Source organism: Scyliorhinus torazame, chromosome 3 (genome assembly GCF_047496885.1).
Source record: "Scyliorhinus torazame isolate Kashiwa2021f chromosome 3, sScyTor2.1, whole genome shotgun sequence".
Taxonomy (NCBI): Eukaryota; Metazoa; Chordata; class Chondrichthyes; order Carcharhiniformes; family Scyliorhinidae; genus Scyliorhinus; species Scyliorhinus torazame.
Window position 1 is genome coordinate 131041044 of NC_092709.1, and position 1153433 is coordinate 132194476.

The following is a 1153433-nucleotide window of genomic DNA, read 5'->3' on the forward strand; positions in this document are numbered from 1 at the left end:
GGTCGTGCAATGCTGGTCCGAGGAAACAGAAGAGCTCCTACATGACTGCTGAGAGACAGTGGACTGGTCTATATTAAAGAACTCAGCGACCAACTTAAATGAGTATGCCACCACTGTCACAGATTTCATCAGCAAATGTGTGGACGACTGCGTGCCAAAGAAAGCAGTACGTTTGTTCCCCAACCGGAAACCATTGCTCAATCGCGAGATTGACTCCCTACTGAAGAACAGGTCTGAGGCGTTCAAGTCAGACAATACTGACCTACACAAGAAATCCAGGTACGACCTCCGCAAAGCCATCTGAGGTGCCAAGAGAGAATATCAAACCAAGCTAGAATCACAGACAGACTCTCGGCGGTTGTGGCAAGGACTAAACAACATACAGTTTTGAGGAGCAGTTGAATAAACTCAGTTTGTTCACACTGGAACGACGGAGGTTGAGGGGCGACCTGATAGAGGTCTACAAAATTATGAGGGGCATAGACAGAGTGGATAGTCAGAGGCTTTTCCCCAGGGTAGAGGGGTCAATTACTAGGGGGCATAGATTTAAGGTGCGAGGGGCAAGGTTTAGAGTAGATGTACGAAGCAAGTTTTTTTATACAGAGGGTAGTGGGTGCCTGGAACTCGCTACCGGAGGAGGTGGTGGAAGCAGGGACGATAGTGACATTTAAGGGGCATCTTGACAAATACATGAATAGGATGGGAATAGAGGGATACGGACCCAGGAAGTGTAGAAGATTGTAGTTTAGTCGGGCAGCATGGTCGGCACGGGCTTGGAGGGCCGAAGGGCCTGTTCCTGTGCTGTACATTTCTTTGTTCTTTGTTCTTTGTTTGTATACAGGCTACAAAGCGAATCCGAGAAGTATCTCCGGCAGCAATGCACCCCTCGCCGATGAACTCAATGCATTCTATGCCCGGTTCGAGTAGGAAACCAACAATCCGCTGTCGAGTGCCCCAGCAGCCCATAAATCGCCCATACCAACCATCACAGCTTCCAAAGTCAGATTGGCCTTCCTGAAAGTGAACCCTCGGAAGGCGACGGGCTCGGACAGGATCCCTGGTCATGCACTCAGAGCCTGTGCAGACCAGCTGGCAGAAGTGTTCGCGGACATCTTTAACCTGTCCCTACTCCACTCCGAGGTCCCCACCTGCTTCAAGAAGACCACCATCATACCGGTACCAAAGAAGAACCAGGCAATGTGCCTCAATGACTACTGTCCAGTGGCCCTGACTTCAGTCATAATGAAGTGCTTCGAGAGGTTGATCATGAAGCGCATCACCTCCATACTCCCAGAGCGCCTTGATCCACTGCAATTCGCATACCGCCGCAACCGGTCCATAGCAGACGCCATTTCCCTGGCCCTACACTCATCCCGAGAGCATCTCGACAACAAGGACTCCTACATCAGACTCCTATTTATTGACTACAGCTCCGCCTTCAACACCATAATCCCAGCCAAGCTCATATCAAAGCTCCAAAACCTAGTACTTGGCTCCTCACTCTGCAACTGGATCCTCGACTTTCTGACCCACAGACCACAATAAGTAAGAATAATCAACAACACCTCCTCCACAATAGTCCTCAATACTGGGGCCCCGCCAGGCTGCTTACTTAGCCCCCTACTCTATTCCCTCTACACACACGACTGTGTGGCAAAATTTGGTTAAAACTCCATCTCCAAGTTTGCTGACGATACGACCATAGTGTACCAGATCTCGAATAACGACGAGTCAGAATACAGGAGGAGGGAGATAGAGAACCTGGTGGAGTGGTGCAGGGACAACAATCTCTCCCTCAATGCCAGCAAAACTAAAGAGCTGGCCATTGACTTCAGGAAGCAAAGTACTGTACGCACCCCTGTCAGCATCAACGGGGCCGAGGTGGAGATGGTTAGCAGTTTCAAATTCCTAGGGGTGCACATCTCCAAAAATTTGTTCTGGTCTACCCACGTCGACACTACCACCAAGAAAGCACAACAGCGCCTATACTTCCTCATGAAACTAAGGAAATTCGGAATGTCCACACTAACTCTTACCAACTTTTACAGATGCACCACAGAAAACATCCTATCTGGCTGCATCACAGCCTGGTATGGCAACTGGTCGGCCCAGGACGGCTGAAACTTCAGAGAGTCATGAACACAGCCCAGTCCATCACATGGACCTGCCTCCCATCCCTTGACTCCATCTACACTTCCCGCTGCCTGGGGAAAGTGGGCAGCATAGTCAAAGATCCCACCCACCCGACTTACTCACTCTTCCAGCTTCTTCCATCAGGCAGGAGATACAGAAGTCTGAGAACATGCACGAACAGACTCAAAAACAGATTCTTCCCCGCTGTTACTAGACTCCAAAACGACACTCTTATGGACTGACATCATTAACACTACACCCCTGCATGCTTCATCCGATGCCGGTGTTTATGTAGTTACATTGTGTACCTTGTGTCACCCTATTATGTATTTTCTTTTATTTCCTTTTCTTTTCATGTTTTTAGTGATCTGTTGAGCTGCTCGCAGAAAAATACTTTTCACTGTACCTCAGTACAAGTGACAATAAACAAATCCAATCCAATCCAATTGTACAAACAAATAAAATGTCTTTATTAGGTGCTGAAGCGGGCAAGAAATTACAGCTAGTGCAGCGAATAGATAGCGCAGACTGTATACAACTGGCACGTAAGGCACCACAGATGCAAAGTTAGCACAGGCTCCAGACGATAAATCCGATCAACTGAATAGACTTCCACAGACAGGGAACAGAAAAAGAAGATTCCACTGAGTGGATGATGAAACGCAAAGATACGGATGCCTTCGAGAGAGTGAAACAATACACAATTTTCATGTCGGAAGTCGACAAGCACAAGAGAATTTTCAAAGGGAAACCAGCAAACAGTTTCAAAAGAAGACCTGCAAGAGTTTTTAAAGGAAAACTAGAAAGCAGTTTCAAAAGAAAACCAATGTGAGGTTTCAATGGAAAAACAGCAGAAGCTTTCAAAAGAAAACCAGAGAAGCCTGACACTGATTTCACTGGGAGAACACTGGAAGCAAGGCAGAAACGTCAGTCCGGGAAAGTGAAAAACAAAAAGAATGGATCCGAAGAGGACAAAAGAAACTTTGAAAAGCTCAAAGATAAATCAGATAAGCCAAAGGGAACTGATATTAAAAAGCTCACAGAGAAATCGGATAAGCCAAAGGGGACTGATCTTGAGCACACAAAGATAAATAGCAGACCAATGATGCTTAGACCAGAAGAAACAAAGCAACAAATGCAACCATACGCAACAAGATGCAACACCAGAAGAAAATGCAAAAGAAATACTGATAGGTCGAGTAAAGAACTATCTAAATTGGAGTCCTATGATATGGACGTGGAGAGGTTGTTTCCACTTGACGGAAAAGCTAGAACCAGAGGACACCATCTCAAACTAAAGGGACGATCCTTTAAAACAGAGATGAGGAGGAATTTCTTCAGCCAGAGGGTGATGAATCTGTGGAACTCTTTGCCGCAGAAGGCTGTGGAGGCCAAATCACTGAGTGGCTTTAAGACAGAGATAGATAGGTTCTTGATTAATAAGGTGATCAGGGGTTATGGGGAGAAGGCAGGAGAATGGTGATGAGAAAATATCAGCCATGGGTTACCGACAGCAGCGGCCGGAAAATCAATTGCCCATTCCAGAGACTGCCAAGCAGAATACGAGGGTACGCCCAAAGTATAAAAACAAAACCATTATCATCAATTACATTTCCTTTTACAACCTTATTCCACCCTACCTTTTTTTAAAATTTAGTGCACCCAATTATTATTTTTTCCAATTAAAGGGCAATTTAGCGTGGCCAATCTACCTAACTGCATATCTCCGGGTTGTACGGGCAAAACCCACGCAGACACAGGGAGAATCTGCAAACTCCACACAGTGACCCGAGGCCGGGATCGAACCCGGGTCCTCAGCGCCGTAGGCAGCAATTATAACCACTGTGCCACCATGCCTCCCATTCCACCCCACCTTAACTTCCTCTAGGACTATAAAACCCAGCTGTCCTTGGAGAGGCTGAAAACATGCTTCAGGCCTTCCAGGAAAGATATAGAATGATTGTTTTGTCTGCAGAGGACTGGCGCCTGCATTTGAATATATGTAGCTTCTAAAAAGCGTAAATGAGCTACATTGTGAGGCTGACTGATAATCTTAAATTGCATAATCGTGTAATTCTTATGCACAGTTTATACACACGGGCGAGAAGAGATGAAGTCAATCGATGGCTTTATTACGTGGACTTGTTCCCCAGCAGCTCGGTTACAGAATGTGGCTGCTGGGAGAACCCGGGTTATTATACTCCGCCTTACTGGGTGGAGCCAGCAGGCGGCAGATCCAATCAGGACCCAGTGTCTGTCCACCAATAGCCTCTCGGCATCACTGGCACCGTACTACCCCTAATACATACCACCACAATTTGTTTGGCAGCTTTTGAGGACCTGCGAGCTCAATGCCGTAGGTGGGCCATTTACCTGCTTGTATTGAATCTGGGAACTTCTTGCTTCACATTACTATTGCACACAAGAAAGATTAAACCCATACAAAACAGGTTCTGCTGCTCCCCCAGTCACCTGATACAAGAAGAAATGTAGGTTTGTCGCTTTTGAAGACATAGAATGTATTGCAGACACCAATAAGAATATTAATTTAATATTTTTCATTGCTTATCAAGCATACTATTTAATTTAAATATTTTGTTTATTTATTAATGTTATCTCACAAGGGCAACTGTCAAGTAGACTTTATGGATGGAATTGTATGTGTGTGGTGCCCCATTCCTTATGGCAGAATAATAAATGGGTGTCACTTGGGCTCTCTTGCTTTGTGCAGGTCCCCATGTGATTACATTAACATTAAAAGTTCTGGTGACATGCATGCCAGACATGTGATCATGTAAGGGGAGAGGTTATTCAGTGGTGAAACTGTGGTGTATGTATTATGGCAGCCACTCACCACTGTATTGCATTGTACTATGTTGTTGCCCTTGTGGGCTCCACCTATGGACCATTGTATTGTATTACACCGCATTGTATCATGTTGGTGCCCTTGAGGGCTCCGCCCCATTGGGGGAGGTATGTACAGCGGCTGCCCTGCAGGCGGCTCTCAGTGCAGAGCAGTCGCAGGCAGGCACAGTTCTAGCTGATTAAAGCCACTGTTCACTTCAACTCTCCGTCTCGTGTGAATTGATGGTTGCATCAATTTAATCAGCAACAACATCGCGATGGAGGCAGCCCTCAAACCTGACCGACTGGAACTCGACCCACAGGCCACTGAAGCCAAAGGGATTTTTTCACACTCGCTCTGCTGTTTTGAGGCCTACCCCGCCGCCTCCTCCTCGCCCTCCGTCACCGACGAACAGAAGCTGAGCCTCCTCCACGCCCGGGTGAGCCATCGAATCTCCGTGCAAATCGAGGAAGCGACCACATACGCAGACGTGGCCGCGATCCTGAAACGGCAATACGTGAGGCTGGTGAATGAAGTGTTCGTGCGGCATCTTCTCACCACTCGCCGCCAACGCCCCGGGGAATCGCTGGAGGAGTACCTACGATCTGAAAGTACTTGCGCGAAGCTGCAACTACGAGGCCGTCACGGCCTCACAAAACATGGAACTCGCCATCCGGGACGCCTATGTGGCTGGAGTCCAGTCCAACTACGTCAGACAGCGCCTGCTCGAGAAGGGTGGCCTAGAAGAGACGGTAAAACTAGCCAACTCCCTAGAAGTAGCATTTCAGAGCCTCAACGCTTTCCCCTCCGACCACGAGACCCCCTCGTGGACACCCGACCAGAGAATACCCCAGGCCTGTGCCGCGCGACTGCCCACCCAACCCAGGGGGCTACCCTGCTATTTCTGCGGCCAACACCAGCACCCCAGGCAGCGTTGCCCAGCTTGGAACGCGACCTGTAGTGATTGCGGCAAGAAAGGACACTTCGCCAAAGTTTGGCTGGCCAGGGCCAAGTCCTCCAAATCACAGGCCCGACTCTCCGACTCACAGGCCCGCAAACCCCGCAGCATGGCTGCGTGCCTGCCGGCTCCGCCCCCTTCGGACGTGTCATCCACCTCGTGTTGTCTGTGGGGGCAGCCATCTTCGACTCTACACAACACGTGCGACTCACAGGGGCCGTTGGTCGGTGACGAGGCCCGCCATGTGCGACTCATGGAGGTCACCATCTTGGCTGCCATCTTCATCGCCGCCCTACACGTGCGACCGACGGGGGCCGCCATCTTGGGACCACCCCACCACCTCCGACCACGCCGGCTATCCGCAACTCGGCGTGGTCACCCTCGACCAGTCACGCCCAAAGCACCTCAGGAACTCCATGATGACCGTCCGGGTCAATGGGCACGAAACGCCCTGCCTGTTTGACTCCGGGAGCACGGAGAGCTTCGTACACCCAGACACGGTAAGGCGCTGTTCTCTCCAAATCTCCCCCACATCTCAAACAATCTCCCTCGCTTACGGATCGCATTCAGTGCAGATCCGTGGGTACTGTGTCGCAAAACTCGCGATACAGGGCGCCGAGTACGCAAATTTTAAACTATATGTCCTCCCCGATCTCTGCGCCCCTCTCCTGTTGGGGCTGGACTTCCAGTGCAACCTTAGGAGCCTGACCCTGAAGTTTAGCGGGCCCCTACCCCCCCCCCCCTCACGGTATGTAGCCTCGCGACCCTGAAGGTCGACCCTCCCCCGCTCTTTGCAAACCTCACCGCCGACTGTAAACCTGTCGCCACCAGGAGCAGGCGATACAGTATCCAGGACAGGACTTTTTTCAAGTCCGAGGCTCTTGAGGGAAGGGATAATTGAGGCCAGTAATAGCCCCGGAGAGCTCAGGTGGTGGTCGTCAGGACCGGGAAAAAGAACCGGATGGTTATAGGCTACAGCCAAACCATAAACCAGTACACGCACCTCGATGCGTACCCCCTCCCCCGGATAGCGGACATGGTGAATCAGATTGCACACTACCGGGTGTTCTCCACGGTAGATCTGAAGTCCGCATACCACCAGCTCCCAATCCGCCCGGAGGACCGCCACTACACGGCCTTTGAGGCAGATGGCCGCCTCTTCCACTTCCCCCGGGTCCCCTTCAGCGTCACCGACGCGGTCTCGGTCTTCCAAAGAACGATGGACCGAATGGTGGACCAGTACGGGCTGCGGGCCACATTTCTGTACTTGGACAACGTCACCATCTACGGCCATGACCAGTAGGACCACGACACCAACCTTCAGAAGTTTCTCCAAACCGCCCAAGCCCTCAACCTCACTTATAACAAGGTAAAATGCGTTTTCCGCACAACCCGACTAGCCATCCTCGGCTATGTCATGGAAACCGGAGTTCTAGGGCCCGACCCCGACCGTATGCGCCCCCTCCTGCAACTCCCCCTCCCCCACTGCCCCAAGGCCCTGAAAAATGCCTCAGGTTCTTTTCCTATTATGCCCAGTGGGACAAAGCCCGCCCACTGATCAAAGCTACCATCTTCCCACTGGCGGCTGAGGCCCGCCAGGCCTTCAGCCGCATCCAAGCAGATATTGCCAAAGCAGTGGTGCGCGGTGGACGAGTCCACCCCCTTCCAGGTGGAGAGCGACGCGTCAGAGGCCGCCCTCGCCGCTACCCTTAATCAGGCAGGCAGGCCCGTAGCCTTTTTCTCCCGTACCCTCAACACCTCCGAGATTCGACGCTCCTCAGGGGAGACTGTTAAGTAATGGGTTAAGAGACATTCCAATTAGTTGTCTCATTTATGTTAAGTATCCAATAATTGACACTGATATGTAAAGGGGTTTCAGGTGGTCTTTGTGTCAGGTGATGTGATGTTAGAGTTTTGTGCAGAGTCTGTTGAAATAAATTAAAGATGTTTGTGGAAAAGGAGCAGAACCTTTGACTCTTTATACAACAGCAGCTAAACGTATAACATCCTGTAAATGCCTCCTTATTTTTATGAACATTGTCTCCTCTCCTAACTACACCAATGTGTTTCCCCTTTCTAATTTGGCACTTGTACATTTTCAGTGTTAATATCACTATATATGACTGGAAGGTTTTGATCATGCTGGATATGTGGTGGTGGCGATTTTATGAGCAGTTCAGTTATCTGGAATTGTTTTTTGAGCTGAAAACCATATTTGGTTTCTGTAATACCCGCATGGGGCTTTTCTTCCCTGTGGTTCCGACAGAGTATGAGCTCGCCAGCTAAAGGGCGGGGCAACTCCCATTAAGCATTGTATAACAGGTCGGCCAGTAAGGCACCAACCAGACAGAGACCCAGTAGGGATCTGCCGGGATGTGTATATAATATTACTGTAAATAAATCATAGTCCTTTATTTTACTCGGTGTGGACTCCCCGTGTCCTTATTAAACTGACGACAAGGAGTAAACTGGCTTCCTGTCAACGCTGTAACCTACTCGGCTGAGCCACTTGCCCGATTTTCTGGACCCAGGTTGGAACCAATTATTTTGCTATGCCTCTGTTTGGTCGATTAGATACATTTGACGCCGGTGTTGAAGACTGGAATCAGTACGCACCAAGGATGTGTTACTTCTTCCGGACCAACAACATCACGGAAAACAAGTGCCAGACAGTCTTACTGTTGACAGCCTGTGGTGCACACGTTCAGAGTGATCAGGAGTCTTACGTACCCGGCGGCGCCAGATACACACTCATCCGACCAACTCGTGGCATTTGTGGTGTATCACTTTAACCCAAACCTGTCAGCGATCATTCATAGATATTGTTTTAATACGGCAGAGAGATCACCCGCGATCGTTTGGTCTGCGGTATAAATAATATGGAAACGCAAAACAACTTTTGGGCGAAACCTCCCTGACGTTTCAACAGACACTATGGATCTCTTTGTCCTGAGAGAGTGCAGAACACAGCAAGAAATACAAGGGATGGAGGTGAACGTTTTGGGGAGTCGCCCCTCGAGTGGTATCCCCACGTCCCGGGCTGACTGGTGCAATGACTCCAGCCTCTGGGTGAAGGGCTGACCATCAAAATGTGGGATGCCCCAGACTCAGCTGAGGGAGATTCCGGCCCATGTGCAACATGCAGGCGTGACCGCAGGCAGCAAGAGGGCCAGCACTCCTGGCACCTTGGTCGAGATAGGCATCAGCCCCAGGCTGGGCCTTGCACCTGGATGATCCAGAAGAGGCAGAGGATGAGGCTGAGATGCAATTAAACTGTTTGGCTGCATCCCTTCTGGCCCCTATTCGAGTTCCGATACAGGCGAATGGCAATATGCTCCAAATAGAATTGGATATGGAAGCTGCTGTTTCTGTGGTGGCGCAGAGCACCTTTGATCTGATTAAATGGGGTGTGCACACTTTGACTTTAGCTGACATGGCGGATCGTTTGGCCACTTATACTCCCTATACACACACAACTGTGTGGCAAGATTTAACTCCAACTCAATCTATAAGTTTGCAGATGATACGACTGTGGTGAGTCATATCTCAAACAACGACGAATCAGACTACTGGAGGGAGATAAATGGTGTACCGAAAACAACCTCTCTCTAAATGTCAGATAGACCAAAGAACTGATCATCGCCTTCAGGAAGCGTAGCATGACACACCTCCCGTCTGCATCAATGGCTCTGAAGTGGAGATGGTCGATAGCTTTAAGTTCCTGGGGGTCACCATCACCAACAGTTCTGTCTTGTTCCACTCACGTTGATGCAACAGTCAAGGAAGCACAACAACATCTCTACTTCCTACAGAAGCTAAAGAAATTCGCCATGTCTACATCTCTCTCACAAACTACTACAGATGTCCCATAGAGAGCATCCTATCTGGATGCATCACAGCTTAGTATGGCAACTGCTCGGCCCAAGATCGCAAGAAACTGCTGAGTGTGGTGAACTCAGCCCAACGCAACAGACAAGCTTGTCACCCTCCATTGATTCTGTATACACCTCCCGCTGCCTCAGGAAGGCAGATAGCATTATCAGAGACTCCTCACACCCAGGCTTTGCCTTCTTCCAGACCCTACCATCAGGCAGAAGATACAGAGGTCTGAGGACCCGCATATCCAGACATAGGAACAGTTTCTTCCCCACAGTTGAGCTTCCTCAACGTCTCTCCCTCGGACTGATCTGTTCCCTGTAAGAACACTATTCACGACGCCCTATGCGGCTCTTGCTCATGTATTCGCTGTGTTTGGCCCCTTGTTCCGCACTGTAACCAATCACTGTTTGTCGATGTACCATTTATCAATGTTCTCTGTTGATTATTCCTTTTGTGTCTACTATGTAGGTACTGTGTACGTTCCCTTGTCCGCAGAAAAATACTTTTCACTGTACTTCGGTACATGTGACAATAAATCAACTCAAATCAAAATCAAATACTGGGGAACGACTGGATATTGTACGGACAGTGCCTACTCCGGTAGTTTATGGGCACCAATCGGTTCGCCTTCCCCTCACTGTCATGCAAGAAAGCGACCCTAGCCTGCTTGGCTGCGATTGGCTACACAAGCTGCTGTTGAATTGGCAGCATATTCCCCAAGAGAGACCTGGCAGTCTGTGTGTGGTACTGAGCACGTCTTTCGGGACTTGTGTGAGGAAACCGGAGCACCCGGAGGAAACCCACGCAGACACAGGGAGAACATGCAGACTTCTCACAGACAGTGACCCAAGCCTGGAATCGAAACTGAGTCACTGGCGCTGTGAAGCAACAGTGCTAACCAGTGTGCTACCGCTTTTGAATGTGAAAGGAAACCGGAGCACCTAGAGGAAACCCATATAAACACGGGGAGAGCGTGCAGACGCCGCATAGACAGTGACCCAAGCCGGGAATTGAACCTGGGATCCTGCCGATGTATTATGGCAGATTCATTCCAAATTTGGCAACTGTCCTGCCCCCCCCCCCCCCACCCCACTTGCTCCTCAAGAAGCACCAGTCTTGACTGTGGAGCAAGGCCCAGGATGAGGAGTTTAAGAAATGTAAACGGTGGTTCTCCTTTTCGGGGGATAAATGGGTCTTTTTCTGGATGGCAAGATGTAACTAGGTAGTGCCACAGGGTTCGGTCTTTGGGCCCCAGCTACTTACAATCTATATTAATGACTTGAATACAGGGATAGATGGTTCTATAGCCAAATTCGCAGATGACAGAAAAATAGGTGGGACAGTAAGTTGCAATGAGGAAATAAGAACCTTACAAATGGATATAGATAGGTTAGGAGAGTGGGCCAAAATGTGGCAGATGGAGTTTAACTCGGATCATGCATTTTGGTCGGAAAAATGGGAAGGCAACTTATTATCTAAATGGGGAGAGACTTCAAGGTGCTCCATTGCAGAGGGATCTGAGGGTCCTCATTCATGAGTCACAGAAAACTAGCATACAAGTACAGCAGATAATTAAGAAAGTGAATGGAATGTGGTCATTTATAGCTAAAGGAACAGAGTACGAAGGTGTGGAAGTGTTGTTGCAACTGTACAAGACATTGGTGAGGCCACACCTGGATTATGGTGCACAGTTTTGGTCCCCTTATTTGAGGAAAGATTTTGTGCCATTGGAGGCAGTTCAGAGGAGGTTCATGTGGTTGATTCCAGAGATATGGGGTTCGTCGCATGAAGAGAGATTGAACAGTTTAGGCCTATACTCTTTGGAGTTTAGAAGAATGAGGGGAGACCAAATTGAGGTATACAAGATGCAAAAAGGTATGGACAAAGTAGACATGGAGCAGATGCTTTCTCTTGTGGGAAATTCAAGAATGAGAGGTCATAGCCTGAGGATAAGAGGGAGCAAATTTTAAATGGAGTTGAGGAGAAACTACTTCTTCCAAAGGGTTGTGAATCTGTGGAATTTGCTATCCCAGAGTGCGGTGGATGCTGGGATAATGAGTCAATTTAAGAAGGGGTTAGACAGATTTTTAATTGGTAATGGGTTGAAGGATTATGAAGAACTGGCAGGACGGTGGAGTTAAGGCTAGGATGAGATCAGCCATGATCAAATGGTGGAGCAGACCCGACGTGCCAAATGGCCTAATTCTGCTCCTATATCTTATGAACATATAACACATTTGGATCCTTCAAAACCATTATTTGTCACATTTGTTCCCATCGGTGTATGGGAATGGGGCAGTCCTGTCTCATCGGATGTGCGATGGCCATGAATGTACGATCGTCTTTGCCTCACGGATGCTGGCTGCGGCTGAGCGAAAGTATGCTCAAATCGAAAAGGAAGGTCTGGCGGTCATATTTGGTGTGAAATAATTCCATCAGTACATCTATGGCCACCATTTCTTTATCATCATGGATCACAAGCCGTTGTTGGGCATCGTCTGTGAAGGCAAGGCGATCCCACCAATTCTTCCACGAGAATTCAGCATTGGGCCATGTTATTGGCTGCTTATGAGTACTCTTCTGAGCACTGCCCAGGGACCAAGGTTGCGCATGCTAATGCTGTCCTCCACTGCAGACCGAATCTGCAAACCCCACAATGACGGACCTGAACCAAAGTGGTCCTGAATTTTATCGACTCTTTGCCCATCACCACATTGTGTATTTGTGACTGGATGCAAACAGACCCCGTCCTTGCCAAGTTGCCACATCTAGTGCTCCACAGCGGCCAGCATTGACAACTACCAGGGGAGTTGATGGCTTTCTCCTCAAAGTTCTCAGAGCTGACCATGGAAGACGGTATCCTCCTGTGGGGCATGAGGGTTGTTGTTCCAGCAAAGGGCCAGTCAATCATGTTGAAAGACATTCATAACCGTCATCCTGGAGTGTCCAAAATGAAGATGCTGGTGAGGAGTTATGTCTGTGTGCCGGGTTTGGACACAGATTTCGAGACTTTGGCTCAACGGTGCTCAATCTGTCAAGAGCACCAGATGTTCCCTGCGGCAGCACCCCTACACCCTTGGGAGAGGCTGAGGAGCCCTTGGGCTCATGTACGCGCTGATTTGTCGGTCCGTTCCTGGGTTTGATGTTTCTCGTCCTAGTGGACAGCCACGGCAAGTGGCTGGAGGTCCACAAGATGGCGATGATCACCTCCCGGGCAAATGTCAAGCGATTGCGCATTTCTTTTTCGACCCATGTAATCCCAGAGGTGCTCGGAACAGATAATGGGGCCTCTTCCACAAGTGAAGAATTTGCGACTTTCATGAAAAGCATCTGGATTCGGCATGTTCACACTGCCCCATTCCATCCAGCATCAAATGGCTTGGCAGAGAGGACCATGCAGATGGTTGAACGGGGCCTAAAGAAACAGACTTTGGGCTCGATGGACACCAGGGTGGCACGTTTTTAATATTGTACAGGACCATGCTGCACGCAGTAACTGAGGTTCCTTGGAAGAAGCCTGTCCTGGATCCTCTAATTCCATTGCTCAACCAGCCTGTTGTGACGCCTCCAGTCTATATTGATGCTGACATGCCCGACATTGTATCTTTGGATATATATATACTATATACTTCACAGCGCCAGGGTCCCAGGTTCAATTTCTGGCTTGGGTCTTTGTCTGTGCGGAGTCTGCACGTTCTCCCTGTGTCTGCATGGATTTCCTCCAGGTTCTCCGGTTTCCTCCCACAAGTCCCGAAAGAGGTGCTGTTTGGTAAATTGGACATTCTGACTTCTCCCTCTGTGTACCCGAACAGGCGCCGGAATGTCGCGACTAGGGGCTTTTCACAGTAACTTCATTGCAGTGTTAATGTAAGCCGACTTGTGACAATAAAAATTCTCATTATCATAATCAGCATTATTATATATATACCTTGGAATCACAACTTTTTACAATATACATTAACGATCTGAAAGAAGGAACTGAGGGCACTGTTGTTAAGTTTGCAGATGATACAAAGAGATGCAAAGGGACAGGTAGTATTGAGGAAGCAGTGGGGCTGCAGGACTTGGACAGGCTAGGAGAGTGGGCAAAGAAGTGGCAGATGGAATACAATGTGGAAAAGTGTGAGGTTATATACTTTGGAGGAAGACTTTTTTCTCAATGGGAATAGGCTCAGGAAATCAAAAGCACAAAGGGATTTCGTAGTCTGAGTTCAAGATTCTCTTAAGGTTAATGTGCAGGTTCAGTGGGCAGTTAGGAAGGCAAATGCAATGTTAGCATTCATTTCGAGAGGGCGAGAATATAAGTGCAGGGATCTACTTCTGAGGCTGTATATGGCTCTGGTCAAACCCCATTTGGAGTATTGTGAGCAGTTTTAGGCCCCGTATCTATGGAAGAATGTGCTAGCTGTAGCCACCTAAAATGGTTGATTCCCGATTAATTTGGCCAAACCCCGATGTAAAATGGCGAACTGAAAAGGCTGATGGGAAAATCAGCCAACAGGGCACAAATGGACAGCTGCAGACAGAGCAGTGTATTCGGCTCTGGGGAAGTCGGCCCAGACCGATACCTGCAACCATTAACAGCACATCAACCCAGCCATCTGCAGTTTAATCGGTGATCCCCAGGAACAATTGCTACAAATTAGCAATTGAAAGCCGATCCAGACCTCTCGGCGCCAGAAAGGTGAACGACCACCCCCGATCAAGGAATCGCCCCATTATTGGAGCATATCGAACCCAGTGATTGGGACCAAGTCCAAACACTTGGGACCAGTATTAAGGTCCGCCCCGTGAGGTGGGAAGCCCCTGGGAACTATAAAGATAGGGGCCAAGTTCAGATCGACCCTTCTTCTCCTACTCGCAACCTTCGAGACCCTTCGACGAAGGAACAAGTAAGTGTTACTCCAGCGATCGCTACCAGATAGGGGTTCCAGACTATCGACCCGTACCAGCCTTTTTGCATCCCGCAGGCCAGACCCAATTTGATAAGCCATTCGTTTCCCTGACCTGGTGGGCCATCACCAAAGTTAAGTATGGGCCTTTAGTGGTAGGTAATAGTCTAGAGGTAGTATTATTGTGTAAGTATTTATTGCTGTATATAATAAATGATCGTTGATTTAACATTTACTAAACGGTGTGCTGTCTTATTAATCATTACTTGAGCTTGAACCACGTGGCGGTATCAGAAAGATACCTGGCGACTCGTGAGCAAAGGTGAGAGAATTAGAGCTAATAAAACTAAGGCTAATAAGAGCAAGATAGCCGAGGAAAGGGTCCAGAGGTTCACAGCAATGATATCTGGAATGAAGAGCTTGCCATTTGAGCTCTGGGTCTGTACGCGATGGAGTTTAGAAGGATGAGGGGTGATCTTGTTGAAACTTACAGGATACTGAGAGGCCTAGATAGAATAGGCGTGGAAGGGATGTTTCCACTATTAGGAAAAGCTAGAACCCGAGGCCACAGTCCTTTACAACTGGGGAGGAATTTCTTCAGCCAGAGGGTGGTGAATCTGTGGAACTCTGCCGCAGGAGGCTGTGGAGGCCAAATCGCTGTGTCTTCAAGATAGAGCTAGATAGGTTTTTGAATAAGGGGGTCAGGGGATATGGGGAGAAGGCTGTGTGACATTATACAAATGTACAGCATGTGAAGAGTTAATGTTATGTTAAGCCTATCCATTAGAGGGAGCTAAGGGGCAATACTATAAATTGCATTGGCTCTGAAGCTAAAGGGAGTTTAGACTGGAGCTGAAGATAAGGTTCATAGTGTATTGCAGAGTTTGTTAAGATGTAATAGTTATTAGTAGATAGAGATAGTGTTAGTGAGAGTAGTTTAATTCTTCCATGTATGTTTGCTATACAGAATAAGTGTCAAACTCAAATTTAGTCGTGTTAATAAAATTAGTTTTGTTCTTCAAAAGAGCTTTGTGTATCTTTGTGATCACTGCGCCTTCCATCCTGGAAACCCCTCACAAAGATCACAACAGACAGGAGAATGGGGATGAGAAACGTATCAGCCATGATTGAATGATGGAGCAGACCCGAAGGGCCGAATGGCCTAATTCTACTCCTATATCTCATGGTCTTATGGATTCAGAAATGGAGATGTAAATGTCTGAGGTCTCGGATGGCGATTCAACTGTTCAGTCACTTCCAGCCGATCGTCTACCATAGCATTCCTGCCGAATACGGGGTTCACCTGCAAATATGCGTCGACTGATCCAACGCATCAGCTACAAGACGAATACCGGAACCGAAGCAAGTCCAGGGTCCTCCACCTGCTACCCCTTCTCCTCCACATCGGTCATCGAGGGGGTCTTCGGACTTTGGAGGGGAGGAATCTAATATACCACACGAGACTAAATTGTTGGGAAAGCATAATGATTATCTTATCTGTGGGTATGGGGTCTCCCGCTGAGGAATGCAGGAATTCTATTGTAAGAAGTCGTACAACACCAGATTAAATTCCAACAGGTTTGTTTCAAATCACTGGCTTTCGGAGCACTGCTCCTTTCTCAGGTGAATGAAGAGGTAGGTTCCAGAACATATCTATAGACAAAGTCAAAGATGCAAGACAATGCTTTGAATGCGAGCATTTGCAGGTAATTAAATCTTTACAGATCCAGAGAGAGGGGTAACCACAGGTTAAAGAGGTGTGAATTGTCTCAAGCCAGGACAGTTTTTGGATTTCGCAAGCCGAGGCCAGATTGAGGGGGATGAATGTAATGCGGCATGAATCCAAGGTCCCGGTTGAGGCCGTACTCATGACTGCACACCCGGGTCCTTGGATTCATGTCGCATTACATTCACCCCCCACCATCTGGCCTGGACTTGCGAAATCCTACCAACTGTCCTGGCTTGAGACAATTCACACCTCTTTAACCTGGGGTTACCCCTCTCTCTGGATCTGTAAAGACTTAATTACCTGCAAATGCTCGCACTCAAAGCATTGTCTTGCATCTTTGACTTTGTGTATATATATATGTTTCCAGAACCCACCTCTTCATTCACCTGAGGAAGGAGCAGTGCTCCGAAAGCTGGTGATTTGAAACAAACCTGTTGGACTTTAACCTGGTGTTGTAAGACTTCGTACTGTGCTCACCCCAGTCCAACGCCGGCATCTCCACATCAGGAATTCTAAGCATTGTCTCAAAGGTCGGCCAGCTAGGCACCGATCAGAAAGAGACACGGTAGGGATTACTGCGGTGTGTATCAACCGTTATTGTCAATGAATCAAGTTTCTTTATTTTACTTGGTGTGGATTCCTGTATCCTTATTAAAGATTCCCTCGAACATTTGGACAAAATAATTCAATTAATGTTTCACATACTTTCCAGCGACACTGGAAGAGAGTCCGCCACGTCTATTTTTAATTCTCTAATTCAGTCTGACGAATAGTGAGGATTAATGTTGGCGCCAGGCAAAGAGTGTGAAATATTCACCGTCCATTGAAACTTGGGCGGACGCTTGTTTGAATGCACAGGTTTGATCTGAAGGAGATAGGAACTGATGTTCAGGGGTCCGCGGCGCGGGGGGATACATCAGACAAACGGAACAGTCCGGAATTCAGCAGCATGGCGGCGGCCCGAGGTCAGTGAGTGACGTAATGGAGGGTGACCCTGGTGCCGTCACAAAGGGAGAGAGAGAGTGTGAACATCCCGGGGAAAGAGAGGGAGAGAGTGTGAACATCCCGAAGAAGGGAGAGAGAGAGAGGGAGTGTGTGAACATCCTGGGGGGAGAGAGAGAGGGAGTGTGTGAACATCCTGGGGGGAGAGAGAGAGGGAGTGTGTGAACATCCTGGGGGGAGAGAGAGAGGGAGTGTGTGAACATCCTGGGGGGAGAGAGAGAGGGAGTGTGTGAACATCCTGGGGGGGAGAGAGAGTTATGTTCCGAGAGAGGACGTGAGTTATCATTCCGAGAGAGAGAGTGACGGCGTGAGGGGAGGAGAGAGCGAGTTTTCATCCCCGGGTTGAGCTGGGAAACACCAAGAGGCAAAAAAACAAGAGGGGTTGTATGGAGACCTTCAAAATGCAGTGGTGATGTTGGGAATGGCATTAAACAGGAAATAAGAGATACATGCGATAAAGGAGAGGATAAAGGAACATCTGTAATTATGATCATGCTTGTGCCCATGTAGATATACGTTCAGATAATGTGCAACCAAAACTAGAATTGCCGGAGGAATGTCTGGCCTCTGCCTCTGCTGTCCTTGCTCATCAGCTGTGGGACTGAGGCTCTGTTTTGATAATGGGCAGATTTGTAAGTGTACACAAAACACTTTTCAATCAGTATTGTATTTTACACATGTCATTGAATAAATCTTTTTACAGAGAAAATTTAAAAAAAAATTATGATCATGCTGGGGGAGGGAGAGAGCGAGTGTTTTATCATCCTTGGGAGGGGAAGGAGAGCGTGAGAGTCTTATCATTCTGGGGAGGGAGTGAGAGAATGAGGGTGGTATCCTCGGGGAGCAAGAGAGTCAGTGTGTGTATGTTATCATCCTGAGTGAGGGAGAGTGTGAAGGTGCTATCATCCCAGGGGAGGGAGAGAATGATGATCTTATCATCCCAGCGAAGGGAGAGAGTCAGGGTGTTATCCCAGGGAGGGGAGGGAGAGAGTGAGTGTTATCATCCTAGGGGAGGGAGAGAATAAGGATCTTATCATCACAGCGAAGGGAGAGAGTGAGGGTGTTATCCCAGGGAGGGGAGGGAGAGAGTGAGTGTTATCAACCTAGGGGAGGGAAGGAGAGAGTGAGGGTGTTACACCAGGGGAGGAAGAGAGTTTGGTTTCAATCATTCCAGGGGAGGGAGAGAATGAGGGTGTTATCCCAGGGAAGGGGAGGGAGAGAGTGAGTGTTGTCATCCTAGGGGAGGGAAGGAGAGAGTGAGGGTATTATCCCAAGGGAGGGAAGGAGAATGAGTGTCTTATCCCAGGGACGGGGACGGGGAAGAAAGTGTTATCAACCCAATGGGCTGGGGGAATGAGTGTGTCATCAATACCCGAAAAGAAAAACATGCAGTGAAATGGAAGTGGCATGATAGAACTAATTGGAAGTTCCTACAGAGCTGTCAAAGTTGTAATTGATCGGATGGCGTCCATGTGCGGCATAATTATGTAAATCTGCAAACATTAAGGCATCCCCAGAATTAAACTTTCCATACTTCACCTCTCGGATATTTAAGAGTAATGGACTGGAATAGCAATCCAGAGATCATCAATCAACCATGACAAGCTGTGAAACTAACTTCAATAAATTAGTCATTTGTGAACAGCAACATGAAAAATGACAGTGACAGCTGCCAGCTTGCAATGAAAACCCAATTGATTCATTTAATACTTCAGAGAATGAAATCTTTCTTTCCTGCTTGCTCTGGGACCACAGTCCTATCGTATTTGGTTAATACCTAAAGGCCTCGTTAGCCACTCAGTTCTTATTTCAAGGCAGCCTCAAGCCATCTTCTGGTGAACAATAAATGTGGCCTTGTTAATATCAGCCACATGCCAAGAACAAGTGACTAAACCTTAGATAAGTGTCCGACATTTCCATCTGTGTGGCCTTTGAAGTTTGAGTTTTGGAAATTTTATTTTCTGATTTTGCTAAGAAATTTGAGTAAATTAAAATACTTTGCATCTAAAAACCCTCCAAACAAAGACTTTGCGGATCTGTAGGATATAAGTAGGCGAGTCAGCCCAACTGGTCTATACTGGTGTTCATACACAATATTGAGCTACTCCTGCCTCAATGACCACTTCCAACTGGTCTATACTGGTGTTCATACACCATATGGAGCTACTCCTGCCTCAATGACCATTTCCAACTCTGTCTCCACTATAATTGCAATATATATATTTACCTAGTGCCTTCGACGTAATCAAAAGTCCTAAAGCACTTCCCAAGAGTATTATTAAAGAACACTGAGTTACATGAATAAATATAAGTCAAGGTGGTAGGTTTTAAGCAGTGTTTCAAAGCAGGAAAGCAAGGTGGAGAGGTGCACCGGAGGATTTCCAGAGATTGGGGCCTTGGCACCTATAGACACAACCACTGTTGATGGAGGAAATTACATCATAAGAGGCCAGAATTAGTGTGGTGCACGTATCTCGGAGGGTTGAGAAGCTGGAGGAGATTACAGAGATAGGGAGGGGTGAGGCCATGGAGGGATTTGAGAACAAGGATGAGAATTTAAAATTGTTGCTTGACCAGGAGCCAATGTAGGTAATGCCAGCAAGCACTGGAGTTAATGGGGGATCAAACCAAAACCAAACTTTATACATCATTATTATCTGCTTCAGCTACTCCTTTGGCAGCAGGTTTCACTCGCTGTGTAAAAATATTCTTCTTAAATTATTTGTTTTGTTCATAGTGTCCTACTTTTATACCTACTCGTTCTGCGCATGTTCTCCATTTACTCACATGAAAATAGTTTCACTACAGCCACATTATTTAAACTGTATATTTTTACACCATTCCGCTGTAGTTGGACAGTTTGGTTGCTAAGAAACTTGGAGTTAATCAGAATGTATTACCTGAGGCAAAAGGTTTTTTGCAGAGTTAGATGAGATTGATTTGCTTCAAAATGCGTTGCGTTTCTCGAGCAGTATATTTTTACACCGTGACAGTTGGGAGGTTTGAACACTGGACAATGGTTGGTTTATTTCACAGAAATGGCTTCAGTTGCTGCAAATTAGAGATGACTTTACTTTTAAGACTTTATTTAGATATGAATGAAGAAATATGATTGTTTTTGTATTTTTGTTCACTTTACCACCTAAAGAATCTTTAAAAAAAAAAAAATTTAGAGTTACCAATTACATTTTTCAATTAAGGGGCAATTTAGCGTGGCAAATCCACCTAGCCTGCACATTTTTGGGTTGTGGGGGTGAAACCCACACAAACGCGGGGAGAATGTGCAAACTCCACACGGACAGTGACCCAGAGCCGGGATCGAACCTGGGACCTCTGCGTCGTGAGGCAGCAGGGCTAACCCACTGCGCCACCGTGCTGCCCCCATCTAAAGAATCTTTAATGGATGAGTATCTAAATGTAATATTTTGAATGAATTTCATATTTTTTTTCTTATCTTTCAGTGTTTACACGATGCCACAAGCACATATCAACGGGAGGTCAAAACATTACTGGCATGTCCGCTTTATTGAAGAAACACCTTCTGGTCAGGCATTTTGCTGCTGTGAAGTATGACTTCTCAGACTTTATATTATTTTGTGTAGGAAGAATATAAATTATCTTGTTTTTTTAATGCATGTCCTGTAAATTACTATTCTACATGAGAGTTTTATTAATCATTATTATTTATTATTTATTTATTACTATTCTGCATGAGAGTTATTAATCATTATTATTTATTAAAAGTGGAGACATGGGGATACACATGCACAATTGTTCAAGCAGGTTGAGAAAGTGGTTAAACTGGAGCATAGAGTACAAAAGCAAAGGTGTTATGGCAAACCTATATAAAACACTGCCTCCACCTCAACTGAAGTATTTCTTCCAATTCTGGGCTTTGGAAAGGTGTGAACGCTTTAGAGTGGGTACAGAAAAGATTTATGAGAATGGCTCCAGGGATGGGGGGGCATAATTGTATGGATTAATTTTAATACAATAGTTTGAACATGGTGCTAACTGGATTCTAAAAGCAGGAATAGATTTTGGTTTAGATCATGGATGGGCACCTGAGATCTGTTGCTTGCAAATTCTGCCCCATGTTGGAACTTCAAAATGCTTCATGTATCTTGGGGCGTGTAGGAAACATCTCCAGCTGCTTGAGCTCGAGCTCCGGACTTCTGAGCCTGAGGGGCACGGAGTCACTGCACAGCATTGGAGAGGCGGAGAGTTTCCAGGATAGGACATTCCACAAGGTGGTCACCCCACACACAGCGAGAGTTCAGGATGGTAATTGGGTGGCCAGGGAGTGCAGGATTCTCAGGATGTGTGCCACTCTCAAATGAGTACTAATCCTTAGGGACTACTGGGAGTGATGCAAGGGGTAAGCGATTCGGTTGTGGGGAAGGGCAGGGGGCTGGAGGGAAGCAACAGACTGTAGAACTGCAGTTATAGGAAATTCCATAGTCGAGGCATTCGCTGTTTTTGTAACCATCACCATGAGTTCTGCATGGTCTGTAGCCTCCCTGGTGCCAGGAGAAAGGACATCACAAAGTGGGTGCAGAATATTCTGTAGGGGAAGGCTGTGAGTCAGTGACATAGAGAGGGAAACATTGAAGTCCTATGGTCATATTTTGAGGTTCTAGGGAGGAAGCCAAAAAGTAGGAACTCGAAGGTAGTAATCTGGATTGCTACCAGTACAATGCATTAACGAGGGTAGAAATAGGAATATATGTGTGGCTTGAGGCATGGTGCAGGAGGGAGGGCCTCAGATTGTTGGGCATTGGAACCAGTGTTGCTAACTTTTGGTTGGTTCTTAATTTGGCTTTGTTTTTTTTTAATAATATTTTATTGAAAATTTTTGGTCAACCAACACAGTACATTGTGCATCCTTTACACAACATTGTAACAATACAGATAATAATGACCTTTTTTAAATTTAAACAAAAACAACAACAAATAAATAAATATTAAATAACAAAAAATAAAAACTAGCCCTAATTGGCAACTGCCTTGTCTCAGGCCACACATCCCCCTCCCCCCCCCCCCCCCCCCCCCCCCCCAAGTCCTGGGCCGCTGCTGCTGCCTTCTTTGTTCTCCCCTATCCATCTTTCCGCAAGATATTCGACGAACGGTTGCCACCGCCTAGTAAACCCTTGAGCCGACCCCCTTAGGACGAACTTAATCCGCTCTAACTTTATGAACCCCGCCATATCATTTATCCAGGTCTCCACCCCCGGGGGCTTGGCTTCTTTCCACATTAGCAATATTCTGCGCCGGGCTACTAGGGACGCAAAGGCCAAAACATCGGCCTCTTTCGCCTCCTGCACTCCCGGCTCTTGTGCAACCCCAAATATAGCCAACCCCCAGCTTGGTTCGACCCGGACTCCTACTACTTTCGAAAGCACCTTTGTCACCCCCATCCAAAACCCCTGTAGTGCCTGGCATGACCAAAACATATGGGTATGATTCGCTGGGCTTCTCGAGCACCTCGCACACCTATCCTCCACCCCAAAAAATTTACTGAGCCGTGTTCCAGTCATATGTGCCCTGTGTAATACCTTAAACTGAATCAGGCTGAGCCTGGCGCACGAGGACGACGAGTTTACCCTGTTTAGGGCATCTGCCCACATCCCCTCCTCAATCTCCTCCCCTAGCTCTTCTTCCCATTTCCCTTTTAGTTCGTCCATCATAGTCTCCCCTTCGTCTCTCATTTCCCTATATATATCCGACACCTTACCGTCCCCCACCCATTTCTTTGAGATGACTCTGTCCTGCACCTCTTGTGTCGGGAGCTGCGGGAATTCCCTCACCTGCTGCCTCGCAAAAGCCCTCAATTGCAAGTACCTGAATGCATTCCCTTGGGGCAACCCATATTTCTCGGTCAGCGCTCCCAGACTCGCAAACTTCCCATCCACAAATAGATCTTTCAATTGCGTTATACCTGCTCTTTGCCACATTCCATATCCCCCATCCATTCCCCCCGGGGCAAACCTATGGTTGTTTCTTATCGGGGACCCCCCCAGTGCTCCGGTCTTTCCCCTATGTCGTCTCCACTGTCCCCAAATCTTCAGTGTAGCTACCACCACCGGACTCGTGGTATAGTTCCTTGGTGAGAACGGCAATGGGGCTGTCACCATAGCCTGCAGGCTGGTCCCCCTACAGGACGCCCTCTCTAATCTCTTCCACGCCGCTCCTTCCTCCTCTCCCATCCACTTACTCACCATTGAAATATTAGCGGCCCAATAATACTCACTTAGGCTCGGTAGTGCCAGCCCCCTCCTATCCCTACTACGCTGTAAGAATCCCTTCCTCACTCTCGGAGTCTTCCCGGCCCAAACAAAACCCATGATACTCTTTTCTATCCTTTTGAAAAAAGCCTTCGTGATCACCACCGGGAGACACTGAAACACAAAAAGGAATCTCGGGAGGACCACCATCTTAACTGCCTGCACCCTCCCTGCCATTGACAATGCTACCATATCCCATCTCTTGAAATCTTCCTCCATCTGTTCCACCAACCGCATCAAATTTAGCCTGTGCAATGTGCCCCAATTCTTAGCTATCTGGATCCCCAGATAACGAAAGTCTCTTGTTACCTTCCTCAACGGTAGGTCTTCTATTTCTCTACTCTGCTCCCCTGGATGCACCACAAACAGCTCACTCTTTCCCATGTTCAATTTATACCCTGAAAAATCCCCAAACTCCCCAAGTATCCGCATTATTTCTGGCATCCCCTCCGCTGGATCCGCCACATATAGTAGCAGATCATCCGCATATAAAGATACCCGGTGTTCTTCTCCTCCCCTAAGTATTCCCCTCCATCCCTTGGAACCTCTCAGCGCTATCGCCAGGGGCTCAATCGCCAGTGCAAACAGTAACGGGGACAGAGGACATCCCTGCCTTGTCCCTCTATGGAGCCGAAAATATGCCGATCCCCGTCCATTCGTGACCACACTCGCCACTGGGGCCCTATACAACAGCTGCACCCATCTAACATACCCCTCTCCGAACCCAAATCTCCTCAACACCTCCCACAGATAATCTCACTCCACTCTATCAAATGCTTTCTCGGCATCCATCGCCACTACTATCTCCGTTTCACCCTCTGGTGGGGCCATCATCATTACCCCTAACAACCTCCGTATGTTCGTGTTCAGCTGTCTCCCCTTCACAAACCCAGTTTGGTCCTCATGAACCACCCCCGGGACACATTCCTCTATTCTCATTGCCATTACCTTGGCCAAGACCTTGGCATCTACATTGAGGAGGGAGATTGGTCTGTAGGACCCGCATTGTAGCGGATCCTTTTCCTTCTTTAAAAGAAGCGATATCGTTGCTTCTGACATAGTCGGGGGCAGTTGTCCCCTTTCCTTTGCCTCGTTGAAGGTCCTCGTCAGTAGCGGGGCGAGCAAGTCCAAATATTTTCTGTAAAATTCAACTGGGAATCCGTCCGGTCCCGGGGCCTTTCCCGTCTGCATGTTCCTAATTCCTTTCATCACTTCTTCTACCGTGATCTGTGCTCCCAATCCCATCCTTTCCTGCTCTTCCACCTTGGGAATTTCCAGCCGATCCAAAAACTCCATCATTCTCTCCCTCCCATCCGGGGGTTGAGCTTCATACAATTTTTTATAAAATGTCTTAAACACTTCATTCACTCTCTCCGCTCCCCGCTCCGTCTCTCCATCTTCGTCTCTCACCCCCCCTATTTCCCTCGCTGCTCCCCTTTTCCTCAATTGGTGTGCCAGCAATCTGCTCGCCTTCTCTCCATATTCATACTGTACACCCTGCGCCTTCCTCCATTGTGCCTCTGCAGTGCCTGTAGTCAGCAAGTCAAATTCCACATGCAGCCTTTGCCTTTCCCTATACAGTCCCTCCTCCGGTGCTTCCGCATACTGTCTGTCCACCCTCAAAAGTTCTTGCAACAACCGCTCCCGTTCCTTACTCTCCTGCTTCCCTTTATGTGTCCTTATTGATATCAGCTCCCCCCTAACCACCGCCTTCAACGCCTCCCAGACCACTCCCACCTGAACCTCCCCATTGTCATTGAGTTCCAAGTACTTTTCAATGCATCCCCTCACCCTTAAGCACACCCCCTCATCCGCCATTAGTCCCATATCCATTCTCCAGGGTGGACGCCCTCTTGTTTCCTCCCCTATCTCCAAGTCTACCCAGTGTGGGGCATGATCCGAAATGGCTATAGCCGTATATTCCGTTCCCCTCACCCTCGGGATCAATGCCCTACCCAACACAAAAAAGTCTATGCGTGAATAGACTTTATGGACATAGGAGAAAAACGAGAACTCCTTACTCCTAGGTCTACTGAATCTCCACGGGTCCACCCCTCCCATCTGCTCCATAAAATCCTTAAGCACCTTGGCTGCTGCCGGCCTCCTACCAGTCCTGGACTTCGACCTATCCAGCCTTGGTTCCAACACCGTGTTAAAGTCTCCCCCCATTATCAGCTTTCCGGTCTCTAGGTCTGGGATGCGTCCTAGCATTCGCCTCATAAAATTGGCATCGTCCCAATTCGGGGCATACACGTTTACCAATACCACCATCTCTCCCTGTAATTTGCCACTCACCATCACGTATCTGCCCCCGTTATCCGCCACTATAGTCTTTGCCTCGAACATTACCCGCTTCCCCACTAATATAGCCACCCCCCTGTTTTTCGCATCCAGCCCCGAATGGAACACCTGCCCTACCCATCCTTTGCGCAACCTAACCTGATCTATCAGTTTCAGGTGCGTTTCCTGTAACATGACCACATCTGCTTTAGGTTTCTTAAGGTGTGCGAGTACTCGTGCCCTCTTTATCGGCCCGTTAAGCCCCCTCACGTTCCACGTGATCAGCCGAGTTGGGGGGCTTCCCACCCCCCCCCCCCCCCTTGCCGGTTAGCCATCATCTTTTTCCAGCTTCTCGCCCAGTTCCCACGCGGCTGTATTTCTCCCAGACGGTGCCCCCCCCGCCCATCCTTTCCCGCACCCACTCCCCCCTTTCCCCAGCAGCAGCAACCCAGTAATTCCCCCCTCCCCCCCCCCCCCCCGCTAGACCCCCCGCTAGCGTAATTACTCCCCCCATGTTGCTCCCAGAAGTCAGCAAACTCTGGCTGACCTCGGCTTCCCCCCGTGATCACGGCTCGCCCCGTGCGGCGCCCCCTCCTTCCTGCTTCTCTATTCCTGCCATAATTATCATAGCGCGGGAACCAAGCCCGCGCCTCTCCCTCGGCCCCGCCTCCCATGGCCAACGCCCCATCTCCTCTCCCTCCCCACCTCCCCCCATCACCACCTGTGGGAGAAAGAAAAGTTACCATACCGCAGGATTAATCATACAATCCCTCTTCGCCCCCCCCCCCCCCCCCCCCCCCACTCGTCCCACCACTTTGTCCAAACGTTCATTTTCGTAGTCCAATCATTCCAATTTTTCTTCTACAATAAAAGTCCACGCTTCATCCGCCGTCTCAAAGTAGTGGTGCCTCCCTTGATATGTGACCCACAGTCTTGCCGGTTGCAGCATTCCAAACTTTATCTTTTTTTTGTGAAGTACCGCTTTGGCCCGATTAAAGCTCGCCCTCCTTCTCGCCACCTCCGCACTCCAATCTTGATAGACGCGGATCACCGCGTTCTCCCATTTACTACACCGAGTTTTCTTCGCCCATCTAAGGACCATTTCTCTATCCTTAAAACGGAGAAATCTCACCACTATGGCTCTGGGAGCTTCTCCTGCTCTCGGTCCTAGCACCATAACTCGGTATGCTCCCTCCACCTCCAACGGACCCGTCGGGGCCTCCACTCCCATTAACGAGTGCAGCATCGTGCTCACATATGCCCCGATGTCCGCCCCCTCCACACCTTCAGGAAGGGCAAGAATCCTCAAGTTGTTCCTCCTTGCGTTATTTTCCAGTGCCTCCAACCTCTCCACAGATCGTTTCTGGTGTGCCTCCTGTATCTCCGACTTCACCACCAGGCCCTGTATGTCGTTTTCATTCTCTGCTGCTTTCGCCTTCACGACCCGAAGCTCCTGCTCCTGGGTCTTTTGTTCCTCTTTGAGCCCTTCAATCGCCTGTAATATCGGGGCCAACAACTCTTTCTTCATTTCCTTTTTTATCTCCTCCACGCAGCGTTTCAAAAACCCTTGTTGTTCAGGGCCCCATATGAAACTGCCACCTTCCGACGCCATCTTGGTTTCTGCTTGCCTTCCTTGCCGTTGTTCCAAAGGATCCGCTGCAATCCGGCCACTTTCCTCTCCTTTTTCCATCCGTGTCCAGGGGGAACACCCTTCTGGTTTACCGCACGGTGTTTTCAGCCGTTAAAATTGCCGTTGGGGCTCCTATCAAGAGCCCAAAAGTCCGTTTCACAGGGAGCTGCCGAAACGTGCGACTCAGCTGGTCATCGCCGCACCCGGAAGTCCTTAATTTGGCTTTGTTTAATCACATTTGCTCAAGAGTCGCCAGGTATCTTTCGACACCGCCACAAGGTTCAGAACCGAATACTGATCAATGACTCGATACACCAGTTAGTAAGTTCAAAAGCAATGCTCATTTATTTACACACAGTCAAATCTACTCATGCATAAACTTTACGAACTAAACTACCACTATTACTAAAGCCTATACTTAGCTTTGGGCGCTCACTCAGTCGAAGGAGCAATGGTCATTGCTCGGTTCTGAGGCTGCTGGGTTGAGCTGTTTACAGGGTAGCAACTAGGAGCGTCTATCTCGCAGCGTGCGTTGACTTGGGACTTACTTGGTCTGGTACAGCTGATAGGCAGGTCTCTCTCTTCGGTGAGAGCCAAAGGAGGAAGATTCTCCCTTGGGTGATACCTCTTATACTGCAAAGGGCTTCGCGCTCTTTTGGGCGGGCCTTGAACTTGGCCTCCACTAATTGGGTCTTTTCCAATCATCTGTATCGATTTTCCTCCAATAGAGGGGTGGTTCCCTGATCGTTGGCCGTGTCCTGGTGTCTGTCAGTCTGCTTTGTCTTAGCTTCTTCTGGCGCCGGGGAGTCTGTCCTAACATTGTGTATCTAAATGTTTCCCTTTTGTCCCCGGAGATGGCTCATTAGTGTATGTAGATCGTTTGTAGTTTCTGTCCTGTCTGAGCGTTTAAGGTTCTAATCAACAGACAGAGCTTGCACCTGCTTGTTTCTTAGCATTGTCCAATTTTCCCTGCATTCTTTGCGGGTGGCCATTTTGTCATCGGGACGTGGCCATCCCAGATGGCTACACTCGGTCCTTGTGATCCTCAACGCGAAGCGTGAAGGATCACATTACTATGGCGTCTTCATCCTCTGACCACCGGGGCACCCATGCTTAGGCTCTACACTGTCCTATCCCATGCAACACAATTTTACCTAAACCATTTTAGATACATTCATTATCATAAAATTCTACGGGGCGCTATGACATTAATACATGCTTTACAGAAAAATAAAAAAACTGGATCCTCTAACTATTCTCAGTAAACTATCCTCATTTAAACAGTCAAAAATACAAACAATCCAAAAATAATCTATACATCTTAAACTGTGCAAAATAGCAGCACACAAATTTCTCTGGCCTGGCAGTCAGACACAGAGGTTTACATCTCTTTATTCCACAGAATACATTAAACAAAATGGATGCTCTTTAATCCGTCCCAATGGGTTCGGGGGTCTGGTGAAATCCGAAAATGGGGGACCTAAATCTGTATACCGGGGTGCGAGAACGATATGCTCTGTTTCGCCATTTCCTGACTCTAAACATTTGCACAAAACTGCAAAGTATCGCCAGCATTAAGAGTACTTCGATTCGCCAATGGGAGCTGAGGCCCCAATGGGCCCCCTGGAGGTGGAAGGAGCGCACCGGGTCCTTGTGAGAAGACCAAAGGCGGGTGAAATACCAAGGGCGATAGTGGTGAGATTCCACCACTTCATGGACAAAGAGGCGGTCCTGAGCTGGGCCAAGAAGGTACGGAGTAGCAAGTGGGAGAATGCGGTGATACGAGTGTATCAGGACTGGTGAGCAGAGGTGGCGAGAAGGAGGGCGAGCTTGAATCGGGCCAAGGCGGTGCTTCACAGGAAGAAAATAAAATTCGGGATGCTGCAGCCGGCGCGATTGTGGGTCACGCATCAGGGCAAGCACTACTACTTCGAAACGGCAGATGAGGCATGGACCTTCATTCAAGAAGAGAAACTGGACTAGATCTGAGAGTTTGATGTTGGGGGGGAAGCAACGAGGTGGTGGTACAGGAATGTAAAGTGGGGAAAGGGGAGGTTTATTATACAGCAATGTTGGATGGGGAATTTTTCTCCCCCTGATGGGGGGACACGAAGAAATGTGGGCGCAGATGGGGAAAAAGGGACAGAGAGGGGGAGGGGGAATGAGGGAGCTGCGCCCCAGGGGGAGGGGCCGATAGGAAAGCACGGGTTTTTTTCCCGCGCTATGGAGATGATGGTGGGAAGATAGGCGCAGGAAGGAAGAGAGCCCCACACACAGGGAGGTCAAAGAGAGAACGGGAGAAGCCGGGATCAGCTAGTTAGCTGACTTTCGGAAGCATTATGGGGGGAGTAATCATGCTAGAGGGTGATCTAGCGGGGGGGTGGGGGGGGACTAACTGGGTTGCTGCTGCTGAGTGCAAGGGGGAGCTGGCGAGAGAAGAGGTCGTCAGGACGGGAAGGCGCCGCCTGGGGGACAGATGGGTGCGCGGGAGATGGACCAGAAAAGGGAATGGCTAGTCGGAGGGGGGGTGGGGGGGGGGGGGCGGCGAGCAGCCCCCCAATCCGGCTGATCACGTGGAATGTGAGAGGCCTAAATGGGCCGATTAAGAGGGCCCTGGGTGTTCGCGCACTTAAAGAGACTGAAGGTGGACGTAGTCCTGCTCCAGGAGAAGCACCTGAAGGTGGCGGATCAGGTTAGGTTAAGAAAAGGATGGGTGGGACAGGTATTCCACTCAGGGTTGGACGCGAAAAACAGGGGAGTGGCGATACTGGTGTGGAAACGGGTATCGTTCGAGGCTAAGAACATAGTGGTTGGTAACGGGGCAGATATGTGATGGTGAGTGGTAGATTGCAGGGAGAGGCGGTCGTGCTGGTGAATGTATATGCCCCGAACTGGGATGAAGCGGGATTCATGAAGCGGATGCTGACCACAGGAAAGGCAGAGGCACAGTGGAGGAAGGCACAGGGGATGCGATATGAGTATGGGGAAAAGGCGAGCCGGCTGCTGGCCCACCAACTTCGTAAGAGGATAGCACGTATCCTGGACCTGGAGGTGGGAAGCTTGGTAACGGTGGGGGACTTCAACGCTGTGCTGGATCCAGAACTAGACCGGTCTAGATCCAGGACCGGGAGAAGGCCGGCAGCGGCCAAGGTGCTTAGGGGATTTATGGAACAAATGGGGGGAGTGGATCCGTGGAGATTTGCCAGGCCGTTGGCTAAAGAGTTTTCCTTTTTCTCCCACGTCCACAAGGTATATTCCCGAATTGACTCCTTTGTTATGAGTAGGGCACTGATCTCAAAGGTGGCAGGAACGGAGTATTCGGCCATAGCCGTTTCAGACCACGCCCCGCATTGGGTGGATCTGGAACTAGGAGAGGAGAGGGAGCAGCGCCCACTCTGGCGACTGGATGTGGGACTGCTGGCGGATGAGGGGGTCTGTGGAAGGGTGCGGGGGTATATTGAGAGATACCTGGAGGTCAATGACGATGGTGAGGTTCAGGTGGTGGTAATATGGGAAGTGCTGAAGGCGGTGGTTAGAGGAGAGCTGATATCCATTACAGCCCACAAGGAGAAACAAGAGGGCAAAGAAAGGGCGAGATTAGTGGGGGAGATTTTGAGGGTGGATAAAAGATATGCGGAGGCCCCAGACGAAGGACTATATAGAGAAAGGCGAAGACTTCAGACGGAGTTTGACCTGCTGACCACAGGAAAGGCAGAGGCACAGTGGAGGAAGGCACAGGGGATGCGATATGAGTATGGGGAAAAGGCGAGCCGGCTGCTGGCCCACCAACTTCGTAAGAGGATAGCGGCGAGAGAGATTGGGGGAGTTAGGGACTAAACGGGAACTATGGAGCAGAGAGCAGGGAAGGTAAATGAGGTGTTCAAGACCTTTTATGAAAGGCTATATAAGTCCCAACCCCCGGGGGGAAAAGAGGGAATGCTACATTTTCTGGACCAACTAAGGTTCCCGAGGGTGGAGGAGCAGGAGGTGGCAGGTCTGGGGGCGCCAATCGAGGTGGACGAGGTGACTAAGGGACTGGGGAACATGCAGGCAGGGAAGGCCCCGGGGCCAGACGGGTTTCCGGTGGAATTCTACAGGAAATATGTGGACCTGTTGGCCCCGCTGCTGGCGAGAACCTTTAACGAGGCCAGGGAAGGGGGGATACTACCCCGGACAATGTCGGAGGCGACGATATCATTAATTCTGAAGCGGGATAAAGATCCGCTGCAATGCGGGTCATACAGGCGTATCTCACTCGTAAATGCAGACGCCAAACTGCTGGCAAATGTGCTGGCGACAAGGATAGAGGATTGCGTCCCGGGGGTGGTGCATGAAGACCACACAGGGTTTGTAAAGGGGAGACAACTGAATGTTAACGTTCGACGGCTGCTGGGGTGATGATGACGCCCCCACCGGAGGGGGAGGCAGAGATAGTGGCGGCGATGGATGCGGAGAAGGCATTCGATAGGGTGGAGTGGGACTATTTGTGGGAGGTGCTGAGGAGGTTTGGGTTCGGAGAGGGGTTTGTTAGATGGGTCAGACTCCTTTATGGGGCCCCAGTGGCAAGTGTAGTCACAAACCGGCAAAGATCGGGGTATTTTCAGCTACACAGGGGTACAAGACAAGGGTGCCCCCTGTCCCCGTTACTGTTCGCGTTGGCAATTGAACCACTGGCCATAGCATTGAGGGACTCTAAGAAGTGGAGGGGTGTGGTGAGAGGGGGAGAGGAGCATCGAGTGTCGCTCTACGCTGATGACTTACTGCTATACGTTGCGGACCACGTAGAGGGGATGCCAGAGGTTATGCAGATACTGAGGGAGTTTGGAGATTTCTCGGGATACAGGCTAAATATGGGGAAAAGCGAGCTTTTTGTAATACACCCCGGGGACCAGGGAAGAGGAATAGACGCTCTGCCGTTAAGGAGAGTGGAAAGGAGCTTCCGTTATCTGTTGGATCCAGGTAGCCAGGAACTGGGGAACTCTACACAGACTTAATCTGACGCGACTGGTGGAGCAGATGGAGGAGGACTTCATGAGGTGGGATATGTTGCCGCTCTCATTGGCAGGCAGAGTGCAGGCGGTAAAAATGATGGTCCTCCCGAGGTTTCTTTTCGTATTTCAGTGTCTCCCCATTCTGATCACAAAAGCCTTTTTCAAAAAAATAGACAGGAGTATTATGAGCTTTGTGTGGGCAGGGAAGACCCTGAAGGTAAAGAGGGGGTTCCTGCAGCGCAGTAGGGATAGAGGGGGACTGGCGCTGCCGAGCCTGAACGACTACTACTGGGCCGCCAATGTGGCGATGGTTTGTAAGTGGATAAGGGAGGGAGAGGGGGCGGCGTGGAAGAGGCTGTAGATGGCACCCTGTAAAGGAACGAGCCTAAAGGCGCTGGTGACGGCGCCGCTGCCGTTCTCCCCGAAAAGGTATACCACAAACCCAGTGGTGGTGGCAACCTTGAGGATCTGGGGGCAGTGGAGGCGACACAGGGGGGTGACGGGTGCCTCGGTGTGGTCCCCGATTAGGAATAACCCCACAGGTTTGTCCCAGGAAGGATGGACGCGGGGTTCCAGAGTTGGCAACGAGTAGGAATTAGGAAACTGAGGGACCTGTTTATAGATGGGACGTTTGCAAGTCTGGGAGCGCTGGAGGAAAAATATCAGTTGCCCCCGGGGGATATCTTCAGATATATGCAAGTGAGGGCGTTTACGAGGCAACAGGTGAGGGAATTTCCGCTGCTCCCGACACAGGGGATCCAAGATAGAGTGATTTCCAGGGTATGGGTCGGGGAGGGCAAAGTGTCCGAAATATATCAGGAGATGAAAGACGAGGGGGAGGCGATGATAGAGGAACTGAAGGGAAAATGGGAAGAAGAGCTGGGGGAGGAGATTGAGGAGGGGCTATGGGCTGATGCCCTAAGCAGGGTAAATTCCTCGTCTTCGTGTGCCAGGCTTAGCCTGATTCAATTTAAGGTTCTACACAGAGCACATATGACGGGAGCAAGACTGAGCAGGTTCTTCGGAATGGAGGACAGGTGTGGGAGGTGCTCGGGAAGCCCGGTGAACCACACACACATGTTCTGGTCGTGTCCGGCATTGGATGAGTACTGGGGGGGGGATGGCAAGGGTGATTTCAAAGGTGGTGAAGGTCCGGGTCAAGCCAGGCTGGGGGTTAGCGATATTTGGGGTAGCGGAAGAACCGGGAGTGCAGGAGGCGAAAGAGGCCGACATTCTGGCCTTTGCGTCCCTAGTAGCCCGACGTAGGATTTTACTCATGTGGAAGGAAGCAAAACCCCCCGGCATGGAGGCCTGGATAAACGACATGGCAGGGTTCATAAAGCTGGAACGAATAAAATTTGCGTTGAGAGGATCGGCTCAGGGGTTCTCCAGGCGGTGGCAACCGTTCCTTGACTATCTCGCGGAACGTTAAGGGTAGATAGAGTGACAGCAGCAGCAACCTATTTTTTGTTATTTTGTTAGTTCACTATATTATTTAAATAATGTTATTTTCTAGTTATTGTATTATTTTTATGTTGATTTGTAAAAACGGAAACATTTTGTTTGAAAAATTTAATAAAATATTTTTTTTTAAAAAAAGAGTGCTTCGACTACATATGAGAGTGAGTACCAGGTGATAAACATATCACACCAGGTCGGGGTATTGCTAGCTATCGCTGGGCTAGTTATCTCGGGGTTCCATGTATTACAGGGGTGAGAGTCATTTAAGGTTTGTGTGGTAGGGGTCAGGGGGGTAGCGTCCGCGTGCAACTGAAGGGATCCCACTAAGATCCATGTGAACACGAAGGCTGTCTTCATCTTTGTCGGACTTCTTTGTCTTCCTCTGTGGTTCCTGGATTTCTGGAGTTCTGTGAACATAAGCATAATTTCTGTTATTATCTTGCTTAAGATTTTGTATGTCTGTCTGTCTGTCCTTTATTGCCAATTTCCCTTTACCATCTGTGACTTCCTCATTTAAAAAAAAAAATCAAATATTTGGACAAGAAATCTAAGAAAATACTGCCGGACTGCGAGCCGTCTCGCAGCCTGTGTGATTTACCATCCCAGTGTTTGAGGATGTAAATAGCATAGGGAAGCAACCTAAGGGTTGCCAAACTAAACAAAAGAATTTTGAATGGAATGAGCCAAAATGGGGTGAGTATGGGCCGTGGCGGGTAAGAAATGGGTGGAATCCCCGGGTAGAACGGTGGTCAATGCCATATGTGCTCTACCTGAGCGTAGCTGACCAGAGAGGGGTCCTCAGGCAGGGCGGGGACCAATGCCGTTTCTCCACTGCCTGAGCAACTGGCAAGAACGGGTAAGAATGTGGTCGTCGTGGGGGGCTGCCTCTCGAATTAGGAGAGCAACTATGAGTCATGTTCTGTCGACAAACTAGTTCCTCTGAACTATTGTCTGGGACAAACTTGTACCTTTAACAAGGTTCTGGTGACAAACTAGTTTCTCTGAACTATTGTCTGGGACAAACTTGTACCTTTAACAAGGTTCTGGTGACAAACCTGTTCCTCTAACAGCTGGGGAGCGTTAAAGGAGTGGTGATGTGGGGCCGTGAAAAACTTTCCGAGTTTACACACAACACTTAACGATAACACGAGCGAACAAACATGGTGCAGGTTCCATCAGAAAGGACACCGTATCTCTCCAGCGGTTCCTTTTTTCTGCATCATCTGGACACCTCACTGCTCAATAGCGAACAGGGCTACAAAGGGATTTGTTTGGTGGGAGTCAGACTCTAAGTCATCATCTTCTCCCGGCTGCCAAATTCTTGTCTGCAGTAACCGTGCTGAAGCTGCTTGGGGCGAATTGGGGTCCATCTCATCATTCCAGATGAGCCTGAACGAATTGTCTCGGTGCCAGAATCGTGTGTCGAGGTTGGAGCTACTATGCTTCAATCCGTAATCGTCGGACAGTGGGTCTGGGTCAGGGACTTTGATATAAGTGGTCCCATCTGGGTCGGTAGAATCATGCTCAGATTCACTGGGAGTGGGGCCTGGTGCAGGGGTGTAGTCGTAACGTGGTGTGCTGTGGCTGTCGTCATTGTGATCGCTATCACTGTCGCTACTGGTTGAGGGAAGGGAGAGGCGGAGTCGTGCCTCTGAGGGCGGAGTTAAAGTTGTGTCTGAGGACAGGCTGGAGTGGGTGGGGGAGGGTAGGAATACGTCATCTGTGGGCGGGGCATGATCGTCTGCTGCTGCGAGCAGGATGTGTGTGTGGTTATTCTGTGAGCCATAAGCCTTGAGCTGGTTTATATGAAACCACGCAGACTTACCATTGGGATAGGTTATTCTGTATACTGAGGGGCTGACTTTGTCCGAAATGGAGTACGGTCCTGAAAACTTTGGGGAGAGGAATGAACTGGGGTTGTAAAGGGAAAGCATAACTTGTTGCCCTACTGTAAACTCAGTGGCGTGTACTGTTTTGGCGAAACAGGCCTTGCTCTGTTTCTTCCTGGTTCCAAGTCTCACTGCTGCGGCGAGTTGGGCTGCCTTTATGTTCTGTACCAGTTGTTTAACCGCATTTTCATGCGTGTGGTCTGTAACTGCGGGGCTGGCCAAATCCAGTCCTAGTAAATACTCAGTGCCTTTCATGGGGCGTCCGGTCATGAGGGTGTGGGGGGCGTAACCTGTGGATATAGATATTGTGTTTCTTAAAAACATTAAAGCAAATGGGAGTACTGAATCCCAGGTGCTATTATTTTGCTGAACCATTTTCCTGAGGGTGGCTTTCAAATTCCTATTCATTCGTTCTACAATACCACTTGACTGGGGTGGTATGCAATATGGAACTTTTGTCTAATGCCGAAAATCGTGAGGACGTTTTTCATTACACGTCCGGTGAAATGGGAGCCTTGATCGGACTCTATACCGCGTGGGAGGCCCCATCTTGTAAAGATGTGGTGTGTTAATATTTTAGCCGTCATCTTGACCGTATTAGTTTGTGATGGAAATGCTTCCACCCATTTTCTGAAGGTATCTATGACCACCAACACAAACTTGTAACCATTTCTGCACGGGGGTAGGGGTCCTATATAATCTATCTGAAGATTTGTCCAGGGTCCATTAATGGGGCAGCTAGGACACTTTGCACGAGAGTGCAACGCGCCCCAGAAGCAGCAGAGAAACCAACAGACAGGCACTCTAAACAAGAATAGAGCAAAGCCGATCCATAGCGTTAGCGCCCGTTCAGAGTACAAACATGAACGGCACCGACTGACGGTGTTCGGGCTCCCCAACTTGGGTCTGCGACACCTTTTGGGACAAGTCCGGTAGACCGGTAGTAGCAGGCAAAGTTCGTAGACAACCCGTAGAATTTCTTTGGGACACAGGAGGGTCCCACACCACACTCAATTCCTCCACGATGTTCCAGCGAGACACGTGGCCCACAACAGACACCATTACACTCAGCGGTTTTACAGGTCATTTACAACAGGGTCACGTCACAGCCCCAATAGCATGAGTATGTCCTATACTCCCGGGTCCTGTTTCCTCATTATCACACAATCCACTCCAAAGGGGCCATCCTTTACCTTTGAGATATTTCCTGATCTCTTCTTCCCAAATGGGACACTGTCCTAATCTACTGGTCGCTGCGACCTCGAATTCCTGGAGGTTCATAAGGCATTCCATTGCCTTCATTGCCATTCTCTCTACTAGGATCTCTACCGAATTTGGAACAGGGGGTGATAAAGCGGTGATGTAAACACAGGTACGGCTTACGCTAATTTCCGGCCTACAAAACTCCCGACAGTTTTACGCAACAAAATCTCTCAGGTTTACCTTATATCCCTGTTAGTACGCATACATTAACACACTTCCGAATCTCAGAGGCTTGATCAGTACTGTTTTGACACTTGTGGTTTTTCTTTCTGTTCCCAATTGGATTCTCAATTCAAATTTTGGGTTCTCTCGGAGTGGTTAGCCCACTTCTAAATCGAGTCCCGGCGGAGTCGCCAGTAAATGTTGCTAACTTTTGGTTGGTTCTTAATTTGGCTCTGTTTAATCACGTTTGCCCAAGAGTCGCCAGGTATCTTTCAACACCACCACAAGGTTCAGAACCGAATACGGATCAATGACTCGATACACTAGTTAGTAAGTTCAAAAGCAATGCTCATTTATTTACACACAATCAAATCTACTCATGCATAAACTCTACAAATTAAACTCCCACTATTACTAAAGCCTATACTTAGCTTTGGGCGCCCACTCAGTCAGAGGAACAATGGCCGTCTATCTCGTAGCGTGCGTTAACTTGGGACTTACTTGGTCTGATGCAGCTGCTAGGCAAGTCCCTCTCTTCGGTGAGAGCCAAAGCCAAAGGCGAAAGATTCTCCCTTGGGTGATACCTCTTATACTGCAAAGGGCTTCACGCTCTTTTGGGCGGGCTTTGAACTTGGCCTCAACTAATTGGGTCTTTCCCAATCACCTGTATCGATTTTCCTTCAATAGAGGGGTGGTTCCCTGATCACTGGGCGTGTCCTGGTGACTGTCAGTCTGCTTTCTCTTAGCTTCTTCTGGCGCCGGGGAGTCTGTCCTAACATTGTGTATCTAAATGTTTCCCTTTTGTCCCCGGAGATGGCTCATTAGTGTATGTAGATCGTTTGGTCCTGTCCTGTCTGAGTGTTTAAGGTTCTAATCAACAGACAGAGCTTGCACCTGCTTGTTTCTTAGCATTGTCCAATTTTCCCTGCATTCTTTGCGGGTGGCCATTTTGTAATCGGGACGTGGCCATCCCAGGTGGCTACACCCGTTCCAGAACAAAATGCATCAATTTGAAATGGGTTGCACCTCAATAGGACTAGGACGACTGTCTTTACAGTGAGGTACACTAGTGTGGTTGGGGAGATTTTAAACTAAATTGGCAGGGGGACAGCACTCGTAGATAGAAATTGAAAAGAAGAATAAGGTGTATAAAGGCTTGAGCATGTTGGATAGTACTGGAGAAGGAAGCAATATCATGTCAAATATGACCAGACTAAGAAGGACTATGAGAAATATAAAGACAGGTTTACAATGCATGTATATAACCAGACAAAGTTCGAAGTAAGTGCTCGTGAGCTACAAGCACAAATAGCCATGTGGGAATATTGTGTATTTGGAATAATGGAAAATGGCTTAAAAATAGCGAGGACTGGGGGCTTAATCACAGATACAAAATGTTCAGAAAGATACAGAAAGAAGAAGGGAGGTGAGGCGGCAGGATTGATTAGGGAAACTATTGTACTGTTAGAAAAGAGAATGATATTGAGGGAGCAAGGATAGGATCCATTTGGTTAAGAGTTGAGAAACCAAAAGGACATGATCACATTCAATGGTCCTCCAAGTAGTGAGACGGAGATAGCGGAAAGATCTGCAATAAAATCATGAAGATTTGCAAGATCTATAGAGTGGTGATAAGGGTGTACTTCAATTACTCAAATATCAATCGGAATAATGTTAGAGTAGAGAAGGAGGAATTTCTGAGATGTGTTCTTGAAAACTTTGTTGACCAGTATGATCTCGGTCCAGCTAGGAAGGACGCATTGCCGAATCTGGTGCTGGGGAATGATGTGGGCCAAATGTCTGCGGGGAGCACTTGAGTAAGAATGATCATCCTATCACAAGCTTTAGACTAGTAATGGTGAAGAACAAGGAGAAATCTAAAATGGAACATCTAAATTGTAAGAGGGCTAACTTAATGATATGAGAAGAGGTCTAGCCAGGGTAAAAGGGAATGAAAGTTTGACACGAAAAGCTGTCGCAGAATGGGTGATCCTCAAAACAGAGGTGTTTCAAGTAGAGGTTAGGTACTCTTTATCACCAAGTGGGAAGAACAGAGGAAGCAAAGCTATGACTTCTTGGATGGTGGAGATAGAAAACATGAAACAAAAATAGAGAGTGTATGATGTATGTCAGCTGAATTCTTCAAGCAAAAAACAGGTCAAATACAGTAAGTTGAGAGGGTAAGTGAAAGTATGATTGACAGAATATGAGAGTAAGATGGCAGTTAACATAAAAGATAACCCAAAAATAATCTTCTGGTATGTGAATAGTAAACAGGTATTAGTTAAAGGTAGGCTGGGGGCAGAGTACGGTCAAAGAAGGTGCAATATTTTTAGAGTTTCCAGGTAAGTAGGAATACAAAGTACTCATTTTGTATTTGTGTTTACACAGGGAGAGGGTGCTGATAAAATATTGGCAGAAGCAGAGATAATAGAGGCAGTGAATGGGATAGATGTACCATGGATGTGCTGGAGTGAATAATTTTATCTGGTCTGCATGGCTTGCATCATAGGTTGCTCAGGGAAGTGGGGTGGAGATAGCAGAAGGGCGTGTCATAATCGTCCAGGTTTCCCTAGATACATCAGCTACCAGAGGATTGGAAAGGCAAATCTGACACCCTTGTTCAAGAATGGGTGTAAAAACATTCCGAGTAACTACATGCTAGTTAGTTTAGAAGCAATAATCAAGGGGAAAACATGCACTTGGAGAGGGTTGAGTTAATTAAGGAGGGCCAGCACGGATTGTATTAGGAACACATGTTTGACTAATATAATTGAATTTTTTTTGATGAAGTAACAGAGGAGATTGATGAAAGGAATGCAGTGGGTGCTGCCTTTATGGATTTTAAGAAAACACTTGATAAAGTATCACATAGAAGGCTGGTTAACAAAATTAAAACTCAGCTTGAATAAAATGTGGTCTGAAGGACAGAAAACAACAGGTCATTGTTTGTAAGAAATAAAATTAAATCGATAATAAGAAATGATTTAGGATCGGAAGGAGTAGAATCTGTGTGGATAGAGTTGAGGAATCGCAAAGGAAGAAAGACTCTGATGGGAGTTATGTACAGGTCCCCTAGCAGTAGTCAGGATGTGGGGCAGAAAATAAATCAGGAGATAGAAACGGCAATATTATAATAATAATAGGGGCCTTCAATATGCAGATGGACTTGGAAAATCAGATTGGTCACAGATCACAAGAAAAGGAATTTGTGGAATGTCTACGAGATTTTATGGAGCAGCATGTGGAGGAATCCACTAGGGAACAGGCAATTCTGGATTTGATGATGTGTAATGAGGCAGACTTGACGAGGAAACTTAAGGTGAAGGAACCTTTGGGGGGCAGTGACCATAATATGATAGAATTTAGCCTGCAGTTGAGAGGGAGAAGCTGTAATCCGATGTAATGGTATTACAATTGACTAAAGGTAACTACAAAGACCTGAGGGAGGAGTTGGCCAGAGTTGATTGGAAGGGGAGCCCAGCAAGCCTAGCTGTGGAACAGCAATGGCAGGTGTACTAGAGGGTTATTCGGGAGGCACAACAGAAATGCTATGTTAGCATTCATGTCGAGAGGGCTAGGATACATAGAACAGTACAGCACAGAACAGGCCCTTCGGCCCTCGATGTTGTGCCGAGCATTGTCCGAAACCAAGATCAAGCTATCCCACTCCCTGTCATTCTGGTGTGCTCCATGTGCCTATCCAATAACCGCTTGAAAGTTCCTAAAGTGTCCGACTCCACTATCACAGCAGGCAGTCCATTCCACACCCTAACCACTCTCTGAGTAAAGAACCTACCTCGGACATCCCTCCAATATCTCCTACCCTGAACCTTATAATTATGCCCCCTTGTAACAGCTACATCCACCCGAGGAAATAATCTCTGAACGTCCACTCTATCTATCCCCCTCATCATCTTTCAACCTCTATTAAGTCGCCTCTCATCCTCCTCCACTCCAAAGAGAAAAGCCCTAGCTCCCTCAACCTTTCCTCATAAGACCTATCCTGCAAACCAGGCAGCATCCTGGTAAATCGCGTTTGCACCCTTTCCAATGCTTCCACATCCTTCCTATAATGAGGTGACCAGAACTGCACACCTCAAATGTGGTCTCACCAGAGTCATGTACAGTTGCAGCATAACGCGGCTCTTAAACTCAAGCCCCCTGTTAATAAACGCTAACACACTATAGGCCTTCTTCACGGCTCTATCCACTTGAGTGGCAACCTTCAGAGATCTGTGGACATGAACCCCAAGATCTCTCTGTTCCTCCACATTCCTCAGAACCCTGCCGTTGACCCTGTAATCCGCATTTAAATTTTTTCTACCAAAATGAATCACCTCGCACTTATCAGGGTTAAACTCCATCTGCCATTTTTCGGCCCAGCTCTGCATCCTATCAATGTCTCTTTGCAGCCTACAACAGCCCTCCACCTCATTCACTACTCCACCAATCTTGGTGTCATCAGCAAATTTCCTGACCCACCCTTCAGCCCCATCCTCCAATTCATTGATAAAAATCACAAATAGCAGAGGACCCAGCACTGATCCCTGTGGTACACCGCTGGTAATTGGTCTCCAGTCTGAACATTTTCCATCCACCACCATCCTCTGTCTTCTATGTGATAGCCAGTTACTTATCCAATTGACCAAATTTCCCTCTATCCCACACCTTCTCACTTTCTTCATAAGCCGACCATGGGGAACCTTATCAAACGTCTTACTAAAATCCATGTATACGATATCAACTGCTCGACCTTAATCTACACACTTAGTTACCTACTCAAAGAATTCAATCAAATTTGTGAGGCAAGACTTACCCTTCACGAATCCGTTGACTATCCCGGATTAAGCTGCATCTTTCCAAATGGTCATAAATCCTATCCTTCAGGATCTTTTCCATTAACTTACCGAAGTACGACTAACCGGCCTATAATTACCAGGGTCATTCCTATTCCCTTTCTTGAACAGAGGAACAACATTCGCCACTCTCCAGTCCTCTGGCACTATCCCTGTGGACAGTGAGGACCCAAAGATCAAAGCCAAAGGCTCTGCAATCTCATCCCTTGCCTCCCAAAGAATCCTTGGATATATCCCATCTGGCCCAGGAAACTTGTCGACCCTAAGGTTTTTCAAAATTGCTAATACATCCTTCCTCAGAACATCTACCTCCTCCAGCCTACCCGCCTGTATCACACTCTCATCCTCAAAAACATGGTCCCTCTCCTTGGTGAACACTGAAGAAAAGTATTCATTCAACGCCTCTCCTATTTCTTCTGACTCCATGCACAAGTTCCCACTACTGTCCTTGACCGGCCCTAACCTCACCCTGGTCATTCTTTTATTTCTCACATAAGAGTAAAAAGCCTTGGGGTTTTCCTTGATCCGACCCACCAAGGACTTCTCATGCCCCCTCCGAGCTCTCCTAAGCCCTTTTTTTTTTTTTAGCTCATTCCTTGCTACCTTGTAACCCTCAAGCGACCCAACTGAACCTTGTTTTCTCATCCTTACATACACTTCCTTTTTCCTCTTGACAAGACATTCAACCTCTTTTGTAAACCATGGTTCCCCCACACGGCCATTTCCTCCCTGCCTGACGGGGACATACCTATCAAGGACACGCAGTATTTGTTCCTTGAACAAGCTCCACTTTTCATTTGTGCCTTTCCCTGACAGTTTCTGTTCCCATCTTATGCTCCCTAATTCTTGCCTAATCATATCATAATTACCCCTCCCCCAATTATTAACCTTGCCCTGCCGTATGGCCCTATCCCTCTCCATTGCAATAGTGAAATACACCGAATTGTGGTCACTATCTTCAAAGTGCTCTCCCACAAACAAATCTAACACTTGGCCCGGTTCATTACCCAGTACCAAATCCAATGTGCCCCCCCCACCCCTTGTCGGCCTATCCACATATTGTGTCAGGAAACCCTCCTGCATGCACTGTACAAAAACTGCCCCATCCGAACTGTTTGACCTATAAAGGTTCCAATCAATATTTGGAAAGTTAAAGTCACCCATGACAACTACCCTGAGACCTCCACACCTATCCATAACCTGTTTTGCAATTTCTTCCTCCACTTCTCTATTATTATTTGGGGACCTATAGAAAACTCCTAACAACATGACTGCTCCTTTCCTATTTCTAACTTCGGCCCATATTATACCTCAGTAGGCAGATCCCCTTCGAACTGCCTTTCTGCAGTCGTTAAACTATCCTTGATTAACAATGCTACTCCTCCACCTCTTTTATCACCTTCCCTACTCTTACTGAAACATCTGTACCCCGGAACTTCCAACAACCATTCCTGTCCCTGTTCCAACCATGTCTCCGTAATGGCCACAACATTGTAGTCCCAAGTACCAATCCACACTCCAAGTTCACCTGCCTTATACCGGATGCTCCTTGCATTGAAATAGACACACTTCAACCCACCTTTCTGTCTGCCGGTACACTCCTGCGACCTTGATACCCTCCTCAGTACCTCACAACTCTCAACACTGGCTTCTGGACTACAGCTCGTTTTCCCAGCCCCCTGACAAATTAGTTTAAACCCCTCCAAAATTAGTTTAAACCCCCCCCCCCCCCCCGAAATTAGTTTAAACCCCCCCGATACAAGAGCAGGGATGCACTGCTGAGGCTGTATAAGACTCTGGTCCCGTATCACAGGAAGGATGTGCTGGCCTTGGAGAGGAGGTTCACAAGAATAATCCCCGGAATGAAGGGCTTGTCATATGAGGAGCGGTTGAGGACTCTGGGTCCGTACTCGGTGCAGTTTAGAAGGACGAGGGGGTGTCACATTGAAACTTACAGAATACTGAGAGGACGAGATAGAGTGAACATGGAGAAAATGATTCCACTAGTAGGAGAGACTAGAATCCGATGGCACAGCCTCAGACTGAAGGGACAATCCTTTAAAACTGAGATGAGGAGGAATTTCTTCAGCCAGAGGGTGGTGAATCTGTGGAACTCTTTGCCGCAGAAGGCTGTGGAGGCCAATTCACTGAGTGTCTTTAAGACAGAGATAGTTAGGTTCTTGATTAATAAGTGGCTCAGGGGTTACGGGGAGAAGGCAGGACAATGGGGATGAGAAACATATCAGCTATGATTGAATGCTGGAGCAGACTCGATGGGCTAAATGGCCTAATTCTGCTCCTATATCTTTTTAATTTTTCCAATGAACGGGCAATTTAGCATGACCAATCAGAGTATCCCCCCCCCACCCCGTACATTGGTACTGAGGGGAGGGTACCCTGTTTCTCCAACACAAAATTAGTGTTTGTACCGTTTGGCCTTGTATATATTTTTTACTGTTTTAATACAAAGGAATGACCAATCCACCTACCCTGCACATCTTTGGGATGTGGGTGTGAGACCCATGCAGACACGGGGAGATTGTGCAAACGCCACACGGTCAGTGACCCAGGGCCGGGATCAAACCCGGATCCTCGGGGCCGTGAGGCAGCAATGCTAACCGCTAACCACTGTGCCACCGTGCCACCCCCTGCTCCTATATTTTATTGTTTTTCAAACTGGAGGCTGGTTGGCAGTGAGTTGTTCCCCAAGAGTCAGTGTTAAGACCACTGTTTTTACCTCTGCCACTAAAAGGTGTGAGGGTTGGAGGGATCTGTGGGTTCATGCACAAAACCCTTGAGGAGTACAGGACACATTGAGAGAGTAGTTCGCATCGCATATAGAACTTTCAGCATCATAAATTGAAGTATTGAGTACAAAAGCATGGAAGTTATGCTGAGAGATCTGATGAAGGTTTACAAGATTATGCTTGATGGTACAAGGACTAGGGGAGATAAATTTTAAGGTTTGGGCAAGAAATTCAGGGGGAAAATGAGGAAGAGCATTTTTACTCGAGTGGTAATGGCCTGGAACACTGCAAGGGTGGTCGAAGTGGAGATTATCAACTATTTCAAAAGGAAATTGATAGGTATTTGAGGGAAATAAACGTGCAGGGATAGAGGATTGCTCAGCACAGAGCAGTGTCAACTCGATAAGTTGAATGATCTTATGTGCTGCAATAACCCGATGATTTGTGATTAGAGAATTTGGGATTGTTCTCTGTTACATAAAAGAAGATTGAGACGAGATTTTGTAAAAGATGTTCAAAATCTTGAGGGGTCATGACAGAGTAAACCGCAAGGAGTTGTTCCCATTGGCAGAAGAGTTGAGAATCAGAGGACCCCGATACAAGGTGAATGGCAAAAGAAGCAACAGTGTCATGAGGGAAAACCTTTTTGTGCAGCAAGTGTTTTGGATCTGGAATGCACAGCCTATGAGTGGTGGAGAGAAATTCAAGTGATGCTTTCAAAAGGGAATTCGATAAACACCTGAAGAGCAAGAATTTCAGGGTTATAAGGGAGAAGATGGGGAAGTGAGACTAGATGAGTTGCTTTTGCAGAGAGCCTGTTCAGACATAATGGGATGAATGGCTTCCTTTTGTGCTGTGACTATTAAGTTATTCGTTAATGAATGGAGCTAGGTTAGCACACGGGCTTCTTTGATTTCTTGGAATGATCATCAGACAAATTTGGTGAAAGTTTCCTACATCTATCCTTTGACTCAGTGAACATCAGGATTGTATATTAAAGCAGTTCCTACAAGTTCCTTTTAAGCTTCAGTCCAAAACACGATCTGAAGTGCAACTTCGTAATCCCACAGATATCATTGGATGTGAACAGTTTTGGTCTCCTTATCTAAAGAAAGATATGCTGGCATTGGAGGCAGCCTGGAGAAGGGTCAGTGGGTTGATCCCGGGTATGAAGAGATTTTCAGATGAGGAGAGGTTGAGTAGGTTGGGCCTATACTCACTGGAGTTTCGAAGAATGAGAGGCGACCTTACGGAGACGTATAGGATTCTCAGGGAGCTTGACATGGTAGCTGTTAAGAGGTTGTTTCCCCTTCTGTGAGAGTCTAGGATCAGAGGGCATAAACAAAGAGTAAGAGGTCACCCATTTCATAGAATTTACAGTGCAGAAGGCGGCCATTCGGCCCATCCAGTCTGCACCGGCTCTTGGAAAGAGCACCCTACCCAAGGTCAACACCGCCACCCTATCCCCATAACCCAGTAACCCCACCCAACACTAAGGGCAATTTTGGACACTAAGGGCAATTTATCATGGCCAGTCCACCTAACCTGCACATCTTTGGACTGTGGGAGGAAACCGGAGCACCCGGAGGAAACCCATGCACACACAGGGAGGATGTGCAGACTCCGCACAGACAATGACCCAAGCCGGAATCGAACCTAGGACCCTGGAGCTGTGAAGCAATTGTGCTATCCACAATGCTACCACAAGACAGAGATTAGGAGGTATTTCTTCTCTCAGAGGGTACTGCAGAGAGCTGTAGAGGCTGGGTCATTAAGGATCAAGGAGGAGATAGATTTTTAATCAGTAAGGGAATCAAGGGTTATGGGAATAAGTTGGGAAAGTGAAGTTGAAGATTATTAGATCAGCCATGATCTTATTGAATGGCGGAGCAGACTCGATGGGCCGAATGGTCTACATCTGTTCCTGCATCTTATGGATGGGACGATTTATTGCCTTTGTGATGGTTGGGGCACACTACACTATCACTTGTGTTGTGTTAAATTGACAGTTGTATGTTGGAAGTGGAAGAATGCTCCATTTCCTAGTACTCCTACTATTCTCCCTGTTGAGTTCAAACATTGTGGGGAAAAAAGTCTCAATTCATAAAATTTTAAAAATGTATTTTGTTCAAGTTCTTTTGGAACATTAGAAACTTAAAGCAGGCACGGTGGCGCAGTGGTCTGCACTGCTGCCTCACGGAGCTGAAGACCCGGGTTTGATCCCAGCCCCGAGTCACTGTCCGTGTGGAGTTTGCACATTCTCCCCGTGTCTGTGTGAGTCTCACCCCCACAACCCAAAGATGTGCTGGGTAGGTGGATTGGCCACGCTAAATTACCCCTTTATTGGAAAAAAATAATTGGGTACTCTAAATTTCTAAAATTGAAAAAGAAACTTAAAGCAGTCCCAGCAGGTTATCTGGATTCTTCCTAAACTCAAAAAACAAAGTCAGTTAGTTTGACAAGTCATTCCTTTGGAAAAACAAAAGAAATTTCCTATAACTTATGTGACGTTTCCTTTACTTTATTATTTTTGATTTGTTCATTCAGGAGTTATGAGGACAGATTAACTTGTGGAATTTAAGCTAACAATGAATGTCCTGTGCAATATCCTGTGTTTGTCATGTGTAATTTTCCCTTTTTATTAAATGACAGGCCTTCCAAAACAGAACAGAAAGACTCAAAGAAGGAAAACCTGAAACCTAAAAGAGAGAGAAAGACAGACTTAAACAGGCATAAACCATTCGGTCTGACAGCTTGGGAGCCAGTTGATGATGTGTACCGGATCCAGTATTATCCAAAAAAAGTGCACGACATTGAGACGGCAATTGACATGCTGAAGAAGTTTCAGGAGTTAGACTTTACTTACCCCAGGCAACCTGTTTATATTGATCTTCAGCTTGACATGAAGCTGGAAAAGAAGGTGAAGTTTGCAAGCCTGTGTTTTACATTTTTGAGTAGAAGCTTGGAGTTCTAGAAAACTTTACAACTTTAAAGAATCATCCAAATTACTTGATTTTAAACTAGCTTTTTGATAAGTATTCTTCAAATGTGTCTGTGTTTTTGGGTGTGCCACGCGAAGATTAAGCTTGCTGCCATTAGGTATGTTTCATTGGAATACTTGCATTCAGAACAAGTTGAGGTCGCAATTTCTTCTATTTCCCAGACCATTCTGTTAAATACAAATATTTGGTAAAACTCCTGATGAATCCTGGTGCATTCTCTCAGGATTACTGTCTCAAGATCAGTCCCGATGTCAGTTCAAATTTGCAGCCCTGGTCGACTGAATGAATTAAATTTGTCGGTGTGGGTTTTTTTTTCTCCTTCTGATTCTGCTGTTCCTCAGATAACCGCAAGCTGCATGCCAAAAGATGCTGAATTTAAAAATAAAATAATTGAGTGAAATGAATTTCCTCACTCCCTTCATCTGGTGTTTAACGTAATTGCCCCCACTTTGTATACAATGTTCTTCCTCCGTGGTAGGTCATCTCAACCTCCAGTCAAGAGAGCAGGAAGATTCACTGTTTTCATGGCTCTGTCACAGCTGTTCATGAATTAACTGCAAGAAGGGATGAGATTAGGCTATGGGGGGGGAAGGGGGGGCTCTTTTTCATTTTTTAAAGTTATTTTTCTTGGTTGAGCTGCACTGTTCAGCACCTGTTTACAACATAAGTGCGATATTAAACACTTTGAGGAGTGAAATATGATGAAGCCAAAGGGAATCCAGGTAGGGCAGTGGATGTTGTCAATATGGACTTCAGTAAGGCCTTTGACAAGGTCCCTCATGGTAGACTAGTACAAAAGGTGAAGTCACACGGGATCAGGGGTGAGCTGGCAAGGTGGATACAGAACTGGCTAGGTCATAGAAGGCAGAGAGTAGCAATGGAAGGATGCTTTTCTAATTGGAGGGCTGTGACCAGTGGTGTTCCACAGGGATCAGTGCTGGGACCTTTGCTCTTTGTAGTATATATAAATGATTTGGAGGAAAATGTAACTGGTCTGATTAGTAAGTTTGCAGACGACACAAAGGTTGGTGGAATTGCGGATAGCGATGAGGACTGACAGAGGATACAGCAGGATTTAGATTGTTTGGAGACTTGGGCGGAGAGATGGCAGATGGAGTTTAATCCGGACAAATGTGAGGTAATGCATTTTGGAAGGTCTAATGCAGGTAGGGAATATACAGTGAATGGTAGAACCCTCAAGAATATTGAAAGTCAGAGAGATCTAGGAGTACAGGTCCACAGGTCACTGAAAGGAGCAACACAGGTGGAGAAGGTAGTCAAGAAGGCATACGGCATGCTTGCCTTCATTGGCCGGGGCATTGAGTATAAGAATTGGCAAGTCATGTTGCAGCTGTATAGAACCTTAGTTAGGACACACTTGGAGTACAGTGTTCAATTCTGGTCGCCACACTACAAGAAGGATGTGGAGGCTTTAGAGAGGGTGCAGAAGAGATTTACCAGAATGTTGCCTGGTATGGAGGGCATTATCTATGAGGAGCGGTTGGATAAACTCGGTTTGTTCTCACTGGAACGAAGGAGGTTGAGGGGCGACCTGATAGAGGTCTACAAAATTATGAGGAGCATAGACAGAGTGGATAGTCAGAGGCTTTTCCCCGGGGTAGAGGGGTCAATTACTAGGGGGCATAGGTTTAAGGTGAGAGGGGCAAGGTTTAGAGTAGATGTACGAGGCAAGTTTTTTACGCAGAGGGTAGTGGGTGCCTGGAACTCGCTACCGGAGGAGGTGGTGGAAGCAGGGACGATAGTGACATTTAAGGGGCATCTTGACAAATACATGAATAGGATGGGAATAGAGGGATACGGACCCATGAAGTGTAGAAGATTGTAGTTTAGTCGGGCAGCATGGTCGGCATGGGCTTGGAGGGCCGAAGGGCCTGTTCCTGTGCTGTACATTTCTTTGTTCTTTGTTTGTTGGAATCGCTCACAACTCCCCTTATTAAATAACCTGGGTACAAATGTAAATGGCACTTTGGTTTCTGACTCGTGCTTTCTTGTATCTCAGAAAAAAGTGGATCCATTTGTCAGCATTGTGCACCTGCCATATCATTTTACAACAACTGTCAACAACGTGCTGGTATTCACAGAAGTGAGTAAGAATTACATAACCATTGATTTTTCCTGCTAGTTTCAATAAAGCCTCATAATTGAGGAGGAAGCAAATTATTTTCCAGTTTCCCGCAGATGATTTAGAAATATGGGTAAGCTGATAGGCTACCTCGGACAGGGATGATGAGAGTGTGGACCTTTATATGAAAGGAGGCTTTAGCTGCAGAGTTTGGAATTACTGTGTTTTATAAAGGATGAGGGATGGAAGGCTGCATAGGAGTAGAGTAGAACATGCCAGCTCTGATTTATTTTGTTCTGTCTGTGTAAAGCTTGAGAAATATTTCTTTTCTTGGATGCCAAGAAATGCTGCAATTTGTCCCAATCATTCTGTGAAATGCATACATCTTTAATTGCCATGTTTATTCTGCTATTGATTTTGCCACTTGTGAAGTATAAAATTTATTTTACTGATGGAATAACTTCAAAGGCAGTATCTGCCTGGGTGCTTGAAAATCCTCTCAGTAACAAATTGTTAGTATGCTGAACTCGGTCTCTGAAATATTGTTCTTCTTGCAGAGTCCAGAAGAAGCTGCTGTCGCTCAGAAACATGGAGCAGATATTGTGGGTGGAACAGAGCTCATTCAGAAAGTATGCATTTATGCCCAAAATTACTTTTTTTTAAAAAATTGTTTATTAACAAAAAATTTATAATAGTCAATGCAAACCAAAACAATCAAAAAGAGAGAAATAAGAGACAAAACATCACAACCAAATATCAAAGTACAAAAAAAAAGAACAACACACAACACCTACGCAGATACTAAATACTAAAACTAACCTAAACCCTCAAAAGCTGATCAGTAGCTGGGTCCCGAGAGAGAGGGAAACCTAGTGCCCTCTGGCTTAATAGTGGTAGTGTCCTGCCTGGTGATTGGCTGTGTTGTGTTGTATGCTTACTGGTCCTCCTATGTGTCAATCACTGCCTGTCTGCATCTCATTATAAAAATGAGTGGATATTATGACATCTCCCCCTTTTTTTTTGAGTTAAATAAATACTGCGGTATATACCTGACTATATACAAACGGTGATTGAACAAACGTATATACATGGGAAGGTATCGATAGTGCAGATACATGGCAAACTAAGCAATATTTACAAGAGTTAAGTCGATGGATTCAGTCCCTAAAATTTACAAAAGTTAAGTCTACAGATTCAGTCTTTGTGGTGGGTGACGAATTCTTGTCGATCGCCGCAGAGGTGGATCATGAGCCGCCTGCAGGTGGAGAGGTGGGATCGCTGCCATTGCGGTGGTCGCGTGGGCGGCAGGATCGCTGGCAGATCACCGGCCTCATGGCAGGGTATGTCTGGAGGAAGCATGATAGCCGGCGGAGCACTGCGGTCAGGTGGTGGGCGTGGAACTCTTCGCAATGCCCGTCTGTTGCGCCGTAGCAGGGAGCCATCGGCCATGCAAACAATGAAAGACCTCGGGGCAACTTGTTTGACAACAACAGCTGTGGCTGACCAACCGCCCTCAGGCAACTGGACGCAAACATGATCGGCTGGAGCCAGCTCAGGTAAATCCGTGGCATGAAATGAAAATCGCTTATTGTCACAAGTAGGCTTCAATGAAGTTACTGTGAAAAGCCCGTAGTCGCCACATTCCGGCGCCTGTTCGGGGAGGCTGTTACAGGAATTGAACCGTGAGCATCATATGTGGCCTTCTGTTGGGCCTGGGACTGCTGCACCTTTTTAGTACCGTGAGGTAGTCAAAGTCTGAAACATGGATAGCTGGAACTGTGCTCCTCAGAGTGCGATTCATGAGCATCTGCGCTGGAGACAACCCAGTGGACAGTGGGGTTGCCCTGTATGCCAGCATTGCCAGGTTGAAGTCGGACCCTGAGTCTGCAGCTTTGCACAGCAACCGCTTTACAATATGGACCCTTTCTCGGCTTTCCCGTTTGATTGCGGATAGTGGGGACTGGACTTAACATGACGGAAGTTGTAGGACTGCAAAATCAGACTATTCTTGGCTGTAAAAGCATAGACCGTTGTCGCTCATTACCGTGAGCGGCATCCCGTGCCCGGCGAACGATTCTTTGCAGGCTTTGATGACCGCCTTTGACGTGAGGTCGGACAGTTTCACCACTTCTGGGTAACTGGAGAAATGGTCAACCAGGAATAGGTAGTCACGCCCCTTGGCGTGAAAAAGGTCTACACCTACTTTGGACCACGGAGGGGTCACGATCTCGTGCTGTTGGAGTGTTTCCTTGGGTTGAGCCGGTTGAAACTTCTGACAGGTGGGGCAGTTGAGTACCATGTTGGCAATATCCTGGTTAATGCCCGGCCAGTAAACCACCTCCCGAGCTCTGCGTCGGCATTTCTCGACTCCAAGGTGACCCTCATGGAGTTGACCCAGCACCATAGCCTGCATGCTTTGAGGAATAACGATCCTGTCGAGTTTCAGAAGGATTCCCTCCACAACCGTCAGCTCGTCTTTAACATTAAAGAATTGGGGACATTGTCCCTTCTGCCAGCCATGGGTAAGGTGCTGCATCACACGCTGCAGTAAAGGATCCTTGGCCGTTTCCTCACGAATTTGGACCACCCGTTCATCAGAGGCTGGGAGGTTGATGGCACACAATTGCACTTGCGCTTCTATGTAGCAGATGAAGTCACCTTGTTCACATGGTGTGGTGATGGACCGGGATAGGGCATCTGCAATGATCAGCTCTTTGCCTGGCGTGTAGACAAGTTCAAAGTCATAGCGGCGGAGTCGAAGAAGAATTCGCTGTAACCGAGGTGTCATGCCATTTAAATCCTTCTGGATTATGTGGATTAGAGGCCTGTGGTCCGTTTCCACCATGAATTTCAGCAGGCCGTAAACGTAGTCATGAAACTTGACTATTCCTGTCAGGAGACCCAGACACTCCTTTTCGATCTGGGCATTCCGTTGCTCAGTGGGCGTCATGGCCCTGGAGGCATATGCCACTGGAGCCCAGGACAAGGAGTCATCCCGCTGGAGGAGCACCGCCCCAATGCTATCCTGGCTTGCATCAGTTGATATCTTAGTTTCCTTGGTTGGGTCGAAGAACGCTAGAACTGGGGCTGTGGTGAGCTTTGCCTTCAGCTCACGTCATTCCTCTTCATGCATGGGCAGCCACTGGAATTCCGTCGACTTCTTGACGAGATGGCGGAGGGCCGTGGTGTGGGATGCCATATTGGGAATGAATTTCCCGAGAAAGTTGACCATCCCGACGAAGCGGAGGACCGCCTTCTTGTCCGGGGTCTTCATGGTGTTGATCGCCAAGACCTTGTCGGCGTCTGGCCGCACACCCTGCCGCGAGATGAGGTCGCCTAGAAACTTTATATCAGATTGACCAAATGAGCACTTAGCCCTGTTGAACTGGAGACCATGTAAATGAATTCGCTGGAAGACCTGCTTGAGGCGAGCGATGTGTTCCTGGGGCGTTGTGATCCAGATGACCACGTCGTCCACGTATACTCGTACCCCCTCGATGCCCTCCATCATCTGCTCCATGATGCAATGAAACACTTCGGAGGCAGATATGATACCGAAAGGCATGCGGTTGTAACAGTAGCGGCCGAATGGGGTGTTGGACGTGCACAGCTGGCGACTGGACGCGTCCAGCTGTATTTGCCAAAAACCCCGGGAGGCATCCAGATTAGTGAAGAATTTGGCATGAGCCATCTCACTGGTTAACTGTTCACGCTTCGGGATCGGTTAGTGCTCCTGCATGATGTTGCGGTTTAGATCCTTGGGATCAATGCAAATGCGGAGCTCCCCTGATGGCTTCTTTACGCAGACCATGGAGCTGACCCAGTCTGTTGGCTCTGTGACCTTCGAGACAATGCCCTGGTCTTGGAGGTCCTGTGGTTGCTTTTTCAGACGATCCTTGAGGGACGCCGGCACCCGGCGTGGTGCATGGATTACAGGGGTGGCGTTCGGCTTGAACAGTATTTTGTATCTATACGGGAGCATGCCCATTCCATCGAATACACTGTGGTACTGCGTGATAATGTCGTCTATGTTGGCTTGCAAATTTCCATCGGGCGAAGCCGTCGCCGGTGACGATGACATGGTGTGGACTCGCTGAACCAGGTTCAGGAACTTGCAGGCTCGAGTACCGAGCAGGGACGCCCTGTCAGGCCTGACGATTTCAATTCATAACGTTGCCTTGATCGCCTTGTTGGATACCCCTCTGGCAGCTATGGCATTGCCATTGTAGTCAAGGAGCTGGCAGGCCGGTGGAAGAATGCTTGGTTGGGCCCGGATGGTGTCGAGGTCGGATTGTGAGATGAGGTTCGCAGACGCGCCGGTGTCCAGTTTAAATCGGATGCGAGCCTTGTTAACTGTGAGGACAGCACACCACTCGTCGTCGGGATCTACACTGAGGATCGAGAGGCGTTGCGCAGGTGTGGTGGAGGCCAGCTCATGTGTGGTTATGATGACCACCCGATATGGAGACTTCAGGCAGTTAGCATCAGGGCCCGTTGGGCTGTCGGGATCAGAATCTGGCATGCCTTGTTGTATTGAGTGGATACTCCTATGCCGCAGCTGGAATCGCTGGCTGCTGAGCGGTGGAGCGGATCTGCAGAGGGCTGCGTAGTGGGCAAGCTTGCCACGCTGGAGACATCGGCGTCCTTTTGCCGGACATTGCCGCTTTAAGTGGGCGGAGCCACAATTGGGACACATCATGACGCTGACGTCAGCGCGATCCGTGCGCCATCGCGCATATACAGTGCAGTCGCCGACGTACGCACCTGAGCAGTTGGGTTTTCGGTCTCGTCGTCCACTCGGTCGTGGCGTGCATGCGCAGGGATCCGAGAAAAGCGCCCGAAACGGCCACTCCTCGATGCTCAGGCCCTGCATCTGTGCAATGGCCTGCACCCTTTCTGCCTCGTGGGAGGCTGGCTTTGCAATTTCTGCCACCCTGATGTGGGATTAACGATTCTTGGCATGCTCATGGACAACGCACGTCTCGATAGCAACAGAGAGGGTCAACTGTTTGATTTTAAGGAGCTGCTGCCGCAGGGAGTCAGAGTGGACACCGAAAACGATCTGATCCCGGATCATGGAATCAGCCGTCGAGTCATAGTTACATGACTGCGCTAGGATGCGGAGATGGGTCAAGAAGGACTGAATAGGTTCATCCTTACCCTGAAGCCTCTGCTGGAAGATGTACCGTTCAAAGCTCTCATTCACCTCAATGTCGCAGTGGCTGTCGAACTTCACCAGGACTGTTTTGAATTTCGTTTTGTCTTCGCCGTCGGCGAACATAAGTGAATTGTAGATATGGATGGCGTGGTCCCCCGCAGTGGAGAGAAATAGCGCGATCTTCCTGGCATCCGATTCTGCCTCGAGGTCGGAGGCCTCGATGTACAAGAGGAACTTTTGCTTGAAAATTTTCCAGTTGGCGCCGAGGTTGCCGGAGATGCGGGGAGGCTGGATGTTTTGCATTTCGCTGGATGGCTGCTTGCTGGTCGATGCAGATTCACTCGAGGTCAAGATCAATATCACTCTGGTACCATGATGTGTTTGGCAGGTTGGTTCGGTGTGGACTGCACTCGATGCAGGGAAGTTAGAAACAGACGTCTAACACAGGAGAAGATCCAACACTGTTTTCTTCAACTAGATGAACTGCTGTACATATTCAGCTGTGGGTCGACACTATACTGATCTGACTATTGACCTTGTAGTAGCCTGACCAGACTTATTAGCTACCGCATGGTGTTTGTGCTTGCTAGCTCGTGGACTCTGACTGTCTCAGTAGCTGGGTCCTGAGAGAGCGGGAAACCTAGTGCCCTCTGGCTTTATAGTGGTAGTGTCCTGTCTGGTGATTGGCTGTGCTGTGTTGTATGCTTACTGGTCATCCTATGAGTCAATCACTGCCTGTCTGCATCTCATTATATACATGAGTGGATATTATGACAGGACCTGTGAGGGAGGAAGACGGCCTTTGCACTATGTTTATATTTGTATGTACACTGTTTCTTCTGTTATTGTTATAAAATCATAAATACCTCAATAAAATGTTTATAAAAAACAAACAGCATTGTGGGTGTACCTACACCTCAGGGACTGCAGCAGTTCAAGAAGCCAGCTCACCACCATCTTCTCAAGGGCAACTTGGATAGCCAATAAATGCTAGTCTAGTCAACGATGCCCACATTCCACAAATGAATTTTAAAAAAATTAACGTTTTGGGAACTTAAAACATCTATTCCTTCTTTTATATCAGGAGGGACATTGTTTTTGCACAACCAGACTTCAAAATGAAACTGAAGAGATTCTAGAATTTAATGTTCTTCATTCTCTGATGCAAAAGTGAATTGTCAAGGACCTTAAGCTAACTGTTTTTCACCAGATAAAATGTAATCTGGGTTTATTTCCAACTACATATATCCACATTAATAATTATAATTGCCAAAGAAATTTTAAAGTGCGGTGAAGGAAAGCAAATGTAAAACTTTAATGTGACCTTTCAACCTTTTGAATGAACCTAATTTGCATTAGGAAATTGAAAATTGGATAAATGCAGTTTAACTAAATCCCTGGATATAAGACTTTGAGGATGTAAAGGTGTGTGTGTCTAATTTTGTTTCATTGAGCCATAAGTCTCTGCCTCCTTTGTTATAGTTAAATTCATAGTCCGTCCAATTTAAATATTTCAAAAATTGCCATTATACAGTGTGTCTAGAATGTGTTGCTGTTTTTATATATTAAGTTAGCAATAAATTGGTGTAAGTTAGCAAATGTTAATTTTCATGAAGTATTATCAGTAAATATTCAGTTGACTATAATTCCACGCATAGAATATATTTTATTCTTTGTTTTTAAATTTCCTTTTTCTAAACGTATTGTGGAGATTTCAACATTAAGCACCAGAATGTACCTCTTCACATCATTTCCACTTGCAAAGTAAAGTCCTTTCTGGAATAATTTGCATTAACTTCAACCTTAGAAGAGCTCCCCATCTCCCACTATGTGCATTTTTCCACTTCCCACGCATCTTAACTATTACTGTTCAGGGAAATTGTCAGCCAAATTTTTGGCATTTTCACTTCACACGTGAAACAATGCATTATACCAATACCCCTTATACCAAACAGAGGGGTTAGATTTTCATCAATCAAATGGGCTAATGGACGGCACGTTGGTGCAGTGGTTAGCACTGCTTCCTTACGGTGCCAAGGACCTGGGTTCGATCCTGGCCCGAGATCACTGTCCATATGGAGTTTTAACATTCTCCCCGTGTCTGCGTGGGTTTCACTCCCACAACGCAAAGATGTGCAGGGTAGGTGGATTGGCCACACTAAAATTGCCCCTTAATTGGAAAAAACAAATTGGGTACTTTAAATTTATAAAAAATAAATCAAATGGGCTAAATTCAAATCCAGTTTGAAGGAAAGCATTGAAGCTCATCATGTCATCTGGTCACCTTACATATGACTTTGGAGTAAAAACATAAATCACTATTAATTGTTGAATTAAGATCCCCTGAAAACCAGGTATGAAGGTATTTTAAACAGTGCAACCCACTTGTGTAAACATAGAAACCTTACAAACACTTTGTTTCACTTTCAGATCTTGGATGATGAAATTCAAGCTGACTTCTATGTATCCGTTCCTGACATGGTATCAAAACTGGTGCCTCTCAAAAACAAGTTAAGGAAAAAGTTTCCTAAAAGTAAACGGGGTAAGGAACTAATGACCATCGATATACACTTGAGTAAAACGTGAGAAAATATAAACTCCACAGTGGAATTATAATATGGGACTTTACATTATTAATCTTTCGCTCCAGAAACCATAAGAAGAAATAGTAAATTATTAAATGTTGCCTATTTGATGAGACCAATGAAGAATTTTTAGTTACAATTGGGATCTGCAGGGTAACTGTAACCTCTAAATTGGTTTGGGGTGGAGGTTAAAAAGCTAAAGATCTGAAACAGGAACCCAACCCACCTTGAGACTACCCATCTCCGGTTTTAGTGGAGAAGGTACAAGAGGTGGGTAATCCTATCTGTTCTCAGTCGGCAGGTTCGTTTAAAAAATATTTTAAAGAGATTGCATGGCTTCATTTTAACGGTAATTCTACTGTTCACCAGACTAGGCCAGGGAAACCCAGCATGTGAAAGAGGCAAGAAGGATTTAATGCAGGATGTTCATGTCTTTATAGCATTGCTAATGAACCAAGAGGTTCATGTTTCATCCAGGCTGCTCAACAAGGTACCCAATAAATCAGATTCGCCTCAACCCTTTGCTGATCCCCGAACTGAGCAATCTAACAGCTTTCTGTTTCTAAACTGGAGGATGTTCCTGGCATCCATACTTCCAGGTTAAGTCACTTGGTAGCACAGAATTTGAATATTGCTTTAAAAAAAAAAGACATACTGTTAAAGCTTTTCATCTGATACTCATCAGGACAGATGCAAGATTGACAAATTTCAAAGGGAACAATAGTATATATTACATGACAAAAGGGTGCTGATTGGTTGACATGTCAGCTCTGATTGGTCGAGATGTTTGGTGGATGCAGCAAGGAACTGTTGTCACCCATGCTTTTGTTTTTTTTTAAAAAACGTGTCTGGACATATTCCATTAGTTTGCAGAGGACAGGTCCCTCCAAAAGAATATATGCAGCTTCTTGAAAGCTTAAGTGAGCTACATTGTGAGTCCATCTTGAATTGGTTGTTAGCGTGATTCTTGGCACACTCTGGATTATTAAGCAAATGCTGCCCAATTGTGGAATTACTTTTAACTTTAGACGTTGTGTTATGAGTTCTGAAAGCACGGGTTGGTTATTACTCTGCTTATTGCAAGCAGCCAAAGAGACGTGCTGTTTGATATGTTCTGTCAGTCGGGACGAAAGGCCTACATATCTGACATCACATTGGCATTAAAATTCATGTATGGGCAAATGCCGTTTTAACATAGTACCATTTTATTGAAAATGCCGGTTTTACGGAATTAAAGTGATTGGGTTGTGAACTGACAGTTGGCACTGGCTGTTCCCCCACAACACGTGAAATCACTTGAACACACAGTTCCCTGTTCAATAAGTTGTGGAGGAAAGCAGAAAGAGCAGACTTTTAAGGAGCACCTTCACGTTTAACAGGAGTAAATCCCTGGAAGCGGTTTTCTCCAAGTATGGACAGATCTCTGAGGTGAGAGTAATTAAGACACAGGCGAGGACAAATTGGCCAATTATAATCCAGCTGGGGAAACACAAGGCTGGGAAATTAATGGATCTCCATTTTTCCCAAAACAATTTTTTAAAAGTACTGTAACTGTAAGGGAGGAGGTTGGAACAAGACCAAGACTCAATGTTGCTGGTTGTAGGTGCTGCATCCTCTGTAGCTGCTGCCACCCTGGCCCCAGGAATAGTCGTCTCCCTGAGAGTCATACTGCTGAGAATCCTAGCCGCTGCCTCCCAACTTTTTCTCGGCTAGTCCACCAGGACCTGCCGCCCGTCAAGGGATCACCTCCAATGCGTTCCTGGCATCCTCCAGGTTTTTGAAAGTGATGAAGCTGAAACCACGGACCCCATGGCTATAGCTTTTGGCAGTATGTCTCTCCACACAGACAGCCACCCAAGGCTGGAATTGAACCCGGGTCCCTAGCACTGTGAGGCAACAGTGCTAACCACTCTCCACCATGTCGCTCTGTAGCTTTGCTAATTGTGGATGCCAAGATTCTTGCCAAGGTGTTGGGGCGCTTGGATTGGAAGAGTGCCTCCTGTAGGTGATTGGGGAAGATCAGACGGGGTTTATAAAGAGTAGGCAGTTGCCTTTGAATGTGCGGCATTTGTTAAGTGTGGTGCTCTCGCCATCAGAAGGGAGGGAGCCGGAGGTGGTAGTGGAGCTGGATGCGCAGAAGGCATTTGACCGTGTAGAATGGAGTTACTTGTTTGCGGTGTTGGAGAAATTTGGGATTGGCCTTATGTTTGTGGCGTGGGGGGGGGCAGCACCGTGGTGCAGTGGTTAGCACTGCTACCTCACATCACCGAGGACCCGGATTCGATCCCGGCCACGGGTCACTGTCCGTGTGGAGTTTGCACCCTCCCATGTGAGTGGGTCTCACCCCCACAACCCAAAGATGTGCAGGGTAGGTGAATTGACCAATGAGTTGCCCCTTAACTGAAAAAAAAAGAATTGGGTACTCTAAATTAATTTTTTTAACATTTTGTGGCGTGGGTTAAATTGTTATATAGGGAACTGAAGGCGAGTGTGTGCACGAAAGAGGTGAATTTGGTCTATTTTCAGTTACATAGGGGAACGAGGCAGGGGTACCCATGTCCCCCCTCCTGTTTGGGCTGACGATAGAGTCCTTGGTCATTGCGCTGAGGTGCTTGGATAAGTGGAGGGGGATAGTGAAGCGGGGGGTTGTGGAGCATAGGGTGTCTTTGTATGCCGATGACTTGTTATACATCTCCAAACCGGGTTCCACGGTGGGGGGTTTAATGGGGCTGCTCAGGAGATTCGGGGCTTTTTCAAGCTGAATTTGGAAAAGAGTGAGTGCTTTTTGGTGTCTTCACCGGGGGAACTGGGGCTGGCTTGGAGGCGTTACCATTTTGGGTGGAGACTACCCACTTCAGGTATTTAGGGGTGCAGGTGGCTCGAGACTGGGCCCGGCTTCGTAAACTGAATTCTATGAGCCTGGTGGGTAGGGTCAAGGCGGATTTGCTGAGATGGGCCAGCCGCTGGTGCAGGCAGTAACGATGAATATCTTGCCATGGTTTTTATTTTTATTTACGTGCCTGCCAGTCTTTTTGATTATATTGTTCTTTATGGGGGTGGAACAGTTGATTTTGTCGATTTTCTGGGCAGGTAAAGTAGCAAGGATTCAGAAGGCGGTGGTTCAGAGGGGATGGCAGTCAGGGGGTCTGGCCCTTCCAAACGTGCTGAGAAGATGAGGGGTTGGAGTAGGGAGCTGCAGGATAGAGGCAGGATCTTGTCGGGGTTGCGGTTGCTGGTAACGGCGCTGCTCCCGTTTGGCCAAGGGAAATATTCGGGGAGTCCGGTGGTGGTGGCCGCGTTGAAGAAATGGAAGCAATTTCAACAGCACGTTAGGTTAGGGGTGGGGTCAAAGCTGCTGCCAATCCAAGGCAATTAAGGGTTTGAGCCGACGAGGCTGGATGCTACATTTCAGGAATGGGAGGAGCGAGACGTGATGGAAATGAAAGATCTATTTCTAGAAGGACAGTTTGCGAGTTTGAAGGAATTAAAGGAGAAGTTTGGAATGTCACGGAAGGCGGCCTTTAGGCATATGCAAATGAGGGATTTTGCGAAGAACGTTTTCCCGGCTTTTCCGGTGCACCGCCCTCCTTGTTGGAGGAAGTGTTGTCGGTGATGGGGCTGGACTGGGGGGGCATCTCAGTGTCCATGGGAGGATTTTGGAGGAGGATATGGCGCCATTGGAGGTGGTTACAGCTAATTGGGAGGAGGAACTGGGGATGACGCTGGAGAAGGGGTTGCAGAGTGAGGTGTTGGGCAGAGTGAATGCCTCAATCACGTGTGTGAGGCTGGGGTTGGTACAGCTAAAGGTGGTACACAGAGTGCACCTGACGAAGTTGAGGATGAGCTGGTTGTTTAAGGGGGTGGAGGACACTTGTGGACGATGTGGGAGGCGGCCGGTCACTCACGTGCATATATTCTGGTCCTGCACGTGGGAGAAATTTTAGAGGTTGTGTTTTAGCACCATGCCGGCGATCCTGCATGTAGATTTGGAGCCGTGTCCCCTGGGGGCCTCATTTGGCATGTCGGACTTGCCGGAGCTGCAGACCGGAGCTGGGGCAGATGTTTTAGCCTTTGCCTCGCTGATTGCTCGCAGGTGGGTCCTATTGGGATGGAGGTCAGCCTCTCCGCCTTGTGCCTCAGTATTGCTGGGGGATTAGATAGATTTCATGTACTTGGAGACGGTTAAGCTCATTTTGAGGGGGGCGAGTCAGGGGTTGCACAAGAGATGGGGTCTGTTTATATTAAACTTTAAAGAGTTGGTTACCATCAGCTGCTAAGGGGGATGGGGGTGGTGGTGAGTGAGGGGGGGGGGGGGGGCATTGGTTTTGAGTTACTGGGGGTTATTTTTTTTTTGTTTGTTTTACTTTGTTGTGTTGTATATTTAAAATGTTAAAAATCGAATAAAAATATTTTAAAAATAAATCAAACATAACTTGTCAACTAACACCATGAACTAATTTGCTAATTAATGCAATTGAGCTATGGCTTACGACCCTTTTCGCTGTGCACTGCACTGCTGTCAAATGTGTAGTATTACAAGAACAATTCCAATGTTATTCCTGACTCCATCAGGCTAACTTCTCCTTGCCACGCTGGGTTGCAACTTCCAGTGTACGGTGAATTACTGTGGATGCTGGAATCTGAAACGAAAGAGAAAATGCTGGAAAATCTCAGCAGGTCTGGCAGCATCTGCCGGGAGAGAAAGCAGCAAACATTTTGAGTCCAATGAATCTTTGTCAAAGCTAACAGACAGAGAAAGTGGGAAATATTTATACTGTGGAGTGAGAATGAAAGATGAGCCATAGCCACAGAAACACACACGGGGGACTGCCATTAGCACTCTTTCCCCTTGGTTTCTGTGGCCATTAGCACCCGGTTTCCCTGGGTTTCTGTGGCTATGGCTCATCTTTCATTCTCACTCCACAGTACAAATATTTCCCACTTTCTCTGTCTATTAGTTTTGACAAAGAGTCACTGGACTCGAAACGTTAGCTCGTTTCTCTGCCTACAGATGCTGCCAGTGTACGGTGAAAGTCGTTCTGCTCAGCCTGAGCCTTCCAGATCCATTCTCCTCCTGCAAGGCCCATCTCGGCAACCCTTTGTTCCTTAAATCTCTAAAAGTTCCATCTGTTCTGTTCGCTTCCTTTCATACAGAGAATAACTTCTTACAGAGAATAACTTCTTACAAGCATCCTGCTTGTCCACAGCAGTGCCTGCCTCGTTTCTCTCTGTCTGTGTCTCACAGCATGAGTCACTGTGCCAAGGTTTGAAAACAGTCATTTGAGGCAGAATGTTACATTCCCCCTCTGACAGGTTTGCAGACAGGAAGGGTCTGTAAAAGTTCTTGAATGGCGTACCCATTGGGCTCCCGCTCGCCCCCGACCTCTTTACAGTTTTACAGTGGGACAAACGAGGCTTAGGCCAGCCCACCCACCTGTAGCCCAATTTTGCCCCTTGATGACCATTTACGGGCTGTTTCCCACCCAGCCTCAACTTTCTGGCTGGCGGAATGAGCTCAGGTGCTGGAGGGGAAGCTGGAAAGTGACCGTGTTCAGGTCTCAGGTGGGAACTGGCGGGGTGGGGGTTGCCTCCATCAACAATCTTTGAATGTCCACCTCCACCCCCAGCCAGAGTGCTTTCAGTATTTCTAATTCTATCTTGGGTTAAGACATTTTAACACATAACTGTCTTGTAAATTCCAGCATTTGTAACAAATAATGACTTTAAGTAATACATTTCTCCGTTTAAAAATATTGCAGCAAGTTTGAAATCTGCTTTTTTGTATTCACTTGTGTTGATCAAATGCAATTATATCACACATTCTCTGAATTCCTCTTGCGTATTTTATCATTTGTGTTTTGCAGGTTCTGTTGGGTATAATATTCCTGAAATGATAGAAATATTTAAAACTGGTCACGAATACCTGGTGGAGCGTGACTGCTACATTCTATCTAAAATAGGGACGGTAAGTTTGACTAGAATAAAGAAGACATTTAAAATTGCTGATTGCAAAAACAATTTAGTTTATGAAAAAGTGTTACTGGCTCATGCCTATGTGTCCAGCCTGTTCTTCTGAACTGCATCAGTTGCACCATTTGCACCTTGCAGAACATCTACTTTCACTTACATTGCTATTTTAATTGATGTAAACGTGCCCAGCTTTACATACTTGCAGAATCTGCTGAATAAACATTTTAGTCTAATATTGCTGTGGTGGACAGATTGTTTGATACAACTTTAGATAGTATGTACTAAATTGGCTTTCGTTATGAACATAAAATGTAATTGCAATTTGCCAGGAAAAAAATCAAGCAAATTGTGACAGAATTTATTGTATTTTACAGTTTATTAACAGATTATACCTGCAATAATCTCAGTGATTAATTTTAATGAGCCAAATAATATACCACATTTTACACTGCATGCAGGAAAAAGTTGTGTTTTCAATTCTCTGCTCTTGAATTGATCTTGGGTGAATTGATATTTTATTATTTAAACTTTAGCAAATGTAGTTTTACATGTGCATATGTAGGGTCCCCGGTTCGATTCCCCGCTGGATCACCGTCTGTGCGGAGTCTGCACGTTCTCCCCGTGTCTGCGTGGGTTTCCTCCGGGTGCTCCGGTTTCCTCCCACAGTCCAAAGAAGGGCAGATTAGGTGGATTGGCCATGATAAATTGCCCTTCATGACCAAAAAGGTTAGGAGGGGTTATTGGGTTACTGGGATAGGGTGGAAGTGAGGGCTTAAGTGGGTCGGTGCAGACTTGATGGGCCGAATGGCCTCCTTCTGCACTGTATATTCTATGTCTATGTCATGTGAAATTGCATTAGCCAGAGGTTAAATCCAATGCTCAACACATTTTAGACTGAATTATTGTCAGAGTTGACTTCAAAATAAATGTTTTCTGGCATTCGTGAAATAAATTGTAACCTGAAGATTGGCCATCTATTCTTTGATGTCCCGAAAGAGATCAAGGTGCAGGGTGTTGAATCTATGTTTGGCAACAGATACAAGCAGGTCTTGAGCATTCAGAGGAATGTTATGGTTATTGGAAATTGTATGAGATTTATGAATTCAACGGGCTGCTGTGTAGTTATCGGTAACCTTGGCACTATAAATATATCGAATAAATGCAGTCAAATACTTGGATAGCAGCAACACTTGTTGAAATGACACAGCCCTTTTTTCTGAATTCTTTCTCCATTGTAGCTTTCGGAAGCAAATTAAAATCTCTTCTTTTTAACCAAAATCCCTTCCTTTCTGTGCCCTCCCTCAATACTCTATTTTACCTCTTAACCACCTGCTGTTAGTCCTCCTCTCTGTAATCCTGCTCCGATCCACCTTTCTGTATGAGAAGAAAACTATAGTGGTCTAATTGGTCACTTTAGTACTTCAATTAATTTTTGCATTCCAAGGTGGTGATAATGATAAGATATCTAGGCAGAAGTTTGTAACACCTTTATGTCCACTTATGAATGAATTTGACACCATTTAATTCCTCTGCTATCAATTAGCAAACAGACTTATTGGAGAATTGGATTGAGCTGATGTAGGGATTTAGTGAACCACCCAGTAGGCGCAACTTCACTAATTTTCCAATTAATCCTGTCCAGTCACCATAGTCTGTCAGTAAAAAAAGAAACCTAAATGACTGCTACCTGTTTTTCATCATCAGCAATGGCTCAGATTCTATTTAAATATCAGAATATTCAAGGGCGGCGTGGTAGTGCAGTGGTTAGCACTGCTGCCACACGGCGCCGAGGACCCGGGTTCAATCCCAGCCCTGGGTCACTGTCCGCGTGGAGTTGGCACATTCTCCCTGTGGGTCTCACCCGCACAACCCAAAAAGTGCGCAGGATTGGCCATGATAAATTGCCTCTCAATTGGAAAAAAATAATTGGGTACTCTAAATTTATATCTAAAAAAATCAGAATATTCAGACTTATTCTAATTTTCTTACAACAGATGGTAACCACTGTTGACCATATCACCACTATTTAATATTTGACCAAATCTACCCATAACTGAACAAAATGTGGAGTCAACATGAATCATATGTTATAGAATCCCTACAGTGCTGCCCGAGGCCATTTGGCCCATCAAGTCTGCACTGCCCCTCTGAAAGAGCTCGCTACACAGGCCACTCCTCCACCTTCTCCCGACCCAGCTAACCTGCACATCTTTGGACTGTGGGAGAAAACCAACGCAGATATGGGGAGAACATACAAACACAGACAGTCACCCAATGCCAGAATTGAACCCGGGTCCTCGGCGCTGTGAGACAGCAGTGCTAGCCACCGTGCCACCAAATAAATTGAAAGGGCTCTTATATATTAGAAACACCAATTAAGGAAAAACCATGGGCTTCACTGGGGAAAATTAATAAGACTACTCTGGGAAAAGTAAACCATAATTTGTGGGAAGATGGGAAGAATCAGCACGGACAACTGACTTTTCCTTCTCATTACCATGAGACTATTGAGATTGGCATTAGTGAGAGACTCCAAGACCAACCAGGCTGGCCATTTGGTAAGCAGTTGTGCTTAGCAACAATAGGCAGAATGATCTATCAGCCGAGGCAGCCATTCAACAAATGCCAGCTAAAAAGAGTGGCGCAGCTATGGTGGCGCTACTGCCATTGAACAGAAGGGGTTGGCAAGCAGAGCTGATGACAGGAGATGAACCTATAATACTGAGTAAAAACAGGGGCTAGGTAGCTGAAGGGTGAGTGTAATACAAATGCCTTTTACAAGATACCTGCCATTCTCTGGTAAATGCATTGCTATTGCGCCACATGGTGGTAAATGTTAATTACTGCAGTGAGATTGACCTAAGGAGCTTGAGTTCAATAGATTAATTGTCATGTAAGCCTGGGTGACATAGCATTATGCTCACAGCTTCACAAACATGGCAATAGCATTAGAACATTGCCACTACTCCCTGCATGTGTAGTGCATGATGGATAATAGTCTGACTTCATTGAATTAGAAAATATTTTTGGAATAGTTAATAATTAAGTTCAGCATCATTGTGACAGTACGTAGATTGAATTTTCCCTTTCATTTTCCAAAAAAGCTGCAATTTAATTCATGATCTGAAATAATTTGACATAGATTTGTTGCTCAGTAAGTTTACCTAATGGGTTTATAATATATTTTGGACGTATCACAATGTGATTATCTATTTAAAAATCACCTGAACTTTGAGCCACTTTGTGAGTTCATGACAGCTGTTTCCTATCACGGTATCTGTAGCAACTGGAGCATTCAGACGGCAGGAAGACCTGTTTGATTACAGCTACTGGGAATGTGCTTTGATCGATGCAGTTATATGCAATCAGTTTATCATTGTTTCTTGTCTCAGCTTATTTAAATCGAAGTTCCAGAAGCTTGACAAAATGGAAAGGGGACTGATCTGCTTTGCTTTCTTTGGGACTATAGTTTGGCTGATAGTGGGTCTCTACGTCGTTGTGTGCCTTTTACTTCTGTATTCAATTTGCTGCAAAGCACAAAGTAACAATCGCTATGTGGGAAACCAGTCTCTGCCAACTGAGGAACTTTCAGAAAGTGTCTGACATGGACCGTGGACAAATTATATGAAGACTGTTTTTCTAATACTTGTTGGGGGGTAAAAAGAAGCTCAGTGAGTTTTCAAAGTTGTGCGATATTGTACTCTTCAATAGCGTGCTAAGGAAATATGTTTGAATACTAGTACTCTGTGTTTTCCGCTCTGGTTTGAAAACATTCGCCTATGGGATTGAAAAGACTTATTCAATGTATGATTGTAAAAAAGATTGTCAGGTTATGTCATGCCAGATAACAAGATGTGGTTCTTGATCCCTTGGCAACTTGGAATGATTTGAATAACGAAGCGGGAATACATTTCCAAATTGCTTGTGAACATTTGGTGCCTGGAGAGGAGTACATTAACTTCATGCAGGTTTATCTGGTAGATTTTCTGATTCTATTGTAGGATATTGATTTTTAACATGTCTTTTATTTCACTGTGGATTCAAATTCAGTATCTGTTTCTTATATATTTAATGATGGATGCAATAATATTTGAGAAATATGCAATAATGTACATAGAGCTAAAATTATAGGTTTCTTTTCCAAAAAATGAAAATTTTGTTTCTACTTCGATCTGAGTATATGTCCAATTTAAATATGACGGCCATTTTTAAAGAACACTAAAAAGGTTGGAAATCTCTTCCAAGTTTAAAACTTACAGTTATGTATTTCACCTTCGAGAATTAACGAGTAACTTTAATCTTCACATTTCACAGTTATACTGAGTTTCAATTATGGTTTAGCTTTCTCATAAATTGGAGCTGACATTAATTTTCACTTACTTTTGGTCTAAATTTTTAAAAAAATGTTTGACTTCCATAATAGACGAAACTAAATTAACAGTCTCATTACATCACTGATGAAATAATCAGCATCATTTTATGCATTTCGATTTGCAAGATATAGCCATGTTTTTGAGAGCTGTTTTACTTTGACTGTACTTTGGAATCTTAGTAAAAGATAGAAATGATTTTAAATAATTTACTTATATTCGCTATAGATATGACTTGGTAAAGTTAGATGCTCAGGTACATCAGCGTTCATCTGAGGCGCTATAACCTATGGACTAAGAGGTAGAATATGGGATCAGAGTGGACAGCTTTTTTTAGCCGGCATGGACTCGATAGACCAAATGGCCTCCTTCTATGTCGTTTATCTTTTTATGTTTCTAAACGCTGACTTGAAATGTTGGTTGCAAATTCTAGTATAAATGTATCCACCTGGCAAAGCTGTGGTTTCTTCACGAAGTGTAAACCTCATTGATTTTCTAAGTGCACTAGTTATAATTTTCTAAGTGCACTAGTTATAATGCTCCTTGATTTTAACTTTTGTTTTGTCTTTCATTGAACACTTGTGTTCATTCCGTGTAATATTGTAATTTGTTATAAACTGTGAAGCTTGGCAATTCTTGGAGGTTCAGTAAATTAGATTGATTAACATTAAATTAAACCACAAATATCAAAGTAAAAGGAGCAAATGCTGGAAAGATGCTGCAGGTCCATCAATATCTGTAAAGAGAGAAGACATTAACATTTTGGATGTCAACCTTTTGTCAGAACAGTAAATGTTAATCCACCTGTTCTCTTTACAGGTACTTGTTAGTTGCTGAGTTTTCTTAATTTTTTGCTTTTTCTTGGGCCGGTAAGAATACTTTTTAGAGAGCAGTAGAAAAATGTTGGGCAAGGCTTGCCTTTCCAATAATCGTGAAAATTTCAGTCAGCTTACAACAGAATTGTGTATCTACTTACACACTGTTGCAATTGTAATAGTTGTGAATAAAATCATGAACGGGGTGTGAAAACCTACAGATGATACAGAACAAAAATCTGGTATTTATTTTGCTTGCCCCCAATCAATACCATCATATTTAAAATGACAGAAAAGAGTGTAATACTATAAGAGATTCCCCTGTGTAGCACCGTTTATTGTTTCACTGCACATATTAATGGTGTAAAGTGCTGGAACAATTGATCTTTTAAAACTGGAAGCAAATGTTAACCATACAAGGATCTAAATTTAGAAAACATCAAAATATACAATATGAGAAGTACTTTTACTTAATTAGTTGTTGGTGTACATTATACTAGTTAATTAGTTGATGGAACTGTGTCTGTTCCTCTTTTCAGCATTGGCAGATTCTAGTGGTGCTGTAACATATTCAATAAAATATAAAAATGCCAAAATGTGGCAGTAATTGCACTGTGTCGACATGAGTACATCTTAAAATTCAGCAAATGTTCGAGTTTAAGATGACTTAATTTATACAGTATAAAACAGTCAGCTTAATGCAGCACCATATGTTTATAGTGTTGTAAAAGTCACTTAGTGGTAAATACAGGATGAGAAATTAAAGGAGTATTGTGCAAGATTGGGTTTTAAACCAGGAATGGATTGTAGTTTCAGTGCAAACTCATCAAGCAGAAGTAATATTTATGTATATTTATAACCGCTTTGCTGCAAGACTGTATTGACATCATGAAGATATTTCATGATTTTAACTTCAATGCCTTTGCCACAGTTTTGTGAAGACTGGTGGTTGACAAAAAGCTGCATCATATACTCAATCAGGACTGAATTGTTTAAAAATCGTTTTGTCAGCTAAGGCTTGGTATCGGGGATGAAAATTAATTTGATCTTCAATTGAATCCAGTGGCCCTGGAGTCGGTGAATAACTCTGCCAGCTGTCAGAACCATGTGTGTGGCTGAAACTGGAGAGTAAACCTAAAAACTGATCACTTTTGCTGAAAGTGAAGGTGCCTATTTCTATGGTATAACAGCTGGTCATCTGCATAATACCATTGCACTTTCATTAAGGCTGATTCAATAATCTTACTAACTATATATGCACTTTTTGAACTGACAACACCTAAAACCTACATTTCCCTGCTTTAAAAATAAATTAGATGGAAGAAAGAATCTGTCGTTCATTACAATCTATGTAACCATTACATTTTAAAGGGAATTCTAATGAGATTATTTTCAGTGCCCCAAAATAAACATATCATAGAATTTACAGTGCAGAAGGAGGCCAATCAACCCATCAAGTGTGCACCAGCCATTGGAAAGAGCACCCTACTTAAGCCCACGCACCCACCCCATCCCCCGCAAACCAGTAACCCCACCCAACCTTTTGGACACAAAGAGCAATTTAGCGTGGCCAATCCACCTAACCTGCACATCTTTGAACTGTGGGAACTCCGGAGCACCCGGAGGAAACCCACGCAACTCGGGGAGAAAGTGCAAACTCCACACAGACAGTCATCCAAGGCTGGTAATCGAAACCGGGTACCTGGAGCTGTGAGGCAGCAGTACTAACCACTGTGTCATCGTGCCACTCTTTTATTAGTTCACTCTCCCCATGCTATACAAATAGAAGTGGAATTCAATCCATTTATATTGCAATTCATTTTTTTTGCACCAATAAACATTCATTGTGTCAACAAAATGTACACCAGTCTTTTTATTTAGAAAACATCTTATTGAGGCATTTATAATTTTAGCATTCTAAACAGCAGAACGGTCCGACGCGCGCAAAAACCCCACAATAACGTACCCAATTTCCCCTCGCCCTAACTCCTAGCTACCCATATATTAGATTCCCTGCCCTTATTCTTCACTTCCATGCCTCCCCTCCCCCCCCCCCCCCCCCCCCCCTTCCTGCTGACGGTCAGTTTTCCTTAAAGAAGTCGATGTATGGCTGCCACCTCTGAGCGAACTCCTGTATTGAACCCCTTAAGGCGAACTTAATTTTCTCTAGCCTGAGAAACTCTGCCATGTCTCTGATCCACACTCCCGACTTTGGAGGCTCCAAGTCTCTCCATCTCAGCAAAATCAGTCTCCGAGCCACCAGCGATGCAAAGGCCAAAATGTTGGCCTTTCTCCCCATCTGGGCTCCTAGATCGTCCGACACTCCAAATATTGCCACTTCTGGATTCGGAGTCACCCTCCCTTCCAGGACCTCTGACATGACATCTGCGAATCCCTGCGAAAATCTCCTCAGCTTCAGACACGCCCAAAACATACGTACATGATTCGCCGGACTTCTCCCACACCACCCACATCTGTCCTCCACCTCCTCAAAAAACCTACTCATCCGGGCCACAGTCATATGAGCCCTGTGGACCACCTTGAACTGGATCAGGCTAAGCCTGGCACACGACGAGGATGCATTGACTCTCCTCAGGCCTTCTCCCATAGCCCGACTGTGTCTACTATGTAGGTACTGTGGACGTTCCTCAGCCGCAGAAAAATACTTTTCACTGTACTTCGGTACATGTGACAATAAATCAAATTAATCAATCAATCAATCCCCCCCAACAGGTTTGTTATATAAAGGAGCAAATTGTCTGCATAGAGCGAGACCCCATGCTCCAACCCCCCTCACTATCCTCCGCCAAATGTTTGATGCCCTCAGCGCCATTGCCAAAGGCTCTATGGCCAGGACAAACAGTAGTGGAGAGAGTGGACACCCCTGCCTTGTCCCCCTACACAGACTAAAATACTCTGACCGAACCCGGTTAATCCTTGCATTCGTCACTGGTGCCTGATATATCAACCGGACCCAATCCACAAATCCCTGCCCAAACCCAAACCTTCCCAGTACATCCCACAGGTACTTCCACTCCACCCAATCAAAGGCCTTTTCTGCATCCATGGCCATTACCACCTCGACCTCGCGCCCTCCGCAGGCATCATTATCACATTTAGGAGCCGTCTAATATTGGACGTCAGGTGTCATCCTTCACAAATCCCTTCTGGTCCTCCCCTATCACACCCGGAACACAATCCTCTATTCACGTAGCCAAGACCTTTGCCAGCAATTTCGCGTTCACATTCAACAGGGAGATCGGCCTATGCGACCCACAACTCTCCGGATCCTTATCCCGCTTCAAAATAAGGGAAATCGATGCCTGCGATAACATTGGGATGACTCCCAGCTCCCTGGACTCATTAAAACCCTTTACCAGGAGCAGCCCGGAAAACTTTTTATAAAACTCAACAGGGTATCCGTCAGGTCCCGGGGCCTGACCCGATTGCATCGCCCCCAGCCCGTCTATTACCTCCCCAAGCCCAATTGGGGCTCCCAAGACCTCCACCAACTCCTCATCTATCCTCGGGAACTCCAGCCCCCCCAGGAATTGCTTCATACCCTCCTCCCCAGCTGGGGGTTCCCATTTATACAATCTACTGTAAAATTCCCTAAACACATCATTCACCCCCGTCGGATCCAAAACCACCTTCCCCCCCTGTATCTTTTACTTTCCCAATCTCTCGCCGCCTCCTGTTTCTTCAGCTGATGTGCCAGCATCCTGCTGGCTTTTTCCCCATATTCATAGGCCGCGCCCTTTACCCTCCTTAGCTGTCCCTCCGTCTTCCCTGTGGACAGGAGCCCAAATTCCAGCTGCAGTCTCTGGCGTTCTTTCAAAAGCCCGTCACCCGGAGACTCCACATACCTCCTGTCCACCTGTAAAATGTCGCCTACCAATCTGTCCAACCCCGCCCGCTCAGTCTTCTCCTTTTGGGCCCGAATTGAGATGAGTTCCCCTCTAATAACCGCCTTCAATGCCTCCCACACTGCCCCAACCGAGATCTCACCTGTGTCATTGATCTTTATATATTCCCAAATGGCCTCCCTCACCCGCTCGCACACCTCCTCCGCTAACAGCCCCACATTTAATCTCCATTGCGACCACTGGACCTTTCCTTTGTTAACTTGCAGGTATACCCAGTGTGAGTGTACACCATTCTTAATGAAAGGTCCAAACTTTGTATCCATTGCAGCTGTCGCTCAACATGACCGGACAGCCTTGCTCAAAAATAAGCTTAAAAAAAACACTTGCTCGACTCACCTAAGACTGGCAAGCTGCAGTGTGATATATAATATGTATATATATAATAAAAATGTGTATATATTTGCCTTCACGGCTTGCTGCATTCTGAGTATGTCTGGGCTTCCCAAGGCACACAAAGGTCTGCACAGTATGAATTGGCCAAATTATTGGGCTTTTTGCTGCAGCCAGTTATGAGCACGTTTTCCAAATACATGGTGAAGGATTCGTTTACATTTGCTAAAACCACAGAGGACTTGCATAAGTGTGCATATCAATAAGAATGCTGTGACATTGCTAGCCTTTTCACCAATGTTCCACTTAAGGAAGCCATAGGTATTTGTGCTGCAGCACCACATCATGGTCACCATTGCGTGAATCAGTATTCATTTGAGCTTATGAACTGGACAGCTCACCTAGCTGAGTTCAGCTTTAGCGATGCAATTTATGCCCAAATAGATGGTGTTGCCATGGGATCCCTGCTAGGCCTCACTCTCACAAACATCTTTGTTGGGTTCTGTTGTCTGTAAATTATCAGACACTTTGACCAGTTTATTATTAAAACATTTTACCCAGGTTCCTTAATTGCAAGATGAACAAAGGACAAACACAGGTTCATGATTCAACCCAAATTTATTCATAAACATAATAAAACAGTTTTTCTCCCAAATTAGCCTAAATGTCATCTGATCAAGATTCTAAAACTACCCGTGCCGATGAACCTGATCAAGCTGCATGTCCAGTCCTCCGAACCTCAGACGTCTCAGGGCCCTCATCTGCAAAAGCAGGCCTTGCTTGCCTCCTCCATCCGTTATTTGGTCTGTGTCGACTCTTCTCCGCTGCCTCTGCATCGAGTCTTCGCTAGGGAGGGTCCCCTTTTTGTGCCCTTTTCTCTGGCCCTCAGCCAATGAGGTCGCTGGGCAGGTGAAATGAAATGAAATGAAATGAAAAGAAAATCGCTTATTGTCACAAGTAGGCCTCAATGAAGTTACTGTGAAAAGCCCCTAGTCGCCACATTCCGGCGCCTGTTCGGGGAGGCTGGTACAGGAATACTCGGGGTGTCGCAATACTCAATGGAGTTGCTGATTGCAACTCTGCAAGACACCATGACCCCGTCCCCGCTTGTAACCTTATCCCATATAAGGTAATGGCGAGAAATCATTTTAAAAATAAATTTAGGGTACCCGATTCTTTTTTCCAATTAAGGGACAATTTAGCATGGCCAATTCACCTACTCCGCACATCGTTTTAGGTTGTACAGGTGAGACCCACGCAGACACGGGGTGAATGTGCAACTCCATACGGACAGTGACCCGGGGCCGGGATCGAATCCAGATCCTCAGCGCCGTAGGCAGCAGTGCTAACCACTGCACCGCCGTGCTGCTCAAAGTGCCCCATTCTTAATTTAAAGTATCCAATTCTGTACCAGGCCTAGGATTCAGGTTTTTGGCCATTTTAGCACCGTTCCATCAAATGTGTGTCTTCAGTGGAATGACAGCTAACCTCTTCCCCTTGCAGATTTCTGATTTTTTTTTTTCAATAAATTTAGAGCACCCAATTATTTTTTTCTTCCAATTAAGGGGCAATTTAGCGTGGCCAATCCACCTAACCTGCAGCTTTAGGTTGTGGGGTGAGAATCACAAAGACACGGGGAGAATGTGCAAACTCCACACGGACAGTGATGCGGGGCCGGGATCAAACCGGGGTCTGCAGCGCTGTAGGCAGCAGTGCTAACCACTGCGCCACCGTGCCGCCCAATATACTTCTGATATGTGGATGGTTTTCTATATTTAAATCCACAGCAGTCAGGGGACTCCCGGTGGCGGCACGTAGGTAGAAGTTGCACATTGGGTGGCTCCTGCTCGAGGCTCGGTTTTTTGAAATTTAATGCTTGGATGAACTAATGCAGGAAGACAAGGAAGGAGAGGAATGTCGAAGAACCAGAAAAAAGCCGTCAGGAAGAAGGGGGTAAGCGAAGGTTCGCCGTCGAGAGAACGGGTCAGCCCGGCTGCAGGAAAGATGGAGGAGGCTGGGTTGCTGGGTGGGGCTACGCCCTTCACAGTGGAGAAGATGACTGAGGTAATGGCTGGAGAGTTGGAAAAGCAGTTTGCCAAGCATATGAAAGTGATCCGGGAAGAGATGATGGCAGCGATGAAGGGGCTGGTGGAGGAGGCGGCGGTGTTGAAGACATCGGCCGAGGTCAAGGAGAGAAGTTGAAGGGGTTGGAAGAGGCTCTGTCACAGTACAGTGACCAGTTCACCTTGATGGGTGAGGAGCTGAAGAGGGTGGTGGAGGCCAACAAAGGACTGAGCCAAGGCGGAGGACCTGGAGAACAGGTCGAGGCGGCAGAAATTAAGAATCGTGGGCTTTCCTGAGCGAGTGGAGGGCCCGAGGTACTTTGTAAGGATGCTGGTGGAGTTGCTGGCGGAGGGGTAGGAACACTCCTGGTATGAACTGCATTGAGCTCATTGGTCACTCAGGCCCAAGCCGAAGACAAATGAGCCACCAAGTTTTCATAAGTACCATATTAAGGAGAAGGTCCTGAATTGGGTGAAGAATGTGAGGTGCAGTGGGAAAGAGTTGGTTTACGTATATACCAGGACTTACCCGTGGAGAAGGCGGGCGGCCTTCAGTCGGCTGAAGGCGGCATTCTACAGCAATGGTGTGAGGTTTGGTGTGGTCGATCCAGCGAAGCTGAGGGTCTCCTATAACTCGATAGACTTTTACTTTTGGAAGGTGGAGGCGGCAGAGGCGTTCGTGAAGATTGAAGGTCTAGGGTTAAAGTGAGAAATGGGGTTTGGATTTGGACTGGGGGAAGCAGGTGAAATGCTGTATGTAGTTTCATATCTTATTTGCTATTTGCTGTTTAAGGATGTTATTTTGTTTTGTATGAGGGATGGGAATGGTTGGGAGTTGGGGTTTCTTTTTTGGGTTGGTCGGTGTGGAAGGGTCGTGTACCCTGTGTATGGATACAGCGGGTAGGTGGTTAGTGAACTTTGGGGTAATGGTGGTTTTCTGGGGTGTGGTTCTTGCACTGGGTTTGTTTGTTTGACTTCTGTTTTCAGAGACTGGGCATGGGGAAGGGGATTGGGAGCAGAGGGGTCTGGGCAGAGTCCTCCATACTAGCAAGCGTAGGTTGGCTAGTGAACGGGAGTGTGTTAGGGGAGGGGCTGCGGTCATTTGAGCCTGGTCGAACAGGTATCGATGGGCCTGGGAGGTGTGAAAGCTAGGGGGCGGGGATCGATACTGGGTGAGGTGTTTTCAAGAGGAAGTGGTTGGGGAGAGTTTCTGGGAGGGGGGAGAGATTCAACAGCAACAAAGGGTCAGGGCGGGTCGACCCAGTGGGCAGGACCAGGGGTTATGACAATGGCAGGTAGTGGGGGGGGGGGGGGGGGGTTTGGGGGGGCAGTGAGTGACCCGTGGTCAGAATAGTAACGTGGAACATATGGGGATTGGGGGACCGATGAAGAGGTTTGAGGGTTTTTGCGCATTTAAAGAGCCTAAAGGCCGATGTGATGATGCTGCAGGAGATCCACCTGAGGATGGACGATGAGGTGAGGCTCAGGAGGGGCTGGATGAGTCAAATGCTCCATTCTGGTTTCGATAGTAGTGCCCAGGGAGGTAGCAGTGTTGGTGGGTAAGAGGGTGAGGTTTGCGATGGAGATGGTGGTGGCGGATCAGGGGGGAAGGTACATGATTGTGATTGGGACGTTAGAAGGGAGGTTGGTGGCACTGGCAAGTGTATAAGGCCCAAACTGGGATGACGCAGGGTTTGTGAAGAGGGTGCTGGACTTGGACACTCATGAGTTAATAGTAAGGAGACACTAGAATTTGGTGCAGGGCTGAGGATGAACAGGTCGCAGCCATGCTCACTGACCCAGTCGGGGGAGGGGGCATGTGAAGGCGCTGACTGGGCTCATGCGAGAGATGGGAGAAGTGGAGGTTCCTGCACCCAAGGGTGCGGGAGTAGTCGATTTTCTCCCTGGTACATAAAGTGAATTCGAGAATAGACTTTTTTTGTAGCAGCGAAGGTGTTACTGGCTGGGGTCAAGGGATCTGAGTACTCTGCGATAGCAATCTGGACCATGCGCCGCATTGGGTGGATATGGTCTTGGAGAAGGGGGCGGCCCAGAGGCTGGGGTGGAGAATGGATGTGGAGTTGTTGGGGAACTGAAGTTTTTGTGATAAGGTTGGAAAGGTGATTGCGGTATATGTGGGATTCAATTGTGCAGGAGAAGTTTCGCAGGCAGTGATGTGGGAGGCCCTGAAGGCAGTAGTGAGGGAAGAGGTGGTCTCGTTTAAGGCTACGGTGAACAAGGAGGAGAGGGAGGAGTGCCAAATGTTGATGGAGGAGATGTTGGAGGTGGACAGGAGGTATACTGGGGAGACTGACCCAGTCCTGGACAGGAGGAAGGAGCTTCAGGTAAAATTTGACCATTTGCCTCCGGGGAAGGGCACGGTATTGTATTTGCTGACTTTTCTTGGTTATTGTGCCATCTACTCAAAATCAGTGTAATTTCGAAGCGAAGGAAAAGTGATAGGATGAGAGATTAAAGTCAAGAAAATTAATTCTGCTTTGGCTATTGAAGTTAGAATCTAAAGGCAGCAGAGTGAACTAGGTACTGCTTAAAACTGTCTTTGACAGTTTTGGAGCATAAAGTTGATCCTGTACAGTGGAGTTTTGAGTTCTGCAGTATTTCACTGCATATTTTAGTAGGCAGAAACGTCCTACTATGCAGCAATGTCAGAAGAAGGGCGGCACGGTAGCACAGTGGTTAGAACAGTTGCTTCACAGCGCCAGGATCCCAGGATTGATTCCCAGTTTGCGTCACTGTCTGTGCGGAGTCTGCACGTTCTCCCCGTGTCTGCGTGGGTTTCCTCTGGGTACTCGGGTTTCCTCCCATAAGTCCCGAAAGACATGCTGTTAGGTGAATTGGACATTCTGAATTCTCCCTCTGTGTACCCGAACAGGCGCCGGAATGTGGCGACTGGGGTTTTCACAGGCACTTCATTGCAGTTTTAATGTAAGCCTACTTGTGACAACAAAGAATTATAGTATATAAGGCGGTACGCCAATTGAGACGGGCGAGGGGAGCAGTCTACGAATATGGGGAGAAGGCGATGCACATGTTGGTTGGCCAGCTCCGTTGGGAGGTGGAGGTGAGGGAGGTAGTCCAGGTAGGGGATAGAACGGGGAAGTTAGTGCTGGCTCCAGAGCAGATTATTAAAGTTTTGAGGAATTTTATGAGAAGTTGTACAGGTCAGAGTGGCTGGGGGAGCGAGAGATGAGATGGATTCTGGATGGTTTGGAGTATCTGAGGTTGGGGGAGGAAGACAGGACGGGGCCGGAGGGGGAGCTGGAGGTAAAAGAGGCAATCTGGAGGATGCAGTCAGGGAAGGTGACAGGGCTGAATGGGTTCCCAGTGGAGCATTATAAGAGGTTTAATGACAAGTTGGCGCCACTGATGGTGGGAATATTTGAGGAGGCGATAGAGGGGTTTTGCAATAGACGTTGGGACAGGCTTCGATTTTCCTGCTGTTAAAAAGTTACGGGGACCCGGTGGAGTGTGGATCGTACAGGCCCATATCCCTATTAAATGTGGAAGCCAAGATACTGGCAACGGTGCTGGTGGCAAGGTTGGAGGAGTGCCTTCCGAAGGTGATAGGAGAGGATCAGACAGGGTTCGTGAAGGGAAGGCAACTGTTCTCGAATGTTAGGAGGATGTTAAATGTGATCATGAAGCCGACAGATGGTAAGGAGACGGAGGTGATGGTGGCACTGGATGTGGATGTGGAGAAGGCGTTTGATTGGGTAAAGTGGGGGTATTTGATGGCGGTCCTGGAAAGATTTGGGATCAGGCCGAGGTTTACGGCGTGGGTACGGCTTTTGTATAGGGAGCCGATGGCGAGTGTTTGCACGAACAACATGAGTTTATATATTCAGCGCTGCACCGGGGTACTAGGCAAGCGTGTCCCATGTCCCCCCTGCTGTTTGCATTGGCGATAGTACCGTTGGCCATAGCTCCAAAGATTTGGGGCGTTCTTGGGTATAAATTAAATTTAGAGAAGAGTGAGTATTTTATGGTGACTCCAGCCAGGAGTGGGGGCGGGACTGGGGGGCTGCCGTTTCGTAGGGCGGCAACCCACTTCAGGTATTTGGAGGTGCAGGTGGCGCGTTAATTGGTGAGGGGGGACTCCAAAGGTATAATTTTACTGGTCTGGTGGGAGGGTGGTACTGCAAAGAGGGTGACAGGCGGGCAGCCTGGGCCTCCCAACTTTTTATATTATTACTGGGTGACGAACACGGAGCAGCTGCGGGGCTTGGTTGTTGGGGGTTGAGGGGCGGGGGGGTTAAGATGGAGGAGGACTCGTGCAGTGGGTCAGAATTGTGGGTGCTGGCAACAGCGCCGGTCCCGGGCAAGTATTCGGGGAGCCTGGTGGTGGCAACTTTGAAGATCTGGAGGCAATATGGACAGCACTTTGAGTTAGGGGTTAGGTCAGGGGGGGATGTCGATTAGGGGGAGTCATAGGTTCGAACTGGATGCAAGGTTTCGTATGTGAGAGGAGATGGGAATTAGGCCAGTGAAAAATCGGTTCCTGAAGGGACAATTTGCGAAGTTGGAGGAGTTGAGAGAGAAGTATGGGTTGGGGCAGAAGGAAGAGTTTAGGTACCTACAAATCCGAGATTTTGCAAGGAAGGTGTTTCCGACCTTCCCGATAGTGCCAGCCCCCTAACTGTTGGAGGAGGTACTATCGGTAGGGGAGTTGGAGAGGGGATGGTATCACCGATCTATGGGAAGATTTTGGAGGAGAATCAGGCATTCATGGAGGGGATTAAAGCTAATGGGAGGAAGAGCTGGGTAATGGAAGAAGGTTTGTGTGTGAGGTGCTGCGGAGGGTGACTGCCTGAAGCTTATGTGTGAGGTTGGGGCTGATACGGAGGTTCTATACAGTGTGCACCTCACAAAATCAAGGATGAGCTGGCTCTTTGAGGGGGTGGAGGACGTCTGTGAGCGGTGTGGGAGGTGTGCCCCGCAAACCATGTACATATGTTTTGGTCCTGCCCGAAGTTGGAGAGGTATTGGAGGGAGTATTTAACAACATCTCAGGGGTGTTGCATATGGTTTTGGAGCTGGGTCCCCTAAAGGCCATTTTCGGGGTCAAACCGGCCCGAGTTGCAGGCTGGTGCGGGGGCAGCCATTTTAGCCTTCGCCTCGCTGATTGCTTGGGTCCTGTTGGGATGGAGGTCAGCTTCTCCGCCCTGTGCTTCAGTGTGGCGGGGGACCTGCTGGAATTTTTGACCCTCACGCCGAGGTCTCAAGTTCGATCCCGGCTCTGGGTCACTGTCCATTTGGAGTTTGCACATTCTCCCCGTGTTTGCGTGGATTTTGCCCCCACAACCCAAAGATGTGTAGGCTAGGTGGATTGGCCACACTAAATTGCCCTTTAATTGGAAAAAATCAATTGGGCACTCTAAATTTAAAAAATATAAATATTATTTCTTTGTCAAGGAAAGGGTCCAAGCCTCCTGTGTAATTGAGATTATTGTAGACAAAAGGCCCAAGACAGAAAACCACAATCTTGCAGGGAATTTAAGGCTTGAGCAAGTTCCATACCATTGGGTGAACATGACTGTGGGGGCGACTTGAACACTAGGATGGAGCAGATTGTATATGAGGGAGAAGCATTGAAGAAAATGAATTTGATCAATTGCAGATCATTCTGGCTATATGTATTGTGATCTCAACTGTACTGTTTTTTTCTCAACTATTCTGTTGTTTTCCAGGTGGATATGCCAAGGGAACACATTGCTGCTAATGTTGCCACAATTATCAAGGATGTTTGTACACACAGACCAGTGAGTTTTGGTGAGTACTACTGGTGCTCTGTTTAGAGTTTGTGTCCTATTTTTTTATGTACACGTCTGTAATCTTTTGGAGAAGTAAACCAAACATCATCCACATGATGAGATATATCGGGGGTGGGGGATACAATCTGTACTATGACTATGCAAATACTTTATTACTTTTCATTGTTAAGGATGTAGTGGAAATCTAGCTAGAAATGTGGATTCTGATTGAATGAGTTTAGTGAATCTCGGTTCAGTTAGATCATAAGACATAGGAGCAGAATTAGGCCATTCAGCCCATCGAGTCTGCTCTGCCATTCAACAATGGCTGATATGTTTCTCATCCTCATTCTCCTGTCTTCTCCCCATAACCCCTGATCCCCTTATTAATCAAGAACCTATCTATCTCTGCCTCAAAGACACTTAGTGATTTGACCTCCAACCTTCTGCGGCAAAGACTTCCACAGATTCACCACCCTCTGGCTGAAGAAATTCCTCCTCATCTCCGTTTTTTTTCTTTTATAAATTTAAAGTATCTGATTCTTTTTTTTTCCAATTAAGGGGCAATCTAACATGGCCAATCCACCTACCCTACACATCTTTGGGTTGTGGGGGTGAGACCCACGCAGACATGGGGAGAATGTGCAAACTCCGCATGCACAGTGACCGGGGGCCGGGTTCGAACCTGGGTGCTCGACGCCACGAGGCAGCAGTGCTCATCACTGTGCCACCGTGCCTCCCCCATCCTCATCTCAGTTTTAAAGGATCGTCCCTTTAGTCTGAGACTGTGTCATCGGGTTCTAGTTTTTCCTGCTAGTGGAAACATTCTCTCCACGTCCACTCTATCTCGGCATCTCAGGTACCTGCAACTTTCAATAAGATCCCGCCTCATCCTTCTGAACTCCATCACATACAGACCCAGAGTCCTTGACCACTCCTCATATGAAAGCTCTTCATTCCAGGGATCATTCTTGTGAACCTCCTCTGGACCCTTTCCATGGCTGGCACATCCTTATGGGGCCCAAAACTGCTCACAGTGCTCCAAATGGGGTCTGAATATGAGCCTTATACAGCCTCAGAAGTACATTCCTGCTCTTGTATACTAGCCCTCTTGACATGAATGCGAAAATTGCATTTGCCTTCCTAACTTCTGATTTCATAGAACATACAGTGCAGAAGGAGGCCATTCGGCCCATTGAGTCTGCACCGATCCACTTAAGCCCTCGCTTCCACCCTATCCCTGTAACCCAATGACCCCATCTCACCTTTTTGGTCACTATGGACAATTTATCATGGCCAATCCACCTAACCTGCACATCTTTGGACTGTGGGAGGAAACCATAGCACCCAGAGGAAACACACCCAGACACGGGGAGAACGTGCCGACTCCGCTCAGACAGTGACCCAGCAGGGAATCAAACCTGGGACCCTGGCGCTGTGAAGCCACAGTGCTAGCCACTTGTGCTGCCCAGTGTAGAAAATAGTCTTTTTTTTTTTTCTTTATGCGCGCAGTATACGGAACAAGGTAAATGAGCTTGTTGCGCACATTGAAATTGGCTGGTACGATGTTGCGGGCATCACAGAGACGTGGCTGCAAGGGGATCAGGACTGGGATCTAAATATCCAAGGATATATGTCCTATCGAAAGGACAGGCAGATGGGCAAAGGCAGCGGGGTTGCATTGTTAGTAAGGAATGAAGTTAAATCGATAGCAAGGAGCGATATAGGATCAGAAGGCATAGAATCTCTGTGGATAGAGTTGAGGAATCACAACGGTAAAAAGACACTGATGGGAGTGATGTACAGGCCCCCTAGCAGTAGTAAGGATGTGGGGCAGAAAATAAATCAGGAGATAGAAAAGGCATGTAAAAAAGGCAATATTACAATAATCATGGGGGACTTTAATATGCAGGTAGACTGGGAAAATCAGGTTGGTAGTGGATCCCAAAGAAAAGGAATTTATGGAATGTCTAAGAGATGGTTTTTTAGAACAGCTTGTGACAGAGCCTGCTAGGGAACAGGCAATTCTGGATTTGGTGATGTGTAATGAGGCAGACTTGATTAGGGAACTTAAGGTGAAGGAACCCGTAGGGAGCAGTGACCACAATATGATAGAATTTACCCTGCAGTTTGAGAGGAAGAAGCTGCAATCAGATGTAACGGTATTACAATTAAATAAGGGTAACTACAAAGACATGAGGGAGGAGCTGGCCAGAGTTGATTGGAGAAGGAACCTAGCAGGGAAGACAGTAGAACAGCAATGGCAGGAGTTTTTGAGGGTTATTAGAGAGGCACAACAGAAATTCATTCCAAGGAGGAGGAAACATGCTAAGGGGAGGACAAGGCACCATGGCTGACGAGGGATCTCAAGGACAGCATAAAGGCTAAGGAAAAAGCATACAAAGCGGCGAGGATTAGTGGGAAGCCAGAGGATTGGGATGCCTTAAAAGCGAGCAGAGGACAACTAAAAAAGCAATAAGGGGGGATAAGATGAAGTACGAGTGCAAGCTAGATAGTATATAAAGGAAGATAGGAAGAGATTTTTTCAATATATGAAAGGAAAGAGAGAGGCAAAAATAGACATTGGACCACTAGAAAATGTGGCTGGAGAAGTAACAATAGGAAACAAAGAAATGGCAGATGAACTGAATAGTTACTTCGCATCAGTCTTCACTGTGGAAGACACCAGTGGGATGCCAGAGCTCCAGGAGAACCAGGAGGCAGAGGTGAGTGCAGTGACCATTAATAAGGAGAAGGTTCTGGGGAAACTGAAAAGTCTGAAGGTGGATAAGTCACCTGGACCAGAAGGACTACATCCCAGGGTCCTAAAAGAGATAGCTGAGGAAATTGTGGAGGCATTAGTGATGATCTTTCGGGAATTACTGGAGGCAGGAAGGGTCCCAGAGGACTGGAAAGCGGCTAATGTAACACCACTGTTTAAGAAGGGAGGGAGGCAGAAGACAGGAAATTATAGGCCGGTTAGCCTGACTTCGGTCATTGGTAAGATTTTAGAGTCTGTTATTAAAGATGAGATCGCGAAGCACTTGGAAGTGCATGATAAAATAGGACTGAGTCAGCATGGAATTGTCAAAGGGAGGTCATGTCTAACAAATCTGTTAAGAGTTCTTTGAGGAGGTAACAAGCAAGTTAGACAGTGGACGTGATTTATTTAGATTTGCAGAAGGCCTTTGATAAGGTGCCGCATAGGAGACTGTTAAATAATTGAAGAGCCCATGGTGTTCAGGGTAAGATCCTGGCATGGATAGAGGATTGGCTGACTGGCAGAAGGCAAAGAGTGGGGATAAAGGGGTCTTTTTCAGGGTGGCAGCCGGTGACTAGTGGTGTGCCTCAGGGGTCTGTGCTGGGACCACAACTTTTTACAATATACATTAATGATCTGGAAGAAGGTACTGAAGGCACTGTTGCTAAGTTTGCAGATGATACAAAGATCTGTAGCGGGACAGGTAGTATTGAGGAAGCAAGGGGGCTGCAGAAGGACTTGGAACAAGCTAGGAGAGTGGGCAATGAAGCGGCAAATGAAATACAATGTGGAAAAGTGTGAGGATATGCACTTTGGAAGGAGGAATCTAGGCATAGACTATTTTCTAAATAGGGAAATGCTTCAGAAAGCAGAAGCACAAAGGGACTTGGGAGTCCTTGTTCACGATTCTCTTCAGGTTAATGTGCAGTTTCAGTCGGCAGTTAAGAAGGCAAATGCAATGTTAGCATTCATGTCAAGAGGGCTAGAATACAAGACCAGGGATGTACTTCTGAGGCTGTATAAGGCACTGGTCAGACCCCATTTGGAGTATTGTGAGCAGTTTTGGGCCCCATATCTAAGGAAGGATGTGCTGGCCTTGGAAAGGGTCCAGAGGAGGTTCACAAGAATTATCCCTGAATGAAGAACTTGTCGTCTGAAGAAGGTTTGAGGACTCTGGGTCTGTGGCACCCAGTTTGTACACATCAAGCTCCCGCCAACAGCAATATGACAATGACTGGATAGTCAGTGTTTTTGTGACGTTGATTGGGGAATATATTGGTCATGCCACCAGAGGATATCTCCCCTGCTCGTCCTCAAGTTCTGTGGATCTTTTACTTCCATATGAGGGCAGAAGGGGGACCTAGTTTAACATCTCATCCAAAGGTCAGTACCTCTGACAAAGCAGCACTCCCTCAGAACTGCACTGGAATGTCAGCCTTGATATTTGTGCACCAGCTCATGAGTGGGATGGGGAAATACATTTGGACAATTTTCATATTTGCACTTAATATACATCACAACAAATTAGAGAGTTTTTTTGAGCATTTAACACCTACTACACATGGGAGTACTCAAGACAGACTTTAGATTCCATTCCCCAGGTGTAAGATCATCTTGATAAGGGCATTAATTCAAAATGTTTCTGTTATATGTGTGTAACGTTTTAAAAAGAATTGCAATCATGGCTCCCTCAGTTTGCTCCTTGTGCTGTGTTGAATTAGCAGGAATGACAGTAGGAATGACAGAACTGAAATTCATGTTAGAATAGGGAGAAGAAAATTGATGCTTTTTTGCTCCAGATTGCTGTCCAGCAACCCTGCTGAGGTCGAGGGTTCGTTTGCACGCAATGGTAAAGTTTGGAGTGGGGAGGTGGGCGTAACTATGAAAAGTTTAGAAAGGCAATTTCCATTTTAATCATGGGCAGAGGAATTTACTCTGGAGAAAGTGGGCAAATGCGCACAGATGTAAGATGTTGATTATAATATGACAGAGAAGAGTAAGATTACAGGTCAAAAGAAAGAGAAGTCACAATTCAAGATAAATCACGCATAAAAGGAACAGATTTCCAGAATTCCACTGTGCTTTCTTTTGTTGACCAATGATCAAACAACTTAATTGACCGACAAGATATACTACAAAGAACAATGTGAGCTAACGTCCCATAAATCTGATTACTTGAAAGATTATTCTTCCTACTAAACCCTGTGAATTGCGCAATTTAGAAAATATAATTTTAAGTGTGCAATTTTCTCTTTTCGTACATCCTGAGTTTCGTTCTGTATTTCAGGCAATTGTTAGTTTTTGTCTTGAATTCTATGTTTTGTGTAACACCTTAAGTTAGCAGATGTTTTCTACTTTTATTATTTTTCAGGGCCATTTGTTGAACGAGCCATTATTTGCAGTGCTACCAGTGAGTCTTTGCTGTTCAATGTAGAACCTTTTCTTCCTCAAATAACAGAAGACAATGAAGAAAAGAATCAAATGGTCAATAATTAACCATTGTATTATGTGGATATGTGCTGCCGTTTTGTGTCCATATGGCGTATTGTAATGCAATAAAAACCTTGATTCATGTGAAAGGAATGAAGTTGAGTTCATCAGCACTGCTTAAACAGGAGTTGAGTACGTTGAAATCAAATCAAATAAACAACAATTATGCGTCATGTTAATGTTCGTTTGAAAGGAATATTTGCTGCTGCACAAATATAATCCTGCTCATATTTGTTCAGTGAGCATGACTAGACAATATTTTTATCAGCATAGCGTGCGACTATAAGGTTCTGAAGCATTAACTTTCCTATAACATCTGCTAAAATCTGGATGTCTTCAATGGCTCATATTACCATACCTTGTATATTTTCTTTTAAAATGCTATCATAATTAAAAAATTAATTAAAGATTGTCACTTTTACGTCATTGCAAAGGAATTTTTTTTGACTCCACATGGAGTATAACTTTAGTATATCAACAAGGTAGATTTAAAAGTACTTGGTGTTTTGTCATGAATGGTTAGCACTGCTGCCTGCGGCGCTGAGAACCCGGGTTCGAATCCCAGCCCTGGGTCACCGTCCTTGTGGAGTTTGCACATTTTCTCCGTGTCTGCGTGGGTTTCACTCCCACAACCCAAACATGTGCAGGTTAGGTGGATTGGCCACACTAAATTGCCCCTTAATTGGGAAAAAAAAAAATTATTGGGTACTCTAAATTTATTTTTTTAAAACCAAATATTGATGCTGGTGGTTTGACAATGTCTTTTTAAGCATGAACGATAGCATCACAAGCAAACCAGATCCTGTCCTTGGGAAATATCCAGACATGTGCTGTATCCAACTAGGGATTCTGGATAGTGTCCAGGAACTGAAACCCTGGCTGATTTCCAAAGCTCCCTTTCCACCCTGTCCCAAACCTTTCTTGATGCTTTATTGATCCCGAATCGCATTGTAGGCTGTGTTCCATTTCCAGTTGCTTTGAGAGTGTTACATTGCAGACAGAATCATGTTTCCTATCGGGGATGTCCGGTGGCACGATGTAAGGGGAAGAAACGCACAAGTGGCTCCCGCTGGACAACTAATTTTTTTGCCCTTTTTCCTGATGCCACTACTTGGAAATTTAACAGGGCAGAGTTCTTGTTTTTCTGAGATACCCAGCGGAGGCAAAACCCGTCCATGCAGTCTCAAGTCTCTCCGGGATCTTCTGGAGGTAAGATGGAGGAGGCGGCTTATTCCTCTCCCACTTCACCAACGCCAAAGCTCTCACCAGCATTTTGGCGAAAGCTTGACAAACACCGACAAAACATGTCAGTGGATCTTAAAAGATCAATTGAAGAGACCTTGGCCCCCATTCATTTGATTCCTGAAAAAACTAGTCAGACTATCAAAGCCCATAAAGTCACGATTAAGAGCATGGGGAGATCACAGTGGTCAGATTACCTCCCTGGAGTCAGATCTGGCTCGATGGTTGAAGAACTAAGCTGACTGACCTGGAGGACAGGTCCAGGAGGCAGAACATCCGTATTGTGGGGTTACTGGAGGGGATCGAGGGCTGCACCCGCATGGAATATTTCTCGGGCATGTTCTTTAAAATGGTGGGTGAGGCGGATTTGCATCTTCCCCCTGAATTAGACCGGGCCTTTCGCTCACTTTGACCGAGGCTTCGTTTTGAAGTGATCTTCACCGGGTGTGGGGATTATAAGATTCCACAATTTTAAAGAAAAGGAGAGGGTTCTTTGATGGGCAAGGGAGCATCACAATCTCAAGTGCGAAGGCCACTCTGTTAGGCTGTATCAGGACATGAGTGCGGAGTTAGCGGAATAAAGTGCTGTGTTGAATGGAGTGAAGGCAGTCCTGTACAAGAGGAATCATGTTTGAGATGGCCTATCCAACCACCTTAGAGTCACTTTTGAGGAAAAATACCAATTTTGGGAGGTACACCAGGAGATGAAGACTCCTGTTAAAAATATCACACAAGTTGTGTGATGTGTAATCTGTTTTATGGCTCTGAAGGCAGGCACTTTATATTTCTTGTTTTTTCATGTTCTTTGTTGGGTTGTGCTCTTAATGCCTTTGATTAGATTTGAGGACTTCTACTAGTTTTTTTTACATTAATCTATTGTTCCTTTCTCTTTTCAGTGTCATTATTTGGCAGGACATTTAGTCACGAGCGTGGCGTTGCAAGTTAAGTGGGGGTTTTATTCTCCAGTTGGGAGTCTCCCTGCTAAGTCGTGAGTTAGTTAATGGTGGTGCTTTGGAAGCGTCTTCTGCAGCTCATTAAATGAGCTTAGAGCTTTTGTTCAGTTTGGTTTTGTTAAATGTGGGTTTTAGATTGAGGTTAAGTTTTTGTTTGGCACTGTTCTATTTGCTTTTGGGTGGAGTTACATTCAATGTTGATGGCATTTTTGGGATGCAGTTGCGGGGTTAGGGTTAGTCTGCTGATGAAGTCCGCTGGTTTTCTTTTGTCTAGTCTTCTGACTTGGCTTGGTGGCCATCTTTTTGTTTGAAAATATTTATATTAAGGCATATATAATTTTAATAACTTTTCAACAGGAACAAACAACAGAACAAATAACACCCACTCAAACATACACAGTTCTCCAGTCCCCCTTCCCCACTAAGTGTTTCCCACCTCAACCATGTCCCCCTCTTTCCCTTAAATGGCTGCCACCTACAGGCGAACCCTAACATCGATCCCCTCAGGGCAAAATTAATCTTCTCAAGCCTAAGAAACCTGGCCACGTCACTAGCCCATACCCCCGATTTTGGGGGTTCCGGGTCCCTCCACGCCAATAAGATCTGTCTCTGGGCTACCAGGGCGGCAAAGGCCAAAACATCAGCCTCTCTTACCCCCTGGACTCCCGGGTCTTCCGACACACCAAAAACCGTCACCACTGGACTCTGAACCACCCGTACCTTCAATACCGTGGACATGACATCGGCAAATCCCCTAAGCCTCAGACATACCCAAAACATTTGGACAGGATTTGCGGGCCCTCCCGCATACCACCCACACCTATCCTCCGCCTCTTGAAAGAACCTGCTCATACAGGCCACAGTCATATGCGCCCTGTGAACCACCTTGAATTGTATCAGGCTAAGCCTGGCACACGACAAGGATGCGTTAACCCTACTCAGGGCGTCCTCCCACAATCCCGCCTCTAATTCCTTGCCCAATTCTACCTCCCAATTTCACTTCACCTCCCCTATCTGGTTTCCCTCCCATTCCATGAGTTCTTTATAAATTTCCGAAACCTTCCCCTCTCCCACTCCCGTTTCCAACATTACCTTGTCCTGTACCCTCTGGGGCGGTAGGTATGGAAAGGTCGAGACTTGCCTTTGCATGAAGTCCCTCGCCTGCAGGTAGCGGAACCCATTCCCCCCGGGCAGCTCAAACTTCTCAAAATCTTCCAAGCACGAAAAGCTGCCGTCAATAAACAGGTCCCCAAACTGCTCAATCAATGCTCATTGCCACCTCCGAAGCCCCCCAACCACCCCAGCGCCCGGTGCAAACCGGTGGTTACCACTAATAGGTGTCCATACCGATGCCGCCACCACTCCCATGTGCTTGCGCCACTGTCCCCACACCCTCAAGACCCATACATGAGGCCCCCTCACCCGCTCCCACACCGACCCTTCCCCCGCTACCCACTTCCTGACCATTCCTATGTTCGCTGCCAAGTAGTAGTTACTGAAATTCCGTACGTCTAGCACCTCCTCCCCTCGACCCCGCTCCGGCAGCCCCTTTACCCACAGGGTTTTATCCACCCACACAAACCTTGGGATTACCGCATTCACCCTCTTAAAGAAAGCCTTCGGGATAAAAATAGGCAGGCACTGAAATATAAACAAAAACTTCGGGAGAACCGTCATCTTTACCGTCAGCACCCTCCCCGTCAGTGACAGCGGGAGCATAGCCCACCTTCTAAAGTCCTCCTTCATCTGCTCCACTAACTGAGACAAATTCAGCTTCTATAGCTGCTCCCACTCTCATGCCACCTGGACACCCAAATACATAAGGCTCCATCCCACCTTGAACAGCATCCCCCCCCAGACTCCTCTCTTGCCCCCTCGCCTGAATTGCAAAGATCTCACTTTTACCCATATTCAGTTTGTACCCCAAAAATAAGCTGAATTCCCCTAGGATCCCCATAATCCCTCTAATTCCCCTCCAACAGCAGTAGGGAGAGTGGACATCTCTACCTCGTCCCCCTGTGCAGCCGAAAATAATCCGCGCTCACTCGGTTCATCCGCACACTCGCCACCGGTGCCTGGTACAGCAGCCAGACTCAGTCTACAAAGTCCTGCCCAAACCCAAATTGCCCCAGGACCTCCCACAAATACTCCCATTCCACCCAATCAAAGGTCTTCTCCGTATCCATGATGACCACCTCCCTTCCCTTGGAGGGCATCATGATCACATTTAGCAGCCTTCTAATGTTCGCCGATAAATGCCTCCCCTTCCCAAGCCCTATCTGGTCCTCCCCTATCATCCCTGGCACACAATCGTCTTTCTCGAGGCCAAGATCTTGGCCATCAGCTTGCCGTCTACATTTAAACATTATATTGGTCTATACGACCCACATTGTTCCGGGTCCTTATCCCGCTTCAGGATGAGGGAGATCGAGGCCTGGGACATCGTTGGAGCGAGTACCCCTTGCTTCCCTAGCCTCATTAAATGCCCTGATCAACAAGGGCTCCAGCACTCCTGAAAACTTTTTTCAAAATCCACTAGGTCCCCATCCGGCCCCGGGGCCTTGCCCGACTGCATCACCTCCAGCCTCTCCACCACTTCAAACAGCTCAATTGGGGAACCTGGGCCCTCCACCAGCTCTTCCTCCACCCTCGGAAACTCCAGTCCCTCCAATAACCGTTTTATCCCCTCCATCCCAGCTGCGGGCTCCGATTCGTATAACCTGCTGTAAAAGTCTCTAAACACCCTGTTCACCCCACTGGGTCCAAGATCGTGTTTCCCCACTCTGTCCTTCATTTTTTCCCTCGCCGCCTCCCGTTTCCTTTACTGATGTGCTTGCATCCTGCTAGCCTTCTCCCCATATTCATGCACTGCCCATCTCGCCTTTCTCAACTGCCCCACCACCTTCCCTGTAGATAGCAACCCAAACTCCATCTGCAGCTTCTGATGCTCCTTCAACAACCCCGCCTCCGGGGCCTCCAAGTACCTCCTGTCTGCCTGGAGAACCTCCCTCATCAATCTATCCATCTCCGCCTTCTCCCTGTGTGCCCGTATCAAGATAAATTACTCTCTCACCACTGCCTTCAGAGCCTCCCATACCGTAGCTGCCAAGACCTCCCCCGTATCGTTTATCTTCACATACATCCGAATGGCCTCCCTCACCCGCACACACACCTCCTCCTCTGCTAATAGTGCGGGCAATGGTCCCCTTCTTTACCCGTAAATCCACCAAGTGCAGGGCATGATCCGACACCACTATTGCTGAGTACTCAACGTCCACCACCCCCGCCAACAACGTCCTATCCATAACGAAAAAGTAAATTTGGGAGTACACTTCGTGTACATGGGAAAAGAATGAGTACTCTTTCGCTCTCCTCTGCCAAAACCTCCACTGATCTACACCCACCCCCCCCCACCCACCCCAACCCCCCAATCTGTTCCATAAACCCTTTTCGCTCCTTCACATCTGTTGACGCCCTCCCTATCCTTGAACTTGACCGATCCAGCCTTGGATTCATAACCGTATCAAAGTTTCCCTCCCTAACCCAATCAGCCGTTGTGAGTACAGATCAGGGATCTTCCCCAACAACCGCCTCATGAAATCTACATCATCCAAATTCAGTGCATAAAGTTCACCATCACCTCCGGCAGCCCCTCCAACATTCTGCTCACCAGAACGTATCTGTTCCCCGTGTCCGCCACTATACTTCCCACTTCAAACGCCACCCGCTTGTTAATCGGAATCGCCCCCCCCCCCCCCCCCCCTTCTTTTGAAATCTAGCCCCGAATGGAATACCTGCCCTACCCACCCCTATCTCAGCCTAGTCTGATCCACCACTCTCAGGTGTGTCTCCTGTACCATTGCCACGTCCGTCTTTAAGCTTTTCCGATGTGCGAACACACAGGCTCTCTTGACTGGCCCATTCAACCCTCTTATATTCTATGTGATCAGCTTGGTCAGGGGCAGATCCCCCCCCACCACCCACTCCCTGCCGATCACCCATAGCCCTTCCTGGGCCAACCTCCAACCCACGTCCCCTCAGGCGCCCATCATCATCGACCCTCACCATGTCACCCTTCAACAGTCCCTTCCCTGTCAGCAGACAACTACTCCCACCCCCCCCACCCCATAACAAAATAATAATCCCAACCCCCAAACACATACTACTACCCACTCACCCCCCACTGCGCTTCCATGAGCTAGCCCGCCCAGCTAGCAAAGAGCAACCCACCATCCCCCATCAAAAGCAAACAAACCCAAAACAGAGCAACGGTCCCAAGTATAGTGCAAAAGTGGTTCATACAAACCAGAACAAAACCAAGATATAAGTTAGGAACATCCCCTCCAGAGTTCAATGTTCTCCTTCTCCTGCCTGTCCATTGTCTCTAATAAATTCCATTTCCTCCTCTGGTGACCGTAAGTCTGTGTTACCCACAGACGCGCTGGGTATAACATGCCGAACTTCACCTCCTTCTTAAAGAGGGCCGACTTAACCTTGTTAAAGCTCGCCCTCCTTTTGGCCAGCTCTGCACCCAGGTCCTGATAGCCACACAGCTCGCTGCCTTCCCAAGTGCACACCTCATCTGCCTGGCCCACCTCAAAATCTGTTCCTTATCCAGGAACCGGTGCAATCACACCACCATCATCCTCGGCAGCTCATTTCTCTGCAGCTTCCTCATAAGCGCCCTAACGCAACAACCACATGTTCGCACCAGCGCTGACTGATGCCACCTTTAAAAAGTGGGGACAGGACGGAGGGACACTGACAGTCAGGGACCTATATACGGACGGCAGGGTCGCAACAATGGATGAACTGACAGAGAAATTCCAGCTAGCCAGGGGAACGAGCTAAGGTACCTGCAACTCAAAAACTTCCTACGAAAGGAGACAAGGACGTATCCACAACCACCACGACAGACATTACTGGAAGAGTTACTGGACGCAAGCATCCTAGATATGACCGACTGGTAGAAAGGGCCGACACCATACTGGACGCAACAAGAAAGAAATGGGAGGAGGACCTGGGGATTGAAATAGGGTGGGGACTCTGGAGCGAAGCACTGCATAGTGTCAACTCCACCTCCACGTGCGCAAGGCTCAGCCTGACGCAACTAAAAGTGGTACATAGAGCCCACTTAACAAGAACCTGTGTGAGTTGGTTCTTCCCGGAGGTGGAGGATAGATATGAACGGTGCCAAGGAGGCCCAGCCAACCATGCCCACATGTTCTGGTCTTGCCCCAGACCTGCAGGGTACTGGACAGCCTTCTTCGAGGCAATGTCCAAAGTGGTGGGGATGAGGGTGGAGCCATGCCCAAAAGTGTATAAGGGACCAGTACAGGCTGCGCAAGAGATGGGTTGGGCAGGTTTTTCATTCCGGTTTAGATGGAAGGGCCAGGGATATGGTGATTTTAATTAATTTTTTTTTTAAATTTAGACTCCAATTATTTTTTTACTATTAAGGGGCAATTTAGTGTGGCAATTCACCTACCCTTCATACCTCACCCAAAGGGGTGAGACCCACACACACACGGGGAGAATGTGCAAACTCCACATGGAGAGTGACCCGGGGCCGGGATCGAATCCGGGTCCTCGGCACTGTGAGGCAGCAGTGCTAACCACTACACCACCATGCTGCCCGCAATTTTCATGAATTAAATAATTCAGTTCTCCTATCAGATGATAGCTGACCCCAATGATCGATATGCTATTGTTTGTGGTGCCCTGTCCAACACAAGTGATAGATTATTGATTTATTCATGGCTTTAGGTACTAACTGAATGCATAGCTAAAGTGTAAAATTATTAATAAATATCTTGACTGTGAGAGTACAGTCACTGTTTTAGATTATGAATAAAATATCAAACTTTCGTGGCATGTCTGTAGAAATTCAAAACATTGTTTTATAAAAAGCCCATTGTAATATATTAAAAGGTATCAAAAGCAAGGTTACTAGTAGCAAGCATCTTTTCTTTGTAGGAATGGCAAACGTGGCGCACGCATGTAGACATTTAAGTAATTTGATTGACAATGGTGAATTTTAAGTGTTGACAAACGCTTGGATAATAAATCATGTTCAAAGTAACGGACAATTGTTTGAATAAATCAGAAAGCCTCAGCTGAGAATTAGAAATCAATGAGAGTAAATAAGGGGTTAGACTATAGATATGGATTCCCTTCAAAGTAAGACCTCATAGGCGAGGTTTTGTTCTCGAATTCCTGCCTTCCCTGAATTCTTGAATCGTCTATTTCTTATAATTTTCTCATGCTTTTAATTTTAATGCTTTTTGCTATGTGCTGACCAGTTTATGTATTATTTGATCTTAGTTTTGATTCAGTTCTAATGCAACTATATTAAAGTGAATAGTTAGCAATAAATTCATATTTTTGGACACCTCCAATCAACCGGACTGTTGACTCTTATTTTGAAGATAAATAAGAGATCCGCCAACAAGGGTAGTCATGGTCAACGTTTATGCCCCCACCTGGGATGATATGAATTTTATTAACTCCCTGTTGGCTTCCCTCCCCAAACTCAACTCACATCAGCTTATTTTAGGTGTTAACCTGAACTATGTTCTAGACACTAGACTGGACCGTACCAAACCTAAATCTCTTGTTCCATCTGGGATGGCCAGGGCTTTGCCTTCTTTTATGATTCAGATGGGGGGTAGATCCAGCACTTTTTGCACATGAACAACAGGGACTTTTCCTTTTTCCCGCATGTCCACTGTGCATATTCCCGCATTGATTTTTTAAAATTTTGGATAAGGTTCTCCTCCCTTTGGTGGTGGCAGCTGAGTACTCAGCGATTGTTATTTCTGACCATGCCTCACACATTATTGATTTGTTGCTAGAATCTGGCTCCACCCTGGAGATTTTGTTGGCTGATATAAAGTTTTGCGAGTGGGTGTCCACCTCCATCGATAACGAATTAAAATCAAAGAGGTCCTATTCAATCTACTGTTCCACACTGTGGGAGGCTCTTAAGGCAGTTCTTAGAGGGAGGTTATCTCCTATAGAGCATATATGCTGAAGACAACGAAGTTGGAGCAGCGGAGGCTGGTGGATTCCATTCTAAAGGTGGATCTCCAGTACTCGCTTAATCCTACTCCAGAGTTATTGGCGAATAGGAAACAATTACAGACCCAGATCGAGATATTATCCACTCACAGGGCAGTATGCCAGCGACTACGGATCCTCGATGCCATGAGGCAGCAGTGCATTCTTGAGTTCTCGTTTGTGTTGATTATTATGTAAAACATTATGTGTATTATCACATTATGCTTTAGAACACATCACATTGTGGGTTATGCTATATACTAGTTGTAGAGAGTGAAACACTGAAGTTGAGACAAGTGTGGGAGTTTGGTAAAGTGGGGAATACAGTATTGCTGTATCCTTTACTACGTCCCCAGTTCAATAGGGGCAGGAGAAGACCAAGGCCGGAGAACTGGGAGATAGGTTGCAACAAACTTACAACAATGAGTGAACACGCTCATGTAATGTCACAGGTAAGTGTTTGGTAGATGAGTATTTCTCTCTTCTACCTTTTCGGATTTGCTTTGCGATAAAAGGAGCAGGTAGAAAATGTTTGTGTGAAAGTTAAAGATCAGTAATGATTCAGATAGGGTGGGGCTGTGTTGAGATCTGGCATGGCTGCATTGAGATCGGGTGGGGGCAGTGACAGGCAGGACAGTGCTGAGATAGGGCGGGGCAATGTTGTGAAAGGGCGGGCTGCATGAGATAGAGCAGGGCAGCATTGAGATAGGGTGGGGCTGTGTTGAGATCGGGTGGGGCAGTGTTGAGATAGGGCGGGGCAGTGTTGAGATAGGGCGGGGAAGTGTTGAGATAGGGCAGGGCAGTGTTGACATAGGGCAGGGCAGTGTTGACATAGGGCAGGGCAGTGTTGACATAGGGCTGGGCGGTGTTGACATAGGGCAGGGCAGTGTTGACATAGGGCAGGGCAGTGTTGACATAGGGCAGGGCAGTGTTGACATAGGGCGGGGCGGAGTTGAGATAGGCCGGGGTGAAGACTTCCGGGTGCGGCGATGACCAGCTAAGTCGCACGTTTCGGCAGCTCCCGGTGGAACGGACTTTTGGGCTCTTAATAAGAGCCCCGACGGCAATTTTAATGGCTAGAAGCACTGTGCGGTAAACCAGAAGGGAATCCCCCCTGGAAACGGATGGAAAAAGGAGAGGGAAGTGGCCAGATTGCAGTGGATCCTTTGGAGCAGCGGCAAGGAAGGCAAGCAAGAACCAAGATGGCGACGGAAGGTGGCAGTTTAACATGGGGCCCTGAACAACAAGAGTTTTTGAAATGTTGCGTGGAAGAACTTAAAAAGGAAATGAAGAAGGAGCTGTTAGCCCCGATATTACAGGCGATCGAAGGGCTAAAGGATAAGCAAAAGACCCAGGAGCGGGAGCTTCGGGTCGTGAAGGCAAAGGCTGCCGAGAACGAGGACGATATACAGGGCCTGGTGGTGAAGACGGAAATGCATGAGGCACACCATAAACGATGTGTGGAAAGACTGGAGGTACTGGAGAATAACGCGAGGAGGAATAATTTAAGGATTCTTGGTCTTCCTGAAGGTGCAGAAGGAGCAGACGTCGGGGCATATGTGAGCACGATGCTGCACTCGTTAATGGGAGCGGAGGCCCCGGCGGGTCCGTTGGAGGTGGAGGGAGCATACCGAGCGATGGCGCGAGGACCGAGAGCAGGAGAAATTCCTAGAGCCATAGTGGTGAGATTCCTCCGTTTTAAGGACAGAGAGATGGTCCTTAGATGGGCAAAGAAAACTCGGAGCAGTAGGTGGGAGAACGCGGTGATCCGCGTATATCAAGACTGGAGTGCGGAGGTGGCGAGAAGGAGGGCGAGCTTTAATCGGGCCAAGGCGGTGCTTCACAAAAAGAAGATAAAATTTGGAATGCTGCAACCGGCAAGGCGGTGGGTCACATATCAAGGGAGGCACCACTACTTTGAGACGGCGGATGAGGCGTGGACTTTTATTGTGGAAGAAAAACTGGAATAAGCGGGTTATTAAAAAAGAACGTTTGAAACAAAGTGGTGGGGCGAGTATGGGGGGCGAAGAGGGGGGGAAAAAGGGGGGGAAAGATGAGTTTTATGTTATTAATCCTGCGATGCGGTAACTTTTCTCTCTTCCACAGGTGGTGGTGGAGGGAGAAAGGGAGGTGGAGGAGATGGGGCGTTGGCCATGGGGGGGCGGGGCCAAAAGGGAAGCGCGGGCTTTGTTCCCGCGCTATGATAATCATGGCGGGAATAGGGAAGCAGGAAGGAGGGGGCGTCGCACGGTGCGAGCCGAAGTCACGGGGGGAAGCCGAGGTCGGCCAGAGTTTGCTGACTTCTGGGAGCAACATGGGGGGTGTAACTACGCTAGTGGGGGATCTAGCGGGGTGGGTGGGAGGGGGGAGTTACTGGGTTGCTGCTGCTGGGGAGAGGGGGGAGCTGGAATGGGGTGGGGTGGGCGGGGGGGCATCGCCTGGGGGGGACACAGCTGCGTGGGAACCGGGTGAGGAGCTGGAAAAAGGGGATGGCTAATCGACAAGGGCGGGGGGGGGGTAAAAAGCCCCCCAACCCGGCTGATCACGTGGAATGTGAGAGGGCTGAACGGGCCGATAAAGAGGGCACGAGTACTCGCACACCTTAAGAAACTTAAGGCAGACGTGGTTATGTTACAAGAGACGCACTTGAAACTTATAGACCAGGTTAGGCTACGCAAAGGATGGGTGGGGCAGGTGTTTCATTCGGGGCTAGATGCGAAAAACAGGGGGGTGGCTATACTAGTGGGGAAGCGGGTTATGTTTGAGGCAAAGACCATAGTGGCGGATAGCGGGGGCAGATACGTGATGGTGAGTGGCAAATTACAGGGGGAGGCGGTGGTCTTGGTAAACGTATATGCCCTGAACTGGGATGATGCCAATTTTATGAGGCGCATGCTAGGACGCATCCCGGACCTAGAGGTGGGAAAGCTGGTAATGGGGGGAGATTTTAATATGGTGCTGGAGCCAGGGCTGGACAGGTCGAGGTCCAGGACTGGAAGGAGGCCGGCTGCAGCCAAGGTGCTTAAAGATTTTATGGAGCAGATGGGAGGGGTAGATCCGTGGAGATTTAGTAGACCTAGGAGTAAGGAGTTTTCGTTTTTCTCCTATGTCCACAAAGTTTATTCGCGAATAGACTTTTTTGTTTTGGGAAGGGCGTTGATCCCGAAGGTGAGGGGGACGGAGTATACGGCTATAGCCATTTCGGATCACGCTCCACATTGGGTAGACTTGGAGATAGGGGAGGAAACAGAAGGGCGTCCACCCTGGAGAATGGACATGGGACTAATGGCAGACGAAGGGGTGTGTCTAAGGGTGAGTGGGTGCATTGAAAAATACTTGGAACTCAATGATAACGGGGAGGTCCAGGTGGGAGTGGTCTGGGAGGCGCTGAAGGCAGTGGTTACAGGGGAGCTGATATCAATAAGGGCACATAAAGGAAAGCAGGAGAGTAGGGAATGGGAGCGGTTGCTGCAAGAACCTCTGAGGGTGGACAGGCAATATGCGGAGGCACCAGAGGAGGGACTGTACAGGGAAAGGCAAAGGTTACACGTAGAATTTGACTTGCTGACAACGGGTACTGCAGAAGCACAGTGGAGGAAGGCACAGGGTGTGCAGTATGAGTATGGGGAGAAGGCGAGCAGGTTGCTGGCCCATCAATTGTGGAAAAGGGGAGCAGCGAGGGAAATAGGGGGAGTGAGGGATGAGGAAGGAGAGATAGAGCGGGGAGCGGAGAGAGTGAATGGAGTGTTCAAGGCATTCTATAAAAGATTATACAAAGCTCAGCCCCCGGATGGGAAGGAGAGAATGATGTGCTTCCTGGACCGGCTGGAATTTCCTAGGGTGGAGGAGCAGGAGAGGGTGGGACTGGGAGCACAGATCGAGATAGAGGAAGTAGTGGAAGGAATTAGGAGTATGCAGGCGGGGAAGGCTCCGGGACCGGATGGATTTCCAGTCGAATTTTATAGGAAATATGTGGACTTGCTTGCCCCGCTACTGATGAGAACCTTTAATGAGGCGAAGGAAAGGGGACAGCTGCCCCCGACTATGTCTGAGGCAACAATATCGCTTCTCCTAAAGAAGGAAAAAGACCCGCTGCAATGCGGGTCCGATAGACCTATTTCCCTCCTAAATGTAGACGCTAAGATTCTGGCCAAGGTAATGGCAATGAGGATAGAGGATTGTGTCCCGGGGGTAGTCCATGAGGACCAAACTGGGTTTGTGAAGGGGAGACAGCTGAATACGAATATACGGAGGCTGCGAGGGGTAATGATGATGCCCCCACCAGAGGGGGAAGCGGAGATAGTGGTGGCGATGGATGCCGAGAAAGCATTTGATAGAGTGGAGTGGGATTATTTGTGGGAGGTGTTGAGATTTGGCTTTGGAGATGAGTATATTAGATGGGTACAGCTGCTGTATAGGGCCCCGATGGCGAGCGTGGTCACGAATGGACGGGGGTCTGCGTATTTTCGGCTCCATAGAGGGACGAGGCAAGGATGTCCTCTGTCCCCATTATTGTTTGCACTGGCGATTGAGCCCCTGGCAATAGCATTGAGGGGTTCCAGGAAGTGGAGGGGAGTACTCAGGGGAGGAGAGGAACACCGGGTATCTCTTTACGCGGACGATTTATTGGTGTATGTGGCGGACCCGGCGGAGGGGATGCCAGAGATAATGCGGATACTTGGGGAGTTTGGAGAATTTTCAGGATATAAGCTGAACATGGGGAAAAGTGAGCTGTTTGTGGTGCATCCAGGGGAGCAGAGCAGAGAAATAGAGGACTTACCGCTGAGGAAGGTAACAAGGGACTTTCGCCAATTGGGGATCCAGATAGCCAAGAATTGGGGTACATTGCATAGGTTAAACTTAACGCGGTTGCTGGAACAGATGGAGGAGGACTTCAAGAGATGGGACATGGTATCCCTGTCACTGGCAGGGAGGGTACAAGCGGTTGAAATGGTGGTCCTCCCGAGAACCCTCTTTGTGTTTCAGTGCCTCCCGGTGGTGATCACGAAGGCTTTTTTCAAAAGGATTGAGAAGAGTATCATGAGTTTTGTGTGGGCCGGGAAGACCCCGAGAGTGAGGAAGGGATTTTTGCAGCATAGTAGAGATAGGGGGGGGCTGGTGCTACCGAGCCTGACTGAGTACTACTGGGCCGCCAACATCTCAATGGTATGTAAGTGGATGGGAGAAGAGGAGGGAGCGGCGTGGAAGAGATTGGAGAAGGCGTCCTGTAGGGGGACTTGCCTACAAGCCATGGTGACGGGTCGAGCCAGGCTGGGGGCTGGCTATATTCGGGGTTGCAGAAGAGCCAGGAGTGCAGGAGACGAGAGAGGCTGATGTTTTGGCCTTTGCGTCCCTAGTAGCCTGGCGAAGGATACTGCTTATGTGGAAGGAAGCCAAGCCTCCGGGCGTGGAGACCTGGATAAACGACATGGCAGGGTTTATAAAACTGGAACAGATAAAGTTTGCACTAAGGGGTTCGGCTCAGGGGTTCACCAGGCGGTGGCAACCGTACATTAACTACCTCGCAGAACGATAAAGGAAATGGCAAAGTAACAGCAGCAACCCGGGGGGGGGGGGGGGGGTGGAGGAGGGCTCAGGTGGGTCCTCAGGGGTGTTTTTGTAATGATATTGGTACTTGGTTATGTATATCGAATTGCTGATTTTATTATTTGGGAGAGCTATTATTTTTGTTCTGGCAGTTGCCATTTAGTTTATATGTTATTTATTTATTTGTTAAAATACGGTCACGGTTATTTATATTGTTTTGCTGTTGTAAAAAGGGGGAAAACCTTTGTACTGTTTTGTTTGGCCGAAAAAGTTGAATAAAATATATTATTTAAAAAAAAGAAGATCTAATTAAAGGGCAGCACGGTGGCGCAGTGGTTAGCGTTGCTGCCTCATGGCGCTGAGGTCCCAGGTTCGATCCCGGCTCTGGGTCACTGTCCATGCAAAGTATGCACATTCTCCCTGTGTTTGCGTGAGTTTCGCCCCCACAACACAAAGATGTGCAGGCTAGGTGGATTGACCACGCTAAATTGCCTCTTAATTGGAAAAAATTAATTGGATACTCTAAATTTATTTTTTAAAATGAAAAAGAAAGAAAGAAAATCTAATTAAAATTAAATAGGAATTCAGAGCCAGGCATATGTTGTAGATGCAGCATGTTTTTTTTTGTTGAGGCTGGCGGACCCCATTGTCATTCATAGCGACCCCATCTGCAGAAAATGTTGGTTGCTCGAGGAATTTTGGCTCAGAGTTAATGAGCTGGAGTCTGAGCTTAAGACATTGCAATGCATCAGGGAGGTGGAGAGTTACCTGGATGCTGTGTTAGGATACTGGACCAACATTTGTTCGGATCCCAGCCAAAAACCCCAAACAATTTTTTTTAATTTGTAGAACTGTGAGGAAAGGATATTTCACCCCTGGTGTGGTGACTCTGACCAATAGGTATCTTTTATGTCAACAGAAACTTTAATTTATGCACACAATTAACCACATTAATATCAAAGAAATTGTTTCATAATTCAGTTAAACAGTTCTTAAACAAATGAAAAACTTAAACTTACTATCTATACCTGCGACCAACTCCAATTAAGCAACCCAAAATGGTTCAAATGCCACTTATAAATAAAGTTAGTGAACAGATTATTTGCTGAGTTGTGGAGAGACTTTTGGAGAGAGAGCAATTTTTCAAGAGCAGAACCAACACACTTCCCCTCAACCAAGCAGCATTCGGCAAAACTGCTGTTCAACTTAAAATCCTTGTCTTGTCAGACTCAAAGCCTATGGCAAACTGCAAAATTTCAGACAGACCTGGCTTCGCCTATTAATTGCATGATCTGTAGCCCATTAAGATGTCACATGACCTGCTTAGTTAGCACTAAATACAGCCGCTTGGCTGGTGACCAATGAATTGACCAAAAGTCTGTATTCTGCTCAGTAACAGGGTGTGACCGGAGCGAGATTATTTCCAGAAATCTAGAAAAAGCAGAGTTGGGTCCTTGATCCTCGAGGAAGAAAGAGTTGTGAGTGCTTGCTCTCCTTCTCTTTTCTCTCTCTCCAGAAATTATGTGAGCAGCTGTATTTCTGAAACTGCAGTGACCTGAATTAATCTCCAGTGAAAGCCATTACAGACTGGAAACAGAAATCTCGAACTGAAAACTTTGGAGGAAAGTGTGCATAAAGGCAACCATCGGAAACAAAGACTATTTATCCTTAGATTTAGTATTTTACCCACCTCTTCTTCCCACTGTGTTTGTCTGTCTTATTGATTGTTTGATTGATAGATTGATTGATTTGTCACATGTACCGACGTACAGTGAAAAGTATTTTTCTGCGCCCAAAGAATCGTACACAGTACATCGACAAATAAGGAATTGGTTACAGTGCAGAAGAAGGGCCAATCAAAGCAAAGACGACATGAGCAAGAGCAGCATCAGGCGTCGTGAATAGTGTTCTTACAGGGAAAAGATCAGTCCGAAGGCGAGTCGTTGAGGAGTCTCATAGCTGTGGGGAAGAAGCTGTTCCTATGTCTGATGTGCGGGTCTTTAGACTTCTGTACCTTCTGCCTGATGGAAGGGTCTGGAAGAAGGCAATGCCGGGGTGCCAACCGGTTGTATTTAGTCCTAACTAAGCAGGTCACTAAGTGACATCTTAATGGCTACAGACCATGCAATTAATGAGAGGAACCAGGCTGTCTTCCTTCCGGAGGCAGCGGGAGGTGTAGGCAGAATCAATGGGAGGGTGACAAGCTTGTGTGTTGCGTTGGGCTGAGTTCACCACACTCTGCAGTTTCTTGCGATCTTGGCCGGGCAGTTGCCATACCAGGCTGTGATGCAGCCGGATAGGATGCTCTCTCTGGCACATCTGTAGAAGTTTGTGAGAGTTGATGCAGACATGCCGAATTTCTTTAGCTTCAGTAGGAAATAGAGAAGTTTTGGGGCTTTCTTGACTGTTGCATCAACGTACGTGGACCAGGGCTGTCTGTTAGTGATGGTAACCCCCAGGAACATAAAGCTATTGACCATCTCCACTTCGGAGCCATTGATATAGACATGGGCGTGTGTCACACTACGCTTCCTGAAGTCGATGATCAGTTCCTTGGTTTTGCTGACATTTAGAGAGAGGATGTTTTTGGTACACCATGCAACCAAGTGATCTATCTCCCTTCTGTAGTCTGATACGTCTTTGTTTGCGATATGACCCACCACAGTCGTATCATCTGCAAACTTATAGATGGAATTGGAGTTAAATCTTGCCACACAGTCGTGTGTATAGGGAGTACAGTAGAGGACTGAGCACACATCCTTGCGGGGCCCCGATGTTGAGGACTATTGTGGAGGAGGTGCCACCTATCCTGACAGATTGCGGTCTGTTGGTGAGGAAGTCAAGGGTCCAGCTGCACAGGGAGGGGTCAAGTCCAAGCTTGAAGAGTTTAGTTATTAGTTTTGTCAGGATAATGGTGTTGAAGGCGGAGCTGTAGTCGATTAACAGCAGTCTCACGTAGGTGTCCTTGTTGTCGAGGTGTTTGGGTGTTGACTGTAGGGTCAGGGAGATAGCATCTGCTGTGGACCGGTTACGGCGATAGGCGAACTGCAATGGATCCAGACTGTCTGGGAGGCTGGCATTGATCTGTCTCATGACTAGCCGGTCGAAGCATTTAATAATAACAGATGTCTGGGCCATCGGTTAGTAGTCATTGAAGCCCGCTACCTTGTTCTTCTTTGGTACTGGTATTATGGTGGTCTTCTTCAAAGAGGTGAGAACCTCAGAGCGGAGAAGTGACGTGTTGAAGATGTCTGCGAATACACTCGCCAGCTGGTGTGCCCAGGATCTGAATGCTCTCCCAGGGACGTCGGGGCCCGTCGCTTTCCGCGGGTTCACTTTCAAGAAGGCAGCTCTTACCTCTGAGGCTATAATAGGGGGTATGGGTGTGCCCATGGCTGTTGGGGCGGGTGGCAATGATGTACTGGCTGACTGTTCAAAACGGGCATAGAACTCATTCAGTTCATCGGGGTGGGATGCTCCAGCACCAGAGATTCTGCCTGGCCTTGCTTTGTTGCCCATTTTCTCGTGTAAGCCCTGCCATTGACGTTGTGGGTTTGTGTCGTTGGCTTGGGACTTTAGTTTGGTCCGGTATTGTCTTTTGGCGTCCCCGATGGATTTCTGTATGTAGTACCTTGATTTCTTAAATCGGTCAGGGTCGTCAGACTTGAACGCCTCCGTCCGGTACCTGAGCAAGGAGTGAAACCTTTGGTTGAGCCAGGGAACACCTCACTTACTCGACACACACTGATGAAGTCTGTGATGGTGGTTGCGCACTCATCCGCGGCCTTGCATGTGGACCAGTCCACAGACTCCAAGCAGTCGCAGAAGATGTCCTCTGATGCCTTGGACCAACACTGCACAGTTTTCTTGACTGGCTCAGCATGCTTGAGTTGCTCATTGTAAGCCGGAAGTAGGAGTACCGTCTTGCGGGCAGATTTGCCAAAGTGTGATCGGGGAATGGAGCGGTAGCCACATTTGATGCTTGTGTAGCAGTGGTCCAGGGTATTTGCACCTCTGGTGGGGCAGGAGATATGTTGATGGAGTTTGGGTAGAACATTCCTGAGGTTGGTCTGGTTGAAGTCTCCAGCCACGATTGTCAGGGCTTCTTGGTTGTTGATGGTAGAGTGTTGTTCGTCAAGTGCTTGCTTCACTTCCGCCTGGGGTGGGATGTAGACTGCTGTGATGAGTACAGAGGTGAATTCACGTAGGAGGTAGAAGGGGCAACACTTCTCGGTTAGGTATTCTAGGTCTGGGAGCAGTGGCACGTTAGGGACACCACATCCGAGCACCAAGAGGTGTTGATCAGGAGGCAAACACCCCCGCCCTTCGACTTGCCTGAGGCCATTGTGTGGTCCATCCGGCGGATGGTGAAGCCTTCCGGTTGCATGGTGCAGTCTGGTGTGGCCGGAGTAAGCCACGTCTCGGTGAAGCAGAGCACACGGCAATTCCTCACTTCTCTCTGGGAGGTAAGTCCAGCATTTAGATCGTCCAGTTTGTTCTCAATCGCTTGAACGTTCACCCGGTGTACGCTGTGGAGAGGAGTCTTGAACCTCATAATTTAAGTCTGACCTTCAGACTGGCACATTTTCCCCGCTTCCTGGGTCGTTGCCTGTTCTTGGATGGAAGGGCTGGCTTTGCGCAAGGACCATAGAGGTCGTGGATGATGGTGGCGGTGTCAGGCTCAGTGGAGAGGGTTGGACGTGGGCCAGTCTGGTCTCATAGGGCGGCAAGGTCGGGTTCATCTTCCCGTACGGTTGGTGCATAGAGGGTGTGAAGAGTTTAAGTGGGAGGTTTAGGAATTAGATAATAGTTAACCTGTTGTATTTGCTGCATATTTAAATATAGTTCTTAATAAACTTAATTGTGTTTAAAATTACAAAGTTGGTGACTATAGGTATTGGGCAGCTAAGGGTCAAATACTTCGGGTATTTTTCTGAAGAATTATTGGTGAATTCAATTGTGTTGCAACTCTGGGTCAAGGGGAGCTTGAATTGACTGCGCCCTAGCCCAGGTTGTCGTAACACATGGCTCATAGCTCATTGACCACAGTCTTCAGTTGCTGCTCAGAACCTCTGACTTTAAACCTTCTCTGGTGGATATCATCTTTTGTGCACAAAAGACTGGTTGTATGGTTCTCTCCACCCTCCTCATCTGCACCCTCTTCTAGTCTGGTGCTTCTTGTTCCTCCACTGGGTGTTGTAGCCCTCCTCCCAGTGGCTGCAACTCTCTCTTTTATTTGGTGCTCCTCCTCATTCTACATCTTAAAACTGGGGTGAATGAGCCCCATGCTAAATTGCAGCACTCACTTTGCAAGGCCTCTCACTCCTCTTACTCTGTGTGCAAAACTTGCAGGCTTAGTGAGGATGCTCAATTTGAATGCCTCCAATGTGCTCACCAAGTTTAGCCAAGCATTAAGACGTTGGATTCTGTTCTGATTCTATCCACCAGCATTTCTCTGCCTCCTAGCTCATTGTCACCGTTGGGACAACATTCTGCCCATTGGATGCAAACGCCACCGTAAATTCTATAACCTTGCCACCAACTCAATCACTGTCCTTCGCAACCGTCTATGTGGCTGAACCAGACTGTTTACAACTTTACTATCAAATGACCCCAACCTAAATTTCTGACCACATTCGGCTATCTCTAAGACTGAATATTTCCATCTTTGTAGCATCGCCCAACTCTGCTAATTCCTCAGCCAATCCGCTGCTGAAATCCTCATTCATGTCGTTGTTACCTCCAGACCTTATTCTAATGCACTCATGGTTGTCCTGCAAAGTTCTACCCTCAATAAACCTGAGGCCAATCCGACTCTCTGCTGTCCTTGCCCTAAATTACACCAAGTTCTATCCACCCATCAAACCTGCACCTGCTGAGCTGTTTTCCAATTAAGAAATGCTTTAATTTTAAAATTCTCACCGGGTGGTACGGTGGCGCAGTGATCAGTGCTGCTGCCTCATGGCGCTGAGGACCTGGATTCAATCCTGGCCCCGGGTCACTGTCCGTGTGGATTTTGCACATTCTCCCCGTGCCTGCGTGAGTTTCACCCCCATAACCCAGAGATGTGCAGGTTAGATGGATTGGCCACACTAAAATTGCCCCTTAATTGGGAAAAAAAATTAAATTCTCATCCTTGTTTTCAAATGCCTCCATGATCTCGCCCCGCCCTATTTTGGAATCTCCTCGAGCTCCACAACCCTCCAAGATAACTGTTATCCTTTAATTCTGGTCTCTTGAACAGCCTGTTTGATCGCCATATCTTCAGCTAGCAAAGCTCTAAACTCTGGAACTCTATCCCCAAACCTCTTCCCTTCTGAACCTTGCTTTCTTCAATTAAGATGCTCCTATCTCATATTTCCTATTCTCAGGAACTTTTTAACATATGCATAAGTGATGCAATTAATTATTTTCCTGCTTCTGTCTAGTGAATTCCTGTACCTTCCCTGAACTCCTGTAGGCCGGCTCAGGAGCCTTGTGTTAGCCTTCTCAAGTTAACTTGTTTAAACATGCCATTTTAATACATTTAATTGTCTTTTCCACTTCAGCCAATCCATGTGACAAAGTCGCTTGCAGGCTAGTTGTGAAACTCTTTGTTTGTCTGTAAATCATAGACACAACAGAAAACATAACATGTTCTAAAACATAACAAGAGAAATTTTGCGCATTCACAGCCCAGAACCCAGGGTAGCACATTGGTTAGCACTGTTGCTTCACAGTGCCAGGGACCCGGGCTCGATTCTCGGCTTGGGTAACTCTCTGTGCGGAGTCTGCACATTCTCCCAATTTCTGCTCCGGTTTCCTCCCATAAGTCCCAAAAGTCATGCTTGTTAAGTGAATTGGACATTCTGAATTCTCCCTCTCTGACCCCAACAGGCGCCGGAATGTGGCGACTCAGGGATTTTCACAGTCACTTCATTACAGTGTTCATGTAAGCCTACTTGTGATGCTGATAAACATTATTATTATTATTACACTCAGGTATAAGTAACCAAGAGAACACTGAGCTGTGCAATGTAGGAACTCTTGTTCGGCAGGTAGGTGTGGGAGTTGTGGGAGATGTGGCAGTTGGGAGTCTGGTCAGGAGCCCTGTGTGTAGTGGCAGTGACAGGCCTGGCAAGGGGGGTGGCGTAGCGACGGACAGTCAGAATCCCAACTGTGGCAGCAGGCAAGAGTCGACCAGAGTGATGTCTAGTGAGCCCAAGGGAGAAGTCCAGCAAGCCCAGAAGGTTGTTCTAGCACACCTAAGGGAGAGAGAGTGTGCTGATTTAGTCAGGGGTGGGGTTTGGAGGAAATGGGTCTCTGAGCATGTCCATCGAGGAAGGGAGTAGTTAGACATGTCTGAGAGCAGTGCGGAGCTGGGAAGAAAATGTAACAGCATTTGAAATGAAAAATGGCCTGGGAAGTGATTTCAGTCAACACAGTGCCACGAGTGTTGCAGTTGACCCCTCTGCAAGGGAGGGGGAAAAATGAGCTAAGGGTCCCTCTCCTGATTACTATCTGTTGGAAGACAACCATAGTCGTATGTACATTGGGTGCGATGGGAGCAGATTCAACATTCAAATAGGCAGATAATACTCAATTAAAGGGATTTTCACTTTTTGACCTGTAGTGAATGGGTAGAGGTTGGGGGTGGCACAGGGGGCACAGGGGTTAGGACAAGGTGTAGATAGACGGAGAGATGCAAATTGGTTCAGTAGTGGGTGTTGGTCACAGTGCATTGACTCTTACCTCCTGGATCCAACAATCCTTGCCTCTCTGCAGCTGCCAGATATCCAAAAGCTTTGGACAGCGAACCATCCAGGGTGAAATTTAAAATAAACATGAGGCACACAATTTCAATATAGATATTGTTATGACTCCAGTTGATGTTATATTGGACGGGAAGATTGCAGAATGGAACCCTGTCTCAAAAGACCGTCTGCAGGGCAGCACGGTGGTACAGTGGTTAACATTGCTGTCTCACGGCGCCGAGGTTACAGGTTCGATCCCGGCTCTGGGTCACTGTCCGTGTGGGGTTTGCACATTCTCTCCGTGTTTTTGTGGGTTTTGTCCCCACAGCCCAAAGATAGGGTAGCACAAGTGGCTAGCTTTGTGGCTTCACAGCGCCAGGGTTCCAGGTTCGATTCCCCGCTGGGTCACTGTCTGTGCGGAGTCTGCACGTTCTCCCCGTGTCTGCATGGGTTTGCTCCGGGTGCTCCGGTTTCCTCCCACAGTCCAAAGATGGGCAGGTCAGGTGGATTGGCCATACTATATTGCCCTTAAGTGTCCAAAAAGGTTACGAGGGGTTATTGGGGTTATTGGGTTATGGGGATAGGGTGGAAGTGAGGGCCTACGTGGGTCGGTGCAGACTCGATGGGCCAATAGCCTCCTTCTGCACTGTATGTTCTATGTTCTATGTTCTATGTGCAGGGTAGGTGGATTGGCCATGCTAAATTTCCCCTAATTGGAAAAAAATAATTGGGCACAATAAATTTATTTTTAAAAAAAGACTGCGGGATTCTCCATCGGCAGGGTCCTCTGCGCCACTGGCAGTGCACCCACACACACGTGTTTCCCGACAACGTGGGTGACCCACAATGGGAAAATCCATTGGTCGGTGCAGAAATTGAGGATCCCGCTGTCGACGGGGGGGGGGAGCCATGCTGAAAAGTGGGGCTGGCGGGACGGAGAATCCGGCCCATTTACTTTTTTTAACTAAGCATGGAGGAACAGTGTCACAGGATCACTAATGAGTTTTAACAAGAAAAACACATCAATTAAACATAGAAACACCCTTTGGGGTATTGTATTACAATCACGTGTTTCTATGTTTAATTAATGTGTTTTTCTTGTTAAAACTCATTAGTGATCCTGTGACACTGTTCCTCCAAGCTTGGTTAAAAAAAGTAAAAGTTACGGTGCCGGATTCTCCGTGACTTAAACAAATACACACAGGTTTAAAAAAAAAATTTAGAGTGCCCAATTCATTTTTTCCAATTAAGGGCAATTTAACGTGCAATTCCCCAACCTTGCACATCTTTGGGTTGTGGGGGTGAAACCCACGCAAACACAGGGAGAAGTGCAAACTCCACACGAACAGTGATCCAGAGCTGGGATCGAACCTGGGACCTCGGTGCCGTGAGACAGCAGTGCTAACCACTGCGCCACTGTGCTGCCCCACACACAGGTTTTAAGATTAACACAAATGTCAAAGTATATTTGAAACTACAATGGTCTCATTGACGTACAAACTCCCTTTTTAAACACAGGATGACTGTGGTCAAATAGACACTCCACTCTGAAACCCCAAGTGAATGTCTGTGGATGCCTCCTCAGAATCCCTCCAGACAATTATCACATCAGAGTTTCCAAACTTTAATCCCCAAAATCCGCCCCAAAATCTTCTCTCATAATCAGGCTTTCCATTAGCAGTTTTCATTCCAAAATCCGCTCCATGTTTTCCAAAAGACTCTTGTCAACAGACTTTCTGCTTCTGCTACATTTTTACCAGTGAATCCAGTCCAGGTTTTATACCAACTCCTTTTACGATTAGTTTGTCTTGACTGCTTTTACACACACAACGTCCGCTATCCAGCCACCAATTGCCGCACACCAATTAACGTCTCCCCAACTACAGAAAGATAAGACAAACCTTAGAACCACTTCAGATATCTTTCTGGCTTTGCAATAGCCAGCTCCTTTACAGTTCTGTGACTTGAAATGAACAGTACCCTGTTCTGCTCCCAATTCCTCTCTGTTCCTTCATAATAATAATAGCTTATTGTCACAAGTAGGCTTCAATGAAGTTACTGTGAAAAGCCCCTAGTCGCCACATTACGGTGCCTGTTCGGGGAGGCTGGTACGGGAATTGAACCCGCGCTGCTGGCCTTGTTCTGCATTACAAGCCAGCTGTTTAACCTACTGTGCTAAACCAGCCCCGTTTCAGGCTCCCTGGAAACTTCAGGCTCCCTGGAAACTTCTCTTCAACTATCTAGTTTTGTTAAGTAGCAGTCCTTTGGATTTCTGGTACTGGCTTTCTTAACCATTAAACCATTGTATGGCTTTTCTTATAGTAAATCTGAGAGAGATGTTTCCTCTCTAGCTGCCTGTCGCCCAACTACAATAACTTCCATCTGAAAGGCCTCTAGTTCCCAAGCAACTATATTTGCACTTCACACCGTAGCTCCCTCCATCACAGTTGGAACTTAACCAACCCCCACATACACAAACACTTTTGCCCAGCATGAATCTAACTATAGGTCCCACCCAGTCACAGAAACATGAAATTAAACCCACCTAAAACTGTACCTTACTATTAATATTTACCAATATAAATCTCTTAAAACTACCTTTGTTTTCCAAACAATATTTAAATGACTAATCTGTCGCCTGGGACTGGGTTAGCTGCCCAACTCACATTCTTGGAATTGAATTGGGGGTGGGCTTCAGATGTTTAACACTTCAACCTTCTACTCAACCATACCTGCATGTGTTTTCAAGTTAAAAATCCCCCCTTTGCCTCAGCTCGCTCAGGGAGGATGGGAAGTGAGAATGTGTCGGAGGCTACAAGTACTCATGGAACTATATACAGAAAGATTTATAATTCAACCCTCATTGTAACAAATTGAGAAGAGATGGGAATGGTCAAATGCATGAGGCTATTAGAAAGAAATTATAAGACTTTTAAGTAGATGAAAGAAAGACTTGCATTTTTGTAGTTCCTTATGTAGATGACCACTGGGAATCTCAAAGTATTGCACAGCCAATTAAATACTTTCAAAGTGTAGTCACAGTTGTAATGTAGGAGACATGGCAGCTGGTTTGCACACAGCAAGCTCAACAAACAGTAATGTAACAATGAGAATCTATTTTCTAGTAATGATGATTGGGGGCTAAATATTGGCCAGGACTCAGAGAATCATAGAATCATAGAATTTACAGTGCAGAAGGAGGCCATTCAGCCCATTGAGTCTACACTGCCCCCTGAAAGAGCACCCTGCCTAAGCTCACAGATAAATTGCCCTTAATGTCCAAATTGTCCTTGGTGTTGGGTGGAGGTGTTGAGTTTGGGTAGGGTGCTCTTTCCAAGAGCCGGTGCAGACTCAAAGGGCCGAATGGCCTCCTTCTGCACTGTAAATTCAATGATAATCTATGATTAATCAAGGACAAAGGTTCGGCACAACATCGTGGGCCGAAGGGCCTGTTCTGTGCTGTATTTTCTATGTTCTATGTTCCACCCTATGTCAACAATCCAACAACCCCACCTAACATTTGGACACTACAGGGCAATTTAGCGTGATCTTTGGACTGTGGGAGGAAACCGGAACACCCGGAGAAACCCACCCAGACACGAGGAGAACATGCAGTCTCCGCACAGATAGTGACCCAAATCAGGAATCGAACTTGGGTCCCTGGCGCTGTGAAGCCACAGTGCTGACCACTGTGCTACCGTGCCACCCAGCAGGCCCCTCTGCTGTTCTTCAGAATAAGGCCTGCTATATGCACTAGAGTATCAACCTTGACTTTGATGCTGATTTTGTAGTAAGAGACTTGAGCCGATAAATCTCTGACACAAATACAAGAACGCTACCAACTGAGCCATGGCTGACGCACTGTAGTACCTTTCAGCCATAGTGCACCGAGGGGAGGGGAATTTCATAGAACCTCTGAGGCTGTACAACTTGCATTGAATGCATACAATGAATGTTACATGTATCACAATTGTATGGAAGCACCTGAGACAACTTAAACGCCTTTGTACCATTTGTAATGGCCATTTTGAAACGTCTGTCAAGTTTATTTGACTGTATTGAAGCACCTCAGATTGCAACATGATGTATGTAGAGAACCTGAATATTATTGCACTTTGTGTGATGGCTGCTTTGAAATATTTGGAATGTTTTACCAACATTTCATGAATAAAGTATATTTTTGCAACAAATAAACACTGTACTTAGTTACTTAGGTACAGAATATTACTTTAATATTTGATTGCTTCCAAAGAAACTATATAAATTCAAAGTTTGTATGGAGTCAGCATGTGATTGAAGTCAAATTGCAATTATGCTTTGTTCATTATATTTTGCATTAGGTAGTGGGCATATGGGATTTCCATTTCCCATGTCAAGCTCCTGATTGTGATTGTGATATTAGAGGTAGGTACGGTGCATCATCTAGAAGTTGTACAGGAGAACTGGACAACAAGTTAGTCTAGATTGCTCATTTGCACCATCTGGTGATCATTTACAGAACAATTTAGATGTGGGAGGCTGTCCACTTGATTCTCCTTGGATAGAAATAGATGGAAAAGAGGAAAATTACACTTTTAACACAAAATGTAAATGTGATTAAATGCATAGCTCAAGAGTACACATGACAGAATATTTCTCCATTGCTCGAAAGGTCCTCACCTTTTTCAATTAGCCAGGTGCCTGACACTATTGAGAAAAACTTTATTCTGGATGACATTGTATTTTCTGTCTTGGTGACAACAGTATCAATTTCCTGTAGTGGAAATGATTGTTCATCAACACCCACAACCATCTTCCTTTGTGCCAGTTATGACTGAACTATGGGAGAATTTTCCTGACAGTTTTATTCATTCACAGCATGTGGGCTTTGCTGACAGGTTCAGCGTTTATTGCCCATCCCTAAGAGAAGATGGCAGTGAACCATCTTTTTGAACTATTGCAGTCTATGTGGTGTCGGTACTCTGGAAGTCATTAGATAGGGAGATTCAGGATGTTGACCTAGCACCACTGAAGGTCTGGCAATATATTCCCAAGTCAGGATGGTGTGTGACTTAGAGAATTCAACAGTAGTGGGGTTCCCATGCACCTGTCATCATTATAGGTCACAGGCTTAGAAGGTAATGTTAAAGAAGCCTTGTCAGTGCAGCTTGTAGATGGAACCGTTCACTGATAGTGGAGGGAGAGAATGGTTAAGGTGATAGATGGGGTGTTATTCAAGCGTGTTGCTTTTACTTGGATGGTATCAAGCGTCTTGAGTGTTGTTGAAGCTGTACTCATCCAGGCAAATGGAGAATACCGAACTTGAGTATTGCTGAATAAAAGTCATGTTTTTGTCAAAGCTTTTCATCTTGCACTCATCAGGACATTCACAAGAATACAATGCAAGGGAAATCAACAAATTTATACTGTATGAGAAGACAGTACTGATTAATTGGCAAGTGGACACTGATTGACAGAGGCAATGCCATAGACAATGCACCATTTAATGGCGACTGACAGTTAACTGCCAAGCATTGAAAATTTAAACCAGGCAGCTTGATTGGTCAAGGAACCGTCCTGAGGAATGAACCATTGAATGGCTATCACTTATAAGTGACATCCAGCGCAGCACGGTGGTGCAGTGGTTAGCACTGCTGCCTCACGGCGCTGAGGTCCCAGGTTCGATCCTGGCCCTGGGTCACTGTCCGTGTGGAGTTTGCACATTCTTCCCGTGTCTGCGTGGTTTCACCCCACAACCCAAAGATGTCCAGGTTAGCTGGATTGACCACGGTAAATTGCCCCTTAATTTGAAAAAATGAATTGGGTACTCTAAATTTAAAAAAATATAACTAAATAAAATAAATAAATAAGTGACATCCAACTATTTCTATCCAAGTAGAAAAAAGTAATCCATTAAGAACCAAGTAATCCATCTTGTTCTATCCAAGTAGAAGCAAGTGGATAGCCTCCCACACCGGTGCCTAAATTGTTTTGGAAACGATCACCAGATGGTGCAATTAAGTGACAGCCATTAACTGTCAGTCACCATCAACTCGTCTATTCTCCATGGCAACGCTTCTACCAATCAAAATCTGCTTGCCAATTAATCAGCACTCTCTTCCCATCCAGTATATATTTGTTGACTTCCCTTACATTGTGTCCTTGTGAATATCCTAATGAGTGGAAGACAAAGAACTTTAACAATACTCAAGTGGAGGGTATTCTATCACACTCCTGACTTGTGCCTTGTGGATGACGGATTTGGGGATTCAAGAGGTGAGTTACTTGCTGCAGAATTCCAAGCTTCTAATTTGTTCTTGTAGTCACAGTATTTATATGACTGGTCCAGTTCAGTTTCTGATCATGGATGCTTATGGTAGGGGATTTAGAGACAATGCAGATATCATGGGCGCATTTCGCCGTTAGCCAACACCAAACTCAGGAAAGGCAATTGGGCAGAGAATCGGCTCCGACGCTGAAATCACAGCAGGCCCCGACTTGACACTAAATTGCAATGCCCAGCACCTCGACAGCGGCATCAATGCATTCCGAAATGCACGTACAGTAAACACCGTTTGCATATCATTAGCGGGCCCAACCCGCTATTTTCAGGGGTTTCCACTTCCAATGGACCAAGTTCCCGACAGCGTAGTTCACTTGTGCTTTTAAAAATCATGAAACCGGCGTGACGGCTACTGAGAGACAGAGATGGGGTACGGAAGGTGCCCAACGTTGCCATAGTTTGCTGACAGTTGTGCCGCTGGCCGAGTGGCTTCTGCCAGGGCCGGGAGGGCACCCCCTGCCTGCCCTCTGGCCCCAGCCGACCCTTCAGCTGTATGGGCATGCTCCAGCACAACCAGTGCCAACTTTTTGCCTGGAATGAGTGTGTGTGGCCGCAGCTTGTCAGCCTCTCCAGTATCAATCATGGACCTGGCCAATCCTGCACTGTTTTTCATTGGAATCGATTTTGTGCTAGCCCCTCAATGGCAGCAGAATCAGTCCAGGTGCGGCGCCAGTTTTTCTGACGTAAATGTCCACGGATTCTGCGTTGGCGACAACACAGTCTCAGAAACAGAGAATCCCGCCGGCCGTGGCATGCATGGGCGAAATTGCGCTGGCCTTGGTGCACATGTGCGAACTCGTGCCGACCGTGGCGCACATGCGCGAACACGCACCGGCCGTGGCACGCATGCGCGAAATCGCGGCGACCGTGTCACGCATGCGCGAAATCGTGGCGACCGTGTCACGCATGCGCGAACTCGCGCCAGCCATGGCGTGCATGCGTGAACTCACGCAGGCCATGGCGTGCATGCGCAAAATCAATCCGCCCGTGGCGCACATGCGCGAACTTGCGCCGGCCGTGGCGCGCATGCGCGAACTCGCGCCGGCCGTGGCGCACATGCGCGAACAGGCACCGGCCATGGCATGCATGCGCGAAATCACGGCGACCGTGTCACGCATGCGCGAAATCGCGGCGACCATGTCACGCATGCGCGAACTCGCGCCAGCCGTGGCGTGCATGCGTGAACTTGCGCATGCGCAAAATCAATCCGCCCGTGGCGCACATGCGCGAACTCGCGCCGGCCGTGGCGCGCATGCGCGAACTTTCGCCGGCCGTGGCGCACATGCGTGAAATCGTGCCAACTGTGGCACGCATGCACGAACTCACGCTGACCATGGCGCACATGCGTGAAATCGCGCCGACCGTGGCACGCATGCGTGAACTCGCGTCGGCCGTGGTGCACATGCGCGAACTCGCGCCTGCCGTGGCGCGCATGCGCAAACTTGCGCCGACCGTGGCACGCATGCGCTTTTGGCCGCCGGAGCTGCGGACACCACTCCGCCGCCGTACTAGCCCCCTGGGAAGGGGTGGAGAGCTGCCAGGTGAAGCCCAATGATGCCGGAGTAGCTCGCGCTACTTTTCACACCGGCATCTGAACTTGGCTGCAGGATTGGAGAATCAGGGCCAAGGTGTTTTTGAATATATTCAGTGTAAAGCCCATCCCTCTTTACAACCACAACACAATATTTGCATTAGTGGTCTGCCTCAATTTTTCACTGCACAAATTAATGGTTTACTCACCTGATAACTGACTGCAAGAGATTGAGCAGGTAATACGAGCTCTATTGTGAAGACATGCAAGAGTTTAAGACAAGCCTACACAGAGCAGACACTGTGTGACAAATGAAGAGAAAATGTATTCCAACAAAATGAATGAAGTGTGAAACTGGTTTCAAGCTTAAAGTTATAACCTTTGCTAACTCACCAAGTAACTGTGTTCCAGGGCGGCACATAGTTAGCACTGGGACTACGGCGCTGAGGACCCGGTTTCGAATCCCGGCTCTCGGTCACTGTCCGTGTGGAGTTTGTACATTCTCCCTGTGTCTGCATGGGTTTCACTCCCACAACTCATAGATGTGCAGGGAAGGTGGATTGGCCACACTAAATTGTCCCTTAATTGGAAAAAATGAATTGGGCACTCTAAATTTTTTTTTTAAAATAACTATGTTACAGAGAGAGAATTCAGTGTTTGTGAAAATCTGGTGTGAGGAAAAAGAATCCACCCTGAAGAAGATGCCCAAGATAAAATGGAGTAGCATTGGTGGTTCAGTGGTAGAATTCTCGCCTGCCACGCGGGAGGCCCGGGTTCGATTCCCGGCCAATGCAAGATCGGCTGGTGTTGGGCAGCACGGTAGCATTGTGGATAGCACAATTGCTTCACAGCTCCAGGGTCCCAGGTTCGATTCCGGCTTGGGTCACTGTCTGTGCGGAGTCTGTACATCCTCCCCGTGTGTGACTGGGTTTCCTCCGGGTGCTCCGGTTTCCTCCCACAGTCCAAAGATGTGCAGGTTAGGTGGATTGGTCATGATAAATTGTCCTTAGTGTCCAAAATTGCCCTTAGTGTTGGGTGGGGTTACTGGGTTATGGGGATAGGTGTTGACCTTGGGTAGGGTGCTCTTTCCAAGAGCCAGTGCAGACTCGATGGGCTGAATGGCCTCCTTCTGCACTGTAAATTCTATGATAATCTATGAAAATGCATCGTGAGCATAGGGACCAGCCACTGGCCTGATTCTGAGGAGCACGTATTGAAATGGGTCCTTGAAAATCATTAGAATGGTTTCATCGTCACTAGAAATGCAATGCAAATCAAAGACTGAATCCAACGCTTCAGTTTCAGTCCCGTCTGGAAGCTGAATCCAGTCGCTTAATGTTTCGTGTTGCAGCATAAGACCAGGATCGTTCAGAGATGACCAAAAGACCTGAACGCCAAAGTTACCACTTTCCAGGAGTTCATCATCAGGTAGTGGCAAGAATACGAGTACCCATTATCAGCAACATTTAAAAAAGCAATTTCCAATTGAGGGCAATTTAATAATAATCATAATCTTTATTGTCACAAGAAGGATTACATTAACACTGCAATGAAGTTACTGTGAAAAGCCCCTAATCGCCACATTCCGGCATCTGTTCGGGTACACAGAGGGAGAATTCAGAATTCTCAGCTGGTACGGGAATTGAACCCACAGTGCTGGCCTTTTCTGCATCACAAACCAGCTGTCTAGCCCACTGAGCTAAACCAGCCCTCCATTTAGCGTGGCCAATCCACCTACCCTGCACATCTTTGGGTTGTGTGGGTGAGACCCATGAAGAGATGTGGAGAATGTGCAAGCTCCACACAAACAGTGATCCGGTGCCGGGATCGAACCCGGGTCCTCGGCGCCATGAGACAGCAGTGCCAATCACTGCGCCACCATGCTGCCCTGCCTCATCAGTAACATGGATGAAACGTCCATGAACTTCAGAAATGCCCAGCAACTGAACTGTAGAGCAGAAAGGTTCAAAAACAGTTTTAATGAAAGCCACAGGATGACAAGACAAGATTCACAGTGGTACTGTTCTGCATGGCGGTTGAAATGACATGACATCAATGGTAATTTTCAAATGTAAAACCATGCTGTAAATCAAGATCCCTGTAGGAGTTCTTGTGCATGTCCATGAAACAGTTGGATGGAGTGAGGTTATGGATTGCTAATGTGTGAAATAGGCATCTCATACCTAAAGAATGCAGCTGATGGGACAAGTTCCGATCCCATATAACCGATGCAAGCAAGAGGTGTCTGCAAAGAAATATCATCCATATTACAGTTATACCAGGAAGTTTAATATCTGTAATTCAACTTTTGAATGTGATCTCAAAGAGCCATTCAAGATGGTTATGTTGAATCGAATAGGCGGATGGTTGATGTCGAAAAAAAACTTCACAGTGAGTGGAGAAATATGAGTTCCTTGCTTGATGATTTGTGTGGTTTTGTCATCAAATCAAAGGATGTCTCTCATGTACAAATTGTTATCAGATCATTCAAAAATTGTGGACTGTCCAATTCAATGAATGGAGAGGAAGGTGATTTTTTTGTACAGAGATTCCGAAACTGAAAGTGCCGCAGCTGATCCAGAGTGGGATTTTTCCTTAATTTATTTACGGGGATGTGGCTGCAGTACCTGTGGTGTACGTACACGCTCTGTGCTGTTAGGGAGGAAGATCCCTATTTTGACCTAGTGATACTGAAGGAATGGTGATATATTTCCAAATCAGGATGGTGAGTGACTTGGAGGCGAACGTCCAGATATTGGTGTTCCCATGTGTCTGCACTTGTCCTTCTAGGTAGTAGTGACTGTGGGTTTGGAAGGTGCTGTCTATGGAACTTTGGTGAGTTGCTTCAATACACCTTGTGGACCGTACACACTGCTGCCACTGTTCATCAGTGGTAGGAGTTCATGTTTGCGAGAGAGGTACAGATCAGGCTGCTTTGTCCCAGATGGTGTCCAGCGTCTTGAGTGTTGTTGGGGCTGCACTCATCCAGGCAAGTAGAGAGTACTCCATCACATTCCTGCTTTGTGTCTAGTAGATGGTGGGCAGGCTTTGGGGGGGTTAGGAGATGAGTTATGTAGCCATCTCGGATGGCCACTTCCAGAATACAAAATGGATGCCCGCAATGAATGGATGGCCTGCTCTTGTAGCCACAGTGTATATGCGGCTAGTCCAGTTCAGATTTAGTCAATGGTAACTCCAGGATGTTGATGGTGGGGGACTTAGTGATTGTACTTTCAATGAATGTCATGTGGCGATCCTTAAGGTGATGCCATAGCCAAAGAGACTCAGGATGAATTAGATGAACATATTGTGTCCAATGTCAAAGACAATAAACTTTATAGATTTTCAAACTTTACATTGTGGTTAAAGGTATTTTTTAGAATTAATTTATTCAACAGATAGTATCAGATTAACTTATTATATATTGGTGTTACGTTGCTTTTTTCACATTTCAAAATGGTGACCACCCTACTCCCACATCCACACTGACACTTCACAGTGTATACTTAGAGCATAAATTAATCCTGTTTTGGGAAATATTCTTGGGGGCTTCAAAGGGTAGACTTATATGCCAACATCTACTGTACTCACAAACATGTCTGCAGGTTTGATCTTTCTATCTTCACCTCTAGATGGTGCCAAGAGGAGGCAAATAAGATTCCAGCAACACGGCAGGATTGTAACATCGTTCATAACTTTAGCACACAAGTGCGTTCTAGTCTTGAAAGGATATTTTAAACTCAATCCTAGGTTGTATTCATAGTAACATTGTCTAATCTCTGACATGCTGTATAAAATAAGAGGTTAAACTGCAGGATTTGGAGTCAACTTCATTGAAAGCACCAGCAGCTAACGGAAGAATTACATAACCCAAAAAAGTTGCAGATGATTGGATACTCAAAAATTCTAGTTCTGAAGCAATTGTGTGAAATTATTCATATTTTAAATTATTTGGGTAGGAATTAACAGAAGTAATCATATCCAGATGTTTGGAAAGTCAGCTCCTGGCTCAGTGCGAGTGGTGCCACTCTAACACCTGGTTTCAATCTCAGGTTAATTCCTATAATCTAATTCTGACTGAAAGCTTCTGGTCATCTGCTGACTTGTAAATCTTTTCAGTATGTTCCGTTAATTAAAAATATAAACCTGGGGCAGCACAGTAGCGTAGTGGGTTAGCCCTGCAACCTCACGCGCCGAGGTCCCAGGTTCAATCCCGGCTCTGGGTCACTGTCCATGTGGAGTTTACACATTCTCCCTGTGTTTGCGTGGGTTTCGCTCCCACAACCCAAAGATCTGCAGGGTGGGTGGATTGTACACGCTAAATTGCCCCTTAATTGGAAAAAAATTAATTGGGCACATTACATTTATAAAAAACAATATAAACCTTAAAATAGCAATCTATTGAGGAATAACAGTGAGATGAATGCAACAAATGATGTGCAAGCTGGTCATCAATAGTTATTTCTATCACTTCTCGGCCTTTTGGCTAACATAATGCGTCAGATCCAGCCCAAGATGAGATTCAATACCTTTTCTCGTCAGCTTGGATCTTGTATGTTGCCCTTGTGGAGATCATGAATTCGCTTCAATTTCAATTTGAATTGGTTTTTGGAGCAAGCTATGAGATGGATTAATGATTTGCCCTGTCCATTCTGTGCATGGACTTTGTAACTTTAAGGATGGGATTAAAAAAATAATTAAACTCAACAGTTATTTTTTCAGAATGCGCTGCTGGATATCACCAGTAACTGATGTTAAATATGAAGGCAGGGAATTGACTTATAGTCTTTCCCTCCAGCTGCTAAATGCCTCGGGCCAGGAACACAGCAGCTGGAGTCTTTTGTTCCATGTTAATAAGCTTTTGGTTGCTCTAGTAACAATTGTATAACTTAAGTGGTAAAGGTCATAAATTCTTGCACCTTTACAATGGTCTGCAGTCATCATTAGTCACAGATTTTAAAACTCCACAGGTAAGCCATTTTGTTCTTTTCACAGGTTCATACAGCATTTCGATATCCCTTTTAACATTTGTCAATCTTTAAATTCCTGCCTCCTTCCCCACGTTTCATGCTTTTCCTTCCTGATGGTGCAGCTTTTCGGTGGGATACATTTTCATAGCTGCCAGCCACCCTCTACTCCCTCATCCTTTCTTTGTGTGTAAGACTCGGCTGTATATACTGGGGGTATTGAAAAGCAAAATAAACTTGCGCTTTTCATGACCTTAGGCTGTCTTAAGATATTTTACATCCAGTTAAGTCCTATTGAAATGTGGTCACTGTTGTAATGTTAGAGGACAGGGCATTACGGCTGACCATTATCGTCAGCTAAACTTTTCTTCAATAAGCACTAAAGTGAAGGGAAGCATGAATCTTGGTTGATTTTTCCCCTCTAACCCACTAAATGTGCAGCAGAGCCAACATTCGCCAACACCTACTGCCTTCCTGAGATTAGCTAACTCAACACACACTGTGGATGAGAACTGGAATCTTCTATGTTTGAGTGGCTCAGGTTCAGTTCACTCATTTATAATGATTTGAGATGGAGGTGGGGTGGGTGTGTGTGTGGGGGGAAGGGGGGGTGCGGCCACGGACTTCTCTTGTTATTGTGCTCACAATTTAAGAAATGCTAAAAACAATTACAAGCATTTCCAAACATTAGGAGAAGATACCCATGTGCCATTTGGAAAGATACATCAAAACAAAATGTGATTTTATTACAAATAGCATCCACACAAAGCGAAAATAGATAGTGCAGAAATCCCAGTTGTGGCGACTTTTCTGAGGGCCACGAAAAGTCCAGCAATAGTTTGCAGAGTCAAACAGAAAGTAACTTCTATTTACAACAATATTTACACAACGCCAGTTGTTCTCTACTCACTGGCCAGCTCTATTTATACAACTGAAAGGTTAACAATTTTCCCACCCCTTATCAGGGGAGCTCATATTCCCCAAGATGCTTGGGGTACCCCATCGCCCCCAGCCAACAGGATCCACGTAGGTTATAACAGCTACAAAGGAAAATTAGAATAGAAGACACATTTATTAATTATACGTCCGAACAGAAGCAGAATAACTATTTTCACCTACATAATGAATTCACTCAACTGTTTAAAAAAAAAATACAAGCATTTCGTTTTTAAAGTACGGAGTCTTTCAACATCAGGTTAAAGTCAAACAGGTTTGTTTCGAATCACTAGCTTTCGGAGCACTTGCTCCGAAAGCTAGTGATTCGAAACAAACCTGTTGGACTTTAACCTGATGTTGTAAGACTTCTGTTTTTTTATAAATTTAGAGTACCCAATTCATTTGTTTCCAATTAAGGGGCAATTTAGCGTGGCCAATCCACCTACCCTGCACATCTTTGGGTTGTGGGGGCGCAACCCACACAAACACGGGGAGAATGTGCAAATTCCACACGGACAGTGACCCAGAGCCGGGATCAAACCTGGGACCTCGGCGCCGTGAGGCAACAGGGCTAACCCGTACGACTTCTTACTGTGCTCACCCCATCAAACGCCGGCGTCTCCACTTCATTTTTAAAGTGCATTTGTAAAGTGAATCAGCAATTCACGATTGTCACTGATAATTTAGTCCTCACGTTCTGCAGGCATTCTACCAGTCCTCACCAAATTGCAGAAACAAATTGGTTGAACTTCTGATAAATTTTAGTACTTTTGTTTCAGCATAAAAAGAGCTAAGGAATTTTACACCTGATTTCAAGGGAATACTGGGCAGGCTACAGTGCGGAATTGGACAGGAAGGCAAAATTCAAAAATTGTACCACCTCGGCACCCAAAAACATATTTGCAAAAGTCTGCAAGAAGTTACGCTGGCAAGAGAAAATGTCGACACAAATATATATGGGAAAGTTTCAATAACATTTCCATGAGTTTGTGATTTCAGACAACCATTGTCATGAGTTGGTTGACTCCATCTGATATTTCACCCACCCTTACAAAAGAGGTGTCCAGCATGATTGGTGACTAAATCAAGCGGCAGCCAGCTTTTTCCATTACAAATTTATTGGACAAAGCACTTGGGTGGACACATCACTCTGTAGTTGTACCTTTATGTCCCCAATGACATGTTTCCCACAAATCACCCAAAATCACGTCCTGAAATTTTTCTGATCTGGCATTTTCTCCCCGTATCTGAAATTTCTTGGTCCAAAATACATACTTGAACCAAATTTTTAATTGGATATTAAAAATGATTTACGTTTATTCATTGAACTGTTATGTTTTGATATTTTCATTGAAGCTTTTACGCAAAGGCAAGAGCAATGTACCTCCACAGGACGCGTCAGTACTATTTCATTAACTGTACTATTTCTTTTTAGATTTTAGAGTATTTGAGGAAAAACTGGATGCCAAATTTCAAAGCTTTATTCAGGCAAGGCTTATTTGATATTTCAAAATCCCTTGACACTTGCCCTGATAGTACTCGTCATCCTAATTATGTGGGAGTATCTGAGGACAGGACAGAATCATGTAACTAAAATAAATGGCAGGCATTGCATAAATATAGGCTTAAATTGGACACCCACTCAAAAGGGCCAGTGCAAAATGTCAATGTGAGCCTGGGCTAATGTTCCAGTAACCAGGGGAAATTAATGTCTGCACTGGAAGCCTGTTCAATTCTGTCTTTTTGGTGATCTGGACTGTGCTCAGGCCTGAATACCACTCTGGTCACCACTGCTGCCTCTCAATCATTCTAGTATTATACCAGTATCTAAATTATTGTACCTACTGGGAGGCAGGGCCTAAAGCAAATTCAATACTATCTGTTACTGATGTCAGAGAATTTATGGATGGCACCATCATTCACAGCTCCCCTTATGCAGAAAATCCCAAATTATTCTCTTCTGGGTGAAGGACCAAAAGGACTGGAATTTCTATATTCCACCTTATTACACGCTGTCTCCAATTCTCGCCCAGTTATTTTGTGCTGGGTGAGCACACCAAACTCTGAAGAAATTTGGGGCTTGAGGTTTTTTCCAAACATTGAATGAATATTAACACTGCTACATCTGTTCCTGAGTTAAAAGGGGGTTGGACTTAGGACTTCAAATTTACTCAGAAACTATAGCGAGTCTCCTGAACACAGGAAGACCATTTTTCCACCAGGGTGTGGAAGAGGATGGTTACATGCTATGACTAGTCCTCAGTTGAGGTTCCCCACTTTGTTAATTTGCAGTTGGGACAGCCCCACATTGTTATGCGTAGGTGAGGAGGGGGAACTGACTCCCCTTCTTTATGCAACCCTCTTGGTTGGTCTCAACAAGATTAATTTGAAAAGGATTATTTCATTTGTGGATACCTGGGACAAAATTCTCCGGTATCGGCGCGATGTCCGCCGACTGGCGCCCAAAACGGCGTAAATCAGTCGGGCATCGCGCCGCCCCAAAGGTGCGGAATGCTCCGCATCTTGGGGGGCCGAGCCTCAACCATAAGGGGCTAGGCCCGCGCCGGACTAAGTTCCGCCCCGCCAGCTGGCGGAAAAGGCCTTTGGTGCCCCGCCAGCTGGCACAGAAATGACATCTCCGGGCAGCCCATGCGCGGGAGCGTTAGCGGCCGCTGACGGCATTCCCGCGCATGCGCAGTGGAGGGAGTCTCTTCCGCCTCCGCCACGGTGGAGACCATGGCGAAGGCGGAAGGAAAAGAGTGCCCCCCACGGCACAGGCCCGCCCGCGGATCGGTGGGCCCCGATTGCGGGCCAGGCCACCGTGGGGGCACCCCCCGGGGCCAGATCGCCCCGCCCCAGGACCCCGGAGCCCGCCTGCGCCGCCTTGTCCCGCCGGTAAGGTAGGTGGTTTAATCTATGCCGGCGGGACAGGCATTTTAGCTGCAGGACTTCGGCCCATTCGGGCCGGAGAATCGCGGGGGGGGGGCCGCCAACCGGCGCGGCGCGATTCCCGCCCCCGCCGAATATCCGGTGCCGGAGAATTCGGCAACTGGTGGGGGGGGGGGGGGGGGGGGGGGGGATTCACGCCAGCCCCCGGCGATTCTCCGACCCGGCGGGGGGTCGGAGAATCTCGCCCCTTGTCCCAGCCTAATATATTTGTTTTAAAAGGAGTCAATTTAACCAGGCTTTCTTTAGTTCAAGAAAAAGAGGGTTGAAGTCCTCACTGCCCAGTCAGGAGGGGGGATGGCACTGACCAGGCTTATGTGAGAGATGGGAGAAGTGGACCCGTGGAGGTTTCAACAACTGAGGCAGCGGGAGTATTCGTTTTTTTCCCCAGTGCATAAAGTGTATTCGAGGATAGACTATTTTGTAGTTGGGAAGGCGTTATTGGCTGGAGTCAAGGGATCGGAGTACTCTGCGATAGCGATCTCGGATCATGCCGCGCATTGGGTGGATGTGGTCTTGGAGAGGGGGGTGGCCCAAAGGCCGGAGTGGAGAATGGATGTGGGGTTGTTGCGAGACTGAAGTTTTTGTGATAATATTGGGAAGGTGATTGAGGAATATGTGGGATTTAATTGTACAGGGGAAGTGTTGCAGTTGGTGCAGTAGTGAGGGGGGAGGTGATCTCGTTTAAGGCCAAGTTGGACAAAGAGGAGAGTGAGGAGCATCAAAAGTTGATAGAGAAGATGCTGGAGGTGGACATGAGATATGCAGGAGATGCAGATCCGACCCTTCCAGACAAGGGGAAGGAGCTTCAGGCAAAGTTTGCCCGGTTGTCTATACGGGGAAGGCGGTGTGCCAACTGAGGCGGGCGAGGGAAGCAGTTTCTGAATATGGAGAGACGACTGGCCAACTCCAGAGGGAGCCGCTGGCGAGGGAGATAATCCAGGTATGGGATAGGACATCGGAAGTGGTGGTGTTGGCTCCAGAGTAGATCAATAAAGTCTTTGAGGAATTCTACGAGAAGATGTATAGGTCGGAGCTACTGGGAAAAGAGCGAGAGATGTGGGAGTTTCTGCATGGGTTGGAGTATCCGAGGTTGGGGGAGGACAATAGGGCTGGGCTGGAGGGGCAGGTGGGGGAACAGCGGGTAAAGGAGACAATTGGGAGGATACAATCAGGGAAGGCAGCAGGGCCATTTGTGTTCCCAGTGGAGTAATACCATACGGTTAAAGACAGGTTGGTACCATTGACGGTGGGATGTTTGAGGAGGTGATAGGTAGGGCGGTATTACCACTAACACTGGGGCAGGCTTCGATTTCCCTGCTGTTATAAAAAGACAAGGACCCGACGAAGTGTGGATCGTATAGACCCATATCCTTATTGAATGTGGATGCCAAGATATCGGCAATGGTACTGGTGGTAAGGTTGGAGGGGTGCCTCCCGTAGGTGATAGGGAAAGGCCAGACGGGGTTTGTGAAGGGCAGGCAGCTGTTTTTGAATGTTAGATGGTTGCTAAATGTGATCACAACGCCGACTGAGGGAAAGGAGCCAGAGATGGTGGTGGCACTAGAAGCAGAGAAGGCGTTCGACTGGGTAAAGTGGGGGGATCTGATGGCGGCCCTAGAGAGATTTGGGATTGGTCTGAGGTTTACGGCGTGGGTACGGCTGCTCTATAGGGAACCAATGGCGAGTGTTTGCATGAACAACATGAGTTTGGGGTACTTTGCTCTGCACTGGGGTACTGGGAAGGGATGTCCTATGTCCCCCCTGCTATATGCATTAACGATAGAGCCATTGGCCAACGCTTTAAGGTGTTTGGGGTTGTGGAAGGGGATAGTGAGAGGGGGGATGGAACATAGGGTATCCTTGTAAGCGGACGATTTACAGCTGTATATTTGAGATCCGAGTTTGTTGGTGGAGAACATAATGGGACTTCACCAAAGATTTGGGTTGTTTTCAAGGTTTAAATTAAATTTAGAGAAGAGTGAGTATTTTATGATGTCCCAGCAAGATTGGGGGCGGGACTAGGGGCATTGCCATTTCATAGGGCCCCCCCCCCCCCCCACTTCAGGTATTTGGGAGTGCAGGTGATGTGTGACTTGAGGGGGCGGGGGTGAGCTCCGTATGTATAATTTTACTAGCTTGGTGGGGCGGGTGAAGGCTGATTTGGCAAGGTAGGACAACCCCCCTCTATTGTTGGCAGGCTGGGTACAGGCAGTTAAAATGAACGCGCTGCCGCGATTTTTGTTTTTGTTTTTGTTTCAGTTCCTGCTGATCTTTCTATCCAAGTCCTTCTTTGAGGATGTGAACAATGTGGTCACCTCATTTATTTCGGGGGGAAGGTGGTCAGGGTTAGGAAGGTGGTCGTGCAGAGATGGCAATAGGCAGGGGGAGCTGGGACTCCCAAATTTATATTATTACTGGGTGGCGAACGTGGAGAAGGTGCGAGGATGGGTCGTGGAGGGGGGCAGGGCGGGGGGGCGGGGCTGTGGTTCCTGGTGAGTCAAGATGGAAGAAGGCTCATGCAGGGGGTCAGGGTTGAGGGCGCTGCTCCTGATAGTCCCAGGCAAGTATTCGGGGAGTCCGGTGGTGGTGGCAACTTTGAAGATCTGGAGGCAGTTGAGTCAGCACTTTGAGCTGGGGTCTGTGCCAGGGGGATGCCGATTAGGGGGAATCATAGGTTCGAGCCTGGGAAGCTGGTTGCGAGGATTCGGAGATGGGGATTAAGGTAATAAAAGATTTGTTCCTGGGGGTATGTTTTGCGAGGCTGGGGGAGAAGGGATGTCTGGTTTGTTTTTACTGTTTTTAAATTTATTTTTTGAATTTGTGAGTCAATGTTTTGGGTCATATATTGATGGGGTCCTTATTTTGCTGTTGTTTCTTGGTTTGTTTTTCTTTTGTTGTCTATATAATGAAAATGTGACAAATAAAAAGATTTTAAAATAATAAAATTTTTAAAAGGGATGAAGTCGGGAAAGGCCTCGAGTCTGGACGGTTACCCCATGGATTTCTATAAGGAGTTCATGATGGAGTTGGCGACACATTTACTGGGGATGTTTAGCGAGGCACCGGAGAAGGGGGAGCATCGAAGACACTGACCCAGACGTCGATCACACTTGCCCCAAAGAAGGGGAAGCATCCATTCGTGTGTGGGTCATACCGGCCTTTATCACTGTTAAACACTGATATGTAAGTATTGGCTAAGTTAGTGGCGGGGAGGATGAAAGGATGCGTTCTGGGGGTGGTCGCAGAGGCCCAAACAGGTTTCATAAAGGGCAGGCAGCTTTCCAGTAACATTAGGCAGTTATTAAATGTGATCGTGACCCCGTCGAAGGGATCGGTACCAGAGGTAGCGGTCTCCATGGACGAGGAGAAGGCTTTCGACCGAGAGGCGTGGCGGGTACCTGTTTGAGATTTTGGGAAGGTTTGGGTTCGAGCCAAAGTTAGTGGCGTGGGCGCGTCTTTTGTATGTGGCCCCGGTGGCGAGTGTACAGACAAACGAGACGAGTTCACGGAGCTTCGAGTTGCACAGAGGAACGAGGGAGGTGTGTCCACTGTCGCCAATGCTGTTCGCGCTGCCAATAGAGCTCTTGGCGATGGCCCTTAGGGGGTAGGTAGAGTGGCAGGGGATTGTGAGGGGAAGTAGGGAACACCTGGTGTCGCTGTACGCAGACGATTTGCTGCTGTTCATGGACCCATTGGAGAGTATGGGGGGGATTATGGATATATTAGCGAGGTTCAGGGCCTTCTCGAGCTACAAGCTGAATGTTGGAAAGGCAGGTGTTTCCGGTGAATGCGGCAGGTTGGGGAACCAATCTTGGGGTGTTGCCATTTAGAGTTTCCAGAAACAGGTTGAGGTATTTGGGGGTTCAGGTGACGGGGGCGTAGGCGATGATGCATAGATGGAACCGTACAAAGTTGGTGGAGGAGGGAGGACTTCAGGAGATAGGATACGTTACCCCTGACATTGATGGGGAGGGTCCAGGTGATAAAAATGAACTATCTGCCATGGTTCCTGTTTGTATTCCAGAACCTCCCGATCTGCCGAAGGTCTTTTTCCAGAGCTTGGATGAAACAATTTCGGAGTTGATATGGGCAGGGAAGGGTGAAGAGGGGGCTGCTACAGAGGCAGAAGGGCAGATTGGGGGTGGAATTACCAAATCTGTTGCACTACTATTGGATGGTGAATGTGGAGAAGGTGAGGCGGTTGTGGGAAGGAGAGGCGTTAGAGTGGGTTAGGATGGAAGTGGAGTCTTGAAATAATAATGTTCATTGTCACAAGGAAGCTTACATTAACACTGCAATGAAGTTACTGTGAAAAGCCCCAAGTGGCCACATTCCGGCACCTGTTCGGGTACACAGAGAGAGAATTCAGAATGTCCAAATTACCTAACAGCACGTCTTTTGGGACTTGTGGGAGGAAACCGGAGCACCCGGAGGAAACCCATGCAAACACGGGGAGAACGTGCAAACTCCACACAGACAGTGACCCAAGCCTGGAATCGAACCTGCGACCCTGGACCTGTGAAGCAACAGTGCTAACCACTGTGTTACTGTGCCGGCCTAGAGGGAGTCCAGCCTGAGGGCCATGGTGACGGTGGCGCTTCCGCTGACACTGAGGAGGTACACAATGAGCCCAGTGATACAGTCCAAAATTAAGGTGTGGAACCAGTTGAGGAGACACATTAGGACGGAGGGGTTGTCAATGCTAACACTGCTGTGTGGGAACCATGGGTTTTAAGCCAAGGGAAACAGGTGGCATGAATAGGAGGTGGAGTGAACTGGGCTGGTGAGGGCGAGGGGTTTATATCTGGAAGAGAGGTTTGCAGATCTGGAAGAGCTGCGGGAGAACGTGGAGCTGCCAAAGGGAAGTGAGTTCAGATATATGCAAGTGAGGGACTTTGCGCGGATGGAATGGAGAGGGCTTCCCAAGCTGTCAGAGTGCACGCTGTTGGATTGGTTGCTACTCCCGGATGTGGACGTGGAGGGCAGGATTGGGGACATATACAGGTGGCTGGGGGAAGTGCAGCTGGTGAAGATTAAGGAGAAATGGGAGGAGGAGCTTGAGGGGAGAGATAGGATGGGGAGTGGGGCGTGAGATGCACAGGATAAATTCGACCTCCTTGTGTGCAAGAATGAGTTTGATTCAGTTTTTAAAAATTTTTTAGAGCACCCAATTCATTTTTCCAATTAAGGGGCAATTTAGTGTGTTCAATCCACCTACCCTGCACATCTTTGGGTTGTGGGTGCAAAACCCACGCAAACACGGGGAGAATGTGCAAACTCCACACGGACAGTGACCCAGAGCCAGGATCAAACCCGGGACCTTGGCGCCGTGAGACTGCAGTGTTACCACTGCGCCACCGTGCTGCCCTGAGTTTGATTCAGTTTAAGGTGGTGCTTAGGGTGGCGCCATGACTAGTGCAAGGATGAGTGGGTTCTTCCAGGGGGTAGCAGACGAGTGTTAGAAGTGTGTGTGAGAACCAGCAAATCACGCACATATGTTCTGGGTCTGTGAGAAGTTGGAGAGATACTGGGAGGGATTGTTTGTCACGGGGGTGGGGCTGAAAAGGGGGGAGAAACTTGCACAAACTGTGAACTGTGTGGTGTGGAGAATGTTTGAATTATTTATGTTTTTGTAATTTTGCATATGTTTGGAATAATAAACATTTAGAAAAATAGAGTTTTTAAAACATAATTTTATATGGGATGTGGGCTTCGCTGGCTCGACCAACTTTTGTTGCCCAGCCCTAATTGCCCTTGAGAAGGTGGCAGTGAGCTGCCTTCTTGAATCGCTGCAGTCCATGTGTTGCAGGTACACCCACTGTGCTGTTAGGGAGAGAGTTCCAGGATTTTGATCCAGGGACACTGAAGAAACGGTGATATATTTCCAGGTCAGGATGGTGAGTGACTTGGAGAAAAACTTACAGGCGGTGGTGCTCCCACATATCTGTTGCCCTTGTCCTTCCAAATGGTAGTAGTCACGGGTTTGGAAGGTGCTGCCTAAGAAGCCTTGGTGAGTTCCTACACTGCACCTTGTAGATGGTACACACTGCTGCTACTGTTCATCTGTGGTGGAGGGAGTGAATGCTTGTGGAAGGGGTGCCAATTAAGTGGGCTGCTTTGTCCTGCATGGTGTTGAGTTTCTTTTTTTAAAATATTTTTTTATTCTACATTTTCACATTTTCCTTCAAGAATTTACACCCCACCCACAAACAGTAAACGGTAACAAATATAAAATCAATCCGCTTAACAATACCAATGATCCCATCCTCCCACCACCCCAAACAACGGCTCACCTGTCAATATATGCATCCAATAAACCAAACCCTCCCACGGTGGAAACAAAAAATCAAAGGACCGCCCATGGTCACCATTGACCTATAGAGTCCACTCCCCCTCCCCCCCCCTACACTCAACGCCATCCAACTTCTGAAAGAGTACCGTACATGATACCCAAGAGTTGTACACCCCCCTCCCCCGCCCCCCCCCCCCCCCCCCCCCCCCCCCACGTCTCCAGCTCCTCCCGTCCACTGCCTCTTGTAAAACTCCTCCCCCAACCTCGGTTCCTTCCTCCCAACTATCCACCCCGGCTAGACCACTCGAACCCTGTTCTGCCAGGCTCCGATGGCCGCAGCCCCTCCCCCCACCTCACTCCTGTTCACTGGCCGGCTTAAACCGGCCAGCGTGGAGGCCCCCGCCTGGGTCCCTTTCCCCCTTGCCCGGCCCTAGGAAAGCCCAGAGATCCCCTTTTAGCACACACACCCCGCATATCCACCTACACCCCAAAGAGCCCTCATTTCGAGCAAAAGTCCCCTCCCTTCCCTTGTCCAAATACATACAACATTGGCTCCTTTAGCCCCTACACCCGCGCGCAGTGATACAAAAAAGAAGAAAATACAGTCATGAGGTTACACCGGCACATGGCCATTTCTCAATTTGTCAGTTCTGCCACAGTCCTTCTGCCTTCGCAAACTCCGCCGCTGCTTCCGCCGTTCCAAAATAAAAGTCCCTGAGCTTATAAGTCACCCTCAGCTTCGCTGGATATACAATGCCGCACTGCACCTTGCTAATGTACAGTGCCCTCTTCACCCGGTTGAAGGCAGCCCGCCTCCTCGCCAGCTCCACCGTAAAGTCCTGGTATACATGTACACCAGCTCCAGCCCACTGCACCACCCGCTTCTGCTTGGCCCAGCTCAGGACCTTCTCCTTCACACTGTACCTACGGATGCACAGAGTCACTGCCCTTGGCGGCTCACTCGCCTTTGGTACAGGCCTCCACGACCGATGAGTCCGATCCAGTTCATATCGGGAGGGATCCTCTCCCTCCCCCAATAGTTTTGCCAGCATCGCGGCAAAATACTCAGTCGGCTTCGGTCCTTCAACTCCTTCAGGCAGCCCCACAATCCTCAAATTCTGTCGCCTGGATCTGTTTTCCAGGTCTTCCATTTTTCCTCGCAGATCCTTGTTAATGTCCATCACCTTCCGCATCTCCTTCCCCATCGAGGCAAGTTGATCACCATGCTGCAATAACGTCTCCTCCACTTCCTTCAGCGCCTCCCCTTCCTCTCGCACCTCCGCCACTGCGCTCGCCACCGCCGTCATCACCGGGGAAATCTCCTCCTCCACCAGCGCACTCAAAACCTCCCTCATCTCCTTCCTCATTGTCTCCATGTATTTTGTAAACTGCCTTTCGAATTCCGCAGGCATCACCTTAGTTATTTCTTCAGCCGTAAACAATGCGGCCTCCCCTGGTGCTCCAGCCTCCATTTTCTTTACTGACACCGCGGTGACCTTTCCACTCCCCGACGGACTTTCAGCTGCTTTTTTCACGGCCGTTATTTTGCTGGTCTTCGACATTCCCCTCCTCTGTGCTGTCTCCCGACTTTTACTGCCTTCGCTGGCCCTAGGAACGGGCATTAACCCCCAACAATGCCGTTCCCGAACGGGAGCCCTCCAACACGCGGCTGCCTCCCACCCGCCGTCACCGGAAGTCGTGTTGAGTTTCTTGAGTGTTGTTGGAGCTGCACTCATCCAGGCAACTGGGGAAAATTCCATCATACTCATCATGACTTGTGCCTTGTAGGTGGTGGACATGCTTTGGGGAGTCAGGAGGTGAGTTACTCGCCACAGGATTGCTCGCCTCTAATCTGCTCTTGTAGCCATATAGTATTTATATAGTCTAGTTCAGTTTGTGGTCAATGGTAACCCCCAGGAGGTTAATATTGGGGCATTCAATGATGGTAATGCCATTGAATGTCAGGGGGGCGATTGTTTGATTCTCTCTTATTGAAGATTGTCATTGCCGGGCACTTGTGCGGTGTGAATGTTACTTGTCACTTGTCAGCCCAAGCCTGGATATTGTGCAGGTCTTGCTGCATTTACAGATGGACTGCTTCAGTGTCTGAAGAGTGGCGAACGGCACTGAACATTGTGCAATCATTAGCAAACATCCCCACATCTGATCTAAGGTTGGAAGGAAGGTCATGGATGAAGCAGCTGAAGATGTTTGGGCCTAGGACACTTCCCTGAGGAACTCCTACAGTGATGTCCTGGGACTGAGATGATTGACCTCCAACAACCACACCATCTTCTTTTGTGCTATGTATGACTTCAATCGGTGGAGAGTTTCCCCCCTGATTCCCATGGACTCCAGTTGTGCTAGGGCTTCCTGATGCCATACACTGAAAGACCTAAGCGAGAATCATACCCTAGACCAACGAGCCACCTTCTTCCTGATGTCATACACAATCAAATGCTGCCTTGATGTCAAGGGCAGTCACTCTCACCTCAATAAACTGAAGAAACATGATAAAGCACTTGCATATACATTCATACAGGTTAGAAATGAGAATTGAATCCAAAAATAAGTACCAAAATATATGAATCAGTTTTTGGCTTGCTGTGAAGTGTAGATGGTGGAACGATGCGGCCATTCCGATTCATGATTCAAGTAGTGCTGACTTCAGTAGATGAATAGTTAGTTTTGAGATTTCAGTGTTCTGCCATTTAGCAGAAAGGCTGCCCTGCTTCCTTTACAGCTGTGACTTTGCTGACTTGGTTTGCTTTAGAAATCACAGAGAGCGATGCCTGCAAAATGTTTGCTCGGGTCTGCTGTATCTTTCCCTGTGTCACACACTGACACACCCATTGCTGGTCGACACTGACCAAGTTTGGCAGCTGGCACCTACCTCAATCTTTGCATATTCCTGGTACATGAAAAATCCACAAACCGGTCTGGGACATTACTCACAGGATATAATTCCGGCTGAGGTAATACTCAACTCACATTTTCTCCACAGGCGATGGCAGTTAGTTTCTTGTTATAACCCCAATGGAAGTCCCGGGTGTGGTGAATGTATAATTACTGATAATTCACCAGTGCACTGTGTTATGTTATTAACCCTGTGGGCTCTACCTATGGGTCATTGTGTGGCTTCACCCACATGGGATATGTTGGGGCATGTACGGGCTCCGCCCATGGCTCCATCCCCTTTACAGGAAGTATAAGAGCTGCTGACCTGCGGGGCCGCCTTCAGTGCTGTACCGGTCACAGGCAGGCTCAGTTCTAAGCTGATTAAAACCACGGTTTACTTCTCCACGTGTCTTTGAGTGATGGTTGCATCAATTTAATCAGCTTGAAATCTTACTGTGGAATCAGCCCTCAAACCTGACAGACTGGAACTCAATCCACAGGCCGCGGAGGCGAAAGACATTTTTTAACATTGGCTTCGATGCTTCAAGGCCTATCTCGCCGCGTCGTCTACGCCATCCGTCACTGACGAACAGAAGCTGAGCCTCCTCCACGCACGGGTGAGCCATCGTATTTCTGTCCAGCTCGACGAAGCCGCTTCCTATACAGAGGCCCTCGCACTACTCGAATGCCTCTATGTGCGGCCTGTGAACGAGATATACGCGCGACACGTCTTCACCACTTGCCGCCAGCACCCCGGGGAGTCACTAGATGATTACCTACGCGACCTCAAAGTCCTCGCGCGCAACTGTAACTACCAGGCCGTTACGGCCACTCAGCACATGGAGCTCGCCGTCCGAGACGTTTACGTGGCAGATGTCCGATCTATGTGAGACAGTGCCTGCTCGAAAAAGGGGCCCAGGACCTGGATGACATGGTAAAACTGGCTACCTCTATGGAGGCCGTTTTTCAGAGTCTTACTGCGTTCCCGGCCGATCACGGGATCCCCTCATGGGCCCCTGACTCGAGACTACCCCAGGCCTGTGCCGCGCGGCCGCCCACCCATCATGGGGGGCTACCCTGCTACTTTTGCGGCCAGTCCCAACACCCCCGACTGCACTGCCCGGCCAGCAACGCGAACTGCAGCAGCTGCGGGCGAAAAGGACATTTCGCCAAGGTCTGCCTGGCCAGGTCTAAGAACTCGAACTCACAGACCCGATCCACAGACTCACAAGCCCGCAGACCCCGCAAGGTGGCAGCGTGTCTGCCGCCTCCGCCTCCGCATAACATGTGCGACTCATGGGGGCCGCCATCTTGGCCACCCTCCCCCATGCGGCCGGCCACGTGCGATCCATGGGGGCCGCCATCTTGGACGCCACCTTCCTCACCACCGGCCACGCTTGAACATCTTGGCCGCCATCTGCCACGCAGCTCGACGCGTACGACCTACCTGGACAGCCATCGCAGGGCTGCCCCAGCACCTCCGATCATGCCGCCAGCTACCCACACCTCAGCGCGGTCACCCTGGACCAGTCGCGACCTAAGCACCTCCGGAGCTCCATGATGGCTGTCCGGGTTGACGGGTACGAGACACCTTGCCTTTTCGACTCCGGGAGCACAGAGAGCTTCATTCACCCGGACATGGTAAGACGCTGCTCGCTCCCAATATTCCCGACGCAATAAACTATATCCCTCGCCTCTGGGTCGCACTCGGTGCAAATCCAAGGGTGCACTACTGCAACCCTAGCGATACAGGACGCTGAGTACGCTAATTTTCAACTATATGTGCTCCCAGACCTCTGCGCTCCTCTCCTTTTTGGACTCGACTTCCAGTGCATCCTCAGGAGCCTAACTCTTAAGTTCAGGGGGCCCCTGCCCCCGCTCACCATATGCAGCCTCGCGACCCTAAAAATCGACCCCCCCCCCCCCCCCCCTTCGCAAACCTCACTGCCGATTGCAAGCCAGTAGCCATCAGAAGCAGGCGGTATAGCGTGCAGGACAGGACATTCATTCGGTCCGAGGTCCAATGTCTCTTGCGGGAGGGGGGTCATACAGGCCAGCAATAGCCCCTGGAGAGCTCAGGTGGTGGTCGTCAAGACCAGGGAAAAGTTCCGGATGGTGGTTGATTTCAGCCAGACCATTAACAGGTTTACGCAACTCGATGCTAACCCCCTTCCCCGGATTGCAGACATGGTAAATCAGATCGCGCACTATCGCGTGTTCTCCACGGTGGATCTGAAGTCTGCATACCACCAGTTCCCAATCCGCCCGGAGGACCGCCACTACACGGCGTTTGAGGCAGACGGCCGCCTTTTCCATTTCCTCCGGGTCCCCTTTGGCGTCACAAACGGGGTTTCGGTGTTCCAACGAGCGATGGACTGAATGGTGGACCATTACGGGCTGCGGGCCATGTTTCTGTACTTCTGTCACCATCTGCGGCCATGATCAGCAGGACCACAACGCCAACCTCCACCGATATACAGTGAATGGTAGAACCCTCAAGAGTATTGAAAGTCAGAGAGATCTAGGTGTACAGGTCCACAGGTCACTGAAAGGGGCAACATAGGTGGAGAAGGTAGTCAAGAAGGCATACGGCATGCTTGCCTTCATTGGCCGGGGCATTGAGTATAAGAATTGGCAAGTCATGTTGCAGCTGTATAGAACCTTAGTTAGGCCACACTTGGAGTATTGTGTTCAAGTCTGGTCGCCACACTCCAGAAGGATGTAGAGGCTTTAGAGAGGGTGCAAAAGAGATTTACCAGAATGTTGCCTGGTATGGAGGGCATTAGCTATGAGGAGCGGTTGAATAAACTCGGTTTGTTCTCACTGGAACGTCGGAGGTTGAGGGGCGACCTGATAGAGGTCTACAAAATTATGAGGGGCATAGACAGAGTGGATAGTCAGAGGCTTTTCCCCTAGGTAGAGGGGTCAATTACTAGGGGGCATAGGTTTAAGGTGAGAGGGGCAAGGTTTAGAGTAGATGTACGAGGCAAGTTTTTTACACAGAGGGTAGTGGGTGCCTGGAACTCGCTACCGGAGGAGGTGGTGGAAGCAGGAACGATAGTGACATTTAAGGGGCATCTTGACAAATACATGAATAGGATGGGAATAGAGGGATACGGACCCAGGAAGTGTAGAAGATTGTAGTTTAGTCGGGCAGCATGGTCGGCACGGGCTTGGAGGGCCGAAGGGCCTGTTCCTGTGCTGTACATTTCTTTGTTCTTTGTTCTTTGTTGTTCTCCAAACCACCCAAAAACTCAGCCTCACCTACAACAAGGAGAAATTTATTTTCCGCACAACCAGGCTAGCTATCCTCGGCTACGTCATGGAAAACGGGGTCCTAGGGCCCGGCCCTGACCGTATGCGCCCCCTCCAACAACTCCCTCTCCCTCACTGTCCCAAGGCCCTGAAGAGGTGCCTTGGATTTTTCTCCTATTACGCCCAGTGGGTCCCCCAGTATGCGGACAAAGCTCGCCCACGATTTAAGGCCACCCTCTTTCCGCTGACAGCCGAGGCTCGCCAGGCCTTCAACTGCATCAAGGCGGACATCGCCAAAGCTGCGATGCGCGCGGTGGACGAGTCCGTCCCCTTCCAGGTGGAGAGCGACGCCTCAGAGGTCGTTCTCGCCGCCACCCTCAACCAAGCAGGCAGACCGGTAGCGTTTTTTTCACGCACCCTCACCACCTCCGAAATTCGACACTCCTCGGTCGAAAAAGAAGCCCAAGCCATTGTGGAAGCCGTGCGGTACTACCTAGCTGGTAGGAGGTTTACCCTCGTCACTGACCAACGATCGGTTGCCTTCATGTTTGACAAAACGCAGCGGGGCAAGATCAAGAATGATAAGATCTTGAGGTGGAGAATCAAACTCTCCACCTATAACTACGATATAGTATATCGTCCTGGGAAGCTCAACGAGCCCCCAGAAGCCCTGTCCCGCGGCACATGCGCCAGCGTGCAAGATGACCGACTACGGGCTATCCATGAAGCCCTCTGCCACCCGGGGGTCACCCGGCTCGCCCATTACATCAAGGCCCGCAACCTGCCCTACTCCACCGAGGAGGTCAGAGCTATAACCAGAGACTGCCAAATCTGTGCGGAGTGTAAACCGCACCTCTATCGACCGGATAAGGCCCACCTGGTAAAGGCATCCTGGCCCTTTGAACGCCTCAGTATCGATTTCAAAGGACCCCTCCCCTCCAATAACCGCAACACATACTTCCTTAACATCATAGATGAGTTCTCCCGCTTCCCATTTGCCATCCCCTGCCCCGATATGACCACTCCCCTGCATAGTGTCTTCACCCTGTTTGGTTTCCCCAGTTATGTCCACAGCGACAGGGGCTCATCGTTCATGAGCGACGAACTGCGTCAGTACCTGCTCATTAAGGGCGTCGCCTCGAGCAGGACTACCAGTTATAACCCCAGGCGAAACGGGCAGGTGGATAGGGAGAACGCGACGGTCTGGAAGACCGTCCTACTGACCCTGCGGTCCAGGAATCTCCCAGTTTCTCACTGGCAGGAGGTCCTCCCCGATGCGCTCCACTCTATTAGGTCCCTCCTTTGCACGGCCACAAACCAGACTCCTCATGACCGTTTGTTTGTTTTCCCTAGGGGAGCGACCTCAGGGGCCTCGCTTCCGCCCTGGCTGATGGCACCGGGTCCAGTCCTCCCCGAAAACATGTTCGGAGCCATAAGACCGACCGCCTAGTAGAGAGGGTCCAGCTCCTGCACTCCAACCCACGATGGCCGGCAAGATACCGTCTCCCTCTGAGACCTGGCGCCCGCAGGCTCCAACACCACTCCCACTACTGCATCCCCCACACTATGTCCCGTCCAACCTCCCATGTTCAGCGCCCCCACCCCTATATGGCTCCTGCGCTCCCTCCCACCCGCTGCACCGGTCCACAGGAATGAAGCTCCGGAAGAGCCGCTCCCGGAGTCCACGCCTGTGCCTGCTCTGGACCCACTTCCACAGCTACCCGAAGCGGCTGCAACACCAGTGCTTCGGCGGTCGCAACGTACGATCCGGGCACCGGACCGACTGAATCTATGAGCCCGTCACCCCCGCCGGACTTCATTTTTAAACAGGGGGTGAATGTGGTGAATGTATAATTACTGATAATTCACCAGTGCACTGTGTTATGTTATTAACCCTGTGGGCTCTACCTATGGGCCATTGTGTGGCTTCACCCACAGGGGATATGTTGGGGCATGTACGGGCTCCGCTCATGGCTCCACCATCTTTACAGGAAGTATAAGAGCTGCTGACCTGCGGGGCCACCTTCAGTGTTGTACCAGTCACAGGCAGGCTCAGTTCTAAACTGATTAAAACCACGGTTTACTTCTCCACATGACTTTGAGTGAATTGATGCTCGCATCACCGTGATCAGGACTATACAGTTTCTCGTGACCTCCCTGGGATATAAATTTCACCTTTAAGGGGAAGGGGCTTCCCCTTAACAAGGCGAGCCCCAGCTGTATATAAACCCCGGCCTGGGTGCAGGTCAGGGAAGGAGATCCTTAGGGGAGTGGCGGAGTATTGGAATTGTATTATAATAAACTTTGTTCATTAATTTCTACTATCGTCTATACCGCAGATTCAACAACTCTGTATTTGATGTATCATTGTCTGGAGACAGGGTGTGATTCCATTGTCTCTCTCTTACTATCACCCACCAGTAATTCAGCCAGTGACAGAATTTATATACTTAGCCATTTTTGGCTTATGTGTCAACTTTTAAAACCTTATTTAAATCTTATTGAAGTCTTATTTAAGAGATCAGTATGTCTGTACGTAATTTGAGGTTCTTGCCATCATCATGACATGTATAAAATAAATTGTATGCCGCACTTTAATTTGAATTACTAATAGCAGTGCAGGTTCTCGGTATGCTTGATGGAAAATATTACTCCATTATCTCCATTCTGACTGGGAACTGTGGACCCTGTTTATTAGTTTTGGGCAAAACCCAATTCCAAAGTTAAATCAGCAGATCAGAATCTGCGGAGGTAACCGACTTCGAGCAATTGGTTTTGACTTCAGGGTTATGTCTCTCCAAACTGTGCAGCGGGCATGATGTTCATCTACACCATGTAATCTCAGCTATATTTAAAGGGGCTGTGCACAAAAATAAATTGTTGCTAATGGCTGGTGCACAGAGATCAAGGACATCACCCAGCTTCATTGACACATCACTGGAAGGAGGGGCATACATTTCCCCAGCATTGGGAGGACCACAAGACTGGAGGTAGTTGAGGAGTTGTGTAGTGGGTTAATTGTCCCTATGTCTTCAGTGCAATGTAGAAAGTGGTCCAATGGCCAAAAGATGTGCAAGATAGGTGAATTGGCCACACTAAATTGTCCCTTAATTGGAAAAGCAGAATTGAGTACTCTAAAATTATATTTAAAAAAAGAAGAATGAGCATGAAGACCTGGGGCGTGATTCTCTGCTCCCGCGCCGTTTCAGAGAATCGCCTGGGGCGCCATTTTTACCTGCGACGCCGGTCCGACGCCCTCCCGCGATTTGCCCCAGCGGCGAGAACGGCCCCGTCGAGGTCTGCGCGGCGCAGGCCAGAGAATCGCCCGGGACCCCCAAAATGGCGATTCTCCGCTCTCCCGATATTCTCTGGCCCGGATGGGCCGAGCGGTCTGCCCAAAACGACGGCTTCACGCCGGTGCCATCCACACCTGGTCGCTGCCGGCGTGAACACTGCGGGAACGCTGGGGGGGGGGTGGCCTGTGGGGGGGGGCGAGGGGAGTTCCTGCACTGGGGGGGGTGCTCAAAAGGGGTCTGGCCCGCGATCGGTGCCCACCGATCGGCGCGCCGGCCTTTCTGAAGGAGGACCTCCTTTCCTCCGCTGCCCCGCAAGATCGATCCGCCATCATCTTGCGGGGCGGCCGCGGGCAGGACGTCAACCGCGCATGCGTGGGTTGGCGCCGGTTATCCCGCGCACGCGCGGTTGACGTCATTTACGTGGCGCCAGCCCTGTCATTTACGTGGCGCCACTTTTACGCAGCGCCAAGGCCTGGCACGCGTAAATGACGCGGCACCGCTCCTAGCTCCCCAGGGGAGTATGAATCGGGGTCTGGGAACGGCCTCCGACGCCGGAGTAAAACACTCCGGTTTTCACTCCGGCGTCGGCACTTAGTCTCCAGATCGGATAATCGCGCCCATGATACCTTATCTCAAATCTGCCACTGCCAAATATCTCAGATGCTGAACCCCAGTGGCTATTGTCAAGGAGGCGAATGCAAGAGATGCACCAGCGTCATAGCCAAGGGATAGGGGACTGTAGGCATATAGTTACATTGGGGAAGCTGTGATTTTTCCTTGGAGCAAAGGATATTGAGGGAAGATTTGAAGATTATGACAGGTTTAGATAAGGTGGACAAAGAAAAGCTGCTTCAATTAATCCATTTTGGGACTGAGTGATACAGATTTAAGGCTTTGGACAAGAGATACAGTGGGAGGGGCTGAGCAGGGAAATGTGATGAAATTTGTTTTTAAAAAACACAGCGAGTAGTAATGATCTGGAACTTGCTGCCTATGTGGTGGCAGTGGATCAATGAATTAAAATGGAAATTTAATGGAGACCTAAGGAAAATAAACTTGCAGAGCTTTTGGGATAGAATGGGATTGATTAGATTGCACTATCGAAAGCTGCCATGGATTTGATGGACCGAATGGCCTCCAGTGGTGCCATAATGACTCTATGTATTGACAGATATGCCACACACATTCTCCACAATGGTGGAAAATATGGAGGAGTTGAACCTGATTACAGATGGATTGATTATGCAGGGAATTGGACAAGCATCTGAACATAGCTTCAAACTTCTGACAGCTTGCTTAGAATACATCTAGTCTCACGTGGCTCTCATGGTAGTCCTCCTGCACCTCATTGTTCATGAAACACATGAAAAATCCCACTAAAGTTTGAAGTGGGCATTCTTTGACTCAATGAGCCTACTTTCTGGAACGAAAAGCTCTAAATGTTAAACTTACACAACACAAAAGTGTTATGATAGCTCCCAGGAAATCTGAAACACAACAACATGAACCTCTTCTTTTCGTTGCATAACAGCTGTGCATTAATGAATATCCCTTGTGATTTCTAAAAAGCTCCTGATTGCCGTGACCGTGCTCACCATGCCATGTGCAATTGATGACACCCTATGCCTGTTGGAATCCTGTCAGAGGGGGAATGCAGGGTTTGTTTCTTCATTCAAGGGATGTGAGCTTTGCTGGCCAGGCCTACATTTATTACCCATCCTTAATTGCCCTTGAGAAGGTGGCGGTGAGCTGCCTTCTTTTTAAAATAAATTTAGAGTACCCAATTCATTTTTTCTAATTGAGGGGCAATTTAGCGTGGCTAATCCACCTATCTTGCATATCTTTTGGTTGTGGGGGCGAAACCCACGCAAACACGGGGAGAATGTGCAAACTCCACATGGACAGTGACCCAGAGCCGGGATCGAACCTGGGACCTCGGCACCGTGAGGCAGCAATGCTAACCACTGTGCCACTGTGCTGCCCTGTGAGCTGCCTTCTTGAGCCCCTGGAGTCTATTTGGTGTAGCTACACCCCCAGTGCTGTTAGGGAGCATTCCTGGATTTTGACCCAGTGTCAGTGAAGGAACCCCTTGAAATGCAGGGAAGTTCCAGGTGGTGGCGTTCCCACGTATCTGCATCTCTGTCCTTCTAGATGGTAGTGGTCATGGGTTTGGAAGGTGCTGTCCAAGCAGCCTTGGCTATTATTTTTTCTGAGTTACCAAGCCAGGGCTCAGAGTGTGGACAGGGGCGAACCCCTAATCCAGCTCCTTGCCTGCTCCAAAAACCAATTCAAATTCAAAGTGAATACAATTCATGGTCCCCGGGAAATTTACATAGCTGCCAGCCCCGGCAAACAATCCATCCATCACCGTATCTATTTACATGCAACATATTTGAGAACCTCACCTTGGGCATAATTCTCCCATTCGGCGGCAGAGTGCCCACGCCGTCGGAAACGGCGTCGTGTTTCACAACAGCATGAACGGGCCGCTGGGAGTACTGATTCTGGCCCCTACACGGGGCCAGCATGGCGCTGGAGTGGTTCATGCCGCTCCAGCCTCCCATCCCAGTGCGAACTGGGCGCCGCGGGATCCGCGCATGCGCAGTGGCACCGCCGCCAACACACGCATGCGCGTTGGCCTCCCTCAATGTGCCGGCCCCGACGCAACATGGCGCAGGAGTTATGGGGCCGGCGCGTAAGAAAATAGGCCCGGGGAGCGAGAGGCCGGCCCGCTGATTGGTGGGCCCCGATCGCGGGCAAGGCCCCATTGGAGGCACCCCCCCAGGGTCGGAGCCACCCCCCCCCCCCCCCCACCCTGCGCGCAGAGTTCCCACCGGCTGCGACCAGGTGTGGACGGCGCCGGCGGAACTCTGCCTTTTTAGAGCAGCCACTCGGCCCATCCGGGCCGGAAATCGGCTGCCCGGCCACGTACAGCGGCCCGCGACCGGCGCCATGCCAAACGCTCTGCCCAGAATCGGGTGCCGGTGTCGGGGCGGCGTGGCCCGGTTGCAGGGATTCTCCGGCCCGGTGCCAGGCTGGGAAAATCCTGCCCCATGTCTCTGGTAGTACCCTAGAAGTAACCAGAAATAAATAAATTGAGTCTTATAATGATCATCACGGCCATACGTAATTCACGGAGCAGGGGTGAGATTCTCCGACCCCCCCGCCGGGTCGGAGAATCACTGGGGGCTGGCGTGAATCGCGCCGCGCCGGTTGGCGCCCCCCCCCCTGCGATTCTCCGGCCCGGATGGGCCGAAGTCTCGCTGCTAGAATGCCTGTCCCGCCGGCGTGGATTAAACCACCTCTCTTACCGGCGGGACAAGGCGGCGTGGGCGGGCTCTGGCGTCCTGGGGGGGGGGCGCGGGGCGATCTGGCCCCGGGGGGAGCCCCCACGGTGGCCTGGCCCGCGATCGGGGCCCACCGATCCGAGGGCGGGCCTGTGCCGTGGGGCCACTCTTTTCCTTCCGCCTTCGCCACGGTCTCCACCATGGCGGAGGCGGAAGAGACTCCCTCCACAGCGCATGCGTGGGGATGCCGTGAGCGGCCGCTAACGCTCCCATGCATGCGCCACCCGGAAGTGTCATTTCCGCACCAGCTGGCGGGACACCAAAGGCCTTTTCCGCCAGCTGGCGGGGCGGAAATCAGTCCGGCACGTGCCAAGCCCCTCAAGGTTAGGGCTCGGCCCCCCAAGATGCGGAGGATTCCGCACCTTTGGGGCGGCGCGATGCCGGACTGATTAGCGCCGTTTTTGGCGCCGGTCGGCGGACATCGCGCCGATACTGGAGAATTTTGCCCCAGATCTTTTTGTCGAAGTTTGAGGTGTCTGGGAACACCTGATATGACATCCTCACCTTTTCTAAGAGGTCAAGTAAACTGGCCTCTCTTGGTCTGTAAACTCCGTGATGTGTGCAGTCTAAAACCTCTCACATACACTACGTTCCTATTCACCGCTCTCTTGTGCATCTCTCTCCTGTACACGTGCTAACTCCACCACATTATGTTATCACTGTGGGCGGTGCAGTGGTTGGCACTACTACCTACGGTGTTGAGGATCCGGGTTCGATCCAGGCCCTGGATCACTCTCCATGTGGAGTCTGCACATTCTCCCAGTGTTTGTGTGGGTTTCACCCCCCACAACCCAAAGATGTGCAGGGTGCCCCTTAATTGGAAAAAATAATTGGGTACTCTAAATTTTAAAAGAATGTTATCACTGCAATGGATGATGATGGTCTTCCTCTTCTGACGCTGTTAAACAAATCCAAAACTACCATCCTGGCCTTAACAGTTTGAAAACCTCCAACATTTTGAAAAAGCTATAACCACGCAAGAACTCTCTGCCAAACATTTGCCAGAAGGAACTGAGTCACCAGCAGCAAGTGAGCTTTTATTCAGTAAGGACAATCACAAGTTTAAATGCCCATCTAAACTGTGACTCAATCTCATTCACTTCATCAGTCAATTTCCTGTAAATTGGTTCTTTAAATTTAAAGCTAAGTTAAATTCAATTTAACTACCACCCCACCTGCATCCCTCAGTTATGGTCGCCTAAAGATGTTAATTGCACATTAACTCACTTGCATTAAAACCCTTACTGACTTTGATAAGTCGTTTACTCAAAGATGTTCAATCATGTTTGTTTAAATCTAAAAGAGCATGCATTGGGGCCAGAATGCTGTTGCAATCAAAACAATCATTAATTTTAAGCTACCGCTAACCATAAATCATTCATTTTTGTGCCAATAATCTGCTTCATCAATTTTTTAAAAATAATGTTTTATTCAAGATTTCATTGATAACACACACAATATAAACACAATCCTGCAAATGGGTCAATCATGGTACATTTGTCATGCTAGTAACAGAAAAGTTCAGACAAAAATGAAAACAAGCAACAAAAGCGACATCCAACCTCCCACAGCCCCCGAGACCCACAACCAAACCTACCTACCCTCCCGCAACAGCTGATGATAATTAACTCTTTGAAGTATGAGATAAATGGCTACCATCTCAGGTAGAATCCCTCTACTGACCCCCTAACGGCATACTTGACCTTTTCCAGGTATTCAAAGTCCTTAAGTCACCATGCTGAGGCACTAGGCGGAATGGAAGCTCTCCAGCCCAGCAAAACCCGCCTTCGGGCTATCAGTGAAGGGAAGGGGAGAGCATCCACTCACCCCGGTCCACAGCCTCGGCGAATCCAATACCCCCAAAATGGCCACCAATGTTAAGAACTGCTGACATGGTGTTAAACAAGGCGACCCAAAAGCTTATCTTTGGACACGACCAGAACATGTTGGTATGATTGGCAGGCCCACGAGAGCACTGCTCATACGTGTCCTCCACTTGAGAAAAAAGCCGGCTCATCCTAATTTGGGTCAGATGAGCTCTGTGTCCCACCTTGAGTTGGATCAGGTGGAGTCATGCGTAAAGGTAGGTGGAATTTACCCTTCAAAGGGTCTCATTCCACACATTCTCATCTAGGATGGGCACCCCTCCCCCAATCCTCACCTTCACCCGATCAAGCGACACAGATTCCGATGAGATGGTCTGCTCATAGGTATTCGAGATCCCCCCCCCCACCTTTGTTCTACAAAGTGGAGGAGGCGGTGGGGGAGCACGAGGAGCAGTTGGCCTCATTGTTGGCTGAGGTGGGGGTGATGCAGGAGACCCAAAAGAGGCGAAGGAGAGGGTGGAGGATCTGGAGAATCGCTCCAGAAGACAAAACTTGAGGATCGTGGGGATACCTGAAGACATGTGCCGGAGGCCGGCACAAGCGTGGCCAAAATGCTGGAGAAGCTGATGGGGGAGGGGGCCTTTGACTGGCCCCTCGAGGTCGGCCGAGCGCACAGGGCGCTGATGAAGAGGCTACAAGTGTGTGAGCCGCCGAGGGCGATGGTGGTGTGGTTGCACCGCTTTCTGGATAAGAAGAAGATCCTCCGATGAGTGAGACAGACGAGGAAGTGCACCTGGGAAGGGAATGAGCTGCAGGTGTACCAGGATTTGGGAGCAGAGCTGGTGAAGAGGAGGATCGGGTTTAACCGGGTCAAGGCTGCCCTCTTTAAGACGGGGGTGAAGTTCAAAGTGCCGTCCCCAGCCCTCCTCTGGGTGACTTCCCAACAGCATAAATAGTATTCCGGCACCAGAAGAGGCAACGGAGTTCAATAAAAATATAAACATTTTATTGAGGTTTTCACAAAATATCAGCAACAAAATGAAAAAGGAACTCTACAGAACAAAATAAAACAACCCCCGTGACCCCCTCCCCCTTTACATGAATAATAAATTAACACAAAGCAAACATAGCAGATATATACCCCCCCTCAGATCCCCTAGTGTAAACAAACAAAAATAAAATGGACCCCCCTCCCCCCCCCCCCCCGGGTTGCTGCTGCTGACCATTGTCTATCGTTCTGCCAGGAAGTCCACGAATGGTTGCCACCGCCTGAAGAACCCTTGTACCGATCCCCTTAAGGCGAATTTCACCCTCTCCAATTTAATAAACCCCGCCATGTCGTTGATCCAGGATTCCACGCTTGGGGGCCTCGCATGCTTCCACTGAAGAAGAATCCTTCGCCGGGCTACCAGGGATGCAAAGGCCAGAATACCGGCCTCTTTCGCCTCCTGCAATCCCGGCTCCCCTGCAACCACAAATATTGCGAGCCCCCAGCCCGGTTTGACCCTGGATCCTACCACCCCCGACACCGTCCTCACTACGCCCTTCCAAAATTCCTCCAGCGCTGGGCATGCCCAGCACATATGGGTGTGATTTGCTGGGCACCCTGAGCACCTAACACACCTGTCCTCACCCCAAAGAACCGGCTCATCCTTGTCCCAGTCATGTGTGCCCTGTGCAGCACCTTAAACAGTATGAGGTTGAGCCTCGCGCACGAAGAGGAAGAGTTCACCCTCCCAAGGGCATCTGCCCACGTCACCTCCTCGATCTCCTCTCCCAACTCCTCCTCCCACTTACCTTTCAACTCCACCACCGAGGCCTCCTCCTCCTCCTGCATCGCTTAGTAAGTTGCCGAGATCTTCCCCACTCCCACCCACCCCCCCAAGAGCACCCTGTCCTGTACTGTGCGTGGCAGCAGCCGCGGGAATTCCACCACTTGCCGCCTGGCAAACGCCCTTACCTGTAAATATCTGAAGGTGTTCCCCGGGGGGAGCCCATACTTCTCCTCCAGCTCACCCGGGCTCGCGAACTTCCCATCCACAAACAGGTCCCCCAACCTTCTTATCCCTGCCCTGTGCCACCCCGAAAACCCTCCATCTATTCTCCCTGGGACAAACCGGTGGTTCACCCGTATTAGGGTCCACACCGAGGCCCCCACTTTCCACTTGTGCCGCCTCCACTGCCCCCAGATTTTGAGGGTAGCCGCCACTACCGGGCTCGTGGTATACCTCATTGGAGGGAGCGGCAGCGGCGCAGTTGCCAGCACCTCCAGACTCGTACCCTCACAAGACGCCGTCTCCAGCCTCTTTTATGCAGCCCCCTCCCCCTCCATCACCCACTTGCGCACCATCGCCACATTGGCGGCCCAGTAGTACCCACAGAGGTTGGGCAGTGCCAGCCCCCCCCATCCCTACTCCACTCCAGGAACACCTTTCTCACCCTCGGAGTCCCTCGCGCCCACACAAATCCCGTTATGCTACTGTTGACCCTCCTAAAGAAGGCCTTCGGGATAAGAATGGGGAGGCACTGGAACAGGAACAAAAACCTTGGGAGCACAGTCATCTTAACTGACTGCACCCTACCTGCCAGGGACAGCGGCAGCGCGTCCCACCTCTTGAACGCCTCCTCCATTTGCTCCACTAGCCTCGTGAAATTAAGTCTATGCAGGGCCCCCCAGCTCCTGGCCACCTGGACCCCCAAATACCTGAAGCTCCTCTCCGCCCTTTTTAGTCGGAGCTCGCCAATCCCCCTCTCCTGGTCCCCTGAGTGAACCACGAACAACTCGCTCTTCCCCATGTTGAGCTTGTACCCTGAGAAATCCCCGAACTCCCTGAGGATCCTCATTACCTCCGGCATTCCCCCCACCGTGTCCGCCACATATAGCAGCAAGTCGTCCACATAGAGCGACACCCTATGCTCCTCCCCACCCCACACCAACGCCCTCCAGTTCCTCGATGCCCTCAGTGTCATAGCCAGGGGTTCAATCGCCAGTGCGAATAGCAGGGGGGACAGGGGACACCCCTGCCTCGTCCCTCGATGCAACCGAAAATACTCAGACCTCCTCTTGTTCGTGGCCACACTCGCCATCAGGATCTCGTACAACAGCCTAACCCACCTGACAAACCCCTCCCCAAACCCGAACCTCTTCAGCACCTCCCACAAGTACCCCCACTCTACGCTATCGAAGGTTTTTTCAGCGTCCATCGCCACCACTATCTCCGCCTCCCCCTCCCTCGCCGGCATCATAATAACGTTCAGGAGCCTCCGCACATTCGCGTTCAACTGCCTCCCTTTCACGAACCCCGCCTGGTCTTCGTGGATCACCTGCGGCACACAATCCTCAATTCTCATGGCTAAGAACTTCGCCAGCACCTTGGCATCTACATTTAACAGCGATATCGGCCTGTAAGATCCACACTGCAGGGGATCCTTGTCCCGCTTCAGGATCAAGGAGAGCAGTGCCCGGGACATCGTCGGGAGCAAAGCCCCCCCCTCCCTTGCCTCATTGAAAGTCCTAACTAGCAACGGGCCCAACAGGTCCACATATTTTTTGACGGGGAAACCGTCTGGCCCCGGTGCCTTCCCCGCCTGCATGCTCCCTATCCCTTTGGCCAGCTCCTCCAGCCCAATCGGGGCCCCTAATCCCGCCACCAGTCCCTCCTCCACCTTCGGAAACCTGAATTGGTCCAAAAAGCGGCCCATCCCTCCCTCCTCTAGTGGGGGCTCGGACCGATACAGTTCCTCATAAAAGTCCCTGAAGACCCCATTGATGCCAACCCCACTCCGCACCACACTCCCTCCCCTATCCCCCGATCTCCCTAGCTGCGTCCCGCTTCCGAAGCTGATGCGCCAGCATCCGACTTTCCTTTTCCCCATACTCATAAATCACCCCTGGTCCTTCCTCCACTGCACCTCCGCCTTCCTGGTGGTCAACAGGTTGAATTCGGCCTGGAGGCTATGCCTCTCCCTCAGCAGTCCATCCTCAGGCACCTCCACATACCTCCTGTCTACCCTCACCATCTCCCCCACCAGCCTCTCCCTTTCCCTCTGCTCTCTCCTCTCCTTGTGTGCTCTAATGGAGATCAGCTCTCCCCTAACCACCGCCTTCAGCGCCTCCCATACCATCCCCACTCTGACCTCCCCGTTATCGTTGGCCTCCAGGTATCTCTCTATGCTTCCTCAGACCCGCTCACTCACCTCCTCATCTGCCAACAGCCCCACCTCCAAGCGCCACAACGGGCGCTGGTCCCTCTCCTCCCCCAGCTCTAGGTCTACCCAATACGGGGCGTGATCCGAAATGGCTATCGCCGAGTACTCGGTACCCTCTACTCTCGCTATCAGCGCCCTACTCATAATAAAAAAGTCGATCCGGGAATAAGTCTTATGAACATGTGAGAAGAATGAAAATTCCCTCGCCCCCGGTCTTGCAAATCTCCAAGGGTCCACCCCTCCCATCTGGTCCATAAACCCCCTCAGCACTTTAGCCGCCGCGGGCTTCCTACCCGTCCGAGACCTGGAGCGATCCAGTGCCGGATCCAGCACCGTGTTAAAGTCTCCCCCCATTATCAGGCCCCCCACTTCCAAGTCGGGAATCCGACCCAACATGTGCCGCATAAAACCCGCATCGTCCCAGTTTGGGGCATACACATTGACCAGTACCACCCTCTCTCCCTGCAGCTTACCACTTACCATTACGTACCTGCCGCCATTGTCTGTCACAATGCTCGAAGCCTCGAACGACACCCTCTTTCTTTCCCACCAAGATCGCCACCCCCCCCGATTTTTGGCATCCAGCCCCGAATGAAACACCTGACGTACCCACTCCTTCCTCAATCTTACCTGGTCTGCCACCTTCAGGTGTGTCTCCTGGAGCATGACCACATCCGCCTTCAGCCCCTTCAGGTGCGCAAACACCCGGGCCCGCTTAACCGGCCTGTTCAGTCCCCTTACAGTCCAGGTTATCAGCCCCCCTCCCCCGCCGACTAGCCATAACCCCTCCTCGGCCAGCCATGCGCCCGCACCCCACGCCCGGCCCGTTCCGCACGGCGGCAGAACCCCGTCCCAACCCCCTCTACTCGCTCCAGCTCCCCCTTGACCATACCAGCAGCAACCCGGTTCCCCCCCACCCCCCCCCCCAAGCTAGAATCCCTCCTCGCTGCTTTGCTCCCCCCATTGCACTCCCGCAAGTCAGCTGACTCCTGCTGACCCCGGCCACTCCCGCCTCTCCTTCGACTCCTCCCATTGTGGGACATCCACTCCTCCTCCATTACCCATCAGCAGGCTCTCCGCCTCCTCCTTCCACCCCAAGTGCGGGAAACAACTCTCGCTTCCCCGACCCGGCCCCGCCCCCTCCAGCCTTCGGCGCGGGAAAAAGCCCGCGCTTTCCACCTGCCTGGCCCCACCACCTCTGACGCAGCTCCTTTTACAGGCCCAGTCCCCTCACCCCCGACTCAGGCCTCCCCCTCCCCCGCAGGGCCCCATCCCCCCTACCGGCCATCCACCCCTACTCCATTTACTTACCCCCCTCCAAGAGCCCACCCAACAGACACAACCAAAACAGTGCCCAACCCACCCTAACCACCCACACCGAACCAAAAAGAAACAAGAGCAAAGAACCCCCCCCTCAAAATGTAACCCATTAACAGCAACAATCCCCGACCGCCCATCGCAACCCTCAGTTTGTGTCCAGCTTCACGACCTGAACAAAGGCCCATGCCTCCTCCGGGGACTCAGAATAATGGTGCCGGTCCTTGTAGGTGACGCACAGTCGCGCCGGTTGCAGCACCCAATACCTGTGCAGCACCGCCTTCGCCCGGTTGTACCCGGCCCTCTTCTTCGCCACCTCCGCACTCCAGTCCTGATATATTCGAACCTCCGCGTTCTCCCACCTGCTGCTTCTCTCTTTCTTGGCCCACCTGAGCACGCACTCCCGATCAACAAACCGATGAAACCGCACCAGCACCGCCCGCGGCGGCTCGTTAGCCTTGGGCCTCCTCGCCAGCACTCTATGGGCCCCTTCCAGCTCTAGGGGCCCCTGCAAGGACCCCGCTCCCATCAGCGAGTTTAACATGGTGACCACATAGGCCCCCACGTCCGACCCCTCCAGCCCATCCGGGAGGCCCAGGATCCGCAAATTCTTCCGTCTCGACCAATTCTCCATCTCCTCGAACCGTTCCTGCCATTTCTTGTGGAGCGCCTCGTGCGCCTCCACCTTTACCGCAAGGCATAAGATCTCGTCCTCGTTGTCGGAGATCTTTTGTCGGACCTCGCGGATCGCCACCCCCTGGGCCGCCTGGGTCTCCAGCAGCTTGTCGATAGAAGCCTTCATCGGCTCAAGCAGGTCCGCTTTGAGCTCCCTGAAGCAGCGCTGGATAGCCTCCTGTTGCTCCTGCGCCCACTGCATCCATGCTGCCTGGTCCCCGCCCGCCACCATCTTGCACTTCTTCCCTTGCACTTTCTTTGGGTTCACCACCACTTTTTTAGTTGCCCCGCTCCTGGTCCAAGCCATACACTGTCAGGGGAATATTGCAATCTTCTTCCCACACCGGGAAATATCGAAACAATACCGTTGGGGGCCCTGAAAAGAGCCCAAAAGTCCGTTCCAAGCGGGAGCTGCCGAGCGTGTGACTTAGCTCTGCATAGCCGCAACCGGAAGTCAGGCAATGGAGTTCATGAGGGACAATGGATTGGGAGGAGAGTGAGGACATTGAACCTTGGAGGAGGTTTTGCATGTGTTTGTTTGTTTTTTGAAAACATTTTCCCTTTGAAGAGTCTTCTTTGTTTTGATGGAGGGGTTTTTGGAGGGCAAGCTGTTCATGGGAGAACATCGAGGGTGAATGCACCTTTTGCTGCTCTTTAGAGGGATATGGATGAGGGTGGGGAGGGGAATTGGGCAGGGGAGGGAGGTTGGAAGCCTTGGGCGTGGGCTAGCTTAGTGGGCTAGTTAACGGGGGTGAATTGGGGGCGGGGGGTGTTGCCGGCCTCTCTGGAGGTACACCCTGTGGATGCCTTACCCACCCATATGAAGGAATTCACTAGTTTGTTCAGCTTCACAAAAAACAATTGGTGCGGTCGCTAAGCTTCCCCTCGAATCCCTAACCTGTCCAATCTCCCGGGAGTCTGACTGCCACATCAGCTGGTGCGCAACAGACTCCCTGCCTTCATATGCTCATCATAGATTATCATAGAATTTACAGTGCAGAAGGAGGCCATTCAGCCCATCGAGTCCGCACCGGCTCTTGGAAAGAGCACCCTACCCAAGGTCAACACCTCCACCCCCATCCCCATAACCTAGCAACCCCACAAAACACTATGGGCAATTTTGGACACTAAGAGCAATTTATCATGGCCAATCCACCTAACCTGCACATTTTTGGACTGTGGGAGGAAACCGGAGCACCCGGAGGAAACCCACGCACACACGGGGAGGATGTGCAGACTCCGCACAGACAGTGACCCAAGCCGGAATCGAACCGGGGAACCTGGAGCTGTGAAGCAATTGTGCTAGCCACAATGCTACCGTGCTGCCCTACACCCCTCGCTCGGCGCAGCTGCCTCACAACCTTTTCGGTGGATATCAAGTCAAACTGCATTTGGAGTTGCTTCCAAGTTGTAAGCAGCTGCGGGGTAGAATCCTTTGAGTCGTAGTGATCAGTTTCCAGGATCGCCCCCACCAAACGCTGCTGTTCTGCCCTCACTACCTTGTCTCAGTGCACTTTATACAAGATTACTTCTCCTCTTATCATTGGCTTAAGTGCCTCCCATAATGTGGAGAGAGAGACGGATCCATTCCTATTAAACCCAATGCACTCTTCAATGGCTTCGGCTATGTTTCACAGAACATTTTTTCCGCCAGTAGCACCACATCTAATCTCCATAGCACTGCTGGATGGGATCTGTCCCCAGCTCAAGGTCCACAAAATGTGGAGCATGGTTATAGATTACTATCACTAAATACTCCACCTTTCAAACCCCTGGGAGCAAGGACTTACCCAACAACAAAATAGTCTATTCTTGGGTGCACATGTGAAAACAAATGAGAATTCCTGATCGTGTGAGTGCAGGAATCTCCACAGATGTGCTTCCCGCCCCCCATCTGCTCCATGAAGGTCTGAAGCACTTTCGCCATCCCCGAAAGAGTCAGAGATTTAGGCTACGATCGATCCATTTTGGGTTCCAGTACAGAATTGAAACCCCCCTCCCAAGAACAACTGATTATCCAAATCAGGGATAGAGGCCAGCAAATACTTAATAAATGGCACATGTCCCATTTAGGGGCATATACATTCACCACAACTAGCAAAGTACCTGCCAAAGACCGACTAGCTATCACATACCAACCATTGGGATCTGCTACAATTCTCGTGGTCAGTCGGGGCACTCACTTATTAATCAAAATTGCTGCCCTTCGGGCTCTGCCATTAAAACTGGGTTGGAGGACATGCTCTCCGGAGTCTGGTCTGATTCCTGACCCGCAAATGGGTCCCCTGCAAAAAAAACACATCAGCGTTTAAGTTCTTTAGATGAGAAAAATCTCTTGATCTCTTCCCAGGCCACCCAATCCCCTTACATTCCAGGTGACCAGCCGAATTAGAAGTTTCCCACTCCCTCTCCTACCAGAATCAGCCATTTCCACCGCGATGGACAAACAAACAAATCTTTACGAAGTATTGGTCAAAGGTCCTCCCAAAATGGCAGCCAAACCCACCCCCAGAAAAACACAAAGAATGTTCTAGATCAAACATCAGCCAGATAACCCCTCCCCTCCCTTAGCCCCCCCCACATCCCCAAACTGGAACCAAGCCCATTGCTTCATCATTCTCCCATCCCTCCCCAACCCTGACACTAAGCACTCCAAACCAGACCGAACTGTTTTTACGGCTGCAGCTCCTCCATCCACCTCATTCCCACTCGCCAGAACTATACACTGCTAGCGAGGTAGCTCCCACCAGGACAATGAAAAGGACAACAGCATTGCCAACAGGAGGATCAACTATTCCTCAAAAAGAAGGGACCAATAAACCATACAGCAGAGAGAATTCCCCATCATCCCCACAGAGAAAACAAACTTCAATGACTGAATATCAACAACTATATAAAGAATGTCCCACCACACTGTTCAGCCCGCAACCCTCACAAGAAACTGCATAGAAATCCCCCATCCGACACCTTTGGTGGAGATTGGACCCCAGTTCATGTTTGTTAATAAAGTCCTCCACCTCCACAGGTGTCTCGAAATAAGAGTCCTTAGCCTCATATGTGACCCGCAACCTCGCCGGGTACACCACCCCGAAGAAAACGGCCTTCTTTTAGAGAGTGCTTTCACCTTGCTAAAGGCCACCTGCTTCCTTGCCAGCTCTGCCTCCACTTCTTGATAGATCCTTATCAGACTTCCTTCCCATTTAGTGTCATGGCGCTCCTTGGCCCACTGCAGGACTTTCCCCCATCCCGAAAACTACGGAACCGAATGATCATTGCACGAGGCAGCTCATTTGGCCGAGGTTTCTTCTGAAGGGCCCGATGGGCCCTGTTGAGTGGTGGGAGGGGCGCGGCAGAAAGAGACCACTATCACCCACCATCTTCCAAAACATCCGGGCTATATATTCGGTGGGATTCGGGCCCTTTGCCCGCTCTGGTAACCCCACAACTCGGAGGTTCTGCCTTCCTGACCGATTTTCCAGGTCAACTTTCATCTTTTATTTTCATTGGCCACCACTGCTATCTCAGCCTCTAATGGCGCAAGCTGCTTATCATGCCTCGTGAGCACCTCGTCAACACCTTCCAGAATCTCACCATGTTTATCACCGTCCCGATGACTTTATCAAACTCCATCCGGACCGGGCCCAGTGTTGCCAATTCGCACCGGGGACGCCAATAATGTTGCCAATTAATAATTATGATATTGCTTTTCCGAATCACCAGGTATCAAATCGTACAAGGTTCAACCAGATATTGATCAAAGACCCAGCAACCAGTCAGTTAGTTCAAATTCAATAATAGTTTATTTACACACAGGATTAACTCACACATGCAACATAAAAACACTACAAGCCAAATTATACCTAACACTACAACAACCTGTACTTAACTTTCAGGCACCCGGCTTTTGCAGAGGAACAAGGCCTTTGTTCGGATCTGGAGTGGCTGGGTCTGGAGAAGTAACTTTGGTTCTGCTGGGCTCATCCGTCTGGTAGCGATCGTTGATCTTGAACTTGCTTCTGGTCGTGGTGCTGCAGTTGGCTTCAGGTATAGGCCGGGCCGAAGAGTGCCGGTGTGCCAGGGCCAAGAGAGGCCGAACACATGGCAGTGTTTCTCTTTATCCTTTGGGGTTTTGCGCTCTTTTGGGCGGTCCTTAGCTTTGGACCCAATAATTCATCAGGCTTCGATTACTGCCTTCGATTTGAGCCAATAAAGGGGCGGGTGCCTTGATGGCTGGGCGTGTCCTGAGCGGTCATTGACCTTGGCTGTTTGGGCTTCCTGGGTGAAGGGAGTGGCACCAATGTGTCTGGAATTGTATCTGATACCTGAGTACCAGTCCTTTGTCCTGGGGAAATGGGTCATTAGAATGCAAATCGGCTAGGGGTTTCGATGCTCTCCGTTTCTCTGTTAGCAAATATACATTTAGGCTCTGAGTTTGCCTGAATCTTGTATTGGCCATATTTCCCTTGAGTCTTTGCAAGTATCCGTTTTTCCTTTGTAAGTGGCCATCCCAGATGGCTACAGCTCTTGATCCTAAACGCGAAGCGTGGTGGATCACAATACTGATCCTTCATCTGTTCTTTGGTGTGCCGGGTACCCTTGGTCAAGGACAGGTTCTATACTACTCTGTCCTATGTATTGGCGCATTTACCTAAGTTTTTAATACATCACACATTTATAAATTCTAAGGGGGCACAATAACATTTCATCATTCATTTAACTTCTTTTTTTTTAAAAATATATTTTATTCAAAATTTTTGGCCAACCATAACAGTACATTGTGTATCTTTTACACAGTAATATAACAATATAAATAACAATGGCCAGTTTTTTAAACAAGAAATAAATAATATATAAACAACATCAAAATTAAAAAACAAAACTAAATGGCAACTGCCTTGTCCCAAATAAATACTCTCCAAAAATACAATTCAGCAGTCCAGTATACAATTACCTATAACAACAACCTATACATATTATACTTATACACTAACATCGCTGAGAGTCCTTCTGGTCCCCCCCCCCCCACCCCTCTCCCCCCCCCCCCGGGTTGCTGCTGCTTTCTTCTTCTTTTCCATTCCCTCTATCTTTCTGTGAGGTATTCGACGAACGGTTGCCACCGCCTGGTGAACCCTTGAGCCGATCTCCTTAGGACGAACTTAATCCGTTCCAGGTCTCCACACCCAGGGGCTTGGCTTCCTTCCACATCAACAGTATCCTGCGCCGGGCTACTAGGGACGCAAAGGCCAAAACATCAGCCTCTTTTGCCTCCTGCACGCCCGGCTCTTCTGCAACCCCGAATATAGCCAACCCCCAGCTTGGTTCGACCTGGACCCCCACCACCTTCGAAAGCACCTTTGTCACCCCCACCCAAAACCCCTGTAGTGCCGGACATGACCAGAACATGTGGGTGTGATTCGCTGGGCTTCTCGAGCATCTCGCACACCTATCCTCTACTCCAAAAAATTTACTGAGCCGTGCTCCAGTCATATGCGCCCTGTGTAACACCTTAAATTGTATCAGGCTTAGCCTGGCACACGAGGACGATGAGTTTACCCTACTTAGGGCATCAGCCCACAGCCCCTCCTCAATCTCCTCCCCCAGCTCTCCTTCCCATTTCCCTTTCAGCTCATCTACCATAATCTCCCCCTCGTCCCTCATTTCCCTATATATGTCTGGTACCTTACCGTCCCCCACCCATGTCTTTGAGATCACTCTGTCCTGCACCTCCTGCGTCGGGAGCTGCGGGAATTCCCTCACCTGTTGCCTCGCAAAAGCCCTCAGTTGCATATACCGGAATGCATTCCCTTGGGGCAACCCATATTTTTCGGTCAGCGCTCCCAGACTTGCAAACATCCCATCTACAAACAGATCTCTCAATTGTGTTACTCCTGCTCTTTGCCATGTTCCAAATCCCCCATCCATTCTCCCCGGAGCAAACCTATGGTTATTTTTTATCGGGGACCACACCGAGGCTCCCGTCTTTCCCCTATGCCGCCTCCACTGCCCCCAAATTTTCAGAGTAACCACCACCACCGGGCTTGTGGTGTATTTCTTCGGTGAGAATGGCAACGGCGCCGTCACCATAGCTTGTAGGCTAGTCCCCCTGCAGGACGCCCTCTCCAATCTCTTCCACACCGCTCCCTCCTCTTCTCCCATCCACTTACATACCATTGAGATATTGGCGGCCCAGTAGTACTCACTTAGGCTTGGTAGTGCCAGCACCCCCCTATCCCTACTACGCTGCAAAAATCCCTTCCTCACTCTCGGGGTCTTCCCGGCCCACACAAAACTCATGATACTCTTCTCAATCCTTTTGAAAAAAGCCTTCGTGATCACCACCGGGAGGTACTGAAACACAAAGAGGAATCTCGGGAGGACCACCATTTTAACCGCCTGCACCCTCCCTGCCAGTGACAGGGATACCATGTCCCATCTCTTGAAGTCCTCCTCCATCTGTTCCACCAACTGCGTTAAATTTAACCTATGCAATGTACCCCAATTCTTGGCTATCTGGATCCCCAATTGGCGAAAGTCCCTTGTTACCTTCCTCAGCGGTAAGTCCTCTATTTCTCTGCTCTGCTCCCCTGGATGCACCACAAACAACTCACTTTTCCCCATGTTCAGTTTATATCCTGAAAATTCTCCAAACTCCCCAAGTATCCGCATTATCTCTGGCATCCCCTCCGCCGGGTCCGCCACATACAACAACAAATCGTCCGCATACAGAGATACCCGGTGTTCTTCTCCTCCCCTGAGTACTCCCCTCCACTTCCTGGAACCCCTCAATGCTATTGCCAGGGGCTCAATCGCCAGTGCAAACAATAATGGGGACAGAGGACATCCCTGCCTCGTCCCTCTATGGAGCCGAAAATACGCAGACCCCCGTCCATTCGTGACCACGCTCGCCATCGGGGCCCTATACAGCAGCTGTACCCATCTAATATACTCATCTCCAAAGCCAAATCTCCTCAACACCTCCCACAAATAATCCCACTCCACTCTATCAAATGCTTTCTCGGCATCCATCGCCACCACTATCTCCGCTTCCCCCTCTGGTGGGGGCATCATCATTACCCCTAGCAGCCTCCGTATATTCGTATTCAGCTGTCTCCCCTTCACAAACCCAGTTTGGTCCTCATGGACCACCCCTGGGACACAATCCTCTATCCTCATTGCCATTACCTTGGCCAGAATCTTAGAGTCTACGTTCAGGAGAGAAATAGGCCTATAGGACCCGCATTGCAGCGGGTCTTTTTCCTTCTTTAGGAGAAGCGATATCGTTGCCTCTGACATAGTCGGGGGCAGCTGTCCCCTTTCCCTCGCCTCATTAAAGGTTCTCATCAGTAGCGGGGCGAGCAAGTCCACATATTTCCTGTAAAATTCAACTGGGAATCCATCCGGTCCCGGGGCCTTCCCCGCCTGCATGCTCCTAATTCCTTTCACTACTTTCTCCATTTCGATCTGTGCTCCCAGTCCCACCCTCTCCCCTCCACCTTAGGAAATTCCAGCTGGTCCAGAAAACACATCACTCTCTCCTTCCCATCCGGGGGCTGAGCTTCATATAATCTTTCATAGAATGCCTTGAACACTCCATTCACCCTCTCCGCTCCCCGCTCCATCTCTCCCTCCTCATCTCTCACTCCACCTATCTCCCTCGCTGCTCCCCTTTTCCTCAGTTGGTGGGCCAGCAACCTGCTCGCCTTCTCCCCATATTCGTACTGTACACCCTGTGCCTTCCTCCACTGTGCCTCTGCAGTACCCGTTGTCAGCAAATCAAATTCTGCATGTAGCCTTTGCCTTTCCCTGTACAGTCCCTCCTCCGGTGCCTCCGCATATTGCCTGTCCACCCTCAGAGGTTCTTGCAGCAACCGCTCCCGTTCCCTACTCTCCTGCTTTCCTTTATGCGCCCTGATTGATATCAGCTCCCCTCTAACCACTGCCTTCAGCGCCTCCCAGACCACTCCCACCTGGACCTCCCCATCATCATTGAGTTCCAAGTACTTTTCAATACACCCCCTCACCCTTAGACACACCCCCTCATCCGCCATTAGTCCCATGTCCATTCTCCAGGGTGGACGCCGTTCTTTTTCCTCCCCTATCTCCAAGTCCACCCAGTGTGGAGCGTGATCCGAAATAGCTATTGCCGTATACTCCGTCCCCCTCACCTTCGGGATCAACGCCCTTCCCAAAACAAAAAAGTCTATTCGCGAATAAACTTTGTGGACATAGGAGAAAAACAAAAACTCCTTACTCCTAGGTCTGCTAAATCTCCATGGGTCTACTCCTCCCATCTGCTCCATAAAGTCTTTAAGCACCTTGGCTGCTGCCGGCCTCCTTCCAGTCCTGGACCTCGATCTGTCCAGCCCTGGTTCCAGCACCGTGTTAAAATCTCCACCCATTACCAACTTCCCCACCTCTCGGTCCGGGATACGTCCTAACATGCGCCTCATAAAGTTGGCATCATCCCAGTTTGGGGCATATACGTTCACTAAGACCACCGCCTCCCCCTTTAATTTGCCACTCACCATCACGTATCTGCCCCCACTATCCGCCACTATAGTCTTTGCCTCAAACATTACCCGCTTCCCCACTAGTATAGCCACCCCCCTGTTTTTTGCATCTAGCCCCGAATGAAACACCTGCCCCACCCATCCTTTGCGTAGTCTAACCTGGTCTATCAGTTTCAAATGCGTCTCCTGTAACATAACCACATCTGCCTTAAGTTTCTTAAGGTGTGCGAGTACCCATGCCCTCTTTATCGGCCCGTTCAGCCCTCTCACATTCCACGTGATCAGCCGGGTTGGGGGGCTCTTTACCCCCCCCCCCCTTGTCGATTAGCCATCCCCTTTTATCCAGCTCCTCACCCGATTCCCACGCAGCTGTGTCCCCCCCCCAGGCGGTGCCCTCCCACCCCGCCCACCCCACCCCATACCAGCTCCCCCTTCTCCCAGCAGCAGCAACCCAGTAAATCCCCCCTCCCACCCCCACCCCCCGCTAGATCCCCCACTAGCATAGTTACGCCCCCCATGTTGCTCCCAGAAGTCAGCAAACTCTGGCCGACCTCGGCTTCCCCCCGTGACCTCGGCTCGCACCGTGCGACGCCGCCTCCTTCCTGCTTCCCTATTCCCGCCATAATTATCATAGCGCGGGAACAAAGCCCGCGCTTCCCTTTTGGCCCCGCCCCCAATGGCCAACGCCCCCAGCTCCTCCACCTCCCTTCCTCCCTGCCCCACAACCTGTGGAAGAGAGAAAAGTTACCGGGTCGCAGGATTAACAACATAAAAATCATCTCTCCCCCCTTTTTCCCCCCTCTTCGCCCCCCATATTCACCCCACCACTTTGTCTCAAACGTTCTTTTTTAATAACCCGCTTATTCCAATTTCTCTTCAACAATAAATGTCCACGCCTCATCCGCCGTTTCAAAGTAGTGGTGCTTCCCTTGATATGTGACCCACAGTCTTGCCGGCTGCAGCATTCCAAATTTAATCTTCTTTTTATGAAGCACCGCCTTGGCCCGATTAAAGCTCGCCCTCCTTCTCGCCACCTCCGCACTCCAGTCTTGATATACGCGGATCACCGCGTTCTCCCACCTACTGCTCCGAGTTTTCTTTGCCCATCTGAGGACCATCTCGCTGTCCTTAAAACGGAGGAATCTCACCACTATGGCTCTGGGAATTTCTCCTGCTCTCGGTCCTCGCGCCATCACTCGGTATGCTCCCTCCACCTCCAAAGGACCCGTCGGGGCCTCCGCTCCCATTAACGAGTGCAGCATCGTGCTCACATATGCCCCGACGTCCGCCCCTTCTGCACCTTCAGGAAGACCAAGAATCCTTAAATTTTTCCTCCTCGCATTATTCTCCAGCACCTCCAGCCTTTCCACACATTGTTTATGGTGTGCCTCGTGCATCTCCGTCTTCACCACCAGGCCCTGTATATTGTCCTCGTTCTCGGCAGCCTTTGCCTTCACGACCCGAAGCTCCCGCTCCTGGGTCTTTTGCTCATCTTTTAGCCCTTCAATCGCCTGTAATATCGGGGCCAACAGCTCCTTCTTCATCTCCTTTTTAAGCTCTTCCACGCAGCGTTTCAAAAACTCGTGTTGTTCAGGGCCCCATATTAAACTGCCACCTTCCGACGCCATCTTGGTTTTTGCTTGCCTTCCTTGCCGCTGCTTTAAAGGATCCACCGCAATCCGGCCACTTTCCTCTCCTTTTTCCATCCGTATCCAGGGGGGATTCCCTTCTGGTTTACCGCACAGTGCTTTTAGCCGTTAAAATTGCCATTGGGGCTCTTATTAAGAGCCCAAAAGTCCGTTCCACCGGGAGCTGCCGAAACGTGCGACTTAGCTGGTCATCGCCGCACCCGGAAGTCCTTCATTTAACTTCTTTACATAAGGGGAACCTCTAATTGTCCTTACCTGAACTACACTTATGCTGCTAGCTAATAACCAAAAATAACTTATATTACAGTACAAAAATTTTAAACAATAGCAACATCACATTCCTACTTAACTTATCACATTTACCGAAACGAAACTTTATTTATCAGAAAAGGGTTCAAAAAGAGTGTGGGGTCTGTTGAAGTCCAACAAAAGGGGCTCGGAGTGTATATATCGGGGAGCGGGAGGCTCTCCTTCACCATTTTCGAAGTCTTAGTGTCTGAACGACACTGCAGGGTATTGCAATAATTAATATGGCTTCTACCGTGTATGAGAGGGAATACCATTTTACAATGTTTTTGCACCATGTGGGGGTGTCAGTGTTTATTTTCATGTGAGGTGTGGTGTCCGGGCTAGGGGTCTCATATTATATGGTCATGTTTGGGGCCAATGTGGTGTGGGTTACAGGGGCCGTCGATGCGCGCAACTGTAGTGATTCAACGATGATCATAATGGAGGTCATCAGTTCTGTCTTCATCTTGTCTTTTGTTCCTTGTATCTTCGTATATTCCTGGGGGTGCAAGCATAATATCTGTTACTACCTTTGTTTAATATCTCGTTTGTCTGTCTGTTGCTCCTTAATATCAATTTCCCATTAGAATTGTCACCATGTGTGACTCTCTCACATTTTTTTTAAAAATCAACCATTTTGGAGACAAGACATCCGAAAAGAACATTCTGTTAAAGTGCAAGGAATTCTTGCAGCTTGTGGTCGATGCGTTGAGTGGGAGGACGTTTTCTCCGTCCAGCGCTGAGGTAGTTTTTGTAATAGCAGCAAGTTTTGTTTCAACCAAATGTGTTGAACATGTGAATAGCAGTTGGGGTTAGCGCCCGAAGGGTCGCCGGAAACCAAAGTTGAGTGCAGAGACTGGCAAAGAGCATTCTTTAAACCACACGCAAAAAAGAACAGATCAGGGGAAACAAAGACCTGCCAGAGACAGTAAAGAGTTAAAAAAAAACTTTCCCCAATCAGTGATGGGAGCATGGGGTGCGCATGGGTGCAAGAATGGGTGGAATCCCTGGGGAGGGTGGTGATCAGTGCTGTTGCTCCATGACCCGAGCTTGGCTGACCGGGTACATAGGGGGTCCTCAGGCAGGGCGGGAATTAATGCCGCTACTCCACTGCCTGGGTGACCTTACATGAGCGGAAAGAGTTTGTAACATATGGACTCTGAGAATGTGCAGACGAGTAATCATGACTTAATCAAGAAATTGAAGTCCAACTGCATCATCAGTTTATGCCGCCTTTTAAAAAAAAGCATGTGGTTAGGAAATAAAGACAGTTTTGATTATACACTTGCTGTAACTTACATTTTGTGCCCTATAACGTTAGAAACTTTACTAAACTCAGAATGACATGGAAACAGCAAGAGTAGGAGTAAGTTTAACCTCATTCATCCATCAGGAAACTGGTAGGAGTGGATCAGCTGCCCACTTTACACTGTTTCTGACTTTCCTTCCCATTGACTATGTCAGAACCCAGCTCATCGCAGGTATCATTAAGTAATCGTAAATCATATATTTTAGGCTATATTGCAGTGCTTTTATGTGTGAAAGCCTTTGAAGATTTGAGTTAAGGACGACAATTGTAGGTTACAGCTGTAATGTGCACCCTATAGGTACAGATGGTCAGTCATATAAAGTGTAAAGCTGCGTGAGGACTTGTCAGGGGCTAGCAATACCCGAGAACAAAAGGATCTTTTACAGATAATAGCTCTAGCTGGTCCCCATCTGTATTGGAGCTACTCACAGCCAAGCTTGATCATGTTAATTTCTGGTCATGTTAAGATAAGAAGGGTCTAGAATAACAACAATGGCTATCCTTACTCATAGATTATCATAGAATTTACAGTGCAGAAGGAGGCCATTCGGCCCATCGAGTCTGCACCGGCTCTTGGAAAGAGCACCCTACCCAAGGTCCACACCTCCACCCTATCCCCATAACCCAGTAACCCCACCCAACCCTAAGGGCAATTTTGGACACTAAGGGCAATTTATCATGGCCAATCCACCTCACCTGCACATCTTTGGACTGTGGGAGGAAACCAGAGCACCCGGAGGAAACCCACGCACACACGGGGAGGATGTGCAGACTCCGCATAGACAGTGACCCAAGCCGGAATCGAACCTGGGACTCTGGAGCTGTGAAGCAATTGTGCTATCCACAATGCTACCATGCTGCCTACTCAGTGATGTCTTGGGCTATGATTTACAGACAAACAAAAGTGAAACATTTCCAATACTAGACCTGCAAGCAACTTCATCACATTATACATACATAGAACATACAGTGCAGAAGGAGGCTGATGTGTCAGGCAGGTAGGTTCGATGTGGACTGCACTTGATGCAGGAAAGTTAAAAACAGACGTCTAACACAGGAGAAGATCCAACACGGTTTTATTCAACTAGATGAACTGCTGTACATATTCAGCTGTGGGTCGACACTATACTGATCTGACTAATGACCTTGTAGTAGCCTGACCACACTTACTAGCTACTGCTAGTAAGTTTGTGCTTGCTAGCTCGTGGACTCTGACTGTCTCAGTAGCTGGGTCCCGAGAGAGCGGGAAACCTAGTGCCCTCTGGCTTTATAATGGTAGTGTCCTGTCTGGTGATTGGCTGTGCTGTGTTGTATGCTTACTCGTCATCCTATGTGTCAATCACTGCCTGTCTGCATCTCATTATATACAGACCGCCTCCCGAGCTCTGCGTTGGCATTTCTCAACCCCAAGGTGACCCTCATGGAGTTGGCCCAGCACCATAGCCCGTATACTCTGAGGAATTACGATCCTGTCGAATTTCAGAAGGATTCTCTCCACCACCGTCAGGTCGTCTTTTACGTTATCGAACTGGGGACATTGTCCCTTCTGCCAGCCATTGGTAAGGTGCTGCATCACATGCTGCAGCAGAGATCCTTGGCCGTCCCCTCACGAATGTGGACCACCCATTCGTCAGAGGCCGGAAGGTTGGTGGCACACAACTGAATTTGCGTGTTATGTGAAGTCACTTTGTTCACACGGTGTGGTAATGGACCTGGATAGGGCATCTGCAAAGATCAGCTCTTTGCCTGGCGTGTAGACATGTTCAAAGTTGTAGCGGCGTAGTGGAAGAAGAATTTGCTGTAACTGAGGTGTCATGTCATTTAAATCCTTCTGGATTATATGGACTAGAGGCATGTGGTCCGTTTCTACCGTGAATTTTGGCAGCCGTAAACGTGGTCGTAAAACTGGACTATCCCTGCCAGGAGGCCCAGGCACTCCTTCTCAATCTGAGCGTACCATTGCTCAGTGGGCGTCATGGTCCTGGAGGCATACGCCACTGGAGCCCAGGACGAGGAGTCATCTCACTGAAGGAGCGCCGCTCCAATGCTGTCCTGGCTTGCATCAGTCGATATCTTGGTTTCCTTGGTTGGGTCGAAGAACGTTAGAACCGGGGCTGTGGTGAGCTTTGCTTTCAGCTCACGCCATTCCTCTTCATGCATGGGCAGCCACTGGAATTCCGTCGACTTCTTGACGAGATGGCGCAGGGCCGTGGAGTGGGATGCCATATTGGGAATGAATTTCCAGAGGAAGTTGACCATCCCGAGGAAGCGGAGGACCACCTTCTTGTCCTCCGGGGTCTTCATGGATTTGATCGCCGAGACCTAGAACATAGAACATTACAGCGCAGTACAGGCCCTTCGCCCCTCGATGTTGCGCCGACCTGTGAAACCACTCTAAAGTCCATCTACACTATTCCCTTATCGTCCATATGTCTATCCAATGACCATTTGAATGCCCTTAGTGTTGGCGAGTCCACTACTGTTGCAGGCATGGCATTCCACGCCCTTACTACTCTCGGAGTACCTCTGACATCTGTCTTATATCTATCTCCCCTCAATTTAAAGCTATGTCCCCTCGTGCTAGACATCACCATCCGAGGAAAAAGGCTCTCACTGTCCACCCTATCCAATCCTCTGATCATCTTGTATGCCTCAATTACGCCACCTCTTAACCTTCTTCTCTCTAACGAAAACAGCCTCAAGTCCCTCAGCCTTGCCTCATAAGATCTTCTCTCCATACCAGGCAACATTCTGGTAAATCTCCTCTGCATCCTTTCCAATGCTTCCACATCCTTCCTATAATGCGACGACCAGAATTGCACGCGATACTCCAAATGCGGCCGCACCAGAGTTTTGTACAGCTGCAACATGACCTCATGGCTCCGAAACTCAATCCCTCTACCAATAAAAGCTAACACAGCATACGCCTTCTTAACAACCCTCTCAACCTGGGTGGCAACTTTCAGGGATCTATGTACATGGACACCGAGATCTCTCTGCTCATCCACACTGCCAAGAATCTTACCATTAGCCCAGTGCTCTGTCTTCCTGTTATTCCTTCCAAAATGAATCACCTCACACTTTTCTGCATTAAACTCCATTTGCCACCTCTCAGCCCAGCGCTGCAGCTTATCTATATCCCTCTGTAACTTGTAACATCCTTCCGCACTGTCCACAACTCCACCGACTTTAGTGTCATCTGCAAATTTACTCACCCATCCTTCTACGCCCTCCTCCAGGTCATTTATAAAAATGACAAAACAGCAGTGGCCCCAAAACAGATCCTTGTGGTACACCACGAGTAACTGGACTCCAGTCTGAACATTTCCCATCAACCACCACCCTTTGTCTTCTTCCAGCTAGCCAATTTCTGATCCAAACTGCTAAATCACCCTGAATCCCATGCCTCCGTATTTTCTGTAGTCGTCTACTGTGGGGTGCCTTATCAAACGCTTTCCTGAAATCCATATACACCACATCAACTGCTTTACCCTCATCCACCTGTTTGGTCACCTTCTCAAATAACTCAATAAGGTTTGTGAGGCACGACCTACCCTTCACAAAACCGTGTTGACTATCTCTAATCAAATTATTTCTTTCCAGATGATTATACATCCTACCTCTTATAAACCTTTCCAAGATTTTGCCCACAACAGAAGTAAGGCTCTCTGGTCTATAGTTACCTGGGTTGTCTCTACTCCCCTTCTTGAACAATGGCACAACATTTGCTATCCTCCAGTCTTCTGGCACTATTCCTGTGGACAAAGATCAAAGCCAAAGGCTCAGCAATCTCCTCCCTAGCTTCCCAGGGAATCCTAGGATAAATCCCATCTGGCCCATGGGACTTATCTATTTTCACACTTTCCAGAATTGCTAACACCTCCTCCTTATGAACCTCAGGCCCTTCTAGTCCAGTAGCCTGAATCTCAGTATTCTCCTCGACAACATTGTCTTTTACCTGTGGGAATACTGACGAAAAATATTCATTTAGCACCTCTCCTATCTCCTCGGACTCCAAGCACAACTTCCCACTACTGTCCTTCACTGGCCCTACTCTTACCCTAGTCATTTGTTTATTCCTGACATATCTATAGAAAGCTTGAGGGTTATCCTTGATCCTACCTGCCAAAGACTTCTCATGTCCCCTCCTGGCTCTTCTTAGCTCTCTCTTTAGGTCCTTCCAAGCTAACTTGTAACTCTTGAGCCCCCTAACTGAACCTTCAGGTCTCATCTTTACATAAGCCTCCTTCTTCCTCTTGACAAGTGTTTTGACTGCTTTAGTAAACCACGGTTCCCTTGCTCGACCACTTCCTCCCTGCCTGACAGGTACATACTTATCAAGGACACGCAGTAGCTGTTCCTTGAACAAGCTCCACATTTCCATTGTGCCCATCCCCTGCAGTTTTCCTCTCCATCCGATGCATCCTAAGTCTTGCCTCATCGCATCATAATTGCCTTTCCCCCAGATATAACTCTTGCCCTGCGGTATATACCTATCCCTTTCCATCCCTAAAGTAAACGTAATCGAATTGTGGTCACTATCACCAAAGTGCTCACCTACCTCCAAATCTAACACCCGTCCTGGTTCATTACCCAGTACCAAATCCAATATGGCCTCGCCTCTCGTTGGCCTATCTATATACTGTGTCAGGAAACCCTCCTGCACACATTGGACACGCCCTACTGCGAGATGTGGTCACCCAGGAACTTAATATCCGATTGCCCAAATGAGCACTTGGCCCTGTTGAGCTGGAGACCATGTTCATGAATTCTCTGGAATACCTTCTTGAGGCGAACGATGTGTTCCTGGGGCATTGTGGACCAGATAATTACGTCGTCAACGTATACTCGCACCCCCTTGATGCCCTCCATCATCTGCTTCATGATGCGGTGAAATACTTCGGAGGCAGATATGATCCCAAAAAGCATCCGGTTGTAGCAGTAGCGACCGAACGGGGTGTTGAACGTGCACAGCTTGCGACTGGACGCGTCCAGCTGTATTTGCCAAAAACCGTTGGTGGCGTCCAGCTTAGTAAAGAATTTGGCATGAGCCATCTGACTGGTCAACTCTTCACGTTTTGGTATCGGGTAATGCTCCCGCATGATGTTGCAGTTCAGATCTTAGGGTCAATGCAAATGCGAAGCTCCCCTGACGGCTTCTTTACGCAGACCATGGAGCTGACCCAGTCTGTTGGCTCTGTGACCTTCGATATGATGCCCTGGTCTTGGAGGTCCTGTAATTGCTTCTTCAAACGATCCTTGAGGGGTGCCGGCACCCGGCGTGGTGCATGAATTACAGGGGTGGCGTTCGTCTTGAGCAAGATTTTATATAGGTAGGGGAGCGTGCCCATTCCATCAAATACGCTGTGGTACTGCGTGATAATGTCATCTATGTCGGCTTGCAAGTTTCCATCAGGCGAGGCCGTTGTCGGTGATGATGACGACATGGTGTGGACTCGCTGAACCAGATTCAGGAGTTGGCAGGCTCGAGCACCGAGCAGGGACGCTCTGTCAGGCCCGGCGATTTCAAACCGCAGTGTTGCCTTGATCACCTTGTTCGATACCCCTAGTTGACAGGAGCCACTGGCAGCTATGGCATTGCCATTGTAGTCATGGAGCTGGCAGGCCGGTAAAAGAATGCTTGGTCTGGCATGGATGGCGTCGGGTCGGATTTTGAGATGAGGTTCGCAGACGCGCCGATGTCCAGTTTAAATTGGATGCGAGCCTTGTTAACTGTGGGGACAGCACACCACTCGTCGTCGGGATCCACACTGAGGATCGAGAGGCTTTTCGCCGTTGTGGTGGAAGGCAGCGCATGTGCAGTTATGATGCCCACCCGGTATGGGGACTTGAGGCACTCAGCATCAGGGTCTGTTGGGCTGTCGGAATCGGAATCTGGCATGCCTTGTTGTATTGAGTGGACACTTCTGCGCCGCAGCTGGGATCACTGGCTGCTGAGCGGTGGAGCAGACCTGCAAAGGGCTGTGTAGTGGCCAAGCTTGCCACACTGTAGACACCGGCACCCTTTTGCCAGACATTGGCGCTTTAAATGGGCGGAGCCTCAATTCGGACACGTCATGACACCGACTTCAGCGCGTTCCGTGTGCCATCGCGCATGCGCAGTGCGGTCGGTCGACGTACGTACCTGCGCAGTCGGGTTGTCTGGCTCGTCGTCCACTCGGTTGTGGCGCGCTTGCGCAGGGAGCCGGGAAAGGTGCGCGAAATGGCCACTCTCCTCGATGCTCAGGCCCTGCATTTGTGCAATGGCATGCACCCGTTCCGCCTCATGAGAGGCCAGCTTTGCAGTTTCCGCCGCCCTGATGTGGGAGTAACGATTCTTAGCATGCTGATGGACAACACATGTCTCAATAGCGACAGAGAGGGTCAACTGTTTGACTTTCAGGAGCTGCTGCCGAAGGGAGTCGGAGTGGACCCCGAAAACGATCTGATCCCGGATCATGGAATCAGCAGCCGAGGCATAGTTACATGACTGCGCTAGGATGCGGAGATGGATGACGAAGGACTGAAAAGGTTCATCCTTCCCCAGAAGCCTCTGCTGGAAAACATACCGTTCAGAGCTCTCATTCACCTCAATGTCGCAGTGGCTGTCAAACTTCAGCAGGACTGTTTTAAATTTTGTTTTGTCTTCACCGTCAGCGAACGTAAGGGAGTTGTAGATGTGGATGGCGTGGTCTCCCGCGGTGGACAGAAATAGTGCAATCTTCCTGGCACCCGATGCTGCTTTGAGGTCGGAGGCCTCGATGTACAAGAGGAACTTTTGCTTGAAGATTTTCCAATTGGCGCCGAGGTTGCCGGAGATGCGGAGGAGGCTGGATGTTTTCCATTTCACCGGATGGCTGCTTGCTGGTCAATGCTGATTCATTCGAGGTAGGTCCGTCAAGATCAGTATCACTCTGGTACCATGATGTGTTAGGCAGGTAGGTTCGATGTGGACTGCACTCGATGCAGGGAAGCTAGAAACAGACGTCTAACACTGGAGAAGATCCACCACTGTTTTATTCAACGATAGGACTGATATACATATTCAGCTGTGGGTCGACACTATACTGAACTGACTGGAGACCTTTTAGTAGCCTGACCAGACTTACTAGCTACCGCATGGTGTTTGCACTTGCTAGCTCGTGGACTCTGACTATCTCAGTAGCTGGGTCCCGAGAGAGCAGGAAACCCAGTGCCCTCTGGCTTTATAGTGGTAGTGTCCTGTCTGGTGATTGGCTGCACTGTGTTGTGTGCTTACTGGTCATCCTGTGTGTCAATCACTGCCTGTCTGCTTCTCATTATATACATGAGTGGATATTATGACAGAGGCCATTCGGCCCATCAAATCTGCACCGACCCACTTAAGCCCTCACTTCCACCCTATCTCCGTAACCCAGTAACCCCACCTCACCTTTTTTTCTGGTCACTAAGGGCAGTTTATCATGGCCAATCCACCTAACCCGCGCGTCTTTAGACTGTGGGAGGAAACTGGAGCACCCTGAGGAAACCCATGCAGACACAGGGAGAACGTGCAGACTCCGCACAGACAGTGACCCAGCGGGGAATCAAACCTGGGACCCTGGCGCTGTGACGCCACAGTACTAATCACTTGTGCTACCGTGCTGCCCAAATTGACATTGATTGGCTGAAATGGAAAAGATACTCACCATGTAAAAATAGCACGTTTTAATACAAAAGATCAGAAACAAGTTAACTGGAGAAGATTCATAGAGGCTTTTGAGAGATCTCATAGAAGCTCATGGAAGGTAAAGAGTTCCACTTGACAGAAACAGGGAAATAATTCAATATATCACTTTTATGTAAGTTTATGAGATCAGAAACATGATTAGGAAGAAGGGACAAATATATAGAAAATGACTGAATTGTAACAATGGCAGATGAAACTTCATCACACTGACATCCTGAAGATGACTAGGAAGGAGGAGTTGCAGAAGTTCGGGAAATCTTAATTGAAGCTCGTCAGCAGTAGGTTGGACTCACTAGATTTTTATATATCAGGTGAACTTATCTATACAAAGCTATCAACTTGCCAGTTATAAATAATCTAAATTTAAATTGCTGACTTTATGTAAGTCTTGGAATTGGAGTACATCAACCTGGAATAAATAGAGCCCAGCTGCATGGTGCTGAATTACTCTGATACATTTGAACTTTCTAACCAGAGATATTAATTCTGCCAATAGTGTCACATACATGGAGTCCCCTTACAGATTAATATTAATATGTTGCTAACTGTAAGTACATTCATGACAAATTATTAGTTCATAATTTTACAATTGGAATACTTCTTTGTTGAATTTGGAAAAAAGATGCTGACCCCCAATATTTATGGGAAGTGGGGGTGGCCAAAATACTCCCCCAAAATACAGGGGTGGCTAAAACCAACCAAAAACCCAGCAAAGCTGGGAAGTGGGGGTGCTGGTGAAATTAACGCTGACTCATTATAATTTGTTCAAATCCATTTCCTACTTGGCAGCTGAACAGATTCACAACCTTGTGGATGGTATCTGACAATTGGGAGGTGGGAAAGTCAGGAATTGTGGCTTAGTGGATGTGCTCAAGTTCAGTGATAATGAGTTGGAGAAAGAGAAAGGCCACAATTGGAGAGGGGAGGCTATAGACTTCTCTGAAGTGCCATGAGAGGGAACACTCCTGATCCCCATGGCCTACAAGAAGTGCTGGAAATAGCACTTAGGTTGTGGTCGGTTGTGGTCAGCTGCTCCCAACTTCAGTTCACTGGTGGGTTTCCTGGTCCCTTGAAAACTTGAATATCCAAATTGCACTTTGGGAGGAATATTTGAAGAGGCGGAACATTCAGGCAGTATGATATCCACTGCCGTTAAAAAAGATTTTAGGGCACCTGCATAGCCTGTTCAGAATGTGTTCCCTGTATATTTAACAGCACCCACCGTAACCCCCTCCCCCCCTCCACCAATTATGTGGGGTGGGGAGTTAGCATTATTTGGATTGGTATGATGATTCAATCCAGCCCTATTCAGGCTTTCGCACCTTCCTAGGCACAGATGTTAAATTCCAAATGGTTCTCTAGAGAGGGGATAAGATGAGGATTTAAGACTTGCATTAATATTCGTTATTGGTTTGCTGATCCTAGTGTTTTTACACACACACAGCACATGAAATAATTTAGATTGCAGTTTAAATTGGAAGAAATCTTGAAATATTTTTAGAGCCTGGGCGTTATCCAGGATTGGCAACTGACTGAAAATGTCCTGAATTCAGGGACAATCTGTTGCAGAATTTTATACCGTTGGTATATTCTAATAAATCAAGATATTTCTAAAATATTAATTGATTTGTGTTAGTGATTGCAATAATTACATTGGAGACCAAATCATGTCCCCAGCACACATTATGGTTCACTTGATAACAGCCACGAAGATGAATGAATGATTTACGTAATCAGGCTCATCAATATTGCACCCTGCTAATGATTACCTGGAAGATGTGCATATATGTGACTACACATTTATGTCCTTGTTGACTGTGCAGTATAGTGGATCTCTCTGGTGTCAGAAAATTCTGGAGATTGATCTTAAATCTATGATTCATTCTAAAATAATTTGAAATAGCAACCTCCAACATGGACTGTAAAGATGCAGCCTCCCACGGTCCAGAGATGTGCAGGTTAGGTGGACTGGCCATGATAAATTGCCCTTAGTGTCGAAAATTGCCCTTAGTGTTGGGTGGGGTTGCTGGGTTGTGGGGATGGGGTGGAGGTGTTGACCTTGGGTGGGATGCTCTTTCCAAGAGCCGGTGCGGACTCGGTGGGCCGGGTGGCCTCCTTCTGCACTGTAAATTCTATGATAATCTAGGACAAAGGTTCAGCACAACATCGTGGGCCGAAGGGCCTGTTCTGTGCTGTATTTTTCTATGTTCTATGGTATGTACTGGTCATTTCACTGCCCATGTCATAATATTCTCCTCCTCTCAACACAATCTCTGACAGTGCTGTTTTGTGGGAATGTGTTGGGTGGGGTTGCTGGGTTGTGGGGATGGGGTGGAGGTGTTGACCTTGGGTGGGATGCTCTTTCCAAGAGCCGGTGCGGACTCGGTGGGCCGGGTGGCCTCCTTCTGCACTGTAAATTCTATGATAATCTAGGACAAAGGTTCAGCACAACATCGTGGGCCGAAGGGCCTGTTCTGTGCTGTATTTTTCTATGTTCTATGTTCTATGGTATGTACTGGTCATTTCACTGCCCATGTCATAATATTCTCCTCCTCTCAACACAATCTCTGACAGTGCTGTTTTGTGGGAATGAGGCACTGCAAGCTTGTAAATTGTTAGATAATGGCTGTTATTGATACATTAGTAATGCAGAGGACAATTTAAGCTGCCCAAACTCAACACTGCAACACTGGCAAAATTCCAAAATGATAGCAAAAAGAAAACAGCATATATAATGTTACTGCAGCCAGTTGTTAAGGAATGTCAAGATACACTTTCACATTGTATATCTGGACTTCTTTAAATCCTCTAAGGCAGGACTGATTGGAATATTAATTTAAACACCCACAGCTGCAGTGAAAAATACCAAATACCTGTGCAGAAATAGCAAACAAGGTTAATGCTAGCTCTTACCAGAATAAGAAAGCCTGTATGAAGAATTTTAATGTCCTACTTGGGAGAGTAACCAGCACTATGGATAAAGGTTTGAACCAATATATCAGGACAGGAGAGAAGCAGTAAGCAAATCTAAGGGATCAAAGGACACAGGCAAGATAAACGGATGTGAAAGCAGGCAAGTAATGAAGAACAGATCACAAAAAGAACCAATTAAAAAAAAGAGTAAGATTGACAAACGTTGTATCAGAATTAAATGAGAGGTCTGTGAAGTGTTCAAAACAAGCTTGGAATGTTTAACCATTAATAACTATGCAGAGGCATAACATAATAATGGAGCCATGGCTCAAGTTTGAACAGGACTGGGAACTTAATATTCCTAGTTACAATATTTTCAATTTAAACATAGATCCTTATGTTTATGCGGAGGCAGGGAAGGAATGGAATGGCAGTGGGGGTGGGGACTGTTGGTTGCAATGGCTGGGGAAAGAATAGCTAATGCAGGATGTCTTGCTAAATTTAATAGTAGAACTACATTTGATCATTTTATCCTACTTTCCTAGCTGATAGCCATGATTGATCAAGATGGGTTAGCATCGATTTTGAATTTTCAACCTATAGATAGTTGCATTAAGACAGAACCTGCATGGTTGCTTTCATAGAATCATAGAATTTACAGTGCAGAAGAAGGCCATTTGGCCCATCAAGTCTGCATTGGCCCTTGGAAAGAGCACCCAACCCAAGCCCACACCTCCACCCTATCCCCGTAACCCCACCCCACCTTTTTGAATACTAAGGACAATTTAGCATGGCCAATCCACCTAACCTGCACATCTTTGGACTGTGGGAGGAAACCGGAGCACCCGGAGGAAACCCACGCAGACACGGGGAGAACATGCAGTCTCTGCACAGACAGAGACCCAAGCCTGGAATCGAACCTGGGACGCTGGAGCTGTGAAGCAACTGTGCTAACCACTGTGCTACCGTGCGGCCCTAGCTCAAATTAATTTAAAATCATTAATTCACTCATATGTGCTCTGCCTGAAGGCAGGTCCTTGGCTCGTTGTCTGACGATGCTTCATTCTGAGTTTCTTTCTTGACAGTTTTTGCCATTGCAGTCCACGCTCAGGGACAGGGCAGGGAAGCAGGCCCCAAGTTTATCTCAGCCAGAACAGGGATTGAACTCATGTTGTTTGCATTATTCTGAACCAAATGCCAACCAACTGAGCTAATTAGTACCCTTATTCAAGGATATGTTCCCAGTAATTAATGGAGCGGGATTTCAAGATGGATAAGGACGTTCTGGTTGGGGCCCTAAACATCATAGAGTTTTAGGTCCATGGGGTTTACATATGTTGTTAAAAAAAAAAACAGGACCCCCGCTTGGAAGCCAACCTGGTTGGCGGGCTTGTTTCCCGGTTGGGCAGGGAACATTCTGGAAAGGCATCAGGTTGGTTTCCTGCTGCTTGGGTTCAACATTGTTTGTTTGAGGGGGGGCGGGGGGAGAGGCAGGCAGGCATCCATGGACGCAGTGCAATATTGAGGGTCAGAGGTGATTTCAGATTAAATGAACGGGCAGCTTATTCCTGGAGTGGGCAGGTGCCCCCCCCCGCCCCCCCGCACCAGTTGCTAGGATACTGGACAATATTTTAATTAATTTGTAAGACTGAGGAAAGGATACTTCACTCCAGGAGTGACCCCATGCATCAAACAGGGATATGGAATGTTGAAACAAACTTTATTACCAACACAGGATTAAACTAACTTCAACAAAATACAACAAATAGCTTTCAATTACCAGTTAAACAATGCTTAATAATAAAATGCAACACTTTAACTCCTAACTTCTATCTTTTTATTTTCAATTAAGCAAAATTCATCTTTTAAATACAGTTAGCAAGCCCAGGAATGCTTGTTATGAAGAGATGTCTTGGTTAAACTGCTTTGAGAGAGAAAGCGTGATCCTTCAGGAAACAACCTGAAGGGGTTGGGCAGCACGGTAGCACAAGTGGATAGCACTGTGGCTTCACAGCGCCAGGGTCCCAGGTTCGATTCCCCGCTGGGTCACTGTCTGTGCGGAGTCTGCACGTTCTCCCCGTGTCTGCGTGGGTTTCCTCCGGGTGCTCCGGTTTCCTCCCACAGTCCAAAGACGTGCAGGTTAGGTGGATTGGCCATGCTAAAAATTGCCCGTAGTGTCCATAAGGGTTGGGAGGGGTTATTGGGTTGCGGGGATAGGGTGGAAGTGAGGGATTAATGTGGGTCGGTGCAGACTCGATGGGCCGAATGGCCTCCTTCTGCACTGTATGTTCTATGTAAACCTGCACTTTCTTGCCTGTGTCAAACTACTGATTCATTTCCCAGCATTTGTCAAAAAGTTCTTGTTCTGTTCACAGCAAGTTATGTTTTTTTTTAAATTTAGAGTACCCAATGCAATTTAGCGTGCAATCAATTTGGGTTGGGGGGTGAGACCCAAGCAGGCACGGGGAGAATGTGCAAACTCCACATGGACATGGACGGGATCGAACCCGGGTCCTTTGCGCTGTGAAGCTACAGTGCTAACCACTGTGCCACCGTGCTGGCCGACGATGATTGTCATCATGGTTTTCAAATTCATCGTTTCGGGAATATTTCCGCACAATGAACTTTATCCAGATATATGCAGAAACCCAGAGCTGCATGGAGCCTGACACGATTTGAACGCGCAACTTTCTGATCTGGAGTCAGACACGCTACCGTTGCGCCTCAAGCTCACCGCATAGCAAGTTGATTAACTGAAAACTCAACACCTGTTTAATAAGGCACGGGAGTCTACAGCAAGATTAAAAATAAAGACATTTATTTTACAACAGTTCTTACATGAGACCCAGTCAACCTCACCGGGTACTCAGCCTCTTGACAATCAGTTCCACACGGGCTGACCTTTTTTTAATTTACAGGTACAGATAAGCTTTCGCGCCCTTAGCAGGGGAACTCGTACTCCCTGACAAGCATGGGAAAACAATCATCCCCCCACCGTATGTCACATGCTGTGTATTTTAACCTGACTGCTTCAGCCCCTGGCTCCTCTCGCTAACTACATAATTGATTATCCCACTAACTGAGTATGACCATCTTACTAAGGCTAAACACAATGTCTCTAATTGTCTACTCCCAGGGAACCTTCTTTCTGTAAACAAAATTCCTTTAGCCCTATTTCAGTAAACAAGTATATGGTTGGAATGAATTATGATCTTACTTTTACAATGCTTTAATTATCCCTTCAGTAGCCAAAGTGTCTACCTGTCTTTTAAACCAGGATTTAAAATAAAACACACTAACCCAGGTTTTCTTTAAAAATATGTTTATTCAAATTTTGAACATTTTAACTAACCCAGACTTTTAACAATTATTGCACCAGCTACATTTAATACAGTAAATATCTGAAATTCCTACATTTATCACAATCATCTTCCGAGGGCCTCTCATGACTGAAGAGTTTTATTTTATAAATTTAGAGTACCCAATTTATTTTTTCCAATTAAGGGACAAATTAGCATGGCCAGTCCACCTACCCTGCACGGGGAGAATGTGCATACTCCACACGGACAGTGACCCAGGGCTGGGGTCGAACTTGGGACCTTGGTGCCGTGAGGCAGCTGTGCTAACTGTGCTACCCTTTTGACAGAAGAGTTTGATGTGGGATCAGCATAGGCTGGTCAGCTGCCGATGAGAGGTCATCTGCAATGCACAAGTTAGCAAGGCTTTTTTTTAAGGGGGTCCTTGTATCATTTGTTCTGACCACCTTGATGTAGTTGTTGTTTGCCCTGAGACAGTTCCTCATGGAAGACCTACTTGGGGATTCTGTCATCATTCATGAATTGAATTTTCTGGAAGGTGGTCTTCAAGCTGCTAAGCACTGTTTGTGAACTTGTCCTGCCATCGATTTCTCACACCAATCATTTGGTATAATTTGGGCCTGATCATAAACTCTGGGGAAATGAATCAAATGACTGCTTATGCCACTTCTCTGTCTTTTCCACCTTTTTTACTCTTCCATTGCAGTTCTGCTGGAGCATCCTAATAATGAAATGCTGCTACATGACAACTAAACTGAAACTTACAGGAGATGAGGGCAGCACGGTGGCACAGTGGTTAGCACCGCTACCACTTCGGCGTCGAAGTCCCAAGTTCGATCCCGGCTCTGGGTCACTATCCATGTGGAGTTTGCACATTCTCCCAGTGTTTGCGTCGGTTTTGCCCCCACAACCCAAAGATGTGCAGCGTAGGTGGATTTGCCACGCTAAATTGCCCCTTAATTGGAAAAAATTAATTGGGTACTCGAAATTTATTTAAAAAAAAGAAAAATAACTTACAGGAGACATAACAAAAATAAAACTGAAGAAAATAGTGAGATTATAGAAAGTGTGGCAGGTGTATGAAAGCGATTAGAAGGGCTAAAAGTGAATATATAGAAATGTTAGTAAGTAGTAATTTACAAGAGCATTAAAAGTAAAATACAAATTTTACTTGGGCGGCACAGTGGTTAGCACTGCTGCTTCACAGTGCCAGTGACCCAGTTTCAATTCCGACCTTGGGTGACTGTCTTGGTGGAGTTTGTATTCTTCCTGTGTCTAGGTAGGTTTCCACCGGGTGCTCCGGTTTTATACCATAATCCAAAAATGTGCAGGTTAGGTGGATTGGCCATGCTAGATTGCCCCGAGGTGGGATTAAATGAAAGAGTGGTGAATTGTGCCTAGTAGGGTGCTCTTTCAGAGGGCCGGTGCAGACCCGATGGGCCGAATGGCCTCCCTCTGCATTGTAGGGATTCTAGGAATTAAGAAGAGGATAGGAGAAATCTAGCTGCGGTGGATAAAGTTATGGTAAAGATATTAAATAAATATGTGTCAGTTTCTACAAACAATGGTTAAAAGAAACTGCTGTATTTACAAATTGGCTCAAGCTTTGAGGATTTTATTCTTGATGTGGAGATGCCGGCGTTGGACTGGGGTGAGCACAGTACAAAGTCTTACAACACCAGGTTAAAGTCCAACAGGTTTGTTTTGATGTCACTAGCTTTTGGAGCGCTGCTCCTTCCTCAGGTGAATCATTTTCTTCCTCAGGTGAATCTCAGGTGAAGATATTATTCTTACCATCTTTGTCACTTACATGCCGTACACTGTTATTTTTGACCTGGGAGTGAACCACTTGTACACTGGATGCCAAAACTAAAACGTATATAATTCCACACCTTATTATGTGCAAAGTTGACTAAAAATATAAAGCTAGAGGGAAAAAAAGCAAAACACCACAGGTCACGAAAATCTGACTTATTTTAAAGAAATCGGTTTCTATTTATATGAATTGGGGATGATTTATGATTTAAGGAAGCAACTACGAACTGGACAACAGGTATTGAGCAAATAAATAATTTCCCAACTTTGCACCTTGACACCTCAGTGGATAAATGTATACCGTAGCACAAAGTCCCGGATATGATCCCCCCTCCCTCCAGTCATTGTTAAGTTAGTTTATCACAATTGGGTTACTATCTCTTGATCTCAGAATCCCTGGACTATGGTGGAGAAAATTGACCAAGGAATCAAGCTTCTGATTGTGATCTGGTAAACTTTGTTTGAAATGTAGGAGTAGATGTTAGATAATGCTCAACTACATTGGGTCCCAAAAAATCAATGCATTTGCTGTGCTGACCTCAATTCAACCTCGGGCTGACTGGAATCACACCTGAAGATCAGCCACATTGTGTCCACTGTGCCTTCAGCATTTAATGTCTGCAATGAGACGATTATTTTGTAGCTAACGTGCTGGAATGAAAGCTTGTGTTTGCAAACGAATACCAAGTGTTTACTGGTGTTAAACGTAAGGAAAGCATTTTCCCCACACGATGGCTACACTCGAATCACAGACAAGCGTGCGAACAGTTTGTTACACACGAGGGCGCCATCTGTTGTCACAAGAAATATTAATTACAGTAAATTTAAAAAACACTCGCCGCCTCAAATGGGGAAAACGCAGCATCTTTCAGAAAAATAAAGCGCTGAATACGGGGTACGCAGTCGCCTTCTTTTCTGTAAATTTATTGGAGACAATAAGCCGCCTACGTTAGAGTCTTGACAGGAAAAATGAGTGTTTTGCGGTGAATAAAACATTGGTGCATCCGATAAAACTGAGATTTCTCACACATCACTGCACTCCGAATCATCTGAGGAGACGGAGTCCGTTTCGCTGGATTACTGCAGCTGCTTCAGTGCAATGTTTGGAACAGTTGGGACTTAAATAAACTTTTTGCTCCTGTTTTAAGAGAGAGAGCGAGCTGCCCCGAAAAGGGGGGGGGGGGGGGGGGGTGAAGAGGAGGATCGGGTTACATCCACGTGACTCGCTGGAATCCCGGCCTCTGCCCAAATGTATCCCAGTTACCTAGTAGCAACTGCGAGTTTTGTCACAACTCCAGCACGTCTTCGAACTTCTTCAGGCCCGAAGATTTTCTTCACTACCCCCCCCCCCCCCCCCCCCCCCATCTTTGCTCGGCTCGGTCTGATCACTCTTCTCCAGCAGCTCCAGGAGGCTTTGGAAGGACCGGATTTGCTGCATTCAAGGCAAACTCAATATTCCCGCCCCCAGCTCGTGCAGAGAGTCCTGCCGCCAGTTTATAACCCAGGCACCAGCTGCCGCTGAGGGAAATGTTAAACAAAAAAAAGTTTAAGTTCATCGGGTTCCTCTGAGAAATAAGTCGCAGAGAAATTTCTGCTCGGGTGACTTTTCAGGGCGATTGTGTTGGGCGCTGACGTATTTTGCGTGGAGTTTTTTTTCCCCCTCAAATTTTGGGTGGTCCGGGTGGTCAAAGTGAAGTTCACTGAGCAGAAAAGGTAAAGCTGAGCTGGTGCAGCAGAGACCGCTTGAAGGCAGCAGACACAGCTCCTGGAGTCATCCAGCGCCGATTCTCCCTGCTCCCCAAACTCACCACTGTTCTTCACTGCAGTTCAGTCCACCCCCAACAGGATCAGCGTGCTGGAAACGGGAAGCAGTGCCCGCAGACACATGAAAACATTTGGCTCAGGCACAATTTGCAAGTGCTCTCAGAGGAAAGTCATTGATTTATTTATACCCGCCCCCCGCGTTAACTTCATTCGCTTCAAGGATCTGGGAGATGTCTTTTGCGAGTGCCTGTCTACCGGCGATCGTCTGAAACGAAAATAAATCTTCGAGACGTTTTATTCAAACCGAATCACCATCATGAATGACTTGAGCCTTTGGGTTGTTGCTGCTGTGTTGATCGGCTTTGTAACCTTGCCGCAGCAGAGCGAAGGTTGGTACATGTAATATTTATTGAGTTTTGTACTTCAGTGTTTTCCTTTCCACCAATCTTTGGATCAAATCACTAGTTTCACGATAAATTGCATTTTTGCCACGCGTTGAGTGAAGTATTCAGTTCTTTGGTATGATGTTAATTTTTGTAGCCTGCCGAAGGAATAAAAATGAAAAGGTAGTTCAGAGTTTCCCCAAAGCTGCAACTGAAATGAATACATTGAGAATCTTATTTATTCTCTAAGGCGGGCAAATATTGTAACCTCGTTTCACGAGTTATTACAATTTGGGGAAATTGCGATTTATAAGAAATTCTGTTGCGCCTTCTTTGGGTGAATCACGAATGGTCTGCAGACATGTTCCAGCAGCGTTTACTGTTCGGAAGCGAAAGACACTACAAATTACTCCCATTCATTTATCAGAGGCAACACTGCGATCGCCTAAGTTTCAGAGGCACTGCAGTATGGTATTACAGGCAACATTGTCAGTGAAGTAGCACCGATCCTTCCTGTGTTTATTTTTTGATTTGCATTTTGGCTGCTGTCCGCTCCCCAACCAACCCAGCGACCGAATTGTGGACTTGAGTCCTTTGCCATTGCTCCTCATTCATAAATCGGCCGTTGTCTTTGAACCCATCTTAAAAGGGCAACATTTTTTCCCGGTTGCACGCACACACATACACAACAGGTTTACATTATATCTCCGGGATTTGGAATATTCAAGTGCATACTCAATTTTGCACTTTACGAAAACCTTATTATTAAACCGCACAGCATCTGACATTAACTGGTGGGGCCCACAATTAAACGAGGACCTCCATACACGGTTTATGTCATAATGGTTAGCGGATGAATAACGTGGGAGATACTACTTTGAAATCATTTGCAAAGGGCAAAGAAACAATATTGGGATATCGCCGAACAAATAACTTATCGTGCTTTGCACAATCGGTGTCCCTGGTTTCAGAAGGCTGATCTGAACGCACCTTTGAGAGCAACACGTGTTTGTTTATTCATCAATTCACATTTTTTGAAATAGGGTAGGTGTTCTGCAGATATTTCTAGAATCATTTGGTTTGTCGCCCCTACGCGGAGAAGTTATCCCAGTTTCATGAGAGTGGTGCTCGATGTTGGAGTGATGCTTACGACTATCTGCAGTACCACAAATACCTGTAAATCGCACCGTCAGGGACCATTCGTATGTTCGGACTAAAATAAATGATCAATATTTTAAAGAAGTTAAAAGATAGGTAATGCTGATCAGACAAAAGGGGAAAATATTTTAAGGGCTTAACTGGAAACTTTCATGATTAGATGTGGTGGAGTTGGCATTTCTCAGTACTATTAATTGTCTGCCTGTTTTGTATGGAAAATTAATCCGGATGTGTTGATTCAGCTCTTGATAGATACATTGTTACGAAAACAGTATCTCAAGGAATGTTTTGACTTATTCCCCCAACCCCTTCCCAACACATAACACGCACAAAGTATGTTACACTCCAGTTTCATTTATTTGGTAGTTTTATTTTGAAAACAAACTCCAGAGAAAGTTGATGACAATAATTTCCAGTGACCCTCTCCCCGAGTAATGGTGAAGATTGTGCGTTAGTTCGAGACTTTAAAAATAGTTTTATTTTACTTCAGCAGGAGACTCAGCACTGAGGCACAGACACGATGGGCCGAATGGCCTCCTTCTGTGCCGTAAATAGCAAATAACAAAAAAAAACGGTCTTAGCACAGCATTTTGCTTTCCCATATAATTTTGTGACATATTTGGTGATGTGGGAATTAACAGAGATGAAAACAACTTCAGTGGTTCTGAGACACTGAGTCAGATATTGATGCCTGAGGGGGGAAAAGACCCAAATTGAATTGTCTTTTTAAATTTGCAATGAACTTCCATCCTCTTCTGAGAGAAAATGCCACAGTCCTGTATATTACTGATGTGTCCATTGATGTGTCTATAAATAGTTGAGATGGGAGATTTTTCTATCACAAGGACCATCACACCTGAGCCCAATTCTAACACGCAAATGCACATGTATGAACATGCATACATACACACGTGCACACAGACACCCTCCTGTTTCAGAATCTTGGACCACTTTTCTACAGAAATAATTTGGAAAAATAGTTACTTTTACCTTTTTAAAATAAAAGCATGGTGCCTTCAGACCAGTTTTAAAACAAAAATGCAGGTGCAATAGGTACTTAAGATTTTGATGAGCTAAATTGCATGTTTCTTAATAGACTGTAAATAATGAACAACATCTTACGTGAGAAGCTGAAATTCAGAATTCTGTGCTTCAAGGTTTAAAAAAAAAAAAAATTCTCTAGTTTCACCCTTCATATCGGAAAGTCCTTGATCCCATATATGGCTATGAATAAGGGAGTTAAAACAGAGATTGTGAATATAGGTTGTTAGACCAGAGTGCCTTTGAAACAGCATGTTGCACAGGCAACCAGGATTTAAAAAAGAATGTTGCAAGAGTTTCTGCTGAGCCTAAAAACAGAAATATTAGATGATCAGCTAGTAGTCATCTTATCAGAAGTCAAGATGGCCCGTTAATTTGGAGAAGGGTGACATTTTCTTTCCATTGTATTATATAAAGATAAGCTGTACTTTTTGAATTAAGTGACCATAACGGCATTTTCTTGAGCTGAATTTGAATTGAACCATCTGGGTTTATTTGAAGAAAAGCTAGAAAACAAATTTGAAATAATTTGCAGAGGTAATATTTAGAATACATAAAAATAAAATATAGGAACATGAGTAGGCTCTTAAGCTCCTTGACCCTGTTCCACCATTCAGTTAGATTATGGCTGATCTATCTCTTAACTTTGTTTACCCCAATATCACCATACCTGTTAATATGGTTACCTAACAAAAATCTATTACTGTCAGTGTTGAAAATTTGAATCCAGTCCAAAATTGTTTTTGGGGGGGAGGGTGGGGCATGTTCCACATTTCTGGTATCCTTTGTGTGAAAAAGTGTTTCCTGCATTAAATTCTAAATGATGTAGCTCAAATTTTAGGATAATCCCATAATTATTTTAAATACCTCCATGAGATCACCATTTAAGCTCAAGGGAATGCAAGCCAAATTTATGCAACCTGTCCTCATAATTAAACTCTTTAAGCTCTAATATTCTGGAGAATGAGCACTGTATCCTTTCTAAGGTCAATATATATTTCCCAAGGTTCAGCAACCAAAACTGAATACAGTGCTCTGGATTGGGCCTGTCCAAGACTCTGTACAACTGAAGTATTACTTCCTCACTTTTGAGTTAAAATCCCTTTGAGATGAAAGCCAACATTCCATTAGCCTTTTTAAAAAAATGAATCATTTGTTGTGTGTGTGTACACGCAAGTGTGAGATGTTCTGACAATTCACCTGTTATACGGGGGCACAGTGGTTAGCACTGCTTCCTCACAGCTCCAGGACCAGAGACCAGCCTCAGGTGACTGTCGGTGTGGAGTTTGCACGTTCTCCCCGTGTCTGCGTGGATTTCCTCCAGGTGCTCCGGTTTTCTCCCACAGTCCAACGGTGTGCAGGTTAGGTGGATTGGCCTTGCTAAATTGCCGCTTAGTGTACAAAAGGTTAGGTTGGGTTACGGGGATAGGGTAGGAAGTAGAGTGCTCTTTCCAAGAGCTGGTGCAGACTCGATGGGCCAAATGGCCTCCTCTATAATAATAATCTTTATTGTCACAAGTAGGCTTACATTACACTGCAACAAAGTTACTGTCAAAAGCCCCGAGTCGAACATATCTGTTCGGGTACACAGAGTGAGAATTCAGAATGTCCAATTACCAAACAGCACTTCTTTCGGGATTTGTGGGAGGAAACCAGAGCACCCAGAGGAAACCAACGCAGGCACAGGGCGAACATGCAGACTTGACACAGACAGTGACCCAAGCCGGGAATTGAACCTGGTTACCCGGAGCTGTGAAGCAACGGGGCTAACCACTGTGATACCGTGCTGCCCACAAGAACAAGGCGAGAGAGCATGGTGACAATAAGAGAATTGATCATTTAAAAAATTTATTCGTTCATGGAATGTGGGTGCTGCTGTCTGAGCCAGCATTTATTGCCCATCCCTGAGGGCATTTAAGAGTCAACTACATTGCTATGCGTCTAGAGTCACATGTAGGCCAGACTAGGCCAGGATGACAGATTTCTTTCCCGAAAGGACGTTTGTGAACCAGATGGGTTTTTACGACAATCAACAATGGTTCCATGGTCACCTTTGTTTTAGACTTTTATTTCCAGATTTTTATTGAATTCAAATTTCACCATCCGCCATGGCGGTATTTGAACCCAGGTCCCCCGAGCACAACTCTGGGTCTCTGGATTACTAGTCCAGCGATAACCACTACGTCACTCTGCTCTGTTAATTTTATGATTCTATGTTTTAGAAACTTCAGAAAGTGAGAGAAGTGAGTGTGAGAGGGAGGCCCAATGGGGGAAAATTGTCTTCATATAATACCACTTGTAGTTGCAAATAAATACCATTGAATTTTGAAGACAGCCAATTATCTCCAGCTGTCAGTTATAAAAGGATAATGTTAATAGCTCATTCCGGTGAGACAAAGATTATAATTTTGGAAACCTGTGAGACCAAGGAAAAAAAGAAAAATAGGCAGACACCGTAAAGACAGGCAGTTTCCCTAATTAACAGAATTAAATTCAACTCCATTAAAGAAGATGTGTTCAATTGTGAAGGCAAACCATGCCTCTTTGAGGGAAATATAGGGAGGTTGAATGAGAGGCAGCACTTGTTTTTGAAGGAAAGAATTGGAATGGTGTGGGGGAGAGTGGAGGATCAATGGTGAAGTGAGTGACAGTGAAGCAAGGCAAATGGGAAGCTAGCATGCTTGGCGGATTGATCAGAGAGGAAGTGGCATTGTACTGCTTGGGAGAGAGGTATTGGTAGGAAGTGGGGAAGAAGGTGAATGGGTAGGAGGTACAATGTGGAGGGATGGGGAAAAATAATGTAAAGGGAGCTGCTATGGATTGCATCATCAGCACAACCCCTGCCCAAAATGCAGTTTGCAGCAGCTGATATCCCCCTTCTCTCCACACCACACCATTTTGCATAACAATTCTGAATGAGAGAATTCACCTCCACTTGGAGAGGCAAGGTTTGATCCGGGATAGACAGCGTGGCTTTGTCAGAGAGAGGTCACGCTTAACAAATTTGATTGAATTTTTCAAGGAGGTGATTAGTTGATGTAGTTAATATGGATTTCACCAAAGATTTTGACAAGATCCCACATGGGAGACTGATAAAGAATATAAAAGCACGTGGGATCCAGAGTGATATGGTACGTTAGATCCAAACTGGCATGGTGGTAGGAGACAGAGATGGTTGTAAAAGGCTGTTTTTGTGACTGATTCCAAACAAACCTGTTGGATTTAAAGCTGGTGTTGTAAGACTTCTTACTGTGCCCACCCCAGTCCAACGCTGGTATCTCCAAATCATTACATGAAGATTGCCAGGGTAGTTAATAATGAGGAAGAAGGTCTTGGTTGGCAGGAAGATATAGGTGGGTTGGTCATACGGGAAAATCAGTGGCAGATGAAATTTAACTGTGAAAACTTGCAACTACAAGTGGTATTATATGAAGAAGACAATTTTCCCCCATTGGGCCTCCCTCTCACATTCACTTCTCTCACCCTGAAAAGTGTGAGGTGATGGACTTTGGGAGGAGCAACAAGACAAGGGTGTACTCACTGGGTGGCAGGGCACCAGGATGCTCAGAGGAACAGAGGGATCTTGGAGTGCAGGTCCACCCAGGAAGGTGGCGTGAGAGTTTAATAGGCTAGTTAAGAAGGCTTACGGGACATTTGCCTATATCAGTCATGGCATAAATTATAGGAGCAGGGAGGCTATCTTGACATCAAGGCAGCATTTGACCTAGTATGGCTTCAAGGAGCCCTAGCTAAACTGGAGTCTGGGAATTGGGGAGAAAACTCTCCTTTGGTTGGATTCATACCTCGCAAAAAGGAAGATGGATGTGGTGTTGGAGGTCAATCATCTCAGCTCCAGGACATCACTGCAGGATTTCATTAGGGAAGTGTCCTAGGCCCAACCATCTTCAACTGCTTCATCAATGACTGCCCTTTCTTCATAAGGTCAGAAGTGGAGGATGTTTGCGGATGTTCAGCACCATTCACAACTGCTCAGATAATGAAGTAGCCCATGTCTAAATGCAGCAAGACCTGGACAATATCCAGGCTTGTCGCGCCACACAAATGCCAGGCAATGACCATTTACAAGAGAGGATCTAACCACTGCCCCATGACATTCAATGGCATTACCATGGCTGAATCCCCCATAATCAACATCCTGGGGGTTACCATTGATCAGAAACTAAACTGGACTTGCCATATTAATACTGTGGCTAAAGTCAAAGGATAGGAATCCTGTGGCGAGTAACTCGCTTCCTAACCAGCCCATATCCCATAAACGAATAAAGAAAAAAACCATCTGGTTCACTAATGTCCTGTCGGGAATGAAATCTGTCATTCTTTTATTTTAATCTAAATTTAGAGTACCCAATTATTTTTTCCAATTTGGCGTGGCCAATCCACCTACCCTGCACATCTTTTGGGTTGTGGGGGTGAGACCCACGTAGACACTGGGAGAATGCGCAAACTCCACTGACCCTGGGCCGGGATCGAACCAGGGCCCCACCGTTGTGAGGCAGTGGTGCTAGCCACTGCACCACCGTGCTGCCCGAAACCTGTCATTCTTAACCTGGCATCCATGTGACTCCAGATCCATTCCATTTAAGGGCAATCTAGGAAATGGGTAATAAATGCTTAAAATCTGTTACATACAGGATGTTACATCGCATACAGGAATGTAATCTCTAACCTTTTCCTCTTTTGCTGAAAGGAGGCCTGAAACTTTAACTCTGCGGCTATGTGACTTGCTGAGTACTTCTATCATTTTCAATTTGTTATGTCAACTGTTCAGCATCTGCAAGAGAGAGACCATACTTTCTGACTTAACAAAGCTGCTGAAGTTTGGCTATTTATATAAGAATGTAATCATCGGGCGGTGGTTAGCACTGCTGCCTCAAGGCGCTGAGGACCCGTGTTCGATCCCTGCCCCAGGTCACTGTCCGTGTGGAGTTTGTATATTCTCCCCGTGTTTGCGTGTGTCTCACCCCCACAACTCCAAGATGTGCAGGGTAGGTGAATTGGGCACACTAACATATCCCTTAATTGGAAAAAAAAAGAATTGGGTACTCTAAATATATTTTAAAACTATAATCACCTTGTACTGTAAATAACTGAGTTTGAATATATAATATGGGAACAATTTATATGCTGGGCCTCCTACTCCTTCATTCACAAAATTTGCCATTCATATTTAACCATTCTCATTCACTTCATCGATGAAGTTTTCATCAGTAAGTAATTATTTCCTGCTACTCATTTTGTTCATTTTGTAACTTCTGTTAGTTATGCCAACCAGATTTTAAAAATCATATCCTAAATTAAGGTTGACAACTTATGCTACGCAGTGCAAAATGATCTTTATAGAATACTAGCATGCAGATGCACTATACAATAATAAGTAATGGATTTACTGAAAAATAATAGACTATTTTAACCAAGGTATTTGAATTCCTGTATGCGCAGTGGCTTTCTGTCTGAGGTGTTTATTTCCAATGTTTGTTATTTCTTCATGAAAAATGGAAGTAAATATAAAATTGGGAAGATTACATAAAAACCTTACAGGTTGGTGTTTTGTTCAAGTCTGGAATGATGTATTTAATTTAGGCTTCTGAATGTTTAACCTCTGAATAAGTCAAGATAAAATCGGAATAACATTTCTTAAAGGAATTTTGTGGTTAATCTTTAATGACAGTACACAATACCTTTCATACCAATGCACCACACAATTATTGTATCAATGCGAAGTAAGGTTGGAATATTATAAATATATAGGCATTCTGCTCTCAAATTAAGTTTGGAATTCAGACAGCAATTATATATGTCTGCATTCTGTAAATTCTTTCCTGAATCATGTTGCTTACATATTACAGTTTTTCCTTTGCAAATAAAACATTATATAATTGTGTGAAAATGAAAAGAAAATGACAGTCGGCAAAGTCCCAGAGGACCATAGGCTGCTCTCCCACTTTTCGAGAGAGAGAGAGAGAGCTCACTGGTGGTGATTTAGCTTGAGGGTCACCACGCCTCCGGTGAGGGATCAGCTTGAGAAAGTTGGGCCTTCATGAATAACCTCAGCCATTACGGGAATTGAACCCCTGCTGTTGGTGTTGCTCTGCATCACAAACCAGCCATCCCGCCAACTCCAAGGGGAGAGCAGCCTCTGTTCCTCTGGGAGTATAGTGACTTGCATTTCATTCATAATATAATAGTGTTGGCACATATTGAGAAATGAGCCTCAAATGTGTTTCTCGTATGACAAACACCAACTTCCAAGACATGCCAGGCAATGACCATCTCCAATAAGAGAGAATCAAACTATCGCCCCATGACATTCAATGACATTCCCATCACCGAATCCCGCAGTATCAACATCCTAGGGGTTGCCATTGACCAGAAACTGAACTGGATTAGTCATGTAAATACTGTGGCCAAAAGAACAGGTCAGAGGCAAGAAATCCTACAGCAAATAACTCACCTTCTGACTCCCCAAAGCCTGTCCTCCATCTACAGGGCACAAGCCAGGAGTGTGATGGAATGCACTCCACTTGTCTGGATGTGTATAGCTCCAACAACACTCAGGAAACCCAACACCATTCAGGACGAAGCTGCCCACTAGATTGGTGCCCCTTCCACAAACATTCACTCCATTCACCACTGACACACAGTGGCAGCAACATGCACTGTAGGAACTCACTAAGGTTCCTCAGGCAGCACCTTCCAAACCCATGACCACTACCATCTATAATGACCAGGGCATCAGATACATGGGAATGCCACCACCTGTAAATTCCCCTCCAAGTCACTCACTATCCTGATTTGGAAATATATCACCATTCCTTCCCTGCCATTGGGTTACAATCCTGGAACACCCTCCCTAATAGCTCAGTGGGTATACCTACACCACATGGATTGCAGCTGTTGAAGATGGCAACTCACCACCTTCTCAATTAGGAATGGGCAACAAATGCTGGTCGGTCAACGAAGCACACATCCTGTAAAAATGCATTTTTAAAAATTACTAATTCAGGTAATCATATTTCTCTTTTACACATATACATTCTGTCATCCCACTCCATAGAAACCTGGAAACTTGGGAACCTACAGACCACTAGCTTAATATCAGCAGTAGGAAATATACTAGAACCTGTACGGAAATAAATGGCAGGTGAGAATTTGAGGACAGAAAATATAATACAAATTTGTCAGCCTGGATTGCAAAAGGCTGAGTCACACTTAATTAAGCTGGTGGATTTGAAGAAATAATGGAAAGAATAGACAAGGTTGATGCTGTTGGGGCCAGCTATTTTCATTTCCAAAAGGCCTTTGATAAAATAGGCTTATGAAAAGGTTAAGGCAAGTGGAGTCGGGATAAATAGCTGCACGGATAGCAACTTGATGGGGTAAGGGGTAGTTATTCAAACTGCAGGATATTAGAAAGATTAGTATTGGAAACACTGATATTCATAATTTGCATGTTTGATTTTCATTGAGGAACAAGTACGGGAGATAATAATTTGCAGATGATAGGTAGAGGTAACACAGAGGAAGAATGCAACTTTTTACAAGAAGACATTAGGACACTTGCAGATTGGGCCGTTAAGTGGCAATTGACCATTAGCATAGATAAATGTGAAGTGATTCACTTTGGTAAGAAAAGTAGAAACATTACCCACAGCTTACAAAGAAAACCAAATGTGTAAAAGCAGCAAAGGAATCTAGGGATACCAGTGAATAAATTATTCAAAGCAGCATTGCAGGTCAACAAAGCAACTAAAACTGCTAACAAAGCACTATGATATATTCCCCAAGAGTATAGAATTCAAAAATAATAGAGTTTAACATTTTAAAAAAAGTGCCCAATTCATTTTTTCTAATTAAGGGGCAATTGAGCTGTTGAGAACAACTTTTCTTTTCCTACATAAACCTATCTTTATCTTGTACACCTCTATCAAATTTCCCCTCACTGCAACTTGAGCTTCTCAACCCTAAATTTGTTAGCTCAAATCCTTTGTCCCTGGAATCATTTTGGTGAATCTCCGATGCACCTCTCAGTGATCCTCATATCCTACCTAAAGTATGGAGTCCAGAACTGAATGTGGTACTCTCATTGTTGCCTATCCCAGAGCTAGTTCAGCATATTCTGTTTGTCTTAGTATTCACTACATCTATTTCTGAAGATGTGTTGATTATTTTATTGCTAGTTTTGCCCTTTCCACCATAAAGCATTGGTTTCTGCTAGGGCACAGTTTCTTTGCCTACATTACACCACAGCTTTTCCCAAGTTGCCATTATTATAAGAAATGGGAGCAGGAGTAGACCATGTGGGCCCTCAAGCCTGCTCTGCTATTCAATATGACCATGGCAGGTCTTCAGCCTTGACTTAACTTTCTTGTCCGCTCCCCATATCCCTTGATTCCATTAGAGAAGAGCAATCTTAAATACATTTAATGATGGGGCATCAACAACCCTCTGGGGTAGAAAGTTCAAATGCTTCACAACCGTTTGAGTAAAGGCATTTTTCCTCATCTCAGTCCTAAATATAGGCCCTGCATTCTGAGACTGGATGTCCCTGTTCTTGATTCTAAATTCCCCAGTCACGGAAAAAAATCTGTCCATGTCTACCCTGTCAAAATTCTTCAGAATCCTGTGTGTTTCAATGTAATCAATTCTCATTCTTCCTAACTCCAAAAAGTATAGACCCAATTTACTCAGTGTTTCATCATTGGACAACCCTCTCATCCAAGGAAGCAATGTCATAAAACTTTACTGTACCGCCTCCAAGGCAAGTATATCCTTCCTTGGATATGGAGACCAAAACTGCGCAAAGTACACCGAGTATGGTCTCACCTAAGCCTTGTACAATTGTTGCAAAACCTCTTGATTCTTGTACTTAAAATCCCTTGCAACAAAGCTAACAAACCATTTGCTTTCCTAATTACTTGCTATATTTGCACAATTTCTATATTCCGTGAATATCCTGCCAAGATTTCTGTTCGTGTTTCAGTGCTTTGCAGCCTTTCTGCCAAAAGAGTTTTTTCAGGGACTGGTTCGTAACGGGTTTATATGGGCGGCCACCTTGGATTCGGAGGAAGGTTTTGCAAAGGGAGAGGCAGGCGGCTGGGGGCTTGTGCTGCCAAACCCTTTTGTAAAAATAATGTATTTTATAACAAACATGGATCAAAACATGTTACAGGAAATAAACACCCCGGGAAACATACTTCCCAGCAAACAACTATACAGTCTGTACAATTCTTTTTTTGTGCTGCCAAACCTGTTGTTTTACTACAGGGCAGCCAATGCGGAGAAGGTGTTAGGTTGGTTCGGGGACCAGGACCTTGTCTGGGTACGGATGGAGTCGGGGGTCATGTAAGGGATCATGTCTAGAGGCATTGGTGATGTAAAGCTGCCGATTGCTACAACAAAGTATTTGTTTAACCTGATGGTCATCTCTACACTAAAGATATGGTGGCAGCTTCACCAGCTTTTCAAGCTGGGGGAGTGATGCTGATCTTGTCCCCTCTCTGTGGGGACCATTTGTTTCAGCTGGGGAAAATTGATGCCACATTTGGGGGGTGGAAAGGTAAGATGGGGCTGGAGTGGGTAAAGAACGTATTTTTGGAGGGTCGGTTTGACGATTAGGATGAGCTGAGGGGGAAGGTAGGCCTTGGTGGGATGGATATGTTTAGGTAGTTGCAGGTGCGTAATTGGGTCCGACATGAGTTCCCGACATTCCTGGTGGCGTCGCCATCTACTTTGCTGGAGAGAATCGTTTCATGTGCAGGGTCAGAGGAGTGCAGCACGTCCGGGATATATGGACGGGTCATGAGGGAAGAGCAGATATTGGTGGAGGAGGTGAAGCTAGGTGGGAGGAGGAATTGGGTCCCATTTGGGAGGTGCAGGTGTGGAGTGAGTCTCGCCGTAGAGTAAATGCTGTATCATCCTGCCCGAGGTTGTTTGATACAAACGTGTTGTTCAGAGCGTATCGCACCAAGGCCAGAATCAGTCGCTTTTCTGAGGGGGTTGAAGTTGGGTATGAGCGGTGTTTCAGGGGACCTGTGAACCACGCGCACATGTTTTGGTCCTGCCCCAAGTTGCAGGATTTTGGGGGGCCTTTTTTAACACCATATCAGCAATTCTAAATGTGAAATTGGAGCCCTGTTCATTTGTAGCAATATTAGAGGTGTCAGACCAACTGGAACTGAGGACGGGGGTGATGGCGGGATGCTTTGGCTTTTGCTTCATTGCTGGATCGGCAACGGATCCTGCTGCTTTGGAGGCGGGCAGCATGCCCCAGTGCCGAAGTATGGCTGGGCGATTTAATGGATTTCTTGTCTCTCGAGAAGGTTAAGTTTATGGTGAGGGGAACGATTGATGGGTTCTATTGGAGATGGCTTTAAGGGGCAGCATGGTAGCGCAGTGGTTAGCACTGCTGCCTACGGCACTGAGGACTCGTGTTCGATCTCGGTCCCGGGTCACTGTCTGTGTGGAGTTTGCACGTTTTCCCCGTGTCTGCATGAGTTTCACCCCCACAACCCAAAGATGTGCAGATTAGGTGGATTGGCCATGCTAAATTGCCCCTTAATTGGAAAAAAGAATTGGGTACTCTAAATTTGTTTAAAAGAAAGGAGATGGTTTTAAGAATCTGATCACTGTTAGCTGTTAGTGGGGGAGGGTTGTAAGGGTTGGGGGGGGGGGTATCTGTTTTTGGGTCAGTTGGGGGTTGTTGAGTGTGTTGATACAAGGTTTGTTGGTTTGATTTTTATTTTGTTTCAAATATTTAAAAAACAAATAAAAAATATTTGAGTAAGTTTCTATATTCCTTGTATGAGTTCAGCAAAGTCCCTCTAAACATCAAATTTATTTACAGGTTTCATGCCTTTTAAAAAAAATTCTTTTCTGTTCTTGCTTCTGAAGTGAGTAACCTCACTTTCCCACATTATACTCCATTTACCACCTTGTTTTCCACTTGCTTAACTTGTCTATTTCTTCACCGTTTACATTCCCAGCTACCTCGGTAGTATCATCAAATTTAGATACATTACTCTCAGTCTCTTTATCCAAGCCATTAACATAGATTGTAAATGGCTGCAACCCTAGTGCTAACCCTTGCAACAACAGCCTGTCAATTTGAAAATGCCACATTTATCCAATACTTTTTCTTTACTGATATTAATTACCTTGGGTTTCTCACTCATAGATCCTTTTATCCAGAGCCTCTTAGATCCTTTACTGTGAAGACAGACACAAAGTATTTGTTCAGTCTCTGCTATTTCCTCATTCAATATTATGACTCCTACAGTCTGTACCTCTGAGGGACCAATGTTTACCTTAGCTACCCTCTTCCTCTTTATATTCTTCTAAAAGCTCTAACAATCTGTTTTTACATGCTTGGTCTATTCTCTCATCCTGTTTCTTCTACTTTAAAAAAAATCAACCATTGGGTGGTCCTTTGCTTTTCTCTTAAAAATAAATCCTGATCCTGTATAGCGATTAGGAAGCCTTACCTGTTCTCTCTCCTTCCTGCGAGTTTTCGAGGCTCATTGTAGTATAAACCACTTGGCTTATTCACTCCTCCAACTTCTTCCATCGGGCAGGAGATTCAAAAACAGCTTCTTTCCCACTGTTACCAGGGGCGTCATTCTCCGACCCCCCAGCGGGTGGGAGAATGGCCGTTGGCCGCCGTGAATCCCGCCCCCGCCGGTTGCCGAAGTCTCCGAAGGGAGAAAAGTCGGCGGGGCGTTAATGGCGCCGCTGACGTTGGAGAATGGCACGGGTCTGCACAAGGCAGCCGATTTTCGGCCTGCCGATATTCTCCCTTCCGGATGGGCCGAAGTCCCGTCGACGGGTGACCGTTCACGTCGACGTAAATCAAACTTCCTTTTCATCGGCGTGACCCGGTGCTCCAGGTTCACGCCGATCAGCGTGGAGGTGAGTGACGGCCTGGGGGGTTGGCCGCTGGGCAGGTGATGGCGTGGCCGCAGTCTGAATGTGTGGGGAGAGGTGTGTCTCGGGTTGTGTGTGTGTGTGTGTGCGGCGGGGGGTGGTTAGAGTGGGCTGGGCTCCGGGGGAGTGCCGGGAGGGGGGTACGTGCCGGGGAGGAGGATGGGGGGTCCGTGCCGGGAGGGGGGTCCGTGCCGGGGAGGAGGATGGGGGACCGTGCCGGGGAGGAGGTTGGGGTCCGTGCCGGGGAGGGGGATGGGGGGGGTCCGTGCCGGGGAGGGGGATGGTGGGTGGGGGTTCCGTGCCGGGGAGGGGGATGGGGGCGTCCGTGCCGGGGAGGGGGATGGGGGGGTCCGTGCCGGGGAGGGGGGTGGGGGGGTCCGTGCCGGGGAGGGGGGGTGGGGGGGGGGGGGTCCGTGCCAGGGAGGCGGATGGGGGGGTCTGTGCCGGGGAGGGGGATGGGGGGTGGGGGTCCGTGCCGTGGAGGGGGATGGGGGGGGGTCCGTGCCGGGGAGGGGGGTGCGAGGGCAAGTGAGTTGGTCCACCTGGCCAGGTGCCAGCCTCCAACAGTTGGACCCATGCGGTCCATTCCACCTGGCTGGGGGGAAGGAGGGGATATGGGCAATGATGACATGTCATCGTTCCCCCCCCCCCCCCCCCAAATCAGGCCGTCATGTTTTCCGATCATCCAGCGATGTTGGCCGCCGTGGCGGCAGCCGCTAATGTTGCCCTGGATGATGATGAGGAGGAGGAGCGTGCCAGAGAGGCCGCGCAGGCTGCCGCAGAGGGGCAGGCGGCAGCCGCCCAGGCTGGAGGGACACCTGACCGACAGGACGAGGAGGGGGAGGAGAACGTCGCGGCCCCACGGCAATGGAGGCACCCGAGGGCGCCCCGTGTGTACCGGCCCCGGCAGTCATACCAGGACCTCACGGACCGGGAATGCAGGAGGAGACTCCGGATGAGGCGGGAAACCGTGGCACACATCTGCCTCCTGCTGGCACACCTGTCACCGCGTGGCACTGGCGGGGGGACACCCTCTCCCCGTGTCCGTCAAGGTTACTGTGGCCCTGAACTTTTATGCAACGGGGTCATTCCAGACACCGAGTGGGGACCTGTCCGGCATATTGCAGACATCGGTGCATCCGGGCAGTGACAGATGCCCTATATGCCATGGCGCACCGCTACATCCGCTTCCCTGTGGACCGGGCCAGCCAAGATGCCCGGGCCGTGGGCTTCTCTGCCGTGGCCGGGTTCCCCATGGTCCCAGGGCGCGATTGATGGGATGCACGTCGCCGTGCGGCCACCTGCAGATAACAGGGCCGTGTTCACCAATAGGAAGGGGACCTATTCGATGAACGTACAGGTGGTCTGCGACCACCGCATGATGACCCTGCAAGTCTGCGCCCGTTACCCAGGCAGTGTACACGACACATACGTGTTGTCGCGGTCATCCATCCCCAGCATGTACGAGGGACGCCATCCCCGGCTGAGGGGCTGGTTGCTGGGCGACAGGGCCTACCCATTGCGATCGTGGCTGATGACGCCTATACGGAGGCCACGCAATGAGGCGGAGAACCGCTACAATGATGCTCATGTAGCGACAAGGGGAGTGATAGAGAGGTGCTTTGGCGTGCTGAATATGCGTTTCAGGTGCCTGGACCTCTCTGGGGGCGCTCTCCAGTATCGGTCAGATAGGGTCGGCCGCATCATTGTGGTGTGCTGCGTCCTGCACAACATAGCCCAGCAGAGGGGCGATGTGCCGCAGGCAGAGGAGGGCGGAGTGGAGGAGCAGCAGGAAGAGGCGCAGTCCTCCCCAGATGAGGGGGATGGGGGTAATGGTCAGGGCAGACGGGATAGACACAGGCGGGTGGCTGTCCACCGTTACCAGCTGGCCCAGCGGGCACGGGACAGACTGATAGCCGCCCGCTTCACTGACTAGATGGGCGTGGGAATCGGGTAGTATGGCCACGGACCGCACACCATGGCAACAGCCAACCACCCACCCCCCCCACCCACCCAGCACCCTCGCCCCCCTCCCCAACCCCACCCACCCTACCCGCATGCCCCCCCCCCCCCCCCCCCCCCCCCATTGCCGATCCACCTGCGGCACAACGGGCCGGGCTCACACAGTTGCGGATGGACGCGTGTCTATTGCAGGCCATGGAGGATGATGACAACCCGCCCTGCGGTGAGCTCCTGGCTCCACATCGTTGGACTATGTCTGACCCATGGCCACAGTACCACCATCCACCCGGACCATCCCTGCATGCAGCTGTGACACTGCAGCGCACGGTCCCGTCCTCTGCCCGGGGGGATGTTGATGGCGGCCCAGGGGGAACGGGGCAGACTCACCTGGGGCTGAGGTAAGACCACCCCTCACACACACACTTGCGCTCAACGTACATGACACCCCCGCACGCTTTGGACAGAGCACAAAGGCAGCTTCTGTACGTGTAACATTGACTTTAATAACCAAAGGAGTTCATGCACGTGCCCTAGCCCCTAAAACTCATCTGTGCCCTGCACCCGTGCCAACTTACTCAGTGTCTAATTGTTTGGCCTTACGGGCCCTTTGACTACGTCTACGTGGTTCCCCAGACAGTACAGCAGAACTGGAGGTGGACTCCTGTGATTCCTGCCCTCTGACACGGGATCCCTCTGGCGGCCGTTTCCTGGGGCGTCCTGGCCTAGATGGGCCAGGCTGCGGCCCGGGCGACTGGGATGGCAAGCTGCCAGCCTGTCCTGCCCGTTGCCCACCCGATGCACCTGGGACGGAAGGGGGGAGTCCGAGGTGTCGCAGTGTTCCCGGACCTCCCCTACAGGGGGACCCGGGACGGACCACACCACCTCCTCCTCCCTCGCGGTGCCCGATGGCCCCCAGATCTCTACATGGGTGGGGGATGCGAACGGACTGGCCATCCGGCGCCTCCCCGACATCTGGCGCTGCCAGTCCTGGAGGCCCGTGCTGGTATCGACAGGGGTTAGCAGGTTTGCAGCCATGGAGCCCAGGGGGTTGGCAAACCCTGTCTGTGACAGTGCGACGCTGGCTCGCACATGGCCACTGGCGCCGATGCCCTCAGCGATGGCCTGCTGAGACTGGGCCATGGCCTGCAGAGACTGGGCCATGGCCTGCAGAGACTGGGCTATGGCCTGCTGAGACTGGGCTATGGCCTGCTGAGACTGGGCTATGGCCTGCTGAGACTGGGCCATGGTGTTGAGCGCCTCTGCCATTTGGCACTGGCTCATGGCCTCCTGTGAGAGGGCAGCCATGTCCTGGGCCACAGACGCCACCTGCACGGAAAGCCCCAGGCCTCGCAAACCGTTCCCCATGTCTGACACCGTCGCACCCATTGCCTCCACCGCGGACGCCACCCATGCGGTGTCGGCCTGGGTGGCACGCCTGATCGGCATCACTACCAGCTCCTGGACGCGAGTGGACTCCTCCACCTGCGACTGCAGCCGCCGCAAGCCGGCCGTCACCCTCTTCGCTCGTCTCCGGGTCGGTGGTTGCATCGGATCTAAGTGTGGGTGTGGAAACTCCAGGAACCCGGGATCCATCTGGGCGGCAAATGTTCGCTTGGGCTGGGCTGCCCTCCGACCGCCCGGCCTCTCTGCTGCTCCTACCTCCACCTGCTGTACCGGAACGGCTGTGTTGTGCGCACCAGTGAGTGTACTAGATGCCTCATCACTAAAGTGCCCAACCGAGGTGAGTGTTTCTGCGATGGTGGAGGGTGTTGGTGACAGCAGTGGCGTTGTGTCGTGCTCTTCGTCCCACTCTGAGTCCATGGCACTTTGGGGTGGGGGTTTGCCTCCAACCATCCACTCTGAGTCACTGTCCGGTATTTCGTCTTCCTGTGTAGTGCTGTCCCGGGTAGGGGTGTCCTGGGTAGTGGTGTCCTGGGTAGTGGTGTCCTGGGTAGTGGTGTCCTGGGTAGTGGTGTCCTGGCTCGGATGTGACGGGGGCCTGTGGCTGCCCCCCTCGTCGCTGGGTGGTCGCTCCCGCACGTGACGGGGGTGTCGTCTCCCTGTTGCTCCAGGTCTCTCCGTCTCCCATAACCTCCGAGGGGCATCCTGCGGGCGTCGCATGCCGGAGGGTCCGGGTCTCTCTGTCTCCCGTGGTGTGCGAGGGGCATCCTGCGGGCGTCGCATGCCGGAGGGTCCGGGTCTCTCTGTCTCCCGTGGTGTGCGAGGGGCATCCTGCGGGCGTCGCATGCCGGAGGGTCCGGGTCTCTCTGTCTCCCATGGTGTGCGAGGGGCATCCTGCGGGCGGTCTGCATCTGCGGGGATGGGTGCCTGGACGTTTGGTCCTGCGATACACAATGAAGCATGCATGGTTAGACATGCAGGCAGTGATCACTTGCTAGTACGCCCCCGACCTCTGCATCAGCAACCTCCCGGTCGTCAGGTCCGCCAGCCAGTTCCAGGCCCTTTCCTTGTGTTCGGTCAGTGACCCCTCATCAGCGGGGCCTCCTCCAGTCCTCACATGCTCCCTATTGTGTGCGCGCTTCTCCTGTGGGTGGGGGGGCAGGGGTAAAAGGCAACAGTGTTAGGCAGGTATATGAATGCACGCCATCGGTTGCGCGTGCATTGTAGAGGTTAAGGTTAGGGCTGGATTCGCTTGGGATATGGGGAGGGGGGGATATGGGGGAGGGGGGGGAGGGATATGGGGGAGGGGGGGGGATATGGGGGAGGGGGGGATATGGGGAGGGGGGGGATATGGGGGAGGGGGGTATATGGGGGAGGGGGGGATATGGGGGAGGGGGGATATGGGGGAGGGGGGATATGGGGGAGGCTCACCCTGCCTGCTCTGACGAGGTCGTTCACATTCTTGTGGCACTGGGTGCCTGTCCGTGGTGTCAGGGCCACAGCGGTGACGGCCTCTGCCACCTCCCTCCACAGACGCCGGCTGTGGCGTGGGGCAACTCTGCGGCCGTGCCTGGGATACAGGGCGTCCCTCCTCTGCTCCACCGCGTCCAGGAGCGCCTCCACATCCCGTGACTGGAATCTCGGGGCTGAGCGGCGGCCAGCCATCCGGTCGGGTGTTCCGGTCGGGTGTTCCGGTCGGGTGGGGGGGAGCAGCGTGGCCTTATGAGCCGTCACGCCGTGCGTCGTGTATGACGCTGCATGGCGTGAACCACGTGCGCAAGCGCAGATCCCGTCACGTCGCTGCTAGCCCATTTCGGGCCGGAGACTTTTGACCCATTTTTCCGGCGTGACGCAAGTCGGATTTGCGCCGTTTTTTGCGCCGATCGGCGGACTTTGCGCCGATAACGGAGAATTTTGCCCCAGAATCCTAAACAACCCTCTTATGGTCTAATCTGATCTCTTTACACATCTTCTCTACTGAGTAGTATTACACTCCTGTATGCTTCACCCAATGCTTGTGTCTGTGAATTTGCATTGTGTATTTTATGTTTGGCCTATGTATTTTCTTTTCATGTATGGGATGAACTGTCTGAACTGTATGCAGAACAATACTTTATACTGTACCTCTGTACACATGACAATAAACAAATCCAATACAATCTATAAGGAGAACTCTGCCTGAGATTAGGTAACATGACACAGGGCAGGGATTGAATTTGTTTATATAACTCAGTGCATTCACCCAATGAGACATCTTGGACGTAGGTACCCTTCAGTCTCTTCTCTCACCATGCTTCCATATAATAGAAAAAAGCAATGAAAGATGACAAAAATTGATAGCATATGTATTGCTGGAGGAAAATTAGAATGGAATTATTTGATCAGTGGTAGTAATTAAAATAATCCTTTATCAATGAGCTGACTTCCTGTTTTCTTTCACCAGGTGCCTGCATCCACCAGGGGTCACTTTTTGCGGTAGGTCAAAACGTTATCTTTTATTTTCATAGAGCTACATTTTATTGTGTCTGTGTGTGACAATCATGTTGATTATGTCTGACAGAAATACTATGCTTACTCTGTTTGGGTTTTTTGACATACCAGTGCTAAACACATTTCTGCCATCAGGACATGCTAGATTTCCATTCCAAAAACCTAAAAGGTCAAAAGGACAAAGGACCATATATCATTCATAAAGTAGTCCAATTAAAACAAATACATGACCAATGATATAGTATGGGTTAGCAATGAGAAACACTCCATCCTCTTGCATGCAAAGTAAAAATTAATCATGTGCCACTAATCTGTTGCACTTTCAATTATATTTTGATGTATTTTTGTAAGGCATGATATATTGCTGCTTTACTTTCTATGAGATTACAAATTGTGTTCAGGTTGTCATTGCTGTGAAGTGTGAAATGAAATGCAGCACTGACTATCGCTGTAAAATTGGTTTGAAATCTGGCTGCATTGTGTAAACATTAGAAAAGCAGAACAGGTTTTAATTTTGTTTAAACTGAAGTTCTCCTCCACCTACCGCTGTTTTCATACCCATGAAAGAGCGTTTCACTTTACTTTATACAAAGCTTCAGATGCATAATATAATGCTCTCAGGAGTTGGCTTGAAGTAAAAACTCCTGGTTCTGAATAAGATTGATATTGTTGAACTTCATTAGACGGTGCTGTACTAATACAATTTTTAAACAAGTGAAATTGTTTGGTCAATCGATACAGATCTTGAATTAGTCAAGCTTGCACATTCTTCCCGTGTCTGCATGGGTCTCACCCCCACAACCCAAAACTAAGTGCAGGGTAGGTGAATTGGCCATGCTAAATTGGCCCTTAATTGGAAAAAAGAATTAGATTCTCTAAATTTTTTTTAAAAATTAGGCGAGCAACAAATTTTAAATCCTGCCAGAGACAAAAAGTTCTTTTATGCTGTTGGCATCAGTCAGAATTAGAGAAAGACAACATAAAACATAACTGATCTGATAATGCTCTTCACCTTTTTGCGAATGCCCAACAAGATGGAAACCATTGCCGAAGACCTGGGATTTTGCAAATGTCCAAGACTCCATCAACTTGAAAGATTGCTTTATACTATACAATGTAATGCCGTACTTCAGTTGAAGCTATAAAACAATAGAACTTCCTTCAGTGTAGCTCTTTGATTTTGCACTATTCCAATTGGTTTTTGATTTTGCAATTTGATTTTGCACCATTTCTTTCTTAATTGAATTGTTTTGAACTCTTCCCCTCCCAGCAAAATAATTCTCTGGATATTGAACCTATGTGGAAGAGGAGGGTTATAATCCATGTGGGGTTCTACAAGTCATGGGCACTATTTATTATGCACTTTCAAGAACTGGATAACATCGAACATTAGTTGGGGGTGGGGGGCTGTGTAGATTAAGGGTGACTATGGGTAATCCCTGATTCCTTTTTGTCATTTGTTTATGTAAACATGTGGGCTGAGGTTTGGGGGTTGGTGGGCGGATGGGATCGTTGTTATTATGGGGATTGACATATCTTGCTGATTATTGTTTATTGTTGATGGGTGTAAATGTGGGAGAAAATGTGAAAAAGGAGAATAAAAAAATAAAATAATCCATGTGGGGTACAAAAAATTGTCAAAAAACTGGCAGAATACATAGTGTGCAGGGAAATTGCAAAATGGCATACGGGGCCAAGGAGAGAATGAGAAATGATTGGCAGGTCTTATAAAGGGGAATCCAAAATATTTTTTCAGTATATAAAAAAAGAATAATTGAAGAAATGGTGGGCCTGATTGGGACAAGAAAGGAGGCAGATGTATTACTTTTAAGACCATAAGTAACAAACCAAGTACTGGGGTGTTTTTCTGGCATTTCTTGCAGATCAGGAATGCCTAATGTGCAAAATGCATATCCCCCCCCACCTGTAAATGGGGGACAAAATTGGATTCCCACCTAACCTGCACGTTATTTTTGTTTGGTGGTGTGGAGGGTTTTTAAGCCCAGGAAAAACACACCGGGCAGGATTTTGCAATAATGGGGCGATGTCCACACACCGACGGGAAAACCGGCGCCAATCACTCCGGCGTCAACAGCCCCCCGCAAAGATTTCTCACCTTTCTCGGGGGCTCGGTTGATGCCGGAGTGGTTCCTCAGCTCCAGCCGGCGCTGAAGGGCCGGCGCGAGTTTGCACACGCGCGGAACGATTGGCGTGATCTCGCGCATGCGTGGAACGGCCGGGTTATTTCTATGCATGCACGGGGGGGGGGGGTTCCCTTCTCCACGCCGACCCCTGGGCAATATGGCGGAGCATGACAGGGGCCCGGCGCGGAGGAAAGAAGGCCCCTACGGAACCAGCCCGCCCGCAGGATTATTGGGTTGGAACTGGGTTGTGGGATTAAATTGAATAGCTGTTTCAAAAGCCAACACGGGCATGGAAGGCTAAATGGACCTTTCTATTATATGATTGTTTGTGTCCCAACCGTGAACAGAAATATAGATAACCAAAATGGGAAACTACTGGTAGTCTTGTTGCATGAGAGGCGCAGTCCAATCATAGATGATTTCTTTGCAGTAAAGTTACTAATCTGTTTGATGGTGTAAGTGGCCCAGTATATCTATTGAATTTGGTCTATCTGGCCATCAACAATATGATATATTACATATTAGATTACATTGCATAAATAATAGGGATGTACCAAGTAAGTTATTGTCAAAGACCACAAGCATAAGGATTATTACGTATGTAGCAGATGAGGAACATATCAGCCATGATAGAATGGCGGAGCAGAATCAGAATCAATGGCCTTAAATGGCCTAATCCTGCTCTTATATTTTATGAACTTTTGACCTAACGTTTATGCCACTGAATTCAATTATGAATGTTTAATAAGTTTACGTGAAATGATATTTGCACAGTTTATAGCAGAGGAATTAACAGTTTAACACTTTTTAAAATGGACAAAATTATTTATGTATGTGTAAAGCATTTGTATAGCTAAATTGCATAATATAATATAATCTGGGATTTTTTTTATCGCTAAACAGGTTTATTTAGAATATAGTCTATTACATTTCAAGTCATATTTTCCAAGGTGTATGCAAATGTAAAATTATTTTACCGTTTCTGTCTTTTCTGATAGTGATATTTGAAAAACATAATGAAGTTTCTGAAGTAGAAATCATTATGTGGCTAGTAGTATAGAAAATGTAATGAAATGTTGATTAAAACTATTAAATAGTATGAGTTCTTCCATTGAGTATAATCACAGTAACTATAAGTAAAAAGTCTTACATATGACACTATATTATACAGTTTCAGTTGTTAAAAATCATTTTTGCAATAAACAAATACAAAGATTTAATCTACTGAGTGTAATGTTTATAAGAGTTTAAAATTGATCCTGTGCAGTGGAGTTTTGAATTCTGCATATTTTAGTAGGCAGAAAAGTCCTACTATGAGGCATGTCAGAAGAATTGTGGCACGGTAGCATAGTGGTTAGCACTGTTGCTTCACAGCACTAGTGTCCCAGGTTTGATTCCCGGCTTGGGTCACTCTTTGTGCGGAGTCTGCAAGTCCTCCCATAAGTCTTGAAAGACATGCTGTTTGGTAATTTGGACATTCTGAATTCTCCCTCAGTGTACCCGAACAGGCGCCGGAATGTGGGGACAAGGGGCGGGATTCTCTATCCCCCCACAATGCAGGGTGGGAGAATCGCTGGGGTGCCGCGCGTGTCCCGCCCCGACACCCGCACGCGATTTTCTCCCCCCCCCCAAACCGGCGTGGCGAGAATCACGGCTGGCCACCGGGAGAATTCGCCGCTCCCCGTTTGCAACGGGCGAGTGGCGAGTCTCCGGCCCGGATGGGCTGAGTGGCCTGCCCAACACGACGGGTTCCGCGCCGGCACCGTCCACACCTGGTCGCTGCCGGTCCGCCGCCCCGCAAGATCCATCCAACATCTTCCTGCGGGGCGACTTCGGGGAGGACGGCATCCGCGCATGCGCGGGTGACGTCGTGGGTCATTTACGCGGCGCCGCTCCTAGCCCCCCCAGGGGCGGGAGAATCAGGGGCTGGGAGCGGGCTCCGACGCCGGAGTGAAACACTTCGGTTTTCACTCCGGCGTTGGGACTTAGTCTCCCGATGGGAGAATTGCGCCCAAGGCATTTTCACAGTAACGTCATTGCAGTGTTAAGTAAGCCTACTTGTGACAATAATAATGATTATTATTATTCGAATGCCAGATATCGTTTTGTTATTTTTACTGACAATTTTTACAACTCAATGGAAATTCAGAGTACATCTAAAAATGGAATAAGGCAGGCTTGTCCAAGCATGACGTGGGGGCCCTTCTACCGGCCCCTGAGGTGATTTTCAAAATTCCTGTCGACAGTTGAGTTTCAATATAAGATTCCACTTGGAGCTGCTTCTCCAGTTTCTCTCCCACATTTGTTGCTTTTGTAAGGGCCACGAAGAATCCAGCACGAGATTTAAGGATACAAAGTAATAACATTCATTTACTATAACATATATACATAACAGTAGCAGTAACTTCCCTTGCTACATACTGCTTCCTGCTGGTTCCTGAACTGGCCAGCTTTATTTATACTAGGAGTCTACTAGTGGTTTCTCCGCCCCCCTCATTGGGGAAGCTCATACTCCCACAGGATTGTGGGATAGTCATTAGTCGCCAGCCAATGGTAAGTAGGCAGGTTATAACAGTTGCTGATAGGCTGATTAGTGACAGCAAATGAGAGGGAGAAACTGTCTCTGATTGGTGGAGCTGGTGGGTGAGAGAAGCAAAGGTAAGTCGGGGATGGAGTTCGCGGAGCCAAGCAATGTCAGAGCTGGAGTGCAGGGTTATTTGTTGACTTAATCATCTGCCGCTATCCACTGATGTATCATAGTGTAATTAAGTTATTCAGACCAGAAGAATATGGGCTCAGTCTCAGTTGGGTGCACACTATGTTAAATAGGAGGAAACTGACTAGGATTTACTCTTGCTTTCTTAGACACGATTGAGACTGGCTGGTTTGAACAGCTTTCCAACCCTTATTGCTTAGGTTCATTAACGAATAATGATCATGGTTGCATCATATATAGCTGAAGAGATTCTGCTGGACAACTGTAGCCCTTTTAAGGGATAGAAGGGAGAAAATCTAAAGGACAAAATCATGACATCAACATCTGTTGGGTTGCCAGTGGAGCCCAGAATCAAATGGAGCAAGATTTCTGCTGAGAATTACAGGCGGAAGATAATTCCCCAGCTGCATCATGCTGAGTATTTCCATAGACTTTAGACTTTAGCCAAGCTAAATATCCACAATGACAAAAATAGATTCAAAATGAACAACTTTACCTATTTTACCATTAGTGATGTTCTTCCTCTTATAAATTAATACATTACAACACATATATTTGGAACATGCTGAACAGCGTCATGTGTTCCTTTTTGAAGGCTAGGCTGAGTTTCCTAACCGTGAGTAAGACTGAATGTTTCTGTATTGCTGATGATACAATAACACATGCAGACCGTAAATAAATACTCATGGTCCATCAAAAAATGTCTCCTAAAGAAGCGTCAATTGCGTTTTCCTTTTTTCTCAAGACATTTTTCTTTAAAACTGATGATAGATTCAAAATTAACAGCATGATTTGGAACTGAATGAATCATGGTGCTTTGCTATAATATATGGCTTTGATGTTAAATCAACATTCAATGAATATTAAAATGCAGAGTTTAAGTGTGACTCAGCTGCTGCCTGTTTTTTTTACTTGACTGCTGTAATTTAATGTAAACTAATTTAATGAAATTGAAAACATTAATGAGGTGATTGTACAGGTTGGTGGACTGGTGCAAAAGATACAAGTTCAAATAACTAGAAAGCTACTTAAGAGCACCGCATTTCAAAGTCCAACTCGGGATCTTTCATCATTGCTGATGCTGACACTCTACACAGAGGAATTTGCAGTTTCTCCAGAGTACCTTCCGCATGTATTAGTTTTCAAGTACTAATTACCTGTTACTGATGCTCAAGGATGAAATGTGGACATTTGGTTCCATTCCAAATAATAGCTTAAGACTTTGTATGTAGGGTGAGTGTTATTCTGTGAGGGTCCAAAAGACCTTCCATCTGTTTTGCTTGTCTCAAAAGTTTTTTTTGCTGAAAATAGCTTTAGCGGTACTGGCCGTCAAAAGTCATTAATTTCATGGCCAAAAACTGACCACATTTTATACTGTTCGATAATGAAGTCAAAATCATGAGAATTATTTTTAATTGAATAAAAACATGTTTGCGATTCAGTTTCTCGATAATACTGGCATGCTAATGTCTGAAACACTTAATAAACCAAATCATATTTTAACAAAGAGTCTAGTCTTTCTTATCTTGTGCTTTATAACATGGCAACCTGCACATATAGGAGTATTTTTCTGATTATATAGTATCAAATTGTTGCGACGAATACTAAAATACCTGTTAATTTTAGGTGGTGAATGTTTTATTATAACATTCTCAACATATTTGGCACTTCAGATCAAAGCTTTTTCAACAGCAATGCAACAAATATTTGCCTGCAAAATTTATTTTTAGGGGTTTTCTTTTGACACATCAAAGGTAAAATTAGTAAATAACCTGGTACCTTCACCATGTGAAACTAGTCATCAAGAGAAAAATGAAGGCGATCATGAGAAAACACCTTACTTTTGGGAAGGTAGAATTAACCGAAATAGAGTCTATGCAAGGATGCACATCAAAGCCACAAAGAGATAGTGACAAATGTTAACACATAAAAGTGGCCCCAGTGTTTTGCATGGGATGAGGAGTTGGAAGTGTGTAACTCCTTGCCTGCTTTCGTAGAATACCAAAGCATACAGCAGGAAAGCACAATTTAATTGTGTTGAGACATCAAATTATAATTATTGATTTCAAAAAAACTTCTGTCTGAGAAAATGGCTTTTTCTGCTGTTCATAGTTTTAGTCTAATTCTGGCTGCCTTTCCATCCCCTATTTAGTTGTTCAGCCATTGTCAGCTATACTTACAGTCCAGGCTTTAAATTCTGCAATTCTCCACCTAAATCTCTTCCCCTCTCCTCATTACTCCTTAACTCTTTAAAATCTCTTTGCGATTTTCAGTATTTTTCCTAATACCTCCTGATGTGACTTAGTGACAAATTTTGTTTGATAATGCTCCTGTGAAGTGCCCTGGCATATTTTTACAACATTAAAGATACTATGTAAATGTTATTGTTGTTGTAGTGCTGCATCAGGTAAGAAGCAGTAAAAGTGTACTGAATGAATTCATATGTCTAAAGGAAGGTTCTGAAATTTGGGGGAGGGGGTGGTAATTAAGTAGGAATTACAGAATGGTCAAAGTTATGCATCAGCGATGAAAGCAAAGAATAAGGCAGATACCAGTAAACGTTTGTCATCTTGCCTTGATTGGCTCCTGGTAATTTGGCCATACAAAATTAACGGTGATCTTCATTAGAGTGTTTCTACATTGGCTACTCGATCAATCCTTCAACGTTTCCCGGTGGTCACCAGAGTCAGAAACACTACGCCAATAGACGTCACCTAAATTTCCATAATTATTCAGCTGAGAGATGTCTTGATCTTTGCTGGAAATTTTGCTACTGCTAAGTCAAGTCTAAAACATAGATTTCTAATAATATAATAGACACCAGTTACATAAAAGGTATACTGACATTGAAACTCTGAAGCAGTCAAATGGATAAGCTAATTGTAGTTTTAATCAAATCTGTGCCAAGTTGACAATGTTCCCTCTCAATACTGAGAGAAAAAATACATCTGATGATTAGAGAACACTGGGCATATCCACTACTCAATTTTGTTTGGATAATTTCTGTCCCCATAATGTGCCCAGATTAAAAGTGAAATTTGATTAATGCATTTCAATATGTAGCAAAGGCTAAGGGCCATATTCCAGCAGTAGTACTGAAGACTTGTGCACCAGAACTAGCCATGCCCCTAGCCAATCTGTTCCATACTTCGACAACACTCGCATCTGCCTATTAATTTTAAAAATTGCCAGAAGATGTCCGGTCCACAAAAAACAAATCCAGTCCAGTCAATTGTACACCATCAGCGTATTACCAATTGTCAGCAAAATGATGGAAGTTGACAATGCTAGCAAACAGCAGTTGCTCAGCAATAACTTATTCAGGTTCTGCCTGAACCACTCAACTTCAGACCTTGCTACAACCCTGGGTCCAAATGGAGACAAGAGAGCTGAATTCAAGAGCAGTGGCGAGAGTGATTGCCCTTGACATCAAGGCAACATTTGATGGAGGGATGTATAAAATGATAACAGATGGGACATACAAATATATCAGTCATGTATTCAGACTTGAAGGTGACACCACGGAGCCCTGACAAAATTGAACTGGTTGGAGTCAAAACTAAGACAAAAATGGTTGTGGCTGTTGAAGAAAAATCATTTCTGCTCCAGGGCATCAGTGCAGGAGTTCCTCAGGGTTGTCTCCTAAGCCCATTTATCTTCAGCTGCCTCAATGACCTTTCGTCCATCATAAGGTCAGAAATGGGGATGTCTGCAGATGATTGCAAAGTGTGTGGTAGCATTCACAACTTCCCATGACCAGAATAATATTCAGGCTTTGTGCTGATAAATGACGAGCAACATTCATGGCACGCAAATGCCAAGCAATGACCATCCCCAACAAGAGCAAATCTATTCATCTCTACTTGACATTCAATGCTATTGTCATCACTGAATCACTCTCTAGCAACATCCTGGGGATTACCGTTGACCAGAAACTGAACTGGATCAGCCGTATAAATACTGTGGCTGCAAGATGTTAGAGGTTGGGAGTTCTGCAATGAATAACTCATCTCCTGACTTCTTGAAACTTGGCCACCAGCTAAAAGCCACAATTCAGGAGTGTAATGGAATATACTCTTCTTGACTGGAGGATGATTGCAGTTACAACAACATTCAAGAAGTGCGACACCATCTTGATCAAAGCAGCTCACTTAATTGGTACTTTAACCGTTCACTCTCTCTACCGCTATGCGTAATGGCAGCAGTGCATATCATTTACAAGATGTCCTGCAGCAACTCAAGCAAACTTCTTTTGACAGCACCTTTGGAGCACTGACATAGCAGGATAAGAGCAGTAGATGCAATGGAACACCGCCATTTGCAAGATCCTTCCAAGTAACACCACTGTCCTGAAGTTGAACTATGGGGGCGATTCTCCGATATTGAGGCCAAGTGTTGGCGCCGTCGTGAACGCCGCCGCTTTTCACGACGGCGCAAACAGGGCCCGGACACAACCTATTCTGGCCCCAATAGGGGCCCAGCACAGCGCTGGAGCAGTTCACACCGCTCCAACGTCCTTACGCGGCGCCAGATGGGCGCCGCGCCAACTCGCGTATGCGCAGTTGGGGCAGCCCAATCCTGCGCATGCGCAGTTGGGCCGCGCCATCCTGCGCATGCGCGGGGAACGTCTTACGCACACCGCCCCTCACCAACATGGAGCCGGTGTTCTGGGGCTGCGCGCGGAAGGAGGTAGGCCCGTGGGTGGGGGAGAGGCTGGCCCGCCGATTGGTGGGCCCCGAACGCGGGCCAGACCCCATCGGAGGCCACCCCGGTGAAGGAGCCCCCCCCCCCCCCACAGGCCGTCTCCCCCCCCCCCCCCCCCCCCCCCCCCCCAGCGTTCCCGCAGAGTTCCCGCCGGCAGCGACCAGGGGTGGACGGTGCCGGCGGGAACCTTTCATGTCGTAGCGGCCGCTCGGCCCATCCGGCCGGAGAATCGCCGCTCGCCGGTTCTCCAAGCGGCCCGGTGCGAATCGCGCGCCGCTGGTTTTCGGGGTGGGTGGGAGAATCGTGTGCGGGGGTCGGGGCGGCGTGGTGCGATTCGCGCGGCTCCCCGGCGATTCTCCCACCCGGCGTTGTGGGGGAAAATAGCGCCCGCTATTCCTGTTAGTTCTCTATTGTTGGGTCAAAATCATGGAAGATCCTCCCTAACATCATGGTTGGTGTTATGTTATGTCATGAGGGCAATTAGGGATGAGCAGCAAATGCTGGCCTTGCCAGCGATGCGTACATTCCAAGACTAAATTTTTTAAAATTGCAAGCAATTTGAAAGTATGTGCTCTAGATACTTGGAGGTACTGAGATTCAAAATGAATAGAAATTCATGATTCAAAATTACATTAAACATAATAGAATATTTTTTTTAAAAATTGGGTATTCTGTGTTCTGAGATGGGTCCTTTTGTCTTGGACTCTAGGCATGTGACTTTGGTTCTTAGGCAGACTGTAGACACACTTTGGTATCTGCTTAACACCTGTTTATTAGTATTGCATCTAAACAGAGTAGGCACATTACTCCTAGGCATGATTCCAACTTTCCCTGTGCTCTTTCTCTCTCTCTCTCTGAGCACATGACTGATATATTTGTATGTCCCATCTGTTAACATTTTATAATTAACTCTGTTTTGCTCTTCATATATGCGCTTTACCTATTAAGTAATTTCAAAATTTTCTGTGCTTATAATAAAATATTATGTCTGCTTTATAGAACTAACAATATGTCTGTTGTATGCCATTAGCAGTTTAAATGCTTCACTTTACATATCCCATTGATAAATTGACGATGAAGAAAGCTGCGCATTTTTGAGCCATCGGAGATCCTAACATACTTGGCTACTTAATGATTAAACTGTTCTAGTAATAAGTCATTTATTGCAACTTATTATTTTATGTACTTTTTTCCAGAAACTGATTTCTATACAACAACAAAAAAAAAATTATGAGTTGTACAATTACAAGTTCAAAGCCAACTGCCTAGTTTAGGTTCCTAAAGTGTTAACTGAGCCAGCTGCTCCATTTGTAACAAAACCCAAATCATTCACTTCAGATTTCCAGTGCACGTATTCTTGACACTCTGCTGACACTGCATTCGCTGAAAGATTGTGCTTCAGTCACTACATCACTTCCAGTTTGTGTGAGGGGTAGGAAGCAATTTTACAGAACTATGGCTTAATTAATTATTCATACATTATGGGTAAGGTAGTTAAATGTGATTTCTCATATCAAAAAACAAAGATTTGCAGCTCTTCATTTAAATTGTTGTACAGACCTATTAAGTTGGAACATAAAACAATTTTTAATAATTTTTGGTTTTTAGTATAACATGAATAAAGCCTTGTTTAAAGCCATATTTTAAAATCAAAATTGTTATCCATGGAACATTCACTTGAACAGAATTTAGCGTCATTAGAGCTTTGTGTGACATCTTCAGTAAAACCAATTGATTGGAGGATCATTGTGCTTTAGATAAACAATGCAGGTGTTTAGCTACAGAGATGTATAGGACTTAGGTTATCATGGTAGTTAATTTATTTGTTCATGGGATGTGAGCATCACTGACGAGGCCAGCATTTCTTGCTCATCTCTTATTGCCCTTGAGAAGGTGATATTGAGTCGCATTCTTGATTGCTGCAGTCCCATGTGTTGTAGTTACACCTCCAGTGCTTTTAGGAAAGGGGTTCCATGAACTTGACACAGGAACAGTGAAGGAACGACGATATAGTTCCAAGTCCGGATGGTGTGTGGCTTGGAGGCGAACTTTCAGGTGGTGGTGGTGTTCCCATGCATCTGCTGCCATTGTCCTCCATGATGGTCGAGGTCAAGCATTTGGAAGTTGCTGTCAAATGTGACTTGGTGAGTTGCTGCAGTGCACCTTGTAGATGAGGCACATTGCTGCCACTGTGCATCTGTGGTGGAGGGAGTGATATTTATGGTGGTGGATGGGGTGTCAATCAAATGGGCTGCTTTGTCCTGGATGTTGTCAAACTTCTTGAGTGTAGTTGGAGCTGTGCTCATCCAGGCAAGTGGCAAGTATCTCATTGCACATTCCTAACTTGTGCCTCGTAGATGGTGGGTAGACTTTGGTGAGTAGGGAGGTGAGTTACTGTCTGCAGAATTTCTAACTTTTGACCTGCTCTTCTCACCACAGTGTTTATATGCTGCTCCAGTTCAGTTTCTGGTCAGTGGCAATCTACAGAATGTTGATGGTGGAGTTTCAGTGATGGTAATGCTGAGATGGTTAGATTCCTTGTTCGAGATGGTAATTGCCTGACACTTGTGTGGCATGAATGTTACTTTCAGATTAATAGCCCAAGATTGAATGTTGTCGAGGTCTTGCTGCATACAGACATGGACTGCTTCAGTATCTGAGAAGCCACAAATGGTGCTGAACATTGAGCAACCATCAGCGAACATCCTCACTTCTGATCTTTGAAGCAGCTGAAGATGGCTGAGCCGAGGCAAATACCCTGAGTGATTGTCTGGGACTGAGATGACTGTCCTCCAGCAACCACAACTATCTTCCTTTGTGCTAAGTATGACTCTAACCAGTGGAAGTTTCCCCCCCTGACTCTCATTGACTTCATTCGTGATAAGGCTTCCTCTTGCCATATTTAGTCAAATGCTGCCTTGACATCAAGGGCAGTTATTCGCCTCACCCCTTGAGTTCACCACACTTGGCCATGTTTGAACCAAAGCTATAATGAGGTCAGGAGTGGAGTGGCCTTGGTGGAACACAAAGTTGGAGTGTCAATGATCAGGTTCTTGCTAAGTAATGTCGCTTGGTAGCACTGTTGATGACCCATCATCACTTTACTAATGACCGAAAGTAGACTGATAGGACAGTAATTGCCTGAGTTGGGTTTTTCCTGCATTTTGTGGATAGGACATAATTGCTGGGTTTCCACATTGCTGGGTAAATGCTAGTGTTGTAGGTGTACTGGAACAGCTTAGCTAAAGGTGCTGCAAGTTCTGGAGCACTATGCTGGCATGTTGTCACGGCCTTTGCAGTATGGTTTTGTTGCACGTTTTCTGGGATAGAAGCAACATAATGAAAAGCTTGAACTTCCAACCAAGAGATCAAATTTGAATTAGCACTGCTAAGAATGGGACTCAGTGTTGTCATTGAGTATTTTGAAAAATTCTCAGCAAAGTGCATTATTTTGGGCAAAAATATTCCTGAAGTCAGAACAGCTTATCTTTTGTTAGACAGCTGCTGAGAGGCATTGAGTGTCGAGGCAGAAAGGCTAGAGGACAAATTCTTGTTCCCTCTTGTCTGGAACAGGAAGCAAAGTAATTTGAGAACTGAAAGGGTCGAGGAGAGTGTTTGGAGGAAAATGTCTGAGGTGCCATTTATGTAAGCAGGCAGGCCTTGACTTAACGGTGTTTTAGCTACAATGAACCGCACTATAAATTGACACCCTGTATCGAATTTACTAAGTCGGTTTTGCCCATACAACATCACGCCAGTAAACATTCAGAAGTACACATCGACGTTCTGCGCCGCCCATCTCCCTGGTTCAAGATGCTCAGTTGCTGTTCCAACGCATTTTTACTTGAATGACTAATGTAGAAAGTTTTACTTTGTGTTTCCAAACTTTGTAAAGTTTATATTTTATAGTACTACTTGTTGCTATATTTTTTGTAGTTGGTTGAGTACAAAATTTTGGATTGCTTATCAGGCCTTGGTCCAGGAACCAATCCCCAATTTATAACTTTGTTCTTATGGGCAATCGGTTCTGACCTAAGACATGGTTTTCAGGAACCAATTGTGTTGCAAGTCCAAGGACTGCCACTGTGTTCAAATTGGTTGTATTGGAAAGGGGGACATGTTACCCTTTTTACACCCAAGGGCTGATTTTCCAACTGTTGTCGATGGGAAGCCTTCACACTAGCAGTGATATTGGGAATTGTGAGTGTGTAGTCCACAATTGTCAGTCCGTAAGTGGCAGTGTGAACTCAGCACCTAGATCCTCCATTGAATCACAGAATCATAGAATTTACAGTGCTGGTGGAGGCCATTCGGCCCATCGAGTTTGCACCGGCCCCTTGGAAAGAGCACCCTACCCAAGCCCACACCTCCACCCTATCCCTGAAACCCAGTAACCCCACCTAACCTTTTTGGACACCAAGGGCAATTTGGCATGGCCAATCCACCTAACCAGCACATCTTTGGACTGTGGGAGGAAACCGGAGCACCCGGAGGAAACCCACGCAGACATGGGGAGAACGTGCAGACTCCGCACAGTGACCCAAGCCGGGAATCGAACCTGGAGCTGTGAAGCAATTGTGCCAACCACTGTGCTACCATGCTGCCCTATCATTCAACATTCTCAACTCCAGGATAATATGTGAAATACAATTGTTGGTGCACTGTTCAACATTCAACATAATCATTAAAAAACAAAGTACATTGAATCTCAGTAATCTGACATTTCAACTTTCTACATTAGTCATTCTTAATACCCACCTGTTATAACCTGCCTGGTTACCATTGGCTGGGGACTAATGACAATCCCTCAATCCTGTGGGAGTATGATCTTCCCCAATGAGGGGGGCAGAGAAATCATCAGCAGACTCCCTATATAAATAAAGCTGGCCAGTTTGGAACCAGCAGGAAGGAGTGAGCAGCAAGCAAGGTTGCTGCTGTTGTGTATATATATATGTTATTGTAAATAAATGTTATTTCTTTGTATCGTTATAAACTCGTGCTGGATTCTTCGTGGCCCTCACAAAACCACCCAAATAAGTAGCAATCAGAGCTAAGTTATGACACTGTTGTGCTTGCACGCTTGCTGGGAATTGGGTTCACATTGCCAAAGCTCAAAATGTACAAGTCTTTTAGCAGTTCTAGAGAAAGCAGGGTTTTAATCTTAACGGGTTGGCTGGATTTGAATCCAGGGGTTGAATTTTTATCTTCCAATGAAAGTAGGAATAGATGGGAAACCTGAAATCTCTGTTTTGCCGGCATAAACACACTTCCTCTCCCTTCCCAACCCCATGTTATTTTCGTGTGACTTTTTTTGCAGGTTATTGGTCATATTCCTTTCATGTCCACTGACATCAGGGTCGTCATTATTAAAAGCGCAACCAGTTTATTTTTCCAAATGTGGGCTATTTTTGTCTTCCATAGCATGTTTTGCAAAATTTAAAAAAACCCACCCGTAATCAAGTTGTGACCACTTCTGTCCGGTTGGAAAGAATGTGGAGCAACTTTGTTGCAACCCTTTTTTCAACCTTTGACCTTCTAATCCTTGTCTGCCAGCCAAGAGATTCTCTGCCAGAGAGGGGGGAGTGCACAGAGAAGCCTTTATAGGCCACATCCTCACAGCTGTGGATCTGCCATAAACAGATATCCAGTTTAGCCTCAAAGACCTCAACAGTTAATCCCCTTTTAAAAAATCTTCCTTTTTGTCATGGCTGAAGCACCAGGCCACCTCCAATACATAGAGGCAAAGGTGCAACAGCAGACTACAATGTTTTGTATGCCACGTGTACAGTTCCAAGGCCAGGAACCAAGCCACTAAGTGCTCGCAAGAAGGAGATGTAAAAGAGTGAGGCAGTATCCATCAGATCAGGTCTACAAGACAAATGTGACTTACTTGCACGTGAGTGAGAGACCATGCTGGAGGAGGCTGTGTTTACCCTGAGAGGTGGTGGCTGAGCTCTGTATCCCTCTGTGAGAACACCTGCATCTACGGGGTTGCCAGAAGCATACACACCCAGTGACATTGCAGGTTACTGTGCCCCTGGATTTTATTTCTAGTGGCTTGTTTCAATGCTCTGCAGCCAACCTACGTGACATAAAGCAGTCAGCAGCACTGTTTTTCCAAATATTCCTGATAGGAAGCCTTCACACTAGCAATGATATTGGGAATTGCGAGGGTGAAGTCCACAATTGTTAGCCCGTAAGTGGCAGCGTGAACTCAGCACCTAGATCCTCCATTGTTATCATTCAACGTTCTCAACTCCGGGATAACATATGGAATGCAATTGTTGGTGCACTGTTCAGCATTGGGTCTTATCCCATAACTCTTAAGTACATTGAATCTCAGTAATCTGACATTTCAACTTTCTACATTAGTCATTCTTATTACCTATCCAAATAATTAGCAATCAGAGCTAAGTACAGCATTCCAAATTTCACACCATTGGGCCGCCTTGGTTCTATTGAATTCCGCCCGGCGCTTGGCCAGGTTTGCCCCAATATTCTGGTGAATCCTGATCAGGTGATCCTCCCAGTTGCAGGACTTTGTCTGTCTGGCTCAGCTCAGGTTTCTTTCCCAGTCCTGATACCAGTGTAACTTGGCGATTATGGCCCTTGGTTGTTCCCCGACTTTGTGCTTTGGCCGGAGTGATCTGTAGGCTTTATTTCTGACAGCTTGGGGAAGCTATATCAGCCCACCATGTTTCCCAGCATTTGGGCCACATAATCCGTGGGGTTCCTACCTTTGGTTCCCTCCGGTAAGTCCATTATGCGTTGGATCTGGCACCGCGATCGGTTCTCCTGATCCTCGACCTTTCCCCCAAGTGCGATGTGGTCGACTGCATGCATGTGGCTGTAAGAGCTCCCACCCAGATTACAGACCAATATATTTATCAAAAGGGCTCCACTCTTTAAATATCCAACTTCCCTGTGGCCACCGCAGGGAATTTCTGCACGTTGTCTTAGCTGACACCATGACCGATTCACCTTTCGGAAATCTAGGCCGCCACAAGTATGCCGACTAATCCCCAGTTGCATGGATGGAAACTCCGAATATGGTGACAAGGTGGCTGCTCACCCCCCCACATCAATCACAAACAGAAGCTCAGGAAAGGTACAAGAAGAGCCCCCCTCCCACAAGGACATGAATTGAAAGGTCATTGATCTACTCAAGATGAAATTTAGATGCCTCACCTCCTTAGTGGGGGGGGGGGGGCTCTAAAGTATGCACCTTAAAAGTTTTCAGAATTATGGTTCTGCATGCTCTATAATTTTGGTACTGGATTTGGAGGAGCGCAATGAAGGGAGCCCTTGAATAGGGCTACCTCACGGGTGGCAGATCAGTGACTCGAACGGATGGCAGCTGCGTCTCACCCATATCCCTTCCAGCCATCAGGACAGCACCTCAAAGGCGGAGTAGCAGAACAGAATGTTGAGGGACTGCACTTTTGAGGAAATCTGACCATTCCCTGATTTCTCAACCCTCTGTCAAATGCACAACTAGTTGGGTGCAAGCAAGGACAGCTGGCCCTACAGAAAATCAGTTAGTGCAGTTGCAGGAAATGTCCCACAGATCCCTGCATGATGAGGCTGACTGCCATGATCCTCACAACGATATAGCCAGAGAAACGAGCAACCTGCCTCCACCTTCTCCAAGGCAACAACAGAGCAATACTTAGAAGTGTCCAGGACGGAAGAAACGCCCGTACACCAGCCTCCCCGAACAGGCGGCGGAATGTGGCGACTAGGGGCTTTTCACAGTAACTTCATTTGAAGCCTACTTGCGACAATAAGCTATTTTCATTTCATTTTCATTTCAAACGCTGTTGTTTAGAGCACTAATTGTGTAACAATATTTTCCACCTTACAAACAAACCCCCCCCCCCCCCCGTAACAAAGAAAAGAAAGAGAACTCGCGTGGCAAGACATGAACATGGCAAGTCAATAAGATACAGAACTTTGTACATTGGTTTTTTCCCGGACATGACAGTTTCCGGATCATTCATGTGTTTTCTTGCTCAAATGCCCCCCCAAAGGACCCCCCCAAGGGACGATGTCCCCCCCCCCCCCCCCCCCCCCCCCCCCGCCCCCCCCCCCCGGCTTCTGCTGCTGTCCGACGCTCCGCGAGATGGTCTAGGAATGGTTGCCACCGCCTGTAGAAACCCTGCGCAGACCCTCTCAAGGCAAACTTTATCCTTTCCAACTTAATAAACCCAGCCATATCATTTATCCAGGCCTCCACGCTGGGGGGCTTCGCCTCCTTCCACATTAGCAAGATCCTTCGCCGGGCTACTAGGGACGCAAAGGCCAGAATACCGGCCTCTTTCGCCTCCTGCACTCCCGGTTCGTCCACTACTCCAAATAGAGCTAGCCCCCAGCTTTCATCGGACTTTCACCACCTTAGATACTGTTCCCGCAACTCCCCTCCAGAACCAGAACCCCTCCAGTGCCGGGCATGACCAAAACATATGGACATGGTTCGCCGGACTTCCTGAGCACCTCCCACATCTGTCCTCCACCCCAAAGAACCTACTCAGCCTCGCCCCCGTCACATGTGCTCTATGAGCCACCTTAAATTGTATCAGGCTAAGCCTGGCACACGAGGAAGAGGAATTAACCCTACTTAGGGCATCAGCCCATAGCCCCTCCTCAATCTCCTCCCCCAACTCCTCCTCCCATTTACCCTTCAGCTCCTCTACCAAAGCCTCCCCCTCTTCTTTCATCTCCTGGTATATAGCTGACACCTTGCCCTCTCCGACCCATACGCCCAAAATCACCCTATCTTGAATCCCCTGTGCCGGGAGTAGCGGAAATTCCCTCACCTGCGGCCTCACAAACGCCCTCACTTGCATATACCTGAAAGCGTTTCCCAGGGGTAGCCCAAACTTCTCCTCCAGTGCCCCTAAGCTCGCAAACGTCCCGTCAATGAACAGGTCCCCCATTCTTCTAATCCCTGCCCGATGCCAGCTCTGAAACCCCCCGTCCATCCTTCCCGGGACAAACCGATGGTTGTCTCTGAGCGGGTACCACACCGAGGCTCCCGTCGCACCCCTGTGTCATCTCCACTGCCCCCAGATCTTTAGCGTTGCCGGCACCACCGGGCTCGTGGTGTACTTTGTTGGCGAGATCGGCAGCGGTGCCGTCACCAGCGCCCCCAGGCTTGTTCCTTTGCAGGACTCCAACCTCTTCCACGCCGTCCCCTCTCCCTCCATCACCACTTACGGATCATTGCCACGCTGGCTGCCCAATAGTAACCACCCAAATCCGGCAGCGCCAACCCTCCTCTATGCTACGCTCCAGGAACCCCCTCCTTACCCTCAGGGTCTTACTCGCCCACACAAATCCCATAATGCTCCTGCCTACCCTCTTAAAGAAGGCCTTAGTAATCACAATTGGGAGGCATTGGAATACAAAAAGAAACCTCGGGAGGACCGCCATTTTAACCGACTGTACCCTACCCGCCAGCGAGAGTGGCAAAATGTCCCACCTTTTAAAATCCTCCTCCATCTGTTCCACCAACCGCGTCAAATTAAGTTTGTGCAGTGCCCCCCAGCTCCTAGCTACCTGAATCCCCAAGTATCAAAAAGCTCCTTTCCGCCCTCCTCAACGGTAGGTTGTCTATCCCTCGTCCCTGGTCCCCCGGATGGATCACAAAGAGCTCACTCTTTCCCACATGGAGCTTATAGCCCGAAAAGTCTCCAAATTCCCGTAGGATCTGCATTACCTCAACCATCCCCTCCACTGGATCCGTCACATACAGCAACAGGTCGTCTGCATACAGCGACACTCGATGCTCCTCTCCCCCTCGAACCACCCCCTTCCATTTCCCCGACTCCCTTAACGCCATGGCCAAAGGTTCAATTGCTAATGCGAACAGCAGCGGGGACAAGGGGCACCCCTGCCTCGTCCCTCGATACAGCCGGAAATACTCCGACCTCCGCCGGTTCGTGAGCACACTCACCACGGGGCTTTATACAGGAGCTTAACCCAACTAATGAACCCTCCCCCGAACCCAAACCTCCTCAACACCTCCCAGAGATACTCCCACTCTACCCGATCAAAGGCCTTCTCCGCGTCCATGGCTGTCACTATCTCCGCTTCTCCCTCCACCGATGGCATCATTATCACATTTAGGAGCCTTCGCACATTAGTGTTTAACTGCCTACCCTTTACGAATCCCGTCCGGTCCTCATGAATCACCCCCGGGACACAGTCCTCAATCCTCATGGCCAACATTTTTGCCAGCAACTTAGCATCTACGTTAAGGAGCGAGATCGGTCTATACGACCCACATTGCAGTGGGTCCTTATCCCGCTTCAAGATCAAAGAGATCGTCGCCTCCGACATTGTCGGGGGCAGGGTCCCCCCCTCCCTTGCTTCATTGAAGGTCCTTACCAGCAACGGGGCTAACAGGTCTACATACTTCCTATAAAACTCCACCGGGAACCCATCCGGCCCCGGGGCCTTCCCTGCCTGCATGCTCCCCAGTCCTTTAACCAGCTCCTCCACCCCAATTGGCACCCCCAAACCAGCCACCTCCTGCTCCTCCACCCTCGGGAACCTCAATTGGTCGAAGAATCGCCGCATCCCCTCTTTTCCCCCTGGGGGCTGGGACCTATACAGCTCCTCGTAAAAGGCCTTAAAAGCCTCATTCACTTTCCCCGCACTCCGCACCTTAGTTCCCCTGCCATCTTTGATTCCGCCTATTTCCCTCGCTGCCATCCTCTTACGGAGCTGATGTGCCAGCATCCGACTCGCCTTCTCCCCATATTCATATCTCGCCCCCTGTGCCTTCCTCCACTGTGCCTCTGCCTTCCCTGTGGTCAACAGGTCGAACTCTGTCTGGAGACTTTGTCTCTCCCTGAGTAGTCCCTCATCTGGAGCCTCTGCATAGCTCCTGTCCACCCTTAAAATCTCCCCCACTAAACTCTCCCTTTCTCTGCCCTCCCTCTTCACCCTATGAGCCCTGATGGAGATTAACTCTCCCCTGACCACCGCCTTCAGCGCCTCCCATACTACTCCCACCTGCACCTCCCCGTTGTCGTTGGCCTCCAGATACCTTTCGATACACCCCCGCACTCTCCCGCACACTTCCTCATCTGCCAGCAGTCCCACATCCAACCTCCACAACGGGCGTTGGTCCCTCTCCTCCCCCAGCTCTAGCTCCACCCAATGCGGGGCATGGTCTGAAATGGCTATGGCCGAATACTCCATTCCCTCCACTTTCGGGATCAATGCCCTGCCCAGAACAAAAAAATCTATCCGGGAGTAGGCCTTATGGACGTGGGAGAAAAAAGAAAATTCTCTGGCCAAAGACCTGGCAAATCTCCACGGATCTACTCCCCCCATCTGGTCCATGAACCCCCTAAGCACCTTGGCCGCAGCCGGCCTCTTCCCCGTCCTAGATCTAGAGCGATCTAATGCTGGGTCCAGCACCGTATTAAAATCCCCCCCCCCCCCCCCCCCCCCCCCCCCCCCCCCCCCCAATCATCAAGCTCCCTACCTCCAGGTCTGGAATATGCCCCAACATCCGTTTCATGAATCCAGCATCGTCCCAGTTCGGGGCATATACATTCACCAGTACCACCTCCGTCCCCTGCAACCTACCACTCACCATCACGTATCGGCCTCCCTTGTCCGCTACTATGTTCTTGGCCTCAAACGACACCCGCTTTCCCACCAATATTGCCACCCCTCTATTCTTCGCATCCAGCCCCGAGTGGAACACCTGTCCTACCCATCCCTTCCTTAACCTGACCTGATCTGCCACCTTCAGCTGTGTCTCCTGAAGCATGACCACGTCTGCCTTCAGACCCTTTAGGTGCGCAAACACTCGGGCCCTCTTAACCGGCCCATTTAGGCCACCCACATTCCACGTGATCAGCCGGATTGGGCCCCCCGGCGCCGACTAGCCATCTCCTATCTTAGGCCAGTCCCGTGCTCGCGCCTCCTGCACCCTCCAGTCCCCCAGGCGGGGAACCCCCGTCCCGACCACCTCTTCCATTTTCAGTTCCCCCTCGGACAGTGCAGCAGCAACCCTAACCCCCCCCCCCCCCCCCACACCCTTAGATCTACGTCCAGCTCTTTTGCTCCCCCATATTACTTCCGTGAGTGAGCTGACTTCTGCTGACCCCCGCTTCCCCCGCCTACCCGTTGATCTCCCCGTGTGGGAGTCTCTCCTCCTCCTCACCTTCCTCCATCCCCCCCCCCCCCCCCCCCCCTTTTGGCGTGGGAAAAAGCCCGCGCTTTCCCGAACCAGCCCCGCCCCCTGTGGTGCAGCTCCTGTTGCGGCCCTTATCCCAATTCCCTCATCCCAGAATCTCACCTCCCTCCAGCACCGACGCCCACATTCCCCATCATCATCATCTCGTTTACCGAAAAGAAAAAAGGAATTTTAGGAATTTTAACCAGAACTCTACCCACATCCCCATCCATCATCCCACCCATGAAGTATTCTTTACCCATATTTACAACCCCATATACAACCGACATCTCCCCCCGCAACCACATCCCCTCAGTTCAAGCCCAGTTTTTCCATCTGAATAAAGGTCCAAGCTCTTCTGGCGTTTCAAAATAATGCTGTCGGTCCTGATAAGTGACCCACAGTCGCGCAGGCTGCAGCATGCCGAACCTGACTCTTTTTTTTATGCAGCACCGCCTTGGCCCGGTTGAGGCCAGCTCTCCTCGTCACCTCCGCGCTACAATCCTGGTAGACTCGGATCACCGCGTTCTCCCATCTACTGCTCCGCACCTTCTTGGCCCATCTCAGCACACTTTCTTTGGCCGCGAAGCGATGGAACCTTGCCACTATCGCCCTTGCCGGCTCATCGGCCTTGGGTCTACTCGCCAGGACCCGGTGGGCTCCTTCCAGCTCCAGGGGGCTCGGAGAGGCCTCTGCACCCATCAGCGAATGGAGCATCGTACTCACGTACACCCCGGCATCAGCTCCCTCCACTCCTTCGGGAAGACCCAGAATCCGGAGGTTCTTCCTCCTCGACCTGTTCTCCAGGACATCAATTCTCTCGGCCCACCTCCTGTGCACCGCCTCGTGCGCCTCCATTTTTACTGCCAGGCCCAGGATCTCGTCCTCGTTGGTATTCACTTTATCATTCACCTCACGAAGCTCCACCGCCTCCGTCTACTGGGTCTCCTTCAGCCCCTCAATCGCCAACAGCATTGGCACCAGCACCTCCACACATCGCTTGAGGAACTCCTGCTGGTCTGGCCCCCACGCTGCTCGCTCTCCGCCCTCCGCCATCTTGCTTTTTCCCCCTCGTTTTGGTCTCTGCCCCAGGGCCTCTTTCCTTGTCGTTCCACCGCTAATTTCTGCCATATATTGTAAGGGGGGATCTTACTGCACCTTCCCACACGGGATTGATTCAAAAAAAGCTCAGTTGGGGCTCCTCTGGAGAGCCCGAAAGTCCGTTGTCACGGGAGCTGCCGAAACGTGCGGCTTAGCTCCGCATCGCCGCAACCGGAAGTCTCATCTGACTGAGTTAAGGAGTCATTCTTCATCATTGCTTGTACTAATTCCTACTCTCTTGGCGCCCAAAATTAACATAAAAGAACACCAGTGGATTTCTCAAAACCCCCCCAGAAAAATCAAATAACAGTTCCATGATTGTAAATCAGTAGGATATAATGCTTACATAAATATTTTAATTAGCATGCCTTCACATTGCACCATCCCAATCCAAAGTCCAATTCCTTCATCATGTGATAATCCTCAATCACACCTTTGCTAAGTCTTCATGTTTGTAAACAAAATGGCCCTAACCATACAGCCTAGCTACAAAATGCAGAGTTCTTTGGCTAAATATCATTCTACTTACTTTCCTCCGCACCAATATTATTCTTCATGTGCAGGGATCAAATAACGGATATTACAAATATGAATTTGTCACAAACTTGTAGTGCTTAAGTACAGTACTATTTGTTTTGTAATTGATGGTGGTAACTAAACAACCTAAGTCTGTCACTTAATTGCTTCCTAGCATGAAGAAATGCAATGCAAAGAAAAATTTGTGAAATCAGGAAATTTTTTTAAGACCAAAAGAGAATATAGGTGACTTTATAAAGGTGCTTTAAATTACAAAATGGGGACAAAGTAGACAGGAAAAATTTGTCTTCACGACATGAGCAGTAATCAGGCAGATTATCTAATCAGTGAAATGAAAACTGATCTGGTTCAATATGGAGAAATGAGCCTCTCTGCACAGTTCACCACCAATCAGGACAGATGAAAATTTACACCAGACTATATCCCATTGTTGAGAGGTGCAGAAGGACATAGATAACAGATTAAATGGAAGAGACTTAGGACAGCGAGCGAGGGAAATGCAATTCACACCGGATAATGAAACTCAAATACATTAGCAGGGTTAGTGATTGAAGCAGAGACTTTGTCAACTTCGAAGGATATAATAATGAAATGGTTGATGGAAAGGGCAATTTAGGCTCGTAGAAGAAGGCGGGCACAAGGGATTAGTATTACTGCCTTTTTCAGTGGCTTCTTTCAGGGGGTAGCAGATGAGTGTGAGAGGTGTGGGTGGGGGCCAGCGAATCACGGGCACATGTTTTGGGGTTGCGAAAAATTGGGGAGATTCTGGGCGGGAGTGTTCGCGGTCTTAGCCAGGCTAGTGGAGGAGAAGGTGGACCCGGACCCTTTGGTACGATATTTTGGGTTTCAGAGAAGCCAGAGCTCATGGAGAGGAGGAAGGCTGATACCTTGGCATTCGACTCTCTGATTGCATGGAGGCGAATTTTACTGGAGTGGTGGTCGGCATCGCCACTGGGGGTAGAGGCTTCGTTGGGTGACCTATCCGACTTCCTGTGATCAGAGAAGATAAGTATGAGTTAAGAGGCTTTTCAGGGGGGTTTGAGGAAAGGTGGGGGCTGTTTGTGACCGTGTTTGAGGGGCTGTTCATCGTGGAGGACGGGGGGTGAAAAAGGGGAAAAACCTGTACAGTTGATTATATGTTTCCCGGGGTGTTTATTCGCTGCAAGCTGTTTTGATAAATGTTTATAATAAAATACATTTTAAAAATTAAAAAAAAAAATTCCTGCTTTAAAAAAAAAAATCTTTATTACTGTCACAAGTAGGCTTACATTAACACAACATGTTAGCACAATTTTTAGCACTGCTGCCTCACGGCGGCGAGGTCCCAGATTCAATCCTGGCTCTGGGTCACTGTCCGTGTGAAGTTTGCACATTTTCCCCGTGTTTGCGTGGGTTTCACCCCCACAACTGAAAGTTGCGCAGGCTAGGTAGATTGGCCACGGTAAATTGCCCCTTAATTGGAAAAATGAATTGGGTACTCTAAATTTATAAAAGAAAACCATTGCAAGACGTTACTGTGAAAAGCCCTGAGTCGCTACATTCCGACGCCTGTTCGGGTACACGGGGATAATTCAGAATGTCCAATTCCTCCACCAGCACGTCTTTCGGGACTTGTGGGAGGAAATCAGAGCACCCGGAGGAAACCCACGCAGACACGGGGAGAAAGTGCAGGTTCTTGTGTGCAGGAGAACACCATGATAGGTTGATTGGAGCGATTTAAATATGTAATTCTGTGTCTTATTCCTACAAATGTCTTTTTATGTAGCAGCCTTGAAAATGGTACTTTATTGAATGCTTTCCAAAAATCAAAATCCCACAGCCGTACTTTAGTTGCTTCATTGGCCATGCAGTTGTCCAATAGTTCTCTGTATTCTTCTTCTTGCTGCTTTGCTCCCAGCATGAGCAATTTTTCAATCTGGTCACTCTTCTGTCTTTTCTCTTGCCGTTGCTTGCTTTATAAGTCTATATCCATTATTATTTACTCTGAACCATCACCTTGAACAACTCAATCTCACCTCGGCCACATGGGTTTCTAATTCTGTCTCACCCTATTTCTCTCTTTCTTGCTGACATTCTTCCTGCTTATTTGAAAAACATAAAACAAGCCACTGGCTTTGCTTTTCCATGGGAGTTGTGCCACCAATTGGAAAACCTGATTTCCACATAATTCTGGCTGCAGAACTTGATGATCTCAAGGTATTATTTATTTTCACTTCTTCTCTCGCACTCCAATGATATTATTGACTTGCTATTGATTTCCACATTTTTTTTGTCATTGCTACTACCATTGCTGGAGAGGGATGTGAAAAATGCCTCTATTGCTTTTGTTATGGGTCAGGGTTTAGAGAATCCCAAAGTGTGTCATGGAGTTCACCTGACCAATAACTTTTAATAGATTGTGATATGGGGAGCACACGGCCCACTCTACAGGTGTGGTACAGCAGAAAATGGACCAGTGGTTTTTTAAAACAAAACAATGTTTATTCTATGAACTCAAGTTAACCTTTTAAAACAAACAGTGACTATCTTAGCAACCAGTAAATCAAATACACCCCCCAAAGAACAAAACACTAAGTAACCTGTATGCTGTCCTTTTACCATCCAAAAGACTTAACAAACCTTCAAACAGGAGCACATTCGGGTTACATTTAATACTGAGACCTTTTTACAATTCTGAGTTCGCCAAATGATCCATAGATAGTCTTTGCGTGGCAGAGATCAACAGCAGTGCAGCTCACTGAAAGAACACAGACACACCCCAAGCTTTCTCAAACTGAAACTAAAAAAGCAGAAGTGGAACTCAGCTCCACCCACACTCTGACATCACTCCAGTAACATGAGCAGCTCCATTTCTTAAAGGTACATTTCTTAAACACCCATTTCTTAAAGGGAACTCTCACATGACGCTTTCAAAAAGGTCACAGTGTTGGGCTGTCAGCCATATTAGTAGTCTTGCCCTAGCCATGCACAGATCAAAATGCTTACAATTAAGTAATTATTGGATATTTTAATATTTTTCTTTATTACTGTCACCTGTAAGAGGGAAAGTTGGTTTTCTGACTGACAGCTGTACTTCTGTATTCTGTATAAGGGTGGCACGGTAGCACAGTGGTTATCACTGATGCTTCACAATGCCAGGGTTCCAAGTTCGATTGCCAGCTTGGGTCACTGACTGTGCGGAGTCTGCACTTTCTCCCCGTGTCTGTGTGGGTTTCCTCCGGGTGCTCCAGTTTCGTCCCACAAATCCCGCAAGATGTGCTCTTAGGTAATTTTTAACATTCTGAATTCTCCCTCTGTGTACCTGAACAGATGCCGGAATGTGGCGACGAGGGGCTTTTCACAGTAACTTCATTGCAGTGTTAATGTAAGCCTACTTGGGACAATAAAGATTATTATTATTGATAAGTGCCAAGGAATGTGATGCAGTTAAATAGAGGAAAAGATTGGCAGTTGAGTTTTATGGAAAGGTCAATAGTCCTGGGGTGAAACCGATACCTGAACTTGCGTGAGCAGGCGGTTGAGTCCTGGACGGCATTTCACCGGTGGCCACTGCAAGGATCACCATTCAGTTAAGGACAGCGGGCCTCTTCTCAGAGCTGCCGGCCGACCCAATCAGAGAGCAAGCAACACCACGGTCTTTTCCGTGCCACCATGAGAACTGGCCACTGCTGAGGCTGCTCCCGCAGCCCATGGAAGTTCTTTCCTTAGCTTTGCTAAGCAGGCCTCTGTGATCGGGGGATTTCTTCAAGTGGCGGTATCCTAGCTGTAGGCGCTATGGGCTGGGGCAGGAGATGCCCCAGGGTACTCAATTCGCAGGTTTCTCTGCCTACTGAGCAGCTGGGTCACTGAGGTTCCCACCCCTTATAATATGCCATAACAGTGGAAAGAAAGCGACCTCCCCTCCCAACAGCTTTCACCATTATTTCATGAACCCTTCTGCCTCACAGCCTATCTCTAAAGGGCTGGTAAAATCCTGTTCAACTGTCGCCAGACTACACCACTCCCTGCCTCATTTTTATTCATTTACGGGATGTGGGCATCACTCGTTAGGCTAGGGTTTATTGCCCATCCCTAATTGCCCTTGAGAAGATGGCGGTGAACTACTTGAATTGCTGTAGCCCATGTGCTGTAGGCTAACCCACAGTTCTGTTAGGGAGGGAGTTCCAAGATTTTGACCCAGTGACCATGAAAGAATGGCGATATATTTCCAAGTCAGGATGGCACGTGACTTGGACAGGAATTTACAGGTGGTATTCCCATATGACTGCTGCCCATCTTCTTCTGGATGGTAGCACTTGTTTGTCCTTGGTGAGTTCTTGCAGTGCATTTTGTAGACTGTGCACACTGCATACACTAATGGATATCAGGAACAAATATTTATGTCTACTAATTGTATATCTTAGTCTACACACTTTGATTGTTTTGAGATATAAGAGTTATGCAACTGCTCGGGCTAATTTGATTGTTGGCATAGTGATAACATTTTTGTCACAATGCTGTGTAGTTGCATGTTTGACTTCCAGTCTAGGCTTTACTGCCATGGAAAAGGGTAATGATGTGAGAGTGATTTGTGACTGAGACAGATATGAGATGAAGGCCTTTAAGCACTATGAATATGATCTCATGTATTTTGCTGACCGCACACTGTATTTACAGCATACTCTCCAAAAGGCACAATTCAAGTTTCACCTTCTCTGTATCTTGAATTGTCATAGAATCCCTACAGTGAAGATGAAGGTCATTTGGCCCTCCAGAAGAACACCATACCTAGTTCCCAGCCCCATCCTGTAATCCCACCAAAGCTTTGGACACATTAAGGGGCAATTTCAAATTGCCAATCCACCCAACCAGCACATCTTTGAATTGTGGGGAGAAAACCGGAGGACCCAGAGGAAAGCCACGGAGACACTGGGAGAATGTGCAAACTCCACACAGACCTTCACTGAAGGACGGAATCAAATCCGGGAACCTGGCACTGTGATGCAACAGTGCTAACCACTGTGCCATATATTACTACCTCAGTTCTGAAGTTAGTATGGGTAACTATCCGCCATTATGGAACCAACAAAAGATGCTATGTATTGTGAGGTACTAGTTTGGTATAAAGATATTAAAGAAGTTAACACTAGCATCATGACAAAATCTGAAGGTGCTTCTCTATCAGAAGGATTGCTATGATTTATTTAACTACTTTTTCACACATTTGCTCCTTGATTATAAGTTCATCTTTTCTCAGTTAATTACAGCTGTCATGAATTTGCTTTGCAACAGAAATAAACAAAGTTAACAAAACCTAATAGGATGTGAGATGTCTAGCAACAGAGAAATCTGCCAGAGACCCCAGTAGACAGTATTCAAAAGTCCCCCGTGATGTGCATCTCTCCCCAGTAACAAGATTAGGAGGCCGTTTAGATAATAATCAGGTGTGAATAGTTTGAGGAGAAACAGTTTATAGATGATGAGGGAAGATCTATGAGTTTTACATATGTTAATGTCTAGAATAGGAAGTTGATGAGGGCAGATAGCCAAATAAACAGAATTTCACAGAAGGCATAATCAAAGAAGAACAAACGTATAATGGGCTGGACAATGAGTTCCCAGCCACCATAAGCTAGTTTTCTATCGAGCAGACGAGAGGTCGACTTTATATGAAACCAGCCTCTACATCTTACCGCCAAGGCAGTGCAGGAAACCTTCGTAACGGCAGTTTTAATTATCTTCAATTGACCAGGAAAAGATGTTTCCCAGACTTGAGTATCATCCCTGTATTATGCAGTAACTATAAGCTGGTTATTTAATTTAGGTGTTGTTTGGGGAAACAGGGAAATCTTGCCTAGTTCAGGTATTGTAGATAGATTTTGGAACAAGTGATATGTTCTGTATAAACTGTGCATGCGTTTAGTAATTCGTACACCTTAAAGGCATGAGGGTAGAGCAGTCCTGTTCGTGTGTATTTGTCTTTTTAAAAAATAAACTTAGAGTACCCAATTCTTTTTTTTTTCATTTAAGGGACAATTTAACATGACCAATCCACCTCCCCTGCACATCTTTTGGGTTATGGGGGCGAGACCCACGCAGACACGGGGAGAATGTGCAAACTGCACACAGGCAATGACCAGGGTCCAGGATCGATCCCAGGTTCTCACCGCCGTAGGCAGCAGTGCTAACCAGTGCGGCAACATGCCGCCCTGTGTTTGTCTTTTGTTTAATAAATAGTCTTTAATAATTGTTACCCTTTGACTGGGCTATTTATTTTCCCTGGGGTCTCACTTGTCACCAAAACAAAATAAAACTATACGCCCCACGAAATTGGGGTACCCTCGCGAATAACATTAGCGTGCTTTGTGGCACAGTATATTCATGACAGAAACATTAGAAAAGCACAAGATAGGAAAAAAATAACATGAAAATTTTCATTCTAAATATTGTGCTCAAAATTAATGTGAGGAAGTAGCTTACTGCAGGCACATTCTTCATTCATATTAAAATGTTCTGCTTCATTCCACTTTTTTTTTTACCCAACCTAAACTTTCCCATGGTAATTAATTTCTACAGAGTACCTCCTGCATGTCCACAACTGCTCTTGAACATGGAGTGATGAACTATTGGTTATAGACAGCTTCAGTAATTGGTTGAAGCTTTCCACGCCATCTGATTCAATAGAATTTACAGAATAATTCACAGTTTAAGATATAGGTTAAGACCATTTTGTCCTTCATTGCTAAAGGGATGGAGTTTAAGACTAGGGAGGTTATGTTGCAATTGTATAAGGTGAGGCCACACCTGGAGTATTGTGTTCAGTTTTGGTCTCCTTACTTGAGAAAGGACGTACTGGCACTGGAGGGTGTGCAGAGGAGATTCACTAGGTTAATCCCAGAGCTGAAGGGGTTATGGGGGCGAGGCGAGGAGAGGCTGAGTAGACTGGGACTGTACTCGTTGGAATTTAGAAGGATGAGGGGGGATCTTATAGAAACATATAAGGTTATGAAGGGAATAGATAGGATAGATGCTGGCAGGTTGTTTCCACTGGTGGGTGAAAGCAGAACTAGGGGGCATAGCCTCAAAATAAGGGGAAGTAGATTTAGGACTGAGTTTAGGAGGAACTTCTTCACCCAAAGGGTTGTGAATCGATGGAATTCCTTGCCCAGTGAAGCAGTTGAGGCTCCTTCATTAAATGTTTTTAAGATAAAGATAGATAGTTTTTTGAAGAATAAAGGGATTAAGGGTTATGGTGTTCGGGCCGAAAAGTGGATCTGAGTCCACAAAAGATCAGCCATGATCTCATTGAATGGTGGAGCAGGCTCGAGGGGCCAGATGGCCTACTCCTGCTCCTAGTTCTTATGTTCTTATGTTCTTAGTACTGTTTTGTTTTTGAGAAAGATAGACCAAATATATCAGACTGATTTACAGCTGTTGATTTTGATCTTGAATCAAATGATAGATAAAATATTCACCACAAACACAGATTGCAAAGAGTTTGATTTGACTACATTTCCTTGTATTTATTGCCTCCCTTTTGCCAGGAAGGAATATCAAGATTTATTTCACAGGGGTTACATTTGCAGCCTTGATAGATTTGTGCGAAGTGAATTGTTTTCGGTTGGTGATTGCTTTTCAGAAGGTGTGGGACTCAGCAGTTTGAGCTGTTTTTCTTTTTTAAGTTGATATGCTTAAGTCGCAAAGCTAGATCACAAGATCAGACTTTTGTGTTCTGGCTGCTTAATTAACAATGATTAATCGTTTGGACTAAAAGCCATTCAATTCTGCACAATTTTACCTTCAGTATACAAACTCAGTTAAGACGAGTTTTCTTCGTAGTTTGTAGAATGTTCTCTCATTTTGCTTTAAAATTCCGATTCAATATTTTGTTAGCTAATTAGATTATTTCCAAAAGCAAAACCAATGTACAAATGAACAAAGCATTATGAAGACCTTCAATAAAATCAGTGTCCTTTTTACACAGCGAGAACGTTGCTTCTTCAGAGTCAAGAGATTGAATGGCATTTCATCCATGGCCAACAACTAATCGAATATATATTTAAGTGACACTTATGAAAAATTAGCTCACAGATGCTCAGTTTGGGTTCTGCCAGACCCACTTGGCTCCTGATGTCATTATAGCCTTGGTCCAAACCTACACAAAAGAGCTGAATTACAGTAGTGAGGTGAGAGTGACTGTATTTGACATAAAGGCAACACTTTACTGCATGTGGCGCTGAAGTGCTATAAATTTGATAGCAGTCAATGCAGGTCGGTGGTGGGGGACAGGCGGGGGGCTGTGGAATGTCATCTCTTCACTAGCTAGAGCCTTACCTGGGATAAAGGAAGATGATTCTGGTTGTTGAAGACCATTAATCTCAGTCCCAGAACATCACTGCAAGAGTTTCTTGGGATAGGGTCTGAGATCAACCATCTTCAGCTGTTTCAGAAGGGTGGATGGATGTTCATTGATGATAGCACGGCATTCACTTCATTTGCATTCCACCGATAATTAAGTAATCCTTGCCAGTGCACCGCAAAGCCTGGAAGAGATTCAGGCATGGAGTGCACAGTTGCGAGTAGCATTCGTTCAGCAGAAGTGCCAGACAATGACTATCTCAAATAAGACAGTCGATTCACCTTGTGTCTCCTGAAAGACTGGCCACCATCTTCAACGCCAAAATCAGGGCCGGGCTTCTCCCTTCTGGGGACTAAGTCCCCACGCCGGCGGGAGAACTGGCGCCAGCCACTCCGGCATCAACAGCCCCCGATCGCGGGCCTGGCCACCGCTGAGGCCCCCCCGCTGAGTCAGGTACCCCTCGCCCCCCTACCAGGACCGCCACCGCTTGTACCACATGTAAACCACGCCGGCGGGAGTTTGGCCGGTTGACCACGGAGAATGGCAGGCCCCCGATCGGTGCCGCATCAACCGCACGTGCGCAAGACTGGCGGGTCCGTGGAAAATTGTGGAAGCTCGTCGCGCTGGATTTCTGGCGTGAATGACTATTCTCTGCCCACGCGCTGGGCGCGATTCCGGCGCGGAGGGTCGGACAATCCCGCCCCATGTTTTAATCAAGCGAACTGTCCTATTTTTAAACAAAAGCAAACTTTTTGTAGATAACAGAATTGAACAAAACGAGCAGTCTTAACACTATAAGTTAGAACTATGCCTGTTAAGCATTCAATTTTGCTCTTTACTCCGTTCTAAGTATTTTCCCCCCCAAGAAATGCAGTTATGTAATTCTGCTAGGACCATTATTATTATGCCATAGTTCTTTGGAAACTATTTTAATTCTCCTCTGTTCCAGCTATTCACATAGGGAAGACTTTCATTGACTACCCCTTGACTGTGGGTACCTTAGTCTCTTGCTCTGGTTGCCTTCTCAATACTTCCAAGCAATCCTGTTGTGTGCTTTCTTTTGCCACAAGACTGTGAGGAACACGGTAGATATTTTCACCAGCTTCAAACTAGGCAATGTTCCAGCTGCTTTTACCACTCATGAAATCCGAACTGATATTAAGCCTCACCCACACTTCATGGGGCAGATAATGAAGTTAGGTTTTTCTCTGCTTACAGTGCAGACTTGCTAACTCATTTACTTTGGCTATCTTCTCTCCATGAGTGCAAACTGCATTAACCCAGATTCAAGCTGCAACTAAATCAGTAAACACTCAAATAAATTGAAACCAGAAAACCTTCCTTAGCTTCAACCATCTCCATGACAACATAGCTCTAAGTTGTCCCCAAAATACCTTTGGGTCAGTCCACGTATCGCTTATTTTAAATCTCTTCTTTGATTTGATGAAGGAAATTAATTTCATAACCCTTTTAAGGCTTGCTGAATGCTTTTAAACTAGTTTAACTCTCACTCCCAAAACATAATATTTCTCTGGACTACCCTTACAGCAAAGATTGCTGATTTTGCGTATCCAGTTCTTTAGCTAAGTAGGCTCACCTGTTTTATGATCTTTTCTAGCTGTTAACCGCTTAAGTGAACATGGTCCCAATATTTTAAGTGCAATAGCGTCCAAGCTTATTTTAATTGCAGGGCTCCATTTGCTATTTTCTCAACCAGCCCTCCACTTCCGAAGTAAAAGCTTTGATTCCTAAAAAAAAAAGTTAAATTCTAAAACCCGTGAGCCACAAAGTAGATATTTACAACAGTTGCCTTAAAGCCAGTATCCAATTCTCTTTTTAAAGTGATCTCATACAGTTGAGATAATTATTTAGGTGTCTTGTGAATCTGGAGCTCCTACTGCCCATTTTGCAGCTTCCCCTTGTGAGGAATTTCATCCGCCACCATGCTCAACTAATGTGGAAAGGTAGTCCGTTACAATAGTTAAACTGTAAGAACGTAAACCTTTTGAAGTAGTGACCAAACTGTTTTGTTCTCTGGTCAGACGGTATATATAATACTGTGTCCAGTTGTTGTTGCAAGGCATAAGGTAAACGCAGCATAGAGAAGATTGAGGAAAGAGGCAAGAAACTTGAGCATTTCAGTCTGAAATGACAGCATCTCCTAAGTGACCATTTGATTTGATTTTGATTTGATTTATTGTCAACATGTACCGAAGTACAGTGAAAAGTATTTTTCTGCGGCCAAGGGAATGTACACAGTACGTACATAGTAGACAAAAGAATAATCAACAGAGCACATTGACAAATGGTATAACAAACAGTGATTGGTTATAGTGTGGAACAAGGGGCCAAACAAAGCAAGAGCAGCATAGGGCGTCGTGAATAGTGGGCGGAATCCCCCCCCCCCCCCCCCAACGCCGGGTGGGAGAATCGCCGGGGCGCCGCGCGTGTCCCGCCACGCTGCCCCGACACCCGCACGCGATTCCCCCCCCCCCCCAAACCAGTGCGGCGAGAATCACGGCTGGCCACTCGGAGAATCAGCTCTCGCCGTTTGCAACGGGCGAGCGGCGATACTCAGGCCCGAATGGGCCGAGCGGCCTGCCCAACACAACGGGTTCCCGCCAGCACCGTCCACACCTGGTCGCTGCCGGCAGGAACAGCGCGGGAACGCTGGGGGTGCGGCCTGTGGGGGGGGGGGGGGGGGGGGGGGGTTGGGGGGAGGGGGGGGTTCCTGCACCGGTGGGGGGCCTCAAATGGGGTCCGGCCCGCATCGATGCTCACCGGTCGGCGGGCCGGCCTCTTTGAAGGAGAACCTCCTTTCCTCCGCCGCCCCGCAAGATCCATCCGACATCATCTTGCCGGGCGGCCTCGGGGATGACGACAGCCGCGCATGCGCGGGTGACGTCATTTACACGGCACCACTTGTATGCGGCGCCAAGGCCCGGCGCGCGTAAATGACACAACGCCGCTCCTAGCCCCCCCGGGCGGGACAATAGGGGGCTGGGAGCAGGCTCCGACACCGGAGTGAAACATTCCGGTTTTCACTCCGGCGTCGGCACTTAGACTTCCGATGGGAGAATTGCGCCCAGTGTTCTTACAGGGAACAGATCAGTCCGAGTGGGGGGGGGGGGGGGGGTCATTGAGGAGTCTTGTAGCAGTGGGGAAGAAGCTGTTCCTATGTCTGGATGTGCGGGTCTTCAGACCTTTGTACCTTCTGCCTGATGGAAGGGTCTGGAAGAAGGCAAAGCCTGGGTGGAAAGGGTCTCTGATAATGCTGTCTGTCTTCCTGAGGCAGCGAGAGGTGTATACAGAATCAATGTGGGGGTGGCAAGCTTGTGTGATGCGTTGGGCTGAGTTCACCGCACTCTGCAGTTTCTTGCGATCTTGGACCGAGCAGTTGCCATACCAGACTGTGATGCAGCCGGATAGGATGCTCTCTATGGCACATCTGTAGAAGTTTGTGAGAGTCAATGCAGACATGCCAAATTTCTTTAGCTTCCGTAGGAAGTAGAGACGATGTTGGGCTTTCTTGACTGTTGCATCAACGTGAGTGGACCAGAACAGACTGTTGGTGATGGTGATCCCCAGTAACTTAAAGCTATCGACCAACTCCACTTCGGAGCCATTGATGTAGACATGGGCATGTGTCATACAATGTTTTCAGTACACCATGCAACCAAGTGATTTAACTCCCTTCTGTAGTCTGATTCATCGTTGTTTGAGATATGGCCCACCACAGTCGTATCATCCGCAAACTTATAGATTGAGTTGGAGTTAAATCTTGCCACACAGTCATGTGTGTATAGGGAGTACAGTAGAGGACTGAGCATACATCCTTGCGGGGCTCCGGTGTTGAGGACTATTGTGGAAGGGGTGCTGTTGCCTATCCTGAAAGATTGCGGTCTGTTGGTGAGGATGTCAAGGATCCAGCTGCACAGGGAGAGGTCAAGTCCAAGATGGCAGAGTTTGGTTATTAGTCTTGTCGGCATAATGGTGTTGAAGGCAGAGCTGTAGTCTATGAACAGCAGTCTTACATCAGTGTCCTTGTTGTCGAATAGTTCGAGTGTTGATTGTAGAGCCAGGGAGATAGCATCTTCAGTGGACTGGTTGCGGTGATCGGCAAACTGCAGTGGATCGAGACCATCTGGGAGGCTGGCAGTAATCCGTCTCATGATTATCCACTCGAAGCATTTCATGGTAACAGACGCAGGGCCACCGGTCGGTAGTCATTGAGGCAGGCTACCTTGTTCTTCTTTGGTACTGGTATTATGGTGGTCTTCTTGAAGGAAGTGGGGATCTGCGAATACACTCACCAGCTGGTCTGCGCAGGCTCTGAGTGCTCGCCCAGGGACTCTTGAAAGTGAATCTGAGGAAAGCGCTTTCCGCGGATTCACTTTCAAGAAAGCAGCTCTTACCTCTGAAGCTGTAATAGTGGGTATAGCTGTGTCCAGGGCTGTTGGGGCGGGTGGCCCTGATATATTGGCTGACTGCTCAAAGCGTGCATAGAACATGTTCAGATCATTAGGTAGGGATGCTCCAGTCCCAGGTATTCCGCCTGGCCTTTCTTTATTGCCTGTGATCTTGTGTAGGCCCTGCCATAGTCGTTGTGGGTTAGTGTCATTGGCCTGGGACTCTAGTTTGATGCGGTATTGTCTTTTTGCATCCCTGATGGCTTTCTGTACGTCGTACCTGGATTTCTTAGACCATAAGACATAGGAGCAGAATTAGGCCACTCGGCCCATCGAGTCTGCTCCGCCATTCAATCATGGCTGATATTTTCTCATCCCCATTCTCCTGCCTTCTCCCCATAACCCCTGATCCCATTATTAATCAATTCTTATATAGGTCAGGGTCGTCAGACTTGAACGCCTCCGTCCGGAACTTCAGCAGGACTGAACCCTCTGGTTGAGCCAGGGTTTCCGATTGGGGAATACCCGCATTGTCTTCTTTGGTACACAGTCCTCGACACACTTACTGATGAAGTCTGTGACGGTGGTTGCATACTCGTCCAGGTTAGCTCTGCGACCTTGAATATGGACCAGTCCACAGTTTCCAAACAGTCGCGGAGGATGTTCTCCGCGACGGCTTATCGAGGTTTATGAGATAAGGGATTGGAAAAGGCAAGCTTAGATTATTTTAAGTTAAGCAGGGAAACGGGGAGAAAAAATATGGATTTAAACTAAGGTAAAATAATTTTGGGATCAGATGATCAATGCACAAAATGGATGTCAGGAAAAAGTAGTGGTGATGAAAGGCCTGGAATCTTTTGAGAGCAATTAGATGTTAAAATGGTAGCACATCATGGTCTATTTGGATGGAAGAGCTAAGATGCACCAAGTATCCTTCCTCATCAGGGACTGTGGACTATCTTGTGATCCAATGAATATATAATTCTAGTCATTACTTCATTTTGTACTCCAGTTAATAGTTCTAATCATGTGTGCTCCAGAGTTAACCCCTTAAATACTGAATTCATCATCATAAGTAACATAACAGTGGTTAGAACTGCTTCCTTACAGCGGCAGGGACCTGGATTTGATTCCCGGCTTGGGTCACTGTCTGTGCTGAGTCTGCACATTCTCCCCATGTCTCAGTAGGTTTCTTCTGGGTGCTCCGGTTTCCTCCCACAAGTCTGGAAAGACGTGATTGTTAGGGGAATTGGACATTTTGAATTCTCCCTTAGTGTACCTGAACAGGCGCTGGAATGTGGCGACTCAGGGCTCTTCATAGTAACTTCATTGCAGTGAAGCCTTCTTGTGACACTAACAAAGACTATTATATAAATTAGACCAAAATCTCTTTTCGGTTCAAGTAGGCGATGTTACAGTAGACTATCGATTTGTGGCTAGAATTACACATGCTTAGCATATGTGCAGTCCTGATTCGAGACTCTATGAAAATGTTAGCATTTATATAAATTCATTACCAGGTGGCAAGCTACTGGTTTTTGGAATTCACAAAATGCTTTCTTTCACGCAAAGAGTTTCCATCATCTCTTGATTAAATGCAGACTTTTGCAGCATTTGCAACACTACTATTATGTTTTGCTGACATTTGAAAGAAGCTGAGGATTGCAACTACCTTCCTTGCAATCGTTAACTCTGTTGTCTTCAACAAAGGTACAGTAAGAAGTCTTACAACACCAGGTTAAAGTCCAACAGGTTTGTTTGGAATCACTAGCTTTCAGAGCACAGCTCCTTCATCAGGTGAGTGACTGTTGTAAGACTTCTTACTGTGCCCACCCCAGTCCAATGCTGGCATCGCCACTTAAAGGAAGATGTTATGGAGTGATCATTTTAGCATGGCTGATATCAACCAGTGAGAGTATATCTGTTGATGTGACACAAATGCATGCCGTAGTCATGTCCAACTAGTTTGCTTTTAGCTGCTAAAAGTATTTATAAAGAATATCTCTCCTCCTCCATCAGACATCATAACATTGCCAGTGAAGCAAACATCCCACTTACACAAGACATTTCTGAAGTCACAAATGTGGCAAAGGGATCAAACATTTTGAAAGCTCTGCATGACCTACACTGCTCAGTGGATATTGTGATAGAAATTAAATTACCTTAATTACTATACCATTGCTCATATGACAATTAGTAGTGAACAACTGTAGAACCCACTGTGGTATTACCAGATAAAGGATCATCATTTCTGAAACTTGAGGATTAAAAAGATTACAATTGACAGCAGGAAACTGGAGAAACCTAATTAACTTATCTCAATGCCGATGCATCTCAAGTAAATAATTATATGTGTAGAAAGAATAATTTAAAGACTCTGAATGCATAGTCGTCAAACTTAAATCAAATCCGACCTATATATGCTAAGAAAACAATTTGGTCCTGAAAAACTGGCCAGGGACCATCTCTACAGGTGCAAGGGCAACGGACCAGAAACCCCAGTCTCCTGAGGCTGATTTCAAAAATCAGGAACGGGGTCATTTCCGTGACAGAGCAGTTTGGTATTGGCCATCCCTATACATCTTCCAGAATATGGGCAGTCCAAAGCTGATGCACAAGCAGAACCACAAGGATACAAAAGGTAAGTATTTTGTATCTGAAAGGAGTCACATACTAATTAAGTAGAATTCTGGTGGACACAGGTTCCCCTCCAAATTGTTGACTCGTGCAAGGTACAAATCTGCTTCGAACTTTCTCAGACCGTAGGCACTTTTGTGCCAATGAAATGAAAATGAAATGAAAATAGCTTATTGTCACGAGTAGGCTTCAATGAAGGTACTGTGAAAAACCCCTAGTCGCCACATTCCGGCGCCTGTTCGGGGAGGCTGGTACGGGAATTGAACTGTGCTGCTGGCCTGCCTTGGTCTGCTTTAAAAGCCAGTGATTTAGCCCAGTGTGCTAAACCAACTAAAACCAATGCCATTGCACATAAGAAACGTTGGGCAGGGAGAAAGGGATTGAATTTGGGTTTCCAGATGGTCAAAAGATTTTCTCAGTCTAGTCACAAATGAATATAATGCTGACCCCACCTGTACTAACTACAAGCTAAAAGAGCTCCATCTTATTACAGTGCACCATATCGCCAGATGTCAAACTCCATATTGATGTTGAACCAAATTATGACTTTAACAGGTACTCACAAAACAAAATTAAACCTTTGCTAATGATATAGTCTAGTTCCAGTTTCAAAGAGTTTCTCACTGCCTTCCTCCTATTATTATAGACATGGCTTTTCATGTATTGCTTTGCCCAAAACAATCATCCTTGTCCACAGCCCTTAACTGCAAAGACAACAATTTGCTTTTATTAAGTTCTTCCAGGTGTAGTTTAAGAATCAATATGAATATGCCTGCTTATCCTAGAAGTAAAGAAGTAAAACAATATGCATCAATCAACAGAAGAATTACGTGTTAACATTATCGATCCTGTTCTCGCGCAGGCATGTTGCTTCATCATGTTGAGAGAGAGTACAGCTGGTTTCCTGGAGGTATAGTTTCTGGACTTGTTATTTGGAGATTGCTGACTTAACCAGAATGATATATGCCAAGTTTATGAATTTCTTTTGGGGCTTTACTACCATAACAGACCATAAACCTGAATTTTGTCATGAACAAGGTTCCTGCCAAAGGTATAGCAGTAAAGGAGAAGCTCAAAGAAATGTCATCTCCCGAAAACGTTAACAAACTCATGCTTCATTTACTAGGAATGTGAAAGGTGGCTTTGAATGTCTTGCAAAATAAAATCTAACTTTTACAAAGTCTTGCTTTGTTTGATTTGTAAATACTGTAACTATAAATTGTATGTTTATTGTTTTTATTCTCGGGTGAATAGCTGTAGGGTAAGATTCAAAAGTTTCTGTTTGATGAACCCAAAGTATGCAGGAAAATAAAGGGAAAGCACTATAATTACTGGTAATGTTTCCTTTTGGATGTCTCTGCTTGGATTAGGAGATGGATATTACATTGGGATATATTTCATAAGCCTGGTAATGAACCTTTTATCTCCAAAAAAAGTGAAAATTAGTGAATACATTTTTCCAAAAATGCTATTTACAGCTGAGTACCAAAGTAACAGGTTTTAAAATTTTTAAATGGGAAATTCCAAAGTATGGATTTTTCTTAATTTGGTGTGTTGCTTCAGTAAATGTTACTTTAAAAGCAGACAGCAGTCATGTTTAATGAGCAGTGGCACCACGGTGAATAGCAGAACTCGGCTTCCAGGTAGGTCGCAGACTGTTCTTAAATTTTGCAATGGGAGATCTAGCGATAATTTTTAAAGAACAGCAAATGCCGCATTTATTTGTTACTAATCAGATCATTTTAAGATCAGTAAATAGATTTCAAAATGTTACTCCATTGCAGGCATCCCATTTAATACTCAGTGGGTTTAAAATGACCTGAGGAAGGAGCTGCACTCCGAAAGCTAGTGACTCCAAACAAACCTGTTGGACTTTTACCTGGTGTTGTAAGACTTAAAAATTAATAACCAATGCCGAAAATAAATGGCATATCGGGGAAAGATTGTTTGTGGCATATAAGATGTGACAGCTATGTAAGGTATGAAATAATGCATGTATGGATTAGTTCTCTTCCCCCCCCCCCTCAACATCATTTACTTATAAAGCACATGGTTACCACATACAGCAGTGATTCACAACCAGCATAAGAAAATAACATATTAAAACCTCAAATAGGTGTGGAGAGGAAAAGCTCAATATCATGGTGGATTGCACGTTTAGGTTATAGCTACTTGGATTTTAGCAGAGCCAAATCTCTTGAGGTGAACGTGATTTTTTTCCCCCTGATAAAGATTGCAAGTTAAATGAGTTTTGGCAGTCTCAACCCTAGTTCCTAAGATATGTGGGATGATCATTACTAAGGATGTCGGACCCATAGTTCAGAAAATAGAAAATTAAAGACATAATCACACCAGTAAGGTTTTCACTTGAATTTGAAGTTAAGAAGTATTATTCGGCACAGTGGAGGAACCCTACCCAACCCTAATTAAGACAAGCCCAGCCCTCAAATTCAGAGATATCAACCCATGCACAATCTTCACTGCTCCTGGATCCTACATAGAACAAAAGACAAATCAAGTCATGAATGGTTCGCAACATGGTTTGTTTTGCAGATGCTAGCTGTTGTCAAAGTGCTTACTTATGTACCCAAAGCAAAAAGTGTAAAGCTTTTTCTGCCTTTGGCCAGCTGTCACCCAATCCATGGATCCAACACTCATTGATGGTCTTTGTTTCCACTGACCTGGCTGGAAACCTGGACCTATCCTTAAATCAATCCAATCCAGTGAGCCCTTTGTGACATGATCACTTTCCCACCACAAAACTAATTTGTGTTATGATGGGTTTGGAAGGATATAGTCAAGTGCTGATAAGACTCACATATGGACGTAGAAGGAAAGAAGAGGACACTCTTCTGTTTTAGCCAGCATATCCATGATCAAAGTAGCAATCAGGCTCACAGAAGATGACTCTGCCACTGATATAACTTTTTTGAAGTATATAAAAGGCAGTAAGTTTTGTGTTATTGTACACAGACCATTCCAAATATTATTGTACACAGACCATTCCAAATATACACGAGTGCAGATGCACAGAGAAAATATAAAAGAAAATGTTTTTATTTTTCATATTTTATGGTACATAATTCCATCATCGCTGGCAGAATCGTGCGACCCTCCACTGTGACTCTGCCGCCTGCGTTCTTGTGGTTTGTCCAGCAGGTTTTTGGAACAGCCTCCACATCTTGTGGAAGCCCTCTTCCGACCCCCAGACGGCAAATTTGAGTTTCTCCAGTTGCAGGAATTCCGACAGGTCGGACAGCCAGTCTGCAGCTTTGGTGGTGCTGCCGATCGGCAGCCGAGCAGGATTCTTCGGCGGGCGATTAGGGAGGCAAAGGCTAGGGTGTCGACCCCCCTCCCCATTAACTGTTTTGGCTGGTTTGGGACCTCGAAAACCTCCACCTTTGGGCATGGCTCCACCCTCATTCCCACAACCTTGGACATTGCCTCAAAGAATGTTATCCAGAACCGGACAAGTCTGGGGCAGGCCCAAAGATGTGGGTGTGGTTGGCCGGGCCTCCTTGGCACCGTTCACATTTGTATTCCACCTCCAAGAAGAACCTGTTCATTCAGATTCTGATTTGGTTTGCTCTGTGCACCACCTTTAGCTGCATTAGGCTTAGCCCTGCCCATGTGGAGGTGGAGTTTGCCCTGTTCAGTGCTTCGATCCAGAGTGTTCCCCCTCCCCCACTTCTTCGTCCCATTTTCTTCTCATATCGTCTAGGGGGGAATAGTGCCTCCTCCAACAGTCGTCCATACAGGTCCCCATAGTTCCCTTTCCCTAAGTTACCCGTCTCCAACAGTTTCTCTACCAGTGAGCGTCTTGGCGTTTGCGGTTACGTTGCCGTTTTCCTACGGAGGAAGTTAAAATTTGTATATGTCTCAACTCATTTCCTTTGGGCAGTTGAAACCTCTCCGTGAGTTCTTCAGTGTCACTAGTCAATCATCTGTGTATACGTCACTAACTGACAACATCCCCCCCCTCCGCCCGGGTCCTGTCTCCACTTTTTAAAGGTGGCATCCATTGTTGCTGGTGTGAACCTGTGGTTGTTGCAGATGGAGGCCATGGTGGACATTTCGGTCAGGCCAAAGTGTTGCCTCAATTGGTACCATGTCCAGAGCGTGGCTACTATCATTGGGCTTTTTGAGTGTTTGGTTGGCGGGGATGGGAGTGCTGTTGTGACAAGGGCTTGGAGGGATGTCCCCAGTGCAGAAACTCTGCTCCATCTTTACCCACTCTGCGCCCAGCTCTTTCACCCATCCCCTCACTCTCTCTGCTGTGACTGCCCAACAGAGAGAATATTTTGACGTTTTAAAAACCTACTGGAGTTTTGAGTGGCATGGGGAATGTTGAGAAAAGGAGTAAGAAATTAACCAGGAATGCATTGCTCAGTTACCTATGGTGGGAACTGTTGTTGAAACATGGCTGAAGAAGGTTGTCCCTGAATAGATGCACTTAGATTTACAGTCTCTCATGGTGTTAAAACAGCCTCTTAATTTTATACAAAGTGCGTCATGGAAAGTACCACTGGTCCTGGTTTTTTTATTTGTGCATGATTGCAACTATATCAATTATGTCAATGTTGTACATGCACGAGTGGTACAAACCCAAATGTTATTTTCTGATCAAAACTAAATATGATGGCCTGTGGTCATCAGTTCCATGGACATTTTGTTCTTGACATGAAATCTGCCTCAACACCCTTTGCTGTCTGAAGATTTACACCTTTTTACTTCCTTAATTTTATTGTGACAAAATGCAGCTGCAATAAAAGTGTTGATGTGATTATCCTCGAGAACAGAGTCCAGGCTACTACTGTTGCGCATTTTATTACATTAAAGACAATATATAAATGCACATTGTTATTTTATCAGAACAGCTTCTGCAATAACGTCAATTCATGTCAGATCCCACCGATATCAATGGATTTCAGCCCAGTTCTGGTTACTGCACATATAACTGATTCAGCCATTGAAATCTTTTTAAGTAACGGATTTCGTTGGGAAAAGTGCATTGCAACTCATGGTACTTAAATCATTTCTTTGTTTGAGATGAAATCAAACGTCTAAGCTTGTTCTTGTAAATCCTCTCCTTTGATGCCTCTCAACTCTGGGGGTTGTTTCTGTTCTGTCAATGGTCTGAATTCACATTGCCACCTGGCTGTAATCCCAGTCTAATGCCACTTCTATTTGTGCTGAGTCACTGGGCAACATTTTAAAAATCTTTTTCAGCGACAAAAAATGTCCCATAGCCCATTATTTGTATGAGACAGTTAAACAATAACTCAACACTCATCGCACTTGCAGCTGTGACATATTTAGAAATATTGGGGGTTAGTGCTGGATAAGGTGAGGAAAAAGCAAGGAATTTACTTTGGTGTATTTTTCATGTTTCACTTAAATCATTTTCTGCTGCTACGGAGAGGCAGGCCAATTAGCAGAGGCTGACAGGAGCAATCTCCCAACAAAACATGTACTAAATATGGTTTCATTCCAGAACTAGGCACTGGCAATGTGTTTTACATTCTTAAGGAATTTAATTCTTGAAAGGGTTATAAGTATAAGGATCATTGTGTATTTATTATGGTGACAAGATCGGCGGCATGGTGGCGCAGTGGTTAGCACTGCTGCCTCACGGCGCCGAGGACCCGGGCTCGATCCCGGCCCCGGGTTACTGTCCATGTGGAGTTTGCACATCCCTGTGTCTGTGTGGGTTTCGCCCCCACAACCCAAAGATGAACAGGGTAGGTGGATTGGCCATGCTAAATTGCCCCTTAATTGGAATAAAAAGAATTGGGTACTCTAAATTTAAATATATATATATATATATTATGGTGGCAAGGACATTTGGAGCACTTGCAGCAAGTATTTCATTCTGAAGCAATTACTGCAATTATACAACAGTTTAAACTTGTCATAAATTATCTTAACCTACAGCAGCGATTTGCCAAAAGTTTCATTTTATGAATGCTTCTGTAACTGCTAAGTAGCGAGAGGATAATCAATATGGGGTAATAGTTGAGTGCAATACAACCTTAAATTGCATATTATACTAACCAGTCAAAACAAGGAGTCAAAATGTCACTAAGAAGTTGTTTAATTCAGTTCCTGCCAATTCAGTGTTTTATGACTCCACCATGCTTTTATTTATTTATTAAAATTTTTTTTTTTCCAGTACCCAATTCATTTTTTCCAATTAAGGGGCAATTTAGTGTGGCCAATCCACCTACCTTGCACATCTTTGGATTGTGGGGGTGAAACCCACGCAGACACGGAGAGAATGTGCAAACTCCACACGGACAGTGACCCAGAGTCGGGATCGAACCTGGGACCTCGGCGCTGTGAGACTGCAGTGCTAACCACTGCGCCACCGTGCTGCCCCCACCATGCTTTTATTTCATGATAATTGTAGACATTACTTGTGTGAGTTTTCAAGAAGAGCAAATACCTTAAAGCAAATGTTACATAACACCACCAAAGTTAAACTTTGTATTTGTGCCAAAAAAATGTAGGTTTCCACCAATCTGATGTGCAGCACCTTAAAGAAGCTTATTGGGGTTTCTGTAACTTGTTCCAGCCCTCTACTGCTCCAGGTCCCCTATACTCCTGCATTTCTGGCTTCTAGCACATTTACAACTTTTATTCACTCCATTAGTGGTGTCATGCAGTCCTGTTACTGAGGCACAAAAGCTTTGAAATTTCCTCGTATTTGCTTATCTCCTCCACAGTGATCCAGGGCTGGGATCGAACCCGGGTCCTTGGTGCCGTAAGGCAGTAGTGCTAACCACTGTACTACCCCATGGGCACGATTTAATGAAAAAGTTTTAAAATGTAATTTTGGGCTTGTTTGGTTGGGAGTTTCTCCGGGTTCCATCAGTGAGTTCCCCACTGTTATCTAACCACACTTCGTCAATTCCGTGGGCTCTGGGCAGTTTCTCCCCGGTCAGGCCGACGCTTAGAATTGTTTTCATCACTGGGGAGCTGAGCTCGCTGGCCAGTACTGCTCCTCCAAGATCGAACCACCATTTTGAAGGGGTGCTCCAATCTCTAAGTAAGCTTGCAGGTCCCCCACACCCCCCTCCCATGGGTAATGTCACCCCGCACATTCGGGCATTACCCCGCAACTGAGTAATGGAGTCGCCCAGGGCCCTCATCCTTCATACCCCCCAGCATCCCTTCTTTAGTGGGTATGGCCACTCTCAGGCCCAGCCTTTGGTGCTGCCACCCAGGCACCATAGCACTGGCATCCTGGCAGAACCCATGCTAGTCTGGCAGTGCCATCCAGGCACCTTGGCAGTGCCATTGTGGCGGTGCTAGCCTGGCAGTACCAAGATCCCTGGTGCTAGAGGGAGAGCCAGGGTGTCATCCTGCCTCACCCCATACCAACCAGGGGTCTCCAATAGCCTGGGAGATCCCCAGGGGCTGTGACGCCTGGACGAGTACGAAACGGCACCCACGTGACCTCTCACTGGAGACCCTGTTAGACCGCGGGAGGCTGTTAGATAGGGGTTCCATTTTGCTAATGAAATGGGAGTTACCCTTACTTGGCCTCAATTAGCTTTGTGCCGCATCTAGGTGGGACCCGGATCCCGCTAGCTGGAGCAGGCTGGTTAGATCACAAACTGCTTGGTGGCTGTCACAGTTCACGATTTGGGCCTCTCCCGCGATTTAACCAACCCGCACGTATCCTTACAATGTGGCCGTTAGACCCCTCTTGTAAAGATAGTGAACTGATATACTGGTTTGAAGCATGCACTAATACTCTACATAGATTAAAAAGATGAACAATTTTTGCAGTAGCCACTGTAAGAGGCCTATTATACAGCAGCTCTGTGAAGTAAAACTGATGATGAAGATTTTTCTTTCATCAACAGAGAACAGGCACAGGAAGAAATATAATGAAAGGGTACTTCTTTGTTTCCCCACCCCACAAAAAAAGAGTAATTGTTATTGAAGGCAGGCATCAATGCTGTTGCTGCTGCTTCATGTAGGTATGTCAACCAGGAGATCTGTCATGGTATGTCACATTGGTCTGTCTGGTCCACACATTCGGGCATTACCCCGCAACTGAGTAATGTGCCATTCTCACACATCCACTCGAGCCTATCTGCATATGCCCTATGATGTTCGTCATCCACCACACTGAGCTGGACCCCCTCTTTTTTGCTGCTCTCCACTTTGTCTTCCAGACGGAAGCTGACAGATTTAAAATACAGAGGAACATGCGTGGAGGAACAAACTAATAACATTGCATATTAAACACTGAAGAGAAATAAAGGACTTCAAGTCACATTGTATTTCATGGAATGCAAAAGAAAAAAAACAAGGAAAAGAAAAATAGAGCAAAAACCTGAAGAGGAGCAGTGCAGGAGAAATGTATTAATGTAACCCTGCTTCTAGCGACTCCAAGCAGACGACTTTAATTCCCAGGACAAGCTGCACTAAGGACCTCTACCTGCAAACTGTTCTTAATTATATCAATAGACACCACCACAGAGGCTGTGCAGGTTACTGCTTGCCCCAGGGAAACAAGGTAAGTTTGCATAGTGCCGCTAGAAATGTATTACATGAACTGTTTTCTGTCCCTGTACCTCTAAACCTTGAATAGTGAAGGGCGATGTCGTGTTGGGTGCTCTGCTACACAGACGAACCAACACGGTTGCGGATGGTACAACTCAGTTTTATTGCTAACAATATTTACAATGGTAAACTGGTTACTGTGGTTCGTTCATTACCCTTGAATCTGTGGACCTATCCCTAACACTATCCTGGAGTGGCACTCAGCACATGGTGGCTGTCTGAGTGGCTTGCTGTGAGCTCTGTGCCCTGAGCTGTCTCCTGCTGGAAATGAGCGGGAAGTGTCGTGTTCCCTGTTTTATAGTGTATATGCTCTTGCCTGTGATTGGCAGTGTTGTGTGTGTATTGATTGGTCCGTTGATCTGTCCATCAGTATGTATGTATGTTTGCATCATGATGTTTACCTGAATATCATGATAGGCGAGATGTTAACAGTTGGTATTATAGATTAAATGAGGTGGACTTTCACTGTTAATGCCAGGCAGCTCATTATAACATTTTAAATACCAACCTGCCACTTGTGAGTGGATTGGCCACCCCTCTTATATTGTCTTTGTTTGGGCAGCACGGTGGTGCAGTGGTTAGCACTGCTGCCTACAGTACCGAGGACCCGGGTTTGATCCCGGCTCCAGGTCACTGTCTGTGTGGAGTTTGCACATTATCCCCTTGTCTGCGTGGGCCTCATTCCCACAACCCAGAGATGTGCAGGTTAGGTGGAATGGCCACGCTAAATTGCCCCTTAATTGGAAAAAAATAGTTGCGTACTCTAAATTAAAAATAAATACTGGGCTGGATTCTCCACCGTCGGGATGCCCCGTTTTGCCGGCAGCCCGGGGTTCCCCGACAGTGTGGGCTGCCCCACAGTGGGAAACCCCATTGACCAGCCGGTGAAACGGAGCATCCCGCGGCGTGCTGAAGCAGAAATCTGGCACAGCAGGACAGAGAATCCAGCCCATTGTCTTTGTAAACCCAGAAGTTGGTAGCTATGAAAATAGAAGCCTTTGAACTGTAGTTGCTAAGATATATACTTAAAATTCTGTATACAGACCATAAGATGAATACAGAGGTGCATGAAATTGAAAAAGCAAAAATAACTCTTAAGACTGCCATCCCAGAAAACAAACTGCCAGTATTCTGGGCATTTGATCAGAGTTAAAAAGCTACAGGGATCACTTCGAGAGATCAACATGGAGGTCAGCAGTAAGAGGGTCCGAGCTTGGCATAGTTGGATGACAAACGTCACAGAGCAGCTGCGGACAAGCTCCAATTGATGTGTGAGGATGACACAAGACAGATGAGTGTGACATACCATGACAGCAGATTTCCAGGTTGGAGTAACTACAAGCAGGGGCAGAACCAACAGCAGGAACATGGTAGTTTTGGGGCATTTTGAAGTGGGTGATTTATCAAACTAAACCCTATGTGACTGTGACAAAATTAAATTATTCCTCCTTGTCCTCCTATGATCCGTCTGCAACCTTTGACATGATGGGCTGCACTCGTCTGGTTCCATTCTTCTCTATCGAACTGTAGCCAGTGAAACTCCTGCAATGATTACTCTTCCCACTCCTGCAGCATTAACGCTGGTATCCCACAAGGATCTATCTTTGGATCCCTCCTATTTACAATCTACCGAGGACCCTTGGCATCATTACATGCAAACACAATGTCAGTTTTCACATGTGTGCTGATGACACCCGGCTCAATCTCACCATCATCTCTCGACTCCTTCTTCACTGTCTCCGAATTGTTATACCGCTTGTCTAACTGGATGAACTGAAATTTCCTCCGATTGGATATTTAGAAGACTGAAGCCATTATCTTCGGTCCTCACAGCTAATTCTGTTCTCTAGCTACGAACAGCACTCCTCTCCCCCAGCAACAAACCAAGGATGAACCATCGCAACATGTCATATTTGACAGCAAGATGAGCTTCCCACCACACCTATGCCCTCACTAGGACCACTTTTTTCCACCTCTGCAACATTGCTGACTCTCCCCTACCATAGCTCCGTTTCTGCTGAAATCCACATCTGTTCCTTTGTTACCTCGGGACTGGATTATTCCAATGCGCTCCTGGCTGGCCTCCTACGTTCTATCCCATATAAATTTGACATAATTTAATCTCTTGCTGCCTGTGTTCTAACTTGCATTGAGTCCTGTTCGTCCACTGCCTCTACGCCTGCCAATGTGCACAGGTTCCTGGTTAAGTATCAGAATTCTCATCATTATTTTCAAATCCCTCCATATTTCTGTAAATCTTCTTCAGTCCCACATCACTCCGAGATATTTGTGCTTCTCTAATTCTGGTCTCTTGAGCACTTCTGCGTGCTGACCGTGCTGTTACCTGGTAAGGCCTAAGCTCTAGAATACCTTTATGGGCGGTACGGTGGCACAGTGGTTAGCACTGCTGCCTCACAGCTTCTGGGACCCAGGCTCAATTCCGGCCTCGGGTGATGGTCTGCGTGGAGTTTGCACATTCTCCCCGTGTCTGTATGGGTTTCCCCTGGGTGCTCGGGTTTCCTCCCACAATCCAAAGATCTACAAATTAGGTGGATTGGCCATGCTAAATTGCTCCTTCGTATCCAAAAGTTTAGGTAGGGTTACTGGGTCACGGGAACATGGTGGATGTGTGAGAGTAGGATGCACTTTCCAAAGCCCGGTGCAGACTTGATGGGCTGAGTGGCATCCTTCTGCACTGTAGAGTCTATGATATATGACCTTCTCTGCCAGCCTATCTCTGTTTCCTCCTTTAAGTCTCTCCTTAAAACTTACCTCTTCTGATCAAGTTTTTGATCGACATGCCTTAATACCTCCTTTTGCGGATAAATGTCAAATTTTGTTTGAGAATGCTCCTTTAAATTGAGTTGGATTGTTTTATTGGTGAAAGGTGCTGTATAAAAACAAGCTGTCGTTGTTGAGTTCCTGTTTTATACTTTTACAATTTGACCTCTGACATGACCTCCCTCCCTTGTTTTGGGGAGTTCAGATACCTGGCATAGACAGAGCATAGATTATAAACTTTGCTGCTGCTGAAAGTTGATACTGATCTCTTTAAGAAGAACAAAATCATGTGTCAGCAAAAATGTACAGAATATGCTGGTATTAAGTAAAAGCTAGATGCCTGTGCCTATATAATCTGTCATATTACATTAACATCAATGTACAGTGCAAAGGTAGACGTTACAGCATCAGACAAAGCCAGTCAACTGCAAAAGTCAACAGACCTTTCACAAACAATTGGTACTGGCTACTGACAAAGCAGTGGGGGAAGAAAAATAATCGGAAGCTATAAGATTAACTTTCTTGCAAGCATACCTACTATACTGAAATGCGTGTTGAAATGGTCCTAACCAAAGTCACAAATGAAATCCTCCACAATCCCTCAGTGACCTTTATCATCGTTGACCATCCCATCCTTTACCACATTGCTCCATTCAGTGGAACTGTCCTTGTTTGTTTCCATTCTTTTTTTTGAATCGAGCAATGACTTTTCTTAATGGTGTGATGAATGTAGAAATGGATATAATTTTTATAATCTTTATGGTCACAAGTAGGCTTACATTAACACTGCAATGAAGTTACTGCGAAAAGCCCCTAGTCGCCACATTTCGGCACCTGTTCGGGTACACTGAGGGAGAATTCGGAATGTCCAATTCAACTAACAGCGCATCTTTCGGGACTTGTGGGAGGAAACTGGAGCACCTGGAGGAAACCCACGCAGACACAAAAAGAACGTGCAGGCTCCACACAGACAGTGAACCAAGCCGGGAATCGAACTTGGACACTGGAGCTGTGAAGCAACAGTGCTATCCACTGTGCTACTGTGTCATGTTTGTGTCAGTAATGGTATTAAAAACCCTGCTTTAAAATGTGTACAGGCAGTATGTCTGCTAAAGCTGCAATTAAAGAATTGTAAAAGGTGAAGTAATGATTGCTTCCACCCACTTAATTGGGTACAGATAAAGGGCTAATGGAATTGTGTTTTGATTGCTGGGGATTCCCTGGACGGTAGGTAATTTATGAGGGAGTGGTGCATGTCAAGGAACTCCGCACTGACAAGTGACCCAAGCGGGAATCGAACCCGGGACCCTGGTGCTGTGAAGCAACAGTGCTAACCACTGTGCTACCGTGCCGCCAATTCTGATTTGGCTGAAGTAACAATGGCCAGTGGGTGGGCTGAAGCAAGTCATGAGAGCACAGGAGACCAGAGTTGGAAGAACAGATGTCATATTTTTGACCCATTCCCTGGGTCTGGATGGGCTTCACCCCAAGGTCTTGAAAGAAGTGACCGATGCATTGTTTTAATTTCACCAAATTCCCTAGATCTGAGGAAGGTTCCTTTAGATTGGATGATAGCAAATGTAACTCTTTTAATCAAAAAGGGAGGGAGGCAGAAAGCAGGAAACTATAGACTAGTTAGCCTGACATCTGTCACAGGGAAAATGTTAGAAGCCATTTTTGTAGATGCTATGGCAGGACATTGAGAAAATTTCAACGCAATCGGGCAGGTGGAAAAGGAAAGGGAGGAAGGAAGGGGAGAGGAAAGGGGGAGAAGGAAGGGGGGGAAAGGAAGGAAGCTTTGTTGTGTAGAGACTCCTGGAGAGAGTTCCTTTCAAGAGCAGAAGCAGAACCAGTACACTTTTGCTCAACTTAACAGCATTTGGCAAAACTGCTGTTCAACTTAAAATCCAATAAGACTACAAAACTGCAGACAGACCTGGCTGCTCCCTTAATTACACCATCTGTATCCCACTAAGTTCCTTGACATGCACCACTCCCTCATAAATTATCTACCCTCCAGGGAATCACCAGCAATCAAAACACAATTCCATTAGCCCTTTATCTGTACCCAAGTAAGTGAGTGGAAGCAATCATTACTTCACCTTTTACAATTCTCTAATTGCAGCTTTACCAGATATACTGCCTGTACACATTTTAAAGCAGGGTTTTTAATACCATTACTGCCACAAATATGACACAGTAGCACAGTGGGTAGCACTGTTGCTTCACAGCTCCAGGGTCCAGGTTCGATTCCCGGCTTGGGTCATTATCTGTGTGGAGTCTGCGCTATCTCTCCATGTCTGCATGGGTTTCCTCCGGGTGCTCCAGTTTCCTCCCACAAGTCCCGAAAGACATGCTGTTAGGTGAATTAGACATTCTGAATTCTCCCTCTGTGTACCCGAACAGGTGCTGGAGTGTGGCGTCTAATGCCAGCAAAACTAAAGAGCTGGTCATTGACTTCAGAAAGCAAAGTATTGTACACACCCCTATCAGCACCAACGGAGCCGAGGTGGAGATGGTTAGCAGTTTCAAATTCTTAGGGGTACACATCTCCAAAAATCTGTTCTGGTCCACCCACGTCGACGCTACCACCAAGAAAACACAATAGCGTCTATACTTCCTCACAAAACTAAGGAAATTTGGCATGTCCACATTAACTCTTACCAACTGTTACAGATACACCATAGAAAGCATCCTATCGGGCTGCATCACAGCCTGGTATGGCAACTGCTCGGCCCAAGACCACAAGAAACTTCAGAGTCGTGAACAGAGGCCAGTCCATCACATGAACCTGCCTCCCATCCATTGACTCCATCTACACCTCCCGCTGCCTGGGGAAAGCGGGCAGCATAATCAAAGACCCCTCCCACCCGGCTTACTCACCCTTCCAACTTCTTCCATCAGGCAGGAGATACAAAAGTCTGAGAACACGCACAAACAGACTCAAAAACTGCTTTTTCCCCGCTGTTACCAGACTCCTAAACGACCCTCTTATGGACTGATCTCATTAACACTACACCCCTGTATGCTTCACCCGATGTCGGTGTTATGTAGTTACATTGTGTACCTTGTGTTGCCCTATTATGTATTTTCTTTTATTTCCTTTTCGTTTCATGTACTTATTAATCTGTTGAGCTGCTCGCAGAAAAATACATTTCACTGTACCTCGGTACACGTGACAATAAACAAAATCCAAATCCAACTTAGGGATTTTCACAGTAACTTCATTGCAGTGTTAATGTAAACCTACCTGTGACAATAAAGATTATAAAAATAAAGTAGCCTTTCTGTCATACCTCGGGACCTCCCAATCTCTTTACAAACATTTAAGTACTTTAGAAGTGCAGTCACTGTTATAATGTAGAAAATTTATAATTGGACAAGGAGAGTTGTTAATTCATTTATGGGATGTGGCATCACGGGCTGGGTCAGCATTTATTGTCCATCCCAGTATGAGGGCACTTTGTCTCTTGTACTGTTGAGTTTTAGGCTGTTAGCATTATTTTTAGGTATTTGATATCCATCTGTGTCTGTACAAAGATATAAGCTACCGTACTGCTTCAGATATCATGTCAAAGATCTTTTAAACTGATTCATTTGCGTTTGCCGTTTAGGTTGTGACTTTTCGTTATTTGGCGATTGTGTGTTGTAGTGCCCTTTACAGTTTTCATTTTTTTCTTATCAGTTTTATGCATTCATAGTGGTAAACAAAAACGGATTGACAAAAACTTTCAGACTCCAAGCAATTTCTATTTAATATATACACAGAACACTCCTCCACAATCTAGTTCTTGGCACTACTTCATTTGTATAATTTTATCTGCTCATAAACATCAAAAAAATCTTACAAAATATGTTGAGTTGAAATGGTAACTCAATGAGCTCCTCATCTACCTGGTGTGAGGAACTGATTGGCTGACCAGAAGCATTTGCTGAAATAACAAGTGGTGCAAGGCCAGCAAAGATCCGGTTAGTCGTGGATTGTTACAAGTATTTTAACAGTCACTACCCAGTCAACTCCATTCTCGTTGGAAATTGGGGTGCGGGGCGGATGGAGCTAATTTGAGGGCCATACTATGTTGTTATGTTTATGTATCGATTATAAATTCATAATACATAAACATTTGTATAGAAAATTACCATGCTGGAGTTGTCAACCTGCTCTCAAATCCTTCATCTCTCTGTCCCTCTCTTAACCTTCTGGTTATCGCAAAGACTCTGTTTCAACCATCCTATTTTAACACCTTCCTTGCTCAAACTCCTGTATCTCCTGTTAATCTTTCAATCCCACCACTTCTTCTCACAGTTCTCTCACTCACCCCTCCCTCAATCCCCTTCCCTTACTTTTTCTCCTCTACCTTTTCCCATCTGTTTCCCTCAAAAGACTCTGCCGTCAAAATTTAATTTGAAAGAAATTCATTAGGTTCCGTAAAAGACAATTGTCCACCTTTCTATCCATCTCTTGCACAATCTTTTTGTGATTCTTATTGTTCCTTTTTTCATTATCACTCCTTAGGTTACCAGAGTGTTTGAAATTAGAACCTTTAGCATTGATTTTTCCTAACTTTCAAAAAGTGCATATGAAGACGGTCAAATGGCTTGAAATGTAACTTTTTTTTGGAAAATGTAAGATTAACATCAACAAAGGCACTCTTCACGTTCATAGGTTTTGGTCCTGTCCAAAGCTGGAGGATTTATGGAAGGAGGTGTTTCGGGTAATCTCTAAAGTGGTGCATGTGAAACTGGACCCAGGCCCTCGGGAGGCCATATTCGGGGTGTCGGACCAGCCGGGGTTGGATACGGGCGCGGAGGCAGATGTTGTAGCCTTCGCCTTGTTGATCGCCCGAAGGCGGATCCTGTTAGGGTGGAGATCAACCTCTCCACCCTGTGCCCTGGCGTGGCGGGGGGACCTGCTGGAATTCTTAACGCTTGAAAAGGTCAAATTGAAACTGAGGGGAAGGATGGAGGGGTTCTACAATTCATGGGCGTTGTTCATTCTGCACTTTCGAGAATTGGATCACATCGAACATTTAGGGGGGTTGGGGGCTGGGAGGGTGGGGGGAAGGGGACTGTATATGTTAATGGTGACTATGGGTGATTCCTCATTCCTTTTTGGCATTTGTTTATGTTAACATGCGGGCCAATGTCTGGGGTTTGGTGGGAGGGTGGAATCATTATTATTGATGTGGGGATTGACATTACATTCGTTACTGATTATTGTTTATTGTTGGGTGTAAATTTGGGAGAAAATGTGAAAAAGGAGAATTAAAAAATAGTAAAAAGAAACAAAGGCACTCTTACCTTCTTTCACTCTTCTCATCACCTCTCGTCCCTTCCTCTCAAACCATTCTCTCATTCACCCCATCTTCTAGTACTCATTAAGAATCTCACCCATTTCCTCTGACTCCACGCATAAATTCCCTCATTTGTCTTTGAGTGGGCCAATCCGTTCTCTAGTTACCCTCTTGCTCCTTATATACGAATAAAAGGCTTTGGGATTTTCCTTAACCTTGTTAGCCAAAGATATTTCATGACCCCTTTTAGCCCTCTTTATTGCGCGCTTGAGATTTGTCCTACTTTCCCGATATTCCTCCAAAGCTTCATCAGTGTTAAGTCACCTAGATCTTATGTATGCTTCCTTTTTCATCTTAGCTAGTCTCACAATTCCACATGTAATCCATAGTTCCCTAATCTTGCCCTTTCTATCCCTCATTTTCACAGGGACATGTCTGTCCTGCATTCTAATCAACCTTTCCTCAAAAGACTCCCACATTTCAAATGTGGATTTACCCTTAAACAGCTGCTCCCAATCCACATTCCCTAGTTCCTGCCGAATTTTGTTATACTTGGCCTTTCCCCAATTTAGCATTCTTCCTTTAGGACCACTCTTGTCTTTGACCATGAGTATTCTAAAACTTACGCAATTGTGATCGCTATTCCCAAAGTAATCACCGACTGAAACTTCAACCACCTGGCCGGGATCATTCCCCAATACCAGGTCCAGTATAGCCCCTTCCCGAGTTGGACTATTTACATACTGCTCTAAAAAACTCTCCTGGATGCTGCTTACAAATTCTGCTCCATCTACGCCTCCAACACTACATGAGTCCCATTGAATGTTGGGGAAGTTAAAATCTCCCATCACGACCACCCTATTGCTCCTACATTTTTCTATAATCTGTCTACATATTTGTACCTCTACTTCACGCTCGCTTTTGTGAGGCCTGTAGTAAAGTCCCAACAATGTTAGTGCACCCTTCCTATTTCTTAGCTCTACCCATATTACCTCAGTGCTCAAATCCTCCATCGTGCCCTCCTTAATCACAGCTGTGATATCATCTCTGACCAGTCATGCAACTCCTCCACCCCTTTTACCTCCCTCTCTATCCCTCCTGAAGCATCTATACCCTGGGATATTTAGTTGCCAGTCTTGCCCTTCCTTCAACCAAGTCTCAGTAATACCAATAACATCATATTTCCAGGTACTAATCCAAGCCCTAAGTTCATCTGCCTTACCTGCTACACTTCTCGCATTGAAACAAATGCACCTCAGACCACTTGGTCCCTTTGCGTTCATCATCTCTTCCCTGTCTACTCTTCCCCTTAAGTCACATTGAGTTTATTATCTAGTACCTTACTGGCTTTAGTTGCTGCCTCTTTACTGACCTCTAACTTCTTAATCTGGTTCCCATCCCCCTGTCACATTAGTTTAAAACCTCCCCAACAGTGTTAGCAAAAGCACCCCCTAGGACATTGGTTCCAGTCCTGCCCAGGTGTAGACCATCCGATTTGTAATGGACCAACCGCCCCCAGAACCGGTTCCAATGTCCCAAAAATCGGAACCCCTCCCTCTCTCAAGCCACGTATTCATTCTGACTATTCTTGAATTTCTACTCTGACTGTCTCGTGGCACTGGTAGCAATCCTGAGATTACTACCTTTGAGGTCCTACTTTTTAACTTTTCTCCTAACTTTCATTAACAGGGGGATTGAGTTTAAGAACCGCGAGGTTTTGCTGCAGCTTTATAAAACTCTAGTTAGACTGCACTTGGAATATTGTGTCCAGTTATGGTCGCCTCATTATAGGAAGGATGTGGATGCTTTGGACAGGGTGCAAAGGAGATTTACCAGGATGCTGCCTGGACTGGAGGGCATGTCTTCTGAAGTAAGGTTGAGGGAGCTAGGGCTTTTCTCACTGGAGGGAAGAAGGCAGAGAGGTGACTTGATAGAGGTGTACAAGGTGATGAGAGGCATGGATAGAGTGGATAGCCAGAGACTTTTCCCCAGGGTGGAAATGGCTGTCACGATGGGGACATAATTTTAAGGTGATTGGAGGAAGGTATTGGGGAGATGTCAGAGGTAGGTTCTTTACACAGAGAGTGGTGGTGTGTGGAATGCACTGCCAGCAGAGGTGGTGGATGGAGTCAGAGTTATTAGGGACATTTAAAAAAAAAAAAATTTAGAGTACCCAATTCATTTATTCCAATTAAGGGGCAATTTAGCGTGGCCAATCCACCTAGCCTGCACATCTTTGGGTTCTGGGGGCGAAACCCATGTAAACACTGGGAGAATTTGCAAACTCCACACAGACAATGACCCAGAGCCAGGATCGAACCTGGGACCTTGGCGCCGTGAGGCTGCAGGGCTAACCCACCGCCACTGTGCTGCCCTATTAGAGACATTTAAGTGACTCTTAGACAGGTACATGGACAGCAGTAAATTGAAGGGGTGTAGGTTAGGTTGATTTTAGATTAGGATAAATGGTCAGCACAACATTGTGGGCTGAAGGGCCTGTACTGTGCTGTACTGTTCTAGTTCTAGTTCTGGAGCACACCTGATGTTCACTTAGAAAGTGGCAGGAACAGAGACCCCAGAGTTGGCCATTTCAGCTTGGAGGACGAAGCTAAGCAAGGAGGGATACTTAAAAGAGGTTGATAATAAAAAATGAGATGTTCACAATTTTTGGGAAACTGTATATTTATTGGGATTTTCCAAAGATACAGCACAAAACAATAGTCATTACATAATTGGGAATAAATCAGACTGGATAAATCAGGGATAAAATTCCCAACATGTTCCTTCTCTGGATAAATGAGGTACAGACAACATTGTCGACCTACATCTCACCCACAGCAAAACAAAATCACAGAAGAAAAAAGCAATACCCGAGAACCTCAGTGCTAATGGGAAATCGACTTATTCTCTTACAGCACAATTTAAACTCTGCTCCAGATCCAGACAGGCAGCCAGCCTATACCCTTGAGATGGCTAAATGACAAAACAAAGGCATAGTGAGCACTGAGCATAACCAAATCTTAATATTCAGCCTAGGATCTTCCATAGAAGAAATAAAATGAGCAAGAATCCGAACTTCCATAATCCTGTCTCCCAGATCGAAGGACAGAACAGTTCACCGGATTATCAACATTAGTACCGTCCTCAAGGGGACAATGAGATACTGTGAGACCAAGAAGCAAAAGGAATATAAACCGGTCCCAATCGTAAAACAGGAGTTTCCCCAGGGCTAGACAGGAGGGCCTTCAGAGCGATCCCCATACAGGGGAGACCCTCTCTTCCCCTCCCCCGTCGAGCCCAGAACCATGGGACACCCCCGCCCACACAGCCAGGATCACTAAAACGATTAGGCCACCCCAAAGCCAACAAAGGTCCATATCAGAGTGTCCATTATACAAGGCCCACCATCCAACACACGACAGCCAGGCCCTGGCAGGCATCAATACTAAGAGAGAAGTGGAAGCAATGCCCCCCCCCCCCCCCCCCTCCCCAAACCCCTCAAAGTCATAAAAGGAATGAAGAGGAGGAACAAGAACAATCAGAACTAACCCCTCAGACTGACCTCGCTCGCGAAAGCTCTGACAGCAGTTAGAACAGACAAAAAGGGAGACTCATCCGGAGGCACGACTGACTCCTCCCTAAAGCGGAATTCAACAAACCTCAATCCTCAACAGGATAATACACAGTCCACCTGGACCCGATGAAGAAAAAGGCGCAATCAAAAAAGATTAGCTCTCACTGCGCCCGCCTCCCACCCCCCCAATCATGAATTTGACATTCAGCGTAACATGATATAAATATTAAATCCGGGTAATCAGCGATGCAGGACATCACACCTGACTGATTCACTTCCCTGCAAGCAAATATATTGGCAACATTAATAGACAGCATCATAATTATCAGGGAGAGGAGTTCAGGATAGCAACTGTGATTGTGAAGCAGTTATTAGGATAAAGATTTCTCCACTGGCGCTTGAAGAAAGCAGAAATCGAAGCTGAAGCAGGATCAAAAACTGTGAGCACTGATTTGGATCTTCCAAGGATTTCAACGATCGAAACACAAAACCTTATTGTTTCCAGCATGTCCTCTCACCCGAACCCTGGTGGCCAACACCCCAGGCTCCAGCAGGATGTGGGGTGGTGACACAACGGGCTCTGCCATACCCAACCTCTCTTGGCTGACATTAGAAATAGACAAAACAGGGCATGGGGTTGGAAGGTTAACCGCCTCGAAGAGGGGATTACATGTACTCCCTCGATCAACAAGGACAAAGCTCTCTCCATTACAAGAACCTCCTCGTGTACCTCCAAAGAAAATGCCTCGCAACTCTTGAAATTGGGCTTTCACAAACTGCACCGCCAAGCTGAGACATTCGGACAGATCAACATCATCGCTAGCAGCCATCATCCATTGGAACACTGCACCGTCAGGGTGGGAAGCCTCCCACAGATAGCTGCGCCACTAATGAGAAGGCTCCACTCCAACTCCTTCCAGCCGCCAAAATTCAATGAGGGTTTAAGCAATTTGTCTCGACTCACTGGTGCTATAATATTGACCAACAAATCTCGGGATTGAGTAAAAACTATGTATGCCAAGAAAAGACATAAATGGATAAAAACAAGTCTGTTAAAAGACGAGCAGACTTTGCAAAAACGCAACCTCTCCCACACTAACATCATGTGACATCACCCACCCACCCACCGGCCCGGTGAGCAATTTTTAAATAATGTGCATGTAAAAGTTAATCCTTGAATAAAGCATTGTAATTAATCTGAATAGCGTTGAATGCTCTCCCATTAAAATAGGTTTCCTCATGGGACCTGTTCTAGAATATAAAACACAATTTATGCCAAGAAGACCTTCCATTTATGAAGCATCTATTTCAGTGTGAGTAAAACACACAATAATGAGTTGATAATTGCTTCCAATTATGTCAATGAAATATTTTTTTGCTTCTTAACGAGGTGTTAGTTACAACTTATCTGTCTTTGGTTACCATTTTTGTCAGGCACAGTGCTACAAGCTGGCATGCATCAATGTGAATGGCTTAAGATATGAATTAAAGTTGTGTCATTTTACATTAGACTGTAGCTTAGTGAATAGGGTATTTTGAGCATGTGTTCATCACTGTCTGAACTGTGATGTATCCCATCCAGTTTCAGCAAGCTCATTGTTATCGAGCATTTTGTAGCTACAGCACAAATCAAACGGATTAATTTGTCAGTGAGCAATTTGCTCCATTCTAGGATTGAAAGGGATTGGTAGCATCAGCAAAGGCAAGGAGCTGGTAACCAGCAAAAAGCCATTTTGTACTGAGTATGTGAAGGCTCGTGGTATTATTTTTTTTAAAAAGTGATTAAATCCGATTTGTAACACTTAAAGCAGGACTCCTTTATTAAGTACTGTAACCAATAGCATGCTTGCTTCCAAAAAACAGCGTTACACCGCAGCATAGTTTTTAAAAAAAACCAACAAAATAAAGACTTGCATTTATCTCATCCTTTTCATGGCCACTAGGAGACTGAACGCGCTTTACATTCAGTTAAATACTCTTTGAAATATAGCCACTGCTGTAATATTGGAAACAGGGCAGCCAATTTTCACAAAACTCCCAACAGCAATGTTGTAATGACCAGATAATCTGATTTTGCCATGTAGACTGAGGGATAAATATTGGCCATGACACTGGGAATAATTCCCTTACTTTTCTTTGAAATAGTGCCATGGGACTTTTTATATCAGCCTGAGCAGGCCGATGGCACCTTGGTTTAAGGCCTCATCCAAAAGACAGATCTAATTGAAAACTTACTAAGATAACAACAAGGGCATCCCTTCATTGCTAAGGGCTGAACACCAGAGATATAAAGTCAAGTCCAAGTGAATCCTTTGGCCCAGAAACTCTACGAAATGGAGAGTGTGACTCAGTGCTAGCTCTGCAGAAATTACCATGAGTTGGAAGAGGTTTTTAACAAAGGTTTATGTGTTATCTGTTTCTAAGATAATTAAACAATGAAAAATTGTGATAAATTACTTTGATACCGAAGTTTCAGTCTGTGACTTGTTTTGAAGAAATGTGAACACAGCATGCAAGTGGGATTTTCAAAACTTTGTGCAATACACACACTTTTTAAAGTGGTAGTTGTATTCAGAATTCACTGAAGATGTTTTTTTAAATAGGCCATTTCACATTTAAAATTTTTTTTTAAGAGTACCCAATTCATTTTTTTTCCAATTAAGGGGTATTTAGCGTGGCCAATCCACCTAGCCTGCACATCTTTGGGTTGTGGGGGCGAAACCCACACAAACGTGGGGAGAATGTGCAAACTCCTTACAGTGACCCAGAGTTGGGATCGAACCTGGGACCTTGGCGCCATTAGGCAGCAATGCTAACCACTGTGCCACCATGCTGCCCCCATTTAATATTTTAATAGACCATCTAACATTCATCACATTTGGAGCACATTGGGGGTAATATTACAAATTTTCCCTCAGTGTGGAACTTCATCTGCTGAGCATGCATATCAGGATCTTGGGGCAATGGACCCTGTAATCAATTTTAAAATAAAATCACCTTCCATCAATTACTTTTAATTGTCAGTCAATCTTGTCAGGTGCCCTGACCTCCACCCAAATTCCAATTATGCAGGCAAAGCTTATGATAGGATAGCAAATTGTAAAATCATTATTTTTTCAGTACACTGACAATTTCTCGTGGAGTTCAATAACTTCCATTAGAGCATACCATTTCCTCTAATGATACCAAAGATACAATTTAGTATCATACTTTTGAAAAAAAAAAATCTTTATTGTCACAAGTAGGCTTACATAAACACTGTAATGAAGTTACTGTGAAAAGCCCCTAGTCGCTACATTCCGGCACTAGTTCGGTAATGCTCCTGTGAAGTGTCTTCTCTAAATCAAAAGTGCAATATGATTAAAAGTCATTCATAGTACCTGACTATAGAGTTAGTACTGAGTTATATTGACTCTGTTCTTTAGTTGAGTCCAGAGCGCTGTACCATTACCTCATTCACCTGCGGGCAACTGACTCTACCATTAGTAATATAAAGGCAATTGATTGGAGTTTATAGAGCTTATTTTGCACCATTCAAATTGGACATCATAGTTGCAGGAGATGTGGCTTGGTCACATCATGATTGATAATTGATATTGGTTCTGTTACAGTTGTGCTGCACATCATGGGGGCAACATTCTGATTTGGCGCTTCTGGTAGAGACCCTTGCCTGGAGGAGTGCATAACTTGGTTGGATGATTGAGGGAATCTCTGTTATGTGTTTTGGATTAGGATGTTCACCAACAGAACAAGACTGACTGTCAAGAGGTTCAATATCTGGGGCGAAATTCTCCATTATCGGCGGAAAGTCCGCCGATCGGCGCAAAAAACGGCGCAAATCCCACTTGCGTCACGTCATAAAAATGGGCCGATAGTCTGCGGCCCGAAATGGGCTAGCAGCGACGTAACGGGATCCGCGCTTGCGCAGTGGTTCACGCCGTGCAGCGTCATACGCGCTGCACGGCGTGACGGCTCATAAGGCCGCGCAGCTCCCCCCCACCCGACCGGAACAGCCGACCGCAACACCCGACTTGATGGCTGGCCGTCGCTCAGCCCCGAGGTTCGAGTCACGCGATGTGGAGGCGCTCCTGGACGCGGTGGAGCAGAGGAGGGACGCCCTGTATCCCGGGCACGGCCGCAGAGTTGCCCCACGCCACAGCCGGCGTCTGTGGAGGGAGGTGGCAGAGGCCGTCACCGCTGTGGTCCTAACACCACGGACAGGCACCCAGTGCCACAAGAAGGTGAACGACCTCGTCAGAGCAGGCAGGGTGAGCCTCCCCATATCCCCCCTCCCCCAAATCCCCCCCTCCCCCATATCCCCCCCTCCCCCATATCCCCCCTCCCCCATATCCCCCATATCCCCCCTCCCCCATATCCCCCCTCCCCCATATCCCCCATATTCCCCCCTCCCCATATCCCCCCTCCCCCATATCCCCCCTCCCCCATATCCCCCCTCCCCCATATCCCCCATATTCCCCCCTCCCCCATATCCCCCCTCCCCCATATCCCCCATATTCCCCCATATCCCCCATATTCCCCCTCCCCCATATCCCCCCTCCCCATATCCCCCATATCCCCCCTCCCCCATATCCCCCCTCCCCATGTCCCCCCTCCCCCATATTCCCCATATCCCCCCTCCCCATATCCCCCCTCCCCCATTTCCCCCCTCCCCCATATCCCCCATATCCCCCCTCCCCCATATCCCCCCTCCCCCATATCCCCCCTCCCCATATCCCCCATATCCCCCCTCCCCCATATCCCCCCCTCGCCCATATCCCCCATATTCCCCCCTCCCCCATATCCCCCCTCCCCCATATCCCCCCTCCCCCATATCCCCCCTCCCCCATATCCCCCCTCCCCCATATCCCCCCTCCCCATATCCCCCATATTCCCCCCTCCCCCATATCCCCCCTCCCCATATCCCCCATATTCCCCCCTCCCCCATATCCCCCCTCCCCCATATCCCCCCCTCCCCCATATCCCCCCCTCCCCCATATCCCCAAGTGAATCCAGCCCTAACCTTAACCTCTGCAATGCACGCGCAACCGATGGCGTGCATTCATATACCTGCCTAACACTGTTGCCTTTTACCCCTGCCACCGCCCCCCCCCAGGAGAAGCGCGCACACAACAATAGGGAGCATGTGAGGACTGGAGGAGGGCCCGCTGATGAGAGGCCACTGACCGTACACGAGGAAAGGGCCCTGGAACTGGCTGGCGGACCTGAGGACCGGGAGGTTGCTGATGCAGAGGTCGGGGCCCCACGAGCAAGTGAGCCACCAACAGCCCGTCCCCATATCCCCCCTCCCCTATATCACCCTCCCCCGTATCACCTGATCACTGCCTGATGTCTAACCATGCATGCTTCATTGTGTATCGCAGGACCAAACGTCCAGGCACCCATCCCCGCAGATGCAGACCGCCCGCAGGATGCCCCTCGGAGACCACAGGAGACGGAGAGACCCGCACCCTCCAGCATGCGACGCCCGCAGGATGCCCCTCGGAGACCACAGGAGACGGAGAGACCCGCACCTTCCAGCATGCGACGCCCGCAGGATGCCCCTCGGAGACCACGGGAGACGGAGAGACCCGAACCCTCCAGCATGCGACGCCCGCAGGATGCCCCTCGGAGACCACGGGAGACGGAGAGACCCGCACCCTCCAGCATGCGACGCCCGCAGGATGCCCCTCGGAGACCACGGGAGACGGAGAGACCCGAACCCTCCAGCATGCGACGCCCGCAGGATGCCCCTCGGAGACCACGGGAGACGGAGAGACCCGGACCCTCCAGCATGCGACGCCCGCAGGATGCCCCTCGCACACCACGGGAGACGGAGAGACCTGGAGCAACAGGGAGACGACACCCCCGTCACGTGCGGGAGCGACCACCCAGCGATGAGGGGGGCAGCCACAGGCCCCCGGCACATCCGAGCCAGGACACCACTACCCAGGACACCACTATCCAGGACACCCCTACCCGGGACACCACTACCCAGGACACCCCTACCCGGGACACCACTACCCGGGACAGCACTACCCGGGACAGCACTACCCGGGACAGCACTACCCGGGACAGCACTACCCAGGACACCCCTACCCGGGAAGACGAAATACCGGACAGTGACTCAGAGTGGATGGGTGGAGACGAACCCCCACCCCAAAGTGCCATGGACTCAGAGTGGGACGAAGAGCACGACACAACGCCACTGCTGTCACCAACACCCTCCACCATCGCAGAAACACTCACCACGGTTGGGCACTTTAGTGATCAGGCGTCTGGTACACTCACTGGTGCGCACAACACAGCCGTCCCGGTACAACAGGTGGAGGTAGGAGCAGCAGAGGGACCCGGCGGTCGGAGGGCAGCCCAGGCCAAGCGAACATCTGCCGCCCAGATGGATCCCGGGTTCCTGCAGTTACCACACCCACACATAGATCCGATGCAACCACCGACACGGAGACGAGCGAATAGGGTGACGGGTGGCTTGCGGCGGCTGCGGTCGCAGGTGGAGGAGTCCACCCGCGTCCAGGAGCTGGGAGTGGTCCCGGTCATGCGTGCCACCCAGGCTGACAGCGCACGGGTGGCGTCCGCGGTGGAGGCAATGGGTGCGACGGTGTCAGACATGGGGAACGGTTTGCGAGGCCTGGGGCCTTCCGTGCAGGCGGCGTCTGTGGCCCAGGAAATGGCTGCCCTCTCACAGGAGGCCATGAGCCAGTGCCAGCGCCAGATGGCAGAGGCGCTCAACGCCATAGCCCAGTCTCAGCAGGCCATGGCCCAGTCTCAGCAGGCCATGGCCCAGTCTCAGCAGGCCATAGCCCAGTCTCTGCAGGCCATGGCCCAGTCTCTGCAGGCCATGGCCCAGTCTCAGCAGGCCATCGCTGAAGGCATCGGCGCCAGTGGCCATTGGCGAGCTGGCGTCGCACTGTCGCAGACAGGGTTTGCCAACCCCCTGGGCTCCATGGCTGCAAACCTGCAGACCCCTGTCGATACCAGCACGGGCCTCCAGGACTGGCAGTGCCAGATGTCAGGGGCGCGTCGGATGGCCAGTCCGTTCGCATCCCCCACCCATGTAGAGGCCTGGGGGCCATCGGGCACCCCGAGGGAGGAGGAGGTGGTGTGGTCCGTCCCGGCTCCCTCTGTAGGGGAGGTCCCGGTACACCGCGACACCTCGGACTCCCCCCCTTCCGTCCCAGGTGCATCGGGTGGGCAACGGGCAGGACAGGCTGGCAGCTCGCCATCCCAGTCGCCCGGGCCGCAGCCTGGCCCATCTAGGCCAGGACGCCCCAGGAAACGGCCGCCAAAGGGATCCAGTGTCAGAGGGCAGGAATCACAGGAGTCCACCTCCAGTTCTGCTGTACCGTCTGGGGAACCACGTAGACGTAGTCAAAGGGCCCGTAAGGCCAAACAATTAGACACTGAGTAAGTTGGCACGGGTGCAGGGCACAGATGAGTTTTAGGGGCTAGGGCACGTGCATGAACTCCTTTGGTTATTAAAGTCAATGTTACACCTACCGAAGCTGCCTTTGTGCTCTGTCCAAAGTGTGCGGGGGTGTCATGTACGTTGAGCGCAAGTGTGTGTGTGAGGGGTGGTCTTACCTCAGCCCCAGGTGAGTCTGCCCCCTTCCCCCTGGGCCGCCATCAACATCCCCCGGGCAGAGGACGGGACCGTGCGCTGCAGTGTCACAGCCGCATGCAGGGATGGTCCGGGTGGATGGTGGTACTGTGGCCATGGGTCAGACATAGTCCAACGATGTAGAGCCAGGAGCTCATCGGAGGCGGGTTGTCATCATTCTCCATGGCCTGCGATAGACACGCGTCCACCCGCAACTGGGTGAGCCCGGCCCGTTGTGCCGCCGGTGGATCGGCAATTGGGGGTGGGGGGGTGGTGTGCATGCGGGTGGGGTGTGTGGGGTTGGGGAGGGGGGTGAGGGTGCTGGGTGGGTGGATGGGTGGGGGGTGTGGGTGGTCGGCTGTTGTCATGGTGTGCGGTCTGTGGCCATACTACCCGATTCCCACGCCCATCTAGTCAGTGAAGCGGGCGTCTATCAGTCTGTCCCGTGCCCGCTGGGCCAGCCGGTAACGGTGGACAGCCACCCGCCTGTGTCTACCCCGTCTGCCCTGACCATTGCCCCCATCCCCCTCATCTGGGGAGGACTGGGCCTCTTCCTGCTGCTCCTCCACTCCGCCCTCCTCTGCCTGCGGCACATCGCCCCTCTGCTGGGCTATGTTGTGCAGGACGCAGCACACCACAATGATGCGGCCAACCCTATCTGACCGATACTGGAGGGCGCCCCCAGAGAGGTCCAGGCACCTGAAACGCATCTTCAGCACGCCAAAGCACCTCTCGATCACTCCCCTTGTCGCTACATGGGCATAATTGTAGCGGTTCTCCGCCTCATTGCGTGGCCTCCGTATAGGTGTCATCAGCCACGATCGCAATGGGTAGCCCCTGTCGCCCAGCAACCAGCCCCTCAGCCGGGGATGGCGTCCCTCGTACATGCCGGGGATGGATGACCGCGACAACACGAATGAGTCGTGTACACTGCCTGGGTGACGGGCGCAGACGTGCAGGATCATCATGCGGTGGTCGCAGACCACCTGTACGTTCATTGAATAGGTCCCCTTCCTATTAGTGAACACGGCCCTGTTCTCTGCAGGTGGCCGCACGGCGACGTGCATCCCATCGATCGCGCCCTGGACCATAGGGAACCCGGCAACGGCAGAGAAGCCCACGGCCCGGGCATCTTGGCTGGCCCGGTCCACGGGGAAGCGGATGTAGCGGTGCGCCATGGCATAAAGGGCATCTGTCACTGCCCGGATGCACCGATGCACCGATGTCTGCGATATGCCGGACAGGTCCCCACTTGGTGCCTGGAATGACCCCGTTGCATAAAAGTTCAGGGCCACCGTAACCTTGACGGACACGGGGAGAGGGTGTCCCCCGCCAGTGCCACGCGGTGACAGGTGTGCCAGCAGGTGGCAGATGTGTGCCACGGTTTCCCGGCTCATCCGGAGTCTCCTCCTGCATTCCCGGTCCGTGAGGTCCTGGTATGACTGCCGGGGCCGGTACACACGGGGCGCCCTCGGGTGCCTCCGTTGCCGTGGGGCCACGACGTCCTCCTCCTCCTCCTCGTCCTGTCGGTCAGGTGTCCCTCCAGCCTGGGCGGCTGCCGCCTGCCCCTCTGCGGCAGCCTGCGCCGCCTCTCTGGCACGCTCCTCCTCCTCCTCCTCCTCCTCCTCCTCCTCATCCAGGGCAACATAGACATGAGCGGCTGCCACCACGGCGGCCAACATCGCTGGATGGTCTGAAAACATGACGGCCTGGTGGGGGGGAGGGGAACGACGACATGTCATCATTGCCCATATCCCCTCTTCCCCCCAGCCAGGTGGCATGGACCGCATGGGTCCAACTGTTGGAGGCTGGCACCTGGCCAGGTGGACCAACTCGTTTGCCCTCCCATCACCCACCCCGGCACGGACCCCCTCCCCAACCTCCACCCCGGCACGGATCCCCCCCCCCCCCCAACCTCCACCCCGGCACGGACCCCCTCCCCAACCTCCACCCCGGCACGGACCCCCTCCCCAACCTCCACCCCAGCACGGACCCCCCCCAACCCCCAACCTCCACCCCGGCCGGACCCCCCCCCCAACCTCCACCCCGGCACGGACCCCCTCCCCAACCCCCAACCTCCACCCCGGCACGGACCCCCCCCCAACCCCCAACCTCCACCCCGGCACGGACCCCCTCCCCAACCTCCACCCCGGCACGGACCCCCTCCCCAACCCCCAACCTCCACCCCGGCACGGACCCCAACCCCCTACCTCCACCCCGGCACGGACCCCCCCCCCCAACCTCCACCCCGGCACGGACCCCCTCCCCAACCTCCACCCCGGCACGGACCCCCTCCCCAACCTCCACCCCGGCACGGACCCCCTCCCCAACCCCCAACCTCCCCCCCGCCAACCTCCACCCCGGCACGGACCCCCCCCCCCCAACCTCCACCCCGGCACGGACCCCCCCCCCCAACCTCCACCCCGGCACGGACCCCCTCCCCAACCTCCACCCCAGCACGGACCCCCCCCAACCTCCACCCCGGCACGGACCCCCCCCCCCCCAACCTCCACCCCGGCACGGACCCCCTCCCCCCCCCCCCCCCCCCCCACCCCGCCGCACACACACACACACAAGCCGAGACACACCTCTCCTCACGCAATCAGTCTGCGGCCACGCCATTTCCTGCCCAGAGCCAACCCCCCAGGCCGTCACTCACCTCCTCGCTGGTCGGCGTGAGCCTGGAGCACCGGGTCACGCCGATGAAAAGGAGGTTTGATTGACGTCGACGTGAACGGTCATCACGTCGACGGGACTTCGGCCCATCCGGAAGGGAGAATATCGGCAGGCCGAAAATCGGCTGCCTTGCGCAGACCCGTGACATTCTCCGCGGCAGCGGCGCCATTAACGCCCCGCCGACTTTTCTCCCTTCGGAGACTTCGGCGGGGGCGGGGGCGGGGGCGGGATTCACGGCGGCCAACGGCCATTCTCCGACCCGGCGGGGGGTCGGAGAATGACGCCCCTGATACCTGACACCTGCTTCTTGTTCACTTTTTCTCTAACCCTTCCTCAATCATAGAACATTTTCACTGTTGCTCCCAAGCACATCAACCAGAAGACCCACTGCATTTGGAATAACAATTTATTTCTGATGAATAAGTATGTACAACTATCACTTTATCTCTTGGGGTTAAGAACTTTCAAGGGGGTGGCTTATTTGATTTATCCTTGGTCACCATTTATATTGCATATTAAATAGGGATTTATGAATAGTATTGTGTAATACTGCTCGTTCTCTGCTCCACATATCACTTTCCTCTTGGAACTTTCCCAACATAACTTTAGTTTGTTTTGTTTCTTACTTCCAGCAAAAGGCTCTTAAAAACATTTCTTAGTCTGCACTTTCAGTTATTCTCTCTCCTCTTAACTTCTTAGGTGTCCTCCTCCCCCTGTCCCAATATAGAATATTCTGAGATGTTCTTTTACCTGATCAACAGTAGAAAACTACCAGTTGACACTTGGTTTGAATACCTTTAGTGTTGTTATTTTCAATGAATGTCACTAGTTATCATTACTGTATCCGTTTCCATGAATAATATACTAATTCAGGCACAGATTCAATCTTGAATCTGGTCCCGGGGAGGGGGAGGGATTCGGCCCCGGGGCGGGGGGGCCACGGTGGTCTGGCCCGCAATCGAGGCCCACCAATCTGCGGGCGGGCCTGTGCCGTGGGGGCACTCTTTGCCTCCTCGCTGGCCTCTGTAGGGCTCCGTCATTGCCAGTGCAGAGAAGAACCCCCTGCGCATGCGCCAGAGCACGCCGGCGGTTCTGTGCATGCGCGGGACCACGGCGGCCCTTCGGTGCCAGTTAGCGTGGCGCCAGCCCCTCCGGCGTGGGCCTAGCCGCCGAAAGTGCGGAGGATTCTGCAACTTCCGGGCGACCTGACGCCGGAGTGGTTCACGCCGCTCTTGGCGCCGGCGTCAGGCCATCAGGCCAGTTGTGGGAGAATCCCGCCCCAGATGTTCCCTAGCCTACTTCAGTACTTAACTGTGAGGTGGTAGAGATGGGACGCACAAGGAATAAATAAATAATTTAAAACTGTATTGTCGGGAATACAAAAGGCAAATTGTGTAATAACAAGGTAACCAGAAGCTTCAGTACATCGTTTCTTCAGCATTGATTTACTACTAAGGAAAGTAAGCCAGACACTCCTGTTTCTAATCAAATCATAGCTTTTATTAGTTTAAATCTTTATCTTTTCTAACCACGGCCGCCTACTCCCCAAAATATACCGTATGCATCGAGCATATCTACCTTGCTTTTAGCTGTCTAAAATTCATCAATGTATTATAAAACATGCAAATTCCCAGGCTGCTCTTCAAACTATGTATTGTGTGAATTTACTCTGGCAGACACTGTTGTTTCAGAAATTTAGCATTTACTATGAGTGACAGCTAACTGTTCTGAACATGATGTGCATGTGGAAAGAGTAACTTTGTTTTAATAATGGAATGCTTGAGTCATGTGCAAGATAATAACCCTTGCAGAATTTGATTTTAAAACTAAAGCTCAGATTGATGAGGGAAAGAGAGCCTGAAGCTGCAGATTATTCTCGCTTTTCCAAGGGGCCTTGAGAAATATTCTGAGATCTGTAGTCTTGGCTAAAGCTCAACATTACATCGCACAGTGGTTTGCACTGCTGCCTCACTGCCAGGGGCCCAGATTCGATTCTGGCCTTGGATGACTGTCTGGCCTGGTGGACTTTGCACGTTCTCCCTATGTCCGTGTGTGTTTCCTCTAGGTGCTCCCGTTTCCTCCCACACTCCAAAAGATGTGCAGCTTAGGTGGGGTTATGGGTTACGGGGATAGGACGGGGGATTGGGCCGGGGTAGTGTGCTCTTTCGGAGGGAGGGTTGGTGCAGACTTGATGGGCTGAAAGGCCTCCTCCTACACTCTAGGGATTCTAGGAGTATCACAGATTGCTCTCCATGCAGTCCTCTATCCGGTTCTGAGATGGTTAATTTTTTTTCTCTTGAAATAATGTGTATTTTCCAAAGATAAAATTTTTTATATTTATGTTTTATGTGGAGGTAACCTGTTATCTCAAATGCTGGCGCCTGATAAGGACAGGAAGGTGCAAACAGATATAATTTGGATAATTTGTACGTTATTTAGATTTAGGTTTGTGCATGAGCTAATACCTGATAAACCATGGCTTTGATGTGATTTGGGGTGGAAATATAATGGCAGCAAAATTTGTGTGTGCTGCAATTTATCTGATTAATGTTCAATGTTTTTGAAGTTGGTACTGTAGTACTTTGTTGTGGTTGCACGTCTTCCACCACATTTTATATGCAATAAGTTTGAACAGAATTAGAACTTTAATACAACAACAAATCCCCCTGCCATTCACCTTTTTGGCGAGTCTTTAACTTTTACTATATCACCTGCACTTGCATTTTAAAAAAATTTCAGCTTTCTGGGGCGAGATTCTCCAACCTCCCGCCGTGTCGGAGAATCGCCGGGGGCTGGTGTGAATCCCACCCCCGCCGGTTGCCGAATTCTCCACCACCGGATATTCGGCGGGGGCGGGAATCGCGCCGCCCTGGTTGGCGGGCCCCCCCCCCCCGCTCGATTCTCCGGCCCGGATGGGCCGAAGTCCCGCCGCTAAAATGCCTGTCCCGCCGGCGTAGATTAAACCACCTCTCTTACCGGTGGGACAAGGCGGCGCGGGCGGGCTCCGGGGTCCTGGGGGGGGCGCGGGGCGATCTGGCCCCAGGGGGTGCCCCCACGGTGGCCTGGCCCGCGATTGGGGCCCACCGATCCGCGGGCGGGCCTGTGCCGTGGGGACACCATGGCGGAGGCGGAAGAGACTCCCTCCACTGCGCATGCGCGGCAATGCCGTCAGCGGTCGCTGACGCTCCCGCGCATGCGCCGCCCGGAGATGTCATTTCCGCGCCAGCTGGCGGGGCGGAAATTTGTCCGCCGCCGGCCTAGTCCCTCAAGGTTGGGGCTCGGCCCCCAAAAATGCGGAGAATTCTACACCTTTGAGGCGGCGCGATGCCCGACTGATTTGCGCTGTTTTGGGTGCCGGTTGGCGGACATCGTGCCGTTTCTGGAGAATTTCGCCCCTGGATCTTATTGTTCAGTTTATTTGAACAGTTTTTATTTTACAAACAAAGGCAAGACAGCTGGATTGTTTAGCATGTCATAGTCAGACCTTGATGCCATATCATTCCCATTAGAAATTTACCGATTAGATTTTTTTTGAAAAGGGGCTATGTCAGTGTTGCTCTGAGAGAGAGTGGCAAAAGGATCAGCGGGCCGAAATTCTCCTCCTCGTGACACCGCAAGTCAGGTGGCGAAAATCTGGCCAAAATCGAGGTCGGTGTCTGGCGCCAATTCGGGCACCGTGCTTCGGTCCGTCGCTGGAGGTGATAACTAGGTTTGTGGCCTGTGGTGGTATGCAAAACCAGCATTAACATGCATTTAAATGTGATTAGCGGGTTGGAGTCGGCTTGCTCTGATCCTCTCAGTCGGAAGTCTCACGGGCGTGAATTACTAAAAATATTTACAAACATGGACTGGGCACCATGGGTGAGGAAATGAAAATCGCTTATTGTCACAAGTCGGCTTCAATGAAGTTACTGTGAAAAAGCCCCTAGTCGCCACATTCCGGCGCCTGTTCAGGGAGGCTGGTACGGGAAACTGGTATGAGGAAGGGGCGAGGGAGGCTAAAAAAACTGAACAACCGTTGAAAATTGTCAGGCTTGCTGGGGGAAAGGCTGCCTGCAACAGGGTAGTGACTTGGTGCCAAGTGATTTACGGGCAGGTATTCTCTGAACCATCTTTGTGGCTGCAGTAAGTGTGTGGTACGTACGTCGAGCACTCAAAAACCGCTCTAGCTCAGGCTCTTTGGCGTTAATTCCGGCCTCAACGATTAGAATGGTCGCTGGGCCGGGAATTTCTCTGAATTCTTGCGCAGCAGAGTGCTGGCCCATTAGCATGTCCTGCATTGCTCCAGAGATAGTGCCCCCAATGGGAACATGAACCTCTCTCAATTCAGTCCCTGCGTCAACACTTAGTTTCCCAAATGGAGTATTTCACCCAGTATATTTCACTTCGTGTGGGAATCCTCACAAGCAGATTCCAATTTATCAATGTATATTTGACTGCAAACTATTGAGTGTTTGTGTCTGTGAATGCAGAAGTTTCCGATGCAAATCAGACAATCTGCTTTAAAATATACTTGGGCTGTGATGTGATTTGAATTGAAAGTTCCTACCCTGGCTGACAGGTGTTGTAAGAATGGAAAATGAGAAAATGTATATTTAACACACAGTGAATCTCTGTTTTGAGGGGTTTTTTTGCATTTTTTTCCTCCTCTTTTGAAAGCAGTGAGTCATGTTGGGCTGGGTTACAGTTCCACAGGTGCCAACCACCCTTCAGTACCTCCCCCTAGAAACTTGGCATATAAGTGTAGAGATTCACTTAGTGTTTTAAAGTTACATTTTCCCTCATCTTTAATTCTTACAATACCTGTCAACATCTCATCCAGCTTAATAGCAGTAGACATGGTGTACATGTTGAGTGAAGCAGATTTATCTCCATTACGTTTGCAAGTCCCCCGCCCCCCACAAACAACATGTTCTTCAAACAAATTGTCGAATGCCTAAAATATTTCCAGCACTGCAGTTCTCAGATATCATTTGCTGTTTTGAGGAAATTAGTAAGAGGCTGAACTTAATACTGTGCTAGGATTTGGCGACATGCCCTTTCTCCCTCTTCGCTTCATCGCTCCATACTTTTGCCTCTGGAGTTGCATTTCACTCCTTCTTCATAGCTTTTAAACCCCATTTATCGGAATAAAATCAGAAAGTGCTGGAATTACTTGGCTGGTCAGAATCTGTGCAGAGTTGACATTTCATGTCAATAACAGTTCTGATGCAAGATCATGTACCTGAAATTCCAGCTTTGTTTCTCTCACTAAAGATGCTGCCTGTATTGCTGAGTTCCTTCCCCATCTTCTGTTTTAATTTTAGCTTTACAGTCAGTGTCTCCAGTAATTTGCTGGTGTTCCCTATTCATTGATCTTTGGCCTGTTCTTCATTCTGTTATTATTGAGCCCCCACATGAGTCTACAGCATAAGTATTGTGCCTGATTAGCTTTCAACATGTACAGTATGGTGACGCTTAGGAAACATGAGCATAATAGTCTTGTGTACTTTTTGTTCCATCCTAGGAGTTGGGGGGGGATTTCCCCATATAGATTTCAAACTCATTGAAGAGGTTGATTTTAATGCCCAGTCATTTGTGATTCAATATTCCTGAGTTTTGTTTTAATAATTGTACACTTACGCACTTGGTGACTTCGGCATCTGCTTTATTCAAGCTTCATAGTTTTCCTCTCTGAAAATGAGGACGCCCCCAAGTGCCACATTGCAACTGCAGTCCAGAGAGCATGTGGACGTGTTCTCTATCGCACTCTTAACCAGAAGTCATGCTGTGCTGGAAAAATGTCGGGGAAATGTCGGCGGAGAAATTTTCCCTTTCTCCGTAAGGATGGATTTCCAATGATATGGTGTATGGGCAACACCCAACATGCATTCGTTCCTGTACCATGCATCGGTACTCAAATACGATAATAGCATTCTTAATATTCTCTTGTGGACAATGGTCATGAGCCTTGTCAAACCTTTGTGTGATTTACTCTGTTTTGATAAAAAGTTGCCTTTTGTGTTGGAGTAAGCTCAGTGAAATAGACCCAATGACCTGAGGGAATTTCACAGGCATTACAGACTTGCAAATGAAAGACAAGCAATAGTTACTACCTTATCCTTTGCATGCCAAAATGATCAAAGGGGTTATAATTACAGTATATTGACTTCTTCTAAAGTAAGTATTTGTACAGTCTGTTCTATTCTAATGGATATCTTTACAGTCACCTTCCACTTGAAAAATAGCATTGCTAATTAGCTGGGAAACCAACTTTTGTAAAGCAAAATACTGGGGGCGGGATTCTCTGTTGGTCGGCGCCAAAATTGGGGTGTGTAATCAAGTGGAGAATAGCTCAAGATGCTGAGCTTGCGGTAGGCGCTGGATCATGATGCTCCACCTCCTCAAAAACGGTGTCAATGCGACGCACGGCGTGCGCAGTTGAAACACCATTCGCATATCATTAGCGGGCCCACCCGCGATGCTCCGCCTCCGATGGGCTGAGTTCCCGACAGCGCGGTCCACATGTGCTCTCACAAATCGTGAACCTGGTGCGGTGGCTGCTGAGAGAGAGAGAGAGAGCGTACGGACAGTGTCCAGCACCGCCGTACTTCGCTGATAGCCGTGCCACTGGCCGGGGAGGGCTTCTGCCAGGGCTGGGGGAAGTAATGGGGGTGGCCAGAAGGTGGGCTGTGGGGTCGGGGTAGATGGTAATGCAACACCATCAGGGCATCCATGCAGCTGCGCATGCTGCTGACAACCTGCTGTAACCCTGGTGCCCTGGGTCGTTTATGCGACCCCCCTTGGGTGCCCTCTGGCCCCAGCCGACCCATCAGCTGTATGGGCACACTCCAGCACTGCCTGTCCCATCGTTTCGGCCCCGATCAATGTGTGTGTGTGTGTGTGGGGAGTGTTTTGTTTAAACGGGGTTGCAGCTTGTCAGCTCTGCGCGGGTCCGTCATGGACCCGGCGATTCCCGCACCGCTTTTCATGCGTTTCGAGGGTGTTCCACATGGCACCCGTACTAGCCCCTCACCGGTAGAAGAATCGGTGCAGGTGTGGCGCCAATTTTTCTGACGTGGAAGTCCACGGATTCTCCATTAGCATCAGCACTCTAAGAAACAGAGAATCCGGCCCTGTATTTTCCTGCTGTAGGTAACCTCCAAGTACAGTAGTACAATATATAGAGTGCTGTTTTGGCTACAATTTGCATGATATTTGAGAAAAAATTTAGGCAGGTCATTTACACAGCTGATGGTGAGAATGTGGAACTCATTACCACAGGAAGACTTTGAAGCAGATAGTATTGGAACATGTAAAGGAAGGCTTTATGTATATATGAAGGAGGAGTTGGAACGGCATGGGACATGGTTGGAATAGGTAATTAGTAGAAGGAGATTCATGCAGAGTACACCACCAACATCAATCACTGTGATGTTCTTTGTTTGTTTAAATTAATAATATTGAGGTTGTAGTTTTGCGACAAAGAACATGCAGACCTGGCACTAAATCAAAGTCAATTTATTTACACTATCCTATAAATTGTGAATTCTTAGATATGCCGAAAAAGCTAAGTATTAGATTAAATAATTATAATACACGGAGCTACTAAAAAACATGACTGTCGCCAACCCACTCTACTAACTCACTCCAAGAGCACGTGGACCACCATGTGGGTTGTGAGATGTGCTCTTTCTCCATCTAGTGGCTGGATGCTGTAATTACACACTATTTTACATGATCATTCATATATATAAAGTTGATATACCAGATATTACAATCACATGGCCTGTTCCTGTGCTATCAATGTTTACATTTGTAAAGCCACTGTTTGTGGACAATTTCACTGGTTTAGCATTTAAAATAAAGACAAGGGTTTGAATTATAATATGGGAATCTTTTAATATTACAAATACATTTGCCATGAAATAATTATTTTTCAAAGACAAAGTTAAAATTAAGAAAACAACTCTATGCTCCTTAAAGCTCTGTTGATAAAATCATTGTATATAATCTCAGGAGAAGGTAGTGACAATTGACCTCAAAAGTTTTGAGTTAAGAAGATGAAAACCAGCCAGTGACCTCTGCTGGGAAGTGGGTGATGCAGGATTGGGTTCAAGGACAATGTCCTCACAGGGACAGGATGCACTTTGTGATTTAGAGATTGCACTGGCAACAAGGATCCAGAGAATGCATCTATCAGCCTCGAAGGGATCCATTGTGCAATCCAAACATAAGCTAACTTTGGTTTCAGACATTATGGGTTAAGCTTTGAATCTGATGAAAAATAACTTTGTTTTGCTTTAGAAGTGAAAGAATGAATGACGTGGTAGTGACTGGTTCCATTCCAGCCTGCACTGCTTTTTACTCTGAACAAACCTATTACAAGTTTTTCTCAAAGTCCCAACAAGCATATTTAATCAGCTTCTGAAAAACAATTACTGTATTTGAATAGCCTACCCACTGTTTAGGTTAATACTTGAAGGTTGGAAATTATTGTAAAATATTAGTTGTTCAAGTTAGTATAAAACATATTGCTGTATTACGATCAGGCAGAAAATTAATACATTAATTAAAACATCCCACAGCAGGAGGAATATCAAATAAAATTCTTGAAGGATGCTTTGTTTGAATACAAAGAATGACGACGTGCACAGAGAGTAGAGCAGGAAAAAGTCGATCTGCTCAAGGTTATTGGTAAGATTAATTATGTTGGCATACAGTGTGGGAAGGAACAAGGAATCCCAACAGATTCCAACTCTACCAGCTAATCATACAATGTCCAAAATAGAGTTTAATGGTGAAAGAAAAATATTCATTTTGAAATTGATTTTAAAGCCTGTAGTGACTTAATTATAAACATACATAATGCAGTGCATCAGGCATTATAATAATCGAATCATTGAAAAATCTAGCTCACCCAGAGATAAGGAAAGAATTGAAGACTGCTCAATATCTTAGTTGTAGCAGCTAATAGTGCCTTAGTCTTAATATATTCCTGGTACCACTCTCAAATTTGAAAGATAAAATGGGCTGTTTGTACTGGATGCATGTGCCCAGACCTGCAGCACAGAAACATGTATAATGCAGCTGGATGGGTAATTATGTCATCATGTTGATATATTTTAGGTGCTTGGCTGGTCTGCTGTGTAGACAGTTCTTCTGTAGTTGACAGCTGAAACAAATTAAATGTTCAACTAATGGCAAGAGAGACTCACTTAACAAAACATAATTGTCCTTGGGATGTGGCCAGCAATTATTGACCAACCCTGGTTGTCCTGAGAAGATGGTGGTAGACCACCGTCTTGATGTGAAGCAGGTGTTGATGCAACTGAGTGGCTTGCTAGGCCACTGCAGAGGACAGTTAAGAGTTGGGTCACAATGGTGTCACATATAGGCCAGATCACATAAGGGCGTGCCGAGTTGGGAAAAGGTCTAGCCACACACACACACGTTTCTAGAAAAAGTGCCTCGAGTAATGATATCAATGCTCCGTGGCGAGGGGAAGTGCGGTGTGTGTGTGCTGGACTTTGACCTGTTGCCCCTGGAAACAGTTCAGAGACAACCAGGTTAAAAGGCTCCCTTCAGTGCTCTGGTAGTTCATCCGAATTGGGTGGTTAAATAAATATTAGGCCCTCTAATCTTCACTGCTCAAGCCCTTTCTCCCACCCACTCCTCATGCCTCATCCAAACCAACCCATGCCCTCACTCACCCCAATGACCCCTCATATCTTCCATGGCTCCTCAAAACAACCTATGCCCCTCTACCCAATCCCATGACCCCTCATTCTCTCATTGACAATCTGTGCTATCTTCACCCCGGCCCCTCGTACCTCCCATCTCAACCTATGCCCCCCACTCACCCCCGTGGTCCCAATTGCCAACTTAGTTCCCACCCATGTGCTCCACCCACTACCCTTTACCCTTACACCCCCATGTCAGTTCACCCAGTACCTACCATTACCAGACATCAGGGCCGGGATTCTCCTCCCCCCCGCCAGGTCAGAGAATCCCCAGGGGGAGGCGCGAAATCCGCCCCGCTGCCCTATTTTCCGGCGCCATTTTTTGGGCGGTGGCGGGATTCCCACCACGCCGGTCGGGGGCCATTGACAGTCCCCCCCCCCCCAGTGATTCTCCGCGCCCTGACTGGACGAGTGGCCGTCCAGTTTTGGCCAGTCCCACCAGCGTGAATTACTCATCTCACGCACGGCGGGACCCAGCAGGTAAGTGTGCGGGGGCGGTCCTCGGGAGGGGTGGGTTGCTCGGGGGATCCGACCCCAGGGGGCCCCCATGGTGGCCTGGCCCGCGATCGGGGCCTACCGATCCTGCGGGTGGGCTGTTTCTGTGATGGCCTTCTTTCCTCCGTGCCAGGCCCCTGTAGGGCTCCGCCCTATTCCCCGAACCCGGCACGGAGAAGAGAACCCCCGCGCATGCGTGGAAATACTCCGGCCGGTCCGCGCATGTGTGAGATCACGCCGGCTGTTCCGCGCATGCGCAATCTTGTGCCGGCCCGTTGGCGCCGGCTGGAGCTGCGCCAACTCCTCCGGCGTCCACCTAGCCCCCGAAAATTCGGAGAATTCCTCACTTTCGGGGGCTGTTGACGCCAGAGTGGTTGGCGCCAGTTTTCCCGCCGACGTGTGGACTTGGTCCCCAGAAGGGAGAATTCCGCCCCAGGAGTCATGAAATAAATGAAGTTCTAAGTATCAGTGGTGGACATCGCTATGTTGTTTAAAAAAAAACTCTTTATAGAAGTCCATTCAAAACATTTAAATCTCTTCAAGTACTTAATCTCTTATATAATTATAGAATTTACAGTGCAGAATGAGGCCATTCTGCCCATCGAGTCTACACCGGCCCCTGAACGGGCACCTAACCCAGCAACCCCACCTAACGTTTGGACACTAAGGGGCAATTTAGCGAGACCAATTCACCTAACATGCACATCTTTGGACTGTAGGAGGAAACCAGAGCACACGGAGGAAACCCACGCAGACACTGGGAGAATGTGCAGACTCCGCACCGACAGTCACCCAAGCCGGGAATCAAACCCACGTCCCTGGTGCTGGGAAGCAGCAGTTAACCACTGTGCTACCATGCAGCCCCGTGCAATCATAGCTGAAAATCAAAGATAGCTAACCCCTTAAAATCTCTTGGAGCTGTTAAACTTTCAATTTACAGTCCCCCCACTGTGGTAATGCTAGGTTGTTGAAGCAGTCAAGCCGTAATAATACCTTAATGACAGCCATGGGCTATTGTCAACAAACAGGCATTAAAAATGCAATTACCATTTTTTTTCAACTCATGAGACATGGGCTGCTTCTCTTCACCCCCCCCCCCCAAAAAAAAAAACAAATGTAACGAGTAGAAGATTAAATAACTTGACAGTTCCATAGACCTTAACCGCCTTTTCTGAACATTCATGTCTACTCTTAAAAATTCGAAGTCACACACTACAGGAAACAAGACTATATCCAGTGAAAATAGGGTGTGTTTGAACTTGCCACTGAGTTCAGGTTTCCCCCATGTCTGAATTATATCCTACCACCGTTCCCTTGCTGGTGAAAAAAGGATCCATTGGAAATGAGGGTAGGATTTCCAGACCCAGAGTTCCGACACCATTTTGGATAACACTCGAAAGGGCATCAGTGGGACAATGGGTTTTGAAGAGTCTGACAGTTTTCATTTTTGTAAAGTGAATTTAAATTGCTAAACTGCCAGGCTGCAATTTGTATACATATTATCTGTGTTATTAGACCATTGACATAACCACATGCTACCATACCCTGGGAGGTTTCCTAGTCTATTATTGATATTCTGAGCTTTCCTTTCGATGATCTGCTTGCTTTGGAATGAACTGGTTAGCTGGTTCCCTGCGGCAATGAGAAAAAACAAAGTAGTCATCTACGCAACCTACAATGACTATTTATTCATTTATTTTTCAAAAAAAAATTTAGCGTATCCAATTCATTTTTTCCAATTAAGGGGTAATTTAGCATGGCCAATCCACCTAGCCTGCACATCTTTGGGTTGTGGGGGCGAAACCCACGCAAACGGTGAGAATGTGCAAACTCCACACGGACAGTGACCCAGAGCCGGGATCGAACTTGGGACCTCAACGCCGTGAAGCAACAGAGCTAACCCACTGCGCCACCGTGCTGTCTTACAATGACTATTTGTTTCCTAGACCATGTATCAGCAATCTTTCTTCCCAAGGGCAATCACACAATGCAGGAGAAGGTGCCAAAGGAAATAATCACAGCTCAATCACGTGAAATCTTCAAGACCCCTCATCTCTGAATTATTTCCATTTGGAATCTATAATTATCAGGGCTACCATCTCGGTTGGCAGAATATAGATATTAGCTGTGATGCAGACACAACTGAAGCAGATGTCGAAGAAACTGGTAACCTGAGCTGCACTGTTAACTGTGTGAATGTACTGAGCATGTTCAGCACCATATCCACATTCCAAGATGCATCACCAGCATGTTCAGCTTCAGTGTCAGCCAGGTTGACTGTTGCACTCTTGCTTGAGAAGATTGTGGATTCCCACACCAGAGACCGATCGGGATGCGATGGGCAGAAAGTAGGTGGCAGGCCAAATGGAGTCACTTTTTTTACATCCTGAGTGCGTGGTTTCCTCAGAACATGGCGGGAATCAACTTTGAAAGAAGAAAAGGCATCAATTTACGGCCTCGTAACTTGTTTAACTCGTACAGTGATAAAAATGAAGAAGGTTGTGCACCTGAGGAGCTGCAAAAGGAAATTTGTTCATGTTGTGATGGAGCATTACCTCTGTGTCACAGTTTTTCACTTTTGAAATGTTGGCACATGATTTAGTGTGTAATTCTTTGCTCTTTAAATTGGAATTAAAATGGCCTGGACTGGATCCTAAAACAAATGCCAACTTTTCCAATCATATTACACTGCATAGGGTATTTCCATAGAGGATGAAATAATGCAAGCCCTATCTTGGACAGCCCTATAAATAGTAATGATTTTCAAGTAACAGATGATTTGGTTTCTATTGACCTTTGGATTCTGCATTTGTGATTCTGCATCTGTATTTATTTATTGTCAGACCTGTGGTGGTCAATGTTGTGAAATTCAGTCAAAAAACTTATATGTCATTTTGCAAGGCATGTGAAAATGCTTATTGTTCTTTTCTGAAGATGCAAGGACTGTGGAATGTTTTCCATTGGCTAACATATGGCAAGTGTGTTTTGTTACGAGCTGACATTCAATTTAATATCTTTGTTACATTATTGGATTTGCATTCCTTGATTTTGGAAAATTGGTCTTGTCACCCTGATAAACCTAGATTTTTCTGCACAATTTATTCATGTGGACAGAGTTACATGCTGCACAGAAAGATGCCATTGATTTATTAGATGTATTAGAATTTGTTTTGAACCATATAATCATTAAAATCCACATGTAAAAAGAAACACTAAAGATTCTACGATAGTTCAATGCACGGAAGGTCTATCCCGTTGTCCACTATAATGAATCTTTATGTGGCTACAAGTTATCTGACTATGCGAGGAACTCCGTTACCTACAATCCCTGCTCCAATGACAATACTGCTTTAAATAATATGTTATGAGTTTATAAAGCAAATGTACCTATAGATCACTATGATATCAGATTCACTTCCAGTTTGTGCTGATCCCAATTGAAATGATGCTGTCCGTGATACAGGGCAGAACACCGGACAGAAGGAAAGGGCTGTGTGGGAATATATTTTTACTCTCTTTTGGGTGTTCTTATGTACTTTGGAGTCAATCATGAAGTATAATTAATTAGTATTTTAGATGTATCACTAAAGTTATATTATTTAGTGAAAAATACAAAAGGCATTATCAATTTTATTTTCCAAAAGTTGGAAAACACAAAAATTAACTATACAAACATTAAAATTATAGAAATTAAATAGGAATAAAAAACACAAGTGGATTGTCTTCAAATATGACAAAAGAAACAATAGTTGTTATCAAGTTGTCTTTGAATGTTGGGATAAAATAGATTCTAAAATAATTCTGCCATTTGTAAGCTAAGTGTTTGTTTCTGTAACAGAAAAGACTACCAGCATGCCTCTTAAACATGTTATTGTTAGATGCGGAAGTCACATAACAATGTGTACTAAAAATGCAATTAGTAAGGGGTAACTAGAACTATTGTCTCTTACATTCGACAGTGTTATGGTACACTGCAGCTGCATAATACTGGACTTTGGTGTAAGGAAAGGATGAAATGTAAATTGTGATAACGCAATGCATATTTGCATTCTTCAGTTTGCATTAGTACAAACTGATCGTAGATGTGAACTTGGCTAAAATTGTAAAAGCATGACTTCATCACCCTTGCAGGGAATAAAGATTGATTGCACTGTTTTTTTTAGTATAAATATTTGTAATTTATTCACTTCAGCAATTAGGTTTGTACAACAGTTAAATATTGGAGCAGCATTGTGTCATCTTTCATTACAACACCAAAGAGGGAGGAAAATGACTCTTGTTGTGGACTGCTTACTCATCTGTTAATGAAATGGTAAATGTTCGCATTTTATAATTAATTCAAAATCAGCACATGGAAAGCTTTAACTCGTCAGTCAAGGCTGTTTTCAGGATCATAGGCCCAGGTAAGGACTGATAAACATCACTCGACGAAGATGGGAAGATCTGAGTGATAAGGAACCATGATTGCTAGGAGAGAACTTTTATCAATGATTCTGTCAGAATGTTCTTCTACATAATCAGGAATTAGGACAAAATAGCTTAGTTGCCTCTGAATTGGTGGAAAACATCGGTCTTGGATTTGATGACCAAGAAGCACTGTCATGTTTGTATTTATTGGGAAATACGCAATGCTGCAGTACTTAATTTCTACCAGAGGAGACAATTTAGTCAGATATGTAAATAATTAATCTCATTCCAGTTGAAGAAAATTAGTACAGAACCATTTTAGTTCATTTTTCCGATCCTTTACACAGTTTATTTTATAACAGCTTCTGATCTCCTCCCTCTCCAAGTTACAATGAAAACTTCTTCAGGAAGAACACAATCTTGATCTTCAGACCTGTGAAACTTTACAACACTGACGGCTAAATCAATTGTATTTGCAGAATTGATTGCCGCTCAGCTTTATTGAATTTGGGCTCAAAAGCTTTTCTCAAAGGCAAACAGTGCTAACCTGGTTCTCTGATGCACCATATAGATTAGTTAGTATTGAGTTAACTGATCTTGGTCAGGGTGAATGTGATGGTGGTAAGGTTGACTTCAGGAGTTAGGATTGAGAAAAGTAAACTGGGCTTTCACTCCTGATCACTGTCACAGTGACCACTGCCAGGCAATGTGCATTTATAGATTTCTGGGGAGAAAGGTATCTGGCCCAATTGTGATGCTTCCCACAGTAAAACAGTATCTTGATTCTGTCGATATTTTAAATTGACACTTGGATAAGCTCCTTTGTACCTCAACAAAAATCTGCACCCTTGCTAACAAGAATCAGCATCTATGGTAGATGGGAGTGTAGTAGATGGGAGTGTAGTGATGGGTAACCATCCATGGTAGATGCGAGTGTAGTAGATGGGAGTGTAGTAGATGGGAGTGTAGTGATGGGTAACCTATCATTAAAGAGTGTGAAATGCTTTATGTATATTCAGTGTAGCCAAATTTTACATAAATGCCATTTCTGTTTTGACAAATTATAATAAGTGGAGTAATTACAGCAGATATCTTCATATGCTGTGAACCATGTGCTTCTCTGTCATGGAACAATTCTGTTTGCATAGTTTAAACTTGTTTGGGAGGGGGCCGTGTCATTTGTCTAGTACGAAAGTGAGTGGCTGAAAGTGCCCTCCGTGTGGACTTGGAAGTTGCTTGCTCACTGTCTCTGCTGCACGGGGATCATCTGTTTGAAGCACATCCAGTAGGTAAACGGTAGGATTGGATTTTCTGTTTGTATTGTAAGGGTCCTCCTGTTCAAACCCTGTATGTTCCCTGTTTTCTCCTTTCCTTTATAGTTTGCTATTAGTATTTTGATCCATGGATGAGTAATCGACCTGTGCCTTTGATGCAGCCTGTATCTTTAACTCAAGCAGAAGTAATGGCCTGTATCTTTAAATCAAGCAGGAAGTATCCGGAGGGTATCAGTGATGACTAGCTTTGATTATCTTTGCTGATGGCCAATGATTTGGTTCAAATGTATGTGCCATGTCCAGTGGCCAGTGGTGATTGGTTCTAGTCCCACTGACATGTTTCTCAGTGTCACAAGGCTGGAAGTTGTTTCACTTTCGATTCTGCAGGCTGGATGGAGGGATCTAATGAATTCACTCCAGAAATATCCAGTCAGTTCTCACCAAAAAGCCAATGTGAGAATCCGATATCTCTCTCTACGTACAGGCTGATGTGAACATAGAACATACAGTGCAGAAGAAGGCCATTCAGCCCATCGAGTCTGCACCGACCCACTTAAGCCCTCACTTCCAACCTATCCCCGTAACCCAATAACCCCTCCAAACCTTTTTGGACACTAAGGGAAATTTAGCATGGCCAATCCACCTAACCCGCACATCTTTGGACTGTGGGAGGAAACCGGAGCACCCGGAGGAAATCCACGCAGACACGGGGCGAACGTGCAGACTCCGCACAGACAGTGACCCAGCGGCGAATCGAACCTGGGTCCCTGGCGCTGTGAAGCCACAGTGCTATCCACTTGTGCTACCGTGCTGCCTTCAGAGGCCTCTCCTGGAAAGGCTGTGAGTAAGATATGCTGCTGTACCGCAAATAAGATAATTACGGGCTGTAAGCCAGCGACTTTAAACCTCACTCATACTATGAAGAAGGTGCTGCAAAGAAATCTTACCGTTTGATGGTAATCCTTATATTTTTTTTACCCCTTTCCATGTTCTGTGTTTGCCCTGTGTGTGTGGGTAGAGGTTGGGCCAGTTAAAGGGGGTAGTAGGCTAACTTGTTGGTTATCCAGCTGTAATGTCTGCATGTTTTTCATTTTTATTCTTGTTCTAAATAAACAGTAATTGCATTTCAACTTACAAACCTGGGGTGAAATTCTCCCCCAACGGCGGGATGTCCGCCGACTGGCGCCAAAGACGGCGCCAATCAGACGGGCATCGGCCGGCCCAAAGGTGCGGAATGCTCCGCATCTTTGGCGGCCTAGCCCCAACATTGAGGGGCTAGGCCGACGCCGGAGGGATTTCCGCCCCACCAGCTGGCGGAAATGGCGTTTGTTGCTCCGCCAGCTGGCGCGGAAATGCGGCGCATGCGCGGGAGCGTCAGCGGCCGCTGTCAGTTTTCCGGCGCATGCGCGGGAGCGTCAGCGGCCGCTGTCAGTTTCCCGCGCATGCGCAGTGGGGTGAGTCTCTTCCGCCTCCGCCATGGTGGAGGCCGTGGCGGAAGCGGAAGGGAAAGAGTGCCCCCACGGCACAGGACCGCCCGCGGATTGGTGGGCCCCGATCGCGGGCCAGGCCACCGTGGGGGCACCCCCCGGGGTCAGATCGCCCCGTGCCCCCCCCCCCAGGACCCCGGAGCCCGCCCACGCCGCCTGGTCCTGCCGGTAAATACCAGGTTTGATTTACGCCGGCGGGACAGGCAATTTCTGGGCGGGACTTCGGCCCATCCGGGCCGGAGAATTGAGCGGGGGGGCCCGCCAACCGGCGCGGCCCGATTCCGCCCCCGCCCAATCTCCGGTACCGGAGACTTCGGCGGGGGCGGGGGCGGGATTCACGGCGGCCAACGGCCATTCTCCGACCCGGCGGGGGGTCGGAGAATGACGCCCCTGGTGACTGTAATTGTGCAGTCAAAGGCCAAAGATTTCAGGGATTTTTATAAGTAACATTGGTTAATTCTAATTGTGTTGTGACTCCAGGACGAGTGGGACTGGAATTGACCTCACACTTGCCCAGGGTGTCTTAACAGAACACTAGAAAGAAGATAGAAACAAGGAAACTGGTTTTATTAGCTCACTCCTTTCTGTCTGCGTCTATACTTTTGGCATACACAAGAATATGTGCAGGAAAACCAGAGCAGAGAGAAATTGATATACAGAAAAGGGCCTCGCCAATATATCCAAGCACTACTTGAATGCAGTTTAGAAAATAATTAAACAATTGTTCTCCATTAAAGATTAAAATATCTGTTAAAACCCAAACATTGACAGAATATTATGAGTTTAACCATCGAATTAAAGTTAGAGAGAGAAAATGCTGGAAAATCTCAGCAGGTCTGACAGCATCTGTAGGGAGAGAAAAGAGCTAATGTTTTGAGTCCAATGACTCTTTGTGAAAGCTTTTTTTAATTAAAAAAAATTTTTTTTGGGGTGTTTAATATATATTAAGAAAGCCAAGAAAGAGAGAAATGGTAAAAGACAGTTAAAATGAAATGGGATGAAAATAAATGGGTCAAGGTGGGGTAGAGCTAATTATCATTAAATTAAAGTTAGTATCATCATCCATCGCACGTGCCTTTAATACTGGTGCAAGTGACATGAAATAGGATCATGCTGAGCAATGGCATTTCCCAAGTGGTGCCACTGGAATACATCATTTAAAAAGTTTGCATTCTTAGAATGTCACTTTGTTCCAATGTTTTTTTTCTCCTGTTCACCACCTGGCCAGAAATGTAGTTGACTTTGGTGTTTGACATGTGTCAATGAGAATTGCCATGAGCAAAATACAAATGGGTGTTTATGTTTTTAGGCTGCTTTCTAAGATGTGCAGGCAAATCCATTTAAATTTAACTTTTGCCTTGCCTTTGTTATGTTTTGTACTTTGACCAGAAAAATAGTGGATAGTAAAGTTGATGAGAATTCATTGTGAAGACATGGGGCAAGCACCAACTTGACCCATTTAACAGATGTTCCTACAGCACCACCAGTTGTTGTTGGACCTTACACTGGCGTTTCTTTTCTGGATCTGTTGAGTGAAGAAAAAGGTTGTGTGCTAAGATTTTCTTTTAAAAAATATATATATTTTATTCAAATTTTTTTGGCCAAACAGAACAATACAAAGGTTTTCCTTTTTACAACAGTAAAACAGTATAAATAACAGTGGCCGTTTTTAACAAATAAAGAAATAACATATAAACTAAATGGCAACTGCCCTATCAAAAATAATAACTCTCCAAAAATAAAATCAAACAATCCAATATACATAGCCTAATACAAATATTTATACAAAATCACCCCAGAGGACCCGCCCAGGCCCCCCCCCCCCCCCCCCCCCCCCCCCCCCTGGGTTGCTGCTGTTACCTTACCATTTCCTTTATCGTTCTGCGAGGTAGTCGAACGGTTGCCACCGCCTGGTGAACCCTTGAGCCGAACCCCTTAGTGCGAACTTTATCCGTTCTAGTTTTATAAACCCTGCCATATCATTTATCCAGGTCTCCACGCCCGGGGGTTTGGCTTCCTTCCACATAAGCAATATCCTTCGCCGGGCTACGAGGGACGCAAAGGCCAAGACATCAGCCTCTTTCGCCTCCTGCACTCCCGGCTCTTCTGCAACCCCGAATATAGCCAACCCCCAGCTTGGCTCGACCCGGACCCCCACCACCTTCGAAAGCACCTTTGCCACCCCCACCCAGAACACCTGTAGTGACAGACATGACCAAAACATGTGGGTGTGGTTTGCTGGGCTTCTCGAGCATCTCCCACACCTATCGTCTACCCCGAAAAATTTACTGGGCCGTGCTCCGGTCATATGCGCCTTGTGTAAAACCTTGAATTGTATCAGGCTTAGCCTGGCGCACGAGGATGACGAGTTTACCCTACGTAGGGCATCAGCCCACAGCCCCTCCTCAATCTCTTCCCCCAGCTCTTCTTCCCATTTCCCCTTCAGCTCATCCACCATGATCTCCCCCTCGTCCCTCATTTCCCTGTATATATCCGACACCCTACCACCCCCCACCCATGTCCCTGAGATCACTCTATCCTGAACCTCCTGCGTCGGGAGCCGCGGGAATTCCCTCACCTGTTGCCTCGCGAAAGCCCTCAGTTGCATGTACCGAAATGCATTCCCTTCGGGCAACCCATATTTTTCCGTCAGCGCTCCCAGACTCGCAAACGTCCCGTCTACGAACAGATCTCTCAGTTGCACAACCCCAGCTCTTTGCCATGCTCCAAATCCCCCATCCATTCTCCCCGGGACAAACCTATGGTTATTTCTTATCGGGGACCACACCGAGGCTCCCGTCCTTCCCCTATGTCGTCTCCACTGCCCCAAAATTTTTAGTGTTGCCACCACCACTGGACTTGTGGTGTATTTCTTCGGGGAGAACGGCAACGGCGCCGTCACCATTGCTTGTAGGCTGGTTCCCTTGCAGGACGCTATCTCCAATCTCTTCCACGCCGCTCCCTCCCCTTCTCCCATCCACTTACACACCATTGAGATATTGGCGGCCCAGTAGTATTCACTTAGGCTCGGTAGTGCCAGCCCCCCCTATCCCTGCTACGCTGCAAGAACCCCCTCCTCACCCTCGGGGTCTTCCCGGCCCACACAAAACTCATGACACTTTTCTCAATTCTCTTGAAAAAAGCCTTCGTGACCATCACCGGAAGGCACTGAAACACAAAGAGGAATCTCGGGAGGACTACCATTTTAACCGCCTGCACCCTACCCACCAGTGACAGGGGCACCATGTCCCATCTCTTAAAATCCTCCTTCATCTGTTCCACCAATCTTGTTAGATTAAGCCGGTGTAAGGTTCCCCAACTCCTGGCTACCTGAATCCCTATGTACCGGAAATCTCTTGTCACCTTCCTCAGCGGTAAGTCATCTATTCCCCTGCTCTGCTCCCCCGGATGCACCACAAACAGCTCACTCTTACCCATATTCAATTTGTACCCCGAAAATTCCCCAAACTCCCTGAGTGTCTGCATTATCTCAGGCATCCCCTCCACTGGGTCCGCAACATACAGCAATAAATCATCTGCATACAAGGATACCCGGTGTTCTTCTCCTCCCCTGAGCACTCCCCTCCACTTCCTGGAGCCCCTCAGTGCTATGGCCAGGGGCTCAATCGCCAATGCAAACAGTAACGGAGACAGGGGACACCCCTGCCTCATCCCTCTATGAAGACGGAAGTAATCAGACCTCTGTCTGTTCGTGACCACGCTCGCCACCGGGGCCCTATACAGCAGCTGTACCCATCCGATATACCCTTCTCCAAAGCCAAATCTCCTCAGCACCTCCCACAGATAATCCCACTCCACTCTGTCGATACTTTCTCGGCGTCCATCGCCACCACTATCTCCGCCTCCCCCTCTGGTGGGGGCATCATCATTACCCCTAGCAACCTCCGTATGTTCGTGTTCAGCTGTCTCCCCTTAACGAACCCAGTTTGATCCTCGTGGACCACCCCGGGGACACGGTCCTCTATCCTCGTCGCCATCACCTTGGCCAAGAGCTTAGCATCTACATTTAAAAGGGAAATGGGCCTGTAGGACCCACACTGCAGCGGGTCTTTTTCCTTCTTCAAAAGGAGCGATATCGTTGCCTCCGACATAGTCGGGGGCAGCTGCCCCCTTTCCCTAGCCTCATTAAAGGTTCTCGTCAGAAGCGGGGCCAGTAAGTCCATATACTTCCTATAAAATTCCACCGAGAATCCGTCTGGTCCTGGGGCCTTCCCCGCCTGCATGCTCCCAATCCCTTTTACCACCTCCTCCATCTCAATCTGTGCTCCCAGTCCCGCCCTCTCCTGCTCCTCCACCTTAGGGAATTCCAGCTGATCCAAGAAACACATCATTCCCTCCTTCCCTTCCGGGGGCTGAGTCTTATATAACCTCTCATAAAATGCCTTGAACCCCGTTCACTCTCTCCGCTCCCCGTTCCATCTCTCCCTCCTCATCTCTCACCCCACCTATCTCCCTCGCTGCTCCCCTCTTCCTCAATTGGTGGGCCAGTAGCCGACTCGCCTTCTCTTCATACTCATACTGTACACCCTGTGCCCTCCTCCACTGTGCCTCCGCCTTACCCGTGGTCAGCAGGTCAAACTCCACATGTAACCTTTGTCTTTCCCTGTACAGTCCCTCCTCCGGTGCCTTCGCATATTGCCTGTCCACCCTCAAAAGTTCTTTCAGCAATCGCTCCCTTTCTTTACCCTCTTGTTTCCCTTTATGTGCCCTTATGGATATCAGTTCCCCTCTAACCACCGCCTTCAATGCCTCCCAGACCACTCCCACCTGAACCTCTCCATTGTCATTAAGCTCCAAGTACCTTTCGATGCACCCCCTCACCCTTAAACATACCCCCTCATCTGCCAATAAGCCCATATCCATTCTCCAGAGTGGGTGCTGTTCTTTTTCCTCTCCTACCTCCAGGTCTACCCAATGTGGAGCATGGTCCGATATAGCTATGGCCGTATATTCCGTCCCTGTCACCTTCGGAATCAGTGCCCCTCCCAAGACAAAAAAGTCTATCCGTGAATATACTTTGTGGACATGGGAGAAAAATGAGAACTCCTTACTCCTAGGCCTACTAAATCTCCAGCGGTCTACCCCTCCCATCTGCTCCATGAAGTCCTTGAGCACCCTGGCCGCTGCCGGCCTCCTCCCGGTCCTGGACCTCGACCGGTCCAGCCCTGGATCAAGCACCGTATTGAAATCTCCCCCCATTACCATCTTTCCCGCCTCCAGGTCCGGGATACGTCCCAACAAACGCCTCATAAAATTTGCATCATCCCAGTTCGGGGCATATACGTTCACCAGAACAACCGCCTCCCCTTGCAATCTGCCACTCACCATCACATATCTACCCCCACTATCCGCCACTCTGGTCTTTGCCTCAAACAGTACCCGTTTCCCCACCAAGATAGCCACCCCCCTGTTCTTCGCATCCAAACCCGAATGAAACACCTGCCCCACCCATCCTTTACGTAGTCTGACCTGGTCTATCAGTTTCAGATGCGTCTCCTGCAACATAACCACATCTGCCTTTAATTTCTTTAGGTGTGCGAGTACCCGTGCCCTTTTAATCGGCCCGTTCAGCCCTCTCACCCTCCACGTGATCAGCCGGGTTGGGGGGCTCTTTACCCCCCCCCCCTTGTCGACTAGCCATCCCCTTTTTTAAACCAGCTCCTCACCCGGTTCCCACGTACCCGTGTATCCCCCCAACGGCGCCCTCCCGCCTCGACCACCCCATCCCATAACAGCTCCCCCTTCTCCTTAGCAGCAGCAACCCAGTTAACCCCCCCCTCCCCCAGATCCCTTCCTAGCGTAGTTGCACCCCCCATGTTGCTCCCAGAAGTCAGCGAACTCTGGCTGACCTCGGCTTCCCCCCTTGTCCTCGGCCCCCACTGTGCGAGGCCCCCTCCTTCCTGCGTCCCTGTTCCCGCCATAATTACCATAGTGCGGGAACAAAGCCCGCGTTTCCCACTCGGCCCCGCCCCTAATGACCGGCGCCCACAGTTCCTCATACTCTCCCCCCCCCCCCCCCCCCCCCCAACATGGGGAAGAGAGAAAAGTTGCAGGATCGCAAGATTAACAAACTGAAAAATCGTCTCCCCCCCCCCCCCTCCCTTTTTCCTCGCCCCACATAATCACCCCACCACTTTGTCCCAAAAGTTCTTTCTCTCGCCAGACTATTCCAGCTTCTCGTCCACAATGAATGTCCACGCCTCTTCTGCCGTCTCAAAGTAGTGGTGCTTCCCTTGGTGTGTGACCCACAATCTCGCCGGTTGTAACATTCCAAACTGGATCTTCTTTTTGTGAAGCACCGCCTTAGCCCGATTAAAACTTGCCCTCCTTCTCGCCACCTCCGCACTCCAATCCTGGTCTACGCGGATCACCGCGTTCTCCCACCTGCAGCTCCGAGTTTTCTTCGCCCATCTTAGGACCATCTCTCTGTCATTATAGTGGTGAAACCTCGCCACTATGGCTCGAGGTAGTTCTCCTGCCCTTGGTCTTCGCGCCATAACTCGATAAGCTCCCTCCACCTCCAAAGGGCCCGTCGGGGCCTCCGATCCCATTAGCGAGTGAAGCATCGTGCTCACATATGCCCCGACGTCCGCCCCTTCTACGCCTTCGGGAAGACCCAGAACCCTTAAATTCTTCCTCCTCGAATTATTCTCCAGTACTTCCAGCCTTTCCACACACCTTTTGTGCTGCGCCTCGTGCGTATCTGTCTTCACCACCAGGCCTTGTATTTCATCTTCGTTATCAGCAGCCTTTGCCTTCACGACCCGAAGCTCCTGCTCTTGGGTCTTCTGCTCCTCCTTTAGCCCTTCAATCGCCTGTAATATCGGGGCCAACAACTCCTTCTTCAATTCCTTTTTCAGCTCTTCCACACAGCGCCGCAGGAACTCTTGTTGGTCTGGGCCCTATAACAAACGGCCACCTTCCGCGCCATCTTGCTTTGAGCTTGCCTTCCTTGCCGCTGCTCCAGAGGATCCTCCGCAATCCGGCTGCTATCCTCTCCTTTATCCATGCGTGTCCGGGGGGATTCCCTTCTAGTTTACCGCACAGTGTTTTTGGCCGTTTAAATTGCCGTTGGGGCAATTTAGAGCCCAAAAGTCCGTTCCACCGGGAGCTGCCGAAACATGCGACTTAGCTGGTCATCGCCGCACCCGGAGGTCCTGTGCTAAGATTTTCAATAGCTGATTAAAGCCCAGAGGGATAATTGGGATCCTGAATCAGCTCACGATCCATCCCCTAATCCAGTCGCAAATCTTTGCATTTGTATGCTAAAGCTTTTAATAAATTGCACCACAGCACACATGCACTTAAAACTGCACAAAGTCTTATGGTTAAGTTAAATTCAGAGATACTTCCATGTTTGTTGGGTGCTGCTAATTTCAGCTAGCTACCAACGATACCATTTTTTGCATTCTAATTGTCTTCCCCAAATATTGCCCAAGTTTTTTGGAATTGACACTCATTGTCAACCAGTTTTTATAGTTCCCTTAAATGTCATTGCTCACTGTTTACACCAGTGGTGCACATTTTTATGAATTAGGTACTTTGAATAGTTACTTACAGCGGAGATCGGTGTGTTCATTGATATTTATTATCATCTGCAACAAACAATCTCAACTGGTGTTGAAAGTTATTTTCAACTTCCAGTTATTTTGTAATCAGTGATAGCAGTTGGAATGCACTTGATATAAGCAACAACAAAATTTATTCAAAGAAACTGCTACAAGCATACTGGGCTTGGCTGTGGCACGGCCAAACCTATTCAACATTTTCACCTTAAAATAAAGTGAAACAAAGATTGAAAAAGTTCCATTATTTTAAGTGTTGGAGTAATATATATATGATATATACTATAAGAGTGAAATGAAATTACAATGAGACCAATTCCACAATTTATTGCCATTTATCTGTGGCATTTATTGCAGAAATGATAAGTGCTTCAGCTCGGTAGCTCGGTGGTTCAGCTGGGCAGCTCGGTAGCATGGTGGTTAGCACAACTGCTTCACAGCTCCAGGGTCCCAGGTTCGATTCCCGGCTTGGGTCAATGTCTGTGCGGAGTCTGCACGTTCTCCCCGTGTCTGCGTGGGTTTCCTCCGGGTGCTCCGGTTTCCTCTCACAGTCCAAAGATGTGCAGGTTAGGTGGATTGGCCATGATAAATTGCCCTTAGTGTCCAAAATTGCCCTTAGTGTTGGGTCGGTTTACTGGGTTATGGGGATAGGGTGGAGGTGTGGGCTTGGGTAGGGTGCTCTTTCCAAGAGCCGGTGCAGACTCCTTCTGCACTGTAAATTCTATAATGAGTGCATGCAATGCACAGAAAACAAAGTGAGGGTTAGTTATGAGGAGAGATTACATAGACTAGGTTTCCATTCCATAGAATGTATAAGTTTAAAGGGTGATTGGTTGAGTCTTTTTCTATTTTGAAGGAAATTGATCAGGTAAGTTGAGAGAATTTGTTTTCACTGGTCGGGGGAGTCGAGGCCAAAGGGACACAAAATCAGAATCTGAGCTAAGCCATTCAAGAGCAAAGTTAGTGAAGGGCGATAGAAGTATGGGACTCTCCCACAGAAAGCAATAGATGCTAGCTCACTTGATGTTAAATCTGAGATTGATGTATTTTTACCAGTTAAAGATATAAAAGGATATGGAGCCGAGGGTGTTGGACGGAGATAAGATACAGATCAGCAATGACCTCTGTCATGATATTCATATAAACATATCATGGTGCAATCACACACACACACACACTGATGGACAAATCAACGGACCAATCAACACACATGCAACATCACAGCCAATCACCAGTGAGAGCACACGCACTATAAAACAGGGAACACCACAGTTCCCGCTCATTCCAGCAGGAGATAGCTCAGAGCACAGAGCTCACAGCATGCCACTCAGACATACACCATGTGCTGAGTGCCTCTCTAAGATAGTGTTAGGGCTGGGACCACAGGTTAACGGGTAAAGTACGAACCACAGCCATGAGTTAACAGATGTTGTTATCAAGAGTAATAAAACAGAGTTGTACCATCTACAACCGTGTTGGTTCGTTTGTATAGTGGAATACCCAACACGACAATCTCCTTGAACGGCAGAACAGATTTGAAGGACTGAATATCCTCTGCTTTTTTAAAACGCAAATCAAATGCTCATTTTTCAAACGGTACATCACTGCACAGGACAACTACTTTTAACTGAATATTTTTGTACCATTTGCAGAGTGTTAATTTTCCATCTTCTCAACTAAAATAGGTTTCTTTTAAAATTTTCAGTCAATGTCTGTTGAAAATCATAATATAAAAATACATCTTGTCTGAACCAGGAGTTACAATGATGGTGTTCTAATATTTACCATGTAACCTTTTCAATGTGTTACATATCTTGTCTAACTCAACTAGATGATGCATTAGTATTGACCATGCTGTTGTAGAGTAAACTATTCCAATTTGGGAGTTTTCCAACGGTTTATATTTACACATGCAAATTTCACAGTAATGGGCACTGAGATGGTGCTTGGCAGAAAAGCCTCCGGCTCTAGTATCAATTGAAAAGGATAACATTTCCTGCAGTTTTATTTTAGTGAAGACTGAATGAGTGGATTCAGGATTTCTCTCTCTGTCTGACTGCTTGCATTTGCTATGTCTGAATTAGGTACAAATACGTTGTATTTTAAAATGGACGTACACTTCCAGCTAGGATCATCTGAAGAACTTCACAGCCAATTAAGTGCTTTCTGAAGTGCAGTCCCTGTTGCAATGTAGGAAACGTAGAAGTCAATTTGTACACAGCAAGGTACCACAAATCGCTGTGCACTAATGACCAAATAACCTGTTTATTTCCGTGATGGTGATTGAGAAATAAATATTGGCCAGGACACAGAGGAGAACTCCACTGCTTTTCTTTTAAACAGTGGCACCTTGTTTGTCTACCTGAAAGGGCAGGTGGTTCACCTGAAAGACAGCAACTCCAATAGCGCAGCACTTCTGTTCAAGTCACTGAAATGAGATGTGAGCCCACAATATTCTGACTCAGAGCTGAGAGTGCCACTGTTAAGTAATAGCTGGCACATAATAAGCAAAGAATTCCTGCTTCAGGGATGTTTAAGTGCTCTTTAACACATCCGGGGGGGGGGGGGGGGGGATGTGTTCATGTTGTGGCGCTGCTGTGCAGACTTCCCATGATTCTCTGTGGTCTGGCATATCTTTGAAAAGCGCCAAACTAGAAGCTTCTTTTGTTGAAATCAATGAATTTCTTTCCCAGAAGGTTTATCAATTTCTTACAGAGGCAGTACACTTCGTCCAACATATTTTAAGATAAGGGGGCACATTTCTGTTCTTTCTCCAGTAATCTTTCAGAATAGACAATGTCATGGGCTCAGTGGAATTAAACTTGGATGGATTCTATAATGAACCATAGAATTCCATGGAATTCCTACAGTGCAGAAGGGGGTCATTTGGCTTATTGAGTCCGCACCGACCTTCTGAAAAAGCATCCTCCCTAAGCCCATTCCCCGGCCCCATAACATCTCCTGACCTGCACATCTTTGGACATTAAAGGGCAATTTAGCACGGCCAATCCACCTAATCTGCACATCTTTGGACTGTGGGAGGAAATCGGAGCACCCGGAGGTAACCCACGCAGACTCGGATAAAGTGGGTGACACGGTAGCCCAGTGGTTAGCGCTGTTGCTTCACAGCACCAGGGACCCAAGTTCAATTCCCAGCTTCGGTCACTCTGTGTAGAATCTGCATGATCTCCCCGTGTCTGCATGGGTTTGCTCCAGGTGCTCCGGTTTCCTCCCACCAGTCCCGAAAGACATGCTTGATAGGTGGATTGGACATTCTGAATTCTCCCTCAGTGTACCCAAACAGGCGCCGGAGTGTGGCGAGTTGGGGATTTTCACAGTAACTTCATTGCAGTGTTAATGTAAGCCTATTTGTGACGCTAATAAAGATTATTATTATTAAGTACCAACTGCACACAGACGATCACCCATGGCTGGAATTGAACCCGGATCCCTGGTGCTGTGAGGCAGCAGTGTCAGCCACTGTGTTACTGTGCCACCTCAGTGGCAGGTGATCTGCTCCACCTGCTGATTGCCCATGGTTAAAATATGAAAATTAACTTCCAGTACTGCTTTAACCTAACGTGATTTGATTCTACACAGAATCTATTTTCTTTGCAATTTCAGTCAATAATCACTTACGACCTGTGCAAGTTCTTTTTGACCATTCTCGGGTTAAAAACTTTAGTTGAAAATCTCTCACCTCATATCAATATAAAACTCGGGGTTTTCATTTGTGCTGTGATTCACTGGCCAGACCATTTATAGAGGTGGATGACGTTTATCATTTTAACTGTTGACTGGGCAGCAAATGTTGAGTTTTCCTTTTTTTTGTTTTTGTTTGAAGCATTGATTCATCTAATGTTGCAATATTCACAGGACAAAAGTAAACCGGTTTGAGGTATTTTGCAGCATCAAAATGTTTGGTGTTTAAATAAAGCTCAATATCACAAGCAATTACAACAATTTTCTTTAAAATTCAGTCAGCTTATTGAGCTTCATCGATTCAAAGACCATGTAAATTTTGGTCTCTAATAGACTCCATTCCAGTTATTTAATCCAGTTCCACAATATCCTCTTCTTCCTCTCCATCACAGAAGTAATTTTTTGTCCAGTGGAGTATTTGACCATAAGAACACAAACAATAGGAACAGGAGCAGGCCATTCAGCCATTGAACCTGCTCCTCTATTCATTAAGACCATAGCTGACCTGATTACGGGATTAATGTCACTTTCCTGCCAGACCCGCTTGCCAATCAAAAACAGTCTAAATAATCGTTGAATATATTCTTTTAAAAAAATAAATTATAATACCCAATTATTTTTTTCAATTAAGGGGCAATTTAGCATGGCTAATCCACCTACCCTGCACATCTTTGGGTTGTGGGATTGAGACCAAGCAGACACTTCCTTGGATATATTCTATGGCCCTGCTTTGCAATTCCTGTGGGAGAGAACTCCAAATACAAATGACCCTTTGAGAGAAGAAATTCTCCTCAGCTACACCTTAAATTGGAGACCTCTGATTTTTAAACTGCACCCCCTAACTTATGGATTCTCTCACGAGAGGAAAGACCCTCCCAACATCTACCCCGTCCAACTCTCCCACCCTTTGACTATAGGCCCAAACTGCTCAGCCGTTCCTCATCAGACAACCCCTTCATCCCTGGAATCAACCTAGTGAACTTTCTCTGAACGGTTTCCAATGCAAGTAGATCACTTCTGAAGTAAAGAAATAAAAGTGTGTGGTCTCACCAATGCCCTGCAAAGTTGTAGCAAGACTTTCCTACGTTTATACTTAATCCCTCACGCAATAAAGGGCAAAAGTGTATTTGCCTTCCTAATTACCTGTTGTACCTACATGCTAACTTTGTGTGATTCTCATACAAAGACACCCAAATCCCTCGGTGCTACAGCTTTCTTTCAGTCCCTGTCTATTTAAATAATGTTCTGCTTTTCAATCCTTCCTGCCAAAGTGGGCAACATTTCATTTTCTAACAGAACACTCCACCTTTCATTTTTTTAATGGTGAGAGACCAGGAACTGGGCAGGGCAAAATTGATTTGGTTGACCATGTACACAAATCAGTAAACACTAGCATAAAGGTACAAAAAGCAATCGGAAAGGTTAATGGAATGCTGGCCTTTATCTCAAGGGTGCTGGAATACAGAAGTAAGGAAGTTATGCTTGAGTTGTACAAATCTTCGTCGGTCTCCATTTGAAGCAGTTTGAAGCACAGTTTTATGTATTGAACCAGAGGAAAGATATGTTGACCTTGGAAGGGATAGAAAATGTCACCATAGTCCCAGAGGGCCATAGGCTGCTCTCCCCTTTGAGAGCTGACCGATGGTGATTTAACCTGATGGTCATCACACCTTAGGCAAGGGGCAAGGTTTAGAAGGCTATGGGAATTGAACCCTCACTGATGACGTCATTCCGCATCATGAACCAGCTGACCAGCCAAATCCATGAAAGGCATTGAAATGGAATTACGATATACCTCAACTAAGAGTTCAAATTGCATCCATGAGAATTAAAGATCCAATTAATTCAATAAATCTGGAATAAAAAGCCAAAAACAGTAATAGCAACTATGAAACTGCTAGATCGGTGGAAAAAAAATCACCTCGTTCACTAATGTCCTTGAGGGAAGAAAATCTGCTTTCCTCACCTCGTCTACGCTCTGTGTGAATCCTGACCCAGAGCAATTTGAATGACCCTTAACTGACTGAAATAGCTAAACAATCTATTCATTTGTAATCAAGAACTTATCTCAATGGCAGTTAGGGAGGGACAATAAATGCTGAATGTGTGAACACGCTGATTAGGAGCAAGAGTAGGCCATTCGACTCCTCAAGCCTATTCCACCATTCAGTAAGATCACAGCTGATCTGATTGTGGCCTCAACTCCACTTTCCACCATCCCACAATGGCATTTTGGCTCCCGGTTCGTCAAGAATCAATCTATTCCTGCCTTAAAAATATTCATTGATCCTGCCTCCATTGCTCATGGTGACACACTGGTTAGCACTGCCTCCTCACAGCACCAAGGACCCGGGTTCGATTCCGACCTTGGGGAAACTCTCTGTGCAGAGTTTACACATTCGCCCTGTGTCTGCGTGCGTTTCCTCCGGGCGCTCCAGTTTCCTCCCACAGTCCATAGATGTGCAGATTAGGTTGATTGGTCATGTTAAATTGCCCCTTTGAGTGGGGATGCAGGAATAGGAAGGGGGATTGGGCCTAGGTAGTGTGGTCGTTCAAAGTGTCGGTGCAGACTCAATGGGCCAGATGGCCTCCATCTGCACTGTAAATTCTATGGTTCTCCAATGATTCAAAGCCCTCAGAGAAAAAAAATCTTTTTATCTCCACCTTAAACGTGAAACCCCTTATTTTTAAACTGTGACCCCCTTGCTCTAGTCTCTCTCAGAAGGTGGAGTATCCATTCCACATCCACCCTGCCAAGGCCCTCAGGATTTGATATTTAATTTTTTTACATCTCATTCCAAACGTATGTAAAAGTACAAAGACATAAATCCAAAAACATTATCAACCCCCCAGAGATCACAGTCTGTGCAGGTTTTTTCACCCCCCCCCCCCCCCCCCCCCCCCGCAACCCCTGGTTGCGACAAACAATTCCTCAAACATTGCCATGAACAGTTCCCACCATGTCTCAAAGTCCTCCGCTGATACCCTCAACTTGATCTTTTCCAGCCGCAGGAAATGAGGAAATTGTACCGGTCTCCCAGCCAGGCTGCCACCCCAGTGGTGTTGACCATCGCTAAACCAGCAAAATTCTTCACCGGGCAACATCCCCCCCAACAGCTCCGGCATTTCTGATACCCCAAAAATCGCCACCATTGGGTCCGGCCCGACCTCTACTCTCGCAATCTTTGATAGCGTCCCAAACACCCCTTCCCAGTATCTCTCCAACTTCCCGTCGTCTCAAAACATATACAAGTGATTTGCTGGTCGTCGCCCATACTTCTCACACTCATCTGCCACCCCCTGGAACAACCTACTCATGCTCGCCCGAGTCATATGCACCCTATGCACCACCCTGAACTGAATCAAACTGGATCTGAATTCTGGATCATCTCCTTCCCTTTCAAAGTACCTTTTAAGCATATTCACATGACACACTCGGTGAGTCTTCCTTCTATTTGGTGTTTTTACCACATAATTCACCTCACTTAATTTCCTTTCAATCTGATACGGTCCACAAAACCTAGCTTTTAAAGGCTACCCTACCACTGGTAACAACACTAAAACTTTATCCTCACTGGCAAAACTACAAACTTTGGATTTCTTGTCCGCTACCCTTTTCATCACATTTTGTGCAACTTTCAAATGTTGTCTAGCCAATTCACCTGCTCTATTTAATCATTCCCTAAAATTTGACACGTAATCCAATAGTGTAATTTCCGATTTCTCACCCACCAATTTTTCCTTAATCAATTTAAGTGGTCCTCTTACCTCATGACCAAAAATGAGTTCAAAAGGACTAAATTTGGTAGACTCATTAGGTGCATCCCTAATTGCAAACAATACGAATGGGATTCCTTTATCCCAATCCTCTGGATAATCTTGACAATATACCCTCAACATTGTCTTTAATGTCTGATGCCACCTTTTTAACGCTCCCTGCGATTCTGGATGGTACGCAGTTGATTTAAATTGTTTTATTCCTAAGGTATCCATAACTTCTTTGAATAGCTTTGAAGTAAAATTTGATCCTTGATCCGATTGCATTTCTGTGGGTAGCCCATATCTAGTAAAGAATTTAAGTAACTCCTCCACAATTCTTTTAGCTGTAATATTACGTACTGGAATGGCCTCTGGAAACCTAGTAGACCCATCCATTATAGTTGAAAGATATTGATTCCCACTTTTTGTTTTAGGAAGCCGTCCTACACAATCAATTATGACCCTTGTACAAGGTTCCTCAAATGCTGGAATGGGTATTAAGGGCTCTGGTTTTATCACTGCTTGAGGTTTCCCTATCACTTGACATGTGTGACATGGTTGACAAAATGTAACTACATCTTTATGTAGTCCAGGCCAATAAAAATGCTTCTGGATTTTAGCTTGAGTTTTCCTTATTCCCAAATGACCTCCCACTGGTACCTCATGTGCAACTCGCAACACCTCCTTTCTATACCCTACCGGCAATACTACTTGAGGAACTTCTGCCCACTTTTCATCCGCCTGCATATGTACACGTCTCCATTTTCTCATCAAGACATCATTTTTACGGTAATAACACTCTGGTATACTCTCAGATTCCTCTTCCATATATGCTTTCCTATATATCCGTTTTATTTCTACATCTTTCTGATGTAACTCCTCCAATTTTCCTGAACTAAAAATATCCGCCTCATCCTCCACCTGTTCTTGTTCTTTTTCAACCATCTGATCAAAAATCGTTTCTGATAATTGCACTTCAACTTCATCTTTACTCTTTGATTTCTCCTCTTGTCTTAACCTGTGACTTTGTGACCTTGTTACTGCACAATCCGGAAAAATCCCAGGATATTCGTCCTTCAACACTTTCAATGGCTTAACAACCACAGTAAGCATCACTCCCACCTGCGATCCAGCTATATCATTACCCAAGATAAATTGTATTCCTGGACAAGATAGTTTATCTGTTACTCCTACTACCACTTCGCCACTCTTCACTGGACTTTCCAACCTTACCTTATATAATGGAACGCTACTCCTCTCACCCTGAATTCCACATATCACCACCTTTTCTAGCAACATTCTTCCCGAACTACATAATTCCTCATCTCTTACCATTAAAGATTGACTAGCCCCTGATCTCTTAAAATTGTGACTTCTTTACCTGCTCCTCCTGATACACATGAGTAAACTTTACCCACACAAGTAAATTCTTTCAAGACATTTGGCACCTTCTTAACAATTACTTCTTGAACAGGCTGTACAATCGTTTGCAGATCCTTCGCTTCCCTTGGGCTTTCCTTTACCACTCTAACAAACCCCACTGTCTTATCCTGTTTTACCACATCAGCCTTCCCAGTGCTTTTCTTCAACCACCAACACTGTGACTTTACATGGCCTAGTTTATTACAGTGAAAACATCAGAAACTTTTCATTTCTTTTCCACCCTCCTGGATTTCTTTTTTAATCTGAGGTACACTCTCTTTATTGTCTCCCATCAGATCACCTTTACCTTTACCACTTGAGTATTTCTCATGTCTCCAGTTTCTATCCCTCACCGGCTGAAACTGATGTCTGAAACCAATCTTTGATTTATGAACTAATTCATAACCATCTGCCATTTCCGCTGCTAATCTCGCAGTTTTAACCCTCTGCTCTTCCACATGAATTCTCACTACATCAGGAATTGAATTTTTAAACTCCTCCAAAAGTATAATTTCTCTGAGAGCTTCAATACGTTTGGTCTATTTTCAATGCCCTAATCCACCTATCAAAATTACTTTGTTTGAGCCTTTCAAACTCCATGTATGTTTGACCAAATTCTTTCCTTAAATTTCTAAACCTTGTCTGTAAGCTTCATATGCACTTAAGATGGATTTCTTCACCTCCTCATACGTTCCAGATACCTCCTCCGGTAGTGATGCAAACACGTCACTAGTTCTACCTCCAGCTTTGTTTGAATCAGTAACACCCACATGTCCTGTGGCCATTTCATTTGTTTGGCTACCTTCTCAAATGAAATGAAATCTCGTCAAACCTTGGCAATGCTTGGACATATTTAAATAGATTTCCACCAAGCCTTCGACTATGATGCTCTTTCTCACTATCCTCATCGCTGTCATCCAACTGTCGTTTCCCTTTACGTCTGCCAATTTTAACTGATTGTCATGATTCATGGCCATTTTCTGAAGTTCAACTCCCTCTCTTTATCTTTTTCCCTGATATGTATCTCTCTTTCTTTTTCTTTTTGTTCTGCTCGGGCTATTCTTTCTTTTCTCCTTTCTTCTCTCTCCTTTTCTTTTTCCTCCCTCTCTCTTTCTCTTTCTTTTTCCTCTCTCTCTCTTTCTCTTTCTTTTTCCTCTCTCTCTTTCTCTTTCCTCTCTCACTCTCGTATTCAAGCCGCTTGAATTCTTTCTCATGTTCCATTTGTTTAATTTGCATCTGAATTTTTGCCATTTCCAATGAGTCAAATTCTACCTCAGGCAACTTTAAATGCTTAACCACCACCATAATTACCTCATCTTTTCGCATTTTGTCAGGTAATGTTAACTGCAATGTTCTTGCCAAATCTAACAGTCTGCTTTTCGTTTCTGTCCGTAAAGTACTATGTGTGACATTCTCCACCCCCAAAAACTTCTGAGCCTCTGAAAGAGCCATTGTTCACAACACTCTCGCCACTTAAACTAAAATACCACACCGGAAAAGCAACAATCCTTCCCTGTCTTGAAGTTCACAAAAGCCAATCCAATAGATAGACTTTTATCCCCCTCGAGCCCCCAATTGTTATAGGTGAGGCGTTTTCAGAACCCCAAAATGTATCATGGAGTTCAACCAACCTCTCCCTTTAATGTATTTTGTTGCTTTTGCTAGCACACGGCTTGTTCCCTCGGTGTAGGATTACAATTATGGACACGTGGGTTTTTAAACACAAAACACTGTTTATTCCATGAACGCAACGTAACATCTGAAATAAACATTGCATCTCTTAACACCCCTTCAAAGATAACTCAGAAAATATTGCAACAGTAAATAATTCCTTAAAATGTTCCTTCAAACTTCCAAGAGACTGAACACCTTTAAACAGAATCATATCAGGTTAAAGGCTTTACTATTATGAGTTTAAATCACCCAAATGATCCAGAGATAGTCTTCCATGGCAGAGATCCAGCTCACTGCAAACACAGACACTGCCAAGCTCTTTTCAAACTGCAAAACTAAACTGCAAAATGGCTGACCTGACCTCCGCTCCACCCACTCTCTGACATCACTGTTTTCTTAAAGGTACATTGCTTAAACATCCATGTCTTAAAGGTACTCTCACATGATACTAGTAAGAGGTGAAAGTTTCTATGTCAAGGTCACCACAGCAGAGCAATGTTGGGGAGCATATACTGGGAATTTAAATACAAAAATCAATCCCTAGACCAACGTTCGTGCTCTGTGTTCCTTCCAGGAGGGCGGCAACTTAGAAGTGATCTCTTAACAAGTTAAATGTGTGAGGTTGCTTAAAGATCTGCAGAAAAAGATTAGCAGTATGCAGAGAAATTAAAAGGAATAAACTACAAATGCTCAAAATCTGAAATGAAAAAAGCATTCAGTGTAAGCCTGCTGGCAACTGATATTCGGGAATTCTGCCGAATGTGTCATATCCAAAATATCAATCTGTCTATGTGCCCCCTTAATCCCAAAGATCCCAATGTGTGTATTGATATGTTGAACAGCGGAGCAAGTTCCAGGGGTTATATGGTATGCTCCTGCTCCTATTTCTTATGCTCTAATCGTACAGCCCCAAAAGCTGCTGATATTGCAAAATGGGGAGAGTCTAAAATTGTTACTGTCCATGTGTAGTCTATAGGACTGCAAAATACCCATAAGAAAGATGAAACTATCTTTTTGGAAACATGCATTCAACTTGGTCGAATTAGTGTTGCGGGTCATGATGGGAATAGAAATGGTGCTGATCATGGCTAGCTGAAGGTGTTGCTCTCTTTCGTTGGCTCTGAATATGGCGGTCAATATGGTCGCCTTCTTTAATTCTAATTACGTTTGCTCTAGAGTCGCCAGGTATCTTTCGATACCGCCACAAGTTTCAAAACCGAATACTGATCAAAGACTCGATACACCAGTTAGTTAGTTCAAAGTCAATGCTTATTTATTTACACACACAGTTAAATATACTCATGCACGGAACTCTACAGACTTACCTGCTAAAGCCTATACTTAGCTTCGGGCGCCCACTCAGTCAGAGGAACAGTGGCCGTTGTTCAGATCTGAGGCTGCTGGCGTCAAAGTGGTGAAGGGGAACAGCTAAGGTTGTCTGTCTGGTAGCGTGCGTTGACCTTGGACTTACTTGCTTCTGCTGCAGCTGGTGCACAGGTCTTTCCTCGGTGCGAGCCAGGTCCAAGAGAACGATTCTCTCTTGGGGGCTCCTTCTTATACCCAAAGGGGCTTCGTGCTCTTTTGGGTGGGCCTTGAACTTGGGCCCCAATCAATTGGGCCATTTCTTGATCACTCATATTGATTTCATCCAATAAAGGGGTGGCGTGTCCTAGGTGGGCGTTGACCTGTTTTGTTTTCGGTCTCCTCTGGTGTCTGCCTTAGTATCGGTTACTCAAATGTTACTCTTTTGTTCCCCAAGATGGGCCATTAGTATGCTAATGGGCCTACAGTTTTGGTCTTGTCTGGGAGCTGCGGCTCCAATATGCAGACAAACCCTGAACCTGCTTGTTTTCTCAGTATTGTCCATTTTCCCTGCAATCTTTGCAAAGTGTCCATTTTGTAATCGGGAAGTGGCCATCCCAGATAGCTACAAACGGAAGAGAGAATTATACTTTCTCCCCCCCCCCCCCATAACCATTATTTAAGCTATATAGCCTACCAACAAGCTAAGCTTCAACGCATTATGACTAAAAAATACCTTTAAAGTTTTACTGAGGACTTCACTCCGTGTAAAGAAAAACCTACATTTGTTCCATTCCAATCTGCTGAAACACAAGGTATTATCTTAGCTGCAGTAAGTGAAGCAGTTATTTTGAACAGCTGTCATACCTTGGAACTGTATGACTTTCATCTTCTCAGACGCCACCAGCAACTTGAGACATCAAAGAAAAATATTGTTTTGTGATCAAAATAATTTAATGGCTATTCATTCAATCAAATACTAAAATCCATATGCTCAGGAAATCCGATCTTGCTCTCTTAACTGCCTGACATAACTTGCAAGTTACTTTTATTTTGTTCATTCTTAGGATGTAGACATTGTTGGCCAGGCTGCTTTCTAGTTGTTTCCTAATTTACAACAATACTGCACTTCAAAAATAATTAGTTGACTGGAAAGCACTTTGAGAGATCCTAAGGTCATGAAAGGGGTGATGATAAATTTCAAACCTGTCTTTTTCATCTTTAATGGAGTCACTTGTCCAGCAACTTCAGAGAGCAGTTAAGAGTCAATGGGGCTGGAGATGTAACAGGGGCCAGTCCGGCTCTTGTTTCCCTCTCCTATTGGGTATTAGTGAAGTAGCTGGGTTCTTATGAAGATCTGACAATGTTATGGTCACGTACTGATGCCAGCTTTTTATTTTCAGGTTTCCTATTAACCACATTCAAATTCCAAACTGCCATAATAATATAAAAGCAAATTTCTGCAGATGTGGGTATATGAAACAAAAACAAAAAATACTTGACAATCTCATCAGGTCTGACCGCATCTGTGGCGACAAAGGGAGGTAAAGTTTTGAGTCTGGACGACTCTTTGTCAAAGCCAAAGACAACTGGAAATAGGGTCAGATTTATACTGTAGTTGGGGGGGGGGGGGGGGGGGGGGGGGCAGTGGGGCTGGATAGGTAGCCAGTGATAGGTGGAGATAGTCAAAGATGTTGAGGACAGAAGACAAAAGGCATGTAAAAGGGAGTGATTCAGGCTAAGAAGGTGCTGATAGTGGCGATTAGAATGTGTGAACAAAGGTAAGCAGTGTGTTGAAGGGCAACGAGGAACAGTTGGCCCAAGTGGAGGAGGGGAGGCGGGGGGTGGGGGGGAAGACAAACAATGGTGAGGGAAAAGCAGATCAATGGAGAAATGAAAATAAAAATAAATTGATAGAAATAAAAATGCAGTGAAGGTGGAGGAGAGAGTTCACAGTCTGAAGCTGTTAAACTCAATGTTAGGTCTGTAAGGCTGTAATATGCCTAATCGGAAGATGAGGTGCTGTTCCTCTACTTTGCACTGGGCTTCACTGGAACATTGCAGCAGGTCGAGGACGGACATGTGGACGTGAGAGCAGGACGGTGAGTTGAAATGGCAAGCGACAGGAAAGTCTGGGCCCTGCTTGCGGACGAACCAGAGTTGTTCTGCAAAGCGGTCACCCAGTCTGCGTTTAGTCTCTCCAATGTAGAGTAGACCGCACTGGGAACAGTGAATGCAATAGAAGGAGATGTTACACCTTCTATGATTGCATGGGAAGCTCTGTGGGAAGAGGGTGAGGTGTTGGGGTGATGGAGAAGTGGACCAGGGTATCCAGAAGGGAATGGTCCAAAACTGCCATGTTGAGATTGTTATTCTTGTTTGCTGGATTTTATTCGTCCAGGTTTCCAGATTATAAGGCCAGCAATATAACCAATACACCAACATAGTCTGCAACAAATGATCGTTAATCAACCTATTGTAGAGATCTTAGGGCCAATGGACACAAGGCAGCAGCACCCAAAAATGCTAATGGATGACCATTGCAATATTTCTTGAGGCTTATCCAGGCAGCTCCCACTTGAGTCAGATGGCAGGACCTTTAAATGTACAAATTGGAGTTTCCTGACATGTAAACAACCAGCCAGAGAACACACTATTCTAAATATGGTAATGTCCAAAGGACTGCATTAAATAATGACCTCTTGTAAAGATGCCCCTCGGTGGCTGTGATCACAACATGATTGAATTTCACATTCAGTTTGAGGGAGAGTAGGGTGGGTGTAAGACTAGTGTTTTGGGGGTGGGTGGCCCAGTGGTGCAGTGGTTAGCACTGCTACCTCATGGCGCTGAGGACACGGTGTGGTGATAGGCATCACTGTATATACACAAGGGGTTAATGTAAATACACTACAACTAAGTAACCACTAGAGGGAGCATCAGAGATGTCATGACATGCAGACATACAGCCAATGGGTCATTACAACAGGACACAACCAATGGGGAATCAGGACACCCAGAGGTGGCATTACCACAAGGGGGCACTTCACAACCCGTATAAATGGACAGGGCACACATGCTCTGCCTCTTTCCACAGACAGACGTCTAGGCAGTACATCAGGGTTGATCAACAGCATCACACCCAGCACGTGGCTTAGAGCAGGCTGGTAAAGACAGACTGAGTTACTACAGCTAGATTAGCAGAGAGTCAAACTCATTTAAGAACTGTGTTAATAGTTCAGTAAACAATTGAACTCATTTCATAGTCTGGAGCTTCCTTTGTCAAAGCATACATCAAGGAAGCAGCTTATGCTACACGAAGCAGCATAACACAACACACGGGTTCGATCCTGGCCCCGGGTCACTGTCTGTTTGGAGTTGGCATATCCTCCCCGTGTCTGGGTAGGCCTTACCCCCACAACCCAAAGATGTGCAGGATAGGTGCACTAAATTGCCCCTTAATTGGAAAAAATAATTGGGTACTCTAAATTTTTAAAAAATAATAAAAAGACTAGTGTTTTAAAATGAAATAAGGATTATTATGAGGCTATGACGACAGATCTGGCTAAAGTAAACTGGGAAATTAGGTTAAGGGATAAATCAGTAGATATGCAGTGGCAGACATTTGGGGAGATATTTCATAACACACAGCGAAGATACAGTCCAGTGAGAAAGAAAGACTCGGAGAAGGATGCACTACCCGTGGCTAAAGATTGAAAAAGGTTGCACAAAGATTGCACCAAGAATAGCTGAAAAAGTAAGGAGGGCAGAAATTGGAGCAGGAGAAAAATCTAACTGGATAAATAAAAAATGTAGTAAGAGTTTCTACAGGTATTTAAATAGGAAAAGAGTAAGTAAATTGAATGTTGATCCTCTATGGCGTGAGTCTGGAAAATTAATCATGGGAAATAGGAATTAGTGTGAGAAGTGAACTCTGTGGCAATGTCAACTGCCAGATTGGCACTGCCAGGGTGCAGTGCCAGAACATTGACCAGCCATGTCCCTGATCACGTGGGGACTACAATAGTGTCTGAGTCCCCTGGCGTGGTCATCATGTACGGTCTCTATTTTTGGAGACCAGTAGTGATTCCCTGCGCCAGTGAGTGGATAAATTCAAGGAGCCGGGTGAATCCGGCTTAAAACACACCCTGCACACTTAATGAAGATTTCAATATGCTCATCTGGTTCACATCCTTGCCTGGCATGAACCAGATTATGTCACCGTCTGGGGGCGGGGAGAACATCTAAATAAGTTCTCTCCGGTGTAAATCGCGTTTTGGCCCCCTCACATTTGCGCTTGGGCGAGTGGGACCGGAGAATCGTCCCCGCGATGTTAATTAATCTGAGGTCAAAAATGTATTTTCATTGCCTCAAATTTTTTATTTCTTTGTTATTGGTTTTCTGGTGCATTCGTCAGTGATCATGATACCGTGTATAACTGAATCTGGACTTTCCATTTCAGCAGGCAGTTAAAGGGCATCACGGCTGAGCCAACCTTCAGCTCAAGTAACAGCCACTCACTTGCGTGATCCAGCAGAACTAATTGGATGAGAATCAGGAGGGAGATTCCTGGTTCATTACTCTTCTCCCCACCGAGGTCAGGAGTGGAACTTTGACTACCACCCTGAATGTGTTCTGCAAAGCAAGAATTGGCTTGTCCCTTTCTGGTTTATGTGACTCAGCCTTTAAGTGGCCATTGCATTTACCAACCAGCTTGTAGAGAATCATACACAATAATGAAAGAAATGTAATTGTGTTCTAAATTTGTGGTATTACACTGTAACACCCGATTACTCCAAATCAGCTTAATGTTGTGTAAACATGATAAACTGCGGCCTTTGTCTAAAAACTGATGATCATTGTCACGGTCAGGGCTCCGGAGGCTTGCTGTGACGATCTGTAACCACAAACAAATCTTTTACATGCTCCATTCAGGATAGCAGGAAGCTTTACTTTCACCTTGTGCCATTAGCCCCGAGAGTAAAGAAATCATGCTGTAAATTTTGACCCATCCAGCATGTTCCCACTATTGAGCTCCATGTTATTTGAGACAAAGGCTGCAGTGTTCATTAAAAGCACCTGTGAATGGCAGCTAAATGAAAGGGCAAAGCGCAACAGATGTTTTTGCGTTTTCAGGGACTAATTCTGCAAATGGCAGAAGGAGGAGAGAAGTGGAAGAATTACAAAAAAAAACAACTCCAGAAGTCCAAAGTAGTCGGCTATTACGAGTGCCAGAAAAATTAAATGCCATAAAAATGTCTTAACTTAATCACACTAATATGTTTATGCACTGAGATAATGCTTCAAAGTGAATGGCTTCAGGAATAATCTGTCAATTTGACTGCGACTGTTGTATTGTTCTGGAAAATCACTGGGCAGAATTCAACCAAAAAATTCCTAAGTGTCATTTTAGGTGAGTTTGGTGGGGTTTCTCGCCAGCTTTTTGGATGAGATCCACACCGCTATTCAACTTTTGGGCCTTGGCGAGTTTCTCCCCCGTCAAGCCCGCTCTTTGAAATGTTTTCATCACTGGGGAGCTGAACTCGCTGGCAGAACTGGCTCCTCCGAGATCGGTGTGCCATTTTGAAAGGGGAGCTCGATATCTAAGTGAGCTTGAGGGCCTCCCACACCCACCACCCATGGGCAATATCACACCCCGCACAAATGGGCATTACCCCCCCAGAGGAACGCTGCTATGGAGTCGCAAAGGGCCCCCCTTTTCAAGCGCCACCTTCCTCTCTTTCGGCCCCTCCCCAGTGAGGATGAAATCCAGATCGTGAGAGGCCTCTCACGAGATTCAACCATCTCATCGCGTCAGCAAGTCGGGTGGCACAAGGCCATTGAATCACACCTACAGTCTTATTACATAATGTCTTTGACATATTAAGCTTTAAAGACTAAATTCTTATTCATGATGTGGATAATCAATGATAACCGGTGGTGCATTAAAAAGCAGTTTTTCAAAACTTCAATTTGGAGATTGCTGCATTGTTTTGTGAGTTGGAGATAGGATGAAGCTTTGTGGCATAGTTTTAAAAAATTATATATTTTATTCAAATTTTTCGGCTAAACAAAACAATACAAAGGTTTTCCCTCTTTACAACAATAAAACAATATAAATAACAGTGACCGAAATCCTTGAGCCGAGCCCCTCAGCGCGAACTTTATCCGTTCTAGTTTTATAAACCCTGCCATGTCATTTATCCAGGTCTCCACGCCCGGGGGTTTGGCTTCCTTCCACATAAGCAATATCCTTCGCCGGGCTACTAGGGACGCAAAGGCCAAAACATCAGCCTCTCTCGCCTCTTGCACTCCCGGCTCTTCTACAACCCCAAATATAGCCAACCCCCAGCCTGGCTCGACCCGGACCCCCACCACCTTCGAGAGCACATTTGCCACCCCCACCCAGAACCCCTGCAGTGCCGGGCATGACCAAAACATGTGGGTGTGGTTTGCTGGGCTTCTCGAGCATCTCCCACACCTATCCTCTACCCCGAAAAATTTACTGAGCCTTGCTCCGGTCATATGCGCCCTGTGCAAAACCTTGAATTATATCAGGCTTAGCCTGGCGCACGAGGACGACGAGTTTACCCTACGTAGGGCATCAGCCCAGAGCCCCTCCTCAATCTCTTCCCCCAGCTCTTCTTCCCATTTTCCCTTCAGCTCATCCACCATGATCTCCCCCTCGTCCCTCATTTCCCTGTATATATCCGACACCCTACCATCCCCCACCCATGTCCCTGAGATCACTCTATCTTGAATCTCCTGCGTCGGGAGCTGCGGGAATTCCCTCACCTGTTGCCTCGCAAAAGCCCTCAGTTGCATATACCGAAATGCATTCCCTTGGGGCAACCCATATTTTTCCGTCAGCGCTCCCAGACTCGCAAACGTCCCGTCTAAGAACAGATCTCTCAGTTGCACAATCCCAGCTCTCTGCCATGCTCCAAATCCCCCATCTATTCTCCCCGGGACAAACCTATGATTATTTCTTATCGGGGACCGCACCGAGGCTCCCGTCCTTCCCCTATGCCGTCTCCATTGCCCCCAAATTTTCAGTGTTGCCACCACCACTGGACTTGTGGTGTATTTCTTCGGGGAGAACGGCAACGGCGCCGTCGCCAGTGCTTGTAGGCTGGTTCCTTTGCAGGACGCCATCTCCAATCTCTTCCACGCCGCTCCCTCCCCTTCTCCCATCCACTTACACACCATTGCGATATTGGCGGCCCAGTAGTATTCACTTAGGCTCGGTAGTGCCAGTCCCCCCCTATCCCTGCTACGCTGCAAAAACCCCCTCCTCACTCTCGGGGTCTTCCCAGCCCACACAAAACTCATGACACTTTTCTCGATTTTCTTGAAAAAAGCCTTCGTGACCATCACCGGGAGGCACCGAAACACAAAAAGGAATCTCGGGAGGACCACCACCTTAACCGCCTGCACCCCACCCGCCAGCGACAGGGGCACCACGCCCCACCTCCCAAAATCCTCCTCCATCTGCTCCACCAACCGTGCCAAATTAAGCCTATGTAAGGTTCCCCAACTCCTGGCTATCTGAATCCCTAAGTATCGGAAATCTCTTGTTACCTTCCTCAGCGGCAAATCATCTATTCCCCTGCTCTGCTCCCCTGGGTGCACCACAAACAACTCACTCTTCCCCATATTCAATTTGTACCCCGAGAATTCCCCAAACTCCCTGAGTGTCTGCATTATCTCAGACATCCCCTCCACTGGGTCCGCAACATACAGCAATAAATCATCTGCATACAATGATACACGGTGTTCTTCTCCTCCCCGGAGTACTCCCCTCCACTTCCTGGAGCCCCTCAGTGCTATGGGCAGGGGCTCAATCGCCAATGCAAACAGTAATGGAGACAGGGGACACCCCTGCCTCGTCCCTCTATGAAGACGGAAGTAGTCAGACCTCTGCCTATTCGTGACCACACTCACCACCGGGGCCCTATACAGCAGCTGTACCCATCCAATAAACCCTTCTCCAAAACCAAATCTCCTCAGCACTTCCCACAGATAGTCCCACTCCACTCTGTCGAATGCTTTCTCGGCGTCCATCGCCACCCCCCCCCCCCCCCCCCCCCCCCGGTGGGGGCACCACCACCACCCCCAGCAGCCTCCATATGTTCGTGTTCAGCTGTCCCCCCTCAACGAACCCAGTTTGATCCTCGTGGACCACCCCCGGGACACAGCCCTCCATCCTCGTCGCCATCACCTTGGCCAGGAGCTTAGCATCTACGTTTAAAAGGGAAATGGGCCTGTAGGACCCACACTGCAGCGGGTCTTTTTCCTTCTTCAAAAGGAGAGATACCGTCGCCTCCGATATAGTCGGGGGCAACTTCCCCCCTTCCCCGGCCCCATTAAAGGTCCTCGTCAAAAGCGGGGCCAGTAGGTCCATATATTTCCTATAAAATTCCACCGGGAAACCGTCCGGTCCCCGGCCCCCCCCGCCCGCATGCCCCCAACCCCCTCCACCACCTCCTCCATCTCAATCTGTGCTCCCAGTCCCGCCCTCTCCTGCTCCCCCACCCCCGGGAACTCCAGCTGATCCAGGAAAAACACCACCCCCTCCTTCCCTTCCGGGGGCCGAGCCCTACACAACCTCTCATAGAATGCCTTGAACACCCCGTTCACTCTCTCCGCCCCCCGCCGCCCCCTCCCCCTCAATTGCTGGGCCAGCAGCCGACTCGCCCCCTCTCCACACCCACACTGTACACCCTGTGCCCTCCTCCACCGCGCCTCCGCCCCACCCGCGGCCAGCAGGCCAAACCCCACATGCAACCCCTGTCCCTCCCTGTACAGTCCCTCCTCCGGTGCCCCCGCACACTGCCCGTCCACCCCCAGAAGCTCTTTCAACAATCGCTCCCTCTCTTTACCCTCCCGCCCCCCTTTATGTGCCCTTATGGATACTTTGTGGCATAGTTAATGGAGGAAGGCCTCCAATATCTTCGGATTGAACATATTTTAAAGTTGAGAAATCTGTAATACAAAGGAATGGAAATGGAGTAAAAGCTGGAGGCTGAAAACCTGAATTAAAAACAGAAAATCGTCGAAAAGTTCAGCAGGCCTAGCAGCATCTATGGGGAGAGAATAGAGTTAATGTTGAGTCCAGTATGACTCTTCTTTGGATCTGGCTGGAAATTGAGTGTTTGTCATTGAGTACCTACCCCTGCTCCTAATTCTCTTGTTTGTATTTTCAAATTGGAAAGATGCCGTACAACTCAATTTTTTGCCATGAACTGTTTGATGGGATACCGCTTCTACCTCATCATTTAATAGGAATGCTGGACCTGCACCTAGTGCAAGCTTTGGCCCAGCCATGTTCACTGATAAAGCTCCTTATTCACTTTTGCTACAAACATCAATTTGCCAGGTGCAGTAAAGAGGAACATGCATTTTGCTATTTGAGTACATAATGCAAACTGTGATGTTGACAGTGTATTTATTACTGTACTATTTTAGCAGTTTAGATTTGGTTTTCATTTGCAATGATTGTCTGGGATATATTTGTTCATCAATCCTACCCCATCGTGATCCTGCAACCACTAACCTACCATGTCGCAATGTGATTTTCTCAATGCTGTAGCAACTGTTCACTCAAAACGCATCCACAAGTATAAGTGAAAAACCATGTATCAGTGAAGCAGCAAGATTGGTAAGGTGAAAGAAAATAACTGATTTAATTCCACCAGTGATGGAGCTATACATAGGACATAAAGAATGAGAGAAACAAGTTGCATCCATATAGTGCTTTTCAAGACATCACAGAGAGCTTCACAGCCAGTTTAGTACTTTTGAAGTGTACTCATTGCAGAAATGTAGGAAACCGTGGTAGCATAGCCCTTCTTAAGGGGTGATCGTTCACGGACCTCATGACCTGTCAGAGGCCTGTTGCATGAGCATGTGAACCCTGGCCAATGAGAAGAAAGCACAGGGCCTGGGGAGAGGAGGCCCAGTGAACATAGATCTGGAAGTCAAGGAGTAAAGGCCTGCATTGCAACTGCTGTTCCTGTACATCGTTTAACCTAGTTTTTTCCCCAATAAATCGCTAAGCAGCCTCGTGGTTGATACCTTGTGCTATTACTGAAACAAAGTAGCCAATTTGCAAGGAACAATTAGATAACGACCAGTTAATCTGTTTTCTCAATGATGTTGCTTGAGGGATAAATATTGTTCCGGAGGAAACTTGCCTGTTCCTGATCTTTTATATTCACCTGAGAGGGCAGATGGAGCCATTGCTTAACATCTCATGTAAAATTCTCAAGACCGATTTCCAAGGACTTTCTTCCTGTGTGAAATCGATGCAGGATAATTAGAGCCATGAATGGAGCCACTTATTTAAATCTGCAATAAAAAAAATTATTTTTGGTTCTTCATTTCACACATTCTTTCATTTCTATCTCCTCTACTGCTCAAAGAATATAATTAGGTGCATTCTAATGTATAATTACCGAGCACGACATTGCTGACTAAATGCACGTTACCACAGATATCAAATATGAATGCTAACTGTACTTAAATTCCTCTGTGTACATTTTGGTTTTCATATTTTTGTAATAGTTTCTGACGATGAAACTTGCAGTAACATAAACTGCGTTTGGGAATTATGGCTATATTATAGGAAAAAGAACAAATGGAACTTGCCCTGGTTCAGTATTCATTAGTTTCTAGAGTCACAATCATAGAGTCATACAGCACAGAAAAGACCCTTTGGTCCATCGCGTCTGCGCCACTCAAACAACCACCTGAATATTCTAATCCAATTTTCCAACACTTCGTCCATAGTCTTGTATGCCCTGGGATCGCAAGTGCACATCTAAATACTTCTTGAATGTTCTGAGGGTCTCTGCCTCCACCACCATTTTAGGCAGTGAGTTCCAAACTCCCACCACCCTCTGGATAAAAAAGTTTTTCCTCACATGCCCTCTAAACTTCCTGAGCCTTACCTTAAATCTATGCCCCCTGGTCGTTGACCCCTCAACCAAGGGGAAAGGATTGTTCCTGTCTACTCTATGCCCCTCATAATTTTCTACATCTCTATCATGTCCCCATCTCAGTCTTCTCTGCTCCAAGGAATACAATCCCAAGATTACCCAGTCTCTCTTCAGAACTAACAGTCTCCAGCCCAGACAACATCCTGGTAAATCTCCTCTGCACCCTTTCCAGTGCTATCACATTCTCTTGTAACGTGGGTTCCAGAGTTGCACACAATACTCTAGCTGTGGCCTAACCAACCAGTTATACAGTTCCAGCATAACCACATTGTAATGAGTGGCACGGTACACAGTGGCTAGCACTGTTGCTTCACAGCGCCAGGGTCCCAGGTTCGATTCCCATCTCGGGTCACTGTCTGTGCGGAGTCCTGTTCTCCCTGTGTCTGCGTGGGTTTCTTCCGGGTGCTCTGGTTTCCTCCTACACATGTCCTGTTCAGTCATTTGGACATCTGAATTCTCCCTCCGTGTACCCGAATAGGCGCATGGAGTGTGGCGAAATGGGGCTTTTCACAGAATCTTCCTTACAGTGTTAATGTAAGCCTACCTGTGACAATAAAGATTATTATAAACTAAAAAGTCAAGATAGTATTTCAGAATTCATAAATATATTTTTGCTTCTTTCTGTTTCTCTCGGTTTGTTAAATAAAACCTAGCACATTAACATTTAGACATATAGAGCAGCAGTCTTTCTTTGTGTTCCACAGAAAATATTCAAACATATGACAATTACTGCATATATTATTCACTTATAGCATAGGGTGCTAAATAAGGAAATGCATTATTTTTGACAAAGATAAATGTATCATGTGGCGGATGGTAAACTTCTCTGGGACTCATCTGCATTATACTGAGCAACTTGGATTGAAAAACAAAATGGTTCCAGATTTATAACACAACAAAGACTGGATTCTGACTAAATTACCAGAATAGGCTTAAGAGCAGTCTCCGCAGGCTTCACTCTTGCCGTTTCTGAATGTCTCCTGGATCCTTAACTAGATTATTGCTTTATAATCCACCATCGTTCTTTCAATCTCTTCCAGAGTAGGAATATTGCCATAAAATGTGAATTCAAGCACAGTAAATATGAGAAAAACAGTTCCTAACAACATATAACTCTGAATTTTTCAGTTTTAGCAGATCTATTGTCGCAAGAAATGAGTAGGAAGTGCACTCTTCAACTATCACTTGAAATTTTTCTACCCTGTAGTAAAATGGATAGATTATTTCCTCATTTATGCTTTTGTGTTCCTGATATTGGAGTATTGACTTAGTTTGCAGTATAACCCTTATTATGATACAAAACCTTGGCATGAAACTGAAGTCCATAGCACTGCTTGTGCAGGCTCTATGGCGGCCTGAGCCAAGAAAATGCACCATCTATATTTATGGCCACATTCTGTGTATGCGATCCTGGGAAAGATGCTAGTTTGGGTTTGCTGTTCATAGAGTGGTACTATCATGATGTCAATTGGCTCCAACAACTACTTGACAGTTTCCGAAACATTCTGCATGCTCTCTAGACCCCCCCCCCCCCACCTCTTTCCCTTTTGCTGGGTGGCGCTATTTAAAGGATCAAACATCAACTAGCTGGTGAGGTACTTTTGACTTGCATCTGCCCATGGTGTTCAGGATAGTATATTAGTGGATAGAGGATTGGCTAACTGATAGAAGACGAGAGGTGGGATAAGAGGAGCACAAAATAGGGCAGTCTTGCTGAAACTAGACAAGGCACTAGTTAGACCTAACATACTGTGAACAGTTTTGGTCCCCTTATCTAAGGAAAGATGTACTGGATTTGGGGGCAGTCCAGGGAAGGTCACTAAATCGATCCTGGGTATGAAGATATTTTCTTATGAGGGGAGGTTAAGTAGATTGAGCCTGTATTCGTTGGAGTTGAGAAGAATGAGAGGTGACCTTAGTGAGACATATAAGATACTCGGGGGACTTGACAGGGTAGATGCTGAGAGGATGTTTCCTCTTGTGGGAGAGTCTAGGGCCAGAGGGCTTAATCACAGAGTAAGGGATTGACCATTTAAGACAGAGATATGGAGGAATTTCTTCTCTGAGGGTAGTTAATTGTGGAATTCTTTACCTCGGAGTGCTATAGAGTCTGGATCATTAAATATGTTCAAGGCTGGGATAGACCGATTTTTAATCAGTAAGGGAATCAAGGGTCATGGGGCTCAGGCGGGAAATTTGAGGATTATCAGATCAGTCATGACCTCATTGAATGGCAGAGCAGACTTGTTGGGCCGAATGGTCTACTTCTGCTCCTACGTCTTATGGTTGAAAGCACCTTCCAAATCTGAGACATCTGCCACGTCGAAGGACAAGGGCATCAGAAGCATACGATTAAGTCCCACATCATATTCACACTTTTCTATTCTGTCATGGGATGTGGGTATCATTGCCTATGCCACCATTTACTGTTCATCCATAGTTATCCTAGAGAAGGTGGTGGTGAGCTGCCTTCATGAACCCTGCAGTCCACCTGGAGTAGGTACACTGTGTCTATGTGTTGTAGGTATACTCACGGTGTTGTTTGGAAGGGAGTTCTAGGATTTTGACCCAACAACAAAGAAGGAACTTGGAGATCCATCATTGTTCCTTCACTATCACCAGGTCAAGATCCTGGAACCACATCTCTAATAGCACTCTGTATGTACCTACTCCCGATGAACTGCAAAGTTCATGAAGGCGGTTCAACACTACCTTCACAAAGACAATTAGGAATGGGCAATAAATACTCACATTGCCAGCAATGTTCACACCCAAGAACAAAAGAAAAAAGCTTTATTTCAGCTGGCCCCATGATGTGGAGCACTCTGCCTCCCATCAGTGGATGAAAGTATGGCTGTTCCCCTGTTGATTCTCTTCTGCTTCCTCCTTTTATGGGGTGCCTTGTCCTGCAAGGCAAGAAAGCAGAATATCAGTAATTGTATTGCATTACGTTTGGGTGATGTGCCTTCAGAGCTGAATAGCTGGAGATATCTGGAGCCTGCGAGGGCTGGGTTTGAGGCTTGCGTCATTGGAAAGTATGTGAGGGTGAGGTGGAGTGTGTGACTAAGCATGAGCCCTGAGTGCTAGGGAACACTAATAGGTGAGGGATGGGGTGAGGTGCATTCAGCAATGTGCGAGGCTGCTGGTTTGGTGGGTATGAACTGTCATGTGAAGATGCAATCACTGACCTTGATGACCCATGTGATGTTAACATTTTTTGTGTCACTGCTGTAGTCCTCGCAAACCCCCGGTGCCCACAGAAATCAGGCCTGTCACATCCACGACTACCTCTCCTTCTCCAGACATTTCTTTTCCCTCTTTAGAATTTCAGCAACAGCCTCCTGTTATTTAGTGCAGCGATAAGAGGGGCAGACTACCGTTAAAAATAGGAGGCTGGTTGGAACATGTAATCTTCTTGCATACTGCCTCCCTGTTGAAAATGTAGCCAGACAGCAGCACAAGATCCATTAGGCTTCATATTGAAATCCCTGAAATGAAGAATCAGTGCAAAGTTGGCATACTGCCTGTGTTGTGTTATGTACTCTGGGATAACACAGGCTGCAACTCGATGCAGCTTTGACCAAAAGATACTCCAGACTTTGAAGTAAGTTCAATGTGATTTATTGAACCATTAGCACAGTTCTCTATGAGTTTGACTCTCCTGCTAATCTTACCATAGTAAATCAGTCTAACTAACCAATCTGCTCTAAGCCACGTGGTGGGTGTGATGGTTCTGATCTGCCCCTGTCCTACTGTCTAAGTGTTGCCTGTGGAAAGAGACAGAGCATGTGTGTCCTGTTCTTTTATATGGGTTGTGTAATGCCCCCTTGTGGTAGTGTCACCTCTGGGTGTCTTGACTGCCCATTGGTCGTGTCCTATTCTCTGTGTTCATTAGTTGTATGTCTGCATGTCATGACGTCTCTGGTGCTACCTCTAGTGTTTACTTAGTCATAGTGTATTTACATTAACCCCTTGTGTATTTACAGTGATGCATATCACCACATCCCCCCTTTTTCCATGTTACATATTTTCTGTAAAAATTGAACAAAAACAGGTAAATAAGCGATGACATGTACAAGTTATGATGACTGTGATGACAATACAAGATCAAAGAATAGTTATGATGACATTGAGGATTATACAATACCAAATAATAGTTATGATGACATTGAGGATTATACAATACCAAATAATAGTTATGAGTCCAAAGTTCATGAATTTACACGGTTGAGTGGCTTTCTTGTGCTGTTATGGAAGTGTCGATGTTGATGTTGTCATTCCCTTATGAATGCCGTCAGTGTGCCCGTGCTTAAGGAACCACAAAGACATCAGGAGATGTTCAAATGGTCAAATCACTTCGTTGTCTGATTTGGACTCCTTTTTTTTCGATGCTTGTCGTAGCGATTCTTGATGTCATCTTTCCTGTCTGACCTGGTGTCTGTGTTTGCGGTATTGATGCCGTATGTCAGCTGCCTTGAAAGCTGGTCTGCTTGTTTGTAGTGTAGCAAACGTGAATGTGTAAGATGCGTTATCATGCCATGGTATGTCTGTACATTTGCCATGGTCTTGAAAATGAAATGAAAAATGAAAATCGCTTGTCACAAGTAGGCTTTAAATGAAGTTACTGTGAAAAGCCCCTAGTCGCCACATTCCGGCGCCTGTTCGGGGAGGCTGCTACGGGAATTGAACCGTGCTGCTGGCCTGCCTTGGTCTGCTTTAAAAGCCAGCGATTTAGCCCAGTGTGCTAAACCAGCCCTTGAGCTGTGAGCTGTGCTGTGACAGTGTCCTGCATTGGCAGAGTTGTACCATGTCGTACCAGTCGTCGTTCCATTGTTGTTTTTGTCATGTTTGTTGTTGACATTGGTGCCTTTGGTATGCTTCTTGTTGTTGTCTGCTGTTGTTTTTGTAGGTTTTGCTGTTGTGCTTGTTGCGCTCAATGACCACCCCGAGTAGATAATGCGAGTCCTTCACAAAGTTACTTGTGTCAGTGCCATTCGTGGCATCTGCTGTGTCATTGAGCGTGCCGTCTCTGATTCCTCGGCGCTCCCCGTCTGGAGTCATGTCCGGTTCACTAGAATCATCTTTGGCTTGTCGATGCTCCCTGTTTGGAGTCATTTCAGGTTCTTGTGAAGAGGCTCCAGTAGATGAGGTTTGAATTAACGTGGTGTCACTGGTAGCCTCACTTTGATTGTCGAGTGCCTCTGTACATACTAGCTGAGATCTGTCAGTCTCGCTGAGATGTCGCACATCTTGTATGGGAATTGTGAAGCCTTTGTCACTTGTCGCACATACAGTGGGTAGACCTTCAGTGTCTTGTCGGTTAGATCAGTGTTCTTCAAACTCAGGGAGGCGACCCGCGGGTGGGTCGCGGGCGAGTGTCGGGAGGGTTGCGGAGCTGTCCTTCGCGGCGCTCCCGATCGCGGAAATCCCCGCGCAGCAGCCGGCGTTTAATAACGCCGGCTGCAAGCGGCCTTTAAAATGGCCGCGAGCATGTAAAACAAATTCGGCCGCATTGCACATACGTGCATGATCATGATCGGCCGCTATTTTTTTAAACGGTCGCAGCTTTTTGTTTTACAAGTTTGGGGGGGTTTTATTCATTTATTTTATTCATTTAATTTTTATTTAAAAATTTTTAAAAATTCTTTTAATTTTTTTTTACAAGTTCGGGGGGGTATTTTATTCATTTATTTTATTCATTTAATTTTTTTCCCATTTATTTTATTCATTAAAAAAATTTTTTTTTTAATAAGTTCGGGGGGGTTTTATTCAATAAAATTTTACGGAAGAAAATGCAGAACTTTGGACAGATGGAGACTCCATACTTTCCGGCACCGGAAGGCTTCACCTTCATCCAACAGGTTCCATTGGAGGAGTGTGTACGAGGGCCAAAGAGACCCAAACCCATTGCCTCCATTTTTATCAGCAGCAAACAAGGTAAGAGAAAATGGTGGGTCGCGAAGGTCAGCCGGCGTGGGTCGCGAAGGTCAGCCGGTGTGGGTAGCGAAGGTCGACCTTGTTGGGTCCAGAAGGTCAGCCGGGTTGGGTCCCGAAGGATGGCCGGTTGGTAAAAATGGGTTCCCGGAAAAAAACTTTGGAGAACACTGGGTTAGATGAGCTGGGTAGACTGTCAGAGTCTTCTTCTGGTGGCTCAAATAATCTGGGTATACTGTCATAGTCTTTTTGTTGTTCACGTGAGTGAGGTAGACTGTCATAGTCGTCTTGCTGTGCACTTGAGCGTGGCAGATGTGCATCATCTGCTGCTGGTTGCTCAGATAAGGTTGCTAGACCTTCATGGTCTTGTTCATGCAAGGACTGCGCTCTGGAGTCTTGCGTTGCTTCCATCGTGGAGTCTGTCAACGAGCTCACTGTGGAGGATTGTATCGCTCTCTCTGTGGAGACTGGCATCGTTCCCTGTTTGGAGTCGTGCAGTGGTCTCGCTGTGGAGTCTGTCATCGCTTTCTGTGCGGAGTTGGGGATTCTTCGTGGTGCGTGGACCACTCTGTGTGGAGTCGGGGACTCTTCGTGGTGCGTGGACCACTCTCTTGGCATCAGTCCGCTCTCTGGGCTTGTACCGCTCTCTGTCTCTTGGCGTCAGGCAGCAGCAGAATCCTGTACTCATGGATCGGGATGTCGTCTATGCTGGGCTAAGCGTCCTCAAATCCGAAGATCTCATCGTCGGATGCTTCAATGTACAACACATCTCGTTGCGGTTCGGATTTGGTACTGAGGTCGCCACGTCCAATGATGAAATCATTCTCTGAGTCGTAGTCTTCAAGGACTAAATCATCTCTTGGGGTGGTACTGACTACTTGTTGCAGGGTTCTGTGAAGGTTACTTTCAGCTACTGGTCGAAGTTCAGGCATTGTGCTGTCGTTCCAGGTGAAAGAATTGTGTTTTCTGGCTTTAAATTTTTTCCCCACTATTTTTGGACATTTTCCCTTTAAGTGGGCGTGGTCCGGGGCCTATGACGCTTGTGACGTAGAACGTAGGAATGGATTGCACGTGTGCAGATCGCTTTTCCTTCACTGTGCGCTCTTTTCGCAACTGTTGCAAAACATTGTTGCGCCGGTTCGCGTCTTCTCGGGAACTGCGCCTGTGCGGCTCCTTGCGCAAGATGGTTGCCAATCAAAATTGCCGTTTGCCTCTGCTGCAAGCCTACCTTTGCCTCGTGCTGAGTATAGGAGCCAGTTTTACCGATTTCAGTTGTGTTCACCTCGCAGTAGTTTTCAAACTTGTCCAGGACTGTCTGGAAGTCTCTCTTGTCCTGTCCTTTGGAGTACTTGAAGGAGTTGAAGATTTCTGTTGCACTTTCACCCACAATGATCTATCTTCTCAGTATCGGCCACGCCATCTAGGTCGGATTCTACCATGTAAATCTCAAATCTCTGCTTGAATGCACGCCACTTGGCACTGAGATTGCCGTGGTACCTGAGCTGCTGATGAACTGGAATCTCGATCATCTTGCCTGGGTGCTGTTGCTGGTAGTCACGGATCTTGCTGAGTTGAACTATATAGATTCAACAGGCACTACTGGTACCATGTTGTGTTATGTACTCTGGGATAACACAGGCTGCATCTCTATGCAGCTTTGACCAAAAGATACTCCAGACTTTGAAGTAAGTTCAATGTGATTTATTGAACCATTAGCACAGTTCATTATGAGTTCGGCTCTCCTGCTAATCTTGCTATAGTAACTCAGTCTAACTAACCAGTCTTCTCTAAGCCACATGGTGGGTGTGATGCTTCTGATCTGCTACTGTCTAAGTGTCGCCTGTGGAAAGAGACAGAGCATGTGTGCCCTGTCCTTTTATATGGGTTGTATAATGCCCCCTTGTGGTCGTGTCACCTCTAGGTGTCTTGACTGCCCATTGGTCGTGTCCTATTCTATGTGTTCATTAGCTGTATGTCTGCATGTCATGACGTCTCTGGTGCTCCCTCTAGTGTTTACTTATTCGTAGTGTATTTACATTAACCCCTTGTGTATTTACAGTGATGCATATCACCACAGCCTGCATCAATAGAAACTGGTGCATGCAAGTCAGAAATTGTGACCCCCATGCAAAAAGAACAGAACTTTACACAGTTTCAGCCAAGATAGTTAGAGGGTACTAGCATTTGCTCAGCACCATGGGCTGCAAGAGAAGGGCTAATGTGGAAGAGAAGTCACTGTTGTCTCTGTACCTGACTGATATGCAGTGATGCACACTGGAAAACATGCATTATGTAGAGGGCAGGCAAAGCGGCATCAGTTTTTGAAGTGAAATTACTTGCCTGCTGACGTGGACATTGTCGTGTTAGGTACACTGGTCTAACACTGGCTGCAACTGGATGCAGTTTAGATCAGAAAGATACTCCAGACCTTGAAGTTAGTTCAATCAGGTTTATTGAACTAACAGCACAGTTCTCTGTGACTTTGACTCTCTGCTAACTTAAGAGTGGTTACTCTGTCTGACTGAACCAGACTAGCTCTTGGCCTCATGGTGGAGGTGTGAGATTGTAACAACACCCTTGACTGACTCTCTAGATGTTCATCATTGGAAAGAGATGGTGTGTGAGTGCCTCATGTCTTTTATAGTCAGATCCCACCCCTGAGTGTCCTGCCTGCTTATTGATCATGTCCTGTTCTCTGTGTCCATTAGCTGCTTGTCTGTATATCATTATGTGTGTGTCTGCATATCATGACAGACATGAGGGTGACTATTTAGTTAAGTTACCCATGAGCTGAAGACACCGGGGCTCGATGATTTCTCGGTGGAATTTTATAAAAAGTTTAAGGATAAGTTCATTGCCAGAGAGGATGGGTCAGACATCCATTTCATTGCTGCTTCAAAAGGACAAGGGCCCAGTGGAGTGTGGGTCATACAGGCCTATATCGCTGTTGAATAAGATATTTATTTTTGTGTTGTAATGTTTTTCAAATGTTAAACATGTGAACTTTTTTTTAAAAATTACCCGTGAGCTGCTCTCACCATTGAATTTTCAATGAAAAAATTCAAAGAAAATGAATACTAAGGAAGCTGAAAGCTGTGTGAAACCAGGTTCAACATATGGTTTTGTTTCGCACTCCGAAATGTATCGCATGATTGTCAATGGGATGCAGTGACCCTCTGTTTTCTCCTTTATGCTCTCTCTCTCTCTATCTGAACTCTCAAGTCCTTTTGCTCGATAACATTTTTGTAATTTGCCTTTTTTGTGTCTGAACTAAACAGGTCATATTTCACCTGCAGACCTCTCAGATCTTTCGAAATTTGATACCATATTTTCTGCCACACACATTAACATTTATTTAGAGTGTTGAGAGATGATACATTAAAAATAAATCTGTACATACCCTGCAGTGCAGATTGGCAGAAATCAAGACGCTGTGCAAATCCTTGTGGTATAATTAAGTCACCACAAAACATTCTGACCACAAGAGTAAGAAATGAATGAGAAACATTCATGTCCATAAAAAGGAGAAAAGACTGACAAAAGCAGCAAAACTGATGACTTCATTATTGGAGCTTAATTCTCCTTTCAGGTCCTTGGATGCACATTTGAGAATAAATTAGACCAGGATAATAGAATCTTTGAACGTCAAAAAGGGAATGTTTCTAATTGTTGGTCACTTGGGACAGCTACCTACAATGTTACCATGAATAATTTAAACCTAATTCTTTCTATACAGGATTTAATTTGGCAGCTTCATATTCAAATGCTTTCAATTTTTCAAAAATCATTAAAATGTTGAATTAAGAATTCAACTGCTCCGATTTTGGACTGGGGGTGGGAGGGGGTGGTGGCAGGTGTGATGATTTGTGACCTAACTTGTGCATGCTTTCTTCCCCCACCATATGTACCTTGGAGCAGGTTAGAATTAAGCAGGTTTCATTCTGTTGCCATTTGTATCAGCAGTTGCCTCTGTGCTCAGCAAGCAGTCAATATGGATTTTGTCTTTAACGTATAGCTGCTTTATGTTGGACGTTTTTTTTTCTAAATTGCTACCGAAATAATTTAAAATAAAAATTTAGAATACTCAATTCATTTTTTCCAATTAAGGGGCAATTAAGCGTGGCCAATCCACCTACCCTGCACATCTTTGGGTCGTGGGGGCGAAACCCACGCAGACACGGGGAGAATGTGCAAATTCCACACGGACAGTGACCCAGGGCCGGGATCGAACCTGGGACCTCGGCACCTTGAGGCAGCAGTGCTAATCACTGCGCCACCGTGCTGCCCCCAGTTAATTTTTTAGGCGAATTCAGCACCTTTATGTTAGCGGGAAATGCTTTTTGGTGTTAGTTGGCTTACATTTAACTTGCCTTTCCAGCAAAATGTATTTTCCAATGGCAACATTTAATATTTAAAAAAAAATTAATTATGCTAGTTCAATCCTTGTGACGCATGATTGTAAAGGCAGTGGAGGTCAGTGTTGACGAAAGCATTTTTATTCACTTTCCACTGCAACGAGAATTTGTTGTCAATTTACGGCAGAGACGCCAATAAGATTGCACCTATTAATATTGAGTGATATTGCTTTTCAGAGTTGCCAGGTATCAGATGATACCACCACAAGGTTCAACCGGATATTGATCAAAGACCCAATAACCAGTCAGTTAGTTCAAGTTCAATAATGGTTTAGTTACACACAAGATTAACTCGCACATGCAACATAAAAACACTACAAGCTAAATTACACCTAACACTACAACAACCTGTACTTAACTTTCAGGCACCCGGCTTTGGCAGAGGAACAAGGCCTTTGTTCGGATCTGGAGTGGCTGGGTCTGGAGAAGTAACTTTGGTTTTGCTGGGCTCATCCATCTGGTAGCGATCGTTGATCTTGAACTTGCTTCTGGTCGTGGTGTTGCAGTTGGCTTCAGGTTTCGGCCGAGCCGAAGAGTGCCGGTGTGCCAGGACCAAGAGAGGCCGAACACATGGCAGTGTCTCTCTTTATCCTTTGGGGTTTCACGCTCTTTTGGGCGGTCCTTAGCTTTGGACCCAATAATTTGGCAGGCTTCGATTACTGCCTTCGATTTGAGCCAATAAGACCATAAAGGGGCGGGTGCCTTGATGGCTGGACGTGTCCTGAACGGTCATTGACCTTGGCTGTTTGGGCTTCCTGGGTGAAGGGAGTGGCGCCAATGTTTCTGGAATTGTATCTGATACCTGAGTACCAGTCCTTTGTCCTGGGGAAATGGGCCATTAGAATGCAAATCGGCTAGGCGTTTCGATACTGTCTGTTCTCTGTTAGCAAATATACATTTAGGCTCTGAGTTTGCCTGAATCCTGTATTGGCTATATTTCCCTTGAATCTTTGTAAGTATCTATGTTTCCTTTGTAAGTGGCCATCCCAGATGGCTACAGTCCATCCTCTTGATCCTAAACGCGAAGCGTGGTGGATCACAATACTGATCCTTCATCTGTTCTTTGGTGTGCCGGGTACCCTTGGTCAAGGACAGGTTCTATACTACTCTGTCCTATGTATTGGAGCATTTACCTAAGTTTTTAATACATCACACATTTATAAATTCTAAAGGGGCACTATAAAACATTTAATCATTACACATTTAACTTATTTACACAAAGGGGAACCTCTAACTGTCCTTACCTATACTACACTTATGCTGCTAGCTAATAACCAAAAAGAACTTATATTACAGTTCAAATTTTTAAACAATAGCAACATCACATTCCTACTTAACTTATTAAATTTACCGAAATGCGAACTTTATTTATCAGAAAAGGGTTCAAAAAGAGTATGAGGTCTGTTGAAGTCCAACAAAAGGGGCTCGGAGTGTATATATCGGGGAGCGGGAGGCTCCCCTTCACCATTTTCGAAGTCTAAATGTCTGAACGACACTGCAGAGTGTTGCAATAACTAATAGGGCTTCTACCATGTATGAGAGGGAATACCATCTTAAGATGTTATCACACCATGTGGGGGTATCAGTGTTTATTTTCATGTGAGGTGTGGTGTCCGGGCGAGGGGTCTCATATTGTATGGTCATGTTTGGGGCCAATGTGGTGTGGGGTACAGGGGCCGTCGACGCGCGCAACTGTAGTGATCCAACATGATCATAATGGAGGTCATCAGTTCTGTCTTCATCTTGTCTTTAGTTCCTTGTATCTTCGTATATTCCTGGGGGTGCAAACAGAATATCTGTTATTACCTTTGTTTAATATCTCGTTAGTCTGTCTGTTTCTCCTTAATGTCAATTTCCCATTAGAATTGTCACCATGTGTGACTCCCTCATTTTTTTTTTAACCAACCATTTTGGAGACAAGACATCCGAAAAGAAAATTCTGTTAAAGTGCGAGGAATTCTTGCAGCTTGTGATCGATGCAATGAGTGGGCGGATACTTTATTCGACCAGTCTTTCTTAAATCACAACCATGGGAGGTTGAGGCTTATCTTAACCAGCCAAATTTCGGGGTGGCCAGTTTTATATATTTGTTAGCCGCAATCACATTTGGCCTGGGGTGTAACTAGCATATTGAGCTGGTGTAGTGTGACCAAAGAAGAGAGGAAGGAGAGAAACAAAAATGAAGTGGCATTGCTGAGGTGACCCTGCCATGAGAAGTGGTGGGTAAGTGCTCACAGTTTGCATGGGGCAGCTAGGACCTTGTAGCTGCTGTGCGTGGTGTTCTCTTTCATATCTGGTGGCTAGTCTAGCTGGTGGTGGGGGTCTCCTGCAATCTCGGGCGAAATGACCTGACTGCCCACAGTAGTAACATGACCCCTGGGGCACGTAAGGTGGAGCAGGCTCTCTGGTGTATTGCTCCTTTGAGTATGGTTCCCTGGGTATGGGGTTGGGCTGTTGGTGTCGTTGCTGGTTCGGGGGGTTTTGTCGGCATTCGCGGGCGTAATGTCCCTTTTGTCCACAATTATAGCATCCCTGTGCTCTGTGGTGCTGTCCGTCATGTCTACCTTCGTTTACCCATGCGGGGTCCTGATGTATCCTTACTGGATTCATATTTGCTTCTGCCTTCTCCTGCTCTGTCTTTTTATGTAGGGATTATTCCCAAGCTCTAGAAAGTCTCTTCAGAACCCACACTTCGTTATGTGTGGCGTCTGAAGGGTCATAATTCGAACAGGCTTTTTGAGCTGCTTCTGTGGCGTGGGAGACTAAAATACGGGTCCATTTGGTTGTGTTTTCGACATTTAAGTATCGCTTTGAAGTGTATCCAAAGGCGACCTGCATATGCAGTTGGATGCTCTCCCTTCTTTTGTCTGCAGCGATTTAGACCTTCTACGGGATCTCCTCTGTTATAACCAATTGCATCTAAAATAGCTGCCTTCCTCCCTTGGAGGCTTCCTCCTTCTACATTCTGTGGATCGAGTAATGCTGAACTAACGGATGGCTCAAGGCTCATCACCAGAAGTTTCACTTCCTCTGGTTCGTCCAGACCATACATAACTGTCGTCTTACTTGCTCAAAGAAATAGTGTGGGTCTGCTGTGAGTTGGAATGGTTCAATTTTGGCGCAGGCATCTCTCAATTGTGTGATGGATAATGGGGTGGTGTACACAAAATCGGGTTCCTCGCGATCCTGTGACGTGCGCTGTGTGGTGACTGGATTCATGGGGTTGTGTGCTGCCTGTGCAGTCAGTGGTGCGGGTGCTTTCTTTTTCGGGGCCTGGGAGGATTTATTGTGATTTTCGATATCTTCTACATACCTATAGGCAGTTTCATTGAGTTCCTGCCAATCGGGGCCATCTTCCTGGCCTAAATTTGGTCCAAAGGTGTCTCTGAAACCATTTTGCACTGAGAGCAGTGACTGTAACCTTGAAATTTGCTGCCTGCATTTGGCGTGGTCTACTGAACTCTGCCTTTGTTCTGTTGTGGAACCGTGGAGTGCTCGTAAAGCTGCCTTCAAGTCTGCGCATTGCTTCTTTAACTGTTCTACCTGTTGTTCCGTCTCTTCTCTTACCAAGACTGCGCATTGTGTATCTTGGTAGGCCTTATCATATTGTGTCTGAAAGCTGCTTAGGTGGACTAACAAGATTGCTGTGCCCGTTTGACATCAGCCATCTCCTTGTCTTTTGCTGCTAGCTGTTCTCGGAGTTGCTCATTAACTTTTCCGCACTTGCTAACGCTTCCCTCACTCTTCTCCTCTTTCTCTACAATCTCTCTGCGGAGCGTCCTCACGACCTCCTCTGTGCCTCGCAATTGTGCCAGACAGGACACGATTGTCATTGGCTTACGAACTTTCCCTAAACTCTTCTTGTGTATCTCGGTTAGGTTACCCCACCAAGTTTGTCCTATACCACCAGGACCTGACTCTTCATTCGAACAAAACGCAGACCAAAGGGACCATCCTTTCCCCTTTAGGTATTTCCTTAGTTCCTCTTCCCATATGGGACACTGCTCTGCTCTACTGGTCGCTGTGACCTCGGGTTCCTGTGGGTTCATAAGACGTTCCATTGCCTTTGTGGCCATTTCTACTGGTATCTCTTTTCTGTATCCTAAATTTGGGACAGGGGGGAATAGGGTGGCGATGCAAACACCAGGTATCGCCTAAGCTACTTTCTGGTTCACAAACTCCCGATAGTTTTAAGCAACAAAATCTAACGGGTTTACCTTATATCCCTGTTAGTACACATGCAAATTACTACACACTTCCGAATCTTGGAGATTTGATCAATACGGGTCTTACAGTTGTGGTTTCTTTCACTTTTCCAATTGGGTTTCTAATTCAATGTTTTGTGGGTTCTCTTGGAGTGACAAAATCACTTCTAGGTCGAGTCTCGTCAGAGTCGCCAATAACTGTTGCCAATTTGCACCGGAGACGCCAATAAGATTGCCCCTATTAATATTGAATGATATTGCTTTTCAGAGTCGCCAGGTATCAGATGATGCCACTACAAGGTTCAACCAGATATTGATCAAAGACCCAACAACCAGTCAGTTAGTTCAAGTTCAATAATGGTTTATTTACACACAGGATTAACTCATACATGCAACATAAAAACACTATAAGCCAAATTATACCTAACACTACAACAACCTGTACTTAGCTTCAGGCACCCGGCTTTTGCAGAGGAACAAGGCCTTTGTTCGGATCTGGAGTGGCTGGGTCTGGAGAAGTAACTTCGGTTCTGCTGGGCTCATCCGTCTGGTAGCGATCGTTGATCTTGAACTTGCTTCTGGTCGTGGTGCTGCAGTTGGCTTCAGGTATAGGCCGGGCCGAAGAGTGCCGGTGTGCCAGGGCCAAGAGAGGCCGAACACATGGCAGTGTTTCTCTTTATCCTTTGGGGCTTCGCGCTCTTTTGGGGGTTCTTAGCTTTGGACCCAATAATTCGGCAGGCTTCGATTACTGCCTTCGATTTGAGCCAATAACGGGGCGGGTGCCTTAATGGCTGGGCGTGTCCCGAGGGGTCATTGACCTTGGCTGTTTGGGCTTCCTGGGTGAAGGGAGTGGCACCAATGTGTCTGGAATTGTATCTGATACCTGAGTACCAGTCCTTTGTCCTGGGGAAATGGGCCATTAGAATGCAAATCGGCTAGGGGTTTCAATACTGTCTGTTCTCTGTTAGCAAATATACATTTAGGCTCTGAGTTTGCCTGAATCCTGCATTGGCCATATTTCCCTTGAGTCTTTGCAAGTATCCGTTTTTCCTTTGTAAGTGGCCATCCCAGATGGCTACAAATTCACCAGAATAAATCTGATATAGTGCAACCCTTGCTTTACTCTGCTAATCCAATGGGAACATTTTCTTGTTTGCACTACATATACTAGTGAAACCATAAACACATCTTTATGAATATATTTCCTGTGTTCTACACTTGGAGCACAGAGGAAATCTTCTGAGTGAGCGACTTGAGCCCCGGGGGGATCCAGTACCATGACCTTGTTGGACTGCTCAGTAACATTGGCAAATGAGTGCCCAGTTGTGGAGAATGATGTGCCTTGTGTTACACTTACCAAAAATAGGATTGAAATGCCCAAAATGATTTCAGGTGGAACTTTAAGCTGACAACCTGAGAAGATTTTGATGTTCATAGTATTAAGAACCCTGCTGATGTTAAATGTCAGGGTATCCCAAAATCCAGAAGGGCATCTTGGCACATTCTTAGTGGTGTATATTTTCACTTTTGTATATTGTGAGAAAAGATATGCAAATCAGGGAGGAATAGTCCAGTCGTTTTGTGATCAATTAAAAATGAAAGGAATGCTTATTATCTTAAAAGAAAACACATGATAAGAAGGACTATCATACACTACAACAGTACACTTAACTACACGGATGGCTTTAGATACATACACAGTGGGCAGTAGTTTTGATATTTCGTCAATGTCAGCCTCTGACTGAAACTTGGTCTGCAGCTCTCCAGCTGCACAGCCAAATTTTTAGTTCAGATTTTGAGCCGGGGTGGGGGCGACATACATCAGTGGGCATGGTTTATGTTGTCATCCCAAAAAAGCATCAGCCCCCCCCTCCCTCCCCGCCACCACAAACATGAACATTTGGACCTCCCTCCTACCCCCAATGAAGAGAATGGAAACCCTGCCCCCAATGCAGCTACTCAGAGACACTGCCAGATTGGCACTAATGTATGTAAATGCATTAAAATGTATTGAAATTAGGTTCTCGTCCTTTGTGTGTGTGTGAACCTCATTACATTACTATGAGGGGAGTGGAAAATATGCAATCTCAACAGTGAAAATCTTGTTTCCCGCTTCTCGCAAGAATTTGCACCCGCGTTGGCGTTCGCGCTGACGATGGACTCAGGCACAAAATCGCCCCCAATATCTCATGAAGCTATCCCTTTGTTCCAACTACCTCTATGTCCTGAGCTTTGAGATGCCCTTTTTCCCAAATAACATCCAATATTATATAACTAATTGTATGTACATGCATTAAAATGCAAATCTGATTACATGTAAATGCTTTAAAATTTGGTTTTCGCCCTATGTGGGTATGAACCGCATTAAGTCACCAGCTAAATCCAACAGATAATTACTACACACAGGTTATTTGCCCAAGTTTGGGAAAAACAGTCTTCATTTTCAGCAAGGGTGTAATCCTCTCGATTCAAGTTTTGGACTTGATTTTTTTCCAAGTTTTTTCTTTTAAGAGTACCCAATTTTAGTTTCTCAATTAAGGGCCAGTTTACCGTGGCCAATCCACCTACCCTGCATATCTTTGGATTGTGGGGGTGAGAACCACGCAAGCAGGCAGGAGAATGTGCGAACTCCACACAGACAGTGACCCTTGGCTGGGATTGAACCCGGGTCCTCAGTGGCGTGAGGCAGCAGTGCTAGCCACTGTGCCACCGTGCGATCCTGAGTTTTTCGATTTAAACTGCCCTTTCTGTGATAATTTAGTTTCAGGGGAGACTGTTTTCTGCAGCTGGGTGTGGCTGTGATGGTAACTGCTACTGTTTCTTTCTCCATTTATTTTATTCAGTTCTAAGTGTCAGTTCCCATATCTCTCTACTTTTAAGTTATCTCTTCTACATCCCATTGTTTTCCCCTAGTCACAATGGCAAACACTTCTTTTTCACTGGTACGCAAACACTTCAGACAGCTGCCCTTATAAATTCCTCTTTTTATTTTATCCCAATTTCATTTTTTAATCGTAATTTTCCCCAATTCTTAACACTAAACCTTGCAAATTAACTGGGGATCTAGATTCTAGAAGCAGTAAGTTATCACTTATGCCTGTATGAATGCTACACTGGTACACATTTAGTTATGTTTTATTTCTGAATAATTAGGGAAGCAAAACAAAATAAATTTAGCCTGTACCAACTTTCTCTTCCCTATCTGCACGTGATGGCAAGCTTATACCTGATTTTGTTCCACGTGTTCACTGGAAAACGGGACCAGATTCTAGTGAATGTCTGCTCAGCCTGCCAGATGATAGCTTTGGTGTAGACTTTGGTATACACTTGGTTCTCTGATAGTAATTGTTTACGGTCTAAAAATAACTTACAGTTTTGTTTATAGTGAAATTATTTAAAGAGTACCCAATTATTATTTTTTTCCAATTAAGGGACACGACCCAGGGCGGGGATTCGAATTCAGGCCTGCAGCGTCGTAGTCCCAGTGCTAACCACTGCACCACGTGCCGCTCCTCATAGTGAAATAATTAATGATCAAATCACTGCAATTCTATCACCATTGGTGGCAAATTAAGGCATAGAGTTTGTTTTAAATTAAGGCATTATAACAATTCTAGATCAGTTAAATATACCATTAACATTACATTAACACGCACCTTTGTGAAAAATGTAAATTAAATTATGAAAATCGCTTATTGTCACAAGTAGGCTTCAAATGAAATTACTGTGAAATCCCCTAGTCGCCACATTCCGGCGCCTGTTCGGGGAGGCTGGTATGGGAATTAAATCGCGCTGCTGGCCTGCCTTGGTCTGCTTTAAAAGCCAGCTATTTAGTCCTGTGCTAAACCAGTCCCTACGTCCATGGCAAATTTGTCAGCATCTCCTTTGCCTAGACCTATCTTTGATCTTCTATTCTTCCCCACCTCCTCCGCCCCTTTCCAATTATATAATTCTGCACATTTGTACCTTTCTTCAGTTTTGTAGAAGGGTAATTTAGATCCGACGTGTTAACTCTGTTTTACTCCACATATGCTGCCAGGGCTGTTGAGTTTACCCTGCATTTTCTGTTTTTATTTTAGACTTCCAGCATCTTCAGTATTTTGCTTTTATATATTATGAAGTGTATATGGGGTTATTTTCAAAAGATATGCCAGGGGCTGGTTTAGCACACTGGGCTAAATCGCTGGCTTTGAAAGCAGACCAAGGCAGGCCAGCAGCACGGTTTGATTCCCGTACCAGCCTCCCTGAACAGACGCCGGAATGTGGCGACTAGGGGCTTTTCACATTAACTTCATTGAAACCTATTTGTGACAATGAGTGATTTTCATTTCATTTTCTTCCACCTTCAGAATCATTATATTAATACCACTTGCCACTATTTAAAGACGGTGTCTAGGGAGCTAGTGAGGTTTTGGACATGACGTACAAGATGTTAGGTTGTTTTCTTTTCCCAGTGTACCTAGATTGCTGAATTGAGTGGTGAGTAATACTTTGCTGTATTCCTTTAAACCATAGAATTCCTACCGTGCAGAAGGAGGCCGTTCGTCCCATCAAATCTGCACCAACCTTCTGAAAGAGCACCCTACCTAGGCTCACTCCCCACCCTATCCCCATGACCTAACCTGTACACCTCTGGACACGAACGGGCAATTTACCATGGCCATCCACCTAACCTGCACATCTTTGATTTGTGGAAGGAAACTGAAGCACCCGGAGGAAACCCACGCAGACACAACCAGGGAGAAACTATAATTGCAGTCACCCAAGGCCGAAACTGAACCCGGCTCCCTGGCAATGTAAGGCAGCAGTGCTAACCACTGTGCCACCGTGCCATCAATAGACCTCTTTTTTAGCTGTGGATGAAATCACATTGTACAAGAGGTAGCGTACATCAGGGTCAGAATGATCTTCTGGACCAAATGTGATTGCCTAAGGGAAGGTTAAGTAGGGACAAGGAGATAATGACAAATTTTCATGGACATTAGACAAAGGGAGTGTTCGTACAATGTTAATGGTGTATTTTATTGATCTAGGATTGTTATAATCTCTTAATTTAAAATGAACTCCATGCTTTAATTCCGGACTAAGGGTGTCAGATTCAGATTTTCTATTTTTAGCTCTGAAGAAGAATCATGCAGACTCCAAACATTGACTATTTCTCCACAAATGTTTCCAGACCTCCTGGGTTTTCCCAGCATTTTCTGCTTTTATTTTTGATTTTCTATGTCTACTAAAGTCAAAACCTTGCATTTACCCACATTATACTCTCTATATATTTTTGAAGCCTCTGTGTCCCTTTCATAAAATGATATTGACTCTGTCTAACCATGTTAAGGTTAGGTGCATTATTCAGACATCCTTAATAGCAGATTATTTTTGCCAAGACTGACGTCCAGCTACTCAAACTGCAGCTCCTGATTTCTCTCATTGAACAGCAGAATTACACTTGCTAACTTAATCCACTGGAGCCATTTGAGAATTTATCAACTTTGGAAGATCACAACCAATGTATCCACTATCCCTGCAGCCACCTCTTTTAGAACCTTAGGATGTAGGCCATCAGGTTTAGGAGAGTTGTCGACTTTTAGTCCCATTAGTTTCTCTAGTAATTTTCCTTTGCTGTTATAAATTGGTTTGAGTTCTTCACTTACGCTCTTGGCCCCACTATTTTTTGTATACTTTTGTATCCTATACTGTGAAGACAAATGCAAAGTGTTTGTTTAATCTTCTGCATTTCCTTATTCCCCATTATAATTTCTCCCATCTTAGCATCGAAGGAACCTATGTTTACATTTGATACACGCTTCCTTTTCACATAGTTGTAGAAGCTCTTAAAATCTGCTTTTATATTTCTTTCTAATTTCCTCTCATTTTATATTTTCCATTTTGATCAGTTTTATGGTCATCCTTTGGTGGTTTCTAAAACTGTCCCAATCCTTAGTCTTGCTACAATTCCTCACAACAATACAAGCTTAATTTAATTCAAACCAACCTTAATTACTGTAATCAGCCACAGATGGCTCAGTTTTCCCAATGAATGCATTTCCTTGAGAATTTCAGATTTAAAAAAAAAAAAGGTTCAGTAATGCCAATCTGTCTCCATATCTCTTAATCAATATTCCAAATCAATTTTAGCCAATTTGCCCCTCATACCAATGCAATTGTGTTTATTTAAGTTTAGGACTCTTGTTTCAGATTGAAATTTGTCACTGTCAACCTTAACATGTGGGGCACGATTCACACAAAAAATATCTGTCTAGTTTTGAGCGCGTTTGGCAGGGTTTCTCGGCAGCTGCAGTGCTGAGATTGACACCACTATTCAACAACATTTTGCCGTTGTTTTGGGCCTTGAGGAGCTCCTCCCGATATAGGCCACCCTTAGGCAGTTATCCTGAACTGGGGAGCTGAACTCGCCAGCAGGACCAGCTCCTCACTGCTCGGGGCGCCATTTTGAATGGCTGCCCCAATTTCTACCCCGCCCCAATCCCCCTTTTCAAGGCCCCGCCCCCTTTAATAGACAAAGGGCGGCAGGTGGCACAGTGGTTAGCAATGCTGCCTCACAACTCAATACCTGGGTTCAATTCGGCCTTAGGTGACTGTATGGAGTCTGCACGTTCTCCCCATGTCTGCCTGGGTTTCCTCCGGGGGCTCCTGTTTCCTCCCACAGTCCCAAAGATGTGCAGGTTAGGTAGCTTATCCATTCTAAATTGCCCTTGGTGCCCAAAAGGCTAGCGTGGGTTACGGGGATAGGGTGGAGGCCTGAGCTTAAGTAGGGTCCTCTTTCCAAGGTCCGGTGCAGACCCGATGGGCCGAATGGCCTCCTTCTGCACTATAAATTCTGTGATCCCTGGCAGTGCCAACCAATCATCCAGGCACTGCCAGCCTGGAACACTGGCAGTGTCACCCCGACACCCTGGCAGTGTCTGTGGTGGAACTGCCAGGTTGCTCTGTCCCTGTCCACCTAGGGGGCTCTAATGGCCTGCGAGCCCCTCCCCTCCCCTGAGGTACCATCACACCTGGTCCACGATTGTGGAAACCAGTGCTAAACGGCACCCAGTTGAGGCCTCGCAGCACAGCCATTGACTCCGAGTGCCGGGTGAATACGGTGTCCAGATATTTAAATGAGCCGTAAATCTCATTATCAGGATCACACCCGCGCTGCCGGGTGTAGTGAGGAGGCTGACTCATGATCGATCCAGAGCCCGATTTGGGGTTTCCTGGGATTCACCCGTTGCTCTCGGCCCTGTGCCGCCCGTAAACGGTAAACGGTGGCTGAATCGCGCCCGGATCAGCCTGACCTGTTAGAACCATTTCTAGAGATCATTATTTAACCGTATCTCATTGCACAAGATCTAAAATAGCCTTCTCCCTTATTGATTTCTTGAAATTTGTTTTAGGAAACTATCTCAAACGGATTATTTGCACTTATCGTCCAGACGTCTGTACCAGTTTGATTGTCCAATATATGTTAAGTCCCCCACGATTATTGCATGACATTTGTTGCAAATTTCTGCTCTTTCTTGATCAATAACTTGTCTCATGGAACAGTTACTGTTAGAGAGCCCGTAAAACATTCCCTTCAATGTTTTCTGCCTCTTATTCTCCTAACTTCCACCATTACAGGTTTGATTTACTAACTGCCCCGCCTCATCCTTTATTATCAGGGTGACCCCTCCCCCCGAGCCACATTCCACCCTTAGACGAGCATGAAGAGATGGTTGTCAATGTTAATGCAGAAGGAAAGCTCAAGTCTAAGAGGCCAGAACCAGCGGTATTGAGAGTTGTAGGGTGGGGCAGGTGGGGCGAAGATTGTAGTGCTGGACGAGGTTACAGAGATGGGAAGGAGTGACATCATTAAGGGGTTTAAATTGAAGAATAAGAATGGTAAATTTGAGGTATTTGGGTGATGAATGGGCAGAAATTGATGCCGGATGGGATACAGTGAGTAGAATTTATGAATGAGCTGAACTTTATAAAGGGTGAAGATTAGGAGGCTGGCCAGTTGAGTTTTGGAATAATTGGGGAAAGGTTTGAACATTGCTAGACAAATCAGTTTCCTATTATAAACCCCGTCCAATATCCCCAATCCATGAACCTTAAAATTCTGATACCTAATGGTAGATCCCCAGGGAAATTTCTTATTTATAATTTTAGAGTACCCAATTACATTTTTTCCAATTAAGGGGCAATTTAGCATAGCCAATCCACCTACCCTGCACACCTTTAGGTTGTGGGGGTGAGACCCACGCAGACACGGGGAGAATGTGCAAACTCCACACGGACAGTGATCTGGGGCCGGAATCAAAGCCGGGTCCTCGCTGCCTTGAGGCAGCAGTGCTAACCACCGTGCCAACATGCCGCCCTCTACTGTTGTCTAAACATTACAGAAATGTGGTAGGCAATAAAATAACTATCAATTAAACAGTGTTTCAACATAAAATAAAATTGAAACTTTTAAAGTTTGAACCAGAGTCTATACATTCATGTAAATTAATTGTTGAATGTAATGCTGATTTAAATTATCCTGAACATTTGTCCATTTCACTGGTGTATAGGATTGTCAAAAATACATTGTAGCATGTCTCAGCAAGGAAATATAGCATCTCTATTGATGATCATTCTCCTGTAAAACAATGTGGGGGAGTTTTTACTTATCAGAGCAGGTCATTCAGAAGGTCACTGGGGATCTGCTATTTGGAACTCTCCCACTCAGCATGCACCTCGTCTCACTGAAGGGTCGCCGACCTTGACATCCATCCACCTGATTTACAGGCTGGCTTCTCATCAAGCAGGGAGCTGGTCGGTGAAATGGCAGTGGGAGTGGGTTAACAGGTCTCCGAACCACCAATGTTATCATTTTGTGAGCGTAGTTGAAGGTTTCTATGTTTTCTTTAGTGTTTATTTTTCACGTGTCCGTATTCAGGGCTGAAAGTGCAACTTTGAGAAATTTGGGTAAAAACCAATTCTGCTGCTGAGAGTTAAAAAGTGAGGACTACTAATTTATTTTTAAAAATAAATTTAGAGTACCCATTCTTTTTTCCCAATTAAGGGGCAGTTTAGCATGGACAATCTACCTGCCATAAACACCTTTTGGATTTGTGGGGGTGGGACCCACGCAGACGCGGGGAGAATGTGCAAATTCCACACGGACTGTGACCTAGGGCCAGGATCGAACCCGGTCCTTGGCGCCGTGAGACAGCAGTGCTAACCACTGAGCCACCGTGCCGCCCTAGTGAGGACTACTAATTACTGACAACAATTCAAAAGACATTATTCATGGAAGGCTCACCTTCTCAACCTTGTCCCTCGCCTGATGTGTGGTGATCCTCAGGTTAAACCACCACCAGTCAGCTCTCCCCCTCAAAGGGGAAAGCAGCCTCTGGTCATCTGGGACTATGGCAACTTTACCTCACCTTAGCCTTTATTCCTCGATAAATTTTCATTCCAGTGGTATGACCTGTGTGTTCTGTTATGACCATGTACCCCATTGGTCTATTATCTGTTCTGTGAATCCTATTATTAATGATTAAGTGTAAACTGAGTTAATAATAGATTACACTGTTAATGGGAAAACAAGATCTGAACCTGTATTGGCGCAAAGGAGGTAATTGAATGACACAGATTGTGTAGAAAAATAATCCTATTTACAGTTGTGGTACACAAGCACGGTAGGCCAAGTGGCCTCTTTCTGTGTTGTAATTTCTCGGAGTAAATGATATGCTTGTATAAGCTAAAAGTGTTGAGAATGGTGGAAAGAGAGAAAATGCTGGAAATAGATAGCAGATCTGTTAAATGTGTTAGTGCCTGAAAGGTGAAAAGGCAAATTAACCTTTTGACTCTTCAGCAGAACGGATGTTAGTTGGGTCCAGCTGGTGTCAATCTTTGCATTGTTTTCACTGACAAATTTTGAAGGATGTTAGGGAAGCTGCACACAAGCTTCTCCTTCTTGGGCCGTCCCTCAGGGCACTCCCAGGAGGTGGGTTCTGCGGTGACTGAATAATCCAATCTTGGATCCGCAGACTCTGCCGCAGGTTTGGCACGTGTTGTTTTCATAGGTAGGTAGGTGGGACCCTCTGATTTTTGCGCTCTTTTTCCGCTGTCTATCCTTGGCCTCCGCATGCCACCCTGTGACCCTCGAGGTAATCGGCACCTTCGCGAATGCTTCTTCTCCGGTTTGTGTGTTCGGAGGCAATCGATTCCCACATGTCGATGGGGATGACACATTTATTTAGGGAAGCTTTCAGATGTCCTTGTAGTATTTCCTCTGCGCTCCTAGTGATCATTGTCATTGCGGAGGTTGGAGTAGAGCACTTGTTTCGGGATTCTTGTGCCGGGCATGCAAGCAATGAAGCCCGCCATTGCAGCTGGTCGAGAGTGACCAGTGACTCGATATTGGAGATAGTGACCTGGCAGACGACGCTCACGTTGGTACTCCTATCCTGCCAGTGGAGTTGCAGCATTTTCTGAAGGCAACATTGGTGATATCTCTCCAGGTGTTTGAGGGCTCTCCAGTACATTGTCCATGTTTCTGATGCATACAGGATGGTGGGGACCACTGCTGCTCTGGTGACTATAAGGTTGGTGCTGGATTTCAGGTCTCGGTCTTCGACAACAGCAAACATCCATTGACAAGCTAGGTTGGAGTGGAGGGTAAAAATTCAAATTTGGATTGTAATTTGATGCTTTAGAAACTAATTGCAGATTGTTACATGATAAGAGTGGCCTTCTCTGCCTTGGTTATATGTCAGCTATGGCTCACTTGCCTCTGAACTGGGAGATTGTGAAATCCCATTCCAGAGCTTAAATTCCTGGCTGACACTCCAGTGTAGTGTTGAGGGAGTGATTGGCATTTTGACCCTTCAGAACCATTGTATGCCACCTGCAATGTTGTCTTTTAGATGAAACATTAAACTAAAGCCCCGTTTTCCCCTTTAGGCTATAAAAGAGCCCATGTGAGTTCTTCCTGAAGTATTAGCCAATTTCTGTCTCTCAATCGGCATCACACAAAACAGGGACTATTTGGTCATTATTAACATGTTGCTATTTTGTGGAACCTTGCAGCATACAAGTTGGCCACCACATTTCTTGTATGAACACAGCAGCTACATTTCAGAAAGTACTGTGTGGGTAGCACAGTGGTTAGCACAGTTGCTTCACAGCTCCAGGATCCCAGGTTCGATTCCCTGCTTGGGTCACTGTCTGTGCGGAGTCTGCACGCTCTCCCCGCATCTGCGTGGGTTTCCTCCGGGTGCTCCGGTTTCCTCCTACAGTCCAAAGATGTGCAGGTTAGGTGGAGTGGCCATGATAAAATTGCCCTTGGTGTCCAAAAAAGGTTAGGTGTGATTACTGGGTTACCGGGATGGGATGGAGGTGTGCTTGAGTGGGGTGCTCTTTCCAAGGGCCGGAGCAGAATCGTACCAGCCTCCCCGAACAGGCGCCGGAATGTGGCGACTCGGGGCTTTTCACAGTCACTTCATTTTGAAGCCTACTTGTGACAATAAGCAATTTTCATTTCATTTCATTTCAGACTCGATGGGCCAAGTGGCCTCCTTCTGCACTGTAAATTCTATGATACTCAATTGACCATAAAACACATTGGGGTTCCGGTGATGGCTATGAAGGAGTAAGTCGCACATTTGGTGGCTCCCGCTTGGGTCGGACTTTTGGAAAGTCCCCCCGATTTTTTACCGGACTTGATTTGAAAAATTGATGATGGAGGCAATTGTGAACTGAATTCCCACATCGGTGCATGGAGAGGAGGACTAAGAATTCTCGTAAAGGCAGAAACAGAAATACAGAGAAGGCTTGGGCTGAAGCTGCAGTGGGAGAAAGCATGGTGGAGGACCGGACTTCTGGCTTGTCGACCGAGCGGTCAATGGAGCAGTTGATGCAAGTTATCCAGGAGGGCTTCGCCAAACAGAAGCACGACCGCTTGGATCCGATTAAAGAGGTAATTTCGCGGCTGGAGCTTAGATTGGATGCCCAAGATCGGGCGATCCAGAAAGTAGAGAAGGCGCTGGCTGACCAGGAGGAACATCAAACAGCGGTGGAGTTGGAGGTGGGGATGTTAAAAGACCAGCAGAAAAGGCTCCTGGAGAATGTGGAGGACCTAGAGAACAGGTCCCGCCGGCAGAGCCTGAGGATCGTTGAGCTCCTGGAGGGATCTGAAGGAGTGGACACTGGGGCATATATAAAGGCCATGTTCGAGAAGCTGCTGGGGTATGTGGCATTCCCCCGACACTTGGAGGTGGACAGGGCTCACAGAGCGCTTGCGAGGAAGCCGCGAATGGGAGATTCCACAGATATCTGGATAAGGAGCGTGTTTTACAGTGGGTCAAGCAGACACGGAGCTGCAAGTGGGACAACTGTATCCTACGGATCTATCAAGACCTGAGTGCGGAGGTGGCCAGGAGGAGAGCGGGATTCAATCAGATCAGCTCGACCCTTTTCAAGAAAAAGGTGAAGTTCAGGCTGTTGTACCCGGCCTGCCTCTGGGTCACAGACGAGAAACAACATTTCTATTTTGAGTCGCCAGAGGAAGCGCTGGACTTCGCGAAAAGTCAAGGACTGGTGTCGGACTGAGAACTTTGAACTTGGAATTTGGCTTAGCGTTTAAGTTTTGCAAAGAAAAAGCTTTTTGTCTCTTGTTTTTTTCCCCGGACATTATTTGTAATGCCTGCTGTATGGATCCGGGACCAGCTGCAGAGCTGAGTGAGGTAAAAGTTTGTATTTGCACTGTTGGGGGATGGAGGTGTGTTTGTTCAGATGCTGGATCTTTTGCTTGATCTTTTCCTTTGTTTGAGTTCAACTAGGGTTTTTTTCACCTGTCGGACAATTGTGTTGGGATTGCTTTTCACTTGAATATGTATGTATGAGCAGGAGGGAGGGTGGGGAAGGGACTATAGGTGGGAGATTGTCTGGCGCCAGGGGCAAGGGCTACCAAGCTCGCTGGGCGGGCTAGCTCACGGACGCGTAGTAGGGGGTGAACAGATGTTAGGCTTATCAAAGGGGTTGATTTATTTAGTGCTGTTATTAGGGGGGGAGGGGTGGGGGCGGTGGAGGCGCGGGACGTGGGCTGGTGACTGGCCCAAGAGAGGGGATAGCTGATTGGCGAAGGGGAGGGGGGGGATGACGATGAGGTCCCCAACTAGACTGATCACCTGGAATGTAAGAGGGCTCAATGGGCCGGTCAAGAGGGCTCGCATGTTCGCGCATCTGAGGGGACTGAAGGCGAACGTGGTAATGCTGCAGGAGACGCACCTTAGTAGCTGATCAGATTAGGTTAAGGAAAGGTTGGGTCGGACAGGTTTTCGCCTCGGGACTGGACTCGAAGACCAGAGGGGTCGTGATCCTGATCAACAAGCGAGTGGTGTTTGAGGCGGGTAGAATAGTTTCAGATGGGGGAGGCCGGTACATTATGGTCAGTGGGAAATTGGAGGGGGTGCAGGTGATATTAGTAAATGTATACACGCCAAACTGGGACGATGTGAAGTTTATAAAGAGGACGCTGGGGAAGATACCAGACCTGGATTTGCATAAACTGGTCATGGGAGGGAACTTCAATGCAGTTATGCAGTTATTGACCCTGGCTTGGACCGGTCAAGCTCAAAAACGGGCAGGGTGCCAGCAATGGCTAAGGAGCTAAAAGGGTTCATGGAGCAAATGGGGGGATGGGGTGGGGGGGGCGGGGGGGGTGTGGGTGGGGGGTGTACCCATGGAGATTTGGGCAGCCAAGAGTAAAGGAGTACTCCTTCTACTCACACGTGCATAGAGTGTCCTCCCGGATCGATTTCTTCATTCTGAGCAGGGCTCTACTGACGGGGCTGGTGGACACGGGGTATTCGGCGATTACAATCTCAGACCATGCTCCGCACTGGGTTGACCTGCAGGTTAGTAAAGACAGTAATCAGCGCCTGCACTGGAGGTTAGACGTGGGGCTCTTAGCGGACAAGGAGGTGTGCGGGCGGTTGAGGAAATGTATTCAGAATTACCTGGAGGTCAATGACACGGGGGAAATTTCAGCAGAGGTGGTCTGTGAGGTAAAGAAGGCGGTGGTTAGAGGGGAGCTGATCTCGATACGGGCCCACAGGGAGAAGGACAGAGACGGACCGACTGGTAAAGGAGATACTGCAGGTCGACAGGAGGTATGCGGAGACCCCAGTGGCAGGGCTTCTAAGGGAACGGCGGAGGCTACAGGCGGAGTTCGGCTTGTTAACCACAGGGAGGGCAGTGGAGCAGCGGGGAAAGGCGAGGGGGGCGATCTATGAGCACAGAGAGAAGGCCAACAGAATGCTTGCACAGCAGCTTAAAAAGCGGGAGGCAGCCAGGGAAATAGTGAAAGTAAAGGATGGAGACGGGAACCTGGTGGGAGACTCAGCAGGGGTGAATAAGGCGTTTAAGAATTTTTATAATAGGCTGTATGGGTCGGAACTCCCACCGGGGCCAGAGGGGATGAGGGGGTTGAATTTCCCGAAGGTGGATGGGGAGCTGGTCGAAGGGCTGGGGGCCTCGATCGGGATCGAAGAGATAGTGGAGGGTCTGAATGCCATGCAGTCGGGTAAAGCCCCGGGGCCGGACGGGTAGCCAGCGGACTTCTACAAATCGTTCTCTGGGATATTGGGGCCGCTGTTGATGAGGCAAGGGAGAGAGGGGTGCTTCCCCTGACGATGTCTCAGGTCACGATCTCGCTGATTCTGAAGCGGGATAAGGATCCGGAGCTGTGTGGGTCCTACAGGCCGATATCCCTATTGAATGTGGACGCCAAACTGCTGGCCAAAGGTTTGTCCTCTGGGATTGAAGATTGTGTTCCGGATGTGATTGAGGAGGACCAGACGGGGTTCATTAAGGTAAGGCAATTGTTGGTGTCCAATGTAAGAAGGTTGCTAAATGCGATCATGATGCCCCCAGAAGGTAGGGAGGTGGAGGTAGTGGTCGCAATGGACGCAGAGAAGGCTTTTGATCGAGTAGAATGGGTATATTTGTGGGAGGTGCTGGGACGGTTCAAATTTGGACGGGGCTTTATTGACTGGGTCAGGTTGCTGTATCAGGCTCCTGTGGCGAGCGTACGGACGACATTGGACTATTTTAGGCTACACTAGGGGACGAGGCAGGGGTGCCCCCTCTCCCCACTGTTGTTTGCGTTGGCTATAGAGCCGTCTGGCAATTGTGCTGAGAGCCTCAAGGGGCTGGTAGGGGTTGGTCCGGGGGGGAGTGGAACACAGAGTCTCACTTCACGCAGACGACCTGCTCCTGTATGTGTCGGACCCAGTGGTGGGGATAGAAGAAATCATGAGGATTCTGGGGAAATTTGGCCGGTTCTCTGGGTACAAACTAAATATGGGGAAAAGCGAGATGTTTGTGATCCAGGCAAGGGGACAGGAGAGGCGATTGGGGGAACTGCCGTTTAGAGTGGCAGCGGGATGTTTTAGGTATCTAGGCATCCAAGTGGCGCGGGAATGGGAACGTTACACAAACTTAATCTGGCCCGTCAGGTGGACCAAATGAAGGACTATTTTCGGAGATTAGATGCGCTCCCGTTGTCACTAGCTGGGAGCGCCCAGGCGGTGAAGATGACGGTCCTTCCGAGATTCCTGTTTGTGTTCCAGTGTCTCCCCATCTTTATTCCGCACTCCTTCTTTGAACGGGTTAACAAAGTTATCACGGACTTTGTATGGGCGGGCGAGTAAAAAAGGGATGATTGAGCGGAGCCGGGGAGAGGGCAGGCTGGCGCTGCCAAACTTCAGTAACTATTATTGGGCGGCGAATATAGCCATGATCAGGAAGTGGGTAGTGTGGGGAGGGTCGGCATGGGAGCGTAAGGAGGCGGCTTCATGCAAAGGCACCAGATTGGGGGCGCTGATAACGACACCTCTGCCATTCCCGCTGGCATGGTACGCCACCAGCCCCTTGGTGGTGGCAGCCCTGAGAGTCTGGGGGCAATGGAGGCAGCATGTGGGAGCGGAGGGAGCATTGGTCTGGTCCCCAATCTGTAATAACCACCAGTTTGCTCCGGGAAAGATGGACGGGGGATTTCGGAGCTGGCAGAAGGCAGGAATTGAGAGGATGGGGGATATGTTTATAGAAGGGAGCTTTCCTAGCGTGAGGGAGCTGGAGGAGAAATTTGGATTGGCGAGGGGAAACAAACTTAGGTACCTACAGGTGCGGGACTTCCTACGTTGACAGGTCTCAACCTTCCCGCTCCTACCACCAAAGGGGATTCAGGATAGGGTAGTTTCCAGAGTGAGGGTGTGAGAAGGGAAGGTCTCCGACATCTACAAGGAGCTCATGGGGTCAGAGGACACACAGACTGAGGAGCTGAAGCGCAAATGGGAGGAGGAATTAGGAGGAGAGATAGAGGATGGTCACTGGGCGGATGCGTTGAGTAGAATCGACGCGTCCACAACATGTGCCAGGCTCAGCCTGATACAGTTCAAGGTCGTTCACTGGGCTCACATGGCAGTCGCCCAGATGAGCAGGTTCTTTGGTATAGAAGACAGATGTGCAAGGTGTGCGGGGTGGGGGGGGGGGGGGGGGGGGCGGGTTGCAGCGAACCATGTCCATATGTTCTGGGCATGCCCGAAGCTTAGGGGATTCTGGCAGGGGTTTGCGGATGTCATGTCCACGGTGTTAAAAACAAGGGTGGCACCGAGTCCGGAGGTGGCGATTTTCGGAGTGTTGGAAGATCCCGGAATCCAGGAGGAGAAAGAGACAGATGTTCTGGCCTTTGCTTCCCTGGTAGCCCGGAGACGGATTCTATTAGCTTGGAGGGACTCAAAGCCCCCGAAGTCGGAGACCTGGCTTACTGACATGGCTGGCTTTCACTGTCTGGAGAAAATCAAGTTTGCCTTGAGAGGGTCACTGTAAGGGTTCGCCCGGAGGTGGCAGCCGCTCGTCGACTTCTTGCAGAAAATTAATCATCAGCAGAAGGGAGTGGGGGGGGGTTAGTTTAGTTTAGAGTAGGGGGTTAATAAGGGTGAGACCTGCAAGGGAGGTAGCAGGCTTTTTTTTTGCACTACGTTTATAGACTTATGTATATTGTTTATTTTGTCGTTGTTGTAAAACCAAAAAATACCTCAATAAAAAGTTTATTTTTTAAAAATCACATTGGGGCACCCTGAGATTTGTTAAAAGGCTAAACTCTTTTATATTTTAAAATATGATTTTTCAACTTTCAACTGACTGGAACTTCTACAATTTGAACTGAGACAGAGCAAATTACTTAAAATGCAAGGTCACATTCCAAGGTGGTGGTGTAAAACAAACAAATCATCATCCGGGGCATGTGATGAGAGAGACATTTCTTATAATCCAGCGACTCATCGAAACTTGTGTCCGTCTCGGGAAGAGACATTTAAAATGCAACATACTGGTCATTGAAACAATGGTTGTCACAGATGGACACATCCAAAACAATGCATGAAGTATTTCAAGGCAAGGCAGACAGCTATTGGAGAGAGATTGCAAGTGACACAGGTGATGTCAAGCAAGTCTTCAGCCGAGGAAACATGCTGAGGACTTTCTCTCTTTCTCGTTTGGGATAAGCATTTTGACCGGTTCAAGAAGCATGGGTCTCCTTGGGGGCTCTGGTTTCCCCCACAGTCCAACGATGTGCATGTTGGATAGATTGGTCATAGTAAATTGCCTCTTGGTGACCAAAAGTTAGGTGGGTTACAAGGATGGGTGGTAGAGTGGGCCTAGGTAGGGTGCTCTTTTGGAGGTCGGTGCAGCTCGATGGGCCAAATGGTCTCCTTCTGCACTGTAGGGATTCTATGAATCCAACTCTGCCAGAAACCTACCAGTAAACTGAGATCTTGTAATAATTGCAGCACGGAGAAGAAGGCTCAGAGGAGATTTGGTAGCAATGTTCAAATCATGAGGAGGCTGGCCAGAGTCGATAGTGAAAAAGTGTTCCTGCTCGTAAAAGGATCAAGAATGGGACGGCACAGATTTAAAGTGGTTTGCAAAAGAACCAAATGTGATACGAGAACATTTTTTTTTACACAATGAGTAATTTGGATCTGGAATGCATTGCGTGGAGATATGGTGGAGGCAGGTTCAATTGAGGCATTCAAGAGGGTACCAAATGATTATTTGAATAGAAGCAATGTGTAGGGGTACAAGGAAAAGGCAGGGGAATGATGCTAAGCCATTTTGCTCATTTGGAGATCCAGTGCAGACACAACAGCTGAATGGCCACCTTCTGCATCGTAACAATACGACTTGGTGTGCCGTAGCTCAAACAACGACGAATCAGACTACAGAATGGAGATATATCACTTGGTTGCTTGGTGTACCGAAACCAATCTCTCTCTAAATGTCAGAAAGGCCAAGGAACTGATCATCGACTTCAGGAAACGTAGCTCGACACACACCCCTGTCTGCATCAATAGCTCCGAAGTGGAGATGGTTGATAGCTTTAAGTTTCTGGGGGTCACTCACGTTGATGCAACAGTCAAGAAAGCCCAACAACGTCTCTACTTTCCACGGAAGCTAAAGAAATTCGGCATGTCTGCATCGACTCTCACAAACTTCTACAGATGTGCCATAGAGAGCATCCTATCCGGCTGCATCACAGCCTGGTGTGGTAACTGCTCGGTCCAAGATCGCAAGAAACTGCAGAGTGTGGTAAACTCAGCCCAACGTATCAGACAACCTTGCCACCCCCACATTGATTCTGTACACACCTCTCGCTGCCTCAGGAAGACAGACAGCATTATCAGAGACCCCTCCAACCCAGGCATTGCCTTCTTCCAGACCCTCCCATCAGGCAGAAGGTACAGAAGACTGAAGACCCCACATCCAGACAGAGGAACAGCTGCTTCCCCACACCTACAAGACTCCTCAATGACTCCCCCTCGGACTGATCTGTTCCCTGTAAGAACATTATTCACGACGCCCTATGCAACTCTTGCTCATGTATTTGTTTGGCCCCTTGTTCCGCACTGTAACCAATCACTGCTTGTCGATGTACCATTTGTTGATTATTCTTTTTGTCTGGTATATACGTTCTGGTGTACGTCCGCTTGGCCGCAGAAAAATACTTTTCACTGTACTTCGGTACATGTGACAATAAATCAAATCAAACGAGGGCTGAATGCTTGACGCCACATTTTCTCGGGTTTAGGAATAAAGAAATTTGTTCCTACTTTGACTCAAAAAAATAAAAGGCATTGTACATATGCAAGTGTTTCTTTTTTGTTCATTTTGCCTCTTCCCCTCTTTCTAGCTGTCCTGATAACTCTTTATGTTCATAATAGTGAGTGGCTGAGTCATACACAGCAGAAGGTTCTGAGGTGGTTGGTCTTAACCATGGGAAAATTAGAGAGGGGGGGTCAGTTTAGCTCAGTTGGTTGGACAGCTGGTTTGAGATGCAGAGCAAGGCCAACAGCACAGGTTATTCATGAAGGCCAGGCCATCTCAACCTCACCTCTTGCTTGAGGTGTGGTGACCCTCCAGTTAGATCACCTCCAATCAGCACTCCCCCTCAAAGGGGAAAGCAGCCGATGGTTATTTGGGACTATGGTGACTTTGCTTACTTTATTTTATATTAGAGAGTGCTACAGTTGCTGTTGGCTTCCCTGGCTGAGGTCTCCCTTGAACTTTGTATTCATTTACCCCTGGAGGTGCACATATGTAGACTTAGTGAGAGTACCTAATTCAGGTGAATGATGATACCCCTATGGTTGAATTGTTAAAGCTCAGGTGTGACTAATGGCCACATGGTAGAGGGAAACTGTACACCTTCAGAAGGCAAGGTTAGGAACGCATGATCTTTGCCTTTTTCTTTCAAGATGGTCATCTCTAAAATAAAACTTTTATTGATTATTATTTTAGTTTTGTCAATATTTATGCCTGGCCCTATGTTCATTGGGTTTGGAGTGCATTGTGCTGTTTATTTACTGTCCTATAAAGCATTTACATGGTGAAGTGCAAATAAATTTGATGTACAGTAGTGAAACCATTAGTTTAAAACCAATTTGTACCCTGCAGTTAATCTTTCCATTCTGCACAGTTAGCAAACATGTTCGCATCCAATAAATTAGTTATATTATGGATTTGAATGATTTAATGTAAGCACAGCATTGAAATGGGGAAAATAAATGGTTGCTTCTGTTGGTGTTGCCAGCAAAGTTTCACATGTTATTTTAGTGTGAACAATTCAGGAACTAACATGCACACTTATCATTAAAAAAAACAGCCTCGCTGCTGCCTCCGAACTGCCAGTTTGAATGATACCCCTATGGTTAAGTTGTTTGATTGTGGTCAGTGATACTTTGCCTCCCTCCTGCAGTCTGTGCTGTGTCTCAGCCAGGAATAGGTTCAGGAAACTGCTTATTGATCCATCGTCCTCAGTGAAGGTGCAGCAGCACAACACCATCACAGATGGGAGACGTTTACATTACAAATGTAGACACAGAAAAGATATAAAAATAAGCACAGCTCCTCAGCCTGTGCTGCAGTAAATGTCCACTGCTTGAAACAACTTTGCTTGCCAAATTTCTGTGCATTTTGATTTGGGACAGATACCTTTTAAAAAAAATGTATTTTATTACAAACATGTATCAAAACAGGTTAAAGCAAATAAACACCCTGGGAAACATACTTTCCAGCAATCAACTATACAGTCGAACAGATTTATTCCCTATTTCATCCCCCCTCCACCCCCACCCATGCGACGAACTGCTCCTCAAACACGATCACAAACGTCCTCCACCTTTTCTCAAACCCCTTAGCTCATACTTTATGTTCTCCAACCGCAGGAAGTCGCACAGGTCACCCAACCGACTACCCCTGGTGGCGATGCCGACCGCCACTCCAGTAAAATTCACCGCCATGCAATCAAAGAGGCAAAGGCCAAGGTATCAGCCTTCCTCCTCTCCATGAGCTCTGGCTTCTCTGAAACCCCAAATATCGCCACCAGAGGGTCGGGTCCACCTCCTCCTCCACTATCCTGGCTAAGGCCACGAACACTCCCACCCAGAATCTTCCCAATTTTTCACAACCCCAAAACATGTGTGCGTGATTCGCTGGCCCCCGCCCACACCTCTCACACTCATCTGCTACTCCCTGAGAGAACCCACTCATTCTCGCCCGAGTCATTTACACCCTGTGCACCATCTTTTAAAAAAAAAAATTTTTTTTTATTCAAATGTCTTCAAAATATCAACAACAAAATACAGAAAGAAAAGAACAACCCCCCCCTCCCCCCCCCACATATACATAAATAACAAATTAACAGCCTTCATCAACACAAAGGCAAAAATACACGCCCACTCAAGGAAAACGAACCCCCCCCCCGGGTTGCTACCGCTGCTGACCATCTTCTAATATTCTGCCAGGAAGTCTAGGAACGGTTGCCACCGCCTGAAGAACCCTTGTACCGATCCCCTTAAGGCGAATTTCACCCTCTCCAATTTAATAAACCCCGCCATATTGCTGATCCAGGATTCCACGCTTGGGGGCCTTGCATCCTTCCACTGAAGAAGAATCCTTTGCCGGGCTACCAGGGATGAAAAGGCCAGAATACCAGCCTCTTTCGCCTCCTGCACTCCCGGCTCCTCTGCACCCCAAATATTGCGAGCCCCCAGCCCGGCTTGACCCTGGAACCTACCACCCTCGACACCGTCCTCGCTACACCCTTCCAAAAGTCCTCCAGCGCTGAGCAGGCCCAGAACATGTGGGTGTGATTTGCTGGGTTCACTGAGCACCTAACACATCTGTCCACGCACCCAAATAAACGGCTTATCCTTGCCCCGGTCATGCGAGCCCTATGCAGCACCTTAAATTGTATGAGGCTGAGCCTTGCGCAAGAGAAGGAAGAATCCACCCTCCCCAGGGCATCCGCCCACATCCCCTCGTCAATCTCCTCACCCAACTCCTCCTCCCACTTACCTTTCAGCTCCTCCACCGAGGCCTCCTCCTCCTCCTGCATCACCTGATACGTTGCCGAGATCATTCCCTCTCCAACCCACACCCCCGACAGCACCGTGTCCTGGACCCCGCGTGGCGGCAGCAGTGGGAACTCCACCACCTGCCGCCGAACAAACGCCCTTACCTACATATATCTGAAGGTGCTCCCCGGGGGGAGCCCAAACTTCTTCTCCAGCTCACCCAGGCTCGCGAACTTCCCGTCCACAAACAGGTCCCCCATCCTTCTAATACCTACCCTGAACCAGCTCAGGAACCCTCCGTCCATCCTCCCGGGACAAACCGGTGGTTCCCCCGAATCGGGGACCACACTGAGGCCCCCACCTCCCCCTGTGACGTCTCCATTGCGCCCAAATTTTGAGGGTAGCCGCCACCACCAGGCTCGTGGTGTACCTCGTTGGAGGAAGGGGCAGCGGCGCCGTCACCAGCGCCTCCAGGCTCGTGCCCACACAGGTCGCCATCTCCAGCCTCTTCCATGCCACCTCATCCCTCTCCATCACCCACCTACGCACCATTGCCACGTTGGCGGCCCAATAATACCCACAGAGGTTAGGGAGCGCCACCCCCCCCCCCCCCCCCCCCCCAAACCCTGCACCGCTCCCGGAACACCCTTCTCACCCTCGGGGGTCTTCTGCGCCCAGACAAACCCCATAATGCTCCTGTTAACCCGCCTGAAGAAGGCCCTAGGGATCAGGATGGGGAGGCATTGGAACAGGAACAAAAACCTCGGGAGCACTGTCATTTTAACTGACAGCACTCTATTCGCCAGGGAGAGTGGCAGCACGTCCCACCTCTTAAACTCCTCATCCATCTGCTCCACCAGCCTCGTGAAATTAAGCTTATGTAGGGCCCCCCAGCTCCTAGCCACCTGGACCCCCAGGTACCTGAAACTCCTCTCCGCCCTTTTTAGCGGGAGCTCACCAATCCCCCTCTCCTGGTCCCCCGGGTGCACTACGAACAACTCGCTCTTCCCCATATTAAGCTTGTACCCGGAGAAATCTCCAAACTTCCTAAGGATCCTCATCACCTCCGGCATTCCCCCCACCGGGTCTGCCACATATAGCAGCAAATCATCCGCACAGAGCGACACCTGATGCTCCTCCCCACCCCGCACCAGCCCCCTCCAGTTCCTCGACTCCCTCAACGCCATGGCCCAGGGGTTCAAGCGCCAGTGCAAAGAGCAGGGGGGACAGGGGACACCCCTGCCTTGTCCCCCGGTGTAGCCGGAAATACTCTGACCTCCTTCTGTTCTTGGCTACACTCGCCACCGGGGCCTCATACAGCAGCCTCATCCACCTGACGAACCCAAACTTTTTCAACACCTCCCACAGGTATCCCCACTCCACCCTATCAAAGGCCTTCTCCGCATCCATCGCCGCCACTATCTCCGCCTCCCCTTCCATCGCCGGCATCATTATAACATTCAAGAGCCTCCGTACATTGGTATTCAACTGCCTCCCTTTCACGAACCCCGTCTGATCCTCGTGTATGACCTGCGGCACACAGTCCTCATGGCCAAACTCTTTGCCAGCAACTTTGCGTCTACATTTAAGAGTGAGATCGGCCTGTATGACCCACACTGTAGGGGATCCTTGTCCCGCTTCAGGATCAGGGAAATCAGCGCTCTAGACATCGTCGGGGGCAGAGCCCCCCCTCCTGTGCACCACCTTAAACTGTATAAGGCTCATCCTTGCATAAGAGGAGGCCCCGTTTACCCTGCGCAGTGCCTCACTCCATACTCCCGAATTGATCTCCCTTCCCAACTCCGCTTCCCATTTCTCCTTTATCTTCATCACCCGCTATTTGGGTCAGATACTTGATGGTTTCTGGGTTAGTGAGTGATGAAATAAAGTGGAATCTCACATGGTGCCCTGGAAATGAGACCTTGCTTATTCTACCTCGCATTTCTGATATAAACTCCACCAGCCACCGAAACAAGGGCACAGCGAACAGGAAATCACTATTCAGCCCATGAGCCTGTTCCGCCACACACTGAGATCATGCCTGATTTCTCTCTTCATTCATTTATCTACCTTGGTTCTCGAACCTTTTATAACCTTGACTAACAATAAGTTAGGTGTCCACGTTGGGTTCAGGAACTATCTCATGGGGCCTTGCAATTAGGAAGAGGTTTGGGGAGTCTAGGACAGAAGCCTTGGCTTCACAAAGGAAAGTGGGGATGGGGTGGGTGGGTGGGGGGGGGGGGGGGGGGGGGGTGAGGAGGGGAAGGAGAGAAATAAAAATTTTCAGTATTTTGACCTCACCTGGAGTGATGCTGGATGAGGAAGTATTATGACAACAGGAGTCTCGATGAGGACCAAACTTTAAGGTTAACTTTATTAGTTAAAGACGTGCAAGGCTGCAAAGCGGCAGGCAGTACATCCCATTCCAGCCGGGGCCAGCCGAAGATGCGGGTTCCCATTCCTGGCTGACTTTTATCGGTCCAATTTAATGAGCCCTGCTATTAGGCCTCCGCCCTTCAACGGGGGGAGCTTGTATCCCACAAACCCCACAGGGAGATCAATCGGGTCTCATGGGGATTATTACAGAAAGTCACAGTAACTTTCCTTTTTAGACAAGAGTTAAAATTTCAGTTGAGTCACGATGAATTCATCAGAACTGGACGCACATATATATTAAGGACCTGACCAATTTTGGATGGCTGTCTCTACTGCCTTCTTAGAAGTTATTTAAAATTGTGGATGTGGATGTCCTCATCTGAAGGTTACATTTGATCTTGACACCTACCCTAGGGAGTGCTAGAGAAATTAATGTATAGTGCATAGCAAATTTTCCTTTCCTGAAAAAGATTCAAGATAAGCTTGGACTGGAGTATTGTATCCATTTCTGAGCAGGAACGTTTAAGAAGATTGTCGAGGCCTTGGAAAGGTTGCAGAGGCCAGGTACCAGAAATAGGAAGGCCAACCTTCCAGGATTGGCTTGGAGTCTCAAGGAATTGCAAGTTAGTCATCAGGACACTGCTGTGTGCACTCCTGATCGGGACATTAAAAAGATCACTTTTCAAATTTTTCTTTGGACATTTCTCTTTGCCAGCTATTAAAATATTGAAAATGGGGACTGGCAGTTGAGCATCATCCAATCAGTAATGGGTTTCTTTGCTTTCCAGTTGGCATAGGAAGTTGGAGGATCAATAACCAGGGGATACAGTTTTAAGATAATTAGTAAAGCCAAGAGAAAAAAAAAAAATTCTTACCTGAGTTGTTATGCACTGGTTGAAACCGATTAAATAGCAACTGTCGAAAGGGAATCAAATATAGACTGTAAATATAGCAGGGTTATGGGAAAGAGGAGGGAAGTGTGACGACTGTAATTTTTTTTAGTGAAGTTTATATTTAATTTTGTTGCTATCTGTAACTTAATTGATGTTAGCCACCCCCAACTTGCCATTTAAACAATTAATTTTGGTTAGGGCACAAAGTAGTTAATCCACTCTGGCAAAACCAGACTTTTCGATAGTAAATTTTAAAAGAACAACAAACAAAGAACAAAGAAATGTACAGCACAGGAACAGGCCCTTCGGCCCTCCAAGCCCGTGCCGACCATGCTGCCTGACTAAACTACAATCTTCTACACTTCCTGGGTCCGTATCCCTCTATTCCCATCCTATTCATGTATTTGTCAAGATGCCCCTTAAATGTCACTATCGTCCCTGCTTCCACCACCTCCTCCGGTAGCGAGTTCCAGGCACCCACTACCCTCTGCGTAAAAAGAAGTTTATTGAAAGAAAGAGGAAAACCTATCAATTTAAGACAGACTTTTCCAACTTAATCCAGGTGATTAGCACATAGAAGCCTAACCCTCTCAAACCCCTTTGGCAGCAATTCTTTCAGAATTCTGCTGACCGAGCCTTCAGTCTGTGATCAGCAAGGAAGCTCCTTAGAACATTGTTTTTTACCCCAAAATGATGACAACCTCGTCTCAAATTAGGCTTGTTGTTACTTGATAATTGGCCAATTATTGAACTAACTTGATTGGGTCCCAATTATTAGTTACCATTGCTCATCATCCCAGGCAATAATCAGATAGGATCCTCCTATCTGATTTTGGACAGTTCCCGACTCCTACAAATTCAAACAATATTCCAATTTTGCTCTGTGTATGGTCACATTGCCCTGTCTGAGGCTCATCCAGGTCAGGAAGATTTATTGCCAGCACACTTTTTCTGATCATACATTCCTTTCACATACATAGTAGCTGTGCTGGCTAATTACTGACATTAAAACAAGCTTACAGAATTTTCGACATCATGCAATTTACAAAATATTACTACTGATTAATTATTGATTCTTCAATTGTAACCTATTAATTATTGATTCTTCAATTGTAATTCAATTGAGGCTCACCACTTATTCACTCACCTGTTTCTCATTGGTGATTAATTAATACATTAATTCTGATTAACACATTTGGTAATTGCAAGTTGCAAAATACAAAATGGTTTACTAAGCCTAATGTTCGTCTCAAAAATACTTCCTTAACCTTGTTAGTTTTCTACAGTGAATACAAAATGAAAATAGTCTAAAAATGATCAAACTATACTAAAAGCTCACACCCCGGGCCTACTTAGAATAATTGAATCGCTTTTTCTTGCAGTCAACACAGGCTCAATAGCTTGCTTTTGTGCTATGATTCTTTGTCATTGTTCCTTTCAGCAGCAAAATCAAAGGATGAAGTCCCATTGGGGGGGGGCAAAAACACAGCATTTCTCATTCTAGTGATGGCAGTCACCTATCTGCTTACTTTTTAAAAATAAATTTAGAATGGCCAATTAATTTTTTTCCAATTAAGGGGCAATTTAGCATGGCCAATCCATCTAACCTGCGCATCTTTGGGTTGTGGGGTGAAACCAGCGCAGACAGGGGTAGAATGTGCAAACTCCACACGGACAGTGACCCAGGGCCGGGATTCAAACCCGGGTCTGTAGCTAACTTTTGGTTGGTTCTTAATTTGGCTCTATTTAATCACGTTTGCTCAAGAGTTGCCAGGAATCTTTCGACACCGCCACAAGGTTCAGAACCGAATACTGATCAATGACACTCAATACACCAGTTAGTAAGTTCAAAAGCAATGCTCATTTATTTACACACAGTCAAATCTACTCATGCATAAACTCTACAAACTAAACTTCCACTATTACTAAGGCCTATACTTAGCTTTGGGCGCCCACTCAGTCAGAGGAACAATGGCCGTTGCTCGGTTCTGAGGCTGCTGGTTGAGCTGTTTACAGGGTAGCAACTAGGAACGTCTATCTCGTAGCGTGCGTTGACTTGGAACTTACTTGGTCTGCTGTAGCTGCGAGGCTGGTCTCTCTCTTTGCTGAGAGCCAAAGCCAAAGGAGAAAGATTCTCCCTTGGGTGATACCTCTTATACGGCAAAGGGCTTCGCGCTCTTTTGGGCGGGCCTTGAACTTGGCCTCAGCTAATTGGGTCTTTCCCAATCAGTTGTATCGATTTTCCTCCAATAGGGGGGTGGTTCCCTGATCGCTGGGCGTGTCCTGGTGACAGTCAGTCTGCTTTGTCTTAGCTTCTTCTGGCGCCGGGGAGTCTGTCCTAACATTGTGTATCTAAATGTTTCCCTTTTGTCCCCGGATATGGCTCATTAGTATGTAGATCGTTTGGTGGTTTCTGTCCTGTCTGAGCGTTTAAGGTTCTAATCAACAGACAGAGCTTGCACCTGCTTGTTTCTTAGCATTGTCCAATTTTCCCTGCAGTCTTTGCAAGTGTCCATTTTGTAATCGGGACGTGGCCATCCCAGGTCCTCAGCGCAGTAGCCCCAGTGCTAACCACTGCACCACCGTGCTGCCATCTATCTGTTACATTTTGATGACAGTCCAGACATTGCATTTCCTTGGACATGTGAATACATAGCACTTATAATGATGGTGTGACCAATACCTCAGTTGCTAACATTATTGCTGCTGAGGCAGTAACTTGTAGGTTTGACCCCACTCCAGAGAGGTGAGCATGTAATCTAGACTGGCATTCCAGGGCAGATGCAAGTTAAAATGAAACCCTATCTTCACTGTTAAGTGGATGTAATAAGTCCCATGGTACTGACCAAAGTATCATATACTGGCCAAAATTTACCCCATCAACCAACATCTAAAATGGTCACTATCGTACTGCTGTTTGTGGGACCATGTGCAAATCGACTGCTGTATCTCCTGCATTACAATAATGGCTACACTTCAAAAATACTGAATTGACTGTAAAATGCTTACATGATTTCATGAGATGTACGAAAGCAACTTATTCTTCCTGTGTAAAACATTGGCTGATAACTTCTCAGTTCTGCAACGTCATATAATGGGGGTACCGCCCAATTATGCACTGAGAAATCCTTTAGGAACTTCCTTTAGCCTTTGTCTAGCAATTATCCAGAAATGCTAACTTCCCCAGGAAATTGCACTGGACTGAGAACCAATACAACAGAATCATTATAAATCACTAACTTTGGATGGCTCTGCCAGTTTCACCCTGGTAGTTACTCTGAAAGAGTTAGAAGAAGAATAATCACTCAAACTCCAGAGTAACTATTTAAACACCCAGACCCAGAATCGTATGAGATACCTTGGGCAAGTGCACACCCCCGCGCACACACACACAACCCCTCATGGGATTCCCCCCCATCCCCCTCATGGTCCAAGCCAGCCCTTCTCCTCTCCCTCTCCCTCACCCTCACGGAGACACGACCCACAGGGGATCCTCACTCCCCTGTGATGAAATGCATAAGTAGTCATGTAAATAGTAATATGTACGACCTCCAACCAGCAGGTGACAGGAGAGAGAAACCACGTGACACTGTTTCCTCAGGGGGTTTGGAGATGGTCGTCGTAGTGGACAGTCACATTTGTAGTACCTCGACGTTCTCTAGTGCACTTACTCCGACCGCCGAAGAACCAGAATGTAACATTGTACCAGAAGTGGCTCTGCAGATCTAAGAAGATCAGAGACCAAGATAAAAGTGAAGAAAGAAGAAAAGCAATCCATAATAACCACGTGGAGTACTAACTGATTTCACTCAATGTACTACTCGGCATCGAAGTCCATGATGGAAGGTCTGAAGACACCACACCAGCTTCGAGTCACTGGTAATGTAGATGTGAATTGGTGCGCTTTTTCACAGCAATACACAGTCTACGTAGCAGCTCTAGGTCTGCAGACACAGCCTGATGAAAGGAGAATAGCGTTACTGCTCACCGTAGCAGGTCCACAGGCAATAGAAATCTTTAACACCATCGTATTCGATAATGAAGCTGATAAGAATAATTTTGATGAAGTCGTGAAAAAATTCGGTCGGCACTGCACACCCCAAAAAAAGGAAATGTTTGAGTGGTATGTTTTTCGGCAGCATACACAGCAGGCTGGTGAATCTTTCGACAGCTTCTTAACAGACTTGAGGTTAAAGGCTCAGACATGAACTTTGCTAGCATCGATGATCAAATCGTGTTTGGGTTTAGCAATGACCAGGTTTGGGAGAGGTTGTTGAGGGAGAATGGACTCCAGCTCGACGATGCCATTAAAATTTGCCATGCCAGCAAGCTAGTTGTGCAGCGAATTAGCACTCTAAACCGAAAGAATTTTGGCGCGTAGATCGGAGCGGCAGCCGGCGCCATTAGTGTTGTAACACACCCAAAGGCAAAATGTGGTCCCGGCAGCAGTGGCCATTTCAAACAAGTAACGGACACCACCATTTTATGCAAATGATGCGGCACCAAACATTTGCAAAGGCAATGTCCAGCATTTGGAAAAATTTGTTCTCAATGCAAAGGCAAAAATCATTGCAAAAGAATGTTACTCGAATAAAAAAAATCGGAAATACCAAAATCAATTAACATGATTGATGAGATAAATCTCGAAGACACAATCTTTATAGATATGGGCCGGGGGCAGCCCGGTGGCACAGTGGTTAGCATTGCTGCCTACGGCGTTGAGGACCCGGGTTCGAATCCTGGCCCTGGGTCACTGTCCATGTGGAGTTTGCACGTTCTCCCCGTGTCTGCGTGGGTTTCACCCCCACAACCCAAAGATGTGGTGGGTAGGTGGATTGAGCACGCTAAATTGCCTCTTAATTGGAAAAAACAATTGGGTACTCTAAATTTAAAATTTAAAAAAAATAGATATGGGCCGGGATTCTATGACCCCGCGCCGGGCAGGAGAATCGCTTGGGGGGGGGGGGGGAGGCGAGAATCGCGCCACGCCGGCTCGCCGATTTTCGGGCGCCCACGGGAACACCGCCGCGCCGGTTGGGGGCCGTTGAAGCGCCCCTCCCGGCGATTCTCCGTTTGGCCGAGTCCCGCCGGCATGGGTTACGTGTGGTCCCACCCGGCAGGACCTCGGACTTCTGTCTGTAGGGGTTGTCCTGGGGGGGGATCCGACCCCGGGGTGGGGGCATCCACGTTGGCCTGGCCTGCGATCGGGGACTACCGATCGGTGGGCGGGCTAGTTCCGTGGGGGCCTCTGTTCCTCCGCGCCGGGCCCCTGTAGGGCTCCGCCATATTGCCCGGGGGGGGCGGGCGGCGCGGAGACGGAAGCCCACGCACATGCGCGAACACGCGCCGGCCGTGTCGCGCATGCGCCGGCCGTGGCACGACGGCATTCGGGCGGCGGAGCTGCAGACACCATTCCGGCGCCATACTAGCCCCCCAAGGAAGGGATTGATAACTGCCAGTTGAGGCCCGCTGACGCCGGAGTGGCTCGCGACACTTTTCACGCCGGCGTTAGAACTTGGCTGCAGGATTGCAGAATCCTGGGTGAGGTTACTGGATTATGGGGATAGGATGGAGGTGTTGACCTTGGGTAGGGGTTCTTTCCAAGAGCCGGTGCAGACTCAATGGGCCGAATGGTCTCCTTCTGCACTGTAAATTCTATGAAATGAAATGATATCTAGTGAAGATTGTTAAGTAATGGGTTAAGAGACATTGCAATTAGTTGTCTCATTTATGTTAAGTATCCATTAATTGACACTGATATGTAAAGGGGCTTCAGGTGGCCTCTGTCAGGTGATGTATAGTTAGAGTTTTGTGCAAAGTCTGTTGGAATGAAATAAATGTGTGTTGGTGAAAAAAGAACAGAACTTTAGACTCTTCATATCACAGCAACTAAAACGTCTAACAATTGGTAACACTGTGTAAATGTGAAGGGTTGATAGATACAACTGTTCCAGATCAAACCAAGGAGTGAGTGAGAAAAGAAAAAAAGGGATATATGGCTGAACCGAGGATAAAGATGGCTGGATATGACTATCCTTTCTTATTTTCTGAAAGGGAATTGTGCGACCAATGGGGAAGTGCAGTAGTTATGTGGACTAAGGTAACTGCTTTGGGAAAGAGAAAACAGGGTATGGCATTGGCTCTTTCTCTACCATATGGCAGTAAAATCTGAAACAAAGTGCTTTCTGAGCTGGAATTGGAAGAGTTAGACTCAGAAGAAGGTCTGGAGACTTTTATTACATTATATTGATAAGATTTATAAGAAAGATAACTTGTTAAGTGCGTATGAAGCATGGTCGGATTTTGATAAGTTCCGGAAAATGGAGGGTATCTCCATGGAAGACTATATAATGAAATTTGGCAGACTATATAAAAGGCTGCTCTAGAGCCACCAGGTATCTTTATGATACCGCCACGAGGTTCAAGTTCAAGTACTGATCAATAACCCGACACACCAATTAGTAAGATTCAAATCAAAACACATTTATTATACACAATCACTACTCATGCATAAAACTCTACTTACTAGTCTATCTCTATCACTAAAAGGCCTATACTTAGCTTCGGAACTGGCCCACCAGGTCACGGGAACAAATGGCCTTTCGTTCGATTCTGAGTCTGCAAGATTCAAAAGCTGGTATCGACTGGTAGCTAGGAGCACATATCTCGTAGCGTGCGTTGACTGGAGACTTACTTGGTTGATGCGGCAGCTAGGCAGTTCACTGTCAAGGGTTGTTTTGCGCTGCTGAGTGACCCTGCCAAGAAGGACGAATTGAACTTGGGGACTCAACTTTATAGTTCCCAGGGGCTTCGCGCCGTTCGGGGCAGACCCCATATCTGGTTCCAAGTGATTGGACTACATTCCGATCACTTGGATCGATTTCTCCAATACTGGAGCTGTTCCCTGATCGCTGGGCGGTCCCTAAGTGTCCGTTGGCCTTCCTTTGTCTTGGCTCCTGCTGGCGCCGAGGAGTCTGGCTTGGCCTTATTCACCTTAAATATTTCAATTGTTCCTGGGGATCGCTCATTAGTATGCAGATGGCTGTGAGTTTCAGTGCTGTCTGGGCTTCTGCAAGTTCTAATACACAGGAGACTTTGCACTTGCTAGTTTTTCTTGGCTTGGCTGAATTTCCCTTCATTCTTTGCGAACCTCCATTTTAAGTCGGGAAGTGGCCAACCCAGGTGGCTACAATAGGCTCCTGGTTTTGACAGGAGTTCAGTTTACTGATAAGGATACCTTATTCGAACAGATGACAAAAGCTTTACAAAAGTTTCTGGGGAAACATTCAATTCCGATGGCTCGGATGACCCAAATAGGTCAGCCTGCAATAAGGCAGAATATGGAAGATACACTACTAACAGGATGGCGAAATCGTATGGCTACGAACAGGGCTCAAGACTATAGAAGGAGACCGAGACAAGGAAATTATGAAGACAGAAACCCAGTTAGAACCTACAATAGGAAGATGAACCCTAGAAATGCACGGGGCATGATAAATCGATGTTTTCGATGTGACTCTCAATACCATAATGCTTTCAACTGTCCAACTCGTTATGATAGAGTGTTTGAAGCGACACATGACACGGAAGAGGAAAAAGATAGTGACCTGAAAGAAGACATTGTCCTATTTGCAAGCAGTTTTATGCCGGTAATGAGGGTGTTGGTTGCAGAATCCTTCAACTGTGCTGTATTGGACAGTGGCTGCACATCTACTGTGTGTAGAATTGACTGGTCAAAATGTTATCTGGACTCCTTGAATGCTGAAAATCGTAACAAGGTTAAGGAATTTGAAAGTTCCACAAGTTTCAGGTTTGGGGATGATAATACTCTGAAGTCACTGAAAAGAGTGGTGATCCCTTGCAATATTGCCGGAGTGAATCATTTCATTACGCACGGATGTTGTATCAAGTGAGATACCTTTGCTTCTGAGCAGACCGTTGATGAAGAAAGCACACATGAAACTGGATATGGAACAGGATAAGGCAACAGTTTTTGGAAAGGCGGTGGTGGACTTACAATTTACACAGTCGGGACACTATTGTATTCCATTACTGACAAATAATATTTCAAGTAGAGTGGTTAAGGATGTGTTAATGGCAGTTGAAAATGGGACTTTAGCTGATAAAAAGCTTGTGGTGTTAAAACTGCATAGGCAATTTGCGCATCCGTCTCCTCGGAGGCTGAAAACTTTATTAAAGGATGCAGGGGTAAGGGATCATTATTATACTAAACTGATAGAACAGGGTTGTGACCGCTGTGAAGTTTGTAGGAAGTACAGAAGGACACCAGCACGACCGATAGTAACCCTACATTTGGCCATCGATTTTAACGACATTGAGGCCATGGACCTTAAGATCTGGGATAAAGGAAATAATATATTTATTTTGCATTTTGTAGATTTAGCAACCAGATTTAGTCAATCAATGATTGTACGAAGTAAAGGAAAGAGAGTAATTCTGGATCAAATCGTGGAAAAATGGATAGGGACAGGAATGGGTCTACCGGCAAAATTCCTTACAGACAATGGGGGAGAATTTGCTAATGATGAGTTTAGGGATATGTGTGAAAACGTGAATATCAGAATTATGAAAACGGCTGCAGAAAGCCCATTTAGTAATGGTGTCTGAAATAAATCATGCTGTCATCGATGACGTGCTTCGGAAAATTTTGGCAGATCGACCAAATTGCATCCTAAATTCAGATTTAGCATGGGCGGTACATGCAAAGAATTCATTGCAGATGGTTGGGAGCTATAGTCCTTATCAATTAGTGTTTAGTAGAAATCCTAAAATTCCATCCATTTTGATTGACCTGCCTCCAGCTTGGGAGGGGACTACAATTAGTTGTGGTTTTGCTGAACAGTTAAATGCATTACTTAGCAGTAGAAAAGCTTTTTTGGAAGCAGAAGTCTCTGAAAGCATTCGCAGAGCTTTAAGACATAACGTACGGCCATCAGATGCTGTTTTTCAGCAAGGAGGCATGGTATACTATAAGAGAGACAATTCTAATGAATGGAAAGGCCCAGGGAAGATCATAGGCATAGATGGCAAAACAATTATTTTGCAACGTGGTAATCAAACTGTTAGAGTACATTCATCAAGGATAAAGGGTACAGATGACAAATTTTCAAATTTAGACAGAGCAGACAGACATGACGAGGAACCAGAGTCATAGATTCATAGAATTTACAGTGCAGAAGGAGGCCATTCGGCCCATTGAGTCTGCACCAGCTCTTGGAAAGAGCACCCTACCCAAGGTCAACACCTCCACCCTATCCCCATAACCCAGGAACCCCACCCAACACTAAGGGCAATTTTGGACACTAAGGGCAGTTTATCATAGCCAATCCACCTAACCTGCACATCTTTAGACTGTGGGAGGAAACCGGAGCACCCGGAGGAAACCCACGCATACACGGGGAGGATGTGCAGACTCCGCACAGACAGTGACCCAAGCCGGAATCGAACCTGGGACCCTGGAGCTGTGAAGCAATTGTGCTATCCACAATGCTACCGTGCTGCCACGTCATCTGGTACGCACGTGTTACAGAACTATGAGGACCAGTTAACTGATATAGACAGGGTTTCTGTAGAGGAACACAACACTTCTGATGAATTAGAACAGGCCATTTTTCCGAAAGGGCAACTGCCAAAAGTTGGTACAAAAGTGACATACTTGCCTGAAGGGTCTAGTCAATGGAAGGATGCAACTGTTATTAGTAGAGCAGGGAAGGCCACTGGAAAGTATAAACATTGGTTGAATGTACAGCATTCAGGGGAAGGAGTCAAGACAATGGATTGGGAAAACAAAGTTCAAAAATGGAGGGCACAGAAACGCAGTGCCAGTTCAGATAGTACATCGGACAGTGAACAGGTCCGCAGGAAAAGGTCGAGAACTATTGAAAGGACATCCCACAGCAGAAGGGAAAGATCAAGCAGTAGCAGTACAGAACGAGGAAACAGGCGGGAGAGGGGACGTAGTTTATCAAGATCTCGGAACATGAGTAAGATTACGAATACTAATAGGAGTAGAAGCCCACATGCACGTGAGATTTTGGTGGCTTCAAATAATTAGATGAAAAAGTTACCAAAGATGTTAAACAGCAAGAATTGCATAGTTGGAGTGAACTTGGGGTGAACATGGAAGTACCGGATAGGGGACAAAGAGCTCTATCCCACAGATGGATTTGCATGGAAAAGGTACTTCCGGATGGAACTTATAAGGCAAAGGCCAGTCTTGTGGCAAGGGGATTTGAAGAAAACTTAGAAGAAGAGGATTTAAGGGTTGATTCACCTACAGCAGGAAAGGTTATTTTAATGATCTCCTTGGCTCTCTTAGCCATAAAGGCATGGGAATGCAAATCTATAGATATAAAAGCTGCCTTTTTGTAGGAGCATCAGCTCCAGAGAGACATTTTTCTCCGTCCACCTAAAGAAGCAGCTAACACAGAAGGGGTACTCTGGAAGTTGAACAAATGTGTATATAGATTAAATGATACATCTAGAGTCTGGTATTTTTCGGTAAGGTCAGTTTTGTTAAAGTTAGGCTGTTGCCAGTTAGTTGAAAGCAGATCCTGCAATGTTTTACTGGTACTATAAAGGAAATCTTTCTGGCATCTTTATGATGCATGTCGATGATTTTCTGTGTGGTGGGACTAGTGATTTTGAAGTTGTTGGAATCTCTGGTTTGAGGAAAGAATTCAGGGTTGGAAGTCAGGCTTCCGGTGCATTTAAATATATTGGACTGGAAATTGGACAGACTAAGTTAGGGGCAACTTTACATCAGCAATCTTATTTGGGAAGCATCAGCCCAATAGCAATTAGTTGTTGCCGAGTTTCACAAAAAGACGCAATGGTTTCAAAGATAGAAAAAGAGCAACCGCGAAGTTTAATTGGGCAACTGAACTGGTTAGGTAGACAGACTAGGCCGGGCGTGAGTTTTGATGTCTTAGAGTTGAGTACAAAAAATGAATGATCCCAAAGTGGAAGACATAATAAGAGCAAATAAAGCATTTGCCAAACTAAAAATGCAGGAGTGTGTTTTGAAGTTCCCAGTTTTAGGTGACCGTAGGCACTTGAAACTCATAGTTTATAATGATGCGTCCTACGCAAATTTATGTGATGGGGTTTCAAGCGCAGGAGGTTTTATAATTTTCCTTTTGATGAACAATGGTAAATGTTGCCCGCTTGTGTGGGAAACAAAGAAAATAAGGAGAGTGGTAAAAAGCACTTTGGCTGCTGAGACGTTAAGCCGGCGGTGGATATGCCCTTTTATATAAGTCAGATATTGACAGAAATTTTGGGATTAGGGGATTTGGGTAATATACCTATTGACTGTCACATTGACAATAAATCCCTGTGGGAAAATGTGCACTCTACAAAAATGAAAAGAGGTTACGGATAGACATCGCAAGTTTGAAGCAGATGTTGGACAGAGGGGAAATAACAAAAATTAAATGGGTTGACAGGAACTATCAACTGTCAGACTGTTTTACGAAAAGAGGGGCGAGTTCACAGAAACGTTTGGATATTGTTAATGAAGGGCGCTTGTTTCTGTGACTTTTTTTTTTCTTTCTTGTCCAAACAAAAAAAAACTGAACAAAAAGGGGAGGAGGGAAATCATGTGTGTGTGTTTGAGTTTCTTGAAATTTTGTTTTCACCTAATTTTTTTTTTTTCTCCAAGGAAGGGGAGACTGTTAAGTAAAGGGTTAAGAGACATTGCAATGGAACTTCCGGGTGCGGCGATGACCAGCTGAGTCGCACGTTTCGGCAGCTCCCTGTGAAACGGACTTTTGGGCTCTTGATAGGAGCCCCAACGGCAATTTTAACGGCTGAAAACACCGTGCGGTAAACCAGAAGGGTGTTCCCCCTGGACACGGATGGAAAAAGGAGAGGAAAGTGGCCGGATTGCAGCGGATCCTTTGGAGCAGCGGCAAGGAAGGCAAGCAGAAACCAAGATGGCGTCGGAAGGTGGCAGTTTCATATGGGGCCCTGAACAACAAGAGTTTTTGAAACGCTGCGTGGAGGAGATAAAAAAGGAAATGAAGAAAGAGTTGTTGGCCCCGATATTACAGGCGATTGAAGGGCTGAAAGAGGAACAAAAGACCCAGGAGCAGGAGCTTCGGGTCGTGACGGCGAAAGCAGCAGAGAATGAAAACGATATACAGGGCCTGGTGGTGAAGTCGGAGATACAGGAGGCACACCAGAAACGATCTGTGGAGAGGCTGGAGGCACTGGAAAATAACGCAAGGAGGAACAACTTGAGGATTCTTGGCCTTCCTGAAGGTGTGGAGGGGGCGGACGTCGGGGCATATGTGAGCACGATGCTGCACTCGTTAATGGGAGTGGAGGCCCCGACGGGTCCGTTGGAGGTGGAGGGAGCATACCGAGTTACGGTGCGAGGATCGAGAGCAGGAGAAGCTCCCAGAGCCATAGTGGTGAGATTTCTCCGTTTTAAGGATAGAGAAATGGTCCTTAGATGGGCGAAGAAAACTCGGTGTAGTAAATGGGAGAACGCGGTGATCCGCGTCTATCAAGATTGGAGTGCGGAGGTGGCGAGAAGGAGGGCGAGCTTTAATCGGGCCAAAGCGGTACTTCACAAAAAAAAGATAAAGTTTGGAATGCTGCAACCGGCAAGACTGTGGGTCACATATCAAGGGAGGCACCACTACTTTGAGACGGCGGATGAAGCGTGGACTTTTATTGTAGAAGAAAAATTGGAATGATTGGACTACGAAAATGAACGTTTGGACAAAGTGGTGGGACGAGTGGGGGGGGGGGGCGAAGAGGGATTGTATGATTAATCCTGCGGTATGGTAACTTTTCTTTCTCCCACAGGTGGTGATGGGGGGAGGTGGGGAGGGAGAGGAGATGGGGCGTTGGCCATGGGAGGCGGGGCCGAGGGAGAGGCGCGGGCTTGGTTCCCGCGCTATGATAATTATGGCGGGAATAGAGAAGCAGGAAGGAGGGGGCGCCGCACGGGGCGAGCCGTGATCACGGGGGGAAGCCAAGGTCAGCCAGAGTTTGCTGACTTCTGGGAGCAACATGGGGGGAGTAATTACGCTAGCGGGGGGGGGGGGGGGAATTACTGGGTTGCTGCTGCTGGGGAAAGGGGGGAGTGGGTACGGGAAAGGATGGGCGGGGGGGCACCGTCTGGGAGAAATACAGCTGCGTGGGAACTGGGTGAGAAGCTGGAAAAAGATGATGGCTAACCGGCAAGGGGGGGGGGGGGGGGGGGGGGGGTGGGAAGCCCCCCAACTCGGCTGATCACGTGGAACGTGAGGGGGCTTAACGGGCCGATAAAGAGGGCACGAGTACTCGCACACCTTAAGAAACTTAAAGCAGATGTGGTCATGTTACAGGAAACGCACCTGAAACTGATAGATCAGGTTAGGTTGCGCAAAGGATGGGTAGGGCAGGTGTTCCATTCGGGGCTGGATGCGAAAAACAGGGGGGTGGCTATATTAGTGGGGAAGCGGGTAATGTTCGAGGCAAAGACTATAGTGGCGGATAACGGGGGCAGATACGTGATGGTGAGTGGCAAATTACAGGGAGAGATGGTGGTGGTGGTAAACGTGTATGCCCCGAATTGGGACGATGCCAATTTTATGAGGCGAATGCTAGGACGCATCCCAGACCTAGAGACCGGAAAGCTGATAATGGGGGGAGACTTTAACACGGTGTTGGAACCAAGGCTGGATAGGTCGAAGTCCAGGACTGGTAGGAGGCCGGCAGCAGCCAAGGTGCTTAAGGATTTTATGGAGCAGATGGGAGGGGTGGACCCGTGGAGATTCAGTAGACCTAGGAGTAAGGAGTTCTCGTTTTTCTCCTATGTCCATAAAGTCTATTCACGCATAGACTTTTTTGTGTTGGGTAGGGCATTGATCCCGAGGGTGAGGGGAACGGAATATACGGCTATAGCCATTTCGGATCATGCCCCACACTGGGTAGACTTGGAGATAGGGGAGGAAACAAGAGGGCGTCCACCCTGGAGAATGGACATGGGACTAATGGCGGATGAGGGGGTGTGCTTAAGGGTGAGGGGATGCATTGAAAAGTACTTGGAACTCAATGACAATGGGGAGGTTCAGGTGGGAGTGGTCTGGGAGGCGTTGAAGGCGGTGGTTAGGGGGGAGCTGATATCAATAAGGACACATAAAGGGAAGCAGGAGAGTAAGGAACGGGAGCGGTTGTTGCAAGAACTTTTGAGGGTGGACAGACAGTATGCGGAAGCACCGGAGGAGGGACTGTATAGGGAAAGGCAAAGGCTGCATGTGGAATTTGACTTGCTGACCACAGGCACTGCAGAGGCACAATGGAGGAAGGCGCAGGGTGTACAGTATGAATATGGAGAGAAGGCGAGCAGATTGCTGGCACACCAATTGAGGAAAAGGGGAGCAGCGAGGGAAATAGGGGGGGTGAGAGACGAAGATGGAGAGACGGAGCGGGGAGCGGAGAGAGTGAATGAAGTGTTTAAGACATTTTATAAAAAATTGTATGAAGCTCAACCCCCGGATGGGAGGGAGAGAATGATGGAGTTTTTGGATCGGCTGGAAATTCCCAAGGTGGAAGAGCAGGAAAGGATGGGATTGGGAGCACAGATCACGGTAGAAGAAGTGGTGAAAGGAATTAGGAACATGCAGACGGGAAAGGCCCCGGGACCGGACGGATTCCCAGTTGAATTTTACAGAAAATATTTGGACTTGCTCGCCCCGCTACTGACGAGGACCTTTAACGAGGCAAAGGAAAGGGGACAACTGCCCCCGACTATGTCAGAAGCAACGATATCGCTTCTTTTAAAGAAGGAAAAGGATCCGCTACAATGCGGGTCCTACAGACCAATCTCCCTCCTCAATGTAGATGCCAAGGTCTTGGCCAAGGTAATGGCAATGAGAATAGAGGAATGTGTCCCGGGGGTGGTTCATGAGGACCAAACTGGGTTTGTGAAGGGGAGACAGCTGAACACGAACATACGGAGGTTGTTAGGGGTAATGATGATGGCCCCACCAGAGGGTGAAACGGAGATAGTAGTGGCGATGGATGCCGAGAAAGCATTTGATAGAGTGGAGTGGGATTATCTGTGGGAGGTGTTGAGGAGATTTGGGTTCGGAGAGGGGTATGTTAGATGGGTGCAGCTGTTGTATAGGGCCCCAGTGGCGAGTGTGGTCACGAATGGACGGGGATCGGCATATTTTCGGCTCCATAGAGGGACAAGGCAGGGATGTCCTCTGTCCCCATTACTGTTTGCACTGGCGATTGAGCCCCTGACGATAGCGCTGAGAGGTTCCAAGGGATGGAGGGGAATACTTAGGGGAGGAGAAGAACACCGGGTATCTTTATATGCGGATGATCTGCTACTATATGTGGCGGATCCAGCGGAGGGGATGCCAGAAATAATGCGGATACTTGGGGAGTTTGGGGATTTTTCAGGGTATAAATTGAACATGGGGAAGAGTGAGCTGTTTGTGGTGCATCCAGGGGAGCAGAGTAGAGAAATAGAAGACCTACCGTTGAGGAAGGTAACAAGAGACTTTCGTTACCTGGGGATCCAGATAGCTAAGAATTGGGGCACATTGCACAGGCTAAATTTGACGCGGTTGGTGGAACAGATGGAGGAAGATTTCAAGAGATGGGATATGGTAGCATTGTCAATGGCAGGGAGGGTGCAGGCGGTTAAGATGGTGGTCCTCCCGAGATTCCTCTTTGTGTTTCAGTGTCTCCCGGTGGTGATCATGAAGGCTTTTTTCAAAAGGATAGAAAAGAGTATCATGGGTTTTGTTTGGGCCGGGAAGACGCCGAGAGTGAGGAAGGGATTCTTACAGCGTAGTAGGGATAGGGGGGGGCTGGCACTACCGAGCCTAAGTGAGTATTATTGGGCCGCTAATATTTCAATGGTGAGTAAGTGGATGGGAGAGGAGGAAGGAGCAGCGTGGAAGAGATTAGAGAGGGCGTCCTGTCGGGGGACCAGCCTGCAGGCTATGGTGACAGCCCCATTGCCGTTCTCACCAAGGAACTATACCACGAGTCCGGTGGTGGTAGCTACACTGAAGATTTGGGGACAGTGAAGACGACATAGGGGAAAGACCGGAGCACTGGGGGGGTCCCCGATAAGAAACAACCATAGGTTTGCCTCGGGGGGAATGGATGGGGGATATGGAATGTGGCAAAGAGCAGGTATAACGCAATTGAAAGATCTATTTGTGGATGGGAAGTTTGCGAGTCTGGGAGCGCTGACCGAGAAATATGGGTTGCCCCAAGGGAATGCATTCAGGTACATGCAATTGAGGGCTTTTGCGAGGCAACAGGTGAGGGAATTCCCGCAGCTCCCGACACAAGAGGTGCAGGACAGAGTCATCTCAAAGAAATGGGTGGGGGACGGTAAGGTGTCGGATATATATAGGGAAATGAGAGAAGAAGGGGAGACTATGATGGACGAACTAAAAGGGAAATGGGAAGAAGAGCTAGGGGAGGAGATTGAGGAGGGGATGTGGGCAGATGCCCTAAACAGGGTAAACTCGTCGTCCTCGTGCGCCAGGCTAAGCCTGATTCAGTTTAAGGTATTACACAGGGCACATATGACTGGAACACGGCTCAGTAAATTTTTTGGGGTGGAGGATAGGTGTGCGAGGTGCTCGAGAAGCCCAGCGAATCATACCCATATGTTTTGGTCATGCCCGGCACTACAGGGGTTTTGGATGGGGGTGACAAAGGTGCTTTCGAAAGTAGTAGGAGTCCGGGTCGAACCAAGCTGGGGGTTGGCTATATTTGGGGTTGCACAAGAGCCGGGAGTGCAGGAGGCGAAAGAGGCCGATGTTTTGGCCTTTGCGTCCCTAGTAGCCCGGCGCAGAATATTGCTAATGTGGAAAGAAGCCAAGCCCCCGGGGGTGGAGACCTGGATAAATGATATGGCGGGGTTCATAAAGTTAGAGCGGATTAAGTTCGTCCTAAGGGGGTCGGCTCAAGGGTTTACTAGGCGGTGGCAACCGTTCGTCGAATATCTTGCGGAAAGATAGATAGGGGAGAACAAAGAAGGCAGCAGCAGCGGCCCAGGACTTGGGGGGGGGGGGGGGGGGGAGGGATGGGGGGGGGGTGGGGGTGTGTGGCCTGAGACAAGGCAGTTGCCAATTAGGGCTAGTTTTTATTTTTTGTTATTTAATATTTATTTATTTGTTGTTTTTGTTTAAATTTAAAAAGGTCATTATTATCTGTATTGTTACAATGTTGTGTAAAGGATGCACAATGTACTGTGTTGGTTGACCAAAAATTTTCAATAAAATATTATTTAAAAAAAAAAGAGACATTGCAATTAGTTGTCTCATTTATGTTAAGTATCCATTAATTGACACTGATATGTAAAGGGGCTTCAGGAGGCCCCTGTGAGGTGATGTGTAGTTAGAGCTTTGTGCAAAGTCTGTTGGAATGAAATAAATGTGTGTTGGTGAAAAAGGAACAGAACTTTAGACTTCATATCACAGCAACTAAAACGTTTAACAAAGATGAGCATTACCATGGCATGCAAGCAGGCAAGGCTTCAAAGTAAATTTGCAGTACTAGCAATGCAAGTGTTCAAACAGGAAACTGGAAATGTTAAACTCAACATAAGGAATCTTATCAGTTTATTGGATATGAAAGAAATGAAAATTAAACCGCACGTTTTAAATAAAATGGTACTTTTGAAGGATTACAATGGCAAAAGAATTAATGCACTGGGAGTATGCGAACTAGAGGTCCATGTGAAGAACAAGGTGCATTAAGTGAAGTTGCCCATTATAGAGGCTGAGCGTGAATGATTACTGGGAGTGGAAGCATGTGAAGCACTCAAATTCTTAAAAAGAGTCGACAGTGCAGACTGCTGTAACCACGCAAAGTACATCAGTGGATGCAATTCGTAAAGCACTCAGTCAGGTAGAAGATCCTGATGGAAATGGATGGTTGAAGTGTGCAAAGTTAATACAATCATCAGGTCTCAGTCATACATCATCATAACCAATGACGGGCAAATTCTAAAAAGAAACAGGAGAGCCTGACGGTTCAGCAGCCCTTTGTTTTGGAGCCACTGGATGATGTTGAATGCAATCCCAGGACAACTGAACAAACGCTACATCAGCATGCAAAAACAGAACAAGCTGAAGCTGTGCAAAACACAGACACACAGCAAGAACTATTTTCAGCAACAGTTGAAAAGCAAGCAAACTCGCAAGTTCAACCAATGCCCAGAAGGTCGACAAGACACAGAAGAAAGCCAGACAGATTGAATTTGTGATGGACTGTAAACATATAAATAATGGACGCATTATGCATACCATGTATACTGTATAGTAAATTGAAACACTGTATGAAAATATTATGCATTTCCAAAGGAAAGGGGATGTGATGATCTGCATATGCAATCATGTAAATAGTAATATGTATGACCTCCAACCAGTAGGTGGCAGTAGAGAACAGCCACGTGACATTGTTACTTCAGGGAGTCTGGAGATAGTCATCGCAATGGATAGTCACATTTGTCGTAGGTCTTTGATAATTTATGGTAGTTAGTAGATTTTCTTTTGGTTATCTAACCCACGTTATTGTTTAACAATAAACATTTAACTAGTCACAAGCTAGACATTCTCAGTGCACTTATTCCGACCGGCCAATCACCAGAACGGAACATTCCCTACATGGTCCGAGCCGACCCTTCTCATATTCCCGCCCCCTTCCCTTCTAGTCTCCTCCCAATTGTCTGAACCACTAATATTTGAAACTTACCTTTAAATTGTCCCGTAAACATCTCCTTTACAGCAGCTAGTGCCATAAAAAGGGGGCAATGCTTTCTTCCCTGTACCCCAGTTACTCCTCGCTGATGCAGCCGGAGGCATGCTTCACTGTTCCTGTCTGAAACAATCTGAGAGTGAAAGGGGGCTTGGAATTTCAACGAGGCTAAGTCTATGCAGAGTAGCAATACACCAGTGATTGTCACTCTGAGCAAGTTACAGGCCATTATATCAGCCAATGGAAAAATATATATTATTTATAAAAGCTTCGGGCACCATGGCAGCATTTTGCCTTCTTTGACTATGGCTTAAACCAATAATCTTTCTCGTGCTTTTATTCCATGATTGCAATTGATGATTATACATCACAAATTATTCCTGAATGCCACCTTCCTTATCAGCATGAGGAAGTGCTGAATAGGCAGAAACATCTTATAAAAACAAATTAACATTAATTGCAGTATCCATCATTCACGTTTTATCCTCGGGTTAGATTACCTCCACATGGCCATTGACATCCATTGGTGTAATTCTGTGGAGCAGCTATTAATCTCAAAACTTAACTGGATTTTTGTTATCACTTAATTTTGCTGTTAAATACTAGCCTTTGTTGAATAATGTGATGAGACATTCAAACTGAAAGGAACATTGTTTACCTGCCAAGAATAGGTACTTCATTGGATGCAGATGATGCCTGTACTTGTGCCAGTAGTGTAATTGCTCCAAGTTCTGTGTGAGATTTTTAACAAAGTCAGCATAGAAATCTCTTCTAAAGATACATGACACCCTGTTCCTTTCAGCAGACTCCAGGCGTGGGCTATATTGAATGAAGCCCAACAATATGTCAGATTGATGTTGGAAGCTTGCAGCAAGAATGTCCCCACTTTCATCACGAGGATAGGCTGGAGGAGATGTGCCAGTTACTGTAGACTACCATTGTTATCTCCAGCTGGAATGTCTTAATGTTCCCACTCGTAAAACCTTTAGTCTCATGTTCTAGTGATGTCAGTGACAGATCCAGTACCATACTATGATTACAGTAGATAGAAACAGATTTCAAAGTCAGCAGCTTCTAATCTAAATTGTACAGTGAGATTTACTGCTACTGAAGGCATGTTTGATTCAGTAATGCCCAGAAGGGTTGCGTTTATGACTGATTGTCTGTTACGATATATGGTGAAGCCGAATGAGAGAAATGGAAAGTGGATCTCCATCACTCTCCTAACTTTCCTACTGCAATGTTTTGGTACCGGTTGCCATCCATATATGTGCAAACAATATCAGTTACTTGCATTTTTCTTTTTCACCTGCATACCTACATTATGAATGTGCTGACAATTGCCCGTGGGAAAGGGCACAGGATCTGACATCATTCTTGCCCCACTGCCAAGTGGACATTCTCATTGGTGACCTTAACAGTAAGTGTTAGCAGAATATTCATCTGTGAAAGGAACACAGGCACACTTGATTCCGTCCTCTTTAAGCTTCGGTAAATGCGTACTTGCTAGCACGATCAGGAATGAATGCCCTGCTCGATTTTCTTTATTGCCTCCCTGACGTAAAGTGATTAAGGCCTTCTATTGCAGCCCTGGCTAGGTAAGTTCTCCAACTCTCTATTTCTACACCGGAATTTTGTGAAACAGATTGAAGAATTGGGAGTGCAGGTCAGCATGCTTGATTCGATTTCATAATTTTCTGTTGATTAATTTCAATGAGCTTCACAAAATTTAACAAATTAATATGTTGTTTTCGTTCAGGTGCTAACTGACTAGTGACTTTCCAATTGTTTCGTTACACCAATGGATAGTTACACGGCAATAAACTAATCACACTCTATGATCATATTTGAACCCATTTGATTTAAAATTGCGCTAAGTGGTAGTTTGACTCAGTAGCATCACTCTCACCCAAGCGAGAAGATTATAGTTCATACAGAACCAGGGCGGGATTCTCCGATATCGGCACGATGTCCGCCGACCGGCGCCAAAAACGGCGCGAATCAGTCCGGCATCGCGCCGCCCCAAAGGTGCGGAAGTCTCCGCATCTTGAGGGGCCGAGCCCTCACCTTGAGGGGCTAGGCCCGCGCCGGACTGATTTCCGCCCCGCCAGCTGGCGGGAAAGGCCTCTGGTGCCCCGCCAGCTGGCGCGGAAATGACTTTGCCGTGCGGCGCATGCGCGGGAGCATCAGCGGCCGCTCACGGCATCCCCGCACATGCGCAGTGGAGGGGGTCTCTTCCACCTTCGCCATGGTGGAGACCATGGCGAAGGCGGAAGGAAAAGAGTGCCCCCACGGCACAGGCCCACCCGCAGATCGGTGGGCCCCGCTTGCAGGCCAGGCCAACGTGGGGGCACCCCCCGGGGCCAGATCGCCCCGTGCCCCCCCCAGGACCCCGCCCACGCCACCGTCCCCCGCCGTCCCAAAGGTGGTTCAATCCACGCTGGCTGGCGTGGGTTGACAGCGGCGGGACTTCGGCCCATCGCGGACCGGAGAATCGCCGGGGGATTCCCACCGACCGGCGCGCCGCGATTCCCGCCTCCGCCGAATCTCTGGTGGCGGAGAATTTGCGACACGGCGGGGGCGGGTTTCACGACGGCCCCTGGCGATTCTCTGACCCGGTGGGGGGGTCGGAGAATCGCGCCCCTGAGACCAAAATATTAGAGGAACTATGGCATCACTATTCAGGTACAGTGGGTGTGACCTGATGTGCTAAGAAATGTGCATGCCACAATTTCTGGACTTATAAATTCAGGTTTGATTCCAGCACTCGAAAAAATAATCTGGGCCATCACTGAGGGAATGCTACAGTGTTGAACAACTTTTAATTTAAGCTGTCAGGTAAACCTTAAATTTCAGGGGCGGAAGTCTCCGGAAACGGGGCGATGTCCGCCGACTGGCGCCCAAAACGGCGCAAATCAGACGGGCATCGCGCCGCCCCAAAGGTGCGGAATGCTCAACACCTCCACCCTATCCCCATAACCCAGTAACCCCACCCAACACTAAGGTCAATTGTGGACACTAAGGGCAATTTATCATGGCCAATCCACCTAACCTGCACATCTTTGGACTCATGCATGGGTTTGTCAGCGATCGGGAAATCAGGTAGTGAAAGGGAAGCAGACACAAGTAAGCATTTTTCCTAGCACTCCATGAGTGGACTATGATTACCTCTCTTTACCACTTGCCATGATTGGTGACTCCTCTTGTGCCAACAGAGACGCGATCCCTTGTTAGCTCGCTCCCTATCACAGCTCTCTTTCTCCCTGCTGCACCAAACTCCAATCTTAAACTCATTCTCTTCTGATTGTTAGGTAGTCCTGACTTCAGGTATTCCTGGCTGTGCATTCTTACTGCTGAGTTTCCTGTTGTTATGTGTAATGACTTAGACAAGGCCGTTGAGATTGTCCAATTGGAATACGAGTTCCCTGATTAGTGGCCCAATCAGGGAACCTCTTCTTTGTATATAACAGGGAGCGTCAGATCCTCTGCATTCCCAGTGTTGATAGCAAGCTGAATGCACATGGTCATACTGCTGTTGATTTGGTTAATAAAAGGGATTCTGGTGAAGGGACTTCTGCCTACATGGAATTATTACAGTCTGGCTGGTTGTTGGGATGGGAAATGGAAGAAAAATTCCTTGTGCAGGAAATACATGGCATTGGCACCTCCCTGTAACTATCAGGGCGTTATTATTCTTCGTGGTGACCTCCAAGCGCTTTGGCTGCCATAGTTCCCTATCTAACAGTTGTGTCTAAATGTCTCAAGTAATTAATTGGCAGAAAACCTGTGAATCCGTATGGCCTAGAACCAGCGATGCGCCAGAGTCCCGGGTTCGATTCCGGCCTTGGGTGACTGTATGCAGTTTGCAATTTCTCCCCGTGTCAGCGTGGGTTTTCTCCGGGTGCTCCGGTTTCCTCCCACAGACCAAGGAAGTGCAGGTTAGATGGTTTGGCCATGCTAAATTGTCCCTTAGTGTCCAAAGATGTGTAGGTTAGGCGGGGCTGGGGGGTTACCGGGATAGGGTGGGGGAGTAAGCCTAGATAGGGTACTCTTTCAGAGAGTTTGTACAGACTCGAGGGGCTGAATGGCGTCCTTCTGCACTATAGGAATTCTATGCGGTATCTGTTCTTGTTAATCATTTGGATGTAAGAGTTTACCACGAATCAAGTGCAGATTATTTTTTAATAGCTGTGGAATAATGAAATCAGATGGCAATCTCTTATCAGGGAAAGGAGCGGATGGACCGTCACTGTGGATTTCTTAGTTGTTGCCAACATACAAATCAAATAAACCCATAATACCTGCGAGTGATTACTTGGTTTTAGTCTATATGGTGGAAATTAGTAGCTAGCATCTGTCTTGGGAGTTTGATACTGAGGGGCGTCATTCTCCGACCCCCCGCCGGGTCGGAGAATGGCCATTGGCCGCCATGAATCCCGCCCCCGCCGAAGTCTCCGGTACCGGAGATTGGGCGGGGGCGGGAATCGGGCCGCGCCGGTTGGCGGGACACCCCGCTCAATTCTCCGGCCCGGATGGGCCGAAGTCCCGCCCAGAAATTGCCTGTCCCGCCGGCGTAAATTAAACCTGGTATTTACCGGCGGGACCAGGCGGCGTGGGCGGGCTCCGGGGTCCTGGGGGGGGGCGCGGGGCGATCTGACCCCGGGGGGTGCCCCCACGGTGGCCTGGCCCGCGATCGGGGCCCACCGATCCGCGGGCGGGCCTGTGCCGTGGGGGCACTCTTTCCCTTCCGCCTCTGCCACGGCCTCCACTATGGCGGAGGCGGAAGTGACTCTCCCCACTGCACATGCGCGGGAAACTTTCAGCGGCCGCTGACGCTCCCGCGCATGCGCCGCATTTCCGCGCCAGCTGGCGGGGCAACAAACGCCATTTCCGCCAGCTGGCGGGGCAACAAACGCCATTTCCGCCAGCTGGCGGGGCGGAAATCCCTCCGGCGTCGGCCTAGCCCCTCAATGTTGGGGCTCGGCCCCCAAAGATGCGGAGCATTCCGCACCTTTGGGCCGGCGCGATGCCCGTCTGATTGGCGCCCCCCCCCCCGGTCTTTTTATCGTCCCACCCTCCATCTACCCAAAATATGGAGATGCCGGTGTTGGACTGGGGTGGGCACAGTAAGAAGTCTTGCAACACCAGGTTAAAGTCCAACAGGTTTGTTTGAAATCACTAGCTTTCGGAGCACAGCCCCTTCATCAGGTGAGTGCTCGATGAAGGAACTACACTCCGAAAGCTAGTGATTCCAAACAAACCTGTTGGACTTTAACCTGGTGTTGTGAGACTTCTTCCTGTATCTACCCAAAGACACACTAGGCAGATACACACAGAAGGAAGGTTGAGGGGAAAAATAATCAGAATTAAAATGAAATGAAAGATGTGTTCTTGCTTCCGATGTTGAAGTTGTTGCAGCATGCCTCCCAGGATGCTTAGGGATCAAAGCCACCGGTGTAGCATTTGAGATGATCTTCTGGTAGCAGCATTCAGTCAGGATTCCCAGACAATAAGTTTCCTTTCAACTTTTATCGAACTAGACCTTCACTCAACGGAACAGTCACAGGCCTGTTCAATTCTTTATTGTTTCCAACTCCACTAGAATGACCAACAGTCTTACTGAGATAAGAACAGCGTTCACCACAAACATAAAAGGGTCTTAAACAACTGACCCTGCCTTAATCTCGTGGCTGGACTGGATTTTCCTTGCAGTTTAATCTGGCGGTAGAGCAAAAAAAAAATCTTTACTTTGGCTATTCAGAAAGAATCCATGAGATGAGAGAGGGATCAGGGCTGTGACTCTCTAGCATCTGGACAAAACGAAAGTAAAAGAAAACACTGTCACACAGAGGAAGGAACATTCCAGAGAAAACCCTGACCAATCGTCAGGGGCCATTGATAAGGCACAGCAATTCGATATGTCAGCACTGATCTCCCTTGAACCTGCTGATCCGAAATATAAACAGCTCTTTGCAACCTGCCTTGCTTGCGGTCATAAGTCAGTCCTCAGTTTACCAGACATTCAAATTAAAGGTGAAGTCTGTTTTAAATGCATAGGCACATTAATTGTCCGGATACAAACAGAAATTAAAACGGGTGGATCCATCCCTAATTACCCTTGAGAAGGTGGTGGTGAGCTGTCTTCTTATCCTGCTGCAGTCCATGTGTTGTAGGTACACCCACTATGCTGTTAAGGAGGGAATTCCATGATTTGGACCCAGCGACAGTGAAGAATGCTAATATATTTCCAAGGCAAGAAGGTGAGTGACTTGGAGAGTTCCAAGTGGTGGCGTTCCCATGTATCAACTGCCTTTGCCCTTCTAGATGGTAGTGGTCGTGGGTTTGGACAGTGCTGTCTGAGGAGCATTGGTGAGTTCCTGCAGTGCATCTTGTAGTTAGTACACACTGCTGCAATTGTGCGTCGGTGGTCAAGGAATGAATGTTTGTGGAAGGGGTGCCAATCAAGTGTGCTTTTCCTCGATGGTGTCAAACTTCTTGAGTTTTGTTGGAGCTGCATTCATCAGGCAAGTGGGAAGTATGCCACCACACTCCTGACTTGTGCCTTGTAGATTGTGGACAGGCTTTGGGGAGTCCTCATCAATGAGGAGCTGAACCCACTGGCGAAACCGGCTCCTCTGAGATTAGACCACAATTTTGAATGGGTGCCCCAATCTCCAAGTGAGCCTGAGGGTCATCCACACCCCCACCCATGGGCTATGTTATCCCCCACACACATGGTCATTATTCCGTACCCCCAAAGTGAGGGCATCCCGCTATGGGGCCACTGAGGGAACCCCCCCCCCCCCATCTTCAGGCCTCCCTACCCCCTCTATTCAGGTCAACCCCACCCCCATCCTTTCATGACCCCCAACCTTCACCAACCCCCTTCCCAACATTTAAAGGCCCCTTCATATCCGCCCTTTAACCTCACACTCTTCGTAACCCCGCCATTCCCCATTCTGTCATCCCTGAGACCTCGGTCCTAGGGAAAGCAGAGAGAGAGAAAGGGAAAGTGGAGAGAGAGAAAGGGAAAGAGAAAGGAAAAGTAGAAAGAGCAGGAGGGAATGTATAGAGAGAACAAAAGGGAAAGTAGAGATGGAGAGGGAGAATGGGAAAGGAGAGAAGGTGGGAAAAGAGAGAGAGCGAGAGAGACAGAGAGCGTGGGAAAGGAGAGAGAGCGAGTGGGAAAGGAGAGAGAGAGTGAAACAGGAGAGAGAGTGGGAAAGGAGAGAGAGAGAATGGGAAAGGAGAGAGAGAGAGTGGGAAAGGAGAGAGAGAGAGTGGGAAAGGAGAGAGAGTGAGGGAGAGTGGGAAAGGAGCGAGAGAGAGTGGGAAAGGAGAGAGAGTAGGAAAGGAGAGAGAGTGGGAAAGCAGAGAGAGCGAGAGAGGGTAGGAAAGGAGAGAGAGCGAGAGAGGGTGGGAAAGGAGAGAGAGCGAGAGAGTGTGGGAAAGGAGAGAGAGCGAGAGAGGGTGGGAAAAGAGAGAGAGCGGGTGAAGGTGGACAAGGAGAGAGCGAGAGAGGGTGGGCAAGGAGAGAGCGCGAGAAAGGGTGGGCAAGGAGAGAGAGTGAGAGAGGGTGGGCAAGGAGAGAGAGCGAGAGAGGGTGGGCGAGGAGAGAGAGCGAGAGAGGGTGGGCAAGGAGAGAGAGCGAGAGAGCGTGGGAAAGGAGAGAGAGAGAGTGGGACAGGAGAGAGAGTGGGAAAGGAGAGAGAGAGAATGGGAAAGGAGAGAGAGAGAGTGGGAAAGGAGAGAGAGAGAGTGGGAAAGGAGAGAGAGTGAGGGAGAGTGGGAAAGGAGCGAGAGAGAGTGGGAAAGGAGAGAGAGTAGGAAAGGAGAGAGAGTGGGAAAGCAGAGAGAGCGAGAGAGGGTAGGAAAGGAGAGAGAGCGAGAGAGGGTGGGAAAGGAGAGAGAGCGAGAGAGGGTGGGAAAAGAGAGAGAGCGGGAGAAGGTGGACAAGGAGAGAGTGAGAGAGGCTGGGCAAGGAGAGAGCGAGAGAGGGTGGGCAAGGAGAGAAAGCGAGAGAGGGTGGGCAAGGAGAGGGTGCGAGAGAGGGTGGGCAAGGAGAGAGAGCGAGAGAGGGTGGGCAAGGAGAGAGCGAGAGAGGGGGGCAAGGAGAGGGAGTGAAAAGCTGAGCTGAGTTTCAGGGTGCTGTGGGTGGGAGACTGAAGCAGTGACTCAGATTTCTTTAGGTTATTTAGTTATCTCATTTCAATCTATCTTGTATTCCTGTTATATTCAATTATTCATTTTATTTTGCAAGTTATTTCAGCTAGAAATGCACAGTGCTGCAGTTTTATGGTGCAGAACTACTTCAACTGGTGCATTGGTTTTTCTGGCCAAGAACAGTCTGAAGCAACTTACTTCTGTTTTCAACATTGATGCCTAGGGGAATTAATGTTTCACTTAAAGTTGCGATTATTCAGGAACTTAACCACAAGTTATAATGAGAATTTAACTGTATCTGCCAACCTATTTAAGATGCCTGACCTGCTATCTTCATAGCTATAGCCATTTGATTGGAGCATTTCATGTTTCATGGAGCTGGGGACTGCATTATTGAAGAATACATCAGTGTGCTGCCCTGCAACATAATTTGGCCTCTAGCAGTCCACATAGTTGAGCTTATTCCTGGTTTAGAAAATTTTCTACATGACAGTCAAACTGAAGAGAGAGAAAAGCTGTCTCGCATAACTATCAGCAGAACTAATCTGCCATATGTGCTCATAATAGTTCCCACTATAATTAAATCTGAAGTATTTTAAAAATGTGTTATTAATATAGGTGTATATATTTAAAATCCTGACATTTATAGAGTAAGCTGTGAGTAACATGAAAATCATTTTTATCCTACTGGTGAGGATGACTTTTATAAATTATTAATGACTTCATTACTTTTTGGATTATGTAGCTTTGCTAACTTAAGGGATAAAAATGGGCTCTGCACATTAATTGAGGATAGAATGTGAAAATTGTGAAAAGCCTCCTATACATTGTAAATGAATCAGTTTGGAAAGCAGAATTCTTGGTTCTAGGCTCTAATTTTAGCATTTTTATTTGCCATGACATGCACTGAATACTCAGTGTCGCGTTGTTAATGTTGCAGACAGCACTATTTAGGTACCACTATACTTCTATTCCCTAAGGCTATTTATTGGTTTCAAATTTTCCAACCAGCTCTTCCCAGTGATTTGGGCCACCATATTTAGAAAGTCAATTAAGTCCACTACCTCTGGATACCTGCTGCTAAATTGATTTTCTAGCAGGAATAAATACCACTGATAACTTGCTCCAGCATGAGACTGAAACAGGTTGTTGCAAGCTTGCAAAATCTCCAACCATAAATGAATGTTACATTTGTAGCCTCAATTTTAAAATACCATATTCATGTTCTGGTGGTTTTAAACTGCAGTAAGAGGGTGGATACTGGCTGGATTCATGTCTGTGGCATCAAAGGAGAATTTGTAAAATTTACCTTGTACTCTTATAGATCCAGTACTTGGAATTTGAAAATGAAAGTTCCATATTGTGCTTTCTATCTAGACAATGAGAAAAGAAAATAGAAATGTGAAAAGAACAGCGTTCTATTTTTCTACACATTCCTTCAAGTGAACATTTCCATATGTTTCCCCATATGTTAATCAATTTATGTCATCTTTGACAACTGTCTTCATCAGGTTTCAGTATCTGATTTTTTACGAGATTATCCTGTCTATTTTAAAATTGGAGCACACAAAAATGTCTTGATTCTCAGTTACAACTCAGTGCAGGACTTTGTAAAGTACTGAATGATGGCATTCGGCACAAATACTTTAATTTTATGCTAAAACCAGAAATAGAGCAGGGGAGAAATTGCACATAATTTCCAGGGGCGTCATTCTCCGACCCCCCCGCCGGGTTGGAGAATCGCCGGGGGCTGCCGTGAATCCCGCCTCCGCCGGTTGCCGAAGTCTCCGGTACCGGATATTCGGCGGGGGCGGGAATCAGGCCGCGCCGGTTGGCGGGCCCCCCCGCTGGATTCTCCGGCCCGGATGGGCCGAAGTCCCGCCGATAAATTGCCTGCCCCGCCGGCGTGGATTAAACCACCTTTTGAACGGCAGGACAAGGCGGCGTGGGCGGGCTCCGGGGTCCTGGGGGGGGCGCGGGGCGATCTGACCCCGGGGGTGCCCCCACGGTGGCCTGGTCCGCGATCGGGGCCCACCGATCTGCGGGCGGGCCTGTGCCGTGGGGGCACTCTTTCCCTTCCGCCTCCGCCACGGTCTCCACCATGGCGGAGGTGGAAGAGACACCCTCCACTGCGCATGCGCGGGAAACTTTCAGCGGCCGCTGACGCTCCCGCGCATGCGCCGCCCCGACATTTCATTTCCGCGCCAGCTGGCGGGGCAACAAAGGTCGTTTCCGCCAGCTGGCGGGGCGGAAATTCCTCCGGCGTCAGCCTAGCCCCTCAATGTTGGGGCTCGGCCCCCAAAGATGCGGAGCATTCCGCACCTTTGGGGCAACGCGATGCCTGTCTGATTGGCGCCGTTTTGGGCGCCAGTCGGCGGACATCGCGCCGTTTCAGGAGAATTTCGCCCCTGATTCTGAACTTCGATATTATCTGTTGCAGTGTTTGAATTGATGTTTTAACACAGTCAGAAAAACAGTAAGGTGGAGAACCCCAATCATCATGTTAGGTGGTGTGGTTACACAGTGGTTAGCACTGTTGATTCACAGCACCAGGGACCCAGGTTAGATTTCCGGCTTGGGTCACTGTCTGTACGGAATCTGCACGTTCTCCCTGTGTCTGTGTGGGTTTCTTCCGGGTGCTCTGATTTCCTTCTACAAGTCCCAAAAGACGTGCTTGTTAGGTGAACTGGACATTTCTGAATTCTCCCTCAGTGTACCAGAACAGGCGCCGGAGTGTGGCAACTAGGGTATTTTGAAAGTAACTTCATTACAATGTAATGTAAGCCTACTTGTGACAGGAATAAAGATTATTGTTATTAGGTGTTGCATATTTCCATATATAGGTATATGTATATCAGAAGGTCCCTGATGATCAATTAGACAGAAGATACCCATCTGATCAATGTTTGATTCCAAGCTGCTTTTGAGCATGTGTCTGTGTGCTTCATATAACAATTCATACACAATTCATCCACGACTTTTAACATGGAAAGCTTTCTAGAGATGTAAAATAAATGAGAAACCGATATTGATGGATAGTTAAGAGAAAATACGGAAAACTTGTTAAAATTATGGTTTTAAGAAATTGTTCTGAAATTGGAGAGACAGTTATTGAGGCAAAAGGAATTTTGAAAAGAGTTCCTATGAATAGGAATGGGGCAGCTGAAGACCATGCAAAGAATGGGTGAAGCATTGAAGGCCAGAATTGAGGAAATTGATAGAAGAAACATGAGGCTGGAGGATTCCCAAGGGTTGGGTGGATCAAGGCAATAGAAGTGTTTGAAGGTGGCAGAAGTTTTTTATGTGGAGGACAAGGAACTATTTATTATAAGTCAGTAAGTTTGACTTTGTACTGACATATTGCAGATGCTGAGTTTTTGATAAGTTGGTGTTTCTTGCAGGTGGAGAATAAGGACGACAAGAAGAAAATGGCAAAGCTTCATCTAAAGATGGCATAATCAAGGACAAGGGTTTAGAGGATCTGTAGTGTATGGGCAGAGATGGCAATAAGTAGTCCTGGCGATGGAGACTTTTAATTCATTCCCTAATCATATTTAGACGTAAACATTTACCAAAGCTCAATCCCAGAATAAGCTACAGAAAACAGTAGAGTGTCAATTGCAGAATAATGGAAAGTTAATGAAATATTTTGTCTGTCTGTAATTACCATAGTTCACTGATTGTATTTAACTTGTCAGTGTAATATAAATTTTACTTGGCAGAGCAAACAACCATAAGGCAAATCGCCATTGAACATCATTACAGTCCTGTATTAAGTGTTTTTCAGAATTTACAAGAGAAACACAATCGGATTTCAGTGGCTCCTGCAAACTATTGAGCTTAAAAGTTGACAAACTTGGCTTGCTTCTCTTTCACAGACATTCAAATTAGTTGCTGTCGTATTACAACAAAGATGCTCGACTTTTGACTGCTTGCATTCCGCAATTGCAAAATAAGTTGAGACCTTTATTTCTGGTTTTCTGGAGCGTCAACCTACATTGGCAAAATAAAACTGGGCTTAGTGTTCTTCACCTGTTTGCTACTGAGCCATTATGTTCAACCCTGTACGTAACACATTCTTATTAACCGCAGGCATTAAAGATATTCTGAGCAATGTGACTCTGCACCTTCCAGCTTAGGCTTAACACAGTAACAATATGCAATTACTGCAAACATACTAAAGTCAAAAATGCATTAAGAAACTTTGCATATATGAGTTGCTTTTGTTACTGCAATGGTAAAAGCAGCTCATGCAGGGTTCAAAATAGGGACATTGAGTCAGCGAGCAAATTAAATCCGAGAACCTCACAAATAGCCCTGAAAGCTCAATGACAGGGTAAAGAGTTCCAGAAAGGCTACTCCACCGCCCCCCCCTTCCCCCGTGCAATTTGATTGGCGGAGCAGCGAGTGTGGGATGCAGAATCTGTGCTCCTCCAATCACAGATTCTGTTTCGCCCAGGTTACTGCTCCAGGTCCCTTCCCTCTCTCGCTTTTTTTCCTGACCTTGTTCTTGACCTTGCTCGGTTGTCAGTTTCTTGGGTGAGTCCTGCCTGCAACTTGTTGAGCTCCTCATCATTGCAGATGGTGACCTGGAGTTGGTGGGGGCGATGCAGATTGTCTTCCTGGGCTGTGTTTCTGGCCAGCTCCAGGATCTCGGATGGCAGTCAGGCAGGCGAGGGGCACCAGCCTTGACATGCTTGACGTTGAGACTGTTGTGCACTGCTTAGTAGCCAGTGGATACGATCAGCGGGAAACTGGAGACCAACACTGGAGGAGCAGGTCTTGGCTTTGGTCCTGGTACGTACCAGCCACTGGGGTCTCGGCCTGTCAAGGAGCGCACAGTGAGGGAACACTCATCTGAGTCATCAATGAAGCTCAGTTGGCTTGCATTTGAAATTCTTGGTCAGATTATTATGTTGAATTTACTTCCTTTAGACCTATGCTTTCTCTGTAGCCTCGTAATTTCTGTTTCATTGCATCAAATCTTTGGAATTTGAGATGAATCTGATCTTAATTTATTGTTGTAAATTTGGAATTGTACTTGGAATCCAAATGGTGAGAGAAAAAACTAAGGAAGAATAGTATCTTGAACTACTCATGTGAAAATGAAAAAGGAGCTCTGAAAACAAAAATGTAGTCCTCGAGAAACTCTCGAAGAGCCATAAAAATAAAAAAAAGATTTGGACCCCTGAGCGTTCATAGCATGTGTCTTGCTGAACCAGCCAAAGTCCAAAAGTTAACTTGTCGAGATTTGTTACGGTCAGTAACAACCCTTTTCACCCACCTGAAGCTGGGTTCTCTTCTTGCAAATCCTAGTAAGTTTACATGGCAATTGCAGTCTGCTGTGTGAAACCCACATGCTAGGAATTAGCGCTGCTAAAGGCAACAAAGCAATTTCTGACATTTTAAAATCTGTATGGGAAATGCTGCTGGAAGAAAAATCTCTTCGTTTGTACATTCTAATTTGACAACAATTTTAAGTTAACATCCATGGAGAAGAATCGCAGTTCCAGTGTCAAACCTTCACTGCGTTTTGGCTTCTCCTGACATCATGGATTATCACCCTTCATTGAAGGTGTCAATTAATCTCTCTGGTGCAGGGGGGAGGGTTTGCGTTATCTGGACCACTGGGAGCTCTTCCGGGGAGGTGTGACCTGGATAAGAACGACGGGTTGCATCTAAACAGGAGAGGCATAAATATCCTGGCCGCGAGGTTTGCTAGGGAGGGTTTAAACTAGTATGGCAGGGGGGGTGGGCACCGGAGCAATAGGTCAGAAGGTGAAAGCATTGAGGGAGAACTAGGGAATAGGGCCAGTATGGCTCTGAGGCAGAGCAGACAGGGAGAAGTTGCTGAATACAGCAGGTCTGGTGGCCTGAAGTGCATATGTTTTAATGCAAGAAGTATTACGGGTAAGGCAGATGAACTTAGAGCTTGGATTAGTACTTGGAACTATGATGTTGTTGCCATTACAGAGAACTGGTTGAGGGAAGGACAGGATTGGCAGCTAAACGTTTCAAGATTTAGATGTTTCAGGCGGGATAGAGGGGGATGTAAAAGGGGTGGTGGAGCTGCGCTACTGGTTAGGGAGAATATCACAGTTGTACTACAGGAGGACACCTCAGAGGGCAGTGAGGCTATATGGGTAGAGATCAGGAATAAGAAGTGAGCATCCAGGAGGGCTTCTTAAAACAATATGTAGACAGTCCAACTAGGGAAGGGGCTGTACTGGACCTGGTATTGGGGAATGAGCCCAGCCAGGTGGTAGAAGTTTCAGTAGGGGAACATTTTGGGAACAGTGACCACAATTCAGTAAGTTTTAAAGTGCTGGTGGACAAGGATAAGAGTGGTCCTCAGGTGAATGTGCCAAATTGGGGGAAGGCTAATTATAACAATATTAGGCGGGAACTGAAGAACCTAGATTGGGGGTGGATGTTTGAGGGTCAATCAACATCTGACATGTGTGAGGCTTTCAAGTGTCAGTTGAAAGGAATTCAGGACTGGCATGTTCCTGTGGGGAAGAAGGATAAATACGGTAAATTTTGGGAACCTTGGATAACGAGAGATATTGTAGGCCTCGTCAAAAAGAAAAAGGAGGCATTTGTCAGGGCTAGAAGGCTGGGAACAGACGAAGCCTGTGTGGAATATAAGGAAAGTAGGAAGGAACTTAAGCAAGGAGTCAGGAGGGCTAGAAGGGGTCACGAAAAGTCATTGGCAAATAGGGATAAGGAAAATCCCTAAGGCTTTTTACACATACATAAAAAGCAAGAGGGTAGCCAGGGAAAGGGTTGGCCCACTGAAGGATAGGCAAAGGAATCTATGTGTGGAGCCAGAGGAAATGGGCGAGGTACTAAATGAATACTTTGCTTCACTATTCACCAAAGAGAAGGAATTGGTGGATGTGGAGTCTGGAGAAGGATGTGTAGATGGCCTGGGTCACATTGAGATCCAAAATGCGAGGTGTTGGGCGTCTTGAAAAATATGAAGGTAGATAAGTCCCCAGGGCCTGATGGGATCTACCCCAGAATACTGAAGGAAGCTTCGAGAGGCAATTGCTGAGGCCATGACAGAAATCTTTGGATCCTCACTGTCTTCAGGTGATGTCCCGGAGGACTGGAGAATAGCCAATGTTGTTCCTTTGTTTAAGAAGGGTAGCAAGGATAATCCAGGGAACTACAGGCCGGTGAAACTTACGTCAGTGGTAGGGAAATTACTGGAGAGAATTCTACGAGACGTGATCGACTCCCATTTGGAAGCAAATGGACGTATTAGTGAGAGGCAGCATGGTTTTCTGAAGGGGAGGTTGTGTCTCACTAACTTGATAGAGTTTTTCGAAGAGGTCACAAAGATGATTGATACAGGTAGGGCAGTGGATGTTGTCTATATGGACTTCATGTTGACTATATGGCCTTTGACAAGGTCCCTCATGGTAGACTGTACAAAAGGTGAAGCCACACGGGATCAGGGATGAGCTGGCAAAGTGGATACAGAACTGGTTGGGTTATAGAAGGCAGAGAGTAGCAATGGAAGGGTGCTTTTCTAATTGGAGGGCTGTGACTAGTGGTGTTCCGCAGGGATCAGGGCTGGGACTGTTGCTGTTCGTAGTATATATAAATGATTTGGAGGAAAATGTAACTGGTCTGATTAGTAAGTTTGCAGACGACACAAAGGTTGGTGGAATTGCGGATAGCGATGAGGACTTTCAAAGGATCCAGCAGGATTTAGATTGTTTGGAGACATGGGCGGAGAGATGGCAGATGGAGTTTAATCCGGACAAATGTGAGGTAATGCATTTTGGAAGGTCTAATGCAGGTAGGGAATATACAGTGAATGGTAGAACCCTCAAGAGTATTGAAAGTCAGAGAGATCTAGGTGTACAGGTCCACAGGTCACTGAAAGGGGCAACACAGGTGGAGAATGTAGTCAAGAAGGCATACGGCATGCTTGCCTTCATTGGCCGGGGCATTGAATATAAGAATTGGCAAGTCATGTTGCAGCTGTATAGAACCTTAGTTAGGCCACACTTGGAGTATAGTGTTCAGTTCTGGTCGCCACACTACCAGAAGGATATGGAGGCTTTAGAGAGGGTGCAGAAGAGATTTACCAGGATATTGCCTGGTATGAAGGACATTAGCTATGAGGAGCGGTTGAATAAACCCGGTTTGTTCTCACTGGAAAGACGGAGGTTGAGGGGCGACCTGACAGCGGTCTACAAAATTATGAGGGGCATAGACAGAGTGGATAGTCAGAGGCTTTTCCCCAGGGTAGAGGGGTCAATTACTAGGGGGCATAGATTTAAGGTGCAAGGGGCAAGGTTTCGAGTAGATGTACGAGGCAAGTTTTTTTACACAGAGGGTAGTGGGTGCCTGGAAGCAGGGATGATAGTGACATTTAAGGGGCATCTTGACAAATACATGAATCGGATGGGAATAGAGGGATACGGACCCAGGAAGTGTAGAAGATTGTAGTTTAGTCGGGCAGCATGGTCGGCACGAGCTTGGAGGGCTGAAGGGTCTGTTCCTGTGCTGTACTGTTCTTTGTTCTTTGGTCCATTTGGCATCAACCAAAACAATTTGCAAACACATCCAAAGTGATGTAACATGACTGTCTTTCAGACTATTTTTACTGGATAGCTGCATCTGTTCATTATCAACACATATTTGGATTTACCTATTTTGTGTCCATTTCTGAAGATGTAGAATTAGTCCTTCAGGCCATTTATAGTTCAAAGATACTCATGGTGTACAATAAAATACAATTTTATTCTTTCCACATCCTTTCATCATCACATTAGGTATGTGTGGTTATACGTATAGAGGGGGCAATGCACACTGAATAAATAATTGAATATTGTTCGAAAGCGCAGAATGAGTTGGGGTTGAGGCATCTTGTTTATGTTGGATATCGATTTTTCGTCTTATAGATGTCCAAGCCAGGATCTCCCTGTGGTAAACACATACAACTCATTCCTGTGCATATCAGGAGGAAGGATGCCTCTATGGACACTGTTGAATCTGACAAATTTTAGGCAGTAGCCTTGGCAAGTTCCTGCAGTGCATCATGTCGACGGTACACACTGTTCAAGTTTAAATTATGCATTAGGGGAACATGCTATAGTGATTAGCACCGCTGCCTCATCGCGCCAGGGACCCGGGTTCGATTCCAGCCTTGGGTGACTGTGTGGAGTTCTCCCCGTGTCTACGTAAGTTTCCTCCGGATACTTTGGTTTACTCCCACAGTCAAAAGCTGTGCACGTTAGGAAATTGACTATGGTAATTTGCCCCTTGGTATCCAAAGATGTGCAGTTTAGGTTATGGGGTTACGGCGATAAGGGGATTGGGCATGGATAGAGTGCTTATTCGAAGGTCGGTGCAGACTCGATGGGCCGAATGGCCTCCTTCTGTACTGTCGGGTTTCTATGATGCAAATGTTATTTCTTTACAGACATTGCAGTATTTTGTAATACTGATGAGTTTTATTGTTCTCTTTCAAACCTTTAGCTTTGAGACTTGCCTAAAATGCAAGAGACGTAACAGTGGAAAACATTCTTTATTTAGTTAATTGTGTAAAAGTTGCTTAAGCATTTTCTGCCTATAGTGTTCCTGCAAGCATATTATTGCTCATCTTAATCTACTTCAGTTATGTTGGAATATTGATTCATGTAATTCTGACTCAAATAAAAACACTTTTTGTGGCAAATTAGTTGTGTGTTTGATTAATGTTGTACAAAATAACTCGATATTTTTGAAATATTAATAAATCCACTTTACAACGCAATATTGAATCACATAAAGGAGGAACCTCCAGGCATGATCTATGATTGGCATTGAGTGAGTTGCTATGGTGGCGACTGGAACACATTTGCCTCAGTGATACCTGTTGAAAAGTGGCATGCCATCACACAGAGGACAGGATTAACCTCTACTGTGTAGTGAATGATCTGCCAATACTCCCTCCCGAAACATGCTTGTGAAACATGAATGCTTGGACAAGCTCCTGGCAGCTTAGTACCTGTAGCTGGACACCAGCCCTTCAAAGGAGAGAAGATAAAATAGGGTAAGGTAACCATTTAATATTAATTGATGCGCTATTATGAACATTGATACGTCTATCAATATAGACAGTTTGGGATTGATTTTACCTCTACCTCTGTTGGTAAAAGCTAGGTAGGAGGCAGTTAAAACAGAGGAAAGGATTTACCAACTCATTTCCAATCTGATAAGGCAGACTGTAAGTTTTTATTTTTAGGTGGCCAGGACACATACCCTAAGCTGGCATCCCGTACTGGCCTCCCCTAACAGGCGCCGGACTGTGGCGACTCGGGGCTTTTCACAGTAGCTTCATTGCAGTGTTAATGTAAGCCTACTTGTGACAATAAAGATTATTATTATTATTAATAAACTTCAGGCATGAATGAGGGAAAGCAGTCCTGGCTTTCTCCCAAGGGAAAACCTGCCAGGAACAGCTGCCAGAACCAGAAGAAGCCCAGCAAGATGAGTTTAATTTTATTTTGCATTATGGAGCAGGAAGAGCAGAACTGATCCTTTGGAAACTGCAAAGAAACCTTGGACTTCCCAGGTTCCAGAATCTTCTCCATTCTTCCACCCAACAATTCAGCCAGAGTGGCCGAGTGGTGATCCATTTTGACCTGTGCCTGAAGTTCCATCATCACAGAAGCTATTCTTCAGCCAACCTATTCACTCCACTTTATATCAAATAGTGGCTGAGCTTGCTAGACACTTGACATTCTAGCTGCAGTGCTAAAGAGATATTGTAACTGCAGTGCTGAAGATCTGAGCCCCAGAAATAGCCATGACTCTAGCTAAGCTATGATGTGGAGATGCCGGCGTTGGACTGGGGTGAGCACAGTACGAAGTCTTACAACACCAGGTTAAAGTCCAACAGGTTTGTTTCGATGTCACTAGCTTTCGGAGCGCTGCTCCTTCCTCAGGTGAATGAAGAGGTATGTTCCAGAAACATATATATAGCTAAGCTGTTAGTTGAGCTACGACACAGATACCTACCTCAGGAAGGTAAAACTTGCCCCAGACTGTCCAGTTCCCGAAAATCAATGACAATGACACCCAGCGAATTACTGCCACATCAACCAACTGTTATTCGCAAAGTGCTGAAGGTGTCATTGGCAATATATCAAACTGCACTTTGTCAGTAATAACTTGCTCACCTATGTTCAGTGTGGGTTTTCCCAGGGCCATTCATCTCCAGACCTCATTTCAGCCTCTTGTCCAAACAGGGACAAATGAGCTGAATTTCAGAGGTGAGATATGAGTGACTGGCCTAGAGGGCAGCACGTGGTGCAGTGGTTAGCACTGGAACTGCGGCGCTGAGGACTGGGTTTGAATCCCGACTCTGGGTCACTGTCCGTGTGGAGTTTGCACATTCTCCCCATGTCTGCGTAGGTTTCACCCCCACAACCCAAAGATGTGCAGGTTAGATGGATTGACCACGCTAAATTGACCCTAAAATTGGAAAAAGAATAATTGGGTACTCTAAATTTATATTTAAAAAAATGTTATGTTATTCTCTAAGTCTGAATAAAGATTGTAGACTTCCAGTTAACACAAATACTTTATCCAGTGGGTTGGTTCTGTTTCCAGAGCTTAACTAGATATAATACAGTCAAGAGGTATGACCAGTGAAGCCGATGCTGAGCTGTCTCTGTCTGCTGCTGCTCACTAGCCTTGTGCTTCTGAAAGAGGCGGATCCTCCCTTGGGCTGGACCCTTTATACCCGTCTCTGATGCTGCCCTCTAGTGATGCTGTGGCTGTTACATCTGTCTGTAGTCCCTGGTGTATGTCCAGATGTATGTCTTAACGGTGGTAGTAGGGATGATGGTTTGATGTCATCAAGAGTACAGTCTGGCGTGTGTGGCGAGGAACGTCCTGTGGACAAATGGACTCGGTCAAGTCCAGTGTGGGAAATACTGGCATTGTAGGTCGAATCCTACAACGCGAAAAAGTACTCCCGCTGACAATTTGACAATGTAGGACCGCGGTGGCTCCTGCCTGATCACGGTGGCTAGCTCAGACCACCTGCCTTCTGGGTCCCTGATTCTGATGATGTCACCTATTGTCAGTGGCTTGAGTGGGATCGCATGTTGATTGTAGTATCGTTTTTGTTTGGAGCGGAGTGCCCGGATTTTGTCGAGAACCAGTGCGTTGCCGGGGTCTCGAAATTGCTTTGCCAGTAGGGTTGTCCGTATCTCTCTGCCGAAGAGCATTTGCGCTGGCAACAGTCCTAAGCTCAATGGGGTTGCTCGGTACGATAACAGAGCTAGGTTGATGTCGGAACGTGACTCAGTTGCCTTGCTGATGAGTCGTTTAATGATGTGGACACCTTGTTCCCCTGTTCCATTTGATTGCGGGTAGCGATTCTGTGTCGCACCGTTGTCTGACCTCGACTTTTTCCTGTGTTTGTGGTATTGATTCTGTATGTCATCGTTCGTGAAAGCTGTTTTGCTTGTTTGTTCTGGAGCAGTTGTGAATTTGTGAGATTTTTTATCATGCCATGGCGTGTTTGTAGTCTTGTCATTGTTTTGCAGTGTGCTGTGGCATTGTTGTTGTTGTTCTTGTTGATTCTGTTTTCGTTGTTTTCGATTTTATTGTTCCTTTTCTTGTCGTGCTTGTTTCTGGGATGCTTCTTGTTGCTTTTTATCTTGTTGCTCTGAATGTTTTTGGTGTTGCTGTTGTTGTTCTTGTTTCTGCTGTGCTTCTTGCGATTTTTGTTGTTCTTGTTGCGCTCAATGAGTGTGCCATGTGGATGATTTGAGTCATTGTCACAGTTATTGGTGTCAGTGTCCTTTGTAGTATCTGCTACATTGAGCATTTCTTCTTGAGAATTGTGAGAACGATCAGATGTTGCATTGATGTTGGTGACATCAATCATTTGTGGCGGATTCGATTCCTCTTCTTTGCTTCCTTGGTACTCCTCTTCTAGAGTCATTTCTGGTTTACTTGACTCATCATTGATTTCTAGGTGCTCCGCTTTTGGAGTCATTTCAGGTTCACTTGAATCATCACTGATTTCTTGGTGCCCCTCTTTTGCAGTCATTTGAAGTTCATTTGAATCATCATTGATCTCTTTGTGCTCCTTTCCTGGAGTCAAAATCTTCACTATTTCATTTTGTTGTGGGTCGTGGTGCTCCTTTTCTGGAGTCAAAATCTTCTGGATTTCTATTGACATGGTCTCTCTGGACTCTTGAGTAGCCGTCCTCTGATTATTGACTGCTTCTGTGCAGACGAGCTGAGGTATGTCAGTCTCGCTGCGATCCTGCACATACAGTGGGTAGACATTCAGTGTCTTCTTGTTGGTTAAATGAGCTGGGTAGACTTTCATAGTCTTCTTCTGGTGGCTCAAATAACCTTGATAGATCTTCATGGTCTTGTTCATGCATGGCGTTCGCTATGGAGTGTTTGCTTGCTTCCATATTTGGGTCTGTCACTAAGCTGTCTGGAGGCTTGCGTCGCTCTCTTTGTGGAGGCTCGTGTCGCTCTCTTTGTGGAGTTCTTCATCGCTCTCGCTGTGGAGTCCTTCATCGCTCTCTGTGGAGTTTGTCATCGCTCTCTCTGTGGAGTCCTTCATCGCTCTCTCTGTGGAGTCCGTCATCGCTCTCTCTGCGGTGTTGTGCAGTGTTCTCGCTGTAGAGTCGATCTGTGCTCTCTCAACGGAGTCATTCTGTGCTCTCTGTGGCGTTGTCTTCACCTTGGGTATTGCTGTCATCCAATGTATCGACGATCTGCCATGGTACCATCGTATTGGATTCATCTACCATGAGAAGACTTGTGTTGAGCTTTTCAACCGTGTTGCTGATGCTGTGATCAGGATCTCCGAATAACTCAGCCATGCCTGAGCAGTATTGTGTGTATTGTTCGATAGACAAATCATCACTTTTTGTTTCGGAGTTGTGATCGTTCTCTTCATGTTCAATGAACAAATCATTTTCTTGTGTGGAGGCAGGGACCCTTTGCGGTGCGTGGATCACTCTCTGTTTCTTGGCGTCAGGCCGCAGCATAATCCTGCACTCACGAGTTGGGATGTCATATATGCTGGGCTGAAGATTCCCCAAAACGAAGAACTCAGCATTGGGGTCTTCACGGTACAACACCTCTCGTTGCGGTTCGGATTTGGTACTGGGGTAGCCATCTCCCAAGATGAAATCTTCGTCTGAGTCGTAGTCTACAAGGACCATATCATCTTCTAGAGCGGTGCTAACTGCTTGTTCCAGGGTGTTGTGAAAGTTATTTTCAACTGCAGGTGTAAGTTCGAGTATTGTTCTGTCTTTTGAGGCAAGAAAATTGGGCTTTGCAGCTTTAAATTTCTTTTTGTTTATTTTTGTGCATTTCCCTTTTAAGTGGGCGTGGTCCTGGTCCTCTGATGTCATGCCGCTCGTGACGTCATGCGTAGGACTCGATTGCTCATGCGCACTCAGAGTTTCCTGTACTGTGCGCTCTTTTTGCAACTGCGCATGTGCGGCTCCATTCTCAAGATGGCTGCCGCTCAGAACATCCGCCGTACTCCGATTCAACACTGCCTGTGCCTCGTGGTAAGTTATCGTGCCATTTTTACCAATTTTGTTTTCTAACTGATGATTCTGTGTTTGTAGAGACTCAAAGTATTGATTTTGTTTTTGTTCATAAGCAAGGCATTTTTGTATGGCAATTTCTAGAGTTAGATACTTATTTTGTGAAAGTTCTTCCCTCAAATTTTTATCAGGTAGTTCAGAAATTAATTGATTCTTTAACATAGTGTCTCTGAAATCAGCATAATCACAGCCTTGTGGTATTAACTTGAGATTTGTAATAAAATCAGAGATGGGCCCTCCGTTTCTCTGACAAGAGTTAAATCTGTTACAGTGCTCATCAAATTTTTTGAGTATTACTTCTACTTTGGTGTTGTCCTCACCTTCTAAGTAATTAAAGCAATTATAGATTTCTCTAGCTTCATGCCCTCCTGTTGAGAGTAGTAGGGCTATTTTCTTTGCATCAGAGGCAGTGCTGAAATCATTAGCTGTGATAAATATTTGGAACAGCTGTTCAAACATTTTCCAGTTACAACTTAAATTACCGGTTGTTTCTAGCTGCCATGGAGTTCCAGCAAGTTCCATCGAATCAGTTAGTCGTCGAGGATCCATTTGCTGCGAAGTCTTCCACAGTCGAATATCCGGTTTAAGTTTTTCTTCTCTTGCTGGTGTCTAGCTAGCTTTCTGAAATCACTTCTGGGACCATATGTTATTCTCTAAGTCTGAATAAAGATTGTAGACTTCCAGTTAACACAAATACTTTATTCAGTGGGTTGGTTCTGTTTCCAGAGCTTAACTAGATATAATACAGTCAAGAGGTATGACCAGTGAAGCCTATGCTGAGCTGTCTCTGTCTGCTGCTGCTCACTAGCCTTGTGCTTCTGAAAGAGGCGGATCCTCCCTTTATACCCATCTCTGATGCTGCCCTCTAGTGATGCTGTGGCTGTTACATCTGTGCTGTAGTCCCTGGTGTATGTACAGATCACTACAGGTTAGGTGGATTGACCACGCTAAATTGCCCCTAAAATTGTAAAAAAAAATAATTGGGTACTCTAAATTTATATTTAAAAAAAATGAGTGACTGGTCTTGTGGCATTATGAAGTTCCAGTAAAATTGAAGCCAATGAGAATCAAGGTGTATTTTTTACACCTAGTACCAAGGAAGATTGTTGTGGTTGTTGAGCTCAATCACCTCAGCTCCCAAGACAGCGCTGCAGGAGTTACTCAAGGGCAGTGTCCTCAGCCCAACCATCTTCATCTGCTACATCAAATATCTTTCCGCCATAAATGGAGATGTTCAGTTCCCTTCACAACTTTTCAAATAATGAAGCCTTCCATGCCTGTAGACAGAAAGACCTAGAACTATTCAGGCTTGGGCTGATAAACAACAAGTTCCAGGTGTGAAACACTACTATCTACAACAATAGAGAGTCTAACCATCTCCCATTTACATTTAGTGGCAGCACCATTGTTGAATCCCTCCATTATCAACATCTTGGAGTCGCCATTAAACAGAAATTAACTGGACTGGTCCTCTGACTACTGTGGCTACAAGAACAGGTCAGACTCACCTGTTTTTCCAAAGCCTGTCCACCTTCTAAAAGGTACGAGTCATGAGTATGATAAAATGCTCTCAATTTGCCTGGAGAGCTCCAGAAACCCTCAAGCTCGGTGTCATCCAATAAACAGCTCGATTGGCACCCAGTCCACCACTTTAATTATTCATTCCCTCCACCACCAGCAAACGGTGTTTGCAGTTTGTACCATCCATAAGATGCACTGTAGCAACTTGCCAGTGCTTCTTCCAAGCACTTTTCAAATGTGTGACCTCCATCCCCTAGCTCGTCAAGGGCAGAGCTCCCACCTGTGAGTTCCCTTCCAAGTCACAAAGCATTGCTGTGTCAAATTTGTACTTCTCGCCCTAACAGTATTGCAGATATTCTTTTACCACATGGACTGTAACAGTTCAAGAAGCCAACTCATCACCACCATCTTAAGACCAATTAAGGATAGGCAATAAATGCCGGTTCTCCCAGTAATGCCATTATTGCGTGAATGGATCAAAAAAAGAAAAATTCCCACTTGGAGCGCTCGCCTTCTGTTGGAGACCATTTCCTTGGATTCTCAGGCAACCTGCTGCTGTCTGATTTTAGTGGCCAAGCAGTCACTCCCATTCAAGTTGCTAGTTGCTTTGGTTGAGACGCAATAACCTGAAACAGTTCAACTGTCAAAATTGGCCAAGCCTCCTTCCTACCACTCCCAAACGTACCAGATGCTTGTTTTGCCCTGGACACAAAGTTACACATGTGCCTTGCTATGCAATGCTTCTGTCACTGCTGTAAGCAGGCACCTCAGCTTTATTTTCAAAGTTGATTTATGTGCATCTTTATTAAATTTTTCTCAAGCTGCGATGCTGTTGTAAGAATTTCTTGTTTATTGTTGGAATGGATCCCTCTAAATCCCCCGCATGCCGAAACAGACTTTGGGCATTGTCCATCACTTGAACTCGGGGTTTAGAACCACAAGTCAGAAGACAATTGATTGAAGCATTACAGTTGAAATATAATGCTCATTTGGCAACAGTTATGTGCATATGTTTTTGCCGATCATTGGCCAATCTCAACTAATAGTTTGGAGTAACTTTACTTGGTTTCCCTGTGTAAGATAAATGTTGATGTCTGTCCCTCCGGCTGGTTAAGGTTTTTTTCATTCACTATTGTTGTTGATGTACAAAATTATTCCCTTCAGCTGCTTCAGTAAAATGTGCCACATTATAACTGCTTTTTCAGTAGGACAACATTTCAACAAAATTTGCTGTTTTTTGAGAATGCATGAATGAAAATGTCACTGATAATTATATATGATGACAACAGAACCAGATCTGTGGAACTGCAACTGTCTGCGATTTCTAAATATCAGCATCATACAAGCATGAAAATGAGCAGAAGCAGCAGCTGCAATTAATGTGTTGCCGAGAATGTATGAGAATACATATTTCAGAGGTTTTTACAGTGCATAAGGAGACCATTCGGCCTATCGAGTCTGCACTGGCTCTTGGAAAGAACACCCTACTCCACCACAACACCGCAACTCCACCCTGTCCCCGAAACCCAGTAACCTCTTCTAATCCTTTGGATACTGAGGGGCAATTTAGCATGGCCAATCCACCTAACCTGCACATCTTTGGACTGTTTGATAATAAGTGATAAAATTTAAATCATCCTTACAGCTATCTTTCAGCAAGTCACATTTCTAAGTTGGCAATGGTTCCCTGCATACTTCTCTTATGAACTGTTTCAATTTTTAATGTCAAGGAGACCTTCTCTAAGTTTGTGTGTAAAACCTTGAAAGGTTGTACTTCAAGTCTACAAAAAGGCTGCTTGATATTAAAATGTCTTTTGCACTTCTGTAAATCTTTGCTTCTGCAATCTCCAGAATTAACTCTGATTCTATACGTGGCGGTTCCACACGCAATATATTTTGCGTAATCTCTGCCTGGTGCCTTATCAGTGAGGCTGAGGCTTCAAGTACAAAATTGAACATCAAAACTCGCTACTGAATTCAAAGGCAAGGCTGTAAGGCAAACATGTTGGCATCGTGAATTTTGATTTAAAATTTGATCACTTGGTTTCCCTAAAGGCTGAGCTTTCATTTTTTTTGTCAGCAGGTGTTTGTCATTCACTGTGAACTATTGTAATACTCACGGGGCTTCAGGCCAAATTGCAGAGAAATCCGTAGGAATGGGTTGACTGTTTTCCTGTGGTGGATTTTCTCTTATTGGCTGAATGGTACTGTGGCTTGGGGTGGAGATCACTAAGCCAGCTTGTCCCTGGTTGACACCTCAGACCAAGCTACTTTCAATAATTTCCTTGGCCTTTTGCCAGAATTCGCTCGACTATAGGTGGCCGTTACCTTCAGCTGCCTCAGCCCTAAGCTTTGAAATTCCCTCCCTAAACATATTTGCCCTCCCATCACTCTTATTTGTTATTTAAGACACTCCTTAAAACCTACCTCTTCGATCAATCTCGTGACCATCTGCCCTACTAATGTCTTGTATGGCTTGGTGTCTAAATTTGTTTCGTAATGCCTTGGGACATTTCATCATGTTGATGATACTATATATACATATTGTTTTGTATTTGCTCCTCTGTATTATGCAGATGAATTAAAACAGTTTCTGCCGATTAAAAGGGGAAAATATGTAAAAGAGCAATATGCCAGTGAATTTTCTGTCTTGCATGAAACTAGATGGATTGAAAGTGGGATAGCTTTTATTTTATTCATTCAAGGGATGGGGGTTTAGCTGGCTGGGCCAACATTTATTGCTCATCCCTAATTGCCCTTGAGAAAGAGTGATGGGTTGCCTTCTTGAACTGCTGCCATCCTGAGGTTTAGGTGCACTCACTGTGCTGTTAGGGAGGGAGTTCCAAGATTTTGACCCAGCGACAGTGAAGGAACGAAGATATATTTCCAAGTCAAGATGGTAAGTGGCAGGAGCGCAACTTCTAGGCTGTGATGATCCCATGTACCTGCTGCCCTTTTCCTTCTTGATGGTGGTGTTCGTGGATTTGGCAGATTCTGTCTAAGGAGCCTTGGTGAGTTATTGCAGTGCATCTTGTAAATAATACGGCTACCACTGTGGCGGAGGGAGTAAGTGTTTGTGGATGGGGTGCCAATCAAGTGGGCTGCTTTGTCCTGCGTGGTATCAAACTTCTTGAGTGTTGTTGGAGCTGCACTCATCCAGGCAAGTGGGGAGTATGGTTAGCACTGTTGCTTCACAGCGCCAGGGACCTGGGGTCGATTCACATCTTGAGTTGCTGTGAAGAGTCTGCACGTTCTCCCCATGTGTGCGTGGGTTTCCTCCTGGTGCTCCGGTTTCCTCCCACAAGCCCCGAAAGATGTGCTTGTTAGGTGAGTTGGACATTCTGAATTCTCCCTCAGTGTACCTGAACAGGCGCTGGTGTGTGGCGACTAGGGGATTTTCACAGTGGCTTCATTGTTCTGTAATGTAAGCCTACTTGTAGATTATTATTATTATTCCCTCACACTCCTGAATTGTGCGTTGAAGATGTAGACTGGCTTTGGGGAGTCAGGAGGTGAGTTACTTGCCATAGGATTCCTAGCCTCTGACCTGCTGTTTTAGCCACAGTGGGGCGGGATTCTCCGATATCGGCGCGATGTCCGCCGACCGGCGCCAAAAACGGCGCGAATCAGTCCGGCATCGCGCCACGCCGCCCCAAAGTTGCGGAAGTCTCCGCATCTTGAGGGGCCGAGCCCTCACCTTGAGGGGCTAGGCCTGCGCCGGACTGATTTCCGCCCCGCCAGCTGGCGCGAAACTGACTTTGCCGGGCGGTTCATGCGCGGGAGCGTCAGCGGCCACTCACGGCATCCCCGCGCATGCGCAGTGGAGGGGGGTCTCTTCTGACTCCGCCATGGTGGAGACCGTGGCGAAGGCGGAAGGAAAGAGTGCCCGCACGGCACAGGCCCGCCTGCGGATCGGTGGGCCCCGATCGCGGGCCAGGCCACCGTGGTGGCACCCCCCCCCCCGGGGCCAGATCACTCCCCCCCCCCCCCCCAGGACCCCAGAGTCCGCCCGCGCCGCCGTGTCCCGCCATCCCAAAGGTGGTTCAATCCACGCCGGCCGGCGTGGGTTGACAGCGGCGGGACTTCGGCCCATCGCGGACCGGAGAATCACGGTGCGATTCCCGCCCCGGCCAAATCTCCGGTGGCGGAGAATTCGAGACACGGCGGGGGCGGGATTCACGCCGGCCCCCGCCAATTCTCCGACCCGGTGGGGGGTTGGAGAATCGCGCCTAGTATTTCTATGGCTCGTCTCGTTCAGTTTGTGGTCAATGGCAACCCCCAGGATGTCGATAGTGGGAGATTCAGTGATGATAATGGCATTGAATGTCAATTGGGTGCTGTTTGTTCAATCTGTCCATAGGCTACGGCTTGCATTCCCAAGTCCAGAAAATGTGGCATGGAGCCAGGCCTATTCACCACAAGTAATTGCAGCATTTCTGCTGGAATCATTCCACTAAAGCATTGTTATATTTATATTACATCTTGAGCCATAATTACCTTGTAGGTTTACAACATTAGGAAGAATGCAGCCCTCTCACTCACATCTATTCCATTAAGACATGTGAGTGAAATCAAAACCACAGAAAAAGAATGAAGATTGCATTTTAAATGTTGCAAAACGTTTTATTGCTTAAAGTCTCAAACTGTTGAAAGAAATTTGAGTTATTCTGCAAGTATACCTTGCACTGTGGAGCCTCACTTGCTTTCGTTGTTTGATCAATTGGGTGTGTCCATTGATTTCAAGATTACCCCATATAAGTACAATTGGGAACTTTAGTGATTTTAAGGGTTAGCTAGCTTTTGTGAGAAATGGAAATCTTGGCCGGAATCATTTTGAGAAAATGGGGCTCCTGCCGCTGGGGTTAAAAGTGGGGGTGACCCCATTTTGGCAGGACCTGAGGTCAATTAACTGGCTGCCACAGGGGCTGCTGTCTAATTAAGGATGGCTGCCCTTTCAAAGAGCTACTGACCCAGTGAGCTGCCAGCTCATTAAGAGTGGTGGCCACTGCAGGAGCTGCATTTGGAAGATGGATATGCATTGGTGGATGCGCACCCTCAAAAGTAATGCCTTTTGATGCTATTGACAGTCAGGATGTCCCTGGGGAGATGAGAGTCTGTGGAGTTGATGACGCCGGGCTGGCCATTACCAACAAGAGGACCCCTTTGGACAAAAGAGTTGCCAAAAAGGAACCCCCACTCACCCCTGGTACTGCTGGGAGACTGGCAGGCAAAGACAGTCCACCCCCCCCGTCCACCCCCAAATCCCCCCCAACAATGCCAGCAGTGGCAGGAAAAGGCGCTAAATCGGCCACTCGGGTATCTCAATTGAGCTCCGGTTAAGTGGATGCCTGTCACTTTTCCCACCCTAGAAAAATGACATGTCAGTAAGAAGGCACTGGACACGCCACCGGCTGCTATCACTCAGAATTCTATCAGCCTTTCCGCCTTTGAGCCTGTTCACAGCCGCTTTTATATTTTAGTTACAGTGAGTGTTAATCTACATTCACCGTGGGCTTTTGATGCTTGATGCAAAAGTTAGAAAAAGTGTATAATTGGATAATTATAACTTTTTCTTTTTTTTAATCTTGATTTTTAAGGATAATTACTTCCAGATTCCCAGCTCCATATTCAAGCTGCACTATAAAGTGACGGCCAGCTTATGGTGTGCTAGCATAAGGGCAATGAGCCTATCACAGTGCCCATGCACAATAAGGAGGCGGTTAGCTCAGTTGGCTGGATGGCTAGCTTGTGGTTCAGAATAACATCATCAGTGCAGTTTCGATTCCCATTCTGACTGAGGTAAACTTGCGACCTGCTTCCTTACCTTACCCCTGAGAATGGTCGGTAATGACAAACCACCACTGACAAAAATTACCAAGAAAATGGCTCAGGATGCAACATCAGTAGACAATGAGCCAAGGACCTGCCTTTGGCAGAGCAAAATCAATGAACACATAACAAGTTTACATTTAATCATATTGTTCAATGACATCCTTCTGACTCCTTATCCTTTCCCTCAAGACCTATTCCTTCCAGAGTCACATAATCAGTCTCTTGAACCCATTTAGACTGTCAGCTTCAACAGCCTTCTCTGCTAATTTACTAGTCAATCCTGTTATCCTTTGGGTGAAATAACATTACGCCTGACATCCCTTTTTATTTTAAATTTTAAAAAACAAATTGTTGCCCAGTATTTGAGCACATCATCATAATTTAAACAGTTTGCTTTGATCATTTTCTCAATGTCCTTTCTAATTTCAAAACCTTTAAATGGGTCACCTCAAAGCGTACTATTTGTTAAAGAAATTGGACCTAATTTTCTTAACATTTCCTCATTAATATTGTTGACTCCTGGAATAATAATTGTGGCATGTCTCTGTAATTTCCCAAATGTTGCTAATGATGGAAAATTGCTTGGAAAACACGATTTTGTCGGTCCGTAATTCAATGTGTCAGACCATTAAGTGTCAACCAAGTGTCCATGATCTCAAGTGTTTGTCATGAAATTAAGTTTGTAATAATAGACTACAGTGTGCATTATCATTCAGCTATCCTTCTAATTAACCTGTACACATGATGTTGTCAGAAATGAGACACACAAAGTAGGGTGTGGCTGGATCATCTTTGGATGTTTCAGTGCCATGAGGGACAGTATCCACAGTGAATGAATAACCAAACATCCCACCAATTAAAATTCATGTACCATAAAATATGTTTTTAATTATTTTAATTCACATACCATTGATTTATGAAGAGAGCACAAGCTTTTTGCCAGACATTGACTAGGAATGAGCTAGCATGTGCCAATATGTTACTATAAGCCAAGAAACTGAGAAGCAGTTTATGCACATTGTTTCTTTAATAATATCAAAATTAATCACTGTTGTTGAAAGATCAAAGCAAAATAAATCCTGGCCGTGTGTCAGCAACGGTATAAATCTTCTTGGAAACAGTTTTTTATTTGAGGTGGTGAAGGGGTGGGAGCAAAACATGAGGTAGGTAATGCAAGAAAACAATGTTCTGAGTAAACCAGAACTGCTGAGAAGTAGTTCTTACAAAGTGATAGCCTTGTGTCAAGTCAAGTTTAAGTTTAAGTTTTTATCGTATCATGTCTCTATTTATTTTAGTGAAAAGGCAGAGCGTAGCAGAAAACTTGAACAATACTAATATGTTTCCATTGGTTAAATCAAAAAATTGGCTTAACTGCTGTCTGTTTAACTGACCAAATGCTGTTGACATCAGCTTAATTTGTTTGTTCAAATCTCATGTAACTTCTAAAATTTCAAAAATTAATTAACCTGCTCAATTGACTCAAATAAAATTACAAAATCCAGGTTCTAATGACTTCTTCAAAAAAAAGGCACACAATCTAACTTGTAATTATATATTGTTGAAGAATGAAGAATTTATTTTGCTACTCTCTGCATAAGTACTTTCATAAATAGGATCGGGGAGTTGAGGGTCGCGCTCTGCACTTTTGTTAAACAGGCAAGTGTGGGGGTTTCAGCTACATGGACACAGACCTATCCCTCGAAAAATCCAGTGAAAGTGAGTGAGACAGAACTGTGACAGAAGAGACGGGAAAATATTGAAGGAAAGGATAGAGGTCGTTCTTCAGCACCATATCGGCCATCTTGCTTGTGGATTTAGAGCCCAGTCCCCTAGGGTCCATATTCGGGGTGTCAGAGTTGCAGATGGGAGCGGGGGCAGATGTTTTAGGGGTGTCAGACTTGCCAGAGTTGCAGATAGGAGAGGGGCAGATGTTTTAGCCTTCGCCTTGTTAACCGCTTGAGGGCGGGTCCTGTTCTGGTCGAGTTCAGTTTCTCCACCCTGTGCCTAGGTGTGGCCGGGGGATTAATGGAGTTCTTGTACTGGGAAATGGTGAAATTTGCTCTGACGGGGGCGAGTGAGGGGTTTCGTAAGAGATGAGTTTTGTTTATACTACATTTCGTGAAACTGGTTACCGTTAACTGCTAGATAGGAGGGAAGGGGGTGAGGTGGGGAGGTTGATTAGGCTGTTTGATAGGGGGTGCTGTTGGGGTTTTGTTATGGTATGTGTTTTAAATGTTAAAAGGTGAAAAATTTGAATAAAAATATATTTGCATTCTGGGATTGGCACAGTGGTTAGCACTGCTGCCTCACAGTGCTCGGGATCTGAGCTCGATTCTGACCTTGGGTGTGGAGTTTACACTTTCTCCCCGTATACATGACGGTCTCCTCCGGATGCTCTGGTTTCCTCCCACAGTCCAAAGATGTGCAGGTTAGGTGGATTGACCATGTTAAATTGTTTGCCCCTTAATGTCCAAAAGGTTGGGGTTAGGGTGATAGGCTAGGGGTGTAGGCCTAGGTAGAGTGCTCTTTCAGAAGGTTTGCACATACGCGAAAGGCCAAATGGCCTCCTTCTGCTCTGTAATGATTCTATGATCATCTTGATCGTTTACCCTACTGAGACTCGCATCTTCCAAATAATAAGGGTGAACTCTATTTGTTCTTGCCAAAATGGTACCACCTCACAGTTATTTATGTTGAACTTCATTTGCCTGTTCTGCAAGATTATTAATGTCCTCCTGTATTTGTTACAATCCTCCTCAGTATTGCCGATTCTCCCCAATTTGGTGTCACCCACAAATATAGAAGTTGTGTTTTTGATGCCAAAATCCAAGTCATTAATGTAAATTGTGGACAGTAGTGGTCTCAGCACTGATCCTCGTGGGACCGCACTTCTGCAACTCTGCATAACTGTCCTTTACTTCTACTCTCTGCTTTCTGTCTTGAAGCTAACTAGCAATCTATTCTGCCACTCGTTCCCGACTCCACCTGGTCCATTATGGGCACTTTATCAAAGGCCTTTTGAAAATCCATATAAATTACATCGAAAGCACGACCATTGTCTACTCTCTCTCTTGCTTCCTCCAAAAAATTCTGTAATGTTGGTCAAGCACGTTTTGCCCTTTTGGAATCCATGCTGACTATATTATCTGTTTGTTTCATTTATTAGAGGCAATTCAGAAGAAATTAACAAAGATAATTCTTTACAATTCTGTGGTATGTCGTGCCTCACAGGATTTTACTTATCCTCGCTGGAAAAAATAAATTGAAAGAAAGTGTTTCCCCAACGCCCCTGAATCTGCAAAGTTTAATGGTAATCACTGATTATTTTAACGAGGCCTTGAAGAGCAACACTTACTTCGGTAAATGTTCTTGTTTTCATTTCAAAACAGGCTGAAGATTCCGAGTTTTAGCAATGACCCCGGATGCGCTGTGCTCATTACCTGGTGATTCTGCAAGACAATGGATGTGTGCTCAGAGAGAGGGAAGGATAATTTTGTGGGACCTCAAGAATTCAAGACAGGTCATCTGGTTGAAGAGGTGTGGATCCTCACCTCTTTGGCGCATGTTGACCTCACTTTCGGTCACTGCTGTCTCCTCATGCAACCCCGCGATCTCCAGGGCCTGTTCCTCACAGGGGGCGAGGACTCCGATCTCTGGGACTCCTTTCACTCTTTCCCTTTTATTATGGGCTACCTTCTTCCGCGGGGACAAAGAGAGGACATTGTGAGTTGCACGCTTTTTGGGTCAGTGGGGTCTATTGCAGGTGGCATGTTGGGCATCACACCTGGACATGAAGAGATTGTGCTGGTGGGTGCAAGGTGGTTCTGAGGAACAGGCACCAAGATCGGTGTGGGAAGGGTGAGAGGTGTCAGGATTGCTGGGGAGGGGGGCGTTAGGAATTTGAGGGGAGGCAGGCGGACCTGATGCCAGGAGAGAAGTGGTAACTTACTCTTGCCGCCTGTTGGAGGTCATTCATCTTCTTCCTACACTGGACGGCGGACCTCCTGGTCACGCTGCCCCCACTGACAGAAACTGCCACTGCCTTCCAGATGGCTTTGCTGACCCTGCTGCTGGTTCTTCGACAGCTTCAGCGTAAATGGGCCTCTCATCGATGGCGTTAAGAAGCCTGGTCAGGTCGGCATCGCCAAAGTGAGGAGCAGGTCTGCGGGCTGCCATGCTGTGTGTTGGCTGGGAGTGAGTGGTGAGGGAGCGTTTAAAAGCAAGCCAGGAATGCCGAGATTCACGAAAAAGGCTAATTTTTGGCACTAAGTGCCATTGAATGTAGGTCGCGGTCTTGCCAACACGGCCGACGCGAAACACCCTCACAAACGTGCCTAAAAGCAGACGTTAACATTTGACAGCTGAATTGTGCCCCAAGTCAATCAGCTTGTGAAAGAAAAAATTGGTTCAGGTAAAATCTTTCGGTGGATATTTTTTTAATTAGTCGCCTGAATCTCTTGAAATTTTTCAATGTCATAATTATTAATCATTCAGTGATAACTTGAAGTTACAAGTTACAGTTACTTGGGCAGGTACTGACTGTGCAAACATATTACCTATTAAAGGAGTAAATACTTCATGAAATTGATATTATACAATATTAAAGAAGTACCCTGGACAGAATTCAAGTCAGTAATCTAATTTCTCACTTCAGTTGAGATTTATGTGCCACTCTTGGTTTATGATACTGCACAGAATCAGTGATGATAGTTCTGTCTTGCAGTCACTGTGAAGGGTTGATGTAAGCACGCGTCAGTCTAGTTTTCAAGGTGTTTTTTACTTTGATTGTTGGAAACAAGACAGCAATCATGGCATTTAACAAAAACACTCCTCAGTCCTTTTATGGGATTTTCATGGATATGTGCACACAGGTGATGAATATTTAAATTCAAGTAGGTTTTTAAAATTCTGAAATTTAATTTATTAGTATGTGAAAAGTTTTGTTTTTATTCAGGAACAATGGGGTAAAATTCAACAGGGGGTAAAATTCAAGTCAGGTGCAATATGAGCTATATGGATTGAGCTACTTGATGTACCTTTCAGGTTGCGTCAGTGTTGCTCTTTTTAGCCTTAGTTTTATTACCTCTGATTATGTCACCTTTGCTCACTAGTCGCCAGGTATCTTTCTGATACCACCACGTGGTTCAAGCTCGAGTTATGATTAATAAGTCAGCATACCGCTTAGTAAGATTGAAATCAACGGTCATTTATTATATACAACAATTAATGCTTACACAATAATCCTACTATCTATATAGAAACCTATTAGTGGGCAGCACGGTAGCATTGTGGATAGCACAATTGCTTCACAGTTCCAGGGTCCCAGGTTCGATTCTGGCTTGGGTCACTGTCTGTGCGGAGTCTGCACATCCTCCCCGTGTGTGCATGGGTTTCCTCCGGGTGCTCCGGTTTCCTCCCACAGTCCAAAGATGTGCAGGTAGGTGGATTGGCCATGATAAATTGCCCTTAGTGTCCAAAATTGCCCTTAGTGTTGGGTGGGGTTACTGGGTTATGGAGATAGGATAGAGGTGTTGACCTTGGGTAGGGTGCTCTTTCCAAGAGCCGGTGCAGACTCGATGGGCTGAATGGCCTCCTTCTGCACTGTAAATTCTATGATAATCTATCACTACTGGCCAATAGTTAACTTTAGGAAGGGCCCACCAGGTCAGCGAAACAAATGGCTTATCGAATCGGATCTGGCCTGCGGGATTCAAAAAGGCTGATACGGGTCGATGGCTAGGAGTCTTTATCGGGTAGCGATCGCTGGAGTCAGACTTACTGTTTCTGGTCGATGTTCTTGCGAAGGTCTCGAGCAGGTGAAGAAGGGAGAGAGAGAGAGATCTGAACTTGGCCCCTCACTTTATAGGGCCCAGGGGCTTCCCGCCTCTCGGGGCAGCCCTTGACCCTGAGTCCCAAGTGATTGGACTTGTTCCCAATCACTGGGTTCGATATGTCCAATAACGGGGCGATTCCTCGATCGGGGGGTGGTCGTTCACCTGTCTTTGTTTCGGCCACTGCAGGCGCCGACAGGTCTGGCCCGGCATTCAATTGCTAATATGTTGCAATTGTTCCTGGGGATAGCCGATTAAACTGCAGATGTCTGGGTTGATGTGCTGCTAATAGTCTTGAGTATCGATCTGGGCCGACTTCCCCAGAGCCGAATACGCTATTCTGTCTGCAGTTGTCCGTTTGTGTCCTGTTGGCTGCTTTTCCCATCAGCCTTTTCGGTTAGCCATTTTAAATCGGGTTTTGGCCAAATTAATAGGGAATCAGCCATTTTAGGTGGCTACATCAGTTGAATTTGAACCACAATTTATCTGCTGTAAATAAACATAGCTTCCGACTTCATAAAGTATGTTTTGTTGTTTGACGCAGATTTTTGCTTGATTAGTAATTTGCAGAATTTGCTGGCAACCTTATTTACTGGTAGTGTCTATTCAAAAATTATGGACAGCATGCTTGCCAACTTCCCTTGGGAGTTCAAGCTCCCAACTGCATTTTGTGTGGTAATCAATAAAGATTTGCTGTGTGCGTGTGTCTCTTGGATTCTTGTAGGCGTGGTGGATTTACAATGAAACACACTGTGCCACAGCACAGGGTCCCCATCAACAGGGCAGTTGAAGCACATGAGGGACTAAATCATAAAGAATGTTGGCTTGATGAATTGAATAGTTTTTTTTCTCACACTGGAATTTCTTAAGTTCTTGTGGATTGTGCGCTTCTTAATATGTACAGTAAGAAGTCTTACAACACCAGGTTGAAGTCCAACAGGTTTGTTTCGAATCATTAGCTTTCAGAGCACTGTTCCTTCCTCAGGTGAATGAAGAGGTGGGTTCCAGAAACATATATATATAGACAAAGTCAAAGATAAAATTCAAAGTATCGTATTGCATCATGACTTTGTCTCTATATATATGTTTCTGGAACCCACCTCTTCATTCACCTGAGGAAGGAGCAGTGTTCCGAAAGCTAGTGATTCAAAACAAACCTGTTGGACTTTAACCTGGTGTAGTAAGACTTGTTACTGTGCTCACCCCAGTCCAATGCCGGCATCTCCACATCTTAATATGTAGTTGATATCAAGGCACGATCATATTGAAACCTCAAAATAATTACAATCACTAAATGTGTTTTCCCTCTGCTTTCATAAACAATGTTTAAGGAGGAGGAGAGCATACCGCTGGCAGGTTGCAATTGGAGTACATCAGAGGGCAAACTGTGACAGATGTAGATGTGGGGGAGGGGAGGGGGAAAGCAAAGGGAAGAAAAGGAAGGAAAGGAGGAATAAGATATGGGGGGTAAATATATATGAAGAAAGACAAAGAAGTAAATAGTACAAGTCAGTTAAAATGAAATGGGATGAAAACAAAGGGTTGATGTGGGGCAAAGCTAATCATCTGAAGTTGTTGAATTCGATGTTGAGAACATCAAATTCAACAACAGAGTTTACCCTCTGATAATTTCTCTGCTGTTTGGCCTTTCACACCTTTTGTTTCCTCTGGGGACTGCTATTAGCACTTTTTCCCTTGGTTTTTGTGGCTATTAGCACTTTTTTCCCTTGATTTCTGTAGCTATGACTCATCTTTTGTTCTCTCCCTCCACAGTATAAATATTTCCCATGTCTATGTCTTTTAGATTTGACAAAGGGTCACCTGGACTCGAAACGCCAGCTCTTTTCTCTCCCTACAGATGCTGCCAGACCTGCTGAGATTTTCCAGCATTTTCTGTCAGATATCTACCAAATTCTTGCATTCATCACATGACAGATGGAATATAACGTGGAAATGTGAAATTTAATCTGAAAGTTCTCCATTTTGGTTGGAATAAACAAAATACAGAGTATTACTTAAATTATGCTGGATTGGGAAGTGTTGATGTCCAAAGCACTGTAAACTAACATGCAGGTGACTCAAGCAATTAAGAAGGCAAATGTCATGATGCCTTAACTGAAACAGGACTTGAATACAGGAGAGAAGATATTTTGCTGCAATTGTATACAGCTAGAGTATTGTATGCAGTTCTGGAATCCACATTGTAAGAGGTATGTGATAGCACTGGAAAGGGGTACAGAGGAGATTTACCAGGATGTTTCCTGAGCTGGAGAGTTTTACCTATGAAGAGAGATTGGATAGACTGGGGTTGTAAGATTGGATGGACTGGGATTGTTTTCCTTGGAGCAGAAGAGCTTGAGTGGGGGCGGGGGGGGGGGGGGGGGCATGATCAAGATGTATGAAATTATGAGATTTAAGGTAAGGGGCAGGAGGTTTAGAGGGGATGTGAGGAAAAGTGTTTTCACCATGAGGGTGATGGGAGTCTGGAACTCACTTTCTGCAAGGGTGTTGGATACAGAGACCCTCATAACATTTAAGAAGCAATTAGATGTGCACTTTTGATGCCAAGGAATACAAGTGCTGGAAAATGGGATTAGAATAGTTAGGTGGTTGTTTTTGACCAGTGCAGATGTGATAGGCCGAATGTCCGTTTCTATGTTGTAGTTCCCTATGTCTCCATAAGCATTGGTTAGACTTCGCTTGGAGTACTGAGTACAGTTTTGGTCACCCTTACAAAGAACAAAGAACAAAGAAATGTACAGCACAGGAACAGGCCCTTCGGCCCTCCAAGCCCGTGCCGACCATGCTGCCCGACTAAACTACAATCTTCTACACTTCCTGGGTCCGTATCCCTCTATTCCCATCCTATTCATGTATTTGTCAAGATGCCCCTTAAATGTCACTATCGTCCCTGCTTCCACCACCTCCTCCGGTAGCGAGTTCCAGGCACCCACTACCCTCTGCGTAAAAAACGTGCCTCGTACATCTACTCTAAACCTTGCCCCGTTCACCTTAAACCTATGCCCCCTAGTAATTGACCCCTCTACCCTGGGGAAAAGCCTCTGACTATCCACTCTGTCTATGCCCCTCATAATTTTGTAGACCTCTGTCAGGTCGCCCCTCAACCTCCGTCTTTCCGGTGAGAACAAACCGGGTTTATTCAACCGCTCCTCATAGCTAATGCCCTCCACACCAGGCAACATTCTGGTAAATCTCTTCTGCACCCTCTCAATAGCCTCCACATCCTTCTGGTAGTGTGGCGACTAGAATTGAACACTATACTCCAAGTGTGGCCTAACTAAGGTTCTATACAGCTGCAACATGACTTGCCAATTCTTATACTCAATGCACCGGCCAATGAAGGCAAGCATGCCGTATGCCTTCTTGACTACCTTCTCCACCTGTGTTGCCCCTTTCAGTGACCTGTGGACCTGTACTCCTAGATCTCTTTGACTTTCAATACTCTTGAGGGTTCTACCATTCACTGTATATTCCATACCTGCATTAGACCTTCCAAAATGCATTACCTCACATTTGTCCGGATTAAACTCCATCTGCCATCTCTCCGCCCAAGTCTCCAAACAATCTAAATCCTGCTGTATCCTCTGACAGTCCTCATCGCTATCCGCAATTCCATCAACCTTTGTGTCGTCTGCAAACTTACTAATCAGACCAGTTACATTTTCCTCCAAATCATTTATATATACTACAAACAGCAAAGGTCCCAGCCCTGATCCCTGTGGAACACCACTGGTCACAGCTCTCCAATTAGAAAAGTAGCCTTCCATTGCTACTCTCTGCCTTCTATGACCTAGCCAATTCTGTATCCACCTTGCCAGTTCACCCCTGATCCCGTGTGACTTCACCTTTTGTACTAGTCTAACATGAGGGACCTTGTCAAAGGCCTTACTGAAGTCCATATAGACAACATCCACTGCCCTACCTGCATCAATCATCTTAGTGGCCTCCTCGAAAAACTCTATCAAGTTAGTGAGACACGACCTCCCCTTCACAAAACCATGCTGCCTCTCACTAATACGTCCATTTGCTTTCAAATGGGAGTAGATCCTGTCTCGAAGAATTCTCTCCAGTAATTTCCCTACCACTGAAGTAAGGCTCACCGGCCTGTAGTTCCCTGGATTATCCTTGCTACCCTTCTTAAACAGAGGAACAACATTGGCTATTCTCCAGTCCTCCGGGACATCCCCTGAAGACAGTGAGGATCCAAAGATGTTAGAGGGGATGTGAGGAAAAGTGTTTTCACCATGAGGGTGATGGGAGTCTGGAACTCACTTTCTGCAAGGATGTTGGATACAGAGACCCTCATAACATTTAAGAAGCAATTAGATGTGCACTTTTGATGCCAAGGAATACAAGTGCTGGAAAATGGGATTAGAATAGTTAGGTGGTTGTTTTTGACCAGTGCAGATGTGATAGGACGAATGTCTGTTTCTATGTTGTAGTTCCCTATGTCTCCATACGCATTGGTTAGACTTCGCTTGGAGTACTGAGTACAGTTTTGGTCACCCTTACAAAGAACAAAGAAATGTACAGCACAGGAACAGGCCCTTCGGCCCTCCAAGCCTGTGCCGACCCTAAGGAAGGGTACACCTACCATAGGGAGATGCAACAAAGGGTCACTGGACTGATCCCTGGGAAGGTGGAATTATCCTGTATGGAGAGATTGAGGCCTGTATTGTCTAGAGTGCAGAAGAATGAGAGGTGGTTTCTTTGAAGCATACAAAATTCTCACAGGGCTCAACAGGGTAGATGCGAGAAGGATTTCCCCTCAGACCAGAGGGGCTAAAACCAGGGAACACCGTCTCAGAATAAAAGAGAGGCCATTTTGGACTGCGTTGAGGAGGAATTCTTCAGAGGGTGGTGAATCTTTGGATTTCTCTATTCCAGAGGGCTGTGCAGGCTCAGGTTTAATATGTTCAAGATAGAGATTGGTAGATTTCCAGTTATTAAAGATGCCAAGGGATATGGAAGTAATATTGGAAAATGGCTTTGAGGTAGAAGATCAGCCCTGAACTAGTTGATGGCAGAGCAGGTATGGGAGAGCGAATTCCTGCTCTTATTTCCTATGTTCTTATGATTCAAACTCTCAGTTACTAACTTTAAGAATAATTCCACAAGATTTCATGTTTTAAACAAAATTTCTATTCAACAGGAGTTAAACAAAGTAGGTTGTGATTTAATATCTTTTGTAAACACTTTGATTTTAAATACAAAAATCTTGACAGAACAAATTATTGGTCTACTTTTATTTCCACCCAGTAGTCACTCTGTGCTTTACAGAATGTTGAGGGCTCCTTCACTTCTCCTGGAACCAAACCATGGTGTGACACATCTCTCAGGAATTCACTTTTACTCTCCTCTGTGTTCTTGCTATTCTCCATCAATCCAGGTGACCTTCCATACCTCCTTAAGCACCTCATGATTGTGGACACCCCAGCTCATGCATGGGCCACACCACACTCTTGCTAGTGACTCGAAAATCAGAAAACACTCTGATTTCCAATAGACCTTTTCTTCTTGTACAGCACCCGGCAGATTTCTCTCTGTTTTTCAAAGCTGTTACCAGTTTCCAACAGCAACTGCCTATGTGAAAACGCCCAGGTTAAACTCATATCCAAGAAAGAGACCTCCCAGCAATCTATCTCCATGGCAACATGGTACCCCCCAGATAAAGATTCAAACTCATTATCTCCTGTTCCCAAACTTTCCCTTTTTACTGGGATACCATAAAAATTATTTAAATCTTTTATGACGACACTGTATTTGTAAATTCATCTCCACAAGTCTCAGAAAAGACTCACCCATTGTTCAGTGTTTTGCCACTTTGAACACAGACCTTGTTAAATAAAAACAGGCCATCCTTTTTTGTAATTGCTTTAAGTTTTTTTACCAGCCTTTGGAAACCAGTGGCGGAATTCACCGACCCCCCACCAGGTTGGAGAATCACCGGCGGGCCACGCGAATCGCGCCACACCGCCCTGATGCCGGGACGTGATTCTCCGCAGCGCCATTGGGACTGGCGTAGTCGGCGTGGCACCGGTCGGGGTATGCGACAACTGGCCGGCATGGGCCGGAGCGCCGATTTTCCGGCCTGGATGGGCCGAGCGGCCTTCACAAAAAGCTGAGTCCCGCCGGCACCGATCTAACATCCTCTGAGCCAGCGGGACCTCGGCGTTGAGGGAGCCAGGGGCGGCTGCGTGGGTGGGGGTGGGCTCGACCGGGGGGGGGGTGTAGTGGCCTGGCCCGCGATCGGGGCCAGGCCAGGTGATCTCTGCCCCCTGGCCTCCTTTCCTCCGCGCTGGCTCCTGTAGCCCTGTGCCATTTGGCGTCAGGGCCGGCGCGGGGAAGAAGGCCACTGCGCATGCACTAGTTGGCGCCGGCCCAACTGCGCATGCGCGGACCCCATGGCACCGGGTTCAGGCTGGGATCGGCAGCTGGAGTAGCAAGGGCCGCTCCAGCGCCATGCTACCCCACTGTGGGCCGCAGAATGGGGCTCTGGAACGGGCACCGACGCCGGAGTAAAACACTCCCGTTTTTACGCCTGCGTCGGCACTTAGCCACCCAATGGGAGAATCCCGCCTCGGTGCTTCCATTATTTTATATTTAAAATTTCAATCCTGAACCTGCAAGTCTTATTCCTACAACATCTGGATCCAGAAATTAGACATTTTTGCAAAATTATTCTTCAGGATCTTGAACACCTTGGTAAAATTGCATTTCAGTCTTGTATTGTCTCTTTGGCCAGCATTTCCAAAGGGAATATTCCAATCAGCTGCCGGAACTTTGATGCAAGAGTAATGAAAACTTTGAAAAAACTGTGTAGATGGCACTTCATTGGAGTTTTTGTTGATGTTATAGTGGATGATTCGGAGAACCCAGTTTCTGTGTAATGCCAAGTGTCAGATGTATTGCACTTTTGTGCACCTTTTCCAGAAGTATAATGACTAGAAATGCATGCAGCGCTCCAAATGAGGGCACACCTATCATGGTCTGAATATCACACTAATGATTATTTTCTGTACATCTCGAGATTATACTTGTATTATTTATAACCACTGACATTTTCTGTGTAATTGGTTGTACTAATCAGTTCATTGAACCCTCCAAAGCGTTTGATGTGCTATATCCTGTAGATTTACACCATTAAATTTATAGCCTGAGCATTCAATCTCCTTCCCTCATCGCACCAAGTGTAATTTTCTACCTTTCACATCGATTTCACAATCTCTTAAATCATTTTGGTCCCTATCAACCTTTTCCTGATTGCTTTTAACACTCTTTCCTCCCCCCCCCCCCCTCCACACCTTTCCATTTTCCTTTCCAAATGGCTATCTATTTTGCTTTTCCCTTTCTCCTTTTAAGTATTTGTTCCTTGCCCCTCGTCATTCCCACAGTCACTCCTGGTTTCTTCCTTTTGACACCTTCCCTCTCCATTCCCTTTCCCATTGCCTTTCACATTCCTCTTCCATCTCACCTTTGTACTTCGACGATTTCTGAGATGACCATGACTATACTTTGGAGGAATTCCTGTTTCGCAAGAATTTCGACCGACAATCTGCAGTGGTTGTAATCATTTCAAATCACATCAGCACTAGGGCAGAAGTGGTGCTGAAGTGAGAATTGCCTGGTCCACTTTGTCCACATACGACTGCTTCCCAAAAATGCTGGCTGTCAAATGTGTAGAATATATGAGCTTGACGTAATCTAAATCCACAAAGTAGTCAACACTGCAGAATTCAATCTGGGAATATCAACATATCACGTATCTTAAATGTATCATCTTTTCTGCTCTTTTTCACAGAATAATACTGTTTGGAAGCCAGACTCTTGCCAAGATTGCAGCTGCCACAGTGATATTGTCCTCTGCCAGGTTACCCAGTGTCAGAATCCTCAGTGTGATTTTCAGAAGGTAATTATGTAGTTATATTGCCAGTACCTTTTGACATGGATGGTGAGTAATGAGAATCTAGTTCGAGGATGTTTGTTCGTGGATGGTGTTTTGCATGCTTATAAGATCATGCATTGCATTATTTAAAATATATTTTGCACCTGAATAATTGTGTTTCGTTTACAATAATTTATGCATTTTGACAAATTTGCTTTCAAGGAAAATGGAGCAGGAGCCACTTCATTCTTCACATAACAGGTTATCTTGGGTTATGGCAGGGTCACTTTGTTACTAGAACTTTGGACGCCAGTGGTGTTTTAGTTGCATCCTGGACACATGTTGGAAGAAATGGATGTGAAATGTGCCACCAGAGAGCTGCATGGGAAGCCAGTTGGGATACTGGTACTGAAGATTCACCAATTAGGGTAGTGCCTACAATTTTAAGGAGAGCCCAAGTGAAGATCCAGGTCAGATCGGTTATTCTTTCATCCTTAAGCTAATGCATCGAGAAGGTTATTTTTTTGGTGTCCAAACCCCTGAATGGTAGGAAGGCAGGAGGGAGCTAAAGAATTTCCCATTTGGGAATGCTACCTCTCCTCACCAGCCAGCATCTCCTCTCCCACCATACACACCCCACCATCCAACCACCACTTACTGATAGGCGCCATGTTTATAGCTGAGGGGAGTCTCACCTGTCTCAGGCCCGATGCAAGTAGCCATTCTAATCCGGAAGGAAACTGGCATTCTGACCTCAATTTGGAGCAGAGTAGCAGATGAAAATCCAGGTCATAGAATTATTTTTCAACTTGAACTGCTTGTTTAACATGGATGAAACAAATGTAGTGTTCATGCCATTACCATTCAGTCACCTACATGGAACTCCCTGTATGTAAAGTGAAAACCCATGTTGGCGAGAAACTAACATTCATTCAGCAGGACAAAGCTGCCAAATAAATGAACTGAAACATTGCCTTGAGGCGAAATGAGAAACAATGTGTCACCACCCATGTTAACCCACACAAAAAATACAGAATTGAGATCTTCATGGGTGGTATTGAGAATAAGGCATAGTTGATAGGTATACATTTTATGTTTAAAATGAAAATAAATACATAATAAGGAGCTGCCTGTGCACTTCCAATTTATATTATAAGATCTCTGCCATTAGGACCATATTAATTCATCCATTCAGAACAATGCTGGAGCTCTTGTGGCAATGAGAGTGGCGTCTCTGCCTCTGAGCCAGAAGATCCAGGTTTGAGACCCATGCCATAAAATTATGACTACTGAAGGTGCATTCATAATTCTCAACCTGCAAATCTTCCCAAAACATGTTTGGCAGGTAGTAAGAGTGGGAGGGTCTCCTGATCAGCTGTGTTTGATGAGGAATGGCACCCCTCAAGCTATCGGTCTGACTTCAGACTAGCGACCTGTTCCAGGAAAAATTAGCGACAGAAAAAGATGAAGCAGAGACATAAGCGTGTTTTGCGCTTGCCTCATGCGACTCTAGACACAGGAATCCTTCCAATCTCAAACAATGCCAACAGTACCCCATGGTTGAATCTGATTATTTCTTAAACAATCCTGTTTTTTAAAATTTCATCCACTGCTCTCCCTGCAGTTTATTCCAAGTGTTACTCAGTGTCTGCATGAAGAAGAAACTCCCGATATTAGTCACAGATTTACCTTTGACTAGTTTGAACTTATGTCCACTTGCAGCCTGTCACTGTTTATTTTCATGTACTATTCTAGATTACCCCTTCCATATCAGTTTCTATTTTGCATACCTCAGTAACATTTCAGAATAATTACAACTAGAAAGAAATTGTAGTAATGGGACTCCAGGTGACCACCAATGGATAAGAAGCAGTAAACGATTTATTTACAGGTGGAAATTGTTTACAAGCTGCATCCATATACATTGCATTGCCGGACAAGGGCACCAGATTCCTCTCCCAGTCCAGACCTAGTCTGTGGGTTTTAAAGGCCCTATGGCAGCTGAAATTGCGTTCACTTTGTCCTCATTGTCAAGGGCATCACATGACCTCTGAGGTTTGCCGAGGCCTTGGTTGGGGAAGCCACGTGATAACCGATGTTTGCCGCAATGGTAATGCTGCACAGATTTCTGGGGCGGGATTCTCCGCAATCGGCGCGATGTCCGCCGAACGGCGCCAAAAACGGCGCGAATCAGTCCGGCATCGCGCCGCCCCAAAGGTGCGGAATTCGCCGCATCTTGAGGGGCCGAGCCTTCACCTTGAGGGGCTAGGCCCATGCCGGACTGATTTCCGCCCCGCCAGCTGGCGGGAAAGGCCTTTGGTGCCCTGCCAGCTGGCGCGGAAATGACTTTGCCGTGCGGCGCATGCGTGGGAGCGTCAGCGGCCGCTCAGGGCATCCCCGTGCATGCGCAGTGGAGGGGGGTCTCTTCCGCCTCCGCCATAGTGGAGACCATGGCGAAGGCGGAAGGAAAAGAATGCCCCCACGGCACAGGCCCGCCCGCGGATCGGTGGGCCCTGATCACGGGCCAGGCCACCGTGGGGGCACCCCCCGGGGCCAGATCGTCCCACGCCCCCCCCCAGGACCCTGGAGCCCGCCCGCGCCGCCTTGTTCCGCCGGTAAGAGAGGTGGTTTGATTCTCGCCGGTGGGACAGGCATGCCAGCAGCGGGACTTCGGCCCATCGCGGGCCGGAGAATCGCCGGGGGGGGGGGGGGCACCAACCGGCACGGCGCGACTCCCACCCCCGCCGAATATCCGGGGTCGGAGAATCCCGCCCCTGTTCTTTGTGTACAATACTGATTTGGATATTGAACTAGACAACAGAGACATACAGATTTGTAAATGATGCCACAATGGAAATTGGAGTAAATAATTTTAAGGGCAAAATGTTTCCTTGAAATTGCTGGAAGCTATTGATTGTACCAATTTGAAATTATGTGGCCCAAAACTCTCTTATTTGTATGAACCTCTAAATGTGCAGGCCACCTGTGTTTACAGACATCTTTCATGTGAATTCACAGCATGCAGAAAGCTATTGTGATGCTTCTGTGCTATGCCAGCCCAGTGTCTCAGCACTACTTCATGAGCCTGATTACTGGGTGACAAAGGATACCCACTATTGTGATTAGCTTGCGGTGCCTTACTTATAAATAAGGTCCCCAGTGTTGAAGAGAAACCCAATAATGAAGCGCACATGCAGATCCAATTCAGAATTGAGCTAATTGTTGGGGTGCCTTTAGGATGCGGATTGTAAATATGCTGGGAATGGGCAGCCCGGTGGCACAGTGGTTAGCATTCCTGCCTCACAGCGCTGAGGACCCGGGTTTGATCCCGGCCCTGGGTCACTGTCCATGTGGAGTTTGCACATTCTCCCCTGTGTCTGCATGGGTTTCAACCCCACGACCCAAAGTTGCGCAAGGTAGGTGGATTGGCCACGCTAAATTGCCCCTTAATTGGAAAAAGTAAAAAAAAAGATTATTTTCGAAGTAAATATGTTGGAAATGCCAGAGAGCCCAATGATGACAATGCTGATGATCTAGCTCAGTGACAGCAGGAACCAGATTCATTATTATTTGGAATTCTCAGCCCATCAAAGAGCTGCTATTTCTTATACCTAACCACCGCATCCTCATTCTTAGCCTCAAAATTAGCACGCTACCTGTTCCCCATTACCTTATAAGAGAACCACGGACCAACCCATCTTTCTATGAAATATTTCAGTGACTTGATTGCAACTATTTGTAGGGTCATTCTTTGACTTTATCAATGTGACTTCACAGAAGCATTTTTCTGCTGTAGCCGGGCACTTCTTTCAGTTACTATTTTGAGGATCTGATGTAGATGCTTGTTGCAAAACAATAGCCTGTCTGATTGGTCCTAGTGAGCATGACCCACCTAACCTTGGTTGCTGGCCTTCCGCCATATTGCTGCTCGTGGCTTTCTGCAATACCAAACGTGGCCACTTCTTTTAGTGGCACTGCTGGGTCTGAAGAACTGCTGGCTGTCGAATTGTCTGGCAGCTTTTGAAAGTGGGATCTTCGCATTTAAAGCGATCGAAGCCCTAATGCCAGGCAGTTAATTACCTGATGGGCATGAAGTTTGCCGAGGCTTCCAGAAATGGCTTTCCATCTGGTGGATAGAGTCACCACTGCAGCCCTTAAATTCAACCCAGATCACCAACTTGCGAGAGATAGAGGAGACTACACGGGCTGGTTAGCTCAGCTGGCTGGATGGCTCGCGTGTGGTTCAGGATAATGCCAACAGCACAGGACTTGGTCCCAATTCCAGCTGAGTTAGACTTGGGACCTGCCTCCTCACCTTGCCCCAAAGTGCATTCATGGAATAAGTTGTGGTTGAGTGACCCGTAAATAATTCAGAATTCTACATGCAGAAGGAGAGAAGCCTTAAGTATCTTGTTTCACTTGAGCCACATTCTGTTTTAATCATCAAGTTTGTGGCAGCTGGTGGGAGATTAAAAAATACACAGAAATATGAAATAAATAAAGGTGTACACAAAGGCTCCCATACCTCCATTCTCTATTGCCTGGCCAAAGACAAAGCCAATGGTTGCAATTGTTTCTTCATGTGATGATAAATGTTGAACTTGTGCACTTTCTCTCTTAATGGTTTGATAGTTTCTGGCATTCCTGCATTTAATTGGTTGCTGCAGGTTCCAGATCTTGTAAACACAATCTGTATGGTTTCTGGAAATGGATGGTAGCAATGCTAGATGGAAGGGAGCAAGGACCTAGGAAGAGAACTTCAATGTGAGTGAATGGCATGAGTGCTGGCAAGTAACTTTGTTCCTTGGAAAAAGAACAGTGTGCCATATCATACCCCAAAGGAAAAGGGCACTAGTTGACTATTATGCCAGAGAGTATCTGCTATTCTTTAGGCTGTCCTCTTGTTTATCTGACAACACTTATTATATGCTAGCTCTGAGTTAACGTCACCTGACACTATAAGGGGTTCCTTGGAGTTATGGAAGTTCACTCACAGCTGTAGTTATCTCTTTCCACACTGCTCATGTGTCTCCAACAATGGCATCCCTTCATTCTCTTAATTTGAGACGAATGCATTTCCACATCCGCCTCAGATAAATTAAATGCTCACCTTTTCCCTCCGATCTCGGAGCCATTTAATTTCCCCAGTTAAGAACCACTCAGTCCTTCAGTGACATGCAGACTTTTAAATTACAATGTTCTTTTCCTGTTCTGCCTCCTTCCTGAATTGGTGTCAAGTGACAAAGAATTTTAGATGGCAGCAGAGCTGGTTTTCAGTGCTGTCATCAGATTGATTTTGTATATTGGTGTCAAACGAGTACAAGGAGATCAAAAAATCATGCTGAAGCCAATTTCTTTCAACATTGTCTAGTGCAGGTTTTGTAATTTATTGCCTTGAACTGGCCACACAATGGTGGACTTGTAACCATCCCATCCGTGTAAAGAAGCTCAAACAACTCTCTCTTGACACAATACACATTTGGGTGGAAAGAATGTGCAATTGTGAAACTTGATTGACATACTTTTATATGGCCAGCATTATGTTTCGCTGAAATCCTGGTGAAAAAATTGGAAAATATATATTGCTTTGCATACCATATTCTTTGCTTATTAGGAATAGAAAATTTTATCTAGAATGAGTAATGAAAGCAGTAATTTATAATTTATATATATTAGTAAAAGAAACAGCTTAAAAGTTGTTGCTGAAGATATCATAGCTGTTAAACAACTGTCGCCTTTTAATTATAAAATATATTCTTGGAACAGCAGTCTATCTTGGCTATATGTATAATATTTTACAACTCATGTTTTGTTCTTCTCATTATAAGGGTGAAGTTTTCAAAATAAACCCAAATGATTGCTGCCCTGAATGTGTCTTGAGGACCCATAACTTCTGTGACTATGAAGGACAGGTTCATGGGGTAAGTAGCCTCTCATATCGCAATGTTTATGGTAAAGCATACATCAAGTTGAACAGAAATTATTTGAAATGTATACTTAATGTTAACGTGTACAATTTAATATTGTATTTGTGTCTGCTCATAACTTCTTGTCAACAAATAGAAACAATCTGTTGCTGTTTATCATAACTATTCCTAATCTCGAATACTGTTTCTACTCGTGGCAGCTTTCATATAACAATACTGTAACTTCTCAAGACTCGCTTCAGAACTGTAACATATGCCTTTCATATTGGTATAGCATTGTTATAAGATTCATCAATAACAGCAACTTGTATTCATTTGAGGCATTACGACATGATAGGTGAGCATAATTTGTTGCATGTTACAACATGGGCAGCACAATATTGATCTTTATGTATTGTGAAGGGGAGGAGGCTAATCAGGAGAGCATTGAAATAATACAATCTGGAGATGACGAAGATGGATGCGGGTTACAGCAGCATTCGGGTTAAGGCAGGGGTTGAGTTAGGAAATATAACAATGAGGATATGTGGTCAGAAACACATGACGACTACCATCTAGAAGAACAAGAGCAGAAGATACCTGGGAACCCCACCACCTGGAGGTTCGTCTCCAAATCGCTAACCACCCCGACTTGGAAATATATCGCCGTTCCTTTACCGTTGTTCACCACCACCTTCTGAAGGGCAAGTAGGGGGCACAATAAATAATAATAATAATCGCTTATTGTCACAAGTAGGCATCACTGAAGTCACTGTGAAAAGCCTCTGGCCGAACCAGCAATGCCCACATCCAGTAAATAAATTAATACAAACTCAGTTCAGGATCAAGTAGTTTGTCGAGTTTGCAAACAATTTGATGGTCGATGAGGGTGCTGGAATTGATGGCAGGGCCTAAAGTTGGAGTAAATTAATTTTGTCAAGACTGAATGTCAGGTAACTAACTGAATAACTAGTTGCAGCGGGGAAATTGAGTAAGATTATGTTGCTATACATGAGGAAGCTCTGCTTATGTCTGAATGATGTCGAGGGGCAGTATGAAGTGTTACAACACCCTGGGCTAGGGCTTGGTCGATTCCAGCCCTCCTTGACCCAGAGTGGCAACACAATTAAATTAACAAATAATTCTTAGAAAAATACCCAAAGTCTTTTGTCCCCTGGCTGCCCAATAATTACAGTCACCAGGTTTGTAAATTTAAACAATTGATTTTTTATTAGTTAAAAGAACTATAATGAAATATGCTGCAAATACAACTGGTTAACTATCAACTAATTCCTAATCCCGCACTTTAACTTGCCCCGACCCTATATATAAATACTAAGGATGAAAGTCAAAATATAGGAGTATTTGTTTCAGATGGTTGTTTCTAGCACCTTTCTTCTCTTCAAACTTTGCTTTCAGTTTGAAGATTTCACTGTGGATTCATTCAGCTCTCTGCAGTTTTAGAACTACAGCAGCTTGTCTGGAGAAAATACTAAAGGTTGGTGGGGGAGAGAGAGAGAGAGAGTATCCTCTGAGCATCCAGGATTCAAACACTGCTTTCCTTAGGTCTGTGGAAATCATCCCACTTAGGCAGGATCCAATCACCACCTGTTAGCCGGCAGAATACAACCTTTGGGCCAATCCATTGGCCACCAGCCAACCAATCAATCCGAGCCCCATCCCATCTCTTGGGTGCCACAAGGTCTGAGTTCTGCTGCCCAAAGCTTGCAGCGTGTACTATGTTGTAACTTTTTGAATTCCCCATTCTCTCTGCTGCTTAACATAAAGATACATGTCCATTAAGCATCCATGGATCTAAAATGCTAACTGTAAAAATAAAGAAAGGGGAAATAAGGGTATCAACAGGAAGCACCCTTATAGAAGATTCTACTGGATTTACACTACCCCTTTTCAGTCACTTCAATTTTTTTTTTCAGTGGGTTTAAAATTTAAGAAATATTTGCATTTATGGAGCACTTTTTATCCCATCAGGATGCCTCAAATCGCTTTGCAGCCAATTTACATATTTTTGAGGTGCATTCATTGTTTAAATGTAGGAAACACAGAAGCAAGGGGAGGCGGTGGCATCGTGGTATTGTCACTGGACTAGTAATCAAGAGAGCCAGAATAATGATCTGGGGACCCAGTTTTGAATCCCACCACTGCAGGTGACGGGATTTAAACTCAGTACAATGTCTGGAATTAAAAGTCTACTGGTGACCATGAAACTATTGTCGATTGTCGGAAAAACCCATCTGGCTCACTAATGTCCTTTAGAGGAGAAAATCTGCTGACCTTACCTGGTCTGGCCCACATGTGACTCCAGACCCACAGCAATGTGGTTGACTCTTAACTGTCCCTCAAGAGCAATTAGGGATTGACAATAAATGCTGGCACAGCTTGTGATGCCTATTTCCCATGAACGAATTAAAAAAAAATTTGCCCACAGGCAAGAGCCCAAAAATAGCAATGGGATTATGACCATATAAATGTTTCCGTGATATTGGTCGAGCGATAATCATTTCTCTTCTATGAAATAGTGCCATGTAATCTTTTATACCCACCTGCGAGAGCTGAAGGGGTCTTGCTTAACATCTTACACAAAAGGCGACTTCTCTGACAGTGCAGCATTCCCTCAGTACTGCACTGGAGTATATGCCACTTTTGTGTGCACTCCTTTTTTCACAAGATGCACTTTTCAGCCAATTCCATCTGGTGGATACTGGATTCTGGATGTACTCCTCTAAAGGCTCTTGGGCTGACCTGGATTTGTTAAAAGTGTGATCTTTCCCTTAATTGCTGAGAAGTCTGGCAGGTCAATTCTGACACTTGAGATCAAAATGCTGTGGTCTTTCAATCCCAAGTTCACAAGTTATATGTTTAAATGAAATAACCGTGTTGAAGAAAGGTTATAAACCTGATATGATAACGTGCGTTCCTTTTCCACAGATGCTGCCTGACCTGATTATTTCCAGAATTTTCTGATTTTATTTATGATAATAAGAAGCCCTACCTCGTATATGTAATAGCTTAATAAAAGGCAAGCAGAAACCTTTGATAAACAGAACAGATACCACAGATAATAGTGAATGTTGCCGTTGGGTGTATTGCAAGATGTAAATCCCAATAAGGAGTTACACAACAGCATAATTCCTTACAATGTAATTATTTTTTAGGGGAGGCAGTTGCATTGTGGTATTTTCACTGGACTTGTAATCCGGGGTCATGATCTGGGGACCCGGGCCCATGACAGATGGCTAAATAATGGTGACTGTCGTAAAAAGGACCATCCTTACCTGATCTGACCTGCATGTGACTCCATCCACAGTAAATGCCCTCTGAAGTGGCCTAGCTAGCAACTCCTTTCAAGGGCAATTCAGGATGCGCAGCAAATGCTGGCACTGCCAGTGACATGCACATCCCATGAATGAATTTAAACCCTGATCTGTCACATGTAAGTGCATTTCCATCTTTGATTTATTTGCGGTCATTTTTGAAACATGAATTCTGTGCCATCGCTTTCATTACATTGTGGCATTTTCACAATGCATTGGTGCCACATGTATTACAGTGAGTATTAAGTGAACGCAAATCACTGTTTTGGGTTTTAAATTATTTTTAAAAAGTAAGACTTTGATGACAGGATCCATGAAAATATCAAAATGACGAGAGAAGAGTTGATTGCTGGAATATGGATATCAAGGGCTCCACTGTACTAGAAAACACAGAACATCAACAGGAACTCCGAAGTTAAATGGACAAACATCAGCAAGTGTAATTTCAAATGAATGGATACTAGGTATTTATTGTAATTTAGAGTTAATGTGATTCCTGATTTCTGCTTTTTCTTTTTGTAGCATGAGACAGAGTGGATGACCACAACGTGTACTGTGTGCACCTGTATCAACAAGAAAGTTGAATGTGGCTCAAAATATTGTCCTCCCATTTACTGTGGGAAAGGGGAAATTACTTACACTCCAGATGGCGAATGCTGTCCAAAATGTGTCAAGACTGGAGGTAAGCCAACAGATTTTACCGCTTACTTTGTGCTTCTGTTATGGTCAGTTAACTGTCACAGAGAAACAACAAACATTTACAGGACCGAGGTCGGCCATTTTGCCCATCGTGCCTGAGCCATCTTGTCATGTTTGTTTCACCATTTACTTTTTTTATGAGTTCTTAATTCACGTGTAAAAGTGAAATATTATATGTGAAGGATTGGTACATGGAAGGTTTTCAAAAGAATAAAAAACTTGAGATCCTTTTTGTGATATTTTCCTTGCGTGCTTTCTTTGTGTGCTTTAGGAGACAGCTAGTCTGATTGCATTTCTTTCCTCAGAGTTTGATGGTTGCCAATTCAAACCTCACTCAGAACTTGAGCATATAATCTAGACTGACACTTCAGTGCAGTACTGAAAGATTGCCATATTGTTCAAGGTACCACCTTTTGGAGGTGATAATAAACAGAGGCCCTGTGTACCTGTCCAGATGGACATAAAAGATCCCATGGTACTACGTAAAGGACATGGAGGTTCACCAACTCTCATAGCAAGCATTCATTTCTCAATTAACATCATGAAAAACAGATTAATTGGCCATTCAACTCATCGGTTGTTTGTGGGACCTTGCTGTGTGAAAATTAGCTTCAGAATTTATGTGCATCACACGAGTGACCATTTAATTAATTGACTGTGAATCTTCATTGGGATGTCGTAAGCAAATGAGATATTATTTAAATAGAGGCCTGGTTTTAATTCCTTTCAGATGGAAATGTGATCATGTGCGGGCAAAGGGCAACAGCAAATTTCACGTTTTTCATGTTGCTCATTTGTTTGTATCAATTGCCTTTATGAATAGAGTCATGCTTATTTGATGGAAGAATGTACAGGGATGGTGAAGACTGGAACTTGGCTGGGTGTTCAAAGTGTGTCTGTAATAATGGTGAAGTGCAGTGCTACATTGCAGAATGCCAACCAGTAGACTGTAAGAAGGTAAGTGTACTTAAGTAATGAATATGTGTAAACAATGGAAAGTAGTTGGCAATCAGCCATCCTGGAATAAATTTTCAATTTCAAGCTGCCCATTTCTCTCATGTAGCCAATTTCCTGTCCTCCTACAGTTGATGAGCTGCAGTGTGATGTCCATTTGACATCTGCTGCTCACCAGTGGCCTTTGAATGAGGCCTCAACCTGAAAATGATTGGGTTCTCAATGCTGGCTTTGGGAAGATGGTGGGTGGAATTTTCATCTCCTATCTGAGAAACCGGAGTCAGGGTAGTTCCTGACTTTGCCAATCTGAACCCATCACCTCTTTGTATTCTCACCATAATTTTGTCTCCTAGAAATGTGGGTTGGCAAAGTTCAGGTCTGCCACCTCCCTTGGTAAGCCTGTGACTGCAACAGAGGGTTGCAGGTTCAGAAGCGAGTTGGTTGGAAGGCCAATCTTAGTTTTCTGGTAAGAAGTCTTACAACATCAGGTTAAAGTCCAACAGGTTTGTTTCAAACACTAGCTTTCAGAGCACTGCTGAGGAAGGAGCAGCGCTCCGAAAGCTAGTGTTTGAAACAAACCTGTTGGACTTTAACCTGGTGTTGTAAGACTTCTTACTGTGCTCACCCCAGTCCAACGTCGGCATCTCCACATCTTAGTTTTCTGGGACATTGGCCCAGTTCTCCACATCGTTCTAATGTCCCCTCATCCACTCCACTCAACCACATGTGGCCTCATATATCCTATGTTCCCTCCATGTCCTCATATATCCTCCATAGCCACTCACCCAGTATCCACGCTGTATAGCCCTCAGGTGCCATGTAATAACAATAGAAGACTTTAAAATGGAATTTTAAAAATTAAAGCTTTTATAATTTAATAAAACTGTCAGTCAAACATGCAGCCATTTGTACTGCACAGCAAAACAATTTCACTTTTATTGATAAAGTTAAATCCCTTAAGTGGTCATTCATTTGTGAAAACGAACAAAGATCTATTCTGAAACCACGTCAACGACAGACAGTTTTATTGTAAGCTCCTAAAACTGTCAGTCAAACTATACTGCAAATTTCCTGAACAACAAAGTGCATCATTAGCTTTCAAAACTCTTAGATAAGTATTCATAATGGGCTCAGCCATCATTAAACAAACCATTCCAGACAATGGAGCCGATTGAAACGAAAAGAGAATACATTTTTCCCCATTTCAAAAGAAGTGGTCTGTTAATCAAAGGAGTAAAGCTGGTGGTTGTTTTGATTTCCTAAGCTAAAGCACTCTTTACGTTTACATCCCCGTTCAGATCATGTTGGGAGGATTCCCAAGCACTATTTTATACAGTTTTGAATGCATAATACCACCTTTTCCAACGGGAAAATGTATTTACTGCAGCTTGATCACAATGCTGATCCTTTAATGGTCAATGTACCTTTTCAGGACAGAAGCCATGATCAATCACTGTGGTAAAAATATCTCTAATGTAGAAGACAGCATCTAATAATGACATTGAAGTTGGCAACCCATTTTACCATTACCTGCTAAATGTTCCCAACTCATCAGCGGGTTCCCTCCAAGGTTCCCGAACTCTCTTGCTAACGGGCGTGGTGATCTTTGTGAGGGGTTTCCAGGATGGAAGGCGTAGTGATCACAAAGATACACAGAGTTCTTTTGAAGAACTAAACTAATTTTATTAACACTACTAAATTTGCGTTCGACATTATTCTGAATAGCAAACTTACATTTAAGAATTAAACTACACTCACTAACACTATCTCTATCTACTAACTATAACTATTATACCTTAACCATCTCTGCAATATATTATGAATCTTGTCTTCTTCAGCTCCAAATTCAATCTCCTCCCCAAGTCCAAGGGCCAGTGCAATATATGGTACTGTCCCTTACCTCCCTCTAGTGGCTAGACTTAACATAGCTTTACCTCTTCACATGTTGTACATTTGTATAATGTCACAACGGGTTTCCCAGAGACTTGTAAAACTTGCTGGACCCGATGAAAATACGGTGGGACGTAAAATAACGAATTTCCCGTGGTACGTCAGTGGCGACTTAGATGTTGCAGGATGTCACAATATCAACCTACCCCAAACCTTTTCCTGCCAATGGGGAATTTTGTGGGTCTCTTTTAAAAAAAAAATTTAGAGTACCCAATTATTTTTTTCCAATTAAGGGGCAATTTAGCATGGCCAATCCACCTAACCTGCGCATCTTTGGGTTGTGGGGGTGAAATCCACACAGGCATGGGGAGAATGTGCAAACACCAAACGGACAGTGACCCAGGGCCGGGATTTGAACCTGGGTCCTCAGCGCCCTAGTCCCAGTGCTAACCACTGCACCACATGCTGCCTTTGTGGGGCTCTTTTTGAGGGGAACATTCCCCCCCCCACCCCCGCATGTCTCCTCCAGCAACTTTGCACATATTTCAGGCAAAAGTCAAAGATCACTGTCTTATCCTGAACTAGCTCCATCCTATCTTGTTCTGCATCTTCTGTTCGCAGTTTAAATTGTCGAATCACTGAATTACTTCCAAACTCTGCTAAACTGTAGTCTCTGAAGTCTTGATGTTCACAAGGTAATTAGTGGAGAGAAACTGCATTAAATTGTAGTGTGTATTGCGTCTACTTGTTTTTAATCGGACAAGGAATTGACAGGATGGAGTAAGCCAGGTTATCTGAAAATGACTTCACAAAGGCTGTAATTGGCACAGACCATTGAAAGATTTCATTATCTACAGCAGATTTAAATAAGCGAAGAAGATTAGCTTGGCTTGAAATTTGGAAAACCTACAGCAAGAAAAGTGTTAATCGTGCTCACTTGAAATCCTCAGTATAGTTTGTCTGATTTTAAAAGGCAGTTGCTGATTTTTGGATTGGATTTGTTTATTGCCCCGTGTACTGAGGTACAGTGAAAAGTATTTTTCTACGAGCAGCTCAACAGATCATTAAGTACATGGAAAGAAAAGGAAGTAAAATAAAATACATAATAGGGCAACACAACACATACAGGGGTGTAGTGTTAATGAGGAAAGTCCATAAGAGGGTCGTTTCGGAGTCTGGTGACAGTGGGGAAGAAGCTGTTTTTGAGTCTATTCATGCGTGTTTTCAGACTTCTGTATCTCCTGCCCGATGGAAGAAGTTGGAAGAGTCAATAAGCCAGGTGGGAGGGGTCTTTGAATATGCAGCCCGCTTTCCCCAGGCAGCGGGAGGTGTAGATGGAGTCAATGGATGGGAGGCAGGTTCGTGTGATGGACTGGGCGGTGTTCACGACTCTCTGAAGTTTCTTGCGGTTCTGGGCCGAGCAGTTGTCATACCAGGCTGTGATGCAGCCAGATAGGATGCTTTCTATGGTGTATCTGTAAAAGTTGGTAAGAGTTAATGTGGACGTGCCGAATTTCCTTAGTTTCCTGAGGAAGTTTAGGTGCTGTTGTGCTTTCTTGGTGGTAGTGCCGACTTGGGTGGACCAGGACAAATTTTTGTAGGTGTGCACCCCTAGGAATTTGAAACTGCTAATCATCGCCACCTCGGCCCCGTTGATGCGGACAGGGGTGTGTACAGTACTTTGCTTCCTGAAGTCAATGACCAGCTCTTAAGTTTTGCTGGCATTGAGGGAGAGATTGTTGTCGCTGCACCACTCCACTAGGTTCTCTATCTCCGTCTGTGTGATTTTTTTCTCTCGTTAGGTTTATGACAAATTTGAAAATATGTTTGCAAACTATTTTACATTCTTAATATCTAATGCATAGACAATATTATCAGAGGGCCTTTGAAAACTGAACAGACCACATTTGTATAGCACTGCTAACCTGCAGAGATACGTCACAAAAGTGTTTTCCACGATGGTGGATAAGGAGTGAATGTTGAATAGCAGAGCAAGAGATGCCTTTAGGAAGTTTTTAAAGATTAGGGCAGAAGTGACGAGGGGTTTGGTTAATGCATGGAGTTCCTGGGAATGAGGCCTAGTCACTCAAATAACAGCAACCAAAAGTGGAGTGTAGAGAGTAGGAACAAGAATTAGGCACACAGGGACATACAGTTGGTGCGTCAGAACTGGAGGAAATTATGGGCGTGATTCTCCAGCCTCGTTGCTCCCTCACTCGAGCGAAATGACGCCAGTGAATAGTGGGAGAAGCCGAAAACGAGAACTGTTATCAGGCGGCAAAACATTTGCGATTCAACTGGCCCTCTCCCATAGGCAAAATCGGGATCTCGTCGTAGTGAGGCGAGAAAACAATTATCACCGCTTAAGCCCTATTTCCATACAACTAACGGGAGCCACCCCATATAAAACGGTCTCCCGTGATTCATCGGCTTCCCCAACAGGTGGTCACGCTGGTACTGATTAGTACTCCTTTTGAAAGATGCGAACCTGGCGGAAGGGCTTCTGCAGGGAGCCAAGGAGGTGAGTAGCCATCTTTGCTCACAGGCAAAGAGCCTGGTGGTGCTGGACTTGCCATGCCCAGTGCTGGCGGGGGTTGGGGACCCTCGGGTGGGCGGGGGTTGCAACCACTCGCGGCACTAGCATGCCAACCTGAATCGTGAGCACCCGTCACGGGGGCAATCCTAGCCCCTACCTGTCTGCCTACAGACCACATATAACCCTCACCGAGGCCTCTGGCCGTGTGGCTGAAGGCTATTGCTAATAGGGAATTGGCAATCATGGTTAAGTGAGCACTTCACACAAACCAAGTGGATTCCCTTGGGTGGGCTGGCCATGCAGCATGTAATAATAATAATCTTTATCAGTGTCAAAAGTAGACTTACATTAACACTGCAATGAAGTTACTGTGAAAATCCCCAAGCTTCCACACTATGACGTCTGTTCAGGTACACTGAGGGAAATTCAGACTGTCCAATTCACCTACGAAGCATGTCTTTCTGGACTTGTGGGAGGAAACCGGAGCACTATGGAGCTGGTTTAGCACAGGGCTAAATCGCTGGCTTTGAAAGCAGACCAAGGCAGGCCAGCAACACGGTTCAATTCCCGTACCAGCCTCCCCGAACAGGTGCCGGAATGTGGCGACTAGGGGCTTTTCACAGTAACTTCATTTGAAGCCTACTTGTGACAATAAGCGATTTTCATTTCATTCCATTTCACCCAGGCAAAAGCACGAAGACATCGGAAGAGCGCGCACACTCCGCACAGACAGTGACCCAAGCTTGGAATCAAACCCGGGTCCCTGGCGCTGTGAAACAACAGTGCTAACCACTCTGCTATGTGGGAGTCCTTGCTCAGCACCCCAATCACACCTTGAAGCATGGACACTGTGCTTGACCACTGGGGGAGGCAACACCACACTCGCAGCAGCCAACATCCGAACACCCAGGGGATGGGATACTGCTCCGGGGACATCCCCATGGCTGGAGGGTGGATGAGTGCGACAGGGAAGGGGAGATGGTTGGAGAGATGGACCAAGGGTTCAGAGGTCGGCCTGCATTGCGGAAGAAAGTGACATAGGTTGTGGCCAAGGGTGTTTGTTGTGTTTTACAATTCCCCACTCTCCCGATAATGCTGACCCCTCCCCCACCCCCCCTCACCCACGACCTATCCCCCCACCCCAGTGTCCTCCGTGATCCTTGATGTGCTTTGCCTTCCTGGTTCAACCGCTACATCTCGGTGTGTCTTGGATGCACATCTGAGGTGGAAGCAGCCAGCTGCTCACCTTGTCCCGTGGACTTCGATGCCCTTGGTAGGCGTCCTCTGAGGCCGGAGGGCCCCGGCGCACTCAGCAGCGCATGCACCGCCGTGCTGACTGTGAGATGCGGCCTCATCAGAGGGCTGGAACTTCGGGGAGCTGGTGGCCACCATGCCCACTCGATGGGACGGATTTGGGATGGCACAGTGCCTCCCCCTCCTGCTCGGTGCCCAGAGGGTCCTGGGGTTCACCTTGGGATGGAGGGGCAGCTGGTTCGAGCTCCAGCTGCCCCTGAGTCATCTGGCTCTGCCAGCCCTGGCGACTTCCCGATGCCTGCAAAATCATGTCGACGCCCTAGGCGATGCTCCTCCGTAATTGGGCCATGCTCTGCAGCTACCACCTGTGACAGGGACTAGCTCCGCAGCGCCTTGACCATTCTCATCTGAGAGCGAGACATGACCTGCAGCACCTGATAAAGGTCAGCTTGATGCTGCGTAACATCCCCCAGTGAGTCAGACATTCTGCCAAGACCCTCAGCCACGGCCGTCACCGACTGCGCGACGTCTTGGACACCTTCACTAATGGTTCCAATGTTGAAAACCAGGCTCTCCACTGTGGTCGCCACCCGAGCAGTGTTGGTCTCAGTGCCATGCATTGCCGCAGACACCTCCTGCGCCAGTAGGCTCTGGGACTCCTCCAATCAGCCGAGGACCTGCTGGAGTGTCGCTGACATCTCCCTCTGAATGTCCTGACAGCTCCCTATCATCTCCATCAGCTCCGGGTAACCCACCGCCAGAGGGTGGGACCCAGCTGAGCCCTGGGATACAGCAGACCTCCGAGGGTGTTCCTGCCTCCACCTGATGTGCATCAGTACCTGTGTGGTGCTCACCAGATGGTGCCCCAGAAGCCTATCCATTAATGAGGTGCACGTATCTGCACTGTTGGAGGGTGGAGATGACAGCTGTGACCCCCCCGATTTAGTCTTCCTCGGAGCTCCACTCCGAGGTGGTTACCTTGGAGGCTGGAGAGTGGGCCACCAGGATGCGCCGACTGCTGGGGGACCTGCGAGAGAATGGACATGTGGTCAGTAGAGGGATGGGTCAGTCAGTAAGGCAATAAGAACTCGGGTTTGACAGGTCCTCTGGGTGGAGGCAAGTCATTCCTAACCTCTGCGGCGTCCGCCAACCTCTGTATGGGTGACTGCCCTGTCGGCCACCTCAGCCACCTCCAAGGCCCACTCCACAAGGGAGGTGAGGATTCACAAGCCTGGGACCCCGCCGCCAGTCTGGGCCCTCCCCCGCCGATTAGGAAGAGCTTTTCCTGAGGAGACAGAGGGCATCGTTAGCCACATGAGTGGTTCACAGTGGTGGGAGAGGGTGTGAAGGAAGGCTTGGGGGGGTTTGAAGGGAGAGGGGGGCATGTGGATGTTCACATGGGGGCAGAAAGGCCTTGTTGGGGGAGGGGGTTCGGCGTTGGCTCGTGCTGCCTACCATAGGTTGTTGACCTTTTTTCGGCACTGGAGGCCAGTCCTGCTGGTCATACTCCCCGAGCTTCCAGCCGTCGCCACCTCGTCCCAGACAGCGCTGGCTGACCTATGGCCGACCTTCTGGGACCCTTGAGGGAACAGGACATCTCTCCTGGCCTCCACTGCATCTAGGATCTAAGAGCCTCCCCAGCTCTGCTCCCCGTATCTTGGGACTGGTCTCCTGGGCGCCATTGTTGCGGGCTCGCTGGGGTTGGCTGAGCAACCAATTCATGTTCGCTACCACATTTGGAAATCTTTCTGGAGAATCGCGCCCTATGGAAATAGGGAGAAGCAATGCCAAGGAATGATTTGCAGAGGAGAACCAGAAACTTCACTTTGTTTCTATGATGTGCAAAGTGCTCGTGAAGACCAACAAGGACGTGGATGACGGTTTATGGATTTTGTTGTCTGAACCTGAGCATTTAGCATGGCTTGTAGCTTCTATAGAATGAAGGTTAAAAGGCCCAGAAGAAGATGAGTAGAAAGGTCTAGCCTTATGTTAGTGAAAGCTTAGGTAAGGTTCCAGTGGCAGAGGGAGAGGTGGAGTCAGAGGTCAGTAATGTTTTGGAGGTGAAAGAAAGTGGTGTTTGTGACTAATAGGATGCCAAAGGGAAAGCTGAGCTCAGAGAGGTTGTATCTTTCGCTTAACTTAATGTGGTAGCTTGAAATTCAGGCTTGAGTGCATAGATCTGTTTTCGGTAGCTGAAGGTGCTGGTTTCAATTTTGACAATGGTAAGCCAGATGGTCTCCTGGCTCACCGAGCTGGTTTCAGCCTTGGCTCCTGGATCCCAACATAATGTCATGGCCTACTCCTGCTCTGAATTAATGTGCTTGTATGTGTGATATGTTCATTTATAATTGATACCACTTGTATTGCACATAACAATTTTATTCAGTGTAAGATATTTCTCCTTTTACACAGAGCTGTATTAATTGATTAAAGAATGCTAAAAACTAAACTGATCTTTATTAAAGCTGCTTAAATAAAAAATAAGCTTTCCCTTTCAAAATATCATTGAAGCTCTGCACTCCAATATTTCCTGTATATCTACAGTACATTTACCATATTTCAATTATTGATCCTTTTAAAGTTAGTCTTCCCTGGGCCATTTAAAAAAATGGCTTTGCTTCTATTTGGAAACCAATTCCTTCTGAATGAGGGCAGACAGTTCTATTTAATTTGAGTAATTCAGCTTGTAGAGCTCAGGCTTCTAAACCTCTTCAGGTTTTCCAAGATCACTTGTAAGTTAATTGAGAAAATTATCTGGTAAAGGGAGGAGGAGCAGTTCCAGCACACAGAAATTGATCTCCTGTCTGATCCGCAGTGCCATTAGTTGTGTGAGCTTGGTTATCCTGCTCTCTCGGCCTGCAGCAATGCTTTTGCTAGAGGAGTAAAAGATATTTAATTGAAGGCAAATGGAGAAAGCATTCCGTCCTATCAAAGGAAAGGACAGTTCACCAAAAGTTGATTTTTGTGGAAAGGTCACATTCACTCTTGCACATTAAAAAAAAAGATCTGATAAATATTTGATGTGGCAGGCCATTTCAATTTATGTTTACTTTGGTGGGACCGTAATACCTTGACCCATGTCTGTAAACACTCAGAAACATAATTTCAGGTGAAAAGATAACTGGGGATTAAACTTATCTGAGGACAAGGGCCATCGTTATTTACAGAACAGGGCATTTTGAGATTGAGATGGAAATCTAGCTTTGAGGATTTGTTAATTTCTTATTTTCAAGAAACAAAGCTGTATTCTCATTTCCAACGTGGAAATCAATATTTAAAAAAAAGTTATAGCTGTATTACTTAAATTCAATTTAATGGAAATAGGCAAACATCTAAATAAGAAATGGTCTGTAGATTTTCAATTTGGGAACTTATTTTGATGGATCAGTAAAGGTTGACACCGTGTTGTCCCACTTTCACCAAAGAGTGACGTAGTGGTAGTGTCACTGGATTGGTCCTCCAGAGGCTCAGGCTAATTCTCTGGGATTGTGGGTTCAAATCCCACCTCGGCATCTGATGGAATTTAAATTGGATTAATAAAATCTGAAATTGAAAGCTAGTTCAGTAATGGTGCATTGAGCATATCAGCTTGTCGGAAAAACCCATTTGCTCCACTAATGTCCTTTAGGGAAGGAATTTTGTCAACCTTATCTTATCTGGCCTGGCCTACATGTGACTCCAGTCCATAGCATTGTGGTTGAATCTTAACTGCCCTCTGAAATGGCCTAGCAAGCTAAACTGTACCAAACTGCAAGCATTGTGTCTGTGCCTGCACCAGATGGATTTCAGCAGTTCAAGAAGCCAGCTTAGCCACCACCTTCTCAAGCGCAATTAAGGATGGTCAACAAGTCTTGACCTTGCCAGCGATATGCACATAAAATTTTTTTAAAAATTAAAAATGAGATAACACAGATATCTCTTTCCAGGTTCTATTAATAAGGGAAAGAAATATATGATCCAATCAAACCAAGATGTTTAACAGAGGCAATGTTGCCCCATTGTTACTGGACAGGAAAAAATATATTGTGGCAAATGCTTAAGAGTGTCACAAGTATAAAACAAGCAATAATAACACTGTGCATACAGTACTGTGGCATACAGAAATAATAATTCTTTAAAAATATTGAACACAACACGCTGGCATCTTGGTACTACAGGTTGCCAGCAGCAGTTCAATAAAGTAGATTGTAAAGTTGTTTTGAAGTCCTTTGTGATTATATTCAGTTGGGTGTTAGAGTGGAGCTACCAAAGAGTAATTTATCAGGAGCTTGGTTCTTGCCAGTATTAGCTATAATTGTTGGCCTCTCTCCAGTGATTAATAAGTTAGGAGATGCCGGCGGCACGATAAATTTCATATTGGTGAAAAAGTCGCTTATTGTCGCGAGTAGGCTTCAATGAAGTTACTGTGAAAAGCCCCTAGTCGCCACATTCCGGCGCCTGTTCGGGGAGGCTGGTATGGGAACTACTAGGTAGAGTAGTTCTGGTCTACTAGGTAGAGTAGGTTTGATAGACCTGCTGTTCTCCAATAGTGCTGTGTACACAGAGACCACCTTGGGAGTCCCACTTTAGACTTGCAAGATAATCCTGTAGATTAATCGTGCAATCCTTCACTGTTGCAAATTTGCATTCACAATAAACTGATATATTTAATCCCATCTCAGTATGTTTTTAAACTAATATTGAAATGATTTCAGGTCCTATAACTGAACTGTGCTAGCACACATCGACGTGGAATTGTAGGATGCCAGTTCAAACTGGAGATTTAATACATGACGAGTCCCTGGTCTCAGGTGGAGTTAAATGGGGAGACAGATTAAACCTCCGTAGGAGTTAGTGGACGGCAGAGTCTCAAACGTTTCTCACGCAGCAGAGAAGCACCGGCTTACAAATGGTAGTTTTGAATTTAACTTATGTGTCTTCACTTCTGTTCTAGCAGGTGTTATACTGGCCAGAGTGTCCACACCAGTTGCCAGGGCCAGCAAGCATTTAGATTGTCAAGTTACCTTTATGCAAATTTTATATTGTTATGGCCAGGTGAGAAGTGGGAGAATGGCTGTTCTCTTCCTCTTCATCTCTCGATTGACCACAACAGATGTTTCTAAAATAATTTGCTTGTCAATTCAGCGAATGTTTAACTGCTGTGACTGTACAAGATAAACACAAACAGTTTTCTTGTAAATTTTAAAAATAGGAGTGTAGAAATTCGCCCCCATCGTGAACCTTCAGGAGCAGCAATTGGCATGCCACAGGCTCCTTGACCCCCAAGACCTCGGGCTGAAAATGTGGGGCCAACAAAATAGCCACCCCACCTTAACGTGAGGCCAGGTGATTCATGCAGACCTTTCCTCGCCATTCCAGGAGCCATGTGGCTTCATCTCCCAAAGCAGTGTGGGTTTCTTGCTGGAAGCACACCACTTACTTCCCGTTCCGGAGGACCGAGAAGTTCCGGGACCTGCGTAGCGCTTCTCGGCTGCCGTTGATGTTGAGGCTGGCTGTGGTCACCTTCATGTCAGAAATATAGTGCCACCATTCACCTTTAGTACTCGGAATGAGCAGCAGCATGTGCCTCTCTCCTCCTGCAGGAGCCCGGCGTGGTAGCCATTAAACCGGCGCAAGACCGGATGAGCAGCACCAAGTGCAACCAGTGGGCAAGGGCTAGTTGAGCTCTGTTTTGGCGACTGCGGTTTGTTTGAAGAAAATCCCCGAGTTCCCCAGAGGGGATGAGGGTAGACTCTGTGTGGGGCACGAGGGCGTCCACTGCCTCGCTGCAGATGGATTCCAACTCGTCCCCAGTGCCCACCACCGAGCAGTTGTCCTCTAGGCATTCGCCATCTAGGTCCAAGTCCTCTGCCACATTGAGTGCAGTAGATGGCATGGACCCACCAACTAGCCCCAAGTCTGCCTCAATCCCACTCTCAGGATCAATGACAGATGGTTTCCTTCAGGCTTCTCTGGGGGTACAGGGCCAGAGGGAGGTGGTGGCTGGGTTTGTGGGTGGGGTGGTCCCTTCAATACATGGGACCGCACGCTGTCCGTGGAGCAGAAGACACGATGGGCTTCTCCCTTGAAGTGGATTTCAAAGCCCCCCTTTTAAATCTCCTCCCGGGCCAGGTGGATAAAAATATGCCTGAGGGGGGGCAACCTTGAGGTCGAGCAGGAGCGACGTCATCGCCGAGTCGATGGAGATGGGGAGGAGGAGCTCCACGGGGTGAAGGGGGGGATGTTTGAGAGTATTACTCTCTCTGCAGTGGTCTACAGTGGATTCACTGCCAGGTAGATCCTGCCAACCGTTAACTCCTTCTCCAAGGCGAGGTGGATTGCCCACTCGACCCTCAGAAAAAAATATTTTTGCCGGCATCGTTGAGGCTGCGACAATGGCCCAGGTCCTTTGTCCTTCCAATGAGCACAGGTAAACAATCATCGCCAGCCTGATGTGCCACATGCAGGTTATTATAGGGAGTTAAAGTGACAGTCAGCATATAACTAAGAACAGTGCTCTGTCCTGGATGTGTGTGGTAGGACAGACAGCAGCTGTAGTTGTTCCTGTTATGGGGTATCCACAATATATATATGTATTTAAAATAAATTTAAAGTACCCAATTACTTTTATTCAAATTAAGGGACAGTTTAGCATGCCCAATCCACCTAACCTGCACATCATTTTGGGTTGTTGCGGTGAGACCCTGCAGACATAGGGAGAATGTCCAAACTCCACAAAGACAGTGACCCAGGGCCAGGATCGAACCCGGGTCCTCGGCGCCATTTGGCAGTGCTGACCACTGCACCATCGTGCCGCCTGGGGTATCCACAATATTTAAAGATGGCTTGAAGGCCCCACAGACCCCCCCCCCCCCCCCCCCCCCCTAACCAAGTCCGACCCCCCTGAGGGGTACGCCCCAACCCAAGCACTGGGGCAGCAGCTCCAGTGCCCTTGAGCTGCGTGCCCTGAAATGGAAATGGCTACTCACCTCTTCAGTTCCCCATAGCAACCATTGCGCCAGCTTCACATTTTTAAAAAGGAGTACTAAATGATGCCCGCATGATCTCTCGCTGGGGAGCTAGTTACTTCCCAGGAGTCCGTTACATTTGATGGCAATCTCACTAATGAGATTGAAATGAATACAAATTGGCGTTAATGATATGCTCGACACATTTGAGCGAGATCCGGAACTCGTCGTCAGGAGCAGGCGATCAAGTGGCAAACTGAATTGTGCCTGGCGAGAATCTCAATTTTGGCCTTTCCCGCCATTTAACTGGTGCATCCAGGTCCCCACTTGATGAAACAAAGTGGTTAAATTGCACCCAGATTATGTCTGTGTGTCCATGATTGGTTCAGGATTGGCCATTTACGCTTTTACACTTGATTAATCTGATTGTCCTGGTGGTCTACTTCCAGGCAGCACATCTCCTTTCTGGTTGCTTTGAAATTTGCAAGGCTAAGTTACGTAAGTGTTTGGCTATTTTAAGAACTGTTGTACGGGCCACCTAAAAATAATGATATCAGTCTTTTTTAAATTTATCCTGGTTTCAGTCAACTAAATAAATAAAGTCTCTGTTGTTAAAAACAGGATTTGATAATATTTATGAGGCATCCACTTGAAATGGGCAGTTGTCTCAATGTCCAAAGTTAAAGCAGCTCCTCAGCAGTGACTGAGAGGCAAAACGTACCACATGGTTTAAACTCCTGTTTCACCATATCTGAAATGTGGAGGGAGTTTAAAAAAATCTCCCCATTGTAAACAGTGTCTGTGCCATTTCTCTTGGGGCTTCCATGGATTTGCAGCTGATGTTATGGTGGGTGGTCAGGTGAATCCCACAGAACATCAGCCCCAAAGTACTTGGTGCAAAGGAAATAAGGAGGTGAGAAGTACTTAAATATTAAGAGGAGAAAATGATGCAGGTGTTCAGCAATGATGGAGGTGTTCAGCAAGCCAGATAGCATCTGTGAAGAGAGAAACAGAGTTTACATGTCAGGTCAATGATCGATTCTAATGAATGTTCATCAACTTGACATGTTTGTCTCTCTCCAGAGATGCTACCTGACCTGCTGAATATTTCCATCATTATCTGATTTTATTTCAGACTTCCAGCATCTGCAGTATTTTGAGTTGATGAGATGTACTCGTGTTTCCCCCCACTTTCCTTGCCAAATCCCAGGGGAAAATTAGCAGGAACAAGAAACTTTTGGTCTGAGGCATCAGGATTCGTACAGAGGAAAGAATGTGCTTCATAGAATTTACAGTGCAGAAGGAGGCCATTTGGCCCATCGAGTCTGCACCGGCTCTTGGAAAGAGCACCCTTCCCAACCGCACACCTCCACCCTATCCCCATAACCCAGTAACCCCATCCAACACTAAGGGCAATTTTGGACACTAAGGGCAATTTAGCATGGCCAATCCACCTAACCTGCACATCTTTGGACTGTGGGAGGAAACCGGAGCACCCGGAGGAAACCCACGCACACACGGGGAGGACGTGCAGACTCCGCACAGACAGTGACCCAAGCCGGGAATCGAACCTGGGACCCTGGAGCTGTGAAGCAATTGTGCTAATCACTATGCTACCGTGCTGCCCAAAGATAAGATTAGTAGGGAATAAAAATACCTCCAATGTTACTTCGAAATTATCCAATATAAAGCAGTTGGATTTTGATAAAAAATTCAACGCCCAGATTGAAATTAGTGAATGAAATGAATGAAATGAAATGAATGAATGAAAATTGCTTATTGTCACAAGTAGGCTTCAAATGAAGTTACTGTGAAAAGCCCCTAGTCGCCACATTCCGGTGCCTGTTCGGGTAGGCTGGTACGGGAATTGAACCTTGCTGCTGGCCTGCCTTGGTCTGCTTTCAAAGCCAGCGATTTAGCCCTGTGCTAAACCAGCCCCGACAGGAGCATTGGAGGAGATGAAACCAAAACTTTCCTTCAACCAATCAACCGGTCATGACCCCATTTCAAATCCTACTATGTCTGGCAATTCCTATTTTTATCGTTTGGAATTTAAATGTTAATACATTACAATCTCACCCATGAAGTGTCCAAGGCTTATCAGTTATTATTTTCCCTCTCTGTTAACTTTAGGATGAAGATGTTGTAATGCAGGTTGGAAACTGCTGTCCTGAATGTCTGCCAAAATCTTGCACATGGGCAGGGAAGAAGCACAAGGTAACCGTGAAACTCGTCTGCAAGTTTGGATTTGAAAAAAAAGTATTTTTATTGAAGTTTTTCCATTTTAACAACTAACCCGCGGGATGGTACAGCATAGCAAAAATGTCGCCACATACATAGTTACAGAGGAGGACATGAAAAACAGCAATACAGTTGGTCCGGTGCAATCATTAGACTCAACTTGGCATCTCTACATGCATTACCAGAGAACAAAGGAGAGAAGGATAAGATCATGAAAACATGGTAAAATGGTGCACACCGTCCCACGCAGCGATTGCTCGCAACGACCATGAGAATTCAGGATAAGATCTTCGTCCCATGTTCGGGCGTACACCAGAACACATATTCCTCAACTCCAGCAACATCAGAGACACCAAAAGCACACTGTAACATCCTGCTCTTGGACATCAGGGGCGAAATTCTCCGGAAACGGCGCGATGTCCGCCGACCGGCGCCCAAAACGGCGCAAATCAGTCGGGCATCGCACCGCCCCAAAGGTGCGGAATGCTCCGCATCTTTGGGGGCCGAGCCCCAACCTTAAGGGGCTAGGCCCGCGCCGGACGAATTCCCGCCCCGCCAGCTGGCGGAAAAGGCCTTTGGTGCCCCGCCAGCTGGCGTGGAAATGACATCTCCAGGCGGCGCATGCGCGGGAGCGTCAGCGGCCGCTGACGGCATTCCCGCGCATGCGCAGTGGAGAGAGTCTCTTCCGCCTCCGCCATGGTGGAGACCGTGGCGAAGGCGGAAGGGAAAGAGTGCCCCCACGGCACAGGCCTGCCCGTGGTTCAGTGGGCCCCGATCGCGGGCCAGGCCACCGTGGGGGCACCCCCCAGGACCCCAGAGCCCGCCCGCGCCGCCTTGTCCCGCCGGTAAGGTAGGTGGTTTAATCTACGCCGGCGGGCAAGCATTTTAGTGGCGGGACTTCGGCCCATCCGGGCCGTAGAATCGCGGGGGTGGGCCCGCCAACCGGTGTGGCGCGATTCCCGCCCCCGCCGAATATCCGGTGCCGGAGAATTTGGCAACCGGCGGGGGCGTGATTCATGCCAGCCCCCGCCGATTCTCCGACCCGGCGGGGGGTCGGAGAATCTCGCCCCTGATCTGCAGGAGACAATCACGGGTTCTTCAATTCCATATAACAGAAATAAAATGTACCTAGAAAATTCATGAGAACACCTGTTCCACACCACAAGGCACAACAACACCCAAGCATGGCACAGTACTCAACAATGATCATTCCGCATATTTATATAGAGTGGACCAGCAACTAGGTTCAGATTATAGTAAGTGCCTCCCAATGAACTAACCAAGGCAGGATAAAAAAGGAAAGCTACCAGGAGTAGAGTGTCTCAGGATAAAGAGGACCAGGACACAGCCATAAACCTATGATTCTCCAGTGCACGCCCCTCACTGTAAGACAAAGAAGAGAAAAGTCTGCTCATTCAAACCTCACTCAGCCTCTCATGACATACTTGGTGTGGGGGTTGTGTGTGGCGGAGGGGGGGGGGGGGGGGGGGGGGGGGGGGGGGGGGGGGGTGGGGGGGGGGAAGAGAGCGAGACAAAAACAGGATGCCAACTACAGTACAGACTCTGACCTAGTCCAGCCCAGCACACTCTTGAACATTGGAGTTAGTACTTCTAGGATACCCTGCAATGCCAAGGCTCACCACCCTATCAACACTCGAAAATTCACATCATCCTCACCCACTACTGAGGAGAAGAATCATTAAGACACCCAGCAATTGGGCAGGCAGGGAAAGGACCGGTTCTCCCACATCCTCATGGCACGATAAGCAAAATACCCTGTTATCCAGTAGACCAAATTGGGACCTGCCACAGCATGCTGCCCACCCAGAAAAAGAGAAGAAATTTCCCTTAGAGAAGAACGCCCAAAATAACCAAAGAACATACAACACAGACTGGCACTGTGTACGCCATTACAAAGAGGGTAGTAGGGGACAGAGCAGCATTTACTCAACCAAAATAAAACATTGGAACCCCATGGGATACCCAACTACAATGAGGCGGGCACTCCAGAAACCACTATTGAAGCCCACTTGGAGGAGGGCGACTAACTCCTCCATCAAGCCTACTGCAAACCGAAGAAGGGTTCCAACAACGCAGATCCACATCATACAGACTCTCAATCCAACAAATCAAGCAAGGGGTTTACTGACCACACACAAGTGCATGCTACCACATATTTCCCCTGACTCCAACAGCTCCAGAGATGCTAACTACAAAGAGGAATAAAAAGGAACCCAATCCTTTATAGGTTACATGATCTGGCTGGGCTTTTGTGGGAGAAAAGCACAGATTTTCAAGGCTCAAACTAACAAAAATGTAAAATAAAAACCTGTTACAATTGTCAACCCATGTGAAGACTTATCCAAGCCTTCCACCCACCACCTCGCCAACCATCCACCCACTACCTCGACATAATAAGAACTAGGAGCAGAAGTAGGCCATCTGGCCCCTCGAGCCTGCTCCACCATTCAATGAGATCATGGCTGATCTTTTGTGGACTCAGCTCCACTTTCCGGCCCGAACACCATAACCCTTAATCCCTTTATTCTTCAAAAAACGATCTATCTTAACATGGCGCCACTTGTCTTCTCTATAAACGATGTGAGGGGTGTCTAAGATGCATTCCCACTGTAAATGCAAGGATTACAGCTCATTAAAAAATAGGGCAACACTATGCACAAACCTCATGTCACATTACCGACTCAGTATGGTTTTTTAACCAAATTTTAAAAAACAGGATAATAGGCGACCCTCATCTCATGTAATGTCCCTTCTGGGGAGTATAGACAATAGCATGAAGTCAACAACATAATCACATGGAAATAAAGTCCAGGATTGTTGATGAACTGCAGGATAATAACACCATCAATGTCACTTGGGAAAGCCAAAGCCATGACAGGATCGTCCAGCAATGCCCAGGATCCTTCAGAAGTTCCATTGAGTGAAGCGTTTTCACCTCTGCCACGCTGTCACCCTGAAACACAGGCAGGGAGGAACCTGCTCACAGCAAGCATCAAGGACTGGTCAAAATAAGACTAGTGGTTGGGGCCTCCAGCTGACCCCAGGCCTTGAAGACCGGATGCAGTGTGTGCCATCAGACCTGAGGCACCCAGCCTTCAAATCAAGATTGTGAAAGCATGGCAGCCAACTCTCAAAATCAACCCCATTCCTTGTAAGCGTCCCGGATGCACAAACATTCCTTATCTGGTCCCTATTCCCCGAGTCAGTCAGCATTGACGGCATACCGTGCAGCAGGATTTCCAAGGATTGAAGGCAAGCCCTCACCAGGGTAATTGCTCGATCAAATACGAGGATTATCTTCTGCTTTTCCAATTTTTTCTCACTGATATTTTGTAGTTCATCAAAGTAAACACCAAAAACCTGCACCACTGAGCTAAGATCATTTTCCAACACATCATTTGCAATGGCAACCATCATCTTGATGCCAAAAGCACTGCCAAGGCGTAGGCCCACTCACCAGCAAAACCATCACTGGAAGCTGGGCCCGACCTCAACCATCTCCACCGCCTCAGCAAACAAGGTTTTTTTTTTGATTTAACTCGGCTCCTCATCGGCCTCCTCGCTAAAACCTAGACAGGGCCTTCGTTTGCACAACATATATCCCAAATGTAAGTAATTCTGCGATGTGCATTAGGATAAAATAAAGGATGAGAAAGCAAGTAGAGCCAAATGAAAATGCATCCGTTCCCGCGCCCACATCACATGAACCTCCCGAATTTTGATTTTTGAGAGTTAAAATCTGTTTTTCAGTTGCCAGCCAAGTTCCTGATCTGACAAAAGAAAAACACAATATAGAATGGCTGCTTTCGCTTTTAAACGTGTTTAAATTAGAATTTTAGATGCATATATTGCTAGCAATCCTTATCTGATGTGTGTAATGTATATCTGAAAACACCATTTGTGTTAAAGATGTGAAAGAGAGAAAGATTTTCATTTACATAGTGTTAAATAAATACATCCTTTCCAGCTTGCCACCTCTCCAGATTGTACAGCTCACTAATGCTCCAGCCCACCTCCACGCCCCACCTCCCAGCCGCTCGCTCCCTCTCCCCACTCTCCAGCTGTTCCCTCTCCCCACTCTCCAGCTGTTCCCTCTCCCCACTCTCCAGTTGCTCCCTCTCCCCACTCTCCAGTTGCTCCCTCTCCCCACTCTCCAGCCGCTCACTCCCTCTCCCCACTCTCCAGCCTCTCTCTCCCTCTCCCCACTCTCCAGCCTCTCGCTCCCTCTCCCCACTCTCCAGTTGCTCCCTCTCCCCACTCTCCAGCCGCTCACTCCCTCTCCCCACTCTCCAGCTCGCTCCCTCTCCCCACTCTCCAGCCTCTCTCTCCCTCTCCCCACTCTCCAGCCTCTCGCTCCCTCTCCCCACTCTCCAGTTGCTCCCTCTCCCCACTCTCCAGCCTCTCTCTCCCTCTCCCCACTCTCCAGCCTCTCTCTCCCTCTCCCCACTCTCTAGCCTCTCGCTCCCTCTCCCAACTCTCCAGTTGCTCCCTCTCCCCACTCTCCAGCCGCTCACTCCCTCTCCCCACTCTCCAGCTCGCTCCCTCTCCCCACTCTCCAGCCTCTCTCTCCCTCTCCCCACTCTCCAGCCTCTCGCTCCCTCTCCCCACTCCCCAGTTGCTCCCTCTCCCCACTCTCCAGCCTCTCTCTCCCTCTCCCCACTCTCCAGCCTCTCTCTCCCTCTCCCCACTCTCCAGCCTCTCTCTCCCTCTCCCCACTCGCCCGCTCGCTCCCTCTCCCCACTCTCCAGCCTCTCTCTCCCTCTCCCCACTCTCCAGCCGCTCGCTCCCTCTCCCCACTCTCCAGCCTCTCGCTCCCTCTCCCCACTCTCCAGCCTCGCTCCCTCTCCCCACTCTCCAGCCACTCTCCAGCCTCTCGCTCCCTCTCCCCACTCTCCAGCCACTCTCCAGCCTCTCGCTCCCTCTCCCCACTCTCCCGCTCGCTCCCTCTCCCCACTCTCCAGCCTCTCGCTCCCTCTCCCCACTCTCCAGCCTCTCTCTCCCTCTCCCCACTCTCCCGCTCGCTCCCTCTCCCCACTCTCCAGCCTCTCTCTCCCTCTCCCCACTCTCCCGCTCGCTCCCTCTCCCCACTCTCCAGCCTCTCTCTCCCTCTCCCCACTCTCCAGCCTCTCTCTCCCTCTCCTCACTCTCCAGCCTCTCGCTCCCTCTCCCCACTCTCCAGCCTCTCGCTCCCTCTCCCTCTCCTCACTCTCCAGCCTCTCGCTCCCTCTCCCCACTCTCCAGCCTCTCGCTCCCTCTCCACACTCTCCAGCCGCTCGCTCCCTCTCCCCACTCTCCCGCTCGCTCCCTCTCCCCACTCTCCAGCCTCTCTCTCCCACTCCCCACTCTCCCGCTCGCTCCCTCTCCCCACTCTCCAGCCTCTCGCTCCCTCTCCCCACTCTCCAGCCTCTCTCTCCCTCTCCCCACTCTCCCGCTCGCTCCCTCTCCCCACTTTCCAGCCTCTCGCTCCCTCTCCCCACTCTCCAGCCTCTCGCTCACGCTCCCCACTCTCCAGCCTCTCGCTCCCTCTCCCCACTCTCCAGCCTCTCGCTCCCTCTCCCCACTCTCCAGCCTCTCGCTCCCTCTCCCCACTCTCCAGCCTCTCGCTCCCTCTCCCCACTCTCCAGCCTCTCGCTCCCTCTCCCCACTCTCCAGCCTCTCGCTCCCACTCCCCACTCTCCCGCTCGCTCCCTCTCCCCACTCTCCAGCCTCTCGCTCCCTCTCCCCACTCTCCAGCCGCTCGCTCCCTCTCCCCACTCTCCAGCCTCTCGCTCCCTCTCCCCACCCTCCAGCCGCTCGCTCCCTCTCCCCACTCTCCAGCCTCTCACTCCCTCTCCTCACTCTCCAGCCGCTCGCTCCCTCTCCCCACTCTCCAGCCTCTCTCTCCCTCTCCCCACTCTCCCGCTCACTCCCTCTCCCCACTCTCCAGCCTCTCGCTCCCTCTCCCCACTCTCCAGCCTCTCGTTCCCTCTCCCCACTCTCCAGCCTCTCGCTCCCTCTCCCCACTCTCCAGCCTCTCGCTCCCTCTCCCCACTCTCCAGCCTCTCACTCCCTCTCCCCACTCTCCAGCCTCTCGCTCCCTCTCCCCACTCTCCAGCCTCTCGTTCCCTCTCCCCACTCTCCAGCCTCTCGCTCCCTCTCCCCACTCTCCCGCCTCTCGTTCCCTCTCCCCACTCTCCAGCCTCTCGCTCCCTCTCCCCACTCTCCAGCCTCTCTCTCCCTCTCCCCACTCTCCAGCCTCTCGCTCCCTCTCCCCACTCTCCAGCCTCTCGTTCCCTCTCCCCACTCTCCAGTCTTTCGCTCCCTCTCCCCACTCTCCCGCCTCTCGTTCCCTCTCCCCAGTCTCCAGCCTCTCGTTCCCTCTCCCCACTCTCCAGCCTCTCGCTCCCTCTCCCCACTCTCCAGCCTCTCGCTCCCTCTCCCCACTCTCCAGTTGCTCCCTCTCCCCACTCTCCAGCCTCTCGCTCCCTCTCCCCACTCTCCAGCCTCTCGCTCCCTCTCCCCACTCTCCAACCTCTCGCTCCCTCTCCCCACTCTCCCGCTCGCTCCCTCTCCCCACTCTCCAGCCTCTCACTCCCTCTCCTCACTCTCCAGCCGCTCGCTGCCTCTCCCCACTCTCCAGCCTCTCTCTCCCTCTCCCCACTCTCCCGCTCACTCCCTCTCCCCACTCTCCAGCCTCTCGCTCCCTCTCCCCACTCTCCAGCCTCTCGCTCCCTCTCCCCACTCTCCAGCCTCTCACTCCCTCTCCCCACTCTCCAGCCTCTCGCTCCCTCGCCCCACTCTCCAGCCTCTCGTTCCCTCTCCCCACTCTCCAGCCTCTCGCTCCCTCTCCCCACTCTCCCGCCTCTCGTTCCCTCTCCCCACTCTCCAGCCTCTCGCTCCCTCTCCCCACTCTCCAGCCTCTCTCTCCCTCTCCCCACTCTCCAGCCTCTCGCTCCCTCTCCCCACTCTCCAGCCTCTCGTTCCCTCTCCCCACTCTCCAGTCTTTCACTCCCTCTCCCCACTCTCCCGCCTCTCGTTCCCTCTCCCCAGTCTCCAGCCTCTCGTTCCCTCTCCCCACTCTCCAGCCTCTCGCTCCCTCTCCCCACTCTCCAGCCTCTCGCTCCCTCTCCCCACTCTCCAACCTCTCGCTCCCTCTCCCCACTCTCCCGCTCGCTCCCTCTCCCCACTCTCCAGCCTCTCGCTCCCTCTCCCCACTCTCCAGCCTCTCTCTCCCTCTCCCCACTCTCCAGCCTCTCTCTCCCTCTCCCCACTCTCCAGCCTCTCGCTCCCTCTCTCCGCTCTCCAGCCTCTCTCTTCCTCTCCCCACTCTCCAGCCGCTCTCTCCCTCTCCCCACTCTCCAGCTCGCTCCCTCTCCCCACTCTCCAGCCTCTCTCTCCCTCTCCCCACTCTCCAGCCTCTCGCTCCCTCTCACCACTCTCCAGCCTCTCGCTCCCTCTCCCCACTCTCCAGCCTCTCGCTCCCTCTCCCCACTCTCCAGCCTCTCGCTCCCTCTCCCCACTCTCCAGCCTCTCGCTCCCTCTCCCCACTCTCCCGCTCGCTCCCTCTCCCCACTCTCCAGCCTCTCGCTCCCTCTCCCCACTCTCCCGCTCGCTCCCTCTCCCCACTCTCCAGCCTCTCGCTCCCTCTCCCCACCCTCCAGCCGCTCGCTCCCTCTCCCCACTCTCCAGCCTCTCACTCCCTCTCCTCACTCTCCAGCCGCTCGCTCCCTCTCCCCACTCTCCAGCCTCTCTCTCCCTCTCCCCACTCTCCCGCTCACTCCCTCTCCCCACTCTCCAGCCTCTCGCTCCCTCTCCCCACTCTCCAGCCTCTCGCTCCCTCTCCCCACTCTCCAGCCTCTCGCTCCCTCTCCCCACTCTCCAGCCTCTCGCTCCCTCTCCCCACTCTCCAGCCTCTCGTTCCCTCTCCCCACTCTCCCGCCTCTCGTTCCCTCTCCCCACTCTCCAGCCTCTCGCTCCCTCTCCCCACTCTCCAGCCTCTCTCTCCCTCTCCCCACTCTCCAGCCTCTCGCTCCCTCTCCCCACTCTCCAGCCTCTCGTTCCCTCTCCCCACTCTCCAGTCTTTCGCTCCCTCTCCCCACTCTCCCGCCTCTCGTTCCCTCTCCCCAGTCTCCAGCCTCTCGTTCCCTCTCCCCACTCTCCAGCCTCTCGCTCCCTCTCCCCACTCTCCAGCCTCTCGCTCCCTCTCCCCACTCTCCAGTTGCTCCCTCTCCCCACTCTCCAGCCTCTCGCTCCCTCTCCCCACTCTCCAGCCTCTCGCTCCCTCTCCCCACTCTCCAACCTCTCGCTCCCTCTCCCCACTCTCCCGCTCGCTCCCTCTCCCCACTCTCCAGCCTCTCACTCCCTCTCCTCACTCTCCAGCCGCTCGCTGCCTCTCCCCACTCTCCAGCCTCTCTCTCCCTCTCCCCACTCTCCCGCTCACTCCCTCTCCCCACTCTCCAGCCTCTCGCTCCCTCTCCCCACTCTCCAGCCTCTCGCTCCCTCTCCCCACTCTCCAGCCTCTCACTCCCTCTCCCCACTCTCCAGCCTCTCGCTCCCTCGCCCCACTCTCCAGCCTCTCGTTCCCTCTCCCCACTCTCCAGCCTCTCGCTCCCTCTCCCCACTCTCCCGCCTCTCGTTCCCTCTCCCCACTCTCCAGCCTCTCGCTCCCTCTCCCCACTCTCCAGCCTCTCTCTCCCTCTCCCCACTCTCCAGCCTCTCGCTCCCTCTCCCCACTCTCCAGCCTCTCGTTCCCTCTCCCCACTCTCCAGTCTTTCACTCCCTCTCCCCACTCTCCCGCCTCTCGTTCCCTCTCCCCAGTCTCCAGCCTCTCGTTCCCTCTCCCCACTCTCCAGCCTCTCGCTCCCTCTCCCCACTCTCCAGCCTCTCGCTCCCTCTCCCCACTCTCCAACCTCTCGCTCCCTCTCCCCACTCTCCCGCTCGCTCCCTCTCCCCACTCTCCAGCCTCTCGCTCCCTCTCCCCACTCTCCAGCCTCTCTCTCCCTCTCCCCACTCTCCAGCCTCTCTCTCCCTCTCCCCACTCTCCAGCCTCTCGCTCCCTCTCTCCGCTCTCCAGCCTCTCTCTTCCTCTCCCCACTCTCCAGCCGCTCTCTCCCTCTCCCCACTCTCCAGCTCGCTCCCTCTCCCCACTCTCCAGCCTCTCTCTCCCTCTCCCCACTCTCCAGCCTCTCGCTCCCTCTCACCACTCTCCAGCCTCTCGCTCCCTCTCCCCACTCTCCAGCCTCTCGCTCCCTCTCCCCACTCTCCAGCCTCTCGCTCCCTCTCCCCACTCTCCAGCCTCTCGCTCCCTCTCCCCACTCTCCCGCTCGCTCCCTCTCCCCACTCTCCAGCCTCTCGCTCCCTCTCCCCACTCTCCCGCTCGCTCCCTCTCCCCACTCTCCAGCCTCTCGCTCCCTCTCCCCACCCTCCAGCCGCTCGCTCCCTCTCCCCACTCTCCAGCCTCTCACTCCCTCTCCTCACTCTCCAGCCGCTCGCTCCCTCTCCCCACTCTCCAGCCTCTCTCTCCCTCTCCCCACTCTCCCGCTCACTCCCTCTCCCCACTCTCCAGCCTCTCGCTCCCTCTCCCACTCTCCAGCCTCTCGCTCCCTCTCCCCACTCTCCAGCCTCTCACTCCCTCTCCCCACTCTCCAGCCTCTCGCTCCCTCTCCCCACTCTCCAGCCTCTCGTTCCCTCTCCCCACTCTCCCGCCTCTCGTTCCCTCTCCCCACTCTCCAGCCTCTCGCTCCCTCTCCCCACTCTCCAGCCTCTCTCTCCCTCTCCCCACTCTCCAGCCTCTCGCTCCCTCTCCCCACTCTCCAGCCTCTCGTTCCCTCTCCCCACTCTCCAGTCTTTCGCTCCCTCTCCCCACTCTCCCGCCTCTCGTTCCCTCTCCCCAGTCTCCAGCCTCTCGTTCCCTCTCCCCACTCTCCAGCCTCTCGCTCCCTCTCCCCACTCTCCAGCCTCTCGCTCCCTCTCCCCACTCTCCAACCTCTCGCTCCCTCTCCCCACTCTCCCGCTCGCTCCCTCTCCCCACTCTCCAGCCTCTCGCTCCCTCTCCCCACTCTCCAGCCTCTCTCTCCCTCTCCCCACTCTCCAGCCTCTCTCTCCCTCTCCCCACTCTCCAGCCTCTCGCTCCCTCTCTCCGCTCTCCAGCCTCTCTCTCCCTCTCCCCACTCTCCAGCCGCTCTCTCCCTCTCCCGACTCTCCAGCTCGCTCCCTCTCCCCACTCTCCAGCCTCTCGCTGCCTCTCCCCACTCTCCAGCCTCTCTCTCCCTCTCCTCACTCTCCCGCTCGCTGCCTCTCCCCACTCTCCAGCCTCTCGCTCCCTCTCCCCACTCTCCAGCCTCTCGCTCCCTCTCCCCACTCTCCAGCCTCTCGCTGCCTCTCCCCACTCTCCCGCTCTCTCCCTCTCCCCACTCTCCAGCCTCTCACTCCCTCTCCCCACTCTCCAGCCTCTCGCTCCCTCTCCTCACTCTCCAGCCTCTCGCTCCCTCTCCCCACTCTCCCGCTCACTGCCTCTCCCCACTCTCCAGCCACTCTCTCCCGTTCCCCACTCTCCAGCCTCTCGCTCCCTCTCCCCACTCTCCCGCTCACTGCCTCTCCCCACTCTCCAGCCACTCTCCAGCTCACTCCCTCTCCTCATTCTCCAGCCTGTCGCTCCCTCTCCTCTCTCTCCAGCCTCTTGCTCCCTCTCCCCACTCTCCCGCTCACTGCCTCTCCCCACTCTCCAGCCACTCTCTCCCTCTCCCCACTCTCCAGCCTCTCGCTCCCTCTCCCCACTCTCCCGCTCACTGCCTCTCCCCACTCTCCAGCCACTCTCCAGCTCGCTCCCTCTCCTCATTCTCCAGCCTCTCGCTCCCTCTCCCCACTCTCCAGCCTCTCGCTGCCTCTCCCCACTCTCCAGCCACTCTACTGCTCACCGTCTCTCCCCACTCTCCAGCCACTCTCCAGCTCGCTCCCTCTCCTCACTCTCCAGCCTCTCACTCCCTCTCCCCACTCTCCCGCTCACTCCCTCTCCCCACTCTCCAGCCGCTCTCCAGCTCACCCTGCATCTTCCTTACCACTTCCTTCCTCGATCCTCCTATTTGCAGCTTCCCTCTGGCGTTTCCTCTTGCTCACTGTTTCTCTCCCCACATCTCCACTGTGTGCAAAGTTATTGTCACACTGTTCGCATGGCCACCCGAACTTTCATCTTCAGATATTTTCAAAAATATATTGATAAATTGATTCACCATCAGGGTTTAATTTAGGGCTCCAATGTTTATTAAAATAAGTATCTGGCCTTTGTTTCCTCAGCATGGTGATCAGTGGAAGAAGGATGAGTGCACCAGCTGTATTTGTGACCGTGGTGAAATTAGGTGTCATACCCAGACATGCCGATCATTGACTTGTGAAAAGGTAATTACAAATCACCTGGATGGAGCCAAGCACATGTTCATCTATGGCATATCACACAGAGGATTTTCCTGTCCTGCACCTGGGTACTACAGAGAAAGGAAGTTTAGAGAGCTTGCTCATTGTGAGGTGCACAATCCCTCTCTATGGCAGTGTACAAGCAATTCAATATCTCAAGGACCAGGAACAAAACACTCTGTCCGTCTATGTGTGAGCTTCATGTCTGCATCATTTAAGTGAACAAGTCCACTGGCAAATTCCTTGGATGGAGAAACCAGGAAATGACCAATTAGTCACCAGACCTTTGGCAGACTATCAACCGTAATAATGCTGTGTAAATAGGGCTACCACCCAAGGTACAATGGTAGATCAGGAGACCCCCCTGAGGTGTAAAGTTAGCAGATATAATCATTTCTGTCCAACTGAAAATATAATCGTTTCTATACATTTTAAATTGTATTCTCCAAATATGAATGACCATTAATTGTGACATCTGGATTAGTTGAGCCTATGGTTGTGAAGTCAGTTGTGAATCAGCACCAAACAGATCGCTCTGAAAGCATCATTGGATGTTGTTCAGTTTAGTTTAGAGCCATTTGGATTTGGATTCTTCTTTTTTAAGGGGCAATTTAGCGTGGCCAATCCACCTACCCTGCACATCTTTGGGTTGTGGGAGTGAGACTAACACAGACATGGGGAGAATGTGCAAACTCCACTCGGTCAGTGACTCGGGGGCAGGATCGACCCCGGGTCCTCGGGGTCGTGAGGCAGCAGTGCTAACCACTGTGCCACCGTGCCGCCCTTGGGTTTGGATTCTGACAAGCCAGTGTCAGTGAGTCACTGCCTGGATTTTATACTGCTAATGTTATCTCCCTTATGCTGGTGGTAGACCTGTAGACCCAGAAAAAAACTAGTTTGATGAGTCTCTGGTTGCTGTAAGGACTATGGGTCTAACAGCATTTATGTTGGAAGTTGGTTTACGTATGTGGATTTCTTGGACTCCGGACTAAAAGCAATTTTTCAACAAACCTGTCCAGCCATTTCAAGTAAAGGTGAATGCCTGGCTAATGGTTACAGCAGTCACAGAACAACAGTAACAATGGTTGTCAGGATGCTTTTGCATATGTATGCTGATAACAAGAGCATAAAAGCAGATTGGAACCATAGAAGGTTTATGGCAGAGTAAGAGGGCTTTTGGACCATCATGTCTGCCCCGGCTGACAAGCGAGCCACTTGGTCTAATCCCACTTTTCAGCATTTGGTCCCAAGCCCTGCTTGTTCTGGGGCTTCTGGTGCATATCCAGACACCTTTTAAATGAATTGCGGGTTTCTGCCTCTCCTACCCTTTCAGGCAGTGAGTTCCAGACCGCCACAATCCTATGGGTGAATAAGTTATTCCTCATCTCCCCTCTAATCTTTCTACCAATCACTTTAAATCGATGCATCCTCACCACTGACCTCTCCGCTAAAGTAAATAGGCACTTCCCATTCACTGTATCCAGGCCCCTCACTATTTTGTACATGTCAATCAAATATCCCCATAACTCCTCTGTTCAAGGAGAACAACCCCAACCTATCCAATCTTTCCTTCTAGCTGCAATTTCCTAGTCCTGGCAGCATCCTCATAAATATTCTCTGTACCCTCTCTAGTGTGATTACTCATTTCTGTAATGAGGTGACCAGGACTTCACACAGTTCTCAAACTGTGGCCTAACTAATGTTTTTTATATAGTTCCAGCATAACCTCCTGATCTTGTATTCTCTGCCTTGAGAAATGAATTAAAGATTCCATAACAACTTTATCAACCTGTCCTGCTGCCTTCTTTGCATCATGCACTTTCATGTTTCGTGAGCAGTAGAGTGCTTGTTTTTCCAAAAATATACTTTGTTCATAAAATTTGTAGGACTCTTTTCACCACTGTCGGAGCTTTGTCATGCTGGTTACTTGAAAGTTTTGCGAGCAGTATGCTTAAATTTCATGGAAAGCGGAAGGTTTTGCATCCTGATTAAAGGGTGCGTTTTGGCTATGAGCAAATGTTAAACATCCTCACCTGTTGTTTGATATGGCAAACCCAGCAGATGTACCTTTTGAAATTAATGAACTGTAAGATTTTTGGGTGTTCCCAAAATATCCCAGGAAACTGATCCTCGTCTGTCTAGGAATTACAGCCAATGTAAGTTGGTAGGTTTGGGTGGCAGTTTCAGTCAAAGTTATGTGTGCAGTTCTGAGATTTTTTCCTCTGCCCTGAGGCTTTGTGTGTTGTCTGTGTAGGTGGGATTGTTCTGAAGAATGTGCAGAGAGATAAGGGGTGCTGAGATTCAACCCTCCCAAGCATGATGCACATCTAGTTTTAACTTGTGGTACTTAACTCAAGGACTCTCAAGTATAAAGGAAAAAGCACTTTATAAATAAAAGTCTGAAATTTACAGAGGGAGGAATATCTCACTTTCTGACACAGTGACATTTTTCACTCAGATTCTGCTTGTTATTCAGTTTAAGGCTGTTTGCAAACTGAGCATTTTATAAATACATTTGGATCATAGTTAATAACAGCGTCCAATTCTTCAGGGCAGATAAGGAATTGGTACTTTGAATTTGCTGAATGTTATTATTTTGTGTGCTTATTTGTGGCTTGGAACTTGGGAACATTAGGAGCAGAAGTAGGCAATTCAGCCCATCGAGCCAGCTCCGCCATTCAATCAGATCATGGCTGACCCCTTCCTGGTCTCCAATCCAAATCCCTACCTGTTCCCCATATAGCTTTAACACATTTTTTAAAAATCAGAAATATATCTATCTCCTTCTTGAAATCATTTAATAATAATAACCTTTTATTGTCACAAGTATGAAGTTACTGTGAAAAGTTCCTAGTTGCCACATTCCGGCGCCTGTTCGGGTAAGCTGGTACGGGAATTGAACCCGCGCTGCTGGCCTTGTTCCGCATTACAAACCAGCTGTCTAGCCCACTGAGCTAAACCAGCCCTTACTGACCTAGATTCCACTGCACTTTGGGGCTGCGAGTTCCACAAATTCACCACCTTCCGCGAGAAGTAGTTCCTCCTTGCAAATGTATATTTCTAATTGTACATTAAGCCACAGCTGTAAAGTAACGTCCTGGCATAGAGGAAGTAGGCTACCACATGAATAAATATAACCATGGGTAAAATATTTAGAAAATGGGTTGAAAGGCATGAATGAAAACCTGTTCTAGGGTCATTTGAATGCCAAGTCAAACTATCTAATGGTCAAGGTTAACGTTAATGTTTTTCTGCCCAGTTGTAAGCTTCAGATCCCATTTTCTTTTGTTGATTTACAGAGGGATAGTGAAGACCATTTTAGTCTATTGAATTTCCAATTTCTGTCTGCCCCCAAATGACAAGAAGCTCAGCACATTTGAGGGAGGTTTTAACCCGCAGAAAAGGGTGGGTTTGCTTCGGCTGGGATGTCAAAATGTGAATCTCAAACCTTAAATCCATTGACTTGCTTAGAGTTTGTATGCAGTTAGTATGAGGGGTTGGTTAGGGTTAGGAAGGTGTGTTTCTCATATAATTATTCTAATAAAGTTGCGTGCCTCACATGTTCATTCCAGTTTAAATTTAACTCTGGCCTGGCAGGTTTCTCAAAAACATGGTAGTGAAAGGGTGGTAAAGAATCGTGATCTGCTCGCAGTTCTGGAAAGACACTTACTTGCTGAATCCAGAAGGAGCAGGAGTAATCTCCAACATGCTCTCTCCAGCCCCATCTGGACTCTTCTCGCCCCTGAAATCAACCTTTCCGATCTCCCTCCAGACCCTGCTTTTTCGCCTCACCCAAACCTTCAATTTGGCCATGAGCCCCTAATCCCCTAGCATGTTCCCTAACACATAGTCTTTATGACACCTTTCTTCCTCCTCTTTAATCCCCAGCTATAACTTGGCACCAAAGGCCTATCCACTCACTTCACTGTTAGCCTCTCTTAGGTTGCAGCTGGGATACTGGGACAAAAAGTGTTAATCAGATCCTGCTATTAAATTCAACAGGGCCAGATGGGAACCTAAAATAAAAGCAAAATAATGTGGATGCTGGAAATCTGAAATACAAACACAAAATGCTGGAAAAACCCAGCAGGTCTGGCAGTATCTGGAGAGAGAAGGAGAGTTAAAGTTTCAAGTCCATATGACTCAGACTCAAAATGTTAATCCTGTCTCTCTCTGCAGATGCCAACAGACCTGCTGAGGTTTTCGGTATTTTCTATTTTTATTCCAGCTGGAAACCTGTTCTTCCAAGTTTCCCAAATGCACCCACCCCACCCCCTGCTTCCTCCTTGGTATTGGGGCCATTGTGTACAACCCTTAAGATGCCAAAATGAATCTCCATTTTGATATTTAGTAATTATTTCCACAGGGACTTAATAAAGTCAGAAGATCTGGACGCTGCTGCGAGGATTGCGTGTCTGGAAAAGGGAACTGCCTGTATGAAGGTGTCATCAGGTATCATGAAGAGATGTGGAATGTAACTGACTGCGAGTTCTGCATGTGTGAGAGAGGACAGGTCATCTGTCAGACTGCCGAATGTGCCAGAGTGGAGTGCTCGTGGGTAAGGGAGCCTGTTTCCTATGTTGTCATTGAACAATGGTGGTCTGGCTTTGTGGCAATTGGTCAAAGAGCTGCATTTTTTTTTTTTAAATCATCTGAATGAAGTGCTACAAATATTCAGGTGTTCAGTCGGGTTATTCTGAATTACCTGCACATCTGGAACTTGGCATCCTGAAAGTAGGGTATAATGCTTAAAAACTTTCAATAGGAAGACTGATGACAACAATACGCATCATGCCATACAACCACACAGTTGCACAGTGGTTAGCACTGATGCCTCACAGCGCCAGGGACCCGGGTTCTATTCCATGGAGTCTGTACGTTCCCCCTGTGTCTGCGTGGGTTTCGTCTGGGTGCTCTAGTCTCTTCCCACAGTCCAAAGCTGTGCTAGTTAGGTGGATTGGCCACGATAAATAACCCCTCAGTGTCTAAAGGTTAGGTGGGGTCACAGGCATAGAGCGGGGGAAGGGGAGGGGGACTAGGTAGGGCGCTCTTACAGAGGGTTGGTGCAGACTCAATGGGCCGAATGATCTCCTTCTGCAGTAGGGATTCTATAATAACTTGAATCAAGGAAAAAGTAATTACTTCCCAAATCACAGTACTGATGCATTTTGAAGCAAATTTGCCCTCTATTCCCAGCCACATGCATAGTAAGTGTACTTGAAACTTAACTCATCAAGCACTGATATTTCTGGTTCAGTGATGCCTGACCAGTACACAAAATGGGTAAAGTTGAAAGTATGTTGTTCATCCTTCAAGGTGAAGGTGACTGTGTCCATCATTTTAAGATGATGAACATAATTTGCCTCTGAATTGGATTATAGTGAGGGAGATTTGCACAAAGTCTTACCATTGGTAAGACTAGTCTAAACGGCTGGGGATAAATCCGGTTGTAGTAGATGACCAAGACATCGTCTGTGTCTTGTCGAGTTCTCCCCATTCACTGAACTGTTCTGAACTGTCTTGATGGTTGAACTTGAAATGATCTTCTACCTAATCTGCTGGAATCTGCCTTCGCATGCCAGAGTCAACAAATCCCTATGTCTTCGAGGGCAAGAGACCCAATGAGTGTTCTCACCAAATTTGACCTGCCCACTGTGCATGCCAGCAATTACTTGGACCCACAGTTAAGAACTGGGTAAGGCTGAGGACAAACACAGTATGAGCCACTCCCAACGAGTAGCAAATCCACCTGTGGGAGCTGCCATCTCTTCTACCCCCAACCCTTTGCCAGCGTTTTGGGCATTTGAAATGAAATGAAAATCGCTTATTGTCACAAGTAGGCTTCAAATGAAGTTACTGTGAAAAGCCCCGAGTCACCACATTCCGGCGCCTGTTCGGGGAGGCTGGTACGGGAATTGAACCGTGCTGCTGGCCTGCCTGGGTCTGCTTTCAAAGCCAACGATTTAGCCCAGTGCTAAACAGCCCCTGGGCGAATTTGGGAATTAAGCCCATTGCACCCTCTTTAGCTCCACATCTGCTGAGGCCACATCTGCATCTTGGGAAGAAAAAGTATTCAATCCCAGGGAATTGATTCAAAATCTTATCACTAATTCTTCAGCCACAAAAGAAGCTTTGGCTCTAACAAACAATATATCAGTCTGAAATTCTGCTGGACAGTCAGGCATCACTCTTTTTACATCTTATTTGGCATGGATTTCTCACCCCAGCTATTTAAACTATCCAACCCACAATTTGGGATTTTGGGGAGTTGCATCTGTATTTGAGAGAAAACTTATCCTTCATTTTAATACAGGTATGTGGAGTCAAGATAGAAACATATCTAATTAATCTTTATTTATCAATACACTCATACAAGCCCAACATATGCAAGAATTATGAGATTGGTGTCAATTTCACTTACCAGAACAGATTAATTGACCTCTGTGAACTGCCTCCTCTGGCAGCTTAAAGCTGTCCCATCCACTACTGTACATTTAAATGTTAAATTATGTAAGGTTAGCATAGTATGTAAGTGCATGCACAGGACATGTAGTTAGGATGCAAAATGCAGGGTTAATATTTAAACATGTTCGTGGTCATAAAGGCCACCTGCCAGTGGGTCTTGCACTTACTCATTAACAATATTATCTCTTTATAGTTCTCTGACCATTCCACATGCTTGATCAACCAAAGTTGGCCTTCAAAATATTTGCTGCTTAATCTCTTCAGATGTTTATTATACGGAGACCTCCTCCCGCCTTTAAGGATGTCTTGGCTTCTAATTCAGCAATTAACATTCCATTCTGAGGTCATCCTTACCATCTCAATGTGGCATCTCTGCCTGCCAAGAGTTCATTACAATCCACTTTAACCCGTACCATAATCGGAGCCTATCCTGTCTAAATGCTGCTGACCTAGTTTCATAATCCTTAAACTTCTGTGGTGAAGAAGGCTCCCAGAATTCTGGGCTCAAGCTATTACTATTAATGTGTTCCTTGGCCAGTAACCATTTTTACACTTGTGGTATAAATTGTGGTAATCATTATCTGATTTAAGTAAATGTTTGTAATCATCTGCAGGGTGAAGAATTGCTGCATTTGCCTGGAAAATGCTGTCCTGAATGTCTGTCAGTTGCCAGTTACTGTATTTATAAAGAGCAAGTTAAGGAGGTGAGTCCTTAATATGTGTAGAGTGTGCTCAGAATCAAATGGAAGATGTTTCAAGGAAAGCATGGTTACGTGCATACACAGTAATCACTCATAGTAAAACATGTCTAATGAAGGAATAATTGGATTACTTTGTGAAACCAGAGATGCCCATGAATTAACTATGGATCAAATACATGATTTGGCACACAAAACTCCCGATGGTCCTTTCCGGTTTCGTGCACTTGCATGCAAAACTGTTGGCTAAACTGGGAGCTTGCTGGTTTAAGCTGGGATCTTAAAATCTCAGGATATTCAGGCCACATTCTATCTTTTGTCCCAGGTACTTCCTGACACTGTTTAGCTGGAACTGAAGGTTTGGGATTATAAGCAGTCCAAATATTGGCAGTAGCCTATGAGAAGTTGCTTTTGTAAGCAACTCCGTGTCATTTTGGGTGGGAAAACCGGTGCAAATCGTGTCGACTGTTTCGGTGCGATTCCTATCGCATTCCTCTCACACGTAGTTGTTTTTTTGGAGACGGGGAGAAATCTACCGAAAATCTATGTGTTTGAGACACAAAGACACCAGTTAGCCTGGCCTCAAAGAGACCTTAAAGTGAGACTGCAGGCCCACCACCCCCAAGGATTGCTGGAATCAGGGCATTGAGGCCCTTCCATAGAATTTCCCTTCAGGCCCCAACCCTTTTAGCCGGCATCAGCCCCCCTCCTGAGCAATACCTCCAATATAGGGTTGCCAAATGCCAGCTCCCTCTTTATGCCCCCTCAATCCTATCCCCACCCCCTTCATAGTCACGACCCCCTTCATGGCAATACCCCCTTTCAAGCTTCACTCCTGGGCAGTGCCCCCTGGCACCTGGGCACTGCCAAGTTGCACTGCTCGGGTGCCATGTCCCCAACCACCCCGGGCTTCAATGGCCTCTGAGACCCCAGGTGTGTCATAACGCTGGTCTCTGGTGGTAGAGACCAGTAGTGATTCCTGTCGCCTCAGCTGTGTCGGCGGGGGGAGATTTGGGGTGTCAGTCTGAGCATCATTAAATGCTCATTTAAATATGCTTGCTCACCTGGGATTGCGTCAGGTGTTCTGGGCCTGGAGCATCGCACTCCATTTGACCCCCAGGGCGAACCTCGTTTAGGGGCTCTCCAGGAATAGCAGGATGTGCGCCGTGCACAATACAGGTGGAGAATCATTCTCTCCCCCCCCCCCCCCCCCCCCCCCCCCCCCCCCCCCCCCCCCCCACACCACCGCCACCACCACCACCACTCCCATATCTCTGTCTCCGCCCAACTTTGTTCTTCCACTGTTTCAAAGGGGTAGAACTGAGAGTGTTCCGACACAAAGACAAAGCTAGGATTACCTAGGGACTAAGGGGGCAGTGAAGAATCTGCAAGGAGGAAACAATGCTGCAGTTGTAGATTGCCTATTAAATCCAGCCAAGCCGAGAACAAACAGGCTTGAGGATATAACTGGAGATCAAGATGGATGACAGAGGATCCTGGGAGAGAAATGAAGGGGGGACGTCCTCCAGTGCCATTTTGTTTAACTAAAAAATCGGTGGAGGTGGACGGTGTTTGCTCATATCCCACAACCCCTCAACTATGCCACTGCTCTCTGGATTATGACCATCGGTTTTTTCAAATATATCTCGTAACAATGCCTTGAGGTACTCTTAGAACAGAAATCTGAACCACAAATGGTTTTCAATCTGATTATGTACGATGAACGATCACACTATAAAAGAGCAGAGAAAAACAGTAAATTTCCGTTGCATTGGGAGCCTCATAATATTTGTATTTGGGAGCTGGCATTTCTATATAATCATATGCAGCCCACTCAGTAGTTTTGGCATTTATATCCAGTCTCTAGTTCCAGAACATTTAAGTATGCTTGATTAAGTTATGAAAGTAAGTTCATTAGAACTATTTGAAAGAATAAGTTGAATGAGGACATTACAAATTTAATTGTCTAACGGTGTTCCTGGTGAGGAGCTTTGCTGAACACGCATTGAAATTTTAGGTGAGCATTGTAAATGATTGTCTGTCTGCTTAAATCAGTGGTCAAGGGGTCATGCACAATACAAACACTAATTTCCAATTTATGCTTCCACTGGGCAAAGCGTTCCAGCAACTCAAAATTACGTTATAATTCCTGAAGGATTATATGGAAGCAAAAAGGATGATATTAAATTGAGCTACTTTGCACAGATTTTATTCAGCAATCTCAATGACAAGTTGAATCTATTGCTCTCTAATTTAGATTTTTTTCTGCAGAATATCCTCTGTCTCAATTGTTAGTGATTTTATGAACATACGGAATAGGACAGAAATGGGCCGTGCGGCCCCTTGAGCCTTCTCCGTCATTCAGTAAGATTATAGCTGACCCGTATATGTTGAGTTGAACATTCTCCATCTACCCCCGATAACCTTTGATTCCCTTGTCTCACAAGAATCTATTAACATCTGCCTTAAAAGTATTCTGAAAAACATTTTTCCATGGCCATCTGAAGCAGAGGGTTCCAAAGTCACAAAACGCTCAGAAAGAAATTATCCCTGCCTCTGTCCTATGAGAACTACTCCAAATTTTATAACAGTGCCCCCTAGTTTTGGACTCATCGACAAGAGGAAACACTCATTCAACATACACCTTGACAGCGGCAGCACAGTGGTTAGCACAGTTGCTTCACAGCTCCAAGGTCCCAGGTTCGGTTCCCGGTTTGGGTCACGGTCTGTGCGGAGTCTGCATGTTCTCCCCATGTCTGCGTGGGTTTCCTCCAGGTACTCCGGTTTCCTCCCACAGTCCAAAGATGTGCAGGTTAGGTGGGTTGGCCATGCTAAATTGCCCTTAGGTTAGGTGGGGTTGCTGGGTTACGAGATAGGGTGGAGGTGTGGGCTTAAAGAGGGTGCTCTTTCCAAGAGCAGGTGCAGACTTAGAACATAGAACATTACAGCGCAGTACAGGCCCTTCGGCCCTCGATGTTTGCGCCGACCTGTGAAACCACTCTAAAGCCCATCTACGCTATTCCCTTATCGTCCATATGTCTATTCAATGACCATTTGAATGCCCTTAGTGTTGGCGAGTCCACTACTGTTGCAGGCAGGGCATTCCATGCCCTTACTACTCTCTGAGTAAAGAACCTATCTCTGACATCTGTCCTAAATCTATGTCCCCTCGTGCTAGACATCACCATCCGAGGAAAAAGGCTCTCACTGTCCACCCTATCTAATCCTCTGATCATCTTGTATGCCTCAATTAAGTCACCTCTTAACCTTCTTCTCTCCAACGAAAACAGCCTCAAGTCCTCAGCCTTCCCTCATAAGATCTTCCCTCCATACCAGGCAACATTCTGGTAAAACTCCTTTGCACCCTTTCCAATGCTTCCACATCCTTCCTATAATGCGGCGACCAGAATTGCACGCAATACTCCAAATGCGGCCGCACCAGAGTTCTGTACAGCTGCAACATGGCCTCATGGCTCCGAAACTCAATCCCTCTACCAATAAAAGCTAACACAGCGTACGCCTTCTTAACAACCCTGTCAACCTGGGTGCAACTTTCAGGGGTCTATGTACATGGACACCGAGATCTCTCTGCTCACCGACTTTAGAGTCATCTGCAAATTTACTCACCCATCCTTCTACGCCCTCCTCCAGGTCATTTATAAAAATGACAAACAGCAGTGGCCCCAAAACAGACCCTTGTGGTACACCACTAGTAACTGGACTCCAGTCTGAACATTTCCCCTCAACCACCACCCTTCGTCTTCTTCCAGCTAGCCAATGTCTGATCCAAACTGCTAAATCACCCTGAATCCCATGCCTTCGTATTTTCTGCAGTAGCCTACCGTGGGGAACCTTATCAAACGCTTTACTGAAATCCATATACACCACATCAACTACTTTACCCTCATCCACCTGTTTGGTCACCTTCTCAAAGAACTCAATAAGGTTTGTGAGGCACGACCTAACCTTCACAAAACCGTGTTGACTATCTCTAATCAAATTATTCCTTTCCGAATGATTATACATCCTATCTCTTAGAAACCTTTCCAAGATTTTGCCCACAACAGAAGTAAGGCTCACTGGTCTATAGTTACCGGGGTTGTCTCAACTTCCCTTCTTGAACAAGGGGACAACATTTGCTATCCTTCAGTCTTCTGGCACTATTCCTGTAGACAAAGATGACTTAAAGATCAAAGGCTCAGCAATCTCCTCCCTAGCTTCCCAGAGAATCCTAGGATAAACCCCATCCGGCCCATGGGACTTATCTATTTTCACAGTTTCCAGAATTGCTAACACCTCCTCCTTATGAACCTCAAGCCCTTCTAGTCTACTAGCCTGAATCTCAGTATTCTCCTCGACAACATTGTCTTTTTCCTGTGTGAATACTGACGAAAAATATTCATTTAGCACCTCTCCTATCTCCTCGGACTCCACGCACAGCTTCCCACTACTGTCCTTGACTGGCCCTACTCTTACCCTAGTCATTCTTTTATTCCTGACATATCTATAGAAAGCTTTAGGGTTATCCTTGATCCTACCTGCCAAAGACCCCTCCTGGCTCTTCTTTGCTCTCTCTTTAGGTCATCCCTAGCTAACTTGTAACTCTCGAGCTCCCTAACTGAACCTTCATGCCTCATCTTTACATAAGCCTCCTTCTTCCTCTTGACAAGTGTTTCGACTGCTTTAGTAAACCACGGTTCCCTCGCTCGACCACTTCCTCCCTGCCTGACAGGTACATAAACTTTATCAAGGACACGCAGTAGCTGTTCCTTGAACAAGCTCCACATTTCCATTGTGCCCATCCCCTGCAGTTTTCCTCTCCATCCGATGCATCCTAAGTCTTGCCTCATCGCATCATAATTGCCATTCCCCCAGATATAACTCTTGCCCTACGGTACATACCTATCCCTTTCCATCACTAAAGTAAACGTAATCGAATTGTGGTCACTATCACCAAAGTGCTCGCCTGCCTCCAAATCTAACACCTGTCCTGGTTCATTACCCAGTACCAAATCCAATATGGTCTCGCCTCTCGTTGGTCTATCTACATACTGTGTCAGGAAACCCTCCTGCACACATTGGACAAAAACGGACCCATCTAAAGTCCTCAAACTATAGCGTTTCCAGTCAATATTTGGAAAGTTGAAGTCCCCCATAACAACTACCCTGTTTCTTTCGCTCCTATCCAGAATCATCTTTGCAATCCTTTCCTCTACATCTTTGGAACTTTTCGGAGGCTTATAGAAAACCCCTAACAGGGTGACCTCTCCTTTCCTGATTCTAACCTCAACCCATACTACCTCAGTAGACGAGTCCTCATCAAAAGTCCTTTCTGCCACCGTAATACTGTCCTTGACTAACAATGCCACTCCTCCCCCTCTTTTACCACCTTCCCTGCGCTTACTGAAATATCTAAACCCCGGCACCTGCAACAACCATTCCTGTCCCTGCTCTATCCATGTCTCCGAAATGGCCACAACATCGAAGTCCCAGGTACCAACCCATGCTGCAAGTTCACCCACCTTATTCCGGATGCTCCTGGCATTGAAGAAGACACACTTTAAACCACCTTCCTGCCTGCCGGTACACTCCTGCAACTTGAAACCTTACTCATGACCTCACTACTCGCAACCTCCTGTATACTGGAGCTACAATTCAGGTTCCCAATCCCCTGCGGAACTAGTTTAAACCCTCCCGAAGAGCATTAGCAAATTTCCCCCCCAGGATATTGGTACCCCTCTGGTCCAGGTGTAGACCATCCCGTTTGTAGAGATCCTACTGACCTCAGAATGAGTCCCAATTATCCAGAAATCCCTCCTGCACCAACCCTGTAGCTACATGTTCAACTCCTCTCTCTCCCTATTCCTCGTCTTGCTAGCACGTGGCATGGGTAACAACCCAGAGATAATAACTCTGTTTGTCCTAGATCTATGTTTCCACCCTAGCTCCCTGAATTCCTGCCTTATATCCCTATCCCTTTTCCTACCTATGTCGTTGGTACCTATGTGGAACATGACTTGATTGGCTGAATGGCCTCCTTCTGCATTGTAAATTCTATGACGACCATGCAGGATCTTATGCACTTCATTCAAGTCACTCCTCACTCTTCTACACTCCAATGGGAACAAGCTCAGTCTGTCCAAATTTTCCTCATAAATCAACCTGTTTATTCCAGGTATCAATCCAGTACACCTCCTCTGAACCACCTCCAATGGATTTACATCCTTTTTTAAAAGGAAGTCCAAAACTGCAAACAGTGGGCGAAATTCTCCTACCCGCCCCGCCACATTTCTGCCCCGACCGGCCAGCGGGAGTCTCCGTAACACCGGCCGGTCAATGGGGTTTCCCATTGTGGGGCAGCCCCACGCCGTCGGGAAACCCCCGGGCGCCGGCAAAACGGAGACTCCCGCCGGCGGAGAATGACGCCCAGTATTCGAGATGCTGTCTCACCAATGCCCCATATAACTGAACTATAACATCCTTACTTTTTTATGTTCAATTCCTCTTGTGATAAAGACTAACATTCCATTGGCCTTCATGATTACATGCTGAACCTGCATACCAACCTTTTGGAACTTATGCACGAGAACACCTAAATCTCTTTGCACTGCAGACATTCTCCATTCAAGTAACGCTCTGCCTTTTTGTTCTTCCTTCCAAAGTGAACAACTTTTTCCCACATTATACTCCCATCTGCCAGATTTTTGTGCACTCGTTCAACCTCTCTATATCCATCTGCAAATTCTGTGTCTTTCCAATATGCTTTCCTTCCTCTTTTTGTGTCATCTGCAAATTTAGCTACCATGTCTGCGCTTTCCGCATCTAAGTCATTGATGTAAATTGTAAGAAGTTGAGGCCCCGGCACAGGCCACTGTGGGTTTCCACTCGGCATACCCTGCCAATCAGACAGAGATCCATTTATGCATACACTCTGTTTTCAGCCAGCCAACCAATCTTTAATCCAGACTAATATGTTAATTCCTACACCATTTTTGTTCGGATGAAGCTTCTGCACTTTCTCGCACCCCTTGCCTACTTCCCTAGGCTCAGATTATTTTAAATAATTTGTGTGGCACCAGGGTGATGTACAGTACTTGTATGGGCTGGCAGTGGTGTCAGTGAGCTGAGGGAGCACCTCAGACTGGACGGGGAGAGAAAATTTATGGCTCCTTATCCAGCATGACAGTGGACTGAGGAGTAAAAGATGATTTGTTGCATTTTCAGAAAGTTGTTCCGCTTATGAATGTTGAAATAGATCTTTTGCTTTTCTATTAAATATTTTAAATCTTATGCAATGCATTTACTTAGTTCTTTTACGTATGGCAACTATGAAGTGCACTCTGATGAGGCAGTTCCTGCAAGTTCCACGATTGCCAGAAATCAGGTACTGCAGAGTGATAGGGATGGTGCAATCGCTTCCAGAGAAATAGAGGCCAAACAATCAGATAAGAAATGGAAGTACACGACTTCAGCTTCGAAATGCTGATACTAACATTGAGATGAAGTAGCAGAAATCCAGCTGAAGTAGTTCCAATACATTTTTTAGCTTGTGCCGTCTGACAAACCTTCATCACTTAAGAGACACCTGTAGTAACATCTGCCAATGGCTCACGCACTGGGGACCTTAGACCCATCAAAGCTCCTGATGTGCTGTGAATGTCAAATGTGACCTGGATATTTGTCTCGCATTGAAAGATTACATCTGTGTATGCTCTAGGCGTATTAATTATCTGTATGTAAGTTAATCCTGGGCTCAATCAGTGCTCTATGTACAATTGATACTACAAGACATGTTTTTTCCCTTGTGTTGGGCTAGATTTTTTTGGAGTTGCTGCTTTAGGTGCTAACCTTGTTTCAGTGGAAACACACACTTGCCTCTGAATTAGAACGTTGTTGGGTCATGCTGCATTTTGATTTGTGCACATAATCAAGGCAAACTCTTTACTTCGTTGTGAGTAGTATCATTAAGATGAGATATTAAAGCAATGCCCTGCCTCCTCTCAGTTGGACATAAAGGATCCAATGGCATTCTTTGAAGAAAAGTGAGGGACAATAGATATTCTTAACTGACTTCACTAAAGCTGTTTAGTCAGACATCACATTGCTATTTATTGGACCCTGCATTCTGCAAACTGGCTTCAAAATACTTCATTGGCTACAAAGCAGTTTTAATCCCGAGCTAGGGAAACGCTTTTTCTAAACCTAAAACGTATTTCACCTACGTCAGGGCTTTTTAACTTATTAGTTTGCAAACTGTTCATCTATATTACCATGAAACTCTTAAACATTCTGTCTGGATTTCCCAAATTGTCGGGCAATAATTGATTAAATGCATGTGCTGTACACGCGTCTATTCCCAATTTCACACCCATTATGCATAGATGGGATTTAATTCTACAAATATGCAACAAATATATGACCAATTAGTATGGAATCTTTCTCAAAAATATCCACCACCGAAATCATTTTACACCGATGTACAGTACCGCCATTTATGTTAAGGGCCAGGAAGATGAAAAGGTTATCTGCTGGGCACAAAAACTACCGACCATGACTGCTTACCCCATTGAGGAATCAATGGACAAGACCTGAAGAAAATATTTCAAGTGCACAGAGCCTGAAGAGTCTTAGTGTTCTAGATTATCCGCATCCTGAAACAATGTTTTAGGTGTCTGGAACCATGAGGGCAGTACGCAGTACAAACTAGCTAAGATGTCCTGAAGTACTGTTACTTGCTGAGTCTCGTACCTTCTCAACCATTCATGGGCAGACAGGAGAATGGCAACAGCCAGCAGCAAATGATGACATTGGCCAGGAGACTGCACACTTGATTGCCCAGGAAACTGGATACACTGCATAATAATGATATATCTATTTAAGAATGTGACCTAATCATGAGTATCAAACAGTTACACATGTACTCAATACCCTCGCCAATAAAGCATCATCCCCATTTGTGATAAATATAGGAATTTCAGATATATTGTATTATATGGGCGGCTCCGTGGCTCAGTGGTTATCACTGCTGCCTCACAGCTCCATGTACCCGGGTTCAATTCTGACCTCGGGTAACTGTCTGTGTGGAGTATGCACTTCCTCCCCATGTCTGCGTGGGTTTCCTTCGGGTGCTCCGGTTTCCTCCCACAGAGCACATTATGCATGGTGGGGAGTGATGGCGTAACGGTGTTGTCACTGGACTTGTAATCCCAAGAACCAGGGCATTGCTCTGGAGGCAATGTTCGAATCCCACCAGGGCAGATGGTGGAAATTGAATTCAACAAACAGAAATCTGGAATTAAAAAAAAAGTCTAAAGGTGACCATGAAACCATTATCGATTGTTGTAAAAACCCACCTGGCTCACTCATGCTTTTGGGCAGCACGGTAGCACAAGTGGATAGCACTGTGGCTTCACAGCGCCAGGGTCCCAGGTTCAATTCCCTGCTGGGTCACTGTCTGTGCGGAGTCTGCACGTTCTCCCCGTGTCTGCGTGGGTTTCCTCCGGGTGCTCCGGTTTCCTCCCACAGTCCAAAGACGTGCAGGTTAGGTGGATTGGCCATGCTAAATTGCCCTTAGTGTCCAAAAAGGTTAGGAGGGGTTATTGGGGATAGGGTGAAAGTGAGGGCTTAAGTGGGTCGGTGCAGACTCGATGGGCCGAATGGCCTCCTACTGCACTGTATGTTCTATCCTATCCTATCCAGCACAGATGTGAGGTTAGGTGGATTGGCCATGCTAAATTTACCCTTAGTGTCCAAAAGGTTAGGTGGGGGTTACTGGGTTACGGGGATAGGATGAAACTGTGGGCTTAAGTCGGGTTCTCTTTCCAAGGGCCGGTACAGACTCGATGGGCCAAATGGCCTCGTTCTGCACTGTAAATTCCATATATATTTGGTAAAGGTTAAAAGCCTGGGTTAAGTGTGTGTGTGACTGCAGTAGTGTTCTTAAAAATCCTGGTATGCAAGACAGCTAGGTTTTGTTTGGGAGCCAGAGATGCAATTAAATCATTGTAAAAGCTTGGGCTAATGGATTTGTTTTTGGTTTAAGAGGGTTCCCTGTGGAGTCTTTAATTAGAGACCTTTATGTTCAGTTAGTAAGATGATGTAACTAATGGGAGGAGCTAGAGTACCAGGCATCTTAGCAGAGAAATGTTCGGTTGGGTGGTTCTTGGAAGTCGAAGCATGAAGATAGTTTCTGAAAACTTCAGCTAGAAATCCTGCATTGTTCTGACAGGATTCAGGTCTACCTGTTAAAACAGCCCCAAGTAACATCTCTTAAGCAAGTACACTTGGGTCTGCTAACTGTATTTAAAAGTGGATTGGGACCTGAGATGGTTTGGTTGTTTGAGTAGAAGTAAAGATAGCAGCTAAGGGTTATTGTGTCACTGGTACTGATTTGAATTATTTAAGGGGTAATTGCAAGCTATTTTCTCATGTGATGTTAAAGATATTTTAATGCTGTGTTAATAATAAAGTTTGTTTTAATATACCATATCCAAATTTTGCGTGAAATCACCCCTAGAGTGAGGTATCCTCTCCACACAGCCGCACAAAATTAAAATAAAATATTGGGGTTTCTGTCCAGTAACCTAGCCACCGTTGGTGTCTAGTCCGTGATCGTAATACATTGAATTGGTGCAGCGCCAAAGAAGACCACTTGGCCCATCATGTTTGCAGCAGCCTATCAGGTCCTTAAATCCCATAACTATCACTGCCACCCTATTCTGATCCATCCTAAAAGAACTAATGTGACACATTGGAGTTCAATTGTTTTGTCCAATTAAGGGGCAATTTAGCGTGACCAATCCACCTACCCTGCACATCTTTGAGTTGTGGGGGTGAGACCCCGGGGAGAATGTGCAAACTCCACACGGACAGTGACCCGGCGCCTGGATTGAACCCGGGTCCTGGGTGCCGTGAGGCAGCAGTGCTAACCACTGCACCACCATGACTCATCCCCATTTCTGTTGTAGGGAAGGTAATTGAAACAGCTGAAGATAACTAGGTCTAGGGCATAGCGTGAGGAACTCACTAAGATTCCCAGGAATGCGAGGAATAATGGGTTTTATGCTGTTGAAAATGGGGGTTGGGAGTAGGGTGAGATGAAAGTTGGGTCAAAGAATAGCGAAGGCGGGCAGCATGGTGGCGCAGTGGGTTAGCCCTGCTGCCTCACGGCGCCGAGGTCCCAGATTCGATCCTGGCTCTGGGTCACTGTACGTGTGGAGTTTGCACATTCTCCCCGTGTTGCGTGAGTTTCACCCCCACAACCCAAAAATTTGCAGGGTAGGTGGATTGACCACGCTAAATTGCCCCTTAATTGGAAAAAAATAATTGGGTAATCTAAATTTATAATTAAAAAAAGAATAGCGAAGGCTAAGGATTGGGTAGAGGGCAGGAGAGATTAAATAGCAACAATGTCATGGAACAAAAGATAAATAGAATAGTAATGGTTATGATAAAGATGCAACATATAGATCTAGAGTAAATGTTAATGCCAGAATTGACAGCAGCTTTATATTAAAACAAAAACATGAAAACAAGATACTGACTCGCACTTGGCAAAGAAAAAATCAAAATGGAATTAGAGTTCACAGTCTTAAATTGTTGAATTCAACATTGAACCTAGAAGACTGTAAAGTGTCTATTCGGGAGATGAGATGCTGTTCCTCAGGCTTGTGTTGGGCTTCTCTGCACCATTACAGCTTGTCAAGGGCAGAAATGTGAGCATGACAGCAAGATGGTGAATCAAAATGGCAAGCGGGAAGGCGGTGGCTTAGTGGTCTAGTAAACCAGAGGCACAGAAGAATGCTCTGGGGATTCAGGCTCAAATCCCACCACTGCAGACGGTGAAATTTGAATTCAATAAAAATCTGAAATTTAAAGTCTAGTGATGATCATGAAACCATTGTCGTAAAAATCCATGTGGTTCACTAATGTCCCTTGGGGAAGGAAATCTGCCGTCCTTACCTGGTCTGGCCCACATGTGACTTCTGATCCAAAGCAATGTGATTGACTCTTAACTGCCCCCTCGAGGGCAATTCGGGATGGCTTGCGATGCCCACATCCCATGAACGAATAAAAGAAAAGCAACCATGGTTTCCGACTGCATGGAGGAGTTACTCAGTCTGCAGTTGGTTTCCCCTGTGTAAAGGAGACTGCTTGGGCGAAATTTTCCCGAAACGGCGCGATGTCCGCCGACTGGCGCCCAAAACGGCGCCAATCAGACGGGCATCGCGCCGCCCCAAAGGTGCGGAATGCTCCACATCTTTGGGGGCCGAGCCCCAACATTGAGGGGCTAGGCCGACGCCGGAGGAATTTCCGCCCCGCCAGCTGGCGGAAACGGCCTTTGTTGCCCCGCCAGCTGGCGCGGAAATGACATGTCGGGGCGGCGCATGCGCGGGAGCGTCAGCGGCCGCTGAAAGTTTCCCGCGCATGCGCAGTGGAGGGTGTCTCTTCCACCTCCGCCATGGTGGAGACCGTGGCGGAGGCGGAAGGGAAAGAGTGCCCCCACGGCACAGGCCCGCCCGCGGATCGGTGGGCCCCGATCGCGGGCCAGGCCACCGCGGGGGCACCCCCCGGGGTCAGATCACCCCGCGCCCCCCCCCCCCAGGGCCCCGGAGCCCGCCCACGCCGCCTTGACCCGCCGTTCAAAAGGTGGTTTAATCCACGCCGGCGGGACAGGCAATTTCTCGGCGGGACTTCGGCCCATTCGGGCCGGAGAATCCAGCGGGGGGGCCCGCCAACCGGCGTGGCCTGATTCCCGCCCCCGCCGAATATCCGGTACCGGAGACTTCGGCAACCGGCGGGGGCGGGATTCACGGCAGCCTCCGGCGATTCTCCAACCCGGCGGGGGGTCGGAGAATGACGCCCCTTGTCTGTAATGATTACAGTACAAGTGTTGCTTTGCCTGTAAGGATTCTTTGGGCCTTGGACATTGAGGAGAGAGGACGTGAAAGGACAGGGATACAGTGCCTGTGATTGCATGGGAAGGAGGTGGGGTGATAGAGGAGTGGACCAGTGTGTCAGAGAGGGAATGGTCCCTTTGGAACGCTGACCGGGAAGGGAGGGGGAGATGTATGTGGAGATGGTGGAAATGACAGAGAATGATCCTTTGAATGTGGAGGCTGCTGGGGTGGAAAGTGAGGACAAGGTGAACCCGATCCTGGTTCTGGAAGGAAAGGGAAGAGGTGAGAGTAGAAGTGCGGAAAATGGGTCGAACATGGTTGAGCGTTACAGTTATAGTTCTCCCAACATTACAGTTGGGGGAATCCAAGGCAGGCCAGCAGCACGGTTCAATTCCCATACCAGCCTCCCTGATCAGCCGCCGGAATGTGGCGACTAGGTTTTTCTCCGCAGTAACTTCATTTGAAGCCAACTTGTGACAATAAGCGATTTTCATTTCATTTCAGTTGCGGAAAAAGGAAGACATGTCAGAATCCCCATTGTGGAAGGTGTGGTGATATACATCACTGTAAGTACACAAAGGGTTAATGTACATACACTACACCCAGCTAGACACTAGAGGGAACACCAGAGATATGACACACAGACAGTCAACCAATAGGTCAGTAAGATAGGACATGACCAATGGGCATTCAAGATACACACACAGGTGACACTACCACAGGGAGGCATTGCACCAACCCATATGAAAGGACACAGCACACATGATCTTCCTCTTTGCAGTGGAGACACTCAGTGAGTACAGACACAGGGTTGATTGAACATCAAACCCACCACGTGGATTGTAGCAGACTGGTTCGTCAGTCTGAGTAGCTATAGCAGGATTAACAGTAGCATTGAATCCAAGTAGGAGAATTGTTAATAGTTTAATAAACGTGTTAAAGCTATCTCCAAGTCTGAACCTTCCTTTGTCAGAGTGCACATCAAGGAAGCAGTTTATGCTACGTCAAGAGGATAACAAAACATGGTACTCAGGAGTGGCTGTTAAATCCATATAGTTTCAACTCAGCAGAGTGACAACCAGGCAAGATGATGTTCGGGATTCCGGTTCCACAGCAGCTCAGGTACCACGACAATCTCAGTGAAAACTGGCGTTGGTTCAGGCAGAGATTCGAGATCTACCTGGTAGCGCCCGACCTAGATGGTGTGGCGGATGCAGAGAAAATAAAGCTTCTACTTACCATCGCGGGTCCAGAAGCAGCTGAAATCTTCCAGACCTTCAAATACTCAAAGGGGCAAAACAAGAGCGACTTCCAGGCAGTCCTGGTCAAATTCCAAGAATTCTGCGAGGCACATACAAGAAGAAAAGGTAAAAGAGGCGCACCAACACTCACCGCAAGGTAGGCTTGCAGCAACGAACGGAAGTTTTGAATTGCAGCCATCTTGGAAAAGTTGTTGCACATGCGCAGTTGCGCGAAGAGCGCACAGAACGGGCAGGTCCATTTGAGCATGCGCGAGAAGTCGCCCATGCGCAATTGAGAACAAGGCCCCAAGTTAAAGGAACAGCGATCTGCGCACGCCCAGTCGCTTCCTAAGCACTACGTCACACGTTTCATGACATCAGAGGCCTCGGACCACGCCCACTTAAAGGGGAAATGTCCCAAAACACGGAGAAAAATTTAAAGCCTCAAAACCAGATTCTTTAACCAGGAACGACAGCACAATGCCTGAAATTCGACCAGTAGCTGAAAGTAACCTACGCAGAACCTGCAACAAGCAGTTAGCACCGCCCAAATAGATGATACAGTCTTTGAAGACTATGACTCAGACCTTGAATTCGTCTTTGGACATCGCGAGCCCAATGCCAGCTCCGACACAAAACATGATGATATGGTCTTGGAAGATAACAACTCAGGCGAAGCTTTCACCTTGGGAGGCTACCCCAGTACCAAATCCGATCCGCAACTAGACGTGTTGTACATTGAAGACCCCGACAACGAGTTCTTCGGATTGGGGAATCTTTAACCCAGTATATATGACATCCCGACACGTGAGTGCAGGTTGGTGCTGCGTCCTGACACCAAGAGACAGAGAGCGGTACAAGCCCACAGAGAGACGCCATAATAGAAGCAACGCAAGACTCCAGAACGCAGTCCTTCCATGAACAAAAAGTGATGACAGTTTTGACAGAGAGACCAGTGCACGATTCCACACAAGGAATGCTGCAAGACTCCACAGAGGGAGTGACACAAGCCTCCACAGCGATCTTGTGGATCGCCTCCACGATAGAAGCAATGCAAGACTCCAAAGCGCAGTCCTTGCATGAACAAGACCATGAGGGTCTAGCAACCTCCTCTGGGCAACCAGCAGCAGACAATGCAAATCTGCCACGCTCAAGTGAACAACAGAAAGACTATGACAGTCTACCAAGCTCCAGTGAACAAGAAGAAGACTCTGACAGTCTATCCAGCTCAAGTGAACGACAAGAACACACTGAGGCTCTACCCACTGTATGTGCAACCAGTGACGACGGCATCCCACTTCCCATGCCAGATGTGCAACGTGATAGACCTCAGCTAGAATGTACAGAGGCACTCGACAATCACAGTGAGACTACTGGTGACTCCGGTGACACCACGTTACTTCAAACCTCACTCGCTCGAGCCTCTCCGCAAGCAAATGCATTCCTGACTGTTTTGACCCCGGACGGCGTGCATCACGAAACTTCAGACGATTCATGTGAACCTAAAATGACTTCGGACGTGGAGCATCAAGAAACCTCAGAAGATGCAAGTGAACCTGCATTGACTCCGGACGGGGAGCATCAAGAAACCAAAGCTGATTCAGGTGAACCAGAAAGGGCTCCAGACGGGGAGCGACGCAAACTCAGTGACGGCACGCTCAAGGAGACAGCAGATGCCACAAAGCACGCTAACACGAGTAACTGTGTGAAGGACTCGTATTATCCACAGAGTGTGGTCCTTGAGCGCAGCAAACACGGCAACAAAACCAACCACAACAACAATAACATCAAAGCAAGAAGCGTACCGAAGGCAACAGCGTCGACAACAAGCACGACAAAAACAACACCAATGGAACTACGACTGGTACGACATGGTACAACTCTGCAAATGAGGGACACTGTTACTGCTCAGCTCAGTACAATGACATACCATGGCAGTACGATGCATCTTACCAATTCACGTTTGCTGCCTTACCAACAGGCAACCTGACTTTCAGGACAGATGTCATCAAGAATTACCACCACAAGCATCGAAAGAAAAAAAAAAGAGTCCAAATCCGACCACGAAATGATTTGACCAATTCTTGGTTCCTTCAGCACAGGGACACTGATGGCGTTTACAATGCAATGCCACCATCAACATCACCAACTCACCAACCAAACAAGAAAGCCACTCGACCATAATAATTAATGAACTTTGGACTCATGCATATGATTTGGATTTGTTGTTTAATGATCACTGTTATCATAACTCGTACAGAGTATCACTCATTTACCTAGTTTGTTCAATTTTCTTTAACACTGTACAGAAAATATGTAACAGGAAAAAAGGGAGGATGTGGTGATATACATCACTTGTAAGTACACAAAGGGTTAATGTATATACACAACACCTGGCTAGACACTAGAGGGAGCACCAGAAACATGACACACAGACAGTCAACCAATAGGTCAGTAAGATAGGACACGACCAATGGGCATTCAAGATACACACACAGGTGACACTACCACAGGGGAACATTGCACCAACCCATATAAAAGGATACAGCACACATGATCTTCCTCTTTCCAGCGGAGACACTCAGTGAGTACAGACACAGGGGTGATTGAACATCATACCCACCATGTGAATTGTAGCAGATTGGTTCGTCAGTCTGAGTAGCTATAGCAGGATTAACAGTAGCGTTGAATCCAAGTAGGAGAATTGTTAATTGTTTAATAAACGTGTTAAAGCTATCTCCAAGTCTGAACCTTCCTTTGTCAGAGTGCACATTAAGGAAGCAGCTTCTGCTATGTCAAGAGCATAACAAAACAGAAGGTAGCATGTTTACTTCAGTATTTCAGTATGCCCCAGTGAAAACTTGAAGAAGAGCACCTCATCTTCTGATTAGGTACTTTTCAGCAGTTTGGAATGCTACTGGGGTACTAATGGTGCTGCTGGAACACTCGCCTGAGAGGGGAGGGAAGGCGCAACAGTCCTTTGCCACAGTGTGGAATGGTTGGTGATGTGTTAAGTGAGTTGGTTCAACGTTGACTGTAACTGGATGCAGTGAAACTAGAAACAGGCTTCTGACACAGGAGATGGTCCAACACTGTTTTATTGAACTTGCTGATTGCTGTACATAATCTGCTGTGGGCTGACACTCTATTAATCTAACTGATAACCTCCTACTGGCTTGACCAGACTAGCTCTCTACCAAATGGAGATGGTGCTCACTGGCTTGTGCACTCTAACTATCTCAGTAGCTGTGTCCTGTGAGAGAGAGAGAGAGAGTCTTAATGCCCTGTGGGCTTTATAGTGGTGGTGTCCTGTCTGGTGATTGGTTGTTCTGTGCCGTGTGTGTTCATTGGTTATCCTGTGTGTCAATCACTGCCTGTCTGCATCTCATTATATACATGAGTGGATATTATGACAGTTGGTAGTACTGGATAAAGTTGAATAAAAATCATTTTCGTTTTCTATTCTAAATTCGATGTTTTGACTGATATTAGTTGCTTGAATGAAACCTGTCAAAGTAACCCTCCCCACCTCTTTTTTAATTTGTCTATTCATATTTGGTTTAACAGGAAATCTGTCATAGTAAGTTGAAGGAAAAAATCTGGGTTGATAGCAAAAATATTTTAATAGTAATTCCGTAGTTAATAATTACTCTTGATGAATGCAGTTTCTTTATCAGCTGCTGGGACAAATGTTTGTTTATGGTCTCCATTGAATCTGATCTGAGCATTAAAGCAAAATGGTAATCTTGAGTGTTTGATATTAATTCGATATATTTTTCCAACGTGCTAGTTTGTTCTTCTGTTTAATTTGATTAATAATATGATAATGTGAAGTCTAGTTTTCACGTTCAAAAATTAGGCTTTTGACAGTCAAAAGAAAAGTAAACCAAGGTTTTGCTATATTAACAATTTATAATGTACATGCAGGAGAACGAAAATCAGAATTTGGAGGTATTGTGTGGCAAAACAGTCTATGAAAATGTAACCTTTTCTGTCCTGCAGTGCAGGAACATTCTGTTCTTAATAGTCTGTTGACAGTACAGAGTAATGAAAAGTCTCAGTGCAAGTATGTGCAAAGAAAAGTAAAGATGTAGATTCCTAGAAAAGAAAGCAGAATGTTATGGGCCAGGGTTTAGAGAACTCCAAAGTGTATCATGGAGTTCACCTGACCCACAACTTTTACTAGATTGTAGTATGGGGAGCACACGGCCCACTCTACAGGTGTGGTACAGCAGAAATGGAAAAGTATTTTTTAAAGCAAAACAATGTTTATTCTATGAACTCAAGTTAACCATTTTAAAACTTACGGTGAACATCTTAGCAACCATTAATTCAAATACAACCCCCAAAGACTACAACACTAAGTAATCCTTTAAGCTTGCCTTTTAACATCTATACGACTTAAAAAAACAAAACCTTTAACAGAAACACATCAGGTTAAAGTCACTACTGAAAACATTTATAATTCTGAATTCACCAAATGGTCAAGAGATAGTCTTTTCATGGCAGAGAGATCAACAGTACAGCTGCTCTGTCTGGCTTCAGCTCCAACACTGAAAACAAAACTAAATCACACCCTGCAGCACACAGCCTAAAACGAACGTAAAAAGCTGACAGACAGCCCAGCTCCACCCACACTCTGACATCACTGCAGTAATATGAGCAGCCAAACATTTCTTAAAGCGACATTCTCATGACACCTCCCCCCAAGAAAAAAAACCCCATCAACTTCAAAATGGTTTCATTTTTCACCTTTACACTATCTTTTAAGAAATGCATTTTAATACTTTTTAGTTTAAAAAAACAACACACGCAAACAGGCATATATAGTCCATTTCTTTTTTTTTCTTCTTCCTCCAACTGAAATTGCTTTTGTTCATAACATTCGTGAAAAGCATTGGCTATCACATTTTCTCGCCCTGCCACATATACTACTTTTAAATGAAATGGCTGTAATAAACTCCAGCGAAACAGCCTTGCATTGTTATTCTGGAATCGCTCCAAAAACGTCAACGGATTATGATAAGTATATATAATGGTGTCAGACGGATTGCTGGTCACGTAAATGTGAAAATGTTGCATAGCTAGCACCAATCTCAACGTCTCCTTCTCAATCGTTGAATACTTTTTCTGGTGAGAATTCAATTTCTTTGAAAAATAACCAATAGGCCGCACTAGCCCTTCCTCTTGTAGAAGCACCGTACCTACACCCACATCACGCGCATTAACCGCCACTTTGAATGGTTTCGTATAATTTGGGATGGCTAACACAGGAGCAGTGGTTAACACAGCCTTCAGGCCGTCAAATGCCTGTTGACACTCCGTTGTCCACTGGAATTTGTTACGCTTCTTGAGCAAGTCCGTCAGTGGAGCGACCACACTGCTGAAATTCAGTCCAAATTTCCGGTAAAATCCACACAGACCAAGAAATCTCATTATTTCCCGTCGTGTAGAGGGTATCGGAAACTCCCCAATAACTTTTGTTTTCACATCCCATGGGACCATTTGACCCTGTCCAATTGTATGGCCAAGGAAAGTGACTTGGACTTTTCCAAATTCACTTTTGGCTAGGTTTATCACCAAACCCGCCTCCTGAAGTCGATCGAATAACTCCATCAGATGTTTTAAATGTTCTTTCCATGTCTGGCTGAAAATTACCAGATCGTCGATGTATACCGCACAATTGGGTAATCCTGGAACGACTTTGTTAATTAACCGTTGAAATGTGGCTGGGGCGTTTTTCATGCCAAATGGCATAACTTTGAATTGATATATACCATCTGGAGTCACAGAAGCTGAAATCTCCTTCGCCCTTTCGGATAACGGTACCTGCCAGTAACTTTTAAGTAAATCCAATTTGGAAATAAAAGCTGATTGTCCCACTTTCCAAATGCAATCCTCCAAACGTGGGATAGGACAAGAGTCCGTTCTTATAACTGCATTAACCTTTCTACAGTCCACGCACAACCGTTGGGTACCGTCTGCTTTTGGTACCATCACTATGGGTGAGCTCCATTGGCTGCAACTCATTTCAATTATGCCATTTTTAAGCAATCTCTTTGTTAACATGTGCCAATTTTAAAGGGTTAAGTCTATATGGATGTTGTTTGATTGGAACAGCATTTCCCACATCTACATCATGTATAGCCATTTTAGTACATCCCAATTTATCTCCACAAACTTGCCCATGTGATATCAATAACTCTTTAAGGTCAGTTCGTTTTCCTCTGGAAGGTAACTCAACAATTTATCCCAATTTTTAAGAACATCCTCGTTTTCCAATTTAATTTGAGGTTTGTCAAATTCACAATCATCTGGATTTGGTTTGTCACTTTGAGTTAGAATCATTAAAACCTCCTTTTTCTCTCCTTCCATTTCAAAGTAGCTTTTAAGCATCTTCACATGACACACTCAGTGAGTTTTCCTTCTATCCGACGTTTTTACCAAATAATTCACCTCACTTAATTTCCTTTCAATCTGATAAGGTCCACAAAACCTTGCTTTTGAAGGTTCACCTACCACTGGTAACAACACTAAATAAAACTTTATCTCCACTGGCAAAACTACAAACTTTGGATTTCTTGTCCACTACCCATTTCATCACATTTTGTGCAAATTTTAAATGTTGTCTTGCCAATTCACCTGCTGTATTTAATCGCTCCCTAAAATTTGACACATAATCCAATAATGTAAGTTCCGATTTCTCACTCACCAATTTTTCCTTAATCAATTTAAGTGGTCCTCTTACCTCATGACCAAAGATTAGTTCAAAAGGACTAAATTTGGTTGATTAGGTGCATCCCTAATTGCAAACAGTACGAATGGAATTCCTTTATCCCAATCCTCTGGATAATCGTGACAATAAGCGTAAATGAGGCAACGCCGCTCCTAGTCCCCCGGGGGCAGGAGAATCGGGGGCTGGGAGCGGCCTCCGATGCCGTAGTGAAACACTCCGGTTTTCACTCCGGCATCGGGACTTAGTCTCCCGATAGGAGAATTGCCCCCTTAATCTTTACCATGTGGGTGGTGATAGTGAAGACAAGCATCACTTGTTATAGATTTCACCCTATCATTGACTTCAATAGAATGAAAACTGTACTGATTCTTTAATGACTGAACCACCAGATTAGTGACTGGGTGGTGAAAATTTGAATTTACCATATGTTCATATCAGAAGAAACCTTTTGTGCATAATTTATAAATAATTACCTTTTTTCTCTCAGACACATCTTTCAGATTTGAAAGGTGAAAAACATCTGCAGGTATGTAAATTGTTTTGTGATTCTTTTAGTGTTTTGAGTAAAAATGGGCTGGTTTAGCACACTGGGCTAAATCGCTGGCTTTTAAAGCAGACCAAGGCAGGCCAGCAGCACGGTTCAATTCCCGTACCAGCCTCCCCGAACAGGCGCCGGAATGTGGCGACTCGGGGCTTTTCACAGTAACTTCATTGAAGCCTACTCGTGACAATAAGCGATTTTCATTTTTCAAATGCAACAGTGAAAGAAGCACTATCAGAGCTGAAGTAATAATTTTTTAACCCACAAGCACCACTGTTTGGATGGAGGTCTAAAAACCATGGGCTGGATTCTCTGCCCCGCTGTGCCACATTTCTATTTCACCCCGCCGGTAGGATGCTCCGTTACGCCGGCTAGTCAATGGGGGTTCCCTTGGTGGGGCAGCCCCACACCGTCGGGAAACCCCGGGCTGCCGGCAAAACGGAGCATACCGGCGGCAGAGAATTCTGCCCCATACATATGCTGAGGGGTGACTGAGAGCTGTAGGTTCTTCTGGGTTATAATATGAGTCAGTCACTGATTGGACGAGCCAAAATTCCATTTTATCACATGGTATTTTGGAATTTTTACTGTTCTGTTTGAGGATTGAAGTTATGATTATTTCTATTTTCCCAATAACACTGTACGGGGTCGATTCTCCGAGCCCCGCGCCGGCACGCGGGCCACAATGCCCTGACGCCGGCACGCGATTCTCCGACGTACGGAGAATCCCTGCCATTCTCGCCGGCGCTGGCCACGGGCCGCTGGAATGGGCAGGGCCGCTGATTCTCCGTCCCGGATGGGCCGAGCGGCCGCGCAGATATGACATAGTCCCACCGGCGCCGTTCACCCCTGGTCACTGCCGGCGGGAACTCTGCGCGAAGGATCAGAGATCAATCTGTGAGGGGGGCTCCGTCCCCGGGGGGGGCCTCCGATCGGGTCTGGCCCGCGATCGAGGCCCACCAATCGGCGGGCCGGCCTCACCCCCCCCCCGCCCCCGGGGCCTACTTTCCTGTGCGGCTGGCCCCTGAACACCGACACCATGTTGAGTCGGGGCCGGCGCGCTGAAGAAATCCCCCACGCATGCGCAGGTTGGCGCGGGGCTCATTTGGTGCCGGGAAGGGAGGCTGGAGCGGCGTGAACCTCTCCAGCGCTGTTCTGGCCCCCTGTGGGGGACAGAATCGGTCGTCCCCGTGCACATTTTGCGCCGTTATGAAACGCGACGGCGTTCACGACGATGCGAACACTTCGTCTCCATTTTGCAGAATCACCCCCTACATCTATGTACATCTCTTTATGCTTCCACTCAGCGTGGCTTTTGTAGCTATTGATTATCTGCTGCCTTTTCATAAGCTAAGAGCTGCCCTCTTAAATAACGATTGTAAGGAGAACCATTTTAATATCCGATTTAATAAAGAATCCTTTCCAATGTTTTGCGCTACTTTAATTAAAAGTAAGTATTGTATCACATGTAGGTTTGCGTAGAGAATTCTGTTAATATTTTTGTGCCCATTAACTTCTGGATAAATTTTAGATCAAAGAAATTCATTCCATTGAAAATACTTTATATTTTTAAATCCCTCCTAAAATAGAATGGAGAAAAATGGAAGGAGGGCCCTTGTAAAGAATGTGAATGCCGAGATTCACAGGTGATCTGTTATAAGCGCTCCTGTCCTCTCTGTCCTGTTGGGAGCCTTGCTGTTGAAGTGAAGGGAGAATGTTGCCCAGAATGCCAACCAGGTTTGTATATATCTCTGACAAATACCTCTGAATGGTTGGAGAAAAATAAGAATGTATGGAGAATTTTGCATTATTTAACTTGTGTTTTGAATTAATTTTTAAACATATCAGAAAAACTGGTTGCAACCTAACTAACCCTCCTGGCTCCCCAAATTATTTATAAATAACAGCATTTACTTTTTATGTTTGGTACAAATCCTGCTGGTAGAAATGTGTGTACGTGTCTATGCTTGGGTGACTTATGTGTGTGTCTGAGTGCCCAAGCATGCCACTTGTGTATATATAAATAAATAAAGAATTCTAAATTGAAACTGCAGCTGCCAAGATGGAAGCAGAATTGTCTGGAATTGGAGTTTGGGTTCCATGAGCATGCTATCTTGCTCCAAACAAGGGGCGAAATTCTCCGGAAACGGCGTGATGTCTGCTGACTGGTGCCCAAAACGGCGCAAATCAGACGGGCATCGCCCCGCCCCAAAGGTGCGGAATGCTCCGCATCTTTGGGGGCCGAGCCCCAACCTTAAGGGGCTAGGTCGGCGCCGGACGAATTTCCGCCCCGCCAGCTGGCGGAAAAGGCCTTTGGTGCCCCGCCAGCTGGCGCGGAAATGACATCTCCGGGCGGCGCATGCGCGGGAGCGTCAGCGGCCGCTGACAGCTTCCCACGCATGCGCAGTGGAGGGAGTCTCTTCTGCCTCCGCCATGGTGGAGACCGTGGCGGAGGCGGAAGGGAAAGAGTGCCCCCACGGCACAGGCCCGCCCGCGGATCGGTGGGCCCTGATCGCGGGCCAGGCCACCGTGGGGGCACCCCCTGGGGCCAGATCTCCCCGCGATCCCCCCAGGACCCCGGAGCCCGCCCGCGCCGCCTTGCCCCGCCGGTAAGGTAGGTGGTTTAATTTACACCGGCGAGACAGGCATTTTAGCGGCGGGACTTCGGCCCATCCGGGCCGGAGAATCGTGCGGGGGGGCCCGCCAACTGGCGCGACGCGATTCCCGGCCCTGCCGAATATCTGGTGCCGGAGACTTCGGCAACCGGCGAGGGCGGGATTCACGCCAGCCCCCGGCGATGGGTCGGAGAATTTCGCCCAAGATGTCCCACATTTCATCTGTTTTAGTTACTTAGTAGTTGAATGACTTTTGTTTTAAGTTATTCAGTCATGTGTAACATCTACATCTTATACAAATGCACATATTTATATGGGTATGAAATCAAAGTTCTCAATGGTGTTAGAGTAATGCTGGGAATTAGATTTACGTATATAATACAAACTGGAAATCTGAAATATAAACAGAAAATGCTGGAAAGACCCCCTGGGTTGCTGACATTCTTCACAGTCTGGTGAAGACAGGTGGGCTAAAGAAAGTGATATGAGTTTGCTGGTGTGGTGTTTAAATATGATCCGTGACCTGGGAACAGTGTCCCCAGTCAGCATCGCAGTGAAGCGGCCTGGAAACAGTGTAAGCCATTATAATAAGTAATACAAAGATAAGTAGGCCAAAGTAGAATTAGACACGGGGACTAAGTTAAGGTAAGAGGAGTATGTTTTAAGCCTAAGTAATTTGAAAAATTAGCAAGTAAGGTGAAATACCGTTAAGTTTAAGTTTAAGATATGGCAGATGAGATCAGCCAGGTTGAATGTGTGACCTGTCATATGTGGGAGGTCATGGACCATGCCGGCATCCAAGATGACCTACATGTGTAGGAAATGCTTCCAACTGCCAAAACCTGAGTTCCAGGTTTCAGAGGTTGAGCGGTGGCTGAAGACGCTGTGATGCATCCGTGAGGCTGAGAGTTACTTGGATAGCATGTTTTATTTTAAAATATTTTTATTAAGTCATTTATGAACATTAAATACAAACCAACACAAGAGTAAGAACAAACCGGAACCTCATAATAAATAAATAACTAATCAACACCCCAGCCGTTCTGCCAGTTCTTTCCTCCTGTCCTTCCTCCAACTCCCCCAACACCTCAGTTTTCCGGCAAACCCATCAACCGATCCTCTTAAGGTGAACTTTTTTTATTATAAATGTTTTATTGATAATTTTTTCCCAAACAACAATTTTCCCCCTCTTACAAAGCAAACGCAACAATAACAATACAGAAATTTTAAACAATACACAAGTAACAAAACCCCTTTATCTTTGACCTAAACTAAACCCCCCCTCCCCCCCCCCCCCCTCCCCCTGGGTTGCTGCTGCTGGTCATCTGTCTTCCCTCTAACGTTCCCCTAGGTAGTCGAGAAATGGCTGCCACCGCCTGGTGAACCCTTGAGCCGATCCTCTCAGGGCAAACTTTATCTGCTCCAGTTTAATGAACCCCGCCATATCATTTACCCAGGCCTCCAGTCCGGGGGGTTTCGCCTCCTTCCACATGAGTAGGATCCTGCGCCGGGCTACTAGGGACGCAAAGGCCACTCTTAAGGTGAACTTGATCTCTCAAACCTTCGGAACTCGGCCAGGTGGCTCACCCGCAGCCCCAGTTTTGGTGGCTCCAGGTCCCTCCACTCCAGCAAAATCTATCTCTGGGCTACCAGGGAGGCAAAGGCCAGAACATCAATCTCTTCTTGCCACCCTAGACTCCCGGGTCTCCCGACACACCAAATATCGTCACTTCTTGTCTCAGGGCCACCTTCACCCTCAGCACTCCGGACATTACATCCGCGAACCTCTGCCAGAACCCCCTTCAGTTTCGGACATGCCCAAAACATGTGAACATGGTTCACGGGCCACCTCAGCGCACCGCCCACAGCCGTACTTAACCCCCTCAATGAACCTGCTCATCCTGGCCATCGTCTTGTGCGCCCTATGAACTACCTTAAACTGGATAAGGCTGAGCCTTGCGCACAACGAGGCTGCATTCACCCTCCTCAGATCCTCCTCCCACACCCCAGCCTCCAGTCCCCCATCTCACCCAATTCCTCCTCCCATTTCCGCTTGACTTCCCCAATTGGGGCCCCATCCCGGTCCATTGGTTCCTTGTAGATGTCAGACACCTTACCCCCTCCCCACTCCTTCCTTCGATACCACCTTACCCTATAATACCGGGGGTGGAAATCGGGAAAGGACAGCACCTGCTTCCTCACAAAGTCCCGGACTTGTAAGTGTCGGAACCCATCCCCACTGGGCAGCTCATATTCCTTCTCCAAGTCCTCTAAACTCGCAAAGCTGCCCCCCACATTGAGAGTGGTGGTCACACGACAGCTCAAGGGACTGAAGGAAAGAAGGGTGACCACCTTAAGTGAAACAGGCGTGTAGTGCAAGAGTCCCCTGCTCTGGTCCCACTCTCAAATCAGTTTTCCATTTTGGAAGCTGATGAAGACACTGCTTCCACAAGCAGCCTGACTGTGCAGAAGAGGAGGAATAAGGAAAGAAGAGCAATAGTGATAAGGAATTCTTTATTTCGGGGAACAGACAAGTGTTTCTGGGGCTGCAGATGTGACTCCAGAATGCTGTGTTGCCTCCCTGGGGCCAGGGTTAGGCATGCCACTGAATGGCGGCAGGGGATCCTAAAGGGGGAGTGTGATAAGTCAGAGGTCATAGTACATGTTGGGACCAATGATATAGGTAGAATGAAGATTAAAGTCTTGCATCAAGAATTCAGGGAGCTAGGCAGCAGATTAAAAAGAAGGACCTCAAATGTAATCTCTGAATTACTCCCAGTGCCAACGGTTAGTTGAGTACAGAAATAGGAGAATGGGGCAGATGAATGTGTGGCTCAAGAGTTGGTGCAGCAGGGAAAGTTTTAGATTCCTGGATCTCTGGGAGAATTTCTGTGGAAGGTGGGACATGTGCAAATGGGAGGTCTGCACCTGAACCAGAATGGAACCAACATTCTTAGGGCTGGGTTTGCTAGTTCTTTTGGGAGGAGTTTAAACTAATTCGGCAGGTGGAGGGGACACAGAGCATACTATAGTAAAGGAACCAAGCGACCGGGAGTTTAGCCATGTTGAGTTCCAAGGAAGTAAGGCGAGGCTGGATGGTCTCTACTTTAATGCTAGCAGTAATATAGGTATGACTGATGAGGTAAGGATGCAGATTGACATGTGGGCTTATGATCTTGTTGCCATTGCAGGCATGGTTAAAGGAGGGCAGGACTGTCAGCTCAACACTCCGGGGTATAGGATCTTCAGGCAAGACAGGGATGAGCGTAAAAGAGGAGGTGGTGTCGTATTATTAATTAAGGCTTTAGTTACTGCAGTGAGGAGGGATGATATCTTGGAAGGATCTTCAAATGAGGATTTATTGGTAGTGTTTAGGTATAAAAGGGGGGCAATCACATTGCTGGGCGTGTAAAGGCTCCCAAACAACCAGCAGGCAATAGAGGATCAGGTATGTGGACAATTCACCTGAGGTGTGTAAAAATAATAATAGGGTAATGATATCTGTGGATTTCAACTTCCCCAACATTAAAGTGTAAAGGGTTTAGGGGGAGTGGATTTCTTGGAATGTATTCAGGATATCAATCTGTAGAAGGTCCAATAAGGGAAGGCAAAGTACTGTATCTAATTCTGGGGCATGAAGCCAGTCAGGTGTTGAGGTGGTAGTGAATCATAGAATTTACAGTGCAGAAGGAGGGTATTCGGCCCATCGGGTCTGCACCAGCCATTGGAAATGGCACCCTTCTTAAGCCCACACCTCCACCCTATCCCCATAACCCAGTAACCCCACTTAACCATTTTGGACACTAAGGGCAATTTAGCATGGTCAATCCACCTAACCTGCACATCGTTGGACTGTGGGAGGAAACCGGAGCACCCCACGGGGAGAGCGTGCAGACTCCGCACAGACAGTGACCCAAACCAGGGATCGAACCCAGGTCCCTGGTGCTGTGAAGCAACAGTGCTGACCACTGTGCTACTGTGCCGCACTAGAGGGGGAGCATGTTAATTTGTTATGGAAAAGGAAAAAGATAGTCTGCAAAAAATTGTTTTGGATTCGAGTAGGCACATTTTATTAGACTAAGGCAGGATATGGCCTAATTAGACTGGGAACAGCTTCTTCTGGGAAGATTCAGGAATGCATAATAAATAAAAGAGACACTTTTAGCAGGTATAAAGGGAGAAAATCAGTGGAGTATAGACAACAATTAGGAGAGCCAAGAGGGCCATGAAAAAGCACTGGCAGGTAGGATTAGGAAGAACCCCAAGTTATTCTGTAAGTATATTAAAGGGGAAGGTGATAACCAGGGAAAGAGTTGGGCCCATTAGGGGCAATCTGTGCATGGAGCTGTAGGATATTGGGAGGGTATTAAACGAGTACTTCACATCTGTCTTCACTTGGGAGAAGGAGGATGAAGGTACAGAATTTGGGGAGAGGGATTGTGAGGTTCGTCAACAGTTTGACATAGGGAATGTGGAGGTATTGGAAGTTTTATATATAACATACATCCACACCATACAAATGTAACACACTGCACTCGCTATTAAAGCACTTATTGGACTTTATGTGTCGAACATTCTACTTGGGCCTATTCACTTCAAATTACTTCCTTTCCCACCTAGACCCTTTGATGTTCTAAGCCTAACAGCCCAGGTCTCGTTTCCACTAAATGCCCACTCCACCCATGCGCAGATGCATTCTTTCTATTTCCAACTGTGTCACGATCTATGTTCCTTATTCAAACCTGCATTCAATCACCCTGCCACGTTCCAACTGTTTAGTCGAATGCTGTTCTTCTTCGAATCCCCCCCCTCTTTTTTTCCCTTTTTATCTTTAATTTGCCATGACAATTTTTGTCCCCTCCATGGCACTCTCCCTATTTCCCTCCCTTCTAAGTTATTGCTGATGCCCTCCTTTTCACCTTCCCTAGCACTGCTTACAACTTTATCTTCGTGCCCCACCTGCTTCTAAAGCACTGCTCTTAACTCCTATGGGAACTGCTGCATTAGTGATTCATAGAATCATAGAATTTACAGTGCAGAAGGAGGTCATTCGGCCCATCGAGTCTGCCCCGGCCCTTGGAAAGAGCACCCTACTTAAGTCCACAGCTCCATCCTATCTTGTAACCCAGTAACCCCACCTGGATGCCATGAAACCTGTGGGCAAGATTTCCCAACCTTGTGAGAATTTCTTTAGGTCATTCACCTGCAACAACAATAACATCAGGAGACAGAATCTCTGGAGAAGGAGGGAAGAATCCCATCCATGCTGATATTGAGTCACAGATGCAGACGCACTGATAGAAAACATGGACTGTTTGTATCAAAAGCAGTGATTTGCATGCATTTATTAAATAACTAGTTGGTCTAAATTAAAACCTCTCTTCTGAAGAATAAATGGGGAAATGAAGTGTCTGTGGGCATGCGTTGTAGTCTACTGAAGATAAGTTAACAGTTTTACTTTATTTCCTTTATAGTTCAGTGCCATGCTGATTGTCTGACCTGTATGCACACTCCTGATCATTGTGACATCTGCTATGATAAGAGCAAATTCTTGCAGAATGGCCACTGTTTACAAAGCTGTGATCCTGGGTTCTACACGGACGATGGACTATGTAAAGGTATGTGATGAATTTGCCTGTAATCTCTGTTTGCTTTGAAATTCACCTTTGCGATACTGACAATACCAGAGGGCGTTTGGGCATCTGGCATCTTGAGTGATTTTGTGCTGACTGAAATCTCTGTCAAAGTGGGCAAACGTTCTCATGGGCCTATTGGGAATTTAATAGTTTAAAGTTAAACGTTAAAAGTTTACAAAACTGTATTACAGAATATTTTGCTGACTTGGTTGTCACATCACATATACAATAAACATGTATTTGTGGTCAAGATAATAGTTAAATTGCTACACTATTGGAATCTATCAGAAGAATATCATTCCTGAATATTAAATCTCCCTTTTCCATCTGTTTGAAAATAGGAATGTATCTTGTATTTCTATCTGCTTCAGCTCCAATTTTCATCAAATCCGACAGATGCCTTAGTCCATTAAGCTCTAGCTTTTTCCATCAAGGTCATTTGGAAGTGATTCATCCCTGACTGCATCCATAACCACACTGTTCAAATTTTAAAAAAGTTATCTCAATAACTTCAAAACATGTTACAAATTAGATTATCACCAATTTCGCCAAGAGGTTCCGTCATATCAGGTTTTTTTCTCGGGAGGACTAATTACAAACTTCCATAAACGTTTGCGTGTAGCCAGTAAACCTGAAATATTTTGGAGCTCTATTGAGTGTTTACAAGTGCTGGAGGACTGGAAAGTGGACAAAATGGTATCGGTTTTTAAAAGGACTGATGGAGCTAATCTGAATAGCTAGTCCTGTTCTTTTACAATCTTTGGTAAGAAAAAAATAACTGTCTTTTTATTAAACGTAAAGTTATAACATCTTGAGATAAAGAGAAAGGAACTGTCACACTTGACAAACCTTAGAATTCTTCTCAAAATAACAGACTTGGTAGATGAAGTAAAAACGTACAATGTTGGATAAATTCAGCAGGTTAGCAGCATCTGCGGAGAGGGGAACAGAGTCAACATTTCGAGTCCATATGACTTTTCTACGGAACAATAGATGGAAGAACATGGAGGTTTGTGGCAGAGTAGAAAGAGCTCATGCCTTTGATCCAGATCTTTGTTGAGGCATATTCCAGAACTTGATGGCCACGGAAAGTGTGTTCAATAATGTGACCAACAGGTTGATTATCAACCTGCAAATGTTTCCTGTATGCCTGTGGCAGGTGGTAAGAGCGGGAGAGACTCCTGGTAAGCCATGCTTGATGCGGAGGTGATACCCTCAAGCTATAGCCTCTGGATTCAGGCTAGTAACCTCAGCTTGTGCTTCATCTGTCTCATGTGCCTCTTAATTGTGGCAAGAGAATCAAGAAGGAGATGATGGAAGATGATGTTGTGTACATGGACTTTAGAAATACCTTTGGCAGAAAATCTCATAGAGGATTGAAGAGGATTAATTATCTGAAATTCTCAGATGATGACAATATATGGGCGGCACAGTGGTTAGCACTGCTGCCTCACAGTACCAGGGACCCGGGTTCAATTCTGGCCTTCGGTGATTATCTGTGTGGAGTTTGCACCTTCTCCTTGGGTCTGCGTGGGTTTATTCCAGGTTCTCTGGTTTTATTCCACAGTCCAAAGATGTCCAGGTTTGGTGGATTGGTCCTACTAAATTGCCCCTTAGTGTCCAAAGGTTAGGTGGGGTTATGGGTTTGCAGGAGAGTGGGCCTAGGGAGGGTGCTCTTTCAGAGGGTCAGTGCAGACTCGTTGGGAAAAATGGCCCCATCCTGCACTGTAGAGACTCTATAGATGTTAGTTCTTTAGAAGACCAAAGTAAGCTGTTGAGAGATATTGAAATTGTTGACTAATGTCCTAAGTAATGGCAGATTGAATTCTCATGTCAGTAAATATGATGTGATGCATTTTAGCAAATTAGAAATAGCAAGTATACTCTGAAGCGTAATAGATTTGGTGCTGTGGAAGAGAAAATTGGACTGGTATTTTAGTGCAATACACCAGACGTTAAAGGCAATAGTACAGATTGATAAAGCCACGCGGGAAGCTACTGGATTATGAGAAAATGCAAATATGAAGGAATATTTGAAAGATTAGGTCTTTTTCTGTTGGAACAAGACAAACTGTGGGGCAAAAAGAAGTATTTAAACTGATGAAAGGTTAGAACAGGGTAGTTAGAAGTGAAATGTTTCTAATAATTAAGAGATTTCTTACACAAGACCATAGATACAATATTAAATTTATGACGTGTGGAACAAAGAGTAGGAGTAACTTATTACAGAGAGTAATCAGGGTGTGGAATTCACTTTTAAAGTTAATCATTCAAAATTAGTTTGAATAACTGAATGGAGGAAAAGATATTGAAAGTATATGAAATGTTTGATATATTTGATCAGGTCTGTTTTCTTATATGAAGAGTAAATTTGAATTCTGTAAAATTCATACGCAAATTATTTTTATTGCATGCATAATTCCAGGGTTAATTAACATATGGAGAAAGCTAATGACATGTAGAGAGTCCTTTTTGTGTAAAACAGTGCAAGAAAAGCAGAGGAGATAATTAGAATCTAAGCAAACCTTGAGCACCACAATTTACAAGAGTTATTCTTCATTCTCAAGCATTACAAGGAATGGTTCTTCTTCTCTTTGCCACTCCTAGCAGAGACGACTAATTGAGGAGTGTGTATCGAAGACATTGCAGCTATTTAATTCGGAATACATTAATGTTGAGTCATTGAATGGCCTGGTGAAATAATTCAGTATCAAATTGGATAGATTCCCACCAGCAATAAGATGCGAAGTGATATTGATTTAAGTTTGTGGGGAGAGGAAGGAATCGTTTGATTGCGTTCTTTCACAGGATTATTGAATGATATAATATAGAAGGAGGCCATATGGCTTATCCTGTCTGTGGGTGCTCCTTGGTCGAGGTATTCAATTAATCCTACTCTCTTCCTTTCCCAACAGAGATCTGTAATATATAGAAATAATTTATGTCAGTGTTTACTCTCCATACAAGAAAACCTTCCAGTATTTATCCAATTTTCTTTTGAAAGTTACTATTTAATCTCCTTCCACCATCCTGCCAGGCAATGCATTCCAGATCAAAACTCGCCATAGCCAGAGAATCACCTGCAGTGGTTCGGCTCCCACACCATTTCCTCTGGTGCCTCTCAAAGATTTATCCTTGGCCCCCTTCTTTTCCTCATCCGCATATGATTAATTCTTTTACATCAGAAATCATGGAGCAAGTTAGCACTTGACAATATCCAGCTCTCACTCTCTTCCATCTCTCTTTACCCCTCCTCTGTGTCTGACGACTTGTCCAACAATCCAGTATTGAATGAGAATAAATTTCCTCCAAGTCTTTGTCTTCAAATCAGTCCTCTAGTTACTGACTCCATCCATCTACCTGAGAACTGTTTGAGGCTGAACCAGTCTATTCATGATCAAGGTGTCATATTTGACCTCAATCACATATCTGCACCATCTGTATGACTGCTTAGTTCCGTATTGACAACATCACTCACCCTTGCCTCAGTGTATGTGCTGCTGAAGCCCTCATTCATACCTTTGTTAACACTAGATATGCTTATTCCAAAGCATTTCTGGCCTCCCTCCACAATCTTGAGGCCATTCAAAACTTCTGTTTTGTTTAGCCTGTGCTATAATACCGACCTGGTGCCACTCACTGATCTCTCCTCTGCTGACTCCTGGTCAATACTGCCACAGTTTTAAAATTCTCACCCTTGTTTCCATATCCATCCGTGGTCTCACTCTTCCCTCTCTCTGTGAGCTCCTTTGCCCCTACAATTCACCTAGATCTCTGTGTAGCACCAAATCTGGCCTCTTGAACATTCTCAGCTTTAGTCACTCTGGGCGCGATATGACGGAAATGAAACAGAGTCCCATATTGAGTGCATTTAGTCGGGTGTTTCCCAGCGCTTGTAGCGCCAAGAAAACCCCCAGTATCAAGCGGGATTCTGCTTCATTCTGGACCCTTGGTGAGGAACACCCCGCCGAGGCTGCACTCAGTCCCATTTCCTATACTGAGGAGCTCCGCTTGCCAGTGCAACTGTCAGTGTGACTTGGGTGCCCTGGCAGTGCTTGACTGGCATTGCTAAGCTGCCCAGGTGGCATCAGCAGTGCCAGGGTGCCACCTTGCCTGGAGGCAGACCACCTGGTGATCTCCGATCACCTGGGAGACCCCCCCCCGCCACCGTGCCGTTGCACCTGGTCCCCATTTGTGGAGAACAGTGCTGAATGGCACCCAGCTGGGGTCTCCTTGGCGAGGGGATCTGATCCCAGTTAGATCAGGCAAGTGCCTAACTGCACACTTTAATATAAAAACTTAGGTCCGGCCAATTGTGGGAGGGATCCAGATAGCGAGGTCTTGCAAGATCCTATTAGATCTCGGGAGGTGTGGCGAGCTGGGTACATTTATCGGCTGCGTCATGTCCCGGGTAAGGCCTGACAAGGTCGTTAGCTTCCCCCCTCCATCTTTGGTGGTCATGCCTTTAGCTGCTTTGTCTTTATGCTCTGGAATTCCTTCCCCATATCTCTCTGCTTCTCTACCTCATCGTCCTCTGATCTAACATGTCCTCATGTGGCTTGGTGTCAGATTTTGTTCCCTATCACTTCTGTAAGTGCCTTTAGACATTTCATCACATTAACAGCATAATATTATTTCAAGTTGTTGTTGGTCAAATGTCTTTAGCACAGTGGGCTAAGACAGCTGGCTTGTAATGCAGAACAGGACCAGCAGCGCGGGTTCAATTCCCGTTCCAGCCTCCCCGAACAGGTGCTGGAATGTGGCGACCAGGGGCTTTTCGCAGTAACTTCATTGAAGCCTACTTGTGACAATAAGTGATAATTAATATTACTTTTATTTTGAAAGTTCATGTATACGTCATCCATCACACTACCTTCATTGACCCTCTTCATGACATCATTAAATGAGAGGTCTTGTGGTGTAGTGGATAGTGTCCCTGCCTCTGAGCCAGAAGCTCTAGGTCACCCCTGGCAACAGACTAATGACCTATTCAGGGAATTACTAGCTATGGAAACAGACAAAAATCTGCCTCAGTGCACCATTAGGTACGGGAAGAGAAGTAGAATTACATCATAAAGAATTTGACAGAGCTCAAGTCCCATAAGAATGGATGGACACAAAATCAATTTGATCTACTGTTTGAAAATTGCTAAAAACAGACTTGAAGATTATACTGGCAGAGGTGGTTTATCTTCTCTGCTGGGAAAAATGAATTCCACATAAACATGAAGATAGAAGTCGGGCATTTGGCCCGTCGAGCCTGCTCCGCCATTCAATGGGTGATCTAATTGTGGCCTTAACTCCACTCTCCTGCCTGCTCTGCTTAAAGCTTGCTTCTCTTGTTCATTAAAAATCTGTTTAAATTCAATTTTGAAAATATTCAATAACCTAGCCTCCATTGCTCTGCAGGAAAGATAATTGCAATATTAGTGGCCCTCTGAGAAGAGAAATTCTTCTTCCTCACTGTCATAACTGGGAGACCCCTAATTCTAGATTCCGGCATAAGGGGAAACACCCTGACAGCATCTGGCCTGTCAAGCCCCCTCAGATTATCACAATCATCAATAAGACCCCTCTCATTCTTTTGACCTCCAGTGAGTATCAGCCCAACCTGCTCAACCTTTCCTCGTAGGACAACTTTGTCATTCCAGGAACCGGGGAATTTTCTGAACTGCCTCCAATGGAACCATGTCTACCCTTTAAATAAAGGGACCAGAAATGTACACAGTACTCCAGATGTGGTATCACATAGGACGGCACGGTAGCACAGTGGTTAGCACTGTTGCTTCACAGCGCGAGGGTCCCAGGTTCGATTCCAGGCTTGCATCACTGTCTGTGCGGAGTCTGCATGTTCTCCCCGTGGCTGCGTGGGTTTCCTCCGGGTGCTCCAGTTTCCTCCCAAAAGTCCTGAAAGACGTGTTGTTAAGTGAATTGGACATTCTGACTTCTTCCTCAGTGTACCCGAACAGGCGCTGGAGTGTGGCGTCTAGGGGCTTTTCACAGTAGCTTCATTGCAATGTTAATGTAAGTCTACTTGTGACAATAGTGAAGATTATTATTATTATAACAATGCCCTGTTGAGTTGTAGTAAAACATCCTACTTTATACTCCCCCTTTATACTTCAACCCCCTTGCAGTAAAGATTGACATCCCATTTTCCTTCTGAACTACATGCTAACTTTGTGAGATTATATATCAGGATACCCAGATCCCTCTGCCCCACAGTGTGCTGCAGTCTGCAGTTGGGAGCCTCAAGGGAAGGAGTCAAATAAATCAGGTCTGTAGAGTCCTGAATGTTGCAGTTTGAATGGAGTTGGAACAGGCTCACATGAAGTACAAAATCTTGTGGCAGTACCTTGTACCTGTGCCAGTATTGGATTATTTCTGTGTGGCGTTTTTTGGAAGAATCAGTTGGTCTCATCTGTTCTTTACCATGTTTTTATGTACAGCATGTGAGGAGTCATGTTCCACCTGCCAAAATGAGTTTGAATGCATTTCATGTAAGGAGCCACTGTTGATGAAGTCTGGTCGATGTGTGAGTTCCTGTGGGGAGGGGCTGTTCCAGGATCAGTTGCAGTGTTCAGGTATGTGGCAATAGTCCTGACTATTTTGAATCCTTTGTAAAATCACCACTTAACAACATTCATCTTAAAAACCATACTGAAGCTTAGCTGAGTTAAATATTTTGAAATAGCTCCTGCCTACCATTTAGGCGTGAAAGACGGGCATCTGGAATATCCATGGGCTTGGTCTGATAACCCAGGGTTACCTCAACAGAAGATCAGTGGGTTCTTTTGAAAAACAGTAAAAATGCCGAAAAGCAGATTGTAGATATTATTAACAAGCTCGCATTTTGCTTACATTTCCACACAGAGTAGAATGTAGGCACATAGAATGAGGAGTATGTCATTTAGCCCGCACATCTCTTCTGCCATTCTTTTAGTTCACGGCTGACCCATACATCAAGTCCATGTGCTGTCTTTGTTCCATACCCTTCAACATCGTTGCCCAATAACATTCTATCCATCTCGGTCTTGAATATTTCAACTGACCCAACTGGGGGAGTGAGTACCAGGTTTCCATACTTGCAGGATTGAGGTGATACCAAAGAGGATTATATGTTTTTTCTTTTTCTGCAGTTTATTTTTTATTTTGATTATTTTCATATTTCCAGTACTTTCACACCCCTTTCAATTACAGGATTTCAATTCTGCTATATCCTTCTTTTGTTAAGCTTGCTCTTTTGCAGGTACAGATCTGCTCCAAATGATGTTCAGCTTAGCGCAAATATAACTGCTTAGGATTTTGCTGAATTTCTTTAGCTTCCATAGGAAGTCAAGACGTTGTTGGGCTTTCTTGACTGTTGCATCAATGTGAGTGGACCAGGACAGACTGTTGGTGATGGTGACCCCCAGGAACTTCAAGCTATCGACCATTCCCACTTCGGAGTCATTGATGTAGACTGGGGTGTGTGTCGTGCCACACTTCGTGAAGTTGATGATCAGTTCCTTGGTCTTTCCAACATTTAGAGAGAGGATGTTTTCGGTACACCATGCAACCAAGTGATCTATCTCCCTTTTGTAGTCTGATTCATTGTTGTTTGAGATACGACCCACCACAGTCGTATCATCCGCAAGCTTATAGATCGAATTGGAGTTAAATCTTGCCACACAGTCATGTGTGTATAGGGAGTACAGTAAAGGATTGAGCACACATCCTTGCGGGGCCCCTGTGTTGAGGACTATTGTGGAGGAGGTGTTGTTACCTATCCTGACAGATTGCAATCTGTTGGTGAGGAAGTCAAGGATCCAGCTGCACAGGGAGAGGTCAAGTCCAAGATTGCAGAGTTTGGTTATTAGTCTTGCCGTGATAATGGTGTTGAAGGCGGAAGTCTATGAACTAGCAGTCTGACTTAGGTGCCCTTGTTGTTGAGATGTTCAAGTGTTGATTGTCGGACCAGAGAGATAGCATCTGCTGTGGATTGGTTGCAGCAATAGATGAACTGCAATGGATCGAGACTGTCTGGGAGGCTGGCATTGATCTTTCTCATGACTAGCCACTTGAAGCATTTCATGATAACAGACGCAGGGCCACCGGTCGGTAGTCTTTGAGGCAGGCTACCTTGTTCTTCTTTGGTACTGGTATTATGGTGGTCTTCTTGAAGCAGGTGGGGACCTCGGAGCAGAGAAGTGAGGTGTTGAAGATATCTGCGAATACACTTATCAGCTGGTCAGTGCAGGCTCTGAGTGCTCGCCCAGGGACTCCATCGGGGCCCGTCGCTTTCCGCGGGTTGTGGAGGTGGGCTGGGTTGAAGGCATGCCTTGATGCACTGGAATTTGTCAATTATTTGAAAAATTAAAACAAAATAGAGCATTTTTTCCCTCACCCTCCCACACATTCCCCATGTCACCTCATGCCCTCTACATTCCCCCAAACCCTCAAAACGCTCTATGTTCCTAAACCCAATCCCTATAACCCCATATACACTCTTTGCCCCTCTATCCACACCCATAACCCCATCATACGCTCTATGCCAACCTGTGCCCCCTCCCAAACCAAGATACCCTCCATGCCAACCTATGGCCCTCTACCCATCACAATTATCCTTTATAGCCTCTACGCCAACTGATGCTAACCAATGCCCCCCCACCCACCACCATTTGCCTTCACACCTAACATCCTAACTCACTCAGTATCCACCGTGGACAAACCTCAGGAGTCATACTGTGATTGAATAAAATAAATTGCAAATTGTGTATTGCAGTCCCTTTTCTTTACAAAAAGGAATCTCATTCATGAAAAAATTCAAATTCACTATGTTTTAATTCGTTCAACTACATAATCAATTATAAAAGTAAACATTTCATTCAAGTGCATAATCCCTTATTAAACAAACATCAACGTAGCCACTTGGAGCTGTCAGTCAAACTGTGAAATGAAAGGTGGCTCACTGTGATAATGGGAGGCTGTGAAATCAGTCATGCAGCACAAACCCAGTATGATAGCTGTCAGGCTTTTGTCAGCTGACAGAGTGAAATAGAAAGTAGTTTTTTAAGGCGCTACACAATTTTCTCCTTCCCTTCAAGGTGTTATGGGATCATTTCAAGTGGCATGCACTCCAAAGGCGTACCCATCTCTCCAAAGGACTCTGCCAGGCTGAGTCCTGCTCTTGCAAGATCTAATCCGCACATGCTGTTTTTCACATTCCTGCCTAACAAAATTCAGACATGACGAGAGATAGCTGCTGTTTTTTATGGGCATCTGCCTCCATGAGACCCACATGTGCAAATCTTAGCCAGGGCACATTCGGTACCCCCCCCCCCCCCCCCCCCCCCAAGAAGAGAAACAAATGGTAGTTGCTTTTTTGGGGGGCTGTACTTCTGCTTTTTTGGTCTCTTCTTCCATTTTCACAGAGTAGGAGAGGCTCTTGGGTGATGTGAAAAGTCAGGCCCTTTCTACGTTTCTTACTTGTTTTTTAAAATGTTATCTTCCTTGAAAAAAATAATAAAATGTTAAACTAGATGATCTAGACAGGAGAAGTAACAATCAAGCAAGGAGGACCATGTCTATTTTGGATTTTGACTTTGTCATGACTGAGTTACTTGATCTTTCTTATTCACGGGATATTTATTGTATTTTATAGTTGACCATTGAATGCCATCTATTCATGCCCGTAAGTGTTTACTCATGACCTGAAGCACGTTTTAATATATTCACCATGATATCAATTTATAACCCTGTAAGGTTAAATGTGATACTGTAATAGTATTTTCTTCAAGGGAGGATGCAGTATCTTCTCGCAAACCATGAATGATGAAAAATTGAAACAGAATATTTGTTTGAAAATGCTTATCGTGGGCAGTCTTCACATAACTGAAATATGTGATGCATAATTTTAGATGGGGTTGTTCAGCAAAGCCAAGATCTAGTCAGCAGCTAAAAATAAGTCTTGTTTCATTAAATGTGTTTAAGCTGCTCAATGTGATTTTCTTTGGCTGACTGTGGTGCAAATATTTTCACAACAATGTCTGTCTGACATTTGTGGCTGGCTTTACTGGAGTTAATTTTTGACTACAGCACTTCAGCCAGCTCTGCTAATCCTTTTGCTATGTGGCTGCTGTTCTAAGAAAGTAAGTAAGAAGTCTTACCACACAAGGTTCTAAGAAAGGGCTCAGAAACATTGGGCACTATTCTCTCCCCCCACCCCCCACGCCGGGTGGGGGAATCGCCGGGGTGCCGTGCAAATCGCGCCACGCCACCCCGACCCACGCACGCGATTCTCCCACCCCCCGGAAACCAGCGGCACGTGATTTGCACCTGGCCGCTCGGAGAACCAGCGAGCGGTGATTCTCCGGCCGGATGGGCCGAGCGGCCGCTACGACACGAAAGGTTCCCACCGGCGCCGTCCACCCCTGGTCGCTGCCGGCGGGAACTCTGTGGGAACGCGGGGGAGGCTGTGGGGGGGAGAGAAGGGCTGCTTCATCGGGGTGGCCTCCGATGGGGTCTGGCCCGCAATCGGGGCCCACCAATTGGTGGGCCGGCCCCAGAACACCATGTTGGTGTGGGGCCAGTGTGCGTAAGACGTTCCCTGCACATGCGCAGGATGGCACGGGGTGAACCGCTCCAGTGATGTGCTGGCCCATTGTGGGGGCCAGAATAGGTCGTGTCCGGGCCCTGTTTGCGCCGTCGTGAACACTTGGCCTCAATATCGGAGAATCGCCCCCATTTTGTTTGCACGTTTACCACGTTTTCTTTTTTAAATCAAATTGTGTACCTTGTACATTGTGTACCTTGTGTTGCCCTATTATGTATTTTCTTCTTATTTTCTCTTCATGTACTTCATGATCTGTTGGAGCTGCTTGCAGAAAAATACTTTTCACCATACCTTGATACACGTGATAATAAACAAATCCAATCTAATCCAATCCAATTGACTAATTGTATAGGTATATTCACGAGTGTAGGGATTGTTCAACACTCTGGGCCAGTGCGGGTTCAATTCCAGCCCCACTTCACCCAGAATCTCCACTTCCTCATGTTCTTAATGCAAAAATACTCTGGAACCCCTTCGGCCTCAATTTCTGTCAGAGCTCTGACTGCCAGTCTGTGCAATCTGGGTCTGCCTCCTGGGCTTCAATTAATGAAGTCCTACCAAACACCACCTCGGATTTATCCTTAATCTCTGGTGGTGAGCTTTGTTTAGCCATTGCTCTGTTCCCTACACATTACGGAAAGAAATCTGGAAACTGTTCCTGTAACTGTTTGTCTCCTTAACTTATCTTGGAGTCATAGAATTTGCAGTGCAGGAGAAACATCCCTCGGACTCTTTGTAATCATGGGTGAAGCTATAATCTTCCTGCCAAATTAATCCCCAAAAGTAAGTCTACACCATCCAGTGGTAACTTACCCAGTCCAACAACTACTGGACTTGACAAATTGTACTTTATACAAGGGAACTGGGATATAATCTCCACTTATCCCATTCACTAACATCTTAGCTTTCATTGAACTCTCCGGAGGGAAACCAATCCCTCTCCAGTAAGAGAGTTTGCGTAGCACCTGTGTCACTTAAAATAGTTATGGGTTTGGCGACATCATTTGATGAAAATGGAGTGATCTTCCCCTCAGACAAAACCCTGCATATCGCTTGTCTTCCCCATTCACCAGACCTGCTCCCACAGCAGTATTTACCTCCAACATCCTAGTTCTAGTCAGAGCTACAGTCTGCTCTGTAGTATTTTGCAGTTTTGTTTCCTTTTCAGAATCCTCCTTATGAACCCCAACAAGTCCCATGGGCTTTCCTCACAACTTCTAACATGCTGAACGAACATGTCCCACTGAAACCCATCTCAGTACATTCCTGGTCGGAAAAGGAGATTCCGGAGTATTCCCAGCTATCCACTACTGACCTGCCTTCCTTTCACTCTCCTACTTCCTATCCTTCTCAAAATTGTGGGGCTGACAGAATAAAGGATCAGCTTATAATCATTAGCCATTATTGCTGTTTGTCTAGCAGCCATATGACCCTTTGTCATCAACATGGGCTCTTATCACAGAAGGAAGTAAACTTTTAAATCCTTCCAAGAGAATTACTTCTCTCAGAGCATCATAGGTAGATTCAACTCCCAATGCTCGTATACACCTATTAAAATTATTCTACTTTTCCCTTTCAAATTCAGTATAAATCTGCCCTGGCTATTTCCTTAAATTCTGAAACTTTTGCCGATGTGCCTCCGGAACAAATTCATATTAACCTAGAATTGTCTTTTTTACCTCGTATTCCTTAGACACCCCATCTGACAAGGAAACATAAACTTCCTGTGCCCGTCCCATCAATTTACTTTGCATGGGTAATGTTCACTTTTCTTTTGACCATTCCATTTGCGTTGCTATTTTCTTAAATGCCACGAAAAGTGCCTCTGGTTCCTTTTCTTCAAATTTTGGCAGGGCCTATATAAACTTAAGCATGACCCACTGGGTTCTGTTCTAGGATTAAGCTCCCCTCTAGCTCCTGGCAGCTCCCTTTTAATTTCCAGTCCTTTTTGCTGGAGCTCTCTCTTTTGTTTTTTCTTTCTTCTCTAATTCCAACTTCCTCATTTCAATTTCCATTTGAAAAGTTCAGTCTTGGGGCTGGATTCTACAGTTTCCCATCCATGTGTTTCTCGGCAGTGCGCTGTTCACTGGCAGCGGGATTCTATACTTCCGCCACTTGTCAATGGGATTTCCCATTGAAGCTCTTGCACACCACCAGCAAACCCACCAGCACACATCCCTGACCAATCCATTGGCTACCAGCTAACCAATTGAAACAAACCCCTCCAATCTCTTTGATGCCATAAAGTCTGGGTTCTTCTGCCCAAATTACAAAACTTTATAACACACTTTACTATTTTGACACTTTGAGTCCCTTACTTCCTCTCTCTACTTAAAGGTATGACTCCATTAACGATACATGGACCAAAAATGATAAAGACAAAATAAAAGAAATGAGAACTAAGGGAATCACCAGGAAGGGTCCTGACAGGATACAGCCTGCCTGACCAAAATGCATGCCCTGACTCAAACCTATTGTCACTCTTGGTGTTAAATCTAAGAAGTTTCAAACAAAATTATCAGACTTTTAAGGGTTGGGTTGCTATAAAGAAAAACTTTTAGCCTTTAAGGATGATGGTGACAAGTCTTCTCCTTCATGGCTGTTTCTCTTTTGCTGTTCTCCAATTTTTTTCACTGTTCACTTTTGCCTCTCTTTTACTTTTTGTTCCTTTATTTCTCATTTTCTTACTTTCACTTCTTTACTTTTTCTCTTCTTCACTTTTCAACAGTTTTCCTTTGACTTTACTTTCTGTACTATTTGAATACAAGGTGGTGAAGCTGGATGGGTCCCCAGATTACTCAGGAGGTGAGGCTGCAAAATGAAAATCGGGAACCTTGAAATTGAGAAGCTGCTTTCGTCTGCATGTCGAGAGTTGTCCCTGTCTTTCGCCAATGATCCTCCCTTAAACAACAAAACCAAAGATAATGAACTTGCCATTCATCTGACCATTCACCTGTTTGTGTGCTTAACGGACGCCACATTTGCCAATGCAGCAGCTGCGATTGTACCTCAAAGTCAGATATAGGAGATGAAACACTTTGAGAGAAGTGATAACATGATGTAGAAATCTAGTTCATTCTTTCGCATTCACCTCGAAGCTTAAATATGCAGTTTTCTGGAGCCTGGCGTTCAGGGCACTCTTTGATGAAACAGCTAATTTGAGTTGACTTGCAACATCCCTTCAGCATAATGTGGAATAGCACAATTTTGAATGGAGTATATGCCCATTTCCATTTCTCTGATAATCTGGTATTTTAAAGCAAATACATCTTGGTGATGAACACAAGATGAATCATTAACAAATACTGAATCGATTAACATTTCCATTTGACTCAAAAATGGCTACCTTGTATTTTCAGACTCTAAACTGACACAGCATTTTTGTTCCACATAAATAATGTAATTAGTTCCTAGAATCACATGGATGACAATTGAAATGAAAATATATTTCACATCCTTGACCAGTAATTCCAACATGTAATGATCTTCTATAAAAGTAAGAAAGAACTTGCACCTATGTAATGCATTTCACATGCTCAAGGTACCAGAAATAATTTCAGTCATTAAATTTATTTTGTTTTGCAGGTGTTCCTTTGCAATGAATTTGTGCATAGGCTCCTCATAAAGCACTGCGATAAATAGCCAGTTATTCTTTTTTGAATAATATAAATATTTGCCCAGGGCATTGAGAGAACTCTACTCTTATTTGAATGGTATCATGGAATCTTCTACATCTACTTGAGTAGGCCTGGTGTAACATCTCAGCTAAAAGATGGCATCTATGACAGTAGAACACTCTATCAGTATTAGAGGCTCAGCCAAGATTATATAGGCATGCGTGACAGCCAGTTACGCATGGCAAACTCCATAAATAGCAAATTATATGAATGGTTGAAAAATTAATATTGTCAGAGCAAAAGGAAATGTCCCTGCTGTTCTTCAATAGTGCTTTGGATTTTCTTTTCCTGTCCACCTGACTAAGCAGATAATGCTGCATTTAAAGTACCATCTGAAGGATAGCACCTCTCACAATGCAGTACTGCCTTAGTAATACACTAAAGTGTCAGCCTTGATCATTTTTGAAGTAGAGCTATATATCTGCAAACCTAGTGCCCCTTTCTATTATTCCTTGTTCCTTTGTGCTTTCTCCTTTATGCTTTAGCAGCATATGTTAGGGCCAGTCTGGGACAGAAACTCTGTATAACTATTCCTCTGAAGGGACATCATGGATTTCTGCTCCAGTGATAGCACAAATTACTTGGCTGAATCAGACATGCTGAAACAGCTGTTCTCTTTAGGATAGATGCTGGAAGTATCTGAGAGTCAGATTATGCTGCAGCTTTAGATGCCTATCTGTGGAACCATGGTGAATGTAAAGAATTTAGTTGTCTGCAGTGCATGATAACTATGTAGTTACTCTCTACTTGTAAATCAAATTGCACAGATGTTGGTTCAGAGGTTATGTGGTAACAAACCATACATTGTGCTTTACATGAAAGAGTGTGCTAATCAAGTAGTAAATGAGCAACACATTTGTACCTGAGTTTTTCTCCAAGTCATAAATCAAAGGTAGCATTTTGTTATTGTGTGTTTTGTTCATACCAAATTTAGGAAAGCAAGTTGTTAAAAATAAAATAAAATATTAATTTTCAATTTACATTGAAGTATTAATCGTGGACTGATCCTTTTTAATGGAGTCACTTGGAAAATTGTTACCATTAAAATAGTATCATGTAAGACTTCCAATTTCTACCCTCTGCCTTCCACCCCCAAGATTCACTCAGCTAAGGCAGTGGGCCCTGACAACATCTCAGCAGTCGTGATTAAGACTTGTGCTCCAGAACTAGCCCTGCCACTAACTAAGCTGTTCTGGTATAGCTACAACACTTGTATCTACCTGACAATGTGGAAAATTGCCCAAATATTTATTATCTGCAAAAAGCAGGACAAATCCCACCTGGGAAATTGCCATCCCAACAGTTCACTCTTGATCATCAGCAAAGTAATGATAGATGTCAACAGATTGCCATGAAGCAACACTTGCATAGCAATAACCTGCACACCAATGTACAGGTTGGTTTTCACTCGGGCACTTAGTTGCTGATCTTGTTAAGCCTATCCAAAATATGAACAAAAGAACTGAACTCCAGAGGTGAGATGGAGTGATTGCCTTGATATCAGTGCATCACTTGACCGACTGTGGCATCAAGGAGCCCTAGCAAAATTGAAGTCAGTGAGAATCGGGGGAGAAAACTCTCCACCAGTTGGAATCATACCGAGCACAAAAATGTTCGCGGATGTTGGAGGTCGATCATCTTGGCTCCAAGGCACCACAGCAGGAGTTCCTCAGGATAGTGTCCTCAGCCCAACCATTTTCAGCTGCTTCGTCACTGACCTTATCTCGGGTCAGAAGTGGGGATGTTCATTGATTGCACAGCATTCAACACCATTCATGATTCCTCAGATACTGAAGCAGTCCATGTCCATTTGTACAAAACCTGTACAACATTCAGCAAGTAACATTCGCACCACAGAAGTTCTAGACAATGACCATCTCCTGCAAGAGGACAGTTGTGACATTTTCTGTTAAAATCAAGTAGCTCAGCAGAAAGCAAAGAGTGACCCTTGGATCTTCCTGATCTGCACAGCTTTGTGTCACACTGGGCAAGGCAGGTTAACAATCAAATGTTCAAGGGAACCAGAAAGGATGACAGAGATGTTTATGGCAACAATGCAGGACAAAGTTACCATGATAACAATAAAGTGGAACTGCGAACTCACTGATCAACCCTCCTACATTAATGTCTAAGTCATGTATGTAAACCACAAACTGCAAGGGCCCCAACACTGATCCCTGTGGGACCCCACTGGACACAAGCTACCAGTCAGGAAAACACCCCTTGACGATCATCCTCTGCTTCTTGTCACTCAGCCAATTCTAATCCTCTCAGTCTCCCATGTGGGATCTTATCAAAAGCCTTGCTGAAGTCCAAGTAGACTACGTCAAATGCACACCTGGTCACCTTGTCGAAAAATTGAATCAAGTTGGTCACACATGACCTCCCCTTAACAGAACCATGCTGACTGTTCTTGAATAATCCCTCTCTTTCCAAATGCTGTTAATTCTGTCTCTCAGAATTGCTTCCAATTGTTTCCCCACCACTGAAGTTAGAGTGACTGTCCTGTAGTTTCTTGGTTTATCCCTTCCTCCAGCCTTGAATAATGGTGCCACATTGGCTATCCTCCAGTCCTCGGGCACCTCTCATATGACCAGAAAGGAATTGAAAATTATTGCCAGCGCCCCTGCTATTTCTTCTCTTGGCTAATTCAACAGCCCGGGATATATTTCATCTGGTCCTGGATATTTATCTATTTTTACAGACCACTCAGAACCTCCTCACTGTCTATGTTAATTTATTTAATTTTATCACCATCCTTCTCCCTGATTTCTATACCCACATTGTCCCTCTCACGAATGAACATGGACACAAAGTGTTCATTTAGAATCCTATCAATGTCCTCCGGCTCCACACACAAATAATACTGTGGTCCTTAATGGGCCCTACTGTTTCCATAGTTAACCTTTACCCTTAATGTACTTGTAAAAAAACGTAGGATTTTCCTTCGTTTTATCTGCCAGTATCATTTCATGTCCCCATTTTGCTCTCCTAATTTCCTTTTGCTTCTGCTGTTTTGAGCCTATATCTGCCATAAGCCTTTATTATCTTTATCCAATGCTGTATATCCCGCAATATCCAGGGTTCACTGGATTTATTGGTCCCACCCTTTTTATTGGAACATGTTGACTCTGAAACCACAGTTTTGGCACAGATTTACCTAAAGGTGTCTCCTCCCAGTCTACTCTGGCCAAATCATATCTGATCTTATTAAAATCGGCCTTCTCCCTACTCCCAGAATTGAGGCCGTGTCGTTTTCCATAACAATCTTGAATCTAATGGAGATATGGGGCGTCGTTCTCCGACCCCCCACCGGGTCGGAGAATGGCCGTTGGCCGCCATGAATCCCGCCCCCGCTGAAGTCTCCGGTACCGGAGATTGGGCGGGGGCGGGAATCGGGCCGCGCCGGTTGGCGGGACCCCCCGCTCAATTCTCCGGCCCGGATGGGCCGAAGTCCCGCCCAGAAATTGCCTGTCCCGCCGGCGTAAATCAAAGCTGGTATTTACCGGCGGGACCAGGCGGCGTGGGCAGGCTCCGGGGTCCTGGGGGGGCGCGCGGGGCGATCTGACCCCGGGGGGTGCCCCCACGGTGGCCTGGCCCGCGATCGGGGCCCACCAATCCGCGGGCGGGCCTGTGCCGTGGGGGCACTCTTTCCCATCCGCCTCCACCACGGCCTCCACCATGGCGGAGGCGGAAGTGACTCTCTCCACTGCGCATGCGTGGGAAACTGTCAGCGGCCGCTGACGCTCCCGCGCATGCGCCGGGAAACTGTCAGTGGCCGCTGACGCTCCAGCGCATGTGTCGCATTTCCGCGCCAGCTGGCAGGGCAACAAACGCCATTTACGCCAGCTGGCGGGGCGGAAATCCCTCCGGCGTCGGCCTAGCCCCTCAATGTTGGGGCTCGGCCCCCAAAGATGCGGAGCATTCCGCACCTTTGGGCCGGCGCGATGCCCGTCTGATTGGCGCCGATTTGGGCACCAGTCGGAGGACATCGCGCCGTTGGGGGAGAATTTCGCCCATGATCTCTGTCTGCAAAATGCTCCCCCTCCCCCACTGATACTTCAAACACTTGCCTGGCTTCATTACCCAAAATGAGTCCAGGACCACCATGAGCTCCCCCTATCTTGCAGGACCTTCTATGTATTAGCTTTAAAAGTTTTCCTGGGGTATTGTAAGAAATCAGCTCCCTCTAAACCTTTCACACTATGGTTACCTCAGTTAATGTTGGGGATGTTGAAATCCCTGACTTATCATTACCCTATTACTTTTACACTTCTCTGAAATTTACCTACATATCTGCTTATATTTTTCTCGGACTGTTAGGGGGCCTATAGAACACTCCCAGCAATATGATTGCTCCTTTTTGGTTTTTACATTCTGCCCTTACGGCTTTACTTGAAGTGCCTTCTGAGTTATTGTTCCTTCCTACTGCTGTAATTGATTCCCTGATCAAAATTGTGACACCCCTTTTACCTCCTTCCCCGTCTTGCCTGAAGGTCCTACATCCTGGAATATTGAGCTGCCACTCCTGTCCCCCTCTCAACCATGTCTCAGTGACACCAATGACATTATACCCCCATGTTTTAATCTGTGCCCTAAATTCATCTGCCTTGTTTGCCAGACTCCTTGCCTCAAAATAAATACCAACCAATCTTGCCAAACCCCCTTGTGATTTAATTAGCCTATAACCTCTATGCCTTCCTAACTCACTTGCTGTCTCTTCTAATCTTGGTTGTGCATCTCCCCCTGCTGAACCTTCTCTCAGGATCCCACCCCACCTGCCAAGTTAGGTTAATCTTCCAGCAACATCAACAACCTCCCCTGCAAGGTTGCCAGTACCATTTTGGTTCAAGTACAACCCACCCACCTTTTACAGGTTCCACCATTCCCCAAAATGGTCCCAATGTCCCATAAATCTAAAACCCTCCCTCCTTCACCAGTTCTCCAGCCACAAATTCATCTGGACTAATCTCCTATTTTTATGCTCATTAGCACGTGGCAGCGGAAGTAATCCAGAGATTACTACCTTCTGGGTCCTGATTTTTAATCTACTTCTCAGCTCCCTAAATTCTGCTTGCTGGGAGAGTGTTTGTTCGGAGAGTGAGTATTATGCAGCAGGGGAAAGGCCACACTGAGAAACTGCTGCTGTTAGCAGGCACTGGCAGTTAGGGCTCAGAAAAACCATGGGAGCTCTTTAGTGCTGTGAGGGCTCGCAAGAATTCCTCGGGACCTGTGAAGGAAGTTCTTCTCCTTGGGCAGTCCGTCAGCGTTGACGATGACTTGCTTCCACTCTGGGGTGGTGGATTCTTCGGTGGCTGAATAGCCTGATCCTCAATCCACAGACTCTGCCACATGTTTGGCAGGTGGTGCTTGATGAGGTGGATGGGTGGGATGCTCTGGATTCTGCGCACTCCTTTACGCTTGGCCTTCACTTCCTCCACCCTAGGACGCTCAAGGTGATTGGTGCCTTTGCAAATGCTTTTTCTCCAGTTTGTGCATTCTTAGGCAAGTAATTCCCACATGTCAGTGGGGATGTTGCTTTCAGAGTGTTCTTGTAATGTTTCCATTGCCCCCCGAGTGATCGCTTGCCATTGCGGAGTTCAGAGTAGAGCACTTGTTTTGGGAGTCTTGTGTCGGGATGCGGGCATTGTGGCCCACCCATCACAGCAAGTCAAGCGTGACTTGTGCCTCGATACTGGGAATGTTGGCCTGGGAGAGGACGCTCATGTTGGTACACCTATCCTGCCAGTGGAGTTGCAAGGTTTTGTAGAGGCAGCGTTGGTGATATCCCTCCAAGGATTTGAGCTGTCTGCTGTACATTGTCCATATTTCTGATGCGGACGGGGGGAGGACGGCTGCTCTGTAGACAATGAGCTAGGTGCTGGGTTTGAGGTCTTGGTCTTTGAATACCCTGCTTCTCAGGCGCCCGAAGACTGCACTGGCACATTGGAGTCGATGGTGGATTTCATCGTCAATGTCTGGCCGCACTGGAGAGGAGGCTCCTGAGGTATGAGAAATGAGCCACATTGTCCAAAGGTTCACCTTGAATCTTGATGGTTGGTGGACAGATTTGTGTGGCAGGAGCAGGCTAGTAGACAACCTTTGTTTTCCGGATGTTTAGTCTGAGGCCCATTCTCGCATATTCTTGGAGAATGCGTTGTGTATGGTTTGTAGCTCGGCCTCTGAATGTGGGCATACACGGGTGTCGTTGACATGCTGCAGCTCGATGTCAGAGGTTGGGATGGTCTTGGTTTTGGCTGGAGGCATCAGTGGTTGAACAGTTTCCCGCTTGTGCATTAGGTTAGCTCCATCCCAGTGGGGAGCTTCAGGGTGACTGCGTGGTGTGTTGCTGCGAGGAAGATGGAGAAGAGCGTTGGTGCAATGTCACAGTCCTGTTTGACTCCAGTTTGTACACATTGGGTCTGTGGTGGTTTCGTTGGTGGTGATCACGGCTTCCATTTTATTGTGGAGCAGGTGGAGGATGGTGACAAATTTCTCGGGCAGCTGGATTTGAGGAGGATGCTCCACAGTCCCTCATGGTTGACAGAGTCGAAGGCCTTTGTGAGATCGAAGAAGGCTATTTACAGAGGTTGATGCTGCTCCCTGCATTGCTCCTGGACTTGTCGCGTGCTGAAGTTTTTGTCCATTGAGCCTCTTGATGCGCGAAAGCCGCAGTGAGACTCGGGGAGGAGCTCTTAAGCCAGTGGGATGAGGTGGTTGTGGATTCTTGTCGAGAGTGCATCTACACTGCATGTTTGTATTTCTGTGGGAATTCCATCTTCTACAAGGTCTTGTTGCTCTTCAGTTGTCGGATGGCCTTTTCGACCTCGTGGCAAGCTGGGGTACGCTGAGAAGGTGGCGGGTAGCGCATTGTGGGATGGTGTCGAGGATGTTTGGGTCGAAGGCTGTGTCTTGCTGGAGGAGGTCCTCAATGCTCTCTCCAGCAGGCATTGACTGCCTCTCTATCTTTGATGAGCGCCTCTCGTTTTTGGCTCCCAGTGGGATGGGCCCCTGGGTACTCGGATGGCAGGTGGTTTTGATTGTGCTGAAGAAGCCGTGCACATCGTGGTTGTCGGTGAGTTGCTGAGTCTACTGCGCTCTTTCCACCGACCATCTGTTCTTTAGATTGTGGGTTCTTTGTTGTGGTGGAGTTGCCAGTTCAGCAACGCCTTGCGCTTGTGGTCAAGGAGAACCTGGGTCTCCTGATCGCTTTTGTCGATCCAGTCTTGGTGTTGTTTCATGGTCGAGAGCATGAGTGTCGCCTCACTGGTGCTGACTATGGTGGCTTTTAAGGCGGTCTCGGCACTGTGCATGTTCTGTGGCTCTGGCTCATTGGTTGTCGCCGGGTTAGCTGTGAGGCACCGGCTGAGTAGATCTCTCTTCGTCGGGTCGTTGAATCCAACGACATTGAATCCCCTGCGGCAGAGTTTCTTCTGTCTGTGTTGGTTCGGGTCCAGGGTGATGAACATGATAAAGTGGATTTAATAGGTAGTCAGTCCAGCAGTCATCGGTTCTGGTTGTGGTGTGGGTAATGTGGACGTCTTTGCAGTCCCTTGCCTGGGCGACGATATGGTCTATTAGGTGCCAGTACTTGGATCGGGGATGTTTGCACGAGGTCTTCTACTTGGCCCACCCAGCATAACAGTATGTTTGTGATGACCAGGTCATGTTCTAAACATTTTTTCAGGAGGAGGACTCCATTGGTGTTTAGTTTCCTCACGCCTTCCCTGCTAAACACTCCTTTCCAAAGGATTGTGTCCTTCCCGACTCTAGCATTGAAGTTGCCTAGGAGAATCAGCCTGCCTCCCTTTTGGGATGCGGGACAGCGATTGTACGAGGCTGGAGTACAATGCATCTTTTGTCTTGTCCATTGCATCTAAGATTGGGGCATAAGCGCTGACGGCTGTGATGTGCTGTTTCTGGATCAGGGTGAGCTGTAGGGACATGTGCCGTTGCTCACCCCACAGTGGGGTTCGTTGACATGTACCACCCCATAGTGGCGGTTTTCATCTTCGGTTTTGCCTTTCCAGAAGAAGCTGTATCCATCACCTTGTTTTTTAAGCTGGCCATCTCCTGCTAGTCGTGTATCGCTTGTGGATGCAATGTCAATGTTGTGCCATGGGAGTTCCCGGGCTATGATGGCAGTGCGACGTTCAGGTCTGTTGCTATCGGGGTTGCCCTTGAGGGTCCTGACGTCCCAGGTCCCAAAATTCATTTGGGGGGTGGGGTGGGCTTGGGGTGGAAGATGCCTTTGCCTAGATTTTTTTAATGTGGCAAGGAGATAGGAGACAATTGGAGACCAGGGTGCTGTAGGATGGGGACTAATACGCACTCATCCTCCGCTCACCTACATCTTCTGCTCATCTGTCTGTTAGCAATGTCACATTCAAAGCCTGATGTAATTTCATTCTCACTCCCCCCTCATGCCGGGCAGACTCGCCCTGCTGCTACACCCCTCGCCCCGCTGCTACTCCCCTCGCCCCGTTGCTGCTCCCTCGCCTCGGCTCCCCTCGCCCCGCTGCTGCTCCCCTCGCCCCGCTGCTGCTCCCCTCGTCCCGCTGCTACTTCCCTCACCCCGCTGCTGCTCCCTCGCCCCGGCTCCCTTCGCCCGGCTGCTGCTCCCCTCGTCCCGCTGCTACTCCCCTCGCCCCGCTGCTACTTCCCTCGCCCCGCTGCTGCTCCCTCGCCCCGGCTCCCTTCGCACCGCTGCTGCTCCCCTCGCCCGGCTGCTGCTCCCCTTGCCCCGCTGCTGCACCCCTCGGCCCGCTGCTACTCCCCTCACCCCACTCCTGCTCCCCTTGCAACGCTGCTGCTCCCCTCGCTCCGCTGCTGCTCCCCTCACCCCACTGCTGCTCTCCTCGCCCCGCTGCTGCTCCCCTTGCCCAGCTGCTGTTCCCCTCGCCCTGCTGCTGCTCCCTCGCCCCGGCAACCTTCGCCCCGCTGCTGCTCCCCTCGCCCCGCTGCTGCTCCCCTCGCCCGGCTGCTGCTCCCCTCGCCCCGCTGCTGCACCCCTCGGCCCGCTGCTACTCCCCTCACCCCACTCCTGCTCCCCTTGCAACGCTGCTGCTCCCCTCGCTCCGCTGCTGCTCCCCTCACCCCACTGCTGCTCTCCTCGGCCCGCTACTGCTCCCCTTGCCCAGCTGCTGCTCCCCTTGCCCAGCTGCTGCTCCCCTCGCCCCGCTGCTGCTCCCCTCGTCCCGCTGCTGCTCCCCTCGCTCCGCTGCTGCTCCCCTCGTCCCGCTGCTACTCCCCTCGCCCCGCTGCTACTTCCCTCGCCCCGCTGCTGCTCCCCTCGTCCCGCTGCTGCTCCCCTCGCTCCGCTGCTGCTCCCCTCGTCCCGCTGCTACTCCCCTCGCCCCGCTGCTACTTCCCTCGCCCCGCTGCTGCTCCCTCGCCCCGGCTCCCTTCGCCCCGCTGCTGCTCCCCTCGCCCCGCTGCTGCTCCCCTCGCCCCGCTGCTGCTCCCCTCGCCCGGCTGCTGCTCCCCTCGCCCCGCTGCTGCACCCCTCGGCCCGCTGCTACTCCCCTCACTCCACTCCTGCTCCCCTTGCAACGCTGCTGCTCCCCTCGCTCCGCTGCTGCTCCCCTCACCCCACTGCTGCTCTCCTCGCCCTGCTGCTGCTCCCCTTGCCCAGCTGCTGCTCCCCTCGCCCCGCTGCTGCACCCCTCGGCCCACTGCTACTCCCCTCGCCCCACTGCTGCTCCCCTCGTCCCGCTGCTGCTCCCCTCGCCCCGCTGCTGCTCCCCTCGTCCCGCTGCTGCTCCCCTCGCTCCGCTGCTGCTCCACTCGCTCCGCTGCTGCTCCCCTCGCCCCGCTGCTGCTCCCCTCGCCCGCTGCTACTCGCCTCGCCCCGCTGCTACTCGCCTCGCCCCGCTGCTGCTCCCCTCGCCCGCTGCTGCTCCCCTCGCCCGCTGCTACTCGCCTCGCCCCGCTGCTGCTCCCCTTGCCCCGCTGCTGCTCCCCTCGCCCGCTGCTACTCGCCTCGCCCCGCTGCTGCTCCCCTCGCCCGGCTGCTACTCGCCTCGCCCCGCTGCTGCTCCCCTCGCCCGGCTGTTGCTCCCCTCGCCCGGCTGTTGCTCCCCTCGCCCGGCTGCTGCTCCCCGCGCCCAGCTGCTGTTCCCCTTGCCCGGTTGCTGCTTCCCTCGCCCCACTGCTGCTCCCCTCGCCCCACTGCTGCTCCCCTCGCCCCGCTGCTGCGGCCCTCGTACCACTGCTGCTCCTCTCGTCCTGCCCCTGCTTGTCCCCAGACCAATCAGCTGCTTCCTTTTCTCAACTTCAGCCTCTTAATCGTGACGTCATCTCGGCCTCTGGTTTCAGTGAGGATTTGCTGCGCTGTTCTTATGACGTTTTGCTTCGATGCGTCATCCTCTGAGTCCGCTCCTTGGAGACTTACCCTGTGTTTCCTGCGCTCTTCTCGCTCTCTTTTACCCTGTGTCCCTGCCGTTGCTCTCACTCTCTTTTATCCTGTGCCTCCGCAGCTCTCGTCGCGCTCTTTTTCCCTGTGTGCGCGCAGCTCTCGTCGCGCTCTTTTACCCTGTGTCTCCGCAGCTCTCGTCGAGCTCTTTTACCCTGTGTCTCCGCAGCTCTTCTTGCGCTCTTTTACCCTGTGTCTATGCAGCTCTCGTTGCGCTCTTTTACCCTGTGTCTGCAGCTCTTGTTGCGCTCTTTTACCCTGTGTCGCTACAGCTCTCGTCGAGCTCTTTTACCCTGTGTGTCTGCAGCTCTTGTCACGCTCTTTTACCCTGTCACGCTACAGCTCTCGTCGCGCTCTTTTACCCTGTGTGTCTGCAGCTCTTGTCACGCTCTTTTACCCTGTGTCGCTACAGCTCTCGTCGCGCTCTTTTACCCTGTGTCGCTACAGCTCTCGTCGCGCTCTTTTACCCTGTGTCTCCGCAGCTCTCGTCGCGCTCTTTTACCCTGTGTCGCTACAGCTCTTGTCGCGCTCCTTTACCCTGTGTCTCCGCAGCTCTTGTCGCGCTCTTTTACCCTGTGTCGCTACAGCTCTCGTCGCGCTCTTTTACCCTGTGTCTCCGCAGCTCTCGCCGCGCTCTTTTACCCTGTGTCTCCGCAGCTCTCGTTGCGTTCTTTTACCCTGTGTCTCCGCAGCTCTCGTCGAGCTCTTTTATCCTGTGTCGCTACAGCTCTCGTCGCGCTCTTTTACCCTGTGTCTCCGCAGCTCTTATCACGCTCTTTTACCCTGTGTCGCTACAGCTCTCGTCGAGCTCTTTTATCCTGTGTCGCTACTGCTCTCGTCGCGCTCTTTTACCCTGTGTCGCTACAGCTCTCGTCGCGCTCTTTTACCCTGTGTCTCCGCAGCTCTCGTCGCGCTCTTTTACCCTGTGTCGCTACAGCTCTCGTCGCGCTCTTTTACCCTATGTCTCCACAGCTCTCATCACGCTCTTTTACCCTGTGTCTCCGCAGCTCTCATCGCGCTCTTTTACCCTGTGTCTCCGCAGCTCTTGTCACACTCTTTTATCCTGCGTCTCCGCAGCTCTCGTTGCGCTCTTTTACCCTGTGTCTCCGCAGCTCTCATCACGCTCTTTTACCCTGTGTATCCGCAGCTCTCGTCGAGCTCTTTTACCCTGTGTCTCCGCAGCTCTCGTCGCGCTCTTTTACCCTGTGTCGCTACAGCTCTCGTCGCGCTCTTTTACCCTGTGTCGCTACAGCTCTCATCGCGCTTTTACCCTGTGTCTCCGCAGCTCTTGTCACACTCTTTTATCCTGCGTCTCCGCAGCTCTCGTTGCGCTCTTTTACCCTGTGTCTCCGCAGCTCTCATCGCGCTCATTTACCCTGTGTCTCCGCAGCTCTCGTCGCACTCTTTTACCCTGTGTCTCCGCAGCTCTAGTTGCGCTCTTTTACCCTGTGTCTCCGCAGCTCTCGTCGAGCTCTTTTACCCTGTGTGTCTGCAGCTCTTGTCACGCTCTTTTACCCTGTGTCGCTACAGCTCTCGTCGCGCTCTTTTACCCTGTGTCTCCGCAGCTCTCGTCGCGCTCATTTACCCTGTGTCTCCGCAGCTCTCGTCGCGCTCTTTTACCCTGTGTCTCCGCAGCTCTCGTCGCGCTCTTTTACCCTGTGTCTCCGCAGCTCTCGTCGCGCTCATTTACCCTGTGTCTCCGCAGCTCTCGTCGTGCTCTTTTACCCTGTGTCTCCGCAGCTCTCGTCGCGCTCTTTTATCCTGTGTCTCCGCAGCTCTCGTTGCGCTCTTTTATCCTGTGTCTCCGCAGCTCTAGTTGCGCTCTTTTACCCTGTGTCTCCGCAGCTCTAGTTGCGCTCTTTTACCCTGTGTCTCCGCAGCTCTAGTTGCGCTCTTTTACCCTGTGTCTCCGCAGCTCTAGTTGGGCTCTTTTACCCTGTGTCTCTGCAGCTCTCGTCGCGCTCTTTTACCCTGTGTATCTGCAGCTCTAGTTGCGCTCTTTTACACTGGTTCCATGCTGGGGAGGGTTAGGGATCAGAAGAAGCCCTGGGAGTCATTTGTAGCTTGGTGTATTGGATGGCTGGTGTTTAGAGAAAGCCAGGAGCAGTGTCATCTCAGTGAATCTGGTAGTCTGTGTAAGAACTGGATTTATGCAAGGAATTAGAGGTGGGAATGCAGTATTTTGAATCCTGTGGAGTAGTGGCAAGAGAAGACACTGAACCACCGTGAGGTGAGTAGTCATTGAGAATTCAGAGGCTGGATCTACAAAAATTTGGAGGTGAAATCCCTTGCGAGGGAGACAATTTTAACAAGGTTTTGTGACTCATAGTGGTCATTGCCATCTGGGTGGTTTGTTGAGAAATATGTGGAACATGTCTTGGTCACATCTGGTATTTCATGTGCAATGTTGCCTGTTTGACTACAGTTTGCCAATTAATTCCTATATGTACCTCGTGATAATTCTGAATGTTAGAGTTTCAGATAGATGGTTAAAATTGTTTTAGTCTAGTGGCTTTATCCTCTTCGTGAGTAACTGGGATTTCAAACTTTTTCTACTTTAAACAAAAAGTTACTGGTCCCTCACCGGATACATTTTATTGGTGTAGTGATTCTAGGTAATATTTGGTCAGCATTTGCATGATGAGGAAGTAATTGGCTTTGGATACCATTTCCAAGAATCCCAGTTAGAGTAACCATATTTGACTGATGGTATAAATTTTACAGGAAACTGGAGAGCGGCATGATTCACAACTTATATTTAAACACAGATCGAATAATCACTATAAAATGTTTCTTTCAGCTTGTCATAAATCCTGTTTGATGTGCCGTGGCCCTTCAGAGACTGATTGTGTTAACTGTAGGGATCAATCATATCTGCTCAAAGACGGTGCCTGTGTTGCCAACTGTGGGGCTGGATTTTCCATAAAAGATGGACATTGCCATGGTAAGCCAATATATTTAATATATTTTAAAGACTTGCAATGATCCTTTTGTTTTTGCCTGCAACCCATCTCCTGAGTTTGAAAGCATTTGTTGTCAGCTAATTATAGTTTCATATGTATTCTCTATAATATGTGTATCAGAAGTCATTTGCTACTCATGATGTTGTATTCATTGTATCAAAGATATTCATACCATTTACCTACTCGTGATGATGGGCCGAATTTAGTGGAACTGACTCTGGTTCAACCTACTGATTGGGAAACTGTGGGAAATGCTTCTCAGGGGGAGGCTGACAGAATTAAGTAATTGGCTAGCATCAGATCTACCCTGGGATACGGATCCTTGCAGTGGAAAACCTGCCTGTCGAGAGCTGCCAACCAGTCAGAAGTTAAGAGAGATGGTATGAGATCAAAGGAAGAAGTTTAGAATGTTGTCAAAAAGAGTAATTGGCCTGGACTTTGGGAGTATTTTAGAATTCAATAAGGGAGGATCAGGAATTTGATAAGGAAAAAGAAAAGAAAGTATGAGTCACCTATCTAGAGACATAAAAACAGTTTCTTTAGATATGTAAATAGGAAGAGATCAGGGAAAATAAACATGGACTGCAAGAAGCAAAGACAGGTGAAATTATATTGGGGAATAAAGAAATGGCAGGCACATTAAATAAAAATGCTTCGTAATTGCCTTCACAGTAGAAGATAACCATTCCGCAAATAATGGGGAAACAGTAAGAATGAGGAATCTAAAGAAATCAGCACGAATAAAGAAATATTATGGGAGAAATTAATGGCCGAAAATGACGACAAATTCCCTGGGCCTAACGACTTGCATCCCAGGGTTTTAACAGCCACAGAGATAGCTTTCTCTGAACATAAAAATAACAGAATATAATATTGTAGTTTATCTTCTCAAATATATTTTTGGCACATGAAGGCTGAACTCCTGTTGCAGCTCACCTGGCCCTTCATAGACTGGTGATGTCTTGCTGCTCATGCAGTGCTTTACTTTAGCAGCTGTTCATGTATGCTGAACTTTCAGAATACCTAGAAACTTTGCACAATTAAATGTAATTTTCCAAAATGGGACAGTCCTAAGATCTAACTGAAGTAATCTATAAGTAGAGGAATTGCTTGAGGCACTAAAAACATAAACTAACTTAAGCCTATTAACTATATACATGAATGGTTCGGTTAATTGGCTTGAGCTATTTTACTTGGAGAACAGTTTAATCTGTTAGATTTTGCTTGATTTCCCTTTTTATCCTTCTTGTGCAGCATGTGATTCATCTTGTTTGACTTGCTACCATGACAACCAAAATTGCCTGACCTGTTCTGAAGGAAGGGTGCTACACAATGGAAAGTGTGCCTCACATTGCCCAGAGGGCTATTACAAAGATGTGGCCAATAGATGTGCAGGTAAGAACGAAGGCTGACTAATGACCCACATTTCAACAGGAAAATATATAACTTATTTGAGATATTTGTACAGTTCTCATGAAGAGTACTCTGCAAGAGCAGCTTATTATACTGCTTGATTGTGCCCATTTATATTTATCTTGCATGCAATACAATGATGAGATTCAATATACTTTGTAGTGTCATAGCAGAAAATAGTGCAGGAAGGAATTTGATCTCACTGTTAATTTGGGTATTGGAAAATGTTCAAAGGAAAAACATTTACTGTCCCCTGGCTTTCTTAACATCTGACAAATGTTGATAGATGATCATTTCTTCTGTAACCTTTATATGGTATAATCAGAATTAATTGGGCTGGTGAATGGTTTCCTCTAACATTGGAGAAGTATGTACAGAAGTGTGAGAGACAAAGTACAGGGGCTGGTCTTGTATAATGTAATCCACTATTTTCAGCGTGGGAGGCTGTCTTGAGATGGATATCATACTTCAATCTACTGAGGTATTTATGTTTCTTCTTCCCCTTGCTTGGTGCTCAGTGCAACACAAACCAATCCTGTCTGACAACTGACAAACCATCTGCTACTATCCTCCACCAGTAAAGCTCTCTGATTCTTGTTAGTCGGCTATTTGGATGAGAAAGGCAAGGGGAATATTCCTGTGAGCATGGGGTAGCCTCTACCGAGAAGCTCTCCTTCGTGCTACAACTGAGATCAGGAGCAGCCTTTGTGTTTGAAAGTCCTCTTTTAGTGACAAACGAGCAATGCATTTTCTTCCCTGATGACCTGTTAATAAAGTTATGTTCTCAGAAATTGCACATTTTAAAATCCCAGTAATTTTTTGAACAGTTCTTTCACGGTGGAGAAAAATAAAAATAATTTTATTGAAATGATTCGTGCCACACTAGTTGACAAATTACAGTCTCATGTTCATTCTTGACCATTGTATCATGAAATGTTATTTGTCACCTCAAAATTACACTTGGGAATTGAAGTAATTGCATGGAATCTTTATTTTAATGTTTAACTCTATTCGGACATCTTACATTAGTTACACGAATCAAGCTAATCTTTATTGTCACAAGTAGGCTTACATTAACACTGCAATGAAGCTACTGTGAAAATCCCCTAGTCGGCACAATCCGGTGCCTGTTCAGGTACACGGAGGGAGAATTCAGAATGTCCAAATTACCTAACGGCACGTCTTTCAGGAATTGTGGGAGGAAACCGGAGCACCCGGAGGAAACCCACACAGACACGGAGAGAACGTGCAGACTCTGCACAGACGGTGACCCAAGCTGGGAATTGAACCTGGGACTCTGGCGCTGTGAAGCAACAGTGCTAACCACTGTGCTACTGTGTTGAGACCAATTAGATCACCAGTTTGGCCACCTGTTTTGATTTTCACGCCTGGAATTAATGCTCAATGTGCTGGTCTTCTCGGTGCGGTTTGCCTGATATTTGGTTCCTCATCTTTTTTTTCCTGGCTTACACCTCGTTGCTGGCCTCGAACAAGTTTTGGAACAGGCCGACTCCTACCCCCAAGTATCCAGGAAGCCTTCCTCTGACCCTCGGGTGGCGTACTTAATCTTCTCCAGGTGGAGAAATTCCAAAAGGTCAGCGAGCCAGTCTGCTGCTGTGGGTGGTGCTGCCGATCGCCAGCCGAGCAGGATTCTCCGGCGTGCGATTAGGGAAGCGAAAGCAAGGGCGTTGGCCCCCTTCCCCATGTGTAGCTCTGGCTGCTCCGATACCCCGAAGATTGCCACTATTGGGCATGGCTTCACCCTCACCCCCACAACCCTGGACATTGCCTTGGAGAAGGCTGTCCAGACCCAGCAAGCTTGGGGCAAGCCCAAAACATGTGGGTGTGGTTGGTCGGGCCCCTCTGGCACCGTTCACATTTGTCCTCCACCTCCGGGAAGAACCTGCTCATTCGGGTTCTGGTCAGGTGCGCTCTGTGCACCACTTTGAGCTGCATTAGGCTTAGCCTTGCGCAGGAGGAGGTGGAGCTCACCCTGCTCAGTGCTTCGCTCCAGAGTCCCCATCCTACCTCTGTCCCCAGATCGTCCTCCCATTTCTGTTTGGTCCCGTCCAGTGGTGTTCGAGTTCTGTCCAGTAGCTGTCCGTATATTTTCCCACATAGCCCCCCCTCACTACTCGCTGCTTGTGCCTATCAGGTCCTCTAGTAGTGTGCTTTCTGGGGCTCCAGGGTACCCCAATGTCTCTTTGCGGAGGAAGTGTTTTATTTGGAGGTGTCTCAATTCCTGTCGCTTTGCTAGTTTCCACTTCCTCGTCAGTTCGTCCAGGGTCACCAGTCTGCGCCCTACGTAGAAGTCCAGACCGTCAGTGTCCCCCCGTCCTGCCTCCGTCTTTTGAAGCTGGAAACTAGCATGGCTGGGGGGAATCTGTGATTGCCGCAGATGGAGGACATTTTGATTATCCCAAACTGCTGTCTCAACTGGGTCCACGTTTTCAGCATGGCCGCTACCACTGGGCTCGTTGTGCACCTTGTTGAGGAGGATGGGAGTGCTGCTGTAGCCAGGGCCTGGAGGGTTGTTCCTTTACAGGATGCCTCCTCCATTTGTACCCAATCTGTGTCAGGTTCCTGTACCCATCCCCTCACTTTTTCTGCCGTTGCTGCCCAGTGGTAGTATTGTAGGTTCGGTAGAGACAGGCCCCGTCTAACTTTTCCTCTTTGCAGTGTCAGTTTGGGAATTCTCGGGTTCTTACTCCCCCACACAAACGCCATGATTAGACTGTCATTTTGGAAAAAGGACTTGGGGATGAAGATCGGGATGGATCTAACTAAAGAGGAAGAGGAACCTTGGCAGTACGTTCATCTTGATCATTTGCACTCTTCCCGCCAGGGAGAGTGGGAGTGAGCCCCACCGCTGAAGGTCTTTTCTTACTTCCTCCACCAGGCTGGTCAGGTTCCACTTGTGTATCTGTGTCCAGTCTTTGGCTATCTGGATCCCCAGGTAACGGAATCTGTTCTGGGCCGTTTTAAACGGGAGCCCATTCCGCGCTGTCCCTCCCACTTTTGGCTTCACTGGGAATTCCTCGCTTTTGCCCAGGTTACGTTTGTAACCCAAGAAGGTTCCATACTCATTCAGTATTTGCAGTATTGCCCTCAGTCCCTCCTGTGGCTTCAAGCCATGGAGGAGTAGGTCATTTGCATAGAGTGAGACTCTGTGCTCTTTGTCTCCTCTCCGGATTCCCTTCCAGCTTTTCGCGTCCCACAGGGCTATCGCCAGGGGTTCAATCACTAGCGCGAACAAGAGTGGGGACTGGGGGAAGCCCTGTCTTGTTCCTCTCTGTAGCTGGAAGTATTCAGAGCTGGTTGTGTTAGTTTGGACGCTCGCTTTGGGAGCGTTGTACAGGAGTCTCACCCAGGTGGTGAATCCCGCTCCCCGACCAAACCGTTCCAATACCTCGAGGAGGTAGCTCCATTCGACTCTGTCGAAGGCCTTTTCTGCGTCCAGTGAGACAATCACCTCTGGTGTTCTCTCCTCGGGGACGGTCATTATCACATTCAGCAGCCGCCTGATGTTCGCTGTGAGCTGCCTACCCTATATAAGACAAAAAAGAGTGGCTAAGGTAAATATTGGTCCTTTGGAAGATGAGAAGGGAGATTTAATAATAGGAGACGGGGAAATGGCTGAGGAGCTGAACAGGTTTTTTGGGTCAGTCTTCACAGTGGAAGACACAAATAACATGCCAATGACTGATGGAAATAAAGATATGATAGGTGAGGACCTTGAGATGATTGTAATCACTAAGGAGGCAGTATTGGGCAAGCTAATGGGACTAAAGGTAGACAAGTCTCCTGGCCCTGATGGGATGCATCCCAGAGTGTTAAAAGAGATGGCTAGGGAAATTGTAAACGCACTAGTGATAATTTATCAAAATTCACTAGACTCTAGGGTGGTCCCAGAGGATTGGAAAGTCGCAAACGTGACACCACTGTTTAAAAAAGGAGGTCGGCAGAAAGCGGGTAATTATAGGCCGGTAAGCTTAACTTCGGTTGTAGGGAAAATGCTGGAATCTATCATTAACGAGGAAATAGCGGGGCACCTGGAGGGAAATTGTCCCATTGGGCAGACGCAGCATGGGTTCATAAAGGGTAGGTCGTGTCTGACTAATTTGGTAGAATTTTTTGAGGACGTTACCAGTGCAGTAGATAACGGGGAGCCAATGGATGTGGTATATCTGGATTTCCAGAAAGCTTTTGACAAGGTGCCACACAAAAGGTTGCTGCATAAACTAAAGATGCATGGCATTGAGGGTAAAGTGGTAGCATGGGTAGAGGATTGGTTAACTAACAGAAAGCAGAGAGTATGGATAAATGGGTGTTTCTCTGGTTGGCAACCTGTAACTAGTGGAGTCCCTCAAGGATCAGTGTTGGGCCCGCAGTTGTTCACAATTTACATGGATGATTTGGAGTTGGGGACCAAGTGCAATGTGTCAAAGTTTGCAGATGACACTAAGATGAGTGGTAAAGCAAAAAGTGCAGAGGATACCGGAAGTCTGCAGAAGGATTTGGATAGGTTAGGTGAATGGGCTAGGGTCTGGCAGATGGAATTCAATGTTGCCAAGTGTGAGGCTATCCATTTTGGGAGGAATAACAGCAGAATGGATTATTATTTAAACGGTAAGATGTTAAAACATGCTGCTGTGCAGAGGGACCTGGGTGTGCTGGTGCACGAGTCGCAAAATGTTGGTGTGCAGGTGCAACAGGTGATAAAGAAGGCTAATCGAGTTTTGTCTGTCATTGCTAGAGGGATGGAGTTCAAGACTAGGGAGATTATGCTGCAATCTGGAGTATTGTGTTCAGTTTTGGTCTCCTTACCTGAGAAAGGACATATTGGCACTGGAGGGAGTGCAGAGGAGATTCACTAGGTTGATCCCAGAGTTGAGGGGATTAAATTATGACGAGAGGTTGAGTAGACTGGGACTGTACTCATTGGAATTTAGAAGGATGAGGGGGGATCTTGCAGAAACATATAAAATTATGAAGGGAATAGATAGGATAGATGCGGGCAGGTTGTTTCCACTGGTCGGGGAAAGCAGAACTAGGGGGCACAGCCTCAAAATAAGGGGAAGTAGATTTAGGACCGAGTTTATGAGGAACTTGTTCACCCAAAGGGTTGTGAATCTCTGGAATTCCTTGCCCAGTGAAGCAGTTGAGGCTCCTTCGTCAAACGTTTTTAAGAAAAAGATAGATACCTTTCTAAAGAATAAAGGGATTCGGGGATATGGTGTACGGGCCGGAGAGTGGAGCTGAGTCCACAAAGATCAGCCATGATCTCATTAAATGGCGGAGCAGGCTCGAGGGGCCAGATGGCCTACTCCTGTTCCTAGTTCTTATGTTCTTATGACATAGCCCGTTTGGTCCTCTGCGACCACCTCTGGTACACAGCCGTCCAGCCTTTTGGCCAGGACCTTTGCGAGTATTTTCGTATCCACGTTCAGCAGTGAATGGGTCTGTATGATTCACATTCCGTCAGATCTTTATCGTTTTTGGGTATTAGTGAGATTGTGGCCTGCGCTAGTGTATGGGGTAGGGTGCCCCCTGCCAGTGGGTCCACGAACATGTCCCTTAAGTGTGGGGCCAGGACTGCTGCAAATCTTTTGTAGAAGTCTGCCGGGAACCCGTCGGGTCCCAGTGCCTTTCCCGCCTGCATGGAGTTGATGCTCTCCATGATTTCTCCCAGGTCTATTTGTGCTTCCAGCTCCTCCCGTCTGTCTTCCCCCACAACTGGTAGTTCCAGTTTGTCTAGGAACTGTTTCATTCCTGCATCCTGGGCAGCAGGGAAAAGCCTGGGAACTACAGACCGGTGAGCCTAACGTCTGTAGTAGGTAAGTTGCTAGAAGGTATTCTGAGAGACAGGATCTACAAGCATTTAGAGTGGCAAGGACTGATTCGGGGCAGTCAGCATGGCTTTGTGCGTGGAAAATCATGTCTCACAAATTTGATTGGGTTTTTTGAGGTGGTGACCAAGAAGGTAGATGAGGGCAGTGCAGTAGACGTTGTGTACATGGACTTTAGCAAAGCCTTTGACAAGGTACCGCATGGTAGGTTGTTGCAGAAGGTTAAAGCTCACGGGATCCAGGGTGAGGTTGCCAATTGGATTCAAAATTGGCTGGACGACAGAAGACAGAGGGTGGTTGTAGAGGGTTGTTTTTCAAACTGGAGGCCTGTGACCAGTGGTGTGCCTCAGGGATCGGTGCTGGGTCCACTGTTATTTGTGATTTATATTAATGATTTGGATGAGAATTTAGGAGGCATGGTTAGTAAGTTTGCAGATGACACCAAGATTGGTGGCACAGTGGATAGTGAAGAAGGTTATCTAGGATTGCAACGGGATCTTGATCAATTAGGCCAGTGGGCCGACGAATGGCAGATGAAGTTTAATTTAGGTAAATGTGAGGTGATGCATTTTGGCAGATCGAATCAGGCCAGGATCTACTCAGTTAATGGTATGGCATTGGGGAGAGTTATAGAACAAAGAGATCTAGGAGTACAGGTTCATAGCTCCTTGAAGGTGGAGTCGCAGGTGGACAGGGTGGTGAAGAAGGCATTCGGCATGCTTGGTTTCGTTGGTCAGAACATTGAATACAGGAGTTGGGACGTCTTGTTGAAGTTGTACAAGACATTGGTGCGGCCACACTTGGAATACTGTGTGCAGTTCTGGTCACCCTATTATAGAAAGGATATTATTAAACTAGAAAGAGTGCAGAAAAGATTTACTAGGATGTTACCGGGACTTGATGGTTTGAGTTATAAGGAGAGGCTGGATAGACTGGGACTTTTTTCCCTGGAGCGTAGGAGGCTTAGGGGTGATCTTATAGTGGTCTATAAAATAACGAGGGGCATAGATAAGGTAGATAGTCAACATCTTTTCCCAAAGGTAGGGGAGTCTAAAACTAGAGGGCATAGGTTTAAGGTGAGAGGGGAGAGTTTCAGAAGGGCCCAGAGGGGCAATTTCTTCACTCAGAGGGTAGTGAGTGTCTGGAATGTGCTGCCAGAGGTAGTAGTAGAGGCGGGTACAATTGTGTCTTTTAAAAAGCATTTAGATAGTTACATGGGTAAGATGGGTATAGAGGGTTATGGGCCAAGTGCGGGCAACTGGGACTAGCTTAATGGTAAAAACTGGGCGGCATGGACTGGTTGGGCCGAAGGGCCTGTTTCCATGCTGTAAACTTCTATGATTCTATGATTCTATCCCCGTCGGGGGGGCTTGGATGTGTACAGTCCCCGGTAGAAGGTCTCAAATGCCCGATTGACCTCCTTTGGCTCAGTTACCAGTCTGCCTCTGTTATCCTGAACCTGCGCTATTTCCCTCGTGGCTGCCTGCTTTCTCAGCTGGTGAGCCAGTAGGCTCCGTATTTGTAGAAGGTTCCCCCGTGTCTGGCAGAGTTGGTGCACTGCTTTCCTAGTGGATAGCAGGTTAAAGTCCATTTGCAGCTTTTTCCTCTCCGCCAACAGCCCTCCGGTCGGGGCCTCAAAGTACTTTCTATCGACTTCCAGAATGGAGTCCACTAGCTGTTGCCTGGCCACCCTCTCTTCCCTATCTCTGCATACCTTGTGGGCTATGATCTCTCCTCTGATCACGGCCTTCAGTGTCTCCCAAAACGTGGAGGGTGAGACCTCACCGTTTTGGTTGTTACTAATGTAATCGCCTATGGCCTGCGATAATTTTTGGCAGAAAGCCTTGTCGGCCAGGAGATCCGCACAAGTGGGGCGCTGGGCCCGGCCTGTCTCCATCCTCACATCCATATAGTGTGTAGCGTGGTCGGAGATAACGATCGCGGAGTAGTCCATTCCCGTGATCCCTGGAAGCACCGATTTCCCCACTGCAAAGAAGTCGATACGGGTATATTCCTTGTGCACCTGCGAAAAGAACTGGAACATGTCTCGTAGCATGTGTGGTATGTCTGTCCCACCCAGCCCTTTCTTACCAGCAGTCGGTCCTTCTCCCTCAGGTGCTTCTCTTGTAGGTAGATTATGTCTGCTTATAGGCTTCTTAGCGAAGATTCTGGATCTTTTTACTGGGCAGTTGAGTCCCCTTACATTCCAGGTAACGATCCTGGTGGGGGGTTTCTGATCCCCCGGTCTTGTGGGATCACCCATACTTACCTGATGGATGCGCCCCTGCACTCTGGGGTTTCCCTTTGCTAGGGGGCCGTCCAAAATGGTCAGGGTCGCCGCTCTCACCACTGGGTGGGGCCTCAGCGCTAAGGGGTTTCCCTTTGCCCAGGGGGCACCCAATGTGGCCACCAGCTGTGCTTACGCCACGCGGGTGCGCCCCTGCGCTCCGGGTCTACCTCTGCCCTGATGCCCTCTTGAGTGGCTGTTTGCAGTGCCCTCTTGGTTCCTTGCCCTGCTCCATGCACGTCGAGGCCTATGTCTGTCCTGCTTCACTATTGCTTCTCTTTTGTTCTGTGCTCTCCCCCAGACTCCTCCCCCACCCCCCACCCCCAGCCCCTGTCCCTCTGTCCCCCCCCATGTTCTCCTCCCCTCCCCTTCTGCCCATTCCATCCCCCCTCCTTGTGCCAGGCACTCCCTCTCCCCTGAGAGGCGCGCCGCAGCCCTCCTTCCTTCCTGGCCTCCCGTGCTGGCCCCCATTGCTAGTACGGTGGCCCTCCTCCCAGTATGTGCCCAGTTCTGGCCCTGTTTAACCTTCCTCCTACTGGCCCTTGTGTCGCCCTCCTGTTTGCTTTTCTCATCCTCATTTTCCTCGCTCCACTCCCTCCCCCTCCATTGCATTGAGAGAGGAGACAAGCTCTGAAACGAGGCAGCACAGTCCCGTGCAAGACAAAAAACACATGTGCACAGTTCATGATCCCATTGTCCTTGTTTACGGTCTGTCCTCCGCTCTTTGTTCTGGTTTTCCCTTCCTATTCCGTCCCCGTGTCTTTCATTGCGGTTGCGTCTGCTCCTTCCCCCAGTTTGTTCGCTCTAACAAACTCATCAGCTGCCACTGGGGTGTTAAAATACAGCTCTTTCCTCTCAAATGTCACCCAGAATTTGGCCGGGAATAACATCCCAAATTTTTTCCTTGCTTTTGTGCAGTGCTGATTTCGCATTGTTGAATTCAGCCCTTTTTTTGGACAGGTCCACCCCAATGTCCTGATACACCCTTATGTTCCTCCCTTCCCACCTGTTGCTCTGATCCAAGGTGGCACTCTCCAACTCCAGAATCATTTTTTTCTGTGCCTTCACGTCCCTTTCCTGGCCTTCAATGGTCTGCTGCATGTTGTGCGTCGTCCCCGCCAGTGCCTCCTTCATCATTGCTTGGAGCTCCGACCAGAACGCCTCTTTTTTGCTGGTCGCTACGTCCTGCTCACGCTCCACTGTTTGGTCCACCATCGTTTTCCCTTTCAGGCTGAACCTCCGACTCGTCTTGTGGGGCTGTCTGCCTTCGCGTCCGCCACTCATGCGCCTTTTCCTCGCTGCTGCTGCTGCTTGAGTCTTGCTGGCCCTTCGCTTTGGTGTTTTCTTTCTTCCAGCCATCTGTCTGTCTGCCTGTCTCTCATTCCCGCTGCTGTTCCTTACCCTGAGGTTCTCTTCCTTCCCCCGCTCCTCTGCTCTCGCAGGGTCTGTCTCAGGCTTCGGGATACCTTTTATTTGGTTGGGGGTGAGGGGGGTTGTGGTTGGTTCCCTTCCTTCCTTCCTTTCTTTCCGTTTCTCTTTATTTTTATTTTTCCCCCTTCTCTTTTTTTTTTTCTCCCCTTCCTTCTCACTGGGTCAGGAAGGTTCGGGAGAGAAGTTTCCTGGTGCGGACGGGAGTCCCTTTCGTCTCGCCCGAATTAGTACAATTCTAATGCGTCCGATTCGCCAGGGTCAGGATTGGCACTCAAGAGGCTGACAAGCTGCAGCAGCACACAAACACTCCACTTCCCACACACACTCATTCCAGCCACGAAGATGGGCACCCTGGAGAGCGGCACCCAATTTCAGGATGTGGAACTTAAGACCCTGCTGGATACAGTGGAGGGGAGGTGGGAACCCTGTTCCCCGGGGTGGGAAGGAGGCTGACACCCACTGTGGTACACTGGGCTTGGGCGCAGGTGACTGGTGACAGATGCCTTGAGCCATGTGGGCCCCACTGCCAGGACCAGTCAGCAGTGCCATACAAAGCAGGATGAGTAATCACTGTGTCCCTGGCACCAACCCCCATCCCACACTCCCATACTCCCCCTTCCCCAGAAGGCGACCGAACCCCACCTGCGGCAATCTGCTTGCACCTCACACTGCACCACATGCCAACATCCATATCGCCCGCCATGGCCGGATGCCCTACATGCACAAGTGGGCAGCACGGTAGCACAAGTGGATAGCACTGTGGCTTCACAGCGCCAGGGTCCCAGGTTCGATTCCCCGCTGGGTCACTGTCTGGGCGGAGTCTGCACGTTCTCCCCGTGTGTGCGTGGGTTTCCTCCGGGTGCTCCGGTTTCCTCCCACAGTCCAAAGACGTGCAGGTTAGGTGGATTGGCCATGATAAATTGCCCTTAGTGACCAAAAAGGTTCGATGGGGTTATTGGATTACGGGGTTATTGGGTGGAAGTGAGGCCTTAAGTGGGTCGGTGCAGACTGGATGGGTCGAATGGCCTCCTTCTGCACTGTATGTTCTAGGAGTGCCTGGAATTGTGAAATTATGTCTAACTGCCCACATCCTATGCTGCCCAAATCCATCCCCACACTACCCAGCACTCCATCACCTCCACATCGCCCCTCCACCATCCCTACCCGCGATCATACCATGTGTCGTGTCTTGCAGGATCACCTGGCGACGCGGTGGGCGATTCCCACCCCCGGCCACAACCCCTGAACACTTCGAGCGACAAAGCGGGACTGGACAGCGACCCGAGCCCCCAAACGCCAGCCTGTGACACCCTGGGGCACCAGTCTGGGACAACACCGACTTCCCATCACAGCTCTTTCTATCAATCTCCGTCTTCCCAGATACACGAGGAGACACTCATCTTGGTTGGGCTTTATAGTAAAGAGGCTCCTGGGACACTATCTGGTCTGCAGTGCACATGTGCAGCGCTGCATTAGGTAGAGATAGGAATCCTTGAGGGGCCGGATGGTCCGGGGGCGGCATGACCCCAGTAGCTACCTGCCGTCAGACGGGTCTCGGGCTTCTGGAAAGGGTGGTCCCATCAATGCTGGAGATGCAGATACAGAGCCAGGGTCTGCATAACGGGGTGCCAGCAGTTGGTGGAGGAGGGGCAGGAGATGGTGCTGACCATACGTGCTACCCAGGCGTCCGTGGTGGAGGCCTTCGAGGCAAAGGTACCGGCCATGGGTCAAGATGTCCAAGACCTGGGTCACTCTGTGCTGGCGCTGGCCAAGGCACAAGACAGTGCTGCCCTGTCACAGGCAGCTATGTACCAGGGCCACCTGGACATTGCAATGGTGCTCCAGAGCTTGGTCCAGTCACAATGAGGCATGGCTGCGGGTGGCGACGGCATTGCCTGGGTGCTGGCTGACCCGAGCCAGTCACAGAGGGAGGTGGCCCTGTTCCTGTGCTCCATGGCCATGAGCATTGAGACCCCGGGTGAGACGAGAGCGGGCCTCCAGGACTGGCCACGTCAGGTGGTGGTGGGGCCCCACGGAGCTAAGTCCTGCCACACCCCCCGTCGCAAGGGGTAGCCTGGAGGTCATTGTGCACCCCGAGGGAGGAGGGTGTGATGGGGCTTGTGCCGGTGACATCTGCAGGGGAGGATTGGAGTTGTCACGGGCCTGGGCCCCAGGTCAGGCACTGCACATCACCCCGACACCAGGCGCTGCCTCTCCACTCTCCTCCCACCCCAGACCCCGGCCCCACCTCCACCACCCCAAGTTTCGGTGGGACCATGTGATGGAATGGCCAGCTCGTGTGTAGGGATCCAGTGGATGGTGGAAAGTGCTACCGTGGGCAGGAGTCAGACTTTGTTAAACGATGTGGAGCACCAGAGCTCATCGCAGTGCGGGTCGTCATCATCCTCCATCCCATCGACTGGATCTGCTGACACTGCCAACCCAGGGCCCACATCCTGTAGTGAGGCAGGTTAGGAATCACGGAACGGGTTGCAGGTGCGGGGTTGGACAGGAGGGGGTGATGGTGTTGGGAGGGGGTGGTTAGGGTGGGGCATAGGGTGAAGACTAGATGTTCATGCCGCCAGGCCCCCTAATCGGTGACCTTGGAGGCGATTAGAGTGTCCTGTCCACGGCGGCCCTGGCACATACATTGCTGATCTTCTGTGCCTGCCCGGACACCATGCCCTGCCTATCCTGGCCCCCCTCCAAATCCTCCTCGCCAGACAGGGCCTGGCATTCATCCCCCTCCTCCAGCACACCACCCTTCTGCTGCGCAAGGTTGTGAAGGACGCAGCAGACCACCCCGCTGCAGGTGACCCTCCCAGCGCTATATTGGAGGGCCTCTCTGGAATAGTCCAGGCCCCTGAACTGCATCTGCAGGACGCTGATGCACCGCTTAATTACGTCCCTGATCATGGCATGGGTGCCATTGTAGTGGGTCTCCGTGTTGGTCTGGGGCCTTCAGATAGGCATCGTCAGCCATGACCCCAGCAGATAACCCCTGTCACCCAAGAGCGAACCCTTCACCTGGGGGTGCGCCTCAAAGGTGTCAGGAACTGTTGTGCGTTCCAGGATGAAGGAGTTATGCATGCTGCCCAGATATCGGGCGCAGACGTGTATCTCATACCAGCTGCACGTTCATCGAGTAGAGTCGCTTTTAGTTTGTGAAGGCCATTCCCTCATGCGCTGGTGGTCATCAGGGGACATGCATTCCATCAATCACCCCCTCGACCTGGGGTATCCGGCAATGGCGGTGAATCCCGAAACCTGGTGGGCCCGGTCCATATTGAACTTGATATATTTTGCCGACTGTGCATACAGGGCCTCGATAATGGCGCGGGTAGCTTGTGCATCACGGTACCCACTGAGTCCCGTGGCAAAATTTCAGGGCGACTCCTTCCCATCTGCTCCTCGGCCTGTTGTGTGGCCGACTCTCCATCTTCACCGCCTGGCTCCTGTTCTTCTGGGGCAAGCTCTGCTGTGGCAGGGCCCTCCCCAAGCAGCTCCTGCTTGTACAGCCTCAGAGTATCCCCAACGACTGTGGCGGCAAAGCAAATGCCAACCATTCTTGGTTGTATTCCGAAATCCTTTGTAGGGGGTGAAAGGCGTTAACATGATCCGTAACCTCGCTCCCAACAGGTCAAATGAGCTACACGCTGGCCCCGGCCTAAACTACAGCCCCTGCATGTTCCTCTCCCCCCTCCCTCCTCTCTTATCCCCACACCTGGAATTTCCCCCCGGCACACTGCCCTCTGCACTGCACTCCTGGCCCCAGCAAGCATACATGCCGGCAGGGTACCAGTGGCTGGCGCTACCCACGCCAGCGGTATGCTCTGTGGCCACCGTCCGTCACCCTCCTGTAGGAGCTACTGTGGGCGTCCCCCTTGGGTGGGTCACATAATGCTCCCCCGGCAGAGGGTACCTGGTTGAGGGTGGGTGGGGAGGGACACCGGAAGCCCAGGGCTGCGCCTTTGGGAACATGTCCTACCTCTGCTCTCTCCCACAGCAGCCACGGCGCCTTTTCCCAATTTTTAAAACGACAAGTGAACCTCACCATCGGTAATTCCCTGACTGTGCCAAGGGCTGAAAATGTCTGAGAGTCTGTTCACCTCATCAGTAGGTGGAGAAAAATACCGCACCCCTACCTCGGAGGAGGCAGTAGGAGTTGAGTTGTCATTCAACCTCTCTGGGCCCCAAGACAAGCCGTTCATTGACAGGTCACATTCAACTCTCTGTCAGGCAGGACTCGGACATTTTGCAGACGATAAGAGGAGCATCGCTCTGTCCTCATTGCGAGCGATCATCATTTTCCTGCAGCGTCCGGCCACTCGCTTTAGCGTCTTTCCCATGAATGATGCCACCATCAGGATGACCTCCTGCAGGCAGCACAATAGTGAGCGGATGTCAGATTCCATGGTGGGAGAACTCTTTACACCCCAGTCCTGGCTGTCATGAGAGGCTATGAGGGTATCTATAGCCCTGCGTCCCATGTGGGCCCTGGCCATCACCCGTGGCTCTTTCGACACCTCCTCCACAGGTTGCCTCTCGCCGCCCTCCTGGACATCTGAGGAGATGTGGTGGTTCTCCAAATCCTCCTGGTCCAGCTGCTTGCCCTTCAGACCACTATGATTTGTGACACCCTCTGGGGGATGTATTGGACACCCGAGTCTCGTTGTAGCAAGTCTCAGCGGGAGATTTTGGCAGGGTGGGTATAGAGGGACTAGCTTAGTGGTAGAAACTGGGCGACATGGACAAGCTGGGCCGAAGGGCCTGTTTCCATGCTGTAAACATCTATGACTCTAGATAAGACTATGATAGGTATGTAATAGACTCCCATCAATTATTACCATGTTGATTTTGCCTTTAAAGATCGGTAGCCAAATATGTTGTTTAGAACACTAGGTGCCGAAGATCCGAGTTCGATCCTGACCCCGGATCATCGTCCGTGTGGAGTTTTCAGATTCTCCCAGTGTCTTCATAGGTCTCACCCCCACAACCCAAAAGACATGTAGGGTAGGTGGATTGGCCACGCTACATTTTGCCCCTTAATTGTAAAAATTAGTTTTAAACACTTCTTGTGTTAAATGTAAGCAGAAACAATCTACTATTCTGTGGAAAACTGTGGTTTCATGGAAGGGCCATCCATGAAGTGCAACTGGTAAATTCACCCAGAAACATTCCATAAAATATGCCGATATATGCCTTCCCTTAGAAAATATATTCCCATCATGTTAGTTCAGCCAGTAAGAAAAGCGCCACTTGGATAACCTTTGTTTGGATATGTTCCTGACTGGCTGGTGCAGAGGTACATCTGAGTTGGCAGAGCCTGTTCTTGGATTCTGAGCTCAGTATTCAGTTCAAAAGCTTCAGTTGGCAATTTGCTCCCAAAGACTTCAATATAAAAGCTAGCATTTGTAAGTATTCTCACATGTTCCAGTGTGGCACGGTAGGAGTTATGATTTAATCCCTCAACCACAGGACGATAATTTGGTTTTATATAGCACCTTTAATGTAGTAAATCATTCCAAGGCACTATACTGGTGCACTTTCAAACAAAATATGGCACTGGGCTACATGAGGTATTAGGGCAGATGAGGAGGTAGGGTATATCTGAGGAAAGTGGAGAGGTGTTCAGAGAGAATTCCAGAGCTTCGGGTCTTGGCAACTGAAGGCATTGTCGCTAATGATGGGGTAATTAAAATTAGGGATCCTCAAGAGGCCAATATTGGAGGGGGTGCTAGGCTAATGGTAATTGTACAGCTAGGAGGAATTTAGCGAGACCTCCCCATGGAGGAATTTCAAAAAAAGATGTAAATTTTAACATCAAATCATTGTTTAACTGGAAGCAAATGTAGGTCAGTAGGCACAGTGGAACGGAGCTTCGGCTGGGATTTTCATGCAGTGCCATAGTGGGTCACACCGCAGGGGATGTGATGGGCCAGCCAAAAGTACATCGATGTTTGGTGGGACTGAAAGATCCTGGTGGTGGGTGGGGTGAGAAAATCCCAGCCTTGGTGTGAATTTGGACAATGGCAGCACAGGTTTGGATGATGTTAAATCCATGGAGGTTAGAACATGGGAGGCAGGCTAAGAGTGTGTTGGCATAGTCATGCTTAGAGATAGCAACGGCATGAATATGGGTTTCAGCAGCAGTTGAGCTGAAGTGAGAGTGTAATTGGGCGGTGTTATGGTGGTGGAAATAGGTGTTCTTGGTGATGGTGCAGTTATCTGGTTGGAATCTCATCCCTGAGTCCAATACAACAGAACGGAAGAATGGAGGCATGTACTATTTTCTAAATAGGAAAAGGCTTAGGAAATCATAAGCACAAAGGTATTTAGGAGTCCTAGTTCAAGATCCTCTTCAGGTTAATGTGCAGGTTCAGTCGGCAGTTAAGAAGGCAAATGCAATGTTAGCATTCATGCCGAGAGGGTTAGAATACAAAAGCAGGGATGTACTTCTGAGGCGGTATAAGGCTCCAGTCAGGCCCCATTTGGAGTATTGTGAGCAGTTTTGGGCCTCTTATCTAAGAAAGGATGTGCTGGCCTTGGAAAGGGTCCAGAGAAAGTCCACAAGATTGATCCCTGGAATGAAGAGATTCCCATATGAGGAATGGTTGAGGACTGAAGGTCCGATCCCTTAAAACTGAGATGAGGAGGAATTTCTCCAGCCAGTGGGTGGTGAATCTGTGGAACTCTTTGTCGCAGAAGCCTGTGGAGGCCAAATCACTGAGTGTCTTTAAACAGAGATAGATAGGTTCTTGATTATTAAGGGGATCTGGGGTTATGGGGAGAAGGCAGGAGAATGGGGATGAGAAACACATCAGCCATGATTGAATGGTGGAGCAGTCTCGATGGGCCGAATAGCCTAATACTGCTCCTATGTCTTATGGTCTTAATACTGTTATTTAAGGAATATATTTTTGCATTGACGGCAGGACGGTGAACGTTTATTAGATTGAGAGGGTTGGCCTTTGATGAGAGCCTGAGTAAATTGGGTCTATGTTCTCTGGATTTTAGAAGAATGGGAGGTGAGCTCTTTGAAACATTCAAGACTATGAAGGAGTTTGACAGGGTAGACAATGAGGTTGTTCGCTGTCTGGGGAATCTAGAACACTGTGCACCATCTGAGAATAAGGGGGCGGCGAACATTTAGGACTAAGGTGAGGAGACAGGTCTTCACTGAAAGCGTTATGTATCTTTGGAATTCTCTGCCCCGAGGGTTGTGAATGCAGCATCATTGAATATATTTAAGACTGGGATAGACAGATTTTTGATCTCTCAGGGAATCAAGAGGATGTGGGGAGTCTGGGAAAGTGGAGTTGAAACCCAAGATCAGCCGTAATCACATTCAATATTGGAACTGGCACGAAGAGTCATTGGGTCTTTTCCTGCTCCTATTTCTTATGTTCTTGTAAGATAATTTGACTTATTTTGGCCTCTGGTATGATGCTTATTACTGATGGAGTGCTACACCGTTAGAGATATTGGGCGCGATTCTCCGACCCCCCACCGGGTCGGAGAATCGCCGGGGGCCGGCGTGAATCCCGCCCCCGCCATGTCGCGAATTCTCCGCCACCGGATATTCGGCGGGGGCGGGAATCACGCCGCGCCAGTCAGCGGGAATCCCCCAGCGATTCTCCGGTCCGCGATGGGCCGAAGTCCCGCCGCTGTTAACCCACGCCAGCCGGCGTGGACTGAACCACCTTTGGGACGGCGGGACACGGCGGCGCGGGCGGGCTCCGGGGTCCTGGGGGGGGTGCGGGGCGATCTGGCCCCAGGGGGTGCCCCCATGGTGGCCTGGCCCGCGATCGGGGCCCACCGATCCGCGGGTGGGCCTGTGCCGTGGGAGCACTCTTTTCCTTCCGCCTTCGCCATGGTCTCCACTATGGCGGAGGCGGAAGAGACCCCCTCCACTGCGCATGCGCGGGGATGCCGTGAGCGGCCGCTGACGCTCCCGCGCATGCGCTGCCCGGCAAAGTCATTTCCGCGCCGGCTGACGGGGCACCAACGGCCTTTCCCGCCAGCTGGCGGGGCGGAAATCAGTCCGGCGCGGGCCTCGCCCCTCAAGATGTGGAGAATTCCGCACCTTTGGGGCGCGCGATGCGGGCTGATTCGCGCCGATTTTGGTGCCGGTCAGCGGACATCGCGCCGATTACGGAGAATCCCGCCCATTGACTTTTGAATGAGATGTTAAATAAAAACTCTATCTACTTGCTCACATTGACTCTGTGAATCCCATTGCTGTGATTGAGGGTGAACAAGGAAGTTCTCCTTGGGCCAAACAAACATGTGGGGCGAAATTCTCCGGTATCGGCGCGATGTCCGCCGACTGGCGCCCAAAACGGCGTAAATCAGTCGGGCATCGCGCCGCCCCAAATGTGCAGAATGCTCCGCATCTTTGGGGGCCAGGCCCCAACCTTAAGGGGCTAGGCCCGCGGCGGACGAATTTCCGCCCCGCCAGCTGGCGGAAAAGGCCTTTGGTGCCCCGCCAGCTGGCGCGGAAATGACATCTCCGGGCGGCGCATGCGCGGGAGCGTTAGCGGCCGCTGACGGCATTCCCGCGCATGCGCAGTGGAGGGAGTCCCTTCCGTCTCCGCCATGGTGGAGACCATGGCGAAGGCGGAAGGGAAAGAGTGCCCCCACGGCACTGGCCCGCCCGCGGATCGGTGGGCCCGATCGCGGGCCAGGCCACCGTGGGGGCACCCCCCGGGGCTAGATCGCCCCGCGCCCCCCCCCCCCCCAGTACCCCGGAACCCGCTCGCGCCGCCTTGTCCCACCGGTAAGGTAGGCGGGACAGGCATTTTAGCGGCGGGACTTCGGCCCATCCGGGCCTGAGAATCGCGGGGGGGTGCCCGCCAACCGGCGCGGCGCGATTCCCGCCCCCGCCGAATATCCGGTGCCGGAGAATTCGGCAACCGGCGGGGGCGGGATTCGCGCCAGCCCCCGGCGATTCTCCGACCCGGCGGGGGGTCGGAGAATCTCGCCCGTGTTCTTTAACCAACACCACCAAAAAACAGGTTAATTTGAATTCCCAATTTTAAATGGAGGGTTGTTGATGTAAAGACTATCTCCTGACCAAGTTTTTAACCATCTTCTGAATAGCTATTTATGTCACTCAGTCTTAAAATCTGTTTGCAGTTCTTTGGAACATGTTTGCTACAGTAAAGGCACTTTATGAAGGCATTTCTTGTTGTTAAAAAGCTCAATTATGTTTTTGAATGCTTTGCAGGACCCGGTGACAAACAAAAAGCAATGTCTAGGGAAAAGTCTGATTTGATATTCAATTGCAGAGCATCGTGAGTCTTAGGGGGAAACCTACTTGTATTGTTTTCATAAGACTTTCAGTTGCTCTTGCAGAGGGCTAACACAAAGAACCGGCACAGACATGATGTGCCAATTGGCTTCTTTCTGTGCTTAAACCCTGAGAATCCTAGAATCCCTACAGTGCAGAAGGAGCCCATTCAATCCATTGAGTCTGCACTGACCCTCCAAAGGAGTACCTTACATAGGCCCACCCCCCGCCCTGTCACCCCTACCCTACCCAAACGTTTGTACAGTAAAGGGAAATTTACCATGTCCAATCCACCTAACCTGCACATCTTTGGACTCTGGGAGGAAACCGGAGCATCTGGAGGAAACTCAGAGTCATGGGGAGAATGTGAAAACTCCACACAGACAGTCACCCAAGATTGGAATCGAACCCGGGTCCCTGGCGCTGTGAGGCAGCAGTGCTAATCACTGCTACCTATGAAGGGAATGAGTGGTATGGGAGTACATTGTCACATTTTTGAATCGACCCATGAAATATACTTGAACTCTATGGTGACACAGTGGTTAGCACTGTTGCCTCTCGGCACCAGGGACCCGGGTTCAATTCCAGCCTTGGGTGACTGTGTGGCGTTTGCACTTTCTCCCGTATCTGCGCGGGTTTCCTCCGGGTGCTTCAGTTTCATCTCACAGTCCAAAAATGTACAGATTAGATGGATTGGCCATACTAAATTGTCCCTTAGTGTCCAAAGATGTGCGGGTTAGATGGGGTTATCAGGATCAGGTGGGGGAGTGGGCCTGGGCAGGGTGCTCTTTCAAAGGGTCAATGCTGACTTGATGGGCCAAATGGCCTCCTTATGCACTGTAGTAATTCCATGATTTGCATCTGTGAAAGGTTAATTTAATCTTCCTCTCTTGAAAGAGGAGCAAGGCATAATTAGGTACTGTCACCATACTATTCTACATCTTTTTCCATAATATGTGTGGTGTCATTGTAAGGGACATTCTTCAACTCTTTATTTGGGGACTTTTGAAGATATTGCAGCACTCTTTGTTTTATAGATAATGGGTGGAATTCTCTAGTCCCCCAGCCACATGTTTCTTGGTGGTGCGCCATTCACTGGCGACGGAACTCTCTCTTCCCGCTTGTCAATTGGATTTCCTATTGAAGCCACCCCATGCCGCTGGGAGACCCGTGGGCAGGGATGCACTACCTGCGGGGAAAGAAAATCCCAATGGCCGGAGAATTCGGGCAAATATGTTATTGACAGACCACATCTGGCAATCTTAGGACAGATGTTCTGAATTTACACACCTGGGGATGGATTCTCCGGTCGCTGACACCAAAATCGTGTTCGGTGAATGGCCAGAGAAGCCGAGTTTCTGTCCAAATTGGGGGCAGCGTCGCTTTTGCGATGCTCCGCCCCCTCCAAAGACTCTGCCGTATCGACGGCCTCAGGACATCGTCTGAGGCCCGCCCCCCGATGCTGCACCCCTGACCTGCCGAGTTCTCGACGGCGTGGATTGCGTGTGATCTCCCCTGTTGGGAACTCGGCATGGTGGCTGCGGACTCAGTCCAGCGCCGCAACAGTCGGGCGAGGCCCGATCTGCGGGCAGGTTGGGACATTATTTGGGGCTGGGGACACTGTGGGGGTGGTCCGGGACGCGCAAGCCGGCTGAAAGGGGGGACTATTTTGTGGGCCGGGTCCACAAGTGACTGCCACTATGTTGCACGGTACGGCCGTTGCAGACTGCCGCCATACGTATGCGTGGTTAGGGACCCGGCAGTTCTCCAGGGCGTATCTGCAGCTAGAGCCAGGTGCTCTACGCTGCTGTCCTGCTAGCCCAAAGCAAAACGGGGAATCGGTGGCCGTTTTGAGCCAGGTTTTCTGGCGTAAAATGCCACCGTTCCCACGGCGGCGTGGGGACATAGCCCCAGAATCGACGAATCCAGCCCCTGGTACATAACTTCACCCATTCATCCAGGTTGCTATTAGTGATTAATCAGCTGGGAAGTAGTGAATGTTTATGGTGGTTCCCTGGTTATCTTGCTGGACTGAGTTGAAACTCCAACATGTTAGTTTGAAAATATGAATTTGGTTTCATACAAAGCTGGTATTAAAACAATGATCATGAAGCAATTGGACTGTCTTAAAAAGTAAATGGTTTTCTCATGTTTGGGCTGTCTGTAACTCGTGTCCAACACCAATATGGTTAATTCTTGTTGGCTGGAAAGGTCATTTGACTGTATCAGATCACTACTAAGCATGCCATAAGGATAGCAATGGTTCAAGTAGATCATTCACTGCCATTTATTTGGACAATTAAAGGTGGCCAATCAATTCTGGAATTACCAACAATGTCTACATCCAGAAATGGAATCCAGAGGCTTGGCTCCTCAGACTAGGTTTGGATTCTTCTCACCTATTTGCAAATAATCCTGTAAGAAATTGCCCACAAGGGTATGATGACTTTAGCAGGGCAGAAGTGGTCAGTGCTGGTAAGTTGTGTATTTGTAGCTGGTTGACCTTGATCCATATCCTTCATTTTGATCATGACACACAAAGGCCCATAATTTAGTGCTAATTTGCAGTTTTGGAAAGCCAACACGGATTGCTGGGATAGGACAGTGAAATATTAGACTATTTACTCAAGGGAATTGTAGCTTATAATTGAAAAACAACAGTCCCAAATTGTTCCATCCTCCTTTGGTGTACTTCATATTTTATGCTTTCAGCCAAGTGTGCAGCTGGCCAAGGTTTGACCTGTGTCAATGCCACATATTCACATTGTAATTTTTACAAAATTAAGCCTTGTTATAACAATAAACTGCACGTTTATTTGGAAAGGAAACATTTACAGAGCTGTTGGGGAGGGAGATACATTAAGTGGGGACTAATTAGATAGCTCTTTCAAAAAGCTTGGAATGCTAGGCTGTAGGCCTCCTTCATTGTGCACTTGTTGATGGTGAGTTCTTATCTCACTTGGTAATTTAAATCAATAACCCATTGTTTCCCCATGTCAATCCTCTTTATGTATTTATGGTCGTGTCTGTTTCTTTATTTTAGCTTGCCATGCTTCATGTGCAACCTGCACTGGCTCTTCTGTGCATTGTGCTTCCTGTTACGACCACCTTTCCCTACACAAAGGTCAATGTCTCATAGCCTGCCCTGATGGTTTTTACTCTGAGAATGGAGCATGCCAAGGTATGTCATACACACAATTGTAAAATACAGTACCACCATGCAGTGTTATTCTTTGACAGAGGCTGAAGTAGAAACAATTATAAAACCTGTTAATCCCATCAGTTTTCAGAAGTTTTGTATAGTGCCCCTTTAGTTGGCAATCCCTGGTAGAACTGCTTGTTGTTCAATTTTGCTATTGATTGTTAAAAAAAACACACTTATTGTTGACTTAATTCAAGTAATTTTTAACTTTCAATAGCAGATGCTTCACAGCTCCAGGATCCCAGGTTCAATTCCCGGCTTGGGTCACTCTCTGTGTGGAGTCTGAATTTTCTCCTTGTGTCTGCGTGGGTTTCCTTTGGGTGCTCTGGTTTCCTCCCACAGTCCAAAGAAGTGCAGGTTACGTGGATTGGCCAGGCTAAATTGCCCTTAGTGTCCTAAAAAGGTTAGATGGGGTTACTGGGTTACGGGGGTAGGGTAGAGGTGTGGGCTTGGATAGGGTGAGCTTTCCATGGGCCTGTGCAGACTCGATGGGCCGAGTGGCCTACTTCTACACTGTAAATTCTATGAAACAGTATTCTATAAGATGGGTTGCACACAAGAAGTGAAAATTTTCAAAATTGCAAACCTGACCCCAATGCACTTGATTCTGGTTTTAATAGAGTAACTAAGGGAGTGTGCCCCTTATCAGGAAGTTTGCATCCATCCATTTTTTTTGGAGGCTTTTTACTGTTTACAAATTTTGATCGGGTTCCCAGGCATTCATCCTCATTCACGGCTGGGATTTTCCGGTGCCGCTGAAAGTGAATGGAGTTTTGGCTGGAATGCCAAATTCTTTGTTCTCGTTCACAATGGGCCAGTCACAGACGAGATCGGAGAATCCATTCTGGTAAATGCACCACTTGTGGGCCAGGAGGAGTAGGACTATTTCCTCCAGGCCCAACAAGCTTACCTACTTCCCTGCCCATGATAGGCTAACTGCGACCGCAGTCACCGACTCTTACCCACCACAGTCTCTCCCACAACCACAAAAACCCACTGCCCGAACCCTTTAATCCCATCCAGGATGAACCCCTTCCGGTGATCCCTCCCTGCCTTCTCTCTGCTCCCTATTTGTGACTTCATCAGAGCTGTGCTATAGTTTGAGGGATTTCAATTGAAACAGATTTCAAAAACATTTTACAGTGAGCTGCATCACAGGCCAATTGCCCTGAATTACCTTTGAAGTACACTCAGTCAAAAAACACACATTGAGTGTCCTGCTATGGCTGTCCTCTGTAGGTACGGTTGATAACAATATGTTAGTAACATTCACTCAAGTGTCAGGCAATGACCATCTTCATCGCAAGTGAATCTAACTATCTTTCCTTGACTCTCAACAGCATTTCCATTGCTGAATTCTCCCACCATCAACATCCTGGGGGTTACCATTTACCAAAAGTTTTAACAGAACTAGTCAGAGAAATACTGTGGCTGCATGAGCAGGTCAGAGACTGGGATTTCTGTGGAGAGCAACTCACTTCCTGACTCCCCAAAGCCCATCCACCATCTACAAGGCACAAGCCTGGATGAGTGCAGCGCCAAAAACACTCTAGTAACTTGCCATCATCCAGGGCCAAACAGTCCACTTGATCAATACCCCATTCACCACCTTGACCATTCACTCCCTCCACCACTAATGCACAGTGACATTAGTGTGTGAACCATCTAGAAAATACACAGCAACTCACCAACACTCCTTCAACCTCTAACCTCTACCATATAGAAAGACAAAGCAGCAGATGCTTGGGAACACCACCACTTGCATGTTCCTTTCCAAGCTCCACACAACCCTAACTTGGAACTACATCGCCATTCCTTCACTGGATCAAAATCCTGGAACTTCCTTATTTTATTCTTTCATCGCATTTGGGTATCGCTGGCAGAGCCAGCATTTGTTGCCCATCTCTAGTTGCCCTTGAGCTGAGTGCTGGCTGGGCCAATTTGGAGAGCAGGTAAGAGTCAACCATATTTCTGTGGAACTGGAGTCACATGTAGGGCAGACTAGGTATGGATGGCAGATTTCCTGCATTAGACAGGACATTAATGAACTATGATAGTTCCATGGTCACCATTACAAAGACTAGCTGTCAATTCCAGATTGTATTAATTGAATCAGCTGCTGTGGTGGGATTTGAACCCCTGTCCCCAGAGCATTCTGCCTAGGCATCTGGTTTACTAGCCCAGTGACATTACCATTTTGCCACAGTTTCCCTCTTTTGAACAGTATCTAGGTGCACCTACACGGATGGACTGCAATAGTTTAGGAAGATGCCTTCCACTTTTTCAAGGGCAGTTTTAGGGGTAAGCCAGAAATGCTGACCTTACCAGTGACACTGATATCATATGGAAGAATAAAGCAAACTTATTTGATTGCCCAGCGCAGTTACAAATTTAACACCTGGCAACTAAAACTGCAATGTCCCATTACGATGGTCCTAAATGTTAGAATTATACAACATAATTCACAGAAACTGAGATTTGAATTCAGTCTTCTGCTGGGATATTTCATTGTAATTTTTTTGAAGGTGATTAAGAAAGCTGACATATATAATGCTTCCTGGTGCAAATCCTGCAATATAGGTTTTCATCTCTGATTAGTTGTACAGCATCATCTTCTACCAGGTTAATAAATGGTAGTCTTGTACTGCATTAACCTTGAAGCACTTCAATATCTCACCAACTGATTTTATTAGGAGCATGATTTCATATTCAAATTGGAATTTTTTAGAATCATGTATAATACATTTCTAAAGCACTGCAGCTTTACGTGGAGGAATACTAATGAGATATGAGTCAGCTCATGTCCATTTCCAACTGATATAATTTTTCTTTACACGAGGTAACTCTAAACAGATTTTACAGTCAGTGGTGAAGGAACGGTGTTTGCCAATCATCTTGCTTACAGCGCTAATCTGTTGTTTAAATCAACACTGTGGCCTCTCTTTCAGGGATATGTGGTGTGTATGAACAGAACAAGCAACAGAGTAGCTGTTCAACGAAAGGTTTTGGAATCTTCAGTAAGGCACACTGAGTCTGGACCAGCAATATGGGCTTAATTTTAACTGGCAGCCGGGGGTAGGTTTGGGTGTGTGCTGAATGTTCAATCCCCAGAATTTGTTGGCATGTCAGGAACCCCAACATGAACTCGTTCACTTCTGTTTTTTACAGTGATGCACTTGGAGATGTGTGGGAAACCCTGTGGGTTTCCATTTAACGGTATGACTCTGTGTGTGTGTGTGTGTGTCTCTGTGTGTGTGGCGAAGAGGGAGATGGGCAGAAGCAGAAGATCCTGTTTTACTTTTGCAACAAAGAGGCGTAGCCAGCAGGCTTCTCCGCCCAAGCTGAGGGTAGGCCAGCTAGCAACAGTGAGGTGAGGTGCCAGACAAATGCCATGAGTCAAGGTCACACAGCCGGTCAGCAGCTGTCGAATGGGATCCAGCCAGGGCTCAGGGCAGGCCAGCCAGCAACAGCAAGGCACCAAATCAACCCTTATCAGCATGAGGAGGCAATGAGTGAGGCGGGAGGTGACCTTGAAGCGATTGAGGTTATTGAGAATGGGAGAGTGCGGGAGGTCTAAGGAAGGATGTGCTGGCTTTGGAAAGGGTCCAGAAGAGGTTCATAAGAATGATCCCTGGAATGAAGAACCTGTCGTATGAGGAACGGTTGAGGACTCTGGGTCTGCACTCGTTGGAGTTTAGATGGTTATGGGGGGATCTTATTGAAACTTACAAGATACTGCGAGGCCTGGATAGAGTGGACGTGGAGAGGCTGTTTCCACTGGTAGGAAAAACTAGAACCAGAGGACACCATCTCAGACTAAAGGGACGATCCTTTAAAACCGAGATGAGGAGGAATGTCTTCAGCCAGAGGGTGGTGAATCTGTGGAACTCTTTGCCATAGAAGGTTGTGGATGCCAAATCACTGAGTGTATTTAAGACAGAGATAGATAGGTTCATGATTAATAAGGGGATCAGGGGTTATGGGGAGAAGACAGGAGAATGGGGATAAGAAAATATCAGCCGTGATTGAATGGCAGAGCAGACCCGATGAGCCAAGTGGCCTAATTCTGCTCCTATGCCTTATGGTCTTATGGATCCGGGTTCGATTCCGACCTCAGGTGACTGTCTGTATGGAGTTAGCACATTCTCCCCATGTTTGCGTGGGTTTCCTTTGGATACTGCAGTTTCCTTCCCTAGTCCAAAGATGTGCAGGTTAGGTGAGGAGTAGGACTAGTTAGGGTGCTCTTTAAGAGGGTCGGTGCAGACTCGATGGCCAAATAGTTTCTTTCTGGACTGTAGGGATTCTATGAATCTATGAGACAGGCAAAAAATTGAAGATCAACAGTATTTCAAAAGAAATCGAATGAGGGTATGCGAGTGGAGGATTTTCAGAATTTTGGATTCTGAGTATTGGGCAAGTCAAGGTTATAGTGTGTTTGACTGCAGTGGTCATGTTTTAAAATACGAATCCTGTTTTGCAGGGTCTGGAAGCTTTTAGGAGCCAGAAGGTGAAATTGACCAGAGGAATGGGTTTTAAAGCCTGGGCTAATGCACTGTAGTTTGACTGGGGATAGTCCGTGGGGGAGGGGTGGGGGGGGGGGGGGGGGGTTCAGTTACTGGAAAGTTCATTTGGTTTTCATTGCTGGGTGGAGCTAAGAGATTCGGAGAGACTTTTTGTGAAAGCTTTTTGAGAAGAGTTGAAGCCTGACCTGGCAACCCTTGTTTTGGCCACAGGTAAAGGCAGTTTTCTCTCCCAGTAGGATTGGTTGAAAAGAGTAATAATAGTTAAAGCAGAGCACTCTTGTCTAAGGTCAAGGAAGAAGATGAAACATTCCAGGTGAAACAGCTTTTTGAAGATATTCAGCCAAAGTGTGAAGGGGTTCTAACAGTAGCCAAAAACCTGGGGCGAAATTCTCCCGAAACGGCGCGATGTCCGCCGACTGGCGCCCAAAACGGCGCCAATCAGACGGGCATCGCGCCGCCCCAAAGGTGTGGAATGCTCCGCATCTTTGGGGGCCGAGCCCCAACATTGAGGGGCTAGGCCGACGCCGGAGGAATTTCCGCCCCGCCAGCTGGCGGAAACGGCCTTTGTTGCCCCGCCAGCTGGCGCGGAAATGACATCTCGGGGCGGCGCATGCGCGGGAGCGTCAGCGGCCGCTGACAGTTTCCCACGCATGCGCAGTGGAGGGAGTCTCTTCCGCCTCTGCCATGGTGGAGACCGTGGCGGAGGCGGAAGAGAAAGAGTGCCCCCACGGCACAGGCCCGCCCGCGGATCGGTGGGCCCTGATCGTGGGCCAGGCCACCGTGGGGGCACCCCCCGGGGCCAGATCGCCCCCCCCCCCCCCCCCAGGACCCCGGAGCCCTCCCACGCCACCTTGTCCCGCCGTTCAAAAGGTGGTTTAATCCACGCCGGCGGGACAGGCAATTTATCGGCGGGACTTCGGCCCATCCGGGCCGGAGAATCGCGGGGGGTGGCCCGCCAACCGGCGTGCCGCGATTCCCGCCCCCGCTGAATATCCGGTGCCGGAGACTTCGGCAACCAGAGGGGGCGGGATTCACGCCAGCCCCCGGCGATTCTCTGACCCGGCGGGGGGTCGGAGAATGACGCCCCTGTTCTGTAAATCAAACTCTTATGCCATGCTGATTTTTAAAACGGACTGAGAGCGGGAGGTTTCTTTTCTTGTTGTTTAATGGGGAATTGAGTAGGATTGTTTAAAGGGTAATTGTAAGCTGTTCTTTTTGGGTGTGAAGTTAAAGAGTTTAATATTGTATTTCTAACATAGTTTTGTTTTAAAATACCAAATCCCTATTTTCTTCATACGATCACTCCTGGAGTGAATCATTCTTTCCACACAGTCGTACAACATGAATTAAAATATTGGGGTTTTGGTCCAGTATCCTAACCTGTTGGGGTCTGGTCTGGGATTGTAATAAGAAGAAGTGGAAGTACTTGCAAGTATAAGAGAGGAAATAGAATGTTCTTTTGAGTGATTAAATGACCAGCAGAAACGCATTAGAAATATTAACAACATTTACATGACACAGCAACATTTTTGAGACGCGAATATATGAACAGTTATATCCTCACCCATCATGGTTATTTGCATATTCTTCCTGGCTTATAGTTGTTCTTAAGTTATATTTTATCTTGTCATCTTTCTCCATTGAACGGTTTCATGACCGAGTGTGTTTTAGCAAGCACACAGATAAATTGAAACTAGAAAACCGTCTTAAACCTGACCCATCGTCATGATGACACAGCCTTTCATGGTTCACTGAATGCTTTTAAATTAATTTAGCTCTGACTCCCAAAACAAAAAGTCTCTCTGGGCTGTATTTCGCTGCAAGCAATGTAGACATCTCACCAGTTCTTCAGCTTTTTTTTATTTAATGGAAATGGGCATTGCTGGCTGGGCCAGCGTTTATTTCCCATGAACTGAGAGGCTAGCTAGGCCATTCCAGAAGGTATTTCCACAAGGCTGTAGGTGTGTAGTCACATGTAGACCAGGCCAGACAAGGGCAGCAGATTTTCTCCCCTATAGGGCATTAGTGAACCAGATGGGTTTTCATGGTCATCACTACACTCAAATTCGAATTTCAACATCTGCCATGATCGGATTCGAACCTGGACTCCCAGAGAATTACATGGGTCTCTGGATCACCCTGATAATACCACTATGCCAGCACCTATTTAGAATGTTAACCTTACCAGCTGTTAACCCCTTAAATTGACATGGCCCCAACCATTTGATTATAATAGACTCTAAACTGCTTTCGTTGCATTTATCCTATTTTCTGCAGTTAAAATTTAATTTTCTCCGAACTAAACATTACCTCTAATATCATGAACTAGATATGTGTCATTCTGTCCACTATTCTCTGCAAATTTCCAACGCTTATAATGTTTTGCCTTTTCTACAGATTGTTTTGGGTATAACACAAAGCAATATGGAAACGTAATACTAAATGTTTAATTTTAAAGTGTATTTTTGCTCTTTTCCTTGCTCATTTGTATCATTGACCACTCTCTGGGTGAGAGACTGGGTACAGACATTTTTATAAAATTAGTTCTAACGTTGTGGGTATCGCTGACGACGCAGGCATTTATTGCTTTTGGCCGCCTCAATATCAACAGCACAAAAATCAGGCTATCTGATCATTGTCACATAGCTCTTTGTGGGAGTTTGTTGTGCACAAATTGGCTGTTGCAGTTTTTACATTACAACGGTGGTTACACTTCAAAAGTAGGAATTATCTGTAAAATACCTTGAGATGTCTGGTGGTCATGAAACGCACTATAGACATGCAAGTCTTTCTTCTCTTTGAACGATTTGATGTAACTGAGCTACTTACTAGGCTGTACAGAGGGCAGTTTGCACCAGCTTTTTATTTGCAGATTTTTTAAACAAAACCCAATTTCTCGAATAGTCATGATAAGAACATAAGAACTAGGAACAGGAGTAGGCCATCTGGCCCCTCGAGCCTGCTCCGCCATTTAATGAGATCATGGCTGATCTTATGGGAATTGAACTCTTAATTCTCTGGGTTAATTGACCAGACCCCTGAATGACTCATCTAGCCCCAACAGCATAATCAATATGCTCCCAAAACTGGCACACACTCGGGTTTTCTGTGTTTACTTTGTGTCCTGGATGCTGGCTGAGTGACCTGTCAAAGTTATTTTTTGGGGAGGCTTTTGTAGATGAGACTAAAATTGGAACACTCTCTGGGAATTACAGATGTAATACTTGATCTTTATCAGTCTATGGGAAAATTTGATGAAGCAGCAGTGTTTTATAAAAATAATTACATTTCAAAACATCTTCATTGTTATTTTATCCTCTCTCAGCCTGCAGTCATCCTTGCCGTGCCTGTGTAGGTCCCAGGCAGTTAGACTGTACTAATTGCCTCAAATTGGAGGAGGTTGTACAGATTCATCAGGGTGGCCACGGAATACCACATGGAGAGTGTGTGACTGATTGCAAACCACATTTCTACGTGAACAGTGAGAAAGTATGCACAGGTAAGTGCATCATCCTAGATAAGGTGCTCTTTGTTGATTCACTTCGATCTGAGGACACATTGAGGTTTAATATGGCCAGACTTCATAGCACAGTTTTGAAATGTTTATGCTATCTGGGGAAATGTTTATTTTTGAATAATGAAAGATGGTACTATTTAGTGACCACCTATGCATGAACGATTCGATGCCCGTAATCAGCTTGACACAGGAGGGTTTTCTGCTGCTCTTAACAAAAGTTAATGACAGAATCCAAAGAATCGTTACAGTGCAGAAGGAGGCCATTCTTCCCATTGAGTCTGCACTGACCATCTGAAAGAGCACTCTACCTAGACCCATGCCCCCACCTTATCCCCATACCCCCTGCGTTGACCATGGCCCTTCCCCTAACCTTTGGTAATTTGGGCATTCTGAATTCTCCCTCTGTGTACCCGAACAGGCGTTGGAATGTGGCGACTGGGGGCTTTTCACAGTAACTTCATTGCAGTGTTAATGTAATCCTACTTGTGACAATAAAGATTATTTAAAAAATTAAATTCAAAAAAATTGGACTGTGGAACAAAAGGAGTGCAACATGGTGGCACAGTGAGTGGTTAGCACTGCTTCCTCACAGCACCAGGAACCCAGGTTTGATTCAAGCCTTGGGTGACTGTCTGTGTGGCGTCTGCACCCTCTCCCTATGCCTATGTGGTTTCCTTCCACAGTTCAAAGTTGTGCAGGTTAGGTGTAGTGGCCATGCTAAATTTCCCTTAGTGTCCAAAGATGTGCAGGTTAGAAGATCGGCCATGATTAATACATGAGGTTATGAGGATAGGAGGGGAAAGTGGGCCTAGGTAGAGTACTCTTTCCGAGGGTCAGTGCAGACACGATGGGCTGACTGGCCTTCTGCCTGTAGGAAGTCTGAGTCTATGAAAGCGGAGCACCCAGAGGAAACCCACACAGTCATGAGGAGAGCTTGCAAACTCCACATAGACAGTCACCCAAGGCCAGAATCAAACACCGGTCCCTGGCGCAGTGAGGCAGCAGTTCTAACCACTGTGCCGCCATGCCACTTCAAAAAAAATTGTTGCTACTCAAACAGCAATTAGCCCCTCAAAAAAGTAAAATAGACTATCAGTTTTCAGGGGCATAATGGACCCTTAGTCACGCACCTATTTTATTCAATAGTAGCTTTGATGTAACCTAATACACCCGAACCATGTATTGGTATCACAGTTGGTGTTAATTATTGATGAAAGAAAACTAATAGCTGCTGTTGAAAGCTGGCTTCTTTGAATTTGGCAAGGTCATATATACACACAAAAATGTATTGTCTTGTGTAGCCCTGCTCACAATTTCAACCAATCTCCTGTGATAAGCAATTTACCCCCAAAAATGCATCTCTTAAAGGTCAGATGCCTTTATGTTGGACTGATGGTAATTACCTAGCTTTGACAGAAAGTTAGAGTTAGAGTCAATGTTTTTTAATGGATACTCCACACAACAAAAATTGAATATAAATACTAAGAATAGTCTTCTTATGTAAATAAATGTTTTTATTATGTTCTCACAAATGGCCCCAGTATTCAATTTTATTGTAAAATTTAGTGTTTGTACATGGTGCTTTTTTTTTCTCTGACTTTTTGTTAATTACTCTGAAGGCAAAAGCAATGCGAGCAATTATTCCATATTCCTTCAATACTCTGTGTTATATCTATGGCAGAGACTTCGGTAATCTTTGTCATCATATTCTGGAACTGTTTTCCTAGACCCTTCAACTTGCTCTCATTCATCATCTTCAAAACGTTCCTTAAATCTCTCTCTTCAAGAGCGTTTTTGGCCCCCTCTTCATCTTGCTCTCTACACCTCCTGCAAAGCTTCTTGGGGTATTTTGTAACATTAAAATGTGTTATATAGACATAACCTATTATCTGCATTTGTTATGTCCCTGAATTTCGCCTTGGCAAAGTTGCCTTTTTTTCTAACTTGGATCACATCCATTAACTTTCATAAAAATGACTTGGATTTATATGCAAAATGACACCAGACTGCCGATCCTTTGGGAGGGGAACAAAAAGCATTATTGATTGTGAGTATTGCTTCATACTGTGAAAGGCCCCTGGAGTGGAGCGGTGGATCAATTCCCGAAACCCATTTGATTCCCATTGAAGCCAGTGGAGTCTCAACGGGATGAAAACAGACCATCCTTGAAATCTGTGTCACTTAAGCATCTCTGGAAAAGCGTTGATGCCCTCAATGATGGTGTAAGCAACCTGAGAGATGCGGGGTATTTACTGCAAGGTGCCATTCAGATTTTTGAGAGTTGGAGGGAGTACTTTTGAGTTAAAAGCACTTTCCTTGGTGGGGGGGGGTTTCCTCCTTCAAAGTACAATAATTGTGTTTGTGAATTATTTTTCACTTTTACCCTGCTAAATTGCATCTTTTACCGTGCTATTATTTGAAGATGATGTTAGTTCAGTGGTGGGCAACCTGCGGCCACCCGGTGTTCATAAGCGGCCCATCAGCCATTTTGTTGACCGTTGCCGTTGCTCACAGTTGCCAGATTGCACAAGTTTCTCTTCATACAGTTCTTTTTCCTACCGGTATAACTGAACTGATAAGCATGTAAAGCAAGAGCTGGTGAAGTGAGGTGGATACTGATTGCACAAAACATTGACTGTGAGAGCCGTGTGCTCTCTCTGTGTTCAATCAAAAATGTAAATATTACTTTTGTTTTTGGCATTTGAAGTTGATAGTTTTATTAATATATGAAAGTTTAAGCATTTACTTGAACCCATTGATGTGTTCTGTGTGATGGCCATTGCAATGAGGTACTCAGAACATCCAGTTGTTTAACTATAAAGATGATTTATTCACAAACACGTGGATAACTAAGAGATGCCTATACAGACAAAAACTATTAAATGAATTAGGTGGATTGGCCATGATAAATTACCCTTAGTGTCCAAAAATGTTAGGTGGGGTTACTGGGTTACCAGGTTAGGGTGAAGGCGTGGGCTTAAGTGGGGTGCTCTTTCCAAGGGCTGGTGAAGACTCGATGGGCCGAATGGCCTCCTTCTGCACTGTAAATTCTATGATTCTATGATTCTATGAATTCAGTGAGTTCTACTGGAACTACTCTAACTGTGACTATCCTCTTGTACATCCTACTACCAACTGGCGGGTATCTCAAGTCATGTGAAGGATGTCTGGCGCCACAGCTGGTTGGAGGTTGCATCATTAACTATCTACAACACTGTGCACAGGCATATCACCACATCCATTATGAAATATTTGGAGTTTATTAAACGTATTCAATAATGGTCATAGTTAGTGGTCATGCCTGATTTCAATCTTGCTGTCCACTGAGGTGACAAGAGGGCCAGGATCGGCGAGGTACCCAGGCACAAGGTAAGTGATGGGGGAGGAGGGTGAAGACGTTGGACACACAGGGAAGTGGAGTGTGGGTGGCAAGGGCAGGATATGGATATGGCTCTCCGTTGTGCCCCTGCCCTCTAGTTCCTGAAGCCTGTCCCTCCCCCCGCCCCACCCCACCCCCAGAATCCCACAAGCAAACCCAAACAAGTATTTTCGCTTTTCAGGCTTCCCATATGGCAATTCCCCTGTCTGCTGCTGGGTTAATGCCAATGGCGATGGGATGAGGCCCTTATGTGGATATTAATTGCCCAGTTAAGGGTCTTAGTTCACAGCAACTCAGGAGAGCTGTCCACAAGTCTTAATTGGGGTTCCTGCATGGTGTGCTCTCTCTCCCCCTGCCCTACCACCACCACCATGCTGTGGGTAACATAGTGAATGCAGCAAGCTGAGGCATTTTAGTGGCCATTATTTGTCTTGTTCCTCCATAAAATTTCAAATAGATCATGGGTGGGTTGGTACATGGCAACAGGCTGCCAGAGTTTATGAGCCCATGCCTTTAAACCCACCAGTGGGGGGAGTGTAAAATCCAGCCAATATGTTACATTTTATTGACCATTGCAAATCATACTTCTAGTACACATCAGAAATACATGTATATAATATGTCAACTATTGTATGTAGCAGTTAGAGTTTATGATATGTTATGGAAAAAGTCAATTTCTCCATGAATTAGAAATATATGGAGATGTTGCTTTTTTCCAATTAAAAAAGTGATACGTTGTTTGTAGAAATGGTGGATCTGAATAAAGTAGAATTAATTTTTGTTACATCTCAAAAAATGGCAAGGTAACTAAGGACGTGTAGCAGTAAATATTCATGACTGTTTTGCTTGTGATTTTTGATACCTTTGCATACAGAGTGCCACTCCACCTGTACAAGCTGCACAGGGAGCAGTCCTCAGAATTGCACAGCCTGTTCTCCATCGAGAGCCCTTTATGAAAGCAAGTGTCTGCATACCTGTCCTGAAGGATTCTACCATCAAGACAATGTCTGCTATTGTACGTCTGCCTCTTTTGCACTGTCAATATTTCAGTTTCCACTTCCATGTATCTTTTGTGTATTTTGCAGCAGTATCCAGTCTTACAAATTAATAGCTGTACTCTTGATTTTTAAACGGTCAGTTCAGGAAAAGTCAACTCTGTGATTCACGATAACCATATTGCTTCTTTTGAGAAAACTGTGAGCTGATCAAAGACAGTTAGCAAAAATTAATGAAGGGTAGTTCATGTCAAACTAACCTATTTATAAAATTGATGAGATCACTAGCATGGTGGGCAACGGAATGCCTAAGGGTGTTGTCTAAATGACTTCCAGAAGGCATTTGTTAAGTTTCAACACCAGAATTATTAGCAAAAGTGTAAGTATACGGAGTTGGAGGTGACGTGCCATGGTATGGTAATTGGTTGTGAGATGAGAGAATGTTCTGCATTTGACAGAATGTGACCAGGAATCTGTACGGAGGCTTCAGATTTTTTACTATAAATATAAATGCATTGGATTAAGTAATAGAGAGCTGTGTATCCATGTTTACATCAGACACTAAGTTAGGAAGCATTCCTGAATTGTATAAGCTCGGAACAGGCATTTACAAAAGGACCTAGTAAGATTGCCCATGTGAAGTTTATCCATTTTGGGTCCAAGAAAGACAAATTGAGATTTTTGTTTAAAAAACTGGTGAAGCAAATAAGTTTGGTGTCCTTGTACACAAATCACCGAAAGCTAGTTCAGGAAGGGTACAGAAAATAATTAAAAAGGTTAGTGAAATGTTGGATTTTACCTGATTGGATTGGAATACCGAAGCGAAGAATGAATGCTTTCCCTCGATAAGGATCCAAAGTTACGTCCCTCATGGAGCAGTACACTTATTTTGGGCAATGACGCCCAGGAAAGATGTGTTGAATGTGAAAGGTTCTCAGGAGAAATTCAACAGAATGATGACAGGATTGAAAGGGTTACATTAATAGGCCAATATGCACCAATATTGTTTGTAACTCCTTGAGTTTTGATGGTTGAGGTGCGATCTAATTGATGTATTTAAAATGATGATGAATTAATAGTGTACATGCAGAAAAACTACTTCCTCTAATGGGGCAATAGAGAACAAAGGAACATAATTTTTCAACTGGAGCGAAACCATTTTGGCAAATGAGGAAACCCTTTTTCATACAAAGTCTCGAAGAAATCTGGAACTGTCTTCTGTTGACACACTATGGAGTTTGGATCAATTGAAACTTAAGATTTGATTTGTGTTTGCCATAAGCGTCTGAGCAGTCAAGCAAGGGAATGAGCAGCCTGCCTGTAACACAGCCAAGGTCGTAATGTCACTGCATTGGCACTCTAGAAACCCAGGCTAATATTCCAGGAACGTGGGTTCAAATCCCACTATGGCAGCTGGTGGAATTTAAATTCAATAATGAATCTAAAGCTAGTCTCAATAATGGTGACCATGAAACTATCATTGATTGTTGTAAAAATCCATCTGATTCACTTATGTCCTTTAGGAAAGGAAGTAATTTGGGTGTTAGGTTGTCACTTTTATTGTTAATGTAATGCATCGTAAACTTTATTTTAAATCTCCATTGTCCAGTCATCTCCTTTATGGCCTCTTGTCTGCCAAATGACCTTCAGCTTTGAGGCAACTGGTATGACAAGAAACATACAAAGGAGGTCATTCAACCCATCTTTTCTGCGCCGACTTTTAAAAAAAAATGCAAACCAGCCATTCACTTCCCAGCTCTTGGCCTAGACCCTGTAGGTGTTGAAGTATCTTTGAGATGCAAAGAGACTTTCTGCATCTATCAAACAGTGAGTTCCAGATCCCCATTACCCTCTGGGTGAAAACAATTCTCTTAACTCTGGCCATTGGTGAGGGTCAGACTACATTTGGTTGCCTGCCACATCTGCTGCCTCATCCAGGTTGCCACTCTTTCATTGGAGGTGGATGTCATCGCTGAGGCTTGAGACATCATGCCACTCATGCTAGAGACAGACTCTTCCAATCTTTTTCAAGTGGTGCACAGTGCCTTTGGAAATACTGACAGAAACTCTCACATTTTCTCCTGTTGCCCCAGAATAGATGCCTTCGTTATCACCCCAGAGGCTTAGCACCTGTGTTCAGCTAAGCAGAGTTTGGACGGTCTCGAATGGGGACCCTCTGGTGTCCCAGTCTCCAACACCTGCTGCTACCTTTTGATATGTGGGTCACACAATTGACCTGCCTCTGGGACCCCACTGAAGTATGTATATTTGAGCTGGTGGAGGATGTACATAAGTTGTGTGACTATGAAATGAAATGAAAATCGCTTCAATGAAGTTACTTTGAAAAGCCCCTAGTCGCCACATTCCGGCGCCTGTTCGGGGAGGCTGTTACGGGAATTGAACCGTGCTGCTGGCCTGCCTTGGTCTGCTCTCAAAGCCAGTGATTTAGCCCTGTGCTAAACAGCCCCTTCCTCCTCATGAGTGACTTCCTCTAAGAAGTCTTTGTCCTGCTTCTGCACCAGTTCCTATGTGATACTTGAAGGACCAGCGGGAGATTAAAGATATAGCTTAGAACTGACAAGGTAAAAGGGTTCAAAGTCATACTTGTAAATCCCAGCATATTCAGTGGTTGTTGAAATCAAGCCAGCATGAGTGAGTGTTGTGATGTCTTGTTTTGTCATCAGGAAGACCCCATGGCCTTGCACTTGACACCCTGCTATCTTCACTGAAGAGACCTCGATGACTGGAAGGCTTAAACATTTTTTTAATGGGATGTGGTGTCACTGGCAAGGCCAGCATTTATTGCCCATCTGCAATTGCTGAGCTGAGTGACATGTTAGGCCATTTCAGAGGGTAGTTAAGAGTCAACCACATTGTTGTGGATCTGGACTCGGTTCAGATAACAATGGCAGATTTCCTTCTCTAAATAGCATTCGTGAACCAGATGTTTTTTACAACAATCAATGTTAGTTTCCTGGTCACCATGACTGAGACGAGCTTTATATTTCAGATTTATTAATTGAATTCAAATTTTACCAGCTGCTGTGATAGGATTTGAGCCTATGTTCCACGAGCATTAGACAGCGTCTCTCGGCAACTAATCCATTGATATTACCACAATCCCCCATTCCCAGTTCATTCCCCAGTTCTCTGCCTGCCTTGTGTTCTACATTCTCTTGTACAAGAGGTGACTTAATTGAGGCATACAAGATGATCAGAGGATTGGATAGGGTGGACAGTGAGAGCCTTTTTCCTCGGATGGTGATGTCTAACACGAGGGGACATAGCTTTAAATTGAGAGGAGATAGATATAAGACAGATGTCAGAGGTAGGTTCTTTACTCAGAGAGTAGTAAAGGCGTGGAATGCCCTGCCTGCAACAGTAGTGGACTCGCCTACACTAAGGGCATTCAAATGGTCATTGGATAGACATATGGACGATAAGGGAATAGTGTAGATGGGCTTTAGAGTGGTTTCACAGGTCGGAGAGGAAGAGGAGACGTATGAGTATAAAAAATGGAATATGTTGAGAGGGTGGAATAATGACATTTGTGGACAGTGACATTTGTGGGGAGTGGCTGATAGGGATGAGTGAGAGTATCACTGCTGAGGATGTGAGGTTGTACCTCACGAGAGACTAATGAGCAGAGCTGCAATATGTTGGGGAGAGTTTAAACTAATGTGGCAGGGGGATGGGAACCGATGCAGGAAGTTGGAAGGTAGTAAAACAGGGACAGAAATAAACGGCAGTAAGGGGGAAATTGTAAGGCAGAGAAGCCATAGTCAAAAATCAAAAAGGGCGACAGTACAAGGTACAGTGACTGAGGGGAGCTCAGTGAATAGGACCAGGAATACTAAAAGAAATAAAACGGGAAGTGAAAACATTAATGGTAAGCGACGCGGCAGGTTGTTACATGAAGATATGGGTTCAATGACAAGGAAAATTAGGAGAAAGGTTAAGAGGAAATATAACTTAGGAGAGGTTACTGATCGAGGTGTTAAGACTCAGAACAGAGGTAAAAAAGCCAACATAAGTGTACTTTACCTGAATGCTCGTAGTATTCGGAATAAGGTAAATGAGTTGATGGCGCAAATCATCGTGAATGACTATGATTTAGTGGCCGTTACTGAAACATGGTTAAAGGATGGTCACGACTGGGAGTTAAATATCCGAGGGTATCAAACTTTTCGGAAGGACAGAGTGGATGGTAAGGGAGGTGGTGTAGCTCTGTTATTTAAGGATGACATCCGAGCAACAGTAAGGGATGACATCGGTGCTATGGAGGATAAGGTTGAATCCATTTGGGTGGAAATCAGGAATAGTAAGGCGAAAAAGTCACTGATAGGAGTAATCTATAGGCCACCAAATAGTAACATTATGGTGGGGCAGGCAATAAACAAAGAAATAACAGATGCATGTAGAAATGGTACAGCAGTTATCATGGGGGATTTTAATCTACATGTTGATTGGTTTAACCAGGTCGGTCAAGGCAGCCTTGAGGAGGAGTTTATAGAATGTATCCGCGATAGTTTCCTAGAACAGTATGTAATGGAACCTACGAGGGAACAAGCGGTCCTAGATCTGGTCCTGTGTAATGAGACAGGATTGATTCAGGGTCTCATAGTTAGGGATCCTCTCGGAAGGAGCGATCACAATATGGTGGAATTTAAAATACAGATGGAGGGTGAGAAGGTAAAATCAAGCACTAGTGTTTTGTGCTTAAACAAAGGAGATTACAATGGGATGAGAGAAGAACTAGCTAAGGTAGACTGGGAGCAAAGACTTTATAGTGAAACAGTTGAGGAACAGTGGAGAACCTTCCAAGTGATTTTTCACAGTGCTCAGCAAAGGTTTATACCAACAAAAAGAAAGGACGGTAAAAAGAGGGAAAATCGACCGTGGATATCTAAGGAAATAAGGGAGAGTATCAAATTGAAGGAAAAAACATACAAAGTAGCAAAGATCAGTGGGAGACTAGAGGACTGGGAAATCTTTAGGGGGCAACAGAAAGCTACTAAAAAAGCTATAAAGAAGAGTAAGATAGATTATGAGAGTAAACTTGCTCAGAATATAAGAACAGACAGTAAAAGTTTCTATAAATACATAAAACAAAAAAGAGTGGCTAAGGTAAATATTGGTCCTATAGAGGATGAGAAGGGAGATTTAATAATGGGAGATGAGGAAATGGCTGAGGAACTGAACAGGTTTTCTGGGTCGGTCTTCACAGTGGAAGACACCAATAACATGCCAGTGACTGATGGAAATGAGGCTATGACAGGTGAGGACCTTGAGAGGATTGTTATCACCAAGGAGGTAGTGATGGGCAAGCTAATGGGGCTAAAGGTAGACAAGTCTCCTGGACCTGATGGAATGCATCCCAGAGTGCTAAAAGAGATGGCTAGGGAAATTGCAAATGCACTAGTGATAATTTACCAAAATTCACTAGACTCTGGGGTGGTCCCGGCGGATTGGAAATTAGCAAACGTGACACCACTGTTTTAAAAAAGAGGTAGGCAGAAAGCGGGTAATTATAGGCCAGTGAGCTTAACTTCGGTAGAAGGGAAGATGCTGGAATCTATCATCAAGGAAGAAATAGCGAGGCATCTGGATGGAAATTGTCCCAATGGGCAGGCGCAGCATGGGTTCATAAAGGGCAGGTCGTGCCTAACTAATTTAGTGGAATTTTTTGAGGACATTAACAGTGCGGTAGATAACGGGGAGCCAATGGATGTGGTAGATCTGGATTTCCAGAAAGCTTATGACAAGGCGCAACACAAAAGGTTGTTGCATAAGATAAAGATGCATGGCGTTAAGGGGAAAGTAGTAGCATGGATAGAGGATTGGTTAATTAATAGAAAGCAAAGAGTGGGGATTAATGGGTGTTTCTCTGGTTGGCAATCAGTAGCTAGTGGTGTCCCTCAGGGATCAGTGTTGGGCCCACAACTGTTCACAATTTACATAGATGATTTGGAGTTGGGGACCAAGGGCAATGTGTCCAAGTTTGCAGGTGACACTAAGATAAGTGGTCAAGCAAAAAGTGCAGAGGATACTGGAAGTCTGCAGAGGGATTTGGATAGGCTAAGTGAATGGGCTAGGGTCTGGCAGATGGAATTCAATGTTGTCAAATGTGAGGTTATCCATTTTGGTAGGAATAACAGCAAAAGGGATTATTATTTAAATGATAAAATATTAAAACATGCTGCTGTGCAGAGAGACCTGGGTGTGCTAGTGCATGAGTCGCAAAAAGTTGGTTTACAGGTGCAACAGGTGATTAAGAAGGCAAATGGAATTTTGTCCTTCATTGCTAGAGGGATGGAGTTTAAGACTAGGGAGGTTCTGCTGCAATTGTAAAAGGTGTTAGTGAGCCCACACCTGGAGTATTATGTTCAGTTTTGGTCTCCTTACTTGAGAAAGGACGTACTGGCACTGGAGGGTGTGCAGAGGAGATTCACTAGGTTAATCCCAGAGCTGAAGGGTTTGGATTACGAGGAGAGGTTGAGTAGACTGGGACTGTACTCGTTGGAATTTAGAAGGATGAGGGGGGATCTTATAGAAACATATAAGATTATGAAGGGAATAGATAGGATAGATGCGGGCAGGTTGTTTCCACTGGCGGGTGAAAGCAGAACTAGGGGGCATAGCCTCAAAGTAAGGGGAAGTAGATTTAGGACTGAGTTAAGGAGGAACTTCTTCACCCAAAGGTTTGTGAATCTATGGAATTCCTTGCCCAGTGAAGCAGTAGAGGCTCCTTCATTAAATGTTTTTATGATAAAGATAGATAGTTTTTGAAGAATAAAGGGATTAAGGGTTATGGTGTTCGGGCCGGAAAGTGGAGCTGAGTCCACAAAAGATCAGCCATGATCTCATTGAATGGTGGAGCAGGCTCGAGGGGCCAGATGGCCTACTCCGGCACTTAGTTCTTATGTTCTTATGTTGTTCTGAGGAGAGCTGTGCATGAAAAGGCTAGGGAAGTAGTAGTGAGAGGTTTAGCACTTGAATGTGGCACACAACTCATCCTTTCCTGCCCTACTGAGATTATTGAACCCTTATTAACTTTGTACATATCCACGAGCAAGAAACCACACTGTTACTGTTCATCTCTCCAGCTGCCTCCAACCCCATGTGCTGGGTTTCAGAGGCTGACTTCTTCCTCCCAACCACTAGGAACAATATTTATCTTCAAGCCCTTTCAGCTGCTTCAACTGTACCGAACAGACAGTTATTTTAACTAGCAGCACATTAGTGTATTTATTTGGTCATTCAATTTTTCTTCATGAATTCCCTTTATATTGGTGATCATACAAATGGAAATTGCTCTGGACTTTAAACCGAATATTAACTTTTGGCCACACTTGAAGCAGGAGAGTCCAGCAGTGGATTGGGAGCCCAAAGGTTTGCGCAGTGGTTTTTGCCGTCGTTCTTCAGCTCAGCCACAGTATTAGCATTGCATTTCTAAATTTCCTGACCAATTGGACATGATCACAACCTACACCTGACTGTTGAAGCACAATTGTGACTACTCAGATACTGAAGCAGTCCATGTCCAAATGCAGCAAGACCTGGACAACATTCAGGCTTGGGCTGTTAAGTGGCAAGTAACGATCATTTCATATAGTGGCAGGCAATGACCATCTCCTACAAGGGAGGATCTAATCATAGCGCCTTGACATTCAGTGGCATTACCATCGCTGAATCCCCCACAATCAACATCCTGGGGGTTGCCATTGATCAGAAACTGAACTGGACTAGCCATATTAATACTGTGGCTACCAGGCCAGGCCAAAGGCTAGGAATCCTGCGGCGAGTAACTCACTTCCTGACCTGCCCAAAGCCTGTCCACCATCTACGAGGCACAAGTCAGGAGTGGAATGGAATACTCACCATTTGCCTGGATGAGTGCAGCTCCAACAACACTCAAAAAACTCGACACCGTCCAGGACAAAGCAATCTGCTTGATTGCTTCCCCTTCCACAAACATTCAAACCCTACACCACCACCGACAGACAGTGGCAGCCGTGTGTACCATCCACAAGATGCACTACGGTAACTCACCAAGGTTCCTTAATAATAATAATAATAATAATAATAATAATCGCTTATTGTCACAAGTAGGCTTCAATGAAGTTACTGTGAAAAGCCCCTAGTCGCCACATTCCGGCGCCTGTTCGGGGAGGACGGTACGGGAATTGAACCCGCGCTGCTGGCATTGTTCTGCATTACAAGCCACTATTTAGCCCACTGTGCTAAACCAGCCCCTATAATCATTTATTGTCACAAGTAGGCTTCAATGAAGTTACTGTGAAAAGCCCCTAGTCGCAACATTGCGGCGTCTGTTCGGGGGGGCCGGTACGGGAATTGAACCCGCGCTACTGGCCTTGTTCTGCATTGCAGGCCAGCTATTTAGCCCACTGTGCTAAATCAGCCCCTATAATTGCTTATTGTCACAAGTAGGCTTCAACGAAGTTACTGTGAAAAGCCCCTAGTCGCCACATTCTGGTGCCTGTTCGGGAAGTCCGGTACAGGAATTGATCCCGCGCTGCTGGACATTGTTTTGCATTATTTAGCCAGCTGTTTAGCCCTCTGTGCTAAACCAGCCCCTATACAGCACCTTCCAAATCCACTACCAGTACCTCTAGAAGAACAACAGCAGCAAATATCTGGGAACCCCACCACCTGGAGGTTCCTCTCCAAGTCACCACCTTGACTTAGAATGCCATTCCTTCACTGTCACAGGGGCAACATCCTGGGACTCCCTCCCTAACAGCACAAGGACTGCAACGGTGTTCAAGAAGGCAGCTCACCAGCACCTTCCGAAGGGCAACTAGGGATGTGCAATAAATGCTGGCCTAACCAGTGATGCCCACATCCCATAAATGAATTAAATACAATTTTAAAATGTTGACACATCACGCTGAGCATTTATTAATTCACTGGATGTGTGTCACAAAATGTTCTAGATTTTATAGGTTTATGCTCCACTTAAAATTGATGAACAATAGTTAGCACTTGCTGAAATTTCAGTTATGAAAATGAAAATCGCTTATTGTCACAATAGGCTTCAAATGAAGTTACTGTGAAAAGCCCCTCGTCGCCACATTCCGGCGCCACTTCGGGGAGGCTGGTACGGGAATGTTATCCATGTTATGTTATCCACAAATTGGTAAGCAATATTATTGGATAAATGAATGAAAGAAAGCAAATAAATGCAGCACATCAGGTCCAAAGTATATATTATACAAATGTGAATGCTTTTGCATGGGTGCAGGGGTTTAATCATGGTCAGAAGATAACATTCCGGCCAAGATTTAAATTATCAAACTCAACAACATTGTATTTATTTATATAGCATTTGCAATATAATAAAACTTCCCAATGCACTTAATAATTAAACTGTCTTAAATTTTCTCTTTCTTTCCAGCATGTTATCCTTTCTGCAAGCAGTGTAATGGACCTTCAGACTCTGATTGTTTGGCGTGTCATCCTCATGTAACACTGCTGAATGGATACTGCAGAACCAGGTGTGACGAGGGGCAATACCTGAATCAAGTTGGATACTGTGTTGGTAAGTAGCAGTTTAACTCTGCACCATGGCTTAGAAAGCATTCATTAATTGTGAAACAAAACAGAAACCGTAACATTTTTCTTGCAACTGGAAATGAATGTAAAGCTACATTGTGATCTAGAACCTAACAAACAAAAATGTCTGAAGCCAAGCTATGGTTAGCTTTACCAGCGAGGATTGGGGCAAAACATTTATTTATTTCCTACAATGTTTTCAGGACCAGGAATAGAACTCAACAGGATCAGAATGGATCCTTTCTACAATTGTTAGGAGAGAGAAAGACAACGTCTGTGCTGATGTAATCTCAATGTGGGAAGGTTATCCTTCAGTTCTGTCGCATCCCTGGAACAGGCTCTAAGGGGAAGATAAGTGTTGTTCCCAGTGGATGGGAAGAACAGTACAGAATTCTTAAAGTCTGAACCTTCTTCGTTGTACAAACTAATACTATTTTATCATGACCCATAAGCTTGGAATCAGGTGCACAATGACCTAATTTGATCCAGATTTAGTAATTTTATTTTACACAGTCATAATACTGATACAAAAACATCTATAGGAGGATGAAAATTAAAAATAGACAATAACTTGAAGAATTGCAAATTTAAAAAGGTGTTTTCGAACTTCAGCTGATCGAAGCGGAACTAATTACGCTGTGAAAACCAATAGTTCAATTCCCCCTCCCAAAAAAACAACTGCCCTTGTGGCAGTGCGAATGGCATGGTCATTCATCTGATTTGTAAATACACTTGCTTTGAGAAAGTTGCATATTAATTGGGTGTTCAACCCCTCAAAATCCTCCAGCAAAATCTCAGCCTATGTTTATAGTTGCCCAATTAAATTGGAGTTTAGTGATAAAGCAACCAATGTCTAAATGTATTGCCAAATGCTCTAGGCTGATAGTTTGCTGTTGCCATCCAAAAGTAATTTTTTTTTCTTTTTGTTTCAGATTGCCAACCTCAGTGTAAGCACTGTGTAGCTGACCTTAGAGGTACAGGTAGTGTCTGTCTGTACTGCAAGGATACCCGTGAGATGTTGCTAGGAGACCGTTGTATTTCTCATTGTCCCACGGGATACTTCATGAGCAGAGGCACTTGCAAAAGTAAGCAGTGGGGTGGAAAAAATACTGTAAAATAGGGTCCGCAGTTTTTTTTTCAAATTCTTACATTGATTGGAATAAACATGGTGATAAATTCATGTCTTTACTTATTCCAGGGTGTCATTCATCATGTAAAACGTGCAGTACTGAAGGAGCTTATGGTTGTACTGCTTGTGCAGCTGACTTGGTTCTGGCCAATACTGGCATGTGCATTGCTGCCTGCCCCCAAGCATTCTACAGTGACAACAATCAGATCTGCCAGTGTATGTATCTCTCGTTTGCGACCATTATATTGCTACACTTGCTCACTGATGGAATTTCTACTTTATGCGTAATTTCCAACTTCACATTTCCAGTAAGACACCTTGGCCACCAGTATCGCATATCGAAAGTTTGACTGTCAGGATCTGTGTTGGAATTGTAATTGGAAAAAAACACTTCTTACGTGATGTGCAGCCATTGATCTTGACATTGTTTTAAATAAAACAGGCACTTACAGATATTTTTTATTTCAGGTATCGTATCTAAATTGTAAATGCCGGTCAATGCTAGCATTTTTGCATATTACTAGTAATTGACAAAAAATCCAGATGACATTTTTCCCTTCCGCTGTTGTTCTTTCTCTTGGCCCCCTTTCTGAAATGTGTTGATTTATGCCAGTCAACAACTTCTTGAGTGCCAGGAGTCCCCAGTACTGCTGCTGAGTGGCAATTTTTTGTTTTGGGTCTTTGCCTCCACCACCCTTTCAGGAAGCGAGTTCCAGACTCCCAACACCTTCTGGGTGAAAAAGGTTTTCCTTCACATCCCCTCTAAACCTCCTCCCACTTACCATAAATCTGGTACTTGATCCCTCCACCCAGGGGAAATGTTTCTTCCTGGCTGCTCAATGTCTGCCCCTCATAATTCTATACATCTCACCCATGTCCCCCCTCAGTCTCCTCTGCTCCAAGGAAAACACTTTATCCAATCTCTCTTCATAGCTAAAACTCTCCAGCCCAGGTAACATCCCGGTAAATCTCCTCTGCACCCTATCATATCGCTCCTGTAATGTGTATTCCAGAACTGCGCACAATACTCTAGCTGTGGCCTAACCAACATTTTCTACAGTTCCAACCAGACCTCCCTGCTCTTAAACTCTATGCCTTGTCTAATAAAGGCAAGTATACCATATACCTTCTTAACCGCTGTAGCTACCTGCCCTGCTACCTTAAGGGACTGGTGTACATGCACACCAAGGTCCCGCTTCACAGGGTCTTTCCTTCTTTGACTTTACCAAGTGCATTACCTCGCATTTATCCAGAATGAATTCCATCGATCTCCCCAGCTGCACGAGTCATGAAAAGTGACCGGAGCTACTTTGCAAGGTGTCCATCCATTCTATTTAGTGCCAGGACTCCTGTGGTTGCAGATCTATACTTGAGGCTACAGAAAGCATTGGCCCATTTCACCAATGCAAATTAGACAGAAGGAGGCAGTCATGGTCTCCCATCACATTTTCCTAAGGGTTACTCACTAGGCACCTCAGGGCATTCTGGTCTGACCCCAGATCTCCACCAACCAGAAAGTCTACAGAAGTGTACGGACTAACAAAAGAAACTGGTCAGTGATCGGTTTAAATTTTAAATCCCCTACATTGACTATCAAAAAGTAATTGAGTTCTTCTAGTCTAAGGTCTAAGGTGACTTAATTGAGGCATACAAGATGATCAGAGGATTGGATAAGGTGGATGGACCTTTTTCCTCGGATGGTGATGTCTCGCATGAGGGGACATAGCTTTAAATTGAGGGGAGATAGATATAAGACAGATGTCAGAGGTAGGTTCTTTACTCAGAGAGTAGTAAGGGCGTGGAATGCCCTGCCTGCAACATTAGTGGACTCGCTAACACTAAGGGCATTCAAATGGTCATTGGATAGACATATGGACGATAAGGGAATAGTGTAGATGGGCTTTAGAATGGTTTCACAGGTTGGCGCAACATCGAGGGCCGAAGGGCCTGTACTGCGCTGTAATGTTCTATGTTCTATGTTCTGGCTGCTGATCTCGGAGTCAATTAACTTTTCTTTTCCTTCCTCAACACTGGGCAACGGGCACGGACTGAGGTGCCCTAGGCTATGTTATTGGCCGAGGACAGGAAATTGTTACGTTTATGGACTTAGAAGAAGCAGTGCAGTTTGGGGTTGGGGATTCTATCCTGTACTGGGGCAGGAAGATTTTAATATTAGACATTTTAAAGCAGGCACTGTTGGATGAAAGTCAGAAATGAGAATTATTTGTTGATTTCCTATTCCAAAATTCAGCTTAAACCAATTTCTAACACAGAAAAGGAGAAACATATTGGCAAAAAAAAAAGACTCAATAACTAAGTGTTGCCTTTAGGTGGCATAAGGTTCTGTCGGTGCCAGCTGGCTACTTGTACCCAACATGTTTTCATGTGTGTGTCACTTGGTACTTTGTCACCTGGCACAACTCTAGGCTAATTTACTGGGAGATGTAATAGTCGGATCTGATTATTTATTGACCTGGGGCGGGATTCTCCGACCCCATGCCGGGTCGGAGAATCGCCGGGGGGGCGACGAGAATCCCGCCCCCGCCGGCCGCCGAATTCTCCGGCACCGAGAAATTGGGCGGGGGCGGGAATCCCCCCCCCCGGCAATTCTCCAGCCCGCGATGGACCGAAGTCCCGCTGCTGTCATGCCAGTCCCGCCGAGGTGAATCAAACCACCTACCTTATCGGCGGGACTGGCGGCGTGGGCGGGCTCCGGGGTACTGGGGAGGGCGGGGGGCAATCTGGCCCCGGGGGATGCCCCCACAGTGGCCTGGCCCGCGATCGGGGCCCAACGATCCGCGGGCAGGCCTGTGCCGTGGGGGCACTCTTTTCCTTCCGTCTTGGCCACAGCCTCCGCGATGGCCGATGCGGAAGTGACCCCTCCCCTGCGCATGCGCAGGGATGACGTCAGCAGCCGCTGACGCTCCCGCGCATGCGCGGACTTCCGCCGACCGGCGAAGTCCTTTTGGCCCCGGCTGGTGTGGCACCAAAGGCCTTTCCCGCCGGCCAGGTAGGGGAGAATCCCGCCCCTGATGTCTACACGTACATATTTTTAACAGAATCTACTGGATAAGAGTCAACAGCAGCAACTGTGGCAATATAACTGTGGTTAGCACTGTTGCTTCACAGCGCCAGGGACCCGGGTTCGATTCCCGGCTTGGGCCACTGTCTGTGCGGAGTCTGCACATTCTCCCTGCGCCTGTGTGGGTTTACTCCGCTCCGGTTTCCTCCCACAAGTCCTGAAAGATGTGCTGTTAGGTGACTTGGACATTCTGAATTCTCCCTCAATGCATCCGAACAGGCGCCGTAGTATGGCGTCTAGGGAATTTCACAGTAACTTCAGTGCAGTGTTAATGTAAGCCTACTTGACACTAATAAAAGATTATTATTAGATTATTATTATCGTGGTCAATTGTAACATGTTGATATCCTCCTGTGTGTCTTTTTAAAATATTGATGCACCCCAAGGAAACTTTTCCTTGTCTTTTGAAAGAAAGTGCTAATTCATGCTCTATTCTTATCCTACAACAACGATACAGTGCCAGTAAAAAATACAGAAATCTGTCACAGAACAAGAGACGTATATTCACTTGTGAACACTCTGGGATCTAAGCATTTCGCTCTCATGTTTTAGGGACCCTAGTTTAAAGTCTTTGGTGTACATTTGTGATTTTAATGTTGCCGTTGTATAAATCAACTAAAACTCAAATTGAAAAGATTATTTCCCACCATAGCCTGTTTAGAATATTACCTTACAAGCAACAAAATAATGCTAATGTATTTTGTACTTTAACTGTGACAATTTTAAATGATAGAATGGTTATAAGAAAGAAGGAAGCCATTTGGCCTGTCATGATATGCTGCACTGGCAACTGACGTGGCACTTTATGTAATAGCTTAGATTTCTGATGGCCGTTGTTTTCATTTGCATTGTCACTAGGGATTCCTGATGTAATTCTGGCATTGCAGAGTTGTGAAACATTTAGAATTCTTTTTATCTCAGTTAATGCATTGATGCCCATTTTGATCCAAGTGCAGCAAATATTTGCTTCCATTTTGGGGTCTGTTACTGTTGATAATAGTTCAAGCTTTTTGTAATCCATTTCCTGTTAAAGCTTAACCACTCATTTAGTTGAATGCCAGTTCTCCTGATTTTTATATAGGATCTGCTTTGATATTTGCAAGCATAAATTATCAACCATGTAACAAATGAAAGCTATTAATCAAATATCAGGCACAAGTTAATTTAAGGTTTTGAACAAACTAATTCATTTTCACGTGAGCTGGATTCTATGATGTTATGGTCTGTTCGTAGGGGGGAAAACTTTCAATTGATTGTTTTTGTCTCCTAGCCTGCAATAGCCAGTGTTTGACATGTGAGTCCAATTCAGCCTGCTTGTCCTGTAAAGACCCCATTAAAGTTTTGCTCTTTGGAGAATGTCAATATGAGGCCTGTGCCCAGCAGTACTACATTGACTACGCTGCAGGAACTTGCCGAGGTAAGACAGGCAGATAATATAGTTTTTCTCCCAGTGTTTAGTTTCCATTTTTAAAATTAATTTGACTGACTTTGAAAGTCTCAAAAAACGTCTTCAACAAAACATGTTAATGATGTATTTATGAATATTTTGATTATACAAGGAGGTAGTTAACTTCATGTTGGACTTTCTGATGTACTCTTGTGAAAGAGGAATTCAGGAAAAAGTATTTTAATATAAAGCTGCAGAGAGCTATGTACATAACCCTTAATGTCTCCTATCAAAAACAATTTGAAAAATGTACTTGAGTGTCAAAAATACAATGTTGAACAGTCAAGTGTAAACATTACTGTGCGGATAAATTGTTAGCTGGGCTTCCAGGCAACTCTGTCTTTTCAGAATATCTTCAGGCTTTGTGAAATAGCATTTCTGATTTGCTGGGAATGCCCTGGTGGTTTAGAATACAGACTGCTTATCTAACACAAAGCACAACAGTGGATTGTGGCAACAAGACTATGGAAAATCCCTTCAGCTAAATGAGAGGGGTACAAAGAAATTAGATTGTTAGCTGCTAAACCTGTTGGTGCTTAAATGGCAGGTAAATGCTTCATATGATTTGGAGGTAAGACTACGAGAAATGGCTTTCTTGGTGAAGTCGCTTTTGATTTTGACGGGAGTTGCTGATCAGTAAAGGTTAATACCTACAGGTTTGAAGCTTTCTGTGACCGGCCACAGCGTTTACTGTTTCTCTAGAATGTCTGAAATCCATGTCCACATGATTCGGCCCTATAGTACTGCTCCAGCAGAACAGAAGCTCAAAACTTAAATAATCATTGGCTGAATCGCTTCTGTCCACTTTCAGCACAGTGTGAGCTGATTCTAAAGGTGCAAATGTGGCTGTGCCGTTTGAGTGACAGATGCTTGCAGAGGGAGAATCGAAGCATCAAAATGTGACGAATGCTAATTATGTGCCAAAGTTTCCAATTTGGACCTCTCAAGCCCTCGTAAACACTCCCGACTGAACACCTGGCCTGGAGCGTGAGGGACCCTGCACTTGGTGTTCCCAACAATGGGAATTCCCGATTCGGTGCTTTTGGCTATCACCTGCTGCTGTATAGCGTCAGTGAAAGTGCTATGTTGAATGTAACTGGAGCACTTTGAGCTCGTTTTTGGATTCTCAATGAAATGCTGCTGGAATTGGACAAGGACATCAGAGAAGTTGGAAGGCCAGTCAGGGGAAAGCCTGCTTCAGTAATGGGACTATAGTTGCAGTTCCTCTTAGGCTACAGCATGACTAAGAGATTGGGTGCAAGTAACAGAAAAGGGAGAAGAAGGTACAGGAAGAGGTATCCAAGATTACTATTCTTTGGACAGACTGTAATTGGACTACTCGGATTCCAGTTCCCTGAAATCACACCACAGCATCATTGTTGCTGCACATTCTGTACCTACCCTCTCATTTGCCACAGACCATCACAGTGCCTCTTGGCCAAAGTCCTGAAGTTAAAAACCCACAAAAATACCATTCCATTACAACTTTATTCAACAGCACTTCCAATGATAGATACAAAATTGAACTAATCATCCATGTGCTTTTCTTTATTGCTTATTTTTCAGGTATCTCAGGATCCTACATTGTGCTGGTCCTGTGGTTACAGCATGACTGGTGAAAGGCTGTTGTGTTTCATTGGGGAGATGTCAGAAAGCCTTGCAGGATGCCCTCGAGTAGCTCTTAACGTTGAGGGCCTAGCTTTAGACTGCACCACCTCTGCATGATTGGTAGCAGCTTGGGCTGGCTGACTGTGAGGCACCATAAAGGGTCACCGAGTGACTGTGGTAGCAGCCTGAATGCTATCGTCACAAGAGAGAACAATGCCTTCTTGGTCTGCAGAACCATTGCCTTTCCTGCAGAATGACACCTCAGCAATCCCATTAATCAGCTGGAGCACAGGGTGCTGGACTGTTGTGAGACCTTACAAGCCTTTTGAACACTGGTGGCTGTAGCCATGTCAACAAAGGTTTGGGTGTGCATGGCACCCTGTTGAGTTTTCTGCGGCTGTGGTGAGGATCACCTAACATCGATCTGGGTTTCTATTGCGGCACTGAGATATTGGGTGGCTGCCATTGATCCCAGATTCTGCATATTGGCTGGGTCAGCAAGTCATCATGGTGATGGCTACCATTTTCATATTGGAAAACATGGGCTCCAAGTTCCGTTCAAAGCTCTGTACCAAGATGGAGTCAGATTCTTCCATACTTCTTGGCAGTACAAAATGCTATATGTCAGGTCTGCCACTGCACCAAGCATCTCTGTGTGCACACCTAGCACTATTCTCACCTGAATCCCTTGCAACAAATTCCTCTGTGACCTTACCCTCAAATGCGTTGGCTCATGTACTCTACCCATTCTCCTGCCCTGGCTGAAATCCATTCATCCCCCTTGACTCACCAGGCGCTGATTCTGCATCTATACTATCTGAGCTGATGGCTGCAATAATCAGATCAAGTGATGGTGGTTCTTTGTCAGAGATTTGTAATTTCTCCTATCCTACAGGGGCATATCTTGGATATCTTAAAATAGGGGAAATTTTGGATAAAGACAAGGGGAAGGGTAGAGGGCAAGAGATCCATGATCATACCACCTGCAACTTCCACTTCATGCCAGATAGCAGATGAGCATGAAATTGGATTTGGAAGGTAACATAAGGCAGGAACGTACTGTTGCCCTCAATGTTCTTGATGCCACCTGATATAATAGGCCCAGTCAATGTCAGCCCCATAATGCCTTCGAAGGCCTCAGGAGATGCAGGAATGCTGCCATTTATCTGCTGTTCTCTGCTCTTATGCACAACCTTGTCCTGCAAGAAGGCAGGAGGAACATTACATAGAACATACAGTGCAGAAGGAGGCCATTCGGCCCATCGAGTCTGCACCGACCCACTTAAGCCCTCACTTCCCCCCTACCCCTGTAACCCAATAACCCCTCCTACCCTTTTTGGTCATTAAGGGCAATTTATCATAGCCAATCCACCTACCCTGCACCTCTTTGGACTGTTGGAGGAAACCAGAGCACCCGGAGGAAATCCACGCAGACACGGGGAGAACGTGCCCTCTCTGCACAGACAGTGACCCAGTGGGGAATCGAACCTGGGACCCTGGCGCTGTGAAGCCACAGTGCTAGCCACTTGTGCTACTGTGCTGTCCAGTGTGTTGCAGTGTTCTTTGGTGATGTTTATGCCATAGCTGACTAGTTGGGAGTATATGGTAGCTGTGAGAATCAAGTCTGATTCACAGCTGGCGGAAATGGCGTTTGTTGCCCCGCCAGCTGGCGCGGAAATGCGGCGCATGCGCGGGAGCGTCAGCGGCCGCTGTCAGTTTCCCAGCGCATGCGCGGGAGCGTCAGCGGCCGCTGTCAGTTTCCCGCGCATGCGCAGTGGGGAGAGTCACTTCCGCCTCCGCCATGGTGGAGACCGTGGCGGAGGCGGAAGAGAAAGAGTGCCCCCACGGCACAGGCCCGCCCGCGGATCGGTGGGCCCCGATCGCGGGCCAGGCCACCGTGGGGGCACCCCCCGGGGTCAGATCGCCCCGCGCCCCCCCCAGGACCCCAGAGCCCGCCCGCGCCGCCTGGTCCCGCCGGTAAATACCAGGTTTGATTTACGCCGGCGGGACAGGCAATTCCTGGGCGGGACTTCGGCCCATCCGGGCCGGAGAATCCAGCGGGGGGTCCCGCCAACCGGCGCGGCCGGATTCCCGCCCCCGCCCAATCTCCGGGAGCGGAGACTTCGGCGGGGGCGGGGGCGGAATTCACGGCGGCCAACGGCCATTCTCCAACCCGGCGGGGGGTCGGAGAATGACGCCCCTGAAGTCTATGAACATTTTCTGGCACTGCACGTAGGTCTCGGGACCAAATTCTGAGAATCAACCTCTGTTTTCAGGTGTTCCCTTTCCCTATGCAATATGTACCATGAGGGCCTCCTAGCTACCTGTGGAAATAGCATCTCTCTCCTCTCCACCTCCAGCATGGCATCAGAAAAACGGGTAGCCCTACCTCTGGCCTGCTGCTCTATTACCAACCTTCTTCCATCCTTTGAAGTCTTCCTAAGAATAATTCAGTAGCTGATGTAGTTTGAGTGCAGTTTCCCTTTAAGAGGGGCAGGCTGCCTTTAAAATGTGCAGTTTAGTTGTATGTCATGTGACCACCCCCCAATTGAGCATCATGCAGCCAGACAGCAATACGTTTTTCAATTTCCACCACACTTCAAGATTATAATCATAAAGAAGAAATACTAGCATGTAGTTTGCACACAGCCTCTCTCAATGGGAAGAGGTATGGCACAGTGAAATAGATTGGTTTGATGTTTATTTGAGGAATTAATATTTGTATTGGCTCTATAATAAACCTAATGCTCTTTAATATTGATGAAAACACGCACATCAAAATTTATCCTTGAATGTCTGAAATATAATTTCAACTTTGATTTGCATAGTAGTGCACAGTGATGTTATTTTGGAGAAGATGTCTGTAATGCATCTTAACCATTGATGTTTGATGACATGACTCTTAACATACTGTTGTGTTCATTAATTATTCATTGTTTGGTTGCATCTTTTTTTTTAACCACCATTGTCTGAGGTATTGATCTTAGCTCGCCTTTTATTTGTTTCCGTTTTCACAATTCCATAGTAGTACAAAGGACAGAATTCTCCCATTTTGAGACGAAGTGCGGTGGCAGGCAGCTCTGGTGGGGCCTGTCCTTTCAACCAGAATGGTGGGACCCCATGCCAAATGCACCACTTGGGACCTCACTGATAATGCATGGGCAATCTCCCCTCCAGTTCTCCTGGCGGGCCAACAGCTAATTAATTTGCTTGCCATTGGCTGGTGGGTTTGAAGGTCCCAGTGCCACATATAAATACCTATCCAACCCACTCGTATCACTCTCTCCAGCGCAACTGTCTTCCCAAGACTGTGCAGGATTTCAGCAACACAAAGGAAAAAGGCTAGCAGCCTCAAGAAGAAGGCAGCACCATCGTTCATTGCCAGGGCACTTGAGGCCCTTATTTAGGGAGTGTGGGCCCACCAGCATGTCCTGTACTCCAAGGACGACTCAAAGAAGCACAATAACTTCACCTCTCTGGCCTGGGAGCTCATTGCCTCAGAGGTCGGCATGGTCGTCAACCACCCGCGAAGTGCCATCCAGTGCTGGAAGCGGATGAATGATCTCATCAGCTCCGCCAGGGTAAGTCCTCTCTCAGCTTCCTCCACTATTAGACTCTCAGGATGGCATCATGTACTCTTCAGGGATCTCAGCCGGGATTCTCTGAATCCCGGCCAAGTGTTGACGCCGGCATAAACATAGGAGTGGTGTATGCCCGTGTCAATAGGCCTCCTGGCCCAGCAGTTCAGCGGTTTATAGGGTGCTAGCACGGCGCCAGAGTGCTACGCGCTGCTCCAGCGCCGAAAGGTGGCCTTGCATGACCGGCGTGTTTGCGTGGTTGCCGCACGGAGCAACATGTCGGGGACTTAACAGCGGGCCCGCGCGGAAGGAGGTAGGCCTTCTCGAGATTGCAGCCTCCTGCTGATCGGAAGCCCCCGATCGCGGGCCTACACCCCGTAGAGGCCCTTACCCCGCCCCCGGAATCAGATCCCCCCCCGCCCCCCCACCAGGATGTCCACAGTGGCCACGGGTCCGAGCTCCCGTCAGGTGATACCAGGTTTGAACCACGCCAGCGGAACACGGCGGGAGTTCGGCCCGTCGCCCGCGGAGAATCGCCACGGGGGCCTATTTCAGCGGCCCCCGACCGGCGCCGCGGCGACTGTGCGTGATTGGTGCCGATTCTTCGATCGCCGGCCCGGTGTCAGAAGGTTGTGGCGGGAATTTCCCGCGCCCCTGGCGATTCTCCGACCCTTAGCGGGCTCGGAGAATCCGGCCCTCATTTGTGGGAGACACATCAACAATTACTCTTTCAACACAACTTTCACAGCGCCACCATCCCATCTGTCTTGTTGCTCAAACTCCAACCTTTGTCCCTTATGGACAGGGCTCACCACACATGGGGTACATGCATTTCACCCAGCCTCTGCTCCATCCCTTCTGATCTCATCTTTCTTTTGTCTCATACAGGCCAAACCTGCATACAATAGCCACGGGTGAGCCCAGACCGGGAGAGGGATGGCAGAGATATTCGCCGTGACTGAAATTGAGGAGCTGATGCAGAGTACGCCAGGGAGGAGCAGGATTTCTCTTGGCCAATGGAGCTTGGCCTCCTGCAACAAGCTAGTAAGGATCTCCACTCCCATCACTTCACCCAATCCTGCATTTCACACTGAGTGCCATATACTCTGAATTAGCTTCAGCTCATCCACTAAAGCTGTCCTTTTGTATTTTGCAGATATAAGCAGACCACTGCCAGCTAGCCAACTCTGCCGCTCTCCGAGCCCCAAGGAAGAACCATGCTCGCACTCCCCTGCACCCTCCACCCAGCACAGCGACAAACACAGTCGGGCATAACTCAAAGATTAGAATCAGGGTGACTTTCTGGAGAAGCCGCACATACATGTCCCTGCAGTTGTTGGAGGAGGGACAATCCAGATCTCTGGCACATGATGGAGGAGTCCCTCCGTGTTCTGTCTCATATTGTTGCTCTGACGTGGGAGCACCTCGAGACCACCATGGGAAGATTGGCAGCCACCATTGAGACTTTGGTCCTGCTGGATTTGCAATCAGCCATGAACTCCATGACTACACATTCTGGTAGGCACCATCAATATGTAGGCCACATGGGGACCAGGCACCTTCAGGTGCCTCATTTCCTGTAGGGGTCATGCCAGAATCTTCTAGAACCCACAGAAAGGATGAACATCAGCCAGACGCCCTGGAGGCCTTCACTCAGGACACTCCACGGGCGTGTAGTAAGGCAGAGTCCCCTCTGCCTCTGCCCACACCAACTCCAGCAGCACAAGCTGCTGAGAGTGCTTCTGGCACCTGAGCCGGAGACCCTTATGAGGCTGGGGCCCTCCAGCACTCCGGTCTCTAGAGGAAGTCCGCCAAGACCATCACAGGCATCAGGACAAAGCAGTCAGCAGGATGCTTCTACTCCTGCTGCGGATGACGGGGCTGCATGAAGGCGTAATGCTAGGATTAGGAATGTTAACACGTTTTGGTGTCGCTGGGATGCAAATGCTCTATCATCGTAAATAAAATGCACTTTTTGAAAACCATTTCAGGATCTATGAAAACAATAGTTGAAAGCATTTTGGTTGGATCTTTGCAGTCCTCTTGTCCCAAGGGTCAGCCTCCCACACACTCAGGGTGTCCTCTTTCAATATTAACTTTCATGTGATGTCAACCTCAGTGCAACTTGGTACCAGAACCTAGTGTATTGTCAGGGAGATGTGTGTAATTCTTTATTTGGAGTGGATGACGGGTGAGCCCTCAACCCTCAAGAAATAGCAATGGCGGGGCTTCCAGTGGGGTGGGCGAGCAGGGCGGCCGCACAAAAAAGAGCTCCCGCCGGTGGCCGCGATTCGCGGCGATTTCGGGGAAATCCCCGAGACCCCACGCACTCCCCGAATATCGTCGGCCTTTGGGGCCGCCACGAGCAGCCAGCGGGGCCGGTTTAAAAGCCGGCGAAGAACCCTGCGCGGGTGTCGGGCGGCGGAGGCTGAGGCGCCGGGCCCGGCAGGTCGGAGCAGTGGGGGCGGAGCTTCGAAGAGGTTGAGGCGGCAGGCCCGAGGCCCGAGCGCCATGTAGGGAGGGTGCTCCACGTCGGATGGCTCCCACCTAGGAAGAAGAAGGTTTGAAGCCTGGTCCCAGGTGAATGTAGAGGAGAAAGAAAGAAGATTCATGGAAGTTTGGTAAAAGTTTTTTTTTCTCAAAAAAGAAGAATGTCAGATTGATGAAGGGCAGGAGGGTGAAGGGGGAGAGAGTAGAAAGGAAAGAAGATAAAAAACAATAAGCCGCTAAAAGATGCGAAAAGCAGCGTCAAAGAAAGGAGGAAACGCGGGTTCGCCGCCGAAGGAGAAGACGAGCAAAAGTGTTGACAGGATGGCGGAAGCTGAACTGCAAGGCGGGGCTGCACTACTTTCGGTGGAGAAGATGACCGAGGTGATGGTGGTGGAGCTGGTAAAACAGTTTGTGAGGCACATGGAGATCCTGAGGAAGGAGACGGTGGTCGTGTTGAGGTCATTGTTGGAGGAGGCAATCGGCCCGATCAGGGTGGAGGTGGCAAAGGTATTGGCCGAGGTGAGAGAGCAGGGCGAGAAGATGAAGGAGTTGGAGGAGGCCGTGACACGACACAGCGACCAGGTCACCTCGATGGGAGACGAGCTGCGGAGGGTGGTGGAGGTTAACAGAGGACTCCGAGCAAAGCTGGAAGACTTGGAAAACCGCTCAAGGCGGCACAATTTGAGAATTGTGGGCTTGCCCGAAGGGACAGAGGGCCCAAGGCCAACGCAATACTTTGCTAAGAAGTTGGTGGAGCTGATGGGGGAGGGTGAGAATCCCACCCTGTACGAGCTAGACAGAGCTCATCGGTCATTAAGGCCGAAGCCCAAAGTGAACGAGCCGCCAAGGGCAGTAATTATCTGCTTCCATAAGTTTTGCATGAAGTAGAAAGTATTAAGCTGGGCGAAGCAGAAGCGTGAGGTGCTGTGGGATGGTACTGCGGTTCGGATCTACCAGGACTGGGCGGTGGAGTTGGCAAAAAGACGAGCGGCGTTTGGGCGAGTGAAGGCGGCTTTGTACAAGAAGGGGGTGCGATTTGGTGTGGTGTACCCGGCGAAGTTGAGAGTAACATAAAAAGCCAAAGACTTTTATTTTGAGACAGCGGAGGCGGCTGAGGCGTTCGTGAGGGCAGGCTTGGGACAGACATGATGAGCGGAACTGGAAGAAAGACTGTGGACTGTGTTTGAGCGGCTGGAAAATGTACAAATGTTACAACTTTCTTTTTACTGATGTGTATTGAAATTTGAAATTTACTTCTCTTTGCATTGTTGCAGAGTTCAAGTTAATGGCGTTCTGTGTTGCGACGGTTAAATGTTATTTTAGTGAATTGTAGGGGTTGGATTGTTGGGTTTGTCTTGGGGTTTCTTTCTCTGGGACTGGGCGGAAGGGGGCGAGAGGTATTGGCGGGGGGGGAGCCACCCGCGCTAGCTAACTAGAGTCAGTTAGTGAACGGGGGTGAGGTGCGAGGAGGACTGCGGACGTTGGAGCCTGGGTAGCAGGCTTCAATGGGCCTACGAGGCGAGCAAGAGGGGGTGGAGGGAGGGATGTTGGGGGATGTTTTTGTAGGGGGGGTTCTTGGGAGGGGGGGGGGGGAAGGGGTTCGATGTTAACAATGGACAGGGGCGGGTCAGGCTTATGGGGCAGTGCCCGGTGGTATGGTGATGGTGGATAAGAAAGGTGGGGAGGGGGTGAGAGACCCCCAGTAAGGATAATCACATAGAACATGAGAGGGCTAGGAGGTCCGGTCAAGAGGTCAAGGGTGCTTGCACATCTTAAAAGTTTGAAAGCCGATGTAGCAATGCTGCAGGAGACTCACTTGAGGGTGAAGGACCAGATGAGACTTAAAAAGGGCTGGGTTAGTCAGGTGTTTCACTCCGGATTTGATGGAAGGGCTCGAGGGGTAGCGGTGCTGGTCAGCAAAAGGGTACGCTTCCAGATGGAGAAGGTGGTGGCAGATCAGGGGGGTAGATATGTGATTGTGACAGGGGCATTGGAGGGGAGATTAATGGCGCTGTTAAGTGTATACGGTCCCAATTGGGACGATGTGGGATTCGCGAGGAAGGTGGTTGGGGCTATTCCCGACTTGGACACGCATGAGCTGATTGTGGGGGGGGACTGGAACCTGGTGCAGGTGCCAAGGTTGGACAGATCACGGCCGCGCTCGCTGGTCCCATCAGGGGGGGCGAAGGCGCTGGCTGGGCTAATGGTGGAAATGGGAGGGGTGGACCCTTGGAGGTTCCTGCACCCAAGGGAACGGGAGTATTCGTTTTTCTCAGCGGTCCATAAGGTATACTCGCGGATCGACTTTTTTGTGGTGGGGAAGGCTTTGCTGGCTGGAGTCAAGGGGTCGGAATACTCTGCAATTGCAGTGTCAGATCACGCTCCACATTGGGTGGATATGGTGCTAGAGAAGGGGGCAGCGCAGAGACCGGGGTGGAAACTGGATGTGGGGCTTTTGGGGAACCAAGTATTCTGTGAGAAAATTGAAAAGGTAATTAAGGAATATGTAGGTTTCAATTGTACGGGTGAGGTGTCAAAGGCAGTCGTCTGGGAGGCTCTAAAGGCGGTGGTGAGAGGTGAGGTAATTTGGTTTAAGGCTAGGGTAGATAAGGAGGAGAGGTTGGAGCGGCAGAGGGTAATAGATGAGATGTTGGAGGTAGATAGGAGGTATGCAGAGGATGGGGACCCGGCAAAGCTGGAAAAGAGGAAGGAACTACAGGCGAGCTTCGACCGACTGTCCACCAGGAAGGCGGTGCGCCAACAGAGACGAGCAAAGGGTGCAGTTTATGAACATGGAGATAAGGCGCATGGAGTATGTTAGCAGGTCAGCTCCGGAGGGAGGCAGCGGCAAGGGAAATTCGTCAGGTGAGGGATAGGGCAGGGAAGTTGGTGGTGGCCCCAGTGCTGATTAACAAGGTTTTATGAGAGGTTGTACAAGTCAGAGCCACTCGGAGGAGACCGTGAGATGCAGGAATTTCTCGATGGGTTGGAGTACCCGAGGCTAGGGGAGGGGAACAGGGCTACATTAGAAGGAGCAATAGTGGAGCAGGAGATAAAGGATGCGATTGGGAGGATGCAGTCGGGGGAGGTGGCAGGGCCGGATGGGTTTCCGGTGGAATATTATAAAAAATTTAAGGATAGGTTGGCACCCCTGATGGTGGGGATGTTTGAGGAGGCGATAGGGAAGGGGGTGTTGCCGCAAACCTTGGGGCAGGCATCGATTTCCCTGTTACTAAAAAAAGATAAGAATCCGACGGAGTGTGGGTCGTATCGGCCCATATCACTTCTGAATGTGGACGTAAAAGTGTTGGCGAAGGTACTGGCGGGTAGGCTGGAGGAGTGCCTTCCAAAGGTAATAGGGGAGGATCAGACGGGGTTCGTGAAAGGGAGGCAGCTGTTTTCGAACATTAGGAGGGTTTTGAACGTTGTTATGGCACCGGCGGAAAGAAAGGAAACAGAGGTAGTTGTGGCATTGGACGCCGAGAAGGCGTTTGATCGGGTAGAATGGGGGTACCTGATGGCAGTGCTGGAGCGGTTTGGGATTGGACCAAGGTTTGTGAACTGGGTAAAGCTATTATATAAGGAACCGAAGGCGAGTGTCCGCACAAATAATATCAGTTTGAGATATTTCTCTCTCCACTGTGGGACTAGACAGGGATGTCCTATGTCCCCCCTGCTGTTTGCACTTGCGATTGAGCCGTTGGCCATCGCATTGAGAAGTTCGGGAGCATGGAAAGGAATAGTGCGGGGGGGATAGAGCATAGGGTGTCCTTATATGCCGACGACTTACTGCTATATGTGTCGGAGCCGAGTGCGTCGATAGGAGGAATATTGGAGCTACTGCGGGTATTTGGGTCTTTCTCTGGGTACAAGTTGAACCTGGACAAGAGTGAGTACTTTGTAGTGTCTCGGCCGGGGGTGGGGGCAGGGGTGGGGGGGCTGCCATTCCGTAGAGCAGGGTCTCATTTTAGGTATCTGGGCTGCAGGTTGCCCGGGAGTGGGGGAGGCTTCGCAGGTACAACATCACTAGTTTGGTGGGGAGAGTGAAAGCCGATCTGGCAAGGTGGGACGGCCTTCCTCTGTCACTGGCAGGTCGGGTATAGGCGGTTAAAATGAATGTGTTGCCGCGATTCCTGTTTATTTTTCAATGCCTACCGATTTTCCTGCCAAAGACTTTTTTCAGGGAGATTTAGGGAAGGATTACCTCATTCATATGGGGAGGGAAGGTGGCCAGAGTGATAAAGGTGCTGCTACAGAGGGGAAGGCAGGCAGGGGGTTTGGGTGTCCCGAACTTGTTGTACTACTGCTGGGCGGCGAATGTGGAGAAAGTGCGGAGCTGGGTCAGAGGGGTGGATTCTCAGTGGGTCAGAATGGAGGAGAGTTTGTGCAGGGGGTCGGGGCTGAAGGCACTTGCAACAGCGCCGCTCCCGATAGCTCCGGGGAAATATTCAGGGAGTTCGGTAGTAATAGCTTCATTGAAAATCTGGAGGCAGTTTCGCCAACACTTCGGGTTGGGTTTAGGGTCAAGGGAAATGCCGATTCGGGGGAACCACAGATTTGAGCCAGGGAGGTGGGATGGAAGTTTTCGGAAATGGGAAGAGAAGGGGATTAAGACGCTAAAAGATTTGTTTCTTCGGGGTCGGTTTGCAGGATTGAGGGAGCTGGAAGCGAAGTATGGGCTAGAGCAGGGAGAAGGGTTTAGGTACATGCAGGTTGGGGATTTTGCCAGGAAGGAGATACAGAGCTTCCCAGAGGAACCGGCCTCCACATTGCTGGAGGAGGTGTTGACGACAAGGGGACTGGAGAAGGGGGCAGTGTCAGCGGTGTACGGAGCTATTCTGGAAGGGGATAAGGCACCACTGGAAGGGATCAAAGCAAAGTGGGAGGAAGAGCTGGGAGAGGTTATAGAGGAGGGGGTCTGGTGTGAGGTGCTCCGGAGAGTGAATGCCTCCACCTCATGTGCGAGGTTGGGGCTGATACAGCTGAAGGTGGTATATAGAGCGCACCTCACGAGGACGAGGATGAGCCGATTTTCTGAAGTAGAGGATGTGTGTGAGCGTTGCGGGGGGGAGCCTGCGAATCACGTTCATATGTTTTGGTCCTGTCCAAAGCTAGGGGAGTACTGGAAGGAGGTGTTTCGGGTAATTTCCAAGGTGGTGCGTGTGAAACTGGACCCGGGACCCCAGGAGGCCATATTCTGGGTGTCGGACCAGCCAGGGTTGGAAACGGGAGCGGAGGCAGATATCATAGCCTTTGCCTCGTTGATCGCCCGAAGGCGGATCCTGCTGGGATGGAGAGCAGCCTCTCCACCCAGTACCCTGGCGTGGCACGGGGACCTGTTGGAATACTTGACCCTTGAGAAGGTTAAGTTCGAACTGAGGGGAAGCTCGGAGGGGTTCTGTAAGTCATGGGCACTATTTATTATGCACTTTCAAGAACTGGATAACATCGAACATTAGTTGGGGGGGGTGGGTGGGGGTGTGTGGGTGGGGTGGGGGGGAGGGAGGCTGTGTAAGATTAAGGGTGACTATGGGTAATTCCTGATTCCTTTTTGTCATTTGTTTATGTAAACACGTGGGCTGAGGTTTGGGGGTTGGTGGGCGGATGGGATCATTGTTATTATGGGGATTGACATATCTTGCTGATTATTATTTATTGTTGATGGGTGTAAATGTGGGAGAAAATGTGAAAAAGGAGAATAAAAATATTTTTTAAAAAAAGAAATAGCAATGGCTGAGGAAGGCTCATTAGCAATATGACTCTTTGCGCATCTGGGTTTCCTTTTTAAAATTTTTTATGAGTATCCAATTATTATTTTATTTTCCAATTAAGGGACAATTTAGCGTGGCCAATCTACCTAACCAGCACATCTTTGGGTTGTGGGGGTGAAACTCACGCAGACAGAGGGAGGATGTGCAAACTCCACACGGACAGTGACCCAGGGCCGGGATTCGAACCGGAGTCCTCAACACCGTAGTCCCAGTGCTAACCACTGCGCCACCTGCCGCCCCTCATCTGGATTTCCTAACTGATAGTGACCCAAACCAAGACATGGATGAAAGACTTAGCTTGTCCACATTTCCTTCACTGCAGTGACTGCATCCTTACATGCTGTAGGAAGCATCCGGCCTCAACTCACATCGCTGGACTTTCAGTTGACAAAGTGAGCATTTTACCAGGACACCAGTGACCATAACAAAAATCTAACCCCAGTTAGTTGTGAACACTTAAGGCCCAAATGTGAATGTAGGATGCACCCTCTCAGCGATGGATTGGTTGTTCCCTCAGAAGTCACAAAAAGGCGTGGATGTCGAGAGGAGATGTCTTCAGATGATCAAACTTCTTTTAACTGATCTTTGAGCCTTTCAGCTACGAGGATATCATGCGCACGTCTCCCCGTCTTCATGGCATTCAAGCATTCATATTATCCCTCAGCACCCCTAGGACTTCCTGTACCTTCTCATCTTCATCTTTCATGGAGTGTTCCTCCTCCTACAGGGTATCCTCTGCAGGGCCTCCCCTCCCTCCATAGCCAGATTGGGAAAGGCACAGCAAACTGCAATCATGTGGCAAACTCTCTCGTGCATATTACAGAGAACCTCCTGAATAGTCTAGTCACCAGAATCACATCTTCAGATGTCCTGTGGTCTGCTCTATGAGGGACGTGTAGTGACGTGAGCAGCATCGCACCTTTCCTCGGCTGGAGTCTGAGGGCAGTGCACTAGAATCATCAGGCAGTGTTTTGGGCAATCCTTTCCCCGGCAACCATCCCTCAGAGTCTGTGATGTCCAGATAACCCACGATTGCTTCCCATCTATGACTCATTTCCATTTCATAGCAGGAATGTCTGCACTCTCTGATTCCTGAACTTAATGGGAGCCTTGACATTGTTCCCGTTTCCAAAGAGGACGATGGACAACAGTAAACTCCACAAACCAATTCAGCCCTAACCAGTTCAATGTTCATGCAAACCTTCCCTACTGTGCCACACTAAAGGCCCCTACTCCATAATCTGCAGTGTTCATTCATCCCCTTATAGTTATACATGTGCTTTCCATTTGACCCCCCTTGTTTGTCTGCATTTCATGCAGTCTTGTCGGGGTCCAGCTTCCCTCCCCTCTGCCTTCCATTGTTCGACCTCTTAGAAACATAGAAAATAGGTGCAGAAAGAGGCTATTTTGCAATTTAACCCTGCTCCATCATTTATTATGATCATGGCTGATCGTCCAACTCAATAGCCTAATCCCTCTTTCCCCCATTTCTTTTGATCCCTTCATCCTAAGTGCCATATCTAACTGTTTCTTGAAACCATAAAATGATTTGGACTGAACTACGTCCTGTGGTAACGAATTCCACAGGCTCACCACTCTCTGGGTGAAGGAATGTCTCCTCATCTCTGTCCTAAATGGTCTAACCCGTATCCTCAGACTGTGCCCCCTGGTTCTGGACACACCCGCCATTGGGAACATCCTTCCTGCATCTACCCTGTCTAGTCCTGTTAGAATTTTATAGGTGAGATTCCTCCCTCATTCTTCTGAACTCCAGCAATGTTTCCTCATACGTCAGTCCTGCCATCCCAGGAATCAATCTGGTAAACCATTGCTGCACTCCCTCTATAGCTAGAACATCCTTCCTCAAATAGGGAAACCAAAACTGCACACAATACTCCAGGTGTGGTTAATTGCAGCAAGACACCCCTGTTCCTGTACTCAAATCCTCTTGCAATGAAGGCAAACATACCATTTGCCGCCTTTACCATCTGCTGCACCTGCATGCTTGCCTTCAGTGACTGGTGTACGAGGACAATCAGGTCTCGTTGTACATTCCCCTCTCCCAGTTTATAGCCATTCAGATAATAGTCTGTCTTCTTGCTTTTGCTACCATCAATCTCCTTGCCCCACTGCCTGCCATTATAAGCCTCGACCTTCCCCCATTCCTACCTTGCACAGCCCCCTTCCACATTGCCCCTCTCGTGTTTGCCCTTTCATACCCCCTTTCTTATGCAGCCTTCCTTTTACATGCCCCCCACCAGCCGCCTCATCTCGCACTTCAGTCTCGGTCGAACTTCAGACCTTTGTTGCAATGGCTTCATGAGTCCCGCAGCGTGCTGTTGTCCAGATATATACTGGACTGTGGCACCAGGGTGGGAAGAAGGCCCCTGTACTCCCCAACCCCAGGGGCAGTACTGAACTGGAAGATGGCATAGAGGGTTCATGGGTCCAGTAGCATGCTACTGTCCATGAAGACGAGCTTGGCATGGAGATGGAGGGCAGGAACTGGTCTGTCTCGGCAGAGTGGTGTACAATGCATCAGGAACAGCGCAGTGCCATGGCAGGTAGCCTTTGTTGCACTCACCTCAAAAGTCTCCAGCGAACTGAGGGCTGCCTTGTGCATGCCATGCTTTATCAATCGGGTTTGATGCAGCGTGATTTCCCTCTGGCACGATGCATGATTGGAAGCTGGTATGCTGTTTAAATGACCATTCATGGAATGCAAATGAATCAAAATTATGGTAGTAGGATGACCGACCCGCCATTGGAAGAATTTCAACGTGATTTTATGCAAACAGGTTTATGCATTTTTGGCTCCTGCTAGATTTTCCATGTCCTCCAACCTCCAAACACACCACAGGCAGGTTGGGAGAATTCCACCCATAATCTCAAACTGAAACCTGCATATTTATCCCACCTTTTTCCGATTGGAAATTTCTCCGTAGTTAGTAAGCTTAGGACAAAACTCCTAGTGGGAAACAGCAGAGGAAGAATACTGCATCTAAAGTGAACTGACCTGTGTTACAGCATGGGATATCTCCAGGTATTTCCACAGTCATATTTTCAATTTTCTACTGTGTGCAGGTGGTGACGTTTAACCATGTTGATTTATCATTCTTATACTGCACATCTGAACAACCTTGGATAGTAATATTTAAAAATACTTTGAAAACCAAATGAGTTCTTGACTTTGCTTCAAATATCATCCTCATTTATTCCACCACTTTTTCCAACTGCTCAGCAGCAGCTTGTACCATTTTAAAAATTGATTGGATCGAATGCGTAATTCATTTCAAATTCACCCCCTTGAGCATCTGTGTTTCATATCTACTTTATTACAGATATGAGTGCCATCTTGAAAATCTCCTCTCATTGTAGCCAAAAAGTGTGATTTATTAAGCTCAGTTTGATGGTGTCATTTTAAATTTAGAAGCAGTCTAACACTGTACAGTGTGGCAGTGAATTTCTCCAGGGGTTCTCCCATTGGGCTTCTGTAACTTTGTTGGAAGAACCATGGAAACCCTGGAAAAAGAACATCTGCAGGATTTGCACCATTTTTGCAGGGTTGCTGCAGCTCATCTGTCAAGGTTACCAAGGAGAAACTTTATGGAAATTCACTTGTAATTTTCTGTTCAATAGTTCTCTCCTCTTCATCCGCATTTCTTCACTTGCGGCACTGGGCACTAACGACCCACCAGTAACTTCTCAAAATGCTCATCTTTCAGCTGAGTTTTAGCAGGTTTTGTGATGAGGGTGAGGTATCATTGCCAAGTCCAATGATGTCCTCACCTGTTTTTTTAAATAAATTTAGAGTACCTAATTTATTTTTCCCAATTAAAGGGCAATTTAGTGTGGCCAATCCACCTAACCTGCACATCTTTGGGTTGTGGGGGGCGAGACCCACGCAAACAAGGGGAGAATGTGAAAACTGCACATGGACAGTGACCCAGAGCCAGGATCGACCCTGGGACCTCGGCGCCATGAGGCAGCAATGCTAACCACTGTGCCACCGTGCTGTCCTCACCTGTTTATTTATACATTCCAATTGTCTTAACAGTGTTTTTGGACAAAATAAGGACCAGAAATCCTGGGTGTGTTTTCTCTTTCAGTTCAATTGTGGTGCCTCTATTGCCACTAGAACTGAGATCAGCTGACTCCATGGACAACAATTTAACTTGGGACTTGTGTGGTCTTTGTGGCTAAGTATCAGATGGGAGAGCATTTATATGTTGAGGCTTTTGTATGCATATTTGACCTCCGCTTTCAGAGCTGAGCTGAGCTGAAGCTACCATGGTGCTGTGTATCTTAATTGCCGGAATAGTTAGATTTCAGTGGCCTTCATGGCTAAAGTATATGCAGTTTGAGTGTTTGTGTACGCAGGGTAAAATATAGATTTTTCCAAGATATGTCGATTGTGAAACCATCTCTGGCAATTATTTTAATTATGGCTCTTTAGTATTGCAAAAGTAGTGAACGGAATGGTCCTTCAGTATTGGCTCGCTGTCCTGATTCTGTGGAAATTACTGTTTACATATTGCAGAGCCTTTTTACAGCAACTGGAAGGATCAATAAAGGTTTTTTGTTTCAATTGTGATTTTATTATTTTGCTAAAAGCCACTATACTTTCTCCATTGACTGCTGTGGGAGGGCAAATTTATTTTTGTGGCATATCTGGGTCAGCTGAGCTGCTTAACTAGCAGCCAGAAAATATATCTACCGCTGTAATCAATGGTGTTATCTGTGTTGTCATCAATGTTGGCACTCTCTTCTTGGGGATAACTTCTAACCATGCAAACTAATCAAATATTTATTAGTCTTGATTTCTTATTGTATATTGTATGTCAATTCACTACCTTTTTTTTAATAGAATGTGACTGGAGCTGCAATGCTTGCAAGGGACCACTCAGAACTGACTGCCTGCAGTGCATGGATGGTTATGTATTGCAAGAGGGCTCCTGTGTAGAGCAATGTGCAACAGGCTTCTACAAAGTGGGGGAAGAATGCATAGGTGAGTTTGATGCAGTTTCTACAGTATGTAACATATGGATGTATGAAAGGACAGGAGCAGAAAAGATCCTGGTCCAAAATAATGTTGCTTATCCTTTTGGAACTGATTGCCAATATTGATTATAATTTGCTTAGGTTGCAGCACGGTAGCACAAGTGGATAGCACTGTGGCGTCACAGCGCCAGGGTCCCATGTTCGATTCCCTGCTGGGTCACTGTCTGTGCGGAGTCTGCACGTTCTCCCCGTGTCTGCGTGGGCTTCCTCCAGGCGCTCCAGTTTCCTCCCACAGTCCAAAGACGTACAGGTTAGGTGGATTGGCTATGATAAATTGCCCTTAGTGACCAAAAAGGTTAGGAGGGGTAATTGGGTTACGGGGATAGGGTGGAAGTGAGGGCTTAAGTGGGTCGGTGCAGACTCGATGGGCCAAATCGCCTCCTTCTGCACTGTATGTTCTATATACCATTAGTAATCAGCTCCTCAAAATGCCTTGTCTATATCATTTTTTTAAAACAAAATCGTTATTGTCACTGGTAGGCTTACATTAACACTGCAATGAAGTTACTGTGAAAAGCCCCTCGTCGCCACATTCCGGCGCCTGTTCGGGTACATGGAGGGACAATTCAGAATGTCCAAATTACCTAAGACCACGTTTTTCAGGACTTGTGGGAGGAAACCGGAGCACATGGAAGAAACCCATGCAGATGTAGGGAGAATGTGCAGACTCGACACAGACAGTGACCCAAGCCGGGACTACCCACTGTGCTACCGTGCCACCCGTACTGTGTCATGGCTGACAAAATAAGGAATTCACAAGATGTTTAATTCATGAACAGAAGTTTCTTGTTACACAGCTTTGACCTGAAAATCCTTAATTGTGTAATTATTATTTTTTTTAAATCTAGTGTACCCAATATATTGTAATTTTTTTCCAATTAAGGGGCAATTTAGCGTGGCCAATCCACCTAGCCTGCACCTCTTTGGGTTGTGGGGACAAAACCCATCAAACACGGAGAATGCGCAAAATGTTAGACGTTTTAGTTGCTGTGAAATGAAGAGTCTAAAGTTCTTGTTCCTTTTCACCAAACACCATTTATTTCACTTCCACAGCCTCTGCACAAAACTCTTAACAACACACCACCTGACAGAGGCCACCTGAAGCCCCTTTACATATCAGTGTCAATTAATGGCTACTTAACATAAATGAGACAACTAATTGCAATGTCTCTTAACCCATTACTTAACAGTCTCCCCTTCCTTGGAGAAAAAAGATAATTAGGTGAAAACAAAATTTCAAGAAACTCAAAAACACACACATGATGTCCCCCCCCTTTTTTTTTTTGTTTGGACGAGAAGGAAAAAAAAAACAGTCAGAGAAACAAGCGCCCTTCATTAACAATATCCAAAAGTTTCTGTGAACTCGTCCCTCTTTTCGTCTGACAGTTGATAGCTCCTGTCGACCCATTTAATTTTTGTTATTTCCCCTCTGTCCAACATCTGCTTCAAACATGCGATGTCTATCCGTAACCTCTTTTCATTGACACTTTTTGTAGAGTGCACATTTTCCCACACGGATTTATTGTCAATGTGACAGTCAATAGGTATATTACCCAAATCCCCTAAACCCAAAATTTCTGTCAATATCATACTTCTATAAAAAGCCATATCCACAACCTCTACAAGGCTTAACGTCTCAGCAGCCAAAGTGCTTTTTACCACTCTCCTTATTTTCTTTGTTTCCCAAAAATTGGGCAACATTTACCATTGTTCCCCAAAAGGAAAATTATAAAACCTCCTGCACTTGAAACCCCATCACATAAATTTGAGTAGGATGTATCACTATAAACTATGAGTTTCAAGTGCTTAAGGTCACCTAAAACCGGGAACTTCAAAACACACTCCTGCATTTTTAGTTTGGCCAACGCTTTATTTGCTCTTATTATGTCTTCCACTTTGGGATCATTCATTTTTGTACTCAACTCTAAGACATCAAAACTCACGTCCGGTCTTGTTCCTTTTCACCAAACACCATTTATTTCACTTCCACAGCCTCTGCACAAAACTCTTAACAACACACCACCTGACAGAGGCCACCTGAAGCCCCTTTACATATCAGTGTCAATTAATGGATACACAAACTCCACACGGACAGTGACCCAGAGCCGGGATCGAACCTGGGACCTCTGTGCCGTGAGGCATCAGGGCTAACCCACTGCGCCACCGTGCTGCCCCTATTATTTAATATTTGTAGCTCACTTGTAGATCTGAAGAAAGTCTACCTTCCACTAATGTGTAGTATGTAGGTTTTAATGTGAAGGAGCAATGGGTGGGGGAGGGATTCAAAGGCCCGTGATGAGGCTCTAAGGTGGTGATAGGCAACCTAGACTCATGAGTGCGACGCATGAGTGATCCCCATTCGTCACAGTGGGCTGCAAGATTGAAATTGAGCATGTGCACTAACCATGACTGCACAATATGATTAATTACATTTCATACATGCTGAATATTTCATAACGAGTTACAGAAAATGGGTAATCATTCATATAAATCGACCTGTCATCAACTTCAAATGGTAAAAACAAAAGACAGATGATTACCGTATCAAATTACAAAAGTAACATTAAAAAAGCGTAACTTCTCTTGTCCACTGGTGTCGTGACTAAGGTGGCCTCCCAGGGTAGGGTAATTTTAGGGCAGCACGGTGGTTAGCACTGATGCCTCACAGTGCCAGGTTCAATTCCAGCCTTGGGTAACTCTGTGTAGAATTTGCACTTTAACCTGTGCCTTCATGGGTTTCCTCCTGGTGCTCCGGTTTCCTCCCACAGTGAACCAAAGGCCTGGATGGGGGGGAACTAGATTGGATTCTTAGGGGTTGTGGGGTCAGAGATCTGGGAGCTGGTGATTGGAAGCATCAGAGGGGATTGTTTGCCATTTGGGGTGGGGTGGGGGGAGCGTTGGGGGGGGGGGGGGGGGGGGGGGGTGAGGTGTGAGATGGGATCAGAAACCTGGGAGATCAAACCCAACCATTTAGCGGTATATTTAAAATAGGGAAAAGCAATGAGGCTTGGTTATAAAATTTGAAGTGTCAGCCAGCCTCAGGATGGGGCTGGTCCACCTCCATTGTCCTGCCTCGGTTCAAATCAAAAATAGGCAGGTTGGGGGAAAGGATTCAGACTTTTATCCATTTAACTTCCCACCTGACCCAAATCCAGTCCAATTTTGCATTAATATTCCCCTCCAAAATCATAAATATTCATCTTATAAAATATTCAAGCTGTTGAGTATTCCCACAGCATTCCTACGTACATGATAGATTCAGCAGTTTATTTTGCTTTCAACTCACATTGCCAAAACATTTTCGCTATTTCACTTGTCATCAACACTTATGAAGACACTTAATAAAAACTTTGTACTCAGGAAATGATTCCACATTTATTGTAACTTTAATAAATGCTGTTTTTAATTTTTCATTCTGTAGGATGTAATGAACGCTGTATGAAGTGTAGCAAATCCAATGTGTGTAGCCAATGCGATTCCCCTTACCTACTATTAGAAACACAGTGTGTTCGTGACTGTGGGAAAAGATACTACTCCAATCACAGTCAACAAAAATGCATAGGTGAGATTTATTATCTTATTCTCTAAAGTAAACAAGTCACAATTTATTCTCCGCAGAGTGTATTCACATACTTGCAACGATGTATGTGAAAACATAGTTACAGCTCTGGAGGTTTCTTGGTTTATAACTCTATTGTCCAGTGTGGAACTGAGCAGTATGGTTCCATTAGATGTTAAGGCTCATAGTTTTTTATTTACATATAGAATTTACAGTGCAGAAGGAGGCCATTCGGCCCATCGAGTCTGCACCGGCTCTTGGAAAGGACACCCTACCCAAGGTCAACACCTTCACCCTATCCCCATAACCCAGTAACCCCACCCAACACTAAGGGCAATTTTGGACACTGAGGGCAATTTATCATGGCCAATCCACCTGACCTGCACATCTTTGGACTGTGGGAGGAGACCGGAGCACCCGGAGGAAACCCACGCACACACGGGGAGGATGTGCAGACTCCGCACAGATAGTGACCCAAGCCGGAATCGAACCTGGGACCCTGGAGCTGTGAAGCAATTGTGCTATCCACAATGCTACCGTGCTGCCCTCAGTTTGTGTTGGCTAGCTGATCTTACTGTGGTGTTTACAATTTGCCTCAGCACAAGGAAGAGGAAAATGTCAGAGTTATGAAAGGGTGTCAGGCAGCCATCTAATGAAACATACAAAATAGGAGCTGGGACGGATCATTCAGTCTTTCGAGCCTGTCTAGCATTCATTGATGTCAAGGGCAGTCACTCTCACCTCGCCTCTGGAGTTCAGCTCTTATGTTCATGTTTGAACCAAGGCTGTAGTGAGGTCAGGAGCTGAGTGACCCTGAGTGACCGACCCCCCCCCCCCCCCCCCCCCCCCCCCCCAAATTCCTGGACCCATCATTGAATCTGTCTGTGGGGGCATAGGAGAATTCTGGCCATGTATCTTTCCATGACAGTGACGGAGGAGCCTAGCACATCTGTGCACAAGACGAGGCTGAGGCATTCGCATCAATCTTCAGCCAGAAGTGCTTAGTGGATGATTCATCTTGGCCTCCTCTGGAGGTCCCCAGCATCACAGATGGCAGTCTTCAGCCAATTTGATTCACTCCACATGATATCAAGAAACGGCTGACAGCACTGGATACTGGAGAGGGTATGACAATATTCTGGCAATAGTACTGAAGACTTTTGCCCCTGAACTTACCATGCTCCTATCCAAGCTGTTCCAGTATAGCTACCACACTGGCATCCATCTGACAATGTTGAAAATTGACCAGATTTATCCTGTATACAAAAAACAAGACAAATCCAATCCTGACAATTACCACCCCATTGGTCTACTCTCGATCATCAGCAAAGTGATGGAAGGGGTCATCAACAGCACTATCAAGCAGCTCTTTCTTTGCAATAATCTGCTCACTGATGCTCATTTTGGCTTCCGGCAGGGTCATTCAGCTCCTGACCTCATTACAGCCTTGGTTCAAGCATGAACAAAAGAGCTGGACTCCAGAGGTGAGGTGAGAGTGACTGTCCTTGACATTAAGGCAGTATTTGATTGAGTAAGGCAGCAAGGAGCCTTAGCAAACCTGGAATCAATGGGAATTAGGGGGAAAATCTTCCACTTGTTCAAGTTATGCCTGGCAAAAAGGATGATGGTTGTGGTGGTCGAATCATCTCAATTCCAGGACATTACTGAAAAAGTTCCTCAGGGGCCCAGCCAACCTCAGCTGCTTTGTCAATGACTTTCCTTCCAACATAAGATCAGAAATGGGGATTTTCACTGACTGCACAAGGTTCAGCACTACTAAAGTAGTCCAATATCCAGGCTTGGGCTAACAGTGGCAAGTAACATTCATGCCGCACAATGTGTACCATCTACAAGATTCACTGCAAGAACTCACCAAGGTTCCTTAGGCAGCACCTTCCAAATCCACAACAGCTCCAATCTAGAAGAACAAGGGCAGCAGACATATGGGAACACCACCACCTGGAGATTTCCCTCCAAGTCACTCACCATCCAGACTTGCAAATGTATTGCCCTTCCCTCACTATCACCGAGTCAAAATCTTGGAACTCCATCCCTACACCACATGGACTGCAGCGTTTTAAGAAGGCAATTACCATTACCTTCTGAAGGGTAACTAGGGATGAGCAATAAATGCTGGCCTAACCAGTGAAACCCACATCCCGTAAATTAATTTTTAAAAATTGTGATTCTGACCCCTTTTTGTACTTCCCAGCAAAGGGAAACATCCTTCGAGCATCAACCTTTCCAAGCCCCTTCAGAATTAAAATTCTTCTATGTTTCAATTAGATCACCTCTTATTCTTCTAAATTCTAAGGAATATAGGCCCAGTGTACTCAATCTCTTCTCATAGAACCATCTGTCTAGTGAACCTTTGTCACACTCCCTCTCAGACAAATATTTCTTAATTATGGTTTCATTATGATACCAAATACCTGCAGTAAGATTTCTTTACTCTTGTACTTCAATCCCTTTGCAATGCAGGCTAGCATACCATTTGCCTTCCTAATTATTTACTGTGCATGCATGTTAACTTCATGTGATTTGTGTACAAAGGACCACACGGTTTTTTCTGAATACCAACATTTCCTAGTTTGTCACCATTTCAGAAATATTCAGTGTTCTATTTCCCTCCCGATCTGGATACTTTCACACTTACCTGAATTGTATTCCATCTGTTATGTTCTTGCTGACTCACTCTGTTCCAATGTCTCTTTCTGACCTCTTCACAGCTTATTTTCTCACCTAACTTTGTATCAGCAGCAAACCTGGATACTTCATACTCCATTCCCCTTATCACTCCAGTCCCCTTATTTGAATCATTCATATAAATTGTAAACCAAAGTACTGGTCTTTGCAGAAATCCACAAGTTACAGCCTGCCAATCTGAAAATGATCCATTTATTCCTGCTCTCTGACTTGGTTCCTTAACAAATCCAGAAATCATTCTAACATGCTGTCCCAATCTCATAAATTTTAATTTTGTGTGATAACCTCTTGTGTATCACTTTATCAGACGCTTTTTGCCCATAGTTCCCATGTTAGTTACAACCTCGAAAAGCTCTCTCATATTGGTCAAACACGAGTTCCCTTCCCTTTAAGAAATAATTATACCCATCTCATACCTCAGGTACCTCCAGGAGTTGATTGTTTTGTGTTTGAATAATTAGAACCCTGGAGAGATGTAGATTACCTGGTAATTGTTTTATCGATGAAAACAATTAACTTCTAAAGCAAATCAAGTAGTCGATCAAGTTGGCACTTTGTGTTCATGACTAAATTCATGAACTGGACACCATGGCTTGGTGCATGGAATAAAGGACAATAATGTAATTTTTTTGCTGCAGTATTCCACAATATTTTGTTTGTAGTGGTATATTCAATAATTTTAATTGATAAATAGCTTCATGATTTGTCTAATGTTGCCCCCATTATTACTACTGATTTATTTGGGCTTGCATGTTTTGGTTCCCTTGACAATATTGTTCATTTATTGCTGCAGGTCTCCTCAGCTTCAGCATTTCATTTCTTAAATGTTTTCCTCTTAACTTGCAGCCTGTTCTGTTGGGTGTTTAGAATGTGATAGCATCTCACAGTGCAAATTATGTGACAGCACCACCTTCCTGAAGAATGAGCACTGTGTTCCTGATTGTGGTCCAGGTTACTATGGTAATGTGTACAAGAGAGTATGTGAAGGTAAGAAACTGTAGAAATCGGGGCTGACTCCTCAGTGGTGGGGGAAATCCAACTATGATTCCTGCGCTCCTGCATATTCCCATTTAAGTAGTGACCTCACAGCCCTGTCAGCTTCATTTAATCAATTCTCATAGCTGCATTTCAGTTTTTAAAAAATTAGTACACCCAAACAGAATCTGGAGAAAGATTTGGACCAGCAAAGGAACATTTGTTGTGGTGTCTTTTCAGTTGCTTTTTAATGATTTTCAAGGGCAATCAAGGTCTGTGTGTGCTACCAGCATGGCGTCAAAAACCATCTTCCACTGAATCAGGAGCAGTGTGATGTCTCTTGTGCTTAGATTCCACTCTACTCCCAAGGGTGACGTTGGGGAATCAGCCCTATAACTCGCATCCTACTTCTGAAATCTATTGATTCTATTCACTATAAAAGATAACATAACTACCTGTATAGAGAAAAATAACTAGACCAGATAATCACATTTTATTCACATTGTTGATTCCATGGAAGACTTGGAACTGCAGGACTGATTACAATGCAGCAGACAAAATACAAGAGAATCAAGCTGGGAATATGATCAAGGAACCCAGGTCGTGATTAAGATCTTTTGCGTGAAACATCAGGTAGAGAAATATCTGGGTTTCAGATACAATCAGTGTCTGAACTGTCGGAGTACAGGACTGCATTTTATAAGCAATGAACTGTTTTGTAAATAACTTTGTGATGAAGTGGGTAATAATTGAACATCAGCTGCAACATCAGTTTTCCTCACATGCAACTATCAAAATAATAATGAGTTGACTGATGATGAAATGATATCTGTGTTTGATTTGTCTGTGATACTCCATTGTGAAGCCTATGGAAGTTAGTACCTTTCAAAACTTCAGAGTGTCTTGAAGTACTTTAAAGCTAATGAAGTGTATTCACTATTGTAATATAGGAAACACAACAGCCATTTTGTGCATAATAAGATCCCAAAAGCAGCACTGTAAGAATGACCAAATAATCTAAATTTAAAACTGTTAGGTGAGAGATAATGTTGTCCACGATACCAAACAGCATTCCCGTCCTCTCCCTCGAATAGTGCCATGGGGTTGTTTAAATCCACCTGGGAGATGAGACAGGGCTTCATTTTAACATCTCTTCTGAAATGTGACATTGTCATAGCTGCCCTGAGTGTCAGCTTAGATTTTGTGCTCAAGTGCCTAGAGTGGAACCTGAGACAACTGTGACTGAGAGGTATCACAGAGTGGAAAGTGGGGTTAGATGTTAGTTTAAAGTTAAGCAGTTTGGAGCAATGTGGGATGTATAAGATAGTGGGAGTTCACCTTGTCAGAAATTGTTTTGGCACAAGATGAAACTGCTAAAACTCCCATTGTCAAACCCCTCTGATATATGAATGCCAGTGAATCCATTATTGTTATCACATCTGTGGGATGCTTAAAAATATTTAGTTTTGCTTTTACGAAAGCAAATATAAGTGTACTGCTTGTCTTTCAACTCTGGGTTTAAGTGCAGCCCAGATAATGGGATAAAAGTTGTCTTGGTTTTTCTAACCATTAGGGTGTTAATTAAAATTAATTTTATCTGAATTAATCTAGTTCCAACATTTGTTTGGGCATTGGCCTTCAGCACGAAACCTCTTCTGATGAGTTGCTGATTGATAATATTACTTGGAGCGGCCTGAGATTGGCATTGGGAAATAGAAAACAAATATCATACTAATGCAGTGGTTCTGAAACTGAGGTCTGTCAAGCCAGAGAGAGTTTGCAAGCATTCACAAGATAATTGAGCGGCAGCTAGAGATGGGCTTGGTGTGAAAGGCAGAAGCACATTGAGTGTTCATGGAGTGGGAGTGGAGATGGACTAGTGCTGAGAACAGCATGATGATCGCTAGGTAGTCCCACATATACCACATCTGGTGGTGGGTGCCAAATGAGTTCAAGATTCTTCAAGAGAACAGGAATGACGTGGGAGACCTCTCTGCCTAATGTTTTCTGATTTTCATCCTCTTATACAGGGAACAGTGATCATAATTCTGTAAGTTTTAAGCTGCTTATGGATAACGACAAGAGTGCTCCTCAGGTGAAGGTGTTAGACTGGGGGATGGCTAATTACAACAGCATTAGGCAGGATCTGGAGAGTGTTGACTGGGCGAGGCTGTATGAGGGACAATCAACACCCGACATGTGGGAGGTTTCCAAATGTCAGTTGATTACAATTCAAGACAGGCATGTACCTGTGAGGATGAAAGATAAGGGTGGTAAGTATAGGGAACCCTGGATAACGAGGGATATTATGAACCTTGCCAAAAAGAAAAAGGAAACATTTGTAAGGTCCAAAAGGCTTACGACAGAGGAAGCCCTTGAAGAATATAAAGAAAGTTGGAAGGAACTGAAGGGAGGAGTTACGAAGGCTAAAAGAGGTCATGAAATGTCGTTGGCAAACGGGGTAAAGGAAAATCCTACGGCATTTTATACATATCTAAAGAGCAAGAGGGTAGCCAGAGAAAGGGTTGGTCAGTCAAGGATATTGGGGGGAATCTATGTATGGAACCAGAGGAATGGGCGAGATACTAAATTAATACTTTGCCTCAGTATTCACCAAAGAGAAGGACTACTAGGGTAGACTGTGTAGATATTCTGAGTCATGTTGATATTAATAAAGAGGAGGTGTTGGGCATCTTAAAAAGCATTAAAGTAGATAAGTCCCCAGGGCTTGATGGGATCTACTCCAGAATACTGAGGAAGGCAAGGGAGGAAATTGCTGTGGCCTTGACAGTAATCTTTGTATCCTTATTGGCTACAGGTGAAGTTCCAGAGGACTGGAGAGTAACCAATGTTGTTCCATTGTTTAAGAAGGGCAGTAGGGATAATCCAGGAAATTATAGGCCGGTGAGTCTTACGTCAGTGGTAGGGAAATTATTGGAAAAGCTTCTTAGAGACAGGATTTAGTCACATTTGGAAACAAATGGACTTAATTAGTGGTGGATAGCATGGTTTTGTGAAGGGGAGATTGAGCCTCACTAATTTGATTGGGTTTTTCGAGGAAGTGACAAAGATGATAGATGGGGGAAAGGCAGTAGATGTTGTATACATGGACTTCAGTAAAGCCTTTGACAAGGTATCTCATGGTAGACTGGTACAAAAGGTGAAGACACATGGGATCAGAAGAGAGCTGGCAAGTTGGATACAAAACTGGCTTGGGCACAGAAGACAGAGGGTAGCAATAGAAGGGTGCTTTTCTGAATGGAAGGCTGTGATTATCGGTGTTGCACAGGGACCAGTTCTGGGACCTTTGTTGTTCGTAGTGTATATAAATGATTTGGAAGGGCTTCCGGGTGCGGCGATGACCAGCTGAGTCGCACGTTTCGGCAGCTCCCTGTGAAACGGACTTTTGGGCTCTTGACAGGAGCCCCAACGGCAATTTTAACGGCTAAAAACACCGTGCGGTAAACCAGGAGGGTGTTCCCCCTGGACACGGATGGAAAAAGGAGAGGAAAGTGGCCGGATTGCAGCGGATCCTTTGGAACAACGGCAAGGAAGGCAAGCAAAAACCAAGATGGCGTCGGAAGGTGGCAGTTTCATATGGGGCCCTGAACAACAAGAGTTCTTGAAATGCTGCGTGGAGGAGATAAAAAAGGAAATGAAGAAAGAGTTGTTGGCCCCGATACTACAGGCGATCGAAGGGCTAAAGGAGGAACAAAAGACCCAGGAGCAGGAACTTCGGGTCGTGAAGGCGAAAGCAGCCGAGAATGAGAACGATATACAGGGCCTGGTGGTGAAGTCGGAGATACAGGAGGCACACCAGAAACGATGTGTGGAGAGGTTGGAGGCACTGGAAAACAACGCAAGGAGGAACAACCTGAGGATTCTTGGCCTTCCTGAAGGTGTGGAGGGGGCGGACGTCGGGGCATATGTGAGCACGATGCTGCATTCGTTAATGGGAGTGGAGGCCCCGACGGGTCCGTTGGAGGTGGAGGGAGCGTACCGAGTTATGGTGCGAGGATCGAGAGCAGGAGAAACTCCCAGAGCCATAGTGGTGAGATTCCTCCGTTTTAAGGATAGAGAAATGGTCCTTAGATGGGCGAAGAAAACTCGGTGCAGTAAATGGGAGAACGCGGTGATCCGCGTTTATCAAGACTGGAGTGCGGAGGTGGCGAGAAGGAGGGCGAGCTTTAATCGGGCCAAGGCGGTACTTCACAAAAGGAAGATAAAATTTGGAATGCTGCAACCGGCAAGACTGTGGGTCACATATCAAGGGAGGCACCACTACTTTGAGACGGCGGATGAAGCGTGGACTTTTATTGTAGAAGAAAAACTGGAATGAGTGGATTATGAAAAAGAACGTTTGGACAAAGTGGTGGGGCGAATGGGGGGGGCGAAGAGGGGTTTTATGTTCTAATCCTGCGGTATGGTAACTTTTCTTTCTCCCACAGGTGGTGATGGGGGTAGGTGGGGAGGGAGAGGAGATGGGGCGTTGGCCATGGGAGGCGGGGCCGAGGGAGAGGCGTGGGCTTGGTTCCCGCGCTATGATAATTATGGCGGGAATAGAGAAGCAGGAAGGAGGGGGCGTCGCACGGTGCGAGCCGTGGTCACGGGGGGAAGCCGAGGTCAGCCAGAGTTTGCTGACTTCTGGGAGCAACATGGGGGGAGTAATTACGCTAGCGGGGGGTCTAGCGGGGGGGGTGGGAGGGGGGAATTACTGGGTTGCTGCTGCTGGGGAAAGGGGGGAGTGGGTACGGGAGAGGATGGGCGGGGGGGCACCGCCTGGGGGTGATACAGCTGCGTGGGAACTGGGTGAGAAGCTGGAAAAAGATGATGGCTAACCGGCAAGGGGGGTGGGGGTGGGAAGCCCCCCAACTCGGCTGATCACGTGGAACGTGAGAGGGCTCAACGGGCCGATAAAGAGGGCACGAGTACTCGCACACCTTAAGAAACTTAAAGCAGATGTGGTTATGTTACAGGAAACGCACCTGAAACTGATAGACCAGGTTAGGCTGCGTAAAGGATGGGTGGGGCAGGTGTTCCATTCGGGGCTGGATGCGAAAAACAGGGGGGTGGCTATATTAGTGGGGAAGCGGGTAATGTTCGAGGCAAAGACTATAGTGGTGGATAACGGGGGCAGATACGTGATGGTGAGTGGCAAATTACAGGGAGAGATGGTGGTTTTGGTAAACGTGTATGCCCCGAACTGGGATGATGCCAACTTTATGAGGCGAATGCTAGGACGCATCCCGGACCTAGAGACGGGAAAGCTGATAATGGGGGGAGACTTTAACACGGTGTTGGAACCAAGGCTGGATAGGTCGAAGTCCAGGACTGGTAGGAGGCCGGCAGCAGCCAAGGTGCTTAAGGATTTTATGGAGCAGATGGGAGGTGTGGAGATTCAGTAGACCTAGGAGTAAGGAGTTCTCGTTTTTCTCCTATGTCCATAAAGTCTATTCGCGCATAGACTTTTTTGTGTTGGGTAGGGCATTGATCCCGAAGGTGAGGGGAACGGAATATACGGCTATAGCCATTTCGGATCATGCCCCACACTGGGTAGACTTGGAGATAGGGGAGGAAACAGGAGGGCGCCCACCCTGGAGAATGGACATGGGACTAATGGCGGATGAGGGGGTGTGCCTAAGGGTGAGGGGATGTATTGAAAAGTACTTGGAACTCAATGACAATGGGGAGGTTCAGGTGGGAGTGGTCTGGGAGGCGTTGAAGGCGGTGGTTAGGGGGGAGCTGATATCAATAAGGGCACATAAAGGGAAGCAGGAGAGTAAGGAACGGGAGCGGTTGCTGCAAGAACTTTTGAGGGTGGACAGACAATATGCGGAAGCACCGGAGGAGGGACTGTACAGGGAAAGGCAAAGGCTGCATGTGGAATTTGACTTGCTGACTACAGGCACTGCAGAGGCACAATGGAGGAAGGCGCAGGGTGTACAGTATGAATATGGGGAGAAGGCGAGCAGATTGCTGGCACACCAATTGAGGAAAAGGGGAGCAGCGAGGGAAATAGGGGGAGTGAGGGATGAGGAAGGAGAGATGGAGCGGGGGGCGGAGAGAGTGAATGAAGTGTTCAAGACATTTTATAAAAAATTGTATGAAGCTCAACCCCCGGATGGGAGGGAGAGAATGATGGATTTTTTGGATCGGCTGGAAATTCCCAAGGTGGAAGAGCAGGAAAGGGTGGGACTGGGAGCACAGATTACGGTAGAAGGAGTGGTGAAAGGAATTAGGAACATGCAGACGGGAAAGGCCCCGGGACCGGACGGATTCCCAGTTGAATTTTACAGAAAGTATTTGGACTTGCTCGCCCCGGTACTGACGAGGACCTTTAACGAGGCAAAGGAAAGGGGACAACTGCCCACGACTATGTCTGAAGCAACGATATCGCTTCTCTTAAAGAAGGAAAAGGATCCGCTACAATGCGGGTCCTACAGACCAATTTCCCTCCTAAATGTGGATGCCAAGGTCCTGGCCAAGGTAATGGCAATGAGAATAGAGGAATGTGTCCCGGGGGTGGTTCACGAGGACCAAACTGGGTTTGTGAAGGGGAGACAGCTGAACACGAATATACGGAGGCTGTTAGGGGTAATGATGATGGCCCCACCAGAGGGTGAAACGGAGATAGTAGTGGCGATGGATGCCGAGAAAGCATTTGATAGAGTGGAATGGGATTATCTGTGGGAGGTGTTGAGGAGATTTGGTTTTGGAGAGGGGTATGTTAGATGGGCGCAGCTGTTGTATAGGGCCCCAGTGGCGAGTGTGGTCACGAATGGACGGGGATCGGCATATTTTCGGCTCCATAGAGGGACAAGGCAGGGATGTCCTCTGTCCCCATTACTGTTTGCACTGGCAATTGAGCCCCTGGCGATAGCGCTGAGAGGTTCCAAGAGATGGAGGGGAATACTTAGGGGAGGAGGAGAACACCGGGTATCTTTATATGCGGATGATCTGCTACTATATGTGGCGGATCCGGCGGAGGGGATGCCAGAAATAATGCGGATACTTGGGGAGTTTGGGGATTTTTCAGGGTATAAATTGAACATGGGGAAGAGTGAGCTGTTTGTGGTGCATCCAGGGGAGCAGAGTAGAGAAATAGAAGACCTACCGTTGAGGAAGGTAACAAGAGACTTTCGTTACCTGGGGATCCAGATAGCTAAGAATTGGGGCACATTGCACAGGCTAAATTTAACGCGGTTGGTGGAACAGATGGAGGAAGATTTCAAGAGATGGGATATGGTAGCACTGTCAATGGCAGGGAGGGTGCAGGCGGTTAAGATGGTGGTCCTCCCGAGATTCCTCTTTGTGTTTCAGTGCCTCCCGGTGGTGATCACGAAGGCTTTTTTTAAAAGGATAGCAAAGAGCATCATGGGTTTTGTTTGGGCCGGGAAGACTCCGAGAGTGAGGAAGGGATTCTTACAGCGTAGTAGGGTAGGGGGGGGCTGGCATTACCGAGCCTAAGTGAGTATTATTGGGCCGCTAATATTTCAATGGTGAGTAAGTGGATGGGAGAGGAGGAGGGAGCGGCGTGGAAGAGATTAGAGAGGGCGTCCTGTAGGGGGACCAGCCTGCAGGCTATGGTGACAGCCCCATTGCCGTTCTCACCGAGGAACTACACCACGAGCCCGGTGGTGGTAGCTACACTGAAGATTTGGGGACAGTGGAGACGACATAGGGGAAAGACCGGAGCATTGGGGGGGTCCCCGATAAGAAACAACCATAGGTTTGCCCCGGGGGGAATGGATGGGGGATATGGAATGTGGCAAAGAGCAGGAATAACGCAACTGAAAGATCTATTTGTGGACGGGAAGTTCGCAAGTCTGGGAGCGCTGACCGAGAAATATGGGTTGCCCCAAGGGAATGCATTCAGGTACATGCAATTGAGGGCTTCTGCGAGGCAACAGGTGAGGGAATTCCCGCAGCTCCCGACACAAGAGGTGCAGGACAGAGTCATCTCAAAGAAATGGGTGGGGGATGGTAAGGTGTCGGATATATATAGGGAAATGAGGGACGAAGGGGAGACTATGGTGGACGAACTAAAAGGGAAATGGGAAGAAGAGCTAGGGGAGGAGATCGAGGAGGGGCTGTGGGCAGATGCCCTAAACAGGGTAAACTCGTCGTCCTCGTGCGCCAGGCTAAGCCTGATTCAGTTTAAGGTATTACACAGGGCACATATGACTGGAACACGGCTCAGTAAATTTTTTGGGGTGGAGGATAGGTGTGCGAGGTGCTCGAGAAGCCCAGCGAATCATACCCATATGTTTTGGTCATGCCCGGCACTACAGGGGTTTTGGGTGGGGGTGACAAAGGCGCTTTCAAAAGTAGTAGGAGTCCGGGTCGAACCAAGCTGGGGGTTGGCTATATTTGGGGTTGCACAAGAGCCGGGAGTGCAGGAGGCGAGAGAGGCCGATGTTTTGGCCTTTGCGTCCCTAGTAGCCCGGCGCAGGATATTGCTAATGTGGAAAGAAGCCAAGCCCCCGGGGGTGGAGACCTGGATAAATGATATGGCGGGGTTCATAAAGCTAGAGCGGATTAAGTTCGTCCTAAGGGGGTCGGCTCAAGGGTTCACCAGGCGGTGGCAACCGTTCGTCGAATATCTTGCGGAAAGATAGATGGGGGAAAAAAGAAGGCAGCAGCAGCAGCCCAGGACGTGGGGGGGGGGGGGGGGGGGGGGGAGGGATGGGGGGGGGTGGGGTGGGGGGGGGGGGGTATAGCCTGTGACAAGGCAGTTGCCAATTAGGGCTAGTTTTCATTTTTGTTATTTAATATTTATTTATTTGTTGTTTTTTGTTTATATAAAAAAGGTCATTATTATCTGTATTGTTATAATGTTGTGTAAAGGATGCACAATGTACTGTGTTGGTTGACCAAAAATTTTCAATAAAATATTTATTAAAAAAAAAAAATGATTTGGAAGAAAATGCAGCTGGCCTGATTAGTAAGTTCGCAGACGACACAGAAATTGAGGGAGTTGCGGATAGTGAAGAGGATTGTCAGAGGATACAGCAAGATATAAACTGGTTGGAGTCTTAGGCGGAGAAATGACAGATGGAGTTTAATCCGGACAAGTGTGAGGTAATGCACTTTGGAAGGTCAAATGCAGATACGAATTACACAATAAATGGTAGAACTCTTACGAGTATTGACAGGCAGAGAGAGTAATGATTTGTATTTATGCATGCAAGTAAAGGATTAATTATTACATCTCAGTGTAACACAACCACTGGAGGGCACCACTAGTTCCCAGCATAAATATAATAACTCCGGGAATCTTGGGTAACTAGTCAGTAGAATGTAAGCAGAGAGAGATAGATCACAGCATAGTTAAGATTAGATAGAAGTAGCTTGTGTAGCTTAAATTAGTTATTACTTAAATATAAATTACTTGATTACTAGTTATAGTTCTGTGGAGTGTGCAAACTCAGTATTAATCAATTGTTATTCAATAAATCAGTTTTGCTTTAAGTTAGAGATTAATGGTTTCTTTATAATCACATCATCAGACCATTCTGGATTACGAAGCAGAGTAACGATATATTACCAAAGAGAGATAACAGAGAGATCTGGCGTGCATGTCCACCAATCACTGAAAGTGGCAACTCATGTGGATAAGGTGGTCAAGAGGGCACACACCATGCTGGCCTTCATCGGTTGGGGCATTGAATATAAAAATTGGCAAGTCATGTTGCAGCTGTACAGGACCTTAGTTAGGCCTCATTTGGAATATTGTATAAAATCCTGGTCGCCACACTACCAGAAGGATGTGGATGCTTTGGAGAGGGCACAGAAGCAGTTTACTAGGATGTTACCTGGTACGGAGGGCATTAGCTATGAGGAGAGGTAGGTAAACTTGGTCTGTTCTCACTGGAACGACGGAGGTTGAGAGGCGACCTAATAGAGGTCTACAAGATTATGAGTGGCATGGAAAGAGTGGATAGTCAGGGGCAGCACGGTAGCATAGTGATTAGCACAGTTGCTTCACAGCTCCAGGGTCCCAGGTTCGATTCCCGGCTGGGTCACTGTCTGTGAGGAGTCTGCACGTTCCCTCCGTGTCTGCGTGGGTTTCCTTCGGGTGCTCCGGTTTCCTCCCACAGTCCAAAGATGTGCGGGTTAGGTGGATTGGCCATGCTAAATTGCCCTTAGTGTCCAAAAAGGGTAAGTGGGAGTTACTGGGTTACGGGGATCGGGTAGATACGTGGGCTTGAGTAGGGCGCTCTTTATAAGGGCCGGTGCAGACTCGATGGGCCGAATGGCCTCCTTCTGCACTGTAATCTATGATTCTATGCTCTTTCCTAGGGTAGGAGAGTCAAGTACTAGGGGACATAGGTTTAAAGTGTGTGGGGAAAAGTTTAGAACAGATGCGCGAGGCAAGTTTTTTACACAGAAGGTGGTAAATATATGGAACGCCTGGGGAGGTGATGGGAGCAGGTACGATAACGGCATTTAAGGGGCATCTAGACAAATAAATGAATAGGGTGGGAATGGAAGGATACGGACTTCGTAAGCGCATAGGGTTTTAGTTTAGGCAGGTACCATGGTCGCCACAGTTTTGGAGGGCCAAAGGGCCTATTCCTGTGTTGTATTGTTCTTTGTTCTTTGTATACCTGTATCGCCAATTTTCAGGGTGGTGTGGCAAAGCCTACTCACTCTTAACACTTTGAGTGAACCAAACTTAAGAAATATTTTTATCTTTCCAGTTAATATTTATGCACCAGTCCTACATGCAAGAAGCTCTGTAAACGTGAACATTGGTGGGAGCCAGGTACTGAACACTACTTTTCTGAGCATATATGATGCTGACACACCAATTGAAAACCTCATTCTCCACATTGTCACCCCGCCTGACAATGGGAAGTTGATTAAAATGGTAAAAGGAAATCAAATCCATCTTCAGAAAGGAGACTCATTCACCGTGCAAGAGTTGAGGAAACACAGCGTTCTCTTTATTCATGACAAAGAAAAATCAAGGTAAACATTTTTGCAAAAGCAGACCTCTCCAATGTTGACTGCATATTCTGACCTTCTGATGCTGGTTTTGAATTACTTAGTCCAGCACACACTGTTGAAACATTACACTTCCTATTAGTTTACAAACTGCTTTTTATGTAACAAAGAGCTTTTTAAACTCTCATAAATCAACTTTGAAAGCCAAAACATGTGGCTATATACAGGGTGGTTTTAAATTTGCATGCTGAATCTAATTACGTTGTACATTGTAATAGAAACGAGATGCATCAAAATGAATTTCAGGATAAACACTTGTAAGATAATCAATGCCTTGAGGTTGGAACGCAGTATTAATAATGTGTACAAGGCCAGAAAACACTATATTGATGCAAAGGTTTTCAGGTCAGCAAGTAAATGTTAGTCAAAACCAAGAGTTTGTGAACTCCCCTCTGATAATAGTATATGCAGCTTGTCAAATCCTACAAAAGAATAATGCTAGTCAACAATATTGACAATGTTTTGTCATAGATTAACTCTGTCTCTGCTCATTCAGCATCCCAGTTGCACTAATATTTGAGAATTTACTCTTGACAAGAAAAAGATACACATATCACTTACTGTCATGGTATAGATTTGACTGTTGTCAATGGGCAAGGTTCTCACTTTTTTTGAGCTGTCAAATAGGATACTTCTCAAACAACTGAAGTGAACCTGTGACACTGAACAGCCTAAAGTGATCATCTGGCCTGCAACTGTTCACTAAACGCTGGTCATAATGTTCATGGTGAATCCACATTATCATTACTATCAGCTAAACATCACAGAATTGTTAAAGTGCAGAAGGTGGCCATTTAGCCCACCATATCTAATTGGCAGGATATTGTTAGTGGTGTCTCACAAATGTCTATGTTGGGGCCTTAACTATTCACTATTTATTGGCAACTTTGATGATGGGACAGAAAGTCCAGATTCACCACAAAGAGGGCGACATTGTAAGTTGCGTAGATGGAAGGATTAAATTACAAAGAGATATTAATAGATTAAATAAACAGGCAAAATTATGGCAAATAGATTTTATGTAGACAAAATTGAAGTCATCCATTTTGGACCGGAAAGGAACCTAACAGGGTAATTTCTAAACGCTGGAAAGCTAAACATGGTGGATGTACAAATAAATTTAGGGGTCCAAATGCATAGACTCTTAGAATATCATGAACACGGAAAGAAAATAATCAAAAAAACTAATGGAATGCTGATCTTTATATCTAGAGAACTAGAATACACCGGGGCGGAAGTCATGCTTCAGCTATACAAAGCCCTGGTCAGATTACACTTGCAGTACTCTGAGCAGTTGTGGGCAGTACGTCTTAGGAAGGATGCATTAGACTTGGATGGAGTAGAAGCGTAGAGTTACCTGAATGATATCTGGACTGCGATGATTAAATTACAAAGAGAGATTACGCAAACTGGGGTAGTATTCCCTGGAATCTGGAAGGTCACAGGGTGATTTGATTGAAGTTTTTCAGATAAAGAAAAGAGATAGGGAATGTTTTGGAGAAACTATTTCTGCTGATTGGATTGTTTAGGCCAGGGGGCCTGTCCCTGAACATGGGACAGTCCTTTCAGGAATGAAATTAGAAAACATATCTACACATAAAAGGGTGGTAGATGTTGGTAATTTGACTCCACAAACCGCAATTGATGCCAGATTAAATATTAGATTATTATTAAATCTGAGATTGATAGTTTTATTAACCAAAGGTACTAAGGCATATTATTAGGCAATGGTGTGCGTATGTAATTTGCTCACACATCAACCATGATCTCATTGAATGGTGTAACAGACTCCTGTTACTATGTTCTTACATTACCTGCTTGTTGACATCACACCGACTGCATGCCTTTACTTGGCACCAGATTTAAATGAACAGCCGGAAAATCATGACACAGAAATTGTTAGATCTTTGTGGACAGCTATTTTCAAGGCCAGCAGCAAGCATCCTTGCCTATCAATATAGAAATCCACAGAATCTCCTACAGTGTAGAAGGAGATCATTAGGCTCATTAACTCCGCATGGACTCTACCTCGGCCCACTCCTCCACCCTATCCCCGTAACCCCGTAACTGATCATGGCCAACCCACCTAACCTGCACATCATTGGACACTTGAGGGACAATTTTAGCATAAATAAATGTCAACTGAGGTGGGAAAGGTGGTGTATAGCCCGCTGTCCTTACCTACAGTGCAGAAGGAGGCCACTTGGCCCATCGAGTCTGCACTGACCCTCCCAAAGAGCACTCTACCAAGGCCGACTCCCCCGCCCTATCCCCATAACCCTGCGCATTGATTGTGGCTAATCTATCTAAGATGCACATCTTTGGACTGTGGGAGGAAATCAGAGCACCCGGAAGTAACCCACTCAAACATTGGGAGAATGTGCAGACTCCGCACAGTCACCCAAGAGCGGAATCAAACCCAAGTCCCTGGCACTGTGAGGCAGCAGTGCTACCATGCTGTCCGTTATTAATTGTGGTGATTTGCATTTTTCACAGTTGCATGTTAGGTGGTGGAAGAGCGTATGATATTATCATAACAATGTTTTAATTAATTTTGATGCCACTTTTTCTGTTTTATGGATGTTTGTCTTCATATATTGTCCGGGAAATTGTTTCCTTGTAATAACTTGCTGTACTCTTCAGTTTGGCCTCAGGTGACCAAAGATCAGTCTTCACTGAGGAAGCTGTTGAAATATTATATGAATTGTCAAACAATCAAGCTGATCTTCAAATCTTGCTGTCTCGAACCGTTTTTGTGAAATGATATGCATAGATCAATAATCAAATCCCAACTGTATTTGCAAATATACAGGAAAGCTTGGCTAAGTGCATTCAGAATTATGAACCAAAACTTCAAAGTTTTGCCAAAGCTTATGGACTCAAGTCAATCGGTTTTGGAGAGTATGCCCAAAGTGATGATCGTTCCAGCCATACAGAGACCATTTGTGAACTAAATTGGCTAATATTAGTGCCATTTAGCAAACAATTTGAATAACAGGAATATTTTGTGGTCCTTTGCATTGCTTTCATTCTACTGTTCATTATTATAAGTTCACAGAAATCATTTTTATTGTGTGGCTGTCATATAACCTGGACCGTATGCATATTTTCAAAGCTGCAGCATACAATTAGATTTCAACAGTCAAATGCTCTGTTGTTTTGTATGCCTTTATCAAGTCAGTTAAGTTTGGTTTGTAAAAGTTTACAAAAATAAGTGGTAATTTACTATTAGTCCCATGTTTTTCTTTTGTCTTTTTTTTTACCAGGAGCGGTCAGTTTACACTGAAAGGCAGTGATCATCAACTGTATTCTCTTCCAGAAACAATTAATATTCAAGCACTTTCAGTCAAGGTACTAACTGAAATTAAAGATTTCCTGGTTATACTTTCAAAGCTTTGGGTATTCAACCTTTCTTTAGCTGGAAAAAGTAGAGGTTTCTTGCAGTAAAGTGGAGTACAACAATGCCCAGGTTTTAAGCTGAGCTGATCATTTTTCACTCTTCTCACGGAGGCATTGTTGAATCAGCCTTTCACCTTTTATAATCACTGGAAATCTCCTCCCAAAATTGGGTTCTAGGTTTGAGAATCGGGTCATTGCCATTTTACGATTTAATGAAAAGGAAATGATCTACCAAAGAACCTATTGTGATCACTTCCTGTCTGTAAATAAACAATACCAGGCAGGTAATAGTTTTTTGCCCTGCTTTTGGCTGAAGGAGTAACGTACACGCAATAAAGTTCAAGGGTGTTGTAAGAGTTAGGTCAGTCTTCTAAAAGGATATACCCATTTGTACACCACTAACTGTTAACTCCGTAAACTGGGAAGTATTTGCAATAGGAATTTCTTACATTCTGTTCAAGTGCTATCTTGACAAATAAAACAATACTATGGAAAGTATGGGCGTGATCTACCGGCCATGTTGTGCCCAAACGGGAGTGCAGCGCAGCCAGTCGATCCCGCGAGGCATCGCGATAACCATCCCACCCACAATGGGGTAGTGCCCGGGGGTGTGGGGGACCCTCAAGCTTACTTGGAGATTGGGGATCGGGGCACCCTTTCAAAATTAGGCTAGCCTGGTGAGAAACGCACCAGAGCCCCAAAAAGCTCCCCAGAGCCATCAGAAGACTAAGGAAATTTGGCATGTCAGCTACGACTCTCACCAACTTCTACAGATGCACCATAGAGAGTATTCTTTATGGTTGCATCACAGCTTGGTATGGAGCCTGCTCTGCCCAAGACCACAGGAAACTGCAAAAGGTCATGAATGTAGCCCAGTCCATCACGCAAACCAGCCTCCCATCCATTGACTCTATCTATAATTCCTGCTGCCTCAGAAAGGCCGCCAACATAATTAAGGACCCCACTCACCCCGGACATACTCTCTTCCGTCAGGAAAAAGATACCAAAGTTTGAGGTCACGTACCAACCGACTCAAGAACAGCTTCTTCCCTGCTGCCATCAGACTTTTGAATGGACCTACCTTGTATTAAGTTGATCTTTTCTCTACACCTTGCTATAACTGTAACATTATATTCTGCAGTCTCTCCTTCCTTCCCTATGTACGGTATGCATTGTTTGTACAGCATGCAAGAAACAATACTTTTCACTGTATACTAATACATGTGACAATAATAAATCAAATCAAATCAAAGTGACTAAATGTGGTTAGATAGCGGTGGGGAACACACCAACAGAACCGGGGAGTAACTCCAGGCAATACCCGCCACAAATAGCATGTAGAAACATTTTTGTTAGATCACCCCGATCGTATTTGTTTTTTAAAAAAAACATGCATTTAGTTTTGGGTATTTGCTTTGTTGCAGACCAAGCTGTGCCATGGTGAGACATTGAGTTGCTATGGCTGGGACTATTGTGCTGAGTGAATTTGCATCTCACTAGTAACAGGGCAGTTTTCACATGTCTGGCAGGCTGTAAAAGTAAGTGGACGTCTGCACCTTGGAAGAGAGCATAACAAATCATTTTAATTTAGAACAGTAGGAAAACAGATTTGTTTTGCCACAAAGTACTTATAGCTCTAACTTCACAGATTTTAATTGCAACACCTCTTAATTAAAAAGATATTGAGTCTGAGGGCAGCAATAAAAATACTTGACTTCCAGTTACAATACTGACATCTCTTACCTTGAAGAATACAATTGAAATCCACCCATGGCATGGGTGTCCTGGCTGTCTCCCGATGACACACCCAAAGCTGCAAACTTGCCTTGTGGGAACCGTTCTTATGATCCATCGCCAGACCCAGGGACTAGGGGGGGCGGGATGCAGGAAAGAGAGCGAGAGAGAGATCTGGCTGCGCCGCATACCCGTTTGGGAAATAGTGTCTTTCTCGGCGTTGCGAGAGCCAGGAAACACATGGCTAAACATGCTCAACACGGGACTCTATTGCAATTCGGTTAGATTGCGCACTTTGTTTCAAGTAGATGAAGTTTGAGATTTAGAATGTTTACTGGTGAATAAAACCACATGATTCCACAGATTTTGAACAAACAAAAATAAAATTTACGATCAAAGTTAAGAAAGATGTAACAATTTACAATATCTATCTTATAATTTAATATTCAGGGTAAGTATGAGGTGAAAGTAAACTCACCATAGTCCAGATGACCATAGGCTGCTTCCCCCTTAGAGCTGACTGTTGGTGATTTAACCTGAGGATCATTGCACCTCAGGCAAGGGGCAAGGTTGAGAAGACAACGCCTGCATGAATAACCTCAGCCGGTTTGGGAAATTAACCCACGCTGTTGACCTTGCTCTGCATCACACACCAACTGTCCAGTCTACTGAACTAACCAGGTATATGTGAACTAGCAGGTGAACTGTGGTCAGACACATCACACTACACAGCAGATGAGAGATGTGACCAAAACCAATTGAATGGATTTCTCAGCAGCCCCTCTTCCCCACCCCGCCCCACCATTGTGAGCCAACCAATCTCACTGAAATTCTGTCTTCACACAAGGGTGTCCAATTTGAAGATATTCCCTTGGAATCCTCTTCAAAAGTCGCTCCTACTCTGACATCTTCAACAATGAATGACCCACTTTACAGCGTTTCAATATCGACTTCCGTGATTCTTCTCACCTCGGTCTCAGAGTACACTCAAGCTTCACCTTCCATGCAGAATCTCAGATCTTTCACCATGCCAAACAGAATATCATTTTTCCAAAAAGGGTGTCTTTGCCCCAATGGCCTGCAGCTCCAGAGTGTACTCTGAGCTTCAGCTGCTTTTCAGATCTTGAGGACTCCTCTCATGCTGACTTCACCAAAAGTCTGCTCCCAGTCGCTCTTGTTTGATTTCAGAGACTACTTCTCTGCTTAATTTTTAACTTTCCATAACGAGGACAATTTCTGTCCCCTGTCTTCATCCCTTACCCGGGACTATCTTTTGGAATCTCTCCTTTTCCTTCTCCTGGGTCACATTCACTTCAAAGGTGCTCTCAATCAGGTCATTTTTCTTTTCTTCATTCGTGGGAGGTGGGCTTCACTGGCTAGGCCAGCATTCATTGCACACCCCTGACCTGCATTTTCATGCTGTTATTTTTATTTTCTTCTGCACAGGCACGCATGTGCAGATCTACTCATGTGTGGACTTCTCCTGCATGCGCAGGAGGCCCGAGGTTTGTCGGGGACTAGAGTTCTGATGCTGACTGGCCTGCTGTGTATTTCCAGAACTTATTGGTTCTTAACTGAATTTCGACTGTTTCTTTTTACTACCTGTTAATTCAGATATACAGATCCTATACATTTCCCACCGTGACAGATTCAATGCAGAATTTATAGGGGTGTATTTGTAACCCTGCCCATGCAATGGAAACCAGGTAGATGAAATGGACCAGGTATCGAACCCACCAATGTCCCATCCAATCGTACCATCTTTAATTTTAACCTGATCTTCAGACCAGGCAGCAAAAGCAACTGCTTGAAGCCAGCAGAGTGATTAAGGTCTGATGACACCATTGTGGCATTATCTCCGGCCTGAGTGGAGTAACCTTGTAGCTTTCCCAATAAATACAGACAACAGAAAGAGGATCCAAGATCAAAAGAAGCCATTTCAGATTAATTTGCTTGCTTTCCTTGTGGGGTCAAAGAGGACCATGGGACGCAAGGAAAATTTAGACCTTTGATGGCCGAGGCACCATCCCCATTCCTGCCAGGCCCTCCTGGAAACCCCATCACAAGACTTGCTTTCTTGCCAATTAAACAATCATGCCAACAAACAACTTTCTGCTCCCTAAACAGCTGTGTCAACCAAATAGAAAGAGCTGATTGCTTTGATTACCCATATTTGACTATCACATATTCTGTGTTCAACATAGCACATAGCTTGTGAGTCATCTTACATGAAGATAAAAGTATTTTGAAGCATATAAAGAAGATATAGGAATAGGTACATTCTTTCTTATTCACTCTGATGCTTTCATCTTGGTTTGGACGTTTGGAACAGGAATTACAAGTTACGCAAGGAGGAATTATTTTTAATTCATCGTTAAAATGTGGGCGATGCTGGTGAGGCTCTATTTATTGCCTATCCATGGTTACTATAAGAAGGTGGTGGGCATCTTCCTTGGTATTCTTCAGTCCTGTGCTAATGGTTCACCCACAACGCAAGCTAGGTGCTTATTCTCAAATGAAATAGTACTGTGCTTATAAGGAAATATGTATCAGAGCTGCAGTTGATCTGGAGCTAAAAATAATAACGTTTTAGAAGTTTGTTCTGAGGCTTTCATTTTCTGCTTTCTCTGCCAGATGAGCTTGTTTACTCAGCCTAACTGTTTCCTATAGTTTGGTTTACTGCCAAAGTCACATTTTTGCTGGTTGCTGTTAGGTTCTGTCCTTGGATTTAACTGTGCTGTGTGTTGCTGAGTGCTGTGTGTTACAGACAGGAGGAGGGGATTAATTTAAACAGCACTAATTTCACCTCTCCCCACCCATCCATCAACCGAAAGGTGTTTTTGATTTGCTTCCGCCTTTATAAATGGTGGTGTATTTTCCAACCTCTTGGTTTTGGTGTGATACAATTTCTATTAACAACACCACAGCAGACTCAAGATACAATGAACTCAGAAATGTTAGTTTATTTGCACATACACAACACACGGGAGAAGGGCTGCAACGTTGCCTACTTTGCATTTGTGCGGTAAAAGTGGGATAGAGAAAAGAAAGATTTACAGTGTGGAGACCACTGAGAAAATAAATATTGGGCGTGGTTTAATGGCCTTGTCACGCCAGACCTGGTGATGCGACAAAGCCGCAGAATCTCTCAAGGCTTCGCGATCTGGACCTCTCCATCGCTGGCCAAGTTCCACATATACATATTTACATCAGTCATTAGGCTAATTTAAATATGTCTTAAGTCGGATTCTGGTGAGGCTTGTGAACTAACGACTGCGTCGGGAGACCTCGCCAGGATGCTGTTTAGCGCTGGTCTACGTGGACGAGGTGTAACAACACCTGGGCGGTCTCCCAGGCTATTGGAGACCTCTGGGTGGTTGGGCTCTGGGCAGAGTGGCACCCAGGCACCTTGGCATAGCCACCTGGGCACACTGGCACTATTAGTAGCGCTGGCGGTGCCTGGGTGTCAGTTTGCCCATGCCAGGGGTTGGTCCTGGAGGTGGGCTAGCCCTTGAGAGAAGTGTGTGTGTGGTGGTGGTGGTAGGGGGGGGGGGGGAGGGTGCGAGGACTCTTAAGAGGTAAGTTGGTGCAGTGTGGTGGGGGAGGGTCTGGAGGCCACAGTGGGCTGGCGGGGGGGGGGGGGGGGAGGAGATCGGGACGGCATTTAAAACTGTCAGCCCGATCCGCGACTCGTCTTTCTGCATTGGCGAGCTGAGCTCATCAGTGCAGGAAATGATGTACAGTGCAGCTACGATGGGGCATTCCTCATCGATGGCAAAAAAATCTGGATGGTGACACCCCGCTAAACGCACCTGAAATGGGACTCTGCTTTTGTCCCGTTAAATCACACCTATTGTTGCATGTGGGATCCAGAATCAAGCTCCAAGTATTCCTAGGCTAAAAACCAATGGTGTATAATTCACATTTCCGGTAGTGTTGACTTCACCATGCATGTAGAATTCAATTGGTCTTGTAGTTGATGGTGCAGAATCTCCAGCAGAAGCGGTGTAGATGGGGTGGGGTGTCCTATCCGGCCAGGGTTTCTGGTCTGTAAGGCAGCGAGGCAGAAGTTAAAAGTGCAGACTGAGACCGTGCAGCTCAGCAAGAAATATTACTCGTTCCACAAGTCAGAGGCCTATGCCATATGACTCTCACTTCTCCTCACTTGTTTTTGACAAAGGACATGTATCCCTCGGTTGGGTCCCCGAATGTCTCAACCATTACGAATTGAAAGGAAAGTTGTAAGACTCCTTTTGGCCAGCCTGGGTTATGAAAATGCAAGTGTAGCTCTTTGAATTTGTTCTGTGCAGCCCACAGGAGGTCGCCAGTGGCTCTTCAGGGTAATGATGTGAGAGTTTCCCCAATACTGCCAGATCGCTCCTTTTGTTCAGGGGTCACAGACAGACATAGCTTCAGCTGTTTTATGTCTTTGAGATATACTCATTGCTATTCTTATATATTTTATAAATGAAAATATACAAGATGAGGTCTTAATGCATCATGTTTTTTTAAATTTAGAGTACCCAATTACTTTTTTTCCAATTAAGGGGCAATTTAGCGTGGCCAATCCACCTAACCTGCACATCTTTGGGTTGTGGGTGAAACCCACGCAGACATGGGGAGAATGTGCAAACTTCACCTGGGTCCTCGACTCTCTAGTCCCAGTGCTAACCACTGTGCCACATACCACCCTAGTACATCATGGTTGACATGTAAGAAATGCTCATGCCTGCTTGCCTGAACGGTTGGGGAAGGAGGTAGAACTGCAAAAAGATTCAGAGCAGTAGAGTAGCCATTGTGGTCTTGCCCCGATCTTTAGTATTTATTGAATAATCTGTCAGTCTTTTAAATTAAATTATTGCTGAATAATTAACAAGGTCAACAATTATCTTCCAGCTGACACAAGGTCTTCTTTGTACTCTGTCTTTGTCGCATAGATTTACATATCACACTGATATGGAGATCTGTTTTTAGGCATTTATATGGAAGGTAAACTTAATGATGCAAAGTATAATTAATAATTCAGATAATCATACTTTTGCTGTCTCGAGACTCATTAATGCTAAATAGAAAAATGGGCCTGAATTTTCTAATAAGGAGAGCAACAATTGACAACTTAAGCTCCTTAGCAAGTGTAAAGCCTGCTAAGGAACGCAGCTTGAAGTACATCAGCTGAAGCACCAAAACACTCCAGCACCATGGAAACCCTGATACAGCTCACCTCCCCTCCTGGCAATGTTGACCCACTTCCCACATCACTTCTAATGATGTTCAATTCACTCCTTTCTGGCAATGTTCACCCCACCACCGACAATGTTAAACACCCCACCGCACACCCTACTCCTGTCAATGTTCACTCCCTTCCAAACAATTTCAGCACCCTCCCCAATTCCAGCACCCTGTTCACTCCGGTCCCAACAATGTTCACCCCACCCTGACACCATGTTCACCTCTTTCTCAACCATGTTTAACCCCAATCCCAACACAATATTCACCTCTACTTTCTGGAAGTGTTCATTCCCCAATGATGTTTGTCCCCACCTCCCCCTACTTTTGGAAATACCTACACCCATTCCTCCAGTAATGTTCAGCCTTCCTCTCGTGACTCACTTTCTGGATTCCTTGTTGGGAGAGTCAACATTGTCGAGGAGTGTGCACAGAGGAGAGTATCGTTGTTCAGGGTGAGGGAGGTGGGAGGGTGAGGAAGGGGTGGGGAGAGAGGGGGCAATCATTATCAGGGGTGAAACGCTGAGTACTGTTGAGAGGTGGGGGGAAAAGGTTAGCATTGTTGTGGGGTGAGGAAAGACGAAGGTGACCATGGACAGGGGACGGTGGTGGTGGTGGTGGTGGTGGTGGTGGGGGGGGGATGCGGTGAACACTTGGAAGATTCAGGGGAAAGGGTGAACATTGTTGGGGCTGACAGAGATGAGCAGTGTTGGTCAGTGAACTGAAGACATACCTTAAGGGGCATGTCTTCATTTCATGACAAAAAGTGTGTGTTGGGGAGGGGGGGGGACGTTACTTTGCTGGAATTACCCCTGCCATTTGACCTCCTGACTCTGTTCATTGCTGGACATTTGAAATCACAGTCAGCATCAGGCATACCCTTTCCACCGTGACCAGAAGATCTGGGTCATTATGTTCAGACACCTTTGTCACATTGACTCCTGTCTGAAATATCTTGAGCTACAGCAGCAAAACATGCATTGTAGAAAAGTAAAAAGACAAACAAAATCAGGGCAGAAAATAAAATAAAACATTTAAAGATCTGTTAATGCTCTGAGTGAGTGCCATTGTTGCTAGGTACTCCTCTTGGACCATTACATTTGAGAGGTCACTTACATATCTTCTGTACTGCCACTGAGAATGCCTGTACCATCACTGTTGGTTATTTACTGTAACAACTTGCATTTGTATTGCACCTTGTTTAGCGAAACTGTCAGACTGGAAGGCCGTTTTATTTTTTCAAAGAGTGAAATTGCATCCATGCCCCGTGAGCAGTTGGTGCTACCAGCACTTCTCTTGAGAATGTGCTTTCACTGCCTTACAGCTGATTCCCAACTTTTTGGAAGTCACTTTACCTGCCTTAGATTCACTCACCTTGATCTGAGTTTCCCTGCTTCTTCCCTGCGTAATGGGGGCAGCTTATACAGCTTTGCCTTGAACCTCTGATGAATAATCAAAGGATTAGAAACACGAACAAGTGCAGCAGTTGCCTCTTCTCAGGGACATGCTGCTCCATAGGACAGAATGGATGGGCATAAAGATCTAAATCGAAGGAAGTGAGACCGCCAGCACAGAGGCAGAAGATCAGCTCTCTCGACATGTGCGAGCATCAGTGTTTCGGGAGGGCTCCGAATTTCACAGCTGCTCTCTGCTGACATCTGCTGCTTCCAGGAACAAGACCACCTCCCAGAGGAGCATATGGGTACGTGTGGCCAGTGGCTATCAAACTATCCATTACTGTTGACCAATACCTACCCCTCCTGGGTTTCTGCCCCTCCCCGATGTTTATGTGCTCTCTTCTGCAAGGACAGAAAACAGAGAGTTGTAAGTGTGAGAAATTGATTGCGTAGTGAGAAGGGAAGGATAACATTTGTGCAGGTTGACTGTTAGCCATGTGTTTGAGGAGGCAACAGGATGAGAGTGAGTGAGAGTGTTGGCTGTGTAAATAAGGATGTGAGGTGCCTGGGGAGAGGGAGGATTGAGTGGAACTGCAAGTTGTGATGGTCTTAAGAAGTGCTGTGCAAGGAAATGCTTGGAAAAACCGAATGTGAGGCTTTGCATCGGTAAGTACTATACCAAACACCTTTCCCACCCTCCCAAGGTTCTGGATCCTCTTGAAACACTGGGCAAAATTTTCCTTTTGGGAGATTGTGTTGACGCCGGAACTGAATTGCGTGCTGTTCACGTTCCCTTTGGGGTGCTACTTCTGGAGCAATTCGGGACACGCTAATGGGCCAATACTCTGCTGGCGTGAATTCCGAGCAATTCCCGGCCTAGCAGGCATTCTAACTGCTGGAGCGGAGTTAGCGCCAAAGAGAGTGGCAGATAGAGCTGTTTTGACGGGCTGCATTTACCACACACTCATTGCAGCCACCATGCTGGCTCAAAGAAGACCTGCTCCCTGAGGTTGGGAGTCCGAGGTGGAACCACAGCTCCATGCCAGTGAGGAGCAGAGGGATACCCTCTTCCCCAGCATTGACCCAGACTTCCCTCCTGAGCAGCCCCTGGGAGGTGGTGGCAGAGGCAGTCAGCACTGCCAGTCTCAGAAGGAGGAGACAGATGTGATCCTGAGGGGTGGTATTTGTAAATACTTGTAGTAATTCACGCTCGTGCGACGTCTGCCTGCGAGGAGCAGAGCATCCCGGAGGGGTGGAGCATGAAATTTCCAATCCCGCTAATCAGATTTAAATGCATGCAAATGCCAGTGTTGCATACTGCTGCCAACAAGGGACACAAGCCTCATTATCACCACCAGCGAGGGACCGGAGTATGGCGCCCGAATGAACACTGGCTGCAGACCTCGATTTTGGCCGAATGCCTGAATCTCAGACTGATCGCGGTTCGCGTTTGCCGCCTCACAAGGCGGAGAATTTTGCCCCCTATCTCCAGGTTGGAAGGATTACATTTCTGCTGCGGACATCCATCATGCCTACTTGGTTTGAGAGACTGACCTCTTCTTCCCATCTTTGGGAAACATTGCCTCACTTCAATCCCTCAGGTTGCATAGTTGGGTCCACAGTTAAACCTCCCGAGACCCTGATAGCTGGCTTCCCAGCTGTCCATTCCATTTTCTTGGTTGTTGAAGCCTCTGGGATGAATGTAGCGTTCCTCAGTTGTGGTTGCTGCTTTCATTTTTTTCCATTTCATTAGAAATGCTTCCTTTGACAGATGTTATGCCATCATCCCGATTACTGGGTATGAAGCTTGAAAGCGGGAAAATAATGCCGTTGGTAAGTTGAAGAGTCACGGTAAATCCAGGTTCAATGTAAAACAGTTCTCGACCCGGGACTTCTGGTTGCGGCGATGCGGAGCTAAGCCGCGCGTTTCGGCAGCTCCCGCGAAAACGGACTTTCGGGCTCACCAGAGGAGCCCCAACGGAGTTTTCTTTTGACTGATCCCGTGTGGGAGGGAGCAGTGAGGTTCCCCCCCCCCACAAAATTTGGCAGGGAACAGCGGTGGAGCAACAAGGAAAGAGGCCATGGAGCAGAGAACAAAACGGGGAGAAGAAGGCAAGATGGCGGAGGGCGGAGTACAGGCAGCGTGGGGGCCAGACCAGCAGGAGTTCTTCATGAGATGCGTGGAGGTGCTGAAAAAGGAGGTGCTGGTGCCGATGCTGTTGGCGATCGAGGGTCTGAAGGAGACCCAGACGTCCCAGGCGGTGGAGCTTCGTGAGGTGAACGATAAGGTGAACACCAACGAGGACGATATCCAGGGCCTGGCGGTAAAAATGGACGCGCACGAGGCGGTGCACAGGAGGTGGGCCGAGAGAATTGAGGTCCTGGAGAACAGGTCGAGGAGGAAGAATCTCCGGATTCTGGGTCTTCCCGAAGGAGTGGAGGGAGCTGATGCTGGGGCGTACGTGAGCACGATGCTCCATTCGCTGATGGGTGCGGAGGCCTCTCCAACCCCCCTGGAGCTGGAAGGGGCTCACCGGGTCCTGGCGAGGAGACCCAAGGCAGATGAGCCGCCAAGGGCGATAGTGGCAAGGTTCCATCACTTTGTGGATAAAGAAAGTGTGCTGAGATGGGCCAATAAGGTGCGGAGCAGCAGATGGGAGAACGCGGTGATCCGAGTATACCAGGATTGGAGCGCGGAGGTGGCAAAGAGGAGAGCTGGCTTCAACCGGGCCAAGGCGGTGCTGCATAGAAAAAGAGTCAGGTTCGGCATGCTGCAGCCTGCGCGACTGTGGGTCACTTATCAGGACCAACACCATTATTTTGAAATGCCAGAAGAGGCTTGGACCTTTATACAGACGGAAAAACTGGTCTCGAACTGAGGGGATGTGGTTGTATATGGGGTTGTAAAGATGGGTAAAGAATATTTTGTGGGTGGGATGATGGATGGGGATGTGGGTAGAGTTCTGGTTAAAATTCCTAAAATCTCCTTTTTTCCTGTCTGTAGACAAAATGATGATGGGGAATGTGGGCGTCGGTCCTGGAGGGAGGTGAGACTCGGGGATGAGGGAACTGGGATGATGGGCGCAACAGGAGCTGCGCCACAGGGGGCGGGGCTGGTTCAGGAAAGCACGGGCTTTTTTCCCATGCCAAAGGGGGGGGGGGGGATGGAGGAAGGTAAGGAGGAGGAGAGACTCCCACACGGGGAGATCAACGGGAAGGCGGGGGAAGCCGGGGTCAGCAGAGGTCAGCTGACTCAAGGAAGTAATATGGGGGGAGCAAAAGTGCTAGATGTGGATCTAGCGGGGGCGGGGGGGGGGGATTCTAGGGTTGCTGCTGCACTGTCCGAGGGGGCACTGAAAATGGAAGAGGTGGTCGGGGCGGGGGTTCCCCACCTGGGGGACTGGAGGGAGTGGGAGGGGGAGAGGGGAAGGGGGGGATTCCTGTGGGGGGCATGTGAGCAAGAAAGCACATGAATGATCCGGAAATTGACATGTACGGGAAGAATCCAATGTACAAAGTTCTGTATTTTATTGACTTGCCGTGTTCATGTCTTGCCACGCGAGTTCTCTTTCTTTTCTTTGTTACGGGGGTTGTTTGTAAGGTGGAAAATATTGTTATTGAAAAATTCTTAATAAAAATATATTTTTTAAAAAATAGTTCTCGACCCGCTACCAGCCTTCACGTCCATTATGTTAAGATTCCTCCCATAAGAGTTCCATTTGTACCATCACTGTTCAGTATTAATCCTCTGACCAACATTGGCAAATAATTAACTGTACTACTGATTTGATCTCTGTCCTTTTAAATTTGTGCTATTTTTCTTTTCTCTTCATGACATTGAGAAACAGTATCTTGGGGAGAAATCTCGCAGGGTGGGTGGGCTTCTGTATGTGCAAACAACAGCTTAAACTACGAGCGCATTGGGAAGCTGACTAGAATCAACCAATTTCTGTCTTTTGTAAGGAATTGGCTAAATCCTTGTTTGTTTCGTGTTTCTATTTTTATTCCCTGTCCCTGCAACATTGCAGTTTTGTTTTAAACTGCAGACTTTGGTCAAACTGAAAACACCCCTGGTCTCAGGTCCTGGCCCAGGCCTCTCCCGTGATGCTCTGTGGCCTAGCCTGTGTTGTCATTTTGATGGACGTCGCTAGCAACCAATCAACTTTATTGCAATCCTCGGGTAAGCAGATCCTCGTTTCGGATTGGTGCATTTTATTCTGGAATGCCCTGCTGGGTGACTCTCTGTATGTTTGGATTCAGTTTAGTTTGGGGACAGAGATGGAGGAGTCTTTAAATTCTCCCTCCCTGAAGATGGTGGATATCTCTCTCAAGCTGTGCTTTCTCCTTAGCTCAGCTGGTAGGCATTGTCTGTGAGACTGTTTCTCCAAGTTAGTTTTGATTGGAACTACAGCGCTGAGCAGAATCCTTTTAATTTTCTCTCATAGAAAGGGTGGAATTATTGCTCAAATCTTAGCTGGAACTCCCTTCAGGTAAACAGAGCAGTTAGTGAGCATTTAAAGCCTGAAGATAGAGCTGGGGAGGGGGAACTTTCCAAATTCCTGTCCCATTAAAGGCACCAGACCATTCGAAGGCCTCGCGAAAACTGCTGCTCTGATTCTGTTTAACTGAGACAAGCTGTTGGTGAGTCTGCTGAAGTTGACCACATAACAGAAACTGAGCAGACCTGAAGGGCATCTTCCGAGGGTGAGGCTCAACTCAACACAAGTTGAAGCGTCTCCCTAGAGGGGATCCCACAGCCTCAGAATCCAGCCTGAGTGGCCCAGCTTGAAGATCCAAACCAACTGACGGTTTTCAACACCTGGCATTCTGAATAGATTACCACTTGCAAAGACCTCAACCTCCGCAGCGAAGATCCTCAAATCTCTCAAGACTTTTAATCCCTGTTATTTTTTAATCTTTCCTACCCCCTCCACTGTGTGTCTGTCTTGTGTGTGTCTGGATAGAGGGCGGGTTGGGGTTTGGGGAATAGTTAGATTAGCAGACCATTGTTCCATTCTGGCCATTAAATATTCATCTTTTTCTTTGTTATAAATAACGTTTTTTAATGTTTCACTTACAAATCACAGAATCCCTACAGGGCAGAAAAGACCATTCGGCCCATCGAGTCTGCAACGGCTCTTGGAAAGAGCACCCTACTTAGTCCCATGCCTCCACCCTATCCCCATAACCCAGTAACCCCACCTAATCTTTTGGACACGAAGGGACAATTTAGCATAGTCAATTCACCTAACCAGCAGATCTTTGGACTGTGGGAGGCAACCGGAGCACCTGGGGCAGGATTCTCCGACGGTGCGAATCCCGCTCCGACGCCGGTTTTCAGGCGGAGGCAAGGTTTATGCTGCGCCGGTCGGGAACCGTTGGCAGCGCCCCCCCCAGTAATTCTCCGGGCCCCGATGGGCCGTGCGGCCGTCAGTTTCTGGCCAGTCCCGCCGGCGTGAAATGGACTTGAAATGAAATGAAATGAAAATTGCTTATTGTCACAAGTAGGCTTCAAATGAAGTTACTGTGAAAAGCCTCAAGGCGCCTGTTCGGGGAGGCTGGTACAGGAATTGAACCGTGCTGCTGGCCTGCCTTGGTCTGCTTTCAAAGCCAGCGATTTAGCCCTGTGCTAAACCAGCCTCTTTGGTCCATCACGGCAGGACATGACTTGTAGGCCGGCTAAGTGAGTCCTCGGGGAGGGGGAGGATTGGGGCAATCGGGGCCCACCGATCTGCGGGCGGGCCTGTGCCGTGAGGGCACTCCTTCCTTCCGTGCCGGCCTCTGTCGGGCTCCACCATGGTCAGCGCGGAGAAGAACCCCCCTGCGCATGTGCAGGAAACACACCGCCGGTTCGCGCCGTGTCAACCCCTCCGGCACCGTCCTAGCCCCCGGAAGTACGGAGGATTCTGCAACTTCCGGTTGGCCCAACGCTGGAGTGGTACACGCCATTCTTGGCGCCGGGCCATCCCGCCAATTGCCGGAGAATCCCGCCCCTGGTCCCTGTAACTCATTGGCGTAATCGAGGGTCAAAGATCTCAGGAAAATGTAGCATGTGGGAAAGTCTGGTGGATCATCGAGTCAGCCATTTAAATATGTAAAATGCTTGTTAGCTGCTGTTTTAAATCTTGATTCTAAATTCAACAATGTGCACACTGGTTTCCTAGAGCTCCCCAGATTAAACAAGTTGAGAGGACAGCAGGAGCTGACAGGCTGAGCAACTGACAAGCAGGAGATCCGTTATATATAGAGATCGGACTCCTGCTTCCTTGCTAAGTTGGTGCTAAACTCCTCCAGGCACCTTTATCGAGATCTCCCGAGTGTCTGGAAGGCCTGCCACTGCACCAATCATTTTGTTATACATACACATCAGCCTTCCGTAACCCATTCTGCTGAACTGCCTCTCTGCAGCAGATCTCACGTGTGAGCTGGCACCTACACTACCCTGACCCCATTCAGGATTCAGGCCAAGCCTGCCTGATGCCCGACTACTTATGGATCCCACCTCTAATGCATCTTGTAAAATTACATGTAGGGTCAGTACCTGAGCTGGTGGCTGCAAATGTGCGATTGAGTTATCTTTTTCTTAACCATCGCCTGCTTCTTGCTCTTCCACCTTTGTCTGGCCATTCTGTAGCTCTCGGTTATCTGAAAGGAGAAATGTTTAAGGGTAGGTTGTGACGAAGGGAGGAGGAGAATGAAGAGGTGTAAGCTTGCACAGTCTGCAGCTTCTAAATCAGAAGAGAATGTGGGAGAGGGGGAAGTGAAATGTGAGAAGAAGAATTAGGTACAAGGATATTGTCGTTTCTATTATTTCAGCTGCCATTGCTGGCCACTGCCTCAGCTATTGGCAGCTTCAATGATGCTGAACATCATCCTTTCCATGGATATAATATGCAGCCATTCCTTGTTCCTGCAGGTTAGCACCTGCTGCTGCAGTGTGCACCACTTTTTCCTGTAAGAGGAAAGTGTGATTGAGTGATTTACTCAGTAGGCTAGTCAGCTGGTTTGCAGAACAAGGCCAGCAGCGCGGTTTCAATTCCCGTACCAGCTGCGGTTATTCATGAAGGCCAACCTTCTCAACCTAGTCTCTCACCTGAGGTGTGGTGATCCTCCAGTTAAACCACCACCAGTCAGCTCTCCCTTTAAAAAGGGAAAGCAGCAATTGTGAATGGTGCAACGTGCTTGAGTGATGTGGCTTCCATGGTTGAATAATTGGCAATGTGTACAAACTGCGAGACGTGTGTGTGACGTTTACTACAGTGTTCTTCAAACTTCTTTTCCGGGGACCCATTTTTACCAACCGGCCAACCTCCGGGACCCACGCCGGCCGACCTCCGCGACCCACGCCGGCCGACCTGCGCGACCCACGCCGGCTGACCTGCGCGACCCACCATTTTCTCTTACCTTGTTTGCTGCCGACAAAAATGGAGGAAATGGTTTTGGGTCCCTTTGGCCCTCGTACACGCTCCTCCAATGGAACCTGTTGGATGAAGGTGAAGCCTTCTGGTGTCGGAAAGTATAGAGTCTCCATCTGTCCAAAGTTCTACATTTCTTTCCAATAAAATTTTATCAAATAAAACCCCCCTGAACTTGTAAAAAAAAATAAACATGAAATGAATTTTAAAAATGAATAAGACCACCCCAAACTTGTAAAACAAAAAGCTGCGGCCGTTTTAAAAAAAAAATCATAGTTTTGCGCGTGCACGGCGATGATCTGGCACGCATGCACAGTGCGGCTGCATTTTCTTAACATGTTCACGGCCACTTTGAAAGCCGCTTGCAGCCGGCGTTATTAACAGCCGGCTGTTGCGCGCGGATTTGCGTGATCGGGAGCGCCGTGACGGACGGCTCCACGACCCTCCGACACCCGCCCGCGTCTCACCCGTGGGTCGCGCCCCCGAGTTTGGCAATGCCTGGTTTACTAAGTATATGAGGGTAAGGTAAAGCTATAAAGCTTAGGTGTGAGTCCTCTTTGGTAGAGGTTGATGAGTGATGGGTGTGTGAGGCTAGTTGATGTGATATGCATTTGAAGTGCATTCCACTTATTGTGATCACTCAAGTGAGGTCATTGTACTTTTTGCAGAACTGTATTCGGGTTCTTGGGGCTTGACTCCTAACATGGACTGTCATGGCTGTCTTCTGAAAGATTGTCTGGGTGGTCTGCTGTCCCCATTTTCCTATAGACCTTCTTGACTAAGGCCTTTAGTATGCACTAAATGCTGTGCAGTATTGGAAATTTCCTGGAGTCTTTGCTCTCCCATATTGCCCGATTATTATGTTATATCTTGAATGAATTTTACAACTACTTCTAGTACCAGCTCCCGCCGCAGTACATCTCTCCTTTAAGAGGTGCAGTCTGGCTTTAAATAGTGCAAGCTATCTTTACCTGCTGCAGGCCTCCCACTATTTTGGGCTCAGTCACACAGCCATTCGACAGCTATGGTTAGCAATGGCTGCACACTGACATTATTAATTAGCAGGCAGCACGAAGTCGGTGTGCTGCCTGCATCAAAAGCAACGGGTGCAAATTAAGTTAATCATGCAATATGTTCCCTGCACCCGTTTTCACAGGGCTATTGAATTTAGCACCCATTGTATTAACTGAAATTAAACATTTAATAATTGATATGTATGTCATTTTAAGCCTCCTGGACTATAACTCTTATGGCCTAATGAGCAGGTTCATGAAGATTGATTAGATTCTTTGTTTAAAAGTAATGTAATAATTTGTCCATATTTATTTATTCAGTGAAATGCTTCATGCATTTTGTAAAATGTTTTCGGTATCCAGTCAGGTAGTAATAAAAGCATTTAATTGACAACTTCAATTTGTTTTATGAATCTAACCAATAATTGCTTTCAAAAGAAGACGTCAAACTGAGAGATAAGTGGTTTTTAATTGCTGTCTGTCTCTTTCCAGGGTCCCTATGTGCTGACTAATAAAATATTATTGCTCGGTAGAGGTGAATTAGGTGTCATTTCTAATCTGATATTGGACATTCAAGATGATGACAACCCCTCGGATGTGGTATTATCAGTTTTGGACCCTCCAAAACATGGCCGCCTCATTTTGCAGCCAACAGATGTAAGCGTACAGGATTTCCAATTGAAAGACCTCAAAAGGGGACAGTTACATTATGCTCATGATGGAACCAACAGCCTACATGACCAAGTGCTGCTGCAGGTTAATGACGGCCATAACATCCTGAATATTCTCTTCCAGATCAAAATTACTCAGCAGGTATTGACCCAAACTACTTTCTGTAAGTCATGCTTCATCATTTTATACAACATTTGTTTGGGAGAGAGGGTAGTTTTTTTTAATTCATTAAGATTATTAGTATTGTGCCATTTCTTTTAGGTCACTGAGCAAGCCTCCAACAATGCCTGGTGGGATGGGGCTCCCAATAGATTCACATTATAATAAAAGCAAAGTATAGCAGATGCTGGAAATCGGAAAAAAAATAGAAAATGTTGGATAAACTGAACAGGTCTGGCAGCATCTGTCGCAAGAGTAACACAGTTAATGTTTCAACCCTTTCAGCTCTGTAGAAGGTTTATATGGATTTAACCTTAACTCGGATTCTCTCTCCAGAGATGCAGCCAGACCTGCTGAGTTTATCCAGCATTTTCTGTTTTTATTTTGGGTTCACAGTATGTTGTCCTATCAGCCTAAAATAAGTTGGCACTTTCACCTCTAACAGAAATTGTGCCCTTTGTGCAATTGCATGCTTAGGCTAAATTAGGATTTTCTTTTATTCTGTGGACCTACATTCATAAAGGACCAAATACGAGGTGTTACACCCCTGACTTAAGTTGACTCGGTGGGATTTTGTCCCACCCATTTGTATGAATGTTGACATTTTAATTTAATCCACAATGCCAAAAGCATTGTCTTCTCGTAAAATATATTTCAGTATACAAGCCTCTCTCTGATGGAGTGGCATGGTGGCGCAGTGGCTAGCACCGCTGCCTCACAGCGCCAAGGACCTGGGTTTGGTGGAGTTTGCACATTCTCCCCTTCTCTGCGTACGTCTCAATGTTAATGGGGACTATGGGTGATTCCTGATTCCTTTTTGTCATTTGTTTATGTGAACATGCGGGCTAATGTTTGGGGGTTGGTGGGAGGATGGGATCGTTGTTATTGATATGGGGATTGACATATTTGTTACTGATTATTGTTTATTGTTGGTGGGTGTAAATTTGGGAGAAAATGTGAAAAAAGAGAATAAAAAATATTTATTAAAAAAAAGGTAGGTGGATTGGCCATATCTTTTTATTAAAACAGTAAAAAATATATACAAGGCCAAACGGTACAAACACTCATTTGATGCTAAATTGCCCCTTAACTGGAAAAACAAGAATTGGGTATTTTAAATTTTAAAATTAAAATCCTCTCCTCATTGTTGGGGTCACCTGATCCTATTAAGGGTACCAATTGATGGCTGTCATAGCTTTGTACCGATTCATCTTCCTCTCTCCCCGGCGCGCCTCCCGAGGTCAGATTAATTATAGTAACTCTCATAGGCTCATTGTATTTCTGCTCCAGTCACGCTGACTGCCTCAGGTGGGGAGATGGAAATTATTAAATTAAAGAAAAACAAATACACACAAAAATGAGGACAATACCCTAAGACCATTAAGTATATGAATCACTAAACACACACACACTTACGTAGAACTTGTTCCAAAATATAGCAATGATCCCTGAACTCCTTAAGAGATTCCCTTTCCCAAACAAAAATTTAAGTAAATTTAAAAGTCAAATCCAGTTAAGTCTGGGAAACATCTTTTTCCTGGTCCAGCGAAGATATTTAAACTGCTTTTACGAAAGTTTCTGCAGGACCTTGGCTCCAAGACTTAGATGCTCTTGGCCGTCAGATTTCAAATTTGCCTGTCTAGCTGTTAGGGGTAAACTGCTTCTCTGCTTCTGAGGGTGCTGGCAACTATGTATCACTTGTCTAGACACTTGCATCTTGTTACTTTTAAAATCGCACCTCATTATGCCTGTCAACTGCTGTCGCTCAGCTGATTTCTACCTGTTGTTGGCAGACCCATGCCATCTGTTGCTAGGCAGATCGCACCATACCTTGCCTTGTTACATTCATGTTACTCTGAAGATTTCTACCTGTTGCCGGCTAGACCTGTTGCTGGGCAGATCCATGACAGATGATGATGCCTGAATTCACATGTGCCTGAATTTTCGTGGCCTAGCAAAGTGATGTTGGAGCCACAATTCCTGGAAGTCCACCCCCAAACTCTGCACCTGTCATTTCCACCAGGGCTGGGTTACACACGTAAAAGTGCAGCTGCCGTCAAAAAGATTCAATGGGCATGATTCAGCCACACGGGCGCACTGGCATTGCCACCCTGGCAGTACCAAGGTGCCTGAATAATACTGCCATGGTGTCAGGGGCACTGTCAGGGTGCCAGACTGGCAGTCCAAGGGTGCCCAGGTTCCAGATTGCCTCTAACGGAGTCGGCCAAGTGGGGCCTTGCCCATTGGAAGGGGTGTGAGGGGGTCGTCCAGGGGCCTTGAGAAGGTTTGGGGGTGAAGGAGGCAGGGTCTAGTAAGTGGGGAGGGGCCTGAAGGCGGGGGGGGGGGGGGGGGTTGCATGTAGAGTTTGACACTGCTGTTCAAATGACATCCCAATCTGTGTCCCCTCAGCTTGGAGAAACTCCCCGAGGCCCCAAAAAACAGTCGGTGAATATGCAGGGGGTTGGGGGGGCGGGAGGTGGGTGAGTTTCAACGCTGCAGCCGCTGAGAAACACCACACTGAAAAGCAGACTTTTTTCCGCTGAATCGCACCCAATATTTGTTATTGGGATTTCCAAACACAACTCATGGATTTGAGACAGCTGAGGAAAAGATCTAAAGCTGTTGCAGTTATTTGAAGAGGTTAAGTACCAATTTGGAGAAGTCAGCTAGCTTGGGATTGTTAAGAGTAGAAATTAACCTGCATAAAAAATGGATAAGCTTTGCGGAACTTGTCGAGATAAATTTTGGGAAAAAAGATCTAGCCTGTAGTTGAAAAAAATTTGTGCTTTGTATCTCTCTGCTGACACAAGGATCAGTGCTGTTTGACTGCTTTCACAACTTATAATTATTGTAGTGGGAGTCCTTTAAATTCACAAGTTTGATTGACATCTCTAATTGATTTTTAAAGAGATTCGTTGTCTTTGAGTTGGAGTAATGAATGCAAATATATGTTTTCAAGGGGGGATTAAGTACTTGAAATGTATGCTTTCATAAAGGATTAGATACTTGATTATATGGGACCAAATACTTGTATGGATTTGAATGTTATTAGTGAGAGATTTTTAAAATAACGTGAAGCCTGGAGGCAGGCCCAACTCCAATTAGCACTACACACCCCACTGCCTAAATCCAAAGTTTCAGGTCACTTTCTCCAGAGCCAGGTTTGCGGAGTTGGTATTTTCCCATTGGCAGCAAAGATTGAGCTCCTACTGTAATATACTGTAGTCGGAAGTTGGGTAACAGGTCTTAACTGCAATGGGGAATCATTGTAGCACCTGGTGTACCATAACATAGCTGACAATGGAAAATCAGTGTGACACCTATTGTAACATAATGTAACTGGAGATGGAAAATCTTTGTGGCACCTGGTATAAACATAAATTGTCTGCCAATCGTTGTGGTACCTAGTTTTGAAAACGTTTTTCATTTATTTAAACCAATTTCCATTGGGCCTACCGCAATCATCAATTCATTAGAATATGTAACTTTCTAAATTTTAAATGCTCAACGTTTGATTCCAGCAATGCTTTGGCATATCGTTAAATTGACTTTTAGTTTGGGTGTAACAAATTGGAAGCATTTAGTAATTTAGCTTTGATTCTCCTGGGCAACTTACCTACCTAATGTTGGTAAGACTCTATCTCCCCACTCTTTAAAAACAAATACTGATTCCAATATCTGCTTCAATGCTGCAAGTACCCCAAATGTCAGACCAGCCCTTTCTTCCCATTAATGCTCCTTGATTCTGCAATCCCGCACTTAAATTTTCTGGATCCCAGATGCCATATCCCAGTTTTTCCAGGCACTGTGAGGTCCCTCCTGAGTACTAGCGGATTCTGTCTGATTATTCCCAGTATTATGTGATTCCATGATTTCCCCTCTTAGTGCTCCCACATCTTCGGATGACCGTTAACCATATCATGACATCCTACCACTATATATATATATTTTTTCATTCCAAGAACCTCTACCCTCTACATCGGATACCAGCTAATCCCCACACTTGGGGATTGTCCCCATGCCCTACCAGCCCAACACTGACAGACCTTGGTTCCTCCCAAGGTGCTCTATGACCTTCGGATCAACTGTTCCATGGTGCTACCATGTGTCAGAAATCTCTTATCGGTTGGTCGAGTTCCCCAATGCTTCCAAGACCTTTTTACTGTTCTCACTTCCTATGATACCATTACCCACTCAAGGCTGCCAGATCTCCAAACCTCACAGAACACGGCCATACCACCTGACCTTATATGTTCCCCGACACCCTTGTGTACTACCAGACACTCTAGGCCCCCCAAACAGCAATAGACCATATAAACCCCTAAGTACTTCATATCTTGTCACCACCTACCTGCCACCAATGCTATGGGCCTGTTATCTCCCAGTAATGCTTTCAAAGCCTGATGCTTATACTTTCCCTCATCCCTGTAATTCTGAGATCACTCATCACTCTGTCCAACCTTTCAAAGGTTCCAGAGATAATTTCTGGATTCTCTCCTTCCAATTTTTCATTCTGCATCAGACCTCACCTCTTGAGTCCATAAAGGGTGGATTTTTCTAGGTTGTCCCTCAAAGCTTTGGCAGAAGAGCCAGAGAAACCTCAGGAAATACACTTGGAAATTAACTGCCAGCTTTTGGCTTTAGCCATTCATCTTGAGATGTAGAATCATGTCACTTTTTTGAAGTAGAAAGTCACAAGAAGTTCCTACCTTTCAAAGTACCAGTGAGTCAATGATATCAGAATACATGACGGTTGCAAACAAACCATTTTACAGAAGATGCCTTGAGGCAATGCGTATTATTTTGGCAACAGGCCAGACAGCTAACTAACTTGATTCATTGATTTTATGTAAAACCAACCACAAGACACTCCAGCAGCTTTGAGTGTTTGGTAGATATTCAATAGTTGATGACTACTATTACAATAAAGGTGAATCTGTTTTTATCTGAAGAGGTGCCTAGAAATTGTCCAAGGGAAATCTACAAAATAATTTATGTTTGTCCAAATTTCAACTTTAATCATGCCCTGCGCTGCATATAGAGGTGCCAAACTGTGCTTTGTATTTACATTTTTTTAATTCAAATATATGAAATTACTTATTCACCTATTGCATTTCAGACTATGTCCATATTTTGTGAACTGCTTATTGCTGTGCGTTCATTCGCTGAAACAACTTTTATTATAGGCTAAATTTCACAGCTCCCACCTATGTGCCACATGTAGCTGCTTGAATATTCAAGCATCCTCTTCGCATTCACCCTGTCAAGGAGTATGTGTCAATAAGATCACCTCTCATTCTTCTGAACTTGTGTTTAAAATACCTGCTCAACTTTCCCTCACAAGACAACTCTTCCATACCAGAAAAGAGCCTGGGGCGCGATTCTCCGACCCCCCACCGGATCGGAGAATAACCGGGGGATGGCGTGAATCCTGCCCCCGCCGTGTCCCGAATTCTCCGCCACCAGAGATTCGGTGGGGGCGGGAATCGCGCCGCGCCGGTCGGCGTGCCCACCCCCGGCGATTCTTCGGCCCACGATGGGCCGAAGTCCCGCCGCTGTCAACCCTCGCCCGCCGGCGTGGATTAAACCTCATTTTGCACGGCGGGGCGGGCAGGGTCCTGGGGGGGGGGGGGGGGGGCGCGATCTGGCCCCGGGGGATGCCCCCATGGTGGCCTGGCCTGCGATCGGGGCCCACCGATCCACGGGCGGGCCTGTGCTGTGGGGGCACTCTTTTTCTTCCGCCTTCGCCATGGTCTTCACTATGGCGGAGGCGGAAGAGACCCCCTCCCCTGCACATGCGCGGGGATGCCGTGAGTGGCCGCTGACGCTCCCGCGCATGCGTCGCCTGGCGAAGACCTTTCGGCGCCGGCTGGCGTGGCGCCAAAGGCCTATCCCGCCAGCCGGCGGAGCGGAAACCTCTCCGGCGCGGGCCTAACCCCTCAAGGTGAGGGCTTGGCCCTTAAAGGTGCGGATTCCGCACCTTTGGGGCGGCCCGACGCTGGAGTGGTTCCCGCCATTACGGCGGAACCCCCTGCCCCGCCGGGTAGGGGAGAATCACACCCCGGTGAATCTTCTCTGAACTGTTGTGGTAGAAGGTTTTAGGTTAGATGGGCAGCATGGTTGGCGCAGGCTTAGAGGGCTGAAGGGCCTGTTTCTGTGCTGTACTTTTCGTTGTCCTTTGCTTCGAATGTAAATATATCCTTTCTTTAGTCAGGAAATCAAAACTGTACACAGTATTCCAGATGTAGCTCCAGCAATGCTTGGACAGCTGTAGCAAGACTTACTTACTTTTATACTCCATACCCCTTGAAATAAAGGCCACCATTTCATTTGCTTTCCTGATTACTTGTGGTCCCTGCATGTTTACGTTTTGTGGTTCACGTACCAGGACACCCAGATTCCCGTGTACTGCAGCATTCTGCAGTCTCTCTCCATTTAACTAAGATTTTGTTTTTCTACTCTTCCAACCAAATTCCCCCTATTATGCTGCATCTGCCAAATCCACTGATTTCACCTATCTATTACTTTGCAGATTCTTTGTACCTCCTCACAATGTGGTTTCCTACCTATCTTTGTATCTTTAATATCTTCCTTGTATTGCTCTTTACCCACACCTCCTTTCCCGTCTCAATCCTACTATATTCTGTGTTCACCCCTGGAAAATAAACAACTGCACTTTCAATTTTCCAACTGTCCAGCCTTTGGCCTGCCATTCACTGGGCCATTTCTGCAGCAGCACCCTCAACTCGCCCTTTGATACCCTAGACTCCATTAAAAATATTATTCACTGTCACCCAGGCCAATGATCCCTGATACAACGTTCATCACTGTTCCTTAACTCCAAGAGACGTAGGCTGAAATGGAAATGTCAGATAACTGATTTAACTGATTGAACTACAGAAAGTACCATCAGATCCTGCCCCCATCTGCTAAAGTAATCTCTGTTCCAGGATATTTCTAGAATGCAGAGATAACCCTGATTTTTTTTCTAACAAAATCCATCTTTATAAATTTCTTTCCCCTGTCTCACACAAGTGCATTGAACTCCTGGATTCCTTTGTCATTAAGATTAAGACTATCTGTACAGTTGTTTCTGCTGCCTTCCTCCTTTCTTCCAAGTACATCAGGCCAAGCTTTTCCAGGTTCCCTCTGCTCAACTGAGTTTTCCCCCTAAATGCTGAGAACACTCAGCTCTACTTTGCCACCACCTGTCTTGATCCCTCAACTGCAATTTTTAAATCTGTCTGATATCCAGCACCGGATGAGCAGAAATTTCCTCCAAATAATTATTGGGAAGACCGAAGCCATTGTCTTCATACTTCACCACAAACTCCATTTCCTAGTCACAAACTCTATCCCTGAGGCTGAGCTACACTATTCACAAACTTGGTGTCACATTTGATCCTGAGATGAATTTTTGACCACACATCCATAGAAGCAGGAGGAGGCCATTTGGCCTTTCGAGCCTGCTCCGCCATTCATTATGATCATGGCTGATCATCAAGTTCAATACCCTGGTCCAGCCTCCCCCCACACCACCCCATCCCCATTTCCCTTGATTCTTTTAGCCACTAGAGCTAAATCTAATTCCTTCTTGAATCTACACAACATTTTGGCCTCCACTACTTTCTGTGGTAGTGAATTCCACAGATTCAGCACTCACTGGGTGAAGGCATTTCTCCTCACCTCAGTCCTAAAACGTTTACCCCTTATTCTTAAACTATGATCCTGTTAGAATTTTACAAGTTTCTATGAGATCCCCTCTCACTCTTCTAAGCTCCAGTGAATATAATCCAAAATTCAAATGAATTCTAAAGTCTCCTTCATGTTTAGAGCTCGGGTTGAAATACCTTACTGGACAACATATTTTGATTATCGGGTTAACACCATGCAGAGTTTCATATTCAGAGTTCAGGAAGGAGAAGGCCATTGATCCATCTAGCCTCCTTACAAAGTTTCCCTTCATACACTTCGGAATTCAATAAACCTACTACTGACTCACGGGATCCCAATTACACTTCCTTGTTCTCCCTCAGTTATTAGGACTCTGCTTCATCTATCACACCTCTTTTTGAACAAATCTTGCCTCAATTTGTCATTTTCTTTAGTTGCCTTTAATTTAAAAATGTGATCCCCATTCTTAATTTAGCAGAGAATCGACAAACTAACCACGATCCAGATTCTCTCAACCCTTCATAATTGTAACGGTAATTGTAAAGCAACATGTCTGCATGGTTCCAGAATCAGTGTATAGGTCATTTACAGATATTGGAAAAGTAAACTGAATTGGAATGAATGAAGTTCCTGTGACATATTGTCATCTTTGGAGACCACTGTTCTGACTATATAGAGAACTTGGCTGGTTCATTTATGTTTCTGGTAAATTCTATCCTCTTATATCTGAAATTGTTACTCAGAGCATTCCGTTACTTTTGGAATGAAAACAGTTGACCCTGGTTATGTTGCACCTGTTTCAATCATGTTGGTTATTCAACATCAGTGGAAGTCCACAACACAAAGCTGTTCAGGGAGAGTGGTGTTCACATGGTGCACTTCTAGCATACTGCCTTTAACTTTCCAGCGATTAATTTTAATGAATGGAAAATGACAGCAATGTGCCCATAATTGTCTTAGCATGCATTGCTTCAGAACACTGGTGTCCACTGAGAGCATCAGATTGAAAAGCTATCCCTATAATTCCATCAACGCCAGACCATTTCATTACTGCACTCTTGTGTCGCATATGATTCTAAGAGTGCCAATCATTAAGTTAGTTATGGGGCTGTTGTAGTAATGGCTGATCTTATCCTCGCCGTTGTCTCCATGTGCATTACCCAGCATAAATCATTGGACGATGATTAGGGGCAGGAGTCTGGCTAATGTTACAACATCCTAGGGTGGTGTCATTAAAAGTAATTTAAAAACCTGCTAATTTTTCCAGGATCATTCTGGGATGCACCAGTAACTCTTGGCTTTGTTGTTCTTTGGCAAACTGTCTTTTTACACCCTCTTCTCTGACTTTTCATCCTGACCTCCAACAAGTACGAGGACTTCATGGACTTCTTCATCACTACGATTGAGGCAATCCAATCAGTTACCTCTGCTCCTTCCCTCCCTACCCATAATTCTACCAGGCATAACTTGCTGCAAGAGGGTTTTCCCCTTATCCTCCACACGCCTTCTCCCTCAACCATGTTCTCACTAAACTACTGACCACCCAGCTTCCCTTCCTGGCTCCCAGGGTAGGGGTATTGTGAACAGTTATCTTTGATTCGGATAATGTTCCTCTATTATAACTATGTAACAAATAGGAGCTGTATTAAGGCCATATCGAGCCTGTTCCACTATTCAGTAACATCATGCCTAATTTTTTTTTAAATATAAGTTTGGAATTCCCAATTCATTTTTTCCAATTAAGGGGCAATTCAACATGGTCAGTTCGCCTACCCTGCACATCTTTGCTTTGTGGGGGCGAAACCCACGCAAACACTGGGAGAATGTGTAAACACCACACGGACAGTGACCCAGAGCCGGGATCGAACCTGGGACTTCGGTGCTGTGAGGCAGCAGTGCTAACCACTGTGCCACCGTGCTGCCCTCTTCATGCCATATCTTCTACCTCAACTCCAGCTTCCCACACTACTCCATATCCCTTAACTTGCTTATTACTCAAAAATCTATTGAGGCCTAACTTAGTTATTGTTAATTACTAAGCATTTTCTGGAGTGAAACATCCAAAGATAGAAAACAATTTGAGTGAAGAGATTTCTCCTCATGTCAGCTCTACATATCCGACTCCTTATTCCGTGAAACATATTCTCAGCATCTATCAAGTCTCTTAAGAATTTTATATGTTTCAATGAGACCAGTTCTCATTCTTCTAAACTCAAAGGGAACACAGGCCTCGTCTACTCAATCTCTCTGAAGAGGACAATCCCTTCACCTCAGGAACCATCTAGTGAACCTTCATTGCACTCCAGGAAAAGTATATTCTTCCTTAGGAAAAGAGACTCAAACTGCACCCTGTACTCCATGTGTGACCACACCAAGAACATGTATAATAGTAGTAACACCTTTTTACTCCAATCCCAAATAACAAAAGCAAGCATGCCATTTGCTTTCCTAATTGCTTGTTGTATCTGCACGTTAATTTCAGTAATTCATGTACCAGAACACTCATGTCCCTCTGAATCCAAATATTTCCCAACCTCTTTTACTTTTCCTACCAAAATGGGTAACTTCACACTTGCCACATTGTAATTCATCTGCCATGTTCTTTTCTGCTCATTCAATATGTATATATCCCTCTACTGCCTCAGTGCATCCTCCTCACTTCTAACTTCCCCACCTAACCTTGTTCATCCACCAAACTTGGATACATTACACTCAATGTCTTCATCTAGGTCATCAATGCAAATTATAAATAGCTGAGGTGCAGGTACTGATCCATGTGCTACCCCATGAATTACAACCTGCCAACCTCAAAATATTCCATTTATTCCTTCTCTCTTGTTCCTTGTCCTTTAACTCACCATGCAGGAGAATAGCAAACAAATCCTGGCATGTTTGCTTGCAGTGTCAGTACGTGATCGAGGAACCCGGCATTGGGAAGTGGGGGCCTACCGAGAGTCACCTTGGCTGCTTGCTGCTGATATGCCTCCCTCCCCTTACCACAACCCCTTACCTGCCATCGTTCACATGTGATCTGAGGCCTCAGGTGGGTGTAGTACCCGCAGCAGCGCTGCCTCCCATGTGACGTTATTGAGCAGACAAAAACTGTCGGCCTTCAATTGGCTGGCAGGTCTCAGTAGCTCGGGCTTACACCCCCAGAGTCCTATACTGAGGAAGGCTCGGTGCTGCCCTGTTAAGTGCCTGAGTGGCATGAGATGCAGTGAGCCTTCTCAAAAAAAGAGGCAACAAGACCGCCTCCACAAGATACTGCCGTCAGCTTTGAGGTGCTGCTTAATGATTTGGAACCCAGCCCTTCCAAATCTCTTCGTGGAAGATCATTTTTAGCTCTACCTCTGTGATTGGTTCCTAAAGTGGATCATGACATCTGGTTCCTCCTCCTCCCTATCCAACCTGGTTTCTAGTTCCAAGAAGCATGCAGGCAACACAATCTTCACAATTCCCTCATGGCTGGAGAGAAAGGAAAGGTGTCCATTGTCTGTACTGTCCTCTATCACTACCTCATTACTTTTTTACTCCCCCCATTTGAATGCCTTTCTGCATCCTTTTGTAATGGTAAGTTTGCCCATCCACCCTGCAGTCCTTGTTCTCATCCACAAAGATAGCAAATGCACTTACCTGTTGGTCAAAGTCAAGAGCCGAAGCTCTACCACCACTATGTTCTGGATTCCACCACCTGCCTGACTCTAAGTTACACCCTCCTGTCCCTGATCATTGATCAATTCTAAAGTTCTACTTTAATTTGAGGCATGTAACTGTCTCTTGGCAGAAAGTGTTAAGGTAATTTCCCCTAGATGTCGGTAGCTCCAACACTAGCTTCAACTCTCGAGCCAAAGTTTACTGCAGATCCAGAGTGGTAATGTTCTCCACAATCTTCTATGTGCAGCAGTTATCCACTGCTCTCTGTCTCTATCTAATCACATTTACCTATCAATTGGTTTGATTACTTAGTTTGTTTATGAAGTTCAAGTTACTAATTCAGCAAAATAATAACGAATTACTGTTTTGCAGCTTAAGGCAAAAGAAAAACACGAAACAGCTTCTAAAAATAAGACAATGAAAAACAGCAACTTCTTTCTCCAATTCCGACTTGCATCAAATTCCCAACTTTAACACTGTTAATAAAGCATATTTTATACTGCCACTCCGGACAGAGGCAAATACTGTTTTCTTTTAGAGAGATTGTGGTTTGTGTCCAAGTCACAACTGCTAACTCAGTTTCCCAGTATGATAATTAACTCCTATTCAGGCAATTACTTTCAGGTTGATTGACAGTTAACTGCCACTGAGGGCAATTTCTGTCAACTAGATATCTTAACTAACTTGTAGGTTCTTACACATTTTTAAAGTTCAGTCAAATTTGAAGTACTTATAATGCGTAGATAGTGGTGGCCCACTGTGTGACATCCTGTTGAAATGTTTCAGACTGATTTGTACTGAGGTTTAGTGCACACATGGCTCGAAGTGACAAACATGGCTGTTTCACTAATTTTGTCATGTGAAACAAACTTTTTTTTGTAATCTTCCAATTGTCATCTACAAAAGCTTTGATCTATAAAGTTTCAGATAGATAGCCTATACCGCTGTTCTACTCTTCTTTATTTCAGCTTAGAAATTGTTTAACGATGTGAGCAAAGCTGAAAATATTCATTTCCTCTAGCTAAAGACCTGACTGGTAATTGCACGGATTAAAAACCGTGTCTTGTAATGACTCAGATTAGATTGCTTTTTTGTAAAAACAGCCTGAATGTTCATTAATCAGTGCTGAGCAACAGAAAATTACTGCAAAAACCCATTGCAACATGAACTCATGCTGCTGTTTCTTCAGACCATTGACTTTGTTTCAAATTGGAGTTTGCGTAAAATCAATTTCCTTTAGCGCCTTAGTGTTCCTGGATTCTTATGGAGAAGACAGGTCCCTCTTGTGGCTGCCACCTTTACTTTAATCTCTTAATTCAAAGCATTGATGTTTGCTCAGATGTCCCCTTTTCTTCCAGATATATATTTTAATGCTAAAAACCAAAGAGAAAATGCTGGAAAATCTCAGCAGGTCTGGCAGTGTCTGCAGGGAGAGAAAAGAGCTAACGTTTCGAGTCCAGGTGACTCTTTGTCAAAGCTAAAAGACAGTGAAAATGGGAAATATTTAAACTGTGGGGTGAGAGAATGAAAGATGAGTCATAGCCGCAGAAACAAAGGGAACAGAGTGCTAATGACAGTCCCCAGAGAGAACAAAAGGTGTGAAAGGCCAAACCGCAGAGAAACTAACATCAGAGGGTAAATTGTGACATATGTAGATGTGGGGGGAGAGGAAGGGGGAAGCAAAGGGGAGATAAGGAAAGGGGTGATGCTCGATCAATAACTCCAGAAGCGAGATTGGAAGACAATTGAAGGCTTTATTGGATAGATGTTTCCCCCAGCAATACTCCAGCATTATCTCGTGTCTATGTGAATGGCGCTTCACAAATATAAGTTGCTGTTTTAATGCTCACTCCACAGACTAAATACAAATCAAAGATTTCAAATACAGCTGCTAGGAGACACGGGCTCTTATACTCCGCCTTACTGGGTGGAACCAGCAGGCAGGTTTCACCAATGATATTGCTGTCTCAGGTACCTCCCACACCAATCGTCTTACAGCATCGACCTGGGTACCGTAATACCCCTAATACCGACTACCACAAGGGGGGAAACAACGGGAAGGTCAGGGTCCTGAATCCGCACAGACCGAAGGTTCTCAGCAAAGCCATCACCCAGTCTGCATTTGGTCTCTCCGGTGTGGAGGAAACCACATTGGGAGCAGCGAATGCAGTAGACCAAATTGAAAGAGGTGCAAGCGAAACGCTGCTTAACCTGGAATGAGTGTTTTGGGCCTGGGATGTTAAGCATGGAAGAGGCAAAGGGGCAGGTGTTATACCTTCTGCGATTGCATGGGAAGGTGCCATGGGTGATGGGAGAGGTGCTGGGTCTGGTGGAGGAATGGACTAGATTGTCTCGGAGGGAACGGTCTCTGCGGAATGCTGACAGAGGGAGTGAAGGGAAGATGTGTTTGGTGGTGACATCACGCTGGAGTTGGTGAAAATGGCGGAGGATTATTCTTTGCATATTTTAATGTTATTGCACTGTCCTCAAAAATGATAAACACTTGCATTCCAAAATAACAGTTTAAAAAATATTTGAAATCTTTGATTTGTATTTAGTCTGTGGAGTGAGCATTAAAACAGCAACTTATATTTGTGAAGCGCCATTCACATAGACACGAGATAATGCTGGAGTATTGTAGGCCTTCAGGAAAGCTTTCAAAGTCTTAGGAAGTTTACAGGAAAGGTTTATGAGGATGTTACCAGGGACAAGGGGAGGCTGAAAAAAGTTAGGATGTTCTCCTTGGAATGGAGAAGCATAAGAAGTGACCTAATGGAGGTTTTCAAGATGATGAGGGATTGAAAAAACATATGCCCCCTGGTGAGTGGGGCAATAATCGAAGGGCAGAGATTGAAAATCATTGACAGATGTTCCAGAGGCAATATTAGGAGAATACTCTACCTGAGGAGGTGGTGGAAGCCGATTCTATAATAATTTAAAAAGGGAGTTGTACAGGCTTTTGAGCCTGGGGACCTTGGAGGACTTTGGACATAAAACAGGCATGTGGGACTAAGCAGGATTGTTTTTTTTCCAAGAACCAGCACAGGTAAAGTGGGCCAAATGGCAGTCTTCTGTGTTGATTTAAAGAAATGCCCCAAAGCTTTTCACACTGAAGTATTTTTTTTTGTTAATGGCACCAAAGCAAATGATCAGACTATGTAACAGCAATAGGTAAACAAAGCTACATGGGGCAGCACGGTGGTGCAATGGGTTAGCCCTGCAGCCTCACGCCGCCGAGGTCCCAGGTTCGATCCCAGCTCAGGGTCACTGTCCATGTGGAGTTTGCACATTCTCTCCGTGTTTGCTTGGGTTTCGCCCCCACAACCCAAAGATGTGCAGGCTAGGTGGATTGGCCACACTAAATTGCCCCTTAATTGGAAAAAAATAATTGGGTACACTAAATTTATTTAAAAAAACAAAGCTACATGCTCATCCTCTCCATTTTTTGTTTTTAAATGGAAAAGTTGCCAATGCAGGAGGAGAAAACCAATGTTGCTGAATCATAGCATAGCACAGTGAGAAATATTAATTTATGAAGTTTTTGCAGTAAATTTGACAAAGCAACTCAAATGTGTCACTATTGATGGATGAAGAGGTAGTGGGTGAAGAAAGATAGACTTACTGTGGGAGGTAAAACATAGTTCTGTTGCAGTTGCCCATTTTATAACTCCTGTGTGATGACTTGAAGGCTGATGAATTGGAGGATTCTTCATGAGCATGATCTGGTGAGTGAAATCAGCTGCTTTGCTACAGAAGATGATGCAGGCTGATTTGGATAGATTTGTGGATGTTGTCACCCAGTCACGAAGCTAGGATTCTGCAGTCTGCAGGCTACTATTCTGCAGGATACATCATCAGTGATATCACAGGAGATACCTGAGTCAGTTGAAGTGCTTATCAGAAATGTTTCTGATGTCAAGACATTGGGGTTCACAGTAGATGGCACAATAATGGAATATTTTGATGCACTGGGGTTATGCATCAGGGAGATGTTCAAAGACTTTGTAACAATGCCATGATCTCTGTTCGTAGAGACTTCAAGCAGCAGTTAGTTAGCATGCAGCCTGCCTTCGGTGACATGCTTGCAGAATCAAAAGGACAGATGAGTGATTCTCAATTTGCTGTCAGCCCATCACTACCATCCCAGAGCATGAATATGTGACATGTGAGATAGATGGACTAGTTCAGGATACAGGCAGGCCTGTGTGCTTTACCGATGGCCAGTGGAATCACAGGTAGGAAGATAGGAAATCGCTCAGGCATCGTGCACGGCTACGTCTTCAAATGGAATGTTATGTAAGAAGAACGCAACACACTAGAATATAAAGCCCATAGAATCAGCACAATATGCAATGTGCACAAATGGGATAAAGGTTAAACTTATTTACCAAGGCAATGGTGAGAATGTGGAACTTGCTAGCAGTGGAAGTTATTGAAAACAAATAGCTTGGTTGCACTTGAAGGAAAGTCAGCGAAGCGTAAAGGGGAGAAGGGAATAGAGGGTTATGCTAATATGGTTAGATGAGGAAGGATGGGAGAAGCGAGCTTAATGTGAAACATAAATACTACAATGGACTGGTTGGGCTGAGTGCCCTGTTTCTGTGCATTATATCTGATGTTGTACGGTTGCAGTCGTCATTTAAAAAAAATGTAAATCAGGTTCGGAATTCTTGGAGCAGGAAGAAAAATTTAGTGGCAAAAAGAGAATCCAGCAACTTTAATTGTAATGTATCAGAAACTGTTGTGTACATGTTTCACACCTGTGCTTCAGTCACTGGTGGGTGCTGCCAGTTACTCATCCTCCTCTTCCAGAACCTAATTTGCCTAATACCTAATACAGTGTGCACAATACTGTTCAGCATGTAACAAACCCCCCAGCAGTTACCCTCCCAACTCACTTTCTTGTGGAGTTTTAGTTCCTGCATTGGTGGCACCAGCTACATTTGGGTTGGTCAATCAGTGTTTCTCATGTCCTGCCACTTGAATAGTAGGGGGGGAAACTTTGATTCCCTCAAGGCCTGTCTTGCTGTAACTCCTTTGTCAAATGTTGCATACTATTTGAATGTTGAGAGAGCAGCAACTGGATCTGCTATTTAAAGGAATGTTGCTTTTGACAGGTGGCATGAATGACGTAAGTGCAATGAATAGTGCCTTATATTTAAGGAATGACAAATGGCTGGTAAATTTGGATCTGCTCTCCACTTGGTACTGCCTGCTGCTACTGAACATAAGAACTAGGAGCAGGAGTAGGCCATCTGGCCCCTCGAGCCTGCTCCACCATTCAATGAGATCATGGCTGATCTTTTGTGGACTCAGCTCCACTTTCCGGCCCGAACACCATAACCCTTAATCCCTTTATTCTTCAAAAAACTATCTATCTTTATCTTAAAAACATTTAATGAAGGAGCCTCTACTGCTTCACTGGGCAAAGAATTCCATAGATTCACAACCCTTTGGGTGAAGAAGTTCCTCCTAAACTCAGTCCTAAATCTACTTCCCCTTATTTTGAGGCTATGCCCCCTAGTTCTGCTTTCACCCGCCAGTGGAAACAACCTGCCCGCATCTATCCTATCTATTCCCTTCAAAATCTTATATGTTTCTATAAGATCCCCCCTCATCCTTCTAAATTCCAACGAGTACAGTCCCAGTCTACTCAACCTCTCCTCGTAATCCAAGCCCTTCAGCTCTGGGATTAACCTAGTGAATCTCCTCCAGTGCCAGTACGTCTTTTCTCAAGTAAGGAGATCAAAACTGAACACAATACTCCAGGTGTGGCCTCACTATACAATTGCAGCAGAACCGCCCTAGTCTTAAACTCCATCCCTCTAGCAATGAAGGCCAAAATTCCATTTGCCTTCTTAATCACCTGTTGCACCTGTAAACCAACTTTTTGCGACTAATGCACTAGCACACCCAGGTCTCTCTGCACAGCAGCATGTTTTAATATTTTATCATTTAAATAATAATCCTTTTTGCTGTTGTTCCTACCAAAATGGATAACCTCACATTTGTCAACATTGTATTCCATCTGCCAGACCCTAGCCCATTCACTTAGCCTTTCCAAATCCCTCTGCAGACTTCCAGTATCCTCTGCACTTTTTGCTCTACCACTTATCTTAGTGTCATCTGCAAACTTGGACACATTGCCCTTGGTCCCCAACTCCAATTCATCTATGTAAATTGTGAACAGTTGTGGGCCCAACACTGATCCCTGAGGGACACCACTAGCTACTGATTGCCAACCAGAGAAACACCCATTAATCCCCACTCTTTGCTTTCTATTAATTAACCAATCCTCTATCCATGCTACTACTTTCCCCTTAATGCCATGCATCTTTATCTTATGCAACAACCTTTTGTGTGGCACCTTGTCAAAGGCTTTCTGGAAATCCAGATATACCACATCCATTGGCTCCCCGTTATCTACCGCACTGTTAATGTCCTCAAAAAATTCCACTAAATTAATTAGGCACGACCTGCCCTTTATGAACCCATGCTGCGTCTGCCCAATGGGACAATTTACATCCAGATGCCTCGCTATTTCTTCCTTGATGATAGATTCCAGCATCTTCCCTTCTACCGAAGTTAAGCTCACTGGCCTATAATTACCCGCTTTCTGCCTACCTCCTTTTTTAAACAGTGGTGTCACGTTTGCTAATTTCCAATCCGCCGGGACCACCCGAGTCTAGTGAATTTTGGTAAATTATCACTAGTGCATTTGCAATTTCCCTAGCCATCTCTTTTAGCATTCTGGGATGCATTCCATCAGGTCCAGGAGACTTGTCTACCTTTAGCCCCATTAGCTTGCCCATCACTACCTCCTTGGTGATAACAATCCTCTCAAGGTCCTCACCTGTCATAGCCTCATTTCCATCAGTCACTGGCATGTTATTTGTGTCTTCCACTGTGAAGACCGACCCAAAAAACCTGTTCAGTTCCTCAGCTATTTCCTCATCTCCCACTATTAAATCTCCCTTCTCATCCTCTAAAGGACCAATATTTACCTTAGCCACTCTTTTTTGTTTTATGTATTTGTAAAAACTTTTACTATCTGATTTTATATTCTGAGCAAGTTTACTCTCATAATCTATATTACTCTCCTTTATAGCTTTTTTAGTAGCTTTCTGTTGCCCCTTAAAGATTTCCCAGTTCTCTAGTCTCCCTTTGTATGTTTTTTCCTTCAATTTGATACTCTCCCTTATTTCCTTAGATATCCACGGTCGATTTTCCCTCATTTTACCGTCCTTCCTTTTTGTTGGTATAAACCTTTGCTGAGCACTGTGAAAAATCACTTTGAAGGTTCTCCACTGTTCCTCAACTGTTTCACTATGAAGTCTTTGCTCCCAGTCTACCTTAGCTAGTTCTTCTCTCATCCCATTGTAATCGCCTTTGTTTAAGCACAAAACACTAGTGCTTGATTTTACCTTCTCACCCTCCATCTGTATTTTAAATTCCACCATATTGTGATCGCTCCTTCCGAGAGGATCCCTAACTATGAGATCCTGAATCAATCCTGTCTCATTACACAGGACCAGATCTAGGACCGCCTGTTCCCTCGTAGGTTCCGTTACATACTGTTCTAGGAAGCTATCGCGGATACATTCTATAAACTCCTCCTCAAGGCTGCCTTGACCGACCTGGTTAAACCAATCAACATGTAGATTAAAATCCCCCATGATAACTGCTGTACTATTTCTACATGCATCTGTTATTTCTTTGTTTATTGCCTGCCCCACCATAATGTTACTATTTGGTGGCCGATAGATTACTGCTATCAGTGACTTTTTCGCCTTACTATTCCTGATTTCCACCCAAATGGATTCAACCTTATCCTCCATAGCACCGATGTCATCCCTTACTGTTGCCCGGATGTCATCCTTAAATAACAGAGCTACACCACCTCCCTTACCATCCACTCTGTCCTTCCGAAAAGTTTGATACCCTCGGATATTTAACTCCCAGTCGTGACCATCCTTTAACCATGTTTCAGTAATGGCCACTAAATCATAGTCATTCACGATGATTTGCGCCATCAACTCATTTACCTTATTCCGAATACTACGAGCATTCAGGTAAAGTACACTTATGTTGGCTTTTTTACCTCTGTTCTGAATCTTAACACCTCGATCAGTAACCTCTCCTAAGTTATATTTCCTCTTAACCTTTCTCCTAATTCTCCTTGTCGTTGAACCCATATCTTCATGTAACAACCTGCCGCGTCGCTTACCATTAATGTTTTCACTTCCTGTTTATTTCTTTTAGTATTCCTGGTCCTATTCACTGAGCTCCCCTCAGTCACTGTACTTTGTACTGTCGCCCTTTTTGATTTTTGACTTTGGCTTCTCTGCCTTACACTTTCCCCCTTACTGCCTTTTATTTCTGTCCCTGTTTTACTACCTTCCAACTTCCTGCATCGGTTCCCATCCCCCTGCCACATTAGTTTAAACTCTCCCCAACAGCTCTAGCAAACACCCCCCCTAGGACATCGGTTCCAGTCCTGCCCAGGTGCAGACCGTCTTGATGTATGATAATATATGGCAGATATTGGCATCTAATACCTAGTAATACAGTGTCGAGCTACACCGTATCTTATCCTAATTCAAAGCAGAAGTGAAGCACTTAGACTCTTCATGTAGAACTTTGAGTAGTGGCCATTATAATGTTCACTGTTTGCATATTGTTCCTTGAATGCTGGTCTGTTTATAATAGTACGAAGTCTTACAACACCAGGTTAAGTCCAACAGGTTTGTTTCGATGTCACTAGCTTTCGGAGCGCTGCTCCTTCCTCAGGTGAATGAAGAGGTATGTTCCAGAAACAAATATATAGACAAATTCAAAGCTGCCAGACAGTGCTTGGAATGCGAGCATTAGCAGGTGATTAAATCTTTACAGATCCAGAGATGGGGTAACCTCAGGTTAAAGAGGTGTTTATAATAGTTTGACACCAGACTTGAAATAGGATTCCTGTTCACCTGTATCCTCCTTCTTCTGTTCCTTGTTGAGGGGAGTAGTACTCATAGCAATTAACAATTAGCTAATTCACAAAACAAAGATAGCAGCTACAGCAGGTCGTTTCCCAAGGTAATCCCCATGCCTTCAGCCTCTTTCATATGTTTGTATAATCTTAACACAATGGGCAAGTGAGGGATCTTTTCACGTCGCCGATGTCGACACAAAATTGTGGTCCCGAGCCCACACTTGCCTGCCTCCATGCATGCCTAAAGACATAGGGTGGTCTCCACATTATGCTGGCCCAATCAGAGGGCCAACAGATCAGGGGCCTCGGTAGCTCTGCTGGCAGAGGTCAGGAAACACCTAAGGTGTGGATTGACATTAAAAGATTACAAGGTGTGGAGCAGCACCCTTCCAGGTGTATTATTTGAGCCACGGGTGTAGCCTTTTCTGTCCTTGAGTCCCTCTTTGTGGCATGGAGCCTCTGTCTCTGTGGTGCCCTGGCCTGCTGTGAGGAGGCAGCGTCAAGTGAACCAGCGACCTCCACACGAGATTGTGGCAGCACAGGGTTTGGACTGGGGAAATGGAGGGTAGGAAGACACCACTGGTGGCACAGTAGCCCCTAAATGGGGCCTTAGTAAACATCCTGATTGGATTCTTACTTCTATGGAATGGGCTGTTGACTCTACTCCCAACCCATCCCACTATTTTCCTGGCCCCACCCCTTCCCTGACTCCAACCTGCAACCTTGGGTCCTGGAAAACTCAGCCCGGTATCTCCACTCCTTTTCTTTTACTCCATGATTTCTCGTGTTCACTTGGGAGGCGGACGGCACAGAACCTGGCCTCTATCTACAGTGGCCCGATGAAATAAAGTTAATGAGGCAGGAGCAGATATTCCTCGAATTGTGTATAATTTCCCCTTATGGCCATTTCCTGCTCTCTCAATGCATGATCAATCAAAGACGATGGCACTTCGCTCTACTCCAGCCTGCAGACTTTAAGATGAATGGATTTGTGTATGATCCTGGTGCACACTCATTCCTCCAAAGATGTTGAAGAGGGACTAGCAGCCCTGTCTGGATTTCCCACTCTTCCCACCAGTGCTCGGTCCTCCCACGGGACAATCTCCAATAGGGGGGTGCTCGTCAATGTTCTGGGATGTGAAATCCAATCCATTTGTTTTTTAACACGTTTTGCTTAAAGGCATTTTGCACATATACATAGAAATGTCAGAAAACCCCCCAGCAGATATAAAAACACAAGTCAACATCTGCAAGCCTGCAACTCATCCCGCCGCCTTATTTTTCCCCCTTATCTCCCCTATTCCCGAAACAAAGAAAAAAACATGAAACCCATAACACCTCTCCCTCTACTGACGCCTTAATTCACTTTAAAGAAGTCAATAAACGTCTTCCACCTTCAGGTGAATCCCTCCTCCATTCCTCGTATGGCGAACTTAAGCTTTTCCAAGTGTAGGAATTGTGCCAAGTCACTCATCCAACAAAATCTGTCCTAGGGCTAGCAGGGAGGCAAAGACCAAAACATCACCTGGACTTCCGGCTCTTCCAAAACTCCAAATATCGGCACCTCCCGACTCCTGGCCACCCCTACCCCCAAACTCTCAGTCATATCCTCCATCCCTGCAAAGAGCCGGCTCATCCTCCAACCATCATGTGGGCCCTATGCACCACCTTAAATTGGATGAAGCTTACCCTTGTACACGGCGAGGATGCGTTTACCCTCCGCAGGGCTTCCTTCCACAGCCCGGCCCTCAACATCCCCCCCCCCCCCCCCCCCCCCCCCCCCCCCCCCCCCCCCCAGCCCCAACTCCTCCTCCCACTTGCGCCTAACCTCCACCGGAGCGCCCTCCCTGTTCACCAGTTCTTCAGAAATATCGGACACTATGACGGTACCTCTTTCCTTACAAAGTCCCTCACTTGCAGGTACCTGAACTTATTCCCCTTAGGCAACCGATACGTTTCCTCACGCCCTTCCAGGCCCGCAAACAAATTTCCCTCCAAACATATCCCCTAAAAAAACAAGTCCCTGAAGCATTCTATTCCCACCTGCCGCCACCCCCAGAACTTTGCATCCAGTCCCACCGGCACAAACCTATGATTATCGCATATTGGCGGCTGCAGAGGCATGCCTTCCAATCCGAAATGTTGCCTGCACTGGTTCAAACTTGGAACGCTGAGACCACCACCGGACTCACGGAATTCCAGACCAGCGAGAACGGGAGGGGTGCCACCGACCGTGCCCTCAAACTAGTCCTCCTACACGACGCTGCCGCCATCCGCCCCCAAATCGATCATTCCTCCACTGCCCATTTCCTGACCATTGCGATATTCGCAGCCCAGTAGTAATTCAGCAGACTCGGCAGTGCCAATGTGGCTTTTTCGGCTCACACAAACCTCAAACTGATCCCATTTACCTTCCTAATAAAGGATTTGGGAACAAAGGCAGGAAGGTTCTGGCACACACAAGAACTTGGGCAGCACCGTCATTTTAACCGTCTGCAAGCGCCCTGCCACTGACAAAGGCAGCACATCTCACCTCTTAGAGTCCAATTTCATACCCTTCACCAGTCACGCCAAATTCAATTTATGCAGCTGGGCTCAGCTCCGCACCACCTGTATCCCGCGATACAAGCTCACATCCACCACCCGGAACTTCAACTCCCCTAACCTCCTCTCCTGCCTCCTGGTATTAATTGGGAACACCTTGCTTTTCCCCATGTTCAATTTATACCCTTGGAAACAGCCAAATTACCTCAGGATCTCCATAATCCTAGTGAAACTCCCCACCAGATCCGAGAAGTATAACAGAAGATCATCTGCATACAACAAAACCCTGTGCTCGACCCCTCCCCACTCAATCCCTCTCCAAACCCTTGATGCCCTGAGTACCATTGCTCACGGTTCTATCGTCAGAGCAAAAAGCAGCTCGAAGATGGGGCACCCCTGCCTCGTCCCCCGGTTCAAACCAAAATATTCCAAACTCATCCTGTTCGTCCACCTGTACAGCAGCCAAACCCAATCCACGATGCCCTGCCCAAACCCGAACCGGCCCAGCACTTCCAACAAATACGCCCATTTGACCCTATCAAAAGCCTTCTCTGCGTCCATTGCCACCACCACTTCTCCCTCCTGCCCCTTCAAGGGCATCATAATAACACGGAGCAACCTGTACACATTTGTCGATAGCTACCGCCCCTTCACAAACCCAGACTAATCCTCTCCTATCACACCTGTCACAGAGTCCCCTATCCTCAATGCTACACCTTCACTAACAACTTTGCAGCCACATTTAACAGTGAAATCCGGTGGTACGACCCACACTTTTCCGAGTCCTTATCCTTCTTTAAAATCAACAAACTGGATGTCTGCAACAACGTGGGGGTGCTCCCTCCCTTACCCTCGACCCATTATACACCCCCACATGCAGGGGCCCCAGATCCGCACCAAACTTCTTGATAGAACTTGGCTGGAAACCCATCCGGCACTGGGGCCTTCCTCGCCTGCATCAAACCTACGCAGTCCTTCACCTCCCTCAGCCAAATTGGGGCCTCTAATCCCTGCACCTTCTTCTCGCCCACCCTCGGGAACTCCAGCTCATCCAAGAACTGCCTCATACCCCCCTCCCCAGGCAGAGCCTCCTGCCTCTGCTCCACGCATTCAATAGCCTTCTGTAAAAGGCCTCAGGCACCCTATTCACCACCTCCTGGTCCAACACCACCGTGCCTCTCTCATCCCTCATCGTTGCGATCTCCCTCGTTGCTGCTTGCTTCTTCAGTTGGTGCGCCGACATCCTGCTCGCTTTCTCCCCACACTCACACACTGCCCCCTGGCCCTCCACAATTGCCCATCCGCCATTCCTGTGGACACCAACCCAAACTCCATCTGTAGCCTCTCTCTGTTTTAATAGCACCTCCTCTGGCGCAATGAGTATCTCTGGTCCAGCCTCACAGTCTCATCCACTAGCCTCGTTCTCTCCCCTCGTTCCACCCTCTCCCTGTGCTCCCAAATCGAGATGAATGTCCAACCTGAGTGGAACACCTGCCCCACCCATCCCTTCCTCAGCCTCATCTTCATGTGAGTCTCCTGAAGAAACACGACGCCTGCCTTCAAACTCCTCAAGTGTGCGCAAACGTGCAACTGTTAACCAGCCCATTCAACCCCCACATGTTCCATGTAATCAACCAGGTCGGGGGGCTACCCAACCCCCCTCCCTGCAGACCACCGCCGTGTGTATGCGCGGACCCTGATCGGAAGTGTGTGGGCCCGTCTCTGCTGCCAGAGCTGCGAGAAGCACTCTGGGGCCATGCCAGCCCCCTGCAGGTAGGAGAATCACTGTCATTTTTTATTTGGAAAGTCTGGCGTGAAAGGGACATAGCCCCATTTTTGGAGAATCCAGCCCATGGTCTCCCCAAACTTCACCCCCTTCTTGTAACAGGCAGCCTTGATTCGATTGTAACCAGTCTGCGCTTGGCCAGCTCCGCTCCCAGGTCCTGATAAATACGCCACTCGTTCTCCTCCCAGGTGCACATCTTAGGGGCTGGTTTAGCACACTGGGCTAAATCGCTGGCTTTTAAAGCAGACCAAGGCTGGCCAGCAGCACGGTTCAATTCCCGTACCAGCCTCCCCGAACAGACACCGGAATGTGGCGACTAGGGGCTTTCCACAGTAACTTCATTTGAAGCCGACTTGTGACAATAAGCGATTTTCATTTCATTTCTTTGTCTGTCTCGCCCACCTCATAATCTTGACTTTGTCAAGAAAACAATGCAGCCTCACCACCATCGCCCTCGGCAGTTCTCCCGCTTGTATCCTTCTCCTCAGTGCCCTGTGCACTCGATCCACCTCCCCCATCAACTTCTCCAACATGTTTGCCACGTACTTGGCAGCCTGCGCTCCTTCAATACCCTCCGGCATCCCCACGATCCAGAGATTTTGCCTCCTGGAGCGGTCTGCAAGATCCTACAACTTCTTCCTCAGCCCTTTTTGGCTGCTTGTCATCATCCCCATCTCTGCCTCCAGCGAGGTCAATCGATCTTCACGCTCCCCCATCGACTCCTTCATCTTCTGGATTGCCAGGCCCTGCCTGAGCCTCCTGCCTCTGCTCCACGCATTCAGTAGCCGCAATAAGCGGCTGCACCACATTAGCCAGGCCCTCTGAGGCCTCCATCCTTCCCTGCTTGAACTTGTTGTTGAGAAAGATCACCAGTTGCTCCATAATCCACTGGGCGGGAAGTGATGCCCCACCACTCTCCACCACCTTTTCCTGTATCGCACCTCTACTAATCGCTTGGTCAAGCTGCTGCCTCGTGTTTGTTACACTCCTCGTCTGGTAAGCCATAAACAGTCCCACCAGAGGAGTATTACATTCCCTCCATACCTTTGCACATTTTGCCATCAAACACCCCTCAGGTCGGGTGGAGAAGGACCAAAAAATTCCACCTTGAGCAGGAGCCACCAAACGTGCGATCACTCACTCCATGGCCGCCACTGGAAGCCCAAAATCCAAACCATTTGTACTGGGAATGCTTGGGGTGGATAGGTGAGTGTGAAAAATCTGACCTCAACTCGCAGAAACAAGTTTAAGGAATGGAAGAAAATGTCCATGATTGCTAACATTTTTAATCCCTGTTCCAGAACAACCTTTTGTTGTTCAACTCTTTTTTTTTTCTTTGAGCGGGCGGGAGAGAGCGGGGGAGAGAGGGAGTGTGTCAACTCTTAGGAGTATAGAATAAATACAGTTCCTGACCATGTTGAAATTTAATTCCTGTCTGACCTGTAGACCGCATTAAACATTGCCACCCTGTGGAAGCTTTGTGGTTGCAATGTGAAATTTTGTTTTAAACTCTTGTTGATAAGGAGTTCAGTGTTTCACAGTTGTCTTATTAATATTCATTTCATGCCATATAATTACTTTGGCTTGAAACATTCGGCACTTTAAAAGGAACTGGTCAATTTGTAGAAACAGCGGCTAACATCAATCGCTCTTTGTCATACTCAGACTATTTGAAGGACGTTGGTGTTCTTTTGTAATGTTGGTAAAGATGCATAAAATGTGGATAGGTTCAGGAGAATTGTGCCTTGCTGTCTCTGAGCTACAAAAGGATATTGAAGCACGGGAGAAAGTGCAGAAAAGATTGACAAGCATGTTACCAGAATTGAGAGGATGCAACCACAGTATCAGTAAAGGTTCCACTACATTATTAACTGTGTACATGATATTCTAAAGATAACATTTAAAGCATGTTCTGTAAAATTAAATTTGAACATCAATTATTTCATACTGAAGGCAGACTTGAAATAAATTTGAACTCATTGATACTGTTGTGGCTATGTGCAACTTCAAACACAGACTTTAAAAGTGAGCATTGTAAAGAACATAAACTGGAGGCCATCGTTGTGGACGGGAAGGAAAAATTTGGAACGTCGTTAAAGCTCGCCAAATTTTCACGCCCGGCCAGCAACAGTGCCCACTATTGTTGGAGCTGGACTCTCAAATATTATAATCTATACATTTTACCTGTATGAAATTGGAGAAGGAGGGAGCACTTTATGGTCACGGAAAAGTACTTTGGGAATGCTATTAAGGCCATAAATGTTCATCTGTAGATTGTGTAAATAAAAAATTGCTTGGTAGTACAGATTTTGAGTATTGCTGAAAAAAGAGACGTCAAAGTTATTTGTTTTACACTGGCAGACACATCAATGCCAAATTTCAAAGGAAGCAACAATTTATACCGCATGGTAATGTAATTCATTGGCAAATTGGCTATGATTCTTCAAGGAATTTAATGACGTTTAATTCAAATGTCTGGACATATTCCTTTTGCCTGCAGAATACAGATCTCTGCATATGAAGCTTAAGTAGTTTCAAGCAAACATAATTATGAGCGTGGTGTCAGGGGGGGTGGGTTGGGAATTTGAGCCGCGGCAGCCTGCACTGATGCCAGGAGAGAAGTGGTAGCTTCCCCTTGCAGCTCGGTGGAGGTTGTTGGTCTATTCCCGGCATTGTACCATGGTCCTCCTCCTCATGCTGCCAGCACTGACAGCTGCTGCCACTGCCTCCCAGGCCATATTGGTAACCCTGCTGCTGGTCCTCCAACCCCCTCAGGGAAACATGGTGTCGCGCATCACCGGCGTCGAGACACCTGGCCAGGTCAGCATTCCCAATGCGAGGAGCAGGTCTGCCTACTGCCATGCATGTATGTTGACTGGGTGTGACTGGTGAAGGAGCTTTTGAAAGCATCTCCCTCTAGTTAGCGGCAAGACGCTGAGGCGCGAGTCTGGCGAATCAGACAGCGAGACAGTCAATCAAGACGAGAAGCTCATTTCTGGTACTAAGTGCCATTAAATATGGGCTGTGATCTCACCAACACAGCTGTCAAGAAACACCCTGCTGAAAATGACACTTTGAAATGTTTCTACTAAATCGCACCCTAGTGTTTTGCTCATTCTTCAATAGTGTATTACAGAAATAAATACAATGTCATTCAGCAGCGTCCCTGACATCGCATGAAAATATGAGACAATCTTTTACTGAGGAAAGCTGCCTCTTGTTCTTTTCAACCAGTGTAATCCCAACTCTTGCGGATTCTACTGCATCAGAATGAAATTTTCCATTTGCACAAGTAGCTACCAATTTTTTTTTTTGCAAAATATTTTTATTGTAATTTTTAGCAATTTATATACAAAACATACAATAACACTGAATAACAATCAAACAGTAAGAGCCCCCTCCCCCAATTCCTCCTTCCCCTGCAATAGTATAACTTAGTTACAAAGTTCCTCCGCCCACTCATCCTTTTCACCCCCAACAGCTAACAGTGGCCAGCTCTTTAAAGTACATTATAAACAGTCACCGTCTACGGTAAAACCGTTCCACTGACCCTCTCACGGTGAACTTAACCTTCCAGAGGTGCAAAAACTCCAAGTCACCCAGCTACGCCGAGGCGCTTGGCAATGTAGCTGACTCCTGTCCAAAATGATCCGCCTCCTTGCCATCAGTGAGTCAAAGGCCAGGATGTCTGTCCCTGTCCGGAGCTCCAGTGCAACCAAAACCCCCAAAATCACCACTATGGGCAAGGTTCCAACCCAATGTTCAGGATTGCTGACATAGTCTCAAAAAAAACCTCCAGAAGCCCACCAGCCGTGAGCATGACCAGAACATATATGCGTGGTCCATCAGGCCCCCGAATACATCTACCATCCACCCTTTCAAAAACCGACTCATTCTAGCCTTCGTGAGGCGTGCCCGGAACACCATTTTTAACTGGTTGAGATTCAGCCTCGCATAGGACGAGCCGAGTTCACCTCACTGCCTCGCACTAAACCTGCTCCTACAAAATCGGCCCCAGTTCCTCCGCCCATTTTGCCTTCATGCCCTCAACCGAGCACATCTCCTCCCCCACTATCCACTGCTATATACCCAACCTGTTGGCTACCTCCGAGCCCGAGCGGGATACGATCCCCTTGTGCAAGGTAGAAGGCTGCTTCACCGGAAAGGCAGAGAAGTACTTTTTGACCCAGCTACACACCTGAAAATACCTGAACCAAACAGCCTCTGTAAGCCCATATTTTTCCTTCAGTTCCCCAGGATAGCACATCACCTTCTCCAAACCCTTTTCCTTCCATCCTTAAACCTCAAATCCAACCTAGCAGGCTCAAATAGCTGGTTCCCACAGATGGGGGTTAGCCTTGAGGCAGCCCTCAAATTAAAATGTTGACTGAATTGCCTCCAAATTTGGAACTTCACCATGACCACATGGTTAGTCGAGTATTTCTTCAGCAAGACCGGTAATGGAGTCATTACCATGCTCCTAGGCTTGCTCCCCTCACAGACTCTGCTTCCACCTGGACCCAAAGCTCTTCCGAATCCCGGCACCACTCTAGCACCTTTTCAGCATTAGCCACCCAGTAGTCGTATTGAAAGCTTGGGAAGGCCAAGCCCCCCCCTCTGATCCTCGGGTCCTTACCCGCCCAAATAAACCCAGTCATCAGCCAGCCAACCTCTCTGAAGAACGCCTTGGGCAAGAATATCAGACGGCACTGGAATAACAATTAAAGTCTCGGCAAGATATTAATCTTAACCGATTACACTCGGTCCGACGGGATAATGGGAGACTGTTCCACCTTTGCAGGTCCACCTTGAGCCTCTCCACCAGACTTGTATAATTCAACCTCCAGAGTTTCCCCCACAGTCCCTTGCTATCTCCAAATACCAAAAATGACTTCCTGCTCATACCTCCCTAAATCCCCCTCTTTGCCTCGGTACCCTAACCATAAAGTATTCACTCTTTCCCATATTTAGCTTATAGCCACAAAAGGCCCCAAAACGCTGCACGATTCCCATACTGTTACCATTGACACCTCTGGATCCCTCGTGTATAATAACAAATTGTCGGCTTACAGCAAGACCTTGTGCTCCACACCTCCTCTAATTATTCCATTCAATGCTTTGGAGGACCTCGGGGCCATGGCTAGAGGCTCTACTGCTAATGAAAACAACAGAGGGGAGATGGGACATCCATCGGGCCCCCGCTGCCTTCCCCAACTGCATCAAATTCAGCACTTCCTTGATCTCTTTCAAGTCTAGCAGAGCTTCTAGGTCCTCCCATAGCTCCTTTTCCACCTTGGGAACCTCCAATTCCCCCAGGAATTCCACCATATCTCTCCCATCCTGTGGCAATTCTGACCTGTATAAATTTTCATGGAAGTTCTTAAATACCTCATTCACCTTCTCCTGGTCCGAGACTAGACCCCCATCCCGTGCCCTAATCTGGGTAATCTCCCTCTCTGCCTCCTGTTTCCTCAATAGATATGCCAGAAGCTGGCTCGCTTTCTCCCCATATTTGTAAATAGCCCCTTTAGCTCACCTCAGCTGTTCAACAGCTCTATTTGTAGAGATCAGATTGAACTGTGTTTGCAGTATTTCCTCTCTGCTGATAGTTCTGGGGAAGGGCTGTTTGCGTGCTTGCGATCAACCTCTATAATATCATCCAGCAATTTATCCTGCTCCCTTCTTGCCTCCAGCTCTGCATGCGCCTTGAAAGATAATTTCACCCCTAATTACTGCCTTCAGCGCTTCCCAGAGTATCGAGGGCGAGACCTCCTCTTTATCATTATACAAAATATAATCCCCAACAGCCCTGAGATCCTTGCAAGAACCCCAGATCCTCCAGCAGACCCACATCCAACCACCATTCCTTGCGATGCCCCCAGCGTACCTCCAACTCGTGGTCTACCATGGAGCATGGTCAGAAATGACCATCGCAGAGTACTCCAATTTCTTCACCGCTGCCAATAGCACTGGGTTCATGATGAAATAGTAAATCCTGGAAAATACATTATGTACTGCGGAGAAGAGCGAAAACTCTTTCTCCCCCAGATGTCAAAACCACCAAGTGTCTGGCTCCCCCTCCCCCGTTTCCTCCATGAAAGCAATCAATGCCTTTGCCATACCCCATCCAGAACCAGCAATCTCAGCCTAGAATGATCCACCCTTTGGTCTAGCACGCAGTTCTGGTCTCTCTCTCTCTCTTTCTCTTCCCCCCCCCCCCCCCCCTCCAGCCTCGAGTCAGCCATTATCACTGCGATAGGTCATAGCTTTGCCGAAGATTCCCAGGACGCAGGCCCACCTAAGATGGCGACTCATCCCACTTAAATGGTCGAATTGAGAAAAATACATTGTCACTGCCAGGTACCCCCCCAATCCCAGTTCCAGTCAGCAGATAACCTGCTGTCTCCTCTAACTGCTCGCCTTCTGGACCATGAAGCTTAACCTAACTGGAACTACCAATTTTGCTAAATTATGTGCCATGGAATTTCCTCTTGCTGAGGTGCCAGTGGTGAGCGTTGATCAATTTAAGCTTGTCACTGAGTTGAAGAGAAAGATTGGAAGGATTATGCTCAGTGGGGATGAGATGTTTTGGCACAACGAGTGATTGAGGCAGAGATAATATTAAGTGACAAGGAAGATGCATGGTCGTGGGAAGAGAGCAGGGTCGTGGAACAGAATCAAAATGCTTTAGCTAAAGCTTGGTGGGGTGAATGGCCTTCGACATTTTAACCTTCTGTGGTTCCCAATGCACTCATTGGGACTTAGTTTTAGGTAATTCAAGCTCATTTCACATAAAGTCTTGCAACTGACAAGTAGCCAAGATTTTTATTCCCCCAATCAAACTTCGGTCCGAAAAGTACACGGACAATCTGCTAATCCACTCAGTCCAGATTGTTAGATCTGTTATATTTTAACTTTCTTGATTTTCTTTTCAGGATATTGACAAAGGGCCACAGCTCCTGAATAATTTACGAGGATGGGTTCCTGAGGGTGGATTACTACAGATTACCAACAGACTGCTACAGGCAGCAGACAAGGACGCCAGAGACTCTGAGATTGTCTTCAACCTGATACATGCAGAAGAATCCCCTAAATTTGGTAGTTAATGATTGAACTAATGAATACATCACCCAATATCTCTTTAAACCCCTATACTCTTTTCTATTGGATAAAGCAGTCTGATACTTCCGTTCTGTCAAAAGCTGTAAATGATTTGACTGGGTTCCCTCCAGTAGGTTCATGTCAGGGAGGAGTCTGCAGACTGTCTGTTTTCCCACATCTCTGCCTTTTTTCCATAAACTAGTGTTTTTAGTTCAAATATTTATCCACTTCCCTTTCAAAAGGTATAATGGATTCTGCGTCTATCACTGTTTCTGGTTGGATATGCCTTGTCACAACAACCTTCTACATAATAATCTAAAAAACTCCCAACCTTTCCTTTGTTCTTTTGAGGATGAACTTAAATTTCTGCATCAGAATTAATAATAGTAGAAATTGGCCTAGATTCTGGGCCTTGCGACACCAGCAACAGGATTCCCGATGCGGCAAAGAATCGGGTGTCCGGAGGAAACCTGGCCAGGCGCTGGTGGGCGCTTATCCGTTTGCGATGCTCCTGCCCTCTTCTGGCAGTGGGATTGGGGTTCATGCCTGCGCACCAGCAGGAGGATACAAATGGGTCATTAGGTCACTTAGCGGGCCAGGCACCAGAGTCTTCAGACCCACGTGATTCTCTGTCCCTTGGGCCGGGAATCACGTGGGCGAGGATCACGACTGGTATTTACCAATGTGGCCCTGATGTGGTGGACCTTGCCATGGTCCATCCGAAGGCCATTCCCCCCCCCTCCCCCCAACAATGTAAAACCTGCCCGCCCCTCCCCTACCAGAACCTCCCCTCTCCACCACCTCCCAGAGACCCCCTAAATAGGAGACCGCCCCAGAGACCTCTTAAAATGGGTGAACCCCCCCCCTCAGAGACCCCCTAGATTGGGAGATACCCCTCAGAGTCTATATAGGGAGAACCCTGCTCATTGACCCCCTAAAGAGGAGCCCCTCCTCCCACAGAGACCTCCTAACTAAACTCCCCCCCCCCCCCCAAACTAAAGGAACCTGCCACAAAGATACGGATGAAGAATGGCCGGGTCCGTGGCCGCGCCATACAACATGGCGACGGCCACGCGCAAACCTGGCCTGCCAGATAGTGCCCCCGAATCATTCCTCCTAGCCTCTGCCGAAACCCCCCCTGCCGGTGGAATGGCACCCGCCCCCTCCCCCTTCAACGGTGCCCCACACAGTCCGCAGCCACCATGCGAGGTCCCTGAAAACTGTGAGCACACAGGGTCGGAGCATCGGGGGAGGGCCTCAGGTGACATCCTGGGGCCATCCTAATGGCATGTGGCTTACTCAGCAATTACACCGTTTTTGAGTTGGCGGAGCATCTGAAAAACGGCGGCGCCCCCGATAACGACGTAAAACGGATTCACCGGCCAATCGCTGAACGCGATTTTGGCGTCAGCAATTGGAAAATCTCGGCCAGTGTCTCCCAAACGGAGAGTCTCGCACATAGATTTTCTAAATTGACCTCATAATTTGAACAGCCTACGTTGGAACTCTTAAACTGTTTTGTTCCAGTGAAAAAAGCTTTCCTCTCTTTATTGTTCCTTCATATAAAAATACTTTAAAGCTTTATGTCTGATTCCATTTTATTGAAACACTTCATCATCATTCCACTGAACATTGGTCTTTTCCAGCAGACGATTCTCATCTTTGACTTTTCATAATCCTGCACTTTTCACTTATCTATCTCAATAAATGAATGTGTGTCTGTGATGTAATGTAGAGCCCGCCAGATCGCGTTCTGTACAGGCCGGCACAACAATATAGCTAGCTAGTACCAGTCAGAAGAACTTCTCTGAAAACAAAACAGAAGAGTTTGATATCACACCAGCCGCCTTGTTCCTGCTTGTAGCCTATTCTTTGTTTGCATGAAACCTTCCCGCTTCTGCTGTCTCACCCAGTTGCAACAGAGCTCAAGTCAAACATAGGCTGTATCTTCTATCCCAATTTGTGGTCCCCATACCTGTTCTGTGCTCCTCACCTCCATTTGCAAGAAAAATCTGACTTTGGTACAATGGACAACTGCACGCACAAGAGCAGCAGGTGTGGACAAGAATAGTGTTTGAAATGGTACCTCCCCGATCATGTGAGAGATCCAGCCTTGGACTTGTACCTTTCTTGATGGGCATCACAGGAAATGAGCCTTCTTTCCCATTTTCAGTCAGGTGCAAGAATAAACTGCATTCACTTAGCAGCCTCCATCCATATAACCTGTTCCTGTGCTTTTGCTGGAGATTAGTCTTCAGTTTCAAATATGGGCACCCTTCAGTTACAGGACGCCTGCCTCTTCAGTATTATTGTTATATATATTCATTGAGCCATTTTGTTCAATTTCTCCACTTCTCACTACGGCACTGTAGGCACGGTAGCACAATGGTTAGCACAGTTGTTTCACAGCTCCAGGGTCCCAGGTTCGATTCCCGGCTTGGGTCACTGTCTGTGCGGAGTTTGCACTTTCTCCCCGTGTCTGTGTGGGTTCCTCTGGGTGCTCCGGTTTCCTCCCACAATCCAAAGATGTGCAGGTTAGGTGGACTGGCCATGCAATTTAGCCTTGGTGTCCAAAAGGGTTAGGTGAGGTTACTGTGTTACGGGGATAGGGTGGAGGTGTGGGCTTGGGTAGGGTGCTCTTTCCAAGGGCTGGTGCAGACTCGATGGGCCGAGTGGCCTCCTTCTGCACTGTAAATTCTATGATCTATGACCACTTATTTTTTAATGACTTGCTGCAGTCCTTTGAGAATTGCTGCCAACCTTGATTTGCCCCAGTCCCCAGGCAAATATGCTTTAAGGATAGGGGTCATAGTTTTCCACTTTCTGCCCACCCTGATCCTGGCCGATTTTCTGTGGTTAGGGCCATATAAATATTTGTTATTCTTAACGCCTCCCAGTAGGATTGCTGCCTCTTTTGAGGAGCCTACCTAGCAGATGAGGGTGGAAAAAAGGCTACCACAGGTCTTGGGGAATGGCACAATGTAGTTTGGCCAGCAACATCTGTGGTTCATCCAAAACATTTGCAATTATTTTTAATTATTAAAAAGCTCTCCTTTGATTGATTGCATTGGTGGCTGCCATTCTCATAAAGACTCATCCAGTGCCACCACAGACAGTCCTAATATCAAGTGGAAAATTAGAAGAAAACTGTCTAAATGCATTTAGACCAATTAACAGCCCCTGCCAGATGCCATTGCACCAGGGAACCAATGCAACTACAAAGCAGAATTGTGCACAAGCCCGTTGGCAGTAGTTTCATTGCCCATAGCTCATTTAAATGTGCACAACAGATTCCCATCACAAAGTTTGGCTAGGCTCGTCTTTGTGCAGTAGATATAGGTCACCATTGAGCTCACTCGATCTGATTGTACCGATGCTATATTTCATTTCCTGGGTTGGAGGAGTGGAACAAAATTGACATTTTTATGAAGATTAGAAAATTATTCCAAGCACCGTTCAGTTTTATATTTAATTCCATTTCAGTTTTGTACATACTAACAGCTGAAAATCTATTGCCTGTTTTTTTCCTTCTGGTAGCATGAATTACATGAAGCATGTTTCATGTTAACTTGCTGTGCATTTATTGTGATCCTTCATTTTCAATAGGTGATGTGATCCTTTTGGTCCCAATGCCAGCAGATGGCCCAGCTGATGGGTGGCAAACATTGCCAGATGGGAAAATAGCTACTGATACAAACTCATTTACTCAGCAGGATCTTAACAACGGCATTGTGTGGTACCAACACTCAGGGATAACTTCTACAGAGGACTCATTTAAGTTTCAGGTACTGATATAGGGGGTTTGGTATGAGGAATCTTTTGTTGCTTTTAAGATGCTATATTGCAGTTTGTATCACTGACTTCTGACTTATTTTCTTCACATAGCCAATGCGAACATCAAACTAAACTTGCCAGATAAACTGGGCAGAAGGGAGACCTCGTTTAAAAAGCTAACTGTAGAGGTGCCACAAACCCTGTGCTTTAGCAAGTGATAGTTTAAAATGTTTCTGAACATAATGGAAAGAATCACTCGGAAACCTCCTGTAAAACTATTTAGAATTCAAGTGCAAAATGAAACGGTCTGGAAATGTAGGTTGATCAGCATTTGAACAAGAACTCTGTTCATATTTAAGGTGAATATCTTCTTCAGAATTGACATGGTTAGCCTGTAGAAGTCCCTATTTATTTCATAGAATTTACAGTGCAGAAGGAGGCCATTCGGCCCATCGAGTCTGCACCGGCTCTTGGAAAGAACACCCTACTTAAGCCCATGCCTCCACCCTATCCAACTTCACTTTTTTGGATACAAAGGGCAATTTATCATGGCCAATCCACCTAACCTGCACATTTTTGGACTGTGGGAGGAAACCGGAGCACCCGGAGGAAACCCACGCAGACACGGGGAGAAAGTGCAGACTCTGCACAGACAGTGACCCAGCCGGGAATCAAACCTGGGACCCTGGAGCTGTGAAGCAACTGTGCTCAACACTATGCTGCCATGCTGCCCCAAAATTTGATACAGGAAAAGAGATAAACATATAATAGTGATAATAGAACAATGATCTGCTAAGCTAATTATTCCTCTAACACCGTCCCACCCTCCACCCACATACAGACAAAACAGACACACAGTGAGCGTAGGAAAGGATCAAAATAATGGGAATTAAACTGGGAATGAGAGATGAGTATCTTTGCTGCTAAGGTTGCGGTATTCGTCGGCGATGATCTTTTCAGAATGCCAAGTGTTAAAATCTATCAGTTGGATCGCACGCTCTAGTTAGTGCCCGCAATTAGAACCAGGTGCCTGTAGAATTTCCTGTGCAGAATCACTTTCACTTGATTGACCTGCACAAGATTGACTCTTAGTCTCACTGAGACAATCTTAGAATTCTCTGCTGAGGACAAGTCAAAGAATACCCAACACCCACATTTAAATTTTCTATATTAGTTGTCTGTTAGCCTGACTGTAAAAAATTTTTAAAACACCAATATTTTACGCAATCCATTTTTCCCCCCTCCTCAAAATTCAGTTTATAGACAATTAGCATACAATTTAATGAATATAAACAAGCTTAGTAATATTAAATGGGGACTACCAGTTCTCCACCCGGCCAGTCAACATATAATTCACTTATATCATTAAACCACATATAATGCTTGGGAATTTATATTAAGAAAAATGTCAGTCTTCCCAAATACGCTCTGATTTTTTCTGTCTTTCATTTCAGAAGTACCTGAATGTCAGGTTTAGCAAGAGTTATCTGGTTAAAATCATTTCTTCTCTTTCAGATTCAGTAAACAAATATACACTTTATTGGCAATTAGGAATAAGAAATGTAGAACCCCCCCACCCCCTCCCATTCTCCTCCTTCCTAGCCGAGGTTGCTGCATTCACTCATTGGACACTTCTATATTGGCAAAACAATGGCCTGAATTTTCCTCCTGGATTGGAAGTACACCCGAGATAATTCCAACTCCACAAACTGGACCTGGAAAAAAGTGTTGGGGGGATGGGGTGCAAATGCAAATGGGAGCTGCGGCCACTACCATACAGAAACAGTTTGGTGCTGGGTGTGGAGGCAGACTGGGTGAAAGGCCAGCCTCAGTGCTTCAGCACTTAAAAGCAGCCCCACATCCCCTCCCCTTCCCTCTCCCCATGCCCTATCAATTCCACTCCATGCCACCTCATGCCTTCCACCTCCACCATGACCCCTATGTCAATCTTTGCCCCTCTACCCAAATCCATGGTCCCTTATAGCACCAGTGCGAATTCATGACCACTTGTGCCCCTAACACCCACTCTTTGCCCTGTTACCTATAACACAGCCAGTATCCACCATGGGCAGACCTCAGGACTCATGCTGAAATTAAATATAATACTTAAGATTAGACAAATTTCTTACATGCCTATTGATAAATGTCATATTTAAAACAAAATGCTTACTGATTAAAAACCCATTCACGGTATTTAGATTCCTTTAATCCCTTTTATCCATAGTCATGCCAAAGGGCTTATAGCCACTTGGAGCGGTCAATCAAATTGTGAACTGAAAGGCAGCCAACTGTCATAATTAAAGGTTGTGAAATCAGTCATCAGTTATTAATCTCGTATAGATAACACTCAGGCTTATGTCAATAAACAGAGTGAAATAACAAGCACGGGCATATTTTAACACCATCTTCAGAGGCGTGAGAAGGGTTTTAAATGAATATTTTGTTTCCGTGTTTACAAAGGAAATGGATGATGCAGATATAGTAGTCCAGGAGGAACATTGTGAGATGTTGGATGGGATAAGCATAAAGCGAAAGGAAGTACTTGAAGGATTGGAATCCTTGAAAGTTGATTAGTCGCCAGGGCCAGATGGATTATTTTTGAGGCTACTGAAGGAGGTCAGGGAGGAGGTAGCAGATGCTCTGAGGATGATATTACAATCCTCATGAGATTTATGGGAGGTACCAGCAGACTGGAGAAATGCAAACGTGTCCCATTGTTTAAAATGGCATTTCGAAGGAAATGCCAAACAATTATAGGCCAGTTAGTCTTACATCAGTGGTGGGCAAATTACTAGAATCAATCCTAAAAGATAGGATTAACTTGTCACATAGAAAGGTATGGACTAGTTGTGGATGGTCAGCATGGATTTGTTAAAGGAAAGTCTTGTCTCACAAATTTGATTGAATTCTTTGAGGAAGTGACAAGAAGAGTTGAAGGTAATGCAATGGATGTTGTGTACATGGATTTTAGCAAGGCATTTGACAAAGTCCCACATGGTAGATTGGTCAAGAAAGTGAAAGCCAACAAGGCCATGTGGCAAACTGGATCAAAGGTTGGCTTAGTACCAGGAAACAAACGGTAATGGTCGATGGCTGCCCTTGCAATTGGAAAGTTGTTTCAAGTGGTACTCCTAGGGCTCGGTGTTGGGACCCTTACTGTTTGTGTTATATATTAACGATTTGGATGTTAACATGGAGAGCACGATTGGGAAGGAAATTTGCAGATGGCACAAAGATTGACCGAATGGTGGACAGTGTAGAGGAGAGCTACAATCTTCAGAATAATATCAATGGATTGGTGAAGTGGGTGATAAAGTGGAAAAAGGAATTTAACACAGACACGTGTGAGGTCACACATTTAGGGAGGTCAAACAGGTATAGGGAGTACACTATAAATGGGAATACACTAAGAGGGGTAGATGAAGTGAGAGATCTTGGTGTACAAGTACACATGTTCCTAAAGACAAGGTTGTTAAGAAAGCATATGGAATGCTCCCCTTCATTGTCAGAAGAGGAGAATATGAAAGTAAGGATATAATTTTGGAATTGTTTAAGACACTGGTGAAGCCACAACTGTGCAGTTCTGGTCACCACATTACAGGAAGGATGTAATTGCTCTGGAGAGAGTGCAGAGGAGGTTTACAAGAATGTTGCCAGGGCTAGAATATGTAGGTACAAGAGAGATTAAATAGGTTGGGGTTATTTTCCTTGGAACAAAGAAGGCTGAAGGGTGACTTAATTGAGGTGTACAAAATTATGAGGGGAAGAATTAGAGTGGACAGGATAAAATTGTTTCCCTTGGTGGAGAATTCTAGAACCAGCGGACACAGATTCAAGATAAGAGGCAGAAGGTGTAGAGGGGGCATGAGGAAGAACTTCTTTACACAGACAGTATGGGTGTCCAGAATTCATTGCCCGGGTTAGTGGTGGAGTCAGAGACCCAAAACTCTTTTCAAAAAGTACCTGATCCTGCACCTTACGTGCTCTAAGCTGCAGGGCTATAAACTGGTCGCAGGAACGTGGGATTAGAAAGAGCACCTGGGTGTTCTCAGGCTGACATGGCCAAGATGGGGTGAATGGCCTCCTTCTGTGCTGTAACTTTTCTATGACTCTGTGGCAGTTTTAATTGGCAAAAGATTGACTCCATCCATTGACTCCATCTACACCTCCCGCTGCCTGGGGAAAGCAGGCAGCATAATCAAAGATCCCTCCTACCCGGCTTATTCACTCTTCCAACTTCCTCCATCGGGCAGGAGATACAGAAGTCTGAGAACATGCACAAACAGACTCAAAAACAGCTTATCATAGAATTTTCAGTGCAGAAGGAGGCCATTTGGCCCATCGAGTCTGCACCGGCTCTTGGAAAGAGCACCCTACCCAAGGTCAACACCTCCACCCTATCCCCATAACCCAGTAACTCCACCCGACACTCAGGGCAATTTTGGACACTCAGGGCAATTTATCATGGCCAATCCACCTAACCTGCACATCTTTGGACTGTGGGAGGAGACCGGAGCACCCGGAGGAAACCCACGCACACAAGGGGAGGATGTGCAGACTCCGCACAGACAGTGACCCAAGCCGGAATCGAACCTGGGACCCTGGAGCTGTGAAACAATTGTGCTATCCACAATGCTACCGTGCTGCCCGTTCTGTCCCCACTGTTCCCCACTGTCACCAGACTCCTAAATGAGCCTCTTATGGACTGACCTCATTAACACCCTGTATGCTTCATCCGATGCCGGTGCTTATGTAGTTACATTGTATATCTTGTGTTGCCCTATTATGTATTTTCTTTTATTCCCTTTTCTTCCCATGTACTTAATGATCTGTTGAGCTGCTCGCAGAAAAATACTTTTCACTGTACCTCGGTACACGTGACAATAAACAAACCCAATCCAATCCAATCCAATTTAAATGCCTTGAAACTCCAATCCCTTGACAGTTCAAATAAGCATGACATTTCCAATACGCATTCATGTCTACTTTTAACAATCCCAAAGAGCATCTGACCTCTCCCAAAGGTTATATCCAAAGGTTATATCCAAAAGGTACCTAACCTCTCCAAATGGGTACCCAACAACTCCAAAGAACTCCAGTAAGTTTTGACCTGCTGCCAGGTCTAAAGTGCACACTTTATGATTTGGACATTCCACGAGTGAAAAATTGAACTGTTTGAGGCAGCTGCATATTTTAAACTGAGGCAGCTGTCTCAAACAGTTCAATTTTTCAGTCGTGGAATGTCCAAATCATAAATCACATGGTCCAATTAGAACCTGTCACCATCTCCCCCCATGTGAAAATGGAGGATGCCAGATTTGGGGGTGGGACTTCCATATCCGTGCCGCCAGAGTCGTTTCTGCTAAGATGAAGAGCTTTCCATCTGCGCAAACATTCAGCCGGATGTGTCTATGGTTAAATCATAAGGAAGCTGATACAAATGAGCTACTTTCCTGTGATCCAAACTGAACAAGATGCATTGTTAAAGTATGTTTTATGTGTTACTGCCATCCTGACTGAGAATAGTACAGATGGGGGATTGAATTTAGGATCTTTCTGGTTCTATCACCTGGTGTGGTACATTTACCCACTGTGACACGGATGACGAATCCCATTTTTGACCTTGTTGAAATATTTCATGACTTCGCAAAGGTTCCTTTGTAAATTTGTTCAAGAATTAATTTTTTGAAGTGCACAAAACATACAAATCTGAGGTTGCGTTTTGCACTGTTAATGTTGATACCTAGTGATGAAGAATGATGTGACAATTTGTGAGTAAAAATGGAGAGTGAAATCTTTGGAAGTTATTAAAATGAGAATGACACTGGGTAAACTAATTGAAGAGGGATTTTAAAACAAAGCATCCGTAGTCACCTAATGGAACAATACAGTTGGTTCTGTAGGTTGTAGGTGTTTCCTTAATTGAATAGTTCTTAGCTATACATATTATTAAGTAATATGTAATGCCATTACAGAATCACAGAATTTGTGCAGCACAGAAAGCAGTCTTTCATCCTAACGTGTCTTCCCCAGATAAGCAATTTACCTCGTGCCATTCCTCTGACTTCTCTCTGTAACCCTTCTCATTCTTCCTTTCCAGATATTAATCTAATGCTTTCTTGAATGCGTCAGTTAACCTGCCTCCAACACATTCAGGCAGTGCATCCTAACTATTTGCTGCGTAAAGAGATTTCTCCTCATATCTCAATTGCTTCTTTTGCCAATTGCCTTAAATCTGTACCTTCTCAGTCTCGCTCCTTCCACCAATGGGAACTGTTTCTTCCCATATACTCTATCCAGACCCCTCCTGATTTTGAATACATCAGTGAAATCTCATCTCAATCTTCTCTCCTCCAATGAAAACAGTTCCAACCTGTTCCATCTATCCTTATCCCTGGGACCATTCTCATGTACCTCTTCTGCACTCTTTCTAATGCCTTCACTTATTTGCTATAGTGCGGTGCCCAGAATGGGATGTAGTACTCCAGCTGTGGTCGAACCAGCATTTTATGCAAGCTCAACATAAGCTCCTTGCTCTTGTACTCTATGCCCCTACTAATAGAGCCTAGGATACTGTATGCCTTGTTAACCACCCTCTCAATCTGTCTTGCCATCTTCACTGACTTCTGTATATTTACACTCAGGTCACTCTACTCCTGCATCCCAGTTAAAATCATACCCTTTTGTTTTATATTGTCTCTCTGCATTCTTCCTACTAAAATGAATCAATTCACACTTTCTGCATTATGTTTCATCAGCCACTCATTCCTCCATTCCCCCAACCTGTCCATGATCTTTTGAAGTGTTGCAGTATTCTTCTCATTATTTGCAATGTTTCCAAAGTTTGGATCATTTGCATATTTTGAAATTATGTACATCGCGGTCCCGTCATTAAGGTATACCAGGACGAATAAGGGCACCAACACCAAACCCTGAAGAACTCCACTACATACCTTTCTCCATATGAGAAACATCTGTTCACCACAACTATCTGATTCCGCTCACTCAGCCCAATTTCATGTCCATGTTGCTACTGTCCCTTCCATGTGTTGTAACTTTGCTCACTAGTCTGTTTCGCGACACTGTAGCAAATGCCTTTTGGAAGTCCATGTACACCGCATCAATGACATTACACTCTGTTTCCTCCTCAAAATACTCCAGTAAATTAGTTAGAAAACTAATGCTGGCTTTCCTTTGTAAACCTGCACTTGCCCAAGTGACTATTAATTTAGTCCTAAATTATTGGAAAGGTTTATAAGAGATAGGATGTATAATCATCTGGAAAGGAATAATTTGATTATAGATAGTCAACACGGTTTTGTGAAGGTTAGGTCATGCCTCACACCCTTATTGAGTTCTTTGAGAAGGTGAGCAAACAGGTGGATGAGGGTAAAGCAGTTGATGTGGTGTATATGGATTTCAGTAAAGCGTTTGATAAGGTTCCCCACAGTAGGCTACTGCAGAAAATACAGAGGCATGGGATTCAGGGTGATTTAGCAGTTTGGATCGGAAATTGGCTAGCTGGAAGAAGACAAAGGGTGGTGGTTGATGGGAAATGTTCAGACTGGAGTCCAGTTACTAGCGGTGTACCACAAGGATCTCGTTTGGGGCCACTGCTGTTTGTCATTTTTATAAATGACCTGGAGGAGGGCGTAGAAGGATGGCTGAGTAAATTTGCAGATGACACTAAAGTCAGTGGAGTTGTGGACAGTGCGGAAGAATGTTACAAATTACAGAGAGACATAGATAAGCTACAGCGCTGGGCTGAGAGGTGGCAAATGGAGTTTAATGCAGAAAAGTGTGAGGTGATTCATTTTGGAAGGAATAACAGGAAGACAGAGTACTGGGCGAATGGTAAGATTCTCGGCAGTGTGGACGAGCAGAGAGATCTCGGTGTCCATGTACATAGATACCTGAAAGTTGCCACCCAGGTTGAGAGGGTTGTTAAGAAGGCGTACAGTGTGTTAGCTTTTATTGGTAGAGGGATTGAGTTTCGGAGCCATGAGGTCATGTTGCAGTTGTACAAAACCCTGGTGTGGCCGCATTTGGAGTATTGCGTGCAATTCTGGTCGCCGCATTATAGGAAGGATGTGGAAGCATTGGAAAGGGTCCAGAGGAGATTTACCAGAATGTTGCCTGGTATGGGGGGAAGATCTTATGAGGAAAGGCTGAGGGACTTGAGGCTGTTTTCGTTAGAGAGAAGGTTAAGAGGTGACTTAATTGAGTCATACAAGATGATCAGAGGATTGGATAGGGTGGACAGTGAGAGCCTTTTTCCTCGGATGGTGATGTTCCGCACGAGGGGACATAGCTTTAAATTGAAGGGAGATAGATATAAGACAGATGTCAGAGGTAGGTTCTTTACTCAGAGAGTAGTAAGGGCGTGGAATGCCCTGCCTGCAACAGTAGTGGACACGCCAACACTAAGGGCATTCAAATGGTCATTGGATAGACATATGGACGATAAGGGAATAGTGCAGATGGGCTTTAGAGTAGTTTCACAGGTTGACGCAACATCGAGGGCCGAAGGGCCTGTACTACGCTGTAATGTTCTATGTTCTATATTGTTTGTAGCAGCTTCCCCATCTCTGAAATTAAAATGAGTGTCCTGTAGTTGCTGGGATTATCTTTACATCCTTTTTTAAACGAGGGTGTATCATTTGCAATTCTCCAGTCCTCTGGCACCAACCCTGGATATTAAGAAGATTGTAAAATCCCTGGGCTGGATTCTCTGTTTTTGGGACTATGTCCCCATGCGGTCATAAAAACTGTCGACTTTCACCCCTGAAATACTGGCGTGAAAGGGCCACATATTCCTAGCCCTGCAGGGGGCTAGCAGTGAACCAGCGTGACACTAGCAGCTTTTGCTGCAGATACGGGACCCGGCACTTACGGATCAGAGGCCGTGCATGCGCACGGCGGCGGCATCCAGTAGCCGTGCCGTGCTTCCTGGCGGACTCAGACCGCGGTGCTGGACCCTAAACATAGTGTCCCCGATCGGCCGCATGACTGGCCCGGACCGTCTGCCCAAAAATTGCCTGGCCGCATTAAAGGGCACTCCTGCCCTCCGATCGGCCCGCCACCGACCAGGGTGGCAGTGAACTGAGTCCGCAACGGCCATGCTAGTATCCCGACTGGCAGGACCATGTAGATCCATGCCGTCGGGACTTTGGACGGTCAGGGGCGAAGAATGGCTGGGCGGGCCTCCAGCAATGGGCGCAGGTAGGTGAATTGGGGAACCAGCGCCAGTCCCAAATCCATGCGGGGAAATGGATTCTCCGACCCGGCTGCAATTTTGGCGTCGGGATGCAGAGAATCCAGCCCTTCGGTTCTGCGTGGGTCTCACCCCCACAATTCAAAAAGATGTGCAGGGTAAGTGACTTGGCCGTGCTAAGTTGCCCCTTAATTGGAAAAAAAAAGACTGGAAAACTATGGCTAGTCCTCCACAATTTCCACTCTCACTTCCATAAGACCATAAGACATAGCAGCAGAATTAGGCCACTCGGCCCATCGAGTCTGCCCCGCCATTCAATCATGGCTGATATTTTGTCATCCCCATTCTCCTGCCTTCTCCCCATAACCCCTGATCCACTTCCTTTTGTATCTTTGACATATCTGATCCGCTCATTATCCCTTATTAGTTCTCTAAGAAAGAAATGATGTGCAATACAAAATACTTCTATTGACCAGTTGATTTAATTGGAAAGCTGATGTATAAATCCAGCTGTCTCGGTGCATGAATGCAGAAATGTCAAAACACATGTATTATTTTACTTAAATTGAGTCAGAAATTTAGTCTGCTAAGAGGCATATCGCACTTTGGGCCTGAGATTTTATTGCAGAGCACTGAAAGCAGCACAGTGGAATGCACTATCCAAATGAAACTGTCTGAAGTTCTTTGATTAAGGTTTATATGGAATGTCTTATTATTAGTTCTGAAGTTTAAAGTTAAATTTCCATTTAATTGTAAAATACTCCGAACAAGTGAGACATCACAATTTCTCCTTTAGAAAGTTTAAGCCGTACAAGCAACTCAAATTGAAATATATTGGGCAGTTTCTATAATGTGCAGATGATCCAAAGTCTGAGTTTACACTAGGGCATCCAGGCCTAAATTCAAAATACATTCCAGATTAACATGCAGGTTGCTGGGTGAATAAAAACTGGCTCCAGCAAAATATGTATTTTTTTTCTAAAGCATTAATGGGATGTGGTCTTCGCTGACAAGGTCAGCATTTATTGCCCATTCACAACTGCCCTTGAAAAGGTGGTGTGAGCTATCTTCTTGCACCATTGTAGTAGTTGTGGTGCAGTTATAGCCACTATGCTGATAGCTAGAGAGATCCAAGATGTTGGCTCAATGACAATGAAAGAATATCAATATATTTCCAAGTTAGGACAATATAGTATATGACCCGGAGAGGAGCTTGTAGGTGGCTGTGTTTCCATGTACCTGATGCCCTTGTTCTTCTAGGCAGTAAAGATCCCAGTTTGAAAGATGCTGTTGAAGGAACCTTGACATGATGCTATAGTGCAGATGGTACATATAGACAGAATGGTGTGCTGGTGGTGGAGGGAGTAAATGCTAAGTGGTAGATTGGGTGTTGATCAAGTGGGCTTCTTTATTCTGAATGATGTCATGTTTCTTCAGAGCCATTGGGCTGATGGAAGGGGTGGGGAGTATTATAGTGATGACGTTCATAATTCCGTTAGGTTTAGATTAGTTATGGAAAAGGATAAAGCTCAACCAAGACTCCATTTTTAAATTGGAGAATGGTCAATTTTACTAAGCTGAGGTACCATTTGGCAAACGTGGATTGGAAACAGCTACTCAAAAGTTACATTTGATGTCAGAGCAGTGGGAGGCATTCAAGGACGAACTAAAGAAAGTTCAGAACAAATATTTTCCCACAAAGAAAAGTGTTGGACTCAGAAATACCTCCATGCCCCATTCCCCGATACCCTCACCTCCCCTCCCCGAAAGTAAAAGAACATACAGAGTAGGATAAGCCAAAAAAGAAATCTGATGTCAGATACCAAGAACTGACTAAAAGTCTAGAAATGCAGAGCTAAAAGTAGAGAGGGCATGAAAACACATTGGCATTTAAGATCAAGGGAAACTCCTCAAAGATGTTACATAATATATATATATATCAAGATTAAAAAATGAAAAGCATTGAGCCAGTCCAAAGATGTGCAGGTTAGGTGGATTGGCCATGCTAAATTGTCCCAAGTGGCCAAAAGTTAAGTGAGTGTAATATCCCACTACGGGATGGGAAGGAATGCTGGACTTCCCCTTGCAGAGTACAAGCTCCCTCGCTAGGGCGGGGTATCTCAATTACCTAGAATTAATAAGGTCGGCCAGTAAGGCACCAACCAGAGAGGGGTCTACCGGGGAGTGTTAATATTGTGTTTGCTAATAAAACGTTGTGCTACCACTCAGTTTGGACTCCCATGTCCTTATTGAAGTGGGATTACAGGGGTAGGGTGGGGGAGTGGCCTTAGGTAGGGTGCTCTTTCAGAAGGTCAGTGTAGACTTGATGGGCCGAATGGCTGCCTTCTGCACTGTAGGGATTCTATGATTCTAATAGAGACTAAAAAAGTAACTTGTATGTGGAGCTGCAAATGTGGACATGTTTGTTCATGAATACTGTTATGATTATCGTACAGACCGATAACTTTTAAAGCGAGGTTTAAATTCCTAGTGACTGACTCAGAATTGGAGTAAAGCACATCAAGGAATCACTTAAAGGATTGAGACCTTGGACTCTCACGCGTTGAAGATTGCAGTGACTTTTTGGACAAATGTTTATTACTATTACAACTTGATTCAGAGAATACACACACAGCCATTCAATTAAACATTGATTTTCTTTTGGTTTATTATGAAGCAAATTGTAGTTCCTTGGAACAAATAATTAATAAAATTGTTAAAGAAACTATTTCTGTCACACTTTTGATTTTATTTATTGCAGTTTACAAATGGTGGCAGGACATATACTGGAGCTGAAAGCCACATATTTCAAATTGGAGTTTTACCGAAAAATGAAGATATTCCACAATTAGCTTTGGGAGTTATTACTCCTCTCCAAGTCACAGTAAGCATTGTCTTGTTAAATTAACCACATCCCCACCCCGCCCACTCACCTCAATTCCCCCCAAGCTGGCTGCTGGACTCTTCCAATAACAGCTACATGTTGCTGACTCTTTCAACCTAAATTTAATTGATTCTTTGCACAAAGTTCTCAATGAACCAACGTGAATATGCCAACTTACGTAAAACTTATGTAACAATTCGCGGAAATATTGGAGTTGGATTATGTTAGAAAATTCAACAGAGAGCTAGATGTGGGGCGGGATTCTGCCTTCTGGGGACTAATTCCCCACGCCTGCCGGTAAACGGGCGAGAATCACTCCGGACTTTTTCCTCAAAGGTCCGGGCTGATTCTCCATTTTCCAGGGGGCAAGCAGAGCCCCGGCATGCTTCCGCAGCTATGGCTGCCGGCAGGGCCCTGCTAGCCAGACCGCGCGGCCGCGCATGCGAACGGTGGCCGCAAGTGGGTCAGCATATGCGCGCGGCGGCCCACCTCGGCGCTGGCGCCGCCGACGTGGCGGGGCCACACAACGGGCCCGCGCGGAGGAAGGTAGGTCCCTTCCAGATTGCAATGGCCTGCCGATCGGTAGCCCCCGATCGCGGGCCTGGCCACCGCTGAGGCCCCCCCCCGGAGTCAGATACTCCCCGCCCCCCCAACAGGACCGCAGCCGCGGGTCCCAGTTCCTGCTGGGTCCCAGCATGTAAACCACGCCGGCGGGGGTTCGGCCGGTCGACCGCGGAGAATTGCCGTGCGGGCCCTGTTCCAACGGCACACGACCGGCGCCGCATCGACCGCGCTTGTGGGACTGGCGGGTCACCGGAAGCGCCGTCACGTATGATTTCTGGTGTGACCAGCTATTCTCCACCCCCGTGCCGGGCGGGATTCCGGCGCGGAGGGTCGGTGAATCCCGCCCATGGTTTTTGGATCTGTTAACCATGAACATGTCGGGGAAATTCTCAGCTTTGCTATCTGGTTCACCAATCCTGATTAAATCTTACTCAACTTTAAACTGATAATCCAGCAGCTTCTTGAGGACAGTGTAGCTAGCTTAGGTGCAAAAAAGTTGAAAATTATCTCTTCAGTTTCATAAATGCTATAGAATAGTAGTTTTCAAAGTGGTGAGTCACGACCCTCGGATGGGTCGCAGGATGTTTAAAACGTGGGTCGCCAAAATTGATTTTGTGAAGATTCCTTTATCATTTTCCCTGGGTAAATTAAATATGTGTTCTCCCATTGACAGCATGAGGCAATAAACAAGTCAGCGTACCCTGTACATGCAATTGGCACCAATTTTCTTTCCCTTTCTAGTAATTGGATTCACGGGGTGGGATTTACTGGCTGTTCATGCTGGCGGGAAATTCCGGCACCACACCGGCACACAGGTGGCTTGGCGGCGAAAGGTGCTGTCAACAGAAAATCCCGTTGACTGTGGCGAGACCGGTAGATCACGCTGGCGGGCCGCCTCCCCGTCAAAAAACACCAGGGCGGTCGCCAAATCCTGTCCACAATCTTTCTATGCTACACATGTAATGATAAGCTGCATGTGACCCATGGATTGTCCCATCATCCGAAAGGGAAGGCCAGACACACCAATGGCCGATAAACCTACTGGCCAGGGTCTCGGATCAGAATCTCGCAGGGAGAACATTAGTTGCTCCGCCTAGTCCACGACATGACAGAGCAGCACTAATGCTAGCTGTGAATAGAGCATCAGAAACTCCGCTGAAAGCCTACAAATTATTGGATCACGTGGGTGAACTATTTGGTTAGAGTGGGTCACTTGAAAAAAAGTTTGAAAACAACTGCTGCAGAACATAATATGCAATGTTGAAATACAGATGTAATTTTCTTACCTGTAGTTTTAATAGCCTTATGGCATTTAAGCCTTGTGGCAAAGAAAAATTATAATTGTCTGACCATTGGTCTACTTAAGTCTTTAATGATTTGGTAAATATAATTCAAATTCAAATATATTTTGATATTTAATCTATTAGCAGGTTTTTAACTGCAAGCATTATTTCTACCTGTTTCAGTTTTCAATTAAAGTTTAAAAAATAGGAGGAGAGGTGTCACATTGGATGACTAGAATAAATGGGGAAATGTTTTATTTTGTGGAATACTTTTAAATGACTGATGATTTTTTTTGTTAGGCACTTGAAGATCGGGTTACAGTAATTCGGGCTACACAATTGTCCTTTGTAGACAGAGACACACCAAGCCAGGATCTAATCTACAACATCACTGTTCCATTACTCTCAGAACATGGCAAGTGTTAATGATACATACAGTGGAGAAAAATGTCCTCTGTCCCATGCAAATTTATTTAAGATTTTTATTATACGTAGCGCAGAGAGGAAATCTTCCTTACTGCTTGTTTTGTTTTGGTTATTAATTTGTTTGTCAAATGAACTGTGAATTTAAAAGTAAATATGTTAAAAAAACTGCGTTTTCATATAAGGGATGTCGAAAATTACAAAAGACCAACTTTCCAACTAAAACTAGGACCTTAGAACATAGAACATTACAGCGCAGTACAGGCCCTTCGGCCCTCGATGTTGCGCCGACCTGTGAAACCACTCTAAAGCCCATCTACACTATTCCCTTATCGTCCATATGTCTATCCAATGACCATTTGAATGCCCTTACTGTTGGTGAGTCCACTACTGTTGCAGGCAGGGCATTCCACGCCCTTGCTACTCTCTGAGTAAAGAACCCACCTCTGACATCTGTCTTATATCTATCTCCCCTCAATTTAAAGCTATGTCCCCTCGTGCTAGACATCACCATCCGAGGAAAAAGGCTCTCACTGTCCACCCTATCCAATCCTCTGATCATCTTGTATGCCTCAATTAAGTCACCTCTTAACTTTCTTCTCTCTAACGAAAACAGCCTCAAGTCCCTCAGCCTTTCCTCATAAGATCTTCTCTCCATACCAGGAAACATTCTGGTAAATCTCCTCTGCACTCTTTCCAATGCTTCCACATCCTTCCTATAATGCGGTGACCAGAATTGCACGCAAAACTCCAAATGCGGCCGCACCAGAGTTTTGTACAGCTGCAACATGACCTCATGGCTCCGAAACTCAATCCCTCTACCAATAAAAGCTAAGGCACCGTACGCCTTCTTAACAACCCTCTCAACCTGGGTGGCAACTTTCAGGGATCTATGTACATGGACACCGAGATTTCTCTGCTCATCCACACTGCCAAGAATCTTACCATTAGCCCAGTACTCTGTCTTCCTGTTATTCCTTCCAAAATGAATCACCTCACACTTTTCTGCATTAAACTCCATTTGCCACCTGTCAGCCCAGCGCTGTAGCTTATCTGTGTCCCTCTGTAACTTGTAACAGCTTTCCGCACTGCCCACAACTCCACCGACTTTAGTGTCATCTGCAAATTTACTCACCCATCCTTCAACGCCCTCCTCCAGGTCATTTATAAAAATGACAAACAGCAGTGGCCCCAAAACAGATCCTTGTGGTACACCACTAGTAACTGGTCCAAAGACATGCAGATTAGGTGGATTGGCCATGATAAATTGCCCTAATTGAGCAAAAAGGTTAGGAGGGGTTATTGGGTTACGGGGTTCGGATGGAAGTCAGGGCTTAAGTGGGTCGGTGCAGACTCGATGGGCCGAATGGCCTCCTTCTGCACTGTATGTTCTATGTTCTCACCTTCACCTCAAGTCCCATCATATACTGTGCAGATTCAGCAAAAATTGGCAATAATCGTGGAAATAAAATCAATGTAAAAGAAAAAGAATGGAGTGTTAAAAGGTCTGTGGATTTACTATTTTTAAAAAAATATATATTTTATTGAAAATCTTTTCCAAACAACAATTTTTCCCTCTTACAAAGCAAACGAAACAATAACAAAACAGAAATTTTTAACAATACACAGGTAACAAAACCTCCTTGTCTATTGACCTAAACTAAACTAACCCCCCCCCCCCCCCCCCTCCCCCTGGGTTGCTGCTGCTGGTCATCTGTCTTCCCTCTAACGTTCCCCTAGGTAGTCGGGAAATGGCTGCTACCGCCTGGTGAACCCTTGAGCCGATCCTCTCAGGGCAAACTTTATCTGCTCCAGTTTTATGAACCCCGCCATATCATTTACCCAGGCCTCCAGTTCGGGGGGTTTCGCCTCCTTCCACATGAGTAGGATCCTGCGCCGGGCTACTAGGGACGCAAAGGCCACGACATCGGCCTCTTTCGCCTCTGCACTCCCGGCTCTTCCGCAACTCCAAATAGAGCTAACCCCCAGCCTGGTTTGACCCGGGCCTTCACCACCTGCGAAATCACTCCCGTCACTCCCTTCCAATACCCTTCCAGTGCCGGGCACGCCCAAAACATATGTGCGTGGTTTGCCGGGCTCCCGCCACACCTCCCACATTTGTCCTCCACTCCAAAGAACCTGCTCAATCTTGCCCCCGTTATGTGTGCTCTATGTAGCACCTTAAATTGAATCAGGCTAAGCCTGGCACATGAGGAAGAGGTGGATTTACTATTTTGCACTGCAACCCAACTAAATTTATATTCCTTTATCCTTTGGTTTCCAGGCAATAAGCCTGAACTTACTGCTTCTCTGTTTATCATTTATTTCCAGATGAATCATCACTACAGCCCCCACTTTCTGCACTAATATTCACATTTTCTGCAATATTTACAATATCCAGGCAGATACATCACCAACTTATTCAATTTCTGTTTGTGATAAAAATAACTGTTCATCAATCACAATGTTGAATCTTCAGCTACTATGATCTCACCACAGCTTTTCCTCTCATTTCACAAAACTGTTCCAACTTTTTCAAAATTTTCCTTCCTCCTCCTGAATACCACTCTGTATGTTATCCTGTAACCTACTCGATATTTCCTGAAATGTTATTCCACTGTTCTTCTGTTGCTTTTTACCAACAGACTGATTACAGTAATGTAATCCATCTTCTCTTTCATTGTGTCTCACTAAATGCAATATTAATTGCAAAACATCTATTTAAGCTTTCACACCCTACACTCTCCCTCTGCATATTAACCTTACTTGGCAATCTTACCATTCTCTCCTTCCAATTTTTAGTTATCTGGCAATGCCTTTAAAATATCCCTGCCTGTCCTCTATGGCACTGATTAATAAGGAAATATCATCATCTACACAAACAATTGGTCTCTCTTTACTTGCTACTTTCTTGTGCAGTTGAAGCTTTCTTAAAAATAATTTATAATTCCTTGCAAACTTAATATTTCTTTTATTTTCCTGTTAATTGACCAAACGAAAGGAGACCTACTTACCTTCCCATTCAGAGTGCCTTACTTCTTCAATTAAGCAAATTGCTGCTGGCTTGTGGAAATACTTATTGAAATTTAGTGATGATTAATGGATCCAGAACAATTAGAAATGTTCTTCCAAGTGCCATTGATCATCAATGTAATTTGAACAATTATCATTTAGAATCCACAATATTTGTAATCTGAGTCTCCGTTTTCCTGTTAATCAATACATGATGAAGACCAGGGTTCAAGAGTGCAGATCAACAGCAAAATCATGATTATTTTCCAGCTAAGTAGCAAAAAGGGAAATGGGGAGCTATTCTCCCCCCAAATTTTGATGTTCATTTGTGGAGTGCTCTGCCGGCGAGTTCCCCACCGCTATTCAATGACCCATAGGGAGTGTCTCACCAGTTTAGCTCACACTTAGAATTTTGTTTAGAACTGGGGACCTGAACTCCGAGATCGGGCCACCATTTTGAAAGGGTGCCCCAATCTCTAAATGAGCTTGAGGGTCCTCCACATGCCCCACCCATGGACAATGTCCCCCTAAGCCCCCTGACAGCAGCCCCTCCCTTCCAGGGCCCTACCACATTACCTCACCAACCTCTGGGAGGCCCATACTTACTTGCCCTGACCCTTCGCAGTGCCACCCTGGCCCCTGCGCACCCTTGCACTGGCACCCGGGCAGTGTTCTAGTCAGTTTGGCAGTGCCAAGGTGGCAGGTAGGCTGTGCCAAGGTGCCCACATTGCAGGGGGCCACCCTGCACTATCCCTGACCACCCAGGGATCTCTGATAGCCCGGGAGACCCCCTAGGTGCCATTTCACCTGGTTCTCATTCTTGTGGATCAGCCCTGATCAGTGCCCGGCTGCAGCCTCCCTGGGAGGTTGGAGAATCAGGGAGACTGGTGTATCCGGGTGAGTAGGTCTTAAGTAGGTTTAAGATCTACTTCCGGGAGTGCCATTTGACCATGCCCCTTTTGGAGTTCCGAATCCAATACCTCGCGGGACTTGGATGAATCCAGCGAGCCATGGAGGCTGCTGGGAAGCCCATAAGAGGACTCTCCCAGAATTCTCCGGCCACATTGTGCTCTCGCCCGAGTGCAACGTGGATAGAAAATCGGGCCCATGGTTTTGATAAGAAAGCTTTATTTGCACTGTCCTATGTATCATAAGCAGATGTTTAGAAGCAATGCTGTTACTGTATAAAAAAACCTAATATTGTAAAATTTTATATTCAGAATAATTATTTACAGAACGCTACAAAACTGGAGATTATAGCTCTAACTAATTGGTTAAGATATGAATAATAAATGTAAAAAGTTGCCTGAAATTAGATTTCTATTTTTAAATCACTCCAGCATGTTTCTTATTTCATACCACATTTTATGCCAAAGTCTTCTTTATTCACTTTTGGACACAGAGTTGTTAACACCAGCTGACAGTACCAATTGATGACCTTGCTATGTGGGAACTGCGAGGCAAAAGCATTAATAACTGTAACATCACTACTTCAGGTTTACTGAGATGTTACTTTGCATTTGATTGCCAAGAAAGTTCTGTCACCATAAATGGTCTCAAGTTATCAGAAAAACAGAACCACAAATCATTTGTTTATGTTAACATGCGGGCTAATGTCTGGGGTTTGGTGGGAGGATGGGATCGTTGTTATTGATATGGGGATTGATATTACATTCGTTACTGATTATTGTTGGGTGTAAATTTGTGAGAAAATGTGAAAAAGGAGAATAAAAACAATATTTTAAAAAAAAACAGAACCACAAATTACCTATCGACCCATTGTGATGCCTTTATTTATATCAGAAAGGGGGGCTTTAAATTGCAGGCTCTTTCATTCATTTGTGCTGGTACGGCGTCTCATGTGCTAAGAGGTGTATATGGGATGCTTGGACCACATCCAACAATGTATCGTGCCAACGGCGGGCTGCTTAGGATAGAGGCTTGCATAGTAGTTTTGCAGCCCTATCCCTCCTGGCCACAGGCAAATTTATAAAGGTTATTACCTTTTTTTTGGAAGCTGTCCTCATCTCCCTTTAGCTGCCAGGTTTCCTGCGATCTGGGAAACCCAGCCGATCAGTGTCAAATCTGGAAAGCAGGTTCAATCAGGGGTTTTCAAATCATTAAAATATTTAAATTGTGAAATTACTTCCTGGAAGCAGGTTAGATGTCCAACCTTTGGCCCACTTCTGTTAAACCTGGATTTGGACCACTTAGGGACAGATCGGAATCAGTTTGAGACATTAAAAATTTTAACAGATAACCCACCTGTTTTTGCGGGTTAAAATTTGACCCTAGTCTTAGATGGGCCTCAATTTCCTCCAACCAAAAGCATTGGGAATATCACAGCTGTTGTCTTTCGCAAACATCACAAAAGCCATTGCCCAATGATGACACCATTCCCTTCCTTGGCCACTGCCTCAGGATAAATCTGGTTGCATCTTGGAAATTCCCTCCCTAAACTCTGCTTCCCATCCAATTCCCTCTCCTCTTAGTGAGCCTTGTTACAACCCGTGCAGAAACTAATAAGAGAGACATGAATTTCCCAGTGACCAACGCAGAGTCACAAGACATTATTTCACGTGTTAAGACTTTCATTGTATCAAACATACTAAAATCAACATTAATTAAGCATTACATATTAGGCATTAAATTACATAAAAGGTATTTCCCATTAAATTTCAACGGCAACTGGGGAAGAGGGGGGCTGTGGTCTTGTGGGTAAAGCCCCCAAATCCTTCTGGCTTCGACAGGATCTTTTCTGTCTCTGATTGACTCGGAGAACCTGTGAGTTTGTACACAGCAAGACCAGCTCCCTGCTCCTTTGCATAAAGATTAAAGATTGTAATTATGAATGCATAGTCCCTTTAACAATCTCATTAAGCTTAACGGACTGTTAATTTGCAGTGAGCCTGATCCTTCCCCGACCCTACCCACCCACACTTCCCACCGACCCTTTGAAATTTCAAATCTGTCCCGGAGGCATCAGGGTTCTGAGACAACCTTGAGGATTGCAAAGTTTAAATCTCACTCGCACTCACTGAATCCCAAACCTTCTGCCTTTTGAAAATCCTGCCTGCAAAGTCTGAAGTTGGAAGCATAATTGGAATTTTTAAAATAATGTACCGATAGTAGATTGGAGGGTAAAAGGATAAGATTGAGAAAACAAAGAAAAGTAAGAGATTTGAAAACAAATTAAACATACATCAAACTTAAAGTCTGAAAAGAAGTGACTCCAAACTTGTAAACCCAAAATTTTCAGTGCAAGAAAGATTATTTGACAGTAATTAAGATTTATCATGTCGTTAAATATTTACTTATTCACAAGCCCAAACATTTTGTGGCATGTTTAGTTGGTATCCAGTGAGCTACAACTTTATGCCCTCCAAGCTCTTGAATACTGAATATGTTGGCAAAATGCTGGAGCAGCAGAGCTTGTGCAGGAACAGGACAAATTGGACTGCAACTTCAGAATTTCCATGTTGTGCTGATGCCTGAGGTTGCCATCCAATTTCACCACTATTCCATCAACTCCCATGATAGATTTGCATGAGTAGATCTGCATGAGAATAGGTGGGTGATAACTATTATTTTTTGTGTTGCTGTTGTATAAACGTTGTGTTGCCTTTTTTTCAGGCACGATTGAACACTCTGACAGCCCTTTCTTCCCAGTCACATTCTTCACTCAGGCCGACATTGACAATGGGGAGATTCTGTACCGTCCTCCAGCAGCTTCTTTGCATGCTCAAGGATTTTTCAAATTCTCCTTCACTGGTAAGATACATGATGATATGCACACATATAAACATATATATATGTATATATTTATATAAAATCCTTTTTTTGCACAGGTATAGTTACTGCTACTTGGTCTGAGTCTATTGATTGATCATATTTTGATCTAGTGTATAACTTCCAAAGTAGTGTAAATGGTCAACAGGAGCACAGAACCTGGCAACCGTGTCAACCTTCATTAGACTATACAGTAAATTGCACTTTTTTGTGACCAGAAATTGGAGGCATTCTTTTCCTGGGACTCAGAAGTTACAGCTTACACATATTGCTCGTGTTCCTGATTCTGGACCATTAGCATTGATGAAAAGAGTACAAGAACATGTGGTCATAGATGAGTGTTCATTATATCACTCCACGACTAGTGTGAAATGTTTCTGCTAGGTGGTAATGTGAACAAAAAACAGGATTCTCCATTTATTTATGCCAATGTTTTAATTCACGATTACTGAAAGTATAACTGATTAAGGTAACACTTTAGTATTGAAAATCATCAAAGGTAAAATTCTTTGTACTATGTCTGGACATAAAAAGTTAATTGGTGCAGTGCAGAAGGCCGAAAACCCTCAATAACTGAGCAGAAAATAAAATGAAAATGAGTACAGGTATGTGATCTTTTCATCTGCAACCAATCTGTTTTCACCTACATGCTATGCCCTGAAGATCTGTTATGCCCAAACACAATAAGTGGGAAATCTACTTTTTAAAAAAAAAATTCCATTTCCATGTATGCTCTTCCCAGAGGAAGGTCTTTGGCTCATTGTCTGCGGATGTTTCATCCTGAGCAGTTCTTTTTTCAGTGGTGGTTTTTCGTTGCCTTTAACGCTCATTGATTAGGTGAGAAAGCCGGTCCCAAGTCTACCTCAGCCGGAGCAGGAATTGATCCCATGCTGTTGGTCGCGTTATTTAGAACCAAATGCTAGTCATCTGGCCAACTGAACTGAGCAATCCCCTAGTTTAATTTACCGGATGAGTTTTATACCTGTCAAGGTGAAGAATGTCGGGCGCGATTCTCCGATGCCGCGCCGGTTGGGATAATCGCCTGGCGCGCCATTTTTCCACGCGACGCCGGTCCGATGCCCTCCCGCGATTCGACCAAGCGGCGAGACCGGCCCCGTCGAGTTCTGCGCGGCACAGGCCGGAGAATCACCCAAGACACCCAAAATGGCGATTCTCCGCTACCCCCGCTATTCCTCCAGCCCTGATGGGCCGATGTCCCGATGGCGTGACCCCAGTTCACGCCGTCGCCGTTCACACCTGGTAAATAAAGTCGTCAGCCAGTCGTGCTGGCTGACGCTGAGCAGTGAGGGAGGTGAGCGGACTGTTCCGGAGCTCCTGCAGACCGGGTCGGCGTTCCCGAGAACGCTGCGGCCAATGGGGGGGTGGGAGGGGGTTTGAGGGAGAGTGTGGAGGTGGGAGGGGGGTGAGGGAGAGTGTGGAGGGGGGTGAGGGAGGGAGTGGAGGTGGGAGGGGGGTGAGGGAGGGAGTGGAGGTGGGAGGGGGGGGAGGGAGGGAGTGGAGGTGGGAGGGCGGTGAGGGAGAGAGTGGAGGTGGGGAGGGGGGGTGAGGGAGGGAGTAGAGGTGGGAGTGGGGTGAGGGAGGAGTGGAGGTGGGAGGGGGATGAGGGAAGGAGTGGAGTTGGGAAGGGGGGTGAGGGAGTGTGGAGGGTGTAGTCCATCCGCGGATGCCACATGTCAGCCGCCCTGATATGGCAGGACAATGACGATGACACGGCCGCAGGTTGTCGTGTGGCTGATGGGCACAGGCGACTGGCACACTGGTGAGGAGGACGGTGTGAACTGACCGTTGGACGCAGACAGTGACCAGGTCTTAGGCTGGCTGCGTATCTGCAGCGCGACCAGGCCACCGGGGCACACAGGTATCCCATGCAACCCGGCTGGCGAGGTGTGGAAGAACCTCCATGTAACATGTTGTTTCTTCTCTGCCCCCCCACCCACCCTCCTACAGGTCACCATGTATGCCAACCAGACAGCGATGTTCACTGCCGTGGTTGGGGCCGCAGCTCTGCAGGTGGCCATCCGGCAGCGTAGATTCCGATGGCCCACAGTGGCTTGTAGATGCAGCGGTTGCTGCTGCAGCAGAGGGGATGGCCGCGGAGTGGCCCGTCGTCGCCGCACAGGCCGCAGGCGCTCAGGCCCGGAATGTCCAGGGGGATGCCGAGGGGAACATTGACCCCCCCCCCGACGGCGAGGAATGCACAGGAAGTGGGCACTGATATCGAAGTGCTTGGGGGGTGGGGAGGAGGAGGAGCCACTGATGGTGGTGCCAGGGTGCCACAGGCGTCCAGCAAGGCCTAGGGTGTACCGTGACAGAATGTCGTTCGAGGCCCTACCCGGACCATCACATGTAAGAGGAGACTACGGTTCAGCAGGGAGACGGTCGCACATATATGCCACCTCGTGGCGCACCTCGCACCACTTGGAACCGGTGGAGGACACGTTATACCAGTCTCCGTCAAGGTGACGGTGGCCCTAAACCTTTACGCTACCGGTTCCTTCCAGGCACCGAGCGGGGACCTATCCGAGATCTCACAGGCATCGGTCCACAGGTGCATCAGGGCCGTGACCGATGCCTTGTACGCCATTGCGAACAGACACATTAAATTCCCCGAGGACCGAGCACAGCAGGAAGCACGGGCACGTGGATTCGCCAAGGTGGCCGGAATACCGATGGTCCAGGGTGTCATCGATGGTGTGCATGTCCCCATGCGCCCACCTGCAGACAACAAGGAAGTGTTCATGAACAGGAAGGGCGCATACTCCATGAACATTCAGGTGGTGTGCGACCCCCACATGAAGATCATGCATGTGTGTGCAAGGACCCCCGGGAGTGTGCATGACGCCTACATTCTGGCACAGTCGTTCATCCCCGCAATGTTCGATGGATGGCCCCCCCCCCCCCCCCCCCCCCCCCCCCCCCCGGCTGAGGGGCTAGTTGCTGGGTGACAGGGGCTATCCGTTGAGGTCATGGCTGATGACGCCAATACGGAGGCCTCAGACCAACGCGGAGAGCCTGTACAACGAGGCCCATGCAACAACCAGGGGTGTGGTGGAGCGGTGCTTCGGCCTGCTGAAGATGCGATTCAGATGCCTGGACTGCTCTGGAGGGCCCCCTGCAGTACCGGCCCGACAGGGTCGGTCACATAGTTGTGGTCTGCTGTGCGCTGCACAACATTGCCATGCAGAGGGGAGATGCACTGGTGGAGGAGTCGGAGGGAGGACCCGGCGGCACCGGAGCTAACGCAAACGAAGGGGAGGAGGAGGATGGCGTGCATCAGGGTGGGGGGGAGAGACGCAGGACACAGGACACTGCCCGGGTGCTGGTTACGTCCAGGAGGCTGCACGACGGCACCGTCAAGACAGCGGGCACACGACGTGTTGGTGGCTGCATGGTTCACGCACTGTGGGGGAGGGATTTACTGAACACTGCCACTTGCACCGCCAGTCCTGCACACAGGCACCACACAGCACCCGCACCCCCCGCACCCGCGTTCACCGGCACCAATTCCACATCACCTTACCACTGTTGCACTACGGGATTGCACAACATTGATGATTGTGTAAGCGGTTGTGATCAGTGCCATGTTGAATGATGACAGCCCGCTCTGCGATGAGCTGTGAGCTCAGATTCGCCAGCCAAGGTCTGACTCATGGCTACAGCTGAACCATGCACTCCGGTGGTCACAGCCTTCGTAACGGGCATTTCATCACGTGCCCGTGTGGGGTAGATGGTGTCAGAGTGCCGAGGACTACGGTGTCCCGATTTTGGGAGGCAGGGGGGAAAGGGACAGCACATCCGGCATTGACGTTGAACCGCTCGTTAACCACAGCGCCACTCGGTCACCCTCACGAGCCCCCTGGCACCGGACATAGCACAGAGTTTTACAAGTTAAGTGCAACAGTGAGTTTATTTGTGACATTCACATACAGATGCCCTACCCCTACAACTAAACTGTTCCCTGCACCTGTGCCAACTTATGATGTACCTAACTTCTTTGCCTTACGGGCCCTACCAGTACATCTAGGTGTCTCCCCAGATGGTACAGCAGGAGTGGAGGCGGACTGTCCCCGCTGGCACGTGTTTCCTGTGGCGGACCGGCTTCGATGCGCCAGACTGCTCGGCGGGCATGCTGGATGATGTGGTGCCACCCTGTCCTGCCCGCTGCCCACCAGATGCGCCAGGGACGGAACGGGGGGAGGTCGAGTGTCCCGGGACATCCCTTGCTGGAGGTACCGGTCCGGGCCCCAGAACCTCCTCCTCCCTCGGGCAGCCCGGTGGCCCCCGGGCCTCACTGTGGGACGGAGGTGCGATCGGAGACATGCGCCGTCGCACTACCGACACCTGGCGTTGCCAGTCCTGGAGGCCTGCAGCGGTATCGACCACGGTCCGAATGTTCGCAGAGACGGAGCCCAGGGAGTGCGACATTCCTGCCAGGGACTGTGCTATCTCAACCTGTGAGTGCGCTACGCCATCCATCACGTGCGCCAGGCGGTCTATGCTCTCCGCGACTGACTGCTGGGACTGTGCCATCGCCTGCTGGAACCGGGCCATGGCATGGTGAGACTCGGCCAGGGCCCAGAGAGAGGTGGCAATGTCGTGTTGGCTCCGGCGCATGGCTACCTGTGAGAGGGCAGCCCTCTCCTGGGCCATGGATGACGCGTTCACGTGAAGCCCAACGCCTTGCAGAACCTGACCAATGGCCGAAACCGTTTCACCCATTGCCTCCACCGCGGACGCCACCCGTGCGGTGTCGGCCTGGGTGGCTGCGATGAGCGGCACCACTCCCTGCTCCTGGACGTGAATGGAGTCCTCCAACTGCATGTGCAGGTCCTGGAAGATGGCCCTCATCCCGTTACTCAGTCCCTCGGTGTCCACATGCATCAGTTGTCCGGGTGGGTCAAGTACATTCAGGAACCCGGGAACCGTCTGGGCGGCAGCTGTTTGCTGGGCCTGGGCTGCCCTCCGACCGTCCAGCCCCTCGGCTGCTCCAAACCCCACCTGCTGTACCGGCTCGGCTGTGTGGTGCGCACCAGATTGTGACCCGGGGGCCTCATCACTTATCTGCCCAATCGAGGTGAGTGTCTCTGCGATGGTGGATGGTGTGGGAGACAGCAGTGCCGCTAGCTCGAGGTCATCGTCCGTTAGGAAGTGTGGTGAGTCCTGGTCCCCCTCATGGCTCGGCGCAAGGTGCATGCGGCCCATGTCATGTTGCCTCCAGGTGAATCCGTGGACTGTGTGACCATTCTCTGTGCGTCATCGCCACTGTCCATCCTGTGCCCCGCAGTACTGTCTCTGTCCGTCGTATGTGCATCACCGTCCAGCGTCCCATACTGAGAGGATGGCCCTCCTGTCTGACCGACTGCCACCCTCTGCCGTGCGTCCCTGGATGCGCTTGATGTTGGAGATAGTCGGCTTTGTCTTGGCCGAGACGACCCTGGACGTTTGGCGGCTGGCCCTGGGGAACACAACGATACGGGGTTCGTTAGACACGCTGGGCCGGGTGTATGGTGGTGGTGGGGGCAATGTGTGGGGGGGGTGAGGGGATCGGGGGTGCAGTGGCATGAGTGTGAGGGGGGAGGGGATCGAGGGTGCAGTGGCATGAGCGTGAGGGGGAAGGGGATCGAGGGTGCAGTGGCATGAGTGTGAGGGGGGAGGGGATCGAGGGTGCAGTGGCCAGTGTGAGGGGGGAGTGGATCGAGGGTGCAGTGGCCAGAGTGCAAGGGGGGAGGGGATCGAGGGTGCAGTGGCCAGAGTGTGAGGGGGGCGATGACGGGTTGGGGGGTGAGGACATGCAGGGTTGTCTCACTTGCTTCTGCACCTCCGACCTGACATGTCACGACCTCACGGGTGGCGGATCCCCCAGCGAGGTCCAGGGCCCTCTGCTCGTGAACATTTAGGGGGTGCAGCACAGGAGAACCCCCTCCGGTTCTCATACGCTCACGTTGGTTGCGAGCTGTCTTGTCCTGGGGGGGGGGAGGGTTGGATAAAGCATCACAATTAGGCGGGTATCATCAGGGCGTGCAGATATAAGCTATATTAATGCTGGTGAGGAGACAGTTGGAGCCACGCCATGGCATCTATCCAGGGGGGGTCACGGTGCTCATGTGGGTCGAGTACAACGTTGTGCACCCTGAACCCCTACCCACCCCACTTCCCTCCCTCGTGCCTGGTGGGGGGGGGGGGGGGGGGGGGGGTTGGTTGTGACCCAGGGGCACCCTCTTGGCACTTACCCTGGCAGCCCGAGTGAGGTCCTGCAGTTTCTTCCGACACTGCTCCCCGGAAGGGGGGGTGTGCCCCACAGCATTCACAGTGGTGCCAACTTCACGTCAACCACGCCTCACCGTGCTGAATGGCTGGCGATGCCCACGTCTTGGGCAGAGGGTGGCCCTTCGGTTTTCAACCTCATCGAGGAGGGTGTCCAGGTCCGTGTCCCGGAACCTCGGTGCGGCTCGTCGGGGCTCAGCCATCTCTCCTCCTTCTCCTCCTCCTGGGTCCTTCCGTGCGCGGATCGCGCCATTCGTGGCGCAGCGCTGCATCACTCGGGCGTCGCGCCACGCCCCCCGAGTTCCTCACGGCCCCGCTCCGAGCCCATTTTCGGGCCTTGAATCGATCGCGATCGGGGCCGTATCGCGCCTGTTACTCCTGGAGAACAGTACATTTTTTACCTTGTTCGTCTCTGATCAACCTCAATCATTTATAGGCTAATTACAACATAAATAGTTGCAGAGTAAAGTTCCCTTGATTCTGCCTTACTTCTGAAGAGCTGCTATACTTTGGAGTTTTCCACACCAGCAATGACACGCTGGGTGTTTTTGTTGTCGTATCTTACAACAACACTGAGATTATCTCAATCGACAACAGTTAACAGAAGTAATTTTCATAGAATCAATCTGAGCTGCCTCTAGAAGGTGAAAGGCCAGTGTCTAAGTCACTGGTTGATCCATGCTTAGAATTATTACAGCACAGAAGAAGGCCACTCAGCTCATTGTGCCTATACTAGCTCGCCTAAGGAGCAATTTGCATATTTCCAGTGCCCTGTTCTCTCCCCACAACCCTGCACATTAGATATATATGCCCTCCAAGCCCTTGGATACTGAATCTGTTGGCAAGATTAGATATTTAGACAATATAGAAACATTTATGATACAGATGGAGGCCCCTTTGCCCATCATGTCTGCACTGGCCAAATTCCATTTTCCTTTATTGGTGGAAGAGAGCAGAGAGACTATGCGTTCCATATGTGCTCTTAACATCTTATTGAATTGGTCGGTAGCCTGGGAAATTACACGATTTCAGGCGTGTATCCAAACATTTTTAAAATGAATTGAGGGTTTCTGCCTCTACCTTTTCATGCCGTGAGTTCCAGAGCCCTACCGCTTCTGGGTGAAAAGAACTTTCATCATCTCCTCTCTAATCCTTCTACCAATCACTTTAAATCTATGGCCCCTTATCACTGATCCCCCTCCTGAAGGAAATAGGCCCTTCTCATCCACTCTCTCCAAGCCCCTCACAACCTTATACATTCCAATCAAGTCTCCCCACATAGGACCATAGGAAATAGCAGCAGAAGTTGGCAATTCAGCCCTTCGAGCCTGCTCCACCATTCAATCAGATCATGGCTGATCTGTTCCGAGTCTCAAATCCACCTCCCTACCTGTCCCCACATCTCTTTAACCTGTTTTTTTAATCAGAAATATATCTATCTCCTTCTTGAAACCATTTAATAACTCAAAATCCACTGCACTAGGACCCTCGGCCTCAGTCTCCTCTGCTTCCTCTCTAGCGCAATTATATCCTTCCTGTAATGAGGTGACCAGAACTGCACACAGTGCTCAGGATGTGGTCTAAATAGTGCTTTATACGGATCCAGCATAATGTCCCTGCTATCTTCAACCAATAAAGGAAAGGAATCCATATGCTTTTTTAACATTTTATTGACCTGTTCTGCCACCTTCAAGGATCTGTGGACATTTTGGTAGGAATAACAGCAAAAGGGATTATTATTCAAATGATAAAATATTAAAACATGCTGCTGTGCAGAGAGACCTGGGTGTGCTAGTGCATGAGTCGCAAAACGTTGGTTTACAGGTGCAACAGGTGATTAAGAAGGCCAATGGAGTTTTGTCCTTCATTGCTAGAGGGATGGAGTTTAAGACTAGGGAGGTTATGCTGCAATTGTATAAGTTGTTAGTGAGGCCACACCTGGAGTATTATGTTCAGTTTTGGTCTCCTTACCTGAGCAAGGACGCACTGGCGCTGGAGGGTGTGCAGAGGAGATTCACGAGGTTAGTCTCAGAGTTGAGGGGGTTGGATTACGAGGAGAGGTTGAGCAGACTGGGACTGTACTCGTTAGAATTTAGAAGGATGCGAGGGTGGGGGGGGTGATCTTATAGAAACATATAAAATTGTGAAGGGAATAGATGGGATAGAGCGGGGAGGTTGTTTCCACTGGTGGGTGAAAGCAGAACTAAGGGGCATAGCCTCAAAATAAGGGGAAGTAGATTTAGGACTGAGTTTAGGAGGAACTTGATCACTCAAAGGGTTCTGAATCTATGGAATTCCCTGCCCACTGAAGCAGTTGAGGCTCCTTCATTAAATGTTTTCAAGATAAAGAATGATAGGTTTTTGAAGAATAAAGGGTTATGGTATTAAGGAGGGAAAGTGGAGCTGAGTCTACAAAAGATCAGCGATGATCTCATTGAATGGCGGAGCAGGCTCGAGGGGCTAGATGGCCTACTCCTGCTCCTAGTTCTTGTGTTCTTATGTTCTTATGACATGCACTCGAAGGTCCGTGACATCCACAAGACTATCCTTCCATTTATTGTGCATTCCTTTGTTTTGTTTGACATTCCCAAGTTCATCACCTCATTCTTCTGTGAGTTGAATTCCATTTGCCACTAGATACAAAATTACCTCAGTGGAAGGAAACAATGGGTGATGGGTGTTTTTGTGACTGGATTTGCCACATTCTGCCCACTTGACCAGTCCATTGACATCTTGCAATTTACAGCTCCCTTCCTCACTATCAACCTTCCTGTTGTCTGCAAACGTCTTGATTAAATTTGGATTTAAGTCCAAATCATTAATATATACCACAAAAATCAGGGGACCTCGGACTGAGCACTGCAGAGCCTCACTGAAAACATCTTTCCATTTGCAAAAACAATAGACTTCATTACCCTTTGTCTCCTACCACTGAGCAAATTTTGTATCCAGTTTGCTACATCCCCCTGGTCACCATGGGCTGTTATTTTCTAACCCAGACCCACTGCCATGTGGGATCTTGTCAGAAGCCTTGCTGAATTCCATGTAGACCACATCAACTGCATTACTCTCATCAATCTTCCTTATTACCTCTTCAAAAAATCTCACCTGACATGACCTCCCCACAACAATCCTATGCTGGCTGTCCTTGATTACTCCTTGCCTTTGTAATTGGCTTATGCTGTCTCACAGGTTAAACCCTGAAAGTTAATTATGGGTGCTGATGTATTTGTATTTAGTGAGCCACAAATTCCAGACAGTTCAATTTGTTTTGGTATTCAGACTGAGAACTATTGTTCAGTAGTATGTTAATGTTGGCATCATGCTGCAATGGAGCTTTTGGGTTGTAACTGAGAGCAGCTGCCACCAATTGGAGAAAGATAAGGGAATTATTGCAAGTGTATAAAAAACAGTTCACACTGGGTTTAGGTGGAAACAAGAGGAACCTGTGTCTAGACCACATAGTCTTAAATAGTCTAGGAAATAAATCTAGATGAAGGAAAAGACTGGCTTCAGATTCATCATTTTTGAAATGTATGAGCAGTGATTTGAACAGTGGGCATCTCCAAACATATAATTTGAACCTGGTTTCATTCTCCTAGGTGTGCCTGAATCAGTGAGCTTCCTTTTCACAGGTATACAGTTCCTAAATATAAACTTTTCTCTAACTGCTTCAAGTAAATGAGTTTCTAACACCCTCAGTCAAATAATTAGCGGTGGCTTTGAGTCCTACCCTATCCTTTTGAATGTAGTGTAATTGAACCTTAACATTCTTGCATCTGAAAGAAAGCTATAGTGATGGCTAACAGATACTGTGTTCAGGAGCACCTTTCAGACTTTCAGGAAAGGGGTTACCTCAGTTCTTGCATGTCGCCTAACACCTCATTCCAAGTCTCAGATTTATACTAAAGGCTAATTTCTATGATTATCAATAATAAAATGTCCAACATGTGCATGGCCTATCAAATGTTAACATTGTAGAGTTATCATCTTATAAATGAAGAAATTAAATCTTCATTTCAACAGATGCATTTTACTGGATAACCAAAGAAGCTCAATATTAATCCTATCGATATTTACTATATATTGGTTGGTATGGGTGTTCCTCCAAGCATGCAATCTCCATAGGTATTTTGGTAACACCTTTGCATGGATACACAAATCAGTTCAAAATAGTGCCAATATAACCATCTATTTTATTTCTGTATTATTTGTTCCACTGATAATTAGTGTCGGATTTGTTTGGACAGTATTTGCATTTTTCTGAGAAGAAAATGTTTAGATATGAATTATTGAAATTATCTCTATTTTCTCTGAAATTAAGTTAGTGTACATTGCACCCACAACTGAATAATGCACTTATCTCCCAAGATAAAAAAAAGATAATTTGTCTTCTTTGGGTCCATTCTTTTCTCTAATCTCATTCAAGGAACCACTGCTAGATAAAGAGAAGGAACAATTTACCAAACCAATGCCATTACTGACTGCTGAGAGATCTACAAACGCATGAGTTTACCAGTGTGGAAATGCCTCTTCCTTTTTGTGGCGAGGATCTGTGTTCATCGTTTGAAGACACGGAGGGGCTGAATTTCTAGCTGCTTTCCTGGAGGATAGGGTGTCAGCAAGACCAGTCACCTGCAAGACACCTGAGGCACTTAAAGGCCTGTTGGTGCTGAGGTGTCTTGGATTTTATAGTTAGCCTCCAGGTTCCTTGCAAGTGGTTGGGGGAGGGGAGGGTGGGGGGGGGGGGGGGGGGAGTGCTCAGTTCCACTCTGTTCCCAATACACAGACCCTCTAGAAAGTTTATTTTTTGATTATTTTTCTGTATGCCGTCAACCTGTTGCTGATTATTTATCCTCATCACTTGCCCCAACCCCCTGCTCCCCAAGCCAGCCTTGTATATCTCCAATCCTACCCTTTCCTGACTCAACTGGGAGCAGCAATTGCTGCAGCAGGGTATACCCCGGCAGCCTGGGAAACATCCTCCATTCCTTTCTTGCGAAGTCTCGCCACTGCATTTACCTAAATTCACTCCCCCCTTGGCAACTCAAACCTCTCCCGCTGCTCATATAAACCGGCCAACTGCCCTTCCAGATATAAGTCCCTCACCCTCTCGAGCCCTACCTGCCTCCTCTTCCCATACATCCCATCCATCTCCCCTGGCTTAAACCTATGGAACCCGCACAGTGGCACACCGACATCCCTCCAATTTAAAGTGCCCCCTCAGTTGGTTCCAAACCTTGACCGTCGATTGTACCACCATTCTCTGTGTACTTCCCCGGAGCAAACGGCAATGGAGCCGCCACCACCGCCTCACCTCCACGTTCGCTGCCCAACAATAATATAGCAGGTTCTGGATTTTTTCAGGATTACTGTAATCAACGCCTACGTCAGTGTCTCCGGCACCACCCCTTCTTCAGTGCTTCATTAAACATCCCCAGCAAGTGCGGTGCCAACAAAAGCCTTGTAGAAATCTGCCGGAAAGCCATCTGGCCCTGGAACTTTCTCCGACTTCATTCCCCTAACACTGTCAATCACCTCCCTCAGGCCCAGCGGCTCCTCCAATGCTTGCCTCCTTCTTCCTCCAACCTCTGGAACTCGAAGTCATCCAGGAGCCGTTCCATGTCCCCTAACTCTCCATCTGGCACTACCCTATATAACTTCTCGTAGTACCCCCAGAACACCTCATTTATCTCCCTGGGCTCTGATACTACCTCCCCATCTTCATTCTTACTTTTAAAATTTCCTTGGATGCAGCCTGCCTCCTCAGCTGATGAGCTAGCATGTGACTCACCTTCTCCCAAATTCGTATTGAACTCCCCTTGCCCTCCTTAACTGTGCCATTGTCTTCCCCATCATCAGCCTATCAAACTGCCCTTGCAACCTCTTCCTCTCCACCAACAACTCTTTAGTGAGAGCCCCCACATATCTTCTGTACACCTCAACCATCTCATCCAATAGCCGTCCAATCTCCTCCCTCCATCTCCTGTCCCTTCTCACAGAACGCCTTATCTGCCAACAGATCTGAGTCTCGCCTCCATCCCAGCCTCTGCACCAGCCCCTCGCTGCGCCTCACCTCCATCTAGTGTGGCGCTTGATCGGATATTACGATTCCCGCATACTCCGCCTCCACACCAATTCTCGAGTCCACCTCCACGGGTCAACAATTCCCATCCTCTGCATAAACCCTCCCAGCTCCTTTGCCATCTTCAACCTTCCCATTGACTTGGGGTACAAACTGGCCACCCTTGGTTCCATCACACAATTAAAATTTCCACCCATAATTAATTGGTACATACCTAGATTCGGGATCGCTCCGAGAAGGTCCCACAAACCCCACATTAGCCCAGATTTCAATTTCAAGAATAGTCTTTATTAGTGTTACAAATAGGCTCACATTAACACTGCAATGAAAAGAAACACTGTGAAAAGCCCCTTAGTCGCCACATTCCGGCACCTGTTCGGGTACACACAGGAAACCAGAGCACCCGGTGGAAACCCACGCAGACATGGGAGAACGTGCAGACTCCACACAGTGACCCATCAAACCTCGCAGAGGTGCTATTGCACCCTCGATGGCCTTCGCCAGTCCCATGCATCTCTTTCCTCTGTTGCCAAAGTTCATCTCTGATGAAGGCCATCAGCTGCTCCATCTATGCCTTTCCCACTGGCATCGACTCTTCCTCCTCTGCCATTTTCTCAATTGTTGCTCGCCACGAGGTCCCTCCAATTCCCCAGCCAGGTTTTTGACCGATTTTTGCCGGGTCTGGTAGTTAGCAGGCATATTAATCTTGGGCAGAACCTCACCTTCTGCACCTCTTTCCTGCAGAAGTTAACCCAACTAACAGATATTAAGTTCCCAAACCAATGCCTCGAGCTGGAGCTGCCCTGTGTGCGACCATGGCCGTCACCGGAAATCCATTTATTTTCTGTTTAATGCACAGTAAGCCCTTATCTCATCAATCTGATAAACCAGATGTCCTGATGAATACGAACTCTGACAAGTTTTTAAATTTGCCCTCAAATAAATGTCAGGGAACTACTCTCACAGAAGAGGAACATACATTCTTGAAACCCCTCTTGTGTAGCATATATCACATGTTAACATGAACATAATACAAGAGACTGAAAAAACAGTACATAATAACTCATCTGTATTATGAATGCCTGAGGCTTGTTTGTGGCTTTCTTTAGAATGTTAAGAATGTTTTTTGCCATATATATTTGGAGATGACTGAGATCTTACTTTGTTTGCTTTTCTTTGTGCAGTTTCTGACGGTGAACATAAATCCCCAGAAATGGAATTTACAATTCATCTGCTCTCTACCAATCAGCAACCACCTATTTTTCAAATATCAGAACCCTTCATAGAAGTCAGCCAGGGGGGAAGAGCAGCCATTGGTAAGGCATTTGTCCAAATAAATTTACTGGTTCAAAGTCTGCTTACTTCTGCTGTTCGTATTTCCCATCAGAGGATGTGTAAGCAACCACCCAGGTATCTCCCTGCAATTGTCCAAAAAGAAGTGCCTTTGAGTAACCCTGGGCGGGATTCTTCCGTAATCGGCGGGGCGGGCAACTCCGGTGGGACGGAGTGGTGTGAACCAGCATCGGGCCGCCCCAAAGCTGCGGAATCCTCTGCACCTTCAGGGGCTAGGCCCGCCCCAGAGTGGTTTGCGCCGCGCCGGCCAGCAGGAAAGGGGCTTGGCGCCACGCCAACCGGCGCCGAAGGGTCTCCGCCGGCCGGTGCGAGTTGGCGCATGCGCGGGAGCGCGAGCGTGTGCTGGCATCATCCCCGCGCATGCGCAGAGGGCTTCATTTCCGCACCGGGAATGGCGGACCGGTACAGCCTCCGGTGAGGAAGGATAGAATACCCCCACGGCACAGGCCTGCCCGTGGATCGGTGGGCCCCAATCGCGGGCCAGGCCAACGTGGGGGCATCTCCCGGGGCCAGATCCCCCCCACGCCCCCCCAAGAACCCCGGAGGCTGCCCGCGCCACCAGGACCCGTCGGTAAGGACCTACTCCAATTTACGCCAGCGGGACTGGCAAAAGATGGGCGGGACTTCGGCCCATCACGGCCCGGAAAATTCGGGCAGCCCCGGGGCCCATTGAGTCGCGCCAGACCCCACCATTCTCCGAGGTGGGCGGCGCGACTCACGCCGGGCCGATTTTTGGGGGGCCGGAGAATTTAGAGGACGGCGGGGGTGAGATTCACATCGACCCCCAGCGATTCTCCGACCCGGCGGGGGGGTCGGAGAATCCCGCGCCACGTTTCTGTTCATCGCTAGCAGTGCATTACTCTTCTCATCACACACAAAGCTAGTAATCCTCACAGCAAGTCCAATAATGCCAAGTGAAAATTTGGAAAATACCTTGTTTAGTTCTTAGTTCGATCTCCCATTCACAGCATAGTCATGGCTCACTGTAATGATCACAGATACAAATTGTTCTTCAGAACCCATAATTTTCTGATGGACTGTAAATGAGGCAAAACCATTTTACTTACCTCAGGATACTCAGCTGGTTTCCATCTCGTGGTTCTCACTGCCATGCAGCTCGTGCACAATCCGACAGCAGCTGAATCCTGGCCACGTCGCTGAGAATTCTAAAACCTTCCGGAGATATGTTCTTCGAGATCCTACCACGATATAAATGAGTTTGTTAATAGGAGAAGGACTGTACGGTGCCCACTGCCACTTCCACCCTCAGGAAAATGGCATAGGGTGGAATTATTTTACCTTTTTGTTTGCCACCTCACTTCCTTTCCCATCCAATTAGGGAAAGTAAATGCGGGCTAGCTCTTGGGTGTAAGTGGCCCAATTCCTACACAATCTCCAACTGTAACAGACACGTGCTGGCATGGGGTTTGGAGCAGAAGCTACTACGGTAGAGAATTCCTATTGTGCAGTACTGATTCAAAGTTTCAATGGTTTGTAATTTATTTGTTCTTTTGAGAACCCATATACTCCCATCCCTAAACCTGACGCCCACAGGTTTAACATATGGTTGTCCCTGATCAGTATCTTCCTTGACCCGCTCCCTACTTTAAAGTGCTGTAATTGCCTACATATTTTTAGCAAAGTCATCACCACTGTGTTCCCCAAAAATTTCCTCGGGGAATAATGGGAGTGGGGCCTGGGCCGTCAGCAGCACCCACAATTCCATCCACTCACACAACCCGGCCTCCATCTTTACCCAAACTGATCCTGATCCCTCCACCAATCCAACACCTTACCCACATTCGCCGCCAAATAGTAGTGAAGCAGATTCGGCAGCCCCAACCCCCCTGATTGCCGGTCCCTTTGTAGGATCACTTGGATCCTCGCCACCTTCCCTGCCCATATAAATTATAAAATCATGCTTTCCACCCCTACAAAGAACGCCTTTGGTACAAATACCAGCAGGCATTGAAATAGGAACTAGAACCATGGAAAAATATTCGGCTTCACCGATTGCACTCGCCCAGCTAATGACAGTGAGAGACTATCCCATCTCTAGGTCTGCTTTCACCTTGCTCACCAAGCTTGTAAAATGTTGCTTCCGAAGCTGCACCCAATCCCTTGCCACCTGTACCTCTAAGTATCTGAAACATGAGTTTGTCAGCCTAAATGGCAACACCCCCAATTTAGTTCCCCTCCCAAGCGGGGTGACTGGAAAACATTCACTTTTGTCCCAATTTAGTTTGTACCCAAAAAGGCTGTTAACCACTTTAGTATCCCCATTATGTCCCCCATCGTCGGGACTGGATCTGTGATGTTCAGCAACAGGTTGGTGGCATACAGAGACACCATATGCTCTCCCCCCCAAACTTATTATCCCCCTCCACTAATCCAAGCTCCCCAAAGCGATGGCCAAAGGCTCAATTGCCGACGTGAATAGAAGAGGGGACATGCGGCACCCTTCCTCATTCCCCTATGCAATCGGAAGTAGCCTGAGCTTACATTGTTTGCCCGGACACTAACCCTGTCCCCAATTGCTCCAGTACCATGAACAGATACCTCCACTCCACTCTATGAAAGTCCTTCACTTGCATCCAGCGCCACAATCACTTCCTGCCCATCCCCCTCTACCTGAGAAAGCACCACATTCAACTGGCGGCACACATTAGAAGACATTAGTCTACCCTTCACAAATCCCGTCTGATCTTGTCCAATGACCTGTGGGAGACACCCGTTCCAAACTGAGCGCCAACACCTTCGCTAAAATCTTTGCATCCACATTCAGCAACAAGATTGGTCAATATGACCCACATTCCACCAGGTCCCTATTCTCCTTCAGAAGGAGTGAAATGGAGTCCTGTCTCATCATTTCTGGGAGCACTCCCTGAGTCACCGCATCCTCAAAGGCTTCCACCAACAGTGGGACCAATCTGTCTCCGAACATTTTATACAACTCCACTGGGAGCCCATCCGGCCCCAGTGCTTTCCCTGTCTGCATAATCCTAATTGCCTTCCTCTGTCCCCAGCAGCTCCTCCAATCCCTCCCCGTCCTCCTCCCAAAAAATCAGCCATGTCCGACTAGTCCTCCTGAGGTTCCCAGCTGTGCAACGTTTTGTAAAACGCCTCACTCTATTCACTTTCTCCAGGGCCAAAAGCAACTCGCGCCCCCCCCTAATCTGAATGATTTCCCCGACACCGCCTGCCGTACCAACTGGCATGCCAGCAGCCTGCTGGCCTTCTCCCCATACTCATAAACTGCCTCCCTCGCCCGTCTCAACTGCCACGCAGCCTTATCCATGGACATCCGGTCAAACTGTGCCTGCAACAGCTTCCTGTTCACCAAATGCTCTGGGGTAGGGTCCTCCAAATACTTAACATCCACCTCCAATATCTAACCCACCAACTGCTGGCATTCTTTCTTCGCTTCCCTAGCCACCTGTGCCTTATATGGAATCGCCTCCCCTCTCACTACCGCCTTCCCACAACACCGAAGGTGAAACCTTCCCATTCCTGTTGGAGCAGTCCTCTTTCAGGTTCAAGGCTGTATTCGGGTCTCCCCCCCAAATTCAATTGGTGTGTGTCCATGCCCGGGTTCGCCCCACCATCCTCTTCATAAAGCGTACATCGTTCCGATTTGGTGTTAAAACACTCATCAAAACCACAGATTTACTGTCCAGCACTCCCATTACCACCACATATCTCTCTCCTTTCCCCCACCCCCCATCTTCCACCACATTCTCCGTCTGGAATCGGATTCTTTTGTTTATTAGAACTGCCAATCCCCGCACCCTACTATCAAAGCCCAATTGGAACACCTGACTTACCCACCCTTTACAGAACCTTACCTGCTCCTTCAGTTGCAAATGCATCTCCTGCAACAGCACCACATCGGCTTTCAAACTCTTCAAATGCACAAATACTCTCGCCCGTTTCACCAGGCCTCCTAAAACCCGGACATTCCGTGTCACCAATCAGACCGGGGGCGCGGGGAGGGGGGCTGTTACCCATTATCCTTCTGGGCCCATACAGGATGGCATCTTTACACTCTTTCTCCAACCCCCCTCCCCCCAGTCACCGTAAGTAAACTAGCCTATTCCCCCTTCCCATTTCCAGAAGCTTCTCTACCACTTCCTCTTGAAGCCACCTCATTCCCCACTCTACCCATCCCCCTACTATTCACACTTCCTAGGCTCACCGAAACCTGCCTGAACATGTTCGGCTGCTGCAGCCCCCCGCCCTCCACTTCCATTCACTAGCCAACCAAAGCTTGCTAGCGTGGATGCCCCTCCGCCAGTGTGTGCCCCCCCCCCTCCTCCACCTGTTGCCTTTTTTAGCCTTAGTTTATTACCTCTAATTCTGTCACCTTTGCTCACGAGTCGCCAGGTATCTTTCTGATACCGCCACGTGGTTCAAGTCCAAGTAATGATTAATAATGCAACACACCGCTTAGTAAGACTTAAATCAACGGTCATTTATTATATACAGCAATTAATACTTATACAATAATGCTACTTCTAGACTAATACCTACAACTAACAGGCCAATACTTAACTTTAGGAATGGCCCACCAGGTCAGGGAAACGAATGGTTTTTCGAATTGGTCCTGAGCCCGCGGGATTCAAAGGCTGATAAAGGTCGATGGTTAGGAGTGTCTATCGGGTAGCGATCGCTGGAGTCAAACTTACAGTTTTCTTTATCGAAGGTTCTTGCGAAGGTTGTGAGCAGGAAGAGAAGGGTCGAGCTGAACTTGGCCCCTATTCTTATAGTTCCCAGGGGCTTCCCGCCTCTCGGGGCGGACCTTGACCCTGGTTCCAAGTGATTGGACTTGGTCCCAATCACTTGGTTCGATGTGCTCCAATAATGGGGCGATTCCTTGATCGGGGGGTAGTCGCCCACCTTTCTTTGTGTCAGCCTCTCCTGGCTCTGAGAGGTCTGGAGTAGCTTTATGTTGCTAATGTGTAGCAATTGTTCCCGAGGATGGCTGCTTACTATGCAGATGGCTGGGTTGTTGTGATGTTAATGGCTGCAGGTTTCGATCTGTCTGGATTCCCCCAGAGGCAAATACACTGTTTTACCTGCAGCCGGCCGTTTGAGTCCTGTTGGCTGATTTTTCCATCAGCCTCTGCCGTTCGCCATTTTGGATCGGGGTTTGACCAATTTAATCGGGAAGCAGCCATTTTACGTGGCTACACACCCTCTCCCCCCGTTGGCGTTGTTGCAGCTCATTAACCCGCAGCTTCGGCCTGAGCGGTCAGTGGACCCTAGCCAACTTCATAGGGGGACATTATCCTCCTCCCCATCAGCTTCCTCAGCATCTCATCTATGAGCTTTGTTGGCCTCGGACCCTGCACGCCCTCCGTCTGCCCCACAATCCATAGGTTCTGCCTCCGAGACAGGTTCTCAAGATCCTCCAGCTTTGCTCTCAGGCCCTTTCAGCTTGCAGCGAGGTGAGCTGGTGACTGTCACTCGATAGTGCCACCTCCACCCCTTTCAGTACCTCACCCTGTTCCCGCACTGTCTCCGACATTCTTCCGAGCGTCTTCCTTATTGGGGCCAGCAAGTCCTCCACTGAATGCTTGAGGAACACCAGCATCTCCCTCCCTTGCCGCTCAAAACATTTATTGAACTGCCATTCGAACTCCACCACTATCACCTCCATCAATGTATCCACCGTTATACAGGCGGCCTCTCCCAGCCCACTCTACTCCGCCATCTTCCCTGCCCATGCACCCTTCATTGTGCTCGAAACCACTGACGGAGTGGCGCTTGAATCCTTTCTCCCCTGATTTTCCTCCCTTCTCAGTACTGGGACAACCACCTCCAAGTGTGCCTTTTGCAGATGCTCCCTCCTCTCCTGGTTCTCTGTCAAGACCCCCAACTCCCTGGCCTCCACTCCCTTCCCTGTGTGAGAGCCCCTGCTCTTATCTGGTCCTGAATTCAGGACTTAGAATCTGGGGAATGCTTGTAGTCCCAGTTTTGGTGCTGCTGGGACCACAGAGTCGCTGGCCAATCAGACTCACAATCAGCTCTTTGAGATGGGATTCCCTCCCAAATGAGGGACAGAAATCTGTCACCAGCCTATTAATGGCAGAAAAAGTGCCAAACAAAAAACCCTGCCAATGTAAAACCAGTGTTGTGTACTAAAATTGTGTGTAGAATTCGACTTTAGCGGGAGTATGAAATTGGCTTTGGCAGATCAATTACCGGCTGAAATGAAAACCAGGAGTGGTGAGTACTGAGAAACTGGTCCACTGCCATGTCGACGATGAACTGAATCCCCATTGATTTACAAAGGTAACTTTCTGTAAACTAGTTATTTTATCTGTAAATATCTTAAAATTCAAATATGGCAGAGCATTATTCAGGTATTTTGTTTAACATGGGAGGCGGTGGCCCCACCATAGCAACTGGAAAGTTGAGGGAAAGCCCTCCTTCACTGGTCCTGGCGTCTGGGAGACACTGGGCCTGCAGTCAGTCCCGTATCATGAGCTGCAATGGAAGCCTGATTACAAGCTAAGTATGGCTGCTTCGCTGAGGCCAGTCAGAAAAAGAGGTGGTGATCAGGAGGCCATTAATTGGTCATTTAAAGACCATGATTGGCCCAAGAGTGGGTGTGTAACTCTAAATATCCTTGGGTGCTGCTACGATTCTAGCAAATTGGAGTAGGTGAGCGGTATAGAACCCCCTGCTCTCACCACAACTTCTCACCACAACCACCATCACAAGTGATTTTACACCTTTACCACCTGCAAGCTCGCTCCCGGGTGGAGGGGCTAAGTGTAAAATTCCAGCCATTGTCATAGTGAATGGAACATTAACAAAATTCTGGGCAAACAAGACCAAAGTACGCACAGGAAATTATATTCAGAGACCTGCTCAGAATAAGCTAGTGCAATTATCTAACTGAATATCAATTTGTTTCTGTGCTTAGGTTTGAGCCAGTTGGCAGTTCGTGATGCAGACACCAACCCTTATGACCTTCTGTTTGAGCTGACGGAAACCCCTCAGTTTGGGACATTGATTAAATCAGATTACAGACAGCCAATGGTAAAAGGTGAGTGAAGGCAATTACGTCATCTTTACTGTCGCCCTGGCTGAGATCAACTAATACAGCATGGTCAGTGAATGGGGCCCATGGTAATACTTTGACACAGGTGGTTACATGTTAAAGCAGTGTTTTCCAAATTTGCATGTGGACAAGATAATGGGCACGATCGAACAACCTCATTGCGCTTGACTCGATGACGCAACGAGGCCATTAAATCTCACAAGAGTATTTGGAATGCCTTGTGAGATCTAACGAGATCTCGCGAGACGTCGCAATCTGGATCTCGCCCTCGCTGGACAAGGTGCAGATTTACATATTTAAGTGAGCCATTAGGCTGAATTTAGCACTGGTCCATACAAATGTGGACCAGACGTAATAGAAACTGGGGGAGGGGTGCTCTCAGGCCACCGGATGGTCGGGCTCTGGGTAGGGTGGTATCCTGGCAGTCCCATTGCCCCCCCACACACCTTGGCACTGCCACCTGGCACCCCGATCTCTTCCTGCATTGCCGAGTGACGTAAGCGCGGACTCAGCAGGACATTACCTGCGGAGGCCAAAATAAACCCCAGAGCCCCGTTTAAGAGCGGGGTTGTTCTACCCTATTAGCAACTAGGCTGAGACTACTTAAACTAATTTCACACAAAATGTTTACAAGAGGAATGTTATCCCTCTAACCTGAGTTGGATTGTTACCTAGATCATGAGATAACTGGCAAATATAATCTAATTGAGCAATCTTTGCAGTAAGTAAAATACTAATTTCTTTGTGTAGCTGCCAATGTCCTGGATTCCATTTTCAGTCTTTATGGAAAATGAAATGACACTACACCTTACTTGTGAATTTCTGTTTTTTACATTGATCTTTAAAGCATTTGCTGAGATTCTTTCTGACTATAATTTTACTGAAATAGTTGTAAATCTCATTTTGTACTTACACTGATTTTGCTGACTAAAGTTGTCAGAGGGAGGGATTTCACTCCAGAGATTCTTAATTAGTGATCCAATCATTTGCATGGAACCTAGCTTCCAAGCCCACATTACAGACAGGTGGCAGCATCTTATTCTTTCCAAAATGTCATCCTTTTCCTGTTACAAGTTACTATTGTAAATGTAAAATCATATGAGAACTATATGCCAGGGATATCTTGGGCTCAATTGATTGAATAGCACATTATGCTAAAAGAGTGCAAATCTTAAGTTGCCCAACATGGAAGTTTACAACACAGATGGAGGCTATGTTGTCCATGGTGTCGGCACCTGCTCTCGAGAGAGCTACCCAGCTGGTCCCATTCCCCAGTCCTATTTCCGGAGCCCTCTAAATTATTCACTTTCAAATATATATCCAGCTCTCTTTCGAAACCTCCTATGGAATCTGCCTTCACCACTCTCCCAGGCAGCGCATCCAAACCCCAACAACTCTTGTGGGTAAAGAAGTTTCTCCTCATCTCACTCCTAGCTCCCCTTCTGACCATCTTGAAATTGTGACGCCTAGTCACTGACATACCAGCTAGTGGAAACAGAATGTCCTTCATTACCCTGTCATAGGATCCCTACAGCGCAGAAGGAGGCCATTCGGCCCATCAAGTCTGCACCGACACTTCGCTAGAGCACTCTACCCATTTCCATCCACCCAGCCCTAACCCTATAACCTAACCCACACAATAAGGGGCAGTTTTATCATAGCCAATCCACCTAACCCGTATATCTTTGGACTGTGGGAAGAAACCGGAGCACACGGAGGAAACCCACACAGACACGGGGAGAATTATAATTCCACACAGACAGTGACCCAAGGCCTGAATTGAACCCAGGTCTCCGCCGCTGTGAGGCAGCAGTGCTGACCACTGTACCACCGTTGTTCATAATTGTGAACACCTCAATAAGGTCACCTCTTAATCTTCTCTTCTCAAGGGAGAACAAGCCCAATTTCTCGAATCCTTCCTTGTATCTAAAATTCCTCATTCCTGATATCATTCCAGTAAATCCCCTCTTCCTTCTCTCTCTCTCCCTCTCTCCCTCTCCCTCTCAGGTTAGAACATCCTTCCTTAAATAAGGTGCCGAGAAGCAACACAATATTTCAAATGTGGTCTGACCAATGATTTGTAGAGGTGTAGCATCACTTCCTTGCTTTTATGCTCTATGCCTCTGTTTATAAATCCAAGGATGCTATAATCCTTCGTAACAACTGTTTCAACTTGCCTGGCCACGTTCAGAGAGTTATGCACTTGAACCCCAAGTGCTCCTGTATCCCCTCAAAGTTGTATCATTCAGCCTCTATTGTCTCCCCATGTTTCTTCTACCAAAATGCATTACCTCACATTTCTCTGCATTAAAATTCATCTGCCAGGTTTCTGCCCATTTGGCCAAATTGTAAATGTCCCTCTAAGTCACTCATGTTTCTGTTTCTGAAAATGAAACCCGGATTACTAAGCATTGTTTTATTTCCAATGAGATCTTAAATATTATATCTGTGTCATAAATACTATTTGAGCAACCAATTCAATAAACCTGGGGGACTAATTTATATTAATCAAGTAAGGAGACGACCAGAAGTCAATCTTTACTCAGTTTTACAATTTTTCACAAAGGGAGACTTTACACATGTACAGCTCCAAACTCTACAATCTCCCACCAGTGTCAATAAATGTCTTGATTTTATACTCCCGAGTCTACCAATATAACTAATTCCCAGCCTCTTAAAGCCTCTATTTTATATGTGCACATCCAATGAGTGCCTTCTAAATGTCTGCACTTTGTCTTAATTTATACAGTTAACAGCTATGGGTTTATCATTAGGAGTTTCTTGTACTGATGTCCCATTTTGATCTACTTTCTCATTTTCTACAGGCGATACCTTCACGCATGATGATCTGGTACGAAATGCGATTCATTACGTGCACAGTGGCACCTTGACAACTGAGGACAATATGCAAATCTTAGTCACAGATGGAGTTACTATGGCAACAACAATGTTGGAAGTTCATATCTCAGCGACAGATAGTGACGGACCTCGGCTTGCACCTGAATCTCTGTTGACTATTTCAGTGCCCGAGAAAAGCTTGAAAACTATAACAAGATCTCATCTGGCATACATTGTATGTTAACTCTTGTACTCTGATAGATAACTGGTTCTTTTTTAATTTATTGCACTCTGTTCTAAACACGTTTTCGGCACATTGGTTATACAATTATGTATATCACCTTTCCAGAAAAATAATGCATTCCTGCACTCTATTTTTCTGTGATGTGTGAGAAATAATACTTCTGTTGCAATGGCCATTATAAAACGTGCAGTAATGTTTGGTTGCCAAATATGAACAGAAAGCACATCTCTGCTTTGATTTTTTTTCCAGCTTGTGCCTTATTTCTGATATTTCACTTATGTTTGCAAATTCTTGATTTGTTTCAATCTAGTGTGTGTATTTTTCTTTTTGCTTTTTATCTTTCGCTTTTTGGCTTTTTAAAAAATGTTTTTATTCTCCATTTTCATTCAAAATTTACACCCCACCCACAAACAGTAAACGGTAACAAATACAAAATCAATCCCCTTAACAATAACAACGATCCCATCCTCCCAACAACCCAAACAACGGCCCACCGGTCAATATATGCATCCAATAAACCAAACCCTCCCACGGTGGAAACAAAAAACAAAGGAGAAAAAGAAAAAGGAGTCCGGGGCCACCCATGGTCACCATTAACCTGTAGAGTCCACTCTCTCCCCCCCCCCCCCCCCCCCTCACTCAACGCCATCCAACCTCTGAAAGAGTACCGTTCATGATACCCAAGAGTTGTAAACAGCCCCCCCCCCCCCTCTCCAACTCCTCCCGTTCACTGCCTCTTGTAAAACTCCTCCCCCCAACCTCGGTTCCTTCCCCCCAACTTTCCACCCCGGCTAGACCACTCGGACCCTGTTCTGCCAGGCTCCGATGGCCGCAGCCCCTCCCCCCACCTCACTCCCGTTCACTGGCCGGCTTAAACCGGCCAGCGTGGTGGCCCCCGCCCGGGTCCCTTTCTCCCTTGCCCGGCCCTAGGAAAGCCCAGAAATCCCCTTTTAGCACACAAACCCCGCATATCCACCTACACCCCAAAGAGCCCTCATTTCGAGTGAAAGTCTCATCACTTCCCTTGTCCAAATATATACAACATTGGCTCCTTTAGCCCCGACACTCGCACGCAGTGAAACAAAAAAGAAGAAAATACTGCCATGAGGTTACATCGGTACAAGACCATTTCTCAATTCTGCCTTCGCAAACTCCTCCTGCTTCCGCCATTCCAAAATAAAAGTCCTGAGCTTGTAAGTCACCCTCAGCTTCGCTGGATATACAATGCCCCACTGCACCCTGCTAACGTACAGTGTCCTCATCACCCAGTTAAAGGCAGCCCGCCTACTCGCCAGCTCCACCGTAAAGTCCTGGTATTCACATATACCAGCTCCAGCCCACTGCACCACCCGCTTCTGCTTGGCCCAGCACAGGACTGTACCTACGGAAGCACAGAGTCACTACCCTTGGTGGCTCACTTGCCTTTGGTACAGGCCTCCACAACCGATGAGCCTTATCCAGTTCATACTGGGAGGGATCCTCCCCCTCCCCCAATAGTTTTGACAGCATCGCGGCAAAATACGCAGTCGGCCTCGGTCCTTCAACTCCTTCGGGCAGCCCCACAATCCTCAAATTCTGTCGCCTAGATCTGTTTTCCAGGTCTTTCATTTTTCCTCGCAGATCCTTGTTAATCTCCATCACGTTCCACATCTCCTTCCCCATCGAGGTAAGTTGATCACCGTGCTGCAATAATGTCTCCTCCACTTCCTTCAGCGCCTCCCCTTGCTCCTGCACCTCTGCCACTACGCTCGCCACCGCTGTCGTCACCGGGGAAATCGCCTCCTCCACCAGCACACTCAAAACCTCCCTCATCTCCTTCCTCATTGTCTCCATGTATTTTGTAAACTGCCTTTCGAATTCCACAGCCATCACCATAGTTATTTCTTCAGCCACAAGCAATGCGGCCTCCCCTGGTGCTCCAGCCTCCATTTTCCTTGGTGACCCCGTGGTGACCTTTCCACTCCCCGATGGACCTTCAGCTGTTTTTTTTACGGCCGCTTTCTTGCTCACCCTCGAGTTTTTCCTTTACTGTGCCTTCACTGTGCCTTCTCCCTGCTTTTGCCGCCTCCGTGGACCCTGGGACCGGGCTTAAAGCCCCGAAAATGCCGTTCCAGAACGGGAGCCCTCCATTGTGCGGCTGCCTCCCGCCCGCAGTCACCAGAAGTCCGCTATTTGGCTTTTTCTATTACGTTTCATTTATTCAATTTTTGATTTTCATTCTTCTACTTTCTGAAAAAAAGCCCTTTGGTAAATGCACAATTCTGGGAAAGAACACATCACCTAAAACCCTCAGTTAGATTCCTACCTTGCAATCACTCCCAGGGTCCATTTTGGAGATCAGGGGCGAAATTCTCCCCAAACGGCGCGATGTCCGCCGACTGGCACCCAAAACGGCGCCAATCAGACGGGCATCGCGCCGCCCCAAAGGTGTGGAATGCTTCGCATCTTTGGGGGCCGAGCCCCAACATTGAGGGGCTAGGCCAGCGCCGGAGGAATTTCCACCCCGCCAGCTGGCGGAAACGGCCTTTGTTGCCCCGCCAGCTGGCGCGGAAATGACATCCCCGGGCGGCGCATGCGCGGGAGCGTCAGCGGCCGCTGACAGTTTCCCGCGCATGCGCAGTGGAGAGGGTCTCTTCCGCCTCCGCCATGGTGGAGACCGTGGCGGAGGCGGAAGGGAAAGAGTGCCCCCACGGCACAGGCCCGCCCGCGGATAGGTGGGCCCTGATCGCGGGCCAGGCCACCGGGGGGGCACCCCCCGGGGCCAGATCTCCCCGCGCCCCCCCCCAGGACCCCGGAGCCTGCTCACGCCGCCTTGTCCCGCCGTTCAAAAGGTGGTTTAATCCACGCCGGCGGGACAGGCAATTTATCGGTGGGACTTTGGCCCATCCGGGCCAGAGAATCCAGCGGGGGGGCCCGCCAACCGGCGCGCCCGATTCCTGCCCCCGCCGAATATCCGGTACCGGAGACTTCGGCAACCGGCGGGGGCGGGATTCACGGCAGCCCCCGGCGATTCTCCAACCCGGCGGGGCGTCGGAGAATGACGCCCCAGTTCATTTATTCACCTAATTAAAGCTGTGATTCACCAGAAATGCCCTTACTAATATTCTTTAATGCTATTTCTTAAATGCTTCCCTTTTGGGCAAACTACCCTATGCTTCCCCACCTAGCTCTGTAGCTTCATCCTAACAAATATGCTCATTGGAAGTGTCCAGACAGACATTTGCTTAGATTTCCTTTCTATTCACCAAGAGCAAAATAATCTTGTCCATTCTCTCAAACAGATAATCAGGCCAAGCTCACTCACTGTGTGAGAAAATGACAGGTGTTAATCCACATCCACACTTTTAACACATTTCTACATGAGCCCTCTATCGGATAATATTACACATACGTTAAAGCATTTTCCCACTTGTAATGTTGCTCTTCTTAGCCTTAGTTTTATTAGCTCTCATTATGTCACCTTTGCTCACGAGTCGCCAGGTATCTTTCTGATACCGCCACGTGATTCAAGCTCGAGTTATGATTAATAAGTCAGCACACCGCTTAGTAAGATTGAAATCAACGGTCATTTATTATATACAACAAGTAATGCTTACACAATAATGCTACTCTCTATATGGAAACCTACCACTACTGGCCAATACTTAACTTTAGGAAGGGCCCACCAGTTCAGGGAAATGAATGGCTTATCGGATCGGATCTGGCCCGCGGGATTCAAAAGGCTGATACGGGTCGATGGCTAGGAGTCTCTATCGGGTAGCAATCGCTGGAGTCAAACTTAAGCTTTCTGGTCGATGTTCTTGCGAACGTCGCGAGCAGGCGAAGAAGGGAGAGAGAGAGTGATCTGAACTTGGCCCCTCACTTTATAGGGTCCCGGGGCTTCCCGCCTCTCGGGGCGGCCCTTGACCCTGAGTCCCAAGTGATTGGACTTGTTCCCAATCACTGGGTTCGATATATCCAATAACGGGGCGATTCCTCGATCGGGGGGTGGTCGTTCACCTGTCTTTGTTTCGGCCACTGCAGGCGCCGACAGGTCTGGCCCGGCATTCAATTGCTAATATGTTGCAATTGTTCCCGGGGATAGCCGATTAAACTGCAGATGTCTGGGTTGATGTGCTGCTAATAGTCTTGAGTATCGATCTGGGCCGACTTCCCCAGAGCCGAATACGCTATTCTGTCTGCAGCTGTCCGTTTGTGTCCTGTTGCCTGCTTTTCCCATCAGCCTTTTCGGTTAGCCATTTTAAATCGGGTTTTGGCCAAATTAATAGGGAATCAGCCATTTTAGGTGGCTACAGTAAGCTGAAAGTTTTATGCAGTAGTTGTTGCATTAACATTCTTGGGTTTCCCAGAAATATTAACCTTTTCACAATTGAGTAATGGAAAATGATAAAACATTTTAAAAAGAAACCAAGTAGCTGAACATTTACCTTTTCTTCTCTAGGATAATAATTCTCCCGACAGTAAGATCCGGATTCAGTTGATATCTCTGCCCATGTATGGTATTCTCACTAACGGTGCTGAGGAGCTGTTGGAATTTTCAACTTTTACGATGGAAGATATTGATAACCAAAGAATTAGGTAAACTAGTTGAACATAATGTACTTTACAGGACATAAACAACATACTGGTTACATTTGTTTGTGCAAAAGAAGACCTTTGTGTTTCCGCCAAATTATAATTTTTAGTACTTTTCTGATTGACTTTAACTTAAAATCCAATCTGATGAATGATGTTAGATGTATATGTATATTCGTAGTCCAGCGTCCAAGTTAGTCAGTTAAAGAGGCAACCTTATTACAGAATTGTTGATAGAGCCTCCTCCCATCGTGATACTTGATGTGATAGGTTACCCTGGTGAGAATTTATAGAACACATTTTGAAAAAACACACACTTGACTCTGAATTCAGATTGTTGGATAAGAAATGAGTAATGCCACTGTTACAATAAAAATAGATGCATTTTATTATCAATTAGCATAATAGATGCTACTTCCTTTTATTCAATCAGTTAGAGGCTTCAAGTCATCAAGAAGACTGGACTAAATAACAAGAATGCCCAAGCATTTGCTTCCATGGTCCAGTAGCTCTAATGATGCTAATTTTCTATTTGTACAAAGAAATCTTGTGCAACAACAAATTTCACTGCTGTTGAACACAAATTCAAATCTGCAGTTGCATTGGCACCATCTGTGCAATGACATTTTAATCATTGTAAGAAATCTTACATCACCAGGTTAAAATCCAACAGGTTTGGTTCGAATCACTAGCTTTTGGAGCACAGCTCCTTCCTCAGGTGAATAAGGAAGGAAGGAGCTGTGCTCCGAAAGCTAGTGATTCGAAACAAACCTGTTGGACTTTAACCTGGTGTTGGAAGACTTCTTACTGTGCTCACTCCAGTCCAACGCCGGTATCTCCACATCATTTTAATCATTAAGGGTCATTTTCACTTTTCAGGTGGGATCAAAAAAATCCGAGCAAGGGGGTGGAACAGGGAAGGCTGCATATGGAAATTGAGTAGAGTTTGTAACGTGTCGCAAACCTGTACTTTTCTATCCACTCACTCAGTCAAAATTGCCCCCATTATACGTTGGTGCATCATGATAAAACAGATGCAAAATTAGTGGCAAATGAAATTTTAAACACAAGACATTGTCCAACATCTACTTCTAAAACTCAAGTGAAGTCACACTTCAGAATGTCACATGTGCAAAATGTGTGTGGCTTTCACACTGGCACTAATATCAAATTTAAGTCGACTTTTAACGTCACAAAAAATCTCTCCAAAACAGGGGCAAAATTCTCCCCAAACGGCGCGATGTCCGCCGACTGGCGCCCCAAACGGCGCCAATCAGACGGGCACCGCGCCGCCTCAAAGGAGCGGAATGCTCCGCATCTTTGGGGGCCGAGCCCCAACATTGAGGGGCTAGGCCGACGCCGGAGGAATTTCCGCCCCGCCAGCTGGCGGAAACGGCCTTTGTTGCCCCGCCAGCTGGCGCGGAAATGACATGTCGGGCGGCGCATGCGCGAGAGCGTCAGCAGTCGCTGAACGTTTCCCGCGCATGCGCAGTGGAGGGAGTCTCTTCCGCCTCCGCCGTGGTGGAGACCGCGGCGGAGGCGGAAGGGAAAGAGTGCCCCCACGGCACAGGCCCGCCCGCGGATCGGTGGGCCCCGATCGCGGGCCAGGCCACCGTGGGGGCACCCCCCGGGGTCAGATCACCCCGCGCCCCCCCAGGACCCTGGAACCCGCCCACGCCGCCTTGTCCCGCCGGTAAAGAGGTGCTTTAATTTACGCCGATGGGACAGGCAATTTATCGGCGGGACTTCGCCCCATCCGGGCCGGAGAATCGAGCGGGGGGGGGCCCGCCAACCGGCGCGGCGCGATTCCCGCCCCAGCCGAATCTCCGGTGCCAGAGACTTCGGCAACCGGCTGGGGCGGGATTCACGGGATTCTGCCGGGTCGGAGAATGACGCCCCAGATGTTTACTTACATGCCAAATGTAAAAGTGAACCCCTGTAGTGGGTGTGGGTGATTTACATTTTGAAATGTTATCAGCATCCAACACAAAGAAAGGGCATGTGTTAAAATCCTGAACATCTTTGACAGACAATGTCACCTGTTTGATCCCTTGAATTATAGATTCCCTACAGTGCAGAAGGTGGCAATTCGGCCCATCAAGTCCACAACGGCCCTTCGGATGGGCACTCTGCCCATTTATACTCTCCTGTCTACCCCGCCCTATCCCCGTTACCCTACTTGTCCTGCACATCCCTCGACACTAAGGGGCATGGCCAATCCACCTAACCTGCACATCTTTGGATTGTGGGGGGAAACTGGAGCACCCGGGGGAAACCTACCGAGACACGGAGAGAACGTACAAACTCCACACAGACAGTCACACAAGGCCAGAATTGAACCCGGATCTCTGGAGCTGTGAGGCATCAGTGCTAACCACTGTGCCTCTGCTCCATTTAAAAGGTAGCAATAAGCAGAACTTGCATTTGTGGGATGGAAGAATTTGAAGTTGACTATTAGTGAGAGGCTAAAACGGGGTGGTTGATTTGAATATGCAAAACCATGATGGCCAGGATTTTGCGTCCCTGATTGGATTTGTTTATTGTCGTATGTACCGAGGTACAGTGAAAAGTTTGTTCTGCGAGCAGCTCAAAACAGATCATTCCGTACCTGAAAAGAAAATACATAGGGCAAATATAAAATATATAATGTAAATACAAGATTCCATGGTCACCTTACGCTGTGACTCTAGCTTGGTCTGATATTGTCTCTTGGCATCCATGATGACTTTGCGGAGGTCGTACCTGGACTTCCTGTATATGTCAGGGTCGCCTGACTTGATCGTCTCAGACCTGGCCTTCAGTAGGGAGTCAATCTCCTGATTAAGCCACGGTTTCCGGTTGGGGAACGTACGTACTACTTTCTCTGACACGCAGTCTTCTGCACATTTGCTGATAAAGTCTGTGACGGCCGTGGCATACTCGTTTACGTTGATCGCTGAGTTCTTAAATATGGACCAGCCCACTGCCTCCAAGCAGTCACGTAGGCACCCTTCTGTTGCCTCGGACCAGCACTGCACAACCTTCTTAACTGGATTCTCCCTCTTAAGTTTCTGCTTGGGAGAAGGAGCATCTTCTTATGGTCCGATTTTCCGAAGTGCGGTCGGGGGTAGGCGCCCTTGATTTTTGTGTAGCAGTGGTCACGAATGTTGGCGCCCCTGGTGGGATAGGATATGTGTTGGTGGTACAGTGGCAGTACACTCTTGAGGTTGGCCTGGTTGAAGTCCCCGGCCACGATGATCAAAGCTTAATTATAGCCATGTACAATTCGTCCAGCGCCTTCTTCACTTCCACCTGGGGTGGGATGTAGACCGCGGGCGAAAATGGCAAAATCTTGCAGAGCCGAAAAAGAGATTCACACTGACATGATCTTGTGCTATGATTGTCCCGCCCCCCACCAGTGATGTAATTTAAATACGTTTTAATATTATTTGGGGCTTCCCTGCTGGATCACACCCACAATTTTCTCTTTATTCCACCCCACCTTGCCGGGTTTTACAAGAGGTCTGGGCCAACTAAAGGGACGATCCTTTAAAACAGAGATGAGGAGGAATTTCTTCAGCCAGAGGGTGGTGAATCTGTGGAACTCTTTGCCACAAAAGGTTGTGGAGGCCAAATCACTGAGTGTCTTTAAGACAGAGATAGATAGGTTATTGATTAATAAAGGGCACATTAAGAAGTTTTACAACACCAGGTTAAAGTCCAACAGGTTTGTTTCGATGTCACTAGCTTTCGGAGCGCTGCTCCTTCCTCAGGTGAATGAAGAGGTATGTTCCAGAAACATATATATAGACAGATTCAAAGATGCCAGACAATGCTTGGAATGCGAGCATTAGCAGGTGATTAAATCTTTACAGATCCAGAGATGGGGTAACCCCAGGTTAAAGAGGAGTTCCATCCAACCATCAGACTCACCATGGACTACTCTCCAAAATCAGTTGCATTCTTGGACACAAGTGCTGTAGCCCACTGTGGATTTATCCTGAATCTATCCAAGAGGTATTATTGATAGATTCTGTTTCTGTCCTATAAAATTATGATGATCCCAAGGCACTATTAACCATCAGTCACTGCTTTGAAGTGAAATTTACTTTCTTAATAATCTAAATCTGAACCATCATTAGGCTTGATGTAAACATCGTCACAATGCAAAGTCTGTAGAATGCTGAGTAATATATATATGATGTGGAGATGCCGGCGTTGGACTGGGGTGAGCGCAGTAAGAAGTCTTACAACACCAGGTTAAAGTCCAACAGGTTTGTTTCAAACACTAGCTTTCGGAGCACCTGAGGAAGGAGCAGTGCTCCGAAAGCTAGTGTTTGAAACAAACCTGTTGGACTTTAACCTGGTGTTGTAAGACTTCTTACTTTAATATATATATATTATATATACCAGAAATTTGTAGTTAATAACTGTTAAACTAATATCTTTGATGATGCTCACTATTTGCTCACTTATTTATCTAAACAGATACACTACAGACTTTGACACCGATGATCAACCCATCACTGATATTTTCCATTTTACTGTCTATGACGTTGATAACAACCGCCTTGACAACCAAATGTTTACCATTACCATCACCACTGCCAGGGACTACTCACCACTTGTTAACGTCAGGGATGAAGTCACTGTAAGTATAGAGAACATCGATGCGTTGATTCTGTACCAGACGTGAACAATGACCCTAATTTTAACTCTGTGAGTGAGTTAAAATAGGGTCTGGCATACCTGTTAACTTCATATGCACATTTCACAAGTGAGTGAATTTTCTTCCTGATGTAACTCAATGTGCAGCTCAAAGAGCTGTTAAGACAGAAGAAAATGTTCACTTTTATCTCTCAGCGCAGAGCTTAACTTTAGTGATGCTGACACAGGACTACATTTTGATCCAAGTAGTGTTGTCTAATGATTTGAGGGCAAAATTGAAGTTTATTTTGCTCATCTCTTAGCCAATATTTTCAGGTTTGGGTTTTGTGCCCTAAGGCATCATATTGACTCAGGTGGCAATTGGGCATCATAAACAAATGTTTGGCTCTTCATGTGTACTAATAGGGACATACACCCCCCCGGAAATGCCTTCAGGTACATGCAGGTAAGGGCGTTTGTAAGACGGCAGGTGAGGGAGTTCCCGCTGCTTCCAGGATAGGGTGCTCTCGGGGGTGTGGGTTGGAGAGGGCAGGGTCTCGGCGATCTATCAGGAGATGCAGGAGGAGGAGGAGACCTCGGTGGAGGAGCCAAAGGGTAAATGGGAGGAGGAGATTGGGGAGGAGATAGACGAGGGTGCGTGGGCGGAAGCCCTGGGTAGGGTTAATTCTTCCTCCTCTTGCGCCAGGCTTAGCCTGATACAATTTAGAGCGCATATGACAGGGATGAGGCTGAGCAGGTTCTTTGGGGTGGAAGACAGGTGTGGGAGGTGCTCGGGGAGCCCAGCAAATCATACCCACATGTTCTGGGCGTGCCCGGCGCTGGTTGGATATTGGAGGGGTATTGCGAGGATGGTGTCTAAGGTGGTGAACACCCGGGTTAAGCCGAGCTGCGGGTTAGCACTATTTGGGGTATCGGATTAGTCGGGAGTGCAGGAGGCGAAAGAAGCCGGTATTCTGGCCTTTGCGTCCCTGGTAGCCCGGTGGAGGATTCTGCTACAGTGGAAAGATGCGAGGCCCCGAGCGTGGAAGCCTGGATCAGCAACATGGCAGGGTTCATTAAGTTGGAGGGGGTCAAATTTGTCTTAAGAGGGTCTGTGCAAGGGTTCTTCAGGCGGTGGCAACCGTTCCTAGACTTTCTAGCGGAGCGTTAGGAGGTGGTCAGCAGCAGCAGCAACCCAAGGGTGGGGGAGGGGGGGGGTGTACCTTGTGTTTTCTACTGTGTTTTCTACTGAATTCGTGATGTAGTTGTAAGATGTTTATTTATGCGTTCTTTGTTTTTCTTTTTTCTGTAAGGTTAAATATGTAAAAATTTGAATTAAAATATTTCTTAAAAAGAAATAGGGACATACACCTGTTTAAGAGCCTTCTCTGAAATTGGTTAAAGACTTGGTGGAACATGTGCTGCACGAGCACTAACTGGTTTATCAGACAGTACAGTGGTCTACTTAGCATTCGTTAAAGGAAATCTGTAATCCTGGAAATCTATATTAGTAAACTTTTTATATCTAAATGTGAGGCGAAGAGAAGTAAAGTGTTAGCTCCAGCTGCACAGGAATACTGTAATTTGCTGTTGGCCCACACCCATCCTTCCCTTCTGGTTTATCTTTGCCCTCCCACTCACCCAACCTACTTTTTTATTTATTCATTCAAGGGATGTGGACTTTGCTGGCTAGGCCAGCATCATTGCCCATCCCTAATTGCCCTTGAGAAGGTGGTGATGACCTGCCTGCTTGAACCGCAGCTGTCCATGTGGTGTAGGTTCATCCACATTGCTGTTAGGGAGGGAGTCCCAGGATTTTGACCCAGCAAAGATTAAGGAACGGCAATATATTCCAAGCCAGGATGTTGAATGGCTTGGAGGGAAACTTCCAGATAGTGGTATTCCCATGTATCTGCTGCTCTTATCCTTCTAGATGGTGGTGGTCGTGGGTTTGGAAGGTGCTGCCTGAGGAGCCTTGGTAAGTTCCTTCAGTGCATCTTGTAGATGGTGCATACTGTTGCTACTGTGTGTTGGTGGTGGCAGGAGTGAATGTCTGTGGAAGGGATGCCAATCAAGTGGGCTTCTTTGTCCTGAATGATCTCAAGCTTCTTGAGTGTTGTTGGAGTTGCACTATCCAGCTAAGAAGAGAGTATTCCATCACACTCCTGACTCCTGCCTTGTAGATTGTGGACAGGCTTTAGAAAGTCAGGAGATGAGTTACTCACTGCAGGATTCCTAGCCTCTGACCTGCTCTTGTAGCCACAGTATTTATAAAATAGTCCAACTGTGTTTTTGGTCACAAAGGCCACCACAGCCATTTGAGCATACAGATTTTGCACCACACCTCACTGGCATCCACAGCTCACTAGTTTCATGTGAACCAATTTCAAATGGTCTTGGGCTGACTTGGTTGGGTACGTTTGCAGTCATACTGACCTTTTCATGTTCATAGGCCAGTACCAATCAAACCCAACTACTGTTTGTGTAATTTAAGTAGCCTCTATTTAGATTCCAAAGGAGTGTCCATAACTACAGAACATGCAACATATATTGAAACTACTAATTTCACTTGGAATGAGTATGCTCTGTTGTTTTTAAAATAAATAATTAAATAACGCTCAATGTGACGTTATAACTTCATCGGGTGTTTTATGATCTGTGTCTTTGGGGTTCAGCTACTTGATTGGTCTGAAAGCTCTGGATGGTCTGTGATTCCCCACAAGAGTTAATTCCCAATATTGAATTCTGTAAGGTGGGAACTGCTGGATTAAGGAGAGAAGCACAGTGTTTGATGGCAAAGACTTTGGGTCATAATGGCACAACCCATGACCGCTACAACCAAGTGGCCTTTCTGAAGGCTTGGGATCAGGTCTGCAGTTTTTCTCTGTCCTGCAAAGATGAATGGAGAGAGAAGGAACTGGAAAAAACTGACACCACTTAGCCCACTGAAACAATAATATGAAGTGTCAGTCACCATATGGTGTATTTCATAAATTATATTTGTAGTGATATGCATCACTGTATATACACAAGGGGTTAATGTAAATACACTACAACTAAGTAACCACTAGAGGGAGCACCAGAGATGTCATGACATGCAGACACGCAATCAATGGGTCATTAGAACAGGATACAACCAATGGGTAATTAGGACACCCAGAGGTGGCATTGCCATAAGGGGGCACTACACGACCCCTATAAAAAGGACAAGGCACACAGGCTCTGCCTCTTCCACCGGCAGAAACCTAGAGAGTAGGACAGGGTTGATTAACAGCAACATCACGCCCTAGCACGTGGTCAAGAGCAAGCTTATAAAGTTAGCAGAATAGACTGAGTTACTAGAGGCAGATTAGAGAGAGTCGAACTCATTTAGGAGCATTGTTAATCGTTCAATAAATACGTTAAACTTATCTCCGAGTCTGGAGCATCTTTCAGCAGAGCCTACATCAAGTGGCTGCTTATGTTACTAGCAATAACATAACACAACAATACTTTTATTTTGGTTGCAGGTGGAAGAAGGAGGAAGAATACTGCTGTCGTCTCACAGTATCCTTGCAACAGATCCAGACACCCCAGAGAAGGATCTGTTAATAAAGATAACCACTGCACCCACGTTTGGCTACATCGAAAATCTGAAAAGAGGTATTGCACTCACCTTCTGTAACCATAAATTTAAATGAGGGAACTGAAGATAGATGTTTTCTCCTTTGAACATATGAAAAATGATGAATAAGAAGTAATCTACTGGTCCATTCTGCCTGTCTCGCACAACACATACACTCACCAGCACACCTGGAAGCCATGTAATCTCTTGGGAGAGGCAGAAAGCCCAGATTTTACTGTCAAGTGTAGTGATATAATGAAGTAACCAAGACTAATACTGTGTTGTCTTGTTCCTGGCACTGACAGGCATTTAGTTCCATTAGCACTAGCTGAAGTGTGCTTTGGATAATGAGCAGTACACAGCTTGCTCAGTGTTGATCCTTAGTGGAGGGTGACAAGAGAATGGGATATAGATTAAAAAGCACAGCTTGTTCCTTTAAGTTGTCGACAGCCATCAAACAGCAGGACCTGTAAAATGGTTGGGCAAATACCGTAGGTTGAATAAGTTATTTGTAATATACTTATGAAACTAAGCAAACTTGATTCTAGGGTGAGTCAATGAGATCGATTGGAGGAACATTTTAAAAGATAAAATGTTAACTCCTTATTTTGCATTTCAATCTCATGTTAATTATTTATTCTGCAAGAAATTTAAAAACTGCAAACATTTTGCCATATGCCATGTTCATGTGGCAGAAATCACAATCTTCAATATTAGTTTGATATAATTTTTGAAAATAAATATGACGTTCAGTTTGTGATATTTTAGCAGCACACGACTAACCAGCTGATTGCAAAATGTATCTGCGCATCAAAGCATGAGCTTCAAGTTAACTATCTTCCCTTATCATTCGCTTCCCCTTGCACTATTAAATTAGATTATTAAATTGAATCTGTCTGTGCGAAATATGATTTTGCTTTAGCTTTATGTTGTGTTTTAATAAATATTATCAATAAAACATTTTTCAATTACCTGCTGAGTAAGTATGTGTCTGAGCCCATTGCAGCAATTTCTCTTTGATCAGTACTTGGATGTCCATTTTAAATACCAATACATGCAGGCAGAGGTGACACTGCTGGGAGAGAAAAGAGAGCTTCATATGTTTTGTTAACTTCATTGTTTAAGAATGTACTAATTTAATATATATGCTTCAGCTATACAAATTCCTTTGTAGACCATACCTAGAGTATTGTGAGCCCTTCTGAGCATCACACCATTAGAAGGATGTATTGACCTTGGAGGAGTACAGTGTAAATTTACCAGAATAATGCTTGGACCCCAAGGGCTTAATTACAAGGAAATATTAAACAAACTTAAGGGGCGTGATCAAACAGCTTCGAGACACCCGACATGGTGACACGGCGAGACCGTTAAATGGTGCGAGAGGCCATTTGTGAGCTCTGAACACCTCGCGGGACCTCACGATCTCATTTAAATATGGTGCCACCCAATTCTCCAGAGGCCCAAGATTGAGCGTCCGTCACTGGAAGACCTCACTATGGTGCTGTTTAACACTGGTCCACAGAAACGTGGACCAGGCATAATGGCACCTAGGGGAGTCTCCCAGACCATTGGAGGCCCCCAGGGTGGTCAGGAGCAGGGGAGGGTGGCATCCTGACTCTCCCTCTGGCACATAGGCATCTTGGCACTGCCAGCCTGGCACATTGGCACTGCCACTCTGGCTCTGCCAAGGTGCCTGGATGTCACTGCCAGGCTTGCAGGGACACTTCCAGGGTGTCTGGGTGGCAGTGCCTGGGTGTTAGGGTGGCACTGCCAAGGGACGGGGCCTGAGGGGGACCATGCCCATGAAACGTGGATGAGGGGGAATCTGAGGGTACAGGAAAATGGCAAGATCAATGTGCATTGGAGAAAACCTGGGCGGATCGTCCGTCCCGCCACCTCAGTTTTCTGGTCCGGTACACCCTCATGGGCAGCGGGATTCTCCATCTCGTTAGCCGGCCAATGGGGTTTCCCATTGTGGGCAGCCCCATGCCGTCAGGAAATCCCTGGGCGTGGGTGCGCTGCCAGCGCAATGGAGAATCCGAACAGCGGAAAATCCAGCCCCCTATGTTTCTATACCACTTCATTCTTCTTCTAATATTTGAGTTTCAGAAATACCCAAGTAGAATCAAATGCAATTAGAATGATCAATTTTTGAATATTTAGAATAAAATATTAAAATGGCCCAGGAAAAAGAAGGTGCATGCTGGGGTGGTTAAGCGGGTAAATATTTAAAATAAAATATTATAAATAGAAGAGTGTAGCAGCGTGCATGCAATTAGTGGTATGTAAGGCTATGTATGTGTGTGCTATAGTTGAAACATCAATGAAATAATCTGTTTCACGTGAAGAGTTTAAAGTGCCTTCGTGCAGTTAAACCCTACATTCTCCATTTTGAAACCGTTTCATTTCAATTCTAATTCAATATGAGCATTTGCAGATCTAAACCTTACAGTAGAGAGAAATATATCAGAAAAAGCCTGACCGTACCAGAGATCTATATTTATTGGATAGTTTTCAAAACTAGGCCATTTTGCTTTTATACCAGCCTCAACCATCAAACCCGGCCACAAAACCCCTCCCATCCCTCAGAAACCACCCATTCACCCGCCTACCATCCCGGTGTACGTTTTCTTTTTCCTGGGCCATTTATTGCAGTAATAAATTGTAGGCACAAATTCACTGGAAAGATGGGACAGTTTTACCTTTAATAAGCCTTTTTTTTCAGTGCATCGTAATAACGTGTGAACTAGTGAGTTAACACATCAGTTTCTGCCCAAAATGAACAGAGTACTTAAACAGAAATGCTATAACCAGTAGTGAAATTGGCGCCAATGCAACAGTTATAATGTTTTGGCCAATAAAAGCTGTTTTAAGTATGTAAATATTGTGGACTGTACTGAATATAGCCAGCTTTGATCTGTCCAGACGAGAGAATGGGATCAGCCGGTTGGGTTGATTTTTAACTATATAATGTCCAGAACATATTTGTGATTAATTCCTAAGCTGTCAGTTAATTGTGATTTTGTATTTGGTTCTATTGACAGAAGGAAGAACCGATCAAGCTGTCATCATCAGTCCTGATGTGCCCTTCTCCGTGCAGGATATTCTCGACAATAATGTTTACTATGTGCAGAGTGTACATCGCAATATTGAGCCGATTTCAGATGGCTTTGACTTCTATGTAACCGATGGTATTATTCAGTCTCCAGTGTACCACTTCAACATTATAATACTGGTAATAAACTTTCCCTTTGTTTTTATTGCATTTTGAACACAGCATTCTATATCTGGTCTAACCAAGGTTCTATACAAGTGTAACAGGACTTCACTGCTTTTCAATTTTAGCCCTCTAAAAATGAACCTCTGTGGGTTTTCTTTGCTCCATTAACTTGCATTACTATTTTCATAGAGGTGTATTTGTATCTAAAGACCCTTCTGCTCCTCTCCTCCAGTAAGTTTCTATTTCCATATTTTATCTACCAAAATGCACGACCTCACACCTCTGAGCCCTTTAGCTGAAACGAGCTACCCAACTCAATACAGGGAAGATGGATATCCTTCTAAGACATCTAGGAGGAGGAAATTCACCAAGTCTTGGCGGCTTCATTCTTCTTCACCCAGGGGCCAAAACTGCTCTCCAGCCCAAACCTCCAGTACTACCAAATAATAGACCTTCCACAATTTATTTTACTCATCTCAATCCTTCCGGATCAAGGGCCATTTTGTAATTTTCCCAGACCATACACTTTCTACAATACATGGAGAGAATTATTTATAATTCCTAAACAAAATCGAACTCCCATTGCTTCTAGATCCAGTCACTGCATGGAAAGAGAAACAGGCCACTTAGTCCTTCCATAGAATCCCCACAGTGCAGAAAGAGGTCATTCGGCCCAGCAAGTCTGCACCGACCCTACGAAAGAACACCCTACCTTGGCCCACTTCCCAGCCCTATCCTCATAACCTCACCTAACTATACACACACGACTGTGTGGCAAAATTTGGCTCCAACTCCATCTACAAGTTTGCTGATGACATGACCGGACTGGGTCAGATCGCAAACAGCGATGAGCCAGAGCACAGGAGAGAGATAGAGAATCTAGTGGAATGGTATAATGACAATAATCTCTCCCTCAACATCAGCAAAACTAAGGAGCCGCTCATTGATTTCAGCAAGTGAAGTATCGTACACACCCCTGTCTGCATCAATGGTGCCAAAGTGGAAATGGTTGACAGCTTCAAATTTCTAGATGTGCACATCACCAACAATCTGTCCTGGTCCACCCACGTCGCGCTATGACCAAAAAAGCACAACAGCACTTATACTTCCTCAGAAAACTAAGGGAATTCAGCATGTCCACATTGACTCTTACCAATTTTTACAGATGCATCATAGAAAGCATCCCATCTGGCTGCATCATAGCCTGGTTTGGCAACTCCTTGGCCCAAGACCCTAAGAATCTACAGAGAGTCATGAACGCAGCCCAGTCCATCATGCAAACTCGCCTCCTAACCATTGATTCTGATTTTGCAGAGCTGAGAGTCATGTAAAATACCTGGCTCCTTTATACTGTAATTATGGACATACAGTACTGAGTTACATGGAATCAGTAGCACAGGAACAGGCCATTTGGCACAACTGATCCATGTCTGTGTTTACGTTTCCTACACGTTTCTTCCAACCTCTTTCTATCTAACTCAATGCATAATGTATTCCTTTCTCCTTCATGTGTTTATTTAACTTGCCTTTAAATGTATCCATGTTATTCGCCTCAGCTATTCTCTATGATAATGTGTTCCACACTCTAACCACCTTCTGCATAAATATGTCCTCCTGAATTCCTTTTTGGATTTATTCGTGGTTATCTTGTATTTCCGACCCTTCGTTTTGGTCTCTCACACAAGTAGAAACATAAGGCAGAATTTAATTCAAGCAACAGGGGCCTCCCTGCAGGCTGGCGATCTGGTGAGCGACCCTCGTTGTCTCAATTTGGAGAAGGTCCGACATATTAAGTGCCACTCAGACCTTCCCTGAGGTCCCAGATGGGGACACCCCACCCACCTGGAGTTGCAAGCCAATCAGAGGCCAACAACTCTTCATTTCTCAGCAACGGCACTTGGTAGGCAGTGGCTGCTGCCTGTACTACACCCAATTGTATTGTGTGTGCAAGCCGATTGCTGCTAACTGTTAATATTATAGAATTTATTCTACATATACATTTTATCAGAAGGCCAGAAATGAATTTGTTTTCTCTGTTTCTCTCACCAGCAAAAGAATGATGAACCACCCAAGATGAGTGTCGAAACTGTGCAAGTAAAGGAAGGAACGGGTGTTGTGATTAGAAACACCTCCCTTAGTCTCCAGGACCAGGACACACCAGAGAATGAACTGGTTTTAAGAGTGACCAAAAAACCCAGCCACGGTAAGTCCAGCAATAGATTTCAGTTAGCAATTCGACAGGGAATTTGAGAGTTGAATCACTGGGGAGGTCTTGGTTAAAGGCCCCCAGTCAAGCTGGCTTAACCTTAAAATTCTCAACCTTGGTCAGAATTTTATTGAAAGGTAAGTTGTGCTGCCAGGGCCTAAAGTGCCACCTGGACCCGCAAGAGTTGCAGCAGGGGGACTTCCGGTTGCGGCGATGCGGAGCTAAGCCACACATTTCGGCAGCTCCCGCTAGAACGGACTTTTGGGCTCTCCGGAGGAGCCCCAATGGAAATATTTTGACCAAATCCTGTGTGGGAAGGTGAAGTAAGGTCCCCCTTCCGTCGTGTATGGAGGGGACTAGAAGTGGAGCGACGGAAAAAGAGGCTTTGGAGCAGCGGCAGAAACGGGGGGGGGAAAAACAAGATGGTGGAGGGCGGAGATCGAGCAGCATGGGGGCCGGACCAGCAGGAGTTTGTCAGGCGCTGCGTGAAGGAGCTTAGAAAGGAGGTGCTGGCGCCAATGCTGTTGGGGATCGAGGGGTTGAAGGCGACCCAGAAGGCCCAGGCGGTAGAGCTCCGAGAGGTGAAGGACAAAACTAACGAGAACGAGGACGAGATCTTGGGCCTGGCGGTGAAGATGGAGGCGCACGAGGCGCTGCACAAGCGGTGGGCCGAGAGATTCGAGGTCCTGGAGAACAGGTCGCGGAGGAAGAATCTCCGGATTCTGGGTCTCCCTGAAGGAGTGGAGGGGGCTGATGCCAGGGCATATGTAAGCACAATGCTCCATTCGCTGATGGGTACGGAGGCCTCTCCGAGCCCCCTGGAGCTAGAAGGGGCTCACCGGGTCCTGGCGAGGAGACCCAAGGCTGGCGAGCCGCCCAGGGCGATAGTGGCGAGGTTCCATCGTTTCGCGGACCGAGAGAGTGTCCTGAGATGGGCCAAGAAGGAGCGGAGCAGTAGATGGGAGAACGCGGTGATCCGAGTCTACCAGGACTGGAGCGCGGAGGTGGCAAAGAGAAGAGCTGGCTTCAACCGGGCCAAGGTGGTGCTGCATAAAAAAAGGGTGAGATTCGGAATGCTGCAACCAGCGCGACTGTGGGTCACTTATCAGGACCGACACCACTATTTCGAAACGCCAGAAGAGGCTTGGACCTTTATCCAAACGGAAAAATTGGACTCGAACTGAGGGACTGTGGATGTGGGGGAGATGTTGACTGTATACAGGGTTGTAAATATGGGTAAAGAATGTTTCACGGGTGGGACGATGGATGGGGATGGGGGAAGAGTTTTTGATGGGGGGACAGTGAGGAATGTGGGCGTCGGTGCTGGAGGGAGTTGAGACTCGGGGATGGGGGAATTGGGATAAGGCCGCAACAGGAGCTGCGCCACAGGGGGCGGGGCTGGCTCAGGAAAGCGTGGGCTTTTCCCCGTGTTAGGGAGGGGGGGTGATGGGGGAGCGCAAGGAGGAGGAGGGATTTCCACACGGGAGGGGTCAACGGGAAGGCGGGGGAAGCCGGGGTCAGCAGGAGTCAGCTGACTTACGGAGGTATTATGGGGGGGGGGGCAAAAGAGCTAGATTTGGATCTATGGGGAAGGGGGGGACAATAGCGTTGCTGCTGCATTGACCGAGGGGGAACTGAAAATGGAAGAGGTGGTCGGGGCGGGGGTTCCCCGTCTGGGGGACTGGAGGGTGCGGGAGACGCGGGCATGGGACTGGCCTAAAATAGGAGATGGATAGTCAGGGGGGGGGGGGGGTAGCCCCCCAATCCGGCTGATCACGTGGAATGTGAGAGGCCTAAATGGGCCGGTTAAGAGGGCCCGAGTGTTCGCGCACTTAAAGGGACTGAAGGCAGACGTGGTCATGCTTCAGGAGAGACATCTGAAGGTGGCAGATCAGGTCAGGTTAAGGAAGGGATGGGTAGGACAGGTGTTCCATTCGGGGCTGGATGCGAAGAATAGAGGGGTGGCAGTACTGGTGGGGAAGCGGGTGTCGTTTGAGGCCAAGAACATAGTAGCGGACAATGGAGGCCGATACGTGATGGTGAGCGGTAGGTTGCAGGGGATGGGGGTGGTATTGGTAAATGTATACGCCCCGAATTGGGACGATGCTGGATTCATGAAACGGATGTTGGGGCGTATTCCGGACTTGGAGGTAGGAAGCTTGATAATGGGGGGGGGGGGGGGGGATTTCAACACGGTGTTGGACCCAGCACTGGATCGCTCCAGATCTAGGACTGTTGATTCCCAAATTTCTTTCTCCGTCAGTCTGGCCTCAATAAAAGTCGAGGTGGATTTGCAAGTAAAAAGAAGTTATTTTATTCAGCTTGCAAGCTACCTAGTCCACAGTGATACAGACAACATGTTGCTGTCTGCAGTCCCGGGAACTAAGTGAAGGTCCCAGACAAAGAGATCAGTACTCATACATTCAAATGGCATCAAGTTTCACATACTCGACACCCATAGGTCATCCTATGTCCCTCCTGACTTGTTTGATCTATCCTGATTGGCTCACTTCCAATCCCTTTCTCCGGCCCCTATCAATGCAGCATCACTCTCATAGACACACCTCTTCCTGCTTTTTCCATGCGGTCTCAAATCCCTTTGTCTCTACCTGCCAGAATCAAAGTGGCTTATTTCTACATTACATTAACTAATATCTCTAAAGTAACTATTTTATATCACATTCGTCATTCCCTCCTTTTATCATTCCATGATAACCGAACTATCCAATCCATAGCTACGGTTCCTCATTTAAAAAGACCCGTTGCTGCATTTCCAATTCCTGTCTTAGCCCCCCTTCATCTGCCTCACCCTCATGGATTTTAACAGTTAAATTTTTTTTGCGGTGATTGGGGCGGTGATCTGATCCAGTGCACCCCGCATTCTACCCATCACACATTTAAGGATGGCCAGGCCCACAAAGATGCAGCCGATAGCTACCACTAGATACATGGCCATATTTATCAACCAGTCCTTCCATCCTCCAAATCCCCAGTTACCCCAAGAGCCAGGATCCTGCATCCCGTCCAAGTGATCCCGTATGCGATCCATAAATTTAGTGATGTTAGCGGTCAAGTCCTGAACTCCCATGATACACTTGCCCTGTACTATGGCGCATACCCCACCCTCACGGGCCAGAAGATAGTCAAGAGCATACCGGTTCCGCATTGCAAACAACCGTAGCTGAGACAACTCCTTGGTTATTGCCCCGAGGGCTCCCAAGGTTTCATTTCCCAAGATGGTAAGGCCGCAAATAAAATAATTCCGATCACTGACAGCCAAGGAACCCCCCACACCTCCCAGTGTCAATACGCTCAGAATGCCCCACCCGGCTGAGTGGCCCCGGTTGGGTGCAAGAACCTGAGGTTTTTTCCAGTTCTCGCAAAATTCAGCAGAGACTGCCCTTGCCATCTGGGAAGGGTCGTTCTCTGTCCAATTCATGTTATTACATTTCACAGCAGTAACCACAGAAGGTGGTAGGCAATGCATTAACATAGGACAGTATTGAGGGGAATTCTGACCATTTTGATACAGCAAATCGCCTGACTGCCCCCGGTAGATTTCATTAAAACGCTCCAGAAATTCCTCTGGCTCTTCAGTCTTCCTAGGTTTTAGGTCTAAGATAACAGAAAGATTTATGGGCCTTTGAAATGTGCTATTCAACGCATTCAAGATCTGTGTCCTTCTATCGTCGTCTAACGCATAGGCCTGCTGGAGTGCGGCATGACTAGCATAATTCAGGTGGTTAAGATAATTGCGGTACTCTGCTGGGGTTAAAATCTGCTGGACTAGGGCCCAGAGGTCCCTTGAATCAGCTTGATAAATTGAGATGGTAGTTCTCAAGGAATCCATGAAGGCAGCAGGAGATTTTTTCTATCTGGGATTGTAGACATAATAGCCATCATCTCACTGGGTGTCCATGGGAAGTAAATGTCTATCGTGGGGTTCGCTCCCGCAGTCACTGGGTCGGGGTTTCGCATCTTCCTAATCGGTAACTGTCTCCGAATGTCACCAGGGGGCACTCTAGCTATTTCCCCTGGTTGTTCCAAGACTTCAACGTCTCTCCCTGTCACTAGGGGGAGTTCTTTCTCTTCAAAAGAAGTTGTTTCAGCTTCCTTTGTTCCCGAATCTTGTGGTTTCTGCATAGTTTGGAGAGACTTAGGTGATATGCTTACTTTTCCAAATTATTGAATTTTTATTTTTCTGTCAATTCAAGGCCAGCCATTGAACTACGTAGCTCATCTCTTGTTTGACCCACGCCTTTCCTCTACTTGCGCTTTTTTGTTAAAACTTAAAAATGTTTGAAAATTCAAATTGAATTACTGCAACTTGCAAGCTTAGCTCTGATCTCAACTCAGAACTAAATTTACAATTTGCTTAACACAAACTTGTATAACATTTACAACTTAATTATTTCTTTATCTTAACAATTTTTCTTTTAACAAGTTTTTTTTCTTTTACATACACATAAGTATTAGCAAAATTAACTATTATCTCCAGAGTGACACTTTTTAAAATGGTGTCCATGATCTTCTTTAAGTTTCTATTAATCTCCAGATAAAATTAGATAAACCTTATTTCAAGTGAGTAAAACTTAAGATTCTGGCAATTTCAATCAATTGCTTTCGAAAATAATAACTTTTATCAAAGAGGTGGAGAAACCTACTGGTTTCCTTTAATTAATTCAAAACGTAACTTTGCTGGTGTTCACTGACTCAAAGGAAAGGTATCCGATTACACTAGCGACTGGTGCTGTTATCTCAAGGCCTGAGTGAGAAGCACTGTCTGTCTTTAACTTTGCCTGCTGCTGTTAACCCTTTGAGAGACTTCTGCTTCAACCAATATGCAGCATTCCCCACAATCTCAACTAGTCCTCGGAACTGCGTTTTTCGCCAATACAGTCCAAGGAGACAATTTTAGCTTAATCAACTATATATTTAAAACACTCACACATAGAGTTGAACCATCTTCAGATTTAAAAACAGTTATACTGGACTGAACCTTCAGTACTGAAGTCCCATCAGCCCCTGAACCCATATAATAGACTGAACCTTCATTACTGAAGTCCCATCAGCCTCTGAACCCTTATACTTGGAATTGAATCATCATTTGAGATGTCACATCAACCCAAAACCCTAACCCAAGCCGAAACAACAATATGAAATCCCATCAATTAAATTGCTAATCCCCAGACTGAACTGTGATTTCGTCGAGGCGGTCTTTCTGTGCCAACCGCGAGTGACCAGACTAATCAGACGTTAAGAAGAGGGGAACAATCAATGCGCGGTCGTTTTCCAGTTCTACATTGAGGGCCCTTTGTTCCCCATCCTCCTGTTCATAATCAGTCTAATTCTGATTTCGCAGTTGGATCAGGATCGCCCCGAGAAATCCCGGTTTTCGGCACCAAATGTTGATTCCCAAATTTCTTTCTCCGTCAGTCTGGCCTCAATAAAAGTCGAGATGGATTTGCAAGTAAAAAGAAGTTATTTTATTCAGCTTGCAAGCTACCTAATCCACAGTGATACAGACAACATGTTGCTGTCTGCAGTCCCGGGACCTAAGTGAAGGTCCCAGACAAAGAGATCAGTGCTCATACATTCAAATGGCATCAAGTTTCACATACTCGACACCCATAGGTCATCCTATGTCCCTCCTGACCTGTTTGATCTATTCTGATTGGCTCACTTCCAATCCCTTTCTCCGGCCCCTATCAATGCAGCATCACTCTCATAGACACACCTCTTCCTGCTTTTTCCATGCGGTCTCAAATCCCTTTGTCTCTACCTGCCAGAATCAAAGTGGCTTATTTCTACATTACATTAACTAATATCTCTAAAGTAACTATTTTATATCACATTCGTCAGGACCGGAAAGAGGCCGGCTGCGGCCAAGGTGCTCAGGGGCTTTATGGATCAGATGGGGGGAGTAGATCCGTGGAGATTTGCCAGGCCTTTTGCCTGAGAATTTTCTTTTTTCTCCCATGTACACAAGGCCTACTACCGGATAGATTTTTTTGTTCTGGGCAGGGCATTGATCCCGAAAGTGGAGGGAACGGAGTATTCGGCCATAGCCATTTCGGACAACACCCCGCACTGGGTGGAACTAGAGCTGGGGGAGGAGAGGGACCAACGCCCGTTGTGGCGGTTGGATGTGGGACTGCTGGCAGACGAGGAAGTGTACGGGAGGGTGCGGGGGTGTATCGAAAGGTATCTGGAGGCCAACGACAAAGGGGTGGTGCAGGTGGGAGTAGTATGGGAGGCGCTGAAGGCGGTGGTCAGGGGAGAGTTAATCTCCATCAGGGCTCAGAGGGAGAAGAGAGAGGGCAGGGAAAGTGAGAGGTTAGTGGGGGAGATTTTAAGAGTAGACAGGAGATATGCAGAGGCCCCTGATGAGGGACTACTCAGGGAGAGGCGAAGTCTCCAGACGGAGTTTGACCTGTTGGCCACAGGGAAGGCAGAGGCACAGTGGAGGAAAGCACAGGGGGCGATGTATGAGTATGGGGAGAAGGCGAGCCGGATGATGGCACATCAGCTCCGTAAGAGGATGGCAGCGAGGGAAATAGGTGGAGTCAAGGATGGAAGGGGAACTATGGTGCGGAGTGCGGTGAAAGTGAATGAGGCATTCAAGGCCTTTTACGAGGAGCTGTATAGGTCCCAGCCCCCCAGGGGGAAAAGTGGGGATGCGACGATTCTTGGACCAACTGAGGTTCCCGAGGGTGGAGGAGCAGGAGGTGGCTGGTTTGGGGGTGCCAATTGGGGTGGAGGAGCTGGTTAAAGGACTGGGGAGCATGCAGGCAGGGAAGGCCCCGGGACAGGATGGGTTCCCGGTGGAGTTCTATAGGAAGTATGTAGACATGTTAGCCCCGTTGCTGGTAAGGACTTTCAATGCGGCAAGGGAGGGGGGGACCCTGCCCCCGACACTGTCGGAGGCGAAGATCTCTTTGATCCTGAACAGGGATAAGGACCCACTGCAATGCGGGTCGTATAGGCCGATCTCGCTCCTCAACGTAGATGCTAAGTTGCTGGCAAAGGTGTTGGCTACGAGGATTGAGGACTGTGTCCCGGGGGTGATTCACGAAGACCAGACGGGATTTGTAAAGGGCAGGCAGCTAAATACCAATGAGCGGAGGCTCCTAAATGTGATTATGATGCCATCGGTGGAGGGAGAGGCGGAGATAGTGGCAGCTATGGACGCGGAGAAGGCCTTTGACCGAGTAGAATGGGAGTATCTCTGGGAAGTGTTGCGGAGGTTTGGGTTCGGGGGAGGGTTTATTAGCTGGGTTAAGCTCCTATATAGGGCCCCGGTGGCGAGTGTGGTTACGAATCGGCGGAGGTCGGAGTACTTCCGGCTGTATCGAGGGACGAGGCAGGGGTGCCCCCTGTCCCCCCTGTTGTTTGCATTAGCAATTGAGCCTTTGGCCATGGCATTAAGGGAGTCCAGGAAATGGAGGGGGGTGGTTCGAGGGGGAGAGGAGCATCGAGTGTCGCTGTATGCAGACGACCTTTTGCTGTATGCGGCGGACCCAGTGGAGGGGGTGGTGGAGGTCATGGTGGAGGTCATGCAGAACCTAAGGGGACTTCTCGGGCTACAAGCTCAATGTAGGGAAGAGTGAGCTCTTTGTGGTGCATCCGGGGGATCAGGGAAGAGAGATAGACGACCTACTGTTCAGGAGGGCGGAAAGGAGCTTTCGATACTTGGGGATCCAGGTAGCTAGGAGCTGGAGGGCCCTGCACAAACTTAATTTGACGCGGCTGGTGGAGCAGATGGAGGAGGACTTTAAACGGTGGGACATGTTGCCACTCTCGCTAGCGGGTAGGGTACAATCGATTAAAATGGTGGTCCTCCCAAGGTTTCTTTTTGTATTCCAATGCCTTCCAATTGTGATCACCAAGGCCTTTTTTAAGAGGGTAGGCAGGAGCATTATGGGTTTTGTGTGGGCGAGTAAGACCCCGAGGGTAAGGAGGGGGTTCCTGGAGCGTAGTAGAGATAGAGGAGGGATGGCGTTGCCGAATCTGGGTGGCTACTAATGGGCAGCCAACGTGGCGATGATCCGCAAGTGGGTGATGGAAGGAGAGAGGGCAGCATGGAAGATGTTGGAGGTGGCGTCCTGCAAAGGAACGAGCCTGGGGGCACTGGTGACGGCACCGCTGCTGCTCTCGCCGACAAGGTACACCACGTGTCCGGTGGTGGCGGCAACGCTAAAGATCTGGGGGCAGTGGAGACGGCACAGGGGTGCAATGGGAGCCATGGTGTGGTCCCCGATCAGAGATAACCATCGGTTTGTCCCAGGAAGGATGGGCGGGGGGTTTCAGAGCTGGCATCTGGCAGGGATTAGAAGAATGGGGGACCTGTTCATCGGTGGGACATTTGCGAGCCTAGGGGCACTGGAGGAGAAGTTTGGGCTACCCCCGGGAAATGCTTTCAGGTACATGCAAGTGAGGCCGTTTGTGAGGCGGCAGGTGAGGGTATTCCCGCTGCTCCCTGCACAGGGGATTCAAGATGGTGATTTTGGGCGTATGGGTCGGAGAGGGCAAGGTGTTGGCGATATACTAGGAGATGAAAGAAGAGGGGGAGGCTTTGGTAGAGGAGCTGAAGGGTAAATGGGAAGAGGAGCTGGGGGAGGAGATTGAGGAGGGTCTGTGGGCTGATGTGCAGTGTGGAAGCCTGGATAAATGACATTGCCTGGTTTATCAAGTTGGAGAGCATAATGTTTGCCCTGAGAGGGTCTGTGCAGGGGTTCTCCAGGCGGTGGCAACCGTTCCTAGACTATCTCGCGGAGCGTTAGATGGAGTTCGGTCGACAGCAGCAGCAACGGGGGGGGGACATCTCTTTTTGGGGGGGAGGGGAGGGGAAGGGGGGCTTTTTCGGGGGGGGCATCTGAGCAAGAAAATACCTAAATGATCCGGAAAACTGATATGTACGGGAGGAATCCAATGTACAAAGTTCTGTATCATATGGATTTGCCATGTTTATGTCTTGCTATGCGAGTTTTCTTTTCTTTTTGTTACGGGGGCGGGGGTTTGTTTGTATGGTTGAAAATTTTGTTTAAAAATTCTTAATAAACATATTTAAAAAAAAAAAAAGTTGCAGCAGGGTCCTGGCTGGCATTTTACCAGTGACGCCAATTCAGAGGCTGCGTGCGGGAGCATCGTCAAGTTGTGGACGATGGCCTGCCTTGTGGACCTGCTGGCCCAATCAGGGGGCAGGCAACGTGGCAGGTTTGGCAGTGCCAGTGAGAAAGCTGGCCACTGCTCAGGCTGTAAGAAGGAGAGGGGGCTCCAATGCTGGGGGCCCCCTCAATTTAAGGTAAGTATTTTTTTAATTCACCATGTTGGAGTGAGGCAGGCCTTGATGGTTAGGAGATGTACCTTCCAGCAGCAGCACTGTAGCTATGGGGTGGCCATTGGCCAGGGGCCTCTCTGTGGGCCATGGCCCAGCTGCAAAAGAGCCCCCCCCCCCCCTCCCAGAACCAGCTAGGAGCCTTCCAGGGTTTTTTTGGTACTCCTTCCAAGTGGTGGCAAACTCTCACTCCATGCTTTCACTATGACTACACTTTAATCACTTTTCGATAAACCCTCCCTAAATTACTTTGGAATGGCCTAAATTAGTTGAATGTCCATTTGTTCTATTTATCAATTTTCCTCCATTCCTGTCTACGCTCTCCTGAAGATGTTGACTCCTTGGTGAAATGTGACTCAACCGTGATGCTTCTGATGTATCAGAGAAGTAGTTTGGTTCATAGTGAGGACCGACAATGAGTCCTGCAGGCTATTCAATTGTAGCGAATATACCAGCAGAGTATGATGGGCACCAGCCCCTCAGCTTTTGTCTATTTCCTAGCCTGAGTTTGTTTGGCCAATTACCATTTTCCTATTGGTGCTCCGGATGTAATTAGGTAATTGAGCACACACTGGGAATCAAACCTGGGGCTTTCTTGGTCTCTTTATACCTTTTATCTCAAATTTCTTATCATTTTATGTTTATTACCTATTTGAGTTAACAAAGGCACATCCTTGAAGACTATTATACCAACCATGACCTCTCGCTGTTGCATTTTTCTCGGAATTCTTATCTCCATTCAAGCTGTATATCTACTAACATCCACAACCTGACTTGTGTCCTAGTTCTACAATTAGCAACGTGTTTCTGAACAATTTATTTACATGTTACATCTCTTCCTCCCTCGTAGACCTCTCAACCGGCATGGTATGGGCTTAAGGTAACAGCACAGTGGTTAGCACATTGTTTTCCCGCATGGGGGGCCCCAATAAATCCCACTAAGGGGTTTCCCCTTTATTCTGAGTCCTCTACATGCTATGCTCTTCTCCATTTTTGAAACTTTATTCCTGCTTCCAAGGTTCGATTCCCGGCTTGTGTCACTGTCTGTGTGGAGTCTGCACGTTCTTCCCGTGTGTGCGTGGGTTTCCTACGGGTGCTCCGGTTTCCTCCCACAGTCCAAAGATGCGCAGGTTAGGTGGATTGGCCATCTAAATTGCCCTTCGTGTCCAAAAAAGGTTAGGTGGGGTTACTGGGTTATGGGGATAAAGGGGATAGGGTGCAGGCGTGGAGCTTAAATAGGGTGCTCTTTAGAGGGCCGGTGCAGACACGATGAGCTGAATGGCTTCCTTCTGCACTGTAATCCATCAGGCTTGATGCTTGAATGACCAAGCCACGGGTAGGTAAGGCCGCATGTGGGGCCCAAATATATCCCACTGAGGGGTTTCCCCTTTACTCTGAGTCTCTACATGCTTCGCCCTTCTCCATTTTTTAAACTTTATTCCTCCTTCCAAGGGCACCTCCATTCTGCGGCGCTCTCCTTTCTGTCTGAGCAGTGCCCTCCTGTCTTGATTGGTGCGGACCCTTTCAATGGGCCTTCAGCCTCCATAAGCTCCAAATTACTGTTGCACACTTCATGCCCTCACTAATTTCCATCCACTCTCACTCCTGTCCATACTAATGCACATTGACTCCCTTTCCCCCAAATCCTCACGTTGAAAAACTTCTTCCTCAGCTTTGCGATGCAAGCCTCAACTGCTTGTAACCTAATGTCTGGAATTCCTTCATTTAACCCCACCACCTCTTCAGAAACCTCCCATCTTTTCCTCCAAGCAATTGATCACCCCTTTTAATTGCTTTTTTCCCTGGCTTGATGGTCATTGTCTATATATCAGTCTGTGAATCACATTGGAACATTTTTCTTTGTATTAAAGGTGCTATATAAATGCAACTTGCTTACCTGCTAAAAGTTGCATAAGTTCAGGCTGCAGTAATTAGTGTTTTCACTTCTTTGCTTGCTGATTTCCGATGACGACATGGATAAAATTAGGAACATACTACATGAGGAATCATAGGTATCAATCGAAATGCCACTGCTTTGTGGCATTTACATAGATTACTTCAACACTTTGTGCTGCTGTAATGCTCTTAACAGCATGAAACACTTGCTGTTTAAATAAATATTTATTTATTTTAATTGAATATGACAGGCAAACTACGGAAAAGGCAATTTTATTCAGAGCCTCTGGAAAATGGTCGTGTGCTGACACAAGGCTCCTCCTTCACCTACCAAGATGTGCTGGATGAACTCATTGTTTATACCCACGATGGGACCAGCGTACAGTCAGATGAGTTCCGCTTCGCCTTTACAGATGGCCTGTATACAGAAAATGGGAAAATGGAGTTCTATGTGGAAAAGCAGAAGAACGAGACGCCAAGATTAGCAATCAACCGTGGCCTACAGTTCTCAGCAGGTAAGAATAAGAGTTCAAGTAATCTGGAAAACTCGTAAGGGGAGGGTTTCTATCCAAGCTCTCCATCTTTTTCACTGCAACTTTGGTGGAAAAGCTCCAGAAACTTTGGGCAAACAATGCTTGGTCCATTTTCCCCGCGGTATTCGCAGCCCGTTTGTTTCAATCATGACGGATGAGCAGGGGAACACCTCGGAAAATTCACACCATTAAACTCAAAGTAGAAAAGTTTGGATCTGATCTAAAATTTTCCATAAGGATTCTGTTAGTCACCGACTTTAGTAAGGTGTTTTGACCTAAATCAACATGTACAGCTATGCAGGTGACAACAGATGAACACAGAGCTCTTCTCGTGCAACCTGATCCATCACTGTTTGCATGGGTTGGTAGCAGGGCGATAGTTACTATTCACAACTACTATCCAGGAACCTCTGCTGGAAAGTGCATTGTAAACATAGTCATGAGCAACTTTGGGCTCTATTACGATGCTCTGATGTTGAATACCCTGCTAGCATTCTCTGTCTTCACCTCAATGATGATGGGGAACATTCAGATCACAGAACAGTGCAAATGTACTGCAGCACAATGGTAGAGAAAATGCATTAAAGTCCCAACAAAAGGCAAAAGTAAATCTCCAGCAATTCTATCTCAATTCTATCTATTGTGGGCGGCATGGTGGCACAGTCAATAGCACTGCTGCCTCACGGTGCCAGGGACCCGGGTTCGATTGCAGCCTTGGATGACTGCGTGAAGTTTGCACTGTCTCCCTGTGTCTGTTTGGGTTTCCTCTAAGTGTCCAGTTTCCTCCAGGTTGGGTGGATTGGCCATGCTAAATTGCCCCTCAGTGTCCAGAGGTTAGGAGGGGTTATGGGGTTGCAGTGAAGTGGGCCTGGGTGGGGTGCCCTTTCAGAGGGTTGGTGCAGACTCGATGGACCGAATGACTTCTTTCTGCACTGTTGGGATTCAGTGAAAAATAAGCTTCCCTTGAAATGGATTATTGCCTGTGGAATCTGCAGTTTCTGTTTTTTTTCTAATACACATAGAAATGTAAGCTAGTTCCATGCCCCTGTGGTCACAAAATACACGAGGGAAATCAAAGGGGCACCAAGCATGATTTTCCAAACATTCAAACTAGGCAATAGACTAGATAATACTGTACATAATGGAAAATTGTGTCATACCATCCAAATCAAAAAAGACCTGTCAATTAGACAACTTCTGCTGATTTAATGAAGTAATCTCTTTTTTGCATTTAGGCTCCGCATCAGTAATCACTCAACAGCACCTGCAAGCTACAGATATTGATTCTGACGATGAAAAGCTTAAGTTTGTCATAACCAAAGATCCTACTGTTGGGCGTTTGCAGATGTCTAAAAATGACAATTTGGTTCAAATTTCAATCAGGGGACCCATTAAAAGATTTACCCAGGCTGATATTAACAAAGGTAAGTCAGGCTTGAAGTACTGGCAATAACACAGCTGTTTAACAAAATACTTCTCTATCTTGGGTTGAGAAATGACACTGCCATTAATTTGTTTTTTATTGATATTGTTAACTGCAAAATAAATTACAGAAGGAATAATATCTGCATTCATGGTGCTCAAATGGAACTCACTTACTGAAAACAGCTAACAAAAATTTAGGCCTGTGCTGTCCGTCAATTACTGTGACATATTTAGCGGCTTTCCAAATTATAGGGAAATAATTTGATGTTGATGAGAAATAGATTTTTCCATTATTTTCCTGAAAAGAAAGCCTGACTTTTTTTGTAGCATTCTCACTTTTTAAACAATTTGAATGATTTTAAAACTTCCAAGAACTTAATTTAAATTTTCAAGTATTATGATAAAATAGTCAAAACCAAATTGAAATACTAAATGACCATTATATTTTAATCATGAATGATTCTTTTTCTGCATTGCAGGATATGTAGAGTATAGTCATGAAAAGGGAGAGCCTGGTGGAAGTTTTGCTTTCAAATTTGATGTGGTTGATCCAGATGGAAATAAACTAATTGATCAGTCCTTCTTCATTAGTGTGCTGGGTAAGAGTGCCCTCATTCTTGTTATTAAAGACTGTTTCATGTTTCTCTTAATTGTAAATTATCACCGCGAAAAAGTTAACATTTACTTTGTTTAACTGCTTTTTTGTAACACTGAAAACATTAAGGCCCCAAAAATCCATGGTAGTGCGCAATGTAGGGTAATTGCCAGGATTTGCCCTGCAACAAACTCTGCCACTGATCCCAGTATATTTTCTGGGGTCGACAAAAGTTCCTTCATTAGTCTGACAATGGAAAATATCCTCACCAGGTGCACGTAGTTCACCCGATATTGGAAACGTGATGCAAAAACCAGTAGGGCTGAAAGGCTGGTCTGGCATTTTGCCCTCCTCAGAAGGAAGCTACAATTTTGTAAGGGGGTCACTCTGAAGTAAATATTATCGACCCTACATTTCATTAGTGAGATTTAACTTCACATATTAATGTGTCCTGATCATATTTATGTTAAGCAATGGAACCACTTTATTTTCATGCATGTTCTGGTTATTAACATAAATTTGTGTTTTCATTTTACAGAAGATAAGCTCCCACCATCTATTGTAGTTAATAAAGGCTTGGTGCTGGATGAAAACACGGTGAAAAAAATAACAACCCTGCAGCTGTCAGCTACTGACCAGGATAGTGAACCTGGTGAACTGACATACAGGTTAACCAAACAACCCCAGTTTGGTCACATTGAGCATGCTGCTTCTCCAGGTAAAAGTAACAAAGATAACTTAACTCATGGGTCATTTCTAACTCTGGAGAAGTGACAGCTCACGTGTCGTGATACTTAAGTGGATACAAGTGTAATGAAACTAATCAAATAACAGCCTTAAATAAAAACAAAATACTACAGATGCTGGAAATCTGAACAAAAAAGAATTCTGGATAAATTCAGTACGTCTGACAGCATCTATGGAGAGACAAAGAGTTAACATTTCAGAACTAAATGACCCTGCACCAGGAACTTCTGTCGAAGGGTCATACGGACTCGGAATGTTGGGCCTCTTGCGTGATTTGCGATGCTTGGGATGCCTCCGGAAATCTCACGAGACATCGCCGTTTAGATCTCGCCCTCACTGGGTGGGATCCAGTTCTGCATATTTAAGTGAGCAGTAAGTCTGTGCCGGACTCTTTCAAGGCCAGTGATCGAACACCTACACCTTGGAGACTTCGCCATTGAGCAGTGGTCCACACAAATGTGGACCAAGCGTAACAGCATTTGGGGGGTGGGGAGGTCTCGCAAGCCATTGGAAGCCCCTCGATGCTTGGGCTCTGGGCAGAGTGATACTCTGGCACTCCAATTGCCAGCCTGGCACTGCCGGCCTGGCACCCTGGCACTGCCACACGGGGCACCATAAGATCATAAGACATAGAAGCATAATTAGGCCACTCGGCCCATTGAGTCTGCTCTGCCATTCAATCATGGCTGATATTTTTCTCATCCCCATTCTCCTGCCTTCTCCCCATAACCACTGATCCCCTTATTAATCAAGAATCTATCTATCTCTGATATAAAGGCACTCAGTGATTTGGCCTCCACAGCCTTCTGCAGCAAAGAGTTCCACAGATTCACCACCCTCTGGCTGAAGAAATTCCTCCTCATCTCTGTTTTAAAGGATCGTCCCTTTAGTCTGAGATTGTGTCCTCTGGTTCTAGTTTTTCATACAAGTGGAAACATCCTCTCCATGTCCACTCTATCCAGGTCTTGCAGTATCCTGTAAGTTTCAATAAGATCCCCCCTCATCCTTCTAAACTCCCAACGAATACAGACCCAGAGTCCTCAACCGTTCCTCACACGCACTGCCAGTGTGCCTGGATGGCAATGCCCTGGTGTCAGGTTGTCAAGGATTGGGTTCAGGGGTGCCCTGCCCTTATGAGGTGGGGTGGGGGGTCCGAAATCCTCGGTGGGGGGGTTGGATTGAGAGAGCGTGGCGGCATTTAAAAATGGCACCTTGATCTCTTCCTGTGCTGACGGAGCTGCGCTCGTCAGTGCAGGAAATGAAGGTAATTGCGGCCTCGGCGGGTGTTTCTCTCTGAGGCCAGAAAAGAAATAGAGTCCCGTTTTACAGTGTCATTCTCGACACTGCAGGCGCCCAGAAACACCCTGCTGAACAAGCCCAAAACGGGACTCTGTTTTGTTCCCATTAATTCGTGCCCATTAACTCTGTTTCTCTTCACAGGTGCTGTCAGACCTGCTGTGTTTATCCAGCATTTTCTGTTTTTATTCAAATGACAGGACTAGTTTTATTTTTTCAATAATTATTCAGGCTCAAAGTATGCATACAATCTTTAAATTGGGTGACAGTGCATCCATGATTTATGTTGAAAACTGAACAAGGAACCCTGGATTTAACTAAAACTATCCACAAGGTGGCATCTACATGAACATGCGTGTTTTTTTCCTTCCTCTGCTCTCACATTCCTTTGGAAGTGAGGGAAACTGACATCCAGCTCCAATCTGGGCCAGAAAACTCCTGTGACCCAGTAGCATTTAAGTGAATTAATATATGAATACTTTAAACACAGTTTCTTTTAATTCTATGAGGGTTAAGTTAGCAATTTAGTTGTGTTTTCCAGGTGTGATATTGTCCAGACTTGTAGGACCTCTTATTCTATCTTCTTTTTTAAAAAACTGTATTTATTCAAAGTTTTTCAATAATTTTACAAAATACTCCAAAAAGGAAAATAATACAAAGAAAGAAGGGCAACGTGCCAACAAAACAAAACAAACTAACACTCAACTCAAAACGAACTGGGACATGCGCCCCTTACAAAAAGGAAAATAAATCAGCCCCCCCCCCCCGGTGGCTGCTGCTGCTGACCTCCACCTAACGTTCCGCGAGAAAGTCAAGGAACGGTTGCCACCACCTGGAGAACCCCTGCAAGGACCCTCGCAAGGCAAACATTATCTTCTCCAACCTGAGAAACCCCGCCATGTCGTTGACCCAAGCCGCTACGCTTGGGGGCTTCGTGTCCCTCCACATTAACAAGAGCCTCCTCCGGGCTACCAAGGAGGCAAAGGCCAGGGCTCCGGCCTCTTTCGACTCTTGCACTCCCGGATCATCCGATACCCCAAATACCGCTATCCCCCAGCTCGGTTTTACCCGCGTATCCAAGACCTTGGGCATAGCCTTTGCAAAGCCCTTCCAAAACTCCTCAAGCGCCGGGCACCCTCAGAACATATGGGTGTGGTTTGCTGGTCTCCCCAAACACCTCACACACCTGTCCTCCACCCCAAAAAATGTACTCATCCTCGCCCCTGTCATATGCGCCCTGTGTACCACTTTCCTCTGGATCAGGCTAAGCCTGGCGCAAGATGAGGAGGAATTGACCCTGCCCAGGGCGTCAGCCCACAGGCTCTCATTCAGCGCCTCACCCAGCTCCTCCTCCTACTTGCCCTTCAGCTCCTCCACAGAGGCCTCCTCCACCTCCTGCAGCTCCTGGTATATCTCCGAGACCTTACCCTCTCCAAATATTCAAATACACGGCAAAGAGTTCATTAATCAAAAAACATAAAGAAATCACTTTAAAACAAATGGATAGAATTATTCAAGAACTTGGAAAGGTAGGAACTCGGAGACGAACCTTGCACGAGATCTTACTCCTAAGGGAATCCTTGGGCGAGATTCTCCACTCCCGCGCCGGTTGGGAGAATCGGCTGGGCCGCCAAAATTTCCCGCGACGCCGGTCCGACGCCCTCCCACGATTCTCCCAAGCGGCGGGAACAGCCCCGTCGAGTTCCGCAGACCGGAGAATCGCCGGAGACACCCAAAATGGCGATTCTCCGGCACCCCTGCTATTCTCAGGCCCGGATGGGCCGAGCGGCCAGCCCAAAACGGCGGGTTCCCCCCGGCGCCGTCGGGAACAGCGCGGGAACGCTGGGGGGGCGGCCTGCAGGGGGGGGGATGGGGGGATCCTGCAACCGGGGGGTACCTCAAATGTGGGGTGCCCACCGATCGTCGGGCCGTCCTCTCTGAAGGAGGACCTCCTTCCTTCCACAGCCTTGCAAGATCCGTCCGTCATCTTCTTGCGGGGCGGACTCGGGGAGGACGGCATCCACGCATGCGCGGGTGACGGCAGTTATGCGGCGCCGGCCACGTCATGTATGCGGCGCCGCCTTTACACAGCGACAAGGCCTGGCGCGTGTAGGTGACGCGGCCCCGCTCCTAGCCCATTATCGGGCCCTGAATCGGTCAGGATAGGGGCCGTTTCGCGCCATCGTGAAACTCGACGGCGTTCACGACGGAGTGGGCACTTCAGCGCGGGAGTGGAGAATCCCGCCCCTTATCTATGGATTAGTCCCTCATTTTCTCTCACTGGTTTCTAATTCTCAGCTGAGACCTCCTGGTTCGTTCAAATAGATGTCTGTTACTTAGAGGGCAAATTACTAATTAAACATTGGCCATTATTTAAGATTGACTGGTGTCTGTCAGGAATAATTTATTGTCTACGTGGACTGCATTACGAGAAGGGGATTCTCACGCCACGGCTATCCATCAATCTTGCTCTAACTACTTAATTGATACATTCGTATTACTACATGCACTGGAATACAATGATCTATTCATTGTATGAAATATTTGTTGCTGAATTGCTGCAGTCGTGACAGTTCATTCATTATCTAAAGCAATTATTATCTTTTCACAGTCGAGGCCTTTTGCAAAATCCCATTCTCTAGCTTTGCACTCAGTCAATACATAAGATACCAATAAATCACTGAATCAAAAACCTATCACCACTACACCGTCTAGAGTACTGATCTAAAGATGTTAATTCTTTTTATGAATTAATTGCAGCTGTAATGAACAGAAATTAGCATTTTCAGACATATATTTTTCATTTAGTTTTGTGGTTCTGAAACAGAAGGTTTGTAAATAATTTATGATTTGTCTTTTTCTCCCTAATTGTGATTTTGTTGTAGCCTTAGTCACTCTACGAAAGTTTCAATCCGTAAGTTACATCAAGGTGTAAGTCACTTTTAGAGGACAGATTGTAAAATAAATTAATGTTTGATAATGAACCAAAAGCAGAAATATCTATTTATGCTAACTAGTGATAAACAAAGCAACTTTTGTCTGGCTCTTTATCTTTATGTTGGGGAACTGTGCCAGGTCGAGACTACTAAACTTGCTGCTGAAACTAATAACACAAGTGAAAAAATGGAGCGGAATTCTCCGTTGGCTGACACCAAAATCACGAACCACGATTGGGCGGAGAATAGATTCTGACTCCAAATCGCAATTCTCCGTCACCTCGACAGCGGCGTCAATGCAGTCAGGAACACACATGCAGTAAACACCGTTTGCATGTCATTAGTGGGCCAGACTAGGTATTCTCTGAGGACTCCATGACACTCCGCCTCCAAAGGGCCAAGTTCTCGATGGCACGGTTCACTTGTGCTTTTAAAAATCGTGAAACCGGCGTGGCGGTTACTGAGGCAGAGAGAGGGGTTACGGAAAGTGTCCAACATCGCCATAATTTGTTAGCAGTTGTGCCACTAGCCGGGGGTCTTCTGCAAGGACGGGGGGGAGTACCGGAGGTGGCTGGGGTGGGTTGTGGGGCTGGGATGAATGGGCACAGAACACCATTGCCGCAGCTGGCAAGGCAACCATGCAGGTGCACACGCTGCTAACAGCCCACTGTGAACTTAGGCCCAAGGGCGTATGGATGTCCTCCCAGGCGCCCTTTGGCCCTAGCCGACCCAGCACAACCAAGGCCATCTTGTTGACTGGGACGGGTGTGTATGGGGATTATAATATGTATATGCGGCTGCAGCTTGTCAGCCTCCCAAATGTCAATCACAGACCCTGCGAATCCCACACCGTTTTTCATTGGAATCGATTGTGATCCATGTGGCGCCAATGCTCGCCCCTCCACAGTTGCTGAATCGATCAACATTCGATGCCTGTTTTGCTGTCGTGAAAGTCCACAAATTCTGCGTCGGCATTAACACTTATTCTCAGAAACGGAGAATCCCACTCACAGCCTAGCTCAAAAATATTGTTCACCCAGTCTCCCTCGAATCAGCTGAAACTTGTGGAAAAGCCTTGTGGTTAATGGGAACAACAGTTAGATTGCCAAATCTGGTGAAATATTTCAAAAGTGTATTTCATATTTGTACCATTCAACCTAGAATGTTCTTCTTTGCATTTTATTAATGTTTCATTCTTTCCAAAAGGAACAAAGGTTAGCTATTTTACTCAGGCTGACCTTGCGGCTCGAAGCATTCAGTACGTCCACACTAGTGAGGAGGAAAAACATTCTGACGATTTCACCTTTTCAGTGTCCGATGGTGTCAATGAGGTACAGTAAAAGTTGACATTTATTGGAGCAGTTGAACTACTGGAGCCATGTTGTGACTGACAAGCTGCATTCTAAAATGCTCCATATCTATTAACACAATGGTGCAAAGCACCACAGCTAAAGGAGGAATGGCAGAGTCAAAGCTGGTGAGCAAAATGGCCAGCAGCTTGGATTAGGATGGAGAGTCAAAGAGTAGGGGCGGGATTCTCCAATAATGGGGCTATGTCCCCACTCCGGCGTCAATGGTCCCCGATAATGGGGAATGCTCCCCTTCCTAGGGGGCTAGGTTGGTGTCGCAGTGGTCCCCCAGCGGAACGGCCGGCACGAGTTTGCACATGCGCGCTACAGCCGGCGTGATTCCGCGCATGCGCGGGGGTTCCCTTCCCCGGGCAATATGGCGGAGCCCTACAGGGGCCCGGTGCGGAGGACCAGAGGCCCACGGATCCAGCCCACCTGTCGATCGGTAGGCCCCGATCGCGAGCCAGGCCACCGTGGGAGCCCAGCCCCCGGGGTCGGATCACCTTGCTCCCCCCCCCCAACCAGGACGGCCCCCGCAGACCCACCTTCCAAGTCCTGCTGTGTGGGACCTGAGTAACCCACGCCGGCAGGACTCAGCCGAACTCGTCGGCTACTCGGCCGGAGAATCGCCAGGGGGGCCGCTTCCAACAACCCCCGACTGGCGCGGCGGGAATCCCACGGGCGCCAGAGAATCAGGAAGGCCGTTCTCGCGCCCCCCCCCCCCCCCCCCCCCCCCCCAGGGATTCTCCGACCCGGCGCAGGGTGGGAGAATCCCGGCCTAGGACTCTGAGTCTGTGCTTTTGAAAGCAGTTATGGAAATGATGAGTTGCGGAGTCTTGTGGTGGCCTTGAGAGGAGCAGCAGAGAATGCCTACAAGATGTTAGGTTAAAGCGATCAAAGTGGTTGGGTTGCTTTGAATGAGGTAATGGAGGGATTTGAAAATTTGGAACAGATGCGGGAGATTAACCTTAGCTTGTACTTCTACCGTACATCATGGACTGTACCTCCTAACTTCTCCTGAGTTGACAGCCGGGTGCTTGATGGAGTCAAGAATCAAACTAAAGTCGTCTCCATTGACTGTAAATAGATCAATGGTGATTCTGGACCAAGGAACTGGCTGAACCTTGTGAGGGTGTTGAGGTTCTTTTCATGGCTGTGGCTCTGGCATGCCTCTCATATCCTCACTAACCTATGGCCAATTGACCATGTGCGTTGCCGGCTTGCCTCTCCAACCGTCCCTCTGAAAATCTAATCGTGTTACTGAAGCATCGAGAGCCAGTGAAGCATTCCAACTGTATGATTTTCCGGCTCTGCAAACAAACTCACCCACATAGGTGATTGAATATTTCCCCCCTTGGTATCAGCTGAACTCTGATGTAAAGTTGTTTTTACTAAAATAGGCGAGAAGTTCTGGAGTTAAGAATAGCCATTGCTTCAGATACTTATATTTCGAGTTTGATGAAATTATGATTTTACAAGCCTTTTTCGAATAAAATGCAATATTTCAGTATATTTTTAATGCAGTAGGCCACAGTTGCATATGTTTGTAAACAATTTGATATTTTTCTGTAAGTCAACTCATGGCATTTTTTGCCCTTTATCTGTAAAGCGAACTGAATGCCAATATTAATCTTCGTTACTTTATTCCGTCACAATTTATAAATACAATTATAGTAGTTACACCTTTTATGCTGCCTAAAGTTACTGAAAGTCTTGACTAAATAGAGCATTGTCTTTTCTTCGTTAAATCAGGTGTCTCAAACATTTTATATTACTATTCGCCCTGTGGATGATGCACTGCCGGTGGTACAGATCCCGGGTATGCGAGTGCAGGAGGGAGTAAGGAAAACTATCACTGAATTTGAGCTAAAAGCCACTGATGCAGACAGTGAAGTGAGTTTACAGTGTAGACTTGCTCTCCTTTTACCTCTGCGTGTTTCCTCATTGTTTGTAATTACTTTGTTTATGATTACTTGATATGCTTCACCGCTTTTTTCATGGAGCAGAATATTTTTGTTGCCTTTGCACCTGCAACAAAAACTTCTGTTTTATAGCAACTTTAACACAATAAAACATCCCAAGTGCTTCCCAATTATGTTATCAAACAATATATGGCACTGCACCACATAGGTATTAGAGCAGATGACCGAAAGCTTAGTCAAATAGGTATATTTTAAGGGATGCCTTAACAGTGGAAAGAGAAGTAGGTAGGCAGATTGCTTTAAGCAGGAATTTCTCGAGTTTAGGGCCTTGACAATTGAGTGCAGTCCTACCCAACTGGACAACAACCATCATGTAACCGACAGCAATTAACGGAAAGATGTGAATGGAAGATAATTCAATTTGCAGTTTTATCTTTTGCTTTTGAGGCTGAAGTTGAGACTGCAGCATAATTCCATACCAGCATACATCACCCTCTCAATCTTGCCCCTCACCTGAGATGTGGTGATCCTCAGGTTAAATCACCTCCAGTCCGCACTCCCCCTCAAAGGGGAAAGCAGCCTGTGGTCATCTGGGAATATGGCGACTTGACCTTTTATCTATGTTTCTATTTTGTAATGGTAACATTAAAGACAATGGAATGCACTGAAATTTAGAAGTGAATTTTCTGTTCCGTCATAGCCAGTAAGGGACAGCCTCACTTTGAACGTTTTCCTGTTTTATTCAGAAGCCAGTTATACTCGTTTTTTCATTAAATGCAAACAAAATAACTGTTTTTCTTTTCATTATATAACCACCTCAATATTTCGTCACACTTTCTTAATTGATTCTTACTTTTGTATTGAAGACACTGTATTCATTTCTATTGCTCTGTGAATGGCATCACTTCCAACTCAACAGTAACCTGGCAGAGCCAATAATCCTCCTTTTATGGAACACAATTAATTGATTTCCATTCCATTTACTTTAATGGAACAACATTAAGGCAGGTACTAAAAGGAAAATAAATAAAAGAATAAACCTGCATTTGTCTAGCACCTTTCATGATCTCAGGATGCCCGAAGCACTTTCGGCCAATGAAGTACTCTTTTGGAATTTAGTTACTGTTGTAGTGGGCCACTTCATTGGCTTACCACTCAAGAAGTGAAGGTGCAAATTACCCTTGTCTTAAAGCTAACATGATATTTTGAATTAATGAGAATTAATTGCAACCTGAGTACCCAATTAATGCTATGAACTCTTAACACGACAGGCTGAATCTTTGACCTTTACCATTGTGCAACCACCACGCCATGGGACGATTGAGCGTACTAACAATGGTCACCACTATCGACAGACCAACACGTTTACAATGGATGACATTTATCAGAACCACATCAGCTACAATCACGATGGTAGCAATTCTCTCAAAGATCGCTTTTCTTTCTCCGTGTCCGATGGAACAAATCCTTTCTTCATTGTTGAAGAGGCAGGAAAGGAGGTGGGTTCTTGACATTAAAGACTAGTTTAATGAAATAGGCGTTACTTTGTTGAAAGGGAAGAGTGCAGAAACCTAACTCCTGATATTTTTTGTTCATCTTTTAATTTCCTTGATGTGTGAGGCTACCTGCCGAGGGAGTAAAATGCAGCAGTAGCAGAAAATGGCAAATTTGCAACTATTCTACATCTCCCTGATTTTCCATTCCATTGTCTTCAGACAAAAATTCGGCAGGCTGCCAAGCTGGCCACAGATACTCTATCTCGCACTGTACTCTCACATAAGTTAAATTTCACCTCCAGAGTTTTGGAGGTGTTCAAAGTTAGTGAGTGGCACAGGTGAGGATGCTCTGCCCTTGCCATGCACCTGCCTCTTGTCCATGCACTTTCCCCTGTGCATAGGCCTGCCTCCTGTGCACACGCCTTCCCTTCCAGTAGTCATGAATGGAAGTGATTTTTCACTTGCCTGGTCCGAGAAATATACAGGGCATTTGTAAAACCTTTACTTTTCTGACAGCTGACAGCAGTTAATTGAATAAAGCTGGGAATTGAGGTTGGAAGCCAGCAGCCAATCCTTATCTACATATATATAAGTTACTTATTTATTTATTTTATGATGTTGCTATAATTTCAAAGTTGACACTAGACTTTAAAATGCAGTCCATGGTGTGTTTCTAAAAAAATATATTTAGCATGCACATAGTCACAGAGCCAAGCAATAACCTGGCAGATGTGGTGGTGGATTGGGGTGTGGGCATGGAGTGATCATTGGATGATGGTGTCAATGGGAGAGTCAGCTGGAGCCTAAGAACATCCCGTCAGTCTATCTATCTCTCTGCTGAGGGCATCAAACAAGGCAAATGATAGGAGTATAGACAATGAAGATGGGAGATATGCCCAGACTCCCCTGTAAAAAGGCCGTTCTCCCTGGCAGGATTCTCTGGTCCCGCCGGCAGCGCACCCTCTGCCGTGGGTTTCCCGGTGATGTGGGTGGCTTCAATGGGCATTCTCAGTGACAGCGACTGGACCAGAGAATCCCTCCCAGCGAACAGCGCACTGCCCCCTGCTGCCAAGAAACACAGAGCTGGGAGGCAGAGAATCCCTCTCAGAATATAAAAACAATTAAAGTGTCAGAGCAGTTGGAACATTGCAGAATTGCTGTCTCCAATGTTTATTGCCATTTGCTGGGTCAGGGTTCACCTGGTGTGCACACCGAACTCCCCAGTGAAATTCCCCCACCAACCCCAGTGTCCATTTTGAATGGGTTCATGCAGGGGAATCTTGGGCTAGTCGTCAGGCAAGCAGTCTGATGGCACAAAGACAATGGAGAGAGAGGTGGAGAAGAGATAAGAACTGCAAAGCTGGGGTAATAACCCTGTACTGACTCTGACACACATTGTACCATTTGGAGCTGTTGCTAACTAATTCCATCATCTTGTTCTGATCATTTGAAACTAGATTGTGACAGCTGCTCCCCAGAAGTTTAAGATTGATATTCTACCTGTGGATGATGGGACACCAAGAATTGTTACCAACCTGGGACTACAGTGGCTGGAGTACATGGACAGTAAAGTAATTCAATTTCCAGCATAACATAAACATGAAAAGTTTTATTTGACAACTAATTTTATAATGTGCTTTGCATTACATTTGCAATTTATTTGAGTTTGATGCAATAGTTAGATGGTAAAATGATCAGCTGATATAATTTCTGATGCTGCAAAAGAGTGATTGGGCAAAAAGCCTGTCTTGATAGTTTCAGGGAAAACAAGTAACATTGCTTCAAAAACAATGTTTTCTTTGGTCCAGCACCAAAACTGGTGCATTTGCTGCAGAAACTTAAATGAATGCTTCCAATGAAAAGCTAGTTCTGTCTTTGACAACAATATGAAGGTATGGGACAAGAAAGAGCTGTCAAGTCTATTGAACCGGTTCCTTCCTCTGATCCTTCCCATTGAGGATCGGAATTGACAATTAATGCCCACATAAGAGCCTCATTCTGCCACCACTGGTTTCAACCCAATGATGGACAGGGAAGTTGCCATGTGAGTGCATGACCAGCTAACTAAGGCATGTTTGCCCGTGGACTCCTGGGGGGAAGTGGATTGGGTCCTTTATTCAAAGGGACATGGTGCCTGATTGTTGGAGCGAGCGTCTGGAAGGTGGGGCACAAGGAGATGCCCCTTACCTTTGCTGCCAGTCCCCTCAAAATCCCCTCACCGATAGCCTTCTTCCTGCCATCACTCACTTGTGGTGTAGTACCGACCGCAGCCACCATCATAGAATCCCAACAGTGCAGAAAGAGGCCACTCAGCCCATCGAGTCTGCACTGACCTTCTGAAAGAACACTCCCCTCGGGGTCATGTTTCCACCCTATCCCAGCAACCCCACTGAGCCTTTTGGACATTAAGGGATAATTTAGCACGGCCAATTCATGCATCTTTGGACTGTGGGAGGAAACCGGAACACAGCCAGGAAACCCACACATACAAGGGGAGAAAGTACAGACAGCACACAGACAGTTACCCGAGGCCAGAATCGAACCTGAGTCACTGACACTGTGACACAGCAATGCTAGCCACCATGCCACCCCCTTCAATCTTGTTCCGCCATTCATATGCCTTAATCCCATTTAGCGATCTTTACTTGGTATTCTTTAATACCCTTATCTAACAGAAAACTACCCTTTCAATCTTGAAAAATTGATTTGGCTTGAAATCACCAGATTTTTGTGGGAGTTCCAGAGTTCATTACACTTACATAGGTGAATGCTTCTGATGTCACTACTAAATAGCCTAGCACATGCAAACCTTGCAATCACTTCCAATTAGTTTTTAAACCTCCTTCCCCTCTCCCCCCCTGCCCCCCAGAAGCCATTCTCAGTAGTTCCATGCCTCTATGCCTAACAGTTCTCCTTCCCAATGCTTTCTCTTACTCTCTCTCAAACAGATATCCCACTTTGGATACTGCTGGGGGGGGGAATGGCCTCTCAGAGGCAAGCAGCAGCTGCCAAATCTACGTCACCGTGGGGGGCTCTGCTGCTCTGATGGGTGAGGAAAAGCCAAGTGCCAAGGCTATAGTGACAGGGGATTCAATAGTTAGAGGCACAGACAGAGGCTTCTGTGGTCGGAAATGTGAATCAAGAATAGTATTTTGCCTCCCTGGTGCCAAGGTCCATTGAAAACAGCGCGGGAGGAGAAACAGCCGGGAGATGCAGTGGTTGCTGGTTAAGTATTTTATTTTTACCTGTATTTAAGTTGGGAGGTTGCTAAACCCGAGATACTGCACTTGTGGTGTCCCCCACCCTTCCACCTCCTCTAAGCGGGTGAGTGAATATCAGGTAAGCTCTTTCTTTCTTTTTCTTGTTTTTACCGCAAGTTATCCAGGGGGGATGGCAGGGAAGGCAGTGCAATGTTCCTCCTGCAGAATGTTTGAGGTGAGGGACGCCGTCAGTGTCCCTGCTGATTTCATCTGTGGGAAGTGCACCCATCTCCAGCTCCTCAGAAACCGCGTTAGGGAACTGGAGCTCGAGCTGGATAAACTTCGGATCATTCGGGAGGCAGAGGTGGTCATCGATAGTAGCTTCAGGATGTAGTTACTCCGAAGAATGAAGATAGATGGGTGATGGTGAGAGGGGCTGGAAGGAAGCAGTCAGTACAGGGACCCCCTGTGGTCGTTCCCCTTAGTAACAAGTATACCGCTTTGGATTCTGGTGGTGGGGGGGACTTACCAGGGGTAACCAACAGTGACCGGATCTCCAGCACTGAGTCCGTCCCTGTGGCTCAGAAGGGAAGGGGGGAGTGCAGGAGAGCAATAGTTATTGGGGACTCGATAGTTAGAGGGACAATAGACGGTTCTGTGGCAGCAAAAGAGACTCACGGATGGTATGTTGCCTCCCGGGTGCCAGGGTCCGTGACGTCTCGGACCGTGTTTTCAGAATCCTTAAGGGGGAGGGGAAACAGTCACAAGTCGTGGTACACATCGGTACCAACGACATAGGTAAGAGTAGGGACGGGGATTTAAAACAGGAATTTAGGGAGCTAGGGTGGAAGCTGAGAGCCAGGACAAACCATGTTGCCATCTCTGGTTTGTTGCCGGCGCCATGTGCTAGCGAGTTGAGGAACAGGAAGAGAGTGCAGATAAACATGTGGCTGCAGGGATGGTGTAGAAGGGAGGGTTTCAGTTACGTGGATAATTGGAGCACATTCTGGGGACGGTGGGACCTGTACAAACAGGTCGGTTTGCACCTGAACCAGGGGGGCACCAATATCCTGGGAGGAAAATTTGCTACGGCTCTTGGGGGGGGGGGGGTTTAAACTAATTTATCAGGTGGATGGGAAAACGAGCTGTAGTCCAGAAGCCAATGTTGAGAGTAATGAGGTACTGAGGAGGTTATCAAGGTCGCAGGAGTGTACCGGCAGACAGAAAGGTGGGTTGAAGTGTGTCTACTTTAATGCAAGGAGCATCCGGGATAAGGTAGGTGAACTTGGAGCGTGGATTGGTACTTGGGACTACAATGTTGTGGCCATTACAGAAACATGTGGCGGGATTCTCCACTCCCACGCCGAAGTGGCCGCGCCGTCGTGAACGCCGTTGAGGTTCACGACGGCGCGGAACGGCCCCGGTCCCTACCGATTCAGGCCCTGACGATGGGCGCGTCATCTACACGCGCCAGGTCTTGTCGCCCGCGTAAAAGCGGCGTCGCATAGATGACGCGGCCGGCGCCGCATAACGGGCGTCATCCGCGCACGCGCGGGCTGGCCGGCGCCAACCTGCACATGCGTGGTTGCCGTCCTCTCTAAGTCTGCCCCGCAAGAAGATGGGGGACGGATTTTGCGGGGCCGCGGAAGGAAGGAGGTCCTCCTTCAGAGAGGACGGCCCGACGATCGGTGGGCACCGATCGCGGGCCACTCCACATTCCAGGTAAAGCCCGGTGCAGGATCCCCCCTCGCCCCCCCACAGGCTGCCCCCTCCCCAGCGTTCACGCACCGCCCACGACTGCAGCTACCAGGTGTGGACGGCGCCGGGGGGAACCCGCCGTTTTGGCCTGGCCACTCGGCCCATCCGGGCCTCAGAATAGCGGGGGTGCCGGAGAATCGCCATTTTCGGTGTCTCCTGCAATTCTCGGGCCTGCGGCCCGCGAAACTCGACCGGGCCTTTCCCGCCGCTTGGGAGAATCGCGGGAGGGCGTCGGACCGGCGTCCCCTGAAATTTTGGAGGCCCAGGCGATTCTCCCAACCGGTGTGGGAGTGGAGAATCGCGCACCATGGTTAGAACAGGGACAGGAATGGTTGTTGGAAGTTCCGGGGTATAGATATTTCAGTAAGAGTTGGGAAGGTGGTAAAAGTGGTGGAGGAGTAGCATTGTTAATCAAGGATAGTTTAACGCTGCAGAAAGGCAGTTCGAGGGGAATCTGCCAACTGAGGTAATATGGGCTGAAGTTAGAAATAGGAAAGGAGCAGTCATGTTAGAACATAGAACATAGAACAATACAGCGCAGTACAGGCCCTTCGGCCCACGATGTTGCACCGAAACAAAAGCCATCTAACCTACACTATGCCATTATCATCCATATGTTTATCCAATAAACTTTTAAATGCCCTCAATGTTGGCGAGTTCACTACTGTAGCAGGTAGGGCATTCCACGGCCTCACTACTCTTTGCGTAAAGAACCTACCTCTGACCTCTGTCCTATATCTATTACCCCTCAGTTTAAAGTTATGTCCCCTCGTGCCAGCCATATCCATCCGCGGGAGAAGGCTCTCACTGTCCACCCTATCCAACCCCCTGATCATTTTGTATGCCTCTATTAAGTCTCCTCTTAACCTTCTTCTCTCCAACGAAAACAACTTCAAGTCCATCAGCCTTTCCTCATAAGATTTTCCCTCCATACCAGGCAACATCCTGGTAAATCTCCTCTGCACCCGCTCCAAAGCCTCCACGTCCTTCCTATAATGCGGTGACCAGAACTGTACGCAATACTCCAAATGCGGCCGTACCAGAGTTCTGTACAGCTGCAACATGACCTCCCGACTCCGGAACTCAATCCCTCTACCAATAAAGGCCAACACTCCATAGGCCTTCTTCACAACCCTATCAACCTGGGTCGCAACTTTCAGGGATCTATGTACATGGACACCTAGATCCCTCTGCTCATCCACACTTTCAAGAACTTTACCATTAGCCAAATATTCCGCATTCCTGTTATTCCTTCCAAAGTGAATCACCTCACACTTCTCTACATTAAACTCCATTTGCCACCTCTCAGCCCAGCTCTGCAGCTTATCTATATCCCTCTGTAACCTGCTACATCCTTCCACACTATCGACAACACCACCGACTTTAGTATCGTCTGCAAATTTACTCACCCACCCTTCTGCGCCTTCCTCTAGGTCATTGATAAAAATGACAAACAGCAACGGCCCCAGAACAGATCCTTGTGGTACTCCACTTGTGACTGTACTCCATTCTGAATATTTCCCATCAACCACCACCCTCTGTCTTCTTTCAGCTAGCCAATTTCTGATCCACATCTCTAAATCACCCTCAATCCCCAGCCTCCGTATTTTTTGCAATAGCCTACCGTGGGGAACCTTATCAAACGCTTTGCTGAAATCCATATACACCACATCAACTGCTCTACCCTCGTCTACCTGTTCAGTCACCTTCTCAAAGAACTCAATAAGGTTTGTGAGGCATGACCTACCCTTCACAAAGCCATGCTGACTATCCCTGATCATATTATTCCTATCTAGATGATTATAAATCTTGTCTCTTATAATCCCCTCCAAGACTTTACCCACTACAGACGTGAGGCTCACCGGTCTATAGTTGCCGGGGTTGTCTCTGCTCCCCTTTTTGAACAAAGGGACCACATTTGCTGTCCTCCAGTCCTCTGGCACTATTCCTGTAGCCAATGATGACATAAAAATCAAAGCCAAAGGTCCAGCAATCTCTTCCCTGGCCTCCCAGAGAATCCTAGGATAAATCCCATCAGGTCCCGGGGACTTATCTATTTTCAGCCTGTCCAGAATTGCCAACACCTCTTCCCTACGTACCTCAATGCCATCTATTCTATTAGCCTGGGGCTCAGCATTCTGTTGTTAGGAGTTTTCTCTAGGCGCCCAAATAGTAATAGAGATGTGGAGGAAGAAATTGCAAAGCAGATTATGGATAGGTGTGGAGGTCTCAGGGTAGTTGACATGGGTGACTTTAACTTTCCAAATATTGATTGGAACCTCTGTTGGTCGAACAGTTCGGATGGGGCAGTTTTTATACAGTGTGTGCAGGAGGGTTTCCTGACACAATATGTGGATAGGCTGACAAGAGGTGGGGCCACATTGGATTTGGTACTGAGTAATGAACCAGGCCAAATGTTAGATTTGTTTGTGGGAGAGCACTTTGAAGATAGTGACCACAATTCGGTGTCTTTCACTATTGCAATGGAGAGGGAGAGGGCCAAAAGGCATGGCAAGGTTTATAATTGGGGGAGGAGTAATTATGACGCGATTAGGCAAGAATTAGGGAGCATAAGATGGGAACAGAAACTGTCAGGGAAAGGCACAAATGAAAAGTGGAGCTTGTTCAAGGAACAAATACTGCGTGTCCTTGATAGGTATGTCCCTGTCAGGCAGGGAGGAAAAGGCCGCGTGAGAGAACCATGGTTCACAAAAGAGATTGAATGTCTTGTCAAGAGGAAAAAGGAAGCGTATGTAAGGATGAGAAAACAAGGTTCAGTTGGGTCGCTTGAGGGTTACAAGGTAGCAAGGAATGAGCTAAAAAAAAGGGCTTAGGATAGCTAGGAGGGGGCATGAGAAGTCCTTGGCGGGTCGGATCAAGGAAAACCCCAAGGCCTTTTACTCTTATGTGAGAAATAAAAGAATGACCAGGGTGAGGTTAGGGCCGGTCAAGGGCAGTAGTGGGAACTTGTGGCTGGAGCCAGAATAGAAAGGAGAGACGTGTTCTCCTGCTCTACAGTGTTCACCGAGGAGAGGGGCTATGTTTTTGAGGATGAGAGTGTGATAGGCGGGTAGGCTGGAGGGGGTAGATGTTCTGAGGGATGATGTATTAGCAATTTTGAAAAACCTGAGGGTCGATAAGTCCACTGGGCCAGATGGGATATATCCTAGGATTCTTTGGGAGGCAAGGGATGAGATTTCAGAGCCTTTGGCTTTGATCTTTGGGTCCTCACTGTCCAATGGGATAGTACCAGAGGACTGGAGAATGGCGAATGTTGTTCTTCTGTTCAAGAAAGGGAATAGGAATGACCCTGGTAATTATAGGCCGGTTAGTCTTACTTCGGTGGTCGGTAAGTTAATGGAAAGAGTCCTGAGGGATAGGAGTAATTACCATTTGGAAAGATGCAGCTTAATCCGGGATAGTCAACACGGATTCGTGAAGGGTAAGTCTTGCCTCACAAATTTGATTGAATTCTTTGAGGAGGTAACTAAGTGTGTAGATGAAGGTAGAGCAGTTAATGTCGTATACATGGATTTCAGTAAGACGTTTGATAAGGTTCCCCATGGTCGGCTCATGAAGAACGTAAGGAGGTGTGAGATAGAGGGAAATTTGGCCAATTGGATAAGTAACTGGCTATCACATAGAAGACAGAGGGTGGTGGTGGTTGGAAAATTTTCAGACTGGAGATCAGTTACCAGCAGTGTACCACAGAGATCAGTGCTGGGTGCTCTGTTATTTGTGATTTTTATCAGTGACTTGGAGGAGGGGGCTGAAGGGTGGGTCAGTAAATTTGCTGATGACACCAAGATTGGTGGAGTAGTGGATGAGGTGGAGGGCTGTTGTAGGCTGCAAAGAGACATTGATAGGATGCAGAGCTGGGCCGAAAAATGGCAGATGGAGTTTAACCCTGATAAGTGCGAGGTGATTCATTTTGGCAGGACAAATTTGAATGCGGATTACAGGGTCAATGGCAGGGTTCTGAGGAATGTGGAGGAACAGAGAGATCTTGGGGTTCATGTCTACAGATCTCTGAAGGTTGCCACTCAAGTGGATAGAGCCGTGAAGAAGGCCTATAGTGTGTTAGCGTTTATTAACAGGGGGCTTGAGTTTAAGAACCGTGGGGTTATGCTGCAACTGTACAGGACCCTGGTGAGACCACATTTGGAGTAGTGTGCAGTTCTGGTCACCTCATTATAGGAAGGATGTGGAAGCATTGGAAAGGGTGCAAAGGAGATTTACCAGGATGCTGCCTGGATTGGAATGTAGGTCTTATGAGGAAAGGTTGAGGGAGCTAGGGCTTTTCTCATTGGAGCGAAGGAGGATGAGAGGTGACTTAATAGAGGTTTATAAGATGATGAGGTGGATAGATAGAGTGGACGTTAAGAGACTATTTCCTCGGGTGGATGCAGCTGTTGCAAGGGGGCATAACTATAAGATTTAGGGTGGGAGATATAGGAGGGATGTCCGAGGTAGGTTCTTTACTCAAGTGAGTGGTTAGAGTGTGGAATGGACTGCCTGCTGTGATAGTGGAGTCGGACACTTTTGGAACTTTCAAGCGGTTATTGGATAGGCACATGGAGCACACCAGAATGACAGGGAGTGGGATAGCTTGATCTTGGTTTCGGACAAGGCTCGGCACAACATCGAGGGCCGAAGGGCCTGTTCTGTGCTGTACTGTTGTATGTTCTATGCCACGGAACAGTTGCAGGGCATTCTGGGGCAGGAAGGTGAACAGTCAGTGGTTGCGGTATACATGGTACCAATGACATAGGTAAAGTGAGGACCTGCAAGCCGAATACAGGAGGTTAGGAGATTAACTAAAATGCAGGACCTCAAATGTAATAATCTCTGGATTACTCAGTTCCACGCTCCAGAGAGAGCAGGAAAAATAAGACACATCAGATGAATGCGTGGTTGGAGAGGTGGTATAGCCGGGAGGGATTCAGATTCTTGAGGGACTGGGATCGGTTCTGGGGAAAGTGGGAACTTTACAAACCAGACGGCTTGCACCTGGGCAGAGCTGGGACCAATGTCCTTGGGGAGGCTTTTGCTAGTTCTGTTGGGGAGTATTTAACCTAGTATGCCAGGGTGTGGGATCCCAGGAGTAGGATCAGGTAGACCAAATTCAGATCAGGGAAATGAAGGTAGAGCTAGTGATGTATACGATGTAGTGATAGGCTTGGGATTACCGGAGAAGCAAGGGTTAAAATGTGTCCAGCAAGGGAAAATGGTGGGGATGAACTGTTTGTATTTCAATGCAAGGAATATTACAAACGAGGTAAATGAATTAAAGGCACAAGTAGACACATGGCAGCAGGATGGTGTCGCTATAACAGAAACCTGGCTAAAAGAGGGGCAAAATTGACAGCTCAATATCCCTGGATAAAGAGTCTCCAGGCAGGATAGAGTGGGAGATTTAAAAAAATGAGGGGGAATAGCACTAAGGGTTAAAGAATCAATTCCAGTTGTGAGAAGGGATGATATACTAAACGGCTCAACAAACGAGGCTTTATGGGTTGAGGTTAGAAATAAAAAAAGAGCTGTTTCACTACTGGGAGTATACCATCGACCCCCAAATAGTGAAAGGGAGACAGAAGAGGAAATATGTAGACAAATTTCTGCCTGGAAGAACAGCAGGGCAATAATAAAAGGAGACTTTATCCCAATATCAACTGGGATTCAAACAATATAAGGCAAAGTGAGGGAGAAACATTTATGCAATGTGTCCAGGAAAATAGTTTCAATCCATTAGTGACAAACCCAACAGTTTTAGACCTAGGCTTGGGGAATGAAAAAGGGCAAGTGGGTGAAGTGACATTTGGCGACCATATCGGGGACAGTGATCACAATTCAGTTTGACTCAGTATTACCAAGGAAAAGGACAGCGATAAAGCAGGAGTAAAAATTTTGAACTGGAAGAAGGCAAACTTTGCAGACATTAGAAGGAACTTGGCTGAGGTGGACTGGCCAGCACTGCCAGAGGATAAATCTGTGGAAAATCAGTGGGAAGCACTAAAATGCGGGATCTTAAATGTACAAAATAGACATGTTTCCTCCAAAAATAAGAGTGGTACTGCCAAATCTAGACTCTCCTGGTTGTCTGGAGGAATACAGGAGAAGATCAAACAGGAAAAGAAAGCATACGATAGGCCCAAGAACTAAGAACTGCAGATAGCCTAGGCGATGGGAAGTGCCGGGGAAAAGTCAAATAAGGAAGTCAAAGAGAGGGCATGAAAAAGAATTAGCAAGTAAAGTTAAAGAAACCCCAAAGATGTTTTACCAGTATATTAATGATAAACGGTCAGTTAAGGAAAAAGTGGGACCTATCTGAGATGAAGAAGGGAACTTGTGTGTAGATGTAGAGGATGAGGAAGGGTTTGAAATGAATATCTTATTTCCGTGTTTACAAAGGAAATGGATGATGCAGATATAGTAGTCCAGGAGTAACACTGTGAGATATTGGATGGGATAAACATAAAGAGAGAGGAAGCACGCAAAGGATTGGAATCCTTGAAAGTTGATTAGTCGCCAGGACCAGATGGATTGTTTCCGAGGCTACTGAAGATCAGGGAAGAGATAGCAGATGCTCTGAGGATGATTTTCCAATTTCCACTAAATACAGGGGAGGTACATGAGGACTGGAGAAATGCAAACGTGATTCCATTGTTCAAAAAGGGATCGATGGAAATGCCAAACAATTATAGGCCAGTTAGTCTTAGCTCGGTGGTGGGCAAATTAGTAGAATCTATCCTGAGCGATAGGATTAACTGTCACATAGAAAGGCATGGACTAGTCAGGGATTGTCAGCATGGATTTGTTAAAGGAAGGTCTTGTCTCACAAATTTGATTGAATTCTTTGAGGCAGTGACAAAGAAGGGTTGATGAAGGTAGTGCAGTGGATTTTGTATACATGGACTTTAGCAAGGCGTTTGACAAAATGTCACATGACAGATTCATCAAGAAAGTGAAACCTCATGGTATACAGGGCAGTGTGGCAAACTGAATATAAAGTGGGCTTAGAAACAGGAAACAAAGTGTAATGGTCGATGGTTGTCTTTGCAATTGGACAGTTGTTGGTGTTCTACAGGGCTCGGTGTTGGGGGCCTTACTGTTTGTGTTATATATTAACGATTTGGACGTGCACGTGGGAGCATCTTCAGGAAATTTGCAGATGACACAAAGATTGGCCAAGTGGTGGACACTGTCTGCGTGGGTTTCCTCCCACAAGTCCTCTCCCAGCATATTCCTGGCAAACGTCCAAGCTGGATGAACTTAACGCTAGACTTACCTCTCAGAGGGAAGTACGAGACTGCTGTGTGCTCTGTTTCACAGAGACATGGCTCACCCCGCCTCACCGGACTGTGCCATACAACCTAAAGGCTTCTCAATTGACCGGGCCATCAGGCAAAGCAAAGGGTGGAGGGATTTACCTCCTCATCAACTCCCTCTGGCGCTTGGATGTGGTGACCCTGGCGACCTACTGCTCCCCGGACCTGGAATACCTGACCGCGAAGTGCCGCCCATACTAACTTCCACGTGAGTACACTTCAGCCATTATCACAGCGGTCTACATCCCACCCCAGGCAGAAGTGAGGAAGGTGCTCGACGAACTGTACACAGTTATAAGCAACTACGAAACAAAACACCCGGAGGCCTTGCTCATCGTGGCCGGAGACTTCAACAAGGCCAACCTCAAGAGTGTACTGCCAAAATTCCACCAGCACATCTCCTGTCCCACCAGGGGCGACAACACTCTTGACCACTGCTACTCAAAAATCAAGGGCGCCTACCGTTCCATCCCCCGACCGTACTTTGGGAAATCAGACCATAAGACGGTGCTCCTTCTCCCGGCATACAAGCAGAAACTCAAGTGGGAGAATCCAGCTAAGAAGGTCGTGCAGTGCTGGTCCGAGGAAACAGAAGAGCTCCTACGTGACTGCTTAGAGACAGTGGATTGGTCCATATTTAAGAACTCAGCGACCAACTTAAATGAGTATGCCACCATCGTCACAGACTTCATCAGCAAATGTGTGGATGACTGCGTGCCAAAGAAAGCAGTGCGTACATTCCCCAACCGGAAACCATGGCTCAATCGCGAGATTGACTCCCTACTGAAGGACAGGTCTGAGGCGTTCAAGTCAGACATCCCTGACCTATACAAAAAATCCAGGTACGACCTCCGCAAAGCCATCCGAGATGCCAAGAGAGAATATCAAACCAAGCTAGAGTCACAGACAGACTCTCGGCGGTTGTGGCAAGGACTAAACAACATAACGGGTACAAAGCGAAGCCGAGCAGTATCTCTGGCAGCAGCGCACCCCTCTCCGATGAACTCAATGCATTCTATGCTCGGTTCAAGAAGGAAACCAACAATCTGCTGTTGAGTGCCCCAGCAGCCCATAACTCACTCATACCCACCATCACAGCTTCCGAAGTCAGATCAGCCTTCCTGAAAGTGAACCCTCGGAAGGCGACGGGCCCGGAAGGGATCCCTGGTCGTGCACTCAGAGCATGCACGACCAGCTGGCAGAGGTGTTCGCGGACATCTTTAACCTGTCTCTACTCCACTCCGAGGTCACCACCTGCTTCAAGAAGACCACCATCATACCGGTGCCAAAGAAGTACCAGGCAACGTGCCTCAATGACTACCGTCCGGTGGCCCTGACTTCAGTCGTAATGAAGTGCTTCGATAGGTTGGTCATGAAGCGCATCACCTCCATACTCCCAGAATGCTTTGATCCACTGCAATTCGCATACCGCCGCAACTCCTATTTATTGACCACAGCTCTGCCTTCAATACCATAATCCCAGCCTAGCTCACATCAAAGCTCCAAAACCTAGGACTTGGCTCCTCACTTCAACTGGATCCACAACTTTCTGACCCACGGACCACAATCAGTAAGAATAAACAACAACACCGCCTCCACAATAATCCTCAAAACCGGGGCCCCGGAAGGCTGTATACTTAGCCCCCTACTCTACTCCCTATGCACACACGACTGCGTGGCAAATTTTGGTTCAAGTTCCATCTACAAGTTTGCTGACGATATGACCATAGTGGGCCGGATCTCGAATAACGACGAGTCAGAATACAGGAGGGAGATAGAGAACCTAGTGGAGTGGTGCAGCGACAACAATGTCTCCCTCAATGCCAGAAAAACTAAAGAGCTGGTCATTGACTTCAGGAAGCAAAGTACTATGCATACCCCTGTCAGCATCAATGGGGCCAAGGTGGAGATGGTTAGCAGTTTCAAAGTCCTAGGAGTGCACATCTCCAAAAATCTGTCCTGGTCCACCCACGTCGACGCGACCACCAAGAAAGCACAACAGCGCCTATACTTCCTCAGGAAACTAAGAAAATTCAGCATGTCCACATTAACTCATACCAACTTTTACAGATGCACCATAGAAAGCATCTTATCTGGCTGCAATATCACAGCCTGGTATAGCAACTGCTTGGCCCAGGACCGCAAGAAACTTCAGAGAGTTGTTAATACAGCCCAGTCCATCACACAAACCTGCCTCCCATCCATTGACTCCATCTACACCTCCCGCTGCCTGGGGAAAGAGGGCAGGATAACCAAAGATCCCTCCCACCCGGCTTACTCACTCTTCCAACATCTTCCATCGGGCAGGAGATACAGAAGTCTGAGAACATGCACAGACTCAAAAACAGCTTCTTCCCCGCTGTTACCAGACTCCTAAACGACCTTCTTATGGACTGACCTCATTAACACTACACCCTGTATGCTTCATCCGATGCCGGTGCTTATGTAGTTACATTGTGTACCTTGTGTTGCCCTCTTATGTATTTTCTTTTATTTTCTTTTCATTTCATGTACTTAATGATCTGTTGAGCTGCTCGCAGAAAAATACTTTTCACTGTACTTCGGTACACGTGACAGTAAATAAATCCAATCCAAAAGACGTGCTTGTTAGGTGAATTGGACATTCTGAATTCTCCCTCATTGTACCCGAACAGGCGCTCTCGTGTGGTGACTAAGGGATTTTCACAGTAACTTTATTGCAGTGTTAATGTAAGCCTACTTGTGACACTAATAAAGATTATTATTATCACATCATGGCTGATCCACCTCAGCTCCATCTTCCCGCACTATTCTGACTTCCCCCACCACCCAAATACCGACCTGACTACCCCCCCAAACTAATCTGCCGACCCCTCTAGACCATATCTGATTAACCCCGACTCCTTCTCCACAACATGACCAGACCATCCCTCTTGACCCATCCTGACTACCACCTACCCACTCTCCCACCTACCCAGCTATCTGCCCGACCCACCCGTCACCCGCTCTACCTACCACCGACTGCTCTACCCACCCCTGACTGCTCTACCCAGCCCCAACTGCTCTACTCATTTTCAACCGCTCTACCCATTCATTCATTCATTCTCTCAACCATTCACCCACATTCAGACGGGACATTTAATCTCACCATAAGGCAGCTAGTGCCGTAGAAAAGAAGCTTGTCCTGCCTCCCTCCACCCGACTAAAGCACATTGAAGGAGCTCTCTGAGGGATGCTGCATTTCACACTTCTGGTAAAGCTGTGTTCAGAAGTCATGGATAGAAGTGCGGAGTACCATTGAGACGGGGGAAATAGCGAGCGGAGCAACAATCCAGTGATGATTGACGCTCTTTGGAAGATTTGCGCCCATGTATTAATTCTATAAATGTTGTCCATTGCTTGTCTATCATTGTATTTTTAATGTACTTTCCCAACCTGCCTTGGCCAGCTTGCTCTCATATCTACATAGCTTTCTTTGGTTCGTCATGAGGGTAGATAAACCTTTTGGTTTACAAAGTGGCAATTTACTGGTTAGCTGTTGAATATATATTTATAGGTGAATTAAATTTCAAGTTATTGATTGGAGTAAGGAGTTGTACGCAAGGGCCAAATGAGGAAGGATCATTACATTTCTCCACGTAAGACTTGGGGAAAGTGTATTCATTTTAGGACTTCATTATAGGATCTGGCAGTTGCAGTTTACCATTCCACCCAAGTAAATTATTTCACAGCTGAAAACTATTTATGAGTGTTGTCACTCTCCTGTCCATTACTGAATAATCCTTATATTGCCTATTACATTTCTTGGCAGATGATATCTATCTGTAACACTAACACTACAGAGATCCAGTCCATTTATCAGGATAAGTTTCAATTTGACCATCCATGTTAAAGGAATGCATAAAACGGGAAAGCTGTCTGAAAGTCTACAAGCAGGTGATGAATCTGGGGCCTTTAGTAAGCCAGAAGTATTGGAAATGAAAAAAGAACCGTTTGACAGCAATAAAAGCTCTCAAACCAAGTGGAATAGATGCTGACTGTGAATCTGAGACCGGGGGAAAAAAATAACCGAGCCATCAAGTGGCCATCATGTGCAATTGCACTGTTGTAACAAAAGAGGAAGAATAAGTGCAAAATGTAGTGGTAGGAATTTATACTGACAAAGGTTGAAGAGAAAGTTTAGCGAAAAAAGTGGCAAGCCAAGAGGAATTTAGGTGGTGCACTTCCAACTTGGGGCTGGTTTAGCACAGGGCTAAATAGCTGGCTTTTGAAGCAGACCAAGGCAGGCCAGTAGCGCGGGTTCAAATCCCGTACCAGCCTCCCTGAACAGGCGCCGGAATGTGGCGACTAGGGGCTTTTCACAGAAACTTAATTTGAAGCCTACTTGTGACAATAAGCAATTTTCATTTCATTTCATTTTCATCACAATCTTGGGTCATAACTTTAATCGAAGTATAATTGCCTCACATTTATTCTAAACCATCCAAATATCTTTAATTTCAATCTGATTGGCTGATTATAATATGTGATTTTGTCACTTTCTGTAGAGCTGCAACAGGCTACAAGTAAACTTGAGACAAATTTAAAAACAAATTAATAGTTCCAGTAAACCTAAGGCAGTTCAAACATTTCAAACACTGATTTTTGCAGTTAGTGTTATTTATGCCTTCTACCTAACAACAGCAACTTGCATTTATATTGCATCCTTAAAGTAGCAAAATATCCTTGGGTGCTTCACAGGAGTATGATCAAACTAAATTTGTCCCCGATCCACATTAGGAGATATTAGGGTAGCTTTGTTACCGAGGTAGTTGTTAAGCAGTGTCTTAATGATGGAAAGACTGGTAACGAGGCGTAAAGATATAGGGAGCGATTTTCCAGCCCTTACCTCCAGCGGGATCTTCTGGTCAACCCCCCGTGGTGTGTTCCCCAGCAGTAGGGTGGGTGAGCCACATAAATGCCCATGGACTTGGGTGGGACCAGAAAATCCCACTGGCAGCCAATTGCTCACTGCATCCGTCACCATTGGAACCCGCCGCAGGAGGGCCAGAAAATCCCAGTTGTAGGGAAGGAATGCTCGAGGCAACTGAAGGTGCAGCCATCTTTGGTGGAGTTATTAAAATCAGGGATGCACAACAGGTCAGAGTTAGAGCAGCGCAGACATCTTGGAGGGTTTTCAGGCTTGAGGAGATTACACAGGTATGGAGGGGTTGCCTCAGTGAGAGTCAGTCCATTTATGCCACTTTATTGAATGCACATTATCTTAAATAACTTATTTCAGCATCTTCTGTTCCAAGAAAATATCAGTCCTGTTGTTCAAATAGATGCAGGGTTCCGATCTGCAGTCAGACCTCTAAATGGCTCAAGTCCTCATTTAAAATACACCGAGCACATACGTTCTATTTTATGCAACATATAGATTTTTATTTGATATGTAAATAACATTTGATGACGCTGCCTGAACCAATATATAATCCTATACAAATTAACATGAAATCATAAATGAAAACCTATAAATAAAGAATAAATAAAAACTATGAATAAATATGAGCTCCGAAATAGAAAAACAGATTTTCTGCCAGGTTGTTTATTGAATAATAATACCATCTGTAATAAAACAAACTTGAATAATTAAATTTGTGTTTAAAACCAAATTGAATACAGGAGTTGGGATGTCTTGTTAAAGTTGTACAAGACATTGGTAAGACCATGCATGGAATACTGTGTTCAGTTCTGGTCACCCTCTTATAGGAAGGATATTGTTAAACTAGAAAGACTGCAGAAGAGATTTACGAGGTTGCTACTAGAACTTGATGGTCTGAGTCATAAGAAGAGGCTGAATAGGCTGGGACGTTTTTCCCAGGAGTGTAGGAGACTTAGGGGTGATCTTGTGAAGGTCTATAAAATAATGAGGAACATAGATAAGGTAGATAGTCGACATCTTTTCCCAAAGGTAGATGAGTCTAGAACTAGAGGGCATAGGGTTAAGGTTAGAGGAGAGAGGTACAAAAAAGACCAGCGGGAAATTTCTTCGCATCGAGGGTGGTGAGCATCTGGAACGGGTTGGCAGTGGTAGAGGCGGGTACAATTTTGTCCTTTAAAAAGCAGTTAGACAGTTACATGGGCGGGGTGAGTATTGAGGGATATGGACCAAATGAGGGCAAGTGGGACTAGCTTAGTGATAGAAACTGGGCAGCATGGACCAGCTGGGCCAGAGGGCCTGTTTCCATGCTGTAAACATCTTCGACTCTATGAAACCAAGATTCATAGGCAGCACGGTTATGCAATGGGTAGCACAGCTGCCTCAGGGTGCCAAGGACCGGGTTTGATCCCAGCCCCGGGTCACTGTCCATGTGGAGTTTGCATATTCTCCTTGTGTCTGCGTGGTCTCACCCCCACAACCCAAAGATGTGCAGGGTAAGTGGATTGGCCACGCTAAATTGGCCCTTAATTGGAAAAAAATAATTGGATACTCTAAATTTATTTTTTAAAAACGAAGATTCACAGCGATTAAGGCCTGGATTTTCCTGGAGGTAGGCTGCCTCGTGAGGAATTTCAAAACAATAACTATGACCCGATTCAAGGATTCTATGCCCCCAACCGCCCCCCGCTTTCATGGCGTCAATAATTTACGCCAGCCCTGTGAGTTCACACTCTGCACTCCCAAGCTGACATGTTTCATTGTAAGGGTTGGCATCTCACACACATCCCTCCACCAAATGTTCTTAGAGACAGGTCAGATTCTTCATAACCTGTGGCGCATGGGCCCTCTGAGGAGTTATGAGTCTGGATTTCAGAACCTTTTGGAAACTAGTGTTGCTAACTTTTGGTTGGTTCAATTGGCTCTGTTTTATAACCTTTGCTCTCGAGTCGCCAGGTATCTTTATGATACCGCCACGAGGTTCAAGTTCAAGTAATGATCAATAACTCAATACACCAATTAGTAAGATTCAAATCAAAGCACATTTATTATACACAGTAATCGCTACTCATGCATAAATTCTACTTCTAAGCTACTTCTACAACTAACAGGCCTATACTTAGCTTTGGACTGGCCCACCAGGTCAGGGGAGCAAATGGCCTTTCATTCGGGTTCTGAGTCTGCGGGATTCGAGGTTGGTATGGACTGGTAGCTAGGAGCGCCTATCTCATCGCGAGCGTTAACTTAAGACTTACTGGATTTCGGCGGCAGCTGCACCGGTCACTGTCAAGGGTTGGTTTGCATTGCTGAGTGACCCAGTCAAGAAGAACGATTTGAACTTGGGGGCTTAACTTTATAGTCCCCAGGGGCTTCCCGCCTTTCGGGGCGGACCCTGTACCTGGTTCCAAGTGATTGGACTTTGTTCCAATCGCTTGGTTCGATTTCTCCAATACTGGAGCGGTTCCCTGATCGATGGGCGGTCTTGAGGTGTCCGTTAACCTCTTTTGTGTTGGCTCCTGCTGGCGCCGAGGAGTCTGGCTTGGCTTTGTTTATCCCAAATGTTTCGATTGTTCCTGGGATCGCTCATTAGTATGTAGATGGCTGCTACATTATTATGCAGATGGCTGCTTGTATTGATTCTGTCTGGGCTTTTGCAGAGTTTAATACACAGTAACTTGCACCTGCCGGTTTCTGACTGTGTTGGCTGAATTTCTCTGCAGCCTTTGCTGTTCTCCATTTTACGTCGGGAGTTGGCCAACCCAGGTGGCTACACCCCCTCCTTGTGATCCTAACGCGAAGCGTGAAGGATCACATAACTGCGTTGTTTTTCATTCCCTGACCGGGCGAGCACTCTTCCATGGCCTCTACACTGACCATAACTATGCAAAAAATTTTAACTGACGATTCTGAGGGGCGCTATGTCAAACAGGGACATGCATTACAAAACAAGAAAATCGGAACCTCTAGCTATCCTTAATAAACTACACTCACTCAAACATTTCATCACACTAACTTCCTAAACCATACAAACAAATCATAGCAGTATTATACACATTTTTCTGGCTTGGCAGTCAAGCTCAGGATTGTACAATTGCTCATGAACATTTCTTTATTTACAACAAATCGCAAACGAATGCTCTTTATTATAGATCGCGGGGGTCTGGTCATATCCGAAAATAGGGGATCTTATCCTATATACCGGGGTGCGAGCGTGGTAGGCTCTCCTTCTCCATTTTCTCAGACGAATAGTCTGCACGATGCACCAGAGTATCGCCAATACTAATAGGGATTCTATCAAGTAGGACAGGGAGTACCAGGTTATAAACCTGTCACACCAAGATGGTGTGGTGTCGCTTGTGACTGGGCTCTGGGTACTGTGGGGAAGTGAATCATTAACGGCTGGGGGAGTTGAGGTCAGGGGATTCACGTTCGCGCGCAACCAAATGTCCATTAGGGTTATGAGCCACGCGGAGGATGTCCTCATGGTTCTTCTCTTCTCGTCTCTTCTCTGGTCCTGGAGTTCTGTGGGATCAAGCATAGTGTTTGCTACTGTCTTGGTTTAATATCTCGTATGATAGCCTGACTGTCCTTTAGTGCCAATTACTCCCTTTATAATTGGTCACTATGTGTGACTCCCTAATTTTTTTTTTCAAAAACCAAATTTCAGGACAAGACACACTTACAAATACTGAACCAGTGCGAGCCGTCTCGCAGACTGTTCAGTTTACCATCCAAATGTTTGAGGATGTAAATAACCTAAGGGTTACCTGAAAACAAAACAAAACCTTTTGAACCAAACTTGCCGACATGAGGTGCGTATGGGCCGCGACGGGTAAGATTTGGATGGAGTCCCCGGGTAGGACGGCGACCAATGCCGTGTATGCCCTACCCGAGCGTAGCTTACCAGAGGGGGTTTCCCAGGCAGGACGGATCCCAATGCCGTTTCTCCACTGCCTGAGCAACCGACAAGAACGGGCAAGAAATGTAGTCATTGTGGGGGGTTGCCATATTGGTTCTTCCTTCGAACCAAAAGGGCAGTTACGAACGGGGGTCTGTGTTTCCGTCGCCAGAAGAGTTCCTCTGAACTGACGTCTGGGACATTAACAAGTCTTTGCGGACAAGTTCTCAGAGGTTTCGGTCGAAAAATAAGGCGTGGGGCTGTGGGAAAAAAATATCCGGTCTAATATACAACATTTAACAGTACAAGTACAAACAACATCAAACATGCTGCAGGTTCCATAAGAAAGGACACCGTTTTCTCCCAAGCGGTTCCTTTTAAAACATCATCTGGACACCTCAGTTATCGGTTGCGAACAGGGTCGCAAAGGGGTTCACGTTTTGGGAGTCAGACTCAAAGTCGTCATCTTCTCCCAGATGCCAAACTCTCGAGTGTATCAGGGCTGATAGGGCTGCTTGATGTGATTTTGGATCGCTCTCGTCTTTCCGGACGAGTCTGTATGAATAATCTCGGTGCCAATAGGTGGTGTCTAGTTCTGTGGGGACGGAATCGGGGTCGTCATTGTAGGTCGGTAGTGGGGTTTGTTTAGGAAAGTGATCGTGAAGGGATCACTCGAATCGTGGTCAAATTCGCTGGGTGTCGGTCCTGTTGCATGGGGATAATAGGGAGGCGTGCTGTGGCTATTGTCCGAGTCACAGTCGTTGTCGCTGCTGCTAAAGTCTGTGGGCGTTCCGGGGCGGAGTGTATATTTCGGGGGTGGAGTTGAGGTTGAGTCCGTGGCTGGGCTGGACGTGTTGGGGGAGGATAGGGTTACGTTGGTGTGGGCGGGGCGTGGTCTGCTGCGTCGAGCATGACGTGGTGTGCGTGGTTAGACTGTGTTCCATATGCCTTCATCTGGTTGATATGGAACTACGCAGTCTTTCCATTGGGGTACTTTATTTTGTAGACGGAAAGGCTTACTTTGTCCGCAATGGAGTACGGACCCGAATACTTTGGTGACAGATATGTGCTGGGGTTGTATACGGAGAGCATGACTTGCTGTCCTACACTGAACTCAGTCGCATGCACTGTCTTATTGAAACAGGCCTTGCTCTGTTTCTCTCTTGTGCCCAATTTCACTGCGGCTGCTAGCTGAGCCGTTTTTACATTTTCCACTAATTGACTGCGTTCTCGTGTGTGAAGGCCGTCACTTCGGGGCTGGTCAAATCTAATCCTAATAAATATTCTGTGCCTTTCATGGGGCGTCCGGTCATGAGAGTGTGTGGGGTGTAACCTGTGGAAGTTGAAACCGTATTTCGCAGAAACATCAGTGCAAAAGGGAGGACTGAGTCCCAAGTGGTGTTGTTTTGCTGGACCATTTTTCTGAGGGTGGATTTTAGGGTCCGATTCATGCGCTCCACAATACCACTCGACTGGGGGTGATATGCAATGTGGAATTTTTGGGTAATGCCAAATACCGTGAGGACGTTCTTCATGACACGTCCCGTAAAATGGGAACCTTGGTCGGATTCAATGCTGCGGGGGAGTCCCCATCTCGTAAAGATGTGGTGGGTTAGGATCTTGGCTGTGGCCTTTGCCGTGTTTGTTCTGGATGGGAATGCTTCAACTATTTTGTAAACGTGTCTATCACCGCGAGTACATATTTATAACCATTCCTGCAAGGGGGCAATAGCCCTATAAAATCAATCTGGAGGTTAGTCCAAGGGCCATTAACGGGTCGGGTGTGACTAAGCTGAGCCTTTTTTGCGTACCTGTCCGGGTTGTTCTGGGCACATATAAGGCAATTCTCAACGTAGTGAGTTACATCGTCTTTTAAACTCGGCCACCAACAGAGCTGCCTGAGGTGGGAACGACTCCCTGATGTCCATGACTGCCATGGAACAAACAAATGTGCTGGTTCCTGTCCTGTTCAGGAACCACATAAAGGGTGTCTTTTAACACCACGCCGTCATGTGTGGTCAGAGCATTTTAAAATCTATCATAGGGTGCTGGATAGTCTCCTTTTAAAATCTCCCTGAGATTGCTGTGTCCTGCTTCTGGGCCTGCACCAAATCCTCAATATTAGTCTGCGAGACCTGAACTGCATTCACTGGTGCGCTTTTGGGGGGTGTCCAGAAATATCTGTGCCTGGAACCTGCTTTAGCCAGTGCGTCGGCTTTTACATTTCCAGGGGGGGGAGGAACGATGGTGACTTCGAACTTTAACTGTCCCAAAAGTCCTGTTCTGTGCTCACTCTAAAATGTGGTGGAGTAATGGGGCTGAAGGGAGGGGTTTTCCGTCTGCGGAAACAAATCCTCTTGCTTTCCACAGGGGTAGGAATTCCGTAAGGCTGTTGCAGACACAGAGGCTGGCCGAGTATATGTCTGCTGGGCTGGGGAAGGAATCTGGGTGTTCCACTATGTATGCGATGGCCGCAAGTTCTGCTGCCTGCGCGCCTAAGTGTCCAGGAAGTTTTATTGCGATTTCTTCTAGGGCGCGTCCTCAATGTAAATGCCGCATCCTGTTATGCGCTTCCCTTCTAATATTGTGGAAGATCCATCCACATATATCCTTATGGGTTCGCACGTGTCTGTGTGCTTGGGGCTCTGGGTTGAACTACCTATCTTTCTGGGGGGTGTTTTAGCAATAAAGGGGCCTGTGTTGTGGTGTGGAGAGATTATTTCACATTCATGGGGGGTTCCGGGGTACTGTAAGTTGTCGGCTAACAAAGTGTGGGTCTTTGTCCTTTTAACAGTGATGCCCCGTCCCTGCAAAAGAAGGGTCCATCTAGCTGCTCTAATCTGACTAACTGTACCGCCCTTGAGTCGTCCGTCCAGTAAAAGTTGGGTGGGGGTGTGTTCTGACAGGATTGTGATGGGGTTTAGTCCGGTTACGTAAGAAAAATACTGACCTGCCCAAAAAACTGGGAGCAGGTGCCTTTCACAGGCTGAAAATCCCTGCTACACAGCATCTAAAACTCTGGAGGCGTAAGCTTCGGGCCTTAACTGTTCGTGCCGTTCCTGAAGGAGCACGGCCGAAAGGGTGCGGTCTGTGCTTGCTACCTCTATCGCATAGAGGGAAAGCGGGTCTGGAACTTGTCGTGCTATGAGTGCTCTTTTCAGCAAGTCCACAGCATCCGTATGCTACGGAAGCCATTCCCAAGGGGCTCCTTTCTTTAGTAGGTCTGAGAGGGGTGCTGCCTTGCTGGCGAAACCGTCAATGTGGTTTCGGCAGTAGCCAACCAGTCCTAAAAGCGACCGGAGGGCTAAAACGTTCTATGGAAGGGGAAATTCAGCAATCGAGTCAATCCTTTTATGCTCGATCTCGTGTTTACCGTGCGTGATAATTGTACCCAAATATATCACTCTGTTTTCCAAAATCTGGGCCTTTTTGGGGTTAACTTTACATCCAATTGCTTGTAGGAGTTCCAGGAGTTCGGACAGAAGCTCGATGTGCTCTTCCTTGGTGTTTGTCTGCAGTAGTAGGTCGTCTACGTACTGGACCAGACAATCGGGGCGAGAGAATTTGGCTAAACCATTTGCCAGCTGTCGGTGGAAAATGGATGGGGAGTTGTGGAATCCTTGTGGAAGGCATGTCCACGTGTACTGTTGGTTTTTAAAGGTGAAGACAAATTTGTACTGGCACGCCTTTGCCAATGGAATGGATCAGAATCCATTACTGATATCCAAAACCGTAAAGTATCGGGAATTGAGTCCCTGCTTGAGCATGGTCTCGGGACTTGTTGCTACTGTGGGGGCTGCTGCGGGTGTGATTTTGTTGAGTTCCCGCTAATCGATGGTCAGTCATCATGATCCGAGTTCCCGGTAATCGATGGTCAGTCGCCATGATCCATCGGGCTTTCTCACTGGCCAAATCGGGGCATTATTAGTGGAGGCTACTGATCTAAGTACGCCCTGCTCTAATAAGCTGTCGCTTACTTTTGCGATTTCTCCCTCTGCCTCATGGGGAAATCCATACTGCTTTTGGGGTCTAGGGTCAGGTCCTGTGATTTGTACTGAACCAGTCACCCGGCCACAGTCGTGTTTGTGGGTCGCGAATGCTGCCCTGTTCTTTTGTAGAACTGCCCTAACCTGCTTGTCCGTGCTAATTGTAGTCGGGTTAAACTAAAATTCGCCTACTGCGCTAATTTTGTTGGCGTATTCATCTATTGTGAGTGTTGCGAGGGCTCTTGCAGATTTTGCCATTTTCCAGACACATTGGTTGACTGGATCAAAGGGTAGGTTGTGGGAATTCATTGTGGGGGGAGCACGGTAGCATTGTGGATAGCACAATTGCTTCACAGCTCCAGGGTCCCAAGTTCGATTCCGGCTTGGGTCACTGTCTGTGCGGAGTCTGCACATCCTCCCCGTGTGTGCGTGGGTTTCCTCCGGGTGCTCCGGTTTCCTCCCACAGTCCAAAGATGTGCAGGTTAGGTGGATTGGCCATGATAAATTGCCCTTAGTGTCCAAAATTGCCATTAGTGTTGGGTGGGGTTACTGGGTTATGGGGATAGGGTGGAGGTGTTGACCTTGGGTAGGGTGCTCTTTCCAAGAGCCGGTGCAGACTCGATGGGCCGAATGGCCTCCTTCTGCACTGTAAATTCTATGATAATCTATGAAAGTCAATTCCCAAAATGTGTTCTGCTGTGTGGGGTAGGTCGACTAGAACTATGGGGTGCTTGGTGGTGATGTTGCCGATTTGAATGGGTACAAGGGCTGTGATGTGTCCCTGCTGTGAGTGGCCTGTAAAGCCGCTGAGGGTGATAGTGGCTGTAGTGGACCACGTGTCCTTTTGAAAAATGGTGGAGGAATTTATTGTGGTGTGGGACCCTCCTGTGCCCCAGAGAAACTCGATGGGCTGTCCCCGTATTTTTGCTGCAACTACCGGTCGGCCGGACCTATCGCAAAGGATGTCGCAGACTCAACTGGGGGAGCCCGAACACCGTCAGTCCGTTCCGTTCAGGTCCATCTGATCTGAACGGGTGCTCACACTATGTATGGGCTCTGTCTTATTCTTACTTAGAGTGCACGTCTGCTGGCCTCCTTTCGTGGGGCATTGCACTCTCTTGCAAAGTGCCCCAACTGTCCACAGTTGTGACACTCCTGTGACATTGGTGGGGGGCTGTTCTTGCTTTCATTTACCCATGCGGGGTTCTGGTGTGTTTTAACTGCGTGTATGTCTGCTTCGGCCTGCTTTTCTTCGGGATTTTAACTGCAGGTTTGTTTTGTACAGACTGTTCCCAGGCGCGGGACAATCTTTTTACGACTCATTTCTCATTATGAGCCTCCTGAGGGATCATAATTCGCACGAGCTTTTTGTCCTGTTTCTGTGGCATGGGAGATAAGGGTGCGGGTCCATTTGGCCATGTTGTCTGGGGACAAATGGGCATGGTCTAAGTCTCCGAAAACTGCGCAAAATGGATCCACAGGCGTCCAGCAAACGCTGTGGGGTGCTCGGTTTTCTTTTGCCTGCATTTATTGAGGCCATCTACGGGGTCACCCCGGTTATACCCGATCGCGTCTAGCATTTCTGCAAGGGTGCCTCCTCCTACATGCTGTGGGTCGCGAAGGGCTGCTACGACCGAAGGGTCTAAACTCAACTGTGAGCTTCACATGCTCTCGCTCATCCAGGCCGTACATGGTCACCTGCTGCTTTACTCTGGCAAAGAAGTGGTGGGGGTCTGAGGTGGGGAGGAACGGTGTGATCTTCTCGCACGTGCCCCGTAATTGGGTCACTGTTAAGGGGGTGGTGTACAGAAATTCCGTGTCGGCCGATGTGGCTGTGCGATGAGTGGTTACGGGTTCATTGGAGCCTGAACTATCTGCTCTGTGGGGGGTTGGGGCGCTTTTCTCTTCTGGGGTTTTCCCTGCGCACATGTTCCCTGAACATACCTATGCGCTGTCTCACTCAATTCTTCCCAGTCAGGGCCGTCTTCCTCATCTAACTTTGATCCAAAGGTTTCCTGGAATCCTTTTTGAACTGAAAGCAGAGATTGCAGTTCTGCAAACTGCTTCCGGCACTTTGCGTGGTCTAGTGAGCTTTGTCTTTGCTCCGTGGTGGCAGCATGGAGTGATCTTAACGCTGCCTTCAGGTCACTACACTGCCTCTGCAATGCCTCTACCTGCTTCTCGGTTTCTTCTCGTACCAGGACTGCACGTTGCGTGTCCTGATAGGCCTTTTCATACTGGGACTGGAAGCTGCACAAAACTGGTGTGTCCACTTGGCATCATCCACCTCTCCGTCTTTTGCTGCCAACTTCCTCCTTAACTCTAAGTTCTCTCTTTCTACCTCACTGACATCGACCTTGCTCATTCGATGTATGCCTTCTACCTCTTTCCGGAGCGTCCTAATGACCTCCTGTGCCTCGCAATTATGCCAAGCAGGACACGATTGCCATCGGCTTGCGAGCTTTCCCTAAGCTCTTCTTGTGAATCTCGCTCAGGTTCTCCCACCAAGTATGTCCTATACTCCCGGGACCTGTTTCCTCATTGTTACAGAATTCGCTCTAAAGGGGCCATCCTTTCCCTTTGAGGTACTTCCTGATTTCCTCTTCCCATACGGGACACTGTCCTACTCTACTGCTGCTGGTCGCTGCGACCGCAAATTCTTCTGGGTTCATGAGGCGTTGCATTGCCTGCATTGCCATCTTTCTTATCTGAATGGTTCTTTTAAATTTGGAACAGGGGGACTAAGGCAGTGCTGTAATTACGGGTATGGCTTTCGCTACTTTCTGAAATACAAACTCCCGACAGTTTTGTCGCAACAAAAGGATCTATCAGTTTTACCTTATAGCCCTGTTAGTTACACATGCATTTAACACACTTCCGAATTATGAGGATTGATCAGAACTGCTTGAACACTTGTGGTTTTCTGTTCCCAATTGGATCTTTAATTCATATTTTTGGGTTCTCCCGGAGTGGTTAAGCCACTTCTAGATCGGGTCCCGTCAGATGTCGCCAGTAATATGTTGCTAACTTTTGGTTGGTTATATTCTTTTACATGATTTAATTCAGTGAAATAATGATTATTCTGATTCAGGCAATTAACCTGATCACCAAGAGGGAGCTATTGACCATGGATCCTGACACTGAAGACAAGCAGCTGATTTATGAGATTACCACAGAACCAAAACATGGGCACCTGGAAACCAAACTGAGGCCTGGAGTTCCCCTGAGGACTTTCACACAAGGTGAGTTCTTGAGCATTATTTTTGCTGATCCTCGTATGCAAGCAGAGTTAACTGTTGAAGATCAGAGCGGTACACTGTTGCACACAAAACAGGGTGGCACAAGTGACTCTGCTATTTACAGGTGGATAGAGAATATGTATCATAGTCAATTGTGTATCATAGTCAATGTACTTCTTTCTGCATTGTTCTGTTATTCTAGGTGTTGCTGAGTTAGCTTTGAAGATGTAACTAGTCAGGTAGATTGCACCTCCTCAAATACTGAAACAGTCCAGGTCCATGCTTGGGCTGATAACTGGCAAGTAATATTTGTGCCACACAAGTGGCAGGCAATGACCATCTCAAACAAACCAGAATCTAATAGTCTCCCCATGAAATTCAATGGCATTACCATCGCTGAATCCTCCACTGTCAACATCCTGAATAGGGTTCTCCATTGACCAGAAGCTGATCTGGACCAGCCGCACCCCTAGCCAAGCTGTTCCAGTACAGCTACAACATTGCCATCTACCCAGCAGTGTGGAAAATTGTCCAGGTAAGTCCTGTACATGTAAAAGCAGGAGAAATTCAACCTGGCCAATTACCACTTCATTAGTCTACACGGTCCAATGCAGCAAGACCTGGACAATGCCCAGGCTTGGGCTGAAAAATGACAAGTAACATTTGCGTCACACAAGTGCCAGGCAATGAGCATCTCCAACAGGAGAGAATCTAACCATTGCCCCATGACATTCAATGACACTACCATTACTGAATCCCCCACTATCAACATCCTGCGGTTTACCATTGACCAGAAAATTAACTGGACTAGCTATATAAATATTGTGGCTCAAGAGCAGGCCACAGGCTAGGAATCCTGCAGTGAGTAACTTAACTCGTAACTCCCCAAAGCCTGTCCACCACCTACAAGGCACAAGTCAGGAGTGTGATGGAATAATCCCTACTTGCCTGAATAAGTGCAGCTCCATCAACAGTCAAGAAATTTGGTGCCATCCAGGACAAAGCAGCCCACTTGATTGGCATCCGAGCCATAAACTTTCACTCCCTCCACCAGCGACGCACAGTGGCAGCAGTGTGTACCATCTATAAGATGCACTGCAGGAACTCGCTAAGGTTCCTTAGACAGCATCTCCAAACCTATGACTGCTACCGTCTAGAAGGACAAGGAGAGAAGAGCACGGTGGTTGGCAATGTTGCTTCACAGCGGCAGGGTCCCAGGTTCGATTCCTGCTTGAGTCACTGTGTGGAGCCTGCACGTTCTCCCTGTGTCTGTGTGGGTTTCCTCCGGGTGCACAGGTGTCCTCCCACAAGTCCCAAAAGACGTGCTGTGAGGTAATTTGGACGTTCTGAATTCTCCCTCTGTGTACCCGAACAGGTGCCGGAATGTGGCGACTAGGGGCTTTTCACAGTAACTTCATTGCAGTGTTAATGTAAGCCTACTTGTAACAATAAAGATTATTTTTCAAAAAAGAAGATGTATGGGAACACATCACCTAGAGTTTTCCTTCCAAGCCACTCACCATACTGATTTTGAAATATATCACCATTCCTTCACTGTTGCTGGTTCAAAATCTTGGAACGCCCTTCCTAACAGCACTCTGGGTAAACATGCACCACATTGACTCCAGCAGTTCAAGAAAGCAGCTCACCACTGCCACACCGAGCAATTAGGGATGGGCAATAAATGCTGGTCTAGCCAGCGAGGTCCACATACCATAAATTAATTTCAAAAGAGCCATGGGCGCGATCGAACAGCCTAGTCATGTCTGACCTTGTGACGCGACGAGGCTGTTGCCTCTCGCAAGATTTGTGATGCTCGGAACACCTCGCAAAATGTCGCTATTTGGATCCCACCCTCGCTGGGCAGGATCAAGATTTACATATTTAAGTGAGCAGTTAGGTCATCGGAGGTCACGGGCCATCGGAGGTCCCGGGTGGTCAGGCTCTGGCTAGGGTGGTACCCAGGCACCTTGGCACTGCCACCTGGGCATCCTGGGAATGCCACCCTGGCTGGAAGGGGCACTGGCAGGTTGGCCTTAAACATTTGCTTCCTCCACCACCAGCGTACGTGTCAGCAGTCTATACTCTGCAGCAAGGTGCCACAGACAGCATCCTCCAAACCTGGGACCCCTGCCACCTAAAAAGCAAGTGCATCAAATGCATGGAATACCAACACTTGCAGGTTCCTGTCCAAGTCTCACACCATCCTGACTTGATCTATATCATCACTCCTTCACTGCCAATGGATCAAAATCCTGGATCTTCCTCTCTCACAGCAGTGTGAGTGTACCTAAATCAGCTGGACTGCAGCATTTCAGGAAGGCATTTCACCACCAACTTATTGATGGTAATTAGAAATGAACAACGAATGCTGGTCTTGACATTGATATAGATTATAAATAGCTGAGACCCAATTACTAATCTTTGTGGTATCCTGCTAGTTACAAAGCCTGTCAATCTAAAAATGGCCCATGTATTAGTGTTCCCTTGCTGTCCTTGTACATGAATCACAAACGGCGAGCGTGCAGGTACAACACGATACAAGGAAGGCAAATGATAGATTAGTTTTTGTTACAAAGGGATTGGAGTATAAGAGGAAAGAATTCTTATTACAATTAACAAGAGCCTTAGTGAGGCCACACCTGAACACCATGTCAGTGTTGGTCTCTGTAGCACAATCAATCACACACGAGGCGAGAAGAGATGAAGCCAATCAATGGCTTTATTACGCAGACTTGTTCCCCAGCAGCTCGGTTACAGAATGCGGCTGCTGGGAGAACCTGGGTTCTTATACCCCGCCTTACTGGGTGGAGACAGCAGGCGGCAGAACCAATCAGGACCCAGTGTCTGTCCACCAATAGCCTCTCGGCATCACTGGGTACCGTACTACCCCTAATACATACCACCACAGTCTCCTCACCTCAGGAAGAATGTACTTGCCGTATGGGAGTACAACAAGGGTTCACCAGACTGGTTCCAGGGATGAAGGTATTGTCCTGCATGGAGAAGTTGAGTAGGCAATGCTGAAATTCCTGGAGTTTTGAAAAATGCTAGGCGATTAATTGGGTAAATGCTGAAAAAATATTTTCCCTGGCTCGGAAATCTAGAACAGTCACTCTCCCAGAATTAGGGGTCGACCGTTTAGAATTGACACGAGGAGACATTTTTTTGTTCAAAGGGTTGTGAATCTTTGGAGAGCTGTTACTCTTCAGGCATTGAGTGTATTGAAGGCAGGTCAATAGATTGTTGGATACGAAGTGAATTGAGGGATAATGGGGATACTTACTGAAGAGCTCTTGAATCTGTGCATCCAATGGTCTTCAGCCACCTTGGGGAGACCTTTTTGATAACCTGCTGTTCAACTTAGCATTGTGCAAATCTGATGACTTTCAACAGTACTTCAGAAAACCTTTTTGAAGGATAAGACTTTAAGAATTATGTATATTTTATGTGTAACAGGCCTTGTATCTATTTTATTTTCTTGCAGAGGATATTAACTTGGGTTTGGTCTGCTACATTTTGAATGAAGATAAGATTCAAAAGACTATGGACACATTCAAGTTTTTGGTGAAAGACAGCAAACCTAATATTGTTAGTGATAATGTGTTCCACATCCAATGGTCTCTAATCAGCTTTGAATACACCAGGTTGGCATCCTTTATATATTGTTTTATTGCTATTGTCTTCCAACATCACAAGAGTAACCACACTACAAAAGTGCCTCATTAGTTATGAAGTGCTTTGGGTTTTTCTGAAAGGCACTACATAAATGTAGCCAATGCACAAACATTGAAATGTGTTGAGGCTGCAGCTGTTTTACAGAAATGTCCATGGCTCACATAATCTTAATTAATTTCCTTGTGTCAAGGTATTCAGGATCACAGCAAGTGAGACACCGTGAGGTGATATTGTAATAAAATCTGTATTGCAGCAAGTGAAGAGCCGGAAAGGAGTTAATGGGTGGGAAAACCCTGAAGACTTCCAGGGCCCTCAAAGATAATTTGTTAAGGTCTTTGGGGAGGGATAAAAGAACAAGCAGCTCACCTCTTTTCCCAGGGTAGAGGAGTCAATTACTAGGAGGCATAGGTTTAAGGTGCGAGTGGCAAGGTTTAGAGGAGATGTACGAGACAAGATTTTTGCACAGAGGGTAGTGGGTGCCTGGAACCCATTGCCGGAGGAGGTGGTGGAAGCAGGGACGATAGTGACGTTTAAGGGGCATCTTGACAAATACATGAATAGGATGGGAATAGAGGGATACGGACCCCGGAAGTGTAGAAGATTTTGGTTTAGAAGGGCAGCCTGGTCGGCGCAGGCTTGGAGGGCCGAAGGGCCTGTTCCTGTGCTGTACTTTTCTTTGTTCTTTGTTCTCTCTCTATTCAATGACTTTGAGATCTCACCACCACTGGTGCAGGGACAAGCACCATCCTTGTACTGGAGAGATAGCAGCGATGAGAAGGAAAGTCTGATGGCTTTCCAAGTCCTGCCTCTTAACCAGCAGTTGCAAGTGGCCAGTGATGAAGGGAAGGACATTAGCTGTTCTGATAAATTGCAGTCGCTATCCTGCACCTTTTTGCGAGGATGCAAAAAGCAAATCCAACCAAAAACCCCTTATAACAAAATGTAATTCTTCCAATGCAAGTGAATCTTCAAGAACCAAGATCCTTAACTGGATACCAAAGAAGCAGATGCAGATGAGGGGCAACTGGTTTCACCGCAATGCGGATGAGAAGCTGAGAAATAGCACATTTCAGAAGCGATTTACCCTGCAGTTACAGAGTTCAGCAGGGGAGGGAGTGAGTAACTCCAGGCAAAGTAAGAGGAACAGGCAAGCGCCGCAGGAATTCCCTGTGAGTGTGGTATTCACAAACCAGTATTCCATGTTTATTAACTGCGAGGACGGTGATACCTTGTGGGAGTATGCTCAGAAGCAAATCTTATGTGGCTGTGAGAGGAGGTATATAACCAATGTCAGGGACAGAATACAATAGAAAACAAATAAAAACTTAGAATTTGCCAAAGGTAACTTGAAAGGAGTTCAAAGAGAGAATATGGGAAAAGATTAGCAGATAGCAGAAAAGGGCCCCCCAAAATCTTTTATCAACATATAAAAAGTGAAAGGACTGTTAGCGGAATGTGAGGATTGATTTAAGGATAAAGAAGGAAATCTTGTGGAGGCAGAGAGTATGGCTGAGGTGGAAAATGAATACTTTGCACGTGTTTCATAAAAGAAGAGGAGCTGTGAAGTAAACCTAAGTATAAATGGAACAAGAAAAGAGAGCATGGGGCAGACCAAATTATGGAAGGATGTAAATTGACAGCAAACAAGTCATATTATAGAGCAAGAGGGTAAAAGATTATCAAAAATAAGATGAGAGGCCATAAAAATAAGTTAAACTGTCCATTCAGCAATACACACAGTGTATGTAATAAAACAAGGAAACGGGAAGCAATAAAATATTGCTGGACATCAGACCTCGTGGAAATTATTGTTCTGGAAAAATTAGAACAGGGAATTAAATATAACCTTTCTGGAAAAGAATGGGAGCGAAAAAGTGGAGATGGAGTAGCTGTATTTAGTATAGGAAATAGTAAGAAGTAACATAGCTATCATAAGACAGAAATGGAATCCTTGTGGATAGAGCTAAAAATAATAAAGGATCATTCGCACTAATAGAGGTGGTTTATAGACCTCCTTATAGTGGAAATGAGGCGGAGGAGGAAATCTGCACAAAATGGTAGAAAAATGAATTTAAAGTCAAAGAAACAATTAGGAAAGCAAAGAGAAACTATAAAATTAAATTATCAAGGAATATAAAGTGAAGAGTGAAATATTCTATAGCGCATAAATTTAAAAAAACGAAAATTGTGAATAATTCTACCAAGGGATGGACAGAATAGTAGAAATGTTATGTCATCCTTGGTTCGAATACTGCTTAGACCACACTTGGAATTCTGTCTACGTTTCTAGTTGCTTCTAGACACTGGAGAAGATGCAAAGGAGATTTGCAAGAATGATATCAGAAAAACAAGGTTATTCCTATCAGTAAAGAATGCACAGCTTTGGACTCTTTTCCTTTGAAAAGAAAAATTGAGGGGTGACCTAAGCGAGATCTTTAAAACTGAAATTTTGATAGAGTAGACACCAAGAGAATATCTCAAGAGCAAAACTGAGGGCCATCAATATAAGATAGTCACCAAGAAAGCCAAGAAGGATTTCTGAGGAAATATTTTTACCCAGACAGCGGTAAGAACATGGAACTTGCTACAGTGGCACAGTGGTTAGCATTGCTGCCGCAAAGCGCCAGGGACTCGGGTTCAATTCTGGCCTTGGGTAACCGTTGAGGCAAATGGCATGGCTGCTTTTAAGGGGAAGTTAGATGAGAGAGAAGAAAATAAAGGGTTATGTTAACAGATTTAGGTGAGGGATAAGACAGTTGTCAATGGAGGCAAGGGTAAAAATAGCAGATGCTCTTACCATAATATTTTAATTCTCTTTGGAAATGGAGGTATTGTCAAAGAACTGGAGGATTGCCAACATCCCAACACTATTCAGAAAAGGGCAGAGCAATAAAGCTGGTAACTACTGGCCAGTCACTGATAGGAAAACCACAAGAGTCCATTATCCAAAATAAAATTAATTCTCACTCGGAGAAGCATGGGTTAATAAGGGGCAACTAGCATGCATTTGAAGACAAATCTTACAAATCTGATTGCATTATTTAATGAAGAAACTGAGAAAGCTGGTGAATGTAATTTAGTGCTTCCCAAACTATTTTCCAATGCGATCTCATTTTAACACTTGAGAATTAACATAAACTCAGACGTCATCAAAAAGAAAACTGCAATAAAGCACCATAGTAACATTCAGTATGTAATTACTAAAGTCTGCATATTGCAGACCAATAAATAATTCATCATAGAAATATTAAAATCTGTTTTTAAACTACTTTGTAAAAGTGTTTATGTACACATGTAGGTGTCAGCCAAACTCTCCATAATTGCTGGTGACAGAAAATTCAGCATAGCCCCTCTCCCCTCCACACTGGCATTATATAAGCCCATAGCTAACTATAAGTAGTTAATCCCTTCATTATTAGATGCCACATTATTATCTTTCTGTCTATTTCTTGCACTATATTGTTGATTGTTCTTTTGAGTTCATTTAATGGCATAAGAACAATAAGTGTGTTGTCTTAAAATGAAATCTGATTTCCGCCATTGTCCTGTTTGCAGTTACAATGTGAGTGAAAAGGCAGGCTCTGTGAGTGTTACAGTGAAGAGGACTGGGAACCTCAATCAGTATGCCATTGTACTGTGCCGTACTGAACAGGGGTCAGCAACTTCTACTTCTGGAGCTGGCTCAAAGTTGGGCCAACAGGATTACGTAGAGTATGCAGGGCAGGTATGTGTTAGATTGATATGTACAGTGTACTAGATTATGTATTAGGTGTCAACAGAATAAGTAAGGGATGAAATAATATCTGACGATTACTGGTTTGAACTTGTTGCTTTAAATGTTTCAAAATGTGTATTTTGCATTGACAGCTAAGTCCTTCTTTCAATTGCAAAGCTGGATGGATGCTAGGTATGCATTAAGGTGGATTCAGAAAGTTAAAAAACTCAAAAGGAAGGTTTGCTGGGGATATCCTCCGAGCTGGCCCTGATCTGTTACTGTAACATCACACTGGGTTTCAAACACATTTCTGACAAGTGGAGCAGGAGCAATCATATTTTCCTGCTTTAGGTTTTCACAAAAAAGTAAACCCGGATATATGCAGGGAACAATACTTGATATTTTCATGTACTCTTTTACTAAAACTTTCAAAAAGTAGAAATTATACACCTAAGAAAGAAATTCGACCAAGCAGCCGTAGGCTAATCTTGCAATCGAGCTTCTCCATTCCAGGTATTGTTTAGACCTGAATGTTGGTGGCCTTTGCTCATTTTAATTACTGATGGTGGTTAAAGCAAACAACGTTACATTGACTGTAATATTTTAACATAAAGGAGAATTCATCAGGATATACCTCAGACAGCCAATTTGATATCACCTGTTTTACTCCACCACTACAAGTTTAAATTACCCTCAATCAAATTGAACATAAGAACTAAGAGTAGGCCATCTGGCCCTTCGAGCCTGCTCCGCCATTCAATTAGATCATGGCTGATCTTTTCTGGACTCAGCTCCACTTTCCGGCCCGAACACCATAATCCTTTATTCCTTTATTCTTCAAAAAAACTATCTATCTTTATCTTGAAAACATTTAATGAAGGAGCCTCAACTGCTTCACTGGGCAGGGGCTGGTTTAGCATAGTGGGCTAAACAACTGGCTTGTAATGCAGAACAAGGCCAGCAGCGCAGGTTCAATTCCCGTACCGGCCTCCCCGAACAAGTGCCGGAATGTGGCGACTAGGGGCTTTTCACAGTAACTTCATTGAAGCCTACTTGTGACAATAAGCGATTATTATTTCCAGGCACAGCATTACTTGCGCCGAATATGCCAGCTTTGTGCTGCATATTTGCTGAAGAAGTACTCGCAGCAGATGGCAGAGCTCTGTATCTGGTTCTCTGCTGATCTTGACTGTTACCAAAGTAATTGGAGTTGGGTGTAACCACGCATGCAGCTTTGATAGGTGAAACCTTGGCACATGCAATCCAACAGGCTACCTTTCCTCTTGATCATGCTTGCTATCTTCCGTGAAGTGTCACTGAAAGCTTGACATAAGGTATTTAGGGAGATTCTTATTTGAAACCGACTGGAGTCAATGATGATGCCATGATAAAGACTTATAAGAACCTTGTGTTCGTAAAGAAAAATCATGTGAAAAAAGGTTAAGGCTTAAATGTACCTTCATTAATATATTATGTCCTTGCTTTGAATTTCCATATACTCACCGCTGCCTAGCAATCATTTCAAATTGGTGTAATTTACAGGCTACATAGCAGAAAAATGGGAGCTGGCATCTAATCCAACCCTATCCCTAAATTAATCGTCAAATGAAGCACCTTTCTATGCCAGTGGTTGCCAGCCTCAATGCTACATCACAAAGTGGTTGTAATTCCAGCAAAAAGGAACTCTTAAAATGTTCCCTGTTGCCGAATTTATTCTTCCACAATGGGTAACCAGCAGCATTAAATCCAGATTTATAAGTAATTCTGAGATACGGCTTTGTCCGTAGTTTTGTTAATAGGATTATAAGATTCCGTAAACAATGTAGTTTCACTTTTTACAAGAAGCTGTGATATGTTCACTTGTAAATGACTATGCATGTCTAGGTGGCATCTAATGCTACAATTGGAATGCTTAATCCTTGGATGATAACCAACATTGACATATCTATTATATACCCTTTTGCAACCTGGTAATTATGAGGTCTGTGAGCAGGGTGATTGATGGCTGTCTTATCACTTTCTACAAAAAGGGTATTAAAATGTTACTTTCCTTTCCTGATAACATAGTTAGAAATGCATCATCAAATTTGTGACTGATACTTAGTGATCTCACGGGATCTAGTGTATAATGAATTCACTGATTTAAGCAGGGTTAGTACTTTTGTAATTAAGAATAACTATATGAAAATGTTCTATGTCTATTATCTTTTAATTAACTTCTGCTAAAAAGGCATTTACATTGGGTGAGGAGGGGTTCAGCCCTCACGTGATGTCTCATATAACTAAAAACCCTGTTAGCACTCGTTTAGGCTCTTTCATGAAGAATGGTCACTTGGGAAAGGTACAAGTGGACTGTATCTATGGAGTCTCCAGAACTACCAATTCATGTCAACTTTTTAAACAGTTGAGGAAGAAAACTGAGGCTGGGGTAGAATATATTTGAAGAGAAAGTTAATATTCTTTGGTGGAGAAGTAACATTTTAAGAGTGCCATGAGAATTATCAAGAAACAATGAACTGGGTTTCCATATTACAGTATTAAAGACATTAAGCAATCTCCATATGCTTGCTTCTTCAATAGGTTCAATTTGATGAGAGAGAGGATACCAAGGCTTGCACTATTGTTATAAATGATGACCAGGTGTTTGAAAACATTGAAAGCTTTAATGTGGAATTGAGCATGCCTGCGTATGCCTTGCTTGGGAAGATTACCAGAGCAACAGTGAATATCAATGACACAGAAGATGAGCCCACGCTGCAGTTTGACAAGAAACTATATCGAGTTAATGAAAGTGCTGGATTCTTGTTTGCCCCGGTGGAAAGAAAGGGTCTGTATTATTTTTTTTCTTGGTACTGTTTTAACTAAAGAGGAATGAGGACATGCTTTATTTTTGATGCACAATTTAAAGAAAAGGAAAATGCAAAATCTGGTTCTGTTTAGTAGGAAAATGCTATCAACTTGCACCTCAAGCAGCAGGCCAGATTTTCAGTTTGCTCCTAAATTCCAACCAGCAATGTGAACTAGAGTAAGTTCATTGTTCACTGGAGCTCTGAAACCAACACTAGGTTGGATAATGCAAGTCACTGCCACAGTCCATTGGTGGAGTTCAGGCTCTTGGGATGATGAATAATTTTTGGATATTTCCTACTCTACGTAAACTTTTATCCAGTTTGCACAAGTGTGCCCTACAGTGTGCTAGATTTTGTTTCTGTGGATAGTTTTAGGAAGATGAGAGAGGGAAACCAGGAAATTATAGACCAATTCACCTAAAATCTGTTGTCAGAAAATTACTAAATTCCATGATTGACGAAAGGGTGATGGAACACCTTTTTGTCTGGTGCCCAGAGAGAGCCAGCATGGATTTGTAAGATCTAGGTCGTGCCTGAAGGACCTGATTAAGTATTTTGACGGTGACTAAAGTAGTGAACAGGGGGATCTCTATGGATGCTATTTATAAGGGCTTCCAGGAGGCATTGACAAAGTCCATCAAGAGAAACTGGCAGCTAAAATTGGAAGCTCATGGAATTGAAAGCAAATTATTGATCTTTTGGGAAATTGGCTGAGCAGCAAGAGACAGAGAGTAGGCACAATGGCGGAATACTATTGGACTGGATTGGATTTGTTTTGTTGTCACGTGTACCGAGATACAGTGAAAAGTAATCCAGAGAGATCATTCCATTTTAGGAAAAAAATCATACATAAATACGCAAGTACGACAGTCCAAACATGTACAGGTTGGGTGGATTGGCCATGCTAAATTACCCTTAGTGTCCAAAAAGGTTAGATGGGGTTACTGAGTTACGGGGACAGGGTGGAGGTATGGGCTTAAGTAGGGTGCTTTTTCCAAGGGCCGCTGCAGACTCAATGGGCCGAATTGCCTCCTTCTGCATTGTAAATTCCATGATACTGGCATCTTACAAGTATCTATATCTTATGTTGGTCTCAACTATTCACCATATTTATTAATGACCTAGATGATGAGATAGAAAGCCATATATTCAAAATCTATCAATCTGAGTTTTGCATTTAACAATTGATCTAGCATCAATTGCCATTTACCAAAAAAAGTTCCAAACTCTACCACCCCTTGCAGGCAGAGGTGTTTCCTAATTTCACCCATCAAAGGACTGGCTCCAATATTTAGTCTATGTCACTAGTTTTAGACTCCCCAAGCAGCTTATAGGATTTCTCTCTATCTTCCTTATATCTGGAAAAATTCAATCAAAATTACCTTAATCTTTTAAATTCCGGGGTTTACATTCTAGTTTGTGTAATCACTCCTTGAAATTCACACTCAGAGTTCAGATACCACTTAAGTTTTGCTGAAAAAGAGATATTCTGTTGAAGCTCTTCATCTTGCAATCATCAGGACTGACAGAAGAACACCAAATTTCAAAGGGAACAACAATTTATACTGAATGAGAAAAGGGGGCTAATTGGTCAAGATGTTGCCATAAACAATGCATCAGAGAACAATTATCTCCCAAGTCTTTGCTTAAATTCTAAAAAAAACGAGTTGATTCTGATAAGTTGTGTCATTGCCATGCACCAGGGTACAGCTGACCCCATACTTCTGTTTAATTGAAAAATACACAATGTCTGGACATATTGGAGGACAGGACCGTGTGCATTAATATATCTGGCTTTCGGTAAGTGCAAAAGAGCCACATTGTGAACTTGACTGATGCTCTTACTGGGTTGTTAGTGTAATTCTTAGCACACACAGGACTGTTCAGTAAGTGTTGTCCAATCATGGAATCATATGTAATGCTGCAAATTATTGCCACAATTTCCTGGCCCTGCCAGCAACATCAATTGGCTTTCTGGCTGTTCTCCATATTTTCCTGTCCCGCTTGCGACGATGGCTGCCACTGGCAGTGCTGGAAAAACCCATCCTTTGTTCTGAATTTTCAAAGCACGGGCTGGTTGAGGAATTTGAGCAATAGGTGAAACTGGCTGTTTCATGCTGGAACTATTTAGTAGCAATACGATTCATATTTTCCACTAATAGGATAATGCTGCCAAGCTAAAAATATGTTTTGCATATCACACAAATGAAAATATGGGGAAAAATTCTGCGGAAACGGCGCGATGTCCGCCGACTGGCACCCAAAACGGCGCAAATCAGATGGGCATCGCGCCGCCCCAAAGGTGCGTAATGCATCTTTGGGGGCCGAGCCCCAACCTTAAGGGGCTAGGTCGGCGCCGGACGAATTTCTGCCCCGCCAGCTGGCGGAAAAGGCCTTTGGTGCCCCGCCAGCTGGCGCGGAAATGACAATGGCATGCGCGGGAGCGTTAGCGGCCGCTGACGGCATTCCCGTGCATGCGCAGTGGAGGGAGTCTCTTCCGCCTCCGCCATGGTGGAGACCGTGGCGGAGGCGGAAGGGAAAGAGTGCCCCCACGGCACAGGCCCGCCCGTGGATCGGTGGGCCCCGATCGCGGGCCAGGCCACCGTGGGGGCACCCCCCGGGGCCAGATCGCCCCGCGCCCCCCCCAGGACCCCGGAGCCCACCCGCGCCGCCTTGTCCTGCCGGTAAGGTAGTTGGTTTCATTTACGCCGGCGGGACAGGCGTTTTAGTGGCGGGACTTCGGCCCATCTGGGCTGGAGAATCGCGCGGGGGGGCCCGCCAACCGGCGCAGCGCGATTCCCGCCCCCGCCGAATCTCCGGTGCCGGATACTTCGGCAACCTGCAGGGGCGGGTTTCACGCCAGCCCCCGGCGATTCTCCGACCCGGCAGGGGGTCGGAAAATCTCGCCCAATGTATATGAATTTGAGTGCTGATGTGATGCCAGATATGTACGCTGTACATCCCAATTATTGGTGGATTGTATCAACCAACAGTACTAAATAATCTGGAGAAAAGGTGGTTATATGAAGGGAGGTTGTAGATCAGTGATGATCTCGCTGAATGATGGAACACACTCGAGGGGCTAGATTTACTACTCCTGTTCAAATTTTAATAATCTGTGGACCTGAACCCTATTTTTTAACATGTAATATATCAAAGTTATTTTGCTGAAATTCAATTTTACAAAAAATGTTTTTACTACTTTTCAGATACTTTAGAGTTGTGACCATTTCAGAATTGGACAACCTTTGATCTTAGCACCGGTAACTCATTGAAGCGTGCAATCAATTGAATCATACAAGATTCTGAAGGGGCTTAAGGATAGGCACACCGGTTGTCTCCCATATCTGGGGAATCTAGACCACCGCAGGTTTAGGATTAGAGGCTGATCATTTAAAACTGAGATGAATAGAAACTCTTTTACTTAGAGGGCTGTGAACCTTTGGAATTCCCTACCCTAGGGGGCATGCTCCATTGGTGAACATATTTAAGGCTGATATTGGCAGATTTTTGGCCTCTCAGGGAATTGAAGAATTGGGGAGGGGGCGGAAAAGTGGAGTTGAAAATCAGCCATGATCATATTGGGTGAGAGTGTGGTCTCAACAGACCATATGGTCTATTCTTGCTCCTATTTCTTATATTAGCTCTGAGGTTCTACTGTATTTGTCTTTTTGGGATGAAGGTAAGAGAAAGTAGAAGATGTTCCTGTCTTCAAATCTGACTGCATTCTTGTAGTTACTTGTATCAATACCAGATATCCTATTCTCTGGCTCATCAGCCTCAGCATGTCAATAAGTAGGATCTTTAGACTAGACTGTATCTTCCAATCAGCTCTGTATGCTTACTCACTGGCACCACAGATTTCATTGTGAAAAAAGATGTAATAGCCTGGTCTCAGCTTTAAAAGCATAGACAACTACGCCCATTGACTGAGCATGGGTAGTTGTTCCTATTTACCATCTGGGTGTTGAGCATTGCCTGGGTAGAGCGTAGCGGGGTAGTTATACACACTTACACAATCAGCCAGATTCTAACAGAAAATACTGGCAATCACAGCAGCTCTGATAGCATCTGTGGAGCGAGAAGGGAACTAATGTTTTGAGTCTGGATAACTCTTTTTCAAAGCTTTGTCATAGAGTCATCAAGACTTGAAACATTAATTCCCTTCTCGCCACAGATACTGTCAGACCTGCTGAGGTTGTCCAGTATTTTTGTCTTTTTGTGCCAGATTTTCCATTAATTTCACCTATTGCTGTCTGTCCTGAAATAAGCAAAATGAAGAGCTGGGCATGCAATCTTCTGGTCTTGAGACTTAGTACCAAACCATGAGGCGCATTTATTTACTAAGCCATCAGATGAGCTTTTGTTATTCTCCCTCAGGTAGTCCTGCCAAGGATCACTTATGACAAATAGCGATCAGCCATTTTGATTTACAGGCCACACTTAAAATTTTAATACAGTTTCACATGTTTAAATGAGTTTGCAATTTGTCTCTCTCTGACTGATTAGAACTCCTCTAGTTACATAGTGACATATTGCTTTATCTTAATTACTTTCTGAAGGATGGCTCCTCTGACAATAATCAAATATGGTTAGATTAACCAAAGTTCATGATGTCAGATGCTATCCCATGTGTTTATAGGTTGGTCTGTATTTTGCAACTAAGAACCTTCTGAATATGGCTATCTCAAACCATTTTTAGTATAATATTTGGCCACCAAGCAATGTTACGCATCACAATGTAATTTGTAGAAATATTTTAATAATGGACAACAATAAAGTCAGAAAAGAGAACACCAGAATAAGAATTGCATGAGTGTTTCAAATTCCTGGGTATATTTAATGCGTTTGTGCCATTTTTCCTTTTGTGCTATCTAAAAATTAATTGGGTTAATTTTGTTAAAATAATGAGCAGAAGGATTTTATGTGATTTTACGCAAAATATTGGACTTAAATAGTGCACAGAAAAACTTATGGCGAAAATATGAAACAGTAACCCTGCAAGTGCTGGATTTAACACGCATCCCCTGCTGGCAGGATTGAAAGCAGGGGGACACCTTCCTGCCCGCCCATCAGCATTCGACCAGTGATGGGTTGGTATCAGGCAGCCCACCTATCAGGACACCCTATGTAATTTAGCCCCAAGAGTTTTGCAACATTTTGGATGACACTCTTTACTATTTCTTCCACAGGCAAAAATTACTTTCTCATGTATCAGACAGATGCTGTTTTCTTGTCCCTGCATGACTGAATACTGGACGCAGCATGATACTGAGGTGTTATGGAGCGTAGAATTACAAAAAAAAATTAAAGCTAAACGACAAATGCTCCTAACTCTGGTTATACATGATCCTGATGTGATTTGAAAAATACATATCCATATATCCCTTTTGAACTTTTGTCGTTCCACAGGGGACACCAGTAGTACAGTTTCAGCCGTCTGCTATACTGTACCAAAAACAGCCAAAGGCAGCAGCCTATATACATTGGAATCCGGTTCAGATTTCAAAACCAGAGGAATGACACATGAGAATCACGTGGTCTTTGGCCCTGGTGTAAGCATGTCAACATGCGATGTCAAGCTGATTGATGACAGTGAGTATGAGGAGGAGGAGGACTTTGAGATCGCCCTGGCTGATGCGTCTGACAATGCACGGATTGGGGAAGTTGCAGCTGCCAAAGTGATTATAAATGGTCCCAATGATGCCTCATTGGTGTTTTTTGCAAACTCTTCCTTCACTGTTAGTGAAGATGCAGGTATGTGCATGATTATTCCTGTTATCATCAGTCAGCTAGTCTGTCTGATTGCAGCATCACAAACTGTAAAGTTACAGAAAGCATGATGGATTTAAAATACATTCTCCATTATTTTTCTATTTATTTTGATAATACATAGACATTGGATACAATTTTGATCAAGTAACCGGGACTGACCCAAGTGCTGCCTTAATGTAATGAAATATGTGATTGTAATTTAAAGATTTAAATTTATAAAATATGATACTTCAGCAGTAGTACAAGAGCTGCAGTTTCTCACCAGACTGGCATTATAATGTCATCCTGAAATGTATTTATTTATAGGTTCCATTGAAATACCAGTTATCAGACATGGCAGTGATTTGTCCACCCCCACTTCAGTATGGTGTGCAACACGCCCTTCAGATCCTCCTTCTGCAACTCCAGGCATTGACTATATCCCCAGTTCGAAGAAGATTGATTTTGCACCTGGTAAAACAGAAGAGGTAAATGCCCTTCATCTAAAATAGTACCACAATTTGCACAGAGCTGTGTTTAAACCAAGGCATTGATTCAGTGTACGGTGACAATATATACAAAATGAAAATTCATTTGCAAATGGTTTTACACCTGTGATTCTTCACATATCGGCTGGATTCTCCGTTTTGCGACGCCAGAAGTGAGAATCATGATCGGGCAGAGAATCCCATAAAATGGAACAAATCTATTTTGCGCCTGATTCCGACACCATGCTCTGGTCCCAAGCTGGCAACGATATCAATGTTTGCATAACATGCTGGCAGATCCATGCAAAGCTATCATTTGCATGTATCTTAATATCATTGAAGGCTTGGGTACTTCATATTCCACCCCGGCATCCCTCTTAGGCTGAACCCTCGCGGACACGAATTAGTGCAAGCATTTACAAGCGGAGTCTGGGCGCCATGGTTGCCGAGGAGGAGCGGAAGGCTAAAACGCCTCAAATTGTCGGGTTTGTTGAAGGGTGGCTGCCCAGTCCGGTTGCAATAGTAGTGAACAACTTGATGCCAAGTCCGTGGACTTGGGGTGTCTCCCTCAGGATCGGGGTGGACTGCCTTAGACCGCCATTGTTGCAGTATGTGGTTTAAACAAACCGCTTTGGTGCTACTTGCAGGCTCCTGTCTGCTCACACTGCTGACTGCTCCCGTGAATACATAGAGAGCCTCTGGTCATCTGGGAGCCCACCCAGGCAGCCACTCTGGACACCCTCATACCCCAGCTATATCATCAAGGGGATGGGCATGGTCAAGCGCAATCAGGGGCCAACAAGGTGTTGGCACTCCCCAGAAGCACTATCCCACTTCAGAGGAAGCAGGGGATCAGCAGAGAGCCAAAGGACACCTGCGCTGTAGCCCCTGAAACCTTCCTTGGTTCTCTATCCCTCTCAGGGCAGAGACCTCATCAGTGACCTCAAATCCTTAGGATCACTAACTGCCTCCTGGTGAGGCTGGCAGCACTGATTGTGTTTGCCACCATCTCCCAGGCAGTGTTCAGGAAGGCAGGCTCGAGCCTGTGGCCCACCCTCACTGTCCGTCCTCACTGTCATGGAGCTGTGAGTGCACCTCGGACTCCTGACCTCTGTGGAGGGAGGGGAGGGGGGGGGGGGGGAGCAGGGGTTTGCAGGGCAGGTCTTCTATGTACCATCTTTGAGGCTGCAGTGAATATGTGGTACGTAGAGTGCTTAAAAACAGCTCCAGCTGTCAGGCTCTTTGACACTAATTCCGGTTCCAGTGGTTACAAGGCCGCTGATTCAGGAACTGCTCTCAATTTGTGCCAGCAGAGTGCTGGCCCATTTGCGTGTCCCGACTTGCTTACCGAATAGTGCCCCCAACGGAAGTGCGAATCACACGCTATTGAGTCCCGGCAGCAACATTTAAGGCGCGATTTAACGGAAAAGTTTCTAAGTGTCATTTGTGGCAAGTTTTGCTGGGGGTTTCCCCAACGAGCTCCCCACCGCTATCTAACAACACTTGGTCACTTTTTTGGGACCTGTGAGTTTCCCATCGGTTTCGCCCACACATAGAATCATTTTCATCACTGGGGTGCTGAACGCAGGGATTGGGCTGCCATTTCGAAAGGGTGTCCCGATCTCTATATTTTTTTTGTATTTTATTCCAAACTTATTTACGTTCTCACAGGCGTTCCCATCTCTTCTTCTTTCCACCCTCCCCAATTTACATGTTTGAAACATATTACATTTCTAAAGCCTTCTGGTGAAAGGAGACAGGCCTGAAATGTTAATGCTGGGTGGAATTTAATGTCTTCCCCATGGCAGGTTTGGCGGTGAGGTGCATTTAATCTGGTGGTTTGGAGGGAGAGTGGGGGGCTGCCACCTTCCTATCTCTGTTCTGGTGAAGTTTGTGGTGGGAAGGTCCATGGACAGCCTTAAGCCCTGCCACCAATTGAAGCCCTTAACTGAACAATTAATCAATTAATACCCAGTTGACGTCTTCATCCTGCCACCGCTGAGATTCATCAACAGTGAGTGGGAGACTCACCATGCACAAAACCCTGGCCTGTTTGCTTGCCAGCTTTCAGGAGGGAAAGGTGGATGTCCCTCATTGGTGCCTGGTTGAGGGACCTAACATCAGGAAAGGGGCATGTGCCTGCTGAGAGCAACCCTCTACCCTTGTTGCTGACCCCAATTCATGACCACCCTCCCACAATTACTCACCGGGACTGGGTCTTTGGCAATCCTCGGCCTCAGGTGGGTGCATTACTAGCAGCAGCCACAACCTTCCCTGTGATGGCTGCGAGCAATGAAGAGCTGCCAGCCTGTGATTGGCAGACAGTGCTTGGCATGCAGTTCTTCTGCCCACCAGGGTCCTTGACCCTGGGGAAGGCTCGCCGCTGCCAAGTTAAATGCCTGATTGGCACTTGATATGGTGCATCTTCATGAACATAGGCGATGCGGGGCTGTCACTGGCACTCCAGCCAGTGGGCAAGGCCCCATCACCTTCATTGAATACCACCTTCTGTTTCTCTCTCCATAGACACTGGCAGATCTGCTGAGTCCAGCACTTTCAGCACTATCTGTTTTAATTTCTATCAATAGAGCCATTTGATGACTGAGGTTACTTAAAAATCCTCCTTTTATCCTTACAGACCTGCACTTTAACAATTCTGGATGATGTGCAGAATCCAATCATTGAAGGGAATGAAACTTTCATTGTATTCCTGAGCTCAGCACAAGGAGCAGAGCTCACTAAGCCCTACCAGGCTACCGTTTCTATCAATGACACCTATCAGGATGGTAGGTTGCTTAAGTAACAGTTTAAGCAGAAAGTCTGAAATGTATCTTTATAAATTTAATATCCAAACCTGATACTCTTGCAGGAAAGTCAGTGAATTTGAATGGATGTCTGCTGTAAGTTTGTCATTTTGCAATAATTATTAACATGGTAAATTGCTGCCAAATTATGCAGTTTTTCAATTCCTTAATCAGAAATGCTGTAAAGGAAGTTAACTGCATACTAAGCTGTTTCTCACTAAGTGTTGAAAGGAAGATTGCATTGGGAATTTCACCAGTGAATGTGATGTATTTTGTGTTCCTGTTGCCCTTAAATAGTTCATTATGATCAAATTCGTAATTTATAATGGAAATAAACAGTAGATTTATTTAACATGCTGGATTGGGTTACTAACCTGTTTATGTTTAGATGTTTTCATAAAACCAGGTTTCATAATTCTCTGTTACGCAGCACCTTGATGTTCAACCTTTTAACCTTGTTTGTGAATCACTCCATGCAACCCCCCCAGCTCTGTAATCTATTCCGAGATATCTGCGCTCTTCTCATTCTGGCGTTTTGAGCATCCCTGATGTTAATTGCTCCAACATTGGTGATGGACCTTCAGCTGCCAACACCCTGAGCTCTGATACCATCTCCCTAAACCTCTCTCCCCCTCGCTACCCCTTTTTCTCCTTTAAAACGTAGTCTGATTATAAGGCCCAACTCAGTGCTCTGGGACTTTGTCCTAGTTGTATGGTTTAATATTAGAACCTCAACGTCAAGCAGACCCTTCTCAATCGCTACACTTCCCCATTATGCATCAATGCCAAGTCATACCAGGACTTGGCCCCCATAACTTCCATGCCAACCTCACTCACCTCCATGACCCCTTATACCCTTTATGCCAACCATGACCTCTCATTCACCCCCATAGCCTCTTAGTACCAATATGCCAACTTAGTGTCAACTCATGCTAACCTATGCCCCCTCACCCACCACTCTTTACCCTCACACCCTCCATGCCAACTCACCAGTATCCACCATAGGCAGACCTCAGGAGTCATGCTAAGATGAAATAAAATTCAGTGCAAGGAACCTATTGCAAGCTTCACTGCATGCACGTAAAACACTCATTGATAAAAGCTCATTCAATGGGCTGAATTCTCCAGTACCCCTGTTGTGTGTTTCTCATCCATTCGCTAGCGGTAGGATTCGATCTTCCCGCCGCTTGTCAATGGGATTTCCCATTGCTGGGAAATCCACGGGTGGGGGTGTGCTGCTGGTGGGAAAAGTGAATCACAATCACCAGAGAATTCTGGCCAATATATTTTAATCTCCTCAAGTGCTTTATTAAAACAAACATTTGTATTCATGGCCCCACATCAAAGACAGCTAATTCCTTAATCATCTCTTGGAGCTGTCAACCAAACTGTGAATTTATAGACACCCACTATGTTAATGATGTGTTGTGGAAGCAGTCAAACAATAATAACACTATAATGATTACAGCAATAACACAAAAATGCCAACAAACAGCTATTGAAACTGCAAACACCCATTTTCTTTTTCAACTCAGGATTGATTCTTACCTGCATCTGTGGGTGTGTTTTCTATGGATGGAGGACACCTAAAATAGTTAAGGTGGCTCACCCATAATACACTAGGTGGGCAGGTGCTGCAATCGGCAGCCCGTCCGCCATCTGTAAATTAATAATTAACAGTTATTTAGGCATGGGATGGTGAGCAGGAATGGAGGCATTTTTAAAGGCCTTCATGAGAAAGGACAGGAAGGTAGAGAGGCACAACATTCAGGGCTGTCCTACAAGAATCTATGTACTGCCCCAAAAGGTCTTCACCACCTTTCCATGCCACCAGTCCGATAGAACCTGGCTCCCCACCACCCTCTGCCCAATCAGTGGGCTCTGGATTTCCTTCCTGCCCTAAAACCACAGGACTTATCTTCTCGGGGTAGCCATGATCTTCTCCAGAACTACTTCTTGGCCACACCCACTACTGAGCTTGAGTGCTACCGGGACTGATGGAGCTGCCAGTCAATCAGATTGGCAAGCAGCTCCCAAGGACAGAACTTCCATCCTGAGTGAGAATCATAGAATCCCTACAGTGCAGAAGGAGGCCATTCGGCCCGTCGAGTCTGCACCGAGCCTCTGAAAGAGCATCCTACCCATGCCCAAACCCTACATTATCCCCACCCAGGGCCAATTTAGCATAGCCAATCCAGCTAATCGCATATCTTGGAGGGGCAGAAGTTTCCTTGCTCACCAATTTAGTCTATCTGCAACATGTTGTGGCCTAGCACACAGTGTGCTTCTAATTGACTTTATGTCCCAGAGTCGAGCATACCTTCCCCTCCATGTCCCCTGGAAAATGCAGCCCCTCCTGGTCCGGCGCCTTCTCGTCCTCCTACTCGGAGGTGGCCACATGTTCCTCCTCCTCCTCCACCTCGTCACCTTGCTGCTGTGCCAGGTTGTGGAGGGCACAGCAGAGCACAACTAAGCAGGCAATCCTCTGGGGCATGTACTGTAGTTCATCACCAAGGCTGTTGAGGCATCACAACCGCATTTTCAGGAGTCTGATGCACAGCTCAATGACAGCCCAGGTGGCTACATGGGCCTTGTTATATCAGGTCTCCACATTGATCACCAGCCTCCATAATGGCATCATTAGCAAGGTCCTCAGCTGGTACCCCTTATCCCCCAAGAGCTGACCGGCCATCCTGGGTTGGTCCTCGAAGAGGCCAGGGATGTCCGATTGCCCAGGTTGTAGCTGTCGTGCACACTCCCTGGGAGCGTGCACACGCATGCATGATCCTCATATGGTGGTCGTACACGAGCTGGACGTTCAGGAAGTGGAACCCTTTCCTGATGATGTAAGGCACTCCCAGGTGGCCGAGTGAGTGCAAGGCAACATGCGTGCTGTCTATATGGTGGAGAATCCTGCTGCCCGGGCATCTTGTTGGGCTTTGTCCATGTCAAAGTTTATATAGCTCGCTGCCTAGGCAAAGAGTGCACCCGAGAACTCACGGATGCACGTGTGGGCTGCAGCTTGTGCGATCGCACACAAGTCCCCACTTGAGCCCTGGACTTATCCTGAGGTTCAGTGCTGCGGTACCCTTGATGGCCACCGGGAGCGGGTATCCTCCTTCGCCACGTGGTACCAAGTCTACGAGGACATGGCATAGGTGCCGCACTGTCCCCTTGTTGAGGCGGAGCCTCCTGTGGCACATGCTGTCCATCATCTGTTTGAAAGACCACCAACACCTGTACACCTTGGGCCACCGCCTCGAGCCTCTATCGACGCTGCTGCCACCCTCTTCTCTGGCTTCTGGCCACCTGGCCTGCCAGCAGCACCACGAGGGCATCTTCGACGGGGACCAAGATATCATCCATTCCATGTAATATCTGTCCGGATTTGGTGAGGGTATGAGACTGACAACCAGTGGTGACTTCCACCCCGGCACCCTCATTCCCCATTGCTGCCTCCACCACCTGCACACCCCCTGCCATCCGACATGCTCTGCCCACGTACCACAGCCACAGCGGAGACCCGTGGCCACCCGCCACACCATGGCATGTTGATGATTTTGCTAATGGGAGCGGGCCAGTTAGATCACAAATCGATCGGCGCCCACGCAGTTCTTGTTTTTGGCCTCTCCCGTGGCCACTTGAGAGCTGTGAAGTGGTCACTTAACTACAATTGCCTATTCCCAATTAGCAATCGCCTTCAGCTGCATGGCCAGAGGCCTGCGCAATTAGTGGGAGTTATGGGTGGTCGGTGAGGGGCTGGGGTTGCCCCCCGGAACAGGAACAAATGATCCGGGGGTGACATGGTGGACCCGCACGTGCTGGGGCACCTATCTCCCCACCACCCCCCTTCAGGCCGCGGGCAGGCACCTCCCCCTCCCCCCTCCAGGTCCGCACTCTCCCCACCACCGATGGTGGGCCGCCTCAACGGAGACCGGCCCTCGGTGCTCCCCCACCTCACCCTCTGAGCACTGGGGCAGCAACCCCAGTACCCCTGGGCTCATTGCCCAGAAGCAAAGGTGGCCAGTAAGCTCCTCGGTTCCCCACAGCAGCCCTTCCACTAGCTTCACAGTTTTAAAAAAGTGTACCAATTGATGCCCGCATGCCCACTTGCTTGGGAGGCGGTTAGATCATGGGAGGCCATTAGATAGGGGTCGCTCCTATTAATTGTATGGAGATTGGCCTTAAGGTGGTTATTATTGTTTTCCCGCCACACCATGGCATGTTGATGATTTCGCTAATGGGAGCGGGCCAGTTAGATCACAAATCGATCGGCGCCCGCGCAGTTCTTGTTTTTGGCCTCTCCCGCGATCTAACGGCCTTGTCGCATTCTCGCTTAAGCGCAAGGTGGCCATTAAATCACGCCCTCTTTCTCTCTCTGTCTGTTTCTCTCTGTCTCTCTCTCTCTCTCTTTCTCTGTCTCTGTGTCTCCCCCCCTCTCTCTGTCTCTCTCTCTGTCTCATGTATCTGCATTGGTCAGGGGCTGGAAAACAAAAGGCATTCTTCCTTCTACATCCTTCATGGATTGGAAGAGTTTGGATTTGGTTTATTAGGTGTTGGGGAAAACACAAACGTGAATATGTTTTCATGATAATCCAAGATAGGTGATCTCCTCCAAAGTGATATAAACTTGGTATATGTGCTGCTATCAATTAGTACATCAAATCAAGGTTAAAAATGTATTAATAGAAAGCAAAAAAAGGGATTTTAGATGCTGGAAATGTTGATAACACTCAGGTTAGTCAGCATCTGTGGAGTTCATATTTCTGGTGTGGACACATCATTAAAACAAAGGGCAGCATTAAAATCACAGTTTACCGTTCTCTTCACAAAATTAAGAGTACAGTTGCAATGTACAAAAATGTATTGTAACATGTAAATGAGGTTATGCTTGATAAACCTCAAATTAGACAAAATTACTTTATTGCTATTGTAATTAAAAGAGAATTGTAAGCCTTACTTGGTATTTCAGTTCCTAGTATGCAGTTTGGTAAGGACATCTACAGAGTGAAGGAGAAGGAAGATGAATTACATGTTCCCATTATCCGAACTGGTGATCTCAGCTATGAGTCTTCTGTGAGATGCTATACTCGACAGCTGACTGCAGAGGTGATGGAAGATTTTGATGAAAGGAGGAATTCCGATGACTCGCGCCTTACATTCCAGAAGGGAGAAAAGGTAAACCTCTCTTGAACTTGTCCAGGCATTCTTTGCTTACTTGTGATTTCCTTCGAATTGGAGAGGAATGTCACGTCATAGTAGTTATGCCATTCTGCACTTCACGGAGGCAGCTTGATGCCAATAAACATTTCTTATATTCATCCATGGGTTAGGATCAGCATTGATAGGACATGCTTCATGCCTTTGAGAAGATGGTGCTGAGCCATGTTCCCGCTAAGCTGTGCAGTCACATGGCAATGCAACAAACCATACGTTACTATGCAGATCAAGCACAAGACGTCTGCTTTAGATTGTTCCAGCTGCACGTCTGCATACTTAAGAAAATTGAGAACATGCTAAAAAGAAATACAGGGGAACATTGGTGAGCTGCCTTCTTGAAACATTGCAGACCAGGTTGTGAAAGTACTCCCACAGTGCAGTTAGGGAGGGAGTTCTAGGATTTTGACCCAGCGACTGAAGGAATGGCGGTTATATATCTTAAGTCAGGATGGTATGTGGCTTGGACAGAAACTTGCAGATGGTAGTGTTTTGCATGCACCTGCTGGCCTTGTCCTTCGAGGTGGTGAGACTATAAGTTTAAAAGATGCTGTTGAAGTAGCCTTGGTGAGTTGTTGCAGTGCGTCTTGTAGAGGGAACACACAGCTGCCACATTGCGCTGATAGTAAAGAAGTTTAAGTAATGGATAGGATGCTGTTCAATCTGGTTGCTTTGACCTGGATCATGTCAAGTTCCTTGTTGTTGAGGTCGCCCTCATCTAGTCAAGTGGAGAGAATTCCATTAAACTCCTGACCTGTGCCTTGTAAATGGTGGACAAGCTTTGTGGAGTAAGGAGGTGGATGACTTACCACACGATACCCAGCCTCAGACCTGTTCTTATAATTACAGCACTTTTGTGGCTGGTCCAGTTGTGTCTGGCCCTGTCTGACCAACCCTCTGGGGGGTGGCAGGGGGGGGGGGGGGGGGGGGGGGGGGGGGAATTAAGGGGTACTTTGGTGTGGTGGACCATACGAGTGAGCAGGGTTGCTGGCAAACCCGTCAGATTGGGAAGCCGGAAGTAGTGGAAATGTGCAGATGCATACAGCAGTTAGGAGGGTAGGGAAGGTTGGCCATTGGAGCTTTGGGGAGATGGAGGGTGAAATTGGCAAAGGGGAGGGATAAGACTTCTTTGAGGGTCCAAGAGGGGCATTCTAGCTCCTCCTGGCCCATAACAATTTTGAAACAAGGGCTTGCCTTGGGAAGCCCGTAATCTTCATTTTCCTTTTTGCCAACAACTGTAAACTTTTAAATGGCACACTCAATTGGAATGGGAGACTGACTTGAATATGTTAATGCAATGTTCCATCTTTCTGGAGCAGGAGAGTTGGATGCCAAGAAACCCACTACTACAAAAATAACAATGGCATGTTCTCGGCGGATTGAAGTCCTGTTCATTGGCTTTGAATTTTTAATTCACCCCCACCTGAATTTGGTGCATTTGAGTGCGATAGTGAGAGTTTGGTGACCGAGGGAGTTAGGTGAGGAGGGAGTAAGGTGCTCCTTTCATTTTGTTTCCGACATTTCCGCAAAGAGTGCGAAGAGAGCCAGGAGTTTACAGAAAGTGTAGCTGACTGGGAGCAGGGTCGGAGGGCAGAGATCTAGTTAGTCCACAGGGCAGCTATATTCTGTCAGGTAAGAGGGGATGGAGGCTAGGCCAGTTACATGCTCCTCCTGTAGGATGTGGGTGGTGAGTGATACCACCGGTGTCCCCACTGACTATACCTGCGGGAAGTGCACCCAACTTCAGCTCCTCAAAGACCGTGTTAGGGAACTGGAGCTGAAGCTGGATGAACTTCGGATCATCCGGGAGGCAGAGGGGGTGATTGAGAAGAGTTACAAGGAGGTAACCACACCCAAGGTACAGGACAACAATAGCTGTGTTACAGTCAGGGGGAAAAAAACAAACAGGCAGAAAGTGCAGGGATCCCTCGTGGCCGTTCCCCTTCAAAACAAGTATACCGTTTTGGATGCTGTTGGGGGGGGTGACCTACCGGGGGAAGGCCCTAGCGGCCAGGTCTCTGGCACTGAGTCTGGCTCTGGGGCTCAGAAGGGAAGGGGGGCGAATAGAAAAACAATAGTTGTAGGAGATTCAATGGTTAGGGGAATAGATAGGAGATTCTGTGGTCGCGAGCGAGACTCCCGGAAGGTATGTTCCCTCCCGGGTGCCAGGGCCAGGGATGTCTCGGATCGTGTCTTCAGGATCCTTAAGGGGGAGGGGGAGCAGCCAGAAGTCGTGGTGCACATTGGTACCAACGACATAGGTAGGAAAAGGGGTGTGGAGGTAATAAACAAGTTTAGGGAGTTAGGCTGGAAGTTAAAAGCCAGGACAGACAGAGTTGTCGTCTCTGGTTTGTTGCCGGTGCCACGTGATAGCGAGGCTAGGAATAGGGAGAGAGTGCAGTTGAACACGTGGCTGCAGGAATGGTGTAGGAGGGAGGGCTTCAGGTATTTGGATAATTGGAGCGCATTCTGGGGAAGGTGGGACCTGTACAAGCAGGACGAGTTGCATCTGAACCAGAGGGGCACCAATATCCTGGGAGGGAGGTTTTCTAGTACTCTTCGGGAGGGTTTAAACTAATTTGGCAGGGGAATGGGAACCGGATTTGTAGTCCAGCAACTAAGGTAGCCGATATTCAGGACGCCAAAGCGTGTAATGAGGCAGTGGGGAAGGGAACACTGACAAAGGAGAGTACTTGCAGGCACGTAGATGGGTTGAAGTGTGTATACTTCAACGCAAGAAGCATCAGGAATAAGGTGGGTGAACTTAAGGCATGGATCGGTACTTGGGACTACGATGTGGTGGCCATCACGGAAACTTGGATAGAAGAGGGGCAGAAATGGTTGTTGGAGGTCCCTGGTTATAGATGTTTCAATAAGATTAGGGAGGGTGGTAAAAGAGGTGGGGGGGGGGTGGCATTATTAATTAGAGATAGTATAACAGCTGCAGAAAGGCAGTTCGAGGAGTATCACCCTTTTGAGGTAGTATGGGTTGAAGTCAGAAATAGGAAAGGAGCAGTCACCTTGTTAGGAGTTTTCTATAGGCCCCCCAATAGTAGCAGAGATGTGGAGGAACAGATTGGGAAACAGATTTTGGAAAGGTGCAGAAGTCATAGGGTAGTAGTCATGGGCGACTTTAACTTCCCAAATATTGAGTGGAAACTCTTTAGATCAAATAGTTTGGATGGGGTGGTGTTTGTGCAGTGTGTCCAGGAAGCTTTTCTAACACAGTATGTAGATTGTCCGACCAGAGGAGGGGCGACATTGGATTTAGTACTGGGTAATGAGCCAGGGCAAGTGATAGATTTGTTAGTGGGGGAGCATTTTGGAGATAGTGACCACCATTCTGTGACTTTCACTTTAGTAATGGAGAGGGATAGGTACGTGCAACAGGGCAAGGTTTACAATTGGGGGAAGGGTAAATACGATGTTGTCAGACAAGAATTGAAGTGCATAAGTTGGGAACATAGGCTGGCAGGGAAGGACACAAGTGAAATGTGGAACTTGTTCAAGGAACAGGTGCTACGTGTCCTTGATATGTATGTCCCTGTCAGGCAGGGAAGAGATGGTCGAGTGAGGGAACCATGGTTGACAAGAGAGGTTGAATGCCTTGTTAAGAGGAAAAAGGTGACTTATGTAAGGCTGAGGAAACAAGGTTCAGACAGGGCATTGGAGGGATACAAGATAGCCAGGAGGGAACTGAAGAAAGGGATTAGGAGAGCTAAGAGAGGGCATGAACAATCTTTGGCGGGTAGGATCAAGGAAAACCCCAAGGCCTTTTACACATATGTGAGAAATATGAGAATGACTCGAGCGAGGGTAGGTCCGATCAAGGACAGTAGCGGGAGATTGTGTATTGAGTCTGAAGAGATAGGAGAGGTCTTGAACGAGTACTTTTCTTCTGTATTTACAAATGAGAGGGGCGATATTGTTGGAGAGGACAGTGTGAAACATATTGGTAAGCTCGAGGAAATACTTGTTAGGAAGGAAGATGTGTTGGGCATTTTGAAAAACTTGAGGATAGACAAGTCCCCCGGGCCTGACGGGATATATGCAAGGATTCTATGGGAAGCAAGAGATGAAATTGCAGAGCCGTTGGCATTGATCTTTTCGTCCTCACTGTCAACAGGGGTGGTACCAGGGGATTGGAGAGTGGCGAATGTCGTGCCCCTGTTCAAAAAAGGGACTAGGGATAACCCTGGGAATTACAGGCCAGTTAGTCTTACTTCGGTGGTAGGCAAAGTAATGGAAAGGGTACTGAAGGATAGGATTTCTGAGCATCTGGAAAGACACTGCTTGATTAGGGATAGTCAGCACAGATTTGTGAGGGGTAGGTCTTGCCTTACAAATCTTATTGAATTCTTTGAGGAGGTGACCAAGCATGTGGATGAAGGTAAAGCAGTGGATGTAGTGTACATGGATTTTAGTAAGGCATTTGATAAAGTTCCCCATGGTAGGCTTATGCAGAAAGTAAGGAGGCATGGGATAGTGGGAAATTTGGCCAGTTGGATAACGAACTGGCTAACCGATAGAAGTCAGAGAGTGGTGGTGGATGGCAAATATTCAGCCTGGATCCCAGTTACCAGTGGCGTGCCGCAGGGATCAGTTCTGGGTCCTCTGCTGTTTGTGATTTTCATTAATGACTTGGATGAGGGAGTTGAAGGGTGGGTCAATAAATTTGCAGACGATACGAAGATTGGTGGAGTTGTGGATAGTAAGGAGGGCTGTTGTCGGCTGCAAAGAGACATAGATAGGATGCAAAGCTGGGCTGAGAAGTGGCAGATGGAGTTTAACCCTGAAAAGTGTGAGGTTGTCCATTTTGGAAGGACAAATATGAATGCGGAATACAGGGTTAACGGTAGAGTTCTTGGCAATGTGGAGGAGCAGAGAGATCTTGGGGTCTATGTTCATACATCTTTGAAAGTTGCCACTCAAGTGGATAGAGCTGTGAAGAAGGACTATGGTGTGCTCGCGTTCATTAACAGAGGGATTGAATTTAAGAGCCGTGAGGTGATGATGCAGCTGTACAAAACTTTGGTAAGGCCACATTTGGAGTACTGTGTACAGTTCTGGTCGCCTTATTTCAGGAAGGATGTGGAAGCTTTGGAAAAGGTGCAAAGAAGATTTACCAGGATGTTGCCTGGAATGGAGAGTAGGTCTTATGAGGAAAGGTTGAGGGTGCTAGGCCTTTTCTCATTAGAACGGAGAAGGATGAGGGGCGACTTGATAGAGGTTTATAAGATGATCATGGGAATAGATAGAATAGACAGTCAGAGACTTTTTCCCCGGGTGGAACAAACCATTACAAGGGGACATAAATTTAAGGTGAAAGGTGGAAGATATAGGAGGGATATCAGAGGTAGGTTCTTTACCCAGAGAGTAGTGGGGGCATGGAATGCACTGCCTGTGGAAGTAGTTGAGTCGGAAACATTAGGGACCTTCAAGCAGCTATTGGATAGGTACATGGATTACGGTAAAATGATATAGTGTAGATTTATTTGTTCTCAAGGGCAGCACGATAGCATTGTGGATAGCACAATTGCTTCACAGCTCCAGGGTCCCAGGTTCGATTCCGGCTTGGGTCACTGTCTGTGCGGAGTCTGCATGACCTCCCCGTGTCTGCGTGGGTTTCCTCCGGGTGCTCCGGTTTCCTCCCACAGTCCAAAGATGTGCGGGTTAGGTGAATTGGCCAATGATAAATTGCCCTTAATGTCCAAATTGCCCTTGGTGTTGGGTGGAGGTGTTGAGTTTGGGTAGGGTGCTCTTTCCAAGAGCCGGTGCAGACTCAAAGGGCCGAATGGCCTCCTTCTGCACTGTAAATTCAATGATAACCTATGATTAATCTAGGACAAAGGTTCGGCACAACATCGTGGGCCGAAGGGCCTGTTCTGTGCTGTATTTTCTATGTTCTATGTTCTATCTTGATGGGTTACTACTGAAGCCTGGGTCTCTGCCACCACTTTACCAAACGGTGCCATGAACCTCAAATTGTGGCCTTTCTATTGGCAGAGCAATCAGTAAGACATTCTCTGCTATGGTTTCTGGGTTGTACAACTAGATGTTGGGTAGAAATATGTATTCTGGATTGTTGGGAACTCAACCTCTTATGGATATGACAGCTGTTTCTTATCATAAGACAATATATATTTTGAAATCACTAAACTACGTCTAAACTATGCAGGATGTAAAGTCACAACTTGGAGAGAAACTATTTTTTTTTCTCCGATGAAACAAACAGGTGAAGAACTGCACGGTGTTGATAAATGACGATACAATCTTTGAGCCTGAGGAAAGGTTCCAGCTCCACCTGGGCAACCCCTTGGGCAATCATTGGAGTGGAGCCAAAGTTGGAAAAAATGATGTAGCCACTATAACTATATCAAATGATGAAGATGGTAAGATACTTTGTTCTTTAAGAAACTTTTTAATCATTATTAAATGGCTGTAGATTATGCCGTATCATTATAGCTACTAGTAATTTATAGTTTACATTATATATGGGAACATTGTTCTTCTACAAGCTGGTATAAAATGAAGGACAAGATCAAGATTGCCTGGCGTTAACAGCCTCAATAGGGTCAGTAGTTTTATGCTCTTTATTCTCAATGATGTACCCAGACTCAGTATGAAACGGGCCTATCGCTGGGTGTCCAAAGCACCCACCTGTTTTGACTTTGGAATTCTCTGTTCTATAAAAGCTTTTGTTAATTAATGCACCAAGTAGCAATGAACCCAGCTTACTGGAGTACAGCTCTGACAAAGCACTGAATATGGAAATTTGGCGAGTGAGGGAATTCTAACTGTTTGAGGGACAAGGTGCTGTTTTGATCTTTTCAAAGGAAAAAGTGGTCCAAGATAGACAGTAAGACCCAATTTATGAGGTCCAGAGGCATTAATTTAGTGAGCAGGTAGGTGATTAATTGGTGAGTGTAACAAGTTTTTTCCCTCTATAAATTGGGCACTGAAGGGCTGGAAGCTTCAGGCCTCGGTCCCACAAGGTACACTTGTTGTATTAAATTTATAGTTTACCTTGTTAATATAACTACTTTTAATTATTGAATCATATTTCAAAAAATTAAAAGCCGTATTAGTTATACAGAATAAAAAGAGATGACAGGGCAGGTGAGATATTGCAGCAGTAGAACGTGGGAGCTGGTGTACAACAATATGATCCACGGCAACCACATCCGTATAAGTGTCTGCAGCTCAGAAAACATTGACTCACAGTTGATGACCTACATCCTGAAAGTCAACTCTGTGATGCATCATGGAGACAAAAATGTTTACCTGGACACTGGACTCCAGGAGGCAGTCACATCCATAAGGTTCAAATTGGTCCATGGTCAGGAACAAAAGAGGCAGCATGGTAGCACAGTGGTTAGCACAGTTGCTTCACAGCTCCATGGTCCCAGGCTCAATTCCCGGCTTGAGTCAATGTCTGTGTGGAGTCTGCGTGTCTCCCCGTGTCTGCGTGGGTTTCCCCCGGGTGTTCAGGTTTCCTCCCACAGTCCAAAGGTGTACAGGTTAGGTGGATTGGCCATGCTAATTTGCCCTTGGTGTCCAAAAAGGTTAGGTGGGATTACTGGGGTAGGTTGGAAGTGAGGGCTTAAGTGGGGTACTCTTTCCAAGGGCCGGTGCAGTCTCGATGGGCTGAATGGCCTCCCTCTGCACTGTAAATTCTATGATCTATGAAAAGGCTTTAACGAGACTGAGGCAGGAATGGGGATCTGGAAGGTAGCACTGAGGGTGCCTCAGCCCCTGCACTTGTCAAACAGGTACTTGCAGACTGGGTGGACAACTGCATGGAGGATGGGCAAAATGATCTCAACACTTTGGTATAGAGTGCCATCCAAGTAGGGAAATAAAAAGGAGTTTAATGTTTGCAGGACACATGACAGTTAGGGGGATAGATACTGTTCACTGCAGTCACGAACACGAGTCCTGAAGGCTGTGTTGTCTGCCTGGCTGACAGACATCTCCTCAGGCTGGAAAGGAACTTTGGCTGGGAGGGGAAAGATCAGTTCCTATGGTCCACATAATGAACAGCTTGGGGCGGCATTAAAAAGCAGAATCCCAAAGGTAATAAATAATCTCTGGATTACTACCCGAGTGTCCAGCAAATAAGGATAAATAAGATTAGATAGTTGATGTGAGGCTTAAAGATTGGTATGGATGAAATAGGTTATATAGAGGGGTTGCAACGAAGGTTTATCAGACTGATTCCTGGGATAGCGGGACTGACCTATGAGGAAAGGTTGAGTCAGTTAGGATTATGTTCACTGGAGTTGAGAAGAATGAGAGAGGAATCTCCTAGGAACCTATAAAATTCCAATAGGACTAGATTGGGTAGATGCAGGAAGGATGTTCCCGATGATGGGGGTGTCCAGACCAGGGGTCATAGTCTAAGGATATGTGGCAAATCATTTTGGACTGAGATGAGGAGAAATTTCTTCATTCAATGAGTGGTGAGCCTGTGGTATTCACGACCACAAAAAATAGTTACGGCCAAAACATTATATGTTTTCAAGAAGTATTTAGATATAGGGCGGGATTCTCCGCAATCGGCGCGATGTCCGCCGACCGGCGCCAAAAACAGCGCAAATCAGTCCGGCATCGCGCCGCCCCAAAGGTGCGGACTTCTCCGCATCTTGAGGGGCCGAGCCCTCACCTTGAGGGGCTAGGCCCGCGCTGGACTTATTTCCGCCCCGCCAGCTGGCGGGAAAGGCCTTTGGTGGCCCGCCAGCTGGCGCGGAAATGACTTTGCCGTGAGGCGCATGCGCGGGAGCGTCAGCGGCCGCTCACGGCAGCCCCGCGCATGCGCAGTGGAGGGGGTCTCTTGCGCCTCCGCCATAGTGAAGGCCATGGCGAAGGCGGAAGGAAAAGAGTGCCCCCACGGCACAGGCCCGCCCTCGATCGCGGGCCAGGCCACCGTGGGGGCACCTCCCGGGGCCAGATCGCCCCAGGACCCCGGAGCCCACCCGCGCCACCTTGTCCCGCCGTTCGAAAGGTGGTTCAATCCACGCCGGCTGGCGTGGGTTGACAGCGGCGGGACTTCGGCCCATCGCGGACTGGAGAATCGCCCGGGGATTCCCACCGACCGGCGCGATTCCCGCCCCTGCCGAATCTCTGGTGGAGGAGAATTCAGGACACGGCGGGGGCTGGATTCACGCCGGCCCCCGGCGATTCTCTGACCCGGTGGGAGGTCGGAGAATCGCGCCGATAGTTCTTCAGGCTTAAAGGATCAAAGGATATGAGGGGAAAGCAGGAACACGTTATTGAGTTGGACGATAATGAATGGCAGAGCTGGCTCGAAGTGCTGAATGGCCTATTCCTGTTCCTATTTTCTATGTTTCTATGTCTTGATTCATGGGACACTATCATCAGTCCTTAGAAAAGAGGGAGCTGTTCTGTTGGGACAGCTTCATGTGAACCAGGTTGAGATTAGTTTTCTGGCAAATCAAATAACTCGGGCTGTAGAGAGGGTTTTAAGCAAAATAGTGTGGGGAAGGGGGTCCACAGGAGGGCCAATTTATAAAGTTAATGGGAAAGAACAAGGCAATAATGCAGGGTATCACTGCACCAGATGATAACCAGAGTGTGACGGGAAGGGGCGGAGCATATAAACAGAAGAGAGCACAACAAATTGGGTCGGAGTAGAAAAATGAGGGAAATGATAGAATTAAAGCCTCTGTATCCATACGCCCACAGCATTTTTAACAAGATAAATGAATTGAAAGCACAACCACCAAGGGAACAGGCTATTTTAGCCTGGTAATCAGACATTATTAATTCATGACCTCAGTGAGAAATTTGGGTCTGAAACTAGTGTCTCAAACAGAAACAAAGGTGTAAAGATAAAGTTGGCTGATGTAGCCTGGAGAAAGAGCACAACTAAAGAAACAATACTAGGAAAACTAATGGACTGAAAGGCTGATAAGTCCCCTGACGTGACAGCCTACATTCTAGGATGTTGAAAGAAGTGATTGCCACGTCAATCGGTTCATTGGCTGTAATCTTGCTAAATTCTGGGAAGGTCCCAGCTGGTTGGAAAATCTAAATGTAGCACATCTATTCAAGAAAAGTTGCCATGATGTGGAGATGCCGAAGTTGGACTGGGGTGGGCACAGTGGGCACTCACCTGATGAAGGAGCTGTGCTCCGAAAGCTAGTGACTCCAAACCAACCTGTTGGAATTTAACCTGGTGTTGTAAGACTTCTTACTGTATTCAAGAAAAGAGGAAGACAGAAAATGGGGAACTATAGGCCACTTAGCCTAACCACCCGTCATTGGGAAAAGGCTGGAATCCGTTTTAAGGAAACATAGCAGGATATTTAGAAATTCGTAATATAGTTAAGGAGTCAACATGGTTTTATAAAAAGTAAATCACGTTTGACAAATTTCTTAGAGTTCTTTGAATATTTAAGAAGCAGGGCGGATAAAGGAAAACAAATATTTGGATTTCCAAAAATCATTCAAGAGGTTGCCACATAAATGTATAAGATCCAGGGTTCGAGTCAATTACAATTTTCAGAATGAGTTGGACAATTTATCTAAAAGGAACCTGTAGTTCCTGACTAGCTACAAACCATTTTATTATTTGTGGGCCAACATTTATTGCCCACCCCTTAGAACATTTAAGAGTCAACCATATTGCTATGGATCTGGAGTCACATGTATCATAGAATCCCTACAGTGGAGAAGGAGGCCATCGAGTCTGCACCGGCCCTCTGAAAGAGCACCCTACCCAGGTCCACTCCCCCAACATTACCCTGTAACCCCATAACCACCTACATTTTGGACACCAAGGGACAATTTAGCTTGGTCAATCCACCTAACCTGCATGTTTGGATTGTGGGAGGAAACCGAAACACCCGATAGGAACCCACACAGACCCAGGAAGAATGGGCAAACTCCTGACAGATAGTCACCCGAGTCAGGAATTGAATCCAGGTTGCTGGTGCTGTGAGGCAGCAGTGCTAGTCACCCCACCTATGGCCAAACCATGTAAGGACGACCGATTTCCTTCCCTAAAGGACATTAGTGAACTAGGTGGGTTTTTGCATCAATTGTTTCATGGTCATCGTCAGACATTTAATTCCAGATTTTTTTAAAAATGAATTCAAATTTCACCATCTGCCATGGTGGGATTCAAACCTTGGTCCCCGGGCCATTACCCTGAGCCTCTAGTCCAGTGATAATACCACTACCTTCAGCACAGTGGGTAGTACTACTTCACAGTGCCAGGGTCCCAGGTTTGATTCACAACTTGGGTCACTCTCTGTGCGGAGTCTTTATGTTCTCCCTGTGTCTGCGTGGGTTTCCTCCGGGTACTCCGGTTTCCGCCCACAAGTCCCGAAAGATGTGCTTGTTAGGTGAATTGGACATTCTGAATTCTCCCTCTGTGTACCCAAACAGAGTACACCGTGTGGCGACTACGGTCTTTTCACAATAACTTCATTGCAGTATTAATGTAAGCCTACTTGTGACAATAAAGATTATTATTATTTCCCATTCCAGGTACAAGTATGTAGACACAAGTTTCACATATTAACCCTTGCTAGCAACTGTCTCTGTGCGTGGTCAGTTGTAAATTTTAATTCCGATTAGCCCAAGCAGCCCCTGATCAGTCCATGATTGGTTATATGGTGCATGGTCAATGTCTGATTAATCTCTTAAGGCTGATGGTTACTTCACAATAACACTTCACTTATAACTGGTTCCCTAAAATGTCAGTCGCTTGTGGGAATATCCTTCTCTTTATAGATTTCCCCATTATTTTAATAAATCTATAGCTTTTCCATAAGATAACAAGGCATCCCAAGGTAATTTGTGCACCTGCTTATTTGTGATAAAAGAATGCATGGTGCCACTTCTTAATGATGTTCTCTCAGGATCATCATTCCAAAAGACCTGATACATCTTAGCTATTCTGGAATGTTCAAGCATCCATATGTAACATTTTAGTGATTGCTGATGCCTGAAGCAAGTTACTTAAAAGAATTACTAAAGGTGCAAGAAATACACAATCTTAAACTAATACAGAAATTACAAAATTATTACAGTACTTATGAAATCAATACATAAATATCATTCATGCCCTATTGTGACAGCAATACACACATTAAAAATATCATGTTATTTTAATATATTACATGCTAATTAGAAATAAAAGTCATAAAAGCTATATACAACATTTACAGAAACAAATATAAACTACAGAAATGCAAAAATCTTTTGCATTCTTTGAAGGATGATTACTATTTCTCTTTCAGGCACTTTAAGTTTAAAAAGCTTAGATAATTTAAAAAATAGAAATATAGTTTGAGACCTAAAACTATTTTACTTCACACAACAGACTTCTGAGAGGAATAGACATAAGTGTCAAACCCCTTCGCAAGCCTAATCTCTTAGGCCTAAGGCAATTTGGCACACATCATATGCACCTAAAGACAGAGACTCACATACTTACATATTCAACAATTGATTCTTTGATAATTGCTCACAACTAAGCTAAAACTATTAAAATAATTAAACATGGACTTCTCTACAAATGGTTGCTACAATAAGGGCTCATGATAATGCATGTAATATTTTAGCATGGATAGAGGATTGGCTAACTACTGAGGAGCTGAGAGTCCGGTTAAATGGACCATTTTCAGGTTGGCCATCAGTAACTAGTGGGTTTCCTCAGGAATCCATGTTGGGGCCTCAACTATTTACACTCGTTTTAATGAGTTGGATGAAGGATCAGAGTGTATTGTAGCCAAATTTGCTAACAATAGATAGGAAAGCAAGTTATGAGGAGGGTACAAGGAATCTGCAACGAGAAGACATTAAATGTAAAATCTGGGAAAATGTTAGATTGTCCACTTTGATAAGAAGAATTGAACAGCAAATAATTATTTCAATGGAGACAGACAACAGGATTCTGTTGTATGGAGCAACCTGGATGCCTTCATACATGAATCACAAAATTTTAGCATGCAAGTATAGGAAGTATGTAGGAAAGTAAATGGAAGGTTGGCCTTTAATGCAAGTAGGTTGGTTGGAATGTTAAGGTAGGAGTGCTGTGCTACTACTCTACAGGGCTTTGGTGAGACCACACCTAGAATACTGTGTAGTTTATGACTGCTTTATTTGAGCAGCGATATACTTGCAACCAAGGAAGTAGGTTTTCTAAGTTGATACCTGGATGAGGGGGTTGTCTTATGGGGAAAGGTTGAGCAGGTTGGGTCTACATTCATTGGAGTTAGAATGAGAGGTGATCTTAATGAAACATATAATATTCTGAGAAGGCTAGACAGAGTAGATTCTGAAGACGTTTCCCCTTATAGGGGAATCTAGCACCCTGGGGCTTAGTTTCAGAATTAGTGGTCTCTCATTAAAGATGGGGATGAACATAAGAACATAAGGGGAATTTATTCTCTGAGGGTTATTAATCTTTGGAAATTTTTGCCCTTTGGATCATTAAATATATTCAAAGCTGAGTTAGAGAGATTTTCGCTCTACAATGGAGTCATAGCAGGAAAGTGGAGTTGAGGCCCTGATCAGATCAATCATGACCTTATTGCAAGGAGGAGCAGGGTTCAGGGCCAAATGGCTTGCTCCTGTTTTTATGATGTATTGTTTCTCCATAAAACCTTCTTTTGTGTGTGATGAGGTAAACTGGGAGCAGGTTTCAGGTGGGTGGGGGCCGGGTAAATGTCAGACCCTGCCCCAAAGGCATCATTTGAGGCCTGGCTTAAGTTAGAACTTCTTTGCACTCTCTCCAGTGTATGTTTTGTGATGCACTAGCAATAAATAAATGCAGTGCTTCAAGTGTAATTTGGCTGGTGCATTGTAAAGGCTTTATATACTCACTGTGGCCCTGTACTTTAGCCTTTATATACTTGCACTCTAATATGCAGAGCAATACCAAAGGCAGGGTCATTTACTGACTGCTGGTTTTCTATTATATGATGTAAATAAGGGGTGACATTATCCGGTATCGGCGCGATGTCCGCCGACTGGCGCCCAAAACGGCGCAAATCAGTCGGGCATCGCGCCGTCCCAAAGGTGCGGAATGCTCCGCATCTTGGGGGGCAGAGCCCTAACCTTAAGGGGCTAGGCCCGCGCCGGACGAATTTCCACCCTGCCAGCTGGTGGAAAAGGCCTTTGGTGCCCCGCCAGCTGGCGCGGAAATGACATCTCCGGGCGGCGCATGCGCGGGAGCGTTAGCGGCCGCTGACGGCATTCCCGCGCATGCGCAGTGGAGGGAGTCTCTTCCGCCTCCACCATGGTGGAGACCGTGGCGAAGGCAGAAGGGAAAGAGTGCCCCCACGGCACAGGCCCGCCCGTGGATCGGTGGGCCCCGATCACGGGCCAGGCTACCGTGGGGGCACCGCCCGGGGCCAAATCGCCCTCCCCAGGACGCCGGAGCCCGCCCGCGCCGCCTTGTCCTGCCGGTAAGGTAGGTGGTTTAATCTACGCTGGCGGGACAGGCATTTTAGCAGCGGGACCTCGGCCCATCCGGGCCGGAGAATCGCGGGGGTGGGCCCGCCAACTGGTGAGGCGCGATTCCCGCCCCCGCCGAATATCTGGTGCCGGAGAATTCGGCAACCGGCGGGGGCGGGATTCACGCCAGCCCCCGGCGATTCTCCGACCCGGCGGGGGGTCGGAGAATCTCGCCCAAGATAGCAAAAAGACCACAAGTAATGCCTTCCCATTTTCACAGTGGGTCAATGTGTGCAAACATTGTTGGCATGATTCTTTCAAAGAACAAAGAAATGTACAGCACAGGAACAGGCTCTTCGGCCCTCCAAGCCTGCGCCGACCATGCTGTCCGTCTAAGCTAAAACCGTCTACACTTTAGGGGTCCGTATCCCTCTATTCCCATCCTATTCATGTATTTGTCAAGATGGTCCTTAAACGGCACTATCATACCTGCTTCCACCACCCCCTCCGGCAGCGAGTTCCAGGCACCCACTACCCTCTGTATAAAAAAAACCTCCTTCGCACATCTCTCCTAAACTTTGCCCCTCACACCTTAAACCTACGTCCCCTAGTAATTGACTCTTCCACTCTGGGAAAAACCTTCTGACTATCCACTCTGCCCATGCCCCTCATAATAATTTCATTAATAATTTTGACGAATATTCAATAGGAAAACCAACTTGCGAAATTCTAACAAACAGAAAGATTGATCAGTAAGGGATTAATCTGATAAACTGGAAGGTTTATATAATGCAAGTTCACTTAACTTAAAGTACGTGCGGTCTAAATCAGACATGCTGATGCTTTGTTCTAACTTGCAGTATATAGTTTACATTGATCTGTGATTTATTTTAATTCTGTTCTAATGCATTCTTTATTTTGATGTTTCCTTTTCAAGCCCCAACAATTGAATTTGAGGAGGCAACCTACCAGGTGCATGAGCCTCCAGGCCCTGATGGCATTGCTATACTGAATGTCAAAGTAATCAGGAAGGGAGACCAAGACAGGACTTCAAAGGTTCGCTGCAGCACTCGGGATGGATCAGCCCAGTCAGGCATAGACTACAACCCCAAGAGCAGGGTCCTTAAATTTAGCCCCAGTGAGTAATGAACAACATTTAAAAAGATTTGTCCAGACTGTACTTTCTGTGTCGGATTAAATGGGTGAACTGGTTATTTGATTGCACTCTGCCAATTAATTTACCTGTTTGAAAAACAAATTGAAGTGCATGTAGTATCAGATGGCTGAAGTCTGACCACTGGAGCTATGTGATAACACTCAGATACTGCAAATATAGGCTGTTACCAGGTTCATATTCTTGCACAACACACCACACCAGCATGGTGGAGCAAATTAAGGGCATTAAACATCAGGTCCAAATAAAGCAATAGGAATTAAAGGGTGCTCAATTAGGACAGCAAGGAATCATTGAGATGTTCCAAGTCATTTCAAGAGTGATATAAGAAAATGCAATTAAAGCAGAACATACTGGAAAACCTCCAGCAGCATCTGTACGGGCACAGTATGGAGGGAGAAACAGAATTCATGTTTCAAGTCCAATATGACTTCTTCAGAACCACAAAAATGCAATTATATGTTATTAAGAATGAGAACTTCCACCGTTTGGTTTGGTGGGTTTTGAATAATGGCATTTCAAGAATCTGCTATGTTGAATAAATGTTGGGACCCTCGGAGCTGATATGGAGCTTAAAATATCTGCTGTCAATCAGTGAAAGTGCGAAGGTCTACAGAGCTGTGATTGGAGGAGCATCTCTGTTTCTCCCACTCTCGCTGCTGCAGCTCCTCCATCATAGGTTCCCTCCTCCCACTCTTGCTACTCTTCCAGAGACCAAATCTATGATTGGAGGAGCAGCAAGGGCAGGAGCAAGAGATCTTGTGATTGGAGGATCTGGAGCGGTTATTCTGGGGCTGATCCCATGACTGCCGTGCGAAGACACTTTCAGTTATGTCATCATCAAACATTTGACATACTCTGAGAGTATGAGGAGAAGAATCAGAAAATGAGAAAGAGGAAGGATCATCCACCAGTAACGATGTTGGAGCAGGTTTGGGGTAACAGCCACTCAGCCTCACACTCGGCTAGGCCCAGCTTTCATTTGGTCCACAGCTTGGGAACTGGAGGGTATTAATTAGGTTCCTTTTGCTTCTAGTAATTCTGCATTAAACCACTAGTAAGTTAGGTGTGCGAATGTTGAGTGAGGTGAGGGCTATATCAGTCAGCTCCAATACAGTTTAGGTCATGCAAAACTTGCCAGTGGGGATGGTGGTGTTGCAGGTCTGATTAGTGTGGGGGGGGGGGGGGGGGGGGGGGGGGGACTGTGCCCATATTGTGAAAGTATTCCGAGTTGCAGCTGCTCTTCTCCCGTGGGCTATGAGTTTTGTATTGCAGCTGAATCGTACTTTTTTTTACAATCCAATGAATATTCTGAACATTGCAGCCACCGGTGAGGTCAATGGAAGGAAAATCAAGCTGAGTAAATAATGGGCAGCTATTCTGCTACTATTCTGCCCCTCCCAAAAGTTGGAAATGATCCCCAGTGTGTTTTGTGAGGAAATCAATTGCAAAAACAGGGGGCAGAATTCCCCCCCCCTCACGCCGGGTGGGAGAATCGCTGGGGCACCGCGCGAGTCCTGCCACGCCGCCCCACAACCGCACGCGATTCTCTCCCCCCCCCCCCCCAAAAAAAACCGGCGCGGCGAGAATCACGGCTGGCCGCTGAGAGAATCGCCGTTTGTAACAAGCGAGCGGCGATTCTCCGGCGCGGCCTGCCCAACTCGACGGCTTCCCGCCGGCCCCGTACACACCTGGTCGCTGCCGGCGGGGACAGTGCGGGAACGCTGGGGGGGGGGGATTCCTGCACCGTGGGCGGCCTCAAAAAGGGTCTGGCCTGCGTTCGGTGCCCAGCGATCGGTGGGCCGGCCTCTCTGAAGGAGGATCTCCTTTCCTCCGCCGCCCTGCAAGATCCATCCGACATCTTCTTGCGGGGCGGCCTCGGGGAGGACGGCAACCGCGCATGGGCGGGTTAGCGCCGGCCAACCTGCGCATGCGCGGTTGACGTCATCTACGCAGCGCCGGCCGTGTCATTTATGTGGCGCCGCTTTTACGCGGTGCCAAGGCCCGACGCGCGTAAATGATGCGACGCTGCTACTAGCCCCCTGGGGGCGGGAGAATAGGGGGCTGGGAGCGGCCTCCGACACCGGAGTGAAACACTCCGGTTTTCACTACGGCGTCGGGACTTAGTCTCCTGATGGGAGAAATGCGCCCAGGAATAATGAGCTAGTAGAGCAACACTACAAAAGTATGTTATGATATTAAGAAAGAGAGGTTGCTGCACTAGTCTTTACTCTGCATTACTGAAGCCCCCCCACACTCCCGTAATCATTGGTAACTGCATCACCTTTGTGTATGTGCTACTTTTGATTCAACAAGAAATAAATATTGTAGCTTCATGACTGTTATTGATTTCATTTTTTTTCTACAGGCATTGACCACATTCTATTTAAAGTGGAAATCCTGTCCAATGATGATAGAGAGTGGCATGAATCCTTTTCTCTGGTGCTGGGCCCAGATGACCCAATTGAGGCGATTCTCGGTGACATCACCATGGCCACGGTGACCATTCTTGACCAGGAGGCAGCAGGAAGTCTTATTTTGCCAGCACCACCTATTGTAAGTGGGCATGTCACTTGCTGACACGTACTGAATGCTGTGGATTTAATCTGGGTTGTGTCAAATAATCCACGACATGTACATTTCTAATTCTTGGCCAAGCAACAGCTGAACGTTTGAATGTGCTCGGGTGCGTCAAAGTTTGGAGACTATTTTCTCATCAGGTTTGCTTGACGTTTGTTTGGAAAACTGGCTAATTTCATCAATGAATGTGCCAGGTGTTCCACTCAGGCTTCAACAACAGGGCCCAGGGGGAGTGGCGATCCTTATCAGCAAGCGGATTTGGTTCCACGTGGAGATGGTAATGACAAATTGGGGTGGGGGAGCGCGAAACGTGATAGTGGTAGGAGTCTTGGGAGGGAAACCAGTGGTACTTGTTAACGTATATGCCCCAAATTGGAACAATGTGGCATTCGTGAAACAGTTGGTCGGGGCGGTGCCGGACCTGGACACTCACCAGCTAATTATGGGAGGTGATACAAATCGTGTGCTGGACGTGAACGCGGCGGATAGATCCAGACTGAGATTGCTGGCCCGGGTCGGGAGTATTGTCCACGTTCATGGAAGAGGTGGGAGGGGAGAACGCGTGGGGGCACACGTACCCAGCACCCAGGGGAAAGTGAGTTCTTGTTTTTCTCCATGATACACAAAGTGTATTCGCAGATTGATTACTTCCTTAAAATTAGAACTCCACTGGTAGGGATTAGGGTGGCCGAATATTCGGCAGTAGAGATTTCAGATCGCGCCCCACATTAGGTGGACCTGGCGATGGCAGTGGGTCAAGAACGCCGCAGTGGTTGACAGATAGATGTTTGGTTGTTGTCAGATTTGGGGGTCTGTGGGAGGATATCAAAGGCCATCTCGGAATACATTAATATAAAAATAATGGTGAGGTCTCACCCTCGACTCTGTGGGAGACACTGAAAGTGATGATCAGGGGAGAAAGTCTAGCAAATCAGGCACATGCGGATGCCGAAGCGAGGGAGGAGCTATAGAAATTGGTTGATAAGATTTTAAACGTGGATGGTAGATATGCAACGGATCCGACCCCTGAATTGTTGATGTGCATGAAAGAACTGCAAATACAGTTCGACTTACTGTCAACAGACACAGCGGTGCGGCAATTAAGGTGAGCAAAAGGGGCAGTGTACGAGTATGGGGAGAAGGCAAGTCGACTTTTGGCGGGAGGTGGATAGGGAGATTGTTCACGTTGGGGGAATGTGAAGTTGATCTCTGATCCAGAGAAGGTAAATGGTATGTTCAAGGTTTTTTATGAGCAGTTTTAATGGTTGGATCCACCAAAAGATGGGTGCGGGGTGGTGGAATTTTTGGGGAGTCTGGAATGTCCCACGGTGGGAGAGGAGCTGCGGGAGGAGTTGGCTGTCCCGCTTTGTTTGGAGGAGATCCAGGGAGCATTGAAGCAGATACAATCAGGCAAGATGGGTCCCGTGGAGTTTTATAAAAAGTTCATGGACCAGTTGGATCCATTGTTAATGGACATGTTTAGGAAGAGCTTGGAGCGGGAAGCTCTCCCGGGGACAAGTGTCCATTTCGCTGCTCATGAAAAAGGACAAAGACCCAAGGAGTGTGGGTCATACCGTCCGATCTCCCGATTGAACGTAGATGCCAAATTGCTGGCCAAGGTGTGGCTTTAAGACTGCCTCCCGGGTAGGGTAAGATCAGACGGGGTTCATGAAAAGGTAGAGGCTGTCAGCGAATGTGCGGCGGTTGCTTAATGTGGTGCTTACCCCTGCGACTGGTCCAGTGCCAGAGATTATTGTATCTCTGGATGCAGAGAAGGTGTTTGATTGGGTGCAGTGGGGATACTTCTTTGCAGTATTGGAGAAATTTGTGCCGGGTCCTGGATTTGTGTCCTGGGTGCGGCTGCTAAATGTGGCGTCGTTTGCTAGTGTTTGTACTTATAATGTGACCTCTGAGACCTTTCGGTTACGACGGGGTACAATGCAAGCATATCCGCTGCCTCCTTTGTTGTTTGTAATGGCAATTGAGCCATTGGCTATGGCGTTGAGGACCTTGAAGGAATGGAATGGGATAGTTAGAAGGGGGGTGGGGCACAGGGTATCGTTATATGCTGACGATTTGCTGCTGTACGTCAGGGATCCGGAGACATCTATTTCGAAACATCATGGAGATTTTGCAGCAATCTGTGGCTTTCTCTGGCTATAAGCAGAATATAGGAAAAAGTAAATAATTTGTGTTGGGGCAGCGGGAGGGGGTATTAGACTGACAGGGTTGCCATTTTGATTGGCAGGGACCAGCTTCTGGTACTTGGGGTAGTGGTGGCAGGCGATTGAGGATGGCGACAGATGCTGAATATTACAGGCTTGTTTAAGAGGGTCAAGGCAGACGTGCAGGGGTGGGACAATCTCCCACTATTGCTGGTGGGCCAGGTTCAGTCGGTTAGAATGAATATACTGCCTAGATCTTTATTCCTGTTCCAGTGTCTCCCGGTATTTTAAGGTGGACCAGCTTATTATTGGATTTATCTGGGCGGACAAGATCAGAGGGAGAGACAGACAGGGGACCTCGCATTGTCAAATTTGTTGTATTATTATTGGCCAGCTAACAAGGAGAAGGTGCAGGAGTGTTGCGGGGACTCGAGAGCCCTCTGAGCAGTTGGCCCTGTGTCTAAGGAAGGATGTGCTGGCTGTGGAAAGGGCCCAAAGGAGGTTCATAAGAATGATCCCTTGAATGAAAAGTTTGTCATATGAGGAGTGGGTGAGGACTCTTGGTCTGTACTTGCTGAAATTTAGACGGATATGGGGGGACCTTGTTGAAACTTACAGGGTACTGAGCGGCCTGGATAAAGTGGCTGTAGAGAGGATGTTTCGCTACTAGGAAAAATTAGAAACCGAGGGCACAGCCTCAGACGAAAGGGACGATCCTTTAAAACAGAGATGAGGAGCAATTTCTTCAGCCAGAGGGTGGTGAATCTGTGGAACTCTCTGCCGCAGAAGGCTGTGGAGGCGAAATCACTGCGTGTCTTTGAGACCGATATAGATAGGTTCTTGATTAATAAGAGGATCAGGGGTTATGGGGAGACGGCAGGGAAATGGGGATGAGAAAGATATCAGCCATGATTGGCGGAGCAGACTCGATGGGCTGAGTGGCCTAATGCTGCTTTTATGTCTTATGAGTGTGGATGGAATCGGAGTCAGTTAGGGAGATGAGCTTGGGAGCATTGGTAATGGTGCCACTTCCGGTATCGGCAACAAGATATTCCACAAATCCAGTGGTGGTGGCCACGCTAAAAATGTGGAGGCAGCTCCGTCAACATTTTGAATTGAGGGCAGCCTCGCGGTTGGCGCTCATCTGTGCCAATCACCTATTCGAGCTGGCAAGACTGGATGCCGCATTTAGTGCTTGGAAGGAGAGAAGGAGATGCCGCATTTAGTGCTTGGAGGAAAGGAGTTCCTCCTTCAGAGAGGCCGGCCCGCCGATCGGTGGGCACCGATCGCGGGCCAAGACACCTTTTGAGTACAACCCCGGTGAAAGAACCCCCCTCCCCCGCCCCCCCACAGCAGCACCCCTCCCCCAGCGTTCCCGCGCTGTTCCCGCTGGCAGCGACCAGGTGTGGATGGCACTGGCGGGAAGCCGTCGTTTTGGGCAGGCCGCTCGGCCCATCCAGGCCGGAGAATAGCGGGTGTAATGGAGAATCGCCATTTTGGGTGTCCCAGGTGATTCTCCGGCCTGCGCCACGCAGAACTCGATGGGGCTGTTCTCGCCACTTGGGTGCAACGCGGGAGGGCGTCAGACCGGCGTCGCGGTGAAAAATGGCATGCCAGGCGATTCTCCAAACCGGCACGGGAGCGGAGAATCACGCTCATGGGCTTTTAGATGTGGATGGATTTGAGTACCTTTAGGTATGGAGCTTGGTTAAGCAGTGTTTTCCGGTCTTCCCAGTGGTTCAGCTGTCCACCTTGTTGGAGCGGTCATTATCCTGCGCAGTACAGGTGGATGTACCAACGAATAACAGAGGGATGAGTTGGGTTCGGTTGAGGGGGTGAAGGTGAAATGGATGGGGCCGATACTAGAGGAAGGGTGTGGTGTGTGGCGTTGAGGGGGGTGAATGTGATATGGTCTTGCCTCATTCAGTTAAAGGTAGTTTTCAGTGTGCACCTCACTGGAGTGAGGATGAGCAGCCTTTTTGAAGGGACTGGAGATAGGTGCAAGCGTGGTTCAAAGGAACTCACCTGCACATGTTCTGCTCATGCCCCAGGCTGGTGAAGTTTTGGGGGTTCTTTTTTGACATCCATGTTGGCGATCCTGAATATGAGAGTACAGCCCTGCCTACTGGTGGCGATTTTTGGGGTCTCCGATGTGCTGGAAATGCGGACGGGAGCAGGGGCGGATATGCTTGCCTTCTCTTCGGTGGTGGTATGGAGATGTACCCTATTGGGCTGCAGGATGGCGGCACCACCAAAGGCTTCAGCGTGGATGAGTGAATTGATGGGTTGGTGTGCCTCGAGAAGGTCAACTATGCCTTGAGAGGTCGATTGAGGGGTTCTGTCAAAGCTGGCAAACATTTAGAGTGTATTTCAAAGAATTTGTCAGTGCTAGAGTGTAAGGTTGGGGAGGGGGTTTGTTTGTTTATAGGAGGGGTAGGCGGAGGGGGATTGGTGCGAGTAGGGGTGAGAGTCTTTGTAAAAAGTGCTTGTTTGTGGAATTTTGTTAAAAACGTTTGTTATGATTCACATCTTTTATATTCTTTTGTGTGAAATGTTAAAAATGTGATTAAAATAATTTCAAAAAAAGAACTTGGTCAGTGAAGTGGGCAGAATGCTTTACTCCGAATCAACATCTATTTTACATCACTCACAAATTTCCAGCTGCTGAAATCAGAAACCGCAGTAGGTGTCCACCTAAAACAGACAGGAATTTAATATATGTACCATGTGTAACCCGCACAATTCATAGTTACAGCCCAGGGATGTTGGCATGCTGAGTTATCAACTATAATAATAATAATCTTTATTGTCACAAGTAGGCTTACATTAACACTACAATGAAGTTACTGTGAAAAACCCCTAACTAAAGAAAGTATATGGAAATTCATATACTTAGGAGACATTATTCTGCTGTTGAGCCACAAGTTCAGTTTTGCCACCTGTGTCATTGCTGCCATTTCTGATGGAATAGAAATCTCCCCAACTCAAATTTTTGGAGGATAAAGAGGTTCAATAGTGTACTACCAGAGCAATTAAGCTACACCTAAGATATTCTGTGTTGCCCTCCTCCCTCCCTAGTCAGTAATCGTTTAGCTGCGTCTTGTTTTGGCAGCTTCTGGGTGCCATTTGGACTCAGCCACATCTCGGTTCAATGCCTGACCAGAGGTCCACAGAAATGTTCCTCGCTGGTGTCGGGAATTTATGCTGCAGGGACACATCTGATTCCTGCCTGTAGACAACTTTCTCGCGACACTATGGTTTCAGTGGAGTAGTGGCCCTCGTTGAGTTTTTGGGGATTATTACATACAGTTGAAGTTCAACCACAAGATTGGTTTCCTATGCGCCAGGACAATATCGAAATAATTAAGTTTTTAACTGTTCAGAAGGAAAGTCTAAACTACATGGGGGTAGAAATTGGAATGTGTTGTGCCTTTTTTTTCTGTAAGATATGTACAAAGCATGTCAGTTTAGCTGTGATACAACCCAGTCCAAGTGTGTTGTAAAATGCAACTATAATATAAGCACATTAGGTGCTTTAAACACTGAAATACATTTGGGTTCATCTCAAAATTTTATTGGTGTCTATATTGCTCCAGGTTGTCTCTTTGGTTGATTATGATCACGTTGAAGAAGTGACAAAGGAAGGAACCAAAAAGAACCCATCCCCTGGCTACCCGCTGGTGTGTGTGACACCATGTGATGCACATTTTCCGAAGTATTCTGTTATGAAAGAACGCTGCGACGAAGCAGGAATTAACCAGTCTACTGTCCGCTTCAAATGGGAAGTAGCCACACCCACAGATACAAGTGGAGCCAGATCTCCCTTTGAGACTGTAACAGATAACACTCCCTTCACCAGCATCAACCATATGGTAAGTGTAGAAAACAATACACCTCTTGGGGAACTCACAACGGCTAAAATATCAGACAAAAGCAATGTTGGATTCTATTGGCCTTTCAGCAGTACAAAACTGAAAGTGATTGTAATGGATGTTTTAGCAGTGGTAATTGTGTAAATTTCCAGAGAAAGAATGAAATGACCAGGTTGATGGGATTGAGGTTAACTAAAATATGATAGGCTTGTTCAGCTCTTTTCCTGCTCTTAAATGTTAACATCAGTACTAAAGTGCCAACATCAGTACTTATTTTTCTAAATAAAATTGAGGTTCACGAGCTGCTATTTCTCCTACCTCCATACTAACATCACAGTAATTTATTTGTAAAATAGACATTAATTCTCTGGATGTGAATGTTACTGGCAAGACCAGCATTCATAGCCCATCCTTCGTTGCCCTGGGAATCTTGTGCTGAACCCTCTTTCTTGAAATGTTGCAGTCCATATGGTGACTGTGCACGCTCAATACTGTAAGGTAAGGAATTATATATATCGATGAAAAATATATTCCCAAATCGGCCTGGTGTGTAATGTGGAAGAGAACATCAAGTGGTGATTTTCACATACGCCTCTGCCTTTGTCCTTTAGGTCGTGCAAATTTCAGGTTTGGTTTTCCCCACTTTTTTCTTCCCTCTTATCCTGAAGGCACTAATTCTTACTTGGGTAAAGAAACATGGTGCCCCTGCCCCTAGTTCCTCATCCAAATGGCCATACATCATGGAGCAAGCGTTTGGAATTCACTGATAGCATAGCTGTTTCCACCGTATCAGAAATAACGGTCTTAAATTGATCGAAAATTATCAGTGTTTTTTTTTGGAATAGGCGTTGAATTCAAATTTAATGAAATTTAGCATTTCAATGGGAAGCAACTTAAAATCGGAATTCTTAACTCTGTCATGCTCCCAGTCCTTTGAAATCATTAAATAACACTGTACTGTTGCATGCTGTCCCCACTTCTTCCAAAGGATGGCACTGTAACCTCTTAAAAACTAACCATGACAGCAATTTGCATTTGTATTGCACCCATTGTGTGGCGAGATGCTTCAGTGAAGCACAATTAGGCAAAGAGAAGTTATTCAAAGGATGACTGAAAGCTTGGTCAAAGAGTTGCATTTAAATGAGTGTTGTTAAGGAAAGAAGGTGGAGAGAGGGAAAATATTAGCGAGAGAAGATATTAAAGATTGATTTTACATTTATACAGCATCTTTCATGGCCTTACGATGACCCAAAGTGTTTCATAACCAGTGAAGTACTTATAAAGTGTAGTTGTTGTTGAGGACTGAAGGAGTCAGGAAGGCAATCCATTGTTGAAGATCCTCTGGCAATGGTTTGATAAATAAGAGTTGAACTGATCAATCCCACCAATCCAGATAGGGCGGAGAGACATTTGTTGGAGTATAGTGTGATTTACCTTGTCACAGACTGCAAGGAGATTGAATAAGAGAAATAGGAAGTGTATCCAATGGTCATAATCACAGTAGACCTCACTTTTATGTTGCATAGGACTGTTTCAGTGCAGTCGTGGAGTAGGAAATGGATCCTGGCTGCAGCGATTCAAACATGGAGTTACGGGAAAGATGGACATAGATCTCGCAAGTGACTACATGTTTAATGCGGTCAGGAATTGTAGGGAAATGGTGATAAGAGAGCAGGAACTTGGGCCAGAATTTTACAGCATCACACATCCCTCCCCCATCCCCCTGCCCACGCAGGTTCTTCCCCCTCTTAGCTGAATGATCTCTTATTCCTTTTTTAAAAAATGTATTTTATTACAAGCATACATCAAAACAGGTTACAGCGAATAAACACCCCGGGAAACATCTTTCCCAACAATCAACTATACAGTTTGTACAGAATTTTCCCCCTTTTCACCCCCCACCCCTGTGATGAACAGCCCCTCAAACACGGTCACAAACATCCATCACCTTTCCTCAAACTCCCCTGCTGAGCCCCTTAGCTCATACTTTATCTTCTCTAATCGCAGAAAGTCATACAGGTAATCCAACCAAGCCGCTACCTCTGGTGGTGATGCTGACCGCCACTCCAATTTGCCGCCGTGCAATTAGAGAGGCGAAGGCCATGACATCGGCCTTCATCCTCTCCCTGAGCTCCGGCTTCTCTGAAACCCCAAATATCGCCACCAAAGGGCACTCCCTCGTCCACTATCCTGGCTAAGATCGCAAACACTCCCGCCCAGAATCTTCCCAATTTTTCGCAACCCCAAAATATGTGTGCATGATTTGCTGGCCCCGCCCACACTTCTCTCACTCATCTGCTACCCCCTGAAAGAACCCACTCATTCTCGCCCAAGACATATGCACCCTGTGCACCACCTTAAACTGTATCAGGCTCCTCCTTGCACAAGGGAAGGTCCCATTTACACTACGCAGTGCCTCACTCCATACTTTCCAATTGATCTCCCCTCCCAACTCTGCTTCTCATTTCTCCTTGATCTTCACCACCGGCTCGCCTCCCTGCTCCCCCAGCCACTTGTATATATCCCCAATTCTTCCCTCCCCTGCATGACCTCACATTCCTGATCTTCCTTATTCCTTTCCGAAAACAGCCTTTATAAAGCAAACTTTTTCAGGAACTGAATATAGCTTTAAAACATGTGAAACGGGTGGTTGTGACGAAAGCAACCACATGTTGGTGTACAAAATCTTTTACTGTATTTGCACTGCATCACTTCCATTAATGGTCTTGCCTTAATATTTATGTCATATTTTCCAGTGAGCTAAACCGTGAGGACAAACATTTCAAACGGCAATACATGAAGCTGTTATTACATTTTCAGACGAGGTTTTGCTCTGTAAAGTTTAATTAATTCCTCTGATTTACTTAAATCCATCAAAATCACCCAATCGCCTTCAGTCTAGGACATTCTTGCCATAGTCCCACGCTAAAAGTTCTGCACTGTACACACACAATGGTGTGCACAAAGGTTTTCATCACAACACATGAATGGCATCAAACATAACAGCCATTCTGCAAGTCCTCTCACTTCAAATCAAAGTTACATATGCCAGTTTTTGGAAGTAAGGTTTCTGTGAACTGACGATCCATAAGAACAACAATGGGCAGGATTCTCCGAAATGGAGGCAGTGTTCGCGCCGTCGTGAACGCCGTTGAGGTTCACGACAGCGCGAAACGGCCCCTATCCCGACCGATTCAGGGCCCGATAATATGCTATGAGCGGCGCCGCGTCATTTACACGCACCAGGCCTTGGCGCCGCATAAAGGCAGTGCCCCATACATGACGCGGCCGGCGCCACATAACTGCCGTCACCTGCGCATGCGCGGGTTGCCATCCTCCCTGAGTCCGCAGCGCTAGAAGATGTCAGATGGATCTTGCGGGGCTGTGGATGAAAGGAGGTCCTCCTTCAGAGAGGCCGGCCCGACGATCGGTGGGCACCGATCGCGGGCCAGACCCCATTTGAGGCCACCCCCCGGTGCAGGATCCGCCCCCACAGCGTTCCCGCACTGTTCCCGCCGGCAGCGACCAGGTGTGGATGCCGCCGGGGGGGAACCCGCTGTTTTGGGCTGGCCGCTCGGCCCATCCTGGCCTGAGAATAGCAGGGGTGCCGTAGAATCGCCATTGTGGGTGTCTCGGGCAATTCTCCGGCCTGCGCCGCGCGGGGAGAATCGCGGGACGGCGTCGGACCAGCGTCGCGGGCGATTCTCCCAACCGGCGCGGGAGCGGAGAATCGCGCCCCTGGTCTGTTGTGAAGCTTTAGCAAAGTCAAGTGGCAGATGGCCAAGGTTAAAAATTTGTAGTGCTGAATGGACCAAGGCTTCAAGTCACATTCATGACCGTGGAGGAGTGTGAAGTTGGTTCTTATTATGTAAAGTTGGTTTGATTAGAAAGTCACAGGGGTTTAATTTCTGCTCATAGCCTAGTCTGCGTGCAGTCGGTTAAACTAGCACAAATGAACGGCGAATTTTATATGTGGGAAACACCCCAAACCACTTATTGGAAATTTTCAAAGATCTTTTATGCAAGTTTGAGGTCCACCAAATGGGTCACACCCTCAGCTCGAAATGACAAAATTCTACCATTTGGTGTTGGTTTGTGACGTCTTTTCAAATTGCTCTCAGTTCCTTAGTCACACAAGGCATAGTAGTGACCTTTTAAAAGTTATGAAAAGTTTGCCCATAAAATATTTGATTTAATAACAGAAACTGACCAATGTGCACTATGAAACTATTAAAAGTTCAGTTTTTTTAAAGTCATTTCAGATATTTTAATTGGGAATAAAATTGGAAAATTTTGATTTCTCACAGGTGGAGGATTGGACATCCATATTAAATTGCATATTGTTGCTAATTAGCAAACTGTGCCATGTTACCATTCCTAAATACACTGAAGAAATATTTTTACTGGAAATAAGTAATACACAGCCATGTGCTATTATGCTGCTCAGTTGAGCTGGTTAATGAAAGATGACATGTGATTGTGCAAATTACATTTAGCAGAAACTTGGAACTGCAAACTAACCAACTTAAGTTCAAATGCATTAGAGAGTATAGGCCTAAACTGTTCAATCTCTCTTCATACGACAAACCCCTCATCTCAGGAATCAACCTAGTGAACCTCAGCTAAATTGCCTCCAATGCCACTACATTTTTCCTCAAATAAGGGGACCAGATCTGTGGACAATACTCCAGGTGCGGTCTTACCAATGCCGTGTATAGTTGCAACAACACTTCCTTACCTTTATACTATATTCCTTTTGCTATAAATGCCAACATTCCATTCACTTTCTTTACTATCTGCCGTATCTGTATCTAGTTTTCTGTGACTCATGAATGAGGACCCTCAGAACCCTCTGCAACGGAGCACCCCGAAGTCTCTCCCATTTAGATAATAAGTTGCCTTCCCATTTTTCCGATCGAAATGCATGATCTCGCACATATCTACATTAAGCTCCCATCTGTCACATTTTGGCCCACTCTCCTAACCTATCTATATCCATTTGCAAAGGTTCTTAATTCCTCATTGCAACTTACTATCCCACCTATTTCTGTGTTATCTGCAGATTTGGCTATAGAACCTTCTATCCCTGTATCCAAGTCATTTATAATAGCTGAGACCTAAGGACTGAACCCTGTAGCACCCCACTTGTTACATCTTGCCATCCAGAAAAAGATCCATTTATCCCGACTCTCTGTCTTCTGTCCGTCAACCAGTCTTCTATTCAAGCTAATAATTGTCCCTAATCCCATGCGATCTAACCTTGTGAATTAACTTTCTGTGCAGCACCTTATCAAACACCTTTCAGAAGTCCAGATATACTTCATATACAGGATCCCCATTATCCACTTTGCATGTTACTTCTTCGAAGAACTCTAGCAAATTATTCAAACATGATTTGCCCTTCATAAAACCATGATGACTCTGATGGATAACGCTTTGGCTTTCCAAATGTCCAGATATCACTTCCTTGATAATTGATTTTAACAATTTTCCAACAACAGATGTTAAACTAACTGTACTTTTCCACATTCTGCCTCCCCCCCTTTTTGAATAAGGGCGTTACGTTTGAATTTTTCCAATCCACTGGAACCTTTCCCGAGTCCAGGGAATTTGGGAATATTGTAACCAATGGATCCACTATCTCTACCGCCACTTCCTTTAACACCCTAGAATGTAGGCCATCAGGCACTGAGGACTTGTCTGCCTTCAATCCCAATAGTTTGTTGAGTACTGTTTCGTTATTGATGTTGATTGTTCCAAGTTCCTCCTTTTCTATAAACTCTGAATTGCCCATTCCTATAGGAATGGTAATAGTGTTCTCCACCGTGAAAACTGAGGCAAAGTATTGATTTAGCATCTTTGCTATTTCTGTGTTCCCCACTATTAACTCTCTGGTTTCATCTTCGAAGGGACCAACATTCACTTTCGCGACTCTCTTCCCTTTTATGTACTGATAGAAGCTTTATGATATTTTGCGCTAGTTTTCTTTCATAATTTACCTTAGCTCTTTTAATTACTTTTTTAGTATTCCTTTGTTTATGTTTGAAAGTTTCACACTTTTATTTTATTTTTATTTTTATTTTTTTAATAATCTTTATTGTCACAAGTAGGCTTACATTAACATTGCAATGAAGTTACTGTGAAAAGCCCCTAGTCGCCGCATTCCAGCACCTGTTTGGGTACACAGAGGGAGAATTCAGAATGTCCAAATTACCTAACAGCACGTCTTTCGGGACTAGTGGGAGGAAACCAGAGCACCCAGAGGAAACCCAAACAGACACAGGGAGAATGTGAAGACTCCGCACAGACAGTGACCCAGCCGGGAATTGAACCTGGGAACCTGGCGCTGTGAAGCCACAGTGCTAACCACTGTGTTACCCTGCCTTACAGACTGCCACTGGCCGTTTTTGTCTTTATATTGTCCTTGACCTCCTTGTTTAGCCATGAATGTTTTTTTACCCCTCTTACCATCTTTCTTCCTCACTGGGATATATTTTAGTTGGGAGAAATTAAGTATCTGCTTAAACTACTGCCACTGCTCATCAGCTGTCCTACCTTTTAGTCTTCCTGCCCACTCTACTCGGGCTAAATTTGTCCTCATGCATAAGTAATTTCCTTTGTTTAATTATAGAACGCAAGTGTGGGACTCCACTTTCTCCCCACAAACTGAATTTTGAATTCAACAATACTATGGTCACGGCTCTCTAGAAGGTTATTAACTATGAGGTCATTAATTAATCCCTCCTCATTACAATACCAAATCCAGAGTATCCTCCTCCCTGGTTAGTTCCCCAACATACTGTTCCAAGAAACAATCTCGAATACATTCAATGAACTCCTATCTCCAGGCTACCCTTGCCAATTTGATTCTTCCAGTCTATGTGCATATTAAAATCACCCATGATTATTGTCGTACCTTTCTTACAAGCCCCCAGTATTTCCTGGTTAATACTGTACCCCACTGTGGAACTACTGTTTGAGGACTTAAAGATTACTTTTTCCCTTCACTGCTTCTTATTTCTACCCAGACTGATTCCACATCTTGATCTCCAGTGCTATGCCATTTCTCATTCCAGCACTGATCCCCTTCCTCACAAGCAGGGCGACATCACCTCCTTTTCCTTTCAGTCTATATTTCCGAAATACTGCGTACCCTTGGGTATTCAATTCACAGACCTGGGGCGGGATTCTCCGGTATCGGCGCGATGTCCGCCGACTGGCGCCCAAAATGGCGCAAATCAGTCGGGCATCGCGCCGCCCCAAAGGTGCGGAATGCACCGCATCTTTGGGGACCAAGCCCCAACCTTAAGGGGCTAGGCCCACGCCGGACGAATTTCCGCCCCGCCAGCTGGCGGAAAAGGCCTTTGGTGCCCCGCCAGCTGGCGCGGAAATGACATCTCCGGGCGGCGCATGCGCGGGAGCATTAGCGGCCGCTGACGGCATTCCCGCGCATGCGCAGTGGAGGGAGTCTCTTCCGCCTCCGCCATGGTGGAGACCGTGGCGAAGGCGGAAGGGAAAGAGTGCCCCCACGGCACAGGCCCGCCCGCGGATCGGTGGTCCCCGATCGTGGGCCAGGCCACCGTGGGGGCACCGCCCGGGGCCAGATCGCCCCGCGCCCCCCCAAGGACCCCGGAACCTGCTCGCGCCGCCTTGTCCCGCCGGTAAGGTAGGTGGTTTAATCTATGCCGGCGGGACAGGCATTTTAGCGGCGGGACTTCGGCCCATCCGGGCCAGAGAATCGCGGGGGGGGGGGGGCCGCCAACCGGCGCGGCGCGATTCCCTCCCCCGCCGAATATCCGGGGCCAGCCCCCAGCGATTCTCCGACCCAGCGGGGGGTCGGAGAATCTCGCCCCAGGTCTCCCTGTAACCATGGGCGAAATTCTCTCCCAACGGTGCGATGTCCGCCGACTGGCGCCAAAAACAGCACCAATCAGACGGGCATCGCGCCGGCCCAAAGGTGCGGAATGCTCCGCATCTTTGGGGGCCGAGCCCCAACATTGAGGGGCTAGGCCGACGCCGGAGGGATTTCCGCCCCGCCAGCTGGTGGAAATGGCGTTTGTTGCCCCGCCAGCTGGCGCGGAAATGCGGCGCATGCGCGGGAGCGTCAGCGACCGCCGACAGTTTCCCGCGCATGCGCAGTGGGGAGAGTCTCTTCCGCCTCCGCCATGGTGGAGGCCGTGGCGGAGGCGGAAGGGAAAGAGTGCCCCCACGGCACAGGCCCGCCCGCGGATCGTTGGGCCCCGATCGCGGGCCAGGCCACCGTGGGGGCACCCCCGGGGTCAGATCGCCCCGCATCCCCCCCAGGACCCCGGAGCCCGCCCACGCCGCCTGGTCCCGCCGGTAAATACCAGCTTTGATTTACGCCGGTGGGACAGGCAATTTCTGGGCGGGACTTCGGCCCATCCGGGCCGGAGAATTGAGCGGGGTGTCCCGCCAACCGGCGCGGCCCGATTCCCGCCCCCGCCCAATCTCTGGTACCGGAGACTTCGGCGGGGGCGGGATTCACGGCGGCCAACGGCCATTCTCCGACCCGGCGGGGGGTCGGAGAATGATGCCCCATGTTTCAGTAATTGGCACCAAATCATTCCCTTTTGTTTCTAGTTGTACTTTAATTAAGTTTGTTACAAATGCTTTATGTATTAAATAAAAGCTTATAAATTTGTCCACTGTTAAACTTCCCTAGCCATCCAGAATTCCTTGGTGCATAAAGGCAATCAACCGCTCTGTCCCTCGCCTTCATTTTCTGGTAACCATCTGCCACTTCGCTAACCTGTACTTTTACCTTCCCCTTTAATTTGGGTTTTCTAATTTCCCCGACAACTAAAACCCCCCCCATTTACTTTAAAGCGCTATCTACAGCCCTAGTTGCACGATTCACTTGGACTCTGGTCCCAGCATGATTCAGATGAAGACCGTCCCATCTGAACAGTTCCCTCCTTCCCCAGTACGGATGCCAATGTCCCATGAATTCAAACCCATTCCTCCCACACCAATCTTTGAGCCAGCCATTTACCTCCTTAATCTTATTGACCCTGTGCCAATTAACTTGTGGCTCAGGTAGTAATTCAGAGATGATTACCTTTTTGGTTCTGCGTTTTAATTTAGCTCCTAGCTGTTCATACTCCCTTAGCAGAACCTCTGTCCTTGTTCTACCTTTGTCGTTAAAAAAAAATGCAGAAACTACCAAGCAACGTATAGGTCAAGTAAACAGAGTGAAGTGAATTATGCTGTTTCACCCAGACTGCATTATGTTCGCATAAGTGGATGTTTAAAATAATTCCTTACAAATGTATTCACATTTTTATTTAATTTTTACAGACATCCAAATATTAGAGAACACTTTAATACATTCCATTGTGTTACGTGAACAGCACCTTATCTCTTTACAGCCATCAATACTAACTGTTTTAAATATCTTCTGATTGATGAATAAACATTAAATGCACAACTAGCATCATTCCCAAAGTCGGAAGACCCTTTCCTATCACACCAATGTGAACTTGTTTTGTTACTAACAGCAACCGTCTATGTAGTCTTACTGAGTGAGTTTGTAAAGTTAGTATTAAATGTGGGTCAATTGAGTAGTTTTATGTTATTGAGTTGGGATGTTACACTGATTTCACTCCGGACCCAAACAGCCAGCGGAGAAGTGAACCTTTTAAGTTGTTTGTATCATTTGGGCGAGAATTCAGTTAACAAAGGTGAAAAGGTGGTGCTCTACCCCTCTACACAAGATTGTCAGTCTTTCAGTATTTTTTCCCCCCTTTTTAAAAATAAATTTAGAGTACCCAATTCATTTCTTCCAATTCAGGTGCAATTTAGTGTGGGCAATCCACCTAACCTGCACATCTTTGGGTTGTGGGGGCGAAACCCATGCAAACACGGGGAGGATGTGCAAATTCCACACGGACTGTGATCCAGAGCCAGGATCGAACTTGGGACCTCGGCACCGTGCGGCAGCAGTGCTATCCACTGCGCCACCATGCTGCCCGCAGTCTTTCAGTCTGCAGTATTTTAATGGTGGAAAACATGGCCCTTCTCAACCATTTTTTAAAATGATTAACAGTAATAACAGTGGGCACCAAAATTCACACTGCTGTAGCTGGGGTGGTTAACTTGGGATGAAGGCACACGTTTTCATCAGGGGTAGAGAGAGCTTTCCTATAAAATACGCAACCATAGAGTAGTTGCGAGTTCCAATTCCTCATTGACGCCAACAACTGAGTACAAAGAAAATCAATATAATTTAGTACAATGAAGTGGCTTTGATGTAGCTTGCGCTCTGCCCTCCTAGACTGGGGCTGATCAGAATACAGAGAGCTGCCACCATAGAGGGAAGAAATTGAAAAAGGAAGCAAAGCCATGAAAGTTACAGATAATGTAGTTATAAGAAAGTAATTTAACTTTAAAATCTAGTCACAGATTAAAGGAAATGATTGTCAAATTAGCGAGCTTCAAGCAAACGCAGACATAGGTAGAATAGTCTATCATCAAAGATAATTAATGCAATGCTAATTAAAGCTTAAAAACAGTTGAACGGATGTCTGATTATGAAAAGGATTGAAGTCTAAAAGTACTGTATAGGGATAGATGATCAAATACTCTTTGAACAACTCTAGCTCCGGGCCTTTTGGCACCATCAGAACACCATCTATAGAATGTACTCAGGCAGCTGAATGATACAGGCTAACACTTGATTGGCACTGTGGAGTTTTACTAATTTCTCTGGGGCTAGGGAAGGGAGGGAGAAGAAATTCTAGAATTTTGTTTCCTCGGATTTTGTGAGATGAAACAAATTCAAGAGACTTGTTCAAACAATAATTTATATTTATATAGCATCTTTAAGTACTGCAATAAAATGCCCAAGGTGCTTCACATGAGTATTCTTAACAAGATATGAAATCAAGCCACATAAGAACATATTAAGGCAAAGGCTTAGACTAAGAGGTAGGTTTTAAGGAGTGTCTTATTGGCTCATTTAAATGTGCTGGACTGGATCACACCCAGCGAGGGCGTGATCCAGATTGCACCGGTGGAGCGAGTCAGCTGACTCGTGATTGGTCCAGCACAGAGCCTGATTTGGGGCTCTTGTGGGATTCATCCATTGCGCATGCGGAGGTTGAAACGTGCCGTTGCGCTTTGAAATGATTTTGCTGAGGGGCAGCAGGTCGATAGTAAATAATGCAGATCAAGCATAGTTCTTTGAGGGATAATACAGGTACTGTTTTTTTTTAATAAATATTTTATTGAAAATTTTTGGTCAACCAACACAGTACATTGTGCATCCTTTACACAATATTATAACAACACAAATAACAATGACCTATTTTATAAACAAAAAAACAAAACAAAAAAATTAATAAATAATAAATAACAAAAATGAAAACTAACCCTAATTGGCAACTGCCTTATCACAAGTAACACTCTCCAAAAATACAATTTAATAGTCCAATATATAATTATCTGTAGCAACGACCTATACATATTATACAGTATATATTAACAACCCTGAGAGTCCTTCTGGTTCCTCCTCCTCCTCCCCCCCCCCCCACCCCCCACCCCCCACCCCCCCCCCCCCGATCCTGGGCTGCTGCTGCTGCCTTCTTTTTTCCATTCCATCTGTCTTTCTGCGAGGTATTCGATGAACGGTTGCCACCGCCTGGTGAACCCTTGAGCCGACCCCCTTAGAACGAACTTAATCCGCTCTAGCTTTATAAACCCTGCCATGTCATTTATCCAGGTCTCCACCCCCGGGGGCTTGGCTTCTTTCCACATTAACAATATCCTGCGCCGGGCTACTAGGGACGGACGCAAAGGCCAAAACATCGGCCTCTCTCGCCTCCTGCACTCCCGGCTCTTGTGCAACCCCAAATATAGCCAACCCCCAGCTTGGTTCGACCCGGACCCCCACTACTTTTGAAAGCACCTTTGTCACCCCCATCCAAAACCCCTGTAGTGCCAGGCATGACCAAAACATATGGGTATGATTCGCTGGGCTTCTCGAGCACCTCGCACACCTATCCTCCACCCCAAAAAATTTACTGAGCCGTGCTCCAGTCATATGCGCCCTGTGTAATACCTTAAACTGAATCAGGCTTAGCCTGGCACACGAGGACGGCAAGTTTACCCTGCTTAGGGCATCTGCCCACAGCCCCTCCTCGATCTCCTCCCCCAGCTCTTCTTCCCATTTCCCTTTTAGCTCTTCTACCATAGTCTCCCCTTCGTCCCTCATTTCCCTATATATATCTGACACCTTACCATCCCCCACCCATGTCTTTGAGATCACTCTGTCCTGCACCTCTTGTGTCGGGAGCTGTGGGAATTCCCTCACCTGTTGCCTCACAAAAGCCCTCAGTTGCATATACCTGAATGCATTCCCTTGGGGCAACCCGTATTTCTCGGTCAGCGCTCCCAGACTCGCGAACTTCCCATCCACAAACAGATCTTTCAGTTGCGTTATTCCTGCTCTTTGCCACATTCCATATCCCCCATCCATTCCCCCCGGGGCAAACCGATGGTTGTTTCTTATCGGGGACCCCCCCCAAGGCTCCAGTCTTTCCCCTATGCCGTCTCCACTGTCCCCAAATCTTCAGTGTAGCCACCACCACCGGGCTTGTGGTGTAGTTCCTCGGTGAGAACGGCAATGGGGCTGTCACCATAGCCTGTAGGCTAGTCCCCCTACAGGACGCCCTCTCTAATCTCTTCCACGCCGCTCCCTCCTCCTCTCCCATCCACTTACTCACCATTGAAATATTAGCGGCCCAATAATACTCACTTAGGCTCGGTAGTGCCAGCCCCCCCCTATCCCTGCTACGCTGTAAGAATCCCTTCCTCACTCTCGGGGTCTTCCCGGCCCACACAAAACCCATGATGCTCTTTTCAATCCTTTTAAAAAAAGCCTTCGTGATCACCACCGGGAGGCACTGAAACACAAAGAGGAATCTCGGGAGGACCACCATCTTAACCGCCTGCACCCTCCCTGCCAGTGACAGGGATACCATATCCCATCTCTTGAAATCCTCCTCCATTTGTTCCACCAACCGCGTTAAATTTAACCTATGCAATGTGCCCCAATTCTTGGCTATCTGGATCCCCAGGTAACGAAAGTCCCTTGTTACCTTCCTCAACGGTAGGTCCTCTATTTCTCTACTCTGCTCCCCTGGATGCACCACAAACAACTCACTTTTCCCCATGTTCAATTTATACCCTGAAAAATCCCCAAACTCCCCAAGTATCCTCATTATTTCTGGCATCCCCTCCGCTGGGTCTGCCACGTATAGTAGCAAATCGTCCGCATACAAAGATACCCGGTGTTCGTCTCCTCCTCTAAGTACTCCCCTCCACTTCTTGGAACCCCTCAACGCTATCGCCAGGGGCTCAATCGCCAGTGCAAACAATAATGGGGACAGAGGGCATCCCTGCCTTGTCCCTCTATGGAGCCGAAAATATGCCGATCCCCGTCCATTCGTGACCACGCTCGCCATCGGGGCCCTATACAACAGCTGCACCCATCTAACATACCCCTCTCCAAAACCAAATCTCCTCACACCTCCCACAAATAATCCCACTCCACTCTATCAAATGCTTTCTCGGCATCCATCGCCACTACTATCTCCGTTTCCCCCTCTGGTGGGGCCATCATCATTACCCCTAACAGCCTCCGTATATTCGTGTTCAGCTGTCTCCCCTTCACAAACCCAGTTTGGTCCTCGTGGACCACCCCCGGGACACATTCCTCTATTCTCATTGCCATTACCTTGGCCAGGATCTTGGCATCTACATTTAGGAGGGAAATAGGTCTATAGGACCCGCATTGTAGCGGGTCCTTTTCCTTCTTTAAGAGAAGCGATATCGTTGCTTCAGACATAGTCGGGGGCAGTTGTCCCCTTTCCTTTGCCTCATTAAAGGTCCTCGTCAATACCGGGGCGAGCAAGTCCACATATTTTCTACAGAATTCGACTGGGAATCCATCCGGTCCCGGGGCCTTTCCCGCCTGCATGCTCCTAATTCCTTTCACCACTTCTTCTACCTCGATCTGTGCTCCCAGTCCCACCCTTTCCTGCTCTTCCACCTTGGGAAATTCCAGCCGATCCAAAAAGCCCATCATTCTCTCCCTCCCATCCGGGGGTTGCGCTTCATATAATTTTTTATAAAATGTCTTGAACACTCCATTCACTCTCTCCGCTCCCCGCTCCATCTCTCCTTCCTCATCCCTCACTCCCCCTATTTCCCTCGCTGCTCCCCTTTTCCTCAATTGGTGTGCCAGCAACCTGCTCACCTTCTCCCCATATTCGTACTGTACACCCTGTGCCTTCCTCCATTGTGCCTCTGCAGTGCCCGTAGTCAGCAAGTCAAATTCTACATGTAGCCTTTGCCTTTCCCTGTACAGTCCCTCCTCCGGTGCTTCCGCATATTGTCTGTCCACCCTCAAAAGTTCTTGCAGCAACCGCTCCCGTTCCTTACTCTCCTGCTTCCCTTTATGTGCCCTTATTGATATCAGCTCCCCTCTAACCACCGCCTTCAACGCCTCCCAGACCACTCCCACCTGGACCTCCCCATTATCATTGAGTTCCAAGTACTTTTCAATGCACCCCCTCACCCTTAGACACACCCCCTCATCTGCCATTAGTCCCATGTCCATTCTCCAGGGTGGGCGCCCTCCTGTTTCCTCCCCTATCTCCAAGTCTACCCAGTGTGGAGCGTGATCCGAAATGGCTATAGCCGTATACTCCGTTCCCCTCACCTTCGGGATCAACGCCCTTCCCAGCACAGAAAAGTCTATTCGCGAGTAGACTTTATGGACATAGGAGAAAAACGAGAACTCCTTACTCCTAGGTCTGCTAAATCTCCATGGGTCTACACCTCCCATCTGCTCCATAAAATCTTTAAGTACCTTGGCTGCTGCTGGCCTCCTTCCAGTCCTGGACTTCGACCTATCCAGCCCTGGTTCCAACACCGTATTAAAATCTCCCCCCATTATCAGCTTTCCCATCTCTAGGTCCGGAATGCGTCCTAGCATCCGCCTCATAAAATTGGCATCATCCCAGTTCGGGGCATATACGTTTACCAAAACCACCGTCTCCCCCTGTAGTTTGCCACTCACCATCACGTATCTGCCCCCATAATCCGCCACTATAGTCTTTGCCTCGAACATTACCCGCTTCCCCACTAATATAGCCACCCCCCTGTTTTTCGCATCTAGCCCCGAATGGAACACCTGCCCCACCCATCCTTTGCGTAGCCTAACCTGGTCTATCAGTTTCAGGTGCGTTTCCTGTAACATAACCACATCTGCCTTAAGTTTCTTAAGGTGTGCGAGTACCCGTGCCCTCTTTATCGGCCTGTTCAGCCCTCTCACGTTCCACGTGATCAGCCGGGTTGGGGGGCTTCCTACCCCCCCCCCCCCCCCCCCCCCGTGTCGATTAGCCATCCCCTTTTTCCAGCTCCTCACCCGGTTCCCACGCAGCTGTATCTCCCCCAGGCGGTGCCCCCCCGACCATCCCCTCCCATACCAGCTCCCCCCTCTCTCCAGCAGCAGCAACCCAGTAATTCCCCTTGCCTTCCTTGCCGCTGTTCTAAAGGATCCACTGCAATCCGGCCACTTTCTCCTTTTTTCATCCGTATCCAGGGGGGATTCCCTTCTGGTTTACCGCACAGTGTTTTTAGCCGTCACAATTGCCGTTGGGGCTCCTATCAAGAGCCCAAAGGTCCGTTTCACCGGGAGCTGCCGAAACGTGCGACTCAGCTGGTCATCGCCGCACCCGGAACATCAATACAGGTACTGTTGAAGCAGCGGTATCTGAAGCCATTGCAGGTGATTTTCTGACTGTGATTTGGTAGATGAGAATGGAACCAGTTAAGTGCAGTTCCACCGAACTGGATGACAGAGAAGAGGTGTTCGAAGAGGACACTGTGGTCAGTTGTGCCATAGGCTACTGGTAGGCCAAAAGGATGAGGAGGGAAAGTTACCTTGGTCACAGTCACATATGATGTAATTTGTGGCATCTTGTCTTGAACAAAATGTGATGGGGTTTTCCTATTGTATCAAAATTTATTTGATGTTACTAAAAAAAATTAAGTATCTTTCTAGAACACTACCACCTCTTCCTATAATTCTGTCCTCTTCCCCAGGTCCTAGATAGTATCTACTTCAGCCGTCGATTCCATGTCCGTTGTGTTGCCAAAGCAGTTGACAAGTCTGGCCATGTTGGGACGCCGCTGAGGAGCAATATAGTCACCATAGGAACAGATAGTTCTATATGTCATACACCTGTAGTGGCAGGGACAGCAAGGGGATTCCAGGCCCAATCCTTCATTGCAACTCTGAAGTATTTGGATGTGAAACACAAGGAGCATCCCAACAGGTACTGTAAAGAAAGTATTCATAACATGTTGACATAATTATCAAAGAACATATTCATGTGAATACGTAAATATTATGACAAAATTCATTCATCGAATATGTTAGCGGTATTTTGTGTTTGAACTGAACAATTCTGTGCTGCATTTCTTTCATCGTCCAATCATTTACCTGAAATCATTTGCAACTCCTCTGTGATTCCAACCTCCTTACACTCAACCTTACAGATCAAGAATTTTTCAACTTGGTCTTTGCTACAAGAGCTGATCTCAGCTGCAACGGCAGTATGATGATACAGTGAGACTCAAGTCTCTGGTCTGGGAAACCCTCAGCAGTGATCCTTTTAGAGTGAGTGTGAATAGCTGCTGGCTAGGTTCCAGAGGTCTCCTATCCTGCTTGCTGGAACCTAATCTCAGCATGAGCTAGAAGTTTGAGAAGAGAAAAATACAGAAAAAAATTAGAATAGGAGAAAAAAACACCATGATGAATTGTGGAAGTACCCTTACTGGGGATTTCCAGTAATACTTGTTTTGTGTTATTGAGTGAGTATCAGTACTGTGCTATGAAGCTATAATATAATCAATGCATCCATGACGGTGAAGTTTGAAATTATTATCTTACTCCGGAAGATAGAGCTATTGGCTATAACCAGTCGGTTATTCAGTGTTTTTTTTAAATTTTATTTAATACAAGTGGATCTCCCATTGTATTGCTCATAGTTTTATTTGGACAAGACAGAGGTCTAACAGACTGGTTATTTGGTTATTACGCTATGAGGGTGACTCCGTTTCATAATGCTCCCTGTTTGAAGTAACATTTTGCAGGGAATGCATTCTGATTATCCATTCATTGGGATATCTCAAGATATCCATGATATCTCAAGATGTATTTCCTTTGAGTACAACCTTCCTAGAAGTATCAGATCAATGAATAGACCTGTATACAAATGAGTAAAAATGTAAGTTTCAACAATTTTACTTTGTTTATTCATTTCATGTCCTTTTTTCATTCCGAATTTAATTATTAAATATATATTTTACAGATTCTTGCTCCTGGCACAGAGCCTTGCACACTGGCAATGTATATAGTTTCAGTTTTTAAGTTAAGCTTCTCATCTTTGATGTTGGAGGAAAATGTGAAAGGGACTGAGGAAGGTAGTTGGAGGATGTAATTTCAAATGGAAAGAGGAGCCTGAGATTATACGTAATCTTCCAGATAATCTTGTAGTACTGGAGCGATTTGGACCTGGAACCTGAAACACAGTATTGTTTTGTGTGATTGATCCAAATTCAGAGCTTTCCAGCAGGTGCACTAGGAATTAAGGGAAGAGAATTGGAAATTGCACCAGAAATGTGGGGGTGGGAGACTGAAGAATTTGGAAAAAAAATCATGAAGGCAGAAGTAGAGCTGCTTTTGAGCAGGGCAAGTGCAGCACCTGGGCAGAGGCAGTTGGGTGACTAAAGGAAATACATTTTAGAGTTTGAGAAAGTATTGGAAAGGGGGTTGGAGCTAACATTTCCCAGGGATGCATGGATGATATCAGTGTGGATTTATATAGGAAGAATAATGTCATTGATTAGTAAAATTGTTAACTGGTCAAAGATAGAAACCTTGGACGTCGCAAGATTAGGATACTGCTGTGAGTGGGAGAATTTATTGGAGAATGGGATTCAGTGAGGAGAGAAATTAAAGCTGAGTAGGCTCTGAATTTTGGTGAAAACTACAATCACCAAGGATGAGGATTCATTCACTGAGGCGAGCGGGGATTGTAGCTAAGTCATCAGGCCACTTGGAATGACGATAGATGAGAAGATACACTTTGAAGGAAAAGTGGAGTAGTGGTAGAATATTAGGTGATCAAAGGAGGTGAAGATGCCAGAGGAGTAAGGAGATACATTGAGGGCATTAGTACAAGGCAAGTGTGCATAATATGGTGAAATGTGTTGTCAGGCTAAGAAGGTCAAAGTCTTCTAAGAACAAAAAAATGGGAAACCTATTGATCTAGGACAGTATCTAAAATTAGAGTCGTAGGGTGGGCACAGTGATTAGCACAGCAGCCTCACCGCCAAGGACCTAGTTTCGATCCTGGTCCCGGGTCACGTGTGGAGTTTGCACATTCTCCCCGTGTCTGTGTGGGTCTCACCCCCACATCACAAAGATGTGCAGATTAGGTGGATTGGCTATGCTAAATTGCCCCTTAATTGGAAAAAATTTAAAAAGTATATTAAAAAATAAAGAGAGAGAAGTGACTCCTCAAATGAGGAAGATCGTAGATTATAATAGTTGCAAACCTCATAGATAGTTAAACAATGGTGCCTATGCATCTGTCCTTCATCACTTCAAAGACATCAGAGCCTCTTTAGCGAAGCCATTCTTTAATTAGATCACTCACTGTCCTTTCCTTTTCATTACTGTGAATGTTTCTCAACTTTAATGTTAATTAGAGTGAAAAGTGGAGCAAATGATTCCACTCCCGGAACAGTTTTTTTGTTCTGATGGTCATACCATATTTTTGTAGGAAGGAAAAGGAATCGCATTCTTGCAGGTATCTGGGTATTAATAGGTGTTTTCTGAAAACGTCCTCATACTGTTTGGCCAATGTAGAGGTTTCCGAAATACACCCAACTCCAAAAAGAGCTGAAGGAAGTGCATAATATTGGAGATTAGCAATAATAGAGATGTATTGTAATTGAAACAACGGTGGCCAGACATCCTGGTTTCACTGGGACAGTCTCATTTTTCATTGGTCCTGGTATCCCAATAGTTTACTCCAAATTGCTCACATTTCTGTGTTTTCAGCTCTGTTAAGGACTCTCCCCTTTTCCCGCTCCTCATTTCATTTACTTACACATGGTTTGCCTTTCAGTGCCCAGATGACCAACCAGGAATTCCATGGAGATAACTCCGGTGGAGTAGCTTAAGGGCAAGTGGGAAGACGAGCTAGGAGGAGAGATAGAGGCGGGTCTATGGGCGGATGCCCTAAGCAGGGTTAATACCTCCTCATCATGCGCCAGGCTTAGCCTGATACAATTCAAGGTAGTCCACCGGGCACACATGCCAGTGGCTAGGATGAGCAAGTTTTTTGGGGTAGAGGACAGGTGGTGCGAGGTGCGCGGGTAGCCCAGCAAATCATGTCCACATATTTTGGGCATGCCCGAAGCTTAGAGGGTTTTGGCAGTGTTTCGCTACGGCAATGTCCACGGTACTCAAAACCTGGGTGGTACCGAGTACGGAGGTGGCGATCTTTGGAGAGTCGGAAGAGCCGGGAGTTCAGGGGGCGAAAGAGGCTGACGTCTTGGCCTTTGCCTCCCTGGTAGCCCGGAGACGGATCTTATTAATGTGGAGGGACTTGAAGCCCCCGAGTGTAGAGAACTGGGTTAATGACATGGCTGGGTTTCTCAGTCTCGAGAAAATAAAGTTCGCCTTTAGAGGGTCAATGGTCGGGTTCACCCGGAGGTGACAGCCGTTCGTCAACTCTCTCGGGAAAAATTAAAATGTCAGCAGAAGCAGAATTCCAAAGGGGGGAGGGCCGGACTGTTGTTTTGTGGTTGGGGTGTGTGAAGATTGTAATCGGGGTGGAAATTTTTATTGTACCATGGTTATGTCGCTGTTATTGTTATTATTATAAAAACTTGCAAATACCCTAATAATAATATTTATTAAAAAAGGAATTCCATGGAGATAAAGCATTGGGGGAGTGCAAGAGGGCAGTGGGGGAAGCATGAGAGGCTAGCAGGGGAAGAGAGCAGGAGGCCAGTGAGGGCGGGCAGCAGAAGAGCAGGAGGCTGGGGGGGTGGGGAGGAGGCCTGGTTGGGGCTCAGGAGTAGAGAAGGAGGCAGCAAGGGAAAAAGATGGCAGGGCTGCGGGGGGGGGGGGGGGGGGGGGGGGGGGGGGGGGGAGAGGGCAGCATGAGGATGGGAGGGTAGCGGGGTAGAGAGCGTGAGGGCAGCGGGGGTGAGAGCAGAAGGACAATGTGGGTAAAGTAAGCCAATGTGAGTTCATGGCATAAAATTGCTCAAAAGGTGATGCTAATTGATTAACATTTGAGGCCAAAAGAATGGCTTGTGGGAAGTGAAAATGCCACATTGATGTCGCATAGGCTCCCTTCATAGACTGGAATAAATTGTTGGGTCATACAAGGCAATTTGTTCTTCATTTACCCTTGACATGAACCTTTGTGTACATCAGAAAGGCTTAGTATTGTCGCTGGACTGAAGGCCGCAGGTGAGTGATGGAAGGCTGTGAGTTGAGGGCAGGGTAACAGATGAGGGAGGGAGTCAGCAGCAAGAGCAGGTGGTGGCTGTCAGCAGCGGACCTCCTCTCCTGATGGCAGTTCTCTCCATCAGGCACTGAGTGCATTTGAGTGAGCGCATCCATTTGATGTCCAGAAGTGACACTGCACAGATTTGCCTGTTTTGTTCCCTACATGACGAGACCTTGCCCAACGCGGTTATAGAACGAGGCACTTAAGGGCCTCAATTGGCAATGGGGCCGGACAGCAGTCCACAGGCTTAATAGCGGTGAAGGCAGTTGCATCCCTGTCTGCTATCTTATTAAATGCCCTATCAACCACCAAATGTGCCACAGGGGACAGGGCTTTATATCCTGCGCCTTGCCTTTTACGTATTGGAGTAAACAGATAATATATCATGCACTTCTTATTTGCACTGTAGAAAACCTCCAAGTTTGAAGAAAGAGTAATCCACCAACAGTGGTTATGTGATGCCATGATTGACAGTCAGAATGGAGGAGCACCCTATTGCCTTAATTGAATAAAGCTCTTTTCATTATTATGAAATGTTTTTGTCAATCAGATCATAATTAGTGGAATTTACGTGTTTATAGATTTCTTTTCCTTTTGTTTTGTTCAGAATCCATATTTCTGTACAGATCCCTCACCAAGATGGGATGCTGCCTCTAGTATCCACTATGCCGCTGCATAACCTACACTTCCTCTTGTCAGAATCCATTTACCGGCACCAGCACATCTGTTCCAACCTGGTTACACTCAAGGACCTCAGGAGTATCACAGGTAGAACCATGCATGAATTCAAAGCTCCACAAACCATCACCAGCAAACTTCCTGCTATCTATTTAAGACATACTTCAAAGACAAACACTCCACACAAACTTGAGGTTTTATTATGTTTAAAATTTGGGCCCAGGTTTCACTCCTCGGTTAGATGTGCAGTCAGGACATTTCCAACCTGTGAAAAGGAGGACCAAAAGTTGGGATTTTGATTCCAGGGACAGAATGGGGGTGGGGGGAGGGGGGGAGCTGGATAGATGTGGACCTACCACCTGCTTCCGGAATTAGTGCAGGAGCTTTCGGGTGCAGAAGCGACTGGGCAGAAGGCCCACCTTTGTGCTCCATCGCTGTTTTGTTTGAAAGATAGAGGGGGGAAAAAAATCAAAAACATCCATCCAGCTCTCACCACCCCAAGCATTTCCCATCTATAATTACCCATCCACATCTATGACCTTTCATATCCACTATGCCAACCCATGTCTCCCACTTATCCCCATGGCCCTTTATAGCCCTATGGCGCCTTAGTGCCAATACATGCCGACCCACCAGCACCTTACTTCCTTCATGGCAACTCACCTCTTATATACCTTGGGCAAACCTCAGGAACCATGTTGACAAAGGTATGTGCCTATTTATGATGTCACGATTAAAACAAAACATTCAATACAATGAAATTCATTCAACTGATCTCTTATAACAACAAATGTTTCACTTGAGCATTTAATTTCTTATGAAAACAAATATCTCTATCCTATAATAATTTGGAGCTCTCAAACTGCTCACTTAACAGGCATCCCACTGTGATAGTGCGAGGTTGTAAAATTAGTCATACAGCACAAATCCTACAATGAAAGCCCTCAGGCTTATGCCAACAGACAGAGTGAAAGCACTGTTTTTTAAACTCTGCATATTTTTTAAAGTTAAAGCCCAGCAGAGTAAAATCCTTTGACAGTTTTGACACTTCCAATAAGTTTTGACAGCTCTTTGACGTGACAGTTGCAATAGGGTTATGCGCTTTTACGCACATTCTTCTCTAATTTAATAACCCCAGAAAGCTCCTGTCCTTTTCCAACAGAGGGCACCCAACCTTTACCAATGGTCTCCCAGGATCATATCCAAAGTGTACTTACCTCTCCAAACGGTACCCCTTGAAACAAATGCACAAGGTTCAGATCTTCTCCAACAGGTCTAATCCACACATGAAAATCACATGATTGGTGGCAGTTCCTGATTCTGCTGAGGCAAAATATGCCCCCAATACCATCACCCCCACCATGAAAATTCTAAGGAGTAAAATACTTTCTGGTGGTAATTTCGAGAAAGCAGTCCGCATGAATCCAGAACAGGAATACTCATGCTAATTTCTTTCAATAGAATTATTATTCACAGGAGGAACTGTAGCACACACATGATCAGACTACTGTACACAACTGACTGTCTCTATTTATCTTCTATCCTTCATTAAATGTTTTAAATCTAGTTTCAATCTACCTGTGGTAAAACAAAATTTAAAAAGTTCAGGATTTTATTTGTGGTAATTTTCTAATTAAACTTCTTCAAATGTTCAGATTTTCATTGTTGGGGCATGAGCGCTATCTGGATTCTGTCCCATAACTGTTGGTGCAAAGGCAAACACAGACTGCCAAGGCTGGCTGTTTAAAAGGCCATTTGATAACTTTGTGCTGTTTATAATAAAAACAGTAAAGCTGTCTAAAACTCACCCCTCACATCTCACCCCTCCCCAAACACACCTTGCCCCATCCATGCCAATGCATGCCCCTCACTCACCACCAATGGCACCTCATTATCCCCATGCCAACTTAGAGAAAACTCATGCCTAACCATACCACCACTCATGTCCTTATTCACCCCATAGCCACTCACCTAGTATCCACCATGGGCAGGATTGAACCCAGGTCCTCGGCGCTGTGAGGCAGCAGTGCTAACCACTGCACCACTGTGTTATCCCTTGAGCTTTTCTGTCTTTGCAAAAAATTCGACCCCCTGTTATTGATCAAAATGTACCACTTCCATTACAGGTTCCATGCACTGACTGTTCTAATTTGCTCATAACTAGTTACTTTTCCAGTGGCTGTCTCGCATATGTGTTTAATGCCCCAGTTTTTATATCCTCGTCCACTTATATACACATTCTGTACAGGAGAGAAATATCTAGAACTAATAATAGAAATGTTGTCATTCTTGAAGCTTTGTAATAGATGATTCTCAGCTAAAAGGTCAATACTTCTGGTATCTTCCCTTTCTGACCTCTTTTTGTTTTTAATCATGCTTACCTTGGGATATAAATAAGCTTTTCTATAAAATATAAGAGTTCTGTGAATGCAATTTTAGAAAAATATGAAACATTTTACCTTATGTGTACTATTGATATCCTTTGAATTGTATCCATAATTTGTACATGGATTGCCTTAAATCATTCTCATTCTAAGACTAATCACACCTTAGAAGTCAGAGAATAAAAAAATAACACACTAAATAATTTTTATGCTTTAAAATAAATATTCCTGCTATCTTAGTCCAGAGATGGAATATTTATATTGTCAGCTTAGCAAGTTATAATAACCAAAGCATTAACAAAAGATGTGTCTGCAGACTCTGGATTTCTAGATGATGTGAACTATGATAGCATCACTCTTGGCCCTGGGTATGATCGGCCATTCCAGTTTGACCCGAATGTAAGAGAACCCAAGACCATCCAGCTGTATAAGCACCTCAACCTGAAGAGCTGTATCTGGACATTTGACGCTTACTATGATATGACAGAACTGATTGATGTCTGCGGTGGCTCAGTGACAGCTGACTTCCAGGTGATTATTTCCACCAACATTTGCATGCTCAGCCTTAGGTAAACATAGTTTACAATTATTTGACTGACAATGGTCCAAATTATAAGTATCTTCACTTTGCATCTCTGCCAGTTAAATGAAAGACTGCCATCACAGTTAAAGTAATGCTCTGCTGTGGTATTTTCTATTATTTTGACCAGAGAAAAAATTGATATTCAGGCGCGGGATTCTCCGACCCCACTCCGGCTCGGAGAATTGCCGGGGGCTGGCGTGAATCCCGCCCCTGCCGGTTGCCGAATTCTCCGGCACTGGATATTCGGCAGGGGCGGGAATCGCGTCGCGATGGGCCGAAGTCCCGCTGCTGGAATGCCTGTCCCACCGGCGAGGATCAAACCACCTCTCTTCCCAGCGGGACTAGGTGGCGCGGGCGAGGCCCTGGGGGGGGGCGATCTGGCCCCGGGGGGTGGTGCCCCCATGGTGGCCTGGCCTGCGATCGGGGCCCACCGATCCGCGGGCGGGCCTGTGCCGTGGAGGCACTCTTTTCCCTCCGCCTCGGCCACAGTCTTCACCATGGCCAACGCGGAAGAGCCACCACCCCCCTGCGCATGCGCGGGGATGACGTCAGCAGCCACTGACGCTTGTGCGGACTTCCACCACCCGGCGAAGTCCTTTCGGCCCCGGCTGGCGTGGCGCCAAAGGCCTTTCCCGCCGGCTGGCAGCACGCCAACCACTCCGGCCCCTCAACGTGAGGGCTTGGCCCGATGCTGGAGTGGTTCACGCCACTCCATCCCGCCGGGACCCCCCGCCCTGCCGGGCAGGGGAGAATCCCGCCCCAGATTTTAAATTTTTTAAAACTATCAAAAAAAGAGGTTTAAACAACACTTAATGACATCTCGAAGGACTTTATGATCAGCTGCCACGAAGGTTAACACAGGGGCCTCACAAACATCAAGTCACATGAATAGTATCTTTGATTTTGACGGTGGTGGTTGAGGGAAGAATATTGGCCTGCATTGCCTGTGACATTTGCATCTGAAAAAAACAAGCAGATGGAACTTTAGTTGAATATCTTATGTGAAAGGTAGAACTTCAACAATGAAACACACCCTTGTTACTGCCCTGAAATATGTATTTAAATAGTGTGCTCAAGACATGGCACATGCATTGAACTCATAGTGGGTCATTTTGACATTGGGCAATGGTGTGATGGATGATATAAGGTCGGTCACCATTATACACCTCTCACAATGTTTGTTTCTATTGACTTTAAAGATTACTGAGCTGACATTCATTTTACACTGTCACCCAAAGTCACAATTGCTCCCACGGACTTCTAACTCAGAATGGGAATGCTAACAAATGAGACAAACCTACATCACAGTTAAAGTATTTCAAAAAGTGATTATTTAAGTTGAAGTATTGCTTATTATGTTTGGGCTATCTTCTCACTTAAGACCATTACTAATTAGACTAACCATTCAGTTTATTTACACCCTCTTACGCAGCACGGTAGCATTGTGGATAGCACAATTGCTTCACAGCTCCAGGGTCCCAGGTTCGATTCCGGCTTGGGTCACTGTCTGTGCGGAGTCTGCACATCCTCCCCGTGTGTGCGTGGGTTTCCTCCGGGTGCTCCGGTTTCCTCCCACAGTCCAAAGATGTGCAGGTTAGGTGGATTGGCCATACTAAATTGCCCACAGTGTCCAAAATTGCCCTTAGTGTTGGGTGGGGTTACTGGGTTATGGGGATAGGGTGGAGGTGTGGACCTTGGGTAGGGTGCTCTTTCCAAGAGCCGGTGCAGACTCGATGGGCCGAATGGCCGCCTTCTGCACTGTAAATTCTATGATCTATGATTATCAATCAAGGTTTAGATTTTGTGTAGTGATTGTGTGTCATTAGTCAGAGTCTACATCTTGCGGGTGAGATCAGAGACTTTGCAGAACAATTCCTTGGCAGGCCAATGGATTGTGATGGGTTCATAGTGAACTGGATCATTTTCATAGACTGTGGAGCAAAGGGTTTAATGGGCCCTAAAGGTTTTCTCCTGTGTCACATTTTCTTATGTTCTGTTAATTGGCAGGTACGGGATTCTGCCCAGTCGTTCCTGACCGTGTCAGTGCCATTGTACGTCTCTTACATTTATGTAACAGCACCAAGAGGCTGGGCTTCACTTGAGCATCACACTGAGATGGAGTTCTCATTCTTTTATGACACAGTTCTATGGAGAACAGGTAAGAAAGATGGTTGCAAATAATTCTTTTTATTTACTTTTGTTTTTCATTTATCCAATGTAGCGTTTTTCATTTCGTCTTGTTACTTAATGCAGGCATACAAACTGACAGTGTATTGTCAGCACGACTTCAGATAATACGGATTTATATCAGGGACGATGGTCGTCTTGTCATTGAATTCAAGACTCATGCAAAATTTCGAGGCAAGTAATTTATTTATAGATTGATGGATGTTGAAAAAGAGAAAAGCGAGTGTTCACCGAAGGATTAGCTGTTGGTTAGAATTGATAATTTAGGAAAGAAAATCATGTGTTCTATAAATCACTTTTCTCAGAATAACATAATTCATATTCAACAATTTGTTGGTATAGTCTATTGAATGTAAAATGTAACATTACCTTTTGATATAGTGATAGAAAGAAATAATGAGTACTTAGAGAAGTAATCTAACGAGATCTTCAAACACATCAGGACACAGATTCTAGCAATGCTATTCCCAAACCTGGGGCGAAATTCTCCAGTATCGGCGCGATGTCCGCCGACTGGCGCCCAAAATGGCACAAATCAGTCAGGCATCGCGCCGCCCCAAAGGTGCGGAATGCACCGCATCCTGGGGGGCCGAGCCCCAACCTTAAGGGGCTAGGCCCGCGCAGTATGAATTTCCGCCCCGCCAGCTGGCGGAAAAGGCCTTTGGTGCCCCGCCAGCTGGCGCCGAAATGACATCTCCGGGCGGCGCCTGCGCGGGAGCGTCAGCGGCTGCTGACGGCATTCCCGCGCATGCGCAGTGGAGGGAGTCTCTTCCGCCTCCGCCATGGTGGAGACCGTGGCGAAGGCGGAAAGGAAAGAGTGCCCCCACGGCACAGGCCCGCCCGCGGATCGGTGGGCCCCGATCGCGGTCCAGGTCACCGTGGGGGCACCCCCCGGGGCCAGATCACCCCGCGCCCCCCCCAGAACCCCGGAGCCCGCCCACGCCGCCTTGTCCCGCCTGTAAGGTAGGTGGTTTAATTTTCGCCGGCGGGACAGGCATTTTAGCAGCGGGACTTCGGCCCATCCGGGGCGGAGAATCGCGGGGAGGGGCCCGCCAAATGGCGCGGCGCGATTCCCGCCCCCGCCGAATATCCAGTGGTGGAGAATTCGGCAACCGGTGGGGGCGGGATTCACGCCAGCCCCCGGCGATTCTCCGACCCGGTGGGGAGTCAGAGAATCTCGCCCCATGGCCGAAATTCTCCGGAAACGGCGTGTTGTCCGCCAACTGGCGCCCAAAACGGCGCAAATCAGTCGGGCATCGCACCGCCCTAAAGGTGCGGAATGCTCCGCATCTTTGTGGCCGAGCCCCAACCTTAAGGGGCTAGGCCGGCGCCGGACGAATTTCCACCCCGCCAGCTGGCGGAAAAGTCTTTGGTGCCCCGCCAGCTGGCGCGGAAATGACATCTCGGGGCGGCGCATGCGCGGGAGCGTCAGTGGCCGCTGACGGCATTTCCGCGCATGCGCAGTGAAGGGAGTCTCTTCCACCTCCGCCATGGTGGAGACTGTGGCGAAGGCGGAAGGGAAAGAATGCCCCCACAGCACAGGCCCGCCCGCAGATTGGTGGGCCCCGATCACGGGCCAGGCCACCGTGGGGGCACCCCCCGGGGCCGGATCGCCCCCCCGCCCGTGCCGCCTTGTCCCGCCGGTAAGGTAGGTGGTTTAATCTACGCCGGCGGGACAGGCATTTTAGCGGCGGGACTTCGGCCCATCCGGGCCGGAGAATCGCGGGGGGAGGGGGCCTGCCAACCGGCGCGGCGCGATTCCCGCCCCCGCCGAATATCCGGTGGTGGAGAATCCGGCAACCGTCAGGGGCGGGATTCACGCCAGCCCCCGGCGATTCTCCGACCCGGCGGAGGGTCGGAGAATCTCGCCCCAGATTCCAGACCCAATTCCAGTGACTCTGGCCACACAACAGAAAATTTACAGCACAAAATATTGCTAACCAGAATTCTGTTCCAAGAGGAGCAGATTTCTGAGCTTTCCTAAGCTATAAGAGCAACAGACATCACTATCTGTTTTTAATAACGTATAACTATTTTTACCTCTGTAACTGGTTTCATTTAGTTATTGATTTATTTTGCACCAACAGCATTGCTAGTTTAGCCATGGTATTGCAATGTAATTATAGTTATACTGTAGGTCTAATGATGGGTTGATACTGCAAATTTGTGAAGAAATAATTTTCCCCTTTTTTATGAGGTTCTGGGTGGAGTTATTTCAGGAAAGCCTTCAATTTCTGGGAGGTCCTTTGTCAGGGGGTGGGGGGTAGATTATTTTCCAGTAACGCTGCCCTTAAAAATGGCCACAATTTCTTTCTGCTCATTTTAGAGCACAAGACCATAAGACGTAGGAGCAGAATTAGGCCACTCGGCCCATCGAGTCTGCTCCGCCATGGCTGATATTTTCTAATCCCCATTCTCCTGCCTTCTCCCCATAACCCCTGATCCCCTAATTAATCAAGAACCTATCTATCTCTGTCTTAAAGCCATTCAGTGATTTGGCCTCCACAGCCTTCTTGCAGCAAAGAGTTCCACAGATTCACCACCCTCCGACTGAAGAAATTCTTCCTCATCTCTGTTTTAAAGGATCGTCCCTTTAGTCTGAGATTGTGTCCTCTGGCTCTAGTTTTTCCTACAAGTGGAAACATCCTCTCCACGTCGACTCTATCCAGGCCTTGCAGTATCCTGTAAGTTTCAATAAGATCCCTCCCTCATCCATCTAAACTCCAACGAGTACAGAACCAAAGCCCTCAACCGTTCCTCATATGACAAGCTCATCATTCCAGGGATCATTCTTGTGAACCTCCTCTGGACCCTTTCCAAGGCCAACACCTCCTTCCTTACATATGGGACCAAAACTGCTCACAATACTCCAAATGGGGTCTGACCAGAGCCTTATACAGCCTCAGGAGTAGATCCCTGCTCTTGTATTCTAGCCCTCTCGACATGAATGCTAACTTTGCATTTGCCTTCCTAACTGCCAACTGAACCTGCACATTAACCTTAAGAGAATCGTGAACAAGGACTTCCAAGTCCTTTGTGCTTCTGATTTTCTGAGCATTTCCCCATTTAGAAAATAGTCTATTTTCCTCCTTCCAAAGTGCATAACCTCACACTTTTCCACATTGTATTTCATCTGCCACTTCATTGCCCACTCTCCTAGCCTGCCCAAATCCTTCTGCAGCTCCCCTGCTTCTTCAATACTACCTGTCCCCCGACAGATCTTTGTATCATCCGCAAACTTAGCAACTGTGCCTTCAGTTCCTTCTTCCAAATCATTAATGTATATTGTGAAAAGTTGTGGTCCCAGCACAGACCCCTGGAGACACACCACTAGTCACCGGCTGCCACCCTGAAAAAGACCCTTTATCCCCACTCTTTGCCAGTCAGCCAATCCTCTATCCATGCAAGGATCTTACCCTTAACACCATGGGCTCTTCACGCATTTAACAGTCTCCTATGTGGCACCTTGTCAAAAGCCTTCTGGAAATCTAAATAAATTACGTCCACTGGTTCTCCTTTGTCCGACTTCCTTGTTACCTCCTCAAAGAACTCTTAACAGATTTGTCAGACATGACCTCCCTTTGACAAAGCCGTGCTGACTCAGTCCTATTTTATCATGCCCTTTCTTTTTTTAAATAAATTTAGAGTATCCAATTCATTTTTCCAATTAAGGGGCAATTTAGCATGCCAATCCACCTACCCTGCACATCTTTGAGTTGTGGGGGCAAAACCCACGCAAACACGGGGAGAATGTGCAAACTCCACACGGACAGTGACCCAGAGCCGGGATCAAACCTGGGACCTCAGCGCCATGAGGCTGAGGTGCTATCCACTGCTCCACCGTGCTGCCCTTATCATGCACTTCCAAGTACTCCGCAATCTCATCTTTAATAATGGACTCTAAAATCTTACAAATGACAGCGGTGTTATGCCTTCTGGGACCCTTCCTGCCTCCAGTAATTCCTGAAAGAACACCACCAATGCCTCCACAATCTCCTCAGCTACCTCTTTTAGAACCCTGGGATGTAGTCCATCCAGTCCAGGTGAATTATCCACCTTCAGACCTTTTAGTTTCCCCAGAACCTTCTCCTTAGTAGTGGCCACTGCACTCTCCTCTGCCCCCTGATTTCCTGGAACTCTGGCATCCCACTGGTGTCTTCCACCGTGAAGACTGATGCAAAGTAACTATTCAGTTCGTCTGCCATTTCTTTGTTTCCCATTATTACTTCTCCAGCCACATTTTCCAATGGTCCAATGTCTATTTTTGCCTCTCTCTTACCTTTTATATATTGGAAAAACTCTTCCTATCTTCCTTTATATTATTAGCTAGCTTGCACTCATATTTCACCTTCTCTCCCCTTATTGCTCTTTTAGTTATCCTCTGCTCGCTTTTAAAGAATTCCCAATCCTTTGGCTTCTCACTAATCGTCGCCATTTTGAAAGCTTTTTCTTTTGCTTTTATGCTGTCCTTAACTTCCCTCGTCAACCATGGATGCCTTGTCCTCTCCTTAGCATGTTTCCTCCTCCTTGGAATGAATTTACGTTGTGCCTCCTATTAACTCCCAAAAACTCCTGCCATTGGTGTTCCACTGTCTTTCCTGCTAAGCTCCTTTTCCAATCAAATCTGTCCAGCTCCTCCCTCATGTCTTTGTAGTTACCCTTATTTAATTGTAATACCGTTACATCTGATTCCAGCTTCTCCCTCTCAAACTGCAAAATGAATTCTATCATATTGTGGTCACTGCTCCCTAAGGGTTCCTTCATCTTAAGTTCCCTAATCAAGTCTGCCTGATTCCACATCACCAAATCCAAAATTGCCTCTTCCCTCTATGTTTGGGTGCATCACATCTGCTGACCGCATCTAAATAATAGTAAGTAGGCATTGCTTATGTATCTGCTGTTATTTTCTTTTCTCCACTGCCTCCAATAATAATAATAATCTTTATTAGTGTCACAAGTCGACTTACATTAACACTGCAATGAAGTTACTGTGAAAAGCCCCTAGTTGCCACGCTCCAGCGCCTGTTCGGGTACACAGAGGGAGAATTCAGAATGTCTAATTCACGTAACAGCATGTCTTTTCAAGATTTGGGGGAGGAAACAGGAGTACCCTGAGGAAACCCACACAGGCACGGGGAGAAGGTGCAGACTCAGCACAGACAGTGACCCAAGCCGAGAATCGAACCTGGGACCCTGGTGTTGTGAAGCAACAGTGCTAAACACTGTGCTACCGTGCTGCCCCGAAACAGCTACTTCTCCAGTCCATGCATTGTCTCACTGTTCCCTTATTTCTTCCCATAATTTTCTGTACTGACTTTGAACTACGTCTACTTCTGAGCCCTCCACAGAACAGCGATTTACCAAGAACCCTACTCATTCATTTGTTTCTGTCATTGCCATGAAGCTGCTGCAATTAGTGCACCACTAAACGAGCACAGAATATCCACTCCCATAGTGATTTTGTGTACTGCTGTCATTTATAATTCCAGTCACATAGAGCTGGACTCAGATTGAAAAGTAACATCAGCACTGGAAACCTGCCAATAAGTTAATCAGTTGATCCAAGTGCAGAAAAATATGACTGAGTCACAGCAGGTTCCGACCAATGGGCAGATATCTTGCTTAAACCAGTTCCAGCCTCATCCTGCCATGAATAAAGTTCACCATCCTATGTTATGTATAATAAAAGTAGGGATTGACTGTTTACAGTAAATAGTTCATTTGTGTCACATAAGCCTCCATTGCTAGAGGAATGGAGTTTAAGACTAAGGAGATTATGCTCCAACTGTATAAGGTGTTAGCAAGGACACACCTGGAGTATTGTGTTCAGTTTTGGTCTCCTTACCTGAGAAAGGACGTACTGGCGCTGGAGGGTGTGCAGAGGAGATTCACCAGGTTAATCCCAGAGCTGAAGGGGTTGGATTACGAGGCGTGGTTGAGTAGACTGGGGCTGTACTCGTTGGAATTTTAGAAGGATGCGGGGGGATCATATGGAAACATAAAATTACGAAGGGAATGGATAGGTTGTTTCCACTGGCGGGTGAAAGCAGAACGAGGGGGCATAGCCTTAAAATAAGAGGAAGTAGATTTAGGACTGACTTTAGGAGGAACTATTTCACCCAAAGGGTTGTGAATCTGTGGAATTCCTTGCCCAGTGAAGCAGTTGAGGCTCCTTCATTAAATGTTTTCGAGATAAAGATAGATAGTATTTGGAAGAACGAAGGAATAAAAGGTTATGGTGTTCGGGCGGAAAAGTGGAGCTGAGTCCACAAAAGATCAGCCATGATCTCATTGAATGGCGGAGAAGGCTCAAAGGGCCAGATGACATCCTCCTGCTCCTAGTTTTTATGTTCTTATGTTTAAGTACTCTGAGCACTGCATCCACAGCATTTCCTCATTTGGATCGAGCAAACATTGAAATCATGTCAGTATTCTGAATCTAGACTTTCATCTTGACTTCAAAGCTGTCCCATGCTGATTATAATCAGTGACATCTCTTAAAAGAAGGGGTTCCTCCCACCTCCAAAGTGTAAAGTAGGCAGCCAAACGGAGAAAGGCAAGTTGACTGTTATTGCACTGTCAGAAAATTGGGAAAGATTGGCATAGGTAGAGCAGGATTTTAATGATGGAAGAGTAAAGCTGAAGTTAAAATTGAAAATATACTCCCAGATGTTGTTGAGTTAGCAAATATCAGATAATCCTCATCACTATCTCCTGACCGTATTAGAAATGTGCACGTGTGGATAGAGAACAAAATAAAATGCATCCAAATGCTGGCATAAAAGTGCTGTTCTGAGCAGAGAGAGAAGAAGCCTTAACCTGGTATGTGTGTTACTTTCCAGGTCACTTTGTGATGGATCACCACACGTTGCCAGGGCAGAAGTCTCAAATTGTAGCTCCTGATCATTTAGGGGGTATTGAATTTGACCTGCAATTGCTCTGGAGTGCTCAGACATTTGATTCCCCATATCAGCTATGGCGAGCAACTAGTTCTTACAACAGGTAAAGTAAAAAGCCAGCTTCCTTGCTGGCCTAATGCTTTTTAAGGAGTGCCGCAAATTAAAAGTAGATTTTAAACATGCTAGTCTTTTACATATGAAAGCAGAATGCGATTTTATTCTGAACTGTCAGCTGCCATGTTTTGGAACAACGTAGATGCTAATCTAACTTTTTCACTTATGGTAATGAGATGCTTTGTTTCTTCATACTGTTTGTTCTGAGAAGGTTGATAGGCGTGTTTTTTTTTCCCTTGGATCAATTTCTGTAACTACAACGAGCTAAATGTAAAACTTCTCATTGAACTGCGCTTGACACAAAAAATAAATACCTGTTTTGCATATGAGATTAAATCTTCTCTCCAACACCCCCCCCAACCCAAGTTAGTTCGCACAGCCACAGAGATCACTTTATCTACTAAGAATGCATGTACTGAGGAGAGACAACCAACATTAATTTCCAGTTAGGCTGCCTCAATCATTCATTGTAACTTGAGAAGAGGATCTGCAGAAATCTGGGGGGGGGGGGGAAGCATTAAATCCGTTTTTTTGCCCCGCAAGCTCCCCCTGGATTCTCCCTCAAACTGACAGTGGGCGATATTCAACCCCAATGTTGTCCCAGTTATGGTATACGGTAGCCTTCATAAAAACTGTAATTCTCTACCAAACAGCGGCATCAATATTCAACAATTGTCATTTGTCATTTTATAAAAATAAAATAAAATTCTCTTTTCACAATGTGTTCCTTGGGTTCATCTGTTTATTTTGAAAATTAAATTATTCCTGGGGGTATGGGGGTAAAGCATAGTATTTGTATTTTGAGACACATTCCAGGGAATAATTAACCCATGTGTCAAAACCAGAAATTGTAGGCAGAAATATTCTTCCAGTAGCCTCGCAATATATGGCAAGTGTAAAATGAGAACATGGGCGTGATATAATGGAAAAGTTTCTAAGTGTCACCTGTGTTGGGTTTGCTGGGTGTCGTCCGTATCTTCCCTGCACCCCCCCCCCCCCCCCCCCCCCCTCCCCCCGCGGCTCTGGGGACAAGTTCCCCACCGCTATTAGTCACTTTATTGGGTCCTGGGGAGTTTCTGCCCAGACAGGCCCACACTTCAAATTTTCTTCCGTCACTGGGGAGCTGAACTTGCTGGCTAGACTGGCTCCTCCGAGATCAGGCTACCATTTCAAAAGGGTGCCCCGATCTCTAAGTGAGCTTTAGGGCCCCTCATACCCCCACCCACGGATAATGGCCGGGATTCTCCGAAATCCCTGCCAAGCGTTGACGGCGGCGTCAAAACCGGGGCGAGCAACGCCGGCGTCAACGGGCCACCAAGCCCAGGCATTCACTCCTAGGGGGCTAGGACGGCACCGGAGTGCTATGCGCTGCTCTGGTGCCGGAAGCCGGCCCGCCACGACTGGCGAGGGTCTACACATGAGTGCCACATCCGGTGCGGATCCATGCATGCGCGCCACGGCCGTCTCCACGCCCAACATGGCGGAGCCCTACAGGGGCCCGGTGCGGAGAAACATAGGCCTCCCCCGGAATGATCCCACCCGCCAATCAGTTGCCCCCCAATCGCTGGCCTGGCCATCATGGAGTCCCCCACCCCCGGAGTCGGCTCCCCCTGTCCCCCCACCAGGACGGCCCCTGCAGCCAGAACTCCGAGGTCCTGCCGGATAGGATCATGCGTAAACGACGCCGGCGAGCACTCGGCCCATCGAGCGCGGAGAATCGCCGGGGGGGGGCGCTTTTAATGGCCCCTGACCGCCGGCGGAATTGGCACCGAGAATCGGCAGCGTGGCGGGATTCGCGCAGCCCCCCGGCGATTCTCCGACCTGGCGCGGGATCAGAGAATCCCGGCCAATGTCACCCCATACACATAGCCCACACCTTCCACCCCAAGTGATAACACCCTGCTAGGGGGTCACTGAGGGCTCCCTTTTCAGGCCCTCCCCCTTTCCAGAACCCCCACCCTTCACGCCTCCCAAAAGAAAATTTCAGAGGCCCCTTCATACCTGCTCTTCACTACCCCATCCTGCATACCCCCTCATCCCCAACCCTCCATTCCTGGGCATGACCTCCCCTCAGGTCCTAACCCTTAACAGTGCCACTTGGCACTTCACCCTGGCAGTGCTCCTGCCAACCTGACTGTACCACCTGGGCACCTTGGCAGTTCCAGCCTGGCAGTGCCTGGGTGCCAGACTGAGAGCCAGGATACCACCCTGCCCTTTCCCTGACTACACAGGGGCCTCCAATGGCCTTGCCTGTGACACCTGGTCCACATTTGTGTGGGCTAGCACTAATCGACACTCGCGTGATCAATCACTGCAGAGCCGGTCAGATCCTGGGAGGCAGTTCGATAGGGGGGGTCCTTCTCGTTAACGATATGGAGATTGGCCTTAATTGGTGATTATTGGTTTCTCACCACGTCGCAGTGGGTCTGGATCTGGATCCCACCAACAGGTGTGGGCTGGTTAGATTGGAAACTGATCGGCACCCGACCAGGTTTCCGATTTCAGACTCTCCCGCGACTAACCGGCTGGCTCGGATTCATGCCCAGCGTGCAGGGCCGTTAGATTGCGCCCCATGTGATTAGCGAACACAAAATGTTTCCCTTAATCTTTGTTGATGTAGCTTAACTGCAGGATTTGGCAGATTCATTGATGGATTCAGATTTTTGAAACCATTTCTTGATAAGGCAATCTATGAGATCAATGAGATAATAATAATTCCATTTACATAAGAGCAACTAGGGATCGGCAATAAATTTTGGCCTATCCAGTGATGCCCACATCCTGTAAAAGAAAATTGAAAAAAAAGCAGAGAAATTTCTATCAGCTGTACTCATGTACCAATGTGTAATGTGTTTATAATTGTTAATTAAATTGGGGAGATGGCAATGTTATACAAATGTAATATTCTTCTGATAGTATCAACACAAGTCATTTTTAAACATTATCCTAAATCACATTGGACAATCTCAAAATGCCCCACACAATGAATAACGTTTGAAGTGTAGTGACTGGAATTCTGTTGGGAAAATTAAGTGGGTAGTAAAATCTAGGCAATACAATAGGCAATAAAAATTGGACAACTCATGCAATTTATGTTAAAGAAATTCAGCCAGACCAGCACCTTCAAGAATCCAAATTAATATCCAAAAAATGAGTCTATTTTGTCTAGCTAAGTCCAGAATGTGAATGACATTGAATTCTGTTGAACACATTTTGAAAGCTAACAGCTTGGGATTTAGAGCTGACAAAAGGAACAAACATGTTGAATTTTTCTGACTTTCCTTTTGTAGAATCGTTTAAAATTCTTATCTTTAATTGACATGGTTCTTTGTCATTACTTACTATTTCTATGTGATTTTTTAGCCGGTCAGAATTTGAAACTGAGTAAGTATACTTCTCAGCAAATTATCATTTGTGACATTCCATTTTTAAAATCTTTTGAATCCACAAAAATAGTTGCAATGAAGGTTTCATCAAGCAAATGTTAATTCAATGCATTTTTGTTAATTGTACTAGATTAAATAGGATATAGTAGGATATCTGTCAGCTCGTCAATAGGCTCATTTTGAGATATATGATATGTCAGCAACCTTTTAAAGAATTTGCATGATAATTTTTTTTCTTCTCTACAGAAAAGATTATTCGGGCGAGTACACAATCTTTCTGATCCCCTGCACTGTACAACCCACACAACCTTGGATCGACCCTGGAGATAAGCCACTGGCCTGTACGGCACATGCTTCTGAAAAGTATGGGCATGTTACAATTCCGCTACTCAAATATTTCTTCAACTTCCGCACAAAATGTGTAAAATCCAGTCATTTCCCATTTTTTCTGTCATGGGAAATTACTTTGTGCTGTTTTATCATTAAACCTACATAAAATTAGAGATGTAAGCTCCAACTTATCTGAAGAGTTCAGATTACTCAGTAGTTTACAGAAGTAAAACGGGAGATACATTTACAACACACTGCACCTTTTCCAATCTCGTAATCACTGAACCACCTGTATAATGCCAATGATAATGAAAAGAGCTAAAATTATGGGATTTAAGACTGAAAGAGACAATTATGTTGTCACCACTGTAAAATATTATGCTGTCCCATGTTTTACAGGAGAGAAAGAAAATCACGTGTAACTTTTATTATCTGAAAAAGGGTCCTCAAAATTCATGCAAAGGGGTACAACTTGAGTGCCAGTTACATTTGCCATATAAGTAGAGCCTTATTTAGTTAAGAAACCCAGATCTGAGTTTTGCAAAGCCAGCTTATGTGCAAAAAGGCATGGAATAAAACTAATCAAAGCAAGTTGTATTAATCAAACGGCCAGAAAAATGAAGTAACTGGCTTTATTTGACGAAGTTATTATTCACATATTGTTAGGTGACTTATACCTAATATATACAGTTCTGTGGACAGTTCTGATCACCTCATTTTAGGAAGGATGTGGAAGCTTTGGAAAAGGTGCAAAGGAGATTTACCATGATGTTGCCTGGAATGGAGAGTAGATCTTACGAGGAAAGGTTGAGGGTGCTAGGCCTTTCCTCATTAGAACGGAGAAGGATGCGGGGCGACTTGATAGAGGTTCATAAGATGATCAGAGGAATAGATAGAGTGGGGAATAGATAGAGTAGACAGTCAGAGACTTTTTCCCTGGGTGGAACAAACCATTACAAGGGGACATAAATTTAAGGTGAATGGTGGGATGTCAGAGGTAGGTTCTTTACCCAGAGAGTAGTGGGGGCATGGAATGCACTGCCTGGGGAAGTAGTTGAGTCGGAAACATTAGGGACCTTCAAGCAGCTATTGGATAGGTACATGGATTACGGTAAAATGATATAGTGTAGATGTACTTGTTCTTAAGGGCAGCACGGTAGCATTGTGGATAGCACAATTGCTTCACAGCTCCAGGGTCCCAGGTTCGATTCCGGCTTGGGTCACTGTCTGTGCAGAGTCTGCACTTTCTCCCCGTGCCTGCGTGGGTTTCCTCCGGGTGCTCCGGTTTCCTCCCACAGTCCAAAGATGTGCAGGTTAGGTGGATTGGCCATGATACATTGCCCTTAGTGTCCAAAATTGCCCTTAGTGTTGGGTGGGGTTACTGGGTTTTGGGGATAGGGTGGAGGTGCTGATGTTGGGTAGGGTGCTCTTTCCAAGAGCCGGTACAGACTCGATGGGCCGAATAGCCTCCTTCTGAACTGTAAATTCTATGATAATCTATGATATAGTTTCAGTTTTTAAGTTAAACTTCTCATCTTTGATGTTGGAGGAAAATGTGAAAGGGACTGAGGAAGTGTTGACTTTGGGTAGGGTGCTCTTTCCAAGAGCTGGTGCAGACTCAATGGGCCGAATGGCCTCCTTCTGCACTGTAAATTCAATGATAATCTATAATTAATCTAGGACAAAGGTTCGGCACAACATCGTGGGCCGAAGGGCCTGTTCTGTGCTGTATTTTTCTATGTTCTATATCCTGAATTTTCTGGGCTTTTCTGGCAAGATATGAGCTTGGAGCAGCCCACAGCAATTTTATGGATGAATTCTGGGATGGGACCTGTTTCCACCATGTTTCAGTCCAGTAAAGGTAAGTTTCCCCTCCTAGTTTGGGTTTTCCATGTGTGCATTTGTCAATGCTACACAGAGTACAGAGTTGACATCATACTCATTGGCAGTGAATGGAGTCAGGGTTGGGCAATTCTTCTGGACCTCAGCCCCTGGGGGAACCAAACCTCTTTAGGCCCTGCACTTCCAATTCCTATCGAATTAAAATTGACTTATCAAAAAATAATTGCAATATAATTTCCAGTAAATTTGTCTTTGTAGCTGTGGTTGCTGCTTATATTTTAGCAGAGAGTATACAATATGTGAACATACAAAACTTTGTTAAGTAACTGTCTTCTGAGATGGTGTGAGTACATTGACTTTGTTTTTTTTCCCGTAAAGGTTCCTTGTCCCTATTGCGTTTCAACAGACAAATCGGCCAGTTCCAGTTGTCTACTCTCTCAATACAGAGTTTCATCTTTGCAATAACGAGAAGGTTTTTATGATGGATCCATCTGAAACGGAGATGTCCCTGGCTGAAATGGATTATAAAGGAGCTTTCTCGATGGGTATACAGATTTTTAAACTCACTATGAAATACTGTCCAGCCTTTTAAAATAGGTTTGATTATTAAATATCTCTTATTTCTAATTGTTTATGTGGCCTGACTGAAGCACCAACTGCTTGTTCTACAAACCACATTTGTTGTCTAAAAAGTACACCTAGTATTATTCACCCTAGACATTTTGGCTGGGATGGTGGTGGGATTTTGGCTTTATGTGATGGTGTAAAACCTGCAAAAGCATATTGGTTGCCTGTTTTACAAATATCCTGATCTTTGTTTCCATTTGCCTCCACACTGATTTGCTAGCCACCTGCATTGAACAAATCAGAATCACCCTCCCCACCTCCCTGCGTGGAAAGCCCAGTGCCGTATATCTCTTTCAATGTTTTATTTTGAATGGCATTGGCTACCTATGTCTGTCAATCAGTTACTCTATCAATGCACTCACCATTTTCATTATCTCACCATCCTGACAAACCTACAAATAGCTCCTTCAAATCTAACTTTATTAAACTTCATGTGCGTAACTTAATTTCATATTTGACATCGGAAAAGATGCATAATGGGTGGCCGATGTAACTCCATTTACACAATGGGCCTGTTCCCACAAAGTCAAAATTATCCCCCCAACCCCCACACCAAGGTAATCATTTCTTCCATTTTGAGAATTTGTATGAAATTTTGAAAAAGCAATAATTCTTCAATTTATCCTAAAGTAAAAAGAACACTAATTTTTCATTTGCTGAAAATAGATTTTATTCTATTTCTGTCATTTGAGTCAAGAATCTAAATGAGGATTATCATGGCAAGGAATGGAGCTCAGCAGTAATGACTAAGTGTTGATATCAACATGTTGGAATACAGCGAAAAGCTCTCAGGACACGGTCATATGGCCCGTCCCGCCCGACTCGGTAATACAGCGAGGTTTTAAATCTTGCGAGAGGACACTCATACGATTTACGATGCCCAGGGTGTCTTGCGAGATGTCGCGATCTGAATCTCGCCCTTACTAGGCGAGATCCAGATTTGCATATTTAAATAAGCAGTTTTACTTGAATATGTCTACGTCGGAGTCTCCCAAGGCCCGGGAGCACACCATTCAGCGCCATTCAGCACTGGTTTCCACAAACGTGGACAGGCATTAACAGCACTTGCAATCGGAGGCCCTGGGTGGTTGGGCTCTGGACAGGTTGGTACCCTGGCACACCATGCCACCTGGTCACTTGTGCACTGCCAGGTTGGTACCTTGGCATTGCTGAGGTGGCACTGCTGGGATGGGAGGGGCACTGCCAGGCTAGCAGTGCCAAGGTGTCAGGTTGCCCGTGCCGGGGCCAGGGGTGCACTGCCCTTATGAGGGGAGAGGAGGCTCAAGGACCTCCTAATCGGTAAGTTGGGGGGTCTGGAGGCCACGGTGGGGGGTCGAGATCAGGGTGGCATTTAAAAATGGCACCCCAATCTCTTCCTGCACTGAGGAGTGTAAGTGCTTCCTCGCCAAGATTTTCCTTGCTGAGGCCCGAAAAAAAAAAAGTCCCATTTAATAGCGGGGTCGCTGACACGCCCAAAACAGGACTGTTTTTCTCCCGTTAAATCGTGCCCGAAATGTGAGAGCTGATTCTCTAATAGGGCACTCCCAGTGAGGATAGCCCTTGCCTGGAGAGCCGGCTGGGAAATGATCTGCCTGCAGTTCTTTAATTCTGCTCATTAATTTAAAAGAACAGAGAACAAAGTGCTGTAAGCCTGTGGTATCCTGACCAGCACTCATTTTAATTGCCTTCGTCATACAAAATCTGACAAAAGTACATATCAAAAAATAAAATAAATAGAGGAATGAAATATGGCACTTATGAAATTGATGGTCTCAAGACAATAGTTTGGCAGAGAATGAGAACTCCTACAACCAAAGTAGGAGGTGGATTCATAGGTTAACTACTTGAGGCCACTCAACTGCCTTTTTACTACAAGGTAATGTCCAAATACTGCAGTGGGATACGTTTATAAAATTCTCAGTAATGTTCAAATAAAATCTGCCGTAAACACAATAATATATCTTGAGCGCTCCCTTTTCCTGTAAGCGTTTTTCTTTCTAATTGATTACTTTCGACTTTTATTATTCAAAAGGACTTGCATTTTGTGGTCACAGGCATGCCCAAAACACATTTTTGCATGAAGCCACTGTTGCCATGTTCAAAACGCAGCAAGCCAATGAGTGCACAGTAAGATTCCATAAACAGCAATGTGATAATGACAAGAATGAACCCGGCGGGGTGATGCTTCGCATGGTGGTAAGGGTTTACAAGGCTGGTCCTGGGAGGAAAAACTTTCACATGTTATAACAGTATGTACAAGGTTTTTTTTTTGTTTCAAAGTATTTACAGTAATCGTCAGGAAAAGACAAAATGTTCTCGTTAAAAGTCCACATTGTACTGTTAGATCGACGCCACGAGTCGGTCGGGCGGTCTGGTCGTCCGTGTCGATCGCCTCGGCCCCGGTGGTGGTGGTGGTGCTTGTTCCGGTGTTGTCTTCCCCGGGAGCCTTACGGTTTCAGCTTGGGCTTCATTCCTGGTCGGGCCTGGGAGGAGGACTGACCCTCCTGGGAAGGGGGCGGTCGCGGGGTGCGGCGGTGGCAGGAAGGGGGGGGTTGGGTGATTGGTGTCGGGGGGGGGGGTGTGTGTGTTGCCGGCGGGCGCCAGATCTCGCAGAGAGACCGTGTCCTGTCGGCCGTCGGGGTACTCCACGTAAGCGTACTGCGGGTTCGCATGAAGGAGGTGAACCCTTTCAGCGAGTGTGCCCTCCTGCTCGCCTTCAAAATAGTGTTTTGGAATCTTTTATGCTCAGTTGTGAGGGCGATAGGGTCTCAGTTTAACATTTTATCTGAAAGACAGCACCACCAAAATTGCTGTGCTCCCTCAAAACTGCACTGGAGTATTAGTCTGGATTATGTGCTCAAGTGTCTGGAGTGCGACTCATGACCTGAGCTTTTCAGATGGCGTCTCTCGCTTCCCGCCATCTGAAGAGATTCTGAGTGCCCTGCAACATTTTCACGCTTGAATGACTTCCGCCCCTCACTCAGGACAAAGTCACGCCTTAGACAGCTGCCAGCCAATCTGAGGGGCCAAGGGGGGTTGTGAGCTCTGGAGACCACCGGACCTTAGGGACGGGTGCCCAACTTCAGAGGGGGGCTTCTGATGGAGGCCCTTTTTGCGCCCGAGAACTAACTTCTTTTTCAGACTTCCCCCATGGAAGTTCAGTCCTCCTGCCAGAAGTAGGGTGGGAAATGTCCCTTAAGTGGGCCTCAGTTGGGGCAAGAGAGGACTTCCCAAGCAAGCCTTTGCCTGTCTCAGTGTAAAATCGCTGTGAGGTCAGGGCAGGTGGGAAAGCCTTAAAAACCCGCCAGTGGGGCAGTGTAAAATTCTGGTCCATGATCCTCTGACTCAAAGGCATGAAGGCTACACACTGACCTACAGCTGACAACAATCGTGCTTGCAGCGATATCATTCCAGCAAAAAGGTCTCTACAGGTCCATTCCAACAGGATATAATTCTCCAACATAGAGCTGCTGTAATATGCACTCAGCCCAATATAAATTCCAAAAAATAGAATACATACAAAATAAACCTTTTTTTAAGATAACTTAGTAGAACAACAGCCTTCCACCTCCAAAAATAACTTTCCCTTCTCAAAGAAGAACAGTATGCCCATTTGAATCTGAGCTGTGTGTTTGGAACATTTGGATCCAAAGCACTGTTGGAGATGATTCTATGGAAACCAAAGGCCCTCCCAAGTGGGGCCCACTGGTCTCCTTCATGCTGGCCTGGCTGTAGCTTTTCATGTTTGGTGACTCACCACATACGGATCCAACTTTACACCAGCCTTCAAGGTATATGCAGTGTCTCAGTTGGTGGCTGCAAATGTCTGATCAAGTGATAGGACTTCTTCATTAGTGCTATGCTGTTGCTCTCTCTCCTCCTTTTGGGTGGGTTATGACTGTGCAGACAGTCCTTGGGTATCTGAAAGTAAGAACTGAGAAGATAAGATTGGGGTCAGGGAAGTTAATTGTCTGGCTGGGAAACAAGTGGCTCATGGTCACACCATCTGTAGCTTACCCACCATGCCACATAGCAGGACAAGAATGAGCTGGGAGTTGACAAGGGCATAAGGCAAGAAAATACCCTTGTTTTCAGCAATACCAGATGTCACAGATTTTGTTGCAGTCAGTCCCATGATGCAGACAACTATCTTCTCCATTAGGCTCAGGAGTTGCTGACATGATTGTAGTTCACCAGTTCTACTTTTCTCCCTTCGATTGTGTGCCACTTTGACCTGCAAGCAAGAGGACAAAGGGTCAATGATTGTGTTACACACTGTTTGAGTGATGTGCCTGCCATAGCTAAGTACCTGGAGGTATGTGGAATTGGCAGGAATGAGGTGTGAGGCTGGAATCATTGGTACGTGTATGAGGATGAGGTGAAGTATCTGGATGTTAGGCATGAGTGCTGGGCACCAGGGAGTGATGATGTGTGAGGGATGGGAGGGTGGTGAGTATATTCAAGACCGAGGTCAATAGATTTTTGGGTACTGAGGGAAATGAGGGATATGGGAATAATCTGGGAGAGTGGCATTGAGGTAGAAGATCAGCCATGATCTACTTCAATGGCAGAGCAGACACAAGGGGTCAATTGGCATAATCCAGTTCCTATCATGCAGTAGTGGGAAGTTGTGCTTGGAGTCCGAGGAGATAGGAGAGGTGTTAAATGAACATTTTTCGTCAGTATTCACACAGGAAAAAGACAATGTTGTCGAGGAGAATACTGAGATTCAGGCTACTAGACTAGAAGGGCTTGAGGTTCATAAGGAGGAGGTGTTAGCAATTCTGGAAAGTGTGAAAATAGATAAGTCACCTGGGCCGGATGGGATTTATCCTAGGATTCTCTGGGAAGCTAGGGAGGAGATTGCTGAGCCTTTGGCCTTGATCTTTAAGTCATCTTTGTCTACAGGAATAGTGCCAGAAGACTGGAGGATAGCAAATGTTGTCCCCTTGTTCAAGAAGGGGAGTAGAGACAACCCCAGTAACTATAGACCAGTGAGCCTTACTTCTGTTGTGGGAAAAACCTTGGAAAGGTTTATAAGAGATAGGATGTATAATCATCTGGAAAGGAATAATTTGATTAGAGATAGTCAACACGGTTTTGTGAAGGGTAGGTCGTGCCTCACAAACCTTATAGAGTTCTTTGAGAAGGTGACCAAACAGGTGGATGAGGGTAAAGCAGTTGATGTGGTGTATATGGATTTCAGTAAAGCGTTTGATAAGGTTTCGCATGGTAGGCTACTGCAGAAAATACGGAGGCATGGGATTCAGGGTGATTTAGCAGTTTGGATCAGAAATTGGCTAGCTGGAAGAAGACAAAGGGTGGTGGTTGATGGGAAATGTTCAGACTGGAGTCCAGTTACTAGTGATGTACCACAAGGATCTGTTTTGGGGCCACTGCTGTTTGTCATTTTTATAAATGACCTGGAGGAGGGCGTAGAAGGATGGGTGAGTAAATTTGCAGATGACACTAAAGTCGGTGGAGTTGTGGACAGTGCGGAAGGATGTTACAAGTTACAGAGGGACATAGATAAGCTGCAGCGCTGGGCTGAGAGGTGGCAAATGGAGTTTAATGCAGAAAAGTGTGAGGTAATTCATTTTGGAACGAATAACAGGAAGACTGAGTACTGGGCTAATGGTAAGATTCTTGGCAGTGTGGATGAGCAGAGAGATCTCGGTGTCCATGTACATAGATCCCTGAATGTTGCCACCCAGATTGAGAGGGTTGTTAAGAAGGCGTATGGTGTGTTAGCTTTTATTAGTAGAGGGATTGAGTTTAGGAGCCATGAGGTCATGTTGCAGCTATACAACACTCTGGTGCGGCCACATTTGGAGTATTGCGTGCAATTCTGGTCGCCGCATTATAGGAAGGATGTGGAAGCATTGGAAAGGGTGCAGAGGAGATTTACCAGAATGTTGCCTGGTATGGAGGGAAGATCTTATGAGGAAAGGTTGAGGGACTTGAGGCTGTTTTTGTTAGAGAGAAGAAGGTTAAGAGGTGGCTTAATTGAGGCATACAAGATGATCAGAGGATTGGATAGGGTGGACAGTGAGAGCCTTTTTCCTCGGATGGTGATGTCTAGCACGAGGGGACATACCTTTAAATTGTGGGGAGATAGATATAAGACAGATGTCAGAGGTAGGTTCTTTACTCAGAGAATAGTAAGGGTGTGGAACGCCCCGCCTGCTACAGTAGTGGACTCGCCAACACTAAGGACATTCAAATGGTCATTGGATAGACATATGGACAATAAGATGGGCTTTAGAGTGGTTTCACAGGTCGGTGCAACATCGAGGGCCGAAGGGCCTGTACTGCGCTGTAATGTTCTATGTTCTATTTCTTATGCTCTTTTGATACAATGGAGCAAGATTTGAGGTTGGTGTTACAGTGGGTAGGAAATGTCATGAGATGATGCGTTCGCTGACCTTGATCAAGCATCTAAGGTCATTCGACTTCTTGTGGCACTGTTGCCACGTTAGTCTCAATGAAACAATGGGCATAGTTTGATGTCCTCTCCCTCAGAGGCAATTTGGAGATAGATTTAATTGGATGAAAGAGAGTTGGATCGTGCCACTTACCTGCCTCCATATGCTACCCCCTGCCCAGGTAACCAAATCCCCCCACCGCTTTTTGTGCATACTCAACCTTTGGATCAATGTAGTTCTAGTGGATGCATTTCTGGCAGCTGCCACCACTTCCCAGAGGCGTTGAAGGCAATGAAGAGCTGCCACACTCTGATTGGCCAGCGGCTCTCGAGGGGCAGGGTCCTTAATCCTGGGGAAGGCTTAACATTGGCCACAAAAGGGCACTTCACACAGGAAATTGTGTGGAATTCACCCCATTGGAAATGCAGGACTCCAGCCAGCAGGCAAGACCTGCATCACAATCATTAATTCTGTCTGTTTTCAAAGCCAGGTCTCAGTAACATGGACAGTGGGCCATGAACAGCAAACCAGGAATTCATAACGTTTCCCGACTCCACAAACCCAACCTGGGAGAAAGTAGTTCAGAAGGTCAGAATTTTATTCCAGGGTGACAGGGTTGCCTGGAATTTGGTCGGGCAACACTGAAATGAATGTAGAGAATGCAAGATGCGGAGGCAGGCTAGGCGAAGGCCTGAATGAAGTTTGAAAAAAGCACCAAAAAATGGAAAACGACCCTCACACCTACTCATCTCTCACAACCACCCTCTCACACACAGCGTCCATGCTCCATCTGTGCCAACCTATGTCACCTCATGCTCCCACCCACCTGCATGACCACCCATACCCTCTATGCCGACCTGTGACTCTACCCAGCACATGGCCCTTTATAGCACCATGCTAACTTAGCGCTCCCCCACACACCACCCTTTGCCCTTACACCTATCATGCCAATGCACCTAGTATCCACAATGGATAGACACCAGGATTGAAGCTGAGATAAAATAAATCTACATGCATCTATTGCAGACTTTTTTTAAACTCTCACTCAAAAAAAACATTTACTACATTTACATTCCTTCAGCTACATTGTCCTTTAAAAGAACAAGCCTTTCATTCAATTGCATATCCATTATAAAAACAAGCATTGATATCCATCGTCCCACTTCATCGAGTCCATAATCACTTGAATCTGGTAATCAAACTGTGAAATGGCAGGTACCCTACTACAATGACGAGCAGTTGTGAAATCAGGCATGCAGCACAAATTCACTAATAAAAGCCTGACGGTTTATGTCATCAGGCAGAGTGAAATAGCAAGCAGTCATTTGTTTTTGACACACCAGAGAGCTTTTTCGAAGATTTAAACGTCAGGAGTTTTTGATGCCTTGAGAACTTTGATTGCTCCTCTTGACTGTTCATCTTGACACTTTGGAACTGAGAAGCTCATTGGAACTGTCAATGAGTTATCCAAAGGGTGGCACAGTGGTTATCACTGCTGCCTACAACACTGAAGACCCGGGTTCAATCCCGGCCCTGGTCACTGTCGATGTAGAGTTTGCACATTCTCCCCGTGTCTGCGTGGGTTTCACTCCCACAACCCACTGATGTGCAGGTTAGGTGGATTGGCCACGCTAAATTGCCCCTTAATTTGAAAAAAAAAATAATTGGGTTCTCCAAATTTATAAGAAAAGAAATGAGTTATCCAAAAGATTACACTAGCTATCCAAATGGCTCCACAAAGTTCAGATTTGTGCCTACCAGGTATAGCCTGCAATGTCAGGTTTCAAGCACCACTCACACCAAAATCACACAAGTGGAAGCAGCTGCAGATTTCTATGAGCAGTTACTTCCTCAAAACACGCATGAGCATCTCGCTAATATTGAAGCGGGATCTCGCTGATATTGAAGCGGGACAAGGACCCGGAATCCTGCGGGTCATACAGGCCAATCTCCCTGATCAATGTGGATGCCAAGTTCCTGCCCAAGGTCCTGGCGATTAGAATTGAGGACTGCGTACCAGAGATGATTGGGGACGATCAGACAGGGTTTGTGAAAGGCAGGCAGCTGACGGCTAACTTGAGAAGATTGCTTAATGTGATCATGATGCCCCTGACGGGCAAGGAGGTGGAGGTAGTGGTGGCAATGGACGCTGAGAAGGCCTTCGACCGGTGGAGTGGGGCTATTTGTGGGAGGTGCTTGGACGGTTTGGGTTCGGGGAGGGACTGGTTAATTGGGTCAGACTATTGTACCAGGCCCCAAAAGCTAGCGTTAGGACGAACAGGATAATGTCAGATTATTTCAGACTACATCGCGGGACCAGACACTCTCCCCGTTGCTGTTCGCGCTGGCCATAGAGCCGTTGTCGATTGCGTTGAGAGCTGCGATGGGTGGAAGGGAATGACTGGGGGGTTGGTGAAACATAGGGTCTCTCTCTATGCGGACGACCTGCTCCTGTACGTGTCGGGCCCACTGGCCGGGATGGAAAATATACTGGAAACATTGAGGAAGTTCGGCCGGTTTTCAGGGTACAAATTAAATATGGCCAAGAGTGAGATAGAACAAAGAACAAAGAAATGTACAGCACAGGAACAGGCTCTTCGGCCCTCCAAGCCCGTGCCGACCATGCTGCCCGACTAAACTACAATCTTCTACACTTCCTGGGTCCGTATCCCTCTATTCCCATCCTATTCATGTATTTGTCAAGATGCCCCTTAAATGTCACTATCGTCCCTGCTTCCACCACATCCTCCAGTAGCGAGTTCCAGGCACCCACTACCCTCTGTGTAAAAAACTTGCCTCGTACATCTACTCTAAACCTTGCCCCTCTCACCTTAAATCTATGCCCCCTAGTAATTGACCCCTCTACCCTGGGGAAAAGCCTCTGACTAGCCACTCTGTCTATGCCCCTCATAATTTTGTAGACCTCTATCAAGTCGCCCCTCAACCTCCGTCGTTCCAGTGAGAACAAACCAAGTTTATTCAACCGCTCCTCATAGCTAATGCCCTCCATACCAGGCAACATTCTGGTAAATCTCTTCTGCACCCTCTCTAAAGCCTCCACATCCTTCTGGTAGTGTGGCGACCAGAATTGAACACTATACTCCAAGTGTGGCCTAACTAAGGTTCTATACAGCTGCAACATGACTTGCCAATTCTTATACTCAATGCCCCGGCCAATGAAGGCAAGCATGCCGTATGCCTTCTTGACTACCTTTTCCACGTGTGTTGCCCCTTTCAGTGACCTGTGGACCTGTACACCTAGATCTCTCCGACTTTCAATACTTTTGAGGGTTCTACTATTCACTGTATATTCCCTACCTGCATTAGACCTTCCAAAATGCATTACCTCACATTTGTCCGGGTTAAACTCCATCTGCCATCTCTCCGCCCAAGTCTCCAAACAATCTAAATCCTGCTGTATCCTCTGACAGTCCTCATCGCTATCCGCAATTCCACTAACCTTTGTGTCGTCTGCAAACTTACTAATCAGACCAGTTACATTTTCCTCCAAATCATTTATATATACTACAAACAGCAAAGGTCCGAGCACTGATCCCTGTGGAACACCACTGGTCACAGCCCTCCAATTAGAAAAGCATCCTTCCATTGCTACTCTCTGCCTTCTATGACAGTTCTGTATCCACCTTGCCAGCTCACCCCTGATCCCGTGTGACTTCACCTTTTGTACTAGTCTACCATGAGGGACCTTGTCAAAGGCCTTACTGAAGTCCATATAGACAACATCCACTGCCCTACCTGCATCAATCATCTTTGTGACCTCCTCGAAAAACTCTATCAAGTTAGTGAGACATGACCTCCCCTTCACAAAACCATGCTGCCTCTCACTAATACGTCCATTTGCTTCCAAGTTGGAGTAGATCATGTCTCGAAGAATTCTCTCCAGTATTTTCCCGACCACTGAAGTAAGGCTCACCAGCCTGTAGTTCCCTGGATTATCCTTGCTACCCTTCTTAAACAGAGGAACAACATTAGCTATTCTCCAGTCCTCTGGGACATCACCTGAAGACAGTGAGGATCCAAAGATTTCTGTCAAGGCCTCAGCAATTTCCTCTCCAGCCTCCTTCAGTATTCTGGGGTAGATCCCATCAGGCCCTGGGGACTTATCTACCTTAATATTTTTTAAGACGCCCAACACCTCGTCTTTTTGGATCTCAATGTGACCCAAGCTATCTACACACCCTTCTCCAGACTCAACATCTACCAATTCCTTCTCTTTGGTGAATACTGATGCAAAGTATTCATTTAGTACCTCGCCCATTTCCTCTGGCTCCACACATAGATTCCCTTGCCTATCCTTCAGTGGGCCAACCCTTTCCCTGGCTGCCCTCTTACTTTTTATGTACGTGTAAAAAGCCTTGGGATTTTCCTTAACCCTATTTGCCAATTACTTTTCGTGACCCCTTCTAGCCCTCCTGACTCCTTGTTTAAGTTCCTTCCTACTTTCCTTATATTCCACACAGGCTTCGTCTGTTCCCAGCCTTTTAGCCCTGACAAATGCCTCCTTTTTCTTTTTGACGAGGCCTACAATATCTCTTGTTATCCAAGGTTCCCGAAAATTGCCGTATTTATCCTTCTTCCTCACAGGAACATGCCGGTCCTGAATTCCTTTCAACTGCCACTTGAAAGCCTCCCACATGTCAGATGTTGATTTGCCCTCAAACATCCGCCCCCAATCTAGGTTCTTCAGTTCCCGCCTAATATTGTTATAATTAGCCTTCCCCCAATTTAGCACATTCATCCTAGTACCACTCTTATCCTTGTCCACCAGCACTTTAAAACTTACTGAATTATGGTCACTGTTCCCGAAATGCTCCCCTACTGAAACTTCTACCTCCTGGCCGGGCTCATTCCCCAATACCAGGTCCAGTACCGCCCAGATGTTTGTGGTGCAGGCAAGGGGCCAGGAGAATAGACTGAAGGAGCTGCCATTTAGGCTGGTGGAGGAAAGTTTCCGGTACTTGGGGATACAGGTGGCATGAGACTGGGGCATGTTGCATAAGTTAAATTTGACTAGAGTGGTGGAACAAATGAAGAGAGAGTTTCGGAGATGGGATGCACTCCCGCTGTCACTGGCGGGGAGGGTGCAGACTGTAAAGATGACAACCCTCCCTAGATTTCTGTTCATTTTCCAGTGGCTCCCGATCTTTATCCCACGGTCCTTCTTCAAAAGGACTGGCAAAATCATCATGAGCTTTGGGCAGGAAAATCCCCGCGGGTGAAGAAGGCGATGCTTGAAAGGAGCTGCAGCGAGGGGGGACTGGCATTGCCGAGTCTGATCAACTACTACTGGGCAGCTAACATAGCCATGATAAGGAAGTGGATGGCGGGTACGGGGTCTATCTGGGAGCGAGTGGAGGCGGCTTTGTGCAGGGGCACCAGTTTGGCAGCCTTGGTCACGGCTCCCCTACCGCTGTCGCCGGCCAGGTACTCCACCAGCCCGGTAGTGGGGGCGGACCTGCGGATATGGGGCCAGTGGAGGAGGCATGTAAAGGGGGGGGGGTTGTGCGTCTGTCTGGGCTCCAATATGTGATAACCATCGATTCGCCCCCGGGAACATGGATGGAGGGTTTCGAACATGGCGGCAGGCGGGGGTGGGCGATATGTTCCTGGAGGGGAACTTTGTGAGTTTGAGGGGCTTGGAGGAGAAATTTGGGCTGGTAAGGGGAAATGACTTTTGGTACTTACAGATGCGGGACTTTGTATGCAGACAGGTCCCATCCTTCCCACGCCTCTCGCCAATAGGGATCCAGGACAGAATAGTCTCTAGAGGAGAGGGTAGAGTCTCGGATATCTACAAGCTGCCCATGAAGGGGGAAGAGTCCCAGACGGAGGAACTGAAACTCAAATGGGAGGAGGAGCTTGGCGGGGAGATGGAGGACGGGCCGTGGGCAGAAGCCCTGAGTCGGGTAAACTCAACCGCAACATGTGCCAGGCTCGGCCTGATTCAATTTAAGGTCGTTCACCGGGCCCACATGACGGCAGCTCGGATGAGCAAATTCTTTGGGGTAGAGGACAAGTGCGCTAGATGCGCGGGAGGACCAGCGAACCACGTTCACATGTTTTGGGCATGTCCTAATCTTAGGGGGTACTGGGAGGGATTTGCGGAGGTCGTGTCCCAGGTGCTGAAAACAAGGGTGGTGATGAGTCCAGGGATGGCAATTTTCGGGGTTTCGGAAGACCCAGGAATCCAGGGGGAGAAAGAGGCAGATGTTCTGGCCTTTGCTTCCCTAATAGCCCGGCGGCGAATACTGCTGGCATGGAGGGACTCAAAACCCCCGAAGACCGAACTATGGCTTTTGGACATGTCAAGTTTTCTGGGTATGGAAAAAATTAAGTTCGCCTTGAGGGGATCTGTACTAGGGTTTGCCCGAAGGTGGTAACCATTCATCGACTTCTTCGCGGGAGAGTGAACGCCGGGGTGGGGGGGGGGGGTGCGATTAGAGTAGAGTAGGAGGGATAAATGGGCAGGTAGTGTCTATGGGAGAGGAGCGGGCATGTGCAGTATGGTTTGATTGAAGTATTGGTTTTATATTGATGTTTGCACATTTCTGTTATCTGTAACTGGTTACAATGCCAAAAAATACCTCAATAGAATTGTTTGTTAAAAAAAAGTACGCATGAGCGAATCCTGACCAGACCCATTCCTGCAAAATTGGTAGGTGCTGTGTTCAGGGACAGGACTTCCAGATTCTGGCTTCTTCTGACATTTTCGCACCAATGTCGTTGGGAAAATCCAGGTCACTGTTTTCTCGTTTTTCTTTCTACATTTCACTTTTCCACAATTTCTCCATTTGGAGCTTGCTGAATTTTGCATTTTCTCCCCCCACTGAAGCAGTTGGAGTCTCTGAACTGTTGGCTAATCCATTGTCGCTGACCACATTCAAGGCAGGGAATTCCGTTCTGGCCAGCCAATGAACTCTTTTGCTTGAAAAGAGTATTTTGTATCCAGCATGGTTATCTATCCAGTTGCCCAGCTGAAAACTTCACAACTTTTCTCAAGATTCCAAATGAAAGCATGCAGACTTTATGATAAACCTTTGATTACAACAAAACAAATAAATCACCACGGTTTTATTTTTAGAAGCCATTTAACTGACTGCAGTCTTTCATTATTTTCTTCTTCATCTGACTCCCAACATAGCAGAATTTGAGAAGCAGCTCTGAACATACTGTTTAAAAATTCTGTTTGAGATTACACAGCCGTGCCCATAATTACAGCTCTTTCCTTTACACTGTCTTGGCACAATGGTTAAAAAACACTAATTCTTGCTCAGCCCATTTTCAGATTGTCCTCTTTTAACCTTGTGCTTGATATGTTAGTCAAAATGGTACAGACTGAAGAATAATTTGAAGTAATTGTTTTTCAGAGAGACCATAAGACATAGGAGCAGAATTTGACCATTTGGCCCATTGAGTGTGCTTCACCATTCAATGCGATCATGACTGATCTGGTGTGATAATCATGAACTATGCAGTATCAAATAATTTCTATCCCTGAAGAGATATGAACACATGGTGTGCTTGTATATAGCAAGATGTGGTCAATTATCATCGGACATGTCACAACCACATGATAAAACATTGCCCAGGAGATGATGACTCACATACCTTCTTGTTTTAATAGGTCAGAGACTGTATGGACGTGTGCTTTGGAATCCTGAACAAAATCTCAACTCTGCCTACAGGCTACAATTAGAGAAGGTGTATCTCTGCACCGGGAAAGATGGTTATGTCCCTTTTTTTGATCCCACTGGAACTATCTATAATGAGGGCCCACAGTATGGCTGCATCCAACCCAACAAACACTTGAAACATAGATTCCTCCTTTTGGTACGTTTAAAAAAAAATTACTTATCAAAATTTTATGGAGAAATGTCTCCCATTTTTAAACTATGATATGTCGATAGTATGACGTTAGCTGTCAAAACATATATAAAATGATCAGCTGTCATCTGTGCCCTAGTTGGGTGTTTTGCCATTTATATTACTGGAGACAATAAACAGGCCAAAGTTAATTAGACTTTGCCTCCGAGGTGCTGTGATTACTGAAAATCTTGCCCGTCTCTTCTGGGCCTTGCACCAGAACTCATGGGAGGAAATCAAAGGCCTGCAGTTGCACTCTTGGTTACTGCCATCTCTGACTTCAAAACCTCAAAACGTTTTGGTCATCTTGTGTGGCGATTATATAATCTTCAGTCTGTCTCTGGGGCCTCTTATGATTTTTCTATAGACCTGGAATACTGCTTGCGCAGGCGTATGAAAGAGGAATATCTTCCCTGTAAGTCCATATTCTACTTTTTGGCCTTCCACTCAGTCTGCCACATTTGTTCATTTCTAATTATGCTGTTCTATTCTAGACTGGCTCCTGAAAATTACCTTTGACTTAATAATGATTATGCAGCTCTATTATGAGTTTGGAAAACTCCTATAATTCATGTTATAAGATTCTTCCTGAATACTACCAATGATTTGCTAATGATTACACAGTCTGATTACAGACCGCATTTGCCTATTATAAATTGCCTCCTGAATTCTGGTTTTGTTAAATATTCATATTTTCTCTTTTAAAGGATCGGAACCAACCAGAAGTAACTGACCAGTATTTTCATGATGTACCATTCGATGCTCAGTTTGCATCTGATGCACCGGAGTTTCACACAATGAGGGATGTACCAGGAGTGGATGGCTTCACAATGAAAGTTGATGCTCTTTATAAGGTTTGTTTGTTTAATTAATTTACATTTTTAGAATAATAGAAGAATTATTGAATCACTACAGTGCAGAACGAGGCCATTCGGCCCATTAAGTCTGCACTGACCCTCTGAAAGAACACACTACCTAGGCCCACGCGCCCACTCTATCCCTGAAACCCAGTAACCCCACCAAATCTAAGGGGCAATTTTGCATGGTCAATCCACCTAACCTGCACATCTTTGGACTGTGGGAGAAAACAGGAGCAACCAGAGGAAATTCACACAGACACGGAGAAAGTGCAAACTCCACACAGTCTGCCACCCAAGGCCGGAATTGAACCTGGGTCAAAGGTGTTGTGAGGCAGCAGTGTTAGCCACTGTGCCACAGTGCCATCCTTGTTAGGGACATTACAATGGCAGTTTTCCTGTAGCATATACATGGGTGCATTTCCTGCCCAATTCCTCATCTATGGGACATCCCTGAAGTGGCTGCGTGACCCATTTGTGCAGTAGTTACCGTAACAATAAGATTCAAACAAAAGCATTGACGAACCTAAAGTAATCACATTTTACATATTGTGTCAAGTGCATTAATACCTTTAACAATATATATCGCTGATGTGGCACAAAAGGCTTCCTGGTCCCCTAGAGGCGAATTTGAAAATGGGACCGGGAGGAGATTCTGAAATGAATGTGTTCCTGTTTCCTTGTGATATTGCTGCCAGTGGGTCACCACTGGCAATGGCTACCCATTTGGCAGTGGCAGGTGGTCAGTTAGACCATAAGATATAGGATAGAATTAAGCCATTTTGCCCATCAAGTCTGCTCTGCCATTCAACCATGGCTGATATGTTGCAGTTGGAATAATTAAGCATCCAGTGTTGGGCAGATTGTGATTGCCTCCAGGACAGGACTCCCAGCTGAGACCAAATCCCGGCAGTTGCCTGGAAGCAGCAGGCTGGAGGGCCTCCAAGGCCTCATGTGTGTACCCCCACAAGAGAGGCCTCTGGCAACTATGGCCACAGTATTTTTTTTAAAATGAGACCACTTCAGAACGTGCCTCAAGATGGAGTCCTACAATGTCAGCACACCGCCCCCCTCCCCCCATACCTTCTGCACACGGCCCTGCAGTTTACAGCATTTAAGATGCAGATCCAGGTACTTTTTAAAAGTGTTTAGGGTCTTTGCCTGCACCACCAACTCAGGCAGCAAATTCCAGACACCCACCACCCTCTGTGTAAAAAGTCATTCCTCGAGTGCCCTCTAATCCTTCTGCCACTTAGCTTGAATCTATGACCCCTAGTTTTTGAACTCTCTGCCAAGGGAAACGGATTCCTCCTGTATCTCTACCCCTCACAATTTTGTATACCTCGATTCTGTTACTCCTCAGCCTTCTGTGTTCCAAGGAAAGCAATCCCAACTTCTCCAATCTCTCCTCGTAGATACAATTCTCCAGCCCTGGAAACATTCTAGTAACTTCTCTGCACTCTCCATAGCGATCATGTCCTTCCTGCAATGTGGGGACCAGAACTGCGCACAATACTCCAGATGTGGCCTCACCAGTGTCTTATATAGTTCCATCACTATATCCATTCTTTTGTATTCCAAACCTCTGCCAATGAAGGAGAGAATTCCATTTGCCTTATTTACAACCTTATCTACCTGTACTGCTACCTTTACGGACCTGTACACTTGCACGGGAAGATATTTTTCACTTGATCTACCCCTCTCAGTATATTCCCATTTATTGCGTATTCCCTCTTGCTGTTTGAACTCCCTAAATGCATTACCTCACACTTATCTGAGCTGAACTCCATCAGCCACTTTCATGCCCACTCCACCAACCCATCTATATAATTTTGGAGTTTACAGCTATCCTCTACACTATTCACTACATGGGGAATTTTTGTGTCGTCTGCAAATCGTGCCCCCCCCCCCCCCCCCCCCCCCCCCCCCCACGTTCAAATCCAAATTGTTAATTTATAAAACAAACTGCAGGGGGTCCTGTGGAACACCACTTGGAACAGCTTTCCATTCACAAGGGCAACCATCAACCATTATCCGTTAGTTTCCTGTTACTGAGCCAACTTTGGGCCCAATTTGCCACATTACCCTGTATCCCATGGGTTTTTACTTTTTTGACCAGTCAGCTACATGGGACCTTGTCAAATGCCTTATTAAAATCCATGTAGACAACATCCACTACATTACCCTCATCGATCCTCCTTGTCACTTCATCGAATAATTCGATCAAATTAGTAAAACATGATCTTCGCTTAACAAAGCCATGCTGACTATCCCTGACTAGTCCATGCCTTTCTAAGTAACAGTTCATCCGATCTTTCAGGATTCATGCTAACAATTTTCCCACCACTGAAGTAAGACTAATCGGCCAATAATTGTTTAGCCTTTGCTCCGTCCGCTTTTTAAACAACAAAACCACATTTGCATTCCTCCAGTCCTCCAGCACCTCCACTGTGTCAAGTGAAGATTGGAAAATAATCCTCAGAGCATCTGCTATTTCCTTCCTGAACTCCTTCAGCATCCTAGGAAGTAATCCATCGAGGCCTGGTGACTTATCCACTTTCAAGGATTCCAACTCCTCTAACACTTCCTCTCTCGTTATGATTATTTTATCCAATATTTCACACTGCTCCTCTGGGTCTATTATATTCACATCATGCTTTTCTTTTGTGAGTTTAAAACTCTTCCCATATGCTCTGCATCTTCGCACGAGCTCCCTTCTTCATCTCAAAACTAACCTTTTGTTCTTTATATACTAGTTTCTTATTATAATAATAATCTTTATTAGTGTCACAGGTAGGCTTACATTAACACTGCAATGAAGTTACTATGAAAATGCCCTAGTCACCACACTCTGGCACCTGTTCAGGTACACTGAGGGAGAATTCAGAATGTCCAATTCACATAACAAGCACGTCTTTATTATTATTACGTTGGCAAGGCATAGGGCACGGGCAGGCACAGGAGGCCGCACGACATGTGCGCCTGGACCACTGTGTACGGGACAACTTAATCATCTCCAGGTTTGCTGATTAGGTGGCCTGGCCACCAGCAGCTGAAGTGCCCTGACTCACTCCGACATACCACGCCCACCCACCCCGCCATGGCTACTCACCCCATCCCCTGCCTCCCCTTCCTGCACACCATCCTCCCCATCACCCCAGCACCTGTACCCCCCCCCCCCCCCCAAACTTTCCACCAGCTTCACCACAGGGTGTTGGCCGCAGTATCCACATCTTTTGACAGAGTCTGACTCCTGCCCCGGTCTCTCATTCCACGGCCTGTCCCGGTGTTCCCTGCATACATGCTGGCCATTCCATTACACAGGCCTCCAAACATTCAAGGGAGGTGGGTATAGGCCTGGGTTCGGAGGGGGGGGGGGGCTGTGGTGGTTAGGGCGTGGTTATGGGGTGGTGAGCAGTGATGGCCCTCCCACATGGCGCCCCCGTACCTCTGCTCCAATCCTCTCGTGACTCCGGGAGGAATTTCAGGCTGTCCTGGGGGCCCTGCCCCATGCATTTCTCCAACACCCACACCACCGACACTCCCCCACAAACACACACACATTACTGCGCCCTCACCATGCCTCCCCGCACCCAGCCCATCCCTCACACCCTTCGGAAAGAGGCAGTTTAGAACGTTGGTGAACAGGTGTTAATTGTGATATATACAAGTGTTGTGCCCTAGCTCCTAACACTAACCTGTGTGCTGCGCCCGTGCCAACGTAACAGGTGTCTACCTTTCTAATATTGCGTGTCCTAATGCTTCCATCTAGGTGGGCCCCCAGGAGGTACATCAGATGTTGAGGTGGTCTGCTGTGTATCCTGCCCTGTGGCTGGGTCCCCTTTGGCAGCTGTCCTCTGGAGCGAGCAGGCCTGGATGGGCCTGGTAGTCTTCCTGGTGTCACAAATGGCGCGGTGCCACCCTGTTCTGCCAGCTGCCCATCAGATGTGCCAGGGTCAAGTGGAGGGATTCAGAGGCACTGCATTGGTCCAGCACACCCCTGTGCGAGTCACCGGCATGGACCCCATCATCTCCTCCTCCCTCGGGGTGCCTGATGACCCCCAGGCTGCACCTTGTGATAGGGGTGTGGCTAGAGAGAGCTCCTGAGGCGCCGCCGTCACCTAGCGCTGCCAGTCCTGGAGGTCCACTCTTGTGTCAACCAGTGTCTCCATGCTTGAGGCCATGGAGTACAGGGAATGTGCCATATTCCTCTGGGACTGTGCCACGTTCCTCTGGGACTGTGTCACTTCCCTCTGAAACTGTGCAACATCTCTCTGGGACTGTGGCACGTTCCACTGTGACTGGCTCATATCAACCAACACCAAGCCAGTGCTCTTGATGCCCACAACCTTGCCTGTTATGACTGGGCCACGCTCTGGAGCGCTGTATCATTTTCCATGTGGCCCGAGTACATGGCTGCCTGTGACATGACTGCCCTGACCTGTGCCTCAGCCATCGCCCGCACAGAGTGCCCCAGGCCTTGGAAATCTTGATCCATAGCCGTGACCCTCGCACCCAAAGCTTCCACCGTGGGCATCAACCGTGCGGTGTTGGCCTAGGTGACACGCATTGTCAGCAGCGCCTCCTGCTCCGGCAGCTGGTTGGACTCCTCCAACTGCACCTGCAGGCACTGGATGGTTGCTGACACTCCCTTCTGTAGTCCCAGCACTGCATCTGCATCTCCAGCATTGATGGAATCGTCCTTTCCAGAAGCATGGGCCCCGTCTGGATGGCAGCTCGTACCTGTGGTCGGGTTGCCCTGCAACTGTCGTCCCCTCAGGAATTTCTACCTCCACCTGATGTACTGCAGCATGTGTGTCATGTGCACCAGTGTCCCAGGAACCTCTTCACTAAGATGACCCACTGGGGTGAGAGTCTCTGGGATGGTGGGGGGTGCTGGTGGCAGCTGTGACAAAAAGTCGGTGTGGGCTCAAACGTGACAGTTGCTCCGGGGTGTTGTGGGGTTGCGGCTGGGTGCGAGGGACCCTGGGTGATCCCACCTCGTGAGATCACGGGTAGGCGTTTTGTGGAAGGTGGTGACTCACGTGCCACAGTACATCGCAATTCATTGGGGGCTCACTTGTTTGCCCTCTGCCGACCTCTGCCTCAGATTCTGCCTGCTCTCCCACCCCACCAACCAGGTCCATCGCCCTCTGTTCCGCGGCGGTGAAGACCCACAGGTCCGGTGGGCCGCTCCAGTCTTCCCGCGCTCCAGATGGTTGTGGGCCGCCTTCTCCTGGTGGGACAGATAATGCACAAGTGTCAGATACTTGGATGCGGGCAGGACCAGAGTCCGCGGTTAGTGGCCCGTCTGTGCATGGCACCCAGCCATGGTAGACAGTATGGGTGTTGGCATCTTGTGCAGGGTGGGCTGCGGTGGGTGGGATTCAATCTCCCTGAGGGGTTTGGAGGGGGCCCATGTGCGGGGTCTGGAGAGGGGGGTTGCCAGGAGCACAGAAGTGGAGATCCACTCCGGCTGGCCTGGGGGGTGGCCCATCCTCAAGCGGCACTGCCTACCTGTCTGCCTGGTTGGGCCCACATGGGGGTAGGGGTGTGTGGAACTAGGGTGGTGCCAGGAGCACGCTGCTGGTTACTCACTGGGCCATACTGAGGAGGTTGTACAGCTACTTCCGGCGCTGCTGGCTGGTCCTCATGATGCGACTCACGGTGCTCACCGCCTCTTTGCCTCTTCCACTCTGCCCATGCCCAGTTGACGCCGGCGAGTGGCAGCCTCCTTCCCATCCCGGGGGAGAGGGTGGTCTGCCTCTCCTCCACAGCATCCAGCAGTATCTCCAGCTCCGCGTCTGTGAACCTCAGGGCCGATCTCCGTAATGCCATCGTGTTGGTTGGAATGAGAGTTTGTAGGGAGTGGAGTGCTTATATGCAGCTCCAGCTTGTCAGGCTCTCCAGTGCCTATCCCGACCCCAGCGAATCCGATGCCATCGTTGTTTGGAATTGCACGAGTTTCACATGGATGGATTGCTGGCCCATTAGCCTGTCCAGAATGATTCCCTCACATCGGGACCGGGGAACACCCCCCATTCAGTTTCGATGTCAGCACTTAGGGTGGGATTCTCCGCTCAATAGACAAAGTGTCTGATGTTCACATATTTCTACTCCGAGGTTAATTGCAATAACTGCAAACTCAATATTCTGCCAAATCTACTGAACCATGTATCTTGAGAAATACAGCTTGTACCATTACACCTGACAAACAAGACAATCTCCCTTGATCCAGTGCATTCCAGACTGTCTTTGTAAGTAAACTATTAAATTATCTCCTCATCAAGGTTGTGCTCTCCTTGACACAGCTCTGGTTCATTTACTGTGTATAGCTGGAACCTTGGACTGGTGCAGTAGATCAGGCTAAAGCATGCATGTTAAATCAGAGGGACCCTAATTTGACCTGCAGCATTTTAAAAACTCTCACCAGAACACACTGCCTTTCCAAAATAAATAATAGCAACATGGAAAAGGCTTGAAAAATGATATTCTTGGGTGGCACAGTGGTTAGCACTGCTACCTCACGGCGCTGAGGACCCAGGTTCGATCCCGGCTCTGGGTCACTGTCCGTGTGGAGTTTGTACATTCTCCCCATATCTTCGTGGGTCTCAGCCCTACAATCCAAAGATGTGCAGGGTAGGTGGATTGGGCACGCTAAATTGTCCCTTAATTGCGAAAAAAAGAATTGGGTACTCAATTCTAAAAAAGAAAAAAAAATTAATTATATTCTTTTTCAAATCATACTTGCTTCAGAGAGGGAGAAGGAGAATTAATATACATATTTGTTCAAATATTCATGGTGAACAGAATATCACAGGCCAACCTCAAATGATGTTCACTTGATGAGAGATCACTGGAGTTCAATGAGCAGCTGAACCAAACAAACAGGAAAAATACACATTGGATCTCTGTTATGATAGCTACATTTTCCTCACTATACCTCCATTGGGAGACAAAGACAGCCCATTCCTAATCCCAATTCATTGAAGAGGACAGCAGTGAGTTTGGATGCGATGCCCTTCACAGTCAACTCATTTCCAAAGCTCACACATCATTAACGTATACTTCTGTGAAGTACCAGAAGATGGTCTGTGCTACAGAACCCTCCTTCTACATTGAATGGAAACAAGCCACAAATTATTTATCATTTGTAATATTTTTAACTACAAGTAGAATATTTCAAAGTGGATTCTGATCAAATTTAAACTTTAAAAAAATCTATTCCTTCTTGAGATGTGAGTGTCACTGTCAAGGCCAGCATTTAATGTCCACCCCAAATTTCCTTTGTGATGGTGAGTTGCCTTCATGAATTGCTGTAGTCTATCTGGTTCAGATACACCCATAGTGCTTTTAGAAAGGGAATCCTAGGCTTTTGACATATCAATATTGAAGGAACAGCACTCCGGTTCCACGAAGGCATGGTGTGTGGTTTGGAGGAGAGCTTGCAAGTACTGGTATTTCCATGTGTCTGCTGCCCTTGTCCTTCTAAGTGGTAGAGGTTACAGGATTGGAAGATGCTGTCCAATGAACAGTGCATCTTGCAGATGGTTTACACCACTGCCATTGTGCAATGCTGGTGGAGGGAGGGAATGTTTAAGGGGATGGATGAGGTGTCAATCAAGCAGACTGCTTTGTCCTGGATGGTGTCAAGTTTCTTGAGTGTTGTTGGAACTGCACTCATCTAGGCAACCGAAGAGTATTCCATCACACTCCTGACTGTACCGTTACATGGGTGGACAGGCTTCGGGAAGTCATGAGGTGGGTTACTTGCTGTAGAATTCCGAGCCTCTGACCTGTTCTTGTCACCATTGTATTGATATGGCTTTTCCAGTTACGTAACTCCCATTATTGATGGTGTGGGATTCAACAATGGTAATGCCAATGAATGCCAGTGGAGATGGTTAGATTCTCTCTTGTTGAAGTTGCCATTGCCAGGCCTTACTTTGTCTTGCCTATACATTTTAAAACGCCATTGGCAAAACTCTATTGCTATAGCTTTGTTATTTCTTAACAGGTGGAAGCTGGCCACCAATGGTACTTACAAGTCATCTATATTATTGGTCCAGAATCACTTTCTGGACCACGTGTTCAACGTTCGTTAAGCTATCACCTCAGGCGTCAAAAGCGAGATCTGGTGGACAAGAATGGCAAGCTAACACTTGATGACTCTTTGATTTATGACAATGAGAATGATCAGGTCAAGAATGGCACCAACATGAAGAACTTAAGGCTGGAGTCTGAAGCTATGGCATTGACCTCACACAAAGAGGCATCAATAGGCGGTGCTGTCGCTGCTATAATGCTGCTACTCCTGTTCCTCACTGCTGCTTGCTTTTTAGCAAGAAAATGTAAACATAAGAAGAAGTTGCCCAAGGAGATGCCAGAGGAATATCCGTTGAATACAAAAGTTGAAATTTGCAACAAGGCATTGAATAGGCTGGAGAAGAATTTAAATAGCAAGTATTGCACAGAGAAGAACATCAATATATTAAATAAAAATGATGATATAATTCGAGTAAAAGGTGTCAAGGTTAAGCAGGTAAACCTCAACGTTAAGCTTCAAAATAACTTACAGGATGGTACAGAAGTTTGATGATTGACAAATCTTATTACAAAATATGTAATTTTTTGAAGCAGGGTTTGGGGGGCAAGAGAACAGTCTTTAAAAAAAATTGTAATAAAAGGGAAAATGGTTTGAGTGGTAGTTATTGTGCAGTGTGACCCATTTTGCAATTGAGCTACCTCATTCTATGCAAGCATGTACGGCATTAATACAGTACTTATTAAACCAGGTGCATATCTGTTCATAAGCTCTTTTGAAAATTACATGCTTTTGGTGAAGTCTTTTCTGTCTGCCCATAATCTCTGTTAATATTTTTCTACTGGTAGCTCAATCATTGTGCATGCTTTTATGTATTCAAGATTTTTCTTTTTCTTTTATAGCTGGGTTGAATGATTATTTGAATTGTATAAAATACCTGCAAAAGATCAAACCACTAAAATTACACTTGAGTATTATTGCTTTGTTTCCAGCCATGAACTCATATGTGTTTCACGTAAAAGTTTGTTTATAACTGGATGATATGTGTAAATATCCTTCTTTAAGTGCAATTCTGATTGAGGCAAAGTTCATCCAAGTTAACTTGTACAACAATCAGCTTGTGTGTTTCTGAATGATTGTCGTTCTCATTGGCTTTATTTCAACTTGAAAAGTGTTTTTTTCAAATGATCATTTTTATACATGTGGTAAATAGAACTAAATAAACCAAAATAAGGAAGGTATTGTTAAATATTTGGACACCGTTAATAACCCCAGTCTAATCTCAGTTTGTATTTTATTTTAAACAAATACCAATTTGCTATGAATTATATTATATACTGTCACTTTTTTATATCCTGTGTAGTGGAGTAGGACAAGCACATTTCAGGGTCTATGTTAAACTGTTTAATGGAGCTGTGTGACAAATCATTTGAATTGTTATATTACTGTATCCACAAGAGGACCCCAGCAGACCCTGTTGGTGGGATCCAATAGCACAACATTGTCTTCAATTATTCTATTATATATCAGTGAGAAACAAAACACTGTCGACATTTACTTTTCAGTATGGATCAGCCCTTTGTGAGCACTTGTCCGTGTTGTTAACTGAGTGATCCAATTGTGGTGCTGTAGTTTTATCATTACATCAGTATATTGAGCTAATGACATGAATAAACTGACTACTACGTTATCTATCATGAGGTTTTTAACTAATAAAGGACATTCTATTTAATGTGAATGAATCCTGTCTGTATTTTGTAGTTCTTTTACATATTTTCACCAACGCATTTTTCAACTATAATTTATATATGAGCACAAAATATGAAACGTTATTTTGACACTGTTGCTCATTGGGCCATCCTTAAAGGTGCTGTATAAGCTCACTTCACTAGACAGCTGGTTACTGATGGAGAGAAAGGCCAGCAGCGCACGTTCAAATCCCGTACCCTGCTGAGATTATTCATGAATCATAGACTGTACAGTGCAGAAGGAGGCCATTTGACCCCTCGAGTCTGCACCGGCCCTTGGAAAGAGCACCCTACCTAAGCCCATAACTCCACCCTAAATCCACACCTTCCCCTATCCCCGTAACCCCACCTTACCTTTTTTTGGACACGAAGGGCAATTTATCATGGCCAGTACACCTAACCTGCACATCTTTGGACTGTGGGAGGAAACCGGAGCACCCGGAGGAAACCCACGCACACACGGGGAGGATGTGCAGACTCCGCACAGACAGTGACCCAAGCCGGGAATCGAACCTGGGACCCTGGAGCTGTGAAGCAACTGTGCTAACCACTGTGCTACCGCGCTGCCCTGCATTTTCAACCTTGTCCCTCACCTGAGGTGCGATCTTCAGGTTAAATCACCACCAGTCAGCTCTCCTCATTGAAGGGGAAAGCAGCCTATGGTCATCTGGGACTGTGGTGACTTTACCTGATCAATATAGGTTTGTTCTTTCTTTGTGGCACAGAAAGAGGCTAATTACAAGTTTTACAATGGATATAAAATCCATGCAGTAATGAAAACCAGGGAGGATTTTAGCTTTCAGCATCAGCCAATAACCTCAACGTGGAGCATAGTCTGCTTTTAACCACAGTTCTGAATTTTCTTTTCTATTAACCTAATTTGAAGTGGGAATCTTGTCGGACATGTAACGGGCAGTGCCCAGTGCTGAGTTTACATCAGATGGTGAAAGTTCACACCTACTTCAAATGTGAAGTCTAATCTGCTGTTCTCAAAATAAAACTTTTTTTTTTGTAACTTATATTAAAAAAAAGCAAAAAATTAAATACCTTTTAAGGGACATTGGTAGATTAAATGAGTGGGCAAAACTAGCAGATGGAGTTTACATGGGGAAGTGTGGTTATCCACTTTGGACACAAGAAAAGTAGAACAGTGATGGGCAACCGAGGATACCTTCATCTCAGTGTCCCACAACATTGAAATTAGGCTTGTTCACGAACTATGACCCAATGAATAAGATTCTTTAATTTAATACACACTGAATATTTCATAAAACGCGCATATATAAATAGAACTGTTGCCAACTTCAAATGGTAAAAACAAAAGAAATTTTGATTGGATGCAGAGGGAACACACGTCTCTCACAGTCAATGTTGTATGCAATCAGCATGCACCTCACTTTGTTTGCCCTTGTTTTGCATACGTATCACTTCAGTCATACCAGTAGGGAAACATCTACGTGGGTAGAAATGAGTGGAATGTGGAAACTCTGCGCATGGGCAACGGTCAACAAAATGTCTCATAGGCCCCACTCAGAATCCTGATGGCCCGCAGGTTGCTCACCACAGAAAGGGAACATCGGAGGAGGTAAAGGGGCAGGTGCTACACCTGCAATTGTTTGGAAAGAGGTGTTGGGGTTGATGGAGGAGTGGGCCAAGGTATCTCAGAAAGAACGGTCCCTGTGGAATGCTGTCAGGGGAGTGAGGGGAGGATTTGATTGGTGGAAATCATGCTGAAGAATGATCCTTTGAATGCGGAAGTTAGTGGGGTGGGCTATGCTGGTTCTGGGAGGGGGAGAATGAGAGGTGTGGGAGATAGGTCGAACACTAGAGAGCCCAGTCAACCACGATCAAGAATGAAGACATGTTAGCAGCACCGCTTTGGAAAGTGGCATCATCGGAATGGCAATGAAGGAACTGAGAGAATGGGATACAGACCTTGTAGGATGTGGAGTGTGAAGCCCTGTGGTCGAGGTAGCTGTGGGAGTCGATGGGCTTGTAATGGCTACTAGTGGACAGTCCCCAGAAATGGAGATAGAGAGCTCAATGAAGGAAGGTGTCAGAGCTGGACCATGTGAAGTTGAGGGTTGGAAATTGGAAGCAAAATTGAGACTTTTTCCAGGTCCAGACGAGAACATGAAGTGGCATCAAAACATTCACTGATGTATTGATGAAAGAATTGTTGGAAGGGGCCAGGGTAGGACTGGAACAGGAATATCCCAAGTACCCCATAAAGAGACAGGCAAAATTGGGATCCATACTAGTACCCATAGCCACCCCTTTAGTTTGGAAAAGAGGATTTGGAGAAGGTGATTCGCCAAAGGATGGCCTTGGTGGCACAACAACAAAGGCCACTAACTGAGGGGAAGGGACATGAAGAATGTAACCAGGGCTGCCTTTATCACTGAAAAGCTTTGGCACATCAATGTGTGTTCAGAACATGCATCAATACCTCCAGATAAATGAGAGGCAATGCCAGAGACGGCTAAGGCTTTTCCGAGATGTGTCATTGACCGGTGTGCACTCATTCAAAAACACCTGCAGCCTCGTGGCCCTGGAAGGAACCCAATGCTGTTGCCCTCAAAGTCACTGTGGCTTTAAATTAGCAGCTTATTCCCCAATCAGGGGAAGTTGGGAAACACGTCTTCACACCAAAGATGGTAGAAGGGTGGAATTCTCTCCCATGAAAACATAAGATGCTGGAGGGGTCCATGGAGGAACCTGTGGCATTTCCCAGACTGCAACACATTGATGCATGCAGGAGGTTACCGATGCCCTGCTCAGAAGGGCCAACAAATTCATTCAATTCAAACAGATGCTGATTAGGATAGTTAGCTGAAAGGCCAGCGCCATCACACACTTCCCAGAATTACATGGTGTAATTGACAGCATTCTCGGAGCCAATTGAGTTCCCTGGAAATAGCTGTATTTGTCAATGGGAAGCAGGTTTCACCCCTTAACATTCAACTAGCTTGTAACCTCCAGAAAAGAATTGTGCTGATGCGTGCTCATTTCCCACGGAACACTCAAGACTTGTACGTTTTATGGAACTCCCAGCTGCCACAGTTATTCAAGACCCTTGCCTAAATTGGATCCTGGGGTACAAGGGCTATTCCCTGAAGACATGGCTCATGACACCAGTATGTCATCCCTATGGTCTGATGGTGGAGCGTTACAATACAGCACATGGACTGACCAGGGTAATCATAGAGCAGGCCAAACAATTGCTGAAAATGCACTTCTGCCGCCTTGACCAGATTGGCACAGCATTGCTACACATGCCAAAGCGTGTGTCCAGGATTTTCATAGTCTGCACAATGCTGCATTGCAAAGGGGGAGAAATTGGCATGCAAGGAAATGGAGGAGCTGCTAATCTCGTAAATGATGATGGAGGGGAATATGAAGAGGCGGGCAGAGATATTGTGGCACCTCTAAGCTGCCAAGGGCATTGAGAGACATACTGGAGCTGTGTGAGACAACCTCACCTTTTATTTCATCCAGGTATTGAGTACAATAAACACTGGGCTGTATTCTCCGCACCCGACGCTGAAATCGCAACCGGCGCGGGGGCGGGGCCCCGAAAGGCGGCATACTCGGGGAGTACGATGCACCGCCTATAATCTACCTGGGGCCATTGCCAGTGGCCTGCTCCGTCATTCTCTGCCCCCGACCAGCCAAAGTCCCGACAGCATAGACCTTATGTGGTGCAGCCGGTCAGGATACTCACGTAGCGGCTGCGGACTCAGTCCGCTGCCGCCCTGGTCGGGGCGGACCGATCAAAGCCGGCCGGGCAGTGTCAGGAGCACAGGGTTTATTTCTCGGGTCCAGCACCGCGGTCCGATTCCGCCATGGAGCATGGCGAGGCCGCCGCCATGCGCATGCGCAGCCTCTGGCCCGGCAGTGCGGGTGCCCGTATCTGCAGCAAAAGATGCTAGATGTATGCCAGGTCCCTGCTAGGATAGAGTGATCCTTTCATGCCAGATTTTCTGGCGTGAACCTCCACCGTTTTGCCGGCATGGGGACATAGTCCCAATAATGGAGAATCCAGGCCACTATTTTCTTTTCCTTTTAAAAATTTACAAGGAAACCTGTTAGTGTGTCTTTTACTTGTAAACTTGTAAACAGTTAAATACTCACAGTTAAATAATCATATCTGTGGTAGTGTGGACAAGGGACTCTGGCTGAGAAAGAAACTTGCCCAGCCTTTAAGGGGGTGAGCTCCACAGACCATGTGACTGGCTCAGAGCCAATCGCACAGGAGCAGGTAAACCATACCAGTGGGGTGTTTGTACAGACCCCTGGGAGCCGAACCCTGAGTAGTGTGGATTAGGGAGCTGAAGTGTAAAGACCTGGGGTGAATTCTCCGTCAGCTGATGCCAGAATTGGGAAAGGCGATGGGTGGCGTATTGGTCGGGAGGCCAAAATCATAGCCGGCGTCTGCCAGAATGCCATGCTCCGGTGCCTCAATAGCAGTGTCAATACATTCTACTCTACAAGTACAGTAAATGGCATCTGCATATCATTAGTAGGCCTGACCTGGTTTTCTCCGGGGCCTCCGCGATGCTCCGCCTCTGCCGGGAGGAATTACCGTGTGTTTCCCTTGTGGTTTGAAAGATTGGGAAACGTGCCGTGGCCGCTGAGGGAGAGAGAGAGAGGGGGTGGGGGGTACGAAAAGTCTCCAACATCACAATAGTGTGCTGGTAGTTGTGCCATTGGCTGGGGGGTAGTAGCGGGAGGCGGCCAGGTGGTGGGCCATCGGGGCGGGGTGAACGGATACGGAACAGCATTGCTGCAGCCTGCAAGGCAGCCATGCCGACTGCCCATTATGAACTTAGTGCCACGGGTCGTATAGGTGTCCCCCCCAGGCCACCCCCTAGGTATCCTCTAGCCCCATCCGACCCATCAACGGGATGGACCTGCTCCAGTGTAACCAGTGCCATCTTGTTGGTTGGGATGAGTGTGTGTGGGGAGTGGAGTGCTAATATGTGGCTGCACCTCGTCAGCCTCTCGAGGGACCCCGGTGATTCCAGCACCTGTTTTCATTGGAATTGATCGTGTTCGATGTGGCGCTGGTGCGAGCCAATTAATGGTTGATTAATTGCTCCAGGAGCGGCGCCAATTTTCTGTCATAGAAGTCCACCGATTCTGTCCCGGCGTCAACATTTAGGGCTGGATTCTCCGATTTTGAGGCTACGTCCGGAGCATGTGTCTAGTCTTATGACCAAAAAGACGGCGGTGTCCCCGCACCGATGCTCCGCCCAGTGGGGGGCTAGCAGCCACGCCACATAAAGCCCCCGGCTTTACCTGCAGATACGGATGGAAAATGTCCGGGTCCGTGGCTGCGCATGCGCACGGCGGCAACCTGCAGTGGTCACGCCGTACAACATGGCGCCGGCCACATGCGGACCGACTGCCAGTTAGTGCCCCCCTGTAAACCCCTTTGCCACCCCCCACCGGTTCCCCCAACCCCCGGCCAGCTGAACGGCTCCCCCGCCGACGGTGCCGGCAGTCCATAGCCGCCACGCGAGGTCCCCAAAAACTGTGAGCACACTCGCCCCACGCCATCAGGAAGTCAGCCCATTGGGGGCGGAGCATCGAGGGAGGGCCTCAGGTGACGTCAGCAATCGGAGAATCCAGCACTTAGTCTCTGAAACGGAGAATCCCGCCCCTGTTGTATAGTGTTCTGTCCCTGTTATCCAACTGCCTTTGCCTTTCATCAATAAACCTCTTTGTTTATTACTGGAAGCCTCCAAAATATATTTCAAGCCACCACAGTGTACTTTTGAAAAAAATCCTGTTGTGGTCAGACATGGATGGCAAAGGAGGGGAAGCAGCCTACCCCTCATGGTTTTAATAATTTGAAGATGTTATTCATATTCATGTTGGCCTTCATTGCGAGAGGTTTCGAGTATAGAAGCAGGGATGTGTTGCTGCAATTATACAGGGCCTTGGTGAGGTCACACTTGGAGTATTGTGTGCAGTTTTGGTCTCCTTCTCTGAGGAAGGATGTTCTTGCTCTCGAGGGAGTGCAGCGAAGGTTTACCAGACTGATCCCAGGGATGGCGGGACTGTCATATGAGGAGAGATTGACTAGGTTGGAATTATTCCTGCTGGAATTAAGAAGAATGAGGAGGGATCTCATAGGGACTTATAAAGTTTAACGGGTCTAGACAGGGTAGATGCAGGGAAGATGTCACCAATGATGAGTGTGTCCAGAACCAGGGGTCACATTCTGAGGATTATGGGTAAACCATTTCAGACAGAGATAAGGAGACATTTCTTCACACAAAGAGTGGTGAGCCTGTGGAATTCATTACCACAGGAAGTAGTTGATGCTAAAACTTTGAATATTTGAATATATTCAAGAGGCAGCTGGATATAGCACTTGGGGAGAATAGGATCAAAGGCTATGGGGCGAAAGCAGGATTAGGCTGTTGAGTTGGATGGTCAGCCATGATCGTGATGAATGGTGGAGCAGGCTCGAAGGGCCAAAAGGCCTCCTCCTGCTCCTATCTTCTATGTATCTATATAATAGTCTATTAACATATTTATGATGTGACTTTGCTGATGTGCGCCAAAGGATGCAAATTTAGTGGTTAGAATTTCACGTCATCTATTATCTTAATAATAATAAAAATTGGTATTCCAACACTGCTCAAAATACTGCCAACCAGTATAAACATTTTATTATGTATGACTATTGTTAAGAGATGTCATTATGCACAAAGTCGTTCACCAAACAAGTTCCCACTAAAACTGAAAGTTAATCTGAACTGTTAGATAATGAAGTTGAGGTAGCATGATGTGTCCCTGTGCCGTTCTATCCATTGCTGCTTTATTTGAATATGCAATAAATTACCACAAGCAGAATATTCTCATGTACCTGATAATGGAAACTATAACACAACAGACTGATGTTGCTTCACTGCCAGTTCCATTCTCCATTTATGATAGTTTGAAAATTACAAGAAATTTGATATTTAAAAAAAATGAAAATCATTGCCACAGTTTTATTGCAAGGACTTGCATAACTGTTCTGTCTTTCTACAGTTTCACAGTCGTTCCTGTTAAGTGAGCCTGCTTCTTAGTAACCTAGAAGCTGTCCTTTTTCTACATCCTATTCTGGAAGAATGACCTGAGGATTAACATCACTCTATTTGGGTTTGGGAGGAGCTCTTGCAGCACAATGGGTAGCATCCCTATCCCTGAACAAAATTCTCCAAGTTCAATCCCACTCCAGCACTTGAAGGCCATGGAAGGTCTGTTCATGACATGGTCAAACAGACTGAGTATCAACTTGTAAATCTTTCAAACATATAGAACATAGAGATAAGTGCATAAGGAGGCCATTTGGCCCATCGGGTCTGCACCGACCCACTTAAGCCCTCACTTCCACCCGATCTGAAATAACCCAATCACCCCTCCTAAACATTTTGGACACAAAGGGCAGTTTATCATGGCCAATCCACCTAACCTGCACGTCTTTGGAACACCCGGAGGAAACCCACGCAGACACAGGGAGAACATGCAGACTCCGCACAGACAGATGTTAATGAAAGGTGGTGAGAACAAGTGAAACTTAAAGTCATCCATTCTTGATGCGCGATGGCACTTCTTCAGCTATAGCCTGTGACTTCAGGCTAGCGAGTGTTATATTACCTCGTGTAATATAGTATATTACTATTTTGAACCAGCCGAGTTGTTGAAATGAGCAGTAGTCTTCTTGTAAAGATAAACTAATTTATTGAGTAATATAAATAAATATTGTGAGTACTTTTTACTTACTACTCAACTAGTAAAATAAAGAAACAATTGTAGAGATAACTAATTAAATTATACAATACAATGCTTTGATAATTAATAACTTCTCTCTCTCGAGCTTTCCTATGTCTGTTCTCCCTGCACTCCTGATACACACTCCTTATTAAAGAGTGGGATAGCTATTAATATAGGTCCTGATAGTGAGACATCTAGGGCGTCATTCTCCGACCACCCGCCGGGTCGGAGAATGGCCGTCATGAATCCCGCCCCCGCCCCCGCCGAAGTCTCCAGTACCGGAGATTGGGCAGGGGCGGGAATCGGGCCACGCCGGTTGGCGGGACCCCCCGCTCAATTCTCCGGCCCGGATGGGCCGAAGTCCCGCCCAGAAATTGTATGTCCCGCCGGCGTAAATTAAACCTGGTATTTACCGGTGGGACCAGGCGGCGTGGGCGGGCTCCGGGGTCCTGGGGGGCGCGCGGGGCGATCTGACCCCGGAGGGTGCCCCCACGGTGGCCTGTGCCATGGGGGCACTCTTTCCCTTCCGCCTCCGCCACGGTCTCCACCATGGCGGAGTAGGAAGTGACTCTCCCCACTGCGCATGCGCCGGGAAACTGTCGGCGGCCGCTGACGCTCCCGCGCATGCGCCGCATTTCCGCGCCAGCTGGCGGGGCAACAAACGCCATTTCCGCCAGCTGGCGGGGCGGAAATCCCTCCGGCGCTGGCCTAGCCCCTCAATGTTGGGGCTCGGCCCCCAAAGATGCGGAGCATTCCGCACCTTTGGGCCGGCGCGATGCCCGTCTGATTGGCGCCGTTTTTGGCGCCAGTCGGCGGACATCGTGCAGTTGGGGGAGAATTTTGCCCCTAGTGTTCAATTGCATGCACTGGCATTACATATATCTATCATGTATATTGATATACAGAGATCACTACAGTGACCTGGTGCAGGAAAAACGAACTATGTAAAACAGACACATGCAGCTGGATTCTCCGTTCCTGAGACTACAGGCTGGATACTCCGATATTGCAGTTATGTCTGGAGGGAGCGTCTGGTCTCATGACAAAAAAGTCGGCGGCGCCCCGACACCAATGCTCCGTCCGGTGGGGGGCTAGCAGCCACGCCACGTAAAGCCCAGCTTTACCTGCAGATATGGACACAAAATGGCAGGTCCGTGGCCGCGCATGCACATGGCGGCAGCCTGTGGCGGCCGCGCCGTACAACATGTTGCTGAGAAGGACGCCGATAACCACTGGGAGCGGAAGAAAACTGGAGGGGTTCCGACACAACTGCGACCCCCTCACCATGGCTGAGCAGAGGGCCCTGGACATGGTCAGTGATCCAGAGGAAAGAGAAATCGCCAGGATGGAGATCGGAAGTGAGACCCCGCTTAGTTGTGGTTCCCTGTGCCACGTGTGCATGTGTGTGTCAACCCTCCCAACACAATCCCTACACCATTCCCATCCCCACAACACCCTCACTCCCACACCACACTCGCCCCCACACCATCCTCTCCCCCCCCCCCCCCCCCCCACCTCCCCCGGTCTAATCATGCATCTTGTTTTGTAGGACCTGCTGGTGATGGGGCGGGTCTAGCTACCGTCCCCCGCCCCCAGCAAGTGCCACAGCCGGAGCTGAGCAGCGACGAGGACAGCAGTGACGAGAGGAGCCCTTGACCCGAAACCCAGGACACCCTGGGATCCGAGTCCGGAGATGACACAGATTTGCCACCAGAGCTGTCTCCAACACCCCCCACCATCCCAGAGACACTCACTTCGGTTGAGCACTTTTGTGAAGAGGCTTCTGGGACACTCACTGGTGCGCACCACACACGTGCTCCGGTACAGCAGGTGGAGGTCGGAACACCCGAGGGGGTGGACTGTTGGAGGGGACCGACCCCAGGGACTAGCTGCCGTCCAGATGGGTTTCGGGTCCCATCTATAGTGGAGATACAGTCTCAGAGCCAGGGACTACATGGGGGGATGTCGGCGAGCATCCAGTACCTGCAGGTGCAGTTGGAGAAGTCCAACAATGTACAGTAAGCAGGAGGTGGTGCTGACAATGCGTGCCACCCAGGCCAACACTGCACAGGTGGCGTCTGCAATGGAGGCATTGGGGGCGATGGTTTTAGCTATGGATCAGCTTGTCCAAGGCCTGGGGCATTCTGTGCAGGCGATGCTGAGGTCCAGGACAAGGCTTCCCTCTCACAGGCAGCCATGTTCCAGAGCCACCTGAACGCATTTCCCAGGTGCAGGATGACATTGTGCAGATACAGGGAGGTGGCCCAGTCCCAGAAGGAGATGGCACAGCCACGGGCTGTTGTGCCACAAACCCAGAAGGTGGTGGCGCAGTCACAGTATCATAAGTGCCGCAGTCCCAAATTGAGATAGACCACTCAGATAGATAGAGATAGAGCGGGCCTCCAGGTCTGGCAGTGCTAGGTGGCGAGGAAGCCTCACGGTTGAGCTCCGCTTGAACCCCCGTCCCATGGAGTAGCCACACGGCCATTGGGAACCGCAGGGAAGGAGGAGGTGATGGGGCCTCTGCCGGTGACTCCCGCAGGGAAGGCGCCGGAAATCAGCAGCACCTAGGACACCCCCATCTCTTGTCCCTTGCACATCTGGTATGCAGCGGGCAGAAAAGGGCGGCACCATGCCACCTGGCAATCCAAGCAGCAGCCGGGCCCATCCAGGCCTGGCTGCCCCCGAAGGCAGCCGCCAATGAGGACCCAGGTCGCTAGGCGGGAACCGCAGATGGCCACGCCTGCACTCCTGATGTACCATCTGGGGATCCATCTGGACGTAGCGTTATGGCTCGTAAGGCCAGAAAGTTAGACACCAGTTAATTTGGCATTGGTGTAGGACACAGTTTAGTTATCAGGGCTAGGGCACATTTATGTGTTCATTAAACACCTGTTCACACTTTTACAACCTGCCTCGGTGGTCTGTCAGATGGTGTGAGGGATGGGCTGTTATCAGCCAAAGACGGGCCCGGGACAGGGGGCGCAGGGTGGGGATGGGCAGACATTATGGGTGGGCTGGGCTCCCCACATTCCACCCGTCCCCCAACCGTCCCCACTGCTGCCACCCCTGGTTTCCGATGGCATGGTGTGATGGAATGTCCAGTTTGCATGCAGGGATCACCCAGGTTGACAGTAGGAAGTGCTACCATGGTCAGGAGTCACACGTTGACCAGAGATGCGGAGCACCACAGCTCATCGCAGAGCGGGTTGTCATCATCCTCCATCCCATGGACCAGACCTGTTGTTACTGCCAATCCAGGGCCCACACCCCTGTTGTATAGCCTGTATCACAGAGGGGGTTGCAGGTGGGGAGGGGGGGGTGGGGGGGTGTGGGGGGGTGAGATGTGGTCTCTGTGCCCCTGACCAGTCCCCACCCCCCTGGTCGGTAAGCCTGGAGCTGATCAGAGCGTCCCATGCGCAATGGCCCTGGCGCATACGTCGTGCCTTCCGTGCCTGCCTGGGCCCTATGTTCTGCCCATCCTCGCCCTCATCTGCATCACCTTTGTCGGATGAGGACTGGTATTCATCCTCCTCCTCCAGCACGTCGCCTCGTTGCTGTGCGATGTTGTGGAGGACGCAGTTGGCTGCCACAATGCAGGTAGCCTTCTCAACATCATACTGGAGGGCCCCTCCAGATTGGTCCAGGTACCTGAACCACATCTTCAGGATGCCGAAGAACCACTCGAGCACAACCAGATCGCTGCGTGGGCGTCGTTTTAGCGGGTCTCTGCGTCGGCCTGTGGCCTCCGTAAAGGCGTCATCAGCCACGACCGCAGAGGATAACCCCTGTCACCCAGGAGCCAGTCTCCACATAGAGGTGGGGGGGCACTCATGACGCGCATCTGATGGTCACATATCAACTGCACGTTCATCGAGTGGAACCCCTTTCGGTTTGTGTAGAGTGTGTTGTGTTATGTTGCTTCAGATAACACAGGCTGCTACTTGATGCAGTCTTAACTAAAGGATTCTCCAGACTCTGAAATGAGTTCAACGCGTTTATTGAACTATCAACACAGTTCTCAAATGTGTTCGACTCTCTGCTAATCTAACTGTAGTAACTCAGTCTAACTGTATCAGCTTGCTCTAAGCCATGAGCTGGGGTGTGATGCTGCTGATCAACCCTGTCTAACTCTCTAGATGTCTGTCTGTGGAAAGAACATAAGAACATAAGAACTAGGAGCAGGAGTAGGCCATCTGGCCCCTCGAGCCTGATCCACCATTCAATGAGATCATGGCTGATCTTTTGTGGACTCAGCTCCACTTTTCGGCCCGAACACCATAACCCTTAATCCCTTTATTCTTCAAAAAACTATCTATCTTTATCTTAAAAACATTTAATGAATGAGCCTCTACTGCTTCACTGGGCAAGGAATTCCATAGATTCACAACCCTTTGGGTGAAGAAGTTCCTCCTAAACTCAGTCCTAAATCTACTTCCCCTTATTTTGAGGCTATGCCCCCTAGTTCTGCTTTCACCCACCAGTGGAAACAACCTGCCCGCATCTATCCTATCTATTCCCTTCATAATCTTATATGTTTCTATAAGATCCCCCCTCATCCTTCTAAATTCCAACGAGTACAGTCCCAGTCTACTCAGCCTCTCCTCGTAATCCAACCCCTTCAGCTCTGGGATTAACCTAGTGAATCTCCTCTGCACACCCTCCAGTGCCAGTACGTCCTTTCTCAAGTAAGGAGACCAAAACTGAACACAATACTCCAGGTGTGGCCTCACTAACACCTTGTACAATTGCAGCAGAACCTCCCTAGTCTTAAACTCCATCCCTCTAGCAATGAAGGACAAAATTCCATTTGCTTTCTTAATCACCTGTTGCACCTGAAAACCAACTTTTTGCGACTCATGCACTAGCACACCCAGGTCTCTCTGCACAGCAGCATGTTTTAATATTTTATCATTTAAATAATAATCCCTTTTGCTGTTATTCCTACTAAAATGGATAACCTCACATTTGTCAACATTGTATTCCATCTGCCAGACCCTAGCCCATTCACTTAGCCTATCCAAATCCCTCTGCAGACTTCCAGTATCCTCTGCACTTTTTGCTTTATCACTTATCTTAGTGTCGTCTGCAAACTTGGACACATTGCCCTTGGTCCCCAACTCCAAATCATCTATGTAAATTGTGAACAGTTGTGGGCCCAACACTGATCCCTGAAGGATACCACTAGCTACTGATTGCCAACCAGAGAAACACCCATTAATCCCCACTCTTTGCTTTCTATTAATTAACCAATCCTCTATCCATGCTATTGGAGGGGATTATAAAGAGGCAGGGTGTGAGTGCCTCATCCCTTTTATAGTGTTAATGTCATGCTCCCTTGTGGTGATGCCACTTCTGAGTAACCTGACGGCCCGTTGGTTGTGTCCTATTCTAAGTGTTCATTGGTTGCATGTTTGCATATCATGACATCTCCCCTTTTTTTGTATTTTTTTTTAGATGTATATACATGTGAATGTGTCTTTCTAATGTGACTGACTGAGGAATACAGAACAGAACAAGCAAAACAAATGCTCATAAGTCCAGTCTCTGAGGCTTGCGTCTGATCCTCGTCGACCGCCGGAGAGGTGGTGGAGGGGATGACGGTGTCTTGACAGGCGAGTGGGAGGCATGACTGGTGGCCTCGTGGTTTGAGGTGTCTGGAGATGGCAATTCCACATGTGGAAATGGAGAGGAAAGTGGTTGTGGACAAGCAACTTTTCGCAGTGCCCTTCGATTCCTTCGCACAATGGAGCCATCAGCCTTACGTATGGCATAGGATCTGGGCGCGGCCTGTCAAACAACGACAGCCGGAGCAGACCACCCACCATCCAGTATCTTGATCCTGACCGTGTCTGCCAGGGATAGCACATCCAGATCGGTGGCATGTACGTCATAGCCCTGCTTCTGGCTGTCGCGAAGCTGCTGCATCTTCTGCAGCACCGGGAGGTGATCAAGGTTGGGCAGTTGTATGGCTGGAAGCGTCGTCCGCAGGTCCCTGTTCACCAGCAGTTGAGCTGGCGGCATGCCAGTGGACAAGGGTGTCGCCCGGTATGCAAGTAGTGCAAGGTGTATGTCGGAAGCGGAGTCCGAGGCCTTGCGGATGAGCTGCTTAATGATGTGCACCCCTTTTTCGACTTTGCCACTGGATTGCGGATAGTGCGGACTGGAGGTGACATGCCTGAAATTCTAGCTCTTGGCAAACGTGGACCATTCTCGACTGTGGAAGCACGGGCCATTGTCGCTCATGCGTGTTCGGGATGCCATGCCGTGAGAATGTCTCTTTGCACGCTTTGATGACGGTCCATGAGGTGAGGTCTGGCAGCTTCAGCACCTCAGGATAGTTCAAAAAATAATTGATGATTAAGATATAGTCGCGACCATTCACGTGGAATAGGTCAATGCCAACCTTGGACCATGGAGAGGTCTCTAGGTCATGTGGTTGGAGCGTCTCCTTGCTCTGCGCTGGTTGGAACCTCTGACAGGTTTCGCAGTTCAGGACCACGTCTGTGATGTCCTGGTTGATGCCGGGCCTGTAGACAGCTTGCTGGGCCCTGCGTCTGCACTTTTCTACGCCCAGGTGTCCCCCTTGAATCTGCCGCAGCACCATGCTCTGGAGACATAGCGGGATGTCTATCCTGTACAGCTTGAGCAGGTGCTGTCGATCAGTGCCAGGTTGTCCTTGACGTTGTAGAATTGAGGGCATTCCCCTTTCTGCCAGCCATTGCTGAGGTTGTGGATGACTCGCTGCAACAGGGGGTCTTTGGCCATCTCTTCTCGGATGAGAACGACCTTTTCATCTGTTGCCGGGAGAGTGATTGCACACAGTTGTACCTGCAATTCAATGTGCTGGATGATCTCCAGTGGTTCACTGGGTGAGTTGACGGAGCGGGACAATGCATCGGCGATGAGGAGCTCCTTGCCAGGTGTGTACACCAAATTGAAATCATACCTCCGGAGTTTGAGCACAATTCTCTGCAAACGGGCCATCATGTCGTTCAGGTCCTTTTGGATGATGGGGACCAGAGGCCTATGATCCGTCTCAACAGTAAATGTTGGCAAGCCGGAGACATAATCATGAAATCTGAGGGTGCCGGTGAGAAGACCTAAACACTCCTTCTCAATCTGCTCATATCTGGTCTCAGTGGGTGGCATTGCCCGTGACGCGTATGCTACTGGTACCCAGGATGACGTGTCGTCTCTTTTAAGCAACACCGCCCCAATGCCATCCTGACTCGCATCTGTGGATATCTTGGCCTCTTGGCCTGGGTCAAAATAATGCAAGGACGGGTGCAGTGGTGAGCTTGGCTTTCAGCTCCAGCCACTCTGTTCGGTGCTCCGCCTTCCACTCAAATGCGGTTGATTTTTCACCAGGTTGCGTAGGGCCGTGGTGTGTGTGGCCAAATTCGGGATGAACTTGCCAAGGAAATTGACCATTCCCAGGAAGCGCAGTACTGCCTTCTTGACCTCGGGGACTTTCATTGCCTCGATGGCTTTAATTTTGTCTGTGTCCAAGCGCACATCGTGTTGCGAACTCTAATCGCCCAGGAACTTCAGCGTGGATGTCCCAAAACAGCATTTGGACCTGTTTAGCTTGAGGCCATGTTTATGTATGCGTCGGAATACTTTCTTGAGTCGCGACACATGTTCCTCTGGGGTTGGGGACCAGATTATGATATTGTCAACATAGACACAAACCCCTTCTATTCCCCCCATCATCTGTTCCATGATGCGATGGAAAATCTCTGATGCCGAGATGATGCCAAATGGCATTCGGTTGTAGCAGAATCTGCCAAAAGGCGTGTTGAAGGTGCAGAGCCTTCTGCTGGATTCTTCAAGTTGGATTTGCCAAAATCCTTGGGATGCGTCCAATTTTGTGAAGAAGCGCGCGTGTGCCATCTCACTCGTGATTTCCTCCCTCTTCGGGATGGGGTAATGTTCCCGCATAATGTTTTTGTTTAGATCCTTGGGGTCAATGCAGATGCATAGATCCCCCAAAGGCTTCTTTACGCACACCATCGAGCTGACCCAGTCGGTTGGTTCAGTGACCTTGGAGATGATGCCTTTTTGTTGTAGTCTCGTGAGCTCTGCCTTCAGGCGCTCTCTCAGTGGAGCAGGGACACGTCGTGGTGCATGGACCACTGGCTTGGCATCAGGCCGCAGTAGAATCTTGTACTCGTATGGCAGCATGCCCATCCCGCTAAATACATCTGGGTTATGATGTCGTCGATGCTGGTCTGAAGATCCGAATGGGACGGCGACGTGGTGTAGACCCTTTGAATGAGGTTCAGTTGCTTGCAGGCGTGCGCACCTAGCAGGGACGCCCTGTCTGGTTTAAAAATCTCGAAGCGTAAGCTTGCTTGTGTGTGTCGGCTGGACACCTGCAGATGGCAGGACCCCAGTGCCTTGATTGCGTTTCCATTGTAGTCCAGGAGTTTGCAGGCAGCTGGAAGGATTGTGGGGGGCTTCTTGATTCTCTTGAAGTACACCTGCGAAATCAGGTTGGCGGAGGCACCTGTATCCAGTTTGAACTGGATGGGGCAGTGGTTGGCCTTCATCACTGCATGCCGTTCGTCCTCGGAATCCATGGGCAGGATTGATTGGACTCACGATGTGTCCGGTGTGGCGTTCGCACTTCGTAATAATACCCACTCGGTAAGTGTTGTCCAGGTATTCATCATCTGGATCCGTCGCATTGCTTCGATCAGAGTCATGCATTCGGTGTTGCACACTTCTGATGCGCCGCTGTCGGAATTGGGAGCGCTGGCTCCTGATTGGTGGTGCAGATCTGCACAGGGCTGCATAGTGGTTTGGTTTACCACAGTTTAAACAGCGTTTGCCTCTTGAAGGGCAGTTTTTTTAAAAATGGACGGTGCCGCAGTTCGCACATGTCATGACGTCGGCGTCATGACGCTCAGTGCATCGTTGCGGTTCTCGGTCGTCTGCACCTGCGCAGTGCGGTTTTCGGCCGCTTCGTGTTCCCGATCGCATTGCGCATGCTTCGGGCCCCGGGAAGAGCACGCAAAATGGCTGCTTTCGTCAATGTGGAGGCGCTGCATCCGGGAGATGGCCTGAACACTCCACCTCGTGGGAGGCTTGTGTTTCACTTTCTGCCGTTTTGTACCGTGAATAGCGATTTTTAGAGTGCTCATGCACAGAACATGTTTCAATCGCGACTGGCAGGGTCATGTGCTTGATTTTCAACAATTGCTCTTGCAGAGGATCAGAGTGGACTCCAAAAACGATTTGGTCTCTGATCATGGAGTCAGTGATATCACCGAAGTTGCAGGATTGCGCTAGCAGTCTAAGGTTAGTTAGATAGGGGTTGAAGGATTCGTCTTTACCTTGCATCCTCTGCTTGAAGATGTAGCACTCGAAGATTTTGTTGGTGGCCACCTCGCAGTGGCTGTCGAATTTGTCCAGGATGGTTTGGTACTTCGTTTTGTCCTGCCCTTCAGAAAAGTGAAAGGAGTTGAAGATCTCTATCGCATGGTCACCCGCAATGGTGAGTAGAAGAGCTATCTTCTGAGCATCGGTCGCGCCATTGAGGTCGGATGCTTCCATGTATAGTTGAAATTTCTGCTTGAATGATCGCCAGTTGGCACTAAGATTGCCGGTGGTCCTGAGCTGATGAGGAGCCTGAATCTTGTTCATTGTGCCTGTATTCAGTGTCTGGTTGTCACGGATCTTGCTGAGTTGAACTAAATAGATTGAACAGTCACTCCTGGTATCATGTTGTCTAATGTTGCTTTGGATAACACAGGCTGCTACTTGATGCAGTCTCAACTAAAGGATGCTCCAGACTCTGAAATGAGTTCAACATGTTTATTGAACTATTAACACAGTTCTCAAATGAATTTGACTCTCTGCTAATCTAACTGTAGTAACTCAGTCTAACTGTATCAGCTTACTCTAAGCCACGTGCTGGGGTGTGATGCTGCTGATCAACCCTGTCTAACTCTCTAGATGTCTGTCTGTGGAAAGAGGCAGGGTGCGAGTGCCTCATCCCTTTTATAGTGTTTATGTCATGCCCCCTTGTGGTGATGCCACCTCTGAGTGTATTGACTGCCCATTGGTTGTGTCCTATTCTGAGTGTTCATTGGTTGCATGTTCGTATGTCATGACAGAGTGGCCTGTCATCTGCAGGTGCTCGTAGGGCAACATGCATCCCGTTGATCACCCCCTGGACCTGGGGCACCTTGGCGATGCCAGTAAACCCCACTGCCCGGGCATCCTGGTGGACTCGGTCCACATTGAAATGGATGTATTGTGCTGACCGGACATATAGGGCTCTGTGAGATCCAGGACAGGTCTCCACTTGACCCCTTGGAAGGAGCCCGTGGCATAAATGTTCAGAGCGACCATCATCTTGACGGCCACCAGGGGCGGGTGAACTCCCCCAGTCCCCCACTGTCGAGGTGCGCATGATCTGGCAGATATGTCACACTGTCTCCCGGCTCAGCCGCAGTCTTTGGCGGCATGCCCGGCCCGGCAGGTCCTCGAATGACAGACATTGCCAGTACACGCAAAGCCTAATGTGGCGCCTGCTTTGCACCTCCCCTTCCTCGGCCTATTGGGCAGCCGGTTCTCCATCCTGAGCGGCTGCCTCGTGTTCCTATGGGGCAGGCTCTGCTGCCGCACACTCCACTGCTTCACGCTCTGCTGCTGCAGCTTCCTCCTCCTACAGCCGCAGGGCATTCCCCAGGGCTGCGGTGACTAGGAGGAAGGCCACCATTGCTGGCTGAATTCCAATATCCATTGTCGGAAGCAGGCGAAAGGCCGACATGTTAGCATGGTGCATACCCCCGTGCCCAACCAGGTCCAACAGGCTACATGGTGGCACGGGTTAGCACTGCAGACCCTGCTCCCGCATGTGTCCCCCCCTTCCATCTCCACACCCCTGACCTCACCGGTGCCCGGCACCGTGGGGCCTCTGACCCTGGTGCCTGTCCCTTCTGCCAGGGGTACCATCAGCTGGCACTGCCCTTGCCAGCGGTACATTCTGCGGCACCCGCCCGGTGCCCCCATATGGGCTACTGTAGGCGTTGCCCTTAGATGCGCTGCATGACGGCCCCCAGCGGGTGGCAGTCGGTGGGTGTGGTAGGCAGAGGGTGGGGTGCAGGATGGGGGCACCCATACAGCCGGTGTCTCTCTGCAGAACCAGGGGTCAATGTATTTGGTTAGTGGGGTGAGGAACAAGATGGCTGCCTTGGAGGCCGCGGCAATGGTGGTCCATGCCTGGGTACCACCCCAGTCCCATGTGGCAGGGGTGGTCACCCCAGCCACACGGCCCAATGCCCCATCACCCCCCCCCCACCCCCAGCCAGCCGGTCCGCCCACAGTCTCCGTGTTCCTCCTCCTTTCTCTCCCTCACCAGCCATGGCGCAGGTTTCGTGACTTTTAAAAGCACAAGTGAACCTCGCCGTCGGGAATTCAGCGGAGGGAGGCGGAGAATCGCGGAGGCCCCGGAGAATACTAGCTTGGGCCCTCTAATGATATGCCAACAGTATTTACTGTACGTGTGTTCTGGAATGCATTGATGCTGTTGCCGAGACGACAGAGAATTGCGATTTGGCATGAAATCCGCGCCCGGCACGATTTCGGCATTGGAACCGATTCTGCTGCCAATCCCATTTCCTGACTCCGATATCAGCCGACGGAGAATCTTGCCCAGGTTCTTCATGGGTCTGTCAATGTGGGAATTCTCCTATTATTTGGGGTAATCTACTGGTTGAATTGAACATGGACTCAGATTATATTTCCACATTTGTGGGTGGCACAGTGGTTAGCACTGCTGCCTCACAGCGCCAGGGACCCTGATGGTGATTTGGACATTCTGAATTCTCCCTCTGTGTTCCTGAACAAGTGCCGGAGTGTGGCGACTAGCGGCTTTCCACAGTAGCTTCATTGCAGTGTTAATGTAAGCCTACTTGTGACATTAATAAAGATTATATTGGTATATTAGAAATGTACCTGTTTGGTGGATTGGCCATGCTAAATTGCCCCTTGATGTGCAGGTTGGGCTATGGGGTTACGAAGATAGGGTGGGGTGGACGGGGGAGTGTAAATGGGTAGCTCATTCAATAAGGTCGGTGCAGACTCGATGGGTCGAATGGTCTCCTTCTGCACTATAGGGATTCTATGTTTCAGTTAGATTTGTTAACATCACACAAAGATCAGAGGATTTGCTTTGCAACCAAAGTACTAATCTATAAATAAAGAGAAATATTGGCAAATAGGAGGTAACTTACTAAAATAATAATATAAACTCCAGCTCACTTGGCTAGGCGGCAAGAGGCTGCAGAAAGACGCCAAAGTGTGAGTTAATCTCTGTACTGGCTGTGGTTGTTCAGAGGCCTGTCTCCTTAACCTGTCTTGCAGAGTGGCATCCCTCAAGCTATACGGTAGCACAATTGGCTAGCACTGTGGCTTCACAGAACCAGGGTCCCAGGTTCGATTCCCTGCTGGGTCATTGTCTGCGCAGAGTCTGCACGTTCTCCCCGTGTCTGCGTGAGTTTCCTCCGGGTGCTCGGTTTCCTCCCACAGTCCAAAGACGTGCAGGCTAGGTGGATTGGCCATGATAAATTTCCCTTAGTGGCCAAAAAGGTTACAAGGGTTATTGGGTTACGGGGATAGGGTGGAAGTGAGGGCTTAAGTGGGCCGGCACAGACTCGATGGGCCGAATGGCCTCCTTCTGCACTGTATGTTCTATGTTCTATATATAACTTATAGTATCTTTCTAATGGAGAGAGCTGCCTATGGCAAATATGTTACTCATATGCAAAATACCATTAATTATGAATTACTGTTCACAACAATCTCATCACATATACTGTACAAATAAATTTTCCGTTGTAATTGTGTCTGAACATATTTGTCTTAAAGCAAAGCATTCAATCTAATGTATCACCAGACGTTTCAAGAACTGCTTAACTGAAACAAAGTTTTATAACATGCGTTTTATTTCTGAAGCTGGCTTTTCAATGTATTTAGCAATAGTACATTGAAATATTACAACAGTTCCGTTAACCCACAAGACATGAATCAGACTATATTATGCAACTGTAGAACTCCATGGAAATCTCTCAGTTTAATCAGCTAGAGATTAATTTTTGTATCTTAAGATGCAAATTCCATTGACAAGTTTCCAGTTAAACAAGTCTGCCAGTTCAGAGAATGCACAATTCATTATTTCAGATTACAGGAACACCTGTTTTCAGTATTCATTTATATCAATTAAATAGTTTTATCTAGATTCAAAAGAAAAGACAAAATTTCAGACATATGATACATGTCACACATTTATGCTATGGTAGTTATAGTTAGGCTCCTTCCAGGAGCAGTTGAGGCTCCTTCTTTAAACGTTTTTAAGAAAAAGATAGATGCCTTTCTTTTTTTTTAAAATATATTTTATTCAGATTTTTTGGCCAAACAAAACATTACAAAGGTTTTCCTTTTTACAACAGTAAAACAGTATAAATAACAGTGGCCGTTTTTAACAAATAAATAAATAATATACAAACTAAATGGCAACTGCCATATCAAAAATAATAACTCACCAAAAAAAAAATCAAACAATCCAATATACATAGCCTAATACAAATATCTATACAAAAAAAACAACAACAAAAAAACGCCCCGCCCGGGCCCCCCCCCCCCCCCCTCCCCCTCCCCCCCCCCCCCCCCCCCCCCCTCCCCCCTGCGTTGCTGCTGTTACCTTCCCATTTCCTTTATCGTTCTGCGAGGTAGTCAATGAACGGTTGCCACCGCCTGGTGAACCCTTGAGCCGAACTCCTTAGTACGAACTTTATCCGTTCTAGTTTTATAAACCCTGCCATGTAATTTATCCAGGTCTCCACGCCCGGGGGTTTGGCTTCCTTCCAGATAAGCAATATCCTTCGCCGGGCTACTAGGGACGCAAAGGCCAAGACATCAGCCTCTTTCGCCTCCTGCACTCCCGGCTCTTCTGCAACCCCAAATATAGCCAACCCCCAGCCTGGCTCGACCCGGACCCCCACCACCTTCGAAAGCACCTTTGCCTCCCCCACCCAGAACCCCTGTAGTGCCGGACATGACCAAAACATGTGGGTGTGATTTGCTGGGCTTCTCGAGCATCTCCCACACCTATCCTCTACCCCGAAAAATTTACTGAGCCGTGCTCCGGTCATATGCGCCCTGTGCAAAACCTTGAATTGTATCAGGCTTAGCCTGGCGCACGAGGACGACGAGTTTACCCTACGTAGGGCATCAGCCCACAGCCCCTCCTCAATCTCTTCCCCCAGCTCTTCTTCCCATTTCCCCTTCAGCTCATCCACCATGATCTCCCCCTCGTCCCTCATTTCCCTGTATATATCCGAAACCCTACCATCCCCCACCCATGTCCCTGAGATCACTCTATTCTGAACCTCCTGCGTCGGGAGCTGCGGGAATTCCCTCACCTGTTGCCTCGCAAAAGCCCTCAGTTGCATGTACCGAAATGCATTCCCTTGGGGCAACCCATATTTTTCCGTCAGCGCTCCCAGACTCACAAACGTCCCGTCTACGAACAGATCTCTCAGTTGCACAACCCCAGCTCTCTGCCATGCTCCAAATCCCCCATCCATTCTCACCGGGACAAACCTATGGTTATTTCTTATCGGGGACCACACCGAGGCTCCCGTCCTCCCCCTATGTCATCTCCACTGCCCCCAAATTTTTGGTGTTGCCACCACCACTGGACTTGTGGTGTATTTCTTCGGGGAGAACGGCAACGGCGCCGTCACCATTGCTTGTAGGCTGGTTCCCTTGCAGGACGCCATCTCCAATCTCTTCCACGCCGCTCCCTCCCCTTCTCCCATCCACTTACACACCATTGAGATATTGGCGGCCCAGTAGTATTCACTTAGGCTCCGTAGTGCCAGCCCCCCCCTTTCCCTGCTGCGCTGCAAGAACCCCCTCCTCACTCTCGGGGTCTTCCCGGCCCACACAAAACTCATGACACTTTTCTCAATTCTCTTGAAAAAAGCCTCCGTGACCATCACCGGAAGGCACTGAAACACAAAGAGGAATCTCGGGAGGACTACCATTTTGACCGCCTGCACCCTACCCACCAGGGGACCCATCATGTCCCATCTCTTAAAATCCTCCTCCATCTGTTCCACCAATCTTGTTAGATTAAGCCGGTGTAAGGTTCCCCAACTCCTGGCTTTCTGAATCCCTAAGTACCGGAAATCTCTTGTTACCTTCCTCAGCGGTAAGTCATCTATTCCCCTGCTCTGCTCCCCCGGATGCACCACAAACAACTCACTCTTACCCATATTTAATTTGTACCCCGAAAATTCCCCAAACTCCCTGAGTGTCTGCATTATCTCAGGCATCCCCTCCACTGGGTCCGCAACATACAGCAATAAATCATCTGCATACAAGGATACCCGGTGTTCTTCTCCTCCCCTGAGCACTCCCCTCCACTTCCTGGAGCCCCTCAGTGCTATGGCCAGGGGCTCAATCGCCAATGCAAACAGTAACGGAGACAGGGGACACCCCTGCCTCGTCCCTCTATGAAGACGGAAGTAATCAGACCTCTGTCCGTTCGTGACCACGCTCGCCACCGGGGCCCTATACAGTAGCTGTACCCATCCGATATACCCTTCTCCAAAACCAAATCTCTTCAGCACCTCCCACAGATAATCCCACTCCACTCTGTCGAATACTTTCTCGGCGTCCATCACCACCACTATCTCTGCCTCCCCCTCTGGCGGGGGCATCATCATTACCCCTAGCAACCTCCGTATGTTCGTATTCAGCTGTCTCCCCTTAACGAACCCAGTTTGATCCTCGTGGACCACCCCCGGGACACAGTCCTCTATCCTCGTCGCCATCACCTTGGCCAGGAGCTTAGCATCTACATTTAAAAGGGAAATGGGCCTGTAGGACCCACACTGCAGCGGGTCTTTTTCCTTCTTCAAAAGGAGCGATATCGTTGCCTCCGACATAGTCGGGGGCAGCTGCCCCCTTTCCCTAGCCTCATTAAAGGTTCTCGTCAAAAGCGGGGCCAGTAAGTCCATATACTTCCTATAGAATTCCACCGGGAATCCGTCCGGTCCCGGGGCCTTCCCCGCCTGCATGCTCCCAATCCCTTTTACCACCTCCTCCATCTCAATCTGTGCTCCCAGTCCCGCCCTCTCCTGCTCCTCCACCTTAGGGAATTCCAGCTGATCCAAGAAACACATCATTCCCTCCTTCCCTTCCGGGGGCTGAGCCTTATATAACCTCTCATAAAATGCCTTGAACACCCCGTTCACTCTCTCCGCTCCCCGTTCCATCTCTCCCTTCTCATCTCTCACCCCACCTATCTCCCTCGCTGCTCCCCTCTTCCTCAATTGGTGGGCCAGTAGCCGACTCGCCTTCTCTCCATACTCATGCTGTACACCCTGTGCCCTCCTCCACTGTGCCTCTGCCTTACCGGTGGTCAGCAGGTCGAACTCCACATGTAGCCTTTGTCTTTCCCTGTACAGTCCCTCCTCCGGTGCCTCCGCATATTGCCTGTCCACCCTCAAAAGTTCTTTCAGCAAACGCTCCCTTTCTTTACCCTCTTGCTTCCCTTTATGTGCCCTTATGGATATCAGTTCCCCTCTAACCACCGCCTTCAACGCCTCCCAGACCACTCCCACCTGAACCTCTCCATTGTCATTAAGCTCCAAGTACCTTTCGATGCACCCCCTCACCCTTAAACATACCCCCTCATCTGCCAATAAGCCCATATCCATTCTCCAGAGTGGGTGCTGTTCTTTTTCCTCTCCTACCTCCAGGTCTACCCAATGTGGAGCGTGGTCCGAAATAGCTATGGCCATATATTCCGTCCCTGTCACCTTCGGAATCAGTGCCCTTCCCAAGACAAAAAAGTCTATCCGTGAGTATACTTTGTGGACATGGGAGAAAAATGAGAACTCCTTACTCCTAGGCCTACTAAATCTCCAGGGGTCTACCCCTCCCATTTGCTCCATGAAGCCCTTGAGCACCCTGGCCGCTGCCGGCCTCCTCCCGGTCCTGGACCTCGATCGGTCCAGCCCTGGATCAAGCACCGTATTGAAATCTCCCCCCATTACCATCTTTCCCGCCTCCAGGTCCGGGATACGTCCCACCATACGCCTCATAAAATTTGCATCATCCCAGTTCGGGGCATATACATTCACCAGAACCACCGCCTCCCCTTGCAATCTGCCACTCACCATCACATATCTACCCCCACTATCCGCCACTATGGTCTTTGCCTCAAACAGTACCCGTTTCCCCACCAAGATAGCCACCCCCCTGTTCTTCGCATCCAAACCCGAATGAAACACCTGCCCCACCCATCCTTTACGTAGTCTGACCTGGTCTATCAGTTTCAGATGCGTCTCCTGCAACATAACCACATCTGCCTTTAATTTCTTTAGGTGTGCGAGTACCCGTGCCCTTTTAATCGGCCCATTCAGCCCTCTCACGTTCCACGTGATCAGCCGGGTTGGGGGGCTCTTTACCCCCCCCCCCCCCCCCCCCTTGTCGACTAGCCATCCCCTTTTTTAACCCAGCTCCTCATCCGGTTCCCATGTACCCGTGTATCCCCCCGACGGCGCCCTCCCGCCTCGACCACCCCATCCCATAACAGCTCCCCCTTCTCCTTAGCAGCAGCAACCCAGTTAACCCCCCCTCCCCCCCTCCGCTAGATCCTTTTCTAGCGTAGTTGCACCCCCCATGTTGCTCCCAGAAGTCAGCAAACTCTGGCTGACCTCGGCTTCCCCCCTTGTCCTCGGAACCACTGTGCGAGGCCCCCTCCTTCCAGCGTCCCTGTTCCCGCCATAATTACCATAGCGCGGGAACAAAGCCCGCGTTTCCCACTCGGCCCCGCCCCTAATGACCGGCGCCCACAGTTCCTCATACTCCCCCCCCCCCCCAACATGGGGAAGAGAGAAAAGTTACAGGATCGCAAGATTAACAAATTGAAAAATCATCCCCCCCTCTTTTTTCCTCGCCCCACATAATCACCCCACCACTTTGTCCCAAAAGTTCTTTCTCTCGCCGGACTATTCCAGCTTCTCGTCCACAATGAATGTCCACGCCTCTTCTGCCGTCTCAAAGTAGTGGTGCTTCCCTTGGTGTGTGACCCACAATCTCGCCGGTTGTAACATTCCAAACTGGATCTTATTTTTGTGAAGCACCGCCTTAGCCCGATTAAAACTTGCCCTCCTTCACGCCACCTCCGCACTCCAATCCTGGTATACGCGGATCACCGCGTTCTCCCACCTACAGCTCCGAGTTTTCTTCGCCCATCTTAGGACCATCTCTCTGTCATAATAGCGGAGAAACCTTACCACTATAGCTCGAGGTATTTCTCCAGCCCTCGGTCTTCGTGCCAAAAATCGATAAGCTCCCTCCACCTCCAAAGGGCCCGTCGGGGCCTCCGATCCCATTAGCGAGTGAAGCATCGTGCTCACATATGTCCCGACGTCCGCCCCTTCTGCACCTTCGGGAAGACCCAGAACCCTTAAATTCTTCCTCCTCAAATTATTCTCCAGTACTTCCAGCCTTTCCACACACCTTTTGTGCTGTGCCTCGTGCGTCTCTGTCTTCACCACCAGGCCCTGTATTTCGTCTTCATTTTCAGCAGCTTTTGCCTTCACGACCCAAAGCTCCTGCTCTTGGGTCTTCTGCTCCTCCTTTAGCCCTTCAATCGCCTGTAATATCGGGGCCAACAGCTCCTTCTTCAATTCCTTTTTCAGCTCTCCCACACAGCGCCGCAAAAACTCTTGTTGGTCTGGGCCCCATAACAAACGGCCACCTTCCAACGCCATCTTGCTTTGAGCTTGCCTTCCTTGCCGCTGCTCCAGAGGATCCGCCGCAATCCGGCCGCTATCCTCTCCCTTATCCATGCGTGTCCGGGGGGATTCCCTTCTAGTTTACCGCACAGTGTTTTTGGCCGTTTAAATTGCCGTTGGGGCTCCTATTAAGAGCCCAAAAGTCCGTTCCACCGGGAGCTGCCGAAACGTGCGACTTAGCTGGTCATCGCCGCACCCGGAAGTCGATTGATGCCTTTCCAAAGAATAAAGGGATTCGGGGCTATGGTGTACGGGCCGGAGAGTGGAGCTGAGTCCACAAAGATCAGCCATGATCTCATTAAATGGCGGAGCAGGCTCGAGGGGCCAGATGGCCTACTCCTGTTCCTAGTTCTTATGTTCTTATGTTATACGGTACTACATCATGAGACCAGCCATCTACAGCAATGGATCAGGTCAGGGCTCTGCAGTTCTGCGACATCCAATGGTGGTGGACAATTAAACTACTAACCTCAAATGATAGGAAGCTCAGCACATAAGTGCAAAAGGCAAGGGGGACACATGTGCAACCATCTCAGTCAATGATCCATCTGAACCTCCTCCTGAGGTCTCCACCATGAGAGATGCCAGTCTTCAACCAATTCGACTCATCTCGTGTGATATCAAGAACGGCTGAATGCACTGGTTACAGCAAAGATTATGGCCTTGACAATAATCAGGCTATAATGCTGAAGACTTGTGCTCCAGTGCAGGGTTTTTCAAAGTGAGGGCCGCGACACGTTGGTGTATTACGGGCGGGTGGCCAGTGGTCACAGAGTGATTGGTCGAGAATGCGGGAGAAGCACCAACAGCCACTACCAGCTTTCAAATTGAGAATGGTGACTGCTTCGGACATTTAAATGTGAACACAATGAGGCTGTATTTAGTCTTCCAATCATAAGCAGTTGTCGTGAGCAGGTCATGCACCCTGCACATACACTTGACATCAAGTGCCCTGTAAGTACGTGCTTTTGGTGCCAAATCACAGAGTAGAGCTTCTTCCATTTTCTAGCTGCTAGTAAGCCAGGAAAGAGGACTGTGAAGATGAATCGTTTTGTGACAAGAAAGAGATGGCCAGAGACACAAATAGGATCTCACATCTAAATCTGCTGGAGAGAGCTACTCAGGAGAGTCCACAACACGACAGGACAGAGCATTACTCATGTTAGCTCTCTACAGAGCTCCAGGACTTTCGGTGATCAGCCTCCAATCAAGAAAATTAACTCGGGAACAAAACAGGAGAAAAATGATTTCTTGAGGTATGGTTTTGTCAATTGTGCTAATGCAAGTGGCAATAACCAAGTACCGATAACCACTCACCCATGCTCAGTTGGAATCTGCCAACAAGTGAGCGCCAGGCCTCATTAAAGCCTTGGTCCAAACTTGGAGAAAATAGCTGAATTCCAGAAGAGAGGTGAGTGTGACTTGTCTTGACATCAAGGCATGATTTGACCTAAAACTGATGGACATTGAGCAGGTGGTGTTGCTGTTGGATGGGTGGTGAGGAAAGGGTGAATCTCTCCAATGGCTGCAGTCCTAGCTAGCACAAGGCATGAAGGTTAGAGACCAATATCCTTCACTTAAACACTTAGATTAATTAAGGAAAGCAGCATTAATTTATTAAAGGCAAATTGTGTTTAACTTAATTTGATTGTAATTCGCTTTAACTGCTTTGAATGAGCTTTTGCCAAGATAACAGGGAGGGTTGATATGGTGTGTATGGACTTCAAATTGTATTTCATAAAAATACCTTTCCCTTTGAATAGAAGGGACAGTGGCAGCATAGATACAAAGTTAGCGACGTGACAAAAAGCAGAGTGTATAGGTGAACAGTTGTTTTTTGAGCTGGAGGAAGGCATATAGTTGGTATTGGGACCGCTGTTTTTTTAAATGTATATTAATGGACCATACTTGGGTGGCTGTTGTTGCTTCTCTTCCCACACCAAATAAGTCCTTGAAGGGAAAAAACTTTGCATGGCTATGGAGAAAAGGCAAGGCCTAGCACAGATTGATAGGCCAAATGGCTTAATTTTGTGATGTAACCATTCTATCCTCTATCTTGTCACCAGGGTATTGCTACAGAAGTTCCTCAGGGAATCTAGGTCCAACCATCTTCAGTTGCTTCATCAATGACTTTCCCTGCATTACAAAGTCAGAAGTAGAGATGTTTGCTGATGATTGCATTGTGTTTAATTCCGTTTGCAATTCCTCAGTTAATGAAATAGTCCATACCTACATTAGCAAGACCTGGGAAACAATCCGATTTGGGCAATGGATGGCAAGTAATCTTTGTACCACATAAGTGCTACAGTGACCAGCAGTGACCATCTCTAACAAAAGAGAATCTAACCATGATATTACCATATTCAAAAGCAGCATCTTGGGTATCACCACTGGCCAGAAATTTAACTGGACCAGCCACATTAATACTGTGGTTACAAGAACTGGTCTGAGTATTCCATGATGAGCAACTCACTTCGTAACTCTCCAAAGTTTGTCTACCACCTCCAATACTCAAGTCAGGAGTGTGCTGGAGTATTCTCCATTCAACTGGATGAGTTCAGTGTCAATAAAACTCAAGAGGCTTCCACCCTCCCCATGTCTGCGTGGGTTTCACACCACAACCCAAAGATGTGCTGGTTAGGTGGATTGGCCATGCTGAATTGCCCCTTAATTGGAACAGAAAAATAATTGGCTACTCTAAATATATTTTTTTAAAAGCTTGCCATCAAAGGCGAAGGAACTCACTTGATTTGCACCCCATCCACATAAACATTCACTTCCCCCACCATTGGTGAACAGTGGCATCAGTGTGTATGACCAACATGATGCACTACAGCAACAACTACATCAACAACTGGCCAAAAGAAGACAGCGAGTAGTAGTGGGTGGAAAGTGTCCCGCAAGGATCTGTTCTGGGACCTCTGTTATTTGTGGTTTATATAAATGACTTGGATGAGGAAGCGGAAGGGTGGGTTAGTAAGTTTGCCGATGACACGAAGGTTGGGGGAGTTGTAGATAGTGTTGAGGGTTGTTGCAGGTTACAACAGGACATTGACAGGATGCAGAGCTGGGCTGAGAAGTGGCAGATGGAGTTCAACCTTGATAAATGTGAAGTGATTCATTTTGGAAGGTCGAATTTGAATGCTGAATACAGGGTTAAAGGCAGGATTCTTGGAAGTGTGCAGGAACAGAGGGATCTTGGGGTCCATGTACATAGATCCCTCAAAGTTGCCACCCAGGTTGATAGGGTTGTTAAGAAGGCATACGGTGTGTTGGCTTTCATTAACAGGGGGATTGGGTTTAAGAGCCGCAAGGTTTTGCTGCAGCTTTATAAAACCCTAGTTAGACCACACTTGGAATATTGTGTCCAGTTCTGGTCGCCTCATTATAGGAAGGATGTGGATGCTTTGGAGAGGGTACAGAGGAGATTTACCAGGATGCTGCCTGGACTGGAGGGCATGTCTTCTCAAGAAAGGTTGAGGGAGCTAGTGCTTTTCTCACTGGAGCGAAGAAGGCAGAGAGGTGACTTGATAGAGGTGTACAAGGTGATGAGAGGCACGGATAGAGTGGATAGCCAGAGACTTTTCCCCAGGGTGGAAATGGCTGTCATGAGGGGACATAATTTTAAGGTGATTGGAGCAAGGTATTGGGCAGATGTCAGAGGGAAGTTCTTTACACAGGGAGTGGTGGGTGTGTGGAATGCACTGCCAGCAGAGGCGGTGGATGGAGTCAAAGTTATTAGGGACATTTAAGCGACTCTTAGACAGGCACATGGACAGCAGTAAATTGAAGGAGTGTAGGTTAGGTTGATCTTAGATTAGGATAAATGGTCGGCACAACATCGTGGGCTGAAGGGCCTGTACTGTGCTGTACTGTTCTATGTTCTAACTCGCAATGTTCCTTCAACAACACCTTCCAAACAAACAATCTCCATCACCTGGAAGAACAAGAGCAATAAGATGAATAGGCACATCAGCACCCCCATATTTCCCTCCAAGTCACACACCATCTTGACTTGTAAATATATTACCATTTCATTGCTGCTGGGTTGAAATCCTGGAACTTCCTCTCTGACAGTAATGTGGGTACACTTACACCACATAAACTTCAGCCATTAAAAGAAAGCCTTCTCAAGTGTAATTAAGAATGGGCAACAAATGCTGGCCACATTTCAGTGAATAAATCAAAAAAATGTATGGTATTGTCACTGTTTGTTATTTATTTTATATATATTTTGTTATTTTCATTTTCTTCTGAGTGAAGGCCTTTTATCTTCAGCATTTGTAATGATGTTTTTGTTATGTCTGTGCCTCGCCTTCACGCTTGCAATTTTCCTTTTCTATCAGGATATAATACTTGTTAATGGCTGGCCGTCAGTGTATATACTAATATCCTCTCAGTGGTACTTTTCATTCATTAACAAATCCCTTGTGTGCCTGACATAATGCACACAGAAGTGTAATATTCGAAGTTTAAATTCCTTATTAAAAGATAAAACTCCTAATATATCTCCAATAAACAGAATAGATGTGTTAAGAATATGTGGCATGATCATAATACATATCAAGGGATTTAGATGATGTTAAAAACTGCTTCCTAAATTTTAAAATTCTTATCCTCCTTATCCTTGTTTTTCAATTTCCATCAGCCCTACAACACTTCAGTTTCGATATGCTCCTCCTGTTCTAAGGACCTGGAAATCCCAGGTTTTAATCCACCAAAGCTGGCCATGTCTTCAGTAATCCAGACCCCCAAAAGTCTGGATATCCCTCCTTGAAACTTCCTGCCTTTCTACCTCTTTCTCCATCTTTAAATATCTCCTTCTAATTAGTGAACTCAGTGCCATAATGATGGTAGCTCTTGTTCCATCTTTGCTGGTTGTGGTGAAAATGGAAGGGGGAGTGTTATGGGCCAGGGTTTAGAGAACCCCAAAGTGTATCATGGAGTTCACCTGACCCACAACTTTTACTAGATTGTGGTATGGGGAGCACACGGCCCACTATACAGGTGTGGTACAGCAGAAATGGAAAAGTATTTTTTTAAGCAAAACAATGTTTATTCTATGAACTCAAGTTAACTTTTTTAAAACATAGTGAACATCTTAGCAACCATTAATTCAAATACAACCCCCAAAGAATACAACACTAAGTAACGATTAAGCTGTCCTTTTAACATCCATAAGACTTAAAAAACGTTCAAAACAGAAACACATCAGGTTAAAGTCACTATTGTTATGAGTTTAAATTACCAGGTTAAAGTCACTATAGTTATGAGTTTAAATTACCAGGACCGATTTACAGTCCTTATATTACAGAGAGAGATTCATACACCTTCTGGCTGTGACTGCAGCTATCCAGCTCTGAAAACAAAACTAAAACACACCCTGCAGCCTGCTCAAAAGCAAAAGTAAAAAGCTGACAGACAGCCCAGCTCCACCCACTCTCTGACATCACTGCAGTGGTAAACACCCATTTCTTAAAGGTACTCTCACTACAGATATTTATACACCCCCATTTATAAACACCCCTTTCTTTTCAATTCATAGAAAATAGAGAAACATACATAGAAAATAGAAGCAGGAGGAGGCCATTCGGCCTTTCGAGCCTGCTCCGCCATTCATTATGATCATGGCTGATCATCAAGTTCAATACCCTGATCCAGCCTTTCCCCCATATCCCTTAATCCTATCGAAATTCAGCACAAGAGGTGGTCACGGAACTGTGTCACGGCTTGGAATCAGATCAGCAGCCTCAGAGCAGGGTGAGGATGACACTGCCAGTGACCATCAAGGTGATTATTATCCTGAATTTCTTTGCCAGGGGATCTTTCCAGACTGGAACATATGATATAACAAACATCTAGCAATTTGCTGCCGAACACTGCATCCTGGAGGTGACAGAGGTTCTGGGCACCAAGAGAGAGGACTTCACAGTCCTCTATTTAAACAGATGGAAGTGGGAGGACCATGCATGTGGCTTTTCTATGATAGGGGGCTTTCCCATGGTGTAGGGTGCTATTGAATTCACATATGTGGCTTTGTGGGCACCGTGCCTCAATGGTGAGATGTACAACTCATTCAATGTGCAGCAAGTGTGCAACCACAAGGCGTGCCCACTTTCTTGGCAGTAGTCACAACACATTAATCCTGTTGCAGTCCACCTTTCGGCCACCATATCAAACCTGAAGGGGGGGGGTGGTGCACAACAACAGAAGTTATCCACTCTATGCCTGCCTGATGACCCCCCCTCCACAACCCAACCACAGTGGTCATCACTTAGCAAACGATTGGCATGCTGGAGCAACAGATCCATTAGCCTTGACCACTCTGAAGGAGTCATGCAATATCAATATAATTCCAACAATCTGCTGCATCCTACATGATCTGGCAATCATGAGAGTACAGCCCCTACAAACACCGATTCAGTGACCCCTCTGGAGGAGGAGGGAACGAGGCAGCCAGAACATTCACATTACAGGTGGATGATCTGTGAATGCATCATTTGACCCTGGTTCCCATGAATGAAATCTAGATCTCCATTGTTCAACAGTTTTTTTTACCACCGCTCTGTTTTTGACCATCTTGGTCACAATCCTGAAATAAACTCACCACAAAGCAACCATTTCATACAAACCTTGTACACCAACACATCCATTACTCCACACAATGCTCAACTATTCAGTCTTGTGTATTTCCAAAATGCTCACCTTGTGGGGCTGTTGTCTATCCTATTGCTCCAATGCAGCACTACCCCTGTAGCTGCAGCATGGCTGGTAGAGGAGACTGCAAATCGCCTTGCAGGTCGATCACAAGCAGCTTTGTAGGCCCAGGTTTGGACTACACTATCTTGGCCTGGGCTGCAGCAGTGTGCTGGTGACAGGCAAGAGTGTTGGCCATTGCCAGCCTACCAGGGAGGAGAGATTGCTGTGAGATGCGGCAATGCTCTTTGAGCACTGGTATACATAGCTACAATCTGAACTTGCATGGTACCGGCAGAGATTTCATATCTTTAGCGGGAGATTCCACTACTGCACTCAGAGGTTGAATGGTTTCAGTTTGTGCTCAAATTGAAACTGAGATGTTAGTCACCAGACGCTGCATCATGGCTGGGCCTACAACCACCACTTATCACACTGAAAAGGATGGACTCAAGCTCTGTGTGAAGACATGTGCCAAGTTAGAGCCCAGCTCTTCAATGCTTATTCACAGTGACAACAGCTTCCAGGCATCTGTGTGCATGCCCATCAATCTTAGTGTATACATCAATCATCCAAGTCTTCATCTGAGTCCTCTGCAATAGAACTATGTGGAAACCCAACTTCCCAAAAGCCGGCACTAAACTTGTCCTCTTCCCTGTCTTTAGCCCACTCATGTCTGGTGACTCACCTCCATACTCCCCTTTAAATTTTACGGAACATCAGTTTCAGAGCTGGTGGCTGTCGGTATCAGCTCAAATTGTGATCTTTCTCCCTCCTCACTCTGCTCTGCCACTGGACTTTCATCATCAGCCAACAGTTGACCAAGTGGCAGCTCTTGGATATCTTAAAGCATAAATGCACAAGGGCATGGTTGAGGTGAGGAAAGTGTCATATTCAATTGTTCTGTATTTGATTATACATGTCTGTTTATTATTGATGCTCACCATGTTGATTGGTTACGCCAGGGTGTGGATTCTAGCAACAAATTGAAGAAAAGTAAACAAACTGTAGAAAGTGCTGGAAGACAACTGTAGCATGGAGTATATATATTAAAGCCCTTGAATAAAACAATCATAGAATCCATACAGTGCAGAAGGAGGCTATTCACCCATCGGGTCTGACCCTCTGAAAGAGCACACTATCTCAGCCCACTCATCCGCCCCATCCCCATAACCCCACCCAATCTTTGGACACTAAGGGGCAATTTAGCGTGGCCAATTCACCTAACAGGCAGATCTTTGGAGTGTGGGAGGAAACCGGAGCAGCCAGGGGAAATCCATGCAGGCACTGTGGTGTTGGGTGCTCTGGTGCACAGATGAGCCAACACAGTTGTATGTGGTACAACTCTATTTTATTTTAACTCTTATAATACAGTTCGTTCTGGATACTCTGCACGTGCTGTCTCCCTGAGTGTTTCGTGTAGCAGGTCTGTCCTGGTCCTCCTCTCCAGCTAATACTGACCACCAGGTGTCGTGTTTGTGCTTTTATATCTTTCTGTGATTGGTTGTGGTGGTGTGTGTTCTGATTTGTCTGTTGGTGTGTCTATCATGATGTGTGTGTTTGAGTATCATGACATCCCCCCTTTTTTACAAAGATATGTGCCTACGTGGTTATAAATATAATCGTGTCGTGAGTGCATCTAAGAGTGTGTGCGTGTGTTGTGTACAGCGTGTGTATATGACGTAACTATTTACATGGGGCGATGTCGGGTGCGTCACACTAACAAGGTTGTACCATAACAAAACATGAATGCGAGAAAAAAAAACAACTTGAACAGTGGTCCGGTCAGACGATATCTGGAACGATAAACAACAACAGGTTATAATACAGAAGTGTTTGACTTTTTGAACGTATGAACAGCGTTATAAGTCCAGTCTAATGGGTGACCGCCTCAAGAATAGGCTGGTCCTCAAGCCGGTTCAGCTGTGGAGATTTGGGTTCACACTGGTTCACCTTGGACTGTTGGAGGTGATGCTGTTGCCGAAGTCTCTACTTTTCCATTTGTTGTACTTCGTGCAGTGCTTGGTTTTTCATTCGTGCAAATATAACATTGAACATCTTTGTTAATGTTGCCTTGGCTGTGGCTTGGTTCTGGTGGCGATGGAAGGGGCATGATCCGTGGCATCTCCACAAAGTCATCCTTGGGAACCAGTGGAGGATCCGCGTGTGCATACGGTTCAGTTGCGAGCGTGGAAGGCGGCGCAAAGCTCGCTGATTGCGCCCACGCACCAATACATCCGCCCTGCATGCCAGGAACAAGGCGGAGTCTTTTTTCTTTTTATGTTTGTGGTGGACGGCATCTTGTAGCCGATGGGTCGTTGCCATCGAAGTAGCACCATCACTAATATCATGCAAGGCGATGACTGTGCCAGATGTGGAAGTTGGCCGAGACCGTGCACGCTGGTTCCGGCCACCTGCTGTGCCGGAAGGGCGACTCCGCAGAGAAACGTCGAAGCATGTCGCCTTGGAGAGAGAATTGTTGCTCGCATCAACGTCTGGCGATGGCGCGAATTGGTGTGTCCGTCTTGGACCGCCGGTGCTGGTCGCCACTGCCGACCCAGTGGGACTGCCACGCGATCCATTCCCTGTCGCCGTGGCATCCGCCGTCACCCTGAGCGTGCCATCACCGAGGCCGCGACACCGCCCGTCCGGAGCAAGGTCTGGCGTGCGCGAATCAGAGTCGGCGCTTGGCTGCTCCCCATCTGGAGTCCGGTCTGCCTTCCGTCGATGCTCCCCGTCCGGAGTCCCAACAGGTTCACTGGAGGCAGCCGAGATTCCCTGAAGCTGCACTTCTGGAGTCGGAACATGCAGGAATGCACCAACCAATGGAGAGGCTCGAGCCATCGAGGGTGGAAGCGGTGCGCCGCCACCGCAGTCGTCAGTGGTCCCACCGTGATCGTCGAGTGCCTCGGTACGCACTAGGCGAGGTCTGTCACCTTGCACCTTTTGCATGGGAAGTGGGATGCTGTCGTCACTTGTCTCACATCCCGTGGATAGATCCTCATTAGCAGCTTACTGTTCACTAGGGTTGGGTAAATTGTCAGAGTTTTCATCTGGTGGTGCACACCATGTCGGTGGACTGTCATTGTCTTGCCGTTGTCCTTAATTTGGGCTTTTCTTCTTTGGAATTTTAAATCTTCCCCCAGACATTGCAGAACCTTGTTTATTACCCCCAAATTCTCCCATATGTATGGTCTCGAATATTGGATCCAATGTTTCTATCGACATTGTACTATTTTCCAAAGAACATTCCGTTTCACTTTTCTTCTCAGGTACCTCATATGTATCTTTGTCTAATGTACATGCCTTCATGGTCTCTGGGTCTGATTTTGCTGGGACTGGCATGGTCACAGTCTCTCTTTTACTGTTCTCAATTGCCCACATTATACTCCCCATACATAACTGCTTAATCACTGGGGTTAGTGTGGTACAATGGATAATCGGGTTGACCTTATCTGCATCTTCGCCATTAGTGGAAAGCACACTTGGTTCACTTGAAACTGCTGCGGGTTTTAAATTCGTTATCTGGCTACTCGATGTCGGTGTCCTCAGGATTCTTGCTCCAATGTTCTGCTCATTTATCAGTGGAGTGTGTATAGGTTCAATGCAATTAATGTTCCCCTCAAGGTTTGAAGAGTCATTACTGACTAACTGCTGGTCTCCGAAGTTGGGACTTTGCGCCGTTGTGTTGAAGGGAGACATTTGTCCCTGCTGCAGATATGATTCGGGTTGTGTTATTTCCATTACCTGAGGATCAATGTCTTGTCCATTTTTTCGATCCGTACTAAAACACTGGCAATTCTCAGTCTGCTCCTTGCAAGTTAAACATTCAATTAATTTCTTTAGCAAATCCTCAGCATCCTTCTGTGACCGTGCAGCATTATTAATCTCTGTTCGGCTATAATGATCCTGAAGGTCAGCGCATAAACCTTTTTTCTTCGGGCTCGGAAGAGGCGATTCCTTTGGCTTGTCTTCAGTTGGGCTTGAACAGTCTTCAGCGCTGTACCCTTCATTGTAGCATGAGAGACCGTCATGGTCATGCTGCTGTGTAGTGGAGCATGGTAGGCTGTTATAGCCTTCTTGCTGTTCACGTGAGCATGGCAGACTTGCATCGTCTGCCGCTCGTTGGTCAGGAGAGGTTGCTAGATCCTCATGGTCTTGTTCCTGCAAGGACCGCACATTGGAGTCTTGCGTTGCTTCTATCGTGGAGGCTGTCCACGAGCTCTCTGTGGAGGCTTGTGACACTGGAGTCACGTCTTGTTCGTGCAAGGACTGCGCTCTGGAGTCTTGCGTTGCTTCTATCGTGGAGGCTGTCCACGAGCTCCCTGTGGAGGCTTGTGACTCTGGAGTCACTTCTTGTTCATGCAAGGACTGCGCTCTGGAGTCTTGCGTTGCTTCTATCGTGGAGGCTGTCCACGAGCTCTCTGTGGAGGCTTGTGACACTGGAGTCACTTCTTGTTCGTGCAAGGACTGCGCTCTGGAGTCTTGCGTTTCTGCAATTGTGGAGTCTGTCCACGAGCTTGCTGTGGAGGCTTATGACACTGGAGTCACTTCTGGTTCATGCGAGAACTGCGCTCTGGAGTCTTGCATGTCTTCTTTCATAGAGTCGGGAACGTTGAGCGGGACGTGGACCACGCTCTGTGTGGCAGCAGGGCGCTCTCCGTGTGCTTGCAGCGCTCCCTGTCTGTTAATGTCAGGCTGCAGCATCATCCGGTACTGATAAGTTGGGACGTCATATCTGCTGGATTGAGGATCCTCAAATCCGAAAAATGAATCCGCATCTGCGTCGGATTCAATGTGGGGGCCGCCAATGTGCAACACGAAAGGTTCGTCCGAGTCATATTCGTATAGGACCACGGAGCTATCATTGGGCTCGCGAGGTCCGGAAACACTGTAAAGATCGTCATCGAAGTATTCGAGGTCGGAATCATCGGCTTGTGCGTAGGTAGCTGCTTGTCGGAGGGTTCTTCGGAGGTCAAATTCATCTCCTGGGTCAATTTGCGGCAATGTGCTGTCATTCCAGGTGAGGGAAGGTTGTTTTACAGCTTTAACAGATTTTTGTTTTTTTGATTTGGGACGTTTCCCTTTTAAATTGGATTTGGGACGTTTCCCCTTTAAATTGGTGCGGTCTGGGGCCTCTGACATCCTGACGCTCGGTATGTAGCACGTAGGAAGCGACTGCGCATGCTCAGATCGCTGTTCCTTTACCGATGGCCGTTTTCTTGACTGCGCATGCGCAGCATCTCGCGCAAACGAAACTTCCAGTTCTGCGCACTGCTCGCGCAACTATGCTAGCGTGATACCTTTAGCAAGATGGCTGCCGACCTCGACCCAGCCCTCTCTCAGGCCCGGGATTTCGGCCTCTGGGAATTCGGGCTCCGGGATCCCAGCCACGAGGTGAGTACTGCCGGTTTTCTTACCTTTACTTGCCGATTGGATTGCGTTTTCTTCACAGTATTTGGAGAATTTGTCCAGGACTGCCTGGTAATCGTACCTTTGCTGCCTCCTGAAGAACCTGAACCTTGTGAATATTTCTCTTGCCCTTGCACCGGCGATGGTGAGGAGAAATTCAATTTTTTCGTTATCATCCAGGTCTTGGAGTTCAGCTGCCACCAGGAACAATTCGAACACGAGCCGGAATCGCCGCCATTTTTCGCGGAGATCGCCGTGGCACTGGAGCGGCTGCGGAACCGGGAGCTCTATCATTTTGCCTGGGCACTGCTGGTTGTCTGTGTACACTGAGGTATGCCGGCAGGTATCGATCCACTCCTGTACCATGTGGTGTTGGGAGCTCTGGTGCGCAGATGAGCCAACACAGTTGTATGTGGTACAACTCTATTTTATTTTACCTCTTATAATACAGTTCGTTCTGGATACTCTGCACGTGCTGTCTCCCTGAGTGTTTCGTGTAGCAGGTCTGTCCTGGTCCTCCTCTCCAGCTAATACTGACCACCAGGTGTCGTGTTTGTGCTTTTATATCTTTCTGTGATTGGTTGTGGTGGTGTGTGTTCTGATTTGTCTGTTGGTGTGTCTATCATGATGTGTGTGTTTGAATATCATGACAGGCACGGAGAAAAGGTGCAAGCTCCACACAGTCACCCAACGCTGGAATTGAACCCAGGTCCCTGGAGCTGTGAGACAGCAGTGCTAACCACTGTGCCACCATGCCAAGTCGTGTAACAGAATGTGCGAGGATGAAATGAAGCATATGATATGAATACTAGGTATGAGTCATGGTTGTTATTAATCTGTGGTAGGTGTGTGAGGTTAATGTGTGAGAAAGGTGATACAGTTGGAAGGAGTTGGCATATCAGGATGCATTCGCGGACCTTGACCATTCATGTAAGGTTAATGAACTGCTTGCGATATTACATTCAGTTCCTTCGACATCAGGCTGGTGGCACTGACTGTCAGGGATACTTGCTTCCATTGCCATCGGAGCACTTGGCTGGAGCACTTGAACACCCGAGAGAAGAGAATCTGTCTCCTCTGGCTGACCTCCTGCACCAACAAATCCAGCACGGCATCTAAATATCTGGGAGCACTCTCTCTTGTCTTTTTTTGAGACATTTCGGTACCTTTTGGAAGGACTTCAAATGTTGCATAAGCAGCTTCAGCCCCTGCTGCAACCAGAATGCACAGTGACTTTAAGAGGTGCAGGTTGGTTTTCAGTAGTGTAGGCTCGCTTTAAATCAGGGCAACCAACGCATTTGGTGCTGCGTTGCATCACCCAAATCACAGAAATCGGCAGACAGCACAATATTTGCGCTGCTGGCATCAAATGGAACCCTGTATCCAATTTTGGAAGCTCCCAATTTAGCTCCTTGCCTCATTGACCAAACCTCAGGTCACCAGTTCTAATTTGTCCTTAAATAGCCCAATCTCAAATTTTCTCTGATAATGCTGTGGGAGAGCATCTTGGAAAAGGTGCTATATAAATACAACTATTTGTTGTTCAATAGTTTTAAAGTTATGCATGCCCAAAGTGTATTATAACCTATGAAAAGACCTGCATAATAATATGTACATAGAACATAGAACATAGAAAATACAGCACAGAACAGGCCCTTCGGCCCACGATGTTGTGCCGAACCTTTGTCCTAGATTAATCATAGATTATCATTGAATTTACAGTGCAGAAGGAGGCCATTCGGCCCTTTGAGTCTGCACCGGCTCTTGGAAAGAGCACCCTACCCAAACTCAACACCTTCACCCAACACCAAGGGCAATTTGGACATTAAGGGCAATTTATCATTGGCCAATTCACCTAACCTGCACATCTTTGGACTGTGGGAGGAAACCGGAGCACCCGGAGGAAACCCACGCACACACGGGGAGGACGTGCAGACTCCGCACAGTCAGTGACCCAAGCCGGAATCGAACCTGGGACCCTGGAGCTGTGAAGCAATTGTGCTATCCACAATGCTACCGTGCTGCCCTTGAGAACAAATAAATCTACACTATATCATGTAATGCTGTCACTGTATCAATCGGAAAGAACGGCAAAGCAGAACCTGTATTGCAGTGTGCACCTTGCATCTATCTATGTCCTGAGGAAGCAGGGGCAATTTTGCAAATCCATTCTCTTAGTGGTCCATCTCTCCTGTCTGGAGGTTACATTCGAAAGCAACGTACACTTGTGCTGGGGGTTGGTTAGCTCAGTTGGGTTGGTTAATGATGTGGAGCGAGGCCAATAGCGCAGGTTCAATTACTATACCAGCTGAGGTTATTCATTAAAGCTCTGCTTTCTCAATCTTGCCCCTCGCCTGAGGTGTGGTGACCCCCTGGTTAAATCTCCACCAGTCAGCTCTCTCTCTCTCGCTCTTTCTCACTCTCAAATAGGGGCGAGTAGCCTATGGTTCTCAGGGACTGTGGCAGCATTTGTATTATACTTGTGTCTGAGTTTGCAGTATCGGGTGAAATGTTAACCCCCAGATGAGGGTGTGTGGCCAAATAATTGATTTTTTTGTAAAATCATGAACATAACCCATTTCCAGGTTTAACAGAGATGTATTTGGGTGACTGCGAGTAATTCACGTGCTACACTCTAATTAGTGCAGGCACATGGGTACAGATTACAATATTTAATGTCCTCATGAGGAGCTAATTAGATGTTTTTAAATTGAATTTCACTGATCTTTAAATGTATTGCCTCAGCACAGTTTTCCTGGGGATCAGGAAGCTGACCAGTGAAAGAAAGGCATGATTGAGCTGCGGTTCATGTGAATATTTAAAGTAGTAATTGCTCAATCTGAATTAAAGCTTAGTTCCCTCCGGCAGAGATATGGGGTGGGATTCACCCCTACCCGGCGGGGCGGTGTTGCTAACTTGCTGTTGTCTCTTAATTTGGCTCTGTTTAATTACGTTTGCTCAAGAGTCGCCAGGTATCTTTCGACACCACCACAAGGTTCAAAACAGAATACTGATCAAAGACTCGATACACCAGTTAGTAAGTTCAAAAGCAATGCTCATTTATTTACACACAGTCAAATCTACTCATGCATAAAACTCTACAACCTAAACTATCACTATTACTAAAGCTGATACTTAGCTTCGGGCACCCACTCAGTCAGAGGAACAATGGCCGTTGCTCGGTTCTGAGGCTGCTGGGTTGAGCTGTTTACAGGATAGCAAATAGGAGCGTCTATCTCATAGCGTGCGTTGACTTGGAACTTACTTGGTTTGGCGTAGCTTTGGCAGGTCTCGACTCGCTGAGAGCCAAGGCCAAGAGAGAGATCCTCTTTTGGAGAATCCTTTTTATACCCAAAAGGGCTTTTGGGCGGGCCTTGAACTTGGCCCCAATTAATTGGGCCGTTTCCCAATTGTTCCTATCGATTTTCCTCCAATAGAGGGGTGGGTTCCCTGGTTGCTGGACATGTCCTAGGTGGCCGTTGGTCTGTTTTGTTTTAGTCTCCTCTGGCGCCGGGGTGTCTGTCTTAGCATTGTTTACCTAAATGTTGCCTTTTGTTCCCGGGGATGGCTCATTAGTATGTAGATGGTTCTGCAGTACTGGCCTTGTCTGAGAGCTACAGCTCTAACAAACAGACAGACCTTGCACCTGCTTGCTTTTTTCGGTATTGTCCAATTTTCCCTGCATTCTTTGCAAGTGTCCATTTTGTAATCGGGACGTGGCCACCCCAGATGGATACACTCCCTCCTTGTAATCCTCAATGCAAAGCATGAAGGATCACATTACTGCATCGTCTTCGTCCTCTGACCAAACGGGGCACCCATAATCAAGCTCTACTCTGCCCTATCCTATGAAACACAATTTTACCTAAATCATTTTAAATACATACATTATTATAAAACTCTATGGGGCGCTATGACATTAATGCATGCATTACAGAAAAATAAAAAACTGGAACCTCTAACTATCCTCAATAAACTATCCTCATTCAAACAATCCCAAAAATAATCTATAACATCTTAAACTGTACAAAATAGCAGCACACAAATTTCTCTGGCCTGGCAGTCAGACACAGAGGTTTACATCTCTCTATTTAATGGAATACATGTAAAGAGAAACGGATGCACTTTAATTCATGTCAAGGGGTTCGGGGGGGGTAGCGTCCGCGCACAACTGAAGGGATCCCGCTAAGATACAGGCGAACAAGATGGAGGTCGTCTTCATCTTTCCGTCTTTCTGTCTTCTTCTTTGTCTTCCTCTGGGGTTCCTGAGGTTCCGGAGTTCTATGAACACAAGCATAATATCTGTTATTATCTTGCTTAAGACCTCGTTATGCCTGTCTGTCTGTCCTTTGTTGCCAATTTCCCTTTATAATTAGTCACCATCTGTGACTCCCTCATTTTTTTTAAAACCAAATGATTGGGACAAGACATCCGAGAAAAATACTGACATAGTGCGAGCTGTTTCGCAGCCTGTGCGATCTACCATCCTTGTGTTTTAGGATGTAAATAGCATACGGAAACAACCTAAGGGTTGCCAAAACCAAACAAAAGAATTTCAAACTGAAAGTGCCAAAATGGGGTGCGTATGGGCCGCGGCGGATAAACAATGGGTGGAATCCCCGAGTAGGATGGTGATCAATGCCATTTGAGCTCTACCCAAGCGTAGCTGACCAGAGGGGGGTCCTCAGGCAGGGTGGGGACCAGTGCCGTTTCTCCATTGCCTGAGCAACAGGCATGAATGGGTAAGAATGTGGTCATCGTGGGGGTTGCCTTGTTGTCTGCTGACAGACTTGTACTTCTAAACTGGCTTCTGTTGACAAATTAATTCCTCTGAACGGTTGTCTGGGGACAAACTTGTTCCATTAACTGCCAGGGGGCGTTAAAGGAGTGGTGATGTGGGGCCGTGAAAAAAGTTTCAAATTTACAAACAACACTTCACATTAACACTAACGAACAAACATACAACAAACATGGTGCAGGTTCCATCAGAAAGGACACCGTATTGCTCCATTGGTTCCTTTTTAAAAAATCATCTGAAGACCTTACTGCTCAATAGCGAACAAGGTCGCAAAGGGATTTGTTTGGTGGGAGTCAGACTCTATGTCATTATCTTCTCCCGGCTGCCAAACTCTTGACTGTAGTAATCATTCTCATCATTCCGGATGAGCCGGAACGAATTGTCTCGGTGCCAGAATCGTGTGTCGAGGTTGGAGCTACTATGCTTCAATCCGTAATCGTCGGGCGGTGGGTCTGGGTCAGGGGCTTTGATATATGTAATCTCGAAGGGATCAGTGGAATCATGCTCGGATTCGCTGGGAGTGGGGCCTGGTACAGGGGTATAGTCGCAACGTGGTGTGCTGTGGCTATCGTCATCGTGATCGCTATCACTGTCGCTGTCGCTGCTGGTTGAGGGAAGGGAGAGGCGGACTCGTGCCTCTGGGGGTGGAGTTGAAGTCGTGTCTGAGGACGGGCTGGACTGGTTGGGGGAGGGTAGGAAAATGTTGTCTGTGGGCGGGGCGTGCTCGTCTGCTGCTGCGAGCAGGATGTGGTGTGTGTGGCTATTCTGCGAGCCGTAAGCCTTGAGCTGGTTTATGTGAAACCACGCAGACTTACCATTGGGATAGGTTATTCCGTATACCGAGGGGCTGACTTTGTCCAAAATGGAGTACGGTCCGGAGAATTTAGTGGAAAGGAATGAACTAGGGTTGTAAAGGGAAAGCATCACTTGCTGCCCTACTGCAAACTCAGTGCCGTGTACTGTTTTGTCGAAACAAGCCTTGCTCTGTTTCTTCCTGGTCCTAGTCTCACAGCTGCTGCAAGTTGGGCCGCCTTTCTGTTCTCTAAAAATTGTTGAACCGCATTTTCATGCGTGAGGGCTGTGCCTGCGGGGCAGGCCAAATCCAGTCCTAATAAATACTCTGTCCCTTTCTTGGGGCGTCCGGTCATGATAGTGTGGGGAGTGTATCCTGTGGACGTGGATACCGTGTTCCTTATAAACATTGAAGCAAATGGGAGAACTGAATCCCAGGTGCTGTTATTCTGCTGTGTTTTCCTGAGGGTGGCTTTCAATGTCCTATTCATTCTCTCTACAATACCACTTGACTGGGGGTGGTATGCTATGTGAAACTTTTGTCGAATGCCGAAAATCGTGAGGACGTTTTTCATTACACGTCCTGTGATATGGGAGCCTTGATCGGATTCTATACTGCTGGGGAGGCCCCATCTTGTAAAGATGTGATGTGTTAATATTTTAGCTGTTGTCTTGGCCGTATTAGTTCTCGATGGAAATGCTTCCACCCATTTTGTGAAGGTGTCGATGACCACCAACACATACTTATAACAATTTCTGCAAGGGGGTAGGGGTCCTATATAGTCTATCTGTAGATTTGTCCAGGGTCCATTAATGGGGCGGGTATGACAAAGTTGAGCCTTTTTGCATATCTGTCCGGATTGTTCTGGGCACAGGTCAAGCAATTCTCTATGTAGTGGGTAACATCGGCTTTTAAATCAGGTCAGCAGCAGAGCGGTCTGAGGTGGACTTGGGTGGGTTCAATTCCTTGGTGTCCATGATTATCATGGAACTGACAAATGATCTGGCTCCTGTCCTGGCTGGGAACTATATAAATGCAATCCTTTAAAATCACACCGTCATGTGTGGTTATTGCATTCTTGTATTTATCATACGGGGCTGGGAAGGTACCATTTAAAACTTCCCTCAGTTTCTCGTTCTCTTTCTGTGCCTTCGCTAGATCCTGAATATTGGTCTGTGAGACCTGAACTGCGTGTACTGGGGTGCTTTCGTGGGGGTTCCAAAAATAACCATGCCTGGAGCCTGCCTTCGCGTGGGCGTCTGCTTTAGCGTTACCAGGGGGGAAAGGACGGTGATGACTGCGAACCTTAATTATTCCGTATTTTCTATCCTTCGCTGCTTCCAAGATATGGCGGAGTAATGGGGCTGAGGGTAGGGGTTTACCGTCTGCGGAAATTAACCTCTTGTTTCCCACGGGGGTAGGAATTACATACATACAAGCTGTCCGAATAGATGTCTGCTGGGGTCGGGAATGAGTCGGGGTGGTCTACACTATAATCGATAGCTGCCAGTTCTGATGCCTGCGAGCCTAAGTGTCCTGGCAACTTTAATGCAATCTCATCTAGGGCGCGTCCCTACACGTCCTCTACGTAAATACCGCAACTGGTAATTCTCTTTCCATTTCACACTGTGGAGGAGCCATCCACATAAATCTTCATGGGTGCGCACGTGTCTGTGGGCTGGGGTCTCTGGGGTGTATTACCTTCTTTCCTGGGAGGTGTTTTAGGAATAAATGGGCCTGTGTTCTGTTTTGTGGTGATGATCTCACACTCATGAGGGGTGCCTGCATACTGCAAATTATCGGCAAGGAAGGTGTGTGTCTTGGTTCTTTTTACTGTAATGTCCCGTTCCTGTAAAAGAAGGGTCGAACAGGCTGCGCGGATGTGGCTGGCTGTGCCATGCTTAAGTCGGCCGTCTAACAATAGCTGTGTTGGGGTGTGTTCTGTGAGGATGGTGATGGGGTTGAGTCCTGTAATGTAGGTGAAGTATTGTACTGGCCAAAAACCTGTGAGCAGGTGCCTTTCACAGGCAGAAAATCCTTGCTCTACGGGTCTAACACGCGTGAGGCGTATGCTACGTGGCGTAACTGGTCATGGCATTCCTGAAGGAGCACGGCCGAAAGGGTTCGGTCGGTGCTTGCTACTTCGATAGCGTACGGGGAAAGTGGATCGGAGACCTGTAGTGCTGTGTTGAGTGCCCTTTTTAAAGCATCCACGGCATCCGTATGCTGTAGAAGCCATTCCCAAGGTGCCTGCTTCTTGAGAAGTTCGGAAAGGGGCGCTGTTTTAGTGGCAAAACCGTCAATATGGTTTCGGCAGTAGCCAACCAGTCCTAAAAATGACCGGAGGGCTGAGACATTGTGGGGAAGGGGCAATTTGACGATTGAGTCAATGCTCTTTTGTTCGATCTCGCGTTTACCATGAGTGATCACTGTTCCTAAGTAATTCACTTGCTCTTTCAAAATCTGGGCCTTCTTGGGGTTGACTTTACAACCAATTTCTTTTAGGACTCCACGGAGTTCGGCGAGAAGCGAAATGTGCTCTCCCTTTGTGTCTGTCTGTAGTAACAAGTCGTCTACATACTGGACCAGACAATCGGGGCAGGAAAATTTTGCTAATCCATTTGCCAGCTGTCGGTGGAAAATGGAGGGGGAGTTGTGGAAGCCTTGTGGAAGGCACGTCCATGTATATTGTTGTCCCTGGACTGTGAAGGCGAATTTGTACTGGCACGCTTTAGCCAATGGAATGGACCAAAAGCCGTTGCTAATGTCCAAAACCAAAAAAATCTTGACTGGAGTCCCTGTTTGAGCATGGTCTCAGGACTCGTGGCTACAGTGGGAGTTGCTGCTGGGGTTACTTTGTTCAGTTCCCGGTAATCAATGGTCAGTCGCCATGATCCATCCGGTTTCCTGACGGGCCAAATTGGTGCGTTGTTTGTGGAGGCTACTGATCTGAGTACGCCTTGATCCAACAAACTCTCTATTACTTTGGAGATTTCTCCCTCTGCTTCCTGGGGAAATCCGTACTGCTTCTGGGGTTTAGGGTCGGGACCTGTAATGTTCACAAAGCCAGCCAATTTGCCACAGTCGTGCTTGTGCTGTGCAAATGCCACTTTGTGTTCCTTCAGGACTGCCCTAACCTGTTAGTCTGCACTAATGGCTCAAGGGTCGAACCAGAAGTCTCCTACTGAGCTAATCCTGTTTACATACTCTCCTACTGTGAGCGTGGCGGGGGCTCGTGCTGCCTTTGCCATTTTCCATACACACTTGTTAACTGGGTCAAAAGAAAGGTTGTGGGGCTCATAAAATCGATCCCTAGGATATGTTCTGCTGTCTGGGGCAGATCAACCAAAACTACGGGGTGCTTCGTTGTAATGTTATCTATTTGTATCGCTACAGGGGCTGTGATGTGGCCCTGTTGTAAATGACCTGTAAAACCGCTGAGTGTGTTGGCGTCTGTTGTGGGCCACATATCTCGCTGAAACATCGTGGAGGAATTGAGTGTGGTGCAGGACCCTCCTGTGTCCCAAAGAAATTCTACGGGGTGTCCCCGGACTTTGCCTGCTACTACCGGTCTCCCGGACTTGTCCCAAAGGGGACGCAAGTTGGGGAGCCCGAACACCATCAGTCGGTGCCGTTCATGTCTACATTCTCTGAACGGGTGCTAACGCTATGGATCGGTTTTGCCCTATTCCTGTTTAGGGTGCCTGTCTGTTGGTTTCTCTGCTGCTTTTGGGGCGCTTGACACTCTCGTGCAAAGTGTCCTAACTGTCCACAATTGTAACATTCTTGAGCTTTGGGCTGGGGTGGGATGTTCCTGCCCTCATTTACCCATGCGGGGTTCTGGTGCGCTTTAACTGGATTCATATCTGCCTGCTGTTCATCGGGGTTTAAAATGCGGTTTTGCTTTGGACTGGTTGCTCTCAAGCGCGGCACAATCTCTTCAAAACCCATTTTTCATTGTGGGCCTCGTCTGTGGGGTCATAATTTGCGCAAGCTTTCTGTCCTGCACCTGTCGCGTGAGAGACTAGGATTCAAGTCCATTTGACCATATTATCTGGGGACAAATGGGCGCAGGCTAACTTTCCAAAAACTGCTGTGAAGTGTATCCACAAGCGTCCAGCAAACGCTGTGGGGTGCTCTGTTTCTTTTGCCTACACTTGTTTAGGCCTTCTATGGGGGCTCCTCTGTTAAAGCCGATCGCATCAAGGATCGCTGGGTGCATCTCTTGGAGCGTGCCTCCTCCTACATAATGTGGGTCGGGAAGGGCTGCCACGACTGAAGGGTCGAGGCTTAAAACTGTGAGCTTCACTTGCTCCTTTTCGTCCAGGCCGTACATGGTTGCCTGCTGTTTGACTTTAGCAAAATATTGGTGGGGGTCTGATGTGGGAAGGAACGGTGCAATTTTTCCACACGCATCCCGTAATTGGGTCACGGTTAACGGGGTTGTATAAACAAAATCTGCATCTCCTTCTGCTGCGGCCCTGCGGTGTGTGGTTACAGGGTTCATGGGGGTGTGTTCTGCCTGTTCGGTTGGGGGTTGGGGCGCTTTCTTTTTCTTGGGGTTTTCCTGCGTACATGTCCCGTGTACGTATCTATGGGCAGTCTCGTTCAATTCCTGCCAACCAGGGCCATTTTCCTGGTCTAACTGGGGTCCGAATGTGCTTTGAAACCCATTTTGAACGGAAAGCAGAGATTGCAATTCTGCAATTTGCTTCCGGCCCTTTGCGTGGTCTACGGAGTTCTGCCTTTGTTCTGTCGTGGAAGTATGGAGTGCTTGTCGGGCTGCTTTCAAATCATTGCACTGTTTCTGCAATTTCTCAACTTGTTGCTCAGTCTCTTGTCTTACCAAACTGCACGTTGCGTGTCCTGGTAGGCCTTATTGTATTGCGTTTGGAAACTACTCAAATGCGCGAGACAAGACTGGTGTGCCCACTTGGCATCATCCACCTCTCTGTCCCTCGCTGCTAACTGTTCTCTTAAATCTATATTCTCCTTCTCTACTTCGCTCACGTCTACCTCACTACTTCTGTCTCCCTCCTCTATCTCTCTACGGAGCATCCTAACGACCTCCTCTGTGCCTCGCAATTGTGCCAAACAGGACACGATTGCCATCGGCTTGTGAGCTTTCCCTAAGCTCTTCTTGTGGATCTCTGACAGGTTCTCCCACCAAGTATGTCCTATACTCCCAGGACCTGTTTCCTCATTATCACAGAATTCACTCCAAAGGGGCCATCCTTTCCCTTTGAGATATTTACTGATCCCTTCTTCCCAAATGGGACACTGTCCTACTCTACTGGTCGCTGCGACCTCAAATTCCTGGGGGTTCATAAGGCGTTCCATTGCCTTCGTTGCCATTTTCTCTATCTAGGTTCTCTACTGAATTTGGAACAGGGGGTGATAAAGTGGTGATGTAAACATGGGTAAGGCTTACGCTAATTTCCGGCCTACAGAACTCCCAGTTTTACGCAACAAAATCTCTCAGGTTTACCTTCTATCCCTGTTAGTACGCATGCATTAACACACTTCCGAATCTCGGAGGCTTGATCAGTACTGTTCTTACGCTTGTGGTTTTTCTGTTTCCAATTGGATTCTCAATTCAAATTTGGGTTCTCTAGGAATGGTTAGGCCACTTCTAAATCGAGTCCCGTCAGATGTCGCCAGTAAATGTTGCTAACTTGCTGTTGTCTCTTAATTTGGCTCTGTTTAATTACGTTTGCTCAAGAGTCACCAGGTATCCACCACAAGGTTCAAAACTGAATACTGATCAATGACTCGATACACCAGTTAGTAAGTTCAAAAGCAAAGCTCATTTATTTACACACAGTCAAATCTACTCATGCATAAAACTCTACAACCTAAACTATCACTATTACTAAAAGACTATACTTAGCTTCGGGTGCCCACTCAGTCAGAGGAACAATGGCCATTTCACGGTTCTGAGGCTGCTGGGTTGAGCTGTTTACAGGATAGCAACTAGACGCGTCTATCTCGTAGCGTGCGTTGACTTGGAACTTACTTGGTCTGGTGTAACTTTGGCAGGTCTCTCCTCGCTGAGAGCCAAGGCCAAGAGAGAGATCCTTTCTTGGGGAATCCGTTTTATACCCAAAAGGGCTTCGCGCGCTTTTGGGCGGGCCTTGAACTTGGCCCCAATTAATTGGGCCGTTTCCCAATTGTTCCTATCGATTTTCCTCCAATAGAGGGGTGGGTTCCCTGGTTGCTGGGTGTGTCCTAGGTGGCCGTTGATTTGCTTTGTTTTAGTCTCCTCTGGCGCCGGGGTGTCTGTCTTAGCATTGTTTACCTAAATGTTGCCTTTTGTTCCCGGGGATGGCTCATTAGTATGTAGATGGTTCTGCAGTATCGGTCTTGTCTGAGAGCTACAGCTCTAATCAACAGACAGACCTTGCACCTGCTTGCTTTTTTCGGTATTGTCTAATTTTCCCTGCATTCTTTGCAAGTGTCCATTTTGTAATCGGGACGCGGCCATCCCAGATGGCTACAGCGGGGGTCCCGGCGGGACGGAATGGCGTGAACCACTCCAGCGTCGGGCTGCCCCAAAGGTGCGGAATCCTCCGCACCTTCAGTGGCTAGGCCCGCCCCGGAGTGGTTGGCGCCCCGCCGGCCGGCGGGAAAGGTGCTGGGCGCCACACCAACCGGCGCCGAAGGGCCTCCGCCGGCCGGCGCGAGTCGGCGCATGCACGGGAGCGCCATCACGTGCTGGCGTCATCCCCGCTCATGTGCAGAGGGATTCGCTTCGCACCGGGAATGGCGGATCACCACGGCCTCTGGTGCGGAAGGATAGAGTGCCCCCACGGCACAGGCCCGCCCGTGGATCGGTGGGCCTCGATTGCGGGCCAGGCTACCCTGGGGGCACCTCCCGGGGCCAGATCCCCCCGCGTCCCCCCAAGAACCCCGGAGCCCGCCCGCGCCGCCAGGTCCCGCCGGCAAGGGACCTACTCCAATTTACGCCGGCTGGACCGGCAACAGACGGGCGGGACTTCGGCCCATCGCGGGCCGGAGATTTCGGGCAACCCCGGCACCCATTGAGCGGTGCCGTACCCCGCCATTCTCCGAGGCGGGCGGTGCAACTCACGCCGGGCCGGTTTTTTTGGGGGGGCGGGAGAATTAGGAGGACGGCGGGGGCGGGATTCACGCCGACCCCCGGCGATTCTCCCACCCAGCGGGAGGTCGGAGAATCCCGCCCCTCATCTGGATACAGCTTTTTCAAAACTTTGGACTCTTTCAAACTGATAAGACCACAATGGCCAATAGCATAGCAGAAGATGAAGACCATTAGCATCCACAGCAGCAATGACATGCAATGGTGGGATCAGCTGGTGGGCAGGAAGGACGTGCATTGAACAGGGGCTGAGGTAGCAAGGGGCACTGTCTACGTCACAGGTTTTACAACCAGAGGCTCAGCTTCCTTGTTCTCTTAGTGGAGTGCAGCCAAAGTCTGTGGTTCCCTCATGGTTCCACCCGGCGGGCACTCGGAGTGTGTCCGCGGCCGCCCTGGTGTGGGGGCGAGGGGGATCCGTCACTGGGGGTCCCTCCAGGACGGCCAGGGTTCCGATCGGGGGTCACCGAGCAGCGGGCGCGGGCCTATATTGTTGGGACCGGCCTGCTGTGTGGGTCCGCCATGTTGCACAGGGCTGTCGCGCGCATGCGCGGACCCATGGCCAGAAGTGCAGGGCCCCGTATCGGCAGCCGGAGCTGCGTGGAATATCCTGGGGCCCTGCAAACCCCTTTCAAAACGGGGAATCACTGATTCGCGTCCGTTTTCTCGCGGGCGTGTGGACATAACTCCATTAACAGAGAATTCTGCCCGGGATTTATAGTGGGGAACAAAGAAAAGGCTGATCAACTAAATACATACTTTGGTTCTGTCTTCACAAAGGAGGACACAAATAACATACCAGAAATGTTGCGGAACATGGTTTAGTGAGAGGGAGGAACTGAAGGAAATCAGTATTAGTAGGGAAATGGTGTTGGGGAAATTGATGGGATTGAAAGCCAATAAATCCCATGGGCCTGATAATCTACATCCAAGAGTAATTAAGGAAGTGGCCCTAGAAATAATGGATGAATTAGTGATAATCTTCCAAGATTCTGGAACAGTTCCTACAGATTGGAGGGTAGCTAATGTAATCCCACTATTTAAAAAGGGAGGTAGAGAGAAAACAAGGAATTATAGACCAGTCAGCCTGATGTCAGTAATGGAGAAAATGCCAGAGTCCATTGTAAAAGACTTACTAGCAGAGCACTTGGAAAATAGTGGCTGGATCAAATAAGGTCAGCATGGAGTCACGAAAAGAAAAGCATGCTTGACAAATCTAATGGAATTCTTTGAGGATGATGAGTTGGCAAGGGAGAGCTAGTGGATGTGGTTTATTTGGACTGCCAGAAGGCTTTTGACAAGGTCCAACATAAGAGATTAGCATGTAAAATTAAAGAGTATGGGAAAGGGGGTGATATGCCTTCAATAAGACGAGTGATGAATGTAACCGAGGCTTTAAAACATTAAACAGCAAGCCTCCTGGCCTCTGACCCGAACTGGGTCGGAGGCGGAGACTTGCCACCTTTATACATGAGCCCAAGGGGAGGAGCCACAGGCGGAGCCAGCCTGGACAAGCCCAGGCATGCACAATACAATACAATGCCATACAATGCAATACCGTGGTTTACCACATTCACCGCCTGTTTAAAAAAGAGTCCGGCGGGGGTGATGTGGTCTTAAAGGTCAAGTCTGTCAGGGGCCTTGACCTTCCGCCGTGATCCCCTCAGTCCCGGCTGTGGTGTGGGCACCGGTGGCGAGACCTGCGCGTCCGGGAGCGTGTTGTCTTCTTCTTCACCCAGATGTTGAGTCGGTGAAGTGGGGGGGGGGGGGAAACGGTGTATGGGCGGGGGTGGTGGTGCTTGTCGCCGGTGGGCCTGTGGGTGTTAGTTCGTGAGATAGGTGGGCAGGGGTGGGGGGAAGACGGTGTAGGGTCGGGGGTGGTGGTGATGGTTGCTGGGTAACCTGCAGGTGCCAAATCCCGAAGGGAGACTGTTCTGTCGCCCTGATGTACCATGTAGGCATATTGTGGATTTGCATGGAGGAGCAGGACCTTCTCGACGAGGGGGTCGGTTTTATGGCTCCTCGCATGCTGCCGGAGGACGGGCCCTGGGGCTGCCAGCCAGAACGGGAACGAGACCCCGGAGGTGGATTTCCTGGGGAAAGCAAACATACGCTCATGAGGAGTCTCGTTGGTGGCTGTACACAGAAGCGACCGGATGGAGTGGAGCGCATCGGGGAGGACCTCCTGCCAATGGGAGACTCCTAGACTGTAGGGCCAGGAGGACGGCCTTCCAGACCGTCGTGTTCTCCCTCTCCACCTGTCCGTTTCCCCGGGGGTCGTTCTGCTGGAGGCGATACCCTTGCTGAGCAGGAACTGACGCAACTCGTCGCTCATGAAGGAGGATCCCAATCACTGTGGATGTAGGGGGGGAACCCGAACAGGATGAAAAGACTGTGCAGGGCCTTGATGACAGAGGCAGATGTCAGGGCACGGGGTGGCGAAGGGGAATCTTGAGTACTCGTCAACGATGTTGAGGAAGTACACGTTACGGTCAGTGGAGGAGAGGGGCCCTTTGAAATTGATGCTGAGGGTCTCAAAGGGGTGAGAGGCCTTTACAAGGTGTGCTCTGTCTAGTCGATAGAAGTGCGGCTTGCACTCCGCGCAGACCTGGCAGTCCCTGGTCACGGTCCTGACTTCCTCGATGGAGTAATGCAGGTTGCGAGCCTTGATGAAGTGAAAAAAATGGGTGACCCCCGGGTGACAGAGGTCATTGTGGAGGGCCCGGAGTCGGTCTACCTGTGCGTTGACACATGTACCGCGGGATAGGGCATCTGAGGGCTCATTGTGCTTCCCGGGTCGATACAACATATCATAGCTGTAGGTGGAGAGCTCGATCCTCCACCTCAGAATCTTGTCATTCTTGATCTTGCCCTGATGTATGTTATTGAACATGAAGGCAGTGAGGAGAGTGAATCGCCTGCAGGCCAGGTAATGCATCCAATGTCGCACACCTTCTACGATGGCTTGGGCTTCCTTTTCGACGGAGGAGTGTCGAATTTCGGAGGTATGGAGGGTACGGGAGAAGAAAGCCACGGGCCTGCCCGCCTGGTTGAGTGTAGCGGCCAGAGCAAAGTCCGACGCATCGCTCTCCACCTGGAATGGGATGGACTCTTCCACAGCGTGCATCGCGGCTTTGGCAATATCTGCCTTGATGCGATTGAAGGCCAGTCGGGCCTGAGCCGTCAGGGGAAAAACGGTAGATTTGATCAGTGGACGGGCCTTGTTTGCATAATTGGGGACCCACTGGGCATAGTACGAGAAGAACCCCAGGCTTCTCTTCAGGGCTTTGGGGCAGTGGGGGAGGGGGAGTTCCAAGAGGGGGCGCATGCGGTCGGGGTCGGGTCCTAGGCCTCTGTGTTCCACGACGTAGCCGAGGATGGCTAGGCGGGTTGTGCGGAAGACACATTTTTCTCTATTATAGGTGAGGTTCAGGAGTTTCGCGGTGTGGAGGAAGTGCCGGAGGTTTTCGTCATGGTCCTGCTGGTCATGGCTGCAGATGGCGACATTGTCTAAGTACGGGAATGTGGCCCGCAGTCCGTACTGGTCAACCATTCGGTCCATTTCTCTTTGGAAGACCGAGACCCCATTGGTGACGCCGAAGGGGACCCCGGTCCTCCGGGCGGATAGGGAGCTGGTGGTACACGGACTTCAAGTCAACCGTGGAGAAGACTCGATACGGCGCAATCTGATTGACCATGTCAGATATGCGGGGGAGGGGGTACGCATCGAGCTGCGTGTACCAGTTGATGGTCTGGCTGTAATCGATGACCATCTGGTGCTTCTCCCCAGTCTTGACGACCACCACTTGAGCTCTCCAGGGGCTGTTACTAGCCTCAATGATCCCCTCTCGCAGGAGTCGCTGGACCTCCGACCTGATTAAGGTCCTGCCCCGGGCACTGTATCGTCTGCTCCTGGTAGCGATGGGCTTACAGTCCGGGGTGAGGTTTGTGAAAAGCGAGGGTGGGGCGACCTTAAGGGTCGCGAGGCTACAGACCGTGAGGAGGGGCAGGGGTCCTCCAAACTTTAAAGTAAGGCTCTGGAAGTCGAGCCCCAGTAATAGGGCAGCGCAGAGATGGGGAAGGACGTAGAGTTTGAAGTTAGTGTACTCTACGCCTTGTACAGTAAGGTTCACGACACAGTACCCCCGGATTTCTACTGCGTGGGATCCGGAAGCCAGGGAGAATTTCTGGGTCGCAGGTAGGATTGGGAGGGAGCAGCGCCTTACCGTATCTGGGTGAATGAAGCTGTCTGTGCTCCCTGAGTCAAAAAGGCAGGCCATCTCGTGCCCGTTTATCCCGACGGTCATCGTAGACTTCGCGAGGTGGTGCGTCCGGGACTGATCGTGCGTGATGAAGGCGAGCTTCGGAAGGCGGTTGGTATCCAGTCGGAGGTTGCGGCGGCCAGAGTATGGTCGGGTGAGCTGGGCTCCCAGGAGGCTGCGGAGTGGTCCCAAGATGGCGGCCCCCACAAGTCGCGCGTGGTGGGTGGCATCGGCGATGGCGGCCCCCATGGGTCGCACGTGGCGGCCGAAATTGAGGATGTCGGCGAAGATGGCGGCGCCCACGGGTTGCACATGGCGGGTGGCGCGGCAGCTGGGGGCAGCTCCGACAGGCAGCAGACAGCGCTGCTGGGCCTAGACATTTTAGGGGGAGATCGGGCCTGGCAGGCTTTTGCAAAATGGCCCTTCTTCCCACAGCCGTTGCAAGTTGTATTCTGTGCCGGGCAGCATTGTCTGGGGTGATTACTCCTGCTGCAAAAGTAGCACCTCGGGCCTCCGGCGTTGGCGGGCCACTGCGCGGCACAGACTTGCGTTGCACCCATGTTGGATGATGGCTGCGCCCACAAGGCTCACGCGGGTGCCGTGCGGTTGGAGGTAAAGGCCTCCATGTTCTGGGAGGCCACCTCCAGCGAGTTGGAGAGTTGCACTGTCTCTGGGAGGCCGAGTGTACTCCCTTCTAGTAATCGCTGGCGGATATAATTTGATTTCATGCCCTCGACATAATCATCCCTGATCACAGCTCCGCATGCTGGGTAGCCGATATCGCCCGGCAATCACAGTGCAATACTGTGGTTTACCACAGGAGGTAGTCTATTGAGATGGATAGAAAACTGGTTGGCAGACAGCAAAACAAAGAGTAGGAATAAATGGGTCTTTTTCCCAAATGCCAGGCAGTGGTTCGTGGGATAGCGCAGGGATCAGTGTTAGGACCCCAACTATTCACAATATATATTACTGATTTAGATGAGGGAACTAAATGTAATATCTCTAGATTTGTAGGAGAAACAAAGCTGGGTGGGAGGTTGAGCTGCGAGGAGGGTGCAGAGATGCTTCAATGTGATTTGGATGTGTGAGTGGACCGGACCAATGCGTGGTAGATGCAGTATAATGTGGATAAATGTGATGTTATCCACTTTGGTAGCATTAACAGGAAGGCAGATTTTACATGAATGAGAGAGGGAAATCTGCAATGAGACCTGGATGTCCTTGTACACCAGTTGCTGAAAGCAAGCATGCAAGTGCAGCAGGCGGTAAAGGCGGCAAAAGGTTCCTGGCCTTCATAGCAAGAGGGTTCCAGTACAGGAGCAAGGATATCTTGCTGCAATTATACAGGGACTTGATGAGGCCACACCTGGAATATTGTGTGCAGTTTTTGTCTCCTTATTAGAAGATGTTCCTGCTAGAGACTGAGTCTCTAGCACCAGACTGATTCTTGGGATGGCGGGACTGATGTATGAGGAGAGATGGAGTTGGTTAAGATTATATTCGCTGGAGTTTAAAAGAATGGGAGGTCTTATAGAAACCTATAAAATCCTAGCTGGACTAGACAGAGAAGTTGCAGGAAGAATGTTCCCGATGGTGGGGGTGTCCAGAACCAAGGTTGGCAATCTAAGGATATGGGGTTGACCATTTAGGACTGAGATAAGGAGAAATTTGTTCATCCAGAGTGGTGAATCTGTGGAATTCGTTACCACAGAAAGCAGTTGAGGCTAAAACATTTTGGCGGGATTCTCCATTTCAGAGAACACGATCAATTCCAATGAAAACCGGTGTTGGATTTGTTGGGGTCGGGATTGACAAGCTGCAGCCGCCTATAAGCACTCCACTCCCCACACACACTCATCCCAGCTAACAATATAGCATTAGTGGCGCTGGAGTGCGCCCATCTTGTTGATGGGCTGGCTGGGACCAGAGGGTACCTTTGGGAGTGACCTGTGGGACACCCATATGACCCGTGACGCTAGGTTCACAGTGGGCAGTCAGTGGTGTGTGCATGTCTTGCAGGCTGCGGTAAAGGTGTTCCATGCCTGTCCATCCCAACCCCCTGCCCACCACCTGGCTGTCCCCCACTACTCCCCCCAGCCCTGGTAGAAACTTCTCGACCAGCTGGTACAACTGTCAGCATATCATGGCGATGTTGGACAATTTGCGTGCCTCCTCTCTCTCCCTCAGCGATTTTTGAAACCACAAGTGAACCTCACTGTTGGTAATTCCTCCTGCCAGAAGCGGAGCATCACAGGAGCCCCAGAAAATACCGGGCCAGCCCCACTAATGATATGTCAATGGCGTTTACTGTACGTGGGGAGTAGAATGCATTGAAGGCACTGTCGAGGCACCGGAGAATGGCATTCTATCAGGTGCCTGGGGCCGGCCACGATTTTCCCTTCATGCGCCATTCTCCACCCAATCATGTTTCCCCGATTCTGGCATCAGCTGATGGAGAATCCCGCCCTATATGTTTTCAAGAAGGCGTTTGGTCTAGCTCTTGGGATCAAAGGATATTGGGGGAAGCAGTTTACTGATCTGGATGATCAGCCTTGATCATATTGAATGATGGAGCAGCCTCAAAGGGCCAAATGGCTTACTCCTGCTCCTATTTTCTATGTTTCAATGCAAGAAGACCTTCTCATGAAAACTGATTTACCGAAGGTAATTCCACAAATCCATCTCACCTACTACTCCATCCACTCGCAATGGGCTTGCCTTCTTACTCTGGGAGAGGAGCAGCAGTGGGGCGGGAGGAGTAGTGCAAGCAGGGGCAGGAGGAGCAGCAGCGGGGCAAGAGGAGCAACAGCGGGGCGAGAGGAGCAGTGCAATCGGGCAGGAGGAGCAGCAGCGGGGCAAGAGGAGCAACAGCGGGGCGAGAGGAGCAGTGCAATCAGTGGCAGCAGGAGCAGCAGTGGGGCTAAAGGAGTTGTGCAATCAGAGACGACAGACACTAGGAGTGCAGAGGAAATGCGACAAGGACACGCTGAAAGCCTCCCTAAATAAATGCAACATCTTCATCGACAGGTGGGAATTGCTTGCCTTAGAAAGCACAAACTAGAAAAGAAGTGTCCGCAAAGGGGCCAATCAATTTGAGCGTCACAGGATGGAGCACATGGAAGCTTGGCGTAAACAGCTGAGAGAGGGCAGAATCCAGGGCATCCCACCTATCCACCTCGTCAAGCACTAGCTGCCAAAACTGTGGCAGAGTCTGCTGATCCAGGACTGGATTATTCAGCCACTGCAAAACCCACCTCCCCAGAGTGGAAGCAAGTCATCCTCGACCCTGAAGGACTGCCCGAGAGGAGAAGATACATTCTCCATGGCAACAACTTGACCAAAGAGTTGTCAACCAGTCAGCAGCCTTTTTCTCATGCAGTATAAATTTCTGTTCCCTTTGAAATTTGTCGTTCTTGTGTCTGTCCCGGTGAGTTGAAAAGCATCAACCACATATCTCTATTTTCCACAATACTCAAGTTCTGTATTATCTAACTGAAATATGAAATGATCAATGCAGTTAAGTTTCACAATACAGGTACATACTATAAGTACATTGTGGTAATTGTGTACAAATCGTGTTCAGAGCATAACTGTAGTCATTATCATGGCTCTTTAACATGTTTTAAACATTAAGGGTGTATTTCAACACACCTTGGTTTCTAATATTTCCCATGGGAAATATTGGAGTTTATCTCTGAAATTTGGGGTGGAATTTATCGGCTGTTGACGCTAGCGGGATGTTCCGATCCCACTGACGAAGCATCTCCGCCTCGGGTTTCCCGTCGATGAGAGGTGCATTCAACGGGAAATCCCATTGTCAATGGCGGGACCAGAAGAACCCGCTGGTGGGCTGCGTCTGCCGCCGGAAAACACGTGGCGGAAGTGGAACCTGACCAGTCTGACAGGAAGTCAAAAAGAACCTACAAAGATGGAACACACTCCCACTCTCCCTCACGGGAAGAGTACAGGTGATCAAAATGAACGTACCTCTTCCGACTTAGATCCATTCCGATCTACATCCCCAAGGTCTTTTTCAACTCACTGGACAAATTAATCATGGCGTTTGTATGGGGGGAGAAGAATGCTAGGATCCCAAAGAAGGTCCGACAGAAAACAAAGTCCAGGGAGGGGCTAGCCTTCCCAAACCTACAATTCTACCACTAGGCGGCGAAAGCAGAACGAGTAAGGGGCTGGATTAAGGAGCCAGAAGCGGGTGGGCGCACGCGGAGGAGGCCTCCTGCAGGGGGACCTCGCTCCGGGCCCTCGCCACGGCGGCACTCCCATCCACACCCAAAAAACACTCCAGTAACCCAGAGGTGGTAGCCACCCTCCATATTTGCAACCAATTACGGCAACAATTTGGCCTGACCGAAATGTCCGACAAAGCCCCCATCTGCAATAACCACAGGTTCACACCAGCACTCACCGACACCACCTTCAAAAGGTGGAGACAAGGCAGGGGGAAATGAACAGTCAGGGACTTATACACCGACGGCAGAGTCACAACACTGGGTGAACTGCCGGAGAGACTTCAGCTAGCTCGGGGCAACAAACTAAAATACCTGCAGCTTAAAAACTTCCTACGGAAGGAGACAAGGGCCACCACGACAGACACTACTAGAGGAGTTACTGGACGCAAACATTCTAGGTAAAGGAAACTGTAGCGACGTGGAGGAATGACTGGTAGAAAGGACTGTACTGAACGCGACAAGGAAGAAATGTGAGGAAGACCTGGGGCTTGAAATAGGGTGGGGATTCTGGAGTGAAGCACTGCATGGGGTCAACTCCACCTCCACGTGTGCGAGGCTCAGCCTGACGCAACTAAAGGTGGTACATAGAGCCCACTTAACAAGAGCCTGAATGAATAGGTTCTTCCCGGAGGTGGAGGACATATGTGAACGGTGCCAAGGAGGCCTGGCCAACCATGCCCACTTGTTCTGGTCTTGCCCCAGACTTGCAGACCTTCTTCGAGGCAATGTCCAAAGTGGTGGGGGTGAAGATGGAGCCGTGCCCGAAAGTGGTGGTCTTCGGGGTATCAGACTAGTCAAATCTCTACATGGGGAGGAGGGCGGATGCCCTTGCCTTTACCTCCCTGATCACCCGCCGTAGAATCCTGCTCGACTGGTGTCAGCAGCTCCACCCAAAGCTGCAGACAGGCTGTCCGACCTATTGGAATTGCTCCAAATGGAGAAAATCAAATTCGGCATCCGGGAGTCGGATGATGGTTTCTCCAGAACATGTGAACCATTCACCCAACTGTTCCGGAACCTGCTTATGGCCAATGAAGAAGCAGATAAATAATCAAGTAGCCAAGAGCCAGGGGAAAGTAGCCAAGGCATGAGAAAAGAGAAGGAATGAGGAAAAGACGCAGGGGGAGGGGGGGGGGGGGTGCAGGGCAAGAGTGGGTAGATAAACACAATAGAAAAGAAAGGAGAGCTGCATGGCGGGAGAGGGAGGAGGGTGGAAAGGGGGGCAGGGAGGGGTGGAAGAAGGAAGGACAGGGGGCAAAGAACAATAGAGGGGAGCCAAGGGGGGTGGGGGGGGGGGAAGACGAGAGAACACAAACTGGAAGGAGAACACAGGAAATGACAACGGCTATGACAAACACAGAAACAGATACTAAAAAAGTGCAGGAGGAAGAAACGACGGATGGCCGAAGCGGAGGCAAATGCACAACAACAGCGAAAACAGACCAGGAGAAGCAAGCAACATCAGGGGCGCCACACAGTCGCTCCCTGCATCCAGATCTATTTTGTATTACTGGTGTTGTATATACTCTCTTTGTTAAAAAAAACCCAGATGAACAGAAAGGGGAGGCTTCCCCCCCGCCACCCCCCCCAGACATGTATACATGTATACTGCAATTGTCTCTCCAGTACCTTGATGAATATACACTTCCCCAGGTTTTACTCCCCCACCCCTTGGGTTTTTTATTTTTTATTTACATGATTTTACGTGATTTTTCTAATTATATAGTGTTGTTGTGTTTATCTTGTTTGTATTATCCTCTTTTTTTCTTCTTCTTCTTTGTGCACACCTGTAAATATACTACGTGCGAAAAACCCAATAAAAAACATTTTATAGAAAAAGCACGTGGCGGATTGTACAGAAAATCCAGCCCACGGAAGAAAATCAGCTTTTACCAAAAAGATAGAAAGCACTGATTTCAAAGGCCCCTAAATACTTTTCCCTCAACCAATAGTGTTGTGACCTAGAAATAACTAGCTGCATTCTCAGATCAAGAGGAATTTCTATATTTAAAAAGATTTCACACTAATTAGCACAAAACTATCAAACTGAGTTCATCGGTTTTCTCCTCACCTGCTGTATGTTTCTCACAGTTTCTGATTTTATTTCAGGTTTCCAACATGTACAATGTGTTCGCTTGATCCTCACCTAAAATAAAGCTGCTTTAACATTTAGTGACGTGAATTGCCAATTAATCCCTATAAATGCCGTAATTTTCATTCAGGCGGCAGTTAACTGCACAGGAGACTGGTAAAGCTTTTCAATTACAAAGACAAAATTACAAGACAAGATTCAAAGACCATGTTATAGATATTCTTGCCCTTTGATGCAAAGAAGGAACAAACTTTGGTATTGTAGGAAAGTCCACTATTGTCACTCATTGACAAAAAAACCTGGGAAGCCATCCAAGGACAATCAACCTCAGGCCATAAACAATGAAGTAATGCAGAAAGTCTGTAAAACTCTTAAAGAAGATAAACTACAAAGTTATCCGGGCAAATAATTTTGATATATAAATGTAGAATTGCCTTGTTTTTACAGATTGTGAAATATAAATTAATTCAAAGTTCATCCTGCCTTAATCCAGTGCCAGCAGCCACGGAAAATCGCTGCAAATACAAATATATAGATCCAGACATGTACTGCGCAAAAAGAAGCGCCGTGCATTATTTAGGAGGTAATGTTTTACTTTAAAGGCACTATATAAATGTAAGTTATTTGTATGGTTGATCAAACACAGTAAAACACAGAGGATATCGGTGACGAAATGACAGAACAAGCATGAAATGATTACAGACGAGTAGCTGCAGACCACGGGCCTTGTGGGCTATATTCATTATCACAGGATGCAGGCCTTTGCAGACATTAGAACTTGCTTCCATACAATTGGGTTCAAGCCAGGAGGATATTGTACTGATAGTTAACATCCAGTAATCCTGACTGAATTTGTGTGAAGAATGCACAGTAGCAATAATGAGGGTGGGGTTAGGACAGCATGCAATTGCCAATATGATTATGGGCTTCATGTGGAGAGTTCACATGTGTGTAGAAACACAGGAGCAGGTACTTATCTCATGTAAATGTGGTAAAACTTGTGCCAGGGTGCAGCCATTCACAAGTGATTACAGGTACAGACCCAAGACCGATTGACCGCTTAGCAATTCCATCAAGTGGTCTCTCAGTAGGTACTTCAGAGGCAGTCACAGTTGGAGGTAGCATGACTGATGAATCCCATGCAGCTGGTGAGTTACCTCAGCAGACACAAACTATTGCTGCTCTTATAGCTAAAGTAGGCTTTACAATTAGATTACATACAAGTCAACAAAAATACATGTATCAGAAATAGGAAATGTATTATAAATCATCACAGTTATACAACAGAAAATGAACTTTTATGTCACATTTACAGCACATGCACTCCCAGTGTCAAATATGCTGACAGACAATAAGTTCAGTTGCATTGAAAATATGTTGTAATTCCAGTCATTCTTTCATCATCAGAAAACAAAGTAGGATGATGTCCTTTTTTCACTGTGCAATTAAAAAATTGCACAGTGAAAGGCTGGATTCTCCGTGTCGGGATTCTCCATGGTGCCAGCAGCCCATGGCCGGGATTCTCCAAAATCCCGGCCAAGTGTTGATGCCGGTGTCAACGGGCCTCCAGGCCCAGTCATTCTTCCCTTCCTCGGGGGCTAGAATGGCGCCTGAGTGCTGTGCGCTGCTCCGGCACCAAAAGCTGGCCCTATATGTCCGGCGCGTGTCTCAATCAAGTATTGCTTCAATGCCTGATCCATGATTCATGCTTACCGAATTATATTTCAGTGATTGCATAGTGAAGGAGGGCTTAACAGTTCCAGTTTTTTTCAACATTGTTTCATGAGAGTTGACCTTATGTTAAGATGTTGGGTGGAATTTTCAACTTCCGCCAATGGTGGGTATCATGGCAGAAGGGGGCATTTAACTTGGGGATATGGAGAAATGCCAATTTCCTGTGTCAAGAAATTAGTTTGGAATTTTGTTCTCCCAACTTTGATGACGGATTAAAGGCGGGTGAAGTTTACCGCTGATTTATGTTGGGAACCACATGTACATTCACTTGCATCTCATGAAACCTCATTTAAAGGACAACTGACTGGAATTACATTACCCCTCCAAATTAATAACCGCCAGTGGAAATTTAGAAAGGTTTGTTTCCCAAATGTATATTAGTGACACAGACCTAGGAGTGTGTAACATGGGAGGGGCAAGGAGGAAACTAAGGCAGGACTGGGGACTGGTCAAAGAACAGAGTGGAATAGAGAAAGACTGTCCTGGGCAAGAGTTGTAAGGAGGAGTCAAAACTGTCCTGGGGCTGAGGCCACGTTGTCAGGGGCATATTCTAGAGACTGTCCTGGGGCTGAGGCATGCTGTTTGGGGCATACTGTAGAGACTAACCTGGGGCTGTGTGGGCCATGTTAGAGTGGTCTACAGCCTACATATCTTGGTCCTGACCTTGGGCTCCCTTTTTGGGAAGTTACAGTCATGCATAGTATGGTCATGAAGGATATGTTCGATCACTTAAAGAATTTGGTCCTGGAGGTCGAGTCATCGTACTGAGAGGCAAAGGGCACAGTACTGTTCAGGGATGGCACCTGTATATTTTAAGTTGGTAGCTAAATAGTTAAGGAGGGACATTGGATGGTGTCATGAGGGGGATGTCCCAAAACATCCTCTGGTCCTGCCCGCCGAAGTTGACCCCTGATGCAGGTTCCCCGGCAGTGGGACGGGTGAGCCATGCAAATTTACATTGGCTTTGGTGGGATCAGAAGATCTCTCTGGTGGCCAATGATATGCCATGTGACCTCGAGAAGGGGTGGGGTCAGGTCGACAAAGGGCATTGAGTCATCAACATTAAAGGGTTCAGTGGGGAGAACAGAAGTGTCCACGTGGTTAATGATGGGGAGTCAGGTGTAACAGGGGGAGGCTGGATAATGGTGGGAGGAAGTAGAATTAGGAGGCGGAGAGGAGGGGGGGGGGGGGGTGGAAGGGACTTGGTAGCTGATAGACGAAAGTTGGAAACTGGTCTCCCAGTCAAAGGTCAGCAGTACCATTTTTGAGGCCCACTTTACAAATACACAGTTAGAAAAACAAGCTGGACTCGGAGCATGTGAGAGGAGTTCAGCACTGTAATTTTTGGCCGGTTGGAGGGGCACCCTATAAAATTCCTGCTCAGATCATGGAGGGTATGGCTCAGCTGAGTGCCGGACTCAAGGGTCTACTGCATAACAAATTGTCTTGGCTCTTTTATTAATGATGTGTAATGGTGTGCGAAAATCCATTAAGTTTAGATGCTGCAGTGCATATGGTCTTAACTGGCAATTGATCCTTGCAAAGATATATCAGAATGGATGTAGAGCCAAACAATCAAGGACCACATATGATGTCCTGAAGCAGTGTGGACCCTGCAAGCCTCCATGTCCCAGTGTACTGGTCACGGCATTTAAGGCACCATGCTTGCAGTCAGGACACAAGTACAAGGATTGGGAATCAATAGCTATTGTCAAGGCTACTGGAGCGCAACAGGCAAAAGGTTAACTGGTTCCTAGGACTAGATCCTTTGACCATAATTAAAACCCTTGCTGTGAATGTGCAGTCACGTCTGAGGGGAAAGCTCAGTGATGCGTTGGCCTCTAGGAAGTTCCAGATGCCGATGAGGAGGGGTCAAATTCACAAAAATGTTTGGTGCGACCAAGGGCATACAGAAATGACAGCTCACAAATGGAGATGAGCGAAAGTGAGTGCCGCAGGTGCCTTTGCTTGTTCAGAGATTTGGTAGCTCATATTTGCTACATTCTCTGTGAGGAATTCAAGCGGACATGGGGGACATCCGATGCCAGTTGCTCTGAAAGTTACCACTGCACAGAAATATTTGGCAAGTGGACTCCACTGGGGACCTTTGAGGAATCTCACAATCAGTCACACACAAATGCACACGGGAGATGACCAATGCTCAACTCTATGAACATCTATCTAATTTGTGACCTAGTAATGATGGATTTCAGATGTTTGGACTGATCAGCTACACTCTAAAATACTCACCACAGAGAGTGTCCCGCATCATCGTTGTTCACTGTGACCTGTACAACCTTGCGCTGCAAAGGGGGCGGGGGGGTTTCATGAGCGAGACGTTGAGAAGCTAGATGAGGAGGATTTGGAAGGGAATTCATTTGACGAGGGTGAGGAATCAGACAAGCCACATGAAGATGACATTCATGAGTGCTGACCTCCCTGGTGACACCACCCCAGGCCGATCTGGTCAGCTGGGAGGACTTCTGCTCCCAGCCCTTGGAAAGGGAACCTCCTGCCTTTCCTGGACAGCATGGACGAGAATCCTCAGGGAGGGCTTAATGAACCATGGAGTTGAGGGTTTTGTCTGTTTGCCACCTCATAAACCATCAACCGACCACCAGACAGTGTACTTGGCTTTCTTCAGGTAAGAATTCCATTAGGTCACCCAACCAAACCAAAGCGTTGGAGTAGGAGACCTCCACCCCAGCAGAACTCTCACCGGGCACTCAACGAGGCAAAGGTGAGGACGCTGCCTTCACCGCCGTTTGCAGCCTCGCTGAGCCCAACAACCCGAAAATGGCTACTAAAGGACAAGGCTCCAGACCTATATTCAGAATTGCTGACATGATACTAAAGAAGGAGACCCAAAAGTTTACCAGTTTGGGACATGACCAGAACATGTGTGTGTTGTTGGCCGGCCTGCAGCGCACCGCTTACACCTGTCATCTACCCCAAAAAGAAGCCACGCATCTTAATCTTGATCAGGTGAGCACTATGCACGACCTTCAGCTGGATCAGGCAGTGTTGCGCACATGAAGACATAGAATTCACCCTACGAAGGGCCTCACTCCACACTATAGGTCCCAACTCCCCCTCCCACTTCACTTCCATCTCATCCACTGGAACAGATTCTTCCAACGGGAACCGTTCATAGATGCCAGACATGATACCCTCCTCCAACCCCGATAGAGAAAATATCCTCAACAACAGAGCCAGTGACAGTGCCATGGAAAAGTCAGGAAAGTTCTATGGACAAAATTCCGAATCTAGAGGTACCTGAACAGGTTTGACACCGGAAGTCCAAACTTCAGCGACACTTCCTCCAAACTGGCAAACCGTCCCTCTACAAACAAATCCCCAAATCTCACAAGCCACTTCCCTTCACACACCTCAAATGTGGGCCAGGATTCTCCGAAATCCCGACCAGGTGTTGACGCCAGTGTAAACACTGGAGTGGTGTACACCGGCGTTGACGGGTCTCCTGGCCCAGCAATTCAGCGGTCTTTAAGGGGGCCAGCACTGCGCCGGAGTGCTGCGCGCTGCTCCAGTGCCGAAAGGCGGCCCTGCACGGCCGGTGCAGGTCCGCGCATGTGCCGATGGCCGTCTCTGCGTCGGAGCATGCACGCAACCGCCGTCTCTGTGCCGGCGCATGCGCTTGGTTGCCGTCTCTGCGCCGGCGCAATGCAACATGTCGGAGACCTACAGCAGGCCCGCCCAGAAGGAGGTAGGCCCCCTCCAGATCGTGGGCCCCCGCTGATCGGAAGCCCCGCCTGGACCCTGTGGAGGCCCAACCTCCGGAGTCAGATCCCCCCGCACCCCCACCAGGACGTCCACCGCGGCCGCAGGTCCGAGCTCCCGCCAGGTGATACCAGGTTGGAACCACGCCGGCGGGACTCGGCGGGGGTTCGGCCGGTTGACCGCGGAGAATCGCCGCGGGGGACTCTTTCAGACGCCCCCGTCCGGCACCACGGCAACTGGGCGCAATTGCCGCCGATTCTCCGGTCGTCGGAGAATCGGGCCCCGGCGTCGGAGCTGCATGGCGGGAATTTCCTGCGTCCCCGCCGATTCTCTGACCCAGCACAGGCTCGGAGAATTCTGCCTGCGGTGTCCAATCTTGATGGCTCAGATAAATGATTAGCACAAATAGGGGCAAACCTTGAAATGGATCCAAGCTTAAAGTGCTGCCTCAATTGTCTCTATATCCTACGAGAGGACACAACCATTGGGTTCGAAGAGTACCGCGCCAGAGAAAACGGAAGCAACGTCATCAATAGCGCCCCCAAACTAGATCTCCTACACCACCTCACCTCCACCTGTACCCATACGGAACCCAGACCAAGGCACCACCCCTGCACCTTCTCAACATTGGCTGCCCAATAAATGAAAAGCAAATTGGGCAACGCTAGGCCCCCAACTGGCTATCCCTTTGAAGAACTGCCCTGCGGATCCTCAGGGCTCTGCTGGCCCATATAAAGGGAAATATCAGCCTATCAACCTTGTGAGAAAAAGTTATCGAGAAAAACCATAAGACATTGAAAAAAAAACATAAACCTTGGGAGAATATTAATTTTAATAGACTGGACACTGCCTGCTAAGGACTGCGGAAGGTCGTCTCACTTTTGCAAATCGTACTTAACCTTACTCACCAGACTCATGTAGTTCAATTTATGGAGTTGTGCCTAATCGTGGGTCACCCAGACACCTGAAGCAAGATCTGGCAAGGTGAAACGGCAGCACACTCAAGTTGGCTCTCCTCCCTAGTGTTTTAACTGGAAAATACTTGCTCTTTTTCAGATTCAACTTGAACCCCAAAAAGGAACCAAAGCTTCTCAGTATCTTCACTATTTCACCCACACTGGGGACTGGGACCATAACACAAAGCAGCAGATCACAACATACAAGAACACCCTGTACTCCATCCCTTCCCGCTTTATCCCCTTTCACGTCTGATGCGCAATCAATTACTCTCAAGACGAAGTGATTCATAACTGAAAGCTTTAATCTGCTAGAACTCTACCCCAGCAGCTTCGATACAGAAAGTGAAGGCTGCTGGGATGGCACCGGTTCTTATACTCTGCCTCTCAGGGCGGAGCTACGTACATCAGCCAATGGTAGACTCCTGGGTCTAACCAATGGTCATCCACCTCTCAGGTACCGCAATACCTGGTATTACCACATTCACCCCCTGTTAAAAAAGAGCCCGGCGGGGTGATGGCCAGCGTTAATAGTCGCCTTTCGCATGGTATGACCGGGTATGGAGGTACCGTGGTGTTGAGGGTATTAACAAAGTGTTCATAGTGCAGCAATCAGTCGATCGGGTGGCCTGGTCGTCCTTCTGGAGCGTCTGTGCTTCGGCGGTGATTCTGATGGGGGTCCCGGCGGTTGCGACTCTGGGAGCGTGATGTCGTCCTCCCAGGCAGCTTCGTCACCCCTAGGCGGCGCTGCTGGGGCAAAAGGTGGACAGGGGGGGGAAAGCGCCTGTAGGGGGCGTCGGTGTGTGTTCGGGCCTAGGCAGGAGCGGCGGGAGTACTGACCCTCCAGTTAGGTGCTGTGGGGAGGGTGGGGGTGGGGGCAATGGTTCGGGTGCGCGTGGGGTTCCGGCGGGCGCCAGGTCCCGAAGGGAGACTGTGTCTTGGCGGCCGTCAGGCAACGCTACGTAGGCGTACTGGGGGTTGGCGTGCAGCAGGTGGACCCTCTCGACCAACGGGTCCGACTTGTGCGCCCTCACATGTTTCCGAAGCAGGATGGGTCCGGGTGTCGCTAGCCAGGTTGGGAGCGAGGTCCCAGAGGAGGACTTCCTGGGGAAAACAAGGAGACGTTCATGAGGTGTCTGATTTGTGGTTGTACAGAGCAGCAACCGGATGGAGTGGAGGGCCACCGGGAGGACTTCCTGCCAGCGGGAGACTGGGTGATTCCTGGACCGTAGGGCCAGCAGGATGGTCTTCCAGATCGTTCCGTTCTCCCTTTCTACCTGCCCGTTTCCCCTGGGGTTGTAACTTGCCATCCTGCTCGAGGCGATGCCCTTGCTGAGCAGTAATTGACGCAGTTCATCACTCATAAAGGAGGACCCCCCTATCACTGTGAATGTATGCGGGGAAACCGAACAGTATAAAGATACCCTGGTGACGGTGGTTGTGGTCATGTCTGGGCAGGGGAAGGCGAATGGGAACCGGGAGTACTCGTCAATCACGTTAAGGAAGTACGTGTTGCGGTCGGTGGAGGGGAGGGGGCCTTTGAAATCCATGCTGAGGCATTCAAAGGGACGGGAAGCCTTTGTTAGGTGCGCCCTCTCTGGCCGGTAGAAGTGCGGTTTGCACTCCGCTTAGATTTGGCAGTCCCTGGTGACGGTCCTGACCTCCTCGATGGAGTAGGACAGGTTGCGGGTCTTGATAAAATGAAAAAAAAGAGTGACCCCCGGGTGGCAGAGGTCCTCGTGGAGGGATCGGAGGCGGTCCACTTGTGCGGTGGCACATGTGCCGCGGGACAGGGCATCAGGAGGCTCGTTTAGCTTCCCATGACGGTACAAGATCTCGTAATTGTAGGTGGAGAGTTCTATCTTCCACCGCAAGATCTTATCATTCTTAATCTTGCCCCGCTGCGCATTATCGAACATGAAAGCAACCGACCGTTGGTCCGTGAGGAGAGTGAATCTCCTGCCGGCCAGGTAATGCTTCCAGTGTCGCACAGCTTCTACTATGGCCTGGGCCTCCTTTTCTACCGAGGAGTGGCGAATTTCAGAAGCATGGAGGGTACGGGAGAAGAAAGCCACAGGCCTGCCCGCTTGGTTGAGGGTGGCCGCCAGAGCTACGTCGGACGCAACGCTCTCGACATGGAAGGGGAGGGACTCGTCGATGGCGCGCATCGTGGCTTTTGCAATGTCTGCTTTGATGCGGCTGAAGGCCTGGTGGGCCTCCGTCGACAGAGGGAAGGTTGTAGACTGGATCAGGGGTCAGGCTTTGTCTACGTAGTTGGGGACCCACTGTGCGTAATAGCTGAAGAACCCGAGGCAGCGCTTCAGGGCCTTGGGGCTGTGAGGGAGGGGGAACTCCATGAGGGGGCGAATGCGCTCAGGGTCGGGGCCTATGACTCCACTTCGCACTACGTAGCCTAGAATGGCTAGACGGTCGGTGCTAAACACGCATTTATCCTTATTGTATGTCAGGTTAAGGATTTTCGCGGTCTGGAGAAATTTGCGGAGGTTGGTGTCGGTGGTCCTGCTGGTCATGGCCGCAGATGGTGACGTTATCCAGATACGGGAACGTCGCGCGTAAGCCGTACCGGTCAACCATTCGGTCCATCTCTCGCTGGAAGACCGAGACCCCGTTTGTGACACCGAAGGGAACCCTTAAAAAGTGATAGAGCCGCCCATCTGCTTCGAAGGTCACCATTACGGAGGAGTAGCTGGTGGTTGGCAGACTTGAGATCCACCGTGGAGAAAACCTTGTATTGCGCGATCCTGTTCACCAGGTCGGCTATACGGGGGAGAGGGTACGCATCCTGCTGCGTAAACCTGTTGATGGTGTGACTGTAGTCAATGACCATCCTATGTTTCTCCCCGGTCTTTACCACCACCACTTGAGCTCTCCAGGGACTGTTGCTCGCTTCGATGACCCCTTCCCTCAGCAGCCTTTGGACCTCCGACCTGATAAAGGTCCGGTCCTGGGCACTGTACCGTCTGCTCCTGATGGCAACGAGTTTTCAATCCGGGGTGAGGTTTGCAAACAGGGAAGGTGGGTCGACCTTAAGGGTCGTGAGGCGTATAGGGCCGCCAAATTTAAAAGTCAGGCTTTGCAAATGGCACTGGAAATCCAGCCCAAGGAGGGTGGCTGCGCAGAGGTGCGGCAGGACGTACAGGTGGAAATTGTTGAATTCCATGCCTTGGACAGTGAGGTTCGCTTGGCAGAACACCTTTGTCTCCACCGAGTGTGACCCGGAGACCAGGGAGATCCTTTGATTTACGGGATGGGTGACAAGAGAACAGCGCCTTACCGTGTCGGGGTGAACAAAGCTTTCCGTGCTCCCAGAGTCAATCAAGCACGACGTCTCGTGGCCGTTGATGGAGATCGTCGTTGTAGCTGTTGCAAGCATCCGGGACCGACTCTGGTCCAGAGTCACCGAGGCCAGCTGAAGTAATAGAGAGTTCTGGTCGGGCAGCATGTAGTCGGCTGTGCTGGGGGCCTGGGGCCCCATCCAAGATGGCGTCACCCATGGGTCGCACATGGTGTCCGGGGATGAAGAAGATGGCGGCGGCGATGGACAAAATGGCGGCGCCCACCCGTCCAGCGTGGTGTCCGGGGGGCAAAATGGCTGCGCCCGCGGGTCGCACGTGGCCTAAGGATAGGGGGGTGGCAGTGAGCGCTGTGCGGTCGGGGCCTGAAAAGGGGGGTTGCCGATAGTCGCTGGAGACCGCGGCCACGGCGCGGGCCTGGCAGACCCCCACATAGTGGCCCTTCTTGCCGCACCCTTTGCAGGTGGCGGTGCGGGCCAGGCAGCGCGGGCGGGGATGATTCGCCTGCCCGCAGAAGAAACAGCAGTGTCCGGCGGCATTAGCGGGCCGTCTCGCCGCGCAGGCTTGCGGGGTCAGGAGAAAGGTCTGAGGGGCTGCCGCAATGGGGTGCCACGCAGCCCAGGGGGCCGCCGCGCGTCCGGGAGCAAAGGCCAGCGCGTTTTTATAGGCAACGTCCATGGACCCCGCCAGGGCCCGTGCCTCAGTAAGTCCCAGAGTGTCCATTTCTAGGAGCCTTCAGCAGATATCGGGGGAGGTCATACCTGCCACGAAAGCATCCCTGATCAAAGGTTCCGTGTGCTCATTCCCCGAAACTGGTGGGCAGCCACAGTTTCGGCCCAGCACCAGCAGCGCCCGGTAGAAGTCTTCCAACGTTTCCTCGGGGCTTTGCCTCCTAGTCGCCAGCAGGTGACGAGTGTAGACCTGGTTCACAGGGCGGATATAATGTCCTTCTAGCAGCTCGATCGCGGCAGCATCATTCTCCGCCTCCTCGATAAGAGGGTAGATCCCAGGGCTGACCCGTGAGCGTAGGAGATGCATCTTTTGTCCTTCCGTGGGGGTGTCGGCGGCCGTGTCGAGGTAGCCCTTAAAGCACGCCAGCTAATGTTTGAAAATAGCAGCAGAGTTGTCCGCATGGGTGCTGAGCTGAAGGCACTCCGGTTTGATGCGGAGATCCATCCTTCCAACTGAAGTTGTAGCAGATTAAATTGATGTGCAATCAATTACTCTCAAGACGAAGTGATTCATAACTGAAGGCTTTAATCTGCTAGAACTCTTCCCCAGCAGCTTCGATACAGAAAGTGAAGACTGCTGGGACGGCACCGGTTCTTATACTCCGCCTCTCAGGGCAGAGCTACGTACATCAGCCAATGGTAGACTCCTGGGTCTAACCAATGGTCATCCACCTCTCAGGTACCGCAATACCTGGTATTACCACAACGTCCCTGAAACTCTCAAAGTAATGGCTAAGGGTTCAATTGCTAAAACAAATAGGAGAGGGACATCAGACACCGCTGTCTTGTCCCCCTATTCAATAAGAGGTACACCAAACTCAAGGCATTGGTACGAACAATAGCTGTCGGGGTTGAATACAATAATCGTACCCATACTGCCTCATGGCGCCCAGGTCCTGGGTTCAATCCCGGCCCAGGGTCACTGTCCGTGTGGAGTTTGCACATTCTCCCCGTACCTGTATGGGTCTCACCCCACAACCCAAAGATGAGCAGGATAGGTGGATTGGCCACGCTAAATTGCCCCTTAATTGGAAAAATTCAAAAAAAATAATAATCGTACCCATGAAATAAACTTTGGCCCCAGATTAACCTCTCCAGGATTTCAAAAAGGTACCTCCACTCCATCCTATCAAATGCTTTCTTGGCATCCAAACGCACAATCACCTCTGGCTCAGGCCCAGTAGAAGGGGAGAGAAAAATATTCAACAGCTGATGAATATCGGCTGACAGTTGCCGACACTCAACAAAGCCTGATTGATCCTCCGCAATTACCCCAGGGAGACAGGGCTCCAGCCTCAACAACAGCACCTTAGCCAGTATTTTGGCATCAATATTCAATAGTACGATAGGCCGGTATGACCAACACTCCATGGGGTCCTTATCCTTCTTCAACAGAAGAGAAATAGAGACCTGCAAAAGTGTAGCGGGCAAAGAATCCCGGGACAAAGAATCATTGAACATGTCCACCAGTAACAGGATCAATTGATCCACAAACATCTTGTAAAATTCGACAGGAAACCCATCAGGCCCGGGAGCTTTACCTGTCTGCATCTACCCAATACCCATCAAAATCTCCTCCGGGCCTAATAGGGCCTCCAAGTCTTCCCGTCTCTCACCCCCCGTCACTGGAAAAGACAATCTATCTAAAAATGTTGACATGTCCAACCTGGCGCACCAGGATTTTCCCCATATTACAGGTGTAGTAATCCAGGAAACAAGAAGAAGGCAGCTAAACAGGTTTATTTTAACTCAAAAGATAAAATCGCTGCCGTAGCGTACAACACAAATGTCCCAGCCCAGGACTATAGAAACTCCTGGTGTGGGTCTGGGAGCAGCTTTTAAAGGGCTCACAAATGCATCCCAGCTTGGCGGGTGGCCGCGCACTACTACTCTGGAACTCGTACTCTATGAGCCCCACAGGAGGATCAGTTAGTGATCCCCATGGTCCCCGTGAGTGTTATCACAACATGTTAAGGTGCCTCCTTAACCATGATCATCCCATCTGCAGTCCAGTACCAACCAGACACCCTGCACACCAAGCTGCACTTAATCCCCATTGAGTACACATGCTTTGTCCCTCCCTTGAGCAAGGACACAACATGCATCCCACAGAGCCCCAGGACTGCCTTTAATCTCTCACCATAATCTATTGGCATCAGTTCAGGGACTATGACGGTCTTTCACTCAGCTTTCCAGCTCCTTAGTGAATGACCACAAACCGTGTCCCTTCCCCCACCCCCTCCATGAGTCTTGTGCAACCCTTCCCTTTTGTAAGACACTAATCATTTTCCCCTTTCATAATCTAGAGTCTGTATGCATTCCCTCCCCTTCATGCAAATTGAATTCCATCAACCCCCGTCTGTGTTCTGCTGTTCGATGCCGGGTTCCAACTTTCCCACACTCAACCTTCCCTCTTTGTACCATCATCCTTTCACCCCACCTTCAACTCTACCAAACCCCCTTCACCCTCATGTCTCCGCCATCCCCCCCCCCCCCCCCCCCCCCCACCGACCCAGTCACCATGTGGGTTTCTGCCCTGCTGCAGTGGTGTGGCAGCCACGGTGAGCATATCAGGTCAACACTCGAGGCAGCCACGTGAACAGACTGGCTCAACACTTGAGGCAACCGTGGTGAGCAGCCCCACCAGTGAGGGCTAACACTGGCATCACTGAGAAACCTGGAGCAGTGCTGTATGCAGGTAGGCTGTGAATGTTGCACTCACCTAAAAGTCACAAGTGAAGTGCGGGGTGAACAAGTACACGCCACTTATATCTGATCGTGATTTAGATGGAGTCTAATTTCCCACTGGCATGGTATGTAATTGGTTGGGGGTACGTGATTCTGGCTAGTTGTGATGCTAATGTGTATTCATTATATGCTGATAGCATTCCCAACATGGATCAGCAGCAAAGCTGATCCACCATCACAGTGATGAGAGGAAAATTCTGATTGTTTGTCGCCCAGCGGGAACCTGACTTTTGGCATCACTCCGTATTTTCCGCTCCTGCCCGCCATGAAACCCGCCGCTGTTGAGACCGTCCAAATCTTTTCTTTTTTTTAGAAGTATTTTTATTAAGGTTTTTCAGAATTTTTCATAATAAAACAGTAGTAACAATAATAACAAAACAAACTAGAGTGAACATTAACATAGTGCAAAAAGAGAATATACAATAACAATTAAATAGACATTACCCCACGCGACTCAGTCTTCCCACACATCCCAATGAAGCACTCACCCCCCACTCATCCCCCCCCCGCTCTCCCCGCCCCCCCCCCCCCCCTACGGATTGCTGCTGCTGACATTTCAATTTTCCCCCGAGAAAGTCGACGAACGGCTGCCACCCTCCGCGAGAACCCGAGCGTAGACCCTCTTAAGGCAAACTTTATTTTCTCGAGGCTGAGAAACCCAGCCATGTCACTAACCCAAGTCTCTACACTCGGGGGCTTCGAGTCCCTCCACATTAACAAGATCTGTCTCCGGGCTACTAGGGAGGCAAAGGCCAAGACGTCGGCCTCTTTCGCCACCTGAACTCCCGGGTCTTCTGACACTCCAAAGATCGCTATCTCTGGACTCGGCCCCACCCGTGTGTTAAGCACCTTGGACGTTGACCTCGCGAACCCTTACCAGAACTCTCTAAGCTCCGGGCATGCCCTAAACATGTGGACATGGTTTGCAGGGCTGCCCTTGCATCTCATACAACTGTCTTCTACCCCAAAAGACTTGCTCATCCTCGCTGCCATCATGTGTGCCCGGTGGACCACCTTAAATTGAATTAGGCTGAGCCTGGCACATGATGAGGAGGAATTAACCTTGCCCAGGACCTCTGCCCACAGACCTGCTTCCAACTCCTCACCTAGCTCCTCCTCCCACTTGCCCTTGAGCTCCTCCACCGAGGTTTCCTCCGCCTCCTGTAGTTCCTGGTAGATATCCGACACCTTCACCTTATCCATCCAGGTGCTGGAGACCTGTATCCTCAGTGGCGGCAGCGTCGAAAAGGCCACTACCTGTTTTTTCAGGAAGGCTCGTACTTGCAGGTATTTAAAGGCATTTCCTGGCGGCAGATTAAATTTGTCCTCTAGCGCCTTCAAACTGGGAAAGCTTCCATCTATGAACAGATCTGACTGTCCAAATCTTTAGGGATCAACCAGCCAATCTCACTGACAGGCTTCCTGTCGAAGCTGAGCATCATTCTGTATGTACTGGTTCTCCATCTTGCCCAAATAATTAACTCTGACACAGTGCATTCACTTCCTATAAGGTTCTTTATATTACAAATCGTGTGCCATCAATCTCTGTACAACCTAGACCTGTCCTCTTACTGCAGTTGCTGTTGCACCATGGTACAGCAAACAGAAATCACTTGACCCAAAATGTGCAGATGAAAACTTTAAGCCCAATTAATTTGTGCCAATCCAGTGCTGAACGATTTAATCCCCTTAAATCTTTCTTGGTGCTTTTCCCCAAACTAAATAGGGGCAAATAACTATTTTCTTTGATAAACCTCAAAGAACAAAATTACACATCCTGCTTTATTTAAAAACTATTTTATTACACCCACTTCAGGATATAAGGAAATCTGGAGCTAATCATATAGGAGAAATTCTCTACATCTTTTCAAATTTTGTTCCACACGTATATCACCAAAGTCTGTATTTTAAAAAAATATTTAAATAAATGTGCAGTTTATTGGAGGAAATTCTCCACACTTGACACATACGTACTTGCAAGTGTTTATGGTGAACATTGAAAGCAAAAACAGTGAAATATTCAGTGGTAGACAGGAAAAATCTGATCATGATCTTGAAACACTAGTCATGAGACAGGGATAATAATCATCCATTGTAGAACGCATTCTTAGAATATGGATTTAAGGTTATCACTGCACCAACATGCATGTTTGACAAGCATGGATAAGGCGTATGCTGAATGTGGTTTTATTCCATTTTTAGTTTTATCGCAGTAGGGGGAATTTCACCAAAGGAGATCATTCCTACTTTACTTAGTGGCTGAGCCACAGTAAAGAGTGTGATTTTGTGTAAACCCGCGATTTGCAGCTAGTGGTGAATAGTCCTCCTCTTTGGTGTGGCTATGAAATAAATCTGTAATTGAAGGCAAAAGCAGGCAGTTCTGTGGCTCTTAGTCGAAAACCACAAAAACGTACTGTAATGCCCAAACGGCATCACTTCCTCCCAGTTATTGTGTATATAAAGAGAACACAGCAAACGGGTCGATTTGAGTTTCAGAACACTTCTGCTAGCTGTTGTGACTAAGGGTGAAGGATCACACAAAGAGGAAGGTAAATCGTTGCACAGCGTTTTGCAGTCTTTCGCTTTCTTTCCATGTTTATATGTATTTGTAAAATGTACAAAATTGTTGCACTTTTTAATGTTTTCCTTTGTTGACACATGGAAAGAGAATATTGAAAACTTACATGTTAATCATAATTTATTTACATTAAATAAGCCCTAGATTTTTGCTGTAAATACAAAAACGTTTGTCAGTGAAATTGTTCCCAACAACTGCCATCCCAACTGCCATCCCTCTTCTGAATCTACAGCAAGTTCTGAAGTCCCCACATGTTGAGTAAACACAGAAATCCAGAAGTTGCTGTCATTGATTCTAATTGCTCCAAAGAACATGGTAGTTAAGTCCACCTAATTAATTAGAAAGCATTGAATTGGTGAGAATTTTACTCTTATGCAATTAGCCTTGCTGCAAAGACCATTGAGAAAGTTGCACCTTCTTGAATGAGATGTAGCTGGGTTTTTAACCGTGCCCTAATTTCATTGTTACTACTAACCAGCCTCCTTGGCCTTTAAAGAGTAATTTTATATTTGTGAATGTCACCATTATGATAAGAAGAATTCTACATATTTTGATTTTTTAAAGAAAGTTTGTTTACAATATTTTAGCTTCCAACTCAATTCCATGTGTATGTCCAAATCACTTATTGCAGTATCTGTAAAATTTAAGATTACAAGTGAAGGAAGTCAGTGGTTTACATTCCCTGGTTTTCTGTCTGTGCAAATTCTTCAATATGATTAGCTGGTTATCCTGCTTGATGACATCCTGAAGATCCCCTTGACAGGAGTGAGGCAATTTGCGCCATAGGCATCAATATATCTTTGTTGACAGCTTTCTTTTGAGGTCAGCAGCAAATATCATTCCTTCACCACTGACGACAAAGTCTAGATCATTATATACTTTCCCAGTATGGGACAACAGATTGGCTGACATGGACAGATGTTTTTGAGCAAGTTTATAAATTGGTCATTATATTGATTTATGTTTAAATGCACTTTTATTAAATATTAATAATTAGACAATCGTAGAAAAATATAACTTGTATGCTACAAATTATATACAATACTTTTTTAGACTATTTATTACTTTACTAAGTGCACTGCCCCTGGAGGAGTGAAATCGTAGTGTGGTTAAAGATTTCTGTCATTGCATTAGAAAGAAAGATATTCTCGGGTGCTGTGTCAAGTCAAAATCCATATGATGAGTGAGAAATGCAAAAGGAAATGGTGCAACTCTGTGCATTACAGTCCACTGAACAATTGGGTTAAACTTTCATGAAGTTTGGAGAGATTTGCAGAAACAGGAAGGAATAATATTGGGTGATTACAACCTTTGCAAGACAAACTAGTGCTAATTTAATGCATTGGATCATATTTTGTGGAATGTATTCATGACAGCTTCCTAACTCATGTTCATGTAGCAATGACAAAAGCAGAGTTGCGTGATTTTACTTCTGTGAAATGAATTGAGCAAGCAGTGTTGTGAAGAAAAAAGTAGAAGGTGAACGCAATGGGCGCGATTCCCAAAATGGAGACTAAGTGTTTGCGCTGTCGTGAAATGACGGTGTGAAACGGGCACGGGTACAACCAATTCTTGCCCCCACAGGGGGCCAGCACGGTGCTGGAGCAGTTCACGCCGCTCCAGCCTCCCTTCCCGGCGCCAAATGGGCGGCACGCCAACCCACGCATACACAGTTGGGCCGCGCCAACCTGCGCATGCGCGGGGGACTTCTTGAACGCTCCGGCCCCGACGCAACATGGCGCGGGGGTTCTGGGGCCGGAAGTAGAAGAAAGTAGGCCCGGGGGGGAGAGGCCGGCCCGCCGATCGGTGAGCCCTGATCACAGGCCAGACCCCATCGGAGCACCCCACCCTGATGAAGGAGCGCTTTTCCCCGCCTTACAGGCAGCCCCCCGACCCTTCGCGCAGAGTTCCACCGGCAGCAACCGGGGGTGGACGGCGCCGGCGGGACTCTGCTGTTTCCACGTGGCTGCTTGGCCCATCCAGGCCAGAGAATCGGCGGCCCGGCCACGGATAGCGGCCCGCGACCGTCGCCCGCCAAACGCGCCAGCGCAAATGGCGCTGATTCTCCGCACCTCGGAAAATCGCGTGCCGGCGTAGGGGCGGCATGGCGCAATTGCGGTGATTCTCCAGCCCGGCACAGGGCTGGGAGAATCGCACCCAATATGTTCCACATGAGGATGGAAATGCATAATAACAGGACTCGGATTCGCATGATGGACTGGACAAAGGCAAACGTTTAAAGAGACACCGAGGGATCTAGCTCAAATTGACTGGAGTGGGCAGGAAGATTAAAAATGAGATGCATAGAAAGTAAATAGGGTAGCACAGTAGCACAGTGGTTAGCACAGTTGCTTAACAGCTCCAGGGTCCCAGGTTCAATTCCCGGCTTGGCTCACTGTCTGCACATTCTTCCCGTGTCTGTGTGGGTTTCCTCCGGGTGCTCCGATTTCCTCCCACAGTCCAAAGATGTGCGGGTTAGATGGATTTGCCATGCTAAATTGCCCTTAGTGTCCAAAAAGGTTAAGTGGGGTTACTGGGTTACAGGGATAGAGTGATGGTGTGGGCTTGAGTCGGTTGTTCTTTCCAAGGACCAGTGCAGACTTGATGGGCCGAACAGCCTCCTTCCGCACTGTAAAGTCTATGATTCTATGAAATCCTTTCCAAAAGGCTGAAACAAGGTGCAACAAAAAGCAAACGTTCTGTGGGTAGATAAAGAGATTAAAAAGAACGTGACATTTTTAGAGGAAGATTTACTTTTATATAGCACTTGTCACTATCTCAGCACATCATACATAAAAAGAACACAGTAGATATAGTTTGTCTGGATTTTCAGAATGTGAATTTTAAGGCAGCTTGGCTAGAAAGTTTATTGATCAGTAAGAAAGAACAAGTCCGGATATATGCTTGTTGGGTAAAGATGGGGGTTAAAATAAAAAAAAGTTTGGGAACGGGTGTGTAACCTACTCCCCAGAGGCAGATGCATGATTTAAATATTTTAATGATGTCATTCCAATCCCAATTCCCAACCTCCTCGCCAGTATTTCCAACCCCTCCCAGACCTTTGACCTCTGTCCATCCAACCGTTCTGAGCTGCTTTCCACCCTTTCCCCATTTTTATGATCTATACAATCACCCCCTCCACCACTCTTCTAGCCTTCCTGATCTCCCCAACGCCCGAACAGTCTTTACAATCTCTTTCCCAGCTTTACAAGCTCCACAACCAACCTCCCTCCCTGGTTTTTATGATTTACCCCCAATCTTTATAATCTCCGGCACTCCCTTTTAGGATCTCTCAACCATTACTGGGTTACGCAGCCTTCACAATCCCTCCACCCAGCCCCCACTCCCTCCCACCTTCCCAGAAATATCGGACCAAGGATGGAATTCTTTATTCAATGGAACAACACTGACGGGTATTGATGAACAGAGTGATCTAAGAGTTCAAATTAATATTTCCCTGAACATACGAGTGGTGAAGCCATAAAATTAACATTGGATTTCCTCACAACTGCCTATCGAATAAAATTATATTCTGGCGAATCCCGGTATAATTATTAAACTAAGTCCTTTGACTGTTAGATTGAAAATTGTAAAGCATTCCTATTTTATACATTGCAGTTCTTTTGTGTACCAGGCTATTTAATGTACTGAAATGATAACAGAAAATGGTGGAAGTACTCAGCTACTCAGCAGGTCAAGCTGCAACTGTGGAGAGCAAAACAAAGTTAAGAGATCACTGACCTTTCATCAGAATATTGAATATTCTGGGTTTTTTGAGAAAGGGAGCGATATGAATAGTGTGGTATACATATAACTTAAGCAATATTAGTTACGGGAGATTGGGCTTCTATACTTAAATTTGACATGTTTGAAACAATTGCTTATATGGTTGGACTTAACTATGAGATACTGATAGCAAGAAATTTTCCACTCTGGAGTCAAGCAGCAGGTGGACAAGTTTGCCTAATTGCTAAAGTGTGATGGGATACTGAACACGCACAACCTTTTGCTGGCATCTGTGAGGAGCTCAGTGAATCTTGTTGCGGGGTGGTTTGGAAATTGCCCGCCATGCCGTCACCACATGGGGCCGAAGGTCCTGACGTCATATTTTAATATCTCAGATAAACATTCGCTCAATGCAGACCAGGGGCTTGATTCTCCATCCCGCCGGCTGGTCAATGGGTTTCCCATGTGGGGCAGCCCCTTGCCGTCGGGAAACCCACGGGCTGCCGGCAAAATGGAGCATCCCGACGGCAGAGAATCCAGCCCCAAGAGTTTTGTTTTACTCCTCTAGCTCGTACTGAAGAAGCTTGTAGATGGGAGCAACCACATTCAAGGATGTACAAGAGCATCTCCAGCACTGCCTTTTGCTTATCCCTCAATACGAGTGCCGGAGGCAATATACGCATGGTTGGGCCAGTGCTCACCGTTGCAGTGGTACATGTTCACCGCCATCTTGATATTTCTGAAGGCCCTGGTGCCCCTTGCTGCCCAGGCCCATGTTCTGCTGACACTGTGCCAACAGGTGATAGGTCCCCCTTCTCAGCTGGGTGAGAGACAGGAGCAAAACAGGGTTGCCTGTGCCGTGCATCACAATGCCTCAGTCAGTGTGTGAACAAATTGAAGAGATATATTTAGTGAGCATGTTGTTTATAGGTTTCCCTCCATCTCAAAGCCAGCAGGCAAGTGCCCTTCGCCTGGTTTCCATCTAGATATGGTATTCCCACCCCTTCCAGATAAAGGACATCTTGGAGGTCCAGAGATGACTGTTCCTTCCATTCATACATAACTGCACAGGGAAATCACTCTCTGACTAGTGTGTTGTGAGGTATCTGTGCAAGAAGTCTCCTTCTGCCACTATTTCACTTGTCTCCACTACCCTTAATACTCTACGGAGAGACCATTGTTTTTGCAGAAGCATACAAAGACTAACTGCATGATCCCTCATCAGCCAAGACCATTCAGCCAAGAAAATGGAGCTTTGGAGTTGTGAGTTGGCTGGCGTCCATTTTCCAGCTGTGCCCCTTGGAGGAATCTGCATCCTTCTTATCTGCCTCAGCTGCATCAATTGGCATGTGGCACAGAATGAACGACAGCTACAAAACTTGCTGGGATTTCAATGTTATGAGATCCATGAGTCAGGAACAAACCTGCTGCAATGCGGGCATCACCGAGAGAGGAGAACACAACTGAGCACCTGTGACATCCAGTTGCCTCCTAATTATTAGGGTATCCTTTTGGTTGGCGATTATGCTGACTTTGAACCTCACCTAAAAAGACCATCCTCCCACTTCGAGGGCTACAACACAGGAAAAGATGGCGGAGGGTGGTGAGGTGTCGTTGCCCATTCAGTGGCCTGCGGAACAGTTTGTGGACTTTTTGAATGTAAAGTTCCAGCAACAGAGGCAGGTGCCCTCAGAGGACCGGGCACAGGTGGTGGAGCTGCTTAGGGCGGCTATTGAGAGAGTGGAGCAGAGGCTGGAGGTGCAGGGTCTGCCATTTCAGAAGGTGGAGGAATTGGTGGGGCGGGAGGGAGGGGGGGGGGGCATGAGGGCCTGCTTGCCTCACTGGAAGCGGAGATGGTGCTCATGGCGGATAGCCATAAGACGTTGAGGGAGAAGGCGGAGGACCAGAAGAACGTTCCAGGAGACAGAATCTCCGGATCGTGGGGTTGCCTGAGAGGTTCGAGAGAACGCAGGCTGCAAAGTATGTGGCGGGTATGTGTTGGAGAAGTTGGTTGCGGAGGGGGTCTTTGCCTATCCCCCCCGAGATGGATCGAGCACACAGGGCGCTGAGGAGGAGGCTGAAGGAGGGGGAGCCACCAAGGGCGATGGTGGTGCGGATACATCATTTTCCCAATAAGGAGAAGATACTGAGGCGGGCGAAGCAAATGAAAACGTACCAACCTCAAAGGCCACCTTCTTGTTGACCAGCACTGCCACCCCCTTCGTCTCATATCCAGCTCCAAGTGGAATACCTGCCCCACCCAACCTTCCTCAGCCTCGTCTGCCCCAACCCCGTTTCTTCTTGAAATTATACAATGTTTTGGCCTCAACTACTTTCTGTCGTAGCGAATTCTACAGATTCTCTACTCTTCGGGTGAAGATATTTCTCCTCCCTTCAGTCCTAAAAGGCTTATCTTCAAACTATCACCCCTAGTTCTGGACTCCTCCCCCCCCCCCCCCCCCACCATTGGGAACATTCTTTCTGAATCTACTGTATTTTGTGAGTTTCTATGAGAAGGAAAGGTGCTGAGATCTACCAGGACCTGGGTGCGGAGTTGGCCAAGTGGCAGGCCAGTTATAATTGGATCAAGGCTGCCCTCTACAAGGAAGGGGTGAATATTGGGGTGTTGTATCCCGCTCGTCTGTGGGTCACACACTAGAATCCAGGAGGTGTGTGAGGACACTGAAGTGTGGAGATGCTGAAGTGGGGAATGTGGGGTCATATGATGGGCAGATTGTTGTATATAATGAATATGAGTGTGGAGTGGGTGAGTGTGTTTCTGTTTTGAGTTTACTGGTTTGGGGAATTTACGGGTGAAGGGCGGTTCTGGAAAAGCGGTGGTAGCAAAAATAGGAAGGCAGATTATTATTTGAATGGGCGTAAATAGAGAGAGATGGATATTCAGGACCTTGGTGTCCTCCTGCATCAGTCGCTGAAAGTAAGCGCGCAAGTACAGCAGGCAGTAAAGAAGACAAATGGTCTGTTGGCCTACATAGCGAGAGGATTTGAGTATAGGACTAGAGTTGTTTTACTACAATTGTAAAGGGCATTGATGAGGCCACACCTGGAGTATTGTGTGCAGTTTTGGTGTCCTTATCTGAGGAAGGATGCTCTTGCTATGGAGGGAGTGCAGCAAAGGTATACCAGCTGATTCTTGGGATGGTGGCACTGTTATATTAGGAGAGACTAAATCAGTTAGGATTATATTCATTGGAGTTTAGAAGAGTGAGAGGGGATCTCATAGAAACTTGCAACATTCTAAAGGATTAGATAGGGTAGATTGAGAAAAAATGTTCCCAATGGTGGGGGGAGTCCAGAACTAGTGGTGATAGTTTGAAGATAAGGGGTAAGTCTTTTAGGGCTGAGGTGAGGAGAAATATCTTCACCCATAGAATGGTGAATCTGTAATTTGCTATCACAGATAGTAGTTGAGGCCAAAACGTTGTGAAATTTCAAGAAAGAATGGGGGTGAGGGGGTGGGGGCAGACAAGGCTGTGGAAGGACTGAGTGGGGCAGGTGTTCCACTTGGGGCTGGATATGAAGACGAGGTGGGTTGGCAGTGCTAGTCAACAGGAGGGTGGCGTTTGAGGTTGGTAGTATTGTAACAGATCCTGGGGGTAGGTTTGTGATGGTTAACAGTAACCTAGAGAGGACGCCTGTGGTCCTAGTGAATCTATATGCCCCAAATTGGGATGATCGGGATTTTTTGAGGCGGGTTCTAAGGAAGATTCCGGACCTGGAAACACATCAGCTGATTCTGGGGAGAAATATTAACACAGTTCTGGATCCTAGGTTGTACCGGTCGTGTCCTCGGTCCCTGAAGGTTTTGGCTATGGCGAGTGAGTTGATGGGGTTTATGGAGCCTATGTGGGCGTGGGCGGACCTATGGCGGTTTGAGAGGCTGAGGTGGAAGGAGCTTTCGGACTTCTCCCATGTACACCGGGTGTACTCCCGGATTGATTTCTTTGTGTTAGACAAGCTGGTTTTGGCGGGGGTGGCTGAATTGGAGTATTCGCCGATCGTGGTCTCTGACCATGCGCCGCACTGGGTGGAGTGCGGGTGGTGCAGAGGGAGGCTCAGCAACTGGAGTGGAAGTTGGATGTGGGGCTGCAGGCAGACAAAGGGGCCTGTGAGAAGGTGAGAGTGGCTATTTGAAATTATGTGGAGCAGAATAATAAGGGGGAGGTTTCTGCTGCCATGTTGTGGGAGGCGCTAAAAGCGGTGGTAAGGGGGGAATTTATATCGTTTCGGGTGCACTTAAAGAGTGGAATGGGCTGAGACGAAAGGTTAGGGGAAGACTTCTTGAGGATTGACCGGAGATAGTTGGTGGCACCTGAGGAGGCGTTACTAAAGGAGAGGCAGAGTCTCCAGATGGAGTTTGGGATGGTGTCTACTGGAAAAGCGGTGGGACAGTTGCATAGAGGGGGTTTATGAGTATGGGGAGAAAGCGAGTAGGATGCTTGCACATCATTTGAGGAAGCAGGTGGCCAGAGAGATTGGGGGTGGGGGTGAGGGTAAAGAGGGACAAGGTGGTATTGGAGCAGAAGGGGCGAATTGTGTTTTTGAGGCCTTCTATCGGAGGTTGTATGATTCGGAACCTGCAGTGGGGGATTAAGGGATGAGGCGGTTTTTAGACGGGTTGGAATTCCCGAGGGTTGAGGAGTTGAAGGTGCAGGGACTGGGGGCCCCGATTAGGCTGAGTGAGGTGATGAATTGAATGGGATTGATGCAGGTGGGGAAGGCCCCGGGAGTTTGTTGGGATGTACAATGAGTCACAGGTGAGGGGGGAGCTCCCTCTATATCGCTCATTTTAAAGAAGGACAAAGACATTGGAGCAGTGCAGATTGTCCCGCCCGATTTTGCTACTGAATGTGGACACAAAGTTGTTGTCGAAGGTGCTGGCGTCGTGGATAGAGGATTTCATGCCGAGGTGATAGGAGAGGATCAGACGGGGTTCATGAAGGGGTGGCAGCTATCAGAAAATGTACGGAAGCTGCTTAATGTTATTATGATGCCCTCGGAGGGACAAGAAGTGGAAGTGGTAGTGGGAATGGATGCGGAGAAGGCGTTCGATCGGGTTGAATGGGCGTATTTGATTGAGGCATTGGGTTGGTTTGGGTAGGGTTTTGTGGATTGGGCTTGGCTGCTGTACAAGGCGACTAAGGCGCCAAGGCCCTAAGGGGGACTGCTCAGACAAACAAGGTTCGTTTGGCTTTCTTTGGGCAGGGGTGCCCGTTCTCGCCACAGCTCTTTGCCCTAGCGATAGAACTGTTGGCAATGGAGCTGAGGGGTCGAGGAGGTGGAGGGGAATTGAGCAAGGGGGTTCGTTGAACACCGAGTGTCTTTGTACACACATGACCTCCTGTTGTCTATTTCAGACTCGGTTGGAAGCTTGATAGGATCATGGGGATTCTGGGTGAGTTTGGCCACTTTTCAGTTGAATATGGGGAAAAGCGAGGTGTTCCCAATTGATGCACAGGGATAGGAGAGGAGGCTGGGGAAAATTGCCATTTTGGGTGGTGGGGGTGAGTTTTCACTATCTTATGGTACAGGTGGTGAGGAGTTAGGCTCAGCTGCAGAAGCTACCTGGCGTGACTGGTGGAGGGGATGAAGGCGGACTTCAAGAGGTGGGATGTGCTACCATTGTCTTTGGTGGGGCATGTGCAGACTGTGAAGCTGACGGTGCTGCCAAAGGTTTTGTTCGCATTTCAGAACCTCCCGATTTCTGTTCCTTTAGGAAGGTGAATGGGTTGATATTGAGGTATGTGTGGGCAGGGAAGGCTCCACTGGTGTGGGGGAGTTGGGGGGGGGGGGGGGGGTTGGCATTGCCGAGATTGTTGAATTACTATTGGGCAGCAAACATTGCAATGGCCAGAAAATGTGCAGTGGAGGAGCGGTCAATTTGGGGGCGGATGGCGGTGGCTTCGTGTAGGGGAACCAGTTTGAGGGCCCTGTTGTTGGTGCCCCTTCCAGTCTCGGTACTCCACGAGTCCGGTGGTGGTATCAACATTGAGGGTTTGGAACCGGTGTAGACAGCTCTTGGGGTTGGAAGGAATGTTGCTGTGGGCACTGATTTGTGACAATCATAGGTTTGCACCGGCAGGATTGGATGCGAAGCTCCAGGGGTGGTGGTAGGTGGGAATAGAGTACTTCAGGGATTTGTTTGCAGACCTGTAAGAGCTCGAGGATATGTACCAGTTAACCAAAGGTGAATAGGTTCAGGTATCTGTAGGTTAGGGACTTTGTTAGGAAGGAGGTGCCGTCCTTTCCGTTGCTGCTGCCCCCGGTGCTGCAGGATAAGCTCTTGTCCAAGGATGACGTTGCGGGGGGGGGGGGGGGGGGGGGGGGCGCCGCGCGGCGATTGCGGACATGTATGAGGAACTGATGAAGAGGAAGTGTAAAGTGCCATCTCGCCGGATTTCAATTCATCCTCTGAATTAAATTAATCCGCAACAAGAATTTAAATTGTGAAGAGGGATGTATTCCCTTGGAGGAGGTCAAGTACAAGACGCTGGGGTTGGAGTGTGGAGGGAAGCTTTGCAGAGGGTGAATGCGTCCTCATCGTGTGCTCGGTTAAATCTTATTAAATTTAAGGTAGTTAATAGAGCCCAATGACGGCGTCCAGGATGAGTCAGTTCTTTGTGGGGATGGAGGCTAGGTGTGCGGGGGGAGGGGTGGGGCATATGTTTTGGGCATGTCCGAGGTTCAGGGAGTTTTAGAAGGGATTTTCAGACGTAATGCCAAAGATATTGGGGGTGGAGGTTGCTCCGAGTTCTGCATTTGTCAAAAATTAAGTTCCCATTCAAGAGGTGGAGGAGGGATTCACCTTCAGGTGGAAGCTGTTTATCGGTATCAGGGGCTGAGTTGGGGCTGTGGTTGGGGGTTCGCGGGGGGTGTGGGGGGGGGGGGGAAGAGTTTTTTTTATCTGTTGCCATGGTTGGCTTTTGTATATATGTATGTATTATGGATACCTCAATAAAATGTTTTTCCCAAAAATGGTGCATATTCTAAGTTCTTGTTGCAGGTGAATTTAATTCGGAGGATGAATTTAAATCCGGCGAGTTGGACCTTTAATTAGCTTGATTGAGACGCCAAAGAATGTAAATGAGGTTCCCGAAATTGTGCTTCGGGAACTCAGCCTGCCATTAACCTGCCATCAATGTCGGGAGAACAAAATTCTCTACTAATTTTCCACTGGTGGAAGACTGACTTATTCCAGTCACACCAAATTAAGTGTGCCACAATTCCAGCCATTGGCAGGAGCAGAAAACTCTGCCCTACATTAAATGCAGGGACGAAATTCTCCATAAGCGGCACAATGTCCGCCGACCTGCGCTAAAAACGGCGCAAATCAGTCCGGCATCGCGCCGCCCCAAAGGTGCGGAATTGTCCGCATCTTGAGCTGCCGAGCCCTAACCTTGAGGTGCTAGGCCCGCGCCGGACTGATTTCCGCCCCGTCAGCTGGCGGGAAAGGCCTTTGGTGCCCCGCCAGCTGGCGCGGAAATGACATTGCCGGGTGGCGCATGCGCGGGACGTCAGCGGCCATTCGCGGCATCCCCGCGCATGCGCAGTGGAGGGGGTCTCTTCCGCCTCCGCCATGGTGGAGACCATGGTGAAGGCGGAAGGAAAAGAGTGCCCCCACGGCACAGGCACGCCCGCGGATTGGTGGGCCCCGATCGCGGGCCAGGCCACCGTGGGGGCACCCCCGGGGCCAGATCGCCCCGCGACCCCCCCCCCCCCTCCAGGACCCTGGAGCCCGCCCGCGCCGCGTTGTCCCGCCGGTAAGAGAGGTGGTTTAATCCACGCCAGCGGGACAGGCATTCTAGCAGCGGGACTTCGGCCCATCCGGGCCGGAGAATCGCCGGGGGAGGGGGGCCCGCCAACCCCACCCCCGCCGAATCTCCGGTGCCGGAGAATTCGGCAACCGGCGGGGGCGGGATTCACGCCTGCCCCCGGCGATTCTCCGACCCCAGATCTTTAAATATACAGAAGATAATTTAGTAATTCACCAGTAATATCGGGCGAGATTCTCCGTTTGGGAGAATGTTCTCCCGCCAGAGCACAATTGCCACCGATTTACATTCCCCCTGTGTGGTAGTATGCATTAGGGGTCATGTGGGACTGTGAAGCCGTGATGTCATTGGCTGACAGATCCCGGGTCCTGGTTGGCTGTTGATCTCTAGCTCCGCCCTGAAGGCGGAGTATAAGAACCAGGAATTCTCCCCGCAGCTCCAGTCTGTTGCTGAACTGCGGGGAACGAGTCACGCTTAATAAAGCCTCATCGACTTCACCTCTATTCGTCTCTCGGGAGTCTTTGTGCGCTACAATTTATTAAGCGTGCTTAAAGGACTATGGAGCTCAGGATCGTCCCGGAATGCCTGAGGATCAGCCCCCACGCAGTGAACTCAGCAGCAGTTTTTAAACACTGGCAGACTTGTTTCGAAGCCTACCTCCGAACGGCACCCGGCCGGGTCACAGAAGACCAGAAACTACAGGTCCTGCACTCGAGGGTAAGCCCGGAAATTTACCCACTCATAGAAGACGCAGAGGATTTCCAGACGGCGTTGGCAGCACTAAAGAGCATCTATGTTCGCCCAGTGAACCAGATCTACGCACGCTACCAACTCGCAACGAGACGGCAAAGTCCCGGAGAATCGCTAGACGAATTCTACGCCGCGCTGCTAATTTTGGGACGGGCCTGCAGCTGCCCGCCGGTAAACGCGCTTGAACACACGGACATGTTAATTCGCGATGCGTTTGTGGCTGGTATGAACTCTCCCCAAATCCGCCAAAGACTTTTAGAAAAAGAGTCGCTAGGACGCTCAGAGGCACGGGCCCTTGCAGGAGTCCTGCGCATTCCAAACGCTCCCCAACCCCCCCAGCGCCCCATGTGCGACCCGCAGGCGCCGCCATTTTGGGTCCCGGCCACCACGAGGGGAGGAGGGGCGCCGCCATCTTGGGATCCCCCAGCCCTGCGCGACGCATGGGGGCGGCCATTTTGTCCACCCCCGCCGCCACCTTGTGACCCCCCAGCCATGTGCGATGCATGGGGGTGGCCATTTTGTTCACCCCCGCCGCCATCTTGGACGGCAACAATGGACCCCAGCATCGACGGCTCCACGGGGTTCGAGGAAGACGCTGAAGCACTACGACCACGTCTGGCCTCAATGACGCTGGACCAAGCACGGCCCCGGACGCTCCAGATGACGACAACAACGGTGCTGATCAACGGACACGAGACACCATGCCTGGTCGACTCCGGGAGCACAGAAAGCTTCATCCACCCCGACACGGTAAGACGCTGTTTTTTGACCATCCGTCCCAGTGCGCAAAAGATTTCCCTAGCTGCAGGATCCCACTCCGTACAGATCAAAGGCTTCTGCATAGTGACCCTAACGGTGCAAGGGAGGGAGTTTAAAAACTACAGGCTCTACGTCCTTCCCCAACTCTGCGCGCCCACATTACTGGGATTAGACTTCCAGTGCAATCTGCAGAGCCTAACTTTCCAATTCGGCGGCCCAATACCCCCACTCACTATCTGCGGCCTCGCAACCCTCAAGGTTGAGCCCCCATCCTTGTTTGCAAACCTCACCCCGGATTGCAAACCCGTCGCCACTAGGAGCAGACGGTACAGCGCCCAGGACCGGACATTTATTCGGTCCGAAGTCCAGCGGCTACTGAAGGAAGGCATAATCCAGGCCAGCAACAGTCCCTGGAGAGCACAGGTGGTAGAAGTAAAGACAGGGGAGAAGCAAAGGATGGTCATAGACTATAGCCAGACCATCAACAGGTACACACAGCTAGATGCGTACCCTCTCCCCCGCATATCCGACATGGTCAATCGGATTGCCCAATATATCAAGTCCGCCTACCATCAGCTCCCCATCCACCCAAGTGACCGCAAGTACACAGCCTTCGAGGCAGACGGGCGATTATACCACTTCGTATCTCGAGAACGTAACCATCTGCGGCCACGATCAGCAGGACCACGACGCCAATCTCCAAAAATTCCTCCAGACCGCTAAAGCCTTGAACCTCACATACAACGAGGACAAGTGCGTTTTTAGCACAAACCGGCTAGCCATATTGGGATATGTAGTGCGCAATGGGATAATAGGCCCCAACCCCGAACATATGTGCCCCCTCATGGAATTTCCCCTCCCTCACTGCTCAAAAGCCCTAAAACGCTGCCTGGGGTTCTTTTCATATTACGCCCAGTGGGTCCCCCAGTACGCAGACAAGGCCCGCCCCCTAATACAGACCACGACCTTCCCTCTGTCGACAGAGGCTTGCCAGGCCTTCAGCCGCATCAAAGCGGATATCGCAAAGGCCACGATGCGCGCCATCGACGAGTCCCTCCCCTTCCAGGTCGAGAGCGACGCCTCCGATGTAGCTCTAGCGGCCACCCTTAACCAAGCGGGCAGACCCGTGGCCTTTTTCTCCCGAACCCTCCACGCCTCAGAAATCCGCCACTCCTCAGTGGAAAAGGAAGCCCAAGCCATAGTGGAAGCTGTGCGACATTGGAGGCATTACCAGGCCGGAAGGAGATTCACTCTCCTCACTGACCAACGGTCGGTAGCTTTCATGTTCGATAATGCACAGCGGGGAAAAATTAAAAATGACAAGATCTTAAGGTGGAGGATCAAACACTCCACCTTCAACTATGAGATCTTGTACCGTCCTGGAAAGCTGAACGAGCCGTCCGATGCCCTATCCCGCGGCACATGTGCCAATGCACAAATTAACCGTCTCCAAACCCTCCACGAGGATCTCTGCCACCCGGGGTCACTCGGTTCTACCATTTTATAAAGTCCCGCAACCTCCCCTACTCCATGGAGGAGGTCCGTACAGTCACAAGGAACTGCCACATCTGCGCAGAGTGCAAACCGCATTTTTTCAGGCCGGATAGTGCGCACCTGATCAAGGCTTCCCGTCCCTTTGAACGCCTCAGTCTGGATTTCAAAGGGCCCCTCCCCTCCACCGACCGCAACACATACTTCCTGAACGTGGTGGACGAGTACTCCCGTTTCCCCTTCGCCATCCCCTGCCCTGACATGACAGCGGCCACAGTCATTAAAGCCCTTAGCACCATATTCACACTGTTCGGTTGCCCCGCATACGTCCATAGCGACAGGGGGTCCTCCTTCATGAGTGACGAGCTGCGCCAGTTCCTGCTCAGCAAGGGTATAGCCTCGAGCGGGACGACCAGTTACAAACCCCGGGGGAACGGGCAAGTAGCGAGGGAGAACGGCACTGTCTGGAAGACCGTCCTACTGGCCTTACGGTCCAGGGATCTCCCAGTTTCACGGTGGCAGGAGGTCCTCCCGGACGCCCTCCACTCCATCCGGTCGCTGCTGTGTGCCACCATTAACCAAACACCTCATGAGCGCCTCCTTGTCTTCCCCTCTGGAACGTCGCTGCCGACCTGGCTGGCGGCCCCAGGACCCATCTTGCTCCGGAAACATGTGCGGGCGCACAAGTCGGACCCGTTGGTCGAGAGGGTTCACCTCCTTCACGCGAACCCGCAGTACGCCTACGTGGAGTACCCCGACGGCCGACAGGACATGGTCTCCCTGCGAGATCTGGCGCCCGCCGGCAACATACACACCCCCTCGACACCAATCACCCCCTCCCTGCCACCGGCGCACCCCGCGACAGCCCCCTTCCCGGGAGGATCGGTCCTCCTCCCAGGTCCGACCAGAAGTGAAGCTGAAGCAGAAACCGTAAAGCTCCCGGAGGCGACAACACTGGAACAAGCACCACCACCACCGGGGCTGAGGCGATCGACAAGGACGACCAGACCGCCCGACCGACTCGTGGCATCGGTGTAACACTAGAATGTTGTGGACTTTAACGAAAATGTTTTTTTTTCCTTTTCCCTCTTATGAATACTGTAAATAGTTCAAAACAAAAAACCCTGTACATAGCCCAGTGTAAGGCACTGTAATGACATGCAAAAGATTTTTTCCTCCCAGGACCAGCCTTGTAAACCCCTACCACCATGCGAAGCACCACCCCGCCGGGTTCATTTTTAACAAGGGGTGAATGTGGTAGTATGCATTAGGGGTCATGTGGGACTGTGAAGCCGTGATGTCATTGGCTGACAGATCCCGGGTCCTGGTTGGCTGTTGATCTCTAGCTCCGCCCTGAAGGCGGAGTATAAGAACCAGGAATTCTCCCCGCAGCTCCAGTCTGTTGCTGAACTGCGGGGAACGAGTCACGCTTAATAAAGCCTCATCGACTTCACCTCTATTCGTCTCTCGGGAGTCTTTGTGCGCTACACCCTGGGAGGGCAAATCAGGAAGCAGTTCAGTATTCCTTGCCATGCAAACTTATGCATGGCGTGGAATACGAGGGTTTCCTGAGGGAATCCCGCTATCGGGCCACCATTTTGAACAGGCAGCTTGATAGCGAAGTCCCGTGACACCCCCGCCCCGCACTGCAAATCAGCCCGCCACCCATGGATTGCCTAGGTGCCCCCCCTTTCCGCCAAGTACTGGGGTGACTCCTCTCACCCCCCACGACTCCCTAACTAGGGAGACATAGGGGTCCTGGAGGGAGTCTCCCTACTAAGGGGGTCTCGGGGGTCTCCCTATTATGGGAGTCTCTTCCGTTTTGGAGGTCTCTGGGGGGGGGGCTTGTCAGTGGATGGGGGAGGTCTGGTAGAGGAGGTGTGGGCAGATAGTGCATTGTTGGCGGGGGGGGGGAAGGATGGACTTTGGAGCAACTCCTTTAAGGGGAGCAACTCCCCTTGGTCCATTGCGGGATTCACCACGTCAGGCTCACTTTTGGTGAGACCTGTAGTAAACCCCACCCATATGATTCGCAGCCCAGAAGACCTGAGAATCACGGTAGGCCAGAGAATAGTGTGCCAGGCCTGTTAAATGGATCAAATGGGTCATTGAGACTCATTTGCAATCATTTACATCCTCTCGCTGGTGCGTGGGCGCAAACCTCAATCCTGCTACCAGAGGGGGGGGGGGGGGGGGTCAGAGCATTGCATTCAGACCGGCGGCCACCGCGCCCAGCACCAATCCTGGGTTTTCCATTCTACGCCGCATCGGGGACCCCGCTACTGGGAACGGGCAGCAGAGAATTCAGGCTATCATGTCAAATCATATTGAAAGCGTGTTCAGATATTTTTTTGCTGTAAATATGCCTGATACTTCAAAGGCAAATTCATCAGATGCAAGTAAGCAAGATCATGGGATATTTTGTAGAAGATATTCTTCTAATTAAGTTTTATTTCTTTCAGCTTACTCCTACTGATGTTAACATGCTGAATGAAGTTAATATGACTAAAAGGATGTCATCACCGATAAAGTGTACTATTGTGCTATATTAAGAAGGATAGGATCTCATGTTTATATCTGTGCTTCTACATATGGTAATGTCTCCACTAGCTGATCAGAAAAAAGTAGAATTCAAGATTAAATCAAGCATCATCATGCACATCATTTATGAACATTTAAATACATACAATTTTGTATACCCTCTGCTTTCTGAAAAGTCCTTCCTCTAACGATTTTTAATTAATATTTGCAAACTTATTGCTGCTATTTTCTTTAATTCAATTTGTAGAAATGTTGCGGTGAATTTTAACTTTATCGTTGACTGCAAATGGACGATGACAGGTCAAACTCCCACTTATAATGAAAAGCGGATAATCAACCTGCTGGAAGTGGTTTTACTCCCAGCACTGCATTTTTATTATTTTTCTACCCGACGCTTAGGCCCCTTCATAACACTTGGGTGAATGTCTACATTTGTCCAAAGATGTGCAGGTTAGGTGGATTGGCCATCTAAATTTCTCCTTTGTTTCCAAAGGTTAGGTGGGGTTATGGGCCTAGGACAGGGGAGCGGGCCGAGTAGGGTGCTCTTTTGGAAGGTCAGTGCAGATTTGATGGACTAAAGGCCTCCTTCTGCACTGTATGATTCTATAATTTTCTGCTCTTCAGTGATTTTCCATGAAGTCCACATGAGTCCTTGCTATTTGTTCTTTCAGTAGGAACGTGCCTCACATTTTTCCTGTGAATCTGAGAGTTGTGAACCTGTGACTTTCCTTGCTTCACATGGTGCAAGAAAATACCAACATGTTGTGCCCACGTGTTGCCTCTGAAAACTATACAATGATACACGGGACCACAATTGCAATTTTGAAGTACAAATCAGTAGACATACAGCCCATTTGTAGTGATGTTAAACAGCCTGAGCAATGGTCTTTAAAGGGGCTGCTCAAAGAATAGAAACAAAAGAAAGACTTGCTCTTATATTGCACTTTTCACAACTACTGGATGTCTCAAAGAGTTTTATAGCCAATGAAGGATGTTTGAAGCGTAATCACTGTTGTAATGTAGGAAGCGATATAGCCAATTTACTCACAGCAAACTTCCACAAACATATGACCAGGTAATGTTATTTGTGATATTGATTAAGGGATAAAGAATTTCCAGGACAGTATGGGTCCTCTTCGAAATTGTGTTGTAGGATCTTTTACATCTATCCAAACAGGCAGATGGAGCTTTAGTTTAATGTCTCATCTGAAAGATGGCATCTCTAACAGTGCAGAACTCCCTTCACACCTCACTACAGTGTTAGCCTTGATTTTTATCAAGCCTGGGGTGGGATTTGGAAACCCAAAATCTTGTGACTGAGGGCCAAGAATGCAACCAAATGTGCCATGTTTACAGAGGCCAAATTATTTTTTATCTTATACTTTTGTGAGGGCGGAATGTTTCTCCTGTGCGCAAAGCCACTCTCCTCCCTGGCACCTTAGACTGTTGGCTGGCTTCACAAAGGTGATACCCACCTGTCAAGTTGCATCACATTGCAAGGTTGGCCATCAGCACCAATAATCCTCGATAAGGTTTGGGAAGTTTGGAATCACTTCAAATGAGCATATGACAGTGTTCATGGCCATCTAATCTCCCAATCATTACTGAGTGGCTGTGTGCAACAGTGAAAGGGCGAGTCAATGTCGGAGGTGCCACTCTTCAGACAAGTGATACTATGATGTCTTATTTACCTTTTCTATGATTTAAAAATATGTTTTAAAAAACCCATGACATGAATTGAAGAACAGAAAGGCAGGTAGCCTGGTCAATATTCTTTCCTCAATCAACAGCATCAAATAAAAAGGCTTAGCACTTTGCTGATTGATAACAGCAACTGCACTTGAAAGCAATTTGTTCTCCGTGAAGTACTTTGGGATATTCTGTAATACGGTATTATATCAAGGCAAGCTCTTTCTTTCCGTGGGTCAGAAATGTGAAGCACTTTGAGTACGTTCACTCACTTTGTAACTATACTTACAGTAGACAAGATTTTTGTGTATTATTGTGATGTGCCGAATGGAATGAATGCTTCAAAATATGAAAATTTCCACAACAAACATCCAGTTGCCTCACACTGAGTGCATTATAATATACTTAAAATGTATATGTTTCCAATGTTTTACGAGTCCTACTTTTGAAAATGAGAGATGGAGTTATTTTTTTTAAAATTCAGGCAACCTTGTGTCTGGGCTGCAATTAATTATACTGCTGGAGTTGTCTCTTCTTACTTGTTTGTCTGTGATTGACTGCATTATGTACTCTATTATAATTATATCAAGTGCAGGATGTTATCATGTCAAACCTTTGAGTGGTACTTTGGTTGAAAGAATGTCCTGACCATGGAATGACATGTCTCAGTAGTAACTAGACCATAACGATCCTTTGACTAAAGAAAAAGAAGCATGTCTAACAACTAGCTGAAGAAATGTGCATTTTTATTCAAATGTTAGTAAGAAATGAAAATCGCTTATTGTCACAAGTAGGCTTCAAATGAAGTTACTGTGAAAAGTCCCTAGTCGCCACATTCCAGCGCCTGTTCGGGGAGGCTGGTACGGGAATTGAACCGTACTGCTGGCCTGCCTTGATCTGCTTTCAAAGCCAGCAAATCAGCCCTGTGCTAAACAGCCCCTTAAGAGACACTGTGCCATAAATCAGTCTAATTGTAAGAATGCTCTGGGTGTAACCCTCTTGCAAATACAGGCCTCTATTTAAATGTTATTAAAATCCTCCATGCTCTCTGGTGCAGTGGATATATGTAATTATAATCAAGTTCTGAGAGAAAAATGGTGCCAATGATAATCCTTGGCCTGTATTAATTCAGGTTGGAAGTAGATAGTTGGAATTGGACATCAACATGAAGAAAGGAAGAAAATGCATGCTATAGGAGAACGGGGAGTGGGACTAATTGGATCATTCCTTCAAAGAGACAGAATTGGTTCAATCAGTTGAATTACCTCCACCTGTGCTGTAAAATTCTATGATTCTAGTTTAATCCAGTACCCTGAGGCTGGAGAAGGTAAGAGTTGGCCAGGCGTTCTTTCTGCCTTTTTCCACCTCAACCTGTGACCACTGAGGACACTTGTAGAACCCCCATTGCAAAGAGTCAACTAATTCTACATAGGCCTGTGGTCTGCCTAATACTGTACGCATCATCTCACAACTGGAACGCGTTTAAGTATACCTCTTTTAATCTCTCCAAAGTTGGAAAATAGACTGGCAGTTAAAAGCTTCAGCAATTATTCAGAAACACAACAATTGTAATTTAGGACTATTTTTGCAACAAACAAAAGCACCAAATGGATTTTTTTTGCTGCAAAAGCCTCAAAACTATAGTCCTTCTAATGCACTCCTACCACATCTCTGGCAGGAGTGCAGCGAAGGGATTGGAAAACTGGCACTGAATCTGCCTGGTACCATACTGCATTACCAGTATTAGTGAGGCGCTAGGAGTAGATTCACCTTTGTTCCTTAAAAAGATAGAAGAACAGGGATACTTTATGTGGGGAGTTCCTCTGTCTTCAACCTCTGAAGGAACTTGTGTTGTTTTGTCAAAAGGAAATGAACAAACTGTTTCAGTGGAGCAGGGGAATCCAGGCCAGGAAGGTGTCCTCTACTGCTGAAACTCTATTGCTTGATAGATTATTTTACAAAGGGAGTTGTTTAGAATCAATTTTACATGTTTCTGGAGCAAGGGTCCAATAATCATCCAATGATACCGGGATCTCCCAACTGCTTGGGAAGATAGGACATGCCCAAGTTACGCCCCCTGCTAATGTGGTACCTGCCAGTCCATTACCAGTTAGGTGCCCTCTCCCTGCACACTGCAGGGTCACTATTGGTTGGCATGATCTCACTGAAAGTTACAGGATCATAATCTGTAGGACTGTGAGCCTATAGTTATTGTATGCATTCATTACAGTTAATTTTAGATTATCTGCTACAGCCTGTAACTCATTCATTTTACATTTCCTTTTTTCTTTTGTAGAGCTCGCATCCATAACATTCTCAATTGGAGAAGAACATGTCATCAACATGGGTAAATTACAAGTAACATTCGATATGAAGTCTATCCAAGGAGAAAGAGCAAACAGTTTTAATTAGAGTTGACAAAAAGCATGCTCCCAGGATGCAGGGGAGTGTCTAGTTGTCTAAAGAGAGACCTCTGAATTACAGCTGTACGATTTGAATGGGTATCTTTGTCACTGAAAATGCTTTGCACATTTGCTTGGTGATTTTTGTAGGTTCGTGCAACAAGAATTACAGCACTCGCTGAAGAAACGACATCTTTCTTAAAATGTAGCCTACCTCTAGAATTATTATGAAATAGTTTAATAGAATTAGCATGAGCTTGCAAAAGCTGCATTATTAAAGTCCTTGCTGCAAACAATATTAAATTTCCTATTGTGATGATGTCTTTTGGCCAATACTGGTCCCAATAACAGTTAATTTTTCACCTGCCTGTTCTTGACCTTTCCAGGATAAGAAGCAGCCTAAGTAGTTGATGATTCTTTAAAATTTGTCATTGATGCTGCTTCATATCAATTTGTTATTCCTGGCAGGATTAACCTTATGTATTCATTAGAGATGGAAGTCAAAGAGCGGGATTTGTTTAGAAAATTTGTGGAGACAACTTTTCAATTTACAAAAGCTGAGGTAACGCTAAACCTATACAATCATTGGTTCGAATATTGTGTCCAGGAAATTGTCAAAGCCATGGAGAAGGTTGAAAGGATGATAAAAGGAAATTAAAATTTTTAATTATGAGTAGAGACCAGGAAAAATGAGACTCCTTTCATAAGAAGTTAAGGAGTGATATCTAAATAGAGATTTTCAAAATTATACGGTAAATTAGAGAAAAACTATTTTTATTGGTCAGCGACTAAAATACATCACCTAAAGATTGAAAAGAGGGACTCGAAGTCTCTTTTTTACATCATGGTCTTAGGACCAAAGACTGTGGTAGAGGCAAAATAAAAGGTAGAAAAGGAAACTTGAAATTAAAAATAAGGAAGGTAATAGAAAAGGACATAGATTAGATTAAATACATTAGCTCTTTTCAAGAAAGCTGGCAAACAGGTGATTGGGTGAATCCTTCTGTGCTGCAAAAATATTATGATTCCATTTAATCATAAATAAATAGCAATCATCTGGTTTTAAGTATTGGTTGAACTATATTTAGGAGAATCTTTTGACATCTCTGAAATTGCAGGAGTACAGATGCACTTAGGCGAAGTGGGTTATTATGTGGCATTCAAATACTAAATGTGGGAGAGCGCACTGCTCTCAGATCAGATACATCTATGTATTTAATAGTATGGCTGTGCTTTAAAGGGCTCAGTCTTTTCTGAGAGAACATGGAACCAAATTTTCAGAACTCCCCATTTCTAACATTGAGAGAAAATCATTAATAGAAATCATGAGTTACTTGTTCTTTACTAAGACTGTTTAAAGTAACAGACCATACATTTCACATTGTATGTTTCTTGTCTTTCTAGTTCAGGAGCGTTTTCTTGTTTTGTTCTCTCCATACAAATAATTATACCTGAATGTAATATTTGTACAAGCAGTTTGTCAGCAGTTTATTCTTTGTGCTATGCAATGTTTAGCATTGTAACAACATTCATATTGTAGCAATGCTACCAAAGTAATGGGTGCAAGGCCAGCAGTGTAACTTTATTGGCTGTTCGAAATAGATTATACAGGAACAGAGGTATAGTGGTAAAGTTCCTCAAATAATAATCCAGAGGACTGGACCAATGCTCTGCCGTTCAAATCCCACCGAGGAATTTAAAGAAAAATTCTCAATTAAATCTGTAACAACTGGATTGGAGGGAAATGCCCTTTATGGAAGAATAACTGCTATCCTGACCCAGTCTGGTCCACATGTTATTCCAGACCCACAGCAATGAGATTGACCTTTAACTCAATTGTCCCCAAACACTACAGAAAATTGATAAAGAATAAAAGTCTCACTAAAGTTCTCTTCACTAACATCTGGGCAATTGAACTAGTCACACAATAGCCTGACAGAGTCAAACTCACAATCATAACTTATAGGCAATGTCCAAAGACTCCTCCAACACCATCTTTGGATATGTCCTATCCCATTGGCAGGATAGTTCCACTATAGGTGGTGGCACAGTGTTGTACACTGGGAACCTTCATTATAGAGGGCACAAAATGCATTCTGGGCAGGGGTCTTTAATGTCCATCACCAAGAGTAACTTTACAGCAACTGGTGGTTGGGCTGGCTGAGTCCTGAAGGTTGTATCTGCCAGAATGGGCCTGCAGCTGGTGGTGAAAGAACCAATTACAGAAAAACCTGCGTGAGCTTGTTCTCACCAATCTACCAGTCACAGGTGCATCTGTCCATGACAGTATTGGTAGGAGTACCCACTGCACAATCCTTGTAGAGACAAAGTGCACGATTCACCACAACCATGACTCCTCCTGCCAGTAGGAAAGTCAGAGTGATTTGCGCTGCTGGTAGGAGCGACCATGGCACTTGGAATTTTTTTTTTTTTTTTTTGCTGAATCGGCTTAGGTACCATTTCTTGGCACACTGGGATCTATTCTGCAACTGAGAGAGAGGAAGGGTGAACCAATCTCAAAACGCTGCTGCAGCATCCCCCACCCCTCCAGGATCACTGGCAGTGCAACCCCCCATTCTAATTGCTGGCAAGATCCTCCCATCAGAACTCCCCTTCAGCACCACCCTCAGTACTCTCCCTCTCAGTATATCAACTAATTCTCCCCCCCCCCCCAAAAAATCATCTAACCTTCCGTTCAACCCTGCTCTCCCCCCCTCCCCCCTCAGTATCCCCCCTAGGCAGTAACAACCAGCAATTGCAGTCTGAGGGGTGGTAAGATGGTAAGTACCCTTCCAACAGTTGTTGCCAGGGTGCTGAGAGGGCTCCTTCATGGGAACTGGGGTCCAGGGGAGCTTTTGCTGGGTTGGAGTGTGGGGGCTTTCCCTGCACTTTCTAGGCAGCACTTGAGAACAAAGAGGCAGACTCATGAAAAGAACTGTGATTAGGAAAATACCTACTACCTTGAGTTAAAGGACCCCTGCAGAGCTATAATCATAAATTATCTGAATCTCCCCTTTGAAACTGTCTCAACCTTTCAATCAGCAAGTTTTTAGCAGGCAATGGGCATCAAAATTGAATGCAAACAATGCAGATCAAGCTTCCAGCCTTCTAGGCATATGCACAGACTTCTATACTTTAAAGGACGATGAAATTGAATGTGTGAAAACCACTTCAAAAGTTTCCACCACTTTAAAGGCATTACTTTCAACTTCATCTCACAGACCTTTCTTGTCATACTGACAGACTTTTAAAGGAATTAGGGTTACAGATGGGATCGCTTTCACTTGATAATGAAGGGTGTGTATTTTTGAGATACTGAATGACTGTTTAAATGGTATAGTGGTACAGAACACTTTCACTTTATTATGAGAAAACATTAATATTTTTTCACCATGACTGACTGTGTAAAAGGTTTAAAGGCTGTCTATGTGGAGGCAACCTAACTAGCCAGTAAAGACCTCTGACCTGAGCCCAGACCACCACAAGCATCCCTGACCCCACCTCCCATTGGCACCCTGGAGGCAATTGCTGGGAGGGTATGTACCCCTTGCCACCCCTCTGACTGCAAGCTGCCAGGTCCACGTTCCTTAATACTTGCATCAAATCATGCCCGCATGACTCCTGGCTGGGTGGGGGTAGAACATCAAAGGTGAATCGGGATTCCAGCCGATTAATCACATTCAAATTAATGCCGATTAGTGCTTTGCATTTTCCCGCTGGCGCAGGGAAGGAATCCCATTATGGCTGGTGAAGCGGGCCCGGAGACTCACAATGGGGCTGACGCCCGGCTCAAATGCCAATTCTGGCCTGAGGGGCTATTCTGCGGCCCATTGTGAATTCCGCTTCTAGTGGGCGGACCCAGAGAATTCCAGCCAAAGTCCCACTATCAAACTGGAGATACTCTCCATCATGTTGTTTAGCACTACCACTGTGCTAATTGGATGGATTCAGAACAGATCCAGCAGCTCAAAGCTGGGCATACATGAGGTTCTGTGGACCATCAGCAGCAGAATTGTATTCAACCACAATCTGTAACCTCATGCCTTGTACATCTCTCACTCTGCAATTAACATAAAGTTGGGGGATCAAACCTGGTTCAATGGCGAGTGCAAGAGAGCATGCAAAGAGCAGCAGCAGGCATACCTAAAAATGAGGTATCAGCCTGGTGAAACAACGACACAGAATTACATGCATACTAAACAGCAGAAGCAGCACATGTTAAACAGAACTAAGAGATCTCACAAATAATAGATCATGTAAAAACTCTGCAGGCTTGCCACCCAATTGTAATGCCAGTGGACAATTAGCCAATAAATTGGAGGAGGAGGCTCCACAAACTTTCCCCTCTCAATAATGGGGGAGCATAGCGCATCAGTGCCAAAGACTAATTTGAAGCATTTGTAAACACCTTCAGCCAGAAGTGCTGAGTCAGTGATCCACCTTGGCCTCCTCCTGAGGTCTCCAGCAACACAGATGCCAATCTTCAGACAACTCAATTTAATGTATGAGATAGCAAGAAACGGCTGAATACATTGGGTACATCAAAGCCTCGGGGCTCTAACGACATCCTGGTTTTAGTTCTGAAGGCTTATGCTCCAGATATTGCAGCGTTCCTAGCGAAGTTGCTCCAGTGAGCTACAATGCTGTCCACAAAAAGCAAGGCAAATCCAATCTGGCTAATTACCATCCCATCAGTGTACTCTCAACCATCGGCAAAGTGATGGAAGGTGCTGACAACATTGTTTTCAAGCAGCACTTGTTCAGCAACAATCTGGTCACAGATGTTCAGTTTGGGTTCCACTGTGTTACTTGGGTCCAGACATGGACAACAGAATGGAACTCGAGAGGAGAGGTGAGCATGACAGCCCTGACATCAAGATAACATTTGTTGCCAAGTGTGGCATCAAGGAGTCCTAAAAGAAATTAAGGCAATTGGAATCAGTGAAAAATTTGCCAATGGTTGGACTCATAGCAAGCACAAAGAAAGATAATTGTGATTGTTGGAGACTGATTATCTCAGCCCAGGACATCGTACAGTGTACTAGGCTCAACCCTCTTTAGCTGCTTCATCAATAACCTTTCATCCACCATGAGGTCAGAAGTGGGGATGTTCACTGATGATTGCACAATGCTCAATTCAATTTGCAACCCCTCAAAGAATGTAGTTAATGCCCACATGCAGCGGGACCAAGACAATCTTTAGCCTTGGGCTAATAACTGGCAAGTAATGTTCACACCACGCCTGCATCTCCATCTTGACTTGGAACTCCATCATTGTTTGTTTCTTCACTGTCACTGGATCAAAAGCCTGGAAATCCCTTCCAAACAGCACTGTTGGTGGACCTGCACTACATGGACTGCAGCCATTCAAGGAGGTGGCTCCTTCTCACCACCTTCTCAAGGGCAATCAAGGATGGAAAATAAATGTTGGCCTGGCCAATGATGCTCACATCCCGTGAATAAATCATTAAAAAAAATATTTTTCCCATCACACATGTGGAACAGCAGCCACTAGAAATGCTCTCTTTGAGCCAGCAGCAAAGACATGCCACATTATTTTGTGAAGTCGGGTTGGGCGTTGATTGGGGGCATGGAAGGAGGAATCTGATCCTTCATCGGATATATATTTTTGTTCAGTACTCAATCTGCAAATTATCCTTTATATTTCTTCTTACTTACAGTCTACTGGTGGGGCATGTGATTCCTGGTGGCCTAATGGTGGATACGCTCCTGTGGGCTGCGGTGGTGTTATGGAGCAACTTACCCCAGGAGGAGACCTGACTCCAGTTCCCAATGGCGCTTTTGTGAGTGTGATTCTCTTTTCCCTGGTGGTGTCATTTTGTAATGCTGAAATTGCACAGCAAGTTCACCAACTTATGAGAGAAAAATATGTTCCTGTTTCAGGAAAAGACCTTACGTCAAAACATGCAAATTAACAAAGAAAAAAAATAAGAATACAACTCCATAATTACCCAAGTAAAACATAACTGATGGGCAGCACGGTGGTGCAGTGGTTAGCACTGCTGCCTCACGGCGCCGAGGTCCCAGGTTCGATCCCGGCTGTGGGTCACTGTCAGTGTGGAGTTTGCACATTCTCACCGTGTTTGCGTGGATTTCGCCCCCACAAACCAAAGGTGTGCAGTGTAGGTGAACTGGCCACATTAAATTGTCCCTTAATTGGAAGAAATGAATTGGGTACTCTAAATTTTTTTTTTTTTTTAAAGTAAAACATAACAGATAAATAACAGCCGAAACACAACCTATTTCTCTTCTCAGAAATGCTGCCTGTTATATTGGTACAGCTCTGGCAGTAAGGTAAAGTCACCATTATCCCAGATGACCAGAGGCTGCTTTCCCCTTTGAGGGGGAGAGCTGACTGGTGGTGATTTAACCTGAGGATCATCACACCTCAGGCGAGGGGCAAGGTTGAAAAGGTGGGCCTTCATGAACTCTGACAGTGACATCTATTCATCAGTGCCTAGAAGGAAAATACAATTCAGGGGCGACATTCTCCGACCCCCCGCCGGGTCGGAGAATCGCCGGGGGCTGGCGTGAATCCCGCCCCCGCCGGTTGCTGAAGTCTCCGGCGGGGGTGGGAATATTCGGCGGGGGTGGGAATCGCCGGTAAATTGCCTGTCCCGCCGGCGTAAATTAAATCACCTACCTTACTGGTGGGACAAGGCGGCGTGGGCGGGCTCCGGGGTCCTGGGGTGGGCGCGGGGCGATCTGGCCCCGGGTGGTGCTCCCACAGTGGCCTGGCCCGCGATCGGGACCCACCGATCCGCGGGCGGACCTGTGCCGTGGGGGCACTCTTTCCCTTCCGCCTCCGCCACGGCCTCCACCATGGCGGAGGCGGAAGAGACTCTCCCCACTGTGCATGCGCGGGAAACTGTCGGCGGCCGCTGACGCTCCCGCGCATGCGCCGGGAAACTGTCAGCAGCCGCTGACGCTCCCGCGCATGCGCCGCATTTCCGCGCCAGTTGGCGGGGCAACAAACGCCATTTCCGCCAGCTGGCGGGGCGGAAATCCCTCCGGCGTCGGCCTAGCCCCTCAATGTTGGGGCTCGGCCCCCAAAGATGCGGAGCATTCCGCACCTTTGGTCCGGCGCGATGCCCGTCTGATTGGCGCCGTTTTTGGCGGCAGTCGGCGGACATCGCGCCGTTGGTGGAGAATTTTGCCCCTTCTTATTTCCCTGTCTTACTGTTTCTTCCTTCGGGTGTGGAAGGCGGCAGAATTATATGATGACAACAACAACGTATATTTATATAGTTTATATTTATATAGCACTATTAGCATAATAGCCCAAATTATCCACACATACCTTCCTCCATTTTTTCTGGGCAATGTTCCGATGGAGAATCTTGTGGAACTCCCTCAGCGAGGTATCGGCGAGGGGAATCCATGCAGAAACCTCCCCCACCCCCTGCCCCCACTTTTTAACAACACTACCCGAGGGCTTGCAAACAGGTACAATTAGCAGAATCTCCCAATGGCGATTGGTTTGATCTGGGGCATGGCCAGTGTTGAGCACGGGGACAGCTTCTAGCATGATGTTTTTTAAACTAGTGTAAAGGATTTCAGAAATTGATTTACGCAGGATATAATTTGCACTTGGAAATTCTGGAACCCTTTGCATTGGATTTTCACAGCATTGTGCTGGAATGCTTATTGCCTATACTACAAATGAATAAAAGTGTAATGACCTCCATTCAACAGGTGATTTGTGCTGTTTTCCTCTCTTTATAAGAAGTCTTACAACACCAGGTTAAAGTCCAACAGGTTTGTTTCAAATCACTAGCTTTCGGAGCGCAGCTCCTTCCTCAGGTTCACCTGAGGAAGGAGCAGTGATTCAAAACAAACCTGCTGGACTTTAACCTGGTGTTGTAAGACTTCTTCTTGTGCTCACCCCAATCCAATGCCGGGCAGCACAGTAGCATTGTGGATAGCACAATTGCTTCACAGCTCCAGGGTCCCAGGTTCGATTCCGGCTTGGGTCACTGTCTGTGCGGAGTCTGCACATCCTCCCTGTGTGTGCGTGGGTTTCCTCCGGGTGCTCCGGTTTCCTCCCACAGTCCAAAGATGTGCAGGTTAGGTGGATTGGCCATGATAAATTGTCCTGAGTGTCCAAAATTGCCCTTAGTGTTGGGTGGGGTTACTGGGTTATGGGGATAGGGTGGAGGTGTTGACCTTGGGTAGGGTGCTCTTTCCAAGAGCCGGTGCAGACTCGATGGGCCGAATGGCCTCCTTCTACACTGTAAATTATATGACATGATATATGATCTCCACATCATGGCTTCCATTACACACAGTTAGCTATAGAGTAGAATATTTCAACTTTGATCAATACCAAATCTGGGTTTATTACAAAGTTTGTCATAGAATTATCAATAGTAATCACCTTTAATGAATGCCATTAAGGTAACTGAACATGTTATTCAAATGTCATTTGTAATATACTCTTCTATTAATTTCATTTAAATAGATTGGGAGCCGTGGGTCCGTGAAAGATTGCACCTGTTTCAATGTCGGTAGGGATGTTGATAATCTTCGCAAGGCGATAGTAGGATTAGGTAGGCATATATTAAATCATTTTTGTACATAATTTCCAACTGTAATTATTTGCCACTATTATTTTGGAAGGCATTGTATTAAATATGCTTACTAATGTTTTTTACTTTCCAAAGTTTGCTTTGTTATAAGCATTTTGATATTAACAGTGAGGTATTTATTCAGTACAAATACAGAATATTGTAAAATCACATTTATCTCAATAAATCTTTATGAAAGACGATCTTAAATCATTACTTTCTTGCAGCATGGTGACAATCTGGAACCCTGCGCTGCATGGCATGGTTAAGGTGAAAGCATAGACGCATTAAAAGGAAAGCTAGATAAGCACATCAGAGAGAAAGTATTGGAATGTTAATAGGATGAGATGAAGTAAGGAGGGAGGAGGTTCAAGTGGGACATAAACACCAGCATAGACCTCTTGGAGCAGATCGCCTGATTCTTTGCTACAATTATAGCCCATATGTCAACATAGTGGCAACTCATGCTAACCCCACTCATCCCCATAGACCTTTAGAGCCAATATGCCAACTTAGCGGCAACTCATGCTAATCCATGTCCTCCTACCCACCATCACAGTGCAGAAGGAGGCCATTTGGCCCGTCAAGTCTGCACCGAACATTCAAAAAACCACCCTTCCTAGACCCAAACCCTCGCTCTATTCCTGCAATTTAACATGGCCAATCGACCTAACCTGTATATCTTTCGACTGTGAGAGGAAACTGGAGCACCCGGAGGACACCGACACAGACAAGGACAGAATGTGCAAACTCCACACGGACAGTTTCCCGAGGTCGGAATCGAGCCTGGGTCCCTGGCGCTATGGGGCAGCAGTGCTAAGCATTGTGCCACCCATTTTATGCAACTCAAAACTATTGCAGAAAAGACTGGAGTCATCATTTTTCTGCTTTCGTGACTCAGTAGAATATCGGCATAAGCACACAGCCTGCAGAAGATCTACAGAAACAGTAAAGACATAGTGAAGTTTTTATGAACAGGAAGAGTCATTATGCCCAACATATTATGGGTGTGAACTAGGGGGCCCATTAGCTGCAGGCACAAATTCCACAATGGCTGTTAAATCTTGCGAGCGGCCAAGAATGGGATTTGCGCTGGTGAGATCTTTGTTTTTAAATAATATTTTATTAAAGTATTTGAAATTTTTTTTAACAGTAACAAAAACAATGACATCAACATGGTAAAATAAACATTCCCCCCCCCCCCAATCTTCACCCACCTCAACCATATGACAACAATCCCCCCCCCCCCCCGCCCTGGAATACTGCAACTGCTGACATTTTTAATTTTCCCCGAGAAAGTCGACGGACGGCTGCCGGGAGAACCCTAACATTGACCCTCTTAAGGCAAACTTCATTTTCTCAAGACTGAGAAACACAGCCATGTCACCCCAGTTCTCTACACTCGGGGGCTCTAAATCCCTCCAGATTAATAAGATCTGTCTCCGGGCTACCAGGAAGGCAAAGGCCAGGACGTCGGCCTCTTTCGCCCCCTGAACTCCTGGATCTTCCGACACTCCAAAGATCGTTACCTCCGGACACGGCACCACTGTGGACATTGCCTTAGCAAAACCCTGCCAAAATCCTCTAAGCTTCGGGCATGCCCAAAACATGTGGACATGATTTGCTGGGCTTCCCGCGCACCTTGCACACCTATCCTCTACCCCGAAAAACTTGCTCATCCTAGCCACTGTCATGTGTGCCCAGTGGACTACCTTAAATTGTATCAGGCTAAGCCTGGCGCACGATGAGGAGGTATTAACCCTGCTTAGGGCATCCGCCCATAGATCCGCCTCTATCTCTCCTCGTAGCTCGTCCTCCCACTTGTCCTTAAGCTCCTCCACCGGAGTTTCCTCCGCCTCCGGAAGCTCCTGGTAAATATCTGAAACCTTCCCCTCTCCCACCCAGGTACTGGAAACTACTCTATCCTGCATCCCCTGTGGCGACAGCAGCGGAAAGGTGGCACCTGTTTTCTCAGGAAGTCGCGCACCTGCAAATACCTAAAACCATTCCCTGCTGGTAATTTAAATTTATCCTTCAAAGTTTTCAAGCTGGGAAAGCTCCCATCTATAAATAGATCCCCCATCCTTCTAATTCCTGCTCTGCCAACTCCAGAACCCGCCATCTAGCCTACCCGGTATAAACCTGTGGTTGTTATAAATCAAGGTCCAAATCGATGCTCTCTCCACTCTCTTATATCTCCTCCACTGCCCCCAGATCCTCAGAGCCGCCACTACCACCGGACTTGTGGAGTATCGGGCCGGCGAGAACGGCAGCGGTGCCGTTACCAATGTTCCCAGACTGGTGTCTTTACATGACGCCGCCTCCATCCGCTACCATGCCGACCCCTCCCCCACTACCCACTTCCTGATCCACTTCCTGTATTTGCCGCCCAGCAGAAATTCGGCAGCGCCAACCCACCCTCCCCCCAACTGCGCTCCAGCAATACTTTCGTCACTCGCGGGATTTTACTCGCCCACACAAAGCCTGAAATAATCTTATTCACACGCTTGAAAAAGGCCTTGGGGATGAAGATGGGGAGGCACTGAAAGACAAACAGAAATCTGGGGAGGACCGTCATTTTCATGGTCTGTACTCTCCCCGCCAGTGACAGCGGGAGCATGTCCCATCTCTTAAAGTCCCCTTCCATTTGTTCTACCAACCGGGATAGGTTTAACTTGTGTAGTACCTCCCATTTCCGGGCCACCTGGATTCCCAGATACCGAAAGCTCTTCCCTACTATTCTAAGCGGCAGCTCTCCCAGTCTCTTCTCCTGCCCTCTTGCCTGGATCGCAAACATCTCGCTTTTCCCATGTTCAATTTATACCCCGAAAAATTGCCAAATTCCCCCAAGATTTGCATTACTTCTCCCATCCCCTCCAACGGGTCCAAAATGTACAAGAGCAGATCATCTGCGTAGACCAAGACCAGGTGCTCTACACCCCCCCCCCCCCCCTCCTCCCCTGAACCAGCCCTTTCCAGTTCCTAGAGGCTCTTAACGCCATGGCTAATGGCTCTATGGCCAGAGCAAACAGTAACGGGGAGAGGGGGCACCCTTGCCTCGTCCATCAGTGTAGTTCAAAATACCCCGACTTCAGCTGGTTCATACGCACACTCGCTACTGGTGCCTGATAGAGCAACCGCACCCAGTCAATAAAGCCCTCACCAAACCCAAACCTTCCCAGCTCCTCCCACAGTTAATTCCACTCCACCTGATCAAAAGCCTTCTCCGCATCCATCGCTACCACCACCTCCACCTCCTCTCCTTCTGAGGGCATCATAATAACATTTAGAAGCCTTCAAACATTGGCCTTGAGTTGCCTACCCTTAACAAATCCTGCCTGGTCTTCCCCTATCACCCCCGGGACACAGTCCTCTATCATTGTGGCCAGTATCTTAGCCAGCAGTTTGCCATCCACATTCAGCAGAGACATCGGCCTGTATGACCCGCATTGCTCCGGATCCTTCTCCCGTTTCAAGATCAATGAAATCAAGGCCTGCGATATTGTTGGTGGTAGGTTGTTTCTCATTGTTGCTTCGTTAAATGTCCTCACCAGCAGTGGGCTCAATATCTCTGAAAACTTCTTATAGAATTCCACCGGGTAGCCGTCAGGCCCCGGGGTCTTGCCCGACTGCATGCCCTCCAGCCCCTTGATTATTTCCTCAATCTCAATTGGGGCTCCCAACCCCTCCACCAGGTCCTCCTCCACCCTTGGGAACCTTAACTGATCCAGAAATTGCCTCATCCCCTCCACCCCAGCCAAGGGTTCCGACTCATATAATTTACTATAAAAGTCCTTGAACACCTCATTCACCCCCGCTGGGTCCAGGGTAGTATTACCGTCTCTACTCTTTACTTTACCTACCTCCCTGGCCGCCTCTCTTTTGCTGAGCGGGTGCGCCAATATTCTGCTTGCCTTTTCCCCGTACTCATAGATCGCCTCCCTTGCCTTCCTGAACTATTACTCTATAACTACTTGAACCTGTCAATCAGACAGTGAATTTATAGCTTCTACAATCCCCCCCCCTCCCTCCTACTGTGATAATAATAGGTTGTGGAAGCAATCAAGCAACATTAATCTTGTAATAATTCGCAGGCTTATGCCAACAAATATTTCTTGAAATAGCAAACATCAATTTTTTTAACTGAGTCACAGCAAGATGATTTAAAAAAAAAAAACATTTTTATTGAAGACCTTTTCCATTATGGCAAAATAATGTACTATACCACCAGTACATAAAGGTACAATGCAAAAATAGCACAATCGATATTCAACAACCCCACTAAACCCAACCCTTCAAACATATAACTTAACCTCCCTCCCAACAGCTGATGGTGACTAACACTTTGAATAATAGCTGTCATCTTGAGTAGATCCCTTCTACCGACCCCTAATGATGTACTTGACCCTCTCCAGATATACGAACTCCATTAGGTTACCCAACCAGACACTGGGTGGAGTAAGATATCTCCACCCAAGCAGAACTCGCTTCCGGGCTATCAATGAGGCAAAGGCGAGGACATCCGCCTTCACCCGTCTGCAGTACCAGCGAGTCCGAAAGCCTGAAAATGAAACCAGCGGCAAAGGCTCAGGCTCGATATCAGGAATCTCTGAAATGGTGCTAAAGAGGGAGACCCAGGAGTTTCCAAGTATATGACACCGGCGGCACGGTGGCATAGTGGAGAGCACTGATGCTTCACAGCACCAGAGACCCGGGTTCAATTCTGACTTTGGGTAACTGTCTGTATGGAGTCTGCACATCCTCCCCATGTCTGCATGGGTTTCCTCCGGGTGTTCCGGTTTCCACCCATACTCCAATGATGTGTAGGTTAGGTGAATTAGCCAAGCAAAATTACCCCTTAATGTCTAAAGGTTGGATGGGGCAGGGAAATGTGCCTGGGTAGGGTGTTCTTTTGGAAAGTCGCTGCAGACTCGATGGGTCGAATGACCTCCTTCTACATTGTAGGGATTCTATGATTATATGACATGACCAGAACATGTGGGTATAATTCACGGCCCAGAGAACAACCTGTCCTCCACCTCCAAGAAAAAAACAGCATCCTCGTCTTCGTCAGATGCGCCCTGTGCACCAGCTTGAACTTAATCAAGCTGAGCCTAGCACATGAGGATGTAAAGTTAATGCTGTGAAGAGTCTCACTCCACACCCAAAACCAGGCCCAGTTCACCCTATCACTTCATCATCACCTCACCCATAAATGTCCAAAATCCTCCCCTCATCTGTATCAGCCAGAGATGAGATCCTATTCAAATGAGAGTGCAAATGTGCCAGAGGAAATGCAGAAAACTCCTTATGCAAGAAATTGCAAACCTGGAAATACCTAAATAAATTAGACCTCAGGAGTTGGAATTCGTCCAACAGCTCCTTAAAACCGGCAAACCTTCCCTCCTCAAACGGGTCCCCAAATCTCTCCAGACCCCCCTTCTCCCAATGCACTTAACATCAAATCTAAGCCCTCTGGCACAAAGCGATGGTTCCTACAAATAGGGGCTAACAATGACAAGGAGCCGAGCTTAAAATGTTGCCTAAACTTTCTCCAAATCCTCAGAGTGGACACCACTACTGGACTCAAAGTACATTTTGCAGGGAAAAATAGAAGCTAGGCAGTTACCCAAGCCCCCAAGCTTAGAACCATTACAAGAGCTCGCCTCCGCCTGCTCCCTTTTGGAAGTCGGCTCCTTGAGCCACCCCACTACTTTTTCAATATTAGCTGTCCAGTAATAAAATAGCAAATTAGGTAAAGCTAAACCACCTGATTGTCTCACTCTCTCAAGAAACTCCTGACGATAAGGCAACATTCCCAGATTGGCTCCCCTCCCTGGGAGAGTCACCTGAAAGTATTTGCTCTTGTCCAAATTCAACTTATGTCCCAAGAAGGAGCCAAAGCTCCTAAATAGGTTAATTATCTCATCCATGACAGAGACTGGGTCTGTGATATAAAGAACCAGATCATCGGCATAGCAGGACACCCTGTGCTGCCCCCATCCCCGCTTTATCCCCCTCCATTCCATGGAAGATCTTAATGCTATGAACAATGGCTCGATATCCAAAGCAAATAGAAGCAGAGACAATGGACATAGAATCTATAGTGCAGAAGGAGGCCATTCGGCCCATCGAGTCTGCACCAGCTCTTGGAAAGAGCACCTTACCCAAGTCCACACCTCCATCCTATCCCCATAACCCAATAGCCCCACCCAACACCAAGGGCAATTTTGGACACTAAGGGCAATTTAGCTTGGCAAATCCACCTAACCTGCACATCTTTGGACTGTGGGAGGAAACCGGAGCACCCGGAGGAAGCCCACGCACACACGGCGAGAACGTGCAGACTCCACACAGGCAGTGACCCAGCAGGGAATCGAACCTGGGACACTGGAGCTGTGAAGCAATTGTGCTAACCACTATGCTACCGTGCTGCCCAACAACCCTGCCTCATACCCCTGTTCAACTGAAAATAACCCGAGCTCAAGGCATTTGTGGTGGTGGCCCTGTATAGAAGACGAATCCAAGGAATAAAATTTGGCCCAAAACCAAACCTCCCGAGAATCTCAAAGAGGTATCCCACTCCACCTATCAAACTCCTTTTCAGCACCCATTGAGACAATCACGTCCTGTTCAGGCACTGGAGAGGGGGATCTTTAATAATCAACGTATATCGGCCAACAGCTGCCTATCCGTGACAAAACTACCTGTTTGTCTGAGATCACCTCTGGAGGCAGGGCTCCAACCACAGTGCCAACACTCTAGCCAGGAATTTGACATCAGCATTTCATGGCGTCAAGGACCCGGATTCAATTCCGGCCCGGGTCACAGTCCGTGTGGAGTTTTAACATTCTTTTTATTTTAGAATGCCCAATACATTTTTTCCAATTAAGGGTCAATTCACCTACCCTGTAGATCTTTGGGTTTTGGGGGCGAAACCCACGCAAACATGGGGAGAATGTGCAACCTCCACACGGACAGAGACCCAGAGCCGGGATCGAACCTGGGACCTCGGCGCCGTGAGACAGCAGCGCTAACCACTGCGCCACCGTGCTGCCCCGAGTTTTCACACTCTCCCTGTGTCTGCGTGGGTCTCACCCCCAACCCAAAGATCTGCAGGGTAGGTGGATGGGCATGCTAAATTTCCCCTTAATTGGGGAAAAAAAAGAATTGGGTACTCTAAATTTTTTTTAAAATTAGCATCAGCGTTCAACAATGGGATAGGCCGATGTGACCCACATTCTGTAAGGTCCTTGTCCTTCTTCAGAGTCAGGGAAATAGAGGCCTACGCCAAAGTAACAGGCCAAATCCCCTGGGACAGAAACACCACATCAGCATTCAAACTTTTCAGGTGAGCAATTGTTCTTAACCTTTTCACTGGGCCATTAAACCCCCATACATTCCAAGTGACCAGCTGAATTGGTGGCCTTTTATTTCCCCAGGTGCCAGAGTCAGCCACTTTCATCAAACGGGGTAATCCAGCAACTACTTAAAGAAAACAGGTGCCGGGCTGACCTAAAATGGCCGCCAAACCCTTCTTCAAGACAAAACAAAGAAAAAACTGTAGTCACTGTCAGAAAACTATCCCTACCCTGTACCCCCATCCCCCTACCTCTCCGCCTCTCAACAACATCACACCCAAATAAACAATCAAACACCAAAAAGCAAACAAAGACCACTAGCCCTTATCTCAACTACTCCTAACCCCAAACAAAACACAAACACTAAACTCATTATCTAAAATTACAATAAAATAATGAGCTGCACCCACCACTCTGCTCCCGTTAGCTAACTCTTCAGCTAGCAGGCCGGCCCCCATTTAGAGTGAAGACAAATAAATAGCCATAGCCACCAACATAGCCCAAGTCCAAGTTTAATTTTTTTTAAAACCCTCCCACACATGAACAAGAAAATTTAAACTTGCACAAGAAACCCCAACAAATCCCATAACCATAAGCCCACCCCAAACATACATCGTTTTAAAAAATAAAAGCACCTGCCTCCTCTGGCACACCAAATAATAGTCTTTTGTATCAAAAGTCACTCTAAGACATGCAGGGTGCACAACCCCAAATCGAACTCCACTCTGATACAACACAGCCTTGCCCTTGTTAAATCCCACCCTTTTTTAGCCACCCCCACGTTCACACCCTGATAGAGCCTTATGGCGTGGCCCTCCCACTTGTAGTCTCGATGGTCCTTCACCCATCTCGGAACTCGTTCCTTCTCCTGAAAAATATGGAACCTCACAATGATTGCCTATGGTGATTTGCCAGAATGGGGCTTCTGCCTGAGTAACCGTGGGCTCGATCCAGCTCAGGAGAGAACGTCGATCCACCCTACTCCACCCTCTTCCCAAGCATCGTCGAGATATAGTCCATCGGATTTGGATATTCCATTCCCTCCGGCAACACCATCATTCTAGGATTTTGTGTCCTGGAGCGATTCTCCAGATCATCCACCTTGGCCCTCAGTGCTTTATTATCACTGGCCATCAGTGCTATCTCAGCTTCCAAGGAGACAATCTGATCACCCTGCCTCGAGAGAGCCATCACCACACCCTGTATTGCCTTACCATGCACATTTACTGTCTCACCAGTCTCCTGCAACACTTTTAAAAAAGATATGTTTTTATTAAGAATTTTTCAATAACAATATTTTCCACCTTACAAACAAACCCCCCCCCCCCGTAACAAAGAAAAGAAAAAGAACTCGCGTGGCAAGACATGAACATGGCAAGTCAATAAGATACAAAACTTTGTACATTAGATTCTTCCCGGACATGTCAGTTTCCGGATCATTCATGTGTTTTCTTGCTCAAAGCCCACCAGAGACCCCCCCCCCCCCCCACGAACGATGTTTCCCGCCCCCCCCCCCACTCTTCCCTGGGTTGCTGTTGCTGCTGTCAGACCTTCATCTAGCGAGATGGTCTAGGAACGGTTGCCATCGCCTGTAGAACCCCTGCGCAGACCCTCTCAAGGCAAACTTTATCCTTTCCAACTTGATAAACCCTGCCATATCATTTATCCAGGCCTCCACGCTTGGGGCCTTCGCCTCCTTCCACATTAGCAAGATCCTTCGCCGGGCTACTAGGGACGCAAAGGCCAGAATGCCGGCAGTCTCCTGCAACACTGACCGAATGGGAGTGAGGGCCTTGTCTATTGACTTGTGGAGGTCCTCGGAGACAGCCTGCCACAGCTTCCGAAATTCCATTGCCAAGATGCCTGTAATCATCATGTCCTACAATGGAGTGGCCGGAGTCGCAGTAGTGGTCTCCACCATTTTCTCAACTGAGGAGCCTCAAGAAGATTCTGAATCCGTCAACTAATCTATATTTGCAGACTGCCTTGTCCTGGTCTTTCTTGCCATTTCACTTGTGTAGGAACCTTATCCCATTGAACTAATGAAGTTTTAACTGAAATAAACCCCAAAAACAGGGTATCCTGGCAGGAGCCACCTTGTGTGTGACTCCTCCCCACATGCTGCCACATGAAGCCCAGCAAGCTGACTTTTTAAGAATGTAAAGAATGGGAGCTTAAAAAAAATACATTTTGAGTACCCAATTCTTTTTTCCAATTAAGGGGTAATTTAGCGTGGCCAATCCACCTAATCTGCACATCTATGGGTTTTGGGGTTGAAACGGGGAGACACGGGGAGAATGTGCAAACTCCACACAGTCAGTGACCCGGGGCCGGATTGAACAAGAAAAGACTAATAAGAATCTTGAAATGTTTTCAGTTCTTTAAAATCTTACAAGTAGATTATTCTTACAAAGGATTTTAAATGGGAAATATAATTTTGAATAAGCTTTATTTGAGAAGTTCTATCACCCCAGAGGAGTTGGAAATATTAGGGAAGGTTGCAGCAATCTCAGAACCAATGGTAAACTTAATAATTTTCAATGTCAATGATGCACGTCTCCAAAACCTACCAACCTTTTTCAGGACATACGACCAGAATTCTGAACTAATTTTACATGCATAATGAATTTTCATTATTAATTATCAAAAATATTGTTAGTTCTGCCTTTCCCAAAGATGTTCTGGTAGGGGAAGAAATATATTATTGATAAAGATGCATTTAATATTTAACAGCAGGATGTCTGAGAGGTCACTGAAACCCTATAGGAGGCATTCAGCCCATTGAGTCACCACCAATCCTCTGAAAGAGCACCTTACCAAGGGCCACTCACTCACCCTATCCCCATAACCCCACCTAAGCTGCACATCTTTGGACACTAAGGGGCAATTTTAGCATGGCCATCCACTGAAGGTGCACAACTTTGGATGGTGGGAGGAAACCAGAGCATTCGGAGCAAACCCACGCAGACACGGAGAAAACCTGCAAACTCCACACAGATAATAACCCAAGGTTGGAATTGAACCCAGGTCCTTGATGCTGTGAGGCAGCAGTGCTAACCATTGTGCCACCTTGGGCCTTATTGTAATCATGTTCTTTGGGTCCAACAAGAGGAAATCTATCATTTTTATTATTTTACAATTTATTCCTAAAACACAAAGTTTTTTAAAACTGGGAATTAGCTGCTTGTTGACCGGGAGTTTTATTTGGCTTTGTTACTGATTTTTAGTGCAATATATAAATAAATGCTTTCAGAATATGTGTCTAAAATCATGTGTTCTTTATCTCCTGCCCAAACTGGCAATGTTACAAGCGCCCTTACTGAGAAACTGATTGCCATTTTTTAATCTAATTTTAGGAACTAATGAACAAGCCATTATTGAAATTCTGACACACCGAAGCAACTGGCAACGTCAACAGATCTGTAAAGAATATAAGGGGACCTGTGGACGTGTGCGTACTAAGATTCAAGCTGTTAAGATGTTCAGTCAAGGAAGATAACTTTTGTCTTCACAGAATGAATTTTTGCCTTGAATTAAATGCATGTAGATAGAATTGTAGCTGTACTCATTGCTCAAATTATTTTATGTTACCCAAATAGACAAAGCTTTGTTTTGAGAAGCATTGCTCTCCCCCCCCCCCCCCCCCACTTTACACTATATATCATCTATATCAATCCACTGTACCAATTAACATTAGGATTCCCCAATAACGATCACAGATGTTTGTCCTATTTTGCCACCATTTTCTTCATAATTATAATCAATAATGACCTGACTTCCACTCAGTGCTTGAACCCTAAGATAAAGAACTCATCGTAATCGTGAATCGCGGATTTGAACCCAAATTCCATGCTGACTGCAAAATACTGTAACTTCATATTGATTTAACTATGCAACCCCCTTATGGATCTAGTTTATTCACTGAAGACGTAATTATATTGCGAACGAAAATACATACATTTTTCAAGTTCCTTCACATCATTTTCCAGCTTTACAGATATATTTTCTTTTAATTGGCAACAATATTATCATTCACATTAGCTAATGGAGGGAGATTTCTACACTTAACTTCAGTTCTCTGGGAAATTGCCAATTACAAGACGGTGACCTTTATTGTAAGGAAGCATGAAAATAATTAGTGGCATACATCTTACTGCCTACATACAGAACACAATTGTCTGGGTACAGTTTTTCTGCCCAAAATCTCCTTACAGAGAATCCCGGAAAATGTAAAAGTAGCAAAAAACACTAAATAATGGGACTTAAAGGAAATACAGTCCCATCAGAATGAACAGTGTGTAATTACTAGTTCCCAAAGGACTTAGAAAGACAAGTATATGTTAGAATAGATTAGAATAGAATAGAAAAGAATCACAACAGTGCAGGAGGAGGCCATTCGGCCGATTGAGTCTGCACCGACCTGCTGAATGGATACCCTAGCTAGTGTCAGGCCCCCACCCTATCCCCTTAACCCAGTAACCCAACGTAACCTAACCTCTAACTTTTTGGACACTATGGGGCAATTGATCAAGGCCAATCCACATAATCTGCACATTTTTGGACTGTGGGAGGAAACCGAAGCACCCGGAGGAAAGCCATGCAGGCATGAGGAGAACATGCAGACTCCGCACAGACAGTCACCCGAGGCTGGAATTGAACTCGGGTCCCTGGAGCTGTGAGGCAGCAGTGCTAACCACTGTGCCACCATTCTGCTCTTATTTTTTATCTTTGTTGAGCTATTCAACAATAGCAATACAAAAGAAGGAGTGTTATTGAGATTGTTGTTAAATAGGTCTTGTGTTAACAGGTGGAACCAATCAATGCTAACAAAATTCATAAATTGAACTTTTGATTCAAATTAGGGTGGCAAGGTGGCTCAGTGGTTAGCACTACTGCCTCACAGCTCCAGGGACCCGGATTCAATTCCGGCCTCGGGTGACTGTGTGAAGTTTGCTCGTTCTCCAAGTGTCTGTGTGCGTTTCCTCCGGGTGCTCCGGTTTCCTTCCACAGTCCAAAGATGTGCAGGTTGGGTGGATTGGCCACGCTAAATTGCCCCTTAGTGTCTAAAAGGAAAGGTGGGGTTACTGGGTTACGGGGATAGGGCGGAGGTGTGGGCGACAGGAGACTTGGCTCTTTCCATGGGCCAATACAGACTCGATGGACCGAATGGCCTCCTTCTGCACTGAATGGATTCTATGGGCGGATTCCCTGGCCGCATCCACCCGGTGACCGGAGAACCCCGCCTGAGGTCAATGGACTTTTCCATTATCCGAGTCCCGCCCATGGCGATCTTGTGGCGGTCAGGGCAGAAAGATCCAGCCCTATTAATCTAAATCAAAATGTTCTGATTCATCTCAAAAGGCACTTCATAACTTCCCCGATTACTATTCAATTGCACAAAGCCATCATGACTGATACAAACCTGTACCAACTGTGTGGTAGAGAATGAACGTGCCAGTAGTGATAGCCACAGTATACTTACATTTTATTTTAGAAAAGATCAGGTAGTAATAGAGATTAAATTAAAATGAGCGTTTTTCTATTCTTATCATGTTATAACTAGACACTTTCTTAATAAGTTGTCAGAGGATTTTTTTTAATGAAGAGGCAAATTGTAAGATGATATGAATAACTAATATACCAGTTATTTAAATACTTATTTGTAGATAACACGTTGTAGTTTAAGGGCAGGTAGCATAAGGTTTTTCTATCAGGAGCAGAGAAAAGCTAACCTCATTAAAATTCCAGTTTGGTAAGTGATGACACTTTTGCCTGAGAGCCAGAAGGTTATATTTTCAAGATCCACTCTACAACTAGAGCCACCAAACATACTTTTAATGCATTGCCCATGAGTATTTTTGCCTCAATATAAAACCGGCAATGTGGATTGACAACATGTTATAGGAGCGGTTTGGTTTTCATTTCCATTAATTTGCCTTTCAGATTAAAATTTAACTGCGACTCTGTCTGTCTGGTCAACTAGATGTAAAAGATCCCTGTAGAATAGGGGTGTCTTACTGATGTTCTAATCAATCTTCCTTTCCTCAAATTACACCCACCACTAGAGCTTCTTAACTAGTTCTTATTTCATTACTGTCTTCGGGGCCTTGTTTTGTGCAAATTGGCTGTTGTAATTTCTGACATTGCAAGACTGGTTCTACAACAAACCAATGCTTTAGGATATGTTGAAGATGTGACTAGTGCTTATATAAATGTCAAGTGGAGCATCAGACACTTTAGAGGTCATTGTGTAGGGAACCAGAATAAGTAATTGCTGAATAATTTTGTGGAAAATGACCGAATAGTTTTGTTTACTTTGTTATTACATTTTAATCTGTTTCAGGAGCTAATTGATGATTTAAAGGGTGATCTTTCTGGTGACTTTAAAAAAGTGATCACTGCTCTGGTGTTGCCGCCAGCACTATTTGATGCAATGGAGCTAGAAAGAGCAATGCGGGTGAGCTTGTTTTTCTGTTATTTTCGAGTGTGTTCTTTTATACCAGTTGGGAAGTGAATTGCCAGTTTGTTGAAAATAGTGAAAACTTTTTGCACTAAATTCTCTACATCACAAGAATATGGTTATACTGAAGTATAAAGTTCATAGTGCAGGTTTAAAAAAGCATGAAATGCATAAATTCCTGAAAAATTGCGAATATCTAGTTTGTATGGTTCTCCCAGTATGATCATGCGCCAGTTTTTATTTATAGATTATAGGTGAAATAAGCAAATATTTTGCTTGTAAGCAGCATATTGTTCTTTAAATGCTTCATTTCCTAGCATACAATATATTAAAGTCATGAACCTTGGTTTGATATTTATGTGACTATGAGTCTTCTAATAAGGGTTAGTGTAGTTTGGAGGTCTGACGCGAGGAGACAGCAAAAATTCCGAGACTGCCTCCCTGGTAGCCTATGAGTAGCAAAGATAGGACTTTTTGAACATGGCTAATGACTAGCACTGTCTGTATGACCTCAGGTCGAGAAGGTCTGCTGAGCCCTGGTCTGATGGAGGCACACTTGTCCCCGCCCATAGTAATCTTTCTAATCTTCAAACCTCCTAAGGGCAAGGGAATTCCCAAAGGAATGTTTTGCAGTGAGGACTGTTTACATTCACAGACCAACTTGCCTGACTAACAGCAAAAAAAATAAGCTTTGATAAGGCAGCAAAAACTGGCTTAAAGGTTTGAAAAATGAAACTAAAAATAATGTGCAATAGCACAAGATATTACAGGTTAGGAACTTAAATTCTTAAAATCTGAAATCTTTTTCAAATTCTACATGTTTTATAAAATCGTTTTTGTACACGGGGGAGCTGGTTCCCAAATCATGGGAATACAGTCATGGGGAGGGCTATCCAAATTTGCTTAGTATCTTGGTCCTTTAACAAAGTGATTGCATTTAGCAGCCTCAGTTCAGTCAGAAAATATCAGCAGCACCATTCCAGCAAACAAATCCAGTGCTTAGTTTTCCATGCCCCTCTCATCCAGCCATTTGTGTAAGAGAATAAAGTGAAAAATCTCCCATTGCATAAGTCATCATGCGCTGATTTCTAAACTTTCCACCCTCGCACAGCGGTGCAGACTGGCAGTGCTTTGTGAACCCAAAGGTTTGAGCCGCAGTTTTGTCATTAGCTCTTTTTGCTCAGCCATGTCATTCGTACCTGACTTCCGGGTTTCTCGACCAATTATAGCGGACGAGTGTGATGATGACTCACAGCTGGCTGTTGCAGTTTCACTATTTAAAGAAACCCTGAGCGGGTCAGAATCGAAGCATTCAGAGCCAGACACTTGACCAATGGAGGGTCAACAAAGGAAGGTTGCACTACAGTTCTCAGATGCAAACCAACCCTGATTTTCTTTTTTCATTTATCACTCTTGTGCTCATGTGGCTTCAGTTATGTCTTTCTTGTGCATCAGTGGTACCACTTCTGTCATTAGTCACATCCTTAGAAGTTGGCCCTGGTCGCCAAGGAGACAACCAGTGATATTGTGTGGAGGTATGAGAAGACATACTCCCGTAGGTTTAAGATTGCTTCATTGGCTACATGCTTTGAGCCAAGTCCATTGTACACTCTTTTAACTAGGAAGAACACTCTCTTTAGAGAGATTCCCCGGACAGGTGTTGATTGGTTGTTCAAACCACGTGACCCTTACTCAGTAAGCCTTAAAGTGGCAATCACCATAAGGTGCAAGCAGAGACTTGACTGATCCAGGATGAAGACACCATGGCAGCTTCCTGGGTATCTGGCATACACCAACTGAACATCGATGGAATGGAATCCCTTTTGCTTGCTGATTCCTGTTGGTTGATTTGAAGGTGCCTTGATTGTCAGATGTGTGCAGTGTATGATTCCCTGTACCTGCGGGAATCCAGTCAGAGGAGGAAATCCAAGGCTCTCTCATTCTGATTGGCCTCATCAGTAGCAAAGTGGACATAATCCTGAATTGGAAATGGGGCCCTTGAGGGAAGCACTTACCTCATTCCCAATCAAAGCCCAAGGATGATGACCTGCCAGTGAAAAACTACCCCGCCCCCACCTCTGAACTCCTCTTGTCAGAATTGAGACCAGGTGGGAAGCGACCAATAATTGGATACTTATGGGCCTCAACTGCAGCAAAGGTGGGCCACCCTAGATCTCACCTGTCCATGTAAAGTTGTTGCTAGGTCAGGGGTGGGGGTAGGTGGGTGATGGGAAGGCTAGTCGGGGAATTTTACCCTCCCCATTATCAAATCTACCAGAGAGGAACCATACATTTTAGCCCTATGTTGGGAGTATTACCTCCTGCAATCTAGAGCTTTGTGCTCATCCTCTCCATCAAGTGGAATGGAGGAGAAGTCAAATGTTATTCATGTTGCTCCTTTTGTCCTTCATTGCTCTAATGTAAGCTGCATATGAGGATCTCATCCTGCTGAGAAAGTTGTGAAGTGCAGATCAAAGGCATTAAACTCCAAGGTGCCAGAATTGACCTTCAAAATACAGAAAATCAACTCCAAAGCAATGAAAGCACACCTCGGATCAAATCCTGTGTGCATATACATTTCAGCCAGACAAAGAAGCAGTTGTCAGAGTTTCATTAGTTTCCACTGTCCTCTTTCCTAGTTTGACCCAGTGAGTTGCAGATACCCAGGGAACTTATACACTGAGAGTTAAAGACAGAACCTAGAGTTAAAATTATTTTTCTTTCTTAAATTTAGAGTACCCAATAATTTTTTTGCCAATTTAGGGACAATTTAGCATGGCCAATCCACTAACCTTGCACATCTTTTTGGGTTGTGGGGTGAGACCCGCGCAGATGCGGGGAGAATGTGCAAACTCCACATGGACAGTGATCTGGGGCCAGGATCGAACCCGGATCCTCGGCGTTGCGAGACAGCAGTGCTAACCACTGTGCCACCGTGCTGCCCTTAAGAGTTAAAATTCCAATCAATTGCCTTTTATCATATTTAAATGTATGACCTGCCTGCCTCAGAGAGGTTTCCAACGAGCGAACAAAGTGCTCCAGTTAAATGTGTTATTCAGTGGGTTCCTGCTGGTTTCCTGAAACACTGGCATTTTTGCTCTTTTACCCTGCTTTATGTACAGCCATCCACCTGGCTAGGAAGGTTAAAATTTCCCCATTTGTGGAGAAATTATCTCACTTGCTCTCTCAAAACCCCACAGAATTTTTAATGCTTTCAACAGGAGTTTCTCTTATCCTTCTCAGCCCTAAGGAGAACAATCCCAGCTTTTCCAATCTCTCCAGACAACTCATCCCTGGTAGTACTCTGATAGACTTCCTGTCCAAGGCCTTGACATCATTCCTAAAGTATGGTGTCCACAATTGTACATAATATTTCAATATGGCCATTGCGAGAAAAAAAGTGTCAGTGAATACAACATTATTACATTGCTGATGTTGGAAATCTGAAACACAAACAGAAAATACTGCAAGGATTATAAGTAGGCCGAGCAGCATCAATGGAGACATTTTAAAGATGTTTCTTCGACAGAATTTTGTCTTGTTAATGCACTATCAATTACCACAAAGATGAGAGTGGAATAATCGATGGCTTTATTGAGCAAAGATGTTGTGCCTCCTGTAGCTGCTACCGGAATGGTTGCAGCACCGGTGAGCACACACATTTATACTCCGCCTACTGGGCGGAGCCAGCAGGCAGGGATTTACCCATGTACCTCTACTATATGTATCTTACCGTAATATATATAATACAGCTAGTGGTGACTACCACGCTTGTTTACCTGCTCGTTTTTGATTTGTTACCCACTGAAACCTGCCATCACAGGCACATCTCCTTCCTTGGCAACAGTCTCCAGCATTGTCTTCACTCCTGCCTCCCACCTGTTCAAAGACATTTACCTTTGTTATTCTCTCTTCTTCCCTTCCTTTGCTCGGTAGCTATGTAATTAATAACTATTATATCTGTAATATTTCTAGTCCTTACAAAAGATCATCAGTGTTTATTAGCTCAGTTTCTCTCCCCACATACTGCCTGACCTGCTGAGTATTTCCACTATTTACTGTTTCTTACAGATTTTTAGCTTATGCAGTAATTTGTTTTGGTAATGTTTTGTTAGGTAAACATACGGGGCATGGTTTAGCACAGTGGCCTTAACAGCTGGCTTGTAATGCAGAACAAGGCCAGCAGCGCAGGTTCAATTCCCGTACCGGCTACCCCAAACCGGCACCAGAATGTGGCGACTAGGGGCTTTTCACAGTAACTTCATTGAAGCCTACTTGTGACAATAAGCGACTATTATTATTATCAAGGAAAGTGACTGAAGGAAGGTAAATTAAGTTGATCAGCCATCATGTGATTGAATTTTAGAACAGGTTTGAGAGGCTGAATACCCCATTTTCTCCCTACCTCCCTTTTTTAATAGCGGGATTATATTAGCTACCCTCCAATCTCTTGCTACATATTTTTTTTAAAGTTTGGTAACATAATGAAGTTTTAATGTCTAGCATTTTTGATTTAATTGCGCAGCTTTGTTTAAATTTGATCTCAACACATCACATCTGAAGTCTCGCATCAGAAATGAAAGCACATCTTGATAACTCACTGAATCATCTAGCTGCACCCTCCCTCCCGCCCCCTCTCCTCCCCCCACCCCATACCCCGTTCCAATGCTATTTAATTTTAGTTTGATTATTTAAAATACCTGAATTTCATTGGTCATTAAAAAAAAATCACACTGGAACACTGTTCCTGAGAAGAAGAGTACATAACAGTAGTCCAGTATTACTGCTTGGATTTCTGTCTGTTCCAGTCAGCTTACCAGACAAGATTACATGACAGTAGAAACATTTTTTGCGAACCCTTGTGAACTTTCTCATCCAGGGATTGGGGACAAATTGTACTCGAACATCACTTTTGTTCTGAAATGTTCTTTAATTTGATTTCTTTAGGGACCTGGCACAAATGAAAGTGCGCTCATTGAAATTCTTGCTACAAGAAGCAACCAACAACTAAAAGAAATAAAGGAAGCTTACCATTCAGGTACATGTATCTACATAGAGGGAGTCTTGCACAATGTTTAATGATCACAAATAAGCTGTGCCCTCTGACACGTTTGGCCAAATTTTGTGTTCGAAAATGAATTTTGAGTTGTTGGTTTAATTTAAGATAATTGGAAAATGTGCTGGAATAATTAGTGGCACATATATTTTTAAATATTGTTTGACAAAATCTTGGAAGTAATCAGTGCAGATGGCTTAAAAGGTCAACTGTGAACAGACGAATCAATCTGAAAATGGTATTAAAAGGTGTATTAGTAACTTGTGGAGCTCCAGCAGGATTTATTTACAGATTAGCAGATAAAATGCAGAGCTCTACCCTGCCCTAAACGTATATAGGAACAGAAGCAAGCTATTTAGTTCCTTCCTCCTGTTCAGCGTCAATTATTAAATGAAGTCATGGCTGATCTGTGACCTAACTTCATTTATCTCCCTTTTCCCATATCCCTTGGGCAGGATTCTCCGCCGGTGGAATTCTCCATTTTGCCGGCACCCGGGGTTTCCCGACGGTGTGGGGCTGCCCCACAATGGGAAACCCCATTGACCGGCCGGCGTAACGGAGAATCCCGCCGGCGGCTCGGGGCCGAAATGTGGTGGGACAGAGAATCCAGCCCCTTATACCTTTGGTTAACAAAAATCTATCAATCTCAAGATTTATATTTAACAATGGAACTAATATTAGTTTCTATTTGTGGGAAAAGAGTTCCAAAGTTTATATTCACAAGGGTGGGATTTTCCGTGCCCCATGGCATGTTTTCTGGTGGCGGAGGCGGCATGCCATAGGCCACCACCAGGATCCTTTCGTCCTGCCAAAGTCTATGGTGTTTTGTGTGGCTCGCCCGTCCCATCACCAGGGCATATGGTGCTGGGAGTTGTCTTTGGCAGGACTGGAAGATGCTGCCAGCGGGAAGGGCGGGATAATCCTGCCCTAAGTGCCTTCCTATCTTTACACCTGAAAGCCCTAGCTCTAATTCTTCAGCTATGCCCCTTGTCCCAGACACCCCAATTAGCAGAGACTGGGCGGGATTCGCCAATCCCGCGGCAGAGTGTCCACGGCGTCATAAACGGCGTCGCGTTTTACGACGGCGTGAACGGGCCGCTCCCACAACTAATTCTGGCCCCTACAGGGGTGTTCCAGGGTGAAATCCTTTGCTTTCTCTGCACTGCCACAACCTTTGTAATTGGCAACACTATACTCGAATGTCTAAGTTACTGGCGGGGTGGGCAAATCAGAGGCTGCCCTGCCAGAACGGTGACGTTTCCTTGTTGTTTAATGGTTAGTGTGATATGTGGAATGTTCCATAGTTGATTTTGAAATCTTTGTTACTGTTGACTGTTTAATAAACAAAATATTCTCAACTCACAAGTTCCTTCTTGATGTCGCAGCTGTCATGTCTCAGTGGACGATTCGTGCACCGCATGTCCAGCAACCTTGGTTGCTTGAACAGTGAGTCTGAACTCTGGGAGCATCAGCACCACAGAGGCAGCTGTCAACAATCAAACACTAAAGAGCAGGGCTTCACCACTGAGGACCCACTCGCAGCCAAAGAATAAGTGTGTGGGTGAGCGCAGCACAGGGGACCACAGTCTCCCTAATGTTGCCGGCAGATGTCTGGGCCGGGATTCTCCCCTACCGGCGGGGTGGTGTGTCCCGGCGGAATAGAGTGGCGTGGACCATTCCGGCCTCGGGCTGCCCTAAAGGTGCAGATTTCTCCGCACTTTTAGGGGCCAAGCACTCACCGTGAGGAGCTAGGCCTGCGCCGGAGTGGTTCCCGCTGCACCGGCTGGTGGGAAAGGCCTTTGGCGCCAAGCCAGCCGGGGCTGAAAGGACTTTGCCGGGCGCCGGAGGTCCGCGCATGCGCGGGAGCGTCAGCGGCCACTGACGTCGTCCCCGCGCATGCGCGGGGGGGGGGGTGTCTCTTGCGTGTCGGCCATCGTGGAGGCTGTGGCCGAGGCGGAGGGAAAAGAGTGCCCCCACGGCACAGGCCCGCCTGCGGATCGGTGGGCCCCGATCACAGGCCAGGCTACCGTGGGGGCACCCTAGTCCCGCCGGGAAGAGTGGTGGTTTGATTCTCGCCGGTGGGACAGGCATTCCAGCAGCGGGACTTCGACCCATCCGGGCCGGAGAATCGCTGGGGGGGGCCCGCCAACCGCCGCGGCGCGATTCCCGCCCCCGCCGAATAGCCGGTGCCGGAGAATTCGGCAACCGGTGGGCGGGATTCACGCCAGCTCCCGCCGGGTCGCAGAATCCCGCCCCTGGAGTCTCAGGCTCCTGATATGGCCGGGGAGAGTGTGTAGAGCGAGATTTGCTGGGTGGCACTCTGAGAGAGGATGGGACAGCTGTGGTAAGGTTGGGGGAGGGTGTAGGGATTTAAGGGTCCTGGGATGGAATCCCTAATGGATTGTCAATCTCTCTCCGATTATTCCTTCCAAATAAAACTATGTTTGCTGGTGTGAATCCTACGGAGATTGTTCTTGCTGTGCTTGTGGCAGGCAAGGTGGGCAGACACTGTAGAAGGCAGAAGCGACAATGCAGGCTGGAGCCAGCATCCCAAGTGCAGGGGGCAACCGTGCACCCTGAAGACTTGCCTGTCCATCAGGCTGAGGAGGGAGCCAGAAGGGGAGGCCAGTGACAACCCAAGATGAACAGGCATCATTGCACATTCCATGAGCTGACTCAGAACGGTCACAGAATATGCCACTGAAGGGTGGCATGGTGGCAAAGTGCTGAGTTATAGGGATATGGGTCTAGGTAGAGTGCTCTTTGCAAGGGTCGGTACAGACTCAATGGGTCGGATGGCCTCCTTCTGCACTGTAGGGATCTATGATATCCTAATCTTCCTCCCACAGGTGCATCCGGGAGGTGACCCAGATTATATCACCTTCAACCAGAACCAGGCCTACCAAGATGCCCGGGTTGCAGGATTTCCCACCATCGCTGGCATGCCTCAGGTCCAGGGGGTGATCGATAGCATGCTTGTCCGGCCCAGGAGGGGCTGGAGGACGAGCCTCAGGAGGAGCCACAGGCTGCAGTGAGGGTCTGACATGCAAGGAGGACCAGGGAGGCGTCCATCATCTCCAGACTCTCTTAGGATGAGGCTATGTCCGTCAACTCAAACCCCCGCCCCCCCCCCCCCCTTAAAACCATCCCTTCCCCGACCACCCTCTTGTTCCCCGCCCCCTCCATCCAAAATTCTGTGTGGTGATGGGCCTGTTTTGGCACTGTCAGGGGACAGTGATGATAACTCACTGTGAGGTAACCTCTGGGGCTCCTCAGTTTCTGCTAAAGTCTGACTCCCATCCTCTGAACTGAGGATCCCGGCCAACTTCCTGGTGTCACTGGCGTCACCATGCAACCCGATTCTGCTGCTGCCCTTGAGATGCCCCGGTGTCAGGAGGGGGTGATTCGGAAGAACTGGAGACTGCCACAGTCTACTTGGTGGCAAAGTCGGGGTTGGCCTGCAATGCTTCCTCCTCTCTAACGATGCCCGTAGGGACCTGGAGGACTCCATGCAGTGGAAAGGCAGCTAGAGTGTGCTCCAGAACTTCCTGGAGGTTCCCCATTACCTGCACCATGGCATCGACACCCTCAATGAATGGGACATCATCTGTAGTGCCTCGGCATGTCCACCTGTATCTGGGACACGTTGATCAAGACTGGGACATGATGTTGAGGCTGTAAACCATGGTTGTCATAGACTGAGTCATGCCTTGACACCATCTCTCAAGACATAGACGTCATGCTCCAGATTTTCCACTACCGTCACCACCAGCAGTGTTGGCCTCAGTGCCACACATTGTTGGCACCATCTCCTGCGTTTGAAGCCTTTGGGACACCTCCAATTGGCCTTGCAGTCACTGGAATGTTGCTGACACCCTCTCCTGAATCTCATGGCCGTGTCCTATCATCTGTATCAGCTCTGGGAGAGCCTTGTCCAGAGGCTCGGCATTTGGCTGGGACCCAGCTGTGTCCTGGGATCCAGCAGACCTCTTACTGCTGCCTCCGTTGGATGTTCTTGCCTCCATCGGGTGTGCATCAGCAACTGTGTGGCGCTCACCAGACTTTGCCCCAAAACCCTGTCCACTGATGTCACCCACCAAGGTGTGTGTCTGCACTGGCGGAAGGGGCGGGTGATAGTTGTGGCGCCTTGCCAGTGCTCTCCTCCGAGGTGTTATTTTGGATGGTGGTGGTGGGGGTACGACTCCGGATGGCCCGACCTCACCAGATGGTGATTCTGCGAGACAATGGACAAGTGGTCAGTGAGAGGGAAGTATAATTCTGTCTGACGTGAACAACTCACTTGAGACAGGTCATCTGGGTGAAGGGACAGTGGATCCTCACCTCTCTGGCGTAGGCCACCCTTGCTGTCGGTGTCTGCTTTCTCCTCGGGCAACCCCACGATTTCCAGCACCCGTTCCTCATTGGAGATGAGGACTCTAATCTCTGGAATTTCTCCCCTCATCTTTCTGGCCCTTTCCTGTCTTTTCTGGGCTATCTTATCCTGTGGGGACAGAGAGAGGGCACTGTGAGCCACATGCTTGATCATAGAACTTACAGTGCAGAAGGAGGTCATTTGGCCCATTGAGTCTGCACCGGCCCCTGGAAAGAGCTCCCTCCACCCTATCCCCATAACCCCACCCAAACCTTTTTGGACATTATGGGCAATTTAGCCACTCCACCTAACCTGCACATCTTTGGACTGTGGGAGGAAAACGGAGCACCCGGAGGAAACCCACACACACACAGGGAGAACGTGCAGACTCCACACAGACAGTGACCCAAGCCGGGAATTGAACCTGGGTGTCTGGATCTGTGAAGCAACTGTGCTAACCACTGTGCTACCATGCTGTCCAAATAGGTTAGGGCGGGGGGTTAGGGCGGGGGGGGGGGGAGAATTTGAGGGGTGGCAGGTGGAACTGATGCCAGGAGAGAGGTTGTATTTTACCCTTGCTGCTCTTTGGAGATCATTGATCTTCTTTCGACATTGGACGGCGGTCCTCCTTGTCATGCTGCCTGCACTGACAGCCGCTGCCACTGCCTCCCAGGTGGTATTGCTCAGCTGCTGCTAGTCCTCCAACCCTCTCGGGAGGAACAGGGTGGACCGCCTCTTATCCACAGCGTCGATAAAGCTTGTGAGGTCGCCATCCCAAAACGAGGAGCCGGTCCGCTCTGCCTGCTTGTGCGTTGGCTGGGAATGAATGCTGTGGGAGCTTTTAAAAGCAGCTCCACCTTGTTAATGGCAAGCATCTGAGGCACGAGTTGTGCGAAGCAGATGGCAAGGCAGCCAGTAATGTCGAGAATCAGATGGGGGCTCATTGCCATTGAATACGGGCAATGATCTCGCCAAAGCGGCAGTCACGAAACGCCCCACCAAATGCACTCAAGACTGGACTTTAACTTTGGTCCACTGAATCGTGCTGGTTATGTGCGCACAGTTAATGGTTTGGGTCTGGAATGCTCTGCTTAGAAGTGAGGTGGAGGCAGGTTCAATCAAGACATTCAAGAGGGCATTGGATGATTATTTGAATAGAAACAATGTGCAAGGATCTGGGGAAAAGGCCAGGGAATGGCATTAAGCCATGATGCTTGTTTGAAGAGCCAGTGCACACACACTTGGCCAAAGGCCTCCTTCTGCACCATAACAATTCTGTGAGTTTTAAAAACACCATCAGGCTGTACTTTACTCAAACAGGCAACAAACCTGAATTTCTGACCTAGATATGTCTACGTTGATATATTGTATGTTCACATTATGATGTGACTTAGAGTTATACTGTTATTTGCACATTGCTACCCAGATGTATCTGTGGAACAAAAATAACTCAATAACTGTTTCCTTCATCCTCCCTCTATTTACAGTCTTGGCTGGCCTATCTCCTCTGATCTACAATAAATCTTCCACATCTAGAAGAATCTCAATTTCTGTCTCTGTCCTAAATGACTTCTTCCTTTCAACAACTTTTTAACAGCGCAAATCCATCCAAACTTTGCAGATTTGCTGTTCTCATTCCTAAGCAGATACATTATACATGACCGGATAGGATATAAGAAGCCTGTTATCTGATCATTTAACATTCCCCTACTCAAAGGGCAGCAGAAGTCTCAAATTCTCTGCTCCCAAAAGGCTGGAAATGCTGAGATATCTGAAATCAAAACATTTTTGTTAGGTAAGGGCATTATGCCGAGGGAGACGAGTGGATTTGAGGTGCAAATCAGGTATCCATTACAATGGCGGAAAAGGCTTGAGAGGCTACTGTTTTAATATTTCTACTTCTAGGCCTTAATTATGATGTGGAGATGCCGGCGTTGGACTGGGGTGAGCACAGTAAGAAGTCTTACAACACCAGGTTAAAGTCCAACAGGTTTGTTTCAAATCACTAGCTTTCGGAGCACTGCTCCTTCCTCAGGTGAATGGAAAGGTAGGTTCCAGACAAATCTATATAGACAAAGTCAAAGATGCAAGACGATACTTTGAATGCGAGTATTTGCAGGTAATTAAGTCTTTACACAGCCAGAGAGAGGGGTAACCCCAGGTTAAAGAGATGTGAATTGTCTCAAGCCAGGACAGTTGGTGGGATTTCGCAAGTCCAGGCCAGATGGTGGGGGTGAATGTAATGCAACATCAGATTCACCGCCCCCCCCCCCCCCCCCCCCCCACCATCTGGACTTGGCTTGCGAAATCCTACCAACTGTCCTGGCTTGAGACAATTCACACCTCTTTAACCTGGGGTTACCCCTCTCTCTGGCTGTGTAAAGACTTAATTACCTGCAAATGCTCGCACTCAAAGCATTGTCTTGCATCTTTGACTTTGTGTGTATATATATATATGTTTCCGGAACCCACCTCTTCATTCGTGCTCCGAAAGCTAGTGATTTGAAACAAACCTGTTGGACTTTAACCTGGTGTTGTAAGACTTCTTACAGTCCTTAATTATTCATCTTTTAATTGAAACTCCTTTTAGCTTTTTTCTTCTGCTCCTAGTAAACTTAAAATATGTCAACCTTCTCTTTACCCTTTTTATTTTCACTGTATTTTAAAGCCATGATAATCTCCATTCTAACTTCTTTCTGAGTACCTCTAACTGTGGACCGTATTGCCTCTCTCAGTCTCTGCATACTGTAATCTCCAAATTTTTAACTCTAAAGATCACTTGTCACTATTTTATGATATGATATACTTTGTCCTGTACTTTTGTCAACCTTGGTGGTGTCTTACACTTGATGCTTTCACCTGGGTGAGCACAAGAATCGAGCAGGAGTAAGATATTCAATAAGATAATTATTAGTGGAGGCAGTGGCATAGTGTTATTTTTGCTGGACTATTAACTAGAGACCCAGAGTCTTGCTCTGGGGACCAAGGTTCGAATCCCACCATGGCAGATAGTGAAATTTGGATTGAGTAAAACAATCTGGAATTAAAAGTCCAAAGTTGACCATGAAACCATTGTCGATTGTCATAAAAACCCATCTGGTTCATTAATGTCCTTTAGGGAAGGAAATCTGTCGTCCTTACCTGGTCTGGCCTATATGTGACTCCAGATCCATAGCAATGTGGTTGAGTCTTAAATGCCCTCAGGGATGGACAATAAATGCTGGCCCAGCCAGAGACACTCACATCCCATGAACGAATAAAAAAAAAGATCATGGGCAGAATTATATGCTCATCAAGGTCGGTTCTGAGGCAGGTGGGGAGGGTAAAACTGAATGGATGGGATTCCCCCCGGTACCCGCCCACCCAAACCCAGATGCAATTTCACAGTTGAGCGGGCAGGGCCTAGTGGCCTTTTAGTGGCCATTTCCCCCTCCAGGACATTGGAGCTCTGGGACCCACTCCTCCCCCTCCCCAGTCTACCCCCCAACACCACAATTGTCCCCCCTCCAGATCACCCTGGGGCCCCTTATCCTCTTGCCCCCATAACCCTGGGATTTATCTTTTCATAGGTTCCAGAACTTAGTCCCAGGCAGTGCTGCAGTACCACTTCTGGCCACCGTAGCGCTGCGCCCGGTCAGGTTGAAGAGCTGTCAGCCAATCTGACAGGCCTACAGCTCTCACAGGCTGAGACAGGTCCCGTCCACTGCCACTCAACACGAAAGGGAGTGTTAAATAGCCATGGGAGTTCGAGAGTCGGAGGCCGTGCATTAGGTGCCGATTGCTCCCCATCCTTAAAATTCTACCCCATGAGTGATTTGATTGTCACCTCAATTCCACTTTCCTGTCTGCTCCCCAATAACCCTCCATCCCCTTGTTGATCAAAAAGCTATCTAACGCAGCCTTGAATCTTTTCCATGACTGCTGTTCGCTGAGGAAGAGTGTTCCACAGACTAATGACCCTCTGCGAGAAATATTTTCTCCTCATCTCAGTCTTAAATGGGAGACCCTTAATTTTTAAATTGTGTTCCTTGGTTCTAGAAGCAACAGGAAACACTGGAGGCAATTTTCCGGAAAAAATTTGAGTGTGGTAATGAACGGGAATTGCCACGAGCTTCCCGGCACTCGGCACAGTGAGGCCGTCAATGTAATTCAACATTAATTGGTCCACTTAATGTGGCCTCAGGGGTTTCTTGCCACAAATGAAGGCTCGCCAACTGATTTGCTGAGACTGCGCTCACCAGGCCCCCCCCCCCCCCCCCCCCCCCCCCCGCCCCGCTAACAGGCATCGCTTAAGCTACACTTGTTCAGCCAACACCAGCCAGCTCACAACAATGGCACCGAGGAGACCAGCACCATGATTTGGGGACACTGACCTGGGGATGCTCCTTGACACGGTGGAGGCCAGGAGGGATATCCTGTTCCCCCGAGGGTCAGAGCGCTTGAGGCACAAGACAACCAGTACTGCCTGATATGAGGTGGAGCCAGCTGTCAGCTCGAGGAGTATGACCAGGAGGACTGGCCAGTAGTGCAGGAAGAAGGTCAACGACCTACACCGGGCGGCACGAGTGAGTAGACACGAACGCCTCCGCCCTCGCACCCTCCCCCTCAACCCCATCTTCACACCTCCTTGCCCACCACTGTGAACCACGCATGTGGCTAATGATGCCCCTTCTGCGTCTCTTCAGGAAAAGCTCTCCCATAATCATCAGGACAGGGGCCAGACCAGTGACCAGACATAAGAATCCTCACCTCTTTCGAGGAGCGGGCACTGGCGATGACCAGTGTGGCCGAGGAATATGGCGGACGCCGCAGAGGTGAGGAGCCAGTGGGCTCCACCCTGAGAACCTGTCAAACGTGAGTTGTTAATGCCTTACTGACTGGCCCACCTCTCCTACTGACCACATGTCCATTCTCCCGCAGGTCCTCCAGCCGATGGAGCCGGCCCATCCCGGCACTCTCTTCTGACTCCGAGGATGAAACCATGATCGCCGCACAGCTGTCATCCCCAGCAGCTCAGATACACGCACCTCATGCTAGTGGACAGGCTTCGGGTGCACAATTTGGTGAACACCACACCGCTGATGGAGGTGGAGGCAGGAACCCCCAGGCAAGACAACAGTCGGAGGGCTGCTGGATCCCAGGACCCAGCTGGGTCCCAGCCTCATGCTCAGCCTGTGGAACTGATGGAGCTGATAAGGATCAACCTGGGCATTCAGAGGGAGATGTCAGTGTCACTCCAGCAGATCCATAGCCGATTGGAGGAGTCCCAGAGGCTACGGGCGCAGGAGATGTCACCGGCAATGTGTGGCACTAAGGTCAAATCAGCTCGGCTGACGACCACAGTGGAGAGCCTGGTGCGCAATGTCGGCACCATTAGTGAAGGTGTCCAAGGCGTAGTGCAGTTGGTGATAGCCATGACTGAGGGTCTCAGCAGAATGTCCGACTCGCTGGGGGATGTCATCCAGTATCAGGCCGACCTTGATGAGGTTCTGTGGGACATGTCCTGCTCTGAGATGGGAATAGCCGAGGCACTGCAGAGCTTGTCCCAGTCGCAGGTGTGCATGACCGAGGCACTGAAGAGCATGGCCCAGTCACTGAGGAGCATCGCTGAGGGCGTCAACATGGTGCGGACCATGGGGAACTGCCAGGGCTGGCAGAACCAGATGATGCAGGGGCAGCTGGGGCTCGAACTAGCTGCCCCTCCACCCCAAGGTGAACCCCAAGACCCTATGGGCACTGTGCAGGAGGAGGGGGCACTGAGTGCCATGCCGGATCCATCCCATGGAGTGGCAACGGTGGCCACCAGCTCCCCTGAGTTCCACCCTCTGATGAGGCCGTGTCTTGCAGTCAGCACACGGGACAGGCCGGCATGGCTGGCATGTGCCGCCAACAAGTGAGCCGGGGCATCGAAGGCCACGGGACAAGGTAAGCAGCTGGCTGCCTCCACCTCTGGGGCGAAATTCTCCGGTATTGGCGCGATGTCCGCCGACTGGAGGGAGTCTCTTCCGCCTCCGCCATGGTGGAGACCATGGCGAAGGCGGAAGGAAAGGAGTGCCCCCACGGCACAGGCCCGCCCGCGGATCGGTGGGCCCCGATCGCGGGCCAGGCCATCGTGGGGGCACCCCCCCCGGGCCACATCGCCCCGCGCCCCCCCCAGGACCCCGGAGCATGCCCGCGCAGCCTTGTCCCGCCGGTAAGGTAGGTGGTTTAATCTACGCCGGCGGGACAGGCATTTTAGCAGCGAGACTTCGGCCCATCCGGGCCAGAGAATCGCGCGGGGGGGGGGCCCGCCAACCGGCGCGGCGGATTCCCGCCCCCGCCGAATATCCAGTGCCGGAGAATTCGGCAACCGGCGGGGGCGGGATTCACGCCAGCCCCCGGCGATTCTCCGACCCGGCCGGGGGTGGGGGGCGGGGGGGGGGCGGAGAATCTCGCCCCTGATGTGCATTCTAGAAAAACACCAAGATGTAATGGTAGAGCTTGGAGGGCCAAGTATGTCGAGGATCTCTGAGGTCACTGGGAGAGGGGGGGATGGGGTAGGGGAGGCAGCACCATTGAGAGTTGGGTTGTACACATTAAACACCTTTTCGCAAAACCATCATGATGCCTCTGTCACTTCCCTCTGCAATGCGGGATGACCCCAGGACCCCTTGCCCATTTCCCCAGCGCACCTCCCCCCCACATGGTGGCCCACCCCTGTGAAGGGTTTCCCTTAAGCACTGGGGCAGCAAGCCCAACTCCCCAGCCTCTTTGTCTGTGATTAAGATGGCCACTCACCTCCTCGGCTCCCCACAGAAGCCCTTCCGCCAGTTTCACATTTTTCAAAAGGAATACGAATCGGCGTCAGCGTGAGCACTTGTTGGGGAGGCCGCTGAATGATGGGAGGCCGTTGGATATGGGGTCATTCTCGTTAATTGTATGGAAATGTGGCTTAAGTGGTGGTAATTGGTATCTCGTCACGCGACGGCGCGATCTTGATTTTGCCTGTGGGAGCGGGCCAATTGATTCGCAAGCTAGTTGGCATCTGGCATACATCTCGCTTTTGGCTTCTCCCGCTATTCACCGGCCTTGTTACACTTGAGCGAGAGCGTAACGAGGCTGGGAAACTGCCCCATTGTCTCAGCATCCACCCTGAAGTCCGCTCAGGTTTCAATTAGCTTCAATAACGTCATCCCTCATTCTTCTAAACTCCAGTAGGTACAGGCTACATCTGCTCAGACGTGCCCTATCAGGTGACCCCTTCACCCAGGAAACAGTTGAAAGAACCTTCTCTGAACTGCTTCTAAAGCAATTATATCCTTTCCTAACTAAGGAGAAGGAAACTGTGCGCAGTACTTTAGATGCAATTTAATTACAACTGTAACAATATTTCTATTCTTTTATATTCCATTCCCCTTGCAATAAACTTCAGCATTCCATTTGCTTTACTAATCACTTGTTGTACCTGCATATTAGCTTTTTGTGATTCATGTTCCAGGACACTTAGATCCCTCTGTACCATAGAGTTTTGTAGTCTTTCTCTAGTCAAATAATATGCTGCTTTTCTATTCTTCCTGCCAAAGTACATTAGTTTATCTGTCAAATTTCTGTCCATTCACTTACCCTATCTAAATCCCTTTGTACGCTCTTTAAGTCCTCTTGACAGCTTACTTTTTTACCTATCTTTGTGTCATCAGTAAATCTAGCTAGGGTACATTCAGTGCTTTCACCCCAGTCATTTATATAGATTGTAAATAGTTTAGGCCCCACCACTATTCCCTACGGCACTCCACTAGAGGCAACTTGTCAACCTGAAACTGACCCATTTATCACTTATCTCTGCTTCCTGTGAGCTAGCCAATTTTTTAGTATTAATATATTACCTCCAACACCAAAAGCTCTTACTTAGTGACGTAACTTTCAAAAGGTACCATCACATGTAATTCCCTCTTCTTAAAAGGAGTGCATATTGACTTCCGGTGGCGGCTATGAGGGGATTTCCGGTGGCGGCTATGAGGGAGTAGGTCGCACATTTGGTAGCTCCCATTTCGGGCGGACTTTTGGACCTATTCCCCTGACTTTTTTGCGCTTTTGAGCGCGGAACTGGAAAGCAATAGTACTCAGGCACTGAACCCATACAGAGTTGTATGGACTTAAAAAGCCGGAGGGACCGTAAACAGCAGAAGAAGTGGTCAAGCAAGGGCACGGTGGAGACTGTGTGAGAGACCAATATGGCCGGTGTCCAGAGCAAGGCGCCGACAGCCCAGACTACAATGGAGCAGCTGCTACAGGCCATGCAGGAGGGCTTTTTAGCTCTGAAGCGAGATAACTTGGAGCCGCTCCAGAAATCGATGGACCGATTGGGGAAAAAAGGCTGGATGATCAGGCTGAGAAGCTCCAGAAGCTGGAGAAGACGGTGGAGGAGCAGGACGACTTTCAAACGGTGGAGGACGTGGAGATTCGGAGGTTGAGGGATCAGCAAAAAATGCTCCTGGAAAGGCGGGAGGACCTGGACACCAGATCTCGCCGGCAAAATGTAAGAATCGTTGGCCTCGCTGAGGGGCTGGATGCTGCCGTGTATGTGGAGGGTATGTTTCAGAAACTGCTGGGGAACAAGAGGTTCCATCGCCCGCCGGCGGTGGACGGGGCACGCAGAGTGCAGGCGAGGCAGCTGCGATGATGGGGTCCCGCACGAGCGATGGTGGTCTGGTTCCACAGGTACCTGGACAAGGAGCGGGTTCCGCAATGGGCCAAGAGCACACAAAGCTGTACTTGGGACAATAGCACCCTGTGTGTTTATCAAGACCTGAGCACTGAGGTGGCCAGGAGGAGGGGAGGCTACAGGCAGGTGAAGGAAATTTTGTACAAGAACAAGGTGAAATTCGGGCTGCTTTTTCTGGCGCGTCTGTGGGTTATGTATGAGAGTCAGCACCACTATTTCAAGGAACCCGAGGAGGCGATGGACTTCATTAAGAAGCAAGTGCTGGCCCTGAGCTGAGGACTCTTGGACTCATGGTAGAACCTTTAAGTCTATTTTGTTTCTCTCTCGCTGTGAGAGATGCCTGCATGCTTGGGTCCATTTTTTCCGACCTTTTTAGGTGTATGTATTTTGGTTGCGATGTGTTTTTCTTGTTCTTTTTCGTGGTTTCCTTGAATGTTTCCTTTTTGGGTTTCTTGTTTGGTTGGAGTTAAAAAGTTGCGGTTATGATGGGGGTTTCGGGGAAATTCTTTGCAATCTTTTTCTGTGTTTGGAGGGGAAGGGCTGAGAGAGCCTGGTACTTCTTATCTCTATTTGTTTGATTTAAATTGCACTATTGTTGGGGATGATTCTGACTTGTATAGAGTATTGTTTAAGCAGGGCTGGTTTGGGGAAGTGGTAAGGATGGGCCGCGGGGAGGGGAGCCAGGGAACAATGGGTGAGAGACGCGCTGGCGCCGAAGCTGGGAGCCACCAGGCTAGCTGGGTGGGCTAGTCAACAGAAGTCAGATGGGGGGTGTTCATATAGTTAGATTAGAGCAGAGGTTAGGTGGTAGGATGGTGTTGCTGGGGGGGGGGGGGGGGGGGGGGGGGGTTGATCTGCTGACGAGGATGGAAATTGGACATGGCAACAATGGGGAGGTCATGGGTGGAGGCGGGCCAGAGGATGCGCGACGCATGGCTGGGGGGCTGGCTAAGGAAAGGGGATGGCTGATCTGCAAAGTGGAGGGCGAAGTGCCCCCCAACCAGGCTGATCACCTGGAATGTTAGAGGGCTAAACGGGCCAGTGAAGAGGGCCCGTGTGTTCGCGCATTTGCGGGTTCTGTAGGCGGACGTAGTCATGCTGCAGGAGACACACTTGAAAGTGGCAGACCAGGTTAGGCTAAGGAAGGGCTGGGTTAGTCAGGTCTTTCTTTCGGGGCTCTACACTAAGACTAGGGAGGTTGCGATCCTGATTAATAAAAGGGTTCAATTTGAGGCGGAGGGTACAGTTGCGGATGGGGGCGGCAGATTTGTTATGGTCAGGGGTAAGATCGAAGGGCTGAGAATAGTCTTGGTCAGTGTGTATGCCCCTAATTGGGACGATGTGGATTTTATCAGGAGGTTGCTAGGGAAGATCCCCGACTTGGACTCGCGCAAACTGATCATGGGTGGGGACTTTAACACAGTCCTGGACCCGAGCCTGGATCGGTCGTGTTCAAAAACGGGCAGGTTGCTAGCGATGACAAAGGAACTGAGAGGCTTCATGGAGCAAATGGGGGGAGCTGATCCGTGGAGATTTAGTCGGCCGTCGGCGAGGGAGTTTTCGTACTACTCCCACGTCCACAAGGTGTATTCCCGAATTGATTTCTTTGTCACGAGTAGGGACTTGCTGGCCGGGATGGTGAGGGCAGAATATTCGGCAATTATCATATCGGACCATGTTCCGCACTGGGTAGATCTACAGATTTGTAAGGATAGCTTCCAGCGCTCACAATGGAGGCTGGAAGTTGTATTGCTTGCGGATGAGGTGGGGTGTGAGAGACTCAGGAGATGCATGCAGAATTACCTGCAGGTAAATGACACCGGAGAAGTCTCAGCAGCGGTGCTCTGGGAGGCGCTGAAGGCAGTGGTGAGAGGGGAGCTGATCTCAATCTAGGAGGCCCATAGGGACAGGACAGACAGGGCAGAAACGGACCGACTGGTTAAGGAAATTTTACGAACGGACAGGAGCTACACGGGGTCCCCGAGGCCAGAGTTACTTAGGAAGCGACAGAGGCTGCAGGCCGAGTTTGGGGTGCTGACTACAGGCAAAGCTGTAGGGCAGCTTAGGAAGGCAAAAGGTGGACTTCCGGTTGCGGCCATGCCTGGATAGGTCGCACGTTCGGCAGCTCCCACCGGGAACGGACTTTTGGCTCTATAGAGGGGCCCCAACGGCACTTGTTCGACGGCTTCCAGTGTGGGAAGGTGACAGCAAGGTCCACCCGACAGTATATGGATTGGACCAGGAGGAGCGGTGAAAAAAGGGATCTTAGAGCAGCGAAAAGTGAGAGGGAGAAAAAGCAAGATGGCGGCGGGTGGAGACCAAGCAGCATGGGTGCAGTGGTCGCAGGAGCAGCAGGGGTTTCTTAAACGCTGCTTTGAGGAGCTGAAAACCGAAATGCTGGCGCCAATGAAGGCGGCGATTGAGAGGCTGGTGGAGACCCAGAAGGCCCAAGGGGCGCCGATCCGAGAGGTGCGGCAAAAAGCCTCGGAGAACGAGGACGAGATATTGGGCCTGGCGGTGAAGGTGGAGGCGCTGCATAAGAGGTGGGCGGAAAGATTTGAGGACCTGGAGAATAGGTCGAGGAGGAAGAATCTTCGGATTCTGGGTCTCCCTGAAGGAGTGGAGGGGCCCGATGCCGGGGCATATGTGAGCACGATGCTCAATTCGCTGATGGGCGCGGGAGCCTTCCCGAGGCCCCTGGAGCTAGATGGGGTGCATCGGGTCCTAGCAAGGAGACCCAAAGCCAACGAGCCGCCAAGGGCTGTAGTGGTGAGGTTCCACCGCTTTATGGACAGAGAGTGTGTCCTGAGATGGGCCAAGAAAGAGCGGAGCAGCAGGTGGGAGAACACGGAGATCCGAATCTACCAGGAGTGGAGTGCAGAGATGGCCAAGAAGAGAGCTGGCTTTAATCGGGCTAAGGCGGTGCTTCATCGGAAGGGGGTGAAGTTCGGTATGCTGCAGCCAGCGCGATTGTGGGTCACATTCCAGGATTGGCACCACTATTTCAAAACGCCTGACGAGGCTTGGAGCTTTCTCCAGACTGAAAAGTTGGACTCAAATTGAGGGTATGTTGTTGTGGGGGGGATGTTTGCTATATATATGGTTTTAACTACATGTAGGGAATGTTCCCTTGGTTGGGTGCGGGATGGGGATGGGTGAAGGGATTTGATGGGGAGACTGTAGGAGAGTATGGGCATCAGTGTTGGAGGGGGAGGGGAGGCCCGGGGATGGGGACTTGGGGTGGGGCCGCAAAGGGAGCTGCGCCAGAGGGGGCGGGGCCGGCTCAGGAAAGCGCGGGCTTTTTCCCGCGCTGGGGAGGGACGGGGGTGGGGGTCGGAGGGAGGGGGGGGCGGTACTGGAGAGGAGCGCACATTGACTGCCAGGGAGGAGGGGGAGGGGGGATTCCCACACTGGGGGGGTCGATGGGAAGGCGGGAGAGGCCGGATCAGCAGGAGTCAGCTGACTTACGGGAGTGTTATGGGGGGAGCAAAAGAGCTAGATATGGATCTAGCGGGGAGAGGGGGAGGGAGGGGGGGGGGGTATAGGGTTGCTGCTGCATTGGCCAAAGGGGAACTGGAAATAGGAGAGGTATCGGGGCGGGGGTCCGCCGTCTGGGAGAATGGAAGGCGCGGGAGGCGCGGGCACGTGACAGGCCTAGAAAAGGAGATGGCTAGTCGGCAGGGGGAGGGGGGTGAGCAGCCCCCCAATCCGGCTGATAACTTGGAATGTGAGGGGCCTGAATGGGCCGGTTAAGAGGGCCCGAATGTTCACGCACTTAAAGGGACTGAACGCAGACATGGTCATGCTTCAGGAGACACATTTGAAGGTGGCAGATCAGGTCAGGCTGAGAAAGGGATGGGTAGGACAGGTATTCCATTCAGGGCTGGATGCGAAGAACAGAGGGGTTGCAATACTGGTGGGGAAGCGGGTGTCATTTGAGGCAAAGAATATTGTAGTGGATAATGGAGGTCGATATGTGATGGTGCGGGTGGTACTGGTAAACGTATACGCCCCGAACTGGGATGATGCCGGATTTATGAAGCGCATGCTGGGTCGGATTCCGGACCCAGAGGTAGGAAGCTTGATAATGGGGGGGATTTCAACATGTTGCTGGATCCAGCATTGGATCGCTCTAGGTCCAAGACGGGGAAGAGCCCGGCTGCAGCCAAGGTGCTTAGGGGGTTTATGGACCAGATGGGGGGAGTGGATCCATGGAGGTTTGCCAGGCCCTTTGCCAGGGAATTCTCATTCTTTTCCCATGTACATAGAGCCTACTTCCGGATAGATTTTTTTTGTTTTGAGTAGTGCGCTAATCCCCATAGCCATCTCAGACCACGCCCCGCACTGGGTGGAGCTGGAGTTAGGAGAGGAGAGAGATCAGCGCCCGCTGTGGCGTCTTCATGTGGGATTACTGGTGGATGAGGAGGTGTGCGGGAGGGTGCGGGGATGCATTGAGAGATATTTGGAGGCCAATGACAACGGAGAGGTGCAGGTGGGTGTAGTCTGGGAGGCGTTGAAGGCGGTGGTCAGGGGAGAGTTAATCTCCATCAGGGCCCACAGGAAGAAGAGGCAGGGAGAGGGAGAGGTTGGTGGGGGAGATCTTAAGGGCAGACAGGAGATATGCAGAGGCCCCCGAGGAGGGACTACTCAGCGAGCGGCGGAGCCTCCAGACGGAGTTTGATCTGTTGACCACAGGGAAAGCAGAGGCACAGAGGAGGAAAGCACAGGGGGCGACGTACGAGTATGGGGAAAAGGTGAGCCGGATGCTGGCACACCAGCTTCGTAAGAGGGAGGCAGCGAGGGAGATAGGTGGAGTTAAGGATAGCGGGGGGGGGGGGAATACGGTGCGGAGTACGGTGAGAGTAAATGAGGTATTCAAGGTTTTCTATGAGGAGCTGTACAGATCTGAACCCCCAGCGGGGGAAGAGGGGATGCGACGATTTTTGGATCAACTGAGGTTCCCTAGGGTGGAGGAGCAGGAGGTGGCTGGTTTAGGGGCGCCAATTGTCTTGGAGGAGCTGGTTAAAGGATTGGGGAACATGCAGGCGGGGAAGGCCCCAGGGCCAGATGGGTTCCCGGTCAAGTTTTATAGGAAATATGTGGACCTGCTAGGCCCGTTGCTAGTGAGGACTTTCAATGAGGCAAGGGAGGGTGGACCCAGCCCCCGACAATGTCCGGGGCGCTGATCTCTCTGATCCTGAAGCGGGACAAGGACCCACTGCAATGTGGGTCGTATTGACCGATCTCGCTCCTCAATGTGGATGCTAAGTTGCTGGCCAAAGTGCTGGCTACGAGAATTGAGGACTGTGTCCCGGGGGTGATCCATGAGGACCAGACGGGATTTGTGAAGGGTAGGCAGCTAAACACTAATGTGCGGAGGCTCCTCAATGTGATTATGATGCCATCGGTGGAGGGAGAAGCGGAAGTAGTGGCAGCTATGGACGCGGAGAAGGCCTTCGACCGGGTGGAGTGGGAGTATCTTTGGGAAGTGTTGCGGAGGTTTGGGTTCGGGGAGGGGTTCATCAGCTGGGTCAGGCTGCTATATAGAGCCCCGGTGGCGAGTGTGGTTACAAATCGGCGGAGGTCGGAGTACTTTCGGCTGTACCAAGGGACGAGGCAGGGGTGCCCCCTGTCCCCCTTGTTGTTTGCATTGGCAATTGAGCCTTTGGCCATGGCACTAAGGGAGTCCAGGAAATGGAGGGGATTGTTCCAAGAGGGAGAGGAACATCGGGTGTCGCTGTATGCGGACGACCTGTTGCTGTATGTGGCAGAGGGAGTTTGGGGACTTCTCTGGGTATAAGCTCAACGTAGGGAAAAGTGAGCTCTTTGTGGTGCATCCAGGGGACCAGGGAAGGGGGATAGACGACCTACCATTGAAGAGGGCGGAAAGGAACCTTGGGTACTTGGGGATCCAGGTGGCTGGGAGTTGGGGGGCCCTGCACAAGCTCAACTTGACCCGGTTGGTGGAGCAGATGGAGGAGGATTTCAAAAGATGGGATGTGCTGCCACTCTCGCTAGCGGGCAGGGTACAGTCAGTTAAAATGATGGTCCTCCCGAGGTTCCTCTTTGTGTTCCAGTGCCTTCCCATTATGATTACCAAGGCCTTTTTTAAACGGGTAGGTAGGAGCATCATGGGTTAGGCAAATGGTGTGGTGTGGGCAAATAAGACCCTGAGGGTAAGGAGCGTGTTTCTGGAGCGTAGCAGGGACAGGGAGGGCTGGCGCTGCTGAATCTGTGCAGCTATTATTGGGCAGCCAACGTGGCGATGATCTGTAAGTAGGTAATAGAGGGAGAGGGGGCGGCGTGAAGAGGTTGGAGATGGCGTCCTGCAGGGGCACGAGCCTGAGGGCGCTGGTGACGGCACCGCTGCCGCTCTCGCCGACAAGGTACACCACGAGTCCGGTGGTGGCGGCAACGTTGAAGATCTGGGGGCAGTGGAGACGGCATAGGGGCGGGGTGGGAGCCTTGGTTTGGTCCCCGATTCGGGAGAACCATCGGTTCGTCCTGGGAAGGATGGATGGATGGACGGAGCTGGCATCGGGCAGGGATTAGAAGAATGGGGGACCTGTTTATAGATGGGACGTTTGCGAGCCTAGGGGCGCTGGGGGAGAAGTTTGGATTACCCCCGGGAAATGCGTTCAGGTATATGCAAGTGAGGGCATTTGTGAGGCGGCAGGTGAGGGAATTCCCGTTGCTCCCGGCACAGGGGATTCAGGACAGGGTGATTTTGGGGGTATGGGTCGGAGAAGGCAAGGTTTCGGCGATCTATCAGGAGATGAAAGAAGAGGAAGAGGGACTGTTAAGATGACGATTCTCCTGAGATTCTTGTTCATATTTCAGTGTCTCCCCGTTTTCATCCCGAGGTCCTTCTTTAAGAGGCTGAATAAAATTATCCTGGGATTTGTCTGGGTGGGGAAGTCCCCACAGGTGAGGAAGGTGATGCTCGAAAGGAACAGATGGGAAGGGGGGCTGGCATTGCTGAACTTCAGCAACTAACTACTGGGCGGCCAACATAGCGATGATAAGGAAATGGATGGTGGGTACAGGGTTGGTTTGGGAGCGGATGGAGGCTGCTTCGTGCAGGGGCACCAGTTTGGCAGCCCTGGTTACGGCGCCTCTGCTGCTCCCGCCGGCGCGGTACTCCACCAGCCCTATAGTGGTGGCAGCTTTGCGGATCTGGGGCCAGTGGAGGAGGCATATAGGGGAAGTAAGAGCATCGGTGTGGACCACAATCTGCGGCAATCAACCGATTTGCCCCGGGGAACATGGATGGTGGGTATTGACTGTGGCGGAGGGCGGGGATTGAGAGTGGGTGATCTGTTCTTGGAAGGGAGCTTCCTGAGCATGAGGGCGTTGGAGGAGAGGTCTGGGCTGGCGGGAGGGAGTGACTTTAGATACTTGTAGGTGCGGGATTTCGTGCGCCAGCTGGTGCCGTCCTTCCCACGCCTCCGGCCAAAGGGGAGGCAGGACAGGGTTGTATCGAGGGGAGAGGTAGGTGAGGGTAGAGTCTCAGATATTTACAAAGAACTGATGGGAGCCGAGGGTACACAGACTGAGGACCTGAAGCTTAATTGGGAAGAGGAGCTCGGGGCGGAGTTGGAGGACAGTATTTGGGCAGAAGCTCTGAGCAGAGGAAACATGACCGCAACATGTGCTAGGCTCAGTCTGATCCAGTTTAAGGTCGTGGCCCGGGCCCACATGACGGTCGTGCACCGGGCCCACATGACGGTCGTGCACCGGGCCCACATGACGGTGACCCGGATGAGTAAATTCTTCGGGCTGGCGGACAAGTGTGCCAGATGCGCCGGTGGGCCGGCTAATCACGTGCACATGTTCTGGTCGTGCCCTAAACTCAGGGGGTACTGGCAGGGATTCGTGAACATCATGTCCCGGGTTTTGAAAACTGGGGTGGTAATGAGTCCTGAGGTGGCAATCTTTGGGGTGTCGGAGGACAGGGAGTCCAGGAGGAGAAGGAGGCCGATATCTTGGCCTTTGCTTCCCTGGTAGCCCGGCGACGAATACTGTTGGCATGGAGGGACTCAAGGCCCCCAAAGACCGAAGTATGGCTATCAGACATGGCAAGCTTTCTCGGTCTAGAGAAAGTTAAGTTCACCTTGAGAGGTTCACTATGAGGTGGCAGCCATTCATTGCCATTCATGTCCTTGCGAGAATGGAGTTGTGGTTTGTACTGTGCGTTATTTGCTTTTCTTTTTTGTACAGTGCTATACAATGTCATTGTTTTACATGCCAAAAATACCTCAATAAAATTGTTTATTAAAAAAAGAGTGCACGTTGTTTATGAGACCCATCTAATTGTGTTAATTATTAATGTTTAAAAGGTAAGCATTTTGATATCTATATCTATTAGATATATCACTTTAATTCCCCTTAATTTATTGTTCTCCTTACTTGATTCAAAGTTTTTATTTTAAAATAATTTAATTATTATCCAGTGATCTCATAATTTCTAGGTGTACTAGCTCCTTCATTAGTACCAAAGTTCAATTTAAAATATTTTTCTGTATTTCTTGGGAGCAAAATATTAACATTTTTCTTCATAATTATTTTCGTTCTAGAATTTAAGAAGGCCTTGGCAAAGGATATTGCTGCAGAAACATCTGGGGATTTTAGAAAGGCTTTACTCATCTTGCTGGAGGTATCTCATCAAATAATTCTTTCCAGACATTTCAATTCACCTTGTCCCATTATCCCCAGTATGGAATGTATTTTTCCTTTTGAGTATGTCATGTGCATTTTATTGAAAATGGACAATCTGCTAGTACAACGTGGATGACTTTGAAACAAATTAGATTATAGTTATGCAGCACTTTAGCTTATCCTCAGGATGCTCAAAGTATTTTAAAAATGTGGATTACTTTGAAGTGCAGTCACTGTTATGCTATCTTTGGGGCATCACGCAGCCATGCTTTGTTATCTTAAAGGCTAACCCAGTTTTTAATAGCATGATATTGTACTTTGCCATGGGCTAGGAAACCTATGGGGCTGGATTCTCCACAAATGGGGCTATGTTCCCACGCCGGCGTAAAAACACTGGCGTTTAACTGCAGACTTTCCTGAAAAAATAAAGAGCAATTCACTTACCTTCAGGGGGCTGGCAGGGACCCGGAGTGATTCACACAGCTATGGCTGCGGATACGGGACCCCTCACTTCCAGTTCCGAGTCCGCACATGCGCACGCCTCTAGCGGCCGTGCCGAACGCGATGGCGGACTCAGCCGGCGGACCTGGACCAACAAACAAGGTCCCACCGATCTTCCCCATGCCGCTCCATCTGACCCACCCGATCGCCGCCCCTGTCGGCCATAAGGCCCCCTGGGTGCTTGATTCCCCCCACCCCTCACCAGGGCGGCCGCGGACTCAGTCCGTAGCCGCCGCGCGAGAGTCCCGACCGGCCAGACGTGGTTAGAACCACGCCGTCGGGAACTCGGCCCATCAGGAGCAGTGTATCGCTGGGAGTGCCTCTGCCAATGCCCCCCCCCCCCCCCCCCCCCCCCCCCCCCCAAAGCCGTGCCACGAGCGATTCTCCGGGAACTGGAGAAATGTGGGAACGGTGCCAGGCCTGATTCGGGCATAAACGTTATTCACTGCCCCCGCGCCAAACGCTTTCGGCGTGGGGCTACAGAGAATCCTGCCCATGGTCACAACCCAGGCTTGTTCTAGCTCTTTGAATTTTCTAGATAATTCATTCCTAAAGCAAAAATATATAAATCCTGGAAAATATACAGGCAGTCCATCAGCATCTGAAAAAAATGCAGCATTTCTTTGGGGGGGGGGGGGGGGGGGGGGGGGGGTTACCTTGATCAGAATTGAAAGGGAACCATTTTTATAGGACTGAGCTACAGAATAAAAGAGTTAAATACTTGCATTAAGATAGCATAATGAGGAAATCGGTATGAGTCTAATCAGCATTGATATGTGATCAGTCGTAATGTGAACTTTTAATTTTTTGTTTACTACTAGGCTCGGAGGGATGAAAACTGTCAGGTTGTGGATGAAAGACTTTTTAAGAGTGATGCCCAGGTATGTTTTTTTTTTACTGATTTGGTGATGGGTAATTACTATGATGCTGCTGGTATGCTCCTGGAGCCATAATTACACAAGTTGCATCAGTACATTCTCCAAAATGAATGCACAGGCAATGGAGCTTCACAGGAGTCAGTTTTGAAATGTGGTTAGAGCCTCTACAACACGCAAACTGACCGTTTTTTGCAGATGTTTTTGCTGTATATGATATTGCAAACAAGAGATCAGACCATGGAAAAATAGCACTCAAAAGTTAACAGTGAAACAAAAGGAAATGTTATTTTTTTTCATTTAATGGAATTGGGAACTTATGTGATTTTACCAATAAATAATTAGATATAGGTGCAGCATTTATCAAATCCTGATTTCTAATTTGGTCATAAACTGGGTCATAAACCATTGGCCACAGTCTTCAAAGAAATTGCAATGAACATGAAACCGATTTCTATTAAACACCAACAATATCTCAGACCAGGAACATTTACTCAGGGTCATTTATTATTGAAAGCAGACAATCAGATTGACTCTTAAAATTTAGTTTCAACTTTAGCTCTTTAAATTCAGTTAATATTGAAATTTTTGAATTCAAATAAGTGTATTTTTTAAAAATCCAACAGGTGATTTTGAAATCTCCCTTTAAGTATGTCCCTCTAATACAAAACTTATTTAACAACAATCTCAATAACACTCGTGCTTTTGCATTGCTATTGTTGAATATCTCAAAGAAGAATAAGATAAGAGCAGAATGGTGGCACAGTGGTTAGCACTGCTTCCTCACAGCTCCAGGGACCCGGGTTCAATTCTAACCTCAGGTGACTGTCTGTGCGGAGTCTGCACGTTCTCCCGTGTCTGCGTGGCTTTCCTCCGGGTTCTCTGGTTTCCTCCCAGGGAGCGCCCACAGTCCAAAGATGTGCAGGTTAGTTGGATTAGCTATGCTAAATTGCCCTTAGTGTCCAAAAAAGCTTGGGTGGGGTTACGGGGATAGGGTGAGGTACGGGCTTAGGTAGGGTACTCTTTCCGAGGGCTGGGGCAGACTCTATGGGCCGAATGGCCTCCTTCTGCACAGTAAATTCTATTGCTCTATATACCAGTTGCCAAGTTCCATAATATGTGTAACCTCTTTTGATACATGTTAGCAATAAATAATAAAATACATTTTTTTTAAATTTCCATAATATGTGAATACACCTGCTGTTGCACTTATTGCATGCTACCATGGGCAGAATGGTAGCACAGTGGGTAGCACTGTTGCTTCACAGTGCCAGGGTCCCAGGTTCGATTCCCGGCTTGGGTCACTGTCTGTATCGATTCTGCACATTTTCCCTGTGTCTGCGTGGGTTTCCTCTGGGTGCTCCGGTTTCCACCCACAAGTCCCGAAAGATGTGCTGTCAGGTGAATTGGACATTCTGAATTCTCCCTCTGTGTCCCCGAAGAGGTGCCAGAATGTGGCGACTAGGGGATTTTCACCGTAACTTCATTGTAGTGTTAATGTAAGCCTATTTGTGCCAATAAAGATTACTTTACTTTGCTTTATTGATCTTCCAGGAAAACATACATTTTCTCACTTCAGAAGTATAGGGTGGGATTCTTCCAGCCCTGCGCCGGGTCGGAGAATCCCCGCAAACGGGCCACGCCGCCCCGACGCCGGCACGTGATTCTCCACAGTGTGGAGAATCGGCGCTATTGGTGCCGGCGTGGTTGGCGCGGCGCCGGTCACGGGCTGCTCTACGCAGCCTGCCCGCCGATTCTCAAGGCCGGATGGGCCGAGCGGCCGTAGAAAAAGAGCCGAGTCCCGCCGGCGCCGTTCTAACCTGCTCTGGGCCGGCGGGACCGCGGCGTGTAAGGGTCGGGTGGCGGCCTGTTGGGGGGGGTCCTGACCCCGGGGGGGGGAGGGGAGTCCTCAGATGTGGACTGGCCCGCGATCAGGACCCACCGATTGGCGGGCCGGCCTCTGTGGCTGGGGGCCTCCTTTCCTAGTCGCCAGCCTCTGTAGCCATGCGCCATGTTGGGTCCGGGCCGGCACGTTGAAGGAGGCGCAACTACGCATGCGCGGATCCCGCGGCGCACAGTTCGCGCCGGGATCTGCAGCTGGAGTGGCGCAAACCGCTCCAGCGCCATGCTGGCCCCCTGTAGGGGCCAGAATTAGACATGGGAGCGGCCCGTTCACGCCATCGTAAAACGCGACGGCGTTTACGAGAGCGTGGACACTCTGCCACGGGATTTGAGAATCCCGCCCATAATCTTTGCACCTGGTATGGAATTAAGAAGCAGAAGGAGTGTGCTTTGTGCTTTTCTGTAATGATGATGATGTTGCCAACTGCAGGGAATGCCATGTCAATTAACTCCTCAGATGGTTCATCATTGATCATTGAGCGAATCATCCTTGATTCATCAAAGCTCATATGTACTCCTTTTTTACAAGTAAGAGAAGGAGCATGTCAATACAATACATAAACTGAATTACTGTGGATGACATCTTCAGCTAGCGGGCAAGAATATTGGAAAAGCAATCACACAAAATCTCATATGCAAGTTTGCCTCAGCCTTGCTTTCCTGTTCAATTTTACATCTCTGCAACCATCTCAATTTGCTTGCCTTATATTTTGCCCACAAAAAATGTTATTGGTATACGTAGGTACTCAATACATTTTTCTCTCTGTAATTAATAACACTGCAAGTTCATCTTTCAAACCCATTTCTTTCAACAATTTCATTAACATTCGTTATATAAATAAAATATGCAGTGTCAGTTTTCAACAGATGACAAATTTACCCTTGTTGCTCAATCCAACAAAGTACATTTGCTGTTCCCTTGATGATAAATGTGAAATTGCAAAAGCCATGCATTTCATGAAGGCTGCTCCTTCCAATGTATACACTTTGCAACAACTGCAATTGAGATTGTTTATGTAACTGTTCTATTGTGTTTATGTAACTGTTCTATTGTATTTTATAGGCGCTTTACAAGGCTGGTGAGAAGAGACTGGGCACAGATGAAGCTAAATTCATAGAAGTCTTGTGCTTAAGGAGCCCTATTCAGTTACAAATAAGTAAGATAACTGTTTGAAACTGTTTTTTTAAATTTCCCTCCAAAATATGAACAGAAAGAATTAATGTGTTTGAAATTCTTTTGTTAGCATTTGACGAGTACAAAGCAGTTACTAACAAAACCATAGAAGACAGCATTAAGAGCGAAATGTCTGGGGATCTGAAGAGTTTGATGATGACAATGGGTAAGTGGAATGGCATATTCAATCTTTTGAACATTCGGTGGTAGTGTGTTACAGTTCACTCCGGGAGTCCCCGTTGCTGCAACAAAGTGCACTTTTAACATGCATGTTGTGGTCTGGAGTTATGGTTAGTGATGGTAGAAGCTCCAATGTTCTCTCCATCACATGGCTGATCAGGAAATTCTTCACTTCTTACTTCGTGTCATTGGTGTGAGTTGGAAATGCTCAGCTGCTCTGGAAGCATCAATGGAGAGATACAGTTAACGGGTGCAACTAAGTGTCATTTTGGGCGAGTTTGGCAGGGTGTTTCCTGTCAACTTTTTGGGTGAGATCCAGACCTGTATTCACCCATCCTTTGTCAGTTCATTGGAGCTTGGGGAGTTCCCCACCGGTCAATCCCACACTTGGAGGGGGGCCAGCCAGAAAAAAAAAATTAAATGAAAATCGCTTATTGTCACAAGTAGGCTTCAAATGAAGTTACTGTGAAAAGCCCCTAGTCGCCACATTCCGGTGTCTGTTCGGGGAGGCCGGTACGGGAATTGAACCGTGCTGCTGGCCTCCTTTGGTCTGCTTTAAAAGCCAGCTATTTAGCCCTGTGCTAAACCAGCCCCGGCTCCTCTGAGATCAAAGCGTTCTTTTGAAAGAGTGCTCGAATAGTAAAGTGAGGTTGAGGTTCAGGGTCCCCTCCCCACCCCACCCATGGACAATGTGACAACCCTCGCCCCGCAGACATGGGCAATACCCTTGACCCCCGAGGAGCAATCTCCCCCCATCACTGAAAATTATCGTGAGACCACACAACTCAGGCATAAGAGTTACCCTGCTGCCAACCCATCCATCCTTCCGGGCATCATGGCATCACCCCCTCTCTACAAGTGTGCCTACCCCACTATGGGGTCGCTGAGGACCTCCCACCTTTAGGCCCTCCCATTGCAGGACCCCACCCATCATGCCCACACCTTTCATGGACATCGCCCCCCCCTCTGGCTCCAAGCCTTGGCACTGTTAACCTGGTACATGGGCGCTGCCCCTGACATCCTGGCACATTGGCACTGCCCTGGCAGTCTGGCAATGCCACCCTGGCACATGGGCACTGCCCTGGCAGTGCCAACCTGGCACTGCTATGGTGCAAGGCTGGCACTGCCAGAGAACCAAGATCGCACTCCTCTGCCCTGTCCAATGGCCTCCGAGCCCCACAGAGTGGCCATCATGCCTGGTCTGTCTTGTGGAGACCAATACTAATCCATGCCCGGGTATGGCCTCGCTGTTGCGGCCGGTGATTCCCAGGCGCTGGGCGAATGCAGCTTCAAACAGGCCGTACATATTTCAATTAGCCTAATATCTCATTTAAATATTATCTGGCCTAGTGAAAGTGGGATCCAGATCGCGCTAGGCCCTGCTGGTTGGGTGACTCGTGCTCGGTTCAAAGTCTGTTTTTGGTCTCTCCCGCAATGCTCCCGGTGTAACGGAATCGGTCCCAAGCCCAACGGGATGGGAGAATTACGCCCAACATCTTGAATCAAATATGACTCTTCTTCAGAAATGAAGGCGGGCAGAAATATGATTAATTTTATGCCATTTGAATGGAGGAAAGAAAACTGGGATAGGGAGAGGGTGAGCAAAATTAACTGACAGAGATATCATGGAACAAAAGGAAAAGGGAGTGACAACAGTTATAATGAAGAAATAAAGCATTTATCCAGTATGAGTGTAAAGAATAATGAACAGCTAATTTGATTAGTTGTGGCACAGTAACTTATGTTTTCGTAAAATAAATCTATCTGATGAGCTTAAAAGCTGCAATACAGGTTTTGCTTTAAGTATTCATGATACATTTTTTAAGGGACAAAGGAAAAGAAAGGGCCCAAAATTGAGATGTTTGGAGAATGAGTAGAAAGGACTCATTGCCCAGCTGGGGCTTGGTACTAGAAGTAGAACTTGGTTTTACTGGAGCAGTTCCAAGCCCTGTGTCCTCACCAGTAAACTCCCTTTTGGGGATGAGGTGACACATGGCAAATTGAACATGTAAACATATGACTGATTCATCAGACTTGTCCTAGACAATGATGTTGCAACAAAGTATGGTGACGGGCAATGCTCTGACCAACCAGCAAGGCATTTTCCAGAAGAGATACAAAATCTAATTTTTAAGAGACAATTTAGTAGAGGACAATAATTCTGGAACTCCTCTGTCTGATCCCCCAAAAGTGATCGATATAAGTTCCAGGAGACCACAGTGACCAAGTGGCACGTCACTTGTTCAGCCAATCCATATTCTATTCACCGCATGATCTGTTAACCTGTCTCTCAGAGGTCAGTTACCTTCCGTGAAAACCTGCTGAAAGATTCCTGTCCGTACATCAATTTGTTTTGTCTAATAGAATTCTTCGGCTGCAACTATGATTGCTGTCCAATACCTCATGATATGGAACAGTGAAGACATGGTGTGACTTGCATTGAGGTTCTTCGGAATGCTTCAGAATTTGTCCATGCTGATCCTGGAGGGAATTAATTACATCGTATTGCTTCAAACACAGGCAATTCAGCCCAACGGGAGAATGCCATGGTGTATGCTCTACATGAGTCTCCTACACCCTATTTAAACTATTTCTATCATGATATCATTCCACAATTTCTCCCTCATGTGTTTAATTATCTCACCTTTGAATGCATCTGTGCTGTTCGTCTCCATACATCTGCTGTTAGCAAGTTCCAAATTCTAAAATCTCTCTCAAATTCTAATATCTCTAACATTCTCTTGAATTCTCTGTTGGATTTATTAGGGACTAACCGATATTTATGACCCCAATTTTTGATTTATCCACAACTGGAAACATTTTCTCTATGCCTACACCCTATTAAACCCTTTCATAATTTTAAATACGGTTATGATCCCAGCTGATACTACTGGACAGTCAGGCCCCAGACTGGAAGTCCAGCTCGACAGACCGTAACTTTTATTTTTAGTTCAGAGACATGGACCAACAGAGTCACAGAACTGCCAATTAACTTTTAATAAAAGAACAAAACATTTATTAAACAAGAAAAGATTAACCATAATACATTACTCCTTCACCCCAGTTTTATCTTTACAGATATACACAGATAAGAATAACACAAGTTACAAAGTAGTATATCTTACACTCTAAGTTCTCAGTAAGTACACAGTCCATATAAACCAGGGCAGCATGGTAACACAAGTGGATAGCACTGTGGCTTCACAGCGCCAGGATCCCAAGTTCGATTCCCCGCTTTGTCACTGTCTGTGCAGAGTCTGCACGTTCTTCCTGTGTCTGCGTGGGATTCCTCAGGGTGCTCCAGTTTCCTTCCACAGTGCAAAGATGTGCAGGTTAGGTGGATTGGCCATGATAAATTACCCTTAGTGACCAAAAAGGTTAGGAGGGGTTATTGGGTTACGGGGATAGGGTGTAAATGAGGGCTTAAGTGGGTCGGTGCAGACTCGATGGGCCGAATGGCCTCCTTCTGCACTGTATGCTCTATGTTCTAATAGGCCAACTGTGTACAGACATACCACACTCTGAAACTAAGGGGCAGATGCCACCCAAAACAACTTCTGTGGATTTCTCATCAAATTCTCCCAGATGCTTGTCACACTATGAGCCAAGCGGTCTTACTGGAATTCTGACTTTGAATTTCCAAACTCCATTCTCGGAAAACACACTTGGAATTTTCTCCCAATCAAGGCTTTCTTTCGTATGCCTTCACTAAGGATCCAATTCCAGGATTTTCAATCTCCCCTTTCAGTATTCCTCTGCCTTGAACTGTTACGCGCATTCAAGCTTCCACACAATCTCACAGATACCCAGCAATGCTAACAGAATACTATTGCTTCACAGGCTGTATTAAGATATCACCAAAATTCTGATTTTCCTTGTATGGATTTCTCATCGCACCAACTTTAAATCTGGTTCCTGCGGCAGTCTCTTTTAGAGCACTTACTCTGCTTTTTACTTGACTTTTTCTGATGTCACGAACCACGCTGATGGTCTCTGCGAGGATATCCCACCTTGAAATATCAGTTTGTGGGGATGTATTGTTTTGTTTTTGGAATGGTGTGAGGAGCCAAGTGAAAGCCCAGTGAGAATAACCGGCCCAGCCATTGTAACAATTATGAAAGACTATTTATTAAATTAAATAGAAGACAAATATACATGAACAGGACTGCAATACTCTAGAACAATGTTGATTATGAATCACGAAACACACACAGTTTATGTCGAATGTACCCATTGTTCCAAACTCTATCTATGATCCCTGAACTCCTTAGGACTTTCCCTTAATCCCAAAAACATCCAAAGTAAATAAATCTATAAATCAAACCCAGCTTATAGTTACCACACAATACAGTGCCACAGTCAAGTCTGGGAAAGGACTTTTCCTGATCCAGCGAAGTTATTTATACTGCCTTTACAAATGCTCCTGCATGATCTTGGCTCTAAGCCTTAGATGCTAGCCTAGGCTCCAGGTTGTTAGATTGCAGATTGGCCAGGATGCAGTTGGGGAAGGTGGCAGGGCCGGATGGGTTTCCGATGGAATATTATTAAAAAATTCAAAAACAAGCTGGTATCACTGATGTTGGGGATGTTTGAGGAGGCGATAGGAAAGGGGGTGTTACCACAAACTTTGGGGCAGGCATCGATTTCCCTGTTACTTAAGAAAGATAAGGATCCGGCGGAGTGTGGGTCGTATAGGCCCATATCACTTTTAAACTTGGACACAAAGATATTGGCGAAGGTACTGGCAGGTAGGCTGGAGGAGTGCCTCCCGAAGGTGATAGGTGAAGATCAGACGGGGTTTGTGAGAGGGAGACAGCTCTTTTCAAACGTTAGAAGGGTATTGAACGTCGTTATGGCACCGGCAGAGGGGAAGGAAACAGAGGTGGTTGTGGCACTGGACGCTGAGAAGGCATCTGACCGGGTAGAACGGGAGTACTTGATGGCAGTTCTGGAGCGGTTTGGAATTGGACCCAGATTTAAGGAGCAGAGGGCCAGCAACCGCACAAATAATATCAGCTCAGAATACTTCCCTCCCTCTCCACCGTGTGACTAGGCAGGGATGTCCTATGTCCCCCCTGCTGTTTGCACTCACAACTGAACCATTGGCCATCGCAGTAAGAGGTTTGGGGGTATGGAAAGGGATAGTGCGGAGGGAGATAGAGCATAGGGTGTCCTTATATGCCGATGACTTATTATTATACATGTCGGAACCAAGTGTGTCATTAGGGGGAATACTGGAGCTGCTTCGGGTGTTTGGGTCTTTCCTGGGGTACAAATTAAATCTAGACAAGAGTGAATATTTTGTGGTGTCTCAGCCAGGGGTGGGGGGGGTTGCCATTCCGTAGGGCAGGGACTCACTTTAGATACCTTGGGGTGCAGGTTGCTCGAGATTGGGGAGGGGCTCTGTAGGTACAACATTTCTAGTTTGGTGGGGAGACTGAAAGCTGATCTGGCAAGGTGGGATGGTCTCCCTCTGTGACTGGCGGGTCGGGTACAGGCGTTTAAAATAAATGTGCTGATGTGAATCTTATTTATTTTTCAATGCCTGCCGATTTTCCTGCCAAAGGCATTTTTTAGACAGGTAGACTCCGTTCATACGGAGAGGGAAGGTGGCCAGAATTAAAAAGGTGCTACTGCAGAGAGGAAGGCAGGCAGGGGGTTTGTGTCATCTGAACCTGATGTATTATTACTGGGCGACGAATGTGGAGAATGTACGGAGCTGGGTCAGAGGGGTCAAATCACAATGGGTCAGAATGGAGGAGAGTTTGGGTAGGAGGTCAGGATTGAAGGCGCTAGCCACAGCGCCGCTCCCGACGGCCCCGGGGAGATACTCAGGGAGTCCGGTAGTAATAGCTTTGTTGAGAATTTGGAGGCAGTTTTGAGAGCACTTCGGGTTGGGGGCAGGGTCAAGGGAAATGCCGATTCGGGGGAACCATAGATTTGAGCCAGGGAGGTGGGATGGAAATTTTCAGAGATGAGAGGCGAAAGGAATTAGGACACTAAAAGATTTGTTTCTTGGGGGTCGTTTTGCGGGTTTGAAGGAGCTGGGAGCAAAGTATGGGCGGGTTGGAGCAGGGGGAAATATTTAAATACATGCAGGTTCGAGACTTTGTCAGAAAGGAGATACAGAGCTTCCCAGTAGAGCTGGCTTCCAAGTTGCTGGAGGAGGTGTTGACGACAGGGGGACTGGAGAAGGGGGTATTTTGGAGGAGGAGAAGATGCCGCTAGAAGGGATCAAGGCAAAGTGGGAGGAAGAGTTGGGAGAGGGTATGGAAGAGGGGTTCTGGGGAGAGGTGCTCCGGAGGGTGAACTCCTCCACCTCGTGTGCGAGGTTGGAACTGATACAGCTGAAGGTGGTGTATAGAGGATGAGCTTGCTCTTTGAGGGGGTAGAAGATGTGTGTGAACGTTGCAGGGGGGACCCTGCAAACCACGTTCATATGTTTTGGTCCTGTCCAAAGCTGGAGGATTACTGGAAGAAGGTGTTTAGGGTAACCTCTATAGTGGTGCACGTGAAACTGGACCCGGGCCCTCGGGAGGCCATATTCGGGATGTTGGATCAGCCAGGGTTGGAAACGGGCACGGAGTCAGATGTTGTAGCCTTTGCCTCGTTGATCGCCCGAAGGCAGATCCTGTTAGGGTGGAGATGAACCTCTCCACCCTGTGCCCTGGCATGGCGGGGGTACCTGCTGAAATTCTTGACGCTTGAAAAGGTCAGATTTGAACTGAGGGGAAGGATGGAGGGGTTCTACAATTGATACGCGTTATTCATTATGAACTTTCGAGAATTGGATCACATCCAACATTAGGTGGTGGGGGGTACTGGGAGGATTGGGGAGAGAGGGACTGTATGTGTTAATGGTGACTATGGGTGATTCCTGATTCCTTTTTGCCATTTGTTTATGTTAACTGCGGGCTAATGTCTGGGTTTGGTGGGAGAATGGGATCATTGTTATGGGGATTGACATTACATTTATTACTGATTATTGTTTATTGTTGGGTGTAAATTTGAAAGAAAATGTGAAAAAGGAGAATAAAAAATATTTTTTTTAAAAGTTGAGATTGGTATCACAGACAACATTAGATGTGAAACTCGTCTCTCTGACTGATAGGTGTAAAGTGTCTTTCTGCTTCTGAGGCAGCTATATATTATTTGTCTAGTCACCTGCATCTTGTTACTTTTAAAATTGCATCTCATATGCCTTTTGTAGTCTTTCTACTGCTGTCACTGAACAGATTTCTACCTGTTGCTATACAGACCCATGATGCCTGTTGCTGGGCAGATCACATTCCATCATGCAAATTGTTACATTTGTGTTACTACTGTTACTCGGCAGATTACTACCTAATGCTGGACTGATCCATGACATGAAAAGCACCTTATTCAACTTCTTGTTCTTTGTTTACCTGTCTTCCTGAGACATTCTTTTTGTCCTAACTCCCTGGTTTCTGGATTTCTTTGGGAAAGCCTGCTTTCTGCAGCGTGCTGGTCCTATCCAGTTTCTCCTGATTTCAGCTTGAAACTAACTCAAAAACAATTTCTATCCCTGGATCTTCCCTGGCTGCTAAGCAACAACCTAATTTTCCTTTAAGTCCTGTTTGCTTTCATGTCGTAAACCCTCCTTACCATACAGGTTTTTGAACCAAATTGATGTCATTAACCTATTCAAATACAGAACCACAAAATTAAACTTACTTATTTCTAATATCCAGAAATACAAATATATATTACTTAAAACTACCCGTTTCCTGATAATACCTTCCTTCGTTTACCACTCAGTTTTTTCTTTTCTAAAGAAATGAGTCCCATCCTGTTCAATCTTCCCTAAAGGTTATAACCTACTTTACTTTATAAATTATTTTATTTTGCCTTCCTTCTGAGTGGTATGAAACCACTCAGTACTTTTCTCACACTGTTGTTGACGTGGTCATCTCTTGTGCCTTCTTACAAGTAGAGGTGGGAAACTGGGATAGATTTACTTTCTAAAAAAGGTGAAAGATTTATACGATCTGAGGAAAAACCAGAGTATTAAATTTGCTTTCTAGTTGTGCAGGAGCACATGTAAAAGGAAGTTTGGCTCCCCACCAGGAGAATCCGGCTGTATGTTCTTGTATTTCCCACCATAAGAACTTGCATGCTTCATTGCTTTATTAATTTTGGCTGTGCAGTTAGATGGAGCAGGGTAAAGAGGAAAAAATATATCATTGACAGGGTTTTGATATTCTCTTAAATGATTGTTTTCTTTACTTTTTTTTTAGTTAATTGTTCAAAGTCTGTGCCTGCCTACTTTGCAGAAAGAATCCACCAAAGTGTAAAGGTATGTTGGAATTGTTATACCCTCCACACCCTTAAGATTCTCAAAACCTCTTCTGCTCGTATTCGAACATGCACCAGTTCATCCATCTCCCCATGCTTGCTGACCCACATCGGGACTTGATTAGCAAATTTGATTTTGAAATTTTAAAATCTGTCTATTGTTTCATCCCTTCCTTTCTCCGTAATCTCCTACAGCCAGACAAACCTCCAGAATGTCTCCACCTTTCTAAATTATTTTCTTCCTTTAAGACATGACTTAAAACCAACCTACTTGTCTTAACCAAATATCTCCTGTGTGACTTGGTGTCAATTTTTATTTTATAAATCTCATGTGAAGCCCCTGGAGTTGTTTTTACTAGGTTAATAGTGCTATAAATGCAAGTTGTTATTTGAATTGCAAAATGGATTGAAGAAACCTTTTGTTTGGTTAATTTACTCATCACTACCACATTGTTTTTTCTTTTGGTTTATTTTAAGTAACCAAAGACTGAGGGCCTTGACAGAATGTCCACCTCACTGGGGGATATCACTCAGTACCTGGCAGATCTTGATGAGGTTCTGCGTGACATCTCCCGCTCTCAGATGGGCATGGCCGAGGTGCTGCGGAGCTTGTCCCAGTCGCAGGTGGGCATTTGTCAAGGCACTGCAGAGCATGCCCAGTCACTGAGGAGCATCATTGAGGGCATTGGTGCGGACCATGGGAAACTGCCAGGGCTGGCCGAGCCAGATGATGCCATAAGGTTTACAGTTTAAATAAAACAACAAATGACTACACAAAAATCAAAGAATATGAGTTCTACTTACTATACTTTATCTTAAATAGTCAATGAATATCTCTGCAGTAAAATACATCAGAAGTACAAAGAAATCAGTTACATATAGCCTAAACGGAACTCCTTAAATCTGAGCAAAGAACAAAGAAAAGTACAGCACAGGAACAGGCCCTTCGGCCCTCCAAGCCTGTGCCACCCATGCTGCCCGTCTAAACTAAAATCTTTTACACTTCCTGGGTCGGCATCGCTCTATTCCCATCCTATTCATGTATTTGTTAAGATGCCCCTTAAATGTCACTATCGTCCCTGCTTCCACCATCTCCTCCGGCAGCGAGTTCTAGGCACCCACTACCCTCTGTGTAAAAAGACTTGCCTCGTACATCTCCTCTAAACCTTGCCCCGCGCACCTTAAAAAAACATCTGCTTTTGTTCTATACCTCCAAGTCAAATATCTGTCAAAATTGGAAGATTAATGGTTTGGTCTCAGTACTACTTTGCAGATTTGTATAAAGTTTGAGATTTTTTGGGTCTTCTTACTTCCAGCAAGGTTGTCTCTTCAAATGTCCTCAAACCATCTAATGGTCACAAACTCCTCATTCAACACAGATGTCTCTCGCATCTTAAGTGTCACCACCTTGGGTTAGAACCCTTATGGTTATAATATTATTTTTAAAAATCTGTTTTATGATTAAAGAATGCGAACAGCAACTCAATAATCAGCAAACTTTTTTTAATCAAGAGGCAATTAGTGTGGCCAATCCACCTATCCTGCACATCTTACGGTTGTGGGGGTGAGACCCATACAGACATGGGGAAAATGTGCAAACTCCACATGGAAGTGACCCGGGGTTGGAATCAAACCCAGGTCCTCGGTGCTGTGAGGCAGCTGTGCTAACCTCTGCGCCACTGGTTCTAATATTCTTTAACCCTGGAGTTTTGCATCTCAAGCTTTCTATTTCTCCCTGCTTGGCTATATCAGAAGTCGAACTCACTATTAGGAGTTCATGAGTTAACAAGAAATGTTAACCTTTTCAGCTTATGCACTAGGTTTCAACTGAACTCTGAGGGAAGTGTTTTCTCTTCTTCAGCCAGCTTATTCGAAAAATATACTTGCTTGAACACAGAAATAATCGCAATAATTCATTTATGTTGCCCCCCTCTCTATTGTTTATCACCCAGGCAACCTGGTCACATTATTATTTACTAGAAATCAGGTGTTTTACCATAAATCAGATCCTAAAGAAATCTAGTTCGTAAAGGTTTCATCACCTTAGGCCATGTCCATCACAATTTGTCAAAATTTAAGAGTACCCAATTCTTTTTTTTCCAATTAAGGGGCAATTTAGCGTGGCCAATCCACCTACCCTGTTTATCTTTAGTTTGTGGGGGTGAGACCGATGCAGACACAGAGAATGTGCAAATTCCACACGGACATAATTTCTATGTTCTCTCTGTCTGATCAAACTATGATTTTTAAAGTGGATTGTTAAAACATCTTTAATAATTGATTCCAGAATGCTCCTGACTTGTGATGCCATGTCTTATTTCCCTATTTTATCTTTGGAATATAGTATTACATTTGCTACCATCCAATCTGCAGGAACTGTTCCAGAATCTAGGGAATTTGGAAGAATCATAACCAATGCTCCATTATCTCAACAATTACCTCATTTAGAGACATAGGTTGTTGTAGCCCATCAGATCCTGGGAATTTTTCAGCTTTTAGTCTCAAGTTTATTCAATACTTTCTGCTGATATTAATTCCCTTAAATGTCACACTTTTATTAGTTTCTTGGTTACCTTCTATTGTTGGTGTCTAATGTGTGTCTTTAACTGTAAAAGCAGCCACAAATATTTGTTCAATATTTTTATTATTTCCTGGGTTCCTATAATATCATATTTCTGCTTCTATGTGATCAATGTTTACTTTAGCAACATTCCCTTTATACCCTTATGAAAGCTCTTACAATCTGTTTTTATATTTTTGGATAATTTGCTTTCATATTCTATTCTTTTCTCTTTTTATCCATGTTTGGTCACCCATTGCTGGTTTCTAAAACACCCCTACATTTTTGTCTCTCTCTTTTTAAAATTTGGAGTACCCAATTATTTTTTTTCCAATTAAGGGGCAATTTATCGTGACCAATCCACCTAACCAGGACATCTTGGGGTTGTGGGGGTGAAACCCACGCAGACACGGGGAGAACGTGCAAACTCCACACGAACAGCGACCCAGGGCCGGGATTCGAACCCGGGTCCTCAGCGCCGTAGTCCCAGTGCTAACCACTGCTCCACCGTACTGTCTCTCATTTTTGTCACTTTTAATCAGTTCTGGTCACCCTATTATAGGAAGGATATTGTTAAACTGGAAAGAGTGCAGAAGAGATTTGCAAGGATGCTACCAGGACTTGATGGTCTGAGTTATAAGGAGAGGATGGATAGGCTGGGACATTTTTCATTGGAGCGTAGGAGGCTTAGGGGTGAGCTTTTGAGGTCTATAAAATAATGAGGAGCATAGATAAGGTAGATAGTCAACATCTTTTCCCAAAGGTAGAGGAGTCTAGAACTAAAGGTTTAAGGTGAGAGAGGAGATACACAAAAGAGACCAGCTGGGAATTCTTTTCACACAGAGCATCTGGAACGGGCTGCCAGAGACAGTGGTAGAGGCGGGTACAATTGTTTCCTTTAAAAAGCAGTTAGACAGTTACATGGGCAGGGTGGGTATAGATGGATATGGGCCAAATGTGGGCAAGTGGGAGTAGCTTAGAGACAGAAACTGGGTGGCATGGACAAGCTGGGCCGAAGGGCCTGTTTCCATGCTGTAAACATTTATGACTCTAATACTACTTCACTTCCCGAGTAACCCACAGATGGATATCTCACGCTAAGTTTTGTTTTTAATGGAAAGTATATTTCATTAACATTTTTTAATTGTATCTTTCAGTGTTTACTGTTTGCTTTTTTAAAAGCTATATCGTATAGTTTCATTACCCGAATCAACGTTAGCCAGCTCTCCTCTCATATCTACATAATTGGCTTGGTTTCTTGTTTGGCATTGAAGTATGTTGCTTTCAAACTTAATACGGAATGCAATCATATTATGATCACTTTTTCCCAGAGGATCTTTAACTATGAAATTATGAATTAATTTTGCCCTATTACATAATACTAGATCTAAAATAGCTTGTCTTTAGTTGGCTCCACAAATACTGTTCCAGGAAACTGCCATGAAATATTCTACAAACTCTTCAAGACAACTTTTGCCAACTTGATTTGTCCAATTTATATGACTATTAAATTCCCCCACTGCTATTACATTGCATTTCTTACAAGCTCCAATTATATTTTGCTTGATGCTCTGTCCAACAATATATCTACCGCTCGGGTCCAATAATCTACTCCCTCCAGAATTCTGACCATTATTGTTCCTAATCTCTACTCAAACTGACTCTATTTTGTGATCTTTAGAGCCTAGGTCTTTTCTCACTATTGTCCTTATTTCATCTTTTGACTCTCAGGATTATATTTTGACTCTCCTCTTCCTTTTCCATTGTCTTTTCAAAATGCTATGTACACTGCAATATTTATTTTCCAAACTTAGTCACCTTGTAGTCATGTCTCTGAACAATGGTACTTAGATCTAAATCATTTATCTCTATTTGTGCCATAGTTCATTCATCTTATTTTGAATGCTTCACGCATTCTTGTTTGTACCTGTCCCAATCACTCGTCCAAGTGCACTTGACTCTTTTCTTTCTTCCTGTGCAATGTTCATTCTCTGTCCCAAATTATTGTTTCATGTTGTTTTGAATTGATCTTTATCTTGTATAAATTGCATGGCTTGCTGTTCTGGCCCACCCTCGGAATGCAAATCTGTATCAGTGCTTCTAAGATTTGTGAGTTTATTCCTTGTTCAAACTCTTAAGTCAGTGCGATGCATTTTGTCTTTGATTAAAGTATTTTTGATTTTAATGTTGATTAATTTTAATCATATTTCAAGCATTTGGCTGTTAGACACACAGAATTAAGCCAGTTACTATTGCATTACTTCCATTTTGCTATATATATGAGCTGAGAAATTGCTGTTGCCAATGTTATCTTATGAATGTTAACATGCACACATGAAATTCATCTCTCCACAATTGAACAGAGATGTATTTAAAATAGATTATTGACTCTATTTAGTTGAGGAGAGGGGAATTTGACAGCAGCCCACCAAGTGTCTGTTTGGAAACAGGTCGACAGAAATGTTCAGTGCCCATTCGAAAATAGTGCAATGTGCAAGGGCATTGCTGCCAATGCTATAGTGTCATTTTAATCCTTTCATAATTCAGTTTAATTTATTTCTTTTTTTGTTTGTGCTTATTATGCTGAAGCATTGTAATTGTTAAAATTCCAAAAATTAAGGGAATAACATTGGTCTTAGGCAACAGCACAGAATAGACAAACACAAATCAGCAGCCAGTATTAAATCCACTGGATTTTCTTTCCTATTTTTTTCAATAAAAGAAAGGAACAAATATCTGTTGGGGTGTAAAGTACATTTCCGATTTTGAAGCGCCCATTTTTCACTGAAGCCTGCTATCAATTGGAACTCTGTCAAAGATGCAGGCAGGCATTCATTAATGCTGGAGATTAAAGATGGTTTAATCTTAAAGTTTAAAAACTGGCTTCATACTATTTGAAACAGGAGACCTGAAGTGGTGCAAGACTACTTTCTCCACAAAATGTTTAACTAATGTAAATTCATCTACAATTCTGCTGTTTATCTTGAGACACTGCAACATGAAAACTGCTTTGCCGTGATAAAGGCCATGTGGATAGATAACTGTATCCTGATAAGACGCCCAGTCCACTTTGAGGATGTGCCTTATTTCCATTCGGTTGGTGAGTTGTACTTCCAAAATTCAGGTGGCCTGCAAGCTGAATCATAGAATCATAGAATTTACAGTGCAGAAGAAGGCCACTCAGCCCATCGAATCTGCACCGGCCCTTGGAAAGAGCACCCGGCACAAGCCCATCCCTCTATCCCAGCCCTGTAACCCAGTAACCCCACCCAACCTTTTTGGACAATAAGGGCAATTTAGCATGGCCAATCCACCTAACCTGCACAGCTTTGGACTGTGGGTGGAAACTGGAACACCCGGAGGAAACCCACGCAGACACGGGGCAAATGTGCAGACTCTGCACAGACACTGACCCAAGCCCGGAATTGAACCTGGGATCCTGGAGCTGTGATGCAACTGTGCTACTGTGCTGCCTTCGAATCAAAAAGAAGTAGATTAGGTAAGAAAAATGGGAGTGGAGCCCAATCTTTGGAAAGGGTGAACCTATTGTGGCAGTGGCTTGGATTCTTTTTGTGGAACCAGGAGGAGAACCTTGTTCCTCCAGCTCCAGCAAAATAAATGAGGACTTATTGATGCACGATCAATTACACTCAAAGACGAGGTTGTAACATAACTGAAGGCTTTAATCGACTAGAACTGTTCCCCAGCAGCTTCGGTACAGAAAGTGAGGGCTGCTGGGATGGCACCGGTTCTTATACCCCACCTGTCAAGGTGGAGCTACATACCAACAGCCAATGGTAAACTCCTAGGTTTTAACCAATGGTCTTCGGCCTCTCGGGTACTGTAATACCTGATAATACCACACTTATCTTCTGGGCTCACCTTCAGCTGGGCTACCAATTGATACTGGATGGTGGGTGCACAGTACACACTGAATTAAACTAAAATCCTGGTGTCATAAGACACCAATTTGAACATTGAAATGGCTTAGTTACATAGGTGCTCTGGCCACCAGGGGTGGACCCTAGGGAAGAAACACATGCCTGGGCAATCAGTGAGAATGGAGCAGTAAGTCAATCCCCACTATTTTCTAGCACCGCATCCTTATTTATACCATACTGAATGACTCAAAATCCACACGACTGAATAATAAACATAATAAATTCTACAATGATGTTGAACTGAAAGCCACCATGATTTTAATATGGTGAATTTACAATTCCAGCATTTAGACAAGATCAGTGGTGAGCAATGTAGGATGCATGATGTGCTCATGTACAAAAGCAGTGCATGCAGATATCCTACATATCTAAGTAACTAACATTCATAATATAATGCAATTAGTGACGCTGATGAAGTAAGAGCATGGGATTCTTTTACAGGGTCTTGGCACTGATGAGAATACTCTATCTAGAATCATGGTCAGCAGATCAGAAATTGACCTCCTGGATATTCAAGACGAGTATATGAAACTGCATGGTGGATCCTTGTATGCTACTATCAAGGTAGGTCTGTAATCTTTGATGGTAAATACAGCTTTTTCTCAACTGTTTTCCTCCTCAATCTCTGTCATCGAAGCCTCTTGGTTAACTTCCATGTACTTCAGCTGACACAATGGTGCCTTAGAATGCTTGAAGATCAGCAACAAATGAACCAGATAAAACTACACAATGAATTCATTATGACATTCAATGATTCTGGTACATGAATGTAAATATGTTACAATATTGATCCTTTCTGTTTAAATTGTAAATAAGCATCAAGTCTTTCATAGCTCACAATGAGTGCTTTAGATAGCCAACATCAAACTGCCAGGAATAATTTACTTCAGAGTTAAATGCTGTTTATTGTTTTACTGAGAATTCCAGTTCCCAATGTAATATAATTGAGTTCAGAGTTTGATGATGGATTTGAATATGGCTTAAAGTATGATTTATTTTTAAATGCTCATGTGTTTAATGGATTTTTAAAAACTTTCCAGTTATACAGATACATTCATATTGAGGCCAATAATATGATCCCAACATAACATCAGTGAGATTTAATGCATTTCGCATACAGCACACAAGCCGGGTGAAAGCGGACATAAACATGCTCTTATGCAAGTTCCTCATTGTAGTGAGGAAATCTTGCAGGTATAAAATGATTGTAGGTGTAAAATGATTGAACAAGGGGTGTATTGAGTGTGTGAACATATCTGGCAAGTTGGTAGCTTTCAAAGCGTTGCTATTCACAATTAATGCTGAGCTGCACATTGCCAATTTAAAACATTTGCTAATAGGAGGTCAGGATGGCAGCAAGATTGAAAAAAGAGCAGGACAGATCCTTTTGAGAATACAGCTCTAGATATGCAAATTGTGGATTGCTGCAAAGGGGGGTTGCCTTTTGTACAAGTAAAAGCATTCATCATTCAATAACACAGTTTATAATGCTGCCAGATTTCTTCCTTTCACTGAGAAATGCTGGTTAATTGGAAGACATGTATTGTAGACTTTCACAATGGTGAAGTACAGAGGTAAAACATCAAGGAGAAAGTTTAATCTTTACTGATAGGTTTTATAACTGGGATGCAACTCTGTCAGAGTTCCAGGCAAAAATCTATCTCAATAAGTACTCAAGTACCTCACAGTATTGGGGGAAATAAAAAATAATTGATGTGGGACAATGCTGCGGTGGGTACGGTCTTATCTCCCTTAATAGGTGCATGTGAAAAGGGCATTTGTACAATGAGCAGACAGCTACCTAAATAATAGTCAGCTATTAGGCCCTACCTTAAAACTCTTCCTGTCTGAGCTGGAATTCAGTCTTCTGATGACATCTTCCACTTATTCCATTGGAATGCATGAAATAGGTAAAAGTCCTTTTCTTAAAACAGCACCTGGCTGCAGGATGGAACTCCTGTTCCGAAAATTTGCTTTGCACCAGATACTAAATCCTATTATTTAGTATTAGCGTGATTTTATTTATGATTCAAATAGATTGTGTTATTTTGGTTCTTTCCTTTAATTGCTTTCTTTTCTTTCACCTTTATTAAACCTATTGCATCATTTTTTCCCATTCTTCATCCCCTTACCTGATTCTTTCAAGTCAAGCTTTCCTCTGTTTTTAGTTAATCTCTTAGAAGATAAGGACATTGGGCGCGATTCTCCGGAAAGAAAGTACGGTAGCAAGCGGGGACTGCCGCGAGATCGGTGCTCGGCCCAACGAGGCCGGCACCACGATTAAATGTTAATTGGTCCACTTAACAAGGCCTCACGGGCTTCTTGCTGCAAATGAAGGCTCGCCAGCCGATTCACCAAGTCTCCACTCGCCAGCCGGCCCTAGTAACACGGTCGAGCAGCACTTACTCAGCCAGCCTCAGCCAGCTCGCAACAATGGTGCCGAGAAGACCAGCTGCAAGATTCGACGATGCAGACCTGGCCAGGCTCCTAGACGTGGTGGGGGCCAGGAGGGATGCCCTGTTCCCCCAAAGGGTCCCAGTAGGTGAGCCGCAGGGCAGCCAGTGCTGCCTGGGACGAGGTGGCGGCTGTAAGCTCTGGGAGTGTTACCAGGAGGGCTGGCCTCCATTGCCATAAAAAGGTCAAAGACCTACACTGGGCAGCACAGGTGAGTAAACACCAATGCCCCCTTCAAATCAACCCTCCCCCTCCCCACACCACCACTGTGAACCATGGATGTGGCTAATGATGCTCTCGCACAACCGTCAGGAGAGGGCCCAGACTGGCGCTGGGGTGCCGGACTTATGAATCCTCATCACCTTCAAGCAATGGGCCCTGGAGGTGACAGAGGTGGCCGAGGACAGAGTAGTCACCAACGCGGAAGCTGGCGAATGTCGCAGAGGTGAAGAATCACCGGGCCCCACCCGGATGACCTGTCAAACGTGAGTTGTTATTGCCTTACAGACTGACCCATCCCTCCCACTGACCATATGTCCATTCTCCCACAGATCCTCCAGCTGATGGTGCCGGCCCATCCAGGTGGCCCCCTCTCCAGCCTCCCATGAGAACTCCTCTGAGTAGAGCTCCGACGAAGACCTTATCGATGCATCACAGCTGTCATCCCCAACCTCCACCAGCACAGATTACACACACCTCGGTCGGAAACGTTAGTGATCAGGCTTCTGGGACACAATCTGGTGAACACCACACAGATGTTGATGCACATCAGGTGGAGGCAGCAACCTCCAGGTGAGACAGCAGTGGGCGGTCTGCTGGATTCCAGGCCTAGCTGGGTCCCAGCCTGAGGCTGAGCCTCTAGTAAGGCATTACCCAGAGCTGATGGGAGACATTAGGGTGCGGTCAGGACATTCATGGGAGATATCAGCTACACTCCAACAGGTCCATAGCCGATAGGAGGCTACTGGCACAGGAGATGTTGCTGGCAATGCGTGGCATCGAGGCCAACACTGCTGGGGTGATGACCGCAGTGGAGAGCCGGGTGCACGATGTTGGCAACATGAGTGAAAGTATCCAAGGTGTCTTGCAGTCGGTGACGACCATGTCTGAGGATCTCGGCAGAATGTCTGACTCGCTGGGGATGTCACCCAGTACCAGGCTGACATTGATGAGGTTCTGCGGGACATGTCCCACTCTCGGATGGGAATGACTGAGCCGCTGCAGAGCTTGTTCCAGTCGCAGGTGGGCATTGTCGAGACACTGCAGAGCATGGCCCAATCACTGAGGAGCATCGCCAAGGGCATTGACATCTTGGTGCAGACATTGGGGTGCCACCAGGGCTGGCAGAGCCAGATGATGCTGGGCTCGAACCAACTGCCCCTCTGACGCAAGGTGAACCCAAGGGCCCTAGGGGCACTGACCGGGAGTAGAGTGTGCTTGGTGCCAACCCGGTCCTGTCCCATAGAGTGGCAACGGTGGCCACCAGCTCCTCCGAGTTCCACCCCTCTGATGAGGCCGCGTCTCAAGGTCATCACATGGGACAGGGTCAATGGCTGTGCGTATGCCATTGACAGTGCGCCGGGGCCCTCTGGCCACAGGACACCCACCAGGAGCACCAAAGGCCACGGGACAAGGTAAGCAGCTGCCTGCCTTCACCTCAGATGCGCATCCTGGGGAGAAACCTAGGTGTAGCGGTAGAGCTAGGTAGGCCGCGCACGTCAAGGATCACTGAGGGCACCGGGGGAGGGGGGGGGGGGGGGGTGGTGATGGGGAGAGAGGAATTGTATTACACTTTAAAAACCCTTGAGCACAACCAATATGATGTCTCTGTCACTTTCTTCCGCAATGTGGGCCGACCTCCAAACCCTTGACCCATCTCTCTAGGCACTCCTCCCTCCCCCCAGGCACACCTCATGCAGGTGATGGGTGTGAGCAAACACTCAGCAGACAGGCAGAGATCAGACTATAGCATAGATTGAGGAGCACCGACGCTCAGCTCTCTGCGGGTCATCATCACCCCCCTGCCCTTGAGAATGACCCGCTGACGGTGTTGACACAGTCCCAGCACCCTGGAGTGATGTAACACATACCCTGGGAGGGTAGAAGGAGCGGGTGGGAGTTGAGTAAGTTATTGATGATGGACCAGGAGATGGACCAGGCCATGTCCTGTGTGAATCGGGTGAGTACGAGGGCCTCCCTGCTCCTCTGGACTTGCCGGACCCTCACTGCTGCCACCTGTCCTGCAGATTCAGGCTGCTCCTCTGGGTCCTCCCTGGGGTCATTCTCCAGCCCCTGCTTGTCCAGCGCCGCCTCATCATCCTCTTCCTCCTCTGAGGGGGCCATATGTCCCTCATTACCAACCTCCAGCACATCATCCCACTGCTGAGCGAGGTTGTGGAGACTATAGCAGACCACCACAAAGTGGATGAACCCTCCGGGGGTGTACTGCAGTGTACAACTGGAGCAGTTGAGGTATCGGAACCACATCTTGAGGAGTCCGATGCACCACTCAATGACAGCTCGGGTGGCCACATGGGCCTCGTTGTACCAGGTCACCACTTCGATCTCCGGCCTCCGTACTGGCGTCATTAGCCAGGTCCTCAGCGGATACCCCTTATCCCCCAAGAGCCAACCGTCCTTCCTGGAGTGGTCCTCAAAGAGGCCATGGATGACTGACTGCCCCAGGATGTAGCTGTCGTACACACTCCTCTTGGAATGCGTGCACACATGAGCTGTATGTTCAGGGAGTGGAACACTCTTTTGTTAATGTAGGGCACTCCCAGATGGCCTACTGGTGAGCGCAGGGCAACATGCGTGCCATCCACGACCCCCGTATATGTGTCATCCTGCCGATGGCAGAGAATCCTGCTGCCCGGGCACCCTTTTGGGTTTGGTCCATGTCAAAGTGGATGTAGTTTTCCGCCCTGTTGCACCTGTGAGCTGTGGCTTGCGAGATGCCACACAGGTCCCGGCCTAAGCCCTGGAATGATCCCAAGGTTGTAAAGGTTCAGAGCTGCAGTGACCTTGACGGCCACCGGGATCGGGTGTCCTCCTCCTCCATGTGGTGCCGAAGTCCGTCTCCTTGTTGAAACGGAGCCTATTGCAGCACGCGCTATCCATCATCTGTTTGGATGTCCAGCGACGCACGTACACCCAGGGCTGTCACGGGACCCCCCTCTGGGTCCCTCACTGGCGTGATGGGCAGCCAGGTCCTCGGAGTGGGGCGGGGTCCGGCACATGGGCGCCGCCTTGAGTATCTGCAGTCGCTGCTGCAGCCCCCTTCTCTGCAGTCTGTCCGTCCAGCCTAGCAGCAGCACCACTAGGACAAAGTTCTGCTAGGTCCAAAATCCCTTCCATAGTATTCAATATCTGTTGCACTCTCCCATTCTCCGGCCGTGGATGTGTCCCTGGTGCTGGGGCCCATTCACTGGGTGTTCAGATTTTGACTGTTGTGTGTGTGGTGTTTCCTCCTGCAGTGTTCAGACACACTGTCCACATATCACGGTCTGATTGGGATGCCAGGCAATGGGTCCCTCATGCGAAGGGTCCCCTACTCCAGCCGGGCTCTTTGCCTGTGAGCAAATGTGGCTCCTTGCCTCCTCGGCTCCCCACAGAAGCCCTTCCACCAGGTTCACGTTTTTCAAAAGGAGTACTAATCAGAGCTGGCATGAGCACTTGCTGGGGAGGCTGTTGAATAATGGGAGACCGTTTGATATGGGGTGGCTCCCATTTATTGTATGGAAATAGGGCTTAAGTGGTGATAATTTACTTCACGCTACAGCGAGATCCCGATTTCACCTACGGGAGTGGGCCGGTTGCATCGCAAACTGTTTGGCGCCTGGCGCGGTTCTTGTTTTTGTCCTCTTGCGCTATTCACCAGACTTGTTTCACTTGAGTGAGAGCACAGCGTAGTTGGAGAATCACGCCCATTGTTTGTGTTAGTACGGGAATTTACTTTCAATATGAAAATCTTCCCTCATTTAAACACTGTGGTGAAGAAAATTTGATAAGTATTCATCATTTTTCCACCTTCTCTTCCCACCTCTTGAGACCCTGCTACTTTAACATTCACCCTTTTACAGGAAGTTACTGGACTTAAAAAATAATATTGAAGCTGATCAATCAGTAATTCCACAGGAAACCGCATGGATCCTGTAGAACTGTTTATTGAGGAGCCTTTATTGGTGTTAATAAGCCACTTCATGCAGAAAGTGGAAATAGTGGCCGAACTCTGAAAAAAGTGTTTTTTTCGTAGAATTTTCACACCACATGAATAAGGGGGATGCTTCTGATTAAAAGTTCAGTACAACAAGTTACTTCTCACATTAACTAAAATACCTCTATTAGACTTATTGATCAGTTACCCATACTCAATGGAAGAATATGATCTACTGTTGCTAATATTAATTTTCACATCTCTGCTCCCTCATGAGTAACATGTAATTTTGTTTTATGATCATGTAAAAAATTCAAACCATTTAAAAAAAATTTGGGATAAAACTGAGTAATATTACTCAGGATAGAATGTATTTTTAAAAATTTACAAATTGACATGCAATATACTTGTCATCAGTACATTGCTCCATATTGAATATGGACAATAGTGTCTTAATTGTTAAATTCTCAATGTAAACATCATCATACTCAGATATAAGCCTCAACATTCTGAAGTACACATCAGTGTTGGCTTGTTGTTGGAGCTTACTCAGGAAATGTATCTCATACGTTTTGCATAGTAACGACAATGACCAATGACTGCACTCAGATGGGCCAAAAATAACTAAATAACTAAAATTTGTTGAATAGAATTTTTCAGTGGTCCTGTTTTCCCAGTGAAGCGTTTCACTCGACTGGAGTCCAGATCAGAGAATTGGGCCACAGAATTGCTGATCTCCACTCATTAAGCTGAATTTCATAGAGGGGTGTATTGCTCACCCTCCCCACTCTTGTCAGAAAAGTTGGCAGCAAACTGACCAACTTTTAAAAAAAGGCTTTCCTGCGGCAATATTACCCTGAAATTAATCTGGCTGGCTGTCAGTTCTTATTGGCCGGGCAGTGTCATAACTCAGTTGTGGGCTGGGATTCTAAGTGCCACACAAAGATTGAAGGTGGACATCAGACCCAGGTAGGTCCCAGGCTTTTTGGGCAGGGAGGGATAAAAAAATCAGGGAGGGGTACGAAGAGGGTGGAAAGGGCGTGTTCTGGAGGCCAGGTGGAGAGCCACAAAGGCGGGTTAGAGTGCCTCCAATGTGCACAGGGCACCCCCTCAAAGAATGTAAGAACCCGTCCCCTCCCCCTGCACCCCGTTCCAACCTGCCCTTTCACCAACGTTGGTGAAAAAAAGGTTCTCCCACTCTTAACCATCCTTCTACTGCTCTGCATATTATGGAAATGGACCTAGATTGAGGTACTTATGTGGCCAATCAGCTGAAGGGCAAGCAACCCAGTGGTCATCTTACCAATCCCCCATTTAATGGGGACTGAGTTGTGCATGAGTAGGAAGGGGGTAAGTTACCCACCCATCGTATTTTATGTGCCTCCCACCCCCTGCCAATAAATATGCCTGACAGGGCAAGATCCAGCTTGAGTGAGCCTGTGTGTTAAGACTGCAAGAGATATGAATTTATCCTTATGTCTTCACAGTGAAAAATATTTTACCTGGCATGTAGATTGGATCTGGGTTCTGTGTTGTGACCATTGAGCCTTCAATCAGTTTTATTCTTCATTAATTAAAAAAGCACAGAAACATAATCAATGAATCAGAAATAGGCAATCATATTATGCAAACTTGTCCTTTGTATTTCAAACAATCACATTGCAGATATTTATTTAATCAAACTTCATGCAGCATAATAAACTTTCTTTGCGACACAGCTGCTAATATAGCTTAAATTGAGAAGAAATTCATTAATAAGTATCATTTGGGTGTGATTTATTGGGAAAAAAAGTCCTGTTTTGGGTGCTTTTAGCGGGGTGGAAACGAGAATGACCCAGCTATCAAACGGGATCTTTTTTTAGCTTCGGCCGCACTTATCTATTTCCCATTCTGAGGAGCTCAGCTCATTAGTGCAGAAAGAGATTGGGGCGCCATTTTTAAACACCGCCTCAATCTCTGGACCCCCCCCCGCCCTCAGACTCTCCACCCTGGCCTCCGGACTCCCCCAACTTAAAAAATGGCATCTCGATCCCTTCCTGCACTGAAGAGCTCTGCTCGGAGATCGTCAGTGCACGAAATGCGGCTAAGTGCAGCCTCGACGGGGCGCTTCCCGCCGGGGCACGAAAACAAGACAGAGCCTTGGTAGGTAGCGGGGTTGTTCCTGCTGCTTGCTCATCCCGCCCACAACAGCACTGTTTTATTTTGGTTAGATTGCACCCTACATTTTCCTTTCTAGCCTGAATTTACTCTCGCTCGGCTCAGAAAGGCAATTCTTTGAACAATACAAATGGGATTGAGATTTAGGAGGGTAATACACTTTTACAAAATAAAAACAGCAGGAAAGGAAAGGTTTTCATGTGTAGGGTTTTAGTTTTCCACTTATGTATTGGTGAGCATATTTTGACTGTTTTAACATTGTGATTTTAAGTTTCTATCTCAATTGAATTTTACTGTCTATTTCTGATTTTAGGATGAAACTTCTGGAGATTACAGGACTGCTTTGCTTAAACTCTGTGGAACAGGAAATTAGACAGCCATTAAACAGATGAACAAATGGTGCCACTTAGATTTAAATGTAGAGAATAGTTACATTTGTGTATTGTTTAATTAGAATGAAAGAAATAACAAGTAATTGTCTAGCAATAATCCACAAAACTGCATCTAAATTGCACCTTTTTAAAAGTGTGAAAACAGATTGCTTCCTGCCTCTGAAAGGTGTTAAATTGGATCACAGAAAGAAGGACAGAGTTTGATGTTATTTCGAGCTGCAATTCTACAATCACACAATAAATGAATAATCCTGAATTTACTCCAATCTAACTCTGGGCGGTCCACTATAAAGGGTTCCTGTTTTAAGATTGATCTAAATAGGGGTGTGCAGAAATTGTTGCCTGGAATTAAATACAAACCACAAGTCACTGTGTATGCTGGTTGTTCTTTGTAGATTAATACAATTTGTCAGTTACATTACCTGTCATTTAATTGTTTGATTTGATTTTGCTCTCTTATTTTCATTTTCACCATTTGTGTACAATGGTTATCTGAATACTCAAATACCTTACCTCTAAATTTACATTAAATCTTTAAAGGCTAATTATTGCCATTGTAGAATCCAATGTCTTTATCCAATTTATCTTTAGCCTCACACTTTGAGTCCCCTGATGATTATTTTATGGTTTTATGGGAATATTGAGCTCTGTACTGACGGACAACAGATATGTAAAAAGTCAGTAAACTTGGAAAAAATGTATCTGACAGAGTGAGTAGATTGTTATTCCACAGTGTAAAAGTTAAAAAGTTGTTTGTGTTAATTTGTTGTCCTGAGACTTGTGTTGCATACGGTCTTTGTATAGAGCAGAAGAACTAAATCCATTTTGATGGGTTTCCAGACCAGGTGAGAGCCGTGGAACGCAATAAATTATAATAGATAGTATTGCAGATACTATGCAAATAAAACTTTGCAAGAATATTTTTCCATATTCCATATGTCAGGTGTATACTTACCAACTGGTGTTGGCCACTCTGATTATAATAATTCATAGATATTCTCTCACTCATTTTGAAATAAAAACCTCAACAAATTAGTCTGCAGCAGCATATCTTCAATAAGCTACTAAACTAATTGTAACCAGTTTGCTTATTCAGAATCATTGGTATTAACTATTAATGATCTGCTTTGTTTGGAAATATTTTCATTTTCAATGGCACTTTTAATATTATGCTTTGTAACATCTGTTCAATCTTAATAAAGAATCATCATATAAAAAATACATTTCAAACCAAAGCTCCGTGTATTATTTTATTATTGAATTTACCTTTAATTGGAACTGCTCAGCTTATATACCATATACCAGATAACCTTTACATTGCTAACAACATTGGCACATGAGGAGTGTGGCAAAATGAAATGTGCAGGTGTCATTGTTTATCTTAATACCCAAAGGCAAATTTTTAAACAATTAAAGAAAGTTAAATTGAGGCCAAACAAACATGTTAAAAGAAAAAGCACAACAGACAATAATGCTGAAGTTGAAATTGTGATCTACAATTTTTGATTGGAAATGTGAAAACTATTCTCCATGGGGTTCAGCAGACTGAAATTAGAGTCTGCTGATTGGCATGGTTAGCTAATTCACGGCGGCTACAGCTCTGAGAAATATCCCGCATTCCAACGCCACTTTGACTTTTTTTGACCTCTGAGAGATTCTCCCCGCTGAGGCCGCACTTGGAGGAATTTCCTGCTGGTTAGCGGGGCGCCATTTTGTCCGACAGCCCCAATATTCCCCCTCCCCTGCTTTTTTGAACACCTCACCCTCCCAACCTTAAGGTAGTCCCTGGGAAACCGCCTCCCCTCACCCTCTCTCTACTGGGCAAGGCCCACCCGGGTCCAGGCCTGACCCCTGGCAATGCCAACCTGACACCTGGGCACTCTGACACTGCCAGCCTAGCACTCTAGCTCATTTAAATATTCAGATCTCACCCAGCAAGGAAGAGATCCAGATTGCACCAGGTGGAGTAAGTTGGGTGACTCGCGATGGGCTGAGCCTGATTTGAATCGCGTGCCATTCACCCGTCGCACATGGATCTGCGCTGGGCGCAATAGGGTTGCTGAATTGTGCCCTTTGTTACAATTAGTGTTGATATTGGATATTACCACGCCAAAAATGGTGCACATTGGCCTCTTTGATAATAATTCACAGATATTCTGAATACGGTGCAAAACATTAGCAGAGGAGCTTTAATATAACACCATAGAGGGACAGGTAGTATTGAGGAAGCAAGAAGGCTGCAGAAGGACTTGGCAGGCTAGGAGAGTGGGCAAAGAAGTGGCAGGTGGAATACAATGTGGAAAGGTGTGAGATTATGCAGTTTGGAAGGAGCAATAGAGGCATAGACTATTTTCTAAATGGGGAGATGCTTAGGAAATCAGAAGCACAAAGGGACTTGGGAGTCCTTGTTCACGATTCTCTTAAGATTGGGGCTGGTTTAGCACAGGGCTAAATCGCTGGCTTTGAAAGCAGACCAAGGCAGGCCAGCATTCCCGTACCAGCCTCCTCGAACAGGTGCTGGAATGTGGCGACTAGGGGCTTTTCACAGTAACTTCATTTGAAGCCTTCTTGTGACAATAAGCGATTTTCATTTCATGATATTTCTATTTGTACATTCACTCATTGTCCATACAGGTATTGAGGGCACAATTCTTGTGCTCAGGCCTCGCGGGATTCACCAAAGTCAGTGTGGACTAAATGGTGAGAAATTCCCCAGGGCCCCAAAAATTGACTAGCGGTGTGATTCTCCAGAAAGGTTTCGAAGTGTGGTAGCGAGCGAGAACTACCGTGAGCTTCCCAGCGCTCAGCTCGTTGAGGCCCGCAACGCTTTCAACATTAAGTGGTCCACTTAACGCGGCCTCACGGGCTTCACACCTCAAATGAAGGCTGGCCAGCCGATTCGCCGGGACCACGCTCGCCAGCCCCTTGCTAACAAAGTCTTGCTAAACAGCACTTGCACAACCAACCCCACTCAGCTTGCAGCCATGGCACTGAGGCGACTGGCCCCAAGGTTTGGAGACATAGACCGGGGAGGCCACTATATGCGGTGGAGGCCAGGAAGGATATCCTGTTCCCTCGAGGGTCCCAGAGGGTGAGCCACAGGGCAGCCAGTGCCACCTGGGACAAAGTGGCAGCGGCCGTCAGCTCGGAAAGCATGACCAGGAGGATTGATCTCCAGTGCCGCAAGATGGTAAATGATCTACACTGGACAGCACGGGTGAGTTTACACCGCCCCCTCCCACTCGAGACCTTCCCATCCCCAACGTGACCAGCCCCCCAACCCTTTATCTGCCCCCCCAACCCACCCGTCACCCCCCCATTCACACCAACCCTCCCATCATCCCAACCCTTTCTTTCCCCCCCCCCCAATGTGGACTGCACGTGTGGCTTACAAAACCCTCTGTGTCGAAGCAGGACAAGCTCTCCTGGAAGAGCCGGGAAAGGCCCAGACGAGCGGAAGGGTCCTGTACATAAGAATGCTCATGACCTTCAAGGAACTGGCCCTTCAGGTGCCGGGGGTGGCCGAGGACAGAGCGGTCACCAATGCGGAGGTTGGCGCACGCCACAGAGGTGAAGAACCACCAGGTACCACCTGGATAACCTATGAAACGTGAGTATTTAATGCCTTACAGACTGACCCATCCCTCCCACTGACCACGTGTTCATTCCCCCGCAGGTCCTCCAGCCAATGGCGGAGGCCCATCCGGGGTAGCCAGGGTGGCGACCGCAGTGGAGAGCCTGGTGCAGGACGTCGGAAGCATGAGTGAAGGTGTCCAAGGCATCACGCAGTCGGTGATGGCGATGGCTGAGGGCCTCAGCAGAATCTCCAACTCACTGGTGGACATGATGCAGTACCAGGCTGACCTTGATTTTTTTTTTAAAGATATATTTTATTCAAGATTTTTTGGCCAAACATAACAGTACATAGTGTTTCCTTTATACATCAATAAAACAATATAAATAACAATGGCCAGTTTTAAACAAATAAATAAATAATATTTGAACAAAATCAAAAACAAAACTAAATGGCAACTGCCTTGTCCACGACAAATACTCTCCAAAAATACAAGCCAACAATCCAATATACAATTACATATACCAAATACCTATGCATATACAATAACATCCCTGAGAGTCCTTCTGATTCCTCCCCCCCCCTCACCCTCTCCCCCCCCCCCCCCCCCCCGCCCCCCCCCCCCCCCCCCCGGGTTGCTGCTGCTGTCTTCTTCTTTTCCATTCCCTCTATCTTTCTGTGAGGTATTCGACGAACGGTTGCCACCGCCTGGTGAACCTATGAGCCGACCCCCTTAGAACGAACTTAATCCGTTCCAACTTTATAAACCCTGCCATGTTATTTATCCAGGTCTCCACACCCGGGGGCTTGGCTTCCTTCCACATTAACAATATCCTGCGCCGGGCTACTAGGGACGCAAAGGCCAAAACATCAGCCTCTTTCGCCTCCTGCACTCCCGGCTCTTCTGCAATCCCAAATATAGCCAGCCCCCAGCTTGGTTCGACCTGGACCCCCACCACCTTCGAAAGCACCTTTGCCACCCCCACCCAAAACCCCTGTAGTGCCGGGCATGACCAGAACATGTGGTATGATTCGCTGGGCTTCTCGAGCATCTCGCACACCTATCCTCTACTCCAAAAAATTTACTGAGCCGTGCTCCAGTCATATGCACCCTGTGTAACACCTTAAATTGTATCAGGCTTAGCCTGGCACACGAGGACGATGAGTTTACCCTACTTAGGGCATCAGCCCACAGCCCCTCCTCAATCTTCTCCCCCAGCTCTTCTTCCCATTTTCCTTTCATCTCATCTACCATGATCTCCCCCTCATCCCTCATTTCCCTATATATGTCTGACACCTTACCGTCCCCCACCCATGTCCCTGAGATCACTCTATCCTGCACCTCCTGCATCGTGAGCTGCGGGAATTCCCTCACCTGTTGCCTCGCAAAAGCCCTCAGTTGCATATACCGAAATGCATTCCCTTGGGGCAACCCATATTTTTCCGTCAGCGCTCCCAGACTCGCAAACGTCCCATCTACGAACAGATCTCTCAATTGTGTTACCCCTACTCTTTGCCATGCTCCAAATCCCCCATCTATTCTCCCCGGAACAAACCTATGGTTATTTCTTATCGGGGACTGCACCGAGGCTCCCGTCTTTCCCCTATGCCGTCTCCACTGCCCCCAAATTTTCAGTGTAGCCACCACCACCGGGCTTGTGGTGTATTTCTTCGGTGAGAACGGCAACGGCGCCGTCACCATAGCTTGTAGGCTAGTCCCCCTGCAGGACGCCCTCTCCAATCTCTTCCACGCCGCTCCCTCCTCTTCTCCCATCCACTTTCACGCCATTGAGATATTGGCGGCCCAGTAGTACTCACTTAGGCTCGGTAGTGCCAGCCCCCCCCCCTATCCCTACTCCGCTGCAAAAATCCCCTCCTCACTCTCGGGGTCTTCTCGGCCCACACAAAACTCATAATACTCTTCTCAATTCTTTTAAAATAAGCCTTCCTGACCACCACTGGGCGGGACTGAAACACAAAAAGGAATCTAGGTAGGACCACCATTTTAACCGCCTGCACCCTCCCTGCCAGTGACAGGGACACCATGTCCCATCTCTTAAAGTCCTCCTCCATCTGCTCCACCAACCGCGTTAAATTTAGCCTATGCAATGTACCCCAATTCTTGGCTATCTGGATCCCCAAGTACCGAAAGTCCCTTGTTACCTTCCTCAACGGTAAGTCCTCTATTTCTCTGCTCTGCTCCCCTGGATGCACCACAAACAACTCACTTTTCCCCATGTTCAATTTATACCCTGAAAAAACTCCAAACTCCCCAAGTATCCGCATTATCTCTGGCATCCCCTCCGCCGGGTCCGCCACATATAACAACAAATCGTCCGCATACAGAGATACCCGGTGTTCTTCTCCTCCCCTGAGTACTCCCCTCCACTTCCTGGAACCCCTCAGTGCTATTGCCAGGGGCTCAATCGCCAGTGCAAACAATAATGGGGACAGAGGACATCCCTACCTCGTCCCTCTATGGAGCCGAAAATATTCAGACCCCCGTCCATTCGTGACTACGCTCGCCATTGGGGCCCTATACAGCAGCTGTACCCATCTAATATACCCATCTCCAAAGCCGAATCTCCTCAGCACCGCCCACAAATAATCCCACTCCACTCTATCAAATGCTTTCTGCATCCATCGCCACCACTATCTCCGCTTCCCCCTCTGGTGGGGGCATCATCATTACCCCTAGCACCCTCCGTATATTCGTATTCAGCTGTCTCCCCTTCACAAACCCAGTTTGGTCCTCATGGACCACCCCCGGGACACAATCCTCTATCCTCATTGCCATTACTTTGGCCAGAATCTTAGCGTCCACGTTCAGGAGGGAAATAGGCCTATAGGTCCCGCATTGCAGCGGGTCTTTTTCCTTTGTAGGAGGAGCGATATCGTTGCCTCTGACATAGTCGGGGGCAGCTGCCCCCTTTCCCTCGCCTCATTAAAGGTTCTCATCAGTAGCGGGGCCAGCAAGTCCACATATTTCCTATAAAATTCAACTGGGAATCCGTCTGGTACCGGGGCCTTCCCCGCCTGCATGCTCCTAATTCCTTTCACTACTTCCTCTGTTTCAATCTGTGCTCCCAGTCCCACCCTCTCCTGCTCCTCCACCTTAGGAAATTCCAGCTGGTCCAGAAAACACATCATTCTCTCCTTCCCATCCGGGGGCTGAGCTTCATATAATCTTTCATAGAATGCCTTGAACACTCCATTCACTCTCTCCACTCCCCGCTCCATCTCTCCCTCCTCATCTCTCACTCCCCCTATCTCCCTCGCTGCTCCCCTTTTCCTCAGTTGGTGGGCCAGCAACCTGCTCGCCTTCTCCCCATATTCGTACTGTACACCCTGTGCCTTCCTCCACTGTGCCTCTGCATTGCCTGTAGTCAGCAAATTAAATTCTACATGTAGCCTTTGCCTTTCCCTGTATAGTCCCTCCTCCGGTGCCTCCGCATATTGCCTGTCCACCCTCAGAAGTTCTTTCAGCAACCACTCCCATTCCCTACCCTCCTGCTTTCCTTTATGTGCCCTGATTGTTATCAGCTCCCCTCTAACCACTGCCTTCAGCGCCTCCCAGACCACTCCCATCTGGACCTCCCCATTATCATTGAGTTCCAAGTACCTTTCAATACACCCCCTCACCCTTAAGCACACCCCCTCGTTCGCCAATAGTCCCATGTCCATTCTCCAGGGTGGACGCTGTTCTTTTTCCTCCCCTATCTCCAAGTCCACCCAATGTGGAGCGTGATCCGAAATAGCTATAGCCGTATACTCCGTCCCCGTCACCTTCGGGATCAGCGCCCTTCCCAAAACAAAAAAGTCTATCCGTGAATAAACTTTGTGGACATAGGAGAAAAACGAAAACTCCTTACTCCTAGGTCTACTAAATCTCCAGGGGTCTACTCCTCCCATCTGCTCCATAAAGTCCTTAAGTCCTTAATTATCATAGCGCGGGAACAAAGCCCGCGCTTCCCTTTTGGCCCCGCCCCCAATGGCCGACGCCCTCAGCTCCTCCACCTCCCTCCCTCCCTCCCCCACAACACGGGGAAGAGAGAAAAGTTACCGGGTCGCAGGATTAACAACATAAAAATCATCTCTCCTCTCCCCCCTTTTTCCCCCCACTTCGCCCCCCATATTCGCCCCACCACTTTGTCTCAAACGTTCTTTTTTTAAATATAACCCACTTATTCCAATTTCTCTTCGACAATAAATGTCCATGCCTCATCCGCCGTTTCAAAGTAGTGGTGTTTCCCTTGATGTGTGACCCACAGTCTTGCCGGCTGCAGCATTCCAAATTTGACCTTCCTTTTATGAAGCACCGCCTTGGCCCGATTAAAGCTCGCCCTCCTTCTCGCCACCTCCGCACTCCAATCCTGATATACGCGTATCACCACGTTCTCCCACCTACTGCTCCGAGTTTTCTTTGCCCATCTGAGGACCATCTCTCTGTCCTTATATCGGAGAAATCTCACCACTATGGCTCGGGGAATTTCTCCAGCCCTCGGTCTTCGCGCCATAACACGATAGGCTTCCTCCACCTCCAACGGACCCGTCGGGGCCTCCGATCCCATTAACGAGTGCAGCATCGTGCTCACATATGCCCCGGCGTCCGCCCCCTCTGCACCCTCGGGAAGACCAAGAATCCTTAAATTCTTCCTCCTCGCATTATTCTCCAGCACCTCCAGCCTTTCCACACACCTTTTATGGTGTGCCTCGTGCATCTCCGTCTTCACCACCAGGCCCTGTATATCGTCCTCATTCTCGGCTGCCTTTGCCTTCACGACCTGAAGCTCCTGCTCCTGGGTCTTTTGCTCATCCTTTAGCCCTTCAATCGCCTGTAATATCGGGGCCAACAGCTCCTTCTTCATCTCCTTTTTAAGTTCTTCCACGCAGCGCTTCAAGAACTCGTGTTGTTCAGGGCCCCATATTAAACTGCCACCTTCCGACGCCATCTTGGTTTTTGCTTGCCTTCCTTGCCGCTGCTCTAAAGGATCCACCGCAATCCGGCCACTTGCCTCTCCTTTTTCCATCCGTGTCCAGGGGGGATTCCCTTCTGGTTTACCGCACAGTGCTTTTAGCCGTTAAAATTGCCGTTGGGGCTCTTATTAAGAGCCCAAAAGTCCGTTCCACCGGGAGCCGCCGAAACGTGCGACTTAGCTGGTCATCGCCGCACCCGGAAGTCCAGGCTGACCTTGATAAGGTGCTGCGGGACATGTCCCGCTCTCAGATGGGAATGGCCGAAAAACTGTGGAGCTTGTCCCAGTCGCAGGTGGGCATTGCTGCATTAGTGCAGAGCATAGCCGAGGGTGTTGACACCATGGTGCAGACATTGGGGAGCCACCAGGGCTGGAAGAGCCAAGTGATGCAAGAGGAGCCGGGTCGCGAACCAGCTGCCCCTCCATTCCGAGGTGAACCTGGGGTCCTATGGCCACCGACCAAGAAGAGGGGGCTCTGAGTACCAACCTGGACCCATCCTAAGTGCTGGTGACAGTGGCCACCAGCTCCCCCGATTTCCACCCCTCCGATGAGGCCACGTCTCACAGCCAGCACACGGAACAGGGCGGCATTGCTGTACGTGTGCCACTGACAAGTGCGCTGAGGCCTTCCGGCGCTTGAGCCCCCAGAGGACACCCAGCGAGGGGCATCGAAGGCCAGGGGACGTGGTAAACAGCTGGCTGCTTCCACCTCTAATGTGCATCCGGGGATACACCTATATGTAGCGGTAGAGCAAGGACGGCCAAGCACATTGAGGATCACGGAGGGCACTGGGAGGGGGTGTGGGGGGGACTAGGGGTCAGGAGTGGAGTACGGGTTGAGGGAGGGGGAATTTTGGGGGTTTGATGAGGTGAGTGAGGGATGGGGAGAATATTGGTGCAGCACTATCGGGATAGTGGGGCAGTGGTGTACACTTGTACGAGGAACATTAAAATACCCTCAACACAACCAGTATGATGCCTCTGGCTCCTTGTTCTAAGAAGTGGGCCGACCACCAATTCCATGCCCCATCCCCCCAGACATGGCCGCCCCCACCTACATGCTCTGCCCGGACATGTGCCCGGAGGTGGCACCCATCCCCTGTGTAATCGAAGGTTGGCCACTGCGTCTGTGGTACCACCTCCCACAGTGGTCAAGCCTCAAGCCTAGTGCTCATGCATCAAGGTGTGACTGGGAAGCAATGTGCCCCACTTGCTACATGGCCCGCCCACCCACAGGAATCCACTTGGGATGGGGCATGGGATTGGACACCAACTTTACTGGTGTCTACCTTTCTGGCCTAACCCTACATCTAGGTGGATCCCCAGGCAGTACAGCAAGAGTGGAGGTTACCTTACTGCGAATCCCACCCTGTGACATGGGTCCCTTTTGGCAGCAGTCCTCTGGAGTGACCTGTCCCAGGTGGTGATGGGTGCAGGAGATGGCACCGGCAATGAGTGGCACTGAGGCCAACACTGCTAGGGTGGCGACCGCAGCACCATGAGTGAAGGTGTCCAAGGCGTCACTCACTTGGTCACGGCCATGGCTGAGGGTCTCGGCAGAATGACCACCTCACTGGGGGATGTCACCCAGTACCAGGCTAACCTTGATGAGGTTCTGCAGGACACATCACGTTTTCAGATGGGAATGGTCAAGGCGCTGCGGAGCTTGTTCCAGTTGCAAGTGGGCATGATTGAGGCACTGCAGAGCATGTCCCAGTCACTCAGGAGCATCGCTGAGGGCATCGACACCATGGTGCGGACCATGGGGAACCACCATGGGTGGCAGAGCCAGATTTTGCAGGGGCAACCGGGGCTCAAACCAGCTGACCCTCCGTCCCAAGGTGAACCCCACGGCCCTATGGACACCGATTGGAAGGAGGGGGCGATGGGTGCCAGGCCGGACTCATCCCATGGAGTGGGGATGGTGGCCACTAGCTCCCCCGGGTTCCACACCTCTGATGAGGCCCCATCTCGCAGGCAGCACCCAACAAGTGAGACTGGGCCTCCAGCCCCAGAGGACGCCCACCAGGGTCATTGAGGGCCACGGGATGAGGTAAGCAGCTGGCTGTCGCCACCTCGGATGTGCATCCTGGAGAAACACCAAGTCGTAACGATAGAGCTAGGAGGGCTAGAAACATTGAGGATCACTGAGGGCAATATCGGGAATGGGGTATTGTATAGCACATTAAACAACTTTTTGCACAACCATTAAGATGCCTCTGTCACTTTCTTTTGCAATGTGGGCTGACCCCGGACACTTTGCCCATCTATCTCGGCAACCCCCCCTCTCCCCCAATGGTGCTCACCTACCGTCCGGCCGTGGACATGTCCCCGTAGCTGTGTCCCATCCCCTGGGTGTTCGGATACTGCATTTTGGTGTTGCCTCCCTTAGTGTTCAGACACAGTATCCAGGCATCAAGGTGCAATTAGAATGCTAGGCAATGGCTCCCACATGCTACATGACCCGTCCACCCACAGGAATCCACTTGGCATGTGTCAAGTGCTCACTTACACATGATTCCCAATTATCGATAGCCTTCAGCTGCGCAGCCATGCAGCCAGAATCCTCAGCAGTCGGTGGGGGTTTTGGGTGACTGGTGGGGCAGGCGGCAGGGGCAAGGGTTGCCCCTGGAATGTGGTTGGGATCCAGGGGTTGGCACAGTGGTGGCACAAGCGATTGCCCCCCCCGCCCCCCAGTTGCCCCCCCAGCACCTCTCCCCACCCTCCCATGGTGGCTACCCCTGTGGAGGGTCTCCCACACCCCCATGAGCACTGGGGTGTCAAGCCCAGCACACCCAGGCTCTTTGCCTGTGAGCAAAGATGGCTACTCGCCTCCTCACAGAAGCTCTTCCCGCAGGTTCACATTTTTGAAAAGGAGTACTAATCGGTACCAGCATGACCACTTGCTGGGGAGGCCGCTGAAAGATGGGAGGCCGTTGGATATGGGGTGGCTCTCGTTGATTGTATGGAAATGGGGCTTAAGTGGTGATAATTGGTATCTCGCCACGCTACGGCGAGATCCTGATTTTGCCTATGGGAGAGGACCAGTTGCATCACAAACTGTTTGGCGTCTGGTGCACATCTCATTTTTGTCCTCTCCCGCTATTCACCGGCCTCGTTACGCTTGAGCTCAAGTGTAACGAGGCTGGAAGATCGTGCCCTACGTTTACTAATAACTGTGTAATGTGGTTGAAGCAGGCAATATGACAAATTTGCTGTGTTAGTATACAATATGGACTTAAAAAGGTATTATGGCTGCAAATTGCCCCTTAATTGGAAAAAAATAATAATTGGGTACTCTAAATTTTTTTTAAAAATGCTGGTGGAGTTGCCTCCACATTTTTAGCGTGGCCACCACCACTGGGTTCGTTGAGTACTTAGCTGGCGCCAACTGAAGTGGCGCTGTTACCAATACCTCAAACTTATCCCCCCTGCATGACCCGACTCCATCTGAACCCAGAGAGCCCCTGGATCCCCGCACCGCTCCAACACCTTTACTGTTTCATTTTTGTACACACTGCACATCTTCAACAGCAAGGTAACTCAGCAGAAAAAAGCTGATGTTTATTTCTGAATATGATTTGTAGTCTGACTGCTACACAGACCGGGTTGTGGATGGCAAGACTTGGCACAAAAATACTACCAATACAAATAAAAAAAGTTTAAGAGCCGATCAGATTAGTTCATCACCTGCTGGGGTGAGATTTTGCAGCAGCATCATTCCTTTTCTATGCCTGTAAACTGAGTTTAATGTCAGAACTACAAATCAACTGATGAGTAGGGTCCGCACAAATATTTCAGTGGGGAGGCTCATGCGAGGTTGTAGATTTTCTGTCCTGTTGAAGCTAATGGTGGAGCGAAGCAAATCATCCAGCAACAAACTCATATATATTTTCCTCCCATGGATTGCTGCAATTTTTCAAACCTGATGTATGTGGGGTATGGAACTTGTTCCATGTCTAAAAGAGATAATAGTCTGGCTTGCAGCACTTTCTCATGAGCCATAGTGATGAAATTCCGTTCAAACAATGAAGTGTTCTTATTTAGTATCAGTGAATGCTGGTTGCCGCCATGGGTATTTATGTCTGATAACTGTCACACTTTACGTAATTTTGCTCAGTACATGACTTCACTGCTAAAAATTAGTCACTAACTTTATTAAGAATCTGTGTTTGCAATCAAAACGTTAGAGAATATAAATCCTTTCCCAAATCAGACCCAATAGAGAGACAGCAGAAGAAAGGGAAAGTTGGAGATAGATCCAGGACAGCTATAGAAATTTAAAAGAAAAATTCAGCTGGCAAGCCATACCACAGGAGATCAGCTAGCAAGATAACAGTTGTTCAGTAGTATATTACAGCTGGTTCCGTTCAGATAAATTCAAATTAAACCAAATGAAACCACAAATGCCAAGAATGTTTGTGATGAAAAGTTGTGTGAAATCTTCAACAAAGGCCCATTAGCTGGCTGCATATGTTCCGCTGTGAGTGAACGTTGGGCATGTGCAACCCAGTTTCTAGTGGGCATTGTCCCAAAATTGGCACATTTGACAATCTCATTCAGGCAGCACAGAAAGGCTTTTGAAGGAAATGAGAAATGCCACTATTGCTGCACTAGAACTTTGAAAGGTTGCAACACAGGGACACATCTGGCCTATTAAGTCTGTGCCAATGCTTTTCAGTACAAGCCAGTTAGTCTGATCTCCTTTTCCAGTCCTCTATTCAAAGCATTTGATGTTCCTTCCTAAAACAATGATCTATTTTTTTAGAAAGGATTTATGGACTTGCGGTAGGGGTACACTTTGTTTAAATTCCCACTGGAGTGATGGTATAAAGTGCCCACATGAGGGAAATGTCCGGAGGACAAGGGCAAAGCAAACTGAAGGCAGAAATTTGTCGACGGAGTCTTCTCGGGGCTCTTCAGTGGAGAAACTAGCGGAGGGTGGTGCTGGGAGACCTGCCACTCCACTAACAGCCGAGATGCTTTCCGGCATCCTGGCAGTGGAATCCGAGAAGCAAAGGTGGGTTATGACCAGGGACCTCTGTAATTCGATAGAGGTTACCCTAGAAGATACCCTGGCTCTCATTCAGTCGGTGTTGGAGCAGACTAACAAGGTGGTTAAAGTGCATTGGGATATTGGGAATAATGGGAACTGTTCACAGCCGCTGCTATCAAGCAAGGCAAGTGGACTGTGAAGATGGATCATTTATAAAAATGGGGTAGCACAGTGGTTAGCACTGGTGCCTCACAGTGCCAGAGACCTGGGTTCGATTTCCGGCTTGGGTCACTGTCTGTGCGGAGTCTGCACGTTCTTCCCGTGTCTATGTGGATTTCTTCCGGGTACTCCGGTTTGCTTTCACATCCAAAGATGTGCAGGGTAGGTGGATTGGCCGAGCTAAATTGCCCTTTGTGTCCAAAAAAAAAGGTTAGGTGGGGTTACTGGATTACGGGGATAGGGTGGAGGTGTGGGTTTAAGTAGAGTGCTCTTTCCTGGGGCCGATACAGGGGCAATGGGCCGAATGGCCTCCTTCTGCACTGTAAATTCTATGATTCTATGATTGGGTGGGGGGCTTAAGGTTATGGAGGGGGTTGCTATTTGTGCTTTGGCTGTTATGGGAAATATATGGCTCCCTGTTGGAGTACGATATTTTCAAGGTTTAAAAAAAATAATGTGTCCCTTTTTTTATGTTAGTATTTTTCTTCACTCTGGATTGGATTGGATTGGATTTGTTTATTGTCACCTGTACCGAGGTACAGTGAAAAATATTTTTCTGCGGGCAGCTTAACAGATCATTAAATACATGGAAAGAAAAGGAATAAAAGAAAATACATAATAGGGCAACGCAACATATACAATGTAACATAAGCACTGGCATCGGATGAAGCATACAAGGTGGAGTGTTAATGAGGTCAGTCCATAAGAGGGTCATTTAGGAGTCTGGTGACAGTGGGGAAGAAGCTGTTTTTGTGTCTGTTCCTGCGTGTTCTCAGACTTCTGTATCTCCTGCCCGATGGAAGAAGTTGGAAGAGTGAGTAAGCCGGGTGGGAGGGATCTTTGATTATGCTGCTCGCTTTCCCCAGGCAGCGGGAGGTGTAGATGGAGTCAATGGATGGGAGGCAGGTTCGTGTGATGGACTGGGCGGTGTTCACGACTCTCTGAAGTTTCTTGCGGTCCTAGGCCGAGCAGTTGCCATACCAGGCTGTGATGCAGCCCGATAGGATGCTTTCTATGGTGCATCTGTAAAAGTTGGTAAGAGTCAATGTGGACATGCCGAATTTCCTTAGTTTCCTGAGGAAGTATAGGCGCTGTTGTGCTTTCTTGGTGGTAGCGTCGACGTGGGTCCAGGACCTACGACCAGGACAGATTTTTGGAGATGTGCACCCCTAGGAATTTGAAACTGCTAACCATCTCCACCTCGGCCCAGTTGATGCTGACAGGGGTGTGTAAGTACTTGGCTTCCTGAAGTCAATGACCAGCTCTTTAGTTTTGCTGGCATTGAGGGAGAGATTGTTGTCCCGCCTGTATTCTGACTCGTCGTTATACGAGATCCGGCTCACTATGGTCGTATCGTCAGCAAACTTGTAGATGGAGTTGGAACCAAGTTTTGCCACGCAGTCGTGTGTGTACAGGGAGTAGAGTAGGGGGCTAAGTACGCAGCCTTGGGGGCCCCGGTGTTGAGGACTATTGTGGAGGAGGTATTGTTGTTCATTCTTACTGATTGTGGTCTGTTGGTCAGAAAATCGAGGATCCAGTTGCAGAGTGGGGAGCCAAGTCCTAGGTTTTGGAGCTTTGATATGAGCTTGGCTGGGATTATGGTGTTGAAGGTGGAGCTGTAGTCAATAAATAGGTGTCTGATGTAGGAGTCATTGTTTTCGAGATGCTCTAGGGATGAGTGTAGGGCCAGTGAAATGGCGTCTGATGTGGACCGGTTGCAGCGGTATGCGAATTGCAGTGGATCAAGGCGGTCAGGATAGTTTGCTGACAATGACAAAAGGTTTCTCTTTGTTTTGTCTTGATGATGGGTTTGGTGGCCACCTTGGGTGGGCCTGGTACCAATATACTCTAAGTAGTTGTTGGATGACCCCTCTTGGTGGAAATGGCTGAGTCCGGATCAAAGGGGGGGGGAGGGGAGGAGGAGGGGGGGCAAGGCCCCCTACTCGGTTGGCCACTTGGAGGGGAGGGAGACCCCCAACTGGTTTGGCCACTTGGAGGGGGGGGGGGCTGCTAGGCCCCCAACTGGTTTGGTCAGTTGGGATGTAAGGAGGTTGAATAGCTAGTGAACAGGTTGAGGGTATTTGCTGACCTTAAACATTTGAATGCTGCAGGAGACCAGACATGGTTGCAAAAGGGGTGGGTGGGTCAAAAATTTCACTCGGGTTTTGACCGTAGGGCCTGGGGGATGCTATTTTGATCAATAAAAGGGTTCCATTTTCAGCTGCTAAGATATTGGCTGGTCTTAGTGGCAGGCATGTGAGTGTTAGTGGGTCCTTGATGGGCAGCCCGGTAGAATTGGTTAATGTGTTTGCTCGAATTGGGATGATACGGGTTTGATTAACAAGTTGCTAGTCTCCATTCCTGATTTGGATACGCATCAGCTAATCTTGAGGGGTGACTTGGATTGTGTTCTGGAACCGAGGTTGGATTGATCATGGTCAATGTCTCTGACTCCATCAGGTGTGGCGAAAGTTTTGTTGGCTATCATGTAGCGGGGGGTGGGGAATCTGTGGGCAAGGAATAAAGGTTTTTCATTAATTTCCCATGTCCATCAGGTTTACTCACGGATTGACTTCTTTGTGGCGGGTAGGTCTCTCCTCGCTGGGGTGAAGAAGGTGGGGTATTCTGCGATTGTGATTTCTGACCATGCCCCACATTTTGTGGATTTGATGCTAGAGTCGGACCCCTCCCTGCCAGGTAGACTGCATACGGCATTGCTGGTGGACAAAATATTCTGTGAATACATGTCCTCTGCCATCAGCGAATATATTGAATGGAATAAGAGTGAGTCTATTTCACCTTCTGTGCTGTGGTGGCTCTAAAGTGGTCATTAGGGGGGGGACATATTTCCTATAAGGCATAAATGGAAAGGGCTACAAGTGTGGAACGGCATAAGTTGAATTTGGACAGAACTAATACTTTCCAGTAAACCCCCAGGGAGGGGAACCAACCTGGGGATGTTGCCTTTTTGCCTTGCCAGATCTAGCTTTTGTTATCTGGGTGACCCATGACTGGGCCTCGCTCCATAGATTAAGTAATGCTTGTCTAGTGAATAGGGTCAAATCGGAAGTGGGAATAACCTCCTCCTGTCCTTGGCAGGCAGAGTTCAGACTATTAAAATGAATGATCTCCAATAGTTTTTATTTATTTTTCAGTGTCTCCCTAAATCCTTCTTTATCAGAGTTATTAAATTACTATCCTCTTTATTTGGGCAGGAAAGACCCCAAGAATCCGCAGGGCATTACTCCAGAAAGATAGACAGTCAGGTGGATTAGCTTTACCCAATTTGTTATTTTATTACTGGACTGCCAGTATTGAAAAAGTGCTGGGGTGATTTAATGATCCAAGTTCCGTATTGGGGCAAATGGAGGCAGGTTCTTGTGGGGGTTCAGGTTTGGGTGCTTTAGTAACTGCCTCGCTTCTGTTCTCTCCTGCAAGAATTTCTTTGAATCCAGTTGTGCCCCCCTGAGAATCTGGAAGCAGTTCAGTCAGCATTTTAAACTTCGCTCCATGTCATTGTGGGCCCTTATTTGCAGTAATTATCTCTGTGCCACCCAGCGGGCTTAGACTCACCGTTTAAATCATGGGAGGAGAAGGTTCAGAGAGGGATGGGGACCTGTTTATGGAGGGAAGGTTTGCCAACTTTAAGAAGATGTCAGAGAAATTTCAACTCCCTCGGACTAGTTTGTTGAGATATTCCCAGGTGTGTGATTTTTTTTTTGCGGAAGGCTTTACCTTCTTCTACCTTGGCACTGTGCTCTCTCCGTTGGAGAGAATTTTATCTTTGGCTGGGCCTGATTTCGGGTATTTATGGCCAGACCCTATTGGCAGTGTCAGTTCCATTGAATGACGTGAATGGGAAATGGGAGGATGAATTGGGTCCAAACCCGGGTGAGGAGGTGTGGAACGAGGGTCGCCGCAGGGTCAACTCCGCGTCCTCCTTATTGTTTATTGCAAGGAATTGATCACCATTAGCTGTTAAGGGGGGGTGAGGGAGGAGTTAGGTTGTGTGAGGGTTTCGTTTTAAGTACGTATTTGTGTTTATTCTTTTAGTCTGTATTATATAAAATGAAAAAGTTAAATAAAACTTTTTTTTTAAACTTCATGTCCTCTATGCTCAGATTAGATTGATCAGTTCAAGATGCTGCACAGGGCACATCTGACCAAGGCGAGGAAGAGTGGTATTTTCTCAGGGGTGGCCGACAAGTGTGAGTGGTGTTCTCAGGGGTTAGCTAACCTGTATGTTCTGCTTTATCCTAAATTATTCCACTTTAGGATCTCCTCCTTTAACACCATGTCAAAGATTCTGAATGTCGATCTGGAGCCTTGCCATTGGTGGCTACTTCCGGGTATCGGACTCGCCACGCTGCAGAGGGGAGTGAAGGAGGATGGCTTTGCCTTCGCCTCGTTGATAGCCCGGAGGCAGGTTCTGCTTGGGAGGAGGTCTCCTGCTCTGTCCAATGCCTTGGCTTGGTTGGGTGACCTCATGGAGTTCCTACATTTGGAAAAGGCCAAGTACACCATTTGGGGGTCGGTAGAAGGGTTCTACCCAAGATGGCAACCATTTATTTCCTTTTTTAAAGAGCAAGACATCATCGGTTGTTAAGGGGGTTTGAGTTTAATGTTGTGGGGTTAAGGTTGGATGTGTTTCTGATTGTTGATTGTGTTCTTTTTACATTGTCATTTGATGCATCTATTTTATGTTTTTTTTATAATGAAAAGTTTTCAGTAAAAATATTTTTTAAGAAATAAAGAATTAGTGGATCCTTGTTTAACAACAGTCTGGTAAATTTTAATGCCTGTCTGTGTAAATAATTTTTTTCTAACCCTCCAATTTATATTTGTGCTTTCTTGTTACTATCTATCGAATCAATGGAAATATTTGCTATTTACTTTCTGAGCGCTTCCATTATCTGAAAACCCCAGTCTGGTCACCCTTAATAATCTGATGCAATTCCCATGAAATGTCAGCTTGCCTAGAGTTCCCGCCACAGATGTTGCATGACCTGCAGAGTGTATCCAGCATTTCCTCTTGTTGTTTTAAATTTCCAGCACTTGTATTCCTTTCTAGTTGCTTAATTTTCTCAGCTCCAGTTAAAAAAAAGCCCTAGCACCTGATGTCACTATTTTTGAGTGTAACTCTTCATCTTTAGTAACATCCTAATGAGTCTATGCTTTTCCATTGTTTCTATATCCTTCCTATAATGGAGTTCCCAAGGGTGTACAGGGTTAACCCAACAGTCCTAAGGTCTTGTGGAAGTTCGACATTAACTCTTTGCTTAATATTTTCAGCTTCTAAATCCATTCTGACTTTGTATTTAGTAATCTCATACCATATTATGAGATTACGCACGGTGACTATTTTAAAGGCATAATTTTACACTGTTTCTATCTAATTTTTGGCATATCAGTTGCAAATGGGGCATAAGATTGGATATTGTGCCGTCCCATCAGATAGCCACTGAAAACAATTACTCCCAGGGCTCGTCTCCTCAAAGGCACGGCACTGTGGTTAGCACTGCTGCCTCACAACACCAGGGACTCGGGTTCAATTCCCAGCTTGGATCATTGGCTGTGTGGAGTCTGCACGTTCTTTACGTGTCTGCATGGGTTACCACCGGGTGCTCTGGTTTCCTCCCACAAGTCCCGAAAGACGTGCTGTTAGGTGATTTTGACATTCTGAATCCCTCTGTGTACTACAGGTGCCATAATGTAGCGACTAGGGGATTTTTACAGTAACTTCATGCAGTGTTAATGTAAGTCTACTTGTAACAGATTATTATTGTAAATAACAGCCTTCATTGAGTGTGTCAGCCCAAATATGAGCAAATGTGTTCATGTTAAACGGCAATGACAGAATTACATCCCCAACACATAGAACATAGAACATAAAGTGCAGAAGGAGGCCATTCGGCCCATCGAGTCTGCACCAACCCACTTAAGCCCACACTTCCACCCTATCCCCGAACCCAATAACCCCTCCTAACCTTTTTGGTCACTAAAGGCAATTTATCATGGCCAATCCATCTAACCTGCATGTCTTTGGACTGTGGGAGGAAACCCACGCAGACATGGGGAGAACGTGCAGACTCCGCACAGACAGTGACCCAGTGGGGAATCGAACCTGGGACCCTGGTGCTGTGAAGCCACAGTGCTATCCACTTGTGCTACTGTGCTGCCCAGTTTCTGCCATTCTGACACAGCAATCTTGGAATATATAATATTAGGCTTCTTATGGCCAAACCACGAATTATCTCCATTCGGACTACCACCAGACTATTAGTGACTCCTTTTACATCATGTGATTCTGTTTCCGCAGTCCCACATTATTTCATAAAAAATATATTTTTATTTTAAAAATTGCATATTAATCAAAATTACCTGAAACAATCAAATAGAAATATCCAATAGAAGAGAAAAACACACACAATGTCTAATTAACTTTGACACAAAAACTAAGCTAAACCCTCTAACAGCTAACGGTGACTAACTCGTTAAAAAGAAAATTAATGGTTGCCATTTTAGGTAGAACTACTCCACTGAAACCCTGATGGTGTACTTGACCATGTCTAAATACAGAAATGATATGAGGTTACCCAGCCAAGCCGAGGCATGATGCGGAGTAGGAAATCTCTACCCAGGCAGAATTCACCTCCAGGCTATCAACGAGGCAAAGGCAACGACATTAGTCTCCACCCAAGACTATACCACTGATGAATCCGGCACCGCCAATATGGCCACCTGCAGACATGGATCAAAATCTACAAGAGAATCTCCGAGATGATGTTAAAGAAAGAAGCCCAGAAGCCGATCAACTTGGGACAGGACCGGAACATATGTGTATGGTTAGCCGGCCCATGAGTGTAGCGCTCACAATTACCCTCATCCCCAGAGAGGATAATTATCCTCATCCTAGCTCTGGTCAGGTGCATCCTTTGCAAAACCTTGAATTGAATGAGAGTCAGCCGAGCACAGGAAGTCATTGAGTTGACCCCGTGAAGGGCCTCACTCCACACCTCACCATTAAGAATAGGATCCAATTCACCCTCCCATTTTGTCCTCACCTCACTCAACGGAACAAAACCGTTGAAAGGATCTGGCCACATATGACTGAAATAGTGAAATAGACCCCCCCCGGAATTTGAGGAAAATCTAACTGGGGAATAAGGCAACGGAGCGGTAACTATTGCACGAAGACTAGAAGTAGTGCAGGGTCTCGCTTCCATTTGTCACCATATGGAGCTGGTATCGCTAAATCACAACAATATCTTCTGAATATTGGCTGCCCAATAGTAAAACCCAAAATTGGGGAAGGCCAAGGCCACCACCCCCCCCCCCCCCCCCCCACCGCCCCCCCCACCCGCCTCCCGACTGTCTGACTCTTTGGAGCAGAACCCCATGGATTCGGGGTGTCTTCCCCGCTCAAATGAAGGAGGACATCAATTTATTGATCGGAACAAAAAAGGATTTGGGGAGAAAAATGGAGACACTGAAAGCGAATTAAAAATCTCGGAAGTACGTTCATTTTAATAGTCTGAATCCTACATGCTCAGGATAGTGGGAGGTTGTCTGTCTCTGCAATTTGAATTAATACAGCCAACCAGACTAGTGTAATTCGATTTATGAAACAAGGACCAGTTGTGGGCTACCCGGACCCCCAGATAACAAACGTTAGTCTAGGCAAGGCAAAAAGGTAACATCCCCAGTTGGGCTCTCACTCCCAGGGGCTTGACTGGAAACATTCACTCTTGTCTAAGTTCAATTTGTACCCAGAAAAGGAGCCGACAATGCTAAGCAGCTTCATTATGTCATCCAAGGAGGATACTGGGTATGCAAGAGAAGTAGGTCATCCAAAGACCACCCAATTCTCCACCCCTCCCCGATTTATCCCCCTCCATTTAACAGAGGACCTCAGCATTATAGGGAACAGTTCTATTGCCAAAGCAAACAAAAGCAGGGACAATGGACACCCCTGCCTCCCTGTTCAATGGAAAATAACCAGAGTTCAGGACATTTGTACAAACACTTGCAGCCGGGCCTTATACAGTAGCCGAATCAATTCATCAATTTATGGCCAAAACCAAACCTCCCAAGAATTTCAAATAGATACTCCACGCTATCAAATGCCTTTTCGACATCCAGAGAACCAATCACCTCTGGTTTGGGCACCGAGGTGGGGAAAAGTACAACACTTAACAGGCGATGCAGATTGGTCGATAATTGTCGACCCTTCATGAAGGCCGTCTGATCATCCGAGATTATATTTGTGAGTCAGGGCTCCAGCTGAAGCGCCAATACCTTGGCCAGTGAATTGACATCCACATTCAATGGTGAGATAGGTTGGTACGAACCACACCCTATCGGGTCTTTGTCCTTCTTAAGAATCAAAGAAATGGAGGCCTGTGTGAGAGTAGAATGCAATGATCCCTGGATCAGCAGTCACTGAACATGCCCAGAATTAAAGGCATCAGCTGCCCAGAGAACTTCTTATAAAATTTGATCAGAAAGCCATCTGGACCAGGTACTTTGCCACATTACATCAATCCAATGTATTTAAAATTTTCATCAGGGTTTAAAGGAGATTACAACTCACCTCTCCTCTCTACGTCAACAATTGGGATGAGTAGGCTGCCCAAAAAGTCAGACAAGACCGATCCATCAGCAGGAGTCCACCAGCCTCTGCTGCTGTACCGTCGTTGTCCTCACCAAATGCACTTTACAGGAAATAATTTCCCCCTGAAGAATCACTTTCAGGGGCACCCGCTGCATGGAAGGTGAGATTGACTCGGTTTTGTTAAATTTTATATAGTCCTCTATGGCAGTGGACATGCACTCACAGAATTTCTTATCCGCTAACAGTGTTGTATCTAGGTTCCATGGCAGATGTTGGGTGGGGCCAGATTCTAGTGTTAAATAAACAAAGTGCAGGGCATGGTCCAAAATAACAATAGCTGGGTACTCAGCGGCCACCACTGCAGGGAGGAGAGACCTATCTACAACAAAAAATAAATAAATCCATGAATATGCCTGATGAATATGCAAAAAAACAAAAAATCTTTAGCATCTGCTCAATGAAAGACAACAGAGCTCTGGCCATCCCTGATGGAGCAAGAGATTTAGGCTTGGAGCGATCCAATCTAGGGTCCAAGACACAGTTCAGGTCTCCACCCAAATTAAGCTGATGCCAGTCTAAAACTGAACCCTTTTATTAATTAATATTGCTGCACCCCTGGGCCTTTCATCGAAACCTGACTGAAAGATCTATCCTACACACCCCTTGCGCAGCCTAGTTTGGTCTCTGATCTGCCAATGGGTGCCTTGCAAAAACACATCGGAGTTTAAATTCTCAAGGTGAGAAAATACTCTTGATCTTTTCATTGGGCCATTCAAACACCTAATGTTCCAGGTGAGCAAGCAAATTGGGAGTCTCTCACCCCCCCACCCCTCCCCCCCCCCCCAATCTGGAGTCAGCCATTTACACCAAGAGAGATTACCCAAAGGATACTTAAGAGGTACAGCAAACAGGCCCACCCAAGATGGCCACCCAAACAAGTCAAAAGACTGGGAAAAAAGAAATTTACAGACACCATCATCAAACTACTCCCTCCCCCAATGCCATCGCCCTTAAATACAACCACACACAAGTACAAATACAAATAGAAGCGAGGCAAACAAAAAAAACTGAAGCCTGTTTCTAGCAAACTTAAACATAACAAGAACTCTGAGCTCAATATGTAATAAACTACTATAATGATCTGAGCGAACCCTTCAAAACGGCTCACGTTAGTTAACCCTTAAGTTAGCAGGCAGGCTCCCGACTGGAGATAAAGAAAAATGGTGATAAACAACAAAATACCAAAAGCCCATGGGCCTTGTAATCTGAATGGGGGGTGTATATTATCATAAAAAATAGAACCCCACATAAAGCTAAACCCCAGATCTAAAAAGAACTCAACCCTAACAAGAACAAGAAAAAACAAGAACAAATGTGAAACCCCAACAATGTAACAATTCAACATGACCATCAACAGAACCAAAAGCTCAATTACATCACGCACTATTTGTGTTTTTCAACAAAGGTGTCCACCTCTCCCAATGCATCAGAGAAATAGCCCTTTCCTTCCAAAGTTACTCTGAACGAAGCAGGGTAGACCAAACCAATCCGGGCTCCAGTTTTACACAGGGAGGCCTTGACTCCATTGAATGCAGCCCTCTTCTTCGTCAGCTCAGCACCATGTCCTGACAGAACCTGGAGTGGCCTTCCGCTTAAAGTCACGTGTTCATTCACCCACCTCAAAAACCTCTCCTTCTCTCTGAAACTGTGGAACCTCATTATCACTGTACGCAGTGGATCTTCATGATGAAGCCTTGGCCAGAGTGTACGATTGGCTGGATGCAATTGAGACGGGGACGTGAATCCACCCTCCCCCACCATCTTACCAAACATGCCTGAGAAGTACACCATGCGCATTGGGCCTTTAATCCCTTCTGGCAGCCCATAATCCCTTCTGGCAGCCCACAATTTGAATATTTTGCCTCCTGGACCTCTTCTCTAGGTCGTTCATCTTGGCCCTCAACGATTTATCCGCTTCAATCACTGAAGACAGTTCCGATTCCAGCAAGGCAATCCAATCACACTTCCATATCTTTGATCATGGCTCCCTGGGCTTCCATGGTCTGATTAGTTCACCCCATAGCCGCTCAAATGGGGGCCAAGGCCTCTTCACTTGAATTCCTGAGGTTTTTGGATACAATTCGATGGAGCTTTTTGAATTCCTTCGCCAAGAGACTAGAAAGCACCTTGGCCGTTAGTGGAGTGACCAGAGCACCGGAGACTGACTCCACCATTTTACCTGCCGATGAGACCCAAGATGCCTCAGATTTGTCTCAGCTTTCTTTCCCCATGACATTTTTGGGCATTTATGTCATACAAGATCTTTATTGCAATAACTAGGTGGGTTTTCAAGAGTAAACAATCTGTGGTACTATGAAAAGGGGCAAAAGGTACAGTCCTCCAGCGGGAGCCGCCTCGTGCGTGTCTTCCCCCGACATTATTACCAGAAGTTTCCCCCCACCCCACTCCCCAAGTCCCACATTAATGCTTTCAGTCCTGAACCCTTTAATATAACACCTTCCCCAAGTTTCTATCCAGATATAATTACATTCATATTTACATGCTACTCCTTTCCCCCCCACCCCAAGTTTCTGGCTCCAGGGAGATGATTGTGGGCTCACGTTAACCATGAGCACAAATGGCGATGTGGACGCAAATTCTCACAACAATTGAAAAATGTTAATTTGCCAGTGAGGTCTTGTTTTCCCATTTTCCCCGCTGATGTAAAGAGGTTTCCACCCAACCTCATTTGAAATGAAATGAAAATGATAATCGCTTATTGTCACAAGTAGGCTTCAATTGAAGTTACTGTGAAAAGCACCTAGTCACCACATTTCGGTGCCTATTCGGGGAGGCTGGTACGGGAATTGAACCCGCGCTGCTGGTCTGCCTTGGTGTACTTTAAATGCCAGCTATTTAGCCCATTGTGCTAAACCAGCCCCTCATTTAAATGCATTTTAATAAATATTAATATAATTAGCGGGCTTCCCCACCAAATGTTCCCTCCACACTTTAGACTCCCTCACACCAATGTGAAATCACATCGCCAAGATTTACAAGGGCACCTGCCTGGGGTGCAAAGTAACTATCGCCCCAGGGGAGAGGGACATTCCTGGGCAATGGGGCAGTGTCACCCTGACACTGCCAGAGCTGGACTGCTAGAGGTAGTGCAGGAGCGGGCCCTCTGAGGAGCTCCATTGGGGGTAGGGTGGGTGGGTTCCCTTTAAGAGTTGCTCCGGTACTTGTGGTGGGGGAGGGGGAAGAGTTTCTCTGGTTCTTTTGCAGGTGGGGGGTTGCCCCTGTGTATGTGGTGGTTCCCCGTATCCGTGGGGGTGGGGGGGGAGATTTTTTTAGGTGCAGATCGGGGTACCCTTTCAGCCGGCTCTATTAGATCCCACCCCGCCAGTGTGATGGCAAAGACCACAGAGTGCCATAAAATCTGGAGAGAAAACTCAGCTGTGCAACTGGAGAGCTACATGCCGGTGGTTTGAAGCATGGAGAATTGGTAGTCTCAACATGGATTTCTTTGTTTTGACTTGGCTGTTCTTCAACTGAAGTTGCAGTATTTGGTATTTGCTGGAGATTCAACACTTGATCCTTTACTTCCTCGCCTTGCTGTTGTATGTTTTCTTTTCAACTGTTTCCCTTTCATGGTCAGATATCATAGATTTTATCCCTTTCTTTATGTTGATTATGTTCCCTATCCTTGTTCATTAAATTGACGCTGGTTCTTTTCAAGAATTTTGTCCTCCATGCTTTGCCTTTAGAGCAATGACACCTTGTAGTCCCTGGTTCCTGAGGTTTTGGGGAATCTTCGCTTGTGGTCTCCTGAGGTGAGGAAAGTGTTTCTTTACATAGAATCACAGAATTCCTACAGCGCAGAATGAGGCCATTTGGCATATCGGGGCGAGATTCTCTAAAAATGGGGCTATGTCGCCACGCCGGCGGGAAATCCGGTGCCATCGGCCCCCGAAAGTGTGGAATTCTCACCTTTTTAGGGGGCTAAGTTGCAGGCGGAGTCATCCCCGCAGTTCCAGCTGGCGCCGAAGGGCCAGCGCGAGTTCGCGCATACGCGGAACGGCCGGCGTGATTTCACGCATGCGCAGACTGGCTGCTGTATTTCCGCACATTCGTGGGGGTTCCCTTCTCCGCGCTGGCCCCCGGGCAATATGGCGGAGCCCGACAGGGGCCCGGCGCGGAGGAAAGGAGGCCCCCCATGGAACCAGCCCGCCCGCAGATCGGTAGGCCCCGATAGTGGGCCAGGCCACCGTGGGGCCTCCCCAGGGGTCAGATCCCCTGCCCCGCCCCCCTCCCCCCGCCACAGCGCCCGCACACTTACCTGCCAGGTCCCGCCGTGTGTGAGGTGAGTAATTCACGCCGGCGGGACTGGGCAAAACTTGACGGCCACTCGGCCATTGCGGCCCGGGGAATCGCTGGAGGGGCCGCTGTCAACGGCCCCGACTGACGTGGCAGGAGTCCCGCCGACCCCCGAAAAACGGCGCCGGAGAATAGGGCAGCCGGCGGCGGGGCGGGATTTGTGCCTCCTCCCCCCCCCCCCGGGGATTCTCCGATCTGGTGCAGGGTCGGAGAATCCCGGCCAGGATCTGCACTGGCCTTCCAAAAGAGCACCCTAACCAGGGCCACCCCCCCACCCTATCCTACAGCCCAACCTAGCCTTTGGACATTAAGGAGCAATTTAACATGAGCAATCCACCTAACCTGCACATCTTTGGACACTAAGGGGAAATTTAACAGAGCTAATCCACCTAACCCACACACTTCGGGAACTAAAAGGCAATTATTTTAGCTTGGCCAATCCATCTAACCCGCACATCTTTGGACTGTGGGTGGAAACCTGAGCACCCAGAGAAACCCCATGCAGACACGGGGAGAAAGTGCTAACTCCACATAGATGTCTTGCTGTCTCCCCTAATGCAGTAACCCTGATGTGATAGGAAGGTCAATATCCTCTAACATAGAAAAAGGTGGACGCCATCCAATTTGGTTTTGTGTCTCGTTCTGAAACCATTTGGCTCTTTGTATCCTGGGCCCTGATGGTGGAATTTGAATTCAATAAAAATCTGGAATTTAAAGTCTCATGATGACCATGAAACCGATGTCAATATCACAGAAACCCATCTGGTCCTTTATGGAAAGAAAACTTTCATCCTTTTTTGAAAAATATTTTTATTCACCCATATTTTCATCATTTTACGCATACAAAAGATAAACAAAAACAACCCTAACAATATAAAAAAGGAAACAATCCCCCCAAACCCAAGACAGCCTCCTCCTCCCCCACCTCAACAGTCAATGATAACCAACTCCCGAAAGTGCATAATAAACAAACTCCAAGAATTGTGGAACCTCTCCTTCGCCCTCCCCTCAGCTCAAACTTAATCTTCTCCAGGATCAAAAACTCCAGCAGGTCCGCCCACCATGCCGAGGCACAGTGTGGGGAGATGACCTCCACCCCAACAAGGCCCGCCTATGAGCAATCAGTGAGGCGAAGGCTAAAACATCTGCCCCTGCTCCCGCTTGAAACTCGAGCCGGTCTGACACCCCAAATATGGCTTCTAAGGGACTGGGCTCCACATCCATGTGCAAGACTCCCGAGACTGCGCTAAATACTGCCTTCCAAAACGTTTCCAGCTTCAGGCAGGACCAAATCATGTGAACGTGGTTTGCAGGGCCCCTCCCCCATCGCTCACAATCATCCCCCTGCCCCCTCAAACAGACGGCTCCTCTTTGATTTTGTGAGGTGTGCCCTGTGTACGGCTTTCAGCTGTATCAGCTCCAGCCTTGCACACGAGGTTGAGGCATTCACCCTCCACGGCACCTCACACCACAATCCCTCTTCCATCAACCCCCCCCCCCAGCTCTTTCACCCACTTTGCGTTAATCCCCTCCATAGACACCCTGTCATCCTCCAATATCCCTCCCTTAGAGCGCCAAAACAATTCCCCGCTCTAGCCCGACAGCGCCGCCTCCAGCAACGAAGAGGCCTGAGCTCTTGGAAAGGTTGGGGAAACCTTCCTTGTGAAATCTCGAACCTGCAAGTACCTGAACCTTTCCCCCTCCGCCAACCCATACTTCTCTCCCAACTCCACCAGACTCATGAATCGCTCCCCAAGAAATAAATCGTTCATTTCCTTGATCCTCCTCTCATCACATCGCGAAACCTCGCATCCATCCTCCCTGGCTTGAACCCATAATTCCCCCTAATCGGCATCCCTCTGATCCGGCCCCAGCCTAAATTGAACTGCCTTCAGATCTTCAATGTGGCCACTACGAGACTCACCGAGCACTTTCCCGGTGCCATCGGGAGCGGCTCCGTTGCCAGCCCCCACAACCCTGACACGAGCCCTCCTCCATCTTAACACATCGGGCCTCCCCCTTCTTGCTCCAGCCCCACACCTTCTCCACATTTCCTGCCCAATAATAGTACAGCAAGTTTGGGAGGCCTGTCGCCCTCTCTGCAGGACCACCCTCCTAATCCTGTCCACCTCCCCCCCACCCCCCACACCCCCTCCCCACCCCCATATAACGAGGAGGTCAACTTGTCCACCCCCTTGAAGAAGGACTTGGATAAAAAGACTAGCCACAACTGGAATGAAAACAAGTATCACGGAAACACATTAATTTTAACTGCCTGCACCCAGCCTGCCAGCGACAGAGGATGGTTGTCCCACATGAAATACTTGCTCTTGCCTAAATTCAACTTATCCCCTGAGAAAGTCCCAAATCTTTAGAGCAGCTCCGCCTATACGACCCACACCCAACTGGATCCTTAACTTTCTCTCCACTGGCGTGCTTGGTTCCGAGATATACAATAGCAGTTCATCGGTGTATAAGTACACCCTATGCTCCCTCCTCAGTATCCCCTTCCACAGCCCAGAGCTCCTTAGCACGGTAGCCAAGGGGTCGACAGCCAATGCAAACAACAGGGGGGCACAGAGAACACCCCTGCCTCCTATCCCGGTGCGGTGCAAAGTACCCCGAGTTCATACTATTAGTGCGATCACTCGCCATCGGCTCCTTGTACATCAGCCGCACCCTAGCCACAAACCTGGGCCCAATTCCAAATCTCTCCAACGCTGCCATCAAGTAACCCTACTCTACCCGATCAAACCACTTCTCTGCATCCAGTGTCACCACCATCTCAGTCTGCATTCCCTCCCTAATCATGTTCGGAAGACATCTCTCCAACCTTGATGCCAGAACCTTTGCCAATATCTTGGCATCTACATTCAGTAGAGATATGGGCCTATATGCCCATAACCCACTAGATCCTTAACTTTCTTTAGCAGCAGTGAAATCGAAGCCTGCCCTAGGGTCTGTGGCAAGACACTCCTGCCTATTGCCTCGTTGAACATTCCCACCATCTGTGATGCCAACTTATCCTTAAATCTCTTGCGGAATCCAACTGGGAACCAGTCAGGCCCCACTACCTTCCCTGCCTGCATCCTCCTAATCACCTCCGTCACCTCTTGCTCCCCTACCGCCTCTTTCTTCCTCACCCAACCTTGGCTACTCCAATACATCCAGGAACTTCCTCATCTCCCGCTCCACCCCTGGTGCCTCTGACCTTATAAAACTCTTTGAATACGTTACTGATCTGCTCTGGGGCCACCACCAACTTCCCCAGCCTGTCCTGCATCCTATCTCCATCTCCACCATCGCCTCCCTCCAGAGCTGGCCAACCAGCAGACTCCCCGTGCTCATAGACCACCCCTCTCAGCCTTCCCATCTGGCGCACCGCTTTCACTCTGGACAACTGGTCGAACCTCGTCTGCAGCTCCTTCCTCCTGGCCAAGAGAGTGGATCTGGGTCCCCCGCATACCTCCCATCCACCTCTAGAACCTCCTCTATCAATTTTTGGCACTCGTCTCTCGCCTTGTCCACCTTGGCCTTGAGCGAGATCACATCCAACCAATGCGGAGCATGGTCTGAAATCAATATTGCTGAGTAGTCTGACCTCCTAACCCCAGGGAATAGTGTCTTCCCCACCATCAAAAGGTCCATCCTCGAGTACACTTTGTGTACTGGGGAGAAAAACATATACTGCCATTCCCTTGGGTGTAGGAACCTCCACGGGTCCAGTCCTCCCATCTCTCTCATGGGCCCAGGCAGCGCCTTTGATCATCCCGACTGGGCCAGCGAGCGCGGTTGAGACCTATCCACCTTCAGCTCCTGCACCATAGTCCAATCCCCCCCCCCCCACCATTAACTCGTGGGTATCCAAATCCGGGATGACACCCAGCACCTTCTTCACAAACCCCGCATCATCCCAGTTGAGGCCATATACGCTCACCAGTGCCACTAACCTCCCCTCTAGCACCCCCATCACTATCACCTACATGTCCCCCTGGTCCACTACCATCTTCTCCATCTGAAACTACACCCTCTTGCCCACCAATACCGCTACCCCACCGAGCCGTGCTACTGAACCCCGCCAGTGTCTTCGACACCTCTGCCTTCACCGGGGCAATCGCCTCCTCCATCCACTCCTTCATTGCAGTCATCATCTCCTTTCATAGCACCTTCATCTGCTTAGTGAATTGCCTCTCAAAATCTCCAGCCATCACCTCGGTCAGACTTTCCATTGTGAGAGACGTGGCCCCGCCCAGCAATCCAGCCGACACCATCTTTTCTGCTAACAGACTGTCCCGTTCTCTCGACGCCGAACTTTCACTCGCCCCCTTCTTCCTGACGTACCATCAATTGATGACAGACAAGGAGTCGGGAGAAAAACTGTGGTTTTACTCAGCTTAAAGACACCGGCAGGCAGCCGGTCCCAGAATGAGGGCAGGGCTGGAGGTTGGCCACCTTCATACATAAGCCTGAGGGGAGGAGCCACAGGCGGAGCCAGCAGGGACAAGCCGAGGCATGTAACAATACAACAGTACAATACAATAGTCTACCACATTCACCCCCTGTTAAAACAAAAGAATCCGGCGGGGGTGAAGTGGACGGGTTGAGATATAGATCGAGTCTGTCGGGGGTTTTGGCTTTCTGCTGTGACCGCCTCAGTCCCGGCTGTGGTGTGGATATTGGTGTCGGATGAGGTGTTGAGGCCTGCGTGTCCAAGAATATGTCATCTTCTGCGTCTTGTAGTGGATGAGCAGCAATGAGGAAAGACGGTGCAGCGTTGGAGGTAGTGGTAACACTGGGGAACCTGCGGGTGCCAACTCCCAAAGGGAGACTGTGTCCTCCCGCCCATCATGGTGTGCCACGTAGGCATATTGGGGGTTAGCATGAAGGAGAATGACCTTTTCGACCAGTGGATCCGACTCATGGCTCCTCACATGCTTCCGGAGGAGGACAGGCCAGGACGGGAGCGAGACCCCTGAGGTGGAATTCCTGGGGAAAACAAACATCCTCTCATGAGGGGTCACATTGGTGGCGGTACACAGGAGCGACCGGATGGAGTAGAGCGCATCAGGAAGGACCTCCTGCCAGCGGGAGACAGGGAGACATCTAGACCGTAGGGCAAGAAGGAAGGCCTTCCAGACTGTCGTGTTCTCCCTCTCCACCAGTCCGTTACCCCGGGGGTTGTAGTTGGTAGTCCTGATTGAGGCGATGCCCTTGCTAAGCAGGAACTGACGCAGCTCATCACTCATGTGTGGTAGTCACCACTGTTTGTATAATACTTGTATTAGAGGTAATACGGTAAGGCTCCTGTACTACAGGTACGGGGGTAAATCCCTGCGTGCTGGTTCTGCCCAGTAGGCGGAGTATAAATGTGTGTGCTCACAGAGCTGCTACCATTTCTGGTAGCAGTTGCAGGAGACAACACATCTCTGCTTAATAAAGCCTTGATTACTCTCTACTCCTGTCTCGTCGTAATTGATAGTGCATCAATTTATTACGCAGAGATATTACAGCGATGGAACTCATCAAGCCTGATCGCCTGCAGCTGCACCCGCAAGCAGCCAACGCTGCGTTGGCCTTCGACCACTGGCTCGCTTGTTTCGAGAACTACCTCCGATTCGCGACGGACCAACCCTCGGAAAAACAGAAACTCCAGGTCCTTTACTCACAGGTGAGCTCCGATATTTTTCCCCTTATCCGGGATGCGCCTACTTACACGGAAGCAATGGAGCTCCTGAAGGGACATTATGTTCCCCCAATAAACAAACTGTACGCCAGGCACCTCCTGTCCACGAGACAGCAACTCCCTGGTGAGTGTTTAGACGATTTCTGGCGTGCCCTGCACATCCTGGCGAGCAACTGTGATTGCCAGGCAGTTTCGGCAGTCGAACATACTGAACTTTTAATCAGGGACGCTTTTGTTACAGGCATGGGGTCAGCGTACATCCGCCAACACCTATTAGAAGGGGGTACCCTCGACCTTGCAGCAACCAGGCAGTTCGCAAACTCCTCGCATGCCCTCCCACTGGTTTCACCCGGGGATGAAGATGAGGACTACACGCTCCCTGAGTCACAGGCGACCAAGCCGGCGCCTGAATCGCCACCGGGCCTGCGGCGCTCACAGCAGAGGATCAAGGCACCCGACCGGCTAAATTTGTAAATTTTCACCAGACTGTAAACTTTAAATGCTCACATATCTGCAAATAGTTTTCCACCATCCCTGCGGGACTCTTTTTTAACAGGGGGTGAATGTGGTAGTCACCACTGTTTGTATAATACTTGTATTAGAGGTAATACGGTAAGGCTCCTGTACTACAGGTACGGGAGTAGATCCCTGCCTGCTGGTTCCGCCCAGTAGGTGGAGTATAAATGTGTGTGCACACCGAGCTGCTACTATTTCTGGTAGCAGCTGCAGGAGGCAACACATCTCTGCTTAATAAAGCCTCAATTACTCTCTACTCTCGTCGTAATTGATAGTGCATCATCATGAAAGAAGAACCCCGATCACTATGGATATAAGTGGGGAAACCGAACAAGGTGAAGAGACTGTGCAGGGCCTTGATGACTGTGGCAGAAGTCATGTCAGGGCATGGGATGGCGAAAGGGAAACGTGAGTACTCATCAATGATGTTGAGGAAGTACACGTTATGGTCAGTGGAGGGGAGGGGCCCTTTGAAATCGATGCTGAGGCGCTCGAAGGGGCGGGAGGCCTTTACCAGGTGTGCTCTGTCTGGCCGATAGAAGTGCGGTTTGCACCCCCGGGAAATGCCTTTAGATATATGCAGGTGAGGGCTTTGGTGAGGTGACAGGTGAGGGAATTCCCGTTGCTCCCGGCACAAGAAGTTCAAGATAGGATGATCTCGGGTGTATGGGTCGGGGAGGGCAAGGTGTCGGAAATACACCAGGAGTTGAAAGAAGAGGGGGAAGCGCTGGTAGAAGAGTTGAAGGGTAAATGGGAGGAGGAGCTGGGGGAAGAGATTGAGGAAGGTCTGTGGGCTGATGCCCTAGGTAGGGTTAATTCCTCCTCCTTTTCGACGGAGGAGTGTCGAATTCCGGAGCCCTGGAGGGTACGGGAGAAAAAAGCCACGGGCCTGCCCACCTGGTTGAGGGTAGCGGCCAGGGCAAAGTCGGACGCATCGCTCTCCACCTGGAACGCGATGGACCCGTCTACTGCGTGCATCGCGGCTTTAGCAATATCTGCTTTGATGCGGTTGAAGGCCAGGCGGGCCTCAGCTGTCAGGGGAAAAACGGTGGATTTAATGAGTGGGCGGGCGTTGTCCGCATAACTGGGGACCCACTGGGCATAGTAGGAGAAGAACACCAGGCATCTCTTCAGGGCCTTGGGGCAGTGGGGGAGAGGAACTTCAGGAGGAGGCGCATGCAGTCGGGATCGGGCCCTAGGACTCCGTTTTCCACAACGTAGCCACCGATGGCTAGGCAGGTTGTGCGGAAAACGCATTTCTCCTTATTGTATGTGAGGTTAAGGAGTTTGGCGGTGTGGAGGAATTTTTGGAGGTTGGCGTCATGGTCCTGCTGGTCATGGCTGCAGATGGTGACATTATCCAGATACGGGAACGTGGCCCGCAGCCCGTACTGGTCAACCATTCGGTCCATCACCCGTTGGAAGACCGAGACCCCATTGGTGACGCTGAAGGGGACCCTGAGGAAGTGATAGAGGTGGCCACCTGCCTCAAAGGCAGTGTATTGGTGGTCCTCCGGGCGGATAGTGTTGCTAACTTTTGGTTGGCTCTTAATTTGGCTCCAATATAATCACGTTTGCTCAAGAGTCGCCAGGTATCGTTTGACACCGCCACAAGGTTCAGAACCGAATACTGATCAATGGCTCGATACACCAGTTAGTAAGTTCAAAAGCAATGCTCATTTATTTACACACAGTCAAATCTACTCGTGCATAAACTCTACAAACTAAACTACCACTATTACGAAAGCCTATACTTAGCTTCGGGCACCCACTCAGTCAGAGGAACAATGGCCGTTGCTCAGTTCTGAGGCTGCTGCTGGGTTGAGCTGTTTACACAGTAGCAACTAGGAGCGTCTATCTCGTAGTGTACGTTGACTTGGCACTTACTTGGTCTGATGCAGCTGCTAGGCAGGTCTCTCTCTCCGGTGAGAGCCAAAGCCAAAGGTGGAAGATTCTCTCTCGGGTGATACCTCTTATACTGAAAAGGGCTTTGCGCTCTTTTGGGCGGGCCTTGAACCTGGCCTCAACTAATTGGGTCTTTCTCAATCAGTTGTATCAATTTCCCTCCAATAGAGGGGTGGTTCCCTGATCGCTGGGTGTGTCCTGGTGACTATCAGTCTGCTTTGTCTTAGCCTCTTCTGGCGCTGGGGAGTCTGTCCTAACATTATGTATCTAAATGTTTCCCTTTTGTCCCCGGAGATGGCTCATTAGTATGTAGATCGTTTGGTAGTTTCTGTCCTGTCTGAGCGTTTAAGGTTCTAATCAACAGACAGAGTTTTCACCTGCTTGTTTCTTAGCATTGTCCAATTTTCCCTGCATTCTTTGCGGGTGTCCATTTTGTAATCGGACGGCTACATACCCTCCTTGTGATCCTCAACGCAAAGCGTGAAGGATCACATTACTATGGCGTCGTCATCCTCTGATCCCCGGGGTACCCATGCCTAGGCTCTACACTGTCCTATCCTATGCAACACAATTTTACCTAAACCATTTTAAATACATACAGTATCATAAAACTCTACGGGGCGCTATGACATTAATACATGCATTACAGAAAAATAAAAAAACTGGAACCTCTCACTATTCTCAATAAACTATCCTCATTTAAACAATCCAAAAATACAAACAATCCAAAAATAATCTATACATCTTAAACTGTACAAAATAGCAGCACACACATTTCTCTGGCCTGGCAGTCAGACACAGAGGTTTACATCTCTTTATTCCACAGGAGACATTAAACAAAATGGATGCCCTTTAATCCGTCCCAGTGGGTTCGGGGGTCTGGTAAAATTCAAAAATGGGGGACCTAAATCTGTATAACGGGGTGTGAGAGCGATATGCTCTCTTTCACCATTTCCTGACTCTAAACGTTTGCACGATACTGCAAAGTATCACCAGCATTAAGAGTGCTTCAACTACATATGAGAGTGAGTACCTGGTGATAAACTTCACACCAGGTTGGGGTATTGCTAGCTGTCGCTGGGCTAGTTATCTCGAGGTTCCGTGTATTGCAGGGGTGAGAGTAATTTACAGTTTGTGTGGTAGGGGTCAGGAGGGTAGCGTCCGCGGGCAACTGAAGGGATCCCGCTAAGATCCATGTCAACACGAAGGCTGTCTTCATCTTTGTCGGACTTCTTCTTTGTCTTCCTCTGTGGTTCCTGGATTTCTATGAACACAAGCATAATTTCTGTTATTATCTTGCTGAAGATCTCGTATGTCTGTCTGTCCTTTACTGCCAATTTCCCTTTATAATTGGTCACCATCTGTGTCTCCCTCATTTTTTTTCATTTTTTAAAAACCGAATATTTGGACTAGACATCTAAGAAAAATATTGCCGCATTGCGAGCCGTCTCGCAGCCTGTAAGATTTACCATCCCAGTGTTTGAGGATGTAAATAGCATAGGGAAGCAACCTAAGGGTTACCAAAACCAAACAAAAGAATTTCGAATGTAACGAGCCAAAATGGGGTGCGTATGGGCTGCGGCGGGTAAGAAATGGGTGGAATCCCCGGGTAGGACGGTGATCAATGCCGCAGCTGACTAGAGGGGGGTGGGGGTCTTCAGGTAGGGCGGGGACCAATGCCGTTTCTCCACTGCCTGAGCAACCGGCAAGAACGGGTAAGAATGTGGTCGTCGTAGGGGCTGCCTCTCGAATTAGGAGAGCAACTATGAGTCGGGTTCTGTAGACAAACTGGTTCCTCTGAACTATTGTCTGGGACAAACTTGTTCCATTAACAGCCGGGGGGGGGGGGGGGGGGGGGGGGGCGTTAAAGGAGTGGTGACGTGGGGCCGTGAAAACTTTCCGGGTTTACACACAACACTTAACGATAACACTAACGAACAAACATTCAACAAACATGGTGCAGGTTCCATCAGAAAGGACACCGTATCTTTCCATCGGTTCCTTTTTTCTCCATCATCTGGACACCTCACTGCTCAATAGCGAACAGGGTCGCAAAGGGATTTGTTTGGTGGGAGTCAGACTCTAAGTCATCATCTTCTCCCTGTTGCCAAACTCTTGTCTGTAGTAGCCATGCTAAAGCTGCTTGGAGCGAATTGGGGTCCATCTCATCATTCCGGATGAGCCGGAACGAATTGTCTCGGTGCCAGAATCGTGTATCGTGGTTGGAGCTACTATGCTTCAATCCGTAATCGTCGGGCGGTGGGTCTGGGTCAGGGGCTTTGATATAAATGATCTCAAATAGGTCGGTAGAATCATGCTCAGATTCGCTGGGAGTGGGGCCTGGTGCAGGGGTATAGTCGTAGCGTGGTGTGCTTTGGCTATCGTCATCGTGATCGCTATCACTGTCGCTGTCGCTGCTGGTTGATGGAAGGGAGAGATGGAGTCATGCCTCGGGGGGCGGAGTTGAAGTTGTGTCTGAGGACAGGCTGGAGTGGTTGGGGGAGGGTAGGAATATGTCATTTGTGGGCGGGGGGCGTGATTGTCTGCTGCTGCGAGCAGGATGGGTGTGTGGTGTGTATTGGGTGTTCTGGTGTACAAACGATCCAACACGGCTGGAGATGGTGTAACTCAAGTTTATTTACTACTTAACTATAACAGCACACTGCTAACTTGGGTACGTGCATCACCAGCTAATCTGTGGCCCCTGTCCTATTACTATCTGGGTGAGGCACTCAGCACATGGTGAATGTCTGAGTGGCAGGCTCTGAGCTCGGTGCTCTGAGCTGGCTGCTGCTGGAATGAGCGGGAACTGTAGTGTCCCCTGGTTTCATAGTGCGTGTGCTCTCACTGGTGATTGGCTGCGATGTTGTGTGTGTGTGTTGGTTGGTCCTACTGCATGTCCATCAGTGTGTGTTTGATTGTACCATGATATGCTGATCTAAATATCATGACATGTGGGCATTCTGTGAGTCGTAAGCCTTAAGGTGGTTTATATGAAACCACGCAGACTTACCATTGGGATAGGTTATTTTGTATACTGAGGGGCTGACTTTGTCCAAAATGGAGAACGGTCCGGAAAAGTTTGGGGAAAGGAATGAACTGGGGTTGTAAAGGGAAAGCACAACTTGTTGCCCGACTGTAAACTCAGTGGCGTGTACTGTTTTGTCGAAACAAGCCTTGCTCTGTTTCTTCCTGGTTCCAAGTCTCACTGCTGCGGCGAGTTGGGCTGCCTTTATGTTCTGTACTAATTGTGTAACCGCATTTTCATGCGTGAGGGCTGTAACTGCAGGGCTGGCCAAATCCAGTCCTAATAAATACTCAGTGCCTTTCATGGGGCGTCCGGTCATGAGGGTGTGGGGGGTGTATCCTGTGGATGTAGATACCGTGTTTCTTAAAAACATTAAAGCGAATGGGAGTACTGAATCCCAGGTGCTGTTATTTTGCTGTACCATTTTCCTGAGGGTGGCTTTCAATGTCCTATTCATTCATTCTACAATACCACTTGACTGGGGTGGTGTGCGATATGGAACTTTTGTCAAATGCCGAAAATCGTGGACGTTTTTCATTACATGTTCGGTGAAATGGGAGCCTTCATCGGACTCTATAGAGCGTGGGAGGCCCCATCTTGTAAAGATGTGGTGTGTTAATATTTTAGCCGTCGCCTTGGCCGTATTAGTTCATGATGGAAATGCTTCCACCCATTTTGCGAAGTTGTCTATGACCACCAACACATACTTGTAACCATTTCTGCACGGGGGTAGGGGTCCTATATAATCTATCTGAAGATTTGTCCAGGGTCCATTAACGGAGTGGGTATGGCTAAGTTGAGCCTTTTTAGCATATCTGTCCGGATTGTTCTGGGCACAGATTAAGCAATTCTCTACGTAGTGTTTGACATCGGTTTTTAAATCAGGCCACCAGCAAAGCGGTCTGAGGTGGGCTAGGGTGGGTTCAATTACTTGGTGTCCATGATAGTCATGGAACTGACAAATGATCTAATTCTTGTCCTGGCTGGGAACTTTATAAATGCCATCCTTTAAAATCACACCATCGTGTGTGGTGATTGCGTTTTAAAACTTGTACGGGGCTGGGAAGATTCCCTTTAAAACTTCCCTGAATTTATCGTCCTCTTTCTGGGCCTTCGCTAATTCCTGAATGTTGGTCTGTGAGACCTGAACTGCGTGTACTGGGGTGCTTTCGGGGGGGAAGGGGGTCCAAAAATAACCATGCCTGGAGCCCGCCTTCGCTCGGGCGTCTGCTTTAACGTTACCGGGGGGGGGGGAAGAACGGTGATGACTGCGAACCATAATTATTCCGTATTTCCTATCCTTCGCTGTCTCTAAGATATGGCGGAGTAATGGGGCTGAGGGTAGGGATTTACCGTCCACGGAAACAAATGCTCTTGTTTCCCAGAGTGATAGGAACTCTGTCAAACTATTGCAGACATACAAGCTGTCTCAGTAGATGTCTGCTGGAGTCGGGAACGAGTCTGGGTGGTCTACAATATATGCAATTGCTGCCAGCTCTGCTGCCTGCGAGCCTAAGTGTCCTGGCAACTTCAAGGAAATTTCGTCTAGGGCGCGTTCCTGCGCGTCCTCTACATATATACCGCAACCGGTAATTCTTTCTGCATTTAACACTGTGGATGAGCCATCCACATATATCTTCAGGGGTGCGCATGTGTCTGTGGGCTGGGGTCTCTGGGGTGTACCACCTGTTTTCCTGGGGGGTGTCTTGGGAATATATGGGCCTGTGTTCTGTTTAGTGGTGATGATCTCACATTCGTGAGGGGTGCCTGCATACTGCAAATTATCGGCAAGGAATGTATGGGTTTTGGTTCTCTTTACCGTGATGTCCCGTCCCTGTAAAAGAAGGGTCCAACGGGCTGCGCGAATCTGGCTGACTGTGCCATCTTTAAGTCTGCCGTCTAACAATAGCTGTGTTGTTGTGTGTTCTGTGAGGATGGTGATGGGGTTGAGTCCTGTAATGTAGGCAAAGTATTGCACTGTCCAAAAAGCTGCAAGCAGGTGCCTTTCACAGGCAGAAAATCCTTGCTCTACGGGGTCTAACATGCGTGAGGCGTATGTAACTGGTCATGGCGTTCCTGGAGGAGCACGGCCGAAAGGGATCGGTCGGTGCTTGCTACCTTGATAGCGTACGGGGAATGTGGATCTGGGACCTGTAGTGCGGGGGCTGTGCTGAGTGCTCTTTTTAAAGCATCTACGGCATCTGTACGCTGTGGAAGCCATTCCCAAGGTGCCTGCTTCTTGAGAAGTTCGGAAAGGGGTGCTGCTTTAGTGGCGAAACCGTCAACTGGTTTCGGCAGTAACCAACCAGTCCTAAAAATGACCGGAGGGCTGAGACATTGTGGGGAAGGAGCAATTTGACGATCGAGTCAATTCTCTTGTGCTCGACTTCCGGGTGCGGCGATGACCAGCTAAGTCGCACGTTTCGGCAGCTCCCGGTGGAACGGACTTTTGGGCTCTTAATAAGAGCCCCAACGGCAATTTTAACGGCTAGAAGCGCTGTGCGGTAAACCAGAAGGGAATCCCCCCTAGAAACGGATGGAAAAAGGAGAGGGAAGTGGCCAGATTGCAGTGGCTCCTTTGGAGCAGCGGCAAGGAAGGCAAGCAAGAACCAAGATGGCGACGGAAGGTGGCAGTTTAACATGGGGCCCTGAACAACAAGAGTTTTTGAAATGTTGCGTGGAAGAACTTAAAAAGGAAATGAAGAAGGAGCTGTTAGCCCCGATATTACAGGCGATCGAAGGGCTAAAGGATGAGCAAAAGACCCAGGAGCGGGAGCTTCGGTTCGTGAAGGCAAAGGCAGCCGAGAACGAGGACGATATACAGGGCCTGGTGGTGAAGACGGAAATGCAGGAGGCACACCATAAACGATGTGTGGAAAGGCTGGAGGTGCTGGAGAATAACGCGAGGAGGAATAATTTAAGGATTCTTGGTCTTCCTGAAGGTGCAGAAGGAGCAGACGTCGGGGCATATGTGAGCACGATGCTGCACTCGTTAATGGGAGCGGAGGCCCCGGCGGGTCCGCTGGAGGTGGAGGGAGCATACCGAGTGATGGCGCGAGGACCGAGAGCAGGAGAAATTCCTAGAGCCATAGTGGTGAGATTCCTCCGTTTTAAGGACAGAGAGATGGTCCTTAGATGGGAAAAGAAAACTCGGAGCAGTAGGTGGGAGAACGCGGTGATCCGCGTATATCAAGACTGGAGTACGGAGGTGGCGAGAAGGAGGGCGAGCTTTAATCGGGCCAAGGCGGTGCTTCACAAAAAGAAGATAAAATTTGGAATGCTGCAACCGGCAAGACTGTGGGTCACATATCAAGGGAGGCACCACTACTTTGAGACGGCGGATGAGGCGTGGACTTTTATTGTGGAAGAAAAACTGGAATAAGCGGGTTATTAAAAAAGAACGTTTGAAACAAAGTGGTGGGGCGAGTATGGGGGGGGCGAAGAGGGGGGGAAAAGATGAGTTTTATGTTATTAATTCTGCGATGCGGTAACTTTTCTCTCTTCCACAAGTGGTGGTGGAGGGAGGAAGGGAGGTGGAGGAGATGAGGCGTTGGCCATGGGGGGCGGGGCCAAAAGGGAAGCGCGGGCTTTGTTCCCGCGCTATGATAATCATGGCGGGAATAGGGAAGCAGGAAGGAGGGGGCGTCGCACGGTGCGAGCCGAAGTCACGGGGGGAAGCCGAGGTCGGCCAGAGTTTGCTGACTTCTGGGAGCAACATGGGGGGTGTAACTACGCTAGTGGGAGATCTAGCGGGGGGGGGGGGGGAGTTACTGGGTTGCTGCTGCTGGGGAGAGGGGGGAGCCGGAATGGGGTGGGGTGGGCGGGGGGGCACCGCCTGAGGGGGGGACACAGCTGCGTGGGAACCGGGTGAGGAGCTGGAAAAAGGGGATGGCTAATCGACAAGGGGGGGGGTTAAAAAGCCCCCCAACCCGGTTGATCACGTGGAATGTGAGAGGGCTGAACGGGCCGATAAAGAGGGCATGAGTACTCGCACACCTTAAGAAACTTAAGGCAGACGTGGTTATGTTACAAGAGACGCACTTGAAACTTATAGACCAGGTTAGACTATGCAAAGGATGGGTGGGGCAGGTGTTTCATTCGGGGCTAGATGCGAAAAACAGGGGGGTGGCTATACTAGTGGGGAAGCGGGTTATGTTTGAGGCAAAGACCATAGTGGCGGATAGCGGGGGCAGATACGTGATGGTGAGTGTCAAATTACAGGGGGAGGCGGTGGTCTTGGTAAATGTATATGCCCCGAACTGGGATGATGCCAATTTTATGAGGCGCACGCTAGGACGCATCCCGGACCTAGAGGTGGGAAAGCTGGTAATGGGGGGAGATTTTAATACGGTGCTGGAGCCAGGGCTGGATAGGTCGAGGTCCAGGACTGGAAGGAGGCCGGCTGCAGCCAAGGTGCTTAAAGATTTTATGGAGCAGATGGGAGGAGTAGACCCGTGGAGATTTAGTAGACCTAGGAGTAAGGAGTTTTCGTTTTTCTCCTATGTCCACAAAGTTTATTCGCGAATAGACTTTTTTGTTTTGGGAAGGGCGTTGATCCCGAAGGTGAGGGGGACGGAGTATACGGCTATAGCCATTTTGGATCATGCTCCACATTGGGTGGACTTGGAGATAGGGGAGGGAACAGAAGGGCGTCCACCCTGGAGAATGGACATGGGACTAATGGCAGATGAAGGGGTGTGTCTAAGGGTGAGGGGGTGCATTGAAAAATACTTGGAACTCAATGATAACGGGGAGGTCCAGGTGGGAGTGGTCTGGGAGGCGCTGAAGGCAGTGGTTAGAGGGGAGCTGATATCAATAAGGGCACATAAAGGAAAGCAGGAGAGTAGGGAACGGGAGCGGTTGCTGCAAGAACTTCTGAGGGTGGACAGGCAATATGCGGAGGCACCGGAGGAGGGACTGTACAGGGAAAGGCAAAGGTTACACGTAGAATTTGACTTGCTGACAACGGGTACTGCAGAAGCACAGTGGAGGAAGGCACAGGGTGTACAATACGAATATGGGGAGAAGGCGAGCAGGTTGCTGGCCCATCAATTGAGGAAAAGGGGAGCAGCGAGGGAAATAGGGGGAGTGAGGGATGAGGAAGGAGAGATAGAGTGGGGAGCGGAGAGAGTGAATGGAGTGTTCAAGGCATTTTACGAAAGATTATATGAAGCTCAGCCCCCGGATGGGAAGGAGAGAATGATGTGCTTTCTGGATCAGCTGGAATTTCCTAAGGTGGAGGAGCAGGAGAGGGTGGGACTGAGAGCACAGATCGAGATAGAGGAAATAGTGAAAGGAATTAGGAGTATGCAGGCGGGGAAGGCTCCGGGACCGGATGGATTTCCAGTCGAATTTTATGGGGAAATATGTGGACTTGCTTGCCCCGCTACTGATGAGAACCTTTAATGAGGCGAAGGAAAGGGGACAGCTGCCCCCGACTATGTCTGAGGCAACGATATCGCTTCTCCTAAAGAAGGAAAAAGACCCGCTGCAATGCGGGTCCTATAGACGTATTTCCCTCCTAAATGTAGACGCTAAGATTCTGGCCAAGGTAGTGGCAATGAGGATAGAGGATTGTGTCCCGGGGGTAGTCCATGAGGATCAAACTGGGTTTGTGAAGGGGAGACAGCTGAATACGAATATGCGGAGGCTGCTAGGGGTAATGATGATGCCCCCACCAGAGGGGGAAGCGGAGATAGTGGTGGCGATGGATGCCGAGAAAGCATTTGATAGAGTGGAGTGGGATTATTTGTGGGAGGTGTTGAGGAGATTTGGCTTTGGAGATGAATATATTAGATGGGTACAGCTGCTGTATAGGGCCCCGATGGCGAGCGTGGTCACGAATGGACGGGGGTCTGCGTATTTTCGGCTCCATAGAGGGACGAGGCAGGGATGTCCTCTGTCCCCATTATTGTTTGCACTGGCGATTGAGCCCCTGGCAATAGCATTGAGGGGTTCCAGGAAGTGGAGGGGAGTACTCAGGGGAGGAGAGGAACACCGGGTATCTCTTTACACGGACGATTTATCCGTGTATGTGGCGGACCCGGCGGAGGGGATGCCAGAGATAATGCGGATACTTGGGGAGTTTGGAGAATTTTCAGGATATAAGCTGAACATGGGGAAAAGTGAGCTGTTTGTGGTGCATCCAGGGGAGCAGAGCAGAGCAATAGAGGACTTACCGCTGAGGAAGGTAACAAGGGACTTTCGCTACTTGGGGATCCAGATAGCCAAGAATTGGGGTACATTGCATAGGTTAAACTTAACGCGGTTGGTGGAACAGATGGAGGAGGACTTCAAGAGATGGGACATGGTATCCCTGTCACTGGCAGGGAGGGTACAAGCGGTTAAAATGGTGGTCCTCCCGAGATTCCTCTTTGTGTTTCAGTGCCTCCCGGTGGTGATCACGAAGGCTTTTTTCAAAAGGATTGAGAAGAGTATCATGAGATTTGTGTGGGCCGGGAAGACCCCGAGAGTGAGGAAGGGATTTTTGCAGCATAGTAGAGATAGGGGGGGGCTGGCGCTACCGAGCCTGAGTGAGTACTACTGGGCCGCCAAGATCTCAATGGTGTGTAAGTGGATGGGAGAAGAGGAGGGAGCGGCGTGGAAGAGATTGGAGAAGGCGTCCTGTAGGGGGACTTGCCTACAAGCCATGGTGACGGCGCCGTTGCCGTTCTCACCGAAGAAATACACCACAAGCCCGGTGGTGGTGGTGGCTACTCTGAAAATTTGAGACAGCATAGGGGAAAGACGGGAGCCTCGGTGTGGTCCCCGATAAGAAATAATCATAGGTTTGCTCCGGGGAGAATGGATGGGGGATTTGGAACATGGCAAAGAGCAGGAGTAACACAATTGAGAGATCTGTTTGTAGATGGGACGTTTGCAAGTCTGGGAGCGCTGACCGAAAAATATGGGTTGCCCCAAGGGAATGCATTCCGGTATATGCAACTGAGGGCTTTTACGAGGCAACAGGTGAGGGAATTCCCGCAGCTCCCTACGCAGGAGGTGCAGGACAGAGTGATCTCAAAGACATGGGTGGGGGACGGTAAGGTGTCAGACATATATAGGGAGATGAGAGATGAGGGGGAGATTATGGTAGATGAGCTGAAAGGGAAATGGGAAGAAGAGCTGGGGGAGGAGATTGAGGAGGGGCTGTGGGCTGATGCCCTAAGTAGGGTAAACTCATCGTCCTCGTGTGCCAGGCTAAGCCTGATACAATTTAAGGTGTTACACAGGACGCATATGACTGGAACACGGCTTAGCAAATTTTTTGGAGTAGAGGATAGGTGTGCGAGATGCTCGAAAAGCCCAGCGAATCACACCCACATGTTCTGGTCATGTCCGGCACTACAGGGGTTTTGGGTGGGGGTGACAAAGGTGCTTTCGAAGGTAGTGGGGGTCCAGGTCGAACCAAGCTGGGGGTTGGCTATATTTGGGGTTGCAGAAGAGCCGGGAGTGCAGGAGGCGAGAGAGGCTGATGTTTTGGCCTTTGCGTCCCTAGTAGCCCGGCGCAGGATACTGTTGATGTGGAAGGAAGCCAAGCCCCCGAGACGTGGATAAATGAGATGGCAGGGTTTATAAAGCTGGAACGGATTAAGTTCGTCCTCAGGGGATCGGCTCAAGGGTTCACCAGGCGGTGGCAACCGTTCGTCGAATACCTCACAGAAAGATAGAGGGAATGGAAAAGAAGAAGACAGCAGAAGCAACCGGGGGGGCGGGGGGGAGAGGAACCAGAGGGATTCTCAGGGACGTTAATATATAAGTATAATATGTATAGGTTGTTGTTATAGATAATTGTATATTGGACTGTTAAAACATATTTTTGGAGAATATTTATCTGGGACAAGGCAGTTGCCAATTAGTTTTGTTTTTGTTTATATATTATTTATTTCTTGTTTATAAAACTGGCCATTGTTATTTATATCGTTATATTACTGTGTAAAGGATACACAATGTACTGTGATGATTGGCCAAAAATTTTCAATAAAATTGTGCTCAATCTCACGTTTACCATGAGTGATCACTGTTCCCAAGTAAATCACTTTTTCTTTCAGAATCTGGGCCTTCTTGGGGTTGACTTTACAACCAATTTCTTTTAGGAATGCTAGGAGTTCGGCGAGAAGCAAAATGTGCTCTCCCTTTGTGTCTGTCTAGTAACAAGTCGTCTACATACTGGACCAGACAATCAGGGCGGGAAAACTTTGCTAATCCATTTGCCAGCTGTCGGTGGAAAATGGAGGGGGAGATGTGGAAGCCTTGTGGAAGGCACGTCCACGTGTATTGTTGCCCTTGGAATGTAAAGGCGAATTTGTACTGGCACGCTTTAGCCAATGGAATGGACCAGAAGCCATAACTAATGTCCAAAACCCAAAATCTTTTGACTGGAGTCCCTGTTTGAGCATGGTCTCGTGACTCGTGGCTATGGTGGGGGCTGCTGCTGGGGTTACTTTGTTCAGTTCCCGGTAATCAATGGTCAGTCACCATGATCCATCCGGTTTCCTGACGGGCCAAATTGGTGCATTGTTAGTGGAGGCTACTGATCTGAGTATGCCTTGATCCAACAAACTCTCTATTACTTTGGAGATTTCTCCCTCTGCTTCCTGGGGAAATCCGTACTGCTTCTGGGGTTTAGGGTCGGGACCTGTAACATTCACAAAGCCAGTCAAACTGCCACAGTCATGTTTGTGCTGTGCAAATGCTGCTTTATGTTCCTGCAGGACTGCCCTAACCTGTTTGTCTGAACTCATGGCTCGAGGGTCGAACCAGAAGTCTTCTACTAAGCTAATCCTATTTCCGTATTCTCCTACTTGCTGCGATGGCCGAGTGGTAAAGGCGTTGGACTTGAAATCCAATGTGGTTTCCCGCGCAGGTTCGAGCCCTGCTCGCAGCGACTGTGATTCGAAATGTTGTTTAGCACAAGCCGCTGACTCGAGAATGAATCGCAATGTTTGTAAATGAACGGTTTTGAACCTATATCGAGTTCAGTCAGATATTTAGTGTAGAAGATTGTAGTTTAGTCGGGCAGCATGGTCGGCACGGGCTTGGAGGGCCGAAGGGCCTGTTCCTGTGCTGTACATTTCTTTGTTCTTTGTTCTTGTTCTACTGTGAGCGTGGTGGGGGCTCGTGCTGCCTTTGCCATTTTCCATATACACTTGTTAACTGGATCAAAAGAATGGTTATGGGAGCTCATGAAATTGATCCCAAGGATATGTTCTGCTGTCTGGGGCTGATAAATTAAAACTACAGGGTGCTTGTTTGCGATGTTCCCTATCTGTATTGCTATAGGGGCTGTGATGTGTCCCTGTTGTAAATGGCCTGTAAAGCCGCTGAGTGCAATGGTGTCTGTTGTGGGCCAAGTGTCTCGCTGGAACATCGTGGAGGAATTGAGTGTGGTGCGGGACCCTCCTGTGTCCCAAAGAAATTCTACGGGTTGTCCCCGAACTTTGCCTGCTACTACCGGTCACCGGACTTGTCCCAAAGGGTGTCGCAGACCCAAGTTGGGGAGCCTGAACACCGTCAGTCGGTGGCGTTCATGTCTGTACTCTCTGAACGGGAGCTAATGCTATGGATCAGCTTTGCCCTAATCTTGTTTAGGGTGCCTGTCTGTTGGTTTCTCTGCTGCTTCTAGGGGCACGTTGCACTCTCGTGCAAAGTGTCCTAGCTGTCCACAATTCTAACATTCTTGAGGTTTTGGCTCGGGTTGGCTGTTCCTGCCCTCATTTACCCATGCGGGGTTCTGGTGTTCATTTCTGCCTGCTCTTCATCGGGTGTTATAAATGCGGTTTCCCGTAACAGCCTCCCCGAACAGGCGCCGGAATGTGGCGACTAGGGGCTTTTCACAGTAACTTTATTGAAGCCTACTTGTGACAATAAGCAAATTTTATTTATTATTTTATTTTATAATTGATTCTTCCCAAGCGCGGGACAATCTCTTCAAAACCCATTTTTCATTGTGGACCTCATCTGAGGGGTCATAATTTGCACAAACTTTTTGTCCTGCTTCTGTGGCGTGGGAGACTAGAATGCGGGTCCATTTGGCCATATTATCTGGGGACAAATGGGCACGGGCTAACTTTCCAAAAACTGCGGTAAAGTGAATCCACAATCATCCACCAAATGCTGTGGGGTGCTCGGTCTTCTTTTGCCTACACTTATTTAGGCCTTCTACAGGGTCTCCTCTGTTAAAGCCGATCGCATCAAGGATCGCTGGGTGCATCTCTTGGAGCGTGCCCCCTCCTACATTCTGTGGGTCAGGAAGGGCTGCTACGACTGAAGGGTCGAGGCTTAAAACTGTGAGCTTCACTTGCTCCTTTTCGTCCAGGCCGTACGTGATTGCCTGTTGTTTGACTTTCGTGAAAAATGGGTGGGGGTCTGAAGTGGGAAGGAATGGTGTTATCGTTCCACACACGTCCCGTAATTAGGTCACGGTTAATGGGGTTGTGTAAAGGAAGTCTGCTTCTCCTTCTCCTGTGGCCCTGCGGTGTGTGGTCACAGGATTCATGGGGCTGTGTTCTGCCGGTTCTCTTCGGGGTTGGGGCGCTTTCCTTTTCTGGGGTTTTTCCTGCTTACATGTCCCATGTACATATCTATGGGCAGTCTCATTCAATTCCTGCCAATCGGGGCCATTTTCTTGATCTAATTGGGGTCAGAATGTACTCTGAAATCCATTTTGCACGGACAGCAGAGATTGCAATTCTGCAATTTGCTTCCGGCACTTTGCATGGTCTACGGAGCTCTGCCTTTGTTCCGTCGTGGAAGTATGGAGTGCTCGTAGGGCTGCTTTTAAATCGTTGCACTGTTTCTGCAATTTCTCAACTTGCTGTTCTGTTTCTTGTCTTACCAAGACTGCAGGTTGCGTGTCCTGGTAGGCCTTATCGTATTGTGTCTGAAAACTGTTCAATGCGCGAGACAAGACTGACGTGCCCTCTTGGCATCATCCACCTCTCTGTCCCTTGCTGCTAACTGCTCTTTCAGATCTCGATTCTCTTTCTCTACCTCACTCATGTCTACCTCTCTACGTCTACCTCTCTACTTCTGTCTCTCTCCTCTATCTCTCTACGGAGCGTCCTAACAACCTACTCTGTGCCTTGCAATTGTGCCAAACAGGACACGATTGCAATTGGCTTGCGAGCTTTTCCCAAGCTCTTCTTGTGGATCTCTGACAGGTTCTCCCACCAAGTATGTCCTATACTCCCGCGTCCTGTTTCCTCATTATCACCAGCCCCAGGGACTGGTTTAGCACACTGGGCTAATTCGCTGGCTTTTAAAGCAAACCAAGCAGGCCAGCAGCACGGTTCAATTCCCGTACCAGCCTCCCCGAACAGGCGACGGAATGTGGCGACTAGGGGTTTTTCACAGTAACTTCATTGAAGCCTACTTGTGACAATAAGTGATTTTCATTTCATTTTTTCATTTTTCACAGAATTCACTCCAAAGGGGTGCCATCCTTTCCCTTTGAGATATTTCCTGATCTCTTCTTCCCAAACGGGACACTGTCCTACTCTAATGCTGGTCGCTGTGACCTCGAATTCCTGGGGGTTCATAAGGCGTTCCATTGCCTTCATTGCCATTTTCTCTACTAGGATCTCGACTGAATTTGGAACAGGGGGTGATAAAGTGGTGATGTAAACACGGGTACGGCTTACGCTAATTTCTGGCCTACAAAATTCCCGACAGTTTTTTGCAACAAAATCTCTCAGGTTTACTTTATATCAATGTTAGTACGCATGCATTAACACACTTCCGAATCTCAGTGGCTTGCTCAGTACTATTTTGACGCTTGTGGTTTTTCTGTTCCCAATTGGATTCTCAATTCATATTTTGGTTTCTCTTGGAGGCCACTTCTAAGTCGAGTCCCGGAGGAGTCGGCAGTAAATGTTGCTAACTTTTGGTTGGCTCTTAATTTGGCTCTATTTAATCACGTTTGCTCAAGAGTCGCCAGGTATCTTTCGACACCGCCACAAGGTTCAGAACCGAATACCGATCAATGGCTCGATGCACCAGTTAGTAAGTTCAAAAGCAATGCTCATTTATTTACACACAGTCAAATCTACTCATACATAAACTCTACAAACAAAACTACCACTATTACTAAAGCCTATACTTAGCTTCGGTTTCCCACTCAGTCAGAGGAACAATGGCCGTTGCTCGGTTCTGAGGCTGCTGGGTTGATCTGTTTACAGGGGGTAGCAACTAGGAGCGTCTATCTCGTAGCGGCGTTGACTTGGGACTTACTTGGTCTGATGCAGCTGCTAGGCTGGTCTCTCTCTTCGCTGAGAGCCAAAGCCAAAGGAGGAGGATTCTCCCTTGGATGATACCTCTTATACTGAAAAGGGCTTTGCACTCTTTTGGGCGGGCCTTGAACCTGGCCTCAACTAATTGGGTCTTTCTCAATCAGTTGTATCGATTTTCCTCCAATAGAGGGGTGGTTCCCTGATCGCTGGGCGTGTCCTGGTGACTGTTAGTCTGCTTTGTCTTAGCTTCTTCTGGCGCCAGAGAGTCTGTCCTAGCATTGTGTATCTAAATGTTTCCCTTTTGTCCCCGGAGATGGCTCATTAGTATGTAGATCGTTTGGTAGTTTCTGTCCTGTCTGAGCATTTAAGGTTCTAATCAACAGACAGAGCTTGCACCTGCTTGTTTCTTAGCATTGTCCAATTTTCCCTGCATTCTTTGCGGGTGTCCATTTTGTAATCGGGACGTGGCCATCCCAGATGGCTACAAGAGGGAGCTGGTGGTACGCGGACTTCAAGTCGATGGTGGAAAAGACTCTGTACTGCGCAATCTAGTTGACCATGTCAGATATGCGGGGAAGAGGGTACGCATCGAGTTGCGTGTACCGGTTGATGGTCTGATTGTAGTCGATGACCATCCGGTGCTTCTCCCCAGTTTTGACGACCACCACTTGGGCTCTCCAGGGGCTAGTACTGGCCTCTATGATCCCTTCCCACAGGAGTCGCTGGACCTCCGACCTGATAAAGGCCTGGTCTTGAGCACTGTATCGTCTGCTCCTAGTGGCGACGGGCTTACAGTCCAGGGTGAGGTTAGCGAAGAGGGGGGGTGGGGCGACTTTAAGGGTCGAGAGGTTACATACGGTGAGGGGGGGCAGGGGTCCATCGAACTCCAGGGTAAGACTTTTGGGGTGGCACTGAAATGAAAATCGCTTATTGTCACAAGTAGGCTTTAAGTGAAGTTACTGTGAAAAGCCCCTAGTCGCCACATTCCGGCGCCTGTTCGGGGAGGCTGTTAAGGCAATTGAACCGTGCTGCTGGCCTGCCTTGGTCTGCTTTCAAAGCCAGCGATTTAGCCCTGTGCTAAGTCAAAATCTAGTCGCACGGCAGCGCAGAGTTGTGGGAGGACGTAGAGTTTGAACCCTTTGAACTCAACGCCCCATACTGTAAGGGTTGCAACACAGTACCCACGGACTTCCACGGAATGAGATTAAAAGCCAGGGAGGTTTTCTGGGTCACGGGTAAGATTGGGAGGGAGCAGCGCCTTACCGTATCTGGGTGAATAAAACTCTGTGCTCCCGGAGTTGAACAGGCAGGTCGTCTCGTAACCGTTGATCCGGACTGCCATTATGGATTTGGCGAGGTGATGAGGTCGAGACTGGTCGAGGGTGATGGAGGCGATCTTCGGAAGGTGGGCGGGCCGATCGGATGAGCAGGGGTTCCGGGAGCCGGCGGGGTGAATCAAAGATGGCGGTCCCCGCGTGTCACATGTGGTGGGTAGCGTCGAAGATGGCGGCCCCCACGTGGCATCGAAGATGGCGCCAAAGATGGCGGCCCCCACAGGTCGCAAGTGGTGGGTGGTATTGAAGAAGGCAGCCCCACAAGTTACACGCAGCGCTGCTGGGCTTACAAACAGGTCGGGTCTGGCAGACTTTAGAGAAGTGGCCCTTCTTACTGCACCCGTTGCAGATCACACTCCTCGCTGGGCAGCGTTGCCTGGGGTGCTTACCCTGGCCACAGAAGTAGCATTTTGGGCCTCAGAGATTGCTGTGTGGCACAGGCTTGCGGTGCCTCCAGGTCGGGTAATGGCGGTGCCCACGACGTCCACGAGGGTGCCGTGTGGTCGGAGGTGTATGCATCCAAGTTGCGGAAGGCCACTTATAATGAGACCGAAATCTGTACTGTTTCTTGGAAGTCGAGTGTACCTCCTTCTAGTAGGCGCTGGCGAATGTAATTCGATTTTATGCCTGCGACATAGGCGTCCCGGATCAGCAGCTGTGTGTGCTCGGCAGCTGATACCACCTTACAACTGCAGTTCCAGCCGAGTACCCACAATGCGCGCAGAAATTCGGCTTGCAATTCTCCGGGGCGCTGTCCCCTCGTGGCAAGGAGATGCCTAGCATCTACCTCGTTGACTCCCTTAACATACTGTCTTTTCAACAGCGTTATCACATCCTCGTATGAGTCAGTGTCCCTGATGATAAGGAATACTTGCGGGCTCACCCGGGAGTTGAGGATTCGCAGCTTGTGGGTCTCGGCGACGGCGATCGCGGAGGACTCGACGTACGATTCAAAGCAGCGTAGCCAGTGTTCAAACGTAATAGTGGAGTCGGCTGCTTGGGGGTCCAGCTCCAGACGATCAGGTTTTAGCGATGGATCCATCTGAAAATTTTAAGCTGATTAAATTGATGTACCATCAATTGATGACAGACGAGGAGTCGGGAGAAAAACTGTGGCTTTAATCAGCTTAAAGACACCTGCTGGCAGCCTGCCCCAGAATGAGGGCAGGGCTGGAGATTTATACATGAGCCCGAGGGGAGGAGCCACAGGCGGAGCCAGCAGGGACAAGCCCAGACATGTAACAATACAACAGTACAATACAGTGGTTTACCACACTTCCCAGCGGCTTCTTTCTGGATCTTAGACTTTCCCCACTTTCCTTATGCTTTCCTGTACCAGCTTGCTCAAAAACTGCCCCTGAAACCAGAGCCTCAAGCAGGAGTCACCCAACATGCAAATTCCACCTACATGATGCCACTGGAAGTCCAGAAATCTGTCATCCTTACCTGGTCTGGTCTGTATGCAATTCCAGATCCACAGCAATGTGACAGGCTATAAATGCCTTCAGGGATGGGCAATAATGGCTGGCCCAGTCAGCGACACCCACACACCATGGACTTACGGCAACGACGGCTCTTGGACACACACACGAGATAGGGGCACTATCTTTAAAGGACACGACGTCACACTGGTTGGGTGGGACGATGCAGAGAGGGTAGAAGTAGCGGTGTTAAGCCCTATAATTAAATTTAAATTTCCTTAAAATATGCGAACCAGACACGTGCCCTTCTTGGGCATAAACCTGATCGCTTCATCAGAGAGGGCGAAGAAGATCCCAAACTGAACTTTCGCCAGCTCAAATCCCGTTATTGGCCACTCGTGAGATTTAGCGGCCACTGGGGTGGTCCCGGCGGATTGGAGATTAGCAAACGTGACATCACTGTTTAAAAAAGGAGATAGGCAGAAAGCGGGTAATTATAGGCCAGTGAGCTTAACTTCGGTAGTAGGGAAGATGCTGGAATCTATCATCAAGGAAGAAATAGCGAGGCATCTGGATAGAAATTGTCCCATTGGGCAGACGCAGCATGGGTTCATAAAGGGCAGGTCGTGCCTAACTAATTTTGGAACTTTTTGAGGACATTACCAGTGCGGTAGATAACAGGGAGCCAATGGATGTGGTATATCTGGATTTCCAGAAAGCCTTTGACAAGGTGCCACACAAAAGGTTGCTACATAAGATAAAAATGCATGGCATTAAGGGGAAAGTAGTAGCATGGATAGAGGATTGGTTAATTAATAGAAAGCAAAGAGTGGGGATTAATGGGTGTTTCTCTGGTTGGCAATCAGTAGCTAGTGGTGTCCCTCAGGGATCAGTGTTGGGCCCACAATTGTTCACAATTTACATAGATGATTTGGAGTTGGGGACCAAGGGCAATGTGTCCAAGTTTGCAGACGACACTAAGATAAGCGGTAAAGCAAAAAGTGTAGAGGATACTGGAAGTCTGCAGAGGGATTTGGATAGGCTAAGTGAATGGGCTAGGGTCTGGCAGATGGAATACAATGTTGACAAATATGAGGTTATCCATTTTGGTAGGAACAACAGCAAAAGGGATTATTAATTAAATGATAAAATATTAAAACATGCTGCTGTGCAGAGAGACTTGGGTGTGCTAGTGCATGAGTCGCAAAAAGTTTGTTTACAGGTGCAATGTGTGATTAATAACACAAATGGAATTTTGTCCTTCATTGCTAGAGGGATGGCGTTTAAGACTAGGGAGGTTATGCTGCAATTGCATAAGGTGTTTGTGAGGCCACACCTGGAGTATTGTGTTCAGTTTTGGTCTCCTTACTTGAGAAAGGGCGTACTGGCACTGGAGGGTGTGCAGAGGAGATTCACTAGGTTAATCCCAGAGCTGAAGGGGTTGGATTATGAGGAGAGGTTGAGTAGACTGGGACTGTACTCGTTGGAATTTAGAAGGATGAGGGGGGATCTTATAGAAACATATAAAATTTTGAAGGGAATAGACAGGACAGATGCGGGCAGGTTGTTTCCACTGGCAGGTGAAAGCAGAACTAGGGGGGCATAGCCTCAAAATAAGGGGAAGTAGATTTAGGACTGAGTTTAGGAGGAACCCCTTCACCCAAAGGGTTGTGAATCTATGGAATTCCTTGCCCAGTGAAGCAGTAGAGGCTCCTTCATTAAACATTTTTAATATAAAGATAGATAGTTTTTTGAAGAATAAAGGGATTAAGGGTTATGGTGTTCGGACCGGAAAGTGGAGCTGAGTCCACAAAATATCAGCCATGATCTCAGTGAATGGTGGAGCAGGCTCGAGGGACCAGGTGGCCTTCTCCTGCTGCTAGTTCTTATGTTCTTATCACAGCCAGTGTCTCCAGTATCTGCTTGTGTCTTTTTTGGAGCCATTCTAGAAGCATGCATATAATTGGCAGTCTGATTCTAGAAGCATGCATATAATTGGTAGTCTGCACTGCAGCCTCACGACGCTGAGGTCCCAGGTTCGATCCCGGCTCTGGGTCACTCTCTGTGTGGAGTTTGCACATTCTCCCCATGTTTGCATGGGTTTCACCCCCACAACCCAAAGATGTGTAGACTAGATGGATTGGCCACGTTAAATTGCTCCTCAATTGGAGAAATGAATTGGGTACTCTAAATTAAAAAAAAATAAAATAATTGGAAGTCTGATTCTAGAAGCATGCTTATAATTGGCAGTCTGATTCCAAATGCATGCTTATAATTGATAGTCTGATACCAAAAACATGTTTATGAATTGGTAGTCTGATTCTCAAAGCCTTCATATAATTGGTAGTCTGGTTCGAGAAGCATGTGTATAACTGGTAGTCTGATTCCAGAAACATGCATATAATTGGTAGTCTGATTCTAGAAGCATGCATATAATGGATAGTCAGATTCTAGAACCATGCATATACTTGGGAGTCTGCTCTCTACCGGGCCATATCTGGCTTTGGAATTCTCATCAAAATGTGATTGAGGCAGGGTATTTCAATATATTCAAGGCAGAGGTAGATAGATTCTCCATAAGCAAGGGGATGAAAAGTTATGAGGGACAGGCAGGAATGCGAATTTGAAGTCAAACTTATATCAGCCATAATCTTATTAAATGGCAGAGAAGGGTTGAGGGGCCAAGTGGACTACTCCTGTTCCTAATTTATATGTTTGTGTATAATGATGTGTAAGATGCCCTCAGTCAGTCTTTGGCTAATCACTGTTCTCTTTTGGACAGGACTTACTCCTGTGTCTAATTTAAAATGAGAAATGTGCTCATTGTCAGCATTCCAGTAGGTATATCTGAGATCTCTAATCTTGCCTAGGAAGCATTATTGTTCTTCACCTTGGTGTGATTCTTCTATTTCATTGATGACTTTTTGAGCAAAGATTTGCTGGTGATCCTCTGTATGTTTAGGGGTCTTTATTCTGCACAATTTCCCAAAGTATCCCAGACAATTTTCCCAGCCTGATTTTCTGGATACCTGCCATGGAGCTGCTTCAAACTTTTTCTGACCATTAAGGCCAGTTAGTTACTTCGCTGTCACTGGCCAATCGAATTTAATCACCAATATTTTTCTTCTCCCTTTTTTTCATCATTCTGCCAGGCTGTGGCATGTTGCAAGCTGTGCACTTAAAAATTAACTGTCTCCCGTGTTGGCTTGTATTGCCGCTAGTTTAAAAGCTTTTAAAATCCTTTTTTAAAGTTTGCACACCCCTCGTCGATTGTTGCTAAGTTCTTGACTCTGCTTTTTTTAAGCAGAATTTTCAAAAAGCCTCCAAAGTACTATTGTGCAGTCCTTCTTTAGCTGCACAGTTAATTTCTTCTCAATTTCACATCTGTTACAGAGTTTCTCAACTATTTCATTGACGTCTTCTATGTTTTGCTGCATTTTTTCAGGTCAGACTAAGGATTATTCAATTTTTATTTTTAAAGATTTTGGGGTCGTTCAACTGCTGCCAGCCTGTTGTATGTTCATAGAATTTCATAGAATTTACAGTGCAGAAGGAGGCCATTCGGTCCATCGAGTCTGCACCGGCCCTTGGAAAGAGCACCCTACCCAAGGTCCACACCTCCACCCTATCCCCATAACCCAGTAACCCCACCCAACACTAAGGGCAATTTTGGACACCAAGGGCAATTTATCATGGCCAATCCACCTAACCTGCACATCTTTGGACTGTGGGAGGAAACCGGAGCAACCGGAGGAAACCCACGCACACACGGGGAGCATGTGCAGACTCCGCACAGACAGTGACCCAAGCCGGAATCGAACCTGGGACCCTGGAGCGGTGAAGCAATTGTGCTATCCACAATGCTACCGTGCTGCCCAAATTATTGTGGTTGTATTTGGAAATGATTGAGAGTCTGAACAGTAACTATTAATTGTAGAGCATAACTAAAAGACAGGTATACAAGGCTTCTTCAGCCTCAGCTATGCGCTATCACCATTCAGACTACCACCAAATTATCATAGAATCCCTACAGCACAGGAGGAGGCCGTAGGCTCATTGAGTCTGCACAGAACCTCTGAATGATCACCTTACCTCAGTCTACTCCCCTGCAGACTCCTGTAACCTAACTTGCACATTTCTCGAAACTAAAGGACCACTTAGCAATTAGCATGGCCAATCCATCTAACATGCACAGCTTTGGACTGTGGGAGGAAACTCACACAGACAAGGGGAGGAAGTGCAAAGTCCACACAGTCACCCAAGGCCAGAATCGATTATGGGTCCCTGGTGCTGTGAGACAGCAGTGATAACCACTGTGTCCCGTGCTGCTAATCATGCGATTCCTTTTACATTAGCACATAGACGTACAGTCCCACATTAACCCTTTCATTCCTGAACACCCTCATACTAGATTAAGCGAATAAAATTCACGAAGGTCAGCCAGAGGGAAGTAAAACCATGGCAACTTTCTAACAAAGTGAAAAGTTTTGGCTTCATGGCCGACAAGCAATTTAAAAGGACTAATTAGAATAGACTTTCCAAGATTCCTTTTTAAGGTTTAAGATTATTTAGTTCTCTGGCAGAATCATTCTTAAATTGAATTACACCGAATCTACAGCACAAAACCAGGCATTCATCCCAATTGCTGTGTGTCACCTCTTCATCTACTCTTTTCAGCATATCCTTCTATTCAGTTTTCCTTCATATGTTTATGTAGTGTTATGGGCCAGGGTTTAGAAAATTCCAAAGTATATCATGGAGTTCACCTGACCTACAACTGTTTATTGATTTTGGTTACGATGAACACAAGTGCCCGCTTTTCAAGTGTTATTCAACAGAGTGCTTAGGCGCTTTTAATCCAAAAACAAGCTTTATTCTACAAATTTACTTGACATTTGTATAAACATACACAGTAAGAATTATCAACTACAAACAGAAATAATCTACACAGCTACAGTACTCTTTTTATAACCCTTTAAAAATTCCCCCTTTAACTGTTCCAATTTAATAACATGATCCCATAAACCAAAAACCCCTTTTTAACAAAAACAGCAGGTGACTATCATCATTGGATTTCTTCCTTGGAATAACTCTTTAAAATTGAAAATAGAGCTACAGGCCAAGACACTTCTCTGTCTGAGTACAGCAGCCAAATGTGAAAACGAAAGTAAAAACTCAGAGCCACAAATCTGCTGCAAACCAAAGCGAAAGTAAAACCAACTCCCAGAGCCACAGCCCAGCTCCATCCACACAATGACATCACTGAAGCCATGTGATAAGACAAAAACATTTCTTAAAGGAACACTCCCATGACACGAGTGTATCCTTCAATGATTTTTTATTCTTTCCACATGTTTTTAAAATATTGGCCAGAGCCTCGATTAAACATTTTTGAGCTCCTGACTGGGTCATTGAATGCCGTTCCCCAATAATTTTCTGACCGTAAGATTTGAGTAATTTCTTCTGTCCAATTTCCATTTGTACATTTACCTCTGATGTTTCAACAACTTCAATATCCACCTCTTCAGTGGAAACTCTATCCCTACCTTGAGGAATCTCTTTGAGACTTTCTATCTCTCTTTTTGGTTTTTGAAAAAAATCTTATCGGTCTTTATCTTGTTAACCTCCATTAATATAGCTTCCTATCTGGTTCTCGTTATTATCATTTACCCTCAAGTACAAAATGCTTGATGAAAGGTTATCAACCTGAAACATTGGGCCAGACTTTGCAGAATCAAGGGGACTCCAGAGACCTTTAAATATGTTGGCATGACCCTGATCCAGAAGTCCCATGCTATTTCCGACAGATCCTGTTTTTACCTCAGTGCTGAGTTCAAACAGACACTACTTTCTCTGGAGCAAGGACTTTATCCTTCAGTCTGGGAGTTATGAATCTTTAGGGTGGGCATAAATCCTCCTGAAGGTCAAATAAGGTCAGCAGATCTGTCACGTTTTCAAGTTTTTAAATGGCCAGCCAATTAAACAAAATTAAAAACTGCCTGTCCATATTTGAGAGAGTTGGAAAAAAAAACCATTCTAGTAGTTTCACTGGCTGTTTGTTGACATAACCTTAAATGCTATCATTAGAGCATTATTAATGTTGGGCTGCACTCACAATCTATCTTTATCACAGTGAGGGATTGTAAGTTCACAGTTTGATTGACAGTTTAAAGAGGTTATAACAAGAACAGTTCTGTTTGATATGGGGTCATGAATACAAATCTGTATTTATAAATAATTAAGTGCCTGAGGGGATTTAAATGCTTTGATTGGTCTTTCAAAAATCATATATGGTGATATTTTTGATATGGTGAATATTATAATAGATATTTAGCACTTTGCTTTATTTTATCTCCGCATGCTCTGGAGGTCTGCCTGAGGTGGATACTGGTTGGGTTGTCATGGACAGTGTAAAGAAAAAGGGTGGTGGTTGGGGTTCATGAATTGGTATGTGTTGGCATTAATAGACATCGGGTATGGGTGAGGGGGTGTGAGAGGTCAAGGCTAGAGGGCTTAATGTTTAATAAAACAACTGGGATGGAGTTGCAGAGAACTGAGATGGACCTTTTAAACAGCTCTCCTTAGCACACGGCAGCTTCATTGGCTGTCTCTGATCTATGTACGGTGGCAGTGGGCCTGACAGAACCCTGCACCCACCCCACCCTGGAGCAAAAGCAATGCCCGTTCAGTGCACCTTTTCACCAAGACTTGTGAGCTAAACCCGAGAATGTCCCAACACAAGCTACCCATTTTGTTAACTAAAATCCAGTTCAGTAACTCTGGCCGGAACTTTCTGGCCTCTCACACCAGCGGGATCTTCTGGTCCTGTGGACGGTGCACCCCCGCTGTGGGTTTCCCGGCGGGAAGGGGTGCATTGAACAGGAAACCCAGTTGGCAATAGCAAGATCAGAGGTGCCCACAGCTGGCCAATGGCGGGCCATCTCTGTCGTCGAGAAACACACAGCGGGTTGACTGAAAATCTCGCCCATTGTTTTTTCTTTCACCGATGCTGCCTGACCTGCTGAGTATTTCCAGCAAATTCTATTTTTATTAAAGCGCTAAATGCTTTGATAGTTTTTAATTTATTTTAATCTACTGCCTCGGTGCTATCAGTTAATTCGCCTGACCCTTCGTATTGAATCTCTAGGTTATACTTGTGAAGACTGAAGACAAATTCTACAGCTCCTGCGACAAACTCTTTATCTTTTCTATCTACTCTCTCCCTGGCTGGCATCTTAGGCTGAACTAGTCTTTTTACAACCATGGTGGCCTCGTCAACCCAGAGGTTCCTGATTCCATATTATCTCCACAAAGGCTGTCTACTTTCACCTCTGTGTCTGCCTTCACCCTTATCTCAATCCATCTGTTGCTGAAACCTTCATTGATGTTTTTAAACACCTCCAAACTTGATTTGCTCAAATAATTTCCTGGATGATCTCCTATTCTCCACCATCCATGAACATCAGCTCATCCAAGCTTTATTGCACTCCATCTATCCTGCACCAAGTTCTTCTCATTCTTCATCACTGATCAAACTGGCTCCTGATCCCCTGATGCCTCAAACTTAAAATTCTGATCTTGATGGCCAATTGCTCTCCATTTCTGCACCCCCTCCTGAATACTGCGTTCTTCTGATTCTGGCCTCTTCTTCATCCTTTCCCCCTTCTGTACATTTGGTGACCAAGCTTTCACTAACTAGGCCCCACGTTCTGGGATTCTTTTGGGAAACACCTCCAGAATCATATGCCTCCCCTCCTTCAAGATTTTCATTAAATACAACTCGTTGTGATCATTTTCATGACTCTGCCAATTATCGCCTTCTATGGCTCGATGCCCTTTTTATTCATTTACACCTCCGTGAAGTGGCTTGGGAAGATATATATTGAAAGAGCTATAAAAATTCTTTGTTGGGGGAGGTCATGTGATGCGAGCGTGTGAGCGGCTGTGTTTTAACAAGGTCTAGTTTAGCTCATGTTGTAATCCTTTATTTTATGCTCTTGCACATTTCATATTTGCCTAGGGGCTAGGGCCGCCCCAGGAACAGCAACACATGATCCAGTGGTTAGCATGGTGGACCCACGTTCCTCCATGCCCCCCACCCCATTGCCCCATAGGGCTCCCCCTAGCCCTGACATCTAGCCTCCCATGGCATCCCACCTCCATCTGGGTGCACCCAATGATTCTACCCACCGTGCCTCGAGGTTCTTTGCTCATGAGCAAAGATGGCCACTCACCCCCTCGGCTTCCCGCAGCACACTATCTGCTCGGTTCAGGTTTTTCAAAAGGAGTACTAATCGGTGCCAGGGTGAGCACTTGCTGGGAAGGCTGCTGAATGACGGGAAGCCATTGGACCTGGGGTGGCTCCCATTAATTGTATGGAAATAGGGCTTAAGTGGTGATAATTGGTTTCTCGCCATGCTACGGTGAGATCCCGTTTTCACTTATGGGAGCAGTCTGGTTGCATCGCAAACGACTTGGTGCCCGGTGTGGTTCTCATTTTCCGCCTCTCCCACTACTCACCGGCCTCGTCTCGCTCGAGCAAGAGCGCAATGAGGCTGGAAAGTCGAGCCCTTAGTGCCGTATTTTGTTTGATAATTTTCCTGTGAAGTATTGTGGAGATATATTTATTATATTAAAGGTGTTATATAACAAATTATTGTTGTTGTTAATTGTAATCTATTATTTATAACAACAGCAAACTGGTGAACAAATTAAAATGGGAGGGCATAAAGATTAACTATATGTTCTAAGTTCACAATAATTCAAATGAAATCATATATTTCTGACAAAAAAAATGCAAGTTTTAATTGATCAGCACTGCCTGGCAAAGAATGTCTTCCAGTGAATTGCAGAAGAAACATTACCAATGTTTGAGCAACAGTTTCATAAAGTCCAATTAATTTCTACCTATCATTGCAGGTTGTCTAATTATTGTTGACAGTCCAGCGCCATAAACGTTGTTATGGTCAGAATCTTTTCTTCCTATAGTTTCTATGCAGTTATGGCATGTACTTTTATACAGGTTACAATTTCTGGCATTGCATTTTAGAACAAAAAGAATCTGCTGCTGCCATATGTGAGATTTACTTTTGCCATATTTATTCACACATTATTGCGTTAGACGCTAATAAAGAGAGATTAACTAGAGTTTATTTTTAAGAACTAACTTTGAAAAACAGAACTGAAAACAGTGTATAAATAGAATGCCATGCAAGAAGCTGAATTTGTTGCTGCTGATTTATCTGATATCCTATAATTGGTATTTAACAATAAATTTTTCTCAATTATTTGAAATACTCCTCAAGTTGGATGTAAATCTTAGGCTATTAGCAATCAAACAGGAACTTTATCAATCCATTAATTTATCATAGAATTTACAGTGCAGAAGGAGGCCATTCGACCCATCACGTCTGTACCAGCCCTTGTAAAGAGCACCCTACTTAAGCCCATAACTCCACCTTATCCCCATACCCCACCTACCCTTTTTTGGACACGAAGGGCAATTTAGCATGGCCAATCCACCTAACCTGCACATCTTTGAACTGTAGGAGGAAACCGAAGCACTCAGATGAAACCCACGGGAAGAAGATGCAGACTCCACACAGACAGTAACCCAAGTCGGGAATTATGATACTGAAAATAAATCAGCTGCATCAGGACTGTTAAATTGATATTTTTTATTCTATCACAGGGTGTGGGCATTGCTGGCTCGGACATCATTTGTTGCCCATCCCTAATTTCCCTTGAGAAGTTATTTCACACACACAATTCGACAAGGTGGTTGGCTTGCAATGCTATTCAAATATTTCTGTAACACAAAAGAATTCTCCCCTTTGTACAAAATTCGATAGTGCCTGAAAATGAACCAAGTATGTATTGCAATGAGAAATCAATCCATACCTATTGCTTCTGATGAAGGCTGTACATAAATTTGAACTGCCTGCTCATTTATATAATTGCAGCTTGAAACTAGCACTATGCACAATGTTGAGTGGCTGGACGCCTAGGCAGGGGGTTCAATTATGTGACAGGTTTTCACAAGTTCAAGCTAGCCTGCAAATTTAAAATCAACCTGCACCTCCTAAAGGGGAAGTACATTCTGACTGAAGTTGGCACTGGAAGTTATTTTAGCAGTGAGCTTCCTCTGAGGAAGAGATGAGAATGTTGTAACGTAGCAGAAAGTGGACTCCAAGTTTCTCTATTACTGTACAGGCATTTGATGTAGGAGGTGGGCATGAAGAGAATCCTTCCAAACAGGTATTGAGAAGCTGAAGCAGATAGCCATCGCAGTCAGCAGTCTAGTCTGAGGGTTTGATTCAGTGCTGTAAGAAGTTCAAAGACCTCACGCAAGTGGTCAGTGAAGGTATGTTCATATGGCATATCCTTACAATTGACCCACGAGTCTCACACACTAGTTCACTTACCCACCAATTATTTTTCATACCTCACATTCAGAGGCAGATTTACAGTTCATGGGACCGCACACTCCCCCTCCCCCCAACTTCACAGCCCTCCACAGCCCCCCCCCCCCCACCCACACCCCATAGAACTGATCTTAATTTTAATGAAGTGTCTGAAAGAACAGATATTTGAATAGTCGATCCGATCCCACGTTTTTATCAATTTCCATTCAAGCTCTGCAAAAATTAGATTCCTCTTTTAACTATGAAGCTGTGATTCCGAATTTCACACAACACTCACTCTACTCTTCTCCTGCCCATTCCCTCCTCACAAAGTCTTCCTCCCCATGGATCCTCAACCTCATTGCAAGCTCTCCCTCCTTCCAAAATGCAACCCCGTCCTCACACACTCTCCCTCCCTGCAAGTGTGCAACCCTGGCTAACTCCCTCAAACACTCTTCTCCCCCACTCCCGCCCCCACCTCCACCCCTCACATATGCCCATTCTCACAGTCTCACTCAACCCGCTTGCCTGGGGTTTTCAAGGTAGCCTCCAGCCTCATTTGTCTTCTCCTCATGGCTAAAACTTGATTTGGGGTATCACGCCTCGCTGTTGCTGCCCTGGGTTGAGTGGCAAACCTGTTCACCTCACCTGCTCAGCGGCCGACCTCACCTTATGCTGGCTTTCGGTGCTTTGCTATTACTGGTCTGCCCTGGTCAATTCGCTCACCTGCTGCTCCCCTTGGCGGTTGACCTGATCTCGTGGTGACTTTCAGTGCTTTGCGCCTCGCTGTTGCTCTTCCTGCCCTGGATCACGTCACAAACATCAGCAGCCTCTGCCTCTCCCTCCTTACCTAGTTGCCTCTCTTTGTGCCTCATGCATGCACACCTCCAGTTAACTGTTTGTATGTTTCAGACCAGTGTTTTCCCATTCTTTCAGTCTCACCAGTCTGAGTCTGATTTTGCTTTGTGTATTGCTGATAGGCTTTGCCCAGTGTACCTGCCAGTGTGGGCCACCCCCTCATTGGTCAAAGCCCTATGCCTTGGCATGGTGTGTTTCGTTACATTTCACAATTCACATGTTTTTCAACGACATTAGACAAAGGGCTAGGCCAGCCCTGGAAGGGAACGCCTGACCAGGAGGAGTGGGGGAGACATAGGGGCAGGGAGGGATAACACAGGGAGAGGGAGATGAGGGAAGGGGAGGCAGGGAGCAGGCCGAGGAAACAAGATGGCGCCGCAAGCAACCACTTTGGAGGATCCCTAAACAAAGGGAAACCCGGGAGTGCAGAGGCGCATCCACGTGGCGTACACATAGTTGGCAGCCATGTTCAGTGCCCCCTGGACAAAGGGAAACCCCAGAGTGCAGGGGCTTGACCTCATGGTGAGAACGGTGACCGCGACCCCACATGGAGGCTGGACACAAGATCTCTTGGCCGACAAGGCCTTCTGCCAGGAAACATCACAGGCCACACATAACCAGAACGGGGAAGTCTCACCTTTTACTTTCTGGGAGGCACTGAAGGCTGTGATAAGGGGAAAAATTATAGCCTATAAGGCTCGTAGAGACAGGGAAAAAATGAAAAGAATGAAATGAAAATCGCTTGTCACAAGTAGGCTTCAAATGAAGTTACTGTGAAAAGCCCCTAGTTGCCACATTCCGGCGCCTGTTCGGGGAGGCTGTTATGGGAATCGAACCGTGCTGCTGGCCTGCTAAAAGCCAGCGATTTAGCCCTGTGCTAATCTCATCTACTGAAGAGAGGGTGGCCAGGCAACAGTTTGATTGACTCCATCCTGGAGGTCGACAGAAAGTACTCCGAGACCCTGACCCGTAGAGTTTCTGGCAGAGGAAGAAGCTGCAAATAGACTTATAACCTGCTATCCACTAGGAAAGCAGTGCACTAACTCCGCCAGAAAAGGGGGACCTTCTACGAACACGGAGAAAAGGCTGGCCGCCTACTGGCTCATCAGTTGAGAAAGTAAGCAGCCACGAGGGAAATAGCACAGGCAAAAGAACAGCAGAGGCAGATTGGTAACCAAGCCAAAAGAGGTCAACCGGGCATTTGAGACCTACCGAGGGCTGTGCCCGATGGGGCGTGGGGATGAAATAGTTCCTCGATGGACTGGATATGCCAGTTGTGGGAGAGCATAGGCTGGGGGAGCGGGAAGCACCAATAGATCTGGGAGAAATCATGGAGAGCATCAGCAGGCGGGAAAGGCGCCGGGACCCAATGGGTACCCCGCAGACTTCTATTCAATATTTTCACCAGCCCAGGCTCCACACCTAAGGGACATGTTCGCAGATTCTCTAGCGATGGCCATCCTGCCTCCTACGCTAACACAGGCCACGATATTGGTGATACCCAAAAAAAACAAAGACCCGACAGAATGCGGATGTACAGAGCCATTTGGCTGCTCCATGTAGACACAAAGATACTCGCGAAGGTCCTGGCCAAGATACAGGATAACTGCGTACCAGAGGTGGTCACAGAGGACCAGACGAGGTTTGGCAAAGGTGTGGTGGTATGTATTAGGGGTAATACGGTACACCATGAATGCTATTGGAGGACAGATGCTGGGTCCCGATTGGATCTGCCGCCTACTGTGCTCCACCCAGATAGGCGGGGTATAAGAACCCGGTTTACTCCCCACAGCTGCATTCTGTGACTGAGCTGCTGGGGAACAAGTCTGCTCAATAAAGCCTCGATTGAAGTTCTCTACATCTCGCCTCGTGTGTGATCGATGGTGCTACAAAGGGTAAGCGGCTTACTGCGAACAATTATTTTCTGCCTTTTGAGAGGATTTGTTTACGTTCATCAGATGTGAAGTCACTTTAACCTGCAAAGAATGCTCACTGCTATTTGAGCTAAACCTCATCTTATCCATCACAAGACATCCTGTGACTCCTTGGACAATATTGTCTGCCTCTGCTCAACATTAACCTCGACCCTGCATAGCTGAAAATCTTGACATGTCTTGAGCTCAGAATGTTTCATCCAAATTCTTGTCTCGAGGAAAGACGTGAGGCACGATCAATTGAACAAAGACTAGAGTTGGATACAACGGAGGCTTTGTTGCTCTAAGATGTGTGGCCTCCCACAGCAGGTGGCAAAATGGCTGTTGAATGGAGGACACGCATATTTATACTCTGCCTACTGGGCGGAGCCAGCAGGCAGGGACTACCGGCGAACCTGTAGTACAGGTCCTACCTTACATCACCTAATACAGGTGCAACAGTGGTTTACCACATTCACCCCCTGTTAAAATTGAGTCCGGCGGGGGTAGTGGAGAACCATATAGAAGCAATGAATTTATATTTACAGTATTTGATCAGAAAAAAAATGTCTTTTGAAGTGTGGTGCCAGTTAGAGATTTAACCGGTCTGGTGCCTTGATGTTGCGCTGGGAACGACGTAGCAGGTGGCGGCGATGTCAATGCTGGCCTGATGTTCGGTGATTCCGGGAGCATGCCGATATCCTCTTCATCCTCGGGTGTGGGCAGGGGAAGGACGGATGGTCCTGGAGAGGTTAATGCTGGGAGCGCTGGGGGAGGGTAGGGTGGCGCCAAGCCGGAGAGGTGTGTGTGTGTGTGTGTGTGTGTGTGTGTGTGTGAGGAACCTGCTGGTGCCAGGTCCCTGAGGGAGACAGTATCTTGGCAGCCGTCGGGGTACACCACGTAGGCATACTAGGGGTTGGCCTGGAGCAATTGCACCCTTTCCACCAACGGGTCCGCCTTGTGGAGGCGGACATGCCTACGGAGCAGGACTGGTCCTGGAGCTGCAAGCCAAGTCGGGAGCGACACCCCAGATGTGGACTTCCTGGGGAAGGCCAAAAGACGTTCATGGGGTGCGTTGTTAGTAGCGGTGCACAGCAGTGACCGAATGGAGTGCATCAGGGAGGACCTCCTGCCAGCGAGAGGCTGGGAGGTTCCTGGACCGTAGGGCCAGTTGAAAGGCCCTCCATACCGTCCTGTTCTCCCTCTCTACCTGCCCGTTTCCCCAGGGGTTATAGCTGGTCGTCCTGCTGGAGGCGATACCCATGCTGAGCAGGAACTGACGCAGCTCATCACTCATGAATGAGGATCCCCTGTCACTGTGGATATAGGCGGGGAAACCGAATAGAGCAAAGATAGTGTTTAGGGCTTTGATGACGGTGGCAGACGTCATGTCGGGCCATGGGATGGCGAAGGGGAACCTGGAGTACTCATCGACCGCACTGAGAATATACGTGATTCGGTCGGTGGAGTGGAGGGGCCCTTTGAAATCCACGCTGAGGCATTCAAAGGGGCGGGAGGCCTTCACCATCCGCGCACGGTCCGGCCGGTAGAAGTACGGCTTGCACTCCGCACAGACCTGGCAGTCCCTAGTGATTGTCCGTACTTCCTCGACGGAGTAGGGCAGGTTGCGGGCCTTTATGAAATGGTACAACCGTGTGACTCCCGGGTGACAAAGGCAGGGTCCGGAGTCGGTCTCCTTGTGCGCTGGCACATGTACCTCGGGATAGGGCGTCTGGGGGCTCATTGAGTTTGCCAGGGCGATACAAAATCTCGTAATTATAGTGGAGAGCTCGATCCTCCACTGCAAGATTTTATCGTTTTTGATCTTGCCCCGGTGTATTATTGAACATGAAGGCTACCGACTGTTGGTCAGTGAGGAGAGTGAATCTCCTGCCGGCCAGATAATGCCTCCAATGCCGCACAGCTTCAATGATGGTTTGGGCCTCTTTTTCGACGGATGAGTGCCGAATTTCTGAGGCATGAAGGGTGCGGGAAAAGAATGCCACAGGTCTGCCTGCCTAATTGAGGGTGGCGGTTAGGACGACGTCTGATTCGTCGTTCTCTACTTGAAAGGGTAGTGTCTCGTCTACTGCGTGCACCCCGGCCTTGGCAATATCGGCTCTGATACAGGCGAAGGCCTGTTGTGCCTCAGCTGCCAGGGGAAAATGGGTGGACTGAATGAGTGGGCGGGCCTTGTCCGCATAGTTTGGGACCCACTGGCCGTAGTACGAGAAGAACCCCAGGCAGAGTATGGCTAAGCAGGTCGTGCTAAACACGCACTTCTCCTTGTTGTAGGTGAGGTTGAGGAGAGTGGCGGTGTGGAGAAATTTGGCAAGGTTGGCATCGTGGTCCTGCTGGTCATGGCCGCAGATGGTGATGTTGTCTAGGTGCAGGAAGGTGGCCCACAAACCGTACCGGTCGACCATTCGGTCCATCTCCCTTTGGAAGATCGAGACCCCTGAGGAAGTGATAGAGACGACCGTCCGCCTCGAAAGCAGTGTATGGACAGTCTGATTTACTAATGGGGAGCTGGTGGTAGGCGGATTTGAGGTCTACCGTTGAGAAGACCCGGTACTGTGCAATCTGATTGACCATATCAGATATGTGTGTGAGGGGGTATGTGTTGAGTTGTGTGTACCGATTGCTGGCCTGGCTTCAGTCCACGATGATTCTGTGTTTCTCCCCAGTTTTAACGACTACCACTTGGGCTCTCCAGGGGCTGTTGCTGGCCTCGATAATGCCCTCCTGAAGCAGCCGCTGGACCTCGGACCTGATGAAGGTCCTGTCCTGGGTGCTGTACTGTCTGCTCCTGGTGGCAACGGGGTTTGCAATCCGGGGTTAGATTGGCGAAGAGGGAAGGCGGATTGACCTTTAGGGTCGCGAAGCCGCACACAGTGAGGGGTGGTAGGGGCCCCGAATTTGAGTGTTAGGCTCTGGAGGTTACACTGGAAGTCCAGGCCGAGTAGTAGAGTAGCGCAGAGGTTAGGGGGACATAGAGGCGGAACCCGCTGAATTCTACACCCTGGACCGTGAGTGTGACCGTGCAGAACCCCCGGATCATGATGGAATGGGATCTGGAGGCCAGGGAAATGCTTTGGTTGGCGGGGTGAACCGTGAGGGAGCAGCGCCTTACCGTATCCGGGTGTATGAAGCTTGCGATGCTCCCGGAGTCCAGCAGGCAAGAGGTCATGTGGCCGTTGATTTTCACACTGGTTGATGCGGTGGCCAAGTTGTGCGGACGAGACTGGTCGATCGTCACAGAGGCGGGTCGTGGTCGGTCGTCGCAGACGTCGGATGATGGGGAGCCTGGGTGGCCCAGGAATGCTGTCGGTGTCCATGTCCCGTGAGAGACACAGGATGGCGGCGCCTGAAGATCCTGTGGGGGACAAAATGGTGGCGTTGATGGCCCGCAAGTTCGGGGGTTGGACAAGGTGGCGGCGCCCATGGGCCGCACGTGGACTGAGGGGGAGAAGATGGCGGCGCCTACTTGCCGCGTGTGGCCCAGGGAAGTGAAGATGGCGATGCCCATTGGCCGCGTGTGGTCCGGGGAGGTGAAGATGGCGGCGCCCACTGGCCTCGCGTGGTCCGGGGAGATGAAGATGGCAGTGCATAGTGTGTAGGCTAGGGGGGGTGGGGCGAGGTGATAGTGGCGACTGCGCGGGCCTGGCACACCGCGGCAAAGTGCCCTTTTCTGTCGCAAGCCTTCCACAGGGCAGCGCGGGCGAGGGTGCTTCTGCTGGCCGCAGAAGTAACATCGGGGACCCCCGGGGTGCGCGGGCTGGCATGTGGCGCAGGCGGACTGGCTGGGTAAGGCCCCCGCTGGGGCGGCCATCTGTGGGGTCCACGAGGGGTAGGAGGGGTGGGCCGCGCGGCTGGTGGGGTAGGCCTGAATGTTACATGAGGCAACCGTCATGGAGAGCGCTAGCTTCTTTGTTTCATCTAGGTTGAGCGTGGCCCCTTCGAACAAACTTTGGCTTATGAGGTCCGACCCAATCCCCTTTACGAACGCTTCATGCATAAGAAGGTTGGAATGTTCGGTGGCCGTAACAGCCCGACAGTCACAGTCCCGGACGAGAGGGATTAGGGCCTGCCAGAAGTCTTCTATGGACTCACCAGGGAGTTGAGAGCGAGTGGCGAGTACGTGCCTGGCGAAGAGCGTGTTCGTTTTCTGTGCGTAGTTTTCTTTGAGAAGCGCTATGGCATCGGCGTTGTTCGGGGCGTCCTGGATCAGCGGAAACATGTTGGAGCTCAACCTAGAGTACAGGATCTGTATCTTCTGAGCCTCCAGAACAGGGGTGGTCGCTGAGTTGATATACGCCTCGAAGCAAGCTAGCCAGTGATTAAAGTCCTTTTTGGCGTCGCTTGATTGCGGATCCAGCTGCAGGCAATCTGGTTTGATTCGGAGGTCCATCTTTTAAAAATCTTAGAGCAATAAATTGAGGCACGATCAATTGAACAAAGACTAGAGTTGGATACAACTGAGGCTTTATTGCTCCAAGATGTGTGGCCTCCCACAGCAGCTGGCGAAATGGCTGCTGAATAGAGGACATGCATATTTATACTCTGCCTACTGGGTGGAGCCAGCAGGCAGGGACTACCGGCGAACCTGTAGTACAGGTCCTACCTTACATCACCTAATACAGGTGCAACAGTGGTTTACCACCAGACGCAATCGGCAAAAATTCTGGAGTGGTTGATATTGTTCTGTGGTGTACTTGTGGTTAGGCTTCAGTTCAGAATTACAAGTGAGAATTTCTTTTTCATCTTTCACAAACTCTGGAAGACCCAAATGTGTGTAACAGCAAATGATGTACTCCTGAAGCGTAGTGATTGTCAGGATTGTATAGAATGTGCAGCAGGCAATTTATGCACAAGGACCCACAAACAAAATTAAATAAATGATCAGATCAAACAGCTTTTAGATGAGGGACATCTGGTCAACTTCCTTCTCTTTGAATTTATATTTACTGAGGGAACATTTGAAAGACCTGTCACAGTGCAGCACTCCTTCAGAACTGCACTGGAGTATCTGCCTGGATTTTGAGCTCAAGTCTCTGGAATGGGACTTGAACACATGGCCTACTGACACATGGGGTGCGATTCAATGGCCGTGTTGCACATGAGCAACAGCGCAACGTGGCCAGTAGATCCCGGGTGAGGCCACCCAGTAGCCTTCGCACGCCGCAGGATATACCCAAGTTCCGTGAAGCATTGGAATCGGAACACAGCCCAAAAGGGGTGGGACCAAACAGCGCTCACTAAAATAGGTCTTAAACCTACTTAAGGCCTACGCACCCGGGGTCGACCACTCTCCCTCGATCTCCTGGCCTCCCCTAGGAGGCTGCAGCTGGGTGCTGATCAGTACTGGTACACAAGGTGAAACAGCACCTTGGGCGGAGAGGTCTCTGAGTTATCTGACATCCCTGAATGATCAGGTACAGTGCAGGGGACTCCCTGGCCCTCCCCCTGGAAAGTGGGCACCTTGGCACATGTGGCACTGCCAATTTGTCAGGAGCACTGCCAGGGTGGCACTGTCAAGGGTCATGCTCATGAAAGGAGGGGATTTTGAAGATTGGGGGTGTGCAGGGCAGGAAGGTAGGGGCCTCTGGATGCTTGGGGGGGAGGGGGGGGAGGGGGGTGACAGGTAGAGGTCCTGGAGGGGAGGAGGTGCTGTGAGGGAGCTTGGGGGGGGGGGGGGGGGGTGGTGGTGGAGCTGAAGGGTCTCACTTGGGGGTGTGGGGTAGTGCCCAGGTGTGTGTTGGATGACATTTGACATGGGTAGGTGTGTGGGGGTCCCACAAGTTCACTTCGAGATCGACGCACCCCTTCAAAATAGCGTCTGGATCTCCGAGTTCATCTCCCTGGTGCTGGAAAAAATTCTAAGGGCGCGACTCTCCCCAAAGTTTCTAAGTTCCTTTGTGACGGGTTTTTCAGGGAGTTTCCCGCCGGCTCTGCCAGTCTGTTCCCCACCACTATTCAATGACACGTAGTCACTTTTGTGGACCCTGGGGAGTTTCTGGCCAGTTTAGCTCACACTTAGGGTATGATCCTCCAACCACGCTGCGTTGGAAAAGCAGCTCACTGTGGTGCACCATGGCCATTGAAAGCCGGCAGACCCCGCCAGCAGGATCTACCCAGCTCCCAACGCTCGTGAGATTCGATGCAATCTCGCGAGACGTTGCCAGGTGAATCCCGCCCACAATGGGTGGGATCACGTTTTGACAAATCTGAATATTAGAGCGAGGCAGTAAGCCCCACTCTAATGTGCAGATTCCCAAGATACCTGTGGCTTTGGCATTCAATCATTTTGCCTCAGAGACCTCGGCCAAGCACTGTTTGGTACTGGTCCCCACAAATGGGGACGAGACAGAACGACACTCGTGGAGGTCTCCAAGGGGATCGGAGGCCCCCAGCTGCAGCCCTTTGGGCATGGTGGTGCCCTGGCCCTGCTAGGGGGCCAGGCTGGCAGTGCCTCCTGGGTGCCAACCTGGCACTGCCAAGGTGTCCAAGTGGCACTGCCAGCTGGCAGAGGCACTGCCAATGTGCCAGGTTGGCATTATTTGCACACACTCAATCAGGCCAGGGTTGCCCAGTGTGGGTATTCAGAGGGGTGGGCCAGGGGAACCCCCCCATATCGCGTCTGGGCTGGGTGGGTGGAGGTCAGGGATTCATTTGGTGGCCTGAGAGATCAGGATGCCATTTAAAAATGTTTCCATTGAATTCTGCCCTTGGTATTATCACTGACTCAATGAAATCAACAATGATATTTAACTCAGAGATTAAAAAGAAAAGGAATATTTAAATAACCATTAACCTTACCTGGTTGTCTGTGGGCTTTTTGTGTAGGTTATGGCATAATTGAATTGGAAAGCATTTGGAGAATGCCTGGCATCCAAATGCTTTTGTTAAGATCAGTTCTAGGGGTTAGCAGTAAATGAATCACAAGTAATGTTCAAGAAGGATGTGTTTATTTGAAATAACAATTCATTTTGTGTACTTTTTGTTCAAACAAAGCTATACAAAACAAAGGGAATATTGGATTCAGATAAAGAAGGAGGTTAGGTAAATCACAGAGTGATTGTTGTTTTACGAAATGCTCAACTGGCAGCGCAGAACAGGATGGGGCAATCCACAGTGTTCCGGATCCAGTACAGACATTAGAAGACTCCTTTGACAAGATAACAATATGTGACGTAAAAAAGGAAACATAACTTATAAAATGATCTAACAAAACTGTGAACATCAAAGAAAAACACAAAAGTAAAAGTACCAAAATATTGTGCACTGAATAAGTAATTTAATCATTTTTGCTGTTGATTTAGTTTGCTGTGATATGAGCACGTAATGAGAGTAAGCAAATGACATATAATATTTATAAGTTAATTGGATAGACAGTGAAAACACTTAACAATAGAAAGCAAAATATGCAATGAACTAGAAGAAATAGAAATAAACAGGATGGAGCAACATAAGAGGACAAAATAATTGACAGCATTTTATCTGTCATGATGTAATTGTAGATAGAAGCAGATTGAATGGATAATTCAACCCAGAAGCTAACTGTAACTGAAAAAGAGACTCACCTTTCAATTTTTCATTAAAAAGTGATGAAGAGTCTCTGGGAAATGGGTAATTTTATATCAGTCAGAAAAAAATAAAATTAATGTTTCTGTAAATGTGGGCCTGGAGTTTTATTTTCCTGAGTCATCGGAATGGGTAGGAGAGCAGTCACAAAGTTGTGGGAAATCTGGAAGTTGGGATTCCCCTGCACTTTAATGCAGCAGCAGCCTGTAATGCCACCGATTGGTTCCCTGCCCAGAAGCCAGCCTGATTGATCATAAGATTGTAAGAAACAGGAGCAGGAGTAGGCCATTCGAGAATGCACCACCGTTTAATAGGTCATGGCTGATCTGATTTTGGCCTTAGCTCCACTTTCCTGCCTGTCCCCATTGACCCTCAACTCCGCATACTGATCAAAAATCTGTCGAACTTAACCTTGAATATATTCAATGACTCAGCTTCCGCTGCTTTCTGTGTTAGAGAATTCCAAAGACTAATAACTCTCTGAGAGGAGAAATGCCCCGCCTCCCCACACCACCTCCATCTTAAATGGAACAGCTCTTATTCATAAACTGTGCCCCCAGTTCTAGATTCTCCCAGAGTCGGGAGCGAACCTGGGACCTCGGTGCCGTGAGGCAGCAATGCTAACTACTGTGCCACCGTGCTGCCTGCAAATCCCATGATGGCCGCTAAATCTCACAAGAGAGCCATAATGGTATGTGCGCCGGCGAGATCTCGGTTTGAGATTTTCCACGCCCCCCCCGCCAGTGGCACGATCAGTCTCACATCCAGAAAGATGTGAGCCTGATTTCCAAGTATTTTAATACATTTAAATATACTTGTAAAAAATATATATATATTTTATTCAAAATTTTTGGCCAACCATGACAGTACATTGTGTATCCTTTACACAGTAATATAACAATATAAATAACAATGGCCAGTTTTAAGCAAGAAATAAATAATTTGAAACAACATCAAAATTAAAAAAAACAAAACTAAGTGGCAACTGCCTTGTCCCAAATAAATACTCTCCAAAAATACAATTTAGCAGTCCAATATACAATTACCTATAACAACCACCTATACATATTTTACATATACACTAACATCCCTGAGAGTCCTTCTGGTTCCTCCCCCCCCTCACCTCCTTCCCCCCCCCCTCACCTCCTTCCCCCCCCCCCCTCACCTCCCTCCCGCCCCCCTCACCTCCCTCCCGCCCCCCTCACCTCCCTCCCGCCCCCCTCACCTCCCTCCCCCCCCCCTCACCTCCCTCCCCCCCTCACCTCCCTCCCCCCCCTCACCTCCCTCCCCCCCCTCACCTCCCTCCCCCCCTCACCTCCCTCTCCCCCTCACCTCCCCCTCCCCCCCCTCACCTCCCTCTCCCCCCCCCACCTCCCTCTCCCACCCCCTCACCCCCCCCACCTCCCTCTCCCCCCCACCGCACCTCCCTCTCCCCCCCACCGCACCTCCCTCTCCCCCCCACCGCACCTCCCTCTCCCCCCCACCGCACCTCCCTCTCCCCCCCCTCACCTCCCTCTCCCCCCCCGACCTCCCTCTCCCCCCCCCTCACCTCCCTCTCCCCCCCCCTCACCTCCCTCTCCCCCCCCCTCACCTCCCTCTCCCCCCCCCTCACCTCCCTCTCCCCCCCCCTCACCTCCCTCTCCCCCCCCCACCTCCCTCTCCCCCCCTCACCTCCCTCTCCCCCCCACCGCACCTCCCTCTCCCCCCCACCGCACCTCCCTCTCCCCCCCACCGCACCTCCCTCTCCCCCCCACCGCACCTCCCTCTCCCCCCCCCCACCTCCCTCTCCCACCCCCCCACCTCCCTCTCCCACCCCCCTCACCTCCCTCTCCCACCCCCCTCACCTCCCTCTCCCACCCCCCTCACCTCCCTCTCCCACCCCCCTCACCTCCCTCTCCTCCCCCCCCTCACCTCCCTCTCCCCCCCCCCCTCACCTCCCTCTCCCCCCCTCACCTCCCTCTCCCCCCCCTCACCTCCCTCTCCCCCCCCTCACCTCCCTCTCCCCCCCCTCACCTCCCTCCCGCCCCCCTCACCTCCCTCCCCCCCCCTCACCTCCCTCCCCCCCTCACCTCCCTCCCCCCCCTCACCTCCCTCCCCCCCCTCACCTCCCTCTCCCCCCCTCACCTCCCCCTCCCCCCCCTCACCTCCCTCTCCCCCCCCACCTCCCTCTCCCACCCCCTCACCTCCCTCTCCCACCCCCTCACCCCCCCACCTCCCTCTCCCCCCCACCGCACCTCCCTCTCCCCCCCACCGCACCTCCCTCTCCCCCCCACCGCACCTCCCTCTCCCCCCCACCGCACCTCCCTCTCCCCCCCCTCACCTCCCTCTCCCCCCCCGACCTCCCTCTCCCCCCCCGACCTCCCTCTCCCCCCCCTCACCTCCCTCTCCCCCCCCTCACCTCCCTCTCCCCCCCCCTCACCTCCCTCTCCCCCCCCCACCTCCCTCTCCCCCCCCCCTCACCTCCCTCTCCCCCCCACCGCACCTCCCTCTCCCCCCCACCGCACCTCCCTCTCCCCCCCACCGCACCTCCCTCTCCCCCCCCCACCTCCCTCTCCCACCCCCCCACCTCCCTCTCCCACCCCCCTCACCTCCCTCTCCCACCCCCCTCACCTCCCTCTCCCACCCCCCTCACCTCCCTCTCCCACCCCCCTCACCTCCCTCTCCCACCCCCCTCACCTCCCTCTCCTCCCCCCCCTCACCTCCCTCTCCCCCCCCCCTCACCTCCCTCTCCCCCCTCACCTCCCTCTCCCCCCCTCACCTCCCTCTCCCCCCCCTCACCTCCCTCTCCCCCCCCTCACCTCCCTCTCCCCCCCCTCACCTCCCTCTCCCCCCCCTCACCTCCCCTCACCTCCCTCTCCCCCCCCTCACCTCCCTCTCCCCCCCCCTCACCTCCCTCTCCCCCCCCTCACCTCCCTCTCCCCCCACCTCCCTCTCCCCCCCCCTCCCTCTCCCCCCACTCCCTCCCCCCCCCACCTCCCTCTCACCCCCTCACCTCCCTCTCCCCCCCTCACCTCCCTCTCCCCCCCTCACCTCCCTCTCCCCCCCCCTCACCTCCCTCTCCCCCCCTCACCTCCCTCTCCCCCCCCCTCACCTCCCTCTCCCCCCCCCTCACCTCCCTCTTCCCCCCCCTCACCTCCCTCTCCCCCCCCCCACCTCCTCCCCCCCCTCACCTCCCTCTCCCCCCCCTCACCTCCCTCTCCCCCCCCTCACCTCCCTCTCCCCCCCCTCACCTCCCTCTCCCCCCCCTCACCTCCCTCTCCCCCCCCCACCTCCCTCTCCCCCCCTCACCTCCCTCTTCCCCCCCCTCACCTCCCTCTTCCCCCCCTCACCTCCCTCTTCCCCCCCCCACCTCACCTCCCTCTCCCCCCCCACCTCCCTCACCTCCCTCCCCCACCTCCCTCCCCCCCACCTCCCTCACCTCCCTCCCCCCCCCACCTCCCTCACCTCCCTCCCCCCCCACCTCCCTCCCCTCTATCCCCCCCACCTCCCTCCCCTCTATCCCCCCCACCTCCCTCCCCTCCCTCCCTCCCCCCACCTCCCTCCCCCCCCACCTCCCTCCCCTCCCTCCTCCCCCCACCTCCCTCCCCTCCCTCCCCCCACCTCCCTCCCCTCCCTCCCCTCCCTCCCCCCACCTCCCTCCCCCCACCTCCCTCCCCTCCCTCCCCCTCCCCTCCCCTCCCTCCCCCCCACCTCCCCCCCCTCCCCTCCCTCCCCCCCACCTCCCTCTCCCCCCCACCTCCCTCTCCCCCCCACCTCCCTCTCCCCCCCACCTCCCTCTCCCCCCCACCTCCCTCTCCCCCCCACCTCCCTCTCCCCCCCACCTCCCTCTCCCCCCCACCTCCCTCTCCCCCCCACCTCCCTCTCCCCCCCACCTCCCTCTCCCCCCCACCTCCCTCTCCCCCCCACCTCCCTCTCCCCACCTCCCTCTCCCCCCCCCTCACCTCCCTCTCCCCCCCCCCTCACCTCCCTCTCCCCCCCCCCTCACCTCCCTCTCCCCCCCCTCACCTCCCTCTCCCCCCCCCTCACCTCCCTCTCCCCCCCCTCACCTCCCTCTCCCCCCCCTCACCTCCCTCTCCCCCCCCCCTCACCTCCCTCTCCCCCCCCCTCACCTCCCTCTCCCCCCCCCTCACCTCCCTCTCCCCCCCCCTCACCTCCCTCTTCCCCCCCCTCACCTCCCTCTTCCCCCCCTCACCTCCCTCTTCCCCCCCTCACCTCCCTCTTCCCCCCCCCCTCACCTCCCTCTCCCCCCCCTCACCTCCCTCTCCCCCCCCTCACCTCCCTCTCCCCCCCCCACCTCCCTCTCCCCCCCTCACCTCCCTCTTCCCCCCCCTCACCTCCCTCTTCCCCCCCCCACCTCACCTCCCTCTCCCCCCCCACCTCCCTCACCTCCCTCCCCCACCTCCCTCACCTCCCTCCCCCCCACCTCCCTCACCTCCCTCCCCCCCCCACCTCCCTCACCTCCCTCCCCCCCCACCTCCCTCCCCTCTATCCCCCCCCACCTCCCTCCCCTCTATCCCCCCCACCTCCCTCCCCTCCCTCCCTCCCCCCACCTCCCTCCTCCCCCCCCACCTCCCTCCCCTCCCTCCCTCCCCCCACCTCCCTCCCCTCCCTCCCCCCACCTCCCTCCCCTCCCCACCTCCCTCCCCTCCCTCCCCCCACCTCCCTCCCCCCACCTCCCTCCCCTCCCTCCCCCTCCCCTCCCCTCCCTCCCCCCCACCTCCCTCCCCCCACCTCCCTCCCCTCCCTCCCCCTCCCCTCCCCTCCCTCCCCCCCACCTCCCTCCCCTCCCCTCCCTCCCCCCCACCTCCCTCTCCCCCCCACCTCCCTCTCCCCCCCACCTCCCTCTCCCCCCCACCTCCCTCTCCCCCCCACCTCCCTCTCCCCCCCACCTCCCTCTCCCCCCCACCTCCCTCTCCCCCCCACCTCCCTCTCCCCCCCACCTCCCTCTCCCCCCCACCTCCCTCTCCCCCCCACCTCCCTCTCCCCACCTCCCTCTCCCCACCTCCCTCTCCCCCCCCCTCACCTCCCTCTCCCCCCCCTCACCTCCCTCTCCCCCCCCACCTCCCTCACCTCCCTCCCCCACCTCCCTCCCCCCCACCTCCCTCACCTCCCTCCCCCCCCCACCTCCCTCACCTCCCTCCCCCCCCCACCTCCCTCACCCCCCACCTCCCTCCCCTCTATCCCCCCCCACCTCCCTCCCCTCTATCCCCCCCACCTCCCTCCCCTCCCTCCCTCCCCCCACCTCCCTCCCCCCCCACCTCCCTCCCCTCCCTCCTCCCCCCACCTCCCTCCCCTCCCTCCCCCCACCTCCCTCCCCTCCCCACCTCCCTCCCCTCCCTCCCCCCACCTCCCTCCCCCCACCTCCCTCCCCTCCCTCCCCCTCCCCTCCCCTCCCTCCCCCCCACCTCCCCCCCTCCCCTCCCTCCCCCCCACCTCCCTCTCCCCCCCACCTCCCTCTCCCCCCCACCTCCCTCTCCCCCCCACCTCCCTCTCCCCCCCACCTCCCTCTCCCCCCCACCTCCCTCTCCCCCCCACCTCCCTCTCCCCCCCACCTCCCTCTCCCCCCCACCTCCCTCTCCCCCCCACCTCCCTCTCCCCCCCACCTCCCTCTCCCCCCCCCTCACCTCCCTCTCCCCCCCCCTCACCTCCCTCTCCCCCCCCTCACCTCCCTCTCCCCCCCCCCCTCACCTCCCTCTCCCCCCCCCTCACCTCCCTCTCCCCCCCCCCTCACCTCCCTCTCCCCCCCCCCTCACCTCCCTCTCCCCCCCCTCACCTCCCTCTCCCCCCCCCTCACCTCCCTCTTCCCCCCCCTCACCTCCCTCTTCCCCCCCCTCACCTCCCTCTTCCCCCCCTCACCTCCCTCTTCCCCCCCCCCTCACCTCCCTCTTCTCCCCCCCTCACCTCCCTCTCCCCCCCCTCACCTCCCTCTCCCCCCCCACCTCCCTCTCCCCCCTCACCTCCCTCTTCCCCCCCCTCACCTCCCTCTTCCCCCCCTCACCTCCCTCTTCCCCCCCCACCTCACCTCCCTCTCCCCCCCCACCTCCCTCACCTCCCTCCCCCACCTCCCTCACCTCCCTCCCCCCCACCTCCCTCACCTCCCTCCCCCCCCCACCTCCCTCACCTCCCTCCCCCCCCACCTCCCTCCCCTCTATCCCCCCCACCTCCCTCCCCTCTATCCCCCCCACCTCCCTCCCCTCCCTCCCTCCCCCCACCTCCCTCCCCCCCCACCTCCCTCCTCCCCCCCCACCTCCCTCCCCTCCCTCCTCCCCCCACCTCCCTCCCCTCCCTCCCCCCACCTCCCTCCCCTCCCCACCTCCCTCCCCTCCCTCCCCCCACCTCCCTCCCCTCCCTCCCCCTCCCCTCCCCTCCCTCCCCCCCACCTCCCTCCCCTCCCCTCCCTCCCCCCCACCTCCCTCTCCCCCCCACCTCCCTCTCCCCCCCACCTCCCTCTCCCCCCCACCTCCCTCTCCCCCCCACCTCCCTCTCCCCCCCACCTCCCTCTCCCCCCCACCTCCCTCTCCCCCCCACCTCCCTCTCCCCCCCACCTCCCTCTCCCCCCCACCTCCCTCTCCCCCCCACCTCCCTCTCCCCACCTCCCTCTCACCTCCCTCTCCCCCCCCCCTCACCTCCCTCTCCCCCCCCCCCTCACCTCCCTCTCCCCCCCTCACCTCCCTCTCCCCCCCCCTCACCTCCCTCTCCCCCCCCCTCACCTCCCTCTCCCCCCCCTCACCTCCCTCTCCCC

The 1153433-nt window shown here is 47.4% G+C and overlaps 3 protein-coding genes, 1 long non-coding RNA gene and 2 other non-coding genes across 12 annotated transcripts; 5 read left to right on the forward strand and 1 right to left on the reverse strand.

The window, feature by feature from the left end:
* Positions 1 to 17311: 17311 nt before the first annotated feature.
* On the forward strand, positions 17312 to 86749 carry mrpl1 (mitochondrial ribosomal protein L1). 3 transcript variants are annotated; one of them, XM_072496212.1, is made up of 9 exons: positions 17312 to 17401; positions 20900 to 21005; positions 47657 to 47924; positions 50027 to 50110; positions 50647 to 50718; positions 57678 to 57789; positions 63697 to 63797; positions 81015 to 81096; positions 86210 to 86749. In XM_072496212.1, the coding sequence occupies exons 1-9, from the start codon at positions 17386 to 17388 to the stop codon at positions 86332 to 86334; spliced, it is 966 nt and encodes a 321-aa protein (XP_072352313.1). In that variant the 5' UTR covers positions 17312 to 17385; the 3' UTR covers positions 86335 to 86749. The 3 variants fall into 3 exon arrangements, with proteins under 3 accessions (XP_072352313.1, XP_072352314.1, XP_072352312.1); XM_072496211.1 differs by lacking the exon at positions 17312 to 17401 and adding an exon at positions 17750 to 18070; XM_072496213.1 differs by lacking the exons at positions 17312 to 17401; positions 50027 to 50110 and adding an exon at positions 17743 to 18070.
* Positions 86750 to 117438: 30689 nt separating this feature from the next.
* Positions 117439 to 117509, forward strand: trnag-gcc (transfer RNA glycine (anticodon GCC)). The gene has a single exon. It is a non-coding gene; the product is annotated as a tRNA-Gly (tRNA).
* A 59253-nt stretch (positions 117510 to 176762) lies between these two features.
* On the reverse strand, positions 176763 to 181543 carry LOC140408684 (uncharacterized). The gene is made up of 2 exons (XR_011940173.1): positions 177360 to 181543; positions 176763 to 177019 (listed from the first exon to the last, which is right to left on the reverse strand). It is a non-coding gene; the product is annotated as an uncharacterized lncRNA (long non-coding RNA).
* A 22-nt stretch (positions 181544 to 181565) lies between these two features.
* fras1 (Fraser extracellular matrix complex subunit 1) lies at positions 181566 to 896273 on the forward strand. Of its 2 annotated transcripts, XM_072496214.1 has the most exons (74): positions 181566 to 182344; positions 202284 to 202315; positions 421689 to 421796; positions 427601 to 427693; positions 431536 to 431695; positions 432536 to 432669; positions 447427 to 447510; positions 458827 to 458928; positions 463310 to 463501; positions 466023 to 466112; positions 487470 to 487508; positions 489113 to 489260; positions 495613 to 495756; positions 502224 to 502358; positions 523260 to 523403; positions 524677 to 524817; positions 546738 to 546875; positions 554745 to 554918; positions 559190 to 559330; positions 568729 to 568872; positions 569819 to 569971; positions 570085 to 570231; positions 574368 to 574514; positions 592859 to 592999; positions 596474 to 596614; positions 600164 to 600304; positions 610996 to 611266; positions 614569 to 614653; positions 631979 to 632299; positions 663888 to 664050; positions 667660 to 667838; positions 679803 to 679925; positions 682073 to 682187; positions 688841 to 688978; positions 698884 to 698916; positions 702551 to 702682; positions 709651 to 709773; positions 712614 to 712861; positions 717312 to 717448; positions 721913 to 722075; positions 725581 to 725713; positions 728723 to 728913; positions 730948 to 731101; positions 742589 to 742852; positions 744106 to 744294; positions 744775 to 744894; positions 745429 to 745608; positions 751076 to 751200; positions 752971 to 753111; positions 754412 to 754639; positions 756094 to 756207; positions 782798 to 782948; positions 786433 to 786592; positions 790179 to 790347; positions 792919 to 793165; positions 798600 to 798944; positions 799269 to 799429; positions 802068 to 802215; positions 807206 to 807411; positions 813686 to 813842; positions 822818 to 823018; positions 825423 to 825610; positions 831396 to 831671; positions 847803 to 848035; positions 852903 to 853063; positions 855674 to 855888; positions 857948 to 858098; positions 858194 to 858301; positions 864970 to 865129; positions 868773 to 868889; positions 871077 to 871243; positions 885396 to 885601; positions 886342 to 886488; positions 894509 to 896273. In XM_072496214.1, exons 1-74 carry the CDS (start codon positions 182272 to 182274, stop codon positions 895085 to 895087), a joined length of 12009 nt encoding a protein of 4002 aa, XP_072352315.1. In that variant the 5' UTR covers positions 181566 to 182271; the 3' UTR covers positions 895088 to 896273. The 2 variants fall into 2 exon arrangements, with proteins under 2 accessions (XP_072352315.1, XP_072352316.1); XM_072496215.1 differs by lacking the exon at positions 698884 to 698916.
* Positions 896274 to 935665: 39392 nt separating this feature from the next.
* anxa3a (annexin A3a) lies at positions 935666 to 1074295 on the forward strand. Of its 4 annotated transcripts, XM_072496216.1 has the most exons (15): positions 935666 to 935806; positions 995151 to 995201; positions 995725 to 995818; positions 1000938 to 1001060; positions 1003739 to 1003826; positions 1014562 to 1014656; positions 1017549 to 1017662; positions 1022613 to 1022703; positions 1044371 to 1044450; positions 1045775 to 1045834; positions 1048794 to 1048887; positions 1048975 to 1049070; positions 1057343 to 1057401; positions 1064343 to 1064465; positions 1072982 to 1074295. In XM_072496216.1, the coding sequence occupies exons 1-15, from the start codon at positions 935796 to 935798 to the stop codon at positions 1073039 to 1073041; spliced, it is 1239 nt and encodes a 412-aa protein (XP_072352317.1). In that variant the 5' UTR covers positions 935666 to 935795; the 3' UTR covers positions 1073042 to 1074295. The 4 variants fall into 4 exon arrangements, with proteins under 4 accessions (XP_072352317.1, XP_072352318.1, XP_072352321.1 ...); XM_072496217.1 differs by lacking the exon at positions 995725 to 995818 and having other exon boundaries at positions 935671 to 935806; XM_072496220.1 differs by lacking the exons at positions 935666 to 935806; positions 995725 to 995818 and adding an exon at positions 958873 to 958889.
* Positions 1074296 to 1119754: 45459 nt separating this feature from the next.
* On the forward strand, positions 1119755 to 1119835 carry trnas-uga (transfer RNA serine (anticodon UGA)). The gene has a single exon. It is a non-coding gene; the product is annotated as a tRNA-Ser (tRNA).
* The last annotated feature ends 33598 nt before the right edge of the window (positions 1119836 to 1153433 follow it).

Coding starts and splice junctions, on each gene's coding strand:
- mrpl1 (XM_072496211.1), top strand. CDS start 17,995: ATGTCTGGCCTCTGCCTCTGCTGTCCTTGCTCATCAGCTGTGGGACTG. Junction 50,111..50,646: donor ACGTGCTGGTATTCACAGAA/GTGAGTAAGAAT, acceptor TTCTTCTTGCAG/AGTCCAGAAGAAGCTGCTGT. Junction 81,097..86,209: donor ACACAGACCAGTGAGTTTTG/GTGAGTACTACT, acceptor ATTATTTTTCAG/GGCCATTTGTTGAACGAGCC.
- fras1 (XM_072496214.1), top strand. CDS start 182,272: ATGAATGACTTGAGCCTTTGGGTTGTTGCTGCTGTGTTGATCGGCTTT. Junction 546,876..554,744: donor TGAGAATGGAGCATGCCAAG/GTATGTCATACA, acceptor ATCCTCTCTCAG/CCTGCAGTCATCCTTGCCGT. Junction 679,926..682,072: donor TTACTCCTCTCCAAGTCACA/GTAAGCATTGTC, acceptor TTTTTTTGTTAG/GCACTTGAAGATCGGGTTAC.
- anxa3a (XM_072496216.1), top strand. Junction 1,014,657..1,017,548: donor ATAAGGGGACCTGTGGACGT/GTGCGTACTAAG, acceptor AATCTGTTTCAG/GAGCTAATTGATGATTTAAA. Junction 1,048,888..1,048,974: donor CCCTATTCAGTTACAAATAA/GTAAGATAACTG, acceptor TTCTTTTGTTAG/CATTTGACGAGTACAAAGCA.